General features: G+C 39.6%; 1 protein-coding gene and 3 non-coding genes across 4 annotated transcripts; 3 read left to right on the forward strand and 1 right to left on the reverse strand.

Moving 5' to 3' along the window:
• GRM8 (glutamate metabotropic receptor 8) lies at positions 63,148–943,281 on the forward strand. Its single transcript, XM_018046971.1, has 11 exons — positions 63,148–63,347; positions 74,082–74,906; positions 215,445–215,661; positions 444,062–444,197; positions 444,663–444,817; positions 446,359–446,496; positions 597,796–597,996; positions 754,400–754,536; positions 827,521–828,456; positions 935,747–935,993; positions 942,686–943,281. The coding sequence occupies exons 2-11, from the start codon at positions 74,397–74,399 to the stop codon at positions 942,733–942,735; spliced, it is 2,727 nt and encodes a 908-aa protein (XP_017902460.1). The 5' UTR covers positions 63,148–63,347; positions 74,082–74,396; the 3' UTR covers positions 942,736–943,281.
• MIR592 (microRNA 592) lies at positions 264,404–264,512 on the forward strand. The gene is given in 1 exon segment (NR_129784.1): positions 264,404–264,512. It is a non-coding gene; the product is annotated as a microRNA 592 (primary transcript).
• Positions 384,793–384,864, forward strand: TRNAC-GCA. The gene has a single exon. It is a non-coding gene; the product is annotated as a tRNA-Cys (tRNA).
• On the reverse strand, positions 768,601–768,672 carry TRNASTOP-UCA. The gene has a single exon. It is a non-coding gene; the product is annotated as a tRNA-Sec (tRNA).

A 1,153,433-nucleotide genomic window follows, 5' to 3' on the forward strand; every position in this document is an offset into this window, starting at 1 on the left:
ACAGGCTCAGTAGTTAGGGCGCAGGGGCTCAGTTGCACCTGGGCGTGCGGGATCTCAGTTCTCTGACCAGGGATCAAACTCACGTCCCCTGCATTGCAAGACAGATCCTTAATCACTGAACCACCAGGGAAGTCCCAATTTGTGCTGTTTTAAGCCACTAAGTTTGTGTTGTTTGTTACAGCAGTACTTAGAAACTAAAGCAAGCAAGTCAGGCCCCAACTCACTGTAGCCTGAAACTTGAAGAGACACATAATAACTGGATGCTCTCTTTCAAGTCCCTCTACTTTGACTTGTCATAAGTCAGATTTCAGTTTCATTTTTAAAACAGCATGGTGCTTAAGTGCTTGGCATAATTCCCTTTTAAGCGTCTTCATTGCTTGTTTGTGGAGGAAAGAAAAGGACTAAAGCCTCAACTTGAATGGTAGTGCTTAATGACCAGCTTATCTATTTTGAGCTGAATGAAAAACATTCCCCAAATTACAAACCTTAAATTTCATAATGTTACTTCTATGCCATTGTTTAACAGAGTGAATTATTTCTAACTAAAAGGGCTGTGCAATTAGCAATTTAATTTATTTGATTGCTTTGATAATTTTCTCTGACACTTTTCTTTCATCCAAATACTTTAAAGTGCTTTGTAGAAATTAGATTTCATGCAAATAGTATCATTAATCCTCCTTTGTAGGCTTTTGCTTGTAGTGTTAGCAGAAATCTGAAAATGATATATGCAAACCGAAGTTTCTTAGGATAAAACAAGCAGTCTGCCATTGTTTAACTTATCTGGCTTTTCCATATTCTGTGGTATGTGATTGTTTATCATTGTGCATAATAAATCAAACACCTTGGCCTAATGCTAATCTTCTGAAAGTACTTCAGTTATTATATGGTTCTGTTTTTTTCATCAGTAGGAGCTCTGTTATTTAATGAAGGTAGACTGAAGTTCAGAAATAAAGGACAGTGAAGGCAAGACTTAAAGTTCACAGCCCTCAAATGTTTCTATTTATCTTTTATAATGTAGATATTTGCAAACTAATTAAAATGTAAGATGGCACATTAAATTCTATGGAATGCCAGAAATTATTTCTCTTGGTTAATTTCCATCCTCTTGAATATAACTATTCCCAGTAGTTGCTCACATCAGCACCATATCATATACATAATATCAAAGAAGATGAGCGAAGAATGAAAGATATGTAACTTGAGAAAATCCATGATGAAAGGACTGATTTTATGGCTGAAATAAATGGTTTAGCATAGTCAAACTTAAAAAAAATGTCATGCTTTCTTAAAAATTTTTTGCTTTAGTCCTCTGGGTTTTCATGTAAGTTGTAAGATGATAAAGGAACTCAAAGAAGAGAAATGGTTTGCTTTTGAGCTGTCACTGTTCCAGGGCCCTCATCAAAAAAACTCAGTTCATTTTGATTGGATAAGTTAACATGAATGAATGAAAAGAACTGAAGTACAAATGGAAAGAGAGTGTGGTTTAATGGGATAAGCAAAAGACTGGGAAATGGATTGGATACCTAATAGTTTTTGGCTACTGACACTAATTTTATCTGTTAATGCTGACTTCTTGGTTGAGAATAAAGTGGAATCCATGGAACTCATTTAACTCATTGTTCTCGGAAAACATAATGAAACATAGAAAGTCCAACTACAAAATATATTATGGTTGAAGATGGAAAAAAGGCTGATGTTAATAATTGGGAAAAACAAAATGAAACCTTGAATTCATCAGTTAGGGTACTGTTTATATTCCTGTTTTCAAGACTGATCTTTCATTTGTTTTAGGTTATATTTTTTTCTAAAATTACTTGCTAACATATCTAAATATCTACTAGTAGATTTGTATTTCACATCTTTTTATTGCAGAAATGCACATCATTAATACTGCAGCCATGAAATTAAAAGACACTTACTCCTTGGAAGAAAAATTATGACCAACCTAGACAGCATATTCAAAAGCAGAGACATTACTTTGCCGACTAAGGTCCGTCTAGTCAAGGCTATGGTTTTTCTAGTGGTCATGTATGGATGTGAGAGTTGGACTGTGAAGAAAGCTGAGCACCAAAGAATTGATGCGTTTGAACTGTGGTGTTGGAGAAGACTTGAGAGTCCCTTGGACTGCAAGGAGATCCAACCAGTCCATCTCTGAAGGAGATCAGCCCTGGGATTTCTTTGGAAGGAATGATGCTAAAGCTGAAACTCCAGTACTTTGGCCACCTCATGCGAAGAGTTGACTCATTGGAAAAGACTCTGATGCTGGGAGGGATTGGGGGCAGGAGGAGAAGGGGACGACAGAGGATGAGATGGCTGGATGGCATCACTGACTCGATGGACGCGAGTCTGAGTGAACTCCGGGAGTTGGTGATGGACAGGGAGGCCTGGCATGCTGCAATTCATGGGGTCACAAAGAGTCAGACATGACTAAGCAACTGAACTGAACTGAATACTTTTCTAGGCTGCCACCAGAAACCACATTTTAAATTGTTCCTTAAATTTAAAATAATTTTCTTTCTCATTAGAAGAATAAATATAACTCTATTAAGGGCCCACTGTAATTTCTAGCAGTTTAATTAATATCAATGTAAATTAGTCTTTAAGCTTCAACTTACATTAAATTTATCCCCATTTTAGTTGTATAACAGGAAAGAGAAAATTTTAAGATAATTTTCACTTATGTGTAACAATGACCCTTGAAATGACAGCTGAGTCTGCTCTTCTGAGAGAGTATGTAGACTCAGAGGAGATGATCCCTGATACTTCCTGAAATCAGCACCGTTTCTTCCGTAGTTCATTCCTTTTTATGTGTGTGTCCTGTTTTTATGTTACATGTTACACCCTGGCACTGGTGGCTATAGTGATGTAGTGTCCTTGACTTTGCAGCACACACATGATCCCTGCTTTTCATACACTCCCCTCATCAATCATGTGATGTGCTTTGTTGGCCCTACATGTTGAGTTTACTTTAAACAAAAAAATGGTTAAAATTATCTTCAAAAACCTTGTCCTCTATAGTGTTGCAAAGCCGTCAGGTCTATAACAAGCCATGAAGGTGGAAGGATAGGCTTATGACGATTGTCAAGAGATACAACATGAAATTTAAAAGGAAGAGGAGGGGAAAAGTATGATTTCCATGCTTGGAGCCCTTGGGAGTCCAGGATAAACACAAGTATGCTTCACCCAAGTGCAGGATGACATAGGTGTTTTCATCAGAGGCTTACTCTGCCAGACTGCTTACGTCTGAATCAGAGACGGTATAGTAGTCTGTGCAGTATCTGCTGACAAACTTCCGTGCTCGTGAAGGCTGGCTTCCAAGTCACACTAGAGCAGAGTTCATTGGCATGGACCAGCTCTGTGAAGGCCCAGTGAAGCACAGGTGGGTGGAGAGAGATGGAAAGTGGAGAGGAGAGCACTCATGGTCAGCCTGCTGCCTTCACATGCCCTTCACATGTGGACCTTGCCAGACTCCTTTGGGAACAAAGTTTTTGGGGCTCCAAGGAAGCTGAGGATTGGGGGAGGTGATATTCTATCTCTCACAGGCACCAAATGATTCCTTGCTTACAATTCAGAAAGCAATAAATTCCATGTGGAGGTACATGATAAACATCGTATGGGTTGGATGCTTATAAGAAATAATTATTTAAATAGTTAAAGAAAAATGAAACTTCCAGGCTTGATGGAAGAGGTATATTGGAAAGCTCATGCTGCTACACAGAGAATCCAGCCTATAACAAAGAAACTTAGAGTTTGAAAGAAAAGGTAGGATTTTCCTAAAATCTGTCTCGTCTAGAAGAGAGATAAGGTGGCTCAGCTTCCTTGGGACTCAGGAACAAAACTAAATGGAACAGTATACACTCAATTCTCCATAAAATCTTTTTCTGCTAAGATGAAACATTTTCTGATCAAGAAAAAAAATGTTACTCTATGATTTAGCCTGGAAAAGTCATTATGTACGAAGAAAGGCACAGACTCAGAGCAATAGGACATATGCTTGATATCAGTCAATCAGGTATTCATTGTTGGAGGAATAACTGCAATTCTGTATTTTCTTGCAAAGCAAAATCTCGTGCTCTAGGTTACCTAAGAGAAGAAGTCCCTTAGGAGAGGACTGAGCAGATGAAGCTATGGTATATTTCTTCCTCAGATACGTGCAGAAGGACTAAGTACTGCAGGCCAAGCAAAACCCCTGAAGGCATAAGAATCACGTCGTTTCAGATGAGTGATAGAATTTGAAAGCAATGAGTGAAGCTGCTGGGGTCAGTCATGCCTGGTGCAATCCTATCATTAAGGCATCAAACATGAGTTTATCAGAAACTTCTTCCTATCTTTGAACTGAAACGCCTTAACTTCCAGCAACATGTGATTTTTGTCAAGTGAGAATAATTAAACTACTAGTTTCGTCAAAGTGGTAATGCTAATAAAATGCAGGTGTTCTTTCATACATCGCAAAATTATACTGTCAAAGCAAATGTGCTATAAAATATCAAGTTCCAGTGACCACAGCTTACTTGACACCTGCCTCTAAGTGTAAAAATAATTCTTTTAGTAAGTGTAAGATAAATCCAAATGATAAGAAAGCAGCATTATTTATTTCTTGTTGTTGCTGAGTTGCTAAGTCACGTCCAACTCTTTGTGACCCCATAGAGTAGCCCGCCAGGCTTCTCTGTCCATGAGGTTTCCCAGAAAAGAATACTGGAGTAGGTTACCATTTCCTTCTTAGTAATACATATAAGAGTGGCTGGCACCTTATGTTCTGAGAAATGCGCTCATTTTTCTGGAATCTGGAGTCTCACACAGTATCAGGCACCCAGTGAGAGGCTGTTGACCGACTGGAAGAAGGAATGGTGCAGTGGCCTCCAGAACTGGATACGCTTCTCACGGGCACTCAGGTGGGTTCCCTGGGACTCTCTGGATTCCTCTTAAGCTTTGAATTTGCTCCAGCTATTTCACGTGCTAACCTAAGAGGACTTGTGCATCTCATGGGAGGAGACATAGTTAAGCAGAAGAAGGAGAGGCAGTAACTCCTAATGTGAAATCTTTTCCCATCCCACAGCCAGCCTTGGGATGCAGTACAGCAGAGAGGCTAAAACCATGGGCACAAGTTAAAAAAAGAAAAGTGAAAAAAAAAAAAGGGCGTCAGAGTCAGACGAGTATGGGCGTGCCAATGACAGTGCGTGGCCTTGACGGAGTGACTCTCTTTGTCTCAGTTGTTTCATCTATAAAATGACAATAATAAAGGAATTTCTATACTATGGGGTCATGAGTTTAGCACAGCATCTGGCACCTAATAGATGTCCAGTGAATAGTGCTATTGTGATGTTAAAGACAGAAAGAAATGACTGTTTCCCTTCCTTATAGGAGAGGAAAGTGGATGGAAAACCATGTAAATTAAGTTTGATCACCAGAAAGGCTAAAACCATAAAACCTGTAATACCAAAGGTCAGTGAGCATATCAAGCAACAAAAAATCTCTTAAGTTCATTGTTGTTGGGAGTGTGAAGTGGTTCAGTTATTTTGTAAAAAAAAATCTAGCTGTTTCTTATAAAATTAAGCATACATCTACCCAATGACCCAGAAATTTCATTCCTAGGTATTTACCTAAGGGAAATGAACATATCTATCCAAAGACATGTATCTTGCTCAAGTATCTTCATAACAGCTTTATGCATAATAGCTGAATGCTGGAAACATCTAAGGTGTTCTCTGAGAGAAGAGTGGTCAAACTGTGATCTATAACAAACAATAGAATACTACTCAGCAATATAAAGGAATGTGGCGACTTAAATCAACCATGGCTCAGATGGTAAAGAATCTGCCTGCAAAGCAGGAGACCCGGGTTCAATCTCTGGGTCTGGAAGGTCCCCTGGAAAAGGAAATGGCAACCCATTCCATTATTCTTGCCTGGGAAGTCCTATGGACAGAGGAGCCTGGAGGACTACAGTTCATGGGGTCGCAAAGAGCTGGACACAACTGAAGCAACTGACATGCAAGATACATAAAGGGATGAACTTCTGGTACTCACAAAACATGCACAAATCTCAAAGACACTAATGAGTGGAAGTCTTACATGAAAGAACTCATAAAGTATGGTTCCATCTTTAAAAAGGTTTTAGAACAGGCAAAACTGATCGATGGTAGAAAAAAAATGACAGTGGTTGCCTCTAGTGCAGGGGATGGGTTTTGACTGGAGAAGAGCTTTCTGGGATGATGGTAGTGTCCTGCACCTTGATAAGCATTTGGGTTAGACAGGTGTGTGCATTTCTCGACATTCAATAAATGAATTAAAATGTGTGCATTTCACCGAGTGTTAACTTTATGTCCAAAAGAGAAAAGAATTATAAGGTTAGAACTCTAGGTGACAATATGCATGCTGATATGTTTAGGAGTGAAGTGTGCTGATGTCTGCAACTTACTTTGAAATGCATCAGAAATAAGATAGATTGATGGCTGGGATGGGAAGATGAAGAGATGGATATCTTTGTCATGATGAAAGTGTAGTAAAATATTAATTGTCAAATTTAGGTGAGAGTATACTGGTGTACATTTCACATTTTCTGTATGTTCGGAAAGTCTTGTAAAAAAAAATGACAGGAAAATACTGCGTGTTTACAGTACATCCTTTTCCTGGAGCTGGCAGAGCAGGGCATCCGGCCCCCAGTTAGGCCTCCTACTCTTCCGTTTTCCTTCTTCTCATAAAGTTCTATTTTGCTTCCAGTTTTCTGCTTTTGAGGTTTGAGTTTTAGTATTTCCTGTGCCCTGTGGGGCATGTGAATGCTCTGGATGGTTTGTTTAGCTTCTCAGGAACTGAGGGCAGCTCTTTGGATCACTCACATTCCTGTCCTCAGCCGATCTCATCTGTGTCTCCTTGAGTCTCCTGTCTTCTCCCAGAGCTGCCCTGCATGGATGCTTCTGCCTTCCCTGCCCACAGACATTGCCAAAGAGGGCAGGTGGAGGGGAGAAGGCGGTATGCTCTGCTTGCGTAGTCTATTTAGTGCTGCTTCTCAATGAATGTGTGGGAGTATTTGATGCTTTTATCCACGGTGGCATCTCTATCTTTACTCTAGGAATTGGAATATGAGATTAATCTCACAAGGGTTATGGGCTGGGCTGTTTACTGGCTTTGTATAGTATAAAAAACACTGATCTGAAAAGGAGGTGACCTGACTTCTTGCCCTCCTTTTTTCCCTCTAACACTGGCCATACAACTCATGAATTAATGACTCAGCCCTTTAATCTATAATATAGAATGAGGGATTGGATTAGACACTGTGTAGGGATTACTTCCACTCCAATGTTCTTGCCTGGCAAATCCCATGGACGGAGGAGCCTGGTAGGCTGCAGTCATGGGGTTGCTAGGAGTCGGACACAACTGAGTGACTTCACTTTCATGCATTGGGGAAGGAAATGGCAACCCACTCCAGTGTTCTTGCCTGGAGAATCCCAGGGATGGGGGAGCCTGGTGGGCTGCTGTCTCTGGGGTCACACAGAGTCAGACATGACTGAAGTGACTTAGCAGCAGCAGCAGCAGCAGGGATTGCTTCAGTTCTAAAATTCTCAGTCCAAGCATTTCAATCAATGACTGTCCCTGCCTTACCACTTACTAATTATGTGATCTTAGGCAAGTTACTTGGGGCTTCCCAGGTGGCTCAGTAAAAAAGAATCCACCTGCCGGAGATGTGGATTCAATTCCTGGGTGGGGAAGATACCCTGGGGTAGGAAATGGCAACCCACTCCAGTATTCTTGCCTGGAAAATTCCCTGGACAGAAGGGCCTGGCAGGCTATAGTCTATGGGATCACAAAGAGTTGGACACGACTGAGTGGCTTGGAGAAGGCAATGGCACCCCACTCCAGCACTCTTGCCTGGAAAATCCCCTGGACGGAGGAGCATGGTGGGCTGCAGTCCATGGGGTCGCTAAGAGTCGGACACGACTGAGCGACTTCCCTTTCACTTTTCACTTTCATGCATTGGAGAAGGAAATGGCAGCCCACTCCAGTGTTCTTGCCTGGAGAATCCCACAGATGGGGGAGCCTGGTGGGCTGCCGTCTATGGGGTCGCACAGAGTCTGACACGACTGAAGCGACTTAGCAGCAGCAGCAGAGTGACTAACACACACAACGCAGGCAAGTCACTTACATTTTGGGGCAACTTTAGTTTTTTTATCTGCAAAATGGGAGTGATAATAACAACAGTTATTAACCCTTAGGAACTTCCTTCAGGATTAAATTAAATTAAGCATGTACAGACCCTGCACAGGTGTCGGCTCATAGCAAGCAGTGCAATGTTAACTACTACTGTTAGTAATTACTGTAACTACAGTTACTAATTCCCCTCCTGCCCTCTTCTTTTTCCACCACCAGCGTGGGCTGGAAGCTACCACAAATATATTTAGCTATAAAAGTCCTCCAAAGCCTTCACATTTCTTTTTCTCTCTTAGAATTTTATTGTTATTTCTCTTCAACTTAAAGTTAGCTTAAATATTTTCTCTCTGATTTAGATTTTCTAGATATATTTGCAGTAACTTTAGGGGTATGCCCTTTTATTTCTTAATCATATTGATTTTCAGAAAGGATATCATAGGAAAAATAAGGATCCATTTAAATTCTACATTCTCTTTCTAATCTTTCATCTTCTAAAGGTAAAAATCTTCATATTGTTTCTTCTCTGAATCGTAAGGGCTAAATCAAAAAGTCGATTCTTCCTAAGAACGGAGAAAAAGAGCTATTATTAAGAAGTAAAGAATAGTCTTAGGATGGCGTGAGCAGAGCAATGGAACTATTGGAGATATTGTTAGTTAGATATTGAAAGCTAAACCGTCACCTCAGGTTGTTGCTGAAGAATGTTGCCACTGGAATCAATCCATGGAAATACAGGCAAGTACCTGTCACCCTCAGCTCTTCAGATCTCTCTGCCTTCTACTTAAAAAAAAAATAATTGACAGGATCAATCTAGTTAGGTAAATGCAATTAAAAATAATTCCAGCATAAGACATGAACTGCTTTTAGTTATCCAATATTGTATACTAATTAGAGACATGCAACTATAACTTTTAGAAGCTAGAGAGTACAACTTTTAATCCAAAAGATGAATTAGATTTATAATGTAAAAATTTTCCCAGCAAGTTAGGGACCAAGAATAATGAGTGAAAATAGTGCGTGCATGGGCGTGCTCAGTTGTGTCTGACTCTGCGACCCCATGGACTGTAGCCCGCCAGGCTCCTCTGTCCATAGGATTCTCCGGGAAAGAATACTAGAGTGGGTTGCCATGCTCTCCTCCAGGGGATTTTCCTGACCCAGGGGTCGAACCCACGTCTCCTCCACCTCGTGCATTGGCAGGCATATTCTTTACCACTGCACCACCGGGGAAGCCCCAGTGAAAATAAGATACCAGTATTTGACCAGAAGTCCGTGATATCTATAATCTTTGTCTTGAAGCAATCTGCCATCTCTTCAAGGAAGTTGTGGGAAATATGGGCACAGAAGGTAGAAGTCTGCAAATGTACGCTTGTTATAACTTGAGTGACAAAGCCTAACATAAAGCCTTACATTACATCCTAACAAAGGACAGGATTCCTTCGGCTGCCACAGAGGCAGCCATGCATCTGGTACAAAGCTGGCTGCAAGACAGCTCTTTCCCTTGGGCTCATTTCTAAGTGTCAGGTCATTTTGTGTATATCAGTTAAGTCAATAATCATTTATTTGTTGTTTGTCTCCTGCCCATTATGCTAGATAATAGGGAATGTAAGACAATCCCTAATTTCAAAGAGCTTTTTAAAAATTTAAGTGTTACTTTTCATTGGTGTATTGTTGATGCACATTGTTGTGTTAGTTTCAGGTGTACAGCAAAGTGTTTCAGTTTTCATACAATCAGTTCAGTTCAGTTCAGTCACTCAGTCATGTCTGACTCTTTGCGACCCCATGAATTGCAGCACGCCAGGCCTCCCTGTCTATCACCAACTCCCAGAGTTCACTCAGGCACATATATCCATTCATTTTCAGATTCTTTTTCCATATAGGTTATTATAGAATATTGAGTAGAGTTCCCTGAGCTACTGTGCAGTAGGTCCTTGTTGGTTATATATTTTTCATATAGTAGTAAATGTATGTTATTCCTAAACTCCTAATTTATCCCCACCTCCCTCTGTCCCTGACCTTTCTCCTTTGGTAACCGTAAGTCTGTTTGTCTGTGAGTCTATTTCTGTTTTTTAAATATGTTCATTTATATCTTTTGTAGATTCCAAACATAAGTGGGTGGTATCATGTGATATTTGTCTTTGTCTTACTTCACGTAGTATGATAATCTCTAGGTCCATCCATGGTGTGTACCACATCTTTATCCATTCTTATGTTGATGGACATTATGTTTTAAAGCTTATTAAAAACCAAGCTCTTAGTATGCAAGCTGTCTTGAAATATACCTCCATCAACTCTTTCCCTCTAAACATCTTCTCTCACAAATACCTGGTTCTTAAAATGAAAAGTCAGAGCTTTCAAGGTTCTAATTTGGAATTGAAAACTGGGGACTTGACTCTGTTCATGCTGGACTTAATGATGGATATAAAGAGTAAAGATTCTTGGTGATGAAAAGATGAGGCCCAGAGGAGATAGATTAAAGAACTCAATCTTGGATAAACAGCAAGGTCCTACAGTATAGCACAGGAAACTATTCAATATCCTGTGATAAACCATAATGGAAAAGAACATGATAAAGTATATATGTATATATATATATTATATATACACACACATATATATACACACACACATATGTATAACTAAATCACTTTGCTTTATAACAGGAATTAACACAACATTGTAAATCAAGCATATTTCGATAAAATAAAAAAAGAAAAAAGAAGACAGAATCCATTCTCCGCTTGAGCCAACAAGGCTGGGAGATGGACACTGACCAATAATAAAGGCAAGGTGCCATTGGCTGGAAGGGTGGCAGGAGGGGTCTTTCATGCTATGTATGTCTCACTAGAGTTCATTCAGAGCAGGGCAAGTTTGGACCAAGAATCGAGGACCACCACAATGACCCCATCTCAGTTCAAGTTCTGTTTACACCCATCAGGCCTTGACACATGACGACGGGCTTCTGGGAAACAGCCCCACATGGTAGACAAGGCCATAGATACTGGCTCTTTCTCAGCATAAGGGTGAGCAGTGTGGGACACAGGAAGGAGCAGCTGTGAGCAGAAAACAGAGGGAGCTTGTTACCGCTTCAGACGCTCACTAAGGGACGCATTAAATGTGCACAGAGGATAGAACAGGCAGCAAGCTGCTTGTGACCTTTGACCTCCTTGCCTTTCAGAAACTACATTGCCAGAAGTTTCTTCACATGGATTATGTTGACAAGCCATTAATCACCTCTCTACACGACCTCTGCAAAAGCATCCCAGCTCCCGTGCTGCTCAGCTTGCCCCCTAGGTTTGTGAAAAGCATGATCTGGCTCCCTTTACCTTTGCTCTCCCTTCTTTGTTCCTATGGAACCACCAATGTGCACAGCTGAGGTGTATTTTCTGGCCCTACCACCTCTATGCTGGCCTGGGAGGCAAGTGAAGTCTGAGAGCTTCATTATTACCAATAATCCCTGAGAACTACAAAAATCCTGCTATACTGACACTAAGGTTTGCTGCTTGGCCATTAATTAACAGCATTTTCAGGGAGGTAAGATTTTTAAAAAATCAAAACAACAGAAAATCTGTAACATTTTGAAAGTGAAGTGAAACGCGCTCAGTTGTGTCTGACTCTTTGCAATCCTATGGACTATAGAGTCTATGGAATTCTCTAGGCCAGAATACTGGAGTGGGTAGCCTTTCCCTTTTCCAGGGGATCTTCCCAACCCAGGGATCCAACCCAGGTCTCCCGCATTGCAGGAGGATTCTTTACCAGCTGAGCCACAAGGGAAGCCCGTAATATTTTAATGATTTTTATAGCAATTTTTACTTCTATAATCTATGGATACAAACAATAATAAGACTTAAAAGTTATAGGCAGAAGAAGGTCAAGGTTAACCTCTTCTGTCTTATTTAAGAATGCCAAGTGTGTAATGAATCTTTGCAAGTACAATGTCCATTTATTGCTGTCCTCTGAGTTCATGTCAGTGGAGTCCCTTTCTGGTGAGATGCCCTCAGGTGGGCCTAATTTTATTATTCTGGTAACTGGGGCTATTTCCATGGAAAGGAGACAAGGGAAGAGAAACATGCATCAAGGGCCTAGTATGTGTGAGCTTCTCTGCTCATGTTTGTTTTCTCATTTGTTATTGAGAAAGTCAGTTCTTAGGCAGGTTGATAAGAAGTCTGGGGCTTCCAAGCAGGAGATCTGGGTCTGGAGTCTCAAGAAGGAGAAAAGGACAAACTTTTTTTTTCCCTCTACATTCCTTAGTCTTAGTCACATAAAACAATTTTTTTCTTTAAGCCCAGAGCTGAAGTTTATGCAACAAAACAACTCATCTTGAACTCAGTACTAAGGATTGTATAACAGCAATGTATCCTGCTTGAAGACATGTTTCTACTTCTTAAGAATCTTTTGAATAATCCTGTCATCTTAAAGTTTAGGAGGTCTCGTAAGATCTTTCTATTGTTAGTTCTAATCCTGTCATCTTAAAATGTAAACTGTGGGAGTGGGTCTGATAAGACCTTTACAACCTTGAGACACTCTTTTGATTTACTGTAATAACCAACTGAAAAAGTATATAGCTCTCTTGCTAATGGGACACTCTCCATCCCTCTTCTGATGTCTATGTCAGACGCTTTCTCTGTCCCCTTTTCACTGTAATAAAACTGCTACCCCAAAGCTCTTGAATGATCAAGACTGGTCCCTGGTCCCGAAGCTGAATCTACTTCTTTAGAGATCACGTTCACTGTAAGCTATCATTATGCCCAACAGTTTTTAAGGCTATATTATTATTTCATCTTATAGGTTAGGAAAATGAGGCTCTGGGAACTTACATGACTGGCCCAAGGCAACACAGTCAGCAAGTAGGGTTTGAATCCAGAGCTGTCTGCTTCCGAAGCCTGTGATCATTTCACTGTTTATGTGGCCTGGAATGACCCAAATGGGCCAACCATATTCCAGATTCCAGTGCATAGCGATATTTTAGCGCAACTTTGGAAAAACACTAGTTTCCCTGTTTCTACTTGGTTCACAAAATTCATGTTAGTTGTGTTCTTTCTGTCAGTGGTATTGGACTTCCAGGAGGCTCAGTGATAAAGAATCTGTCTGCCAATGCAGGAGACCTGGGTTCAGTCCCTGGGCGGGGAAGATCCCCTGGAGAAGGAAATGCAACCCACTCCAGTATTCTTTCCTGGGAAATCCCACGGACAGGGGAGTCTGGCAGTCTACAGTCCATGGGCTTGCAAAGAGTTGGACATTACTGAGCGACTAAACAACAACGTTAGTGGTATTACCTGCTCATCCTCCTAGACCTCCTCATGAACTCTTATCTTTTAAATACTAATCTAGCCTCCATTTACAGCAAACTGTCACACCAAACAGGTCTAAGGGATCTTCTAGAAACTTCACCCAAGAAATCTAGAAACACTTCCTTTTGGGTTTGTTTTTTAATTAGGCCACTTATGTTTCTATATTAATGGCTAGACTTCCTTCAATAATACCTCTTACACAATAATACCTCTTACACAATAATACCTATTATATATATCTCCTATAATATAACAGTACCTATTACACAATACCTATTACCGAACAATACTTTTTAACATTTTTAGTTACTTCATTCTTCAGTCTCTCAGTCGTGTATGACTCTTCGTGACTGCAGCACGCCAGGCTTCCCTGTCCATCACCAACTCCCGGAGCTTACTCACCACATGTCCATTGATCAGTGATGTCATCCAGCCATCTCATCCTCTGTCATCCCCTTCTCCTCCTGCCCTCAATCTTTCCCAGCAGCAGGGTCTTTTCCAATGAGTCAGTTCTTTACATCAGGTGGCCAAAGTATTGGAGTTTCGGCATCAGCATCAGTCCTTTCAACAAATATTCAGGACTGATTTCCTTTAGGATTGCCTGGTTGGATCTGCTTGCAGTAAAAGGGACTCTCAAGAATCTTCTTTAACACCAGTTCAAAAGCATCAGTTCTTCGGCACTCAGCTTTCTTTATAGTCCAACTCTCTCATGCATACACGGCTACTGGAAAAACCATAGCTTTGATTAGGTGGACGTTGGTCAGCAAAGCAATGTCTCTGCTTTCTAATATGCATCTAGGTTGGTCATAGCTTTTCTTCAAAGGAGCAAGCATCTTTGGTGGCTGCTATCACCATCTGCAGTGATTTTGGAGCCCCCGAAAATAAAGTCTTCCACTTTATTTTCCAAAGTTTTCATTGTGTCCCCATCTATTTGCCTTGAAGTGATGGGACTGGATGCCATGATCTTAGTTTTCTGAATGTTGAGCTTTAAGCCAACTTTTTCACTTTCTTCTTTCACTTTTATCAAGAAGCTCTTAAGTTCCTCTTCGCTTTCTGCCATAAGGGTGATGTCATTTCTAATGGTGTACTTTACATATAAGTTAAATAAGCAAGGTGACAATATACAGCCTTGACATACTCCTTTCCTGATTTGGAACCAGTCTGTTGTTCCATGTCCAGTTCTAACTGTTGCTTCTTGACCTGCATACAGATTTTTCAGGAGGCAGGTCAGGGGGTCTGGTATTCCCATCTCTTGAAGAATTTTCCAGTTTGTTGTGATCAACACAGTCTAAGGGTTTGGTGTAATCAATAAAGCAGAAGTAGATGTTTCTCTGGAATACTCATGCTTTTTCTATGATCCAATGGATGTTGACAATTTGATCTCTGGTTCCTCTGCCTTTTCTAAATCCAGTTTGAACATCTGGAAGTTCTTGGTTCATATACTGTTGAAGCCTGGCTTGGAGAATTTTAAGCATTACTTTGCTAGGGTGTGAGATGAATGCAATTGTGCAGTAGTTTAAACATTCTTTGGCATTGCCTTTCTTTCGGATTGGAATGAAAACTGACCTTTTCTAGTCCTGCGGCCACTGCTGAGTTTTGCAAGTTTGCAGGCATATTGAGTGCAGTACTTTCACAGCATCATCTTTTAGGATTTGAAAAAACTCAACTGGAATTTCATCACCTCCACTAGCTTTGTTCGTAGTGATGCTTCCTAAGGCCCACTTGACTTTGCACTCCAGGATAAGTGAGTGATCACATCATCACGGCTATCTGGATCATGAAGATCTTTTTTGTACAGTTCTTCTGTGTATTCTTACCACCTCTTGTTAATACCTTCTGCTTCTATTAGGTCCATACCATTTCTGTCCTTTATTGAGCCCATCTTTGCATGAAATGTTCCACTGGTATCTCTAATTTTCTTGAAGAGATCTCTAGTCTTTCCCATTCTATTGTTTCCCTCTATTTCTTTGCATTGATTACTGAGGAAGGCTTTCTTATCTCTCCTTGCTATTCTTTGGAACTCTACAGTCAGATGGGTTTATCTTTCCTTTTCTCTTTTGCCTTTTGTTTCTCTTCTTTTCACAGCTATTTGTAAGGCCTCCTCAGACAACCATTTTGCCTTTTTGCATTTCTTTTTCTTGGGGATGGTCTTGATCACTGCCTCCTGTACAATGTCAGGAACCTCCATCCAAAGTTCTTCCAGCACTTTGTCTATCAGATTTAATCCCTTGAATCTATTTGTCATTTTCACTGTTTCTTCAAGGAAGCATTTATTAATCCCCCTCTACTAACCTTTCATTCTTGTCAATTTTTATCACCAGCAAATGGTTGGGTCTGAAATATTACATCATAAAGGACACACACTTAGAATGCTCAGAGAACAAATGCTATCCACAGAAAGAAACTCTGATGATATCTTGTTTATTATTTTCTTTGATAATATCTTTTAAAATAGATTGATAACTACTTGATTATCATTTGATAATAATATTATCAAAAAGTAAGTAAGCTTTGATCACATTTATGTGCTATCTATGCAAATGAACTTGTTAGTATCTTTTAACGTAGGCAGTTGTAGGGGGCAGTGCCTCCAGAGATATTTGTTAAAGCAAATGATAAATTGTTAGTTTTTTGATTCATGATCTGTAAACTTAATTTATTAGTTCATTCATCATTTCATTTATTCAGTTAGTTATTTTGTTTTCAAGAGGCAATCATGGTCTGGAATATTGTCCAGCAATATAATGCAAACTTTAGTTAGGAGAGCAAGCAAAATGTTCAGTTCAGTTCAGTCCCTCAGTTGTGTCCAACTCTTTGCGACCCCATGAATCGCAGCACGCCAGGCCTCCCTGTCCATCACCATCTCCCGGAGTTCACTCAGACTCGTGTCCATCGAGTCAGTGATGCCATCCAGCCATCTCATCCTCTGTCATCCCCTTCTTCTCCTGCCCCCAATCCCTCCCAGCATCAGAGTTTTTTCCAATGACTCAACTCTTCGCATGAGGTGGCCAAAGTACTGGAGTTTCAGCTTTAGCATCATTCCTTCCAAAGAACAGCCAGGACTGATCTCCTTCAGAATGGACTGGTTGGATCTCCTTGCAGTCCAGGGGACTCTCAAGAGTCTTCTCCACCACCACAGTTCAAAACATCAATTCTTCGGCGCTCAGCCTTCTTCACAGTCCAACTCTCACATCCATACATGACCACAGGAAAAACCATAGCCTTGACTAGATGGACCTTAGTCGGCAAAGTAATGTCTCTGCTTTTGAATATACTATCTAGGTTGGTCATAACTTTTCTTCCAAGGAGTAAGCGTCTTTTAATTTCATGGCTGCAATCACCATCTGCAGTGATTTTGTAGCCCCCAAAAATAAAGTCTGACACTGTTTCCACTGTTTCCCCATCTATTTCCCATGAAGTGATGGGACCAGATGCCATGATCTTCCTTTTCTGAATGTTGAGCTTTAAGCCAACTTTCTCACTCTCCTCTTTCACTTTCATCAAGAGGCTTTTTAGCTCCTCTTCACTTTCTGCCATAAGGGTGGTGTCATCTGCATATCTGAGGTTCTTGATATTTCTCCCAGCAATCTTGATTCCAGCTTGTGCTTCTTCCAGTCCAGCATTTCTCATGATGTACTTTGCATAGAAGTTAAATAAGCAGGGTGACAATATACAGCCTTGACGTACTCCTTTTCCTATTTGGAACCAGTCTGTTGTTCCATGTCCAGTTCTAACTGTTGCTTCCTGGCCTGCATACAGATTTCTCAGGAGGCAGGTCAGGTGGTCTGGTATTCCCATTTCTTTCAGAATTTTCCACAGTTTATTGTGATCCACACAGTCAAAGGCTTTGGCATAGTCAATAAAGCAGAAATAGATGTTTTTCTGGAAGCCTCTTGCTTTTTCGATGATCCAGAGAATGTTGGCAATTTGATCTCTGGTTCCTCTGCCTTTTCTGAAACCAGCTTGAACATCAGGAAGTTCATGGTTCACGTATTGCTAAAGCCTGGCTTAGAGAATTTTGAGCATTACTTTACTAGCATGTGAGATGAGTGCAATTGTGCGGTAGTTTGAGCATTCTTTGGCATTGTCTTTCTTTGGGATTGGAATGAAAACTGACCTTTTCCAGTCCTGTGGCCACTGCTGAGTTTTCCAAATTTTCTGGCATATTGAGTGCGGCACTTTCACAGCATCATCTTTCAGGAGTTGAAACAGCTCAACTGGAATTCCATCACCTCCACTAGCTTTGTTTGTAGTGATGCTTTCTAAGGCCCACTTGACTTCACATTCCAGGATGTCTGGCTCTAGGTGAGTGATCACACCATCATGGTTATCTGGGTCGTGAGGATCTTTTCTGTACAGTTCTTCTGTGTATTCTTGCCATCTCTTCTTAATATCTTCTGCTTCTGTTAGGTCCATACCATTCTTTTCTATTTTTTTCTTCTTGGCCACATCGTGCAGCTTTCAGGATCTTAGTTCCTTGATCAGGGATCAAACCCAGATCCCCAGGTGGAAGCATGGAGTCCTAACCACTGCGGTCAAGAGTGCAGGCTCAGTGGTTGTGGCCCATGGGCTTAGCTGTTCCACCGCATGTGGGATCTTCCCAGACCAGAGGTAGAACCTGGGTCTCCTGCATTGAAAGGCAAATACTTTACCACTGAGCCACCAGGGAAACTCCTAAAAGCTATTTTTAAAACTGAAAATTGAATGACTAACATGCTTCTTAAAGTATATATTAGGGAGTGAAAGTCTTGTTTTCTGACAAGAAAGCCAATCCCTACACAGTGTTCCTCAGAGCAATAGGGTATCTATAATAAACCATTTCATTAAAAAATGTGAAATACTTGCATTGCCTGTTGCTTAATTTAAATAACAACATATGGCTATAGTCCGTCTTGAACACATGGATGGGAAGTAATTTTAGCACATTACTATTCACGCTTTTTTCTTGCAACAGAAGGAAAGAACGTCTGCTCTTTGGTTCATAAACGTGAAGACCTAAAGCAGGGCCAAGTCCCCTCACATGTTTCTCTACATTTTCCCCCACTTCATCCTCTGATGCTTCACTAGCAAAGCCCCATAACACAGAGGCTTCCTTCTGTAGCTGCCTCCACAACAGGAAATAAAAATTCAGAAAGAACCCATGGTTTTTGCTCTTCCTGTCCATCTGCTTGGCAGTAGAATTATGGAATCAATTGGCTCTGAATTTGTAATGTTCTGGACAGAATCATCTTCAATCTTCTTATCACTCTCCATTCCCTACCCAAAGTCTCTTAGAATACAGTATTGAGCTGAGAACTTGAAAGGCACATTTTAAGTTCATGTTTAATTTGAAATGGAGTATTGACCTGTCTTCTGTTCTTTCCTTCATATTAGCAAGTAAACTATTTGTTATCTTATAGAGAGATACTCTGGGACTCTGTTCAGCCATTCCTTGGTGTCCATGGGTATTGACAGGACTCCAGCAGACACTGAATTTTGAGGATACTCAGGTCCTTAATGAAGAACAGTGTAGTATTTGCATATAATCAATGCACATCCTTCCATATACTTTGAATTGTCTCTAGATTACCTATGATACTTTAAACAATGTAAATACCATGTAAATAGTTGTAAGTATAATGTAAATAGTTGTCAGTATGCAGCAAACCCAAGTTTTGCTTTCTGGAATTTTTTTTTTTTTCAAGTATTTTCCATCTGTGGTTGGTTGAATGCACACAAGTAGAACCCAAGGATACGGAAGGCTGATTGTAATGATCCTGTCTTTCATCAGATCTTTAAAAATTAATTAATTTATTTTTGGCTATCCTGGGTCTTTGTTGCTGTGCATGGGCTTTCTCTAGTTGTGGCAAAGAGGGGTAGTTGCAACAACAACTACTGTTTGTTGCAGTACGCTGGCTGCTCGTTACGGTGGCTTCTCTTGTGGACCACAGACTCTAGAGTGCACAGGCTCAGCAGTTGTGGCGCTTGGGCTCTAGGGCACAGGCTCAGTAGTTGTGGCGGATGGCGTTTAGTTGCCCTGTGGCATGTGGAATCTTTCTGGACCAGGGATCGAATCCGTAGGTGTATTCTTAACCACTGGACCATCAGGGGAGTCAATCTCATCAGATTTTTCAGCCACAGATTTATCGATGATTCTTATCTGAAACAATTATTACTGTGGTATGTACCAATAGACTTCATCCAACATTTATTTGTTGGAAATCTACAGTAATGAAGAGATTTCTCTTTACTCATTTACTCAGTTTATTTATGCCACTATGAACTCCTGGATTCTTATTTGACTCCATGGTTATAATCTATTTCTAACATTTTGTTGTTGTTGTTCTTGCTCCAGTTGTCTCAAATCTGACCCCTGGGAGCCCTTTCCAGTTGGCTACTGTGTCCTTTTAACATATTTGAAGATGTTCCTATTTGAAAAAAGTGCATGCTAAAAATATTTGCTCAGATCCTGTAAAGATATAAATCTGGAGCTTTCTGGAGGCTCTTTCCTGTCCTTTTTTAATAGCTTAGAAAGGAGTGGGCTCTTTGGATCCAAGACAGCTCCACAGAGGAGGAGGCCACCCCAGAAGTTGACCTCTGGACCCTTTCTAACAAGACTGTCTCATGTACCAAACAGTTTCCGTGGTTTTATAGGTGTCTAGAACTTTTTTGATCCCTCTCAATGCTTCTCCATCTAGATAAAGGCACAGACACAGGGTCATTATTTGGTATGCTTTCCATGGTATGTCTGGCTCTGTATGACCCACGATTGTCTCCTTGCAGGATAATAAGAGAATGAGCTCGTGACCTCGGCTGCTTCTTTGCCTGTAAATTTTCCCCCAAAGGCCTTCCCAAGTGGCACAGTGGTAAAGAATCTACCTGCCAATGCAGGAGACACAAGAGACAGAGGTTCAACCCCTGGGTCAGGAAGATACCCTGGAGAAGGAAATAGCAACCCACTCCAGTATTTCTGCCTGGAAAATTCCCTGGACAGAGGAGCTTGGCAGGCTACAGTCCATGGGGTTGCAAAAGAGTCGGACAACCACTGTTTCCCAAAAAACCTTATTTTGCACTTACATCATGTACCGTTCATCCTCTGCTTTCACAATAGATCCCCAATGCAACCCTGTCATTTAGATGTATCTCTGTAATAATTTTAAAGACTATTAAAAGTTGCCTCCTGATGAAATTATTACAAGTGTCTCACTAGACTTAAGCTGTGAAAGTTTTAACAATATTATATGCAAACTTCTATACTGATTTAGAGTATTTCTACATTTTAATGGCATAAAATGAACAACTACTCAAGCATAATATTATGAACGAGTGAAAAATGAATGAAAGTGACAGTGAGTCAACAATTAATCTAAGTACAACGTACAATGAAAAATCACCCAGTCCAAATTAAGTTTTCGAGAACTTTAAATTAGATTATTTCAAGCATGGCCTATTAAGAAGCAAATATCAATACAAATTTACAAGTTTTTATGATAAAATGTTTTGGTCAATTTAATTGCTTTTAATTTTTCATTGTTCATTTATTAAAGCTTCACCTAAATTTTTTTTGAACAACTGAAAAAGATCACAGTAGCAAATTCTTTCTCTATAAGAATTTTCATATTTTGTAAATACTTGCTTTAGTTTTTCAAGTGCCTTATAGACTATAATGAATCTGTTATATTATTGCAGAGGTGTTGTGTGAAGGGAGAGCTTGAGACCCTTGGCATTTCAAGGAGTCAGAGGTTTTGTAAGGTGAACAAAGACAAAGAGATATTCTATGAGGGAAAGGAGTGAAAGAAGGAACGATATTTCAAGGAGGTAAGTTTAACATCTATTCAGGGTCAAATTCATTTTTGGTTCTATCAGGGCCACCTGATGTGAAGAGCTGACTCATTGGAAAAGACCCTGATGCTGGGAAGGATTGCGGGCAGGAAGAGAAGGGGGCTACAGAGGATGAGATGGTTGGGTGGCATCACCAACTAAATGGACATGAGTTTGAGCAAACTCCAGGAGATGGCGAAGGACAGGGAAGCCTGGCATGCTGCAGTCCATGGGGTCACAAACAGCTGGACATGACTGAGCAACTATACAACAGGGCTGAACATAGAGAATGCAGTCTCATTTTGATTAGATTATATAATCTCCAACCTTTTGGGCACCAAGGAGAAATTTCATGGAAGACAATTTTTCCATGGAGTGGGGTTGGGGAGATGGTTTTTGGATGATTCAGGAACATTACATGTATCATATGTTGTATTTCTAATCTAATGCTGCCACTGACCTGAGAGGAGGTAGTGGCCTGTGGCCTGAAGGCTGGCGACCCCTGAGTTGTAGTGCGTGTGGTGGTGTGGCCTGGCGGGGGTGAGCTGAGGCTATGAGATCAAGCAGACCTGAGTTGAGTCCTGGTTATGGGACCTCAGACAAACTTCAGACCTTCATCAGGTTTATGTGAAATGGCAATGTTTGTGACACCATACTGCATAATACTCATAAATAGCTAGTGGTAGAGAACCCACCTGCCAATGCAGGAGACAGAAGAGACTCTGGTTCAATCCCTGCATTGGGAAGATGCCCTGGAGGAAGAAATGGCTACCCACTCCAGTATTCTTGCCTAGAGAATCCCATGGACAGAGGAGCCTAGTGGGTTACAGTCCATGGGGTCTCAAAGAGTCAGACATGACTGAAGTGACTTAGCTTCATAAATAGCTTAGCATGATGAGTGGGCCATGATGAACCCTCAGTAAGTATGAGCTGTTACTGAGACCAAACAACAGGGCAGTTATTTAATTATACATTTAAGATCAGCCTGCGACAATTAGAATGGAAGTGATGCCAATAAAAGTGATCAATAGTTTTGTGGTTTTATAGAAATGTGCAACAGGCTCTATTTACATACGCAGATGAATCTGAGGTTTTGAAAGCTTCCTGCCTGGGGTATTTGCAAGGATCCTGTCCCTCATCAATCATAATGAACTCAGCTGTATCCACTGTGTTGAATCTGTGGGTTCGCTAGCACCTGAAAAGTTGACACATAAAATCCTTGCCTGAAGATATTTAGAGGATGGAAGGATATTGTAGTGAGGTAGAGTAGAACCATTGAGAAAACAGTGTTACCTTTTTTCACACGAAATTTGACCACTTGAAGTTCAAACGGATGTGGGTTGATTTAAAATGCCTAGTGGTGTCGTTTAGCTGTATCTTAAGAAGGCTTTTGAGGACTTTACTTTAAGCTCCAACTTTAGATCTTGTGGAGCCAAACTGATGCTTCTGGAGACTCGGTGTGAATAATGTCCTCCCGTAGCCAGGGTCATAACTCATCAGATATTGCTCTAGTGGCCTGAAAGAGGCAATATATCTCTGAGTATGCACAGGGGATGTATTTTAATGCCAGAGGATCTAGTTCTGTAACCAAAAACATATTTAGAGCTTAAAATAAAAATCCCAATGGGAAATTGATGATTTAAATACATTTCTGGAGTATCTTCCTCAAATCAGTTGTCAGCTCCCAAGGTGTTGACGCCGTTCGTGCTCAGAATGTGCTCATGTGGGAACGAAATTATTATTAATTTTAACTTTTCAGAAAAGGCATTAACATCTTTGTTCTAATAGTAGCGATAGCAGTCAAGTCCTGGTGGTATGAGCTGTTTTTGTGTCGTTGCTGATGACTATGGCACACCCGTTTTAAGGTGTTTCTGCATTTTTTCCATGACACAAGTAATTAGTTTAGCGAGCTACCTTTCTTGGCTAGTATTTAACTGCTCTCATGATTCCTGGAAATATTCAAGGCATGGGACAGGTATGGCCAGCCAAGCCACCTTGTTACTCTTCTCCTCACAAAATGTTCAGACTAGCAGGTCAATTGAGAGGAATGCTAACTTTTCAACTCACAATTTTTCCATTATATATCCCTGATCAGAGGAAGTAAACCCATACATGCAGTGTAGATCTAAGAACTTCCCCAGTGGTTCAGTGGTAAAGAATCTGTCTTCAATGCAGGAGCCACAGGAGACACGGGTTCAAGCCCTGGGTTGGGAAGATCCCCTGGAGGGGAGGGCTCAGGATTTTACCTTAGGGGAGAAACAGGTGCTGAAGACAAATTCTTGACTTTGTACTTCCGATAGTTCAATAATTTCTTAATGTTGATGGCAAAGTCAATGACTTCAGTAAATTGCAGAAGTCCAGATTTTGGAAAGACAAAAGGTACTTTGAGTTCCAGAAGGCTAAGAGGCGGAAGGATTCAGAGCACATAGTTCATACAATAAACAATAGTTTTAAAAAGATAGTGTGAGAGGAAGAGCTAGTTCTTCTCCTAAAAGGCTGAGTGGAGGATGCTAACATGATTCTGGCATAAGAGGTGCCCCATCCCAGCCTCCATCATGGACTAGTAGCAATAACACTACCCAACACATGTAGTATTTCCTATGTGCCCAGCATTATTCCGAGTGCACTACATATTTTGATTCATTGACCTCTCTCAACAACCTTATCAGATCTCATTTTGCAGATGAGGAAAGAGTCACAGAGGGGCAAGTGATGGGCCCAAAGTCACACAGCTATAATTAGAACAGCCAATGTTTGCACACATACAGTGTGGATCTAATGGCTTCCCTGGTGGCTCAGTGGTAAAAAATCCACCTGCAATGCGGGAGCCACAGGAGACAAGGGTTTGATCTCTGGGTTTTGAAGATCCCCTGAAGGAGGGCATGGCAATTCACTCCAGTATTCTTGCCTGGAGGATCCCATGGACAGAGAAGCCTGGTAGGCTACAGTCCATGGGGTTGCAAAGAGTCAGACATGTCTGAAGTGACTTAGCACAGAACAAGGATGGATCTGGAGTCCTTGTTTAGCAGGGGCCAAGCACTGGGTGAGGATGCTAGAAAGCTCAGCTTGGTTTGGAAGTTTCTAAGAGCAGGGAAGATCTGAGCCTTGCTTCCAGGGTGAAGCCTGAATGTGCAGAAAACCTCATGGACACACTGGAACAGCAGCAAAGCAGATATGGTGGCTGGGCCAGCCTAGGCAAGAATGGATCTGACAGCTTTGAGTCTCCTGAAGCCCAGAGGAAAGCCCATATGAACTTTTATTGTCCCTAATAAGACTGTGGACATAACTGAGAGAAGTTACAGTGACAGTTTACTGTCAACACCAGCAGTATTGAAAAGCCAAGGGATGCTGTGGAGATAGAGACCAACAGGGGGAAGTGCCCTCGTTGGGTTCCAGTGGAGAAGCTCTCTTACTCTCCAGTGCCATGACCCAAGCAAACCCACAGACTTTCACTGCCATCTCAAGAGAATGAAAGGGAAAGTGTGAAACCCTGAGATTGTCTGGTTTTATCCATGAAATGATTGAGGAATCACTAATTTGAATTAAATTAAGGAGATGAACTTTTCTGCTACAGAGAAGACTGAGAGCTTGAAACCGAAATGAAATTTAATTACTGGAAACATAAAGGCTGTATTTTTTGCACCCCTGCTTATTGGCTTGTAAAGCCATGCTCAGTACATCATTCTATTGAAATCATGTACATTCAACACAGGAAGCCACCTTATGGACTTTTGGCCATGTTTTCAAATGGGAAGTGCTCTGTCTTGGGCCTGGGTTGATGAGCTGGATTCTCCATCCCTCGCTTCACATTTCCAGTGCAGACACAGCTCTTTGAAAAGCCATTTCCACTCAATTGCATTTAGTTTTCCATGGGTTGGAAGCAGTTAAGGGAAATGAAGGACGTTTCGGTGCCAGTGTTATATTGGTTACCGATACCAAATTATTTCTGGATTAGAAACACTATGTCTATATTGTGGCAGTAAAAGTGCTTCGCACTCTATCTATGGACGAGGCTAACGTGTTCGTTGATAGACTAGGATCCCCCAGAGGCCCTTGTAAATCTGTGAGTTGTTTCCAAGTGCTCTATTTTACATTAGGATCCCTGAGAGAGCTGGAACATCAAATGAACAAATGCGTGCAGGAGCAAAGAGGTACTTGGTTAATTATGCATCACAGGAACCAGACATACTCCGTGGTTTTTTTTGTTTGTTTGTTTGTTTCTTTCTTTCATAAGTTTTTTTTGGTTGAATTTTTGTCAGAGAATCAAAAAGAGCTTGTATCTTCTGAATAGATGTGAACAAACTACCTCCATAAGAACTAATTGGCCTTGAAAAGAAATTTAAGTGACCAAATGGGTTTGAGAGTAGTTTCTAAGCAGAGAACAATCAGATTCTTATCACTTCTATGGTCATTTGATATTTACTGAGACTCATCAATGCAAATACTTTGGTTTTGGATTTAACACATGCTTATATCTTAGTTTTGTTGCTAGTAAGGAAGTGTGTTTGAAGTCTTTTCTGTCAAAATGCTCTTTGTGGAACTTACTAGTCCATGCCTGGTCTTTTGCTAAATCAACCTGCTGGGAGCAAGGGGAGGCTTCAAGTTGTTCTGTGATTCTATGCTTCCGTTTCCTCCTCATTGCTAAAATGGGGATAATCTCCACCACAGACACATATCAGAGAGATGTTAGGGTAATTTTGTGAGTTATTATCTGAAAAGTACTTCAAGTGTCTTAGGAGAAAAGAATCATAAAATGTAGGCCAGCATTACTTTCCCACTTTCAACTAGGAAAGATTTGTCCATCTAACAGGCCTCCCTGGGAACATACACATAGGACACGAAGTGGTGATTCACAGGTCTCCGAACACAGCTCCCATTTTTCACCGTCTCCTTGTCCTAAGGCCTGAAGCTGCAGGATCCAAGAGGTGCCGGCCCTCAGCCTGTGACAGAATTGCAGTGTTTTAGTTCTCTTTTCTGTCAATTTAGCAAAGGTAATTCATGGGATTGCCATATGGAGTGAGTAACCAGGTGCTCGCCAAGCCTCATGCCAATAAAAACTGAAGACCTTGGCAAATAAAAGGGCATATTTAAGTAAAGACTAATACTCAAGCACATGCATTTTGAATGTAGAGATATAGGTATTTGTTTGCTCAACCCTTTATTTGCAAGAAATGAGTATGTTGGCTGAAGGAAAGCCGTCTACAGCTCTTAAGACGACAGCTGTGAGATGCTTAAAAACATATGCTGCTCCACATTTTGTCTGCTTGACACTGCCAGATTGAAGATCTAAAATGAATTCCAAAGAATTTTCATGATATTGCATACTTTGAAGTCTTTTTCAGAAAGGACGCAATTATTACTAGTCTGTTTTGCCAAAGCCACCTCTATGACACACCTGCCATGGAAGACCCTACTAAAAGGAGTGTGTTCAGTGGGTGAGCAGAGGTCCCCTAGACGTGTAAGGATGCCTTCAGTCGACAGTAGCAACCGCTGTGGTCCCAGAGCAGCAACAGGCCCCCAAGGGCAGCACAAATCTGAACACTGTGAGTCTGCTAGACAGTGGCTCATTCTCAATCCCTTTTTGGGGTTATAAATGCAGTAATATTTTCTCCATTGTTTTTCTTAAGAGTCGAGGGTACACACTGTCTGCATCCTGGCGGGGTAATCAATACGTGAATGTTATGGTTACCTAGTACATCCCTAAGCTCACACCACCTTGGATAAAGAGTAGGCACAAACAGGTATCTCCTTCCTGTGGCACTTCCAAGCTCTCCTCCAGTAAACCCTGACATCATCGATGAAGGTATTTTTATTCCCTAAGTAGGAGTGTGTCTGTCTGACACATCACTGCAGTTCCAAAAAGAGGTACTTTTTGGGTTAGTGTTAGATGGAGATTCCCTGACAGCAGACTCCAGGAGGCCAAAGTCCTCCTTGGAAGGTTCAGGCCATTCCTGCCTGGGTTGTCCTTATAGGAGAACTCCAGCCCTGAGCCCTGGAGGTAAGTTACTTATCAGTCAGTCACGGCGACATCAACCAGTAAGGGGTGAAGGGAAGGCAATGGGTGAGTGGGGAGGCCGAGGGGCAGGTAAACTGAGGAGCAAATGCTGACCTCAAGATGTGACCAAATGTGAAGATAGGGAGAGGACCCTGCAGACGGAGTGCCAAGATTGGGGGGAGGCATGGGTACAGATTGGAAATGGTCCAATGAGAGATATAGACATCAAACACACTAGAGACACAGCCAGTGGTGGGAGAGGAAGATAGAAACAGGGATGGGGACAGGAGCTAAATTCAGAAGTAAAATAAAAGAGAGACCTTTACTGAAGCCAAGGAAAACAGTGTGCTGTCAACTATCGGGTACGATTAATTCAATCCTCTGCTCTACAGTTCAAAAAAGAAGGCAGATGAGAACAACCTCAAGGATGTGGAATTCCAGCCCGTGCGTCCTTTGCATATGTAGCTGGGAGTGTTTCTATGAATGGAGACTTAGCATTCTAGGTTCCCCCAGTACATGCAAGAGGGGAGCACGGTCTCTTGGACTGGTTCTTAGATGCCATTTCTAAGATAAAATAGCTTGAAATTGTCACCTTCTTTGTTCTGTGAAATAATCTACACTTAATACACACTGAACCGTCAGGTCGCTGCTATTGGTTACAACTCTATAACTGAACCAAATGAACCAAGTGTAGAATTTAGATTAAATGACTAATCAGAGTAACATTTCTATTATTTTTGAGGTTTTAGATACCACCCTTTTTGAAGCTGCCTCAGATTGAGGAGTAAAGGTGAAAGCATTATTTGAAATTTGTAAAACCAGAGAGAGCAACTCTACCTGGAGGATTTCAAGTGGCAGACAAAGGCCCATTAAATAATGTCTTATATTAATACGAGTGAGCATAATAGTCGGAGTTGAGTCAGAAACATGGGATTCTATCCTGCCCCTTCACCTGAGGGTCTGAATCCTTTTCTTTCGGAGATTCTTGGAGGACGGTTTTATGCATCTTCTCCATTCCCCCCCCCCCCCCCGTTTCACCTCTTTCTGTTATCACTTAGAACAGTTTCCCCTAGAATAGTTTGGGTCCTGGACAGAGGTAGATAGGAATCAGAGTATGATAGGAGTCTTTTCTTTGGCCTGAGATGAATTTTTGTTTTTCATTTTTTCTCATTAAAAAAAAAAAAGGAAATAGTGAAAATCATTGAGGCGACATGTGGGCAATACTGTCTTCTTTTACTTGAGTGATGGTCTCTCCATTTCTAGTTTTTGTCCTGTTAAAAGTTGACATTTTCTTACCAAGTGCTATTTCCTCCCACTCTCTACCATACACCTGGAAAAAGGAATCTTTTTGCAAGTAATTTGATAGCCAAGATTTTGAAAGGATATTGTATTACTATGTAACATAGTCACAAATTTTAGGTATTTATCCTTGCTTTTCTAAATCTGTGAGAAGCTAAAAGCAGCCATGTTTATGTTTTCATATCATAAGAAAACAAAACATTTAAATATATAAATAGTGATTCATAACAATTTCAGCCCTGGAAAGAAGGAATGAGATGTTTCAAACTTGAGAAGATCGCCAGGGTAGCTAATTAGGTTCATCGGGGAGTCTCTACCTACGCTTGTCTATACAAAGGTGTCCTAGATGGCAAGTTCAGAGTCCTTGTTACAAAGCGCACACTAGGAGCCAGAGGTGGATGAGGTGAGTTAGTTTTTGTGCTAATTTCTACCCTCTTTTTGTCTCATTGGAAAGATAAAGACCTTTACTAACATGTTCCCCTGCTTTGAATTTCTGATGAAGAGCCAGGAACCTAACTGCAGTGAGTTCTGTCTCACATACAGGAAGGGTTTTGCGGAGCCACAAGTGAATCTCCAGTGGGAGCAGAAGGCTTCCTTCCTCAGGTCCATGAGAGGCAGGGAGCTGTGATGTGGGGCAGGACTGTAAGACACAGATACTGATTCATGAGAGGCGGAATGTCATCAAGGTCACCATGATGTCTCAGGCTATGTTTGTCATTAAAGGATAGCTATGGTAGCTGGAGCCCCTACCTGCCTGACTCTGGTGGTCTCTTCAGGTCACGTGTTATTTCTGTGGTTTTAGACATGTCTTTGGACTAGCTGGGTGGTGGTCTCTGCACCTTCTATTTGGCTCATTTCTATTCTATTTCTCGTATCTTTCCATTGCTTCTGGGCTTGAGGTGTTCCTGCTGTCTTAAAGGGATCGGGAGAATGGCCCCCACGGCTCTGCGTCTTGAGCCAGGTAATTGCTCTGCTGGTCTGGAATGGCACCAGCTCTCTCTAGAACTCTTCTGCCAGGTTCTGGCCCTTTCTCCCTCCTAGCACTGGGAGGAAGAGCAGGAGGCAGAGACAGAACAGATATTTCACCCTTTGCTCCTTTTCTCTTCTTAATCGTCCTCCCCTCTCAGCATCTCCAGTCTCTCCCAGGTAGAAAACATAAATGTTAAGCCTAATGCACTCATCTCACATGCTAGTAAAGTAATGCTCAAAATTCTCCAAGCCAGGCTTCAGCAATACGTGAACAGTGAATTTCCTCCAGAAAAGGCAGAGGAACCAGAGATAAAATTGCCAACATCTGCTGGATCATGGAAAAAGCAAGAGAGTTCCAGAAAAACATCTATTTCTGCTTTATTGACTATGCCAAAGCTTTTGACTGTGTGGATTACAATAAACTGTGGAAAATTCTGAAAGGGATGGGAATACCAGACCACCTGACCTGGCTCTTGAGAAACCTATATGCAGGTCAGGAAGCAACAGTTAGAACTGGACATGGAACAACAGATTGGTTCCAAATAGGAAAAGGAGTACGTCAAGGCTGTATATTGTCACCCTGCTTATTTAACTTCTATGCAAAGTACATCATGAGAAACGCTGGGCTGGAAGAAGCACAAGCTGGAATCAAGATTGCTGGGAGAAATATCAAGAACCTCAGATATGCAGATGACACCACCCTTATGGCAGAAAGTGAAGAGGAGCTAAAAAGCCTCTTGATGAAAGTGAAATAAGAGAGTGAGAAAGTTGGCTTAAAGCTCAACATTCAGAAAATGATGATCATGACATCCGGTCCCATCACTTCATGGGAAATAGATGGGGAAACAGTGGAAACAGTGTCAGAATTTATTTTTTTGGGCTCCAAAATCACTGAAGATGGTGATTGCAGCCATGAAATTAAGACACTTACTCCTTGGAAGGAAAGTTATGACAAACCTAGATAGTATATTCAAAAGCAGAGACATTACTTTCTCGACTAAGGTCCATTCTAGTCAAGGCTATGGTTTTTCCAGTGGTCGTGTATGGATGTGAGAGTTGGACTGTGAAGAAAGCTGAGTGCAGAAGAATTGATGCTTTTGAGCTGTGGTGTTGGAGAAGACTCTTGAGAGTCCCTTGGACTGCAAGGAGGTCCAATCAGTCCATTCTGAAGGAGATCAGTCCTGGCTGTTCTTTGGAAGGAATGATGCTAAAGCTGAAACTCCAGTACTTTGGCCCCCTCATGTGAAGAGTTGGCTCATTGGAAAAAACTGATGCTGGGAGAGATTGGGGGCAGGAGAAGGGGACGACGGAGGATGAGATGGCTGGATGGCATCACCGACTCGATGGACATGAGTTTCAGTGAACTCTGGGAGTTGGTGATGGACAAGGAGGCCTGGCGTGCTGCGATTCATGGGGTTGCAAAAAGTCAGACATGACTGAATGACTGAACTGAACTGAACTGAATGCATACGAATGGTAGAAACAGGTATTGGGGTGGAGAGATTGTTTAACTCAAAGAAGGGAGAGTTGAAGTTTGGCTGCACTCAGTGTCAGAGGCTCCAGTTGGCCAGGTGAGAATATGGCCAAAATTAATAGGCATACAGATGGAGAACCTCTGGATTCCATCCTCCTTTCTAGTTAGTCACTCAGTTGTGTTCGACTCTTTGCAACCCCATGAACTGTAGCCCTCCAGGCTTCTCTGTCTATAGGATTCTCCAAGCAAGAATACTGCAGTGGATTGCCATTCCCTTTTCCATCTTTCTCTCTGCTTCTCCTTATTTCATCTCTTGTGACCTCTGGGTTAGAATGGACCTACAGGCACCCCTTGCTTTGATCCCCTTAAATCAAATTTAAAAAACGTATTTATTTGGCTGGATTGAATCTTAGTTGCAACACTTGGAATCTTCATTGTATCATGCAGGATCTTTCGTTGCAGTGCACAGACTCTCTAGTGGTAGTGAGCAGGCTCTGCAGTTGTGGCACTGAGGCCTAGTCGCCCTGTGGCACATGGGATCTTCGTGTGCTGATCAGGGATCAAACCCATGTTCTCTGCATTGCAGGGTGCATTTTTAATCGCTGGACCGTCAGGGAAGTCCCCTGGTCCCCTTAAGTTTTTGAGGCTGAGGGAAATCAGGGAAAGTCTCTGGCTGGGTCCATCTCCTCACTAGACCTGCAGAAAGAAGATCTGTGTCTCTTCTGCTCAGGCCCAGGCCTTGAGTGATGGGTCTTGTGTAGCATCTCTAAGATTCACACAGTCCAGGGCCACCCAACAGGCAGCTCCTGAACCTGGGCTTTTGAGAAAAACAGAGCAGACAATTGTCTTCAGGTCTTTGGCAGCACCTTCCTCATGTCTGGTGGATATCACACTGTCTAAAACACCTTGATGAGACCTGGTGGGTGCAAATAATATCTCAGTGAGTATATTGAAACTGCTTAAACAGATAAACTACTCTGGCATCAAGGAAATGCTCATTTATGGAAGGTCAATAGGCTCATTATTTTTGCCACTTATAGATAGACTCCCAAGGGCAGATATATACTTGACAGAATTTTGTTGGATTATTGCATTTATGAAATGGTAAGAAAACAAAATTTCTTCCAAAAGCATCTTGGAATTTTTACTGTCTTTCCCTCAGTAAAAGAAAAATGGTATTGCTGGACTTAATGGCTGTATTGGAACATCTTCAGAAAAGTATAGTTGGCAAAGCACTTTCCAATACCCCATCTTGTTTAAATTTTACAACAGCCCTGTCTGATGATGAGGACAGGGCTGCCAAGGGCTTTGCCTACAGTTACACAGCCAGCAGGGAGCATAGCAGGTTCATGAGTTTTCAAATCTTATTTCATGGTTCTTTGGTGGATCTTAAACTTAGAGAGAGCTTGAACAAGGTGAATGTGAAGTCCTTAACTCTTCCAGGTTCCTTAATTTATCACATCACCAATTATGGTAGTTTAGCCCCTTCATAGGCCTTTCCTTCTCTTTGGAAAATACCCCAATATCTTTCTCATTTTTCCTTTTTCTTTTTTTTCTGTGAAAATTTCATGAGATTTTTATAATTTTGTTTTTGAGTTATTTGGCTATGAGTAACTCATTTAATTTAAAAGTTGGCAGTGGTGTCTTAGCAAGCACAGTGAATATACTCAGGGATTCCTGCAAGTGAGAAAAAAATCTATCCTGCAAGTTGTTTTCAGCTATAATAAAGATTTTAAGTATTGGGTTGGCCAAAAATTCTTTTGGGTTCTGCATGTTATCCCCAGTGAGCTTTTTGGCTAACCCAATATATTAGATTCAATAATTAATAAGACTTATATAAGGCTATATATTATAGACATTTTATTTAGCATTTGTTTTTATTTTGTAAAATTTTATTCATATATTTTAAGGGATGATGCATTTTCATAGGTCTTCAAAGAGCACATTTTCAGTTTTCTTATTCATAAATTGAATATAACAATAGCAACTGCCTTATAGAGTTGTTATGAAGATTAAATCAATTTCAATTAATAAAGTTCTTAGAACAATATATAGCACATCATACTCCATACTCCATAATACATACTCCATTAGTTTGTATTATTTTCCTACTAGGTGAAAGAGCTTTCATTATACACCGCACAACAGAACAGATTTGTAGGGAGCCAGTAATTTGACAATGTGAATCCTAATATAATCCATGAGCATCCCTGGTGGCTCAGATGGTAAAGAATCTCAATGCAGGAGACCAGGGTTCGATCCCTGGGTCAGAAAGATCCCCTAGAAAAGGAAATGGCCACCTACTCTAGTATTCTTGCTGGGAAAATCCCACAGACAGAGGAGCCTGGTGGGCTACAATCCATGGGGTTGCAAAGAGTTGGACATGACTGAGCAACTAAGCATACCCAATGTAATCCATGACTACTAGTTTATGCTGAATATCCAAATAATTCTGGAACATAGCTCCTAAGAAATGATATGGTTCAAGAGAAGAGATTATATAAGGTAATTCTGGTTAAATATAGAAACAATATTAATGGGAATGTTTTAATGAGAGGCAAAAATCAACCCTTCCCAGTAGAATAGCAGAGTATGATGATTAAGAGCATGGATATCTTTTTTTTCAAATCTTGGCTTTGCGTTTCCTCTCTGCATGATCTTAGGTAAGTCATTTGAGCCCTTGAAGCATCCATTCCTTCATCTGCAAAATGAAGTATTAATAGTATGTACATTAAGGGTTAAATGAGGTGGTGTCAAAGCTTAATCCAGGGCCTGGCACAGAGTGATGGTCAAAATGTTGGCTGTTACAATCATGAGCACAGGATGAGAGCCCGGAGACAGGTCCCTTCTTTAGTCCAAACAGGCCTGATGCTTACTTACTCTCAGTATATCCCCCTTACACCAATGTTAAGCAACTCTGAAATTCTTGTCTACTGTTGATTAAATTTACATCTTCCCCCCCCACCTTTTTTTTCTGAAGTTTGAACACCCCCTAAGAGTGAATCTCTATTTGAAAATCACCATTTATTCTGCATATTTCTTCCAGCCAAGGAAATGTTGTCAAGCATTGATTGGCTTTCTGTTGTTTCTATGATAAAAATATACACATGCACATATTTACATTCGAATAATATATATAGTTTCTATAATTGTATATAATATTGAATACAATTTTTAAAATTATACAGTTATACTTTCTGATTCTTCTACCCAGACTATCAGAAACACAGGCTCCTTGTAGTAAGAGACAACGTACAAAGGATACCATTCAGTTCACTGGCCACAGGTTGGGGAAAACCCAGTTTTTCCAAGGCAATTTACTAACTGAGCAGAAAAACCTCATTGATATTTTAATGCATAACTAATATTGTCTTAACTCACTTGTTTGAACACTTCTCAAAAGTTAATTTATTTTCATTTCAAGAGAAATTTACCTGCCCTTGATAATCAAATTTCTATTAAGTACTTTTCTTTTTTCCTTGTGCAATGGTTTTCTATTTCAACCAAGCTTCTTTTACTTAAATGTGAAATTTGTGAGTCAAATACGGCAAATGGTGTAAAATGCAAAATTATCTTTCAATTCGTTATTCTAGTTTTATTCATTTCTGTAATAAGGTTCATGATGGGAAAGTATCGACTTTCAGTCAATTAATTTAGAAGTGATTTCTATTTCTAAGACACAGTGCTCTTCTTAACCTGTTCTGTGCTTCATGACTTTTAAGCATGGGTGAGCCTCAAAGAAATTTTGTAAGAACTGGAAATCTGAAAATGGGGATAAAGAAACAGGGTAGAGATTGGTATCCCACTGGGCAGAGAATTGGACAAGTAAAAGAAAGTGTTCTGGGAAAGAGGAGAGGGAGAAGTCAGGGCTTCCTGTTAATGAGTAGGTAGAAAATAAAAGATTGTTGGCATTAAAACAGCATAATTACATCTGAATTACTTACGACACTGAGATTTTTTAACCCATATCAATAGTTCCAGAAAACAATCAAAGTTTTAAAGTGGGTGATTGTTACAAGAAGCCCTCTGTGCTTAAAATTCACTTTCATGTTGATGTTAAATATGAAAACATCCCTCCGCTCAACACTGGTGTGTTTCTGAGCCTTTCCTTAAAATATCCTAGACTGTAGAAAGGTTATGTGCTCATAAACTTATCTTCACCTTTTACATTTATTTGCTTTATACAACAAAGACTTTCCTGAAAAATGAGTTGCTAAATAAATTCTTATAAGCAAAAACATTTTTTTTTTAAAGGAAACATCAGAGGCGCTTTCAATTTAAAAGAACTCAATTATTCTTTGATGTGGAAATTCTGTACGTCCAACTAGGTTCAACTAGAAACTAGGTTTTAAAAACAGGCAAAACACAAGGCAAAGTTATAAGAGTTCTGAGAAAACAGGGCAAGACAACAGAGGATTGTTTAAAACGGTCACAAATGAGGGACTTCCCTGGTGGTCCAGTGGTGAAGACTCTGTGCTTCTGGTGTAGGGGGCATGAGTTTGATACCTGTGGGGAACTAAGATCCCACAAGCTGTGTGGCTTGGTCAAATATGAACAAATAAATAAAGACAATATTAAAAATATTCACAAATGAGGCAGGGAGGACAGACTATATGCATACACATATTGGTCAGCAAATGCAAATATATATCTGTAGAATAGACAGGAAATTAAGAACAACGGGAGGAGAATAGGACAAATAGGGGGTTAAGGATGCAAAAAATTTTCCCTGTAAATCCTTTTCTATTACTTGAATTTTGAACCATGTCATCATGTTACCGCCTCTCAAGAAAAGATGATCAAGTCTGTGTTTTCGGCTTGTGAAAAAACAGATAATTCTTTCCTCTCTGTGTGTTTTAGGTGTCTGTCATGTGCCAGCCACTGTTCTGAGCATTACTTTGATCACAAAAAATATTTCTGAGGAGGGAACTTGTGAATTGGACCAGACTGCGCCAGGCAAAGGGAATATGTGCAGCACCTCCAGGGGGGAAAGGCTGGAGGGACAAACCACGTGGGGTGAGTGGCCACTGTGTGTGTGTTTACAGGCACATGTGTGCACAAGTGTACAGCACTCTAACTTTGGTTCACTTCATCACTGACCCCCATCCCTGGGGACGGCAGGATCAGGATTTCACCAGGGTGCCAGAAAGCTGTGGAGCTGGGAAACCACTTTTGGATTCTATTTTTTAAATTTATTTTTAATTGGAAGATAATTGCTTTGCAATGTTGTATTGGTTTCTGCTGTACAACAATGTGAATCAACCATAAGTATACGTATATATCCCCTCCCTCTTGAGCCTGGATTCCATTTTTTATGCTCCCAGGGTTTACCTGTAGCTCCCATTGGTGTTATTGTTCAGTCACTCAGTCATGTCCAATTCTTTCGTGATCCCATGGACTGTCGCCTGCCAGGCTCCTCTGTCCATGGGATTTCCCAGGTAAGAATACTGGAGCAGGTTGTCATTTTCTTCTCCAGGGGATCTTCCTGACCCAGAGATTGAACCCCTGTCTCCTGCACTGCAGGAAGATTCTTTACCACTGAGCCTTCTGGGAAGCCCTGTAACTCCCATACATACCACAGATAACACTCAGAAGGATTGTATTATTTTCCTCTCACAGAGGCAAGCCTGGGGTATTTTTCCCCCATAATCAAAAAGAATGTCAAAAAGCAAAAGAAGAGATGAGAATTTTGGCCTCATGCCCAGAATCCCCTGTACAGATGCTGCCTTTGCATGGGGAAGGTTCATTTCAGTTCAGTTCAGTCACTCAGTCATGTCCAACTCTTGTGACCCCATGGACTGCAGCACACCAGGGTTCCCTGTCCATCACCAACTCCTGGAGCTTACTCAAACTCATGTCCATCGAGTTGGTGATGCCATCCAACCATCTCATCCTCTGTTGTCCTCTTCTTTTCCTGCCTTCAATTTTTCCCATCATGAGAGTCCTTTCTAATGAGTCGGCTCTGCACATCAGGTGGCCAAAGTATTGGAGCTTCACCTTCAGCATTAGTCCCTCCAGTGAATATTCAGGACTGATTTCCTTTAGGATGGACTGGTTTGATCTCCTTGCAATCCCAGGGACTCTCAAGAGTCTTCTCCAACACCACAGTTCAAAAACATCAATTCTTCAATGCTCAGCTTTCTTTATGGTCCAACTCTTACATCTACACATGACTACTGGAAAAACCATAGTTTTGACTATATGGAGGGGGAGGGTCAGTCAGTCCAGTTCAGTCGCTCGGTCATGTCCAACTCTTTGCGACCCCATGAATCGCAGCATGCCAGGCCTCCCTGTCCATCACCAACTCCCAGAGTTCACTCAGACTCACGTCCATCGAGTCTGTGATGCCATCCACCCATCTCATCCTCTGTCATCCCCTTCTTCTCCTGCCCCCAATCCCTCCCAGCATCAGAGTCTTTTCCAATGACTCAACTCTTTGCATGAGGTGGCCAAAGTACTGGAGTTTCAGTTTTAGCATCATTCCTTCCAAAGAACAGCCAGGACAGATCTCCTTCAGAATGGACTGGTTGGATCTCCTTGCAGTCCAAGGGACTCTCAAGAGTCTTCCCCAACAACACAGTTCAAAACCATCAATTCTTTGGCACTCAGCCTTCTTCACAGTCCACCTCTCACATCCATACATGACTACTGGAAAAACCATAGCCTTGACTAGATGGACCTTAGTCGAGAAAGTAATGTCTCTGCTTTTGAATATGCTATCTAGGTATGGTCTCCCAAATAGGAGGATTTTGGAGAAATTCAGGGAGATCAGGTGAACTATAAAAGTAGCTGGTAAGATAAGGCTTGTTGCTGGTATTCGGTTGCTAAGTCATGCACGACTCCTTGCAGCCCCATGGACTGCAGCACATCAGGTTTCCCTGTCCTTCACTATCTCCTGGAGTTTGCTCAAACTCATGTCCATTGAGTCTGTGATGCCATCCACCCATTTTGTCCTCTGTCGCCCCCTTCTCCTGCCTTCAATCTTTCCTGGCATCAGGGTTTTTTCTAATGAGCTGGCTCTTATTTTCTATCTCAAAGGATTTCCTTTCAATTTGAATATGGATGCAAACACCCTTAGAAAATAATTTGACAATAGCGAGTGACACGGTTTAGATTACATTACGATTAGAAGGGAGATAGAGAAGGAAGTTTATTAGCTTATATGTTCAGTCAGAAGATTTGACCTGACTTAATTCAATTTTCCAGATGACTCAAAGAAAGGAAATTAACACAGGGTAATAATTGGTTGAACTCATCTCTTATTAGATAAACATGTTAATGGAGTACAGTGTTGTCCCTCTTGGATATGAAGTTTTAATAGGGAAAACATCCATGAAGTTCATCATACAGTTGTCATAGAATAGCAAACAAAAGGTGAAGAGCTCAAGGTCCCCATTCAACAACCTGGTGCTAATTCATTCCATGGGACATATTTTACCTTATGGGGCTGTTACACTTTATTCAGGTGCTATTAGCAAGTATGATGACCTGTAAAGAAAAATTAACTTTCAATAAACACATCAGGAATGAAGTAAAATATGGGAAGTTCATACTGCTGCTGCTGAGATCCCTAAAATGTACCCCAAAGTTCTTGCAGTAAAATTTCTCTGAACTTCATGACGCTCCATGAGTGCACTTTCAGGGGAAAATAAAATGGGGAAGTGTACCCTTTTGTCCTTGCCAGCTGTTTCCACACCTATGAAGACTGTATGGTACCTCCTAAATGCTTGTCCACTTCCTTCTAGCATAGATCTAACACTGCACCATCTCTCATTTAACTATGCAGAGTTGAGCAAGTGCATCACTCATAAAACCTTTCACTAGGGTGTCAAGGGGCGTGAGCTGCGTGTATTTAGGGTTTAACTTTGGTCTCTTTCACCAGTGTAATGGCCCACGGCCAGCTATCACTTCTTCCCCAGACCTTGCTCCACATTCAGGAACACAGGCTTGCACCTCAACACCTCAACAGAGTAGGATAGGATTTGGCCTGAGATCCAGGTAGAGTTGACAGAGACATTTACGGAATGCACACGTACGCATTCACACACTTGTACACATACACAACTCTCTCTCACATACACATTGCTCTCCAGAGACATCACGTCTACAACTGATCAAGCAAATGCAGGAGAGAAATTGGTAAATTAGTTCTATTTTATAGCTCTGTTGCAAAGAAGAATCACTGTAAACCCAAGTAGAATCTAGTCCTCTTTTTGTTTATTTATTTATTTGGTTGTGTTGGGTCTTAGCTGCCACACTTGGCATCCTTGGTGCTTCATGCAGGGTCTTTCGTTGCAGCCCACAGACTCTCTAGTTGTGATATGCAGGGTCAGTAGTTGTTGCATGGGCTCCAGAGCACACCGACTTCAGTAGTTGCGGCACGCAGGCTCAGTAGTTGTGACGCTCAGCTTAGTTGCTCCACGGTGTGTGGGATCTTAGTACCCAGACCAGGTATTGAACTCATGTCACCTGCACTGCAAGGCAGATTCTTGACCATTGGACCACCAGGGAAATCCCCACAATCTATTCCTCTAAAGGGGACCACATGTTAATATGTTTTGGATTTATATCTTAGGATGTATGACTGAAGGGCATCATCACTCAGGATAAGTAAGGGGTCATGATGCTTGTGTCATCCTCTGCCCAAAACTCGATGGCCACTCTCCATGTTACCCAGGGGAAAAGCTGAAGCCCTCACAGAGGCTCACAAGTTAACGTCGTCAGTCCTTTGCACCAGCTATTCCCTGCCTGGAACATTCTTCCCTCCTTTCCTCTCTGCCCCACCATCAAATCAGCTCAAATCTCACTTTGTCAAAGAAGGCTGCCATGGCCTGTGGGCCCACCTGTGCTATCCTGACCCCACTTACACTTCCCTTTAGTTCAGTTAGTTCAGTCACTCAGTCGTGTCTGACTCTTTGCGACCCCATGAGTCGCAGCACACCAGGCCTCCCTGTCCATCACCAACACCTGGAGTTCACTCAGACTCATGTCCATCGAGTCCGTGATGCCATCCAGCCATCTCATCCTCTGTCATCCCCTTCTCCTCCTGCCCCCAATCCCTCCCAGCATCAGAGTCTTTTCCAATGAGTCAACTCTTCGCATGAGGTGGCCAAAGTACTGGAGTTTCAGCTTTAGCATCATTCCTTCCAAAGAAATCCCAGGGTTGATCTCCTTCAGAATGGACTGGTTGGCTCTCCTTGCAGTCCAAGGGACTCTCAAGCCTCTTCTCCAACACCACAGTTCAAAACCATCAATTCTTCGGCACTCAGCCTTCTTCACAGTCCAACTCTCACATCCATACATGACCACAGGAAAAACCATAGCCTTGACTAGATGGACCTTAGTCGGCAAAGAAATGTCTCTGCTTTTCAATATGCTATCTAGGTTGCTCATAACTTTTCTTCCAAGGAGTAAGCGTCTTTTAATTTCATGGCTGCAATCACCATCTGCAGTGATTTTGGAGCCCCCCAAAATAAGGTCTGACAGTGTTTCCACTGTTTCCCCATTTATTTCCCACAAAGTGATGGGACTGGATGCCATGATCTTCATTTTCTGAATGTTGACCTTTAAGCCAACTTTTCTCTCTCCTCTTTCACTTTCATCAAGAGGCTTTTTAGTTCCTCTTCACTTTCTGCCATAAGGGTGGTGTCATCTGCATATCTGAGGTTCTTGATATTTCTCCCGGCAATCTTGATTCCAGCTTGTGCTTCTTCCAGCCCAGCGTTTCTCATGATGTACTTTGCATAGAAGTTAAATAAGCAGGGTGACAATATACAGCCTTGACGCACTCCTTTTCCTATTTGGAACCAGTCTGTTGTTCCATGTCCAGTTCTAACTGTTGCTTCCTGGCCTGCATACAGATTTCTCAAGAGGCAGGTCAGGTGGTCTGGTATTCCCATCTCTTTCAGAATTTTCCACAATTTATTGTGATCCACACAGTCAAAAGCTTTGGCATTGTCAATAAAGCAGAAATAGATGTTTTTCTGGAAGCCTCTTGCTTTTTCGATGATCCAGAGAATGTTGGCAATTTGATCTCTGGTTCCTCTGCCTTTTCTAAATCCAACTTGAATGTCAGGGAGTTCACGGTTCACGTATTGCTGAAGCCTGGCTTGGAGAATTTTGAGCATTACTTTACTGGCGTGTGAGATGAGTGCAATTGTGTGGTAGTTTGAGCATTCTTTGGCATTGCCTTTTTTTGGGATTGGAATGAAAACTGACCTTTTCTAGTCCTGTGGCCACTGGTGAGTTTTCCAAATTTGCTGGCATATTGAGTGTAGCACTTTTACAGCATCATCTTTCAGGATTTGAAACAGCTCAACTGAAATTCAATCACCTCCACTAGCTTTGTTCGTAGTGATACTTTCTAAGGCCCACTTGACTTCACATTCCAAGATGTCTGGCTCTAGATGAGTGATCACATCATCATGACTATCTGGGTCGTGAAGATCTTTTTTGTACAGTTCCTCTGTGTATTCTTGCCACCTCTTCTTAATATCTTCTGCTTCTGTTAGGTCCATACCATTTCTGTCCTTTATCGAGCCCATCTTTGCATGAAATGTTCCCTTGGTATCTCTAATTTTCTTGAAGAGATCTCTAGTCTTTCCCATTCTGTTCTTTTCCTCTATTTCTTTGCATTGATCGCTGAAGAAGGCTTTCTTATCTCTTCTTGCTATTCTTTGGAACTCTGCATTCAGATGCTTATATCTTTCCTTTTTTCCATTGCTTTTCACCTCTCTTCTTTTCACAGCCATTTGTAAGTCCTCCCCAGACAGCCATTTTGCTTTTTTGCATTTCTTTTCCATGGGGATGGTCTTGATCCCTGTCTGTGTACAGTGTCACGAACCTCATTCCATAGTTCATCAGGCACTCTATCTATCAGATCTAGGCCCTTAAATCTATTTCTCACTCCCACTGTATAATCATAAGGGATTTGATTTAGGTCATACCTGAATATGGTATGGTCTAGTGGTTTTCCCTATTTTCTTCAATTTAAGTCTGAATTTGGCAATAATGAGTTCATGATCTGAGCCACAGTCAGCTCCTGGTCTTGTTTTTGCTGTCTGTATAGAGCCTCTCCATCTTTGGCTGAAAAGAATATAATCAATCTGATTTTGGCGTTGACCGTCTGGTGATGTCCATGTGTAGAGTCTTCTCTTGTGTTGTTGGAAGAGGGTGTTCGCTATGACCAGTGCATTTTCTTGGCAAAACTCTATTAGTCTTTGCCCTGCTTCATTCCGCATTCCAAGGCCAAATTTGCCTGTTACTCCAGGTGTTTCTTAACTTCCTACTTTTGCATTCCAGTCCCCTATAATGAAAAGGGCATCTTTTTTGGGTGTTAGTTCTAAAAGGTCTTGTAGGTCTTCATAAAACTGTTCAATGTCAGCTTCTTCAGCGTTACTGGTTGGGGCATAGACTTGGATAACTGTGATATTGAATGGTTTGCCTTGGAGACGAACAGAGATCATTCTGTCATTTTTGAGATTGCATCCAAGTACTGCATTTTGGACTCTCTTGTTGACCATGATGGCTACTCCATTTCTTCTGAGGGATTCCTGCCCGCAGTAGTAGATATAATGGTCATCTGAGTTAAATTCACCCATTCCAGTCCATTTTAGTTCGCTGATTCCTAGAATGTTGATGTTCACCCTTGCCATCTCTTGTTTGACCACTTCCAATTTGCCTTGATTCATGGACCTGACATTCCAGGTTCCTATGCAATATTGCTCTTTACAGCATTGGATCTTGCTTCTATCACCAGTCACATCCACATCTGGGTATTGTTTTTGCTTTGGCTCCATCCCTTCATTCTTTCTGGAGTCATTTCTCCACTGATCTCCAGTAGCATATTGGGGACCTAATGACCTGCGGAGTTCCTCTCTTGGTATCCTATCATTTTGCCTTTTCATGCTGTTCATGGGGTTCTCAAGGCAAGAATCCTGAAGTGGCTTGCCATTCCCTTTACTTTTCCGATATTTTTTCTATTATATTTAGCACTTCTACCCTGTTTATTTATTGTTTACCATTTAGCTCCTCTTTCTAAAGGAAAAGTGATGTCTCTGCGTATTAAAAAGCTTTACTCAAAGACATTACTTTGAGACAGTTTCATCTAGTCAAAGCTATGGTTTTTCATGTAGTCATGTATGGATGTAAGAGTTGAATCAAAAAGAAGGGTGAGTGCCAAAGAATTGATGCTTTTGAACTGTGGTGTTGGAGAAGACTCTTGAGAGTCCTTTGGATTGTAAGGAGATAAAAATCAGTCAATTCTAAAGGAAATCAGCCCTGAATATTCATTGGAAGGACTGATGCTGAAGGTGAAGCTCCAACACTTTGGCCACCTGATGCAAAGAACTGACTTATTAGAAAGGAACCTGATGCTGGGAAAGACTGAAGGCAGGAAGAGAAGGGGGTGAAACAGGATGAGATGGTTGGATGCCATCACTGATTCAGTGCATATGAGTTTGAGCAAACTCCGGGAGATAGTGAAGGATAGGAAAGCCTGGCATGCTGCAGTCCATGGGGTTGCAGAAAGTCAGACACAACTGAGTGACTGAACAACAATGGAGGCAACCCTACAAAAACCAAGAGAAGCTTGTATGTTGTGTGTGTGTGTATGCGTGTGTGTGTGTGTGATTCTAGGTTAGGACCTAACCTTTTATGTAGTTTTAAGGTCTTGTGGGGGTGGGGGGAAGTTGAGGATCAGAGAGAGGAGATGATGCCAGAAAGCTGAATGACAACATCCTTGAATTTACATGTGATATAAACTAACCTAGAGAGAAAGGGAGAGAGGATAAGTAGATCTGTGTCAGAAAGCTCTGTAGTGAGCCATATGTTTTCCATTTGAGTTTTATTGTTATATTCCTATTAATCCAACATCTCTTAAGATACTGTCTTTCAAACTTGAGTGTGCTGAGAAATTTCCTGGGGGTTATATAAAAATGCCGTTTCTCCAATACTTTGGCCACCTGATACAAAGAGCCTACTCATTGGAAGAGACCCCGATGATAGGAAAGATCGAAGGCAAAAGAACAAGGGAGTGGCAGAGGATGAGATGGTTAGATAGATCACCAACTAAATGGACATGAATTTTAGCAGACTCTGGGAGACTGTGGAGGATAGAGGAGCCTGTTGGGCTATAGTCCATGGGGTCACAGAGTCAGATATGACTTAACAACTGAACAACAGCAACAACAAATATAAAAATGCATGTTCCTAGGCTACATCCCAGAAGCAGTGGTTTTGTAAATCTATGGACCCAAATCTGCATTCTTAATAAGCTCTTCTATGGTTTCAAAGCAGGGGACCTAGAGATCACAGTCAGAAATCTGTCCTGAAGGCATATAAGGGAAAAAAAGTGACTTCATAGAGAGTTGTCAAGTCCCTAAAATATCCACTGTCTCAGTTTAAGTCTCTTTCATCGAAGAAACGGAGGAGTCTGTCGTATTAAGTCATTCAAGTGGGCTTGGCAGTTACTCCCTTAAGGAGCCTTTGCCATTTGGCTGGTTAGTGATTGGAATCTACTGACAAGGGTGGTGACTGAAGTGCACAGCTCTTGGGTGCAACATGCCTTCTGAAAACACTCCCTGACGTGAAATGCAAGTGCTCTACAGGCTCTCTTGAACAGCTCTCTATAATGAAATGTAACAGTTATTCTCACTCCTGTAGTTAAGTTCCCTTGCTAATGTCTTAAACATCTATACCCCTAGGCTGCTCTCCCAAAGTCCCATGACTTATGAAGGCTGGGGCACTGGTTCAATGCCTTTTACTGTATGGAAGAACCCTCTCGTTTCTTGAAATCTCTCTGTTGTTGCCATGTGGTTGGGCTCTGTGCCACAATGAAATTATGATTAAAATGAAGCCTTATTAATGAGTTTGCTAATAATGTTTCCCTGTTTACAGCTAAATGCTGCTTCAAGTCCCACTCATGCACTCTTACTGCAGATGAAAATATGGCTACCGATCTTTTTCAGGTAGGACCTCACGGGTTGCAGTTTTAGAGTTATATTACTTTAGTTCAGGGTGAGATCCTCATTTTTAAAAAGTTATGACATTGAATCTGTCACTTCAGGAAGCTTCAAGTGTCTTGTGGTTGATGAAATCAAGCCAAATTCATAAGGTGCTTATTGTTTTTTAATGTCTATTTCTCTATCTCCCATCTATCTATCTATTTTTGGCTGTGTTGTATCTTCACCATTGCAGGGGCTTTTCTCTAGTTTTGGCTGGTGGGGCTGCTCTCTGCTTGTGGTGCATGGGCCTCTCGCTGTGGTGGCTCCTCTTGTTGAGGAGAACCGGCCCTAGGGCACAGGGGCTCAGTAGTGGGGGCACATGGGCTTAGCTGCCCCATGGCAGGTAGAATTTTTCCTGACTAGGGATCAAACTCCTGTCCCCTGCACTGGCAAGCAGATTCTTAACCACTGGACCGCCAAGGAAGTCCCACAGGATACTTTAGTAACAAATAGGAACCCCAGTTTACGCACGTGCCCTGGACGGTTGGATGAGTATGTTCTTGGATAGTATGACAGCTCTTGCTGAGAGTGTGTTGGTGAGCACAGAGTTAAAGCAGGAAATAGAGTGTTGCTAAAATGATATTTGATTTAGGTTAACATTAATTGGTGTGTGAGCTTTTTCCAGCTTAAGAATGAGTGAAATCGCTCAGTCAGGTCCAACTCTTTGCAACCCCTTGGACTGTAGCCTACCAGGCTCCTCTGTCCATGGGATTTTCCAGGCAATAGTCCTGGAGTGGATTGCCATTTCCTTCTCCAGGGGATCTTCCCAACCCAGGGATCGAACCCAGGTCTCCCACATTGTAGACAGACGCTTTATCATCTGAGCCACCAGGGAAGTCTATGTTTCTGTTTAAATAAGTCCTGGTTATCTTTATTTAGGGCACATTTTTCACTCTTCCGAGCTGAAGTTACATACTTTCATTTTGATGACCCTGTTGTTTTTGACATCTCCATCAGTCACCCCAAACTTTTATTATAACATCACTTCTAAAAACATTTAACAATTTATCTTATTGCTACTTTTTTAGCCAGTTACTTTCTGAACTCTCATTTTATCAGCAAACTAAGTAAATCATAATAATAGCATATGACTTTATAAGAGATCTCATCTTAATTTTTTTATATGCCAATTTCTTATATTTTTTATTTATTTTTAAAATTTTACTTTCAGTTCAGTTCAGTTCAGTCGCTCAGTCATGTCCGACTCTTTGCGACCCCATGGATCGCAGCACGCCAGGCCTCCCTGTCCATCACCAACTCCTGGAGTTCACTCAGACTCACGTCCATTGAGTCAGAGATGCCATCCACCCATCTCATCCTCTGTCATCCCCTTCTCCTCCTGCTCCCAATCCCTCCCAGCATCAGAGTCTTTTCCAATGAGTCAACTCTTCACATGAGGTGGCCAAAGTACTAGAGTTTCAGCTTTAGCATCATTCCTTCCAAAGAAATCCCAGGGTTGATCTCCTTCAGAATGGACTGGTTGGATCTCCTTGCAGTCCATTTTTTATTTTACTTTATTTTACTTTACAATACTGCATTAGTTTTGCCATACATTGACATGAATCCACCACGGGTGTACATGAGTTCCCAATCCTGAACCCCCCCCCCCCACCTCCCTCCCCATACCATCTCTCTGGGTCATCCCAGTGCACCAGTTTTTTGGCTATGCTGGGTCTTTGTTGTGTGCACGCTTTCTCTAGTTGTGGACAATGGGGACGCCTCTCTAGTTCTGGTGTAGAGGCTTCTCAATTCGGTGACTTCTCTTGTTGCAAAGCGAAGGTTCTAGTTGCATGGGCTTCAGGAGTTGTGGCTCATGGGCTTAGCAGCTCCATGGCATGTGGACTCTTCCTGGACCAGAGATTGAACCTGTATCCCCTGCACTGGCAGGAGGATTCTTATCCCCTGTAACACCAGGGTAGTCCAAGAGACCTCATCTTGAGGATGATCCTGAGGATCAGGGTTGACTGTGACTCACCAAAGGTCATCTTGCTCATTAGTGGTAGAATCTAGATTAAAACCCAGTCCTCTGACTCTTAGTTATGGACTCGTTATTTTAATTCACACAACCTCATGAGCTCCTCTTGTGGCTCAGATGGTAAAAAATCTGCCTGCAATGCAGGAGACCTGGGCTCGATCTCTGGGTTGTGGAGATCCCCTGGAGAAGGGAATGGCTACCCACTCCAGTATTCTTGCCTAGAGAATTCCATTGACAGAGGAGCCTGGTGGGCTACAAGTCCATGGGGTTGCAATGTGTCGGACACAACTGAGCAACTAATACTTTCTCTCACTTTCATGTTCCTATGGCTAACTGGAGATATGGGACAGTTTTCAGCTGTAGAATAGAATGCAACTAACTAGCTCACCTAGGAAGAGGACCTACCACTATGATCCCTTTCACACAGCATTCTAACCAAACTAACCATCTAGAGTGGTTATCCCAGCTCACTGTAACTATGAAATGGATGAGGGAGAATACGTGCTTTGTGTAGATCTCAATCTAATTACTACAGCTAGATAAGTTTGTCTAAGATTTGTCAGAATCTTCATTGCCCCATTTTCATGATGATTTCAAATATTAGTAATTAGCTTTGGTATTGAAGTTATTTCTCTCTTCCATCTTTGTAAAGCATTTGGCCTTTGAATCTGTATTTCTAGTGTGGGTATAGAATTCCCTTCAAACAGAAAGAGAACAATTAAATTTCTTTTTTTTAAAATTGGTAAAAACCTGTAAAATGGTTTTCCATGGCCCTATAATTTTAAAATAATCAGTTCAGCTGCTCAGTTGTGTCTGACTCTTTGCGACCCCACGAACTGCAGCATGCCAGGCTTCCCTCTCCATCACCAACTCCTAGAGCTTGCTCAAACTTATGTCCATCAGTTGGTGGTGCCATCCAACTGTCTCATCCTCTGTCATCCCCTTCTCCTCCTGCCTCCAATCTTTCCCAGCATCAGGGTCTTTTCTAATGAGTCAGTTGGAGCTTCAGCTTCAGCATCAGTCCAGGACATTCCCCCATATTTCCTAGTACACAGACTCTGTAATATAGGAACATTATTGTGGAATGAATTAATAAATATTTACTTTTGTCATCCAAGTATGTGAAGTTATATTTATACTATCATTCCTTTGGTAGCACTGGATGAAAATAAGACTCTCACAGATGCAAAACCAGACATCAAAGGACCAGCCAAGTGGCTGGTTGTGTGGTGGAGCCTGAGAGCCAGGCTAGATGTTCTAGCTCCTGAATCACCTAATATTTCCCTAATGATGTGTCATGAAGATCTTTGATAATTTCTGTAAAAGGAAAATCATGACCTTCACACAAATGTGAACATCTATCAAATATTTTCTTTAAATCATTAATTTAATGAGGAAACCAATAAGATGTTAAGAAAACTGGTTCAAAGAACATTTGAGGCATCCCTATGCCTTTATAGGCAATACTAAGATAAGAGCGAGGGGATAGATACAAAACTGGTTAATATTCCAACTGAGTCATAAACCGTAATCTCTCTGGTTATCTCTTCCACCAAACAAACATCTATAAGTTAACCTCTGTTCTGCAGAGTTGTAAATTGGCTAAGACAATAAAAAGCCAAGCCCAGCACTGCAGTGAAAGGGTTCCCAGTAATCTATTTTTGCCTCTTTCCAAGTTTTAGACAATTTTCTGATACTCTGGTATGTTAAGGTTTTCTTATCATCACCACTTTCTTACTGCCCAGGCTGTCTCTTACACTGACCCTTTATTCTTCCTTTCTTCCCCTTTGCTCTCTCTAATGTATATGGATTCCCTTCTAATTGAAACTCAAAGTTTTGTCTTGAGTGACAGTGAATTGTGGCATTTAACCCATGACTTCCCTTCTAGCTCATTGATACTCTTCTTTCATCCATCTAATCATCTATCCATTCAAACATCCCCCCTTCCATGCTTCCATTTTTCCATCCCATTTTTATTCATTTGTCCTCATATTTATTCAACCAACACTGCTGTGGTCTGATTACAGGTGAGGCATATGTTAAGAGCCGTGTAAAATAAGATACCATATCTATGTCTTCTTTGAAATCAAGTTTATTAACTAGTTGGTGAGACAAGCTATCCATGAAAACTATGTTACAAGAGTTATTTGGTTTGCCTGGACTAAAATAACAATATATCAGTCAAAGATTTTTCCAAATGGTACCTGAATGCTAGCACTGTTCTATATGAGCCAATATATTGTTATACTGATAACCATAACTTACCAGTAGAAACAGCTGTCACTCTGCAAAGAGTGCTCTAATGAAAACAGTTTGATTTTGCAGTCTTTAATTTTGCCCACTGAGCTGTCAATTCAGTTAAATACAAAGTTAGAGTCTGTTAAGTCCTGGGAACTGAATAGGCACTGGGTAAGGCAATGGCACCCCACTCCAGTACTCTTGCCTGGAAAATCCCATGGATGGAGGAGCCTGGTGGGCTGCAGTTCATGGGGTCGCAAAGAGTCGGACACAGCTGAGCGACTTCACTTTGACTTTTCACTTTCATGCATTGGAGAAGGAAATGGCAACCCACTCCAGTATTCTTGCCAAGAGAATCCCAGGGATGGGGGAGGCTGGTGGTCTGCTGTCTATGGGGTAGCACAGAGTCGGACATGACTGAAGCGACTTAGCAGCAGCAGCAGCATACATCTCCACAGAACTTTGCTAAAAGGCAAATCCTTTCCAGGGAGATGTATCTTTTTTAAGTTGCTGGTAGTCATTTCAATTTTAGTGTAGCGTACTTTTTTCTTGAGAGTAGATTTTGATTGAGCTAGAGAATGTAAGGGTATTTGAGTTACCAAAAAATAAAGAGACCTCCCCTGAAAAAGCAGAATGAAGAAAATGGATGATGGAATTTTAGTCATTTCTTAAGAATGGGGGGTGGGTTTTTTAAAAAAAATGATTTATTATTTGATTTTGGCTGCACTGAGTCTTTATTCTGCACGTGGGCTTTCTCTAGTTGCAGTGTGCAGGCTACTCATTGCGGTGGCTTCTCTTGTTGCAGAGAATAGTCTCTTGGGCGCGCAGGCTCATTTGTTGCAGCCCCTGCACCCCAGAGGGTGGGCTCAGTAGTTGTGGTGCATGGGGCTCATTTGCCCCAAGGAATGTGGGATCTTCCAGGACCAGGGATTGAATCTGTATCTCCTGCATTGGCAAGGGGATTCTCAACAACTGGACCACCAGGGAAGTCCCAGGGACTGGTTTCGAGGGAGTTAGTTAGTTAGTTATGGTTGTTTTTTGGAGATAAGAGGCTGGCTTAATTGTTTATTGGTTGGTTGGTAGTTGTTTGGTTGAGAAGAAAGAAAGAAATAGAAGGGAGGGAAGAACCTTACAGAAATTCCCAATTACTTTGCCATAGCTCTGTGGGCTATGAATGGGGAAAGGAAACCTATTCTAGAAATGCAGAGGGTCTTATTGCCTTAATATAAACAGACACTAGTTTAAATATGCTTCTGTGGTGGCTCAGTGGTAAAGAATCCGTCTGCAATGCAGGAGACCCAGGTTCAATCCCTGGCTGAGGAAGATCCTCCGGAGAAGGAAATGGCAACCCACTCCAGTATTCTTGCCTGGAGAATCCCATGGACAGAGGAGCCTGGTGGGCTGCAGTCCATGGGAGTGCAAAGAGTTGGACATGAGTGAAAGACGTACACTTTCACTTTAAACATGCCACAGAGGTTGCAAAATAAGTCATGTAGGAGCCATCCTTGAGAAACCAGGAAACTTAACCCTAGCTGATGACAAAACTGTAAGAAATTATATTTCCTTGTCTACTTGATTCACATACGGTTGCTTTCAGCACTGGTTTATTTGGTTTGACACAATTTAGTGATCTGAATAGTCCTCATTAATAAAGAAACATCCTGCATGTGCTAAACATGAAGTTTCTACTATTGTCCCTTTGTTTAAATGTTTATAATTTTGCTCCTGAAGGAGAGGGCCTGGTGAGCTGGGAGGAAGAAGGCTGGGGACTCAGATCAGGTTTGCTTGGAGAGATGAGTGTCAGCCATGTTCGCCAGTGTGTTGCCATTGCCCACTGCCACTCCTCTCAGGGAGGAGTGTTACCTGTCATAGATGCCACACCTTTTATCCATATGTCTTGGAAATGAGATTGAATCTCATTTCCATATTCAATCTCATGAGGTTGAATATAGAAAGCTTGTAAGTACGATAATGCTGTGCTCAAGAGTAGGTAATCCTTAAATCATGCTTTTGGGAAATGTAAATAAATTATAATATTCACTTTCTTTGTCTCCTTTATTTGAATACACTTCAGTTTGAATGAGGTTAAGACATTTGGTCATGAAAATTTAAATACCCAGTCAATGTTAGAGTCAGTGTGATTTAGTGGAAAACATATTAACTTAATTTGAAAATATATTGCAGAGAATAATCAAACACAGAGAAAATAAACCTGTAATGCTGTAAACATATATACCATATATTCATAACTAAAAATGTAAAACTAAACACTCCTCATTCAAGGTCAGGGTGGTGTGCCAAGGACTGGACTGGGGTCAGCAAGCCAGCTTCTACTCCCATCTCTTCCTCTAACTTGTCAGGGACTCTGGCCATCAGTTTCCTCACCAGAATTTGAAGGGTTTGGAAAGATCATCTCAATAGTTTTTTTCCAGATCAGTTATTCTAGATTTGGTCAAAATTTGAGTTCCTTAGAAACTACTGTTCCTGGTTTTGGGGTAACTTTAATTCTGTTCCAGGTGGTAAAGAATCTGCCTGCAGGAGACTCAAGAAGCAAGGGTTTGATCCCTGCGTCAGGAAGATCCCCTGGAGAAGGAAATGGCAATCCACTCCAGTATTCTTGCCTGGATAATCCCAGAGGAGTCTGGCGGGCTGCAGGAGTCCATGGGGTTGCAAAGAGTCAGACACGACTGAGTACGCACACACAAAATTCTGAAGCAAACTTCTGGCTTCCCTTCTTGCTTTATTCCCTCTTTTTCCTCTTTGCTTTCTGTTTTCTTATTTCTTTGTCTCCTCTCCAAGCCCAGATAAGAGTAGTGGTCCTCACTGATAGAGAACAGACTCAATTTCCTCCCACTACACCTATGAGAATTTACAAAAGAAAATCTTAGCCCTTACACACTTGTTTTGAGCTTCCAAGATGAACGTGTGAGAATGCATTTTTCTGAAAACAGTTCCTTGAAAGGAGACACCTGGGTAGATGGCTGGTCTTGTCAGACGGTAAGCTGGCCGCCTCTACAAACTTCTGTTTGGACATGAAGACAGGTTTATATTGTCTGTCTGTTTCTTGGGGAGTTTGCAAAATCCTCACCTGATTAATTTGAACTTGAGCATGGTGAACTATCTAATTGTCTTTATGGTGGAACTGGGTGTGCCTGGATGTCTGCTGACTCGAGGGGATGTTTTGGCCTTGCCTGGTGTGGGGACGGATGAGATGCCTCCTCGCTGTGGCAGTTGGAGCACAATCCAGCGACAGTCAAGTACCTCTGAGAGTTCTTTTAGTCAAGGCGCAGCTGTGACAAGTCCTCCTTGAACATGGCAGTGACAAGATCACACCTCAGCACGCAGCAGCTGGAGGCCCTACTCAGGCATCTAAAATTGTATCAGAATTAGGTGAAAGGTTTAATTTTAGGCTTTGAGAGTTAGGCCCCCTTTTTTTTTTTTTTTGCAAAGTCTGTTGTTGCTTATCATCCTTTCCTCACCCACCTGCCCACCCTTCCAGCAGCTGCCAATAAAACCTTTATTGTCCTTTGTCATGATGTAGCATAATATTTGCAATATAGATTACTGAAACCAGTTTAACATGTCCTCTTTGTACTGACTTCATATTGGAAGGAATCCTTAATCCCCAGGTCATATGCAGAAAATTTTAATTTAGTTCAGATTGGACAGGTCATTCTTATTTTCAATTGGAAACCTTGGACTTACAAAAAAATGGCCCTCTCGTCAAGGGAGAATTTATTTATTTTGTGGGCTTCCCTGATAGCTCAGTTGGTAAAGAAACTGCCTGCAACGCAGGAGACCCCGGTTCGATTCCTGGGTCGGGAAGATCCCTGAATAAGGGAAAGGCTACCCTCTCCAGTATTCTGGCCTGGAGAATTCCATGGACAGTCCATGGAGTCGCAAAGGGTCGGTCACAACTGAGTCACTTTCACTTTCACATACTATTTTATAGGGTTTCTCTGGTGGCGCGAATGGTAAGGAACCCAGCTGCTAATGCAGGAAATGCAAGAGACACAGGTTTGATCCTTGGGTCGGGAAGATCCCCTGGAGAAGGGCATGGCAACCCACTCCAGTATTCTTGGCTGGAGAATCCCATGGACAGAGTAGCCTGATGGGCTACAGTCCAGAGGGTCGCAAAGAGTCAGACACAAGTGAAGTGGCTTCACATGCACACACACGTGCTCTTTTATAGCCAAGGACTAAATCCAACCATTATAGTTCAAAATAGGGACAAGAAAACTTTTTTCTCATCAAGAGTCAGAGAAGGGGAAAGAAAAATCTATTGAAGGTCACAGAAATTAAACACAGTGAAGATAAAACACAGGTTTTATTTTAAACAAACAACCATCTCAATGTTTTAAACAGAGAACAAAGAACAGGAAATTCTATTCTAAAAGTATTATTCTTGCTGCTGTTTAGTCACTAAGTTGTGTCCAACTCTTTGGGACCCCATGGACTGCAGCACGCCAGGCTCCTCTGTCCATGGAATTCCCCAGGCAAGAATACTGGAGTGGGCTGCCATTTCCTTCTCCAGGGGATCTTCCCGACCAGGGATTGGACCCACGGCTCCAGCACTGGCAGGTAGATTCTTTACCGTTGAGCCCCCAGGGAAGCCCTCTGAAAGTATAACATATAATAACAAACCATCTGCTCTGTAATAAGTTCACTTAGGAAGTAAGGACTGAAAGAAAGGGGAAAGAAACATGGGAAGGAAGGAAGGTGGACAGAGAGAGGGTAGATTTAGGAGTCAAAGGTAGAGAAGGCAGGGGAGGAAAGGAGAGAGAAGTGAGCAGGTCCAGGAGTTAGCGATGGGGACTTTGCATGGGCCTTTTTAAACACCCTTCCAGTTCTGAGCAACCATTAACTGGTCCTTGGGGGAAAAAGATTACTCTTCCACCTCTTGTTTAAATTCTCGGTTTTCACATCCTCTTATCTGGCCCTGGCCCCTCCCACCAGCTACTGTTCTGGGCAGGTTCCCACCTCTGCCCTCTTCCTCACCACTCCCAATAGCTGTGGGGCGCCCTCCTGTCTGTAGTGTGCAGTCCGTGTGATCCCACCAGCCTGCACACCTCCCTCTACCACCACTTACTTTCCTGCTCAGAAAAGTGTCCCCACAGCTTGCCCCTGGACATCCTCTCGGATTCTGCTTCTCAGAAAAGTGAGCTGGGAGTTCCTCCCTGACTTCTAATTTAAGGCAGTAAGACCCCAGAGGGCGAGAGTCTTTCCTGGAACCTTCATTTCCCCTCCTCTCTCCTTCTCTCCTTCCTTCTTTGGTTCCTTTTCTGCTTCACTTTCTCCCTTCCTCAACTTGAAATGGGGAAAAAATTAAGAAGTGCAATAATGCTTCCAAACAATGATCATCTTTTCCACTTTTCTTCCTCCTAATAAAGTCACTACTAAGTATCTGAATATGGAAGAAGGAAAGAGGAAAAGGAGAAAAGGGGGGAAAATCAGACTGCTGTCAGGTACCAGCAGGAGAAATCCTCTAGAGTGCTGTGTGATCATCTGGAAGTAAAAGAATAAAATGAAAGCTGTAACCGCTAGTCTGCTTCTTTTTTATTATATTCACTAGCTTGCTGTATTTCTTGGACTCCACAGATACGTGACATCATTCAGTATTTGTCTTAGTCCTGCTGATTTCACTTAGCATAATACCCTCCAAGTCCATCCGTGTTGCTGCAATTGGCAAAATTACATTCTTTTTAGTGGATGAGTAGTACTCTATAGTCTGTGTACATATGTGTACATGGGCTTCCCAGGTGGCGCTGGTGGTAAAGGATCTGCCCGCCAGTGCAGGAGGCACAGGAAACCTGGGTTCCATCCCTGGGTTGGAAAGATCCCCTGGAGTAGGAAATGGCATCCCACTCCAGTATTTTTGCCTGGAAAAGCCCATGGACAGAGGAGCCTAGCGGGCTGCAGTCCACGGGGTGGCAGAGTCAGATACGACCAAGCACACATGCAAAGACCCAAAAGGCATATGTGTGTGTGTATGTGTGTATATATATATATATGTATAAAACATCTTCATCCATTCATCCATTTATGACCTTTAGCTTGTTTCCATATCTTGGCTACTATAAATACTGTTGCTATGAACACTGCGGTGCATGTATCATTTCAAATTAGTGTTTTTGTTTCTTTCAGACATATACCCAGGAGTGCGATTGCTGGGTCACATAGTAGTGAATATATAAAAAAAGAAGCTGATCCAAAGATACAGAGAACAAATTAGTGGTTATCAGTGGGAGAGAGGGAAGCAGGGAGGGGCAATATAAGGGTAGGGGAATAAGAGGTACCAAATATTAAGTCTAAAATAAGCTATAAGGATATATTGTACAACATGGGGCATATAGCCAATGTTTTATAGTAAGTGGAATATAATCTTTAAAGATCTTTACAATGTAATATTGTTCACAAACTACTGTTGTTGTTCATTCGCTCAGTCGTGTCCAACTCTTTAAGATTCCATGGACTGCAGCTTCCGTGGACTCCAAGCTTCCCTGTCCTTCACCATCTCCTGGAGCTTGCTCACATTCATGTCCTTTGAGTCAGTGGTGCCATCCAACCATCTCATTCTCTGTTGTCCCCTTCTCCTCCTGCCCTCAATCTTTCCCAGCATCAGGTGGTCAAAGTATTGAAGCTCTAGCTTCAGCTTCAGTCCTTCCAACAAATATTTAGGACTGATTTCCTTTAGGGTTGACTGGTTTGATCTCCTTGCAGTCTAAGGACTCTTAAGAGCCTTCTCCAACACCACAGTTCAAAAGCATCAGTTTTTCGGGGCTCAGCCTTCTTTATGGTCCAACTCTCACATCCATATATGACCACTGGAAAAACTATACCTTTGACTAGATGGACCTGTGTTGGCAATGTCTCTGCTTTTTAATATGCTGTCTAGGTTTGTCATAGCTTTTCTTCCAAGAAGCAAGCGTCTTTTAATTTCCTGGCTGCTGTCACCATCTGCAGTGATTTTGGAGGCCAAGAAAGTAAAGTCCTTCACTGTTTCCATTGTTTCCCCATCTATTTGCCATGAGGTGATGGGACCAGATGCCATGATCTTAGTTTTCTGAATGTTGAGTTTTAAGCCAGCTTTTTCACTCTCTTCTTTCACTTTCATCAAGAGGTTCTTTAGTTCCTCTTCGTTTTCTGCCATAAGAGTGGTGTCATCTGCATATCTGAGGTTACTGATATTTCTCCTGGCAATCTTGATTCCCACTTGTGCTTCATCCAGCCCGCATTTTGCATGATGTACTCTGCATAGAAGTTAAATAAGCAGGGTGACAATATACAGCCTTGATGTACTCCTTTTCCTATTTGGAACCAGTCTGTTGTTCCATGTCCAGTTCTAATTGTTGCTTCTTGACCTGCATACAGGTTTTGCAGGAGGCAGGTAAAATGGTCTGGTATTCCCATCTCTTTCAGAATTATCCACAGTTTGTTGTGATCTACACAGTCAAAGGCTTTGGCATAATCAATAAAGCAGAAGTAGATGTTTTTCTGGAACTCTCTTGCTTTTTCTATGATCTAATGGATGTTGGCAACTTGATCTCTGATTCCTTTGCCTTTTCTAAATCCAGCTTGAACATCTAGAAGTTCTTGGTTCATGTACTGTTGAAACCTAGGTTGGAGAATTTCAAGTATTACTTTGCTAGCATGTGAAATGAGTGTAATTCACAATACAAAAAAAAAAAAACGCTATTAAAAAGCATTGAAATCTCTGCCTATTGTTGATTCTCTACCTCAAACCCTTATGTTTTTCCTTTTTCAATGCAACGATATCTAATTCTCTGTCAGTTGAAGAGTGTTTTACAAATGGAGGATGCTTTTCCTTGTGTAACAAATGCTCTGAGTGCCCGGCAAGCTATAGACACGCATGATTAAAGCTCTGAAAGCCCACATGTACTAGGCTTCCCTGGTGGCTCAGATGGTAAAGAATCTGCCTGCAATGTGGGAGACCTGGGTTCGATCCCTGGGTTAGGAAGATCCTCTGGTGGAGGGCATGGCAACCCACTCTAGTATTCTTGCCTGGAGAATCCCTATGGACAGAAGAGCCTGGCCAGGCTATAGTCCATGGGCTTGCAAAGAACTGGACAGAACTGAGCAACTTCACTTTCTTCTTTCTTTCATATAAGAAGTGAAAAGCAATTTCTTCCTCACAAGTACAGTCCCCTGGGCTTGAAGATGTTCCGTGAAGTGGCTATTTTGGGAGGAGGAAAACACCAGTGATGTAGAGTGGCTGCATTAGTCATCGTTTCCTTCTCTCAGGCCCAACTATGTGAGGGGTAGGGAGGACTGGGCTTGTGAAGGATGTGGACATGGCCCCATGCCACTGGGTGCATCAATGGTGCTGCGGGAGGATATGTGACCTGCTCAGCTTGACTTAAAGTGGTCCTTGGAGAAGCAGGAGTGTTTCCCTTTTGTGTCTTCTAGGTAAGTGGGGACAGATGTTACCATGTCCATTTGCTGGCTTGCAACCTTGGGAGCTCCCTGGGTGAGATCTGAAACTGAACCTGAACATGGAGGGCAAGGAGAGACTGGAGAATGAGGCGGACCACTCCAGGTTGGTTTAATAATAAGCAAGGCAACATCTGAGGCTTATCTAAGGTGACTGTGAGATGAGTAGATGTTCGCATTGACTCACCAGAATCTTAAAAGTTTATATAGAAGCCTTAACTGGGTTCAGTTAGATACAGTCCAACAAGCTCAACAGCACCTCACTCTCTCACAGTTGTGGCCATGACCTTGAAGCAGCTGCTAGCATGGGAACGAGAGGCAGCTGTACACTCAAGGGGCAGGTGAGGGGAGTGAGGGACCCCTGATTGTCTGGGGTCAGCTTGCTGGTCAAGAGGTCACGGCTTCTTGATGACCTCCTCCAACACCACCTTATTGGAGTAACAATTAGGTTCTATAACAATTGAATCTTTAAATTTCAGTGACAACACGTGAGAGTTTCTTGCTCTCCCAACAATTCAGTGTGGATGTTCTGGTAAGCAGGGTGCATTCCTCAGCTTGGCAATTGGAGGACCCAGGGCCCTTCCATCTTGAGCTGCCAATCCTAGGACCATGGAAATCTCTGCTTCCCACTGGAAGAAGGGGAAAGAGAGGGTGAGGAAGCATTTTCTTCTTGATTTCTTTGGGCCAGAATTGATCTGCATCACTTCTGTTCATTCATTCTACAAAGAGTAGACACATGGCTCTGCCTGGATCCTAGATGCAAGGAAGGTAGGGAAATATAGCCCGTGTGTGTGTGTGTGTGTGTGTGTGTGTGTGTGTGTGTGTGTGCGCGTGCGCACGCATCACTTTCTTGTGGCAACTTCACACTACTGATGAATCTTGGTTGGACAGGTCTCTGCCACACCCATAAGAAATTGAGGTGTAGAAATGTTAAAAGGTGAAAATGAAAGGACTCGTTAACAACAAATTTAGGGCAGCAGAGACTCACCCTTTTTTCCCCTCAGAAAATACTGGGTGGAACTTTCTTGGTTTAAAAAGAGTGGAAAAGAGAATGAGGAGCTTCTGTGACCACAGACTTGGGTGGCACGGGCCTCTCTCCTCCAGGGATTCTTGAGTTTTAAGGTCTGTTTCCCTAGGCTTTCCAAGTAAGTTTTTATGTATTTAAATATGCTGCTTGTTGATTGTGAGGAGAATGATTTCCTGAAAGCAGTGGGTTTCCCATTTTAGGGAAAGTCATCAGAGTCAGCTGGAATGTTTGCAAAACATGAAAATTCCCCAGGCTCCACAGGGGCAGCTGGCTTGATAATGTACTCTATTGTGGCTCAATTGCTCACTCCACTACTGGGCCCTTCTTCACCTTTTTTTTTTTTTTAAGAAGGATCATTTTTTAAAAGAGTATTGAATATGTTACAATATTGCTTCTGTTTTTTGGCTAAGAGGCACATGGGATCTTAGCTCCCCAACCAGGAATCAAACCCACATCCCCTGCATTGGAGGCAAAGTCTTAACCATAGGACCACTGGGGAAGTTCCTTTCCTTTACCTCTTAAATAAACTATACTGGAGTGAGTTGCCATTCCCTTCTCCAGGGGATCTTCCTGACCCGGAGACTGAACCTAGGTCTTCTGCATTGCAGGCAGATTCTTTGCCATCTGAGCTACCAGGAAAGCCCCTTCTTAAATAAGCTGCCTGCCCTTAAATCTCAGGTTGTGCTTCTGGAGGAGCCCAGCTGAAGCCAGCAGGGATGCGCATACACACTGTCATCAGTCCTCTCTCAGGAAACCGCTTCCATGGTGCCTGCAGGTAGGGGTGGGCTGATAGTATGGGGAGGGGCACACTTGAACTTCATTGGCCCTGTCTGTCAATCTCACACGTCTAATCTTGCTTCCAGGAGCCAGGGCTTTCATAAACTGAGCAAAATCCACACTGGTACACTCACCACCACTTGCAGACGGTCTAGCTAAAATATATATATATAGAGAGAGTCTGAGTTTCCAGAAGAAATAAATTTTATTCCCACTTTACTCTGTCAGCTTTGTCCCATGTGGGAGCTTCCTGCCATCAGTATTCCTCCTGGGTGAGTAGCCGCAAGTTTCTGAGTCTCAGTGAGTACCCCAAAGCAGGAATTGTGGCATAAATCTCCATGTGTGAAATACATATCACAGCTTGAGTTAAATGGACCCCAAACATATGGCATTGTTTTTTGCATTTTCTAACACATGGGCAGTTTTTCACGTTTAAAATCAATGGAAAAGTGAGGAGATTACAGGCAAATCTTCTTGGAGGATTAACCATCAGGAAATAGATTTGGCTGGCATAAATATTTGGGGGTGGGATGGATGATGAGGTCAGACACTTTCCAAAGACACATTTCCTACTGTGGTGTGGTAGTCCAAGGCGGGACCAGGCTGGTGGTTCTGGAATGAGCTGCTGACGTGGGCTGCAGCAAAAGGTGAGAGGAGCCGTAGGATGAGAGCAGGCTGAGTCCAGCTGGGACTGCCGACTGCCTTTTTCATGTGACTGTCATTGACAGGGACCAGTGACTCCTGGAGACGGTCTCTCTTCCTGTGCCCTGACGTGGCTTTCAGTCTGTCTGGATTCTAACCTGTGTATAAGCTTGTCACTTGCTCAGGGGCCACCAGATAAAGTCACTAGAAACACTCTTAGATATGTAGAATGAATCTGTTCTCTATGGACCAGATTTCATGTAGGATTGGGATGATAGCCCTGTTCTGACTTTCGAGATTTAAAGAGGATGCAGAACTGAACATCAGAATTATACTTTCCCCTGTATGTGTTAGTTGCTTGGTTGTGTCTGACTCTGTGATGGCGTGAACTGTATGTAGCCCGCCAGGCTCTTCTGTCCATGGGATTCTGCAGGCAATAATATTGGAGTGGGTTGCCATATCCTTCTCCAAGGGGGTCTTCCTGACCCAGGGATCAAACCTAGGTCTCCCGCATTGCAGGCAGATTCTTTACCGTCTGAGTAACCAGGGAAGCCCAATACGTTCCCGGGAGAGGTCAGTTCTGCTCATCTTTCAGAGGGCTGCACCAGAAGAGGCTGCCATGTATGTGCTTGTGTGCAGGGCACCAGTTCTCCACAGGCAGTGATCAATAGAGGAAGAAGAAAAGCAGGCTCATTAGGCATTTCTCCCTGAACAGCTCACTCTGCCTGGCCAGCCCTCCAAAACCACAGCCAGCTGTGCTGTCCTTGTTTCTGACATGGGCCCACCAGATTGCCAGGGCGCTGCCCTCTGTGCTCACCTGGGTGACAGCCCTGCTGGCCCCATGGCTGGTCTCTAGCAGATCCTGAAGGCTACCGTGCAGTCAGTAGCTCTGTGGGCACACGTACCTTTGGGCTGACTCTGCCTGTCTTCCCCTCTATCTCTCTCTCTTTTTTTCCCCCCAAACGTGTTAATGCTCACATGGTAAAGCTGAGACAGATATCACCAGTCTACAGTGTGGGGTGGGGTGGGCTGTTGACTATGGAATCAGGCTTCTGAGTTTACCTTCCCACACCTGGGGGAGGAGGGATCCCTTTCAGTGGGTTAAGAAAGTCCCCCAAACTTCATGTGCAGACATGTGGCCCATGAGCCCTCCCAGCCCCATCTCTGTATCAATGAAGGCTTTTTCTCTCTGCACTGCCCCAGGCTGCACTGTCTGCTGGTCACTCCCTTCAAGGCTACACTGTGCATTCACAGTGAATTGAGGATTCCCGGGTATAAACTTGAGGACAGGGGATCCAGCCCATTTTCTCTCTCTAAACTCTCCATCCTCCCAACAGCCCCTCATGTGTTGGGAGAGAAAAGGAATGGGAAGAGATAGAAATGAACAGAGAAGAGGTCTGCTGAGCTGCAAACTTGTAGATTTTTCTACGTGACAAAGAGTGAGTGTGGCTTTATGAAACAGGAAACTTAGTACATTAATGCAACAGCCCCAGATAAGAAGTGTGTATGGGGCTTGGAAGCCGGGCAGCTCTGATTTCTGGCTCGAGGGCTTTCCAGTTGTGTCTCTAAGCCTCAGTTTCCTTCTTCACCTGTAGAGTGGACTTAGTAATTTTGATCACTTGACAGTTGATGTGAGAGCGAAAGAAGCCCACACAGGATAAGCAATATACAGAGATTAATGCAAGGTACCTGTCATCATGCTTACGAAGTTCATGATGCTTTGAAAGGTGTAATTCATTGCAGAGATGCCTACTGGGGAGAGAAGGCCTGCCTTGCACCGGGTCTGTCCTCCCCTCGTCAGTCCTCCCCATCTTCCACTGGCGGTTCCTTTCTCCTCCACGTTCCCACGCGGTCTGGACGGTGGAGAGAGGAGGCGCTCTGTCCTGGGCTCACTTGGCGGCCAGGGCAGGAGGTCGGGCCTGGGGCGCGTGCTGCAGTTGCGTGCGGCCGCCTCTAGATGGAACTTTCTCACCAACACAAGGTTGGGTGGGCCGCAGCTCCCCCAGGCGCTGGGCGGCGAGGGGGCTCCCTCTTCTTTTTTCAAACAGGTGCGGGGTGCCTGGGCGGTAACTCGTGCGGGAGGGCCGCTGGGCCGTGGTCGTAGAGTCCGATGGGCTTGCATCAGCTGGAGGCGAAGGGACTCCCGATTTCCCCTCGGGAACCCAGGAGCTGGGGGCGCGGGTCTCCAGGATTTTCCAGCCCCGCATCTGCGGCTGCTAAAATCACCTCAATAAGACGCCGGCTATCGTGCCGGCCCGCACCCCCTTATGCTCAGGGCCGGTAGCCGGCGGGTCTTGCGTCCGGGCTTGGGCTGCAGGGGCTCGATAGACGGCGCCGTGGGAGTCAAGGGCAGGGAGATGATCGCCAGAGCCGCCGGGCAAGACAAACGGTTGAGCAGCAGCGCGGCGCGAGCAAACTTTGCAGGGGAAGCGCGTGGCTGGAGGCTTTACTTTGAGCATCCCCGACAGGAAAGCGTGGGGCGGGACAGGTGCTGTCTACCGTGTATTCTTCGCCGGGACCCTTTTCGGAGCGGCGTTGATGAAGGCGAGCCCCGGGCTCGCGGTCCCGACTTCGGGCTCCGGGTGGCCTTGGTGAGGCGCTTACCGTGCGGTCCCGAACTCTTCTGGCATTCGGAGGCACTTAGCTGCTTCACAGCCATATTCCTCCTTCCAGCCGCCCGCACTTCTTCCTACCCTCCCTGCCACTATCCTCCCCCTCCCCCGCCCCGCCCCGCGTCTTTGGGCCCTCCCTTTTTTGTTGGGGGCAGGGCGGATAGGGTGATTTTTAAAAATCAGAACTATTGACATTTCTGTTCCCCGCATCGCTGAGGACTGAGATGATGTAGCGCGGAGAGGGAATCTGCCGGCTGAGTGACCCTTTCCCTGCCCGCGCACGGGCAGCTCCGAGACACCGAAATCCAGGGGCTCCCGCCCCTCGGAGTTCCTCCTCCCGCTTCCCGGGGTGACTGGTTGGCGCGAAGCGATTGGCGATCCCGGGCGCGATCCCGGCCGCGGCTCCGCGCGCCGCGCGGGGTGAATGGCCGCAGGCGGAGGATCGGGAGGCGCGGCGCGCAGACCAATCGCGGCCGCCGGTGGGAGTATTTGTTATTCACATGGAAGAGACTTGGCGCCGACAGGGCCAGCTCAGCCCCCTCAGCCCCGAGACCAGCCACAAGTGCGGCCGAGGTGCTCGCCTCGCGCGGCAGCGGCTCTGACATGGAGCGGCGGGCCCCCAGCGGGCTTTCTCACCGCGCCCTCTGCGGGGAGCAGGGTAAGACTTGCCGAGCAGTGGAAGGAGGAAAAGAGGAAAGCAAGTGCCCAACCACAGGAAGAAGAAAAAAAAGCTCCCCACCCCTGAACTCTCCCCAAAGGCTGTGCTTGCGGAAAAAAAAAGAAAATTGCCCCGTTTTTATTCCTCTTTACGTTTTCTTCCCCCAAACCACCCAGTGGCCAGGCAGGTGCACCGTCTCTTTCAGATCACTTTAGTGATCTGCTTTTCCGGAGTCCAAGTAGATGGCCTTGCGCACCCGGAGTCTGAGAGAGAACTAGTGGGCGGAGGTGACGGGAATGGGGGGGAGGCGAGGGAGAGTGGGCACCAGGGGGCGAGGGGCTGGCCGGGCATTGGAGCTTGATTGGGTGTCTGTTGATTTTACGTTGCAAAGAACAAGGCAGCCACCCCTCTTATCTTCCCGTGATTACATTCCAGTGAAGAGGTTCGGGAAAGAGGGAGGCTTTAGCATGAAACTCCCGAGGCTTGGAGATGTGGTCCTCCAAAAGTTTAGTCGGCGAATGAGAGACTGAAGGGTGATGGGAAGGGGCAGGCGCGCCTAGAGTGCTCAGATGGGGCGCGCGGCGGCAGGATTGTAAAGCGTTCTTCCTTGGACTGCCTGCCCGGGTGACCTCCCGGACCTACTCCTGGCGGAATCCGGACTTGCCCCGCCGAGATGACGAGGTACCTCCGTTCTGCGAATGTAACGGGAGGGATTTTCGAAGTTACAGGCTTCCAGGATGAGTTGGGGTAACCCCAGCCCCCCTCCTTCTTGAGCGTGGGGCTGGATGAAGCTAACCAGGATCTAGGGAAGATGAGGGGTCGCGGGAGAAGCCGGGTACTTGAGGCGTTCGCGGGACCCCACATCGTGACATAGGATACGTCTGCCTCGAGTTTGCATTCACCGAGTTAGCCCTGTGAGACTGGGATTCCCCCCCGCCCCCCCGCCCCTTTTCGGCTTTTGGGAAAACATTGGAGTTCCGTGTCCTACTGGGGATGGCGGGGGGCGGGGCGGGGGAAGGCGGAAGGAATGGTCTCAGGAATCTTGAGTTTAAAAAGCAAAGGCGAGGCACCCGACAGCTCCTCCGAAGCACCTGCAGCCAGCGTGGCCCCAATTTGACACCGACCCGCGCGGGGCGTGGGTACTCTGGGTGCCAGGTGCGTCGGGGGAGGAGGCGCTCCCTGCCCGGTCGCGCGCGGAACCTAGATTGCCCAGGCGCGCGGGGGGACTGGGGCGGCGCCGCAATACCCCGGCGGCGCGGGAAAGCCAGAGGACTGGGTAGTTCTCCTAAGGCCCTGGCTCTACCCGGAGCCTGGGTTCAACAGCCGAAGGAACTGAGAAGAAAAAGGAAGATGCGGCAGGGAAGAGGGGAGCGGGGGTGGGGTGAGTGGCTGCGGGCTGAAATCTCGGCAGAGGTAGAGAACCCTCTGAGCCGCACCGAGAGCAAGCCCAGCTGCTCAGCCAAACAGCTCGGAGATCCCTAGAGGTTCGTACAGTTGGTGAAAATATAACAGACCCCCTCTCTTCCACCCCCAACATCTGTCGAACTCGCTCCCTTGGTGCAAATGAAATGCAGAAGGGTGTGCGAGTCACCCAACTGCGCAAGACCCCACCCCCCACACCCCTCCGCCCTCCAGGCTGCCCTGAAGACTTGTTTTCCTGGTGGCCCAAATTGCGGAGCCTAGGATCAGAGAGTATGTGAGCGCCTAGGAGAGTGGGGATGAAAACAGACCCACCCGCCAGCTGCAGAAGCCCCAAACCCTCAGACCCCGAAGCGAGTCCCGCTTGAGGAGGAGTAAATGCCCTATTTGCCATTTGGGGGTGATCCCTTCCCGTAGACCTGACGGCATGGGAGTCTCGCAAACACCCAAGAATAAGCTACCGTCTCTGCCACCACCGCGATTGAATACAAATCCTGCCAGCAGACGAACTGGAAAACCGGGTTGGTGGTGGAGATTCTGATAAGACACATCTTAAACGGGAGAAATGCATGCGATGATAGCTGCTGTTTCGCTTGAAAGAAACAAATAAAAAAGAGAGAAAAAGAGCCACCAGCAGGTAGATCTTGGATAAACAGTTTATTGCACTCGACTGTAATTTCCATTTTCCGTTATGAAATTGTTTGTCAATAATTGCAAATGGCTACAGAAACCACGTTAGTTTACCTCGGTCACTTGCTTGTGACTGATGCCCTGAAAGATCTCTGTCGGAGACAGAATCAACTGTATGAAATTCATTGCCTGGTTCTTGAAAATATGTGGTTTGATGATTTTAAAGGGAAAAGCTTTACCCACCAGGGAAAATGAAGTAAGATTTTTTTTAATGCAGTTTTTTCATTTCAGAGTCAACTTACAGGTTGTATCATACTTGGGATAAAGACAAAGAAATCTTGCCTTTAAACCGGGGATTTGGGGAGGAACAGATAAGAGGAGGCTCCTGGCAGGCAGAGGATTTATCTAGAATAAAGAAAAAGATGCTGAGAACACAGCTCTTTACTGTTATTTAGGCTCCATTTGTTCTATTTGGTTGGTGCTAACTAGTTCTGCCCTCCTGCTCCTTTTACAAATTATTACTACTTGAATAATTCTAAAAACATCTAATGCCAAAAGGAATAATAAAAGGAAGAGTTGGGCTCCAGTGAGTGAGGGAGAAAGTTAGAGGTCTGGAGAGATGTGCTGTTTTCAGAGTTGGCTGGGCAGGTTGCAGCTGTTGTGGGGCTTGTTTAATTGGTATTTGTGCAGCAACAACCCGCTGACATTCACACTGGCAACATCTCATGCCAATCATTGTGGAAGAACCGTTCCACTATCTTCAGGGCATGAGACACAGGACACTGTACACATGTGTACAGGGTCACAAGGATTTTTTTTTTCCTCCCTCCAACTTCCTTTCTCATCCTCTTCCTCCTGTAGTTAGGATGCCCAACAGAAAGAGGACTTTGCTTTCATCCGGGGAGTGGGGTTGCGCTGTCCCAGTATCTTAAAAAGAAATGGTTGCATGGACTTATCTCTTAACTGGACCCACAACAAAGATCTGGCCACATCTCCATGCCTGTTGAATAGGCTGGTGTCTTAAGGTTCAGGTAATTGCTGATGTTTTCTTGACAGGACCTGGTTGGACATTGCCAGACTCACTCATGTGGTTTGCTCTGGTGGGGGCATGGTCACCCCATGATATTCTGGGAGAAATGGATGTCAATGGAGAATCAGCTGAATTATAATGTTTCCATCCCAAGGAGGGCAGGGTTCTGTCTGCTAAATTTAGGTTTGGATTTAGATTTAGAAATTTAGATTTGAACTATCTTTTCCCGTTCTCTCCTTCTTCCCTCTCTCCCTCCTTCCCTCCCTTTCTTTTCTTTCTTTCCTCCTCCCTCCCTTTCTCCCTTCCTTTCCTGCTTCCCCCTCTCCCTTCTTCCTCCTTTCTTTCTTAGCTCAGAGAGTTCTTTGCTTTGATTTTCATTTCTACTTAGTACTTGAATTTAAGTTGTGATAACTCACTCCCTGATGGAGGACCTTGAGCACGGCGCATTCTTCTCCCAGGACCTGCCTTCCCAGTGGTGGGCGTTGCTGTGGGAGGGATCTGAGAGGCTCCAGACTCAGGGTCACTCCCCACTTTGGCTTGTTACAGTGTCAGTCCTAATCACTATTAGAGACATTTCTTTGGTAAAGACATTGTGGATCTCCTGGAAACAGTCTTATAAAATGCAGATGTTCCAGTTGGGGGATGACAAGTAATGCATCTGCAGGTTTTGATCCCTGTTGATGAATTTGCTCCCTGCCTGGGGAGGGCCAAAGTAACAGGAGAACCAAGTCTTAAGATTTTGACCTGCAGAACATACACATCAGCCCTGACGGAGGGGAGATCCAGGTCTGGGGGAGGAGGGAACAGGTGTGCGCAAGTGTGAAGATGTAGGAGAGCCTAAAGAGGAGTACGTGCAAATTACTGCGCACATACTTTTCCAGGCAAAGGTATATCTGCAGACAGAAGTCTTCTGGCTGTTTATTGGCCAACTTTTCCGGTGGTAAAAGCCTTAGTGGTAGAAGCTCTGCATCATATCCTGCATACAACTTAGGAAGGCTTCCTCTTGTCCTCTTCTCCCTACAGAAGAATATCTTGTCACCACATTCTCCAGAATAGCCCTCTTGGATGCTTCAAGTGTCCATGAACTTCGGCTCTCCAGCCAGATGTTGATCTCCATTGACTTTCCTCTTATGTCCTTCCTTCCAGTTTTCTTTTGATTCATTGGACACATGACTTGTTAAGGTCTGACCAGCCCTGTGTATGATGGAGAAGTGTTTTTTCTTCAGGGCTTCCAAGTCTTCTAAGCACAATACATCAGTAAACTATTTCAATTGTAGGACTGATTGTTAAAGAATAGGGTCCCTGTGCATTCTTATAGCACTTGGCAGTTTATGAAGTACTTTGATATACATTGTATCATTTGATTTCAAAACCCTGGGAGGTGGCCAGAAGTCATCCCTCAGTTTAGAAACAAACTGGTCCCAGGTTAGTGACTTACCCTGTGCTGTGGAGTGAGTGCTGGGGGGCACTTCTCAGACCCTAGGATGGCACACTCACAGTTCAAACCTTCAAATCAAGGTCAGCTAGCCATCCATCACAGCCTGCTGCACCCAAGAGTGTGAGGTAAGGGAAAGAAGGTAGAATCAGTCCGTGTGAATTTGTGCCCAAGATTTTAGACATAGTCATATAATCCTTTTACTTTTAGATTCCTTATATCCCCAATGGAGGCTGTGATACAACCTCACTGGGTGTATTGTGCAGTGGAAATGAGATAACATATGTGAGGCTCCAGGCATGTTGTGTTTGTTGTTTAGTCGGTCAGTTGTGTCTGACTCTTTGCGACCCGATGGACTGTAGCCTACCAGGCTCCTCTGTCCATGGGATTTCCCAGGCAAGAGTACTGGAGTGGGTTGCAGGCACATTGTAGCACTCAATAAATGTTGGTTTCACCCCTTCCCCTCTTCTTATATGATACATATTATAAAAGTGGCTTCTCATTACTTTAAATGTGGTCTTTTTATGCAATGGCTGTGTTATTAAAAATAAAAAAAATGGCACAAATTGAATTCTACTAAATCAGATTGCATTTTAAATGCATGGGGGGATTTAGCTATTTAAAGGAAACCCGTGGTGAATTCTTTTGTAATGCAAATAACCACCTTTTAATTTATCTGTTTAGTAAGTTGAGCTTCTCCTGTATCAGATTTTCTTAATGTGGGACCTGCTCCTAGAGAAGAGCTTTCACAATCCTTTCTTACTGATGGGAAAAAGCCACTCAGCTTGCAAACAAAATCAGTTATTGTGTTCTGTTGGCAAAGTCTTGCTCTGGTGTTTTGAGCATAATCTCATATTCCTTTATTATTAAATAATAGAACCTCAGAACGGGAAGCTGGAAGACACCTTAGAGATTATATGGTCCGTCGCACTCATCTCACAGATGAGGAAATGGAAGCAAACAGAGGTGAAGTGACATGTTGAGTGTCACCAGCCAGGGACTGTCAGTTCAGTTCAGTTCAGTTCAGTCGCTCAGTCGTGTCCGACTCTTTGCGACCCCATGAATCGCAGCATGCCAGGCCTCCCTGTCCATCACCAACTCCTGGAGTTCACTCAGACTCGCGTCCATCGAGTCAGTGATGCTATCCAGCCATCTCATCCTCTATCGTCCCCTTCTCCTCCTGCCCCCAATCCCTCCCAGCATCAAAGTCTTCTCCAATGGGTCAACTCTTTGCATGAGGTGGCCAAAGTACTGGAGTTTCAGCTTTAGCATCATTTCTTCCAAAAAAATCCCAGGGCTGATCTCCTTCAGAATGGACTGGTTGGATCTCCTTGCAGTCCAAGGGACTCTCAAGAGTCTTCTCCAACACCACAGTTCAAAACCATCAATTCTTCGGTGCTCAGCCTTCTTTGCAGTCCACCTCTCACATCCATACATGACCACAGGAAAAACCATAGCCTTGACTAGACGGACCTTAGTCGGCAAAGTAATGTCTCTGCTTTTGAATATACTATTTAGGTTGCTCATAACTTTTCTTCCAAGGAGTAAGTGTCTTTTAATTTCATGGCTGCAATCACCATCTGCAGTGATTTTGGAGCCCCCCAAAATAAAGTCTGACACTGTTTCCCAAGGATCCAAATCTGGGACTCTCTTACCAGGGAGTCTGGTAAGAGAGTCTAGCCTGTCGAGCCCATCCTCACTCTGCCTCAACCAGAATTCCAGGGCTGTGCACACCTATGATGGCAGAGGAGGTGACAAACAAATCTGATGCATTTTCTATAGCAGCCGAAAAAGGGCTGCAAGTGTGGGGAGAAACTGCCAAATTTGCAATTTTGTGAATTGATGACAATATTTGGTTTAACCTTTTTGTTAAAGAGCTGAATAGATTCCAGCAGAGGGAGGCTGTTTGGCCTTTTTATGAGAAAATGATTACAATCCTTGGCTATTTCTGTTCCTGTAAGGATTTTACCCTGTCGTGTTTCAAAAGCACTAGCCAAGTGCTGGAGGAAGACCTGGTGACAGCTCCTGATAGATCCACCCCCCGCCCCCAACCCCCACTCCTCACCAACCCCCCACCACAGGGCTTGGTGGTTTTGTTCTCACCGTCATCAGGCTGCCTGGGAAAACTGATTTGAAGCTGAGGCGTTTGGACAAACTGCATTTGATATTCTCAGTCCTTTGAAAGATTCAGAAATCACCCTGCCCTGGAAATGCCCCCAGGTGACCCCTCCTAATGAGTGCATTGTTTTTCTTAAAGAGCTGGTCTACAAAGCTGCGCCTGTTTCTGAAAGACTTCAGTGGAGGGGCAGGGCCTACTCCTTGTGTTGTCCCAGGCAGTCTCTGCAGCTCTGGGGGGTTTCCTTAAAGGGCAGGACCCCCCCGGAGGACTTTGCCTGTGGTGCCATTCAGGGCTTTGGGCTGTCTTCAACCTCTTTGAACCTTTTTTTCCTCTCATTTACGTAAGAGCTTGGTGTATGAAAATTCAATGGATACTCTGTTAGGTGAGTCTTTGATACAGAGTAGGTAGGGCTTACTGGGTTGTGCTAGTGGTAAAGAACCCACCTGCCAGTGTAGGAGACATAAGAGACATGGGTTCAATCCCTGGGCTCGGAACATCCCATGGAGGAAAAAATGGCTGCCCACCCCAGTATTCTTTGCAGAATCCCATGGACAGAAGAGCCTGGCAGGCTATAGTCTACAGGGTTGCAAAGAGTTGGACATGACTGAAGTGATTTAGTAAGCATGCACAGAGAAGGTACCTAGAAAATAAAAAGAAGCAGAATTCAGGGTCTTGGCCCTGGAGGAGCTGTCCATACTTTCAGGAAATAGCTGGAACCAGATTCAGATCCCAGCCAGGGGGCTTGCTCCCCAGCAGACTTGGGCCAGTGCGTTGGCTAATGGAAGTGCTAATGCTTTGCAGGGTACCCATATACCATGTATGTAGGACTGGCTGGGAGGTAATGAACAGGGCTGCATGGGCATTTAATGGTTAAGCCTCCTGAAAGGCCCTTCTGAGGGCTCAGAAGTAGTGGAAGGTGTCTGCTCCTCTCAGAGGATGTTTTCAGGAGTGTGGACCTCACACCTATTTGAAGAAGTCCATCAGCTCAGGCGGGTTTGTATTGAGACCCAGAGGAAGGTCAGTTTCAGAGAAAAACTGATTTTAAATCAAGCCCAGAACCTGAAGTAGAGCTATTTGGCTCGGTAGCACAAAAAGGTCATTATTTTGTTAAAATTCATCGACTCTGACTAGGATGAGTTTAGATGAAAGCTCCCAAGAATTGCCCAGGAGCAAGATTAGGTAATGCAAGATTATACGATGCCACCAGATTTATGTCGTTTTCCACAAACTTTCAAATATATTTTCCCTTAGAATTTAAAAGGAAAACTAAGCCTTCTAGCCATCAGGAGTCTGATTCTTATGACAATGTATCAGATTTTGAAATAACTGCTGTATTTCAATATTTTATGAGTAGCTCTGATTTTACTTTTAAAGTGACGGAAATTTTCAGTTACAGCCTCACCAACTGGGCAAATATGGAAACAGTTGCTCTGTTTCAGTGGAAAATGAACCACAGACTAAATTAGCAATGATAGGTCCTGTTTACTGAGCACTTACCCTGTGCCAGGACATAACCTGTGCCGTGCGGTGGGTTCTGACACCCCTTTACAGACCAGAAACTGAGCTTCAGAGAGGTTATGTGCCATTAATTCTATGTTGCAAAGGAGGAAACTTAAGCAAAAATACCAGTAAACTGCCCAATAAATAAAAACCAAAATGGAACCTCTCGTTTTCCATTTAAGAGCATTCATCCAGTAAACAAGGGCTTCCCTGGTGGCTAAGCCTGCAATGTGGGAGACCTGGGTTCAATCCCTGGGTTGGGAAGATCCCCTGGAGGAAGGAATGGCTACCCAACCCAGTATTCTTGCCTGGAGAATTCCATGGACAGAGGAGCCTGGCTCGCAACAGTCCATGGGGTTGAAAAGAGTTGGACATGCCTGAAGGACTTATCACATCCACTAAACAAAACGAGCTCTTGTTTCTCTGTTACTCACTCCCCAACTTTTCCTTAACTTAAAGCTCTAAACAGACCTATGGGATGGGTACCTTTAAAAGAAACTCAATTTTACTATTTCCAGGGCTGTACAGCAAGGGGAACTAGGTTAGTGCTATGTGAGTGGCAGAGGTAAGGATGAGTTGGAATTAACAGATGAACTGTGTTTATGGTCATCTATAATTGAAAACCATTTATTCTCTGAAGTGTTTTAAGTACTTGGGAGGTGGCTTGGAGTAACGAAGAAAGGCTGGTCTTTGAAGAACAGCACATTCCCTTTTCCCCTTCATCATCTCTTCTTTGAGTATCCATTCATTCTGTGCTCTGCCAGAAAGGATACACTCAGGGTCAGCCCAGCCCTGTGGACTTGGTCTCAAGCCCTGAATTAGTGGTCAGAGTTAAGGTTTTATTGTCTTCTAACTGGTCTTCCTTGTAAAACTGTAAAACACAATACTCTTAATGGGTGGTTGGTGTAATTTATGGTCCATCTCTTCAGTGGCTTCATCCAGAAAGTCAACTTGACTTTCTAAGTGTTTTCCTCTTGTGGAATGCCTTGAGGTCAGCCTGTTGCCAAATCAGATTTTCTGTGGGAGAAGCAGCTGCTAGGAAAATTACATGTGATAGAGCATCTGACAAGTGGTGAGAAAAAACAGAAAAGGACTGAGTATTTTGGGGCAGAATTGGGAAAATCCAGGGCTTGGCAAGTGTCAAGAGTCCGGAAATGCTTATCGTGGGCAGACAAGAACTGTCTCAACAGACTGGGTCATTGGCTGTATTTCTGAATGTATTCCAGGTGTGCACTCTGAAATTCCAGGCAGTGGGCTCTGATGAGTCCTCTCTCTTCATCTGAGATTGAAAAAAATGCAGCTTTCTCTGAAGGGTTTTGGACATATGTTCAGTTGTTCTCTAGGGAGGCACCATCCTCTCCTTTGGGATAGTGAGGACAGGATGAAAACTTTATGAACTGGAAATTGAACAAGTGAATGGAAAATACAACCAGATGTTGGTTGACTAGGGTAGAGGAGAATTATCCACATTTCAGGTTCCAAACTTGTTTGTATAAATAGGTTAGAAATGAACATTAGATTACCCATTCTAGCAAAATACATTGGTGTGTTTACTCTGTTAATTGCATGTACATTTCAAACATCAAATTCCCTTCCATGAAGTCAGTTCCCATTTTCAGTTAAACCTCCACTAAAGTCCTTTGAAAAAGTCTCATGGAATATTCAAGAGTTAAGGTCTTAGAATAAACTTCTACAGATTTGCTTGTAGTTGTTTTCACTCTTGGTTATTTCTCGTCTTGATGAAATGACTCTTTTTCCCACTGAGTCAGACAAAATTGAGAAACTCTAGTTCATCTCCAGCTCTGATTTGGTCATAGTGATTCTAGGATCAAGGAGTGTTTACTTCAGAACTGCAAGCATACCCATTGCTTCCATTCTGACAAATTAATAGGAAACAGACAAAGGTGATAGGAATATTTTTTCACACATAACCCACCCTATATGTTTAATTTTCATGTCATTTTTTATTACCAGAGAACAATAAGATAATTTACATGAAATCACTGACAGTCTATGTTTAATCTTTTCATAAGCTCTAAAACTTACATATTTTGGGATCCTTGGGTGGATTCTCTCTCTCTCTCTCTTTTTTTTTTTGTGGTTGAATAATCACTTTTTCCCTCGGGAAATCTGAGGCACCAAAAAATGTCATTAACAGATGACTGGCTTGTTGAATACATCACAGAAAATAGCCTTTCATTCTGATTTTGTGGACAAAATTTAAATGCTAAATTCAGACAGCTGTAAAAAGTAAAAACAGATTTGAAAAGAAATAATACCATCAATCACAGGCTTTTTACCTTCATAGAAATTGGATTTGTTGAAATAAAATGGTAAATAAAAGCACTTTCTGATTTGGAAGAGTCAGCCTAGTTCCTGATAACTTTTCTGTTTCTCTTGCTCCAAAAGTGTCATCCATCTCTCTGTTTAGATGCAGTGCAGCCAGGTGTTCAGAATCATAAGGGGACAGAAAGAATTAGTTTCTTACTGAATAGTGAAAATGAAACAACAGAAAAAGAGGTCAGTGCAAACAGGGCTTAAGAAGTGAAAAATGTAGGCCCATTGAATGTAACCCTTTCTTTTCTTCCTTCTGCCCTCCAGGAATAATTCTGCTACAGGGCTGACTTCAAGGATATGAATTGGTGACCTCATCCCAACCTCAGAACCTCAGCTGTTCCTCTGATTTTTGCATCATTCCAGGCAAGTTGACTTTATGTGGAAATAAAATAGAACCTGATGGGATCTGATGGAAATTCACTGTGACATTCAAATCAAGAACACTTGCTAAAACCCACAGAGCCTTTTCCCCATGGGCCCTGATGGTAGCCTCCAGAAGGTGCAGCCTCAGGTGGTCCCCCTTCTTCTGTGGCAAGAATAAATTTTGGGTATTGGATTGCAACACCGCCCGTGGAGAAAATGGTATGCGAGGGAAAGCGATCAGCCTCTTGCCCTTGTTTCTTTCTCCTGACGGCCAAGTTCTACTGGATCCTCACGATGATGCAAAGAACTCACAGCCAAGAGTATGCCCATTCCATTCGAGTGGATGGGGACATCATTTTGGGAGGTCTCTTTCCTGTCCATGCAAAGGGAGAGAGAGGGGTGCCTTGTGGGGAGCTGAAGAAAGAGAAGGGGATCCACAGATTGGAGGCCATGCTTTATGCAATTGACCAGATTAATAAGGACCCAGATCTCCTCTCCAATATCACTCTGGGTGTACGGATCCTCGACACCTGCTCCAGGGACACCTATGCTTTGGAGCAGTCCCTAACGTTTGTGCAGGCTTTGATAGAAAAGGATGCTTCGGATGTGAAATGTGCTAATGGAGATCCGCCCATTTTCACCAAGCCTGACAAGATTTCTGGTGTTATCGGTGCTGCTGCGAGCTCCGTGTCCATCATGGTGGCTAACATTTTAAGACTTTTTAAGGTAGGTAAAGGCACTAGACAGTTCTGACCATTGTGAAAAGACAATAAGTTGTCCTGGTTCCAGCTGCAGGTTTAAGAAGAAAGTGAACCCAGTAAAGGTACTCACAGACTCTTTCAGGGCCACAGTTTCTCCAAAGAGAGGAGTTTGTGTCTAGGTTTCTACAAGTGTTGATTTAGTTCCACGTTTTTAAAGCAATTAATTGGATTACTTGTGATTTTTTTTCTGAACAAACAGATGATAATTCCCATGACATGTTGAGTCCTCAGCATCTTGTGATATTCTCTTTTAATTTTTATTTTTTTTAACACTAAAACCATTTTGTATTGGGGTATAGTCTGTTAACAATATTGTGGTGGTTTCAGGTGGACATTGAAGGGACTCAGCCATACATATACAAGTATCCGTTCTCCCCTAGGCCCCTCTCCCATCCAGGCTGGCACATAACACTGAGCAGTGTTCCATGTACTATAGAATAAGTTTTTGTTGGTTATCCATTTACATATAGCAATGTGTACATAACTGGGCTGATTTTAAAGCAAAGCAGGTAGTTTTTGAGAGTCTAATGAATTTTTAGCTCATGTATCAGATCAGACGTTTCTATGGTATTTGAGATATATAATTTACTTGGTGAAACTTCCTTAATGTGGGATGCTCTGTTATGACAAAAGTTCCTGTGTGAGGAAATTGTATTTATCACTAATATGTAGATGGGAGTGACACTCTGGACTAGAAGATGGCCCTGAAGTTGTCAGGTTTATTCTAGCTACAATGGAGCAGCGTCTCATTAATTCAGACTGCCTGATGCAGACTTAGAATAATTATATGTAATTCTTATTGTAGTAAAAGCTCAGATTTAGCAGGATAACGTGAAACTTTTTGGTTTAGGATGATCTATTACCTATAGATTGCATTTACATATCAGATAAAATTGGCAAAAGAATATAAATATGAAACAATAGTTTGAAGGCATAAAGTCCCATAAAGTTATTGTAACTTATTTTTCATTAACATTCTCATTTTATTTATTAATATTTGTTATGTAGTCTTTGGTAATAGGCAACATTTTAAAAACTGAAAATATTTTTCACTCTGGTTTTTTTGCTTAGTGGGATATGAATTTTCCAGCTTATTCTGAATTAATGAGTCTTCATTTAATATTATGAGAAACTGTTTCTGTGTCTATTAGATTTAAAAATATTAAAAGAATATGGAGAGGTTGGATAGATGACAGATATAATGACGAAAATGAACAAAGTGATGGAAAACTTAAAAAAAATAGAAGTGTTCAAATCAAAGTCTTTCTGGTTTGGAAGCTGTCTTGGGGGACCATCTAGTCTGGTTCATGTCTATAACATCCCCCTGGCTTCTGTATGAATTCCCTTAGTTTAGACGAGAGAATGGTAAGAGACAGCTTAATGACTATTTTCAGATTGATGAAATTTTCTCAAATGAGGATGCTGCTGAGCAGAATTGCTCTGTACTAAGGGGTACTGAAGAGTCACACAAAAGCATCAGGGAATACCTGAGATATTTGAGCCAGACGTTAGGAAAAGCCTCCTTGGCAAGAAGGATGCCAAATTGAAATAGGTGGCCAAAGGTGCTCTAGTTCTCTATCTCTGGAAACTTTCAAAGGAAACTGGATAAAGTTGTTAGCAGTTTCTTTTGGGCCAACTGACCCCCTACCTGGAGGCAAGGTAACCCCTTACCTGTGTTACTCTGTTGGATTATTTAATGAGAAAATGCTGATGAAGGATTCCATCAGGACCTGACTGTCCTTTGTCTGTTTGGGCTGCCAAAGGAAACTTCAGGCCACCTAGGGTAGGTTTTGTTTTAATGCATTCTATACCTGGCTTCTCTCTGCTTTGTTCTTCTCTCACTGACAGGCCAATTCTCCCCTCACCCTCTTGGGTGACTCTGAGGGACCTTATTTGACCAGGTGGGAGAACTACCATTGACTCTGGGCAAAGTCCATTGCTGTAGGCCAATTCTGGAAACCATCGGTCAGCAGATGAAGGGGCTGCCATTCCTGCCTTTTAGCCAGGAGGAGATCTTGGTTATGCTAGGGGTCATAACTAAGACCAGTATGCTGGTCCAGAGTGAGCATTTAATATCTGGAAGCAGATATATTTTTTAACCAAATAACTGGGGCTTGAAAGATTTGTCTTTTATAAGCAAGTGAGAAGATGTAAGTGATCAGCCTGTCTTCTAGCTGAACCTGGAACCATGTGACTGAATTGATAAGTGCAGTTTCATTGTTGTGCCATTTTCATTTATTTTGATGATTTGTATGAGACCTCCAGCCAGTGCGGCACACTGATACTAATTATGAAATGATGATGGTCACTTTTGGAATAGAAAATGTTTCACTTTATGTGTGAAAATATATTCTGTTTAAACATGTATGCTAGGACTAACATGAAATATTAGAATAGTTATCAAAGGAATAATTGGCAAATTAATGCATTGGGGATGGGCTTACACTTCCTTTTGAAAGATTAATACTTTGATTAACCAAATGCTGTGACTGTGAATAAAATTAAACATTTAGGACAATTTTATGGAGCTTAGTACCCTCCAGGACAGCATATGACCCATAGTATCTAAAAAAACTCCTGGATTTCAATATAGTGCCACTTATTCCTGGATTAATGGAGTTACAGAAGGTTGAGCATCTTGGTTTGGAAACCCACAAACGATTAACCCTGACCGTGAGGGATGGAAACAAGGTCTTGATTAATGAATTTATCACTGTCCTGCTCAACAATAAGCATTAGTTGTTTTTTTTTTAGAATCTGTTTAAAATTATATAGAAAATATTTGGGCTGAAATCAGAAGTAATCCCTGAATGTCTCAGTTCTTTTTTTTATGGACAGTCTGGGTAAAGCCATGTAGTATCTGCCTGGGCTACATTGTGAAGGAGACAAAGTCCTCCGGGCCCCAGCTTCCTCTTCCTGCAGTCTGACCCTCCCTGGCAGTCTTTCCTGGCCTCCTGTCTCTCTGTGTTCTCCTAACTGCAGCCTTGTCTCAGGAAAGGAGGTATAGGCATAGCGTTCATGCATGCCATCTGCATATAGCATGTCTGTTTAAGTCAGAGGAAGATTCTGTTTTTCGTGGGATCACGAATTGTGGTTTGATGAAATGGTGTATCTTTGTAAAGGGAATTCAGACATGGAGGGAGGTTCATTTAGCCCCCCAGAGATGGCACTTCTTGGGGTGGAGAACAGTGGGCGGGAGACTCAAGAGACATGAGTTCCATCCCTGGGTGGGGAAGATCTCCTGGAGAAGGAAATGCTACCCACTCCAGGATTCTTGCCTGGGAAATCCCATGGACAGAAGAGCCTGGCATGCTGCAGTCTGTGTGGTCACAGAAAGTGGGACATGGTTGAGCACGCCGGTAGCCCACCGCCATGCGCCTGTGCATCTCCTCTGCCCTGGAATACAGCTGGTCCTGCTCCTTTCGAGAGCGAAGGAATGTTGCCCTTTGTTTCTCTTCCTGTCAAAGCTCAGGGGCAAATGAAAAAATCAGTCCTTTAACTTAAGAGGTGAATTGGACAGGGAGTGGAGCCAGACTCTACTGGTGAGGGGGACGGGCAGAAGCTGCACTGTGGCCCCACCCCTGGGGCACAGAATGCCACACTAAACCAGCGATTGTCTACCTGGGTCAAGGGGCATGCACTCTGTCCTCCTGCCCGGGGGATGGGGTATCAGCAGTCAGAACTACCTCAGAGGCTTTTCCTGTGACAGGACCCAGTGAGTGCAAACCTGCCAACTCCCGCCTGAGAACCATTTTTACTGATTGTACTGTCTCCTGTTTCTCAGGAGCACTGGGAGTGAAAACAAGTTTGAGAGTCACAGACAAAACGTTAATGATCTGAACTTTTTAGAAGCACTACACACAGCCTTAGCACACAGACACGTCATATTTGGGTTAACAGAGGGGCAGAGCAGTCACCTCGGTGACTGTTTTATGTCTAACCAAGTGCTGGGAGAAGGCAATGGCACCCCACTCCAGTACTCTTGCCTGGAAAATCCCATGGACGGAGGAGCCTGGTGGACTGCAGTCCATGGGGTCGCTGAGAGTTGGACATGACTCAGTGACTTCACTTTTCACTTTCATGCATTGGAGAAGGAAATGGCAACCCGCTCCAGTGTTCTTGCCTGAAGAATCCCAGGGATGGGGAGCCTGGTGGACTGCCATCTATGGGGTCGCACAGAGTCGGACATGACTGAAGTGACTTAGCAGTAGCAAGTGCTGGGAAAGATTGAGGGCAGGCGAAGAAGAGGACTACAGAGAATGAGATGGTTGGATGGCGACACTGACTCAAAGTGTTGCAGAAACCAGTAACTGAGAAACCAAGCACCATACTCAGAGAGTTGGAGAACTCTGCTTTATTAGCTCAGCAGGCCCAGAGGAGTTAACACTCTAAGCTCTGAGCCCTGAACAAAGGGGTTACAGAGTTTTTATACCTGGACAGGCATGATTAAGCGGGTTTGCGGGTTTGCAGAGGCTGGGTGATTGCAAATAGCAGGACAAAGGTGAGTGAGATAAGCTCCAGTTCTTAGTATTGTGAGTCCCCATTTTCTGAGACCTACGTGATCCAGACTTTGCAAGGAGCAAGCTGAGTTACAGACGCAGAAGAAGCAGGAGGTTATGTAAAATTTTAACTTTTCCTCTTCAAATGGACACGAACTTGGGCAGACTCCAGGAGACAGTAGAGGACAGGGAAGCCTGGCATGCTGCAGTCCATGAGGCTGCAAAGAGTTGGACACGACTGAGCAACTGAACAAAAACAACAGCAATGTTAATATTTGTAGATAATAGTAGGATCGATTAGGATAACTGCAGAGTGGCAAACTCAGAAGACTCGGAACTGCTTCAACCTGCATGAAGGCAGATCTGCCATTTCTGTGGCTCCTGAGTTGCAGAGAGACCAAAGAAAAGAGGGGTCCAACTCTCAGAGAGAGATTGTGTAGTTTGAAAAGAGTTACAAAGAATGAGAGGGTCTTTTGGGTATTTTGGCCAGGAAGCCCATCATTTAAATTTGTTTTATAAAGCAGTTTCGAGGAATTTGCATATGTTTTATAAAGAGCTGGGATTTTTTTTTCCTTTTCTAGAAATTTCCACCCCTCTCCTTTAAATTAGAGCAAATCTGCTCCTCAAAACACTAATCATGTCTTAGTTTGGGCAAAGATTGAACATTCTAAGTTAAAAATAGCACATTGGCGCTTGGAGGTAATGCATGCTAATGTCCACATAGATGCACTGAGGTTAAGAAAGGACAGTGTCAGATGTGATTCTCCTTCTCCTGCTTTTCTGGTCAACTTTACCTAGAGTTAATTTTCGACTATTGAAGGATGGGGGGTTAGTCTATAGTGTACGGTTTCCAAAATAATCAAATGGGACTTTTGAATAGAAATCCACTTGTGGGCTAGATAATTTCTCCCCGTGTGGAAGTGTTCTGGCTCTAAATGGCTAAAACTCACCTTCGTGTTAAGTCAGTGAAGTACAGTGACCCATCCCATTACCCTAGATGTGCTCGCCAACCCTTCTATGTTTATAAAGATGTATTTTCTTCCAAGAGACTCCACTAATTGCAGCAACCACTCCCATCAAGCCAAGCATTCTGCAAGTTATTTATTGCTTACAATGAGCTTTCTTAACTCTAAACTCTGAACAGGTAAATCTGCCTATCCAGGCTTATCTAGTTAGATGGACAGAAAAATGAGCCCAATCAATAAACTCAGCAGGAGGTAACATTTTATGTTAAATCTTATTTAATGGCAAATAGATAATGGAAAATTGAAAGATAGACTCCTCAGTCAATCCTTTGCTTCTGTGGCAAGCTCTAATTTAGTTTTGTAAAGAGCCTGTTCACTTCAGATGAGAGATGACGGGTGTTCTCTCTCAGTGGCTCTAAGTGGGTGTGTTGGGGGGGAAATGGGCACTGCCTGTTGTCGCTGACACAACTCGCAGCAATAGGGATGCATAAATGTCCAGATGTGGTCATGCCAGGCTTCCTAAAGCTCTCATAGCTGTCATTACTTCCATGATGAAGTCTACTTCCACTTGGGCAAGTCTTTTCTCACTTCTCTCCACTACATTAAGTTTCTCTGTCACATGTAACAAAGCTCCATGAGGGCAGGATGATATCCATGATAAGCATAGGGCATATATATCTTATTTGTGGTTGTATTTCCCATACCTAGTATGGACCTATCTGGAAACCCAATAAATGTTTGCTGAATGAATGAATGAACCATATCTCTCCACCCACTTCCACCTCCCTCACCCCAATTTCAGATATTGGAAATAATAGGTGTTGGGTACACAGAACAGATAAGGGATTTTTACTTTTGTACTGTTTGAGAAAAAGGAACAAAAGGAGAGAAAGGAGGAGAAAGGAGGAGAAAGAAGGAGAGAAGGTATATTTGGGGAATTCCTATATTTTTCATGTGCTGCCTCATTTTCCTACCAATGCATGTTTTCTCCAACAGATTTTTAAAATTAAAAATTAAGTAAAAGACATGAGCACATTCTCATTTTGAAAAGTCCAAGCAATGAATAAGTAAATAGTGTAAAATGGAAAGAGGCTATATTCAAACACACATATCTCTCAGTAAAGTTACATACACAGAATTTTATTAACAGATATACCTTATGACTTTTTTTTTTAATGTAAGAATGTGACTGGGAGAGATTTCTATATTGGTTAGTATAGATTCACCTCAGTAATTCTCAGCCCTGGCTGCATGTTACCATCACCTGGGTAGTTTTTTAAAAAGCCCAAATCTTACACAAGACCAACAAAACTGGGGTGGAGCCCTGGCATTGGTATATTATATAATCACCAGGTGATTCTGTTATTTGTCCAGGACTGAGAGCTATAAAACTTTAGCTATAAAACTTTAACTTTAATTATATGAATAGAGCATCATTTATTCAATAAATCCTTTAAGGTATTTGACTTTGATTTCTTAAGGTCACTTAATCATTTGAAAAGAAAAAAAAAGTAAAAACAATGCCAGAGGCATCGTTAGATGCCTGAGCACTGTTAGCTCTCAAGTGAATTTTGATGTCATAGCGCCCCTTCTTGGACCAACAGAGGGGCTGAATTAACGAATTCCCCCAAAACAGTTTGCTGTAAGTTAGACTCACAGGACATAGGCCCGCATCACAGGCCATAGCTCTTTACGACATTGAGTAACTTAGAACCAGTGTTAGTATTGTGGTTGTGTGCTCAGACCGTTAAAGCAGCATCATGACTTGTTGGGTGGAGCAGATTTTAAACTGGTGAATTTAAATTAAATATTTCTTACTTTCCCTTTTCCTAGCCTCAAAAGGTTTAACACTCTACAGTGAATATTGAAGACATCTTAAGACCTGACAATGATTAATGCCTGTCTTTTCAGTGTTTAATAAGGCAGGGACTTCCTGGCAGTTCAGTGGTTAACACTCCAAGTTTCCACTTCAGGGGGCCTGGGTTTGATGCTTGGTCAGGAAACTAAGATCCCAAGTGCCAACCATGGTGCAGCCAAAAAAAAAAAGATTGTTTTAGCTAGTGATTGTGAGTGAGGACGGGCTCCCCAGGTAGCGCTAGTGGTAAAGAACATGCTTGCCAATGCAGGAGACATAAAGAGATGCAGGTTCGATCCCTGGGTTGGGAAGATCCCCTGGAAGAGGGCATGGCAATGCACTTGTATCCTTGCCTGGAGAAACCCTTGGACAGGGGAGCCTGGCTGGTTATGGTCCATAGGGTCGCAAAGAGTCGGAGACGACTGAAGCAACTTAGCATGCACACATGCGTGAGTGAGGAGAGGGAAGAGGAGAGGGGCAATAAAGGAGCAGGGGAAAGAAGGATTATTATGGGATTATATGAAATCATGTGTGCGAAACTTCTGAAAATTGTTTCAGGACAGGTTTCTTCCCAGACTCTTCAGAAGATAGCTAGAAAGCTATAAAACAAGCCTATAGAATTTAAAGAATCTTTCATTCAGTTAAAAGTAAATAAGGGCTTCCCTGGTGGCTCAGTGGCAAAGAATCCACCTGTCAATGCAGGAGACATGGGTTTGATCCCTGGTCGGGGAAGATCCCACTTGTCACAAAGCAGCTAAGGCCCGGTGCCACAGCTCCTGAGTCTGAGCTCTAGATCCCCGTGGAGGCAACGACTACAGCCCACACAGCATAGAGCCTGTGCTCTGTGACAAGAGAAGCCACCGCAGTGAGAAGCCTGCATACTGCAACTAGAGAAAAAGGCTGCACAGCCAAAATTAAAAATTTACATAAATAATAACGAGGTTGTTTGGAAAGTAGTGAGTTTTTCCAAGAGAATTGTGACAGTGCTATGCATTTTTGTTGTTGTTGTTGCATAAGAAGTTGTCTGAAAAGCTTTCTAGAACAAGTCAGGGTATATGTGGTGGTGGTTTTGTTGCTAAGTCGTGTCCGACTCTTGCGACCCCATGGACTATAGCCCACCAGGCTCCTCTGTCCTTGGGATTCTCCAGGGAAGAATACTGGAATGGGTTGCCATTTCCTTTTCCAGGGGATCTTCCCGACCTAGGAATCAAACGCGGGTTTCCTGCATTGCAGGGAGATTCTTTACCGACTATGTATAAATAAATAAATTTCTGCAAGGAAAGTCCTATGCTCTTCTGTTAACTCTTTCACCCCAAAGGTCACAGTGGTTAGTTTTTTAAAGAAATTTAGAGACTTGTTTTTTCTTTTTTTTTTTTTAAGAGAAGTTTTAGCATACAGCCAAATTGAAGGTGGCAGTTCTTTTATTTGGTTTCAGGATAGGTTTCTTCCCAGACTCTTCAGAAGCTAGCTAGAAAGCTATAAAACAACCAAAGGTTGTTCCTTCTGGGGAAACTTCACCTCTGGGGGCTGCCCCTGGCTCCTGCCCAGTAGCTCTGAAACTTTACTCTGCATCTGAATCACCCAGAGGGCTTGTGAAAGCAGCATTGCTGAGCCCCTGGCAGAGCTTCTGAGTCAGTAAGTCTGGGTTGGGGTCTGAGACCTGGTATTTCCAGTGGTTCCCAGGTGATGCTGATGCTGCCGTTTTGCCGATCACGCTTTGAGAACCTCTGCTCCCTGCAAATTGCTTGCTGGCTGACTTAGCAAGTCAAAGTACACAAGACAAAAATGAGGTTGAACAATGTTCTGTCTGGTAGTGGCCTTTTATTCTTTTGACTCATGCCTGGTTGAATTTCTGTTCCTATTGGTCATAATCACAGCAGCTGCTGTATGGATCTATTTTTAATTATGTGCCCTTTTGGAAGTTGTGTTCCTTATTAAATAATGCATGGCTCAGGAGTCCTGATCAGTGGAATGGCCTCTTGAACACGGTTCCTAAAGCAGGGTCACTTAGATGACGACATTTCCTCATTTTTACTACCTATGACAGTGAAGCAGACCGATTTAAGAAGCCTAGACTGTGAGGTACACATTAACAGGGAATTGAGAACAGTAAGAGATGAAAAGAGGCTATGGTTTGACTCAGATGCCAGCAATTTGTCTTCAGAAACCATGACAGCTACCTTCTGACTTCTATTATGCGATGAGATTGCAAATAACATTCCACAGCAGTCTTAATCAATAGAGGGTCACAAGAGGCCCTCCTTTCCCAACAGTGGGGAGAAAGGGCTTATTTACCCATTTAATTGATAGAAAGTGTTCTCTGGCAAAAGACAGAGACATCTCTTTCAGCTGTATTAAGGGACATGTCTAAGCACTCTTAATAACATAAAAATATACATGTAATCTTCCTGTTGGGCTTCCTAGGTGGCACTCGTGGTAAAGAACCTGCCTGCCAAAGCAGGAGATATAGGAGATGACGGTTTGATCTTTGCGTTGGGAAGATCCCCTGGAGGAGGGCATGGCAACCCACTCCAGTATTCTTGCCTGGAAAATCCCATGGACAGCGGACCCTGGAAGGCTATGGTCCATGGGGTCGCAGAGAGTCAGAAACAACTGAAGTGACTTAGTACAATATTTATGTATTTTAAACATATAACGAGTACCAGGCTGGTGGGTTGGGATCAACCTGGGCTTCCCCTGTGGCTCAGCTGGTAAAGAATCAGCCTGCAATGCGGGAGACCTGCATTTGATCCCTGGATTGGGAAGATCCCCTGGAGAAGGGAAAGGCTACCCACTCCAATATTCTGGCCTGGAGAATTCCATGGACAGTATAGTCCATGGGGTTGCAAAGAGTTGAACACGACTGAGCGACTTTCACTTTTCACTAAGCTACCTTTGTCTGTTTTCAGAATGAAGCCAATTTCTGCTGCTTTATTCCCTTTGGCCCAGTAAGCTGACAGGCATGTGTTTTCAATGTTGGCCATTTGTCTCCTTCCAAGACTCTCCCAGGCTCCCTCTGTGCTTGGGGAGACTGGTTCCTCAACATAAGATAGCCCCAGGTCTACTGCTGAGGCTCAACTTTGGAGTTAGGTATCTGTTCTGTGTCCCCCACCTGCCACCCTGAGCTCCTTTGGAAAGTAGGGATGATGACATATTCTTGCTTCAGCTCACCCTTGCTTCTTTTTACATGAATTGAGAGTGAATTCTAAGTTTCATTAGTGTTTGCACTATTTCTTACATTTTAAATTTAAGTATTAACATTGTGACAATTCTATGTATTAGAGTTCTCAAAGTGATTTATCATTTTAGCTCTGAGAATGTTTGCATTTATATTGTTTAGAGAACAAAGGACATCATTCTTATGCAGATTTGTTGCAGTGATATTTGTGTCCTATAGATATTTATCCTCAGGAGCTGTCTCTTCAAATTATAGATTATGGTAATGTACTTATCTAGTGGTGCTTGGTACTGTTTTGAGTAAAGCGGATTAATGTGAACTGTATGAAATAGGTCAGGTTTCATAGTCAGACTTCCTGGGTTCAAATTCGGATGTAACACTTTTTAGCTGTATTACCTTAAGCATGACTACTCATTGGAAATAACCCTGATGCTGGGAAAGATTGAAGGCAAAAGGAGAAGGGGATGGCAGAGGATGAGATGGTTATTTAGCATCACCTGCTCAATGGACATGAATTTGAGCAAACTCTGGGAGTTAGTGAAGGACAGAGGAGCCTGGTGTGCTGCAGTCCATGGGGTTGCCAAGAATTGGACAGGACTCAAACAACAACAACAAATCTTAAGTATGCTAGTTAATTTCTAAATCTTGGCTTTCTATTATGTGTGTTTTATTTTTTAAAATTAAAAAATGTTTATTGGAGTATAGTTGATTTACAATGTTGTGTTAGAGGGGTACAGCGTAATAAGTTGCTTAAGTCGCGTCTGACTCTTTGTGACCACATGGACCTTAACCTTAGGCTCTTCAGTCCTTGGGATTCTCTAGGCACGAATAATGAAGTGGCTTGCTGTGCCTTTCTCCAGGATATCTTTCCCACCCAGGGATCGAACTCATGCCTCCTGCATCTCCAGTATTGGCAGGCGGGTTCTTTACCACTAGCACCATCTGGGAAGCCAGGTGTATAGCAAAGTGATCTAAATGTTAGCTTTCTTAGATTAAAAAGTAGATAATAATAGTACTTCCTTCATAAGGTCTTAAGATAAATTAGATGAAGTGCTTGCAAGTCCTAAGAATCTCTGATGCATAGCTATGCTGACTTTAGTGGGGAGGGAAATAATTGATGTCCACTGTTACTTGAATATCCATCTTGAGTTAACCCTCTCCTCCAGCACTCAAGCATCCCACCTGACTTGCCTTATTTTGTGAACAATGGCAGGTTAGAATGAAAGATGGTGTCATCGACCAGGAAACAATGCAATCAGTTCTAAATAGGCTTTGGCGTGGAGCTAATTTGCCTGAAGGCCAAATATGAGACTGGGACCTCACCAACCCCGCTCCAGCCAGAGGAGCTAAGAAAGCAGCTCAGTTCAGTTGCTCAGCTGTCTCTGACTCTTTGCGACCCCATGGACTGCAGCACGCCAGGCCTCCCTGTCCATCACCAGCTCCCGGAGTTTCCCAAGCTCATGTCCCCTGAGTGGGTGATGCCATCCAACCATCTCATCCTCTGTCATCCCCTTCTCCTCCTGCCCTCAATCTTTCCCAGCATCAGGGTCTTTACAAATGAGTCAGCTCTTCGCATCAGGTGGCCAAAGTATTGGAGTTTCAGCTTCAACATCAGTCTTTCCAATGAACACCCAGAATTGATCTCCTTTAGGATGGACTGGTTTGATCTCCTTGCAGTCCAAGGGACTCTCAAGAGTCTTCTCCAACACCATAGTTCAAAAGCATCAATTCTTTTGGCGCCCAGCTTTCTTTATAGTCCAACTCTTACATCCATACATGACTACTGGAAAAACCATAGTTTGATTAGATGGACCTTTGTTGGCAAAGTAATACCTCTGCTCTTTAATATGCTGTCTAGGTTGGTCATAACTTTCCTTCTAAGGAGTGAGCATCTTTTAATTTCATGGTTGCAATCACCATCTGCAGTGATTTTGGAGCCCAAGTCTACCACGGTTTCCCCATCTATTGCCATGAAGTGATGGGACCAGATGCCATGATCTTAGTTTTCTGAATGTTGAGCTTTAAGTCAACTTTTTCACTCTCCTATTTCACTTTCATCAAGAAGCTCTTTAGTTCTTCTTCATTTTCTGCCATAAGGGTGGTGTTATCTGCATATCTGAGGTTCTTGATATTTCTCCTGGCAATCTTGATTACCGCTTGTGCTTCTTCCAGCCCAGCATTTATCATGATGTACGCTGCAGATTAGTTAAATAAGCAGGGTGACAATATACAGCCTTGACATAGTCCTTTCCCTATTTGGAACCAGTCTGTTGTTCCATGTCCAGTTCTAACTGTTGCTTCCTGACCTGCATATAGGTTTCTCAAGAGGCAGGTCAGGTGGTCTGGTATTCCCATCTCTTTCAGAATTTTCCATACTTTATTGTAATCCACACAGTCAAATGCTTTAGCATAGTCAATAAAGCAGAAATAGATGTTTTTCTGGAACTCTCTTGCTTTTTCGATGATCCAGCGGATGTTGGCAATTTGATCTCTGGTCCCTCTGCCTTTTCTAAAACCAGCTTGCACATCTGAAAGTTCATGGTTCACGTACTATTGAAGCCTGACTTGGAGAATTTTGAACATTAATTTGCTAGCGTATGAGATGAGTGCAATTGTGCGGTAATTTGAGCATTCTTTGGCATTGCCTTTCTTTGGGATTGGAATGAAAACTGACCTTTTCAGTCCTGTGGCCACTGCTGAGTTTTCCAAATTTGCTGGCATATTGAGTGCATCACTTTCACAGCATCATCTTTTAGGATTTGAAATAACTCAACTGAAGTTCCATTACCTCCACTAGCTTTGCTCGTAGTGATGCTTCCTAAGGCCCACTTGACTTCACATTCCAGGATGTCTGGCTCTAGGTGAGCGATCACACCATCATGATTATCTAGGTCATGAAGATCTTTTTTATTACAGTTCTTCTGTGTATTCTTGCTACCTCTTCTTAATATCTTCTGCTTCTGTTAGGCCCCTACCTTTTCTGTCCTTTATTGAGTCTGTCTTTGCGTGAAATGTCCCCTTGGTATCTCTAATTTTCTTGAAGATGTCTCTAGTCTTTCTCATTCTATAGTTTTCCTCTATTTCTTTGCACCAATCACTGAGGAAGTCTTTCTTATCTCTCCTTGCTATTCTTTGGAACTCTGCATTCAAATGGATATATCTTTTCTTTTCTCCTTTGCTTTTCATTTCTCTTCTTTTCTCAGCTATTTGTAAGGCCTCCCCAGACAGCCATTTCGCTTTTTTTGTGTTTCTTTTTCTTGGGGATGGTCTTGATCCTCGTCTCCCATACGATGAACCTCCGTCCATAGTTAATCAGGCACTCTGTCTCTCAGATCTAGTCCCTTAAATTTATTTCTCACTTCCACTGTGCAATCATAAGGGATTTGATTTAGGTCATACCTGAATGGTCTATTGGTTTTCCCTAGTTTCTTCAATTTAAGTCTGAATTTGGCAATAAGGAGTTCTATTTACAAATCCATGTCTTAGGTGGTTAGAGTCAGCTTTATTGAATTAACAAACAACTCAGGATTCAGGGAAAGAGTGGATGATTCAAAGATAAGCTGTGCTGAATTTTAAGGTTATTCCAGCACCCAAACAAGTGCCACTAGGGTTCAGTTTTGAAAAATAACATATTCTGGCTCCATTGGATTCTTTCCCAGTAGCCCTGTTTTGATGGTGTAAGAGGCAGAGCTGTGGCTGTGGACGAGCAGTTGACTAACCCCAAGGCTGGAGGCAGTCTTTAAGACTTTATTTTGGGTTGGAATTCCCTCTCTTTGCCATGTGTAGTATAATGATCTAATATAGTTGGAATCACAGGCCCACTCTGGTCCAAAAGCAATATCCCTTTATTGAGGGAATACTCTCATGGACTATATGACACATATACCTGTCACCTTCTGATACAAATGTCAGAAATGTAAGCATTAAAAGGTTCAGAAGTACTTCCTCTAGAAGTCACATTCATTTTTGGACAACCAGAAAAATAACGGAACTAAATATATAAGACTTTGACTCCCACGCTGACCTCTTTTGTTCCACCTGTTTAAAATGTGAATTATTCATATTAATTGTGGCCCGGTAAATTTTCCTGTTAATCAAACATGGATAGTTGACTTAAATGTGAAAAGACTTCACAGGGAAAGAGGAGTGATATTTTTGTAATGCAGAATTGCACTGTCTTTGTAGAAAGGACAGAGTCCTACCTGAGTGTTACTTGCTGAATAGTTCTTGGTGGTGCTCTTTAAACTCAGTAAGTGTGAAAACCCTTATTTTCCACCAAGAGAAGCAGAATAGGGTGAAGAAATGCCAGCATATTATCCACTGACTTGCATTCTTTAACAGGTGAAATAGGTAATAGCCAGTCAGTCCCCAGCAGGTGTTTGGACTTATTCAGCATCTTGGAAGTATATGCATAGTGTTTGACACTCCTGGGGATAATTATGAAAGAAGTAGAAGATTCTAAGTTTTACATTGCTTAGAACCTAGTTGGGGAGAAATTACTAACATGTGTACAGTAATAATTCTTCCCTGGTGGCTCAGATGGTAAAGAACCTGCCTGCAATGCAGGAGACCCGCGTTCGATCCCTGGATCAGGAAGATCCTCTGGAGAAGGAAATGGCAACCCCCTCCAGTATTCTTGCCTGGAGAATTCCGTGAAAAGAGGAGCCTGGAGAGCTGTAGTCCATGGGGTTACAAAAGACTCGGACATGACTTAACAACTAAAGAAGAATACAATAACAACAAATAGTATAAAACGATGTGATAAGGCTGTGATGTGGTGCTTGGTTTAGAAGAGAGGCTGACTCCACCTGAGAAAGCTGCAGCTATCGGCCAGCTGCTCGTGGGCATGTGGGACAGGGCTGGGCCAAGGTGGAAGGGTGGGAGTGTAGAAACCCGAGGCCAGGCGAGGAGAGGAGCTCTTCCAAGTGTAGGGAATCTCAGATCCAACCTTTGATCTGATGCCTTCAGCTCCGTGAAGATGGAAGCAAGTGGAGGGCTTGTTTCTCGTGCTTCGCTTCCGCTTGTTTTATCTCTGTGATGACAGAACTTCAAAGGATCCCTTTAAGTGTTTCCTAGAAGGACTGAGGAATGCGGGAGATGCGGGTTCGATCTCTGGGTCGGGAAGATCCTCTGGGGAAAGGAACAACTCACTCCAGTATTCTTGCCTGGAAAATCCCATGCACAAAGAAGCCTGGCAGGCTACAGTCCATGGGGTTGCAGAGTCTGACGTGACTGAGTGCCTAAGCACACACCACAGGAGGACAGAGGAGGGCTGGAGGCCTAGGCCCCCAGCTCCCACTGAACGCAGACGCTGGGACTTCAGTTAAAATTTAAGCAAGTGAGTACCAGGTGTCCGAGGGCAGAACTCTAAGCCCTCTAGATTGGGGTAGGAGTGGATACAGGAGGTGAATTGCTGTGCGATTCAAGCAAGGGCCCAGTGGACCCAAGAGAAGCCCAGTCCCCACCTCCCATTTTTGCGCTTTGGAAATCTGTGTAGCTTAAGATCAAAAACATTTTTTTTGTCATTTGACACATGCATATATTGATTATTTTTAAGTGTTCTCATTAATTGTAGATATGCAGTTAGTTGCTGAGAGAAAAATTAAATGCATTATCAGTGAATCAGTTTTATTTGCCTCAGTCCACCCAGGAAAGCCACCATCCTTGAGGCATACAGCTTCTCCTTGTCGTTCTGATTCTCAAGTTACCTGAGAATTATAGTATCTGCACTTTCTCTGATTCACCAAGTGGTCGTAGATCTCAGTAAGGTTAAAAAAAGAAATTGAAGAATTTACAGTATTCTAAGTATAAAGCATTACAGTGACTTGGAAATAGGTTCTGTATGAAAATGGCATAAATGCTTATTTTTCTTCTTAATGCTGTTGTAATTTCTACTCTCATTTACCCCGCTTATTTAAATAGGAGCTTGATGGGAGATGTTTTGGTGTCTTTGAAACCACTGGGATGGAATTTTAAATCCTTGGTTTTTTTTTTTTTCCCCACCCTTTGCCTGAGGAGAAAAGATACTGGAAACTTCATTTTTTAGACTGGATTATTTTGTTTCATTTACATTCAGACAGCTCAAAGTATCCAGTGAGTTTTGCGTGTGTGTAAATTAATATTTACAGGCAGCACCTTGCTGAAAGTACAATGGATTAAGTGGAGAATATTTTCCCACTGCTTCCTTCTCTAATAGAGATGAAGTAACCCAGCACCACTCCTTAACGGAATGCCCCGTATGTCACCTCCATGCTGATCTGAGCCAACGTGGACTGAGGGAGCAGTATGGGACCAAGAGTGTGCACGCGAAATAGGGTGGGTTCAAACACAGGCTGGAAGAATCGGAATATGTTTACCCTTTAGCGATTCTCTGAATTATGAGGAATTAAAATGAAAACTTGTCTTTTTTGGACTGCCATTACAGTTAAATTTCAGCCTCTACTGATCAGTGTTAGGCATGGCATGTGGTAAGAAATTTAGATGTTAAATTAATAACCTAAAATACCGTAGTGGTCCAAGATTGGCGAATAAATATTATTTTAGCATCTCATTTAAAAAATTTCATTGTTTAATAGCATTAATATTTCATTCTATTAAAGTGGTACAAGTTTACAAATTGAAGTGAAAGATATGCAAAATCTATGGATAATGCTGATCACATCTACATGATGAGAATTACCCTTAAAAATCGATTCCCAGGTAGAGAATGAAAGTTATGAAGGGAAAGTACACAGTTCTGCATTGTACTTTGCTTTATATGGGCTTCCCTGGTGGCTCCCTGATAAAGAGTCTGCCTCCCAAGCAGGAGATGCAGTTTGATCCCTGAGTCAGGAAGATCTCCTGGAGAAGGAAATAGCACCCCAGCCCAGTATTCTTGCTGAAAAATGCCATGGATGGAGGAGCCTGGTAGGCTGCAGTCCATGGGGTCGTGAAGAGTTGGACACGACTGAGCGACTTCACTTTCACTTTTCACTTTCATGCACTGGAGAAGGAAATGGCAACGCGCTCCAGTGTTCTTGCCTGGAGAACCCCAGGGACGGGGGAGCCTGGTGGGCTGCCGACTGTGGGGTCGCGCGGAGTCGGACACGGCTGAGCGACTCAGCAGCAGCAGCAGCAGTGTATCTGTGTCAGTGCTCCTCTCTCCACTCGTCCCGCCCTCTCCTTCCCTTGCCGTGTCCCCAAGTCTGTTGTCTACGCCTGTGTCTTTATCCTTGCCCATTAAAAAAAAGTATTTTGGGGACTTCCCTGTTGGTCCAGTGGCTGAAACTCTGAGCCTGCAGTGCAGGGGGCCTGGGTTAGGTCCTTGGTCAGGGAGCCGGATCTTACATGCTGCAGTAGGAGTTTACAAGCTGCCGCGAGGACCTGGTGCAGCCAAATAAATAAATATTAAAAAAATGTTTTAGGAAGCTTGGCACAAAAATAATTTACTTTTTAAAAATGTTGTCTTCCCACATTCCCCTAATATTTGGCCTTATGGAACTTTGCGGATGAAAGGCATTTTTGAGATCTGTTAAAGTCTTTCATCCAAAGCAGAATCTCATCTATTAAGGTCCTTAATACCTAGTGATTCAATGCTGCCTTTTATTCCTTTTAGTGTTAAACATACATCTCCAGTCCACCTTCCTCTAGAGTTCGATGCTCTCGAGGGCAGGAAACATGTCTTACTCATTTTTATGTCCCTAAGAATAGCTGGTGTGGTCCTTGCATAGAGAGGTCCCAGAATAATGCATCCTGAGACATTTAAACACTGTCAGTGGTCGGATGCTAATAATCTCATAAACTGGCTTACTCCAGTTTATGATGACATTCTTTTTTTCCCCTTTATTCTGACCTGAAATCTTCCCTCTTGAGTAGATTTAGGAGTGGCTTTAATTCCAGAAGGGATGGGGAGGCCGACCCAGCCATTTGGACAGTGAAGCAATCCTGGTGCTTAAGACAGGAGCAGAGGTCATAGTCAATCACTTCTACCTGTTAGCCCTGCTCCTGTCTTCTGATGCATCTCTTTCTTTTATGGGGCAGTTCTTCAGATATCTAAAGGTCCTGATTGTCCAGAGTCTTGCGTTCTCCAGGCTAAAAGTTTCTATTGTTTCACCTGCTCCCGATAGTAAGTAACACTGACTGAGAGCCTTCTATATGCCAGGCACTGTGCTAAACGCTTAGCATACCTGATCTTATTTTATCTCCATTACAATTCCCTCAGATAAGTGTGGTTTTCAGATGAAGAAATGAGGCTTACTTAACTTAGAAAGTAGATAACTTAGAAAGGAAGTGGCAAGCTATAGTCAAACCGTGGTCTAACAGATGCAAAAGCTCGTACTGTCAACCACTGCTTTGCAGTCTTTCATACAGTATGGTTTCAAATCCTTTCTGTTATGGTTCCTTTCCTCTGAACACACGCCTGCTGTTAGCTTAACCCTGATCTAAGTGAAACTCGTTTTTCCTTGCCATTCTAAAAGATGGCCTTTAAGCAAGGAAGTTAGCATAGAGAAGATCAACTTTCTAAGCCTCATTTTTTTAGAGCGGAAGTGGCCTGAATGGCAGGTGGTCTGGCCAGCACATCCTCAGTGGGCAGCGGCCTGGATACAAGGATGGAGTCTGACTGCTGTGACCCCGTGTGTCTTTCTTGCTGCTGGGAACCATTAGGAAACGTGTCCTCCTTCAGCACTGTGGATGGGAGCTTCCGATTGCGACAGATGGTTTTCGAGGAGGAGGCTGGATGGGAAGAATTTTTATTATTACAGATGGCCAGAGCAGTTTATGGATCAGGAAGTTTTCCATGGAAGGACTAACATGTCCACAATTATTCTCTTAAGTTAATGGCAGGATGTGGTGAAACAACTTGGAGTTCAGGAAAACACAGACACTTAAACAAACACATGTGGTTTGAACCTACTCCTTTCCCAAAACTAAAATATGATCCTTGACAGCATTTCCTCGACACATGGAATTGAGTCTAGTCAAATGGAATGGTGGGGTGGAGCTATTGGGACCAAAGTGTGTACAATATTATCAATATCAGAAGAACAGATGGTTCATTTTTACCTATGTGGGGAGAGACCAGCGTTCTGACCCTATTTCCTGTGCCGTGGCAGAGGAAGAGAGTTGGCTGTTTTTTAGCCCCTTCTGAAGTATCTTGGTGAGCAGCCCTGAGTGTGCACCGGTTGTCCCGCCACAGCAGCCCCCAGGGCTGCGGCCATGTGATCGTTGTCATTCCACGCCCCCACTCTTCCTCTGTTCACCGGCCTTGATATTTCACCCCAAGGCTTCTTTAACCCAAACTAGAATGGACTTGACCTCACACACCTTTGTTTTGAAAACACTTTTGATCTTTTTAGAGTTCCTGTAGGTTTTCCTATTCGGTAAAACAGCTTTCTGTACCTTTGGTTCCGTGGTAAGGGATTCCAGGACTACTTCAGAAAACCACTAGCTTCACGTGCCAGTGGAAAGCTGGAGTGTCTAACACAGTAAACACCAGCTCACCTGTATGACGAGCACAAGCAGGGTAGAAACACTGTAGAACCACGGTCATGAGATGATGTGAGCACATATATGTTTATTGCAGTCAGCGGAATTTGGAAAGTGACTCCTGCATTGCAGGCAAATGGTATGGGAGCACTAGCATGGAATTTAGTGTTCGCTAATCAGCTCAAGGCAGAAAGAGCCAAATTAACTTGAGGCAGTAATTTCAAATTTAACGGTAGTTAAAAGCCATGAAACCCTGTTTCTGAATTTTCACCAGCCTTTCCCAGTTTTCCAAGAGCCAGGCCTGCTCTGGGAAAGTCAAAGGAGGATGGAGGTGCAGGAGAGCCTTCTTTGAGCTGTTTGCCTTTTGAGGAAAGGAAGATTGTGTTGCAAAACTCAAAGGAATCTACTTGGTACTGTCTGCAAATACACCTTTTAGGAAACTGGGATACAGACCAGAATTTGATGGAAAAACCTATTAGAGTTGGTTAAAGACGGTGAACATGAAGAGTAGAGATTTTCTGGGAAAAATAGAACTACTACTTTGTAAAAAGCCTTAAGTTTCTGAGTTTGTGGAAGGAGACAGAATAATTAGCTTTTCTGGGTCAACCCTGACTCTGTTCCTACCACCCTGCTCTTTGTTACCTGCCTCCTAAGGAAGAAGAGCAAGAGGAAAGAGAAAAGGCAGAAGGAAGGAGAGAGGAGAGGAGAGAAGGGAAGACCAGAAGTGTGTGCCAAACTACTTATTTGGAAAGAGAGAATGAATCAGAGCAGCCCCCCACTTTTTTTCCTAATGTGGATTTTCATATTTAAAATTATCAGTACCATTATTGAGGATATTAAGATGCTTTTATGTTGAACTGATTAAAATTACATTTGGAATAATGAATGACATGAAATATACAAATATCATCCCCAGGATATTTGTACATTTTTCTTTTTTTAAAGCTTAAAAATGATAAACAACAGCATGGTAAGTTTTCAGAAGCATTATCCTAAGAGATACAGGGTTGTGAGGGGGTAGGGCAGAAACACCAGACTGGCAGGTCCCATGAAATGATTTACTGTAACACTGGGGGCTCCCCACCTGCCCGGAGGGATTTAGAATTCCTGCCTCTGGTATAACTGAAGAGAACTTGAACTACACTAGAACTCAGGATTCATTTTCTTCCTAGTATTTCTAAGACTGAAGATGCCTGTAAAATAGGTCTTTATAGCTGGTAGGGAGAGTTTCCCAAGGCTGGCTGATCCTGAATGGAGCTCATTTCTTGAAGCATTTGGGGCATGGCTCCAGAAAACCACACTTGTTTCTTTCCTTTGCCCAAGCTACATCCAACCTTCATCAAAGCCACCTTAATTAATTTTTTTCCCAGCAGTATAGGTTCCAGAGTGGGGCTTTTGGCTTTTGTAATAGGCATGTAACTATCATCCTCCCCTTGAAGGGAGCCTCCACTGTGCTGAAGGTTAGCAGAGACCCAAGCCTTGGCAAGGAGCCCCTTTGGGTGGGCTGGCAGGTCAGCCTGCTGGTTTTGACAAGGGTCTTCCACGATCGTCCGTAGGAGCATCATCAACCCTCTGTAATTTCCAAAGCAAAGCTCTGAATTTGCCTAAATTCCACAGAGGAAAAACAAGGGTTCCTCCCCTTGTCCCCACCCTAAAGGTATACCTGAGCAGCAAAGGGACTATTTTCTCCCTGTGAAAAGCGTCTAGTTAGCTGGGGAGTGACCCTGATATAGGAAGTGGAGACGCCTCCGCCCATCCCCACTCCCTCCTCTCCTCTGCGCTTTTCCTGCTTCCCTATGGGCTGCTTGAACATTTTATAGTATTCTGTTTTGATTTATCTGTTGTATTTTAGAGTGTATCTCTGTATGTAGCTTTTTTAGTGGTTGCTCTATGTATTACATTTATATACAGATGATTAATCACCGTCTCCTGGTGTTGACATCTTACCGGTTCCACTGAAGCGTAGAAACTTACCTTCCTTTCCCCTCCTCCTTTTATGATTGTTTTAAATATTTCCTCTGCATACCTTGCAAACCACAATAGGCAATGCTATGATTTTTGCTCTAATCATAAACCAAATTTAGAAAACTAAAGGGAAGTCAAGTCTGTAGTATTTTATGTTTTTGCTCTTTCTGTTTTTTTTTTCTTCTCAGACTCCTTTGATTTTTTATTTTCTCTTTAGAGAGCTTCCTTTAGCCTTGCTTTCAGGATAGGTCTGCTGGCAACAGAGTGTCTTAGTTTTCATTCTTCTGAGAGTGTCATTCCTGAAGACTATTTTCTCTGGATATAGAGTCCTAGGTTGACAGCTTTTTCTTTTAGCACTTGAAAAATATTGGGCTTCTTCCTCCTTGATTTCTTATGAGAAATCCTCTGTTACTCAAACTGGTTTTTCCTTATAGTGAATGCATCATTTCTCTCTGGCTGCTCTTTTTTTGTTTTGTTTTTAGTTTTCAGAAATGTGACTATGTGTTGTGACCTGAAGACATATATTTAGTTTACCCTGTTCGATGTTCACTGAAGTTCTTAAATTTGTTTTTTGCTGAGTTTGGGAATTTTTGGCCATTATTTCTTCATATCCTTTTTTGGCCCCACTCTCTTTTCCCCGTCCTGGGAGCCAGATGACCTGTATTTTAGATCTTTCACTATAATCCCACAGGTCTCTGAGACTCTGCTCATTTTTTTCAATCTACTTTCTATTTGTTAGATGGGATATTTTCTATTTTTCTGTCTCCAAATTTGTGGATTCTTTTCTCTATCTGCTCCATTTTGCTGTTAGCCCATCCAGTGAGGGTTTTTTGTTTGTTTAAAATTTCAGTTATGGTTTTATATTTTAGCTCCAAAATTTCCATGTCGTTCTTCTTTCTTTGTTGAAAATTTCTACTTATTTGTCAAATCTTTCCAAGTTTTCATTCATTTCAAGAAGGTACTTGCTTATTGAAGCTATACTGGTCTGGCAGTGAGAAGGAGGGGTGCTTGGACACTGCTCCCCACCTGAGCTCTGCCCATACTCCTGGGGATGGTGTGGCTGAGGGCACTTGGCAGAGTCCTGAATCTCCATGAGGTTCCTCTGACAGCAACTCAGCTGAGATTGGACCTGGAGGAAGTGAAAGTCCTGTCTCCCCACTCAGGGGTCTCAGAAATTATGCTGGTGGGGGTGTAGGGATAACTCAGTAGAGTCTTTGCTGGTGGGTTAGGCTTGGGACCAGTTTTTCCCTGTGGTGTTTAGTTGGAGTAGGGTGATTATTATTAATATCTAAAAGTTTTCTATCTGCAAGGGGCTAGGATGCCTCATTCTTCACTCTTGGGTTAGAGAGAGGAGTTCTGGATTTTTGTCTAAGCCTGTTGGCGTTTCCAAGCTGCTGACTCCTCCAGTATCTAGTCTGGAATATATGAGGGGGAAAAAAAGAAAAGCCGACTAGGAACTCACTGCCATGTTATTCCTTGGGTCCTGAGATCCTTAACTTTCTTGGCTTCTCTCTACCTTTCAGAGTGTTATGACGTTTGTTTCAGATATAATATCCCTGTTTTTGGCTGTAGCTGTGGGAGCAAGATGGAAGAGTGTGTTTACTCCGTCTTCCTGTCTGAACCCTCCTCGCTCCTCATTGTTATCCTCGTCATTATCCACACCAGACACCCTTTATATTGCTCCACTTTCTCAAGATCAGAAAACATGGTGTGGTTTCAAGGCCATCCACTAATTCTGTAAGAAACTTAGCTGAGAATGGGCATCACTGCAGGGCAGAGCCAGCCTCAAGCTCTGGGCCAGTGGCAAGGACAGCTTGGTGAGTGGCCTAGTCACAAGTTTCGTGGTTAGATGAACCTGGGTTCAAATCCCCTTTCTAACCATGTAGTTGTTATGTGACACTGATATATTATTTAACCACCCGGGGCCTCATTTCCCCTACCTGTTATGAGGATTAGAAATGGCATATTTCTACCGTATGATATTGCCTTGCTTATATGTGGGATCTAGGAAAAAGGGTACAAATGTACTTATTTACAAAACAGAAGTACAGTCATGCATGTAGAAAACAAACCTGTGGCTACTAAGGGGTAAAGGGAGGGGGATAAACTGGAGATTGGGATTGATATATATACACACTACCATGTATAAAACAGGTGACTAGTAAGGACCTCCTGTATAGCACAGGGAACTCTGCTCACTACTCTGTGATGGCCTATATGGGAAAAGAATAGAAAAAAATGAAAGAGTATGTGTATATGTATAACTAATTCACTTTGCTGTACATGTGAAACTAACATTTGAGTAAATCAACCATACCCCAATAAAAAAGTGGCATATTGCTGGTGCCTAGCACACACTAGGCGCTGTAAACAGAACAGCTCGTATTGTTACAAAGAAGGTTATACATTCTCCAGATATTTTGTCAATAATCTGACCTTTGCCAGGAAAGAAACAAGTCCAAACTCAGTAAGGATGCTGTTTTTCTGTAAACAAGTCATAGTTTTAAGTAAGAAGCCCCAACAATGACCTCTTCCCATCCCAAATACTGCATCTGAATGAGAGCATCAGCTAGAACACGGAGCAGGTATGGTAATTCCTCTAAGGAAGTGGAGTAGAGTCATTTCTGGAGCAATGGGTAGCCTGTTAATGCTGTTATTAGACTCCTATTCTCTGTTTGAAAGATTTCACACTTTAGGAAGCAAGTTAAGGGACCTTGGGGGAGGCTTCTCTGCTCCCTAAGGAGAACCAGAAGTATGAATCATTGATTGTATTTTAGGCAATGTTCTGCTGCTGATAAATTCAGCTTGATCATATACTGACTTCAGAACATATGTGTCAGCTCCTGCTTATAAGTCAGGTGAGATCTGAGATGGAAGGAAGGAGGGACATCAGTGCTTTTCCCAGGGGAAGGGTAGACTTCTAAGCTGAAAGGGACAAGGGGCTCTTCTGGCTTGTCTGAGCACTGGGTTTCACGTTGATGGGCTCTGGATAAAGACAGTCCATGCAGGCCTTCGGACCATTCTGGGGTCTGAGCCAGGAGGCCAGCTTGAACACTTGTGGAGGAGCACAGCATCAGGTCAAGTTCCCTAGATGGGGATTTTTAGGCAAGTGATTTGTTGAAGCGCATTCTCAGGAGAAAGAATGTAGTTACAGGTGAAGCCATGTCAGCCTGATCCTGTGATGGCTCTGTAGCATCCTTTGCACTGAGTCTTTTCTGTTTTGAGGCAAGGAAGTGGGGATTTTGTATCCTTGCATCCTAAGCTAGGGACAGCCTAGCCCTAAGTTAGGGGTAATTCCCAGGCCCCTTTGGGCAGGTGGCACTTCTCAGGAGGTCAAAGTTATGACCTGGGCTTCCTAGTCTATGACCCATGGAGAACTTCAGCAAGAGTGAAGAAGGTAACTCTGAGGTTATTGTCACGTGGCCTGAAACCCAGGGGCCTGGAAGGGAAGGGCTTTCCTTCCCTTGGGCCTGAGGACTAGAATTAGACCCACACAGGCCTATGGCTGGGGCCGAAGGGCTGTGTGGCTTGTGACAAAGCAGATGGCAAGAGGGTTCACATCAGGAACTTCGTCTAGAAAGCAGATTCTTGGAGGAACCCATGATTTTTGCTCCTTGTTTGAGTGGTTGCAGTGGGAATCTGCTCTAGTTAGAAGTTCAGCATCTGGACTTCAGTTTCTTCAGTTCTGTAAATATTTTTCTTGATTTTAACTCCATCCATCTCATAAGAACCCTTTTTGTAATATGATAGTTTTATTCATAATATTTTGCAATAATTCTTTGACTCATTATTGCAGTTTGTGTCCTGGTTAGGGAAGAGGCAGAAATTTTTGTGTTTTCATGTGTTTTATGTGCAGAAACCGGGTGGCTCTAGGGAGCAGTGGAGACACGTCAAGTTGGAGGACAGAGGTAAACTTCAGTCCTGTTGGTCTAGGAGCTCTTGGGATAGCACAGTTCTTCTAATTCTAAAAATTAAATGTTTTGAATGGTTCTTTATTCTTAAACTTGATGCAGGTTTATAGAATTTACTGTCCATTGTCGTTGCCAAGTAAACTTGCAGTGAAAAATAAAGTTCAAAAAAAAGAAACCCCAAACAAAAACACAAAGCATGACAAATGTGTAGCTATTAATTTTCTAGCCATCAAGATATTAGAGAATTCAATAATATATTCAAGATTTAGCCTTAGGTTTAAGGAAATTTAGTGGGTTAAAGAATTCTGCCTTGCCACTTATTATTTGAGCAACTGGCAATCTGAACTTTATACAAATGTAACCAAGAGAACAAGAATGCCAGAACTTTTTCTATTGTCTTCTTAACCAAAATAGAAAAAAAATTAAACAGTAATGCGGAAGTGCCATATCTCTTGGATGTGGTTTGCAAAGTTAAAAAACTTGAGTCTTAAAGCTTAAGAAACACTTTTGAACTTTGTAACTGGTTTGTGCAGAAAAAACTTCTAATTCAGACAATTTCCTTCTCTAGGATGGAGGTTTCTAGTGAAAGAATTTTGTTACATGATGTGGGTCATATTTTGCTCAGCTGCTTTTGTTGAAATGGTGGCATAGATTCAGTGTTGGTCCTTGAAACTGATTTGGTGTTTTAGAAAATTATAGGTCACTATCCATCAAAATAAACTTCTGAGGAGCTTCCTTCTTTTATGCAAGTCTTTTGATTACAGAGTTTTTATCACTCAAGCTTTGGCTTATACTGGACACCCTCCCGGGCTAGAAACACCATCACTATAGCATTGGATCTCAGGTCAAATTGACTGACCTCACAGCAGGTTATGGAAGACAGCTAGAGCAGGCATTTTCTTTGGGTGTAGTTACTGCTGACTTAAAAAAAAAAAAAAAAGCACAATGTGAGAGTTGTGAATTGAGTTATATTTGGGGCAAAATGAAGACTATAGTATGGGAGAGAGCACCTCAGACAGCTCTGAGAAAAAGTTCCAAAGAGATGGGGCCAGGTCAGTATATATGTGATTTCAGTGAAGTGGGAGTATATGCAATGAAGAACACACACGTGCGTGCACACACACACATGCACACACACACGCATATATATATTTTGCAGAAGGTTTCTGCCAGTCATAAGGAGCAGTCATTGTGAAGGATTTGAATGCTTCTCTAGCTATGAGGACAAGAATTAGGCTCATAAAATCGGTTCCTAGAATTATCTAACAATCTGAAGACCTGTCCTGCCAGTTTTCCCCAGAGCACAGAGTGCCTCATTTCCACTCTGCACTCTGACCTCCTTTCAGGGAGAGTTGAGAGTCAGCAGCTTGAAGCACATGATTTAGTCCTTGTACAGGTAGACGGCAAGTGCCAATTTGTAGTTGACCTTACCTGTCTTGGCTTTCACTGAAACTAAGCATTTTAAAAAAATTATATATTTTTTAACACTAAAAACATTTTGTATTGGGATATAGCCAATGAACAATGTGATAGTTTCAGGTGAACAATGAAGGGATTCAGCCATACATATACATGTATCCATTCTCCCTAAACACCCCTCACATCCAGGCTGGCACATAACATTGAGCAGAGTTCCATGTGCTGTCCTTGTTGGTTATCCATTTTAAATATAGCAGTGTGTACATGACCTTCTCAAAGTCCTTAGCTATCCCTTCCCCCTGGCAACCATGTGTTTGTTTTCTGAATCTCTTTCTGTTTTGTTAAATTCAGTTGTATCATTTTTAAATTTGAGATTCCACATGTAAGTGATGTCGTATGATATTTTTCTGTCTCTGTCTGACTTACTTCACTCAGTGTGATGCTCTCTCGGTCCACCCATGTTACTGCAAATGGCCTTATTTCATTCTTTTTAACGGCAGAGTAATATTCCATTGCCCAAAACCAAGCATTTACTGTCTGAAGTTAGATATTTCTAAGAAGTTTTCAAACTTGATTAATTTATTGATTAAAGATCAGATTATTAGGGGACCTGTATCTTTCTCCCATTTGTTTAAAGGGTTCTGCATCTGAGACAGCTTTAGCTAGCCCCTTTCAGAGAGAGAGGTCTCAGCTTGCTACAACAAAAGTCGTCCTTTGCAGGAGTGAGCTGCCTGTTTGTGTGGGTCTTGCCATGTTCGGGTGTTGCTTAGTGGATTGGCTTTTCCAAAGAGGGAGTCAATTTGCGGTGTGGTCTGTGGTCTGCAAGGGCGTGTGCCTTGTGCACCTCACATACCTCATCTCCTTCATCTCTGGGCAGAGCTTTTGGGATGGGTGTGGAAGCTCACATGCATATCCCTGGATTTGCATGAGGATAGTGTGGCAAGCCTGCTTTTTATGCTGACTCTCCTTTCTCTGAGCTCTTGAAATATCTACAGTCATAAATAGTGGCTTATTTAAAATTCTATGCATGACTATAAAAATAGTTTCATTTAGAAAGAAAAATGAATAATTTTAAGTACCTCCTTAGGAGATTTAGTAAAAACATGACTTATAGAATAATTTTTGCCACGGAAGAAAGGAAGTCTTGGATGTATTTCGCTGTTTCAGTTTTGGAGTAGCTGACGGTCTAAGGATGAGGCTTGCTTCCTTGACCGAGATGTCACCTGGACAGGTAGCACCATTTGCTCCTAATGATGACTGATGGTAGTCAAACAAGTTCTTCCGTGTCAAGAGGGCGCTTAGAAGGCAGGTGATAGAGTGTAGTTCTCACCACCTGAAAGCATTTGTTATCACTCAGCTTTGATGCAGCCACACATTCCTGTTCTTGGCATAATGAGAGCCGGGCTGCAGGAGTTACTGCTGCAACCAACTCTTACCTGCCAAACTATAAAGACAAACTATTTTGAGGATTAAAGGATGGAATCCCTTTGTGCTTTGTTGAAGCAGAACTGAGAGGTTCATAATGACAGACAGAACCATTAGGAAGCATGAAAGAAAAAGCAGCGGCAGGTCTGAAAGTGTTCTGTGTAGAAAGGAGTTGACGCCCTTTGAATGTTTAAGTTCAAATAATGTGCAGTCCTTTATCTCCAAAGACCACGTTACTGACCCACTGTTAGTGGAGCATGTGCTATGGGTTGTTTTCCAGCAGAGGGGATACTTTGTCTTCAGATCTGTCTCCTCATGCTTGCCAGAGAGCTTCTTAGAGACCAGTGACAGCCACTGAGGAGCCCGAAGGCAGGGGAAAGGGGAAGCGGGATGGTAATGGCTAGTGCTTGTGATGTGCTGGGTTCCTTTCTAAACACTGCTTGAATCACTTCAATTATTCTTCACCAACAAGCACCTTAGGAGGCAGGAGTGCTTATTAGTCCCACCATTACAAATAGGGATGGGCTTCCCAGGTGGTGCTGGAGGTAAAGAACCTGCCTGCCAATGCAGGAGACATAAGAAATGGGGGTTTGATCCCTGGGTCGGGAAGATCCCCCTGGAGGAGGGCATGGCAACTCACTCTAGTATTCTTGCCTGGAAAATCCTGTGGACAGAGGAAGCCTGGCTGGCTATAGTCCATAGCTTTGCAAAGTGTCGAACGTGACTGAAAGCGACTTAGCACGCAGCACAAGCGGAAAAACTAGCTAAAGAACTTGCCCATGGGCACACAGGTAGTAAATGGTGCAGCTAGCATTTGAACTCACGCAAGCTGATGCCAGGGCTGCAGATCTTAAGCTTTGCATCCTGCTGCAGTCTAGGGAGTGACTGAGAACACAGAATCTGGGCTCAGAGAAATATGGACTCAAATTCTGATTCTTCCAACTGACTGTGTTATGAACATGAGCAAGTTATTAAACATTGTTGAGGCAAGAAAAGAAATGAGCTGGAGAAGTCTGTTACAGATCATGGCCCAGAATACACATGCCATAAATGCTAGCTGCTGCTGTTGTTAGCGTTTTGATTTTGCCACAGAACAGAGTGAAGCTGAGAGGTAGAGGCTCTCTCCTTGAGGGTGTGTAAAGAAAGAATTACCTTGACATTCTTATTATTAATATGGCAGATTTCTGAGCTCCACTCATGAGAGATCCTAATTCAGTAGGGTCTGGGGGAGTGGTGGATAATTGGACCCAGAAATCTGAATTTTTCACAAGGACTTTAGGTGATATGGAATGGATGGTCTGCAGAGCTCACGTTGAGAAGCTCAATGGTGTTGGAATCACAGAAGTGTCCCATCCTTATCCTGGTTGGGCTGACTGGCTACAGATGGTGTGCACAAGGCTTTAGAATTTCCACTAGCTCAGAGCTGCCTTCCATAATTGATTTCTACATTGAGTCACAGTCAAGCAATAATGTGGCACACACGTATTCTGCACTCTCTCTTAATCATTAAAAAACAAAAGTAACAAAAATAAAGCAGCAAAAAACAGCCATCGGAATGTAAAAGTTTCAGTTTCAGTATTGGCAATTTTAGAATGTGTGCTGGAGAGAACAATAGGAGAAAAATCACAGACTTTTAGAGCCTGTGCTGAACTGAGGACAAGAGGGGGAAATGGCTGGTTTAAAACTCATACAGTCAACTGGCAGCAAGTCTGCAACAGGACTTTGGTGTTTTGATACCCTGGCCACCTTTGGACTTGCACTCCTTGGGAGGCTCTGCCTTCCCTGAGTTTAGGGTGACGGCCTAAAGGAAGCAGGCGCCCCTCACCTGCCTGCCCCTGGATTTACTTTTTTTTTCAGTCTGGATGCTTTTCTCCACCTTGTGCAGCCGGTAACTGCCCACTCATTCTTTAGGGTCTCTTGTAAGCTGTCTTTTCTGGGATGGTTTCTTTGCCTGTCTCCCACCCTTGCTCCCACCAGAGTTCATTACCGCCCCCCGCCCCGCCCCCCCCCGGCCATGACTGAACTTTATGGCATGTGTTGCACTTAATTGGAATTTTTTGCTACTTATCTTCTTTCCTGGGATGCAATTAGGTGGCACAAATGAAAGCCACTGTCTTATTTTCCACATTTGCAGACATCCTTAACCACTTATTTGTTTATTCTCATAAGTGAATGGAGCATCCGCTGCCTGTACTACATACACTTAGAGAATACAAGGAAAGCAAAATATGGCCTTGATGAGAAAATCCATTAAAAAACTAGATAATTTGCTACTGATATGTAGTGTGAAGAAAATAGGAAAGGGTGATGTGATAGATAAATGAAATAGTGGTGGATTTCTTTTGACTGGATGGTCAGGGAAGGGCCTTTTCAAAGGATCTCTTGTGTGAGTGGAGACCCAGACAGTGAGATGTGGGATCCATATAAAGATCTGAGAAAAGAGTTTTCTAGATGAAAGCAAGGGTATATGCAAATGAGCTTAAGATGAGAATGAACTGGCCTCTTTGGAGAACAGAAGGAAGTCGTGTGGGGAGACTAGGGTGAGTGAGAAGAAGCGGGTGTGAGATGAAGACAGGCAGGGCAGCATCTTGTATGGCCTTGGTGAGCATGGAGACGTCTGTCTGGATCCTAGTCTAGGGATGATGGGAGGCAGTTAGTGGTGCTGAAGCAGGAACATGGCATGGTGACATTCACATTGTTCCCAGAGCATTGTTACCTGCTGAACTTTGACATGTCCTCAGATTCTTAATACAGTATCAGCGGTCCCCAGCCTTTCTGACACTGGGGACCAGGTTTGTGGAAGACAGTTTACCATGGATGGGAAGTACGGGATGATTTGGGGATGATCTTCCTAAGGAGTGACCAAGCTCGATTCGTCATATGTGCAGTTCACAGTAGTGTTCACACTCCGATGAGCATCTAATGCCAAGGCTCATCTGACAGGAGGCAGAGCTCAGGTGGTAATGTGAGCGATGGAGAGTGGCTCTAAGTACAGATGAAGCTTCTTTCACTCACCCGCTGCTCACATCCTGCTATGCAACCTGGTTCATAACCGGTTATAATCTGGTACCGGTCCATGGTTGTGGACCCCTGCTCTAGATAATCTCTACTTATTGATCAGTTTGCATTTAAGGAAAAAAAAAAAAAAACTTAGGCATTCTTGCTAAACCATCTGAGGATCCCGTTCACGCTTCAGTCACTTGCATGTCTGGCCCTTTGTACTGTGCCTAGCAAAGAGTAGGTTCTTGGTGAATGTGTTTTGTATAAGTGAATGGTTTCTGAATTATTTTGTTCTTTTAAATAAAGAAGTAGCAAAGTTCTCTCTGTTGGGTGGCCTTTTAGCAAGTCCACAATGTGGTAGGTGGGAGCCTATTTTGGAAATGAGTTGGTTGACATGCCAGCTTATTTCAGTTAACTTTAAACGTTTCTTTTGTTCTATAAAATTCAAATATAGTTAAGCCTGGAGATAGTAGAGTGGGGGCTTCGGAGAGGCAAAGTGACAGCTGTATTTTCTCACCAGCCTTTAAGCATCAGATACAGAAGGCCTGGTGGACTTCTGCCTCTGGTATCATCACAGACGGTTTTGAGAAACTTCTAATTATACACACTGAAAAATGTTGGATAGCATACAAATGTTATAGCCAAGCTCATCAAAATTTAAGGTAAATTCATAGGCACTGAAAATTGAAGAGAGAGCTGACATCATGGTGTTAAGTGAGAACTCTAGGCTGCCTTGTGGGTACCTGGAGATTAGAGAAACCCAGAGCCTTGGGGGGATGTAATAGTGCTGCATAGCAGTGGGTGAGTGAGTGTCGTCTGTTGTGGGATGGGAGACAAGGTCATGGGCACTATAAAGTGGGGAGTTAGGATTTATTAAGAGCCTGAAAAAGCCAGGAGTCTTGAAGATATGCCCACCCAATGAAAAGATGGACCAGAACCACCCATCAGGAGGAGAAAGTTGCTACAAAAAGTTGTTTGTTCCAACCTGAGCTGGGAACAGAGGAACAGAGTCTCTTTCCTGAGAATTTAGACCTCATGAGGGTTTAGGGTTTAAATTTACATTATCTCTAACACATATGCTGTCCAGGAAACCTCAAGGGAATTAAGATGATTCCAGTGTGGTAGAGACTCAGAATGCCAGGCAGGATCAGATGAAGATCCTCTTTGGAGGAATGTACACAGAGCCGAAGTTTTTTAGAATCTCCACAGATTGTGAATAGGCCTGTCTGAGCTCACAATAAAAAGTTACCAAATACACAGAGTACACAAGTCATTAAGTAGAAACAAAGAATGATAGAATCAGATGTCCCAAGGACCTTGGTATAAGAATGATCAGAGTCAGAAAATAAGCTGAGCATCCTTGAAGAGTTTATAGGAATAAAAGGAACTTTCATTAAAAGTGTGGAGAAGGGACAGGAAGCTATTAAAAAGGACTAGGCAGAACTTGAACAAGAAACATTGAGATTCTGGAAATAGAGATTATTATTTTAAATTAGAAACTCAAAGAGAAAGGATTTTAACCACAAATGTCTTGTTTTGATAATTGGATGAAAGGTTTGAGTTTACAATATTCTTAAAGTAGCATGCATAGCAAAGTATACATAGCAATGTATACAAAGTATACAATGTGTATAACCTTATGAATTTTCACAAATTAAATGTACTACATAACCAGTATTCAGTTTAAGAAACAGAATATTATCAACATCTTAGAAGTCCTTTCATGTGCTCCTCCAGGTAATCTCCCCACTCCAAGGGCAAACACTATCCTGAATTCTAACACTTTATTTAGTGTTGCCTGTTTTTATTTTTTTTTAATTTTTATTTTTACTTTACTTTGCTTTACAATACTGTATTGGTTTTGCCATACATTGATAAATATTATAAATGGATTTATATAGTACATGCTAGTTTGCATATCATCTTTAACTCTCAAAATATGAAAATAATAAAAATATGAAATTCATCTATATTTTTCTTTTTTTTATAGTTTGCTTCTTGTTATTTAATATAGAATTCTATTGTATAAATAAACCATACTTTATTTATCCATTCTATTGCTGATGGGTGTTTGGGTAATTTCCAATTTTGGGCTATTATTTATCCATTTCTATCAGTTTGTATCTAGGAGTGGAATAGCTAAGTCCTGGAGTGTGCATGTGGAAAGAATTAGTAGCACTGCCTAACAGTTCCCAGCCTTTTCTATCCTAGGTGAAATCTTGTGTGAAAATACAACAAATAAAACTGTATTAAAAAATGTCAGAATGAAACAAACTAATGAAATGGATAAACAGATTAGACCCAGTGAAGAGTCAGTGATTTGAAAGCTAAATATGAGAAATTATCCAGGATTCAGTATAGGAAGATAAAAGGATTGAAAAGAAGAGAAATTGAGACATAAAATTAGAAGATGCAAGTTATGTCTAATTGAAGGCTCAGTGGAATTGAGTTAGAGCCTAGAATTACCTAACTCAACATTATCCAGTAGAAATACAATGTGAGCCACATGAGTAGAAAATTTTGTTTCTAGTATCTATGTTTTATTTAACTTAGTATATAAAATGGACTTCCCAGTAGCTCATACAGTGAAGAATCTTCCTGCATTGCAGGAGATCCCTGGGTCAGGAAGATCCTCTGGAGAAGGGGAATGGCAACCCACTCCAGTATTCTTGCCTGGAAAATTCCATGGACAGAGGAGCCTGGTGGGCTACAATCTGTGGGATCACAGAGAGTTGGACATGACTGAGTGACTAACACTAATATGTAAGAGATATTTTTATTTCAACAGGTAATCAATATGAAAATTAATAACGAGCTATCTCACATTTCTTTTAATACTAAGTCCTCAGAATCTGGTGTGTGATTTTACCTTTTGGATTTCCCTCATGACTCAGTGAAAAAGAATCCACCTGCCAATGCAAGAGACGCGGGTTTGATCCCTGGGTCAGGAAGATCCCTTGAAGAAGTAAATGGCAACCCACTCCAGTGTTCCTGCCTGGGGAATCCCATGGACAGAGGAGCCTGGTGGGCTACAGTCCATGGGGCCACAAGAGTCTGACATGACTGAGGGACTAAAATGACAACAACTTTACATTTATAGAGTATCTTAATTTAGACTAGTCACATTTCAAGTGTTCAACAGCCGCATGTGGCTAGTGACTACCGTATTAGCGTAGCTCTAACCAGTGAAGGTGTTTAGGGAGGAGAAATTGACAGAAGGTCACTAGGTATGTGCAGAAATGAGCCAGTTGCAGCAGAGGGCGGTGTTGGGAGGAATGTGGGTTAGTGTAACGTCTCAGTGGTGGCATCAAGCTTTGAGTTTTCATGCATTCATGTCCCTCTGTACACTTATTATACCCTTCAACATCCAGTGAGTTGAAAAATTACAGGCACTGAGTTGATCAGAGCAATAGTCAACCGTGGCTTAGTACCAGAAGAGAAATATATCATGTCTGTTGGATTTACAGAGGGGATGTGGAAACTCAGAATTTAATTATCCTCATGCAAATTTGACCAGCAGCCTAAAGTGAACATGTCTGACATTTACATCAAAGTTCACTGTGTTTATTAATAGCAGCAGGCAGGTTGGAAGTGGTTTTCATTGCTTTGGCTGCAATAATGTGAAAACTTGACAATGGATATAAGTAGGTTGTTGCCTTGGTTTTTATGTCTCAGTTAAAAGAGAATACCAGGTCCTAGTGTGCTCATATAACCCCAAAGCTGTATTATCTGGCTCGGAATCAAATATCTTATGAACTTGACCCAAATAACCTTAGACTTCCTGGGAAATTCTATGTTTAGGTAAGATATGTGACTGTAGTCTGTTGGGTCACTGTTGCAGTAGCTTCAAAAGCAGTGAAGCAAGGCCTTTAGAACCTCTGTCTAGTGTTGCTATTTGAAAACTAGTAATAGCACTGCTGTATTGAAAATAAATAACCAACAAGGACCTGCTGTATAGCATAGGGAACTCTGCTCAATACTCTGTGATAACTAAATGGGAAAAGAATTTGAAAAAGATTAGCTACAGGTGTGTGTGTAATTGAATCACTTTGCTGTACACCTGAAACTAACGCAACATTGTTAATCAACTCCCATATAAAATAAAAATTGAAAAGCAGAAAAGTAGTAATGAGGTTGAAAATGTTGCTTTGCCCTCTAAAGTGCTGTGTTTATTTGTGTAATCCTAACATTTTTTTTATGCTGGCTCTGCCATTCCAAAAATAGGGGTGTGACTATTACGCAAGAGAGACCATTATGTAAGGTGGGGATCTTTACCACAGGAAAAAATTCTTCTTGATCTGTTGGTTTAAGTATGAGACCTGCTCAGGCAAATAAGTGCAGCCATTATGTTTGGTTATGGGGCCAGCAATGAAATTATTGGTTTAATCCAATTATCCCCAATACTGGAACATACAGATCTAGGGTGCTGTGCTGTGTTAACTTTGAGATGCTCTTTATATTGGCTTTGAGAAGTTTATGCAACAGTCCCAGTCTAATGTAGAACTTATATTAAATGGATCATTTTCCCAAGTTTTAGGAAAGTACATCCATCAGATGCTGAACTTTTTATTGGTGCCTATTATCTGTGACACCAAAAGGAACGCCTCAAAGCCAGTGCCAATGTCCTCTTAGTATCATGAGATCGACTTTACTGGTGAGGCTGAAAATCAGCCAGTGGAAAGGACAGTCAGTCCTCTGTGTCTGTGGGTTCCTCGGGTTGAAATTATTTAGAAAAAAAATTTCCCAAAGTTCCCCAAACCAAAACTTGCAGGCAACTGAATATTTATGTTGTATTAGGTATTATAAGTAATTTAGAGATGATTTAAAGTGCACAGGAGGATGTGCTTGGGTTACCTGCAAATCCTACACCATTTTGTCTAAGGGACGTGAGTGTCTGAGAATGTTGGTATCTGCAAGGTCCTGGAACCAGTCCCTGGTGGATACCAGGGATGGTTGTATTCTAGGAGTTGGGGTGTTGACTGTGTGACTAGGGAAAAGTCCACCCATCACTTTACTTTTGGATGCTTTTGTGATAAAAATTATTCCTCATGTACATTAGAATTGGAAGGAATTGTTGTTTAGTTGCTTGTTGTTGTTTAGTTGCTAAGTTGTGTCCAGCTCTTGGAGACCCCCATGGACTGCAGCTTGCCATGCTTCCCTGTCCTTCACTGTCTCCTGGAGTTTGCTCAGAGTTGTCATGTCCATTGAACTGGTGGTGCTATCCAATCATCTCATCCTTGGTTGCCCCCTTGGGATCTTAGGAGTCAATTATTCTCACTTCACAGTCTTTCCTGGTGGTTCAGATGGTAAAGCATCTGCCTGCAATGTGGGAGACCTGGGTTTGATCCCTGGATTGGAAAGATCCCTTGGAGAAGGAAATGGCAACCCACTCCAGTACTCTTGCCTGGAAAATTCCATGGACAGAGGAGCTTGGAATACTACAGTCCATGGAGTCACAAAGAATTCGACACAACTGAATGACTTCACTTTCACTCTCACTTCACACCCAAATTACTAGAATTCTGAAAAACATCTAGGACAAATCACCATTCGACTTTGGCCTGAATGCTGAACCGGAGGTTACTCCTTTACAACAGCATTCTCTCCATGATATTTCACAGGGTTAGAACACTCTCCTGTAGTGAGCCAACATCCTTTTTAGCCAATTTCCTACTCATAGGAGCTTAGGAGATAAAACATTATAAATGTGGATTTAAAAAAAAAAGTAAAAGGACAGTATATCAGTCTATATCAGTATGTTTACAGATTTGGATCTTCATGAATGCATCTAGTCTAATTATAATGCCTAAATTCTTGCTTTTTTTTTTCCCTGCACCTCTTCAAATTTTACAAGGATCAGCATCCTTGTGGTGTGGCTTCAAAATTCAGGCATTGTGCTACTATGGGTTTGTCTCAAAAGCAGAGGAAGTAATTCAGCCTCTCTAGATCCACCAGGAACCCTCATATATTTTTTTTAAGAGCTGATTTTATTTTTATCTTGGGTCTAACATGAACAGGGTTAGAGATTCTCCCATTCTACTCAAGAGTTTTCTTGCCAGGACTCCAGAGCCTTGTAGCTTTTTCCAGGGTGGAGATGGTGAATTACATGTGTGGGGATGCCAATGGTCCATGACACTCCTATAGTCGTAATGTCTCTCTGATTCATGTCTGTTCATATAGGATAGTCACTCATGTCTCAGTTACTCAGCTAGTATTTGTTGAGAGTCCATGATTGGTGCTTACACTCTTCCTTGGGAAACTCTAAATATCCTCTTCAGTCTGATATGTTATAGCCAGAGGACCCTCAGTGAAGGTGGAGTTGTTCCAGGCTAGTTGTGGAGGCTCAGAGGACCTGGACTGGACCTCAGTGGGATTTCCCCCCGGGTTAGACTCCCCAATGACTTTACTCTCCATCTTTCTGACTGCCATGCTGGTCTTGGTCCCTACAAGAGCCTTGTGGAGGATGCTGGCATCCCCTTGGTTCATGGTACACATATCACCAAGGAAGTGATGAATGCAGCTTTGAAGGTTTGGAATTCAGACTTGGACAGGGAGGAGAGTGGCAGATAGAGCAGTAGGGCCAGGCGGCGGCTGCCAAATTCTTAGAGTTCCTGGGGTGGATGCCCTTCTGCCACCTCAGTGATCCTCTTTCACTGAACACTCTGAGCTCTTGGCTGTCCTGTCATACAGAACAGTGCATCCTGGGCTTTGGGAAAGGTGGTGGTACTTTAAGGAGCTTCCTTTTTGATTTACCACCTGGCCCAGTTCAGCTGGTGAAGAATCCACCTGCAGTGCAGTAGACCCGGGTTTGATTCCTGGGTCAGGAAGATCTCCTGGAGAAGAGATAGGCTACCCACTCCAGCATTCATGGGCTTCCCTGGTGGCTCGGATGATAAAGAATCTGCCTGCAATGCGGGAGACCTGGATTAGATCCCTGGGTTGGGAAGATCCCCTGGAAGAAGGCATGGAAAACCCACTCTAGTATTCTGGCCTGGAGAATCCCCATGGACAGAGGAGCCTGGCAGGATACAGTCCTTGGGGTCGCAAAGAGCTGGACATGACTGAGTGGCTAAGAAAAGCATAGCTCTTGGTTCTAAGGTCATTTCCCAACAGCTGCTCTGTATCTCTGCTCTTTCTCACATGGAATTTGCAGGTGAATTGAATTCCTCAGCAATCTCAGAGTGCAAACTGAAGGTGCAGTGTTTTGTGCTAAGTGCTAAATCATGTTGGGGTAGTGAGAGGGGAGAAGCCTGGACTATATTTAAGTGAAGATGGGAAGTCCCTCGAGTTGGCTGACTCTGGGTTTATCACTGTGGTGTAGCTGTACCAAGCAGAACCTCCACTTTCAATGTTCGTTTCCCTAATGTTGAAACACACACACACTCTGAGACATTACAGGGTTTAACTTGTGCCAGGAATGGAATTGGGAACTTTTCCCCAAGGAAAAGTCAAGCACTGAAGGCAAAAACTCAGGAAACAGGAAAAAGAAAAGGAAAGGAACCCAGCTTACAAGCTGGAAAACTCAATGTTGCTCTCTAATCAGATGACTGAAAATGAGTGATAGCTATGATCAAGGCCATGTGAGGGACAGGATAACACAGCGTATCAGGGGTCCTGAATCAGGAGGTGGGAAGCCCGAGACTGGCAGTTCTGTGAGATTTGAGGTGAACAAGCAAAGGGGTAATTATATAAGCCTGAAAATTGTTTGCGCGCCTGTCCTCCGAAGGCCACACAGGGTGGCTCTGTAGTCACCGTGTTGGACACTGACTCCCTACTTGTCTGAGTTGCTCAATATGCCACTGCCTCTGTCCTGCCCTCTGTCAGTACAGCTGTTCCCATAACACTGTTCTCACAGGGTTGTGAAGTGGGGACTGTTCATGGCAGGCCAAGCCCCTAGCATGGTGGGCAGTGTTTCTTGCACGTTAGCTATTATTACCTAGGTTTCTATAACCCAGAACAGTACTTGGCTCATAGCTGACATTCATTCAATAAATGCTTGTTGATTAAGTGAACATTTAGGATGTTTTAATAAAAGTTTCCTTTTCATTTAATGACTTCCCTCCCTTGCTGATAATGTTATTTGATGCCTTATAAAGACATATGAAAAACTTTGGAGTAAGAGTTCTGAAAATAATACAGGATCAAATGTCTAAGAGGGTAAATACAAATACTTTCTCTTAACTCTGACTATGATAAGCAGTTTTAAATAAAAAAAAATTCCCTTCCATATACTTCATCATTTTGCAACTATAGCTTAGTGTTTAATTAGCCATATTTCTCTCCAGCTCTGCTTCATTTCCTATGTTTGATTAAAAAATGGCAGCATTCTTTCTCACATTGAAGCCAGAAATCTGGGCATTGTCATTGTCTCTTCTCTTTCCCTTGTTCCCCACCCATTCATGTTCCTGGATATAGGCATGTTCATTTCATCTCCTGATGAGCTTCCGAATCTGTTCTCTGTACCTCTCTCTGCTATTATTTTATTAGTCCAGCTACTGTCATCTCTTGCGTAAATTAATGTCACAGTGCCCCGGCTGATAATTAAGGGAAAGTCTTCTAGGAATGTCCAAGGCAACCAATGTTTGAACTTGCTGCTGGCAAGCACTCCAGTGTTCATGCACATAGCATTTATGAAAGATTTAAGCAGCTTGGATTTCTATGGGCCTGCAGAATGTTGAGGCTTTCTTTCTCTCCTACTGAATTATGTACAGAAGACTGCTGCTGAAGCTAGTTGGATGTTCATTTTCAGGTGAAGTTTTTCTGAAGTTTGCTGTTATCATGGAGGGATATTAATTCCAAGGAAATAAAACTTCTCAAGAGTACAGAAGATCTAGCTGTGGAAGAATCCAACATAGAAAGATTTTTATGTATATTAGAAAATCATGGCTTATTCAATCCAAATTTAGTTGGCAAAGCCCACATGTATCCCGAGGCTACTCTGCTTAGGGCAGCTGATATCCTATGTGGTGGAAGTCATATAGGATTATAGAATCAATCTTTCAGAATTCACAGGCTAAAAGTTTCTACGTTGATTAGGAAAACAAGTTTAAATGGAGTAATAGTTTCAAATCAGCTGTCTAAGAGATGACTTTACCAGACTGGGGACAGGCATATTTACTATATTTGGGCAAGCTTACCAGAGTGATTACCCTGGCTCTGGAGGCTCAGATGATAAAGAATCTGTCTGCAATGCTGGAGATCCAGGTTCAATCCCTGGGTCAGGAAATGCCCTGGAGAAGGGAATGGCTGCCCACTTCAGTATTCTTGCCTGGAGAATCCCATGGACAGAGGAGCCCGGCAAGCTACAGTCCATAGGGTCACACAGAGTTGGACACAACTGAAGTGACTTAACACACACATACTCCCATATGCATGTTATTAAACTTTTGTTTGACTTTCCCCTGTTTAAAAAAAAATAGCAACAAAAAAGAACTGATTTTGGTACTGATGTCCTTAAAACCAAAGGCTCACATCCATTTGAACCTGGCAGGTCTTCCTTGTGAAGTCCAGCCTCAAGCATCCTCAGGCTGGTCACTCCTATGGGGATGTTGTTGCCTGAGATGAGGGTCATCAATGCTTCTGTTTCAGAAGGAAAAGGATCCATTTTGTTCACAAGTGCCTGGATAGAGCTGAAGAAAGAGATGAGAATAGAGGGAAACATGGAGTCTAGTTTGTCTGTGAAAGACTATAAGTTTGAGCAGGAAAGAACTATAGGGCCCAGGTATCATTAGAAGCCAGGTGAGCATCCATCTTCCTTTCCTCACTCTGTGGACCGCAGGGTAGACTGACACCCCGGATCCTGCTGGTGCCCCTAGCCAAGCGCAGTGGAGAGGGGCAGAGCATCAGGGGAGAGGATGGCTCCAGAAAGCTGGTGATGTCATGGTGGCCCTGAAGACATGGCAGTGGGTCATTTTCCCACCTGGTCCAATGAGAGGCCTTGCAGAAAGGCTGGAGTGAGGAACTGAAGTGGTTGGGTTTTGTCCTTATTGGATGTGAAGAGTGACATCTGATCATTCCCCTGAAATAATATGAGGGAGGCTTCAAAGGAGTCTTGAGCCCTAGTAATTCAGGCATGAATGGAAATATGACTGTATTTGCATCTATGGGCTAGTGAAACTTGCAATATTTGGAATACATACAGTCCTTTAATTCTAAAATTGCCATGATTATATTTAACAGCATTCACACAGGTGAGGCCAAAACACTACTTACCACTCATTTACAAATCAATCCCGGCACTTTCTGCTCAGGAAGGATCTCTATGGAAAAAATTTACAGCAAGCCCTGTGATTTAGAGTCAGATGGCAAAACTGGGAAGTGTTAGCTCTGGGATGTTGGTCATGTTGCTGGCAGTTAGGACTGTATCTAGATTCCCAGATCCTAGACTTAACCATTTGAGAACAGAAGGGGGGAAACAGAAAAAAAAAACAAAAACAAAAAACAAACCCAAACACTAAGACATGCCACAGACGACTTGGGTTTACAAGTTAGAATGCCCAGAAGTCACATTTTAACACTAGTGTTGCACCAAATCCATCAGTAGCTTTCTAGTCCTGTGAATAATACATGTGTACATTTAAGAAAAAGGTTCTGGAATTTCAGTTCTGTTAGGTATGGACAGGAATTGTGTCTCTGCTTGCTCTGTCTTTGGTGTCTCCTCCCGGTAGGTTTTATTATGGGAGAAATTTACTGGTGGCTTTGGTGTTGGAGGGAGCATTAGATCACTCCTATCTCGGAGCCTCTGGCTGCTTCCTCTACTGTAAATATTCTTCCTCTAAATCATTCCAGAACTGTCTCTTCCTCATCTTTTAAGTCTCAGCTCAAGAATCTCCCGTCGTGAGAAGCAGCTGCTCCTCTCCCTGCCCTCTCCAGGCCAGCTATCTTTAGCCTATGAAGTGAAAAGTCAGTGTGTTAGTTGCTCAGTAGTGCAGATCTTTGTGACCCCCAAGGACCATAGCCCGCCAGGCTCCTCTGTCCATGGGATTTCCCAGGCAAGAATGCTGGAGTGGGTTGCCATTCCCTTCTCCAGGGGATCTTTCTGACCCAGGTATCGAACCTAGGTCTCCCACACTGTAGGCAGATTCTTTACTGTCTGAGCCACCAAGGAAGCTCTATCCTTATCCTGCGGCTGCTGAGTCGCTTCAGTCATGTCCGACTCTGTGAGACCCCATAGACAGCAACCCACCAGGCTCCCCCGTCCCTGGGATTCTCCAGGCAAGAACACTGGAGTGGGGTGCCGTTTCCTTCTCCAATCATGAATGTGAAAAGTGAAAGTGAAGTCATTCAGTCGTGTCCGTCTCTTGGCGACCCCATGGACTGCAGCCTACCAGGCTCCTCCATCCATGGGATTTCCCAGGCAAGAATACTGGAGTGGGTTGCCATTCCCTTCTCCAGGGGATCTTTCTGACCCAGGTATCGAATCTAGGTCTCCCACACTGTAGGCAGATCAAGAAATATTTACCAATGTTTGCAGACGTTTTTGACTGTCATGTCTGGGGTGGGAGTGGATGACAGTCAATGTTGATGCTAAATAGCCTATTGTACACACGCCCCATAACAAGGACTGGCCTCATCCAAAATGTCACTAGTGGAACTTCTCTGGTGGTCCAGTGGCTAAGACTCCAAGCTCCCAATGCAGGGAGCCCAAGTTCAAACCCTCGCCTAGAAATTAGATCCCATATGCCTCAACTAAGAGTTTGCATGCTGCAATGAAGATGGAACTTCTTGCAAGCCACAATGAAGACCTGGTGCAGCCAAATAAATAAATAAAAATAAATATTAAAAATACAAACAAAAACTCCAAAATGTCACTGGTGCCACAATCGAGAAGCCCTGCTCTCACCCATTGCAAACATTGTACCACAGTCTTACTTGTTTACATGCATTTCTGTCTGTCTCCTCCCATCCCACCCCCTTGAATGAAAGCTCTACAAAGGCAGGAACTGGGTTTGGTTCATTATCACTGAGGCTTCCAAAACAGTTCTGGGCAAAGGGAACAGTCCTGCTCTGTAAATGTGGATTGAATTGATTGAACGACTCTGTTGCTACCACTGGAAAAATCACTTACAGGGCCAGCTGAGCTAGGGCACAGCATTCTCACTGATAAAAGAAACCAAGGTGAAAGCCCCAAGGAAAATAGAGTGACTCTCTTCCTTTGGGTCTCATATAGTCAGGATCAGTACCATGTTGTCTTTCAGAAAACCAACAAATGAAAAAAGGCAAAGGTTATTGAACATGAGTGGGTCTTGCCGGTGTGACAGCTGAGAGTGTAATCCTACAGCCTCTATGACAGTGGGCATCTGGGCTCAGACTGCAAAGGTGAATGGAAACGAAGCCATTTGTATGGGAGCTGCATCTGGCAAGGGGTAACTGCTTATTGATTCAGGCTGTCCAGGAAGGCCATGTTTCTTCTCCATGTCTTTTCATTCCCAGTCCGGGTTGAATTGAGAACCCAAATTCTACTCAAATGTATTAACAGCTTTCTTAATGTAAGCTATTGGTCAGGAAGAAATGAAAGGAAGTATTGAAGCACTCCAGAAGGCCAGAGTTTCAAGCTGGTTTATTTTACCTGATGTATTGTCAGAAAAAGAGCAACGCTGCCCTAATGCCAAGTCAGAGGTGCAGTCGTACAGGTTTCTCCATAGAACTGGATAATAGATTAGGGAGTGCATCTAACTAGCAAAATGAGATCGGGAGCATCATGGAAAAAAGGCTGAAAAGTGCCTTAACAGCTTTCAGATCCACAGATGGCAAATTGAGGGAAAGATCTGTTTATCACCCTCCGAACGCTCTGTCAAGTGTGCATCGGGGGCTTGGCAGTTTCAGACGGCAGTGGCTGCACTTGAGGACGCCTCACTGGAACACTTGGCTCTTGGATCCGAAGCTCTTCTGGTGTTTCTCTGCAGGACAGGGGAGCTGCCTTCCTGACCACATAGCTTCTGGACAATGAACTGGGAAGACATTGTGCTTGGCCCAGAGAGTCTGAAGGCAAACAGGACAGCGTCAGATCTCTATAAGAACGCATTGGAGATTGTTATGTCATGTTCTCGGTATCATAAAGTCTTGCATAAACAGCTTGCTATAGAATATTACAGCTGCTTTTTATTGTTCAGGCTCTTTCTGTTGACAGTTCAGTGTATATAATACATATTAACTGTGCAGGTTGGCTACCACTTTTTTTATGCCGTGAAAATGCAAGTCAATTTAATGAACTCCATAATGAATTAGCACTCCAACACATGCTCTTATGTTTTGCATATGTTATATTTTTAGATATTTATTGTTCCCTATTTATTTGCATTATCTACATTTCAAGAGTTTTATGAAAATAAAAAAAATTTCTACAATCCAGGCATTTCTTTTCTAGCTGTGAGGAGCATCTCCCTTCTTTTTCCTTCTCTTCCTCTTCTGTCTCCTTTACTCTGGTTTCCTTTCTATGTTAAACCAATTTGTGCTTATTTCAATCCTTTAAAATCCCACATTTAATTTGAAAAAAATTTTTAAAAATGTTTCTCAAAAAATGTTTTCTTGAAAAAATGCAGAAATATACTTGATAGTATTTACCTATCTATAAAATAATTTCATTTATAACATGAATCTATACTATGTGTCCAGTTATAATATGGATCAAACCATATCTCATAAAACATAATTTATGGTGAAAACCTGATATGAGCATTTGGCCTCTAAGACAGGTGACAGCTCTGCCTTCTAACTTCTGAATAGTAGAAGGCTAAAAGCTTTGGCTTCATTGAACTTCAAAGACAAATATATCTGAAGATGAAGATTTTTGATCGTACTTCTTTGAATCACCATTGGGTCAGAGGAATCTCAAAAGAGAGAATAGCTGGTTAAGTTTCTTTTAAAAAAATTTATTTATTTGGGTGTGCTGGGTCTTAGTTGTGCCATGCAGAATTGTTAGTTGTGGAATGTGGAATCTAGTTCCCTGACCAGGGATGAACTTAGGGCCCCTGCATTGGGAGCATGGAGTTTCAGCCACGAGATCACCAGGGAAGTCCCTGATTATTTTTTAAGGAGTCTAGCAGTGGCACCCCACTCCAGTACTTTCGCCTGGAAAATCCCATGGACGGAGGAGTCTGGTAGGCTGCAGTCCATGGGGTTGCTAAGAGTCAGACACGACTGAGTGTTGCATTGGAGAAGGGAATGGTAACCCACTCCAGTGTTCTTGCCTGGAGAATCCCAGGGATGGGGGAGCCTGGTGGGCTGCTGTCTAGCACAGAGTCGGACACGACTGAAGTGACTTAGCAGCAGTCTGTATATATGAATGAGTGAACACTTTATTTGAGTAGGGACAGGCTTTGGAGCTATGTGAACTGGAGTCCAAATTCTGGTTCTTCTATTTACTAGGTCTTGAATGACTTTATTTAAATTTCTCAGAGGCTATGTTGGTGGAGATTAGTAGTAAGCAACTTGTACAATTATTCTAAGAACTAGGAATGTATACAGAAACTGCTTTGTGGCCTGGCACCCAGTAGGTATTAATAGATGGTAGCTATTAGCAATACCTACTTGTAAACAAGTAAAATGGAGTACATTAAAAATCTGGAAACTTCTGCTTTTGTGTTGTTAGTCACTCAGTCATGTCCAACTCTTTGCAACCCCATGGACTGTAGCCCCCCAGGCTTCTCTGTCCATGGGATTCTCCAGGCAAGGATACTGGAGTGGCTTGCCATGCCCTCCTCCAGGGGATCCTCCAGAACCAGGGAATGGACCAGGGTCTCCTGCATTGCAGGCAGATTCTTTACCATCTGAGCCACCAAGGAAGCCCACATTTATAATATGTGTGAGATGGAGCTAAGAATGGAAATACAATGCACAGCACACATGCGCAGACACATACACACACACACATTCTCAGCTAGAGTTTGTTCCTGAGGCAGCAGATTCAAGAAAACCTCTTTGAGTCTTTCAGCCTTTGGCTTCCCAGTGAAAAAGGGTGTTAGTCACTTAGTCATGTCAGACTGTTTGCGACCCTATGGACTGTAGCCCACCAGGCTCCTCTGTCCAAGGAATTCTCCAGGCAAGAATACTGGAGTGGGTAGCCATTCCTTCCTCCAGGAGATTTTCCTGACCCAGGGATCAAACTGGGTCTCTTGCATTGAAAGCAGATTCTTTATCGTCTGAGCCACCAGGGAAGCCTACTTCCCAGTGACTGCTACTGCTGCTGCTGCTGCTAAGTCGCTTCGGTCGTGTCCGACTCTGTGTGACCCCATAGACGGCAGCCCACCAGGCTCCCCCGTCCCTGGAATTCTCCAGGCAAGAACACTGGAGTGGGTTGCCATTTCCTTCTCCAATGCATGAAAGTGAAAAGTGAAAGGGAAGTTGTGCAGTCGTGTCTGACTCTTCGCGATCCCATGGACTGGAGCAGACCAGGCTCCTCTGTCCATGGGATTTTCCAGGCAAGAGTATTGGAGTGGGGTGCCATTGCCTTCTCCGACTTCCCAGTGAAGGTACAGCTGTCTTATATTTTATATAATGCTTCATCAAGTACAAAGAATGTGCTTAACAAGTATTAAAAGATTAACGTATGCTCCCAAATAACCTCTATTTGGGACAATGTATATTCCTACTTTTAATTTCTTGGTGAAAGTCACTCAGTTGTGTCTGACTCTTTGTCACCCCATGGACTGTAGCCCATGAGTCTCCTCTGTCCATGGGATTCTCCAGGCAAGAATATTGGAGTGGGTTGCCATGCCCTCCTCCAGGGGACCTTCCTGACCCAGGGATCGAACCCAGGTCTCCTGCACTGCAGGCAGATTCTTTATCATCTGAGTCACCAGGGAAGCCCTCTTTCTTTCTTAAGGTTATGATAATTTCTTTTCCTTCCTTTTTTTTTATGACTTGGGGTACAAAAATAGATGTGCCTGAAGCAATTTTTCTTCACAGGCCTATTCACACACATACTGGGCAGGACAAGAGAGGGAAGATGGGTTCGTAAGTGGCCCCCTGAATTCTCGTGCTTTTATTCCAGGCATGAAGGAGTCATTTCCCCATTTCACTCTCTTGGAACTCACAGAAAAGAAAGAATGAAAGTCCAATGAGGGTTACTGTATTTGAAACAATTCAAAAAGTGTTGGGTACATTTTTGACTGTTTTTACTACCATAAAGCTTCCTCTTTTTTTTTCACAGTTGGGAAAGTATACGTATTTTATTGCAACTTAAAGAACAACAACAATAAGTAATAAAATCACAGTCCTCTACATATGTTGTGACAAGTGGCTGGGGGTTCTCTGTGTCACTCCTTTAATCAGATCATGGAATCTCTGCCTTGACTGTCAAGGGAGTCATGTGATAAGATCGTTATACATTGTAGCAAATTCTGACTCTGGATAAGGTTAAAGATTTATTAGGAAGGTTTAACTGAAAAGGAAGCATGGACTTAGAACACAGATACATTTGAAAAGATCTGCCTGTTATTACCTACGTGACCTTGGGTAACTTATTCAGTGCTCTTTTACTCATCTTTATAATGGAGATTAAAACTACTTACATTTAAAGTTTTTATATGGGTCAGGTGAGACAGCCCATGAAGCAGTAAGAACAATATTTATCTAGCTCAGAGTAGGTGTTTGACAAGAGGTAAACTTCCTTCCTCTCTCCTTCACTTTATTTTTAGAAAGAGACTAGTCATCCTGCCCACTTATGTCAGGGTGAGTATTTGCATTTGTGACTGTCAAGTGAAACAGTATGAAAGCACTTTGTAAACATAAAGCATAATATAGGACAATGAAGATGACTGATTTTATGATCCAGGGTATGACAAGCTTGTTTATACATTGAGAAGTTGATGAAGGTTTCAAATTGACTTTGACTCCCTTTGAAAGTCACTAGTCATGGAGAGGTGAGTAGTTTTTGTGCCCTATATATTCTGAGTCCAGTAGTGTTCTCCCACATTCTTGTCTTCCTGGAACCTAAGAACATGAGGAATAGGGTCTTCAGAGATGTGCCTGATAGCTCAGTTGGTAAAGAAACTGCCTGCATTGCAGGAGACCCCAGTTCGATTCCTGGGTCGGGAAGATCCCCTGGAGATGGGATAGGTTACCCGCTCCAGCATTCTTGGGCTTCCCTTGTGGCTCAGCTGGTGAAGGATCTGCCTGCAATGTGGCAGACCTTGGTTCGATCCCTGGGTTGGGAAGATCCCCTGGAGAAGAGAAAACTACCCACTCCAGTATTCTGGCCTGGAGAATTCCACGGACTGTACAGTCCATGGGGTTGCAAAGAGTCAGACATGACTGTGTGACTTTCACTTCGCTTTAGTTACAGCGAAGTCTTACTAGTTTAGGATGGCTTCTAATCCAGTGACTTGTACTCTTACAAGAAGAGAAAACAGATACAGATACACATAGAGGAGAAAGCCATATGAACAAGGAGGCAGAGATTAGGGGAGATACACCTGAAAATTAAGGAGTACCGAGAATTGCCAGAAACTGATAGAAGCTGGATGGCCTCCTGGGTGGCTCAGTGATAAAGTATCCACCTACTAATGCAGGAGGTGTGAGTTCAATCCCTGGGTCGGGAAGATCTCCTGGAGAAGGAAATGGCAATCCGCTCCAGACACTCCAGGATTCTTGCCTGGGAAATCCTATGTACAGAGGAGCCTAGTGGGCTACAGTCCATGGGGCCTCAAAGGGTCAGACACGACTTAGTGTCCACCACCACCACCACCACCAATAGAAGCTGAAAGAAGAAAGGAAGGATGCTCTCTTTAGAGCATGGCCCTGTTAACACCTTGATTTCAGACTTCCAGCCTCCAGAACTGTGAGAGAATAAATTTCTGTTGTTTCAAGCCATTCAGTTTGTGATATTTGTTACAGGTGCCCTAGGAAGTCAGTACACCATACCTCACTCTTTTTATTGGTTAAAATTTTGCAGAATGTAAATGATGTAAAGTTGTTGCTTTCACTTGAAAATAAAGGTTAGTAAGAGGTCTTAGGACTTGATGGAAATCCTGTTATGTGTGGAATTAAATCTGACATCGCTTATATCTAAGATCTCCCAAAGTACTGACTGTTTTTGGAAATCCCCCAAAGAAGTTGGGTTGAACTCTGAGTTGAGACAGAGCTTTGAGCTTCTTGTGAAAATCAGTCTTATCAATTTGCTAATTAAGTGAAATTACACAGATCAAAAAGGGGACGGTGGAGTGGGGAAGGGGGAAAACTAATGAAACTTGAGAGATTTTCATAATGGAATTCTCATTTTTAGAATTAAAATTATGTTGGAGTCTTGACCATGGCCACTTAGCTGATCTGAGGGTTGTATTTTACTTCCCAGAACATTTTGGGCCAGCGTGTAGGCTGTAGAAGGCAGGCAAGCTTATTCTGTGACTGTGTTAGTGTTTTTAGCAAAAGACTTTATTTTCTTTTTGGTGGACCCTCCACCCTCACACCAAGTGTAGGGTCTCCTACAGGCCTCTGGTGAACATTTGTTGAGTCAGTGCGAGGTTGGATATAGAGACTGGACAACCAAATTGCATTGATTCTTCCTGTGGAAATTGAACCAAGCATCCAGAACACCTGAGTTACTGCTCTACTTTTAACTCACTGTAGAAGACCAGTGAAACATGTAGGGTTTGGTGAGGTGTAAATCTGTGTAGTCTTTCTATGTTTCCCCAAGCTCAGCCTCACAAGTGTCTCTGGTTAGTATGAAAGCTGTTTCTCTTCTCAAAAAAAAAAAAAAAAAAAAAAAAAAGTTTGCATTATAATACTTCCCCATGTAACTTAAAGCACTCCTGGTTATGACCTATGACCTACATCTACAAAGAAGCAAAGCTGAAGTTAAATATTCCAAAAATCAATAGTATAATGAACCAAACAGTATTTTGTCTGCAGACTTTTGTTTTTCCATTTAGAGGCTCTTTCTGTTTACAACAGGCACTGCCATAGTTAGTGTGGTCCTCTGGCTAGTTAAGATCCCTGTGCAGTGCCCGGACCTGGGCAATCCGAGGAATGGCTTGTGCTTTTCTACATGAAGGGACAAATTTGCATCATTTTTAAGACTAGGCAGCATGGTTTGAGACAAGGGTGCTGAAAGGTGAAGGAATGATTTGATGATTTCAGGACAGAGTGGAGAGAAATCCGGTGTTTGTGGCCTCTGTTCTCTCCTAATGTGGCACAGTATTTTAAAAGCCAAGGCCGGAAGCTGCCTGTGATGGTCATCTTGGTACAGCTGCATCTGAACTGGTGGGGAATCTGAATTTTATCACATGCAATCTCTGTGCATTACAGAGACGAACACACCTGTCAAAGGACTAACTACTAGCAGTGGTTTCAAGGTCCTTTGTCATAAACTTGCAAAAGGCTTGACTTTCTTCATCATGACACGTTTGCCTTTTATTTGAAAGCAATTTTAATTTCTACTTAATAAGCATTGAAGAGGTTATCCATTAGTAATCATCTTTTTTGAAATTTAATTCTATTTTATATTGGAGTATTATTGATTTACAGTGTTGTGTTTCAGGTAGACTGCAAAGTGATTCAGTTATACATATCCATATATTCTTTTTTAGATTCTTTCTCCATGTTGGTTATTATAAATATTGAATAGAGTTCTCTGTGCTATACAGTAGGTCCTATATTAATCCCAAACTCTTAGTTTATCGCAATCATCAAAAAGTCTACAAATAATAACTGCTGGAGAGGGTGAGAAGAGAGTAGGCATGAGTGTAAATTGGTACAGCCAGTATGGAGAACAGTGTGGAGGTTCCTTAAAAAACTAAAAAGAGAGTTGCCATATGATCTAATGATGCTACTTCTGAGCATATATCTGGAGAAAACCATAATTCAAAAAGATACATGCACCTCAGTGTTCATTGCAGCATGATTTACAATAACCAAGGCATGGAAGCAACCTAAATGTCCATCAACAGATAAATGCATAAAGATGTGGTATAGATATACAATGGGATATTACTCAACCATAAAAGAGAATAAAATAATGCTATTTGCAGCAACATGGATGGACTTAGAGATTATCGTACTAAGTGAAGTAAGTTGGATAAATTAGCAATTATCTTTAAACAAGGTTAAGTTGAAAATCCATCAGAGAGTACAAAATAAAAAAGATTGCCGTATTTCTTGAGCACAGGACTACATAAGCCAGAGGTCAAATCATAGGATAGGATAATAACAACAACTCCATATAGTATCTCAAGGGAATAAACAATAACAACAATAGCTCACGTTTATTTGGGGCTTACTGTGCACTTGCGCTCTGGGTGCTTTACATGAATAAGCTCCTTTAGCCACTCAAGGATATTCAATGTACCCCAATGCTATTCTTTTCATTTCATAGAAAATTGCTGCTCAGATCAGTTCAGTAACTTGACAAAAGGGCACAGAGCAGATGTGGGTTTCCAATTCAGTGCTGTCTGGGTGCACACATTTATGCTCATTGTGGCTTAAAGATTTGCTGATCTTTGTCTAGTTTCCATGTATCATGTTTGGACCAGTCCTGAAATAGCATAAATATTGCTTAAACAGATTAGCTATTTGGTTGTCAAGAATGAAGGAAAACCTCAGAAGGCCCAGATAAACAAAAAAATCACTTTGGTTGATTTCATCTCTAGAAAGCAAAAATGTAGAGTATGCATATGATTTGGAAGTTGGATTTCAAAGTCTTTCTGCTAGAGAAATGGCACTGAATCTACATGTGTTATGTCCAGAGGAGAGAAGTTTACAGAGTGCAAACATTTCCTTTGGCTACTCTCTGTGCCCCAAATCTTTTAATACTAGAGGCACTGAAATAAGAACAGTGACAAGTGATATTGTCCCCTTCGTCTTATGCGATTTTTCTTCAGCTTTCTCTGTCTTCAGTGCTTGCTTCCCACTAATAGATGGGCAATATCAAAGACATTCCTGGCATGTTTTATTGTTTTCCTTTCTATTGTTTCTTCCTTTCTCTGAGGGATGTTTTCCTGTTCTCCTTTTTTCTTTTTCTGACAGATATGTTGCTTTCCTCATTGAGGGAAATGAAAGAAACTCTTTCTGCTTAGTGACGGCAAAAAAAGCAAAAAAAACCAAAGCAAAACAAAATGCATACATCAATGAATTTTGAGTTGTGAAGCAAAAAAGAAATAAGTATTCTTTCCCTGGTCACAGCTCTCTCTCCCCAGGATGTATGAGGAAATGGTTCATTAATGAATCCTCTGAGATGAAAAGCTTGAAATAAAAACCAAAGCTTTGGACCCTTTGATTTCTTTGCCAGTTGTCTCAGCACAGGTTGTTGATGTTTTGTGAAAATATCTTTAGTTTACAAATAAACATATAAAATTAAGTAATTTTGCATTTGAGCATCTAGAAATTGAACTAGACACCCTTTTGGAAATGGGCTGAAGTCCTGAGGATTTGTTCTAAGGAAGTAAACCTGTGGAAGTAAAAGTAACTAACAAAATAACCATTCTCAAATCCCATATCCTTAGAGGTGCTATTGTGATATAACTAAACAATCTAGAAAAATCCCTAAATGATCAATAGTAGCACATGAATTCCTAATTACAATAATAATTACTATAAAGCTAAACTTGTAGTATTTACCATACATCAAGCACTCTAAATTATTTTAGACATTAATTTAGTCTATGGTCATAACCCATGATCATATCCATTTTGCTCATAAAATGGGTATAGTTATTATCATCTCTGTGTTAGATGAGGAAACTGGGGCACAGAGAAGTTAAGTGATTTGTTCAAGGTCAAATGGCTACAAAATGATAGAATTAGTGTGCAAGCCAGGGCAGTCTTGGTTGAGGATGTGTTCTTAAGCACTCACTCTATTGCCTTTGAATTATGGTAAATTAACAGACAGATTATTATGTTACACTAAAGATGCTAAGTATGAAGAAAGTAAAAATGTGGACCATATACAAAGTACTATACCAGGAACCTCTAAACATGTCTCTGGAATTCTAAAGACGACAAAATCATTTGTTTCACATCATTAATCTTAATCTCCATTAAGAAAGTTAAACATAAAATAACGCTACATACACATGCTTTTTTCTGTCATCTATCCATCAACTATATATATCTATCCATCAAATCAAACTTAAGGATTATATAATAGGTTTTGACATCACTTTCTAGTTCTTTATTAATATATTGGTGATAAGACTTAATGTAGTTAAGAAAATGTTTGTGTTACAACCTATTTTTCTTCTGATATGCTGTCTACTTCTTGCTTCTGGGCCATTATTACAAAGTATATACTTTTTTTTTTACCTACTCAAAGTTAAGTCTTTTCTAAATTTTTATTTCTGATTTTCATTAGATTTGTTTTTTGAGTTTATTTTGAACTCATAAACAATAATGTTCTGCTGAGCATGCTGAAGAATCGATGCTTTTGAACTGTGGTGTTGGAGAAGACTCTTGAGAGTCCCTTGGGCTGCAAGGAGATCAAACCAGTCAATCCTAAAGAAAATCAGGAGATGAATGGATAAGAAAGCTGTGGTACATATACACAATGGAGTATTACTCAGCCACCAAAAAGAATACATTTGAATCAGTTCTAAGAGGTGGATGAAACTGGAGCCGATTATACAGAGTGAAGTAAGCCAGAAAGAAAAACACCAATACAGTATACTAACACATATATGGAATTTAGAAAGATGGTAACGATAACTATGCGAGACAACAAAAGAGACACAGATGTATAGAACAGTCTTTTGGACTCTGAGGGAGAGGGAGAGGGTGGGATGATTTGGGAGAATGGCATTGAAACATGTATAATATCATATAAGAAACAGATCGCCAGTCTAGGTTCGATGCAGGATACAGGATGCTTGGGGCTGGTGCACTGGGATGGCCCAGAGGGATGATATGGGGAGGGAGGTGGGAGAGGGGTTCAGGGTTGGGAACACATGTACACTGTGGTAGATTCATGTTGATGTATGGCAAAACCAATATAATATTGTAAAGTAATTAGCCTCCAATTAAAATAAATAAATTTATATTTTAAAAAATAAATAAAGAAGTGTAACACAGGGGGGAAAAAAAAAAGAAAGAAAATCAGTCCTGAATATTCATTGGAAGGACTGATGCTGAAGCTGAAACTCCAGTATTTTGGCCACTTGATGTGAAGAACTGACTCACTGGAAAAGACCCTGATGCTGGGCAAGATTGAAGGCAGGAGGAGAAGGGGATGGCAGAAGATGAGATGGTTGGATGGTGTCGCTGACTCAATGGGCAGGAGTTTGAGCAAGCTCCGGGAATTGGTGATGGACAGGGAAGCCTGGTATGCTGCAGTCCATGGAGTTGCAAAGAGTCGGACATGACTGAGCGGCTGAACTGACTGACTGAACACACTGTGTGCTTGAAAGTGAAAGTGCTAGTGGCTCAATATTGTACTAGGCAGAATAACGCCCCCTCCCCACCAATGAAGTCCATGCTGTAATCCCTGGGACCTGTGAATATGTCACCCTACATGGTAAAAGGGACTTTGTGAAAGTGAAATTCACTCAGTTGAGTACGACTCTTTGCAACCCCATGGACTGTAGAGTCCATGGAATTCTCCAGGCCAGAATACTGGAGAGGGTAGCTATTCTTTTCTCTGGGGGATTTTCCCAATCCAGGGATCGAATCCAGGTCTCCTGCATTGCAGGCAGATTCTTTACCACCTGAGCCACCAGGGAAGCAAGGTAAAGGACCTTGAAGTGGGGAGATTATCTGGTGGGCCCAATGCAGTCATATGAGTCCTTAAAAGCAGAGAACTATTCCTGACTGTGGTCAGAGAGAGACTGAAGATGGACTAAGATGCAGTGTTGCTAGCTGTGAAGATGGAGGAAGTAGGAACATGAGCCAAAGAATGTGAGCCTCTGGAAGCTGGAAAAGGCAAAATATTTGATCCTCCCCCAGCTCCAGGAAGGAACATAGCCTTGCTAGCCTCTTGGTTTATTCCCAGTAAGACCGCCAGAACTTACTATAACATAATATATTCATGTTGTTTTAAGCTACTAAATTTGTGACAACCCGTTATAGCAGAATAGGAAACTTAATACATATACTGACAAAGAATAATAATATGAAGATATTTTTGAAATCCTGTTTTCTCAAGAGTACTCCTCCACTTATTAGTGCTAGTAGATCAGATTGCATTATTTACAATTAATTTTAACAATGAAGCAAATAAATCAATGTCCTTGCTCTAGTACTTTACATATTAATTAAAAAGTTGCTACTTTGTCTCTTTAAGTCATCTAAAAAACAAAACCCAGACTGTACATTGTTAAGAGACTATTTATCTGTGTCACTACTTCCCAATTCTTAATAGAGAAATTACGCAATACCAGTTTAGATGAGATAAAACATTGTAAGCAATAGTTTGCCTTCTTTTTAACTGCTTTGTGAATCTAAACAAGACTATTTTTTATTTTTTACTATTTTGTTGACTTAACCTTTTTTTCCTTTAAAAGATTATATTGGTTTAGAAGCTGTTTTCTTCCATACTTATTTCAATGCATTGGCCATTTCAATTTTGGGAGTGTTTGCCCACCCCAGATTAGATTAAAATCATCATCTACCTCTAAGGGCTCATCTCTTTTTTGCCCAGAACATTGGATACCACATGGTCTTTAGTGATGGTTTTAGGACTCACCACATCTAAGAACCCCAGATACCCTCTCTGATGGCTTTGGTGCTAGGGAAGTCATGATTAATACAGATGCTGGGATGTGATATATGGCAGTCAATGACCATAGAGTTGACCTTACTTCTGGACTTATAGTTATTACATGGAATCTGACCTACTGCAGGTCAGAGTGTATCTTTCCCCAGAAACAACCACACATGATAGGATTGTGCTGAACATTGTTCTGCTACAAAGCAGGTAGTGATTCTGAATTCTGGTATTAACTTCATAGAAGGATTTTGTTGACTTTCTTTTCCAGAGACCATTATTTTGCCTGAAGCTTGTCTGAATTATTTCAGAATTTTTGATTTTTGTCACTACAATATACTGAGGATAATGGCATCTTTTTGGAGTTTGACATGCAAAATTAACATAATGTGAACTACAAAATTAATCTTCTTGGGGAGAATTGTGTCATTAATATCATCATCATAATTGCCCATTATTGAGAAGAAAAAATGTAGCCCTCTCATCTATTCTTTGATTAATTAATTAATTAAGAACTCTGTTTAGGAAGATCTCAAAGGAAAGTCAAAACCATTGTGAATGAATGTTTAAAATCAGTAGGAAACACAGTTTTTATTCTATAGAAAGTTTTGTTCTGGTGTGTGAGGGGGAATCCCACTGCGTTCTGGTGTGTGAGGGGGAATCCCACTGAAACAGAAGACGAATGAAGGAATGTATGAACAAAGTCACTGATATTTGAAATTTTATTGTTGTAAAATTTGAATACAAGGGGACAATATTCCAGGACAGTAAGGCTAAGTAGGCTGAATCAGGCTTTTTAGAGGGGGAAAGTCTAGAATTAGGTCTTACAGAAAGTCATATATTGTGAAATCAGAAAGTACATTACATTTCCTGATTTTGAAGTATATTACAAACTATAGTAATTAGAACAGTATGGTACTGGTATGAAGACAGATGTATGCTGCTGCTGCTAAGTCGCTTCAGTCGTGTCCGACACTGTGCGACCCCATAGACGGCAGCCCATCAGGCTCCCCCGTTCCTGGGATTCTCCAGGCAAGAATACTGGAGTGGGTTGCCATTTCCTTCTCCAATGCATGAAAGTGAAAAGTAAAAGTGAAGCCGTTCAGTTGTGTCCGACTCTTAGCGACCTCATGGACTGCAGCCCACCAGGCTCCCCCGTCCATGGGATTTTCCAGGCAAGAGTACTGGAGTGGGCTGCTGTTGCCCTCTCCAGACAGATGTATAGATAAATGGAATAGAAGAGAGAATCCAGAAGTAAATCCATGTATATATAAGCAGAATGGCAAAGATATACAATTAGAGAAAGATAGTCTCTGCAACAAATGGTATTGAGAAAACTGGGTATCCATATGCAAGAGGTTCAAACTGGACCCTGATCTTGCAACATACGCAGAAATCAATTGAAACAGGAGTAAAGACTTAAACATAAAACCTGAAGGTGTGAAACTCCTAGAAGAAAACATAGGGGAAAATCTTCATGGTATTGGTGTTGGTTATGATTTTGTGGTTATGACAATAAAAGCACAGGCTACACAAGGAAAAATAGATACATGGGATTATGTCAAACTAAACAAACTTATTCAAGCAAAGGAAACAATCAACAGAATGAAAAATCAGCCTATGGAATGGATGAAATATTTGCAAACATAGACCTGATAAAGAACTAATCTCCAAAATACATAATGACCTTCTACAACTCAATTGCAAAGCCCCGAAATAATCCAAATAAAGAAATAGCCAAAGGGCTTGAATAGACATTTTTTTCAAAGAAGACATACAAATGGCCAATAGGTGCATGAAAAATTGAAACTCCAAACCCCAATTAGATATCAACTCACACCATTTAGGATGACTATTATCAAAATAAAGAGAGATGGCATGTGTTGCAAGAATACAGAGAAACTGAAACTTTTTTACATTGTCCGTGAGACTGTAAAATGGTACAGTCACTATGGAAACAGTATGGCGATTCTTCAAAAAATTAAAAATAGAACTGCCATATGACCCAGCAGTACAACTTCTAGGTATAGACACAGAATTGCAATTAGTATCTGGAAGAGAGAGCTACACTCCCATGTGTATTGCAACATTACAATAGCGAGGATTGGGAAATAACCAAATGTCCATTAGCAGACAAATGGATAAAGAAAAAGTGCTGTATACATACAATGGAATATTATTCAGTCCTTAAAAAGAACGAAATCTTGCCGTTTGTGGCAACATGAATAGACCTGGAAAGCATTATGCTAAGTGAAATGTATTACAAAAGGGCAAATACTCCATGGTTCCGCTTATATGAGGGATCTAAAACAATCACATTTGTAGAAGCAGAAAACAGCTAGTGGGTTCCAGGGGGATGGGGGAAGGATGAGATGGGGAGTTGTTCAATCAGCATGAAATGATAGTTACACAGAGTGAATTATAGAGATCTGTTGTACCACGTAGTGCCTGTTAGTGATAAGGTATTGTACACTTAATACATCTCATGCTAAGTGTTCTTAACACACACGCACACATGCAAGAGGATATAAGACTTTTTGGAGGTGATAAATATGTTTATTACCTGGTTTGTGCTGATTGTATTACAGTGTATGCATGTGTCCAAACTCATCAAAAGTGTATATTAGTATACACTAAATATGTGGAGACTATATGGGACTCTTGAGAGTCCCTTGGACTGCAAGGAGATCCAACGAGTCCATTCTGAAGGAGATCAGCCCTGGGATTTCTTTGGAAGGAATGATGCTAAAGCTGAAACTCCAGTACTTTGGCCACCTCATGCAAAGAGTTGAGTCATTGGAAAAGACTCTGATGCTGGGAGGGATTGTGGGCAGGAGGAGAAGGGGACGACAGAGGATGAGATGGCTGGATGGCATCACTGACTCGATGGACGCGAGTCTGAGTGCACTCCGGGAGTTGGTGATGGACAGGGAGGCCTGGCGTGCTGCGATTCATGGGGTCGCAAAGAGTCGGACATGACTGAGCGACTGCACTGAACCGAACTTAGCTGAAATATGTGGAATGTTTTGTTTATTAGATATACCTCAGTAAAGCTGAAAAAAGGGAAATGATAAGGATGAATGAATGGGGTGGAGGTTGAAGCACTCATTGTGAGGAGAACAGCAAGGAGATTTCAACAAGAAGGACCAAGGCTGATGTGGGGGTTATGTGCCAAGGACAAAACTGGGGGCCCTCTACAATGAGATGACTCTTACATCTCAATGCTTAATGGTATTAGGGAAGTCAGAATCAAAGCTTTATTTTGACATTTTTATATTCCATTTATCCTTTCAGTTGGGATCTGGAAGGGACCCAGATTTATATACCTGTGTATAAATCATCAAGTTGTGTGAAAGTCTCTGGAAAAAGTGACTTGACTTGTGTTTATTAATCCTTTTGACATAGCTTCCTAAAATGGTTTTCCTTATATAAGTGTGATAAGGAGTAATTTATGGTGATTTTCCTGGATGTCTTGCCAAAATCAATCTCATTACTTGCTATTCACATTTTCTGTATTCCATATAATCAGTCTACCAGGAAAACTAGTTAAATGAGGGAGTTAGGATTGCTTGTTATAGATTAACCATCAAGGAGTTTGTTGAAATGGGGCCATTATTCCAAATGTTATTTGTATTTTTAATTTTAAAAATAGAATGTATCTGATTCTTGAGCAGGGATGCCCCAAAGCCAACGAGGGTGCCTGACCTTTTCATTATGGTGCAGAAGGAACACATTGATGTCTATGGCAGTGAAAGTTAGAGGTTAGATGGCAGGTGTCTTCAAAGTCTTCTACTATTCTTTCATAAAGTCTTAGAAGTAGGATGAACATTTAGAAGGTACCCTAATCCACTTCCCTTAAAAGAATAACACTCTTCAATAATGATGCTAGCAACTGCAGCTTACTGCCACTCATACAGTTTTGCCATAATCTCATGAGCACTACTCCTACTTTAGTGATGAAGGAACTAAAGCTTAGACTGATAAACTTGTTCAAGGTCATCCAATAGGTCAATGTCAGAGGTGACATTTGAACCTAGGTCTGTGGAACTCGCACCCCAAAGCCCACATTCTTCAATATTATCCTCTACTGCGGCATCATACATGGAGGAGGTGGGGGCAGAGAGGAGCTCATTGCATGACTGAAAGCGCAGGACTAGTCACCTGTAGAGCTGAGTACAGAAGCTGCATCTTTAAGAGCCACTGGAGGAAACCTGAACCTGTGGGCCAGGTGGTGGGAAGAGATAGTCTTGCTCCTCCCTGGTTGCCCTCTCGTACCTTCACGATGGGGGCTCATGTGTCTTGTTCATGATTCAAGTGTTACTCATGTTATGCCAGGGATGGGATGCTAATGCTCTTGGGGTTTTAATTAAGCTGTGTTCTTTTCTGATGCTTGGATCAATGATGGAAATGTCTTTTGAACACATATTTCAGGAAGAGCTTTTTGGATGACTGGGCTCTAAGTTTTGGAGATGTAGAAGCTTAGAGAAGCAACTTCCTAAACTTTAATAGTGTTTTTACCCCCATCTTCTCGGCAATTTGCCAGACACTGTAATATTTGAGAAGGTGATTATGAATATATAATTCACAACCACTATACTTGACCCATAGTATTAACAACTGCTCAGGAAAAGCCATTATCTCACCCTTGAAGCCTCAGTAAGACTTAGAACCCCTTGAAATGCCCTGAGATTATGGTTTCAAATTAGAGTTGACTTGGGGATTTGCTGTATTTCACATCACTTGGAAATTTCATCCTGAGGAGTCAGGATCCCACTCAGGGATCCACTAGTAAGGGAGAGTCGGTTTTGATTGTCCAACAAATGATATGAAAATTTCAAGTTTCACTAAAGCCTGAAATACCTGCTTGGGTCAATGGTGCAAACTCTTCCTCTTCAGTTGATTAACTGAACACTTCTGAATGGACATTACTGAGAGATATGGCTTTTATATTATCATTTATGTTTGAACGTTGTATATATAACAGCATGGTATTATTTTTGTAAGAATTAAAATCTTAAAAAGAAAAATTTAAAAGTCATAAAAGACCAACTTGTATATGAATTTACTTTGAGTAAGGCACAGTGTTAGCAACTTAGGGGTACTGCTGAATATTCTGACATGCCTTTATACAACGTATTAGGGAAACAGTGACTACTGACATAAGTCATATGGTGGATATATGAATGATAGAGAAAGTGAAAGCTATAATTTCCCTGAAAGAAAGTGAGTTGCTCAACTGTGTCTGACTGTTTGTGACCCCATGGACTACACAATCCATGGAATTCTCCAGGCCAGAATACTGGAGTGGGTAACCTTTCCCTTCTCCAGGGGATCTCCCCAACCCAGGGATCGAACCCAGGTCTCCTGCATTGCAGGCGGATTCTTTACCAGCTGGGATTCTTTACTGCAAGGGAAGCTCAGGAATACGGGCATGAGTAGCCTATCTCTTCTCCAGAGAATCTTCCCGACCACTAACTTTGGATTGAAGTATTCAGGGAAGGCTAGGAGGTAGGAAGTGAATTGGACCTTAAAATACAGGCAATATTTAGTTGTGAGAGGCTGGAAGATGGGAAGTACAAGATATATCAGGGAATATTTGGGGGAACAGTGATATTTTGGGGGACAATGTTGAGTTTTCAGAGGGAGATGGGAAGGAAAATGGGAATGTGTCCTGTCTGTGCTTTAGCCTGATACCTCTTCTCCAACACAAGGCTTTGGGAAACTTCAAGTATAATTAGAGATTTTATTTAAATAACATGAAGAATGTAAAGATGGCAACTGAACCGATGCCCTTCAGTACCAAGGGTTCACCCTATGCTGCATGTCATATAAAAGGCTCCCTTGCTTGGTGTCTTTTTTTTTTTTTTTTAATGTCTCTCAGACTTCCTTTCCTTCGTAAGTCCTGATGGGCTCCCTGAGGCTGGTGATAAAGCGCAAACCTAGCGGGTAATAGCAGATACATCATAAATTAGCAAACAGGAGCTCAGAGAGCTGTTTGGAGCAGTCTGGAATCTGTGACCACAATTTGCAGTATCTTCCAGAAACAAAATTTTAGAGTTCATCTCCTTAGAAGAGCCACACCCCATCCCCACCCCCTACCCTGCCTTGGGAATTTGAAAAAGCTGCAAGCAGACTAAAATTTAAATGAAGCTTTAGTACCTATAACACACTTTGATTAGCTATTCAAAATAATGATGCATAATTTGGTAGCATAAAACATATGTTCCTCTTTTATGCATTTGTTCTCATTCCTCCAAGTTTTTATTTGAAAAGTTACTTCACATATATTCGATGCCCCAGGTAGTATTTCTTAATCAGAATCTTGTGCAGATCTTTTCATGTTGAGCTTCCTTGTGATGTGGCAATACAATAACAGTAGCACCAGTTGTTAAACATTATTTTACAAAAAGAGGGGAGAAACCTGTTTCATCAGTTTGCGACTGCAAATTGAAACATACATGCACAGCCATGAGTTTTAATAAACGTGACATAAGTTAACAGAGTATGGAAGACAGAGAATAGAAAATGGTGCCCCTAAATCAATTTAATGTGGTAGCAACCCCAAACAAACAACAGATTGGGCCTCTTCAGCAAAACACACTAGAAAAACGAAGGTTGTCAGTAACTGTTCACAGTGTATTTTTCATCAAATTGCAGAGGAGATTATCTGACAGAATTAAGTACCAAGTCAGTTATGAGAAATTTGTCCTCTGGTAGCTAATGTGGAGAATATTATTTATATTAACAGGCAAAATAGGCTGGCAGTACACAAGCAATTATCTAAATTTTATGGCTGTGGTTCTGCCCATAAATCTTGGTAATGATGGCATATCGCTTATGGGACTGTATTAAGTTAAGGGTTACCATCATTGCATTTAATCAGGACAGTGTCCACTTAAAGATTAAGACATTAGAGTGAGAGCTGCTAACTGATAGGCAAACAGGTCCCAGTCTTCAACAACAAAAGAAACTTTTCAATTAACTATGAACGAAGGTAATTTGAATACTGACTCCTTTTATATTCATTAGCTGCCCCGGAACTTCTTCATGGCTAGAAGGTTAAGGCATGTGAAATGAAAGTAGTCTCTTTTTTTCCATATGATAAAAACAATATAGATAGTCAGACTGTCAGAGGCATTGAATCTAGATATAGAGATTCTGATTTCTATAGAGAAGTAATTTCATTTCAACCTTCTTTTAATCTGAAACTTCTTCTGATATTGCAGAGTGAATCTTGGTTCTCATGTGAATGAGCTGATATTTCTAAAATATAACCATACATAATTGAATCAAATGAGAACTACAAATCCAGGAATCAGATACCTTTCTGCCTTTGTTTTGTCAAAACTGTCACGTAAAAATATTTACTAAATTTAAAATACTGAAATGAATTTCTGTAATTTTTTCATAATCTTTGTTTGATAGGCTATTTCCATTCTCCTTTTCTCCAAAATTTGAAAAATGTATCATTGTCATAGACTTACAAAAGTGATTAAAGCTTTTATTAGCTCATAAAAATGTTTTACCAGGCCACTGGAATAAAGAATACCCAGAGAGGAAAGAGATCAATTCGTTCTCAGCATAAATGTTATTTACTTGAAGTTAATGTTTAAGCTAATTATAGTAACAGATTGAAGTTAAAAAATACCATTTGAACTAGGCATTAGAAAAAATAGGCACTTTCTTTCAGATTCATTTCCTAGTTTGACTAGCCAGTATATCTGGTTTCTATCTTTGTAATTAAAAATACTAGTGTTAATTTTTATCTAAAATACTTGCGGTATGCTGCTTCATTGGCCTGAATTCTCCATCTTTCCCTATAGCACTCCCTTTCTTATTTAATATTTTTTAAAATTTAAATTAATTTATTAATTATTTACTTTTGGGGGCATGCCGCATGGCTTGTGGGATCTTTGTTCCCCACTCAGGTATTGAACCTGTGTCTCCTGCTTTGGAAGCATGGAGTCCTAACCACTGAACCACCAGGGAGGTCCCTGTCATTTAATGATACAGTCCACTTCCACAGAGTGGGATGTAATTCCTTGTACCAGAATTCTACTACATGACTTGGTTTGGCTAATAGGGTGCAGGAAGGGTATGTCAATCTTGTGTATTTCTGATGGCAATCCACTTCTCTGTTACAATGAAACCATCCCTGGAATCACCTGCTGGAGAAGAAGAGACCCATGGAACAGAGCTGAGTAATTCCAGTTGTCCCAGCTATGGCCAGCTGTTATCAGCCAACAGCCAGTGACTGCAGACGTGTGAGCAAGCCTGGCTGAGACCAGCAGAGCCATCTAGCCAACCTCCAGCTGACGCAGGCTTAACCAATAAATGCTTACTGCTGATTGTTACTGAGGTTTTTATAGCTGTTTGTTATGCAGTGCTATGTGGCAGTAGATAGCTGATACAATATTTATGCTGATTTATTCTCAGAGGTAAAAACCTGCTGGCTTGTACATTTCTAGTAGTGGGGAAGTATTTCTCTAAGCTGGTTACTTTTTTCCTAAAGGTTCTCCTAGTAGTAAAATTCAGGAGCAGAGTGATTGGCACATGAGGTCACAGAAAGGTGGTAAGCCCTGTAAAGTTCAGTAGCTCATGAACCAAGCAAAGATGTACTTCATAACCTTAACTTCTTTTCACCTGGTGTTACCAACTTTACTTCCCTCCCTTTCTTGCTTCGGTTTTTCCCTTGATTGCTCAGCAAATATTAATTAAACATTTGTTTACTGTCTCCTACGTGTCATCGTGGGGCCGTGCAGACTAGACTGAGGGAGGGTGTGCAAAGAGCACTTTAGACCAATTAAGAAGAAATAATTTAGGTAAAGCATCAATTTGGGGCTATTTGCTTAATATGCCCAAATATTTACATGCAATTCTTGCAGCAGAAGAAAGAAAAAGGAATAAACTGGACCTGTTACATGGGGCAAAGGAGACAATTCTGCAGATCCCCTGTCAAATGCAATGTAACGTTGCCCTCCGCCACTGCTCCCCAGCACCCCCCCGCCCCCCCCCCCACCCCCGCCCAGGCCTTTCTAAATAAAGCCACTTTTCTGCGGCGGAGATGAATCACTGCATTCATGATAAGGCACTTGAGAATTACTGTTGTTTACAGAAGCCATCACCAACAGTAGGGTTTAAGAATACCCTGCAGTTAGAACACAAATACATTTACAATGAGGAGTGATGGAAAATAGCTCTAACCAGTTTATGTGTGAAAGTCTTCTTAATACACCCAGTGTACTCAAGCTAGGTCTAGGGGAGGACATTCTACCACTGGAGAGAAAATGTTGAGGGTAGATGTTTGACTAACGTCCAAATTCCTGCAAAGGCACTTTCAAACTTTCTAACTTTCACGGCAGTTTTGGATTTACAATATAATATAAAAACCTGGGCAGTGGAAACCATGAGAAAATAAAAGTTTCTTTCACTACTTCAAAGGCTTAGAGTTTATATTATCATTTAAGACAAGATACAAGTCAAGGAGATGAGGGTGTGGAGTGCTGATTGGAGAATTGTCAACTTAGCCCTGGTGGATTGATGGGGGAGGCTCTGCCAGGTCAAGGTGAATGTGTGTTCTCAGACTGGTCTGGATGGTTTCAATTTGACTTCCTGGATAAAGCGATTATTTGCTTTATTAACAGAGTTTGCTTGCTATTTGATAAGCACTGTACCAAACTTGTCTGGAGGTGCCCTTGATAGATTGGTTGGGAGATTAAACATGGCAATGAGAAGTCAGGAAAAAATGATGTCTTATGTAGTGTATGTATAGATGAACAATCTTATCAGGCACAAAATAACATAGCAGAGATAGGAGTCCATTCATTGACGGTAGCTCAGGTGAGTGGGCCTTCAAGCAATGCTCAAGATGGAAGTGACTTGGCTAAGGGTACATGATGCAGGCTCCTAACAGGGCCATGACGTGGATATGGGATGGAAAGCATCTTGGAGCTCAAGTAGCCCCTCATCCTGAAGTCTTAGCAGAGCTATGATCGCCTATCCAGTGTTTTATTCATGTCACTGAAGAAGGACTTTTTACTGTAATTATTTAAGAGGCAGTATCGTTGAGGACCAAATTACATAGGTTTGATTACTGACTCTGCCATTTACAAGCTGTGTGACTTGGGCCATATTATCAACTTCTGTGTCTTAGTTTTTCTTATCTGTAAAAGGGTGCTTTGTCATAGGGTCATCCTGAGGATACAAAGAGACAGGTTTAAATATCACATATGGGGACTTTCCTGGTGGTCCATTGGTTAAGAATCTGCCTTCTAGTGCAGGGGAAATGGGTTAAATACCTGGCTGGGGAACTAAGATCCCACATGCCACAGAACACCTAAGCCCTTGTACCATTAATGAGGACCCAGTGCAGCCAAATTTAAGATGAAATTAAATTAAAAATAAAAGTAAAAAATGAATATCACATGTAGACATGCTCAGACACGGTAACTGCTCTTACATGTCAAAACTCTGTTCCTAGAATCCAACACTGCTCTTCCCATTGCAGCCACTCAGGAAATGTTAGATGGATGTGAGAAGGCTGACTGACATCAAGCGGCCAAGATCAGATGAGTGCAGTGGAAGAAAAACAAGCTAAAAGAGCTAAGAGAGCCTGCTCACTTTGCTTAGTCTCATCCTATCGTCGTTTTTCACAGATGAGAAAACAGGTCTTAGTATATTCATGTTAATCTGAGCCATTGGGATGTGGTAGACAGGAGACTGATATGAAGATGAAAAATCGGGTTTGGGTGCACAGCTGAAAGGAGTCAAGGAAATGAAGGAAGCCGGAGCAGAAGCTGTGGGTTCCTCAGACTGTGGCAGGGAGACCTGACCCAGAAGGGACTGTGAAGTTGGAATACGCTCAAGAATCACACTGTGGAGGGTCCAGGAGTTCATGATTCAGGAGAGGGAAGATGAGAACATCAGATGCAGATTTATGACCAGGGAATTGGTGCCAGTTACGGCCCATTAGCTGGTGGCTTTGGAGGCCATCTGGGTGCACTGCCATTTGCCATTTGTATGGAAACACTAAATTTAGCGTTCTGACTTCAAGGGTTGGAGACTCACTTTGATTTTACAGGTAGACCTGCAGTGCCTCTCTGAGTTGAAAAGAGCCACTCCTGCTTGCTTTGACATGAGCAGTCTTCTTTTAAAAATAAATCCTCTCTCAGAATAGTTTAGTCTTGGTGATGGAAAAAAACAGAAGTTTGTTTGTATTACCTCTCAAGGTACAGGGTATTGGGGTTATTATAACCTAGACATATTAAATGATGTTCTTGTAAATAGCTTGCACTTGTCTTTGTCAGGAAACATGACTTGGAAGGTAGTTCTGAGCTTGTTATTAAATGTTGATTGTGTCCTGATTGTGTGTTCTTAACTAGACCAAGAGATCAGTGAATGCTTATTGAGCAATGGCCTAGAACAGGGGATAAAGAGAGGATGGAAACTCTCTTCTTGATCTCACTATCTGTCTGAAAAGACAGACAAATTAAGGGAGCCCTCACCGAATTGTGCAACTCTTGGTATCTCTTCATTGTGTGGGACTGTGAGAACCAACTGCAGTCTTGAGTTGACGTCACTTCAATCGTCAGATCTCTAGCATTCCTGTACGTCTGTACATCTCAGATTCCCTCACTTCATGAAGCTTTCCCCAAATGAAGCCGCCTTGTCTAAGCTTCTTTCATGTCCACCACAATCCCTTGATATTATATGCTGTGTATAAAAAGTAAGAACAAAGAGGGAGTCACAGCCAACTCTTGGGGTTGGTGGTTCCACAGAGGAGGTAAATCCTATTTTCCCTATTTTGGATAGTGTGAAAGTTGCTCAGTCATGTCTGACTCTATGCAACCCCAAGGACTATACAATCCATGGAATTCTCCAGGCCAGAATCCTAGAGTAGGTAGTCATTCCGTTCTCCAGGGGATCTTCTCAACCCAGGAATCGAACCCAGGTCTCCCACGTTGCAGGCAGATTCTTTACCAGCTGAGCTACCAGGGAAGCCCTATTTTGTATAAGTTAGATCTATTTGATTAAAACTGAAAAGTCCTAGTTGGCAAATTAATATATTTCATATTCTCTTTGTATGTATATATTTTATACTTGTATCAGTCAGGGTTAGGCAGGTAACAAATGGGAAGAAATAAAAGGGACTGCTTTAAAGACATGAGCAGCATGAAGGGAAATAACAGAGGAGGGTGCAAAGCTTGGAATGATGCCACTCACACAGCTGACGCTGCCATGCAGGGGCTGTGAAAGGCGGCTGTTTGCCAGGAGCTGTGATCTCTGCTAGAGAAATGTGGGCCTTGTCCACCCACAGCATAGCCCAGAGGAGGCTAGGAAAATGACTACTCTGGTTGTGTTTTCCTCCCGTCTTCTGCTGTCCTGTAACTCGGTTTTCATGGGAAGTTATAGTGATGGCAGCCCTTAATGAAGACCATGAAGGTCAGACCCCTGGGGAAGCATGGAAAAGATAGAGTCTCTCTCTCGACAGTGGAAAATATCTAGCACTACACCTGTTGCGTTTCTTGGTTTGGACTTTCATATGTGAACTTGTCTAATTAAGTGAAAGTGAGGGCTTCCCTGGTGGCTCAGCTGGTAAAGAATCCGCCTGCAATGTGGGGGACCTGGGTTTGATCCATGGGTTGGGAAGATCCCCTGGAGAAGGGAACAGTTAACCACTCCAGTATTCTGGCCTGGAGAATTCCAAAGAGCTGGACACGACTGAGCGAGTTACATTTCTTGGTTTAGACTTTCATATGTGAACATGTCTAATTAAGACATAGGGCCATTCTCCCCCTTCCCTCCAAGACAACAGTAATGAAATATAATTCTGATTTATAAATGATCTAATCGGCTTTCTTTGCCCATATTTCTTCCCTGGGTATCTCTTTAGCTATGGTTTATACAGTGCCTCTCTTCTCCACATCATCTCCTTCACTTGTCTGATCCAGAGCTCTTTTTTGTTTTATGCTGTCATAACATATTTATCATGAAGCTACTGTGTGTTCTCCATGGTCCAAATATATACATAAGGCCTCTTCTTTAGCTCTTTCTCTTATGGTTCAAATTAGTGCACATTATTAATTAAGCCTCAAAATACTCCAGTGAGATAGATAGCAATGCATACATAATGAGAAATATGACAAGAGACAGAAATTTATTAAGATGATTAAATGGGTGAAAATGTTCTTGCACACTGGAAAGAAAGATTAAAATAACTGTGTTGTATATATAGATTCCTGTTGGGATCACCTATTCCTTAGACACTGCATTGCCAGGGATCCTGGATCCGCTCCTTCTTGGTCCTCCATATAATAGCAAAGCCTCCTGAATAATGTTGGCACCTGAGCTGATGAATGTACCTGAGTCTGGTGCCTGGGTGACCATTAGGATAAAATGCTATGGGGAATGGCTCAGGTGGCAACATTGTTTGGAAAAGTTTTTTGTTGTTCAGGTCACTCAGTCGTGTCCAACTCTTGGCAACCCCATGGACTGCAGCACGCTAGGCTTTCCGGCCCTTCACTCTCTCCCGAAGTTTGCTCAGATTCATGTCCATTGAGTTGGTGATACCATCCAATCATCTCATCCTCTGTCGCCCTCTCCTTCTCCTGCCTTCAGTCATTCCCAGCATCAGGGTCTTTGCCAATGAGTCAGCTCTTTGCATCAGGTGGCCAAAGTTTTGGAGCTTCAGCATCATTCCTTCCGATAAATATTCAGGAAATATTGATTTCCTTTAGGATTGACTGGTTTGATCTCCTTGCATTCCAAGGGACTCTCAAGAGTCTTTTTCAGCACCACAATTCGAAAGCATCAATTCTTTAATTCTCAGCCCTTTTTATGGTCCAAATTTTGCATCTGTGCATGACTACTGGAAAAACCATGGCTTTGATATACGGACCTATGTCAGCAAAGTGATATCTGTGCTTTTTAATACACTGTCTATGTTTGTCATAGCTTTTCTTCCAAGCAGCAAGCCAAGTGTCTTTTAATTTCATGGCTGCAGTCACCATCTGCAGTGATTTTGAAGCCCACAAAATAAAACCTGTCACTGTTTCTACTTTCTCCCCTTCTAAAAGCTTGAAAAGTTTCTATTGATATATTAATATCTTCAAGCTCACTGGTTCTTTCCTTGGCCATGTCCAGTCTACTGATGAGTCCATTCTTCATTTCTGTTAGTGTTTCTGATTTCTAGAATCCTCTTTTGATTCTTTCTCAGAGTCTATGGCTTTGCTGTTCTTAAATGTTGTCTGATTTTTCCCCCTTACAACTTTTAATATATTAATTATAAATTACTTAACATTTCTATGTGATAATTCCAAAATTTGTGCCATATCTGAATTTAGTTTTGATGCTTACTTTGTGTCTTCAGGTTGTTTATTTCTTGTCTATTAGCGTTCCTTATACTGTTTCGTGGAATGCCAAACATGGTATATCAGGCAATGGGAACTGAGTCAAAAAGATCTTTAGTGTGACCCTTTATGTCAATATGTCTAGGAATCAGGCTTTTCTTAATGTTTTCTCTAGACATAGAGGAAGGGGAATTTCATCTAGATAGGTGGGTCTGGAAAGACATCAGGAAGCATTGGGGTAGTGTGTATGGTGGGTAGGGTTTTGCTATGTGAAGTTAGGAACAGAATAAAGTATTATAACAAAGGTCAGTGCTTTTACAAGGAAGAGATTTTAATATCCCCAAATGAGTCTGTTTGGCTCAAATGGGAGAGTATTAGGAATAATAAGGCGGAGTAGAGTAGTAGTGAGAATTATAAACAGAGTCGATCTCTATAAAGTATTCTTGCCTCCTTGAACATTGACAGATGGGAATTTATATTTAGGTAGTTGAAGGGACAAAAATCTGGGGTTGTAGGTTGGGCTAATGGAAGTGTTAGCAAGGGAAACTGGAAGAGTCTCCATTGCCCACCAGGCAGTGATTAATAAGTACAAGATATCCACTGCTTTATCTTCTTTCTGAAGGAACTTATTCACTTCTTTTATTTTATTTTTTTCCTACAGAGTTATATTTCTGATTTTAAGATGGAGCTTACAAAACTCATGTCTTGTCTTTTTGGTAATATTTAGAAATTCATAATAGAGTTAGTGCTATAAAAATAACCCATGCTTTGGAAAGTTTGAATAGGAATGTAGATGAGATGGAGGGGAGTATTCAAGGATTTAAGTGCTGACTGTGGTGACAAAAGGCACCCACAGGAGATATCTTCAGGGAGGTTCCCTCCATTTTACCTTTCCTAGTAGGTTTTCGGTTATGGAGGCATGTTGTCTTACTTCTCAGCGTTCTTCATTTTTGAATCTGCATTGCCTGCTGGGCTCTTTCTACTCTGTTTGACACGAACTTGCTTTAAGGAAAGGGTAGGGCACTAGTCATTTGTACTTTAGTATAAATTTATTAATTTTCCCCCCAGATGTACCAACTTTATTATATATATTTTTTAACTGGAGGCTAATTACTTTACAATATTGTGGTAGTTTTTGCCATACATTCACATGAATCAGCCATGGGTGTACATGTGTTCCCCATCCTGACCCTCCCTCCCACCTCCCTCCCCCAACTTTATATTTTAAGAGTCAATCCTTATTATACAATCTTTGCCCCATGTTAATGATGTCAAGGCATCAGTGTTTAGGTGGGGAAACTTTATCGGTGGTGGAGTCAGGACAGACTTTCTAATGTCTTTAAATTACATCAAACGGAGAGTTTATGTCTAATCCTCATGAGTCTTGCTTGGATGGAAGCTGTCAAGTGTGGGAAAGAGGCTAATCTATTACTCTTGATGCAGAGCTCACTGTGTGCCCATAGCTGACTGTTGTAAGGGATAGAAAACATTTGTAATTCAAGCATTCACATCTGGGCTTCTGAAGTGAGGGTTGACATTTGGAAATTACAAGCTCAGAGCTGTGACCACTGACAAGATACTTGGTGTTAGCAAACATCAGAGAAAACATTTAAACCATATTTTCTACATTTCTGGGAAAAAATATTTCTTATATTTGCTCAATCCTAGCCTCAAATTCAACTTTCGGTGGGAACTGTGGCTAAAAATTGGTACCCAGTTTAATGCTTTTCATCTTGCTTCTGACAGTGCTACCCTTGGAGGAGACTTCAAAAAACAGTGAAGTTAAAGGTCTTTCACTGTGACAGAAAAATATTTAGAGATTTTACTGCCAAAAGATTTAAGCAGAATGAATGTAATAATAGTCTTAACAAAACAGAATTCAGAGACCAAGATATCCAATTAAGATACCAAGAGGCATCCTTCGGTCACCTTTCCTGGCGGTGAGGGTCAGGGACAGGAAAGGGCACCCTGCTTCACGTGTTGAATCAGGAGTCATCTTCCCAGTGGCCAAGAGCCGCCCTATTTAAACCTACAGCCTTCGGACACTATCTCCCCCTTGTGCTTGTGTGCCCACTTGTGTCTGACTCTTTGCAATCCCACAGACTGTAGCTCCCCAGGCTCCTCCTGGGGATTTGCCAGGCAAGGATGCTGGAGTGGGCTGCCATTTCCTTGTCCATGTGATCTTCCCCACCCAGGGATCAAACCCACGTCTCTTGTGCCTCCTGCATTGGCAGGCGGGTTCTGCACCGCTGGGAAGCCAGTCTCCCGGTGCGGTGCATGTATCATTTTCTCCATAGCACTTAATTACCTCCTAACACACTATACAATTTACCTGCACATTATGTTTGTGCTTTTCATTACAATATAAGCTCCCAGGGGGCATGGATCTTATCCCAGCTGTATTCCTAGTGCCTAGACCAGCACTTGACACAATGCTGGGTAACTACTAGCTGTCTGTTGCATGTATGGAGGAGTGAATACATGAATGACTTAATGTACACCTTAGTAGTCATGTTTCTTTTTTCCATCCCATCCTCGGAGGTATTCTAGCTGTCCTAGAGTCCACCACCATAGACCAGCTCACAATTTTGATGCAAAGTTGTATTAGAACTGAGTGGTGATAATACAAAGTTAGAACAGTTTTTTAAGTTGGTTTAACTATGGCTCTTAAGTTTTCTATAGACAGCACCCCTTTTGCCTGCATCTCAATCAATTTGTCCCTTTTCCCCACTTTAGCTTGCCCCGGAACACCAGACTTTTTTTTTTTCCTAAAAAAAAAAAAAGATTTTAAAAGGATTTTTTAGATTTTAAAAGGATCTTTTAGAGTTAGTGATTTCCTCTTTTAAGAAAACAAACTTTCAATTTCATTCAGCTCAGGCGTGCAGGTCATAATTTTTAATCCAAACACAAAAGGAGAGAAAAAAAAAATCCTTTCCTTTGATCGGGAAAAAGTATGGTCTGGAAGATTAAAATGCGCCAATCTCATGAGAGGCCAGTTGAAGGTGAACCAATATTAATTTTAGCATGTCATTTAAGAATAAATATCAAGATCTTTATTTTTTTAAAAAGCCCTTAAACTCGGATAATGCAGCATATTTTTATGAGGGAAATTTGTGTCTAAGGATGTGAGAAAGCAAAGAGCTGGAACTCTTGGGTATTTTTCCTTCCTTTTGATATTTTAACTTGCAAGATAATGAAAAGACTTGTATTATTGCTGAAAAGAAAGCAGTCCTTTCTCTCAGATTACGTTTTTTTCCTGTTTGGAACATTCAGTGCTGCCCATGCCAGAGTGCCACCTGCACAGATGGTTATGTGGTACCTGGGAATGTTTTGTGCATCAGCCAGTCTTTGGACGGCAGGATGTGCAAGCAGATGAAAACCAAGCTGAGTCTGTGTGGCCCTCATTCATCACAACTTCAGAAAGCAGGAACATTAATCTGAGTTGCTGAGTTCCTGGTGAACAAAGGCTCTAAATATATGTGGTCTGAAGTGAATTCCTTAGAAGTTAATCTTAAGCATTTAATTTCTAAGCTTTTTATGTTTTCTACTCTTAACTGACTTTGGGCCCCATGAATGAAGGAAAAGGAAAAAAAATTCACAGAAGAGGAGTGAGAAGTATAATAAAAGAAGAATATGCAGATAGCCCCATATTTGCCTGTGTATATTGCTTCATGTGGGGGAAAAGTCCTCTGGGTTAAACTGTCCCCTGTTATTTTAATTAGGTGGAATTTAAAAAATTCAATCCATGAACCCACTTACAAAGGTTTCCTATGGTGACAGTTTTCTACTAGGATTTTTTTCCTCTTGGTGAGGAAAAGCATCATATTTATCTTCCTGACTCTCCAGACACTTCCTAAAACAAATCCGTATTTTATTAATTCTCAAATTCTGAAATTGTCAGAAAAATGGTGGCGGGGTTCTTAGATCATGTAACTTCTCATCTGTGTCTTATTTCTCTGAATCTTCCACTCCCATTAGTACAGCCTCCTGCCTCCTGCTTCCTCCAAATTCACACCAGTCCCTGCGGACTGGCAGCCTCTATTGGAATCTCCTGTTCTTCTGGCTGTAAATGGGAGCAAAGAGACAAAGAAGAAAGAGTGACTAAGTGGAAGAAAGTGAAAGGATTCAGTGACAGTGACTCTGATATAAAAGGAAAGCAGGAGAACGGAAGCCTGAAAGCAGTTTTAAGGTGTAATTCAGAAGGGAGGCGATTTCTTAGGGAACAATTAAAGGTGAAGAAATTAAAAGGCTGAGTCTGTGAAAACAGCAGCAAGAGAAAGATCTATTAATGGTGTGAAGAATTTTTGATGACAAAGCACTATTTTTGAAAAATAAGGTCAGTAAAGAGACATCACTTTGCCGACATAGGTCCATATAGTCAAAGCTGTGGATTTTCCAGTAGTCATGTGTGGATGTGAGAGTTGGACTGTAAAGAAGGAAAAGGCAACCCACTCCAGTACTCTTGCCTGGAAAACCCCATGGATAGAGAAGACTGGTGGGCTACGGTCCATGGGGTCACAAAGAGTCGGACATGACTGAGTGACTTCACTTTCACTTTTATGTGTGGATGTGAAAGTTGGACCATAAAGAAGGCTGAATGCTGAAGAACTGATGCTTTCAAACTGTGGTGCTGGAGAAGACACTTGAGAATCCCCTGGACTGCAAGGAGATCAAACCAGTCACTCCTAAAGGAAATCAATATTTCCTGAATATTCATTGGCAGGACTGATACTGAAGCTGAAGCTCTAATCCTTTGGCCACCTGATGCAAACAGCTGACTCATTGGAAAAGACCCTGATGCTGGAAAATATTGAAGGCAAGAGGAGAAGGGGGCAATAGAGAATGAGATGGTTGGATGGCATCACAGACTCAATGAACATGAGTTTGAGCAAACTGGGAGATAATGAAGGACAGGGAAGTCTGCTGGACTGTGGTCCGTGGGGTTGCAAAGAGTTGGACATGATTTAGTGACTGAATAACAACAATGAAAAAGGCAATATGGGCGAGATGATCATGTGTGAGAAGGAGGGTATATGTGTTTGTATGCACGTATGTGAAGTTGCTTCAGTTGTGTATGACTCGTTGCAATCCTATGGACTATAGCCTGCCAGGCTCCACTGTCCATGGGATTCTCTAGGCAAGAATACTGGAGTGAGTTGCTATGCCTTCCTCCAGGGGATCTTCCTGACCCAGGGATTGAACCCATGTCTCCTGGATCTCCTGCATTAGCAGGGGGATTCTTTACCACTAAAGCCATCTGGGAAGCCCAATGTATGTATACTTAGGGCTGACTTACAATTTCATATGGCAGAAACTAACACAACATTGTAAAGTGATTATACTCCAATTAAAAAAGAAAATAAAAATGAACACCACCAACAAAAGATAAAACCACAGTGAAAGGCAGCGTTGGAATGGATACTTATGTTTATAATGTGAATTCGCCCTTTAGTGGGTCTACTCATGCAGGTTGGGATCCTGGGTTATCATCACTACTATGTTGGAAAACACAGGGTTCCCAAACCTTTGCTGTTTTGATATTTATCTAAGAGATTTTTCTCTTGTAGTGAAGCTGGTTTAAAAGCTAATTTCAATGTGTCTTTTCATCAAAATGTCACCGTCTGAGAGAGGCAATTCCAGACCAACTTATCTAAAAATAATATCTCCCATCACTTTTACTATGTTTTAGTTTCTTCATAGCACTCAGCACTATTGAAAACCTTGATATTTATCTGTTTATGTGTTTATTATCTGTCTTTTCTGCTGAAAGGAAGCTCCAGGAGGACAAGGGTTTAGTTTTGTTTACTGTTGTATCCTCAGGACTTAAAAAAAACAGACACATAGCAGGAGCTTACTATATATATTTGTTGAATAAGTGGTGATTATAGTGGTTAACATTGATTGAAAGCTGAGGATCAGCCAATTCCAAGCAGACTCATTTAATATTCATGCAAATCTCTATGAGTGCATTTTGTTATGGGTTCCATTTTATAGGTGGTAAAACTGAGGCAGTAAGAGGATAACTACTCAAAGTCATCCAATGACTGAGCAAGTGATCCTAAAGGTGAAGCAGTGTGATCCTAGAAAGGAGAGTTCATTTCGGGTACAGACATACTTTGAAGAAGGTCCAGATATGCTTAAAATAAGAGGTCAAACAAACTGAGTTTTGAGGTGGGTGAGTTTTGAAATGCAGAGGAAAAGACCAGGAACTTTATTCTAGGAAAAACATGTCCAAGACAGCGATAAAAGAAGTTTTCCATAAAGATTTGCAAAAAACGTACATTGTGAGATAACATTGGAGAGTCCATGAAGGCCAGTGTGACTGAAAGTAAATATTAAAGTCTTAAAAATTAAAAAAAAAAAATCATTGATTTTTTTTCTGAGTCTGATTGAATTGTTCTGCCAATCAGAATGAATTAGTGAGGTTTTACTGTCTAGTTCCAGTTTAGAAATGACCACAGATTATTTGGGGCCCTTGCTTTTTAGCAATAGTTCCAGGGAACCTTATGTAATGGGCCATATTCATCTTGCTGATTCTTTATTGCCTCCTCATCTACTCCTGTATCTGGAGAAGGAAATGGCAATCCACTCCAGTATGATTGCCTGGAAAATTCCATGGACAGAGGAGCCTGGTGGGTTACAGTCCATAGGGTCGCAAAGAGTCGGACACAACTGAGTGACTTTCACCACACCTGTATCAGTCCAGGTCCCCATTGGAAGCAAAGAGCACACTCTAAAGGGTGCTATTCAATAGAGATTTTTCCCATTAAAATCTTTTTTTATGATGGAAAAATGTAAACATGGACAAAAACAGAAAATTGTAGAGAAGACCCATGTACTCATTTACCAGTCTCTTAGTTTTGGCAATTGTCAACTCACGGCCAAACAAACTTCATTTAAATGCCACTTTGCCAGGGTCCGGCCCTGGTGGATCCAGGGAATTCGAAGCGGGAATGGAGTAGGCGAGGAGAGACTCATTTATTAGAGATATAAAGAGAGATTAGGAAACAATAGTATAGTAGGAAAATTAGTGGAGAAAAGAGGCTGAATAACTTGGTTTACGCAGAGAACCAATAAAACTCCGAGACAAGGGGTTTGCACCTTCTACGAAGGCCACCGGAGCCTGCTAGAATATCGGAGGGTGCCCCGCCTTGGGCTCCCTCTCGTGTGGGTCTTAGAAGCCAGGGCAAATAAGTAGACACATTGAGCCTTCGTGCTCCAGATGGGAATTCAGCCAGAAAAGGGAGAAAAGAATGACATGGGGGAGCCAAGCATCGGTGCCAGACCCACAACTTTATTTTCAAAAGCAGCTTATATACCCCAAGTTGTACATAAAGAAATAATGGAATATGCAGAATTATGCAGGGGCAGCAGTGCTGACCCTTATTGAGACCAGGCTTTCTTTTTGCATACCTTCCCGTATACAAAAAGTCTTAGGTAGTTTTACATCATCTTCTGGCCAGGGGGCCTGTTAACATTTTTATGGCTCTTTTCCTAGATAAATATCTATCAATCAACCAGAAAACTCTTTTTCCCTTGAAGTGTTTTTTCTTTAATCTGCATCACCCTCAAAGTACTAAATAAAGTTACATTCCTGTAGAACAAAGGTGCAGTGGGTTATAACAAAGAAAGTACTTAACTCAAAGATCTAATGTTGCTAATGCCAGGGCTACTACCTGTTTTTTCTACTTACCAACTATATCTACAAATAAAATATATGAAAACTTGGCAGCAAGTATTGACTCAACAAATGAAACCCTTAATCAGTCCTATTCTATTGATTTTGACTCCTCGGAAGCCCCTACATTCCTAGGATGTTTTAAACTTCTGGTGCCTCTCGCGGCCCGGAGGCCACAAACAATCACATGCGCAGCTGTAAGAGTCCGGCAGGCAGGCTAGAAAGCCATCAGAGGGGTTTTTGGATTGAAACACTCTTATTATGCCCAGGAGATTTATTATCTAAAAGCTCTAAATTAACTTTTTCCAGAAAAAGGTGGTAGGGGGACAGCCCCCTGTTAATGTCAGAAGAGTAGGTGGAAAGCATAGCACAGTAAAGCAGGCAGACTCTGGTTTTGGGGCAGATGCACGAGTGGATCCAGTGAGGCTCCCTTAAGGCCCGACTCGCCTTTGCCTGTCGGGCCTCTTAACCTCATGACCTTTGCCACGGGCGGGACTCCTTGTGCTGGCTCCCGGCACCACTTTATCCCTAAATATTTCCATATGTATCTCTAAAAGATAAAGACCCCTTTCAAAAATAATCACACTATCATTGTCACAGCCAAAGAAATTGGGATTTCTGAAGAAAGTTGCTGCTTCCGGGCCAAGTTCCAAAGGGTTAAGGGTTGAGGAAATACAACAAGGGTTGGAGAAGCACTCAAGGCTTAGCTGTATGGAAAGCTACTTTGACCTCTGTCCAGGCTTGAAGAGATTCCTGAAACCCAGGGAGACATAGAGTTGGAGGAGAAGTTTGCCTGGCAGGAGCTATGGCCTTTGGCAGAGAAACCCAGTAGAGAGGGAATGGGGGCCATAAGTATCCCAGATTTACTTCCTTCCTGATTCCTTAGCCCTGGCAAGTCCTTTCCATTGACTAAATTTAACAGGCTGCTAGGGTTGGAGAAATCAGCCTCCCAGGCACATAGCAGGATGGAGAAGACTAGAGTAGATCTGGAACTGCCATACACTCTCACCCAGCATCACCCACATGCTTCTAAGAATGCCTTTGAGGCTTGCCTTCACCACACTGTACCCCAGACCCTGGCTCCATCACCCGCTAGCCATACAACTAAAGGAAATAATCTCCTCTGTCAACACTGATAAGCCAGTTGGGTTAGATATCTTGGTAAAGGAAGACTTTTTCCTTTTCCCTTTCAAAACCATTCCAATTTTCAGCAGATCTTGATGCTATAAAACAAGAGCTATATTTCAAGATACCAGCCTCAGACACTGATAAATCAAGGCATAAGGAAGCTCCCCTAACTGCGTTTTGAACTTGCTTTGCTTTGCTGTCTTCCAATTAGGTTTAAAATATTTAGATGAGAAAAAGTAGTTCTGGTTCATTTAAGACAAGCCTCCAGTAAGAAGCAGTTTGGAGTTTGCTGCTGGAAGCCAGCAGGGGTTATAAAATGCAGAGTCTGGTTAAATAAATCCTTTTACTATTAACTCCCAAGTAAGACAAGAGGGAGGAACCACAAGAATGGTTAGTCTGACAAAATGAGAGAATAGGAATTACTTTCAGTTAATACTTGGTTACCTAGGCAACAATTCCCCAACTGGAACAAAGCCAAAGTCTTGATTGGATGGAAGAGAGACCTTGGGTCTTCCTTTCTGCATCTTTCTCTTCTGGTCTGGAAGATAAAGGGCCAGGAATGAGGCACCAGGAAGGAGGATAAAGCAGGGGGAACTAGTTCGGAATGGAGGTATTAGTGAGAGAGGTTTGGTGACTCAAGGAGGAGGCTTCACCAATGAAGCTGAAGTTGGAGTACCAACAAGGTTTGGACCCTCCTGAGGCTCTCCAAGAAGTAAAATCCACCTTGACCTCCCATTCTTCACAGCTTGAAAGACTTCAGGGCCTTAGACTGTCTTAATTCTGGGAGAAAAACAGACATCTGAAGCTACATTTTTTTTATAACATAAAGGAATTTTACACATGATACATGCATAAAAGTCCAGCACTTTTATAGTTGAAGAAACAGACCAAGAAGGTTAAGGGAGCCATCAAGAATCACAAGCTAGTGAAGAGAGTGAGTGATGAGACTTACTGCCTTTCATCTTCTTTAAGATCTGCATTTGAAAATCCTGGGGACCAGAACTGTCCCTCAGTTGATGTGATAAGGAGGAACCAAGTTCCAGTTGACTTGGTAGTATTTTTTTTTCCCATAATGGCATAAAAGAATGGCTCATCGTTTAATCTAAGGTGCTACATTAGATTCACTGAAATATAGTCAATAGTGACAGAAGATTGAATCATTCTTTTGCATTTCCTTTAAATCTTGCTTTGTCATTGAAAGTGAAAGTTGCCCATTAAATCTTGCTTGTCATTGAAAGTGAAAGTGAAAGTCGCTCAGTCATGTCCAACTCTTTGGGACCCCATGGTCTGGGAATTCTCCAGGACAGAATACTGGAGTGGCTAGCCTTTCCCTTCTCCAGGGGATCTTCCCAACCCAGGTTTCTCACATTGCAGGCAGATTCTTTACTAGCTGAGCCACAAGGGTTGCTGGTCATTGGTGGGGGGTGGTTTAGTCACTAAGTTGTATCCGACTATTGTGACCCCATGGACTGTAGCCTGCCAGGTTCCTCTGTCCATGGGATTCTCCAGGCAAGAATACTGGAGTGGGTTGTCATTTCCTTCTCCTGCTGGTCATTATGAATGTCTTATTTATTCATATCTTACGGCCTGCCGTGCCAAGTCGCTTCAGTCATGTCCGACTGTGTGTGACCCTACGGACTGTAGCCCTCCAAGCTCCTCTGTTCATGGAGTTCTCCAGGCAAGAATACTGGAGTGAGTTGCCATTTCATCCTTCAGGGGATTTTCCCGACCCAGGGATCAAACCGAAGTCTCTTGTCTCCTGTATTGGCAGGTGGGTTCTTTACCAATTAGGGCCATATGGGAAGCCTATTCATATCTTATAGAGGTTAGTTCTTTAAATTATTACCGGATTTTTCATTGGCAGAAAGAGTACATTCAAGTGAAGACTGAAAGAAAAGGCTTTCAGAGATCAGCTGTTCCCATTTAGAGTAAGTCTATCGGTTCTGCTTAAGAAGAATTTCTATGAACACATACACACAGCATGTACATACAACATGGACACAGGGACACATATGCATTTCACTGTAACCTGAATCTCACGTCCACCTGCTTCAATTGCTGTCCTGAATATAGATGCCAGAGACTGGGTGTCAGGGCTTGGTGGTGACTTGGGTGATGGGAGAGTTGACTCAGAGGAGTGTGGGGTGGGCTTCAAAGCTAGGGTCAGAAGACAGATTCCATCTCCGCCGACTGCTCTACAATGCACCTGGCTGTCCATATCTCTCCTCCTTTACTCTTCCTGTTTTTCCTAACTCTTGCTATTTGTCTCTTCTTTTCTTTCTTTTCTTTTCTCCTCTTACAGGTCAAAGTACCAACTGGGTTGGGTTTATCTGATGAAGATGGGAACATGGTATGGTTTGTCATAACCCTACCATAGGTTCACAATTCTTAAAAATCTATGTGGTGAGCTAAATGTCACAGTCTCATTTCTTGCTTTCATTATCTTTTAAAGAAAAAAAAATTTGTTTTGTATAAAAATCTCAAGTTCATTATAAAGTCTATTGAAGCAAATCAGAAAAGTGTAGAGAAGAAAGTGAAAATGATGACCTCAATCCCATCATCCCAAAATAACCACCGTACTTGACTGTCTCTCCCCTATGACTGAGGTCCACTTGTTTCTATCAAGAAAAGACAACTCAGGCTTTGTTTTTTTTTTTAAATTTATTTTTAACTGGAGGGTATTTTACAACATTGCGTTGGCTCCTGCCATACAACAGTGTGAATCAGCCCCAAGTCCCCTCCCTTCCGAACCTTGCTCCCACCCCTAATCCCATCCCACCCCTCTGGCTGTCACAGAGCAGCGGGCTGGGCTCCCTGTTATGCAGCAGCTTCCCCTGGCTGGCTGTTTCCCGCGTGGTGGTGGACCTGGCCCAGTTCCACCCTCAAGTCTTTTCTTTATGTCTCCACCTCTATTTCTGCTCTGCAAATAGGTTCATCAGCACCATTTCCTGGATTCCATACATATGTGTTAATGTACGAAATTTGTTATTCTCTTTCTAACATACTTCACTCTGTATAACAGACTCTAGGTTCATCCACCTTACTAGAACTGACTCAGATGCATCCCTTTTTAATGGTTGAGTAACATTCCATTGCATATGTATATCACAACTTCTTTATCCATCCATCAGACTTTGTTTGTTTGTTTTTGGTAAGTGTTTACTGAATTTGTCACAATGTTGCTCGTGTTTTATTTTTTGTTTTTCTTTTGGCCACGATGCATGTGGGATCTTAGCTCCCCAACCAAGGATTGAACCCTCACCCCTGCATTGGGAAGTGAAGGTTTAACCACTGGACCACCAGGGAAGTCCCCTGGGCTTTGATTTATTGGGGGGTTGATCTGCTTTACTAATTGCTGAGAACATAGCAGTGAGCAGGCAGGCTGAGTGGAGGGAGATGCTAGGTTTTCTGGATGCCATTCTCACTTCTGAGCCAGGTGATGGTGCATGTTTGCCCCCAGGAGGGGGTCCCCACATGCTTTAGATCCTCCTCCAATTCATCTTGTTGCCCAGAGGCTATTTTTTCCCAGTAGCCTTTCCATAGCTCCCCAGAGGAGGGAGGAAAAAAAAGGCAGCCCACTCAACTTGCCTCTCTCCAGATTTATTACTAGTGTGAGGACTCGGGATGTTGCGGCTCCCCAGGGTGACTCGTGAGGACTGTGTGGGAATGTGTGTGTGCGTGTGGCAGGGGTGACTGAAGCTTCTTTCACAGTGCCCTCTGCTCCACTTTAGAATCTTCTCTTTCCTCTCTCACTGTTTCCACAGGTGACAGCCTTAGGTTCTAGGCTTTTCTTTATCAAGTGTTGGTCCACTTTTGTTTTACTTTTTTCCCCCTAGTTTTTGCTTCATTAAAGCTGGGAGAGGGAAATGACATAAGTCAGTTTAGTCTACCATTCAAGCCTGGAAGTCCCATGCCCAGCTTGGTGTAACTTTGAAAAGCTCACTCACTCCCCTTCTCTGAAGGACAAGCTATAATATTGGCTGGCTATTTGCTTAAGCAGAATGTGTATATGGGCTACCTCTTCTTTGCTATAGGATTAGATTAGTATTTTCTTGAAAGAGATATACGTTAAAGGGCTTTAAGATACCATTTTCTAGTTTTCTCATGCTTAGCCAAGACTTTTATAAAATCTCCCTATTAAATATGTTTTTTTTTTTTTTTTAACATTCCATTAGGGTATTTGTTCTTTAGCTTTGCTTTCTGACTGTGGAAGTAAAGCCAATTTTCAGAATCATCTTTTACTTGCAAAAGTAACAAAGTAGTATGCCTCAGCCTTTCAAGCATGTTTTATTGCCCTGAAGTGCAATATCAGTCCTTTAGGGGGAAATCCAACATTTGGATTATTTTGCTTAAATTTTAGAATGCTCTAATTTAGTAAAGAGGCAAGTCCCCTCTTTGATCTAGTTTCCATTTAAATAACATTAACTCTCATGAAAGAAACAGAGCAGTGTAAAGATCAATGACTCTATATACAAGCACAGTGGTGAGAATGAGTCTGTGGTAAGATGACTACAGTTCTGTTTACTAAATGAGGAGATGGTTAAAGGGGGCTTCCTTTCCTGCCTGCCAGTGAAGGAGACGTAAAAGATGTAGGGCTGGGAAGATCTCCTGGAGGAGACCATGGTACTCCACTTTAGTATTCGTGCCTAGAGAATCACATGGACAGAGGAGCCTGGTGGGCTACAGTCCATAAGGTCGCAAAGAGTTGGACACGACTGAAGCAACTTGATGCACACACACACACACCCACACACACATTAAAGAGATACACAGAGATTGCTAAGAGATTTTTTTTAAGGTGACTTTTCAATCCCATCCTTTTTTTTTTTCCCCTCAGAGACTCAATAGTTTTCTACCCTCATGTATTTTTCCTGGCATGTTTGACAACTGTATTAAAATCATTCTATAAGCTTTTGGAAAACTGCTTCAACAATGTCATACATTTAAAGTCAATAGTGATTTATCTAAAAGGTTTGCCTGTGTTTCTTTTCTCTCCATATTCTATGTGACAATTAATTAGGTCATCTTTAAAAATAGATGCTGGTGGCTAAATTCAGCATACACTCAGATAGTGTTTCTTTCCATTAATTTTGTGTTCACAAGTACTTTATCTTGCATCTTATTATCAAACAGTGACTAAAAGACTTAGCTTAGAATCTTAGTAATCTTAGAAAAAAGAGAACCTTGTGAATCAGATCTGTTCGTAAGAAAGATGGCTTGAACCTTTTCCAGGAGAGCTGAAATCAAAGGCTACATTTCCCTTCTCCATGTCCTGTTCCAGCCAGGCATCTATATGCCCTGCTCCTCTCTGCTGCCTACCTTTACCAAACCTGAACGCTGGAAAGCACATGTCTGCACTATTTCCACCTTGTAGCAAGTTAGGGGACCACCAACTAGCTACTTTGGAGAAGGCAATGGCAACCCACTCCAGTACTCTTGCCTGGAAAATCCCATGGATGGAGGAGCCTGGTAGGCTGCAGTCCCTGGGGTTGCGAAGAGTCGGACACGACTGAGCGACTTCACTTTCCTCACTTTCATGCATTGGAGAAGGAAATGGCAACCCACTCCAGTGTTCTTGCCTGGAGAATCCCAGAGACAGCGGAGCCTGGTGGGCTGCCCTCTGTGGAGTCGCAGAGAATCAGACAAGACTGAAGCGACTTAGCAGCAGCAGCCCCAACTAGCTACTTAATATATATTGCTGCCACCTGCAGCTAGAGGGCGCTAAAAAGACCAAAAGATTATATTTGGCCATCTTTTGGTATGGTTGGGATGGCCCATCTCGACCAAATGTCTAGACAACCACTGGATCCCTGAGTCTACCCTGGATCCCCCTGACAAGACAGTGGACAGGGAGGGTGTCTTATATCTGAGCCAGAAAAGACAATCTGTGTTGAGCCATCCAAAAGCCTGTTCTCAGTGCTATCCCCTGTCAGGCTCTTTTCCCTGCCCTGGCCTCAATAGTATACTCTCTTGAGTTCAGGTTAGAGGATCTCTGCAAACAGCAATTTTAGGGCTATTAGCTTTGACAAAGTCTCTGTTCATTTGTGTAAATTCTTTCATTGCTTATCTGCTTTTCTATCTATTCTAATAAATGCCAATTACTTCTTATTTTCAGCCTCCAATCATTTGTCAAGGTGGTATTTGTTTGTTTTAATCAGATCTCAGGTCCAGAGAGTTAAGTAAATCATCCTCCTTAGTTTATAATGCATCATCCTCATTGATGGGTGCAAAGTCCTCTTCTTGTTTTATTTTCTTTCTCTTTCATCTTCTCTGATCACTGCTCTAATTCCCTTCTCCTTTACAGTTCACTGTGGTGTCTTTGATCTGTGTCTTAAATATGTGGCATCTAAAGTCTGTGTGTGTCCTTGTTGAGTCTGCAGTGTTGTTTTGCAGTGAATGTGTTTTTAATGTTCATCAATGGTATTGCACTGAAAACCTTGCCCTGTTTTCTCTTTTATCACTCAGTTCTACTGACAACCAATTCCTTAAATTTCAGTGTCAGCAATAGCCCAGGTGTTCTTATTCAAGCTACATGCTTGTTGTGATTTGGCTGTGGGTCTGTTAGATTTTCCACTAAATTTAGTTCAAGTGAAAGTGTTAGTTGCTCAGTTGTGTCTGACTCTTTGTGACCCTATGGGCTGTAACTTGCCAGGCTCCTCTGTCCATGGGATCCTCCAAGCAAGAATACTGGAGTGGGTTGCCATGCCCTCCTCCAGGGGATCTTCCTGACTCAGGGAATGAACCCAGGTCTCCTGCATTGGCAGGTGGATTCTTTGCCATCTGAGCCAAAATCTTATTATGTGATGCATTAGTAAAGAAGAACATATAGTCCTGGCCAGAGTCAGATCCTAGCCGTGGTGGGTTTTAGGAGGGGAGGCTAATGGTGTGCCCTGGCTTAGAGAGTTCATAGCTCCGAGTCTGGACTTGAATGTCACATTTGCTCCCCCTTGCTAAGAAACTCTGAACCTCTCTGCTTCTGCTCTGAGCCTTCTCTCTTCCTACATCTGTTCTATGCTGGTTTTCTAGTCCTAACCTAGGGCTGTGGTGGGGACAGCTAGGTGGACGGACCCCTCAGGGGAAGGCTACTCAGACTGCTCCTGTTTTTAGCTTCTCCCAACAGCAGCCAGACTCCAGCTGTCCCGTGAGTTACCCTGCAGAATGGGCTGGTGCTGCTGGTCTTTTAGTAAGGGGCAAGTAAAGTTCCCACTCCAGTATTCTTACCAGGAAAATTCCATGGACAGAGGAGCCTGTTGGGCTGCAGTCCATGGGGGTCTCAAAGAGTTGGCAACTGAGCACACATTGAGCACAAGTAAAGTTCTATGGAATACAAAGGACATAACTTACATGCACACCCCACCCCACTCCAGTACTCTTGCCTGGAAAATCCCATGGACAGAGGAGCCTGGTAGGCTGCGGTCCATGGGGTCACAAAGAATTGGACACGACTGAGTGACTTCACTTTCACTTTTCACTTTCATGCATTGGAGAAGGAAATGGCAACCCACTCCAGTGTTCTTGCCTGGAGAATCCCAGGGACAGGGGAGCCTAGTGGGCTGCTGTCTATGGAGTCACACACAGTCAGACATGACTGAAGTGACTTAGCAGCAGCCTGTCTGTCCATGCATTGCTCTTCCCTTCTTCCTTGCCTTTTTTTTTTTTTTCTACTTATGGTTACTACCAATCTTTTTCTCCCCAGAGTTTCTCTAGAATCTTTCTATCAGGTCTTTAGATACATGCACTTTTCCTCTGTGGCTTCTCTAGGGTTGGACTGGGAGAGGAATTCACTGGCTCTTGCTTGATGGAGTGGATTGCCTTGTAATGTTTACACATAGGTATCATTATAGAGGATCAGTTATTTCCTAAAATTCTTTAAATCTGTGGACCAAAACATGATTTTGTCAAAGAGGGGTGAGTGATCTTAGTACACAGTAACTTTTTCTCAGAAATCTTTCTTATGACATGGACACCTTGTAGATACAGCTAATCCCTGCTAGGCTCCTGTAATAGTGAGAACTGGTGGTTATTAAATGCCTGTTAGTCATCAAGAGTGACCCACTCCTCAGTTTTCACCACCCTCCTCTCCCATGCTGAGCCCCATGTTACAAGCTCAGAGATTCTTTGGCTTTCTTCCAATTGCACAGATCCTACATTAAAATGAGCATGTGTGTGTGTGCTCAGCCATGTCCAACTCTTTGCAACCCCATGGACTCTAGTCCACCAGGCTCCTCTGTCCATGGGGTTTTTCAGGCAAAAATACTAGAGTGAGTTGCCATTTCCTCCTAGGAGATCTTCCTGACCCAAGAATTGAACCCATGTCTCTCGTGTCTCCGGTACTGGCAGGCGGATTCTTTACTGCTGAGCCATGTGGGAAAATTGACTAATTCATTGTTTTTCTCTACATCCTTAAATAATCATGACATGCGATTCCAGCCCATTTGTATACATATTTTCGTTTGGCTGCAACACGTATGTGGGATCTTATCTCAGTTCCCTGACCAGGGATCGAACCCATGCCCCCTGCAGTGAAAGCACAGAGCCTTAACTACTGGACGCCAGGGAAGTCCCTCTATGCACATTTTCTGAAAATTATGTTTATTGATTGGCTGCCTGGGGAGGCCTTACAAATAGCTGTGAAAAGAAGAGAAGTGAAAAACAAAGGAGAAAAGGAAAAGATATACCCATTTGAATGCAGAGTTCCAAAGAATAGCAAGGAGAGATAAGAAAGCTTTCCTCAGTGATCAGTGTAAAGAAACAGAGGAAAACAATAGAATGGGAAAGACTAGAGATCTCTTCAAGGAAATTAGAGATACCAAGGGAACATTTCATGCAAAGATGGGCTCAATAAAGGACAGAAATGGTATGGACCTAACAGAAGCAGAAGATATTAAGAAGAGGTGGCAAGAATGCACAGAAGAACTACAAAAAAGATCTTCATAACCCAGATAATCATGATGGTGTGATCACTCACCTAGAGCCAACATCCTGGAATGTGAAGTCAAGTGGACCTTAGGAAGCATCACTACGAACAAAGCTAGTGGAGGTGATGGAATTCCAATTGAGCTATTTCAAATCTTAAAAGATGATGCTGTGAAAGAGCTGGACTCAGTATACCAGCAAATTTGGAAAACTCAGCAGTGGCCACAGGACTGGAAAAGGTCAGTTTTCATTCCAATCCCAAAGAAAGGCAATGCCAAAGAAGGCTCAAACTATTGCACAATTGCACTCATCTCACACCCTAGTAAAGTAATGGTCAAAATTCTCCAAGCCAGGTTTCAGCAATACGTGAACTGTGAACTCTCAGATGTTCAAGCTGGTTTTAGAAAAGGCAGAGGAACCAGAGATCAAATTGCCAACATCCTCTGGATCATGGAAAAAGGAAGAGAGTTCCAGAAAAAACATCTATTTCTGCTTTATTGACTATGCCAAAGCCTTTGACTGTGTGGATCACAACAAACTGTGGAAAATTCTTCAAGAGATGGGAATATCAGACCACATGACCAGCCATTTGAGAAACCTGTATGCAGGTCAGGAAGCAACAGTTAGAAATGGACATGCACCAACAGATTGGTTCCAAATAGGAAAAGGAGTACATCAAGGCTGTATATTGTCACACTGCTTATTTAACTTATATGCAGAGTATGTCATGAGAAATGCTGGGCTGGAGGAAGCACAAGCTGGAATCAAGATTGCTGGGAGAAATATCAATAACCTCAGATATGCAGATGACACCACCCTTATGGCAGAAAGTGAAGAAGAACTAAAGAGCCTCTTGATGAAAATGAAAGAGGAGAGTGAAAAAGTTGGCTTAAAGCTCAACATTCAGAAAACTAAGATCATGGAATCCGGTCCCATCACTTCATGGGAAATAGATGGGGAAACAGTTGAAACAATGTCAGACTTTATTTTTTGGGGCTCCAAAATCACTGCAGCTGGTGATTACAGCCATGAAATTAAAAGACACTTACTCCTTGGAAGGAAATTTATAACCAACCTAGACAGCATATTCAAAAGCAGAGACATTACTTGGCCAACAAAGGTTTGTCTAGTCAAGGCTATGGTTTTTCCAGTAGTCATGTATGGATGTGAGAGTTGGACTGTGAAGAAAGCTGAGCGCCAAAGAATTGATGATTTTGAACAGTGGTTTTGGAGAAGACTCTTGAGAGTCCCTTGGACTGCAAGAAGATCCAACCAGTCCATCCTAAAGGAGATCAGTCCTGGGTGTTCATTGAAAGGACTGATGCTGAACCTGAAACTCCAGTACTTTGACCACCTGATGTGAAGGGCTGACTCATTGGAAAAGACCTTGATGCTGGGAAAGATTGGGGGCATGAGGAGAAGGGGATGACAAAGGATAAGATGGTTTGATGGTATCACCGAGTCAATGGACATGAGTTTGGGTGAACTCCAGGAGTTGGTGATGGACAGGGAGGCCTGGCGTGCTGCAGTTCATGGGATTTCAGAGTCAGACACGACTGAGTGACTGAACCAGACTGAATCGATTGTATTTTCAGGGTTCTGCATGATGACATTTGTAAATAAAACTTTTGTGAACCAAACTTGCCATTTGGCTCTGGATAACTTCTTTCTCGTTTTTCTCTTTTCCTTCCTACATGGGTCAGTATCTACCTACTGCACATTTAGTGTACCTGAGAATGCAGTTTTTCCCTCCCCCAGGACTCATGGTTTAGGAAGACATTCAGCTCCTGGCCAGGGTACAGTCTTGTTTGACCTCTGTCCCGTCCTTGTTCAATGAACTAAGTCTTTTAGAAGATATTTTATTTCCAGTGATTGATGACAACTGAGTTATGTAGGGTGAGTCACAGAAAGAACTGCATTCTGTTTCAAGAAAGTAAAGTTTCCCCAAACAACAGAGCTCTGGTTTTAGAGTATAAAAGCACTACAAATGCCATGCAAGGTTAAAGCTGACCAAACTGGATATATGCTGCTCATGCTGTGGCTGTGACAAGGATACACATGGCACTTTTGTAGGAAGTGAGGGGTGAATGCACTCTGCTGATAAGCTAAATAGCTTTAATGTCTATTTAACACTATGTTGGAACCATCATCCTAAGTCCTTCTTGGAATCTACTTATCTCTTCAAGTCTGTACCAATTCTCAAAATAGAGTTTCATGTTTGCCCCAGCTGTGTAAAGTAGCACTCCCTTTTATTTATTTTCAAGTCACCTTCTTCAGGCTTGGAGGGGTGCCTCTAATTCTAATATTCTTGAATTTAGAGAATAAGCAGAGTTTAATTTCTGTAACCCCTCATGTCTTTTATAATATGTTTAGGCATCTTTTTTTTAATCAATATCAATCTTCATATTTCTAGACTGAGTTATGAAAGATGATAGAACAAAGTAATCAGTATTCTTTTTCATCTTTATTATATATACATATAAATATTCTCTTTTAGATTTTGCCACATTATAGAGCATTACAAGATACTGAATATAGTTCTCTGTGTTATACAGAAGGTACTTACTGTTTATCTGTTTTATACATAGTAGTGTATATCTGTTGATCTTAAATGCCCAATTTATCCCTCTCCCCCTTTCCCCTTTGGTAATCATAAGTTTGTTTTTTATATCTGTGAGTCTGCTTCTGTTTTGTAAGTAAGTTCCTTTGTAAAATTTTTCAGATTCTGCATATAAGCAATCTCTTATGATATTTGTCTTTTCTGGCTTACTTCACTTAGTATCATCATCTCTAGACCCATCCATGTTGCTGCAAATGGCATTATTTCAGTTTTTATGGCTGAGTAATATTCCAGTGTGTGTGTGTGTGTGTGTGTGTGTGTGTGTGTGTGTGTGTGTGTGTGTGTGTGTGTGTGTGATATCTTTCCCTTTCTTCTGGGAAAGACAGCTTTTTGTAAGAAGCAGCACCTGGGAGAGGATATTCCATACAACACTTAGAACTTAAAATGACATGGAAATACTTTGGAGTAAATCAGGAAATGATTTGGAAAAGATGGAACATAATGTGCCAGGATGGAAGCACTGAGAAGAAACTAGAAGGTTGCAGGTGGGGATAGGAGCTGGATCCTGAGAAAGACAGCTGAGTTTGCTCTGTTATTTTTCTAAGTTCCAGGGAAGAGTGCTTTTTGCAAACCCAGAAAGCTGGACTATCAAGAATGATGGATCTCCTTCAAAGCTTTTCTCCTGATTCCAGCCTGCAAAGCATCATTTTCCTAGGAAAATCAGGGTCTGGTGGTGCCTCTGCTGATTCACTTCATCCTGTTTCTGGAACCCCACTGCACTGAAGTTTGTGTTCAGCAGAAGTGACTGGGCAGCCATCTAACTTTCACACCCATGCTCTCCAGATCCCCTGCACTTGGACCTCTCCTCCCTTGGACCATTGACCAATCTTGAATGCAAAGTCTAGGCCTCAGGTTTTCCTTCGTGTTGAATTTCTCTAAAAGTCATTTGTAATTTGCAAACTATTAAAAGTCTAACGTATAGCTTGTTTATAGTCAGACAATTCAGCTGTCTGTCATATGTAATTGAATTCAAATACCCCTTTATGCCAGGAGCTGTCCTAGGTGCTGATGACACAAACTCAATCAAGGCCTGAGGAGTCTGATCTAGGAGAATGGACAGACTGGCTGGAGAAGTTTGAGCTTCTCATAGTTCATACTTACCACCTTCAAATTGCTAGACATTCCTCAATGTCCGAATGAACTTTCCCTAACACCTCCATGGTAATTATTTTTAATCATACCCTCCCAACCGCCTTTCAAGAAATAACTTTCTACTGCTTTACAGAGCAAATTGACAGTATCTGCCCTGAACCATCTCAATGTCCACCAGACCTTCCAACAAGCCAATAGGCAAACCTGCCTTTTCTTTTGCCCTCCGGTTTGGTGGCAGAGGTGTCCCTCACATGAAAGTTCTAGCAATGGTCTGGATTTGACCTTATCCCACATTCTTATAGTCCCTCAGCAATCAATTTTTTAAAAACAAATTTCTCTCTTCTTTACTGTGTGTCTGACAGCCAGGGACACTGGAATTGGACTTGCAGTAGGTTTGGATGGTACTTGGTTTAACTGAGACTTCTTGCCTGCAGAAGTGCTTCTGATGGCTGTGAAATGTGCCTTTCCCATGGACTATAAATAAAATGAACCTCACACTTCATTAATGAATTCTTCCTTTCATTGTCCCAAGTGATCCAAATGCTAAAGATACAGTATTTCACAGCAGGTTGTGCGACCTTTTATGTAATATACCCGTTAAGTAAGTGGGTTATGGTCTTGTGATTAATGTGATCTGATGTTCACATTGAGAAAATGGGAGGTGTTAAACCTCTTAAGAAACCCAAGAGCTTCAGGAGATTTTTGTAATTCATGCTAATAAGATTGACTGACTTGTTATTCCACAAATAGATTGCCTATAATTTAATTTTGACTGACAAATGGTTCCAAATTGTTAAGAACATAAGTATCATATAGCATTTGAACTCTAGTTCCATTAAACATGTCTGGAAATAAGTTTATTTAGTTTTCCTCTTTGAAAAATTTCTTCAGGGATCTTATAATTGTTTTCTCCAAGTATCATCAGTTGAGCTTCCAACTTAAAGAAATAGTTTCTGTCTCGTAATACCTACGTTCATTTATAACAAGGACTCAAAAACAAACTTGCAAAGGAAAGAGCCACCTAAGAACTCTCTTGACCCATCTTCCTGGAATCAGTTATTGAGTACTGAGGAGTCTGAATGTGAAGATAAACTGAAGTCAGGTTAGACAGTATGTAGCTCAGAATGGAATTTACAATCTAGCTTAAGTGTTTTTGAAAACAGAATGAAGTTGTTAATCAGATTGGTAGAGTATTTCCTTTGTTATAAGTACTCAGTCTTGATCATGTCCTGATTTTAAGGTAAACTTTATCCAGTGTTGTTTTCTTAGACCAGCCTTGCAAGGTGGGTATTTTGCTTGTTTAACAAATTATGAAAACACGATTCATAGAGGTTGATGAACTTGTTCACACTTACTCAGTAAGTGGTAAAACCCACATGGGAACTGGAGCATGAATATCTACTTTGTTCCCCCCTCCCTGACCATTGTGTCCATGTGTCTTGCCAGTCTTTCTCATTCTTGTAGTTTCTACACTCTGTACACTTTTCCCCTACAGTGATAAGAGGTGGAGGAAAGTTAGCAGTTTCCCTGTCTTCAAGATTAAAAATAAACATGAAAATCCAATAATTAGCAAGTGAGAAATAGTAAGAGTAATTTAAAAATGGCTTAGTAACATCTGATATTAAAGCTTTTTCTGAAGTACAGAATTAAAAGACTTTGGAATGCAAATGAGAGAGCAATAAACATTCAGAATATAAACTGCAATTTACATGTAATCCTGCCTGTAGAAGAGGAGGGTCGTGTCTAGCTGTCTAAAGACCCTTCAAATTCCATACGATCCTGTCTCTAGGTTTGTCGTCATAAACTAAGTGGAAGCAGCTTTTCCTTCTATGTGCTGCCTATACCTCTTTTCACACTTTTGATAAGTCTTGATGTGTATTTTCTAAAGCCCAATAGAGAGCTATAAACTCAGAGAGTCAAAGAATATGTGAGGACAGTGGTGATGAAGGGCAGAAATGGCAATGTGACTGAGCACCTTTCAGAAAATCACCCGATATATTTAGTTGTTGATGACTCCTTAGTGTGATATGGCTTTTCACAATCACCCATAATTGTGTTTTGCAGTGTTTTTTTTTGTTTTTTTTTTTTGACACAAGCAGATCCTTAGAAGAGATGTTATTTCTTACCAGGGTGCTGTGAGTGGGGGTTTTTCTGGAGGTGGTTGGGCTATATATTCAGAGGTGACCATAGACTTTGGATGGCTGAGTTTATTGTAAGAGTGTATGAGGTGTGATTTTCTCTAGGGAGGTGAGGCTGAAGATGGGTCTGGGATAGCACAGGCTCTGAGAACTAAAATCAACCCCTTGGGCCAGGTTGGGAAGACCTTCAGAATTTAGGGTACCCAGTGTTGCCCTCATGAAATCTGACCTCCCCATAAGTCTTTCTGCACCCCAGGGCCAAGTGGCCACACGCTTAGTCATGCCAGCCACTACTCTTCTCCAAAGAAGGAAAAGTGCTTCATTTTTGCTAAAATTTTATGTCCATTGAACCATTTAGCATATGCCACCTGGAAAAGGAAAAAACCACCTTGTTAAGACAGCATTTCATAATGCCAGCCTCCTAGGCTCACTATGATGGCCATCTGGCTTTTTGAGGTAGGGTCTTCCTACTTCAGATGTGAGTGGGTAGCAATATGTCTGAAGGACTTCTTCAGTTTTGGACTTTATAAAACCAACCAAAGGGTTAATTAAGAGTGATTGAGTCCACACTCTGCAATGAAAACCGCTCACTTTTTGCTCACTCTGTTGTTGTTGTTGCTAAGTCACTTCAGTTGTGTCTTACTCTGTGTGACGGCAGCCCACCAGGCTCCGCCGTCCCTGGGATTCTCCAGGCAAGAACACGGGAGTGGGTTGCCATTTCCTTCTCCCATGCATGAAAGTGAAAAGTGAAAGTGAAGTCGCTTAGTCGTGTCTGATTCTTAGCGACCCCATGGACTGCAGCCTACCAGGCTCGTCTGTCTATGGGATTTTCCAGGCAAGAGTACTGGAGTGGGGTGCCATTGCCTTCTCCGTTTACTCACTTATAAGTAGACAAATGTGGGAGAGCAGAGTTTGAAGGACGAGGTTGGGAGCCAGATTTGTTCTGAGTCCTGTGAGGTCACTTTCAGTGGTATTTCTTTGAGTGAATTTCACAATCTTTCTGGTTTTTCAATTATACAATCTGTGGAATGGGATAATAACACTAACTGTCTATTACAGTTGTGGAGTGCTTTGTCTGGCTCCTGGCACACTAATTCTAGGCACAGATGAGCCAGTGGGGCTGTGACTTAAATTTCCGTTTTTTCACCATTAAGATTTGGGACAGTCTGCATGTTTGTCTTCTTTCCTGGTCTGGTTCTGCTGACCCCCAGCTTCTGCTGACCCCCAGCTCCTGCTGGATGCTACTGTGTAGCCATAAGCTCCTGTACTGTCTGAGGACACTCCTTGATTTCAGAGACCTACTTCCCTCTGTGGCCCCTGCTATTATTGCAATGCCTCCAGTGTTAAGTATCAATTTTTCATCAGTTGTTCTCCCAGGAGGTGATTTTATTCTTTCTAATCTGAGGCTGGAATTCTAGGTCTGTCTTCTTCCCTGTTTCACCGAGGCCATGAGGAGAGGAATTTAAACTTTTTGTAGGAAAACTTTTTCCTAATGGATAGGTTTGATTGTGCAAAATTTGAGACCTCTGAATGGAGGCCATTCAAGAGATATTCCTTGTAGATGATTTCATGCTGGGAATGGGGGAAGTCAGTGCTTCTAAAAATTTATTATGTGTACAAAGCACTCCAAGAATCTTGTTAAAATGCAGAATCTGATGTGTGGTGGGTTAGGGGTGGGGCCTGAGATGCTACATCTCCAATGAGTTTCCACGTGGTGCTGGCTCATGGACCATTCTTTGAGCATCAAGTAAATGGTCTACATGAATGTGTTGAACTCTCGAGTTCCAAGATGGGACAGAAGATATATTATGTCCTAGAACAACAGAGCCTTTTGTGTTCCTCTGCACTAATCTTCATTTACTTACTCACTTTTTAAAGCTACATTCGGAGTACCAATAATATACAAAGCTCTGACTATCTTTCTCTGAGTAAATAACATAAAAATATATGCTAAAGACCTGGACATGTAAGTCTGTATGGGTTCGGATAAAAGGAGGAAACAGTGAAGTTGGGTTCCATGAGTTAATTTAGAGGGGCTTCTACAGAGAGGTGTTTTGAGCCCAGCTTGAAAGAAAGACATGGTAATTGGCGACTGGAGGATGTTGGAATTATGCTCTCAGTGCACTTGTAGAGGGCAGAGGGTGGCTTTAATCCCTGGGTTAAGAAAAGGGGCAAAAGGAACCTGGCTACAGCTGAAAGCTCTAGAGAGAGAATTGTAGCTCATTAGTAGTTAACAGAGAATTCACCAGCCAAGCTTGCACAGGGTCTTAGAGAGTTTAACCATATGTACTAGGACACAAGAGTTCTTTAAAATACACCCTCTGTTGGTGGGGTCTGTGTGAGGATCCTCATTCATAGCAGTGAGAAGGCAGCATCCTTACTCTCTACACTTCTGCCAGGACACTTGAATTTCTGGCTTTGCCTGGTAGAGGTGGGGTGGGACTTCCGACCTCTTGGGAAACATCGATTACCTCTCTCTAAGGTTTTCTGTGGGCTGCCCAACTTTCATTCATTGGTCCACCCATTTGTACATTCAATATTCTTTTTAAAAAAGGTTTATATATTTTATTTATGGCTGCACTGGGTCTTCATTGGTTTGCGTGCACTTTTTCTAGCTGTAGTGAGCAGGGGCTGCTCCTCATTGTGGTGTGCGGGCTTCTCATTGCTGTGGCTTCTCTTGTAGCGCGCCGGCTCTAGATGCAAGGGCTATAGTAGTCATGGCACATGGGCTTAACTGCTCCAGGGCATGTGGAATCTTCTCGGCCCAGGAATCAAACACTTATCCCCTGTGTTGGCAGGCGGATTCCTATCCACTGCACCACCAGGGAAGTCCCTATTTGCACTTTTAATATTGTTGGGTTGAGTGCCCAGTATGTTTGAACCTTGTGTTAAGTTTGTGCTAATTGCATTGTGCTAATAGCAACAATGACAACCATGTACTGGGAAAAAAGACCAGGAAATGATAGCATCTAGTATAGAGGCAGATGCCTGCCAAAGACCTTACGTTCCAGGTAGACACTGATGCTAGGTGATTAGTTTCTGTTTGCTTTTCATTACCACAAGCAAACACCTTTTTCAGCTAGAGACCCTTTCTTTGAGTTGGGCCTTCTTTAAGACTATGGAAATTTCTCTCAAGAGATATGAGAACTGAAGAGGTAGAGTGGGGTAGAGTTATTGTACAATGAGTGACTTTAAATGGGATTTTTGAGTAATTGGAGGTGAAGAGAGGGATATTTTTGAAAGGGAGGGGAATCATTAGCCCTAGTTCTGTCCTGTTGGAACTGATACTTCTCTTTGGCAAACTGTCTGGGTAATTAGGTTTTCCAGCTGGCACTAGAGGTAAAGCACCTGCCTACAGGAGCCATAAGAGATTAAGTTCAATCCCTGGGTTGAGAAGACTCCCTAGAGGATGAAATGGCAACCCACTCTAGTATTCTTGCCTGGAGAATCCCATTGGCAGAGGAGCCTGGTGGGCTGTACAGTACATAGGGTCACAAAGAGTCGGACACTACTGAAGCGACTTAGCATGCAATTGAATTAAAAGATAACGGTTCTAATCCTGTTGATTTAAAAATAACAGGGATTTCAAGGAGACCATTTGTCCTGATCAGCATCCTTGGTAGGAAGAAACACTTGAACTTCCCAAAGCTGGAATCTGTTCTCCTTGCTCTCCCCTCTCTTGGCCTCGCAGTGCATGGGTGTCTCTGTCCCCTTGTCCTTCTCCACCCTAAGCTGTAAGGACCCTACTTCTTTGTCTGAGGCTCACTTTGCCCTGGAGACTGCATTTCTGGGAACTGGGTTGTCCTCCTGGAATTCCCCTGTTGGAAACCATCAAGTCTGTGTGTGATAGACCCCAAGGGTCTCCTTCTGTAACAGAGAGCCCCCAAGCTGCAGCTCACAGTCCTCTGAGACCTATTTATTATAGTTAAAAAAACAGTTAAAGCAGAGATGATTAAACAATAGATCAATAACTTTTAAACTCCAGAAATGGCTTCCTAAATAAACAATGTTGTCTCCTGGACATGCTTTCTTGACACTGGCTAAGGACCTGTCCTAGTACCTTCCCAAGGAGCCCAGAAAATCAGCTACCATCAGATTTCTCATTTTTGCCATCACTCACCCTATATCAGAGACCAAGAAAATGTTGCCCAAGGTGAATCTATCTTATAGGCACTGTTCTTTTAAAAGTAGTGTTACCAGGACTTTCCTAGCGGTCTGGTGGTTATGACTCCGTGCTCTCAATGCAGGGGACAGGGATTTGATGTCTTGTTCAGGAGCTAAACCCACATGCTGCATGGTTTGGCCAAAAAATAAAAAAGAAAAACTTTGAAATAAAAAGAAAATAATCTTGAAAGCCCATTAGAAAAAAAAAAAAAGGTTACTAGAAAGTTCCCTGGTGTCTAGTGGTTAGGATTCGGAGCTTTCACTGTCATGGCCTGGGTTCAGTCCTTGGTCAGGGGAACTGAGATCCCATAAGCCATGTGCAAGGTCAAAAAAAAAAAAAACAAAAAACTAAAACTAAAACCAAAAAAACACAAATAAAAAGAAAATCAACAAGGCATGTATGGAATCTAAAATATGGCACAGTTGAACTTATCTATGAAACAGAACCAGACTCACAGACAGGGAACAGATTGCCAAGAGGGAAGGTGAGTAGGGGAGGAATGGAATGGGAGTTTGGGATTAGCCAGTGCAAACTATTATATATATGTATAACTGAATTGCTTTGCTGTACACCAGAAATTAACACAAATTGTAAATCATCTCTACTTTTATACTTCAATAAAATAAATAAAAAAGGAGGGTTGCCAGATGAAATACAGAATTTCTGATAAATAATGAGCCATCTTTTTATTTGGGGCTATACTGGGTTTCTCTAGTTGCAGAGAGTGGGACTCCTCTCTAGTTGAGGTACACAGGCTTCTCGTTGCAGCAGCTTCTCTTACTGTGGAGCACAGGCTCTAGGGCGTGTGGGCTCAGTGGTTGCGGGTCTCTGGTTCTAGAACACAACTGTGGTGCATGGGCTTAGTAGCTCCAAGGCATGTGGGATCTTCCCGGATCGGGGATTGAAGCCCTGTCTCCTACATTGGCAGGTGGATTCTTTACCACTGAGCAACCTGGGGAGCCCTGAGTCTTTTGGAATAAGTATGTCCCAATATGGAACAAAAAGGCAAAACTGAAAATTAATTATTTCATGCTAATCTGGCAGCCCTGATCAGTTCAGTTTAGTTCAGTCGCTTAGTCGTGTCCGACGCTTTGTGACCCCATGGACTGTAGCATGCCAGGCTTCCTTGTCCATCACCAACTCTGGAGCTGCTCAAACTCACGTCCGTCGAGTTGGTGATGCCATCCTCTGTCGTCTCCTTCTCCTCCTACAGCCCTGATAGCAGGGCTTATTCTGTTTTCTTGACAAGTCACTATCTGTTAATATCTTAACAGGCATCATTTGCCATGCTGTCACTCTGCTCTGCTTCCAAGTGTTGAATGGCCCATGTTTATTTTTGAAACCAAAATGAATTCAATCTAATCTTTTGCTTTGAGAAATTAATAATGCCACTTGACGCAATTAGCAACCCCTATTGTGTTTCAAAACCAGGGACAGATCTCACTGACCTATGGCAGTGTGAAAATGGGAGATCATGGAATTGGTTTGCTAAGCTTTACAAAATGACTTATCTGGATTTAATGACCAAGCATAAATCTCTGACTGTAGTATTCAACCCTGAGTTACTTTCGTGCTAGGTTTTTTCACAAGATGAAAGCAAGTGTCTTGAAAGATGTAATTACTATTTAGCTACACCGCTGCTTGCATACCAAGTGAAGAGAACAAGGTCAATAACACTGAGAAACTTTACTTGGAAACCTATTTATGGCTATGATACGATGATCATGTAAGTACATAAAAGGGAAACATTTTTCATCATGGATAATTTGAGGTCACTGTTTTTGCAAGGAGAAATATTTAAATCAGATTTAACAATAATTTCCATCAGGCTATTTACAGTTGAGAAAATCAATTAAAATGTCATCTGTTTAATTATTGTTTGTTACCCTTAATTAAAATGTTAATTGAGTACATTTGTATGTGCAGCATATTTAATGTGTGGACTTTTTGACAAAGGCAATGGCAATGTTTTCTACCTTCTACAATCAGATGTTTAATTATTCACTTATCTTAAATATTTTGGGAAAGAAGAGATGGATATATTTAAGCAACATAGCAGTGTAGATTGAAAGATCACTTTTCTGCCAGGGCTTTAGACAGCAGATCTGTAGGAAATCAGCACTTGAATCAGCAGGAAGGAAATCTACCAGAAGCATGCATTTGGGTCTTATTTCTGCATATGAGAAAAAGGGACAGAAATTAATCAGCTGTAAAATGTCCATTCAGAGTGACATTTGTAAGTAAAGAAATTGATTATGAGGAGATGCACTTTAAATGTGTTCTTGCCTCAGTAACAGAAGAGGCTAAAGGATAATGAGGACCTTCATATTCTTTCATATTGATGTACACTTGACCTTTTCATTTGGCCAACATTTGAGACAGTTGTTAGAAAAACCATATAGACCTCTGCTGCAAAATTGGTTTGAATTTTGACAATGGTTATGATTTCTCTTTTCATGCAGACTTATGGCACTGACCTCCATTCAGTAAATAAACATGCTGGTTGTGTTTTGCCCAACGAAAAGATCTCGTATATCAGCATAAAAACAAAATGGTTCCTTTTCAAATAATTTATGAAGTGTAATGCTTTCCCCAAACAGCATCAGTTAGCAATCACATCCACTGTGCACCTTTCAGCAACCCAAGCAATTGAGAAATGTAGGGACAGACATAATTCTCCATCTTGATAAGAGTTTCAAGTTTAAAGATTTCTTTTCCTCACCACCTGGAACTTACTCTTTTTTTTTTTTTTTTAAATAAACTGTAAGACTTTAAGGCTTAGTATTGGAGGTAGTGCTTCTTAGCAAGTAATAATCAAGGATAACAAATTGTTGTTCTTGCTGTTCAGTCGCTCAGTCATGTCCCACTCTTTGCAAGGCCATGCACTGAGGCCCTGACAGGCTCCTCTGTCCATGGGATTTCCCAGGCAAGAATACTGGAGTGGGTTGCCCTTTCCTTCTCCAGGGGATCTTCCCGCCCCAGGGATTGAACTTGCATCTCCTGCATTGATAGGAGGATTCTTTACTGAGCCACCAGGCAAGCCCAAGATAACAAATACATAGTGATTATTCAGTATACGCACTAAGTGCATTGCTTATAGCATCTCATTTAATCCTCAAAATAACCCTCTAGGCAAGTACTGTTATTATTCTCATTTTACAAGTGAGGAAACTGAGACATGGCTTTCCCAAAGCTATACAGCTGTGTATAAGCTTCATATAATTTGAGGTTAGAAGTTGAGACCACACGTTCTGAACCCAGAGTCTGCCCTCTTATCCATCCACTATCCTTAGTGCAAGAAATGCCACAATATTGTGAGCAACCACATACTTAAACCCATTATAGCAAAGGAAGGCAGCAAAGTACTTGTGTTGACACTTCGGTTCCAAACCTTATGCTTAATTTATAGACTTTATTAATGTTTATGAAAATATTAAAGAATGAAAGAATGATTAAGAGCAAACAAGGGGAAGCAGAGGCTTGCGGAGTCAGTTTTCTGAGCAGTTTATATTTCTTTCATACATAATAAGCCTTCTGACCCTAATGGATATAGTCATTTTGTGGAGTTACGTGACACTTGTTAAAATTTCAGCTCTGCCACTTACTAGCTGAATGATCCTGGACAAATTACTTAACTTCTACATGCTTTAACATCTTCTCTTACAGAAGGCAGTTGATAATTCTGCCCACAGAGGAACATCATGAAGATGTTAGAACCAGTGCCTACCACAATGTTGGGCTCATCCTAGAGACCCACAGAATGTGGACTATAGCTGTTTCAAATTAAATAAGCAAATCATTATGTTGAGAAGTATCAGATTGTACCCTAGTTAATACCTATTAGGATGTTTCTACAAAACTTAGGGAGAATATATGTAGATATGCTAATATATGTAGATAGGCCCAAGAGGATTGACTACCACAATTTCAATGGTTTGCCCATTACTAGCAATGAATAGTTCATAAAAATTTAAACCAAATTTCTCCATCTGTTACACTTCTAGGGAATATTCACCAAGAACTTGTTCATTTCACTGTTTTCCTTCCCTTTCAACAGGCTTATCTACGAGAGCTGTGGGAAAGAGAGAAAATTAAAGGGAAAGATGCAAACCAGAGCAGAGAGGATGGCTTCAAGAAGACAGGCTTGATTTTGAAGGCAGACTTGTGGAGAGGAGGCGAGGAGAATGATATGGGCTGTTCTTCCCACTTCGTTGCTATCTGGGGCTTCCCAGTGTGGCGGGGCAATTGTTGGGTGGGTCTCTCTTGATGGCATAGTGGAGAGGCTGCTTGGGCATCTCTGTATTATAAATAGTGTCTTTCAAACTTAAAAAAAATCTATGACATTGCTAAGAAATGCATTTTACATTTCTATCTAATATACTGTACATAGCATCACAAGAATTTTTATCTGTTGTAGTCACTGATGTGTCTGTTTAGAAAAGTACTTGACACGTGGAAGGTGCTCAATAAATAGTTGTTGAGCTTTTGTTTCTATCTATCTATTATCTGTCTATCTACGAGCCTCTTCATCATCCATCTAGGGAAGAAGTTTCATGCAACATTCTTACCCTTACTATTTGCTTGCAATTACATTCTGAAATTTTCTATTCCATTCCTCAAAAGAAAAAAATTGCAGTCAAGACCTATTAATTAATTTCAGTGCATTCACTGGGAAGAGAACCTTAATAGGTCACTCTTTCCAGTCCTCTTGGTTATGATTGCAATTTGAAAAGCACTGCTTGTCACTGGGAGCAATTGGCTTTGTGTACAAATTGGCTTGTGTCATTGAGACTTATCTTTCTTGCTGTCACAATGCTTTCATTTAGCTTGTGTTTTCCCCCAGTCCAGGCACTAGATTGGTACAGGCTGGTAGAATAATCTGAGTAGTACTGGGGGTTCTGGCCTAGCTCCTGGGAAATTCTGAAAATATCTGGTATGCTCTAATGGGTCCTGTTTTTTTTTTTCTTTAAATTAAAAAAACACTTTCCTTTTTTTTAGTCTTTTGGTGAAAGCGTGGAGTCTTAACCCCTGGAGCACCAGGGAAGTCCCTAATGGGTCTTGTTTCCGTGAAGCCCCCACCTAATTTTTTACCTGTGGGGAGGGCTATTGCGTAGCCAAGTTCCATGTCTTATGAGAATGGTTTGGATGCCTCCTCTACCTTATAAAGGCAGAAGACTGGAAGGAGTGACCCTTAATGTTCTCTCTGCAATGAGCATACTTTTAGTCCATGTAGATACACAAGTGAAAATTAATTACTGGGTGGATTTTGGCATTTTTAAAGCCTTTTTATTTTTGTTTTTGATTTCTTTCTGAGCTGTGTGTACTTAAATTTTATACTTGCCGTAGTTATGAAGAAGGTGGGAGATAAGCTAAAGAAATTGAAGCAATTAAGTGTTTTGATTGGAGTGAGACTTGCAAAAGTCTTTCCTTTCCTGAGAAAATGTGTGGGAGTAAAACGAACAATGTACCCAAATGTTATGTTCACTGTGAAACGGCCCTTGAAGTCCTGTTTCTGTTAGTATTTCTAAGCTTCATATCTTTCAGGAAGATATAACTAGAAAGGCAATATTCTGGCTTAAGGTTTAAGTAAAATTGAGTGAACTGCCTAGACGAGCTAATTGAATATTAATTCTGGTGGCATAGCTTAGCTAGGGTAACAACGACCTGGATCTGGACACCTCACCCCACAATTATGTGGGGAGGATGGGCACTGTGGGAGGGGACAGCAGGGTTATAGAACAAGACTGACAGGCTGAGGATGGTATCCAGAGAGTTGGTGAAATGGCAGATGGTAGCAACCTACTGCAATCATTGGCATCTTGTAGGTGTAATAAAGTCTAATGAGAGCGTTGACGGTTGTAGAAGCTCAGTGATGGCCAACACCAAAGCAAGTGATATTTGGAATTCTAAGGAGCAGACAAAATAAGATTGGGGCAACAATTTTGTCAGCATATAGATAGTCACCAATTCTGAGTTGCTACAAGAATAATTTAGGGTTTTGATTCTAGAGGATCGTGGCCTCATGAGACCACTTATAAAAGTATATAAAAAGTGACAGTTGCTCAGTCGTGTCCAGACTTTGCAAGTCTAGGAACTGCAGCTGACCAGGCTCCTCTGTCCATGGAATTCTCCAGGCAAGGATATTGGAGTGGGTTGCCATATCCTTCTTCAGGAGATCTTCCCGACCCAGGGATCGAACCTGGGTCTCCTACCTTGCAGGCAGATTCTTTACTGTCTGAGGCACTAGGGAAGCCCAAAGACAGAACTTAAATTATCAGCACTGATTGATAAGTGGCGATTTTATTTCCAATTCAAGACACACACCTGGTTTTCAAAACTGGGTCACCTGCATGTAGTTTAAGGACAAACAGTGGGAGTAACAGGACACTGATTATGAGAACATTAGGCTTGTCACCCTCCTTGCCAAATCAAGGTCAGTCCTTGAGAGACAAGGTTGGAGATGTGTCTAAAGTTGGGTAAAGCTTCAGGATCCCAGGATTTTGGAGAAAGAAGGTGGAGAGATGGAAATCAGGCAGGGTCTGACACTGGAGCCAAAGGAATTTAAATGCAGTAACATCAGAATAGGAAAGGCAGGCCACTTGATGTGTGAATAATCATCAGAGAATCTCAGAGACTGTCACTGGGGTTGGGTGCTATGCTGTGCTAAGTTGCTTCAGTCATGTCAGGCTCTTTGTGGCTCCATGGACTGCTGCATGCCAGGCTTCCCTGTCCTTCACCAACTCCTGGAGTTTGCTCAGAGTCATGTCTATTGAGTTGGTGATGTTGTCCAACCATCTCATCCTCTGTTGTCCCTTCTCCTCTTGCCTTCAATCTTTCCCAGCATCAGGGTCTTTTCCAATTAGTTGGCCGTTCACATCAGGTGGCATCAGTCCTTCCAATGAATATTCAGAGTTTATTTCCTTTAGGATTGACTGGTTTGATCTCCTTGCTGTCAAAGGACTCTCAAGAGTCTTCTTCAGCACCTGGAGGGCTTGTGAAAATGCAGGTTTTAGGTCCCCTGCCAGGAATATCAAGGCTCTTCAGGTTACTTACTGATTTGATGTGCTACTAGGTGCAGTGAGTAGGAAAAATAGAGGGCCCTCCATCCCCACTGCTCCTGCATCAGTTAGTTCAACCAACAATTCAGTTCATTTGGTTGAATCCATGGATGCAGAACCTGGGAATATGGAAAGCCCACTGTACTATGCCATTTATATAAAGGACTTGGCGTCCATGGATTTTGGTATCCACAGAGGTCCTGGAACCAATCCCCAGTGGCTACCAAGGGATGACTCTGGGTATATGGGACTTGTTATATTAAACACAAACAAATAAATAAAAACAAGGAGAATAATATATCAAAAGAAGAATGAGTGTGAGGTGAGGGTGTGGGGTGGAATTAGATGACATAGTTTATTTGTTTGGAAAAGGTAAATTGAAGAAGAGCTTTGCAGTTGTGCCTTGAGGATATCACAAAGGTTCAAATTCACGGTGGTGCCACCTTTTCTGTTTTACCTGTTTCTTGCACACTTTGTAGAGAGGAGACTGGATTAGACTTCTGTTTAGAAGATGCTGCTTAGAATTCTGACTGGGATTGGCCACCAGTTGGAGCAAGAAAAACAGGAAATATGAAAATAATCTGATTTGTGCCATATAGGCTGTTGTAATCTTGGCAAGTTGTTAGAAATTAGGGTCTCCTTTTTAAAACAGAAATGAGCTTGAGCAATCAGTGCAAACTCTCATCTGTGACTTTCCTATGGGCTTACAATCTGGCAAAAATAATTTCATTTCTTTCATTTTTAGCAAAACTGTAAACATGGCATCTTGCCAGTAGGCAGAAATCAGTCATTTAAGTTTTTACTCAGAAAGTTTATTTTGTTTTGAAACACAAAAGAAACTCACCTGTGTTCAAGACCCACAATTCTGTTAGTATACATATATATTTAATAGCAAAGCAAATTAAATTTTTGTAATAGTACCAGACAAACCCAAAGATAGTAAAACAATGGGGGAATTTCAAGTTTCACATTTTAAATAGAAAACCAGCAGTTGATTGTTACAGCTAAATAAGTGTCTACCTACAGAAGTTTAACAAAAATAGAGGGAGAAAGTTGACTAGGTTAAGAAGGAACATTTTATGTTTGCCTTACTTGATAAAATATGGTAACATATAGGAGGAGCCAGCTGTTCTCACTAAGTATAAGTAGCAGTTGACTACTTTATACAGTATGCTAGGCATGTGTGAGATCCTGAGGTTATGGAATTGAATATGACACAGCCTCTGCCTGCAATGGCCCATAATGCAGAGAGGAGGAGAGAACATGAGCAGATAATGCCTGTCTAATGTGGGAAATGGGATGTACAGATAGCTCTAGTGTGTCCACATGACGTTATCTATGTACAACTACAAGTTTATGAAGTGCCTGATCTGTGGGATTGTGCTGGAGACTTGGATGTGTGATGTATATGTAAACTTCAACTCCCACAGCAGTCCTACTTTTATCCCCATTTTTCACATGAAGGAAGCAGGGTTTAGTAACAGTAAGTTGTCCAAGATCAGGTAGCTAGTTTTTTTCAGAACTGAGATTTGGACTTGGAGGTCTTAATGGCCTTGAAACCTCTTTGCCTTGGAATGCTATGATTTTTATCCTCTGATCTAATTCTTGTATCCTGTCTGTCAAGCTGATATGCAGTTATTCATTTTCCCAGGTAGATCTGGAAACCTCTTTAGATTGCAAATATTTTAGAAATTGCTTTTATGTAATGCAGAGTCTTTTGGGGAGTGAAATTTTAAAAAGGAGAGCTAGAACTCAAAGCACTCTCAACTGGAGCTTTGCTATGTAGTATGCATTGATCTGGAGGAAGAAATGTAGATATCTACATTCTCAAATGCAGATGCATTCTCCATGTTAAATGAATGACGAATTTGCTCTTTGTAGAAATGTCCTTGCCTGTGCATGTACAAGTTTATAGAAACAGTGAGTTGAATCTCGGGAGTACATAGCAAATGTGATACATTTTTCCATAATCCCAGGTAAGTTTTGCAGCTGATCTCAGGTACTAGGATTTGAAAGATTTGAATCAAAACTATATCTCTTTAGTGGAAAGAGAGGAGTCTCTGATCTGCCACAGCATTCAAAATTTATGTTTTAAATATCTTCACATTTTATGTTATAAAGTTTCTGCTGGATGGTGCTTTATAACACACAGTTGAATGCTACTATTATGGATGCTAGTTTCCTTCCTGTAGGTAAAATGAATACAACATAATCCATTCTGCCATAACACAAGCTATTTGAAGTGATGCTTCTGGCTATTAAGGATAAATCATATCTGTGGGATGAATTAAGAGTTGGGCTGTTTGCAGTATATTGGATTTGCCCATTTCACAACTGTGTTCATTAAATCCCAATTTGATGAAAGCTGTTCGTATTAAATTTGATACCCCAATTCTAGCATGTTATATACATTATAAAGCTCCTTTGAAAATTCTACGACGTGTTATTTTTGTCTTTTAATGACTAAGTCATTTTTAAATTAGGTCTCCATACTTAACCATATATTGTTGTAAGCACTTCAGAACTTATGACTTTTACTAAATTAGCTTAGAATTCAGTGCTCTTATCTTTGACATTGAAGAAGCTAAGCTTAGTTAATAATGCTAGTTTTTCAGTGGAATTCTCTGAACCTTTGAGGAATTTCTATGATGTACACAACATTGTGCAAGATGTAGTTAGTTTGAAGAGCAGAAAGAACTAATCCTCACACTCTCAAAATTACCGTCTACTGAGATAATAACAGGACAAGAGATTGTATTGGGTATTTCCCCTGTTATTTGTGAGATAGGGACACCTCTTTGGAACTAGCCAGGTGGGGAAAATGACCTAGCTTATGATATTTAAATTCCCCTTGGAAATAAGAGCAACAATTCTAGCTGAATGTAAAAAAAAAATTACTATTCCCAATACTTCTTAACAGTCTTGTATGTGTGTGTGCTTAGTTGCCTAGTTGTATCCAACTCTTTGCGATCCCATGGACTGTAGCCAGCCAGTCTTCTCTGCCATGGGAATTCTCCAGGCAAGAATGGAGTGGGTTGCCATGCCCTTCTCCAGGGGATCTTCCCAACCCAGGGATCGAACCCAGGTCTCCCACATTGCAGGTGGATTCTTTACTGTCTGAGCCACCAGGGAAGCCCAACAGTCTTATTCTTGATTTAATTAAAAAAATTTTCTTTATCTCCCAGCTCTAACTTTTGAAGTGAAATATTCTCATCTGTTCCCTCAGTCTAGTTCTGTTCTTTGCAGAACAAAGTCACTTCTGGGGGGAGGAGTAGGGCAAGCTCAGGTGGAATTAGTAAGAAACCTTTATAATGAATGTTTTAAATTTAGTTTTGTTATTTTCAAAACTAAATTTGTGATAGTTTAAACAATGCCTAAAAGAAGTTGCTTGGAATTATTTTCAGTTAGGGATTTCTGTGGACCTGCTTTGATGAACAGCTAAAAAAAATAGATTTATAGTTAGTTTTATGTAATGTTTAAATTTATTTATATGGAAATGGGCATGCTTAGAGTCCTCAAAATAGTTTTTCTTCTTTTAAATGGGTCAGCTACTATGTTCTAAAAATGTTTCTATCCTATTAATTTATTGAGTAAACTTCTCTTTTAAAGAAAGGATGACAAAACCATAAACCCCAACATGACCAAACATCTCAATCTGAATCAGTGATTTTCCCGAATACGACAGGTAGTACCACTGATGAATTAAAACATAAAAATTCCCTTGCCTATTAAATTTTCATCACATTGTATTTCTTCACTGGTTGTACAATTAGCATTAACATTTTTTTCCTGAAATTTGTAAGAAATGTTAGTCTGTTATAAGGTCCTTGCGAAAGTTCAGGCTTATGTGTAACAGACCCAGAAGAAAGCTAGCTGAAATCTGAATAGACTCTTCACTTAGCTGAAATACTTTATATATCTAGAGGATATATGTCTTGCTTACATTTTATAGTTAAGAGCTTAAAGTTTTCTTTTGTGGGTAATGAAATGCTTATCAGTTAGGAGACTAGAAAATGTCATGAGCCTTGCTCTGACAGTTACAGTGTTTCAAAATATTACGGTAACAAGCTGAACAATACTGTACTTTATTTTTATTTTTTCTTCTTAAAATTGTTTTGACTCTCTTTTAATTTAAATTCTATTTCAGCTGCATTTACCTTTGATATCAAAATGTTTTAGTTTATTCTTGAAATAATCCCACTTGATTCTCACACTTCCTTCATTGAATCATAGCAGCTTTTAAAGCTAAATCAGGCCCATTGGAATTTACGCAATGGTAGTTTATCAAGTTGAGGTGATATTTCAGGGAGGTGGATCTGTAGCAAGATGTGGTTGTTTTAAATTGGTCTTTGACGTGTTGAACAGTGTTATCTATTGCAAAATTGTAGATATTTTCTCACTTTTTTTTTCCCTCAAGAAAGGACACTTTCTGTATATAAATGTACTTGACAGTGAATTCTTGATTTTCCCAAAGACTTGTCAATAGTTATCTTTTCCCTGCCTTTATGTCTTTTCATATCATTTTCCTTCTAGGCGTGTCTATCTCTGTGTTCAAATTTCCCCTTTATAAAGACATGAGTCATGTTGGATTAGGGCCAACCCTAATGACCTCATTTTAACTTTACTACCTCTATAAAGACCCTAACTCCAAATATGGTCACATTCTGAGGTACTAGGAGGTAAGTTATGGGAGATAGGACTCCAGTGTACCTTCTTCGGGAGAGCACATTTCAACCCCAGATAATCCACTGCTCTTTTTGACTAGAGACATAAAGGCTGTGTCTGTAGAAATTAAAAATAGCTAAAAAGTAGTTAAATACAGTGGAATGGATGATGTAATGTTTCATGGCTATGATGGATGTTGTCACTTTAAGCCATTGAGCTTTGGGCTAGTTTGTCATATAGCAATAGAAAACTGATTCCATGATTATGAAAAAGCTAGCTTCAGAGATTTCTGAGACTTTAGAGGAGGAGGATCAATGTTTCTGTGCTATTACATACTACAAATAGGGGATTTTTACAGATAGCCTTATTGAGGTATACTTGATAAACAAAGAACCGCACATAATTAATGTGTGCAATTTGATGAGTCTGGATGTATGCTAACTGATACCGTCACCACAATTATAGTAGCAGACAGATCTAACACTTTCCCACAAAAGCAAACACAAAAACAGACAAGTAAACAAATGGGACCTAATCAAACTTAAAAGCTTCTGCACATCAGAGGAAGCCATAAATAAAATGGAAAGACAACATATAGAATGGGAGAAAATATTTGCAAACGATGTGACCAACAAGGGCTTAATTTCCAAAATAAAGGAACAGCTCATACAGCTCAACAAACAACCAAATCGAGAAATGCAGACCTAAATACATCTTTCTCCAAAGAAGAAATACACATGATCAATAGCTACATGAAAAGATGCTCAACATCACACATTATTAGAGAAATGCAAGTCAAAACTACAATGAGGTACCACCTCAAATCAGGCAGAATGGCCATTATTAAAAACTACAAATAACAAATGCTGGCAAGAGTATGGAGCAAAGGGAGCCCTCTTACACTGTTGGTGGGATTGTAAGTTGGTACAGTCACTGTGGAAAGCAGTATGGAAGATCTTCAGAAAACTAAAATCAGAATTGCCATAGGACGCGGCAGTGTCACCCCTGGGGATATATCCAGCCAGAACTCTAATTCAAAAAGATACATGCACCCCTATGCTGATAGCAGCACTATTCACAATAGCCAAGATAAGGAAGCAACCTAAGGTGTTGGTCAACAAAAGGATGGATAAAGAAGATGAGGTACATATATACAATGGAGTAGCACTCAGCCATAAACAAGGACAAAATAATACCATTTTGCAGCAACATGGATGCAATGAGAGATTATCATACTAAATGAAGTAAGTCAGAAAGAGAAAGACGAAACCACATAAGATCGCTTACATATGGAATTTAAAATATAACACAAATGAACCTACCTGTGAAACAGACTCACAGACACAGAGAACAGACTTGTGGTTGCCAATGGGGAGGGGATTGGGAGGGTGGGTTGGGAAATTGGGGTTAATAGATGTAGGCTATTATATATACAATGGATAAACAAGGTCCTACTGTAGAAAACAGAGAACTGTATTCAATATCCTATGATAAACCATAATGGAAAAGAACATTAAAGAATGTATATATATATATATATATATATATATATATACACATATGTATAATTGATCACTCTGCTGTACAGCAGAAATCAACACAGATATTAAATCTACTATACTTCAAATGAAAACAGAGACAAAGGGACACAAGCTAACATAGGGATTTTCACAGGCTGAGTTCAGGAGCTCAAATATTAAGTGTTGCAGTCTTCCTCCCAAGTCAATTTCTCTTCTTCGTGATTTCTAAGAAATCTTGTCTTGAGTAACCGGAGGGGGATCTGGTTGTGGGTAGAGCTTTTGAGAAGAGAAGAGACTAGAATTAATGAAGAAGTGGCATAATATCTGTTGTTTCTGGTCTCTTGTTTGGATTTGACCTGACAGAATGCAAGTTTCTGTGTAAAACTGTATGATTCTGGGCACCAGAATATCTGCTTAGGATCCCAGCTGACACAGTGGGTCTCTGAGTTGGTGCTGGAACCTGGAGAAAACAGTTTAGGAGTCTCAGGACAGGAGAGATGTTGGCTTTCTTGAGGTGGGTACTACCCCAGGAACATGAGTGGTGAGCATTCTTCTAATGAGTTTGTAGGTGGGGATGGATATTGTGGGAGCCAGTGCAGAAGGGAGGACAGGACAGTCGCCCTAGGCTACTGCAATGACAGACTGCTTTGTGGGCACCTATGAGACTTTTCTTTGGGGACTTAGAGTGTGGCACTAGGACCAGCATCATTAGCATCACCTGTGAACTTATTCAGACTTCAAATGCTTAGGATTTTCTCCAAAGCCACAGGAGCATGTTCTAGTGTAGACGGAGTGGGAGAGTCAATGCCTTGGGCAGAACCCTCAGCCAATGAAGTAGGAAGTCCGCAAATAAGTGTCCTGAATTCCTGTCATTGAGAAGGACAATTCCAACGTAGATTTTATATAGTTCTTGTTGGTCCCCTACAGAGTGGACTTCCAGACCCCCATAGTGGTGATCAGGTCATAATATATCCTTCAACTTCTCCGTCTCAACTTCCCAACTCCTTCCTGCTCTTTGGAAACAGCACCAGAAAAAAACTGCCTGCACCCAAAGTTCTTGTCTCTGGCTCTTTTTTGGGAGTAATACTAAAATTATGAACCTATAATAAGATACGAACACATGCATTCCTCTAGGAAAATATTTTGATTTGTGCTAAGTCTATGTATTCTAAAAGTTTTTAACTTCCACACTACACCAAGGAGCTCTGTGTGAGGGGAGGGAACATAGGATTTCTGTCATCTTGGTGAATGTCAAGTGTTGCTTAGGAAGAAATAAACTCTCCACCAAGATGCTGTCAGAAGGGGAAAAAAAGCTGCATTCTTGGCTGCCACAATAGTCCCTCAGATTGATTCTCTCATTGGTTTAGTTTCCTGTGGCCAGGAATTAAATACCCTACTGTGTGCAATTTTCACTTATTGAGAAGTTTAGTCTCTTGGCAAGCTGTTCCTTGGTGTGTCTGGATAAGGATGAGAAAGGAAGTCTTTAGCAGTTTAGCATAGGCATTTGGGAATTTGGTTTTTGGTTATTTTGAATACTTAATTTGTATGAGTGTTGGAGGAGGTTTTGGAGAGGATGTGAACGCCAGGTGACCTGTAGCTTGACTCAGACAGTTGAAGGCTCCTCACTCCCTCCCCTGTCTTTGGAATGGACATCTGCCCACTGTTCCCACACTAGCAACTGTTCTAAGGAGGCAGCCTTGAGAGAGTAATGTGTTATTGAGACCAGCTGGACTGAATACATATCTGAACCCCGTCAAAGCCACCATATAAACTTTTCAGTCTTGCATGATGCAGGTATCTGCTTGTCTTGTAGGGGCTCAAGCCAAGACTCATGTTAAGTTCCCTTGCTTGTTAAGCCTGTCACCTACCAATCTGGAATAGCCTGTGTCTTTCTTCAGCCTTTCCTTGCTCTCTGTGTATGGAGGCCAGTTTCAGATCTCAGCTGGGGAACGCTGAATATTGTGAGCCAACAATGAGAATATTTTTTTTCAGTGTGTAATAAATTGATGGTTAAAATTGTACTAAAGAACAAGGAGTTTGCTTCTATGCCCAGCAATTTAGTTTCACAAAGATATTGAATACCATTGCTTTGATGTGGGGGAAAGCAGTTCAAAGGAAATGAATGTCTTTTTCATAAAGTAAAGCTGTTAGCTAAATAGCTGCAGCATAGAAAGGTAAATAAAAGCATTAAGTCTCATTTATTCTTCAACTGAAAGTATAATAATTTTTTTGGTTTGTACCTATGATTTTATAGATTTATTAAAGATGTCAGGACTTGAAAATGTTGACTTTACCTGGGTTCCTGCTATGAAATGCATCATGCATGAAATTCTGACATGCTTATGGTCATTTATACATATCATTTATTTCTAAGAAGAAATAATTCCAATTTGTCAGGTTGGATGTGCTAAAGAAGGAGTTGTTTTGAAATCAAATGATTAATGTTAATAATTCAGTTATTATAGGATCTTAATTCATGTGGGTTTTTTTCTTCCTGCTGTTTTTTCCTTTGTTCCGCTCACATACTAGCTATTGCTGGACATATTAGTAATATTAGCAATTGCTCAGTCTTTTTCTGGGTCTTCTATGGCAGCTGCTATCCACAAGCTGATTAGGGAAGAGCAAATTCTAAATGTAAATATAAAAGAATGTAGATATTAAAGATATAAATGGTAGGAAATTTTTTCCTGCTATTCCTAGGAAAGTTATATATAATATGGAAAGAAGATAATCTTTGGAATCCAACTGATTCTAGTTCAAGCCTTAGCCTTCATCATTATAATCAAAGGACAGCTATTTAACTTTCTATGTCTCAATTTTCTTACCTATCACAGAGATGCTATCCACCTTAGAAGATCGTTACAAAAGTTAGAGATAGTATACTTAAAGTGCCTAGAAGACTTACAACAAATAGTAGATATTATTACTGTTATTTTACTACATTGAAAGGAACTTTCAGAGGAAGATCACTTTGGTCAGAGTGAGTGATAAACCTTGTGCTTAGAGGGCAGGTTTCCAGGTTGTATAGAAATAGTGGTGTAAACAAACATGACTCAGCTTGAAGGTCTTCACATGAAACTTTCCTCCAAAAAGCCCCACTGACTGTACAGTGTGATATTCAATCCTGGATGATTTTTTGGATATTCAGAAGGACTGTTTAGTGTCACCCCAGAGCAGGGAATATGAATTTTTAAAAGTTGCCTAAGGTGATCCTGATAATCAGTCAGCTTTGGAACCACTTCTTTGTTTTTTTAACTGGAGCATAATTGCTTTTAGGTTTCTTAGCCATACTGTGTTATCAATATCTTCATGCTCTTTACATTTCAGAAACTGCCTGCCAGTGCAGGAGATGAAAAAGAGGTGGGTTTGATCCCTGGGTTGGGAAGATTCCCTGGAAGGGGAAAATGGCAACCCACTCCAGTATTCTTGCCTGGAAAATCCCATGGACAGAGGAGCGTGGTTGGCTGAGGTCCATAGGGTTGCAAAGAGTCAGACACGACAAGAGTGACTTAGCACAGTACGGTACATAGTTGCTTTACAATGGGAACCACTTCTTAATATTCAGATCTAGCTCTTACAGGCCAACTTTGAGCATTATTGGGTGAAGAGCTACAAATTATTCTTAAGATCCTTTATCTTAAAAAAAAGTTATGCTTTTCTGTTCTGAGCAAAATTAATATAGTTTCTTAATAGCATCTAAGACCCAATCCATATTCAAGTAGCCCACATTTTCTCAAAAATATCTTTTATGTTTGGTTTGTTTGAATCAGTATCCAAACAAGGTCTACAAATTGCATTTGGTTGATATGTCCTTACGACTTATCCTTTTTTTTTTCTAATATCATTGATTTATTGGAGACACTTTCATTTATATTTTAGTGTATTTCCACTTTTTGCATTTGATGGATTTCTTTTTCATATTATTTAACTTGTTGGTCTATTATGTATTTAATATAAACTGGTAATTTGATACAGAGGCTTGATTAGATTCAGGTCAATTTATTTTTGGATTATTATATTTTTATGTCCAACTTACTGCATTCATTATTCTTTTTGATGAAATTTGCTCCATCTTAGGTCAGTGGTAATTTCTTTATATTGGCTCTGGTGTCCTTTGACACAGCACTTGGTTCTTGATAGTGATGCTTTCTAGCTCAATGAGATGCTCCAGGTTCATCTTGCTATATATCTAGAATCAGTGATTCCTAGAAGGAATCTTGCCTTTTTGGTGGGGAATGGTATTTAGAGACCACAGTCTGAGTGCCAGGAAAGTGCATTAATCTTGCATTGAAATTGCTTTTAGCAATCTTCATAGATAGAGTTGGGAAATAGATGTTTAAAAATAAAAGAAATCACGAGTGTACACTAACATTTCCAATTCAAATGTCAGGTTACAGAATATTTACTTAATTTTCTTGATTTTATGTTTGTATCTCTTTAGACTTGGGCTGGAAGTTGAAAGGCTTTCACCCTGACCTAGAGAACTATGCTGGCCCTGAGTGTGCCATGCCATGCCATGCCAAGTTGCAACAGTCATGTTCGACTCTGTGTGACCCTATGGAGTGTATGTAGCCTGCCAGGCTTCTCTGTCCATGGGGTTCTCCAGGCAAGAATACTGGAGTGGGTTGCCATGCCCTCCTCCGGGAGATCTTCCCAACTCAGGGATCGAACACGTGTCTCTTAAGCCTTCTGTACTGGCAGGTGCAGCTGCTCTTATATCCGTTCTGCATCCATCCTCTGCTTTGCCCTGTATTCCAGGAGGCTGGCACCCTACAGTCTGCATTTCCCTGGCTCCCCTGTCAGCTGGCTCCCAGATGATCTTTGTCAGTGGGGAACACTGCTAGGAGGTTGACAGATGGGAAGGGGAATGGTTTCAGATTATTTCTGCCTTTCTATCTCTGTCTTGAAAATCATCTGTGGCAGCAGCCAGGTCTCCTCCGAAACCTCGGCTTCAGTGGTCCTGGCTCGCCGAGGTTTCAGCTTTCATTGGGCGACCCTGGCCCTCAGTTCTGGCTCTTCCCCCTCCTTCCCCTCCCTGTCTCTGCCGTAGGCGTGCTAGTGGCTTCATCTTGGCACTAATTTCTGGGTTGTCTCGCTGTCCTCTGGGTTTTTGCCTCCCCTGTCACCTGTGTGACAGAATTCTCTATGTTATATCGATAGTAGTTCTGCTTTAATTACTCAAAAGGTTTCTGTTATTTGGTTAGACTCTGATGCAATCGTGTTGCTTAATCACTGAACGTTTTATTTTACCAACAAAGCCTTGTGAATTTTTGACTGCTTGGAGCTTGCAAACTGAATCCTGACAGTCATTATTATCATTATCACAAGTCATTTATTAATCATCGCACTGTGGGCATCACTTCATACATTTATACTTTTCCTTTTTAATCATAACTGTTAGACTTTGTCAAATTATGCTTCCCCTCTGGCCCCGAATCTGCCATCCCTACTGCTATCACCCCACATCAGGCCATTATGACAGCCTCCCTAAATTTTGAAATAACTTCACAACTTTCTCCCCACCTCCGGTCCCTTCATTCTCTAGTCTATTTTAATATATGCTGCCAGATTTATTTTTATAAAGCGCAGCTCTGATAATGTCACACCATCACTAAGAAAGAAAACCTCCTGTGGCTTCCCATCGCTTACCAAATTAAGCACAGACGCTTTGTACCGGCTTTCAACATTCCCCACACAATATCCCCAAACTTACCTCTGTGTTGAGTGTTTCATCATACAAACCATGCCTCAGCCTGTTGATCCATTGGCAAGGAAGATCCTTGGAAGTAAAAGAGTTACCCTTGACTTTGCCATGTGCTTTGTGCTATTTAAAATGTCCTGTGGAGAGGCCAAGTCAAAATAGAGATGGAAAACAAATCTGGAAGTTGCCATCAGAGAAACTGTTCCTTCTGCATTTATGAGATACAATTTTTCTATTAAAGATCTTTCCCTCATTCACTAATTTGTCTGCACTGCTGAAAGGCAAGTTAAATATAGATATTTTCCCCCTGTTTGTTGTCAGTTTTTAGTGTAATGATTTAGTGCCCAAGCAACTCTCAGTGGTGGCCAATGAATTTCTGAATAATATTATGAATCCGTGCACCATTGTATATTTGCATTCATTTTAATTATTTTTCTTCTTGATGCAGATTGTCCCATTCAGGTAATGAATCCATCTGTTTTAGATTTTAAAACATAGAGATCACAATGAATAAGCCCTTAAAGATAAAATGACATTCACCTTTTATAGGCTTGTTTATTTTACTCTGAGTTCTGGGTCCCTCTGGACTCATTTTAGAAACAAAATGTCAGTGATTAAAGAAGCTTCTTGCTCTCAGTGAAGGTCATTGTTGACACTTGATTTTATTGTCTCTGTGGGTTTCCTTGGTCTTACTTGTTCTTGGTCGTAGGCTATGTTCATTCATTTATTCATTTTTGTTGAATAAGGTGGACAGGGCTACTGCTGCTGTGGTTGTTTTTGGCTGTGCTATGAGGCTTGTGAGATTTTAGTTCCACGACCACCAGGGATTGAACATGGACCCTCGGCAGTGAGAACGTGGAGCCCTAACCTTTGCCAGGGAATTCCCCAGGACTGCTGTTCTTGTGAAGCTGAAACCCTACAGGAGATACAGACATTTAACAATAAATTACACAAATGATAATACAGTTACTGTTGAAGTGGGTACTGCGGAGGAGAAAGTCAGAGTGTTACAAGCAGCTGTGTCAGGGGGGGCTCTGACTTGTTGGAGGAAAGGGGCGAGGAAGGCTTCCCCAAGGATGTGATGTCTGAGCAGAGATCTGAAGGATGAACAAGGATTTAGGTGGACGGGCTTATTAGCACAGGACACAGAGAGTGAGAAAGCCTTGATGAGAGAAGAAACATGTCCCTTTGAGGATTGAAAGAAAGGCCACTGTGGCTGGAGTGTGGAGACCTGCAGGGTGATTGAAATAGGTCAGAGAGGCACGTAGGGACCAGGCCATGCGTGGCCTTCAAGATCACGGTAAGGATGGTACCGTTTTTCAAATAAAGGGCTATCATGATCAGGTCTGCATTAGGCTGAAGTGTGGGAAATATATAGGAAGGCCACAAGAGTATGTGCCAAGAGGCCACCAGAGATCCAGGTGAGAAATGTCTGTATTTCAGGAAGTATTCTTTGTTCTGAATTCTTCTTATCTAGTCATAGCTATTTTAGCTTTTATATGATTAGTATTTCTTTGGTATATGCTTTTTATCTTCCTACTGCTAACTTCCCTATGCTTTTAAATAAAAATGAATTTCTTTTTTTCAGTTTTATTGACAAATACAATTATATCTAATAATATACTTAAAGTGAACAAGGTGCTTAGTACTTAGCAACAGAGTCAAGGGGAAACCTGTGCTGATTTCTAGAGCTTTTTCTCAACTTAGCTTCCTTTTTCTTGGTTCTTTGATCTACAAATTACTGTCACTTCAGTTTCTTTGAAATTTGCCTTCTCAATTCAGTGGGATCACCTTGCTTTGTTCAAGACGTCCCTCCCAGCTCCACGGTCCAGAAGGTGCCTCCAGACAGAGAGCCAGGGCAGGCCGAGAATTCACCTTGCTTGTTTCCTTTTCTCAGTGATCTCAGTCCTGAACTGTCTCTTTTCTAAAGTAATCATTTCATATGTTTTGTTCAGTTTTTCTAGTTGTTTACAGTGTGTCTGTGAAGGATTACTTCCAGTCCCAGTTATTTTATCATCGCCAGAAATGAGTCTGCATTCAGTTTTGATCATACTGAACTTAAGTTAGAAATTTCTAAGTGGAAGTCCATTATCCAGTTGGTGTTAGATTTGCATTTTAGAGAGGGAATCTGAGTTGAAGAGATACATTTGGGAATTGGAGTAGTATGGAAGGTGATTAGAGTCATGAAGCCTGATTGGACATTATCAGTTGTGAGAATGAAAGTGTGTGAAGAAAACTGGGCTTTGGGTTAGGCCTTGGGGAATTATACTTTCAGATCCCAGGCAGAGGAAGATGAACCAGAGGAGATGGCAGAGAAACGTCATCTAGAAAGGTCAGAGAAAACTAGGAGAGCATGTTGCAGATGCCAGGGAAGGTATTGTTAAGGTTTTCACGGTAATTATTATCAAAATTTTAATGATGCCGGTTCAGATGAAAGGAGCACTGAGAGTTGCCAACTGCGTTTCGTGACATGAAAAGTTTGAGTGGTCTTGCCCAGAGCACTTTCGGGAGAGCACTGGGACAGAAGCTAGATTTTGATGCTGAGGAGAGAGTGGGAGGTCAGACAACAGAGAGGTATGTTTAGACAATTTTTATTTAAGTACAGAATTTTATTTTTTAAATTAAAAGTTTTTTTTTAACATATATATGTGTACGTGTGTGTGTATATATATACATATATATGATATACATATATATACACATATATATGTGTGCATATATATATATACATATATATATGTGTGTGTGTATATATATACACACACACACATTCTTTTCCTGTTTAGGTTATTATAGAATGTTGAGCAGAATTCCCTGTGCTATACAATAGGTCCTTGTTGGTTATCTACTTAAAATATAGCAGTATGTACATGGCAACCCTAAACTCTTAATCTATCCCTTTTCCCCCTCCCCTTCCCTGCTGGTAAGCATAAGTTTGTTCTCTATAGAAGTCTGTGAGTTTGTTTATGTTTTACACATAAGTTCATTTGCATAATTTTTTTCTTAGATTCTGCTTGGAAGTGATACATGATATTTGTCCTCTTCTCTCTGCTGTACTACACTTAGCATGATGATATTTAGGTCCATCCATGTTGTTACAAATGGCATTATTTCATTCTTTTCAATGGTTGAATAATATTCCATCATACACCTATACCACATCTTGTTTATCCATTCATTTGTTGATGGGCATTTTGATTGTGTCCATGTCTTGACTATTGTAAACTGTACTGCCATGAACACTGGGGTGCATGTATCCTTTCGGATCACATTTTTCTCCAGATATATGCCCAGGAGGAGAAGTGGGCAACAGAGGATGAAGTGGTTGGATGGCATCACTGACTTGGTGCATATGAGTTTGAGCAAGCTCTGGGGATTGGTGATAGACAAGGAAGCCTGGTGTTCTGCAGTCCATGGGGTCACAAAGAGCTGGACGTGACTGAGTGACTGAACTGACTGATATGCCCAAGAGCGGGATTGTAGGGTCGATAGATAGTAAATCTAGTTTTAGTTTTTTAAGGAACTGCCATACTGAAGATAAGAGTTACCTTGAGAGCTGTAACTGGATGAGAGTTTCCAGAAATGATTTCATTTATTTTCTATTTTAAAAATGTTTTCTTTACGATAGGAGAGCCTTGAGTATATAGAAATGCTGGTGGGAAGAACCTGGCTGAGGATATAAGGTTAATGATTTGAGAGAGAGCTGATACTCTGTAGTGTCAGGAACAAAAAGGCTGCTGCGTGTGCAATTCATGAGTTGAGATTTGACCTTAGATAGGAAAAGTGATATATTTTCTTGTAACAGAAGGAAAGAAAAGAAAACGGGTATCCAGAAAATCAGGTTTGTTGGGTTGGTGGAGGGAAGTTCAAGATAAACCATCAGTTAACGACAGTGATAGTTTCCATTTCTCATAGAGAATGTTCAAAAAATATATGTCCAATATTGACATGGTCGGCACAATGGTAAAGAATCCACTTATCAGTGAAGGAGACGCAAGAGATGTGGGTTTAACCCCTGGGTCAGAAATATCCCCTGGAGTAGGAAATGGAAACCCACTCCAGTATTCTTGCCTGGAAAATTCCATCAACAGAGGAGTCAGGTGGGCTATAGTCCACGAGGTCACAAAGAGTCAGACATGACTGAGTGACTCAGCATGCATGCATGTATATTGACATAGATCTGAAGAATTTTTGCAGAAAATTCTGTAATGTTTAATCAGAAACCATAAACATTATAATGCAGTTAAGTTTGTGTAGGTCCTGACATGTTTAATTACAACATCTGGGTGCTGATTAGTCACAAAGGGACTCAGTGACCCAGAAGACTAGAATGGATGGAATGAGACTATTACTGAACTCAGGTTCAGCTGCCCAATGCTCAAGAATCTAATACTGAGAAGACAAGAGTTGGGTAAATGGAAATACAGCTTTATAGAGGAAACTGGATATTCTGGGGAGAAGGTGGACTCATATCTCAAAGAACCAATCCCCACTGCTGATCAGGGTCAAGAGGTTTTAAAGGGGAGGTTCAGGGGTGTATACATTCAGAACAGCACAGTTATCTCTGACAGCTTGAAATTAGCTGTATGTTAGTCTGATCAGTGTCATCTTGACTGTTTTAAGTACAGATCACTGAATTCCAGGGCCAGTTTGTTCCCATTTCCTTGAGGCCAGTTCTTGGAACGGTGTTAAGGTGGAGCAGCGTGTGTCATGGTACAGTCTATAGTTAGCTTCTTCCACCTGGTGGAGGTTTCAGTGTCTACAAAACAGCTCAAAGAATATGGCCCAGAATATTATGTGTATCTCTTGAGGAGGAATTTAAGGTCCTTGATTTTGTTTAATACCTAAATTATTATTATTTTTTCTTGCTTGACTGCTTTCCTTTGTTTCTGAATTTTCTCACTATATTAAATTTATTCTTTGGAACTTGAGCATCCAGGAAGAGAAGTTTGTCCCAGGATGGCCCCATAGGGTTTTGCTCCCGTATAAGACAACCCTGAACCAAGTCTCTACCAGTCCAGAAAGATGCCTGGCAGCTGATGAGGTCAATAACTACCCTTAGCAAGGGTGGAAGACTGGAGAGAAAGCAGCGGCTTCTTCTCTTGTTTCATCCTCTGCTAAATGTTCCCATTTCTCTCCTCTTTTCAGGTTTCTTTCACTATTTCTGATATTCAGTTCTCAAGCCTCAGTGCTGTCTCTACCCATCCTCTTCTCAATCTTTAGCTTTATTTTTCTAATTCTGGTTTCTCATCCAATCCTTAACCTTATTCTCGCTCCCTCTCCTGCATATAATGTCTTTATTACTTATTGAAAACCTTTCCCTCCCATCCTTCATCTTTTCCAAATCCTCTTCTTCTTATATGTTTGTCTTTATGCCTTCTTTTTTTTTCCTTTAAGCCACCTTGAGTCCCACTTGTTGTCTCACTCTCTATTTGTTTACAAAAGAAAAGTCCATGTTTTCAGTATTCAATCTCAATTTGAGATTGATTATATTCTTAAATGTCATCTTGAGCTGCTTTAAATTTTCTCAAATTTTATTCCTTAGGATGGAAAAATAAAGGGCATTTCAATAGCAGTACATAAGTCTCATCATTTGAGATTGAAATAGTATTTTTTAAAAGGCAGAAGTGCCTATAAGTTGTTTTTTGGTTTGTTTCTTGCTTCTTTTTAAAAAAGACAGACCGGTGACATTTACATATAGTTGGGCAAAGCATTATGAAAACATTTACATATTTAAATTATCTAGAAAATTAGAGTGAATTGGAAAAACAATAAATGTCTTCATGTATCTAAATTATGGTTTATGTAAAAGTACATAGCTCTTCATAAAAAAAAGAAATGTATATTTTCACTTAAGCACCAAAAATGTGGGAAGCTTTGGAGAAGCACTCTTATCAGGTAGGGCTTCCCAGGTGGTGCTGTGGTAAAGAACCTGCCTGCCAATGCAAGAAATGCAAGAGACTCGAGTCGATCCCTGGGTTGGAAAGATTCCCTGGAGTAGGAAATGGTAACTCTCTCCAGTATTCTTATCTGGGAAATTCCATGGGCAGAGGAGCCTGGTGGGCTAACAGTCCATGGGGTTGCAAAGACTCAGACATGACTGAGCGCACACACAAATTTTCAGGTAGGCTGCGGATACTACAAGTCAGGGATTTGAGTTGTTTCACTGTCACTAGTAGGCAGTGACAACTACACAGCTCATCTAATATGTACACCTACTATGTGCAAAGTGCTTTCCTAGCATCTGTGAAAGAATTACCGTATAACCTTGAGTCTTAGCTTTCAAGTCAGCCCTCTGAGAGAGAGTGGCATTAGGCATGAATTTGATCTTCGAAACCCAAGTGCAAGAAACTTTCTTCTTCTGTATCACATAACTCTGGCACTGGGCCACACTGACTAATATGTCAAGAAATTCAGTCTGTTTCCAGTGCTATTGAGATGCTCACTGTAGAGATGCTCAGTATGACCCCCGTGGGTTATTTAAAGGCAGTGACTCCATTCCTTCCATGGCAAGAAGAGGAAAGGGACTTCTTTGATGAGGTTCCTGGGCACTGGGAAGGAGAAAAATGAAGATCTCCGTTATTCCAAGTCCTGAACAAACCCTCTCTTTCTCCATTTCCATTTCCTCCTCTTCAAACTTTGGGTGATCCTCTTCCTCTAGATAATTCAGTTGTACAGTCTCTGTAAACTAAGGCTTCTGAAAATAAGTCTCGTTTATTCTCCAGGGCATATAGGCTTGACTGCTCTTGGGGAGGGCCCAAAAAGGAAGAAAAAGAAAAAATCTTTCATGGGCCTTCTGTTGCTGTTGCTGCTGTTAAGTCGCCTCAGTCGTGTCCGACTCTGTGTGACCCCAGAGATGGCAGCCCACCAGCAGATTTAAAATATTTTAATAGATTATCAAACTGTATATGGATACTATGGGAAATTTATTGATGACAAGGTACATTGCATCTCACATTTGACATTCAATCATATAGCTTTTGTCAAATTCTAATTTTTCCAAAACTCATCTGTTATTTTCAAGTAAGTGAGAAACATATTTAAAAGCCTCTTACTGACTCAACACTCACCATGACGTACTGACTGATCTGTAGATTTACCAGGACACTAAAAATAAACTTTATGCCAAAATTTGATGCAGAGAAGTGGAACATAATACTCTTAGAGTATAATTACAATTTTTGAGTAATGGGGTATTTTTTAGAAGAAATGTCTAGTTATCACGAAATATTCACCCTAGGAGAAGGGAACATCAGGTTTAATGTATCAACTCTTCATAAAGTGAACCTAAAGAGAGCTTTTACATCTCCACATGATGGCAACATTCAGATCTATGAAAATCATCCTTGCAATGAATATGATATGGAAACATTTCAAAAGAAGATGTGGGGCTCAATGCTTTAGACTAGAGCAGTGATTTTCCAACTTTGTTGTGTATACAAACCACCTGGAGATCTTGTTAAAATGCTGATTCTCATTCAGTAGGTCTAGGGTGGGGCCTGAGGGTTCCTCATTTCTATGAAGCTCCTTGATGATGTTACTGCTGTAGGTTTGCTGACAACCCTGAGCAGCAAGATTTCATAGTTTCTGTAGTCAATGATGAAAAGTTGACTTTTTTTGCAATGTGAATATATCTTTTATACACAAATGACATAGATTTTTGTTTTTGTTATTTTTTTTCCTTTCAAGGAATTTTGGACCTAAATTTAATTTTATTTTTAAAAAACTTTATTGATGGTGGTTAACCAGACCAATGAAAAATATAGGAAAATGAGGGCCAAAGTAGATCAGAGTCATGCATTGTGGGCTAAATATGGAAAACACTCAACACTATTTAATAGAAGTGGTTATGATAAAGTGTGTAGTAGTCACATACATGTAGAGCCAGGCTGATTGACTTGCTGTGACTTGAGACCCTTGGTGTACCAGTTGGCTTCCAGTTTATGCTGGGAGACATGAGACAAGTTTTGAATGTATGATTTTGATATACCAGTTGGACACTCAAGAGGAGATTTCAAATAAGTAGGACTTGGGTGGAACTCAGCAAAGAGATTGAGTCTGGATGTATAGGTTTAGAGTGGGTATGAAGTGAAAAGAGAGCCTAGTTCACGTCCTAAAGAATACTAATATTTAAAGGAAGAAACAAAGGAATAATAGTCAACAAAAGATTTAGAGATTTATGAGAAAAATTGGGAAAGTGAGTTTTCACTGAAGCTAGGTAAGAGTGTTGGCATGTAGTAGGTGCTTAACAAATGGTTGTTAAAACCAATAACAAATACACAGTAAAGAAACAAACAGAAAACCAGACTGAACTGGGTTTATGAATGCTCTGTACCAAGATCACTGGAATGTTTGATTTTCCTAAGCATATGGTCTTTAAAAATTTTATTTTATTATTTTTTAAATTTACCTTTTTTTATATTGGAGTATAGTTGAAACTCCAATACTTTGTCCACCTCATGCGAAGAGTTGACTCATTGGAGAAGACTCTGATGCTGGGAGGGACTGGGGGCAGGAGGAGAAGGGGACGACAGTGGATGAGATGGCTGAATGGCATCACTGACTTGATGGACGTGAGTCTGAGTGAACTCTGGGAGTTGGTGATGGACAGGGAGGCCTGGCGTGCTGCGATTCATGGGGTCGCAAAGACTCGGACACGACTGAGCGACTGAACTGAACTGAACTGAACTGATAGTTGATTTGCAGTGTTGCATTAGTTTCAAGTGTATGGCAAAATGATTCAGTTACATATATACATATATCCTTTTTTCATATTTTTTCCCTTATAGATTATTGCAGAATATTGAGTAGAGTCCCCTGTGCCATACAGTAAGTCCTTGTTGGTTATCTAGTTTATAAATAGTAGTGTGTATATGTTAATCCCAAACTCCTAATTTATCCCTCCCCCCACCTTTCCCTTTTGGTAACCATAAGCTTGCTTTTGAAGTCTGTGAGTCTGTTTATGCTTTGTAAACAAGTTCATTTGTATGATTTTTTAAGATTCTACATATCAGTGATATCATGTATTTGTCTTTCTCTGCTTGACTTACTTCACTTAGTATGGCAAGCTCTAGGTTCATCCACATTGCTGCAAATGGCATTATTTCATTCTCTTTATGGCTAAAATTCCATTGTATATATGTACTACCTCTTCTTTATCCATTTCTCTGTTGATGGACATTTAAGTTGTTTCCATGTCTTAGCTATTATAAATAGCATCCTAAGCATGTTCTTTTATATGTTTTTTCTATCAAAGGCTATCTTCTCTGCCTGGAATAGCCTTCATTCTCCTTCCACTTTTTGTGATCTCTGCCTCTGCTGCCTACTCCCTCTTGTGTTTGCACATGCTCTCTCTGGTCCTGGGACATCAATGATACTCTTTTACTTCTGGCTCCCCTTGTGGACCTGGATGATTGCTTCTCAACCTTTCCAAGCCCTGTGTGCCAACACTGTCTATGACCAATAAGCTGGTATGCAGCTGGACTAGAAAGCCCTCATCCCATAAGGAACTGTAGCAACTGATTGAAACCAAAGGGGGAGAAAATATTTGCTGATAGCTGATGTTAGTATTTCCTTTTCACTATGATGCTATATATGATGGTGGCTGGTGGAGTTCAAGTTCCAGATGAACCATGACATGTGACCCTGACAGACCCTGTATGTGACCAGAAGAAGCTGCTGTTTTGTTGCTAAGTTGTGTCTGACTCTCTGCGACCCCATGGACTGCAGCATGCCAGGCTTCCCTGTCCTTCACCATCTGCTGGAGTTTGCTCAGACTCATGTCCATTGTTTCAGTGATGCTGTCTAACCACCTCATCCTCTGCCACTCCCTTCTCCTTTTGCCTTCAGTCTTTCCCAATGAGTCGGCTCTTTGCATCGGGTGGCCAAAGGATTGGAGCTTCAGCTTCAGTGTTAGTCCTTCCAGTGAATATTCAGAGTTGATTTCCTTTAGGACTGACTGGTTTGATTTCTTTGTAGTCCAAAGGACTCTCAAGAGGACTCCCTGGTTAAGTGGTTAAGATTCCACATTCCAACGCAAGGGGTGCAGGTTCGATCCTTTGTTGGGGAACTCAGATCCCACTTGCTTTTCAGCCCGAAAACCAAAGCATAAAACAGAAACAATATTGTAATAAATTCAAGAAAGACTTAAAAAATGGTCCACATTAAAAAAATATTATTAAAAAGTGGACTAGAGGCAGTGGAGAGCAGAGGTGTTTATAAGATGAGCTGAGAGTCAGGCTGCTTGGATTTGAATCCCATTCTGCCATTCACAAATTATTCAGTCTAAGAAAGGTTATGTAACTTCTTCACATCTCAGTTTTCTCCTCTGTAAATGGGGACGGAACACATAGCATAGTTCTTAGTCAGTATGACATGTTAAAGAAATGGTGGCAAAACCAATCAAACATATGAACACACATACAGGCACACAAAATGTTTCATAAGTTAGGTGTGCAGATGGGATCTGACGCTAAAGGAGGTTGATCAGGAGCAATGAGCTGGGCTTCTCAAAAAAAAAAAAAAGACTGTAGATGGGGCAGAGGTGGGCAGAAAAGCTAATCAGTCCACTTTAGGGAGAATTAACGTGATGCCCTTTTGGACACTAAGATGATGAAATGATGTTTGTCAGAGGAATGTGGGCTTGACATATTCTCTAGTGTGGAGTGGAATAATGATATCTATTATTTTATCCACTTTTCCTATTATCCAGTGATGGTCATTTATGAAGTTGGCTATCGTTTTTGGACACAGAGTGTTTTTTTTCCCCTCTTTGTAAATGGATCTCTAAGACCTCTAACCTCATCTGTACCTTCTTGTAATATGAGCTCACCCCTTTAAACAATATCAAGGAAATGAAAATTTCTAGTGGTATTTAGTGTTCAGAATCAGTCCCTGAAGGATGCCAGCTGGGGGATAAAGGATCAGTCAGATACCATAATATCAGTCAAGATGGATAATCACTGAAAATCTAAGAAATGATCATCTGAGAAACTTATTTGCAGACAAATGTCCTTATCAACATCAGGCCTTATTTTCAAGATTCAAATCATGTATTATTGAGTAGCACAATGCCAGTCTAAATGGAATATTTTCTAGCTTAAGTTTTATTGACTTCAATTTGTTGGTTATAATTACTAACTTTTTATTTTTTAATGTTCGAGTGCTGACATGCTTGGGGGGGAAGAGGGGCGGGGAATTGAACCACAGTGGCGATTGCACAGCAAGGAAATCAGCAGAAGAGGAAAATTAAATGCCAGGCGATGGTGTGAAGTCAGCAGTGAGGGGAATGAGTGGGGGGAAAGAGTTAAATTTTTAAGTGATTTAGCAAATGATGTTAAGAAAGTGCCACACCATTGTTTCAGTTTTTTCTAATATAACAAGCCATAGTTGATCATTTTTTTGTACTCATGTAAGAAAACCTCTTTAGAGAAAATTTTCATTGTCCTAAGGAACTCATTGCAAAATTGTTTTGTTTAAAAGAATACTTAGAGGCTTAGCACGCACACACACAGAGATAGATATCATTTTGAAATCCAACTGCTTGAAAACTGTTGAGAAGGTATCAGAGAAGCATCTTTTACTCTGGAATCCTGGACTGAGCAGAATTTTCAGAAGTGGACAGAGCCATTTACTTCTCTCTTTTCCTCCTGAGAGGTGTTGAAAATGTATATTGTAAGCAAAAAGATAAAAAAAAGAGTCTTCTCCTGGTCAGTTCTAGCCTGTCTTTTTCTCGTGTCTTTTGCAGTCCTATCCCAAAGCCTTCACTGCCTGAGTAAAAATAGAGTTTCCTTTTTAATTTTCCATCACCTTTTAAAAACTTTCCTAAGCAAACATATATTTGAGCTTGTAAATAATATTAAGTATACATTTATTTATTTTCTGGGTTCTTGTGTTAAAATTGTTTCTTTTCTATGGCTTTAGTTTCTGCTGGATTTAGTCATTCTTTCATCGTCCACCTATCCATTCCTTTGTTCATTCATTCTGGACCCCTACACCCCTGAGGATCTATGAGAACATAATGCAATTTCCCGCCGATAATTAGTGACTTTCTCAAGTTGTTCTGATATGAGAACCCCAACTAGACATATATTCGTTACAAATAGTCTGTGTAAAAAGCATGGGGGAGCGATGGTCTTTGATTTAATATTATTCTGCCTGTGGCAGGTTTCTAAAATGAAGTACCTGTCAGTCGACTGCCCATCCTCCTCGCTTGTACAAATTGGGTGGTTTACACGTCTGAAGGAAGGCGGAAGTGAGAGGCAATCTGTGGATGGTGTTCAGTGTTCATTTCCTTTTCTCCCTCATTTTTCATGTGTCAGCTTAATGTCATTTCTTTAGGGAAGCCTGCCCAACACCTCCCTACCCCCACTCCCTCCAGATGAGTTACTCCGTTACTCTTAGCAGCCCCTACTTCTTTTTCATAGCAGTTATTACAGTTGCAGTTAAATGTTTATTTGGGTGATTGTTTACTTAATGCCTGTCTTTTCCATCTGACCATATGCTCCATGGGGGCGGGGGGACCATGTGTTGTTTACAGCCCTCTCCCCAGAGCCTGTCATGGAGGCTGGCACATAGTGGTAGCTAATTTGTTGACTGAATTAATCAAAAAGTAACCATTAAAAAGACATTAAATTTAATTTAACCACTAACCAGAAAAAGTGTGTGTATTGAATTAACCTTTTTAATTTGTGTTTGATACTGCATATGCACTGATTATCATTTTCTAAAAATCACAGCATGCTGAAATGTGAGAAAATTAGAAAAAAAATATGGTGTTCACTTTTTTTTTTAAAATAAGGGAAAATTGAAGATCAGGAGAAACCATAAACTAGAGGAACTATAGAATTAGTTGAAATGTTAAAGTCCCTTCCCCCAAAAGTGAAGGTTTTAAATCTAATTTGCTCTTAGAACTTGAATGAATATATGCAGGGTAGTTAGGCTTAAAAATTTCCACACTACTAGTGACTTGATAGATTATAATCACTCTTTCCCCTAGGAGCTGCTGTGCTTTCTCATTGTAAAAAGTAATTAGCAGATGTAAAATAAAAGTTTATTAATCTTATAGGATATAATTATGGTTGTTTGTATGTAAATTCTTTCATGTTCATGGATTGCTTATCTTTCATTTTAAATAAACAGGTTAGAAGTCAAATGTCATTACCAATTTGATTAAAACCAATACAATTCTATTTTTAAAAAGAAACAACAACAAAAAAAACAGAGCCTTACTTATTTTTCAAAAGATAATGCTAACTTAATTGGCCTAATTTTAGGGTTGGGATTCCCAGTAGCCAAACCAAAATTCCTAATGCAGATAATCTGCCAAAAGTATTTGAAAATATCAAGTTAAAAAAAAAAACATGGAATATAACACAGGAAACTGCATATCTGCAGCACCATTTGTCAATTTATTTCAAATGTCTGATGTTCAATGATGAATGAGACCAGGGATGGATGGCTTCTGCTTGCCTAGCCCGTCCACCTTCTCTTGTTCGGTCTCTTCTCTCTCCTAGGAGGCAACCCTGTCCAGACAATGTCAACTGGTTCTTTGACTCCTTGGTTTCTAGTGGATTCGGTCAAGGGGAGAGCCAGCAGGAAGTCAGGGAGGGCAGAGAGTTCAGGATATAATTTCCTGGCTCCCTCCCTGAGGGGTTGCTAGGGGCTGGTTATGTCCCTCCCCTCCAGGGATTAGGGGAGAGGTCACTGCTCCTCTCAGATGGCATCTGTCTGTGACTCCTCCTGACTCCTCCTGGCTTGTATAACTGCTCCCGCCTCTGGTTTTTAGGGTGCAAGGGTAGTAGCTGCCTTCTTCTGACTTTGCTGGGTTATGGCTTTCCATTGCTTTCTCTCTAAACTGCCTCTGCCTTGGAAATAGCCCCCTTATTAACCTCCCTAAATTACCCAAATTCAAGGGTACTCTTTGTTTTTTTCACTTCCCAGACTCACACAGTACCCTTGAAAAAGCACTCATACAGTACCCTTGATAAACGCACCCTTTACAACGTGGTGCTAGTGGTAAAGAACCTGCCTGCCAGCGCAGGAGATGCAAGAGATGTGGGTTTGACCTCTGGATTGGGATGATCCCCTGGAGAAGGGAATGGCAACCCACTCCAGTGTTCTTGCCTGGAGAATCCCATGGACAGAGGAACCTGATGGGCTATGGCCCATGGGGTCACAAAGATTGGACACGACTGAGGCGACCTTAGCATGCACACAAAACTCAGTAGAATATATCCAAGTGAGTTACAAAAACCAAGATATGACATTGTGTAAAGCATATGTCTACTCTCAGGCGTACAAATATGTACAAAAATGCATTCTTCATGTTTTAAAGAAAGTGTGCCTCCTGTGACTTGGTCTTCATATTTGCCTCTGAAATTTCAGATTCAGCATCAGCAGAAAACCATATTTGGATTCTTTATCTAATAATGAGAATGAATTGACATTGTCTCTTTCTTCTCTGGTTGGCTTGGTTATGGGTGTTGTGAGAGGTAAGGTGTGTATCCTGGCTCATAACAGAATTACACTCGCAACTTTAAATGTATGAACCATCTCTCTATACTCAGCTGTGTTGACTGACCACAGGCCCTTTTAGTGTGCGTGTGTAGATAGATTTTGCTCACTCTGAATGAGCTGATCTTGGGCAGGTGGATAACATCACACCACAATGAAATCATTCTCTCTCTCCGTGGCCTCCACAATTTCCCATTTCAAAAGACCACCTCTCCTTTTCTATTTCTAAGCCCCACCATGCATCAAGGGCTTCCCAGGTGGCTCAGTGGTAAAGAATCCACCTGCTAGTACAGGAGATACAAGTTTAATCCCTGGATTGAAAAGATCCCCTGGAGAAGAAAAGGGCAACCTACTCCTGTATTTTTGCCTGGAGAATCCCATGGGCAGAGGAACCGGGGAGGCTACAGTCCACGGGGTTGCAAAGAGTCAGACCCGACTGAGCACACACGCACACACACACACGCACACTGTGCCTCAGAGCACAACAGCTAGTGTCCTTTTCTGAATCAGTGGCGAAGATTCAGTTGAGAAGATGGTCATGGACTCATTTCACCTTTGGCATTAACTTGTACAAATAGGAAGCTTGCTCTCTATCCATTGTGTGGGTAAGATTTCTTTGAGCAGGTCCTGGTTTGGGAGGGTATTAGAGTGTCAAAAACAAACTCAGGATAGTCATCCTTCTTCTTTATTTCTCTGCATGTAGGCGCCTCATTTCTTTCTCCTTTTCTCTTATTTCATTTTCATGAAGCTGAGAGGCGCATGAAAGCTCAGGGCAGTGTGAGGAGGGGAAGGTCAACACTGAACTGAACTTCTAGCTCTGGCTCGTCATTTTTATCCAATTTCTGATTATATACTCATGTTTTGCCACAAGCAACTAGTAGTTTTAGTACCAGAGAGTAGTTAGGTCTGAAAAGACAAAGTTGATGGCTATAATCATGCTTTTCTGGACCAGGTTCTGCAGCAGCAACAAATCCATCCCAAGATCAGGTGACATAGCGATGGCGGCTGTTCCTAAGAGCAGCATCACTGAGGAAGTGCTCAGGCAAGCACTACCCCCTGAGGAAGAGCACAGCTTCAAGCTGATCTTTCACTGGTGAAAACCAATGACACTATTGAATGGCACTAAGAGCACACCCTGCCAACTGCCTTCACCACTAAGGTTGACAATCAATGGATGAGGTTGTTTGTAGAGATGAAAAAGCACAAAAGCCTTGTTGGTAATTGATGATGAAGATGTGGGTGACTCAGGTCTTAAATTGTCTTCTGTTTGCAAATCTGTTCTCAGATGTATGTGAGTTTCTTGCAGGAAGACTTACATTTCCTATGATCCTGAGGGACTTCTCCTGAGCTGTGCTTTAGGGCTCATTGCTTGTTAGTGGTGTCTTGGCCTCCTCGTGGATCTTCGGCAAGCCAGAAACTGGGAGAAATGCATGTGGGAGAAATGCACTGGGAGAAATGACATAAAATGCATGTCATTTTGAGCAGTCACAGAAAGTTTAAAACTTACCATAGTATTTTAATGTGCAAACAGCAGGGAACATTTAAAAGGCACTTGAAGGGGAACTGCCATCTTCTTGTGCTGTAAAAGAGTATATATGGTGCCTAAAAGCCTCTTGGCCCCTTTATATCTTAATAACATCCCGTCTCACCCTGCCAGTCATGTGGAATTAGATTCACTGACTTCAATGGGGAGAGGCACCGTTCATCTGAGGAAGCTGTACGCATTCTCAACCCTGTCTAGAAAGTGTAGAAAGCAATGGGCATGAGGCTTGGGGAAGAAATAGGGCTTGGCTGGGCCAGGGAACAGAAAAGAATCTAGTGAGTCAAGTGAGAGAGGGGAAAAGGAGGTCAGAGGCCGAGTCATGGATCCTGTGAATAGAGGCTTAGGCTTTAGTTGAATATCCCTGGGGGAAATGAAGGGCTTTCAGCAAAATTTTGATATTATCTGATTTAAAAAAAAAATCAGTTTGGTTGTTTGTGTAGAATGGATTTGAGAAGGGCAGAAATGGAAGTAATAAGACCATAATCAGGTGGTTTTAGGAATCAGATATCACAGTGGATTGGACTAGGGTGTGCTGTTTTGCTTTACCATCCTTAGGTGATGGCCTGAGATGGCTAATTGAACATTTGATTATGTCCAAATTCTGCCCAGCAGGAAGAAGGGGCGGGGCATGAGAAAGAACTGCTCTTTCCCTTTAAGGATACGTTTTCAGAAGTTACACTCACCACTATGCTAAAGATCATAGCTGCAAAGAAGGCTGGGAAATGTAGGTTTCTTCTAAGTGGCCAAGTCCTACATAAAAATTTGGGGTTCTATCTGCAAGAAGTAGAAAACAGACACTAGAGGACAGTAATATCTGCTAACTTCTATTTAAAAAGAAAAAAAAATATATGTTTGCTATTTTAAGCAAAATATCTAAGAAACTATGCATGAATTTCTTTTGAAATAGAAGTTTTGCCTCCTTGAGATCTACGTTAAACTTTTGGATTATTATGTCGGTCCAAGATTCACAGCCTATCTAGCTAAATGTGGATCAAGTAATTGGTTTTAGTCACAGCTGGGCAAACACCAGATAACTTCCCAGATGCATGTCCGTCTGTTAAGAAGAGAATTGGAAAGAATTCAGCATGGGCTTGAGGTCAGAATGGTGCCTCCTTCTCCCGCACCACAGTTCATCCTTGGGACCTGCTTCTGCCTAAGCCTGGGCTGTGTGTGGGTATGTTGAGAATGAAGGCAGAGCGTGATCCACTCTTGCCCAGTAAACTTGGAACTCTGACCTCTCATTCACATTCTCCTCCCCTTTGGGGAGAATAAATAAGAGATAGAGGTCTAGGGAGGAGACATATACTCTGGAACTCCCCAAGAGGAGTAAGGTTGGGGTGGGGATCTCTTCTTTCTGAGCGGAAGTGTAAATATAGTGGAGATAAAAACAATTATCAAAAAAGCGGAAGCTAATTATTTTTAAATTTAGTGGATAATTGCTTTACAATGTTGTATTGGTTTCTGCCATACAACAATGTGAATCAGCCATAAATATACATATATCCCCTCCCTCTTGAGCCTCCCTCCAACCCCCACCCCATCTCACCCATCTAGGTCATCACAGAGCACCAAGCTGAGCTCCTTATGTTATATAGAAACTTTAACCAATTTTAAAAGAGGGGTATGGTCATGGGTATTTTGAGTTGTACAATTAATTGCCTTAAATATGCTTTGTCTGGGTAATGAATATATGGCCTTATTTTAAGCACCCATCATATTCTTATGAAACCTCAGCACAAGGAAAATAAGAGAGGAAAAAAGGCAAAAAGACAGGTGTTTAAAAATGATGCAGTTTGATGCCTTAAGGCACTGAAAGAGAAAGGGAAGGAAAACATCCTATAAGAAAGGCGGTGGAGGAGGTTGGGAGGGGAAGTAGATGGAGAAAGGTTAGGAGGTTGTGGCAGGGCTGAGGTTGGGGAGGCAGGGCAGTGGGTGTCCCCTCCCCAGAGACCTGGAAGAGTGGGTGCACTGGTGGGCTTCCAGCACACTCATGGGATAATAGAAGAGAGGTTAATAAAAGGACCATTTATAAGGTGTGGGCCCAGGTAAAGGCCCCAAGTCAGGATGGACCATGCTCAGGAACTAGCAACTGTGGGAAGACCTGGAGGTCCAAGGGCAGTGACTCATCACAGGACCCTGGTGAGGGCTTCAGAGGCTGGTGAGGACTCCGGTAGGGAAACACCAAGTCAGGGTGAGGGAAAGAGATGGAGGCATCAATGCTCTGACTGCTGTCTTCTCCTGCCTTCCCACCTCCTGGAGGTGCCTCCCACTGGGCAAATTCGACTGAAAGCCTGAGGCTAGGGAGCCTAGGTAAGACAGTCACAAAGCAACCTCCTAGGACATACAGCAGGATAGAGAAGGATCGAGAAGAACAAATGAAGAGCCCGCATGGTATTTTGGTGGAATGTCAGGTAGGGGGCTGTTGGGAAGAAGCTATATCAAAATCCCTGCCACAGTTTTTGAGTAATTAATTGCTTTCAAACATTCATTAAACACCTGCTCTGTTAGGGACTAGTGACACCAAATAAATCAGACAGAGACTTTGTCTCTATGGGACTCCTAAGCCAGCACACGATTGTGGTTCTTATCGCAGATGATGGAGACTGTGGGATGAGGGACAGCAAAAGGCAGCTCTGCCTGGGAGAAGGCTTCCTGGGAGGAGGGGATGGACGGATGGGCGGAATGATGCTTGAAGTACAGTTTATTTACAACATTGTGTTAGTTTCAGGTGTATGGCATAGTGAGTCAGTTATACATACCCATACGTTGCATTCTGTCTTTTTTTTAGATTATTTTCCCATTATAGGTCATTATAGAATATTGAGTAATTTCTCTGTGATATACAGTAGGTCCTTGTTGGTTGTCTGTTTTATACATGGTAGTGTGTGTATGTTAATTGTCAACTTTTGAGCTGGATATTCCATCTGTGCAGGTGAAGGTGTCTCTCTTCACAGAAGCAGCATGGGCAGGATTACAGGCATCATCAGGGCTGACAGTGAAGGCATGAAGCTGGGAAGGAGGGTGGAACAGTGTCTGATACCAGGGCTTCAGGTGCCAGTTTGATGAGTTGGGATATTACCCTTTGAATGGGCAAATGGAAGTTAACGGAGGCTTACAAGGGATGTACATCTTGAAAAGGATGAACTGATGCAGAATGCTTTCCACACCGGTTTTCTTAGTACTCTCCTTTTCCCTCTCATTTCCTTCTTTTTCCTCTATGCCTCTCTCACCATATTTTTTGTTGTTATTCTGTTTCTGGAAACTGAAATATCCAGAGTGAAAGGATTAGTTAGAATGGATTCAGTGTAGGAAAAAAAATATCCCAGGTTAAAAAAAAATTCCCACTTCAGTTGCCAGTAGGGGTTTAATTTGAGGCAATGGAAATACTGAGGATGCCAACATAGAAATTAAATTGCTTCATGAGCCAGTGCTTAGTGGTTGGCCACAATAAAGTAAAAATGAGATGTTACTCCATGACAACTTGAAAAGATGTCTTGAAATATGATCAGTATTCAAGATGCCTTATTGTGGGCTGAATATGAATACATAGCATGAATTGAACGAATGAAAATACAAACACATACTCTCACATTACTTTTCTGCACATTGGTCAGCAAAGAGAAAATTCTTTCAGACTTTGGGGAGAAAGTCCTTTGCCTAATTATTCAAACAACCATTTCTTATCTGCACTTTTATTTTATATACCCTTTACACCTGTTTAATTAATCCTAAACATGATGCTGACTGCTAATTAAACAGCCCTGAAAGTGACTGACTGAAGGTAGTAATTTGAGATAATTAGTTTTGGTTTCAAACACTCAATTTTCACACTTTGTGCTCATTTTTAGAAAGGGGTGGCTCATTATTATAGGCAGGGTGTGGATTGTGTAGGGCATTTTACTGCTGGACTCTGAGTAGCTGAGGAAGTAGAAGGATTATTATACATCCTGATAGGCCAGTGTAATGGTATAGCACTATGGAATTTGCTATAGAATGCTCCCTGTTCCCTCCTACACATGTGTGTGCATACACACACACACACACACACACACACACACACACACAGAATTCCTTCCAAAATGAAGCTCAGGCTGTTGGATCTTTTTCACTAGAACATAGAAACACACATGATCTTGATCTTTGGGAAAGATCTCTAGTAAAGGGTAGACCTCACTGAATCATCCATTATCTCTTTCCCAGGTCCTCTGGAAGTAACCAAGAAGGGCAACATTTGGTGTGTGGTCAGAGATTTGGATGGATGTCCTTGCTAAGTATTTATGTACTCAAAAGCGCACAGCCTAATCAAGGGGACAATCTATCAAGAGGTGACTGGTATATCTGGCAGAGAATGCAAAGGAACAAAAAGGACACAGGTCAAGACTGGTTTTCACGATCCCACAATATTGACAGGCAAGTTAGTAAGGTCCTACTAGGAGAAAAGGACCCAGAAGAATTGGGTGTGAAATAGACTAAATCATTGTAGGTAATATAGATAGATGCAGGTTGCTGCTGCTGCTGCTGCTAAGTTGCTTCAGTCGTGTCCGACTCTGTGCTACCCCAGAGATGGCAGCTCACCAGGCTCCCCCATCCCTGGGATTCTCCAGGCAAGAACACTGGAGTGGGTTGCCATTTCCTTCTCCAAGATGCAGGTTACTCAGAAGCCAAACAAGTTCTTCAGCACCCTGGAGAGCTCCAAGCACAGTCTTCTGGGTAAGGAGGCTTTTACCTTAGGATGTTCAGTGTCACTTCACTGGCCACCAATAATGGAGGAGGACTCTCCAGACCTACAAAAGGTCTGGATACAGATGTTGAGGGCTTTTTCAAGATGTCAAGAGGAAACTTGTAACCTCCTTGTGGATTGGGGATTGTCTGGTCAGGGGGTGGTAGGTGATGCATGGTTCCCAGAGTGTGTAGCTCTGTGCAGGAAGATGAAACAGCAGCCCACTAAACACCAGAGCCCTGACATTAGCTGCAAGATCTGACAGAGAGCAGAGTTAACAGTTTTTATGTATGAGTCAGACCTGCATCTTCAACCAAGCATCCTGAGTTAGGGCATCGTAGAGTCATTTTGACCTCTGGATTTTCACATCACAGATGAGGGTACACATCTCTTAAACTCCAGATCCCACAATAGTGTTGCCCACTTTTTAGTTGCTTTCATTCATTTCACAGGAACCTCAGAAGAAACACGTCAAAAACTGAGCTCATCATTTTTGTCTTCCAAATCTCCTCTTGTTCTTCTGCCTTGGAAAATATCAAACATCATCTACTCAGATACCAAAGCCATAGCACTGAGAGTCATTTCCCATTTTCTGTACACCTTTCTTGGTCTTTTAGATACTCACAGGTTCTACACCCTTCCTTTCTTCCCACCTGCTACTGCCTTAGTTCAGTTTATTTTATACTTTCTTACATAGATTTCTATAGTAGTTTTCTAACTGGAACTAGTAGGCAACTTCTTATGTCTTCCCTTTAATTCAGTGTATCTCTGAATTATGGGTCCACTGGCATCAGATTGTTCTGGAGGACATATTAAAATGAAGATTCCTAGATGTCTAGACATACTAAGTCAGAATTTTTGGGCATGGGGCTGCCCAGGTGGACACGGAAATGTGAGGGTTTCTACACTTCCCAATGCTGCCAATGTGATCTTTCTAAAACAAAATTTCTGTTGTGCCACTCCCTCGGTTACAATCATGCTGTGCTTCCTCATGACCTTGGTGATAAAGTCCACACTCCTTGTCATATCTGAGGAACCCTTCAACCTCTGGTTTCTGTCTAACTCTGAAGTTATACTTCCTGATGTTCCTCCCTTGATATTCTGCTTTCCCACCGTGAGAAAAGCTGCAACACCATACCCTCTCTTGACTCTGCCTTTGGACATGCTGTTTCCTGTGGCTGAAATGTCTTTCCCCGTGTTTTTGCTGGATTTCCTGCATCTTCTGTGCTTGGTCTAGCCTGCATGTCCCTCTGCCATGCTTCTTTAACACCCCTGAGTTCTTCTGCCCTGGCACTTTTCATAGAGTAAGACTCTTCACTTGTATATAGGAGTGAATATTGCATTTCAAACCCCTTTAGGAGCAGATTTGTGGCATGCAGTTAATTTGCTACTCAGCTTGAAATTATTTAGGAGAAACAGCATATCTCTAATTTCAAATATCTTCTAGCAATTCACCCTGTTTATGTCAGAAAATAGTCTCTTATCCTAAAGAAATTACGGTATGGATTCCTGTTTTGTGATTTTTTTTTTTTTTTTTGAGGATGGAAGCCTGGAAAGACGTTATAATTAAAAGATACATGGTTAGCTGTTCCCAAATCTTATTGTGGTACTCAGTGATTATATTAATAAGCACTGACTAGATTTGCAAAGGTATATATTTAAAATAATTTACCCAAAATATAATCTTAGTACTAAAATATTATCAAGTGTAAAAAAAAAAAAGTCTTGTATTAAATGCTCTACTCATCATTATGTAGCCTTTATATCCCAAAGCCAAAGACGATTTCAGAGGTGACCTTTTCTGAGGCATGTGTATACATTTCATGTTCATTTCTGCCTCATTTCTTCACCGGAAGTTGTCATGTACAGAATAAGAAAAGTAACAACAACAAAAAGCACAAATGTTTTGCTTTGGCTTCTGAAACAATGGGGACTGAATCAAAACTAAATTCTTTCTGTTTTGTTGTTGGTTTTTAGTTGCTCAGTCATGTCTGACTCTTTTGTGACTGTATAGACTGTAGCCTGCCAGTCTCCTCTGTCCATGAGATTTCCCAGGAAAGAATACTGGAGTGGGTTGCTGTTCCCTTCTCCAGGGGATCTTCCCCACCCAGGGATCAAACCCATTTCTCCTGCATTGCAGGCAGATTCTTGACCGCTGGGCCACCAGGGAAGCCCTCTTGTTTAGAAATGTGCTTTGAAAGAAAGTGAGCCCACAGACCTGTATAACCTACTTTCTAATGAAATTGATGGTGATGAAATCTTATCTTGGCTGCAGGCTGCTCTGTCTAGGTTTCTGGTATAGCTTTGACTGTTTAATCTCTTGTGCAACAGTCCATCATTTGACAAGATTCCTCATGGGTGGAAATGACCTGTCATTTGTTTTGCAGATACCTCAAATCAGCTATGCATCCACCGCCCCAGAGCTAAGTGATAACACCAGGTATGACTTCTTCTCCCGGGTGGTCCCTCCAGACTCCTACCAAGCGCAAGCCATGGTGGACATTGTAACTGCCCTGGGGTGGAATTACGTGTCGACGCTGGCTTCTGAGGGTAACTACGGAGAGAGTGGTGTGGAGGCCTTCACTCAGATCTCGAGGGAGATTGGTAAGTGTGTGTTTATCAGATGATTGTGTTTGAGGTGACAGGCTGTGGAAGTCTGAGTGTCCCCAAGAGCTCTCTGATCTGTGTGGGATAATTAGAGCTCCTACAGATGCATGACCCAGGCTGTCCACTCTAGGGGGAAGCTGGGCTTATTATAAATGGTTTTGTTGTTCATAGTCTATCAAGGTGACACTCTTGTGCTAATTTGGGAAGTAGAGCTCCTGACTCAGGCAAACATTTTTTCAAAGTTGTCTGTTTTGACGTGGGAGTTTGCTGGCACATTAGAGCCACTGTATATTTGAATAAATGACATACTATTTGATTGTTCTAGATGGAAGCTTATATTAGCAAGTCATTAAATATTTTTAAAAAGGCAGTAGAATTTAACATCCAACACTAAAGGGATTAAGACTGGTAATCATCTTAACACAATACTGAAGTAGCCCCCAAGGCTATACTTGAGTGATATTCTTATTGTCATTTTTGACTTTATGAATTTTGATTCTTACCTCAAACTCTGAAGCTTGCAGTGAGTGGGATTAAGGGCAAGATGTGGAAACCTGTTTAGAACAGGGTGCTTGTGAACTCTGTCCTGGGTGTTCTCAGCGTTCTCATTCAAATCTCCGTGGGCATTTTACTCTGTGTATTTATCCATGAGGCTGTAAATCTACTGCACAGTGTGGAAGAACCAGAAGACAAAACACCTCAGGGCATAAGCCTTATTGCTGATTGGGCAACAAACATAACTTTTCGGATGAAAGGAGATATGTTACCAGTTACTTAACAAATGCTATTGTTCTTACTAAGAATTACTGAATAAAATTTGCATATTTTTCTATTGCATTGCTTTCTGTAATAGCAATGTTTTGCCAAAAATTTAAAGTGTCCTTTAGCTGTTTTGGGGTAATTTTGAACTTTGATAACTTAATGTTTTTCTTTGAAGCTTTAATGCAGGAAAAGACCATGGGAATGATTTGGGCAGGCCAAGCATCTAAATTTGCTGGAATAAGGTTTTCTCTTAAAAGATATGAAGATGCCTAGGATCTGTTACGCTGCATGTAATAAGCGTGGAAACTTATGATGCACAATATTTAGTGTGCTTAATATTTGTTCCAGTACTGTGCTGCTGCAGAAAATGTAGAAAAGACCTGGTCTTGTTGGATAGATTGGCTTAATTTATTTAAGGGGCAGCTATTCATTCTTTGTTATAAATATCCAAGATGGCATAATCTTTGCTCTTTTGAATTTTAAATTATATCACTATTGCTATAAAAATGATTCAAAACATTCAATTGAACTTTAAATGATGGTAAATTATATTACCTTCTTGGAAAAGAGTCTCACATTCATCCTTAGGAGAAATGCCCACTCAAATGAAAACAGTAGCTTCTGAAAGCAGGTTGAATGCATTATTTAAGCAGCTGATGTTAGTTCTCAGCAAAGTGATAACTTAACAAAAGAAGGCAACTAATAGAATATGTATTGAAATGAGAGGTTTTCTGCAGTGATCTGTATATTCTCAACTAGAGGACACATTTTGTGTGCATGCGACAGATTACTATGAAAAATTTAAGACAGGACATTGTTACAGACTCTGATAAAATGCATTGTTTTAAAAGTTAAAAGTGAGAGTACAGTTTTATTCTTCTTACCAGAAGGAAAAAAAAAAAGAAATACTTAGTTCTCACTTTTAGGGAACATTGCTATACTTTGGTAACTGTCACCTTAAAGGATTCAGGTGGTACCAATCATTATTACTGTCTCTATCTTAGTCATTAGTATGGGAGAAAATAATTTTAGTGCCTCGTGTATGCTCCTGATTAGAGCAACATTTCTTTTCTGTTGATCCTTTCAGCATTCTGTGACTTGATTGGCTGTCCATTCTATTTCAGTTCTCTCTTATCTGGGGAATGGAGGAGGGCTGTATTGTCAATTAATATGCAGAATACTGAAAAGGCCAAATTAGTGCCACACTAGAGTATGCCATGGAATATATTAAATATCAAAATCATCCCTCATTTTAATGACAAAGATTTTATCTAGAACAAAAATAGCTGAAAATTAAACCTTTTACATGACAATGAGATTAATGGGAATGACAAATGGTAGCAACTTAACCCATTCTGAAGTGATCTGATGACTCTAATGAAAAGTCATTAGTTCTGTAACATTTGCTCCTCTTACTACAACATTGACGGCATCTCTGTCACTGTGTTACCAGCGTTTTTAAAGATCTTAGTCTCTTGACTGAGAAGGAGACATACGCATTCATTTTTTGGAGTGTCTGCCTATTAATGAAATTGTATATTTTCCCAACTCTTGTAAAGTTTCCTGTACTCTGTTAAGGGTTTCTCCCTTCAGCAACGTTAATTGCTATGAAATTTCAGTGTAGACTGGGACTTCCTATGCTTTGTCTCTGATTAATTCTGGCAGAGCAAAATGGATTGATAGTGAAATGAAAATCTGTTTAGTGATACATTGCTTGTATGGTTTGATTATAACGTTTTTCATTTTGACAAAATCCGAGACGTGAGGAAGCATCCTTAGTGAGTCTTGGAGGACAAAGTTTATGAATGAATGATGGTCTTGAACACGGATGTCAGTGATGTCTCTTCTGTAGTCAGGATCCTTCTCAGGGAGAGAGGGACAGGAGTTATTTGATACAATAAGACAAATAGTCCCTTGATATTCTAGTTGTTATAGTCTCAGCCCCAAGCATCCTGACTATAACGTTTTTACTGGAGAAGGCAAAAAATAAAAATAAAAAATTGGGATCAACAAACGTCACAATTTGACTGGGTCATAGTTTGTGTAGTAAGGTATGGAAGATAAAACTGGAAGCCTTGACATGGCACGTAGACGACTATTGTATTGCATAGTGTAGTGATTTTATCTTTCATTTTCTAGACAGTGGAGGAAACCACTGAATAGAGAGGAATCCATCAGAATACATATTTAAGATTTTGCTAATAAGAAGTAGAAGATGGGGAGACCAGTTGAAAGACTTGCAATATCAATCTTAGCCTCATAGAGGGCAGTGATAATAGAAATGGATGAGGGGACAGACTTGAGAGACACTTGTGAGCTAAAGTCTCTGGAACTTAGCAATTGATTGGAAGTAGAGCTCGAAGGTGAGGCTTCCCTGATATCTCAGCTGGTATCTGAGATATCTGCCTGCAATGCAGGAGACCCCAGTTCGATTCCTGAGTCAGGAAGATCCCCTGAAGGGATAGATTACCCACTCCAGTATTCTTGGGCTTCCCTGCTGGCTCCGATGGTAAAGAATCCACCTGCGATGTGGGTGGGGGAGCCTGGGTTGGGAAGATTCCCTGGAGAAGGGCATGGCAACCCACTCCAGTATTCTTGCTGGAGAATCCCCACGGACAGAGGAACCTGGTGGGCTACAGTCCATGGGGTTGCAAAGAGTCAGACACAGCTGAGTGACTACGCACAGCACACAGAGCTTGAAGGTAAAACAAAATTAAACTTGAAATTTTGGTTAATTGGAAAATGCAAGTACCATGAATAGAAAAGAGAGAGTAAAGTGGAAAGGCTGGTTTGGAATGGGAAGCATGGTTTGATTATGAACTCAATAAACTGTAAGTCCTGGTACATACCTTTGTGGAGAAGAACACAGTCAAGGACATTGGTTGAGAGCCAAAGCAGGAGCTGAGATGTAGTTCTGAAGTTCATTCTCACAAAATTTATAATCGAGGTGAGAAAGGTAATTGCTAAGGTGTAGAGTGTGAATTAGAGTAAGAAATGTAGAGTGAGAATTAAAGGGGGCAAAGGATACACTTGTGGGCTTTACATAAAGGAATGGGATGGTGAGCATTGTTGAGGATGTAGAGGAAAGGAAAGCATTGTGCATGGTTGATATGAGTGTAAATTGGTATAGTCATTATGGAAAATAATATGGCGTTTCCTTGGAAATTAAAAATAGAACTACCACATGATCCAGTGATTCCACCTCTAAGTTTATGTCCAAAGAAAATGAAATCAATATTTTGAAGAAGTATCTGCATCTTGTGTTCATTGTAGCATTATTTTCAATAGCCAAGATATGGAAACAAACTAAATGTCCGTTGATGGATGAATGGGCAAAGTATATCTATATTCATGTATCTATCTATCTATCTATATAATGGGATATTATTTAGCCTTAGTAAAGAAGGAAATCCTACCACTTGTGACAACATGGGTAATCTGGAGGGCATTGTACTAAGTGAAAAAAAGCCAGACACAGAAAGACAAATCCTGCATGCTCTCACTTATATGTAGGATTCTAAAAAGTCAAACTCATGAAAACAGTGTGTTACTAGAGGCTAGTGGGGGAAGGGGTAAGGGGAATGGAAGGTATTGGCCAAAGAGAATAAACTTGCAGTTAAACAGGATTAATACATTCTGAAGATCTAATGTACAGAATGGTAACTATAGCTGATGATACTGTGTTGTTTACTTGAAATTTACTGAGAATTGACCTCAAGTGTTCTCACGACACACACACGCACACACCTATGTGAGGTAATGGAAATGTCAATTAGCTTGATTATGGTAATCATTCCACAGTGTATACTTTTATCAAAACATTGAGTTGTACGCCTTAAATGTATACAATTTTTGTTTGTCAATTATATCTCAATCAAGTTGAGGAAAATAAAATTCGTATAAGCGAAAAAAAATGAAGATGTGGCAATAGTGGCCTAGACTTAGCAATGGAAAGCCAAGAATAGGGCAGAGTGTTCTCTTCATGGGATTTGTGGCTATGGGAGGGCTCTAAGTCTTCTTTGAAGTTTTCCATGATGAGAGATGGTAGGAGTTCTTGATGAAAAAATCAAGGCTATTGAGCAGATTTTCATAAGAGAACAGGAACCTTGCCAGAGGGCACCGCTGAAATTATGTGGCACTGTGACAGAGGATCAGGGATTGTCCTTGACAGGGAGTGTATTAAGGCTGCCATAACCAACTGAGTGGCTGAAAACAACAGAAACTTAACTGTCTCACAATTCTGGAGGCTCGAAGTCTGAAATCAAGGTGTCAAGAGCCACACCTTGGAATTTGCTGGTGATCAGTGGTGTTCATTGATCACCAGAGGAACCTGGTGGGCTACAGTCTATGGGTAGCAAAGGTTTGGACATGACCAAGCATGCATGCAGTGGTGTTTGTTGGATTTATCCATCAATTTAGTCTTTGCCTCCATCATCACATTGCTGTCTTTTCCCTTCTTGTTTCTGTCCCTGTCTTCTCCCCTTATAAAGATGCCAGTCATGTTGGATTTAAGGCCCCACCCTACTCCAGTATGATCTTAACTAATTATATCTGCAATAACCCTATTTCCTTCAGTTCAGTTCAGTTCAGTCACTCAGTTACGTCTGACTCTTTGCCACCCCATGAATAGCAGCACGCCAGGCCTCCCTGTCCATCACCAACTCCCGGAGTTCACTCAGACTCACGTCCATCGAGTTTGTGATGCCATTCAGCCATCTCATCCTCTGTCGTCCCCTTCTCCTCCTGCCCCCAATCCCTCCCAGCATCAGAGTCTTTTCCAATGAGTCAGCTCTTCACATGAGGTGGCCAAAGTACTGGAGTTTCAGCTTCAACATCATTCCCTCCAAAGAAATCCCAGGGCTGATCTCCTTCAGAATGGACTGGTTGGATCTCCTTGCAGTCCAAGGGACTCTCAAGAGTCTTCTCCAACACCACAGTTCAAAAGCATCAATTCTTTGGCACTCAGCTTTCTTCACAGTCCAACTCTCACATCCATACATGACCACTGGAAAAACCATAGCCTTGACTGCTACTGCTGCTAAGTCGCTTCAGTCTAGACAGACCTAATTATATCTGCAATAACCTATTTCCTTATAAGGTCACATTCTGAGATATTGGGTGTATCTTTCTGGGAGACACAATTTAATACCCATGACAGGGGAGATAGTATGAAGAAGGGTGTACTTAGGGAGAAAATTTCCATCATAGAGATGGGAGGTAAACCAGGAGGACAAACAGTAAGCAATAAAGACGAGGAGGTTTCTAAGTAGACAGAATTTGGTAATGGAGAAGACCATAATATAATATGCTCAAAAGTTCCTTTTGAAGTGCTGCAGAGTTTTATTCTCTCAGTCTTGACTAGCTGGGTAGATGAGGTGACCTGATGGATAACCCAGGGTTCTAGACTGGGTGGGATCTTTGTGTCTGGCTTTCCCAGGATTCTAAGCAGTCAGAAGTTCCCTGGTCAAATCATTGACCACTCCCTATACAGTGGGGGTACCAGTTGTTCAGCCCCCCTGCTTTGTGTAATTCCAAGCTATTGTTCTTTTCAGTAACACCTGGGTAAGTATGGACATCTGAGAGTCCTTCTGGCCTAACTGATTTTTATTTTTCCCTTTGGTCTTTTTTGGCTTGAGGGAAGGGAATAGCTTAGTTGCTACTGGTTGTTAGGACTTTTCCATCACCTATTTTACACACCTTCAGTTCTTAGGACCACAGGCCTCTATGTCTGTCTTGTTTTAATGATTTGATACGATGTTTTCACTGATATTGTAATAAGGAGGTTAATAATACATGCCCATGCTTTTCTGTCGTAAGCTCTGGAACTTGTTGCTTGTGACTCAATAAATGACTTCTTGAGGCTTTAGACAGGTTGTTTCCCCTCTTTGTCTTAGCTTATTATATTATTTAAAAAAGAAGACAGGATAATAAATGTTAATGCTGCCATGATCATTATAAAGGGGCAAGGAAGCTAAAGCTTTATCTTTGAAGATAAAAGGAATGTGTGAAAGCACTGTATCTGATCACTGTGAATCTGCACAGTATGGCGACACATGTCCTTTAATCAGCCATCGTGTTTATGAATGGCTTATTGAAGATGAAAGGCCTGCAAGTTGTCTTCGCACACATTACGGGGGCAGAATAGACCTGATTCTGTCAAATCTTCTACTGTACGTGACTTTTTTTCCTCCCAATTTGCAAATGTTGGAAGCTTCTGACTATTGTCTGACTTGTGTTCCGAATCTTAAAATCTCAGACTTGGAAGGGACCACAGAGGTCGTTGGATTGGCAAAATTTGTTCAAAGTGTTAATACAATAAATCAGTTTAATTAATTCATTTTTTATGTATATAAAATGACCGACACTTGCCAAAACACTTGATAGTAATTTATTTTCAGTGTGGATCAAGAAATAAAGTAAATTTCATTCCAACTCTCTGATGAAAAAGTGCCCACTGATCATATTTTTAAGCTATCTCAGTACAGTTTTAAAAGGAAGCATTTTTTTCCTCCTGGGCTATAAACAAGAATCAAGTTTCTATTAACTGCAATGGATTCGCATTGAGATTAAAACAAAGTATTTTCAATGACAAAGGAAAAAAAATACAGAGAGCAGCCTTTTCCCTCAGATGTTCATTGCTTTGGAAACATGACTTCCAGCAGGCAAAAATCAATTTGACAAAAGTATTAATGTTGTAAAATACTATGAATGAAAGGAAACATTTTAATTCAATTGAAACTTTTGCTTTATATTTCTACAGCTGAGTTCCATTGATAACACCACATTTCAAGTTGCAAATCATATTTAATTAATATTAACACCAGGTAATTGGCAAGAATAACTTCAAAGGAGGGCTGAGGAAATTGCAAATTGGAACTGCAGGTGCAGCGATCCTGCAGAAGCTTTACAGGGATCCAAAGAAAATGTATATGATTTTGACAATTACTGCAGAACTTGATCAAATAGAGCATCATTTCAAAGCTGTTCTTCACTCTGGCCTTGCTTAATATTTAGGGCTTAGCAATGGCTAAGTAGCAACAGCTGCTATTAATGTGAAATGGCAAATAGCATCCAATAGATGCTTTTAAACCTATGATTCTAACACTATAGTTAAGTATTTAGTAAACAATGGCAGTTTGATGCAGTGAAACCCACCTTGGAATCACAAATGTGTTTAAATTCCCCTTCTTCAATTAAGAGATTTTGTCTGAAGGTTCATTTCCTTCTCTGTAAAATAGATAAGGCATCTGCTCAGTGATCATTATGTGATAGAATATTCTTCATAAACTTGAAAGTGCTATTTGATATCAGGTATTGCTAGTGAAAGGAGTTGAGGTAATACAGGGTTTTTTTTCCAGAATGTGTGGCAAAGCTGTAGACGATTGTGAAGGTGGTGGATGTACTGCCTGCTTCTCAAGCAACCAGAAGGCTTTGCTTGATTCGTTAATTACTTTCAAACTTAATCATATTCTGCCTGAAAGATGAGAGAGGGGATTTTGAATGGCTTCTGACTACCTACTCTCGTTGCTAGTCCTCCTGTCTTATTCTTGTCGCCCCTGGCCATTGCATATTGCTTATCATATCGCCAACAGTGGTGTTTGCTTGAGTCTGCTCACTCTGGTAGGACATTGTTCAGATATCAAAAGAAAGAAAAGTGAAAGTGAAGTCACTCAATCGTGTCGGACTCTTTGTGACCCCATGGACTGTAGCCTACCAGGCTGCTGTGTCCATGAGATTTTCCAGGCAAGGTTACTGGAGTGGGTTGCCATTTCCTTCTCCAGGGGATCCCAATCCAGGGGTTGAACCCAGGCCTCCCACATTGTAGGCAGACACTTTACCCTCTGAGCCACCAGGGAAGTTAAGATATCAAGATATCAAGTTCAGATATTAAGACAAGCTTGCCGCATCCTTAGCGATATGTTCTCATGAACTTAACTGTGTGGAACCACTTGCCATTCTGATTGTAATGCCAATTTCCCTGTATACCTGTCTAACCAGAATGTGTTTTTCTCAATAGAAGAATCCTCTTCCATCCTAATCCCCAGCAGACTACCTAGCATATGCCACATGCTTCATGAATTTCTGTCGAATAACACTGTCGCCAGCCTCAAGGCAGTGTAGGTGCTGTGATCCTTGTGGTCAGGCTTGCTTGTGCTCTGGAAACCAAAGGGTGGAGATGGCCCCAACAATGGCTGTGCAGTTTCCTCACTAACATGTAACCTCTATGGGAACATTTGGGACTTCCCTACTGTTGAACCACTCAGAATTCATTTTTTTTTTTTTAATTACTGGAAAATACCAAAGCCTGTCATCTGTAGGTTGAACCCACCCTTAATCCCTCAGTCTAAACAGTGCTGGGAAGTGGGTTAGAGCTTCTTATCAGCTGGATTTGACTTTCAGATCTGTCAGAGTCTAGCTGCAAGATCTTGGGTAAGTTACTCTTGCTGAGCCCCAGTTTTCTCATCTGTACAATGGGGGTAACAAATTGTATAAGGATTGAAGTCATACAGAACAATGTGTAGCTCATGTTAAGTGGTCTACAGCTGCCAACTTGTGTTAGGAGCCCATTTTCACTGATGTGTGATCCAGGGGTCATCATATTGCCCTGAGTCTGTGCCAAATTTGCTCAGTGAGCAAATAAGAAGGCAAAGTGAGGCCTCCATCAGAGCTCAAATCAAAGCAGCCAATACCCCTCATTCCTAAAACTTGCTTTGCACCTTCTGGCAGACACCAATCCAATTATTATTAATGATGATAATCCAATTATTATTTTTTCTTAGCATGACTAATATCCTACATAGAATAGTGTTGGCACCTGGTTGAATGCATGAATTGATTAAATGCCAACCAGTGTTGGCTCACCAAATACGCTTTCTCTTCATCCTTTTGAACGTTCTGTGCATTAGCTGACTCAGCCAGCATTCATTGTGTGCTCATTGTGGATCACGGCATACTTGTTCTAGACTTTCAGGATCCAGAGATGAATCATGGCCTCTGTGTCCTAGCTGGTTACTGTGCATCAGAGGAAACAGAGATGTAAACAAACAATTATAAATGAATGTGAGCATTGCCTTCATAGAGGCATCAACTAGAGTCACTGTCTAAGAACACAGTGCCCAAGAGAGGGTATCCTGCAGTGCATATAACGAAAAGACCTGCCATAAGGCTGGTCAGTTTATGGACCCCCCCAGACTCAAAGGGAGTACACTGTGTGATGAGTGAAGTAAATTTAGGTAAGGTCAACACAAATTTCCTGAGAAAAAGAGACAGCACCAAAAATGTGTGTAGAATATGATGCCAACTTTGTAACATATATATTTGTGAGATGATTAATGTATGTAAAAATATGCATAGTTTTTGACAAGTCTTTCTCTTTATCAGAGGATATTTGCTTTACAGTGCTCTGCTTGTTTCGGACAAGTCTTATTCCTTGATTTGTCGGTGGTACTCAGGTGTGTCTCTTCACAGACGGCCAGTGTCTGACTTGCTCTTCAGCTTCAGCCCCTGTTCTCCCTGGTTACTGCCACCCAGCATCATCCATGGCCTTGGCAGCAGTTTCAGTTTTGTTCAGTCCCTGAGGCTTAAAACAGGGCCAACAGCTTGCCCCGACTTCAGCTTGCAAGTTTCTGGGCTTCGGAATAACTTTACCATGGTGGACCCTGTGCCTGGTGGTCCCTGAGTAAGCTTTGGGCCCCTTGCTAGGTCCCTGCACACTCACAGTGCTGTCCCACCTTGACTCACCCTCTGCATCCCTAGGAATGGGGCTCTGCCTCAGACGCTGGCCTCTGAGGTTGAACCATAACACACTGCCTATCCCTTGTCAACTCTTTCACCTGACTGGGTGGAGGTGACTGGTCCTCTGCGTGACTCATGCAGTTGTTGAGAGCTGACTGCGTGAAGCCATTGCACAGAATCCTATCTGTTGGGTTCCTAGGGTGTGTGGGGGTCCTGACCCTGTCTAGCTTGTTGTCTTTATATTTCTCATGTCCTTTCAGTGTCGTATCCCTAGACTAAAGGAGTTCTGCTTCAGAGCCTGATTTGAGTGTCTCTTGCAGAGATTCTCACTGAAATGCTTAGGAAGGATTAGAATCTCCCTATCAACAGAGTAGTCCCTGTTTAGAGTTATTCTTTTCCTGGTGCCTAAATCTTCTTGCCAGCTGTATGAGTTTCATAGGGCTGCCATAACAAAGTACAGTAAGTCCGTGGCTTAAATGGCATAAATCTATTTTTTTTTGTTGTTGGGGGGTGTTGCTGCTGCTTGCATGATTTGTGGGATCTTAGTTCCCTGATCAGGGATCAAACCCAGGGCCTCTGCAGTGAAAGCATGGAGTCCTAAACACTGGACCTCCAGGGAAGTCCCGCATAAACCTATTGTGTGATGGTTCTGGAGGCTAGAAGTCCAGGATCAAGGTGTGAGAACCCTAATTCAATAGACCTCATATTATTAGTACGACCTCATCTTCATTAGAGCTGCCCTGGTGGCTCATTGGTGAAGAATCCTCTTGCCAATGCAGGAGACGTGAGTTTGATCGCTGGGTTGGGAAGATTCCCTGGAGAAGGAAATGACAACCTACTCCAGTATTCTTACTTGGGAAATCCCATGGACAGAGGAGCTGGGCAGGCTACAGTCCATAGGGTTGTAAAGAGTTGTACATGACTTAGCAACTAAACAACAGCAACATCTTTATTAATCATATTTGTAAAGACCCTTGATTAAATATATCTCTAGTGAAAATAAGGTCACATTCCGGAATACAGGGGGTTAGGACTTCAGTGTATGAAGTTGGACATGGCAGGGGTCACAATTCAGCTGTAACACAGACAGTAACTGCTGGATTGAGTCCTAATTTATGGAGTTCTGTCTAAACTGAACCCACATTTGTCCCAGTCCTTTAGATGGATTTTGGGTTGTGGACTACCCAGTTTTTCCTGAGGGATCAGCTTCTGTAACCAGATTAGCCAGCCCCATTTCCCCTTGAACTTGCCAGCTGGGCTCTGCTTGTAGAGCTTATAGCTCAATGCCTGTGCCATGACAAGAGAATGCTTCCCCCCTCCCCCCCTCCCCGCCCCGTTCTTAGCCCCAAAGAAATTCCATTCTTTTCTTTCCCTTTCCAAAGTAGTTTTCCTGTTCAAGCTCTTCTGTTTGGAAACTCCAGCCCTAGATGAGAGCTTTAAGGTGCCATCCGCATTTTACTGTGCTGCTAGAAAAACGTAATATAAAACATCTTTCCACAGAAATGAAGCAACATCAGAATCCATTTATGTGACTTTTGTGTAGGTCCTGAAAGAGCTGGCCTGAGAATGAGGAGTGTTTTCACAGTTTCCTTCATGACTTATCTGTGAGGCAATAATTATGGTTTTCTTGAAAATAAATGGTTCAAGAATAGAGCAATCAGGAGGGTATAAGATGAATAGTTTATTGAAAAAAGGTGCCAATTATTTCAAGGGTCTCATCCCTTGGCAAAACTGGGCCGCTCGGTCTTTCTTCTCCAACAGATGCATGCTTGGCATATGCCAGGCTTCTTTCTTTGCCCCTTTCAGTGTTACCTGGTCAGAGTGATTTCATGATTCATCGGGGACCCCACAAGGGGAAGGCTGGAGAAAGAAAGCAAAGTGAAACTCAAGTCAGCACATTTTGTTTCTTGTTAACAGCTCTGGGAAGAGGTTTGGTCGGGAAAGGAATTTTAAGTGATGATTTAAACATATCTCCTGGCAGTTCCACTAGTGAGGAAAAAAAATGCCTCTTGTAGTGGCTCAGACATACTTCTGAAGCAGTGGTACTCAGGGTCACGTGACTCCAGGGCCACATTTATGTCGTGAATCAGTGCTGGCACCTGCATAATGGGCTATTAAGGGAAAGAAGGAAGTGCCAAGTATATTGTTGGCCTTTCATGTTGAGTATCATGGAAGGTTTTCCAGGTGGCTCAGTGGTAAAGAATCTGCCTGCCAATGCAGAATACACAAGAGATGCATGTTCGATACCTGGGTGGGGGAGATCCCCTGGAGGAGGAAATGGTGCCCTACTCCAGTATTCCTGTCTGGAAAATCTCATGGACAGAGGAGCCTAGTGAGCTACAGTCCATGGAGTCACAAGAGTCGGACACGACTGAGCAGCTGGGCACAGACATTGTGGAGTCTCCTGTCTCTGTGCTGTGCTTAGTCACTCCAGTTGTGTCCGACTCTTTGCAACCCCGTGGACTGTAGCCCAGCAGGCTCCTCTGTCCATGGGATTTCCCAGGCAAGGATACTGGAGTGGGGTGCCATTGCCTTCTCCAGGTGCATCCCCTCAGAGTGGGCTTGCCATGATGCCAGGGGGATCCTAGGATGGATGGAAATATTCATGGGCGCTGATGTGACATTTCATTCAAGAAGTATTTGAGCACCTTGGGCTTGCCTGGTGGTCCAGTGGTTAAGAATTTGCCTGCCAATGCAGGGGGCATGGGTTTGATCCATGCCCTGGGAAAATCCCACGTACCACAGGGCAACTAAGCCCCGATGCTGCTGCTGCTGCTGCTAAGTCACTTCAGTCGTATCCGACCCTGTGCGACCCCATAGAGGGCAGCCCGCCAGGCTCTCCGGTCCCTGGGGTTCTCCAGGCAAGAACACTGGAGTGGGTTGCCATTTCTTTCTCCAATGGATGAAAGTGAAAAGTGAAAGTGAAGTCGCTCAGTTGTGTCTGACTCTTAGCGACCCCATGGACTGCAGCCCACCAGGCTCCTCCGTCCATGGGATTTTCCAGGCAAGAGTACTGGAGTGGGGTGCCATTGCTTTCTCCGAACTAAGCCCTAAGTGGTTGCAACTAAGCTTTGCAGCCACTGAAACCTGAAAGCCCTAGAGCCCATGCTCTGCAACAAGAGAAGCCGCCACCACGAGAAGCCGCTACTAGACAGCAGCCCCTGCTCTTTGCAACTGGAGAAATCCCGTGTGCAGCTAAAAAGACCCAGCACAGCCAAAAATATATAAATGAATAAATAAAGAGAAATATTTGAGCACCTACCATACATTGGGACCCCAGTCTAGGAAGTTAGAGCATGGCGCTGGGTGAATCCCATCTGATTTCTGCCCTTGTAGGCTTTCTAGTCAAGCTTACCATCTTCACAGCTTACATCTTAGCATCTTAACATCTTCACATGTTCTTTTAGTCTCCTGTCTCTGTGCTGTGCTTAGTCACTCCAGTCGTGTCCGACTCTTTGCAACCCCGTGGACTGTAGCCCACCAGGCTCCTCTGTCCATGGGATTTCCCAGGCAAGAGTACTGGAGTGGGTTGCCATTTCCTTCTCCATGGGATTGAACCCAGGGCTCCCACAAGCCTACAGTGTGAGATGTCTCCAACTGAGAGTCCATGAAAATAATGAGAGAGAGTCTTTATGTGTCACATTGACAAGTTGATTCCTTAGGTGTCTTGGAGATGCCAGCATTCAACTGAGGTGTCCAAGGCATGCTGGGGGAAGGGATACATATATGAAGTAGAAGGGTGTCTTCTTGGGCACAGAGAGGGATAGGTCTGACTTGGGAAGCTCACCAGGTACAGATGTTTGCAAGCAACCACAGATGCAGGGGGCACAAATGTGGATTTTATTCTCAAGCAATGGAAAGTTTTTGAAGGGTTTAGAGAGTGGCATAGTACAATTTAGATTTTAAGGGGATCATCTGCAAAAATAAGATTATAGGGTCAGGCTTGAACCAGAACACTAATTAGAATCTATTGGGATTGACTTGGACTAGGATGGGGTAAAGGGAGGGAAGTGTGTGAATTGGTATCAGTACTAGTAGGATCGAAGTCCCAGGCTTGGGAAAATGAGGTGACAATGCTACAGGGATCTAAGCCATTGAAAACTTGTTGGTCAACAGCAGAATGTGTCCTAGATTGTCCTTAGTTTGTAATGGATGTGTCCCAAATGACTATATGATTCCCTTAAAAGAATGATTCAGGGGTGGGAGACCAAGTGAATTATTTCCTGGCAAAATTTTATTCCAACTAATGCTTCAGTGAAAAAGAGCTAAAAAGTTGTGTCCCCCATGTTGTTGTTACTTAAAAAAAACCACATAATCCATTAGAGATCTTTATTGCTGTTCTTATGGTATTCTAGAAGGACCTGAAGTTTTCTTGTTAATTGTTCTAAATATTTCCCTCTTAACTCACATTTCTTGTTGCCGCCATACTCTTGTGTTACTGATTCATTTTAAGTCTCATTAATCATGCAGCTTTCTGAACATTTTTGTGCTTTCATAATATAAGGGTTATTTTGGAAACACTTCTGGTCCACATAGCCAAGTCATAGAAATGGGTGATTTGACACTGGTCTCTAAAAATTAGTTTTCGTGTGGCTTTCATTAAAGCATGTAAAATTATAATTTGACCTAATTACTTTTGATTTGTAAATTTGTAAACACACCGTATTCTGTTAATGTGAATATTTGCTACCAAAGTCTCTCTCCTTCTCTCTGTCTTATTGTCCCCACGTCCAAGTTTGTCCTTAGATAATTTCTTGAAAGGGGAGGGAACTATTAGCGCTTCCTTTATAGGTACAGTATAACTGAATTTCCACTAGGCTATGAGGCATGTATTATAATACCTCTCTTACAGATGGGAAAACCAAGGCTCAAAAAAGGTACATAGCAGTCCAAGATGACCTAATTCATTAGTAAGTGGTAGCATGGGATACAAACCCAGAGTTCTCCGATTCCAAAATTTGTATTCTTTTTACTACCTCTTGCTATTTCTCTTTGAAGTTTGCAGAGTTTGGTTTCTTTAGTCGTTTCCCATCCTTGTCCCAGGAAGCTGCAGGGAGGACAGAGTCCATGCTGTCTCAACAGTCTGGTGTCTTGACTCTCCTTCACTCTCCCTACACTCAGTGTGTTTTGTGCTGTACTTATGATCTGAGCATTTTCTAATGCACCTGCGTGGATCCTCTTCCATTTTCTGGAAATGCTGCATCCCACATGTCTGCCTGGAGCTATTTTCATTCTTTAAAACCCAGCATTAATGATATTTCCTTAGTGAAACCTTCCTAGATTCCCAGAAGGCATTAGATGAGCTCTTTTCTGCACTTGCAACCCTCTGTATACATACACTGTTAGTGAAGAAAGTAGTTGACCTGAAGCAAGTATATATTCTTCCAGCCAAGACAGGCTTATTTGGAATCAACAGAGAATTGCAGTTTGGGGTCTGCAACCATGGCAAGCTATAGGCAGGTCCCTGCAGAGCAAGGGAAGAAGCACACTCTTACAGAGGAGAAAAGGAAGAGGCCTCTAGTAAAGAGAGTCCATGGCTTTTCATTGGCTGAGTCTTAGCCAGGAGAGGAATCTTTCTTCCTGTTGCACTCTGCTCTCCTCATGGGGCACAAGACTTGCTGCTTCTGGCCTCCCAACTCTCTTTTGTTGATATTTATGTTTATTAACATTTTTACTAAAACATTTATTTCATGGTTTCAGTCAAGACTCAAGCCAACAAGAAAATTGGCAGGGGTTCACAGTCTCAGAGTAACTCTGACCTCAGGTCGGTTTAGCTCCACATTTTGAAGTGAACTGACAGGAATGCATCCGGTTTCAGCTCTGGCTTCTGCTTTCTTGCAAGTTGGCTTTATCCTCAGGTTTCTTCCACATGGCGGGAGGAGGGTCACCAGCAGCTGTGCGCTTGTGGACTGCCAGCTTAGCAGCTGTATTCCTTTCCTAGAGCTGCCTTAGCAAATCACCACACTGTGTGACTTAGAACAGCAGAAATGAATTCTCTCTCCTACTGCTCTGGGGCCAGATCTGAAATCCAGGAATTAGCAGTGTTTGCTCCTTCTGGAGATTCTGAGGGATGGTCTGCCCCACGCCACTCTCATGGATTTTGGTGACTGCCAGCAATTCCTGGCATTCCTCGGTTGGTGGCTGCCTACCTCGGATCCCTGTGTCTGTGGTCACACCACCTTTCTCTCTCTCTGTGTTTGAGTCGTCTCTTTTTCCATCTCTTATAAGGACACTTGTCATTGGGCTTAGGGTCCACTCTCATCCAGGTCGATCTCATTTTGAGTTCCTTCCCTTTGTTAAATCTGCAAAGACCCTTATTCCAAACTAGATAACATTCTGAGTTCCAGACAGTTATTTCTTCTGGGGGAATACTGTCAACCTACTCTGGCAACCGTAGTGGGAAGGGTCTGCTTCTTTCCCATTGGTTCCAGCAGAGACCCCCGCCCTATTTGGTCTCAGTCCATTACTCAAGCAACCACTATGGCCTAAGGAAGACACTTTTCACAGTGGCCAGGCGTGGGTCCCATGTCCATCTGGAGCTGGAGAGAGGAAGGTGGGGAGAGCCCCGCTTGAAACACATGGTCAAAGCCACAGGGAAGCATTATTCCTCAAGGCTAAATTGAGGTGCCCTTCTAGAACAAGGAGGAAAGGCTGCCAGACAGGAGAAGCACTGTGCATATCGTGTGCTGTCCGTCTGTCGACCTCTCCGCCTCCCATCTAGACCATGACCTTCTCAGGGTAGCAGCAACCTGGTCTTATTCATCAGTGCCTGGGGCAGGATAGAGTTCTATCAACATATGTTAAACTGTAGCTAAAATTTCCCTGAAAAATAAGATTTAAATGTAGCCATGAATCATAATATTTGTCAAAAATAGTTTTGGCCTCCGTCTAAATGATAACAAGCAAAGCAGTTTCAAGGACAAGGAAAGACTTCTGTTAAGTGTTCTCTGCTTTGAAAAAGCTCTGCCTTCTGTCCTGTGTCTCTCAGCTGAGCGAGTTGGCGACCGGAGGAATGAAGCCGGGGGCTTCAGGCTCATTGACGGTAGCCATGTCCGCCTCCGCAGCAGTTCTCTGTGGCCAGATGTGCACTCTGCCCACCATCCCTCAGCACCAATGGAGTCCAGCCTGTGAAAATAGCTCAGTTCACACACGGCCAGAGAGCTGCCTTTTCAACCATGGGCCAGCTCTGACCACTAGCTGACTGGACAGCAGTCAGAGGAGTCCAGATTGTAAGGAAAGAACTAGAATATTTTGTTTGGCTGTTTTAAAACATGGCTGAACTCTTTATTTTCAAGAAAATGTTTCAGTTCTTTTTATGGTTTCATAAATCAATGGATTTTTAAATTTCTGCATTAAAAAAAAAAAAAAACCACACCAAAAACCCAAAACAGGATTCTCTGCAGGCCTGTGAGGAAGCCTGGAAGCCTCTGTGTTCTGTGTGTCTTCAAGGGAGAAAGGCACTTGAGAAAGCCCTGTTATTGAGAACTGACGTAAAAAGTACAAATGTAACTGGCACCTTGAAGAGCCTCCACAGTGTCACTTCTTTATTTTTAAAATGCAGCTCCTTTATTTTAAGCAAATTCTTTAAGCAACATCTTTATTTTTTCTTCCTATTGGTTCTTGACGTATGACGGTCTAGCTCCTTCTATATCCTCCTTTAGAGGATATCTTGGCTTCAAACTCTTAGTCCTTTAATGACTTCTAAATATATGAACAGTCTCAGTTTTAGTTATTAAAATGGCCAGCCCAGTGGCATACAGCTGAATTTCCACGAAACGGAAAATTTCTCCCCTCCCACAGCTTGGAGCTGCTTTGGGCTGGAGCCCTGCTGTGGCGAGGCGGTGGGGGGCTTTGCTGGCTGCTTCTCTGCTGCCCCCTGTCCCCACACCCCCACCCCAGCCTCCTGGCTCTGCTTTAACATCTCACAATAGTTACCAAAGTGTCGGCACAGGTGTTCCTGGAGTTGGCTGGCTACAGTACCTGTCCTTGATAGAGGATGTTTTCTCCTCTTTTCCCCACTTTTTTTTTTTTTTTTTTGGTTTTGTTTTTCCTTGGAGGAACTTTGGTTTTCCTCCTGGCTTCTGGCATTGGGCCCTCCATGTGGGCTGACATATGCTTTGGGTTTTGATCTCAGCAGTGTGAACTTGTAAGTTCAGCTTTTTCCCCCTTGTTTGTAGATGAAAAGCTGGAGGTGGGACTTGATTAATGAAGGTGGAACGGGAGCAGAACTCTGGCTTCTTTTATTTATGCCCTGACAGGAGCCATCCCTAGGTCAAACTGGGCTAGATATATGGCATGTTGGCTGTGGGCCAGGCACTGGGATAGGCGCTGGGCAGGGACAGAAAGATGGATGTGATGGGACGGCTACCCTTCAGGTGCTTAGAGGCAAGTTGAGAGAAAGTCACTTCTCCATAGAAGTACAGATCAGGAGCTGTGTGAGTGCAGAGGGTGAGGTGATGGGTCCCTACCAGCAGCACTGGGGGAGGGCTTACAGAGAGGAAGCGCTGGGTGGGGTTCTGAGGAAGAGGAGACGCGTGTAGATGGAGGTGGGCGAGACAGATGTAAGCATTTCAAACAATGTTTCCTAGAACTAAAACTTTTCATTAATGAACACAATCTTGTGTGTTTATTGATGAAAAGCTGTAATTATTAACCTTGTGTCTTTATTACTTCACCCAGTATGACAGTCTCCAAGTCCATCCATGTGTCTGCAGATGGCACTGTTTTGCTCTCTTCTGTGGCTGAGTAGTATTCCGTGGTATATATGTACTACACTTTCTTTTTCCATTTCTTTCTTTGTTGATGGGCATTTAGGTTGCTTCCTAATATCATATGGTATTGCTTATCCATGGAATCTAGGAAAAGCGTGCAGATGAACTTATTTATTAAATACCAAACAGAAATAGAGTCACAGATGTAGAAAACAAACATGGCTACCAGAGGGTGAGGAGGGGAGGGATAAATTGGGAGATTGGGATTGACGTAAACACACTGTTATATATAAAATAGATACAAAATAAGACCCTACTGTATAGCACAAGGAACTCTACTCTGTACTCTGTAGTGTCCTACATGGGAAAAGAATCTTGAAAAAAAGTGGGTCTATGTGTATGCAAACTGATTCACCTTGCTCTACAACTGAAACTAATGCAACATTGTAAATCAACTATACTTCAGTAATTTTTTAAAAAAAAAACAAATAATGTTAAAAAGATTGCTTTGAAATTCTCAATTATAAAAATAAAAATTCATTTGCTTCCAGTGGCGTATATGCCTATATTTTCCCCTCACTTCATCACTTCATCAATCCCTACTGTATTGATGGGATTTATGTTTCTGAGTTCCTGACATTCTTGGTGTGAATTATTTTGCCCCATACCTTTTCCATGTTCATGGTGATGGAGATTTGCCTTACTCTGTTCTTATTCTGAAACATTCAGTGGTCTGAATGTCACTGTCGTTGGAACTGTGGTGTCTCCTTCACTAGCCTTCACTAGCCACGATTCCTAGACAGGGGCCCGGATGGGTAGGTAAGTGAGTAAAGGAACAGAAACATTCTTAATATCCTCAGACTTAGTCAAGGTGATTGGGACTTGGAATCACTGTCTCCTTCAAATGTTACCTTTTTGCCCCCTTTGTGTAGATGCACATGATTATGGCATGGCGTTGTTTTAATGACTTACAAGATATAAGGTTTATTATAACCTCGTGTCCCCCAGGGGCTTCCCTGGTGGCTCAGTGGTAAAGAATCGCCTGCAGTGCAGGAGTCGCAGGAGACAGGGGTTTGATCCCTGGGTCAGGAAGATCCCCTGGAGGAGGGTATGGCAGCCTGCTCCAGAATTCTTGCGTGGGGAATCCCATGGACGAGGAGCCTGGTGGGCTACAGTCCATAGGGTCGCAAAGAGTCAGACATGACTGAAGCAGCCGAGCACACGTGCATGCCTGTCCCCCAGATTGTCAATGGTCTGTGCTCCCTGAGTTCTGTAAAGCTTGTCTCCTCTGTAATGAAGGTGGCTTGTGGTTCCATGTCTTATTTATAGACTAGTGTGCACCGAAAGTTCCCCAGACTGCTCTCACCGTTCAGGTACTCATGTGCACAGCCTCTGGAGACAGCAAGATGACAGTTCAGCCTATCTCATTAGAAGAATCCATCCCCTAATCTTTTTTTGTGTCAGAAGACCCTTTTGTTTGCAAGTATCTTGAGGTGCAGCTCAGTCTGCCTCTGTCCTTCTTCATTGTTCTAGCCATCATTTCTTCCTTGGTTACCAGTTCTCCTTAGAGGTCGGGAAACTTTTTTTTAAAACTCTTGAACAACAACAACAACAACAACAACAAAATGTTATACTCTTTCCCAGGGAAAATGGGACTGCTTGCTATTTCTTGGTACCTTTGGTGATGTCTAGGCCCTGCGTTATATTCTGAAATGATAGGCACTTTTTTTCACTAAGGGAACAACCACAAGTGTGACCTCTAGAAGGTCATATTTATGCTAAATACATGTAAGAAGTACCTGGTCTCATATATACAGGTACTGGGTTGTTAGGTGTTTTTATTACCAAAATTAACAGAACACAGCCCTGTCTCCCAGGAATTTACATTCTAGAGAGGAAGTTACTTACAGTGGCTGGCAAATTCTCTATTGACACTCTGGGAGAGGAGGGATGAAATTATTTTGCCCAGATCTCAGGAAACACTTTGACAAAATGATCATTTTGATCTGATTTGAGGAGAAAGGGAGCTGGCATTTGAGGCAGAAGGAAACAGCACTTGCAAAAGTTTAAAACCAAGAGAAGCTATGGCTTTGTTAATGAGAGAGTGCAGCTATTTTTAGTAAAGGGGGACTGCAGTGAGTGGGGGGTGGTTTACTGGAGGGGTGACAGGAGATGAGACTGGGAAATAAATGAGGACAGGATTGTAAAGGACCTTTTCACCAGACTAAGGAGATGGGGCTATTGAGGGATTTAAAATAGGGCAGCAGCATGACCAGATTTGTGTTTTAGGAAGATCCCTCTGACAGTAGGTTGAAAAATGGATGGAGAGACTCAATTCATCTGTAGGCAGCAAGATGAGTTAGTAGGTTATTGCAATAGTCCAGGCAACAAGCGACAAGGTCTTAAATAAAGCTGTGGTAGTGAGGATGGAGGGGAGGTGATAAATAGGAGCCCTGTTAGGAAGTAGAATCAATAGGTCTTTGCAAGCAATTGGATATACAGAATGAAGAAGAAGGAAGAGTCAGGGATAACTCCCAATCTCCTGGTTTGGACACCTAGGGAGAGAATTCTGTGGTTAACCAAAATGAGAAAAATGAAAGGGAATGTTTTGCAGTGAACTAATAATTAAAAAAAAAAAAAGAAGTATTATTGAGTACTCCATTGTGTTAAGTGCACAGATATGATGGTCAATTTTATGTCACCTTGGCTGGGCTGTGGTGCCAAAATAGATAGTCAGACATTATTGTGGATGTTTCTATCAGTTTTTTAAGTAATTGATGTTTTAATCAGTGGACTTTAAGTAAAGCAGATTGCTCACCCTAATGTGGGTGGGCCTCACCTAATCAGTTGAAGGCCTGGATTGAACAAAAGATTGACTTTCCAAAGCAAAGGGGAATTCTGCAGCAGTCAGTCTTCAGACTTGAACTGCACCATGGGGAGCTTTTTTATGGATCTCCCGCCTGCTGATCCACTCTGCAGATTTTGAGTTTGCCAGCTTCCATTATTGCATGAACCAATATTTCTTAAAATAAATCTTTATGTTTTTATACCTTCTACTGATTCTGTTTCTTTGAACCCTGACTATACAACAGGCTATGGGGCCATGATACATGGCTCTGAATCCTTTTCTGGCCATTGTCTGGTGATCTCACTGTATGACAACATTAGTGACTTAGAGGACAACTTGCTTCATTTGTAAACTGAGAATAACAATAGTCTTCACTTCTATTGTTCTTGTGATGATTAAAAGAGAAAATCCATGTAAAGTTTTAATCTTAGGGTCTAGCAGGCAGTAAGCTCTTAAGAAATGCTTTCCATTATTATAACCAAGGAAACATTTACACATTAGTGTTAATGACTAATAACAGCTCAGATTGTTACTTTTCCCAGGAGGGATTTATGTGATAATAGGGATCAGAGTTTTCCATTAGAAGAATTAGCCTCTTAGCTTAATGCTTTGCTCATTGAACTCAAAGGTAAATATTCATTGAATGGCTGAATTACTTCCCAATACCAATGAGTGGAATCAGAGAAACACAGCAGGTTAGAAAGGGAGAAACTGAGGCCCAGGGAGATGAATGACTTAGTAAAGGTCGTAGAATGAGTTAGTGGAAAATCTAGTACCAGGACTCAGGTGCCCTAGCTATTGTCTTATGCCCTTTCTCTTGGAGCAAAGCACACCCCTTCACTGAAACCACACCTTGTGACCCATCTCCAGGCTGCCAAGTTAGCCGCTTGCATAGAGAACTGTATTCTATACCCTTCTTTGTATAGCGAAGTGCTTGATGGTCATCTGGTACCTGGTTGGGTACAATCCTTAAAGGGCTTATTCCTAAATGGACCAAAATATGTAAAAGCATTAACATTTTGAAAACCAGAATGTCTTCAGGGGCTTCCCAGGGGGCTCAGTGGTAAAGAATCCGCCTGCCGGTTCAGAAGACGCAGGTTTGATCCCTGGTCTGCGAAGATCCCACATGCTGTGTGGAGCAACTAATCCCCTGCGCCACAAATATGGAGCCCACGGACTGCAGCCCCTGAATCCTGAAGCCTGTGGGCCCTACAGCCCGTGCTCCTCAACAAGGGAAGCTGCTGCCATGAAGAGCAGCCCCTGATCGCTCCAACTAGAGAAGAACTCACGCAGCAACGAAGACCCAGCACAGCCAAAAATAAACACATAAAATTTTTTTTTAAAAAAGAGATGTTTTCAGGCTTATCAGCCTATATGAATATGAAACAAAAGGAGACAGAGTTGTATATTTTGTTCTCTTTCTTTTCTGGTCCCATCATTTGCACATGTAGGTGTGGTCAGTATGGACACACCATTTGCACATGTGGGTGTGGTCAGTGTGGACACACCAATTCTTTGTTTATTCTCCCCGAGTCTCCTGTCATTTAACCCCTTTTCTACTCATTCTTATGAAATTGCTGTCTTGGAGGCTCTCTCTCAGAGGCCAGGTCCAAGGCCTTCACCAGCTCTTCCTCCTTGACGCTTCTTCATCTTTCACTGTGACTGATATCTTCTTCTGGAAACTGTCTTCTGTAACAGTAGGCAGAGCTCCTTGAGCTATGTTTCTCTTTTCCTCTTGGCGCCTTTACCTCCTCCTACCCCAGTGGTAATGTTTCTGAAGGCGCTGTTCTTGGCAGTCTCCCTGAAGCTTTCACTTTCAACCATCATCTGTGTGTTGATGACTCCCCAGATGAGATCTTCGCCCTGGTGTCTCATCCACGCTCAAGATTCAAGCTTTCTTATTTATATTCATCCTCCTTTTCTCCCTCTTTCTCCTCCCCCCTCCTCCCTCCTGTTTTGGGCCAGGTACAGAACTAGGTGCAGGGGTTACATGTGAAGATCACAGTTTTTGCCTTCAGAGTCCAGGTTAACGGAGGGGAGAGACAGGTGTTGACTCACACAATCACAACAATCCGAACAATTGGAGAAGTACAGGTGAAGATGTGCCTAGGATGCTGTGGGAAGGGAGGTAAAGGAAGATCACTAATGCCCAATACTCTCTGGGTAGGGATGATGTCAGGCTTAGTTTTATGAGTTGAACTGTGAAGAATGAGAAGGCGTTAGCCAGGAAAAAGGGCTCTAGTGACCATTTTGTGCAATCACACAGGGATGGAGAGGCACGTGTTTGCAATGACAAGTTCTTTAGGGTGACTGGGTTACAGGTGACATGGAGTGCTATGTAGGGGCTGGGGTGATGGAGTGAGTAAGAGGGAATAGACTGTGACTATGGGCAAAGGCTAGCTTAGAAAGGACCTTCTGTGTTATTTTAGTTTTTTTTTTTTTAAACTGTCTGCTCAATATCTCTAATTAGCATCTCATTCTTATAATCTCTGTGACTGAAATGATCTTTTACTTCAAATATTTCTATTCACCACATTAAATCTCAGCTAATGAGGGGATACCTAGTGGTGGGTGTTTTGCTTACAGAATGAGCTTATTTCTGGTAAAGGGAAGAAAGGCTGCTTTTGCTAGCAAGCCTTGGACCTGATCCAAAACTGGCTGAAATAATAAGTGCATTTTTCTTCCTCTGTAACAAGAAGGTTGGAGGCATGTCAGTTCCACGGTTGGCTATGTCAGTGCCTGACTAAGGCAACGAGGGTTCTGCTTCTTTCTGCGTTTCTGCTCTGCTGTTCTTAGCAGGTGGGTTTCTCATCATCCTCCTGCCCTCATTGTCTCATTGCAGGAGGTTCAAGTATCACATGGAGATGGCAACAGTGATAGGGAAACAAAGGCAATTTTCTCTTTAAGGATATCTTCATTAATTAAATTTTTTTTGGAGCAAAACCCTTTCTCAGAAACCTCCAGAGCCACCTTACACCCCGTTTCCCCCCCAGCTGCCCCACATGATTTTTTGGCCAGCATTCTGTCATAGGCTTCTTCCTAATCAGTGGGAAAGTAGGAATACAATGATAGAGTTAGACTGTGCATGCTCAGTGGTGGCAGAGTTGCCACCACAGGAACAAAGATTGGCTTGGGGTGAGGGAGGGGTTGGTTTCTTATGTTCCTGATAGAAACTGCCACAATATATACAATGGAATATTACTCATCTGAAAGGCAGGAATTAGATTGGGTCATTTGTAGAGATGTGGGTGGACCTAGAGTCCGTCATACAGAATGAAATAAGTCAGAAAGAGAAAAACAAGTATCCTATATTAATGCATATGTGTGGAATCTAGAAAAATGGTACAGATGGACCTGTTTGCAGGTCAGGAAGAGAGACAAAGAGAAGGGGCACATGGACACAGTGGGGAAAGGGGAGGGTGGGGCAAATAGAGTAGCATTGACATGAATGTGCTCCCATGTGTGAAACAGCTAGCTAGTGGGAAACTAGCTATATAACACGGCACTCAGCTTGGCACTCTGTGATGACCTGGGGTGGGCGGGGGGATTGGGAGGGAGGCCCAAGAGGGAGAGGATGTATGGATACATATAGCTGATTCACACTGCTATACAGCAGAAACTAATACAACATTGTAAAGCAAGTATATTCTAACAAGAAAATAAAATCAGTAACTAGAAATTATGTTTAAAAAAAAGTATGACAAACTTAAGAGTTTAAAAGCAGCACAAAATTATTATCTTATGAATTTGGATGTCAGAAACTCAAAATGTCTCTCTGGGTCATAATTGAGGTATTGCCAGGATTGTGTTCCTCCTGAGGCTCCAGGAGACAGTCCTTGCCTTTTTCCTCTTCTGGAGGCTGTCTGCACTCCTTGGCTCCATCTTTAAAGCCAGCAATGATCAATTGAGTCTTTCCATAATGCTCCCTCTCTTTCTTATCTTCTGCCTCCTTTGCCCCATTTAAGAAACTCTGTGATTACATTGGATGTACCAGGATAATTCAGGATGATCTCTTCATCTCAAATTCAGCAGAATAGCAATCCCAGTTGCACCTGAAACATTATTTTCCCTTTGTTGTGTAACCAAACATATTTAGAAAATCCAGAGATTAGGGTGTGAAAAGGCCTGTTGTGTTCAGTTGCCAAGTCATGTCCAGCTCCGCGACCTTAAGGTCTGCAGCATGCCAGGCTCCTCTGTTCTCCACTATCTCCTAGAGTTTGCTCAAATTCATGTACATTGAGTTGGTGATGGTGTCTAACCATCTCATCCTCTGCCTCCCCCTTAGCATTTGGTCTTCAATTTTCCCAACATCAGGGTGTTTTTTTTATTGAGTAGACTCTTCACATCAGGGGGCCAAAGTATTGGAGCTTCAGTGTCAGTCCTTCCAAAGAATATTTAGGGTTGATTTCCTTTAGGATTGACTGGTTTGATCTCCTTTCAGTCCCAGGGACTCTTAAGAGTCTCCTCCAGCACCACAGTTTGATAGCATCAATTCTTTGGTGCTCAGCCTTCTTTATGGTCCAACTCTCACATCCATACATGACTACTAGAAAAAAACCATAGCTTTGACTATATGGACCTTTGTGGAAAGGCCTCAGATCAGTTCAGTTCAGTCACTCAGTCGTGTCTGACTCTTTGTGACTCCATGATTCAGCACGTCAGGCCTCCCTGTCCATTACCATCTCCTCGAGTTCACTCAAACTCACGTCCATTGAGTCGGTGATGCCATCCAGCCATCTCATCCTCTGTCGTCCCCTTCTCCTCCTGCCCCCAATCCCTCCCAGCATCAGAGTCTTTTCCAATGAGTCAACTCTTTGTATGAGGTGGCCAAAGTATTGGCATTTCAGCTTCAGCATCAGTCCTTCCAATGAATACCCAGGACTGATCTCCTTTAGGATGGACTGGTTGGATCTCCTTGCAGTCCAAGGGACTCTCAAGAGTGTACTCCAACACCACAGTTCAAACGCATCAATTCTTTGGTGCTCAGCTTTCTTCACAGTCCAACTCTTAACATCCATACATGACTACTGGAAAAACCATATCCTTGACTAGATGGACCTTTGTTGGCAAAGTAATATCTCTGCCTTTGAATATGCTATCTAGGTTGGTCATAACTTTCCTTCCAAGGAGTAAGCGTCTTTTAATTTCATGGCTGCAATCACCATCTGCAGTGATTTTGGCGCCCCCCCCCCCAAAATAAGTTTGACACTGTTTCCACTGTTTCCCCATCTATTTCCCATGAAGTGATGGGACCAGATGCCATGATCTTCGTTTTCTGAATGTTGAGCTTTAGGCCAACTTTTTCACTCTCCTCTTTCACTTTCATCAAGAGGCTTTTTAGTTCCTCTTCACTTTCTGCCATAATGGTGGTGTCATCTGCATTTCTGAGGTTATTGATATTTCTCCTGGCAATCTGGATTCCAGCTTGTGCTTCTTCCAGTCCAGCGTTTCTCATGATGTACTCTGCATAGAAGTTAAATAAGCAGGGTGACAATATACATCCTTGGCATACTCCTTTTCCTATTTGGAACCAGTGTGTTGTTCCATGTCCAGTTCTAACTGTTGCTTCCTGACCTGCATACAGGTTTCTCAAGAGGCAGGTCAGGTGGTCTGGTATTCCCATCTCTTTCAGAATTTTCCACAGTTTATTGTGATCCACACAATCAAATCTTTGGCATAGTCAATAAAGCAGAAATAGATGTTTTTCTGGAAGTCTCTTGCTTTTTTGATGATCCAGCGGATGTTGGCAAGGCCTACATCCTACATGTGGAAAGGCCTAGGGGGCCATTATTCTGCCTTCCAAAGGGACAAAAAGACTTACATGTGATGATGGCTCATTGTCCTTCAATGGGCTATATAAATAGATGCACAGTATATCTGTGGTATTAAAATATCATGGGAGGAATTTGGGGAGTATTTGAGTAAAAAAAATGTCTACAGAGATCTCATGAGGGGTCAGTGAAGGAAAGAAGGTTAAGAAATACTGGATTAGATGAACTAAACCAAGATCTACCAGTGGGGCATGGGAGGGGCCAAGTGCTGTGAGGCAGGTGGCCTGTGCCACTTGAACTGGCAAGGAAGAGGGGGAAATGGCTGTTGGGTCTACATATAAGCAGGGTTCTGCTCCAAGGGAGTGGTCTGAAACTGAGGCAAGAAAAAGGGTGATCGGTATTTGGATAAGCAGCAAAGAGCCATTCAGCAGGGATGAAGCCACACAAAATCCAGGTGGTTTCTGCCACTGATTGTTCTGCCTCTCCACAGGCAGATAGTTTTCTGTTTGCTTTTATTTTATCTTTAAATAAACAAAGTGGTGCAGCACCTTATTAGAAAGAATCAAAGTTTGCCACTGACTTTTTTTTTTTTTTTAAATAACTGATGTTGCATAGTACTTCAGTTTTTCTTCTGTATGTCACAGTTAGATGGCTTAATATAACAGTATTTGGAAAATGAGATCAAAATGGTTGATTAGAAATGTGACAATGAAATTTCCTGTTTCTTTTATATGTGCTCTTTTTAATAGGGGCATAATTTTTTTGTTTCTTTTTCACTCACCAATCGTTTATCTAGGAGTTATCATTCGAAACTCCATTACTTCATGAACTGCTCACAAAGCCTTTGAAAATTACTGCTAATTCTAAAATAATTGTACCACTTATCATTACTCAGTCAGGGAAAATGGGCATTTATGAGTGCTCTTGCAATATTTAGATAGGCTGTTACACCTCTTTCTTTAAAATAGTGCTGATTGCAATGCAAATCGCAGGCTGTGATGCCATCACTGAAAATTGGAATGGCGACCGTTTCATCTTGTTGAGATCCTCTGTTGACAATGGGTGCCTCTGAGAGCTGTGCTCAGTCATCTCGGATCTTTTTGCTAAGAGGACCAGTGTGTGGTCTTTCCAACTAAAGCCATGCTTTGCATCACCACGTAGTCATTGCTGGGGCACACGTGCCATCTCCATCTAATAGGAGTTATGATTACCCTCTGCTGCCAATAGTCTCCACCATTCTGTCAGGCTTGGTCCTGAGATGGGAAGCTGCTCACTGAACACTGGATTCAATTCCACAAGCATTATTAAATGCCTTTTGTATGCCAGGGTCTGTGAGAGGGGTGCTAAAAGGGATTCATCTATGCCACTGGGAAGCTGGAATCTTACAGAATGGATGACTGATAGGATGGTGCTGTGCAGAAGTGTCATGAAGACACAGATGGCGGATTGGGAAGAGGATCAGGGAAGGCTATGAGAGCAGGTGATGTTTCATCTGCCTCTTGTTAGTGCAATAGAAGTAAGAAGATGCTATTTTAAATGACAGCCACTTTCTAAGGTGGGTGGAAGGAATTTGGATAAGCCTAGCATTGCATTTGAGAATAGCCCTTGCAACAACCACGTTTTGCTAGATGAGAGTTTCTCAAGCCCATGACATTTGGGGCTGTACCACTGTTTGTTAGGGAAGCCTGTCCTGTGCATTGTGGGACTTTTGGCAACATCCTTGGTCCCTACCTACTAGATGCCTGTGGCACCCCCAACTTGTGACAATCAGAAATGTCTCCAGACAGTGTTGAATGGTTTTGGGCTGGGGTGGCTGGGGGAATCACTGAAGGTGAGAATTGTTGCTCTAGATGATAGTAGATTGAGAAGAATATAGAATCCCAAGCAGTCCTAAAAAGAGGAGGAAGGGAGAACAAGAGAAGGGGAAAGAAGAGGAAAGAGGAGTCGGGGAGAGGGTTAAAAAGTTAGGTTACCAAGGGCTTACCGAGAAGCTCACTGGAGGAGGCCTGAACTTGTATATATTGCACATGCTTACTCAGCCATGTCCGACTCTTTGCCACCACAAGGACTGTAACCTTCCAGGTTTATCTCCATGGAATTTTCCAGGCGAGAATACTGGAGTTGGTTGCCCTTTCCTCCTGCAGGGGATCTTTCTGACCCAGGACTGAACCCGAGTTTCTTGAGTTTCCTACGTTGGCAGGTGGATTCTTTACCAGCTGAGCCACCAGGGAAGGAAGACACTTTTAAAAAACAGGCACGTCTGCTGGCCAATTTGAAGTGATTTGTCTTGTTTCAAAGTAAACAGCCTCACCCAAAGCTTCTTGTACATACGGTGGGTGTTTTTATCTTTGGTGGGAGTTTTTGAAATAGATTTAACTTCCACATACAGTATAGAACAGGAATATCGCATTTGTCCCAGTAGCTAGTCTGCAGCTAGAATTATTCATCAGAAAGGAAGTTAGGATCATAGGTAACCACAAGACTAGAACTTGCTCAGGAAGTCAGAGCAAGGTTCTCAAACAGCAGTTTGGGGTCTGTCCATGAAGGTATGCATAGAATAAAGCAGAGGTTTAGGCTAATATAGTTTAGACCTCAAAGGGGGAGGAGACCTCCAGTTGAGATCCGGGTTATATGAGAGGATCCACCAGTTAACAGACTGTTAATTATGAAAATTCCTGGAGTTTGGCCAGAAGAACACAAGAGGGCCAGAGTGAGCACATGTGCACTTCCAGACCTCTGCAGGTGCCCTGCTCAGCAGAGACACACACTTATACATGCATATACGGATGCTCCACCTAAGATCTGCTCTGGGAAACTAGTATGGACCGAGAGCAATGCAGAATAACAAGGCTGTCTGAAGGGAGAACAGTGGGTGCCTCCAGTGTGTGCATAGTGGTCGGAGCACTTGACAAGAAGTCAGGAGACAGGGCTTCTATGTCTAGGTTCACCCTCTAATTCTCCGTGTGACCCTCAGGAATCATTTCTCCACTTTGGACTTTAGTTTCTTCCCCTTTAAGGACCTTGTTGGACTAGTTGTCCAGCCATTGACCCTTCCTGTTCTAGTATCCTATGAATCCATGAACAACCTGAAGCCTAACTGGTGTGACTCCTGTTCTTCACTTGGACAGGACATATGTTTATAGTCTGAGCCAAACCAGCTCAACTAATGCCAAACCCCAGATTTGGGATGGACATGATGGCCAAACCTGGAGCAAAGGACCGCATGACAGCCTGAGGCTCCCATCAGCCACCAGCTCCCTGGGACAGCCCTGATGGATCTTGCTCTTCAGGGACTTCTTAAAGGGCTTTAAAGTCAGAGTGTTGTCACGGGAGGAAAAAGGAGGGACAGAAGAGAAGACTGTAGCAGGCTGGGTGTTCTGGAAGCTTCCTAAAGCTGCTCCTACTGCATCTCCTTGTGGGCAGTCTCCATTCTCTGTTTCCCTGGGCTTGAAACCACACCCCCTTTACTACCTATTCACTGCTGATGAATAGATCATGACTCAAACCTGGCTTTCTCCTCTTGGTTCCTTGACTGTTTGCTGTGCTTTCAGAAAGAATGTCAAACAGAAGTAGAGGATTTCTGTTCCTGTTGCATGTTAAAGCATTAAAGGTCTGTTTTTGCACAGAGCACAGAGGATTTTTAGGGCGGTGAAACTGCTTTGTATGATATCCTTCTCTCTCTCTCTCTCTTTTAACTTTTGAATTTCTTTGGCTGCGCCAGGTCTTAGTTGCAGCATGCAGAATCTGTGATCTTCCTTATGGCATGCACGATCTTTTTCAGCTGGGGCATGTGAACTCTTTCACTGTGGCACGTGGGATCTAGTTCCCTGACCAGGGATTAAACCCAGGCCCCCTGCAGTGGAAGCATGGAGTCTTGGCTACTGGACCACCAGGAAAGTCACATCTTTATGCTATCTTTTTTTTAAAAAGTTTATTTTAACTTTCGTTTTATATTGGAGTATAGTTGATTTACAATATTATGTTAGTTTCAGGTATACAGAAAACTGATTTAGTCATACATGTACATGCTGCTGCTGCTGCTGCTGCTAAGTCGCTTCAGTCGTGTCCGACTCTGTGCGACCCCATATACGGCAGCCCACCAGGCTTCCCCATCCCTGGGACTCTCCAGGCAAGGACACTGGAGTGGGCTGCCATTTCCTTCTCCAATGCATGAGAGTGAAAAGTGAAAGTGAAGTCATTCAGTCGTGTCCGACTCTTCACAACCCCATGGACTGCAGCCTACCAGGCTCCTCCGTCCATGGGATTTTCCAGGCAAGAGTACTGGAGTGGGGTGCCAGCACCTTCTCTGATACATGTACATATATCCATTCTTTTCCAGATAGGTTATAGAGTATAGAGTAGAGTTACCTGTATGATATCTTAATGGTAAGTGCATATCATATTTGTTAGAATGTACAACACCAACTGTGTGCTCTGATGTAAACTATGGACTTTAGGTGATGGTGTGTCAGTGTGGGTCATTAGGTGTCACCAATGCACCCTTAATGGAGATGTTAATAATTGGTGAGACTATGCATGGGGGTGGGGTGGGGCAGGGTCTATGCAAAATGTCTGTAGTTTTGGCTCAGTTTTGCTGTGAGCCTAAAACTACTCTAAAAAAATGAAGTTCATCTCTGAAAAGTCAAGTTGGCTTTATTTTTGGGCTTCCCTGCTGGCTCAGACAGTAAAGAGTCTGCCTCCAGTGTGAAAGACCTGGGTTCAATCCCTGGGTCAGGAAGATCCTCTGGAGAAGGAAATGGCAACCCACTCCAGTATTCTTGCCTGTAAAATCCTATGGATGGAGGAGCCTGGCAGGCTACAGTCCATGGGGTTGCAGAGAGTTGGACACGACTGAGTGACTTTACCTGCTGCCTTTATATTTGGTTTCTTTCAGCTTTTCCATCCCTCTTTGAGACTCAGAGCTGCCTTACTGAATCTTTTACCACACTCTGGGAAGTTGTTTACCAATTTCTGCTTTTAATGCAGCTGTTAGACTCTCAAAACTGTTAGCCAAACTGGCTTGCTACCAACCACCTTTTCCAAACTTCTGTCTCTTAAATACAATGTTTTTGACTAGACTAAGCATATCAAACAGTCTTTTAACACCTTTAAAGTGTGGTATTTGCCACCATCCAATTCTATTCAATAAATATCTTAAGCATTTTCCCTGTGGAAGGCTTTCTGCTAGGTGTTTTGGGATTGTATAAAGATGAATTAGGAGCTATGCTGGCCTCTTCAATTTGAACTCCAGTGGGAGCTTAAAGATGTAGGTGTGAGGGTTATTTATTTATTTGGCCTCCCTTCTTCAGGATCATAACAATGGCCCAACTCTTGGTTGTTGGCATGCCTGTCCCTACTTCCCCCAATAATGGGAAGAGTTCCCTTGGCAAGTGCCTCAGAAACAGGAGAGGCCTATGTTCATAACTGGGTTTAACAAGTTCTTGGTAGACTCTGTAGGTCACTGCTACTCCTTTCTACCTTATTCCATCCCCAAACCAAGAAGGCAGATTTATCTCATGGATGATGAGACAAGTAGCCCTATTTATTTCTGGTTTCTCTGTCATTATCATACCCCTGTCCTCATCCCTTTCCAATGAAGACAATATACAAATGCATTTATCCAGTAAATATATTACTATACTTCCATCAATGTTATTTTAATCCATTTACTTATCCATTCATTTCATTTGATTAAACTACTGGTACAGCCACATTTTGTGCAGTGTGGTCCATGAGCTACATCATCCTAGGGGATACCCAATTCTAATTTATTTAAGGCTTAACTCCAAGTCCTGCTGCATTTTACTGTGGAAGACAATATTGGTTGCCCACAGTTTCTCATATTAGGGGCCCACAGTCTGTAGCTGGGCAACCAGCTTAAGCTTAAACCTTACCTGGTGAGAATGTAAGAGACTGACGGCCAGCATTCCATTTCCCACCTCTTCCACCTAGGTCCTTAACAGCAACTTGATTCTGGGCAGTGTTTCCCGTCCCAGTGATATTGGAAAAATTTAAAAAGCCTCCATAAAAATTGAGTAGGGACCCTTCACCTTAGGTGTGCCTCTCTTGGGATAGGAAGTATGCAGGTTATGCTGAGAGTACAATGAATTTCAAGAATACACAAAGGGGAAGGCTGGCCTTCTGTTGGAACACCCCATTATGGAGAGTGTTTGTAAATGGGACACTAATGAGAACGCGAAGAGTATCCAGAATTCTGGAGTTTCCAATCCAGGGATCAGGGTAGAGCCTTAGACAGAGCTTACCTGTATCAGTGGATTCAAAACTAATGCTGAAGAGAAGAAGGTGCCAACAGGAGATGGAATTAACGTAATGTCTCAGAAGGAGGGGAGCACATAGGAGGCAGTTAGTGTCTATGCAGCACTCTTAGGAGAGAGAGAGCAGACTGGACGGAATCTTTCGGCCCTGTAGGCAAGGTGATTTGTATAATGGGGAAAGATGCTTTATGGTATCTCAAGAGGCATATCTCAAAACCATCTTTTCATGTCAAATGATAGTGAAATGCGTGAGTACTGGTTAGTGTGAGCCAGTTCCCAGGTGTTTAACAAAGTTGCTGGACGTACAAAGCTGAGGATCATCACCTAGAAGAGGGCAAGTGGGGACATCTCAGAAGCTGTGTCCCCAGAGAGGAGCAGCTTTCTGCCTCATTCCCTTTCCACACACACATCTGTGACCCTTTTCTGTCCTTGTCCTTTGCCTATATTGCACAATTTCATGCTCAGATGTGATGCGTGAATGAGAATTGGAAATGTAAAAAATGGACAACGTGGAATTAAATTTTCATAAATGGCAAAAAGGCTGAGTTTTATGCTGAAGTCCCCAAAGCCTTCCCCTATCCCACTAATGGTGCCTGTACTCTGGATCATCATTAATCAGCAAACTCTTTGAGTTCTACCTTCTGCTATCAAAAAAAAAAAAAAAAAAGCCCAATATTATTTGGAACATCAGATGAATTCAGCATACTATTGTATTGCCATCTGGGCTTATCAGTAGCAACTACTTCCATTTCCAAGTCTTATTAAACCAAACACATTGCAGCAATTTGTACGTGAAACATTCCAGCATTACTAAAACTTCTATAGTCCTGGAAGCACAAGTTAAATTAAAGCGTACTCCTTTGCTTACCCAAAGGTTTTATGGATGTTACAGTCCTATCTGCAGAAGACTTGTCAAGGATGAAAATTCATTACAGAAACTTCAAATTATTGAACAGCTTGTGACTCATACTCAACAGGATTTTCTGTCTATAGTTATAGGAACATAGTCTTGCCATGTGCATAAAATGTGTGAGGGAGACTTGGTGCTCAAGAGTCTGGGTTAGGTCTTTCACTGACTGGGTCCCTGATCTGGTGGGTTGTGTCTTCCCAGTGAGTGCTAAGAGCCTGCGTGGCTCATGAAGCTCCAACTCAGAACACTTTCATGCAGCTTCTGCTGAAACCAGTCTTTAGTGGACCAGACTTCTAGAAAACCAAGCCAACCAGCCTATGCAATCAGACAAAAAAAGTTCCCTTGGTCTATACTTTCGCCACTCCTGAAAGAGTAAGTGGAAACTTCTAAGCTAACAGTCACCTTGGAAGCGCTTTGAAAGTGTTGATCTGCTCAAACCTATTCCCGTCATAAAACATCCTCCGTAGCCACCCTCAGGGCTTCATGGATGGAACACAGACCATCTTTCTCTGAGCTAAGTCATCTGCCTCCTGTGGAGTCATGGTCCATTACTCTGTTTTTCCTGTTCGTGTGGCCAGATTGACCCAGAGGCAGACTTCTACCCTGAAGGCCTTTTGTGTGGCCGACCCTCTTTGATTGTTATGTGATCTCTCTCCTAACAGGTCCCTGCAGTCCCTAGAAGTGTTATCCTCCATAAAGTTCTTCTCAGTGGCCTGGAAGGCAGTGATATTTGTTCCTCCCTCCTGGGCAGAGGAGGGCTGCCTTCCTCTAGCTATGGCAGTGATGAATGATTGACTATTCTCTCCTTATTCCCCCTTCGCCTTCCCTCCCCTCCTTTCAGAGCTGTCTCTATAGTATACTACCTTTTGAACCAAGAAGGAGAAAGAAAAAAAGAAAGGATGGCTTATTTGCAAGCAATCGGTGGGCTAGCTTCACCTCCGTTGGTCCCCTGCCAAAATAAAAAAAAGAAGCTAGAACAGCATCTGACCTTACTCATCCTTCTTTAAGACCTGCTTAAAAATAATGTTTAAGGTTTAACATGTGGGCTGGAAAAGCACCTAGAGCTTTCTACTTTCAATTGTATTTTTTCCCTCTCTGTGAAACATTCTTTGTGTTTCTTTATGTTTCAGGGTAGTTGTATATTTTATTCATTCATCCATTCAATCTTACTGAATTAATAATCATTTATTGGGTGTCTATGATACATGTGGTACTGAGCCAGAAGCTACACAAGAGATATAAGAGGATTCAGCATTTAGTACATGGTGATGGTTTGGTGGTTTAGTCACTAATTCTTGTCTGACTCTTGTGACCCTATGGACTGTAGTCTGCCAGGCTCCTCTGTCCATGGGATTCTCCAGGCAAGGATGCTGGAGTGGGTTGCCATTTCCTTCTCTAGGGGATCTTCCCAATCCAGGGATCAAACCCAGGTCTCCTGCATTGAAGGTAGATTCTTTACCAACTGAGCTACAAGGGAAGCCCATTTAGTAGATAGGAGAGGCAAAAACCACACAAAATGCTTATAAAACTGTGTGCATGTGTGTTAAGTTGCTTCAATCATGTCTGACTCTTTGCAGCCCTGTGGACTGTAGCCTATGAGGCTCCTCTGTCCATGGGATTCTCCAGGCAAGAATACTGGAGTAGGTTGCTATGCCCTCCTCCAGGGGATCTTCCCGACCCAGGGACTGAACTCCCATCTCTTATGTCTCCTGGATTGGCAGGCGGGTTCTTTACCACCAGTGCTTCCTGGGAAGCCCATGAAACAGTGCAAAGAAACATAATAATTCAGTTCAAGAATGAATGCTACAGGGATTTCCTTGGCAATCCAATGGTTAAGATTTCACCTCCCGATGCAGGGGTTACAGGTTTGATTCCTGGTCAGGGAGCTAGGATCTCGCATGCCTGGGGGCCAAAGACCCAAAACATAAAGCAATATTGTAACAATATTAAAGCAATGTTGTAACAAATTCAATAAAGACTTTAAAAATGGTCCACTGTTTAAAAAAAATCTTAAAAAAGAATGCTATAAATATAAATGCTAAAAAGTTTCCAAGTAAAGGAAATCAATATAATCTGAAGTCAGTGGGGAAAAAAAATCCACAAATGCTGGGAGACCTTGGCGATCCAGGCTCAGGAGATGTACTTTATTCTTTAGCTAGTGGGAAACTTTTTACAAATACTTTAGCACCCTCAAAGCATCTTGTTGGAAGAGATGAGCAGACAAGAACTATGCAGGTGTGAAGGAAGTAGCTTGGTAAAATGTTAATAAAAACACTTCCCTGTTCATAGCAGGGAGAGGCTTTGGAGATGTTCAAATCAAGGGTGATGACAATGAAGAAAAGAGGATGCTTGTCAAAGCCCAGCGGGTTGGTTAGGTAGATGTAGATCGTGCCGGGTGATATTTGAGGGGACCAGGTATCCATCGAGCAGATGAGCATGGGTGGAGAGAAAGGGAGGCTGTAGACAGGATGCGGGAAGCCAGGCAAAAGCCCTGGAAACAGAGCATAAGCCTCTCTGCATCTCAGTGGGCAGAGTGGCAGCCCTTAGGACATCTTAAGAACTGAGCCATCAAAGGGAATGGAGAGAAATTCATCAACCCAGGAGATATTTATCAGCCGTCTCTGTGGCACTCCACTCATGGCACTGCTGGGCGTGTGGGGACACAGAGGGAAAATCCTGAACAGAAAGACAGATATTTCTGTTGTTACCACGCTTAGTTTCCATTGTGGTGTCTGATAGTCAATTTGAAATATCTTGAACAGAGAGAAGGTCAGCGTGATTTATTTCTGCCCAAAGGAAAAAAAAAGAATGGTGTAGAAAAAGTCAAACATGAATCTCAACCATCGCCATATTTTTAAACTACTAATTTGAATTACATTCAGAGACATCATTCTCTTTTGAGTTACAGTGTTGCCCATTATCTCTGAACTGACCTCTACAAATATGAAGAGGACTAGGAAAGAAAGCTGAGTTGCCAGACTGAGTTGTCTCCACCTAGCTTTTGATTTGTTTCAACTAATGAAGGCCCCATCAAGGGCTAATAAAGGAGGCTTGTTGTGGGTGATGCAGAGACTGTAGCTTTAAATGGTCTTAAATTAATATCTGTTCACCTCATGCTTGACTTTGACTGAGCCTAATGACATCAATGCACAAAGGAGACAGGATGAGGTGGTCTTAAATCATTATCTGAAAACCGAGTCTGTAAGAAAAAGTCCAGTTTTAAGCTCATTAAGGGATACTGCTGAATACTCTAGGATATCAAATCAACCATTAAAAACCTTTGAAAATCGAGTTGAAAACGAGACCATTTTTTTCAAATCCTTTGAGATTCAGTTTTTGAAGTGAGTAAAACTCAGAGCTTTAAAAATTTTTTTCCCCAGCCATGATGAAGAGAACATGAAAGCCTGTTGGCTTAAACTACTTGTCAAGTCTAAGAAGTTAGCTTGGAGAAAAGCCTTCTTTGGCAGTAATGGTATTTTCTATAGGATAGTAAGCATGATCTATAGAACCTAAAACTCATAGAAAACACAGCCTACAGATAGATCCTGGTATGCAGACAGTATGGGAGGTAAGACCAAGATACCTATTATGATACATCATTGAAGCTATTAGAACTATTAGATGAAATTACATTGTCCAACACCTTCCTTGGTTAGGATTATAATGTTACCAAGAAGGAGAAGAAAATTCCTTTCGTTATACAGTTTAATGGCTTAAGAGTATAGGCTTTGGAGATGGATAGACACAGGTTCAGGCTTTATCTCCGATGTTACCAACTCTGGGACCTTGGGCTATTTTACAAGTCTTAGTTTCTTCATCTGTGACATGGGGATAATCATAGTCCCACCAGCCCAGAATTATTTGTGTCCAACTTATACATCATCTATCTATCTATCTATCTATCTATCTATCTATCTATCTATCTACTGTGCTTGGGTCAGTCCCTGGTACATGGTAATGGTTCTTAATTTTCAGCAATCATAAGCATCAAAATTAAAGAAAAGAATCCCCGTGCAAGCTCCTGTTTTAACAAGCTCCAGTGATGCATCCTGGTTTCCAGGGACCAGGACAGTCTTTACATGGACTGGGTAAGAGAAGAATTATTGACTGTGGTGACTTTTACATATTACTACAGAAAGGACTCCTGATTTCTGTCATTTTGCTGATTGTTCAAAAATGGTGGTGAACTCTGTCATTGTTCACTTGATACTTGGATTGGGGATATAAGTAAGAATCAGCTTCAGAGGTTTTTAAGGGTAGTGTTCTTCCTTCTACCTGAAAATCATGATTTTTACTTAGAGGATAATCACATTCAGTGAGATGTTCAGAATGGAGATTGTTGTGTAGAATGATCCTTGCATAGAAACAAGCTGACTTAGAGAAAGACACACACGTAAGTGAGGAGATGAATTGGTTCTACAAGTGCATTTTAGAACTTTTCAAGTACAATTATCAGGTTGTCTCTTCCAGATATCCATTTATTCTGATAAATGGTATTTTCAAAAGACATTTAGATTTTGAAGGTTAAGATAAATGTAAAAGACAAAGAAAAATGAACTGAATTACTTCCCATCATGCTGCTACTGAGATGGATAATAAATGGTGATAATGAACATTTTTATTCCAAATTTGAGTGACCTATTTGTTCATTTGCATACTGGATATTGGCAGGGAAAAAAGAAAGGAAAATTACTAACATTTGATGAATATCTACCAGCGTCAGAGGTAGAAGTCTGCATTTGTTTCTTAGGTAATTCTCACAAAGCCCTGCTGATTGTGAGCTATGCTGGCCATTTCAGATGGGGAAAGTTTGTTTCATGATGATTACGAGAAACAAGTTGAGGTCCTATATTCATGAGTAGAGTAGTGAGTGCCCCAGTCAGAACAGTGTATTGTCGCTCATTTGTGAAGAAATATTTTCTCCCTTATTGTGCCCGTCTTTGCATGAAATGTTTCCTTGGTGTCTCTAATTTTTTTGAAGAGATCTCTAGTCTTTCCCATTCTATTGTCTCCCTCTATTTCTTTGCATTGTTCACTTAATATGGGGAGGGATGTGGGATGGGGGTTCAGGATGGGAACACGTGTACACCCATGGCGGATTAATGTTGATGTATGGCAAAACCAATACAATACTGTAAAGTAATTAGCCTCCAATTAAAATAAATAAATGTATATTTAAAAGAAAAGGAAATAAAAATAAACTATCAACAAAGGAAAAAAAAAGAAGGCTTTCTTATTTCTCCTCGCTATTCTCTGGAACTCTGCATTCAGATGGGTATATCTTTCCTTTTGTCCTTTGTCTTTAGGATCTCTTCTTTTCTCAGCTATTTGTAAGGCCTCCTCAAACAACCATTTTGCCTTTTTGCATTTCTTTTTTCTGGGGATGGTTTTGATCACCACCACCTGTACAATGTTACAAACCTCTGTCCATAGTTCTTCAGGCACTCTGTCTATCAGATCGAATTCCTTGAAGTTTTTTAATTAAAAAAATTTTTTTTACTGGAGTATAATTGCATTACAATATTGTGTTAGTTTCTACTGTACAGCAAAATGAGTCAGCTCCTTTAGTGAAAATAAATCAAGTGTTTTGAGTATCACTGGGCTTCCCTTGTTAACAAGAGAGGAAACTTTTGGTGGGAGGAGTTGAACATATTGACACTTCCCCTGGGGGTTCTCTCATCTGCTCCGCTGACTATACAACCACCACCCAGCCCCCGAGTCACATGGTTTGGTTCCTCTTTTTGCAGAAAACAGGATTATCTAAGCACAAGAGGGAGGTTTCTTAATCCTGGTTATAATAGATGCAGCAGGGTACTCTGGCTGCCTGTGGAGAGAGTGGAGAAAACTCCAGTTGCCTTCCAGTGAAAAGCACTTCAGTACAATAGAAACTCCAACTGAGCGCTACATTTTTGGGGTGTTAGTGACAGGTAGAGAGGTTTCCCTCACAAAAGCAGGGACGCCCTGTCGCTCTCGTGTGGTTCTGGTCTCCCTATGCCAGTGCTGACGGGGGAGACCGACTCTACCCACACATGGTCAAGTGCAAGGTAGTGCAATGGGTTTAAATGAAGGCTGATAAGAACAGCTGGCTGATCAGGCTCACAGAGGAGTCCCAAGGGGAGCTAGGTGTGGGGATCAGACTTACGGACGTCTTCATCCCCTGTTGCTCCAGGCTCTGTTGTGTGGTCGTTTGTGCCCCGACTACAAACTCAGCCTGTCTTTTTGAGGTAGATCCTATTCTCAGTGGAGGGTAGTTAAAAGTTGTCATGTGCCTATTTTCTTCAGTCATGTCTGAGTCTTTGGGACCCTATGAAGTATAGCCTGCCAGGCTCCTCTGTCCATGGGATTCTCCAGGCAAGAACACTGGAGTGGGTTGCCATGCCCTCCTCCAGGGGATCTTCCCCACCCAGGGACGGAACCCACGTCTCCTGTATCTCCTGCACTGCAGGCAAGATTTTTTACCACTGAGCCACCAGGGAAGCTCTAACGCTTTCGTACTCGTGGATTAAACTAAGTATGGCACCAAGGCCTCTAGCCCAGCTCCAAACTTGTCTTCTGGATCCAGAGATTCAGCTTTTGCCCTGTTTGCAGGAGCAAGTTCTCTTACATAGATGCTTTACTTCCACTTGGAGGTTTTCCCTCCACCTGAATCTAGGGAAATCAGCCTGCTTTGTCCAGGGCTGTCTCAGTTTTACGGCCCAAAGTCCCATATCCTGGGGAATCTTGCAGTCCTAAGCATTTCAGTATGATCAGTCACCCTAGAAGCCCACGTATGGACAATGTGTCCAGAATCCTTGTAGCATTAAGCCTGGCACGTTTCTTGTTTCTTGTGAAGTTTGAAGCCTCGAATTAAATTGCTTCAATACTCTTTAATTATTGCTGAGTGCACTGATAAACTGAACTTGGGATTCTGGCTGCAAATTCCCATAAAGAATGTGATTTGGATTATCAAGCCATCCACATCTTTTGAGCAGGAATTTTAAGTGATTAAAATGTCAATTCATTAAATAGTACTGTTAATACGAGGTATTTTGGGAAGTTGTCCTTGACTAATACGAGGGGATGGAAGAGGTGGGGAAACCTCATGTTTGAGCATATTAGGGTAAATGTTTTATTTAGTGAGAAAGCATACTGCTCTGTTGTTCGCTTTCATGGGTCTAAAGGGATTGGACGTGTACAGTTAGCTAACTATGTGCAATTATAAATCATGTTTCCCTTTGTTCTCCCTAAATCACAAGTCACTTTTTACCTGAGCTTTGTCTAAAAGCGTATTTTACAGGATCCTTAGAGTGTTGTTTTTTGTGGGTTAAAAAATTAAATAATATGGATTGAGATGAAAATAAAGATTATTATAACAAAATGATTTACTATGGAGCTGGTTAAGAAGGGACCTGACATATTGTTCTAAATTGGATGGAGTTTACGTTTGCTGTAAAAGAAATGTCAGTTTTCTCTAATGACACTTCTAATTGCTTGCATCTAATGCAGGATAATAAACTTTAAAACAAAGGGGAGACATTGAAGCATAATGAGGCACTCTCAGGAGCAGATTATAGAACTAAAGCATTGCTTTTATCCATCTTAGGCAGTCTTGGTGAGAAAGAGAAGGAGGAGGAGGGAGAGAAAACTAAAAAGAATATTTCAGATAGTTTCTCCAATCAAGCTAAGTACTGAATGGGCAAAATGAACTCTCACAAAATTAGCTTACAGTGAGGCGAGTCTCCTTTAAGAATTTGAAATAAAGAGTAATTCTTGATTGGGTAGAAATCTGTTTGCTGTTTACATGAACCATCACATGGCAGGAATCGTTTATTCAGAATAAATACAGCACCTGTTATTACCAGATGTGCAGCTTCCTTGGCTTATAGAGGATGGGTATGCATTGCAAAAATGCTCGCAAGTGATTTGATTCCTTAGGCAAGAAGTATGTTCTCTCTAGAAATGGGAGCTTATGAAGTTTCTCTAGCAGGGGCTCCCATGAAAACCCTCTGCCACCAGTGGGAGGTAGCCAAGAAAGACGGGGAGGAGAGCTGGACCAGGCATGGCTGGGTGCTTGTGGAACACAGAGCCTGTTTTAAAAAGCCATTGGTATCAGTATTGATCATGCTGCTAGAGAACTGTGGGTGCTGAGGACAGAACAGAGATTTTTGGGGGAGAATCTCAGTATGTGTGTGCTAAGTCGCTTCAGTTGTGTCTGACTTTTTGCAACCTTATGGACTGTAGCCCGCCAGCCTCCTCTGTCCATGGGACTCTCCAGGCAAGAAATACTGGAGTAGATGGCCATGACCTCCTCTAGGGAATCTTCCTGACCCAGGGATTGAATCCATCGTCTCTCATGTCTCCTGAATTGGCAGGCAGATTCTTTACCACTGGTGCCACCTAGGAAGCCCGAGAATCTCAGTACCACTACTTAACAGCTAGACAGCTTTAGGCGAATCACTTCCCCTCTCTGTTCCATGTCATCTTCACCTATAAAATAGGTTGGGTTAATAACACCTCTCTCCCAGGGTTGTTTTGAGCATCAGATGAGATAATGTCTGAGAAAGTACTTTGTAAACTCTTAAATGCTACACAAAGGTTAACTATTTTCCCATAATGTGGTTTATAATTGCATGTGTTTAGGCATTCCATGAGTCACGATGTTACCTCCGAAAGCTAAGGCCTGATATAAGTTATTCTGTGACACAGATATTAGTCTTCTCCCTGTGTAGAAGCATTATAAAAGGTTAGCACTATATTAAGTAATAGATCTATTGCTCTACTAAATTATTCATGATTATGTGTTCAGTGAATGATCAGTTTGATTGAAATAATCTTCAGGTGTTCTCAGGGCTCTGGAGAGGAAGCTGATAAATGACATAAGGTTTCTTCAATGTGATGACTTTGCTACTATTAAATATCAAGAAAAATCAATTAATAGAATCTCTGTGGAAAAAAAAAAGTCATCAAGTCACAGTCTGGAATGTTAAAGGAATTATTCCTTTTTGAAGGTTTCTTTTTTTTTTTCTTCCAACAAATCAAAGTTTTTTCAGTAAGTTTCAGAGTGGTGAATGATTTCAACCATTTTCTGAAGGTTAGCTTTTTGAGCCAAAAGAGAGAAACCTATTTCTTTTTCTTAAGGAAAGACATGTTAATTTTTTGTTGTTGTGACATGAATGAATGAATGGGTGTGGTTAAATTTGGTTAGAATTTTTAATAGCTGTTGAAAAGGTTTGTGTCAAGCTTCTTCTTGGGAATGTTGATGTCTTGTTGGATGTTTGGTCTCTAAGTCACGTCCAACTCTTTTGTGACCCCGTGGCCCACTGTCCATGGGATTCTCCAGGCAAGAATACTGGAGTGGGTTGCCATTTCCTCCTCCAGACATTGAACCCACGGCTCCTGCCACATCTCCTGCCGAGCCACCAGGGAAGCCCCTTCTCAGGAAATAGGTCTCTGTCTCTGACTTCTCTGTGGCTCTGGAACCATGATAGTGACAGTGAACACGGGAATTCTACTTGCCTACCCTGTTGTCATCTTAAGCTGTTCACATCTACAGTGAAGCCAGTTTCCTTATCCACCATCTCCATCACCACAGCCACCTGACATTTCCATTTCTGTCAGTAGTCTCTTGCTAAAATTTTTTAACGTTGTATTTGTCTTCCAGTACCCTCCAGTATTTCCTGTAACCAATATGTCTGTAAATGCTGACTTCTGTCCTGCTGAGAATGTCTCTGGTAGGACCCTTGTTACCAGCCTAATCCCGCAGTTCACGCTTGCAAATATCACGGCAGCTCTGACTCCAACAACTGGCTTCCTCCAGTTCCTCCTGAGTCTTTCCACAACGCCTCTTTTGTTATGCTGTGACTTCCTGTGCAAATAGCACTGCCGCTGTGTTGTGTGCTGCTTCAAGCCCAACTCCTTTGTTGGTGGAGCTTCTTTTCTGGTTGATGATGTTTTACTAGGTTGGCTGGGACTCTGCCCCTGCACACCTGGGCTTAGGCAGTTCAGGCACCTGCCTATTGCTTGTAGCTCTGATGATCTGACTTCCTAGGAATTGGCCTTTCCCCTGCAGGGACTGTGAGAAAGTCCAGAAACAGGGGGCCAAGAAGGTGTTTCAAAAATAGAGGCTAACCAACCCCAAACTTCAACTTGCATCTCTTTTTCTAGTTGGTTATAGTCTGAGACCCACAGTCACTCCCTGTTCTGTCTGGACAAGCAGGAGTCCATTTCCATGCTGGTCCGGCTGGCATCTGAAGTCCTGGATCTCGGGGAGTGACCAGGTGGGAGCCAGGATACCACTGATAAAGTGCATGTCATCAGTAAGAGTAGTAGAGAAATGGCATCAAACAACCCAGATGGTAGAGTAAGGTCTGGGGCTCACAGCAGAACTGTCCATAAGCATTAGCAGAGGGAAGAGGAGAGGAGGGATTTGTTACATAAAGAATACATCTATTGTTAAAAAATGTCACGCCAGTGGATTAATTCAAACAGCTGAATTTTGTAGTTTGTACTGGTTGAGACTCATGTTCTTCTTCAAGATCATTAAGACTATGATTGAATTAAATACCATATGTAACACTCCAAACGCAATTTCTAGTAGCTAGCAGGTCCTTAATAAGCGGGGGTGCTTTTCCCTTTCCCTTTCCCTGAGTTCAATAATTTAAAGAAAATTATTCATGTAGGTAAATAAAATTTAAAAATCTTCCTGTGAGTTGTTCTACTCCAGCTCATGGGAATCTGAAAAGAAGTTGAAGAATGATTCAGAGGTAGGAAGGATAAGTACAGGTCTCCGATATAGGGGTAGAATATACATCTCCATGTAGGCATAGAATATGGAGGAAACAGGCTCATGTGAACACTTAAGCCCTTACTCCCAGGCCCAGTGCATCACTATATGAAACAGAGACATATTTGCACAAATGAATCCCCATTTGAGAAAGGGAGTATTGAACCTGTCAAATAGGCAAGTTGTGGGTTATTATTTTACTGCAGAAATTCTTTGCTCTGAAAGGTACAAATCAAGTAAAAATTGTTTTCCATATGTATCTGTTACATAAAATAAATTCTATCTGGATGAAAGGTACATCAATATCCATCTGAATAAATCTGCAGAAACAAGGAATTTCTGATGCTTTTCTCCTGGAGTTGGAATTTTTAAAAAAGATATACTTAAAACTCTCAGGGAAACAAGTCTTAAGAAGTTCATTAACTTCATAGCCTACCTTTGTATACATTTGAGTTCCTGTCTTCTGCAGATCTTTCCCCTCATATCCCCTATATTTTATTTCTTAAAATGTATCACTTATTTCAGTTAAATTTCTTACTGGTTTTGTTTCTTTAGTATCCTATTCATGATAAAATTTTGTATGCTCTATATGTAAGAAAGAACTGGTATTTAGAAATTTTCTTTTGTCTCTCATCAGTTACTATTTGTTGAATGTTTTCTGGAGCCTATGTCCTAGGTCTCTGCTTTTTATTATACTATTTTATTAAAATAGATAGAATAATGATATACATGTATGTAAGTATATATGTATTTGGCATAGATTAAAAAAGATTTAAAAATTAAATTAAAAATTAAAGATTTCATTTAGTTAAATAATTGCTGACTTCCAAGAACATATGTGTACATCTAGCTTAGAAATAGCATTTTAGAAACTTGTTGAAAACTTGCCTCTCAACATCATGTAATTCTCAGAGAGATGAAGGCAAGTCTTTTGGGGCTGAAATCCCCTAGAGATTTTTTTCTCTTGTCATGTCTAGTTTTTAAAAACCTCTTGAGGCTTATGGTAGCAGTAGAAAATACCTAACAGTGACTTTCACATGGGACCGAATGTCAGAATATATAACCACTTACCATTGACTGGGCTGAGTTGTTTCTCCCATAGTATTGAAAAAATAAATATTCTTCAATGTCTATTGAATTAATAAAAAGGTGAATCATCAGTAGGGATTTTTCTAATCCATCTTTATGTACATACTAGAAAAAGAAGCTATCTTTGTGGCCAAATGCTTTCAAGAAAACATAAGTGACTTTGATTTCCAATTTTTATTTCTTTATAGAGAGAGCATAACATATTTAGCCTCTTGGAAAAACAAACTCTCCTAAACAATAAGCCTACTATGTTCATATATTATATTTCAGAGTCATCTAGAAGCTGCTTGTAATTATGATGAAGGATTATGGTGATGTTAGTGTGTGAGTCAGTGCCCCCTCAAAATAGCAATTACATGAATGGATCATGTCGGGAAAATATCTACAAAAGCATTAATTGGTCTAATACTTTGGGGTCTCACATATGCCCATTAAAAAAAAATTGGAGTCTGGAATTTTTCTCTCCTCTGCCTACTCATTTTTCTTTTTTTAATTTAAATTTATTTAAATTGGAGGCTAATTACTTTACAATATTATATTGGTTTTGCCATACATCAACATGAATCCGCCACGGGTGTACACGTGTTCCCAATCCTGAACCCCCTCCCTCCTCCCTCCCCGTACCATCCCTCTGGGTCATCCCAGTGCACCAGCCCCAAGCATCCTGTATCCTGCATCAAACCTAGACTGGGGATTCGTGTCTTATATGATATTATACATGTTTCAATGCCATTCTCCCAAATCATCAAGATTCAAAAGCATGTTCCCTTCCCCGTGGGATCCTCTTGGCAGCTCCAGATACTCTTTTCCCTTTCTGAGTGTCCAGAACGCTTTGTCTTATCATCATTAGAACCCTTAGGAGACTGTCTTGAAATCTGCTGCTCACCCGTCACCCTTACTGCTCTGTGAGCTCCTTGAGGTGACACTGCTTCTTCTGCTCAACTTGAACTCTTGTACCTAGAACAGTGCTAGGCAATAGCAACTGAGTTCCATGAAAGAGAGGTACGGCATGTCCTGTTTAATGAACTGGTAACTACATCTGTTTGGAAGGTTTGGGTTGGAAGAAGGAGAAGGAAATGGCAACCCACTGCAGTATTCTTGCTTGGGAAATCCCATGGACAGAGGAGCCTGGTGGCCTACAGTCCATAGAGTCATAAGAGTCTGACACGAATTAGCAACTAAACCACAGCCACAACTACTTAAGTCAATTTAGGTAACATTCAGATATTGTTTGGATAGCGTCTGGATAATATATGTCTCATCCAAATGCCCATGTTTATAATGAACACTAAGATGGAGACTCTGCTCATTAGTAAGGCTGTGATGGCCAAAGGTCTCCTATCACAGCTTTCAACACTCCCTCCAACCATAAATGTTTCTCATCAAAACTATTGACTGCATCTGCCTCTTGCTTTTTCCCATCACTTGCCATTTCAGAACGTTATAGAAGAAAGTGGGAGAAGAGGCAAAAGAATTGGAAGAATGTGGATGATGAGGGCAAGAAATGAGGAAACAAGGAATTAGGTGTTTTGTTTGTTTTTGTCTTTGCCACCAGCCCACAAACTATCCTATGACCTGAAGAAAGGGGATATTAATATAAGTAAAATTTTCTCTTTAAAATGGGGTTGGATGTTATTAGCTATGGGCCAAAGCAAGGAACACCCATGAAAATCAATCTTGTGAAAACCATCACCATAAACTCTCCCGTGTAACTTTTAAATACCTCTAATTTGAGATCTAGGAAGTTTTAGGAGACCAGGAAATAATTAGTGAAGGCTGCTGTTCTTTCCTACAGACCAGGAGTGTTGACAAGAGCAAAGGAAATCTTTTAATCCCTCTCGCCCTTCCTGGAGCCAGGCTAATGAATTTAATTTGATGATATTATGCCATGACATTGTGTCAATATGCGATGATGTGTGTGATGGCACAGCGTCATCACGTGGTGACGCAACATCATGACGTAAGACGTCACAACGGCCAATTAAAGACATGACTCCAGGAAGGTTTTCAAATTGAGCAACGAATCTACGATTATTTGCCTCAGGACTTGGGTTACAAGGTGGTGAGGCAACCAAACTGTAAATTGCAGATTAGAAAATGCTTCTTTGCATGAATTATGGCTCTTTTTTATTTGTTTATTGCTCCTTCGAGGAATTGTAGCCCCTGTTCTTTGCAAGGCAGGTTTAAAATAAAAATATAATTTTGTTTAATAAACTGCTCCTGTCAGAGGTTGTACTTATATTAGTTTTCTTTTGTTGTGGAATATGAGCTGGTGCTAAAATTAAATATAATTTCAGAATAAGATTAAGAAAATATAATCTACTCTTAATTTGCATAGTTGTTAAAATTATTTAGTACCTTATAGAGCTCTGAATAAAATGATTTATAATTGAGTTATAATTTATAATTGAAATTGTACCTAATACCTTTTGTAGGCATACATTTCATAATAGTAATCTTGCACTGAGATCTAACATTATGAAACTGTTAAAAAGGAGAAATGAATTGTAAAGTAGTATGTGTGTGTGTGTGTGATATCTTAGGCAAGCTTTTATCTATTTTGTGCCACAGTTCTACCATTTTAAAAATGAGGATAATGCATGTTGATTTTTATAGGGATATTATATGAGCAAATTATATGCCATATGTGAATGTTCCTTGTGCTCTTGGAACAAATGTTGTTATATAAATCGAGGGTACTGTTAAACACCTTCTCTAGGGCTATAGAGACTCTACTTATGAACTTGAAATCAAATAGGGAAAATTTTGGTGAGTTAAAACTAAGATGGGTTTCACATTTGATACTTCATTGTGACTTTTTCCCTGAACACTTTATTTATAGATTTATGTGTCTGGAAATGAATTAGATTTTGATGTAGAGAAGATAAGTGATATGCACAAGATTTTGCTTCTGATCTTTAACATTTTAGAAACTGTAAATGTGGATTCAAGGTGTATGTTTTTCACTGGTGAAAGGAGCTTTACAACCCACATCAAGGAGAATGTAATTTGAGCAAAAGTTCAGAATTCTGTCATTCTCATGTAGCTCTGGCAATTCACAATCCAGAAAGTACTACTGAAAAAGGCTGAAGTGCTACAGGATTCTTTGTGACTTCTAATTTCAGTAGTGAAATGAAGTTTTATTTGTTGTCTTAAAATTCATACTTGCTTCATCACTCCTTCTGGAACTCCAGTAAAAATGGACCCAAATTCCGCGCCTTCTGGAAGTGATACATGACTTCTTGATGGCGTTTGAAATGGTGGCTGATTACTTTTGAATATTCAAGTTCCACTGCTTGGCCGCTCACATCTGCAGCAGAGAAAAACAATTAGCAAATTTGTGAATTAGCTTGGGTTTACACATTCAACAAGCAAAGTAATTCTTTATAACTTTAACCAATAGGCTGTTTCTTGATTACAGGATTTTGGTGCTCATTAATAAAGGGAGGTATTTTTAGATCTTGCCAGGGCATATTTCGTTTGCTTGCAGCCTTTTGTATGTGCTGTGAGGTACCAATCTCCACGACCATCAACATAGTCTGTAGGGTCCAGTGTTAAAAAATTGTTAAGACTTCACTGTATAGCACAGGAACTATACTTGATATCTTATAATAGCCTTTATTGGAAAAGAATCTGAAAAAATATAGGTGTTAACTGAAGCACTTTGCTCTACACCTGGAAATTACACAATATTGTAAATCAACTTAAATTAAAAAATTATACAGCTTTCAAGACATTGACAGCAGAGCATTCAAGCAAGTGTGCAGCCATTTTGAGCTCAAGGCCACCCTAAGTGCAGGGCCTTCTGCAAGTACATGTAGCTTTGCCACGTGGCCCTGCCAGTCATGCTTTTGAACAGCTTTTGGTCCTGTGTGCAGACTCACAGTTTCTATAATTTATGGCCAGTTTGTCTGTGATCTCTCACGCTTTGGTTGGATCCTTTAATTGTAAGTTTTAGAGTGTTTATAATACTCACTTTTATCTCTGTCTAGATTATAATTACTTTGTTTTGGTTAATAAGGGTCTATCCTCATTTCTTGCTTATCTGTAAGATAAGAAGAACTCAAAGTCACATATCATCAAAAAAAGCCTCATAATAAACTGAATTAATGGGGCTTAATTTAAACTTGGGAAATGTCTAGTTCACATGAAAGCTGGATTTTTTAGCATTATAAAAATTGTTATTTTCAACTTTGTACAGTATTCAGCATAAGTGCTGCTAACAAGTATAAAGTACTTTCAACTGATAAGTTCAACTTGACTTGAGGTGAAGAATGGATCATTAGGAAATTGGAAAGATTTATTTGTACAGAAATCATAAACTATTTTTAATGGTGTGTTTTCTTGACTTTAGATGTAAGCCATACTTTCCTACCAAAATCTTGTTTATACTAACAGTTTTCTTTGCAAACATGTTTTCCCCTAGAGGGTGGCTCAGAGATGGCAAATTTTGATTCTGTTCCCCTCTGAATTATTAGAAATTCCAAATAGTAGAACCTGGTCTCGTGAGACTTTGTTGTTCATTCCCTTTTGACAAGAATCATATTTTCTTTATGTATGTGTATATACGTATTTGGGAAGTGGATGGGTAGCAGATTTAAACTTCAAACCATATCTTGCTGAGACTATTGATAACAAGAGTGAATCTTTAACAGTCATTTCTTTTTTCAGGCAACTTGTGGATTGTTAATTCATTTTCCTTCAGATTTTCATGGGGATTCCAAGATTCACGGAGATGACTCTCACTGAGGGGTTCCCCTGTACAGTAACCCACCAATAGCCTTCTCAGTCTATCTAGCATGAGGAAACTCACAATCTCATCATCTTGTATGTAAATTTCCTTGTTATGTCAAGCTACAATCCGTTTTCTTTGAACCTCCTAATTTTCATTTGACCTCTCTGGGTCCTTCAGAGTATTAAAGATAGCTATCATATCCTTCTTTCCTCCAGCCTAAACAGATCTTTGAAAATAATTATTATTACTTTTCAAAATGTCTCTTCATCTGACCTGGGACTCTTCCTGTTGAGAAACTGAATGTCCATGTAGTCCACATTTTCAAGTTCCAACACCACTTTGTATCTTTAAGATTCAACATCAAAATCCACATGCAAGATGGAAGTAAATTACCAGAGCCAAGAAGAGCAAGCCTATGGTTTTATTTCTATGAGATACTTTTCTTATATTCCGTTATTGCAGAAACGGCTTATTTCTTTTATTGCTAAGGGTGGCCCCAGCTTTTGGGTAGTCATCTTGTGGCTTCATACTGAATTTACTGTCAACCAAAGTTCCTATGTCTCTTTTATGGTAGCTGCCAAACGATTTTTAAAAATCATCCTGTACCTAAGAAGTTTATTTTTTTGGATCTTAAACTTATCTCTGTTAAATTTCAATTTGTTTTGACTTGACTCATCGCTTCACCCTGTCAAATCTATTTTGGCTTATATAATCCATTTGTTATCCCACTCAATTTTTTGTCATTTTCACATTTTAGGACCTTACTGTCTGTTCATCAAAGCCACTGGTAATATATTTGGGAATAGAAAAAGGTCAAGGACAGAACCCTGCAGCATGATTCTTTGTCCAGGTTGAGATTCTTTTCTTAATCTGAGTATAGCTGTTGATCCAATTACTAGTTGTCCTAACATTCAATCCACATTTCTCCATCTACTTCATTTGGGTATGAAAGCCTCTGCTAGATGTTTCGCTGTAATCCAGGGCGCATTATTGGCTACATTTTCTGACCAGACTACTAGTCCTGTCAAAGAAAGTTATGAAGTTAGCATACATAATATAATATATTAAGAAGCTTGGTGAAGATAAAATAGGTACCGCAGGTAATTCACAAAGTCAATCACCCATAAGGTAGTAAAAGCCAACTGTATTTATCTCCGTGAAAATAGGGTTTGGGTGGGTCCCAATGACTAATTCTTGTTCTAGGCTCCATTATTTTAGTTTTGTTTTTCATTACCAGAGAAGCATGTCCTCATAACAATGAATAATAGAAGATGTCAGGGAAGTACTTGAGTAAGAAATATTAAGTTGTAGGTCAGTGTTGAATGGAGGTTAGAAGTTGTTAGAATGAAATACAAGGTGAAGTTCTTAAAAAGCTTATTTACCAAGCACATGTCTATCTTTGGGGTATTAGTATTGTCACTGTAATGGACTAAAACAGACTTAGAATCCTGACTGGTATTTGATAGTACCATGGTCTATATCAGATAGGTAGTATATACATCTCAGAGCTGCTGTAAGGATTAATGAGAAGTTGTCGTAAGTACCTAACATAGTCCCTGTTATAATACAAACTTAATAATTTATCCTATTAATTCAGTAAGCCTTAATTATATGCTATCATATAATAGAGACTGGGCAATCTTTTGCATGATAACTGAGCAGTGTTTATTCTTCCCATCTGAAATATATACATTTTGTCTAAGTAAATATGTATACACACTGCATCGGCTCTAGCTGTAGTCTACATGATTTCGTTACTGAGTTTTTCATTGTTCAGCCAAAAAGTTTGAAAACTTAGACTGAGACTATATATACGAGGCCAGATTTGTTTGATATTCCATGGAACCAATGGGTATCAGAGATTAGAGGGACCTTGCAAATAACTAAATCCAACTTTTTCATATCATAGATTAGGAAATTGAGGCCAAGAGATAACGTCATGAGACTATTACATCCTTGAGCTAAAATCAGATTTGCTTATTTTTGCCTCATGTTACTAGTTAGTCAACATTAGTTATGTGTCCTTCCATATCACATGGAACAGATGCTTCAAAAGGGGCCTGAAACCCTCAAACATGTGATTTGGTGTCACAAACCTCAAAGATGAAAATGCGATTTCAACCTGGCCTGCTGATTTGGATATGCAAATTAGCAAAACTTAAAAAGATATGACAAATCGTGGTGGTGGGTATGCTTTTTGTGTATTTGAAATCTTTTATAATAAATAATAAATTAGTTAAAATTGATCATTCTTTGTAGGCATAGTTCATCAATATTATGGCGTCCGTGTTACTACAATGTTGATCACATTTAAAGTATCAATAAAAAAAACCTATCTGGAAAGGGAATTACTCTTCAAAGGCATAACTTGAAGGAAGTTCAAAAGAATCCATGGAAGATGAGAAGCTAAGTTTTCCTTTGTGGAAAAAGTTATCTAGTTAGTTGTGTTGAGTCATATTTGATATCAAAGTGGAGGATAAGAAGGCGGAAGTGATACCCAAAGAATAGAGATAAGACCTATAGAAAGGATGTATGGATACCAGGGGGGAAAGAGGGCATTGGATGAATTGGGAGATTGGAACTGACTTATATACACTGCTATGTGTAAAACAGATAACTGATGAGAACCTACTTTATAGAACAGGGACCTCTACTTAGTGTTTATGGTGACCTAAACGGGAAGGAAATCCAAAAAAGAGGGGATATATGTATAGATAATTCACTTTGCTCTACAGCAGAAACTAACACAACATTTTAAAACAACTGTGAGTCTGAGTGAACTCTGGGAGTTGGTGATAGACAGGGAGGCCTGGTGTGCCGCGATTCATGGGGTCACAAAAAGTCGGACATGACTGAGCAACTGAACTGAATTGAATTGATACTACAATAAAAATTAATTAAAAAATAAAACACATTACACCACCTTAAAAAAAAAAGACTAGGGATAAAGCAGCGAATTGTCACTGTAATGTTGATTCAAAATTATCTTCCACTTGGTGAAATCCATGCTTAGGGATAAAATTCTCCTTCAAGGAAAGGTTGCTTACAAATTCAAGGTCATTTTCTAAATCTCACACAGCTTGTCTGTGTGCCAGAACTTTTTGGTTTTACTTTTATTCTTTTTGCCTTAAAAATACATCTTAGAACACAGTTTCTCTGCTTCCTGCTCTGTGATATGTTATTACTGCCCATCCCAGTTGTGAGGCCATTGTAAACAGGGGACTATTAGGGCGGACAGCTGGACAGTGACCAAGATCTGAGGATGCTGCAGTCTATGTGTGGAGACTGAAATGGCAAGGGGCTGGGGATTTTCTCTTTGAGGACAAAAATAGATCACAGAGGATGAATTCAACCTTCTCTATTTTGCAAAATGAGGAAACTGAGGGCCCAAAAGAAAAAAATAATCTGCCCAGTACCAAAGATCTGTTATCAGAGTTGGCCTTAAAACTGAGGTAATTTCATAGCAGATTCCAACTGATTTTTTTTTCTTCTTCTTTTTTTTTTTTTGGCCACACCATGAGTCATGTAGAATCTTAGTTCCCAAACCAGAGACTGAACTCATCCCCCCCTGCAGTGGAAGCATGGTGTTCTAACCACTGAACAACCAGGGAAGTCCTGCTATCAAGTTTTGAATGAACAATTTCATGTATACAGAAAAGTATGAAAATTAATATTAAAAACACCAGGGTACCCATTCCCCCTCATGTCAAATTTAACTTACTGTTATATTCTCTTTAGATTTTTTTTAAGAATTAAAATTGTTGAGGCCTTATTAATATACATCCCTGATCTGCTTTCCTTTTATCATCCTTTTCCAGAGCTAAGCCCTGCCCTGACTATGCTGCTTCTCATCCCTCTAGGCTTCCCTGGAGGCTCAGACGGTAAAGAATCTGCCTGCAATGCTGGAGACCCAGGTTCGATCCCTGGCTTGGAAGATCCCCTGGAGAAGGGAATGACAACCCACTCCAGTATTCTGGCCTGTTTATAATGGACAGAGGAACCTGGTGGGCTATAGTCCCTGGGTTGCAAAGAGTCGGACACAACTGAGTGACTAACACAGATCATCCCTCTCCATGTCTTTATGATTTTACTTCACGCAGACACGCCACACACAATACCCAATTTATTCAGCATGTTGCAAACATTGAATATAAATAATAATCAGTTCAGTTCAGTTGCTCAGTCGTGTCCGACTCTTTGCGACCCCATGAATCGCAGCACACCAGGCCTCCCTGTCCATCACCAACTTCCGGAGTTCACTCAGACTCACTTCCTTTGAGTCAGTGATGCCATCCAGCCATCTCATCCTCTGTCGTCCCCTTCTCCTCCTGCCCCCAATCCCTCCAGCATCAGAGTCTTTTCCAGTGAGTCAACTCTTCACATGATGTGGCCAAAGTACTGGAGTTTCAGCTTTAGCATCATTCCTTCCAAAGAAATCCCAGGGTTGATCTCCTTCAGAATGGACTAGTTGGATCTCCTTGCAGTTCAAGAGACTCTCAAGAGTCTTCTCCAACACCACAGTTCAAAAGCATCAATTCTTCGGTGCTCAGCCTTCTTCACAGTCCAACTCTCACATCCATACATGACCACAGGAAAAACCATAGTCTTGACTAGATGGACCTTAGTCGGCAAAGTAATGTCTCTGCTTTTCAATATGCTGCCTAGGTTGGTCATAACTTTTCTTCCAAGGAGTAAGCGTCTTTTAATTTCAAGGCTGCAATCACCATCTGCAGTGATTTTGGAGCCCAAAAAAATAAAGTCTGCCACTGTTTCCACTGTTTCCCCATCTATTTCCCATGAAGTGATGGGACTGGATGCCATGATCTTCGTTTTCTGAATGTTGAGCTTGAAGCCAACTTTTTCACTCTCCACTTTCACTTTCATCAAGAGGCTCTTTAGTTCCTCTTCACTTTCTGCCATAAGGTGGTGTCATCTGCATATCTGAGGTTATTGATATTTCTCCTGGCAATCTTGATTCCAGCTTGTGTTTCTTCCAGTCCAGAGTTTCTCATGATGTACTCTGAACTCTTATTTATTTATTATTATAAATAATAATAAACATTATCAAATATATAATGTTCGATAATAAACATTTTCAAATTCTATGTATTTTTCTGCAACCTTCTTTTTTGGCTCAACATGATGTTTTTGAGATTTCTCTGTGTTAAAATCTGTAGCTCCAGTGATTTCATTGTAACTGTGAATGGCGTTCCGGTGCACAAATATGCCATGGTTTCTCCATTTTACTTTGCTGATAGGTATCCAAGTGAGCCCTGATTTTCAAAAATTATGACAGATGAAGCCACAGTGATCATTCATCTGTATCTCCTTTTGCACTGATGTGAGTTTCTCTAAGTCAGAGTTTTCCTGGTGGGCCTGTAAGAGGGTTATAGTGAGCTGCTCAAGCCATGCTACTGAACAGGGCTGGGACTAGTGACTTTAGGTCACTAGCAGCTTCATCTTCTTAACGTGGGGATACAGTATAGATACCATCACTTTCTATGTTTGCATGAGATGTGAAAAGGTTGGGAAGAAATGTATTAAAACAGTGGTTCTCAAACATTAGTGTATATCAGAATCATGTTGAGACCTTGCTAAACTGACTGCTGGCCCCTCCCACTCCTGAATTTCTGATTCAGTAGGTTTATAGTGAGACCCATGTATTTGCAGTCTAACAAAATACCAGGAGACATTAATGCTTCTGGTCTGGGGACCACATTTGAGAGCCACTAGGGTATATATTTAGAAACTGAGTGTGTGTGTGCTCAGTCACTTCAGTTGTGTCTGACCTTCAAACCCTATGGACTGTAGTCTGGCAGCTTTCTCTGTCCATGAGATCCTCCATGCAAGAATTCTGGAGTGGGTTGCTATTTCCTCCTCCAGGGAATCTTCCCATCCCTGGGATTGAACCTGCATCTCCTGCATTGACAGGCAGATTCTTTTACCACTGAGCCCCTTGGGAAACCCCTTAGGAACTGAATAAGAAGTTCCAATTGATTATTCAGATTCCTTTGCAGTATTGCAAAATATTTGATCATGTTAGTATATTATATAACCTAGGATATAATTTAAAAATAGAAACGATATAATTTTATAATCAAGTAACTCAGTATTTGCAAGCTTTTGTGTGAAAGGTTGATGAAGAGCATTTAATCATGCTCAGAAACAACTTCCCTTTAACTGCAAATTCTATATTCCCTTTTGGGTGTTTGGAACCAGGAAGAAGGCTTTAAAAAGACAATTGAATGAGAAAAGCAGTCCTCCCTTCCTTCCCCTGTTATCTTTATTGTGTAATCAATAGGTACATCACCCATACCAAGGAAGGAAAGCAGAAAGGGAAATGTTACAATTAGAACACTGTCAGATCTCAGCAAAGTTATAATCAGAATGTTCTTCCCTGTGTACCTCCTTTGGCTCAGTCGCCTTCCTCTTGAGGTCTACTCCAGTTTCTATCTCTTCTGGTATTCTGAGCACCCTATTTCAGCTCGAGTGTTGAGGGGTTTTCTCACATAGCACCAAGCAATTCTCAGGACACCAGCCTGTTGTCAGTTCAGTTCAAATCTGACACTATCAACCTGGAGATAGATTCACGTTTTATAGGCTAAGGGCTCAGTCTCACGACTAAATCACTCCACCAGCCCCCAATTTCAGACATCAGTTGCAAGCCCTGGTTGTTACCTGTCCTTCTGACCAGCTGGCTATAGCTTAGAGATACCCACAACCTCTTCCTCCTTGGGTTTCATTACTTTGCTAGAGTGGCTCATAAAACTCAGAGAAACATTTTACTTACTAGATTACTGGTTTATTATTAAAGAATGTAACTCAGGAACAGTCAGATGGAAAAAGATGCATAGGGCAAGACATGGAGAAAGGGCAAGGGACACCCACACTCTCTCCAGGTGCACCACGCCTCCCAAATCTCCATGTGTCCACCACTGTGGCAGCTCTCCAAACCCCATCCTTTTTGGGTTTTTATGGTGGCTTCATTATATAGTCATAATTGACTTAATTCACTGGTGATTGAATTCAATCTCCAGCCCCTCTCCCCTCCCCAGTGGTCAAGAGATGGGGCTAGAAGTTCCAACCCTTTCATCACTTGGTTGGCCAGCCATGCTGGCAACACATTTTTAGGTACTTTAGGAAAGTCACCTTATTTACATAACAAAAGACACCTTGATTGCTCTCATCACTCAGGAAATTACAAGGGTTTTTAGAACTCTATGCCAGAAAAGGGGATGAAGACCAAATACATATTTCTGATTATAAATTACAGTTGCACCCTGTTCTCCTCCTGCACTGCATCCAGTCCTTGGGCTGCTTTGCTAAGTTCTATCTTCAGAACTTTCCTCTTTTCAGAACTTTCCCCTGCTTTCTCAAAAGACATTTGTCTCTCTCCTTCTGCAAGGATGACTCTCTTCTTGTACCTTCAGTAAGAAGAGGTCAATGAAATAAAATCTTTCAAAAGCAACAATTCAGGCTGGTAGAGAGAAGTGGTGCTGAAATAGATGTTCACTGACTTTCCTTCACCCCTAAAGCATACTTGGCATAGACCCACAGCTGGGGTGAAGAAGCTATGTGTCTCCCATCTTGGTGAGTGGCCCTTACCTCCACCCAGCTGGAAAATGAGGGCTCGTCATTGCTTCTTCTTGCTTGTCCCCGCTACACAGTCCCTATTGATTTGAATCTGTCACCTCTGTCCACCATCCTGCCCTCAGCTCCATCCATGTCCCACAGCCTCTCCTCTGGGTGATTAGATAGGCTCCTAAGTGCTCTCCGTTCCTGTTCTCTCTTCTGATTTATTCTTCACAGAGTAGCGGGACTGACCTTTAAGTAACGAGAGCTAGATGTGTCACTCCAGGGCTAAAATCCCCCCTAGTGGCTTCTCTTTGCTCTTAGAGTTAATCTAAATTTTTAGCTGACCTGACCTGGCCCCTGCCAGTCTCCAGCTCCACCTCCTGCAGTTCCTGTCCTATCCTGGTTTCCAGAAAGCACACCAGACTTCTCGCTCTTTTTACCCCTAAGCCATTGGATTCACTCCTGTATCAAGTCCTTACACAGATTCTTTTCTTTATTTGAAAAGTCCTCTCCTCCTCCACCTCTTTGTGCTTCTTGCTCAGTTGTCTTCAGTGGAGCTGAAGCATCACTTCTGTAGGTGGGCTTCCCTGAACATCCTTTTCCCATATGCTGGGTTTGATCCATGTTAAGAGCAGCCCTGTATCCTCCCTATTACTTCATGGTGGTGCCCTTAATACTTCCAATTATATATTGGATTGGCCAAAAAATTGTTCAGGGTTTTCCATAAGATCTTACAGAAAACCCAAATGATCTTTTTAGTCAACCCAATATTTATTGTTAGGTTTCCCTTCAGGATTGTAGGCTTAATGAGGGCAGGGGTCCTGGCCTTTTTAATTCTCAACACTGAATCCCCAGGGTCTAAGATCATACTTAGGGAATACTCAGTAATTGCAAAAAATGTCTGTGGCTGATTGATTTAAATTCTTGGGACTTCCCTGGTGGACCAGTGGCTAGGACCCTGCACTCCCAAAGCAGCGGTCCTGGGTTCAATCCCTTGTTAGGGAACTAGATCCCACATGCTGCAACTAAGGCCCAGTGCAACCCATATATTGATTGTTCATACATACACAGACACATCCAGACCCAATTTGAATTTCTCAACATTATTTACTTGTAAACTTGAGCCAATGTGGCTGGTTTAAGAACTCAACAGCAAGTGACTAGAGATCAGATTTGATGAACTATTTTCAATTTGTTTACGTTTTATGTTGAGTAGCTGGAGCCACCCAATTTGTCCCTGAAGAAAGTGAGTGAAAGTTGCTCAGTTGTATTCGACTCTTTGCAACCCACAGACTGTCACTTGCCAGTCTCCTCTGTCCATGGATTTCTCCAGGCAAGCATACTGGAGCAGGTAGCTGTTCCCTTCTCCAGAGGATCTTCCCCACCCAGGGATCAAACATTGCAGGCCAATTCTTTACCATTTGAGCCACCAGGGAAGCTGAAGAGGAAGTGGAAACATTTCATTAGTAAACCTTTCTGTCTGACTATCTTTCTTACCAGTAATATTACAGAAGACAGCATTACTAGAGTGCCAGATGGGATTTGAACTTGGGAAGGTACCTGTCAGTCAGCAGATTTTACAAAGAAGAATCAGCACTTAAGTGGTGAGATGAATTTTAAAGAACACAATCTGAGACTCTGTAGGGGTATAGGAACATAACCTTGTGCTTCTCATTTCTAGGGCTAGAGTAAATAAATCTCCAGGTCCTGAAGTTTATTTGAATCAAATTAATATCAAACTAATATTTGAAAATCTGGGTTTATTTCTTCAATAAATGAATCAAGAATAAAACCTAGAAATTTAGGTCTATAGCATCCAAGCCATATTTTAAAAGAAATATGATTTATTTAAAAGATTATGAGTCAGAAATAATGTATGATTAATCTAAAATTGTGAACTTTGGAAATAATTATGTCCTATATTATATGCACTTATTCATGAAGTGCTTTCATATAGTGAAGTCCAGGTTGGTCTGACTCCAGATACCACTCTTTGATGTTGGACAGACTCCAGGTTTAAACCAACTCTGCTTTCTAGTAGTTGTGTGACCTGGCAGTTATCTTTTTTATGGCCTTAGTTTCCTCATCCATGAAAAGATATGAGTCATCATATAAAAACATAATAAGAATCATCATCTCATCCATTTAATCCTGAGGATTAAATGACACAAACTCTGGGGATTAAATAACATGACCTCTCCCTCAGTAGTATAATGGCCTCTAGGGTAGCCTTGCAGCTTCTACTGTGGTCCTCACCTTAATAGCCAGAGTGATTCTTTTAAAAATCAGCCAGAAGACTTCATTTTGCTCACAATCCTGCAGTGGCTCCTCATTTCCATCAGAGTAAGGCCTACTGTGGCCACAGAACTGGAAAAGATCAGTTTTCATTCCAATCCCAAAGAAGGAACAATCCAAAGAATATTCAAACTGCCATACAATTGCACTCATTTCGCATGCTAGCAAGGTAATGCTCAAAATCCTTTAAGCTAGGTTTCAGCAGTATGTGAAATGAGAACTTCCAGATGTACAAGCTGAATTTAGAAAAGGCAGAGGAACCAGAGATAAAACTTCCAAAACACACTGGATCATAGGGAAAGCAAGGGAATTCCTGAGAAACACCTTCTTCTGCTTCATTGACTACATGAAAGTCTTTGACTGTATGGATCACAACAATCTGTGGAAAATTTTTAAGGAGATGGAAATACCAGACCACCTTATCTGTCTCCTGAGAAACCTGAATGTAGGTCAGGAAGCAACAGTTAGAACTGGACATGGAATAACTAACTGATTCAAAATTGGGAAATGAGTACAATAAGGCTATATATTGTCACCATGTTATTTAACTTCTATGTAGAGTTCAGTTCAGTTCAGTCACTCAGTCGTGTCCGACTCTTTGCGACCCCGTGAATCGTGGCACGCCAGGCCTCCCTGTCCATCACCAACTCCTGTAGAGTACATCATGTGAAATTCTGGGCTGGATGAATCATAAGCTGGAATCAAGATTTCCAGGAGAAAATATCAACAACCTCAGATATGCAGATGATACTATTCTAATGGCAGAAAGCAAAGAGGAACTAGAGTCTCTTGATGAGGGTGAAAGAGGATAGTGAAAAAGCTGGCTTAAAACTCAACATTCAAAAGACAAAGATCATCATATAAGGCCTACTATCACATCACTTCATGGCAAATAGAAGGGGAAAAAGTGGAAGCAGTGACAGGTTTTATTTTCTTCTCCAAAATCACTGTGGACAGTGACTGCAGCCATGAAATTAGAAGACACTTGCTCCTTGGAAGGAAAACTATAACAAGCTGAGATAGTGTATTAAAAATAGGAACATCACTTTGTCAACAAAGGTCCATATAGTTGAAGCTCTTGTTTTTCCAGTAGTCATGTACAGATGTGAGAGTTGGACCATAAAGAAGGCTGAGTGCTGAAGAATTGATGCTTTCAAATTATAGTCCTAAAGAAGACTGTTGAGAGTCCCTTGGACTGCAAGGAGATCAAAGCAGTTAATCCTAAAGGAAATCAACTCTGAATATTCACTGGAAGGACTGGTGCTAAAGCTACAATATTTTAACCACCTGAAGTGAAGAACTGACTCATTGGAAAAGACCCTGATGCTGGGAATGATTGAGGGCAGGAGGAGAAGGGGTGACAGAGGATGAGATGGCTGGGTTTGTACTCAATGGACATGAGTTTGAGCAAACTCTGGGAGATAGTGAAGGACAGGGAAGACTGGCGTGCTGCAGTCCATGGGGTCACAAAAAGTTGGACACAACTTAGTGACTGAACAACAGCAAGGCCTACCAGGGCCTCCAACATTTGACCCTATAAGCGCTCTGGTCTCATCTCCTTTCTGCCTCATCTGTCCTGGCAGCACTGGCTTCCTTGGTGTGCCCTGAACACACCAGGAACGCTGACCATGGGCCTTTGGGGCCCCTCTGCCTCCTTCAGGGCATTGTTCAGATGGCATCTTCCCCAGGGCTTCTGATCACCCGGCGCAGTACTCTATTCCTGCCCCCTCTCCGATCCCATCCCCTCCTCTATCTACTCTTCTTCCATTATATATTATTTGCTCTGCTTCTTATTGTTTGCTTCCCTCTGTTAAAAAAGCTTCACGAGAGCAGTAATCTCTGTTTGGTTCACTGATATATTTCAAGCACCTAGAACAGTACCTGGTGTATGTACAGTGTTCGGTATGTACTGGGTGTGTGACTGAATTTTGAATGAAGAAATTTAGTACAGCATCTGGCTTATACTAGATATTGAAGAAATGGTCAGTTTTCTTTTTGATTTAATGAGTGGAAGAGATCTTGCATTGCTTTTACAAAATATGGAATAGCAATTTAAAAAAAAGAGAAAAAGAGAAGAAGGGAGAAAGGTAAGAGGGAAGGGGAGAGAAGAAGAAAGAGAACCATAGAGATGAGAGATAGTAGAGGGAACAGAGATTAGAGAGCTAGAAAAGGGATTTTTTTTTTTTCAATTGGAGGGTAATTGCTTACAGTGTTATATTGGTTTCTGCTGTACAACAATGTGAATCCACTATAACTATACATATATCCCTCCCCTCTTGAGCCTCCCTGTCCCAACCTCCATCCCGTCCCTCTATCACAGAGCACAGAGCTGAGCTCCCCGTGCTCTACAGCAGCTTCCCACTAGCTAGCTATTTTACACACGGTAGTGTATATGTCAGTGCTAGCCATGAAATTCAAAGACGCTTACTCCTTGGAAGGAAAGTTATGACTGACATAGGTAGCATATTCAAAAGCAGAGATATTACTTTGGCAACAAAGGTCCGTTTCGTCAAGGTTATGGTTTTTCCAGTAGTCATGTATGGATGTGAGAGTTGGACTGTGAAGAAAGCTGAGTGCCGAAGAATTGATGCTTTTGAACTGTGGTGTTGGAGAAGACTCTTGAGAGTCCCCTGGACTGCAAGGAGATCCAACCAGTCCATCCTAAAGGAGACCAGTCCTGGGTGTTCATCGGAAGGACTGATACTGAGGCTGAAACTCCAATACTTTGGCCACCGCATGCGAAGAGTTGATTCACTGGAAAAGACCCTGATGCTGGGAGGGATTGGGGGCAGGAGGAAAAGGGGATGACAGAGGATGAGATGGCTGGAAGACATCATCGACTCGTGAGTGAGTTTTAGTGAAGGACTGGCGTGCTGCGATTCATGGGGTCACAAAGAGTCGGACACAACTGAGTGACTGAACTAAACGGAACTGATTCAACTTGCCCTGGCTTCTCCTCTCCCTGCTGTGTCCCCAAGTCCATTCTCTGTGTTTGCGTCTCTATTCCTGCCCTACAAATAGATTCATCTGTTCCAGTTTTCTAGATTCCATATATATTCATTAATATAGGATATTTGTTTAAAAAAGCCACTTTGGCCTGCTTCCCTGCTTATTCCCCAGACACTCAACGTAGGGTGAAAATTGTTAGATTTAATCTGGTGTATGTCAGAGTGGGCAGACATCTTCTGTAAAGGGCCAGTTGGTAAATACTTCAAGCTTTGTGGGCCATTCGTTCTCTGTCAACTACTCAGCTCTGCCATTATAATTTGAAAGCAACCACAGATAACATGTAATCAAATGGGTGCAGCTGTGTTCTGATAAGCTTTTTATTTTTTAAAAAATTTCTGCAAAACAAGTCTAAGCTACCGTTTTCTGACTTCTGGCCCAACATATATTGTTGCTAAATGTTCCTTGTAAACTGCAGTGTAGGGGTTAATTGAAGGAAAATCTAAGTATCTGTATCAAGACTCATTCATGATAAGAACACACATCACACCAGGAATGCAATGGGTCTTCCTTACCCTGATAAAGAGTATCTAACAAAAAACTATGGCAACATAAATCTTAAAGGAGAAACTTTAGAATATCTTTCGAAGAGGGTAAGACAGGTATGTTCCTATTTCCTATTCTACTTATGAATCTGTTAGTCTTGGATTATACAGTAAGACAAGAAAGAGACATATTTATAGGTATAAAGAAGAAGGAGGAAGAAACTAAGTTTGTTTTTACTTGCAGGTTAAATCATTATTGAAATGAAATTGGAGATAGTCTGCAAACTCTGAACTTAACAAGAGAATTTGCAAAGCTGCCAGATATAAAATCAATTTATGCAAATTTATAATATTCTTATAATATTAATAATAAAAGCTAACATTTACACTGGATTTTTATGCACCAGGCATTTTGCGTATATTAACTAATTTACTTCTCACAACCATCTTGAGGTAGCACTGTTTTATTCCCATTTAAAATTTGAGAAAACTGTCTCAGAGAGTTAAAGAATTTGTTCATGCTAACAGTATGTGATGATATCAAGGTGAACTGACTCTAGAACTTGTGATAATGCTTCTCTTCCTCATACATACCAGAAATAGAGAAATAGCCCATTAAAAATGTAATAGAGTATTTTTCTGAAATAAACAAGTAAAAAGCAAAAAAAAAAAAAGGATTTGCCTATATATTGCTTTATAAAAAAGATTTTAGCAAATGGCACAGTTGGATTTTGGAATTAGCACAGGGATAGGCAAAATACATCAAATAGAACAGAATAGATAGCTTGACAAAGTGCTTACACACATGAGACCTTGGTATGTGCTGGAGGCGGGATTATCATTCTTTCTTTCATTAATAGATTTTTCATTGATATTTTTGTTAAAAAATTAAACTAGGTTACTACCTTATACCATTTTTTAAAAATTTAAAATGTATTCAGCATGCATACCTACCCTTATACTTTATTTATCTCTGGTCCATGGGATTCTCTAGGCAAGACATACTGGAGTGGGTTGCCATTTCCTTCTCCAGGGAATCTTCCCGACCCAGGGATTAAACCCACATCTCTTGAGTCTCCTGCCCTGTCAGGCGAGTTCTTTACTGCTAGAGCCACCTGGGATTGCCATAAATGTATACACAGTATAATTAGGGAGTCAAAGGGACTTAGACATCTATACCAAGTGTAGAGAAGGCAACCTATGTCTAGAAGGTGGTCTAAGTTTAAGTAGAGGCAATTTAAATACTTTAAAAATGTTGCATATATAGCAAAAAAAAAAAAAATCCAGGACAGCCAATAATATATTTATGCAAGGCAATATTTTGCTGGGCTGTATACGAGGGGGTGATTACTAAAGCCTACAGGGAGGGTATGTAGGATAAATCATGCAGCCAGAAGTGTTTAAGCAGTTCTGGATTTTTCCCAAAAATATTCATTCTTCTAGCAAATACTGAGCATCTACCGATCAAATTGCTACTAGAACTAGTTTCTTGTGCATGGAATTTGGATTCTTTGGTCTCATGTTTGTTACAGGTGAGTAATCTGTGGTGGTCTCAGTCAAGTTTGATACAGGTAATATAACAGTCTGGATAACAAGTTTTTCCATAGAAGTAAATGTACATTTGAATTATAAACTAAAAAATTGTACACTTCATTTTAAAAAGATAGTTTACTGATGTTGAACTATACATATATTATTTATGTTCCTTTGTTTTCCATGATCAGTTTCTACATATCTATCAACTGTACATTGTAATTGCTTGTATGCCTGACTTTGTTACTTGGCTAACAAGTGTGTTCTTGAGGACAGACACAAGATTTATTGATTTTGATATTTCGTGTGGCACACTTGTAGTCTTCAGTGTTATACAGGGGTCATCATCTATGTCAGAGATTGACCAGTGGGTAATAAACATCTGGGTTGGTGGGTAATAGACCCCTGGGTTAGATCTCAGTTCAGTCTCTCAGTCGTGTCTGACCCTTTCTGACCCTGTGGACTGCAGCATGCCAGGCTTCTTTGTCCATCACCAACTCCCGGAGCTTGCTCAAACTCATGTCCATCGAGTCAGTGGGAAACCTAAGAAGACTGAAGACTGAAGGGACGTTGAAACCACAGCCTACATAAGCCAAGTTGGAACTTAAGGCCTAAATTTAATCAGGTTAATTTTAAAAGCAAAATGCCAGTATTCTCTGTAGGATTTATATAAGACAAAGAGTCTTGACATAATATCCAAAATTCATAAAATAAAAAATGACTCATCATATAACAAAAACATGAAAATCTCAACTGATAAGCAAAGACAATTAGCACAGGTCAACAATAAGAAGACACAGAGGTTGAAATTATGTGATATTGATATTAGGACCACCACTGTAAAAATACATGCAAAAATATTTTGTGTGGCCTGCATAGTTGTAACATTTTTAATAAATACATTTAAAAAAAATAAAATGTATTCAGAGGGGTGGGATGAACTGAGAGATTGGGATTGACATATATATACTATTGATACTATGTATGAAATAGATAAGTAATGAGAGCATACTGTATAGCTCAGGGACCTACTCAGTGCTCTGAGCTGACCTAAGTGGGAAGGAAATCCAAAAAAGAGGGGATATGTGTATACATATAGCTGATTTACTTTGCTATATGGTGGAAATTAACACAACCTTGTAAAGCAACTGTACGCCAATAAAAAGTAATTTTTAAAAGCTGTATTAAGGAGCATATGTAGAAAAGAAAACTTTTAAACTATATGTAGGAAATACAGTTGCAACATGGATGATAGATAAGGATAGTGGAGGATGTCTTTATGACATCAGGGTAAGGAAGGACCAACAGATTGGACTTCTTGAAGTTAGAGATCCGAATGACTAAAGACCCCGTGAAAAGGGTAAATGTAGGCCACATCCTGGTAGAAGATACTAGCATATATATCAGACCAAAGACTCTTCCTAGAAGTTATGTTTTTAAAAGACAAATAATCGTCAAATAGAAAGATGGGCAAAGAGTATGAATAGATCTCGTATAGAAGAGGAAATTCAGAGAGCCAGGACCTATGTGAAGATGAGCTCAAACTAGTGAGTAATCAGGACTAACATTACATTATCAGAAAACTGGGATGCCATTTTCCTCTTTTTGTTGTTTTTATTTTGCTTCTATTATCATTCTTTTTTCTTCAATTAATTTATTTTTTAATTGAAAGATAATTGCTTTACAGAATTTTGTTTTCTGTCAAACCTCAACATGAATCAGTCATAGGTATACATATATCCCCTCCCTGCTGAACCTCCCCACCATCTTCCTCCCTATTCCACCCTTCAAGGTTGACACAGAGCCCCTGTTTGAGTTTCCTGAGCGATACAGCAAATTCCCATTGGCTATCTATCTTACATATGATAATGTAAGTTTCTATGTTACTCCTTCCATACATCTCACTCTCTCCTCCTCTCTCCCCATATCCATAAGCCTATTCTCTATGTCTGTTTCTCCATTGCTGCCCTGTAAATAAATTCTTCAGTACCATTTTTCTAGATTACATATATATGCATTAGTGTATGATATTTATCTTCCTCTTTCTGACTTACTTCACTCTATATAATAGGCTCTAGGTCCATCCACCTCATTAGAACTGACTCAGATGCATTCCTTTTTATGGCTGAATAATATTCCATTGTATATACGTACCACAGCTTCTTTATCCGTTCATCTGTTGATGGACATCTAGGCTGCTTCCATGTTCTAGCTATTGTAGATAGTGTCGCAGTGAGCAATGGGATACATGTATCTTTTTCAATTTTGGTTTCCTCAGGGTATATGCCTAGGATTGGGATTGCTGGATCCCATGGTGGTTTTATGCCTAGATGCCATCCTCCATAGCGGCTGTATCAGTGTATGTTTCTACCGACAGTGCAAGAGCGTTCCCTTTTCTCTACACCCTCTCCAGTGTGTATTGTTTGTGGACTTTTTGCTGATGGCCATTCTGGCTGGTGTGAGGTAGTATCTCATTGTCGTTTTGATTTGCATTTCTCTAATAATGAGCAATGTTGAGCATCTTTTCTTGTGTTTGTTAGCCATCTGTATGTCTTCTTTGGAGAAATGTCTGTTTAGGTCTTTTCCCCACTGTTTGATTGGGTTGTTTGTTTTTCGGATACTGAGTTGTATGAGCTGCTTGTATATTTTGGAAATTAATCCTTTGTCAGTTGTTTCATTTGCTATTATTTTCTCCCATTCTGAGGGTTATCTTTTCACCCTGCCTATAGTTTCTTTTGCTGTGCAAAAGCTTTTATGTTTAATCAGGTCCCACTTTTTTGCTTTTGTTTTTATTTCCATTACTCGAGGAGGTAGGTTATAGAGGATCTTGCTTTGATTTATGTCATTGAGTGTTCTACCTATATTTTCCTCTAAGAGTTTTATAGTTTCTGGTCTTGCATTTAGGTCTTTAATCCATTTTGAGTTTATCTTTGTGTATGGTGTTAAGAAGTGTTCTGTTTTCATTCTTTTACATGTAGCTGTCTGTTTTTCCCAGCACCATTTACTGAAGAGACTGTCTTTGCCCCATTTTTACCTCCTTTTTAAAAAATAAGGTACCCATAGATGCATGGGTTTATTTCTAGGCTTTCCCTCTTGTTTTATTGGCCTATATTTCTGTTTTTGTGCTAGTACCATACTGTTTTGATGACTCTCTGTATTACAATCTGAAGTCAGGGAGGTTGATTCCTCTAGCTTGATTCTTCTTTCTCAAGACTGCTTTGGCTGTTTGGGGTCTTTTGTGTTTCTATATGAATTGTGAAATTTTTTGTTCTAGTTCTGTGAAAAATGGCATTGGTAATTTGACAGGGATCACATTGAATCTGTAGGTTGTGTTTGGTAGTATAGTCATTTTCATAATATTGATTCTTCCTATCCAGGAACATGGACTATCTCTCCATCTATTTATGTCATCAATTTCTTTCATCAGTGTCTTATAATTTTCTGTGTACAGTTCTTTTGTCACCTTAGCTAAGTTTATTCCTGGATATTTAACTCTTTTTGTTACAATGGTGAATAGGATTGATACCTTAATTTCTGTTTCTGATTTTTCATTGTTAGTATTTAGAAATGCAAGTGACTTCTGTGTATTGATTTTGTATCTTGCAACTTTAGTAAATTCACTGATTAGTTTTAGTAATTTTCTGATCCTATCTTTAGGGCTTTCTATGTACAGTATCATGTCATCTGCAAACAGTGAGAGCTTTACTTCTTCTCTTCTGATCTGGATTCCTTTTATTTCTTTTTCTTCTCTGATTTCTGTAGCTAGGTCTTCCAGAACTATGTTGAATTATAGTGGTGAAAGTAGACACCTTTGTCTTGTTCCAGATCTTAGAGGGAATGCTTTCAGTTTTTCACCATTGAGAATAATGTTTGCTATAGGCTTATCATATATGGCCTTTACTATGTTGAGCTAGATTCCTTCTATGCCCATTTTTTGGAAGAGTTTTAATCGTAAATGGGTACTGAATTTTGTCAAAGCTTTTTCTGCATCTATTGAGATGATCGTATGGTTTTTATCTTTCAATTTGTTAATGTGATGTATCACATTGATTTTTTTGGTATATATTGAAGAATCCTTGTATCCCTGGAATAATCCCAACTTGATCACGGTGTATGAGCTTTTTGATGTGTTGCTGAGTTCTGTTTGCTAAAATTTTGTTGAGGATTTTTGCATCTATGTTCATCAGTGATATTGACCTATAGTTTTCTTTTTGTGGGTTGTCTTTGTCTAGTTTTGGTATCAGGGTGATGGTGGCCTCATAGAATGAGTTTGGAAGTGTTCCTTTTTCTCTAGTTTTTTGAGAGTTTTAGAAGGATAGGCATTAGCTCTTCTCTAAATATTTGATAGAATTCTCTTGTGAAGCTATATGGTCCTGGGCTTTTGTTTTTGGGGAAATTTTTGATCACAACTTCAATTTCAGTGCTTGTAATTAGGTTGTTCATAATCTCTATTTCTGCCTGGTTCAGTCTTGGAAGATTGAACTTTTCTAAGATTCTGTCCATTTTTTCCTGGTTGTCCATTTTATTGTCATATAGTTTGTTCATAATAGTCTCTTATAATCCTTTGTATTTCTGCGTTGTCTGTTGTAACCTCTGCTTTTTCATTTCTAAATTTGTTGATTTCTTTCCTACTGCTATTTTTTTTTTCTTCTTTTTCCAGTTGTTTTAGGTGTCAGGTTAGGTTGTCTATTCGATGATTTTCTTGTTTCTTGAGGTAGGATTGTGATGCTATAAACTTCCCTCTTAGAACTGCTTTTGCTGCATCCCATAGGTTTTGAGTTGTCATGTTTTCATTGTCATTTGTTTCTAGAAATTTTTTGATTTCTCTTTTAATTTCTTCAGTACCTGTTGGTTATTTGGAAATATATTGTTTAATCTCCATGTGTTTGTGTTTTTTACAGTTTTTTTTTTCATGTAATTGATATCTAGTCTCACAGTGGAGAAGATGCTTGATACAATTTCAATTTTCTTAAATTTACTGAGGTTTGATTTGTGACCCAAGATGTGCTCTATCCTAGAGAATGTTCCATGTGCACTTGAGAAGGTGTATTCTTCTACATTTGGATGGAATGTCCTGGAAGATATCAATGAGATCCATCTCATCTAATGTATCATTTAAGGGTTGTGTTTCCTTGTTAATTTTCTGTTTTGATGATCTGTCCACTGGTGTGAGTGAGGTGTTAAAATCTCCTACTATTATCGCGTGACTGTCAATTTCTTCTTTTATGTATGCCAGTGTTTGTCTTATGTATTGAGGTTCTCCTATGTCGGGTGCATAGATATTTACAATTGTTATGTTTTCCTCTTGGGTTGATCCCTTGATCATTATGTAATGTTCTTCCTTATCTCTTGTAATCTTCTTTATTTTAAAGTCTATTTTTGTCTGATATGAGGATTGGTATTCCAGCTTTCTTTTGCTTCCCATTTGCATGGAATATATTTTTCCATCCTCTCCCTTTCAGTTTATATGTGTCTTTAGGTCTGAAGTGGATTTCCTGTAGCGAGCATATATATGGGTCTTGTTTTTGTACCCATTCAGCCAGTCTGTGACTTCTGATTCGAGTGTTTAATACATTTACATTTAAAGTGAATATTGATATGTATGTTTATATTGCTATTATCTTAATTGTTTGGGGTTTGATTTTGTAGATCTTTTTCTTCTCTTGTATTTCTTGACTATATAATTCCCTTTAACATTTGATATAAAGCTGGTTTGGTAGTACTGAATTCTCTTAACTTTTGCTTGTCTGAAAAGCTTTTGATTTCTCCATCAATTTTGAATGAGATCCTTGCTGGGTACAGTAATCTTCATTGTAGATTTTTCCCTTTTAGTACTTTAAACATATCCTGCCATTCCCTTCTGGCCTGCAGAGTTTCTGCTGAAAGATCAGATGTTAAACTTATGGGGTTTCCATTGTATGTTACCTGTTGCTTTTCCCTTGCTGCTTTCAATATTCTTTATTTGTGTTTAATTTTTGTTAGTTTGATTAGTATGTATTTGGTGTGTTTCTACTTAGGTTTATCCTGTACGGGACTCTCTGCACCTTTTGGACTTGACTGATTATCTCCTTTTCCATGTTGGGGAAAATTTCAACTATAATCTCTTCAAAAATTTTCTCATACCCTTTCTTTTTCTCTTTTTCTTCTGGGACCCCTATAATTGGAGTGTTGGTGTATTTGATATTGTTCCAGAGGTCTCTGAGACTATCCTTAGTTCTTTTCATTATTTTTACTTTATTTTGCTCTTCAGAAGTTATTTCCACCATTTTATCTTTCAGCTCACTGATTCATTCTTTTGCTTCAGATATTCTGCTGTTGTCCTTTTATTTTTTATTTTTTTTTTGTTTACATATTTTTTATTTATTTTTTTTTTAAATTTTTTAATTTTTTTTTAAATTTTAAAATCTTTAATTCTTACATGCGTTCCCAAACATGAACCCCCCTCCCACCTCCCTCCCCACAACATCTCTCTGGGTCATCCCCATGCACCTGCCCCAAGCAAGCTGCACCCTACGTCAGACATGGACTGGCGATTCAATTCTTACATGACAGTATACAAGTTAGAATTCCCATTCTCCCAAATCATCCCACCCTCTCCCTCTCCCTCTGAGTCCAAAAGTCCGTTATACACATCTGTGTCTTTTTTCCTGTCTTGCATACAGGGTCGTCATTGCCATCTTCCTAAATTCCATATATATGTGTTAGTATACTGTATTGGTGTTTTTCTTTCTGGCTTACTTCACTCTGTATAATTGGCTCCAGTTTCATCCATCTCATCAGAACTGATTCAAATGAATTCTTTTTAACGGCTGAGTAATACTCCATTGTGTATATGTACCACAGCTTTCTTATCCATTCATCTGCTGATGGACATCTAGGTTGTTTCCATGTCCTGGCTATTACAAACAGTGCTGCGATGAACATTGGGGTACATGTGTCTCTTTCAATTCTGGTTTCCTCCGTGTGTATGCCCAGAAGTGGGATTGCTGGGTCATAAGGTAGTTCTATTTGCAATTTTTTAAGGAATCTCCACACTGTTCTCCATAGTGGCTGTACTAGTTTGCATTCCCACCAACAGTGTAGGAGGGTTCCCTTTTCTCCACACCCTCTCCAGCATTTATTGCTTGCAGATTTTTGGATCGCAGCCATTCTGACTGGTGTGAAGTGGTACCTCATTGTGGTTTTGATTTGCATTTCTCTAATAATGAGTGATGTTGAGCATCTTTTCATGTGTTTGTTAGCCATCCGTATGTCTTCTTTGGAGAAATGTCTATTTAGTTCTTTGGCCCATTTTTTGATTGGGTCGTTTATTTTTCTGGAATTGAGCTGCAGAAGTTGCTTGTATATTTTTGAGATTAGTTGTTTGTCAGTTGTTTCATTTGCTATTATTTTCTCCCATTCAGAAGGCTGTCTTTTCACCTTGCTTATATTTTCCTTTGTTGTACAGAAGCTTTTAATTTTAATTAGATCCCATTTGTTTATTTTTGCTTTTATTTCCAGAATTCTGGGAGGTGGATCATAGAGGATCCTGCTGTGATTTATGTCTGAGAGTGTTTTGCCTATGTTCTCCTCTAGGAGTTTTATAGTTTCTGATCTTACATTTAGATCTTTAATCCATTTTGAGTTTATTTTTGTGTGTGGTGTTAGAAAGTGATCTAGTTTCATTCTTTTACAAGTGGTTGACCAGTTTTCCCAGCACCACTTGTTAAAGAGATTGTCTTTACTCCATTGTATATTCTTGCCTCCTTTGTCAAAGATAAGGTGTCCATATGTGTGTGGATTTATCTCTGGGCTTTCTATTTTGTTCCATTGATCTATATGTCTGTCTTTGTGCCAGTACCATACTGTCTTGATGACTGTGGCTTTGTAGTAGAGCCTGAAGTCAGGCAAGTTGATTCCTCCAGTTCCATTCTTCTTTCTCAAGATTGCTTTGGCTACTCCAGGTTTTTTGTGTTTCCATACAAATCTTGAAATTATTTGTTCTAGTTCTGTGAAAAATGTGGCTGGTAGCTTGACAGGGATTGCATTAAATTTGTAAATTGCTTTGGGTAGTATACTCATTTTCACTATATTGATTCTTCCAATCCATGAACATGGTATATTTCTCCATCTATTAGTGTCCTCTTTGATTTCTTTCATCAGTGTTTTATAGTTTTCTATATATAGGTCTTTAGTTTCTTTAGGTAGATATATTCCTAAGTATTTTATTCTTTTCGTTGCAATGGTGAATGGAATTGTTTCCTTAATTTCTTTTTCTACTTTCTCATTATTCGTGTATAGGAATGCAAGGGATTTCTGTGTGTTGATTTTATATCCTGCAACTTTACTATATTCATTGATGAGCTCTAGTAATTTTCTGGTGGAGTCTTTAGGGTTTTCCATGTAGAGGATCATGTCATCTGCAAACAGTGAGAGTTTTACTTCTTCTTTTCCAATTTGGATTCCTTTTATTTCTTTTTCTGCTCTGATTGCTGTGGCCAAAACTTCCAGAACTATGTTGAATAGTAGCGGTGAAAGAGGACACCCTTGTCTTGTTCCTGACTTTAGGGGAAATGCTTTCAATTTTTCACCATTGAGGATAATGTTTGCTGTGGGTTTGTCATATATTGCTTTTATTATGTTGAGGTATGTTCCTTCTATTCCTGCTTTCTGGAGAGTTTTTATCATAAATGGATGTTGAATTTTGTCAAAGGCCTTCTCTGCATCTATTGAGATAATCATATGGTTTTTATTTTTCAATTTTTTAATGTGGTGAATTACATTGATTGATTTGCGGATATTGAAGAATCCTTGCATCCCTGGGATAAAGCCCACTTGGTCATGGTGTATGATCTTTTTAATGTGTTGTTGGATTCTGATTGCTAGAATTTTGTTGAGGATTTTTGCATCTATGTTCATCAGTGATATTGGCCTGTAGTTTTCCTTTTTTGTGACATCTTTGTCAGGTTTTGGTATTAGGGTGATGGTGGCCTCATAGAATGAGTTTGGAAGTTTACCTTCCTCTGCAATTTTCTGGAAGAGTTTGAGGAGGATAGGTGTTAGCTCTTCTCGAAATTTTTGGTAGAATTCAGCTGTGAAGCCGTCTGGACCTGGGCTTTTGTTTGCTGGAAGATTTCTGATTACCGTTTCAATTTCTGTGCTTGTGATGGGTCTGTTAAGATTTTCTATTTCTTCCTGGTTCAGTTTTGGAAAATTGTACTTTTCTAAGAATTTGTCCATTTCTTCCACGTTGTCCATTTTATTGGCATACAACTGCTGATAGTAGTCTCTTATAATCCTTTGTATTTCTGTGTTGTCTGTTGTGATCTCTCCATTTTCATTTCTAATTTTATTGATTTGATTTTTCTCTCTTTGCTTCTTGATGAGTCTGGCTAATGGTTTGTCAATTTTATTTATCCTTTCAAAGAACCAGCTTTTGGCTTTGTTAATTTTTGCTATGGTCTCTTTTGTTTCTTTTGCATTTATTTCTGCCCTAATTTTTAAGATTTCTTTCCTTCTACTAACTCTGGGGTTCTCCAACTCTTCCTTTTCTAGTTGCTTTAGTTGCAGAGTTAGGTTATTTATTTGACTTTTTTCTTGTTTCTTGAGGTATGCCTGTATTGCTATGAACTTTCCTCTTAGCACTGCTTTTATAGTGTCCCACAGGTTTTGGGTTGTTGTGTTTTCATTTTCATTAGTTTCTATGCATATTTTGATTTCTTTTTTGATTTCTTCTGTGATTTGTTGGTTATTCAGAAGTGTGTTGTTCAACCTCCATATGTTGGAATTTTTAATAGTTTTTCTCCTGTAATTGAGATCTAATCTTAATGCATTATGGTCAGAAAAGATGCTTGGAATGATTTCGATTTTTTTGAATTTATCAAGTTTAGATTTATGGCCCAGGATGTGATCTATCCTGGAGAAGGTTCCATGAGCACTTGAAAAAAAAGTGAAATTCATTGTTTTGGGGTGAAATGTCCTATAGATATCAATTAGGTCTAACTGATCTAATGTATCATTTAAAGTTTGCGTTTCTTTGTTAATTTTCTGTTTAGTTGATCTGTCCATAGGTGTGAGTGGTGTATTAAAGTCTCCCACTATTATTGTGTTATTGTTGATTTCCCCTTTCATACTTGTTAGCATTTGTCTTACATATTGCGGGGCTCCTATATTGGGGGCATATATATTTATAATTGTTATATCTTCTTCTTGGATTGTTCCTTTGATCATTATGTAGTGGCCTTCTTTGTCTCTTTTCACAGCCTTTGTTTTAAAGTCTAATTTATCGGATATGAGTATTGCCACTCCTGCTTTCTTTTGGTCTCTATTTGCGTGGTATATCTTTTTCCAGCCCTTCACTTTCAGTCTGTATGTGTCCCTTGTTTTGAGGTGGGTCTCTTGTAAGCAGCATATAGAGGGGTCTTGTTTTTGTATCCATTCGGCCAGTCTCTGTCTTTTGGTTGGGGCGTTCAACCCATTTACGTTTAAGGTAATTATTGATAAGTGTGATCCTGTTACCATTTACTTTATTGTTTTGGGTTCGAGTTTATACACCCTTTTCGTGTTTCCTGTCTAGAGAATATCCTTTAGAATTTGTTGGAGAGCTGGTTTGGTGGTGGTGAATTCTCTCAGCTTTTGCTTGTCTGTAAAGCTTTTGATTTCTCCTTCGTATTTGAATGAGATCCTTGCTGGGTACAGTATTCTGGGCTGTAGGTTATTGTCTTTCATCACTTTAAGTATGTCTTGCCATTCCCTCCTGGCCTGAAGAGTTTCTATTGAAAGATCAGCTGTTATCCTAATAGGAATCCCCTTGTGTGTTATTTGTTGTTTTTCCCTTGCTGCTTTTAATATTTGTTCTTTGTGTTTGATCTTTGTTAATTTGATTAATATGTGTCTTGGGGTGTTTCGCCTTGGGTTTATCCTATTTGGAACTCTCTGTGTTTCTTGGACTTGGGTGATTATTTCCTTCCCCATTTTAGGGAAGTTTTCAACTATTATCTCCTCAAGGATTTTCTCATGATCTTTCTTTCTGTCTTCTTCTTCTGGGACTCCTATAATTCGAATGTTGGAGCGTTTCATATTGTCCTGGAGGTCTCTGAGATTGTCCTCATTTCTTTTAATTCGTTGTTCTTGTTTCCTCTCTGATTCATTTATTTCTACCATTCTATCTTCTATTTCACTAATCCTATCTTCTGCCTCCGTTATTCTACTAATTGTTGCCTCCAGAGTGTTTCTGATCTCATTTATTGCATTATTCATTATATTTTGACTCTTTTTTATTTCTTCTAGGTCCTTGTTAAACCTTTCTTGCATCTTCTCAATCCTTGTCTCTAGCCTATTTATCTGTGATTCCATTTTGATTTCAAGATTTTGGATCATTTTCACTATCAATATTCGGAATTCCTTCTCTGGTAGATTCCCTACTTCTTCCACTTTTGTTTGGTTTGGTGGGCAACTCTCCTGTTCCTTTACCTGCTGAGTATTCCTCTGTCTCTTCATCTTGGTTATATTGCTGCGTTTGGGGTGGCCTTTTTATATTCTGGGAATTTGTGGAGTTCTCTTTATTATGGAGCTTCCTCACTTTGGGTGGGGTTCTATCAGTGGCTTGTCAAGGTTTCCTGGTTAGGGAGGCTTGTGTTGGAGTTTTGGTGGGTGGAGCTGGGTTTCTTCTCTCTGGAGTGCAATGGAGTGACCCGTAATGGGTTACGAGACATCAAAGGTTTTGGGATAATTTTGAGCTGCCTGTATATTGAAGCTCAGGGGAGTGTTCCTGTGTTGCTGGAGAATTTGCGTGGTATGTCTTGTTTTGGAATTTGTTGGCCCTTAGGTGGAACTTGGTTTCGGTGTAGGTATGAAGGCATTAGATGGCCTCCTGTTGCTTAATGTTCCCTGAATTCAAGAGTTCTCTAATGTTTTCAGGCTTTGGATTTAAGCCACCTGCTTCTGGTTTTCAGTTTTATTTTTACAGTAGCCTCTAGACTTCTCCATCTATACAGCACTGATGATAAAACATCTAGGTTAAAGATGAAAAGTTTCTCCACATTGAGGGACACTCAGAGGGGTTCACTGAGTTATAAGGAGAAGAGAAGATGGAGGGGGTAGTTAGAGGTAACTGGAATGAGATGCGGTGAGATCAAAAGAGAAGAGAGCAAGCTAGCCAGTAGTCACTTCCTTATGTGCGCTCTATAGTCTGGACCGCTCAGAGGTATTTACAGAGTTATATGGGGAAGAGGAGAGGGAGGAAGTAGACAGAGGTGACCAGGAGGATCAGAGAGAGGAATGAGTAGGAGAGAGACAAATCCTGCCAGTAACCTGTTCCTTAGGTGTTCTCCACTGTCTGGAACACACAGAGATTCACAGAGTTGGATAGAGGAGAGATGGGGGAGAAAAGAGACAGAGGCCGCCTGGTGGAGAAGAAAGAGAGTCCAGAGGAGGAGAGAGTGGTCAAGCCAGTAATCTCGCTCTCAGGTAAACTGGGATAGTGAAGTTTGGGTTTTTAAATGTACAAAATTGACCACAAAAACCTAAGAGCAAAGATTAAAAATCTAGAGTAGAGGTTGGATTTTCAAAGATACAATATTAGAGAGAAGCAGAAGGAAAAAGGAAGAAAGAAAGAAAAAAAAAAAGAAAGAAAAAGAATTATTAAAAAACAAATAAACAAACAAACAATCAAAAAGAAAAAAAAAGCCATCAACAACCATCCAAAGACTGTATATGGTGTTTGCCTTAAAAAAAAAAAAAAAAAGTCTTTTTAAAACAAACAAACAAAAAAAATATAGTAATAATAGGTTATAGAAATAAAAATTAGAGGGGAAATAGAAGACTTAACAATTAAAAAAAAGTTAGAAAAAAAAGCAAAAAAAAAAAAAAAAAGGAATGATTTTAAAAATATCTGGCCCTTTCTGGTGTAATGGGCCGTGTGGGATCACTTCCAAGGTGGTTCCCTCTGTTTAACTTCTTCTGTTTGCTGGCTTTTTAGGCTCACTAGTTTAGTTGCGCTGTGAGGAGGGGGGCTGCTGCTAACAAATAGCACTGTCGTGTGCACGCAGTATCTCTGCCCGGCTTGACCTGTCCTTTCTCGCGGCGCACAAACCGCTCCAGCTCTAGGATGCTCAGCCGGGAACCGTCTGGGGCCGGCCCTAGGCTGCGTGCACTTCCCCGGTCCAAGCCGCTCAGGTTCGGTGCTCAGGCAGCCCTCAGAGGCACAGATTCGGCTGGAACTGCACTTTGTGCCCTTCCCAGGTCCGAGTAGCTCAGGAGTTTGGCGAGCGCGATCGCCGCGGCTTGTCACCTTTTCTGCCGCTGCTGCTCAGCTTTCTGGGCAGACCGCTGGCGCACCCCGTGCGGTAGATTGTGACTGTCCAGCACCCCCAGAAGTCTTAGCAAAGGAGCTTGCTTGCATTTAGGTCCCGAGTCTGCAATTGCCCCTTTCCAGTCCTTACGACTCTGGCTGCCTGTCCCCGGCGGGGGATGGTCTGCAGCCGGCTTTTCCCGTTCCGTCCTTTGTTCTGTGCTCGGTCCTGGCGGTGTCTTATGTTTGAGCTTTTCGCGTGGTAGCTATCCCACAGTCTGGTTTGCTAGCCCACGTTAGATCGTTCTGGTTGCGCGTGGGGCGTTCCTGCCCGATTCTTACAAAGCTCTGCAGCCCGCGCCTCCCGCGCGTCCCTGCCCTGCCCCCACTTCCCAGTGGCGGATGCAGGCGTCTGTGCTGCTTTTCCGCTGGGGGAGTTACTGTTGGGCTTGTAATCTGTTGGTTTTAATTATTTATCTATTTTTCCTTCCTGTTATGTTGCCCTCTGTGTTTCCAAGGCTCGCCACAGACTCGGCAGGGAGAGTGTTTCCTGGTGTTTGGAAACCTCTCTTCTTAAAATTCCCTTCCCGGGACGGGCTTCCCTTCCCGGGACGGAGCTCCCTCCCCACCTCCTTTGTCTCCTTTTCGTCTTTTATATTTTTTCCTACCTGTTTTTGAAGACAATGATCTGCTTTTCTGGATGCCTAATGTCCTCTGCCAGCCTACAGAAGTTGTTTTGTGAAGTTTGCTCGGCGTTGAAATGTTCTTTTGAGGAATTTGTGAGGGAGAAAGTGGTCTTGCTGTCCTATTCCTCCGCCATCTTTCCCTCCTCTCTGCTGTTGTCCTTTTAGAGTATTTTTAATTTCAGTAATTGTATTGTTTGTCTCTGTATGTTTATTCTTTAATTCTTCTAGGGCTTTATTAATTGATTCTTGCATCTTCTCCATTCTGTTTCCAAGGTTTTTGCTCATCTTTACTGTCATTATTCTGATTTCTCTTTCAGATAGTTTGCCTATTTCCTCTTCATTTATTTGGACTTCTGTGTTTCTAGTTTTTTCTTTCATTTGTATAGTATTTCTCTGGCTTTTCATTATTATTTTTTAAAACTTCTTGTGTTTGAGGTCTCCTTTTCTGAGGCTGCAAGGTAGAATTCTTTCTTCCTTTTGGTTTCTGCCCTCCTAAGTTTGGTCCAGTAGTTTGTGTTAACTTTGTATAGCGTGAGATTTTTGCTGCGTTTTTTGTTTGTTTATTTGTTTCTCCTCTGATGGGCAAAACTGAATGAGGTGGTAATCCTGTCTGCTGATGATTGGGTTTGTATTTTTGTTTTGTTTGTTGTTTAGATGAGGCGTCCTGCACAGGGTGCTACTGGTGGTTGGGTGATGCTGGGTCTTGTATTCCAGTGGTTTCCTTTGTGTGAGTTCTCACTATTTGATACTCCCTGGGGTCAGTTCTCTGGTAGTCTAGGGTCTTGGAGTCAGTGCTCCCACTTCAAAGACTCAAGGCTTGATCTTAAGTTTTTCTGGATTTCTATGTATTCTTTTCCACTGGTCAGGTACTCCTGTCTGCTCTCAGCTGGTGTTCTGCATGCACTTCTGTGTCTGAAGGTGTATTCCTGATGTATCCATGGAGAGAGATGTACTCTGTGTCCACCTACTCCTCCACCATCTTGTTCTCTCCCTATTTTTTTTTTCTTTTTTTGCTGCACCACATGGTATGTGGGATCTTAGTTCCCTGACAAGGGATCAGACCTGTGCTCCCTGCAGTAGCAGTGCAGAGTCTCAACTATTCAGCCACTAGGGAAGTCCTGCTATTTTACTTCATTTTTTAGAAAAAATAAAGATCTGAGAATGCCAAGTGTTAATGAGCAAGTTGAAAGCAACGAGAGTGCATGGTGGTCAACTTCCTTGGAGAGTCACTTGATAACATTTAGTAAGGTTTAAAGTGTATATATCCCTGACCTACTAATTGTGCCCTACATAAATGCCTTAGGGAGACTTTTGTATATGGATGCAAGGATTTCATGCAATATTGCTTATGATATCAAAAACTTAGGAAGAATTTCAATAGATCTTAGTATATAAACAGATAGATAGCTTCTGAAGCCTGCATAAGATAGATTATTCTAGATGTTAAATGAATTAACTGAATTTCTGTTACTCATTCAACAAATATTTGCTGAGCATCTACTATATGGCAAGTGCTTTTTATGTGCTCAGGGTACATTATGGAATAAAACAGCCACAGCAAAAGAAAATCCCTTTATTTCTCTTACAGTTTAATGCAAAGTCAATGGAGTGTAAACAAAATCAATGAGTAAATTGAATAGGTTAATCAACAGTAATAGATTTTGAAATCATACATTTGAATTGATAAAAGAGAATTTCAGGTAATAAAACAAAAATCTGAAGCAATCCTCTTTAGTGTTTACAGGCACATATAAATGGAGGAAAACCATGAAAATAGAATTGACGTGCCCCAGATTTCCCACCTAGCATCTGACTCTGAAAAGAGAGGGAGGGAAAGGAGATTCAGAAAATATATATTACTGGAATCTGTAACTTTTTAAAAATTAAAAATGTCTGAAACAACTATGACAAAATGTGACTTTTACATTTCAGATGGTGGGTACATAAGTATGGGTGTATTTTCCTTTGTGAGTTTTCATGTATTAAAAGAAATGATTGAATAAGAAAATACCTGAGTCACAAAAGCAGACAGTGAGTGTGAGCTTTTGCTCCGATCATTCCAATATTGTTCCTTCCTATTTAGTTCTCTGCCCACTGTGGCCTTAAATAACCCTCAGTCTATTTGACTCTATTCCTGCTGGACTTAGCCACAGAATTAGCTCTACTGCCCTACTTGCCATGAAGGGATTTTGAGTTTGGAGCCAAACTCTGTTACTTAAATTAAATTCCATGCCAACTACTTTTATTTTTAAAGCTAAACTCTAGTTCTAAAGAGCACCTATAGAGAGACACTGTATGCATAATTCAGGTGAACAGTGAAGGATTCGTTTTAAATACCTTTAATATCTAAATTGTACTAGGATTTATAAATAGTCTCCATTTGAAGGTCCACAAGAAAAGGTCAATGTGTCTTTTTAAGTTTGATTATTCCAGGATGAGGGCTTCCAGATAGCTCAATGGTAAAGAACCCACCTGCCAAGCAGGAGATGTGGATTTGATCCCTGGGTTGGGAAGATTCCTCTGGAAAAGGGAATGGCTACCCACTTCAGTATTCTTGCCTGGGAAATCCCATGGACAGAGGAGCCTGGTCAGCTACAGTCCATATGATCCCTAAACATGACTTAGCAACTAAGCAATGACAACACTTCCAGGGTGAAGCATGTTAGCCATCCAGGTGGGTCTTCCTTCCCTACAGCAGGCAGGTAGAGTTAGGGGAAGGTTGGGTTACCTAGTTTGTACTGAAGGATTGGGAATCTACCCATGAGCTTGCTTCAGCTTCAGAGGCGTGTTTGTGTATGTGTGTGTGAGGGACAGAGTCACTGTTTGCCTCTCTACTCTGAGCAAGGGCTTGGGCATGGCTCCAGAATATTAGGTCCTAAGAGAATCATGAGAAATGCTGGGCTGGAAGAAGCACAAGCTGGAATCAAGATTGCCGGGAGAAATATCAATAACCTCAGATATGCAGATGACACCACCCTTATGGCAGAAAGTGAAGAGGATCTAAAAAGCCTCTTGATGAAAGTAAAAGAGGAGAGTGAAAAAGTTGGCTTAAAGCTCAATATTCAGAAAACGAAGATCATGGCATCCGGTCCCATCACTTCATGGGAAAGAGATGGGAAAACAGTGGAAACAGTGTCAGACTTTATTTTGGGGGGCTCCAAAATCACTTCAGATGGTGATTGCAGCCATGAAATTAAAAGACGCTTACTCCTTGGAAGAAAAGTTCTGAGCAACCTAGATAGCATATTCAAAAGTAGAGACATTACTTTGCCAACAAAGATCCATCTAGTCAAGGCTATGGTTTTTCCAGTAGTCATGTATGGATGTGAGAGTTGGACTGTGAAGAAAGCTGACTGCTGAAGAATTGATGCTTTTGAACTGTGGTGTTGGAGAAGACTCTTGAGAGTCTCTTGGACTGCAAGCAGATCCAACCAGTCCATTCTAAAGGAGATCAGTCCTGGGTGTTCATTAGAAGGACTGATGCTAAAGCTGAAACTCCAGTACTCTGGCCACCTCCTGTGAAGAGTTGACTCATTGGAAAAGCCTCTGATGCTGGGAAAGATTGAAGGCAGGAGGAGAAGGGGACAACAGAGGATGAGATGGCTGGATGGCATCACCGACTCGAAGGACATGAGTCTGAGTGAACTCTGGGAGTTGGTGATGGACAGGGAGGCCTGGTGTGCTGCAATTCATGAGGTCTCAAAGAGTCAGACACGACTGAGAGACTGAACTGAACTGAACTAAAGAGAAGTTTTTAAATATATCATGGCATGTGGAAAGGATAATGGACAGAAGGCAAACTTGTTCTTCGTTTTCTCCAGCTCCCTTTTCAGAACCCTGTGCCCTTCATCTCTTGTAGCTTCTTGGCCAGAATTCTTCTAGGAGTCCAGTGCCTCCTGGACTGGGCTACCCAGCATTTCCTACAGGTGACTCCAGAGCCATCTATTTGCCATGGTTTTTATCTTTGAGATTATAACCTTTTCTTTCCCTTCACACAACCTTATCACCCCTCATACCGTCTCACTTCATCTCAGTCAAAACTATTGGCCCTTCATGTCTTCACACCTGCCATTTCTCAGCTTTTCTGTCTAGATGGAATACTCAACCTTGCTTTCTGGTAGTCCACTTGACCAGGCTCAGGTGTCAGCCTGTTGTGATCCCATTACTCACACTACAGTCACTTATTTCTCTTTGTCTCTGCTCTGGGAGCTCTTTAGACATAAACTCTATTACCACATCTCACACTGTTGATACATGTAAGTTCCTCCTTAATGACAGAGAGTATGTTCTATTCATTTGTGTTTCTCCAGTACATAGCATAGTGCGTGATCATGGATACTGCATGAATGAATGAACAGAAATGTCCATTTTATCTGTATCAGGAAGACATCTGTATTGAGATGATACTGGTTTGCAGCCCTGCCCTAAAATCTGCTGATACCAGCCCACTGTCTGTGCCTCATTTTGTCTCCCCACTTTTGGGGTTGACTCTGGAGTCTGGGGATTTTAGAAGTGCCTCCTTGTAACTTTCTACTCTGGGTGACTTACCCCCCTCCTATACCTGACCACAGACATGCTAATTACGATCATTTACAGGAACTACTTTCATTTATTATTAATCAGCATAAAACTCTATAATTCAATATGAGTGTCATTATTTACTCCTGTAACATGAATTGAACTTCTACTCTCGGTCCCTGTGCTAGTCATTGGAGATAAGAGGATTGAATTTGCATGTCAGATGAACTTGGTTGCATTCTGGATTTGAGTGGAAGATGAGAAATTCTAATTCTCTATTCATGAATGCTTGTTTTTTATATTCTTATCCTCTCCTAAAGTGTTAGCTCGCAGCATTAAAAAAAAAATGGGCATTTTTAGTCTCCATCCCCAGGGAAGAAGACAGGCTCAGAAGGTGTGGGGCTGAGATTGTATGTGGCATCTTGGGACAAAACCTCAACTCCCTTTGATCTTTCCATTCCAGGGTCAGCCATGCTAGGCTGTACCACCTGTTGCTTCCTGCTTTGGAAGCTCCTCAGCAGGACCATCACAGTCTTCATTAACATTATTACTTTGAATAACTGGCTTCTCTTTTCACAAGTGAAAAAGAGGTAACTTGCAGGACGGATACCTTCCATGTGTCCAGAACTCTTCAGTCAATGCAGTCTGACTACATTGGTTTTTTACAGAGCCTAGAACAATATTTGTTTCTGAGGGGAAATAGAATGTTCTGGAGCTTCTTGTGGTGACCATATTGGAAGACTGCCTGTGGGCGTTTGTGTTGTCTGATTGGAAAGTCCTTTTTGAACTGTCCAGAACCATGATGGCCTTTAGTATGGATGGCCATGAAGATGTACTGCTCAGATTTCCAGATGTAGGGAGCATATAAACTGACCAATCAGTTGCTGTGCTCTAAAATCCATCATGGATGCTGCCTGGGAGCAGTTCTCTGCCAGTGACTGAGCATGGCAGGGGGTACCAAGGCAACCCATTCCTGGGAGGTAGAGGACTCTTCTGTGGCTTTGCCAAATTTGCCTTAGATCAGCACCACAGTCTCAGGCTTTCCACCTACCTTTCCTTCTCTTTCTCCTTCACTCACGGTCAGACCAGCTTTGCTCCCAGCACTCATCAGCTCCATCCTCATTTCCTCTTGAAGGACCGTCCTTGTAATGTATTAGTTTGCTAGGGCTGCCGTTGCAAATACTGCAGACTGGATGGCTTAAACTATTTATTTTCTCACAATTCTAGTGGCTAATAGTTGATTAAGAGTAGGAGGGTTACTTTCTTTCTGGGCCTCTCTCCTTGGCTGGGAGATGCCTTCTCCTTCCTTTATCTTCACGTGGTCCTCCTTCTGCTTCCTTCTGTGTCCGTGTCTTCTTCGTATGAGGACACTAGGTCTGCTGGATTAAGACCCATCCTAATGACCTCATTTTAACTAAGAGACCCTTTAATCTCTTTAAAATACTTTGATGTCTTTCAGTTCAGTTCAGTTGCTCAGTCATGTCCGACTCTTTGCGACCCCATGAATCGCAGCACGCCAGGCCTCCCTGTCCATCACCAACTCCCGGAGTTCACTCAGACTCCCGTCCATCAAGTCCGTGATGCCATCCAGCCATCTCATCCTCTGTTGTCCCCTTCTCCTCCTGCCCCCAATCCCTCCCAGCCTCAGAGTCTTTTCCAATGAGTCAACTCTTCGCATGAGGTGGCCAAAGTACTGGAGTTTCAGCTTTAGCATCATTCCTTCCAAAGAAATCCCAGGGTAGATCTCCTTCAGAATGGACTGGTTGGATCTCCTTGCAGTCCAAGGAACTCTCAAGAGTCTTCTCCAACACCACAGTTCAAAAGCATCAATACTTCAGTGCTCAGCCTTCTTCACAGTCCAACTCTCACATCCATACATGACCACAGGAAAAACCATAGCCTTGACTAGACAGACCTTAGTTGGCAAAGTAATGTCTCTGCTTTTGAATATGCTACCTAGGTTGGTCATAACTTTTCTTCCAAGAAGTAAGTGTCTTTTAATTTCATGGCTGCAGTCACCATCTGAAGTGATTTTGGAGCCCCCCAAAATAAAGTCTGCCACTGTTTCCCCATATATTTCCCATGGAGTGATGGAACCGGATGCCATGATCTTCGTTTTCTGAATATTGAGCTTTAAGCCAACTTTTTCACTCTCCTCTTTTACTTTCATCAAGAGGCTTTGTAGTTCCTCTTCACTTTCTACCATAAGGGTGGTATCATCTGTATGTCTGAGGTTATTGATATTTCTCCCGGCAATCTTGATTCCAGCTTGTGTTTCCTCCAGTCCAGCATTTCTCATGATGTATTCTTCATAGAAGTTAAATAAGCAGGGTGACAATATACAGCCTTGGTGTACTCCTTTTCCTATTTGGTACCAGTCTGTTGTTCCATGTCCAGTTCTAACTGTTGCTTCCTGGCCTGCATACAGATTTCTCAAGAGGCAGGTCAGTTGGTCTGGTATTCCCATCTCTTTCAGAATTTTCCACAGTTTATTGTGATCCACACAATCAAATCTTTGGCATAGTCAATAAAACAGAAATAGATGTTTTTATGGAACTCTTGCTTTTTCCATGATCCAGCGGATGTTGGCAATTTGATCTCTGGTTCCTCTGCCTCAGTCACAGTCTGCAGTAATGGGGGTTAGGACTTCAAAATATGAATGTGAGTGAGGGAGGGACACAATTCAGTCCATAACATCTAATAAGTATCTTTTACATTTAATCCTGTTAGTGTTTGCGTTTTGGAGGATATGGACCAATACTCCTGGTCTCCTCACCGGTTTTAGGGAATATTAGATTACAGTGCAGTGACTTTGCTAAGCCCCTGGGGCATTGGAGCAAGTGGAATGAGAGTTCTCTTTGCCCCCACCAGAGGTTCTGGTGAGTTCCCAAAATCTTCAGCTTTAACTTAGACTTTTAAACATTCCATTCATTTTCATTTTGCTATGATTTCATGATTAGATGAATTTACTAACAACTGTCATTCATTTTAGTTCTTATCTGACCAAGCATAGTTATTGTTTTAGCAGCCTCAAACCAAGATGAAGAAATACCACTCCTCAACCTACCACTTTATTTAAGCCAGAAATAGTAAGTTTGGTTGTGTCATTCATCATTGGTGATTTTCTTATGCCATTTTTACTGCAAATTACATTTTATTATTTAAGCTTTATAAGCAGCTTTATGGCTTTTGAATTTTTCATTGGCTTTTAAAAAATTAGCAGTCAAGATATGAAATAAATAAAAATAATGTTTTAAAGTTCTTTATAAAATTCCTTCAAAGCTTATCTTAATTCACTGTGATATAGGGGTACATGAATATGAAATAAAGAGTTATATAAAATCCTGTATATTTTCTGTGTCACAGAAAACAATTTTTCAGCCTGGACTGGATTACCCTCTATCATATTCCTGCCCTGGGTTTTCTTTAAGACTAAGTTCAAACCCTGCTTTCTTCATGTAGGCTTACTTTGGCCCATTGTTGCAAATCATCCCCATCATGGGTACTATAACCTTCTCACATACTGTCTTGAATTTTTCTCCAGTGGTTTCAGGTACATATGCAAGCTCTGGTCCCCATAATGAGATTATCACTTTTCAGACATCTCTGCTGGATTATTTAGATGATAAGGGAAAAACAAAGGAGTATAAGATATGGTTCCTGTCACCATCTCCCTTAATGTTGGAAATTGTGAGCAGCAAATCTTGAGCCCTGACTGACAGGAAAAAAACTTTTAGCATGCAAATCAAATTCCATTTATAATAAAATTAATGATATATATGTATACTGCCATCCTAGTTATTTTTCAGATGTAATTAGTCATAAATGGTAAATATATTTCATGTATAACTGTAATTGCCATTTCTTTTACAATGTCAAACCATGTTTTTAGTTTTCCTTCTCTTCATTAATTCTTAGGTATGTATTAAAAGCATCTGAGTTGACAGATTTTGCTCATGCTATATATAGCGTAATTTTAAGCCCCAGTTTTAAGCACACACACACACAGAGTGGAATTCAGCATCTGTTCAGTCATGATTCGATGGGAGCCCTGGGCTCTGTGGGGCTCAGGTATTTTCCTTCAGTCTTTGCTTCTGAAAGCTCTTCACTCTATCTCTCTTGTCCTCTCATTTACAAGGTCCCGAGAGCCCTTGGTCCTTGCTTACTTCTGTGCACTACTGAAGATGTGAGGCAGCAACACTTTGGTAGCTGAGACTATGCTAGTGGACTCAGCAGAAACTCATACTGGCTAGGATGCCAGTTAAGGTCGTGGCATGAACTGAGGCAAGGACCCAGCAGGAAGGTCTTAAGGAACCATTACTTTACAGTTTGGGGGAAACTCAGATGAGTGGGAGGCTTTGGTGTCATGGCTTGGGAAAATCCATTCTGCAGAGCATGCCGCCAGTCCTGGGAGGTGGCTTCTGAAACCTTATGCATTCACTCAAGCAAGGGTTTATCCCCTGCAGTCCATGGGTCAGGGTCCAACTTCATATAATCAAAAGCTCCTGGATATGTACTCAGTCATTTTGGATGGGAGTGTATTCTTTTCTGGAAAGATCTATGCTTTTAGCGAAGGGGTCTATGACTCAAAAAATGGTTAAAAACTTTTTCACCATCATGTAAAATAATTTTTAAAAATCTGTTTTTGAGCTGATGATGTTGTGGGAGAGAAGGGAAGAGTGCTGTGGGAGTGCTAATAGTTGGGGCTGTGGAAGGTCGAGAGAAGACAAGAGATAAGCAGTATTCCATCTTCTCTCTGAAGGCTTATCCTTCTCTCTATCCATTTTAAATTCAAAGCAAGGGAAAAAGGAAAGTAAATGAGAGTCATTAAATAGAATCAGGGACAAGATTAACATGACCATAAAACCTGTTTACTTGCTTAGGGTAGGTCACAAATTTAGCTCTAACCAAAAAGGGGAAGCTGGTTGGTTAAAAATGTCATGATACTGGATGCTTGGGGCTGGTGAACTGAGATGACTCAGGGATGATACGGGGAGAGGGGAGGGAGGGGGGTTCAGGATGGCGAACAGGTGTATACCTGTGGCGGATTCATGTTGATGTATGGCAAAACCAATACAATATTGTAAAGTAATTAACCTCCAATTAAAATAAATAAATTTATATTTAAAAAAAGGTCTTATATAGGGTCCACAAGAAAAGATAAGAAAAACTGTTTGGAAGAAGTTCTGTCCTTGGTGCTGAAACCAGACAGGACTCTCTCCCAAGCATCTTAATGAAGGGGATTCTGCAATGCAACAGAGTTCTCAGAATCCTAAGCAAGGACCCATGGTCAGATCCCACAGAGGTCGCTGCTTGTCAAGTTACCATTTGGCTTGGTCATTAGTGGAGACAACTGTGTGGCTCTAAGGGCCTGACACTGTGGGGGTCCAATTGCCTGATTGTCTATTACTCTTGCTTGTGTGTGAGTACAAGGTAATTGCTGATAGGTAAATGTGTAGAGATGGGAAACTGAGCAGCATCTTTGCAGGGAGCACTTAACCAACCTTTTTTATAAGGCCTTTTGCACAGGATGAAACAAATAGTATTTAAGGATTAAGAGATGGGACAAATTCTATCTCCTGCTCCCAGGGGCAACTTGCCAATATCCATGCCAGTGACTGATTCCCCATGCTGTACAGACCCTGACACTGAGCCAGGTGCTGGAGGTAGAAGATGGAGGGAAATAACCTGTGCCCTTTGAGCAAAGAGCTCAGTGCTTAGTGAGGGAGATAGTCTGTCACTAGGTAATGATCCTGCAGAGTGAAGAAATGAGAAGTGAGAGTTGCGAGGGACTGCTCCAGGTGCCCAAAGGAGACATGGAAAGTAGACAGGGTACAGCAAAGTGACCAGCCAGTCAAACATGCCAGTCAATCACTGTTAATAACGGCAAACAACAAGGGCTTGAGTAAATGTTTCACTAAATTGACTGGCTGCTTGAGTGCATCAACCTAATCAAATGTTTGCTGGCATCATATACACACAGTCTCAACAATGCAAATATTATCATAATCCCTTGGCTTTGAAATGACTTGATGGGACCATCCGAGGAATCTGGGCTTCTAGGTTTCCCTACCTTTGTTTTGACTTTCTGTCCCATGGTGAGAAGAGAATTGTTTTCTTTAATGGACTATATTACTCACTGTCTAAAATGTATGTCTGCAGATATTTCCAACATTGATGTTAATTCTGAGATTTAAAAAGATATATTCGAAATCTCTTTTTGAAGGCTAAAGTTATTTGCACGGCTGTTCGCTGGAAACTGATGTAAGCCATGCGGTGACCATAACCACCTGGGTTCTGTTTTTAAAGCTCTGCAGATTTTTTTTTTCTATGCCACCCTATCCAAGGACTTTTAAAATTACTTGAGTGAAAGTTCAAAGTTTTATGGGCTTTCTTACAGTAGTGCTATTTTTAGGATATTCAGTTCTTTTCCAAAAATCCAATTTTGTCTCCATGATCCACTCTATAGCAGTGTTCAAGGTTATTCGAAGGAAGGAGTGAGTGCAATTTTGCTTTTATCCCCTGGAGCTTGTACCATACACTGCACAGTGAAAACACTGGATTTTTGGAAAGTCAGGGATGTACCTCTGTGACGTCAATTGTGTAACCAATTTTGTAATCTGACTCTACAGCCTTCTGGACTGAGCTTGAGTCAACAACAAGTACAGCTATAAACCTTGCCATCTGGGGCTTGGTAGGTGAAGGAAAAGGAGTAGGATCAGGAAGAATTAGGGTTAGAAGAGCAGAGTGACTGCTGGTGGATTGTGCAGTTGCCATAATGGCTTTACCTCTCAGTTTATTTCAGGGGTGGTATGCCCGTGGTAGACTCAGACCAAAAGGTCTCTAATTTGGGCTTTTGTTTACTGCCTTCACAATCATGTGATTAATTCAGAGGCTATAGACTCAAATGCCTCTAGGGGAGGAACCAGGTTTATAAATGTATCACATCAGACCAGGTGTGATACAATAGGGGATTTTACTGGTTGCGGCAAACTGGAGAAGATACACATTGTTGTCGTTATTGTTGTTTAGTTGCTCAGTTGAGTCTGACTCTTTTCCACCCCTGGCTCCTCTGTCAATGGAATTCTCCAAGCAAGAATACTGGAGTGGGTTGCCATTCCCTTCTCCAGGGGATCTTCCCAACCCAGGGATTGAACCTGGGTCTCCTGCATTGCAGGCAGATTCTTTTCTATCTGAGCCACCAGGGAAACCCCTAAACTCATTGGGACAGAACAATTAAGGCTTTTCAGCTGGCTGATTTTGGCTATTGAGCATTGCCATTTTGCAGCTCCTGAATTAAACTGCACGAGGAGAAAATATATTTATATGTAATGATGAAAAGATGTGAAAATTAATTATGCAGCAGTGTCCCAGTGTAGTTTGCCATCTGTGTCCATCTCCAATTTGATTAATGGAATGAGGAAACAGTGGCTAGGGACCTTCCATCTTGGAGTTTCAAAATTTTCATTCTCTCAGAAAGCTATTCCATTACACCATGGCAATGAATCTTGCAAGCTTTAAGTTTTGTGGTATGTCTTCTAGACAGCATAATTTGTGATGCACAGTTAGTACTTATGGCGAAATAATTGAATAGATTAAAAGCAATGTGTTTACACATGTGATTTTAGCTTTCATTATTAATGGAGTCTATTCTTTTCAATGTATGTGTCCAGAATTTATATGAAGGAGTTTTGTTCTGTGGGTCATCAGTACTATACTTATTAAAATTTTGAAGTTGTGGTTTAATGTTTAGAAAAGTCCCTTCTAGATAGAGGTTTGTGGGAGAAATGTGCATATCATTTTCATAGTCAGTGAAATGCTATGATGATGCACCTGGGTTTTGGAGACAGAAAACCCAAGTTCCCATGTTTAAATTCTGGTTCTAATATTTATGGCTTGTACAACCTTGAGTAAATTACTTCACTTCTTTGATCTTAAGTTTCCTCAAGTATAAAATGAAGTTTCTATAGGGCTTTGATGAGATAGTGCAGGTAAAATAACCAAATCAGTCCATGGTCCTTATCCAATGTGTTCAGTCTTGCCCGACTCTTTGAGACTCGACCCCATGGTTGGTAGCCCACCACGCTCCTCTGTCCATGGGATTTTTCCAGGCAAGAATACTGATTTGGGTTGCCATTTCCTCCTCCAGGGGATCTTCCTGATCTAGGGATCGAACTTGCATCTCCTGCATTGGCAGGTGGATTCTTTACCACTGAACCACAATAGGTGTTCAATAAATGATGAGATATTACTATTATTAAAACTATATTGCTATAGTATGCAATTATATACATTATATACAAGTATTCTTGCCTGAAAAATTCTATGGACAGAGGAGCCTGGTGGGCTACAGTCTATGGGGTTGCAAAGAGTCAGACATGACTGAACATACAGAATTATATTGTTAGAGGTACAGGTGTTGAAATCTGATACAAGGGTCATGAAGATTACATGGAGTAAGCCTCAAGGCTTAAAGTGTAGAACCCTGGGTTGGGGGAGAAACTAGGGGAAAGAAAAGGTTTAAGATTTTGGGACAGAGAAGATGAAGGTGAAGAAAGAGTATATTGCTTTTTCAATGAAATCAAAACATATGTTACTCAGTTCTATAGGTTACAATAATTTGAAGCTGACACTAAAGAATATTTTTACAGTTTTGTAGTGGGAATGCATTGTAAAAAAGGTCAAAGACAAGCAGCAGACTAGGAGACGAAAATCATGGCACATGTACCAAACAGAGGATTACTGAATATAAATAAATAATCTTTATAATCAATTAAAAACAGCATCAAACAGATAAAAGCAAAAAATGTGTAAAGACAGTTCACAGGTTAAAAGATTCTTATTCTTACTGTGGTCAGGAAAATATAATTAAAACAAGTTATCAGGTTGGCAAGAAATCAAAAACAAAGGCCATAAGATAATTTCTAAAGACCCACTGATTAAGGATATTTAGAAAGGCCTTTGAGAGAAGTTTTGGATAAATGTTCTCTAGATTGTACAGCAAAGATCTTTCCCACTTCAGCCTTCACTAGAAATAAAACAACAAAAAGCAAAATCCAAATTTAAAAATAGAAAACTCTTATCCTCCTTATCGTATAGAAAAAAACCACAACTATTTCTCTCATCCCCTCTCATACCCAAATCTGGATGCTATCCAGATTAGGAAAATCAGAGTTCTCAAAAGGGAATAGATGATTTGAGGACAAATGGTCTTTTTATATTTTCTTAAATTTCCTATGCATAGTTAAAGATTTGGGCTATTTATCTCCAGTGGGAATTAAGATTGCTATTGATTTTTTTAAGTACCCCAAATTGAGGCTGTAAATGAACCTTTCTAAAGAACAGGGCTTCACTTTTCTTTAAGGAACATTGCTAGAAAGATGGCAGGAAGTTTGTTCTTTGGTGAAGGCCTCCAAACTCAGCTCTTGCAGACAGTGCATCCTGGGTGGGTGATGGGCAGGGGTAGAGCAATGTCTTTCTGAAATGCTGCTAGAGGCCAGGGAATCAACAATGAAAATTAGTTGAATGTGATAGATCTGCCTGGTGGAATCCTTGGAAAAGTAGAGAGGCAGATCAGGGGAAATGCCAAAGGGAAACTGTGAGGCCTGAGGTGAGGTGAGGAATGAGTTCCTGGGAGGAACACAGTGATGTCAAGAAGAGCTCACAATGCTGAATTTGGAACTTGTAGCTCTGAAAATTGCTGGACCATAAAACATCTTTTTCAAGATGTAAATTTGGAATAAGAACTAATGAAAGACTAGGCTCACCTCTTAGAGAGGATGGTATTGTAGGATAGATTACGGAGAAAAGGAAGAAAACTCAAAACTTAATTTTATGCTGTTTCATCCTTTCCAGTGGAGCGAATTATCTTCAGATTGGGAAAGGGCAGGATAAGTAATATAACAATAAGAACAACTAGTTAATTCCTGCTATGCACTGAATTATATCCCTCCAAGATCCATAGATTGAAACAATACTAACATATCTCTTAGTGTGGTGGTATTGGAGGAGGGCATTTGGGAGATAATTAGGTTTAGATGAGATCATGAGGGTGGGGTCCTCATGATGGGATTCAGTTCAGTTCAGTTCAATTCAGTTGCTCAGTCGTGTCCGACTCTTTGTGACCCCATGAATCGCAGCACGCCAGGCCTCCCTGCCCATCACCATCTCCCGTAGTTCACTCAGACTTACGTCCATCGAGTCAGTGATGCCATCCAGCCATCTCATCCTCGGTCGTCCCCTTCTCCTCCTGCCCCCAATCCCTCCCAGCATCAGAGTCTTTTCCAATGAGTCAACTCTTCGCGTGAGGTGGCCAAAGTACTGGAGTTTCAGCTTTAGCATCATTGCTTCCAAAGAAATCCCAGGGCTGATCTCCTTCAGAATGGACTGGTTGGATCTCCTTGCAGTCCAAGGGACCCTCAAGAGTCTTCTCCAACACCACAGTTCAAAAGCATCAATTCTTTGGTGCTCAGCCTTCTTCACAGTCCAGCTGTCATATCCATACATGGGATTAGTGCCCATAAAAGGAGACATCAGAGAGCTTGCTCTACTTCCCTCTCTGCCGTGTGAGGACTCAGGGTATCTGCAAGCAGTGAAGAGGGTCCTTACCAGAACTCAACCATGCTGGCACCCTGATCTGGGAATTCCAGCCTCCAGAACTGGGAAAAATTACTTTCTGTTTGTCATGGCGTCTGAGACAATTAATGCAATTCCTAAAAGTAAGGAAGAGATAATAGAAGAAAGTCTATCATGCAGAAATGCATAAAAGGAACACATATTCTTTTGATTTCAAGCCACTTCGTTGTTGTTGCTCTGCCCAACTCTTTGTGACCCCATGGACTGTAACCTGTGAGGAAAATCTGGGCAAGAACACTGGACTGGGTTTCCATTGCCTTCTCCAGGAAATATTCCTGACTCAGGGGTCAAACCTGCATCTCCTGCATTAGCAGGCACCTGAGAAGCCCTTCAAACACCTAGGGCTCTTCAATACATAATGGATTTTGTTATGATGTTAATTCTTGTTTTAGAAGAGCTCAAAAAAGAGTTTATTTAATAGATCTTTAATGAGCACTTATTAAGTGTCAAATGTTTCTCTAGGTGTTGAGGGTAGACTGAAATGGTGGAGAGTAACAAAGGAGCAAGATAAGATGGATAGAAAGCAAAGCATTACATGGCAGTGATATTTTCCTTCTTAGTCCTGGAGCTGGGGCTTCGGCTCAAAGTTGAGGACTAAAGAACTCAGTGAAACTCTATGTTCAAGGCTCTGCTGGCTGCTAAAACAGCCTTCCTGCAGTGCTTATGGGAGGTACCAAATAAGAATGAGCTTTACCACTACACCCACTGTCACCAGCCAGTGTTAGGAGTAGGCTGAACGGGGGTAGGAGCCAGCACTTGGAGGATGCATGTTCAGAGCTTGACTGTTCCCTTCCCTCCCTGTCACCGAGAGGTAGGAGAGCCTTTCCCCTCCCTGGAGCCAGGCGATCAGGGCTCTGAGTGAGCCAATTTTGGACATGCCTTCAGAATGGTAGACTCAGGTCTCATTCCCTGGCAGGACTGGAGGTCTTTTTTGATGCTGTCCCTGGAGTAGACTGAGAAGAGTAAGGTGCAGCCTGGCAGTAAGGCTCCATCCCTGTGGTGGTGGTTTAGTCTAAGTTGTGTCCAACTCTTGTGACCTGATTGACTGTAGCCCACCAGGTTCCTCTGTCATGGGATTTCCAAGGCCAGAATACTGGAGCAGGCTGCCATTTCCTTCCCCAGGGGATCTTCCCAAGCCAGGGATCAAACTCGTGTCTCTTACCTCTCCTGCATTGGCAGGTGGGTTCTTTATCACTAGTGCCACTGGGAAGATTAGGGGAGCTGTCTAGAGGCAGAGGCTGGAAGTCCACTGGCAGAGCACAGGACAGGGCAGTGTGGTATAACTGGGGAGACAGGGCCGTGTCTACACCACTCTGGTTATTGGCAGCAATCAAGATGGGGAGAGAGGACTCTAATTGTTAAGGTGGCCCCACTTGCAGCCTCTGGGGAGTAGCTGAGTGCAGGAATGGGATCAAGTATAGTTTAGGGCTCTTAACTTGGGAAAAGGTTAAAAGGTTTCATGGCTGCTTTCCTGGAAAGGTAGGCAGAAGAGTACGTCCCTCAGAAAAGCCCACTCCTCATCTCAGCAGATTCCTTTGAACCATCTTGAATCAGAATAAGACAGAGAAAACCTTTTACCACCAATACATGTCCAGACACGTAAAAAATTCTATTCAGTGATAGTGAGGGAGGTTGTGTCTCTGTGGAGTCAGGGACATCTGGGGACTCTCTCTACTTCCTGCTCAAATTTTCTGTAGACCTAAAACCTCTCTAAAAATTAAAGTCTTTAAAAAAAAAACAATAGTTTATCTGACAGAAGGCTCCCTCTCTCAGAGGTGTTGAGGACTGACAGGATTTTAATTGCTAAATGAGAGCAGCTATAGCCAGTTTTATTGAAAGCAAGGCTAGCTCCTCTATTTTTCAGAATTTTAAAGACTTAACTAAACAGATAATAGAGTTTGCTTCTGCTCTGCTATCTTGTGAACTGTCTTTGGACAGGATATTGACTACCAGTGAGCTGTACATGACTTGTAAGAGAAAGAAGAAGTAAATGTTAAGATATAGGAGACTGAATAATGTTTCCATGTATGCCAAACACCTGGGGAATATGCCAAACACCTCATGCATGGTTGCTTATGTGAATGAATGAACAGAGGAACTGGTGAGCCAAAAAGCAGGTGGCTTTTGATGTCTGAAGTAGCACATCGTGGAAGTAAAGTATCATGCATTGGTGGGGCGGAGGATGAAGGGAAATGTTGTCTATTCCAAAAGTCAAACAAAATGAGAGAGACTGACTTCCTTCTCTTGGGTATGGTGGGTGAGACTGAGGTTCTCTGAAAGTCCAGTGTCTGGAGGCAGAAGAGTGAAGAAACTGAAAGAAAGAAAAAAGGGTATAAACAGAGTGGATTTCACTCCACACTCTACCATACAGTCCTATGGTCTAGCCTGTGATGGAGACGGGGAAGAGATTAGCTTTGAATTTATTTTGATATAAGTATTTGAAAATAAAGAGGCCTAAGTCTTAGAAATCAAAGTGAGACAGTTCTCAGCCACAGTGGCTGAAATGCTATGGATTTTGGCCAAGATGCCATAAAGGCACCATTTCCTCTTGAGAAAGTGGGGCTGACATGGCAGTGTTTGGGGGTACTGTTTTATATTTATATCCCAATAAATGGAGATTTCTCCATAAATCGATTACTTTTAAAAAAGTTAAATGGAGAAGTGAAGGAAACACAATGGGTCCTAGATGCAGGGAGATGAGATGGCAGGCCTGAGACACCTTTCTGGGGGATGGGCATTGCCCTGAAGAAGTAGCCTTTGGGTTGAAGTCTTTGTGTGAAGAGCTTGTGGATAGTGAGCTTTGTTGGTAAAGGTAACAGCAGGTACTAAAGCCCTGAGGTAGGAACAGGCTTGCTCAAGGCAAGCAACAGAAAAATGGTCACTAAGACTAGATCAAACCAATCAATTCTAAAAGGAATCAATCACGACTATTCATTGGAAGGACTGATGCTGAAGCTCCAATAGTTCGGCCCCCTGATGTGAAGAAGGGACTCGTTGGAAAAGACCCTGATGCTGGCAAAGGTTGAAGGCAGGAGGAGAAGGGGACAACAGAGGATGAGATGATTGGATGATACCACCGATTCAATGGATATGAGTTTGAGCAAGTTCCAGGAGTTGGTGATGGACAGGGAAGCCTGGCGTGCTGCAGCCCGTGGGGCTGCAAAGAGTTGGACATGACTGAGGTGCTGAACAACAACAAGACTAGAAGTGAGGAACTAGAAGTGAGGAAGACATGGCCCGAGACGAGGTCAGGGATTGGTTCCTGGTAGATGTCCTGCCCACAAAGAGCAAAGCTGGATTTTATTCTCAGCGTAAAGCTTAGTCTTTGCAGTATTCATTCAGGAGAGGGATGTGGTCTGATGGACATGAGATGATTTGAGGGCTGCATGGAGAATTGTGAGGATGAGGGCTTGAGTGGAAGCAGGGTGACCAATTCAACAACAACTAGTTTTATTTTCTCAGTCAAAATAGGCAAAAAAGTATTAAACCTCAGCTGTTGGTGTCATCAGTAATGATGAACAGGGATAAGACGGGGAAAAAACTGGAAGCTCATCCTGACCAATGCTGGACAGCTCACTTTCTTTCAGTTTAATAGCAATTGCAAAATAATTTCTATTAAAATATTAACAGTTGTCATGTATTGAGTTCTTACTCTGTGCCATGCCCTGTGCTAGGCATGTTAATTAATCTTACCTTATTTAGTCCTCATAAGAATATGCACCAGAAATGCTGTAGAAGAAATGGCAGCTATTAATAACCAAATATAAGACTTGACAAGCTATCAGTTTAGTCAAGCAAATGATTAACCATGCAGTGATTTAAAACCAATTCCATATTTGACTAAATTCCATCTTTTTAAACAAGTCCTTTATTTACAGACTTTAATATTGAAAGGGACACATGAAATATTCTTCTCTAGATGCAATGATATTGTGAAGTTACAGACATCATCAGGAATATATATCAGAAAAATTACCGAATTATTTTCTAAAATGCCCTTCAGATGTTAAAGATTTTGATATACTGAAATGTTATCGTATAGAGAAAAACCACACTGGGACCCACTATTTATGGAGGGCCTCGCTTTAATAAGCAAACAAGATTCCGTGGAACTGTGCAAACGTTGAATGAGAGATGACCGTGGATTTAAATTGGAAATTTTTTTGTCAGCCAAGGAGAGCTTTTTGGTCTGTCTCCATGAATTCAATTTTACAGTTTTTGCTTGATGAAATGATCAAAGCCTTTTGCTTCTGAACGAACATTCCTTTGAAATGTAAAATTAATAGTTTAAAACTTAAAGGAGAAATAATCACGGTTTTAGATTTCAGAAGATGACCAGTTGTTGTGAATATTTCGAAAGAGAAATTTCTGATTTAAAAACATGTTTAAACAGCTTTAGAAATTAACGGACCTTTTTTCCTGTAAGTATTCTCAGTGTTTGTCCCCTTAATACAGATACTGTGTGGTTTTCCAAAGAGCATGAGGGCTTTTGGCAAACACTGATCATGAGAAGACTTAAAAATATGTTTTGCCATAATAAGAAACTATAAATAATGTATAATGAACAAAATTCATAAACATTTTTTGTTCTAAAATAAAGAAAAAATTCATGACGAAAGCAGAGAAAGCCTGTGATGAAGAAAATAGTTTGGAAAGCCAAAGTATGGCTGAAAATATAAAAGAAGTATTCCTTCTCAGTATTAGAGAGAAAAGATAGCTTTAAGTGAAAGTATTCAGCTACTCACAGACAGTAGCATGTGCAAGAATAAGGACACAGATGGGTTTCCAGAAATCATACACATGTACGTGGATAGCTGAGTCCTTTTGCTGTCCACCTGAAACTATCACAGCATTGTTAATTGGCTATGTTCCAATGTAAAAGAAAAAGTTTCCTTTAAAAAAAGATTACTTAGAAATCAGAAATTTACCATGCAGTAATCTATGCAGCTGTAATTTATGTTGGTTGTGGGAGAACGAAAAAACATCAATGCAGAGAAAGATAATAAGTGGTATTATTCTAAGAAGATCCACACACAGTTTTAACTGTCAGTTTGGGCTGTGAGCCAGTTAGTTCCTAGATAGAAAAGTTAGAACTCTTAAGTGCAATTTTAATATTGTTGCCAATTATTAATTGCCTAAAACGTAGGACTTAGGTTTGGATTACATACTCTTTTATCAGCTTCAACTCAATTATAAGCTGGAATAGAAGGAAACAAACAAAATCTTCCAGAAGCAAGAGAGAGAAAAATGGTCCATATCTTTTCATGATATTTTATAGTACTTTCTCTAATCTGAATCTAACCTTCTATTTCCTACCTTAAAGAAGTGGTGGGATTTAGCCTAGCAAACTTAACAACATTCATCTGTTTTCTAAAAATGTGTTTCTGTGAATAGATGACGTCCCTGTGTTAAAATACCATGACAGGTAGTAGATTTTATAGAAATACTGTAAGAGAGAGATTGCCTTTTTCAAATCAAGATCTACTTAGGGAAATTTAATTTAGATATAATTTCACAATTTGACTTGTTGATTGAACTGTCCAAGCGACTGGATTGCACTTTTTGTTTCTACCCCTACAGATGTACAACTATGGTGACTAAATTGACTCATATACAGTTGACCTGCTGGAAGTTCATGTCACTTAGCTGTCACTGTTATTAGCAGAAAAAGAAAAAGAATTACCAAGGAAAGAAAATAATTTCAGAGTTTAAAGAGGGAGGGATATGTGTATACTTAGGGCTGATTAACTTTGTCATACAGGAGAAAATAACACTGCAAAGCAATTATACTCCAATTAAAAAAAATGAAAAAGAGTTTCGGTTTGGTTTATATTTCTTAGACGTTCATTCTTTGAAGAAAAAAAAAAATCTTCCTCTGAAGTAGCTCTCTGACTTGAGGTCCTTAAGCAGTTGGCTTGGGACCCCGAGCCTGACGCTGAGGATAGGGCTTTGTGGAAAACATTCCTGTCCATGGCACTACACAATGTGGAAGCCAAGACATTGGGCTCTTTGTTTGTCTTGGCCTGTCTCTGTGTCTCTTCTTTAAGTAATAACTGCTGTATTTGCAATAATTGTGAATATAAGTGAGCATTAAGTGGCTTTCTCCTATAGTGGCCTTTGAAAAATGTGAAGATATTGTTCCTTGTAAGCATTTAGAACAGAAGTTGAAAGATGAGAGAGTGTTGGCAATTGTACATCACACAATTGCTTATCTCTTTTCAATAATGTACTGTTCAGCACAGTGTACATTCCCCGAGGAAGCTCTGTGGAATTGCCCTTTCTTCCACTTAGAAGGAAAGCTTTAATTTCCTTCCTGTATCTACTCTGAATGGTAATTGGACATTGAAATTCTTGTTTCCTGATTTATGATGATGATTAGGGCAACAGAGGAATAATACAAATTTGGCCACTCTAACATAAAATAAAATGAAACATCCTCTGAATAATTACAAGGCGATAACGATGATGCTCCTCTTCTCCTCTCCCCACCCCTCTCAACCTTCCTATGAGAGAATGAATGAGGCAATGCATTTGTATTAACAAACAAATGAATTGACATTTTCGAGATGGACCAAGGGAATGTTATCACTGCTATTTCCTGCAAGAGAAAGAAATGAATTCTCAGTGTCCATAAATGTGGCTACTGTTTTATCACTGGGGTCCTGCTTATAAATGTTTTGTTCTCACTGTTCTTTGCCTGCCAAACTTCCCTGAAAGGAGTGAAGAAGTCAGAGAAATGACTCATTGGGGAGGTGATGGAGAGAGGGAGAGCTGAGGGGCTCTCCCTGCTTTCCTTGGGGAGATATTTGCTCTCTCTCTGGACTGATTCAAGGTGAGGGAGACAGACGGCTGTTAATTTAAGGGTCCCCGGGTGATGGGAGCAGAAGGATTCATCAGGAAGAATCTTCCATTCTTAACCCTTTCTGCTTAGGGCTGTACCCAGGTGTATCCTACCCCCCACCCCACCCCCATCTATAGGAAAAAGGAGATTGAGTCCTCAGTATTCTTTTCTCTGATTTGTGCTTTGGGCTTTGTGATTACATAATACCAGCATGAGTTTGAGCAAGCTCTGGGAGTTGGTGATGGACAGCGAAATCTGATGTGCTGCAGTCCATGGGGTTGCAAAGAATCGGACACGACTGAGCGACTGAACTGAATACCAACTTAGTCTTTCAAAAATGGAAATGGTCCTTAAGATATTCTTTTTATGGTTTGTATGATATTCTGATCATGGGAGCAAGTAATTTTTACCACCCTCTGTATGTGGCTAATTTTTGCTTCAGAATTTAAGGTTCTGTGTGTTGTATCTTTGCTTCAGAATTTAAGTAGAAATCTTCTCTTCCTGTTACACTTAATTAGGTTGGGATCTGTACTGTAGGAACAGATTTTACCAGCTTAATGAAAACTTTTCAAATGCAGGTCAGTATAAGAACAGGCAAAAGAGAAAGGAGATAATATTTGTCGAGAGCTTACAGCCATGTAGGCCTTAGTGTAGACTGTTTGTTTATAAAGGATCTCATTTAATACTCACAAAATGTAGGTATTCAGGAAACCAAAGCTCAGTTAGATTTGGTCATGTTCTTCAGGTAACACAATTAGCTTGTTCTAGAGATAGAATTGAAATCCTAAGGTTTTTGGCTTCAAAGTTACATCAGATTGAACACACTTTTCAGTGTAATTTGTGCACCAATGGACAACATTATAGAATGTGTCAGTATAATGATTCTTGATCAAGCTGGCCAGAGCTGCCTTTACATACCCTTCAAAATGGGAGCATCATGACAAATCAGTGTGTATAATTAGGGAAAGGAAAATGTTGGAAACCTATGCATGCTTTGATAACTAAAAAAGCATTGGTCACCTGCCAAACTGACATACATTTTTAGAATCAGAGACTCTGAGATCCTCCTTAAATGCTGCTTATGATAAATAATGCCATATAAATGTCCACCACATGCTACAGTGCATGGCTGAGTTCTTAGAACAGTCATTATTTCCTCAGATGGTCTTGAATAATGTACAATGATGGATAAAGTTGTTTGTTTTTTCTTGAGAAAATATTATGATGTGACAACTTGATGTCTGTAGATAACACCCATTTTCTATATAAGTTAAAGCTTCTAGAGGATCATTTCAATAGTTCCCAAAGCCTTATGCTAAATAAGGTAGTATTACCCCACTTCAGTACTCTTGCCTGGAAAATCCCATGGACGGAGGAGCCTGGTCTGCTGCAGTCTGTGGAGTCGCGAAGAGTTGGACACGACTGCGCGACTTCCCTTTCATTTTCACTTTCATGCATTGGAGAAGAAAATGGCAACCCACTGCAGTGTTCTTATGTGGAGAATCCCAGGGACGGAGGAGCCTGGTGGGCTGCCGTCTATGGGGTCACACAGAGTCGGACATGACTGAAGCGACTTAGCAGCAGCAGTAGCAGTATGTTAATGAAAAACTTGATTATCCCATGGGTTTATGGCAATCACAGAGTCTATGTTGTAAAATAGGACAGGGAAGAGCTCTTGATTCCCATTTGCGTCCATGCCATTTCTACTTTGCTCACCTTTAACAGTGTAACTCTCCTTCCTTTTTATCCCCTGTTCTTCAGATTGCATAATCTCTACTGATTCATCTTCAAATTTATAGATTCTTTTTTCTGCCATCTCAAATCTACTTTAATACTTTAAAAATTTAATTTATTATACTTTCACCTCCAGAATTTGTATTTCTTTTAAAATAATTTATTAATATTCTCTATTTGATGAAATAGTGCCTTTATTTCTTTTTGTTGTTGTTGTTGTAGTACCATGTGGGCTGTGGGGTCTTGACTCCCCAGGGACTGAAACCAGACTCTCGGAAGCAAAGGGGCAGAATCCCAACCACTGGACCCCTAGGGAATTCCTCCTTTTTAGTTCTTTAAGCAGTTACCTTTAGCTTTTTGAAAAAAAACAATAGCTCCACTTCCTACCACACTACAACCTTGTGCCAGTTAGGAATTACATTTGACTGCAAACAGCAGAAACTCGTCTGCTTTGGTATAACCAAGTAAGAGTTAGCTTTTCTCACATAACAAAAAGCCCATGGGTAGAGAGTCTCAAATTGGTAGAGTGGTCCCAGGATATTCTCAAAATTCTAGGCACCTCTGCTTTCCAGTTCTGTCATCCTTAGTATGAAACGTTCATTCTTAACAACTGCCTCCCATTACAAAATGGCTGCTTTACTTCCAGACTCACAGTGTCATTTGAGGTTGAAAAAAGAAAACCAGGGTCATTCAGGAAGGAGCTGTGTTTCTTTTGTGAAGGCAAAAGTTTGCAGAAACCTGCAACAGCTTTTCCCTTATGTCTTACTGGTGAAACCTATCGAGAAGTCAACCCTCGCTGCAAGGCAGTCTGACAAAATTAGTATTTTGGCTGGGCTCATTGTCACTCTAAAGAACTTAGGACTCTATTAGTAAGGCAGAACCAGTGAATAGATTTTGCGTATATAACTGTACCTATGCCCACCCCCAAGGCAATGGCACCCCACTCCAGTACTCTTGCCTGGAAAGTCCCATGGGCGGAGGAGCCTGGTGGGCTGCAGTCCATGGGGTCGCTAAGAGTCGGACACGACTGAGCGACTTCACTTTCGCTTTTCACTTTCATGCATTGGAGAAGGCAATGGCACCCCACTCCAGTATTCTTGCCTGGAGAATCCCAGAGACAGAGGAGCCTAGTGGGCTTCCATCTATGGGGTCGCACAGAGTCGGACACGACTGAAGCGACTTAGCAGCAGTATGCCCACCCCAACCCCAGGCGTGAACTGTGTGCTTATACTTGGCTTTGGGATTAGAGGCGAAAGTAGAGAAAAGGAGGCTTTCTCAAGGTTGCGAGGGGCTTCTGATTAGCTGCGCACTGTGTGTTGTTTTTCTTCCTTGGTGTTAGAATATCTGTGTTCCCTTTGATTGGCTAGAGTATCACTTTCTCTTTTTCCAATTACTCATTTGCCAGGTGATGCCATTTCCTTAGAGTAACCTTCCTTGACACTTCATAAAAGAATGGACAACTCCTCCATGCCCCTTAGGTTTACCAGGTAGCGCTAGTGGTAAAAAATCCACCTGCCAATGCAAGAGATGCTGGTTCTATCCCTGGGTTGGGAAGATCCCCTGGAGGAGGAAATGGCAAACCATTCCAGTATCCTTGCCTGAAAAATTCCGTGGAAAGAGAAGCTTGGTGGGCTACAGTACATGAGGTCACAAGAGTCGGACATGACTGAGCAACTGAACACATACTCATGCCCCTTGGAGCAAGATCTTTTTTTCCTTCTTTTTGGAACATTTATCACAACTATACTTATTTGTGAGAGGTGGGAGGCAGTTTTGTTAATTGTTGAATTTCTTGCTCTCTTTTCCATTAGACACTGTGTTTAGCACAGTGCCTACAACAGAACAGACCCTCAGTAAATATTTTTTGAATGAATTGATAATGACTGAATAAATTTCTTCCGTCACCTGCTGTTCTTCCTTTTCTTTATGCATCTTTTTTATCCTGGTCCTCCACTCTAACTTTAAACATTCTCTAAGTACTCTCATATATATTTATCCATTCATTTGTATGTCTTTACTTTTTGTCTCTATGTCTCTCTAAATTATTCTTCCTCTCTTTCAGATAGGCATTGTCTTTATTCACAACTCTATAAGTCTACCCTAGTTTTCTTACTCAGGTGTCTGTATCCCACATTCAGTTGTCTACTATTTTCTATCTGGAATGCCTCGCCATCACCCTCTACCCAACAGGTTCTAAATGACAATCATCAGAAGAACATCTTAATTCTCAATTCTCTAGTGTCTGAAAGTGATGATACCTCCTTCTAGTTACTTAAGCTTGAAAATATGGTGTCACTTGTAGGATCATTTATTTATATCATGAAGTTGCATTTTCTTTATCTTGGCAAATAGCCCTAGCTGTTCTCTATTCTTGTTGTCACCACCCCAGTACACAATGTGCAAGGTTTGTGGGTCCTGCTATACGTGATATGACAAGATCAAAGGTGACAGGGGTCAATGACCAAATGCTCTCCGTCAAGAATGGGGCAGATTAGAGGCTTTTGCCAGTTTATGGCCCTATACTTTTTTTTTTTTTTTTGACTTTTAAAAATTGGAATAGAATTGCTTTACAATGTTGTGTTAGTTTTTTGCTGTTCAACAAAGTGAACCAGCCATATGCATACATATATCCCCACCCTCTTGGACCTCCCTCTCTCTCCCCCCTGGTTCCACCCATCACATTATACTCTTTTAAACACCATAGGCTGATGCTCATGACTTGTGGCACAATCAGTTTGATAACCTGGGATTACTCTGCAGTAAAATTTGAGAGAGTTTAACTGCTTAAAATAGGGGGACCGTGTTATGATAGTAGGTATGGACAATTTTTTGCAGTTCTGATGAAAAGATCACAAAATGGATCTTTTCATCAGAAAAACTGCAGAAGTAGAGTTGCAGTAGTAATGCATTTTGTAAAGACATATTAAATATTCCCACTCAATCAATTTCATAATGTAGAAATTAGTGGAAATTTATTAAAATTAATAGGTATGAAATTTAGAAAAGTTAGCACAATTGCTTCACAGATTACCCCATTCATCAAGATGGACATTTCTCTTTTACAGGAAAATAGTGAATCATACGGACATATTGAATGAATAAATGAATATGGCAGTGTACGTATGAGGCCAGAATGATTGAGAGAAGTGACAAATTTTGATCCTTTCTATTCAGCATTTGCAGTCTAAAACTCCATTAGTTGTTGAAAAAAAGCCCCAGTGTTTGGAAAAGCTGTGAGCAAACAGAGTTATCTTTTAACATAAAACTTTTAAAATTATTTTGTGAAAGGATAGTTTCTACATGGCTTGAGGTTGATTGGCCATGTAGTAGGCAGAAATTTAGTGAACACTTTCCGCATTACCCTGGTTATTTCCCACAGAGAATGTAAGCTTCTCTAGGACATTTTTTTTCCTGTTTGGACTGAGAAGGAGTAATGGTTTATGATATAGTTCATTTTTTAGTTCCCTGCATTTGTCAGACTGAAATTCATCTCTGTCACCATGTTGTTCTTTAGGATATGTTCTTTTGATTGATAGAGGTTTAGATATATAGGGCGCAGAGGCAAAGAAGCACGGCTGGTATCAACAACAGGTTCACTTCACTCTTAATTTCCCTAATTTTATGCCTTTTCCCTTTTTCATTAAGTATCCATTTGATTATGGGGATTACATACAGCCAGGGGAAGGACTCTGCCCCTCTGTATGGGATCAATAAAGCTTTTGTTTCCTTTTACATTTATTTCAGCTAATTCTGGCCCCTTTAACATATCTGGCATTGAGATATAGGATTTAAGGCATGTTTAGATATTTGCCGTAGTCTTATTCCCACAGGAGGAATAATACTGGAAAAGGACACCAGAGACCAAGATCCTTCTCCCCTTTATTGGTGGATGTATTTCATTTATTACTTTTAGAGATTCTTTTCCTCTGGACATTTTCATGTTTTTCCCCAATAGGGTAGAATAAATATTATTTTGGTTTTAATCCATCATAATATTAGAAAGCTACTGTCATAAGGAGAAACTTGAGACTTGAGAACTGGAGCAGTGTTAAGTCAAAAATCTAAGCTTGTTTTGATGATAAAAACATTGAGTAAAAGACATGGAAGAGATATAAAAATATGTGCCTAATATTTTTCTTTGGATCTCATCTTCATGGATCCCTTAAAATAAGTAGTTATAATTCAGTTCATCAACTTGACTAACATCATTCAAATTGATTGTCATTATTTAGCAATAAAACTGCTGGCAAGTTCTTCCCTTTATAGCTGGTTGGGTTGGTGTGCTTTTGCATATCTAACTAACCTTGGTACATTGATATATGTCGCTGTAATAAAATAGGAAAATCAGTTATATCAAAAGATGCTGTAACAACCAATATTGGAGCTAGTAAGATATTCTGTTTGTATGGAACTCTTTCTCTCCCATTTTTATGGCAGTGGAAAATTCAATGGTAAGAGTGGATAGCAGTCAATATCATGTTTTTAATGTAATATTATATGAACCAGAACTAGAAGCAAAGTTCAAATCATGTCTTTTGTTTAATGGCCTGTATCTTATGGTTTGAAGGCAACAGATGAGTAAAGAAAATAGTGTTTAAACCTAGGAAACTCTTTTTTAGGTTATCTGCCTAGTATCTACCTTCCTCTTTCCTTTTTCCTTCCCAGACTAATTTCTCAAACATTCCAGTTCTAGGCAACTGGTGTATCCCGACCCTCTGGCACAAGGATTGGTCTTGGGATGAATATGTGACCTGACAGGAGGAGACAGGTGTTGGAGGGTCAGAAGGACTCTTTCGCTTTCTTCTTGGGTTGCTCTCTTTCTCCTTCCTTCCCTCTCCTGTCAGATGTACAGGAAGTACTAAGGAGCTAAGGAGCTTTCTTGCTAATGATCAACAGACTTTCAGTCACAATAAGGTTGGTTGTAAGGTGAAGCTGACACCTTAAGTGGTAGAAAGAAAGCATTCTAGATAATTTAAAACTGTCTCACTTGAAAACAGTTGGTAACACTTTATGCCTATTATTTCTTTACTATTTATTTAAATTTTTTTATCCAAATTTTGAATGCGATGCTTTTAAACTCAATAGCAATAGCCTCTACCAACTACTGAGTTCTTAATATGTGCTGATTGTGCTAGATAATTTATGTGCCTTAGGTCATTTAACCTGCAAAGTCACATTATGATTTAAAAACCACCATTTCCATGTACAGATGAGGAAATTGAGGCATCAAAAGTTTAAGTTGCTTGCATGAGATATGCAGCTAGCAAGTGGTAGAGGCAGAATTTTGTCCCATAGGACATGGTTCTACCCCATGAAACCATCCACGGCCAGACCTTGAATTTGGAGAAGCCTGTTTTGAAGGTCATTCAGGTCTCTATCCTAAATATCCTGAAAAGAAACCCTTTGAGGACAGTTTTGAAGAGGCAACTTTTGAGCCGTTAGGGGAATTAAAGTCTTGGTCATGGTTGTATACTAACTGGGATGAAAAAGTCAGTGGTGTGTAGTAGGAAATGATTTGGCTTTGTGAACACAGTTCATCCACTGTCTGAGGTCAGTGGACTTTTTCTGTGGCTTTGTCTTCCCAGTATCCTGAGGCATCCTACCTTTCTATGTTTGACTTTGTCATCATCAGTTGGTATGTTCTGGGAGCCCAGTTGTTGGCTTCTTAGATAGCCTCGCTCCACCGTATGAGGGATGATCCTTTATATATCTGTAGTGTCAGTACGGAGAAGGCAATGGCACCCCACTCCAGTACTCTTGCCTGGAGAATCCTATGGATGGAGGAGCCTGGTAGGCTGTAGTCCATGGGGTCGTTAAGAGTTGGACATGACTGAGTGACTTCACTTTCGCTTTTCACTTTCATGCATTGGAGAAGGAAATGGCAACCCACTCCAGTATTCTTGCCTGGAGAATCCCAGGGACGGGGGAGCCTGGTGGGCTGCCGTCTCTGGGGTCGTGCAGAGCCGGACACGACTGAAGCGACTTAGTGTAGCATAGCATAGCACAGTGGTCAGTAACTCAACCAAGATCTCATCCGTGATCTCATTTGAGCCTTTCAACCACCCTATAAGGTGGATTCTTGTACTCATTTTCTTTATGCCTTAGGTGCTTAGATATCACTTTGCTTTCAGTTAATTTGCACTTCTAAATATGTTGTCTTAGAAATGATTTTTAGTTCTGTTTTACAAATGTTGCTGAACTTGCAGTTAAATGGTAAGCTCTACAAAGAGAAGAATTGATGATCAGTTTTGTGTGCTTGACTTTCCTTCAATAATGCCTCCTGTCGATACTCAGTGGTTTCTCAGAAAATAAAAAAAGATAACCCATTAATATCTGGGAGTGACTTTCCAGAGGTGATTGTCAAATATTCAGAATTGTTGTCAGCTGGCTATTAAACTGTTGGTAGTTTGACATCTATGGCGGGATTATTTATACTAGGAAAATTGGCAAGGGCTACAATATCCAGGCTCCCCTCCATCTACTCTCACTCTCAGAGATCCAGTTTACCAGTACATCCCTGTTGACAGCCTTTCCTTTGGTCCACAGACAACTGCTCTCCCCTATCCTTTGTGGATTAATTAATGGCATGACCCAAATATCTTCACCTGGGAAGAGGTTGAGGTGAGGACATTGCTTCAGTCTCCAGGTCTTTGCTGCCCTGAGACTCTGAGCAGAAGATGACAGCTTCTGTTCACTGTAGGAGGCTAAACAGAAAATCATCAGAGAACTTGATCAGGAAGGGTGGAATAGACATCAGCAGAAGACTCCCTTCTTCCCTGTCCCAGTCTGTGTCTCTTCCCATTCATCCTTTTTTGAACTGGTGAGCTGGTCAAGCTATGCCTGTAGGGATCTCAGAGGATGCTTGGGTTGCAGGTAAAAGAATTCGTGATCAAAAGTGCTGTAAAACCACAGGGATCTTTATCGTTTATTTAACAGAAAGTTTGGAAATAAGAAGCCCAGTGTTAGCTCCCTGTTTTATCAATGGGCTCAATGATTCCAGGCTGTTTCTTTCTCCCTCTCTGTTACCCTCAGAGTGTGAGTAAGTAGTATTTCCCCTTCTGGCTGCAAGAAAGCTTCAGTAGATCTAAACAGCAGGAAATTAGTTCACCACCCAAATCCTCAAGAATATCCTGGATTTGTGACAGGAAACCCTGGTTTCTCTCTCCCTCTCTTTTCTTTTTTGGCTGCACCGCATGGCATATGGGGTTTATTTATATGACCAGGGATGGAACACATGCCCCCTGCAGTGGAAGCTCAGAGCCTAACCATGGGACTGCCAGAGATTTCCTTTTTTTTTTTCCCCCCCCCCCCCGAAGGAAAGACTCTCTAAAGTTAAATAGAGAGTTTAAGGAATAAAAGGGAAATGGTGTATCTTATAGAGTAGTGCTAAGAAAAACCCTTTATGGTAAAAATAATTTTGAGATATTCATTTCCAATTAGCAGGATACTCCAGTGATTCTATGTGATGAGAAGTTAATTAAGGAAACCAGCAATCCAAGTCCATCGTAGAAGCTGTAGGAAGAACTAAAGCAAAAACATTGCAAGAAGAAAAAGTAAAAGCCTTCAGTTCATTGTAACATCGGAGTCAGTAAAATGCTATTTAAGTGGAATTGAAGACCCATGGCTGCAATTATGGAATATGGCAAAATTTTTCACATTAAGAAAAAAATAACAATATTTTTACTTTTATAGGAAGCAAAATTAGATGAAGTTGCCACAGGAGACAGGATATCTGAAATCTTAGGAATTAGTGAGCATTGCCACCCTAAGGGACTTGTTCTTTGTTCCCCATTGCTAATACAGTCCCTGAAACACCATCTGAGAGGACAAGAAATGACGCAGATAATGGAACTGAGGTCCGCCGTGGGGGTGTTGGGGCTGGGGACTGGCCAGGGTGGAAGGAGCCCATGCCGGTTATCAGAACTGAGGGAGATGGACTGCAGATGGAGTGGAGAGGTTACTAATGTTTGGACCTGTATTTTCCTCATTTGATGCAGTGGGAACAGAATTGGCCCCAGCTGTGAGCTTAGTCGCTCAGTCGTATCTGACTTTTTGTGACCCTATGCACTGTAGCCCGCCAGGTGCCTCTGTCTCTGGGATTTTCCAGGCAAGAATACTGGAGTGGGTTGCCATTTCCTCCTCCAGGGGATCTTCTTGACCCAGGGATTGAACCCAAGTTTCCTGCATCTCCTGAATTAGCAGGCAGATTCTTTACCACTGTGCCACCTGGGAAGACTTGAATTGGCCCCAGAAACTGGTGAAATGGCCCAGAAGATTGAGACCCCACAGGGCTGGATCCCTGGACCCTTGTCCCCTTGTAGGACCAGCTTTCTGGCTCAATTTCTTTGACATCAAATATTTACCTCCCTTTCCATACTATTGAGTGAAATTAAGTAATAAAATGGTAAATGTGGATTCACAGGTGACTGATACTTGTTTTGACGAGCTTGATTAGCTATTTTATAATCCTTTTGTGAAGCTGGATTATCTACAATATTTATTCCAGTTACATCGTCCACTTAAAATGCATAGGGAAGGGGTCCCGTGCCATGATACAAGCTACAGAAAATACTGTTACACAGAATGTAGGATATTAAGAAAGTCTTGTAATCTTTAAGATTTTTATTTTTTAAAATAATGCTGTGTGAGTACACATGGCACAAAACTTAAAAAAAATTTTCCCTTTAGTGCTTCAGAATGCACTTCAAGCATTGAGCATCAAAATCTATCTTCATATAAAACACGATTATCCTTTCTTAGAACACAATAGATTTGGGGTTTTTATCTGTGGGAGAAATCCTCACAGGCTTCAGAGACAGATTTAAGAGGAAGACAAGAATATAAATGCAAGTAGTTTAACGAATATGTTGTTGCTGTTGTTTAGTCACTAAATCGTGTCCAACTCTTTGTGACCCCATGGACTATAGCCCCAGGCTCCTCTGTCCATGGGATCTCCCAGCCAAGAATACTGGAGTGGGTTGGCAATTCTTTCTCCAGGGGATCTTCCTGAACCAGTGATCGAACCTGCATCTCCTACATTGGCAGGAGGATTCTTTACCACTGAGCCAAACAAATGTAATACAGAATCACAACTCCATTCATCCTAAGTGAGATGTACAAATCTAGTAAAATTGGAAGCCTCATGTTTTGTGAAGGATAGCAGCTTCCTTCCACAAATTTCAACTTATGCAATTAATTAAACCTCAAGTCACATTTGAGTTTTCACATTAAATGAATATGTTCAAGTTGGTACTGTGACTTAATTTTACTAAATGTTAAATCTTTTCCTTTCTGGGGTAGCATCACCTTTTCACAAAGAATGTGTGAAAGGCCAAGTCTGCAGTATTTTATAAACATTATTATGGGTTTAAGGTTGTGCTGTTTTGTATTCCATGAATTTGCTGCTGAGGTTCATAGAATCTGACACTCGAAGGAACTGTCTGTTAAATATTACCTCTGACTGAATAATACATTCACTTTTTTTTAAAAAGAAGAAATATGCGAGAAAATGAAATAGTGTCTAGGACAATAAGTAAAATTCAAGGACAATAATAAATAATAATCAATGAGATGGTAATCTCTTTGAGTTCAGGATCCTCCCCTGTGCATTTTTCTTGTTCTCTTCGTTTAATTATATCATATACAGCAAGTGACATTGAGCATCATAGCAACTCAGAAAAATAGCTTTTGAATAATGAGTGGACACATAAATATTATTATCCCTCCCCAAATCTGGCTTGCCCTGTCAGATGTACTTAGTGATTGATTAGCATTTGTTGAATAAAGTTTTTGAATTAGAAACTTTTTTTCTTGTAGGGTGTTCAGTCATAACTTTGCAGCTTGTACTGTTCTGAGCAAGAAGCTATTAAAATGCTGTTGAGTAAAGGTTTTGATGGGTCCACTTTAATAAATAGAAGAGTCATTTAGAATTAACACAATGTTATGCAAATAAATACTGGGAACGAGATTGAAATTAATTTGTTCACCCAAGTAGATGGTTTTCTTCCTACCATTTTGTATGCAGTTTTAAATATATTGGCTTTTATATATTGACTTCCCCACATATAGCCATTTTTTACTACTTTCCTGATTTTGAGGCATTCTTGCTTACCACCTGCACAGTTATTACTGCATATTTTCTTTAGATTGACTCACTTTGCAATCTAAATTTATTTAAAGAGAAAACTTTATATTAGTACTGTGAATAGAAACCAGTATCCTCTGCTGAAAACAGAAGGCAACTATAAAAATAAATATAATGTGATGAAAATGATGTTATTAAATTTTAGACAGCTTCTGTTGCCTGGAGAAAGACTGGGCCTGGTTTAAATTTTCTGAAAAAGATGAGAAGTTGTCAAGCTTTAGAGAAGAGTTAAAGACATGCCAACACTGAACTGAGTCTTTTGATCTCTGGCCATGTTAGAAGGGTTGAAAAAGAATCCAGAGAAGAGTAACTTCTCTCTACACTGAGTCAAACGTAAACTTCAACCAAGAAAAAAATAATCCAGGTTTTTTTCATAATCCCAAACTAGTAGGGCTATAACTTGTGAAATTTTAGGGCCATGTAATTTTTGTGGTAAAGTAAAAACATTCTCTTCATCTTAAACTTTGTTGGAAACATTTGATTGAACACATACAAAGTTAAGAATATAATTTAGAGTGAAGCATCCGTCTTCCTTCTGTGGACTTATTTAGTACGCTATGGGTCATATAAGCAATGTTTGGGCATTCTACAAAGGTACTATATGCTGAGTCAGGTTTATACTTTTTATATCATTAATATTTCATAGTGAATATCATTCTAGATAGTGTTCATGAAGTTAAGATACATACATTGTTGTTGTTCAGTCACTAAGTTGTGTCCAACTCTTTGCAACCACATGGACAGCAGCGTTCCGGGCCTCCCTGTCCTTCACCATCTCCTACAGTTTGCTCAAATTCATATCCAATGAGTCGGTGATGCCATCCAAGCATCATCCTCTGTGTCATTCTCCTTCTTCTCCTGCCCTCAGTCTTTCCCAGCATCAGGGTCTTTTACAATGAGTCAGTTCTTTGCATTAGGTAGCCAAAGTATTGGAGCTTCAGCTTCAGCATCAGTCCTTCCAATGAATATTCAGGGTTGATTTCCTTTAGAATTGACTGTTTTGATCACCTTGCAGTCCAAGGAACTCTCAAGAGTCTTCTCCAGCACCATAACTTGAAATAATCAATTAGTTGCTGCTCAGCCTTCTTCATGGTCCAACTCTCACATGAGTACACGACTACACGAAAACCATAGCTTTGACTCTGTGGACATTTGTCAGCAAGGGGATATACCTGCTTTTGAATAGACTGTCTAGTTGGTCATGGCTGTCCTTTCAAGGTACAAGCATCTTTTAATTTCAGGACTGTATTCACTGTCTGCAGTGATTTTCGAGCCCAAGAAAATAAAATCTGCCACTGTTTCCACTTTCCCCCTATCTATTTGCCATGAAGTAATGAGACTGGATGCCATGATCTTAGTTTTCTGAATGTTGAGTTTTAAGCCAGCTTTTTCACTCTTCTCTTTCACTTTCATCAAGAGGCTTTTTAGTTCCTCTTCATTTTCTGCCATAAGGGTGGTGTCATCTGCATATCTGAGGTCACTGGTATTTCTCCTGGCAATCTTGATTCTCACTCATGCTTCATCCAGCTTGGCATTTTGCATGATGTGCTCTGCATATAAGTTAAATAAGCAGGGTGACAGTATACAGCCTTGATGTACTCCTTCCCCAAATTTGAACCAGTCCGTTTTTCCATGTTCAATTCTGTTGCTTCTTGACCTGCACACAGACTTCGCAGAAGGCAGGTAGAGTGGTCTGGTACTCCCATCTCTTTAAGAATTTCCCACAGTTTGTTGTGATCCACACTGTCATAGGGTTTAGTGTAGTCAATGAAGCAGAGGTAGATATTTTCCTAGAATTCCCATGCCTTTTTTATGATCCAATGGATGCTGGCAATTTGATCTCTGGTTCCTCTGCCTTTTCTAAATCCAGCTTGTGCATCTGGAAGTTCTTGGTTCACGTACTGATGAAGACTAGCTTGAAGAATTTTGAGCATTACCTTGTTAGCATGTGAAATGAGCACAACTGTACAATAGTTTGAACATTCTTTGGCATTGTCCTTCTTTGGGGTTGGAATGAAAAGTGATGTTTTCCAATCCTGAGGGGACTGCTGAGTTTCCAAGTTTGCTGGCACATTGAGTGCAGCACTTTCACAGCATCATCTTTTAGGATTTGAAATAGCTCAACTGGAATTTCATCACCTCCATAGCTTTGTTCCCAGTAATGTTTCTAAGGCCCAGCAACTTCATACTCCAGGATGTTTGGCTCTAGTTGAGTGACCTCATCATCATCGTTATACGGGTCATTAAGCTTTTTTGTATAACTCTTCTATGTATTTTTGCCACCTCTTCTTAATCTCTTCTGCTTCTGTTAGGTCCATACCATTTCTGTCCTTAATTGTGCCCATCTTTGCATGAAATGTTCCCTTAGTATCTCCAGTTTTCTTGAAGAGATCTCTAATCTTTCCCATCCTATTGTTTTCCTCTATTTTTTTTTTTTGAGTTGTAAGGCCTTCTTATCTCTCCTTGCTACTCTTTGGAACTCTGCATTCAGATGAGTATATTTTTGCCTTTCTCCTTTGCCTTTTGCTTCTCTTCTTTTCTCAACTATTTGTAAGGCCCCCTGAGACAACCACTTTGCCTTCTCTTGATTCTTTTTCCTTGGGATGGTTTTGGTCACCACCTCTTAGATAATGTTGCAAAATTTTCAGGCACTCTGTCTACCAGATCTAATCCCTTGAATGTATTTGTCACCTTCACTGTATTATTATAAGTGGTTTGATTTAGGTCATACCTGAATGGTCTAGTGTTTTCCCCTGAAGAAGTGAAGTGAAGTGAAGTCGCTCAGTCGTGTCCGACTCTTTGCGACCCTGTGGACTGTAGCCTACCAGGCTCCTCCGTCCATGGGATCCTCCAGGCAAGAATACTGGAGTGGGTTGCCATTTCCTTCTCCAGGGAATCTTCCCAACCCAGGGATCCAACCCGGGTCTCCCGCATTGGAGGCAGACGCTTTAACCTCTGAGCCAAGTTTCTTCAATTTAAGCCTGAACTTTGCAATAAAGAGTTCATGATCTGAGCCACAGTCAGCTCCAGGTCTGGTTTTTGTTGACTCTAGAGGTTTCCATCTTGGGCTGCAAATAATATAATCAGTCTGATTTAGGTATTGACTTTCTGGTGGTGTCCATGTGTAGAGTCATCTCTTGTGTTGTCGGAAGAGAGTATTTGCTATGACCAGTGTGTTCTCTTAGCAAAATTCTGAAGCAAAGCAAAGGCTAGCAGAGTTTTCCCAAAATACATACATGTGTCAATTTTATTAATACTTTAGTGTCTCATGAAACTGACCCAACAGAAAATAAGTCTAGATGATCAAAATTCCTAATTAATGTAGTGATAGATAATGAGTTTAAGAATGTAAGTTTTGAAATACTTCATTCTTTAGCCATTGCTTTGGGCTGATTATCTCAACATTGATAAAGATCATTATTTCAAGTCATACCTGAAACACAATCAGATTAACCCTCTTGATTGAAAGAATTGATTTTGTAACAGGTAAAATAATAGTCTATCAATTCCGTCAGCCCCCCAGTGGTCAGTCACTTTAATCAAAGTCAAAATGATATTTTGCAGGGATGGGAAAGCAAACTTGTAAGTTCTGCATCATTGGTTTCCCCTGTCAATTCAGGAAAAGCTGCGTGGCTCAAAACTCAGCCTGGAAGATTTAAACAAGGAAGAAGGCAAATGAAAGATAGGCTTTAGAAATTTGAGCTGTGATGGTGACTTGTGTTATGTAATATTTTCTAATGATTTTCATAAGTAATTTATTCCACTGATATAGGTATGAATATACTGGAAATACTGAAAAAATCAAAACAGGTGATTTTTAACTGCTTTCCCTGGATAAGCAGTGGATATATCCTTTATTTATGCTATACAGAAGGCAGCTTAAAAATATATGGAAAACACTCTCATGACCAATGCTTGATGCTTTAGAATAACTGGGAATAGAGGCTGTTTTTAAAGTGGCCTCAGAATTTTTGAATTTTGTGTTTGTAACTACTAAATGATTTAAAATTAACAAATGTAAACTAAATCAAGCAGCAATGCTTTTACAAGCAAAAACACAGTTCAGTGAATGTTTTACTTTTAGTAGTTAATCTGAACAAACACTGAGAGATTAGATTTCAACATAAAATGTAAATATTCTTAAATAATTTAGAGAACAGTGCATACTTTTCACAAATACATCACGGATAATTTAGTACCTACATCTTGGGGTGTGAGAAAGAATTTTAATAGTGCAATATTTATAAAGATGAATGTGCTTTAAAATGCGGACAGTTGAAATTTCAGCCCATATTTCTTTTTCTTCTTCCACTTTTTTTTTGTTTTTTTTTTTTTAAATCCAAGTTTTTCTGAAATTTTCTAGAAGAATGCTTCTTTGAGTCAGTCAGAGGCAAGATGGTGCAGGATGGGAGTTACATTCTAATGGTGAAGACATCTCATAAACATTGGTAGGTGTTATGAAGAAAAGAAAGCAGAAAAAAGGAACATAGAATGACTGTAAAACATCACGGTTTTACATAGTCTGGTCAGACAAGACCTCATTGCAACAGTGATGCTGGAGAGGATATCTGAGTGATTTAAGAGGATATCTGAGTGATATAAAGGGTCTATTTATGAGAAGATGTTACGGGAGAGAATTTCAGGAGACAGCATTGCAAATGTCCTGAGAGATGGAGATTTAGTATGTTTTTGAGGCAGGAATATAATGGAGTGGTCAGGAAATGAGTTCTACATGGTAAGGAAAGGCCAAATTATGTGGAACCCTGTGAGTCATGACTCTTGACTCTTAAATTCCATCGAGTCAATCGATGGTTACTATATATGGAATCTAAAAAAACCAGAAATAGTACAGATTAACCTATTTTCAGGATAGGAATAGCGATGCAGGCATAGAGAATGGATATGCAGACACGGGGCAGGGGGAGGGGAAGGGTGGGATGAACTGGGAGATTGGCACTGACATGTATATACTGCCGTGTGCAAAATAGATCGCTAGTGGGAACCTGCTGCATGGCACAGGAAGCTCAGCCTGATGCTCTGTGATGGCCTAGGCAAGAGGATGAGGAGGGGAGAGATCGAAGGTGGAGGGCATATATGTGTATATATATAGCTGATTCACTTTGTTGTACAGCAGAAACTAACATACATCGTAAAGCAATTATATTCCAGTAGAAAAGGAATTATGTGAATTAGGTTCAAAAAGAGTGTCAGTGGATGGATACCAATTACAGTTTTCAAAGGGGCATAATACAATCTAATCTCTGTTTTTAAAAGCTCAGTTTGACTATTCAATGGAGAATGGAATATAGAGAGGTAAGCATGAAAACAGGGAGACCAGTTAGGAAGCACTGCAGTTGTGCACGTGAAAAATGATGTAGTCTGGGCAAATGTGATAGCATTGGAAGTGACAATAAATGTTGGATTTATGAAGACAAAGCCTACAGAGTTTGCTGATGAGATGAATCAGGATTGAGGGAAAGGGATAGTTAAAATTATATACTAATCAAAATTATGAATAACAAACGGTTTCACTTTGTGCTGATAACTAAGATGGACATAATTTGGGGAGGTTCAGAACTTGCAGAAGACAGAAAGAGTTTTTCTTTGGCCATTAATATAAGAGTCTATTAGACCACCTAGTGGAGATGTTGAATAGGAAGCAGCAGGACACCAAGAATTGTGAGCTTGGGGCACAGATGGAAGCCTGGAAATAGAATACAAAGATTCGAATATGGAATATGAGGACCATATAATATCTGTGTGATTTGGGAATATTTAGCCTGTTGGTAATTATATAGTATCATGGAACTAGATGAGATTATCTAGGAAGAAGTAAGTATAGAAGGAAAGAGAGCCAAGGCCTGAGCTCTTGCGAATGCTAACATCTAGAACAGGTGGAGCCAGCGATGGAAACAGAAAAAACACTGAAGAATTGAGAGGAAAAAGTAAAGCATCCTTTCCTGGAAGCCGAGTGAACCAAGTGTTTCAAGAACAAAGCTATTATCCAATAAGTTAACACTTTTGAGAGGTTGAGTAATTTGGAGACAGATGTAGCAAGATAGAAGTTGTTATTGACCTTGATTTGAACAGGTCTGTGGCAGAGGTTGGAGAAGGCAATGGCACCCCACTCCAGTACTCTTGCCTGGAAAATCCCATGGACGAAGGAGCCTGGTAGGCTGCAGTCCATGGGGTCTCTAAGAGTCGGGCACGACTGAGCAACTTCACTTTCACTTTTCACTTTCATGCACTGGAGAAGGAAATGGCAACCCACTCAAGTGTTCTTGCCTGGAGAATCCCAGGGACGGCGGAGCCTGGTGGGCTGCTGCCTATGGGGTCGCGCAGAGCTGGACACGACTGAAGCGATGTAGCAGTAGCAGCAGCAGTAGCAGAGGTGGAGGCTGAGCTTGATTGGAGTTGATTAAAGAGAGAATGGGAGTAAGTGGAGATACTCTTTCCCAAAGTAGAAGCAAAGAAATGGGCAGAAGCTGGAGGGCAAATAGGGTCAAGGGAGTTTGTTTGCTTTTCAAGATTAGAGACTTTTTATAACTGGTTTACAGGCTGATGGAAATGACCCAGTTGAGAGAGGGGAAAATGAAGAGGGAGCAGAAAAGGAGGGTAGAATTTTAGTAACAACATTTATCAATAGGGGAGAAGGAATGGAATCCAGAGCACTGGTTTAAATGGACCCAGGAGAGGTCCTCCATTGTATGGGGAAGAAAGACCAAGTGTATGGGTCATATGAAATAAGGCTGGAAGATTCAGTGATAAGAAAATGAGGATCTTTTTTTCTGATTCCTTTGCATTTTTCAGTGAACTAGAAATCAAGGTCATCAGCCCAGAGTGAGAGGCAGAGGGAGAGTATTGAGGGCTTGGGATGAGAAGAAAAGTACATAAAATAAATTTTTGGTAGAGTAGGAAATGAACTTACAATAAAAGCACAGAAGGAGGCTGAATGGTGATGAGGTGTTTCTTGAGATTTATGGTCATCATTTATTTTTATAAAAGGAATGGTTTTCTTTAAATTGTTCCTTAAAAGTTTAAATGAGATCAGATAACTCAAGTGTGTGTTTTTTTCCCAGCCACTTTCAGGTACTGGGGTGCAAGTGGGGAGTAGGTGGGGTTTGGTGTTGGCTAAATGAGCAGAGTGGAGAAAGAAAATGAGGCATATTCAAGTTACTAAAAATAATGCCTGGCAAAGTGGAAGAAAGGTTCCCAGTGAGCCAGTTGCTAAAATTCTAAGTGAAATGCCAAGAGAGGGAATGGGAAGGTAGTAGATAATTCTAAGAGACTCATTGCAAACAGAATTGTTCTTGGCAAAGTCACTTAGATCTGCTACTTACAAATATCAGATGTTTGGAGATATGTCTGGTCAAGACAGTTCACAGCCTGGCCTTAGGGGTTTGAAACAATATCATCACCATAACTGTCAATTAGCTTACAATTTTATTTTTTATTTTTAGTACTTCCACCATGCAAAGCCATGCATTATCTGAAACAAAGAGACAGCACAGCCTATGTCTTCGGGGAATTGACATTCTACCAGAGATCTAGCAGCAAAGATAATTGGATGTAGAAAATGACCCAGAATGGTTTTGCTGAGGGAGAGTATGTTCCAATGGGAAAGCAACAGGCACACTAAATTATTTCTGTGTTCTCCTAGAGTGGACTGTAAATATTTAGGGAACACAGACCTCTTTTAATCAGTAGCACAGTTGGGTCTCTATATATACGGAGTTCTCTTTCAGATATTTTAGAGACAAATATCAGGCAAAATCACTGAGTAAAATTCTAATATATCAGATATAAGCAGATGTTCCCAAGAATTCACATACATGATTTGTGATCAATACAAAATGGATGATTATTTTTTCTTTCTTTCTCTTCTTCCTCCTCTTTTCTCCTATTCTTTTTTTGGGGGGAAGGGGGGCAGTGGTGGTGGTAAAGATTAGGTAACAAGAAAAGTGATAAAATAGTACCTTGCAAATCCGTAGTCTTTTTTCTCCCTCCCTCCCTCTCTCCTTCCTTCCTCTCGTCCTTCCTTTCATAATGTTTTGCTTTTGTTAAAGTAGTATATGTTCATTATAAATATAAGAACAATAGAGGAAGGTGCAAAGACAAATGTGATTGCCCACCTCAAATTCTACTCCCAGAAATAGTCATTATAATTTTAATGGTTACCATCCTAAAAATTTCTCTATGTGTTAAGGTAGAATAATAGACAGCAAGAACTGATAACTAAGTTGTTTTTCTTTACCCTTGAAGTTGGGGGAAAATTTGTATCCAAAAGTCTTTCTTGCAGGTGATCATTGCTTATCAATTTTTTCCTGGAATTGACATTGTGTGCTTTCAATATACAGATTAACTCTTTCCCCCTTAATTATCAGAGAAGTTTAGTTGCACCATATCTTTGGATATTTTTCTGTTGCATGTATCTACCTATCTGCCTCCTATATATGTTATTTTTCTTATAATTGTGTTAGGTTTTATATTTTTTCTGTGCATTCATTTCTCAAATGTTTCCCTTAGTCAGTAATTTAATTTTTAACTTTATCTACTAGGTTCTTTGATCTTACTAATGTGTTTGTTATTTTGATCTTACTAATCTGTTTGTTATTTTATTAATTTAATTATTTAAAAATGACCATCAATTTGTTTCCAAACTTGTGCAGTCCTTTTCTGAGTTGTTTAATTGAATTCATATTCAAATAATTTATTTTTTAGATTAAAGCACGCACAACAAATTTTAAAATTTTAAAAGAGCCACTAATAAAAAGAGATGCTGTTACCACAATTGCAGTTGTTGATTGGATTCACCTAGTTTGACTACTTTTTCTTAACAGTGAAAGTGGCTATAAGTCTTTAACAGGAATTACTGAGAATGGGATGTCACACTGGACAGAGGAGCCTGGTGGGCTACAGTCCATGTGGTTGCAGAGAGTCGGACACGACTAAGTAACTAGCACACACACACACATATAAAGAAAAATCTATAAACAATTGCATTCAGATGCGACTACATATTGTTCTGGGGTTAACTGTCACTTTGACTCATTAAGGAGTTCATTAAGTTCAGTCACTCAGTCATGTCCAACTTTTTGACCCCATGGACTGCAGCATGCCAGGCTTCCCTATCCATCACCAACTCTCAGAGCCTGCCCAAACTCATGTCCATCAAGTCAGTGAATCCTTAACCATGAGAGGCTAGGAGAGTCTCAGGCAAGTTGTGACTGATCTTCTCCTATTATCATCCTAGATCTCTTCTGGAGATATGTGTATATATGTGAATGTGTGTATGTACTTATATGAATTTATATATAATATAAATATATATATATATGAATTGATGTGTGTGCATATGTATATGACAAAGGACTTGTATATATAACTCATCTTCTGTATTGCATGTTGACCCATGTGGGTTCACGATGCATTGGTCATTTCTAAGAGCAAAACTAGAGATAGTCATGAAATCTGTCTATCTTTGTTCAAAGTTTAGACTTTGAAATATTGCTTCTTCATCAATTTAGTTTCTGTAGCTTAGTTATCTGTTCTATTTAACACTACCTGGTTACACCTAATATGGGTTGCTCCCAAGCTTTGCAACACTCATTCAATGCATAGGGTGTAAAATTTCCTGTCACGGATTATCTTCCCTTTCCTCCACTGTGTAGAAGAGTTTTTACAGACTTTCTTTCTGTGAGTGAGAAGGGACTAATTCCCCATCTGGATGCCACCTGTAAGAGTTCACACTTTTTCTCAGAAGAAATTTATAATCTGTAACAGCAAGCTCTTTCATATTCTTTTAAGCAGTCTGTGTTGCCATTCTCAAAGTGTTAAGTATAAAGATTCTTTATAGGTTGTTTTCCTAGGACCATGTTATTTATAGAATCCATGCCATTTGTATTTAAGATTTGTTTAACAGAAGCAAGGTCAGCAATCAGATATATATTACTCCACACAAAAATAATCTTATGTCTTCATGAGAGACATATTTAAAGAAAATATATAGTGACTAAATTGACTTTGGTTATGTATTTTGATTATTATCTAGCCTGTCTGTCAACTCACTCCAACCTAGTTGGGAGAATAAAAATTTAAGTGTCTCTGGCAAAGCTATGAAATAGGGAACCCATGAGAGTGGTGTTTCTCAGACACTTTGAAGGCTATCTACAGTAGAATCATTAGGGAGATGTTAAAATGCATATCCTTGGACTCCGGTTTAAGGCCCATCATAGACTTCCAAAGATTTGGTTAAGATCCTGAAGTGTTTGAGAACCATAATATTAATATTAGAATTAGAAATTGACAGTATCATCATCATTGCAAATGAACTTTATTGAGAAATTTAGGGAACAAGATGAATTTTTATCTGTGCAAAAAAAATATAAACCACCAGTTTTGTTATGCTTTCAGTGGTCTAAAATAATTTCTGGTCTATCTTGAAGGTGAGGAATTGAGAATCAGTGGATGGTGCCGGGTAGGTAAGCAATGGAAGTGACAAAAAAGCACAAAAACCATTCACAGATAAAATAGTTTACTAAAGAATATACCTCCTGGAGAGCTGGCCTTAACAAAGGTTTCCTGAGTCCTATCTCAAGTACCCACTGCCAGAGCAGCTCTCTTCTTCCAGAGGAAAATGCTTTATATTCTTATGAGCTGTTGACCTGGAATATGTTCAGTGCTGATGGAAAAGAATGTGGACCTTTCTCAGCTGGGCATAAGAGAGAGCTTGCTCTTGATTTTGCTGGTGACTCAGGATTTTGTTTAATCTCAAACTGAACTTCCGTTCAGTTTCAGTCGCTCAGTTGTGTCCAGCTCTTTGTGACTCCATGGACTGTAGCATGCCAGGCTTCCCTGTCCACCACCGACTCCAAGAGCTTGCTCAAACTCACATCCATCAAGTTGGTGATACCGTCCAACCATCTCATTGTCTGTCCCCTTTTCCTCCTGCCTTCAGTCTTTCCCAGCTTCAGGGTCTTTTCCAGCGAGTCAGTTCTTCGCATCAGGTGACCAAAGAATTGGAGTTTCAGCTTCAGCATCAGTCCTTCCAATGAATATTCAGGGTTGATTTCTTTTATGATTGACTTGCCTGATCTCCTTGCAGTCCAGGGGAGGGACTCTTAAGACTGAACTTACACTCACACTTTTGCTTACCTGTGCATGAGCATGGCTGTATTGTTTGGACAATCAATTTTGTCACAGCCTCAAGAAGTGGATTTCGTCATGGGTGCAGGTATTTATTTCCATTTTTCACATCTTTCAGTCAGTCAGTTCAGTCGCTCAGTTGTGTCTGACTCTTTGCGACCCCATGGACTGCAGCATGCCAGGCCTCACTGTCCATCACCAGCTCCTGGAGTTTACTCAAAACTCAAGTCCATTGAGTTGGTGATGCCATCCAACCATCTCATCTTCTGTCATCCCCTTCTCCTCCCACCTTCAATCTTCCACACATTTATTGAAGTACAATTTACACATAATAAAATGCCCCCATTCCGAGTATGCTGCTACTGCTGCTAAGTCGCTTCAGTCGTGTCCGACTCTGTGCGACCCCATAGGCAGCAGCCTACCAGGCCTCGCTGTCCCTGGGATTCTCCAGGCAAAACACTGGAGTGGGTTGCCATTTCCTTCTCCAATGCATGAAAATGAAAAGTGAAAGTGAAGTTGCTCAGTCATGTCCGACTCTTCACAACCCCATGGACTGCAGCCTACCAGGCTCCTCCGTCCATGGGATTTTCCATTGCCTTCTCCGATTCTGAATATAAAGCTCAATAAATTTCAGCATACCAATTCAGTGGACATAAATTTGAGCAAATTCTGGAAGATAGTAAAGGACAGGGAAACCTGATATGTTGCAGAGTCCATGGGGTTGCAGAGTCTGACATGACTTAACGATGAACAACATAAATCTGTGTGATCACCATCACGATCAAGATATAGGATGATCCCATGGCCCAAAAAAGTTCTCTCATGCCACCTTGCAGTCACCCCTCTCTCTCACTAGCCACAGTCCTGGGCAAACACTCATCTATTTTCTGTCATTTTAAAATAGTTTTGCTCGTACTGAAATTCTGTATAAATGGAATGATATAGTATGTATGTCTTCTTTTGCTCAGCAAAATGTTTTTAAAATTAATCTGTGTCATTGCACGTAACAATAGTGAAATGGTCTATATATTTTAATGTTAAGTAGTAGTCCACTGAATGCGTGTTTCACAAGTTGTTTATCCATTCACTTATTGATGGAGAGTTGGTTTGGTTTCCAGTTTTTTTGCTACTAAGAGTAAATCTGCCATGCATATTCTTCTAGGGTAGGCATATAGTTTAATTGTTCTTTGATTGTTGGGTCATATGACAGATGTGTGTTGAACTTTATAGCAACCTGCCAAACTGCTTTACAAAGTAATTATACCACTTTATTGTCCCAACAGCATTGCTTGAGACTTGATCCAGTTTTTAAATTTTTAGCCATTCTGATGGATTTGCAATGGTATGTTAATATGGTTTAAATTTGCACTTTTCTTTTGACTGATGTAGTTATGTATTTTTTGATGTACTTAGTTGCCATTTGTATATCTTCTTTTATAAAGTGTTCAAACCTTTTGATAATTTTTTATGATAGGTTTTTGTCATCTTATTAAGTTCTAGATACAAGTCCTTTATCAGATAAAAATGCATGCACATCAATTCATATATATATGAATTTATAAATGCATAAATTCATACACACACATATACACACATGTGAAAGTACACGTACATTTACATACATATGCTCTATACACACATATGTGTGTACATGTATATATACACATATATACATGGCTTCCCAAGTGGCTCATTGGTAAAGAATCCACTTTTCAAGCAATAGACTTGAGTTTAATTCCTGAGTTGGGAAGATTTCCTGGAGAAGGAAATGGCAACCCACTCCAGTATCCTTGCCTGGGAAATCCCATGAACAGGGGAGTCTGGTGGGCTACTGTCCATGGAGTCACCAAGAGTTGGACACAACTTAGTGATTAAACAGTAGCAGCATATATAGATACATATATGAGTAACATTTCATCCTGGCCCCTCCCATTTTGGTGGTTAGCTTTTTATTTTTTTAATGGGGTTTCTCAAGATTCGATTTTAATTTCGGTGAAACTCAATTGATTAATTCTGGATTTTTGCACAGTTTTCTCCTTTAGGAAGATTTATAGTTTTGGTATTTATATTTAGGTCTATGATCCATTTTGAGTTAATTTGATGTATGATCTGAAGAAAGCTCAAAGTTCACTTATTCATGTGTACATCCACATGTTCTTCACCTTTCATGGGAAAGACTCCTCTCAGTATTGAATTGCCTTGGCATCTTGTCAAAAATTAATTGATTGTATGTGAATCTATTTCTAGATACTCAGTTCTCCTCCATTGACTTATATATCTACACAGATCATATTAGAACTACATATCCAGTACCACACTATCTTGATTAGTGTAGCCTTGGTGTGCGTCTTCAGATCAAGCAGTATAAGTTCTTCAGCTTAGTTACTCTTTTCAAAGCGATTTTGGCTGTTCTAGGTCCTTCAAATAGTCATGTATATTTTATAGTCAACTTGCTTTCTAAAAAAAAAAAAAAACTTCCTAGGATTTTCTTTTGTAAATATTTTTCTTTATTGTGGTAAAATATAGAAAACAATGTTTGCTATTTTAACCATTTTAAGGTATACAATTCAATGACATCAATTACGTTCACCATGTTATGCAACTATTACCACTATTTCTGAAATTTTTCATGACCCCAAACAGAACGTCTGTACCCATTAAGGGGCAATACTCAATACTCCCCAGCCCTTGGTGATCTCTAATCTGCTTTCTGCCTCTATGAATTTGCCTATTCTAGGCATCACACATAAATGGAATCATATATTATGTGTTCTTTTGTGACTAACTTATTTCACTTAATGTTTTCAAGATTCATTCATATTGTAGCATGTATCCAATTTCATTCCAATTTATGGCTGAATAATATTCCATTATGTAAATGTGCCACATTTTGTTTATCCATTCATCTGTGGATGGGACACTTGAGTTGTTTCTAACTTTTGGCTATTGTCAGTGATGCTGCAGTGAACACTGACATTAACGTATCTGTTTTAGTAGTTGTTTTCAATTATTTTAGGTATATATCTAGGGGTGGAATTGTTGAGCTATATTGGAGAAGGAAATGGCAACCCACTCCAGTATTCTTGCCTGGAAAATCCCATGAATGGAGGAACCTGGTAGGCTACAGTCCATGGGGTCGCAAGGGGTTGGATATGACTGAGCGACTTCACTTTCTTTCTTATGGGCCTGCTAGGATTTTAATTGAGATTGTGCTGAATTTGTAGAACAATTTTGAGTGAATTGATAAACAACGTTGAGCCAACTGACCCGTGAACATGGTATATCTCTGTCATAGCATGGGCTGCCATAATGAAATACCATTGACTGCGTGCCTTAAAAAACAGAATTTTGTTTTCTTACAGTTCTGTAGGCTGGGAAGACCAACATCAAGTTAGCAAAGTAGTTTTTATGCTGAGGTTTCTTTAGCTTGACTTAAAGGCAGCTGCCATTTTGCTGTGTGCTTGCCTGACGTCTTGTGTTGTGTGTAGAGAGAGAGAAATAAGCCCTCTCATGTTTTCCCTTCTATAATGGCTCTAATTTCATCATAAGAGCTTCACTCTCATTATCTCATCTAAACCCAGTTACCTCCCAAAGGTCCCATTACCAAATACTATTACATTGTAAATTGGGGCTCCAACATATTAATTTAAATGGAAGGTATACAATTTAGTCTTCAGCAACTTCCTTACTTAAGACTTGTTTAATTTTTCTCAGTAATATTTGGTAATTTTAAGTATCCTACTTGTACACACATTTTGTTAAATTTTAGTATTTCATAGTTTTGTGATGCTATCATAAATGTATTTTTGTTCCATTTCCAATTATCTGTTTGTATATAGAAATATAAGTAATGATTTTTTTGCTATTGATCTTGTATGCTACAACTTTGCTTAGTGCTAGTGGCTTTTTTTTTTTTTTAAGATTTTCTATACACCCAGTACTCAATCAGATTGACTGTGAGTAAAGATATTTTTACTTTTTCTTTTCCTATCTGTGCACATGGTATTTCCTCTCTCCTGCATTCCCTTTCTTGATTGTGCTGGCTAGAACCTCTTGTGTCAGGTACAGTGGCACTGATGTGGGTAGACATTCATTGCCTTGTGCCCAGTCATAGGGAGAGGATATGAAATCTTTTACCATTAAATGTGATATTAGCTGCAGGACATTTTATTTCCATTTTAATATTTGTAACTAATATGATCAGTTTGTTGGCTACATAGGCTTTTTCCTTACCCAGAGTCTGTAGTCAGTGATTATGCTAGCTTCAGGCCCTTTAATTCTGTTTCAATTAGAGCAGTTCTTATTTGTCCATGTTATATATGAGCTGCTGCATAATATTTTATTTCCCTGGTTCCATGGCTAAAAATAATTTAAAAATTACTGGCATAATGTCATGCTATTGACTTTTATTGGAGTTCAAAGCAGCTAGTGAACCTCATTGATGAAAATACTGAATATTATGAAACTCAATTTTCCTTGAAAAAAGACCCATAAGATAAATTCCTAATGGAATTTAGTACCAAGGCCACACTTGGAATCAGTATATAAAAGTATTACAGCTCTGCTCTATAAAGCTGTGAGAAATTGCTTAATCAACTATATTTCCATTTTCTTCTTAGTCTCATGGAAGCTCAGAGCTGAATGTTGTGCATAATCATATCAATGATGATTTTTATATTTGCATCTACTTTTCTAGTACTGTGGTATGTTTTGATTTATATTCATCTTAATCTATTTATGTCTTTTGTTGTAGGTCAATTCAAATCCTATTAGAAAGGATTTAGAAGTATAAATAATTATCTCTTTTTGAATTAATAAAAAAGCTATTTCATAAAAGGATCTACCTTTAAATATTTAATTGGAATAATATCTACCTTTAAGAATCTTAATGGAAAGCTATAAATGGAAAATCTCTAGGCTTAGGAACACTGTCTTTTATTAACCTTGCAAGATAAAGCTTCCAAAGAGAAGCATTTGGAATGATGAGCTTGTTGAGGTGAAGCTGAAATGCTTATGACTAAAACAAGGGGAAACAAAACCCAGAGACCTGCTGTTTTCTTTAGTGATCCAAAAGAAATGGTTGAATATGCTGAAAATATTCTACTAAATGAAATGGTAAAGATTCACAATGACTTGGGTTTCTGGGTGAGATGGTAAAAGAAAGTTGAGAGTTACTGTGAGCCATTCCGGTCTCTCCTCATGCTTGAAGAAGCGGTTTGTTTTCTATGACAATAACTAGAACAAAAAATTTTAATTATAGTAATTATAGTACCACCTAATGCAATCACACACAAGTGTATTTATACATTTTAATGTTAATTGTAGATGTCTTGACCTGGAAGAGATATAGAGTGAAAATTATTTTATAAAAAGTTGAATTCTCTGCCACCCTAAATGTTTAATTTTTATATGTAATTTTTTAGGAGAAAAGACAGAGCATTTACTTTAAAAATATTTGTATGTGTTTATATTTTTGTATTAGTGTATATATATATATATCTTTAATGTTTGAGAGTAATATTAAAGTTCTGCTAATTACATGGGTTATTTCATATTTCTCACAATAATTAACAACAGTCCTCTAATGGCAGTTATACTTGTGTCCATTATACAGATGAGAAACTTAGCTTAGAGATGTTCAGTAATTTGCCCAAAGTCAGATAGTTAATAAAAGGCAGAATTGGGATTTAAACCATAACTGTCTTAATCGGTTCCTCAGTTGAAAGGCATTTGACTGTTAACAGTGGCTTACACAAATAAAAATCTTTTCCTCACATCAGGTTTCCTGAAAGAAGCAGATTGCTTACACTGGTTTGCTTGCATAGTTCAATAATGCTATGTTATCTTTGCTTTTACTGTTCCCAACAAGGTGGCCTTTCATTTTCACTTTTTTTTTTTTTTGCTTCATGGTTGCAATGTGCACAATGCAGGTTTAGACATTGTATGTTCAGGACAGGAAGACCAGGCAAGTGATAGTGCCAGCTAGAACTGTGCCACGTGAGAATCCGTGGCTACAAGAGAAGCAGGAAAAGTAACCGTTAGGGTTCCTAACCACAGAAGAAGGTGGCTAGGGCCCAAGAATGGCTCTTGGGTTTGCCCGATAAATACATCAAAATGTTGATGCTGTGAGGTTAGCACTAGAGGAATTTGATTATGATGATGCATAAGTTTTAAAAGTGATGATTAAAAGAGGGAGAGTAAAAGTGAATATTTTACTTCTTGTAAGCTCTGTAATTCAGTTTTCCATCAGAGAGCTTTGGGACGCTTTGCTTTGCTAGCTCCTGGTCTTCAGTTTTGCAGTGCTTAATTATCTTTCTCCAACATGTTTCTGCAGTACTGTCATGTGTAACCTGTCAGAGATGGCAAGAAAAAGGGATGGGAACCTGGCCCTGCTGTAGCTTAGAGTTTAGTTAAGAGATTATGCATTGTAGTAGAAAGGGTACCAACAGTACGGTGGGGGGTGCACATTTTGTATTATAATATTACCAATATTTTGAAAAAGAGATAAGCTTGAATAATCATGTATTGTTAAAAGAATTTAAGCTGGTTACCAAGAAGCAGAGTTATAATTTATTATTTTGTTAGCTTCTAACAATAATTAGAGTACCCCACAAAGATAACCAAAAGGTAAAAAACCAAAACCGAAAATAAAACAGTATCAGGGGTGAAAAGTTAAGAGCATTTAAGGAAATCTCACTGAAGTGAATAGCTGTTAGTAAAGTTATACTTTGCCTTGGTTCATGAATCTAGTTAGTTTCAAATCATTTTGCTTTAAGAGCCTCAATATGATCTCTGCATTTAGGAAGGGTTAATATCATCAGGGTAACGGGCAAGTGGCCATCTTCATGTCTGGTATCACTGGAAATTTTTATAAATGGGAAATACTTTTATAGGTTTGAAAGAGGTTATGTGGGGTCATTTATTCAAGCACTAACATACTGATGCCTGGCCTGTACTGGGAAATGCATCCAGCCCCAGAACCATAGAAGTCATGGTTCTTATGCTCAGAAGCTTGTGGTCCAGGGAAGCTGGTCTTCTGATGTCCATTTAGCTCTCTCAAGTTATGGACCTGCAGCCATCCCTGTCTACATGCTAAAGCCAGTTTGACTCTTTCAATGAAACTGACTGATCAAAGTAGGCAAAAATGCCAAATGGATAGTTAATCAGAACACTCAAGCTACATGTATAAACTGACACGTACCTACATATGTTCCTAGCATTCAGCAAGAAATGTGGAATTGTGTCCATTGAAATTCTGCTTTATTCCCATGTTTATAAAAACATATTATCTGCTGTTGTTAAATTTGACAAAATATCTGGAAATTATTAACCCTATTTAAAAATATGGTTTTATCAGCAGAAAAATGATTCCTGTAAGTACACTGAGTAGAGTGCCTAGCACTAAGGGTACATAATTAACAATTAGATGAGCGAATATTGCTGGATAAAAGTAAATAAATCACCATGTCTCTGGAGAACTTTTTTTTCTCAGAGTGAGTAGAGCTCTTCTAACAAATCCTTACACTTATAAATAGACACTTTAGAAAAGTTATAGTTTGTGTTGGTTAAGTCTAGTTAAGTTCAAATTATTGTGTCTTAAGAGCTTCTAGGGCAATTTTCCTGGAAATGCTTAAAGTGATATGTGAAAGCCTTCTCCTGGTGTATCTAGATCCTCTGCTAAACTGAGAGGTTGTTTTGATGTCCTTTGCATAAAATGACATAATGTCATTTCTTGTGCAGAGCAATGCGCTAGCTGGCAATTGTTTGCTTGCTGTGAGGTTTGGATGGCAGTGTTTTGTCAGAGGAGCTTCGTATATATTCCTTGGCTTCTAACTTCAAATGCTCAGTGCAACTGAGCTGCTACTTCTTCAGATGAGAAACTCTAGTGTTGGTAAGTTCGAAGCCTCTCAAATTTTGAAAGCCCTTTGCCAAGGAGAAAGCGGACCATCCATTTACCTGTTTTTCTGCAGTATCATTTCCTTCAAATGCCCAGCGTATGTCCACATATTGGCTAATTTTAAAACTGGAGTGTGCCTACTCCCATGGGTAAAGAGAAGAAATCTATTTGTTGTTGATGTTGTTGTTTAGTCTCTAGGTCGTGTCCAACTCTTTTGTGACCCCATGGATGGTAGCCTGCGAGATTCCTCTGTCCACGGGATTTCCCAGGCAAGAATACTGGAGGGGGCTGCCGTTTCCTTCTCCAGGGCATCTTCCAGATCCAGGGATTGGAACTGCCTCTCCTGCATTGGTAGGCAGATTCTTTACTTTACTTCTGAGCCACCTGGAAAGTCCTAATCTGCTATTACAAGTGTCAGAACTTGATAAGAAAGTCATTTAACTCTGGCCGCTGGATGATTTGTAACATTGCTTTATCTGCACAGGTACGTGTTTATGATACAACAATGAAAAGACATATTCCTTGCTCTGAAAGAACGTAGTATTTAATATGCAGAAATCATGATAGGTGCTGCCATAGGAGAAGGCACAGAACTGGATGGTGTAAAGCAAGTGGGCACCTGAGCCAGTGTGGTGTGGGGTCAGGGAGACCTTGGATGTCTATGTAGGATCAGCCACGAAATGATTTCAGATATGAAAGGAAAAATGTTATTTTTTTCACAAAATTAAAAGCTTTAATATCCTTAGTATTGAAATTATATTCTCAATATGCAAATAACTTTAAAGATGGAGAGGTGGCCTAGCAGAGCATTTAAGAGCTCAGACTCTGGAGCCAGATTGCTAGGTTCGCATTGTGAATTTTCCTTGTATTAGCTCTGTGAACTTGGGCAAGACCCTTAACATATTAATGCTGCAGTTTCTCTGTTTATAAATGGGGATCACGATGCTAGCTAGCTCACAAGGTTTTTAGAAGGAATAAATGAATTTACATTCATAAAACATAGCAAGTATTCTATGTGTTTGTTAAGTAAATATTGTCATAGATAAAGAAGTATTTAAGCACACTTATTTGCCAGTGACCTGGAATATGACTTATGTCTTCTCCAAGTGTCTCCAGTGTCTCTCTGTACTCTCCAAGTCAATGAAGTTAATTCTGATAGCCTGAAGCTCCTATACAGTGGTATTGAGAAGTGGGTTAAGCATTGATTGACTATGATCTCATCTAGGGAGACTGTTTATGCATATTAATGTATATTATATTATATATACATGTATGGCATCTGGCCCCATCACTTCATGGGAAATAGGTGGGGAAACAGTGGAAACAGTGTCAGACGTTATTTTTTGGGGATCCAAAATCACTGCAGATGGTGATTGCAGCCATGAAATTAAAAGACGCTTACTCCTTGGGAGGAATGATATAACCAATCTAGATAGTATATTCAAAAGCAGAGACATTACTTTTCCAACAAAGGTCCATCTAGTTAAGGCTATGGTTTTTCCAGTGGTCATGTATGGATGTGAGAGTTGGACTATGAAGAAAGCTGAGCTCTGAAGAATTGATGCTTTTGAACTGTGGTGTTGGAGAAAACTCTTGAGAGTCCCTTGGACTGCAAAGAGATCCAACCAGTCCATTCTGAAGATCAGTCCTCAGTGTTCACTGGAAGGACTGATGTTGAAGCTGAAACTCCAGTACTTTGGCCACCTCATGCGAAGAGTTGACTCATTGGAAAAGACCCTGATGCTGGGAGGGATTGGGGGCAGGAGGAGAAGGGGATGACAGAGGATGAGATGGCTGGATGGCATCACCGACTCAATGGACATGAGTTTGGGTAAACTCCGGGAGTTGGTGATGGACAGGGAGGCCTGGAGTGCTGCGATTCATGGGGTCACAAAGAGTTGGACATGACTGAGCGACTGAACTGAACTGATGTGTATTAATAAGTTTGAATAGTTTTTAGGAAATCTTGAAAAATGCAAAAATAGCAAATATAAAAGTCTACAGAGTTTCTCAGAGTCTAGTACATTTATGATAATAGAAACTAATTATTATAAAAAAGGGAAAAATGTTGGACTTAAAGCATCAGTTAACTTGTATTAAAGACATAATACAACTACAAGTATTAATTTAACTACAATAAAACATGGCAGAAAGATAAGAGAAACTTCCTTTCCCTTGATTGCTAGAGCTAGTTATGATACTAATAAAAGAAACTTGAATTTCTTTCATACATTTAATCTTCCTGAAAGAAGAAATAGATGTTTTTGAAAAGGTGCCTAGAACATCCTAATAAGGAATCTTTCGTTAGTTCTGCTTCAGTTACTAATAAACTCAAATTGCAGTCTTGTTCTTTCAACAAGTAAAATACGTAGAAGATAAATATTTAGTTTGAAATCACAACAAAGTAATCAGTTTGTTCTTTTTATTTTTTATCCTCCTGGGCAGTGGTGAATTTATTAATCACTAGTAGATCCTCCCTTCAAAGGCTGAGCTGATTTTATTTTGAGGATGTTTAACCCAAAGTTGCCTGTAGAATGTCACTGTATAATTAATTCAAGCTACTGAGCTGGAGCCTGTGGAAAAAGACATAGTGTAGGTTTCATGTGGGTGTAAAGGAAATGGGAAAGGTATATACATTTGGCCAAAATAATGCTGAAATAGTTTGCTGTGCTTCTTATAACTCCTATTTATGTCAGTAAATTCAGTAAATTATTTCTAAAAGCTTTTTTTTTCTTCCTTCCTTTGTGTGTGTGTGTGTGTGTGTGTGTGTGTCTGTGCGCGCGCACATGTATATGCAGTGTGGAAGGAGTTTGGTAGAAACTTGGGAGGAAGATAATTAGGAAAGTTTTAGCTAGATTATGTGAGGAGACATATGTAGTTACCTAAGTCATAGGAGCCAATGGCAGATAAGCCTGGAAAATCCAAAATCGTTTTCAGGGACCAAACAGGTTATTTATAATCCTCCTAAATGTAAAGGTCACTTTAATAATAGAATTATTCAGTTTCAGCATTATCTTTTCCAAGCACTAAGTTCATGAAAAAGAAACTTGATTCCGTAGGTATTAGGGAGTCAAGGTGCATTCCTAGCTAGGGTAACGACAGGCTATAATTTTTCTTATTCATACAGTATTTACTATTTGTTTTCCCTCTGTCAAACCTTGAGTTGACCATTTTTTTTTCCAGCCTGCTTGGAAAGGTATAGGGGAATAAATGTACAGAGCAGACAAGATGCGGAAGAAAGAACCCTGCCAGATGGAGACAGCTCCTTCACATGGCAAAGAGGATGAGAAAGGCCGTCCTCCGGCAAAAGACCCCCATGGTTTTCAAGAGGGCAAAGCCCAGAGTGGCTTCAGAGAAGAGTTGTAGCTTCAGAGAAGGATTCTCTGCATAACCAGTGCTGAGGCTCCCAAACACAGTCTTTTTTATTTTTTAATTTTTATTTTTACTTTATTTTACTTTACAATACTGTATTGGTTTTGCCATACATTGACTTGAATCCACCTCGGGTGTACATGTGTTTCCAAACATGAACCCCCCTCCCACCTCCCTCCCCATATCATCTCTCTGGGTCATCCCCATGCACCAGTCCCAAGCATGCTGTATCCTGCATTGGACATAGACTGGCGATTCGATTCTTACATGATAGTATACATGTTTCAATGCCATTCTCCCAAATCATCCCACCCTCTCCCTCTCCCTCTGAATCCATACCCTAGAGCCAAGCCCCTCTGACTGTGGCAGTTCCAACCCAAATGAACTTGGCTGCTGTGTCAATGTCCCTTGAAATAGTGCTATTTTGGAAGCTGCTGTTAGAGATAAGTAAGGTCAGGGGACATGTGACTGCCAAGCCGCAGCTCTCATCTGTTAGTACCATCACAGAGAGTGGTTGGCTCAGAAGCTGAGAGATAATCCTGACCAGTGAGTGCAAAGAGATGAACTTGGGGCAGGCATATATTTTCTGAGGGTGGGGGCAGTGGCAAGAGCTGCTCCCAGGGCAGCGAAGACAGACAGGGGCAATGGCAGACTGTTTTAAGATTAACTATGATTTAGTGTACATGATCAATTGCAAGGGAGAGAAATTAAGATACGAAACCTTTGGGGGAAGTTGTTTTAGTCATTCAGATATAAGAAGTGACAGACTAGACTGTATGGCCCCCTGGGAACAGGATAAAGATATTCGTTCAAAAACTAATGATGTGAAACTAAGGCGATCTAATGACAAGGTGAAGAAGCTGGGAGTGAAGGTTCTCCAGGAGGGAATGTCGAGTAGTTTGTTGTGCTGCATGCAAATAGAAGCACTGAAGAGTAGCCACATCTAAAAATGTGATCACTGAAACTAGAAAGCCTGGAGAACACTTGATGATGGAATAAAGAATACAGGCGAGATGCTTTTTTTCCCAAGCTGTGGGTAGACATTTAAATGAGGAAAAGGCAGAAAAAATAGTAAAATAGTAAACAGTACTGTGGAGAATGGTTATTTTGATAATTTAAGATTAGTTTGGAATATGTTTGTAATAGTATCTTTATTTAGTGAAAAAAAAGTCTTGATTCATATTGAGAACATACAAGCTCTTTTTCCTCAAGAAAGACAAAGTTAAGCAAAACGTTGAAATCAGAAGTGTTAAGATAAAAAAATAAAATTGTGGGTAGAAATTCTAAAGAAAAGAAGACTGAAAAAAAAGCCCCAGTAGATTTAAGGAAATCCTAAAACCATCAGTGTTCTCCATCTGAAGACCATCAAGGGAAAACAGACTGATGGGTATAGTGTTGGGCTCACTTGAATGAAACAAAAATACCCTGTTGCCATGAGTCGGAAAGATACTCTAGCATTAAAACTCATAACTTAGGGACTTCCCTGACTGTTTAGCGGTTAAGACTCTACACTTCCTATGCAGGAGGTTCTCTGGTCAGGGAACTAAGATCCCACATGCTGCATAGCTAAAAAAAATTCATAACTTAAATAATCTTTTCCATTAACTATTTACATCTTATGGCTGATCTTTCCACTAGAAAGTAAGCTCCATGAGAACAGGTACCATATCTGTTCTCTTCATGGTGATATATCCAGCAGCTAGAAAAGACATAGATAAGTATATGTTGAATTAAAAAATGAGTATACAGTTGTACCCTCTGATCTTTAGCAGGCAATAAAGTCTGCCCATCTCCAAGAACAATTCATAGTATGGAAAAGCAATCTCTGTGAGTATTAAAGTACAACAGAGAGTAAAGTACTTATATATTTTAAAATATTCATTAGAGAAACATTTGTCATTATACTTATCTCATTTATATTTAGATTTTAGAATGCTCTACTGTGGTTTTCATTTTAGCAGATTTACCTGCTTAGTTATAGCTCATTTGGGAAAATATTAGAATTATTCTGATTTCCTTGAGCTTTCTGTGACTAGGCCAGGGGAGGAGGAGGGGGTTGTTCAGGAGTGTGTTAAGTTGTCCTTGTATTCAGAATTCACCCAGTGACAATACATATCAGTATCATGTACTGAACTGTGTGTAGGAGCAGATGTTTGGCATGTTTCAGGCTACTTTTGGGAATAGTCTCTATTGAAGAAAGGAAAGTATGCTTCATATCCATTCATGTAATTTATGAGAGTAAAGAGGGATTTCTCACAAAGGGAGAATGCTGGATGGACTATCATATTTACAAGATAAAGCATGCTATGTGCAAATTAGCAGAGTCAGTCAGTATAGAAGAGGACAAAGAGATATAAACACATTCCTGCGGAAGGAGATTAGCTTTCTAAAGAGCAAACATGCAAGAAAATACACGATTCTATAGGCTTGGTTTCACTACAAAGGGTAACCATTTGTTTCCGTTGCTTTTATTAGAAAAAAATCTTTTGCAAGAACTATTTTGCCCCACAATAAGGTGTTTGAATATTGGAATCTTGGGGTTAAGAAGGATTTGCAAAAATTATCTAATCTTACCACCTATCTGATGCTTGAATTAATTTTTCAAAAACCTTGTCACGGATCTTGCAGTCAGAGATCCAGCACCTTCTAGAGAGAGTGGCTAGGAGCTCCATCCTTGGAGAACTTTGACACTAAGATATGCTTCAGTTCAGTTCAGTTGCTCAGTTGTGTCCAACTCTTTGCGACCCCATTGAATCGCAGCATGCCAGGCCTCCCTGTCCATCACCAACTCATGAGTTTACTCAAGCTCATGTCCATCGAGTTGGTGATACCATACAGCCATCTCATCCTCTGTCGTCCTCTTCTCCTCCTGCCCCCGATCCTTCCCAGCATCAGGGGATTTTCCAGTGAGTCAACTCTTCGCATGAGGTGGCCAAAACATTGGAGTTTCAGCTTCAGCATCAGTCCTTCTAATGAACATCCAGGACTGATCGCCTTTAGAATGGACTGGTTGGATCTTTTTGCAGTCCAAGGGCCTCTCAAGAGTCTTCTCCAACACCACAGTTCAAAAGCATCAATTCTTCAGCGCTCAGCTTTCTTCACAGTCCAACTCTCACATCCATACATGACCACTGGAAAAACCATAGCCTTGACTAGACGGACTTTTGTTAGCAAAGTAATGTCTCTGCTTTGCAATATGCTATCTAGGTTGGTCGTAACATTCCTTCCAAGGAGTAAGCGTCTTTTAATTTCATGGCTTCAATCACCAGCTGCAGTGATTTTGGAGCCCCCCAAAATTAAGTCTGACACTGTTTCCACTGTTTCCCATCTATTTCCCATGGAGTGATGGGACCGGATGCCATTATCTTCATTTTCTGAATGTTGAGCTTTAAGCCAACTTTTTCACTCTCCACTTTCACTTTCATCAACAGGCTTTTTACTTCCTCTTCACATTCTGCCATAATGGTGGTGTCATCTGCATATCTGAGGTTATTGATATTTCTCCCAGAAATCTTGATTCCAGCTTGTGCTTCCTCCAGCCCAGCATTTCTCATGATGTACTCTGTATATAAGTTAAATAAGCAGGGTGACAATATACAGCCTTGACATACTTCTTTTCCTATTTGGAACTAGCCTTTTGTTCCATGGCCAATTCTAACTGTTGCTTCCTGATCTGCATATAGGTTTCTCAAGAGGCAGGTCAGGTGGTCTGGTATTCCCATCTCTTTCAGGATTTTCTAGTTTATTGTGATCTACACAGTCATAGGCTTTGGCATAATCAATAAAGCAGAAATGGATGTTTTTCTGGAACTCTCTGGCTTTTTCCATGATCCAGCAGATGTTGGCAATTTGATCTTTGGTTCCTCTGCCTTTTCTAAAACCAGCTTGAACATCTGGAAGTTCACGGTTCACGTTATTGCTGAAGCCTGACTTGGACCATTTTGAGCATTACTTTAATAGCATGTGAGATGAGTGCAATTGTGCGATAGTTTGAGCCTTCTTTGCCATTGCCTTTCTTTGGGATTGGAATGAAAACTGACCTTTTCCAGTCCTATGGCCACTGCTGAGTTTTCCAAATTTGCTGGCATATTGAGTGCAGCACTTTCACAGCATCATCTTTCAGGATTTGAAATAGCTTAACTGGAATTCCATCACCTCTACTAGCTTTGTTTGTAGTGATGCTTTCTAAGGCCTACTTGACTTCACTTTCCAGGATGTCTGGCTCTAGGTGAGTGATCATACCATCGTGATTATCTGGGTTGTGAAGCCCTTTTTTGTAAAGTTCTTCTGTGTATTCTTGCCGCCTCTTCTTAATATCTTCTGCTTCTGTTAGGTCCATACCATTTCTGTTCTTTATCAAGCCCATCTTTGCATGAAATGTTCCCTTGGTATCTCTAATTTTCTTGAAGAGATCTCTAGTCTTTCCCATTCTATGTTTTCCTCTATTTCTTTGCATTGATCTCTGAGGAAGGCTTTCCTATGTCTTCTTGCTATTCTTTGGAACTCTGCCTTCAGATGCTTATATCTTTCCTTTTCTCCTTTGCTTTTTGCTTCTCTTCTTTTCACAGCTATTTGTAAGGCCTCCCCAGACAGCCATTTTGCTTCTTTGCATTTCTTTTCTATGACGATGGCCTTGATCCCTTTCTCCAGTACAATGTCACGAACCTCTGTCCGTAGTTCATCAGGCACTCTATCTATCAGATCTTGTCCCTTAAATCTATTTCTCACTTCCACTGTATAATCATAAGGGATTTGATTTAGGTCATACTTGAATGGTCTAGTGGTTTTCCCTACTTTCTTCAACTTAATTCTGAATTTGGCTATAAGGAGTTCATGATCTGAGCCCGTCAGCTCCCAGTCTTGTTTTTGCTGACTGTATAGAGCTTGTCCAACTTTGGCTGCAAAGAATATAATGACTCTAATGTCTGTGTTGACCATCTGGTGATGTCCATGTGTAGTCTTCTCTTGTGTTGTTGGAAGAGGGTGTTTGCTAAGATGAGTGCGTTCTCTTGGCAAAACTCTGTTAGCCTTTGCCTTGCTTCATTCCACATTCCAAGGCCAAATTTGCCTGTTACCCCAGGTGTTTCTTGACTTCCTACTTTTGTATTCCATTTTGCTATAAGGAAAAGGACATCTTTTGGGGTTTTAGTTCTAAAAGGTCTTGTAGGTCTTCATAGAACCATTCAACTTCAGCTTCTTCCCCATTAGTGGTTGGGCCATAGACTTGGATTACTGTGATATTGAATGGTTTGCCTTGGAAATGAACAGAGATCATTCTGTCGTTTTTGAGATTGCATCCAAGTACTGCATTTTGGACTCTTTTGTTGGCCATTTCTTGTAAGGGATTCCTGCCCATAGTAGTAGATATAGTGGTCATCTGAGTTAAATTCACCCATTTCAGTCCATTTTAGTTCACTGATTCCTAGAATGTCGATGTTCACTCTTGCCATCTCCTGTTTGACCACTTCCAATTTGCCTTGATTCATGGACCTGACATTCCATGTTTCTATGCAGTATTGTTCTGTACAGCATCAGACCTTCTCTCACCAGTCACATCCACAACTGGGTATTGTTTTTGCTTTGGCTCCATCCCTTCATTCTTTCTGGAGTTATTTCTCCACTGATCTCTGGTAGCATATTGGGCACCTACCGACCTGAGGAGTTCCTCTTCCAGTATCCTATCATTTTGCTTTTTCATACTGTTCATGGGGTTCTCAAGGCAAGAATACTGAAGTGGTTTGCCATTCCATTCTCCAGTGGACCACGTTCTGTCAGACCTCTCCACCATGACCTGCCCTTCTTGGGTGGCCCCACACGGCATGGCTTAGTTTCATTGAGTTAGACAAGGCTGTGGTCCATGTGATTAGATTGGCTAGTTGTCTGTGATTGTGGTTTCAGTGTGTCTGCCCTCTGATGCCCTCTTGGAACACCTGCAGCCTTAGTTGGATTTCTCTTACCTTGGATGTAAGATATGCTTACAGAGTCTAATTCTGCTGCTTTGTGCCTGCCATTCATTTGTCTTACTTGTTGAAACAACACCACCTCGATTTTCTTTTCCCACTGAAGTTCTTAGGGTATTTGAACATGCTTATCAGATATCTAAGGCTAAAGATGCATGATTCCTCCAAGAGTTTTTTGAATGGCATTGATTTGACAGATCACTCCTGAGGGTATCCAGTTGGCCCATACATACTTATATTGCAGTATGTCTAGGGTGGTCTGTGGGGTTTTTCTCCCTTTCATATAGACTGTCTCCTCTCCCCTCATTTTGTCCTCATTTTTCTCCCTCCCTCTCCTTCCCTTTTCTCTTCATCCCTCCTATTATTCTACACTTCATCCATTCATTCATTTTACAAACTTTCGGTTTACTGTTGATTCATATTAACCTTTCTAAAGACCATGGCATTGCAAAGAGTCAGACACAACCGAGCAACTGAACAACAACATAGATAACATCATGAAGCCTTTGTTGCATGGATTGTTTCTAAGTTATTGCTACTGTCCAGTCTGTACAATGCAATTGTCCTTTGGATTTAATCACCTTTTTTTACATTTATTTTTTATTACTTTTCATCTTCAGCCCTTGTTTCTAACATCAGCTCTTTTTTGATCCCTTTCAGTCATCCAACACTGGCCCGTCTACAGATTCTATGGTGTCATTTTTACAGCTTCATCTCATTGATGAGAATGTGAAATGTTGAAATAAATGGAACCTAGGAAAGAATCCTTCTATGATGCTGGAAACTTAGAACTAAGTTAGCACCCTCTGGGTATTATTGTTGAAACTGTGACTAATCTGTTTTAATATTGATGCACTCAGCTTCTACTTACTCTGTTTTGTCCACAAAGATAAGTTAAAAGATCTTCTAAAGGTTTCACTGAAGGTGATGTATGTTAGGTCTTTACATTTTCTATAATTCTAATTCCAAGAATTATCACAAAGAAAGGAAGGACATTTGCCTGTTATCCTTTCCTTCTGAAATTGTTGTCTCATTATCTTTTTAGCATATTTCTTCTTAGGCAAGCAAACCTTTTGATTCCCTAACAGACACACAAGACTGAGAGAAGGATATTGGAAAAAGTCAAACATTCAGATAATTATTGGAAATAACAAGGCATTGTATGGGAGTACAGATCATAAGATCAAAATGCTTTGACTGTCGTGTGAGATCCTCTACTTTCTAATCAGCAAAGGACTTGAAATAATTGATGTTTTTGTTAAAACAAATCAGAATCTTCAAAACTCTGCTAATGCTTACTTCTTGAGGTTTTTCTTAAGTCTTCCAAAGAACTGAAAATAGTAAAAATCGTCATATACATTGATATCATGAAACTGTAGGAAGTTTATACACATTTTGATCAAAATAGATAAAATGCACAAGGAATTCTTTAATGAAGATAAGCCCTTGTGGAAAGGTATATACAAATCAGTGAGTTGGATATTACAGTGATGGATGGAACTGAAGAATTACAAGACCAGTCTTTGTTTTTTTCTGTGGAAAATAAGAGTGAAGTTGCATTCATTGTGCAACTAAACTATTAGCGACAGAATCAGCTGAACAAATACTGTCCTCTATTTGTTGTTATTCAGTTGCTAAGTTGTCTTTGCAACCCCATGGACTGCAGCATGCCAGGCTCCCCTGTCCTTCACTATCTTCTGGAGTTTGCTCAAATTCATGTCCATTGAGTTGGTGATTGTAGAAGGCAATGGCACCCCACTCCAGCACTCTTGCCTGGAGAATCCCAGGGACGGGGGAGCCTCATGGGCTGCCGTCTATGGGGTCGCACAGAGTCGGACACGACTGAAGTGACTTAGCAGCAGCAGCAGCAGCAGCAGAGTTGGTGATTCTGTCTAAACATCTCATCCTCTCCTGCCCTCTTCTCTTGCCTTCAGTCTTTCCCAGCATCAGGGTCTTTTTCAATGAGTTGTCTCTTCATATCAGGTGGCCAAAGTGTTGGAGCTTCAGCTTCAGCTTCAGTCCTTCCAATGAATATTCAGGGTTGATTTCCTTTAAGATTGACTGGTTTGAGCTCCTTGCAGTCCAGGGGACTCTCAAGAGTCTTCTCCAGCACCATAATTCAAAAGCATCAATTCTTTGATACTCAGCCTTCTTTATGGTCCAACTCTCACATTCGTATATGGCTATTGGAAAAACCATAGCTCTGACTAGATGGACCTTTGTCAGCAAAGTGGTGCCTTGGCTTTGTAATATGCTGTCTAGGTTTGTCATAGCTTTCCTTCCAAGAAGCAAGTGTCTTTTAAGTTCATGGCAGCAGTCACCATCTGCAGTGAATTTGGAGCCCAAGAAAATAAAATCTGTTACTGTTTCTACTTTTCCCCCTTCTCTTTGCCATGAAGTGAAGAGACTAGATGCCATGATCTTAGTTTTTTTTTTTGAATGTTGAGTTTCAAGCCAACATTTTTCACTTTACCCTTTCCCTCATCAAGAGTCTCTTTAGTTCGTCTTCACTTTCTGTCATTAGAGTGAAAAACAGGAATGAATTTTCTGTAAGATATTGCTACTTCCTCTTCACCCAAGCTGACAGATATTCTCTATGACCAGTGTGACTGTGTCTAAGTTATCGTTATTCAGGTGACTGAGTTTTATATTAAATTATATTCTACACATGTAGTCATTTAAATTATGTAGACATTTTTGTTAAGTTTCATGATATCTTGTATTGCTTATGCTATAATTAGAAACATGAAAAATTTTAAATACCACAATTTAAAAATCATTATTATGGTAAACCTTTAATACATAACTATAGAAAGGAATTTAATATGAGCCAGGACTAAAAGAGGTTTCCAAGGTACAAAGGATTTTTTGGGAAGTATAGATTTCATTGGTAGTTTGTGTTTGTGCGTGTGTGTTCCTGATACAGTGAGAAAATGAGATAGTGATTTATACTGGTGTATTTTGAAATTTTAATTATTATTGCTACAGTTTGTCACTATTTGCACCCTTAAAAAATGTTCCTGATACTGCTTTCCTTATATCTTATTTTTTTTTTCTACTTGGTTTGAGTATTTGTTATCAATTTAATCATTAAAACACAAACTGGGTAGTCAAAAGATAAGAAAGAGTTAAAATGAAATTTTCATAGTTGGAGAATTACAAATACAGCTATGATTTTATTCCAACATTTTATGGAAAGATTTATATTCTTAGAATTTTTAGAAACTAAAATGAATGTTATTTTATTTTCTTGTTGTCATTAACCCATGTCCATGGAGACTACCAGAGACCATTGACTGAAGTTATTAGATATCTTGAGCTCCCAAATAAAAATGTCAGAAGATATTGCCCTGTCTATGTTGTGTTACAGAATGGATGCATTTCCGGTGGGTGAGGGTATTAGAGTGAAAGTGAGGGAAGTTATATGTTACTCCTGCATTCATACAGAATTCCTTGAGTAAAGGGAAACCGCAATCCCCATAAATTTATACAAAATTAGGTTTGTTTTGATTTTTTTTTTTTTTTGGCCATACCTGGTGGCTTGCAGGATCATAACCTTTTGGATGAATATTATTGTCCCCACTAAATGAATTAAGAAACTGAGACTTAGAGAGATGAGGTCACTTACCCAAGGATGTATAAATACTGGAGAAGCAGAATATGAACCAGGTGGATTGACTCCAAAGTTATAACCAGTATATTATATAGCATTAAAGTGTGATCTGCTGACTAGAGGCATCAGTCTTCTAGGGATATATTAGAAATGCAAATTTTAGGGCCCTAACCCAGATGTAAGGAAACCCTGAAAGCAAGGCTCAGATATTTTAGTAAGTCCTGGAGGTTATGCTGAGACTTCCTAAAGTTTGAGAACCACTGTTACATAGCATAGGGGTCCCCTACAATAGGAATAGGAGGCATTGCTAATAAAGATAGGACCTAATAAAGTTTATTGGCTAGCTGGCTGGCTCATATCGTAATCCTAAAATAATGTCATATTTGCAAGGTTGACTAAGCTTTTAGTCGCTTAATAACAAATAGAATTGCATGTGCTCAAATGTGCTTTAATTATAGTTCCCAGTAGGCAGAACTATGGTAACAAAATATACTAGGCTTTAATGTTTTTTGCATAATGAGCATAGTTAAAGCATTTAGCACAAATGGATTACAATTCCCCATGTTACATGGGAAAGTTCTCACATATCTTTCTTGGGTCTGACCTCCCCTTGTTCTCCATCTTCATCTAATCCTATTATTTCCTTTCTAAAAAAGTACAGGATACAGTATCTGTGTTCCTGAGAGGAAAGGACAAACTGACAAGATCCCTCCTTATATTATCCTGGGTTGATAGATTGGTTAAATCTAGCATTTGCAATGCAGACAGAAATAAACAGTTTCTGAACAGAAGCTGATTAAGAATTTAGCTGCAAAACAAAGAACTTGCTTGCTTTAGTGAAAAAAAAATTGATTGACATTAAGGAATTAAGCATCCCCAAAGTATAAATAAATTTGATTCCAAGAGAAAAAAAAATGACAGTTTAAAAAATAATATACCAAAGCAACAAAGTGCAGAGATGCCTGGTGAATGTGATTATGTCTACCCAACATCGGTACAGCTATTTGAAAAGCACAACATTCAAGTTGTAATTTTTTTGCTCTGCATGATGCAAAAAAGGCAATTTGATTGTTCTTTTTTTCCACTAAATTGACTGGTTTTTGAATGCATTATTTGACCCACAGTACTGTATTATCCGTAGCATTTCCCAGATGACTGACCTAAGTAGATGTCTTATTGTTGCTTTTTTCTAATAGATGTGTATGGGGATGAAGATAGTGATAATTGGAAAAGAGGAAAGCATAGCATTTGGAACTTGAAAGTGAAGATTTTAGAAGCATGAGTGGTCTTCAGCCTAGAAGACCTGGGGTTTGGCAGCAGTCATGGGCAGGCTCTGTCTCTGCCTGCATAGGATTGTACCCACTTGTTAGCACAAATTGAAAAGCCGAAAGTGTTAGTTGCTCAGTTGTGTCCAACTCTTTGCGACCCCATGGAGTGTATTTCACCAGGCTCCTTTGTCCACGGAATTCTCCAGGCAAGAATACTGGAGTGGGTTGCCATTCCCTTCTCTGGGGGATCTTCCCAACCCATCTTCCCTGGTCTCCTGCATTGCAGGCAGATTCTTTGCTGTCTGAGCCACCAGGGAAGCCCAGATTGGTACCTTATAAATAGGGCAGAAGGGTCCAGGGTCTTGTTGCAAATCCTGAAATACTCCCTTCTTGGTATTTGTTTCTAACTCTTCTCTGATGTGGGGCTTGAATCTCAAAATGGGCCCTGATTTCTACCCAAGAGCAGTTTCCTCTTATGTCTTGCTGCCTTGAGTGTCTCTCTCCACTCCTGTCCTATGTACCCTGTCCTGTAGTTGCCTGTGCTCCTTTCCAGCTTGAACTTCAGTATTGGGGAGCGCAGACCACCTGTCCCAGCCTTGAACCTTGCCTACCACGAAGATTTGGCCAGCCTCTTGGAAATCAGTCCTATTCGTTGACTCATGGGGGAGGGTGAGTTGGTTAAGCGCATCTGCTAAGTGTTTCAGTTAAATGAGGCCCCCATCAGCGATTCAGTAATTTTAAGATCTGGAGTAACTCCTCTCTGGACCTCTGTTTCCTCATCTATTTTGTATCCAGTGATGGGTGTGTGTTTTGCTTCTTTTTTTGAATGAATGAATGCTGATGAAAATAGAATAGAATACTGTTTCAGATGCTTATCAAAGTCTACACACAGATTAAGCGTTCAACATGTGTTTCTCTTTACTATTATGGACTTTTTCCTAGTCTTTTGTTTTGGAGGGGGGTGCAGAGGGAATCAAGGCATTTTATTGAGGGGCTTTGGGGGAGAGTTAAAGGGGTGGGAGGACAGTGAGATCCAATGTCCTTCTCCTGGCTGGGATCTTTCCAACTTCACAGTGGCTGAAAATTCCTACTCTTTGTTTGGCTATTTGTCTTTTTTAGCACTGTTACCACCCAGTCCCTGTCTATATAAAATGGGCCCTGGCCACAATCTCTATCCTGTTGGCTTGTTTTGGCTACTTTCACGTGACCACCTTCCACAACCTGCCATGACAAGACCAACACACATTTAGCATGAATCACATAAATTATTTGGGAACATTTATTGGAGAAGGCAATGGCAACCCACTCCAGTACTCTTGCCTGGAAAATCCCATGGACGGAGGAGCCTGGTGGGCTACAGTCCATGGGGTCGCTAAGAGTCGGACACGACTGAGCGACTTCACTTTCACTTTTCACTTTCCACTTTCATGCCTTGGAGAAGGAAATGGCAACCCATTCCAGTGTTCTTGCCTGGAGAATCCCAGGGACGGGGGAGCCTCATGGGCTGCCGTCTATGGGGCCGCACAGAGTTGGACACAACTGAAGCGACTTAGCAGCAAGGCTCAAAAAGATCGAGCCATTGAATGAAATGGTTTCTTCAATCTGTGCAATTAGAAAAACATTTTAGGAAATTTTCTCCTACAATTCTGTGAGAATTTCTATGGGAGAAACTTCAACATAGTACAAATGTTTAGTTTCATGCTTCTGGCTTCCTGGACTGAGTAAATAGTAAAATGCCAGTAGTACGCAGTTTAACCATTTAATGTATAGTCTTGTCTGCTTGTCCATTGGTTTGGGTTTCAGTGTTTGGCTTTTGCTTGACCTTGCAATAGCAGTCAGCCAGTTTAAGCAATTTGTCATTCTTATAGCAAGTATGCAAAGAAGACCCCAAAGTGGTAAGTGGGTTTGGATGTCAATGTAGCTAAAACTTGATGGAAGTGGAGGATTGATTAGATTATGACTGATATAGACATACTTCACTGACCATGATTTAATAGCTTCACAATTTTATTTTCATTTCTAGAGTATTTACATACTTCTGAGTTGCCTAATAGATAAATCTTGAAAGTGAAAAGAAAGTGAAGTTGCTCAGTTGTGTCCGACTCTTTGCGACTGCATGGACTGTAGCCTACCAGGCTTCTCCGTCCATGGAATTTTCTAGGCAAGAATACTGGAGTGGGTCGCCATTTCCTTCTCCAGGAGATCTTCCCGACCCAGGGATTGAACCCGGGTCTCCCGCATTGTAGGCAGATGCTTAACTGTCTGAGCCACCAGGGAAGTCTGATAAATCTTAGACCATGGCCTTATATTACCATGATGGTACAGTGGTAAACTCATATATCACATCTAATGGATATCAAAGTGGTAGTTTCTCCAAGACCAGTATGTGTCTATAAAACATTTCATAAGCTGAAATCATAGAACACATAGAAATCTGTATATATATCCTGTGCATTTATAGGAGCACATTTAACTATGCATGAATATTTATATATTCACACACGTGAATTGGGATTTCTAATGAGTGCCAAATATGAAACTTTTAAGTCATGAAGGTTTAAGGCAAGACCTATTTTTCCTCAAGACCTATTTTTGCTTGATTATGGTTTATTAGTTTAAACTTGACCAGTTGTATATTAATAGTAGTCTTCTGTTTGAAGAGAGGGCTATTCTCTCAAAGCTTTTTAGGACATATGAATTTTGGACCTGTTTAAAACTTGACAAATAGGATTATAGAAATAGTATATGAAATATTGTAAGTTTTTAAAAGTGAAGGCTGCTGTTTTATGTAACTGACCATTTTACAATGCTTTCAGGCATTTTTAGGGACATGTTTGTATTTGGGGGCAAAAGGGAGAGAATAGTCTAGAGAGAGACAAAAGTGAAGAAGCGAGGCCCATATAACGTATCTAAAATTGCTGTATGTTTTTTCCCAAAGAGAGTGGATTTAAGATAACCTTAACTTGTGGAATTCCTATTCTGGCATAAATCAGAATAAGACCATTGAATTTGCAGAATTATCTGAGTTATTTTTTGAATATTTACGAAATAAATATATGTGAAAAACATGAAGCAGTGACAGTAACTATCAGAAACTCATCTTATGCGTGGCCCCAAGGTAGGATGATCCAGGCATTTTGTGTCTCAGGATGAGTGAGTGCAATAGCAGATGTTGTGTGAGGGAGACTTATGGAGCAGGGCTGTGTTAAGCCCTTACTTATTTCTGCTCTGGGGAGATTGAGACAGCAGGGTTGGGCCCTAGGTGTGACATTAACACGTGACAATGCGAACCCAACAGCCCCAGTCTAAACCATGGGTGCTTCCTGTTTCCACCCTTGTCCTCTTGTTCAGAACTAAACAGTTACACTGGTTTGTTTCTCTCAAAAGCAATTTTCTTTTTCACTGACATTTTTCTCTGACGATCTGGGGAGAGCCTTGAGCAGGATGTTATTGTTTCTATTGGTTCAATTAGCTTTGTTTTACTTAGGAAGACAAGTTTACTAAATCAAAAGTTTTCTGGCTGGGTCATACTGACCAGTACAATAGTCTCTCCAATTATTTTGCTATTAGGACAAAACACGTCCACTCCCTAAACCCTCAGTGTAGAAATCATGATATATATGTTTCTCTCTTTCAAGGGGAGATAATCATCATATTATTTGTAGGAAAATTTTCAGAGCACAAGCTGACACCTTTTGTTGTTTCCTTTTCCTTTTAAGGTGACATAATCACTAACAATTTTAAGAAATCTCTGTACTTCCTTACTTGGTGTATAAATCTTTTCCATTATTCTTGTGGAAGTATATTTTTGGCTCTGGCTTTGGTTTCACAAAGCACTGTTTTCTGTGTTTTAATCTAACTTGAGCAATATCTTTGATTACTTACTAAGTGTCACACATTATGTTGGTGGCTAGAGACAGGAAGATGAAAAGACATGAATTGCCCTCAAGCAGCTCATAATCTTTCAAACAGGAATCATTCAGTTTTGTGCTTATTTGTTGATATACTATTCTGTGCTATGTTGCTTCAGTTGTGTCTGACTCTTTGCAATCTCATGGACCGTAGCCCGCCAGGCTCCTCTGTCCATGGGATTCTCCAGGCAAGAATACTGGATTGGGATGCCATGCACCTCTCCAGGGGATCTTCCTTCCTGATTCAGGGATAGAACCTGCATTGCAGGCAGATTGTTTACTATCTGAGCCACCAGGGAAGCCCCAGGGATATATTAGTCAGAAAAATAAAACAAAAAGCTTAAAAAGTTGGGTGTGTGCAACAGGGATATTTTTATTTTGCAACCATGGTAGACTCTATGGTGGAAAACTTCCCCCCAAATATATCATACTAGGAAGTATATTCAACAGTAGAAGAACAGATTCAAGAGAATTTGTATTCATATCACAAAAAAACTGATATATTTGGAATAAGTCTAAATTACTATGCTTTTCTTTAAAAAATATAACTGAATAACTTTGATGACATTTTAATCCATATAGTGTGGTAAACTGATTTAGATTCAGAGAGCTTCACTTGTGAATATGTCAGTTGTTTTTTATTTGTTTCAGTAAAGTATTGATAATTTTAAATGATCTATTAAAATCTTCTTTTTCCTAGCAAACATTTTTGTTTTCTCCCCAGATGTAGGGCAAAAGTATATTATTCCTCAATGTCTATCAGCAATTATAAAATCTGAATTAGTTAGGTTCTGATGAAGGAGGCTTTTATGGCACCAACTAAAATACCTTTCAAAAATCTATTGTCGCTTTGAAAAAATACTCTCCACTCTGATCTGAGGACATTTACCAATCTACCAGCTAATGCAGGGGAATAGGTTTTCATCAGGCATCGTTGCTCTTTCTTTACTCTCCTATTGTATATTTTGTTTATATCTTTATTTGTGTGATTATCACAGCATTGTGGATATTTGTTTTAATGTGTCTCTCACACGCACACAAACTATGAGCTCCTTGATGTCACTCACCATTGCCCCCCATGACATTTAAGTGAATGAATGAGGACATTCATGTCCAACCTCCATATTGTCTTTGACAAGTGGTTGTCAATTTTGGCTGTTCATTGTAGTCACCTGGGAACTTTAAAAAATATTGATGTTTGGGTCTTACTTGCAGATATTCTGAGTTAATTGGCTTGGGAGGGGAGTGGCCTGAGAATAAAAATTTATAGAAACTCCACAAGTGAGCAATGAGGTTGCAAACCACAGATCTGGACCTGTGCAGTGCAATACAATAGCCACTGGCCATATGCGGCACCAAATACTTGAAAGGTGCTAGTCTGAACTCACTGTAAGTGTAAATATATACACACCAGATTTGGAAAGCTTAATAAAAAATAATGTTAAATATCTCAGTAGTTTTTATATGATTGCATATTGAAATGATAATATTTCACGTATGTGCGTCCTAAGTCTCTTCAGTTGTGTCTGACTCTTTGCAACGCTATGAACTGCAACCTGCCAGGCTCCTCTGTTCATGGGGTTCTCCAGGCAAGAATATTGGAGCAGGCTGCCATGCCCTCCTCCAGGGGATCTTCCCCTGAATATTTTATGCCTCCTGCATTGGCAGGTGGGTTCTTTACCAATAGCACCATCTGGGAAGCCCAATATTTCACATACATTGGGTTTAATAAAATTCATATGAATAGTGTTATAATACATTAATCTCATCTGTTTCTTTTTGCCTTTTTAATTGTGTCTACTAGAAAATTTTAAATTACATATTTTACTTGCATCACATCCTATTTCTATTGAGCGGCTCTGATCTAGATGATGTCTCTACATGGAAACTCTAAGGAAAGAGATGCCTAATTAACCAAATAAATGCTTTGTAAGTGCTTTCTGGTAAATTATCTGGTAGTGTTCAAGTTTTTGGACTGTATTTGGTACAAACAGCTCCTCTTTATAGTGATCTCTATTTTTAAAAATTCAGATTCAATCATATTTATTAATTGCATGAGTTGTAGAAATGACTATGCTAAGAAAGTAGTAATACTCATGTTATAAATGAAAATAGTCCAGTGACTCAATGGTATCAGGAATGTAAAAGTGAAATAGTCCTTTGAAGCTGGTCAAAATAGGGTGAATTGATAATACAGAGTGTTATTTTTGTCACTGCCACTGTGCTACAGGCCAAGCAAAAATCTTTCTAAACTGGAGTCTATCTGATCTTAACACAAAAACCAAAACCAAACTCTGAGTGAGTTGATTGGTTTGCATGAAGAAGAGTTGAATAAGTTATTCACATAGACATATGTAATTATATATTTATGTTTTCAAAGGTTAGAAAGTGATATATCAGAGGAGAAGTCAAGGTCAAAGATGTTTACAGTTTTCACGAATGGGGAAATGACTATAGGATTGAAGTCACTGGACAATATCACCATCTTGAATATGGCGCATAAACTCAGTGTAGGGGGAGCGTACACAGGAACAATCTGATCAAACAATCTGACCTACAGGGCAAACCACTAGGCAGACCAAATACGTGGGCAGGAGGAGTGAAACGCTTTCTGTAGGCTTAGCTGATCAGGTTATCGTGGTGGGCAACATTTGCTCTAACCACAGGTATTCAAAGAAAATGATGTTAAGTGTTTTGAGAAAGCTCTTATTGAAGGGGATTGGTTAAAATTGGAAATTGCTAACTGTGAGTTATTAAGAAACACAGTATCCAGAAATCAATTACGGTACGTTCTATTCTAGTCCATTCCCAGCATTCATTTAAACATAAACTACTGTAAGTGTTACTCACAGTAGTACAGATCAAAAGTTTAGGCTACTTTCACTATTCTACAGTGTGAGTCTTTCCTTGGAATAAGATATTTCTTTCAGTTTGTTTTCTGAAAAGCTTGAAAAGAAACGATTTATATTCAACAAATACCTAGTGCTGTAATCTTATTTTGCTTTGCGTCCCACATTTTGACCTTATGAAGAAGCGTGGGAACATGTTGAAAGCTGGGCTTTGGCATCTGAACAGACCTGGTTTGATTTTTGTTTCTTGTCCCTTGCTATTTGACCGTGGCCAAGTCACTTAACCTATGCAAACCTTAATTTTCCTGACCCTGGTACCTGCCTTGTAAGGTTGTTTAGGAGAGAAAATGTAATATCCATTACCAAATATATGGTAAGTCTTTGTAGATATTAGTGTTCTACTTCTTATTATTATAGGGTTGAAAAGCACTCAGATTAGGATGGATATTTTTATATAATCAAAAATTATAATCAGAATTAGTATTTTATAGTGAAAGTGAAGTCGCTCAGTCATGTCCGACTCTTTGTGACCCGTGGACTGTAGCCCACCAAGCTCCTCCATCCACGGGATTGTCCAGGCAAGAATACTGGAGTGGGTTGCCATTTCCTTCTCCAGGGGATCTTCCTGACCCAGGGATCGAACCCAGGTCTCCCACATTGCAGGCAGATGCTTTAACCTCTGCACCACCAGGTTATTCCTACTTTTAGCCTGCAGAATTTGGAAGGAGGATGGGGTGTTGAGTATAAAAACTGGGGAAGAGGGAAAGGGATACGTGGTATCAGCAAGGAAGGTTTCCTATTTGTAGTTGGGGCCTTTAGGGAGTTAAATTCCTCTATAGTAGATCTGGAAGAATCTTTAAACCCAGAATAGATGAATGAGGAGCTATAGCAGAGTGGGGCGATCCTCCTCTGATGGGGGAGCAGGGGTCTACTGTGTGCAACCATCGGATGTCCAAGCAAAAAGGACATGTAGCAAGGAAGTAACAGCCTGGGAACAGTGATTTCCTGTAGGCTCCTGGGACTCTATTAATGTACTTTCTGATAGACAGCTTGTGATCAGAACATTATAAAGTATCTATCTTGGGATTTGCAAAGCCTGAAACATGTCAGGAAGCACCTGCTATGTGGTGTTCAGAGGCAGGGGCAGTGCCAGCACCATCCTGCTTAACCTGAGCCCGGCACACAGGAGAGATGCCATGGTGTTAGCTGGATCTGAATGAATGCACACATCCTACCCTTTACAGCCCCCATGAGTATCCACCTTGTGAACAATTCAAGCTAAGTTTTAGACAAATGAGAATCTTGTTATATTCTCTTATATGTGGTGATGGCATAAGAGAGGAAAAGACAATGGAAATCAATGATAAATCAGCAAAGGGAATTAACTTCCCAAAGACAAGCCTTGAAATGCCTCTCAAAATTCTGCATTTACTTGTTTTACAAAATGCTTTGATCAATGAAATGTGGGAGGTGATGTGTTTTGCACTTAGTGATTCTTTCTCCAAAGCCTGTTTAGAATGAACCAGAAAATCTTTCTCTTTTTTCCCTCTAAGCTTAACCCTTTTACACAGAGAAAGAATTTCCATTACTTCATATAGAGTAAGACTTAGATAACTAAGATCAATTGAGTTTTGAGAGCGATATGCTTTGTCCTTTAGCTATGATAATATGGTCAGAACAATATTTGTGAAAATGAGGAAGGAGAATTGTTTGATGTGTGAATATTTGCAAGAGAAGAACTGACCCCAATTCTAGGCATCCAATTTTTTTATATGCCAGTCATCCATAATGATGAAGAAAGTATATCCTGGAGGTGGGGGTGTTCTTTGCTGAATTTTAAGTATTGCTAAACCAGTTTTTTAAAGGCAGAGACATTACTTTGCCAACAAAGGTCCTTCTAGTCAAGACTATGGTTTTTCCAGTAATCATGTATGGATGTGAGAGTTAGCCAGTGAAGAAAGCTGAGCACCGAAGAGTTGATGCTTTTGAACTGTGGTGTTGGAGAAGACTCTTGAGAGTCCCTTGGACTGCAAGGAGATCCAACCAGTCCATCCTAAAGGAGATCAGTCCTGTGTGTTCATTGGAAGGATTGATGTTGAAGCTGAAACTCCAGTACTTTGGCCACCTGATGTGAAGAGCTGACTTATTGGAGAAGACTCTAATGCTGGGAAGGATTGGGGGCAGGAGGAGAAGGGTACGATAGAGGATGCAATGGCTGGATGGCATCACTGACTTGATGGACATGGGTTTGGGTGGACTCCTGGAGTTAGTGATGGACAGGGAGGCCCTGGTGTGCTGTGATTCATGGGGTCGCAAAGAGTTGGACATGACTGAGCGACTGAACTGAACTGAACTGAAACCAGTTTTAGTGGGGTAGATCCAGAATATCCCTCAATACATATAGAAAGTGGGAGAGACAGATAAAGAAGAAAATTAAATGGTGTTATTTTCAAAATAGTAATAGTTTGGGTTTTAACATTTCCTTGGAAGTGACATAGCCTGATGCCATTTGCATATTTCAGTTCAATTCCTTTCTAAATATGTGTCTGAGAAATATCATGCACAAATAACTTTTTTGGTCTAGAACACAGCCAAATCTAGGTCTCAGTCTAAAGTTCCAATATTTTCTTGAGTCTGCCCAAAATATATTAAGATGATTGTTTCCACTTCTCCCCAGATAGTCATCTTCTCTGAATATATAATTTCTTAAACTATCAAATAATTTCACTTTCAATTATAAGCAGACATTCTAAGAACAGTGTTGTCTTTGGGCCAGAAGAATGTTATTAATTAGTTTATTAATTTTCTTTCTGCTTCTGATCAAACATTGTCTGCTTTTTGACAACTAAAGCTATGTTTTGTGTTTTCTACATTTCTTCAAAAGCCAAGTTGTCTCAATTGTTATTAGGGGGAGTATTTCCCCCTTTTTTTTTTTTTGCTGAGTCTTTGCAGAAGGTTTAATGAAATAGCACTGTATTTAGTATTTTTAGTAGAATCATCTTCATTTGTAAAGACTTCTGCTAACTGTGACATCATCTGACTCTGTTTTGATAACAGAGGTGATGCATCTTTGCAGCAGATTTTTTTCCCCCCCTCACTTCCAGTTGCCAGGATCTTGTCAGAATAGAAAAATTGGAAGATTGATTAGTGTTCTTTTCTTATTCATTGATTTACTTGGGTTTCTGGCTGACCGATGTATGTGGAGCTTGATTCCATGGATTGTGTGTGTGAGAAGCAAAAATAAAGAGCTCAATGATAAAAATAGTGGGAACTAGCATTTGTTAAATGCTTGTAATTTGCTAGGCACTGTGGTAAGTACTTTATACATATTATCTCTTTTAATCTTTTCAATAATTGGATCTTATAGATGAGGAGGCTGAGTTTAGAGGATAATTTATTCAGCGTCATTCACCTAATAAGTGATGAAGCTGATTTCAACCTGACTTAACTCAGACCAGATGGCTTCTGATAAAATTATGATTTATGATCAAATTAAATTCAAGATATTCTAGGCAGGCATTTCACTAGGCACCAAGAAAGATACAAAGGCCATAAGAAGTTTATAGTTCTGTAGAGGAAAAAGACACGGACTGATAATGATTGTAAGTGAACTTTAAGTTTTTCTCTTTTGCTGGAAATCTTTCAACTGCAGAAAGTGTACCATTTCCCTCCAAAATTTGGGTCCTATGTTCATTGGTTTGAGTGGAATATAATGAAGATAAAGTTTCAAGACCCTGATGCTGGGAAAGATAGAAGGCAAAGGGAGAAAGGGATGGCAGAAGATGAGAAGATAAGATAGCATCACCAACTCAATGTACATGAATTTGAGCAAACTCCAGGAGATAGTGGAGGACGGGGAAGCCTGGTGTGCTACAGTTCATGGGGTTGCAAAGAGTTGGACGCGACTTACTGACTGAACAACAAACTTTCTATGACTTTCACCCAATCCCAGGACAATGTTGTAATCTCTCAATTAAGGAATAAAAACTAGTCTTTAAATGATTTGAGGTTAACTTTTGTCATAATTTGCCTCTAAACATGCCATCTTCCCCTCACTCCCAGGCCCCTGGCAGAGCTTTAGCTCAGGGGCTTTCCATCTCTGGTCTGGTCAAGTGTAGTTTTCCTTCTTCCAGCATTTGGCAGCCCCTCCTGTAGTCTGTCCTTCCTGCCTCTTCTCATGGCATTTTCCTCTCAGTGAAACGCTACACCAAGCCAGTCTTTAGAACTCTGTGGATTCCCAGGTCCTTATGAATTAGAGCGAACAACCTTCACTCTCCTTCGAAGTCTTTTCTCAGGGTTTCTCTGACAAACTCACTGCCCTGTTCTTTCATCTACCAGCTTTTTCCTTCCATCTACCCACATTAAATTTCACTGTGTTTCAGAACCTTGTTAAGGAGCCAAGGTACATTTTGAGTCTAGGTGTATATTCCATACAGTTTTGATGACATTGGACAGTTTTACTGAATGTACTTCCTGATGAGATAAACTGGGTCGTGCATTAACTGCTTGCTATTTCAGCGCATGAGGTTGAGAGTGGGGCCAGGTAGAGAAAAACCTTAATACAATAGACAAGACTCTTTTCCATGTAGATTTTTTTTTTCTTTAAAGAAAGAGATCCCATGGTTATCTAATCCTCTAGGGGGACTTGTCACAGGCTCTTCTATTACAGGTTTTCTACTCTGTTTCAGTTACTGTTTTAGTGCGTACTAATTTTGTTCAGCTCTCCGATTAAGAGCTCTTACCTTCCAGGCACAAACTCGCACTTCATCAGTGTGGTGATCTAACCTCATCAGGCACCAGAGTCATCTGCGGAACCTTCAAGAAGTGTTCATATGAGATCCCACCTCTGTGCTTCTGATTCTGTTATTTTTCACCCAGGGTGTAGAAAGAGGCATACATTCTTTAGAGAGTTCTCCATTGCTTAGATTATTTTTCTTTTTCCAGATCTATCTGCATGATTCATTTTCGCAGTAATAGTAGAATCTGTCTTGGGTGCAGAATTCCATTCTGAGAGAAAAGAGAAGATAAACTTTGCAAGTTTAATTAGGCCTAAGAATAAACTCTGCTTCTAGTATGTTCTGTAGTGAATTCTGACAGGAAGATTCATCTCTCCTCATCACAAGTTATTGATCCCTTCCTACCATGTGCTTCTTATTTTTCCTTGTTCATGTTCCTTCCAGACTGATAAAGAAAATGTTAGAAAATAATAACGAGTCACACTGGCTTCTTCAATTACATTTTCATTTCAAAAGGGAAAGTTGAAATGGGTATGATGGAATTAGCATTTATTGAACATCTGTTAACTGTCAGACACTATTGCTTGGTGGTCTTATATACACTATTATGCTTAATAAGACAACAAACCGAGTTGTTTTGTAGTTGCTAAGTCATGTTCTACTCCTTTGCGACGCCATGGACTATAAGTCACCAGGCTCCTCTGTCAATTGGATTCTCCAGGCAAGAATACTGGAGTGGGTTACAATTTCCTTCTCCAGGGGATCTTCCCAATCCAGGGATAAAAACCACATCTCCTGCTTGGCAGATGGATTCTTTACCTCTGAACTACCAGGAAAACCTCAACAAACTGAGTTTGGCATGGTTATTTGCATTTTATGGATGAAACTGAGGCTGAGACTATACAACAAGAGTAATAGAGTTGTTGTTCAGCTTCTCAGTCATATCTGACTTTTTGTGACCCCATGGACTGCAGCATGCCAGGCATCACTGTCCTTCACTATCTCCTGGAATTTGCTCAAACTCATGTTCATTGAGCCAGTGATGGCATCCAACCATCTTGTCCTCTGTCATCCCGTTCACCTCCTGCCTTCAATCTTTCCCAGCATCAGGGTCTTTTCTAATGAGTTGGCTCTTTGCATTAGATGGCAAAAGCATTGGAGACTCAGTTTCATTGTCAGTCCTTCCAATGAATATGCAGGACTGATTTCTTCTAGGATTGACTGGTTTGATGTCCTTACAGTCCAAGGGACTCTCAAGAGTCTTCTCCAACAGTGTGGAGATTCCTTAAAAAATTGCAAATAGAACTGCCTTATGACCCAGCAATCCCACTGCTGGGCATACACACCGAGGAAACCAGAATTGAAAGAGACACGTGTACCCCAATGTTCATCGCAGCACTGTTTATAATAGCCAGGACATGGAAACAACCTAGATGTCCATCAGCAGATGAATGGATAAGAAAGCTGTGGTACATATACACAATGGAGTATTACTCAGCCGTTAAAAAGAATACATTTGAATCAGTTCTAATGAGATGGATGAAACTGGAGCCGATTATACAGAGTGAAGTAAGCCAGAAAGAAAAACACCAATACAGTATACTAACACATATATATGAAATTTAGAAAGATGGCAATGACGACCCTGTATGCAAGACAGCAAAAAAGACACAGATGTGTATAACGGACTTTTGGACTCAGAGGGAGAGGGAGAGGGTGGGATGATTTGGGAGAATGGCATTGAAACATGTATTCTATCATGTAAGAATTGAATCACTAGTCTATGTCCGATGCAGGATACAGCATGCTTGGGGCTGGTGCACGGTGATGACCCAGAGAGATGATATGGGGAGGGAGGTGGGAGGGGGGTTCATTTTTGGGAACAAATGTGCACCCGAGGTGGATTCATGTCAATGTATGGCGAAACCAATACAGTATTGTAAAGTAAAATAAAGTAAAAATAAAAATTAAAAAAAAACTTAAAAAAAGAAGAGTCTTCTCCAACACCACAGTTCAAAAGCATGAATTCTTCAGCACTCAGTCTTCTTTATGGTCCAGCTCTCACATCCATACATGACTACTGGATAAACCATAGCTTTGACTATATGGATCTTTATTGGCAAAGTAATGTCTCTGCTTTTCAATACACTGTCTAGGTTGGTCATAGCTTTTCTTCCAAGGAGCAAGCGTCTTTTAATTTCATGGCTGCAATCATTATCTGCAGTGATTTTGGAGCCCAAGAAAATGAAGTCAGTCACTGTTTCCATTGTTTCCCTATCCATTTCCCATGAAGTGATGGGACCAGATTTAAAGGATTAGATCTGATAGACCTGATAGTACCTATCTAGATAGTACCTGATGAACTGTGGACAGAAGTTCATGACACTGTATAGGAGACAGGAATCAAGACCATCCCCAGGAAAAAGAAATGCAAAAAAGCAAAATGGCTGTCTGAGGAGGACTTACAAATAGCTGTGAAAAGAAGAGAAGTGAAAAGCATAGGAGAAAAGGAAACATATACCCATTTGAATGCAGAGTTCCAGAGAATAGCAAGGAGATGTAAGAAAGCCTTCCTCAGCGATCAATGCAAAGAAATAGAGGAAAACATAGAATAGGAAAGACTAGAGATCTCTTCAAGAAAATTAGAGATACCAAGGGAACATTTCATGCAAAGATGGGCTCGATAAAGGACAGAAATGGTATGGACCTAACAGAAGCAGAGGAGATTAAGAAGAGGTGGCAAGAATACACAGAAGAACTGTACAAAAGTATCTTTACAACACAGATAATCACGATGGTGTGAAAACTCACCTAGAGCCAGACATCCTGGAATATGAAGTCAAGTGGGCCTTGACTTCATAGCATCACTATGAACAAAGCTAGTGGAGGTGATGGAATTCGAGTGGAGCTATTTCAAATCCTGAAAGATGATGCTGTGAAAGTGCTGCACTCAATATGCCAGCAAATTTGGAAAACTCAGCAGTAGCCACAGGACTGGAAAAGGTCATTTGTCATTCCAATCCCAAAGAAAGGCAATGCCAAAGAATGCTCAAACTACCACACAAGTGCACTCATCTCACATGCTAGTAAAGTAATGCTCAAATTCTCCAAGCCAGGCTTCAGCAATATGTGAACTGTGAACTTCCAGATGTTCAAGCTGGTTTTAGAAAAGGCAGAGGAACCAAAGATCAAATTGCCAACATTCACTGGATCATTGAAAAAGCAAGAGCGTTCCAGAAAAACATCTATATCTGCTTTTTGATGATACCAAAGCCTTTGACTACAATAAACTGTGGAAAATTCTGAAAGAGATGGGCATACCAGACCACCTGACCTGCCCCTTGAGAAACCTGTATGCAGGTCAGGAAGCAACATTTAGAACTGGACATGGAACAACAGACTGGTTCCAAATAGGAAAAGAGTACGTCAAGGCTATATATTGTCACCCTGCTTATTTAACTTATATTCAGTGTACATCATGAGAAATACTGTGCTGGAAGAAGCACAAGCTGGAATCAAGATTTCTGGGAGAAATATCAATAACCTCAGATATGCAGATGATACCACCCTTATGGCAGAAAGTGGAGAAGAACTAAAGAGCCTCCTGATGAAAGTTAAAGAGGAGAGTGAAAAAGTTGGCTTGAAGCTCAACATTCAGAAAACTACGATCATGGCATCTGTTGCCATCACTTTATAGCACATAGATGGGGAAACAGTGGAAACAGTGTTAGACTTTATTTTCCTGGGCTCCAAAATCATTGCAGATGGTGACTGCAGCCATGAAATTAAAAGATGCTTACTCTTTGGAAGGAAAGTTATGACCAACCTAGACAGCATATTCAAAAGCAGAGACATTACTTTGCCAACAAAGATCCGTCTAGTCAAGGCTATGGTTTTTCCAGTAGTCATGTATGGATGCAAGAGTTGGACTGTAAAGAAAGCTGAGTGCTGAAGAATTGATGCTTTTGAACTGTGGTGTTGGAGAAGACTGTTGAAAGTCCCTTGGACTGCAAGGAGATCCAACCAGTCTATCCTAAAGAAGATCAGTCCTGGATGTTCATTGGAAGGTTTGATGTTGAAGCTGAAACTCCAATACTTTGGCCACCTCATGCGAAGAGCTGACTCATTTGAAAAGACCCTGATGCTGGGAGAATTTGAGGGTAGGAGGAGAAGGGGATGACAGATGATGAGATGGTTGGATGGCATCACTGACTCAATGGACATGGGTTTGTGTGGACTCTGGGAGTTGGTGATGTACAGGGAGACCTGGTGTGCTGCAATTCATGGGGTCACAGAGTCAAATACGACTGAGCGACTGAACTGAACTACACTGATGGGACCAGATGCCATGATCTTCTTTTTTTGAATGTTGAGTTTTAAGTCAGCTCTTTCTTTCTCCTCTTTCACCTTCATCAAGAGGTTCTTTAGATCCTCTTTGCTTTCTGCCTTAAGAGTGGTGTCATCTGCATATCTGAGGTTATTGAGGTAATAAAGTAGAGTCTTTCTAATACTATGATATAATTTTTCTTTCATCATATTTTCTCTTTGGAAAGTTTCAAACCTCAGAGATATTTTTATAACTTCCTCCCATTTTGTCTCAAAATAATACTAATAAAGCCCTAATTTTATGGTGATGAACTTAGGGTATATAAAATATTTTCATGTGGACATCTTTGTTGTCATTGCTTTAAAGGGCCATTCATTTTTAGGTAACTGGTAGTATCCCCAAATTGAGTGAGTGTGGGCCTCTGTGCCAAGAGGTCACACATACATGTGCAGAGGCTGTCTTTTAATGTACTCAGCTCTCAGCTTGACCAAATCAAGTTCATTTTTAAAGCTGCTGTTAAAAATGGGAATGGGTTGGCTAGAACAGAGCTCTTATAATCACTGGGAAAATCTTCCCCAGCAAATATCAGTGTGTACTTAAGAAACTGACAAAGCTGTCAGATGAGTCTCTTATTGATGAAGTTACAGAGGAGTAGAGGAAAACGTTACAGGGATCTACATATTCTTTAGGGGTGTGGACATGGTAAAGTGGGAAATACATTTCCTTAAAGTGTTTCAATCTGGGGTTTATCTGATCGAATAGGAAAAAAACCCCACTGGAATTTGTTAACAGGAAGACAGACTTGAGTTGACAGGAATAATTAGTCTCTTGAGGCTAGATAAGAAAAAAGGACTTATGTGAGTCTGTGGAACACCCTCAAATATGGATACCTGTGCCTACTAGTTTGCAGAAGGGAATGGCAACCCACTCCAGTATTCTTGCCTGGAGAATCCCATGGACAGAGGAGCCTGGCGGGCCACAGTCCATGGGGTCGCCAAGAGTCGCAGCGACGGACACTGCTGCTACTGCGACTACTAGTTAGAAAGAAAATGAATCATTTGTGTTGACCCTGGCTCTTGGGAAAAAGGAATGTTCTTTGGAAACTGTTGGTGCAACTGGAGACTGAGAGCTACTTTTATTTGTGTTTTTTTTTTTTACCTCTCTAGTCAGCAGAAAGAATGAGTTGATAGTGATTCAAACAGTTTTCAGCGAGAACCTTTCTGCTCCTCTGGTTTTTGCATCCAGCCAAGAAGAAAATGTTATTTTCCAGCCTTTGTATTGGTGTTGATGGGTTCTTAGGAGACTTCTTGAGAAAATGAAGGTGGAAGAGGCAGATAGGACTCTTCAAGAGAAAGGCTTAAATATTGGCTGTTATCCAGGCATAGGTAATCTTGGAAAGGGATTGTCAACCAGTCTCTAAGAAATAGTTTACTAGAGGTCAATGTCAATTCATTTATTGAAGGGCTAGTAATAAGTGTGTTCTTAATTTACATATATACCTTTTCCTCATTTTTGTTTCAGCTTATCTCAGTTGTTTCACTCCAATTCTTTTGCTTTTTATTCCTAACTGAAATGAAAAATGAAATGTATAAAACATTGCAAGGAAGTTCGGTAAGCATTCCTTATTCTGAAGTCTGACAGTAATTATTATTAAGGGATTACAGGAAAATCCTACAATGTAATTTAAGGATTCTCAATTTATTCGCAGACTTCTCCTTCCACCTTGCTTAACAAAGACATTTTCAACCTTTCTGGTAAAATCTAGACTTTGTTTACTGACCTGTTTGCTCTTTCAACAACATTTTATTCCATGTCAACAATAATAATAAGGGAACTACAATAATAAGAGCAAGCATTTTGTGGCTGCATAGTACTATGCTAAGCACTCAAGAGATTGTTAGAGTTCCTCTTCACAACAACCCTAGAAGGAAGTTTTTATTTTTATTATTTCATTTTACAGATGGGGAAGTACACACATTAAATAAATTGCTTAAGACCCACGGTGAGAAACTGGTGGATTTGTAGGAGAATTCAGGCCTGGAAGTTAAATTGTAGAGTTATGTATCATTTCTCAGAAGGTGGAGGGGAGTTGCGAAACAAAATATAGGATATTCAGTTAAATTTGAATTCCAACTAAGTGATGAATGATTTTTAGTGAAGTGAAGTCGCTCAGTCGTGTCCAACTCTTTGCGATCCCATGGACTGTAGTCTACCAGGTTTCTCTGTCCATGGGATTTTCCAGGCAAGAGTACTGGAGTGGATTGCCATTTCCTTCTCCAGGGGATCTTCCTGACCCAGGGATCAAACCCAGGTCTCCTGCATTGCAGGCAGATGCTTTACTGTCTGAGCCACCAGGGATTTTTAGGGTTCATCCCAAATATTGCATGGGTTGTAGATATCTTGTATTTTTATTTGCTAGATCTGGCAAATAAAACACAAAGAACACTTGACTGTTGGCAGAATGATTCTGAGCCAGAAAATTTACTAAAGGCCATCTGCCTCAATTGAGGAAAGGCTCAGAAGTCTTAGGATTTTCACATTCCTATGACTGACAACAAAGTGAGGCTTAGGAGTTTGCCATGCTGGCTCTGGGTTACTTCCTCAGCAGTTTTCTGTTTGACTATCAAGTGAGATTTCTCCCATTATTGCTTTTTCTTTTTTATGAACTTTATTATTTTAAAGAGTTTTTTTTTTTTTTTTTAAATCTGGACCATTTTTAAAGTCTTCATTGGATTTGTTATAATATTGTTTTCATTTTGGTTATTTGGCCGCGGGGCTTGTGGGATCCTTACTCCCTGACCAGGGATTGCATCCACACCCCTGAAGTGGAAAGTGACATTTTAACCTCTAGACCGCCAGGGAAGTCCCTCTCTTGTTATTTCTGAGGGTATTTCTCGTTTGCTTATTTCCTAAATTGTTGTCTGGAAGGCAAATCTTTGCGAACATTCTACCAAAAGCAACATGAGGAGAAGTGGAGGCTGGGAAGTAGGAAGCGACATGTAAAAGTTCCTGACAGTGCCTACTACGCACAGCATCCTGTCAATATGGCATCTACTTTGGTAGAAACAAGAGGCCCGAGTATGTGGCACAGATTAAATAGCTACTTGTCCTAGCAGTGTTTCTCTTAAGATCTTGGCCAGAGGGTCCTATTTGAATGACTACTAGTGGTATCAGAGAATGAATAAATAGTAACGCATTTTATACAGTAGCCATCCTTTTAGGAGATAGTAAATTAAAATGTTGTCTAATTCACTAGAGTTCAATATTAGGTCATTTTCTTCAAAGAAGAGAGAGGTATTAATTAGTCTGTTGCTTGGAGGCCTCGTTATATATGCTTCAATCCCTTTGCTGTTGTAACAAACAGCTCCTGTGCGCTGGGGCCCTGACTGATTAACTTGCTGAGCTGCCTCTTGGTAGCTCTTCTGCTGACAGACACTGTTAAATAGGGGAGAATGGGATAGAGGAGTAGAAAAAAAGAAAAAAATAATAACCTGGCTTCATGATGTGAGGAAGCAAATAAATACAACACCTCAGCAGACCAAAGTGAAATAAACTACTTGAGTTGTCCATCTTAGCCACAGGGTTCTTTTAGGCTGAAAATCAAATGTACTAGAGGCTTTTTGCAGTTGGAGTTGTTAACAGCTAAGAGATGACAAAAAGCTTCTTGAGAAAAGGAAAAGGAAAAGGAACTGGAAAATTTAGATGGATTTTAGTTGAACAATAAAAACCCATCAGTGTGTTGATACAAGGAACAGGATTGGCTGATATGGATTCTTAAGTTATAACTGTCCAAAAGTGGGAATTTTAACCAAATATAGTTTTCCTGATATTATTTTCACATTAGAGTACCCCCACCCCACCAAATTTTGTCTTCACCCTCAAAAGAGAATTACTTCTCCAAAAGCATTCTCAATTCTGTTGGAGTAAACACAATACTTTTCACTTTTGATTTTGAACTGATTACAGATGTAGAAAAAAGTACCAAAACTAGTACAGAGAGTTTCCATATATCCCAGCCCTAGACTCCGTCAGTGTTGAAATCTTACTTAACCGTAGTGCAAGTAGTACAGCCAAGCAATTAACGCTGGTATAATAAGACTATATGCTAATATTACCAGTTTTTTGATTAATGTTTGGTTGTTTGTTCTGGGATCCCATGTCGATCCTTCAGGATCACATATTACATTTTGCTATTTCTCCATAGCCTCCTAAAATCTATAACAGTTCTTCTTTAATCATTATGACTGTGCCATTTTTGAAGAGTATAGAGCAGTTATTTTGCCAAGTGTCCCTCAAGTTTGGTGTGTCTGGTCTTTTCCCATGGTTGGATTGAGGTAACTGATTTTGGAAAGAATTCCACAAAAACAATGTTGTGTCCCACTTAATGCATCATAGCATGTGATTCATGATGTCAAATTGTTTCATTACTGGTATAATGTTGACCTTGATCACTTGGTTAATTTAGTTTCTGTTGGGTTTCTTTATTTGACAATTACAATGTTTTCCCTTGTTGTTAACAAATATCTTAGAGGAAATGCTTTGAGACTGAAAATCTTGTTTCTCATCAAACTTTACTGTTTGTTGTATGTTTTAGCATATATCAGAGGATCTCAGTTCTATACCAATCGTTACTATGGTATTTACTTAATGGTGGTTTTCCATTCTTGCCTATCCTTCGACATTTATTAATTGTAATTCTATAGCAAGGAAGCAGAGAAGGCAATGTCACCCCACTCCAGTACTCTTGCCTGGAAAATCCCATGGACAGAGGAGCCTGGAAGGCTGCAGTCCATGGGGTCGCTGAGGGTTGGACACGACTGAGCGACTTCACTTTCACTTTTCACTTTTGTGCATTGGAGAAGGAAATGGCAACCCACTCCAGTGTTCTTGCCTGGAGACTCCCAGGGACAGGGGATCCTGGTGGGCTGCCGTCTCTGGGGTCGCACAGAGTTGGACACGACTGAAGAGACTTAGCAGTAGCAGCAGGAAGGAAGAGCCCTCTTTCTCACCCGTCTATCTAGATAATTGGCCATTTATATCCACAAATATGGACTCATGGATATTTATTTGATTCTATGGGTCATAATCCAATATTAGTGTTATTTAATTTTTTCACCCAACTCGTTTCAGCTTTGGTTTTTTAGGAGCTTCTTCAGATTGGCGCTTGTGCTCTCTTGATAAGCCCTATCTTTTACAAAAGTTTTTTTAGCATATTTTTGCTTCACACTATTATCCCAGGCTCATGTGTGTTTTCCCTACCCTCATCCTAGAATCAACCACTACCCCAAGTTTTCTTTTGTTGGGGAATAGGGTTCAGAAACTGTGGCCTTAATGCTAGGTGTGCTCTTTTACTGCTGGGATGTCATTGTGCTAAGCCTTCTCAGTGGGCAGAGCTGGGAAATAGACACAAGGATACTAACCTGCATAATACAATATAATTTCTATTATATATTTATTTATTTGTTGAATTCTATATGCATGCATGGGCTTCCCTGATAGCTCATTTGGTAAAGAATCTTCCTGCAGGAGACCCCAGGTTGGATTCCTGGGTTGGGAAGATCCGCTGGAGAAGGGAATGGCTACCCACTCCAGTATTCTGGCCTGGAGAATTCCATGGACTGTATAGCCCCTGGGGACACAAAGAGTCAGACACGACTGAGCGACTTTCACTTTCACTGTCATGTGCATGCATATAAAGTACTTTCCGGATTGCTAACCCGTATTGGGGCTTCCCTAGTGGCTCAGAGGATAAAGCATCTGCCTGCAATGCAGGAGACCCAGGTTCGATTCCTGGGTTGGGAAGATCCCCTGGAGAAGAAAATGGCAACCCACTCCAGTGTTCTTGCCTGGAGAATCCCATGGACAGAGGAGCCTGGTGGGCTACAGTCCACGGGGTCACAAAGAGTCGGACACGACTGAGCGACTTCACTTTCTTTCTTTCTTTTCAACCTGTATTACTATAAGAAACGTGTACTGACTTAATTATAGCATTGATATACTTATTTTTATCTTTACTTTTACACTATCCAGTCAAGACACTGTTTTCCACAATTATTTAAGTTAGTTTTATTATTCCCCATCCCTTCATTGTGGTTCCTTTGTAATAGAGTGAGATTCATGTATTTAGTTTAGTATTGCATTTTGTTATTTCCATCCTCATTCCTCAAAGATAGTTTTAATTATTGATTGCTTGGGGGTTATGTGAACATATGAAACATAACTATGCTTCTAAGCGCTCGAACGTAACCAAATGAAGTACTCAGAGGGGTGTCACTCCATTGTTGTCCCTGCTACTTCACACCCATCCCCTCTTCTTTCCAGCTCTTTCCCATCCACCCCCTTTACATAACCAGTCTCTTTGGTTTCAGTTTCATCCTTCTCATATTTCCTTTGCACAAGAAAATATATTTTCTTGTAAATATTTTTTCCTTAAAGAGTGTCATAGTCTAGATACTCTTTTGCACTTTGCTTTTTTCACTTAACACTGTGTCTTGGAAATCACTCCATGTCAGTTCATAAAGTCCTTAATGATTGTCCTTAACATATTTTACAGCTGTGCTGTACTCCATTGAATAGCCATATGACACTATCTTCTTCATGTATCCCTTTCCCTAGGAGAAAGGCACACCAGTTAACAGACTAAGAGTGGAAAGCTTAAGAAAAAACTGAAAAATAGAGCAAACTGGGCAAAGTTGGGGAATGTAGCTGCTGCCTTTATATCAATTCAGATGGGACAAAGCAGAAGTAAATTATCAAAATTTACTAGCTTAACGCTACTGAATATGCTTTTGCACATATCTGTGACTTTTTGTTAGCACCTTAGTGTGGTGAATAAGAGCAGTCTCTTCCATTATTGGTGGCTCAGATGGAAAGAATCTGCCTGAAATGCAGGAGACTTGGGTTTGATCCCTGGGTTGGGAAGATCTCCTGGAGAAGGGAATGGCTAGTCCAGTATTCTTGCCTGGAGAATTCCATGGATAGAGGAGCCTGGTGGGCTACCATCCATGGGGTCACAAGGAGTCACGCATGACTGAGCGACTAACGTACACACACATTGCCATTATTGGTTTGGAGCATCAAGAGTTTTGGACTTTTACAACTGATTAGTTTTAAAATATATGTTACAGGCTTATATTTCATATAAAAAATAGCATACCTACCTATTTGACAAATTATGTAGCATCCTTGGTTTTTCTTATCTGTAGAAGTAGAATAATAAGAATGTCTACCTCGCAGGGTTAAACTTAAACTATGGGAAACAGTGCTTTGTAAGCAATGTGGTGAGCCAGAAACTGGGGATGACAGTCATTATTGTGTGGCCGATTGCTTTAGCTTGTTATACTAATAATTCTAAGCAGAAGTTTTTGATGGTTTGGTTTATATATGTAGTTGGGAATACATGGTATATTTTAGTAATTAATAGCCGTTTTATGTTGAAGATATGCTAACAAGGTGCATGAGAGAGAGTGCACAAGAATAGGGGAGAGAAAGAAAGAGATAATACATAAAAAGAAAATAAAAATTATTCCAAATTTTACTAACTAGAGAAACTCACTGGTCTTATCTTAGTATAAATCCTTCCAGATAACTTTTTGTGCTTATGCACACAGTGTTTATCTTTTGGCAAGATAAGTATATTTTAACAAAAATGCTATCATTTTCCACATACCTGTATCATTCATTTAAAATTAAAAATTTTAATATGCATTTTCAAGCTTACACTGTATTTACAGTTGTTACAAAATATTGGTTATATTCCCCATATTGTATAATACATCCTTGTAGCCTATCTCCACTTTATTATGACCATTTTTTTCCACAGTATTTTTATTCCTACCAGAAGGCTCAACCAGATCATTTGTTCATTTCAGTCTAAGGTCTGACTAATCAAAGTGAAACAAAATTGAAAAAGCAGATTGTCAAACTAACCAAAACAAGCTCAGTAAGTTTGGGTGTTTGCCTTACATGAGTGCTCAATTTAATCAACTATATTTTAGGGAGTGTAACATTTGCCAACCACTTACCCCGAAAATACAGAGTTCAATTCAATTAATCAGTCCCTTTCTTCTAAAACTTTTGTTTGTGATCTTCATTGTAGTGGCATTACAAAGCAAGGGAATTAAACCTCAACTTCAAACTCACAGCTTTGATCTAAAATGCTTGACAGAAGTTCTCCAGATGCTTTATCAGGTTGCAGTTCTAGGAAGCACTTCCATTATAATTATAGTTTGTAAAAGTCATCAGTAAAGTTTCAGAGTTTTGAGGAATTATTTAGGCAAAAGTCTCCCCAAAGGTCTCCTCTTCTCCCTTCCTTGTTCCTGTGGTTTCATTATGCAAGAAATATTTATTGCTGGTCTCTTAATATTGCCAACTTTTTATACAGTGCTGAGACTGATAAAAATTTCCAGCAACGTAAAAGATTTAACTTTATTTTCATTTTTTAATTCATGAAGGTAGGAAATGAGTGGATGAAAATTCATGAAAGTTCCCATCTAAAGGGACATTCTTAACCCCAACTCTTAGCTCACAGAACTACTGTGAGATAGGAAGACTAGAGGTAGAAATGCTATTTGTTTCATATGAAATATAAGCCTGTAACATATATTTTGGTTCTAGTATTCCTTGCTCTTTTTGAAAGAGGGTCTAATCAGTGGCAGAAGGAAGAAAATAATTTTTAAAAATGTTATTAGCTACTCCAAGTATAGATCTGATCCTTTTTAGAACTTAACATGAATATGCTTCCTACGACTGTAGGAATTGCTACTATGGAACCAAGGAGAGACCCTTTAAATGTAATATTTTCTCTCTGAGATCTCTAGAGAGGAAAAAAAGGGATGAGACCTTGAGGAGAGTGTTTTGTGAACCATTTGCCAGCTTCCAGACTTCTTTAGGAAGAGGCAAGGCGCTTGACTGCAGGATGCTAAGTGATAATGATCACAATTGTGGATTGTAGAATGCTTTCCATGTGACAGATAGGTGCTGAGTGCCTCATGTACATCATTCGTTTAATGGATACTTGATCCAAAGCAGGTGCTACTGTGACCCGGCATCTTGAAGAAATGAAATAACCTTGTGAAAGTCATAAAGCTACTAAGTCAGTAAACCACCTGATGAGATTTAACCCAGATGTGTGGATGCCTACTTCAGTGCCACCTGTGACTGAGTCTTGTGGGTCTTTGTATTCCTTGGGCCCTGGTTCTCTTGGGGCCAGTTCAGCCTTTACTCAGTGATCCAGCTATGAGCAGCAGTTGGCTCTGGTCCTAACCCTGGTCCCTTCAGGAATCTTGAGCCTCTCCACAGTCTTCCCTAGGGGAACGGGGTTTATGTGGCGAATGACACTTTTAGGCTGGGGGGAATGGAATCCAGCACAAACTAGTGGAAAGAGCAATAGACATGTGTTAGCCTCCCAGTGCTCTCATTTCTGTGGTAATCAACTTTTTCTCTAAATCATTAGCTGGCTTTTCCTGTCCCCTCTTTTATAGGAACATGCTCTGTGTTGAAAGCAAGGATAACTATGTCCCTTATCTGTTGATGCTCTTTTAATGGCTCATTCCTCATCTCCTAGGCAAAAGTCAAAGCTTTTTTTTTCTTTTCTTTGCATTACTTATTCTTGCCATTTTCTTCTTTCATGTCTCCTTACATTCCTCACCTGTATCCTAGGTTCAAGCTTATCCAACTGCTTAGTCTCTCAAACACAAACCTGTGTGTGCTTTCAATGTCTTTGCGTGTGCTGTGCTCTCTGCCTTTCCCCCCATAACCTGCATGCCTTACAGACTTCTAATTTTTCAAAATGCACTCAATTGTCTCCTCTTCTATGAAACTTTCCATGTTTCTTCAAGCTTCATTGTGCTTGAGTGTTTTGAGAACCATTTGCCAGTCTGGATTCCCAAAGGATCTGACAAATACCTCTGCTTTGGCAAGTGTTTTAGGGTTTTGTGACTCTTCCCTTTGTCTTCAGTCCCACTAGACTCTCATCTCCATGAGGGCAATGAGCTTGTCTTGGTACTCTCTGTATGTAGTACTGTATATTTCCTTAGTACCAGTGCCTAGCAGTGTCTAGTAAATGTTCATTAAGTCTTGCTTGAATGGATTTGTGGATGGGTCAGAAATTATAAAGCATAAACGAGAACTTACCTTGCCCACCCAAATGCTGTATGGTGTTTGGTAAATTACAGGACCTTTCAGAATCCTGGTTTCCTTATCTGTGAGCTGAAGTTGGCCAAAAATGTCAAGGCCTCTTCCTTGGAGGACATTTACAATTCAGTCAATTTCACAGTGAGGCATTAGGGAGCTTCTGATGGCAGCTAGTTTTGGCTGAAATCTTCACTTCAGTTCAGATTTTTCAAGTGAGTGATTTGGACTGAAGAGAAAGGATATCAAAATCTTCAGAGACTGAAGTGGAACGAAAAGGTTGCTTTTATGATAGGAAGGCCTCGGGGCTTGTTACACTGTCACAAGATTGTGGAATGTTCAGATTAGGAGAAAGTTAAGAGACAAATCATTTAACCTCTTCATTTCATTAAGAAAAAAAAAAAAATCCAGACCTGGAAAGTTTAAGTGACTTGGTCTGAGTCACAGCACTAATTGGTATCAGGATGTAGCTTGTGGATTCTTAGGTTTGTGCCCTTCTGCCAAGCACTTGATCTGTGTTTCTAAATCAAGATATGGAGTATCATTGTACTAACATGTGCTTTTGGGTCATGGTTGACTCAGTTTGTAGCAAACTTGAAGGGTTAGAACTTTTCATTTCTCTTTATATTTATATTGACTTGTAATCTACTACAAAATGGAGAACATGTTTATGAAAAATTTGTTATCTTTTCTCTCAGCATCTATTAAAGAAGGCTCATGAAGGCTAAGTAAAAGCATAGGACATACCATGCCAGAACATAAGCTGAAAGCTCTTGAGGTTTGCTTGGGGGGTCTCCTGCTTCATAGAACATAAAATATTTTTTAAATAAGAAACTGGATAATGTGTGGGAAGAACAGAGCAAGTTTTGTAAGACCCTAATGATGATATTAATATTAGAGGCTTGGAGTTGTTGTACGTGTGTCTAGATATGAATGAACAGGTTATATTTGCTAGAATGGATGGACCTTTTCTCTACTTTTAAAAGTCTCGTATGTGGCAAATGCATGTGTTAGCTTTGTTGAGTTATCCTTTGGGTAGCAAGGTCAAAAAAAGGTTTGGTTAACTTTTTTCTATTTCCTGGGACAGTTTGAATTTAAGATGGGTAACGGTAAATATCACTTCCAAATTTCTTTTTATTACTAAATCACTGCAGATGGTGACTGCAGCCATTAATTAAAAGACGCTTACTCCTTGGAAGAAAAGTTATGAACAACCTAGATAGCATATTCAAAAGCAGAGACATTACTTTGCCAACAAAGGTCCGTCTATTCAAGGCTGTGTTTTTTCCAGTGGTCATGGATAGATGTGAGAGTTGGACTGTGAAGAAAGCTGAGGGCTGAAGAATTGATGCTTTTGAACTGTGGTGTTGGAGAAGACTCTTGAGAGTCCCTTGGACTGCAAGGAGATCCAACCAGTCCGTTCTAAAGGAGATCAGCCCTGGGATTTCTTTGGAAGGAATGATGCTAAAGCTGAAACTCCAATACTTTGGCCACCTGATGCGGAGAGTTGACTCATTGGAAAAGACTCTGATGCTGGGAGGGATTGGGGGCAGGAGGAGAAGGGGACGACAGAGGATGAGATGGCTGGATGGCATCACCGATTTGATGGATGTGAGTTTGAATGAACTTCAGGAGTTGGTGATGTACAGGGAGGCCTGGCGTGCTGCGATTCATGGGGTCGCAGAGTTGGACATGACTGAGTGACTGAACTGAACTGAAATGTCTTAATCGTTGAATTGTTTAGGGTAGAGCTTAGGCCTTGCTTCATACTCTCTGGGAAAGGGTGGGGTTTTCCTGTCCTCTATTCGAGTCCTGGGGAGCCCCGGGGGCCAGGTGTTCAGTTCTGGTTTCTCACTGGTCCAAGTTTCAAGGCTGGACACCAGGCCTGGCCTTCAGAGCCCATATTCTCATAATACCCTTTTTGGGTTATTTTGAGCCCCAGCTCCTACTTACATCCTAACTTTGACTTACCTATTTGCTTATGACTCCTGAGTATCTTTGATCTTTCCTTCACATTAAAATTACATTATAATATTTATTTTGTTTATATTTGCTCCAACTTTCCATGTGTTCAGAGTCAGAAGAAGGTCTGTATCAGCTTTCTCTGTCATGCTGCTGAGGGATCACTGGAAAGTCTCCTCAGTTACATTCGTGATTCTGATGAGGACTGTTACAACTCTACAGTAACTAACCTAAGGATCTTGGTTTTATTTGCATGCTGATAGTATTTAGCCCAGGAAGGGGGCCAGTTGATCTATCTGGGGAGATATGGAAAGTATTAATGTATATATTAGCTTAGGCATTTAATATTTAAACTTTTGTCAAACTCACTGGTAAAATGAGTCCTTTACAAAGGAAAATATTAGGGCTATGCCTTCCTTAGAAAAGGGAAAAGATCTTTTGGCAAATATTTGGCCAATGTCTAAATCAATTTGTGTATGAATGTAAATTTGTCCATCTATTTACTCCCCATTGAACTCATGGGCGACTCACCTTCATTTGAGGCACTTCTGTGAACATGACTCTATAAACCTAATTTCAACTGCCTTATCATCTTCACATAGGAGACCTCAACTAGAGAGTGGAAAAATGGATAGGGTTCCACACTGGATTACCCAAAGAGCTGTTCCACTATCTTCCATGTAAATGGACCCTCAGTCCAACCACTGAGCTGGTCATCGCCAGTTGTCGTATAAAATCTACTTTTTGTTCCACATCACAATCTGAGAAGTGGCTTGTTTTTGTTATGTATAATGAGAGAGGATGAAATTTCAAGATGATTTTTTTATCTTTGGTCAGCCCATAAGGCACCCACTTATTAAGTGTGATTTCACTTTTTCAATTTGCTTCGAATGCCAAATGACCATAGAATGGTCAACGCTGACCTTTTCATCAACTTCTCATGTACTTTTAAGAGGATCAGCTTCAGTGATAGCTTTCAATCGGTCATTGTCAACATCTGATGACTGGCTACTATGCTCCCCACATTCAAGACTCAGTTTCTTTGTAAAAATTCTTGAACCACCGCTGCACTGTACATCCGTTAGCAGTTCCTGAGTCAAATGTGTTGATGTTATGAGTTGTTTCTGCTGTTTTAAGAGCCATTTTGAATTTAAATAAGGAAACCACTTGGATTTGCTTTTTGTCTAATATCATTTTCATAGTCTAAAATAAATATAAAATACATGGCCAGTAATAAGTCATTGACAAAAAAATGAGAAATGCATATTAAAATGATGTATAACTTAATCATATTTATTTAAGAATGTATTCCAGTATCAAATAGCAAAGTTCAGTAGTGCAAAACCACTATTGCTTTTGCACCAACTTAATACTTGAAATGAGGTTCAAGGGCCCAGCAGCCTTGGCACCACTTGCCAGTTTATTTAGAAACACACAATCTCAGGTTCCCCAACCTACTGAATCAGAAACTGCATTTTAAAAGGATCCTGAAGGCATTGATATGCACTGCCCCCACTTGACTGAATTTCAACTCAGTGCTGTGTTTCATTATCAACCAGGGTCCATTTTGCAGAATATGTGCCCCATGAAATGATAGAAGTCACCCCCTTCACCTGCCCAGTGTTTGCCCTCTCTGTTTGATGGTCCGTGCTCATGAGTCTGTGTTCCTGATGAAAGTGTGGCTCCTACTGAAATGTGTTAGAGAAAGAAACAGAAGTGAGAACCACCATGCCTGCTTCTGACCTTGACCACAGTCTGGTCCTTCTGGGTTTCACCATGTTTGATTGTACTTCCCCAGCGTTGCTCCTGTTGGGAAGTTGAACTAGAACATGCATTCAGAGCCTCCTGATGGTCCACACTCCACTCCTCGATAGCACACTGGGTGAGCAATGGCATTGACCAGACCGAGGCATTTGGCTTATTGTCACGAAGCAGAGCAAACGTTCACCCATGTCAGGTCCAGGACCTTGGCCTTATTAGCACTGACCTACAAACTGAGCTTGTTATTGTGATGCTCCCCATCAGGTAATGAGTACTTAAGCACCTACTGCTTCCAATTAGAGTGAACTATTGGCAATATGGTCTCAGCCCTCCAGCGACTTTTACAGTCTGAAATGGGGAAATGATATAAGGAAGGAAGGACAAAAGACATGTGGAATGAAAAAAAAAATAGCATAGAGGTCTGCAGGGTGGTTATCTTGACCACATGATGACTATTTCATTATCAGGAGATTTGGTATTTTTGAAAATAGACACATTTTTAATATAGTAACAAAGGACCTCCAAGCTGTTCTCTTTAGTTGGGAATGTGGATGTTTGGAGGTTTGTCTGCTTATGTAATCAATCCAGAAAGTAGTTTTTCAACTTAAAACGTTTTTTTGCAGGTTTAAAGAAATCATCCTCGTCAATTTTACTACCTAGAAAAAAAAATTGTGACTTCAGCAGGCTTTACTCATTTTGTCAAATTTTTCCTCCAATCCAGATGAGGAGAAGTAATGTGGAAAGATATGCCAAGGTGCATTTTAATTATAAATCATATGTAAACTTTTAGAGAAGAGGAAAAGTTTTCATTTATCCTGTGTATTTAGAAGAAACTATCTCTACCCCATCCGATGTAAGAGTGGAGGAACTTTTCAAAAGAAATATTTCTAGGTAGGTCCCACTTTCATATTTAATAGTGATTATTTGTAAACCTAACAAACTTTGGAGTTGATAGCTTTTGCCACCACTTTCGTATTTGAGCATTATCTTGTTTGTTATTTTTCTGGATGTAAAATTATTTAAACAGTTATGTGAGCTTGTCTTGCTATAGTACAGATGTGGTTCTTAGGAAGGGCTCTAACTTGCCTGCTTTAGTTACAGCAAGACCTCGTTCCAGATGATGAAGAATTAGACCTGCTCCTGCTCAGGGTGAAGGGAGGCACCGGCTGTGCTGTGTGCCCTTTGGCTCAGTGTTTGCTGCGCACACGGCACAGGCCGTGCAGGCCCCTGGGAAGGCTTCAGGGATGGAACAGGCCAGCAGACTCTGCTTGGAGAACTCGTGAGTGAGTAGCGGAGACACAAGATGATATGAACCATTTTAATACGTGGCTGGAAGTAAGTGTCATGGGAGAAGTGAGAAGTGCTGTGGTCCTTCAGAGAAGGACACAGGAGAGAGGGGGCGAGGGAAGTCTCAGGGCAGCAGGGACAAATGGACTGGGTTTGGATGGATGGGTAGAACTTGAACGTGGATCACATTCCTGCGCAAAAACCTGCTGTGGAGATAATAAACTAAAATGTGTAAAACTCTGTGCCTCATTATAATTGCCTTTGTTTCAAGGTAGAAGCAGACAAATAACCTGAAAACTGGCCAAGCAAGCAAATAATGATATACAAAGCCCCCTTTTCAATCTTGTAATCTGCAATGATTACACGGTGGGCACTAGCTCTAGGCTGGGCTTTTAGCCAGGACAACCAGCCAAGCAGCAAGCTATTCAACTGGACAAAGTCAAAAACATTCTCAAAGGAAGAGGAAGGACAAAAAAAATGGGGGGAGGGTACAAATGATAATTGTAAAAAACAGCCCAGCTTTAACCAGGGGATATTACGATATAGCCAGGAGTCCTAGAATAAGACTGTGCCTAAATGAGGCCACCCGGTAGAATACTTCAGTTGAAGTTCTTTTTAAATTTATTTGATTTGCAGAGGTTCCAGGGCTCTTGTCTACATGGTGAACCGAAGACCGTGGAGTCTGGTTTTAGGTCTGGCACCATGTATGTGGCGTGACCTGGGCCCATATACTCTCCAGGAGCTTGGGTCCAGAAAGGCAACAGCAGTGATCACTTTATAAAGTGCCCAGAAGTGCCCACCCGATGCAGCCAAGAAGGTTCCAGGGACTATGGCATACGGGAATGAAAGCAGATGAACTGTGAAGTCACTTGGCCAGCAGCTCCATGGCTGAGAAAAATCAGCTTAGAAAACTGGGTCAAACTAGAGTGGTGACTATAATCAGAAACTTGCAAGAGGAAACACTACAAACATGTTAGCCTGGGCAAAATTATTTTAAAAATAAAGATAAAGGAATAGATTAAAAGAAGACATGCTACATATTTTCTGCCCTGATATAACAGGGATGAAGAGATAGAATTGAAGGTGGAGGAGGAAAGGTTCTATTTTAATCCACAAAAGAAAAGGCTCATTTTCCCCTTCAGTTTTAAGCACTTTTTTTTTTTCTTAAAGTTTCAGGCTTATCTCCATGTTTCAGGTATAAGAGAAAGGCCCTGTTCCACTCTGAATGTCGGATTAACTGATGCCACACATTGTCCCAATCAGTTCCCTGGAGGCTAAGAGGGCATTTTTTTTTTTCAAACTTAATTTTGGTTTTGTGAAATCATTAAGTCTTGGAAGGAGCTGGATGACACACTGCTGTAATTATTGCTTAGCCAAGCCTTGCATGGTCAGCTTAGTTGGATAGAAAGTGGCACTAGTAAGAAACAACATTGAGAACACAATCTCATGTGAAGCATTTCACTTGACAAAGGGCAGAATCTACATTCCACTAGTACATCTCAACCCCAGACATTGGGTTTGCAAAAATAATGTTTGGCATTGATGAAATCTGGGATAGAATGTGCTTTAGTGGCCAGTGTGACCCATTAGTGTGATGAGGAACATCACAAAGTGTTTTCCTGACAACCAGTGGTTCTCAAACTCATTGGAGGGTGTTATTGTCTTATATGAATGGCATTTTACTATAGAGGATGAGATAGTTGGATGGCATCACTGACTCAATGGACATGCATTTGAGGAAACTCCGGGAGATAGTGAAGGACAGTGAAGCCTGGTGTGTTGCAGTCCGTGGAGTTGTAGAGTCACACAAAACCTAGTGGCTGAACAACAACTATACCAAAGAAAGTTTTCATTGTTATTATCTGAATGCCTTCTGTATGGTAGGTATTGTAGTTCAGTTCAGTTCAGTTCAATCGCTCAGTAGTGTCCGACTCTTTGCGACCCAATGATCGCAGCACGCCAAGCCTCCTTGTCCATTACCAACTCCTGGAGTTCACTCAAACTCACGTCCATCGAGTCGGTAATGCCATCCAGCCATCTCATCCTCTGTCATCCCCTTCTCCTCCTGCCCTCAATCCCTCCAAGCATCAGAGCCTTTTCCAATGAGTCAACTCTTTGCATGAGGTTGCCAAAGTATTGGAGTTTCAGCTTCAAAATCAATCCTTCCAATGAACATCCAGGACTGATCTCCTTTAGGATAGACTGGTTGGATCTCCTTGCAGTCCAAGGGACTCTCAAGAGTCTTCTCCAACACCACAGTTCAAAAGCATCAATTCTTCGATGCTCAGCTTTCTTCACAGTCCAGCTCTCACATCTGTGCATAACCACTGGAAAAACCATAGCCTTGAGTAGATGGACCTTTGTTGGCAAAGTAATGTCTCTGCTTTTGAATATACTATCTAGGTTGGTCATAACTTTCCTTCCAAGGAGTAAGTGTTTTTTAATTTCATGGCTGCAGTCACCATCTGCAGTGATTTTGGAGCTCCAAAAAATAAAGTCTGACACTGTTTCCACTGTTTCCCCATCTATCTGGCATGAAGTGATGGGACCAGATGCCATGATCTTCATTTTCTGAATGCTGAGCTTTAAGCCAACTTTTTCACACTCCTCTTTCACTTTCATCAAGAGGCATTTGAGTTCCTCTTCACTTTCTGCCATAAGGGTGGTGTCATCTGCATATCTGAGGTTATTGATATTTCTCCCAGAAATCTTGATTCCAGCTTGTGCTTCTTCCAGCCCAGCGTTTCTCATGATGTACTCTGCATAGAAGTTAAATAAGCAGGGTGACAATATACAGCCTTGACATACTCCTTTTCCAATTTGAAACCAGTCTGTTGTTCCATGTCCAGTTTTAACTGTTGCTTCCTGACCTGCATATAAGTTTCTCAAGAGGCAGATCAGGTGGTCTGGTATTCTCATCTCTTTCAGAATTTTCCACAGTTTATTGTGATCCACACAGTCAAAGGCTTTGGCATAGTCAATAAAGCAGAAATAGATGTTTTTCTGGAACTCTCCTGCTTTTTCCATGATCCAGCGGATGTTGGCAATTTGATCTCTGGTTCCTCTGCATTTTCTAAAACCATCTTGAACATCTGGAAGTTCACGGTTCATGTATTGCTGAAGCCTGGCTTGGAGGATTTTGTGCATTACTTTACTAGTGTGTGAAAGTGAAAGTGAAGTCCCTCAGTTGTGTCTGACTCCTAGGGACCCCATGGACTGCACCCTACCAGGCTCCTCCGTCCATGGGATTTGCCAGGTGAGACTACTGGAGTGGGACATGAATGTAATTGTGCGGTAGTTTGAGCATTCTTTGGCATTGTGTTTCTTTGGGATTGGAATGAAAACTGACCTTTTCCAGTCCTGTGGCCACTGCTGAGTTTTCCAAATTTGCTGGCTTATTGAGTGCAGCACTTTCACAGCATCATCTTTCAGGATTTGAAACAGCTCCACTCGAATTCCATCACCTCCACTAGCTTTGTTCATAGTGATGCTTTCTAAGGCCCACTTGACTTCACATTCCAGGATGTCTGGCTGTAGGTGAGTGATCACATCATGGAGATTATCTGGGTTGTGAAGATCTTTTTTGTACAGTTCTTCTGTGTATTCTTGCCACCTCTTCTTAATATCTTCTGCTTCTGTTAGGTCCATACCATTTCTGTCCTTTATCGAGCCCATCTTTGCATGAAATATTCCCTTGGTATCTCTAATTTTCTTGAAGAGATCTCTAGTCTTTCCCATTCTGTTGTTTTCCTCTACTTCTTTTCATTGATCTCTGAGGAAGGCTTTCTTATGTCTTCTTGCTATTGTTTGGAACTCTGCCTTCAGATGATTATAGCTTTCCTTTACTCCTTTGCTTTTTACTTCTCTTTTCACAGCTATTTGTAAGGCCCTTCCCAGACAGCCATTTTGCTTTTTTGCATTTCTTTTCCATGAGGATGGTCTTGATCCCCTGTACAATGTCACGGACCTCCATCCATAGTTCATCAGGCACTCGATCTATCAGATCTAGTCCCTTAAATCTATTTCTCACTTCCACTGTATAATCATAAGGGATTTGATTTAGGTCATAACTGAACGGTCTAGTGCTTTTCCCTACTTTCTTCAATTTAAGTCTGAATTTGGCAATAAGGAGTTTATGATGTGAGCCACAGTCAGCTCCCAGTCTTGTTTTTGCTGACTGTACAGAGCTTCTCCATCTTTGGCTGCAAAGAATATAATCAATCTGATTTCAGTGTTGACCATCTGGTGATGTCCATGTGTAGAGTCATCTTCTCTTGTGTTGTTGGAAGAGGGTGTTTGCTATGACCAGTGCGTTCTCTTGGCAAAACTCTATTAGCCTTTGCCCTGCTTCATTTCATATTCCAAGGCCAAATTTGCCTGTTACTCCAGGTGCTTCTTGACTTCCTACTTTTGCATTCCAGTCCCCTATAATGAAAAGGACATCTTTTTGGGTGTTAGTGCTAAAAGGTCTTGTAGGTCTTCATAGAACTCTTCAACTTCTGCTTCTTCAGCATTACTGGTTGGGGCATAGACTTGGATTCCTGTGATATTGAATGGCTTGCCTTTGAACAAACAGATCATTCTGTCGTTTTTGAGACTGCATCGAAGTACTGCATTTCAGACTCTTTTGTTGACCATGATGGCTACTCCATTTCTTCTAAGGGATTCCTGCTCACAGTAGTAGATATAATGGTCATCTGAGTTAAATTCACCCATTCCAGTCCATTTTAGTTCGCTGATTCCTAGAATGTCGATATTCACTCTTGCCATCTCCTATTTGACTACTTCCAATTTGCCTTGATTCATGGACCTAACATTCCAGGTTCCTATGCAGTATTCCTCTTTATAGCATGGGACCTTGCTTCTATCACCAGTCACATCCACAACTTGGTATTGTTTTTCTTTGGCTTTATCCCTTCATTCTTTTTGGAGTTATTTCTCCACTGATCTTCAGTAGCATATTGGGCATCTACCAACCGGGGAAGTTCCTCTTTCAGTATCCTGTTATTTTGCCTTTTCATGCTGTTTATGGGGTTCTCAAGGCAAGAATACTGCAGTGGTTTGCCATTCCCTTCTCCAGTGAACCACATTCTGTCAGACCTCTCCACCATGACCTGCCCCTCTTGGGTGGCCCCACATGGCATGGCTTAGTTTCATTGAGTTAGACCAGGCTGTGATCCGTGTGATTAGATGGACTAGTTTTCTGATTATGGTTTCAGTGTGTCTGCCCTCTGATGCCCTCTCGCAACAGCTACTATCTTACTTGGGTTTCTCTTACCTTGGACGTGAGGTATCTCTTCACGGCTGCTCCAGCAAAGCGCAGCCGCTGCTCCTTACCTTGGATAAGGGATATCTCCTCACCGCTGCCCCTCCTGATCTTGATTGTGGATTAGCTTCTCTCCTGCACAGCCACCACTCCTTGGACGTGGGGTTGCTCCTCTCATAGTACTTGGTAAAGTTAGTTTGCTGGGATATATGGTTTGGAGGTTATACACGTGTATTGTTTTCTGATAAGGTAGCTTCATCTGGACACCTTAAGCAGTTTCCTCTTTATATTTGTTGATCTGTGTTTTCATCCTCTACACACACAATTATCAGCATTCATTCTGGATTCATATGAGGGTACATGTATGTGTGTCTTTGCTTCCCTTTTCATTTGCTGAGTCAACAAGTAGCTGCAGTTCTGATGCTCTGGCTTTGTTGCACCTGAACCTTGAGGTTTTTCTCCTCTCCGTCCCCACACATTATTTCCTTGGGCTGATTATCTACTTTGCTTGGGTTTTGTCAGTTTTAGTTGCTGCCATCCTGTTTGGGTGTTGAGAATTCCTGTTCCCCTATATGTGGGTTTCCCAGCCCCCCTTCCTCAGTAGGTCTGGGTCTCAGCCAAATTGTGAACTTTGCCTTTCTGCCCTCTTCTTTCTGACTAATTCTCCCCCATGACATTTCCCTCTTCAGCACAAACTCCTGGGTAACTTAAAATGATCTATTCCAAGCATGATGATTCTTTGTAGTTTCCTATTTTTAAAATGTATGCAAATCTTAGATTCTGCAGCACAATCGATCCATTTGTTTAAAGAAACAAATGGTTTAAATGAACAGTTAAAACATTCACCTCCCTCTTCCTCAAATCTTCAAGTCACACTTAATTTGCAGGAAAATAAGCCATGTTTATCCTGTGGCTTTGCACATGGCTTCAAACCTCCATGGAGTCAAAGTTTTATTAGTAAAAGAAAATGAGCTGTAATAGCGGGATTTAAGTTAAGGGATTAAAAAAATTCCCTTTATTTTATTTTATTTATTTTCCCAGCTTTATTGAAGGATAAGTGACAACATAAATAAAATATTAAGAATAAAAACTGTATAGATTTAAGGTATATAACTTGATATTTTGAAATATAACATTGTAAAATAATTGCCACGGTCAAGTTAAATTAACATATCCATCACCTCACATTATTACCATTTTCTTTTTTTTCTTTTTCTAAACTGAAGTATAGTTGCTTTACAATATTGTGCTAGTTTTGAGTTTATATCAAAGTGATTCATTCATATGTGTATATATATATTCTTTTCAGATTCTTTTCCATTATATGTTATTATAATATACTGAATATAGTTCCCTGTGCTATACTGTAGATCCTTATTATTTATCTGCATTTTCTTTTTCTTTCTTCTTTTTTTAATAGTGAGAACACTTATGATCTACTCTGTTAGTAAATTTCATGCATACAGTGGATTATTAGCTCAGAGGTTAAAGCGTCTGCCTGCAATGCGGGAGACCTGGGTTCGATCCCTGGGTCGGGAAGATCCCCTGGAGAAGGAAATGGCAACCCATTCCAGTATTCTTGCCTGGAGAATCCCATGAACGGAGAAGCCTGGTGGGCTACAGTTCAGGGGGTCACAAAGAGTTGGACACAACTGAGCGACTTAACTTATAGTCATATTGCTGTACATTAGATCTACAGTATTTACCATGCATAACTGAAACTTTGTACTTTTTTACTAGCATCTCTCCATTTCCCTCTCCCCCAAGTCCCTGGCAACCACCATTCTACTCTGTTTCTATGAGTTTGGCTATTTTAGATTGTATGTTTAAGTGATACTATGCAGCATTTGTCTTTCCATGACTGGCTTATTTCACTTAATTTGATGTGAACCCAATCTATCCATGTTGTTGCAAATGGCAGGATTTCCTTTTCTTGCAAGCTGAATAATTTTCCCTGGTGTGTGTGTGTGTGTGTGTGTGTGTGTGTATCTTTATCCAATCATCCATGATGGAAGTTTAGATTGTCTCTATATCTTGGCTACTGTGAAGGGAAAGGCTCTCTTCTAAGCCTGGGAAACGTTGTTGTTGTTCAGTCTGTAAGTTATGACTGACTCTTTGCAACCTCATGGACTACAGCATGCCAAGCTCCTCTGTCCTCCACTACCTCTGGGAGTTTGAATGGATTCATGTCCATTGAGTTGGTGGTGCTTGTAACATCTCATCCTCTGCTGCCTGCTTCTCTTCTTGACTTCACTCTTTCACAGCATCAGACTTTTCCAATGAGTCAGCTCTTCACATCAGATCAGTTCAGTTCAGTTCAGTCACTCAGTCGTGTCCGACTCTTTGTGACCCCATGAATCGCAGGATGCCAGGCCTCCTTGTCCACCACCAACTCCTGGAGTTCACTCAAACTCACGTCCATTGAATCGGTGATGCGATCCAGCCATCTCATCCTCTGTCGTCCCCTTTTCCTCTTACCCTCAATCCTTCCCAGCATCAGAGTCTTTTCCAATGAGTCAACTCTTTGCATGAGGTGGCCAAAGTCCTAAGTTTCAGCTTTAGCATCATTCCTTCCAAAGAACACCCAGGCCTGATCTCCTTTAGAATGGGCTGGTTGGATCTCCTTGCAGTCCAAGGGACTCTCAAGAGTCTTCTCCAACACCACCGTTCAAAAGCATCAATTCTTCAGCACTCAGCTTTCTTTACAGTCCAACTCTTGCATCCATACATGACCACAGGAAAAACCATAGCTTTGACTAAGTGGACCTTTGTTGGCAAAGTAATATCTCTGCTTTTGAATATGCTATCTAGGTTGGTCATAACTTTTCTTGCAAGGAGTGAGTCTCTTTTAATTTCATGGCTGCAATCACCATCTCCAGTGATTTTGGAGCCCAAAAAGATAAAGTCTGACACTGTTTCCACTGTTTCCCATCTATTTCCCATGAAGTGATGGGACCAGATGCCATGATCTTCGTTTTCTGAATATTGAGCTTTAAGCCAACTTTTTCACTCTCCTCTTTCACTTTCATCAAGAGGCTTTTTAGCTCCTCTTCACTTTCTGCCATAAGGGTGGTGTCATCTGCATTTCTGACATTATTGATATTTCTCCCAGCAATCTTGATTCCAGCTTGTGCTTCTTCCAGCACAGTGTTTCTCATGATGTACTCTGCACAGAAGTTAAATAAGCAGTGTGACAATATACAGCCTTAATGTACTCCTTTTCCTGTTTGGAACCAGTCTGTTGTGCCATGTCCAGTTCTACCTGTTGCTTCCTTACCTGCATATAGGTTTCTCAAGAGGCAGGTCAAGTGGTCTGGTATTCCCATCTCTTTCAGGATTTTCCATAGTTTATTGTGGTCCACACAGTCAAAGGCTTTAGCATAGTCAATAAAGCAGAAATAGATGTTTTTCTGGAACTCTCTTGCTTTTTCCATGATCCAGAGGATGCTGGCAATTTGCTCTCTGGTTCCTCTGCCTTTTCTAAAACCAGGTTGAACATCTGGAAGTTCACAGTTCACGTATTGTGGCCTGGCTTGCAGAATTTTGAACATTACTTTACTAGCATGTGAGATGAGTGCAATTGTGTGGTAGTTTGAGCATTCTTTGGCATTGCCTTTCTTTGGGATTGGAATAAAAACTGACCTTTTCCAGTCCTGTGGCCACTGCTGAGTTTTCCAAATTTGCTGGCATATTGAGTGCAGCACTTTCACAGCATCATCTTTCAGGATTTGAAATAGCTCCACTCGAATTCTATCACCTCCACTAGCTTTGTTCACAGCGATGCTTTCTAAGGCCCACTAAACTTCACATTCCAGGATGTCTGGCTGTAGGTGAGTGATCACACCATCGTGATTATCTGGGTCGTGAAGATCTTTTTTGTACAGTTCTTCTGTGTATTCTTGTCACCTCTTCTTAATCTCTTCTGCTTCTGTTAGGTCCATACCATTTCTGTCCTTTATCGAGCCCATCTTTGCATGAAATATTCCCTTGGTATCTCTAATTTTCTTGAAGAGATCTCTAGTCTTTCCCATTCTGTTGTGTTCCTCTACTTCTTTGCATTGATTGCTGAGCTTTCTTATCTCTTCTTGTTATTCTCTGGAACTCTGCATTTAGATGTTTATATCTTTCCTTTTCTCTTTTGCTTTTCACTTCTCTTCTTTTCACAGCTATTTTTAAGTCCTCCTCAGACAGCCATTTTGCTTCTTTGCATTTCTTTTCCATGGGTATGGTCTTGATCCCTGTCTCCTGTACAATGTCAGGAACCTCAGTCCATAGTTCATCAGACACTCTCTCAGATCTAGTCCCTTAAATCTATTTCTCACTTCCACTGTATAATCATAAGGGATTTGATTTAGGTCATACCTGAATGGTCTAGTGGTTTTCCCTACTTTCTTCAATTTAAGTCTGAATTTGACAATAAGGAGCTCATGATCTGAGCCACAGTCAGCTCCCAGTCTTGTTTTTGCTGACTGTATAGAGCTTGTCCATCTTTGGCTGCAAAGAATATAATCAATCTGATTTCGGTGTTGACCATCTGGTGATGTCCATGTGCAGAATCTTCTCTTGTGTTGTTCACATCAGGTGGCCAAATTATTGGACTTTCAGCTTCAGCACCAGTCCTTCCAATGAATTTCAAGGTTGATTTTCTTTAGGATTGACTGTTTGATTTCAGTCCATAGAAAAAAAATGCCTCATAGGTCTGGTCCAACCAACAGTTCTGGTGTCTTCCTGTGTCATGTTTGACTGTGTAAGTGAAATTGCCTCTCCCATGACCTTAACTTCAGGCATAAAGGACCTGAGATTTCTATTCCTGACCCTCAAGAGGAACCTCATACTGTTTAGTGGTCTGTTGACTTTAATATTTCTAGTCATTTGAAGCTACATTTTATTTATTTACCTTTTAATTTATTTATACTGCTGCTTTCTCTGGCCTAGAAATGACTGGTATGTTAAATTTTAACTCTGTGCTTTAACCTCTTTGTATACCATTATTAAAATCAATTTTAGAAAGTCACAGGCATGCTGTGGAGACCCATCCCTAAATACTTTTATGAATGATTTAGTGCATGGCTAAATAATTACATTTTGTGGCAGAAAGATGCACAGTTGATACATAAGAGGGATTGGCTATTTCTTTGCCTTTCTTAAATATAGACTAAAATTATGAATTCTCATATATTTAAAATGTAAAATCACTTTGATAGCATAGTTGAGAGCTCTGAGGGATTTTTCCTCCACCCACAGTTTTCTAAATTTGGTTTCTTAAGTATTAGGAAAATACTGGGTTAAGTATAGGTCTGATCATTATGAGCAATTTACAGGGCACCCAAAAGAAATGATGTCTTGCCCTAGTCCTTGAAAGCAAGGAGACAGAATGAATGTGTATCTACACATGTATCAGGGCTTCCCTGGTGCCTCAGTGGTAAAGAATCTGCCTGCCCTGCAGAAGACATTGGGCTTGATCCCTGGGTTGGGAAGATGCCCTGGAGAAGGAAATAGCAACCCACTCTAGTATTCTTGCCTGGGGAGTCCCATGGACAGAGAAATCCTGGCAAGCTACAATCTATGGGATGACAGGGGTCAGACACCACTTAGCAATTAAACCGTCACCACCACCTACATAGGTATCAAAGCCTGATTGGTGACTCGTATGGAGTGATGACTTATTCATTCATTCCACATATACTCAGTAAGTTTCCCCTACATCCTCAACACTGTGCTTTGTCTTGCAGAGGAGGTGGTAGATGAAATTGACAAGGTCCCTGCTCTCATGAATCCATCGGGATTGATGCCATATTTATTGAAGTGTTATTACATGCCCGGCATTGTTCTGCCACCTTCACATGTACTAACTCTTAATCTTGCCATAACTATCATGAGGCATGAGATACATTTATAACTCATAAGTGTTGGAACCAAGATCTGAACTCTAGCAACTATCCCCATAACACAACTCCCACTTACATAATCCACCAACATGCACAGGTTTATCAACCTGTAAACTGTGATAAGCACTTAGAAAAGAAGAGTACAAGATGCTATTTGGGGGTAGCAGAGGAAGTGGGGTTAGAGAAGAACACATGAAGAATGATTTAGTCACCAGTTAAGTGAGAATAGAAGATAGACTGAGTCAAGTGAAAGAGCTTGGTGAGTCCAGCTATGCTTTTACCTGGGTGGAGTCAATTTCTAGATAACCTTAGTCCAATCATTAATGTCTATGCGCTCAATTGTTTTCATGATTCCTATTTGGTTGCGTTACCCTTAAGACCCATATGGTTGTGTGCAACTTAATTGAACCCAGTGCTTTCTTTCTTTTAAAGCTCTGAAGCTCATCCCCCTTTTTCCCCTGAGGTAGAGAAGTATGTTTCCATTAACTGCATTCTGCTTGGGGCTAATCCACCATACAGGTGTGGTTGATGTCCAGGTGTGATTCCGAGGGCCTTTTCCTTGCCCCCATGAGAGGATAGGTCTTTCTAAGAGGTCACGAGACCTAATTCCTCAGGGAAGGAATCTTGAGCTTTTCACCATCAGCATCGTGATCATCTAATTCTAACCCTTTCCTGGATATCTAGATAATGAGGTTCCTGGAACCCAGACAGGCCTCTTAACATTACTGCTTTTTGATGTTGTTGAACTCTAGAAATTGGCCTCTTTCCCTATTTCATTTCATCGCAACTCTAGTCTTAGTCAAACAGTTGAAGGATCCATCTCTACTTTTCCTTTTTGCCTCCCCAATCTTAATTGCACAAATTCATTTTTTATAATATTTACTTCTTCTAGAACACAGGCCTTCTCATTCTTTTTTTAAAAATATTTTTTAATTTGTAAAATCTATACCTCTTCATGGTTTTCTTTGATTAACTCAGTTCATTAAACTTTTTTTCCAAGTCTCCAGGCATTTTTGTATGCTATTTACATGATATCCTTTGAACTTAATAATGCAACTTGGTACCCATGCCTGCTTATATTACCCAACTATATCGTGTACTCTTCAAGGGTGAGAATTATGCCTTTTCTCTATAATTCTTCTACAGACTCCTGCATGTTGGCTAACTGTGCCAACTCAAAAATATTCCTAAATAACGAATACAGTGTCAATTCTTTATTAGTTGTCTATGACTTTCTCTGTGTGGTCTCAACCTTGACTTTAGTTTGCCAACTAAAAATACACCCTTTATATGGTATTAACTAAGGATAAACAATGTGTTCATTGATTGACTTTCTTACCTTCCAATCTGTAGTGTTGGCATGGAGAAGAGTTAACCGTCACGTATTTTGGGTTTCCACTGTCCTTAAAATAAAAGTCCAAATGCTGCAATGAACATAATAGAGTCTTAAAGAAAGACTCACAACAAAGCCAAAACAAAGTAGCCAACCTACCAATGGACAAACAAAACAATGTTTCAGAGATGCTCAGGAAAAGAGAAAAATCCTTTCCAGTAATCTGTTGGAGAGGCTAGTGAAATTCCTACATTGGGAGGGTTTGCTCTAGATAACCCTGAAGTTTCTTTCCAACTAAGATGCTATTTTAAAATTCAGAGTCAAAATTAAGAGGACTAAAAGGAATGTTAGCAAGTGACTGTAAAAATGAGGCCTTGGGAATTTTTGGTGAGAAGGTCAATAGTTATTTTCTGTTGAGTTAGATGCTAAGTGCTGTGTGATGCTTTCAAAGCAACTGTGATAAATTATTAAGTACTTGTAATTTATTACCCACATCAGGGAATAATATATTGCAGTGTGAGCTGATGACACCAGGCAGTGCTGGCTGAAGCATTTGTCTAGATATTGCACAAGATTGTCTGAAAAGCAACAGGCTCATTAGTAACTCAGGTTGTTGCAGGAGACTGTGTTTTCCTTGTTATGAGTTTTTCCATTTCCAACTAGAAAGTGAAGAATTGTAGAGACACATTTACATTAGTCAAGTGCCCTGGTGAGACTTCTGCCCTCTGAAATTATTGGGATAATCACCGGTGTTTTCCAAGTGTAAGCAATGAAGGAGAGAACATGACTTCTTCTACTGAAAATAAATGTTTTATGAATTCTTGATAAATACATATTTGGGCTTTTGACTTTTCAGTTATCTGCAGCTGATGTGAAATGCTGTTAATCTATTGTTTGTTAACCTAGTTGCAAGCTACATTTTCTATTCTGCTTCGTGTAATTTTATGAGGAATAATTCACACTAAGCATGCAGAGGCATGCCTCACATAAGGATTAATTCATAAAGTCCCTAGAGATGACCGTTTTTCATAGCATCTTCACAATCTGAGTGTTTTCTTCTACTGATTCAAAGCACATCATTGAATCTGTTATCTGGAGGAAAATAAAAAATACTCTTGCATTTTCCTTGCTAGCAATTATAGGAGCCCTTGTCATATGCTGTGGCTTGTTAGCTCTGAAACACCTTGAAAATCTTTAATTCATTTCACATAACTTCTGGATATTCTTACTTTTTTTAATCATTCTCTATTGTAACTAATGCTTTTCTTCTGAGGTATTCTAAATTTTACCTCCGTTCTAATGTGTTCAACATCAGCCCTACTTATAGGCAAATTATTTCACTGCTCTTGAGAGCTTTCCATAAAACTTTAAAAGCATCTATCCACCTGTACTAAGCAGTGTGCTGGTTGAAGAGAGGAGGAAGGAGAGGTGAGAGGTGGATGAGTGACAGCTGGAAGAGGATGGTGGAGTCTTGGAAAAGCAGAGAAAGTTCAGAACAGGCTAGTGTGTAACCAAGAGCAAGACTGTGTATACTAAGTACCTCCCAGTTGAAAAGTAGGAGACCTTCAACCATTCTGCCTGTGAATATCACTTACTGTATTATATTCACATGAAAACGTTTAATAATTGATAGGAATCATCAGCTCATACTTACTTATAGTTTGTAACTTATTAGAAAGTTGAAAGAAAAAATAACCATGCAAATAAACTAGAATAACCAATAGGCTGATAGCCTGTTGGAACTGGATTATCCAGAGCAAAGGAAACCATAGTTGTAGACCGTCTATCATTATTATTTTTTTTAACATTATACTTTCCTTTGTCTGGGGTTCTGTCTTAGACCTCATTTGAGAGTCATGAGGCAAGAACATACCAGAGTTAGAAGGACCAGCCAAGATTAGAACTGTGTGTCTTTTCAAAAGACCCTGTATGGGGTGGGGGGGACGACTGAGCTCTTGGTTAATTACTAACCCATTATGAGCAATTTACCATGTATGTCAGGCTCTGTTCTAAGTGTTTTACATGTGTTAACTCATATCTATCCTATGAGGTTAGTACTACTTACTGTTCCCATTAAGATGAGAAGGAAATTGAGGCACAGAGAAGTTAAGTAATTTGCCTAAGGTCACACAGGTAGAAAATCTGAAGTGAGTTTGGGCACAGGCAGTGTTCTCCAGTGTCTGAATTTCTAGTCCCTGTTGTCCTCTGCCTGTCCAGTGTGGCTCAGCAATGCCTTTACTCCACAGGAGTCACATTCAATTAAGGGCTGCTGCTGCTGCTACTAAGTCGCTTCAGTAGTGTCCAACTCTGTGCGACCCCATAGACGGCAGCCCACCAGGCTCCTCCGTCCCTGGGATTCTCCAGGCAAGAACACTGGAGTGGGTTGCCATTTCCTTCTCCAATGCATGAAAGTGAAAAGTGAAAGTGAAGTCGCTCAGTTGTGCCCGACTCTTCACGACCCCATGGACTGCAGCCTCCCAGGCTCCTCCATCCATGGGATTTTCCAGGCAAGAGCACTGGAGTGGGCTGCTGTTGCCTTCTATTTCCCTTCTTATGGCCTCTGTTGCTGCAGACACCACTTGCTTCTTCAGCATCTATACTCCTGTTAAATAAAACACATGAAAGTGCATATAAATTGCAAAGACCAATAAAAATGTTATTTCATTATTTCCCAAACAGGTATGCTTGCCCCTTAAGTCCTTTCCGCCTTAAATTTAAAAGTTTTCTTATTTTCTAAAGCCTGTAGGGTGATAGAATTCTGCTCTGCCCAAAAGGATGCTAGCTTTCTATTTATATTTAAATCCAGTACAATGAAAAGCACAGTTGCTGGGTCACACCCGCCATGTGGCAGGGGCTCAGTGACTACACATTGCTGGCGGCTACTGTCCTGGACAGGGCAGCAACAGGACATGTCTATCACTGTAGAAAGTTCTCTTGGGTGGCACTAGACAGATCACACAAGATAGCATTTCCTTTCAAATGAGGCAACATCATAATTACATCACTTTGGTACTGGACCATCTCATTTTTTAATCATTGTCTTACACTTATAGAATAAATAGGATACCATGTCTCTCCCCCTCATTCCTCTTGTTTATTTACTTTTCCCTTTAAAATAAATACACTTGGCCCTGTTTCTTTCTTTCTTTTTTTTCTTCCCTCCAGTTTTCTTGCTTCCACTCATTCTTTCATGCTGAAAATGTGTGAAAGGAGCTGCCCAAGCCTATTAAATGTGTCAACACCTTTGCCTCCGGACAGCCTCCTTCCAGACTTGCTTCCTTCAGACAGCTTTCCTGACCTGCAGGAGAACTCTCTGAGACAGACCCCTTGGACTTGAGGCTCCGCATCACCCTTGAATTCAATTTCTTCCTGAAAGGCATTCATATGCTGTGTATTTATTTGCATTTTTCCTGCTATGTGTTTGTTTATTAGTAAGACAGAATTCACACAGTGCACATGTCAAAGAGCATCCAGGATTCTATTCAGTAAATCACCCAAGATCACCAATTTCGTGTATCTTTCAGGCCATCCAGTACTTTAACAGTGACTTGCACATTTCAACAGACCATTGGCCTAATCCTGTGGAGCAGACATTTAGTAGCAGCTCTCCAGTTTTTAAAAGTCATAACAAACAGGATCAGTTGTTTGTCAGATACTCTCACTGGAAGACAGAGGCTGGACTGTTCACTCTTTTATTTATTCATCCACCAGACATTTATTTCCTATAGTGCACACTTTGCAGGGCACTGAGGAGTCAGAGTTAAAGGCACAACATTAACCTGAAAGAGCCAATAGCCTAGCCAGGAAAACCAGCATCTAAGTAAGTGACGATAATATGGTGGAATTAAATGCTCTGATTAGAGATTTCTAGACTGTTTTGATGGAATTATCAATGACCAGCCAACACTGGGAGGATGTGGAAACAGGAAAGTCTTCTGGAGAAGTGGACCCTCCAGATGAGTCTTGCAAGACAACAGTTATCTAAGCAAAGGCTTGTAAGGGTATGACCTTTGCAGGTGTTGAGTGGATATGGGGTTATTGGTGACAAATGAGACTAAAGCCCGCTCTAGATTATGAAGAGCCTGGATTTTGTCCTGGAAAAAAAATGGCATACTGTTGGAGTATTTAAGCAAGGAGTAACACTCACCATTGGATTAATATTTTAGACCACACACAGTGCCAACTATTGAACTGGAGGCAAAAATACCGGAGAAGAGGTAATTGCAATAATCCAGGTGAGGGCTAAGGAAGGCTTTAACTAAAGCCATGCAGGGGAGAGGGAGAGAGTGGGCAGATTAAAGAGGGATTTTGGGTTTGAAACAGCAAGACTTAGTAACACATTGAATGAGGGCAATTAAGCACAGTGAGGAGTCTAAGATAATGGCCAGGTTTCAATCAAAGATATTGCTGCAAAAATTTCTCCATGGGTGAAAGACCATGTTAAATGATACCTATAATTCTTTGCAGGACTGTGGGTCATAATTTAAAATTTTATTAACTTTTAGGACTCCTGACAACTTCCACTGAATATTGTAAAATATAATAAAACTAATACTTAACATCTACATAATATGGTGGGATATCTTTTTTTCAGATACTCTAGCAAAACATTAAGCATAAAGTACTTAACATTGGCAAGGCTGCTGTACAGTCATATTTTAGTGTGTTATTTTTGTTGAAGTATAATTGATGTACAATATTATGAAAGTTACAGGTGTACAATATAGTGATTCATAGTTTTTAAAGGTCTGACTCCCTTTATATTTATTATAAAATATTGGCTATATTCCCTGTGTTGTGCAATATAGTCTTGCTGCTAAGGTGCTAAGTCGCTTCAGTCGTGTCTGACTCTGGGAGATCCCATAGACGGCAGCCTACCAGGCTCCCTTGTTCCTGGGATTCTCCAGGAAAGAACACTGGAGTGGGTTGCCATTTCCTTCTCCAACTCATTAAAGTGAAAAGTGAAAGGGAAGTCGCTCAGTCGTGTCTGACTCAGCGACCCCATGGACTGCAGCCTTCCAGGCTCCTCCATCCATGGGATTTTCCAGGCAAGAGTACTGGAGTGGGGTGCCATTACCTTCTCCAATATAGCCTTATAGCTATTTTATACATAATAGTTTGTACCTCTTAAGTCCCTACCCCTATATTGCTCCTCCCTACTGGTAACTGCTAGCTTGTTTTCTATATTGTGAATTTTTTTTTTTGTTGTTGTTATATTCACTGGTTGTTGTATTTTTAGTGTCTATGTATAAGTGATATCATGCACTAGTTGTTTTTCTCTGTCTGGCTTCTTTCACTTAGCATAATACCCTCCACCTCCATCCATGTTGTTGCAAATGGCAAAATGTCATTCTTTTTTTATGGCTGGGTACTATTCCATTGTGTGTGTATAATATACTATATATGTAGTATAATACCACACACACACACATATCTTAGCAATTGTAAATAATCCTGCTCTGAAAATTTGGGTACATGGATGTTTTTGAATTAGTGCCTTTGTTTTTTCTTTCAGATATACACACACATATATATATATATACACACATACATATTATATATATACATACATATTATATATATATACATATTTTATATATATATATATATGCTGCTACTGCTAGGTCACTTCAGTTGTGTCCGACTCTATGCGACCCCAGAGACCCCACCAGGCTCCCCCGTCCCTGGGATTCTCCAGGCAAGAACACTGGAGTGGGTTGCCATTTCCTTCTCCAATGCAGGAGAGTGAAACGGGAAAGTGAAGTCGCTCAGTCGTGTCTGACTCTGTGCTACCCCATGGACTGCAGCCTACCAGGCTCCACTGTCCATGGGATTTTCCAGGCAAGAGTACTGGAGTGAGGTGCCATTGCCTTCTCCATATACATACATATATATATATCTTAACCAGGTGTGGAATTTCAGGGTCATGTTGTAGTTCTAATTTTAGATTTTTGAGAAACTTGCGTACTATTTTCCACAATGGCTGTACCCATCTACATTCCCACCAATAGTGTATGAGGGTTCCCTTTTCTCCATGTCCTTGTCAGCATTTGTGATTTGTGTTATTTTTGATCACAGCCATTCTGATAAATGTGAGATCGTATCTGATTGTGGGTTTGATTTGCATTTCCCTAGTGATTAGCAGTGTTGGGCATCTTTTCATGTGCCTGTTGGTCATCTGCATGTTCTGTTTGGGAAAATGTCTGTTCAGGTCTTCTGATCATTTTTAATTGGGTTAGGTTTTTTTGATATTGAATTGTATGAGCTGTTCACATATTTTAGATATTAACCATTTATTGATCATATTATTTGCAAATATTTTTTCTCATTCTGTAGGTTGGTTTATACTATTGCTGGTAACAGTATAAATTTGTATAATTCTTTTGGAAAATAATTTGGTAGTATGCACTAAAAGGGCTTCCCAAGTGGTGCTAGTGGTAAAGAACACACCTGTCAATGCAGGAGACATAAGAGATGTGGTTTTGATCCCTGGCTTGGGAAGATTCCCTGGAAGAGGGCATGACAACCTACTCCAGTATTCTTGCCTGGAGAATCCCATGGACAGAGGAACCTGGCAGGCTACAGTTCATAGGATCACAAAGAGTCAGACACAGCTGAAGCAACTTGGCAGGCACACACACTAAAAAGTATAGAGCATATAAAAATATGTTCATCTTGCCATGAAATTATATCAAAGATAGTCTTCAAAAGAAGAAAAGAGCTATGATATGGAAGTGTGTATTGCGTTGGTACTTAGACTTGTGAACTATTGTTCATGACCCAAATGCTGAAGAACAAGAAGAAGAGTAAGTAAAATTGGTTATATCAATTCCAAGGAAGGTTGACTAGCTGAGAAAATGACGACTATCAGTACTGTACAAGGAAATCGTGTGTGCTAAGGCTTAAAGCACATCTTGCTAGAAACTCAGCGTTCTTTCTACAGCTTCTCTTGAAATAGCATAGAAGAATACTAATGGAACAATGATCAGTGGAAAACGGAACACCAAAAGTATCTGTACATGAATAAAAACTGATATTTATGGGTTTATGTGGATAAGGTCCGAAATATGTTCAAAAAAATTTTAACCTTAAGATGGTAAGGTTGTGGAGAGTATTATTTTCCATGTTTTTCTATAGCTGTTGTTCCGTCTGTTTTTGTGCTATGATGCCATAATGGATACTTTAACAATTATAAAAGTAAAAAGCAAAACAGTTTTATTTTGGTTTAGAATTGTATTGTTTAGGTCTTCAGTTTTTCCACAAGATGGCTTGTTATTATCCTTCCCAATTTAGAAGAGTTAGCTATTTAATAATAGAACACATGTGCAGCAATTCTAGTACTGCATTCTGCTTTCTAAAATTCATTCAGCACAAGTTTCACGGAAGCCCACCTACACTTTGGAGCTATTTAATTTTTCACAGTTTTATGCCCATGTTGTATGGTAGCAACCATGGAAAAATCAATTGAATGTTAACCATGCTGCAGAAAATAGATGAAATGTATGCTGTGAGCTCTAAAAATGACAGACCCAGTGTTATTTTGGCTATTTTTCATGCTTAATAATAACAAATGGAAGCAGGAAGGGACAGGCCCTGTATTTGAATTCTTACTGTTCTCTTGTGTCACCTACCTGAAGCTGTTCAGCACCATCTCCTTTTCATCTGATGCTCTGGCCTCTTTCCTTACCTTCTTCCTCCTCCTCTTTGCCCACTTTTTGCCTTTTCTCACATAACTTATGATTTCGCCTACCTGAGTCCCACAGACACTCACTGGAGATGATTTTTCCTGGAGGACAACAAGCAAGCATTTATTTGACTCTGGATTTTTGTCCTCATGAAAGGCATTGACCTGTTTCTCCCTCTTTTTCTTCCTTAGACTTCTCATAAATTGGCTCGGAGAGACTCGCATGTCCATTCACTCCCTTTGCACAATGCTGTGTCCAATTAGAGCCCAATGAGAACCTGGTTCCTATTGACACCATCAACATCTAAGAAAATTAGTGATTTTTTTTTTCTAAAATAAAAAAGATAAACCACACAGATATCATGTCAATAGGACCAAAGAAAACGAAAGAAAGGTAATATCACCCTTTCGAGGGCTGCAGATAGGAGTTGGTGAAGGGTGAGAAAAACCTGTTACCAGAAAACAACGTGGTCACCTGATTTCATATAAATCACGGCACATCTGGGACACCCATGACACCAGAGGGATTAGACAGTATAGTCCTTGTTGCACAGTGACTAATGCAGGAAAAGAATTGAACAGTTTTGGGGTGACATTGTTAGGTTACGTGAATGTTCGCAATTTTATGCCCAGCTGCTCTTGTTACAAAATCTGTGAGACTTAAAATGAGTATTTATTATTTGACATTAAAATAAAGAAATGACTTATGAATCCAATACCATTTGCTTCTTTCACCTCTTGGAGCCCAGATTCTGTGAAAATCAGGGTCTGGCCTCTCATCTCCTGTGCCTGGCACAGCGCTGGCAGGAGACTTTCTTTGGATTGTTGCTGTTTGCAGTTGCGTTTATCCTGTGCGTGCAGAGGGTGGGGCCCCGTCTTTCATGTGGTAAAAAGGAAGCAACGTATTTGGTCACTGGAAAAGAAATCACAGAATCTTTTCTGGAAAAATGTGATGTAAAGATTAACTTCCAGTGCTTCAGTGTACAACATATATTTAAAACATAGAATGTATTCAAATCACAGATTATTGAAATATTCAGTGATTTATCTCCCACTTAGGGCTCATCAGGTTTCAGTTCTGGCTGGATTTGCTAAAATTTGGCCAAGGAGTTCCTTCATATCTTTTCATATTTTCCTGAAACCACCTTTACCAAGGCTTCAGATCCTCACTGGTGGGGTTTAAATGACAGCTTATTTCCACCTGCTTCTCTTGTGGCGTAGGATTGAGCACCTACCAAAGCTACTATAAACTCATGTGCCTGAAAGCTAGAATACTAGAGTCACCTCCATCAATGCCCCCAGCTGCACATACTCACCTCTGGGAGCCTCGGGCTCCCCTCCACCCTATAGGCACTTCGCCCATAGACCATCATTTCCTTGTGTTCCTTGAAATAAGATCACCTGGGAGGCAATTATATCCTTATGTGAGAGAACTCATTTTATTTTTAACATAACAAACATTATATTAAATTGGAAATAGTGTCCAGGTAAGGTATTGTGTTTTTGTTTAAATGGTAGGTTTTTATGTCATTGAAAACAGTTATTGGTATATCTGTAGAGTTTGGGTAGGAAACATTTATGGACAGGTTAGCTTTGAATGAGATAAAAGCTGTTGCTTTAAATTCTGGCAATGTAGGTTGTCATGTTGTTCCTATTAATTACTATTTTTGTCAATATGCATTGTTGTCTGGGTTTTGGTCACAAGAAGATTAAACAAACATCTGCTATGCCACCAAAACACAAATATCAAATCCCCCAATTAGGTAAAGATACAGAAATATTTTTAAGAGAAATCCAGTTACAGAAGAGCTTCCCTTAACAGATAGGAAACCATCTTTCAGCTCTTTTTTTTTCTTTTTTTCTTCTTACTTCATGACTTTAAAAAGCAGTACCCCACACATGCATTTTATCTGAATGATTTTGTATACTGTACAACCAGACTTAACTAAAACCACAATCACACACCTCAGTCCTCCTAATTTTGAATTTAGAAAATTTGTTTTCAATACTTTTAGGCTGTTTTTTTTTTTTTTCTGGGTTTGGCTCCATTTTCCCCTACAACATCTTGATTTTTAAAACTTTCATCCTAACATTTGTCTCACTGTGGAAGATTATGACAGTTCATACAGAAATAAACACCATATACAAATTGCACATGTGTGTTCACATGGACATGCCCTATAACAATCCTTCCAGCAGGACTGTATCACAATTTTGGTCCATTTGATATTCAGTGTTTATACTGTCATGAATCTGCATGTGATGTTATGATTGCTTTAGATAAGGTACTAAAATAACATTTCTCTTCTATATACATTTTGCTTTTCCTAGAATTAATTCCTTGCTTTGTCATAAGCTTTATTTTTCGGTGTGTCTATTATGAAATCCATCTTCAAACTTGGATAGAACTATGCATATCCTTTCAGTACGTCAAACACATCAAATATTCCGTCAATTCCAGCTTTATTTTTTTGAGATGCTTCTGGAATCTTCCATCTTCCTGCTCTAACCTGAACTGGGTGATCTGTAGACCAGTTCTATACCTGTTAACTCTGACCTCACTGTATCATCACCTTGAGAAATCCCTTTACGTTTCCTGTGTTGGATAATCTGTTATCTGGATTCAGAGTCTTCCCCTTTCTTGTTTCCTTCTTTCTTTGGATGGTGTAGATCCTACAGGAGCCTCCTAAAAAGTGTAGAAGGGAAATAGATTTTTGAGATTTCTGCATCTGTGAAATAGACTTTATTTTACTTATGCATTTGATTTATATTTTAATGGTTTTGTGTGTGTGTGTGTGTGTGTGTGTGTGTGTGTGGAATAAAACTCATCTTTTCTCATCATTTTGAATGTGTTGCTCCATTTTCTTCTGACCAGCGGTTCTGCCGTTGAGAATCCAGAAGCCGTTCTGAGCCCTAATCCTTTCTCTAGAAACGGTTTTCACTCTCAAGTGATTTCAAAATCTTGTGTGTTTCTTCATGTGGGTCTTCCCTTTCCTCTTCCTTCTTTTTTCTTTTTGTGAGACACTTGACAGGTGTTTTCAATTTAAAAACTCACTTTCTTGAGTCCTCCAATATTTTATTTCTTTGTAATGGTCTGTGTTTCTGTTTGAGACTTCAAAGTTTGATGTTGAATATCCTGTATGAATCTACTAATTTCATGACAAGTTTTCATTTGCTTTACCTTATGAAATATTTCCTTAACTTTCTTATCTATTGAGATGTTCCTATCTCACTTATCTTTTTAATTTCTATGATCTCTTTCTTATTCTCTGAATGTTCGTTTTTATAGCCTCCTGTTCTTGTTGCATGGACAGAATGTCTTCTCTCTGAGCTTATTATTATTCTTGCAGTCATCTTCTTCTTATGTCTTGTTTCTGTGTCCACTGAGTTCTTTTCTGTTTGGTGTGGCATTAGGAATGTGATCCTGGTGCTTTTCAGAAGCTTGAAAAGTGTGGGCAGGTTCACTGACTGTGGTTTTACTTTAAAATGAGCAGGTAGACATGGTTATCTAATTGGAAGATATCCATTTATGAATATCAGTATGGTGTTACCTTTTGGTCAGTTTCTGATGAAAGTTAGGCAGCTAAAGTCTGAATGCTAAGCAGGGAAGGGGGACTAAGGACTCCCCATTCAGCATACAGGCTTTCACTTTATAGAAACTTGCTCAGTCCTTGGTGTGCTTGAGTTCATTCTCTATGGAGAGTGATGCTCTCATCTGTGCAGACAGGCTGGGGCTGGAGGAAGACACTGACCCAGGTTTTCACTGAGTTCGATTTTCACTCCTGCCTTCTGGAGTCTCTGGTGTTTCCACTCCTAGAGCCTTCCTGGTGCTGGGTGGAGTGGTTGCTTTGCTATCAGTTACATTCCACCCCTTGTGGGTTTTCCTTTCAGTTTTTTATACTGTGATAAGTTAATTCTGACTTGATTATCATCTGCTTTTCAGCTTTTGAAACATCAATGACATTTTTTTTCCTGTTTTCTGCATGTTATACTCAACAATTTAATTGGATAGTTAAAGGAAGTGGAGATAAATGAAAGCGTTCTATTTTCCATGTTTAACCAGACTCCAGGCCACTCCGCAGTTCTTTTTTTTTTCTTTTTTGCTGCTCTGTCCTGTTAGTGAATCTTCGAGAACAGTGGGGCAGGTGAACTTGGGGGGTGTTGTGTCATGTGACCTGCCACCATTTTCTGGGTTTTGAAAGCGGAGAGGGTGGAGTATGAGAAGAGAAGAGGAAAGGAAGCAAAGGAAAGCAGAGTCGGGTAAAGATATGAGAGAGAAATTAAAGGATGAAAGGAGAAGAGAGGCTTTTTGAATAGTGAAATGAAAGCTATTAATGGAGAAATCTGGATTAATGTGTCCATCTTCTGCATGAATCTGCAGAACCGCCTTCTCGTTTCCTTTTCATTGAACTGAGAAGCAATGAGAGTTCTTCCACAAACTGGTCTCCAGAACCTAAGCACCTGATGGATACTCTAGTACTCTTGTAAAAATTAGCTTTTAAGTTACCCAGTCATCCTCTGACTTGTGAAGCTAGAGTTCATAATTTTGAATTGAATACATTTTCTTATATCTCTTCTAGTTCTTGTCTTGTAGGCTTTAAAGAAAGTGATTAATTGTTTTTTATGTGATATTCTTTCTATTTTCATATTAGAACTTAACATAATTCACAGTACTCATGGGAGGCAGTATATGTGGTATATTCATAGAAACACAAAATGTTGAAATTCAAAGGAATCTTGAGATTCCTGCCTGCTGTCAAGCACCCTTCTTTTTAGAAATGAAAAAACTGATATCCAGAGAGGTGAAGTGTCTGCCCAGGGTGGTACAGATGGCAAATGGGCATGATTCAGTGTAGGAATGAGAAAACTGTATCATGTCACGAGTAAACTTGTTGCTAGAATGTTAGGACAAGTATGTCTGTCATACTATTCATTATTCAATACTATTCATATTTCAGGATTTTTTCTCACAAGCTGCTTTTTATTATATAGATATTTACTTCCTATAGTATATGGTTAAAATATACAGTAATACATTTGTAGAGAGAATGAGTTTTATCTGAGAGTCACTGCATGAATAGAGATTGTAAAATTGTATCACAGAAATTTATGAGGTAACAAATGGTTATCCTTTTGCCATTTGCAGTTCTGATCAGTTTTCATTTTTGTGCTTAGCTGATATTGGGATTATTGAAAGCTTAATGTTCTTTTCTAAGAATCCCCTTAGATAAATGATATAATTTAATGCAAAACGTTATAACACACCTGCTGTATTTCCTATAGCACCTTGGGTATAGATGTTTCTTGGTTTCAGTGAATTTGATAATAAATCTCTAAAGGATGAAATTTTGCTTTGACTTATACACTCACAGTTTGCAATAATAGGAATCAAAAAACTATTCTTGCAAGTTCTGGTATGTTTTAACATTGAAATAAATAAAGCCTTGTGTAAACTGGTTGATTAGTTGTGATTAAAATGTATTAAACCCTACTACAATCCTTGGTTCTTAGAACTGATGTTTTATTTTCTTTTCAAATGGCCATAGTAATGGTTATTGAAATTTTTTCTCCATATTCCTTCCACTTCAAGATGAGTTGTCTGTTTCTTATTGTAGAAAAGTGAAATTAAGTCTCCCTTGTACATAAGCATGAGGTGTTTATTACATTGTGTTTAAATTATTAATGACAATCACATTTTCTCAAGAAGTATTGGACACGTTTCACTGGTAGTGTCCATTAAAAATGGATTTTGCTGGCTTCTGGCTGGCTAAATCAATCATAAACTTACTTCTGAAATATTTCTTGACGTGTTGATGCTGGTGTGTATGCATGTACCATACAGCTACTTTTTATAGTTCTTTAACCATGTATTCCTACAGTCACTGACAGGAGCTGGAGAATCTTATTTGTTGTTAACTAGATCCTGTTCTCTTGGTCCCATATCCCTAGGCTACCCTACAGTGTAGCATTTCTTACACCAAATTGACATGCTGTTTACATATTGGATTGTTTACTGTGAGTGCCTCAAGACCAGAAACCATGTCTTCTTATTCATTTTTGTATCTCCAGATTCCAACAGAGCACTCAACATGTAGTAAGCGCATGGTTAATACTCTGTGAGTGATGGTGGGTATGCATGGTTTCATAGGGAGAAGACTCCTACAGGATACTCTTTTGGGAAGCTGTTAATGAATGAAATTTTTGTCCAACTTGAACCAGACCAAAGTCAACTTTCCTAAGTTTTTCAGTCAGTCCTAATGGTATAAAACTTTGGAGTTCACATTTTGACTATACTACCTTACCTGTTGATGCTGTTTAATTACATCTATTGAGGAAATTTAATGACCAAGGGAACAATTATAAGAGATTATAGCAAAGTACAATGGGTGTACTTAGTCATTAGGATAATGAGGTCTACACTTGATTCCTTCTTAGTTGTGTGACTTTGGGGGCAGTTTCTACAATAGAAAAATAAGTTTGTGGTATTTACCCTACTTATTCAATAGCACTGGAATATTATGTGGGTGAAATGAGATATTAAATCATGGTGAACTAGTATTCAATACAGCATTATTATTATTACAATTATTTTCTATTTGTTCCAAATGGCCTTTTAGTTCAGGAAAAGGTAATAGAGTTAATTTCTTTTGTGTAGGGAGTTATGCACCTCAACTTACTAATTGTCTGCTATTTTGGGTAAAATCATCTAAAATTTATTTTAACAAGCATTCTTAAATTCCTACAATGCAATAGCAAAAACCCAAGTAACTCAATTTTAAAATGGTCAAAATACAACATTGTAAATCAACTATACTTTAATAAAATTTAAAAATAAATAGATAAAAAATGGTCAAAGAATTTAAATAGACATTTCTCCTAAGAAGAGACACTCCCCATACAAGTGTCCATGATGTATATGAAAGGGACTTCCCTGGTGGCTCAGATGGTAAAGAATCTGCCTGCAATGCAGAAGACACAGATTCAGTCCCTGGGTTGGGAGGATCCTTTGGAGAAGGGAGTGGCTATCCATTCCTGTATTCTTGCCTGGAGATAGCATGGACAGAGGTATATGAAAAGGTGCTCAGCATCACTAATCATCAGGGAAATGCGAATCAAAACTACAATGAGATATCACTTTGCACATGTTAGTATGACAATTATCAAACAGACAAACAACAAAATATAACACATGTTGGCAAGGCTATGGAGAAAGTGGAATCCTTATACACTGTTAGTGGAAATGCAAAATGGTACAACCATTATGGAAAATAATAGAGCCTCCTGAAAAACATTAAAAATAGAACTACCATATAATCCAGCAATCTCACAACTGGGTATTTATCCAAAAGAATTAAAATCAGGATCTGGAAGCATTGCCTGCACTCTTATGTTATTTGCAGCATTATTCACGATAGCCAAGAGATGGAAACAACACCAATGTCTATTGACAGATGAATAGATAAAGAAAATGTGGTGTATACATAAAATGGAGTATTATTCAGCCTCAGCAAAGAAGGAAATCCTATGATTTGAGACAACATGGACTAACCTGGAAGATATTATGCTAAGTAAACTAAGCCAGTCTCAAAGGACAGATGCTGTATGGTTCTACTTATGTGAGGTGTCTAAAGTGGTCAAAGTCATGTAGGTGGCACAGTGGTGAGAATCCACCTGACAGTGCAGGAAATGCTAGAGATGTGGGCTCAGCTCCTGGGTCAGGAAGATCACCTAGAAGAGGAGATGGTGACCCACTCCAGTATTGCTGCCTGGGAAACTCCACGGACAGAGGAGCCTGGCAGGCTGCAGTTCATGGGGTTGCAAAGGGTAGAACATGATTGAGCATGTGCGCGCGTGCACACACACACACATACACACACACACACACACAGTAGACAAACCATAGAAACAAAGAGAATGGTGTTTGCCAGGGGCTGGGAGGAAAGGGAAATGGGAAGTTGTTCAATAGGGATAGATTTCCAGTGATGCAAGAGGAATAAGGCCGAGAGATGCTGTATAAAGTACTGCCTATGGTTAACATTAAGTATTCACTTAAAATTTTGTTAAGAGAGTAAGTTTCATGTTCCTACCACACACACACACACACACACACACACACACACAGAAAGGGACCATGAAACACGAAGAGGCTTGGAAATGATGGATATGTTTATTACCTTGATTGTGATGACAGTATCATACGTATATGCACATGTCCAGACTCATTAAACTGTATACATTAAATATATGCAGTTTTTTTGGTGCATCAATTATACTTCATTAAAACTGTTAAAAAGGTTTTTTGTCTTAAGAGTTCTTTAAATAATGAAAATGTACGATGGCTTGCTTTCAAAAATATGTCAATTCACCCTCTCTTTTTAGTTCTATTTGAATCCAAGAAGTTAAATATATAACTATACGTTTAACCTTTAAATATCTTAAACACATAGATTAAATCTTTCTGTGGAAAGTTACCGTGTGCTACCTGGAGAAACACTCCAAGTACTTACATTAGCTTGAGAGATGGAGTTTTAAATGTTTTGGTGCTTTATTTTTGTTCTGTGCAGTCTACTTCTAGCTTAGCCCCTGTTGGGCATTGGTTGTGGTGCAGTCTTTGCTTTGAATAGTTATTTAGCTAAAATAATAATGATCTTTCAGTTATTAGCTCTTTCTTTTAATCAAGAATGTCAATCCCCTTTGAGTATCTGTTAAAATGCTGCTTTGTGTGAAGACCACTGATCAAAAGACAATATATAGGAGAATTCAGGTAATGTTGGTAAGTAGACTAAGATATAACTTGAGGTTTGCAGGCTTTAAGAGCTGTTGTTGAGGTACTATTGAGAGTAACCTATTTGCCAAAGTTATTGGGGGGACTTCCCTGGTAATTCAGTGGCTAAGACTCCACACTTCCAACACAAGGGGCCTCTCAGGGAACTAGATCCCACATGCTGTCACTAACAGTTTTCACGATGCAACTGAAGATCCTACATGCTGCAGTCAAGACCCATTGCAGCCAAATAAATAAATAAATACATAATTTTAAAGGTATTTGGACCTGGGCTTCCCTGGAGGCTCAGTGGTAAAGAATCAGTCTACTCATGAGGCTCAGTGGTAAAGAATCCACCTACTCATGATCTGATAGACGGAGTGCGTGAAGAACTATGGATGAAGTTTTGTGACCTTAGACAGCAGGCAGTGATCAAGACCATCCCCAAGAAAAAGAAACCTAAAAAGGTAAAATGGTTGTCTGATGAGGAGGCCTTAAAAATAGCTGAGAAAAGAAGAGAAGCAAAAGGCAAAGGAGAAAAGGAAAGACATATGAATGCTGAGTTCCGAAGAATAGCAAGAAGAGATAAGAAAGCCTTCCTCAGTGATCAGTGCAAAGAAATAGAGGAAAAGAGTAGAATGGGAAAGACTAGAGATCTCTTCAAGAAAATTAGAGATACCAAGGGAACATTTCATGCAAAGAAGGGCACAATGAAGGAACAAAAATGGTATGCACCTGATAGAAGCAGAAGATACTAAGAAGAGGAGGCAAGAATACACAGAAGAACTATACAAAAAAGATCTTTACGACCACGATGGTGAGGTCACTCACCTAGAGCCAGACATCCTGCAATGTGAAGTCAAGTGGGCCTTAGGAAGCATGACTATGAACAAAACTTGTGGAGGTGATGGAATTCTAGTTGAGCTATTTCAAATCCTGAAAGATGATGCTGTGAAAGTGCTACACTCAATATGCAACCAAATCTGGAAAACTCAGCAGTGGCCACAGGACTGGAAAAGGTCAGTTTGCATTCCAAACCCAAAGAAAGGCAATTCAAAGAATGTTCAAACTACTGCACAATTGCACTCATCTCACATGCTAGCAAAGTAATGCTCAATTCTCCAAGCCAGACTTCAACAGTACATGAACTGTTCAAGCTGTTCAAGCTGGATTTAGAAAAGGCAGAGGAATCAGAGATCAAATTGCCCAAATCTGTTGGATCATCAAAAAAGCAGGACTTCCCTGGTAGCTGAGAAGGTAAAGCATCTGCCTACAATATGGGAGACTTGCATTTGATCCCTGGTTTGGGAAGATCCCCTGGAGAAGGAAATGACAACCCACTCAAGTATTTTTGCCTGAAAATCCATGGATGGAGGAGCCTGGGGGCTACAGTGCATGGGGTCACATAGAGTTGGACATGACTGAGTGACTTCACTTTACTTCTTCACTCACTTCATCAAAAAAGCAAGAGAGTTCCAGTTCCAGTAGTTCCAGAGTATCTACTTCTGCTTTATTGACTACACCAAAGCCCAAACTGTGTGGATCACAACAAACTGTGGAAAATTCTTAAAGAGATGGGAATACCAGACCAACTTACTTGCCTCCTGGGAAATATGTATGCAGGTCAAGAAGCAACAGTTAGAACTGGACATGGAAAAACAGACTGGTTTCAAATTAGGAAAGGCGTACGTCAAGGCTTTATATTGTCACCCAGCTAATTTAACTTATATGCAGTTTTCAGTTCAGTTCAGTTCGGTTGCTCAGTCATCTCTGACTCTTTGCGACCCCATGAATCGCAGCACACCAGGTCTCCCTGACCATCACCAACTCCAGGAGTTCACTCAAACTCACATCCATCGAGTCAGTGATGCCATCCAGCCATCTCATCCTCTGTCGTGCCCTTCTCCTCCTGTCCCCAATCCCTCCCAGCAACAGAGTGTTTTCCAATGAGTCAACTCTTCACATGAGGTGGCCAAAGTACTGGAGTTTCATCTTTAGCATCATTCCTTCCAAAGAACACCCAGGGCTGATCTCCTTTAGAATGGACTGGTTGGGTCTCCTTGCAGTCCAAGGAACACTCAGGAGTCTTCTCCAACACCACAGTTCAGAAGCATCAATTCTTGGCACTCAGCTTTCTTCACAGTCCAACTCTCACATCCATACATGACCACTGGAAAAACCATAGCCTTGACTAGAAGGACTTTTGCTGACAAAGAAATGTCTCTGCATTTTAATATGCTATCTAGGTTGGTCATAACTTTCCTTCCAAGGAGTAAGCATCTTTTAATTTCATGGCTGCAAACACCATCTGCAGTGATTTTGGAGCTCCAAAAAATAAAGTTTGACACTGTTTCCACTGTTTCCCCATCTATCTGGCATGAAGTGATGGGACCAGATGCCATGATCTTCGTTTTCTGAATGTTGAGCTTTAAGCCAACTTTTTCACTCTCCTCTTTCACTCTCATCAAGAGGCATTTGAGTTCCTCTTCACTTTATGCCATAAGAGTGATGTCATCTGCATATCTGAGGTCACTGATATTTCTCCCAGCAGTTTTGATTCCAGCTTGTGCTTCTTCCAGCCCAGCGTTTCTCATGATGTACTCTGCATATAAGTTAAATAAGCAGGGTGACAATATACAGCCTTGAGGTACTCCTTTTCCTATTTAGAACCAGTCTGTTGTTCCATGTCCAGTTCTAACTGTTGCTTCCTGACCTGCATACAGGTTTCTCAAGAGGCAGGTCAGGTGGCCTGGTATTCCCATGTCTTTCAGAGTTTTCCACAGTTTATTGTGACCCACACAGTCAAAGGCTTTGGCATAGTCAATAAAGCAGAAATAGATGTTTTTTAGGAACTCTCTTGCTTTTCTGTGATCCAGCAGATGTTGCTAATTTGATCTCTGGTTCCTCTGCCTATTCTAAATCCAGTTTGAATATCTGGAAGTTCACAGTTCACATACTGCTGAAGCCTGGCTTGGAGAATTTTGAGCATTACTTTACTAGTGTGTGAGATGAGTGCAATTGTGCGGTAGTTTGAGCATTCTTTGGCATTACCTTTCTTTGGGATTGGAATGAAAACTGATCTTTTCCAGTCCTGTGGCCACTGCCGAGTTTTCCAAATTTGCTGGCATATTGAGTGCAGCACTTTCACAGCATCATCTTTCAGGATCTGAAATAGCTCCACTCGAATTCCATCACCTTCACTAGCTTTGATCGTAGTGATGCTTTCTAAGGCCCACTTGACTTCACATTCCAGGATGTCTGGCTCTAGGTCAATGATCACACCATGGAGATTATCTGGGTTGTGAAGATCTTTTTTGTACAGTTCTTCTGTGTATTCTTGCCACCTCTTCTTAATATCTTCTGCTTCTGTTAGGTCCATACCATTTCTGTCCTTTATCAAGCCCACCTTTGCAGGAAATGTTCCCTTGTTATCTCTAATTTTCTTGAAGAGATCTCTAGTCTTTCCCATTCTGTTGTTTTCTTCTATTTCTTTGCATTGATCGCTGAGGAAGGCTTTCTTATCTCTTCTTGCTATTCTTTGGAACTCTGCATTCAGATGCTTATATCTTTCCTTTTCTCCTTTGCTTTTCACTTCTCTTCTTTTCTCAGCTATTTGTAAGGCCTCCCCAGACAGCCATTTTGCTTTTTTTCATTTCTTTTCCATGGGGATGGTCTTGATCCCTGTCTCCTGTACAATGTCACGAACCTCCATCCATAGTTCATCAGGTACTCGGTGTATCAAATCTAGTCCCTTAAATCTATTTCTCACTTCCACTGTATAATCATAAGGGATTTGTTTTAGGTCATACCTGAATGATCTAGTGGTTTTCCCTACTTTCTTCAATTTCAGTCTTAATTTGGCAATAAGGAGTTCATGATCTGAACCATAGTCAGCTCCCAGTCTTGTTTTTGCTGACTGTACAGAGCTTCTCCATCTTTGGCTGCAAAGAATATAATCAGTCTGATTTTGGTGTTGATCATCTGGTGATGCCCATGTGTAGAGTCTTCTCTTGTGTTATTGGAAGAGGGAGCTATGAGCAGTGCATTTTCTTGGCAAAACTTTATTAGAGTTTGCCCTGCTTCATTCCGCATTCCAAGGCCAAATTTGCCTGTTACCCAGGAGTTTCTTGACTTCCTACTTTTGCATTCCAGTACCCTATAATGAAAAGGACATCTTTCTTGAGTGTTAGTTCTAAAAGGTCTTGTAGGTCTTCATAGAACTCTTCAGCTTCAGCTTCTTCAGCGTTACTGGTTGGGGCATAGACTTGGATTCCTGTGATATTGAATGGTTTGCTTTGGAAACAAACAGAGATCATTCTGTCGTTTTTGAGATTGCATCCAAGAACTGCATTTCAGACTCTTTTGTTGACCATGATGGCTACCCCATTTCTTCTAAGGGATTCCTTTGCACAGTAGTAGATATAATGGTCATCTGAGTTAAATCCACCCATTCCAGTCCATTTTAGTTCGCTGATTCCTAGAATGTTGATGTTCACTCTTGCCATCTCCTATTTGACCATTTTCAATTTGCCTTGATTCATGGACCTAACATTCCAGGTTCCTATGCAATATTCCTCTTTACAGCATCGGACCTTGCTTCTATCACCAGTCACATCCACAACTGGGTATTGTTTTTGCTTTGGCTCCATCCCTTCATTCTTTCTGGAGTTATTTCTCCACTGATCTCCAGTAGCATATTGGGCACCTACTGACCTGGGGAGGTCTCCTTTCAGTATCCTATCATTTTCCTTTACATACTGTTCATGGGTTTCTCAAGGCAAGAATACCAAAGTGGTTTGCCATTCCCTTCTCCAGTGAACCACATTCTGTCAGACCTCTCCACCATGACCCACCCTTCTTGGGTGGCCTCACATGGCACGGCTTAGTTTCATTGTGTTAGACCAGGCTGTGGTCCTAGTGTGATTAGATGGACTAGTTTTCTGTGATTATGGTTTCAGTGTGTCTGCCCTCTGATGCCCTCTTGCAACACCTACTGTCTTACTTGGGTTTCTCTTACCTTGGTCGTGGGGTATCTCTTCACGGCTGCTCCGGGAAAACGCAGCCATTGCTCCTTACCTTGGATGAGGGGTATCCCCTCACCGCTGGCCCTCCTGACCTTGAGCTTGGAGTTGCTCCTCTTGGCCCTCCTGCGCCCACGGGAGTACAACATGCAAAATGCCAGGCTGGATAAAGCACCAGCTGAAATCAATGTTGCCAGGAGAACAATCTGAATCAAGAACCTCAGATATGCAGATGACACACCCTTATGGCAGAAAGTGAAGGACTAAAGAGACTCTTGATAAAGTGAAAGAAGAGAGTGAAAAAGTTGGCTTAAAACTCAATATTCAGAAAACTAAGATCATGGCATCTGTCCCATCACTTCATGGCAAATAGATGGGGAAACAATGGAAACAGTGAGAGACTTTTGGGGCCTCCAAAATCACTGCAGATGGTGATTGCAGCCATGAAATTAAAAGACACTTGCTGCTTGGAAGAAAAGCTATGACCAAGCTAGATAGCATATTAAAAAGCAGAGACATTACTTTACCAACCAAGGTCCATCTAGTCAAAACTATAGTTTTTCCAGTAGTTATGTATGGATGTGAGAGTTGGACTATAAAGAAAGCTGAGTGCCAAAGAATTGATGCTTTTGAACTGTGGTGTTGGAGAAGACTCTTGAGAGTCCCTTGGACTGCAAGGAGATCCAACCAGTTGATCCTAGAAGAAATCAGTCCTGAATATTCATTGAAAGGATTGATGGTAAAGCTGAAACTCCAATTCTTTGGCCACCTTATGCAAATAACTGTCTCATTGGAAAGAGTCCTGATGCTGGGAAAGACTGAAAGCAGGAGGAGAAGTGAATGACCGAGGAAGAGATAGTTGGATGGCATCACCAACTTGTTGGACATGAATTTGAGCAAGCTCCGGAAGTTGGTGATGTACGATGCTTCAGTCCATGGAGTTACAGAGAATCAGACATGACTGAGTGACTGAACTGAACTCACGTAGGAGACTCAGGTTTCATCCCTTGGTTGGGAAGATCCCCTGAAGATGAGAATGGCCACCCATCCAGTATTCTTGCCTGGAGGATCTTATGAACAGAGGAGCCTGGTGGACTACCATCCAGAAGACCACGAAAGAGTCAGACATGACTTAGCAACTAAATGACGACAACAACAGTATTTGAACATGACTTTGTGTTATATACATGTATAACATAAATGCAGAGATGCTTTGACTTTTTCCGAATGATGGTGCTTTAATACGTGAATATGCTTATTATTTCTTTATTAGAGCATTCTACTATATCTTGAAATAGGCACTTCTTATTCATCACACATCCAGCAAATGCCTACACATATCAGACTTCACATGACCCTAGAGATAGACTGCAATGTGACTTCTGTGAAGTCAGGAACCTTCTTTGTATTATTCACTGATGTATATTCTGTGTCTTAAAAGTGTCTGACTTGTAACAGAGCTCAATAAATATTTGTTGAATGATGAAGAAGGGTGGATGCCACGATTGTCCATGCTCTCCCTTCAGTAATTTAGTTGACATGATTCTGTATTGAATCCTCATCTGTAACCGAATTACTAAATTCTCACTTCTGTAACTGTAATGAGCTTAATTCAAAGTCTAATACTATTTTTTACTCTAATCCAGAAGCGTAATAAATTTAAACAATACTCATTTTGATTCCAGTGGTCATTGGAATGATGGTTTTTCCAGACAGTAGACTGGAAAATATGAAATTTCCTTATTCTTAGATAGTTTGTTCATTTGGGGCATTTGAGCACTTATCAGTTCAGTTCAGTCACTCAGTCGTGTACGACTCTTTGCGATCCCATGGACTGCAGCACGCCAGTGTTCCCTGCCCATCACCAATTCCCAGAGCCTACTCAAACTCATGTCTATTGCATCAGTGATGCTATCCAACCATCTCATCCTCTGTCATCCCCTTCTCCTCCCACCTTCAATCTTCCCCAGCATCAGGGTCCTTTCCAGTGTGTCAGTTATTCATCTCAGGTGGCCAAAGTATTGGAGTTTCAGCTTCATCATCAGTCCTTCCAGTGAATATTCAGGACTGATTTCTTCTAGGATCAACTGGTTGGATCTCCTTGCAGTCCAGGGAACTCTCAAGAGTCTTCTCCAACACCACAGTTTAAAAGCATCAATTCTTTGGTGCTCAGCTTTCTTTATAGTCCAACTCTCACATCCATGCATGACCACTGGAAAAATCATAGCTTTGACTAGATGGACCTTGGTTGGTAAAGTAATGTCTCTGCTTTTTAATATGCTATCTAGGTTGGTTATAACTTTTCTTCCAAGGAGCAAACTTGTTTTAAATTTCATGGCTGCAGTCACCATCTGCAGTGATTTTGGAGCCTGAAAAAATAAAGTCTGACACTGCTTCCACTGTTTCCCCATCTATTTCCCATGGTGTGATGGGACCAGATGCCATTATCTTAGTTTTCTGAATGTTGAGTTTTAAGCCAATTTTTTCACTCTCCTCTTTCCCTTTCATCAATAGGTCTTTAGTTCTTCACTTTCTGCCATAAGGGTGGTGTCATCTGCATATTTGAGGTTATTGATATTTCTCCCAACAATCTTGATTCCAGCTTGTGCTTCATCCAGCCTGGCATTTTGCGTGTTATACTCTGTATATAAATTAAATAAGCAGGGTGACAATATACAGCCTTTACTGATTTGAAACCAGTTTGTTGTTCCATGTCTAGTTCTAACTGTTGCTTCTTGACCTTCATACAAATTTCTCAGGAGACAGGTAAGGTGGTCTGGTATTCCTATCTCCAGTTTGTTGTGATCCACAGTCAAAGGCTTTGGCACAGTCAATAAAGCAGAAATAGATGTTTTTCTGGAACTCTCTTGCTGTTTCCATGATCCAGCAGATGTTGGCAATTTGATCTCTGATTCCTCTGTCTTTTCTAAATCCAGTTTGAACATCTGGAATGTCATGTTTCATGTACTGTTGAAGCCAGGCTTAGGGAATTTTGAGCATTACTTTGCTAGCATGTGAGATGAGTGCAGTTGTGTGACAGTTTGAACATTCTTTGAATTGCCTTTCTTTGGGTTTGGAATGCAAACTGACCTTTTCCAGTCCTGTGGCCACTGCTGAGTTTTCCAGATTTGGTTGCATATTGAGTGTAGCACTTTCACAGCATCATCTTTTAGGATTTGAAATAGCTCAACTGGAATTCCATCACCTCCACACGTTTTTTTGTGGTGATGCTTCCTAAGTCCTACTTGACTTCACATTGCAGGATGTCTGGCTCTGGTGAGTGATCACACCATCGTGGCTATATGGGTCATAAAGATCTTTTTTGTATAATTCTTCTGTGTATTCTTGCCACTCTTCTTAGTATCTTCTGCTTCTGTAAGCACTTATATAGAGTTAGTTTTGTCTTTTGAAATCTTCCCATCATGCTGTTTGTCCTAGTATCTGGGAATCTACTTTGAAATGGCAAAAACAAACAAACAAAAATCTCAAAACACTCTAAAAACAGTACTTGTGAAATAATCAGTGTAAATACTAGTGCATACAACATATTTGTTTAGTTGCTAAGTTGTGTGTGACTTTTTGTGACCTCAGGGACTGTAGCCCACCAGACTCCTCTGTCCATGGAATTCTCCAGGCAAGAATACTGGAGTCGGTTGCCATTTACTTCTTAATGGGATCTTAGTGACCCATGGATCGAACCCTGCATCTCCTACGTCTACTGCATTATAGCCGGATTCTGCGCTGCTGAGACATCTAGGAAGCCTGTGACATAGTTAAATTTAATTCAACCTTGTCAAGTATTCCTTCTGCAAGTGTTTCTAACCCCACATCTGCTGTTTTGACCCTATGAAAAGTGGATTTTTTGCCCAACTGGAAAGATACTGCTGGTGTGGATGTTTGCCCTCTAGTCTTTTCTTTTTCTCTTTCCTCTTCTTTTTCTTCCCACAAGTGATGTTATTTCTCTTCTCACTCTTTGACCTTCTTTCTCCTATCTCCTCCTCCTTGTTCTTATTTTGTTCTTGTTCTCTTTTTCCTTCCCTTTCGCCTGCTTCCCTTCCCTTTCTTCTCCTTCTTTTCTTTTCCTGAATTTTTCTTATCTACTGTACCCACGTGTCCATTTGGGGAATGAAATTTGTGTTGTCTTGAATGAATGTTATAGGTAAATATTGCTTGGGGAAAGTGAGTTACTATTTCTGTTTGGGGTTTTCAATTTTTATTTTAAATGATTTACAACTAATGTGTTTTCTGAGGGAAAAAAATGAATCTGTTGGGTGATTATTTAATCCCTTCACAATAACCATTGGGAGCTGTTAATACTAGCATCCCCTGAATCTTCGGATTGAGGGACAGAGGCACAGAGATATCACATAACTTACCCAGTGTCACATAGCTAGTCAGAGAAGGGCTAGGATTTGGAGCCAGGAAGTCTAGCTCTGGGACGACATTCACAACTGTCACACCACTGTTCCTCTGAGCATGTTTGGCTCTCTGATGAGCTGTGGCTGAGTGGTTGTTTTGCTGCAGGAAGGGGGACACCAGCCAAAGCCCAAGAGTGGGCTCTTGTCTAAAACTTGGAAATGAATTGTCCAAAGAGACAGATGTGCTGAGAAAGCAAAAGACTATTGGGAAGGGGCACACAGGTGGAGATTAGTAGTATAAGGGAACCCAGGAGAACTGCTCTGCCACGTGGCTTGCAGTCTTGGGTTTTATGGTGATGGGATTAATTTCCGGATTATCTTTGGCCAATCATTCTGACTCAAGGTCCTTTCTGTTGGTGCACACATTGCCCAGCTAAGATGGATGGTAGCAAGAAGAATTCTGGGAGGTAGTAGACATGTGACATCTCCTTTTGACCTTTTCTGAAGTCGTCTTGTTGGTGGTGATTTGTTAGTTCCATGTTTCTTACCAAGACCTCCTGTCAGAAAGTAACTCATGCAGATGGTCACTATGGTGTCTAGTCAGGGTGGGTGGTTCCAGTCAATGTTTTCTGGAACACTTGAGTGGCTAAGTCTCGTCCAGTTCTGCTCCTCTGTTCATGGTGTTCTCCAGGAGAGAAAACTAGAGTGGGTTGCATTTCATGACTGCATTCTAGTTTGTATGGACCCAAGGAACCCAGCCCAGCCCAACCTGCCTCCTGAGCATCAGAAGCTTTGAGCATCGCATGGAGACAGGCAGGAGAGGGACACTCTAGCCAGTCCTCTCCATTGCCACTCTTAGGGGTCAAATGGGAGCAGCTTGGAGCTTATGCCCTTTCTGTACCAGGACTTTCATTCCCTCATTTCATTGCTCTTCAGAGTACATTTAAGGATGATGTGGCATTTGATAGACAAAAAATGTTTGGTGGGGTGAGGGGAGATAAGCACAGATTTAAGTGCGATTTTACTGTTTTAATCCATGTTGTTAAAGATAACACTTTTTCTTCACTGTGATGTGTGAGATAAATCTTCTCTTTCACAAAGTGCACTTGAAGCTGACAAACAGACGCACTTCTATCACACTGTGCACTTGGCTGCTAAGTCCCAGTTGTACACCACATAAGGAGGTGAAAATACTGTTGCAAGAGGTGTGATTACACTTGTTCAAACCTTAGAACAAATTTCACAGAACTAGCACTAAAGGGCCAATTACATTAGGCCAAATTGTTATTTTACTTATGTGTCCAGAAAGGTGGAAAGAAATGATGTCAAGGATAATTAGTTCAAAGAGTTGTAATATTGTGATTTGTAATAAGAAATACAGATTTGGTTTTTAATCCAGTTTTTGGCATAAAGCTCCTAAAATCCTTGGAATTTACTAAGCGATGAGAGAAATTAAGGTGTCTTTTGTTGTGTTAATGAGGTGACTTTGGGAAAGCCCTTTGAGGAGGAGAGACTTGCTAGAAATTGAGTTCAACCCCTGATGCTCATGTCAGTCAATGCCTATGTAAGGAAGACTCCATAAAAATTTGAAAGGATGGGATTTGAAGAGGTATGGTTTTCCCAGTAGTCATGTACAGATTCAAGAGTTGGACCATAAAGAAGACTGAGTGCTGAAGAGTTGATTCTTTCCAATTGTAGTGCTGGAGAAGACTCTTGAGAGTCCTTTGGACTGCAAGGGGATCAAACCAGTCAATCCTAAAGGAAATCAAGCCTGAGCATTTATTGGAAGGACTGATGTTGAAGCTGCAACTCCAATATTTTGGCCACCTGATGTGAAGAGCTGATTCATTGGAAAAGACCCTGATGCTGGAAAGATTGAGGGCAGCAGGAGAAGGGAGCAGCAGAGGATGAGATGGTTAGGCAGCATTACTGACTCAAGAGACATGAATCTGAGCAAATTCTGGGAGATGGTGAAGGAGGGGAAAATCCTGGTATGGTGTGGTCCATGGTGTCACAAAGGGCCGGGCATGACTTACTAACTTAACAACAACAACCTAATGGGTTGGTGAACTCTTGGAGATTCAGAGACAGCGTGGAAGCTCTGTGCCCTTTCCCCACACCTTGCCTGAGCATCTCTTGCATCTGGCTGTTCCTGAGTTATATCATTTTATAATAAACCAGTGATCTAGTAAGTACAGTGTCTCTCTGAATTCTGTGAGCCTCCTAACAAATTAATTGAACCTAAGGAGGGAGTTTTGGGAATCTCTGATCTATAACTGGTGGGTCAGAAGCCAGGTAACAACCTGGGCTTGTGACTGACATCTGAAGTGGGGGAGTTGGGGGGGCAGTCTTGTAGAACCTGGACTCTTAACCTGTGGAATCTGACAATCTCCAGGTAGACAGTTTCAGAGATGAGTTGAATTGTGGCATACCTAGTTGGGGTCAGAGAATTGCCTGGTGATGGTGGAGAAATTCCTTAATCTGTATGAATTAGAATTAGGATCTGGGCACTTTTAAGAGCTAACATGTTTCTATTGTCTTTAAGAACCAACCAACCAAACAAAAAAACCTACTTAATTTGGTTTTGTTCATTGCTATTATTTGAAGATGCATTCATAGAAAATAAGTTAATAATACTTGACTGACTGTATCACATTCTTATTAGGGTCAATTATAAGCCATCTTTTAAGATCAACTGACAATTTTTACCAATCACTTTTTTTGCTGTTGTCATTATTCAGTTACTAAATCATGTCTGACTCTTTTGAGACCCCATGGACTGTAACCTGTCAGAGTCCTCTGTCCGTGTAATTTCCTAGGCAAGAATCCTGGAGTGGGTTGCCATTTCTTCCTTCAGAGGTTCTTCCCAACCCAGGGATTGAACCCACATCTCCTTTGTTGCAGGAGGTTTCTTGACCACTGAGCCACCTGAGAATCTCATCACTTTTTTACCAGTAGCTTTAACAATTGATAAAATGGTACCTTTGTTGATGTGTTATGTATAAAAACCATTCTTTCATGCAGATCTAACAAGTTATATAATCAGAGACTCAGTATGATTTTCTTAGAACTTAACTTGACAGAAATTGTAAACCAACTTGAGACACTGGTAATAATCATGTTGTTTAAAGAAAATCACATTCAATATTCTATATGCAGCTTTGTAAGTAATTTCATTCCTAATAATTTAATCCTCTTGGATTTCCATCACAGCTGGAAGTTGATGCTGTGACATTGTTTCTTGTTTTATTTTTCTCTTTCTGCATTATTAATAGAGATTTTGTTCTTAAAAATAAGCAACAACGAAAAACACGATTCTTTGTCCTCTCAGATTGCTTTAACAAAACTTCTCTGCTGAAATACAGGGAGTTTTATGATGCCAGCTCTTTTGTCCTAGTTGGCTACAAGTCCAGTATTGGACTGTTTGGATAGGTTGCCTGTCTTTGTGCAAGAAGTCCTCTTTGAAGAGGAACTTTAAAATTAAACAATGGTATTTTATTAATTGTTTGACTTGTCCTATTACTTCAGAGATATAATATCTTTGGTTCTCTGTACGTTCGTTTCAGTTCTTATATATGGTGAGTCCCCTTTCAGAGCCCCATTCAGTGAAGGTTCCTGGTGCCCTTGCCTCATAATGTGGCTGCACTACGGGGTGGCCCTGACTGCAAGGAACTGCCTTGACTAATGTATCTACCCCTCTTCCCAGGATATCCCCCAGCAAGCCACTGATAAATGTGGAAGTAAAATGACTTGTTCTATCTGACCTAATTCGGAGCAACTCTGGAAGGCATTTCAGCCTCAGCATTGCCGGTGGTGCTGGGAATTTGTCATTGGTCCACAGTCAGCTGGACTTCTCTGCCCAGTCCGGTTACCATCCCTGGTGGTCTTCCATTGGGCGGAGATCAAGGCAAATATGCATTTCAAACTCCTAAGGTTGCAGCAGTATTGTCTTAACACTCTATAGTCCAGCTTCTTAATAATCTATAGGCAAGTATTTAAATAAAAAGAGCGTGTGGGTTGTTTCCCCAACATTTGCTACTTAGTGGTCGGCAGCATTAATAGATGAATAGTTTTCACCATGCTACTACTCTTTTAAAGAATAAATTCTAATGTTCAACCCAGATCTTCAAAATACTTATAAAATCCTTCCAAGAGGAGGCGTGAATCCTGCAGGTATGAATTCAGGGATGACAAAGGAGAAGTAAGTCACTTTCTCCATTCTCTCACATTGAAACTGCCCTGATGACACTGTGATGGTCTGTAACAGGTGAAAAGTGAAATTTAGTCATCTTGTTTACTGGCACAGAAAAGCAGGCAATTACCACTTCTCCGAATTTAAGGTATTTAATAACATTACACAAATAAAGCTGAAGGTTCAAGATCTGACCTGTTGACAAACTCATGTTTTAGGTCTAAATATCAGCTGTCTCTCCTCTCAAGTCTAGTGATGATGCTTATCCGGTTAAGGTGAGGATGATGATTAACAATATTAACAATGGATTCCATGCGACATTTGTATAGCACTTATCATATTACCCTTTTCATCCCTGGGAGATAGTTTCTATGAATCTTGCCACACAGATGAGGACACTGAGACTTGCTCAAGATCACATAGGACCGACCCTTAGGTCTTCTGACCCATATCTATTTTTCTTCACTTCAACATCTTATTGCACTAGCAAACCAACATATATGTAAAGAACATTTCGTCTCTCGGACCTGAGACTTCCAGGTACTCACATATGAGATAAAGAGATAAAAATTATGATTGAAATTGTTCACAAATTTGCTCTTACTTCAATAAGAGCAAATTATTGTGCAATCCTACAGATGAACAAACTAAGGACAAGGTAATATTCTAATTTATTGAGCCCTGATAAAAGCCATTTTGGGTGACAGATGCCACATCAGTGGAAGCTTTCTCTGAATTTCAGTTTCAATTTTTTTTAACTTTTTGTGTGCCACTTTTAATCACTTTTAAAAATAAGGATATATTTTTATGTATCCTATGTTTTCCTACTTGACTGAGAGGTGTCTGAGGTCAGAAATGTCTCACCTCTGTTTATATCAGCAGTGTCTCTTGTAAGTCTTACATGTATTTATTCAAAACATAGTCATTGAACTCCATGTGTGCCAAGCACTGTGATAGGTAGTGAGAAGTATGGTGGTCAGTGTGAAAGCCAGGATTCAGTAGTTATGGAACTTACAGTCTAAGGTGAAAAAAAAAAGATAACAATGAAAAAAATATACAGTTATTGTGGTTGCTACAGTCAAAGGTGATGGGGAAGACTGGAGGCCTCAGGAAGATTTTCCTGAGAACATACATTCACAGGGGCTATTGGAAAGATTTGGGGATGGATTAGTTAAATGCTAAAGTTTAAATTAGTTCTATAATCTGCATGAGTTCTAAGTATTTTAACTTTGTTCTTAATGCTCAATAGAAGGACTGCATTTGTGTAGCTATTGATTCGGTTTATAAGGGGTGACCTGCTGGGTCTTTTGAATGTCTTTAAATTTACTTTATCTTATTCATCAGTCATGGATATCCATGAAACCATTAAGTCACAAGTATAGTCAGTTGTGGATGAGCAATATGATGGAAAAAGTCTTGGAGTCACACATATGTGGCTTTGAAACTGGATTTCAAACTCTTGCCAGCTGTTGACACCCCTATTTCTCAGTTTCCGCATCAGAATTGTGGTGATAATACCAAGGTTAGAATCCTTTCCCTAGGACTATGGAGGTACAGAATGCATGAGACTGGGAAGGAGTGCTCAAGTGCGTTGGAGAGTGTATGTAAAATGCTCAGCTCAACAAATGATCTTTTAATTATCACTAAATAATCAAAGGGAAAACATTTACACAGGTGAGGAAATCAGACAGGGAATTTTAGAAAGCAGCCAATTATAAATTCTTCCGTACAACAGTCTTTCCCTAAGTGCTAAGCTTTAAAAATTATTTCTTGCTAAACTGGGGACACCTGCAGAACAGGGAATTTAGAGTCCCTGGAATTGTACACAATCACTCTTCCAGAGTGGGGTATGAAGAAATAGATGGAATAGACATGCTTTGATGCAAGAGAGCTCCTCTTCCACACTTTAGGAATCTAGGTCAAGTCAGAGAGTCTCTTTTAAAATTGATACAATTGATAATGAATAAAGGAAAACACATCTTTGACAAAGCCTGAATGTTTGACTAAATTTTACTGTAGCTTAACCAAACACTAACAGTGTATGACGACCTCTTGTTATATAGTTTTAAATAGTCATGATTACTTGAGGTGGGGATTTACTGTCATTTGTTACTGCAGTTGATTTGACCTTATGCAGTATTTTCTTAGCAGTAGATCATTTTACATTCTTATCTGGCTTTTCTGATGTGTACATCTTGTCATTCAGTTATAACACTGTTGCAGGCAGAATGGAGACAGAAAGTCCTTAGCTCTGGAAACATAATAGACCATGGGTACTTATGAATGGACTCTGTGGCTTTTTGACTGATGTGAAGATAGAAGTTGTGAATGAGTTTCAAGGCTAAGAAAAGGAATATTAATTTTCTAACACCAATTATTTGAGAGTAATACATTCTACAATAAAATGTCCATAAAGCACCAAACGGGTGCACGTTCTTTGTAAGGATTTGCTCAGCTGAAATAAATTACTTGTGCAGTTCCTCTTTCAAGAAAGATACAAATGGACCAGGCTCACAAATAAAAGGTGAGGTGAAGGAATAAAAAATATAGACTAATGTAAAATTCCAACTTGACTAATTCTGAACGAACAGAAATGTTCAATGGATCTGTAGTAAATGACTAAACCAATGAATTCAGACTAAACCATAAGTCCGGATTGCCTGTTTTCCTCATCTGAAAAAATCATAATTAAAATTTTCTGGCCTTCATTTCTTCTGATTATGGAGTCAGAGTTAATCTCAGAATGATACTTAAGATATGGTTTTTAATGGGATCCTTAAGTAATTAGAACAATTTTCTTAAAAGCACAGTCATGTTTTGAAACAGCTATTGCTCCCCAGAGAGTGTTACAGTTTGGATCTTACATTTCTATGGTTACCTCATGTTTCCACTCACCACACTTCTTTATTTGATTTTTACACACATTATGCAGTTTTCAAGTAATCCCTAGAGTTTGTCCCAAAAGTTTTCTCCTCAAAACATGTAATCACTCCTTTCCAGTCTCATTCACTAGCTCCCTTCCTGCTGGTGGGTTTTCAGAACTCTACCTGTCACCTTTTCCTGTTATTGATTTAAATATTCTCTTTGACTGATCACTTCACTCCCAGCACTTCAATTACTACTGTGTCTGCATCTAACAACATTGTGATTACAACTCCCTTCTTTCTCCGTAGCTCCAGACTCATTGTTTCCATTTCAGTGTTCCATGGGTACTTTGAAAACCGCGTGGTTCTGAATCAAACTCATCAAGTCTGTCCCTCCTGTATTTCCTACTTGTTGAATGATGTCATCACAGAAAAGTGAAAAAGTGAAAGTTGAAGTCGCTCAGTTGTGTCCGACTCTTTGCGACCCCATGGACTGTAACCCACCAGGTTCCTCCATCCATGGAATTTTCCAGGCAAGAGTACTGGAGTTGGTTGCCATTTCCTTTTCCAGGGCATCTTCCTGACCCAGCAATCAAACCTGGGTCCCCCACATTGCAAGCAGATGCTCTACCGTCTGAGCCACCAGGGAAGCCCCACGGAAACCAATCACAAAGGCCAAAACCTTAGAGTCGTGCTTAATGGTTTCCTACCACTGCGCCACCTCGATCAAATTAATACAACCTAAATATTCGGTTGGCCAAAAAAATTTGCTCGGGATTTTCTGTAAGATGTTATGGGGAAACCCTAATGAACTTTTTTGCCAACTCAGTATATACAATTTTTATTTGCCAGTCATGTTTCAGTAAAGGAGGGAAAAATGTTACAAAGTCCCACTGATTCTAATTCCAATTTTCACTGTCCACCTGTCTCTGGTGACTCAGACAGTAAAGAGTCTGCCTGCAATGCAGGAGACCCAGGTTTGATCCCTAGGTTGGGAAGATCCCCTGGAGAAGGTAATGGCAATCCACTCTACTATTCTCGCCCAGAGAATTCTGTGGAAGGAGGAGCTTGGTAAGCTACAGTTCTTGGGGTTGCAAAGTGTTGGATACTGCTGAGCACTCATACACCTGCCCCTCCTCAGTACTGATAGTATCACCCTAGTCATCATCATCCCCTGTTGCCTGTCCTAGTAACTTCCTAACTGGGATCCTGGCCTCCTATTCTTTCCATTCCAGGTTGCCCTCTTATATCACTTAGTGGTCCTCATTCATTTTTCTTCCATGAAATGCCGTGGTCATAGAAAAGACATACTCCTGTGGGCTACTGAAAATTAGGTACCTTCATTACTCATAATCTTGCACAGGTCTTGAATGACATGCATGGCCTGGATCCCATCTACCTCTCATCTTTGTCTTGTACTTCTCTCCCCTTCATTCATTAACTCCACTGGTTCTTTCCTGCCATTTTCCACTCGATTCTCTCCCCTTCTCTTTTCTTTCTGACCTTAATGGAGAGATACCAACTTTAGGGACACTTTTCATCAATATAAATTAAATGTCCTTGCTCTTCCTCGTAGGGCATGCCATAACTTATATACTTATTTGGTGGTTTTTTTGTGTTAAGCCTGTTTTACCCGTAACATTTCTAAACTCTGGTAAGAGTTTTATTCACCATTATAATATGGTTTTATTCACCATTAAAATATGTCCATTTTATTCACCATTATAAATCCATATCTCTTGCATGGTGGCTGACAGATAGTGAAACTGTTAGTCCCTCAGTCATGTCTGACTCTTTGCGACCCCATGGACTGTAGCCCATCAGGCTCCTCTGTCCATGGAATTCTCTAGGCAAGAATACTGAAGTGGGTAGCCATTCCCTTCTCCACATGATCTTCCCAACCCAGGGATAGAACCCAGGTCTCCCGCATTGCAGGCAGCTTCTTTACCATCTGAGCCACCAGGGAAGCCCCATAAATATTTACTAAAGGAATGAATCAATCATCACAACTATTTTGGACATATCAGTAGGCTGACTACTTACAGGCTCAGTCTGTGGCTTATAGGCAATTCTCAGCACTGAAGAGCAGAGTGTAGGGTTAGTGAGGGTACTGCTGTTGCAAGGATAATTTTAGCAGTGTTCTAACTTATACGAAGAATAACCTTCAGTACTGTGGCACTGTTAATCATATGGCATTGTCACATGTATTAAATCAGATCACAACACACTGGACACCCATTGTGTGGCTACCACATGGTTCCTCTTTGTTTGGCTGCCTAAAGTTTCTTCCTAAAACACATAGCTCGTCATGTAATTCTCCTGCTTATGAACTTTCTGTGGGTTCCTAGCCTTTTCAATGTAAAACCCAAATTATTTGGCCTGTCTAATAAAGTCATTGTCAAGCTGGACCTGTCTATTCTTTCCAACCTCAACCCCAGCCAGTCATGACCCAACAAGGCTCTTTCATACCTTGGCTTCTACCAGAAATGTCCCAGTTTTGCCCCTGAGCTTATGTATATTTGCCATTTAAAATCCAGTTCTCTCAAGCACTTGAGTAACTCCCTCTTCTGTGTTCCCAAAGTGTGGTATACTCTCTTCATCCTAAAATCATTACATGCTCCATGATAATTTATTGGAATGCCCCTTTCCCAGACTACCCAGCAACTGCTGGGTTAGACTGGGCATTTCCAGTGTCCAGCCAGATGCATGGCATATAATGGCACCCTGTAATGTTTGGGTAATTGAATGCATTGCCAATTGTGTGGAAGTAAAAATACCTTGCTCGTTGAAGCCATGCTGTAAATAAATGGTGATTTTCTTCTCAAGTGACTCAAAAAGTATGTTCAAACCATAACGCAATTGAAACATCTTGCTGATGTCATTTTTTTCTCTTTATATTAGAATATGTTACCTCAACACCACTACATCAGAGGAAAACTCCTTCTTTTCCTCCTATCCCAGCCTGTCAGCAAAGGGCAGAGGTATTTTCTACATTTTTCTTTTTGGCCTCTTATTGCCTTAAGATGAGAAACCAAAAGAAGTGTTCTTCCTTTTTTGTTCTGTGAGTTGGATGGTTCAGTTCAGTCGCTCAGTCATGTCCAACTCTTTGAGACCCCATGGACTGCAGCACACCAGGCTTCCCTGTCCTTCACCAACTCCTGGAGCTTACTCAAACTCATGTCCATTGAGTCAGTGATGCCATCCAACCATCTCATCTTTTGTTGTCCCCTTCTCCTCCTGCCTTCAATGTTTCCCAGCATCAGGGTCTTTTGAAATGTTTAGTTCTTCGCATCAGGTGGCCAAAGTATTGGAGCTTCAGCTTCAGCATCAGTCCTTCCAATGAATATTCAGGACTGATTTCCTTTAGGATGGACTGGTTGGATCTCCTTGCTGTCCAAGGGACTCACAAGAATCTTCTTCAACACCACAGTTCAAAAGCATCAATTCTTTGGGGCTCAGCTTTCATTATAGTCCAGCTCTCACATTCATACATGACAACCAGAAAAAAAAACCATAGCTTTGACTAGACAGACCTTTCTTGGCAAAGTAACATCTCTGCTTTTCAATACTCTGTCTGGGTGGGTCATAGCTTTTCTTCCAAGGAGCAAGCATCTTTTAATTTCAGGGCTGCAGTCACCATCTGCAGTGATTTTGGAGCCTCCCAAAATAAAGTCTCTCACTGTTTCCATTGTTTCCCCATCTATTTGCCATGAGCTGGATCAAATTTCTGCCATTTTGATTTTCATGGTGGAGAAATATGTCAACTGAGTGCTTGTGTCTTTGAAACTTCACTTGTGTCTCAAATAATCTTGAAGACCACTTGTCTCATAACATATTATGTTTTTGCATAAGTTTCTTGCTACAATACTATGAGCTAAAAAAAGGAAATTAACTTTAAAAGAGGTCTACTGATAAATGTGAGTTCGATCCTTGGGTTAGGAAGGTCCTCTGGAGTAGCAAATGGCAACCCATTCCAGTATTCTTGCTTGAAAAATTCCATGGACAGTGGAGCCTGTGGGTCCATGGGGTCGCAAAATAAGTTAGCAAAAGGACCTTCCTATATTTATCACAGGAAGTCTCACCTATAAGACATATTCATACCTTTTTTTTTTTTAATCAAAGCACTTGTACTTGGACTTATGTTAAATGAATTAAAACAGCCTTTCTTTCCACTCTTTCTCTCCTGTTCTACATCCTGCGCACTTTGATTTTTTCTTAAAGGACATTCACAAAAATAATGTTTAAACTTAAAAACAAAAACCTGATGTGTGATTAAGTCACTGATGTCATTCATTTGAGATATATATATATATATATATATATTAGGATGCAAAACATCCTGATTGCTTTTAAATAGGTGAGAATGACAGATATTTTGAGAAACAATATCCATTACTGAGTCATGTGTTTCTATAAAGTAGCTAACCTCATTAAACGTGTTAAGTAAATGTCTTTTCTGAATCACTCTCTCTCTCTCTCTTTAAATAGGTGGTGTTTGCATTGCTCAATCACAGAAAATTCCACGTGAACCAAGACCTGGAGAATTTGAAAAAATTATCAAGCGCCTGCTAGAAACACCTAATGCTCGGGCAGTGATTATGTTTGCTAATGAAGATGACATCAGGTACTGATTGATATTCTTCCTCATTTAGGATCATATTTGCACCTCACATCCTTTTTCTAATATATTTCATGTTCAATGTAGAATCTTGTAATATTTCACAAGAATTGTAGCATTCTTATGCAAGTATAGACTGCTTTCTGCTACATAGAAACAGCAGCCTCTGGTTTCTCAATCTGAAATGTTTATTGAGTAAAATCCAGGGACTGAAAAGAAATAAGACAAACAATGATGATAGACAGAATAATGTGGATGAGGTTAAGAATAAGGCTAATTATCAGGCACTGGACTTGAAGTCTCCAATTTATTTCTTTTAGGAGATGTTAAAACTCAGGCAGTTAGAATGATTGACTTGTTTAATGGTGACCTACTGAGTACTGATGACTTGATATAGCAGGTCTTGTAACATTCATATGTGTAAAGTTTCTTGGTAAATGTGATGTGTTTTATTTGTTCTTATTCTCATAGGAGGATATTGGAAGCAGCAAAAAAATTAAACCAAAGTGGGCATTTTCTCTGGATTGGCTCTGATAGTTGGGGATCCAAAATAGCACCCGTTTATCAGCAGGAGGAGATTGCAGAAGGGGCTGTGACAATTTTACCCAAAAGAGCATCAATTGATGGTAAGGATACACCATGGAGAATTTGTTTCATTCTAACCAAATCTAAACCCAAAAGCAAAATCAGAGTATCAGCATGTGATGAAATGCATCCATTATGTTATGACTCTGGATAAAATTTGTAGCACTGATGGCAGAATTACCAAGACAGTAACTGTTTAAGTTAGCACATTATATATTTTTTTAATTAGAAAAGATATCCACAAGACATTTTTTTAAGGAGCACTGTTGTTGGCCTTAGATATCTCCATGATTTTAGCAGTTGCCCTCTAAGTTTGCAAATATCCATGGACATACACAACAGTTATAGCATTGTTGGAAGGACAGTGTTTGCTTTATAGCAAACTGAGGCGTGAAGCTGGTTTGACTCTATGGATAAATGAATGGCAACAAAAGATGTGGAACATCCTTGAAAAGCAGTCTACCTCCCAAATATCTTTTCCAGTGATCTTGACAGTGACTAAAATTCCTACCTTTGCCATTATTTGTTGGAACAAGGCATTATTTCCAGTTTTAATCTCATGTTTATCAATCAAAGCTCAATTGGAAATTGAAAGAAATATTAAAATCAGAGAAGTAGTCAGTTGACAAATGTTTGGTATATTGGAGGTTTTGTTTTGGTTTTTAATGCATGCTGTTCAAAAGATCATTTCATCAATGGTGTAAGAGTATATATATTAAAGTGAGAATAATGACAAAGTAAGGGCTTCTCTGGTATCTTGGGGGTAAAAAGTCTGCCTGTCAGTGGAGGAGATGCAAGTTTGCTTCCTGGGTCTGGAAGATCCCCTGAAGAAGGAAATGACAACCCATTCCAGTATTCTTCCTTCAGTGAAGTGGTTACCTGACCAGACTGACAATTTAGCTTATTACCCAGGACTCCAGGAGACTGGGTGCTTCCCAAGTGGCTCACTGGCAAAGAATCCGCCTGCCAAGCAGGAGACACGGGTTCAGTCCTTGGGTTGGGAAGATCCCCTGGAGAAGGAAATGGTAACCCATTTAAGTATTCTTGCCTGGGAAGTCCCACTGACAGAGGAGCCTGGCAGGCTACAGTCCATGTGGTTGCAAAGAGTTGGACATGACTTAGCATCTAAAAAACCAGAAGGTTACATTAGTAGTGATTGGTTTACTGAGTTAGCTGAAAAGGGAACATCCAGATCAGATAAATCTTCAGGTGAGTAGAAGCACAGAAACCCAGAACATAGACCCCTACTAGGGGAAAGAGAAGAGAAAAAGTCTGAGTTCATTTTAAATATTCAGCATGAGGTCACTGGTTGCTGCCACTGGGAGACACAGAGGAGAGGAAGAAGTGGTGAGGATGAGTCCCAATCTGCTGTGCGTGCCTGAACGGTGCATGGTGGGAGTAGAGATGCTGCCCTCTGTTCTCCATTGATTCTTACCGCAGGGATAGCCTTATTTCTGGGTTATTGGTCCTCCCTCATTTGTTATGTATATTTTTTCATGCAATGATCACAACATGATATAATATATATTCAAATTTCTGATAGTACATAAAAGTATTTTCATACCATTCTTCTTTAAAATAGGGTTTGATCGATACTTTAGAAGCCGAACTCTTGCCAATAATAGAAGAAATGTATGGTTCGCAGAGTTCTGGGAGGAGAATTTTGGATGCAAGTTGGGATCACATGGAAAAAGGAACAGTCATATAAAGAAATGTACAGGTAACCATTTAAATGTTTTCCTTGGAGCATTTGTGTTTGTCATTACCTGAGAAATGAAGCTTTTCTATGTGGATAGTAACGACAACATCTTCTACCTCCTTGTATCTCTTGTTATAGTTTCTCAGCAGGGCCGAGCTTCCATTGATCATTCAACAAACTTAAACTTGCACATCGGTTCTTTGCAATCAATGAACAAGTATTTATTGAACATGTGCCATGTGTTCAGTGCTGGAGTATTTCAGTTCTTTTTTTTTTAAATTATGGGTATCTACTTTAGACAAAGTACTTTATTAGGTTTGGTAGGATATTGACAAATAAGACATGATTTTGTTCGCCAGGAGTTCAAAATACTGTGAGGATGACAGATCATAACAAAATGTGCTGACAGTGCTTTTCAACTATTGCAATCATGTCCCCCATATCCTGCATTGCTCTAGCAGCTATGGTGTTTTGATGCTCTACTTTCTGTACTTTGTACATAAAAATAACAGTGATATTAAATATACATGTTTTGAGTGTTAGAATTTAACTTTTTATTTGAAGATAACATGACTGTGTATGTGGAAACATCTATGGAATTTTAAAAGCTACTTAGAACTAAGTACATTTAGTAGGATCAATACAAGATAGAAGGTCTGTATAAACATTCCTTTTAAATCCATTTATATATATTAATGGATGTATTTATATACCCATTTATATATATTAGAAACTAACACATGGAAAATGAAATATGTACAGCATAATTAAAAAGAACATAAAAAGGGATAATTTCAATAAAGATACATCTCTTCTAAATTAAGATCTATACGGAATGAGCATCTTATAACCAGATACTCCTCTCTTGCATTCCCCTTGGCCCACACATTTTGATATGACCTCCTTTCCCTCTATTTAGTTCCTTTGGAAATAGGTTTTCAAATAAAGATATAATCTGAGAAGCGCTAGAGCAGCCCTGTAAATGGAGCAAGGATGGATGTGGAGAGGGGCGCCCCAGTGGAGGGAACTGACTTCCAGGAGCTGGAGTAAGTGAAGTGAGACAAAGTTCGTGCTCGTGAGTCTTACATTTGAGTTTGAAGAGTCACTAAATAAGTAAATGTATAAAGAAACAGAGACTTCCAGATGCTGAGATGTACATTGAAGAAATACAACAAAGTAAATGTAGAAAGAGTGACCAGGTGGCCTCAGGAAGCAGGAGGGAAGGCAGCAATTACTATCCTTTGGTTAAGAGGCTTTGCCAAGGAGCTAACATTTGAGACCAGACATAAATGGCAAGGGGCTTCTCTGGTGGCTCAGATGGTAAGAATCTGCCTGCAATTCAGGAGACCTGGGTTCAATCCCTGGGTCAGGAAGATCCCCTGGAAGAGGGCATGGCAGCCCACTCCAGTATTCTTGCCTGGAGGATCCCCATGGACAGAGGAATCTGGCAGACTACAGTCCATGGAGTCACAAAGAGTTGGACATGATTGAGCGACTAAGCACATGGATGGCAAGAGTCCTCAGCCGTGTGAAAATAGGAGAGCAGCCCATTCCAGGATATAGCACAAATGTCTTGAGTTTAAGGTAAAGAAAACAAAAAATAAAAGGTCAGGGAGACCAGAGTAACTGAGACTGAGTGTGGGAGTGAGAGCAGAAGATCCAGACCTAGATCGGGACAGGCCAGCTCATGCAGTGTTCTGGGGTTCTTCCTAGAAGCTCCAGAACTGGGGGTCTGGGGCTTTATCCTACCTGTAGGGTAGAAATAAGGCTTTTCATTTAGGACATTGGTCAGATACTTCTTTCAGAAAGATTCCTCTGACAGAAGTGTAGGGAGGGTTGGGGATCAGGGGAGAGAAAAGAGAAAGGTGAGTCAGTGTCCATCCCATAGCCCAAGTGGTAGACAGTCTCAGCCTCATGAAATGTGCTAGTTAGGGATGGAACACAGAGTATAGAGATCCTGCTGGTGCTACTGCTGCTGCTAAGTCGCTTCAATCGTGTCCGACTCTATGCGATCCCATAGATGGCAGCCCACCAGGCTCCACTGTCCCTGCGGTTCTCCAGGCAAGAACACTGGAGTGGGTTGTCATTTCCTTCTCCAATGCATGAAAGTGAAAAGTGAAAGTGAAGTCGCTCAGTTGTGCCCGACTCTTAACCGCCCCATGGACTGCAGCCTACCAGGCTCCTCCTTCCATGGGATTTTCCAGGCAAGAGTGCTGGAGTGGGGTGCCACTGCCTTCTCCAGTAGAGATCCTAGTAGGTAGTATTTACAGGACATGGTGAGTGCTGAATGCCCTGGGTGGGGGGTGGTGAGTGATGGGGGTTCTGAATGACAGAGCTCTTCCAGCTAGGTCTAGGAAAACTACTTAACCGAAAAGGCAGCAAGAATGGTAATTAGAAGGACTAACTGGAATTGGGTTCTGAAATCGCCCCATGGAACTGCCCAGCAGGTGGCATCCCAGGTTTGAGACCCTGCCTAGTGTAAGACACTAGAAACACAGATTAGGTAGTAGTAGATGCAAGAGACCTGGAAGTTAAAAGACAAGGGCAGAGATGCAGTTACCAAGGAAAACTGAGCAGAGATGAGGGATAACCACCTAACCCTCTAGGGGAGGAACCAGAAGAAGAAATTAAGCATTGCGGGTTGGGGCAGGAGATGTACTGGGAGTCAGGAGAGGAGTTAGGGTGCATGCATGTTCAGTGCTACCAAGAAGCATGGTTGAAGAACAGAAGTTTGATGGAGACTCAGATGGTGAGGATGGTGAGGGCTGGAGATAGACATGGAATACAGGTAGAGGGAGGAATGCTTTTTTTAAAGAAGTTTAGCAGAAAAACAAAGTAGCGATGATGGAAGAACTTGAGAAAGAAGCAGAGTTACAGAAATTTCTTTAGGGGAGGGCATCTAATTTAAGCATATTTTCAGATAAATATGGTGGTGAGAAGGAATATCAAGGGACTTCCCTGGCGGTTAGGTAGTTGAGTTCAGTTCAGTTCAGTCGCTCAGTCATGTCTGATTCTTTGCGACCCCATGAATCGCAGCACGCCAGGCCTCCCTGTCCATCACCATCTTCCAGAGTTCACTCAGACTCACGTCCATCGAGTCAGTGATGCCATCCAGCCATCTCATCCTCTGTCGTCCCCTTCTTCTCCTGCCCCCAATCCCTCCCAACATCAGAGTCTTTTCCAATGAGTCAACTCTTCTCATGAGGTGGCCAAAGTTGACTTCCCTTTCCAATGCAGGGGATGTAGGTTCAATCCCTGGTGAGGGAGTTAGGATCCCACATGCCCTGAGGCCAAGAAACCAAAACCATAAAACAGAAGTAATATTGTACCAAAGGCTTCCCAAGAGACTCTGGTATTGAGTCTCCCTGCCAGTGGGGGATATGCAAATTCGATCCCTGGGTCAGGAAGATCCCCTGAAGAAGGAAATGGCAACCCACTCCAGTATGTTTGCCTGGAGAATCCCATGGACATTGGAGCCTGGCGAGCTACAGTCCAAGGGGTCACAAAAGAGTCGGACATGATTTAATGACTGTACAACAATTGTAACAAATTCAATAAAGACATTGAAAATGGTCTGCATAAAAAAAAGTCTTTAAAAAATAAAGAAAGAATATGAAGAGAAAGATGTTAAACGTGGAGTAGGATCTTGACAGAAACTTGAAGGAGAGGCATAAGAGGGATGTGTTACCTTCAAATCGTGTGATTTAGTTGGGAAAGAGAGATATACCCAAACATGTACATAAGTAAAGGGCAACAAGGTATCTTATGATTAACTGTTAAATTTGGACATAGATATCAAAGAAGTTCAAAAAATGTATGATTATAAGTTTAAGTTGTAAAACTCAAAGCTTCAGGGAGGAGGTGATTGAGAACAAGAAAAGATTGAGAAAGCTTCCGAAATGAGGGAAAAGATGGGTCAGCAGAGAGTGGCATGGAGAATTGTGAAGAACAGAGGAGAGGTGCATCTCGTGAAGAGTTTGCATGTCAGTGAACAACGGGATATAAAGAGCAGTCCGTTTATAGAAGGATTTGAAAGAAGTTGTACACAGAGGGCCTTATGGGTTTTTCATTCATGTGTATTGTACACTGTGCTTAGTTTTGAATTCTGAATGTCATTTGATCATCCACATGTTTATATCCTATTGTTGTTTAGAGTATATTAATGAAAATTAACCAGTCAGTGAAATGAATGAACTCATGGTAGTGTATAGATGTCAATCCTAGTCTCTCAGTTTGTCCCACCCTCCCCTTCCCTGCCTTGCCCACATGCCCATTCTCCACATCTGCCTCTCTATTCCTGTCTGGTAATTAGGTTCATCTGCACCATTGTTCTAGATTTCATATATATGAGTTAATATACAATCATAGAGCTTTTTAATGGACTGTTTTCAGAATGATCAATATCTCTAAAGTCATTAAAAAAAAATGTTGACGTCTCTAGATGTCCTTTAAGCATCTGTCGATGGTGTAGAAGAAATACTTATTTCAGGCAGAAACACTGAACTGAGGTGTTGTAGAATCCAGACTTGGTGGCATGTCTGCTTCATATTCCTTTGGTTTATTTGGGTGTTGCTAAAACTGTAACAATCTGTCCAATTATAACTCTTTCTGGTGCAATGAAAATGGTGTTTACTCCAAGTGCTAGGGCAAATGCACCCTTAGGGAATGGGGTCAGTGAGCAGATTTTCATGCAAATTCCATTGTGGGTGATACTGAAATAACTTGTCTCCGGGTAGAAAATAAATAAAGAATGCAATGTTCTTTCTTACTTTTTTTGAAAACAGTAACACGTGAATGTTTCCAGACGGTGAGAGAAGATATTTGTACCCCCAGTTGCCACCAACACCCAGTTTTTGTGTGTTTTGGGGAAGCAGAGAAGATGCTCAGCACATTAGCAGACAAAGAAGAAATGTGCTTAATGTACTTAAGAGGAAAAACCTATAGGATATTCGTGGCTAGAAGTGTCTAGGGTTTGAACGTACTTAGTTGCTCAGTCATGTCTGACTCTTTGTGATGCCATGGTCTGTAGCCTGCCAGGCTCCTCTGTCCATGGGATTTCCCAGGCAAGGATACTTGAGGGGGTTGCCATTTCCTACTCAAGGGAATCTTTTGGACTCTGGGATCAAACAACATTTCCTTCTTAGCTGGTGGATTCTTTACCACTGAGCCAATGGGGAAGCCCCAGGATTTGGACATTATTTGTATTTCCAATTTGCCCAGTTCCACCTAATTCAGAAATGGGTATATACAGTTATACATGTTTCAAAATCTGGCCTTAACAAAGTTTAGTAGTAGTAGCAGTCTCTCAGTCGTGTCTGACTCTTTGTGACCCCATCGACTGCAGCCTGTCAGGCTCCTCTGGCCATGGGATTCTCCAGGCAAGAATACTGGAGTGGGTTGCCATGCACTTCTCTAGGGGATCTACCCAACCCAGGGATCGAACCCAGATCTCCCACATTGCAGGCTGATTCTTACTGTCTGAGCTACAGTGAAGTCCTTACAAAGTTTATGTCTTAATATTCACAGTGAGTCCAAAAGTTAGAGAATTTTGAAAGTGGGATATCCACAGGTCCTTTTTGTTGCACTAAGAGCATTTTTTGTGGGTTATGTTTTGAGTAAAATTTTACATTAGGCAAAGATAATCTGTGAACATAATTATTTGCTTCCAATTGGGGGCAATACTGGAATGTATTTACACGGATAAGAGAGTGCCTCCCAGCAGGCTAGAACTTCGGTCTTATCAATTTTCAGGCAATAGAATGTCTTCAAGCAGTGAGGAGCATCCTTTCCCTAAAATTAACATGGTACAGTTTTTCTAAGATGATTTGCCCCCTAGAATCTCAAAAAAGCTTTCAAAAGATGTGATATTACTGTTAACTTTGATAGGCTGGCCACATTCCAAAGTGAAGTAATTCCTACCATCCACTTAGCTATTTATGTACTTATTATTGCTCCTGAGAGCTGCTGAGTTCTGAAAGCTACTACTACTTAATCCTACTTAAAATTCCCTTTGTCTTTCTCAAGAAGAAAAAAGGATATTTTATCAGTGGTGATGGGTATTATTTTATAGACATTTGTCTGACCTCTCCCCCTCTCTTTCCCTCCTTCCCTGTCTTCTTGAAGACTTAATGCCTTTCTGCCCCTCCCCCTCCAGACATCCACAGCCTCCCTTGAGGACTGGGGGTCGGTCTTCCTCACCTCTCCTGTTTTGGTGCATTTTTTTTTTTGCACACCTGTTTCCCACTCAGGCCTCTGCCTGAGCTACCCCTCTGCTGCTCCCCCTCACCACCTCATTTTTTCTTTTTCCTGCTCTTTCTCTGATCAGTCCCTTGCCTGACCTTGTTTTGTCCAGCAAGACCTCATTGACCTTGGAGAGTTTTTCTTTAGAGGTCTCATTGACTTTTGGAATGGCCCTCATTCTGATTTCTTGTCTTTCTGGTGAGGCCAACTTCCCTGGTGGCTCAGACGGTAACGTGTCTGCCTACAGTGCGGGAGACCTGGGTTCAATCCCCGGGTCGGGAAGATCTCCTGGAGAAGGAAATGGCAACCCACTCCAGTATTCTTGCCTGGAAAATCCCATGGACAGAGGAGCCTGGTAGGCTACAGTCCATAGAGTTGCAAAGAGTCAGACACAACTGAGCAACTTCACTTTCACTGGTGAGGCCTGATAGTGAATATGGTAGGGAAATTAGAGCAATGCAGAGCAACTGCTCATCAAAGGCAGTCTCTCTCAGATCGCAGTGTCTTGGCTTTCATTTCTGCATCATGAATTGTAAATAGGTCTGCACTTACCAAAATAACATTCTCTGACCCACCCTCAAAATCCAGTCAGTTCCACGTGCTCAGACACTCAGTCATGTCTGACTCTTTGCTACTCCTGTGGACTGTATGTAGCCTGCCAGGCTCCTCTGTCCAGCATCTTAAAACCTTTTGGCTCATCCAGCCGTTTGTTCATTCATTCTTTAATCGCTTATTTATTTAGGATGGCCAGTCTTGTGTCAGAGATTGCTAGAGATACAAAGAACAGATTACCCTTGCCTTCTAGTTGCTCACTCGGACATAAACACTGTCTTCATGAATTGAAGTGCTTTCCTTGCCTGGTGGGTCTGAATTCTCAGCCAGGAGGTTGGAGCACTGCTGCTTAGCTCGTGTATGGCTGACACTCAGATGCTAAATGGTGGTGAGCATATGCTACTCGAAATGGCCTATTGATTCTTATTTATGATGATAGAAATGGTGGTAATGGAAAAAGCAATGCACAGATAGGTTTCCTCCCACAAACAAGAAACTCTGTCAGTGAACCAAATAGCAGGCTCAATAATTAGCTCCTGAAAGACTTGTCAGTTTCCTCTCTGGGGCCAGAGTAACGAGGTAGCTTTTCAGGTGTTACTCTCCCTTGAGCTTTCCCTGCTTTGGGTCAGAGATGAAAGCTCTCACCCTTTCACGAAGATTCAAGGAGACCATGTGAGTGAACTGGATAGTTAGCAAGGGGGATCACTTGATTTGGTGATTCAGAATGAAAGGAAACTAAGATTAACTTTCCTGGCATGCAAATGTGTTCTGGGACCCTTATCTGCTCCTTGCATAGAGAAAAAGTCTGCTGGGGATAATATCTTTACATTTGCACCATGAGGTGGCCACTAGCTCATATGCTCCTGTTCTTAGCAAAAAAAATAGCAGAAATTCCAGAATGATTTATTTAGGCCACTTCTGAGATTTCATATGGAATTTCAATAGGTGCATTTGAGATGACAAATGGGCATTGATTTCAGATGTACTGGATTTCAGAATTTTAAAGCTGGGACAATTTTAAAGTTTAGGACAGAAAATCAAGATCATTCTTTCATTCTGTAAATGAAGAAACTGGAACCCAGAGAAGATTGGTGAATGGTTGACGAACCACACAGTCCTAGAGCTGCAACTGGAATCCTTGTCTGTTTTGTTTGAACTTCTACTTGAATTTTATATCCTTGATTTGTTTTATTATTTACTTATTTTAGAGTCTTTAACCACATAGTTGAAAGGTGTTTCTTTTTCCTCTTTATGATGCTTTATGAATATAACAGTAATGTATTATGAAATTTTAAAATCAACAGCTAAAAGTGAAACAAAAATAACACATTGGTTGTTATCTTATGAAAAAGAGTCCAATATTTTAATACTCTTCATATTGACTTTCTGTGTATGTAATATTTGTAAGTGGATCTTGAAGAGAATAGAGCTCTTCATCCAGTTCCCTGGCCCCTGCCATTTATTTATTTTTATTATACACACACAAACACACACACACACATATATATGTGTGTGTATATATATACACACACATTCACGTATATATTTTCTTCTTTTTGGCTGCACTGTGTGGCGTGTGGGATCTTAGTTCCCCACCCAGGGATCTAACTTGTGTCCCCTGTCGGGGAAGCATAGAGTCTTAACCACTGGTCTGCCAGAGAGGTCCCAACCCCCACTTATAAGGGTAGTTGTTTAATCACTAAGTTGCGTCTGACTCTTTGGTGACCCCATGGACTTGTAGCCCGCCCACCAGACTCCTCTGTCCGTGGGATTTCCCAAGCATGAATACTGGAGTGGGTTGTCATTTCCTTCTCCGGGGGTTCTTCCTGACCCAGGGATCAAACCTGCATTTCCTGAGTTGGCAGGTAGATTCTTTACCGTTGAGCCTAGACCCAGAGCTATATTAAAAGAAATGGAGAAATTGCCAACCATAAGCTTCTGTTAGTCTAAGTCCAGTGGCACTGAGTTGTAGAGATTCACTTTGCTAACTACAGTTGGTTGGTTTAGTCACTAGGTCGTGTCCAACTCTTGTGACCCCATGGACTATAGCCTGCCAGGCTCCTCTGTCCATGGGATTCTCTAGGCAAGAATACTAGAGTGGGCTGCCATTTCCTTCTCCAGGGTATCTTTCTGACCCAGGAATCGAACCTGGGTCTCCTGCACTACAGGCAGATTCCTTACCAACTGAGCTATGAGGGAAGCCCAAGTACAGTCAGGCCACTCATTTATTCACTCCCTTACAGGAAACTCCCTGCATATTTTAAAGCAGTGCAGGAACCACTATAATATATAATAGCACTTCTCGAAGTTTAGTGAGCATATAAATCACCTGAGTACCTGGTTAAAATGTAGCTTTTGATTTCAAAGATCTGGGGTGAGGCAGTCTAAGTTTTTGACCAGCCTCAGGTCATGGGATGTTCATGGGCCTCGGGCCACAGTTTGAGTAACAGGAGGGCATTAAGAGTTTGTTTATAGAGATAACAAACGTACCTGATGTTTAATTAGCATAATACACTCACCTGTGCTACAGACTGCTGACAAACTCAAGATGTCTTAAATAAGATCATCTACATAAGACTTTAAATTTTCAAATATAAAAATTTATAATCACTAGTCTGTGTTAAGTGTACTATTTTCAGTAAGTATTTAGATTAGGGAAGTAAAAACTTACAGTAATGTGTATGTATGTATTTGTCTCCTCATTAGGAAATTTGAAACTGGAAAGCTTAATTACTAAATTTTAAAGAAATGTACACAGATGCACCTGTATCTCCACAGTCTGCAAAGTAGATAGCAAAGCTTGCCATATCGAGATACAAAAATATGCTGTACACTTAAAAAAACTGCACTTCAGTCATAAAAACATAAAGAATTTGGAAAGGTCCTTAGAGATTATTTTGCTCAGTTCTTTCATTTCTCAGTAAAGGAAATTGAGACCCATTTTGCCTAAGTGAGTTGTCTAAAGCCCCATAGCTACCTGAAGGTGATGGTAGGACTGAAGTCTGACTTGATGCTTGATTCTTTGCTCAGTCCTTTCCTGCTCTGAAAGTCTTTCCCAGCGAGGGTTGAGGCTCAATGATCCTTTCTCCTGTTTTTCCCTGGCATAGCGGCTGGAATGTTTTCATACATGTGTAACATATTTAGGGTTGAGTATTCCGTTTATATGAAGGCCTCTAACTTCTAAAGGGGTCAGATTGCTGTTCTTGGTCTGAGAAGCAGCAATACTGCTGGAAATATGGAAGCTTAGGGAAGTGCTCTTGATGAGTAAACTTCAAGGGTACATAAACGCTGACATTTTTCAGACAGTAACTTGAAACAGAAGAACAGCCATTGTATAGAGTCAAAATGAATTTAGGAGTCTAGAAATCTCTTCCTTCAAAACATACAATAGACTCTGGCATTAGCTTGATTGATAGAGAGTCTCAGGTACCTCTGGAGAACATAATGAACATGATCTCTGGAATATTGTGCTGAAGGAGGCAGAAATGGTCAAGGGAATATGAGCAAGTACATGACAGTTAAGCAATTTTGAGAACCAATTATTTGGAAACCCATAATATGGCTTGAGCCAGTGAGGATGAAGGAGGGATGTGTAAAGTACAGAAACATTAGAAGAAATGGTCTTTGCTTCAGTGCTTATTAAACTTCAGTTGATGGAACCAGTTCATTAAAACAAAGCAAAACAAAGAAAGAATATACAGATGACACAATATTAAGAAACTTTGATATTCTTCCTCCCTCAAAAAACATACAGAACAGATAACTATAGGGGCCAACTCTTTACATTACCAAGGAGTAATTATTTTCTGAGAAGTTTACCTTGGGATTCCTTTAAATCCATGGGATTTGATGGAATTCCATGGCTATCACCATAGATGAAATAAGATATTTATACAAATTCTTAGGCGTGTACAATGTATTCACCTGAATGAACAATTGGGGACATTAAGGCAAAGGAGACATCAAAGGAAGCTTGGGACTTTCCTGGTGGTACAGTGGATAAAGAATCCACCTGCCAATGCAGGGACATGGGTTTGGTCCCTCCAGGAAGATTCCACATGTGGTGGAACAACTAAGCCAGTGTGCCATCACTACTGAACCTGTGCTCTGGAGCCTTCAAGCTGCAACTACTGAAGCCCGTGAGCCCATATGATCTACAACAAAGAAGTGACTGCTTTCTGCAACTAGAGAAAGCCCATATGCAGCAGCAAAGACTCTGCACAACCAAAAATAAACAAATAATTAATTTATTTTTTTTTAAAGGAAGTGTAATCAGAGTTTACTAAGGCTAAATTGACAATATCTTCTGGAGTCTTATTTTTGGTTACTTATAACTTTTGTTAAAACTCTATACCATGCTGAACTTCTCCAGAACTTTTCCTCAAGGAACTTATATTTTATTAAAAAGACAGTAGTTAGAAAAATGAAGAGATGTGTCTGGAAGATTTTAGTAGGCAGGGTGTGTATCCTCAGGACTTAGCATTGCTTAGCATTCATTATATGTTTGTTAAATTAGTCAATCGGTTAAAAGTGATGGCGAGTAACCCTCTTGCTCTTCATTCTAATCATGTAGATATGATGTTGGCACCTCAGTTCAGTTCAGTTCAGTCACTCAGTCATGTCCAACTCTTTGTGACCCCAGGAGTTGCAGTACACCAGGCCTCCCTGTCCATCACTGACTCCTGGAGTTCACTCAGACTCACGTCCATCGAGTTGGTTATGCCATCCAGCCATCTCATCCTTTGTCGTTCCCTTCTTCTCCTGCCCCCAATTGCTCCCAGCATCAGAGTGTTTTCCAATGAGTTAGCTCCCTGCATGAGGTGGCCAAAGTACTGGAGTTTCAGCTTCAGCATGAGTCCTTCCAAGGAACACCCAGGACTGATCTCCTTTAGGATGGACTGGTTGGATCTCCTTGCAGTCCAAGGGACTCTCAAGAGTCTTCTCCAACACCACAGTTCAAAAGCATCAATTCTTCGGTGCTCCGCTTTCTTCACAGTCCAACTCTCACATCCATACATGACCACTGGAAAAACCATAGCCTTGACTAGACAGACCTTTGCTGGCAAAGTATGTCTCTGCTTTTTAATATGCTGTCTAGGATGGTCATAACTTTCCGTCCAAGAAGTAAGCGTCTTTTAATTTCATGGCTGCAGTCACCATCAGCAATGATTTGGGAGACCAAAAATAAATAAATAAATAAATAAATAAAGTCTGATACTGTTTCCACTGTTTTCCCCATCTCTTTCCCATGAAGTGATGGGACCAGATGCCATGATCTTAGTTTTCTGAATGTTGAACTTTAAGCCAACATTTTTACTCTCCTCTTGCACTTTCATCAAGAGGCTTTTTAGTTCCTCTTCACTTTCTGCCATAAGGGTGGTGTCATCTGCATATCTGAGGTTATTGAGATTTCTCCCGGCAATCTTGATTCCAGCTTGTGCTTCTTCCAGTCCAGCATTTCTCATGATGTACTCTGCATAGAAGTTAAATAAGCAGGGTGACAATATACAGCCTTGATGTACTCCTTTCCCTATTTGGAACTGGTCTATTGTTCCATGTCCAGTTCTAACTGTTGCTTCCTGACCTGCATATAGGTTTCTCAAGAGGCAGGTCAGGTGGTCTGGTATTCCCATTTCTTTCAGAATTTTCCACAGTTTATTGTGATCCAGACAGTCAAAAGCTTTGGCATAGTCAATAAAGCAGAAGTAGATGTTTTTTTGGAACTCTCTTGCTTTTTCCATGATCCAGCAGATGTTGGCAATTTGATCTCTGGTTCCTCTGCCTTTTCTAAAACCAGCTTGAACATCTGGAAGTTCATGATCCACGAATTGCTGAAGCCTGGCTTGGAGAATTTTGAGCATTACTTTACTAGCCTGTGAGATGAGTGCAGTTGTGTGGTAGTTTGAGCATTCTTTGGCATTGCCTTTCTTTGGGATTGGAATGAAAACTGACCTTTTCCAGTCTTATGGCCACTGCTGAGTTTTCCACATTTGCTGGCATATTGAGTGTAGCACTTTCACAGCATCATCTTTCAGGATTTGAAATAGCTCCACTCGAATTCTATCACCTCCTCTAGCTTTGTTCATAGTGATGCTTTCTAAGGCCCACTTGACTTCACATTCTAGGATGTCTGGCTCAAGGTGAGGGATCACACCATTGTGATTATCTGGGTTGTGAAGATTTTTTTGTACAGTTCTTCTGTGTCTTCTTGCCACTTCTTAATATCTTCTGCTTCTGTTAGGGCCATATCATTCCTGTCCTTTTTCGAGCCCATCTTTGCATGAAATGTTCCCTGGTATCTCTAATTTTCTTGAAGAGATCTCTCGTCTTTCCCATTCTCTTGTTTTGCTCTATTTCTTTGCATTGATCACTGAGGAAGGCTTTCTTATCTCTTCTTGCTATTCTTTGGAACTCTGCATTCAGATGCTTATAGCTTTCCTTTTCTCCTTTGCTTTTCACTTCTTTTCTTTGCACAGCTATTTGTAAGGCCTCCCCAGACAGCCATTTTGCTTTTTTGCATTTCTTTTCCGTGGGGATGGTCTTGATCCCTGTCTCCTGTACAATGTCACGAATCTCCATCCATAGTTCATCAGGCACTCTATCTATCAGATCTAGGGTCTTAAATCTATTTCTCACTTCCACTGTATAATCATAACGGATTTGATTTAGGTCATACCTGAATGATCTAGTGGTTTTCCCTACCTTCTTCAATTTCAGTCTGATTTTGGCAATAAGGAGTTCATGATCTGAGCCCCAGTCAGCTCCCAATCTTGTTTTTTCTGACTGTATAGAGCCTCTCCATCTTTGGCTGCAAAGAATATAATCAATGTGATTTCAGTGTTGACCATCTGGTGATGTCCATGTGGAGAGTCTTCTCTTGTGTTGTTGGAAGAGGGTGTTTCCTATGACCAGTGCATTCTCTTGGCAAAACTTTATTAGCCTTTGCCCTGCTTCATTCCTTATTCCAAAGCCAAATTTGCCTGTTACCCCAGGTGTTTCTTGAGTTCCTACTTTTGCATTCCAGTTCCCTAAAATGAAACGGACATCTTTTTGGGGTGTTAGTGCTAAAAGGTCTTGTAGGTCTTCATAGAACTCTTCAACTTCAGCTTCTTCCGCGTTACTGGTTGGGGACTAGGCTTGAATTCCCATGATAATGAGTGGTTTGCCTTGGAAACGAACAGCGATCATTCTGTCATTTTTGAGATTGCATACAAGTACTGCATTTTGGACTCTTTTGTTGACCATGATGGCTACTCCATTTCTTCTGAGGGATTCCTGCCTGCAGTAGTTGATATAATCGTCATTTGAGTTAAATTCACCCATTCCAGTCCATTTTAGTTTGCTGATTCCTAGAATGTTGATGTTCACTCTTGCCATCTCCTGTTTGACCACTTCCAATTTGCCTTGATTCATGGACCTGGCATTCCAGGTTCCTATGCAATATTGCTCTTTACAGCATCGGACCTTACTTCTATCACCAGTCACATCCACAACTGGGTATTGTTTTAGTTTAGCTCCATCCCTTCATTCTTTCTGGAGTTATTTCTCCACTGATCTCCTGTAGCATATTGCGTACCTACCAACCCGGGGAGATCCCCTTTCTGTATCCTATCATTTTGCCTTTTCATACTGTTCATGGGGTTCTCAAGGGAAGAATACTGAAGTGGTTTGCCATTCCCTTCTCCAGTGGACTACATTCTGTCAGTCCTCTCCAACATGACCTGGCCATCTTGTGTGGCCCCACACGACATGGGGAAGAGATACCCCACGTCCAATGTAAGCGATACCCAAGTAAGATGGCAGGTGTTGTGAGAGGCATCAGAGGGCAGACACACTGAAACCATAATCACAGAAAACTAGTCAGTCTAATCACACAGACCACAGTCTTGTTGAGGCCTAGCTTGGCATAAATTTGACAAATACTTTATTTATTGGAATGGCAATTTTTAATGAAAGGAAAAGCTTATTATAAACAGTTGCAATAAAAGAGACTTTAAGAATAAAATTTACTTTTCTGGTAGTTTATCTGTCTTTCAATTTCTGACTGCACTGCTAATACAGAGATGAGAATATAATTCTATAAACACATATAGGCCTGTGTCTTTCAGTCAAATCTAACTGGAATATTTGGTTTCATGATTATGAAAGCCATGAATATATACTGTTGCATTTTAAATACTTACATTTATAGTATTTTGGAGGGTTATTCTATCTAACAGAATAAAGAAAGGACAGTTGGAAAATACAATAGAAAATATCAGTTAAGAATGTATTTATTCATTCAATTTAAAAGTGTTTATTTGTCTATCATTTGTCTATCATAGTCTATTGTTGTTCCCCATGAGATCACAGACTTCATGAAGTCGGGACTTGGTCTTGTTCTCTGTTGCATCCCAATGCTTAGGGTAACATTAGGCACCATTGCTGCTGCTGCCAAGTCGCTTCAGTTGTGTCCGACTCTGAGCAATCCCATAGATGGCAGCCCACCAGGCTCCCCTATCCCTGGGATTCTCCAGGATTCTCCAGGCAAGAACACTGGAGTGGGTTGCCATTTCCTTCTCCAATGCAGGAAAGTGAAAAGTGAAAATGAAGTCACTCAGTCGTGTCCGACTCTTAGCAACCCCATGGACTGCAGCCCAGCAGGCTCTTCCGTCCATGAGATTTTCCAGGCAAGAGTACTGGAGTGGGGAGCCATTGCTTAAAATACCAATTGGATGAGTGAATGAATTGAATCCAGCTTATTTACTATCTACTTTTAATCAGGCACTATTAGATGTTGGGGGCACATTAGTGGAAAAAAAAAAAAAAAGAAATGGTTCTTGCCTTCATGGGCAAGTTTGATTAAGAAGATGAATAATTAGGCTACATCCATGCAATGAGGTGTGTTATGACTGGTGAATGAGAGTATGTGCCAGGGAGACCTCATGTTGTATAGGGAGAAGAATGATGTCATTTCAGTTGAGATTAAAACAAAAGCAAGATTTAGACAGAACAAAGGTGATCAGTAGGATCATTATTTCAAGTAGAGGGAAGCACAAAGGCCAGTAGCCTAGAGAGAGGATGACAGTGGAGGAGCTGAAGAAGTTCAGTATGGCTGTGGGTAGAGGGTGTGTGCTAAGTTACTTCAGTCTTGTCTGACTCTTTGTGACCCCATGGACTGTAGCCTGCCAGGCTCCTCTGTTCATGGGATTCTCCAGGCAAGAATACCGCAGTCAGTTGCCATGCCCTCCTCCAGGGGATCGTCTCAACCCAGGGATTGAAACCAAGTCTCTTATATCTCCTGCATTGGCAGGCAGGTTCTTTACCACTAGCGCCACCTGGGAAGTGGTACCCCATGGACTATAGCCTATCAGGCTCCTCTGTCCATGGGATTTTCCAGGCAAGAGACTGGAGTGGATTGCCATTTCCTTCTCTGGGGGATCTTCTGGACCCAGGAATTGAACCTGGGTCCCCTGTATTGCAGGCAGACGCTTTATCGTCTGAGCCACCAGGGAAGCCCAGAGGGTACAAGAAAAGAATAGGAAAAGGACAGGTCAAATAAGATTTTATATGCTTCATCAGGGAGTTCACATTTGTTTTGAAAGGCAACGAACAGGCACGAAAAGGTTTTAAGCAGATCAGTGACACAATCGGATTTCCATTTTAGAAAGATTGTTCTGGCTGTAGCATAACACTGGCAAGGTGTAACCCTGGAGGAAGGGGACCAGTTGGATATTGCAGTAATTCCTCCAAGGATGACAGTGGCCCAGGTTATGATGACTGTATCTGCACTGGGGTGGTGGGGTGGTGGAGAGGAGTGGATGGATATGAGATATTTTAAGAAAGAGATTTAAGACTTGGAAATTAATTGAGTATTTAAGGAGTGGAAAATTATGGATGACAAGTTGATCTGGAATTGGGAAATCTGAGTGATTTGAGTCTCAAATTTGGTTGAGAGGATCAAATTTGAATGAATGAAGGAGAGGATGATGAATTCTGTGTGCAATATGTTGAATTGAAGGAACCTGTGAGATATTCAGCTACAGCTATCTGGGAAGCAGTTTGTTGATTGTGTGTGTGTGAAGTTGAGGAAAGATGTTTGCTAGAAAGAGGAGTTTGGCAGTCACTGGCCAATAAATGAAACTGAGTGAAATGGATCTAGTCATTATGCTGGCAGCAAAATGCAGGGGGTCTGAGTTAGGTCTTGAGAGACTCAGCTTTAAGGGAATGTGTTGAAGGAGAGGACCCTAGGATTCTAAATCTCCATGAATTACCCTCAGTATCCATGAGTAGACCCCCTAATATCAAATTTCTGATCTGCAACCAGAGACCTTAATTCCCTCCCTAATGTCTCTGCAACTATAACTGACGACTCCAAGGCTGGGTGCTTGAGCCAAGCTGGACCGTCAACGTCCCTCCAAAGGGTATTTAGAACTGGAGCTGAAGGAGGGATATAATTTTCCCTTGAGAGTGAGTAGGTGGTGAGGCTGTGAGAAGTGAGGCTGGGGAGATTGTCAAGTTCTTCACTGAGAGGAGAAAGTTGGTCTGAGATGATGATATTGACAAGTAGCTGGAACAGAGATGACAAATAGGAAGAGTTCTGAGTGTGATCAGCACCTTAACCATGCCTTTCCTGCAGGTGTGTGAGATAGTTCAAGACTTTTCTAATTAAATTTCTCCATCCTTAGCTAACAACCTAGTGTCCAGACTAACATATGATTATATTATGTAGGACAATTAGAAGAGATAATACACATAAAGCATACTGATTGCTATACAGGGAGTACAGCAGGTACTATAACTTATCCCATTGCAATTTCCCTTTCTTCTAGACCAGAACCATGCAATAGAGTGTTCTGAGATAAGGACTGGTTAATTCATTCTTGTGATATGAGATAATTATAAACTCTCTCAATTTTAAAGCCATTTTGCATAGGGTTTTCTCTTATTTGCAGCTGAAAGTATACTATGTATTATCAAAAAGTGGGAATGATTTATTTAACATGACATGAACATGCCACATTTTAAGAAGATATGAAAAAATTAAAATTCTAAGATAAATCCCGAGGTTAATATTTGCAATACAGACAAATTGTTTATATTAAATTGATTCAGCAGAGACTTCTTAAATACTGACTTCCCGGTCAATAAATGTAAAATGTGATTTGATTTATTAAAATTAAAATGATATACAGCTTTTCAGCAATCTTTCACTGAGACATGTTTCTGTATAAGTTGCAGAATTATAAAACACAAGGACTCTGTGGGAGAGGGAGAGGCTGGGATGATTTGGGAGAATGGCATTGAAACATGTATACTATCATGTAAGAAATGAATTGCCAGTCTAGGTTCGATTCAGGATACAGGATGCTTGGGGCTGGTGCACGGAGATGAGCCAGAGAGATGATATGGGGAGACAGGTGGGAGGGGGGTTCAGGATTGGCAATACATGTACACCTGTGGCGGATTCATGTCAATGTATGGCAAAACCAATACAGTATTGTAAAGTAAAAAACAAACAAACAAAAAAACTATATGTAAAATGAGCTGTCACAGAGTGGCCAATCAATAAATGGTGACTTTGTTATTAAAAAACAAAACAAAACAAAACACAAGCATTAGAGAATTCTCCTTAATTTGTCAAATTAATTCACCTTTGGGTTCCTTTAAGCAACATGTGCTCTAGTCTATCAAAATGTTATTTTACAGAGGGTGGTGTTCTACTTCCCAAATAGACAAACAGTAATTTAGCTAAGCATTTTTCTTTGCAGTGTAAGTGAAAACCTGTTCAAAGTGCTTGTAAGTTTATCAAATAAATCAAAAGGCCTAAGAGGAACTAAATGTTTCCATCTAGTTTGTTTTCTGTGTCTAGTAAAATTCTTAGCCTCATTGGTAGACACTCAGACACTGCATCTTAGCTGTGTGATCCTGGGCAAGTAACTTAACCTCTAACAATTCTTGCTAAATATTAATTTTTCCTGCCTTTAAATTTTGGTGGTGGAGGTGGTTATTGGTATATGTACCTTTCATAAAGGCCATTTAAATGACTCTGTTTTTCTCTTCAGTTCAGTTCAGTTGCTCAGTCGCGTCCGACTCTTTGTGACCCCATGAATCGCAGCACACCAGGCCTCCCTGTCTGTCACCAACTCCCGGAGTTCACTCAGACTTGCGTCCATTGAGTCCGTGATGCCATCCAGCCATCTCATCCTCTGTCATCCCCTTCTCCTCCTGCCCCCAATCCCTCCCAGTATCAGAGTCTTTTCCAATGAGTCAGCTTCCTGCATGAGGTGGCCAAAGTACTGGAGTTTCAGCCTTTTAGCATCATTCCTTCCAAAGAACACACAAGACTGATCTCCTTTAGAATGGACTGGTTGGATCTCCTTGCAGTCCATGGGATTCTCAAGAGTCTTCTCCAACACCACAGTTCAAAAGCATGAATTCTCCGACGCTCAGCTTTCTTCACAGTCCAACTCTCACATCCATGCATGACCACTGGAAAAACCATAGCCTTGACTAGATGGACCTTTGTTGGCAAAGTAATGTCTCTGCTTTTCAACATGCTATCTAGGTTGGTCATAACTTTTCTTCCAAGGAGTAAGCGTCTTAATCTCATGGCTGCAATCACCAAGTGCAGTGATTTTGGAGCCCCCAGAAATAAAGTTTGACAATGTTTCCACTCTTTCCCCAAGTCTTTTCCATGAAGTGATGGGACCAGATGCCATAATCTTAGTTTTCTGAATGTTGAGCTTTAAGCCAACTTTCTCACTCTTCTCTTTCACTTTCATCAAGAGGCTTTTTAGTTCCTCTTCACTTTGTGCCATAAGGGTGGTGTCATCTGCATGTCTGAGGTTATTGATATCTCTCCCGGCAGTCTTGATTCCAGCTTGTGCTTCTTCCAGTCCAGCGTTTCTCACGATGTACTCTGCATAGAAGTTAAATAAGCAGGGTGACAATATACAGCCTTGACGTCCTCCTTTTCCTATTTGGAACCAGTCTGTTGTGCCATGTCCCATTCTAACTGTTGCTTCCTGACCTGCATATAGGTTTCTCAAGAGGCAGGTCAGGTGGTCTGGTATTCCCATCTCTTTCAGAATTTTCCGCAGTTTATTGTGATTCACACAGTCAAAAGCTTTGGCATAGTCAATAAAGCAGAAGTAGATGTTTTTTTGGAACTCTCTTGCTTTTTCGATGATCTAGCAGATGTTGGCAATTTGCTCTCTGATTCCTCTGCCTTTTCTAAAAACAACTTGAACATCTGGAATTTCATGGTTCACATATTGCTAAAGCTTGGCTTGCAGAATTTTGAGCATTACTTTACTAGCGTGTGAGATGAGTGCAGTTGTGTGGTAGTTTGAACATTCTTTGGCATTGCCTTTCTTTGGGATTGGAATGAAAACTGATCTTTTCCAGTCCTGTGGCCACTGCTGAGTTTTCCAAATTTGCTTGATATTGATTGCAGCACTTTCACAGTGGTTCTGTCTTATGTTACCCCAAATGCTCTGCGGCTAAAACATTGAGCTTAAATGTAGAACTTGCATTGTTTTTAGAAGTGGTACCTATTTTTCAATGCACCTCTCCACACATCCCAACACGGGGCTGAACTGGGATGTGACTATTTGTTGGGAAAAGAGTTAGTATTCTGACCAATTTCACCCCCGTGTTACTTTCCCCACTGGCCCATGCAGAACCTTCTAGCTGCAGATTTATTTGCTTACATCACTGTGGTCAAATGGTTAGAACTGTAGTTTTGTTTGGGAAAGTGATTAATATCCTTCTTTAAGGACCCTTTTGTTCCTGGTTCCTGAAACACTTCAAAGGGCTTTCCCTGGCTTTCTGTGGGAAATGCGAATATTCTTTATGTCTGTCTCCTATCCAGATCTCTTCCAGAAAGAATGTAGACAATGCCAGCTAAGCTATTTGGTGGGAGCAACATTCTGTTCTTTGTTAAGACAGAGCCAAGATTCCAAATATGCTGATTCAGCAGAACACAGAGATGAAAACTGAAGAAGGGCTCAGGATTCCATCAGAACCTGTGATCCTTTAAATAAGATTCAAATCCCACTAGCCCACAGAGAATCAGAGGATATCAGAGAAGAAAGGAAACTTAGAGGTCATCACTTCCCACATTTTGCCAAGAGTCACCTCTCAGACTGATGTAAAATGAGGACAGGAGCGCACAGCCACATTTCGGTTTTACTGATTCAGTAGAACTGGTGAAGGCTTTATTTGTTGCAAAATGAAGCTTTCTCTTTGACTCTAAATAGGCTTATTAGTGGCACACAGAAGGATTTCCACTGATCTTCTCTTTGTCCGTAGTCAGAGTGAAGGTGTAGGTCTGACGAAGGCTGATAGCTGTGACAGAGAAAAATACCAGCAGACTAGAGCCCGGAGAATGGGCTGGCTGCCAATTCTGGGCTCAGCACGCTGAGGAGTGTCATTTGTCTGAGCTACTTTTATGAAACAGAAGGCTTCTTTGGTGTATTTTTACCTGTGAAAGGGAGCCATGGTATAGCTTATCAGAGAAGCAGAAAAACAAATAATCCATATTGATTTTGGATCCCCACCTACACCTCTTTTTTTCAGAAGTCTTTGTTTACACCTCAACACACAGCCAGTATTCTGGGAATTGTGGCTTGATGCGTCCCAGAGGCATTGCCTTAATGGGTCTGAAGTTTTAATTCAGTGGAACCCAGAAAACTGTTTAGCCTTTCTCCCCAACCCCATGACAGCAAATGTTACTGCATGGTGGAATCGGCCTGCATCATCTCTAAGGCTGATGCAAAGCCTGACTTCAGCTCACTATGCTAGCTGCATGAGTCATATCTTCCCTGAGGGCTGCAAGTTTGATTAAATGTTTAAACGACCTTTTAGGACAGATGATTGTGCAGTTGGGCAAACTATTTGTTCTTCCAGTTCTTAATAACTTTGGTGTGTGTTTGGAGTAGGTGTAGACAGAGTTGGCAAGAGCGTGAACAAGAGACTTGGGTAGTCCTTGGAGATGAGGGTGGTGGTGATGATGGTGATTTTTATATAAATAGAGGGTGTGTGTGTGCTTAGTTGCTCCAGTCATGTGCAACTCTTTGCAACCCTATGGACTGTAGCCCATCAGGCTCCTCTGTCCATGGGATTCTCCAGGCAAGAACACTGGAGTCGATTGCCATGCCCACCTCCAGGGGATCTTCCTGACCCAGGGATTGAACCCTCATCTCCTGCATTACAGGCAGATTTTTTTACCACTGAGCTGCCAGAGAAGCGCTAAATACAGAGTAGGATTTGTTCAAAGAAGGGCAAACTCTACACAGTTCCTCAGTGCCAGCCCCCTCCTTTTCCTCTCAAAGACAGACATCCAAAGCATGTTCTGTCACGGGTGACTGTCTAACCACCTGGGAGTTCCCGCGCTTCCTAAGGACCACAGCCCTGTGATCAGGAAGCTTTCTCCTTGATGGGTCTCTAGAAAGTTTAGTACTGTCTCCAACATGGCGAGTATTATTTGTGAATGGATTTACTTCAGGGAACTCTCCAGATACGATATGTGTTTATAAACTACCTACAGTTTCTTTGTTCAGTCCATCCTAGGGGAATCTTATAATTAGCTATAATTTAGCTTTGCTTCCTGAGGCTTAGGTATCTGTTTCCGGTTGACTTTTTTTTCCCCCAGCTAACTCTAGTTCTTGAAAATCACTCTCTCCTGGTTTGATTTTCAGGTGCTTTCATGCTCATTTCAGGTTCCAGATGAAAAACTTCCTTTTTTGAGACATGCAGATGGACCACGTTTTAGTCCCCCTGGTGCTTATCATCTGGATCCCTTGAGTGAGTCCACTTTGCCCAGATACATTTCTAGAATATTGCTTCTCTCTCATTCCAAAATGCAGCCTGCCCTTCTTTTGGCCCTTACTCAGCTGCTCCAGTACATTCATTCATTGCAACTCAGAATAAGCACTATAGATAAATATCTAAGCTTTAGTTCCACAGTTTGTATGTTTTATTATCTGGGAATCTGGCTTCAGAGAAACTATAGTAACTTAGGGGTGGGGGGTATTATTCAGCAAATTCTCCACACATATATATTTTGTAAAAATGAAATTTTGATTTTGTAAGATAAATTAGCTGTGACTTTTCTTCAGGAAAAAAAAATCTATGTCAGCAACTTTTTATTTATATGACCAGACTATTAATCTGTTGGGATTAACGAATTCATGCAGCCTGCTCAGAAATTAATGAGACTTTTTATCCTATGAATTTTCTCATTCACTCCTTTAGGCTCTTCTTGTCTTCTTGGCAGCACTGTTGACATCATAAACGATGTTACACATTCCACTATTACAGCCTTTGCAAGTTTTTTGTTGATTATTACACATTTAGGGTCTTGTATAGTATGGATCTCTGGTCAAATTATTTTGAAATTGTGATATAAAAAGCACAGGAATAAAATGAAAATGTGCAGAAGTACGCATGCTTTTCTTTGAAAATATTACAATCAAAATAAAAAGTAAGAGGTATAAAATGTGTCTGGCATTTTGCTGTTCTGTTTCCTTCATTTGTTGGCTTATGTACTTTGCTGGTTGATCTCAAATGTGTTAGTAGATATGATGAAGGTTTGTGCAAGTCTTGGCCATAATGTGGGGAAGCTCAGATTTGATTTTGCAGGTTATGTGAGTACGCAGAATGACCTTATCATCAGTGTCTCTGTGTTACAACACCTGCTTTGGCTTCGTGATAGAATACTTGTTTTGGAACAAGCCAACTGAGTAGAGCAGAGCATCTCTGTATTTGCACAGAGTTACCTGGATAATTCTGTGGTTATAAAGAATAGGAAAAAAACTACATCATTATAATAACTCCATGCTATTTATATGAGAGAAATAATACTCTGCCAAGTGCCACAGAGACTAAGAAAATGCAGCTTCCTGCACTTCAGCTGCTTTCATTTCCAAGGAGAAAAACAAGTTTGCTTTTGGATTTAGAAAAGAATCTTTATTATGATTACAAGTTGGGTTTCCTTATTTTATTTCAGAAAAGTTACCTTTGAAAATAGAAGGTAGCTAGATGTGTTCCCTTGCCCCATTCCTGCTCCTGAAGGTTTAAAACTATTTTTGAATTACTACCTGAGCCACCAGGGAAGCCCATTCTTGAATTAGTAAATGTATTCAAAAATTAAAAATTAGATCAGGTTTGTTATATGAAATCATTTAGACTCAATTTCTCTATTAAAGCTATTTTAAGTTTATTTTCTGTTTTGTATGCTTAAGCATCCCATCATTTCTTGCTACAGAAAACAATTCCCCTGCTGGTGTGAAAGACCTGGGCTCTTTTTCAAGCCTTTTATCATAGACCTTCAAGTAATGAGTAATACCATTATGGCTAGGGTACTCTGCTGACTATTTTAAGGGTACAGAGGATGTGTACTAATCTTGGGTTGACTTTGTAAGCCTTTCAATGTTGAACTTCTACTTTTGGATGTTAGAACTTAGTTTGCGTTTGAATGTGTATGTCTCAGCTCTATAAAGTTTGAGTTTATCAGTTTTGCCCTTGAATTATTTACTGAGGCTCTTAAAGTACATTCGTGTCACCGTAGGAATACAGTAGAGGAGAGGGCAGCGGGTCCCCCTGGGTCCCTGCAGAGCCAGCTATGGCGCTGCAAGCATCCTTCATAAATAATAACCAAGATTGAACTGCTCTAGTTTGAAGGTGTTGAATGATGGGGGTTTGTGCCAGAGTATTGCTCTATCTCTTATGACATGTTGAGCTCATTTTCAGCAAGGCCAATTGAAAAGCAGTGTCAGCTTTGGATGGAGAGGTATATAGTCTGTGGCTACCCAAAGGATTGGACTTTAAGGGTGTCCAGAGGACATTCTCTTCTTGGAAATACTTTCCTCACCTGGTTGCTGATGAATGAGACTCCAGGAATAGGATAAAAAACCTCCTACTAGTCTTATCTCTCTGTCTAGAGTGGATCTCCTTGCTACACACCCATAGAACACTATACTCACTTTTACGTAATCACTCACTTGTACATTTATGTGTGAAATTGTTTGATTGATGTTGCTGTGCTGTGCTTGGTTACTCAGTCGTGTCCAGCTCTTTGTGACCCCATGGACTGTAGCCCTCCAGGCCCTTCTATCCATGGGGATTCTCCAGGCAAGAATACTAGAGTGGGTTACCATGCCCTCTCTCTTGCAGGGTTGACTGATGTTGATCCCCCATTAAATTCTAAGCTCCGTGAGCTTAAAGGGTGTATCTCCATTTCTCAGCTTTGTGTCCACTCTGTATGCCACTTAGAAGGCACTGGATGAGCATTTGTTGAATGAATAATGACCTAAAAATACTTCTGTGGCAGGTGAGGTATTCATTAAGTTTATACTACAATGAAAGGCATTCCTCCCCAGTAGGACATGATCTCCATTTTCTCTGTGTCATTTCTAGTTGCTAAACTGACTTTCAGGTTAAGAGATGGGCCTGTAACCCACTATATATAAGCTCGTCATCAAAGAATGTGCTTCATTTTCTTCTTCTAAAGTCACAGGATAAGAATGAAAAAGAAGGAAGAGAGAGAGAAAAGTGAAAAGCTTTATTAAGCTATTGATGTACAGTGGTTTGGAGAAGTTGTATTGGAGAAGGACATGGCAACCCACTCCAGTGTTCTTGCCAGGAGAATCCCAGGGATGGAGGAGCCTGGTGGGCTGCCGTCTACGGGGTCGCACAGAGTCGGACACGACTGAAGCAACTTAGCAGCAGTAGCAATAGCATACAGTTGTTTGGGCTTCCCAGATGGTTCTGTGGTGAAGAATCTGCCTGCCAGTGTAGTAGACATGGGAGATACAGGTTTGATCCCTGGGTAGGGAATAACCCTTGGAGAAGGAAATGGGAATCCACTCCAGTATCATTGCCTGGAAAATTTCATGGGCAGAGGAACCTGGAGGGTTACACTCCTTGGGGTCACAGACTTGACACGCCTGAATAGACTGAGCAGCCGTCCAGTTGTTGGTGGAGAAAGTATTTGAGTTGTTGCATTTTGTTTAGTGAAACTCCTATGTAGATATTTCTACTTTAGATGAAGTTTTATGCACTCACTCTGGCTACTCAATTTTTTCTTTGATTTTCTTTATTTTATTGACTGCTGAATGGCATTCGGTTTTGGGTTGTGGAAAATGTTTTCCATGTCTCCATCTTTAAAGGAAATCTTTCTAAATGGCTTAGTCATTTTGAATACAGGTTTTTGGTGTGTTTTGTTTTTAATTTATAGCATCAGCAAACGGCTTCTATCATATTGTTAACTTGTGCTCATTGATGATGATTTTTAAATTCTAGGGAGCGAAAAGGAAATATCACAGTTCATTTCATTACTATGCAGCCTCTTAGAACAGGTATTTGGATTTCGTTTTTCATCCTTAATTTTTTCTTGCTAAGCTATCTGTATTATCTCTAGTCTGATTTTTATTTTTTCATTGGATTTTTATGTTTTTTTGTATTTGTTGTTTTTCTTTTTAAATAACATGGTTGAAAAATTTGTGTCATTTTCCAGCATTCTATTATCTATATATAAGCCAAAATTTTTGATACGTATCTAACAAATGGGTGTGGAATAGATCAACAATATAACTTGAGATATGAGCTATTCTTGGTGAAAGGATTTATTTCTTCTCTGTGACTTGGATTCTTCAACTTGGCATGATTTTGGCTGAGTCCTTTTTTTAATCTGATTTTAAAGTTTTTGAATACACATTTGGCTGCTTCAGACTCACCTGAAATGCAGCTTCACTGAAATATGAGTCTACAATTCATAAAATTATATTTTTATCCCTCTTGATACATAATAGAACAGCTTTTTCATAGAGTTGGAAGAAATATCAGCAATTATTTATCCTGTATTATTTTTTACAGACTAGGAAACTGGAATCAATTAGAATAAATAACTTGTCTAAGGGCCAAAGAAAGGAACCAGGCCAGAAACCCCATATATCTCTTTATAATGAATTGTTGTTAAATGTGATCTAGTCTGAACGATTTACACACACCATTCTATTTGTCTTTCTAGCATCAAAATAAAAGAAGGCCCTCTTTGCTTTACTTTCTTCTTCTATCCATGGCATAGTTGAAGTGAGGCTCAATATTCTGTTGTAAATTCCAAATCAGTCAAGCCTAAGAAGATTAAGGGGACTTTGATTCATCTATCTAACACAAACACCTAAATTAGCTGTGTAAATTATTTGTCTGTGAAGCTTCTTGAGTTTCTTGTGGTGTTTTGGACTGCAGCCAATCAGAAGTGACCCTTGAGTTCTGATTCTATCTGGCCAGTCTCTCCTTGACCAAGGAGAATATTTGGGCATGAACAGTAGCTTTTATTGTCCTGAGAATGACTCCCACTAGGGATAGCTACCTGAGGCTAGCCCTCAATTCTATTTTGATCTGATTATATTATAGACATAGATTTTGGTGTTCTTTTTGACCTCTGGAAACTGTGCCTGGGCATAGGGAAATTACAAATACTACTGAGGTCTCAGTAATGAAGATATCATTTTGTATACTTAGGAATAGATACCTTTTCTCTGTGGGATACCTGAGTAGGAAATTTTTATGGTCTCAAATGTAACCACAACATTCAAATGTCAGGAGAGTCTGCTATTACAGAAATTCCCTTGAAACAATTGATCTCAGGAGGATCAAACCGTGCCCATTGCAGACACTTGACCTTTTAAGAATAAAGCCCTTTTCTTTCTTTCTCTCTTTCTTTCTATCCATCCATCCATCCATCTATCCACCCATCCATCCATCCATCCATCCATCTATTTCTTTTTCCTCTCAAAGCAAAGATCAGGGTAGAATCTCATTCCGTTCCAGTGAATTTTTATAAATTCTCCTCTCAGATTTTGAGTTCCTTTTTCCATTTGAGTCACATTATTTACAGATTTTTATTGGCTATTACTTAGCATTCTTGTTTCTTATTATTTAAAATATCAAAAAAGAACATTTGCAATGAGAGGAAACTAAAAAAGAGCCAAATACCCTCTTTCTAACATCTTCAGTGCTACAGAAATGACAACTAGAGTACTTTTTTCACATTTTAACTAGCTGTTTTTTAAATCCAAGAGGTTGAATTAAAGATTTAAAGCAAAATAAGCAAAAAAAAAACCCAGAGCTATAAATTTCAAAGTTAGCTCAACTACATAACACATTAAAAAGTGTCATATATAAAGCTAGATGCAAACTGACAGGGAGGAAAGAAAATGTTTGTGTATTGAAACCCCCAAACCAAAAGCAAAATTAAAATTTGTGCTGACCCTTCTCCCTTGAGGCTGTAGATGTCACTGCTGTCCAGGGCACCGTCTGTTACTTAGTGGAAGGAAGAGAAATGGCATCCAAGTCACGAGTGTAAGATGAAATCGTCCGCTTGCCAAGTCCTGAAGATGTCCTGTTATAGCCTATAAGGCAAGGAAAGTGGGATAGAGGTGAGCTGCAAAGATGACCACTAACACCCAGGGATTCCTGTCTTTGATGGCTCATTCTTTTCTTTTCTTTTTTTTTTTAATACTTTTTCTATTTTTGATATGGACCATTTCTGAAGTCTTTGTTGAACTTGTTACAATATTGCTTTTATGTTTTGGCTCTTAGACTGTGAAGCATGTGTGATCTTAGCTCCCCAGCCAGGGATTGAACCCACACCCTCTGCACTGGAAGGCAAAGTCTTAACCACTGGACTAACAAGGAAGTCCCCTCATTCTTTTATTATAAGACATTTTAGAAGAGTCAGTTTATCATAAGACTTATCATTATAAGACTGTCTATACTTAGTCACTCAGTTGTGTCTGATTCTTTGTGGCTTCATGCACTGTAACCCACCAGGCTCCTCTGTCCATGGACTTCTCCAGGTAAGAATACTGGAGTGGGTTGCCATGCCCTTCTCCAGGGGATCTTCCAAACCCAGGGATCAAACCTGGGTTTCCTGCATTGCAGGCAGATTCTTTACCATCTGAGCCACCAGGGAAGCCCATTATTAGATTTAAATTTTATTTATTTATTATATAAAAATATCTTTTAAAATTTATTTTATTATGTATACATTTATTTTATGACTAATTTTCATTATCAGTAATAGTTACTATTTATTTAGAGCTTATTGTGTAGACATTTTATCGATGTTTTTCATTTAATAATTCAGAATAATTCTATAAACTGAGTATTATTGTCATATAACTCAGTCAGTAAAGAATCAGCTGCAGTGCAGGAGACCCAGGTTTGATCCCTGGGTCAGGAAGATCCCCTGGAGAAGGAAATGGCAACCCACTCCAGTATTCTTGCCTGGAAAATCCCATGGATGGAGAAGCCTGGCGGGCTACAGTCTATGAGGTTGCAAGAGTCAGATATGACTTAGCTAATAAACCACCAAAGGTAAGAAAGCTGAGCCTCCAAGTAAAGTTGCTCCAAGTGACACATAGCTGTGATTTCAGGAAGGCCTGTAGCTGTTTCCTCACTGCAGATGTGAGTGATCACAGAAACTGCCACCCTACAGGAGGCTACAGCTGAGCTTGGGGCTGAGCAAACCGTTCTCCGCTTGCCCCACCCCCATCCATTCACCAGGGTTCTGTGTCCTTCCTGCATCCTGGGAAGCTGGCCTTTCCAGCTTCCATACAGAATGCACGTCCAGGTTTTTCTTTCCTGCTGTTTTCGTCTTGGGCTTGGCCAATGGGAAGCCTTTCGCAAGATACTGAGAGGAGAAAGATGCTTCTTCTCTATGTCCTGTGTGGTCCTGTGGGCTGGCTGTGGTGGCATCCTCTCAGGCTGTCACTCCCTCCGGGCTGTGCTCTTCCGTGTCTCCAGCTTTAACGGGGCTTCTGTGGAAATGCCACTCCTTTTCTTGACTCTTTGTTTCTGCTGGTATTACTGTCTTCTCACCGTTGCTAGTCTCACCCTTCATTACCTCGCCATCTTATTTGGTCCTTCACTCTATCTGCATGTTGGTAAATAGCTCCTTCATTAAAATCTCTTCAGCTGAACCACCTGGGATAAATTCTGTTTCCTTTTGGGATCCTGACTGATAACGGAGACTGATAGCACACCCATATGAAAATAGGTCACAGATAATTTGCAAAGCAATTTCAAAACCTCTAAATTAGGATCACTAGCGTGTACAAAAGCACAGATAAGAAAATGAGTATTTTATATAGGGCATGGCAGGTTTCTTTCTTTTTGTTTCTTTTTAAACTAATGTAGAATCTGCATTCAGGGAGATATGAAAGATTAGGATGCTGAGAGGGTTGAAGACTTTAAGAGTCTGTTATATACCAGGCTTTAGAGAACTGTGATGTTTTGAGCTAGTGATAAAAGCTGTCTTTGGGGAAATTTTTTCTAGTAGCCATTTATAGGAAGAGTGGATGTAGGAAGAAAGGTTGAGATCAGGGAGAAGAATTACAATGTTTTTAAATTAGCCTGTGATGGGAGACAGTTTTGCATAGTGGTTGCAGGAATGGATAAAAAAAAAGGTGGAATGAAACATATCAGAAGAAACATCACTACTATGAGACTGCCTGCTTGCCTGTATAAGGCATTTGCTTTAAATTAGTATAAGCTCTTCACACGGGGAGGCCCTGTATGCCTGAATGTAACATTAGATCAAACTATAAAAGTTAAATTTGGAATTAAGGTAATATTTATTTGTAGTGAACATCATTCCTGTGTTTATCTATCTCTTGGACTTTATGTGAAAGCACTTAAAAGGTCTTAAGAGGCTAAGAAGCTAGTTTAATCTATTTATTTAACAATATTTCAGATTTTTAATTTTCTGTTCCCAAATGATCAGACTCCTCAACTTGACATCCAAGGGCATTACAGACTCCAGGCAAATTGCTTGTTTATTAAGACTATTGAAGTTGGAAAGAGTAATTCTATAAAAGCCCCATCATTGTTGAAACATTTTCCTGATCGTGTATTCCTGAATGTTTATTTGAAAATATTCTCTTTTGGTGGGGTGGTAAATGAGCTGATATACATTGAGCTCTATATACCCATTTGTTTGTTTATTCATCTAGCAAATATTTTAGTGACTAGGTATCAGGCACATAGATGTTTTACCCAAGAGGTTTTTCATTTACTATTCAACCGTTCAATCACTTGGTCATTTATAGTGAAAGGTCATAAGGTTAGAAATGAGGCAGGCCTGGGTTTGAAACCGACTTTGGCACTTTCTGGCAAGGTTGTCTTGGGAAAATTATATTTAAGGCTCCTTTTCAGATGAGATAAAATAATTTTTGCAAAGAATTTTCATATAACTGAGAAAAGGCACTCAGAGTAGGTGGGTTTAATCCTCCTCTATCTCACCTGCAACTAACCTCGTATAATCACAAAGCACAGAAGTTTGAAAGATAGATATGAAGCAAATGGGAGTACAATGCTCTTAAGTGTAACTGCAGATAGAAGACAAAATACAAAACTGTTTAAGTATATGAAAACAATTAATAACTAAAGAAGAAAATACATCATAGCTTTTCTTCTGTTATTTAACTGGTATAAAATTAATTCCTTGAATCTCACATTTTGTTAACAAATATGACTATGTATGTTGTGATATATTGCTTTGCCTTGAGAAGGAAAAAAATAATTATAGCCATAAAACATTTAAGAAAATTCTAGAAGAAAAGAGTACTAAAATTAATTTTTTTTAACACTTCCCAAATGCATTCTAAGTGGCTTTCCTAGAGGAAAGAGAGAGGAAAAAAAAATGCAGATATAATTACAGATAAGACCCATGCATGTTAGTGGACTTAAAAATAATCATGCATATTTATAGCTAAATTGCTAATTACCATTCCCAGAATTTTGTTTAATATAAGCAAGTTATTTTAATGGGGTTAGGGCAAAAACAATATGATGATAATCTAAATTTGTGGCTGTTTAACCAGCACTGTCAAAACTGCCTCTCCCCCTCCCACAGACGCCAACAATTAAGCCTCATTATCATATTTTTTTAAAGAATAAAAGGGCAAATAGGAAACAGTATATTGAGATACAACACTTTGAGTCTTTGTTGATCATTGATGAGTTTCCCTTGGAGGGTTTGAAAGAAAGGCTGATGGAACTTTCAGGCAAAAGTCATGGGTCAGAAGTCCTATTCTTGTCACTAAATAGAAGTGTGAACTTCAGGAGACCTCTGAACTCACTCACCCTCTGTGAAATGGTGATAATATGTCCTATGAGCTGCATCAGAGCTGTTGGGAAATCATATGGACATAAATGATGGTTGTCAACAAGTTTTTGAACTGCAAATTACCTTATACATATAAGGCATCACTCACTATTAACTTATTCACCCGTGGAGCTATGTCTAGTGTCATGAGGCATGTGGAGTGGACACTAAAACAAAACGAGGTGGAGGAAACAGTCTGTCCCTGGAATTAAGAGTACGCACTCTGGGGGGACTTTCCTGGTGGTCCAGTGACTAAGATGCCACTCCCCCAATGAAAGGGACCCAGGTTTAATCCCTAGCGAGGGAACTAAATCCCATATGCTGCAACTAAGAGTTCGTATCCTGCAGCTAAGACCAGGTGCAGCCAAATAAATAAATAAATAAATAAATAAATAAATACTTTTTTTTTTTAAGGTTTGGGCTTTGAAGTTAGGCCAACCCAGGGTGACTCAAGGTTCACCACTTCATGAGCCCAGCAATCACCTTTTGTCTTCAGATCTTCATTTAACAATCATGTCATCTTAAAACCTGGTTTCCCTAATGTTAATATGGTAAAACACCAGACATTTCACAGTGGAGTTATAAGGATCTGAGAAGCTTAGCGCATTGAAAGCACTCAATGAGAGTTGGCAAATATCAGCTTTCCAGATACTTTAATCTCTAAGCAGGAAGAGCAGACATTCATATCAATAGTGACAAAACAGAGGGTAATAGTGGTGCAAAAGAACTTTGCTGCAGTAGAGCTGCAACACTTCCAGCTCGAGTGAACAGGAAAGATTTGAGGAGAGGTAAGTATTTAGAATGAATCTGGAAGAAAGGGTCCTATTTCAATAGCAAGAGGTATGGTTGGTGAAGAAAATTCCAGACATAGGGACTGAGGTTTAGAGGTAAGACAGTCAAGTAATCCAGCTGTCTAGATTGAAACTGCCCAATGGAAACTTCTGCCATGGTGTAACTCGATCCTTGGTTTGGGACAATCCAGTGGAGGAGGGCATGACAACCCATTCCAGCATTCCTGCCTGGAGAGCACCATGGACAGAGGAGCCTGGCAGGCTACAGAGCATAGTATCACAAAGACTAGGACATAACTGAAGCGACTTAGCACACACACACGCAATAGAACTTAACTGCTAGACCAACATGTTTAGATCCCAAATTGGAAGCAAGCATATTTTGAAAATGGAGAAGCAAAAGAATTAATTAGCAAAGGAGATGCAAAGGCAAGAGAGAGGGAGAGAAACTGGAAGACCAAGAAGCCAATGAGGAATGAGTGTTTTTTTTTTTTTCTTTTTTTAAAAATTTTATTTATTTATTTATTTTTTAAATTTTAAAATCTTTAATTCTTACATGCGTTCCCAAACATGAACCCCCCTCCCACCTCCCTCCCCATAACATCTCTCTGGGTCATCCCCATGCACCAGCCCCAAGCATGCTGTATCCTGCATCAGACATAGACTGGCGATTCAATTCTTACATGATAGTATACATGTTAGAATGTCATTCTCCCAAATCATCCCACCTTCTCCCTCCCTCTGAGTCCAAAAGTCCATTATACACATCTGTGGAATGAGTGTTAAAGAAAAAGTCTTGCCCGGCCCTGTTAGTTCAGAGGCTAATAGGTACCAAGAAGTTTGTTGGTTTTTAGCAATTTAGAGATTATTAGTGATTTTAGACAGAAAAGTTTCCATTGAGTTGTGAAGGTGAAAAGATTACTGTTAAGGAGTGACATATGTTGAGTAGGTAGCAATGTGAAGCACAGACGTCTTTTCAACTAGTTTGTGTTCCTAGAGTTAAAGACTAACACATTACAGATTAAGTTCCAGCAAGTATTGTATAATCGCTAAGTAAGTGGTCTTGCAGGCAAACCAGGTAGTTTCAAGGCTCTGTGTGAAATTACAGTGGTTTCGATAAAATTTTGAAGCAATTCTACAAATAACTACTCTGAGTCATGGCATTTTTAGGCCACATGGAAAACACTAGCTGAAAGAATACAAACAATGTTGAGATCACAACCTGGTCCCTTGCTGAGATTATAGTCTGAGCTAAGGCTAGATTACCCTCATGACCTTATCTTAAAATTTTATTTATTTTTTGGCCATGACATGCGTGCCTGTGGGATCTTAGTTTCCCGGCCAGGGATGGAACCCACATCCCCTGTGGTGGGAGCATGGAGTCTTAACTACTGGACCACCAGAGAAATCTCCCTCATGCCCTTATTTTCATATGATTTAAAAAACAACAACAACAACAACAACACTTTTTTCTTTTTAACTTGCACAGCACAGGTAGGTACCAGGTAAAGGGGAAGGGGGAAGAATCCCATGGATACCTCAAAGAAAGGAGCCTAAAGACAGACATACTTTGTACAGACATAGGTTTTCTTACCTCTCAAGATTAAATGACTATAGTAATTCTCCCCCTTCCTCATTCGCCCTTCTGGAAATCACTTGGAATGCCCAACGCACATGTATAATATTTTGTCCTAATTCAAAATGGCTAAGATGAATTTCCAAGGGGTTAGTTTAGGAACCTGTACTACTCTGAGGTGGTGTTGGGTGGAGGGAATGGCACTTTTTAATTAGCATATGAGTGATTCTTAAGATCAGATTATTTAGGGAAATTTTAATTTATTTCATTTATTCACCTTTTCAACAAACATCAGTTGAGCATCTTCCATGTTCTAGCCACTCAGCTAGATACTGGGTTAGAAACATAAATAGAATATATAAGTATCCCCCACTTTCCTGAAGTTTGCTTTATGCCACTTTGTTTTTACAAATGACTTTGTTAGTACCTCTTTTTGCTGACAGGATTTTCAATTTTATGTAAAATGTGAAAATGAAAATCGTGTTCAGTGTTTATTTTGTAGTAGCCTTATGGAAGCAGGGTGTAGCCCAGCATCAAGAGTGGCACTGCTGAGGTCCTTCCTTTTACTCAGCATCTCAGCATCAAGCCATTATTACTTTGAATTGTGTCTGTGAGCATCTGCGCTTATTAATCTTGATATTTTTTTTAGATTTTGAAATTTTTTTGTTTTTTATTTTTAATTGAAGTATAATTACTATACAATATTGTAGATTGATTTCTGCCATACAACAACATGAATCAGTCATAGGCATACATATGTTCCCTACCTCTTGAACCTTCTTCCCATTTCCCACCCCATCCCTCCCCTCTAAGTTGTCACAGAGCACCAGGTTTGAGCTCCCTGCATCATACAGCAAATTCCCACTGGCTATCTATTTTACATATGGTAATTGGGATTTCTTTGGAGGGAATGATGCTGAAGCTGAAACTCCAGTACTTTGGCCACCTCATGCGAAGAGTTGACTCATTGGAAAAGACAGGAGGAGAAGGGGACGACAGAGGATGAGATGGCTGGACGGCATCACTGACTCAATGGACGTGAGTCTGAGTGAACTCCGGGAGTTGGTGATGGACAGGGAGGCCTGGCATGCTGTGATTCATGGGGTAGCAAAGAGTCGGACACGACTGAGCAACTGAATTTAACTGAACTGAATGTATGTGTTTCAATGTTACTCTTTCAATTTGTCCTTCCCTCTCCTTCCCCTGAGAATTCTGTTCTCTATGTCTGTGTGTCCATTGCTGCTTTGCAAATAGGTTTATCAGTACTGTTTTTCTTGATTCCTTGTATATGCGTCAATATATGATATTTTTTTTCTCTTCCTTAGTTCACTCTGCATAATAGGCTGTAGGTTCATCCACCTCATTAGAACTGACTCAAATGTGTTCCTTTTTATGGTCGAGTAATATTCCATTGTATGTATGTACCACAGCTTTAAAAAAAAAATCTATTCTTCTGTCAATGGACATATAGGTTGTTTCCGTGTCCTTTGTCGTTCAGTCATTAAGCTGTGTCCAGCTCTTTGTGACCCCATGAACTGCAACACACCAGGCATCCCGGTCCTTCACTGTCTCCTTGAGTGTGCTCAAATTCATGTCCATTGAGTCAGTGATGCCATCCAACTATCTCATCCTCTGTCACCTCCTTCTCCTCTTGCCTTCAGTCTTTCCAGCATCAGAGTCTTTTCCAATGAGTCAGTCCTTTGCATCAGGTGACCAAAGTATTGGAGCTTCTGCTTCAGCATCAGTCCTTCCAATGAATATTCAGAGTTGATTTCCTTTAGTATCGACTGATTTGATCTCCTTGCTGTCCAAGGGACTCTCAAGAATCTTCTCCAGCACCACAGTTTGAAAGCATCAGTTCTTCAGCGCTCAGCCTTCTTTATGGTCCAACTCTCACATCCATACATTCTAGCTATTTGAATAGTACTTCAGTGAACATTGGGGTACATATGTCTTTTTCAATTATGGTTTCTTCAGGGTATATGCACAGTAGTGGGATTGTTGGATCATATAATAGTTTTGCATGCAAACATGCTAAGTCACTTCAGTCATGTCCAACTCTTTGCAGTCCTATGGACTGTTGCCCACCAGGCTCCTCAGTCCATGGGATTCTCCAGGCAAGAATACTGGAGTGGGTTGCCATGCCCTCCTCCAGGGGATCTTCCCAACTCAGGGGCTGAATCCTCATCTCCTATATCTCTTGCGTTGGCAGGCATGTTCTTTACCAGTAGTGCCACTGTGGTAGCTGTATTCCTTTTTTTTAAGGAATCTCCATATTATTCTCCATAGTGTCTGTATCAATTTACATTCCTAGCAATAAGGCAAGAATGTTCCCTTTTCTCCACACCTTCTCCAGCATGTATTGTTAGTAGATTTTTTTGACGATGGCCATTCTGACCACTGTGAGGTGGTATCTCATGTGTAGTTTTGATTCATATTTCTCTAATAATGAGTGATATTGACCATCTTTTCATGTGTTTATTAGCCATCTGTATGTCTTCTTTGGAGAAATATCTGCTTATGTCTTCTGCCCACGTTTTAACTGGGTTGTTTGTTTTTCTGATATTGAACTGTATGAGCTGCTAGTATATTTTGGAGATTAATTCTTTGTCAGTTGATTTATTTGTTATTATTTTCTCCCATTCTGAGAGTTGTCTTTTCACCTTATTTATAGTTTCCTTTGCTTTGAACAAGCTTTTAAGTTTAATTAGGTCCCACTTGTTTACTTTTGTTTTTATTTCCATTTTTCTAAGAGGTGAGTCACAGAGGATCTTGCTGTGATTTATGTCAAGGAATGTGCTGCCTATTTTGTCCTCTAGGAGCTTTATAGTTTCTGGCCTTAAATTTAAGTGTTAATCCATTTTGAGTTTACTTTTGTGTGTGGTATTAGGAGGTGTTCAGGTTTCATTTTTTTTTACGTGTAGTTGTCCAGTTTTCTCAGAACCACTTACTGAAGAGGCTATCTTTTCTCCATTGCATATTCTTACCTCCTTTGTCAAAGGTAAGTTGCCCCTCAGTGTGTGGGTTTATCTCTGGGCTTTCTATCTTGTTCCATTCATCTATATTTTTGTTTTTGTGCCAGCATACTGTCTTGATGACTGTTGCTTTGTAGTATAGTCTGAAGTTAGGAAGGTTGACTCCTCCAGCTCCGTTTTTCTTTCTCAAGGTTGCTTTGACTATTTGGGGTCTTTTGTGTTTCCATACAAATTGTGAATATTTTTGCTCTAGTTCTATGAAAAATACCATTGGTTTTTAGTTTGATAGGGATTGTACTGAATCTGTAGATTGATTTCAGTAGTATAGTCACTTTTACAATATTGATTCTTCCAATCCAAGAACATGATATATCTCACCATCTATTTGTGTCATCTTTGATTTCTTTCATCAGCGCCTTATAGTCTTCTGCATTCTTGACTGATTTTGTGCATCTGTTAGCAAGATGTATCCTAAGTTCGTTGCTTCTTCCCTTTATGCCATTTCAACTTATGAAGGATTTGTTGGAACTCTACTTTCAGATAGTGAGGGAAACCTGTAGTTTTGGCCTCAAAATTTTTGCTGATTGGGGAGATAGTAAATGCTATTGTGGAATAAATGGTTTGGTAGATGTTCAAAGGGAGGATAGAAGAAGACCATCTTAGCCAGGGGAAGGTCATGGAAAGACTTACTTAGGGGAAGATACATCTTGAATAGTGTGTCAAAGGAAATATCATCCAAGTCATGGGAAGAGAAGCATTCTGTTCAGGAAATGTCACATGAAAGGAAGGGAGAAAGAATATGTTGAGTCCATGAATAGCACTGAATTTAATGTGACTGGAAAATAGGCTTCCTGTGAGAGAGTGGCTGGTATGGACAGGAAAAAAATGCACTGGGCACAGCACAAAGAGGAGTTTTCAGTTAATCTCAATGTGATGAGGAGTCGTTAAAGGATAATATGGGGTTGATCAGATTGGAGATAAGGAGATCCATTAAAAGTTTAAAAATTCAGGTGAGAGGAGATGGTGTCTGAGCTAAGGCAATATCCATAAAGGAAGAATGGAAAGGACATTTTTGATAGAGCATTGGTGATTTATTATATATGATATAACCAGATGATAGTTTACTTGATTCTTTTATCAAGATTGTCTTATTGAGATGAATTGGATTGCTGAACAATTGAGAGTAGATGGCCCTCATGGTGTATTTTGACCATGATAACATATAATTGCATGTTTGTGACTATATTCACTGTCTAACTTGGACTTTTGATGGACCATGTTTCCCAAATTATCCCATTCACTCAGGACTATACCATCCCTAAGAAAGGTATAGAGGTTTTTACAGTTGCCTCTGTGAGTATCTGAAACTCTTTGACTTCATGTAGGTGAGAAAATGCACATTGTTTACTGCCTATTCAAATTCTTTCTGGTATTCTGGCCCTTTACTAATTTGTCTTATTTGCTTTTCCTTTTATGATTACCAGGGAAGCCGACTTACAACTGTAATAATATTTTAAAAAATTTTGTAATACTATTTTAAAACTTATATCTCTTCTTGATGCAGTCCAAGTTTAAATTGCTATAAAGAATATGCAGATTTCCAAAATAAAGCTATTTAAATATTAATGAACTAAACAAATAATTTTTGAGATTTTTTTTGACACCTACTAAAATAATATATCTTGAGTTGTCATGAAACTAAGCTTGAAAGGTGCTGATTTATAGTGATAATATCTGTAATGACTCAGGAAAAGAGGCACTGGACATCTTAATAAACAGTTCAATAGAATTTAAATAGATATGCCCAATTACTGACAAAACACAAAGCATAATAAAATACTTGGCCACCTTACCATTTGCAGACACATTTTATGAGTTTAAATGGTTTGAGGATTCATAGAATTTATGTAAAATATGTGGTAGTTAACATATTTTAATACATTGGTTCTATTCTGGAATGCCTTTTAACATGAAATGTTTAATGATTATGGTCAAATGTATGTCTATGTCTATACAATTTTCACTCACATAAAGGAAGTAGGTCACTCAGAAGAAGCACTAATCTAGAGAAACTGACTACAACCAAGGCATTTGGAGTGAAATAGACAAGGTCTGGGATTCTGGCTCTTCCAGGGTGTGAACCTGGATGAACAAGTTCACCTTCCAGAGCTTGTCTTTCCTCATCTGTAATGTGGGGTAATAGTGCTTACCTTCCAAGGTCGTTTTGAGGCTTAAATGAGATAATGCGAGTAAAACACTCAGTAGTGTGGCTGACTCACAGTATGTCTATGTCAACAGAAAGATTAGTAGTTTGTCTAAGAAAGAAATGGAAAATTTTATTTAAGCAAATCTGGAGGATTATACTCTAGGAGATGCCCATTAGAAGTCAAAGCACAGTAATATAAGTTTTTGAGGCTAAGGGTTAGATGTCAAGTGGCATATTGTTAACAGCTGATACAATTCAGATCTACACATACAAAGCAAGGAGGTCATGGGTCATGGAACCCATTACACCTTAAGGAAGAAGGTTATCTTCTAAAGAGTTGTGAAACTTTATGGGATTAAGATTTTTATCTCCTAAGGAGGTCTGATTAATGCATATGTACAACACACACTCAAAGGAAGAGAGGAGGCCCAAGTGCAAAGAAAAACTTTATGTTTAAATTTTCTCATCTTGCCATAAAATATGAATTTCATTTCATCATTTGGTATAAAAATAATAGCAATTACCAAAAAAATAGGAATCCAGATTCTAGCTGCAGCTCATCTACAAATTTATGATTATCTTGGAAAAGTCATGTTTTTTCCGAGTCTGAGCCTCCTTATCAGTAAAACGAGCAGGTGGGTTGGATGAGTTCTAAATTTGGTGATCAGTGGTAGGACTCGATGACTAATGTGAGTCATATCTGAATTTTTGTCATCAGAAAATATATCATTTTAAATGCCTTATTTTACCCTGAGTCATTCTCCCCTGCATGAGAGTTGAGAATATATCTGATCTAAGCAGGTTTGGAAACTTCGGAAATGAGGACATGTTGATTTTGAAAGTGTGCTAGATACCCAGGTGAAGAATTCCATGAGATAGTTAGAGTTAAAACTCAAGGAAGGAGACAAGAGCTTCAAAAAAATGGAATTTCACAATGTAAATGATACTGAAGAAATGAAAGTGATTGACAGTTCCTTAGACACACAAAAAAGAAAAATATGCAGGCAAATTTCACATATATATTTATTCATTTATTTTCTAATATTCATAATGAGGGTAACTCATTAAGAAATCAGTGCTCACCTGAGACAATTTATTATTATTTTCAAAAATTTTATAAAATATCAACTTAGAAGGAATATAAAAATTTGAAAACAATTTGAATTTCCATGTATTTTTGTTATGATAATTAGCAAATGTCTGACATATTTGGAATAGCTGAAGCCAAGTGTAAGCCAACATTTTGAGAATGTTGTTGAATTTTGCATGTCTCCGTCAGAGGGGCTGGACATAAATAGATAGATAGAAAACTGCTCACGACAGAGATGACTTTGGAAAAAGTTGAGATCAGGAACAGACAGATTCATATTTTTGGTTTATTTACCTTCAGTTACATCTAGTTAATTTGAATTAGTGCATTTATTTGCTTATACTCTATCTGTGTCCAGTTAGGGAGGTTGAATATATAGTATAGTAGTTCTGCATTTAATTCTTGAACTAGACTCCCTAGGTTCAGATTCTAGGTCTGTATCATGGGAAAGTTATTTGACTATCTCAGTGTTAGTTTCCCCAGATGGATAATGGAGATAATAATAGTACTGGCCTTGTAAGGATTTGTGAGAGATAGATTAAATAATACTAATATGTACAAAGCACTTCAACTAATACATAATATACACTTTATAACCGTTAGTTGGTTTTCCCTTCTCAGTGATTAAAGTAAGTTTTGGCTTTACTAAGCCCAAAAGTTAAAAGTTCTGTATCTTAAAAAACTGCTATGTTCAGTAGATTGACTCATGTACAGAATAAGAAAATGCAATGAGTGTGGTTGTTTTCTAATTGACTTGTCAGTTTCATCATAAAGCCAAATTGAGTGTACTATGGAGACACAATTTAGGTTAAAAACTTCTCCTCAGTAAAAGTTATCAAAGATGAATCAATAATGATACATGTCAGAAAGGAAAACCACACTATATATTAATAGTTACATATGTGTGCACGTATTTTAAACTGTAGTAGACAGCATAAATCTCTAGCATAATACTAGATGCTTGGTAACTATTTGGTAGATTCTTTTTATTAATATAAAATGAATTTCAAGTTTTTTGTAATCTAAGTGCTTGATAACTGTGTTTAAAGAAATAAGAAATTTCACAAAAGTTGTCTTAGTTTTCTTCCTCTGAAAACTCTGACATAGGCCTGATGGATATTGATTTTCATTTTAAAAATTAAAAAGGGGCTCAAATGAGTTTAGTTATTTTCTTCGATGATGAAATGCTCCCCAGAGGTGGCCCAAGAAGAGTGATAAATCTTTGATGCACTGGTGTAATATATGCAGTACACTGCAGAGAATATCTGGTTTTGAGGTTTCAGTGGCAGAAAACCAACTGCAGGGAATCTGGATATTCTAGTACAGCTCTGACCTTAAATGTTTTATCCACTCAAAAGAATAATGCACAGTTTCAAAAAAGTTAACATAGTCCCCAAAGAAAGTGAGGATTCCCCACCCCCCCTTTTCCATACGACTTTAGTTACAGTGTACTAACCAGGTTACGGCACTAGTATCACCTAATTTTATTTTATTTATTTTTAAATATTTAATTTATTTATTTAGCTGTCCTGGGGCTTAGTTTTGGCATGTAGGATCTTCACCCCAGTGTGCGGCATGTGGGGCATGTGGGATCTAGTTCCCTGAAAAGGGATGGAAGCTGGGCCCCTTGCACTGGGAGTGCAGAGTCTTAGCCACTTCACCACCAGGGAATTCCCTAATGTCACCTAATTTTAAAACAGAGGACCCTTTAGTTCAGTACTGCTACTTGAGATGATCTGAGCAGAATCTTAGCAGTCAAAAGAATTAATTTTCAAAATGTTTGTCTTGGCTCTGGGAAGCAACCTCCATGGAGAACAACCAGGTCTAGACTGAAGAAGCTATAGGATGGGAATGTCTTTCTTCCTCCAGGATCCTAAGAATGTGATTTCCTGCTTCCCCAACTTTGCTGGCATTTCAGAATGAAGAGGAAAAAAGGGGGAAATAACCAGGAAATTAAGAGGAAAAAAAAGAAAAAAGAAAAGAAATAGGGCAGAACAACCCTTAGAAGAGTTTGCTCATCTTCAGAACCAAAGACAGGGAGTTGAAGTTCCCCAGGAACAGCAGAGGTGCTTTCCTTCCCTCCATCCTATGCAAACAGAAGATCAGGAGCAAAAGGAGGTTTTCATGCCAAACATCCAGGTCATTTAACAATATAGAGGGGTTTACTCTCTGAGTGTCATTTCTTGTGGACTGACAATGCTGGCAAATACTTTATGCACAGGATAAAGTATGAAGGATAATTTTGATCCATGAACATAACACATCTTATGAATCATATGTATTAGGAATATTTTAGTTTATCACTGTTATCAAACCAAACTTGGGTCTACTCATACAGTAAAGCCAAGCTGCCAACACTGGGTTGTGGTAAAGGAAAATACAAAGTTTATTGGATGGCCAAGCAGGCAGAATAGGCATCTCATGCTCAAAAGACCTGAACTCCCTGATGGCTTTCAGGGTAGGGTTTTTAAAGATAGTGTGAGAAGAGAGGGTCACAGGTTATCAGCTCATGCACTTCTCGGGCTGGTGATGAGGTAACAAGGGAATGTTTGGGGAATCTCAGTCATCAACCTTCTAGTTTCAACTACTCTGGGATCTACTTGATGGTGTTTAGCATGCAGTTAACTTTTCCACCAGGTGGAGCTTTTAGCAGTTGCAAAAAAAACTCAAGAATATGGCTCAGGATATTACCTATAGTCCTTGAGGAGGAGCTAAAGGTTCTTGACTTTATTTTATGGCTAAAATATTATTTTGTCTTACTTGGTTGCTTTCCTTTGTTTCGTGTACTTTTTTCTCTTCTCTGATTAAATTTGCTATATGGAACTCAGGGAAAGCCTACAAGATAAAGCTTTTCTACAAACAAGAGGTGGGGAGTACAAGAGGTCTGTCCCCAGGAAGGGCCTACAAGGTTCTTCTCTGTCTCATCATGATCAACCACAAAATTGTCTATTTAACACTTCCTCTTTTATTTAATAAGTCTAGTGTTGTGGATAAGCATAATTATCTATAACGCTTAGCTGCTGCTGCTAAGTCGCTTCAGTTGTGTCCGACTCTGTGCGACCCCATAGATGGAAGCCCACCAGGCTCCCCTCATCCCTAGGATTCTCCAGGCAAGAACACTGGAGTGGGTTGCCATTTCCTTCTCCAATGCATGAAAGTGAAAAGTGAAAGGGAAGTTGCTCAGTCGTGTCCGACTCTTAGCGACCCCATGGACTGCAGCCTACCAGGCTCCTCCATCCATGGGATTTTCCAGGCAAGAGTACTGGAGTGGGGTGCCATTGCCTTCTCCGATAATGCTTAGAGATGAATTTAATTTTAATTCTATAAGTGATTTTCAGAATAAAATCTTTTCTATAAATTTTAAAACAATATACACAAAATAGTTTACAAATTCTACTTTTGTCATGCTCTGGCAACTTTTTTAACATCTAGAAAGGCTAGATGGTGTAATCTTAGGACTCATTTGCCCAAGAGATACACAGCAAAGTAAAATGAAATGCAGAGGGCATACAAGACAATGGTTAATCAAAAAGCTCCAAAAAAACAAAAGCTCTGGACCAGATGGCTTCACAGGTGATTTGTATCAAATGTTTAAAGAAGAGCTAATGCCTGTTCTTCTCAAACTCTTCCAAAAAATTGCAGAGGAAGGAACACTTCCAAACTTATTCCATGAGGTCACCATCACCCTGTTACCAAAGCCAAAGACGTCACAAAAAAGCAAAATTATAGGCCAATATCACTGATGAATGTAGATGCAAAAATCCTCAACAAAATTCTAGGAAACAGAATCCAGCAACACAGTAAAAGGATTATGCACCAGGTGGCGTTAGTGCTAAAGAACCCACTTGCCAATGCAGCAGCTGGGAAGATCCCCTGGAGGAGGAAATGGCAATCCACTCCAGTATTCTTGCCTGGAGAATCCCATGGACAAGGAGCCTGACAAGCTACAGTTTCATGGGGGTCATAAAGAGTCAGACACGAGTAAAGCAACTTAGCACATACCATGATCAAGTTGGGCTTATTCAAATGATGCAAGCATTCTTCAATATATGAAAATCAATCAATGTGATACATCTTATTAAAAAATTAAAAGATGAAAATCACATGATAATCTCAATAAATGCAGAAAAATCTTTTGACAAAATTCAGCATCCACTTATGATAAAACACCTTAGAAAATAAACATAAAAGGAAACTACCTCAAGATAATAAAAGCCATTTATTATAAACCCTCAGCAAACATTATTCTCAATGGTAAAAAACTGAAAGTATTTCCTCCAAGATCAGGAATAAGACAAGAATGCCCACTCTTGACACTATCATTCAATGTAGTTTTGGAAGTCCTAGCCATAGCAATCAGAGAAGAAAAAGAAATAAAAGGAGTCCAGATTGGAAAAAAAGAAGTAAAACTCTCACTGTTTGCAGATGACGTGATATTATACTTAGAAAATGATAAAGATACTATCAGAAAATTACTGATGTAATTAGTGAATTAGGTAAGTAGCAGGATACATAATCTTTACACAGAAACCCCTTACATTTCTATATACTAACAATGAATAATCAGAAAGAGAACTTAAGGAATCAATCCCTTCACCATTGTCTTGCTATGAAACTACTGACATGGACTCCTCTGCCCTGCCTCTTCTCCCTTGTCCCCTGAACCACTTCATACATGCAATATGCACTTCTCAAAGAGGTGGGTTAGCCTGTCCATTTCCAAAATAGAAATTTCATATGAATGTTAATTAATAAAAGGATAATTATAAAATGTGTTATTTTATTATCTCTACTTTAAACATAAGCCAGGCACTTCATAACACCTACAAAGGTGAGATATTTACAAAAAGTATTTAGCACGTTTTGCTATCTATACAGCTGTGAGTAATAACATGCACACACAGGGGGATGGGCATCATATGAAAATATCTCCCAAGTCTGACCAGTTTGGCATAGGCGACCATCCTATGCCTCTTTATTGCCTTCTTCATTGCCTTTGGCTCTACTTCCTCTAACCTATAAACAAATATGGATATGGGTGATTCCTGGTGTCTCTTCTAGAGATGGTCTGAAAATTCTATTTCCAAAAGTCAGTTTCAGAAAACATTTCTTTCCTATGATTTATCCTTTCAAAAGGGCATGTTTAAGACATGGGATTTTCTATCAGATGTCAGAATTTCTTTACATGTAGAAGGCCTAGGTGTAGCAAAATAAGATTTAAAAAAATTCAGCTTTATGGAGGTATTGTTGACAAAATTAAGATATTTAAAGTATACCTGGTAATGATTTGGTATACCTATACACTGTGAGAGATCCCACCACCTTGACCATCAAATGAGTTAATACATCCGTCACTCCACATGTTCATTTTTATTTATTTATTTATTTATTTTTGGCTGGGACTTTCAAATTTATTTTCTTAGCAAATATCTGTTGGAGAATACAATCTTTTCTTCTAAAACGATGGGGAAACTTGAGAGCACTTGCTTCATATTATATGCCCAGGCCTTCTATAAATGCAAATCTTCTCCAAGGGTAGTGGGTGCTCTATGTTGGCCCATTGTGGGATACTGTTCTGTCATTTCCCTCCTTCAGTGTCAAGGTCTGGTGGAATAAAGATTTCCACCAACATTTCCACTCTCTGCTCCTTTTGGGCCCCTTAAGCAGTGGGGTAAGGTGATGTCTTATTTACTAGAGGTCAGAGAGGTCACCCCAGGCCTGGGATCTCCAATGCTCTGTGACCTGAGGCTGAGGTAGCCAAGTTTATGTCCTTTCCAGGGTCTGGGCATTGCCTCTCTTCTCTACTTGCCATGTCCTGCCTACCCCAGGACAGCAACCACCACAGAACGGGAGTCAGAGCTCAGAGACCTGCAGGCTCTACAGGGGTAAGAAGGCTGGGCTGTTGCTGCCTCAGGGCCTGGACCTGAGCTTGGCCACCCCTCTCTGAGCCCTCAGCTTACCCAGGCCTAGAGGGCCCTAGGCCGCACTCCACTAAGGACAACCTCGCTGCCTGCTGCTGCTGCTAAGTCACTTCAGTCGTATCCGACTCTGTGCGACCTGGCTCCCCTGTCCTGTAAACTCCTTTATTTTCATATTCCATTTTTTTCTGATTAACACTTTAAGATGGATAAGTATCCTAGGGATCCTGGCTATATGATTTTTCATCTGAAAACTGTTACTAAGATTGAGACTTTATACATACTTTTAGATATATTATTGATTGATTGATTGTGTGTGTGTGTGTGAGAGAGAGAGAGAGAGAGAGAGAGAGAGAGAGAGAGAGAGAGAGCGCGAGAGAGAGAGCGAGCATGCTCAGTTGCTCAGTCGTGTCCGACTCTTTGTGACCCCATGGACTGTAGCCCACCAGGCTCCTCTGACCATGGCATTTTCCAGGCAGGAGCATCTCATAAACTCCATTTAAAACTGCATTCCTGGTTTGCAGACTGCATCCTTTCTAATACAGCTGGATGGTAATACTTTGCCCTCTAGGTTTCTTTGTCTCTCCTTTTCCCAGCTCAGTCTTCCTGTCCTCCCATCTCATTGTCTGGCTTTCCTCTGCTTCCTTTCATTCCTCTTGTTTCTTTGTGAGCATTCCTACCACATTCTTTATTCTCCAAGATGCCTTTTTAACAGGATCCTTTTTTCTCATTTCCCTTTTTAATTTCTCTTTTATCTGGTATTGCAATATAGAAAGAAATGAAGAGAATTACTTACTGGGATTTAACATATTATCAAGAATTTCTGTTCTTTCTCCTTTGCCAACAATTCATTACTTGAAAATATTGATATCAATTTCCAGATATTCATAAATGTCTCCAGTCAATACATCTGAATTTCAAATAAACCTCCAATGGTTTTGGTGAGAAAGTGCCAAATTTATTACTTTCTTTCATTTCTTGTAAATCACAGCAGTGAGAGATTAGAACATGGCTGCATCGGGACATTGTAAGAAATCAGCCTATGCAAATGAGTTTTTTATTTCCTTAGAACCCCTCGTACTAGTGACTGAAGTTGCTAAGAGCTCATTGAACTGTTTTGATCCTAGTATTTCAATACTGCTTCCTTATCGTTTATCAAAAGTACAGCAATGAGGATTTCTTTCAGTTCTGTTAACCGTAGAGAAACATACACACCTGGACATATATAAAAGAACCAGCACCTCTGAACTAAGATTTTATAATTCCATGCTTTTTAGAGAGATCAAAATATCAAAGAGCCTGGTGTCTCATATCATGTAATTTTGCCGTGATAATTCTTATGCATAGTGACCCAAAATCATGTCATTTTTTGGGTCAGATCTTTAATTCTTAGAGAAGATCTTTCCAGGTGGTTGTCATCTTAAGAAATACCACTGTGCTTACACCATATAAACAGTGATTGAAAGTGATCAAATATTTAAACGCAAGCTCTGAAACTGTAAAACTAAAGCAGGAGTTCCAGAAGTAAACCACAGAATGAAAGAGAGGCAGTAACCAAATAGATAACGGTAAAAGAATAACTCTGATATCTGAGATGAAATGGGTCCTCAGGCTAAGTGAACAAGCAGGCCCACTTGGACACATCGGAGTGAAAAAGTGAAAATGCGAAATGCAAAGACAACAGGAAAGCTTCAAAGATGCCAAAGAGAAAAGAAAGTGTCCATAACAGTGCAGCGATAAGACTGACAGCAGCAGGGAAATGGTCTAAACGTTGAAGGAAAATAACAATAGTTATAAAGCTATACTCAAACTATCATGCAAGAAGAAAGGGAAATGAAGATACTTTAGATCCTATAAAGACTTAGATAATTTGCCTCAGACTCTTTTTGAAGGGGCTACTACCTTTAAAACAGGAAAACTGATTCTACCAATAAGCAGTAGGATAGAAGAAGCAATATGTTCCAAAAGTGGCCAACATTGGAAATTAAGTTCTTGACAACAGTGATATGTTTGAGGGGCTAGAATTAAGCCTTCCTAAACTCCTTGCAGTGTTCAGAAGAAATATAAAAATATTAATTATCCTAATACTTCATTATAGAATTGGGCATGTTAAGAAGTTAAGGTTAACAATTAAAAGAATAAAAGTACAATGATAGTTTAGAAATCCCCAGAGGCATAAAAGGATGATGGGTTGTACTGAAAAGCTGATCAATTCAATGGGAGTCAGAAAAGAACAAAAAATAGAAGCAACCAAAAGGATGGTAAATTAGTAATACAAAAATACGTTGGTAGAAACAGATATCAAATATCAGTAGTTACAGTAAAACTCAACCATTAAAACAAAGAAAAATGTCAGATTAAAATCTAGCTAAAAAGTGACATATTACACACAGACTTATGCTTACATGTGATTGTATATGTATGTACACTTATGTGTACTGTGTCATGTAATTAAAAACAGAGTGCTATGCCACACAAATTTTAATGAAAAGAAAAAAGAAAGAAAGGTGGTATAGTCAATTAAAATCAGAAAAAGTTATGACATTCATCAAAGGATATGACCATTATGAACTGAAATGAGCTAAAAAACAAAAACCAGAGGAACATGACATTAATAGAACTATAATCCAAATGACCAAATGAGGGATATCGTTTACATATCTCTCAGAAATTAATAAATGAATTAGACCAAAATATTTAGAAAGAATATAGAAGATTTAAATAGCTCAGCTAACAAAGTTGATCTGGCAGATGTATTTACAAACGCACGCTCAACAAATGCGCACATCTCTCTTTTTTTATGTGTGCTGAATTTGAGGCTATTTCTTATAGAGTGAGAAATGCAGACTCTGGAGTTGAACTGACTAAGTTTGAGTCTCAGCACCACAATGTACTGGGCTTCTCTGGTGGTTCAATGTTAAAGAATCTTCCTGCTAATGCGGGAGATGCAGGCTTGATCCCTGGGTCAGGAAGATCCCCTGGAGAAGGAAATGGCAATATACTTCAGTGTGCTTGCCTGGGAAATCTCATGGGCAGAGGAGCTAGGTGTACTATGTTATTTTATCTTGTTATGGGTTCAGAATCCTCATCTGTAAATTATAGGTAATAGTAGTACCTATGACTTTAGTGACTTTTAACACAACATGTAAACTGTTTACAATAGTGCATAACACAAGGTAAACACTTAATCAATGTGAGTTGACAGTATTATATAAAAGCTGCAAAAACAGTAGCACAAAATTCAGTGAAATAAATTCAGTAAAATTTGGCACCAACTACAAAAAAGAGATCAAACTCTCCCTTAGAGCTGGAAATTGAAAAATAGGCTTTTAAATAATTGATGAGTTAATGAAGAAAGTAAAATAGATATCATACAATATTTATAATTGAATGACAGTGAATATAGTACATATAATAACTTGTGGGACGCAATGATCACTTAAAGGAGAGTTTCTAGTTATGAATGTTTATATTAGAAAAGACGTCATTTGGAAAGAAGTGAATGAGGGTTCAGCACAAGAAGTTAGAAAATGAACAACAGAGAACCTGCAAAGAAGTGAGAGGAGGAAAATTGTATGAAAAGGAACACAAAGTAGCAAAACGGTAAACAAGGACAATAGGTGATTTCTAATAAAATATGCAGGATGCTTTTTTGAAAAGGATATTAAAGAAGCCCATGGAGAAATTGATCATTGAAGAAGGGCACACATAAACGCCTATAGGCAATAAGAGGAATAAAAAAGAAGAAAATTTCAGTGCTAATGAAGACTTTTGAATTCTAAGAGACTATTCTGAACACGTTATGCCTAACAACTTAAGTAACTTGCTGTCTTAGATTAACTGAACATTTTTTTTAAGAAAATAAAGATTGGCAATATTAACACAGGAAGAAAGGGAAAATCTGAATTTACTAATAACAATTTAAAATATTAAGTTGATAGTGAGAATGTTGCCCTCTCCCTCAAGGATGCATGCCATCAGTTATAATTTATTGTAGATAGGTCTTAGCCTATGTAATAAGATAAGAGGAACATATAGGGATTGGAATAAAAAAGTAGATAGGATTAGAAAATAAATAACAAAATTATTGTTTGAGGAATATAAGTATTATAAGAAAATTTATAGACATATTTTAAAAGTAATTTTATTGGATATAAGAATTATTTAATAATCTTTTTATATTACAGAAACAAATGTCATTGCATTTTTAAAAATTCAAAATTATTTCTGGAAGATACCTACTTATTAATTTATTTTTGTACTTTTATTGCAAAACAGAATAGACATCTTAGAAACTGACCACTTGGGAAGTCAAATCAATGGGCTGGTATTAAAGATCAGTGTGGCGATAATAGATTATTGATTATATTGAAGTAACTTGCTATGTACGTGGAAAAAGAAAATAAATTAGATTTATACTTCACATTATAAAACAAAATAAAATCCAGACAAATTTAGAGACATATATGTAGAAAACAAAATTTAAATGAGTTTTGGCGAAAGTACGGGAGAATATATAAGCTTGACCCTTGAACAACAGCCAAATAAACATTAGAATGTTCAAGCTCACATCAAGATAGTACAAATTGTAAAAAATCAAGGATATATAATTTTATACTCATCAGGTAAGAAAAATAATTTTGAAAAATACCAGTGATAATAAACATAGGAAAGTTTGTAGAAAATTGGAAACTCTTACTATTGGGGGGAGGATGCACTGGTATAACCACATTATAGGGCAATTTAGCAATATCCAGTAATATAAAAAATTGGCATCCTAAGCTAGTAATTCCCCTTCTACATGTGTATGTGTGTGCTCAGTCATGTCCAACTCTCTGCAACCCCATGCACTGTAGCCCTCCAAGCTTCTCTTTCCATGGAATCTTTCAGGCAACAATACTGGAGTAGGTTGCCATTTCCTACTCCAGGAGATCTTCCTGACCCAGGGATCAAACTCTTGTTTATTAATTCTCACATATGTGCCCATGGATATTCACTGCTGTGTTGATAACAATAGTGAGAAATTTGAAACAATAATAACCATTTATAGGGAAAGGACAGGTAAATTGTGGTATATAAGTCTTAAGATAAACAAACTAGATCTTCATTATCCACACTGACGGTATCTTGAGAGCATAGTGGTAGAAAGAAAAAATAAAAGTATGGCGCAATACTTATATTCCTTATGAGCAGAAGCATATGAGGGAAAAGGAAACTATGGATGGGAAAGGAAGTACAGCAACTTCAGTACTGGGAGTATGTCTGGGGAGGAAAGGGATTATACATTCTTGATGTTGGGTGTGTGTTTCACATAACCTTCTCTCTGTAATTTTGCATATTCGAAATATTTCAAATTAACAAGGTCTCAGCCAGCATGGTGTCCTTATAAGCTGCTGAGATCGAACAGCAGGAGACTAGTTGGCTAGTATGGAATAAGAAAGACATGTCTGAGCATGGCTGAAGGCCACACAGGGGAAACTCACCAATAAAAGATTTATAATAATTGCTGCAGTCACAAACCATAGAACAATCTTAACATGTTCACCATATCAAATGGATGCTTCATTATTCATAGGTCTTTTCGGTTCTATACTGATGTTCACAGGTCACATGCATTAAAAGTGATATTATTTTCAGAAAAGCAAAAGGATATCAATATATAAAAATATAAATTTAAAAAAGCAAAAGAGCACAGATATTTTAAGTGCAGTCTTTCCCCCGGTATTCTTAATTTAAGATGCATGTTTCAACCAGTAAGTGTTATGTACAATGGAGCAGAATATTCAAACTCATATGCTTGTAATTTCCATAAATAAATCTTTTGTGCTTTATGAATTCTTTAAAGAATTGGAGTTAATATCTATAAACTGGGTAAGATATTAGCCCATTTTTATGAAGTTATGTTTATGCTTTTATTATAACACTGTAGTCAATTTATAATTGTTTCTCTATAATTGATTATATTTTTAAATTTAGCAAATATATCTATATTGCTAGTATCCTAGCTGAGGTCATCATCTTCTAAAAAAATTTTTTTACTAAAAAATGTTTCTTAAAAAAGACATAGATTCTTACTTATATATTGAAATCATTATAAATCATAGTAATACAACTGAGTCTATTAATTGCTCTCATAGCTGATTTTTGTTTAAGAAACTTAGTTTAAGGAATAAGCTATATGTGGAATCTAAAAAGTATAATGAACTAGTGATTATAAAATAAAAGAAGTGGACTGTCAGATAGAGAGAATAAACTAGTAATTACCAGTGAGGGTGAGGGAGGGGCTTTATAGGGTTTGTAAGAGGTAGCTACAAACTTGTGTGCAACATAGGCTCGGGATGTAGTGTACAACATGGGGGATACAGCCAGTGTTTTGTAGTAACTGTAAATGGAAAGCAATCTTTAAAATTTTTTTCTTTTTTTTAACTAATATTTATTTATATTCCCCATCCTGAACTCCCCTCCCTCCTCCCTCCCCATACCATCCTTCTGGGTCATCTCAGTGAAAAAAAAAAGGAATTAAGGAAGCCCATATGGGTTATATCAAGTCAGAAAAGGTGATAGTAACAGAAGATGAAGTTAGAGGGTTAAGAGGAGTGTCTAAATCATTAGTTAAAGAATGAGTGTCGTTTTAAAAACAAAAATAAGGGGCCAGTTAGCTTGGTTGTTCACAGCGAGGTGCTAATGAAAACATAAATGCATGCTACAACATAGAGAAAACGAATTTACCATCTGGACATGAATCCAGTCTCCATTACGAACTTCTTGCATAGAAATTGCTTAACTTCATTTCCCCTCAGTTTTCTAATATGCAAAAATGTGATTTATTGTCCTTATAGAGTTCTCTTGAGAATTAAACTTAGTAATCCATGGAAAGCATATTGCAGAGTGCTAGACACATGCTCCAAAATCACTGCAGATGGTGACTGCAGCCATGAAATTAAAAAATGTTTACTCCTTGGAAGGAAAGTTATGACCAACCTAGACAGCATGTTAAAAAGCAAAGACATTACTTTGCCAACAAAGGTCCATCTAGTCAAGGCTATGGTTTTTCCAGTGGTCATGTATGGATGTGAGAGTTGGAGTATAAAGAAAGCTGAGCACTAAAGAATTGATGCTTTTGTATTGTGGTGTTGGGGAGGACTCTTCAGAGTCCCTTGGACTATAAGGAGATCCACCCAGTCCATCCTAAAGGAGATCAGTCCTGGGTGTTCATTGGAAGGATGGATGTTGAAGCTGAAACTCCAATCCTTTTGCCACCTGATGTGAAGAGCGGACTCATTTGAAAAGACCCTGATGCTGGGAAAGATTGAGGGCAGGAGGAGAAGGGGACGACAGAGGATGAGATGGCTGGATGGCATCACTGACTCAATGGACATGAGTTTGAGTAAACTCCGGAGTTGGTGATGGACTCATGGGGTCACAAAGAGTCAGACACAACTGAGCAACTGAACTCAACTGAACTGAGACACATGTTAGTGTCCAGTAAATATTAGTCTTCCTTTCACTCCTTCCCTCAATTTGAAGATTCTTTCTCTTCAGTCTGAAAGGGCAAGGAGGCTGTTCAAAGTGTTTAAGGAAGAATTTTTAGCAAAACCAACAAATGGCCCAATATTTACATGGGATAAAGATAGACTCTTGTAATTCAAGTAAATGTAGAAATTATTTATTACAACCCACAGTCTTCAGAGTATAGAATAAATAGACTTCAAGGGACCCATGTATCATTCAAACTGTATGTAAATTTTTTGTGTATGTGAACTTTTTTCCAGATGTTTAGATCTGACTCCCAAAGCATAAGACTCTCAAAGTACCTGTGACCTTCTAAAATATTAATATGCTCTGGCTCTTAAACATGAGTGGAATACCCTTTATAAAATCGAGTGTGATAGTGAGGATAATCTGTGATACCTTTCACATTGGGATAAACTAAGACTTCAACTCCAAAATGCTAATTGCTCACATATTTAAAAAAAGCTGCTTCTTTCCCTTCCCTACCATCAAAGTGCAAAAAGCCTGGGGAAAATACAGCGTATCTTTGTCAACCAGTCTTCAATGTGAGCTAATTTGCTGGGAGTGTGAGGTGGTGTGTCAAAGGGCTTTTGAAGTGGAGCTGGTTTCCCTTTGTCAGATTTGGTCAGAACAAGCCTAGCTTCTTGTTCATTGATTTAGTAAGTTTTAATTGAAAACTCCCCTGTGTGCTGGAATCTACCCTAGGCACTGGAGCTGCTGTGGTCAATAAGAGAGAAGTAAGCTGACAAACTGACAAGAAGATTTTTTGGACACAGTGGGAAGAAGGGTGGGATGACTGGGAAATTAGGATTGACATATATATGGTACCATGGGTAAAATAGACAGCTGGTGGGAAGTTGCTGTGTAGCACAGAGAGCTCGGCTCAGTGTTCTCTGATGCCCTAAAGGGTGGGATAAGGAGTAGGGTAGGAGGGAGGTCAAAGAAGGAGAGTATATATATATATATACATCCTCTCTGTCTTCATTATATATATGAAGAACTGTACAGAAAAGATCTTCACGACCAAGATAATCACGATGGTATGATCACTCACCTAGTGCCAGACATCCTGGAATGTGAAGTCAAGTGGGCCTTAGAAAGCATCACTACGAACAAAGCTGGTGGAGGTGATGGAATTCCAGTTGAGCTATTGCAAATCCTGAAAGATGATGCTGTGAAAATGCTGTGCTCAACATGCCAGCAAATTTGGAAAACTCAGCAGTGGCCACAGGACTAGAAAAGGTCAGTTTTCATTCCAATCCCAAAGAAAGGCAATGCCAAAGAATTCTCAAACTACCACAAAATTGCACTCATCTCACATGCTAGTAAAGTAATGCTCAAAATTCTCCAAGCCAGGCTTTAGCAATACGTGAACCGTGAACTTCCAGATATTCAAGCTGGTTTTAGAAAAGGCAGAGGAACCAGAAATCAAATTGCCAACATCTCCTGGATCATCGAAAAAGCAAGAGAGTTCCAGAAAAACATCTACTTCTGCTTTATTGACTATGCCAAAGCCTTTGACTGTGTGGATCACAATAAACTGTGGAAAATTCTGAAAGAGATGGGAATACCAGACCACCTGACCTGCCTCTTGAGTAACCTATATGCAGGCCAGGAAGCAACAGTTAGAACTGGACATGGCACAACAGACTGGTTCCAGATAGGAAAAGGAGTATGTCAAGGCTGTATATTGTCACCCTGCTTATTTAACTTATATGCAGAGTACATCATGAGAAATGCTGGGCTGGAAGAAGCACAAGCTGGAATCAAGATTGCCGGGAGAAATATCAATAATGTCAGAAATGCAGATGACACCACCCTTATGGCAGAAAGTGAAGAGGAACTCAAAAGCCTCTTGATGAAAGTGAAAGAGGAGAGTGAAAAAGTTGGCTTAAAGCTCAACATTCAGAAAACGAAGATCATGGCATCTGGTCCCATCACTGCATGGGAAATAAATGGGGAAACAGTGGAAACAGTGGCAGACTTTATTTTTTGGAGCTCCAAAATCACTGCAGATGGTGACTGCAGCCATGAAATTAAAAGACTCTTACTCCTTGGATGGAAAGTTATGACCAACCTAGATAGCATGTTGAAAAGCAGAGACATTACTTTGCCAACAAAGGTCAGTCTAGTCAAGGCTATGGTTTTTCCAGTGGTCATGTATGGATGTGAGAGTTGGACTGTGAAGAAAGCTGAAGGCTGAAGAATTGATGCTTTTGAACTGTGGTGTTGGAGAAGACTCTTGAGAGTCCCATGGACTAACCAGTCCATTCTGAAGGAGATCAGCCCTGGGTTTTCTTTGTAAGGAATAATACTAAAGCTGAAACTCCAGTACTTTGGCTACCTCATGCAAAGAGTTGACTCATTGGAAAAGACTCTGATGCTGGGAGGGATTGTGGGCAGGAGGAGAAGGGGACGACAGAGGATGAGTGGCTGGATGGCATCACTGACTCGATGGACGTGAGTCTGAGTGAACTCCAGGAGTTGGTGATGGACAGGAAGGCCTGGCGTGCTGCGATTCATGGCGTCGCAAAGAGTCAGACACGACTGAGCCACTGAACTGACTGATACAGATACACACACACATATACATATATACATATAGCTGATTCACTTTGTTGTACAGCAGAAACTAATACAACATTGTAAAGTAGTTATAATCCAATTTAAAAGAAAATCACAGGAACGGGAGTTCAGTGGGAGGTGGAGATGTGTTGGGAGAAGTGTGTGTGCCATGATGAAAACCAGCGAAACTGCTGTGGGAGAGGTCCTTTATGATGTGGGGGGTGGGAAGCCTGTCTCTAAGGGAGCATTAAATTATCTGCCATGCAAAGAACAGGGAAGGACACCCAAGGGAGAGGACCCAGCAGAGGGCTTGTGGCAGTGGGAAACTGTCTGCCAAGTTCAAAAATCAGGGCAGGACCGGAGCTATTGAAGCATCCTGAATGGGAGGGAGACAGGTAAGAGGTAGGATTGAAGGGCAGGTGAGTCTTGTCATGCAAATACTTAAAACAGGATTAGGAATTTGGGTTTTGCTATGAGTGTAATAGGAATGAATTAAAGAACTCTGATTAGAAGAGTGATTTAAGTATGAAAATTATGACTCCCATGGCTCTGTGGAAAATGAACTGTATAACTAATACTGTCAGGCTCCCTGGTGGTAGGTACAGTGCTAAAGAATCTGCCTGCCAATGCAGGAGACTCGAGTTTGATCCCTGGGTCAGAAAGATCCCCAGGAGATGGAAATGGCAATCCACTCCAGTAGTCCTGCCTGGGAAATCCCATGGATAGAGGAGCCTGGTGGACTGCAGTCAATGGGGTTGCAAAACAGTTAGACGTGACTTAGAGACTCAGCAACAATAACAGCCAGTGCTGTCGTGGGGGCATTCCCCATATTCAAACCACCAAGTTATTATGTAAATTCTGTCACAACCAAATATATAACAGATCCAGCCTATTTGGTGTTGAGGCCTGAGGGAAGGGGTGAATTACCAAGGTTTTGGCCTTAATAACTAGGTAAGTGGGAGTAATTTTTTTAATGGGAAAGATTAGGAAGGCTCTGATTTGAATGTGTAGAGGATGGGAAATTCTGTTTTGTACATATTGAGTTATACCTACTGAACATCCATGTAGTGATGGCATTACATATAGGAGTCTATAATGCAGAGGAAATATAGTCTGGACACGAACATTGCAAATCAACGGTGTTCACTAACATGTTTTCCTGGTGGCTCAGATGGTGAAGAACCTGCTTTCAGTGGAAGCGACCAGGTTCAATCCCTGGGTTGGGAAGATCCCCTGGAGAACGGATGGCAACCTGCTCCAGTATTCTTGCCTAGAGAATTCCATGGACAGAGGAGCCTGGTGAGCTACAGTCCATGCGGTTGCAAAGAGTCAGACACAGCTGAGCAACTAACATATAATAACATTTAAACAATGGGACCAATAAAGCAGAGAAGCAAAGAGGGGCTGAGTGGTACCTCTCATCCAGTGAGTTTTTCTCTAAAGGAAAGCATGAAAATGATGGTGTAGGTAGAAGTGGGTGTAGGTAGAAGAGGGAGGTATCTTTTTAAATTTCTTTTTACTTGGAGTATAAGTGCTTTACAGTGTTATGTTAGTTTCTGCGGTTAAATGAAATGAGTCATCTATATGTATACATGTATCCCCGCCCTCTTGAGACCCCCGTTTCCCCTACCCCCACCCCTCTAGGTGATCACAGAGCACCGAGCTGAACCCCCTGTGCTATACAGTAGGTTGGCATTAGCTATCTATTTTACATATGGCAGTCCATATATATCAGAGCTACTCTCTAAGATGAACTGTATTAGCACTTTTTGTTTGTGAATGGAAATGATTGATTTTTAGGGAGTAAATGATGATTCTCTGAGAAGATGCCTCATTGCAGTTGTTAGAACTGTGGCATTTCCTTTATCAATGGGTTTGACGTTGCACTCTATCTATCTACCTATTTTTCTGCTGACTATTTTACAAACCCAACGTCTTGGCTCTCTTTAGCTGGGTAAACAAGTGGAAAATGGTTGCTTATAAATGCAACTGCCAACTCTGTCTGTAAATCACAGGCAATCGCAGACATAAAGCTTAGATAGACTTCTGTAGGCACCAATAAGCACAGTTACCATCCCATGTGGTTGTTCTGGTAGTCCACAGAATGTGTCCTAATATTTGTATTTCTCCCCTGCCCCTTTTTCTAGAAAAAACATGGTTTCTGTTTCATGAGTAATTGGGTAAAATTTCGTGATCTTCCAAGTAAAGGTCTCCCTCCTCACAGAAAGACAGTTTACCTTGCTTTCGCAATAAAATAAGTACTCTGCAAGTGCTTACTTTGTCTGCAGTGACAAAGAACTTGTTTATCATTAAGATGTGTGTAAGAATCTAGTCAGAGAGAGCTCTCCCAAAGGAGAGGAAGAAAGGCATGCTTATTTTCCAAATATCATGAGACAAGAGCTCATGGACCTAACTGAGAGGACTACTTTCCACAGGACAGAATGAAAGACTGCATGAATCTTCTAGTGGCTAATATGTCATGACTGATGGGCATACCCCATAACAAGAACTAGCCAGCAGTGTGGAACTAGGCAACTTCTTCCTGATTTAAGGGCTTTGAAATTTCATTATTGCCTGGTTTGAGTGGTGACTGAACATTATTGTGTATTTGCTCTCCTTTCCAAATCCTTGCATAAAGAAGTCACCCCCAAATGAGTTAGCTAGCACATTCCCAAGTTCAGCTATATCATAGTGGTAGGCATTATGAATATATCCACTGGTCTTGCTAACCTCTATACTTCCTGGTGGACTTCCCAGGTGGCTCGGTGGTTAAGAATCCGCCTGGCAATGCAGGAGATGCAGGAGATGCAGAAAATGCAGGTGCAGATTTCATCCCTGGGTCAGGAAGGTCCCCTGCAGGAGGAAATGGTAACCCACTCCAGTATTCTTGTCTGGAAAATCCCATTAACAGAGGAGCCTGGCGGGCTTCAGTCCATGGGGTTGCAAAGAGTCAGACATGACTTAGTGACTGAGCATACACAAACCTAGTGGTATAAAGGAAGATATTACCACATAATAGAACTCATCCCTGAAGCTACCCCAGAAAAATTAGGAGAATAACAAGTAAATGCAAATGAAAGGCAAGTAGAAATAACAACATTTCCCCTCTAAGTTTAATCACTTCAGCTCCAAATACATATTTCAACTGCATCTACTCAGACCCTTCAGAAAGTTTTGCTAGAAATTGTGATGATATTATTTTTGTTATCTGATTTTTTAATTTTCAGATATTCCCTGAAGATATCTCTGTGACAGAAAATTTATAGAGTGCTAATAAAAAGGATGTACTGGCTGGAAATATTTTAAGATATGATATTTCTTAAAGTAATTACTCAAACTGGTATGGTCCACAGCTATAACATTCTGCATATTAGCGTGATCTTTCATTAATTATTTGAGTTCAGGCAAAAAAAAAAAAGAAAAAGAAGAGTGAGAGGGAATTTACTTTTGGGAAAAAAGTAGATTTTAGCAATACTTGGGAACAGATTAAAAGAACTGGAGAAAATTCATGTTTCTTAGTCATTGAGGCCTTTTTTCTCCTTAAAAGAAAGACTCTGTGTTCTCTTATTCTGAAATATTTTAATTTCTTGAGGTCAGGGTTTGCATCTTTAGTGCAGTTCAGTTCAGTTCAGTCACTCAGTCGTGTCCAACTCTTTGCGACCCCATGAATCGCAGCACGCCAGGCCTCCCTGTTCATCACCAACTCCTGGAGTTCACCCAGACTCACATCCATCGAGTCCGTGATGCCATCCAGCCATGTCATCCTCGGTCATCCCCTTCTCCTCCTGCCCCCAATCCCTCCCAGCCTCAGAGTCTTTTCCAATGAGTCAACTCTTCGCATGAGGTGGCCAAAGTACTGGAGTTTCAGCTTTAACATCATTCCTTCCAAAGAAATCCCAGGGCTGATCTCCTTTAGAATGGACTGGTTGGATTTCCTTGCAGTCCAAGGGACTCTCAAGAGTCTTCTTCAACACCACAGTTCAAAAGCATCAATTCTTCGGTGCTCAGCTTTCTTCACAGTCCAACTCTCATATCCATACATGACCACAGGAAAAACCATAGCCTTGACTAGACGGACCTTAGTCGGCAAAGTAATGTCTCTGCTTTTGAATATACTATCTAGGTTGGTCATAACTTTTCTTCCAAGGAGTAAGCGTTTGTTAATTTCATGGCTGCAGTCACCATCTGCAGTGATTTTGGAGCCCCCCAAAATAAAGTCTGACACTGTTTCCACTCTTTCCCCATCTATTGCCCATGAAGTGATGGGACCAGATGCCATGATCTTTGTTTTCTGAATGTTGAGCTTTAAGCCAACTTTTTCACTCTTTTCTTTCACTTTCATCAAGAAGCTTTTTAGTTCCTTCCTCTTCACTTTCTGCCATAAGGGTGGTATCATCTGCATATCTGAGGTTATTGATATTTCTCCCGGCAATCTTGATTCCAGCTTGTGTTTCTTCCAGTCCAGCGTTTCTCATGATGTACTCTGCATAGAAGTTAAATAAGCAGGGTGACAATATACAGCCTTGTTGTACTCCTTTTGCTATTTGGAACCAGTCTGTTGTTCCATGTCCAGTTCTATCTGTTGCTTCCTGTGTGCATATAGGTTTCTCAAGAGGCAGGTCAGGTGGTCTGGTATTCCCATCTCTTTCAGAATTTTCCACAGTTTATTGTGATCCACACAGTCAATATTTATTAAATATCTTTGATACACAATGGAAGATACAAATCACTAATGTTACTCTTAAAGAATGTTCACTTACAAATGAACTCTAATGCATGGTAGTTGTTAGTCTAAGAGAAGTCCAGCTACCTACAGAAGTCCAAAGGAGAGAGAAATTATTTTTGAATTAACAACTAGTGAAGACTTCCTGTAAGGCACAGCATTTAAGAACAAAGTAAGTGCAGCATTAACATAAGTGTAAATGAGGAGTAGAAGTGCATTCCTGAGCGATTTAACCAGTGACTCTCCAAGTGTAACCCAGAGACCAACAGTCTCAACAGCATCTCGGAATTTGTCCCAAATGTAAAATCTTGGGCTCTCCCCCAGACCTACTGAATCAGAAACTCTGGGAGTGGTTCCGATGACCTGTGTTATAATAATAAGTCTTCCGCATGATTCTGATGCATGCTAAAATTGAGAAACACAGCACTGAATTAGTCAATTGAAATAGGAAGGTGGGAAATACAAAGTGTTCTGAGGATGAAAGATATCTTTATTTCCCTGGGCTTTATGATGGAAGAGAGGCCATAATGAAAGAAAAAGATCGGTTGGTATAATCTAGAGTAGGAATTCTCATGCTATGCTTTGGAATTTTGGCTTAGTTCCATTGGCAGAGGGGACCCTTGAAAGCTCTATGAGTGGGAGAATGTCATCAAACTTGAAGTCAGCAATTCTTCTGACATCAGAGTATAGGTTCAAGAAGAGATTACCAATGGGGAGATCACTGGGGAAGGACCATGTAGGAGGTTATTGGAATTGTCCAGGTAGAAATTACTTATGGTGAGAATTATGATGCCAGAGATGGAAAGAAAGAACTCCAAGGAGAAGCTGTTCTGACCCTTGGGAAAGAAAGGAGAGAAGGAAGTAAAATAGAAATTAAATAAAGACAGTAAAGGGAAAAGAGACGAGTGGATATCATTAATTTGGTTTTGGAAATTTTAAGCTATCTTTACAGATAATGAGGTAGAAGTGCCATGGGCTGTTGAAAATGAGTTTAGAGCTGCACCATCCAATAAGACCATGTACGGTCATTGAAAACTTGATATGTGGCTGGTTCAAATTGAGATGTGCTGTGAGTATAAAATACACACTGAATGTTGAAAGCACAAAAGCTATAAAGTATTTTAAGAAGTTTTACATTATTCTTTGAAATGATAATATTTTGACATCAAAATATCTTGAAAGAATTGACTCTACATGCTGATTCTAATTTCTCTTCCTTATTCTCCCCTGGATCTACACCCATTATGTCTACCTTTCAGCTGTCCTCATCAAGGTCACTAATAACTTCCAAGTTGCCAAATCCAGTGATCAGTTATCAGTTCTCCTCTTACTTGATGCTTAAAAGTACTTGACACAGTTAATCATTCTTATCTCCCCTTGGCTTCCAAGACAACTCACATTCCTGGTCTACATTCTGTGCCCTTAGCTGTTCTCCTCAGTGTCCTTGACTGGCCCATTTTTATTCCCAATATTAACCTGTTGGAATACTCCAGGGCCCATTCCTTAGAGTTCTTCAGTTGTGGGCATATATTTACTCATGTCTATGATCTCCAGCCAAAGACCACCTGAAACACACCTATAGTTCAGCAAGTTGGGTTTGTTTATTATTGGTAGAGCAAGAAGAACTTACAACACAGAGAAATGTGAGGAGTTTTATTAAGATGACGTTAGAAAGGATTTATTACAGGGTTTGGGATTTTGTTGGGTGACTTGTGGGAGGGTCTAAGAAATGATGTGTTTCCCTGGTGGCTCAGATTAGTAAAGAGTCTGCCTGCAATGTGGGAATCAATCCCTGGTTGGGAAGATCCCCTGGAGAAGGAAATGGCTACCCACTCCAGTATTCTAGCCTGGAAAATTTCACGGATGGAGGAGCTTGGCAGGATACAGTCCATGGGGTTGCAAAGAGTTGGAAATGACTGAGCAACTTCACACACAAGGAAGTGGTAGTTCACTCTGGATTGGGTGCTCTCAGACAATTCTGTGATTGAGTGTCTTAATAAACCTTACCCATAGTAGGTGAAGACTAAAGAAAGTCTATAGCTGTAATTAGTAAAGAAGCAATGTGCTTATATTAAACAGGATATTTGTGGGGTTTTTTTGTGGTTTGAACAATGTTGATTTTTTTCTGTGTTCATGCATGAATATGGAATGGTCTTCGTCCTTTTTGATCCATCATGGTCACAGAGTGGCCTTGTCTGATGTCAGTGTTCTATGAAATTACTTATGATCAACAAGTGAACATCAAGACCTAAGTGACAGTACTAGGCTGGCTTCTGGAAATCAGGCGCTGCTTTTTCTTTCTTACTCACTGAGTAATCTCGTCTCATGACTAAAGTCCATCAATATGTTCAATATTCTAAAATTTTTTGCACGGTCCTTATAGCCACAAATTGGGATGATAGCCAGAAAGCTTTGTCTAGAAGACATTTTAACTGAGTGTATCTGAATCTGGGGTCTTGAGAGTCCCCTCCAAGTCTCCTTCTCAGGGTAGACTCCTCTATCCTGGTTTAGACACCACCATCCTTGGTAGTTGCTCAGACTCCAAACATTTCCTTTCTTTGACTCTTTCATAGCTTGTCTTTCTCTTATATCCCACATCTGATATTTGGCAAATCCAACTGTCAGTGATTGTAAAATGTACCAAGACTCTGACTGATTCTCACATCCCCAGGACTCCCTTTCTGTCCAAGTCACCATCATACCCCTCCTGGATTTTTTTGGAATAGTTCCTGACTGTTCTCTATGCATCTGACTTTTCTCTACTTCAGTCTGTTCTGAACTTGTCAGACAGAGTGATCCTGTTAGAAAGGAAGTCAGACCATGTGACTTATCGGTGGAAAGCTCTCTGCTAGCTTCCCATCTCATCCAGTGTAAACATCAGTGCTCTTTCTATGACGTATGTGATCTGAAACTTCTCACTGACCTCATTTCCTGCTACAGTCATCTTTGCTCACTCTGCTTCACTGACTTCCTTGCTGTCCTTTGAATATGCTAGAAAATCACCCATTTGCTGTTCAGAGCCTTTGCCTGGACAGTGGTTTCCTCTGCCCTCCCGCTTCCTTTCTCTATATTATGCCTTCATTTCCCTCAGGGATTTACTCCCAAGTCATATTGGAGTGTTCCTTCCTGGCCTTTCTGTCTAAAATTAACCTCCCACACCTGCCATTTCTTCTCCGCATTTCTTGTTTTCCTTCCTTAGCGCTTTTTACTCTAACACATTTCCCTCACCTGTTTGTATTTGCTGTTTCTTTTCCCGCTGGAGTATAGCTTCCACAGGGGACAGGATTTCTGTTTGTTTTGTTGACTGCTGTATAAAGAGTGCTCAGTAAGAATTTGCTGTGTAAATGGTATATTGACAGGCTGGGGACAGTCGACGGTGGGGACATCTGGGGCCTCAGAGGAGGAGGCAGCCTGGAAGAGCAGGCTGGGTCACCCCTTGCCCCTGTATGGGCTGGAGGTATTGATGTGAAGTACTCCCAGGTGTGGTACTGTGAGTGGCACCACATCTTTTTTCCAGTTTTATCCTTGTTTGCGGTTGGAAATATTCTCTAGGATGTGCTCAGGCCAATGAAACCCTCTCCATCTGAGACCCTCGCCCTGCCCTGTGGAGTGGCCCACTCTGGCCATTCCATGTCCTTGTTTCTGAGCATCACAGACCCTGGGCAGCCAGGCCTGGGATGATCCACAACCACTTTTGAGATAGACATTGGTGCCTGGCATTTTGTTCTTTCTGTTTAAGATGTCATTAGTCAGAAATTTAGCTAGGGAAATGGCAGAGTATACAACTGGGAAGGAGGGGGGGGAAGCTAAGATGTTAGTGTTTCTATCTGTAGTGTAAAGTGCGACAGATGGTAGGGGCAGGGTGGCATGGAGTAAGAACTACTGATATTTGTTTTCCCTATTAAACTATCCTAGTTCCTCATTAATAAAAAGGAGAAAATGTAAAGAACTTACAGTAGTAGATTTATAGAACTGAAACAGAAAGATCAGGCCTTGATTTTGTACTAAATTGTGACATTTAGTAAACTGCTTCAGAGGTCTAAAAGTGTTTTGAGAGTGACTTCTTAGGAGAATTTTCAGTTGTTGGGTTTGCAAAATCTGGTGACATGTGGCTTATCCCTCATGCAGTCTGGGTTGCAAAACTAATTTTTGAACCAGGATATTTGTGCGTTACAAAATTCTGTTTATTTATTTGTATATATTTATGTGTTTGTATATTTAAATTTATTAAAATTATGTAAACTCCACCCTGTTGAGTATTTTTAATTTTTTGGTTGACCCTAATGATGATTGATCAACGTTTTCAATCAAAGTCAAGGTGTCAGAGATGACAATTTTCTGACAGGTAGAATGTTTTATAAATTTGACCTGAAGCCTGAATTTTTGGAAAAGGATGAATCAACTGGTCTTAGAGCATGAAACAATCAGATCATTAGAGGCAGTGCAGGCTGGATTTGACATCACCTTTTCTCAGTTACCAGTGTTTTGTTTGATCCACCTGTAATATGTAATAACAGATGATTTTTTTTAAAACTCTTTGTTCCCTTTAGTGTGACAAATTTCTAGCTGCCTGATTTGCACTTAACTTTAAGAGGCCTTAGGTCACAGGAAGAAAAGAAAAGCCTCTGGTGGGTCAGGCTTATTGAGGCCCATCTTCTAGAGACAGGCAGACAATTTCTGAGTTCACTTGTATATTTTTAGGACTCTTTCTGGACCTAGAAAAACTTATAAGGTGACCAGCCTCTTTCATTCATGATCCATCCTGCATAACCAACCTTTGACACAAGGTTTACATGTAAATCAATAGATAAAGGAAAGAAGGAAGAAAACAGACAAGTCCTTCATTTACCTTTTGTGTCATTAAGGTTTTACATGAAGGAGCTTCATATTGAGTTTGAGTTTTAATAGATTTCCAGAGCTTCCTTGAAAAATTCCTAAACCTAAAATGATAAACCCAGTTACCATCAGTTCAGTTCACTTCAGTTCAGTCTCTCAGTCAAGTCCGACTCTTTGCAACCCCATTAATCACAGCACGCCAGGCCACCCTGTCCATCACCAACTCCAGGAGTTTAACCAAACTCATGTCAATCGAGTCGGTGATGTCATCCAGCCATCTCATCCTCTGTCATCCCCTTCTCCTCCTGCCCTCAATCCCTCCCAGCACCAGGGTCTTTTCCAATGAGTCAACCCTTCGCATGAGGTGGCCAAAGTACTGGAGTTTCAGTTTCAGCATCAGTCCTTCCAGTGAACACCCAGGACTGGTTTCCTTTAGGATGGACTGGGTGGATCTTCTTGCAGTCGACGGGAATGACAAGAGTCTTCAACACCACAGTTCAAAAGCATCAATTCTTCGGCGCTCAGCTTTCTTCACAGTCTAACTCTCACATCCATACATGACCACTGGAAAAACCATAGCCATGACTAGACAGACCTTGTTGGCAAAGTAATATATGTGCTTTTTAATATGCTATCTAGTTTGGTCATAACTTTCCTTCCAAGGAGTAAGCGTTTGTTAATTTCATGACTGCAATCACCATCTGTGGTGATTTTGGAGCCCCCCAAAATAAAGTCTGACACAGTTTCCAGCGTTTCCCCATCTATTTCCTATGAAGTGATGGTTTCCAGATGCCATGATCTTCGTTTTCTGAAAGCTGAGCTTTAAGCCAACATTTTCACTCTCCTCTTTTACTTTCATCCAGAGGCTTCTTAGTTCCTTTTCACTTTCCGACATAAGGGTGGTGTCATCTGCATATCTGAGGTTCTTGATATTTCTCCCAGCAATCTTGATTCCAGCTTGTGCTTCTTCCAGCCCAGCGTTTCTCATGATGTACTCTGCATAGAAGTTAAATAAGCAGGGTGACAATATACAGCCTTGACGTCCTCCTTTTCCTATTTGGAACCAGTCTGTTGTGCCATGTCCAGTTCTAACTGTTGCTTCCTGGTGTGCATATAGGTTTCTCAAGAGGCAGGTCAGGCGGTCTGGTATTCCCACCTCTTTCAGATTTCTCTACAGTTTATTGGGATCCACACAGTCAAAGGCTTTGGCATAGTCAATAAAGCAGAAATAGATGTTTTTCTGGAACTCTCTTGCTTTTTTGATGATCCAGCGAATGTTAGCAATTTGACCTCTGGTTCCTCTGCCTTTTCTAAAACCAGCTTGAACATCAGGAAGTTAATGGTTCACGTATTGCTAAAGTCTGCTTGGAGAATTTTGAGCATTACTTTACTAGTGTGTGAGATGAGTGTGATTGTGTGGTAGTTTGAGCATTCTTTGGCATTGCCTTTCTTTGGGATTAGAATTAAAACTGACCTTTTCCAGTCCTGTGGCCACTGCTGAGTTTTTCAAATTTGCTGGCATATTGAGTGCAGCACTTTCACAGCATCATCTTTCAGGATTTGGAATATCTCAGCTGAAATTCCGTCACCTCCACTAGGTTTGTTCGTAGTGATGCTTTCTAAGGCCCACTTGACTTCACATTCCATGGTATCTGGCTCTAGGTGAGTGATCACACCATCATGATTATCTGGGTCATGAAGCTCTTTTTTGTACAGTTCTGTGTATTCTTCCCACCTCTTCTTAATATCTTCTGCTTCTGGTAGGTCCATACCATTTCTGTCCTTTATCAAGCCCATCTTTGCATGAAATGTTTCCTTGGTGTCTCTGATTTTTTTGAAGAGATCTCTAGTCTTTCCCATTCTGTTGTTTTCCTGTATTTCTTTGTTGTTTTCCTGTAATTTCTCCTGTATTTCCTGATCACTGAGGAAGACTTTCTTATCTCTCCTTGCTATTCTGTGGAACCCTGCATTCAAATGGGAATATCCATTACCATCGTTTGCCATAATTCCTGGTTCCACATTAATATTGGGTTGGCTAAAAAGTTCATTTGGGTTTTCCATAAGATGTTGCAGAAAAACCCTGAATGAACTTTTTGGCCAACCCAATATCTGTATGACTTGGATAAATTGCTGATCTTCCTGAGCCCAAATTATCCATACAATATTCAAGATTTTTATGAAGAAGATTATATATACATATATATACATATATATATTAATATATATATAATGCACAGATTTAAATGTTATATAGTTCTGGGCATAGAATAGGAGGTACAGTTAATAATTATTATATTCTTTTTTTTTTCTTAGGAGGATCAGTAGAAGCAGTCATGCGAATATACACTTCCCCACACCCCTGCATCCACTCCTCCATTGTCTTCCATCCCCCTCTCTATAGAACTCTGAGGACCTCACTCTCATCATAAACCTCTCTCCAGCAGATGCCTACTTTTACATGACATTTTGAAATGTTCTGCATGGGAACAGATGCTTTCCTAGTGATCAGTTAGCAGGAATAAAGCAGTGGTAGCTAGCAGGTAACGATGTGGTTCTCAAACCTTAATAGAGTGACCTGGATTATATTAAAGCCAGCTCTCAGGTAATTAAAGATGGATAGTTCTTAGAAAACCGCCATGCTCCTGTCACTGAGTGACCTATCACTATTCTCTGTCCACGGCCCAGCAGGGAGGCGAGGAGTGGTAATGGTGTGGGTTCTATTCTCAGACCAATTTGGGTGCAAAGTTTCTATCCCACTTACTAGTTATCATAGGTAAGTGTGAGAGACTGAACTGTGTCTCCCCCACCTTGTTCATCTGTTGAAGTCTTAACCCTCATCATGACTTTTAGGAGAAACTAAAGGTTAAATGAGATCATAAGAGTAGGATCTAATTTGATAGGGTTGGTGGTTTCGTAAGAAGAGGAAGAGAGAACTTTCTTTCTCTCCAAGCACGTGGAGGAAAGGCCACATGAGCACACAGCATGATGGAAGCTATCTGAATGCCAGCCTCACCAGACCCCTACCCTGCTGACACCCTGACCTCAGGCCTCCAGCCTCCAGAGCTGTGACAAAATTAACTTCTGTTGTTTAGGGCACCCAATTTATAGTATTACATTATGGCAGTCTGAGCAGACTAATTCAGGAAGTGACTTAACCCTTTGTCTCTTCATCAGAATGGGGATCATGGTAATAACTGAATCACAAGATTATTGTGAGTAGTAAAAGAAATGATATACATAAGGGCTTGGAAATTTTAAAGAAAGGAACAAAAGAGTTTGAGCAACAATGTAATTGTCCAGATTTTTATATGATTGCAAAACAGATCTTGTTACATATATCTCATTCCATGTATCCTATGCATTAGAGTCTCCCAGAATGCTTGTTAAAAATACAGGTTCCAGACTCCACATTAGACCTAAATAATCTGAACCTCTCTGATGCAGCCCAAGAATCCAGAAGTTCAGGTGATCTGTACACTTAAATTTAGGAGCGCTACCTCAAAGGAATGGTATGCCAATCTGTCTCAAAATGTTGTTCTACAAATGTTTACTGCCAGGAATTCTGATTAAAGGAATTTATGTCAGTAGATGCCAATCGACAAGGAGAAGATGAATAGAAGTCTTATTCTGAAGGCTGCTGTCAGAGTCTGCCTTGGCTATTGTTAACCAGCACATGAATCTTTCAGATTTACCACAAAGGACAGTGGATGAATGCTGGGTCATAAAATTAATTAAGATAATATAACAAGATTATTAGGTAATTTTATAAATTGCTACCTATTTAAATATCACTTTTTGATCAGTAATAGATGGGAACATAGTGTGTTCAAGGAAATTAACTGAAGGAAGTTGCTGCTCATATTTCTATATCTGTGCTATCTCTCAAATAAATAACTAGCAGGTAAAGTAGACTCTTTTGTAGACACATATAGCAGCTGAACTGAAGGAAAACATCAGTGCTACTCTCTACCCCAGCTCACAGAAATATTGACTTCTTTTTTAGAGATACCAAGTCTCATCTAAATGATTAAATCTTTAAAAAGCATGCCAAGTACCCAGCAAATGGTAATTACAATGCCTAATCCTCCTCCTCACTCCTTCTTGCAAGACAATATTTACTCTGGGTTATGTTTTTGCCAGAACAATCATAGACCAGCTTTGGCTGGTGGGTGTTCAGCTGTGTCTTTGCCATGCATGTTTGCAAGATGCTATGTAGACTCGACTGAAATTCAGCAGCTTTGTCAATGGTTAAAAATGTCTCACTAGGAATGTATTAGCATTTTTACTTGGATCTCAGTTTGATTTCTATTTTTATTCCAATTAATTTTAGCTCCCTTCTCTCTTCCTTCCTTTGCTAATGTACCCAATCTCACAAGCCATATGTGATAGAGTTTTGTTATTTTATAGCCCTATTTAGTTTAAATAATGGATTTATTCCTTATATAGTTTCTACTATGTACCAGGCAATGTGCTAGCTACTGAAGTCTAGATCTGCCAAAATTGACATTAAGCAAAACAGGAAGGGGACCAATATTGCAAATAATACATGGAGCTCATTTGTTATGAACCTGATGGGATTAGATAAAGCATTATGTGTTATAAACAATTACCTTCCTTTCTAATATACCTTCAAGTCTCCATATCATTATTGTCATCATTGAGCAACTGTATGTAAATTACATTCATTTATTCTTCTCTTCTAAGTGCCCCATACATTTTTCACAATTGTGCTTATTTTCTTTGGCTGCTATAAAACATTATTGCATACTTAGTGCCTTAAAACAACACAAATGCATCATCTTCCTGTTCTGGAGGTCGGTCAGAAGTCTGAAATGTGTCTCATTGGGCCAAAACCAAAGTGTCAGCAGAGCTGTCTTCCATTCTGGAGGCTTCAAGGGAGAAACTGTTTTCTTGCTTTTTCCAGCTTCTTAGAATCTGCTTACATTCCTTGGCTTATGGCACCCTAGCTTCTTCAAAGCTAGCAGTGACCAATCAAGGCTTTCTTATGATGCTCTGTGTTATGGACTGAATATTTGTGTTGCCCTCAAATTCATTTGTTGAAGTCCTAGCCACCAGTGTGACTGTATTTGTAGAACTGGGCCTAAAGGGAAATAATTAAAGGTTAAATGGGTTTACAAGGGTAGGGATTGATCTAGTGGGATTAGTATCCTCCCCAGAAAAGACATGGAGAGTCGCTCCCTCTTTTTCTCTCTCTATTTAAATGCATCAAGGAAAGGTGCTGTGATCTATCTACAACCCAGAGGAAGGCTCTCACCAGACACCAGCTCTGCTGGCACCTCGATCTTGAACTTCCAGCCTCCAGAACTGTGGGAAGTAAGTTTCTGTTGTTTAAGCTACCCAGTCTGTGATCTTCTGTTACGGCAGCTGGAGCAGACCGATACACCATGTCTCTAGTTCTGGTTTTCCTGCATCCGTCCTCCCTGCTTAAGGACACCTGTAATTTTATTGAGTCCACCCAGATAACACTTTCTGGTGGCTCAGTGGGTAAAGAATCCACTTGCCGTGCAGGAGTTACAGGATATGCAGGTTCAATCCCTGGGTCGGGAACATCCCCTGGAGAAGGACATGGCAACCAACTGCAGTATTCTTGCTTGGAGAATTCCAGTGAACAGAGGAGCCTGGCAGGCTCCAGTTCATGGGGTCACAGAGTTGGACACAACTGAAGCAACTGAGCATGCATAAATGCACCTAGATAAACCAGGATAATCTCCTTTTAAAAATTTAGCTGATTAGCCACTTAAATTCCATTTCCAACTTTAATTCCTCTGTGTAGCATAACATTTTCATAGGTTATCAGGAGTAGGATGTGGGGATTTATTTTTGTGGGGGCATTATTCTGCCTACCACAATACATATTTTCTCTCTCTGCTTTCAGAGGTTAAGTGTTTTGTTTTTTCCTTTTATTACATTGCCTTGGGTGGGAGTGCTTCTTCTTTTCAGCAATTTGTGATTCAAAAGTCATTTGCTTCCATGATCTGATAAACAGATTATAAAGGCTAATAGTGAGTCTCAGTAACCTATATCCTCATAAACATCTTTTTGATGACCCTTATCCTCATTTATCCTGGTGTTTTTCCATGTCAGGTTGCCCTGTTTTTTCTCCTGGATCTGTTGCCGGGCCTTAGTAGCCTCCCTTTGCCACTTAGAATCTTTTGTTCTCTTCTGAGAGTATTCTTTTCTCTAGTTCATTTCACTATAGGCAAATAAACTACATTTAAAATTTTCCTCCAAATTTTTGTGGTCACTCTTTTTAGCAATAAATCACAAAAATGTTTAGTGGTTAAATAATTTGTTGATCATATTTAACTTTTTTTCTGTCAATATAGGCACATGAGCTTCCTTTTTTTTTAGGTTTTTTTTTTGATAGTTTGATTTAATTTGATTGCCTGAAATAACAAAAGCATTTCAAGCATCTTTCATTATGTCATTGATGTCCTGAATTAAACAATCTACTAAATTTTGAACAAAGGTTATTAGCAAATTTTCAAAAATTTAAAAAACAGTTGTTTCAAAACTATTAAGTAGTAAATATATTTAAGAAACTAATTAAGACGGATGCCATAACTTCATTAGAACAAACGGCTCTTTTTTTTTTTTTTAAAGAAAGCATTAGTGTTATCTATTTGGCTATCAGTATTAGCAATTTATCCACAATATTTAACAAAGTAAATTGTAGGCAGAAATTTAATACAGTTTCAATAGAAACACCACCCCCCTCCTTTTTTCCCCTGAAAATGCAGCAGTATTTGAAGAACTAATTTTATCTCTGCATCAGTTATAAGAAAGCATCCCATCTATGAACAGGAACAAAAAAAGTATTTACAAACCTTGTAAACAAATCTGCACCATTTATAAACATAAATAATCGAAATTATTAATAGCCAACAGCAGAAATTAAAGCATCAGTTCAATGATCCAGGGCTCTTTGCTTGCTTGCCCAGCTTAACTCCTCGCTCTCTCACATCAAGGATTGAGATCAGATAAAGTTTTGCTAATATACTTATTCAGGACCAATCTTAGGTTCTACTGATGATCCACAGATTGACTTATGCTGAGTTACTGTTTATCTCTCAGTTCTCTTCTCCCAGCCCCTAAAATCACCTTAGTCTGGCAGAAAGCTTTGCTTTATAAAATTTTTTAATAAATCTACATTCATACAAGTGTGTCTTCTGTTGAGCTTCCTTTTTATATTAACTATCTTATTTATACCTTCCAGAAACCATTCTTTTAAAGATCACTATTCATTTAAATTTTTTTGGTTTTATCTAGTTTCCATTTTGTGTCCCTGGATCCACATTCCATTGAGTCATGATGTTTCTTTAGGCTCTTCTAGATGGTGACGTTTTCTCAGACTTTCCTTGTTTTGGATTGCTGTTCCGTCGCTCAGTCATGTCCCACTCTTTGCGACCCCATGGACTGCAACACACCAGGCTACCCTGTCCTTCACCATCCCCAGAGTTTGCTCAAACTCATGTCCATTGAGTCGGTGATGCCATCCAACCATCTCATCTTCTGTAGTCCCTTTCTCCTCCCTGTCTTCAGTCTTTCTCAGCATCAGGGTCTTTTCCAATGAGTCACCTCTTGGTATCAGGTGGCCAAAATATGGGATCTTCAACTTCAGCATCAGTCCTTCCAATGAATATTAAGGATTGATTTCCTTTAGGATTGACTGTTTGATTTCCTTGCTGTCCAAGACACTCTCAAGAGTCTTCCCCAGCACCACAAATTGAAGACATCGATTCTTTGGTGCTCAGCCTTTTTTATTGTCCAGCTCTCACATCTGTACATGACTACTGAAGAAACCATAGCTCTGAGTATACGAACCTTTGTAGGCAAAGTAATGTCTCTGCTTTTTAATACACTTTCTAGGTTTGTCATAGTTTTGGATGACATTGACAATTTGATTAGTAATGGTGAAGATACTTTGTAGAGGGTTCTTCAGTTTTAGATTGCCTGATGTTTTCTCATGATTAGACTAGGGTAATGGGCTTTTGAGAAGTCTATTAAGGGTGCATGCCAGCTTATCAAGATGACTTATCACTGGATGTTAACTGTGAGGAGCTGACTGAAGGTGTGTTTGTCAGGGTTCTCCATAGTAAATGAGTAAAGTTCTATTTCCTGCTTTTCATACTGCACTGTTTGGGAGGAGTCACTTAAGGAATGGGCACCCGGGTACCACCTCTCTGAGGGCAGAGTGTCACAGAAAGCATTTGGAATTCTGTGCAGGGGATTCCCCCTCCCCCAGACTTATTTATTCAGTCATTTATTTTTATAAGTGTTAACTCATGAACATTTATTTTATACTTTGGGTTATAGCCCAATACTACATTACAGATTTTGTTGCTCAGATTGTTCATCTTTGGCCACAGAAATTTTTAAAGTTGGCCCTTTTGTCCCTTTGACTTATCACCATCAGTTTGTTTTTTTGAGCACTTTCTTGTTTTGTGGCCCAATAAGATATCCCAGGATTATCATGTATGTTTCCTGTTTATCACTAAAATCAGTCATTTCTCCAAGGATTTCTGGTTCTTTTCATTGAAGGGTGAAATTAGAAACCAAGATCTGGGTGCTAGCGTGTTGCTACTGGGGTCTTGTTAGTTCTAAACCCTTTCAGTAAGTGCACAGAGTTTGGAAATACATGGGTATATGCAAACCTATATACACACATATATCTATAATTATTTCTATATTTATCCATCGGCATTTCTATTAAACTGAATGTGAGTTCATACTGATGTCTCCAACTCTAATGCATCACCCCACAGATCATTCTAGCCTCCTCCTCTTGCTTCTCTGTAACTGTCTACTCCCACAGTGGGCACCCGCTGTCTGTTAATCCATTCAGAGCTGTTAACCTGTATCCCAGTGCTTTAGCAACTAGAATACAGTGCTTAGGCACAGTTTCTTTCGTCTTTAGTCCTTTCCAAAGTCACTTTGGTCAGCACCACTGATCCCCACTCCTTCAGGGAAGTTGTATCATGTATTTGTAATACAATTAGATTCTCTTGTCACGGTCTGCATTCCATACTGGAATCCTCTGACCGCCTAACTTATTTTTAGAAACGTCATACCTTGAGGTTTACTCCTTGTGCTATGAAGTTCTACAGTTTTAGTGAGTAAATAGTGCCTTGTGTCTACAACCACAGCATCATACAGAGGAGCTTCACAGCCCTGAAAAATCGCTATGTTTGACCCATTTAACCTTTCCCTCTCATTCTCCTGGCAATCAGTGATTGACTTTACCAGGTGTCATGTAGATTGAATCATATAGTATGTAGATTTTTCAGACCAGCTTCCTTCACTTAGCAATGTGCATTTGGATTCACCTATGTAGCTGTATGGATTAATAATTCATTACTTTTTATCACTGAGTAGTATTTCATTATATGGATGTATCACAGTTTATTTATTCCCTTTTAAAGGATGTCTTGGTTATGTCTAGGTTTTGGAGATTATGAATAAAGCTGCTATAAACATTTATTTACGTGTTTGTGTACATAAGTTTTCAAATCATCTTGGTAATTCCAGCAGTTGATGAATCATTCAGTGAAACAATTAATAAAGCACAAAAATGTTTTCTGAAGTGACTATACCATTTTGAATTCCCAGCCAGTCATGAATGAGAGATTTTGTTGCTTTACTTTCTTTCCAGCTAGGTATTTTTGTTTTAGTCATTCTGATTGGTGTGTAATAGTATCTCATTGCTGTCTGCTTAGCTGTATCTGGAAAATGTGCTAAGCAGCTATAAACGGTCAAAAGAAGAGAAAATAAAGAATGACAGTGGTGGTATATATGATTTTAATATAGATAATTATTTTGGGGATAATAAAATTTTCTATAATGTATCACTTATTTGACTTATTTTCCAGTCTGGGACTCAATGAGAGAATTACATTCTGAAAATGGGGTCTTCTTTAAATCATACTAATTTGGAAATTTTTGTGTTGTACATATATACATATGTCTTCATTTTTCTCTGTCTATCTACAAGTCCAACTCCAGTTAGTGAAGTCACTCAGTCTGACTCTTTGCGACCCCATGGATTGTAGCCTACCAAGCTCCTCTGTCCATGGGATTTTCCAGGCAATAGTACTGGAGGGGATTGCCATTTCCTTCTCCTAGTTGGGAAAAAAAAAATAAAGCTTTGAGAGCTCAGTGGTTAGCTCTAGTGGATCAAAGATGGCTGTGTGTGCTTTGCTGCTTCTTGCATTAAGGAATGGAATCTGATTTAATTCCCCTTGAATTTAGTCTGGCTTTACTGACTTGATTGACCAACACATGCAGTGAATGTCACATGCAGAAGTGACATTCCAGGACCTCCAAGGCTAAGTCAGAAGAAACCTTATACGTTCTGTCCAGGACTCTTTTAGAACATTTTCTCTGCGAACCCTAGACTGCTAAGATCCATGACTACTCTGAGACTGCCATATTTCTGAGGCCACATGGAGGTGCTACAGTCAACTGTAGCTTCTAGCCATTCCCACCAAGATTCCAGAAATGTGAAGCTGGCTTGGGCTCTCTGGAGCAGCCCAGTCACCAGCTGAATGCCATCAACCGTGGCTTCTGTCCATGCCTGTGGCCAAGAAGAATTACTCAGAAAGATTCTTATTGAATCCTTGATCCCTCAAATTATGATGAGTGATAAAATGGTTGTTGTCATAAAAGATGACCGAAAGAGTACCCAGTGTTTTTCTAGATCTGAGAGCGAATCCCACAGTACGTGGTAAGGCTCATTCTATGAGATTTTACAGAGGACACAATGCTGAGGCGTGCATTATTATATTATCAAAAATAAAGGATTGCATTTTCAGGCCCTGCCAGTACCTTTAATCTTCACACACACACAGCTACTTACACAAAATGAAATGTATCTTCTTTATTAAATTTCCAGATCTTTCCTCTGATAAGAGCTAGAGTTATCTAACACATATTAATTGTACAAACAGAAGCTGTAATCTCATCTGTGACATAAAATTAGTATATACTTTTCACTACTGAAATGAAAGTTTGATGAAAATTGTAATCTTCCTTTCAAAAGTGAGTTCCTTTTCATTTATATTAAAAATACACACAAAGTTCATTTTTTTTTCCTCTGTGGAAATGTGCATTAGCAAGTCATGCTATGATGTGGAATTTGGAAAAGTTTCACAATGAAAAACCATATGGCCACAAATTTATTTTAAAATAAAGAAACTCAAAATCATAGATAGTGACACAACACGAGTGTCTCCTTGGGTTATCTGGTTACAATGACAGGTTGTAATGAATAAGAAAAAATACTCTTAAAAATAGCACTAAATTCTCCTCCAAGAAAAGATGAAAATACTGCATCATTAAAGTGTTAAAAAATTAGATACTGTAAAAGGCACTTATAAGATACTTTACTACAAGAGGAAAGAAAAATAATGGGATCCAGTTAGTTTTTAATGAAAGGCAATAGAATGAAGCCTAGTTAATTACACTAACTTGAATTGTGGATGACCTGCAGTTTACCTTTCTGTTCTGGGAAACGAAGATGTTTGCTTAGAAAATATTATAGTGTAAATAAGATTGCATTAAAATGCTTAACCAACTTAAGGTTAAGGGAAACTGTTTTCAAAAGCAGATGCCAATTCATAAAAATAACATATTTTGATTCCTTCTTGGGCTTGAATTCCATCACAGTAGATCCCAGATGGATGCCTGATGGTTTGATATAGTTTGATTTATTATATATGGTAGAGAAGACTAAAATTGCATTTTAAAAAAATGTACTATCACTCATACAGATATTTCCATGTGTCAGACTTAATGACGTAGTTGGTAGCTGTAGAAAGCTCAATATTGGCCTGATTGTCTGACATAAGAACTGGAAGAATAAGTAGGTACATTAAGCAAAGGGGTATTTCTGGATTCTTATGCATAGGATAGGAAATGGTTCATGAGAAAGTGATCCTGTGTATTATTCAGTTAAGAACAACTTGAGCTTTTTGATGAGGTTATTTGACTTCTGGGACCATTTCAGGTGAACTGGAACAGTGTTGGTAACAGAGTTACTCCTTAGTCCTTAGCTGAACTATGAAATGGGTTAAGTGTATTTTCAGCCCAATTAGTTTTCCCAGTGGTTCTCTCCTACTCACCTATCAGGGAATCTATTATCTCTCTGATTCCCAGCTCACCCTTTTATCCTCCAAAATTTGTAATTCTCCATATCGGATTTTGTCAGCTAATGGAAAAATCATGCCTAAGTGCAAATGTCCTCAAGGTTTTTGTTCTTTAGCTGTAATTGCCTCATCAAGGAGAGCTAACTATTTTAATATCTGGATTATTGAGTTAGATATACCCTGAATTTGAATCTCCATAATTCCTTTTACATTAACACTATGCTTTTTAATATTCACATGTGTGTAAATCACCTGAAACTCTTCTTAAAATGCGGGTTCTTATTCAGTCATCTGTGTTGGGCCTGAGTGAGTCTGCATCTCCAAGTTCCTAGGTGATGCTGTGTACTAGTCCATGGACTATATTCTGAATAGCAAAAATCTAGATCCTGTTTCCTGCCTCTGTTTCTTCCACCATCAGTTAAAAATAATGTCTGCTGCTGCTGCTAAGTCACTTCAGTTGTGTCTGACTCTGTGCAACCCCATAGATGGATGGCAGCCCACCAGGCTCCGCTGTCCCTGGGATTCCCCAGGCAAGAACACTGGAGTGGGTTGCCATTTTCTTCTCCAATGCATGAAAGTAAAAGTGAAAGTGAAGTCGCTCAGTCATGTCCGACCCTCAGCGACCCCATGGACTGCAGCCTTCCAGGCTCCTCTGTCCATGGGATTTTCCAGGCAAGAGTACTGGAGTGGGTTGCCATTGCCTTCTCTGACCTCAATAATAATGTTTACCTCATAGGAGGTGAATACTGAACCTTCCCTGGTGGCTCAGTTGGTAAAGAATCTGCCAGCAATGCAGAAGACTGCCTGCAATGCAGGAGACCAGGTTTGATCCCTGGGTAGGGAAGATCCCTTGGAGAAGGAAATGGCAACCCACCCCAGTATTCTTGCCTGGATAATCCCATGGACAGAAGAGCCTGGTGGGCTACAGTCCATGGGATTTCAAGAGTTGAACATGACTGAGCAACTAAACCACTACCACCATCTCCTATGGTGCTATAGACATTGTATGAGTTTCTTTATATAAGGGGCCTCATGCAGTTCCTGTTCAAGAATCCTCCCATATATTGTGGTGGTGGTGATGGTATGATGATAAGAAGAGTTTCAATAATATGTTGGAGAATTTGAGGCTGAAGACTTTGCAAATAAGTTTTAGGTATAGAGTCTTGGATACCAATCTCTGTACTCAGCAGTAGCCCATCAAACCACCTGCATCCAGAGCTTTACCTGATGGGCCAATAAGCACCTCCAATTGTTCCTCAGTTGTCCTCTGATAACTGTTCAGATCACAGAGGCTTCTGAGAGTTCATGTCTAGGCTCTGTGGTCCAGTCATCACAAGATGTGTACACGTGTGCTCAATCGTATCTGACTCTTTGGGACCCCATGGACTATAGCCTGCTAGGCTCCTCTGTCCATGGAATTTTCTAGGCAAGAATACTGGAAAATGTTGCCAGTTTCCTTCTCCAGGGGATTTTCCTGACCCAGGGATCGAACCCACATCTCTTGCATCTCCTGCATTGACCAGTGGATTCTTTCCCAACTGAACCACTGGATAAGCCCTCATCACAAGGTTCAGTTCAGTTCAGTCGCTCAGTCGTGTCCGACTTTTTGCAACTCCATGAATTGCAGCAAGCCAGGCCTCCCTGTCCATCAACAACTCCCAGAGTTCACTCAAACTCACATCCATCAAGTTGGTGATGCCATCCAGCCATCTCATCCTCTGTCGTCCCCTTCTCCTCCTGCCCTCAATCCCTCCCAGCATCAGAGTCTTTTCCAATGAATCAACTCTTTGAATGAGGTGGCCAAAGTATTGGAGTTTCAGCTTTAGCATCAGTCCTTCCAAAGAACACCCAGGACTGATCTCCTTTAGAATGGACTAGTTGGATCTCCTTGCAGTCCAAGGGACTCTCAAGAGTCTTCTCCAACACTACAGTTCAAAAGCATCAATTCTTCAGCACTCAGCTTTCTTCACAGTCCAACTCTCAAATCCATACATGACCACTGGAAAAACCATAGCCTTGACTAAACAGACCTTTGTTGGCAAAGGAATGTCTCTGCTTTTGAATATGCTATCTAGGTTGGTCATAACTTTTCTTCCAAGGAGTAAGTGTCTTTTAATTTCATGGCTGCAATCACCATCTGCAGTGATTTTGGAGCCCCCCAAAAATAAAGTCACAAGATACTACTTTGAGTTAACATTTTCTCTTATAACCTGCTTAAAAGCTTTAGATGTGGAATTTGGGGGTTGGGGGAGACATGGGAGAGGGATTTTGTTTATAATTATCTGTAGGTCTGGAGGACTCAATATTTCAGGAAAGAGAATTCAAGTGCAACTTTATAATGCCTCTAAGCATTAATAAAATTGTACCTGGGAAATAGAAGTAAAGCACGATGTTCTTTGCACCCTTATCTCGAGGGTTCTCCAAGAACTTAAGATAGAATCATTTCCTTCCCCTTGGTAAGAGCTAGTCATTGGGGAAAGTAATGAACTATTTCTTTAATGTCTTTGGTTGCTTACATTACTCTGTAATTTCAGGAAACTCCACATTTAAGTGCAGAAAAACTGGAGTTTCAGTACCTCGATGCTGAGCAAGCAGAGTAGAGAAACAAAAGAAGGAAGGTGATATTACCAGTACTTGACTGTGTCACTGGAGTCTTACTGTCCATGTGTTTTGGCTGATTTTTCAGGAAAACGTTTTTTTTTTTTTTCCCTCTTGGGTCTTTTTTCTTCAGATGCTATTTCTAAAAGGTCACTTATTTGTCATATACCTACTACTGCATATTAAAATACAGAATTCATCAAATTAGACTAATCTGAAAAATACTCCCGCAATTCACTCAGTATACATTTTTAATATTATTTTTAAGACTAATATGTTTAAGGGCACAGGTACTATTTACGATGGAGCATCTATCAAAATTTTCACCTCGGTAGCAACTGTTATCTTTCATAATACATTTGAAATAGCCTTCATGGTCCCTTTAACTTTAAAAGGATATGGCTTCCGTCCTGGATTTTTTTTTAAGGGAAGCACTACCAGTCTGATTTTCTGCAGTACTGCTTGAAAGATGAAGATGTCAAGATGGATGACAGCTAATGAACTGAATGCTCAATAGTTCATCACCTTGGTTTTTCCTGAAACCATTTCTTGTCCTTGCTTGGTAAATTGAAATCACTTGATTTTGTTGCAGTACGTGACAGGAGCCAAATCCCCCAAATATCCAGACAGGAGTAAATTCTTTCAGCATCACAAATCTTGTGCTGTCCAGGGCTGCTAGGCCAGTGGGTTAAGGTATAGAAAAGCAACCATGGCCTTGTTCCTCCTGGGACTGGTAGGCTCCCTTCCTCCTGGTAAAAAGTTCTCTTGGACCATAGATCCTCTCTCTTATCTTCCCATTTGAAGAAGGAACAAGGTGAGAACTGTGCATAGATCAGTATAAATGAATCTCTACTCTTGAAAAAATAGCTCAGACAATAAGTCCACTCATTATTCATAAGTCATATCACTTTGGTGTATAAAGTATACTTCTAGTTTTCATGTTCATTCAGAGGCATATTTGAATTATAATGTGGCATTACCCTATATTGTTTTCTAACTATCTCTGCTGAAATAGTTCACATAAATAGAACAATTAAGTAATACCAATCAATTTCTTTTTATGTGGCATCTTGGCATAAACTATATTAAAGGAAATAGTGTTAACTGAGATTTTGATATACCTAATGTGGCATCAACTGTAAGTATAAATTGTGAAGCATCATTGTTATTCATAATCTATGATATTCCTTGAATATCACTTTATTAGCATTAAATGTGAGATCTTTTTGAATATGTATACAGAGTGATACAGAAACTAAATGAAGAATATAATGGGCAGTTAAATGGTTCTTTGGTTTATAATGTTGATGTCACAAAGATAATACCTTCAGTTTATTTTTTTTTCTTGTTGTTGGTCGTAGAAATTTTTTTGTTTGTTTCTTTTTTGTGTGTGTGTGTCTGTTATTTATTTATTTATTTATTTTAGTTGGAGTCTAATTAATTCACAATATTGTAGTGGTTTTTGCCATACATTGATATGAATCAGCCATGGTTTACATAATGGCACTTTCCAATTTGCAAAATGTTTTTGTAAATATACAACAGATGAAGTATACAGAGGTTATGGAGTTGGGCACATATTTATATATCAGAAACCTGATGCTCAGAAAGTTAGATGACTTGTCTGAAAAGTGAAAAAGTTAGTCGCTCAGTGTGTCTGACTCTTTATGACTCTATGGACTGTAACCCATCAGGCTCCACTGTCCATGGAATTTTCTAGGCAAGAATACTGGAGTGGGTTGCCATTTCCTTCTCCAAGGGATCTTCCCAACCCAGGGATTGAACCTGGGTCTCCTAGCGTTGGAGGCAGAGTCTTTACCATCTGAGCTACCAGGGAAGCCCAGATGACCTGTCTAAAATAACATAATTAGTGTCAGAACCAGAGATTTCATCAATTTAACATCTGTGTAGTCAAAGCTATGGTTTTTTCAGTAGTCATGTACGGATGTGAAAGGTGAACTATAAGGGGGGCTGAGTGCCGAAGATTGATGCTTTCCAATTGTGGTGCTGGAGAAGACTTTTGAGAGTCCCTTGGATGCAAAGAGATCAAACTATTCAATCCCAAAGGAAATCAACCCTGAATATTAATTGAAAGACTGATGCTGAAGCTGAAGCTCCAAAGATGTGGCCATCTGATGCAAAGAACTGACTCACTGGAAAAGATCCTGATTCTGGGAAAGATTGAGGGGATGAGAAGATGGAGGAGACAGAGGATGAGATGGTTGGATAGCATCACCAGCTGAGTAGATATGAGTTTGAGAAAACTCCGGGAGATAGAAATGGACAGGGAAACCTGGGGTGCTGCAGTCCATGGGGTCACAAAGAGTCAGACACAGCTTAGTTATTGAACAAAAGTTGAGCATATACTATGTGCCTATCACCATATATAAATGCTCCAAAAACTTATGGTCTAATGAGGGAGAGAGAAATTATATAAATAATCACATAAACAAATATTCATACATGTTGACACATGTTTCAAATGTAAAATAAAGTGCACTTTGAAAGAGTATAGGTACCTGATTAAGAATGTGGGTTAGGCAAGGCCTAAGTTGAGCTATTTCAAATCCTGCAAGATGATGTTGTGAAAATACTGCACTCAATATGCCAGCAAATTTGGAAAACTTGGCAGTGGCCACAGGACTGGAAAAGGTCAGTTTTCATTCCAATCCCAAAGAAAGGCAATGCCAAATAATGCTCAAACTACCGCACAATTGCACTCAACTCACACGCTAGTAAAGTAATGCTCAAAATTCTCCAAGCCAGGCTTCAGCAGTACGTGAACTGTGAACTTCCAGGTGCTCAAGCTGGTTTTTGAAAAGGCAGAGGAACCAGAGATCAAATTGCCAACATTCGCTGGATCATGGAAAAAGCAAGAGAGTTCCAGAAAAACATCTACTTCTGCTTTATTGACTATGCCGAAGCCTTTGACTGTGTGGATAAACTGTGGAAAATTCTGAAAGAAATGGGAATACCAGACCACCTGACCTGCCTCTTGAGAAACCTATATACAGGTCAAGAAGCAACAGTTAGAACTTGACATGGAACCACAGACTGGTTCCAAATAGGAAAAGGAGGACATCAAGGCTGTATATTGTCACCCCGCTTATTTAACTTATATACAGAGTACATCATGAGAAACACTGGGCTAGATGAAGCACAAGCTGGAATCAAGATTGCCGGGAGAAATATCAATGACCTCAGATATGCAGATGACACCACCCTTATGGCAGAAAGTGAAGAGAAACTAAAAAGCCTCTTGATGAAAGTGAAAGATGAGAGTGAAAAAGTTGGCTTAAAGCTCAACATTCAGAAAATGGAGATCATGGCATCTGGTCCCATCACTTCATGGGAAATAGATGGGGAAACAGTGGAAACAGTGGCAGACTTTATTTTTTGGAGCTCCAAAATCACTGCAGATGGTGATTGCAGCCATGAAATTAAAAGACGCTTACTCCTTGGAAGAAAAGTTATGACCAACCTAGATAGCATGTTGAAAAGCAGAGACATTACTTTGCCAACAAAGGTCTGTTTAGTCAAGGCTATGGTTTTTCCAGTGGTCATGTATGGATGTGAGAGTTAGACTGTGAAGAAAGCTGAAGGCTGAAGAATTGATGCTTTTGAACTGTGGTGTTGGAGAAGACTCTTGAAAGTCCCCTGGACTGCAAGGAGATCCAACCAGTCCATTCTAAAGGAGATCAGTCCTGGCTGTTCTTTGGAAGGACTGATGCTAAAGCTGAAACTCCAGTACTTTGGCCATCTCATGCGAAGAGTTGTCTCATTGGAAGAGACTCTGATGCTGGGAGGGATTGAGGGCAGGAGGAGAAGGGGACGACAGAGGATGAGATGGCTGGATGGCATCACCAACCCGATGGATGTGAGTTTCAGTGAACTCTGGGAGTTGTTGATGGACAGGGAGGCCTGGCTTGCTGCAATTCATGGGATCGCAAAGAGTTGGACACAACTGAGTGACTGAACTGAATTGAACTGAAGTTTGAGCTGTGATCTGGGTCACATGACTCAGGAGGAGCTAATGGGTGCCAAGGCAGGAAGGGACCACACATGTTAGAAATTGGACAGAACGACAGCAGACAGCAAGTGCAGGGCATTGAGGGTCTTGTCACAGAGGTTTAACTTTATTGTAAATTACACAGGAAGTAGGGGGACCCCAGGTATTCTGCTTCCAAGTTTGGTGCCTATTTTTATCATTCACCATCTTCTGATAGTGCCTTCATAGAAGTCTCATTTTTTGTCTTTATTTGCCTAGTGTTTAAATATACTATTTTCCTTATAGACTATCTATATATGATTTTTATCTGTTGGTTGGTGTTACTGGTGCCTCCTGCATATTTTTTTTTTTAACTTTGCAAGGACATAATACAGACCGGAAAATTATAATAGGTTCTGATAAGGCTGTGTTCCATTCTCTGTGAACTTCAACTATATGGAATTCAACTTAAATTTTGATGTAAATTCTTCATTGTTTTAAAAAAGTGGTTGCATAGTACTTTGAATCAAAATGAAATGTGTTGACAGTAGAGGAAATTTTTTTAAGACATGGAATAATGCCCTGACTGATTGTCAACTTTTTCTCCTGCCTCCATGCTCATCCCTAGGTCTTAGCAGGCTGTATTCAATTGTTAAACAAGTCTTTGGCCTTAAAGATGGCCTAAACCTTTCATAGGTGAGTTTTATGTGTATGTTTTAAAGCACAGAAGAGTATTCACATTGAAGTTGTTTGCTTTAAAACAGCCTAGACTCTGTCTTTTCAGTAAATTTTCTAGAATGTTGGAGATGGTGTTTAGGACACATAGATGTGATCATTTTTGTTTTCCCTAGGGAATCTGTTTCTGTACCAAATGGCATTTTGAGATCAGTACTTGCAGTCACCTGAGACCAAATCTAGAATAAATCTAAATGTTTGGAAATTTCACATTTCCAAAAAAAAAATAAGGATATTTTTAAAAAGATATTACTACTCAACTTAATTTCAATGAGTTAATCATATATCATTATAAACATTTTTATGTTTATAAAATTCTCCACAATGTGTCAGAGATAACAAGTTCCTAGACATTTAGAATATGGCTAATAGATTTCAGATTTCATTATATTTCCTGAGCCCTACTTTTAACCTGGAATATTTCTTGTGAAATAGAGACAATCTGAGGACTTTCCAGGTGGCTCTAGTGGTAAAGAATCTGCCACCAATGCAGCAGTCATAAGAGACGTAGGTTTGATCCCTGGGTCGGGAGGACCCCCCAGGAGGAGGAAGTAGCAACCCACTCTGGTATTCTTGCCTGGAGAATCCCATGGACAGAGGAGCCTGTTGGGCCGTGGTCCACAGTGTTGCAGAGAGGCAGACATGACTGAGCCAACTGAGCATGTGGGGCGATTTAAGTTGGTATCAGGAGGTCTTTACCTTTAAAGAGGAATGTGTCCATGTGTGCTCAGTTGCTCAGTCATGTCCAGCTCTTTGCAACTCCATGGACTGTAGCCTGCCAGGCTCCTCTGTCCATGGAATTTCCCAGGCAAGAATACTGGGGTGGGTTGCCATTTTCTACTCCAGGGGATCTTGATGCAGGGCAGGGATCAAACCCATGTGTCTTGCGTGTCTTGCACTGGCTAGGTAGATTCTTTACTGTTGTGCCTCCTGAGAAGTCCTCAAGAAGAGTCATCTATAGAAATTAGACTTCATTTTTCACTTGCTTGTTCTTTTACTGAAACATAGTTTGAATAAATCCAGTATATAAATAATAATAGTCAGCATTGTGAAGCCATTTATTTTTTACAAAATTTCAAACATTAGTAGTTTCTTATTGAAGGACAATTTGAAATTTTATTGGTAAATATGCTCACACACTAAAAGCAACTATGATTTTCTTAGTATTATTCTTTTCCTCTTGGTTCTTCCCTCTTATGCCTATGAACAGTATTAGTTTTAAAAATCATCATACTATCTGTATTGTGAAATACTTGGAAGCTGTTAAGCTTATGATTTCAGTATTTTAAAATGTAAGCCTCAGCACTCAATCTATCAGAGCCTTGTCCATTAAGACTTTTTTAAGTTGACTCTTCTGCATTATCTTTCATGCTACTGAATTATCAGTTCTCCTTATGACTTTTTTTCTGAATGTTAGTTTTTTGTTTGTTGATTTGAATGATTTATGACCATAGATTTCCCTTCATGTTTTACAGAGAAGACAAATTGAATCAATAAATTAAAAATGTTGTATGTATTTAAGCCTAGTCTCAAAAAGCTCTTACTATTTCTCTTTCCAAAGTCCTTCCCTTGATGTTACACTGTCAGGAAGATGCCTCCTTGCTCAGGATGTGCACTTTGGCCAGATTGAGTCCATTGGCTTATATACCAATGTATTCCCCAACTGGCAGTCAAGTGCCTTCAGCTTCCCCTTTTGAAATCCATCTTAAAAACTCCTTTAGGTTGGATATGAGGATACATCCAGGATTTTCCTTTTTTATTTATATTTTGCTCAAAAATAGTTTTCCAAAGGTCATGGTAATGACAGTGCGAGCGGGGACTGGGCAGTGAGTGTATCTACATTACTCAGATATACGTTACTTAGCACCACATTGCTGACATGTGTATAGATGTCCCTCTGTTAGCACTGCCTTGTGCTGCCTGTTACCATTCATAGGACAGTTTGATCTCTGAGTACTTCTTTCAGTCCTCCAGGTATGGCACAGGGACTTGTGAGCCATCCCTTCTTCATAAAGCAGATCTAGGGCAGATCTCTCACGCATTGGCCAGTAGAATTTGGCAATAGAATTCCCTTGATTGATTTTGAAAGTATTTCCCAACCATCTCCCAGACAGAATGAATCAGAATCTCAAGTGTTGGAGGACTGGTCCTCTGCGTTTTTCCTATATTGTTCCAAGTGGTTTGTGGGCACATTGAAGTTTGATGACCAGTATTATGGATTGAGTGTTTGTCCTGCTCAATTTCATGTTGTAGCCATAGCTCTCAGTGTGATGGTGTTAGGAAGGGGGTGTTTGGGAGGTAATTAGGTTTAGATGGGGTATTAGGTTGGAGTTCTTATCCCCTCCACCAAGGGATCTTCCCAAACCAGGGATTCAACCTGCGTCTCTTGTATCTTCTGCTTTGGAAGGCGGGTTCTTTACCACTAGCACCACCTGGGAAGCCCCTCATAATGGGATTAATGCCCAGGTAAGAGGGACAGACACCAGAGCATCCTCTGTCCATCTCATGAGCATATAGCAAGAAGGCAGCCATCTGTAATCCCTCACCAGAACCCAGCCCATGCTGGAAACCTGATCGCTTACTTCCTAGTCTCCAGAACTGTGAGAAATAAAGGTCTGTTGTTTAAGTTACCCATCCATTAGTATTTTGTCACAGCAGCCCAAGCAGACTAAGACAGTCCATGTTCTAGAGAAAACTTCCCATATCTAGACATAAAAAGTAGTCTCTCGTCATCTTTTAGGATGAGAATGAAGAGGTAGGGTACCAAGAATGATTACTTGGAGATTAGTTCTTGCATAGAGATGTTGCCTCAGTTTTTCTATTGTGGTGACTATTGTCTGTTACCAGGTGTCTTCCTTACTCCTGTTATTGCCCCCTCAAAGTGCTCCACACAAGCTGCATTTAGTGCAGAAAAGTTTTCAAAGCACATCTCAGGTGTTGGATTTAAACTCTTAAATTTCCTGATTCCTAGTCTGCCCTTGGCTAGGCAAGAGACTGTAAGACTCCTTATGTTTCTGCAGAGTTAACTGAATTTGCTTTCCCATTAAATTTGAGACTGTCGTGTGACCTCCCAGTATGCATTAAAATTAACAACATCCCTTTAGTCTTCAGTACAAAATCATATCTTTTTTTGACGTTCTGCAAAATTCATGAACTTACATTGAATTTTCTGAAATTAAAACAGCATGTTAACAAATGGGAGTAAATATGATTTATGGGGTGATGAAGCCATTCGGCATATGCTGCAGCTTTGAATGCTTGGTTATTACCATTAGCTAGGGAACCAGCACACAGTGCTTGAGAAAGACGACTAATAGATGAGTAATTTCTCTAAAATGAAAATATCAAAAGGGCATGTTTCTTCCTAAGTTTTGTTGGAAGTGATGGTCACATGGTTTGGAAAATTAATGTCTGCAGCCACTTTGCTGTCCTTCCTTTATACTAAAGATTTCCTACTGAATAGCTTCTTAGTTAATATCAGGACTATGCTTGATTACATAACATATAAATCTAAGGTAAAAATGAAAATGTAGGTAAACTATTTAATTGGAAGTTAAGAAAAAAAAATGAATTGTTACTCCAGTTCAGCTTTATCATGGTTGATTGTATATGACATTTCTATTTGCTTTAAGTGCATGGAAATTGAGTTTAGATACTGTATATAAGTAAGTTTAACAACAGCCTAAATATATTCAAGGGCTTTCCAAGTGGCTCAGTGGTATAGAGCCTGCCTGCCAATACGGGAGACACAGTTTTGATCTCTGGTCTAGGAAGATCCCCTGGAGAAGGAAATGGCAACTCACTCTAGTATTCTTGCCTGGAAAATCCCATGGACAGAGGAGCCTGGTAGACTACAGTCCATGGGGTTGCAAAAGGTTGGATGCAACTTAGTGACTGAACAATAGTAACAAATATATTCAAGGAAAATGCATTATAAATTCTGATAAGTGAAAAATGTTTGAATGTCCATTCTTTGCTTTATGAGATTTGCTGCAACAATTATCCCTTCCAGTGTGAAGCACTATTCTGACAGAGCAGAAACCTGAGTAAACCAGGAATCTGATCCATTCACTATGGCCTTCTTCTGGAATTAGGGTGAGGGTTAGGGATTACCCAGTGACTCAATAGTAAAGAATCTGCCTGCAATGCAGGAGACACAGGTTCTATCTGTAAGTCGGGAAGATCCCCTGGAGGAGGGCATGGCAACCCACTACAGTATTCTTGCATGGAGAATCCCATGGACAAAGGAGCATGGCAGCCTACAGTCCCTGGGGTCCCAAAGATTCAGACACGACTGAAGTGACTTAGCATGCATGGTGTATATGTACAAGCTCCTGGACAAAAGAGAGGCAATGATCTAGGTTTTGACATGACTCTGCCCCGAACTTGAGGCTCCCTGGGCTTTTGGTACATTGTAGGTACACAGCACATGTTTGAACATTAATTTGTACAGTTTTGCAAGTCTATTATACTTATTGAAATGGCTTTGTTCCTTGCCAAGGGAAAGGACATCTAGTCTACTAAACTCCTGGAGACAGAAACTCTTAAAATGAAATAGAAAAGAAATTCAACCATTCAAATATGGTATAACATACAAGGGACTATTTTATCTATGGACATTTCATTTGTGGGTAACTGTTTCTAAGCTTTGATTTTTTTTTTAAATCAATGCTATTTCCATTTTCTAAGTTGTTATATAAAGGTGCAAATTCAGAGTCTGTTCTTGGTATGATTCTCTCATTTTACCAGGTCTTGTAACAGTATTTAAATACACTTCTGCAAGCATAGCCATTTTGCCATATTCTAAGGCCATTTGTGGTGAGAACTTTGGACTTCAATTCAGGAATCTGGTAATTTGTCACTTATTAGCTTTGCGACTCGGCCAGTTGTTTAATGTCTATAAACCTTAAGTTTCCTATTTATTATCGAGAATAATGGCAGTAATAAAGAAGATAATAATGCCTCATAGTAACTTGTACACTTTGAAGAAGGTCATGCTTGCTTAATTGCTTTCTAAACTCTGATGTATCAATGGACATGAAGGGCTGCCCAAGTGGTCTTCCCAAGTTCCACTGTTTTTAAACTAGTCTTGTGGGTAAGAGGGGGCTCCTAGACAGAGTGATGTGGTACTGAGGTTTTTGTGACTCCGTTCCTAATGCTCATTTGTTATCTTCTGTAACTTTACTACGTATGGATTAAGAAGGGAGGATATAATATAATGGGACTGCTAAGTCATGAAGAAAGAAATATTTCAAAATATTTCTTAGCCACTAACCAAGATGGTAAAGAAACTAAGAAAAACCTTATATTCCAGTTCTTGCTAAAAAAAATACTTGCAATTATATCTCAAGCTGTATTGCATAAAGAATACTATGGGTTTGGGGCAGGTACCACTGGCAATCATTATTGTGACATGCCAAATAGAACATCAGAGACTGAGCTACAGTCTGTCCAGATGAAGTCTGTTAGTGGGACACGGTGGCCTGCCAACAAGCAGAGTCCTTCCTGTGGCAAAGCACCCTTCTCTTAATCAAGCACACAGGAGGCGAGGGAGAGAGGTGCTGGCATAAGATAGTAATGGCTTCCTGGGAAGTGGATCAATGAACTTTTGGAGTCAGCATGTTTTAATTATTGACTTGTTCTTTGGCTTCTTCTTTCTTCATACTCACTTGTGATTTATATATAAAAATATTTTTTATTCATAACACAATGCTAAAGCCACAGTTGAAACAAACTCCACAACATCCCCTTGCTATTAATTCACCCAGACTGTCTGTCATTGGAGAATATACAGTGACTCACTGAGGGAGGAGCCCTGGCCACCCCAGTCTGGGAAAGAGTAACAATCACAGTGATGACATTTTCAATATAAAAACTTCCTTTCATCTTATGTAAAAACGAATCAATTTTTTTTAGAAATCCTGCTCTAATGATTTGTGACATGCAATCTAAAAATAAAAATGCTCTTCTTATGCAAATAGAGATTTAAGACAGATTTCCTTTTGTGTTCCCCACTCCCTGCTACACACACACACACACACACACACTCACACACACACAGGATATAAATATATCTGTCTAGAATTCCCAGAAACCTACCAACCACTATTGATGAAACCCCTAGTAGTCTTGGTTAATTTCCACCCTGCTGTAAGTAGTCATGGCAGTGAACCAATCCTTTCGTCATTATCACTCTTCTCTAGGTGAGGACAGAGGTATGATGTGATATAAAAAACATTGTCAAGAAGTTTCTGTGAACTGACTCCTTGATGGGTAGCAGATTAAGCCCAGGAATGTCAAGAGATGGGCTGGCATGGCTATGAGGCAAACAAACAAATCTTCAATTCTCTCAGCCATATTGGTAGGACAGTGCTTCTAACCTGCAGTTCTCCAAATGCAATAAAATTAATAACTAGTTGATGATTGTACCAGAGGTTTTCTGATTAACGGATTGCTGTAGCCTGTGTATATAAGTCCCCAGTTGTATGTGGCAGAGCTCTGTCCTTTTTATTTTTATTTCTTTCCTTTTGAACTGTGTTTGGATCCCATGTTTAACATGAGGATAAATAAAAGACACATCATCCCATTTGCAGATGGGTGATATGGCAAACTCAGGGCCTGGGAAGCTGTTGATTGTTCAGCTCTTGTATTCTTTAGAGTTAAGCTGCTATATCAGAGTCTCCAAAATATAAGTTGTTTTCTTTTAAGGAAATGAAGCTGTTAAGTTGCAAGTGTAGCTTCCAGTCATATTATGTTGACAGGAACAGGGCTACATTTTATAGGGAAATGTAGTTTCTTCACCTTTCAACTATTCAGTACAGTAGCTGTGGCCCCATGAGGCTGTTGAGCCCTTGCAATGTGCCTGGTCAGAATTGAGATGTAATATTACAAGTAATATACATGTCAATTTCAAAAACTCAATGGAAAAAGAAAGCATGCTGTCTCAAGATGTTTTATATTAATTGCATGTTGACATGATAGTATTTTGGATATATTGGGCTAATTAAGATATGTTATTAAAGTGAATTTCACCTCTTTATTTTTACTTCAATTAATGTGGCCAATAAAAAATCTAAAATCACATTTGTGGTTCCTGTAGCATTTCTGTTGGATAATGTTGCATCTAGCTGATAGCCAGGAACACAGATTAACCTGCAATACTATGGAAGAAGAGAGAAGGGATTGAGATGACAACTAGCAGTGTGTCCCACTGTAGTACCTCAACATCTCACAAAATTGTAGTGCTTGCTCAGAGTATGTTGATTCAACAAATTATTAAATTACTGTGCTTGGGTCCCAGAATATATCAGTCTTGAGTGATGGGCTAAACTCAGCTGTCTGACATAGTCTGTCTTAAATTTTATCTGTACAACTATGGGTCTGGGAGAAAACAGCTAAAGCAATATATTTATAAAGAAACCTGGGGTTTTTTCTTCTTTAGTCAGCTCAATATGTGTCAGTTATGTGATGTGGCCACCACAAAGTCTAATGCAATTTTGGACTGCATTAATAAAATAAAAATCTGTTCTTTCAAAAAAGAGATGACGTTCTTGACCTACTATTTACTTTGCTGAGATTGTAACTATAGTGGCTCAGTAGGGGATCCTGAAATGTACAATAAGTCTTATTTCACAAGGTGAAACTTGAGATCTCTGTTGGATTGTGTAGAGGATATGTTCAGTTTATGATTCTTATGAGATACTTGATGGGGATGTTTGGAATGCACATGTGTATATGAGTATAAAAATTAGAAGATAGAATTGTGCTGAAGGTTAGATGTGATAATTGTCTGTAACATGGGTGGCCGTAACACCAGAGATAGAGCTACAGTTGTGCCAGGAGAGTGCGGCTCAGTTCAGTTGCACAGTCTTGTCTGACTCTTTGCGACCCCGTGGGCTGCAGCACACCAGGCTTCCCTGTCCATCACCAACTCCCGGAGCTTGCTCAAACTCATGTCCATCGAGTTGGTGATGCCATCCAATTATCTCATCCTCTGTTGTCCCCTTCTCCTGCTTGCAATCTCTCCCAGCATCAGGGTCCTTTCCAGTGAGTCAGTTCTTCACATCAGGTGGTCAAAGTATTGGAGCTTCAGCTTCAGCATCAGTCCTTCCAGTGAATATTCAGGACTGATTTCCTTTAGGATCAACTGGTTCAATCTCCTTGCAGTTCAGGGACTCTCAAGAGTCTTCTCCAACACCACAGTTCAAAAGCATCAATTCTTCAGTGCTCAACTTTCTTTATGGTCCAACTCTCATATTCATATATGACTACTGGAAAAACCATAGCTTTGACTAGACAGAACTTGTTGGCAAAGTAATGTCTCTGATGTTTAATATGCTCTCTAGGTTTGTCATAACTTTTCTTCCAAGAAGCAAGCATCTTTTAATTTCATGGCTGCCTTCACCATCTGCAGTGATTTTAGAGATCAAGAAAATAAAGTATGTTACTGTTTCCATTGTTTCCCTATCTATTTGCCATAAAGTGATGGGCCCGGATGCCATGGTCTTAGTTTTTTGAATGTTGAGTTTTAAGCCAGCTTTTTCACTCTCCTCTTTCACTTTCATCAAGAGGCTCTTTAGTTCTTCTTCACTTTCTGTCATAAGGGTGGTGTCATCTGCCTATCTGAGGTTATTGATGTTTCACCCTGCAATCTTGATTCCTGCTTGTGTTTCATCCAGCCTGGCATTTCAAATGATGTACTCTGTATATAAGTTAAATAAGCAGGGTGACAATATACAACCTTGATGTGCTTCTTTCCCAATTTGGAACCAGTCCATTGTTCCATGTCTGCTTCTAACTGTTACTTCTTGACCTGCTTTCTAGACAAACAAGATGGCAGAGTAGAAGGATATGAGCTCATCTTTAGGAGAGTGCAGAGTTAGAAATAAGCACTAACATTTTGAGGTAGGTTATGAGAATAACCTCTTGATGAAAGTGAAAGAGGAGAGTGAAAAAGTTGGCTTAAAGCTCAACATTCAGAAAACGAAGATTATGGCATCTGGTCCCATCACTTCATGGCAAATAGATAGGGAAACAGTGGAAACAGTGTCAGACTTTATTTTTGGGGGCTCCAAAATCACTGCAGATGGTGACTGCAGCCATGAAATTAAAAGACGCTTACTCCTTGGAAGGAAAGTTATGACCAACCTAGACAGCATATTCAAAAGCAGAGACTACTTTGCCAACATAGGTCTGTCTAGTCAAGGCTATGGTTTTTCCAGTGGTCATGTATGGATTTGAGAGTTGGACTGTGAAGAAAGCTGAGCTCCAAAGGATTGATGCTTTTGAACTGTGGTGCTGGAAAAGACTCCTGAGAGTCCTTTGGACTGCAAGGAGATCCAACCAGTCTATACTAAAGGAGATCAGTCCTGGGTGTTCATTGGAAGGACTGATGCTGAAGCTGAAACTCCAATACTTTGGCCACCTCGTGCAAAGAGTTGACTCATTGCAAAAGACCCTGATGCTGGGAGGGATTGGGGGCGGGAGGAGAAGGGGACGACAGAGGATGAGATGGCTGGATGGCATCACTGACTTGATGGACGTGAGTTTGAGTGAACTCTGGGAGTTGGTGATGGACAGGGAGGCCTGGCGTGCTGCAATTCATGGTGTCGCAAAGAGTCGGGCACGACTGAGCGACTGAACTCAACTGAACTATGAGAATAAGTGGCACTGAAGGGGACTGAGAAAACACTGAGAAAGGTGAGTGATAAATCAGGCCAGTGTGGTATTGCAGCTGAGCATATGTGTCAGAAGGAGAGACTACTCAGTAGTGTTGAGGCTGCCATGTGATCCAGGAGTAAAGGACCAAGAAGTTTCTTTTACACTGAAGAGCTAGAGAGCTCTTGGTGTCCTTGATAAGAGCCATTTCAGTACCTTAATGGGGAAGGAAACCACTGAAGAGGGAATCAGAACCAAAAGAAAAAGGAGGAACTTAGGTCACAGAGAGGAGATAATTCTTATAAGACGTTTTGCTCTGACATATTGCTATCATGAATCTCTTGATGCGATGTCTTGAGGACACAAAATCAGATCTTTGGTAGTCTTGCTAAAAATGCAAGATTTTTTTCAAATTGCAATGCTGAGAAAATATCAGACAAAGCCCAGGTGAAGGGCATTCTACAAAATAACCGATTAACTCTCTTCAATTGTTTATTAATCAGTTAGGTCATGGCTAGAGTAGACAAAGGAAAATGACACCAATGAGCATTTCCTTATTTTGGTCTTTGTGCCATGATTATGCACTATGGTTAACATTAGGGAAACCTGGGAGGGCTATATGGAAACTTTCTGTACTAGTCCTACAATTTTTGTCTAAGTCTAAAATGAGTTCCGAAAAAGAAGACTTTTTAGTTTTGCTCTAAAGGGGAGGGGAGGGATGGGCGATGATACCTGGAAAGAATATGAGGCCAAGGAGGATTCAAAATTGGCAATAGGGTGAAAATTATCTATAATATTTTATAAGAGCTTTGTGGAAATTTTTCACTTGATGGTTCATTACTATGCCTCAGAGGAAATGCTGCTGTTTTGTTGTTGTGATTCTTTGTGTCTAGATGGGAAAAAGGAGACGTGAACGAGTTAAACATGATCATGCAGCAGGAAGGGGGCGGAACTAGGATTTGAAGCTGATTTCTTAAGTCATAGCATTCCATATTCTCTCTGAAACTGGAGAGAAATTAGGTATGCTTAAATGTTCCTTAGATGGGGAGACATAGGCAAGTCAAGAAAAATAAGGAGTAGAGGGGGGACTCCAGAATATGGATGGAATATAGACTTGGACCTGAGAAGGGATAAAGACTGTATAGAGAATATATGATAAAGAATAAGTAGAACAGTAGGAAATGAATAGGTTCCTGGCTGGATACCACTGAGAAGAACCTTTGCAGTGGTTTTTCATTTCTTTGTAAAATAGGAGGGGGAATTGGAAGTTTGAGACAGGAGAAGGATTTCAGGAGGGCCAGTGCAGAGAAATGCAGAGAGCTGGAAAAGGCCATGCAGTGTGGGTGAGGCGTGCTGAGAAGTCGCTGGTCAGACTGCACATCCGTGGTTCTACCATCTCAGCAGTGGTATAGCTTTCTCTGGTGGGTTCTATAGTCCAGGCTGTGGGTTGCTGAATTTATCCAAGACTGAGTGTTGTGCCAGGTGGGTGCCACAAAATAATTGATCAAGGAAGAGAATGATGTTAAAAGCGAGTAAAATGGATAGACTCAAATCTGACTAATGGGAATGGGGTAAAGATAAGGTGGGATTGATAGGGAGGAGTTAGAATCAATATATTGTTACAATTCATATTTCTCTGATAACTAATGCCTGGTGAATACTTTTCATATACTTATTGGGCATTTTCATTTCTCCTTTTGTATATTGTCTGTAACTGTCTTATTTTTCCAATAGGGATTTTTTTTTTTCCTTTCTAGCTACTTATTTATTTAGTCAATTCACAGTGTTGTGTTAATTTCTGGTGTACAGCTAAGTGATTCACTTATATGAATGGATGAAGACTATATGACACACACCCACTTATACATATAAACACAATGGACTATAAGTTGGTCATTAAAAAGAATGAAATCATGCCATTTGCAGCAATATGGATGGCCTTAGAGGTTATCATACTAAGTGAAATAAGTCAGAAAGAGAAAGACAAATACCATATGATATCACTTATCACTTATACGACCCAGAAATCCCACTGCTGGGCATACACACCGAGGAAACCAGAATTGAAAGAGACACATGTACCCCAATGTTCATCGCAGCACTGTTTATAATACCCAGGACATAGAAACAACCTAGATGTCCATCAGCAGATGAATGGATAAGAAAGCTTTGGTACATATACACAATGGAGTATTACTCAGCCGTCAAAAAGAATACATTTGAATCAGTTCTGTTGAGATGTATGAAACTGGAGCCAATTATACAGAGTGAAGTATGCCAGAAAGAAAAACACCAATACAGTATACTAACACATATATATGGAATTTAGAAAGATGGCAATGATGACCCTGTATGCGAGACAGCAAAAGACACAGATGTGTATAACGGACTTTTGGACTCAGAAGGAGAGGGAGAGGGTGGGATGATTTGGGAGAATAGCATTGAAACATGTATACTATCATGTAAGAATCGAATCACTAGTCTATGTCCGATGCAGGATACAGCATGCTTGGGGCTGGTGCAAGGGATGACCCAGAGGGATGTTGTGGGGAGGGAGGTGGGAGAGGGGTTCATGTTTAGGATCGCATGTATACCCGTGGTGGATTCTTGTCAATGTATGGCAAAACCAATACAGTATTGTCAAGTAAAATAAAGTAAAAATAAAAATTTATTAAAAAAAAAGAATCTAAACTATGACCCAAATGAACTTATTTATGAAACAGAAGTTGACTCACAGACAGAGAAAACAAATGGTTACCAAAGGAGAAAGGGGGTGGCGGAGGGATAAATTAGGAGTTTGAGATTAGTAGATACAAGCTACTATATGTAAAACAAGGGATTTTTTTTTTTACTAATATGTATGAATGATTTAAGGATATGATGTATTTATTCAGTCAACATATATGTTTCTCATTCTTTCAGTTTTGTGGTTTACATTTTTATTTTCTTTCTACAAGATTTTATTTGAACCTATAGATTCATGTTGTCCAAAATAGCAACCATTAGCTGTAAGTGACAATTAAATTTAAAAGTAATCTGAGCTGTAGTTAAATAGAATAAAATGGAATAAAATTAAGTCTTGCAGTCTCCTTAGTTAAATTTGTAGTTTCCTGTACCTATGTGGCTAATGGCCACTGCACTGGACAATGTGACCAGAGGACATTTCCATCAATGCTGAAAATTACATTGATCAGCACTGCTATAGAATTACTTTTTAATTAGAAAAGCAGTCACTGCTTTCTCAATTGATGTCTGCCTTTGGAGTCATATCTAGAAAGATCTTTTCCATCCTTCAACATATTTACATATTTATATGTGCTTTTGCATTGTGTGAACTAAAGTCTGACTTGTAGTCTCTTCAAACTTTTGATCACAAATCTCAATAACGTTAAATGAAATTGAAGTGACATCTTTATAATTTAATGGATACTTAAATATTCATAATTTATTTATTGGCTATCTATTACTTTGATTTGTCTGTTAGAATCAATTTCACCTTGATGCATATTTATAAAGGAGGTAAATACAATGAAGAATAAGACATGATTCATATTTTACCAAGGAGGCGCTAGACATAATAAATATTTATAAAATATGATAGTAATATGAAAAATACAGTGTCGTTTCAAAAGTTTTTAAAGCAGACTATGTGTATGGGGAATTGTGAGGAGGTTAGGGTTAAGGTGATGTGATATGTATGTGTGTGAACAGGAACAGGGCGAGTGGGAAAGAGGAGAGAAGGAGGAATAAGGAGACAAAATGTGATAAAGTGTACAAAACTAAATTGTGAAATAGTTTCTGTGTGACACAAACTAGTGTCACACAAACTAATTTGTAAGCCATGCTAAGATTTGTTCACTAGGAGGATAGATCTTCTGATTGTTCAGTCAAGGCTAAATGATTGGCTGGGTGGACACAGAAGCAGTGAATTTTTTTAGATAACTAGTCTATTTATGATCCAGGGGAGAGCTAAGGAGGGCCAGAACTAAGGCATTAGCAGTGGGCTGGATTAGAGAGATTTTAGCAGGTAGTAAAAAAGGAGCTAGTAATAATTGGATATCGAGGGAAATGCTGATTCAGTGATATTCCAAGGTCTACCTCCTGTAGACTAGAGTAAAGCATGCCTCAGTTCAGTTCAGTCACTCAGTCGTGTACGACTCCTTGCAACCCATGGACCGCAGCACGCCAGGCCTCCCTGTCCATCACAACTCCTGGAGTTTACCCAAACTCATGTCCATTGAGTTGGTGATAGCATCTAACCATCTCATCCTCTGTCATCCCCTTCTCCTCCTGCCTTCAATTTTTCCCAGCATCAGGGTCTTTTCAAATGAGTCAGCTCTTTGCATCAGGTGGCCAAAGTATTGGAGTTTCAGCTTCAACATCAGTCCTTCCAATGAACATTCAGGACTGATCTCCTTTAGGATGGACTGGTTGGATCTCTTTGCAGTCTAAGGGACTCTCAAGAGTCCTCTCCAACACCACAGTTCAAAAGCATCAATTCTTTGGTGCTCAGATTTTTTTATATTCCAACTCTCACATCCATACATGACTACTGGAAAACCATAGCCTTGACTAGATAGACCTTTGTTGGCAAAGTAATGTGTCTGCTTTTGAATATGCTGTCTAGATTGGTCGTAACTTTCCTTCCAAAGAGTGAGCGTTTTTTAATTTCATGGCTGCCGTCACCATCTGCAGTGATTTTGAAGCCCCAAAAAATAAAGTCAGCCACTGTTTCCACATCTATTTGCCATGAAGTAATGGGACTGGATGCCATGATCTTCATTTTCTGAATGTTGAGCTTTAAGCCAACTTTTTCACTCTCCTCTTTCACTTTCATCAAGAGGCTCTTTAGTTCTTCACTTTGTGCCATAAGGGTGGTGTCATCTGCGTATCTGATGTTATTGATGTTTCTCCCAGCAAACTTGATTCCAGCTTGTGCTTCATCCAGTCCAGCGTTTCTCACGATGTACTCTGCATATAAGTTAAATAAGCAGGGTGACAATATACAGCCTTGATGTACTCCTTTTCCTATTTGGAAACAGTCTGTTGTTCCATGTCCAGTTCTAACTTTGCTTCCCAACCTGCATACAGATTTCTCAGTAGGTAGGTCAGGTGGTCTAGTATTCCCATCTCTTTCAGAGTTTTCCACGGCTTATTGTGATCCACACAGTCAAAGGGTTTAGCGTAGTCAATAAAGTGTGTCTCAGGTTCTGTAAAAAATGAACCAGTCTCCAGACCTGGAGAAGCTGAATAGTAGGCAATATGCCATTCACCTTATTACTACCATTTCCTTGTCAGAGTTCTCAATAATTTGAGATGATTTCCTTCAGTTTGAGTTTGATTTCCTTAGTTGTGATTTTGCTTATAAGAAAGAATATCTTAATGCTGAAAAAATGTACTTGCCTCAGCTCATTATAATGCTGAGGTTAATTCTGATAAGGATTGTGAAAATCCACAACTTTAAAAATGTTAAATGAATAGCTTAGAGCATCTTCCCTTTTACAGAATTTATTTGAGGTGGACTGAATATGACAAGAAGAGTAGAATTGTTAGAGTTGAAAGATTTGACATTTGATATTTTCTGTTGGCACTAATGGCCTAAAAGTTAGTTTAATGACAACAAGCAGAAAGAAATTATCTTTGCATCTTTCAATTATATCTTCTGGATGTTCTTTCTGGAATATATTTAACAGGACAGTTAATGTTATTCACTTCAAGAAGATAATCAAGCCCTAAGTCAGTACCACAGAAAACTAAGTTTAGATTTAACTGGCTTTATAGAACATGCTTATACTAGGGAACTCGTGAGGTTGAGGTTGTGGGGGTGGATGTGTATCTAATTTAGAAGCCAATTTTATTGTTTGACAGCTGAAGATAAGACATTTCTGTTAATATTGCATTGACTAATACAATTTTTATTAAGTTGAAAATGTCAGTTTTCTTAGAAGTTTCTTTCTTTAGCATCCTTCTTTTATCTAGTTTGAAAAAATTTTTTAAGAATTAAAAAAAAAAATCATTGTTGCTACTTCCCAGACAGAGTTAAAGACTACAGTTTACTAGCTGAACTGCCTCTGACTCTGTTTTATCCATAGGCTTGCAAAGATTTGGGGATGCTCTGGCATTTACTGTAGCTTGGGGGAAAAGCTGTGTCAAGAGAAATGAGAGTGAAAAGAACATCTAATGAAATAATGTAGAATTAATCTAAGATATTTTCTCTTTATCCTCTTGAAGAGGATACCTTTTACTTACCTTGGTGAAATGAAATCTTTTTCACTGAGGTGAGTTATAGACTCAAAAATGGGAATGCCCAAACAAACCCCCCTGCATCCACTCCCCTCAAATGTTTGATTCTGAAAATCAATTGGTCAAAACTTATGATGGCCAAAGTGGTCAGGATGTATGGAGAGGATGATAAATGATTGGGAAGGACTTTTTGTAAATATGCAACCTACAGGATATTTTCTCAATTTATAGGTAACTGTACATCGATAATCTTCAGTAAATAAACTGAGCCTTACAAATGAATCAGACAAGCAAAAACTCATCATCCCTCAGGTAAATTATTTCTGAGGAAATTGGTAACTATTTTGCAAATATTTAAATGAATGTTTTTGGCATTGATTTAGTGACTCCTCATACATATTCCCCATGGTATCATTTTGCTGTAATTTCTTCTACTGTATCACAATGAATTAAATAGCAAACATTGCACAACCTGCTGTGGGTTGTTTGGCTATTAAAACACCACAAATTGTGATCTCACCTAAGTTAGTGAAGAGAAGTGTTGGTAGTGGTTTAGTTGCTAAGCCATGTGCAACTCTTTGTGATCCCATGGATTGTGGCCAGCTAGGCCCTTCTGTCCATTGGATTTCCTAGACAAGAACACTAGAGTGGGTTACCATTTTCTTCTCCAAGGGATCTTCCCGACCCAGGGATAAAACCCATGTCTCCTGTGTCTCCTGCACTGCACTGGCAAGTGGATTCTTTACTGCTGAGCGACCTGGGAAGCCCAAAGATAAGTGTTAATAGAGACAAAATTTAGTTCTATTCCAAACCCTCTATCTTGACAAAATTAGAGGAGTAATTCAATTGCTAACCATTTATTTTTATGAACACCAACTTAAAGAAAAGTAAAATGAAAAAAGGAGCCAGAGCCATAAATGTATGGAAACAATTGAAGTGTGTATAAATCAGTGTTGAACTTCTCACCATATTAGATTCCAAGACAAGAAACATGGTATTGGATTATATTAAGAATTTTTTAGGGGTCATAATGGTATTGCAGTTATATTTTATGAGAGTCCTTATTTTTTATAGGTACATAATAGAATATTAAAAATGAAATTATATGTTGTTTGGGATTTGCTTCAAATAAAATAAAATGGAAGGGAGATTGGGGGGTCTATGAGTGGAAAAGATTATCCATGAGTTGATAATTGATGAAACCAGGTGACAAATATATGGAGGTTTCTCGTATTCTGTGTACTTCTGCATATGCTATGTATATAACATATATATAGCCTACTGTATATGCAATTTCTTAACACCACTGTGAGGTAGCAAATGGCAATTCAGGATTACAATCCAGATTGCAGAACTCAGCAAGTACAAATAACCCATCATCTTCATCATCAATATAGTCCCTACTTATTGGCCACTTATGTGCCAGACAATAGGACAAATATGTTCCAAATTTGTCACATTTAATCACCACACCACATTCATTGAAGGAAGAGAAATAAGTGATGCTTATTTTTCAGATAAGAAAACTGAGGCTGAGAGATATTAAGTAGTATTCAGTAATACATATATCCTGAATGGCAGAACTCATAGTTAGTAGGTAAGTAAGTAAGAACTAATAGTAAGTAAGCTATGGTGTCTTTTCACATTATAGGTACACCTGCTAAGGTTAAGTGTGCTGTGGACTGTGTACAAATACATGCAAACAAATGAAGATCATTCAAATGAAAAATAGCAAAACTATTTTATATAGGTCTTGCTATATCTCCTACTGCCACCATTTGTGTTTGTCAGAGATTCAGAGATAGGCAGGAGAGGAGGCAATCTTTATACTAAACAAACAAACAGCCTCTAGGTAATCTCTGATTGGACATCGTTGACATGAACTAGGAGTGCCACATCTATTATGATTGGTTTCAGGAGCGTATTTGCCTTTTCTGGGTTGGTCCTGTGTTGGAAGTGAGAACAAAAATAGGAAAAGTGGCTGACACTTTCTCCAGAGGCTGTTGTTTGGTTCCTGGGCTGGTTGCTATAGAACCTGTGAGTCTGAGTTCTGCTGTCATATATGATTGGTTATTGTCCATTTGTATATTCAGTCACTCACTGGGCATTTCTCTCACTTGAAAAGAGGTTGGCCAGTGCATGGGAAGCTAGACATCCAGATCCTCAGCACTCAGGAAGGTTTGGTTGTTTCCATAATCATTTCATGCCAAGATCTTTTAGCTTTATGTTGTTATAGCACTATGACTGTCGTCTGATAGGAGACTTGATTCAATACAGATGTACTTAAGGCTCTAGGAAAAAGTGCAACAGACCACCATCATGATCACTCTGACTAAAACAAGAAAATTAACAGCCCTCATAAGATATTTTGGGACCAGAAACTCCAACTGACCAAATCAGGTTATGAGAACAAATTTCATACAGCATGGGGATCACATTTGAGATCCAAGTAGCTTTTTCTTAAGACAAAGTATATATAGGATGTTCTAAATTGTCTGCTTCATTGATCATGTATAGCAAGAAGTATTAGTAGTGGCACAGAGGCCACCAGGACTAGCAAACGCATCCAGAGCAAGGAGATTGTCCATTACTGCTTCTTCCAATGAGTTGAGAGTGATGCATATTTCATGTCAGTAACAGATAATATTGTTAATAACTTCTGCTAGAGTTAATGTTAAGTTTCTAACAGTCTTTTCTACTTAAATGATTCCTACTGTTGGGAGCTCTGCTCTGATTCTTCATATAAACAGTGAGTCAGTGATTCTAGGTAAAGTGCCTGAATAATCAAAGTGAAAGTGAAAGTCACTCAGTCATGTCTGACTCTTTGCAGACCCTATAGACTATACATAGAGTACACATGGAATTGAGTATACACAGAATCCATGGGATTCTCCAGGCCAGAATCCTGGAGTGGGTGGACGTTGCCTTCTCCAGGGAATCTTCCCAATCCAGGGATTGAACCCAAGTCTCCTGCACTGCAGGCATATTCTTTACTAGCTGAGCCAACAGGAAAGCCCAAGAATACTGAAGTGGGTAATCTATCCCTTTTCCAGCAGATCTTCCCAACCCAGGAATCAAACCAGGGTCTCCTGCATTGCATGCGGATTCTTTACTAGCTGAGCTACCAGGGAAGCCTGAATAATTAAAGGTGACCTCTTTTCCTGGAGCTTGTGTTCAGGTTGGAATTTCAAGACTTGATGATGAATAGAATTAGGATTCCTAGGTATAGAAAAGTCTCAGAATGTTATTTCCAAAGTGTATGAGGTGTTAGTTGTAGGCAAACACAACCAGGCTTCCTGGTCACAAAGGATTTAATAACCAGTAGGGACATTTGGAGAGCCACGAGAAATAGAATTATTTGTGACATGAAGTTGGAACCCAGGCCTTATATTAGCTGAGTTACATATTTAAATATCAATTACTCAATTACTATCTTCCAGATAATAAGTAATTGGCTTATTGTTCAGGGAAGGTTATGAAATTCAAATTTAAAATTATCTAGGGTCTGATGTGATTCATGGGGTCCAAAGAGTTGGACATGACTGAGCGACTGAACTGAACTGAACTGAGGGTCTGATCAATAGATGGTAATCATTGGTTCTTTTTTTTTTTTTTTCTGGAGTAGAGGATCAGTATCAAAGTCACAGTTTGATTTAAGGATCATTTGTCCATGTAGGTGGACAAGTAGTCATTGAAGTAATTCCTTATGATCTCATTTGAGGGAACAAGAATTGCTCAGAGGTTTTTCTCAGGAGGGTTGGTTATGGATGACCTGCAAGGAGATCAAACCAGTCAGTGCTAAAGGAAATCAACTCTGGATATTCATTGGAAGGACTGATGCTGAAACTCTAATACTTTGGCCCCCTGATGTGAAGAGCAGACTCATTGGGAAAGACCCTGATGCTGGGAAATATTGAAGGCAAAAGGTGAAAGGGGCAGCAGAGGATGAGATGATTAGATAGCATCACTGAGTCAATGGATGTGATTTTGAGTAAACTCTGGGAGATAGCGAAGAACAGGGAAGCCAGGCATGCTGCAGTCCATTGGCTTGCAAAGAGTCAGCCATGACTTAGTGACTGAACAACAATATACAGTAGTCAGTAAGATTGAGGGCAGTGACTATGGTACTGTTTGGGAGACTCTAACAATGGTATTAGAATGACTATGTCCTGATTTAACAATTATAATAAAGAGAGAGCAAAAAAGAGAAAATGGCCACTATGAGTAGATGACAAACAGCATCTTTAGAAAATGAGAAGCATGGTTATAGGCAAGATGGTAAAACAAAACAGGAACTGGGTAGAATTCTTGATCTGATATTTTAGGCAGAAGCCGTCTACCATCTGAGGTCATATCCCTTTACGGAAGGCTTTAGGTCCACTGTCTATATCTGAAGACCAGCTACTTCTGTAAGAACTCCAAGAATCTTCAGTTTAACATCCTTTACTGAAGTAGCCTCTTAATTGTGTGGAAGACTGAATTGTGACCCAAGGACTGACTCCCTGGAATTTCAGTGCTGTTTTTTTTTGTTAAGAGTATGTGATAAGGTCCTTTAGAAAGAGGATCAAGAGCTGTTTTCTTCTGATATCTGTTCCAGTGGTCTGACTCTCCTGGTTGAAGATCATGAAGATGCTGTAGGAAGGCTACCCTAACTTGTTGGTAATAAAACTGGGTATAACTACGTGAGCATGTTGCAATATTTTGTCATATCTCTGTGTCGCAGGTCTAATATCAGAGACACTTGAATGAAAGAACCTTCAAATGACCAGTTCCTATGCAGAAAACTGATCTGTTCCTGAGGGAAGGTTAGGGAAAGTAACCTTGACCTCTCAAAGGCGACTGGCTTATGGGTTTCTGAAAATTTTGTTAAAGATGCCATTGCTTCTTTCAGCCATTCTAGAAGATTGTGGCAGGTTTTGAGTGAGGGGATAATGACTTACATATTTCTTTTATAATGGTTCCCATAAAGCATGTGCATTGGTCACGTGATACAAAAGTTGATATGCCCCGTATTAGAAACATGTGATCAAGGAGCTTTTTAGTAACGATGAAGAATGTAGCTTTTCAACAGGGAGATGTTTCAACCCATGCTAAAAAATAAACACATATTAGCTAAAATATATTCATATCTGATGGAGGATGAAAGTGGGATAAAGCCATCTGAAGGTGTTAAGAGTCCTTGAGGCTTTAGTTCCATGTTCACCTTTATAGCTTTTCCAGGATTGTGTTGTCAACAGGTGACACATGACCAGAAAATAGTTCTGGCTCAGCCGTTAAAAAGAATTCATTTGAATCAGTTCTGATGAGATGGATGAAACTGGAGCCGATTATACAGAGTGAAGTAAGCCAGAAAGAAAAACACCAATACAGTATACTAACACATATATATGGAATTTAGAAAGATGGCAATGACGACCCTGTATGCAAGACAGGAAAAAAGACACAGATGTGTATAACAGACTTTTGGACTCAGAGGGAGAGGGAGAGGATGGGATGATTTGGGAGAATGGCATTCTAACATGTATACTATCATGTAAGAATTGAATCGCCAGTCTATGTCTGACGCAGGATACAGCATGCTTGGGGCTGGTGCATGGGGATGACCCAGAGAGATGTTATGGGGAGGGAGGTGGGAGGGGGGTTCATGTTTGGGAACACATGTAAGAATTAAAGATTTTAAAATTAAACAAAACAAAACAAAACAAAAAAAATTTCCCCAAATGTTGATGTAAGATAGTAACCAATTTGTCTACACTATGATGAGTAACTTAATAGAGAAATTGAACTAGTAGTCAACTGAAATTATTTTGTGCCACCAAACATACTTATTGAGAGTGCCAGAGATGATCTGAGTTAAAGGTACAACCAGACTTTTCTCATTCTTCCTTCTTATGGACTTAACTTTATCATTTCCTAATGGACTCTGAATCCCTTAAGGATTTATCCTTTCATGTTTAATTAGGATCATAATTTTGATGAGGGCTGCTTATTTGGTAGAATGATCTATTTTAGCATCTCCTTTCTTTCTTTTTGCATCAGCCTCAATGTGCAATTGTTACCTCTCTTTTGTTGTTTTTCGTTTGCTGTCATGTCCAGCTCTTTTTGTCCCCATGGCCACGTGTGTGTGTGTGTGTGTGTGACTTGCTCAGTTGTGTCTAACTCTTTGCAACCCCATGGACTGTATAGCCTGCCGGTCTCCTTTGTCCATGGAATTCACCAGGCAAGAACACTGGAGTGGGTTGCCATTTCCTTCTCTAGAGGATCTGCCCGACCCAGTGATGGAACCTGGGTCTCCTGCATTCCAGCAGATTCTTTACTATTGAACTACCAGGGAAGCCCCTGGCCACCTCTCTAGGAAGCATCTAAAAGTTCCTTAACTTGTGGTTCATTTCTGATAAAAGTTCCAACAGAGTTGAGAAACCCCTTTGGATCTAAAGAATTCCGAGTCATGTATTATTCCAAAAGTATACTTGCTGTCTGTATATGTTTCTTCTCCAGTCTTTGGCTGGATGACAAGCTCTAATAAGCATAATAACTTCTGCCACCTGAGCTTATTTGAGAATCTGAGGAAAATAGAGGGGGTTTTGGGGAGCCCCTAGGGCATGACTGTTCAGGTATTTTGTTGTCTTCTCCACTTAGAGAACTTTATTTAAATGAGAACTTTAATTATTGATCACATGTTCTTCTTGATAACCCCCAGTTTTAATTTTGGGATATAATCCATCAACACATAACATTGGGTCAGGGTTCTCAATGGGAGTCTTTACTGAATCTGAGTGAAAAAGTTCTTAACTTAGAAAATCATCATAAGTCATTATAAAGTAATCCCTTCTTCTGGCAGCAGCAGGATTAGGATTTTGCTGTGGTGAAGAGGAATATGAGAAAGAGAAAGTAGTAGAGTATTCTGAGCAGTTAAGTGAGTAGCTAAGAATGTCGTTCACAGTCAGCAGCAGTGTCTGTACTGTGTGAGGAACCATGAGATCAAGCAGGGGACCTGGAACTAATTCAGGAGGAGCATTGACAAGTTTTGTAGTGGTAGCTATTGCCTTGAGACGAGGAGGTTAAACACTGGCAGTCGGGTCAAGGGTGAAGCTGGGTAAGCAAAGAGTTTTTGATTCTCCCATGAAATTGAGTTAAAACTTTAATCTGTCCAGACATGTACAAATAGTTTATTAAAAAAAAGGGCTTTTTCTAGCAAATAATCCCTAGGGAAAGGAGGCTTTTAAAGAGCTTTCTTTTCTTTTTTTCTTTCTTTATTTTTTTAATGGTTTTTTTTTTTTTCCAATAGAAAATACATTTCATAAGAACAAAAATGTAAAAGATAAGATTTCAAAATGGATACAACAGAGCAGTTCATTAATGGCAAAACCAAATTTTCTTGTTTTAAGATTATATATATATATATATATATATATATATTTGCCTCTCAAAAATAACCTATTTTATTTTATTATTTTTTTATTTTTAATTTAAATTTATTTATTTTAATTAGAGGTTAATTAATTTACAATGTTGTATTGATTTTGCCATACATTGATATGAATCTGCCATGGATGTACACGTGTTTCCCATCCTGAAGCCCCCTCCCACCTCCCTCCCTGTACCATCCCTCTGGGTCATCCCAGTGCATCAGCCCCAAGCATCCTGTATCCTGCATAGGACTTGGACTAGCGATTCATTTCTTATATGATATTATACATGTTTCAATGTCACTCTCCCAAATCATCCCACCCTCTCTCTCTCCCACAGAGTCCAAAAGACTGTTCTATACATCTGTGTCTCTTTTGCTGCCTCGCATACAGGGTTATTGTTACCATCTTTCTAAATTCCATATATCTGCATTAGTATACTGTATTGGTGTTTTTCTTTCTGGCTTACTTCACTCTGTATAATAGCCTCCAGTTTCATCCACCTCATTAGCTTTCTTTAGGTTACAGAAGGTTTGTGCTTGGCTTCTCCAAGGAGAAGATCTCTTTATCTGGGGCTTTAGCCAATTCATGGAGAGGAATTTCAATCCCAGGAGAACTTGGTGCCTATTATCTGAAACATTAGTTAAATCTAGAAATCCTTTAAATTGTCATGGGGTGGGGGGCTAGGATAAATTTGGATAGTCTTTAGTCTACCAAGAGAGTGTATTCCCCACCCCCACCCAGAGATAACACATGTCCTAAATAATGGACTCTGTTTTGACAGAACTGTAATTTATCTTTTGATATGTTATGTCCTTTTCTGCCAAAGCTTGGAATAAGTAAGAGGAATTCTTTGTATAGGCTTTATTGTCCTCTGAAAATAGATCATATGTATACTGTATTATAACTAATTCACAAGACAAGTTTGGCTCTTTTAAGTCTTAATTGAGAATCTGAGGAAAATAGAGGGGATTTGGGGAGCCCCTGAGGCACGACTGTCCAGGTATTTTGTTGTCCTCTCCAGGTGAAGGTGTAAAGATATTTATTGACTGTACTGGTCTCCAGGCACCCTGTAAAATGTAGATCAGAGATCCATCACAGTGCAGCAAGTGGCTTCATTTGAAATCATTGATAGGATGCTACGTGGGTCACATACTACTGGAAAGGAAGATATCATAATTTTGTTGATAGCCCTGGGGTCTTGAACAAATCAGTATCTTCTCTTGGTTGGTTTATTTGCTGGCAGGACAAGTGTTACAAAGCCTAGTTAGTGTGGGAAATGAAAAGGCCTTTAGAGATAAGACTTTTATCTGTAGACTTGATACCTTCATTCACTTCTGGCTTCAAGGGATTTGGGGGAAGTTTGGGTAACTATTTGGTTGGATCTATCTGAATTTTAATACGTTCTCCTCAAGTGATTTTTTTTTTCCTTATGTCAATTTTAGCCAGAAGTGTTAGATGGTGGTAGTGGTGGTTTAGTTGCTAAGTCAGATCCAACTCTTTTGCAATCCCACAGACTGTAGCCCACCAGGCTCCTCTGTCCATGTGATTTCTCAGGCAAGAATACTGGAGTGGGTAGACATTCCCTTCTCCATGGGATCTTCCAGATACAGGGATTAAACCCAGGTCTCCTACATTGCACATGGATTCTTTACCATCTGAGTAATGGGTACCAGGTTGTAATAGACAGGATGTTGCTGCTGCTGCTGCCAAGTTGCTTCAGTCGTGTCCGACTCTGTGCAACCCCATAGACGGCAGCCCACCAGGCTCCCCTGTCCCTGGAATTCTCCAGGCAAGAACACTGGAGTGGGTTGCCATTTCATTCTCCAGTGCATGAAAGTGAAAAGTGAAAGTGAAGTTGCTCAGTCATGTCCGACCCTCGGTGACCCCATGGACTGCAGCCTTCCAGGCTCCTCTGTCCATGGGATTTTCCAGGCAAGAGTACTGGAGTGGGGTGCCATTGCCTTCTCCGAATAGACAGGATGATAGACCCTCAAAGATGGCCACATCCTAATCTCTGGCACTTGAGAATATGTTCAACTGTATGACAAGGGGAATTAAAATTTCAGGTGGAATTAAGGTTGCTAATCATTAGCCTTGTGATGGGAGGGTAGCCCAGACTATCCACACGGGCCTAATGTAATCACAAGTCCTTATAAGCCAAAGAAGAAGATATGAGTTAGAGACTTGAAGATGCCACACTGCTCATTTTGAAGGTGGAGGAAGGGACCATGAGAAAAGGAATTGAGATGGCCTCTAAAAGCTGGAAATTGCAAGGCAATGAATTCACCCCAAGAGCCTCTGGAAGAAATGCAGCTTCATTGATACTTTGGTTTTAGTCTTCTGAGACTCATTTTAGATTTATGGCCTCCAGAGCTATAGATATTTTTAAGCCCTAAGTTTGGGGTAATATTTTATAGAAGCAGTTGGAAATTGAAATAATCCATATATCACATGCCTTTATCAAGTATAATGGAGGAAGCAAAGATGTATCTATAGCATTTATAGAGGGGTCCCATGGTACCTCAAGAAGTAGTCCCTCTGGTTTGCATTTAATATTACAGTTTCACTTTCAAAGTAAGTCTCCTTATTAAATTTGGAGGGTAGTATCATCACAGGCTTCCCAGGTGGCTTAGTGGTAAAGAATCCACCTGCCAATGCAGGAGATGCGGGTTTGATTCCTGGGTGGGAAGGATCCCCTGGAAAAGGGAATGGCTACCCACTCCAGTATTCTTGCCTGGGAAATCCCATGGACAGAGGATCCAGGCAGGCTCACATGGGGTCACAAAAACAGTCAGATGCGATTGAATGAATAAACAGCAGCAGGAACATCACAGAGCAGAAAGAAATGTTTTCATCCAGGGCCCAAGTGTTTCAGGTAAAAACTGAGTTTTTAATGCAGGGAAACACTGTGTGCTGTTTGGAAAACCTGCCACCTGTGTGATGTGTTTACTCTGAGGAAGAGGTTGAGGGAAGGGGGTGGGGGGTTAATGAAGAAAGAGTAGCTCTTGGACCCAGCCAGAAGTTGACCATCTACATATACAGTTAATTCATCTTGAATGTTTACTGGTAAGGCAGGATATTGGGTACTTTTTCCTTCCTCAGAGCATCCTTACTTATCTAAATTGAAGGATTTTTTTTTTTCTTTGACTTAGTGTTTCTTTTGTAAGATGGGACAATCTTTTTTCCCAGCCTCTTTTCTTCTTTTGTGATTGACAATATCTATAAGTGTCATGAAAGTAGGCTACTTAGCTGTTGGATCTGCAGGACTTTAAGCTGTTTTTTTTTTTTTTTTCAAATTGGCATATAGTTTCAGGATTAAAAGTTTATTTTGGATCCTATCTCATTTTTGTTCCAACCCACTTTGTTTCAAAATGTTCTGTAGAATGTTGTAATTCATGTAAAGTGATATTTCCTACCCTAATTCCTGTTTATAAACCGTTTCCCAGCTTTAGGTGTAACACTACTGACAAATTAGAAGGAAGGGTTGGTGTTACATCAGCACCTTTTTCACTTACCAGTATTGCTGAAGGTATTTTCTAGTCTATCATGAAAATGTCCTAATGTTTCATCTTTTCTGTATGCATGAATTTGATGCATATTTGATGGTACAATCAACTTTTATCAGACATATTCAGCTAAGCCTTTTATGAGACTTTGCCCTACTTCTTCATCCTTTTTTGACTTGCAGGTTTATTGTGGAAAGAGAGATCCTGTCAGTCCCTTTTCGGGTCAGTCCAATCAGCTATTGCCATTCAGGGTTTAGCATCCAAGGTGTTCCAACCAGTATGTATTTAAGCTGATGCAGGTCAAGGATCCATGGTTCATATGTACTCAAAAGAATTCTAAAGTTTTCTGGGGATAATTGGTAGTCTTTTCTGGGTTTAGGGAAATCCTTAATTATTGCTTGTAAATCAGTTCACATCTGAGGTGTCAATTTTAGAGTTGTCTCACAACTGGCTCTGGAAAGGATAGATCTTTAGAGGCAACTGGTACTTTGAGGACCTTAGGGGAAGCACTGAGAAATCACAGGGGGTCTGGACAAGGGGAAAAGGAAGGCAGGATATGACAGATGGGGAAGAAAGGAAGAAAAAAGGGCACCGTGGCATCAGGGAGCCAGCAGAGGATAGGAGGAAATGGATTTACGAGGGAGATGAATCTAGTTTGTTTTTGTCTAAGTCTCTTAAATTGCTCATTAACCTTGATCCAAAACTCTTTTAAAGGATTTTTGGAGCAGAATTTCACTGGGAAGTCTTTGCACACCATCACGAAATACTGCCCAGTGGGTCTGAGAAATCTTACTCCCTTTTTCACTAAGTCACCTCTGAAATGAACAATTTTGTTCAAGTTTCATGTTTCCTAAATGGTTTCTGAAGGCTCAAATAATCCTTGGTGAAGTTATGCCAGTCGGAGAGAAATGCCCAAGAATTAGGGTTGGACTGAGAGTACATAAAAGAAGCAGAAGTTTTCCTGCGGGATAGAATTTAGACTTGATGATCCCAGGAGACCTCACAAGGGTCAGCCAGAGGTGACACTCGAGTACTTCATGTCTCAGGCCTTCCAACTAGTTGGTTGCCTATAAAACAGCAGACTGGACAATCTGTGCCTCCTGGCAGGAAGAAAAGTGGAGAACTCTCTCTCTGGATCAAAGCCAAACTCCCAGGAAAAAACACTGAAATTGAAGCAGGACCTCATTCACTTTTATTGGAGACTTACTGCAAAGTTCGTCCATGTGGGAGCTGGTCTGATGAAAATCTGCCGACTCACTGGTCTGTGATACTGGCTCCGACGACAGACTTCTGGAGGCTCTGCCTGGGTTCTGTCCTGTGATTCTCCTTCACAGTGCTGTTAGGCTATTAAGTGGTGTTACGATAATCACACTTTTAGACAGCAGAACACACTAAGCACAAAAGATTTTATGAAAAGGGGTAAAGATGAACTGCCTTCTGAAGATGTCAACAAATGGGAACTAATCATAAAACTTGGATACCAGACACAATAAACAGCTGAGGAACTCAGTGAAAAAGCAGAGCTCAGCTGGTACTGATTAACCACATCTGTGTGGACTCAATAAGCCACGACATGAGAGGATACCGTGGGTACCATATCTGACTGATTGAAACCTCGGGTCAGCAACAATGGGCAGTGTGACAGTACCTCAGTGGAAAGTTCAGGAATACTGTGGAAATGACAAAAACTACCCAAATGAGAATTGTTCAGTCACTAAGTCGTGTCCGACTCTTCTGCAGTCCCATAGACTGTAGCCTGCCAGGCTCCTCTGTCCATGGGATTTCCCAGGCAAGAATACTGGAGTTGGTTGCCATTTTCTTCACCCAACTGAGAATAAATTGAGGTATTTCTTCAGAGCTAGTTCTAGCAAAGGAGTCAGTCACAATCACTTGTGTCAAGGATAGGCAAGGGAATGAAAAACTTGATTAAAAAAAAAAAGACCATTTTGGGTTTGCTCTGAAGCTGAAAATAAATAGGCTATCTAGAAGTGGGGTTTGGGGAGTATATTTGGTTTTCTCTGATTGGTCCTGAGTTGGAAACAGAACAGGGGAAAAAAATAAGAAACTGGCAGTCACTGACTTGGTCAAGTTCTGATCTTTCTGGGTCAATTCCTGCAGAGGTTGTGGTTTGGCTTCCCAGGCTGATTGCTCTACAGCTTGTGGGCCTGAGTTCTGTTGTCATTGATGGTCTAAGCATAGTCTGTGTACTCAGGATCTCAGATGGAAGCAGAGTATCAGAATGTGTTCATATCTATTATCAAATGATGAGAAGCCCACAGGTGGGGCCAAAAAATTCACTCCTTCCTATTGACTGATTGCAGAGAAGGCAATGGCACCCCACTCCAGGACTCTTGCCTGGAAAATCCATGGACGGAGGAGCCTGGAAGGCTGCAGTCCATGGAGTTGCTGAGGGTCATACACGACTGAGCAACTTCATTTTCATTTTTCACTTTCATGCATTGGAGAAGGAAATGGCAACCCACTCCAGTGTTCCTGCCTGGAGAATCCCAGGGACGGGGGAGCCTGGTGGGCTGCCTTCTATGGGGTTGCACAGAGTCGGACACAACTGAAGTGACTTAAATATAAATATATATTGACTGATTGATTGATTGGGGGTTGGCATGGGAAAGGGTTCTGTAAAATTCTTTCTAGCAGAGCAGGACAGAGCTGGATAAAATTCTAGAAGATATACAAACTGTTAATAAGCCTTAGCATAGACAGGATAGATCTTGATGAAAACTTGATTCAGTCCATTCCGTGTCATCTCCCTGGTAATAATCACATAGGGGCAGTTCAGCAACACTACCAAGTTCTGTAATGCAGCTCTAAAGAGTCAGGACTTCCTGATAGTGCAGTGGATAAGAATCTGCCTGTACATGCAGGGGGCACGGATTTGATCTCTGGTCTGGGAACATTCCACATGCTGCAGAGCAACTAAGCCCAAGAGCCACAACTACTGAGCCCGGGAGCCTAGATCCTGTGCTCTGCTACAAGAGAAGACTGCAATGAGAAGTACACTCTCTGCAGTAAAGAGTATCCCCCAGTCACCAAGACTAGAGAAAGCCCTTGCAAAGCAACAAAGATCCAATGCAGCCAAAAATAAATAAATTAATACATTAAAGAAGAGAGGCTTACTATTTCTAGGCCCACTATTTAACACATTGTAGGCTGCGGTGTTTTGGGCTTTTAAAACAGAACAGTACAGTGACAATGAGGATAAAGTACAATTATCTGTTGAATAGATTTTGAAATGGAATTGCAGCTAGATTTCCTTTAAGCTGCTATAATAGATAAAGGGGTAGGGAAAGACTGTGAGATCAATAGGTTAGTGACATAAGGTTTATTCCAACTGATTAATTAATCTGACCAACTATGGCAAAAGAATAAACTGAGGAAAGAGACAGTGAAATGGAATAGAGTTGGAGGGGATTTGTAGAAAATAAAAAGCTTGTGTACAGTCACTTAAGCATGTCTTGGTCATGTTTGGAATATGTTTAGATAGATAATATAAAAGAAGAAATGACCCTGCTAAGTAAGAAATTTGTTAAAGTTTTAGAAATGGAAGGGGGAAAAAAAAAGCCCCACTCATCTGCCAGACAGCTGCAGGAAAAGCCTCGGAGCTGGTAAACCAGGCCAATGGAAAACATCATTGATAAGAGCTGTAATTACAGCATGCAGACAGAGAAGTTGGCAAAGAGATTGAAATCAGTTGTAAAGGGAGAATGTGTCTCCTTGCTAATGTGGCAGCCTGTCCTGCCTCCTTTGTGATTAGGGTAGGAAGCCAAGGTGGGTCAGCTGCTGCCATTTTTTATCTGAACTTTCAATCAGAGAAAAAAAGGTACCCAATGAAGGACTTCTCATGAGTAATGACAACAGAGCATTAGTGAGGGCTCCACTATGCTTTAGGCACAGTGCTTTCAACTTAGCACTTCAAACACATGTTCTCTCATTCAGTCCCAGGAGTCAGGTGTATTGTTAGCACCATTTTCCAGATGAACACTGAGGTCTAACAAGATTAAAATATCTGCCCAGATAAAGAGTGGACAATTTAAAGCCATGGCTCTTTGACTGCCTGGGTCAGCATCCTTGCTTAGGGATTACCAGGGACATCAGTTTACTTGGTTGTGGGAAGTCGTAGAATGATACTTAAATATCAATGACTAGAACGTGAAGGCCTGGAAGAAAAAGGCATCTGAAACTATGTTAAGAATGTGCATGCATGCTCAGTTGCTAAGTCGTGTCTGACTCTTCAGCTCCATGGACTGTAGCCCACCAGGCTCTTCTATCCGTGGAATTTTCCAGGCAAGAATATTGGAGTGGGGTTGCCATTTCCTCCTCTAGGGCATCTTCCCGACCCAGGAATAAAAACTGCATCTCTTGAATCTCCTGCATTGGCAGCTGGATTCTTCACCACTAACACACCTAGGAAGCCCGTGGTTTAGAATGTAAAGAATATAAATTCTAGGTATGGAATTTACAAAACAATTAATTGATAATGAGGTATTGGATGGCTGGGAGACTTTTAGACACACTGTGGCGGTCTTTTTTCTTTTGACTTTGATTAGCATTTGAAAATATAACCCCACGTCTTCTAATCTTTGTATAAGACTTATACACATTGATTTATAGAGGTTCCTACTTTAAGTGCTGGAATCTTCACAAATAGTTTTTGTGTTTAGAAAGAATTAAACTAGACATTTTAGGGAGAATGTCTGTAGGACATGGAGAAGGAAATGACAGCCCACTCCAGTATTCATGCCTGGAGAATCCTCATGGACAGAGGATCCTGGCAGGCTACACCCCATAGGTTCACAAGAGTCACACATGACTTAGTGACTAAACCACCATCTATAGGACTACCTACAGTCTGTGCCTAGAGGCTGTTACCTGCTCAGTTAACCAATGTTCCCATCTGCTGGTAGATTCTCTGAACTTCAGGCACAAGGTTCCAAGGTCTTCACCAGTTAGTAGGCACCCTTGGTGGGCTTAAGGTCCTCCTGTGGCTCAGGTGGTAAATCATTTGCCTGCAATGCAGGAGACACAGGTTCAATCCCTGGGTCAGGAAGATATGCTGGAGGAGGAAATAACAATTGCCACTCCAATATTCTTCTCTGGGAAATCCCATGGACAGGGGAGCCCATGGTAGGCTATAGTCCATGGCGTTGCAAAGAGTCCCACATGACTTCACTACTGAGCAGGCAACATAGTGCTACAGTGTAGCTTTGATTGGTATCTGTTTGACATAAATGAGACTGAAGACTTTTTGTATGCATATTGGCTGATTATATCTCTCTTTTTAAAACATCCTTTTTATAGCCTTTATTAATTTTATTTTACTGATTTCAGACATTTCTCACTTTTTTCTTTTCTGATTTATTTCAAGCCATTTTTTCCCCTTTATACAGTGTTATATCTTTTGTTCATCATGTATTACAAATACTTACCCACCAGAGACTTACTTGTCTTTTAATACTGTTGATAAAATATGGCTTTTATTTTTTGTACTTCAGGTGTTTTGTATTTTTATTCCATTAAATATAGCTATCATTCTTTTTAAGGTTTCTGACTTTTTAATGCTTTTAAAAGTTATTCTGTAAGTTAAGGTTTATTTGCACAATCCTTTTAAACAATTTGAGTTTTACATTAAAATTTTTTATTCATCTTGAAGTTATTTTGATGTACATTTAAGACAAGGATTTAACACGTTTTCTACCTAAATCGTTTGCTTAAATGACCCCAGAGAGCTGGATATTCTATAAAGCTTCACACCCTTCGAGTATTGACTATATTCTTGTGGTGGATTTGGGATGATGTGAAGAGCAAGCTCAGAGTCCAGTTAAAGAAACAAATCATCTTGCAGTAAGAGAGACAGAAGCATTAGCTCCATATTTAATGGTATGCATTTCTCTGTCATTAAATATAAGAAGAATTACTATTGATGAACTGGAGTATAGCTACATTACACTTATAAATACTTAAATAAGAAAAACAGGGGGAAATCTACTGAAGGCAGTGATTTCATATCAGTGGAGTGAGAAGGAAGCCTGCCTGGTATTCAGACGAGGGATTCTAAGGGGAACCTAGAATGCATTAGGAAGGACACTTTGATGAACGACAGGGGCTGGTCTCCTTCCTGGGTCTGTACAGAGCAATGCATTAGGATATGATGAGATTTGCAGGGCTCATGGTTTTTAAGGTACCGCAAAGTAATTTGGTAAGGTAGACTATTTTCAGCAGCATTAGTCATCATTATCATCATGGCCATCATCTAAAAAAAAAAAATCAGAAACAGTCTGAAAGTTGGAGCTTGTATTTGAAGATGATCATGTCACTGGACTTGAAAAAAAGAGTCTATCTGTTTTCTGATTTTTGTAACATGAGATGATTTCCAATTCTAGGTATGTCTTTTGGAGAGATGTCAGGATTTAATTCTTCCTTTCCCTGACTTCTCCTTTTCTTGGATTGGGAAAGGGGAGATGACTGGATTCTGCAAATCTGGGATGGTTTGCCTCAAAATTCAGGTTTGTCTCACTTAAGTTCTTTACTATCAAGCAATAAGTAAAGCCAACCTTTATGGAAAGTGAAGTCGCTCAGTCGTGTCTGACTCTTTGCGACACCATGGACTGTAGCCCACCAGGCTCCTCCATCCATGGGATTCTCCAGGCAAGAATACTGGAATGGGTTGCCATTCCCTTCTCCAGGAGATCCTCCCGACCCAGGGATCAAACTCAGGTCTCCCGCATTGCAGGCAGACGCTTTTAACCTCTGAGCCAACATAAATGAGGTGGTACAACCAAGGTACTAGTAATAGTTATTCTTATTATAACAATAACCACGTTTATGAAACATTGGTGTATGCCAAACGACGTTCCAGGTGCTCTACACAAGCACTATTCTAGTAACTAGGAGCTGAGTCTCCCAGTTGGGGGATGTTCTTCCCGTAGTTTAGGGAAAGAAGAAAATGGAATGGAGGTGCCACCTTTGGATGAATTACAAAGAGGGCTCCTTGATACGTTAGCCAACCTATGTTCTTATGTGCCAAGCTAGGGATCAAAGAGGTAGCTTTAAGTTGGGTTGGCTGACCTCACTGCATAGGTACAATTGCGTCTATGTCACTGATACCGTCTCCTGAATGGCTGCTGCTTGTCCCTTTACCGTAATATTCATTCTACTCATCCACACCAAATTTATGTTCTTCCACTAGTTGGAAGTCCCCCTCTTCTTATTTTTCTCACCGAGGATGTTTGCTGAACTTGGAGATTCTTGAGCTGACCTTTAGCTTTAGTTGTTATTGTTGTTCAGTCACTCAGTCATGCCTAACTCTTTGCAACCCCATGGATTTCAGCACATGAGGCTTCCCTGTCCTTCACCATCTCCTGGAGCTTGCTCAAACTCATTTCCATTGAGTCAGTGATGCGATCCAACCATCTCATCCTCTGTTGTCCCCTTCTTCTCCTGCCTTCAATCTTTCCCAGCATTGGGGTCTTTTCTAAACAGCCAGCTTTTCACATCAGGTGGTCAAAGTACTGGAGCTTCAGCTTCAGCATTCAGTTCAGTTCAGTCGCTCAGTCATGTCCGACTCTGTGCGACCCCATGAATCGCAGCACGCCAGGCCCCCCTGTTCATCACCAACTCCCGGAGTTCACTCAGATTCATGTTCATTGAGTCAGTGATGCCATCCAGCCATCTCATCCTCTGTCGTCCCCTTCTCCTCCTGCCCCCAATCCCTCCCAGCATCAGAGTCTTTTCCAATGAGTCAACTCTTCGCATGAGGTGGCCAAAGTTTCAGCTGGAGTTTCAGCTTTAGCATCATTCCTTCCAAAGAAATCCCAGGGCTGATCTCCTTCAGAATGGACTGGTTGGATCTCCTTGCAGTCCAAGGGACTCTCAAGAGTCTTCTCACTGCTTCCAATTAATATTCAGGGTTGATTTTCTTTAGGATTGACTGGTTTGATCCCTTTGCAGTCCAAGGGGTTCTCAAGGGTCTTCTCTAACACCACAGTTCAAAAGCATCAATTCTTCGGTGCTCTTCCTTCCTTACGGTCCAACTCTCACATTCATATGTGATTACTGGAAAAACCATAGCTTTGGTTATACGGACCTTTGTCGGCAAAGTAATGTCCCTGCACTGTCTAGGTTTGTCATAGCTTTTCTTCCAAGGAGCAAGTGTCTTTTAATTTAGCTTTAGTTTCTTGGATGATTCAATTAAATACTTGAGCAGTGTTTCTCTAATGCATTGTGTACAAGAATCATCTGAGGATCTTATCAAAATGCAGATTCTGACTCAAGAGGTATAAGGAAGTCCTGAAACTACATTTCCCTGAGTTTCCACAGGGTATTACTACTGCTGGTCCATAGGTCACACTTCGGGTAGCAAAAGGCTGGAATGTCTAACCTAGCTTTTCTGGCATTTTAGTTCTTATGTATATGTGACTTCTTTTCAGCTCGCCGAATGACTCCTCTGCCTCCTACCTAGCATCTCTGATGTAGTCAAAGCAGAATGTTCTCCATTACAGCCAGACTGAACTTTTGCTTCAAGTTTTCCTCACTGATGTTCTTTCTCATTTTCATTTGGCAAAAATGATCCTTCTTGGAGGACCTTCCTCAGTAAGGCTGGGCTTCCCTGGTGGCTCAGATGGTAAAGAATCTGACTGCAATGCAGGAAACCTGGGCTTGATCCCTGGGTCAGGAAGATTCCCTAGAGAAGGAATGGCTACCCACTCCAGTATTCTTGCCTGGAAAATTCATGGACAGAGGAGCCTGGCAGGCTACACTCTGTGGGGTCACGAGTAGGACATGGCTGAGGGGACTAACACTTTCACTTTCAAGGATCTTTCCAACAGTCCCAGCCCTCCAAAGTCCCCTGATCTTCTGTAGAAGCACAGATCATCTGGTCTGTGTATTGCATCAGGGGCAGTAAGCCCTGCAACCTCACCTGGGATGTAGGAGGAGTTCCGTTAAGTTCACCTAGCTTGGTGTAGTGAACTGCTTGAGTTTCCTTTGCTCCCTGGCAGGAACCAAGGTTGTCATGGAGCCAGCACAGCCCTGTTTCAGAAGCCAGAGCTCTCTTTACCATCCCCACTGAGACGCAGGATTCCCATCCCTGTTGTTACCTCTGACTTGAGCCAATCAATTAATCCTAGTAATGGGAAGGGGAGCCCACTGAAGTGACCCCATCTCTATGAGGTAGGTATAACCGTGTCAGTCCCTCTCCCTAAAGCAGAGGAAAAGTTTCATATTTTTACTGTTTCTTTAGTCTTATACTTCCGAACTAACTTCTGTGGGTCTGTATTTTCCCCATCAGAACTTTCTTGATGTCTTCATTCTATCTTGGTAAGATGCAAAAGCAGAAGCCTTTTCTCTTACTCCTTAGTTATACACTTGGAATCTGTCCTTGCATCTGGAAGGTGATGAACACTACACAGTGGGAGAAAATGCTCTAAAATATTAATCTCAATATAATGCATGGCAAATTGAATAGAATGAACTTGGCACTGTGCAAATCTGGAAAGAAACTCTGAGGCATTCCCTGATGCACAGAAGCAGAGACTTAGAGTATCGTGATGTTACTTGGTTCTTCTCATAAAACATTTTCTTTTCACACTTGGAGATGTAAATGCATCCCCAAAGAGTAAAATCCTGTGTCCCTTTCAGATGCTCCATCAGTGGTTAACTCTACTTCTATGCATTAAATAGAGTTGCCCAGTATTGATCTCTGTATTCCTACTTTTAATGTGGATATAAAATGTATCTTTGATAGTATCAGTCTTAAGCCAGATGCAAGTTTATACTGATGTTGAAGGGAGAAGAGAAGGGGCAACAAATTTGGAATGTCTTTGTTGTTTTATGCTATCTTAGTGCTAGATATGGATTTTGGAATAATATTTCATGCTCTAGGAATAGTTTTTATCCAATGATTAGACCTTCAATTTTTCAACACTTTCTCCCTAAAACTCTTAAGGTCAAAAATCATGAATAAATCCGTGCTTGAGAGACTGAAAGGCTTTAGCTTCAGAGAGTTGTCAGTAGGCTTCAAACTGAAGCCATCGTTCAGGTCTCTTCCTTGCAAGTTATTGATAAATTTGCACACTGCTGGCTGCAGGCTAATGAATATATTCATGGACCATGGAGCAGGGCTTGGCATTTGAAAGAATTTAAAATTGTGAATTAAAAAGAAAAAGCTAAATTCAGTCGGGAATGTTATTTATGATTGAATATTTTAGATAAGTAATCAAGGATATGTGCCATTGTACTTTAAATTCCAGATTAAGTGTAAAAATGCAAATAATACGTGGCAAATCACAAATGATATTCTTAGGCCACTCAGTTTAAGCCATCTTTGTTAATGCTAATCACAACACAGATGAAGTATTTATAGAAATTAAGAGGTTTAGTGTGGTAACGCTGATTAAATCCTAACCTTTATACTGACAGGAAACCTAGGGGAATTATAAACTGAGAATATCTCAGGGATTAATAAGCTGCAATTCTGATAATAACTCATACAGTGGAAACCTCCATATTTAATGCCCATTTCTATGGTCTAGAATGCAGTGTAAACTTTTTATTTTTCAGTAAACAAATTAGAACTTTTAAATGTCCTATTTAGTTCTCCTACTTGAGGAGAAGAAACAGAGAACTTCCTTTTCTGAAGGCATGTCTTGAAGAGAAGCAAGATGCTGAGCTCAGAGCGACACTGAGTCTAGCAAGACTGCAGCCCAGCTGACCGTCCAAAAATGTTTCTTGGACTGTTAAATTGCATACTTACTTGCTGATAATGAATATGCCTATGCTAAGAGAGTTATTCTTTTGGAAGTTTCCTTTAAAAGGAGAATCTTAGTAAACCGATTCTATGCTGTGCATTCAGAAATCAACATGCTAATGCCTTCCTAGACCCAACAAGGAAAAATGGGCGCACTGCGAACCTCAAATGAGCTGGCATCTTACACACAGTTTATTTTTAACTTAATGGAATTTGGTGTGTCTTCACTAAGTCAGCAGATTCCTATTCTCCAGTTGGTTATAATTATCAGCAACACTTACTTTGATAAATGATCATCTTAAATATTGCCATTGTGAAGACCAGCAAATCCTGTGAGATACGTAGGTCAGCCTAATGACCGGCTTGCCCAGTGCATCGTTATTTTCGTGGACCCAGCTCAGTGAAGGTCATTTCAGTCATCTGATGGTCATCTATGTTTCCTTCTTTGATAAACACCACAGTGTAGAAGATGTGGATTAATTTTTAACCAAATTTGGAGCTATGCTATTATAATAGATAGCAAGATAACTTTAAAATTCCATTTTAAGAAGATGGCTGATAGATGTTTCCTGGACACACACCTTCCTAGGATGTTTTTGTGGAACTTGATATGTGGACAGTCTTATAGAGGTAAATTTGAGGAAAACAGCTTAAAATGGGCATGTTGCTTACCCACATTGATTGATTTTTGTTTGTGTTCTTGCTTTAATTTATAAAGGTGCGTTCTCACTAGAATTTATTAACCCTGAAATCATTTAGCTGATTAGAATTCACTTTTGTGTAAGTTTCAGTCTTTAAAATTTTAGCTAATTCATGTTGAGAAAACTTATAAACTGAAGTTTTTTAAAGATAATGTTTTCAGTTCAATTGTAATATATTTTTATCATTCTATTTTAAAGTGTTGGTTATATATGGGCTCCCCTGGTGGCTCAGTTGTAAAGAATCCATCTGCCAATGCAGGAGATGTGGGTTTGACCCCTGAATCGGGAAGAGCCCTTGGAGAAGGAAATAGCAACCTGCTCCAGTATTTTTGCCAGAAATTCCCATGGACAGAGGACCTTACAGGCTATGTAGTCCATTGGGTACAAAAGAGTTGGACATGACTTAGTGGCTTGACTAAACAATAATTGTTATTTATTGATTAGGTGGATATTTTAAATTTGGGGTGACTATAATGAGAGAACTCTACAGAAATTTTAGGATTGTTATTTATCAACCTTACTTTATTGACTCAACTTTACCAGCTACTGTAACATATAATTGGTGATATGTTACTTAACCTCCCTCACTGTGTAAACCAGTGAGTGACTTTGCACCTGTGTTGATTTTTTTTTTTTTTCTATTTAGATCCCCATGTGGACAATTGGGTAATAACATCTAAAGTCTCCCAACCTTTTTCTGAGGCAGTATTAGCATTACTTTCAGCTTCCTTTTAAACAGCAGATAGTGAATATCATTGAGAGAGGTGGCTGTTATCCAGGACTCCTTTCTTCCTGGGAATACTGGGGATTGAGAGAGGGGTTTGTGACTGTAGAAGCCAGCTTACCTACTAGAACAGAGTTTAACCATGGGAACCAACCTTTTGGAGGTCCCTCTTTTACTTAGCATTTTCTAAGAGAATATTTCAATGTAGAAAGTTAGATTGCCCCTATATAAAACCTAAATCTTGCCTTTTATTTATACCTATGTACCTAATTTAAAATCAGTCAACTCCTATGAAATTTTTGGGAAAACGAAAGTATATGAAGTAGTCAAGGTGGGACAAATACTGCTTTTTTTAGAATTGTTTTTTTAGGTTTTGTTTTCTAATTTTTACAATGTTGTGTTGGTTTCTGCCGTACAACAATGCAGATCAGCCATAATTATACATACATCTCCTCCATCCGTAGCCTCCCTCTCCTCTCCCACCCTATCCCTCCAGGTCATCACAGAATACCAGACTGAGCCCCCTGTGCTACACAGAATCTTCTCATCAGCTGTTCGTCTTACACCTGCTAGTATATATTTTGATGCTATTTCTCCATTCGTCCCACTCTCCCTCCCCACACTGTGTCCACAGCCCATTCTCCATATCTGCATCTCCATTCCTTTCCTTCAAATAGGTTAATGCCATTTTTCTAGATACCATATATATGCATTAATATACTGTATTTGTTTTTCTCTTTCTGACTCACTTTACTCTGTATAGGCTCTAGGTTCATCCATCTCACTGGAACTGACTCTAGTTCATTCTTTTTTATGGTTGAGTAATATTTTATTGTATTGCCTGAGTGTTTCCATAGAGTTTACAGTCTCATGTCTTTAAAGCCTTTGTTTAGAATAAGTTGCTTTCAACCTCAGCTGTCCAGTTGACTCAAAGATAGGAAATCTTGTGCAGGGTCTCCATAATTCAGATTGCCAGATTTAATAAGGAAAAATATAGGGTGCTCATTTAAATTTAAATTCAGATAAACAACAAATAATTCTTTATTATGTGTTTGTTAAATAAACATGTCCTGAATTTTATCTGTCAACCTTGTCTTTAGTATATGTGTGTGTTTCTAATTTTGTGATTCATTTATTTTGTAACTGAAAATTTGTACCTCAATCTCCACCTATTTCTATCCTCTGCCCACTTCCTATCCCTCTGTTTACCACCTATTTGTACTCTGAATCTATGACTCTGTTTCTATTTAGTTATGTTTGTTGATTTGCTTTGTTTTTCAAATTCCACATATAAATGAAATCATATGATTTTTGTCTTTCTCTGACTTATTTCACTTAGCATAATATCCTCTAAGTCCATCCGTGTTGTCACAAATGGCAATATTTTATTCTTTTTTATGACTAATATTCTATTGTATATATATGTGTGTGTATATGTAGCTATGCATATAGATATATTTATATAACCACATCTTTAGCCATGCAATCACTGATGGACACTTAGGTTGCTTCCATATCTTGGCTATTGTAAATAATTGCATTGAACATAGAAGTGCATATATCTTTTAAAAATAGTGTTTTCATTTTCTTTGAATAAATTCCCAGGAGTGGAATTGCTGGATTGTGTGGCAGTTTTATTTTTAATATTTTGATTAAAGTAAATCACATTATTTTCCATTGTAGCTGCACTAATGTATATTCCTACTCACAGTGCACAAGAGTTTCCTTTTTTCCACATCTTTAGCAATACATTTGTTATTTCTTTTCATTTTGAAGATAACGATACTGACTGGTGTCAAGTGATATTTCTCTATGATTTTGATTTACATTTCCTTTATGATTAGTGATGTTGAGCATCATTTCATGTGCCTATTGGCCATTTCTATGTCTTCTTTGGAAAAATGTCTATTCAGTTCCTCTGCCATTTTTTAAAAATTGGGTTTTATTTTTTTGTTTGGTTTTTTGGTCTTGGTGAGTTCTGCCATTAGTGTTTTCATAAATTCCCCAGGTGTATATAATATGCAGTGATCTGGGAACTGTTGGCTACAATTAACTGTGTTTCACAAATGGTAGCGTGCGTAGGAGTCAAAAGCAGTGTTTGTGAAAATGCAGCTTCTCAAATGCGCCCTACTCCCCCACAAGTCTAACTCACCTGGATAGAGTTGAAGAACCTAAACAAGTATCCTAGTTAATTCCATTGCAGGTAGTTTGCGGACCACACATTGAAAACTCTGTTTTAGAGTATATTAGCAATCACTAATGTTTCTCTTTCTTTAAAGAAAATAATCCCATGCTTTTATGCTACTCAAAGGAAAATTTCAGAATAATAAAATCACAGGTATAGCTAACACACTGGATAAGAATGAACACTTTATTTTCATATATAAGAATAAGTAATATGAACTAGAAAGATGGTTTTCAAAAGAAAAAGAAAATCAGCGTGAATTGTGTTCTGTTGTTTGCTATCATTGAACCCAGGTCTCCTGCATTGTAGGTGGATACTTTACCAGCTGAGCCACAAGGGAAGCCCCATCATTTCTTATGTAACAAACGAAAGGCATTTATCTTCTGAACCGGAAAACAGGTCTTTGTGATGAAAGTCTGTTAACTTTAAGGACCCTGCTTAGCTAAGGGACACTGATCTTCAGTAACTGAAGAAAGGGACCTTAGGAGGCACTAAACCTGGGAAATTGACACTAACAATTTGGGATTGGTTGTAAGCCCATGCTGAGCAAAATGTCTGTAGGATGCACACTACCAGGTTAATAGGCTGACTTTTTTTTCAAGATTATATACAAGGAAATATAATGTAGATAATTAACACTGCTAGTGCCGAGGGCTAGGTTTTTTTTTTTTTTTCTCTTCCCTGTTTTCCACTTTTTATGTCGTTTCAGAAATAAAGAGAGCAAAGACATCTTATGTTAGCCTCTTTGTTTTGGTGATTTCTGAATTCTGAATCAGTATTTTTTCCTAAATTAAAAAAAAAAAGGAGATAAATATTATGATTTATTTTCAAGGCCCATTTAAGTGGGTGGATATCTGTATTGCTTGCTGTTAGTGATTCAAAATAATTTCTTATGGCTGTGATTTTCCCCATAATCTATTAAGGCATTATTGATTAATCATATAGCCTATTTTGCGTTAGTAAACATTTCTGTATAGGATAATTGATCCCAAATCCATCTCCATGGTTCTTTTAGGTAGTATGGTCTTTGATAGGTTGAATCCTTTTGTCCCAGTTGTTCTCTAAATGTGGAAATATCTTAGGCAATCCTTTTGGAGTTTTTTTACTTAGAACTGTTTCAGCAAAACTCAACAATTACTATTTGCTTTTTACTACAGACGTTTACTGGGCTTCTCAGGTGATCTAGTGGTAAAGAACCCATCTGCCAGTGCAAGAGACACAAGAGATGCAGCGGGTTCTATCCCTGGGGAAGATCCTGTGGAGGAGGGCATGGCAACCCACTCCAGTACTCTTGCCTGGAGATTCCCCTGGACAGAGGAGCCTGGTGGCCTATAGTCCATGGGGTCGCACAGAGTCAGACGTGACTGAAGCAAATTAGCAGGGCACAAACATTTATTAGCTAATCAATTGGATCAATTTGAATGGTTTGTGGTATTCTGACTCCGTAGATTCCATACTTAATCTGAGGAGACACGATGACTTTCAAGTCCTAATTCTACTGGGTTTTGCTTTGAGTCTGTCAGCTCTGTCGTTGATACTAGTAACTCAGGTTTACTGTGTCCGCAGTGACTTCACATACTTTTATTTTGTTGTTAATCACCCTAAGTATAGGAAGTTTTATTTGTTCAAATTTTTTAAAACAAATGTTTTTAAAAGTTGAAGTCTAGTTAATTTACAGTGTTGTGTTAGTTTCAAGTGTACAATAAAGTGATTGAGTTCTACATACGTACATACTTACATATATATATATATATCCTTTTGCAGATTCTTCTTCATTATAGGTTATTTAAAGACATTGAGTGCTCTTCAATAAGTCCTTGTTGTTTACCTATTTTCTATATCGTAGTGTGTATCTGTAAGTCCTATACCTTTTAAAATTTGATCTTAAGAGTTGTATGAAGCATGCAGGGTGGGGATAATTATTAATTCTGTTGTCTGAATCAGGAGATCGTGGCTCAGAGTTTTAACTATCATGTGCTTAGCAACCTGTAAATGCTGAATCATCCCTTGAATGCAAATCTTCTGACCCATAGTGACCTTTCTACTCTATCATAACCATCTTTTATTAGAACAGACCAAATCAGGCAAACAAACAAACAAACAAAAAGCTAAAAGTACAGTGGGATGGTAGCTAACCACTACTTTAAGTTTTAAAGTATGGCTCAGAAAGGAAGTTAAAAAAAAGAGGTCACTTTTTATTACAAGTATAAAAAGAAAACAAATAGCCAGGTGAATATTTGAAAACGAGCTGGTAGAACTGTCGTGAAAAGTTTCACGTGGCAGCTTGATTACTACAACACACTCCAACGTTTCTTCTGTTTCTGGGAGGGGAAAGGTTTAGGGGATTAGCATGAACATGAAGGAGTATTCTAAAATCACTACAGATGGTGATTGCGGCCATGAAATTAAAAGACGCTTACTCCTTGGAAGGAAAGTTATGACCAACCGAGACAGCATATTCGAAAGCAGAGACATTACTTTGCCAACAAAGGTCCATCTAGTCAAGGATATGGTTTTTCCAGTGGTCATGTATGGATGTGAGAGTTGGACTGTGAAGAAAGCTGAGCGAGCGCCGAAGAATTGATGCTTTTGAACTGTGGTGTTGGAGAAGACTCTTGAGAGTCCCTTGGACTGCAAGGAGATCCAACCAGTCCATCCTAAAGGAGACCAGTCCTAGGTGTTCATTGGAACGACTGATGTTGAAGCTGAAACGCCAATACTTTGGTCACCTCATGTGAAGAGTTGACTAATTGGAAAAGACCCTGATGCTGGGAGGGATTAGGGGCAGGAGGAGAAGGGGACGACAGAGGATGAGATAGCTGGATGGCATCACTGGCTCGATGGACATGAATTTGGGTAAACTCTGGGAGTTGGTGATGGACAGGGAGGCCTGGTGTGCTGCGATTCACGGGGTCACAAAGAGTCAGACACGACTGAGTGACTGGACTGAACTGAACTGAAGGAGTATTCTGCAGTACAAATTATATTGCAGGAAAGAATGTGATATAAATTCTATGGAGTGGACCTCAACAAAGAGGAAGAAGAGAGGGAGTGAGGAATGAGGAAGGAGCTTGTATCTTTTGCACCGAGGGGCAGTGCAGGAGGGCCCACAGATAACATGGGCACAGATAATGGCCAGACATCCTGTTGACAGTTGGCAAATATTGTTCTGTTTCCCTCAGTCACTGAAATGGAGTCAATATACTGTCTGGGAAGGAAAAATCACTCAGTAATGTACATAGAAAGTTCTTTCTTTTTAAAGGTCAGAAAAATAGCTTTATTTTCAAGAACCATGGATTTGTTTTGGCTTGAAACTCCTTGAGATATAACAGCTGTGATGGTAAAGTCAGGAAGACAATGAGGTTCAGGTTAATTAATGAGTAGAGTTGAGAGTAACACAGAATTATAGCTAACTGCTCACAGTTTAAACAAGTGGCTCTTACTTCACAGTGCCTCAGAATCACTTTGCTAAAATGCAGAATGCTGAGCCCGTTCTGAGTTTCTGATTCTGTGAAACTGGGGTGACACCTGAGGAGTTTCTTTTCTATCAAGTTCCCCAATGGGTGCTGCTGCAGTGGCCCATCCATCCAGGGACCACATACTCTGCGTGGACCACATACTCTGCGTGGGCCACTGGAGGCTTAGAGAACAAGCATGTGGATACCAACGGGAAGAGGGTAGATGGGATGAATTGGGAGATTGAGATTAAAATATATACACTATTGATGAGTGTGTGTGTGTGTTCAGGAGCTCAGCTGTGTCCGACTCTTTGTGACCCTGTCAACTGTGAGCCCACCAGGCTCCTCTGTCCATGGGGCACTATGTACGAAAGAGATACCTAATGAAAACCTACTATATACTCAGGGAATTCTACTCAATTCTCTGTGTGACCTAAATGAGAAGGAGATTTGAAAAAAGAGAGAATATATGTTTAGATATAACTGATTCAATTTGCTGTGCAGTAGAAACTAACACAACGTTGTAAAGCCACTATATTCTAATAAAAAACATTTAATGTAGCTTGATTACTTTGGGTTTCTAGCATCAGTGGATATTGGTAAAAAGACAACACACTGCTCACTGTGAAGTTTTTAGAATTCTCATTAAGGAAGCATACTGCTCATAAGTGGAAGGCCACCAGGACTGAAATAACCTGCAGTGCCCCCGTTGGCCTTCCCCAGTTCTCTGTTCCTGAGAGATACACTGTGGCTCTGAACCTGGCCCTCCAGAGGATCGTCTTGCCAGACACTGGAGATTATAGCAGCATTTTGCATGCACCACAGGTCTTTTAGTTGCCCCTCTGGAAACGTTTCATTTAGAGTCTGTGAGCTTCTTTTGAAAGGTTATTAACAAATACCAGGCACTCCTAATTTCTGAAGAAGACTCAGCGTCATCTGATACTGCCTTGAGGAAGAACACAAAATGTTCAGGTGCGCTATTCAGCATATCTGTCTCCATCTCTCCATCTTTCCAAAAAACCTGTTCCCCTGCAATTACATGTTCCATTGCAGCACAATGATTAATGACCTGATTAAAACTGATGTTTATCTGCTTTAGAGGTTTGGTTTTTTTTTTTTTTTTTGATGGAATTCAGTTAACTGCTCTTATGGGTCCTTTACTCAAGAGCTGTGGCCAAGAGGCTATTTCTCACCTGATGGCAACAAATTATAATTATCAGCAAAATACTTTAAAAGAGTATGTAAGGGCTATGCTTTTGAACACAGTCCTGTGAATTGGCAGTAGACGTTACAAGTCGGTTTCCCCTTCAGAGCTCCTACACAAGAAGAAAAAGGAATGCCCTCCTCCTTGCTTCTGTACTTGAGTATATGCAGAGTTCGACATGTGAGTCACTGCCTGGAGCTGGCAGCCACCCTGGTTACAGCAGGACTTAAAAAAACTGGTCTTGGAAAGCTGTCTCCTATGAAGCGACACAGACAATGCTTTACATTAAAACATGAATATAGTACAGATGGTAGAAAGAAACTAACAATGCTAATCAAAGGTCTGTGTTGTACGTGCAAGTCAAAATAAAGAAAACTGCTAGAAAGTGAAGATATTCGATTATCTCAACCTGACATCTCAAATTCAGTCCTTTTTGAGAATAGGAAGGCTGTGGTAGTATAATATTAAGAAATGCATGCGAGGCTTAATAGATCTCTCTCTCTCTCTTTCAGCTTCTCTGTCTCTTTAATAGAGTAACTGCATGTATGACACGCACCAGTCATTATCACTCAGATGCATTCTTTGGGTGTGGTCACACTCTATATTAATAAGCTGGCCACTTTGGGATGTACATTTATTCCAACAGATGCTTGGGCTCCATTTAAAACACCAGAACATTGGCACTGTCATTTATCAAATGGCACCCTAGTGATCCCAAAGAGTTAATGAGAATCTCAAACTTCCTATTTAGCTCCCCCTCCCCCAAATAGGAAAAACATCTGACTCACATTTCACAGTCTAGCAAAGCAGTCAGCACCCACTGAGTTCATCTCGAGTCTTTGCACTCAGAGCCTCTTTCTCCCTGTCTCCATTCATTCCTGTCTGCACCTACGGTTCATGGGGCATCACTGCTGCTCTTCCCCATTCACCTTCACCTGTTTGGACTCTGAACCATCCTTACCATATGTTCCTGTCTCTATTAGTGTATCCTGGCTCCGGAGGTGGTCTCTGACTTGGCAAATTTTTCTTCACTCTGATCTCCTTGGCACAACCACCTGAGCACACATGATTCACCTCCAGGACTTATAGCCATAGTTTTTTAATGAAAAAGAAGCAATCTTTTAAATAAAATGCTGATACAATGGTTTACTACAATGACAAATGCAACTGTGTGAATAAATACTAATGCGAAGCCCACTTTTGTTTCTGTTTAGTCACTAAATTGTGTCCGAATCTTTGCAACCCAATGGACTGTAGCCCACCAGGCTTCTCTGTCCTTGGGATTTCTCAGGCAAGAATATTGGAGTGGATAGTCATTTCCTTCTCCAGGAGATCTTCCTGATCCAGGGGTTGAGCTAGCATCTCCTGCATTAGCAGGTGGATTCTTTACCACTGAGCCACCAGTTCAGTTCAGTTGCTCAGTTGTATCTGATTCTTTGTGACCCCATGGTATGCAGCACCCCAGGCCTCCCTGTCCATCACCAACTCTCAGAGCTTGCTCAAACTCATGTCCATTGAGTTGGTGATGCCATCCAACCATCTCATCCTCTGTCATCCCCTTCTCCTCCTGCCTTCAAGCTTTCCCAGCATGATTCTTTTCCAGTGAGTCAGTTCTTCACATCAGGTGGCCAAAATATTGGAGTTTCAGCTTTAGCATCAGTTCTTCCAATGAATATTCAGGACTGATCTCCTTTAGGATTGACTGGTTGGATCTCTGCAGTCCAGGGACTCTCAAGAGTCTTCTCCAACACCACAGTTCAAAAGCATCAATTCTTTGGCACTCAGTTTTCTTTATGGTCCAACTCTCACATCCATACATGACTACTGGAAAAATCATAGCCTTGACCAGATGGACCTTTGTTGGCAAAGTAATGTCTCTGCTTTTTAATATGCTGTCTAGGTTTGTCATAGTTTTTCTTCCAAGGAGCAGGTGTCTTTTAATTTCATGGCTGCAGTCACCATCTGCAGTGATTTTGGAGCCCAAGAAGATAAAGTCTGTGACTGTTTCCATTGTTTCCCCATCTATTTGTCATGAAGTGACGGGACTAGATGCCATGATTTTAGTTCTTTGAATGTTGAGTTTTAAGCCTGCTTTTTCATTCTCCTCTTTCACTTTCAACAAGAGGCTCTTCAGTTCCTCTTCACTTTCTGCTATAAGGGTGGTGTTATCTGCATATCTGAGGTTATTGATACTTCTTCCAGCAATCTTGATTCCAGCTTGTGCTTCATCCAGTCCAGCAGTCAGCATGACGTACTCTGCATATAAGTTAAATCAGCAGGGTATCTTTGTGGGAGCTCGCAAAGTCCGATACCCAACGTTTAATTTAAAATGTAGATGTGAATGTGTATATTATCTCTTTCATCCTTATTAAGTTTTATAACAGATTTCTCTTTAGCAAGTACAGTAACTCCATATTTATCAAACAAAAAGAAATTTCAATGTATACTTTGATTGTGCTAATCATGTGCTTTTTTTTGGTTTGTTTTTAAAAAGCTAGAATTTCATTGACAATATCTTTAAGAATATGCTCTTACATAGACTGCTTTTGCAATTAAACAGATAGTGAATTCCATACTCCAAACTACCAGTTAGACAAAAGAGTATTTAACTCTTTAAATACATTAAGAGTCTTTATGGTCTTTCTTTTCGAGATAAATTGATCTCTGAGTCTGTATAGCATAATCTATATAGCAAACTTCTCTAGAAAGTCACTCTATAGAATATGTAAATGGTTACAGTAGCAGAAGGCAACTCACACTTTCTATTCCACTGAAATGAAATCATTTTAGCAAGTCATACAATTAGATGATATCCACATATTTTAGAAAGAGCACGTTTCATGTTAGTTTAGGCTTGTTATTCATTACAAAGTAGTAGCTACTTTCTCCTAATGTTTAGTTTTAATAATTTATATTTTAAACCTGCGTTATTTGTCATGCTCTATGGGGTCTTAGCATTAAAAAAATAAATTAGCTTCTGTGGAACATTAACCTGTACATCTGGTCTGGATACTGGTGCTGATGAAGGGAGCAGCCGCTGAAGAACTTTGGAGTCTCCGTCATTTGTCAGGGCGGTGCAGATAAAAAGCTTCAAGACCCCATAAATTTATAACATGGAAGCTGAGTAGGAGTTTCTTGCTGTTTCTTTATGTGTTGCCTTGTTTTCAGGGCCATAATTATAAACTGATTACAGCTAGAGAAAGGATGCTTCCATTCTGCTCCTTGCTGAATAGTAATTACACTGTGATTGTGTTTCATTGCCATTTTTTGTGGTAGTTGTTAGTCTTTTGAACATTATTAAGCTAGGTTAGATTTTTTCAAGGTGGCTTCTGGCAAGCAGGAAATGCAAAATAAGTGTAAAATATGTAAGATGTTTATAGTGATTATCTTACTGTATGCCATAAATCATATTGTAGAAACCTACGTGTATTCTGGAAACAAAACATCTTATTTTTCTCTCTGTATTCATTTGTATCATGTTTGATGCTGTTCCCCTCTGCTCCTTGTTCTAATTCTCTTTCTTCCTTGTCATATAGGTGGTTCAAAGGCTGTTTCAAAGTTAGAATGCCCTATGTTATAAGACCTTAAATATGATCTGGACAGCATGAGATCTATTTCCATGTGCAGAATAGCTTATCTTTCATAAAGGTTGCATTTATATCAGCTGAAAAGCAGAACTATTGACAGTTTTTTTTCTTCTACCTCTGAGCTGATTTACTTTTTTGTTTTAAATTGACTGAATTGACCTGAATGCTGTTTCACAGGTGTAATCTCTGAACTCATTTCCTAGAGCCTAGGCCTAATTAGTCTAAGTGTTTTCTTGGTTTGCTACTAAGTGTATATTTAACTGTATACTTATGATAAAGACCATGTAAAGAATAAACTAGAATTCACTCTTTATGTCCTTTAATATAATTGTATTTTATCACTGCAATAGATAGGGAAACCAAATTTCCCCACATTTTAAGGCCTAAGAGATATTTGAGTGACTCTGGAAAAAAAGGGGGCAATATTCAGGAAGACTGTAGTATCAGTAGGATGGAAAACATTAAAAAGCACATATAATTTGGAGGTTAAGGAATAAAATAAATATAAAGGAATTTGGAAATAAGTTTTTGAATGATAGAATAATCATACCTTGTTTAGATGACTTCTGTTGTTTTTGACCAAAGGTTAATTGAAGGAAGTAAATGTTAGAGTGAATTTTCTAATATGATACTTTGAATACAAAGAAATAGGTGGGAATTTCCTCATCTTTAGTTATTTGAATTTTATTCTCAGCTGACATCTTTTAGCTAAGATAATGAAATTGATCATAAAATTAAAGGATTAGGAATTTCTCTGAAAATTACGGAAGGTACTAAGAATTATATTCCAGTGGAATTTACCTTCTTTGAAGAAGTTGCATATTTGAGGTGTGAAGTGTTAGTTGCTCAGTCATGTCTGACTCTTGCAATCCCATGGACTATAGCCTGTCAGCCTCCTATATCCATGGAACTCTCCAGGCAAGAAAACTGGAGTGGGTAGCCATTCCCTTCTCCAGAGGATCTTTCTGACCCAGGGATTGAACTTGGGTCTCCTGCATTGCAGGCAGATTCTTTACCATCTGAGCCACCAAGGAAGCCCATAACTGAGATGTGATGACCTACAAATATGTGCAGGAGATGAGAGCAAATATCCAAAAATAGAATTAAAAGATCTAGCAAATTATTGAAGCACAGAAGTCTATGCCATAGCAAGTAAAAGCTGGGGATGATTATGAAGAAGTGAAAGAGCAAAACATAATAAATGGTAAATTATGTAATAAAGAAGATGAGATACCACCTGGGAAATTGATCAATGTAAATAGAAAATTATTCATCATTTTATAACTATAACAGGAACAAAAGATCTTGATAGGCAGGTTTTTTTTTAAATTAGATTGAGAGGAAAATAGCAATTGGTTTGATAATATTTGATAATGTTTTCTCTGTATTTTTAATAGTGAATTTTTATCTTTGAAGAAAAGTAGAAATGTTATTAATAAAAGTTATACATAGGAAATCTTTTTAAAGCTAAATATTCTTTCCATACGTAATTTCAATTGACTAGTATCTGGTAAAAAAGGAATACTGTAGAATTTGGTTGGAGTTGTCCCTCCCCTCTTTGTTGATTCCTAGAAATCTGGGAAGAGGATCATTATTGGAATAGTTGAAATAAATGGCCATTTATATTTGGTAATTCTTTCCTACATACAATATGCTGATTGCATACATTCCAGAAGTGAAGGCATTTCAAGAAAATAATCTCAGGCTGGTCCCACCTTGAACATTATCAGCCATGAATATCTCTTTGTGAAGTGGTTTATCTTGCTAGTGTCAGGCACTTGTTGGGCAGGGATGAAGGGACAGGAGCATGGCTATTTAGAGGATAAACATGATCAAGAACTACAGAAGCAAGAATTGGAAATGAACTTGGTCTCCCTCATAACTTGGTTAGACATAGCCCCTGACTATAGGGGCAGAAAAGAGCCAATATTGTGAGGAAAACAGCATTTGCAGACTGAGAATACAGCATTGAAAATGACTCCATCTGCGAACTTAACTGAGAAAAAGAGTGAAAAACAGTCATGCAGTTCAAAAGCACTTTGTCACATTAATCTGATCTTTTTTCCAAATGATATCAACACATCCAGTTAATCAACAAAAAGTCTATACATGCTAATTATAATAACTATAGAGAGGCTTTGAGTCTTCTTTATTTATCATATTTATTATTAAGCCTTTAGAGTGTGGGATAGAATAATTAGTTATTATCAAGGAACATAATTGGCTATAGGATTGTACTTAGAAAGTGAAGGATAAGAGGTTGCCACAAGAGGTAATCAGTAGGGGTAGGACCTAAGTCTATTTGTAACTTTTCATTACATGGCAGAAGAAAGGACCCTTTGATTCTGAGATGACAAGCATGGAAGGATGGAATAGAGGGTACATTTACTGAGATGTTACTATGTGCATGGGGGGCTTCCTCAGTGGCACTCATGGCAAAGAACCTGCCTGGTAATGCAGGATACATAAGAAATGTGGATTTGGTCCCTGGATAGGGAAGATCCCCTGGATTAGGGCATAGCAACCCACTCCAGTATTCTTGCCTAGAGAATCCCATGGACGGAGGAGCCTGGCAAGCTACAGTCCATAGGGTCGCAAAAAGTCAGACACGACTGAAGCAAGTTAGTATGTACATACATCCTCATCTTAAAAAAATGGAAAGAATAATACAATTTGCTTCCTGGAGCTATTACAGGGATTGTGTAAAAATATGTCCTACTTGTCTAGCATGGATGTTGGCTCACAGTAGATCCCATTGAATGTCTCTTCCTCTTAGCCTCTAAAAAGAAGACTGTTTATGAAAATTTGTACATTTGAGCCATTATGTCTACATGTTTCCTTTATCATATCTCCCTGTTTTCTACTCAAGTCCTTGATACTAGTAACATAATTTGGGGAGTAAAAATAAACCACTGGGAACAGACTCAAAAAAGCAGATTTTAAAGAAATAAATTTAAAAGTGCATCTCAGGATACAATTTTCACATTGGTTCTAAATATATCAAATTCTATTTATAATTTTTCTCACAAAATGTGTTTTTGTATTTAAAGCATGTGATGAAAGTTTAAAGATGAAAATATTTTCAATTCTTTTTTGCATTTGCATGCATTAAAAGTTTAAAGATGGAAATATTTTCAATTTTTTTTTCTTTGCATTCACATACAGGGAAAGTCCACCTGGTCGTGCTCTGACTTTCCAGTTCAAACCAGAGCTGGTTGCCAGAACAGAGTCTTCGGGGTTACAGAGCTAGAATCCCACGTTTGTCTTGGAAAGGTCCATATAGGTGTTCTAGGTCCATATACTGCTACTGCTGCTGCTAAGTCGCTTCAGTTGTGTCCGACTCTGTGCGACCCCATAGACGGCAGCCCACCAGGCTCCTGCATTCCTGGGATTCTCCAGGCAAGAACACTGGAGTGGGTTGCCATTTCCTTCTCCAATGCATGAAAGAGAAAAGTGAAAGTGAAGTCACTCAGTCGTGTCCTACCCTCAGCCACCCCATGGACTGCAGCCTTCCAGGCTCCTCTGTCCATGGGATTTTCCAGGCAAGAGTACTGGAGTGGGTGCCATTGCCTTCTCCGAGGTCCATATAGGACTCACACTAAATTGTGAGCCATTATTTAGTTTATATATAATGGTGAAGGAAACTACACTTTATACCAGATAGATTTTTTAAGAAAATGGTGTGAAGCAAATCTACTCTGTTGTAAATTTCTAGTAAAAAAAACCACAATGTTTGATCTTGGGCAATTGTGTGTATCAGTTTGGCTTAATGAATACTGATGTTTTATTGATTATTTAGGAAGTGAGCAAATACAGTAATAGGTTCCTGATTTATAAGGAGTTTGAAATGAACACTTACCTCATCTTGGATATGTTGTTTCAACACTGTCTAAGACAGTTAGTCTCGGATGTTCTGTTTCCTCTATTATGGAAATGGGTGGAGAGAAACAAAAAACAGAACACCCCTACTGATGCTATCTTTATGTACATTTATTTGAACATAAAAATGAAAGGCATAGCTTTAATTTATTTGACAGAAGTTTTCCAAGTTGAACTTTATTATATCCCATAATAGTTTCCTGGAATAACACTTCATATTAAAACAAAGGAGATGGAGGTGTTATGCACAGCTAATTGGGATTATTTTATTGATATAAGCCTTCTTTAGAAAGAAACTTGATGCAAGTTGGTTTAACAGATATTGATACTCACTTAAGATGTATTTGGGCACCATACTATGCCCAGTGGGTATTCTCAGGGGGCAGATCCAGTTGCCAACCTTCATCAAGTTTCAGATCATTAGGAGAGGAAAAAATACTATTTAGAAACAAGCTGTAAATCAAGAACGGTTGCTGAAAGATGAATCCCACTTATTCGTTAGGCACCGTCTGCAGCCTCTGTGTTTACTGATTCCTGGTGAGGACTTGGTGTTGAGTAGATGGTTTGCATTGCTTAAGGTGTCTGATAGAAGCAGAAGCTGATTGAATTAATTGGAAGGCAGCAAGAGAGGTCATCTTGTCTGGTCCCTGTCCCTGTGAAGGATGACATAGAAACTCTCCCAGACAGATTGCAACCTGCTTTAATCAGCCTCTGGCATTATACCTACACCTGTGCTGTGACCCCTAAAATTAGGAAGAGAAGTGAAGGACCCAGTCAGTCACCCAAGGATGGACCACATTGTACAGAGGCAATGATTGTTTTCCTTTTGCATTTGGGTAGTCCAGGACTACAGACAGACACCCTAAAATATCCATTTCAAAGATTTGCATCTTATACTCAAAGTACTTCAGGTTTGCTTTGTTTTCTGAGTTTCTGTCATCAAATCCTTGCTTTCATATTTTTGGCATTTTTTACCAAAAAAAAAACCAAAAAACAAAAACCATGCGTCTTTGAATGTTATTGGTTTCCACAGATACTCTTGTTAAGTTGGTGTGAGAGCCTTACCATAACTCACCCCTTCATTTCTTCCCTTAATTCACTGAGTAATTCTTGTAAGGCTTTTCATTTCATGATGAGCAAACTCATTTAGAGGTTCTCTCAAGTTTTACTTATTCTTGATGGAACTCAATTATGAAGGGAGCAAAAATGCAGCTGAAAAGAGGCTAAATGATATGACGGGAAGAGCCATGGCACAAAGTGGTTAGGTTCTATCATGGTTCTATCTCTTGATCAGCTATCAAAGCCAAAGACATCACTCAGTGTTCCGCTACTTTAGTTTCATTGTTTGTAAAAGAGGAAGACTGGACTAGGTCTGTGAGTTTCCATTTTTTTCTTTTTTACGTCACTGATGATTAGTAATGTGTTGTACATGGCAACCCAGTACAGACATGTCTTGCAACTGAAATAAAAGCTTCAAGAATATTACTTCCTGTTACTATATGTGATGTGCTTGATTACTCTTTTCTTTAAATGTATGCTGTTTGTGACTCACTATACTGATTTTAAGAACCACTAATAGGTCATGGCATAAAAGTTTAAAAACAGCAGAGCAGCTGATTTTTAGGGTTGTTTTACTGTGAGCATGGCTAGTTTATTCATTACAAGTCCAAGATTTCTTCATGATTACTGTCACCCTGCCATTTGTGCTCCCTTATTTCCCTTTCTCACCCAATCATTTAGATCTTAATCCTAGTATCATTCTATGACATCAGGGACTAGGTGAGTGATTTACCATTTGTATCCAGCTCAGTGCTTAGTATATCATACAAGGACAAATGCGGATAGACAATAAAGATGAAAACAACATCCCCTTATATAGTACTTCCTGTTTTCAACACACTGCCTTATATATGTTAACTCATTTAATTATGACAATCCCTTTGGGGTGAGATACTATCACTATCCCATTTTACAGATAAGAACACTGAGACATGAGATATTCGGGAACTTTAAGTCCCATAGATAATAATTGGTGATGCTGAGATTTGAACCCAGGCAGACTGGCTGCAGGGTGGTTGTTCCTAATCACTGAACTAAATTGCCTTCATTATACTTATTGAATGAGTATGGGAACCTATATCCTGGGTTTATATTGTGATTTCTTTTGTTTGTATAATTGGAAAAGTGTTGCACATTATGGAAGATGAACTATGTTATAGCCCCATGTAACAAATAATGGTATCCATTTACTCACTGTGTAATATGCCAGATCCTCTGTGTTATCTCAGTGCTTACACAGCCATGCATCGTAAGTGTACATTCCTACTTTCTGAATAAAGAATAACTCAGAGGCAAAGTCTCAAATTTTCATCTTCTGATCTCAGAGCCCATATTGCTTGTGATTTTTTCTTTTGTTTGTTTTGTAGAGGAGAGAGGACTTAATCTGGGACTTCTTGGATGTATACAGTTTAAATAAGGAGAGAAGAAAATGTTGAGCCTTAAAAGTAAATTGGAATTTAGGAATTATACCATGAAGAATCAGTTAAAAATAAAATGAAAAATTCTACTTGATAATGTTCAAAAACACAAAATATTGAGGAATTACTTGAAGGGAAATGAGCAAGTAACACATCTGTCTGAGGATTCCAAAAGACTTGAATACGTAGAAATCCTCTGTCCACAAATGGGAACACTTGAATATTGCAGCTCTACAGAAAGTCTTCTACAACTAACTTAAAAAATGGATGCCATTCTAAGAAAAGATTCAATTGCTGAAACTAGTTTAAATAATTCTAAAGTTTATTTGTAAAAATTATCAAGAATTAAAAAAATAAAACTACTGATAGAATTTGTATGAACAGATGGTACAATCTATAGAATTACAACATTTGTAAAAAGCAAAAAAGAGAAGAATAAAGGAGTATTGGCTTGTTAAGAGACAAGCATCCTAGACCAGAATTTCCATATGTACATATTCCAAGAATGTATAAGAGTCTGATATGTGTTAAAAGTGCCTTTATATAAATTAATGGGAAAAAAGAATATTCATTCAATAGGAGAATAGGTTTGCAATTTAGAAAACATAAAATCAGATCCTTACCTTATACCAAATATCACTTTGGATATCAGGAATTAAATGCAGACACTTGAATCCATTAAGTGAACTATATCTCAAGTGGTAGGAAAACCGTGCTTTCCTAAAATATGGAGAAATCCTCATTAAAGGTGAAATGAATAGTGAATATTTTAAAAGTATACCAGAGTTATCTTAATTTTTAGAAATAAAGAGGGAAAGAAAAATGATGTGAGGCAATGGACCAGTGTGCAAATATTGGTTAATATGGTGGATCAATAGATATTCTCTATTTTCTTCTTTATACTTTTCCCCTCACTTTTCTGCAAAGACTGTGATTTACTATTATAATTAGAAAAAAAAATGTTTAAGGCAAATCTTAAAGTGTGTCATAGGGTCTGCAATGACAAGTATAATATTCTTTTGAGTGGAAGGTGGGGCATTTGAAATTGAAAACCCTTGAAATCCTGTCCCCTGAAGGGGAAATTATGAAGAGGCAATTTGAATTCTTCAACAGGGGAGCTTTAATACACTTTAAAGAGAAAAACTCAATGATAAAGTCTACTATTTATCAGCATCTTTACATACTGTTTTGAATCAAAATTTGACTCTAATGCATATGATCTAACATAATTACGTAGAACAATGCAACTGTTTGAATTTTATAAAATGCCTATTCTTTGTTTAGGGACCTCTATATATCTATGAAATGACATTCTTTTCTGAACACCTTTCTTTTAAACTGGTGGTTTTGCCTGAAGATACACTCAATCTTATTTGCCACTTACCTTAGGTTTTTCAGTGTTTTAAAAAATCCCTAGGGCATTGCATGGAAAATTTAACACCTGAAGGGGACAGCTGGCACCTGCCTGAAGCATTTTCCATTTCCTGCCAGGCACAAAGGAGAGATGTTATTGTGGGCTCCTATAGCACTCTTCACTGGTTGATTTACAAGTGTCTTCTGATGTGTCCTCAGGCAGCCAAGAGCTTTCAATTCTTGGGACTGTATTTAAATTACAGAAGAAGATGGAGAGCCTGTGGTTCTCTATAGTGGACCCTTACCTTCTCATTTTTGCATACCCTGGGTAAATAGATAAAGCCAAGGCTCAACCTAGTTGGCTAGTCTAATGCATCTGTTTATAAAGGTCCTTGACAAAGCGTGCTATAGAATCTATGAAGCAGGACCTTAGGTGTGCAGTTCTCTCTTGACCTTGGTGTTCTTTTCCTAGAGAAATCCTCTAGACAAATAAATACATGCACAAAAGTACATTCTTACCCTCCAAAGCTAAAATGTTCATTTATATTTTATAAACATAAAGTTATAGGTCTTATTAACTTTGGTTTTCACTACAAATATCCAGTCACCTTGCTTATGAATTTCAGTCATTTATGCTAATTTCATCTCTTGTATATGGTTGAAATTCACAAACAAATTATTTTTTTGTAGTTTAGAAAAATGCTTAAGATGTTATTGAAATGTATTTCCCCTGCTTAGCATTTCAATATAGATACTGTGATTTATTATTTGTTAGTGTTTATTAGGATTTCTGTAAAAGTGTATATTATTTTATAATATTCTTTAAATCCATCTTTAAAGATTCACGCACACACACAACAGACACACATGAACACACAATCTCTACATTTTGCTAGGAGATAAGCCAGTCATAATGGCTGAACATTAAACAGGAATTCAGAGAAGTAAAAATTAAGCCTGAACTGAGAGAATCAAAGAAAACTTCACAAAGGAGGAAGTTAAGCAGGAAATGGCAGAGGTTTGGTGTCGGACCTGACCTGACCACTTACTGTCGTGACTTGTATGATCTTGGATAAATTATTCAACTTTTTGAGTCTTAGTTCTTTTATCCATTTAAAAAAAGGATGAAGAAGAAAAAAGGAGTAATGATAATTTATGATCAAAGAGAGGCTATCTGTGAAGAGTCCTGCCCATTGTAATTGTTGCTGTCCTCACTCTTCCCTTTCACATCTTCATAACTGATTTTCCATAATTGATTCTTTTAACCTTTGGATCAAACTAAAAAGATAAATGAAAATTTTCTCCTTTGTGAGGAACCAAATTCAATATATAGCTCAAGTCTAAGAATAATGAAAATGTAGTGATTCAGTTAATCAGTCTGAGAATTCAAGAAGAAAAATCCAAGCTGACATTTGGTACTTTTTTTTGTTAGTGAAGAATTTCCAGGTCTTGGTTACTGGATATTCCCAACTGTTTTGGAGAATTGAGTTAGTAGTATCTGTTCCATCACACCCTAATACAATCTTCAAGAGATCTTGGAAAGTGTAAGAAGGAAACAGAAATAAAAGAAGCTGACCTAGATTCTAGAATTTTAGAACTGCAGGGACCCATATTGATCATCTTGTTCAGTCCTCTAATTTCTACTGAGAAATAAATAAATGTCAGAGGGATCATGACTTGAGCATAAGTCTTTGAATTTGCAAACCATTGGTGTAAAGGCAGCATGGTATAAGGTATTTTACTCCAAAGTGAAAGTGTTAGTTGCTCAGTCAAGTCCGACTCTCTGTGACCCCATGAACTGTAGCCCACCAGGCTCCTTTGTCCATGGAATTCTCCAGGCAAGAATACTGGAGTGGGTAGTCATTCTCTTCTCCAGGGTATCTTCCTAATCCTGGGATAGATCCCAGGTGTCCTGCATTGCAGGCAGATTTTCTGTCATCTGAGCCACCAGGGAAGTCCATTTTCTTCCAAGATGGAGTAAAAATTATTTCAGTGTTATAATCAACTGTCTCACTGTTATAGAATTATTCTAGACATTTGGGCCTGTATTCTTTCAATAATTTGATAAATTTATATAAAGTTCATCTTATATAAATTATATTCTAGAGGATATAAAATACTATAGAATTTAAAAATCAGTCTTTTTAACTGCAATAAATGGAGCCTTCTTGTTCACCTCGTTGCAGGAAGGGGAACCCCTTTCAGGGCCAGAAACTTGGCTCTTGTCTAACTCTTGGAAATGAATTGTCTGAGGAGACACATGTGCTGACAAAGCAAGAGATTTTATTAGGAAAGGGAACCTGGGTGGAGAGCAGCAGGGTAAGGGAACCCAGGAGAACAGCTCTGCCACATGGCTTGCAGTCTCAGGTTTTATGGAGATGGGATTAGTTTCTGGGTTGTCTTTAGCCAATCATTCTGACTCAGAGTCCTTCCTGGTGGTGCACGCCTTGTTCAGCCAAATGGATGCCAGAGAGAAGGATTCTGGAAGGTGCTCGGACGTGTGGTGTCTCCTTTTGACCTTTCCCGAACTCTTCCGGTTGGTGGTGGCTTATTAGTTCCCTGTTCCTCACCAGGACCTCCTGTCATAAAACAACTCTTGCAAATGGTTACTATGCTGCCTGGCCAGGGGGGGCGGCTTCAGTCAGTGTGCTTCCCCTAACAATCTGATTTTCCAAATTCTGTTAATGGTGCCATTATCTACTATCTATCCTCAAAACTCCTGAGTTGTTGATTGCCTCTAACTCTTACTCCCATATTTTATCAGGTTTCTGAATACTGTTAATTTAATATCTAAAATATATTTTCTCTCATTGTTTTCCTTATCCACCGTTTCAACCTATTTCTGCCCTGCCTCCCGTCTTGTATCTCTACCTTTAACTTATATTTGTTTCAATTTATTGGGTTGACCAAAAAGTTCATTCAGGTTTTCCGTAACCCGAACAGACTTTTTGACCAACCCAGTACTTTACGTATCATTCCCAGAAGTAATTTTAAATACCAGCCTTGGTTCTTTGTTTTCAACCAAACAAATTTAGTATTTAAACTAAATATTTAAGATGCCCCTTGACCTGATCTGAGCTGTTAAACTGAAAAAAAAAAAATTAAATATCACTGCTGCTGCTGCTAAGTCGCTTCAGTTGTGTCTGACTCTGTGCAACCCCATGGACGGCAGCCCACCAGGCTCTCCCATCCCTGGGATTCTCCAGGCAAGAACACTGGAGTGGGTTGCCATTTCCTTCTCCAATGCATGAAAATGAAAAGTGAAAGTGAAGTCACTCAGTTGTGTCCGACTCTTAGCGACCACATGGACTGCAGCCTACCAGGCTCCTCCATCCATGGGAATTTCCAGGCAAGAGTACTGGAGTGGGGTGCCATTGCCTTCTCCTACTGCAGCCTAATTTGAGTTGAAATCTTACCTAAACCTTGGAGAATGAGATGTAGACACCTGGAATGCAGTGAAGAAAGTTACAGGGTGAACATCTAAGTGAGGTCCTGTGGTTTGAATATCTCAGGTTATATTCAAGGACCGGAAAGTGGAGCAGAGAAAGGTAGGGTGGTACCAACAGATGAGGCTGGAGAGATGGAGACCCCAACACAGAGGTCCCTGTGAGCAACTTTCCCAGTCCAGTAAGGTTCAGAAAATTGTCCCAGGTCTTTTGAATTGTGCAGCTTATACCCTAATCCAGGTCTTCCCATCTGGTCTGTCCTGTTCTTCTGGCTACCTCCATCAGTCAGTTTGTCTTTCCACCTTACCACTGGGCCCATGTTTTTGTCCCTCTGCAGTTTGGGAGGTGCACATAATTCTTTTGCATATTCTAGTGCCTAGGTGTTATTTCTGTTTAACTGAACATGCTAATGTTTCTTTCCCATCCTTCCCCTATTGTGTTCTTGAAACAAAATCGGTTTAAGTTCAGTATAAAATGACTTTGTTTGCCGATATGCTAACGATTACTTTTCAGTGTGTGGTGCAGTTCTTGGCATGATTCTGCCGGTTTTAAGAATGACTATGCAGTTACTACATACATGTGCCTCTCAGGAAAGTGGATCAGAGTATGACAGTCCTGTCTCTGGTGTGTCAAGGACTGGGGCAAATAGAGGTCTTATGGAATTCAGAATGACTTTTAAATTTGGTCCTGTATGCATAAATTTGTTTATTCAGAGCAGCTCACATCTTCTTTTCTCTCTTACCAGCTTCCTCACAGCAACTGCAATAAAATGATTTAATTATTTAAAATACTTGCTGCTTACCGAAGAAAAAGTCAGGGAAGAGCTAAATAAAGAAATAGTTTTTAACCTACACATATAGAGTATGGAATTATCTTTACTACATGTTAAGACTGTAGTAAAAAAAATTCAACCGGTTGGATGTTTGCTTTCCTGGGAATAAAAGGTCTAATATGATTTACATTTTTTCCATTGAATTGACCAACTGTTTATGAGATCATCACTGCAGTAACATCATGAGTTTTATAATAATTTTAGGAAAAGGAAAATAGCACCTACAGTCTCAGTTTATGAAACTAAACTATCTCCCGAGAAACTAGATATTCTTGGAAAACCAAGGTCAACAGCCATGTATCAAAGAATTTAAAATTCATATCAGGTTCATCTTAGGAAGTCACGTTGAAATGTATACAGCACTTTGCAAACTAGAGCAGTTTTGCTTTTTTACTAAGAAGGACTAAAACCAAAATATGCACCTTGGGGTGCAAAAGACCTTAAGTAGTATTACCCAGACAAATAAGCATTTACTCTGTGTTGTAGGGACAGGAGATGCTGTCAGAGTTTTGGATTTCATTAATGAAAACATAAAACAATCTTGCTATAAAATTTATGAGGCTGACTTCATCTCCCACCACACAAACACTTAGCTATATGTTGTTAATTTTAAGCAAAACACTAAAACACATCACAACTTTACAATCAGTGTTTTAAATGGATGACTGACACACAGCCTTTGACAATATTTAGCACTTTATAGCAATACATTAACACCAACTTTAGAAACTATAGCATACTGAAAGTTTACAGCCAATCAAGTTGATGAGTCACTGTCAGCTTGCAAAATTCTTCTTTTTGATGATAAGAGAAGCAGATATAGGAAGTGAGGGGCAAACTCTAGCTCCTATAAAATCTTTACCATCATTATGAACTTGAAATTTTAAGGAACAGAAAAACATTGGGTTGGCCAAAAAGTTTGTTTGGGTTTGGGTCTAAACAGCATGAAAACAAATCAGATGATTTCTTTTAAAATGTAGAAATGGTAATAGTGGTCAGTTTTTTAGTTTGTCATCATGCATATACATTGATTTGTGAAAAACGTCTTGTAGTATCCATTGATGTGTGTGGCAATAGTAACTAGACAGCCTTATGGACTTTAAACGAAAAAAAGTGAAGTTGGATATATTTAATCTTCCCTCAAACTAATTGGAGTTTATCATTAGTTAAGGAAATAAGTAGTTTGACTAGTGAAAACAGATATCTGTGTTTTGAAATTACAGATTATTCATGTCCTCATGTTGGGAGATTCTGATTCATTAAGTTTGAATGGCGCTGTTTAATCTGTACTTAAAAAAGATAACCAAGATGGAAACAACTGCTCCGGGATGCCTAGTCTTCATTTTCAGTTATCCAGTTCAGTGATGCAAAATAAATGACACAAGATCTCTCCATATATAGATAGGGACCTATCCTCAGTGTAGTTATTTCAGGTTTTTTATCACTATATTTCCCTTGTCATATGCCTCTTTTTTATAAGCAATCATGCTGATCTGCCCAGGACTGTCCAGGTTTTGGTCCTATGACCTGAGAAACTCCTCAGTCCTGGACAACCAGAGTGATTTGCCACCAGATAAGCTCTTTAAAGAAATAACTGAATCTTTTTGGTCACTGTGACCATTCTTCAATATTTATTTGTGAGTTGTCTATTTTGTGGTTAAAATCATAGGAGAGAAATTTTAGGTAGAAGCTGGAAGGACTGTTTTCACAGGTCACTTGATGAAATTCTGGACATAAGCATTGAATACTACCTGGGAGCCTCAATCACTTAGACCTGAGTATAACAAGTGATTGAGGTTTCCTAGGTGATTCAGTGTTAAAGAATCTGCCTGCCAATGCAGGAGACTTGGGTTCAATCCCAGGGTCAGAAAGATCTCATGGAGAAGGCAATGGCACCCCACTCCGGTACTCTTGCCTGGAAAATCCCATGGATGGAGGAGCCTGCTGGGCTGCAGTCCATGGGGTCGCTAAGAGTCAGGCACGACTGAGCAACTTCACTTTCACTTTTCACTTTCATGCATTGGAGAAGGAAATGGCAACCCACTCCAGTATTCTTGCCTGGGAAATCCCTTGGACAGAGAAGCCTGGCAGTCCTTGAAGCTGAAAAGAGCCAGATATGACTGAGCACACATGCATAGAGGAAAAAATGTTCAATGTTGGATAAATGAAAATGAATAAATTAACTACTACATTTGTCTAGAAAAAAGTCACTGATTTTATCAGAGTATAGGACCCAAATATAAAATAACCACTTAAATTAATCTCTCTAAATTTAGAGGAAATATGCATTAGTGTGAAGAAAGATAATATTTGTTGAACTTAAAGACTGTTTATTAAAGTTAACTAACTGACATTTATGGGAAATTTTAAAGTGCTTGCTTTTGCTCTCTCCTAGTGTTATCAGATGAATAAAGTTTAAAGGAATGTGAAAGTGAGAGGAGATCCTTTTTGCTTTCTTTAATAAGCCCTCAATGTCCTTAAGTCACTTGATGGCATTCTGGCCATAAGCAATAAAGATTATTCTAGGATCCAGGAGACAAGACACTGCACAGAGATAGAAAGACCTGTTTTTTTTTTTTCTTTTTTTCCTTGTGTATTCAATATTCTTGCCATCTACCCCATTCTTCTGGTGACTGAGAGAATATTGATGTCAATTTGGAGAAGTGGAAATGGTTCCTGTATCTGCTCTGGGTGTCTAAGTGAATTTCACTTCCATAATCTTGGTTTCCTCATCTTTAGAGTGAAAAGGTTGGATTATAACTAATTATATTTCATCTAACTTTAACATTAAATTTATCTTCCATTTTTAACTCTGTATTTATATCACATGTTAAATGATAAACATGAAGTTAAAGGTATAATTTCCAAGGCCTATTCTCAACCCTCAATAAACCTAAAACAATTATTCTGAATGACTTCATTTTAAGAGCTCTGCATCATTTATACAATGTATAGCAAGATGACTATAGTTAACAACGCAGTATTGTATACTTGAAAGTTCTTATAGATCTTAAAAGTTCTCACCACAAGGAGTAAAAAGGGAACTCTGTGAGTGATGCTTATGGTAACTAACCTTACGGTGGTGATCATGTCACAGTATGCATGTATATTAAATCATCACATTATGTTTCTTAAACTTACATGGTATTATATGTCAATTGTATATCAATAAGCTGGAAAAAAATAATAAAAACATAAAATTGAGTTTTTATTTGAGAAGAAATTAAGAAGAAAACAAATTGAATGATTCTTCTAAAGATAAAAGCATTGGTTGCTGAGTTGTGTCCAGCTCTGCGATCTCATGAACTGTAGCCAGCCAGGCTTCACTACCCATGAAATTCTCCAGGCAAGAATACAGGAGTGGGTTGCCATTTCCTTCTCAGGGGGATCTTCCTGACCCAGGGATCAAACCTGGGTCTCCTACACTGCAGGAGGATTCTTCACCATCTGAGCCACCAGGGAAGCCCTAGAGATAAGCAGTGCACTTAAGGAAATATTGTCATTTAATATTTACAAAAAGAGCTCCCAAACAGCACTTTTTAAACAGGGACAGACCTGGGGTTATGATGGAGATCTTACTTTGGGCCACTTATTAGATAATGCTCTGGGAGCTGACGTGAATGAAAAGAACAACAGTCTACACATTTTACTTAAAAGATCGAATCACTACCAGAATGCTAGGTAATTACTAACATGTAATGTATAATAGAACTCAATAAGGTGGAAATGAAGATAATGAAACTATATGTCTTTTATTTACTTTATATCTTTTTGTTGCTAATGGGATAGTTTCTATTCTTTCTCAATAAAAATTCAATACCCAGCTTAAAAACCTAACTCAGTAAGAATAGGACTAAAATAATCGAGTAAAATCAAATAGTTTTGTCTCATTAGGTGTGCCTCAGATGGTGAAAATCTTAGCCCTTATTCCATCTTTTAGTGAAATCTAACTCCAGTTGATGGAGAAGGCAGTGGCACCCCACTCCAGTACTCCTGCCTGGAAACTCCCATGGACGGAGGAGCCTGGTGGGCTGCAGTCCATAGGGTCGCTAAAAGTTGGACACAACTGAGTGACTTCACTTTCACTTTTCACTTTCATGCATTGGAGAAGGAAATGGCAACCCACTCCAGTGTTCTTGCCTGGAGAATCCCAGGGATGGGGGAGACTGGTGGGCTGCCGTCTCTGGGGTTGCACAGGGTTGGAGATGACTGAAGTGACTTAGCAGCAGCAGCAGCAACCCCAGCTGATGGCTTTCCATTCTTTTACAGGGCTGGAGCGAATTGCACGGGATTCATCTTATGAACAGGAGGGAAAGGTCCAATTTGTAATTGATGCTGTGTATTCCATGGCTTATGCCCTGCACAATATGCACAAAGATGTCTGCCCGGGATACATTGGCATTTGCCCACGAATGAGTACCATTGATGGGAAAGAACTACTTGGTTATATTCGGGCTGTAAATTTTAATGGTAAGTTGCAACTTTTTTGGTATCTAAACACTTGAGAAGTGACAGGGTGTGGCTATTCTCCCTATATATAGAATATTCTCCAGCAGAGTGGGAAACATAGGATGCGAAGCAGTTCCCCTTTTAATCAGAAGTGTGAGTTTTTCCACCTGCTTTTAAATCTCAAACACATTTTTTTGTGTGTGCTACCATTTATCTGTTCCTGAAAGAAGCAGAAGTTAAAAATAAGCTGCTATCAATCAAAAATCGCTCTTTCAGAAACAACTTAGGAGGCTCATTTGGAACCACTGACAACAGATTAGACTTCTTCGAAAATGTTTTGTTCATGCCATTATTAGAGAAGGCATTGTTCACATTTTGTTTTAAAACCAATTTTCAGCATTTTAAACAGTAAGATGACTTGAGGAAGAGGGAGTGATTCAGAGCTGCTGTATATTTACATTCTAAAAGCTCTGGGTTAAGTTTCCACAGCTTCTTTTTCTTTGTATTTCTTTCAACAACTGGGTCAATTTGAAGCAATGAGCTGTATCGTGTAAGGCAGAACTACATGCTATGAAGTAGAGATGAGATTTGCCTACTGCCGCAGCAGAAATGCTGCTTCTCCAAGTGACACAAGAAATTAGTACAGAATATGCTGGATTCATAGTACTTGGCTGAGAATAGCCAAACTGCCTGTCTTGAGTGATGAAACTATTGAATTCTGCTGTTCTTTCATGAAAGTTGTAATGGTTGCTGCTCATGACTTTGACCATTATTTTCAAATGAAATGATAGAATGCTCTGAGCTGTCTAATTCTTTCTGTTTGGCTGTAGTCCACACAATGGACATGCCTCCGAGCCACGCACAGTGCTTCACTGTCCATCATAATACACTCCAGTGACCTCAGCTGCCAGCCTTTCTCAAAAAAGCACAAGGTCATCTTCAATTTAGAATTCAAGTGGAAACTTCTTCTTTTGCTCTGTTCAGGCAATGGGAGGCACAATTTGGTTTACATTCAATCCAAAGGACCCTCTTTTTTCAACAGAATTTTGGTGAAACATTACATAATGCTGTTCCTTTTGTTGAGAATATAAATAGTAAGGGGGATTTGAAAATAATTTTCTTACAGTGATTAAATGGAGCGCAAGAGGAGTGTTACAATGCAACCTCCCCTAATGTGAGGTTGGGGAACACTTTGTTTATCTAAATTGTTAAACAGTGGAAAGAGGAATGCAAATGAATATATTTTTTTATAAACTGAAGCTCATTTCCAGAAGAGAGGCAGATCTTTTAAAGAAACATTGGATTAAAGCACTTTAAAGGTGAATTACCAATTTCTCTCTTAACCATAGATAAAAACCTAACCCTTCCTTGATGACTTTAATTATCATACCATACTGTAATATAATGATGCCATTAAGACTACTAAAAAAGTCATAATGTCTAATGATTATTAACACAATTTGCCTCTAGACACCAATGATTTCTGAGTTCTGTCTACTTTCTACAGTTTTTTTCCCCTTTACATTTTCAGGGTGCTGTTGCTGTGATTGTTTTAGGGGCTCATCCCTTCCATAATTTGCTTCTCTCAATGTACTGTGAACACAAAGGACTTCCCTGGTGGCTCAGACGGTAAAGCGTCTGTCTACAATGCGGGAGACCTGGGTTCGATCCCTGGGTTGGGAAGATCCCCTGGAGAAGGAAATGGCAACCCACTCCAGTACTATTGCCTGGGAAATCCCACAGATGGAGGAGCCTGGTAGGCTACAGGCCATGGGGTCGCAAAGAGTGGGACACGACTGAGCGACTTCACTCACTCACTCATGAACACAAAAACACACATAAAACTTCATCAATGTATTTATTGAGTCCATAGTGAAAGTGAAGTCGCTCAGTGTCCGACTCTTTGCGACCCCGTGGACTGTAGCCTACCAGGCTTCTCTGTCCATGGGATTCTCTAGGCAAGAATACTGGAGTGAGTTACCATTTCCTTCTCCAGGGGATCTTCCCGATCCAGGGATTGAACCCGGGTCTCCCGCATCAGAGGCAGATGCTTTAACCTCTGAGCCACCAAGGAAGACTGTGTTAAACATTATGATAGGTGGAGAAGGAAATGGCAATCCACTCCAGTGTTCTTGCCTGGAGAATCCCAGGGACAGGGGAGCCTGGTGGGCTGCTGTCTATGGGGTCGCACAGAGTCGGACATGACTGAAGTGACTTAGCAGCAGCAAAGATACATTACTGGTAAAAACAGTTCAAACAGACCTAAGTTTCTTGGGGAATTTAGATATCAATCAAAAAAGCACACAAAGGTGTAATTATGTAATCTGCAATGAGTATTGAAAGAGAAGGTATGTTGGACTTAAAGTGTATAATAGGGGAATATGTCCCTATTCTAGGGAGTTAGAAACAGCTGGAATTGAGATGAAAGTGAGAGAGAAGGATAAAACAGTAGACAGGACCAGAAAGGTCATGAGGTCTTACAGGTCATTCCTACACTATGTTCTTCATCTTGAAAGCAATAGGAACCCACTGAAGCATAATAGAACTTTGTCTGATACAAGAGAAAATGTGCTCCAGATGAGGATCATGTAAAATATAAGAATTTCAGTGTATGAACTTAAAACAGAATCTCTTTGAGCTCCTTGGAGATTTATTTTGCTAATGGCTTAAAATTTGGCTGTGTTCCAATAGCTGGTAATAATAGTACTGTAATAATAATAGGGTAAGAGACCTGAGTATACCCAGATTATCCTGGGATATCTAATTTGATTTTCAGTAATTTTCAGGATGTTTATCAATTATTTATTTCATTATTGGCTTATTGTTAGCATTCATTCATTATTAATACCTTGCCAGTTTCGGATAAAAAGACACGTAGGGCTGTTCAAGTAAAATACATCATCAGGACAATTGAAAGGAGGAGACACGAATATAGTAAAGAACTGTGTCTGGTACAATAGTAAGAAGGAAGGACTAGGTTAAGCACTGAGCTTCCTAAGCAGTCAGAATGTAAAGGGACATTTGATGGAATACATAAGCTTCATTACATGATAGAAGCAAGTTTATCTATTTTTTAGGAGAGAATTCATTTTCTTAGAAATTATTTCTAAAAGAAAAGTATCATATAAGACTTTGACAGCCTAATAAGCAGTGCTATTTAACAAAATTTTACTTGGGAAGCTGGAGGGAAACAAAGGCTTGCCTTTTAGGATTACTTTTATTGCTACCAGTTGAACAAAATGCTATTTCTATAAATTTTTTAAATGTAAGAATTTATCAAAAGAAAGACATAAAATAAAGAAGAGTTCAGATTTTTCAGGTACTTAAGCAACAATGTCAATTTCTTCCTCTGGTCTGGTCTATAGGCAGTATAATATTAATACTGTACATCTTGTATAGAATCAAAGATTTTTCTGTTGCCATGAGAACCTTATTCATCACAAAGAAAAAGTGTTGGATAGAATTCCAGAAATGACTCCTTACTTCTCTATAGCTGAGCAGGACAGAGTCGGCATACAAATCAGGGCTGTTTGACTGTAGGTAACAGAAACCAACTTAAGCTTGCTTAAGCTAAAAGGAGGATTTATGAAGCTGTGTCAAGAACCCCCCTGGCAGAGTGTAGAAGGGCCTAAGAAAATAACTGATTATAAGTACTAAAACCTTTTAGAAATCCAAACATCTTTCTGTCTGCTTTGTTTTGTTCTTCCTATATGGGTTTTCTCTACTTGTAGGTTCTTAGGGTAGGTAGCACAATTTTTAGAATTTGTTTGCTGTTTGGAACATGTGCTAAGATGAACATGTATGTGTTTTAAGTCTCAATTCTAACTTCTTGGAAACTTGAATCTCATTAGCTAAACTTAAGTTTGATGTCAGACCTGTTCCAAATTATTGATGGGAAGGAGCAGATAGTACAAACTTAGCTGTTGTGAGGCACTCCTAGTGGGTGAAAGGGACATTTAGGAAGTTTCTATCAGTGACTTAGGGGGAAAGTTTAAATAAAGTGAGCAGAGAGATGAAAACCTAAGGAAGGGGTGATGCTGTGGTCTTTGAATCTCTTTGCTTCTCTAGGTGGGTGAGTTTTTGTCAAGGTAGAGGAGACACAATTAAGAATCACATACAATTGGTGGGAATCTGAGAGAGGAATCAGTATTGGAATTATTTAATGAATGCAAGCCTTCATGTTTGATTGAATTCTCTGAATGAAGTACCTTCCTTAAACTCACAGTGAGATAGTGGTCTAACCATGTCAATGCTCATTATTCTAAGAAGCATATGTAAACATTCGCCTGATTACAGAGACTGGTATAGAGATGGAGTTTATCAGAAGTTTCTTTTCTTTAGAAACTTTATTATTTTATGGACTTACTGAAAGTTTTCCAAATATGCAATTCTGAGAGTCTCTGAACATTACAGACTGGATTGTGTATAGTACCTCTAATCTATCTAAAAGAATTAAATACTGCTTAATACTAGGAAATGCATTGCAAGCATGCTAATAGGTCAAATAAGACAATGAACAGTATCTCCTAAGATCTATAAAAAGCCATTTGCTTAAAATATAAACATTTCTGTTATAAGTACATAACCAAACTAGAAATGGAATAAATGTTTAACAGTATAAGCACATCTTTCTTGGCCTATAAATAGTTATATATTTATTTATAGTTATTCTTGTTGCAGAGACAAATTAGTCCTATTAGCACTGTTATTAGTAGTCTATCAATTTTAGCCATTGAGATAAAACAAGGAACAAAAATAACAGAGATTGCTACTAAAAAGGAAAAAGGAAATAGTATTATGATTATTTCAAATGATTTGATATCAAGACAATACATTGAAGAATATATCAGAATACTTTAAGATGATCAAATTTAAAAATATTATTAAAACATTACAAACTTTCCTACAAACTAGTAAGAAGCCATTAATTCATATGGGAAATGGGACTCTATTTTCTTTGCAAAATATACATAGACAATATCTTGGAATAAATGGAACCAAAAAATATGAAAGCTCTATATGAAGACAACTTTATTGAGGGACATCCACATCTGTTGTTTGTAGACACAAAAATAAATTCTAGGAAAAAATGTTATTCTTTTATGAGTAAATCTGTATTCAGGCTTAGTATAATTCCAACCAAAATGACAAAGGAGCATCTTCTGGAATTTGAAATAATATTTAAAATTTTAACTGTGAATATAAATGAGTAAAAGTAACTAAAATGATTTTGAAGGAAAAAATATTCCTACCAAACATATTAACATTTAAGCATAATGTTAAGTTATAGTAATCAATTCAATATGAAACTAGTACCAGAATAGACATATAGTAAATGCAACCAGATAGAAATAGCCAGAAATATATAATAAAATAATAATCAGTTTGTATATGTATATACATACATATGAATTTATGATGTGATAAAGATGAGTTAAAACTCAGTGGGAAAAGACATTTATTAATTATCAATTTACAGTAAAATCAAGTAATCATGATTTCTCCATATCAGAGAGTCTTATCCATTTGGAATTTATTTTAGAGTTAGGTGAAAAGGAGAAGCAAAAGAAGAAAATATAGAAGAAGATGGTTTATTTTTTAGATGGAGTGCTAAGTTGCTTTGTATCCCACTGTTTTTTGTGACCCTATGGACTATAGCCCCCCAGGTTCCTCTGTCCATGGGATTTCCCAGGCAAGAATACTGGAGTGTGTTGTCATGCCCTTTTCCAAGGGATCTTCCCAGCCCAGGGATCAAACCTGAGTCTCAAAAGTCTCCTGCGTTGGCAGGCCAGTTCTTTACCACTAGCACTGCCTGGAAAGCCTCTTTTGGATGAAAGGATTATACTAAAATAACCTCGGTTCTCTTCCAGCTCTATTTTCACTGCAGATTATTTTAAAGATAATGGCATATTTTATAAATATAGATACCTGTCAGTGTTCTTACTGTTTTCTTTTAAGTTTATTTTTATTTTTTATGAATAATTCCATTAACCCACATTTATTTTACTGGGAATTGTAAAAAGTATCTGATAAAAGGGCTTTCTGCTAGGCATTAAAAATGCAAAGATTAATAAAGTGTGGTTCTATGAATTTTCAAATGTTATAGCTTAACAAAGCAGAGGTACAAACATGTTACCAACAATAATTCAATTTGATAAGTGATGTGATAGAGGCATGGGCTTGTACAAATACAGCGTAAGACTGAGATTAGGGAGCTTAGCCTAGGGGGTTGGGGGGTGCTCAAAGAATACAGTACAGACAGCAGATGACATCTGATTTAAATTACAAATAGAAAGTGACATTTCTCTAGGTGGACAAGATGGGAAAGGATATTCATGGCAGACAAAGCTGTTTAATAGGAGACGGAAGACAGGTGAGAGTATGTGTTCTGAGAAAGTAAGCATCCTCAGTATAAGAATTCAAGGGACTGACATGGGAGCAGTCTGAAGATGAGATTAGCAACATGAACTTGGGCCTGTTAGAAATCCCTGCCAAACTCTGATGTTTGAATGTGACACAGGAGGCAACAGGAAAGTGAAGCTTTCTGACAGGACAGTGAAGTGCTAGGATTTGTGTTTTAGCAAAATAACTATGGCAGCAATTTGCAGACAGGAGGGAGAGATTGAAGATAGGCATGACAAGTTAAGAGACTGTTCCAGTCATTTCCAGGAGAGAAGAGTGCCTGAAAGGGGAAAAGGAAAGTACAGATGGACTATAAAGAAATGAAAGAGGGAGGAAGGGAAGAAAGAATCATTTGAGTGCTGGCTCTTTTCTAGGCACTGTGCTTTGATTAGAAACTGGAAGGTTTTGAGAAATATCTTTACCTCCCCAAATGATCTTTCTTTGTAACTGTTTGTGACAACTCCATTACTAGGATTAATTGGTATCATTTTTGGGTGCATATATCTTTATTATTTAGTGTTGTCATTTTTTAAAATTAATTTTTATTGGAGAATAGTTCCTTTCAATGTTGTGTTGATTTCTGCTGTGCAGCAAAGTGAATCAGTTGCACATATACATATGTCCACTCTTTCTAGAGTCCCTTCCCATTTAGATGACAACAGAGCACTGAGTAGAGTGTTTTAGTGTCTATACCATTGATAAAATTGGCTTAACACAGCTTTATTTTATGAACCTTTATAAGTAGAAATGAGACATAAAATATCACTATATGGAAAAACTGACAAAAAAATGTCAACTCGAAGTTATGATGCATCATTTCCTTGTGATTAGATATTACTTATTTGGTAAATAGAGTTGAAGAAAAATCAAATGCGATGAAGTGTTTCTGTGTTAACCTTAAACATAAGGTTATATGTTTTTGATAGTTACCGTACTTGAAATAAAATTGAGAAAATCATTATTAATCATTTTGATGTACATTATATGATTTATTCTTCAAGATGGAAATTTGCAGGCCGTGAAGTAATTCCTGGAAATATTTATGCATTAAAAAAAAGTGAATGGCATATGTAGCAATATTGAATATGTAGTGATAAATAAACAGGTTGACTTGAAATTAGGTAATATTTCAATTTCTGATTAAGGAAACTTCAGGCTGGTTAAAAAATATTAATCCTACAAGTGAAGCCATCATGGAATTTAGCAGCATAATTATACTTGCCTCCATTTTCTAAGATGATAAACTGTGTGTGGGGGGAGCTTAAGTCTAATTTCTCTGATAGTCACGAAGAACAAGCACTCTCATTTCTTCCCTTCATGTATAGACTTACATGTGGGCCAAGATGTAGGCGGCATCCATCAAAGCTTCAGGCAAACAATAGACTTGCCTTAGTTCCTCCTTGGATCCTCCTCGACTTCACCTACTGCAGTGGGTTTCTTTTACTTGTTCGTTGTCCTTATAATTCATGAACTTCCTCATGTGCCAAAAATTAGGGGAAAAGGATAAGCAAATTCCAGAATTAGATGAGGTACCACGGGCTCACTAGCTGAGGGTTAAGTATTGGTGTTGACTCAAAACAGGGATGCAGCCTAGAATGAAGGATAAGGACATAGATGAAGAACTGAGAGGAACTGAGGTAACGGGGACTTTCTGATGGCGTTCACATTTAATGATTTGTGTTTATCACAGTGATCAGAAGTACCGAGAATTTAAATCCAGTTTCAGCACTCACTACTTTGTGATCTCTCAGTCAAGTAACAACACCTCTCTAAATCTTTGTTTTCTTATTTATACAATGGGGATATTAATAGTATATATATATATATATTAGAGCTCATGTGAAATCTAACATGATAATATATAGAAAGTGCTTAATTAGAGATATACTGTCTTATGTGTGAGAATATTAATAGGTAAAAAAAGAAGTTAGTACTTAAAGGTGATGAGATGAGTGGAATGGGACCAAGGACTTGAGACTTTTCAGAAGGATGCAGAGTGTAAAAGCTCTATGTATAATGATCGCTGCTGCTGCTGAGTAGCTTCAGTCGTGTCCAACTCTGTGCGACCCCAGAGACGGCAGCCCACCAGGCTCCCCCGTCCCTGGGATTCTCCAGGCAAGAACACTGGAGTGGGTTGCCATTTCCTTCTCCAGTGTTTGAAAGTGAAAGTGAAGTTGCTCAGTCATGTCTGACTCTTCATGACCCCATGGACTGCAGCCTACCGGGCTCCTCCGCCCATGGGATTTTCCAGGCAAGAGTACTGAAGTGGGGTGCCATTGCCTTCTCCAATAAGGATCACTAGTGGGAGCAAAAACAAGGCATAGGTTGGAAAAATGCTTCTGCTAGGGCACCAATCAACAAGGTTTCCCCAGAAGGGTCAGTTTCTCAGAAAAAGGAACAGAAGTATGAATGTTTTTACAAGTTTCTCAAAGTACATGGCAGAGTACGCTACTGCTCATATGGGTGTCTGCTGAGTCTAGGGTAGATCAAACTGGGCTCATTTTCTCACTGTTTCTTCTATTTCCTTCAAAATTATCCACTTTTTAAATGAAAGTAAGTATTTATTAGAATAGTTCCCATTCTATTAGGGATAATTATTTTCTAGTGATATTTCACTTCAGAACGAATCTACCTGAAAATTATAATGGAGACTTGATTATTTTTCTCTTTAAGGTTATTAACTCTTATAATTACATTAAACTTTAATCAAGAAGTTAGTTTGAAAGTAAAGAATATGAATGAGAAATTATTTTTAATTTGGGTATCTAATTATTACACTTTGGGGATTTTGATCTTCCCAAGCTTTTGAATGTATTAAAACCCATGACTGTACAATAACTTTTCTTTTGAACCATGTAAAAAACACCTTTGTATGTGAACTGTGAACTTCCAGATATTCAAGCTGGGTTTAGAAAAGGCAGAGGAACCAGAGATCAAATAGCCAACATCTGTTGGATCATCGAAAAAGCAAGAGAGTTCCAGAAAAACATCTATTTCTGCTTTATTGACTATGCCAAAGTCTTTGTGTAGATCACAACAAACTGTGAACAATTCTTAAAGAGATGGGAATACCAGACCTCCTAACCTGCCTCCTGAGAAATCTGTATGCAGGTCAAGAAGCAAGAGTTAGAACTGGACATATGACAACAGACTGGTTCCAAATCAGGAAAGGTTATGTTCAGGTGCATTTTGTCATCCTGCTTATTTAGCTTCTGTGCAGAGTACATCATGCAAAATGCTGGGCTAGATGAAGCACAAGCTGGAATCAAGATTGCCGGGAGAAATATCAATAACCTCAGATATGTAGGTGACACTGCCCTTATGACAGAAAGTGAACAGAAACTAAAAAGCCTCTTGATGAAAGTGAAAGTGGAAAGTGAAAAAATTGGCTTAAAGCTCAACATTCAGAAAACTAAGGTCAGGGCATCTGGTCCCATGAGTTCATGACAAATAGTTGGGGAAACAACAGAAACAGTGAGAGAGTTTAATTTTTGGGCTCCAAAATCACTGCGGATTGTGACGGCAGCCATGAAATTAAAAGACACTTGCTCTTTGGAAGAAAGAGACCAATCTCGACAGCATTCTAAAAAGCAGAGACAGTACTTTGCCAACAAAGGCCCATCTAGTTAAGGCTATGGTTTTTCCAGTGGTCATGTATGGATGTGAGAGTTGGACTATGAAGAAAGCTGAGCGCCAAAGAATTGATGCTTTTGAACTGTGGTGTTGGAGAAGACTCTTGAGAGTCCCTTGAGAGATCCAACCAGTCCATCCCTAAGGAAATCAGTCCTGGGTGTTCTTTGGAAGGACTGATGTTGAAGCTGAAACTCCGGTACTTCAGCCAGGTGATGCGAAAAGCTGACTCATTTGAAAAGACCCTGATGCTGGGAAAGATTGAAGGTGGGAGGAGAAGGAGATGACAGGGATGAGCTGGTTGGATGGCATCACTTACTCAATGAACATGAGTTTGAACAAGCTCCAGGAGTTGGTGATGGACAGAGAAGTCTGGCATGCTGCAGTCCATGGGGTCACAAGGAGTCAGACACAACTGAGTAACTGAACTGAACTGAAACACCCAAGTTAAGGAAAGATGATCAATTTCTTTTTTCAGTGTATGGAATGTCACATTATTTATGACATTTATTTCATTTATTATGTCATATAACTTCATTCAACAAGCATTTATTGAATGTCTATTTTGTGCCTCACTGGGCTATTTATATTTTGTCTCTCTTTCAGTTCTCTTGTCTCCTTTTTCTTTCTTCATATGCCTTCAGATCTTAAACTTCTTTTCCTCTCCTTTTGTCTTCTTTTCTTGCCTTATGTTTCTCCATTTGCTCTTGTGATCATTCAGTAATCAAGACAGTAACAGTGACTAAGGGTATGAGCTTTCAACTGAAACAGAGATGGGAACTAAAATTGTAACTCTTGCACTTAAGTGGTGAAACCTTGGATAAGTCATTTAATTTTTAGAGCTTCCATGTTCTCATCTTTGCATGGAAATAATCATCATACCTACCTTGTAGTGTCATTGTGAGCATTTAATGAGATAATTCACAACCCCTGGCATGTTGTGAATAATCAACAAATAGTAACTATTTTTTCCTCTGCTCCATGACAAAACTAAATCTTCTGTATGTGTTTACTTAATTTCAAACATACACACATAAATATCCCTCAAATACATTTATATATTCCCTTACACACTTTAGTTTCAAAAACATCCATTAAATTTCCTTTAAAACATTTTTTTATTGAAGTATAGTTGATTTACAAGGTTGTGCCAATATAAATTTCTTAGAATCAGTAATGCTGTGTTGTCTGAAATTAATGTCTTATTTCTTCAAGGCTTAACTCATCTATCTTCAAGGTTGATTAAGCTTTCTCATTCACTTTTTCTTTTAGTCACCTTCAGACCCTTCTTTTTTTTTTTTTAGTGGTTTAGGGTGAGATATAGTAATAACAGGGTATAGAGGCCAGTCTAATCCATTCTGCCTTGAATAAAATGATCAGATAGGTAAAGAGGTGGGGGCTGTTTCTTGAAATAGTGTTCAGGGTATGTGTACTGGAATAGAATACACCTCGTATGCTAAGAAACTTGGAAACTCACTTAGGCATAGATTATGAAAGACATCTATGACCTGCGCAAATAATTTAGCTGTAGGTCTTTGTACTCAGCTTCACCAGAGAATACTGTTATACCAGTGCACATCCCATTCGAGTTATCCATTCCCACAGAAGAGAGGAGAGTGAATTCCATATGACAGCATTAGTTAAAAGTCATCAGTTCAATTCAGTTCAGTGACTCAGTCGTGTCTGACTCTTTGCAACCCCATGGACTGCAGCATGCCAGGCTTCTCTGACCGTCACCAACCCCTGGAGCTTGCTCAAACTCATGTTCATTGAGTCAGTGATGCCATCCAACCATCTCATCCTCTGTCATCCCCTTCTCCTGCCCTCAATCTTTCCCAGCATCAGGGTCTTTTCAAATGAGTCAGCTCTTCACATCAGCTGGCTGAAGTATTGGAGTTTCAGCTTCAACATCAGTCCTTCCAAAATATTCAGGATTGATTTCCTTTTGGATGGACTGTTTGGATCTCCTTACAGTCCAAGGGACCCTCAAGAGTCTTCTCCAACACTACAGTTCAAAAACATCAAGTCTTCGGTGCTCAGCTTTTAATACTCCAACTCTCACATCCATACATGACTACTTTAAAAACCATAGCTTTGGCTAGATGGACCTTTGTTGGCAAAGTAATGTCTACGCTTTTTAATATGCTGTCTATGTTGGTCATATAAACCCTATCATTTAAAAAAGTAATTCAAAATAAAAATGGCAGTGTACATTTTGGCAAGTGAGAGGGATGTGATATAAGTCCCTCAGAAAGATATTTATTAATTTCTACCTTACTCATAATCCTGAATCCTATTTAAGAAAGCTTTCCTCATTTTTTATGTTTTTCTTTCCTGACTGTCTAGGTTACACAGATGTCCCACTGAGAAATTCTAACCTGTTTAACAATACATCCAAAAGGCCATTCCTCCCAGCTCCTTTCTCTTTACTTTCTTTTCATTTTTCTCTGTCTTTATATAAACCAGAGGCTTATACAAAAAGGTGTATAGCCTCACCTCAATCTCCTTTGCTTCATTCAGAACTTCATGAAATGAAGAACTGCCTTTTTTTGGCTTCTCAAAAAAGGATAACATATGTACAGAAGACTGCGATAAGTTGACAGCTCCATCAATTTTTTACAGCCTGAAATCACCTAAATCAGTATCCATAACAGCCAGTCAACTCCTCTGAATCTCCAGCTGCCACCTTGAAGCCTTCCTGTGCTCTTCCCGTCAGTACATGTCTCTCTAGTAAGTTACTGTCCTGACTCAGAACAGCGCAGACTCGGGTTGCCAGCTTCTGTGCTCATATAAATGAAGCTACATAATCTGTACTCTTTTATGCCTGGCTTCATTTCACTGTAACTTTTGATAAAAAGGAAGTAAAGCACATTCCCACCATTATCTCTCTCTCTATTAACATCAGATTCAGTTATTTAATTTACTTTGTTGCATATTGAGAATTTAATTTTTTAAAGTCTAATGAATTATTTTATGAAATAATAACACTTAATATCTATTAATGAAGTTTATAATGGAGGAAAAATTAACATTTTAATATAATACCTACAATTTCTTAGGAAGTGGTAAAAAATATTACTTCTAATAATATTCTCATCTTGGTCATGTTCTTTCATAATTTTTTAAAAAGTTATAGACAATCTTTTAAAGCCATTTTAGGTTCACAGCAAAATTAAGTGGAAAGTACAGAAAGTTTCCATATATCCCCCTGTCTACCCGCCTCCCCCCCCATAGACACACCACATAGCTTCTCCCAACTATCCACTTCTTGAACCAGAGTGGTACATGTGTTATAGCCAATTAACCTACATAGACACATCATTATCATCCAAAGTCCATAGTTTACATTATGGTTCTTGATATGTATTCTATAATATTGACAAACTTGCATTCTATATGTATTTACCTACCAGCATTCTCATAACTATTTCAACTTTAATCAGCATCATGAAAAATTACTCTTAATTCCACCAGTCTCAGTCCTAGGCACCAAAGAGAAAGAAATTATACTCTTCCAGCTGGTGCTCTAGTGTAATTCCCAAATACCCAAAACATCACTGCAGAATTTGGCATGTCATCCTCTTATTTTACCAGAAAGGAAAACACATTTGCTCTCCTTACTTAGCTATTCATAACAACATATCAGAGTTGTTGCAAATTCTAGGGTCAATAAATTCTAGAGTATTCAGAGGTATTTGAGAAAACTGCAGTGTTCTTGATTGCACATTGCATTCACTTTCAGAAATAAGTGATCTCTGATTTTTCTATCTTCATGTTTATCTTTCAAAATAATATTACATGCTAAGTCACTTCAGTCATGTCTGACTCTTTGCGACCTTATGGACTATATCCTACCAGGCTTCTCTGTCCATGGGTATTCTCCAGGCAAGAATACTGGAGTGGGTTGCCATGCCCTCCTCTGGGGGAATTTTCCCTACCCAGGGATCAAACCCATGTCTCCTGTGTCTCCTGCATTATAGTTGGATTCTTTAAGGCTGAGCCACTAGGGAAGCCCACTCAAAATAATATTGGCCCTCTATAGACAAAAACAAAAACCTTCAGACTGACGTTTCGGGAATGTTTTTTCCCAGGTTGTATTTAAGTGAGAATTAGTGGGTTATATCTTTCTGGGGCTTCTCCAGTGGCTCAGTGGTAAAGAATCTGCCTGCAATACAGGAACCGTAGGAGACCCAGTTTGTTCCCTGTGTTGGAAAGATCCTTTGGAGAAAGAAATGGCAACCCACTGCAGTATTCTTCTCTGGAGAATCCCTATGGATGGAGGAGCCTGGTGGATTACAGTCCATAGGATCACAGATAGTTGGACACAACTGAAGCAACTTAGCATGCATGCACACATCTTTCTGATCCTACTAGATATGCTTTAACCCACACCAAAGAGAGAACTGATATGTTTTATACACAGAAACTAGTTTGGGGTGAGGGAAGGAGGTGACATTTTCTCCCAAAGACTGTAGTTAACTAGTAGTTTAAGTGAGAAAGTTTTATCTTCTTCAACATAGTTTTCCTATATATAGGCACACAAGCTATCAGATATTGTTAAAAAATACTGAGACTTTTTTGCAATGTGTGCATAATACATAATACCTTTACAGGTGTGCTTCATCAGTTTGATCCATTTTAGCCTTTAAAGTGGGCTGTAGATGCAAAATTTAAATGATATTACTTTTGGCAATTATATGCTAATATATGAATGAACAAATACCGTTTCATGTTGGATTTTTTTCTTTTCAGCATTACTTGAAGTCTTTTGGCTTTTGAGCATGATAGCAATCTACTTTACAGGTACTGCAGCAGAAAATAACCAGTTCATTGGTTTTCTAGCAACCTCCACACACAAAATGTTTATCAAAATAAAGTAATGTATTTAGCAAACTCAAGGATGGTTTCATCTGAGCACCTTTAAGTCCTACAACAGATCTAAGTAGATCTATTTAACAGATCTAAAATCAAGAGCTTTTAAGTGCATATGTACACACACACCTCCCTTTCTATAAAAATAGAGCAAGTAAATAAAAATAGTAAAATGGTATTATGGAATAAAAGGATATATTTCTTTTCAATGTCAAGGTAAAAATTTTCTAACTTAATGGAGATTGAGTAAAAGTAGAATCATTGAAATGCTTAATACTTTGAACTGGGATTAGATAAACCAAATGACCTTTGAGCTTATATCAACTTTGACTGGCTTTTACAGAAAGTGTTTCCAATGTCAGTTCACTACCTGTATTATTTTATTATTTTTAATCTAAGAATTGATAACAGTAACAATCAGAAATGTACTAAGTACTGTGATCAACATCCATCTTCTTTACTACATTTTTCAGTTCAGTCACTCAGTCATGTCCGACTCTGCGACCCCATGAATCGCAGCACGCCAGGCCTCCCTGTCCATCACCAAATCCCAGAGTCCACTCAAACTCATGTCTATCGAGTCAGTAATGCCATCCAGCCATCTCATCCTCCGTCATCCCCTTCTCCTCCTGCCCCCAATCCCTCCCAGAATTAGGGTCTTTTCTAGTGAGTCAACTCTTCACATGAGGTGGCCAAAGTATTGGAGTTTCAGCTTTAACATCAGTCCTTCCAATGAACACCCAAGACTGATCTCCTTCAGAATGGACTGGTTGGATCTCCTTGCAGTCCAAGGGACTCTCAAGAGTCTTCTCCAACACCACAGTTGTAAAGCACCAATTCTTCAGCACTACACTTTTAGAATATCATAATTTTGGCATGGTGTGTTGCAGATTAGTGTAATGTGCTATTAAAAATGTTAGCTATCTACTGCAGTTTGAGATCCTCCATTCAGAAAGGGCCAGATGTGAGTTTAGGTGATCTGTGGTCCTATTTGATAGCACCAGAAGCTATGCTTAGAAATTCAACCTTACATAAATAATTAACCCTGTGCATTGAAAGAGATCTTTGAAGTAATAATTCCTGACTAGCCTATTCATGCCTATCATTTGATTTTAATTAGTGACAAAATATTAAATGCCATGTCATTATTTAGTGATAGGTTTTAAATACTTCCCTCTGTGGATAAGGGAATTTGATTACTTAATCATTGTGATTAAAAAGGCTTTTCATAGTTTCCTGGCAAAGATAATGATGTCACAAATACAAATAATTCTAGAGTGGGTTCTGACCACTTGAAGTATATAGGAGAAAGGGTCAAACAAAATTAACTATATGCTGTTTATGAAAAAATGTTATTGCTGAAAACTTTTGTGTATTGTTTTCTTTTCTCATCCTAGACCCTGAATTGTCAAAATCTTATTAGTATTTTAGGTGAAAAGTAATCTTGTCATCTGGGATTTGCGTTCAAACAAATGTGTATATGTTAAGATGATAAGTCTCTAAAAAATCATTCCCTGGGTTTTCTTATTTTGTATCTTAGTGAAAGATTTCTTTTGATGACAAATTTTAAATTTATACATAATTAAGCCTTTTTAGTGCTAATTACCTTGAATTTCACCATATCACAATAACAGTCCCAGGCATCTTAATGCTTTTTTACTTTAAAGTGCTTTCATATATATTCTCTCATTAACCTTAGCAGTTGTATGTGGGAGGGCAAGTAAGTGGATGTTATTATGCCATTTGACAACAGAGATGTATAAAAGTTAAGTAATGTATTTAAGATTCCTAGATACTAAATCAAGGAATTGAGACTGCTGCTGCTGCTGCGGCTGCTGCTGCGGCTGCTGCTGCTGCTGCTAAGTCGCTTCAGTTGTGTCCGACTCTGTGCGACCCCATAGACGGAAGCCCACCAGGCTCCCCTGTCCCTGGGATTCTCCAGGCAAGAACACTGGAGTGGGTGGCCATTTCCTTCTCCAATGCACGAAAGTGAAAAGTGAAAGTGAAGTCACTCAGTCGTGCCTGACTCTTCAGGACCTGATGGACTGCAACCTACCAAGCTCCTCCATCCATGGGATTTTCCAGGCAAGAGTACTGGAGTGGGTTGCCATTGCCTTCTCCAGAATTGAGACTAGACCCAGAATTTTCAACTCTCTGTGTAGTGGTCCAAGTTTCAAAGGAGCTGAAATAGGATATTGCTTTGAAAGTAGCCTATTAAAATTGCTGAATAAAGACAGTGCCCTCAGGAAGCTCAGTTTAGCAGGGCTAGCAGTCAGTTAACAAACAACTACAAAATGTGAAGAATTAACAATGCCAACATAGAGAAAATGGGCTTCCCTGGTGGCTCCTCAGGTAAAGAATGTGCCTGTAGTTTGTTCTCTGGGTTGAGAAGATTTCCGGGAGAAGGAAATGGCAACCCACTTCAATATTTTTGCCTGAAAAGTCCCATGGACAAAGGAGCCTGGTGGAGTGCAGTCCAGTTCAGTTCAGTTGCTCAGTTGTGTCCAACTCTTTGCAACCGCATGGAATACAGCACACCAGGACTCCCTGTCCATCGCCAACTCCTGGTGTTTTCTCAGACTCATGTCCATTGAGTCAGTGATGCCATCCAACCATCTCATCCTCTATCATCCCCTTCTCCTCCCACCTTCAATTTTTCCCAGCATCAGGGTCTTTTCAAATGAGTCAGCTCCTTGCATCAGGTGGCCAAAGTATTGGAGTTTCAGCTTCAGCATCAGTCCTTCCAATGAATATGCAGGATTGATTTCCTTTCAGATGGACTGTTTGGATCTCCTTGCAGTCCAAGGGACTCTCCAGAGTCTTCTCCAACACCACAGTTCAAAAGCATCAATTCTTCGGTGCTCAGCTTTCTTTATAGTTCAACTCTCACATCCATACATGACTACTGGAAAAACCATAGCTTTGACTAGATGGACCTTTGTTGGCAAAGTACTGTCTCTGCTTTTTAATATGCTATCTAGGGTGCAGTCCATGGGGTCACAAATGAGCTGGACATGGCTGAGCCACTAAGCAAGCATGCACGTAGAATGTGGTGGAATAGGGAGGATGGGACCATAGGGGAGATGGTAAATCATCATGAATATAGTGATATTTAAACTGAGACCTGAATTATGAGAAGGATCAGAGCCTAAGAACAAACTGGTACAAAAGCCTTAAGGCAGAAAAGGGATTGGTGTCAATGTCATGCTAAATGTGTCTCTTCTGTCTCTGGGGTCACAGTCTTTTTTGCTAAAAAAAAAGTACGGTATTTTCTAAAATTCGCAAAATGGCACATTATCTTATAAACACTTTGGAGAGACCCATGGAAGCCCAGGTGGCTTAATGGTCCAAGCATGTCCTTCCCGTGAGGCTGTCCTTTGAAGTTCACACTGTGAACATGATGCTACTGAACACTGGAGAAATATTTTGTCTTGCAGTTATTTCCCAGATTACAGTAGCAGTTGTGCGGAAGTATAGCACAGCAAACTACATCAGATAATAACTAGTCACATTTAAAAAAAATCTTTTTTATAGGAGTATAATTGCTTTACAATGTTGTATTAGTTTCTACTGTACAACAAAGTGAATCGACTATGTGTATGTATATGTTCCCTCCCTCTTAGTCCTTCCTCTCACCCCCTCCTCACCCCATCCCATCCCCTTTAGGACACCACAGAGCACCTAGCTGAACACCCTGTGCTGTGTAGCAGATCCCCACTAGCTATCTGTTTTACACATGGCACACGTTTTACTTTTCAGAGATTTTAACAACTGCTGTGGGCTTATAGGGAAAGTAAAGGCTTTCTACTGTATTATCACTGAGTGTTCTTCAAGCCTCAAGGAGGAAGAGAGTGATTTGAGTGAGTCAGATCTGAGGCTTGATTACTATATTCCCTGGTGGCTCAGATGGTAAAGCGTCTGCCTGCAACGCGGGAGACCCGGGTTCTATTCCTGGGTCGGGAAGATCCCCTGGAGAAGGAAATGGCAATCCACTCCATCACTCTTGCCTGGAAAATCCCATGGACAGGGGAGCCTGATAGGCTACAGTCCATGGGGTTGCAAAGAGTCGGACACGACTGAGCGACTTCACTTCACTGTATTCCTAGGAGGAGTCATCTTCTGGCTAAGAATGAGTGAACATGGCTATTCATTGGTGGGTCCCTGAAGGAACAGCAGTAGTTAGGTGCTGGGGTGCTCTCTCCAAACAGGCCAGGCCATCTAGCTTTTACACTGTGGCTATGCTTTCTCACATGTGGCCACTGTCCAAAGATCACAGTTTTAGTCTGAGAAGGTCTGAGGCATGCTGGCTTAGTTCAGCCCCAAACTGGGTCTTGCTTGTGTAACTGGTTCATTTTCTTTTTTCAGTATTTACTTATTTGGGAGTGTCAGGTCTTAGTTGAGGTGCAGGGTCTTCATTGTGGTGTGCAGGCTCAGTAGCTGCCAGCACATGAGCTTAGTTGCCTGGTGGCATGTGGAATGTTAGCTCTCTGACTATGGTTCGAACCCCCCTCCCCTGTATTGGAAGGCTAATTCTTAATACTTCGACTACCAAGAATTCCCTGGTTCATTTCCTTAACTAACATAGAGGCAAGGAACTCTGCCTATTGTCTCCCCTGGTTTGTGAAGTTCCTATGGAGTTTGAGGCCAGGGACAGAGTTAATAATCAAATTAAATCATAAAGTACTTTCTTTTGCCTTCTTTATGTATATGTTTCCTGGGAGGCCTCCATAGGAGGGTTGATCAAACCAAGACAGGACTTGGGTATTCCTAGTCTTCCTATCCAAACCATATATTCAAAGCAAGTCCTTTAAGGAGTTGCAATTTGAATTTGGATACAATAAAGTACATAAGCACAATAAAGTAATGCAAACACATGAAATAAAAGTTTATAATACATAGAAGAAATGTCATCCTAAGACATAATCTTTAATCTATTGCTGTCCATTGTAATAAAAACCAGAAAATTAAGGATGTAGCAGTAGCAAAAAAAATAAATAAAAATAAAAAAGCTACACAACACTGAAAAGCAGAGGTTGGCTTTTCTGTTGGGTGTTGAAATTATAGTTGAGTACAATTCTTCTATTTAAAATTTCAGTTTGGCACTTTATTCACATTTGTTTCTTTTTTCTTGAATTTCCATGAAAATATGAAGCCAATACAAATGTTAACATTTCTGGGGTACTTATGATGTTCCAGGTGTATTTCAAAGCATTGTTTATATATTTCTAAACATTATCTCATTGAATTCTGAAAACAATCTGATGATGTAGGAACAAATTTTATCCTTATTTGTGCAAATCAGGAGATTGAAGAAAATATTTAGTTCACTTACCTAGTCAAGTGTTAGAAGCAGGGTTTGAGATCTTGAAGTCTTAGCTCAAAGTTGCATACCTAATTACTATGGTGATTATGGCAATTAGACCAACACTCAGTTGTGGATTGACTGGTGATAGAAGCAAGGTCCGATGCTGTAAAGGGCAATATTGTATAGGAACCTGGAATGTTAGGTCCATGAATCAAGGCAAATTGGAAGTGGTCAGACAGGAAATGGCAAGAGTGAAAGTCGACATTCTAGGAATCAGAAAACTAAAATGGACTGGACTGGGTGAATTTAACTCAGATGATCATTGTATCTACTACTGCGGGCAGGAATCCCTTGGAAGAAATGGAGTAGCCATCATAGTCAACAAAAGAGTCCAAAATGCAGTGCTTGGATGCACTCTCAAAAATGACAGAATGATCTCTGTTCGTTTCCAAGGCAAACCATTCAGTACAATGGTAATCCAAGTCTATGCCCCACCCAGTAATGCTGAAGAAACTGAAGTTGAACACTTCTATGAAAACCTACAAGACCTTTTAGAACTAATACCCAAAAATGATATCCTTTGCATTATAGGGGACTGGAACGCAAAAGTAGGAAGTCAAGAAACACCCAGATTAACAGGCAGATTTGGCCTTGGAATACGGAATGAAACAGGGCAAAGGTTAATAGAGTTTTGCCAAGAGCATGCACTGGTCATAGCAAACACCTTCTTCCAACAACACAAAAGAAGACTCTACACATGGACATCACCAGATGGTCAACACCGAAATCAGATTGATTATATTCTTTGCAGCCAAAGATAGAGAAGCTCTATACAGTCAGCGAAAACAAGACCCGGAGCTGACTATGGCTCAGATCATGAACTTCTTACTGTCAAATTCAGACTTAAATTGAAGAAAGTAGGGAAAATGACTAGACCATTCAGGTATGACCTAAATCAAATCCCTTACGATTATACAGTGGAAGTGAGAAATAGATTTAAGGGACTAGATCTGATAGAGTGCCTGATGAACTATGGATGGAGGTTCATGACTTTGTACAGGAGACAGGGATCAAGACCACCCCCAAGAAAAAGAAATGCAAAAAAGCAAAATGGCTGTCTGAGGATTCCTTACAAATAGCTGTGAGAAGAAGATAAGTGAAAAGCAAAGGTGAAAAGGAAAGATATAGCCATTTGAATGCAGAGTTCCAAAGAATAGCAAGGAGAGATAAGAAAGCCTTCATCAGTGGTCAGTGCAAAGAAATAGAGGCAAACAGTAGAATGGGAAAGACTAGAGATCTCGTCAAGAAAATTAGAGATACCAAGGGAACATTTCATGCAAAGATGGGCTCGATAAAGGACAGAAATTGTAGGGACCTAACAGAAGAAGAAGATATTAAGAAGAGGTGGCAAGAATACACAGAAGAACTGTACAAAAAAATATCTTCATGACTCAGATAATCACCATGGTGTGATCACTTACCTAGAGCCAGACATCCTGGAATGTGAAGTCAGGTGGGCCTTAGGAAGCATCACTATGAACAAAGCTAGTGGAGGTGATGAAATTTCAGTTGAGCTATTTCAAATCCTAAAAGATGATGCTGTGAAAGTGCTGCACTCAATATGCCAGCAAATTTGGAAAACTCAGCAGTGGCCACAGGACTGGAAAAGGTCAGTTTTCATTCCAATCCCAAAGAAAAGCAATGCTCAAACTACCACACAATTGCACTCATCTCACAAGTTAGGAAAATAATGCTCAAAATTCTCCAAGCCAGGCTTCAGCAATACATGAACCGTGAACTTCCAGATGTTCAAGCTGTTTTTAGAAAAGGCAGAGGAACTGGAGATCAAATTGCCAACATCTGCTGGATCATGGAAAAAGCAAGAGAGTTCCAGAAAAACATCTATTTCTGCTTTATTGACTATACCAAAGCCTTTAACTGTGTGGATCACAATAAACTGTGAAAGAGATGGGAATACCAGACCACCTGACCTGCCTCTTGAGAAACCTATATGCAGGCCAGGAAGCAACAGTTAAAACTGGACATGGAACAACAGACTGGTTCCAAATAGGAAAAGGAGTACATCAAGGCTGTATATTGTCACCCTGCTTATTTAACTTCTATGCAGAGTACATCATGAGAAATGCTGGACTGGAAGAAACACAAGCTGGAATCACATTGCTGGGGGAAATATCAATAACCTCAGATATGCAGATGACACCACCCTTATGGCAGAAAGTGAAGAAGAACTGAAGAGCCTCTTGATAAAAGTGAAAGAGGAGAGCGAAAATTTTGGCTTAAAGCTCAACATTCAGAAAACTAAGATCATGGCATCCGGTCCCATCACTTCGTGGGAAATAGATGGGGAAACAGTGGAAACAGTGTCAGACCTTATTTTGGGGGGCTCCAAAATCACTGCAGATGGTGATTGCAGCCATGAAATTAAAAGACGTTTACTTCTTGGATGGAAATTTATGACCAACCTAGAGAGCATATGAAAAAGCAGAGACATTAGTTTGCCAACAAAGGTCCATCCAGTCAAGGCTATGGTTTTCCAATAGTCATGTATGTGAGAGTTGGACTATAAAGAAAGCTGAGCACCAAAGAATTGATGCTTTTGAACTGTGGTGTTGAAGAAGACTCTTGAGAGTCCCTTGGACTGCAAAGAGATCCAACCAGTGCATTCTAAAGGCGATCAGTACTGAGTGTTCACTGGAAGGACGGATTTGAAGCTTAGATTCCAATACTTTGGCCACCTGATGCAAAGAGCTGATCTCTTTGAAAAGACCCTGATGTGCGGAAAGATTGAGGGCAGGAGGAGAAGGGGATGACAGAGTATGAGAGATTTGGATGGCATCACCTTCTCAGTGAAGATGAGTTTGAGTAAACTCTGGGAGTTGGTGATGGACTGGGAGGCCAGGCATGATGTGGTCCATCAGGTCCAAAGAATCGGACATGAATAATCAACTGAACTGAACTGAACTAATGTTAATTAAGGTATATCGCCTCTAATGATAAGTGGTATTGGAGAAACAGGGAATAACTTTTTAATGAATAAACCATGTGTCTAAAAGCTAAAACAAAGAAACTTTATATTTTTGATAGAACACTGGGACTCATGTATCAGGATAGTTCTCTGTGACTACATTCCTGTAGCTCAAATGGTAAAGAATCTGCCTGCAATGTGAGAGACTTGGGTTCAATCCCCAGGTTGGAAATATCCCTTAGAGAAGGTAATGGCAACCCACTGCAGTATTCTTGCCTGGATACAAAGAGTCGTGGGGTGGCCAAGAGTTGGATACAACTGAGCTACTGACACTACACAGATAATATTAAACCAAGTGAAAATAGCAACTCAGCACCAAAAACCAAAATAAAGTTGTTTCCAAGAATGGAAAGAGAATGAATATAATATACAGGCTGCTGCTACTGTTTAGTTGCTAAGTCGTGTCTGACTCTTTTGCAGACACTCCATGGACAATAGCTGGTCAGGCTCCTCAGTCCATGGGATTTTTTAGGCAAGAATACTGGAGTGGGTTGCCATTTCCTTCTCCAAGGGATCTTCCTGACCCATGGATCAAACCCATCTTCCTGCATTGGCAGGCAGATTCTTTATGAGTGAGCCACCAGAGAAGCCCCATAACAAACATGAAGTCAAGATAAATCTTTTTAAGTCTCATTACAATCATGTATGAGTCTTGGATATTAATACTCATAGATTTCTTGAGGCTAAGGAATGGGTATGAAGGTTCTTGCCAGCCCAATAATTTTTACTTTGTGAGCTTCACTGAGGAAAAATATAAAATAAAACCAAGTAGTAGCAAGTGTACACTTTGATGTGTTTTTTATGAATATATATATAATTGTATAACCACCACCACAATCATGGTCAGGAACATTTTCACGGCTCCTCAGTGTTTTTTCCTGCCTCTTTTCGGTCAACTCTTTTCTCACAGTACCTTTCCCTGGAAACCAATACACTCCTTTCTTGTCAGTATATTTTTGCTGTCTTAGAATTTACTTTGAATGAAATCAAACATCTTATAATTTTTGTATCTATATTTTTTCCACTTTAAATAAAGCTTTTGAAATTTACCCATGATGTTGTGTTTATAAGTAGTTCACTGTCTTTTATTAATAAATATATCATAATTTGTTTATTCATTTGTTTATGGAATTTGGATAATTTTCAGCCTTTTCCTTTATGAATTGAGCTTCTAGGAATATATAAATTCAACTGTTTGTGAGGACATATGTTTTTGCTTTTCTTGTATAAATACTTGAGAATGGGATTGGTGGATTGTGTAGGAAGGATATGTTTAACTTTACAGGAATCTGCCAAACTTTTTTTCTAAAGCAACTGTATCTTTGTGCATCCGTAACAGCAATGTATGATATTTCCAGTTACTCCTGTCCTCTTCAACACTTAATATTGTCAATCGTCTTAATTTTAGCCATTTATTGTTATTGTTCAGTCACTAAGCTGTGTCTAACTCTTTGTGACCCCATGGACAGGTAAGCTTGCCAGGCTTACCTGTCCTTCACCATCTCCCTGAGTTTGCTCAAATTCACATCCTTTGAGTTAGTGATGCCATCCAGCCATCTCATCCTCTGTTGCCCCCTTCTCCTCTTGCCCTCAATCTTTCCCAGCATCAGGGTCTTTTCCAGTTAGTTGGCTCTTTGCATCAGGTGGCCAAAGTATTAGAACTTCAGTTCTTCCAATGAACATTCAGGATTACTAGTGAGTATATAGTGATTTCTCATTGTGGCTGTAATCTGCATTTCTCTGATCAGTAGTCATTTTTGTACATTTTTACACATGCTTATTTGCCATTTTTATATCTTCTTTGGTTGTCTCTTCAAATCTTTCCCTTACTTTAAAACTGAATTGTTATTGAGTTGTAAATGTTATTTCTTCTTCTAGAAACAAGTTCTTTATTTTATATATGCATTTGTATATGTATCAATGCAAAGAAATAGAGGAAAACAACAGAATGGGAAAGACTAGAGATCTCTTCAAGAAAATTAGAGATACCAAGGGAACATTTCATGAAAAAATGGGCTCGATAAAGGACAGAAATGGTATGGACCTAACAGAAGAAGAAGATATTAAGAAGAGGTGGCAAGAATACATGGAAGAACTATACAAAAAAGATCTTCATGACCCAGATAATCATGATTATGTGATCACTCATCTAGAGCCAGACATCTTGGAATGTGAAGTCAAGTGGGCCTTAGAAAGCATCACTATGAACAAAGCTAGTGAGGGGATGGCATTCCAGTTGAGCTATTTCAAATCCTGAAAGATGATGCTGTGAAAGTGCTGCACTCAATATGCCAGCAAATTTGGAAAACTCAGCAGTGGCCACAGGACTGGAAAAGGTCAGTTTTCATTCCAATCCCAAAGAAAAGCAATGCCAAAGAATGCTCAAACTACCGTACAAGTGCACTCATCTCACACGTTAGCAAAATAATGCTCAAAATTCTCCAAGCCAGGTTTCAGTAATACGTGAACCGTGAACTTCCTGATGTTCAAGCTGGTTTTAGAAAAGGCAGAGGAACCAGAGATCAAAATGCCAACATCTGCTGGATCATGGAAAAAGCAAGAGAGTTCCAGAAAAACATCTGTTTCTGCTTTATTGACTATGCCAAAGCCTTTGACTATGTGGATCACAATAAACTGTAGAAAATTCTGAAAGAGATGGGAATACCAGACCACCTAACCTGCCTCTTGAGAAATCTGTATGCAGGTCAGGAAGCAACAGTTAGAACCGGACATGGAACAACAGACTGGTTCCAAATAGGACAAGGAGTACGTCAAGGCTGTATATTGTCACCCTGCTTATTTAACTTATATGCAGAGTACATCATGAGAAACGCTGGGCTGGAAGAAACGCAAGCTGGAATGAAGATTGCTGGGAGAAATATCAATAACCTCAGATATGTAGATGACACCACCATTATGGCAGAAAGTGAAGAGGAATGAAAAAGCCTCTTGATGAAAGTGAAAGAGGAGAGCGAAAAAGTTGGCTTAAAGCTCAATATTCAGAAAACGAAGATCATGGCATCCGGTCCCATCACTTCATGGGAAATAGATGGGGAAACAGTGGAAACAGTGTCAGACTTTATTTTTTTGGGCTCCAAAATCACTGCAGATGGTGACTGCAGCCATGAAATTAAAAGACACTTACTCCTTGGAAGAAAAGTTATGATCAACCTAGATAGTATTTTCAAAAGCAGAGACATTACTTTGCCGACTAAGGTCCGTCTTGTCAAGACTATGGTTTTTCCTGTGGTCATGTATGGATGTGAGAGTTGGACTGTGAAGAAGGCTGAGCGCCGAAGAATTAATGCTTTTGAACTGTGGTGTTGGAGAAGACTCTTGAGAGTCCCTTGGACTGCAAGGAGATCCAACCAGTCCATTCTGAAGGAGATCAACCCTGGGATTTCTTTGGAATGAATGATGCTAAAGCTGAAGCTCCAGTACTTTGGCCACCTCACGTGAAGAGTTGACTCATTGGAAAAGACTCTGATGCTGGGAGGGATTGGGGGCAGGAGGAGAAGGGGATTACCGAGGATGAGATGGCTAGATGGCTTCATGGACTTGATGGACGTGAGTCTGAGTGAACTCTGGTAGTTGGTGATGAACAGGGAAGCCTGGCGTTCTGTGATTCATGGGGTCGCAAAGAGTTGGACACGACTGAGTGACTGAACTGAACCTATCTGATATGTATACAGATATGTAATATTTTGTTATAAAAATATTTCTTCTTTATTTTCATAATGGTATCTTTTGATAAACATTATCCTCATAATGAAGTATAGTCATATTTTGAAGATTAGTGTTTTTTTTTTGTTTGATTTACAGGGAATGAGATATTTTAAAAAGTATGGCTCAATTATTCTAAGTTTTCCATTTGAGGTTTTCTATGGTGAGTTTAAAAATAAATGTACCTCATCTATTTTAATTAATTACATTAAAAATCATAGTATCTTATGAAAAATGCCCCTTTGCTACTTGAAGAAAATGTACTCTTTTAGCTTCCTTTAGAGAAATGAATGTGTGCAAAAAATAAGAGAATTTTCAAAAGTTATAAATTTACTATTTGTCCCTGAGTTGCTAATGAACTGCAATGAAGTAGTAAGTAGAATATATACTGAATATATAAAATGTATTCTAAATTGCTCTTTATTTTGAGGAGGACATTTACTTTACTGTTTGGAAGGAGAAAAGCACAGGCTAAGAGGAATAATCTTGTGAAAATTCAGTTCACAGGAAGAAATTCAATAATCATTAATTAGAGAGAATAGGTTTATAAGCAGAGTTTATCTTATGGAATAGAGTAAAAAAGTAATGAAATTTCACAGTTTGGCTTGCCACTATAAAAGTTAAAAAGTAGATCTTAATTAATTAATTTTTTTTGTCTAGTGTTAATATTAGAGAACAAACCCCTGAAGTATAAAGGTGTAATTAATTACAGTTAATGAACATATGCAATTTAGTGAATAATTTCAGTTTTAGACCTTTTAGAGGTCTCTGTGGAATATCCAAGTGAAGATATTTGTGAGATAGCTGTACACACCCACACAAAGGCACACAAAGGCACACAAATACACATAGATGTTTCAATGCAGAAGGAGATGGGAATAAATATATGGATATATCACTATGTGATGACAAAATCCATGCCTTATGTTTTGTTTTTCTTCATTGCACTAGGCCGATGATGGGGACTAAGAAATGGTTATTGAATAAATGACTTATAGATCATTGAATCTTTATAGCGAAAAATTTCAAACCAATAGAATGAAAAATAGCATTGCCAGAGAAGTTGTCTCTTTTACTATCAATTATGTAGATTCATAATGTAGAGTATTTTCTAAATGAGCAGTTCTCAAACACTTTGGTCCCAGGATATTATACACTAGAAATTATTAAGAACTTCCCAAAGCATTTATTTGTATGCATCATACCTGTTGATTAACTATATTTTAAATTAAAATAAAATAATTTAAAGCATTTATTAATTCATCTAAAAATAACAATTATAAACCAATTGCATGTTGATATAAAGAAAATTTTAATGAAAATGAGTAAATTCTAAAAGAAGAAAAGCTATGAGAAGAGTTGTTATTTTTTACCTTTTATAAATCTCTTTCATATGTAGATTAATAGAAAGTAGCTTGCATTATCATATCTTTTGCACTAAATCTATTGCAATATGAACTATTGGGTGTAGAATAATAAAAAGAAATCTGGTTTCACACGGATGTATAGTGACAGAGAAAAATACTTTGGTAGCATGTTCAGATTATCTTTGATACTACACCAAAATTTAGCAAATTTTTTTTCGTAAAAGCTAATTTCAATATAAGGGCTTCCCTGGTGGTTCAGAGGTTAAAGTGTCTGCCTGCAATGCAGGAGACCTGGGTTTGATCCCTGGGTCAGGAAGATCCCCTGGAGAAGGAAATGGCAACCTACTCCAATATTCTTGCCTGGAGAATCCCATGGATGGAGGAGCCTGGTGGGCTACAGTCCACGGGGTCACAAAGAATCGGACACGACTGAAGGACTTAACTAACTAATTTCAATATAAAAACTGACACTTTGGCAATAAACTTAAAATCTGTTGTCTGTGGTTTTTGAATGAAATGTTTAACTATGAATGATTGTAAAATTTTTGGATAATATTGGTTTATTGAGTTTTTATGTCTGTTTGAATGTCAAATATTGAAACATTTTATAATAATAAAGCATTACAGTTATTAATATCACCACCAATATAATCAGAACAGTGATCAGAAAAGCCTGATTAGATTTAGGGAGGAAGTAAGTTTTCTAAAATACTAATTTTCACTCAAAAGCTCAGGTTTGATAATTGGTCAAAATTTCTGTTTTATTTTAAATAACGAGTTTATATTTTTAATTTAATTCTTTATGTAATTTTGGCTGTTCTAGGTCTTCATTTTGGCAGAGCTTGCTTTCTAATTGTGGTGAGCAAGGGCTAGTCTTCCTCGCGGCTTGCGGGCTTCTCACTGTGGTGGCTTCCCTTATAGTGGAGCACAGGCTTTAGGCACTCAGGGCTCAGTTGCTATGGCTCCTGATCTCTGGAGCACAGGCTCAGTACTTGTGGCACACAGGCTTACTGGCTGTGTGGCATGTCGGATCTTCCCAGATCAGGGATCAAATCTGTGTCTCCTGCATCAGCAGGCAGATTCTTTATCACTGAGCCACCAGGGAAGCCCTACTTTATTCATTTTTGAGAAACATCTTCCACACACCCAAGTCTTAATAATTGTGGTTTATCTGTCAGTAGACTTTTTAAATAAAAAGCATATGCCATTATAAAGATGGCTAGTTCAGCTCACAAGTGAAATGCTCCTATAAAAGCTAACTGTGAACCTTCCCTGAGCGTAACATCATGTTTCAGGATGTAATAGAAGTGCTTTATATGCACTTTACATTTCATCATACAGGATATTAAGATCTTTACTCCAGTCAAAATTTTAAAAGCCAATAGATTTTACTGCTTCATCAGGACTGTACTAAAGTGAAACTAGCAATTTTTCTTTTACTCCAACTGTGTAGCAGTTGTGAATATACTAACACCTTTTGTTCCCCTGCCTTCTTCATGCTAAGAGGTTAGCAGTTTTACCCACTGTCACCTTTTGTTATCATCAGGGCAAATATCAACACAATAGAAGAGGCAATTACAATGTTAACATTGCTATGAAAACAGTTTTCACCTGGTGAATTGCCCGAAAGAGAACATCAGGGCCCTGTGGGCTACCCTGAGAGCCACTCTTCTGAATAATATTTCTTCATAATTACTGTTGTATGAAGAAGGAAGATAAAACTATTATGAAAATGGGTAGGCAAACTACACTGCTACAGAAGTAGCTCAAATATTATTTCGTTTGAAAATGTCAGTACACCACTTGGTATAATTTCTTTAAGGAAGAGCAAGATAGAGAAAATGTTTTGACAATGGCTGGATTCTGTCCCCATTTTCACTCCAGATACATTATTCTCCTTCCTTCCTTTCCATTCCTTCCATCTTTTTCACTCCCTCCTTCCTCCCCCCACTTCCCTGGTTGCCATCTATCTTTCTCTCTTGCTCTTTTTTTAAGATTATAATTGAAATCTAATTTAGGATAGTTTTAAAAACTTGTCAAAAGTGTCAGTGTAGGGTATGATATGAAAGTGCATAACTTTAATCTCACATGAACTGAAAATTAATTTCTGTTCCTAGGACATTACCCTGCATGTCTTCAAATATTTAAAGATGAAAATGGCAAAGGTTTTATTGGATCTGCATTGCAGTACATTAAACTATAATATCTTTATGTGGGAGAATGACTTTTTAAACTGCCAATTAGTTGCATCCTTTCACTGAAATTTTACTACATGTGCCACAGGCTTGGTTTTGCACTGGTCCATTTTTTTAGATATTAAAGACTTTATATTTTGTTTTTCAGATCACAGTTTTATTTAGTGTCTTCCATATACTGAATTAAAGGCATCATGGCAGAGAACCATGTGATTGAGACAAATTTTGCTGTGAGCTTTATCCATGTCCATGGCAGTCTGCAGTGCTCATCTATTATTCCAGCAAATTTGTTTTGAGTACCTACCCTGTGCAAGATGGTAGTTTAGTCTCTATGGGAAATAATGAAGATATGTAAGATAAATTCCCATTCAGTTCAGTTCAGTTCAGTCGCTCAGTCGTGTCCGACTCTTTGCGACCCCATGAATTGCAGCATGCCAGGCCTCCCTGTCCATCACCATCTCCCAGAGTTCACTCAGACTCACGTCCATCGAGTCCGTGGTGCCATCCAGCCATCTCATCCTGGGTCGTCCCCTTCTCCTCCTGCCCGCAGTCTCTCCCAGCATCAGAGTCTTTTTCAATGTGTCAACTCTTCGCATGAGGTGGCCAAAGTACTGGAGCTTCAGCTTTAGCATCATTCCTTCCAAAGAAATCCCAGGGTTGATCTCCTTCAGAATGGACTAGTTGGATCTCCTTGCAGTCCAAGGGACCCTCAAGAGTCTTCTCCAACACCACAGTTCAAAGGCATCAATTCTTTGGTGCTCAGCCTTCTTCACAGTCCAACTCTCACATCCATACATGACTACTGGAAAAACCATAGCCTTAACTAGATGGACCTTAGTCAGCAAAGTAATGTCTCTGCTTTTCAATATGCTATCTAGGTTGGTCATAGCTTTCCTTCCAAGGAGTAAGTGTCTTTTAATTTCATGGCTGCAGTCACCATCTGCAGTGATTTTGGAGCCCCCCCAAAATAAAATCTGACACTGTTTCCACTCTTTTTCCATCTATTTCCCATGAAGTGATGGGACCGGATGTCATGATCTTCGTTTTCTGAATGTTGAGCTTTAAACCAACTTTTTCACTCTCCTCTTTCACTTTCATCAAGAGGCTTTTTCGTTCCTTTTCACTTTGTGCCATAAGGGTGGTGTCATCTGCATATCTGAGGTTATTATTTCTCCTGGCAATCTTGATTCCAGCTTGTGTTTCTTCCAGTCCACTGTTTCACATGATGTACTCTGCATAGAAGTTAAATAAGCAGGGTGACAATATACAGCCTTGATGTACTCCTTTTCCTATCTGGAACCAGTCTGTTGTTCCATGTCCAGTTCTAACTGTTGCTTCCTGACCTGCATACAGATTTCTCAAGAGGCAGGTCAGGTGGTCTGGTATTCCCATCTCTCTCAGAATTTTCCACAGTTTATTTTGATCCACAGAGTCAAAGGCTTTGGTATAGTCAATAAAGCAGAAATAGATGTTTTTCTGGAACTCTCTTGCTTTTTCCACGATCCAGTGGATGTTGGCATTCTGACCTCTGGTTCCTCTGCCTTTTCTAAAACCAGCTTGAACATCAGGAAGTTCATGGTTCACGTATTGCTGAAGCCTGGCTTGGAGAATTTTGAGCATTACTTTACTAGCATGTGAGATGAGTGCACTTGTGCGGTAGTTTGAGCATTCTTTGGCATTGCTTTTCTTTGGGACTGGAATGAAAACTGATCTTTTCCAGTCCTGTGGCCACTGCTGAGTTTTCCAAATTTGCTGGCATATTGAGTGCAGCCCTTTCACAGCATCATCTTTCAGGATTTGAAACAGCTCAACTGGAATGCCATCATCTCCACTAGCTTTGTTCATAGTGATGCTTCCTAAGGCCCACTTGACTTCACATTCCAGGATGTCTGGCTCTAGATGAGTGATCACACCATCATGATTATCCAGGTCGTGAAGATCTTTTTTGTACAGTTCTTCTGTGTATTCTTGCCACCTCTCCTTAATATCTTCTTCTTCTGTTAGGTCCATACCATTTCTGTCCTTTATCGAGCCCATCTTTGCATGAAATGTTCCCTTGGTATCTCTAATTTTCTTGAGAAAATAGATCTCTAGTCTTTCCCATTCTGTTGTTTTCCTCTATTTCTTTGCATTGATCACTGAAGAAGGCTTTCTTCTTGCTATAATTTGGAATTCTATATTCAGATGCTTATATCTTCCTTTTCTCCTTTGCTTTTTGCTTCTTTTCACAGCTATTTGTAAGGCCTCCCCAGACAGCCATTTTGCTTTTTTGCATTTCTTTTCCATGGGGATGGTCTTGATCCCTGTCTCCTGTACAATGTCATGGACCTCATTCCATAGTTCAACGGGCACTCTGTCTATCAGATCTAGGCCCTTCTCACTTCCACTGTATAATCATAAGGGATATGATTTAGGTCATACCTGAATGATCTAGTGGTTTTCCCTACTTTCTTCAATTTAAGTCTGAATTTGGTAATAAGGAGTTCATGATCTGAGCCACAGTCAGCTCCGGGTCTTGTTTTTGTTGGCTGCATAGAGCTTCTCCATCTTTGGCTGCAAAGAATATAATCAATCTGATTTCGGTGTTGACCATCTGGTGATGTCCATGTGTAGAGCCTTCTCTTGTGTTGTTGGAAGGGGGTGTTTGCTATGACCAGTGCATTTTCTTGGCAAAACTCTTAGTCTTTGCCCTGCTTCATTCCACATTCCAAGGCCAAATCTGCCTGTTACTCCAGGTGTTTCTTGACTTCCTAGTTTTGCATTCCAGTCCCCTATAATGAAAAGGAAGTCTTTTTTAGGTGTTGGTTCTAAAAGGTCTTGTAGGTCTTCATAGAACCATTCAGCTTCAGTTTCTTCAGCATTACTGGCGGCCGCCCCTGACCTCCGACGCAGGGTAGCTCCTCCGGCCACCGTCCCTGGCCTCGGACGCGGGGTATCTCCTCTCGGCCACACACAGTGTGCCGGCTGCAGCCGCCTGCGCTTAGTGCACCATGTGTGGTACATATATACAGTGGAATATTACTCAGCCACAAAAGGGAGCAAAATTGGGTTATTTGTAGTGATTTAGTTGAACCAAGAGTTTGTCATACAAAGTGGTGTACATCAGAAAGAGAAAAACAAATATATAAACTCCAGGAAATAGTGAAAGACAGGGAGGCCTGGCCTGCTGCAGTCCATTGGGGTCGCTAAGAGTCAGACACGACTGAGTGACTTCACTTTCACTTTTCACTTTCATGCATTGGAGAAGGAAATGGCACATCACTCCAGTGTTCTTGCCTGGAGAACCCCAGGGGCAGAGGAGCCTAGTGGGCTGCCATCTATGGGGTCGCACAGAGTCGGAAGCAACTTAGCAGCAGTAGCAGCAGCTAAGGGAAAGGTACATTCTGACTGAGAAAATTAAGGAAAGAAGAAATAGTATTTGGTCAGATCTTATGGGAGTGAGTTAGATTTTGCTGGATGAAGTGGTTTGTGGATTACATTCCATGGAGAAAGAAGGGCAGGAGTATAAGTACTGAGGAACAAGATACTTGGTGTGTTTGACTGATGGCCAGTTGGCAATAGGCACAGTGGGAAAGGAAGCTGGGAAATGTGGTCTTTCAAGGTGTGGCGTGTGTGGTTTTGGTGGAGGCTGTGATAAGGAGCAGAGGTTCATCTTTGAAATGCTAGCCCTAGGTCTTTTTTTTTTAATATCAGATTATTGTGATAGAATCACATAAGTTTAAGGGTACATGACATGATTATATATATATATATATATATATATATATATATAGTGAAATAATGACCACAATTAGGTTAACCTATCTGTTGTCTCATGCAGTTTTGTCTGTGTTGTGATCTTTTAAATCTACTCTTTGAAGAACAGCTTTCAAAATATACAGTGCAGCATTGTTAACTATGGTTGCCCTGCTGTACATCACATCCCCAGAACTTATTCATTTTATGTTTGGAAGCTTGTACCCTTTGACCACCTTCACTTATGTTACCCCTCCGCACAGCAACCACCAATCTACTCTGTTTCTATGATTTTGTTTGTTTGCTTGTTTTAGATTCTACATGTAAGATGAGATCATACATTATTTGTCTTTTTCTTTCTGACTTATTCTACTTAGCACCAAGTTGCATCCATGTTGCCATATATGGCAGAATCTCAGATCTAAGGCTGAACGATATTCCATTGTATGTATATATACCACATTTCCTCTATCCTGTCTCCCATGAGTAGACACTTAGGTTTTTGTGTCTTGGCTATTGCAAATAATGTGGCGGTGAACCTCGGGGTACAGTATCTCTTGAGATAGTGCTTTTATTTCCGTCAGCTGTGTACCCAGCCGTGGAATTGCTGGATCACTTGCTAGAGCTATTTTTAATTTTTTGAGGATCCTTCATCCTATTTTCACCTGGATCATCTTAAAATCCTAAATCAAAGGAAACCAAAGGATTCTATTTTAGGATTATTTTGCAGTCCTGAAACATGCCTTCAAACTGTCCTTCCTTGTTTTTTCAGTCTCTCTGATGGTGTGTGGGTTTCTGAGCACATTTAGGCTTTACGTTTTCACCTGCCATTGTACCTGCAGATGAGGTTAAAAATGAGAAAGCAGTGTTTACAAATCCTTTATTGGGCCAGTTTCATTGCAAAGGTTTAACTTAAATCCTGTAGCAATCCCAATACTAATAGCAATAATGCACATGTTACCTCATTTACTCCTCCTCGCTGCTCTCTGAGGAGTGTGAGCGTCACCGATTTACAGATGAGGAGCTCAGCCTTGGAGAGAAGGAGGTGGCAGAGCTGGGATTTGAATCTACCATTTAATGTCCAGCTGTACCCCCTCTCACAATCATGTGGAAGTCACTCCTCTTATTCTATTCCTTATTTACAAATAAGGAAACTCAAGCACAGAGAGATTAAATAGCTTTCCAGTATTCATATACTTTCACAAATGGCAAGCTGGGACTTCAGCTTTTATCTGCTATGCCCTCCGAGCCTTTGTTCTTTTCATGACATTATGCTGTCAGCTTGTGTTGGACTGGTCTTATTTCCTGGGGACATTTGAATTCTCTCACATTTGGGATGAGACTTGCAAGAAAAAAAAAAAAATCCTGGCCTGTTGTTCTTCGGGTAAGTGGAAAGAGAGCAACTGATGCTTACAAAATTGTGTGCCCTTGCAGGCATATGAAGTGCATCTCTGAAGTAAGCAAAGCTACTGTAAGACAGTCCTCTCAACACAAGACCAGATGCGTGGATGCTGATTTCTTCTTCTTGAAAATGGAGGTTGTCTTTTTTCTTTTTTTTTTTTTTTCTGATTTTCAAGCAGCCCAGTTTAGTGATTTCCATACATTGGAAGCAACTCTGTTAGAATCACCTTGGAAACGTTGAACACACACACACACATACACGAAATAAACATGTTCCTGGACTTCTGACTCACTATCAGGTGGTACGCAGTCATCTATTTTGGAAAAGCTTCTTGGTTAAGGCAGGGTATTATAACTGCAAAAGGCTGGGTCTCTGGGGCCAGATCTCCAGCTTATTCCCCAGCTATGAAGCTCTGGCAAGTTAGGTAGCCTTTCTGTGCCTTAACTCATCATCTGTATTTGAGCTCCCCCATACTATCATTATTATGTAGCCTGGTTTGAGAGACACTAGTCTAGAAATATGATAATTTAGAGAAACATCAAAAGAGCAGTGAGAAAATTCTAAAGCTGAGGCACTATTTCCCTAGTTATGTAAAGAAAAGAATAATTATAACTGAATTCTAGGGTAATTCTATTGTGGATCCCACTTTCATTCAATGTGAACTATTCAAGTAGTATAGTAAAACAGCATACATTTTTCAACCTATTAAATTAAAGTCAGGGTGATTTAGATGTAGAATAAACTGAAGTTCATTCTTACAATGTTTACAGCACAAGTGCTTAGTAAGCACATTAATATTGTAATCCAGTTGCATGAGGGATGTTTGACTGAACTAAATGAACAACAACACATCTTAATTACCTCACAGCATAAACTTGTATGCAATCACATACACAACTTTTCCTGGCAGTGAATCTATTTAGTAACTTTTTTATAGACCAGTAGGACCTTGAAGCTCATTAAACCCTGGTAAATTGTTCCTTTTTATAGACAAAGAAATTGAATCCCAGAAAGGTTAAGATGATTATCTGAAAAACCTCACACTCAGTTAGTTGCTGAATCAAGGCTAGGAGTTGGATTCTAAAATATTTTGTTCTAATCAAAACTGTAGTAAAACTAGTTTTCATTTAAGCAGTTCCAAGAATCCAGACCATTCACCCTGCCAGACAGGCTGGGAGATGTTATATTGTAACAGAAAAAACAAAACAAAACAGGATTTGGTGTTTTACAGAACTTAGTTGAAAGACTCTCATTTACGGGATGTGTGGCTGGCGTATATTACTTAGTTTTACTGAGTTTCAGCTCCCTCTTTTCTGTAAAGACAGATTACAATAAAATTAACCCTTGGCACTTCACAGGTCTGGCACTTCTGTGTGTGCTTAGTTGCTCAGTGGTGTCCAGCTCTTTGCGATCTTTTGGAGTAGCCTGCCAGGCTACTCTGTCCATGGGATTTCCCAGGCAAAAATACTGGAGTGGGTTGTCATGCCCTCCTGCAGGGGATCTTCCCAAACCAGGGGTTGAACCTGCATCTCTGTGCCTCCAGCATTGTAGGTCAATTCTTTACCCACTGAGCCACCTGGGATATTTGAGAGCAACTTCTAAGTTCCATGATGTGGAGTAAACCATTTGTTTCCAAGCAGTGAATTCCTTAGTTAAGGAGAGATTATAATCAACTATGCAGATTTTTCTCTTGAAGGTATAAAAATCTCTATTTCTTTTTAAAAAATGAGCCTGAAAAGAAAGTCAACTGCTGGTGACTATGCAGAAAAGGAAAGTAATTGAGAGGAGATCTAATAAAGTGATGTTTCTTAGCAGATAAAGGGTAGGGATGTATTATAGAGTAGAATATCAAATTCTTTACTGGGTCAGATCCAAGATATGACTGCTGCTGCTGCTGCTAAGTCACTTCAGTCATGTCCAACTCTGTGTGACCCCAGAGCCCACCAGGCTCCCCCTTCCCTGGGATTCTCCAGGCAAGAACACTGGAGTGGGTTGCCATTTCCTTCTCCAATGCATGAAAGTGAAAAGTAAAAGTTAAGTTGCTCAGTCAGTTCTGCCCTAAGATCCATACACAGAAATTAGAGAAAGTGCTTCCTAAAATTGTTAGTGAATTCTGTCATCTTTGCAAAACAGCTTAAGGAAAATCAAGCTTTAATGCAAATTGAAATGTTGGTTGCACTGTGAAGATATGAGCAGGAAACAATTGAATTAAACATGATTGTGGTTTTAAAGACCAGAAGCTAGCATAAAAATTTCCATATTTGAATATTTAGCTCTTTGCTAGGGTATTGACTATTTTGCTAACAAATATAACACTCTACTGTAACTTCTTAAGAGTTATAAGAATCATATGAGATAAAAAGTCTATTTGAATATTGTTGACCTGCCCAGGTGGCACGAATGGCAAAGAACTTTCCTGCCAATGCAGGAGACATGAGACCTGGGTTTGATCCCTGGGTCAGGAAGATCCCCTGGAGGAGGGCATGGCATCCCACTCCAGTATTCTTGCCTGGGGAATCCCATGGACAGAGGAGCCTGGTAGGCTGCAGTCCATGGGGTCAAGAGTCGGACACGACTGAGTGACTTCACTTTGACTTTTCACTTTCATGCATTGGAGAAGGAAATGGCAACCCACTCCAGTGTTCTTGCCTGGAGAATCCCAGGGATGGGGGAGCCTGGTGGGCTGCTGTCTATGGGGTCACACAGAGTGAGACATGACTGAAGCGACTTAGCAGCAGCAGCATGCACTAGTATATACTAAGTCAATAATAATAATTTCTCAATTTAATCTGCACAAGTACAGTTTTACCATATGTTTTATACTTACTATTATATTCTAAATAAAGGATTAATTAATTACCCTTATTGACTTTATTTATCACAGACTCCTCCACTTTCAACTTCTCATTTTCATAGCAAAAATTATCAAAATCTTTTGTGTTTTACTGCAGGAAGTTGCTCATCAGAGTGTTAAAAGTTTAGTCTTACTATTTTCCTTAGTAATTTTGCAAAAATTTAAGTCACCCACTGTTATGGCTGACTAACATTCATGCCTGAAACAATGTGAACTTTCAGGATAAAGCTCCTCTATAAACATTATCTGTGACTGGAGGAATCTTTCAGCACACTTTCATGGTCTTTAAATCAAGAATTGTTGAGTTCAAGTCAAAAAGAGTAGAGTTTTTCTTCCAAACCTATGAAACAAAGTAGTGTAAATAATTTGTGCAAGGTCATGGAAGGAATGCTTATTTGAATTGAGATTTATAACTTGAGAGCCAAATTTTGTGTTAACCATTAGCAGAGTTCCCTGTTTAGCAGTAAAAGCTTAATTTAAGAAAGAAAGTTTTTTTTTTTAAGTATACATAAAATACCTGCATTTTATTCAAGCGTTTTGATTATTCAATCATTTTTAAATGACCGTTGATCTTTTTGGCAAAACTAATTCTGTTTGACTTGATAGGAGTTACATGCCAGTGCATAAAAAATGGCCCATGTTAGCAGAGATCATATCAGCTTGTGGCATAGTGTTCAGTGAAGCATCTCCTGTGATTGATATTAGCGCAAGTTGCTTGAAGCATCTTTATTGTTCAGGAGCTAGGTAAACAGCATGTTACTTGTGTGACTGGTTGTTTTCATCATCCTTAATGTTGCCTGGCATTTATTCCTGTGAGCAGTGTGTAGTTTGGAAAGGTGCTTTGGGATCTCTCAGGGTGAACCATGTTATGTAAACGTAAGTCACCATAATTATTAAATATTTATAGCTGATATAACATTGGAGTTCGAAACAAACATTAGTAAGAACTAAAAATATTTATACAAAGGGGTTATGGGAGAATTACTGGTCTGAAAGGGAATAGTGAGAGATTTTAGTAGAAAAAAGTTTGCAAGAATTAATCAAAAATACTAGTGTTAAATATTAGGTGACTGAACAGAACACCATGATCTTAAAAAAGTATAAGGTGCAATGAAGTGAATATTACATATTTATTTACACTCTGGTGGGATAAATTTTGTTTTGTGTTAATGGCATGTGTCTGTACAAACATGATTTTGAATGACTTTGGAAAGAAGCTTCAAGGTGATTCATTCTCATTCCCACCTGCTGCTCCTGCTGTTGATGCTATTTATTTAAAAATTTGGCATCAGAGTAGAAAGGGGAAAAAAAGTTTATCTTCTATTCTATTAAAACCTTTTGCAAAAGTCATCATTTCTGTTTGAAAGGGATGTTGCGAAAACATGCATTTTGGAAGAATTAGATGTGCTAATGATTGTATATTTTAAATTAGTGGTTGATATGGAGCATGATTGCATTTTTTTTCCCTTGGATAAACTATTAGGAAAATTGGTCCCCACTACCCATTTCCCTCCATAGCCTTCTGAGATTGATTACTTCTCTTTTCCTTTTTCCTCCTCCCATTATTTCCTTCAACTCTGATTTCCACATTGCTAAAGGCTCTGGCCATTTGTCTTGTTCATCCTGAACGACCTCTTTGAAGAATCGGAAATGCTTTACTTTCGTGGAGTCCTTCTTCATTCAACTCTTTAGATCTCTTCTCTTTTAGACCTCTCCTCCTCCTCTTCATCTGTCCCCTGGTAATTAAGTATTTGTAGTTTGCTTACTGCTCCCCTCTGTACTTAGTTCCCCATGGTTCCATGCTGGTACATCTGTTCTTCTTTCTAAATAGCATCCCATCTTCTGCTCCTGCCCCAAAACCTTTGATCACTCCCATGACTTCAGCTCTTTCTTCTAATACAGCTCAGTTGTGTATTTCAGACCTAGACCTTTCAGTTATCTAGTTGTATTCTGCATGAATCCACTTGGATTTGGAACTCATCAGGTTCAAAATTAAGTTTATCATCTCTCACTTCCAACATTAGTGGTGCTAATGGTGAAAAACCTGCCTGCCAATGCAGGAGATATAAGAGTTGGGTTCCATCCCTGGGTCAGGAAGATTACCTGAAGAAGGAAATGGCAACCCACTCCAGTATTCTTGCCTGGAGAATCCTGTGGACAGAAGAGCATGGCAGGCTACAGTCCCTAGGATTGCAAAGAGACACAACTGAAGCAACTTAGCGTGCACACAAACACTTCAAGCCTATTATTTCACTTTAATTTCTCATTTTATTGAGTTAAACAGCATTCACGTGGCACTCCAAATCAGAAATCTAGACCCAATGTAGACTCCTTTCACCACATATGCACTGTTTCACCAGTTCTGAAATACATTCTAAATTGATTCTCTCTACCCTATCTCTCCTACCTTAACTGAAGCTGTTAAGACTTCTTGCCTGGATTATTGCAACAACATCCAATTTCCCTCTCTCTAGTTGGCTCTCCTTTCAGTGTGTCCTCCATACAACAGCCACAGGGCTTGCTTTCAAAGCACTTATCTCATCATGTTTTTCTCTTGCTTAAAGTCATGCAACGGCTCCCTGTAGCTTTCAGTATTATGTCCCCAAACCTTGGCAGCACATTGCACTCTTCCTGAAAACGTTTTTATTTTCCTTCTACCACATGTGCCCTTTACTCTGGCTATGCTGGGCCTTTTATTTCTGTAATGAATCACACTATGTCACATCTTTGTGATGATTCATATGTCATTGCCATTTTCTCAAAAATTCTCTCTCCTGTCTTTGATATGTCACCCTTTCCTCATCCTATTTCCCAGCTCAGTTCAAGGGTCACCTCCAGAAAGATTTCTCTGACTTGAGCCCATCATCATTAACATTAGAATGGTTTCCGTGCTCCTCCTCCATGCTCCAAATCAGTAGATAAAACCATACTGTAGCTGAATTGCTAATTTACTTGTCTGACTCTACCTAGACTATAATTTTCTTGAGGGCAGGAGTCATGACTTATTCAACTTTATATTCTTATGGCTTGGTTCAGTGCTTAGCTAAGTACTGTTCAGTAAACATTTCCTGAATACATGGAGAAATTAATGGACATCGGGAATGACTCTTTCGTAAGTTTGGCCATTGGCCAAGAAAGGAATAAGAAAATTGAACAGTGTGTATTTAGCATTAAATTTAATATGTGAACAGTCCTCTTTACAGAGAAAATGAGAAAGATTATATTTTATTGAGGTGGTACACTAAGACATAATTCTGAATCTCTAAGAAACTTGACAGCATTACTGTAATGAAAACATTTTCCAATCAGACACACCTTTGTATATTTAGAAATATGAGCATGTTGATTTCAAATAGTGGCAGACTGCATTGTTTCATTTCTGTTAAGATATTTTGACATTATGGTGCCTCAGAGACTAAATAGTAGCAAAGTTTAGAATTATTTAAGATACTTTACTCCCTAAATATAACGGTAGTTTTGTTACCAAGCCTGCCAGGCTCATCTGTCCATGGGATTTCCCAGGCAAGAATACTGAAGTGGGTTGCCATTTCCTTCTCCAGGGAGTTCTGACCCAGAGATTGAAACCACATCTCCTGCATTGCAGGCAGTTCTTTACTGCTGAACCACCAGGAACATCTAGATTGCAATTATAGAATCATAATGTTGACACACATAATGAATGAATGACTGTGTCCAAATTACAGGGTGAATTGAATATATCAAACATAGAAACTCTTTTGCTTGGCTCAGCAGGTTATATTTACAAAATCTAGAACATTTTTGATCCCTATTTTGGAGGGTTATATTTACACAGTTTAAGCAGTTGAAATTTCAATAGGTGTATAGTTGTAAGGTTGCACATTTCCAGTTTGTGAGAAGAGCTCATAACACAGTCCCATACATTCACACAAGTAAATCCGGTTGTGTTTGTGCGCACTCTGTTGTGTTCAACTCTGCAAACCTCTGGACCATATAGCCCACCAGGATTCTCTGTAAATGGAATTTTCCAAGCAAGAATACTGGAATGGGTTGCCATTTCCTAACCCTGGGGATCTTCCCAACCCAGGGATTTAACGTATCATCACCTGTGTTTCCTGCATTACAGGTGGATTCTTTTCCCACAGAGCCTGTTTCCAATTTAACCCATAATATTTTGGTGAAGGCCTTCCTGGTCCCTTCAGTTCAGTTCAGTCCAGTCACTCAATCGTGTCCGACTCTTTGTGACCCCATGGACCACAGCACGCCAGGCCTCCCTATCTATCACCAACTTACGGAGTTTACTCAAACTCATGTCCGTTGAGTCTGTGATGCCATTCAAACATCTCATCCTCTGTCATCCCCTACTCCTCTGGTCCTCAATCTTTCCCAGCATCAGGGCCTTTTCAGATGAGTCAGCTCTTCACATCAGGTGGCCAAAGTATTGGAGTTTCAGCTTCAACATCAGTCCTTCCAATGAACACCCAGGACTGATCTACTTTAGGATGGACTGGTTGGATCTCCTTGCAGTTGAAAGGACTCTCAAGAGTTTTCTCCAACACCACAGTTCAAAAGCATCAATTCTTCAGTGCTCAGTTTTCTTTATAGTCTAACTCTCACATCCATACATGACTACTGGAAAAACCATAGCCTTGACTAGATGGACCTTTGCTGGCAAAGTAATGTCTCTGCTTTTTAATATGCTATCTAGCTTGGTCATAACTTTCCTTCCAAGGAGTAAGTGTCTTTTAATTTTATGCCTGCAGTCACCATTTGCAGTTATTTTGGAGCTCCCCAAAATAAAGTCTGACCCTGTTTCCACTGTTTCCCCATATATTTCCCATGAAGTGATGGGACCAGATGCCATGATCTTAGTTTTCTGAATATTGAGCTTTAAGCCAGTTTTTTCTCTCTCTTCTTTCACTTTCATCAAGAGGCTTTTTAGTTCTTCTTCACTTTCTGCTATAAGGGTGGTATCATCTGTATATCTGAGGGTACTGACATTTCTCCTGGCAATCTTGATTCCAGCTTGTGCTTTATTCAGCCCGGCGTTTCTCATGATGTACTCTGCATAGAAGTTAAATAAGCACGGTGACAATATGCAGCATTGACATACTCCTTTCCTGATTTCGAACCAGTCTATTGTTCCATGTCCTGTTCTAACTGTTGCTTCCTGACCTGCATACAGATTTCTCAAGAGGAAGGTCAGGTGGTCTGGTATTCCCATCTCTTTCAGAATTTTCCACGGTTTGTGATCCACACAGTCAAAGGCTTTGGCATAGTCAATAAAGGAGAAATAGATGTTCTTTTGGAACTCTCTTGCTTTTTTGATGATCTGGCAGATGTTGGCAATTTGATCTCTGGTTCCTCTGCCTTTTCTAAAAACAGCTTGAACATCTGGAATTTCACAGTTTACATATTGCTGAAGCCTGGCTTGGAGAATTTTGAGCATTACTTTGCTAGTGTGTGAGATGAGTGCAATTGTGTGGTAGTTTGAGCATTCTTTGGCACTGCTTTTCTTAGGGATTGGAATGAAAACTGACCTTTAACAGTCTTGTGGCCACTGCTGAGTTTCCCAAATTTGCTGGCACCAAAGTTTCCCAAATTTGAGTGCAGCACTTTCACAGCATCATCTCTTAGGATTTGAAATAGCTCAACTGGAATTCCTTCCCCTCCACTAGCTTTGTTCATAGTGATGCTTCCTAAGCCCCACTTGACTTCACATTCCAGGATGTCTGGATCTAGGTGAGTGATCACACCATTGTGATTGTCTTGGTCATGAAGATGTTTTTTTGTACAGTTCTTCTGTGTATTCTTGCCACCTCTTCTTAATATCTTCTGCTTCTGTTAGGTTGCTACCATTTCTGTCCTTTATTGAGCCCATCTTTGCAGGAAATGTTCCCTTGGTATCTCTAATTTTGTTGAAGAGATCTCTACTCTTTCCCATTCTATTATTTTCCTCTATTCCTGGCCCCTTGGTTGCCAAACGAATCACAGAACTGCTATTGATATTACCCATCCTAAGTAGCGATGTTCAATGTGTGAAAAGGTTCAGTTTGTGCCAAGTCACAAGTCTTTTGTACCCAGAGCTTACCTCAGCCTTCTGGAAGAACCTGACATTAACAACCTGGCACTTCTGTTAAAGGTACATTATATTAAAATATTTGGCTCTTCTCATTCTTGAATTGAATTTAGCATTAGGAAGGCTTCTTTCTCATCCAGGAAAACAAAGAGAGTTAGTGCCCAGGTGTCCCTGTTTCTGCCTCCAGCTTTTTAGTGTTTCAGAGAACCCGTTTCCCTGCAGGTGCACAAATGGGACTCACATTGCCTCCATCTGTCTCTTTTATTCTATCTCTTTGTTCTTGTGATTATATCTTTTGAATTGTGGGTGTCATCCAAAAAAAAAAAAAAGAATCTTTGCATTTTCTTGATTTGGGTATACTGTGAGGACAGGGTCTTTACAATACTAAACAGCTTTTTATTCTGAAAAAATAAATAATTCATCTCAATCTTGGTAATAACAGATATCCTTTGTATATGAAGATGATGACAACAATCTGTTTACTTGCTCAACTATTTTCTCAGGAAAGATTCTTTGCCATGTAATTGCTGTTTATAAGATTATGGTTAGTTACTATCAAATTATCCTTCCTAGTCACCCATACAGTAGTAGTGGATAAGTTTACCTCTCTTCCTATACATTTACCAAAATTGAGTATTATAATTTTTTCATCTTCATCAATAACCAAGGTAAAATTTACTTTATTATTTTAGTTTGCATGTCTTTGATTCCTGGGCTTAAATATTTTATATACTAATTAGGCAGTTGTATTCTTTTGCAGATTGCTTGCTCATTACTGTGCCTATTTTTCTTTTGGGGCATCCCCATATTTCCTGTTGATTTGTTAAGAATTTCTTTTAGACTAAGTACATCAATCCTTTGTCTGGAAAATATTTTATACATTTATTTCTGTAGTTCATTCTTTCATGTATGGTGCTTCTTGCCATGATATAAACAAATTATGAGGTTACATCCATCAAGATGTTTCTCTATACTTTCTGTCACTGTGTGACACTTGCTGCTGCTGGTGCTAAGTCTGTGTCAAACTCTGTGAGACCCCATAGATGGCAGCTCACCAGGCTCCTCTGTCCCTGGGATTCTCTAGGCAAGAATACTGGAGTAGGTTGCCATTTCCTTCTCCAGGGGGATGCTTAGGAATGTGTATTGATAGTCCTGTAGAAATTCTTTTGTGGAAGGTCTGGGTTCTCCAAAAACATTAACCTTTCAATGAAACTTTTCTTTTTGTATTCCAAACTATCCACTAACTAATTTGGAATCTGAATGCCTTAAGTTATAAGTCAAATGATGTTAATTTATTGTAGTACAATTGTTTGAATTAAGATGAATGTTATGTTTGAATGGGGTTTCCCTGGTGGCTCAGATGGTAAAGAGTCTGCCTGCAGTGCCGGAAACCTGGGTGCTATCCGTGGGTTGGGAAGATCCTCTGGAGAAGAAAATGCAACCCACTCCAGTGTTTTTGCCTGGAAAATCCCATGGATGGAGAAGCGTTTGCAGTCCATGGGATTGCAAAGAATCAGACAGGACTGAATGACTAACATATACACTGTCAATAAACCCTTTAGTTTTAGTCACATCTGATGAGTATATGTTGTCCGTTTTGTCCTGTTCACACTGAGAGAGTTCAACTAGAACGTAAGTTTTAAACTAGACTAAAACAGATATACTATATCTCACAATTTTTAAGAAATATGTTTTCCTGTAACTTTTTCATGATTTTATTCTTTTTCAAGAAAATGTTGAATTCATAATTTTATATTGTAAGATACGTGGTAGACACCTAACTTTTTCATTTATGTATAGCCAGCATCCTACATTGTTTATAGAAAAAGTCATCATCTGTTTCAGTGATTCTCCAATATTACATTTTCTGGATCTGTTTATGAATTTTCTATTCCACTGCTCTGACTTCACATTTTTTTTGTGCTAGTACAACACTGTTTAAAATATTGTAGTTGTGTAAAGTATGTTAAACTCTGGTAGAAAAAGTCACCATTGTTTGTATTGTTTTCAAAATATCCTTAACTTTATTCTTGTACATTTAGATTGTTGTTGTTCAGTTACTAAGTTGTATCTGACTCATTGCGACCCCATGACGGCAGCACATCAGGCTCCCTTGCCCTTCACTATCTCCTGGAATTTGCTCAAATTCATGTCCATTGGGTCAGTGATTCTATCTGACCACCTCATCCTCTGCCACCTTCTTCTCCTTTTACCTTCAATCTTTCCCAGCTTTGGGGTCCTTTCCAATGAGTCAGTTCTTCACATCAGGTAGCCAAAGTATTGGAGCTTCAGCTTTAGCATCAGTCCTTCCAATGAATATTCAGGGTTGATTTCCTTTAGGATTGACTGGTGTGAACTCTTTGCTGTCCAAGATACTCTCAAGAGTCTTCTCCAACACCACGATTAGAAACATCAATTCTTTTGACACTCAGCCTTATTGACGGTCCAACCCTCACATCTGTGCTTGACTACTGGAAAAACCATAACTTTGGTTATATGGACCTTTGTCAGCAAAGTGATCTCTCTGCTTTTTAATGTGCTGTCTAGGTTTGTCATAGATTCTCTTCCAAGGAGCAAGTGCCGTTTAATTTCCTGGCTGCAGTCACCATCCACAGTGATTTTGGAGCCCAAGAAAATAAAATCTATCACTGCTTTCACTTTTCCCCACCTCAAAAATAAATTGGGACTTTCTTTAGAAATAGGCTGAATTCACACATCAAAATGGAAAAAATACTGTGTCCTGGGCAGTGATTTAAAATTTTTTATTCAGCTCATGGGTGGCTCTCCACACATGAACTCCAGTTTTTAATGTAGTTCTAGACAATTCTCATTGAGTATATTTTGAGCAGTTTATGTTTGTTTATGTTATTAATGGGATTCTTTTCCTATAATATTTAAGATTATTATTGTAGGTGTATTCAAAATTTATTAATATTTTTCAAATAAGGATTTTGTAAGCATCACTTTTATTTATTATCTAACTGCATCTAATAGAATTTCAGCTTGAAAAAGAAATATTCATGTCTAATAATAAAGGTGATTTTGTCTCTTCCTTCCATATATTTATCCAACACCACAGTTCAAAAGCATCCATTCCTTGCTGCTCAGCCTTGTTTCTGGTCCAGCTCTCACATTCATACATGACTACTGAAAAAACCGTAACTTAGAGTATAAGGGATGTCTTTGCTTTTTAATATGCTGTCTATGTTTGTTATAGTTTTCCTTCCAAGGAGCAAGCCTCTTTTAATTTCAGGGCTGCAGTTACCATCTGCAGTGATTTTGGAGTCCAAGAAAATAAAATCTGTCACTGTTTCACTTTTTCCCCTTCTCTTGTTAGAAATTTCCTTTAATAATTTGAATGTTTTTATTTTGCTTTGTTCATCAGAAAGACATTGCCCTTTATAGGTGAGTTAGTGAAAGAGAGGGTGAAAAAGGACAATCACTAAGCTGATTTAAACATAACTGATTTAGATTGATTATGCCTTTTAAAGAAACAGGATTATTCTTTACTCTTTCAACTATTCTGAAAAAAAATCTTATTTTCCATTTCTTAAGGGTTTGGTTCAGACAGTGATTCAGTATAAAGTAGAAAGTTGCTATTTGAAAAGATAATAATTCATATTAAAAAAATTTTTTCCAACAATGATAAAGCAAAAAGAAAGTACTTTCCTCATACCACTATATTTCATATGTAGATATGCGATATGTTTGGCCAGGTTTTCAACTAGGCAGAAAATGCTTCCTCAAATGAATTACATAAAGCAAGATGGGTGAATTTTTAAAATATGTTTTATAAAGCTCTCTATTATGCTATATTAATATTTTTGATGAAACAGAAGAAAACTATGCTTTCTTCTTTCATGATGTAAGTTATTGAAACTAGCTAGAGAAGATGGCTTCACTAATATATCTTCCTTTAAATGAGGATATGGGTAGATTTTCCTACAAACTCTCTAAGGGATAAGATGTACAATTCAAGAGAATAAAATAATTTATTAATTGGAGTCTTTGAATTTTTCTTAAATAGTTTAGAGATAGTTGCCATTGTTCTGAATAGATTCAGAAGACTTAATTACATAATTTCTTATATTTCTTAATGGATCTTTAAATTTTACAACAGATGTTCTTTCATAACTGGTCTTTTATCATCCTTAATAACCTGCCTGCAGTCTTTCAGTTACATTTTGAATTAGTTTATTTAAAATTATATTAAACATCTAATGTGGTGAAGAAACATATGATGATATTTGTTCTGGCTACAGACTAAATTTGGTTAATGACTATATAAAAGGAATAACTGCTAACACATTAGACAAATTAGGGTTTTGGTATTACTTTTATTCTGAGAGAGAGTCATTACGGTAGCTTCCTAGACTTTATAACTCAGGGCAGTTCTTCTCATAGCAAATAAAGGTAGCTCCCAAACAGGAAATGTAAATTATCTCTTATTTAGAAGAAGCCTTTATAGCACTGCATTATACAAACCTCATTTAAGACAGAAAAGAAAACCAAATCAAAAAACAATTCTTGACAATACAAATGATGTATCTAGTTGATTACTTAGAGTTATCTTCTGTTTTCAGATATTTATTAGAGAAAATTAGAGAATAATATATTCTCAGCATCTCTGGGAAACTATCGTATTCATAATTTATATGAATATATATATGCATTTATCACAATGCCATGATTATAACTATGGAGCATATCTTAGTGAAATATACAAATCTAAATTTGAGTATTTGCTTTTATTGACTTTTTCCTCATATGAAATTGTGAAATATGAAAATACATTAACTAAAGATAACTTTAAGTTGAAGTTTTAGGATGGCTAGAAACAGTCCACATGGATAATAAAATGTCATAAAATGGCTAAGTTCAAACAAGAAATTTCTGGAATGGATTTTGGTTTTCTTCTGTTTACTGCCATTGGGAATATCCAGGCAATGTTCTTTCAATTTCTTTCTTACAACAGGTTTAGAAAATTAAAGATTAAAGAAATATTGGAAAGGTAGCAAGTGGAAATAAAAATCAGGAAACCCATAAAGTCATTCTTCAAACTTCTAAGATGATTTAAGCCCCAAGGTAAATATTTAGGTCAAATTTAGGTCTACACTTAACCTAGTTATATAAGAACTTCTCAGGATATCCAGTGGTTCTTTTGCTTCCTGCTGATAATGGCCAAAGTATCAGACTAATCAAATGCCATCTCAGTGTAGGTAATCAATCCATAGTAGGTCTTACCATTAGGATATTAGGAGAGCGCATGGAATAAGAATGATCACATCGTTTTTACCTTCACAAATTTCCAATTGGCAAAGATGGTTTAATAGGAAAAAAAAAATCTAAAAACTATATTCTTTGAAGTCTCTTTAAAGAAATAATTGTATTCTAAAACATATGCTTAAAAGTAGATATAATTTAATTAAATTATAACTTTTAGCCACATTCATTAGTAAAATGTTGCAGTGTTTATCAAGTGATTATGTTCAAGGGGAGATATTGTACATAATTATCAAGAGATGAATTTGATAACTAAATCAACTAAATAGCTATTACCCCCAGATGTGCATAGTTAGTAGATAATTCCTTTTGTGCTCTGTATATAAAATACCTTTGTTTCCCTAATCTTCAAATTTAATTAATAACTTGAACATTATCCTACTTTTTTTTTGTCCATGCCACGTAGCACATGGGATCTTAGTTCTCTGACTAGGGATCAAACCTGTGCCCCTGCCATTGGAAGCACAGAGCCTTAACTACTGGATGCCAGGGAAGTCCCTATCCTACTTTTGATACTTTAGAATACTATCTTTCTCCATATTGAGCTTCATATTTAAGTAGTAACCAACTATTGTTGTTTCCCATTACACCATTTCTTCCATTTCTCCTTCTCTCCTTTTAAAACTTTTGTGATAGTTTAATCTCCTGTCTCTCTCTTGCACAGATACCCCTTATTTACTCCATTTTTTTTGCTTAAATTTTTTCAACAGTTCCGCATTATTTACAAAAAATTCATAAATTTCCTGGACTGACATCCAGAATCCTTCATGATGTACCCCTAATTTCCTTGCACATTTACTTTCCAGTATCTCTAAAGTGATTCTTGTATTTCCAATCCAACTGTGTATTTACTATTGCACAGACTGACCTTGTAACTTCTCATATCTCAGATCTTTGCTCAGGCATTTTCCAACTTCAAAACTGCTCTTATTTTGTATTCTGTCTCCATCCAAGTCTTAAGCTTTTTTTCAAATCTCTGCTCAAGCTACATAGCCTTCATTATTTTTTCAGCTTCTAAATCAGTGCTTGCCAATCCCATTTCTTTGACACACATACGGTTTACGTGTGGATCTATTGCTAATCTTCTGCACTAGTTCCATAAGCCTTAGATCATGATCTGAACTGAACAGAAGAGACTCAAGCATTTCTCTTACATTATTGCTTCCTTATTCTTAAGTCTTTATTTTTGATTCAGCTCTCGTTTGGTCTATATGTTTTGTTTTTCCTACTCACCTTTCTCAGTAGAAAGATGGTCTTTCTAAATTCTTACATATGCTGCACTCTGCTTAGTTGTTCAGTCGTGTCCAGCTCTTTGTGACCCCATGGACTGCAGCCTGCTGGGCTCCTCTGTCCATAGGAATTCTCCAGGCAAGGATACTGAAGTGGGTTGCCATGCCCTCCTCCAGAAGATCTTCCCAGCCCAGGGATCCAACCCAGGTCTCCAGCATTATGGGGGTGGGGGGAATTCTTGACTGTCTGAGCTACTGCAGAAGTGCATGAATACTGGAGAAGGTAGTCTATCCCTTCTCCAGGGGATCAACCCAATCCAAGAATCAAACTGGAGTCTCCGGCCTTGCAGGTGGATTCTTTACCAGCTGAGCTACCAGGGAAGCCCCAAACTCTAATATATTTGAGACTGTATTTCTCTTCCCTTAGCTTAGCTGAGTAGAAACCCTTAAGTCTCAGACTTTTGCTTCAGAACTGTTTGCATCTGTTACATTTTCTCCTGACGTTTAATGTAGTAGAGATATCTTTTAAAAGTTAGATTTTTCTAACCTTAGTTTTCTTTAAGGTCTTGTGTTTTGCCTCAACACTTGAAAGAATTTTTACTTCCTTACCCACGTGTGTGCATGCATCCTCTGCCATTCAGGAGTGTCCAGCTCTTTGTGGCCCTGTGGATTATAGCCTGCCAGGCTCCTCGTGTCCATGGGATTCTCCAGGCAGGAATACTGGAGTGGGTTGCCATGCCCTCCTTCAGGGGATCTTCCTGACCCAGGGATCGAACCCTTGTCTCTTATGTCTTTTGCATTGGCATGCAGGTTCTTTACCACTAGTGCCACTTGGAAAGCCCCTCCTTATCCTCGTAATTCCTAAAATAATGGCCAAAGCATGTTTATGTGTGAGGTCCAGTGGGATTTTGGTGTCTGAATTCTTTTCTCTGAGAACTTGGATGAGGAAAAATCATGGAAGAAACAAGGTTATGATATGAAAACTGATGCATCACTTTCTCTGGGGCTAGTCCAGCACTCAGCACCCCTCACACATTTGAATTGCTAAGGTGGGAAGCACAGCTTATTGTATGGGGCTTATTGAGGTTGTCTGCTTCCTAAGAGTCTGTGTATCCAGCTAGCCTCTTTGAGGATGGCAGCTCCCCAACCGGCCAAGCTACAGGAGCCTCTTCCCACATGAAAGTGGGAAATGAGCACCTGGGCAGGCTTCTTCTTAAGGTATAGGAACCCCTTTGTCCCATTAGCAAAATGTGGCCAAAGAATGTTCTAGTTTCTTTCCAAACAGATGAGTGCTTCCTTTTTGGTGGAGAGCTATGATGTGGATGAAGAAACTGGAAATGGCCCCTTGCATACTTAGGTCCCTTCTGCCCCCCTGCCCTTGTTTTTAATATTAAGCTTATTCTTCCATTGGTTATTATTATGTTAATAATAATAAAAGGAACTTTATGATTTCTTCCTTAGGAACTCTTAAAGTTCTTAGCTTTGATTTTTGTTCTTTATTCTCCCTATTCATATTTATTCCAGCCACTTTCACTTCTTAGCCTCTTTTCTTTAAATTCTGGAATAGTTTCTCTAGTCTCCTTCAATACTCCTAACAGGATTTTTCATGCCATTTCAGGCCTTTACTATCCTCTAATTTGAATTATATATAATAGCAATGCCACATACATATTTTTTATGGTTCTTTATTTCTCTCATCTCCTCTTTCTCTCATATCATTGTCCTTTGATCCATTTTTAAAAATTCATTCCACAAAGTATTCATTAAACCTTTTACCAGACATTGTTCTAGATCCTGAGATACAACAATGAATAATACAATTAGTATTTGCCAAATGCTTACTCATTTCCAGGTATTGTTTTAAATATTTGCTTATATCAACTCATTTAATCTACTCAACTACCCTATCAATAGGTTTCAGAGGCAAACCCTAAGACTAGCATTTAAGTGGGATGAGTTTAGGTGGGAAGAGACCTTGAGAAGGACTGGTGAGGGAGTGGAGAACTGACACGGGGAAGGAAAGGAGGAGAAGAAAGTCATGACAGGGTGTATGGGTTGTGAGCAACTGGGGCTCAGTCCAGCTGTAGAACACTTTGGTAAGCGTGGCTTCTGAAGTTCCACCAGTGGGGGCAAGGAAATCGAGATATTTATCTTCAGACAGATTCATCATAGTATGGAGGCTGTTCACTGCAGTTTTAAATCCTTGGCACCTCTGGCCTGCCTGACATGTAGTTTGGATATCCCCTCTGGGCCAGCAGATGCTTTCTGGTTGAAGACTGTAGATGCCACAGTGGGAGGCCATCCGAGTGCACCAGAGTTCTGAGTTTTAAGGGAGTCAGATACTAACACCACTGGCTACAGTTAATAGCAAATGAGAAAGATGAAGCCAAGAGTGAGTAGGTAACACAGCCAGGAAGTGGTAGCTCTGGAATTTGAACCCAGGGCCTTAATCACTAGGATAGACGGCCCTTGTGCTCAGGTGCTATGAACTCCACCTACTTTAAAGCTGAGTAAGGCAGTGAAGAAAAAGGAAGCTGTTCCTCCACAGGAAAAGCCCTTCTGAAGAGAGCAATGTGAAGAAGGACCTGAATGAAGTGAGGAGGTGAGTTGAGGGATAAGCTCAGTGAGGAGCCTTCCAGCTTAGACAGTGTCTGGCATGTCTAAGGTACAGCAAGGAGACCCAGGTAGCTGGAGAAAGGTGAGTTCAGGGAAGAGTGAGAGAGAGCCCAGGGTCGTATCATCTCAGACCCACAAGCCCACCTGACACCGCCTGTGATTCTGGCTCTTCCGTCACTAACGCTGTTCCTTCTTGTCTTCTGCCGAGCCCATCAGTTTTCTAAGACGTTCATCTAGTTCCTCTACTGAAAGGTCTTCAAAGGTCTTCTGTGACTTTTTGGAATCAGATGGTTTTTTCCTTGTGGATGTGGAGTATTTGCCAGAGGCACCATATGTTTTCATTTTTTGTTTGTGAAAGAAAATAAGAAATTTGTGTAACGGGGAATCTCTCCAGAACTGGTGAGCTGTGTTGCTTCTGTGTGATTCTTTCTCCAGTCCTTGGCTTGGTCTTTCACAGACAGAGAAGACAATGGGAAAATGTACAAAGTCTAGGCCTCCTGCTAATAGCAAGGTGGCTTTCCTTTTCTGTAGCGTTACTGCTTTGTACAGGGACCTTGCCCTCTGCTTCTACTGTGAGTCAATCAGCTTGGCTCCAAGTTCCTTCTGGAAATAAAGGGGAATTAGTGGTTATGCACAGATAGCGTCCCGAGCAGTGCTTGCGGGCAAGGGCACAGACAGAGGGGTTCTGTGGCAGAGCCTGTCATCTGTGAAGAGGGGCCCTCATGGAGGGGTGGGGGTGGGGTGTAGGGAAGTAGTGGCAGGCTTGGATAGTTCTGACTGCTCCCAAAAGCAGTGACTGTACAGCAGACAGCTTCTCAACAATTATTTTCTTTCTGGCATTTCTTAAAATGATATTCACAGTCACAACCCACTTTCCTGTTTGTCTACAGAGGTTCCTATGATTCCTAATGTGCTAGAGATAACGTCACCCTTCCTTTCTGAATTTGTGAATTGTGTCAGAAAGTAAGCACCAAGGTAATCTTAGATGTAATTGTGTTCAAGTGTCTATGAAGTGAAGTGAAGTGGCTCAGTCGGGTTTGACTCTTTGTGACCCCATGGACTATAGCTTACAAGGCTCCTCTGTCCATGGAATTTTCCAGGCAAGAGTACTGGAGTGGGTTGCTATTTCCTTCTCCAGGAGATCTTCCTGACCTTGGGATCGAACCCAGGTATCCCACATGGCAGGCAGACATTTACCGTCTGAGCCATCAGGGAAGACCTTCAAGTGTCTATAGAACAATATTAGTAAGACACTACTTGCTAGATACCTCACAGTTGGTCTCAGTTCCCAGCCACTCAGTTTCAAGTGGTCAAAAATCTGTCATGTCATAAAGGTTATGGAGTCTAGGAAGACAAAGAGCAGAGGGAGGACTTTTTTTTTTTTTTTGGCAAATTCTCTCTCGTGGGCACCCTGCTGGGAGTACTTTTTTTTTTTTTAATTTTTATTTTTACTTTATTTTACTTTACAATACTGTATTGGTTTTGCCATACACTGACATGAATCCGCCATGGGTGTACATGAGTTCCCAATCCTGAACCCCCCTCCCATGTCCCACCCCATATCATCTCTCTGGATCATCCCCGTGCACCAGCCCCAAGCATCCTGTATCCTGTATCGAACATAGACTGGCAATTCGTTTCTTACATGATAGTATACATGTTTCAGTGCCATTCTCCCAAATCATCCCACCCTCTCCCTCTTCCTCAGAGTCCAAAAGTCTGTTCAATACATATGTGTCTCTTTTGGTGTCTCGCATACAGGGTTATCATTACCATCTGTCTAAATTCCATATATATGTGTTAGTATACTGTATTGGTGTTCTTCTTTCTGGCTTACTTCACTCTGTTTAATCGGCTCCAGTTTCATCCATCTCATTAGAACTGATTCAAATGTATTCTTTTTAATGGCTGAGTAATACTCCATTGGGAGTACTTTTAAATCCACTTTAAGCTATTCAGAAATTTGCTTCAGATCCCAGTATTGGCCTTATCGTTAGTACTTTCTTTAGATGATATATTTGTTTTTCAATTTTTCTTAGTGTTCATAGTTATTTTAGTGGAAAATTAGAAAAGTCTGTATGAGAGGCATCTGCCTAGGTGACAATCTATTTCACAGTTGTTTTTTTTTGACTCATGCCAACTTAATAAAGTTGTATTTTTCATTTAAACTGTTTTAGATTCAAAAACTGTATTTAAGCACCTATATTATTCTGAGGCAATACAATTCTGAATCAAGTATTATTTCTATGTTTATAAAGTTCTTATATGTTAATTTGGTGGTGAACTGGTAAAGATTCCACCTACCAATGCAGGAGACACAAGAGACATGGGTTCAATCTCTGGGATAGGAAATAGCAGCCACTCCAGTATTCTTGTCTAGAAAATTCCATGGACAGAGGAGCCTGGTGGGCTATAGTCCATGAGACTGCACAGAATTGGACATGACAGCATGCATGCACCTTGATTTATTTATATTAAGTTATATATAGCAATGGTTAGAGTTTTTTTTTAATATGTTCCTAATATACTCATATACCTCAAACTCTAACCCACAGAAGTTTATAGAATATTTTAAATGCTGTCTTATTGAATTTATGTATTATACTTATCAACACTTAAATGTATATTTTATATGTGTTGTTGCATATTTAACTATTTAAATATTTCACTTGGATGAGTTTAGGTACTAGCTAAAATCACTTGATTTTTTGATTTGATAATTATATATGCATGTATATATTTGTATAGTTATATTATTAAATAAAATATTTAATGTATTTAAATATATATGTGTTTACTAATAGTATATATGTTGTTGTTCAGTCACTAAGTCATGTCTGACTCTTTGAGACTGCAGCATACCAGGCTTCCCTATCCTCCACTGTCTCCCAGAGTTTGCTCAAGTTCAGGCCCATGGATAATATCAGTAATAATATCTAATCATCTCATCCTCTGCTGCCCTCTTCTCCTAGTATGCATGCTAAGTTGCTTCAGTTGTGTCCAACTCTTTGGACCCTATGGACTATAGCCCACCAGGCTTCCCTGTCCATGGGATTCTCAAGGCAGAATACTGGAGTGGGTTGCCATTTCCTTCTCTAGGGGATTTTCCCAACCCAAGTATTTTCTACACCCAGTGACTAAACCCATGTCTCTTATGTCTGCTGCACTGGCAGGTGGATTCTTTACTACTAGTGCCACCTGGAAAGCCCTCTCCTAGTATATACAATATTTAAAATAATATTTTATAGATTTTATATTATACAGTCATTGAAACATAGCTAACACAATACTGTGTGTACTTTCAGGAAATCTTACTTTGTTAAAGAAGGAAAATGATGTGTGGAGAATATATGAATTGATATTTTTAAGTGCTTGACAGTATTTTTAGTGAGCATTTTTAAAGTCCTTGGCTGTATTGCTTAAGTCTGGTTCTGGATCAGAAGTGGGAACGAGTTATAGAAAGAACTGGTCACACAGTGAACTGGGTTCACCCTGCCTAGACAGGCTTTTCAGCTCAAAGAGGGGTGGTGGTGGCCAAAGCAGGGAACTACTCACCTGTTGCTGCTGCTGCTGCTAAGTCGCTTCAGTCATGTCTGAGTCTGTGTGACCCCATAGACGGCAGCCCACCAGGCTCCCCCGTCCCCGGGATTCTCCAGGCAAGAACACTGGAGTGGGTTGCCATTTCCTTCTCCAATGCATGAAAGTGAAAAGTGAAAGTGAAGTCGCTGAATCGTGTCCGACTCCTAGTGACCCCATGGACTGCATCCCACCAGGCTCCTCTGTCCATGGGATTTTCCAGGCAAGAGTACTGGAGTGGGGTGCCATTGCCTTCTTCGAACTACTCACCTACATAGGTATAAAAATGTGACATGTCCTTTGAAGTCTAGATCCACATGCCTGTGAAAGGGTCTGAGTTGGGGTATCAAACAGTTGTTGACACGGAGTATCCTAGTCAATCTATCAGGCAAGCCATTAGAGTGAGGGCCTGCTACTCTTAAAAAAAGCACAGACGTGACCTGTGGTTGCCACTGACATCCCTGGGACTGGTCTATCCCCTCTTTCTTTTTTACTTTTTTTGACATATCCACCAATAATGATGATGATGATAATACTAGCAACTGGCGCAGAGTTTACCTATGTCAGACACTCTTTGATAGGTACTTGATATACATTAGTTATATTACTTCTCAAAATATATGGGAAACTGTTATTATTTTTATTCAAAAGATGAGGAAACTGAGGCACAGAGAAATACATTGAAATATCCAACATGGTAATTGGGCAAGTCTGCCTCCTCAGCTTAGATTCTAAACTTCTAGATCATTTACTGTCTCTATCTGGAAGTCAGAAGGACTTCTGCTGCAGCCAGCGCATTTACACAAGCAACAGGGGCCTCCTGCTGCTACTCCTGAGGTTCTGGGCATCATAGTCAGGGTCCTGACTATTGCACATACTTTACATGCCAAGTTATAGAGAGATGCCCTGAACTGAAATATGTACAGGTCATATGTATTTATGCATGCAATAATTGACGATCTCAGTTAAAGGTGGCACAGACAGCAGATTGCTGTCTTTCATTATTGAGTATAATGAGATTACTCTCTGAGAGGCCAACTTTGTTGAAGATGTGAATCTGGGGTTTGCGACTGGCTTCAATCTGCCTGACTGTTGATAAATTGTTGACTGTGCTTTGATGCTTTCAGAAAATCTCCAGTTGTCTTGAGCGAACATCTGCTCTTGTCATTTCCTTTGTAATTCTTTTTCACAGCGTGTACCTTGTCTGCAAGAACCCACAGACTATAAAAGCTGACACGAGGTACTATCCATTTCTAGCTACATATAAGAATGTACATCAATTTAAGTAACTTTCGATATCTTTTGATTTCATTTCCTTCTCTTTCCCAAGCCCCATTATATGCCATTGATTTTTCATTTTTTTTTAAAGTGCTGCTTATAATCAGTTTTGAAAATCATTACAGGAGGTTTGTATAGAAGCAACCAAACTCCCCAGTCATTTTTTTCTAAAATAGATGCTTGTTATGCATATGTGTGTATTTCTAGCTTCCGCTTTTCAGGCGCATATTTTAAAATATGCTTTAAACAAATGTGTCTTTAAGTTACACACATTCATACTCATAAAGGAGGCAATGTAAGTGGATCATCATGAACCATCCCTGAGATATATGTATATGTCAGTATAACCAATCCTGTATTAATAATTAGCAATGCCAGAATCTAAGGGTATTAACATGATAAAGGTTGATTTTGTTATTGATGCTACGGTCCATTGCAGGTAAATGAGGCTGAAAGAGGACCTTTTGTTCCATGCATTCATTCAGGAACTCAGATTCCTTTCACCTAGTGTCTTTGCCATCCCCTAGGTCTCTATGGTTCCCTTCTGGATCTTTGCACCTGTCTCATCAGTAAGGGAAGAGGGAAAGCTTGGGGGATCCAGCAAGAGGTCTTTCAGAGGCAAGCCTGGAAGGGTCATGCAACACTTCTGCTCACATTCATTGGCCAGAACTGTGGTCACCACACCTCACCACAAGGGATGCTGGGAAATGTCACTGTCCACCCAGGAAGAAAGAGATCAAATCTAGCGGATCTAGATAAGCTTGTTAGCTTGTCTGACTTGTCTCATTAAAGAGAACTTGCTCTAGTGGCGAGCTGGCTCCCTTCTTCTAACCTGAGAGTAGGTCTAGTGAATGAGGGATAATTCAGAGCAGAGAAAACATAAGAACATGTTCACAAACTCCTCTCCCATAGACACCTGTTTAAACCTGCATACCCTCCATGTAAATGTGAACTCCTGGAGGCCAGAGGTGACCTTTTATCTGTATGGACTTCCCTGGTGGCTCAGATGGTAAAGCATCTGCCTGCAATGTGTGAGACCTAGGTTTGGGTCAGGAAGATTCCCTGGAGAAGAAAATGGCAACTCACTCCAGTACTCCTACAGACCTTTTATGTAAAGGCCCTTCCTTTAGTAAAATTGGTTAGAGTTTTGGGGTTTTTTCCTCTTTGTTATCATTCCTGATCACTTGTGTTTTTCACCATGACCAAAATTTCTTCAGTGCTCTCACTTTTCGCCTACTGCCCAGAGTGTCTGAACTTCAGGAGATGTTAGGAGAAAAGCAGTTTGATTAAATGATTTGGACTAAGATACAGGTAATTGTGAAGTCCCCTTTAACCTCCAAATGTAAAATCCGCCTGACATTCTCATTCCTACTCCTGATTCAGATATGTTATAGCACCCCTAGACCTCTGTTTTCAGTGTTACTGTACTTTGAGTGGCTCACACCTGTAAGTCCAAAGTTGCCTTTATCAGTGTTTATATCAAGTGTTCCTGTTGATATAAACATGGTTCTTTTTATCTCTTTGACCTGTTGTTATCCTCTTGTTGAAATAAGGCTGTTTTAGTTTACATGTGAGCATAAATAACTTCAGATTCCTAAGGTATTGTTACGATTCGGTGGCATTCTGACTTCTGTTATCCATGGGACTCTTTAACGCTTGGCTTATTCTTTAACTCAGATCAGCTCTGCGGACTCCATTCCGTCAGTTCAGTTCAGTTCAGTCATTCAGTCGTGTCTGACTCTTTGCGACCCCATGAGTCACAGCACACCAGGCCTCCCTGTCCATCACCATCTCCCAGAATTCACTCAGACTCACGTCCATTGAGTCCGTGATGCCATCCAGCCATCTCATCCTCTGTTGTTCCCTTCTCCTCCTGCCCACAATCCCTCCCAGCATCAGAGTCTTTTCCAATGAGTCAACTCTTCGCATGAGGTGGCCAAAGTACTGGAGTTTCAGCCTTAGCATCATTCCTTCCAAAGAAATCCCAGGGCTGATCTCCTTCAGAATGGACTAGTTGGATCTCCTTGCAGTCCAAGGGACTCTCAAGAGTCTTCTTCAACACCACAGTTCAAAAAAATCAATTCTTCGGTGCTCAGCCTTCTTCACAGTCCAACTCTCACATCCATACATGACCACAGGAAAAACCATAGCCTTGACAAGACAGACCTTAGTCTGCAAAGTAATGTCTCTGCTTTTGAATATACTATCTAGATTTGTCATAACTTTTCTTCCAAGGAGTAAGCGTCTTTTAATTTCATGGCTGCAGTCACCATCTGCAGTGATTTTGGAGCCTCTGGTCTATTCTTTTGGATGCCAGGCCCAGATCTCCAGTAACTTTTCAATAGAAGCCTACAGTTAACAGCAAAAGGGAATTATCAATTGACAGAATTTTTTTTTTAAGTTCTATTGGAGTATAGTTGATTTACAATATTGTGTTAGTTTCAATACAACAAAGTGAATCGGTTATACATATACATATATCCACTCTATTTTAGACTATTTTCCCATAAAGATCATTACAAAGCATTGAGTAGAGTTCCCTATGCTGTATAGTAGGTCCTTATTAGTGACCTGTTATATACATAGTAGTATATATATGTCAATCCCAATCTTCCAATTTATCCCTCCCCTCACCATACCACCTGGTAACCATGTTTGTTTTCTATGTCAACAGAATTTTTTAAATGAAGAAATGTAGGTGTTTCATGAAGGAGGCATAATTGTGAAGAACCAGGCTCCTTCACACCATGACTTTGAACACCACCAACAGCGTTAGATCTGCTTTCATCTGTCACTAATCTAGCCCTAGATAAGAGTACAGGGAAAGGAAGGTCCTTAGCACTAACTTTTAGTTCCTACCTCTTTCTGAGGACACAGGCAATCAGTTCTTTTAAAAAGGGGGCAAATGCTCCCAAAGGAGGGCTTGTAAGATGGGCTGCCTGACCTAAACTTACTCATTCATACCTCATCCAATTTCAGTCTCCACATCCTTGTGAAAAGAAGACTTGACTCTTCATGCATTTAGATTACTAGAGATTTTGCTGGAAAAGAAGGAAGTTCAGGCCCTAAATGCTCCAGGGATCTTCAGATAGATGTCAGAGATGATTCTTCCTAAAAGTAATTTTTGAAATTCCTCCCTCCTTCTAATTTCCTTACACCCTCATCTCCCCCATCAATCCCAGTCCTTAACCTGTTCCTTCATGCTAAGAGGCTGTGTTAGGGACTACTAACTGTCCTTCAGTGTATTTCATGGGCACATGCTAGACTGTATTTCCCAGCTTCCCTTTGTATGTCAATATTCCCATGCCCCAATTTTCATCTGCTCCTCGAACTGACCTTTGCCATGTGACATAATAGATACACAGTTTCTGGGGATTAGCACATGGACATCTTTGGGAAGAGGACACTATTCTGCCCACCACAAGCACTGTACCAAAAGTTGGGTGATAGCGCTTTTCCTAAAGATTGTAAACTCCACTTGGGAGAACAAATATATAATGTTCAAAACAAAAAGTAACAATGCTGTGAGAGAGACAAATCACAAAGTATTATGATAATACTGCTCAAAATAGACTGAGGACAAAAAGAGAGAAGATAGTGTCATGGATGCATTATTAGTCGAGCTTGGTTGATTTAGTGAGAAAAAGTATCGTTAGTTAAATAAAAGCAGTGTCAAAGACTTTGAAAATTATCTCGAAGACTGTAAGAATCGACAAAGACTTTTTAGACTTCAGAGTGACAAGGATAGTTTGTCACCTAAACAGATCATCCTCGTAGCTCTACGGATGAGTAATCGGAGAGAGATAAGCCTAGACGCAGGAAAATCTAGAATGCTGTGACAAACAGCACAACAGTGAGTGATGGCGAGAGCAGTCCAGTAGAGACGGAGCCTGGGGCGTGCTCGAGAACAACGCAGGGGACGGATCGGTAAGGCTTGGCTAAAGGAAAGAGAAAGGAAATATGATCTAGAATGGCTCATTTTTTTTTTTAGGTGATGGAAGTATAATAATTAAAATATAAGAGGAAGAGCAGGTCTGTAGAGAGAAAATTTATTTTTGGATGTGTTGAATTGAATTCCTCGAGGGCATTCAGGCAGAGGCCCGGTTGCAAATAAAATAAATATGTTTGATGCTCAGGAGCAAAGTGAAGGAAATATTTCAAGTGCAGATTTGATGGTCCAGTGCTCTCTGATGGCCCAGTCAGAGGTATAATGTTGTCAGATTCACAAGGATCAATTAGCTATCTGCATCCGAAGGTGCTTCTCCTAAAGGGGCCATGGGTGCCATTCAGTCTGTCAAATCTGTGATTATAAAGTTTGGGCCTAGCCCATTCCTTGGGCTGCCCAGGTGGTGCTAGTGGTAAAGAACCCAGCTGCCAGTGCAGGAGACATAAGAGACACGAGTTCAGTCCCTGGGTTGGGAAGATCCCCTAGAAGAGGGCAAGACAACCCATTCCAGTATTGTTGCCTGCACAATCCCATGGACAGAGGAGCCCTGCAGGCTATAGTCCATGGGGTCACAAAGAGTCAGGCACGACTGAAGCAACTTGGTACACACACAGACAGTCCATTCCTCCAAAAAGCAAACAACAAAGAAATCATAACAGTAAGATCTACAAAATGAAGTAAGGATTAGGACTAGAAAAGAAAAGCTCCATTACTTTGCTTTTTAAACACTGTAAAGAATGGCGAGCTCAGTCCTTCAGTTGTGTCCCACTCTTTGTGATCCTTTGGACTGTAGCCCACGCAGGAGTGGGTTGCTGTTTGCTCTACCAGGGGATCTTCCTGACCCAAGGATTGAACCTGCATCTCATATATCTCCTGCATTGCAGGCAGATTCCTTATCTCTGAGCCAATAGGGAGGCTCTGGAAAGAATGGGGTAGAGGGCAAAAAAGAAGAAATATTTGACAGTACAAATTAATGAAGGGTTGCTCACAGCATTTGTCTCTAATGAAAGTGAATCAACATTCAGACAGGAGTACATGACAGGACAAGTCCAAGTAAAGTGAGAGAGAAAAAAAAAGAATGAGAGGAAGAAAATATATTAAGCAACTGAATGATTGTGAAAGTGAGTTGATGATGTTGAGTTTTTGATGAAGCTAAGAAACTATCTTTGAAGTCAATTCCAAAGAGGAATCCCAATGACCACGGCACAAAGGAACTGTCTAAACTTCCAAGGGGTCACAAAGGCACATGTTTCTTTAGGTACATTTATTATTGTAAAATTGGTACAAAAATCTGTTTTATTTCTTTATAACTTTATTATATTCATTTTAAAAGCTTAAAGGAGAAAGCAGTGCTTTACTGATGGCTGCACTCTACTATCCTAAGGCAAAGTGCAAGGTTTGGATGAGATTTGAAAAGATTTTTGATTGTATAGATTTGGGATCAGACTCAAAATTGTGTGCCTCTGAGTTTGATCACCCTTCAAGCCAAGTTGAGGCTTTTGACATTGTAGAGAAATAGTGACAGATCAAAGGATAAAATGAAAAGTCACTGCAGATAAAATTTGGTTCTCACATTTTAAAGGCAGGTATATCCCATATACCATTGGGGTATAAGGTCAAGCTGTTAGTCCTGATGAAATGGCAGCTCAAGAGAGCAGAAAACATCTTATGTTTTGATGTCAGTAGAATGACCATCACACTGGTCTTTAATCCCTGTGTTTGCTAGAGAGAAGGAGAAACGGGAGGCAGCAAAACACACACTCACATAGCAGTTTACCAAGAAGCTGTATGTAAGCTCTGCGCCTCCCAAACTTTTCTTAGGGATGAGAAAATCCTACCCCCATCCAGTGAAGATATTCTTTCTCTTCATTTGTAAAAGTAAAGAAATATGTTTGGTTAAGGCAGTATTACTACATTATGTTAAGTTCAGTTTTACATAAGGCAGGGATATGTTTTTTTTTCTCATTTATATTATAACCATCCAAAGTTTGATGTTTTATCAGTATATGATAAAAAATTGTAAAATCTTATGTTTAAAAGTGATTGGAGGTCTTAAAATCGTTTAGTTATTCTTTCTATGTCATCCCTTTTAAATAATCATACCATGACCATTTTGGTTTAAAAATCAGTTTTTGCTTTTGTTATAGTCACACGTAGTGCCCTTGGCAGGAAGTAATCTGTGATTAAGAAGGACAATAGCTCTACTATCCAGCTACTTATTTCAGGATAACTTTTGAGGATCAAGTGAGCTAAATGGATGAAAAGAAGGATGGAAAAGAAGAGAGAGAAGGAAAGAAGGGAGGAAAGAAAAGAGAGAGTAGGGAAGAGGGAAAGAGGACAAGAAAAGAAAAGGTAGGTTAATCCACTCCTTTTCTAGGGGTGTTATCTATTAGGAAGATGTAAAAATTGGAGTTGCAAAAGAGTCAGACATGACTGAGCACGCAAAATTATGAATGTTGCTTTAAAAATGATCACATTGGAATTTAGAAGAAGTCAAGGAAGAGAAAAAATAGAACTTGCTATAGAAGTCAGTAAACACCTTGTATTTCTTGATTTCCTTTTTAAAGACTCAAGATTGCCTTTTATCCTAACAGCTGCTGCTTTGAAGGAAAAAAAAATCCACCCACTCCTCAAGTCTCTATTTGTAATTTCTTAGCTCCCTGGAGGCCTGGTGAATTGTGTGGCATTTTTTTCCAGAGAAAGATTGCCCAGCTGAGTACGATCGTGGCTTGCAGCCTGGGTAAACTTGAACTATCACAAGGCCCTCCCAATAATACACCTCTGTAAGTTCTCTCAGTGGCTCCGAGGCCCTGTATTGTCATCTTTCACACACGGTGACTGTCACAGACTACAATAGTGTAATTTCATGGGAACGAACTGAAGGCTTGACAAAATCATTTACAACATTCTTTATGGTTCTTTTTAGTGCCTTACCTGAACTATGCCTCCCGAGTTACCGGTACTTGATTGCAGAAGAATTCCTATGTGCTTAAAACCATTCATACTGATGAATACTTTATTGAATAAACATTTCAACTTTGACCACTTAATAAAGTTTAGAAAATAAAATCCATATTTATTTTATGCTAAAAGAATTACTTTCAAATTCTGCCTCTATATGGCAAGGACTCAATAAGTTAAAAATGAGTAATGCCTACTGTGACTATTTATTGACTGTGTGCCAAGAATTAGGCAAAATGCTCAAATATATTATCTCATTTATTGATTTCTTCATCACAGTAACTTTGTAAAGTACATATCACTCATGTTATGGGTAAAAAAAAAAAGATCTGAGGTTCACAGAGGTTAAATAACTTTCCTATAACCTTCTACCTTTTAAGTGGCTCATCTAGGAATTGGACTCATATCTGTTTGACTCCAAAAGCCAGGTTTTATATTTTCTCACAGCATACAATATTGATTATACATTAATTTTCTTTTGAGATAGAAAAAAGTACGATGACCCTAGAGGGTTAAACATTTTCCTCAAAGAAGTAGGGAGTGAGATCATTTGGTTGCAAAGTGCAGCTGATGTGAAATTGACTTAAGGCCACCTCCATGAGAAATGTCTTGAGCATCTATAAAAAGTTAATTACTATGTAAGAGCCCAAAGCAAAGTTGGTGGCACAAATGTCTAATGGTATAGTCACCAGAATCCTGTAGCTCTCAGCCTATTCTGGACAAAGAAGAGGTAGAAATCATGTACTAAAGAGCTGGTCTTAGTCACAAACAATTGTAGAGACTGGAAATGAAAAGCAAATGGAGAATCCAAAGTTAACCAACAAAGACCTACTGTCTAGCACAGGCCACTCTGCTTAATGTTATATGGCAGCCTGGATGGGAGGGGAGTTTGGGCAAGAATGGATACATGTATATGTATGGCTGAGTCTCTTCTCTATTCACTTGAAACTGTCACAACGTTGTTAATCAACTATACTCTAATACAAAATAAAAAAGTTTAAAAACAAAACAAAAAATAAATTAGCATCTGGTTATATCTACCTCTGACTCTCACTGCCCATGATGCCCTTACAAAGTAGTCAATGTAAACTCTACCCTGACCAGCAAAGAAACTCTTTAGCACAGAGGCAGAGCTAATCAATGCAAATTCTTCTACCTGGCTCATGCCAGAGTGTGGAATTTCTGAATGAAAGTCCCAAACCTCTGTGAATCAAATCTTTTCTCCTGTTCCAGAGCCTGATTCTGAAATAGTCAGATACAAACACACATGATCCCTGAAAAATGCTCTTTTTTACCCTCCCGATATGGAGCAGGCTTTAGCCTTTCTGTCCAGAAAAATGGGAAAATAGAAATAACTTATTGAAACTCTGCAAGACATCACTGTTCAAATTAAGGGGTCCATTCAATTATGGACTTGTGAAAGAGTCATCTCTAGATGTGAGAAAATAGTTTTTAGATAATCATAAATTGTTGTTCTCAGCATGCTGCTGCTGTTTACTCACTCAGTTGTGTCTGACTGTTTGCAACCGCATGGACTGTAGCCTGCCAGGATCCTCTGTCCACGGGATTCTCCAGGCAAAAATACTGCAGTGGGTTGCCATTTCCTTCTCCAGTTCTCAGCATGATTTCTAAGTAAATACATATTTGCATAAAATTATTTAGATTTTAATAAAAGAACTGGTGACTTATGGTCTATTATTATTTTGATTAAATACTTTTTTGTGAATTTTATTTTTTACAAACATGTAAATGAGTAATCTGTTATATGGGGTAATGTATTTTCAGATATTCATCATTACAATCTTTGAAGTAGAAATAAAAGCTATCTTGAAACATACGTAGAGAAAATTTGCATGTAGAGAAAGCAGGGTTATTGACCTGCTTTTTCTTAATTGTCTCTTTTTGGGAAAACCTGTCCACAGCTGTGGGTCTCAGACAAGTGTGACCTGCTCTCCCAGCCTAAAGGAGGGCAATGGTATTGTGTCTACTGAACTCTGTTACCCCTGGCACTCATGTCCCAGGATGGCTCACACTCATGTCCCAGGATGGCTCACACACTCATGGTGCATGCAGGTTCTGCAGGCTCCTGCTAACCCATAACCTCAGCCTCCCAAGCCTGGACCTGCCAGTTAGTCACACTGATTCTTTGCCATTTCCAGTCCCTAGAATTATTTGCCTCCAGAATGAGCTCTGTTGTTCACGCCTTCAGCTTCTTCCCTGTCCAGAATAGGCTGAGAGCTAAAGGATTCTTGGGACTACATTATTATGCATTTGTGCCAACAACTTTCACTGGAGCTCTCACCATGATTATTAACTTTATAGACGCCGAAACATATTTCTCATGGAAGTGTCCTTAAGTCTTTTTCATAATCGGCTGCACTTCCCAAGTGAATGATCTCAGTCTCTACTTTCTTAAGGAAAATGTTTAGACTCTCTAGGGTCTTGTGCAGTTACTTTTCTCCACCTTATAAAAGTTTTAAAGAAACTCTTATCTTCTTCCTGCTCCCTTGACATGTTTATTGCTGCTCTTCACTGATGGAGGAGGAGCCCTCCGGCCAAGGTTTTGAGAATAACCCCTGCTCTCATGTTCATGATCCTTCCTCTCCTCTCTCGCGCTTTCCTTTCTCAATTGTTTCCCTTTCTTTATTCTCTCCCTATTCACTGATACTTTGTTTGCTGCACACAGTTCAGTTCAGTTCAGTTGCTCAGTCGGGTCTGACTCTTTGTGACCCCATGGACTGCAGTATGCCAGGCCTCCCTGTCCATCACCAAACCCCAGAGTTTATTCAAACTCATGTCCATTGAGTCAGTGATGCCATTCAACCTCTCATCCTCTGTTGTCCCCTTCTCCTCCTGCCTTCAATCTTTCCTAGCATTGGGGTCTTTTCCAATGAGTCAGTTCTTTGTATCAGGTGGCCAAAGTATTAAGAGTTTCAGGTTCATTATCAGTCCTTCCAATGAACACCCAGGACTGATCTCCTTTATGATGGACTAGTTGGATCTCCTTGCAGTCCAAAGGACTCTCAAGAGTCCTCTTCAACACCACAGTTCAAAAACATCAACTCTTCAGCACTCAGCTTTCTTTATAGTCCAACTCTCACATCCATACATGACCACTGGAAAACAATAGCCATGACTAGACGGACCTTTGATGGCAAATTAATGTCTCTGCTTCTTAATATGCTGTCTAGGTTGGTCATAACTTTCCTTCCAAGGAGTAAGCATCTTTTAATTTCATGGCTGCAGTCACCATCTGCAGTGATTTTGGAGCCCCAAAATATAAGTCTGTCACTGTTTCCACTGTTTCCCCATCTATTTCCCATGAAGTGATGGGACCAGATGCCATGATCTTCATTTTCTGAATGTTGAGCTTTAAGCCAACATTTTCACTCTCCTCTTTCACTTTCATCAAGAGGCTCTTTAGTTCTTCTTCACTTTCTGCCGTAAGGGTGGTGTCATCTGCATATCTAAGGTTAATGATATTTCTCCCGGCAATCTTGATTCCAGCTTGTGCTTCATCCAGCCGAGGGTTTCTCATGATGTACTCTGCATAAAAGTTACATAAACAGGGTTGCAACATTAGCCTTGATGTGCTCCTTTTCCTATTTGGAACCAGTCTGTTGTTCCACCTCCAGTATTAACAGTTGTTTTCTGACCTGTATACAGGTTTCTCAAGAGGCAGGTCAGGTGGTCTGGTATTCCCATCTCTTTCAGAATTTTCCACAGTTTATTGTGATCCACACAGTCAAAGGCTTTGCCTCACTGCTGCTGCTGCTGCTAAGTCGCTTCAGTCGTGTCCAACTCTGTGCAACCCCATAGATGGCAGCCCTCCAGGCTCCCCCGTCCGTGGGATTCTCCAGGCAAGAATACCGGAGTGGGTTGCCATTTCCTTCTCCATTGCCTCACAGATGTTCTCAAATATTCTGTCTATACATGAGAATGGTTGTTGTTTAGTCACTAAGTCATGTCCAATTCTTTTGTGACCCCCATGGACTGTAGCCCACCAGGCTCCCCTGTGCATGGGATTTCTCAGGCAAAAATACTTGGTGGGTTGTCATTTCCTTCTCCAGGGGATCTTCCCAACTCAGGAGTCAAATCGAGGTCTCCTGCATTGGCAGGTGGATTTTTTACTACTGAGTCACCTGAGAAGCCATGTGAAAGTAGTACATGCTAAGTCACTTCAATCGTGTCTGACTCTTTGCGACCTTACGGATTGTAGCCCGCCAAGCTCCTTTGTCCATGGGATTCTCTAGGGAAGAATACTGAAGTGGGTTGCCATTTCCTCCTCCAAGGGATGTTCACGGCCCCGGGGATGGAACTCGCATCTCTTACATATCCTGCATTAGTAGGTGGGGTCTTTACCACTAGCGCCACCTAGGAAGTCATGTGAGAATAGAGTGATCCTTTAAAACACCCTCAGGGAGGATGAAGTTTCTTGGCTCTTGGAACTTCAAAGGCATAGATGGTCTAGAAGGTGCCCTTAGAAGCTTTGGACAGAGGAGAATGGGTGACCAGAGGGAGCTGAGAACTCACATGCCAGAGGGGCATATCAGTTCAGTTCAGTTCATTTCAGTCACTCAGTCGTGTGCGACTCTTTGCGATCCCATGAATCACAGTATGCCAGGCCTCCCTGTCCATCACCATCTCCCGGAGTTCACTCAGACTCACGTCCATCGAGTCCGTGATGCCATCCAGCCATCTCATCCTCGTTCGTCCCCTTCTTCTCCTGCCCACAATCTCTCCCAGCATCAGAATCTTTTCCAAAGAGTCAACTCTTCGCATGAGGTGGCCAAAGTACTGGAGTTTCAGCTTTCGCATCATTCTTTCCAAAGAAATCCCAGGGCTGATCTCCTTCATAATGGACTGATTGGATCTCCTTGCAGTCCAAGGGACTCTCAAGAGTCTTCTCCAACACCACAGTTCAAAAGCATCAATTCTTCGGCATATAGGAAGGGGTTATTGCTCTAGTGGGTAGGACACATCATGAAGTCACACTTTGTAGCAGCGCTCACTTTGGGGCTCCTGGAAAATGACATAAACAGATGCTGCAGGGGAGTTAAAAGTATTATAGAAAAACAGTAACTATTATAAGCCTAACTGATCTCTTTCTAAATTTCAGTGCATTTCTGTAGAGAAATAACTTAGCTGTCAAATACACTTCTCTGGCTAACTGCTTTACAACTCCAGATAGTTATGGAAAATGCTGCTGCCAACATGATTTTTAAATTATGTCAATTAGACTGAAAAGTCAGGAGTCTAAGACTCCTGGAAGGAAAAAATATTGTTTTGAAAAAGAAATCAGGCTAGCCTTTTATAAAGGAAAAATAGATACATTTATTAAATTCCAATGACTCACTTAAAATGTTTCCTAATCTAATTCAATTCTGTCACATAGGTCATTATTAATAGACACCTACTATGTGTCTAGCTATGCAAGAGAATGCAAATGTCTGGTTTAAAGTTAGCCTTCCATAAGTGGATACTGTCATTTTTGAATTCCTTTTGCTAGTCTCTGAGTTCCATAAGGTCAGGGGCTACACCTTTAATGTTATGAAACACTAATCCTAGAGCACGCTGTGCTGTGCTGTGCTGTGCTTAGTCACTCAGTCGTGTGCAACTCTTTGTGACCCCATGGGCTGTAGCCCCCCAGGCTCCTCTGTCCATGGAGATTCTCCAGGCAAGAATACTGGAGTGGGTTGCCATGCCCTCTTCCAGGGAATCTTTCCAACCCAGGGATCGAACCCAGGTTTCCCACATTGTAGGTGGATTCTTTACCAGCCAAACTATCAGGGATGCCCCAGACTAGAGCACAGAAGATGCTAAATAAATGGTTGATGAAGGAAAGAAAGACCATTAAGATGTTATATTCACTGGAACTCCACTTCTCCTGATATACACAGCTGATGGTAGTCACAGTTGGGGTCTAATGCAAAGCCCACGTGCCACTAGAATACTCATCTTGTTTCCATTTTGCTTATAATTCTGACTTCTCTTCTAAATTCTAAAAGTGAACATAAGGACTTTAACTTTTATTTATTTATTTTTAGTGTCTAATATCTAATAATCACCATAGCCTACCAATAGGAGTGACAGTTGAAATTTAATCCACCTTTACTGCTCTGGTGAGACATTCTTAGTTCTTGTCTGTAATGTAATGGTAGTAATGTTTTGGGAAGATTTAGAGTAATTGCATAGAAATGGAGTCTTATGAAGAAAGACTGCTGGTGATAGGACTGCAAGGTGGTGATGAGATAACAAGGACTAAGGTGTTAATGAGTGATTTATCCAGTTTTTCAGTTAATATGGCAGATACTGGGTATGGATGAAGCATAGTGAATAACAAGTCTTTGGAAATAAGGATGTGAAGAAAATGCACTTAATAACATTTTACAATCAGACAGAGTGGTTTATACCCTCTCTGTCAGTATTCATGTTCACTGTTTTCTTTAGTGTGGAGTTTGAAAAAGACAAAAGATTTTGTATCCTGAGAGAATGTTGACCTACTGTGATGATCAGTTTTATGTGTTAACTTTACTGGGTCACACAAGGAGGCCTGATATTTAACCAAACATTATTCTTGGTGTTTCTATCAGAGTATTTTCAGACTTACCTTTAAACTGATAGATTGGGTAAAGCAGATTGCCTTCCCTAGAGTGGATGAGCCATATCTAATCAGTTGAAGACCTCACCTTCCCATGAGTAAGAGAAGATTTCTCCTGCCTGACGGCCTGTGAACTGGGACTTTTGCTTTTACTTGCCTTCAGGCATGAGCTGAAATATTGTCTCTTCCTGTGGCACAGAGGTTAAAGCATCTGCCTGCAATGTGGGAGACCTGGGTTCAATCCCTGGGTCGGGAAGATCCCCTGGAGAAGGAAATGGCAACCCACTCCAGTATTCTTGCCTGGAGAATCCCATGGCCAGAGGAGCTTGGTGGGCTACAGTCCACGGGTCGCAAAGAGTCAGACATGACTGAGTGACTTCACTTTCTGTGTCTTAAGCCTGACAGTCTTTGAACTGGAACTACACCAGTGGCTGTCCTGGGTCTCCAGCTTGCTGACTTGGGAATTGTTGACCTCCATAATTGTTGGCTCATAATTGCATGAGCCAATTCAATTCCTTATAAATCTCTTTCAATATATATTATATATTGAAATATATGTATATTGAAATTTATAAGTTGAAATACATATATATAGAAATATATATATGTGTGTATATATAGGCTCTATTTTCATCCACCTCCACAATGATGTTGATGATCAAATGTGTATATGGGATGGGCAAATCTACATACCAACAAGGAGACTGGCATCATAAGGAACATCACATCTAGGGATGTTGTGACCGTATTTACAAAGAGAAAGTTGGCTTCTCTAGGCAGTTATTAGAGCAAGCTGAGAAGACAGGAGGTTACTGTCTCATGTATGAAGTAAACACACAGTAAAAGGCTTGTAGATGACTACAGTGCCCAATTTAGTCTTTTGTTGAGGGTAAGTAGGCAGGAGAGGTCTAGATCTTAGTGGGTCTGAGGAGGTGTTCATGAATTTCAGGGAAAATATAGAGGCCATGGTAGTAAGGTTAATAGATGGGTCTTTGATAATAGCCAATATAAGACATAGGTGCTTGAATGTGCTGTGTTCAGAGAGTATTTCCTGACTCCTGTAGTGAAAAAAATAAAAAAAATTGACCTGGTTCAGATGAGAGTCTCCAGATGGAAAGCTGTTCTTGTATAGACTATTATTTACAACCTCTCCTTGATGTAGACCCTTGGATGTCCAGTTAGCATCTCAAATCAAGTTTTGCAAATAAATTCTTGATGCCTCAAACACACATTCTATCCCAAGTGTTCCCATTTCAGTGAATTGTACCACATCTATCTCTGGATGCAGCTAAAAACTGAGGTTTCACCTTTAATTCTACCTCTCCCTCCCGACTACTGCTGCTAGTACTATCATCACCACTGCTACTGAAACAGCCCCATGACTTGTCTTCCTGCTTTCTTCATCTATATGGCATCCAGAGTAAGTTCTTAAAACTAGATGTGCCTGATTGAAACTCTGATTTGGCTTTCCAATGTACTTGGACAAAAATCTGAACTTGACATCACTGGCATAGATCTGATCTATCTACTACTGTATCTCATCCTTCCCATTTCCACCTGTTTGTTCCAGACCCAAACACTTTTCTGTTCACTGAACCTGTCAAGCCCTTTTCAGCCTCACTACCGTTTATACTTGCTGTTCTCTCCGCCAAGAATTCTCTTTTCCTGATTTATCACCTGTCTTTTAGTCTTCAGGTCTTTATCACTTAGTGTTCTTCAACAGACAAGAGAAACCACACTATTTGGAGCCAGAGGGAACTTAACATGATAAATGAGTGCTTATACTTTTTTTGGAAAGACTTGGTAAGAGCTCCAGGTTGAACCTTCGAGTGACTTGGAGAACCAAAGAACACTATTCAGAGTCGGTCCATCAGCACTGCCTCATCAGGAAGTGGGGGAGTCAGGAAACCACGGTCCCAGCTGCTGGCTTCAGGGCGTACCAGTGTCGCTGTGAGCAGGGCATGAGAAATGGGCTTGCCAAAACAAACCAGGGGATACAGTCAACCTACTTACTTTTTAAAATCATGTTCATTCATTTACTTATGGCTGTGCTGGGTTTCTGTTGCTATGCACAGGTTTTCTCCAGTTGCAGAGAAAGTGAGCTACTGCCTACTTGCAGTGTGTGGGTTTCTCATTGTGGTGAGTTCTCTTGTTGCAGAGCACAGACTCTAGGCACTTGGGCATCAGAAGCTGTGGTACAGGGGCTTAGCTGCTCAGCCGCATGTGGGATCTTCCCAGCCCAGGGACTGAACCAGTGTCCCCTGCATTTCAAGGTGGATTCTTAACCACTGAACCACCAGGGAAGCCCCCACCTACGTCTAATGCTCACTGTCCTCTGACAGACTCATTTCTTCGGTTGCCTCAGAGGGGCCCAGGTGTCTCTACCCTGGCCGACTTTGTTACTCTGTCTGCTTCTGTCAATTAAGTGGACTATGAAGGCATTTTATACTTCTGGTGGCATTTCCAAGACTGAGCAGATGCATTTCTCATAAAACCTGGTAGTTAACTCAATCCAAGATCTTGTAATAATAAAACTCAAAAGCAAGATTATAGTCTAAGGTTTTCCAGTATCATTTGAAACAGGCTACTCAACAGTCCCTGGGAGAGTTTGCTAGAAATGCAGATTAAATAAAAATTTAAAAATTTAAAAAACTTCCTTCCTGGAAATATTGATTTCCTTGGTGGAGTGCAAGAATCCATTCCTTATCAAAACCACCAGTGCCTCTGGTACATGGTTAGATTGGAGAACCAGGAGACTAGAAGTATCTTGAGGTCCCTTCCAGATTTGGCATGAGAATTGCTAAGTACCTATTACATATATAATCAGCGGTATTAACAAAGATAAGAGCTATAAATGGGCCCTCAGTGTGAACTGACAGGCCGCTCTGCTCCTACAGGTCTGAGTTGCATGTGGTTGCAATTCAAGACAGCCCAACCCAACACTCTGGGCCTGCAGCTGGGAGCAACTGTGACTAAACTGATTCCTAAAATAGCTGACTCATTTCATTGCTTCCTGTTTCTCATATTGCACTTTAAAATGTTTGCAAGGAAGAGCCTAGGAAACTGCCCAGTGTTTTGCAAGTGCTTGATAATTACTGGTTATATATACAGGTTTATTAAAAGAAGGAAAGGAGGGAGGGAAGAGAGGGAAAGAGGGATGGAGAGAGAGAGGAATCAAGTAGTGGGATAATGTGGGAAATATCACACAGAAGCAAATTTACTGTCCTTAGGTCACGATGCAGTTTTGACTTGAGACCATAAATGCTTAAAATCTTTGGAGAAAAAGGAGCCATTGTTCTCTCCATTGTTTTATGACTGGTCAAAAAATTAAATTTTGTTGGGCTGTTTTTTCGGCATCTGAGAGCTTACATATCTGCATTTTTTTTTTTTTTTTGCCGAATGCAACTTAAATATAAATAGACATTTTTATTTTGTCAAATGATAGGAGAATGTCCTTGGGCAGTGTTCACTCAAATGAGCCTGGAGTTCTAGAGGCCCCATTACCAGCCTTATCAAATTATGTAATTTATTCCTCTCAACTTTTTAAACTATAAAATGCAGATTATGATAACTTTTTAATTATAGGGTTATGAAGAGAATTAAATGAGCTAACAAGTGAGAACTTGCTATGAAATTCTTGAGTGAGATTTATGTAAAAGAATACATGGCATTCTTGCAGAAATAGGTTTTCTTAAAAATCAATCATTAATTGCTAGAATGTAGAGGAATGAGGTATTCAATTCTGTTACACTCTTCAGCTTTATTTTCTGTGAATTCTTGCATTCCTGATTTCCTTAAAGTCCTATATGATTTCTTTCAGACACTGCACACGAAACAGGATTTTAGGTTCATTAGTAATCGTGAAATTGTGGAATTACAGTTTTTCTCTCTACTCTATACCAACCTCCTACATATTACACCAATGTGTAAAGTCAAGTGGGTGATTAAAAGGACCCTATGAACTAAAATCCCATGGAAGGAGGAGCCTGGAAGGCTGCGGTCCATGGGGTCGCTAAGAGTCAGGCATGACTGAGTGAATTCACTTTCACTTTTCACTTTCATGCATTGGAGAAGGAAATGGCAACCCACTCCAGTGTTCTTGCCTGGAGAATCCCAGGGACAGAGAAGCCTAGTGGGCCGCCGTCTATGGGGTCGCACAGAGTTGGACACGACTGAAGCGACTTAGCAGCAGCAGCATCATGAGCTACCTGAATAGTGTGTGCCTTGGTTCTGATGTTTTTCTGTTTCATTGTGGACCCAACACCAGTTCAGTTAATGTCCTCTATACCCTTGTGCAGCGATGCTTAATGACCCTGAACAGATGTCACAGTGCCTGGAAAAAAATAGCAGATTTTCAATAGACCCTGATCTTATGTGTCTGAGAAATACTTTTCATCACTTTCCTTTGAGCCAGTATTTATCATTGTCCCCCAAAATATGCATTGCAGCTAAAAAGACACAACCAGCTCAGGCAAGCAAGCCCCCACTGAGCTTAGGGCACTTCTGGGGCACTCTGACTCTTTATCTGGAGCCTAAAAGTGATTGTTTGATACACATGGAAGGGAGAACCTCGTTAGACACTGAAAATGCCACCCTGGAGTCTGAAAAAATCTTCCAGCTGCTTCAGGGGTGAAAAAACACAAAGATGCAGAAACATAAAAGTAAAATTCAAAATATTAAAGACAAATGAAAGGAAATAGAAGAGGAAGAAGGTGATAATGTATGAATTGGTTTTCTATTTAAAAATCTTAACAAAGTTACAGGGGGTGTGTTTTGTCCACTGAAATCCAGAGTCCTTGGGCATCTAATGAAAATATCATGAATTTTCCAAGTGCTTTCCATTTTAAATTTTTGAAAGCAAGGGGATTTACATTTGACATCAATCCAGCAGATACAAAACAACATAACAGAGCCCTTATAAGTTTATTTTTATTGAATTAAATCCTCATAAAAGCAAAAGTTAAAATTGAGGGACAGTATAGAAAATGGTTTTGCCCTGAGTTTTGATAGCATTGTTGAATTTTAAAATCTACCGTCACTTGGGTCACTCTACCATTAGTCTTTCCTTCTGAAGTCCTTTGATGACAATCGTGTTTTACAGATGAACCCATTAATTCACTGGAACTTAAGTGATTAGCTCTACTTGGCAGTCAGGTGCACGGTTAAGATTAGATAAAAGTCCCTCAGGTTTAGGGTGATTGCTAAACCTTGAGGAGAGTTACCAGACATTCAGAAATCATCTGCTGGCTTCTTTCACCACATTCAAGAGAAAGTTTATTTCCTTTAGAGAAAAAGTCCCTCTGAAAATTTTCAGGATCAAGTTGCTGGAAATATTTGCTTTTCTTTTTAGAAGCTATGATTACAATTTAGGAAGAATTCCTCAAAGTAAATATAAACATATTCCAGTATGTGCAATATATGTGTAATTAATAAGTTGGTAAATATTTATTTGACATGCTAAAATTCCTGGTACCATGGTAGGCTCCGCTGGGGGTCACAAAGATATATTGTTCAGTCACTCAGTCATGTCCAACTCTTTGCGACCCCATGGACTGCAGCAGGCCAGGCTTCCCTGTCCTTCACCATCTCCTGGAGTTTGCTCAAACTCATGTCTGTTGAGTCAGTAATGCCATCCAACCATCTCATCCTCTGTCGTCCCCTTCTGCTTTCAATCTTTCCCAGCAAGAGGGTCTTTTCTAATGAGTCAGCTCTTTGCATCAGGTGGGCAAAGTATTGGAGCTTCAGCTTCAGCATCAGTCCTTCCAATATGGATTTAAGAAATCAGGACATCTTGGTGTGGATTGACTGCTTTGATCTCCTTGCTGTCCAAAGGACCCTATATATACAAAGATGTGTAGCTCATGGAATCTGCCCACACTGATCAGTTAATTCATTCCTTCATTATTTAATCTATTAGTTTATGGTAGCCAATACCTAATACATTAATAAAAAAAAAAAAGAGCTGATCAGGTAAGGTTGAATGTTGTAGGAAGCATCAGTTGGATAAAGTGTTATTGGGCAGATAAGTCTGAGTCATTCCAGGTATAGAAAAACAATATATGACACTTTTCCTTCCCAAACAGATCCCAGAGATAGAAAAGCATTACTATGTATATATTTATGTTTATTGAGTAACATATACCCTGATATGCCTGGAGTACTTGGCGACATGGATGCGACTGAAAAATAATATTAAATGTAAATATTGATAAAATACTATAAAAGATAAACACCCCTTTTGTTAATTTTTATGCAGATTTGTGTTCTTTTGTTTAGTTTTCCTTCAATGGAAGAAAATAGAAAAAATTTTATCATATTTCCATCTTCATAACATACTCCTCTAAATAAAATTATGACAAAGAGCAAGCCATTACATATACTTTAAAAATTTTCTCTTCCATTTACTGTAGGAAAAAAAAGAAACTCTATAGATTAATTGTGAGGGTTTCACCAGAGTATTACTTAATTAAAGATGACCAGAGAAGCTCCAGCCTTGGAGATTCCCTTAATTGGACAGCCTGGATACTTAGCATGTTTCATAAGTAGTTTCGCAACCCATTCCATTAGTACCCTCCTCTGGAACTTAGCTCCCACAGTAGTAGTGCACCAAGAAACAACTTGCTTCTCCAAATAACAAACGTTTACTGCGTTTGCTTGCATTATTTTTCACCTTTTTGAGCAGATATTTTATTACTAAAATAAAAGAACTGTTTTATGTGGAAATTGCTCTAAGGTGCAGACTGTGGTGAACTTGAGGATCCAGCCATGGCCCCTTGGGTATAATTTCCACGTGAAGATTGAAGAGTGTTTTTGAAACGATGTGAGCAGCAGTTACACACCATTTCTGTTATTTGCATCATACAGTGTTTTTAATGCTTCTTTGTTCTTCTCTTGTTGAAGCTTCGCATTAGTAACTGCTGATGGATGCTCAAAGGAAATGGGGATTACGGGAGATAAAGACGGCATACTAATTCCTTTAAATTTAAGGATGGGGAAAATGCAGAAAGTTGTGAGGAAATGTTATAAACATTTCAAAAGATAAAAGAAATGATCTGCAGAGGGATGATGTGCTGATGTGTTATCCAGACAATAAAAGCTCTTTCCTACACCGTTTGTTCCTAAGTGGAAACTCGCTCAGTTCTGAAGACCTTTACTGACAGCTGTATCAGCCCGCAGCTTCCCCTCCTTCCTCCAGCCCCATCTCTCCCTGCGCTTCTCTGCCTTCCTGCTCCCAAAGCCGTCCCTCCATCATCAGCCCTCTTTAACCTCAGACAACCGACATGTTCAAGTTTCTTCTCTCCTAAAAGAACAGTAAAAAAATAAATAAGTTAGAACACCTCCATTTGTGTTAAACAACAAAAGTGGGAGGAATTTTTTCTTTGCTGAATTGCTATAATCACCCTCTATTCTTTTTGTTTCAGTATGTCCCCCTACCCGTCTCCAGTTGCATGGCTGCAGCCAGAGAAATTGTTCTTAAATGTACATCTGATCATTCCATTGATGATGTAAAATCCTTTAGTGCCTCCCTATAGCCTAGGATAGAATCCAGAATTCCTAGCGAGCCAGAAACCTTAATCATATGGCCCTATTAAACCCTCCATTTCCATCTCCTGCCACTTACCAGTTAAGACCTTTGCTGCAATACTTGTGGGACCATAAGTGAGCTATTTCCTCACAGCTTTAAGCATTCTTAAGGGCTTCCCGGGTAGTTCAGTTGGTAAAGAACCTGCCTGCAATGTTGGTTTGATTCCTGGGTCAGAAAGATCCCCTGAAGAAGGAAATGGCAACCCACTTCCGTATTCTGGCTTGGAAAATCCCATGCACAGAGGAGCCTGGCAGGCTACAGTCCACAGGTCACAAGAGTCGGACATGACTTGGCGCTAGCTGTTTCTTAAGTCTTCTAATGTGTGATTCATCTGCCTGAAATTCTCTTCCTTTAAAAATTAAGTTTGTAGGCCACCTTCTCCAGGAAGTCTCCCAGCCGTTTACAGTCTAAGCTGGGTGACCGCTCCCTATCATGTGGCACTTTGGTCTCATAGCTCTTATACTACGTCCTACTCATCTGCTCGCCATGCTATGATCTTGGGGACATGGACTATATCTTTTAACGCTTTACTTCTAGTGCATGATAAGAGTTCTCGGCACAAAGTAGGTACATACGTGCGTGCTCACACTCTTTGTGACCCTGTAGGATTTTCCAGACAAGAATACTGAAGTGAGTTGCCATTTCCTTCTCCAGGGGATCTTCTACCCAGGAACTGAGCCCACATCTCCTGTATGTTTCCTGCATTGCAGGTGGATTCTTTGCCATTGAGCCACCAGGGAAGCTCCATATCGTTAGTTACTCTGTCGTGCCTGACCCTTGGCAAACCCATGGACTGTAGCTCGCCAGGCTCCTCTGTCCATGGTATTCTCCAGGCAAGAATACTGGAGTGGATAGTCAATCCCTTCTTCAGGGGATCTTCCCAACCCGGGAATTGAACTTGGGTCTCCCACATTGCAGGCAGATTCTTTACCATCTGAGCCACCAAAAGAACCCCACAATGTAGATATTTTCCCAATAATAGAAGGTATCAGTCTGGCTATCATTTTTCTTATTTTATTTATAATAAAACAAGATTTTCTTTAGAACTATTTTCATATATTACTAAATGTACTGGGATGGATAAGGATGTGTCTTATCTGCCTAGGAATTTTTTTTTTTTTAGATTTATTTATTTAGTTTTAGCTGTGCTGGGACTTCGTTGCTACCTGCAGACTTTCCCTAGCTGCAGAGAGCATGGAACTGGCAGGGGGCGCGGGAGAGGCTACTCTTTGTTGCCCTTCATGGGCGTCTCTTTGCAGTGGTTTCTCTTGTGGAGATAGCAGCTCTAGGCAAGTGAGCTTTAGTAGTTGTGGCTGGCAGGCTTAGTTGCCATGCACCATGTGGGGTCTTCTCAGAGCAGGTATCAAACCTGTGTCCCCTTCGTTAGTAGGATGATTCTTAACCCCTGGACCACCGGGAAGCCTGAATTTGTTATTCTTGAATACAGACTCCTCAGTCCCTCTCCTCCCTACCCTGCAGTATAAATTCCTGGAAAATTTACCCAATCCAATCTGGACAGTCCTAGTAGGAATAGAGTTCCTTAAAAATCACGACTGTTTCTGGGTGGGAAGAGGGGTCACTGCCCTGCAGACACCAGACTAACCAGCACCATGGGCACAGCTGTCCGGCTGCACCTGTGATGTTGGAGGGTCTATTTCTACACTCACTGCTCAGAATGGTGAGCAGTACAATTGGTTTGTACCCAGGCATTGAAAAATAAACAAACGAACATCATGACTTTTTCATAGAAGATCCATGAAGCAAGACCAGGGGTACAGACAAAAGCTAGAGTTCAGTCTCAGAATCACACAAATTCTGTTTCTCATTTTTAAGCTTAGACCACTAGATACGTGACACTGTCAATGCAAGAGACAATTGCTGGCCAGATGAAATGCCTTTGGCTTTGGAGCTAGACAGAAATTGCTGGACTTCTAGTCCAGGCAAGGAATCTAGAGTGGCAAACATATCTCAAGGGTCCAGCTGACCCTGATTATTGTAATTTAATAGCGAATGTATGGCAGCATCATTGAATCTAATTAAGTTTGCCTAAGCAGAACCTGGATGAGACATAGAAATCTAAAAATAAGACAGTATATTTCAACACTCAAGAGCTTTCTTGATTACTTTAAGGCATGCTAAGAATTTTCCGTAGATATGACAGCTATGAGGCAATTAATGGAATACTTTGCAAATCAGTTGCAAAAAAAGGAGGAAAAAATGAGAAAGAAACAGCTAAAGTAAAAAATGAAAGTGCTATAAATACAGATAATAGCTTCCATTAAAAGTGTCTTCCAACATTGGAAAGTTTAATCACAGTTACACTCAAATCATTGGTTACACTCTATTTCACAGCTATCCAGCTTGGGGAAATCTATGCACCATTAAACACGATAAGCTCAATGTTTTTTATAATATCTGGTCAATGGTGGAAAATTTTGTTAGCTAATTTCATTAACAAATTTCAGTTTCATTTAATTTTAACAATAATTAAAAAGCAAGTTCTATTTTTTTAATCTGTAGGCAACTTTAAAAATAAGATTAGACTGGCTTATGCAGAAGTAGATCCTGGAATATACTAGAACTGAATTTCTGGAAAAAAAATTGGTATCACAAATGAGTAGGGATATAAACGCATTTTTCCTATTTGGAAAAGACTCGTTTAACATTTACCTCAAATAATAAACCTTTATTGATTATGCATAGCCTTTGTGTAGATCACAACAAACTGTGGAATATTCTGAGAGATGGGAATACCAGACCACTTGACCTGCCTCTTGAGAAATCTGTATGCAGTTCAGGAAGCAACAGTTAGAACTGGACATGGAACAACAGACTGGTTCCAAATAGGAAAAGGAGTATATCAAGGTTGTATATTGTCACCGTACTTATTTAACTTATATGCAGAGTACATCATGAGAAACACTGGGCTGGATGAAGCACATGCTGGAATCAAGATTGCTGGGAGAAATATCAATAATAACCTCAGATACGCAGATGACTCCACCCTGCAAAGAGTCGCAAAGAGGTCACAAAGAGTCGGACATGACTGAGCAACTGAACTGAACTGATAAACCAGTATAATATCTGTGAGATCAGATCATGATCTTATGTGTAGTTCAGTTCAGGTCAGTTCAGTCGCTCAGTCGTGTCCAACTCTTTGTGACCCCATGAATTGCAGCACTCCAGGCCTCCCTGTCCATCACCAACTCCCGGAGTTCACTCAAACTCACGTCCATAGATTCAATGATGCCATCCAGCCATCTCATCCTCTGTTGTCCCCTTCTCCTCCTGCCCCCAATCCCTCCCAGCATCAAAGTCTTTTCCAGTGAGTCAACTCTTCACATGAGGTGCCAAAGTACTGTAGCTTCAGCTTTAGCATCATTCCTTCCAAAGAACACCCAGGACTGATCTCCTTCAGAATGGACTGGTTGGATCTCCTTGCAGTCTAAGGAACTCTCAAGGGTCTTCTCCAACACCACAGTTCAAAAGCATCAATTCTTTGGTGCTCAGCCTTCTTCACAGTCTAATTCTCACATCCATACATGACCACTGGAAAAACCATAGCCTTGACTAGATGGATCTTTGTTGACAAAGTAATCTCTCTGCTTTTCAATATGCTATCTAGGTTGGTCATAACTTTTCTTCCAAGGAGTAAGTGTCTTAATTTCACAGCTGCAGTCACCATCAGTGATTTTGGAGCCCCCCAAAATAAAGTGTGACACTGTTTCTACTCTTTCCCCATCTATTTCCATGAAGTGATGAGACCAGATGCCATGATCTTAGTTTTCTGAATGTTGAGCTTTAAGCCAACTTTTTCCACTCTCCTCTTTCACTTTCAGCAAGAGGCTTTTTAGTTGCTCTTCACATTCTGCCATAAGGGTGGTGTCATCTGCATATCTGAGGTTATTGATATTTCTCCCGGCAATCTTGATTCCAGCTTGTGCTTCTTCCAGTCCAGCGTTTCTCATGATGTACTCTGCATATAAGTTAAAGCCAACCATACATCAATTATGTTAAAATGTAGACAGTACATATCTCAGATGATAAAGAATATTCCTGAAATCAAGGAGACCCAGGTTCCATCCCTGGATTGGGAAGATCCCCTTGGAGAAGGGGCTGTCTATGCACTCCAGTATTCTTGCCTGGAGAAGTCCACGGACAGAGGCGCCTGGCCAGCTACAGTCCATGGGGTCGCAAAGATTCAGACACAACTGAGCAACTAACAATCTACAGAAGGGGAGAAATTTTTCTAAACTGAAAAATACTGAGGGGAAAAAAAATCACGTAGGTAAATAAAAGTAGATTTAACTAAATACAAAGTTTAGACACTATGAACAAAGTTAAGAGATAATAGCTGAGAGAAATGTTTGCTTCAAATATAAAAGAAAACATTAATATATTGAATATTGTAATGGTTATACACATTCCAACAACCTCCCTCAAAATCCTAAAATGTCAATCAACAAAGAAGATATTCAAACAATTCATAAAAGTAACTACACTTGACTATAAAAATGATTAAGATTTAGAAGTGATTGATTAAATGTAATTTGAGACATTATTTTTCACCTATTGACTTAGAAAATAGACTTAGGAAAAATATTTTGGGTTGACGATAAGGCAAAAAAACGAAAGTACTCTTGTATATAGTTGGCAAAAGATTAAATAGGTTATAAGGTAAAGAAAATTTTCTGGAAAATAACTTCCCAGTTATGCTCTTTTTACCCTTTGATTCAGAAATACTTCTTCCAAGAATTTTACTCTAACAAGTAATCTGAAATGAAAAGTATTTGTGCATGAAGATTTTTATTAAAGCTTTTAATGTAATAAAAATTATGCAAATGACAATAATATGAAGTATAATGGAATGGCATATAATATAGGCATTAATATTACAATAGTTTAATTAGATATGGCACCTTTAGGGTAGGTGTCATATCTAATTACTTTAGTAAAGTTTGAGGCAATTATTAACTTATTTGCTTCTCCAGCCAACTCTTTTAGGTTGAGGGTTTGGGTAGTGGAGCAAGGAAAGAGGAATACCCTTCTTTGCGATAATTTAATGAGGGTGTTAAATAAACCAGTCATTAGACTGTGAGAAGAATCCACCCATGAAGTATGACCTACGAATTTTCTGATCTTGCATCTGTTTGACAAGATTGCTTTTTGGAAAGTGACTATTTTACTTCTGCAGGATTTGACATTTTTAGGAATATACTCCTGAAAGAATAATGCAGATAAAGTAGCCTTAACTAAATTAGAAGTTAGTAAGGAACTCTCCCATGGTAGGGAAGAGAAAAATTGCAGCTTTGTTGTTATTAGGACAATGTAAAATTCTATATTCTGCAGTTAGGAGAAGCAATGAGTGTAGTCTCTGAGATTCTGAAATATTCTCAGTTTATTGCTCAGGGCCACAGTATTTTTTCATTATGTGCTGCTCAAAGAGTTCACTCTTTCTCAGGATGGCATATTGAACACACCTTCCAAGTGGGGAGTGGTGCTTTGTTCTGAAGACAGACAGCTCCCTTCTCAACATCTTTAACACATGTCATCAAGTGTTGACAGCAAGGACATAGAGAGTGGCCTTAGCAGTCACTATCCTGGGTGGTCGACAACCAGAGGTCTTTGGGACTCGACAGTGAGGCATTTCATCACCATTCTCTTTACCTCTTCTTCTACAACAAGTCTGTAAATCTACCATTATTACAGAGTTTGACACAGACACAGCAGAGCTTCAAAGATTGTAGTGTGAAAATTAAAATGCTGGTTCTCAGGGATGTCTTCGGACTTTAGAAATACAGATGTTGTTTGCTAACCCTCTCATTCCTCTGTCAAGGCCTTTCTCCCAGGGAAAGTCTGGCTCTATCTTGTGAACAGGCAACATGGTCTTTTCCGTCCCCACCTCTCACTTCAGGTCTCCTCTCCTCCCAGCCTGTTTCTCCCGCCCTCACATTACCAGGGTCCTTGTCTTCTCCCTCTTGCTCCACAGTTGCCATGGAGAAGAAGTTTCTCACACTCCTTTGCACTCAGATCCAAATGTTAGTTCATTTACAGTGAGATTGTCATCACACTTGGTTCTATTTACATTTACCCCAATGGTCTGAGTAGTCCACAGGATTAAATTCTGACTGAGTTGAGTTCCTTGGGCTTTCTGGGAAGTCCTGTGGGGGTTGGGGCACTTCCTATTCAGCTAATGCTAGTCATGAACAAGGGCACATGATAAAGTTGATTGGTTCCATGCTTACTCTCCTGCTCCCAAGCTCCCTTTCTCCCTTTCTGTGCCCCATTCCCATCCCTCCAGGCAGAGGCTTAATCTCAGTGGGACCATGTGAGGTCTCATTTCTCCAATACTGTCCATAACTGAAGTTTTGGTTCTTCTGGCCAGACCTACTAACAATAGTAATAAATTCAGGAGCAACTCCAACATGGAAATTTGCCCTGGCTTTGACTGCTTTATTTATACAATTAGAATTTATCTTTGATATTTTCCCTTGTGGCTTAGACCATAAAGAAAGCTCCTGCAATAAGAGAGACCTGGGTTCAGATCCTGAGTCAGGAAGATCCCCTGGAGAAGGGAATGGCTACCCACTCCAGTATTCTTGCCTAAATAATTCCATGGACAGAGGAGCCTGGCTGGCTACAGTCCATGGGGTCGCAAAGAGTCAGACATAACTGAGTGATTAACACTTTTCTGCCCAGCTTCTTTATAATAACCTACTTTATAGAGGACCTTCCACTTCACAGTTCCCTATCTATGTCATTTTAAACAGAGGAAAACAGACTTCCCCTAATGTTTTTCAATCAATCTAGCAATGCCTGTAGATACATATATCCTCTCAGAGTTCTGTCACATAGCAAGAGATTTACCCCTGATAATTCAGAGACTTCTGCTCATCTATTTGGTACACATGTAAGTTGTATGTATATATACAAACACAAAGAAAGAAGTACTGTATTATGATCATAAGTGAAAATACAACCTACAGTAGTTAGTGGGATAACATTTGCAGAGGTCAATATACTTCTGGCCAGTCCCTCCCTTTTTGTAAATATCCTTTCCAGCCACACACCCCCATTACATCCTCCACACACTCAATTGTCACTCTCTATTTTTTTACCTTGTGAGTGATTTTTTTTTGAGGCCAGAACCATGACTTATCATTCTGTTGGGAAATTGCGGCTATTTAGTTTTAATTATTCTGCTCACAAGTAAACTTTCTGCTATTAGCCATATAAAATAGACCCCATGCTAAGTATATTAAATATGTTTTCTTGCTCCATTATCATGATAAATCATTACTGTAGCTGGCATAGTTCCTATTTTACAGATAAGAATAACAAAGCCAAGGGTGATTGTTACCTGTCTCGGTCACTATTTTGCAACAGGGCACAGGGAGAATTCTGTAGAACCACATGGTCAAGGACCAGGCTTTATTGGAGAATCTTACAAGCTGATGTCAGTGAGAGGAACACATTGCTGAAGACTCAGCATCCCAGAGAGGTGGCTAAGGACCAGCTTCCTGCTGGATATGCAGTGGGCTAATGTTCTAGTGGAAGAACATTGCTCTTTTCTAATGGGGTCATGAGATGAGTCTCTTGTCAAGACAGTGAAATAGACTTTTTGGATGACAAGCAGTCTGCATTTAGTTGTCAGCAAGGGAGGAAGCCAGCTTCTCAGAATCTGGGCATCTCAGAACCTGGGCATCTCAGAACTCAGGGAACTATGCACTCCCTTTCTAAGGAGGGGGAGAGCACTGTAACTCTACCCCTTGGGAAAAGTGAGGGCTCCAACTCTACCTTCTTTATTGTTTACTGATTGAAAGAGCATTTATGGTTACTTTTTGAAAATTCTGCTTCACACCCCAGTCACATAGTTTGTAAGTGTGTGAGTATTTGAGGAATGTAGAATATAAACCCAGATCTCTGACTCCAAGTTAATTACCATCCATTGCTTATAATATTCATCAACCATCTGCATTATTTTCTGTCCACAACTTTCAAAACTCCCTTTCAAGGCTACCCAGCGCAGTTCTTCTTCATCACAGGACAACCACACATCTGCCCTTAGTTCTTTTTTAAATCACAAGGAATATTTATTTCAAGTGAATATATGTTTCTAAATCTTAGAAACTCATTTTACCTTTCCTCAGTGATACCTAGGGTTTTATTGATCTCTGAATAGATGATCAATTCATCTTGGAAACTTTCTTCATCCAAGAGTACTGCTCTCTCTTGCATTTACAGGACAAGAGAGGAATCACAGTATTTGTTTGCCATGAGACCCCCATTCACTTGACAATTGCTTTTCTTTAAAAGTCCATTCCATTCTTATACATCACTTTCACCAGTTCTTGTTGGCATCATTTATTCCCATTTAAAATACTTATTTTTCTCAATAACTTCAGTTGCTAAATAATTTCTTCCATTATCCTTATTGGTTTTGAAATTAGTCCAAACATCACATTGCCATGATTTTAACTGCAATAATTATGCTCCCACTCCTGTTCAGCTATACATTGCCCAGGGTATATTTAGGACCCCTGTATCATCTGTGGTATTTTTCAGGGTTCTCCAGGGAAACAGTACCAATAGGATATATAAATTTGTAGAGAGAGATATTTTAAATAATTGACTCACATGTTTCAAGGGCTGCCAGGTCCCAAATCTGTAGGGCAGGCCGGCAAGTGGAGACCTGGCAGGATGAAAAAGGTGATGTTATGGTCTGAAGTCCAAAGCTAGACTGCAGACAGAATTCCATTCTTCTCCGGGAATATCAGTGTTTCTTCCTATGGCTTCAGCTGATTGGATGTGACCTACCTACATCGTGAAGCATGATCAGCTTTTCTCAAAGTCTACTGATTTATACATTGATCACAATTGAAAATTATCTGACAACAACATCTAGACCAGTATCTGACCACACAACTGGACCCCATAGGTTATTTAAGTTGACTATTTAAATTGATGCAGAAAAATAAATATCACATCTGGCATGCTGTGCTTTGGAAATGGTTCACGACACTCTCTTGATTTAATCTTCTTCCTGTTTCAGGGACTGTTCTTCAACTTTCTTGTCCTATTGTTCCTTTCTTTTTTCAGACCTCTCTTTATTTGCTTTCTGATTATTCATTCTTCACAGTCTCATATACTCCCAAAGTATCATCTGTGAAACTTAGATTGTATTCTTTTTAGCCTTGTTCTTATTTCCTTCTATTCATGCTACTGCTGCTAAGTCACTTCAGTCGTGTCTGACTCTGTGGGACCCCATAGATGGCAGCCCACCAGGCTCTGCCGTCCCTGGGATCCTCCAGGCAAGAACACTGGAGTGGGTTGCCATTTCCTTCTCCAATGCATAAAAGTGAAAAGTGAAAGTAAAGTTGCTCAATCGTGTCCGACTCTTCGGGACTCCATGGACTGTAGCCTACCAGGCTCTTCTGTCCGTGGGATTTTCCAGGCAAGAGTACTGGAGAGGGTTGCCATTGCCTTCTCAACCTTCTATTCATAGAAGCTCCTTTGATATCCTGGAAAATATGAATGTATATGTTCAAGATTTACCTTTGCCTGACTGTTTTGAGTCCCCATTTCTCATAGGTTTAGTTGGCAACTCTTTTTTTTTCATACTCAAAAGTAACCTGGATATATGTTTATAAGAAAACCTGCCACAGACTTTAATATATGTCTCCTGTTGGATTTAGTGCAGAGTTAAAAGGCAAGCCACAGAATGGAACAAGACATTTATAATATATATATGAGAAACTGCTCATATGTATTCTGGAATATCTGTAAAGAAAATGTCCTACTAATCAGTGAGAAAAAGGCAGACAACCCAATAGGAGAAAACAAACAAACAAACAAACAAACAAACATGTGATTTGAATATATACTTCACAAATAAAAAAAGAAAAGTTAAAATGACTTTAAATTTCACTAATAATCTAGGATATTCAAGTTAAAAACTGCAATAAGTTAGGAGGGTATTTGAGAGTGGCTAAATTTGAACAAACTGAGACCATCAGGTATTGATAAGGATGTGAGGCTACAAGGATTCTCATACACTGCTGGCAGGAGTATAATTGGATCAACCACTCTGTAACCAGATAGGCATTTTGTATTACATTTGAAGACATTCATGCTGGCCAATCTACCAATTTAATTCTTAGTTACATACTCATTGGAAATACACACCCTTTTGTAGCAGGACATAGACAAAAGAAGGCTTCCTTAGTGGCTCAGACAGTAAAAAATCTACCTGCAATGCAGGAGACCCAGGTTCTATTCCTTGGTTGGAAAGATCCCTTGGAGAAGGAAATGGCAATCCACTCCAGTATTCTTACCTGGGAAACTCCATGGACAGAGGAGCCTGGTGGGCTACAGTCCATGGAGTTGTAAAGAATTGGACACAACTGAGTGACTAACACTATAGATAAAAGAATATTTATGTGTATAATAGCCAAAACAGAAATAACCCATGCGTTATCAATGCTAGCACAGATACACAAATGGTAGTGTCTCTATATAATAAAATACTATTCAGCCATGAAAATAAATGAATGACACACAGCCGTAACAGTGAAGGTGAGTCTCATAAGCAAAATCAGAAGTAGCCAGGCCGATATACTATTTCCATTATATAAAGTTCAAATAGGGAAATAGGGATGTTTGATTTTACTTACATGAATTAAAAAAAAAAAAACACAGGCAAAATGAAGAGGTTTAGAAATGCACATTTAGGTGGAAATGATAAGTAATCAAGGAAAATATTGTCTTAAAAGTCAAATTGGTTACCTTTAGAAAAGAGGAGAGACCCGTGACTGGGTAAAAGTACAGAAGGGTCCCTGATGGTGCTCAGGATGGAGGGCTGTTGTTTGAAAGTGCCAGCAGTGCTCCACCTCCTGACTCATGTGGTTACACAGATGTTTGTTTTGTCAGAATTCGTTAATACGTGTGATCCGGTTTTGTTCGGTTTTCTGTTTGTATATTTCATAGTGAAAGTCTGTCTATGTATGTTTATGCACATGTTTGCTTCATCACTCAATAGCGTCTGACTCTTTTGCAACCCTATGCATTGCAGCCTGCCAGGCTCCTCTGTCCATGAGATTTCCCAGGCAGGGATACTTGGGTGGGTTTGCCATTTCCTCCTCCAGGGGATCTTCCTGACCCAGGGATCAAACCCACATCTCCTGCATCTTCTGCGTTGGCAGGCAGATACTTTACCACGGAGCCACCTGGGAAGCCACATATATTTATATCTATAGGTGTATAGAGATGAAAACAGCTAGAAATGAGCTACTGGGACTGCAGGGTGATAGGCATCCTGGTGAGGACAAGACAAGTCAGTGATTTCTGGCTGATTTGTCACATACCTTTGGGCTGAAGGAATTAGCAACACATTAGTCCAGAGGCCATGCGTTGTTTGCCACTGAGCTCACAGTGTAGAAGTGCAATCAGAAAGTGCTGAGCTTTTAGACTTCAATGATCTGTGACTAACAGTCAGGCTAACAGAATACACAGAACACAAAGTGCATGGGCTCCCAAGTCTCCAAATGAGTGAGAAAAACAAACATGCTTTCCCTATCCAGATAATCTTGAGAAGCTGCAGTATCGGTCACATTTTATCACAAATCCATCCCTCTTGTCATGAATCTGCTTGCATGTGCTGGAAAGCAGCAGAACGTCTGCAGGTCAGACTCTTCAGACACTGCTCTCTGGACCACTTAGCGGTTTTTGCTGCCCTGAAGGGAGTTGTGGTGCAGTTAAAGTCTGCAGGGTCTACAGACAGGGGTACCACCAAGTCACCTTCTCCGGAGAACTTCAGCGTATTGCTTAAGGACTCCTTTGCCCCTGCTGCAGAGGTCTGCCCTCTCCCTAAACCTCATCCATCAAAATGAGGAGTATGATATTCTTGCCTAGCATCATGTCAGAAAGAAACAATCCATAGCAAACATTACTGGGAACCAAGCATGATAATACACAAAACAGGCCATTTTTTGCAAGCTGAGCCCATCTACCAGGAGGAACTCCAGCATTGGCCACCTTCCACTGAGACTACATCTGCTCTCCCTCCCAGAATCAGGTGCTAAAGTTTAGAATCTCAGCCTAGATCATCCACGCTGTTTTCTCTCTGATCTCCTCTGTCTCTTCCTTCCCTTCATCATTGCCCCACTCCCATTCCCCCTCCTTCCCTCCCTCCTGCTTACCTTCCCTTCATCCACAGATGTTTACTGCCAGGCACTATGCTAGGACATGTAGAACACAGTAGTGAAAAAATTAAACGCATCCCTTCTTTCACGAAGGTTACGATTTCCTGCCTTCTGGCCTTCTTGTGGATTATCTAATAACCTCAACAGTGTTTTAATAACTATCTCACAGAAAAGGCAGTGCAGTCCAAATTTCTTTTCTCCCAAGGGGCCTTTCATCTACTATTAACATATCATTCATAGATCAAAAAAGCAATGGGAGAGAAGGACCTGGCCATCACCCAAAGACCATAAGTCTTTCCAACAAAAGCAACTAGTGTCTAGGCCCTCGCCTGGGTCAAAATATCTTGTTTGTGTAACATCGATCATATGTAACATATTTTGGGGAGGGGCACACAGCATATGGGCACAATAGCATAGTTCTCCAACCAGGGATCAAACCCACGCCCCCTGCTGTGGAACTGCGTCTTAACCACCAGACCTTCAGGGAAGTCCCATATGTAACATATTTAAATGCTTGGCTTAATTAAGGAAGGAGCATTGACTTTACTGAAATAAACACATCACATACTTGACATTCGAAAAGTCCCATAGATGATGAGCTGAGATATGTGTGGAGGGAGAGAAGAAGTAGAAAAGGGAGAGACACCTTAAATAAGAGAAGGGAAAGCCTTCCTAAATTCTGAAATATTTTTACACTTCACATTGAAAGCTGAAGAAATGTGATTACCTCATCTCTGCCCTTTGGAGTTCTAATTAATTAACAGGAGCTTCAGCTCTCCAGCTGTTCTCATGTTGAACAGAGACTTCACTGGGGCCAAGTTAGCTGTAGCATGAAGCAGGAACATGCGTGAGATAAGCTGGCTGCATAGACCAAACCAATACTGACCTCAGGCTGGTTGAATTTAAATTAGGACCTTGCCTGGGTGTTTTTCAGCCCCACAGTAACCTGATTGTGTTGGAGTGGAGAGTGGGATAAGACTGCGAATTCAGCGTACATGGAAATCAAATCTCTCACTTGGGAAAGAGTCCTTGCTTTTCCTTCCACTGTTCCTGTCACCACGGTGGCCTGCTCCTTCAGTATATCCTAGGGCAAGGATTACACTCCTTTTCTTAAAGGACTCTGGTAATAAATACCCCAGGCTTTCAGGCTAGGCAGTTCTTTGCAAGTACTCCAGTTTTTCATCGTATCCTGCCAAAGAGGAGTGCATGTAAATAAATGGGTGCAGTTCTGTTGCAATAAAAGTTCACTTAAATGGTAGCAGACACGAGGAGCGTGGACCATACTTTGCTGACCCCTGTCCCGAATGAGAGCTCAGGCTTTAAACTCTACAACCTTGAGTCTGAATTACAGCTGTCATTTACGGGATTTGTAACCTTTGCCAAGTGTCTTAACGTCTCTATGCAGCTGTTTTCTCATCTGTAAATTGGGGATAGTAATGCTTGCCTTATGGTATCATAAGAATTGAATAGAATCATCCAAAAACTGTCCAAACACAGTGCCTGATTCATATTATGTCTTCAGTAAAGGGGAGACGTTAATAGTTACTAATTCATTTAAATTTGTCCCCTCATTCCTTCAGTTTGTTTGACATTTAGCGTGTGCCTATGAGTCAGGCATTTGTAGGGTTATAATGCAACAATACATAATGTCTTCCCCTGATCCAAGGAACCACATAGTAAAGGAGGGAAAAATGAAAAAAATAACAAGCATTTATAGTTCTCAAAAGTGCTTTGAGAACGAGTCAGTGTGCATCCAGTTTAGTTGTGAAGCTTCCTGAATTGAACGATGTTCTTTACACTTACAGCAGTTGCTAATTTATTTCTCTATATTGGGTTTGAGATAGCTCATAAAATCCAAGTAGAATATATTCATAAAGTGGGGGAAGGGAGGATTACCCATGAGAACTGGCAAAAATAATAAACGCAGTGAATAAAGGAGAAAGAAAAAATGATCTCCAAGGTGAAAAAAATGATCTCCAAGGTTAAAAAAAAATATGTCTTTGTTGAATACCTGCCCAGATACTTAACCATTTTTGATTAGAAATATGGACTTGGGAAAGGGGTCATCATTCAAGCTAATGAGCCCCTGAACTCACCGTCTGAGAAGGATTTTCCTGCATCTGCCTCTAGGATTATGTATCTAGAATTTAAAAGTGAGCACAAGTCAGTGTGATGCCTGGGAACCTTTATACTTGGGAAAGAGACAAGGTCCCTGCTCTGCCATGTGATTGGTTCAGTTTGCAGGAAGCTTCTCAAATCCTCAAATCTTTGAGTTCCCTTTAAGCTTTTCTATTCCCTAATCAGGAATAGGTGCTGGGATAAAATGTATGCACCGTACTTTCTGTCCGGTTTGTAATCTCAGGTGAACACGTCACTGAGGGGCGCATCTATAGTTGTGAAGTCATCAGGAGAACAGGCCTGGTTGACTCAGCTCTCGTGATGGATGGATGACTGCAAGTGGGCAGCAGCTCTCAGGGGTTGTGGACATGAGTGTGGAAACTGTGAAAGGGGCGGAGCTGGTGGAGAAGACAAGGCTGCAGCCACAGAGCAGTAGAGAGCAACATTTGTCAATGAAATATCTCATGGGGAATCCTAAAAATAATGAAATATCTGATGGGAAGTGTCGGGGACAGTTTTGCATGAGAATCTGCTGAAGATGAGGTATCAACAATACAAGGATTAAGAAATCAAAGAACTGGCTGCCTTTATCTTTTATTTTCTCTACCTGCTCCCCATTCTTACAAATATTTCTCAAAGTACTTATGTGTTAGTTCTAGAATCACCTCTCATTAAATTATAAAAACACATTTTTTTCCTTGTCCCAAGCAACCATACAAATGACAGAGGGCACAGTATGTTTTATTTGTGTGTGTGTGTGTGTGTGTGTGTGTGTGTGTGTGTGAGGGTCTGTAGGAACTAATAAAGGTAATTGATAACATAAAGAGGAACAAGCATTCCAGTCGTCAGATAGCTGTGCTCTTTTGAAAAGCACAGAGGGTGTTGCCTATTACCATGAACATTACCTGAATATTACCAGCAAGCTAAGTAAGTAAGTAAGTAAAGTCACTCAGTCGTGTCTGACTCTTTGTGACCCCGTGGACTACAGCCCACCAGGCTCCTCAGTCCATGGAATTCTCCAGGCAAGAATACTGGAGTGGGTTGCCATTTCCTTGTCCAGGGGATCTTCGCGACCCAGGGATCAAACCCGGGTCTCTTGCATTGGAGGCAGATGCTTTAACCTCTGAGCCACCAGGGAAGCCCTACCAACAAGTCAGAGGTAGCAAAGAAGCAAGGGAATAACAAATTCTGTAAATATTTGCTACCAACAAGTTAGAGGTAGCAAATATTTACAGAATTCCCTTGCTTTGCTAGCAAAGCCTACTACTAATAGTGTTAGTTGACAATACACCAGGGGAGAGAGACAATGACAAAATGGGTATTTTGGTGACCAATAGGTTACTGACAAGAGTTCTAAATCTAAAACAATCTCTTAATTAGCTTATTAAATAGATTGCATTGTATGGTACAGAGGGGCAAGACCTCACTATCTGAAAGAAATTTTAATTGGAAAAATTACACATATAAATATTTAATGTATATATGTTTACTACCTTTCCTCAATTCTATTATGATCTATTACAAAATATATGTGATTAATAATCATTTTTTCTGGACCTAATAGTTACTAAACATATATAACAACTGAAAAAACAAGTTCTAGTTATTTGGAAACTTTGGTATGTGGCAATAAGTGCTTGATTAAGGAAATGTGGGAAATGTGGGAGAAAAAGGACATGTGTACACATATATGCATATATATGCATGAATATGCATATATATATGTATGTATATGGATATATGCACATATATGCATATATGGATTGTCAGCACTCTCACTGAAGAATGAGCAGACTGGCTAGGCAGGGCTAGAGGTGAGCTTATAAACTAAGTAGACAGCCTTTAACTAACAATCTCATTGCCAGTAGGCAATAAGTAACCACCAGTAGGGAACTTGCCAATGTATAGTAGAGGATGTGCCACTCACGGTTTAAGAAACTTTGGCTCCGGTTGTGCATCTCACTGGCCATGTGACCCAGGGCGAGCCTCCTCTACATGAAGTCCCGTCTTTAATGAGACCCTCTGAGACAAGCAGCTTTCCTAGGTGGTGCTAGTGGTAAAGAACCTGCCTGCCAAAGCATGAACCATTAGAAATATAGGTTCAATCCCTGGTTAGGGAAGATCCCCTGGAAGCAACCCACCCCAGTATTCTTGCTTTGGAGAATCCCATGGAAAGAGGATCCTGGGGGGCTACAGTCCATGAGTCACACAGAGTCAGACATGACTGAAGCGACTTAGGAGCCAGCTGAGAGAAATAGCCCCTGGATGCATAGACTGGGTTTGATCACCTTGTTTTGTACTCTTTCAGCATCTCCTACTTCTCACTTATAGCAATTGTTGCAATTATAATCCAATTATTTGTATAATTATGTATTAATTACACAGTCTAGTATGAATCTCATTCATCTCTCTATTTCCAGCTTCTACCTCAGTGCCTCACATATGGTTTACGTCCCAATTATATTTATTGAGCAAAGAAAATTATTTCACTCTCTAGGCACCAGTTTCCATCAGTAAGGTGAGAATATTATACTAAAAGAGCTAGGCAGAGCCCTTCTTGCCCCCAAATCCTTTGATTAATTTTATTTTAATATATTTTCATTTAAAATGTTGTATCAGGAAATTCTAGGTTTTAGTGATAAATTGTTTGACCGTGTATCAATAGCAGGTGGAATATCAGTTGGAAAAGATTTCCTGTTGTATGCACATTAAATATGATAATTTTGGAGGTACAAAAATTAGCTATTGAACTAATAAAACTGAGCTAGCAGAGTGTTCATCATTGGACTATAAGAACCTTGAGGGGAGGTACTGTGCTTTACTCATCTTTTTAATTCTAATATTTAGCATGGCACATAATCTTTATTGAATTAGTAAGGGAAGCTGGGGACATCTGCAATGATCCAGTGGTTAACACTCAGTTTTCCAATGTGGGGGATGTGGGTTTGATCCATGGTCAGGGAACTAAAGTCCCACATGCCCCCCTAAAAAAGTAGATTGAGTGAAAAAAATAGTAGGAAAATTGGAAGAAACAAACGATGTAATAGAGAGTTTTGTAGGCAGAAGTCTCAGGAATCTGAAGGGTAAACAGGACTAGATAAAGATACTCAGATGGGAAGCATTAATGAGAATGATTTATTGTTAATTTCCCCTTTCATACCTGTTAGCTTTTGTCTTACATATTGCGGTGCTCCTATGTTGGGTGCATATATACTTATAATTGTTATATCTTCTTCTTGGATTGATCCTTTGATCATTATGTAGTGTCCTTCTTTGTCTCTTTTCACAGCCTTTGTTTTAAAGTCTATTTTATCTGATATAAGTATTGCTACTCCTGCTTTCTTTTGGTCTCTATTTGCATGGAATATCTTTTTCCAACCCTTCACTTTCAGTCTGTAGGTGTCCCTTGTTTTGAGGTGGGTCTCTTGTAGACAACATATATAGGGGTCTTGTTTTTGTATCCATTCAGCCAGTCTTTGTCTTTTGGTTGAGGCATTCAACCCGTTTACGTTTAAGGTAATTATTGATAAGTATAATCCCGTTGCCATTTACTTTATTGTTTTGGGTTCGAGTTTATATACTCTTTCTGTGTTTCCTGTCTAGAGAAGATCCTTTAGCATTTGTTGGAGAGCTGGTTTGGTGGTGCTGAATTCTCTCAGCTTTTGCTTGTCTGGAAAGCTTTTGATTTCTCCTTCATATTTGAATGAGATCTTTGCTGGGTACAGTGATCTGGGCTGTAGGTTATTTTCTTTCATCAATTTAAGTATGTCTTGCCATTCCCTCCTGGCCTGAAGGGTTTCTATTGAAAGATGAGCTGTTATCCTTATGGGACTCCCCTTGTGTGGTATTTGTTGTTTTTCCCTTGCTGCTATAAATATTTGTTCTTTGTGTTTGATCTTTGTTAATTTGATTAATATATGTCTTGGGGTGTTTTGCCTTGAGTTTATCCTGTTTGGGACTCTCTGGGTTTCTTAGACTTGGGTGGCTATTTCCTTCCCCATTTTAGGGAAGTTTTCAACTATTATCTCCTCAAGTATTTTTCATGGTCTTTCTTTTTGTCCTCTTCTTCTGGACTCCTATGATTCGAATATTGGAGTGTTTCATATTGTCCTGGAGGTATCTGAAATTGTCCTCATTTCTTTAAATTCATTTTTCTTTTTTTCCTCTCTAATTCATTTATTTCTACCATTCTATCTTCTGCTTCACTAATCCTATCTTCTGCCTCCATTATTATACTATTTGTTGCCTCCAGAGTGTTTTTGATCTCATTTATTGCATTATTCCCTGGTGGCTTAGACTGTAAAGCGTCTGTCTACAGTGTGTGAAACCTGGGTTTGATCCCTGGGTTGGGAAGATCCCCTAGAGAAGGAAATGGCAATCCACTCCAGTACTCTTGCCTGAAAATTCCCATGGACAGAGGAACCTGGTAGGCTACAATCCATGGGGTGGCAAAGAGTCAGACACGACTGAGTAACTTTACATTATTGCATTATTCTTTATATATTGACTCTTTTTAATTTCTTCTAGGTCCTTGTTAAACCTTTCTTGCATCTTTTAAATCCTTGTCTCCAGGCTATTTATCTGTGATTTCATTTTATTTCAAGATTTTGGATCATTTTCACTATCATTATTTGGAATTCTTTATCAGGTATATTGCCTATCTCTTCCTCTTTTGTTTGGTTTGGTGGGCATTTATCTTGTTCCTTTATCTGTTGGGTATTCCTCTGTCTCTTCATCTTGTTCATATTGCTGCGTTTGGGGTGACCTTTCTGTATTCTGGCAGTTTGAGACTTTAATATTCCACTCACACCTATGGATAGATCAACTAAACAGAAAATTAACAAAGAAACACAAACTTTAAAGGATACACTAGACCAGTTAGACCTAATTTATATCTATAGGACATTTCACCCCAAAACAATGAATTTCATGTTTTTCTCAAGCTCACACGGAACCTTCTCCAGGATAGATCACATCCTGAGCCATAAATCTAGCCTTGGTAAACTCAAAAAAAATTGAAATCATTCCAAGCATCTTTTCTGACCATAATGCAGTAAGATTAGATCTCAATTACAGAAGAAAAACTATTAAAAATTCCAACATATGGAGGCTGAACAACAAGCTGCTGAATAACCAACAAATCACAGAAGAAATAAAAAAAGAAATCAAAATATGCATAGAAATGAATGAAAATGAAAACACAACAATCCAAAACCTGTGGCACACTGTAAAAGCAGTGCTAAGGGGAAAGTTCATAGCAATACAGGCATACCTCAAGAAACAAGAAAAAAGTCAAATAAATAACCTAACTCTACACCTAAAGCAACTAGAAAAGGAAGAAATGGAGAACCCCAGGGTTAGTAGAAGAAAGAAATCTTAAAAATTAGGGCAGAAATAAATGCAAAAGAAACAAAAGAGACCATAGCAAAAATCAACAAAGCCAAAAGCTGGTTCTTTGAAAGGATAAATAAAAGTGGCAAACCATTAGCCAGACTCATCAAGAAACAAAGGGAGAAAAATCAAATCAATAAAATTAGAAATGAAAATGGAGAGACCACAACAGACAACACAGAAATACAAAAGATCATAAGAGACTACTATCACCAATTATATGCCAATAAAATGGACAACTTGGAAGAAATGGACAAATTCTTAGAAAAGTACAACTTTCCAAAACTGAACCAGTAAGAAATAGAAAATCTTAACAGACCCATCACAGGCATGGAAATTGAAACTGTAATCAGAAGTCTTCCAGCAAACAAAAGCCCAGGTCCAGAAGGCTTCACAGCTGAATTCTACCAAAAATTTAGAGAAGAGCTAACACCTATCCTACTCAAACTCTTCCAGAAAATTTGCAAAGGAAGGTAAACTTCAAAACTCATTCTATGAGGCCACCATCACCCTGATACCAAAACCTGACAAAGATGCCAAAAAAAAAGAAAACTACAGGCCAATATCACTGCTGAACATAGATGCAAAAATCCTTAACAAAATTCTAGCAATCAGAATCCAACAACACATTAAAAAGATCGTACACCATGACCAAGTAGGCTTTATCCCAGGGATGCAAGGATTCTTCAATATCCACAAATCAATCAATGTAATACACCACATTAACAGATTGAAAAATAAAAGCCATATGATTATCTCAATAGATGCAGAGAAAGCCTTTGACAAAATTCAACATTCATTTATGATAAAAACTCTCCAGAAAGCAAGAATAGAAGGAACATACCTCAACATAATAAAAGCTATATATGACAAACCCACAGCAAACATTATCCTCAATGGTAAAAAATTGAAAGAATTTCCCCTGAAGTCAGGAACAAGACATTTCTCCAAAGAAGACATACAGATGGCTAACAAACACATGAAAAGATGCTCAACATCACTTATTATTAGAGAAATGCAAATCAAAACCACAATGAGGTACCACTTCACACCAGTCAGAATGGCTGTGATCCAAAAGTCTACAAGCAATAAATGCTGGAGAGGGTGTGGAGAAAAGGGAACCCTCTTACACTGTTGGTGGGAATGCAAACTAGTACAGCCACTATGAAGAACAGTGTGGAGATTCCTTAAAAAATGGGAAATAGAACTGCCTTATGACCTGGCAATCCCACTGCTGGGCATACACACCAAGGAAACCAGAATTGAAAGAGACGCACGTACCCCAATGTTCATCGCAGCACTTAGAATAGCCAGGACATGGAAGCAACCTAGATGTCCATCAGCAGATGAATGGATAAGAAAGCTGTGGTACATATACACAATGGAGTGTTACTCAGCCATTAAAAAGAATACTTTTGAATCAGTTCTAATGAGGTGGATGAAACTGGAGCCGATTATACAGGGTGAAGTGAGCCAGAAAGAAAAACACCAATACAGTATACTAACGCATATATATGGAATTTAGAAAGATGGTAACAATAACCCTGTATGCGAGGCAGCAAAAGAGACACAGATGCATAGAACAGTCTTTTGGACTCTGGGAGAGGGAGAGGGCGGGATGATTTGGGAGAATGGCATTAAAACATGTATGATATCATATAAGAAAAGAATCACCAGTCTAGGTTTGATACAGGGTGCAGGATGCTTGGGGCTGGTGCACTGGGATGACCCAGAGGGATGGTGTGGGGAGGAGGTGGGAGGGGCATTCGGGATTGGGAACACATGTACACCCGTGGCGGATTCATTTTGATGTGTGACAAAACCAATACAATATTGTAAAGTAAAATAATAATAATAATTTAAAAAAGAGAATGATTTACAGACCTCCAAGCACAGACATTTCTGAATTTAACATCAGTTTTCAAATTGTTAGTTACAATAGTATTTTTTTTTAATCATCTGTATTTAAGACAGTGGAGGAAACCTAATGTTTGATTGGCAGCCTCTCCACCCCCACCGAGAATTAACTTTGAAAAACTCTATTCCTGAAATTGAGGTCTTAGATACAGCCCTAGCTAAGACCTGAATATCAGTCAAAAAGAAGGCAGCAGAAGCACAATGAAGAGGCAGAAAGTCTTCCAGGTAGCTGAGCACCTCTTAAAGGAAAACTACTTACAAAATAAATGTTGCTGGGTTCTTTCTTTTTTTTTCCTGGTCTGTGTTTTTTGACAGAGTACTTCTAAGAAATTCTCTTATTAGAAAGAGGAGAACCACTGGTTTAAAAGTGCTTTAACAAGCTCAGATAAAAATATTTCCTTTTTACTATATTATTATTTTTCCTCCCTTTGCCCAGAGAATCTTTCAGAACCAACACATTTTTCCTACCAACTTCAAGCAAATACAGCACTCAGTGGCTCTTTGGTGATGAAAAGCTGCATTTACACAAGAATTCTTCAAAATCAGATTCCTCCATGATATTATTTGATTTTTTTTGCCTTGAAATTGGGACACCAGTCTGTAAATATTTATCAAGTATTAACATGTAACAGATATCACTTAAACATAAGAAAACAAAGAGCCGAAGTCAGTATCTTTTTTTAGATCTGTGTAATTTCTATGCCCAGAAGGAGTTTTCAAAGGGAAGTGATCAAATCACAATCTTTAATATGAAATCTTAGTGTTGTGCATGTTTGATTTCATCAGTGTCGCTGCTTCAAACCAATGACACCCACTAATATGTTGTTGTTATTCTGTCGCTAAGTCATGTGCGACTCTTTGTGACCCCATGCACTGCAGCACGCCGCGTTTCCCCGTCCTTCACTGTCTCCTGGAGTTTGCACAAATTCATGCCCATTGCATTGGTGATGCTGTCTAATCACCTCTAAATTTCCAAGGGGTATCTTTCCAGGGCTTCTCACTTTCTGTATCCATGTCATGACACCCATAGAAAGTGATGGCATCTCCCCATCTGCCTGGGACAGAAAGAAGAGGCTGTTTGAACCTGAGGTGACTGACCTGGAAGTTCCTTTCCTCTTCTCATAGCAGGGCATGAACCTAATGTCTTGACCACAACCATCCATGCATTTATGGCACGTCAATGTAGATCTCTGCCTAGAGATGTGACCAAATCCCTGATTCATATTTTTTATTTTTTTTCCTTTTTCAGTAATTTGTTCGCACTCAGGTTTTGAGGACAGATATGTACAAACATAGTAATTGCTAGTGACTTTCACCTATGTAATTTAGGTAAACTTACAAGTGAATGTTTTCATTGCCCTGATAACTTGCTAAGAACAAATGATGTTTCCTCCTCTCTGGGGGTCATGTGACCCTCTTGAGCTGGCCAGTTGTACGTCTCTCCTTTGTTATACTTATTAAATTTTAGTTATTTTTTATTTTTATATTATGAGTTCTTGGGAGCCAGCAACTGCATCTCATTATTTCCTCAATATCTAACAGTGCACCATACCTGGTAGATTTCCTTGAAATCTACATTTGATTCACTCTACAGTCTGACTGAACATAACTGATGGGAAGCTGGAACTAGCTTTGAATATAGATACAAACTTACAGAAGCAGACTTGGAGGCATAAGCACCCACTGCAGGAGACAAAGTAGCCTCTCATTTAAATGAGAAAGGATCCCAAAGAGATCACAGAAAATGCTATTACCTGCATTTAAGGATTATGACTAGAGAAAAACACACCACCTTTTATATCCCTCAATCATTGTGACACAGATAACTATAAATCTACTCTGTTACTGTTTGGAGTCTATCAAATCTCTGCTAAGCAGTACAGTTGAGCTGGAATATGGATGTTGTTGAGTTAATGCATAAGTAGAAGGAAATAAATGAGAAGAATCTGGCAAGTTGAAAGATGGAATAAGAATCAGAAGAGATTGAATTGTTGCGTGTGAGTTAGGTAGAGATGATGTTCAACCTGAGTGGAGTTTTTAATGCACTGAATCAGTTAAGAGACTTGAGGACAAAGGTCTATATTGATACATATAAGTTCTTTATTCACTGTGCAGTATCAAGAAAGACAGCTAATAGAATGCCAACTAAGATTAGGGGAAATATTAATAATGTGTAATACTTCTCCAGAGCATCTCATAAAACCAAAGACATTCTGAGTTGGAAAGTATCTTAAAGGTCATGTAGTCTACTTTTCTGGCTAATGTCTCTTTAAACTTTTATGTTTAAGACATACATCTGAACGTTAGAAATTGGAAGGATTAAAGCACTCAAGATAACATCTACTGTGACAAATTTGACAAGCATGAGTTTGCTCTTTGAAAAGAAAAAAAAAATTGCAACCCACACTGTGTGTTAACAGCTCACAGGCCCTACGCTCCTCTTTATAAATACAGTGGGAAGATGCAGAATCAGGGGTTCTTTTCTTGATGATCTGGTCTTTGTAAATTTCCCCAGTAATGCTTACTCTTCATGTGACATTGTAGAATTTGTCTGCAATCCTCTGCATATCATGACTGCCTGGAAAAGACCTGGAGAAGATGGCTCTGTATATCCTATGAGTTCATCATCTCCCCTATACCAGAGAGCCTGAGGTATCTGGCCTGGGAGTTCCCTTCCTCTTCTCATACCAGGGCATGAACTTGACGGCTTGGCCCATATCCATTCATGCATTTATGATGCATCAGTGATATTAGATCTCTGCCTAGAAATGTGACCAGAACTACAAGTCATATATTGAATAGAGGCTCAGACTCCCCTTTATAGAACAAGATGGTCTTGTACGTCTTAAAAGTCTATCTCTGCTTTGAGAGGTTTTCCTTAAATTGTCCACAAAGGTCATGAATTCTGCTTCCAACAGCAAATGCAGAGGAAGGTACAAGTCTGACAGGCTACTTGTTACTTCTCTTGGCCACATGTTGCTCTTAGGTCCTGACTTCTGCTGCCATGATGTTTGCTGGTCTAGATGCTGTCAAAGCACAGTGGCACATAGTACTATTTACCTGCTAGCTATTATTATAATTATCATTATATTTGAAATGATATATATAATAAAACTGTAACATTGTGATTATATAATTATTATATCAATAACAATGATTATTATTATTGTCATTTACCTCAAACCCTTGAGATTTGATTTTTTTTAAGTTCTTGTTTATTGGATTTTTATGTAAAAGGCAATGGGGAAATAAGTGGAGATATTATATAATATTTGCAGTAGGGCAGAGGACAGAATCCCGTATTTAGGCACGTGGATAATTTTTCAAATAAATATATGAATAAGCACACTAAGTTAGAATAGATAAAGACAGGCTCACTTTATTTCAAGTCAGGGTTTGGCATCAGTTGAGTTAAATGTATTTTGGTTTTCCACCTTTTTGGATTTTGGAACTGCAGATAAAGAGCTGAAAACTTTGTTATTATTGCCATTGTATTTATTATTCTTTTTTTTTAATGACTGTTACAATTTACTATCCTATCATTCTCTGCCTGGTGTCTAATTTGCCACTATCTTGCTTAAGCTTGAGATTCCAGTGTACAACATGTTATTTGGAGTGTGACATGCTGGGTTCACATGGAATTGATATATCACCTTCTTGATGTTGATGCCAGTGTTTTTGTGGCCAGCTAACCACTTTTTGATTTTCAGTCAACAAACTCTTTATTTCTTTTTCATATGAACTACTATATAATCTCACCTCCTCTCTCATTTTTGTGCAACTGGTTTTTGGAAAATAAATCTCTCCCTATGAAATTGTTTCTCCCCATGAAATTTAATTTTTAAGCCTTGGCTCATTTTCTTAGTCTGATGAGATAATTTTGGCTCCCGACTCTGATATCTCAGTATCTGTTATTGCCATGTGTCAGATGTAACTTTGATCAGCACGTCTTAATCCAATTTGGTGAGAAAAATATTGAAAAGGACAGTGCCAAGGGCAGAGTTAATGTTGCTCATTAGTGAACATTAGTCAACACTATTTGGAATCGTCATTCAACCAATTAAAATCCATCAAACTGTATGACAGTGTGTATTTCTATCTTGTTTCTAAGAATATCAAGAAGTTCTTTGTTTGAGGTCTTTTTAAAATCCGCATTCCATCTGTCTACAGAAATCCCATGGCAAGTACAAGAGTAACCTGTAAAAAGAAGGAATGAAGATGGATCTCACCTAATTTAGTCTTGATAAACCCATGTTCCTTCTTAACAGCTGCTTTTTCTACTCTCAAAGTCATCACAAAGTTTGTATGATAATCTGTCCCTCCAGTTATTAATGTCAAGTTTCATATTCTCTGGTCGAGATAATAACATATTCCTTCTTTCCACTTTTGAAAATCAGAACATATGCTCATCTTAACTTTCACAGCACCGCTTGTGTTCTCCATAGATTCTCAAAAATGATCAAAAGTGATTCAATGCTACATACTCTTGGCATTCTGATACTTGTTAAAGATGACCATATAATTTATCATCCAAGTAAAGATATTTTTAAAAGGGAAAGGAGGTCTATTAATAAGTATGCCAGAAAAGCAGGCATAAACTGGGACTATCTTAGACAAACCAGGAAGTTCGCCAATAAGTGAACATGACTGAGAGTCTTCAATTCATTTGGAATTAGAAAGTGCCTGTTCCAGTCTCCATACCTGGCTAGATTCATGCCGGTATTGACCCTAACCATCTTTAATCAACAGTTGTCGTCCAGGGCAGAAGAAAATTAGCAGAGCAGCACCACACTCTCTACCCCAAATATTCATTCATCCGTACCTCTATGAGGAACAAAGACATTTGCTTTTCTGGCCATTTTGGATCTGAATGGCAAGTAAAACAGAAGGAGGAGAAGATGAGGAGACTGTATTGCCTGCCATATATATATGCGTGTATTATCAAGCCTTAGCTTATTATGTGATCTAAATTTCCAACTCTATATTTTAAACATTCTCCTCTTAACTATTTGCCCTGTTGTGTGCACAGATTCTCATAAAATTTGATGTCATCAAAGATTCTTATTGATCTTTTAAAATATGCCTTCCTGCCCTTTTATCTTTTTAAAAATTACTTGTGGAAGAAATCCTGAACTTTCTTTTTGAATAGCCTAATACACCTCCTGAGCTTTTTTCCCTTCCAGCATCCCAGCCATTTCCCCTTTATCAGGAGATTTGGCATGGACCCTTTCTGCCATCTACACATCTGTTAAACTTAACCTTTCTCTCATTAGCTCTAAAGAGTCTTAAGGTATCATAGACACTTTTCTTTTTTTCTTTTCTTTTTTTTTTTCATTTTCACACTCTCCATCTACTTTATGGCAAGAATTAATTTGAAAAAAAAAAACAGAAGTTTTTTATTGTTTATTTATTTATTTTATTGTTTATTCTATATTCAGCACAATTTATAAATTTCTATTAAATGATTCCTTCTCAGTTTCTTTTTCCTTTCAGTTTCCCAATCCCTGGAGAAAGTAAAAGGAGCCAATAGAGCCCGTTACAAAATGAAAATTTAATTTGGAAAGTCTTAACAAGGTATTTATTGTGAAATAAAAAACAAGTGGAATAGGACTGTGCACACGGCATTTTACCAGTCAACAGTGGCCTGTCAAAACATGTGCTTTGCATGCAGAAACCGTTAAATAGGAGACAGGGCAGAAATCAGGCCACTGTGAATATCTGAAAGCTTTCTCTCATTTAAATGGCATATATTGATTTGAAGCAATGTGCTAAGGAGCTTCTTTTTTGTTCTTATGTTTCTATGGGGGGATTTTAAGTCTATTCTCTTGGAAGGAGTAGTGTAATGCTAATACTTCTGGCACCTGTCTTTCCCCTTCATTAGCTTGCACCACAGGGGTGATGACTGACCAGATAAGTGAGGCAAATCTGACTCCCACAGACACCAACCATACTCTGCAAAGCAGAGGTACTATAAGAAAGAGCTGGCTTTTGGACCAGCCTTACCCAGGCTCTGCAGGTGTTTGGTTTCTTCTTCCTTGAAGTTGTGGATGGAGCAGCATCATCTTAGATTGGCTGACCATAGTCCTGTGATGAATCAGGAGCCTGTGGGTCCCTGGGGCTAGGTTTAGGAAATGGTTTGAGGAGGCTCCCTGTATTCCTCAATGAGATCTTTACGAAGATGCCTTTAAAGCCTGATTTAAAAAACAAACAAACAAACAAACAAACAGTTGGTACTTCCCTGGTGTCTCAGATGGTGAGAGTCTGCTTGCAATACTGGAGACCCAGGTTCAAGCCCTGGGTTAGGAAGATCCTCTGGAGAAGGAAATGGCAAGCCACTCCAGTACCTGGAAAATCCCATGGATGGAGCAGCCTGGCAGGCTACAATTCATTGGGTTGCAAAAAGTTGGACACGACTGAAGCAACTTCATTTCATTTCATTTTACTGACCTATGTACACTTCTGCTCTGCTAGACAGAACGTAGGAAGTGATTAAGATTCAGATAAAATTTAGACAGAAAAGTTCACCTTGGACTTTCCCAATGAATATTAGAGGAAGCCCTCAGAGTGTGCTTTAGAAGAATGACATTTTCATATACTTTTGTTAATTCTCTCTTGGAGCCTTAACCAGAAGTTTTGGCTGCTTGATTAGTCAAGGGCATTTTCTGAAAAAAAGAATAATTATGAAGGGATAATTGCACTACAAGTAATTAAAACATTATTCAGCCATACTGATTTTAATATTGTAGGATGTTGCATTACTATTCAGGAAGATCAGTGGACTTCAATAAAAAGTCTAGAAACATATCCAAACACCTGTAGTCATTTAGTATATAATAGTGGTGGCATTTCAAATTAGTGGGACACAATATGCATTATTCAAAATATTGAATATTGGGACAGATTTGGAAATGTTTAGATTTAAGTTCTTTTTTATTGTATTCTACAGAATAATGTTCATTTGTAGTAGGGATGTTAAATAGTCTAGATTTTATTGGATATTTATTATATGCCAGGCACCGGGTCATATATGTTACCTGGATTATCCCATTTGTTACTTTTCAGTGTTCTACTAAGAAGATGCTAATATTAATCATGTTTTATAATGAGGAAATTAAAGAATAGATCAGATTACCACTCAGATCCAGAGAGGGATATTAGAATATAGGTTTAAAGTAAGGGTTAGGAACAACTTTCAAACTCCAAGCGCCAAGTTCATAACACCTTGAAAGAACGAGAAGACAATCCTGGTGAGTATGTATGTGTGGTTGTAGCACAGAGGAGATCTTTCAGAACGTGACACCAAACACAAGAACCAGGAAGAAAAATAATATAAGTACATAAAAATTTAAAGCCTCCTATATGTCAGAAAATACCATAAATGAAATCAGACAAATGAGTGAGATTTTCAATATGTATGACAGAGGAACCAGTCTGTTGTTCCATGTCCAGTTCTAACTTTTGCTTCCTGACCTGCATACAGACTTCTCAAGAGGCAGGTCAGGTGGTCTGGTATTCCCATCTCTTTCAGAATTTTCCACAGTTTATTGTGATCCACACAGTCAAAGGCTTTGGCATAGTCAATAAAGCAGAAGTAGATGTTTCTCTGGAACTCTCTTCCTCTTTCGATGATCCAGAAGATGTTGGCAATTTGAACTCTGGTTCCTCTGCCTTTTCTAAAACCAGCTTGAACATCTGGAAGTTCATGGTTCACATATTGCTGAAGCCTGGCTTGGAGAATTTTGAGCATTACTTTGCTAGCATGTGAGATGAGTGCAATTGTGCAGTAGTTTGAGCATTCTTTGGCATTGCCTTTGTTTTTGATTGGAATGAAAACTGACCTTTTCTAGTCCTGTGGCCACTGCTGAGATTTCCAAATTTGTTGACATATTGAGTGCAGCACTTTCACAGTATCATCTTTTAGGATTTGAAATAATCCAACTGGAATTCCCTCATCTCTACTAGCTTTGTTCATAGTGATGCTTCCTAAGGCCCACTTGACTTCAGATCCCAGGATGTCTGTCTCTTGGTGAGTGATCATACCACCGTTATTATCTGGGCCGTGAAGCTCTTTTTTGTACAGTTCTGCTGTGTATTCTTGCCACCTATTCTTAATATCTTCTGCTTCTGTTAGGTCCCTACCATCTCTGTCCTTTACTGAGCCCATCTTTGCAGGAAATGTTCCCTTGCTATCTCTAATTTTCTTTTCTTTCTTTTTTTTTTTTCTTGATTTTAGTTTTTTATTTTTTAAATTTTAAAATCTTTAATTCTTACATGCATTCCCAAACATGAACCTTGAAGAGAATCTCTAGTCTTTCCCATTCTATTATTTTCCTCTGTTTCTTTGCACTGATCACTGAGGAAGGCTTTCTTGTCTCTCCTTGCTATTCTTTGGAACTCTGCATTCAAATGGATATATCATTCCTTTTCTCCTTTGCTTTTCTCTTCTCTTCTTTTCACAGCTATTTGTAAGGCCTCCTTAGACAGGCATTTTGTCTTTTTTTCATTTCTTTTTCTTGGGGATGGTCTTGATCCCTGTCTCATGTACAATGTCATGAACCTCTGTCCATAGTTCATCAGGCACTCTGTCTATCATATCTAATCCTTTAAATCTATTTCTCATTTCCACTGTATAATCGTACAGGATCTGATTCCTGGCGCCTCAGGCAGTAAAATGTCTGTCTACAATGTGGGAGACCTGGGTTTGATCCCTGGGTCAGGAAGATTCCCTGAAGAAGGAAATGGCAACCCACTCTAGCACTCTTGCCTAGAAAATCCCTTGGACAAAGGAGCCTGGTGTCCATGGGGCTGCAAAGAGTCGGACATAACTGAATGACTTCACTCACTGAATGGTCTATTAGTTTTCCCTACTTTCTTCAATTTAAGTCTGAATTTGGCAATAAGGAGTACATGTTCTGAGCCACAGTCAGCTCCTGGTCTTGTTTTTGCTGAACTGTTTAGGAAAAGGAGTATGTCAAGGCTGTATATTGTCACCCTGCTTATTTAACTTATATGCAGAGTACATTATGAAAAATGCTGGGCTGGATAAAGCACAAGCTTGAATCAAGATTGCTGGGAGAAATATCAATAACCTCAGATATGGAGATGACACTACCCTTATGGCAGAAAGTGAAGAAGAACTAAAGAGCCTCTTGATGAAAGTGAAAGAGGAGAGTGAAAAAGTTGGCTTAAGCTCAACATTCAGAAAACTAAGATCATGGCATCTGGTCCCATCACTTTGTGGCAAATAGATGTGGAAACAGTGGAAACAGTGGCTGACTTTATTTTTTGGGGTCTCCAAAATCACTGCAGGTGGTGATTGCAACCATGAAATTAAAAGATGCTTACTCCTTGGAACGAAAGTTAAGATTAACCTAGCAGAAGGCAGTGGCAACCCACTCCAGTACTTTTGCCTGGAAAATCCCATGGGCGGAGGAGCCTGGTGGGCTGCAGTCCATGGGGTTGCGAAGAGTCAGACACGACTGAGCAACTTCAGTTTAACTTTTCACTTTCATGCATTGGAGAAGGAAATGGCAACCCACTCCAGTGTTCTTGCCTGGAGAATCCCAGGGATGGCGGAGCCTGGTGGGCTGCTGTCTCTGGTGTCGCACAGAGTCAGACACGACTGAAGTGACTGAGCAGCAGCAGCAGACAGCATATTAAAGAGCAGAGACATTACTTTGCCAACAAAGGTCCATCTAGTCAAGGTTATGGTTTTTCCAGTAGTCATGTATAGATGTGAGTTGGACTATAAAGAAAGCTGAGCACTGAAGAATTGATGCTTTTGAACTGCGGTATTGGAGAAGACTCTTCAGGGTCCCTTGGACTGCAAGGAGATGAAACCAGCCCATCATAAAGGAAATCAGTCCTGAATATTCATTGGAAGGACTGATAATGAAGCTGAAACTCTAATACTTTGGCCACTTGATGCAAAGAACTGACTCATTGGAAAAGACCCTGATGCTAGGAAAGATTGAAAGCAGGAGGAGAAGGGGACAATAGAGGATGCGATGGTTGGATGGCATCACTGACTCAATGGACATGAGTTTGGATAAACTCCGGGATTTGGTGATGGACAGGGAGGCCTGGCATGCTGCAGTGGTCACAAAGAGTCGGACACGACTGAGCGCCTGAAATGACTGAACTGACTGAACTGAAATTATCTTACTATAATTGATCTAGAAGTCAGCCTTCATATAAAGCAGTATAGTAACCCAGTGCCCAGGTCTGAAGCATGTGTGCTTCAAATGTGCTTCAAATGTACCACCCCCAAACTTCCTGGATTTGATGCTGGTCTCGCAGGTTTGACAAGTTTTTCAGTTCTGTTCCCTGCTTATCCTGTCCCATTCATTGATGTCAGTCTCTAGTTCCTGTCCTTCTTCATGATTCATTTTACATCCTTCTTCATGTCCAAGATGAGGACATTCTTTTCATATTCTCTTTGGTCCCTGAAGAGGTAGGCCTTACGCTTTCTGGAATCTGGGTTCACCACATTTATTTCCTGTCGGGAATGGCCTTCTGTGACTCTGTGAGCCTTCATTTAACCTGTGACTCATGAACTGCCCACAAACATCTTGTGTCTCAGCCACATTATACCATCAACTCCCATGAGCTGAATGTCACCCATGCTTTCTGCTTCTCTTCTCTTTGCCCCTCTCTTTTTTCTCCTTTTGAACTCATGCACCCCTTGAAAGCTCTAGTCCCATTAAATTATTTTTCAGTAGACAGACAATTCTAGCCTCCAGATCATCAAGCTATCATTTCTACTTAAAAAATTAACATAACTATTAACTTCTCTTTCAGTTCAGTTCAGTCAGTTCAGTTGCTCAGTTATGCCCAACTCTTTGCAACCCCATGAATCACAGCACGCCAGGCCTCCCTGTCCATCACCATCTCCCGGAGTTCACCCAAACTCATGTCCATCGAGTTGGCGATGCCATCTAGCCATCTCATCCTCTGTCATCCCTTTCTCCTCCTGCCCCCAATCCCTCCCAGCATCAGAGTCTTTTCCAAAGGGTCAACTCTTCTCATGAGGTGGCCAAAGTATTGGCATTTCATGTTAGCATCAGTCCTTCCAATGAATATCCAGAACTGATCTCCTTTAGAATGGACTGGTTGGATCTCCTTGCAGTCCAAGGGACTCTCAAGAGTCTTCTCCAACACCACAGTTCAAAAGCATAAACTCTTTGGCACTCAGCTTTCTTCACAGTCCAACTCTCACATCCATACACGATCACTGGAAAAACCATAGCCTTGACTAGACAAACCTTTGTTGGCAAAGTAATGTCTCTGCTTTTGAATATGCTGTCTAGGTTGGTCATAACTTTTCTTCCAAGGAGTAAGCGCCTTTTAATTTCAAGGCTGCAATCACCATCTGCAGTGATTTTGGAGACCCCCAAAATAAAAGTCTGCCACTGTTTCCACTGTTTGCCCATCTATTTCCCATGAAGTGATGGGACCAGATGCCATGATCTTCGTTTTCTAAAAGTTGAGCTTTCAGCCAACTTTTTCACTCTCCTCCTTCATTTTCATCAAGATTCTTTAGTTCCTCTTCACTTTCTGCCATAAGGGTGGTGTCATCTGCATATCTGAGGTTATTGAAATTTCTCCCGGCAATCTTGATTCCAGCGTGTGCTTCTTCCAGCCCAGCATCTCTTTACTTAGTTTTAAGTCATTGCTTTCTGCCTGAGAGAGGACAGCTCTATAACGAGGATCAGGGAGTTTTCCCCACTGCACTCTTTCTATCACCCTGTGTAGGTGCTTCTTCTGTTGAGTTTTCCCATTTCATCCTGCTCTGGATTGGATGGTTTGTTCACTAATTAAATGACTACATTCAAACGTTTCACTACATCCCCTTCTCAGACACTATTGCATTATGTATCCACAGACATATCAGTTTTATTGAATATATCATTTTTCACTGTTAGCTAGTGGTCCTGTGGTCTGTGGAGTTCAGGAATTCTGAAATTCACAGTTGCTGAGGGTGAAAGATGCCTGGAACTATTATCCATGCTCTCTGATTTAATATTTTTTAATCCATAAAAAATTAAATGCCCTAATAATTTGTAAATGTTAGCAAATATTAGTAAGATTCTACCAGTACAATGCAGTTTTTAATCTTCTTTATAAGGGATTGAATGTAACATTATTTTGGAAAAAAAAAAGAATTTTACTGGTAAGAAATTATTTCAGTGCCGCTGGTCTATTTAATGTCATGCAAACATTTTAGGCTCATTTTTTGTTTTCTAAAAAGTTGTTTTTGTCTATATAGATACAGTCTGACTCAGTCTGCATGATTCTGTATTAACTAATGAATGCCTTGTATTCCTTATCTAAAAAAAAAAGAAAGATATTAATCTTGAAGAATAAATAATAGAAATCATTGTAACAGTCAGTAAATATAAATTGCTGTGTGAACATTACTAAATCATAGCCCTTGTACTGTGTGCATAAGCACTTTCATTTGGGTTCCTGGCTAATGCTTTAATCTATTGGCAAAGGTTAGACCCTACAACCAGTGTCAGAGGTGGATGAATCTGTTTCCTTAAGTACATGTTGCCTTCAAAGGCAATGCTAACTGATGAGAAACAGCACTTTTTTCAGTTTTAAATTTTTAATAGTAAACATAGCTTGCTAATGAAAGCAGACATCTCTAAAAACCAAAGTTATCCCCTGTCAGTTGTAACCGCTGACCCCCTTCTCATGACTGCTCCAAGATGGGGACATGAGGAGGGGTCACAGTTCTTAGATCCCTCCTCAGATGACATGCCAGTGGATGCCCCTGGAGACCAAGGATGGCCTTCGTGCCCACCCTTCACATTCCTCGCTGTTTTGACTGCCAGAAGGGAACAAGGAATAAGGCATAGTTCCTCACAACCCATTGTGATTATCAGAGCCTTCATGAGCCCTTATATCACACTGCAAATCCCCACAATGTTAGCATTTAATGCTCCTTGGCATTATTTTTCAGTTATTATTTCTATTTTGTTAACCCTACCTCCTTCCCCAAGAGAAAGCTAAAGCTAAAAGTTCAGTGGGCAAATCCCTGTCTTTGATAACTATTTGGTAGACTATTTACGACAGTGTTTAGGATTTACATTACATTGCCAACAATAGAGAAATGGCCAAACACAATATTTTCTGCAATTGGAGAGAGTACCGAGGTTAGCCCACTTTCTGTGCAATTCTGTAAATATAGTTATCCTGGAAGGTGGCTTTAATTACTTTTCGTGCCAACCTTTGGAAATATATCCATCTCAGGATTCAGTTAAATCACACGTGGATAGTTTGATAAATTGGTGGTGCTAGTGGTAAAGAACCCGGTTGCCAATGCAGGAGGCATAGGACACCCGGTTTTGACCCCTGGGTTGGGAAGATTCCCTGTAAGAGGAAATGGCGACGCAGTCCAGCATCCTTGCCTAGAGAATCCCATGGAGAGTGTAGCCTGGCAGGCTACAGTCCAGGGGTCACATAAAGTCAGACACACACGGAATCAGACATGACTGAAGCAAATAAGCATGCAATAGTGACTGAGCCAAAGGAAGTGCTTCTTTAGGTTTGGACCAGCTATTTAGTTTCTGTTATCTGTACATTTTGATATCATTTGATAAATAAAAACAGTGCCACAGATGCAAATGCCTAGTATGTATTCACAGTAAGATATTCCAGAAAATATTATATTATGTGGTCATTTACGGATAGTATATATCTGTCAGGGATAACCCTAGATCAAGATGAATAACCAGTATCTGAAACCAAGAAGGATGAGATGTTTAAAATTTTACATTTCATTTCATAGGATGAGGGGATGCAGCTGGGATCTATTCTCATAGGATAGGCGGGTAGTGAATTTCATGATACAGAATTCAGCCAGATGTTCTAATAGACTGAGCTCCAAATATAATGTTAAATGAAGGAGTGAGTAAATGCATATTAAGAGCTCAGGATATTCTGATTGTCTTTATGATAATATGAAAGTTGGGGAAAGCTTATTTAAATAGAATCAATATTCTGCCTGAAAAATGTAATCCACGTTGCACCCTTCCTTTTACATATCAAACTTACTTTTCCTTTTCTGCCCTCATTTCCTCATTTCTGTTCTTCAGGTCACTTCCTCTGTTTGCTAAAACTTGTTCCTCCTGTCAGTGATAATTAGCATCAGTTCCCTGTGGCTCTTCCCAGGTTTTTTTTTTTTTTTTTTCCCTAACTTAATAGTCATTTTTTCTTGAACATTTCCTACTGCTTTAATTTTTGCTCCTGTTTTAAATTCTTCATTAACTTTGATTAAGCTTTCCCAAGGCTTAAATACCTGTAAAACTTTTTGAAGCTTAATCATTTGATTTGCCTGCTCAGCTTTCCTAGTCTCGCTTAGTTTTAAGACTGTTAAACCTAAAATTGTGCCTGGGAGATGGTGTAATCACAGAGAGGAAAAGAAATGATGGCATTGTTAGTGAAAGTTTAATGATGAGTTTCACTGGAAAAATCTCACACTTGAGTGTTCTTTGTGTGTCATGCTGATAAGCAGCTAATAATTTTAAATGCCTTCATTTTAGGTTTAATTTATTAAAAACACTTATGGTTTTTAAGTCCACATAACTACTAGGCACAAGTTCACTCAGTCTAGAGGAAAATTAACCTTACATTGTCCTTTGTAAAATGTGCTGCTTACCTCAGCAGGTCTCTTTGATTTTAATTCTGTAGTCCATTAATTATTTTATTAAACCTGCCATGATTTTTCTCATTAAGAATATAGAGCTAGAAGTTGATCTTAGGAATGAAATATTCCATTTTTCCAGTCTCTAGAACCTGAAGCCAATAGTAGTTAAACGTGCAGAACTGGAACTGATCAGAACCCAGGGTTTGGCTGTTTTGGGAGTCTATCTATACAGTGGTTAACAAGAGACATTCATTATAATCATAAACCATATCGTCATGCCAATTGGTCTGAAAATTACTATTGTCACCTCATGTCAACTCAAGACCAGATGCAGAGGAAATATTAGAATACATATGCTCCTGTCTAGAGCTTTGGTTGTTATTAGAAATGCTTAAAAAGAGAATTCACTTTAATTCAAATGGATGGTAGTTTTTCTTGATTTTAGGAGAGGTTGCAACATTCATAATCCTGCTGTATGCCATTGTGACTTTTAAATCCAGCAGTTGTTTATAGTCTGTATTATAAAATCTACCGACAGTCATCAAAGGAAATGTTTTGCATCATCTGAGATAGTTTTGGGTCCAATTTTTCCCCTTTTTCCCTATGATGGATATTACCAAAATAAGTTCTACTACTGCTTTTGAGAAAGATAAATAGAAATATAGATTTCTCTTTGATTAGAAAGCAAAAACCCTATTGAACTGAACTATATTAAAATAAACACCAAGAGTATTCATGGGTATTCTTGTTACGGATTATTTGCCCTAAAATATTTTTATTTGGTTTTGTTTTTATTGAGGTTTCCATATGTAACATAATCTTTTTTTTTAATTGAAAAGCTTAGAAGCAGCTGAAAAGTGAACTGCTTTGATATGGATAAATACATTCTATAATAAGATTTTGTGCTCTTAAGTCCCAGTTCCCAGTTCAGTCGCTTAGTCATGTCCGACTCTTTGCGACCCCATGAATCGCAGCATGCCAGGCCTCCCTGTCCATCACCATCTCCCGGAGTTCACTCAGACTCACATCCATCAAGTCCGTGATGCCATCCAGCCATCTCATCCTTGGTCGTCCCCTTCTCCTCCTTCCCCCAATCCCTCCAGCATCAGAGTCTTTTCTAATGAGTCAACTCTTCGCATGAGGTGGCCAAAGTACTGTAGCTTCAGCTTTAGCATCATTCCTCCCAAAGAAATCCCAGGGTTGATCTCCTTCAGAATGGACTGGTTGGATCTCCTTGCAGTCCAAGGGACTCTCAAGAGTCTTCTCCAACACCACAGTTCAAAAGCATCAATTCTTTGGCGCTCAGCTTTCTTCACAGTCCAACCCTCACATCCATACATGACCACAGGAAAAACCATAGCCTTGACTAGACAGACCTTATTCGGCAAAGTAATGTCTCTGCTTTTGAATATACTATCTAGGTTGGTCATAACTTTTCTTCCAAGGAGTAAGTGTCTTTTAATTTCATGGCTGCAGTCACCATCTGCAGTGATTTTGGAGCCCCCCAAAAATAAAGTCTGACACTCTTTCCACTGTTTGCCCATCTATTTCCCATGAAGTGATGGGACCAGATGCCATGATCTTCATTTTCTGAATGTTGAGCTTTAAGCCAACATTTTCACTCTCCTCTTTCACTTTCATCAAGAGGCTTTTTAGCTCCTCTTCACTTTCTGCCATAAGGGTGGTGTCATCTGCATATCTGAGGTTATTGATATTTCTCCCGGCAATCTTGATTTGCTTGTGCTTCTTCCAGCCCAACATTTCTCATGATGTACTCTGCATATGCTCTTAGGTACTGTTGTTATTTTCCAGTCGCTCAGTCCTGTCCGACTCTTTGAGACCCCATGAACTGCAGCATGCCGGGCTTCTCTGTCCATCACCATCTTTCGGAGCTTGCTCAAACTCATGTCCATTGAGTCATGCTGCAGTCCATGGGGTCGTAAACAGTCAGACACAACTGAGCAACTGAACAACAGCAATGTGTGATAAGTGATATGAAGGAAAAGTAGAGTGCATCTTGAGACAGATTAATCAGAACTAACTCTTCACTGACATTGGCAGGATAAGAAGGTGTCTTTGAAGTTTGGCATGAGGTCATGCTGGCTTGGCAGAAAGAAGAAGCCACATGTAAAGATCCTGATACAGAAAACCCCTTCTGCTTTAAATAGGTGAATTGAGATCTGAGATGGAGAATTTTTGTGTAATAAATGGCAGAGGGTTTAAATAATGCAGCGGAACCAGAATCCACATTGCTCAGGGCTTTGGAAGTGATAGTAAGGATCTAGAATTTTTTCCCATGGGCAGTCAATGAGACACTGTTGAGAAACTTTCAGTAACAGAATAACATGATTTTGGTTTTGAGAAATTTACTTTGCTATGAGGAGAATGCATTGGAAGAAAGTGAAGTGGGGAAAGGGTGAGGAATTTTAGAATCAGGTGTTTTGGTTCATTTGTGTAATAATGGTGATTTGATTTGGGATGGTAGCGAATGGAGACACAAACGAGTGGACATATTCAAGGTGTATTTTACAGGCAAAACTGACCCTTTGGAAAATATAGAGGGTAAAAAAGAGAATATTCAGTGATATCTTGCAAGTGCTTAATGTAAGCAACCGTGAGTGATGTTGCCATATGCTCAGGTACAAGCAGAAGAGTAAAGGAAGATGGGGTAAGGAGTGAAGAAATTTTTTTTCTTTTTTTTTAGGTAACTTTCAAGACCTTTGGCTGAAGAGAGAAGTGAAAGGTTATATAAGTTAGTAGCTGAAGAAGGGTCAGGATATCAAAGGAAGATATCATGTCCTCTTCCTTCCTTTCTTTTCTTTCCTCTCTTTCTTCCCTCCCTCTCACCATGTCTTCTTCTCTCAGTCATGGCATAAAATAACATACACTGAAAGCTTTGCTGAGGAAGAAGATATTAATAGAGCAGTAAGGGATGTGATGACCGTTGAAGGCAGGGTCCTGTTATGTGCAAAAGGTGATGACAGGACTGTGTGGAGTGGCGTTGCCCTTTAATGAAACAGATGCTTTCTCTACTTTAGCTGGAGAGACAGAGAGGGAGAGCTGGGTAGGAAACCTTGAAAATTCAGTTGTGGATTAAAATTAGGGACTATGCTTTAGGGACTCTTTTTTTTTTTTTTTCAAGTGAAATATAGGATAAAATCATGAGCTGAGACAAGAGGAAGTTGGAGTCAATCAGAGACATAATGGCGAGGAGAAAGCGTCAACTGACAGAAAAATATAATGAGATTTGAAGTCTTTTGAATGTTAACGGTCATGAATTTAAAATGATACCAATCAGACAATTTTCATTTTCCCTCTTACCTGCAGGCAGACATTTAAAAACTATTGGCTTGGCCAAAACATTTGGGTTTTCCATAAGATATTGTGGAAAAACTTGAACAAACTTTTGGCCAGCCCAGTATAACGCTGGATAATGTGTGGAGCATGGATTGAGGAGTGGATAAGGCTCAAAGCAGAGAGACATCAGTGTCCTCACAGATAATAACTCTTTCCTTTGGGAAGATGGTTATCTATGATGCCATTTCGGGTGTAATTCTATGGACCATGCTCATGACTGCCATTGCATAGGACAGACGGTTCACACACTGAAATAGGTGCTTCCAGTCAAATGGCAAAAAGAGAAACACACAGCACAAATATGAAATGTGTCTCACTAGAGAGGGCTATGTTCTTGCCTGGAAAGTCCCAGGGACGGGGGAGCCTGGTGGGCTGCCGTCTATGGGGTCACACAGAGTCGGACATGACTGACATGATTTAGCAGCAGCAGCAGAGAGGGCTAGGTGAGTGTTCTTTCCGAAGTTCTTCCCTCGTTTACTTTATCATCTGTGTGCTCACATGTACCCATTAGCCAAGCATCCAGGCTAGTTCCCTCCTCACTTTGGGGAGTTCATTTACCTTAAATGTATAGAGGTACATTCTGGAGGTGCATTAAGTATTTGATACTCAGTGTAATGTAAACAGATAGTTAAATAAATAGTGCTAGCTAATATCCTTAGAGGAAGCGGAAGAAAAATAAATAAACATTTTCATTGTGCTACTTTTTTCCTGTCCCCAGGATAATTAAAATAGGACATTTTGCCTTGATTTAAGTATTTGGCGTCAGAAAAAGATCCCTATAAAATACCTGTGAAGCTGAAAATACTTGTGAAATCTGTTCACATTTTCATTTACCAAGGATCATCATCAGTGCATAATGCTTTCTTTAACAACCAGCTGTTTGTCTAGAGAAATTCACGCTAACCTGAAATAATTCACTGCATTACCAGTTTTTCGTTCTCCACTGTGGGAGTTAGAAGGCATTTGGATCTTGGCTGTAACATATCATACTTGGATGGTATATGCAGTGCTGCAGAATAAGGAAGATTCAGGCAGCAGATAATTCCAAGTGGAGTGCCAGCTATACACAGAAAACCAATCATTATTTCCAAGAGATTTTGATTGAGTAGGCTAATTTTCAAAAGGAAAAAAGTCATCCTCCTTTGCAGCATGACCTATCAGCTTGGGGATATATCATCTCTGTCCATGAGAAACACTGCCATATGGCCATGGCATCAGACATTTTTAATCCTTGAAAATTAGATTTTAAGAAAAGCCAAGGGATGATGTGAGTTCTCACACTTTGCCCACATTTCTTCCAAAAACTTAACCAGATTATGATGAAAAAAGAACATTGTTTTGGTGATGAATGAGGCTACTATTAACGTGACTGGGATGGCTTATGATTAAAAACTTAAAATTCATGACAAAATATATATCAATATTGAACTTTATAATACAAATCTTATTTATTCTAAAAATAAAGTTTAGTCTGATTTAACCTCATTTAGCCTGGTGGGCTGCCATCTATGGCATCGCACAGAGTTGGACAAGACTGAAGTGACTTAGCAATAGCAGTAGCAGCAGCCCTTAAATACAAGATTTTGGAATTGTAACATTGCTCCAAGATACCACCTAATGTAAGGTTCACAACTGACTTAATAAATTTATTTCTGGAAAAAAAATAGAAAAGAAATACTATATTAAATGTAAGTCATGTTTTTCAATCAGTTTCACTTTTCTATAAAATCATTCCAGTGATTTCATTTGACTTGATTCTTCTGGATGACAATGAAATTTGGGTCCAAGCCTTTATCATATTCATGGTCTGCATATTTTACACATGTTGTGACCTCTGGCAGCACAATGACTAGCTCCTTTCCAAAACCCGTGCTTGTAATCATGACCTCTTTACCTGCCTTAGGACTGACGGAATAATTTTGAAGCATATCTAAAGACATCAGGCTTTGCTTGCATTTCCTATTCGGTTGAATTCACAGCTTTGATTTTTCCATAATGGAAGTATGTATTGCTGGATAGTAAACAGTTTCTCTGGAGTATCATCTAGAAACTTTTGACATTTGCCGAATTTTAGTCTCTAATGAAACTCTATGGGTGTATGGAATTTCTCTTAGTTTTTCAAATCCTATGATATATCCCAATATATTTGACAGTTTCTATTGTCTTTAGTTTGGAGAAGGCAATGGCACCCCACTTCAGTACTCTTGCCTGGAAAATCCCATGGATGGATGACCTGGTAAGCTGCAGTCCATGGGGTTGCTAGGAGTCAGACACGACTGAGTGACTTCACTTTCACTTTTCACTTTCATGCATTGGAGAAGGAAATGGCAACCCACTCCAGTGTTCTTGCCTGGAAAATCCCAGGGATGGGGGAGCCTGGTGGGCTGCCATCTCTGCGGTCGCACAATTGGACACTACTAAAGTGATTTAGCAGCAGCAGCAGCAGCATTGTCTTTAGTTATCCTTCCTCACATGTATTAGATGATTTTTTAATTTTAATAATTATACATATAAGTAGACACACATATCCATGCAGTTTTATTGGCATTGTGTTTCTTCCTTCTGAGAAGTTAGAAAGCACTTGAGTTTGGACTGGAAACATGATGTGACAGGTATTTATTCCTCTACAGTGATTCATTGCCTCAAACAATATTCATAATAAGGATAGCTAACATTTATGGACCACTTCCTGTGTCAAGCATAATCTCTGGCACTCTCATCAGCATTAGCTCATTTAATCCTCACACTGACCTTCCTGTCACCCTCATTTTTTTTTTTTACTTTATTTTAATTTACAATACTGTATTGATTTTGCCATACATTGACATGAATCCACCAGGGGTGTACATGCGTTCCCAAACATGAACCCCCCTCCCACCTCCCTCCCCTCTTCATTTTATAGATGAGCCACAGGGGGTGAAGTAAGTTCCCCAAGGTCACACACCTCCCAAGCAGTGGAACTAGAGTACTTCTCATTCTAGCACCTGTGTTCTTGACCATTAGCAATACTGCCTCTAAGAGAAATTTTACTTTCTTCTACACTACTTTTGTCTTGTTTGGTATAACAACACTTTTCTATACCAAACAATAGCAAACATGGATATTATACCATGACACCATCTTTTTGTTGATATTTTCAATCACAATTAGAAATTTTAAAAAACAAAGTTCAATCATATGTAGTGCTGCCATGAAAACACCTTCACTGTGGTGATGGATGAGCATCAAATACCTTCAACACAAAGCCAAGTTGCACGAGTTTCTCCTCACAGCAATTGTAGAACACAGTGATTTAAGAAATGTTAGTATGTGGAGAATGTGGGCCTTTGACTCAACAAAACACAGTAGTAATAATTAAGAACTATCATCTATTCAGTGATTTCTGGGTGTGGCAGACACCTGCCCAATATCATCCACTCATCATGTCCATTTTTATACAGTCCAGTTTGCCTTTGAGGTAGGAATGTGCTCACCTTCTCTGTCCCTGGGATTCTCTGGGCAAGAATACTGCAGTGAGTTGCCATGCTCTCCTCCAGGGGATATTCTCAGAGGATCTTCTCAACCCAGGGATCAATTCTGTGTCTCTTATGTCCCCAGCCTTGCAGGCAGTTTCTTTACCACTAGTGCCACCTGGGACATTATCTCTCTATGAATGGAAAAGTGTTATACCCTTAAAGGTCAGAGTCTTGAGAAAGGACTTTCCTGTATATTTCAGGCTACAGGCAAAATTTTAACTTGTAGAGAAAGTAGTAGAATACAAAGGTTAAGGTAAAAGAAACAGATCTTATATGGGGAGTCAGATTTGTTCTTTCCTGTTGCAGAAAGAAGCCCCGTGAACAAATGACCAGGGGTGTTTTTTGTTTGTTTGTTTTGTTTTTTACCAAATCAATCATCTTGCTAAGCTTTATTTTCTTGCTCATCAGCAAAACAGAGATTAAAACTATCTACTTATCAGGAATGTGAGGATTATCTGAAATAATGTATGGAAGCTACCTTTCATGGCACGTGACACAAAGAAGCAGCTTCTTGAAGACACATTCTCATGTATACACGCAGCCAAAACGATCTTACTCTTTCTACCCTGAGAGTTACTTTCTACCCTGCTTATTTCACATCTTCTACTATTATGTCTTTATTTTGATTAATACTATCTGTGTCTTCATTACCAAATAAAGGATGTTTCTTGAAGCCGCAGGCCCTTGCTCATAGTGTTTGTTTTTATTGAACTAAAAATATATGTTGTGAGACTCTCAGTTTCCAGTTCTGCATATAAAGAGCTTGGAAGTCAGAGCTCGGCCCTAACAACACATAAAGAGCTGAACAGACTGAAAAATCAACAATATTTCTACAATCCATAAAAGAGAGGGGGTTATAGGCTAGAAAGGAGACACACACAGGCAAATACAGGAATGCAGGCAGTCAGGGCTTATAGGAGTAGAGTCTCAGGAATGGAAACCACTGCAGGACCCAGTGCCTGAGTAGGAAAGCCTGACCTGTAATTATAAATTCCTAGGAGCTCAGTGAGGAAAACACTGAGAGTTAAAAATCCTGGCGGGGCTAGGCATAGGGGAGGCCCTGCAGCTTTATTAGTTTTCCCTCCAGGAGCTCAATCAGTATTTCCATAGTAAATATCAAAGAAAGTTTCCTTGTGCTTTCAGCAAAGGGAGAGATAAAGGAATCACTCTGAAATATGTCCAAACACTATTATAACAAGGTCTGCCCTCAGAGGAAACTAGTTACCCAGAGCCTAACCTCCTGGGGTTTGGTCAGAGTCTGACTGACCTGGGGAAGGGAAACACACAACCTCAGCCCACTGGAGCCATCCTGTCTAAGCTAAAAGAAAGATTAAAAAAAAAAATGGACAAACACTGAAGTTCACAGTCCAGAGGCAAAGGCTCACTAAAAAACTGAAGCCTAATCGTAGGACTATAAAAATCTTCCCTGCCCCCTACACCTCACCACCACAACACTAAACACCTGTTTACCATTGTGTCCAGTTATCAAGAAAAGTGTCACAAGGCACACTAAAAGGCAATAAGCACAATTCAAAGAGACAGAACAAGCGTCAGGACCGGACATGGTAGGAATATTGGAATTATCAGATGGGGAATTTAAAATGACCCTGGGTCGGGAAGATCCCCTGGAGTAGGAAATGGCAACCCACTCCAGTATTCTTGCCTGGAAAATCCCATGGACAGAGTCTGGTGGGCGACAGTCCATGGGGTCACAAAGAGTCAGAAACGACTGAGCAACTGAACAACAAAATAAACATACACGACTATGTGTTCAGTTGCTCAGTCGTGTCCGACCCTTTGCGGCCCCATGGACTGTTGCCCACCAGTTCCATGTTCTTCCATCTATGCATATCTTTATGCCTATGTCTATATCTGTATCTATATCTATATATGGCTTCCCAGGTGGCACTAGTGGTAAAAAATACTCCTGCCAATGCAGGTGACTCAGGTTCAATACCTGGCGCGGGAAGATCCTCTGGAGAAGGAAATGGCAAACCACTCCAGTATTCTTGCCTGGAAAGTCTCATGGACAGAGGAGCCTGGGGGGATACAGTCCATGGTGTTGCAAAGAGTCAGACATGAGTGAGCACATATATATTTTTGTGTACACATATAGAGATACATAAAATGTATATATAAGCGTGCATTTACATCCCTAAATATATATACATATATGTATGGCTATATATGATTTTCAACTTTAAACTAACTTGAACTTATTTCATATATTTGCAGATGTACATTTTTGTCTGGAGTTCAGAATAGTGGATGATCAATTTAAAAAGTTTAAGAGAGCAAGTAGATATATCTAGGCTAGGGAAACTCTGACAAAGTATTTCCACACAGCACTGTAATAGTATGATTCAAAATGAATTATAAATTGATGTTGACTATGCAGTTTTTTTACAGTGACAAAAGTAACAAGGAGTAATTCAGTTGATATGATATTTTATGATGCATTTTTTACCAGTTTTCTTTAAAATTTGCTAATAATGATAATAGGATATATTGATCCGCACTAAAGAATGAAAAATCTTCTTGGTTAGCTCTGATGACACATCCCTTAGCAGGATATCATTCTAATTATTATGATGATGACAGAATAAGAAAAGAACTAATATATAACTTGGGACCCCTCTTTTTCTCTTCCTCACCTGTATAAACCTGAGATAAGAAAGATGGGAGCAGGAGAGAAGGAGAAGGAAAAAAGAAATGAGGAAAGGTATATAGGAAGGTTGTTGTAGAACAGTTCCGTAATTTCAAAGATGACAGGGATTGTAAGGAGAGTGAAAAGAGGGAGTAGACATCTTGGTGAGGAGTCAAATCAAAGAGGTTAACTCAAAAACCATAGAAGGTACATGAGTGCACATCTTTATACATATTCTATCATATGTCCACATGAAAAAGAGATCCGCAGTGAGACAGACAGATCCAAAATACAAATAAATGACTTTATACAGAAATCAATAAATATGCATAGATATTAGAAGATGTCGTTCCCTTTCAGACATCAGTCCATCTCATTCATGTGGTTTGATTGATTAAAATCAGACCAGCTTGGTTTTATCCCAATCTGAAATAATGTTTTCTTCTTAGTTTTCCTGGTTCATTCTCAGGAAACACGTTCTCTCCCATGACAGATGGAATCCAATGTTAATCATAAATAACTTTATCTCTCAGACTCACCATCCTGTAAAATATTGATAGAATAATCTCAGACATCAGTGGCAGAAAAGGCTATCTGACATTTCAATTAGTTGTATTGATAAGTTACAAAATCCTTTAAAAGTTTGTTTACTCCTGTCTAAGAGGTACTCTTCTGATGGGTACCTAGCCCCTAAGTAGGGCAACTGGAATGATTTCATATCCCTCATCCCTTCAACTACTCTCTCATGGCTTGTATGCTCTGGTTATGTGTTAATAGTTTTCTGACATTTGAAATCACAGCCCCATTGAGCCACATGGAGTTATCTCTCTCAAAGGGATTCAGCCTTAAATACAGATGGGCTTGTCGGCATGGTCTGGATGACATTTTTATAACCTTTAATGTTCTTTAGCAAGATGTGGTTAATGACCCTTCGCATCATCCAACCAGAGAGCCCTGGGTTCCTGGCAGAAAGCTGTGTTCACATCACGGCTTCTGAGGCTGCTCAACACCAAGTTATTACTGTAGAAACTGGATAATGAAAATCTAGGTATTGCTACATTATTTATTTTATCATGATTGGTATTAATATTGTCATCTCCTGTTTGTGCCTATATCTTTTTAGTTTAGCCCAGTTTAACCTCTTGCTTTTCTTTTATTTTTCATTTATTTTATTCAAGTATAGTTGATTGACAATGTTGTGTTAATTTCTGCTGTACAGCAAAGTAATCCAGTTATACATGAAAGTGAAAGTTGCTCAGTTGTGTCCGATTCTTTGTGACACCATGGATTATACAGTCCATGGAATTTTCCAGGCCAGAATACTGGAGTGGATAGCCTTTCCCGTCTCCAGGGGATCTTCCTAACCCAGGGATCGAACCTAGGTCTCCCACATTGCTGGCAGATTCTTTACCAGCTGAGCCACAAGGGAAGTCCAAGCATATATCAGTTATACATATATACATATATGCATTTTTATATTATTTTCCATTATGGTTTTTCATAGGATATTGAATATAGTTCTCTGTGCTTTACAGTAGGGCCTGTTGTTTATCCGTTATGTATCCAATATGTATACATTAGCTTACCTCTGCTAACCCCAACCTCCCATTCCATCCCTTCCCCAAACCCCTCCCACTTGGCAACCACAAATCTGTTCTCCTGAGTCTGATTCTCTTTTCTAGATAGATTCATTAGTGTCATGTCTTAGATTATACATATAAGTGATATCATATGGTATTTGTCTTTATTTCTGACTTACTTCACTTATGATATATATGATACTCTCCAGTTGCATCTGTGTTGCTGCAAATGGAATGACTTCTTTCTTTTCTATGTCTGAGTAGCATTCCATTATATGTGTGTACATATCTTCTAGATCCATTCTTCTGTAGCTGCCTTTTGTCTTTGGAATGCCATTCTGCCTCGACTTGTAAGGAAAGGACTGTCCTCCTGCCAAAGCCTCATCTTGCTTATAATTCCAAAATGAGCTAGTTCTTTTGGAGACTGACTTCCAGTAGGTGTATCAACCCCTCATTACATTATTAATGTAATGAGACTATTCAGAAAACTATTGTGGAAAGTACAGTGAAGCCAGGACATAAGCTTATCGAGTTTCTGTGATACATCATCTCTGCTGCTGCTGCTAAGTTGCTTCAGTCGTGTCCGACTCTGTGCGACCCCATAGACAGCAGCCCACCAGGCTCCCCCGTCCCTGGGATTCTCCAGGCAAGAACACTGGAGTGGGTTGCCATTTCCTTCTCCAATGCATGAAAGTGAAAAGTGAAAGTGAAGTCGCTCAGTCGTACCCGACTCTTAGCGACCGCATGGATTGCAGCCCACCAGCCTCCTCCATCCATGGGATTTTCCAGGCGAGAGTACTGGAGTGGGATGCCATTGCCTTCTCCACATCATCTCTAAGTCCCTTCAGTTTGTCTCTAGCTTTTTTGGATTACTCTTCTTCTGGCCTTTGGACCCTGGCACTGTTTATGACTCCCCATCTTGTTCGGTCATGCCTTCTGGCTGTTTGTCCATATTTGCCCACCTAGGCTGCCTTTCAATACTCTAAACTACTGTTCTAAATAAACCTGCCTGTTCATATGCATCAAACCATCAGAATCTTGCAGCTATCTAATGAACAGATACAATTATCTGTGTTGATGTATTATCAAGTTAGGGATTAATCTCCCAGAGTGATCCTCTTGCATTTTACATGTAACCTTCTGCTGAATTTAAATAATTATGCCAATCATGGGAATTCTCTGCTTTGTGCTGGAGTAGTAGGAAGATTTCTGGAGGCGTCTGTGTTACATGGATGCATTTCTTCTATTTCTGGATGGAGTTGGCTCTATATAGAGCCATTACAGGGGAAAGGAAAATAATGTTAAAATTAAACAGTGATATTTAGACGATCTAGGACCACAAAATAAAACAAAAAACAACTTTTAGCACCTGGTAAAAGTTTATTTTCAAAATGTAGATGTATCCTTTCTTTAAAAATACAATGTTAAACACACTTATGTTACAGAAAATTCTGGCATAGTATGCTTTCATTTTAGTTTTTACAAAGTGTACTTCCATCCTAGGAATGTGTTGATTAAAGCAAACTTCAGGGGACAGGAAGAACAGGGGGCTAATTTGATCACTTCTAACAATGACCTCTCTGTGCGGAAACTTCCCATTTCGTTCTCAGGTGCTTCAAGGTAAATTTGCATCATCGACCTTCCAGGGAATAATTGTTCAAGTTGGGTTCCTCTGTAATACGAATCATGCCATTCCTACTGAAATGCAGCCACCTTAGGGGCAGATGGTAATGGCCACTTGAAAGGGTGTGGACCGCTGTAAACAGGTTAAACACTGAAGTGACACAGATTATGAGAGACTTTAGGGGACTTCCAGGCAGCTAGAACACAATTACCCAAATTAAATTTGGCCTAAACAGCAGGCTCATGTTTCTAGCCACATGTTTCAAAGAGATATTAATGTTCTATGTTGTAACTTTCTGTACAAGGAGAGACAGGCATTTTGGGCAAAGCAGCAGTTCCTAAGCTATTGCTGTACTTTCTTTTGGTTCTTTGGTATCTTATTTATGTGTTTGTTTATTTTTCATTTGTGTGTTTAAATTGCAGTAAAATATACATACCCAGGGCTTCCCTGGTGGCTCAGGCAGTAAAGAATCTGTCTGCAATAAAGGAGACCTGGGTTCGATCCCTTGTTCAGGAGGATCCTTGAAAAAAGGAACGGCAACCCACTCCAGTATTCTTGCCTGTAGAGTTCCATGGACAGAGGAGCCTGGCAGGCTATAGTCCATTGGATCGCAAATTGTCAGACATGACTGAGTGACGAACAAGTTCTACAAAACAAAGTTTACAGTTTTAATCATTTTTAAGTGAACAATGGCAGAGCTATACAACCATCACCACCCTCTGCCTCCAGAAGAGTCCTTGTTTATTTTTGTTCCACAGTGATTTTAGTTTATATGATTATTTATACTTTAAGAACCGTGGCTTTCTCTCTCTCTCTCTTTTTTTTTTTTCTTTTTTTGGTTACCACAGCCTCTTTGACCTCAAATTTTGTAACTGTTTCAAAAATAGGTTTTCAATTCACATTGTGTTTCTCTCAGGAAGATAAATCATACTTCACACTATTCTCAATAGAACTGACATCTCAATTTGAAAAATACCAGAATGCTTGGCTTCTCCAAGAATTGTGTTGCTAATGCTTTAACCAGAAGCCAGTTATAATTATGACAATACCAAGTTCAACTCTATTGAGCTGATGTCCTCAGGCTTCACAGCCGCTTCAGAGGGGACCACTTTAAGACCTGGGCTTCCCTAGTGACTCATTGATCAAGAATCCACCGGCAACACAAGAGATACGGGTTCAGTCCCTGGGTCAGGAAGATTCTCTGGAAGAGGGCATGGTAACACACTGTAGTATTCTTGCCTGGAGAATCCCATGGACAGAGGGGCCTGAGGGGCTGCAGTCCTTAGGGTTACACAGAGTCGGACACGACTGAAGGGACTGAGCAAGCACTTTAAGAGGTTTTAATTATTCCAAGTGTTTTTTTAAAGTTCATTTATTCCTTAAGCCAGTAAGTGGCACTCTTTAGATTATCTGTATTGTGCTCTACAAATGCACTTAAGAAAGAAGGCAGCAGTGATTGATCATGGACTAGTCAGCTGCTGTTGTATTTCTTTGGGAAAGACCTTTGCAGGAAGGATAAGGGACAGAGGTGGAATTCGGATCACACCTTGATCAGTCTTTCTGTTCACTCCATACAGCACAATAAAAAAATCGTTAACAAGCCATTTGATGTCATGACCCCTTTGAATTTTAGACTGAAGTACTTTTTCTCTCCAGAATAATGCATTTTTACATGGACATTGTTTACTAATACAGGCAGTAGAAACCATTTCATGAAGCTTATATATAGACCCCAGGAGTCTATGTAATTTAGGTTAAGCATCAGTGATGCGTAGACATGGAAGTGAAAGCTTTCCTCAGGATCTTGTAACAATATATTGTTAAATCTGTAGGTTCTTGCTGCTCAAAGCATTGTATGCAGATCAGCAAGGCTGTCATCACCTGGGAGCTTGTTAGCAATGTTAGAAATGAAGATACTAAAGACTCCACCCCAGACCCTCCGGGTTAGAATCAGCGTTTGAAAAATATCCCTGTTGATTTGTGTGAACATTAAGCACTACACACAAATGGGCCAGAGAAAAAAGTGTGTGTGTGTGTTTACATTCTAAAAAAATTTTAAGGCTTTTGCATATTATATAAATATTAGTAATTATTCATATGCACTGCTCTATGGTTGTAAAATTCCTATAAGGAAGTGACTCACATAAGAATTTGAAATATTTGTTCACTTTGACACAGCAATCCCAGGTAAAGAAATGTAAAGAAAAATAGACTATTACACAAATAAATAAGCATGAGATTTTTTGGCAATATATGACCAAATAATTGGCAATGATGTAAGTATCCACCACTATGGGGCTGGTTAAGTAAAATATGGTGGATATGTTCGTGTTGGTCAGTCGCCAGGTCATGTCCGACTCTTCGCAACCCCATGGTGCAGCACGCCAGGCTTCCCTGTCCCTCACCGTCTCTCAGAGTTTGCCCAAGTTCATGTCCATTGCATCAGTGATGCCATCCAACCATCTCATACTCTGTTGCCTCTTTTCCTTCTGCCTTCAGTCTTTCCCAGCATCAGGATCTTTTCCAGTGAGTTAGATGTTCCCATTAGGTGACCAAAGTATTGGAGCTTCAGCATTAGTCCTTCCAAAGATTATTCAAGATTGATTTCCTTTAAGATTGACAGGTTTGATTTCCTTGCTTTCCAAGGGACTCTCAGAAGTCTTCTCCAGAACCATAGTATGAAAGCATCAATTCTTTGGCACTCTGCCTTCTTTACTGTCCAGCTCTCACATCTATACATAACTACTGGAAAGACCATAGCTTTGACTATGTACACCTTTGTTGGTAAAGTGATGTCTGCTCTTTATCACACTGTCTAGCTTTTCCATAGTTTCTATATGGTGGATATAGAAACAGAATAAATGTATAGCCAATAAAGTTATATTATTATACTGATGATTATATATTGACATAGTTTTCCATAATTACCAAAAAAGGAAGGACTTAAATCTGCATGCTGCTGCTGCTGCTGCTAAGTCATTTCAGTCGTGTCCGACTCTGTGCGACCCCATAGACGGCAGCCCACCAGGCTCCCCCGTCCCTGGGATTCTCCAGGCAAGAACACTGGAGTGGGTTGCCATTTCCTTCTCCAATGCATGAAAGTGAAAAGTGAAAGTGAAGTTGCTCAGTCATCTCTGACTCTTCGTGACCCCATGGACTGCAGCCCACCAGGCTCCCCCATCCCTGGGATTCTCCAGGCAAGAGCACTGGAGTGGGTTGCCATTGCCTTCTCCATAAATCTGCATAGATAATATTATTATAGTATTATATCATTTTGGGAAAAACTTCAATTCAAATTTAATAACCATTTTCCCTAAATGATAGTAGGATGATGAACCAATATTCTTTTTTTAAATTCTCCTGTCATTCTTTTGCATATATTGACTTTAAAATATTTACAATAAATATGAATTTCTCTGTAATGAATATTTTAAGTTTAAAACAGAAACTTCACCATGGTTCTTCAACACTTATGTTCAGCTACTTTCATCTGATATTTGACAATTTCCTGACTCCTATTTTTGACGGTAAAAATGAAGAATTACATAGGTTTGGCTTTGAGAGCACAATGGCAAGATGGAGCATGAATACTGGATGTTGGCCCTTGGATATAGTTTCTTTCTGTAAACACAGCAGACTAGACTATGGACCAAGAAAATATGAATATTAATTTTTCCCTTTCCTCAATGAGACAATCCAGTCATTTGTTGTAGCAGATAACATTACAGTTTATCTTTTAGGTTCACTATAACTGTTTTTATAATGCCATTTTCAATAAGAAAGTGAGGAACTTTAGAAACTAGTGTGACAAAAGTTAAATTTAATGGAAAATGAATAGAAAGATTTATCATTGCAAAAGCACCCACATTTTTAGTTATCTTCCATTATTGTGCTTCTGCTATTTTTTTTTAGCTTTCCATTTTGTATTTTAATTTAATTAGGGTATAAGAACAAATTAATTTATTATGAGGTAGCTAACAGATATAGATAGAATTTCTACAAGCTTTCAGATTAAAAAAAAAGAGAAAAAAACCCCACATAAATGTGGCTTCTGATTTTGTTTTTATTCAGATAAAAGACACTTGCAGAATCTTACTGTCTAGAATCTATTATATGCACTATTCTCCTAGGCTATTCTCAGGACTCAAAAATACAAAATATATATTTTACATAAGTTTCTGTGGGTTTTTTAGTCATAAACTTAAGTGCTTCTATAAACTTCCTAGAGCTCAATTTCTGAAGACATTTAAATCATAAAGCATAAAACATTCAGCAATTTCAGAGGGAGAAAAACAGAGCTTCATAAAAATTCCAAAGAATATTTTTGTTATTTTTCTTTTCAGACATTTGCTGGGGAACATTTAGAACTTCATCTTATGAATTAAAATAATTTTTTTGGTATGCTATCACCATTAGCTTGGGATATCCAACTTTCTAAAAGAGGAATGTTTTTGCTTTTGGTAATGGCTTTTTAAAAAACCACTTTAGTGAGGTGTGATTGGGATACAAAAAGCTGTACATATTTAATGTACGCTGCTTGATGAGTTTAGAGATATGTATATACTCATGAAAGCATCACCACAGTCAATGCCATAAATTTATTCATCACCTCCAAAAGTTTCCTCCTTCTCCTTTAATTTGTTTTTATCTTTTTTCAAAGAAAAGTTTTAGTATGCCAAGGGCACTTATGGTAGCTACTCTCTGAGCAGATGTTCAAGTATATAGTACAGAATTGTTAATTACATGCATATGTTGTACACTAGATCTCTAGAACTTGTTCGTCTTCCATAACTTAAGCTTTGTACCCTTCCATTTCTCCCATCCGCCTAACCCCTAATAACCACTATTGAACTCTTTGGTTTTATGACTTTATGCTATGTAAATTTTTGTGTGTATATAAGAAGTCTAATATTATTTGAATAAAACAGTAAATTAATTACTCATTTTATTATAATAGTGAGTGAACAATCCATGGTGAAACAAATGACATTAGTTTAGAACTCTAATAGGTGCCTCTTATAATCCCAGTGTCATCCTTCACAATGCAAGGGATCACATTTTCTCTCTGTATGTGACATGATAAACATGTACATCACATGCCTATACTATGCATTTTGATGTTACTTTACTTACTTCACTAACATGCTATGTGATATGCCAGAGTTCTTAGGTAAAAATATTTTTTAAATGTGATATTCATAAGAGGAGATAAAAGATACATTACTCAGAGTTTGTCTGATGTAAAATTTTAATTTTGAAAGAATGTTTTGTAATGTACTGAAAATTTAGTTTTATTTACAGAAACAAATAATTACATAAACCCCCATTAAACTTGGCCTTCATAGCTCAAGGTAAAGGGATAGGTGGATTTGATGTTTTTCACTATTACATTTTCTTAATTTTGGTGGTGTTCAACAGATCAATTTCTTAATTAGCTAAATATAGGGTAAAATGCAGAACTTTGATATTAATCACCACTATGAATGTAAATAGCTAAAAGGCATTAATTTCTTTCAAATGGGAATTCATGTTCACAAAAATGAAATGTCAACCTATTTAATTTTTTACACTTAATTGATTAAATCAGTTGGGGAAAATAATAGATTTTTTAAGTTAATTTTTTGGTTGAACAGTTATTGATTTATTCTACATTCATAGACATGGCACTGAGGGATGGGGTCTCTAATAATTATTACCACATGAAGTTTTTTAAATGTCATATCTTTTGATCCTCCAGCCATCTTCTAATGTAAGTGATATTCACCTCATGGATAAGAGAGAACAAACACAGTGATAGTTTCTCAGAGATCCGCAAGCTATGGCAGGATTGATTCCACAGTCTGCTCTTTCTATTAGGTTGACACAAAAGTAATTGTGGTTTTGCATTGTTGAACTTTGTTATTTGATATTAGAATACATTTTAAAATAAATATAGTTTTATTGCACATCATTTTAGTGCACATGTCTTACTTTATGTTTTTTTTACTAATGACTTATTACCTGCTGTTTATTTTATATTTATTTTAGACTATAGAAATGATGTTAGACAATAAGCAAATCTGAGCTACTTTTTAATTCAAATTCAAAATGGGTTGTAAAGCAGCAGAGACAGCTTGCAACATCAGTAACACTTTTGGCCCAGGAACTGCTAAAGAACCTACAGTGCAATAGTGATTTAAGAAATTTTGCAAAGGAGATGAGAGCCTTGGAGCAGCATAGTGACCCGCCATTGAAAGTTGACAACAACCAACTGAAAGGATCACTGAAGCTGATCCTCTTACAGCTGCGCAAAAAGTTGCCCAAGAACTCAATGTCAGCCATTCTATGGTTATTCATCATTTGAAGCAAATTGGAAAGGTGACAAAGCTCGATGAATGGGTGCCCAATGAGCTGACTGAAAGTCAATAAAGCATTGTTTTGAAGTATCTTCTCTTACGCTATGCAACAAAAACAAACCATTTCTCGATCAGATTATGATATGTAATGAAAAGTGGATTTTGTACCACAACTGGCAATGGCAAGCTCTGTGGTTGGACCGAGAAGAAGTTCCGAAGCACTTCCCAAAGCCAAACTTGCACCAAAAAAATATCACGGTCACTGTTTGGTTGTCTGCGGCCTGTCTGTTCCACTACGGCTTTCTGAATCCTGGCAAAACCATTACATCTGAGAACAATGCTCAGCATATTGATGAGATGCACCAAAAACTGCAACACCTGAAGCTGGCATTGGTCAACGGAAAGGGCCCAATTCTGCACAATACCCAACTGCAGGTTACACAACTAATGCTTGCTTCAAAAGTCAAATGAATTAGACTATGAAGTATTTGCCTCATCTGCCATATTCACCTGACCTCTCACCAATCCCAACTGACTACTACTTCTCTAAGCATCTTGACAACTTTTTTCGCAGGGGAAATGCGTCAACAACTAGCAGGAGGCAGAAAATATTTTCCAAGAGTTCATCGAATCTACAAGCACAGATGTTTACGCTACAGGAATAAGCAAACTTATTTCTTATTGCAAAAATTATGTTGATTGTAATGGTTCCTATTTTGATTAATAAAGATGTGTTTGGGTCTAGTTATAATGAAAAAATTCACAGTCCAAAACCGCAGCTACTTTTGTACCAACTTACTACCACTAGACCCTTCTCCCTTTGCATAGATGCTCAGTCCTGACCTTCATGTTCATTATTTAACATTCCATCATTAAAAGTCAACATTAAACATTAACATCACTGCTTTAAAGAAAGATAAAATCACTGAGATCTCATGGGTTAACTTAAGTAAAGGATAACCTTATGTTTGTGCATATCCACAATGTCTACCAAGCACTAAGGACTTAAAACTGGTTGATGGTGTTGGTGATGATGTGAGTGGAAGTGATGATGAGGTACAATTGTCCTGAAAGTGCAGGAAGGCCAAGGAGGGAAGGTTGACCAAGGCCTAGTACTAGGTGTCTAGGAGCACCAGGTTAGGTTAAAAAGCACTCTGCTCTACTAATGTGAAACTTGCAGTCAGTAGCAAACATGAGAGGTAGATCTCTCTAGGGGTCTAAGTCAATACTGAGATTAAATTGTCTGGAGCTGAGTTTTGAAAGGCAAACGCAACAAGGAAAATGAGAAACAAAAGCTTCACAACCTATGAAATTAGGTTCAGTTAATGAATGAGAAGGGTGACATATGCAAATTTACAGAAATTCCCAAGGCAGGGTCCGATATTCCTCAGGACATATTTTTGGTGGTGCTATGACCTGGGACATAGGAATGCCAGAAGCAGTTGAAAAGAGAGAGTTGATGATGGCCTGGACAGAGAACTAACTTTGTATTTTCACAGACATATTTAGAATCACTTTAAAACACTTCTACTTGCTCTTCATTCTTTAATTAGCTTTTTAATCCAATGAGTTTCTGTAAAACATAACTTGAAAATGACAACAGGTTTTTTTCTCTAATGATCATGAATAGTACACCCAGTTCTCTTTTTAAATGAACCAAGAAATTTATTCCTGATTAAAACTAATTTCTATATAGCATTCCAGTACAAAACCATGCTAATTAATACACTGGGAAATTTTTATGAACATAGATTTAAAACATGTACCTCTGTTTTTAAGATGAAAGTGTTATTCTTTGCTGTACTTGTGATACATGTACCAGAACACATGAGAAATTGTTCTTTGGTAATTGATGCAAAGCCTAAACTAAACTAATTGTAAAATGGAGATTTAACCCCTTGTTAATATGCATACTCAAAATATACTATATAGTTACAAAAAGGGAGAAATTGTTTTAATATACATTATTTTAAGAATTCCTAATGATTTTTGGAAACAAAATGTGCTTTTAGCTATTTAAAGGTTTTCAAAATTTAAGGTTAAATTATATAAGAATATCAGTGTAATGAACATTATCTCAACCATTTGTTTTCGTACAAGTTATTCTCATTTTAACCAAAATGATTTTGTCTACATTATATTCCATTGTATGGAGGTGTCATGATTTATCCATACCTTGACTGATATACATTTATATTGTTTCTATTTTTCCTGTATTAAAGGAAAATGGCCTAAAGATTCATATATCTGCATCCATTTAGATTGTCAACTTTTTCCCATTACACTAGTACAGAAGCAATAGTACAGTTAATGTATTTATACATGTGTCTTTGTACACATGTATACCTGTACATGTATACACTTTGTATCTGCTCATTTTCATAGTATAAATGTCTATTATTGGGCCAAAGAATAAGTGTGTTAAATCTTCAAAATTTGCCTCCAGAATGGTTGTAAATTTAAATTTTTATCCACAGAGTACGAAAGTATCAGTTTTACCCCACCTTTACCCATAATATTTATTTTTAGATCAAATGAACATTCATGTCTCATTGATGTTTTTTTATTACTAATTAGATGGATCATTGCATATACATTTACTGTAATTGTATATATTTTACTTTCAGATTTTCTGTTCATTTCCCAGTTGTGCTAGAGTGCTAAAGGTTTCTTATTATTTTCAAGAACTCCTTGCATATTGAGAGTATTAATCCCTTCTTATATTTCTTTAGACTGATTCTCTTTAAAATTATTTTTGATACACAAAAATTATACATTTTATGTTGTTAAAATTGTCGATTATTTCCCTAGTAGTTTTTACTTGATGTCATGCTTAAAAAGCTATTTATTATTTCACAAATATAAAAATTATTTTTCTAGGCCATGCGCAATAATAAAAAATTCTCTAAATTTTTTCTGAGAGAAGGCTTGACATGTCTTCTAGTTTTGAAATTTATTGATATCCCCTAGATAGTACTCTATAATTTTAGTTTCAGCTATCTTTGACTCAAGAATTAATTAACATGAACACTTAATTATTTTTTTCTGACTCTTTAGAGGTTTTCGATGTTTGTCTTCCTTACCTTGCTTTAATTTTTCATCTTTTTAAAGTTTATGTTAAAAATTTCTGTCTAATAGTGATCAGAGAATGTGAACTGAGAGTTCTAGTTTATGACAATTATTCATATTTTATTTGGAGCAGAAAATAATTGTTATAAGTATTTTATATATATTTGAAATAAAACCTAATTTAATAGTTATTGTTTTCATCCATTTAATAGGTCAGCTTCTGAAAGTGATATACAGAAGTCAAACTACACTTTTATTTTTAAATTTATGACAGTTTTTTACTTACATATATCACTGTTTCTTTTAATTATGCTCCACATTGTTATGCATGCAGCATAGAGGAGAAACACCTCAAATCACCATGATAACATAGACAATTCATATTTATAAGAGTGGCATAATATACATTGACAGTTTGTGTAATTACAGAAAATCAGATCCATTATAAGTAAATGATTTGATATCCTGTTTTAAATTCAATATATAAATTATTATAAGAAATGAGTAGATCTCTCCTAATTAGATATTTTATCCATTTCTTTAGACACTTTGACATTTATTCCTGTAGTATTATCTGTCTTTAACTTTCTGTGATTATATAAATATTAACAAAATATTAATTCTGAAATACATTGAAAGACTGTATGTTAATGATATATTAAACAATCAATTTTACAAAGGCATATATAACCCAAGATAAAAGAACAGTTTGATATTCAGCAAGAAATAAAGTAATAACTCAACTGGTAAGAGGTGAATTTTAACTTTATTTTACTCTTCAGAAACATCTTCATAATAAAAAAGTAAATTAAGCTTTTTGGCTTAAAAATATAATGCCATCCTAATCCCAGATAGTTATATTTCATAAACTGGGAATTTTGACAGAAGCCTGACAAACATAAAATTTAGAAATGCATAGAAAAGCTGCTTTAAAGAAGTAGATGAAGAAAATTCTGTTTGTGACCTATTTTGTCTGGGTTCATAGACCCACAGGGAGGATTCATGTTCTCCAAGGGCATAATAGCAGAGCCAAGTATAGCATTCAGTTAATTCACAGAATTATACAACAGTTAAAGTACTGTCCTTCAATATAGCCTTCCTTTTTCACATAGTTAATGCATTTCTCTTTTCTTTCATTCTTTTATTTATTATTTCTGCCTTTCCTTCATTCATTAAGAGAGGCTTCCTTACTTCTTTTCTTCCTCACCCTCTCCCTTTTCTTTTTGTCTCTTTTTTCTCCTCTTGGCTCCTTTGCAAGTGACACATCCTTATCATTGTTCTATGCAAGGTCCACTTTCATTTATTTACTTAGTTAGTTTGATTGCTTCAAAGAATCCAGGAAGCATCTATGAAAATATTCCCCTGCCCCCAAAAGCTCAGACTGATACAAAGCAGTATCCAAACATATATCTTCGTCACTAATCCATCCTTACATCCCTACTGAACAGTCAACATTCCTACCTTTTAAATTGATTTGTGTTGCATTTGTTTTTGTTGTTGTTCAGTTGCTAAGTCATGTACCACTTTTTGTGACCCCATGGATTGCAGCGCACCAGGCTGCGTATGTCTTGCATAAGTATTCTCCAAAAAGCATGCAAATTTTAAAAATTCTGATCGTGTGTGTGTGTGTGTGTGTGTGTGTGTGTGTGTGTGTTAGTTGCTTAGTCGTGTCCTACTCTTTGCAACCCCATAGACTATAGCCCACCAGACCCCTCCATCCATGGGATTCTCCAGGCAAGAACACTGGAGTGGGTTGCCATTTCCTTCTCCAAAAGTAACTATAGAAAGAAAGAAAGTGAAGTCACTCAGTCATGTCTGACTCTTTGCTACCCCATGGACTGTAGCCTACCAGGTTCCTCCATCCATGGAATTTTCCAGGCAAGAGTATTGGAGTAGCTTGCTATTTCCTTCTCCTCTAATCATGTATATCTTTGTAAAATGTGTTTTTGGTAGTCCTTTTTTTTACTCAATATTATATTGCTAAAATTCATCCATGTTTATGGCTGTCTATAGTTCATTCACTTTGGCTGCAGTATAATATTCTATTATATAAATAGTTCACATACCTCAATTGACTTATTCATTCTCTTAATTGTGTCTGAAATAACTCCAGGTGAGTTCAACAAAACTTTCAAGGAAGATATTATTACAATTTTACAAAACCTCTTACAGAGAGAGGGAAAAAAGGAATATTTTCCAAGTTATTCTATTTGGCCAGTATAGCCCTGAAACCAAAACAAAAAGGAAATTATAAGAAAGGAGCATTATGGATCTATCTCATGTGTGAGTATGAATATAAAATTTCTAAACAAAATATTAGCTGATTGAATCCAACAGTGCAAATAAAATATTGAAATCAAGTTAGATCCATCCCATGGCAAAACTGAAAATGTATGAATGTAATTCATCACAATAACAGATTAAAAGAAAAATATTTTGTCTTAAAAGATGCCATAAAATACATAGCTCATATTAAAAATATACTCATGATAAAAATCCTAATAACATTTAGGATGAAAGGGACTTAAACCAATAAGAAAAGAAATGCCTATAAAATGCCTAGATCAAACATAATCCTAAATGAGGAATGTGAGAAATATTCACTCAAGACTGGCAGTATGGGATGTCCATTACTGCCACTTCATGACAAAATTGCACTGAAGATTCTAGATAGTGCGATAAAAAAAGAAGAAAGAAAAAGATTACAGTCATAAGAATTGTTAGCGAGAAAATGAAATTTCAATTATTTGCAGTGAACATGATTCTTCACATAGAAATCTAAGAAGTTTTAAGAATTTACAGATATAAGTCCTGAAGTATAATAGAGTTTGCAAAAGTTTTTAGCCTTAAAACTACTGACATTTTGAACTAGATAATTATTTATTAAAGGTGGCTCCCCTGTGCGTTGTGGAAAGTTTATTAGCACCTCTGGCCTCTTCCACCAATCACCAGTAGTTCCACTCCCCCAATTGCAACATCCAAAAATGTCTCTGATGCTGTTGCTAAGTTGCTTCAGTCATATCCCACTCTTTGTGACCCTATGAACAGTAGCAGGCCAGGCTCCTCTGTCAACGGGATTCTCCAGAAAAGAATACTGGAGTGGATTGCCATGCCCTCCTCTAAGCACTCTTCCTAACCCAGGGATTGAACTTGCCATCTCTTATGTCTCCTGCATCGGCAGGCATGTTCACCACTAGCACCACCTGGGACTGCAAACCTATCTCTATACTTTGCTAATACCCCAGGGGATGGAATCACCTCCAACGGAGAACCCCTAGACTAAATAAAAGACTAATGCAAAACAAAACAACCCCAGCTGAATTCTCTATACTAGCAGCAAATAGTAGATAATATAATTTAGGACACCATTTGCAATAGCATCAGAGAATATTAATTACCTAAGAGTAAGTCTATAAAAAAGTTTAAGTGCTATGGAAAGAAAATTACAAGACTGCATAAATATTGCAAAAGTAGATCTGAACAACTGAGAGACAACTTATGTTTATGTATAGGAAGATATTATTAGGATATCAAATCTTCCTCAATTTATAGATTTTATATATTTTTCCAATCATCATCTAAATATAATTGTCCATGGAACTTAAAAAATGGTTCTAAATTGTGTACAGAAGAGTTGAAAGCAAAGAGAAGTCAGAATACTTCTGAGAAAAAGAGCAGGAAGTGGGAACTTGTCATACCATTATCAGTCTTAAGGAACTTTAGTAATTCATACAGTCTGATGTAGAATCAGACACGCAAAGGAATTAATGGAATAAGAGGGAAAGGCCAAAGAAAAAAGACACATTCCTCTATTTAACTTAGGTATAAAGCATCTGTCCAGTCATTTAGAAAAAGGGAGTAGTGCTGATTATCAACATAAACATATGAAAAAGGTGAAATTATTTCCCACCCTCACACCATAAGCCAACTATGTGCAGATTAAAAAAATGCAAATATCAAAAGCAAAATTTTAAAGCTCTTAGTAAGCAGTTATTATAAAAATTGATAAATTTGGCTATTTTAAATCCAGATTTAAAACACATTGGACCAGATATTCAGAGACCTCCTGCTGGTACACAGCAAATTTGAAAGGGCAAGAACATGTGTACACACACACACACTCACCTACACAGGCACTTCACTTTCATAAACGTGCTCTTAAATGTAGCCCTGTTACAGATAAAATGCTTAATTAAATCTTATCACGGAAGTCATATGTGGTCTTCCCAGGTGGTGCTAGTGGTGAAGAACCTGACTGCCATATGCCGGAGACTTAAGACACATACACATACATATATACGTATGTATATACAATTCAGTTCAGTTCACTTCAGTCGCTCAGTCGTGTCCGACTCTTTGTGACCCCATGAATCGCAGCACGCCAGGCCTCCCTGTCCGTCACCAACTATATATATATATACATATATATATGTATGTATATGGTATTAAATGCCTCCCAAATAGAAACAATAAAGGGCTTAGCTTGTTCTGGAAAAAAGAGGAATTCTGTCAGAGAATGAACCTATACTGAGATCTGAGTATTGCAACACATTTTGATATGTTTCCAAATTCCTTTTAAAATGTATTACTTACAAATGCCCTACTTATTACATATTCTCAGAGAACTAACTCTCAAGATAGAGGAGTAGAAGAGCGTTCCATTTCTTTCTTTTGAACAAACATTTGATGTTTTAATCGTCTCGCAGGTCACTTTTCTTAGAAAAGATTTTATTTAAACCTCCTAATTCATCTGCTTCCCTGAAATGTATATCACTAAATAATGGAGCTTTTCTCATATTAAACATTCAATCACCTTATTTGAGCACCATCAGTGCAATTACAGGCTGTATTTCTACTTCTCAAATAGTGCTATTCATTCATGATAATGATACTTTTCATTTTTAAAACACTTTTAATGCAAGATCATAAGGACATTTCCACAATAGAAAGTACTATTGTCAGTTCAGTTTCTTGATAACAAGATCAAGAAGGAGGGTTGGCTGAGAGAATTAGAAATCCCATTTGACTGTATTCCTTGTCCTATTAGTTTCACATGCTCAAATAATCAGTTAAAGAAAACCTTTCAGATTATTTTTTCTTACAGATTATTACAAAATTTTGAGTATAGTTTTTTCTGCTATAAGGTAGGTCTATGTTGTTTATCTATTTTATATTAATACTGTGTGTCTGTGTGTGTGTATGAGAGAGTGTGTGTGTGTTTAGTCATGTCCAACTGCTTGCCAGCCCTATGGACTGTAGCCCATCAGGCTCCTGTGTCCATGGGATTCTCCCGGCAAGAATACTGGAGTGGGTTGCCATTTCCTATTCCACAGGATCATCCCAACCTGGGGACTGAACCCACGTCTCCTGAGTCTTATGCATTGGCAAGCAGTTTCTTTACCCCTGCTCCACCTGGGAAGCCCATTAGTCATATGTAATATGTTAAATGATGAGAAGGACCTGGGTCACGCAAAGATCCAATTCAGAAGAACATTTGAGAAAGAAAGAGAGTGGGTTGTGGGGAGAGAGAGTAGGGAGAGAGAGGCAGAGAATTGAGAGAAACAGAGCAAAAAACCCCTAAGTTCTGAAATAGGGCAAAGTTCATGCGTCTGAGGAACAGAAAGAAGCCCAGGGTAGATGAAATATGGAAATGAGTGACTGGAGCATTAACAAGGCCTTTTGGGCCATGATAAACATTCTGTGTTTTATTCTAGCGGAATGGGAAGCCACTGCATGGTTTTAGGGGGAAGAACCATCTGATTTGATGTGTGTTTCACAGTCTCACTCTGGCCACAGGATGGAGAGTGGATAGTTGTTGGTCACTTTGAGCACACGTACCAGCTAGCAGATCAGGGAGAGGTCAGCTGTAGCTTGGACCAATGCAGAGGAGAGGAAATGGAGAGAACTGGACAATTCTGGACGTGTTTTGGAGACAAGATGTGTTGATGTCTTAGATGTGGGCTTCTGTTTGTTTTATTTTTACTGCTGGAGCAGTTTGAATTTTATTTTAGGATCTCATCTCCAGTTGTGGCATCCACTGAACCACTGGTCAGGCTTGGATGGATCTGCAGCTCTTTAGGGGAGAAACTAGTGAAGGCAGGGGTGGGTCTTTCAGACCTGCACTGTTAAATATGGATGACAGTTGAGCATTTGAAATACCACTAATTCAAATGTAATGATCTGTAAGTCTAAATTATATATAGAATTTTGAAGATGTGATATATAAAAATGAGTAAAATATCTCATTAACATTTGTGTGTATGTGTGTGTGTGTGTGTGTGTGTGTTAGTTGCTCAGTCGTGTCTGACTGTGTATAATACATGGACTGTAGCCTGCCAGGCTTCTTTGTCCATGAAATCCTCCAGGCAAGAATACTGGAGTGAGGTGCTGTTCCCTTTTCTAGGGTATCTTCCTGACCCAGGAATCGAAGTTGGATCTCCTGCATTGCAGGAAATTTTTTTACCATCTGAGCCACCAGGGAATTGGTTATATTTTGATATCATAATACATTACATATGATAGGTTACACAAAAGCTTTAATGAAAATAAATTTTATTTATTTTAATTTTTTAAGCTTTATTTATTGGATGATTGATTTATCTGGCCTTGCCATGAGGCTTGCAGAATCTTAGTTCCCTGAACCCACACCCTTGGTACTGAAAGCATGGAGTCCTAACCACTGCACCACCAGAGAGTTCTTTAAACTTCTTTAAAGAATAACTTTATATTTATAGAAAAAAATGAGCAGACAGTATAGAAAGTTCACTTATTTCATACCTTCAAAGACACATTTTCTCCAGTAATTGACATTTTGTATTAGTGTTGTTGTTGTTCAATCACTGAGTCATTTCTGACTCTTTGCAACCCCATGGATTGCAGCATGCCAGGATTCCCTGCCCTTCACTATCTCCCGGAGTTTGCTCAAGTTCATATCCATTGAGTCATTAATGCCATCCAGCCATCTCAACCTCTGTCACCCCCTTCTCCTCCTGCCTTCAATCTTTCCCAGCCTCAAGGTCTTTTCCAATGAGTTGGCTCTTCGCATCAGGTGGCCAAAGTATTGGAGCTTCAGCTTCAGCATCACTCCTTCCAATGAATATTTAAGGTTGTTTTCTTTTAGGATTGACTGGTTTGATCTCCTTTCAGTCCAAGAGACTCTCAAGAGTCTTCTCCAGCACCACAGTTCAAAAGCATACATTTTTTGGCATTCAGCCTTCTTTATGGTCCAACTGTCCCATACTACAGGACTACTGGAAACACCATAACTTTTACTACATGGACCTTTATCAGCAAAAGGATGTCTCTGCTGTTTAGGTTTGTCATAGCTTTTCTTCCAAGGAGCAGGTGTCTTTTAATTTCATGGCTGCAGTCAGCATCCACTGTGATTCTGGAGCCCAAGAAAAGAACATCTGTCACTATTTCCATTTTTTTCCCATCTCTTTGACATGAAGTGATGGGACTGGATGCCATGATTTTGAATGTTGAGTTTTAAGCCAGCTTTTTCACTCTCTTCTTTCACCCACATCAAGAGTCTTTTTAGTTCCTCTTCACTTTCTTCTTGTTTTTAATATAGTACATTCATTACAACTAATGAACCAGTGTTGACACATTGCTGTTAGCTAAAGTCCACAATTTTTGTTCGCTCTTTGTGTTTTACCATTATATGTGTAGTTTTAACTTAGGTTTCCAGTTGACTGAATGGATAGACAATCCTCAGTTCCTCATTAAGAGGGGAAAGACTGTGAGGAACATGTTTGGAAATGAAAAAAAAATCAAGTGTTGTTTCTGGACAGATAAAGTGGAAGATGGTTATCAGAAAACCAAGTGGAGATACAGGTAATTGGATAAATCTACGCTCAGGGCTAGGATGTATACATTTGAGACTCATCAGTGGAGCTAAGGGGTTATATGTCAAGTTAGCAGTGTCTGATGAGTTAATAGGAAATAAGAAAATGGAATGTGAGGACAGCTCATTCAAAAAAAACTTTCTTTTTAACTGTTAAGGAGAATGGATAAATGAAACTGTAAGGTTATAATGAGATTTATTGGCTTGCATCTTCTTCTTTTTTTTTTTTTAACATGAGAGCTATGAGAACTCAATTGTAAACTGAAGGGACCACCATAGGCAGTCTAAATCTATTGACGTGACAGAACAAAAAGATGAGACTGAAAGTGCCTGGAGAGTGAGAGGGAAGGACGTCCTAGCACCAGTGGAGGAACACACCTTTGATTGGATCGGGGCTTGTGTGTTTCAGCAAGAGGGATCATTTGAGCATAGATACAGGTAGGCTGTAGGTTCTCTGGGGGAATGAGGAGGGAGTCTTTGTCTTATTGATGCTATTTTTTTTTTTCCAGTGAGAAAGTCTGAGATGAGCTGAAGTGGCAAGGGTGGAAGATGTTGGATGTGTGAGGCATGAAACAGTCAGTCATCCAGAAGTGGGGGAAGTGTGATAGGATCAACACAGAACAGTGTTGACTACATATTTGAATCTGAGGTCACATCAGGCATTAAGATTTTTTTTTGTTTTTGATGTGGACCATTTTTTTTTTTAAATTTTTATTTTTACTTTATTTTACTTTACAATACTGTATTGTTTTTGCCATACATTGACATGAATCCACCGTGGGTGTACATGAGTTCCCAATCCTGAACCCCCCTTTATTGAAATTGTTACAATATTGCTTCTGTTTCCTGTTTCTGATTTTTTGGCTGGGAGGCACATGGGATCTTATCTCCCTCACCAGGTATCAAACCGACACCCCTGAATTGGAAGGCAAAGTCTTAACCACTGGACTACCAGGGAAATCCCTGACGTCATGCATTTAAAGTGAAAGCAGAGCACAGGGTCGGGACTAGATGAGGCAAATGGGACACCTAATGTGCAGAATTGAAGGAGGCGCTGAAACTCAGAGTCACGCCCCAGGCATCTCACGTGCTTCAATCTGGTCCTGACTTTACCAGCCAGTTGCATGATTTTTTTTTTTTTTTTTTAGCAATATTGAGCTGCTTGTGTAAAAAAAAAAAAGAGGATATACAGTTGAGTTCAATATTGAGTGTTTGGGCAGAGGAATAAAATCGGACAGAGGGAGAAGTAAGTACAGAGGGCATTTGCAAGGAAAATCATAGAACCTATGAAGACTAGGAGGGAAGAGAAATTATCATGGGGCTGAAATATAATGAGAAATTGGGGTAATAAAAGAATCAATAAATTTAGGGGCTCATAGAATTCTTGCAGTGAGGGTGGAAGGCAGGATACAGAGAGCAAAGTTTGGGAGATGCAGTAGTTAGTGAGTGTAGTCTTATCAAGAGAGCAGCTGGTGAGATGCATGAAAAGAATGAAAACTGGAAGTATAAGCGTCAGCTAATGTAGAGGCCAGGATGTGGAGTTATTCAGGTGTATGATGAAGCCACCAGAAATGATAAACAGAAATATGGATGGAAGGGAATATAGTGAGTCAAATGCTAAAGTTTTTAATGAACCGAGACTAAGTAACAGATATGTAAGAGTAGTCTGACTGATCACTAAATAATTAAACTCTAGTATGATTCTAATTCGAATATACAGTTCTCTTTATTGATTGCCATGAACACTTGATAAAAATAAATTGGATAAGAAAAGGGAAAACATGAATAATTGAGATTCTGTTGCAAGTTGCTATTTCCTCTGGCAGTTTAGTCAATGACTTCCATCTCATATATTCTTTTTTAAAGGTGCTAAAAATTAATACGTTAACTGATTTTATTTTTAGCCTTCTTATTTTTTCTGCTTACCAAATAGCACAGGTGGTTATGAGGAAAAAAAAATGGATAGTTTTGTAGCAAGGAAGAGAAAGCAAAGCGATAAACATGACTCTACTATACACTGAGTGGCTTATACTTATAAATATATTTATAATGTATACACATAAAGGTGAATGAATTACTCTTGCATTGCTCTTTGCATTGTGGAAATAAGAAAATGTAGACCAAGGGAGCATAAGTGTAAGCAAGGGAATGGATAATGATATGATAGCGTTCATCTACTGCATACCTATGGTGTGCCAGTCACACATTGAGTGCTTGAAGTGCATCGTCTTATGCAACCCTTGTAATAGCCCAGGAGGGCTGGGGTTATAATGTTCTCTTGACAATCGACAGAACAGGTTTTGGGAGAATAACTTGCCTGGATCACACAGGTAACCGGCAAAGTGAGAAATCAAACCCCAGTTTCCAAATCCCAAGTGCATACTCTTCCCCAGAACAATATTCAACAGAGTCAACATTTTCAAATAAAATCTTCATTGGTTGGATCATTTTTCTTACAAAAGCACATTGGAGTGTGACTTGCCTAGTAATCAAAGTGAAGTTATTTCCATGCATTTCCATGCAGAAAATATCCAAGGTGATATAGAGACTCTGAGAGCACTATCTGACTAGTAAAAGTTCCCTCTGCCTCCATGTTCTTTGGTTTCATTTCTCCCCTAGCCCACATTGATTGAAGGGTATATAAAAAATTGGTGTACTTCAAAATTTCTGAAATAAAGTCTAGGAGGAAAGAAACACAGGAAAATTTCCTAGAGCATAGTTTATTATATATGTATGAATTTAGCCTAAAAATATTTGTATTCTTGTGTTTTTAGTAAAACATAATACATTGATGGATATATTGAAAAATTTATGCTATCAGGATCTGTTTTTCTGGACAAAATCCCATTTAATTCTGTTTTTCAAGGTGCCTAGTCTCAGTACTAAAGATGACCTTTTAAGTTTCTACTTGTAGAAATTAGTAAACAACATAGCCCCTCATGGCTTCCCTGGTGGCACAGTCAGTAAAGAATCCTCCAGAAATGCAGGAGACTTCCTATAATACAGGAGACCCGGGTTTAATCCCTGAGTTAGAAAGATCCCCTGGAGAAAGGAATGGCAGCACACTCCACTATTCTTGCCAGGGACATCCCATGGACGGAGGAGCCTGGTGTGCTACCATCCTTGGAGCTGCAAAGAGTCGGACACAGCTGAGCGACTAAACCACCACCACCATAGCCCCTCATGGCTACTCTAGGTGTTCTTTGTTACACGGACCACAGTACCAGGGCAATTATTTGAAATAAACCAATATGAATTGAATCAGTTCTTGGCTGAAAGAGTTGAAGTAATTCAACTGCAAACCTAGCCCAATATCAGAAATCAGATTAATAAAACAAGTTGCGAAAGAAGTTTCTAACACTACACCAGTGACAGTGAAAAAGGGACTGATTTGGTCCCTTCATTTGTTACTATAAAAGAATGAAAGATGATATAAGCGAAGTTATAATGTTACAAAGGGGGTGAACATGGATTTGTTTGGGATGATTAGTGGGTGCTTCTTTCGTGTAATTTACTGTTTGCATACTAAATATTGAACAGTCTTTGGTGCAGTGCCCACAATAAGAGATGCAATCTGCCTTTATTAAGGAGACTACAGTTTTGTGAGGAAGGCAGAGGATCCACCCAGTACTGAGCACATAATAAGCTCTCAATGCATATCGGTTGGATGGATATTTTGATTAGGGATGGGGATGATTGTACAGTGTGTGGATGGTAGTGATGGTAGTGGCATGAGAGACCAGGACAGAACATGAAGAGGCCTTGGAGCCCTGCTCCAGGGTTAGAAGATAAGGTTCCTTACAGGCGTGCCTTTAATACACATCTTGAAGGAAATATACAGAGAAGAAGAGAAGAAGAGTTAGAACAAAGGAGTAAGAAAACTCATAGAAAATAACATGTGTAAAACAGGATGGTGAGAAAGAGTATGATGAGCTTAAAGAGCTAGATTTTAAGTATATGTGACCTTGTGTTGGAAGAGGAGAACAAAAATTAGAAAGAGTGACTTCAGATAAGCCATACCAGCTCACTGAGTTTTCTGTTCACATATAGACCCTGGATCTCAAACAGAGCACTGCCATAAAACAATAAGGACAATAATAGCTAATATTTGTATCACGCTTACTATTTACTGAATATTTCTTGTGTATTGATTCGTTTAATCCTCACATATCCCTCTGAGGTGGGAAGTAAAATTAGTCCATTTTAAAAATGAGCTGAATGAGGTACAGGGAAATAAAGTAACTAGCCTGAGATCATCTGTCCAATAAGTGTCAGTGCTGGGGTTGGAATCCAATGATCTGGCTCCCAAACCCACATTTCTAGTATATTATAATTTAGTGTATATGAATATATTTACTTATTTATAGTGTTTATAATTTAGTATACTGCCTTTTCATGAAATGCCAAATTTAAGTATAACTTGTTATCAGTTCAATTCAGTTCAGTCGCTCAGTCGCGTCCGACTCTTTGCAACCCTATGAATAATCACAGCATGCCAGGCCTCTCTGTCCATCACCAACTCCCGGAGTTCACTCAGACTCACGTCCATATAGTCGGTGATGCCATCCAGCCATCTCATCCTCCGTTGTCCCCTTCCCCTCCCTGCCCCCAATCCCTCCCAGCATCAGAGTCTTTTCGAATGAGTCAGCTCTTCGCATGAGGTGGCCAAAGTACTGGCGTTTCAGCTTTAGCATCAGTCCTTCCAATGAACACCCAGAACTGATCTCCTTTAGGATGGACTGGTTGGATCTCCTTGCAGTCCAAGGGACTCAAGAGTCTTCTCCAACACCACAGTTCAAAAGCATCAGTTCTTCGGCGCTCAGCTTTCTTCACAGTCCAACTCTCACATCCACATGACTACAGGAAAAGCCATAGCCTTGACTAGACGGACCTTTGTTGGCAAAGTAATGTCTCTGCTTTTGAATATGCTATCTAGGTTGGTCATTTTCCTTCCAAGGAGTAAGTGTCTTTTAATTTCATGGCTGCAATTACCATCTGCAGTGATTTTGGAGCCCCCCAAAAAATGAAGTCTGGCACTGTTTTCACTGTTTCCCCATCTATTTCCCATGAAGTGATGGGACCAGATGCCATGATCTTCATTTTCTGAATGTTGAGCTTTAAGCCAACGTTTTCACTCTCCTCTTTCACTTTCATTAAGCGGCTTTTTAGTTCCTCTTCACTTTCTGCCGTAAGGGTGGTGTCATCTGCATATCTGAGGTTATTGATATTTCTCCCGGCAATCTTGATTCCAGCTTGTACTTCTTCCAGCCCAGCGTTTCTCATGATGTACTCTGCATATAAGTTCAATAAGCAGGGTGACAATATACAGCCTTGATGTACCCCTTTTTCTATTTGGAGCCAGTCTGTTGTTCCATGTTTAGTTCTAACTGTTGCTTCCTGGCCTGCATGGTTGAATTATCTAAGTTTGGTGGGGAGTGCTTCCGCGGTGGCTCAGTGGTAAAGAACCTGCCTGCCTATGCAGGAGACACAGGTTCAATCCTGGAATGGGAAGATCCCTGATGAAAGAAATGGCAACCCACTGCAATATTCTTGCCTGGGAAATCCCATGGATAGAGGGGCCTGCAGACTATACAGTCGGTGGGGTACAACTTAGTGACTAAGCAACAACAATCTAAGTTGGGCAATTATTTTTATGATAATATAGTTCTAATTCACTTGACTTCCAATATACTTTTCCAAGTTGGAAAAAGAGATATGGAAACAGCTGGCACACTAGGAATTATATATAACTCAGAGTATATTCATGAGAATATGTTACACAAGTGACATTCTCCTAAAACACTGGGAGGCTGTTGTAGGAGATAAGGAGCTATTAAGTGAGGAATATGACAACATTGGGAAAGTTAGAAAAAAATAAATATTCCTTTATTCACAGAGTATATGATATCAGAATTTTAAAGTCATATCAATCAGGACTTGATATTAATGTGAAATTCGTAACTTGTATATATATATATACACTTATATTTATATATATATTGTCATCTTGTAATCTCTTACCCATTGAATTTCCATAATCCATTGTCTAGACATTACTTAAAGGATTTTCATTATCCTATCTATTACTCTGTATTGGTGTCTGCCGAGAATACATATGGGGTGAATCATCATCATTATTATCATAATATTTAATTACCATCAGCATTGTTCTTTGTACTTGAAAAGTATTTAAGTTTCATAACAACTCTATGAGAAAAATATTATTATTACTCCCATTTTAATTAGCCTGCTCAGGATCGGGGCTTGCCTGGTGACTCTGTGGTAAAGAATTCACCTGCCAATGGAGGAGATGCAGGTTCAGTCCCTGGGTTGGGAAGATCCCCTGGAAAAGGAAATTGCTACCCACTCCAGTGTTCTTGACTAGCAAATCCCATGGACAGAGGAGCCTGGTGGGCTCCAGTCCATGGGGTCTCAGAAGATCTGGACTTGAATAAAAACAATAGCAATAACAGCTCAGGGTCACTAAGAGTAAGAAAATAGTTTGATCAGTTGTGACACAGGGGTTTCCACTTGTGTATCTAATGAATAGCTAAGAGATAGGAGAGCTCCTGTTTTATTCCCCAATTCCCTATTTCTTGATTTATATCTAAAGTTATTTCCCATGTGAACTAATAATAATTTAAATGCATTTAGATTTTTGAGACTTCTAAATATGTTCATCTTTGTTGTTAAGTCCCTATGTGACAACTGAAGAAAAGAGATATAAAGTTGTGAAAATACATGCAGAAGCCAAGTGAGCATGAATGAGGAGCCCTTGTCTCTCATAACAGTGCTCTTTCCTCCATGCTGTGCCAGTCTCTTGGGCCCTTAACAGTGTTTGTAGATGCCAGGTAGCTCATCCAAGATTTCACACTGTGTTCAAATTTTAACAAGATTCCAGAGAACAGAAAATGAATTGAAATTCTCCAGCCAAGAATACTGGAGTAGATAGCCATTTCCTTCTTCAGGGAATCTTCCTGACCTAGGGATCAAACCCATTGCAGGCAGATTCTTTACTGCAATCTGAGCCACCAAGGAAGCCCAACAAACTGTGGAAAAATTTTAAAGACACGCGAGTACCAGACCACTTTACCTGTCTCCTGAGAAACTTGTATGCAGGTCAAGAAGCAACAGTTAGAACCAGACATGGAACAATGGACTGGTTCAAAATTGGGAAAGGATTACATCAAGACTGTATACCATCACCCTGCTTATTTAACTTATATACAGAGTACATCATGAGAAAAGCCAGTTTGGATGAGTTACAAGCTGTAATCAGGATTACCAGGAGAAATATCAACAACCTCAGATATGCAAATAATACCACTCTAATGGCAGAAAGTCTTACTATCTTAGTGGTGACTCAGATAGTAAAGAATCTGCCGGCAGTGCGGGAGACCAGGGTTTCATTCCTCAGGAAGATCCCCTGGAGAAGGGAATGGCAGCCCTCTCCAGTATTCTTGACTGGAGAATCCCTTGAACAGAGGAGCCCGGCGGACTACAGTTCATGGGGTCACAAAGAGTCAACACCGCTGAGTAACTAACAATGGCAGAAAGCAAAGAGGAACTAAAGCGCTTCTTGATGAAAGTGAAAGAGGTTAGTGAAAAAGCTGGCTTAAATTCCATTCAAAAAGCTAAGATCATGGCATCTGGTCCCATTACTTCATGGCAAGTAGAAGGGAAAAAAGTGAAAACAGTGTCAGATTTTATTTCTTGGGCTCCAAAATCACTGCAGACAGTGACTGAAGCCATGAAATTAAAAGACTCTTGCTCCTTGGAAGGAAAGCTATGACAAACTTAGACAGTGTATTAAAAACCAGAGACATCACTTTGATGACAGAAGTCCGTAGAGTCAAAGCTATGGTTTTCCTAGTAGTCATGTACAGATTTGAGAGCTGGACAATAAAAAAGGCTGAGTGCCGAGCAATTGATGTCTTCAAACTTTGGTGCTGGCGAAGACTCGTGAGAACCCCTTGGACGGCAAGGAGATCAAATCAGTCAATACTAAAGGAAATAAACCCTGAATATTTATTGGAAGGACTGATGCTGAAGCTGAATCTCCAATACTTTGGCCACCTGATGTGAAGAACTGACTCATTGGAAAAGACCCTGATGCTGGGAAAGATTGAAGGCAGGAGGAGAAGAGGGCAACAGAAGATGAGATAGTTGGATAGCATTATCAACTCAAAGGACTTGAGTCTGCGAAAACTCCAGGAGATAGTAAAGTAAATGGAAGCCTGGTGTGCTGCAGTCTATGAGGTTGCAAAGAGTCAAACACGACTGAGTGACTGAACAGTTAGAGAACAGAGGGTATTAGATTTCTCTCCTTGAAATAGGAGGAAAGTGTCCTAAATGCTGCTGTGTGATTCTGATTTTATTTGTTTGCAAGTTACTGTTTTAGGTCATCATTTTGTTTGATAAGTTAAATGTTTCAGACTTTTGTGATTTTTAGTTTTCTTTAAAAACTCCACAAGTAGAGTAAGACAGTGGCCCGCAATCTTTTTGTCACCAGGGACCAGTTTCTTGGAAGACAGTTTTTCCATGGACTCTGAATTGGTAGGGCAAATGGATTTTTGGATGATTCAAGCACATTACATTTATTGTGCACTTTATTTCTATTACTATTATATCAGTTCCACCTCAGATCATTAGACATTAGGTCCCAGAGATGGGGGACCCCTGGAATAAGAAATTCATTACACGATGGAACTATATAGAGTTGAAATGTATAAGTATTAATAGTACATATATTTTTGGAGAGTACAATATGGAAAAGAAAAAGCAAATAGGGGACAATTTCTTGAATAGTATAGAAACTAAACCTGGTATAGGGTAAGAAGAAATTCAGGAAATGGAACATGCAGAGACAAGATAGGCACAAAGGAAATAGATTAATGTTTAGGTGAATTTGTTAAGATAGCAAAGTATAAGGCAAGAAGGGAGTGGGATGTGAGCAATATCTAAAGACTGTTAGAGAAAAGGAAGTTCTATATAGATACTGAGGCTATAGATGGAACAAGAAAACATTAGGTGTCGAGATCATTTCCTATCCTGAAAACCTGTGATTATTGTTGAAGTTAAGATTTTCTTAACAGAATGGAGGGGGAACTCAGTTTGAGGGAGAGCTGTGGTTTCAGATCTTTGGGGACTGATAAGACTAAATAGTTCCAGGGTTATTAATATATGTTAAATGTTAACTAAATTTGTTGCCTCCAATTAATTGTGTTACTATCTCTACAGTAAAAGGAGATTTGGTCTTGGGATGGGATGTTTTTATGATATTTATATACAATTAGTTTATAAATCCAAAACATCAACATACATACAGTACCATGCATAAAATAAATAGCTGGAGAGAAGTTGAATATAACACAGGAAGCCCAGCCTGGTGCTCTGTGATGACCTAGAGGGGTTGAATGAGGGGAGGAGGGAAGCTCAAAAGTGAGGAGGTATATGTATCATCATGGCTGATTCACATTGTTGTATGGCAGAAACCAACACAACATTGTAAAGCAATTTTCCTCCAAATAAAAAATGATATTTGCATGTTTCTTGAATGCTTAAATTAGAGGAAAATAGCAAAAACAAAAGGAGAGAGAGAGAAATCCTGTGATTATGTAAAAGTTGATGAGGGAAAGTAAAAGTGAGCAGAAGCTATTAAGAGAAAAAGATTAAAGCTTCTGAGAGAAATGGTAGTTTAGAAAAGCTGACTTTTCTTGCATCCTGCCACCCCATCACTATTACACTGTCACAGTGAATTAGGGGATCTTCTGTGATTTGAGCAGAGGTGGGACTTCTCAGTGATCACTGCCTTGCTCACTAAGAGGGTCCAAACAGTAGCCCATGTTGATAAATTGTTGGGCAGAGGTAGCAAAAGCAGCATCTTAGAAGTGATATTGTTATTATTATTATTTTATTTGGCCACATTGCATAGCATGTGGAATCTTAGTGACTAGACCAGGAATCGAACCCACACCCCCTGCATTGGAAGCATGGAACCACTGGACCACCAGGGAAGCCAGGAAGAAACACTGATTGGGGCTATCGATCCAGATGGCCTTCAAGTCCAAACAAAATAAAACTCTAGGGCATCTGTCTGGGACATCCCCTACCACATTTTGAGTTACCGATCATAGTTTATATTGTACAATAGCTGTTATGCTTCGAGGAATTTACACTCTTCTCTATTAACTGTCGTTCTCTGTAGCTGGTATTAGCTGTCTAGCCTATCAACTTTTATTTATTTAACTGTTATATACATTGCCTAACTTGGATGCTCATCATTTACTTTCTAATGTGTGTAATGAGGCAGGTCTTCTTGAATGTACATCTGGGCTTCTTTTCATGTCAGAGATACTATGCTATCAAGAATGACCTTGTATAGATTGTAATCATATCTCTTACTATGCACAATATATTTTTATCTACTATTTTTTTCTTAGGGAAGAATAAGCCCAGTAGGCTATCTCACTGGAAAGTTATTAACATTGTTTTCTAAACATTTACAGGTAGTGCTGGTACGCCAGTCACTTTTAATGAAAATGGAGATGCTCCTGGTCGTTATGACATCTTCCAGTACCAAATAACCAACAAAAGTACAGAATACAAAATCATTGGGCACTGGACCAATCAGCTTCATCTAAAAGCAAGTATCAGTATGATCTTACGTTTAAGTCTATGGTTCTCAAGGAGCGATGCTTTACTTTTAAGTGTATTATATCAATATACTATTCATTAGAATTGATTTTCTTATAAGCCGACTTTAAGAAAATGTATGATTTGATCTTTCCTCAACCTTAAAATGCGATGGAAAATCTTAAGTGTCTCTGGAGAAATCTGGTATCTGCAGGGGTTTAATGAAGATCTCATTTCCTTTTAAGTGACTATATAAACATTTTGGAAATTTTATACTTTTCTGAAAGACTCACTTGTTCAAATGTTTATACCATATGTGTGTATGTATGTATATGTGTGGATGTTGGGGAGGAGGGGTGACAGTGTGCTGTGAATGACCAAGTTGGTGCTTAAAAATAAGTGTTTTTCACATTTGCTGTAAGTTGAGATCTATGGCTACATCTGATGGATGCAAGTGAAACAGGGTCCTCATTTATATTACCTTTTTGAATCACAACACCAGAGAAAGTAAATGTACCCAAAAGAGATGTTTAGATCTTTTAACAATCCATAGGGCTACCTGCCATCCCCATCTCCTGGAAAGTCATCAAGGTCCAAAGATTTTGTTGTTCCTACAAGTAGCCATGTTAGGACAACTTGGAGACTGGATGGAAGCAAGGTCCCAGGGTGGGTCCCACCCTGAGAGGTCCCACTTGGGTCCCAAGTGGGATGGTGCCAAAGGCAATTGGCATCTGCCTGCCCAGTGCCATGCTGTACCAACGCCCTGGGCTCTGTCTTCTCCTGCTGGGACCTGGTGGGGGTGGCATGTGTATGAAAGCAGCAGGAGAAACTCTAGCAGATGCGTATGGTGGGCAGGCAGCCCTCCAGAGGGACTATCCTAGGGAACGGGGTCTTTGAGGACCCTGGGTAGTGGTGTCTGGTACCAGCACCCACTAATCAGAAGGGGCTCTGGAGCAGGAAGCTAATCCTGAACCTGATGGATGCGGAGGCCCAGAAAGTCCCAAGGTATAGGACTGGTGGTGGCTGCATGGCAGGGGTGTAGAAGTGTTGGAGAAGCGTCTGCTTACCACTGGGTAAGGAGTTATTTCAGATTTAAGGGCTTGGAATGCCATATCCATGCACACTGACTCCTTCCGGTACAGAGAAATAAGAAGTGTGCCTGGGAGTCTCAGCTGAGGGTCAGAGTTCCTTCATACATGAACATCGATGTCCGTAATACATTCGCGTATCCGTCTGTAACACTGGGCTGTTTACAGGGACTGAGTGTTTACAGCAGCAGTGTTTCCTCTGTAGGCAGTAAGGAGCCTTTACAATGTGTCAAATAAAACTAGAAGCATATTATTCTATGGTTCTTTTGTCATAGTATTTCACTCTTTCTTCTAATAAGAGCCTCTATTCTTCTTGATTCTCAAAGCTACCATAACGCTGTGAGAGTTGAGTTCACTTCTTAAATGAATAATTAAGGTCCTTTCCGAGCTACAGCTTATCCTAGCTGGAAGGTAGTGATGTATGTCATCCATGAGGGTGGGGAGAGAGATCATTCTGGTCTGTGGGTGTGTTACGCATGTGTGTGCTTATTTATGTCTGAACCCATTCAGAGAACATCAATTTAGTGTGGTGTTTTTAATACATTGTTCACTTCTCAACGTCCAAATATAGCCCCTGAAAGGCTATGTTTATACAGCAACAGTTACAACAATTCTCAGCAAAGCAGATCATAAGAAATAACAAAACTAGGATATTTATGATTTATTGTCTATCTTTGACTTCCTGATAATTATCACAGTTCTGCATTCAATAATGCGCAAAGACAACTTATTTTGCAACTATTGTTATAGTATGTAAGACCACATATCTACAGCTTACTGCCTCTAGGAACCTGATGAAACTTCCGCCCTCCAGCAACCCAAATTAACATTTACCAAAACAAAACTTTGATAACTCTGCAGGTTATTGATACTAACCTGGACATCTATAGTTTCTTGGCAAAAGTCCTTTTGACAGCAGACCTCTCTGAAATCAAATAATTGAACACAACAAAGAAAATTTGCTAAGGGTTAAAATGGGGAAGCTTCGTTTTTATCTGACTTTTATAAATGCCAACCTGCTTACTATAGTCTTTTGATTAAGGATGTGAATAACAAAGTTTAATGGTTGAAAAATCCACGCACATATATATAATACCAAGATACCTAAAATAACTGTACATAAGTATACGTGCTTACACACATCTCTCACCATATATATGCTTATTATAAAACTTTATGTTGAATCTCAAGCTGCTCTTTTATGTACATTTATGGTGCATGAAAAGTTTTATGTTTGTTATTGTGTTGTTGCTCATAAAATATATCAAAACAATTTGTGAGAATTTTTTCTCATGCATGATTATGATTGTTTATGACTAAATAGCCATGCCAGCTTTACTGAAACAGAGAGAATCAACTTTCAGAAGAAAATAGAGTCAATTAGATTGTAAAGAGAGGTTGTACGTCCAGGGTTGAATTCTGAATTTTATCAGAACAAACAAAAATGGCTATTTCCCTTTGGAAACTGGATTACTCTTCTGTTTGAAGGTGCAGTAGGAGTTGCTTGGAGAGTGACAGGTTTGCTCAAGTTCTGCTTAGACCTCAGGCAGTGTCTGTGTGCTTAGTTGCTCAGTTGTGTCCAACTCTTTGTGACCCTGTGAACTGTAGCCTGCCAGTCTCCACCATCCGTAGGGGGGAAAAAATAGAATACTGGAGTGGGTTGCCATTTCCTCCTCCTGGGGATCCTCCCGACCCAGCGAATTTCCTCCTCCTGGGGATCCTCCCGACACAGGGATTGAACCCATGTCTTCTATGTCTCCTGCACTGCAGGTAGATTCTTTACCCACTGAGCCATCAGGGAAGCCCCCGATCTCAGGGAGGACACCAAACAAATGCTTTGCCTCAGTTTTATCTTTTATAAAGTGGAAGCATTAATAGCACTTACCTTAGATGGTTGTTATAAGAATTAAATGAAATCATACAATAAAGCAGTTAGTCCAGAGCTTGGCACGTATGATGCCCATAAATGTTACCTATTACTAATCCCATGTCTCATGATACCGTGTGGTCAAGGGAAGATCTGAGGATGAGTGTGATGAGTAGAGAAGTGAAGGTCCTGTTGGAAGAGGCACTTGTTTGCTTTAACAAGTTCAGAATCTGTTCACTTAAAAGGGGGACCATTTTAGCTAGTGAGAAGCTGCTGTATGGCGCAGGGAGCTCAGCTTAGTACTCTGTGTTGACCTAGATGGGTGAGGTGGTGGAGATGGGAGGGAGGCTCAAGAAGGAGGATATATATATGTTTACTCACAGCTGATTCACACTGTTGTAGAGCAGAAATCAACACAACATTGTAAAGTAATTATCATTCAATTAAAAATAAATAAATAAATGGAGACCATTTGTCCCTATAGCCTATTGCCTACCTTTAATATTGACCTTAATACTTTAGCAAATCTCTCTGCATTACAAAGTAAACTTTATTTAATATAAATATGTAGTTACTTTTCCTAGGATAGGGTGTGGCTAGATATTGTCACCTAGGCAGTCATTTTGAATGGATTGAATACATTCATTCCGTGCACATACTCCATGCTAAAAGTTGGAATTAGAGTGACAATGTGGACCCTGCTCTCAGGGCTCCCACAAACTGGAAGGATAGAAAGACCCTCAAATCAACAATTCTAGTGCAGTGAGGCAGAAACACAGATGGACGTATGTCTGTGGTTTTGCACTTACAGCCAAACACGGGCTTCTAACCTGGCCTGACTGCTGATGGGGGTTCTGATGAGGGCAGGGGAGAGCACTCTTCAAGCACTCCCTCTCTCCTTGTTCTCTTAAATCAAATTTGCTGTAGATTTCATACTTTCAGTGATAAGCATTGGATTGAATTTGACTTATTTTAATAAATTTATATTAAAAAAAAAGCAGCCTGTTTTTCTCACTGAACTCAGCCATAGGATAAGTTTGTACGTAGAGAGTGTATGATTAAGCATATATGAGTCCAATAAATTTGTCCTGAATATATCTTAGTGAAGTAAAAGAAATTTTAAAACAAGTAGTTTATTCTTTTTTTCCCCTTGGAAAAGAAGCTTTTGTTTCCTCGAAAGCATTATCTGTATTGTTCCAAGTATTTTTTTTTTTTTTTATGGAACTAGCATATGTTCTTAACTTAGCAATTACAATCAATTAGTAGAATTGTTCATTATGATTTCGGTTGTTTATTCCGTAATCTCAGTCTACCCATGAAGGGCGTATTGTCTACCTGCCCGTGAATTTGAACAATTAGGCTTCTCCGTTTGGTGAGACCGAATCTCTCAAGAGACAGGTGGTCCTTATTAGTGATTACAAAACACTGTAACCTAGAGGTTCAGAGAAAACAGTGGGGCCTGAACTGTAAAAAGAACAGCCATATGCTGTTTCAAGTCCACAGGGAGAAAGTGTATGGAGTTTACTGGATGGGCCTAAAATAACTGAGGACTTTGTTTTTGTACTTCCAACCAGAGCTACTCTTTCTAGATTACTGTAAGAATTTGAGACATATTTTTTGCTTGCTTTGTTATTTTATTTTCTTAACTTTAGTTTAAATAAATAGTTTGAAAATTAATACAAATATTAAAAGACAATGACTTCATAAGGGTGTTTCCACCACAGTTGTTAGCAGCATGGTGTCAATTGGAAATGGTGATTTGAGGGAGAAGGGCTTCATTTAATTTTGTGTGAGTCACTCCATAGAAGAAAGTAACTCTTGAACAGGTATTGAATTCTGACTCTCATTTTTCTCATCTGTTAAGTGGGGATAATAGATAGGTCTGTTATGAAGATTAAATGCATTGGCATATAGGGGTCAAGAGCAAGACCTCAAAGTCAGAAAGAACATTTTCATGTTTTAACCTTCCATTACTGAGCCTTGCACAGGCTATTCTACCTCTTTTAGTCTCAGATTCTTTGTCTACATGAAACAATCATAACTACTGCATAGAGTTGTTGAGATAATTGAAGGACATTGCATAAACAAAGATCCTAGAATACTGCCTGCTGCATATTCAGTGTTAAAAGAATATGATATAATAACTTTGTTTTATTTTTCCAGGATAACTAGCCTATTGCAGGGGACTCTTAATGGGTATTGCAATCTGAAATTCCATACATGAAAAGTCTTTTCTGCCTTTATCTTGATGTTCTGAGTAGGGAGTAATTGTAAAAAGAGGTACATACATTATAACTTGTGTGTGCCTGTATGACAAACCCCAGACGTCTATTTTTGTATGAAAAAAAAAGTGGGTTCCATGAGTCAATGCACTGGGAACAGCCAGAAACTTGAGTAAACTTTCTGTTAGAATTTAGTCCAGTTAAATCTGTCTTTCCTGAGATGTTTAGATAGCATAAGTGACTCAATGGATATGAATCTGAGCAAACTCTGGGAGATAGTGGAGGACAGAGGAGCCTGGTATGCTGCAGTTCATGGGGTCAGAAAGAGGTGATCAGGACTTAGTGACTGAACAACAACAAAATTCCTATGTACTTGCAGTGTAGTATTTATAAGATGATCTTTTAATTGAGTATATATCTTTACCTGTCAATGGCCAAATACTTGTTATACTAGGGGGTTCCTCAGCTTGCTTGAAATACAGAAAGAGAGAATTTCTGAGTCCCTTTATTTGTTCCATGGTTATATTGCTTTGGATAGACATAAAAGTTTTTAACCAACATCATTAGATTCCCTAATGTCATAGATGAACAGCTTTTCTATAATGAAAAATATTGAAATTACCTTGACTTAGAGGATAGAGTGAATGGAGTGGAAACAATGTTCAAGGGGACGCTTGACCCTTTATTTGCTGTGACTCTTAGAAATCATGCATTTTCTCTTTGCCTCTGTTTCCCCATTGCTAAGTTGCCTGCATTTGAAAATGCTTTCATATGATTGTCAGTGCATATAAAAGATCATTCACCCTATGAGACTAGCGTTATAAATAGCTCGTCCCATCCTACAAAGTACGAATGTGAAGTCAATTTTCTGAGACCCTTGACTATGTTCCAATAGGACTTTAAATGCCACCATAGTTCTTGCCTTTATATTCTATTCATACAAGACTTGGCTTCCTTTCCTTGTAACAACATGATTGTCAAAACTTGTTGACATATATATGACATAATATATAAATATATTATATTGACATAAATATACAAAATGATATTTTCATTCACCAGACACAAATTTGTTCTTTTCAAAATTAGTCATTTTGGGGTCAATAATTATTTTTTTGTTTATGAGAAAATAAACATTTAGTAAATTCATGTTTTTGACACATGAAGCAAAGTCAAGGTAATTGAAGTTTAACTACGTTCTTAGTTGCACAGAGTAGGGGTTCAGTAAGTATTAATATTTGTTAATTTTTGTCATGAACACTATTCTTATATTTTCTAAATACTGATTTACTATGGAACATTGTTCCAAGATTATTGATTATTATGTAGTCTTGTGCACAGATTATTCAGTGACTGCTCCCTGCCAGGCCGAATGTTAAGCCACTGAGGAACACAAAGTTCAATAAGCTCCCAGGTAGCAAATGATTTGCAATCAATTAAAGGCAACTGTGCACTTCAATAATTATAATAAAAGCATAATTAGAAGGTACAGATTAAGAAACAAACTATAAATTAAAATATGTGATGATTATCTCCAACTACAGTGACTGGATAAAATGTGTTGAATTCAAAGTGGATCTTCGATTACTTTGGTGGCCAGAAATGGTAGGAACAATTCATAGGCTGTGGAAAAAGCATCCATATATACTTCCATCCATCCATCCCTCCTTCCATTTATTTATCTATCCATTCATTTCAGAATAAAGTGCCTCCAATGTTCCATCGCATTACAAGGTGCTGAAATTATTTAGTGGTGTTACAGATTCAGGCCCCAATATCATCCCTGAGTTAAAGGTATACATCTGTAGGCCTATCCCACCTACACAATGTCAGTTGTAGGTGGATTGATGGAGATGAGGAGTGTTGATTAGGTTTTCATAGGAAGTGGAAAGGGTCACAGTTTCTTTAGGGAACTGAGTGTGATCCTGAGCTGCTTGGACAGAGGACTATCTGAGGAGAGAATAGTGTGGGGAGTGGAGAAAGAGGACTTTTTTCGCAGCCAAATTTTACAAGGTTTCAAAAACTATTAGAACACAAGCTGATGTTTTTTAGGCTATAGTGAGCTTTTCCATGAAGATATTCTCAGCTTTAAACTTCAGGGAAACATTTTGGGCAGCAAAGGGCAGATGGGTTAGAGAAGAGATTCTTTCATTATTTAGTAGAAGCCATTTCATTCCAATCCCAAAGAAAGGCAATGTCAAAGAATACTCAATCTACCGCACAATTGCACTCATCTCACACGTTAGTAAAGTAATGCTTAAAATTCTCCAAGCCAGGCTTCAGCAATATGTGAACCACGAAATTCCAGATGTTCAAGCTGGTTTTAGAAAAGGCAGAGGAACCAGAGATCAAATTGCCAACATCTGCTGGATCATGGAAAAAGCAAGAGAGTTCCAGAAAAAACATCTATTTCTGCTTTATTGACTATGCCAAACCTTTGACTGTGTGGATCACAATAACCTGTGGAAAATTCTGAAAGAGATAGGAATATCAGGCTACCTGACTTGCCTCTTGAGAAACCTATATGCAGGTCAGTTAGAACTGGGTGTGGAACAACAAACTGGTTCCAAATAGGAAAAGGAGTATGTCGAGGCTGTATATTTTCACCCTGCTTATTTAACTTCTATGCAGAGTACATCATGAGAAACACTGGACTGGAAGAAACACAAGCTGGAATCAAGATTGCCAGGAGAAATATCAATAACCTCAGATATGCAGATGACACCACCCTTATGGCAGAATGTGAAGAGGAACTAAAAAGCCTCATGTTGAAAGTGAAAGAGGAGAGTGAAAAAGTTGGCTTAAAGCTCAACATTCAGAAAACGAAGATCATGGCATCTGGTTCCATCACTTCATGGGAAATAGATGGGGAAACAGTGGAAACAGTGTCAGAGTTTTATTTTTTTGGGCTCCAAAATCACTACAGATGGTGACTGCAGCCATGAAATTAAAAGATGCTTACTCCTTGGCAGGAAAGTTATGACTAACCTAGAGAGCATATTAAAAAGCAGAGACATTACTTTGCCAACAAAGGTCCATCTTGTCAAGGCTATGGTTTTTCCAGTGGTCATGCATGGATGTGAGAGTTGGACTGTGAAGAAGGCTGAGCACCGAAGAATTGATGCTTTTGAACTGTGGTGTTGGAGAAGACTCTTGAGAGTCCCTTGGACTGCAAGGAGATCCAACCAGACCATTCTAAAGGAGATCAGTCCTGGGTGTTCTTTGGAAGGAATGATGCTAAAGCTGAAACTCCAGTACTTTGGCCACCTCATGTGAAGAGTTGACTCACTGGAAAAGACTCTGATGCTGGGAGGGATTGGAGGCAGGAGGAGAAGGGGACAATAGAGGATGAGATGGCTAGATGGCATCCCCAACTCGATGGACATGAGTTTGAGTGAACTCCGGGAGTTGGTGGTGGACAGGGAGGCCTGGCGTGCTGCGATTCATGGGGTCACAAAGAGTCGGACACGACTGAGTGACTGAACTGAACTGAACTGATAATTGAGAGTTACTTTCTTTCTAATTTTACTTAATCGTTTGACAGGTTCTTTCTGCCATATCTGTCCATCTCCTTGGTTTGAGTTTTGTTCCACAAAGTATTTAAAAGGACTTACTAAGACGTATTTATCATTAGTAGAAAACAAGTACATTAGGAAGAAAGGATTAAAAGTGAAAGTGAAAGTTGCTCAGTTGTGTCTGACTCTTTGGGACCCGTGGAATATACAGTCCATGGAATTCTCTAGGCCAGAATACTGGAGTGGGTAGCCTTTCCCTTCTCCAGGTGATCTTCCCAACCCAGGGATCAAACCCAGGTCTCCTGCATTGCATTCTTTACCAGGCGGATTCAGGACAGGATTAAGGAGGATTCAGAAAAGATTAAAGGTGTTGATCAATTTTAGTTAGTAGTTGAGTTTGATTTCCTCATCAATAATTTTAGCCAATAGATGTATCAAGGCTGTTCAGTAGAGTAAGAAAAAATCATGCTGCTATTTTAAGAACACATGGAATTATGCCACATAAAATGATTTAATCTGATTAAGAACTGAGAAGCTGGATTCAGTTATCTGGATGTAGTTAGGAACAGATTCCTGTGGCAATCTGATAGTATCCAAGGAATTTAATAGTTCATCAGGGAAAATGCAAGCAGGGCACTAAAAAATCTAGCATTATTCATGAAAAATAGGAAAAGTCATAAGTGCATAGTTATTTTGATAAATAATGAAAATGACACAGAAAGGGAAAAGAAAGCTAAAAAACTTCATAGAAGTTAAATTGGAAAAGGCAATGCAACTAAAGAAAGACATAACGTAAAAAATTAATAGAAAGTGCCTCTTTATACCAATACCAAAGAAGGGCAAAGGAAGATGGTGACTCTAGACTCTTATGGGGATAATAAAGTAATAAAAATGATAATAAATGGTATTTTAATCTTTATTTTAACCTTGGGAAGAGTAAAATAAGTGTAATTTTAACGTGGTGAGTAGAATCAGTAAGGTTACAATAAGGTTATAAACATAAAATGATAATGTAGAATAGAGGAATAACTGATTTTAAAAAGTCATTTTCTTATGGTAGATTTACTAAAATGTAGGTGAACCTTGTATCCTGCGGTACTTCTAAAAAGCTCAGTGGACACATCAGTGTTATGTTAAATCTGCAATGTACAAGAGAATTACCATAACTGAAAAGTATTATTATATAAGAATAAAATATGTAGCCCCCAGCTGTAGTTAGAGGTCAGTAGTTGATAAGATGGAGAAGGCAATGGCACCCCACTCCAGTACTCTTGCCTGGAAAGTCCCATGGATGCAAGAGCCTGGTGGGCTGCCGTCTCTGGGGTCGCACAGAGTCGGACATGACTGAAGCGACTTAGCAGCAGCAGCAGCAACAGTTGATAAGAGTGTGAAACTAAAATGAAACAAGTTAATACGTCTGTTGACTGAATCAAATGTTTAACATGACTTCTTTCCTCAAAGCTTCTACTGTCTAAGAAAGGAAAACAGCCAGAAGCTAGACTCCTCCCAAAGTCCCTATTATATTTTATTGAGGTCATGACCTTATCTCCAAGTGAAGTTGCAGAAATGTGCAACTGTACATAAACTCAGGGGTTGAGATGTAAAATAATGTTCTTTCTTAAATCCATAAATAAATGACGGAGGGATGTAATGAGGACACAGAAACATACTAAATCTTAGTAGTGTTTGATTGATTTTATTTGTTATAAAATCATTTTTAATAAAACATTATTTTGAGATAACTGCCGATTCACGTGCAGTTGTAGGAAATAATAAAGAGCACATGTCCCCTTTGCTCAGTTTTACACTGAATGGTGACATTTTGAAATACTACGGTGTAATAGCATAAGCAGGTTCTTGATATTTATTCAGTCTGCCAATCCTGATCATATCTCCTGTTTTACTTATATGTGTGTGGGAGGGAGGCATGTCTATACATTTTTGTGACCTGTGTAGGCCCATGTATCTACCACTCTGGTCAAGATATAGAACATTTCTGTCAACACTAGGATCCCAAGTTACCATTTAATAGCCACACCCACATCCCTCCCATCCCTCCAGTCTGGAAACAACTAATAGATTCTCTATTTTTATAAATTTGTCATTTCAAGAATTTTGTGTGAATGAGATCATACTGTATATAACCTATTGGTTGTGATTTTTTTTTCACTCAGTATAGTTCCCTCAAAATTTATCCATGTTATTGTGTCCCTTTTAGGTATTAAGTCGGATTCTATGGTGTAGATATACTAAATTCTGTTTAGTTATTCACTCTTTGAAGAACTCATGCAAAATAATTATGCAGCAACCTGCTGTGAGTACTTGTTGAATTCTACGTTGAGGGAAACAGCAGGCAAGAGTGATGTCTCATCCTGGAACTTAACTGAATCATTGTTATATGACAGTTTTAGAAATTACATTTAACACTTTAATATAGAATATTTTGGAAAATAAGGAAATTTTCTTGCTGCAACATGCACCTCAGATCCTTTACAACTGACATGGTGATGCCTTGGCTGCAGTAAGCTTGCTACAGATGTAGCAAATGTACCTAACAGCAAAAGTTCCTGCTTAAAAGTGATGCCGCCTGGGCTTGCATCCTCTTAACCTTAGAATCTGTGCACACACCTCTATGTTCTTTCTCCTCATGCTTTACCTTCCCATGCCTTTTATCAATATTGCACTAATGTTACTGTCATGCGACCAAAACCCAACCCTCATTGAGTTTCTAAGACTTCCTCAAAGTCATTCCTATCCTGTATTTCTTAAGTTGTTCTGACACTCTGCAAAGCTTTGCTGTGCTAAATTATCATTTGACTGCTTTTGTAGCTGTTGCATTTGTTGGTACATGTTTTTTTCTACATTCAGACCATATTTTTAAGATTCCAAAAATCAGACGTGACTTCCAGATTAAGCCAGCATAAGACCTTTGAGACTACTGATCTTAACCTCTTTGATTATTTTTTTAAAGGGGACCTGCAAGGACAGTGCAGTTGGCATATGCTCTATAAAATCTCCTAGCAGGAACCCACTTTAAGCTTGGCAACTGTGAATTAGATTCCTCAATTATCCTATCCTTAAGCTAGTTTATCAAAGAGTCAGCAATTTTTATAAATGGTCTCTGTAAAATATTTGACAGGGGTGTGATTTCATGTTGTTCAAGGCACACATCGCAGGCTGCTGGAGGACAGACCCAGGGAGGCTCTGCGTGGTGTGGAAAGTGGCCTTGGAAACTGGGAAACTTGATTTTAGCCTGTGCCCTCACTCATCCTGTGATAGGGTTGTGCTTTGTTACTTAATATTTGGACTCTCAAGTTCCATGTTTATAAAATTAGGAATTTAATGAAATTACTCACTAAAATTTCTTCCAGATCCATTATTCTCAAATTTGATACTCCAGGTAATGAGATTTATATTATGATGTGTTTTCCTGTTTTGATTACTTATTTTTTAGATTTGAAAGTTTAAAGCCTTCATTATTTATCTATACAGAAATGATCATATAGTGTAAACATCACTAGACAGAGATCTTCCTTCTGTGATTTTTTTTTTCAGTCTAGCGTATTTATTCTAAAGAAGCATGGCTGCTCATCCCCTATGAAAAATAAACCAACATTAAAGAAGTTAATAATGACAGCTAAGGTATTTTGCTATGTTGGTTTTCATAGAAATATAAAAATTGTTAAAAATGGATATGACAGTAATTTTCTTCAGCTCTCCCAGCTGCATGTTTTTATCACATTAAAAAAAAAAATTGGACTCTGCTATAGGGAAGTTAAGTTGATTTTGTTGGTTAGAGTGAATTCAAGCAGGGCTAAGTCAAAAGACTAAAGTGATTGGAAAAATGTTAGTTTATCTCTAAAAGGAGGGCTAAGTACTGTGTTTGTGAAGAATTGGGGGATGCCATGGCAGAGGAAAAATAGGCTATATTTGAGCAATAAATGTGAGCTTGGCTTATTTTTGCTCCTATAAAAAGAGAAAAGTAAGATGATCTCAGAATTCCTACTGGGTCATCAAAAACTTGGTTGCATTCAGCCTGCAACACTGAGGCAGTCAGGCCGCAGCATTGACTCTCTTACCTCATGTACAGTCAACAGTTTTATGGTCAGAGAGGGGCTTCCCAGGTGACGCAGTGCTTTACATAAAGAACCTGCCTGCCATTGCAGGAGACACTGGGGAAACAAGTTCAATCCCTGGGTTGGGAAGTTCCCCTGGAGTAGGAAATGGCAACCCACTGCAGTATTCTTAGAAATTCCATGGACAGAGGAGCCGGGTGGGCTACAATCCATGCAGTCACAAAGAGTCACACATGAATGAGTGCACACACATACACACACACACACACACACGCACATGTTGGAACTTAGGCACCATGACCTCATCTTGAGTCTGCCTTTATCACAGGCATGAGCTTACCTACTTCCTGAGTCTCTTGGAGTTCTTACCACTCTTTCTCAGATATTTACATATTTTTATGTTGAACTTTTCTCCTGAGATAAAGTTTCACACCTGTTACAGGCGAGCTGAGCAATTTTGGGCATTGCACGAAAAATAAAATGTTTTCATATTTTTTAAGAATTGTTAAGAAATAATGGGCTTTAGAAAGTTCATTTCATTTGACTACCCTAGGACACAGCTTCCCACAGGACAATTTGGTTCATTTTTCTGAGAGTTTGTAATGACTCTGAACATTAGGAGATAGCAGTCTCTTTAAAAAAAAAAAGTTGGAAATCTGAGTCTGAAATAATTTCCAAAATGATAACTGCGGCTCTTGTTCAAGTCAGCGTTTTTTCAAAACACCTTCCTCAGAGCACTGGTTATGCATGATTTTAAATAGCTACTATATACGCACACAAAGGCTCTCTGTTCTAATAAGTTTAATGAATATCAGGACAACCGTTTTTGTTTTGCTTTGTTTTGTTTCCGTACAAGAATTTGGAGACCCTTTTATATACTAATGTACATCATGGCTAGCTGAGAAGTGGGCATTAAATGTAATGTTTAATAAATTGATTTAACCATGAATCCCTTTTTATTTGAAGAACATTTTATGAAACGAATATTCCTTGAAACTCACTCTGAGAAATAGTGGCTTAAGTTGAATTTTCCACCTAAGTTACATTTATTAACTCATTTAATCTTTGTCATATTAACCCTGTGTGGTAGTTGCACTTAAAATGGCCATTTTATAGAAGAGAAAACCAAGGATACCAATTAGTTGTTTATTTAAGATCACTGGCCTAGTGGAAGGTGAGGTGAAGTCGCTTAGTCGTGTCCAACTCTTTGCGACCCCGTGGACTGTAACCTACTAGGCTTCTCCATCCATGGGATTCTCCAGGCAAGAATACTGGAGTGGGTTGCCATTTCCTTCTCCAGGGGAACTTCCCAACCCTGGGATCGAACCCGGGTCTCCTGCATTGAAGGCAGACGCTTTAACCTCTGAGCCACCAGGGAAGATACGGCCTAGTGGAAACACATGGAATTCACAGGCATGTATTTATCCCACTCCAGCGTGCCTGCTTTTAAGAATATTAAAGAAGCAGAATCAAGAGGACGTTAATGAATAATTGGATATGAGAAATCAGGAAAGGTGGATCTTGTGATGACTCTTGAATAGATGAGAAGGCAGGAGAAAGAGACTTTAGAAAAACGATTGCTATAGGAGAAAGCTTCAAAGTAGAAATCACATTTTAGGTAGATGATTCTGGAATGTTCTGTACAAGGGATATGACGGGTGGACATACTGAGGGTAAGGAAGAGAGCACAGATGCAGAGAGACAAAGTCTCAGAATTTTCATGAAGAACAGAAGGAGTAGGAAGGGGAATCACAGAAGAGCTAATCAAAAACTGAATTTCAGAATTTTGATCTCAGCTTTGAGTGTGGAGATCATTCTATAGCTACCATCAGTACCTGTAAACAAATGACTGGACAACAATTCAGCATTAGGGAGATTAACTGCCATCAGTCTAAAAAAGATGGCTTTCAGAGACAATCAGAATTTAACAGTGCTATGTGGCCATTTAAACTATTAGTGAATAGGTATGCCTTTAACTTACAGCTTGTAATTAGTTGCTTAATCTTGTCTGACTCCTTGCGACCCCATGGACTGTAGCCCACCAAGCTCCTCTATCCATGGGGGTTCTCTAGCCAAGAAAACTGGAGTGGGTTGCCATGCCCCACTTCAAGGGATCTTTGCAACTCAGGGATTGAAACCAGGTCTCTTGCATTTCAGGTAGATTCTTTACTATCTGAGCCACCAACTTACAGATTAATTACCAAAAAAAAAAAAATTATCCTAAATAAAACTTAATTCTTCCAATGGAACAAGAAAGTTTACTGTTTATGAAACACCTCAGTCTATTCTGTAGTATCTTCTTAGATTTAACTGATCTCATTTTAAGGAATTTAGGGCATTTTGATATAGAGATAACAATTCAAAATTTACTTAGTACCCATTTGCCTCATACTGGCTAATAACAGATCACTAAGTAAAATTCTGCAGATAGTGATTGCAGCCATGAAATTAAAAGATGCTTACTCCTTGGCAGGAGAGTTAAGACCAACCTAGATAGCATATTCAAAAGCAGAGACATCACTTTGCCAACAACATCTGTCTAGTCACGGCTATGGTTTTTTCAGTGATCGTGTATGGATGTGAGATTTAGACTTTGAAGAAAGCTGAGCTGCAAAGAATTGATGCTTTTGAACTGTGGTGTTGGAGAAGACTCTTGAGAGCCCCTTGGACTGCAAGGAGATCCAACCAGTCCATTCTAAAGGAGATCAGTCCTGGGTGTTCTTTGGAAGGAATGATGCTAAAGCTGAAAACTCCCATACTTTGGCCACCTCATGTGAAGAGTTGACTCATTGGAAAAGACTCTGATGCTGGGAGGGATTGGGGGCAGGAGAAGGGGACGACAAAGGATGAGATGGCTGGATGGCATCACCGACTCGATGGACGTGAGTCTGAGTGAACTCTGGGAGTTGGTGATGGACAGGGAGGCCTGGCGTGGTACAATTCATGGGGTCGCAAAGAGTTGGACACAGCTGAGCGACTGAACTGATTGACTGACTGAACTGAAAATCACTGCAGATGGTGACTGTAGCCATGAATTAAAAGATGCTTATTCCTTGGAAGGAAAGTTATGACCAACCTAGACAGCATATTAAAAAGCAGATACATTAATTTGCTAACAAAGGTCCATCTAGTCAAGGCTATATTTTTGGATGTGAGATGGAATATAAAGAAAACTGAGCACTTGAAGAATTGATGCTTTTGAACAGTGGGGTTGGAGAAGACTCTTGAGACTGCAAGGAGATCTAACCAGTCCATCCTAAGGGAAATCAGTCCTGAATATTCATTAGCAGGACTAATGTTGAAGCTGAAACTCCAATACTTTGGCTACCTGATGCGAAGAGCTGACTCATTTGAAAAGACCCTGATGCTGGGAAAGATTGAGGGCAGGAGGAGAAGGGGACACAACAGAGGATGAGATGGTTGGATGGCATCACTGCCCCAATGGACATGAGTTTGGGTGAACTCTGGGAGCTGGTGATGGACAGGGAGGCCTGGCATGCTGTGGTTCATGGGGTTGCAAAGAGTCAGACACAACTGAATGACTGAACTGAACTGAACTGCAACATTGGTGCACCCCAGAAGACAGACAAGAAAATTTTTTTCCTAGAATGCAAACTTTTTTGCCCTTTCCATACAAACTCTATAAAATTAGTTGGCCAGTGGCGACACCTTCTACTAGTACCTGAGGTAAGCCTTGTTATAACCCTTTGCCTGCCATATACTTATTATGTCACTGCTCCAGAAGGGAGGCCCACACTTACAGCTCTGAAATCCTTTCTCAACTAGAAATTGAAGCTTCTTGTTACATACTGGCTCCTATTTTACAAAATCTTCTTAAAGATTAAAAAAGTTTTGTATGTGAAAACACTTTTTAAGTTGCAAAGTGCTGTGTAATTATTAGCTATTATTTTTGAGAACCATAATTGTTTTGTATAGAGAATAGCAGTCACACAAAATCACATTTAAAAACAAAACCAAAAAAGAAAATTTTAACTTTGTCATTTCCTTATTTGGGAGAAGTTTTGACGTATATTGAGGTAAGTATAAAATTAGTCAGAATTGGATTTGCATATAGGTCCATAGAACTGAACTTCTAGTATTTAGTTTCCTCTGATTCTTGAATATTTCCTTGGTGTATGTATGTGTGTGAAGTGAAATTACCTTCCTTAAATAATGTTTCATACTTACTTCACATAAGAATGCCTATGAAAAATTCTGATATTATAATTGCTGTACAGAGAAAAGTCTCAGTAAACGTGCATTGAATCTGCAACATTCTTTCACAGGTTTGTCTCTTGACCATTTCTCCTTTGGGAAAGTCAAGATTGAAAGAGACATTGTGTGTTTTCTTTTATTGTGGTTGCTTTTAATCTTAATAATTATCTGGTGTGTGTGTGTGTGTGTGTGTGTGTGTGTGTGTGTGTGTGTGTGTGTGTTAGTTGCTCAGTCCTGTCCAACTCTGTGATCCCATGGACTGTAGCCTGCCAGGCGCCTCTGTACATGGAATTCCCCAGGCAAGAATACTAGAGTGGGTAGCCATTCCCTTCTTCAGGGCATCTTCCCAACTTCAGGAAAGAACCTAGGTCCCTGCATTGCAGGCAGATTCTACTCTGTCTGAGCCACCAGGGAAGTCCTATAGCAGATATTAACAATAAAATACTAGTAAAATAAAGTCCTGAATTTAAAATGGTTATTTTCCACAAAAGAGTCTTTTTTGCAGCTTTTTAGTATATTTTATTTATTGGCATACAAAAGCTAGGTGCTTTTGGTAGCTAGAGCCGTCACCATTCAAGAGTGCACCTCTAGAGCATAACAGCCATCTGCTGCTGCTCCCTAGTGGCTACCCCCAAACTGGCCAGATTCTCTGAGCCTTGAGTGGAAGAAGGGAGAGCAGCAGCTGTTCTGGAGTTCTGTGTCTGCCTCTGTCCTCCTCACCACCTGGCACATATACTGCTTGACTTATGGAGCAGCATGTACACTTAAGCCAAGCGGCATTTCTCCCCACACCAGTGGCTCATTCCTCATACTAACCACCCATCTCTTCTCTACCATCACTTACCCTTCTCCCTTCTCCTATCTTTCTACAAGACGCTAAGTGGGAGCAGGATTGAGAGGCTGTATCTAGAGGGATATGGGATTCTGGCCAACCTGTGTCCTGCTTCTCTTGTCACTACTTTCATTTCATTAACCAAAAAATTCTTCCCATGTCAGGAATATATGTAAATACATCATTTCATTTAGCTTCAATGTAGCCCTTTATGATGATAGTGCTGTTTATATGTAACAGAAGCAATATGTCTGGTCTTCTCTTTAAGGAGAACCATCTTTGCTGTCTATAATCAGGTCTATGAGTGAAGGGAGAGTCTGGAGTCATTGAAATAAGCTTGATTGATTTACACTGAAAAGATCAGAGAAAGAAAGAAATACATCTAGCAGATCAGAATGAGTATAGAGAAAGGAGTCTGGGCTGGTTTGGTGGGAGATTTTTTAAAGGAAGAAAGAAGAAAGAGTCTTTCAAACTGCTGCAAGAAAGAGAAGTAAATGCTTGAGATCAAGAGATCACACATGGAAGAAAGCTTGCTCAAGAGAGATACCAAATATTTTAAGAAATTGTACTCGGTTAGATGGATTACATAAAGATTCATCATTTGGAATTACTGAGAAAATTCAATGAATATTTAATCTCTTCCAAATTATTATTTGGATATTTAATCACTGTGCTATAGTGCCATGAGGCAGCTGAGTTTTCCGTGATTGTAGTATTCCAGTGTAAAATGTCATACCTAATGTTTTTTTGGAGTTACCAGTGGAAAGGGGCCACCAGAAAGTTTAAGAGGATAGCCAGTGAGCTGGTCTGAGGCAGAGCCTGGAATTCAGTGGATTATGAGTCATGGTATGCTATCCTGGTCTAATATTAGGAGTCAGTATTCATCAGGGAGCCTCCGCACAGGAAGTACAGATTTCATGCCTCAAGAGCCAGGTCAATCCATAGTATCAGACAATAGAAGTCGTCTCTGGGCCAGTCACCAAAACAGTCCAAAAAATGAAAGACGATCCTTTTTTTTTTTTTTTTTTTAAAGTAGTGCATTGCAGTTTGAAAGTGCCTAATTAAAAAGGAAGGAAGGCTGATTCCTCCAGCTCCACTTTTCTTTCTCAAGATTACTTTGGCTATTCGGGATCTTTTGTGTTTCCATACATAGTGTGAGATTTTTTTTTGTTCTAGTTCTACGAAAAATATCATTAGTAGTTCGACAGGGATTATATTGAATCTGTAGATTGCTTTGGGTAGTATAGTCATTTTCATAGCATTGATTCTTCCCATCCAAGAACATGGTATATCTTTCCATCTGTTTGTGTCATCTTTGATTTCTATCTTCCGTGTCATAGTTTTCTGCATACTGGTCTTTTGTCTCTTTAGATAGGTTTATTCTTGGGTATGGAGAAGGAAATGGCAACCCACTCCAGTGTTCTTGCCTCGAGAATCCCAGGGACAGGAGATCCTGGCGGGCTGCCGTTTATGGGGTTGCACAGAGTCAGACACAACCGAAGTGACTTAGTAGCAGCAGCGGCATTCTTGGGTATTTTATTCTTTTTGTTGCAATAGTGAATGTGATTGTTTCTTTAATTTCTTTTTCTGCTTTTTCATTGTTAGTGTATAGAAATGCAAGGGATTTCTGTGTATTAATTTTATATGTTGCAACTTTACTATCTTCACTGATTAGCTGTGGTAATTTTTTAGCAGCATCTATAGGGTTTTCTATGACCCACCTCCTAGACTAATGGAAATGAAAACAAAAATAAACAAATGGGACCTAATTAAACTTAAAAGCTTTTGGACAGTAAAGGAAATCACAACAAAGATTAAAAGACAGCCCTCAGAATGGTAGAAAGTAATTGCAAATGAAACAAATGAAAAAGGATTAATCTCCAAAATATATAACCAGCTCATAAAACTCAAAATCAACAAAACAAACTGCCCAATCAAAAAATGTGCAGAAAATTTAAACAGACATTTCTCCAAAGAAAACATACAGATGGCCAATAAACATATGAAAAACACATGAAGAGATGCTTGACATTACTAATTACTGGAGAAATGCAAATCAAAACTAGAAAAACTTAAGTATCATCTCATATCAGTCAAAATGGCCATCATAAAAATATCTACAAATGGTAAATGCTGGAGAGTGTGGAGAAAGGGAACCCTTATACACTGTGGGTGGGAATGTAAACTGATACAGACATTATGGAGAATAATTTGAAGATTCTTTAAAAACTAGGAATAAATCTACCATATGACCCAGCAATCCCACCGCTGGGCATATACCCTTAGAAAGTCACAGTTCTAAAAGACACATGTACCCTAGTGTTCAGTCTTACAATTGCCAAGACAAGGAAGCAACCTAGATGTCCATATACAGATGAATGGATAAAGATGAGATATGTGCATACAAGGGGATACTATTAAGCCACAAAATATAATGAATTTGAGCCAGTTCTAGTGAGGTAGATAAACTGAGAATCTGTTATACAGAGAAGTAAGTCAGAAAGCGAAAAACAAATATTGTATATTAATGCATATATATAGAATCTATAAAAATGGTATTGATGACTGTTTTAGGGAAGGAATACATAGATGTAGAGAATGGATTTGTGGACACAGTTGGGGAAGAGAGAATGGGGTGAATGGAGAAAATAGCATTTATATATTATAGAGTATAGATAGATAGACAGATAGAGTATATATATATATATATATATATATACACACACACACACACACTCTATTAGGGTCTTTCCTGTAGCTCAAAGGGTTAAGAGTTCTGCAATGCAGGAGACCATGGTTCGATTCCTGGGTCAGGAAGATCCTCTGGAGAAGGCAATGGCAATCCACTCCGGTATTCTTGCCTGGAAAATCCCATGGACAGAGGAGACTGGCGGGGTCCATGGGGTCGCAAAGAGTCGGACACGACTGTGCAACTACTACTACTACTGCTACTATACACTCTATCATGTGTATAATAGATAGCCAGTGGGAAGTTGTTGTGTAACACAGGGAGCCAAGCCTGGAGCTCTGTGATGTCCTTGTGGGGTGGGTTTAGGCGCCGGGAAGAAGGCTATAGAGGGAGGGGATATATGTAAAGTTATGACTCATTTGTGCTGAAACCATCACAACATAGTAAAACAGTTTTCCTCCAATTAAAAAATAAATTTTAAAAAAAGGAAGGAAAGAGATAGAGAAATAAACGAAATGTTAAATTGCCTTGAAAGACTTAAGATCCTGAAGCCCTTAAAGACATAACTTGTAGGAAAAAATTGATGACACAGTTGGAAAACACATCAGAAGAGTTTAAACAAAGAGCAGTCCTGAATACATAGGTTTATCACTGACCAGAGGATGGATGGGAAAATCCTTAACTCCTAAGAAAAGGCATCCAGCATCAGAATGTATTCATGATAAGTGTGTGTTCATTTGCTCAATTATATCTGACTGCAACCCTATAGACTGTAGCTCCCAGGCTCCTCTGTCCATGGGATTCTCCAGGCAAGAATACTGGAGTGGGTTGCTATTTCCTTCTCCAGGGGATCTCCCCAACCCAGGGATTAAACTCAAGTTTCCTAAGTATCCTGCATTGCAGGCAGATTCTTTACTGCTGAGCCACTGAGTATGTCGCTTTCCAAATTCATTACATCTTTTTTTTTTAAATTTCCTCTCAGTTTGTGCTCAGACTTAACTTCACTGTTGCCTAAGCCTTCACTCAATCATGATAAGCTCTTTATTGTTATCTGTTAAATAGCTCTTATATCCTAGCTGAAATCTGTGAATTTGCTTATGTGCCGCAATGATAGTTTAATATTCTGACAGTTCAGCTCAGTTCAGTTCAGTCAGTCAGTCATGTCCAACTCTTTGTGACCCAACAGCCTGTAGCACGCCAGTCTTCCCTGCCCATCACCAACTCCCGGAGCTTGCTCAAACTCATGTCCATCAAGTAGGTGATGCTATCCAACCATCTCATCTATTGTCATCCCCTTCTCCATCTGCCTTCAATCTTTCCCAGCATTAAGGTTCTTTTCCAATGAGTCAGTTCTTCACATCAGGTGGCCAAGTATTAGAGCTTCAACTTCAGCATCAGTCCTTCCAATGATAATTCAGGACTGATTTCCTTTAGGATTGACTGATTTGATGTCTTGCAGTTCAAAAGAGTCTTCTGCAACACCACAGTTCAAAAGCATCTATTCTTCAGTGCTCAGCTTTCTTTATGGTCCAACTCTCACATCCATACCTGACTACTGGACAAACTATACTTTTGACTATACAGACCTTTGTCAGTAATGTATGTCTCTGCTTTTTAATGTGCTGTCCAGGTTGGCGATAGCTTCTCTTCCAAGGAGCAAGTGTCCTTTAAGATCATGGCTGCAGTCATGATCTGTGATTTTGGAATCACAGATTTGGAGCCCAAGATTTTTTAATTTTAGAATCACTGATTTGGAGCCCAAGATTTTGTGATTTTGGAGCCCAAGAAAATAAAGTCTCTCACTGTTTCCATTGTTTCTCCATCTATTTGCCATGAAGTGATGGGACCGGATGCCATGATCTTTGCTTTTTGAGTGTTGAGTATTTTTTTTCAAAATTGTATTTACTTATGGCTGTGCTGGGTCTTCATTGGTGCTTGAGGGCTTTCTGTAGTTTCAGAGCATAGGGCCTACTCTTTGTTGCGGGCCCTAGAGCACACAGATTTCAGTAGTTGTGGCATACGGGATCAGTCACTCTGCAGCATGTGGAATCTTTCCAGACCAGAGACCAAACCTATGTCCTCTGCATTGGCAGGCGGGTTCCTATCCACTGCACCACCTGGGAAGTCCGAATGTTGAGATTTAAGCCAGCTTTTTTACTGTCCTCTTTCACTTTCATCAAGAGTCTCTTTAGTTCCTCTTCACTTTCTGCCATAAGGGTGGTATCATTTATATATCTGAGGTTATTGTCATTTCTCCTGGAAATCTTGATTCCAGCTTGTGCTTCATCAAGCCTGGCATTTTGCTTGATGTACTCTTCATATAAGCTAAATAAGCAGGGTGACAATATATAGCCTTCATGTATTTCTTTCCCAATTTTGAATCAGTCTTGTTCCATGTCTGGTCCTAACTGTTGCTTCTTAACCTGCATAAAGGTTTCTCGGGAGGCAGGTAAGGTATTCTGGTATTCCCATCTCTTGAAGAATTTTCCACAGTTTGTTGTGATCCACAGAGTCAAAGGCTTTCATGTAGTCAATAAAGCAGTAGATGTTTTTCTGGAACTCTCTTGATTTTTTGATGATCCAACAGAAGTTGGCACTTTGATGTCTGGTTCCTCTGCCTTTTTAAAATCCAGATTGAGCATGTGGAAGTTCTTGGTTCATGCACTGCTGAAGCCCAGCTTGGAGAATTTTGAGCATTACTTTTCTAGCATGTGAGATGAGTACAATCATGCAGTAGTTTGAGCATTCTTTGGCATTGCCTTTCTTTTTGATTGGAATGAAAACTGACCTTTTCCAGTCCTGTGGCCAATGCTGAGTTTTCCAAATTTGCTGTCATATTGAGTGCAGCTCTTTAACAGCATCATCTTTTAGGATTTGAAATAGCTCAACTGGAATTCCATCACCTCCACTAGCTTTGTTCATAGTGATGCTTCCTAAGGCCCACTTGACTTCACATTCCAGGATGTCTGGCTCTAGGTGAGTGATCACACCATCATAGTTATCTGGACCATGAAGATCTTTTTTGTATGAGTGAAGTCACTCAGTCATGTCCAACTCTTTGTGACCCCATGGACTGTAGCCTACCATGCTCCTCCATCCATGGGATTTTCCAGGCAAGAGTACTGGAGTAGATTGCCATTTCCTTCTCCAGAGGACCTTCCTGACCCAGGGATCAAACCCAGGCCTTCTGCATTGTATGCAGATGCTTTACCGTCTGAGCCATGAGGGAAGTCATAGTTCTGTGTATTCTTGCCACTTCTTCTCAATATCTTCTCCTTGTGTTAGGTCCATATCGTTTCTGTCTTTTAATGAGCCCATCTTTCCCATCTGACTTTAAGCACATCATGAGAAGTGCTGGATTGGAAGAAACACAAGCTGGAATCAAGATTGCCAGGAGAAATATCAATAACCTCAGATATGCAGATGACACCACCCTTATGGCAGAATGTGAAGAGGAGCTAAAAAGCCTCTTGATGAAAGTGAAAGAGGAGAGTGAAAAAGTTGGCTTAAAGCTCAACATTCAGAAAACGAAGATCATGGCATCTGGTCCCATCACTTCATGGCAAATAGATGGGGAAACAATGGAAACAGTGTCAGGCTTTATTTTTCTGGGCTCCAAAATCACTGCAGATGGTGACTGCAACCATGAAATTAAAAGACGCTTACTCCTTGGAAGGAAAGCTATGATCAAGCTAGATAGCATATTCAAAAGCAGAGACATTACTTTGCCGACTAAGGTCCATCTAGTCAAGGCTATGGTTTTTCCTGTGGTCATGTATGGATGTGAGAGTTGGACTGTGAAGAAAGCTGAGCACCGAAGAATTGATGCTTTTGAACTGTGGTGTTGGAGAAGACTCTTGAGAGTCCCTTGGACTGCAAGGAGATCCAACCAGTCCCTTCTGAAGGAGATCAGCCCTGGGATTTCTTTGGAGGGAATGATGCTAAAGCTGAAACTCCAGTACTCTGGCGACCTCATGTGAAGAGTTGACTCATTGGAAAAGACTCTGATGCTGGGAGGGATTGAGAGCACGAGGAGAAGGGGATGACAGAGGATGAGATGGCTGGATGGCATCACTGACTTGATGGACATGAGTCTGAGTGAACTCTGGGAGTTTGTGATGGACAGGGAGGCCTGGCGTGCTGTGATTCATGGGGTCACAAATAGTAGGACACGACTGAGTGACTGAACTGAACTGAACTGGTGTTAGGTCCATATCGTTTCTGTCTTTTACTGGGCCCATCTTTCCCATCTGACTGTAAAAAAGGGTAATTTTTTGATGTATTCATTTATTAAAGCAGCCACCACAGTTCAGTGTTAACGTATTGAACAGCATCATTGACTGAACCTAGAAATATGAATTTAGTTCCCAGGTTAATTAATGATGATACTGGCTTTATTTAAATAGGTTACAAGGCTTATTTTTAAATTTGTTTTGAAGTCTTTATTTTAAAGCATGGCTTGAAATGGAAAGCAAGAATTTCTGATATTCTCCAGACCCTGGATCCAGTGTAGAAAGGCAATGTCTTTTAATTGTTTGTAAGTTTTTTGTGTAACTTTATTATTTTTTAGCTTGAATTCTTCATTTATCAAGTTATTTACTGACATTATCATAAGAAAGTCAAAGACTTAGTTCACTTTTGCTACCCTCTCCTCTCTCTTCTCCTCCCAGTGTTTGTATTTTTGTGGTATCATTTTGAAACTCTGGTTTTTCTTTTGATAAATCTGTGACCACAGGAAAATATACTTAAGCCTCTATTTCTGTCTCTAACCTTTTGACATATCTCGTATGACATGTATTTCTACTCTCTGTTTTATAAGAAAAATATGTTAAAATATATACACTTTGTTATGCTCTGTCTTTTCATGGATATAACCTATTTTTTTTGGAGCCACACTTTCACTATTTAATTATTAAGTTTTTAACATTGACCCTCTGTCCCAGAAGGGTAGCCACGACTGGCTTCCCTGTCTCTGTCCCTAGATTGACTCTAAAAGTAGAAAACAATTAAACATTTGCCTTATTTTGAGTATGTAAACATTATTTAAGTCTGGGCTGAGATTCCTGTTTCCTATTCTGAAAGATCTGTTTCCGTAAACCTGGCCCTTTCAGAGGAGAATGTTGCTGGCTTCAAGGTCAGATGGAGTCTCTTTTCTTATACTCAATCTGTTGCTTAACATTCAAATGCATTTTTATTTGCTTTATACTCAGATTTTTAAAAAGCTGTTTGTCCTGACTGTCCCAGTAGCCATTCTGTTTATTTTCCCTCGCAGGGTTTGTCCCTGTTCTCTCGCTCTGTCTCTCTCTCCATTAACATCATGGGTCTTCCTTTAACCCTCTTGGAAATGTTCCTTCTGTACCTTTCTGTCTCCCTAGTTCCACTCTACTAGTTGCTTTCTAAGTTCCTTGCACAAATATCTTCCCCTGATTTCTCTTCTTGGATGGAATCTCATCTTATGAATTCCATATTTTCCTCTTAATTTACTTCCTACATTTTGGAAATAAACCCTCAACTGAATCCCCACGGTAGTGACAAAGGAGCCTGGCAGTGTACGGTCCACAGGGTTGCAAAGGCTCAGACTTTACTGAAGCGGTTTAGCACACACAGGGTGCAAGGGAACCAAACTATCTCAGTAAATGTCTCAAAAATTTATTTTGACTGGTACTTAGTTCATAGATTTGTTGAATTTTGAAGCACTGATATAAAATTATTTTTGTTTAGAATTTTGAAGGAATTATGTGGTTGCTCCTAATATCCAGTAATGCTAATCAGGAATACCTCTGAAAAAAATCAAGAATGATTTGACATCTGTCATTTCTTGTACAGGGGACTCCAGGCTTTTTTCAGTTTGAAGACTCACATCCAAAGCCCTGGAACATTTCTTTGTGGTTTATTGTATATTATACTACCCTCAATCTTCTCTGATTTTTCTTTTTGTTATTTTCTTAGTCAAATATCATATCCTGTAGGATGATTCTTTATCTGTTACAGTGTGTCCTTTTGCTTTATACATTCTACACAGTCTCACATTTATCTTCCAATCTTTCCGTTTTATTTCAGCAATTACATTATTAACCTCTAAGAGCAGCATTTTTGTTCACTTTTTTAGTTGTTCAGTTTCTTAGTCATGTCCGACTCTTTGTGACCCCATGGACTGCAGCATACCAGGCTTCTCCATCCTTCACCACCTCCTGGACCTTGCTCAAACTGCTCCAGTCCTTGCCCAATGTACTCATGTCTGTTGAGTCAGTGATACCATCCAGTGTCCCCTTCTCCTGCCTTCAATCTTTCCCAGCATCAGGGTCTTTTCCAAAGAGTTGACTCTTTGCATTAGGTGACCAAATTATTGGAGCTTGAGCATCAGTCCCTTCCAATGAATATCAGGGTTTATTTCCTTTAGGATTGACTGGTTGGATCTCTTGCAGTTCAAGGGATTCTCAAGAGTCTTCTCCAATACCACAGTTTAAAGCATCAATTCTTTGGCATTCAGCCTTCCTTATGGTCCAGCTCTCACATCCATACATGACTACAGGAAAAATCATAGCTTTGACTATATGGACCTTTGTTGGCAAAGCAATATCTCTGCTTTTTAATATGCTGTTTAGATTGGTCATAGCTTTTCTTCTTTTAAGAGCGTATTATTTGTAATTATGGGTATACTTTCCTTTATTTTTTAATTTTAACATTGTTTTATTTATTTTTTGCTTTTTATTTTGTATTGTAGTATCATGATTCGCAATGCTGTGACTGTTATTTATAATTTTTTAAAGTTTCTTTTCATTCTATGCAACACCTCAGTTTCCTCCAGGATCAGAGAGTTTTAAGTTAATCTTCTGATCTCTCTTTCCCTTTTCTGTTTGGTGACTCTTGGTTTTACAAATTCCTGGATAGTTGGAATAGGTTTCCTCTGTTTCTGTGCAAGTTTATGGATATGTTTCCCCCTTGAATCTTTTATCTGAAGGAGAAGTCAGACCAGAAGCTCTGTGCAGGTGGGAGGAGGGTGAGATGTATTGGTTGGTTGGTGAAGAGGATTTTCCTCCTGAGAGGAAGGTCAGCATGCACACTAAAAGTCTTAGTCTAGTACTAGTATTCAAGTATTCTGGCTGATTTTTGTACAATTTCTTTAAGAAAAGACTTCTGGTTTCTTGTCTGGCAGCAAATGCCAATTGAGAAGGATGGATATCCCATTCATCAGTGATCCTGCACATCTACTATTTTAGCACAATATTTTAATTTCATTTAAAGCTCATAAAATTCAAATTACTTGCTGTCTCTGGGTGTTATGTCTCCATGGGGTTCCCTTTGGGCAAACTGGTTTTCTTTGAAGCCCCCTAGCAATTTATTTTCGGAGAAGGCAATGGCACCCCACTCCAGTACTCTTGCTTGGAAAATCCCATGGACGGAGGAGCCTGGTAGGCTGCAGTCCATGGGGTCGTTAGGAGTCGGACACGACTGAGCAACTTTACTTTCACTTTCAGGCATTGGAGAAGGAAATGGCAACCCACTCCAGTGTTTTTGCCTTGAGAATCTCAGGGACAGGGGAGCCTGGTGGGCTGCCGTCTATGGAGTTGCACAGAGTCGGACACAACTGAAGTGACTTAGCAGCAGCAGCAATGTATTTTATTTTTTAAATTTTTTATTATTTATTTATTTTACTTTACAATATTGTATTGGTTTTGCCATACTTCAGCATGAATCTGCCACGAGTGTACACGTGTTCCCAATCCTGAACCCCCTCCCACCTCCCTCCCCATACCATCCCTCTGGGTCTACACACCAAGGAAACCAGAATTGAAAGAGACACATGTACCCCAATGTTCATAGCAATATATTTTAGGTTATGAACTCTCCATTTGTTTTTTCAAACTTTTTATTTTGTATTTGGGTATAGCCAATTAGCAATGTTCATTTATTTTTATCAACCCATAAGTCTTCATTTTCAGATTCTCTGGGATTTATTAAATATCTCATTTGTTATTGACAATTCCATTTTGTATAATTATATAGTCTTTATTGACTATTCTTTCTTACACAACTATACTTTTCCTACAAAAGACTTTTGAAGGGATGGCCAGAAAATTCATGAGCCCACTTCACAACCTAGATCATCAATATCAGTGTGATTTTGAACGTAACCTCATGAAATATTGTCTCACTTGTGAAGAGAGAAATTGTCTGTTAATTATGTAGATTATTAGATTTAGAAAAGAAGTGGTAGACAAGAATCTGGCCATAACTTATGCTGCCAACATTCCAAATAAGTGTTCTTAAGGCAAGATTTTATTAAGATATTTATAAATGAATATAAGCATTAACTGGACAGAGTTCTGGATTGTGTTTTTGCTCTTTCACATCCTAATCTTCCTAGGACAGGGTAGCCAGAAGAAGTGTTGTCATGGTAACTCTTATGGGTGGGAGTTATTGCAGAGAATATCAGAGAACAAGCCTGAAGTTTTTTTAATGGCTTTATAATTTAGCATAAATAAAGGTATTTTTCAAGAGCTCTTCAACTTCCCAATATATGGGTAATAGGAATAGCTCTAAACTAAATTATTCATTGTTACCACTTACAAAAACTTCTTTAGAGATTTCTAGTCCTTGTCAGTGGGTGGATTGCTTCCTAGGCATGTAGGAGATACTTTGAATTTCTAATTTGTAGTTTATTTTATATTCATACAATGAAACTGGCTATTGCAGTTGTAGTAGCTTAACGCTTTGAGCTCTGAGGTTATACTAATGAGATATCCTACCTGACTGATGTCTAAGACCCATATCCCATTCCATGCTTAGTGACGCAAGGATATCTTTTGTCCAACACTACTCTATACCATGTGCTTCCCTGGTGGCTCAGTGGTAAAGAATCTGTCTGCCAATGCAGGAGACTTGGTTTGATCCTTGGGTTGGGAAGACCACCTAGAAAAGGAAAAGGCTACACATTCCTGTATTCTTACCTGGGAAATTCCATGGGCAGAGGAACCTGGTGGGCTACAGTCTATGGCGTTGCAAAAGAGTTGGACAAGACTTAGCGGGTAAACAGCAAAGAAAAATTCTATACTGTGTCCTAGTGAGAGAGCGCAAGTTAACTGAAATAAGACACAAAATGACTGAAGGCCAGAAAATATGAAGACATGGTGTAAAAAGTGAGCATATGGCAAAGTACTAATTGAAAAGTAATGAGATAAGAAAAAAACAACTAGGTGGGGAAAAGTCAATAACAATCAAAAGAAATATCAAGTTACTTTAGGAATCAAGGAGATTAGAAAAAAATGTGATGCAGTCTAGAGCCAGCAAAAGGTTAAGAGGAAAATCAGAAACTTCTGGTCATAAAATTCAAGGGAATAAACAATAAACTCACACTTCTGGTGACTGTAGAGAGAGAAAATCTTTTCTTTTGGGAGTAGGTTGTTCCTGGAGCTCTGATTGAAAACTGTAAGCAGTTTTAAGGACTGGAATTTTTTTAAAAAAGATAATTTCTAAGATTGGTATTGCTTAAATCTGAAAAACTGGCAGACCTGGGATTGGTTTGGTTTCCTGTAATTTGCCTTTCTGTATTCAACTAATCTAAACACTTTGTAGCCCATAATAGAGTAGATTTTCCTTTCTAAATGGATGAGACTGCATTTTGGAATAAGTTTATTGTTGGGGGTTGTAGAAGACACACTTTACACATGACTGGGAAGAACCACTTGTCCCCTTCCATCCTCATAATCACAGCAAAACTGACACACTGGCTAAGAAAACACCCTCCTTGTGAGTTCTCCACCTGATTTCATTCAAATTTTGGTGACACATGTTTATACCACCTGAGAAGTACTGCACATCCTGACAGAAGGTCTGTCGGGATTTGATTGGCAGCTCGTATCTGAATACAAAGTGTCCCTATCTTCTTGAAAGAAGAATAAAATTAAAAATAAAATTATTTCTGCATGTTTGTCTCTTTTTGAAGAAGTTCAGCATTTCTTGAGAGAACAAATTTTTTTTTACTTGGAGCTTGTCACGGTTGTTAAGTATCCCAGTTTGGAAGTACTTCTTTGCAAACAATATCTACTTGGCTTTTTTGCCAGCTTCATTTTAGAGAGCAAATTAAGGAAATGTTGGCTTTTGGCTACATTATGTAAGACACAAAACAAAATGAGAGTAAGAAACTCCTCTGGCTTTGAGGAGCCACTGTTTTGAGAGAAGAAATAATATGTTCCTTAGGAGATATCTGTGAAACTTTTGTACGTTTATTCAGAGAAGCTAAACTTTGGGGACATAAATTTTGAAAGGACAGTTCTATTTGCAATTTTTAAAGGAATCTCCACACTGTTCTCCATAGTGGCTGTACTAGTTTGCATTCCCACCAACAGTTTAGGAGGGTTCCCTTTTCTCCACACCCTCTCCAGCATTTATTGCTTGCAGACTTTTGGAACAGACATTCTGACTGGTGTGAAGTGGTACCTCATTGTGGTTTTGATTTGCATTTCTCTAATAATGAGTGATGTTGAGCATCTTTTCATGTGTTTGTTAGCCATCCGTATGTCTTCTTTGGAGAAATGTCTATTTAGTTCTTTGGCCCATTTTTTGATTGGATTGTTTATTTTTCTGGAATTGAACTGCATAAGTTGTATATTTTTGAGATTAGTTGTTTGTCAGTTGCTTCATTTGCTATTATTTTCTCCCATTCAGAAGGCTCTCCCACTGCTGGGCATACACACCAAGGAAACCAGAATTGAAAGAGACACATGTACCCCAATGTTCATCGCAGCACTGTTTATAATAGCCAGGACATGGAAACAACCTAGATGTCCATCAGCAGATGAATGGATAAGAAAGCTGTGGTACATATACACAATGGAGTATTACTGAGCCATTAAAAAGAATACATTTGAATCCATTCTAATGAGATGGATGAAACTGGAGCCTATTATACAGAGTGAAGTAAGCCAGAAAGAAAAACACCAGTACAGTATACTAACACATATATATGGAATTTAGAAAGATGGTAATGATGACCCTGTATGCAAGACAGCAAAAGAGACACAGATGTGTAGAGCGGACTTTTGGACTCAGAGGGAGAGGGAGAGGGTGGGATGATTTGGGAGAATGGCATTGAAACATGTATACTATCATGCAAGAAATGAATCACCAGTCTATGTTCGATGCAGGATGCAGCATGCTTGGGGCTGGTGCACGGGGATACCCAGAGAGATGTTATAGGGAGGGAGGTGGGAGGGGGGTTCATGTTTGGGAATGCATGTACACCCGTGGTGGATTCATGTCAATGTATGGCAAAACCAATACAGTATTGTAAAGTAAAATAAAGTAAAAATAAAAATTAAAAAAATTTTTTGAAAGGACAGATTATTTATTGGAATAGTATTGCTTTACAGTGTGTTAGTCTCTGCTGTACAGTGAAGGTAATCAGCTGTATGTATACATATGACACTGAAAGATGAACTCCCAAGGTCAGTAGGTGCCCAATATACTACTAGAGAAGAGTGGAGAAATAACTCCAGAAAGAATGAAGAGAGAGACCCAAAGCAAAAACAATGCCCAGCTGTGGATGTGACTGGTGATGGAAGTAAGTCTGATGCTGTAAAGAACAATATTGCATAGGAACCTGGAATGTTAGGTCTATGAATCAAGGTAAATTGGAAGGGGTCAAACAGGAGATGGAAAGAGTGAACATCGACATTTTAGGAACCAATGAACTAAAGTGGACTGGAATGGGCAAATTTAGTTTAGATGACCATTATGTCTACTACTGTTGTCAAGAATCCCTTAGAAGAAATGGAGTAGCCCTCATAGTCAACAAAAGAGTCTGAAATACAGTATTTGAGTGCAGTCTCAAAAATGACAGAATGATCTTTGTTTGTTTCCAAGGCAACCATTCAATATTACAGTAATCCAAGTCTATGCCCTGACCATTAATGCTGAAGAAACTGACGTTAAATGGTTCTATGATGCCCTACAAGACCTTTTAGAACTAACACCAAAAAAGGATGTCCTTTTCATCATAGGGGACTAGGATGCAAAAGTAGGAAGTCAAGAGATACCTGAAGTAACAGGCAAGTTTGGCCTTGGAATAGAAAATGAAGCAGGGCAAAGGCTAACAGAGTTTTGTCAAGAGAACACACTGGTCATAGCAAACACCCTCTTCCAACAACACAAGAGATGACTCTACACGTGGACATAACCAGATGGTCAATACAAAAATCAGATTGATGGTGTTCTTTGCAGCTCAAGATGGAGAAGCTCTATATAGTCAGCAAAAAAAAAAAAAAAAAGACTGGGAGCTGACTATGGCTCAGATCATGAACTCCTTACTGCAAAATTCAGACTTAAGTTGAAGAAAGTAGGGAAAACCACTTTACCACTTGGAAAGTGAAAGTGAAATTACTCAGTAGTCTCCAACTCTTCACGACCCCATGGACTGTAGCCTACCAGGCTCCTCTATCCATGCGATTTTCCAGGCAATAGTACTGGAGTGGATTGCCATTTCCTTCTCCAGGGGATCTTCCCGACCCAGGGATTGAACCCGGGTCTCCTGCATTGTAGACAGATGCTTTACCATCTGAGCTACCAGGGAAGTCCACTTAGGTATGACCTGAATCAAGCTCCTTATTATTACACAGTGGAAGTGACAAATAGATTAAAGAGATTAGATCTGATAGACAGGTGCTTAAAGAACTATGGATGAAGGTTTGTGACACTGTACAAGAGGTGATGATCAAGATGGTCCGCAAGGAAAAGAAATGCAAAAAGGCAAAATGGTTGTCTGAGGAAGCCCTACAAATAGCTAAGAAAAGAAGAGAAGCTAAAGGCAAAGGAGAAAAGAGAAGACATACCCATCTGAATACAGAGTTCCAAAGAATAGCAAGGAGAGATAAGAAGGCCTTCCTCAGTGATCAGTGCAAGGAAATAGAGGAAAACAATAGAGTGGGAAAGACTAGAGATCTCTTCACAAAAATTAGAGATACCAAGGAAATATTTCATGCAAAATTGGGTACAATAAAGGACAGAAATGGTATGGACCTAATAGAAGCAGAAGATATTAGAAGAGGTGGCAAGAATACACAGAAGAACTATACAAAAAGATCTTCATGACCCAGAAAACCACAATTGTATGATCACTCACCAAGAGCCAGTCATCCTGGAACATGAAGTCAACTGGGCCTTAGGAAGCATCACTATGAACAAAGCTAGTGGAAGTGTTGGAATTCCAGCTGAGGTATTTCAAATCCTAAAAGATGACACTGTGAAAGTGCTGCACTCAAAATGGCAGCAAATTTGGAAAACTCAGCAGTGGTCACAGAACTGGAAAAGGTCAGTTTTCATTCCAATCCCAAAGAAAGGCAATGCCAAAGAATGCTCAAACTACTGCACAATTGCACTCATCTCACATGCTAGCAAAGTAATGCTCAAAATTCTCCAAGCCAGCTTCAACAGTTTGTGAACTGAGAACTTCCGGATGTTTAAGTTGGATTTTAAAAAGGTGGAGGAACCAGAGATCAAATTGCCAACATCCACTGAGTCATTGAAAAAGCAAGAGAGTTCCAGAAAAACATCTACTTCTGCTTTATTGACTTCACTAAAGCCTTTGACTGTGTGGATTACAACAAACTGTGGAAAATTCTTCAAGAGATGGGAATACCAGAACACCTTACCTGCCTCCTGAGAAATCTGTATGCAGGTCAAGAACCAACGGTTAAAATCAGGCATGGGACAACAGACTGGTTCCAAATAGGGAAAGGATTACGTGAAGGCTGTATATGTCCTCTGCTTGTTTAACTTCTATGCAGAGAACATCATGCGAAATGCTGCACTGGATGAAGTACAAGCTGGAATCAAGATTGCATGGTGAAACATCAATAACCTCAGATATGCAGATGACAGCACCCTTATGACAGAAAGTGAAGAGGAACTAAAGAGCCTTTTGATGAAAGTGAAACAGAAGAGTGAAAAAGCTGGCTTAAAACTCAACATTCAAGAAACTAAGATCATGGCATCTGGTCCCATTACTTCATGGCAGATAGATGGGGAAAGAATGGAAACAGTGTGAGCCTTTATTTTCTTGGGATCCAAAATCACTGCAGATGGTAATTACAGCCATTAAATTAAAAGACACTTACTCCTTGGAAGAAAATACTATGACCAACGTAGAAAGCATATTAAAAAACAGAGACATTTTTGCTGACAAAAGTCCGTCTAGTCAAAGCTATGATTTTCCCAGTAGTCATGTATGGATATCAGGGTCGGAACATAAAGAAAGCTGAGCCCCAAAGAATTGATGCTTTTGAACTGTGTCATTGAAGAAGACTCTTGAGAGTCGCTTGGACTGCAAGAGATCAAGCCACTTAATCTTAAAAAATATTTGTCCTGAATATTCATTGGAAGGACTGATGCATAAGTTGAAGCTCCAATACTTTGGCTACCTGATGTGAAGAAATAATTCATTGGAAAAGACCCTGATGCTGGGAAAGATTGAAGGCAGGAGGAGAAAGGGATGACAGAGGATGAGATGGTTGGATGACATCACCGACTCAATGGACATGTGTTTGAGCAAGCTCCGGATTTGGTGATGGACTGGGAAGCTTGGCATGCTGCAGTCCATGTGGTTCCAAAGAGTCAGACAGGACTGAGTAACTGTACTGAACTGAATTGATCTGCTCCCTGTTGGGCCTCCCTCCCAGTCCTTGCCCCTCCATACCACTCCTCTAGGCCATCACAGAGCACCAAGCTGAGCTCCCTGTTGGCTATATAGCAGCTTCCCACTAGCTATTTATTTTACACAAGGCCATGTATATATGCCAATCCTAATTTCCCAGTTTGTCCCGCCCTTCCCTTCCCACCCTGTGTCCATAGGTCTATTCTTTATATCTGCATCTCTATTCCTGCCCAGGAAATAGGTTCATCTGTGCATTTTTCTGGATTCCAAAAAAGCATGTTAATATGCAGTATTTCTTTTTCTCTTCCTGACTTATTTCACTCTGATAACTCTAGGTCCATCCATGTCTCTACAGACAACCCTATTTTATTCCTTTAATGACCGAGTAACATTCTGTTGTATATATGTACCACATCTTTGTCCATTCATCTGTCATTGGACATTTGGTTGGTTTCCATGTCTTCGCTATTGTAAACAGTGCTGAAACTAACATTGAGGTGCATATTTCCTTTTGAATTATTATTTTCTCAGGAGAAAATGGAGTCCTCTTACACTGTTGTTGGTGGGAATGTAAATTGATACAGCCACTGTTGAGAACAGTATGGAGGTTCCTTAAAAAAATAAAAATAGAACTACCATATGACCCAGCAACCCCACTTCTGGGCATATACCCTAAAAAATGATATTAAGAAGTGTGATTGAGTGAATTTTGAAAATCATGAGTATGGGGCTGGATCATTAGCATTTAGCACTGGGTTTGTTCTCTGGTTTCTATTCAGAGATTACAAGCCTTGATTTGCTCTTGTTTCCTGAGTTCCCTTTCACGTCAATCAAGCTTGATAGTGATTTTACCTTGACTTCACCTGTTTGACCTTAGCTAGATATAAACCTTTTTGTCATGATTTCCTAGAAACAGTTGTCCTGATACTAAAGACACCAGAGGTTCTACTGCCACTCTTTTTAAAATTAATTTTAATGTAATAAAAAATCCTATGGAAGAATAGTTCCATGTATTTTTTAACCTGGTTGACATTTTTAAGTTTAGGGTAGACATTATTAATTGAAATAATGGAAAGCACAGCACATTTTAATAATAATTTTCAGCAGACAACAAATAGGTGATCAGCAATAAATTTAGGAGACTAATCATTTACCCAAGTTCTGCCATCTTTAAAATCTTCTAAAATTTGAAGTTATAAGAAGATAAAATAATAGTCTGCAGTGAGACAAGAGACAGAGAGAAAAGGCCATGCAGTTTTCATGAAGTGTAAACCAGAGAAACATATGTTCTGTCAGCTAATTAGATAACCCTAGATTGTTTGGTTTTTAGATTGACATAATCTCTGAATCACTCATGTTAATAAAAAAGAATTTTAAAATAAATGAATCATCTAGAAATATTTTATTTTTAATATCTTTTTTTTACTGTCATTGTAAATGAATATATTTGATGTCATGAAATTCATAAAACTTTAAACGGAATAATGAATTCATGTTGGAAATGTTTGAGCCAAGAGATCATATAAAGTTTTGAAGCTTCTCTCCTTTTTAGCTTTATACTCATCTCTGATCTATTCTTTCCAATTTTGAGGACCTCAAACTCTGAAACAACAGCCAAACTTCTTCCTTTATTGTTATTATAACTGGCTTATTAAATAAGTTTAATTTATTGAGGGTATAAAGAAAACATTGCTTACTTCTCTTCCAGTTCTTTAGAAAAGTTGAGTGCAGATTCCATAGCTTTCTGATCATTTTTTTGCTATCAAAATGAGTTCAGCATCATTTATGGCTACAAGCTTACATCCTATCTGAAGTTCTACCCCTTAGATCCCCAGTGTAGGCTGCTGCTGCTGCTAAGTCACTTCAGTTGTGTCCAACTCTGAGAGCTATTACTTTGGCCAACTGAAGTGTAAATTAGAGACTGTGGGCAGGAATGAGTGGGGGGATGTGTCCAAGACTAGTGTTCTCCTTTTAAGCATCTTATCTCTTTCTCTCTACAGCTAGTTTGGGGGCAGAGAGGAGTAATAGGTGAGAATAAGTTCATCTGGTGGCTTGTCAGTAACTGTGAAATATCTTTGACCTCAGTCTGGTCCAGTCTAGTTCCATCTGCTGGCGACTATGGCTGACAGGTATCTTCTGAATCAGTAGATGGTTTGATCTATTTGAGATGAGTTCAGCTTCATCCTCACATCTTCTCTGATGAGAAACACTTCAGAAAACAACAGCCACAATATCCCTTGGCATTTGCTATTGATCAAAGTGAAGTGAAGTCGCTCAGTCGTGTCCGACTCTTTGCGACCCCATGAACCGCAGCCTACCAGGGTCTTCTGTCCATGGGATTCTCCAGGCAAGAATACTGGAGTGGGTTGCCATTTCCTTCTCCAGGGTATCTTCCCAACCCAGGGATCGAACTCCTGGTCTCCCGCATTGCGGTCAGACACTGTACCATCTGAGCCACCAGGGAAGCCCTATTGATCAACATCTCCAAACAAATCTCTATGATTAGAAGAAATGTCTCATTCCTTGACTCAGAGGCTGCTTGAAAATCCTACCTACAGTAACTCCCTGTTATGTAACTTCTGTGTTTTCCATGTAAAGTTGGAGCCACAGTGTGTGTGTGAGTGTGTGTGCGGACCCAAATTAACTACTACTAAATCCTCTTCTCCATCTCCAAGGTCCTGGAAGTCACCCACTCTCCCTGAATGTAATCATAATCACCACACTTTTAACTTCAGACTGGATGAGACACTTTACTGTTGTCATTTTTTTTTATCTCTTTGATTCAGGCTCCTCTAGCAAGTCTCCAGGCTTGAGTACTCTCTAGCAGTAAACACTCTCTGTGTTGACATACAGTCTCACACACGTTAGGACGTACCTCAGGATATTCTAAAAACCTATCTCACCATCCTTCTTTTTGTTTGTAGCTCCAAATATACCTGTAGGTTCTGTTACACAGTAGAAATCCATCCAGAACATCTTTTCATCAGATATCCATAGTCTACTGTGAACAGTGACTTTCTCACAAGGCTGGAACATCAGACGGATGCCTTTAGATGGATGCCCTCCACAGTAATTTTATCCATGTATGGATGAAAGTTCAGGGTTATGGTGGGATGGAGGGGGGTGTCCATCCTTGAAGTGGGATGCTCCTGAATCTTGGTTGGCCTTTAAGGTAGCTTACTGACTCATTCAGTTCAGTTCAGTCACTCAGTCATGTCTGACTCTTAGCGACCCCAAGAATAGCAGCATGCCAGGCCTCCTTGTCCATCACCAGCTCCTGGAGTTTACTCAAACTCATGTCCATTAAGTCAGTGATGCCAACCAACCATCTCATCCTCTGTTGTCCCCTTCTCTTCCTGCCCCCAATCCTTCCCACCCCCAATCCTTCCCAGCATCTGGGTCTTTTCCAGTGAGTCAACTCTTCGCATGAGGTGGCCAAAGTATTGGAGTTTCAGCTTTAGTGTCAGTCCTTTCAATGAACATCCAGGACTGATCTCCTGTAGGATGGACTGGTTGGACCTCCTTGAAGTCCAAGGGAATCTTAAGAGTCTTCTCCAACACTACAGTTCAAAAGCATCAGTTCTTCGGTGCTCAGCTTTCTTTATAGTCCAACTCTCACATCCATACATGACTACTGGAAAAACCATAGCCTTGACTAGACAGACCTTTGTTGGCAAAGTAATGTATCTGCTTTTGAATATGCTATCTAGGTTGGTCATAACTTGCCTTCCAAGGAGTAAGCATCTTTTAATTTCATGGCTGCAATCACCATCTGCAGTGATTTTGGAGCACCCCCCTAAAAATAAGTCTGACCCTTTTTCCACTGTTTGCCCATCTATTTGCCATGAAGTGATGGGACCAGATGCCATGATCTTTGTTTTCTGAATGTTGAGCTTTAAGCCAACTTTTTCACTCTCCTCTTTCACTATCATCAAGAGGCTTTTTGGTTTCTCTTCATTTTCTGCCATAAGGGTGGTGTCATCTGCACATCTGAGGTTATTGAGAGTTCTCCCAGCAATCTTGATTCCAGCTTATGCTTCTTCCAGCCCAGCATTTCTCATGATATACTCTGCATATAAGTTAAATAAGCAGGGTAACAATATACAGACTTGATGTACTCCTTTTCCTATTTGGAACCAGCCTGTTGTTCCATATCCAGTTCTAACTGTTGCTTCCTGACCTGCATACAGATTTCTCAAGAGGCAGGTTAGGTGGTCTGGTATTCCGATGTCTTTCAGAATTTTCCACAGTTTATTGTGATCCACACAGTCAAAGGCTTTGGCATAGTCAATAAAGCAGAAATAGATGTTTTTCTGGAACTCTCTTGCTTTTAGAATGTAAATCAAAAATCAAAGCATTTTCGGGGCAGCTCTTCTTAGACCTTTCAGCTTTGGGTTTATAACTTAGATTTTTGGGTCAAGGAAAAAGGTTCACTCAGCATTATGATTTCTTAGTATTTTGTAGGGTGGCATGAGAAACAATGAGTGTTGCTGGTAAAATATGCTTGTCTTAACTTCATAGGGTAAGCAACATTTCTGCTATTACACAAAGAGGACTTCAGAATGGTTCAAAATACCAAGAATTTAAAAATATCCTTGATATCATAATTAACTGAGGGTGGAGTATAATGTCTGTGGATTCTACAGGGTCAAGTTTGCTAACTGCAGTATAACAGGGAGAAGTGCATACAAGTACCAGGAGGCTAAGGGATTGCCACATTCATTATAATGGGCTTTATAGCTACAAACATTATATCCATGCATTGTACAATGGGAATTTCTGAGATACTTTGAATAAGACTTAACCATACATTCCTTCAGTAATTGTTTGTTTTAACTGTCTTTTTAACATTTAGAGCCCACTTATTTAAAGCCTTTGTTTGTTTTAACATAGAGCTTCCCTGGTGGCTCATAGGAAGAGTCAGTTGGCCTGCAATGCAGGAGACCTGGGTTCGATCCATGGGTCAGGAAGCTCCCCTGGAGAAGAGACTAGTAACCCTCTCCAGTATTCTATACTGTTAAATTTTGACATAAGTCTTACCTAAATGTCATTTCCTAATTTAGATTCTTAAATGATGCGCCACATAGAAACTTCTTACTTAGTTTATATTAACTAAGTATTTCTTCAACATTAAATGCTTATTTAGTATTACATTTCTTTGGATGAAACTTAATACAGTAAATATCCCCCATGCCAGGATGCCCTAGTCAATTAAAACTCAAAAAACAGTTATCTAACCAGTTATCACTAGTCATCCAGGGTAAGTAGTTCAAGAAACCCTGGAAGTGAGCACATTCCTTTTGCCACAAGAAAATGACAAAGTCTTGGTGAAACCTCTGACACAAATATAACCTTTCTCCATGTCTCTTTATCAAGAATTTCACCCCCAGATACTCTGATATAAAACTTCAGCCATCAAGACAATATATCTCATTCAACAATAGTTAGTCCTCTTAATGATCCAACCAGCTTGGCAGTTAATGATTTCATCATCTGTAACTATTTAAAGGGCTTCCTTGGTGACTCAGACAGTAAAGAATCCACCTGCAACGCAGGAGACCTGAGTTTGATGCCTGGGTTGGGAAGATCCCATAGAGAAGGAAGTGGCAACCCACTCTAGTATTCTTGCCTGGAGAATCCCATGGACAGAGAGGCCTGGCAGACTACAGTCCATGAGGTCACAGAGAGTTGGACACAACTAACACACACACAACTATTTTATATATACTCTCTGAATTTTATTATTACATCTCAGGGCTTTGGGAAATACCTTTTTTAAAAAGGTAAGTCAATTGGATAAATTATTTAAAGAGAAAGTGTGATTTAAAAGTATAAAAGAAAATACCTTATACATCAGTTACCCATTTTAATGAAAAACAATAGAAAATACATGCATAGCTGAGGAAGGACCTATAAATCATTGCTGCTGAGCAAAATGTATTATCATTTTGGAGTACGCATGCTCAGTCATATCCAGCTCTTTGTGACCTGATTGTAAAACCAGAATATAGTGTGTATTGCTGTTGTTTAGTCACTTTCATGCATTGGAGAGGGAAATGGCAACCCACTCCAGTGTTCTTGCCCGGAGAATCCCACTTTTTACTTTCATGCATTGGAGAAGGAAATGGCAACCCACTCCAGTGTTCTTGCCCGGAGAATCCCACTTTTTACTTTCATGCATTGGAGAAGGAAATGGCAACCCACTCCAGTGTTCTTGCCTGGAGAATTCCAGGGATGGGGGAGCCTGGTGGGCTGCCGTCCATGGGGTCGCACAGAATCGGACACTACTGAAGTGACTTAGCAGCAGCAGCAGCAGCAGCAGCAGTCGTCACTAAGTTGTGTCTGACTCCTTTGCAACCCCACAGACTAGAATCCACTGGACTCCTCTGTCCTTGGAATTCGGCAGGCAGGAATACTGGAGTGAGTTGGCATTTCATCCTCTAGGGGATCTTCCCAACACAGGGATCAAACCCATGTCTCCTGTTATTCTTGTACTGGCAGGCAGATTCTTTACCACTGAGCCACCTGGGAAGCGCATCATTTTGGTAACAATATGGTGTATCGTCCTGAATTGGTTTCTGTTTTACTACTGCTGTTTATTTTTTCTTTTTTTTTTCCTTAAGGAGGTGTAGGATAGAAGCTGCCAATAATAGTAATCATGGTGAACCAAGTGGAATAATGGAATATATATTCTGCTGTGTTGACAACTGCTGGAATCAGTATATCATGCAGGGAGTCATTATAAGTAGGAAAGGTTGACTAAACAAAGTTTTATATAAAACTAATTTCCAGTATTGAAACTCCATTTTCTTACAACTCACATTAAGGAGTGACTTGGAAAAGCTCATGTAACTTCGCAGGCTGCCACAATAATTAAATTAAACACAAGATTGTCATTTACTAGTGTATTTTGTTAAAGTTCCTATTTAGCCAAGTCCGTAAATGTGCATTTTATCGATCTTCATTGGATAACTGTACCATCCTCATCCTATTCCTAAATGCCATCAGTCCCAGAATTGTTTAATCCTATCCCCAAGGCTGGAATGCTAATACTTCAAAATGGTACTTACAGAATTATAGTGCTTCATTAGAGTATTTTTGGTCTCCTTGAAGAAGCCTATCAGAGAAAGTAATTTATTTACCAAATCAGATCTAACTACTCATTACACTGTGTTCTTAGCCAAAAAAGACATGTTTTGACCAATAAATTTCATCTGTGGTGTTTGTTTGTTTACATTGTACTCTTTGGTGTGTTGCTAGTTCATTTCATCTCTATGAAGAGATTTCTACTTATTTATTGACTCTGATGCGGGCAGGGATTGAGGGCAGGAGGAGAAGGAGACGACAGAGGATGAGATGGCTGGATGGCATCGCTGACTTGATGGACGTGAGTCTGAGTGAACTCCGGGAGTTGGTGATGGACAGGGAGGCCTGGCCTGCTGCGATTCATGGGGTCGTAAAGAGTCGGACATGACTGAGCGACTGAACTGAACTGAACTGATTGACTTATTTATAAGTAACAGAAAGGCTGACTAAATGTATTTTCTCCTGCTTTTTGAAATCTCAAGTTGTAAATAAACATCTTTCTAAAATTTATAAGTCAAGAATATAAAAGTTTTTACATAATTTTTCTCTACTCTTTGCTACCTTTCCATCAAATATAATAGATCAAGGTTATTTCTGTGTTGTATAAAGCAGATAGAATATTCAGTTCAGTTCATTTCAGTCACTCAGTCATGTCCAATTCTTTGTGACCCCATGAATTGCAGCACGCCAGGCTTCCCTGTCCATCACCAACTCCCAGAGTTCACTCAAACTCACGTCCATCAAGTCAGTGATGCCATCCAGCCATCTCATCCTCTGTCATCCCCTTCTCCTTCTGCCCTCAATCCCTCCCAGCAAAAGAGTCTTTTCCAATGAGTCAACTCTTCACATGAGGTGGCCAAAGTACTAGAGTTTCAGCTTCAGCATCAGTCCTTCCAATGAATATTCAGGGCTGATCTCCTTTATGATGGACTGGTTGGATCTCCTTGCAGTCCAAGGGGCTCTCAAGAGTCTTCTCCAACACCACAGTTCAAAAGCATCAATTCTTCAGCACTCAGCTTTCTTCCCAATCCAACTCTCACATCCATCCATGACCACTGGAAAAACTATAGTCTTGACTAGACAGACTTTTGTTGGCAAAGTAATGTCTCTGCTTTTGAATATGCTATCTAGGATAGAATATTAGCAGTTCCTAATAATTAGAAGCCTTGCCAATAACCTGACTTCTAGTTAAAAAAGGTAAAATCCCCTGGAGAAGGAAATGGCAACCCACTCAAGCATTCTTGCCTGGAGAATTCCATGCACAGAGGAGCCTGGCATGCTAAAGTCTATGGGGTCACAGTCAGACATGATGGAGAGACTAACAATTTCACTTTACAGGTAAAAATCTATGATTTACATAATCACTAATATAGGCTAAAATTTATATGGCTCTGAAAAGTTCATTGTCCAACATTTTTAGGTTCTTTCATCTGAAATAGAAGTTCAGTGGTGCCTTTAAATAAAAGGAAGCAAAGTCAGCATAGGATATAAGCACTGCTACTGATACATAAGTAAAGATTAGCCTTCTCTGACAATGCAGCTTTGTATCATTGGGTTAGACTTCAAGTGGCATTGGATTTGTTGTTCCAGCTTCCACAGATCATAAAATGATCATGTCTGTTGACACAATTACAGATGCTGCTATTCAAGACTAGAGAGTGATTGAAGAGAATTTCAAAGGAAATCTAATATATCCAGTTGCAAATGGACACATATGTCACTTCCAGTGGCATTACACTCACTACTTATGCTGAGCCTACACAACAGAAAAAATAGGTTTGGAATTTTCAGTTCCAATTTAAAAAAATGGTTTGCATTCTTACCATGTGGGGCCCTGAAATCCCAACTTTACCCTCAGAGATTCCAGTACCATTGGGAGAATTCACCAAAGCAATTGAGTGGGTTTTGATGATAAACACATTTCACACCTCAACGCCACCACTGTGTATCATTATAAGTTGTTAGGTCATTTAAATGGCATTTTAGAAGGAACCGAGCTGCAAGACAATTTAATCTATTCAAGAATTATCCAGCATAACAGTAATCAAGATGGAGTTTGAATCTTGTTAAAGTTGAAACTGTTCAACTGGTGTTGGAATTACTTGCAGCCGACATTTCCTTTATGATCTGTGTGCGTGCTGGGTGCTAAGTAGTTTCAGTCATGTATGACTCTGTGTCCTCTTGGACTGTAGCCTGCCAGACTCCTCTGTCCATGAGACTCTCCAAGCAAGCACTGGGCTTATTTTGCTTTTCCAGCTACCTGTGGCCCATTTCCTTTTGTACAGTGCATGTCACACACGCCACTTACACACCATGATTTGCTCTAGTGAAATGCATAGAAGATTGCCTTGCATCAGTGTACTCGGCCCTCTTTACTAAGTGGCAACAGGGCATCAGAGCCTGCCTTTATCACAAGCGTTAGTTTTTCTGCTTAGTTGCCCTCCTTATAGCTCTGTGTTCTTAGGTCTAGTACAGTTGCCTTGGTTCTACCTTTATTGACTGGGAGATTTTTGCAGAAACTAACGACTGTAGCTTTTCATTTGTTATGTATAAGTCAATATTGAATCACTCACGTTTGAGTAAATATCAAGAGCTTTTTTTGCACTTACTCTATTTATTAGAAACTTTCTACATATCTTACTAAAGCATTCTAATATTACATTAGAGTGTGATTTAACAGAACATCTGTTATAATTACACTGTGTTTCACTGCACTTTTCCCTGGAGACCAGACTCTGTATTTTCTGGCAGCACATTTTTTTTTTTTTTTTTTTTTGGTAATGGGTATTACTTCCTCCAGAATTTTGTTATTGGTGGTCAGTTGCTGAGTCGTGTCCAAACTCTTTGTAACCCCATTGACTGCAGCACACCAGGCTGCCCTGTCCTTCACCATCTCTCAGAGCTTGCTTAAACTCATGTCCATTGAGTCAGTGATGCCATCCAATCATCTCATCCTCTGTTGCCCCTCTCCTCCTGCCTTCAATCTTTCCCAGCATCAGGGTCTTTTCCAGTGAGCTGGCTCTTTGCATCAGGTGGCCAAATTATTGGAGCTTCAGCTTCAGCATCAGTCCTTCCAATGAATATCCAGGGTTGATTTCCTTTAGGATTGACTGGTTTGGTCTCTTTGCAGTCCAAGGGATTCTCAAGAGTTGTCTCCAACACCACAGTTCAAAAGCATCAATTCTTCAGCAATCAGCCTCCTTTATGGTCCAAATCTTACATCCATACATGACTACTGGAAAAACCATAGCTTTCACTATACAGATCTTTGTTGACAAAGTGATATCTCTTCTTTTAAATATGTTGTCTAGGTTTGTGGTCTTTCATTTTTACCTGATAGTTGACAAGGTAGGGCTTTGTGGAGGGCTTTTTTAGAAATGAGAAATTTTGTGATGCATTATTTTAAAAAATCTATCCATTTATAATACACACGAAATTCATACAAAAGCATAATGGAGGAAAATGTGAATGATACCAACAACCACAAGTTGTATAATGAATACCTGATCAATTTTAAGCTCTAACAACTTTGCATGATGGTGTTAATTCTATCAGCCTCTAAAAATGTATTGACAAGTCTTCAGTCAATAATGTTCGGGTAGCATAAGATGTATTAATATGTCTTCAGTCAATAATGTGTTAAGATTGCAAAGTTTTCTTCCTAAAAATCCTACAGAGAAGGAAATCACCAACAAGGCACTGCTAAAGTCTGCTGTGCCTGCCAGTCTGTGTGGAGACAGTGGTCCCATGAATGTTACAGGAAAGGATCCTTGAGCCCTTCTTTGGGGAGCAGTCTCCTCAAGGCAGGGCTTACCTGGAATCTGCCTGCCAAGCAGGAGACTCAGGTTCGATCCCTGGGATGGGAAGATACCCTGGAGGAGGAAATGGGTACCTGCTCCAGTTTTCTTTCCTGGGAAATCCCGGACAGAGGAGCCTGGAGGGATACAGTCCATGGTGTCACAGAGTCAGATGCGACTAAATGACTAAACAACAGCTCCCTGCAGGTAGCTCATATTTAGGGTAAGAGCAAAGCTGTGTATTTTGTCTTTTTCTTTTGTGTTTCTACTTTGTGCTGTCCTCTAACCCCTCTCTTCAAAACAATATTTATTATATCCATAATTTTTCATGTATCTTTGTGGAATCTAAATAAAACTAAAGATACCAATGAAGAAGGCTTGGCATTTATACCTGATTAGAGAAAGAAACTAAAGAAAATGCAATGGAGCTGACACTTTCTTTAGAGGCAAAAAAAAAAGAAAAACATTTTTGGGGACAAAAAAAATTCATTTATAGTTGTTTTTTTTTGGTATCTTTTTTATCTTAATAGTTTCAGGCATGATTGATGTTTGTAGGACTGCAGTTTCCCTCTGAAAATGAGGCAAGGCTTCTAACTAAAATTTATAAAATCATGTCCTTTTTTTTCCAAAGAGGATTGCTTCTCTTTCGTACCTCTAGCTACATTGTCATCCCAGAGCCCTATTTTGAAGCTTTACAATGTAGGTGCCAATCTGAAAACCACAAAACAATAACTTTATTTTTAACTGCTTGCCTCACTTTGAGAACTGAAATTACTCAAACATGCATCTGCTCTCCTGAGTAATTTTAATTCGTGGATACAAAGTGTTTTGTCTCTCACTTAAGTAACTTTAGATAAAGTGGGATATTTCTCCAACTGTATGTATCTAACTTCAAAATAATTTGTTATTTGGGGAAGTAAGGACGGAGGAGAGAGGACAACAGAGGATGAGATGTTTGGATAGCATCACTAACTCAATGGACATGAGTTTGAGCAGACTCCGGGAGAAACTGAAGGACAGGGAAGCCTGGTGTGCTGCAGTCCATGAGGCTGCAAAGAGTTGGACATGACTTAGCAATGGAACGACAACAACATAAGACAAGAAAGCCACATTTTTTCTTTTTTGAATTTCAGATATGAGAGTATGCTTACTTTTTAACTGGATGTGTTTGGTGCTTTGTAGATACAGCCTTTGTACTTTATTTTAGTATTCTGAGATACGATGTTTCCTTGGCATGTCCTCTTACAACAAATAAAATTACTTTTCATGGGTATTACCAAACTTTAAGCTGAGAGGATTCAAATGTAATGTTCAAAGGGGAATTCATCCTGAGACCATTTGTATTCTACCCTGATTTTACAGTTTGAGGAAAAAACTATCTGGGCACTTACAACCATACAAATAAACAAACATCAAACATCAAAACAAAACAAGCTATAAAAGCTGAACAAGAATAACGAAATGCTAGTAGAGCCTTCATTTAATAATCTGAAGCATCAAATACCAGAAACTCTCAGAATAAAGGATTTGCCTTGAAGTTAATAATCAATATAACACCTAGAAAAACAGTTGTAATTATAAACAATAAGTCAGTCATTTGAATGTTTGACAAACATGTGATAACTATTCATTTCCAATAATTGATGGATATCTTCCTACAGAGTAGTTTGTGTGTGTCAAGGCAGGAATTCTGGTTCAGAGCTGTTCCCAGCATTGTGTAAGCTGATCATAGTGAAGGAAGGGAAATCCAGCCAGACCCTGTTGGATTCTGCCTAGCTCTTAATCCAAGCTGTGAAAATCATCTCTTGCCTAAGCAATTCATCTGAAGCTGCTTTTGTCATTTGTATGCCTTGCTTCTTCACAACTAGTTGTGGATATCCTGTGTGCAGCATGGCATGGTGTCATGGGGTTAGGCTGTAAATTGTACCTTAGTCTATCTCTTTCACATGGACCAGATTGCGTTTCCCATGAACTTGTTAGGAAGATAAATTGCATCTGTTTTCTTCTACTGGTGTTTCTGTTCTAAATAATTTTATTTATGCTTTTTATTTTGTATTTAAGTATTTCCTTGAGTTTGGAGATCATAATTTATTCTAACTGCTCTAACCCCTTCATTTTGAGTTATAGGCATTCTTCACTTTCATGATGCTCTTCTGAAAATAAGAGCAATATATGTCCACAGACTGAAATCTCAAATTCCAATTTAATATTTTCTTCTTGCATTTATTCTATTATTCTCCAAACAAGAAATAGAGAATTCTTTAAGAATGTCAAATATTAACCTGGGTTGCTCTTAAAATATTATAAAGAAAGTTTTATAGTTTAGTGTCTTGGAAAATAAAACAGGACTATAAAGAGGAAGACTGAAGACATCAGAAAACAAACAAACAAAAAAGCTAAGGCTAAAAACTTATAAAAAGAATTTTAATTAACTAAATTTCTATTCTGATTTCCTCTTAAAAGCAGAAAACTGCCCTTTAGGTAAAATAATAACTGTGTGCTTTGTCTTTTTCTTGTTCTTTTCTCCCATGTCCTTCTTTTGTTTGATTTATTCTTTAGTGGTCTCTTTGAAACTTAACTTTACATATTTTTATTTTTATCTACAAAATTTTTAAATATTCTTACATCTGCACTCTTACATTTACTGATTCAGTTCAGTTCAGTTCAGTCACTCAGTTGTGTCTGACTCTTTGCGACTCCATGAATCACAGCATGCCAGGCCTTCCTGTCCATCACCAACTCCCGGAGTTCACTCAGACTCACGTCCATCGAGTCCGTGATGCCATCCAGCCATCTCATCCTCTGTCGTCCCCTTCTCCTCCTGCCCCCAATCCCTCCCAGCATCAGAGTCTTTTCCAATGAGTCAACTCTTCTCATGAGGTGGCCAAACTACTGGAGTTTCAGCTTTAGCATCATTCCTTCCAAAGAACACCCAGGACCGATCTCCTTTAGAATGGACTGGTTGAATCTCCTTGCAGTCCAAGGGACTCTCAAGAGTCTTCTCCAACACCACGGTTCAAAAGCATCAATTCTTCGGTGCTCAGCTTTCTTCACAGTCCAACTCTCACATCCATACATGACTACTGGAAAAACCATAGCCTTGACTAGACGGACCTTTGTTGGCAAAGGAATGTCTCTGCTTTTGAATATGCTATCTAGGTTGGTCATAACTTTTCTTCCAAGGAGTAAGCGCCTTTTAATTTCATGGCTGCCGTCACCATCTGCAGTGATTTTGGAGCCCCCAAAAATCAAGTCTGACACTGTGCAATGCAAACTTCTATTCCATCAAACTCGAATCAAAAACTTAACCACTGTTAGAAAGCTCTATTTAATTCAACTCATTTAAAATCTTTCTGAGAAAAGATTTTATACATAGTATGCTTCTAGAAACAGAAAACACTGATAACTTATTACGTATGTGCATGCAGAAGATAGACTTTGAAATTGAAGAAAAAGTCAACCATGAAAGAGTACCAAATCTCAATTAGGAAGCAGGGAAGTAATCCTTATTTCGCATCATCTGTGGTTTGGTGAATAACAAAGCTAGCTGTCTTGCCACTGTCAATAGAAAATGCATTCAGCTTTTATCTTGAGTTTACTTTTCCTCTTATATTTTGATTGATAAACTGTCATTGATTTGCTTTTCAACTATATCCATAGTTAGATGTGTGGAATTTTCACAAACACTAACACCTAACAAACCTCTGGAGATATTAAAATAAGCTTGCGTGCTGAAATGCAATTGAGTCTTAATTCCTATTGTAATAACAATTGGGTTAACTTCTAAGAGTCTAATATCTAAATCTAAGAGTCTAATATCTAAATATCTGGGTTACTAGGCTGGAGTGGACCTATTGGAAAGTTCATGCATGTCAGGCTTTGGAAGAGAGACACAGTCTATCATGGAAAGCAAAGTATTGCAAAGTATTGCAAATTATTGAGATTCATTCACTCACTCATGCGATAAATTTACTATTTCAGAATTGGTTTTGATCAAATGAAATACTGTTTCAGGGAACACAGGTGACAAAGTTGACATTTTATTGGTTTTAAATTAATTTTTTTGGAGTATAGTTGCTCTACTGTGTGGCGTTAGTGTCTTCTGTGCAGCAACATGAACCAGCCACATGGATGGCTCCCTTCCCTTTGGACTTCCTTCCCGTTTAGGTCACCACAGTGCATTAGGTAGAGTTCCCTGTGCTATGCAGTGCGTTCTCATTAGTTATCTATTTTATACGCAGTATCAATAATGTGTATGTGTCAATTCCAATCTTTCAATTCTTCCCACCTCCCCTTCTCCCTTGGTATCCATATAGTTCTTTTCTACATCTGTGTCTCTGTTTCTACTTTGCAAATAAGATCATCTATCCAATTTTTTCAGAGGCTTCCCTGGTGGCACAGACAGTAAAGAGACCACCTGCAGTGCAGGAGCTGCTGCTGCTGCTAAGTCGCTTCAGTCGTGTCCAACTCTGTGCGACCCCATAGATGACAGCCCACCAGGCTCCCCCGTCCCTGGGATTCTCCAGGCAAGAACACTGGAGGGGGTTGCCATTTCCTTCTCCAGTGCATGAAAGTGAAAAGTGAAAGTGAGGTTGCTCAGTTGTGTCTGACTCTTTGCGACCTCATGGGCTGTAACCTAACAGGCTTTTCCATCCATGGGATTTTCCAGGCAAGAGTACTGGAGTGGGATGCCATCGCCTTCTCCGAGCAGTGCAGGAGAGCTGGGTTCAATCCCTGGGGCAGGAAGATGCCCTGGAGAAGGGAATGGCTACCCACTCCAGTACTCTTGCCTGAAGAATCTTACGGCCAGGGAGAGCCTGGGGGACTACAGTCTATGGGGTCATGAAGAGTTGGGCAAGATTGAGCGACTAACACTTCATACCTTTTTCTAGGTTCTAGATATACATGTTAATATATAATATTTGTTTTTCTCTTTCTGACTGACTTCACTCTGTATAACACTGTCTAGGTCCATCCACAAAAGCTGAAATTTTAATATTCCACATCACAAAAAGCATATATTTTTAGAGCTACATCACCAACTTAACAGCAGGCAGAGATCTCTGAACAAGAGAAGCCATTCAGTACTAAGTAGAAATATCATGGTGTTTATTTAATATCACTAAAATGAAGACAGCACATAGAATATGTCAGTCATGCAACAATGAGACTATAGCAATAATATGCCAGAGCTGTACATTCTGGAAAAAATAATGTATGCGGAGAATAGAACATTTGGTTTTTTCCTAAATGATTGATATGTTGTTTGTTATACTTATTCTAGAGTAGGAAATAGAAAACAGGGTATTTCATTCAAGCAGCAAGTAAGGGAGATATTAGGTGTATTTGGGGACATGAAACAGCAGCAACCACAATGACAGGTAGAGGAAGCGGGTAAGTGAAGGGGAACAGGGTTGTGGTGGTTGTTAAGGATGATGGTTACTATGCTTATCAGACTTACCCTGTTCTAGGACTTTGTATGGACTCATCCATTCAGTTCTCAAAATATCATTTGAAGTAAGCTATATTATTACTGACCTGTTTTCACAGATGGGGAAACTGAAGCTCAGAGAAGTACTTTTACTAAGTTATAAAACAGAGTTTAAATCCTGATCTGATTCCAAAAGTTAATGTTGAATCTGACAATTTCAAAATCACTGTCGTGTCTGGTTCTTACACTTGCTCTGCCTCTTAGAATTATGTGTTTTTTTTTGCCTTCAAGGGTGCCTGGAGATTATTTTCTTGATAAGACAGGTTGAGTAAAAGAAATTGCCATATATAGGCCTATAGTATTGTGATCATAGAGTGTTAGGGGTAGGAGAAGGGTTGCAACTCTGTGATGAGATCTCAGGCTGTGAACTTCGCTAGTGTTTCTCTGATATTTATTGTGAGAACCTAGTGGAGCTCCAGGGAATAAATCCCACAATACTATGATTGGTGTCCACTGCAGTTCTAACTCCTACTAGCATTGTCCACATCGAGTCTCCAACAATTACAGTTGGGAAAAATTGAAGATGGGAAGAGAAAGGGATGACAGAGGATGAAATGGTTGGATGGACATGAGTTTGAGTAAGCTCTGAGAGCTGGTGATGGACAAGGAGGCCTGGTGTGCTACAGTCCATGGGGTTGCAAAGTGTTGGACGCAACTGAACTGAACTGACCTGAACTGATGATGTTTGAAACCAGGGAATGAATGGCAAGTCTGATAGGGAAGTTAGAAAACATTAAGGCTAAAGAGTTAATCCTGACAAAGAAGAAAGAACCAACACTATGACAGTAGGAGAGAAACAATAGTGATAGGGTTCAAGATGTCAAGACAGGAGGGTTTCAAATAAGAGCCGGATTGCGAAGTCATTGGATTTGAATGTGTGCAATTTTCTTGCATAATGTGTAAGATGAGCACATTGCAAAAGCTAGTTTGCATGGGGATCATGGTGCAGAAGGCATAAAACATTGTTTCTAAAAGACTGGTCAAGAGAGAAAGAGGAAAGAAACACCAGTTAAAGAATACAGCTATCACAGTCTATTTTCAAGGTCTGAGAGTCAGGTTATATTTATAAAATAATATACTACTCTATTATATTACATGCTGCATTATGTTTTTATATTTCTGGTTATATCTATAACCTCAGAATTAAGGCTGTGTATCTGAGTTCTTCCCTTTTTTTTTTTTCCAATTAAGACTTGCCAACTATATGTAAATTTTATTGACTGATACATAAAAACTGTTCTTTGATGCTGTTTTTAATTAGTTAACCATTATCCTGTCTTCTAAGTCTTTAATACATACTTTTATCAGTTTCCCCTCTATTTTTCTTAGTTTTATGTTATTATTTTTGCTAGCTTTTAGAGTTTAATACTGAGTTCATTTATTTTTATTATTTCTTGCATTATAATAAAAGCACTGAATATGAATTTTTGCTCTAAGTACAGAATGCGGTCTGTAGCACTGTCATTATCTTCTATTTCTTTTTTTTTAATCTTCTATTTCTTAATGACTGCAATTTTGGTTTTGACTCAACATTTTGAAGAGAGTTACTGTTTAATTTCTGAGTGGTTGCATTTATGTTTATGACTTTATGTCCAGTTTTACTAGAAATTTTCATCAGAAGATATGGTCTAGACAAGGTTTTATTGTAATTTTTTAAAGAATTTCTTTATGGCCCATTTCAAAATACATTTTCTCTGAGGTCTAGAATTTGTCAATTTGTTATTTGTCTAACCATTTTTTCTTCTCACTGTTTGCTTTGTTACCTATAAAAGTACATGGCAGATTATTTTTTCATTGAAACCTGGGGGATTTGGACCCAGATTATTGTGATTGTATTTTTTGTTTTACAGTAAATGTCACTTTAAACTGTTTTTGTTAATTGTCCCCAGTTTTATAACCAATTTACTCCCATTTTGTTAGATTTCTCACATTTCAATGATCATGGTCACATCTTCAATATTATGATTCCTTCTGTGGACTTTTCAAGTTTCCTTTGCTTTTTAGCTTATTGGATTATAAACTCAAACAAATTTTTTCCCAATAAAGTCTTTTTAAAGTATTATATTTTCTCTGGGATGACATATCTATGAAAAACTTCCTCTAGTCCTCAAATGTGAAAGAAAACTTGTCAGGTTATTCATTATGTGATCATAAGAGTTTCTTCTAAAAATATTATGGTTCTTTTATTCTGCATTTGTGTTGGAATGTTTGAGACTATCATTTTTATTTTCTGTTCTACTTTTATGTTTTTAAATCTTGCTTGATTTGTATTGGACTTTTCTTTAATCTTCTACCTCCCATCAAAAATTATTATGTTTTATCAGTCCCTTCCATTAATTTTGCACATCAATCCATTCACTAGGTTTTTCTATAGTAGTGAAATGTTTTCTTTCCTCATTGTTGTTGTTTACTCACTAAGTTGTGTCTGACTCTTTGTGATGCTGTGGACTGTAGCCTGCCAGGATCCTCTGTCCATGGGATTTTCCAGGCAAGAATACTGGAGTGGGTTGTTATTTCCTTCTCCAGACCTAGTGATAGAACCCACATCTGCAAAGGCAGGTGGATTCTTTACCACTGAGCCACTTGGGAAGCCCTTCTTTCCTCATACATTTGACTGTATTTTCCATAACAATTGTTTTGGTTTCTCTAGAAATGTTATTTGTCTGTAATTTTTCTCGAAGTCTCCTTCTTCTTGTTTCTGCCTTATTTTCTATTATTGTTTCTACCTCTACATTTTTTCCCCAATGATTAAGAAGCATTGCAGTTTGATCTGTAGACAAGAACATGATTTTTTGCAGACTCTTGCCTTCCCTTGAATGTTTTCTGTGTGGAGTTTCAGTGGGCATTTCATTCTTAGCTCTCTCACACTTCTCTGATTCTTATTCATCTTCTTTTATAACTGTACTTCTTAAGTGTTTTCAACTTGTTCTTATTTAAAATGTTTACTAAATTTATTTGTCTATATGTTTATAAAAAGTTTGTTGGTGTCACAAGGCTCATTTGAAAATGGCAGCCCACGATATATGTTTTCAGATGACCAAATGCACCTACATTCAACTCCTTATTTCTTAATGTGTTTTAATCTGTATTTCTAAGTAAGTTGCTTATACTTACTTTCTACTTCTTTTTTTCTGCTAAGTCAGTTTATATTAATTTCTCACTATGGAATATGAGGAATTATCTCCTTTATATCTGTCCTCCTCTGCCATTTACACTTCCTGTCCTGTCATCCTCCACTATAATTATATCATAACTTTCATTTTCATGTACCTAATAATCATCATTTGCAAAACTGGTTGCTTACTGTTTTGTTTTGCTTTTTATATACTTAAAGCCAACTCACTTCCAAACTTTGCAACAGAAGACATCTGGTTAACTATATTTGTATTCTTAAAGATATCTCTCCAGCTTCTTCAATTTAGATTGTTATATCTCTAAATAAAGGCCAAGCTTACATCCCAGTGTCTCCTTTTACAATAATTCAGAGGTTTTCTTTCTATTTCTTTTGTACCTATAATCCAGTTTCCCCTCTTCCTTCGTTAATTCTTTTACTTAGGTACAACATATTAACTGATAGCCTCCTAAGATTAAAAATTGAAGATACATTTTTTGGAGAACTTGCATTTATGAAAGTGTCTTCACTTTAATATTATGCTTACACTGCAGCTTACCAAAGTCTAGGTTGGAAATCATTTTACTTTAGAATTTGAAGACACTGTTTCATTGTTCCCTGGCTCTTGGGGTATTCTGATTGTCATTCTTTGTAATTTATTTTGGGGGGGGGCACCAGAATCTTTTACGATCTCCGATTTGTCTTCTTTATTCTGAAATCTCATCAGGATATACCCTAATATGTGTATACTTTGTATTTATTGTGCTGGACACTCAGTAGGTCCTTTTATTCTGAAGTGTCTTTTTCTTTGCTTCTAGGAAATTTTTTGGCTTAATAATTCCAATGTTTCGTTTTCTTTTTCTGGAATTATTATTTAAATCCTTGACTGCTCCTTTCATTTTCTCCTGATTTTCTTTTCTATGTCTCTTTTAAAGTTAATTAATTTTTGGCTGCAGTGAGTCGTCGTTGCTTTGTGCGGGGGCTGAGATAGTGAAGGGTAGGGAAGCATGGCATGCTGTAGTTCACGGAGTTGCAAAGTGCTGGACATGACTTAGCAACTGAACAACAGCTCTTCATTGCAGTGAGTGGGCTTCTCAGTGTGGTGGCTTCTCTTGCTGGAGAGCACAGGCTCTAGGCATGCAGGCTTCAGTAGTTTTGGCTCAGGGGCTCAGTTGCTTTGTGGCCTGTGGAATCCTCCTGGACCAAGGATCGAATCCATGTTCCCCGCCTTGGCAGGCAGACTCCCATCTACTGCGCCACCGGGGAAGTCCTTCTATGTCTCTTTAATCTACTTCCTGGGATATTACTTCAACTTTACCTTCTAATTCTTCTATTGATTTCTGTGTCTGAAATTATAATTCAGAATTATAATTAATTCAGTTATCTAGAATTATAATTATGAATAGAATTCATATAATTATGTATATAATTATAAAGATTTGTAACTTATGAGTTATTTCATTCTCTATGTATGTTCCTTTTCCACAGAATATTCTTGTTTATGGATGCAATTTAAAAAACTCTCTTAAGGTATTAATAATTTTAATGTTTTTCTCTCCAGGTATAGTCTTTATATACTGAAATTTCCTTTTCCCCCTATTTGTTTGATGCAATGCCTAGTGTTCATTATAGAAACTGTCTTCATGCCCCATGACCTTTGGATTCCACTCATGTCTAAGAGTGTAGGGAAAGTCTGGTCAACAGCTCTCTGCACGTGAATGTGTTTGATGACAGTGTATGTCCCTGGGAAATCATCTCACATCACAGTGTTTAGATCTTTTCTTCTAGGCTGATGGATCTAACTAAAAGTCTCCCAAAGATGAGTCTTCAAATCCTCTACTTAGAGGGTAAAAGCGAGGCTGGTGGTACTCTGTAAGCCTGGCAGGGTAAGAGAATGGAAAAATTCACAATTCAGCATTTATATTTTTACTTATCACAACTGATGTCATTGTGGTACCCTGATCCCAAATGTGCCAGGTGTCCTGCCTCTAGTTTTACCTTTTCCAGAGAGTAAATCTTTAGTCTTTTTTTTTTTTTTTTTGAGTCAGGTGTGACCCAGCTTCATTAACACCAAATATTTGATCACACGATTTTAGCATTGAATTCAAGTCCCTTCTAAATTTCCAAGATATTTGTGTGCTCAAACTTTGCTTCATTCATTTTTATATTCCTAGTACCTGCCTTGTTGATTATACTGCTATTGAAATTCGTGTTTTCAAATAAATAAATAAATAACTTCTTCATAACTGAAGGACATTCTTAGCTATATAGGACTTCCCTGGTGGCTCAAACAGATAAGAATCTGCCTGTTTTTAAATTCTGGTTAGAAGATCCCCTGGAGAAAGGAATGTATACCCATTCCAGTATTCTTGCTTTGAGAATTCAATGGACAGCTACAGTCCATTTGCAAACAGTTGGACATAACACTTATACCTTCACTTAGCCAGATATGGCTGATTAAAAATGTTTCTCTTCTGACATCAGAGAGCTCATTTTCTTATATTATTGTCTTAGTTCTGATATAATATTTGTCACTTCTGTTGCAGAATAAACACGTCAGTGTCGTGTGGGTTTTCCCCTGTAAGTTTCAGACAATTCAGTTTTTATATCTGCATTTGTTCAAAGTTGCACATTCTAAGCAACAGTCTTAACACTGTGTTTCAATACTATTTATCCTATTAACTAAAGCATAAAACCAAATAGTTCTGGAAATATTTGAGTGTCTTCCTGAGTTTATTTGCTGCTGGCTTTGGTCTCCACTTGTAGCATTTAGTTTCTCACTTGTCTCTGTTCTTTCTTGTCTGGTCACTTTGCTCCTGCTGATCTAAGGGAACTTTTCTTAATCTCTCTCAATCTTTCTATTCTGCAGTTGGTGGGAAATCTTTAGCCTCTAGGTTTGGGGATAAAAAGCCACATCAGGTTCTCACCATTTTTCCCAAAGTCGTTTATTTTTATGACATGTCTCAGTTGTGATAACTCTATTCCTTCCTGGCTGCAGCAGCCTTTTTTGCTGATATTTAGCAGTTTCCCGCCTGTCTCTATGTGGGCAGTGTAAAGAGTCTGCAGTCCCTAGAAATTCAGTGTAGAAGTGAGATTTTTTAAACTGGGTGTCTTCTCTTTTTATTTCAAATAAAGTATCTTAGTTTGCATATATTCATTTGGAATTAAGTTATAAACGCCTTTCAGTCAGGAGGAGTGCCATTCAGGGTTACTGTGAATGAAGCATGCTAAATTGATACAGTTTCCTTTATGATGTTCTTAAATGGAATGTAATAGCTAGAAGAATGTTAGTTGGAGACAGGGTTTCACTGTAATAACTTTGAGGGTGAAGGAACCCCTAGGATGGAGTGTACTCAAACCATGAAGCAAACGTTTTTTAATCTTATCTAAGGTTTTTACACTGGATCTGGTGTGAAAAAATCCTTTAAGCAAATTATCACCAAATTCTTTTGATTCTTCTTTCTATTCTTCTTTCCATCCCCAATAAACTGATTTGCTCTTATCTCACTCTTCTGCTCTTATTTAGGGCCCCTCCTATCTGGGGCCACATCCCTTTTATCTGGACTTTTACGTCAAATGGGTTATGCCTGCTCCAATATCTCCTCATCTCTCTACTCCGGATCTTTGGTTTTAATTTTTTTCTACCATCTGTCATGTCAGGCACTGCACTGGGATCCATCAGGTACAGAAAATAAAGTGCTATGATTGGGTGTATGACATCATACCCCCTCCATCATTTAGTAACTATGAGATGCAGGGCAAGTCACCTACTGTTCTGTGATCCTTACACCAAATGGGTTGCTGTTGTAACCATTTAATGTTCTGTGCTTAGGACAGTTCTGACACATAGTATACCTTCAATAAATGTTAGCTATTATCATCATCATCACTTTTTATATTCTGTTTGCTTAGCAATATAAAGTAGCTTTCCACTGGAAATAATTCATTCTAAACCTCATTGTCTAGCTTCTCACATTCTGAAAGCATTCACTTTCTATAAATTTCCACAGATTGAGTTAAATATACTTTGAGTGATACGGGCTAAGATTGAAATAGACAAGTGTTTTGCACTGAACATCTATTACATTGTTCAAAATATCTCAAAATGCTTTATAAAGAATTGTTTTAGTTTTGCATGCATTTATAAATCAACTTAGTGTAGGAAAAATAAGAAATATGAATAATTTAAAGGAATATCCTGAGTCAAAAAGATTGCTCATAGGGAATGTTACCCAAGGCTGATTTTCTTATTATTTACTTATTAGCAATGAAGGATATGCTTAACTGAATTTAGTCATCATAAAATATAGGTACAATGTCTATAATGTAGCTATTCATATATGACCTTTATATCATATTTTAAGATTTCAAGTTAAAAATATGAAAGCTTTTAAATTATATTCATAAAAGATCTAGCATGTCAAATCATTCTTTGTGATTGAAAGAGTAATTTTATAGTAAACATTCAAATGAATTAACCTTAAATGGAAAAGTGAAAGTCACTCAGTTCAGTTCAGTTCAGTCTCTCAGTCATCTCCGACTCTTTGTGACTCCATGAACCACAGCACGCCAGGCCTCCCTGTGAATCACCAACTCCTGGAGCCCATCCAAACCCATGTCCATTGAGTCAGTGATGCCTTCCAACCATCTCATCCTCTGTCATCCCCTTCTCCTCCTGCCCTCAATCTTTCCCAGCATCAGGGTCTTTTCTAATGAGTCAGTTCTTTGCATCAGATGGCCAAAGTATTGGAGTTTCAGCTTCAACATCAGTCCTTTAATGAACACCCAGGACTGATCTACTTTAGGATGGACTGGTTGGATCTCCTTGCAGTCCAAGGGACTCTCAAGAGTCTTTTCCAACACGACAGTTCAAAAGCATCAATTCTTCCGCACTCAGCTTTCTTCACAGTCCAACTCTCACATCAATACATGACCACTCAGTTCAGTCGCTCAGTCATGTCCGACTTGTGGTGACCCCATGACTCGCAGCATGCCAGGCCTCCCTGTCCATCACCAACTCCCGGAGTACACTCAAACTCACGTCTGTCGAGTCAGTGATGCCATCCAGCCATCTCATCCTCTGTCATCCCCTTCTCCTCCTGCCATCAATCCCTCCCAACATCAGAGTCTTTTCCAGTGAGTCAACTCTTCGCATGAGGTGGCCAAAGTACTGGAGTTTCAGCTTCAGCATCATTCCTTCCAAAGAAATCCCAGGACTGATCTCCTTCAGAATGGACTGGTTGGATCTCCTTGCAGTCCAAGGGACTCTCAAGAGTCTTCTCCAACACCACAGTTCAAAAGCATCAATTCTTCAGTGCTCAGCTTTCTTCACAGTCCAACTCTCACATCCATACATGACCACGGAGAAAACCACAGCCTTGACTAGATGGACCTTTGTTGGCAAAGTAATGTCTCTGCTTTTCAATATGCTATCTAAGTTGGTCATAACTTTTCTTCCAAGGAGTAACAGTCTTTTAATTTCATGGCTGCAATCACCATCTGCGGTGATTTTGGAGCCCCCAAAAATAAAGTCTGACACTGTTTCCAGTGTTTCCCCATCTACTTCAAAATCAGACTGAAATTGAAGAAAGTAGGGAAAACCACTAGATCATTCAGGTATGACCTAAATCAAATCCCTTATGATTATACAGTGGAAGTGAGAAATAGATTTAAGGGAGTAGATCTGATAGATAGAGTGCCTGATGAACTATGGATGGAGGTTCTTGACATTGTACAGGAGACAGGGATCAAGACCATCCCCATGGAAAAGAAATGCAAAAAAGCAAAATGGCTATCTGAGGAGGCCTTACAAATAGCTGTGAAGAAAAGAGAAGTGAGAAGCAAAGGAGAAAAGGAAAGATTAAAGCATCTGAATGCAGAGTTCCAAAGAATAGCAAGAAGAGATAAGAAAGCCTTCCTCAGCAATCAGTGCAAAGAAATAGAGGAAAACAACAGCATGGGAAAGATTGGAGATCTCTTCAGGAAAATTAGAGATATCGAGGGAACACTTTATGCAAAGATGGGCTCAATAAAGGACAGAAATGGTATGGACCTAACAGAAGCAGAAGATATTTAGAAGAGGTGGCAAAAATACACAGAAGAACTGTACAAAAAAGATCTTCATGACCAAGATAATCACAATGGTGTAAACACTCACCTAGAGCCAGACATCCTGGAATGTGATGTCAAGTGAGCCTTAGAAAGCATCACTACAAACAAAGCTAGTGGAAGTGATGGAATTCCAGTTGAGCTATTTCAAATCCTGAAAGATGATGCTATGGAAGTGCTGCACTCAATATGCCAGCAAATTTGCAAAACCCAGCTGTGGCCACAGGACTGGAAAAGGTCAGTTTTCATTCCAATCCCAAAGAAAGTCAATGCCAAAGAATGCTCAAAGCACCGTACCATTGCACTCATTTCACACGCTGGTAAAGTAATGCTCAAAATTCTCCAAGCCAGGCTTCAGCTGAACATGAACTGTGAACTTTCAGATGTTCAAGCTGGTTTTAGAAAAGGCAGAGGGACCAGAGATCAAATTGCCAACATCCACTGGATCATGGAAAAAGCAAGAGAGTTCCAGAAAAACATCTATTTCTGTTTTATTGACTATTCCAAAGCCTTTAACTGTGTGGATCACAATAAACTGTGGAAAATTCTGAAAGAGATGAGAATACCAGACCACCTGACCTGCCTCTTGAGAAACCTATATGCAGGTCAGGAAGAAACAGTTAGAACTGGACATGGCACAACAGACTGGTTCCAAATAGGAAAAGGAGTACATCAAGGCTGTATATTGTCACCCTGCTTATTTAACTTCTATGCAGAGTACATCATGAAAAACGCTGGGCTGGAAGAAGCGCAAGCTGAAATCAAGATTGCTGGAAGAAATCTCAATAACCTCAGATATGCAGATGACACCACCCTTATGGCAGAAAGTGAAGAGGAATGGAAAAGCCTCTTGATGAAAGTGAAAGAGGAGAGTGAAAAAGTTGGCTTAAAGCTCAACATTCAGAAAATGAAGATCATGGCATCATCGTGGTGGTACCATCACTTCATGGGAAATAGATGGGGAAACAATGGAAACATGACCACTCAGTCATGTCCAATTCTTTGCGGCCCCATGGGTTACAGTCCATGGAATTTTCCAGGCCAGAATACTGGAGTGGGTACCCTTTCCCTTCTCCAGGGGATCTTCCCAACCCAGGGCTCAAACCCAGGTCTCCCACATTGCAGGCATATTATTTACCAGCTGAGCCACAAGGGAAGCCCAAGAATACTGGAGTGGGCAGCCTATCCCTTCTCCACGGGATCTTCCTGACCCAGGAATTGAACCAGAGTCTCCTCCACTGCAGGTGGATTTTGTTTTACCAACTGAGCTATCAGGGAAGCCCTTAAAGTGTTTATATATAAAAAAAATTTTTTTGGTTGTTTAGAATATAATCATAAACATAATAATACAAGTTATAACAATGTCTTTTGAGTTAAAGTCACTACTGTTCATAGCACTCAAATTATGATTTTTGTCACAAACTTAAAATTAAGGGAAAAGATTACCCAGTTTCAGTACTATGGCTACAAATACCCCATGCTCCCTAGATATTTGCATATGTGGTATGTTGGGGTGAAACGCTATCATAGGGTTAGTGCATCCCATTCAATGAAAGTATTGTAGATATGACTTCCTTACTGGTCCTCCAAAATGGTCGTTCCGCAACTCTCATCCCAACATCCTCCCTGTCAGGTGCCACCCTCTTCATCTTCAGAGTCAAGGGCAGGAGGCACTGGCCTAGATGCTTTTCTCTGCACAGAGCTGCGGTGAGTCAGGGGGCATCTCCTGTGGCAATTACCAGGAACTGACATTAAGAGCCGAGATTATGGGAAAATAAAAGCACGAAATAGCAAATCTGGATGAAATCCAAAGACCATGGTTTGGTTTGTTGCAGCTGACATAGTTTCTTTTAACAGAACAGCTATGTTTAATAATAGGTGGACAGTGGTTACCTTCTTTCCAATGCTGCCTCAGTCCTAAATCAAGGCATATGAAGATTTTCAGACTGCCCTTTACATTTTCTGTTCACCAACCATTTTCATAGATATCAATTTGTTAGATCTTTCCAACATCCCTCTAAGGTGCATCCCTGTACTCTGGACATCCCAGAGTACAGTATCCCCCAAATTGGCTTCTCTGAAGGTATGGATGAAACAATATAGAGGCCACACAGATTTAGGAAGAGTAAGTTTGTTACCATCCTACTTAAAACCCCAAATAGAGAGTCATTATGTATTTGGAGTAGTTATTGATGTGTTTACCACATATTCTAATTATTAATCAATTTATGTCTTTTTTTTTCAAATATTGAATTCCTACTGAATCCTAGGTCTTAATACAGATAATGGAGTTAAAAATATCTGTCCTTGAGATTCTCTGTTCTCTGTCTAGTGTGGAAATCAACAGATGAACAGATAGTCCCAGTATAATGTCAAAGAGTATAATAAAATACATAATGGTATATAATGAAATCCAGGGAAGGTGTATACCCACCTGAGTGGTATAAGGATGTTTGAGAAGATTTCACAGAGAAGTTAATTTTTTTTTCTTTTTTTTTTTTTTTGTCATGAAGGTAACCAAGGACTCAATTTTCAAATCATATCCTCATGAAATCTGTCTTTGGGCACCGCTGAGCACTTCCTCATTTCTGAAAATAATTTGTTGGGTTTCTTGGACCTTGGACCAGATTCGTCCCTAGTTTCCATCTGGCCATGTTTTCCATCCTCTTACTAATCTTACTGAGTCTGCTCTTTAAATTTTGCTCTTTCCATGCCTCCGTTTCTGTCATCTTCCGTTCACACATTCCATTGTTTCTGTGGGTGAGAACTTGCTAATACATATTCATGGTCTCAACTGCCTTGCATATGACTGTGCCTTGGAAATCTCTGCCTCAGGCAAACCTGACTCATGAGCACAGCTGATGTGTTCAGCTGATTCCTGCCCTTCCTGGCTTGGAAGCCCCCCTGGGACTTTGGGTAAAGGACACCATCACCTGTTCACTTGTTCTTCCAATCCTTCTTCATTCATTCAACAAATATTTATGAATGCTCACTGGAGGTCAGTTACCACATTAGGCTTTGCATCACAATGGTGGAAAAGCAGAATAGGCTCTTCCTCTCCTGAGAAAAATAAATTTAACTTGGTGCTTAGCAAAGTGTGGTTCACTAATTACAGGACAGAATCACTGAAAGAAGAAGGGCTTCTTTTAAAAATGCCAAGTTGAGGTTCCTTCCCAGGCCTGTTAAACTGTGATCTCTAAGAACTGCTTCCCAGTGAGATATAGTTTGAATAAAGCCTTTAAGTGATTCTAAGGAACATAATTTAAAATTTATAAAACCATTTATTGAAGTAAAAAGAAAAACAAATGCAGAATTGCTTACTGTAAAAGTACCATTGAAGAAGACTGCAAGGTGTTGTGTGATGTATAATAGGAGAGTAAGAAAGGTTGGTACGTAATTACCTGGGAGTTTGGCAGGGGTGAGATCATGCCGGGCCATGTAGTTGGCGGTTGATCAGAAATAAGGCTGAAGTAAGTGAAATGCTAAGGATGATTCTCAAACACAAGGCTGGATGCCATTGTTTGGTTCTTCTCTTTCCTTCTTGCCACTCTTATTTCTACTTTTTTTCCCACTATATCTTAAACCCATCCCATTTTCTTCATAATTACTGATTCTAACAGTTCGTAGGCTCTTGTCTTGCCTAGAATTATGACATTATTCCCTCAATTCTTATTCTTGCTTGTATATCATCCTTTCTCCTAATCTGTCACCACACTGGTCTCATTCATATATATATATAAAATGTATATTTTATTTTATATGAGATCACACATTTGGATAAAATTCTTTAATCATGCTCTTGGGCCATGAGGACAGTCTGAGAAACCTGGGGCTGCTTACAAAGTCTTTCCTGCTCATTGCTGCTCTTTGGATTCCTCTTGTCATCACTTTCAGCTGGAATTCGGCAAAAGCCTCAGCTTGACAGGTGATTGACCATATCTAGCCTTGGATTTCTTCCATCTTCTCTCTAACCTACTGCACAGTGATCCTCCTATGCATTAAAGCTCATCATCTTTGCCCTTTCAGTTCAGTTGCTCAGTCGTGTCCAACTCTTTGTGACTCCATGGACTGCAACAGGTCAAGCCTCCCTGTCTATCACCAACTCCTGGAGTTTACTCAAACTCATGTCCATTGAGTTGGTGATGCCATCCAACCATCTCATCCTCTGTCATCTTCTTCTCCTCCTGCCTTCAATCTTTCCCAGCATTAGGGTCTTTTCAGATGAGTCAGTTCTTCACATCAAGTGGCCAAAGTATTGGAGTTTCAACTTCAGCATCAGTCCTTCCAATGAATATTCAGGACTGATTTCCTTTAGGATGGACTGGCTGGATCTCCTAGCTGGCCAAAGGACTCTCAAGAGTCTTCTCGAACACCACAGTTCAAAAGCATTAATCCTTCTGCGCTCAGCTTTCTCTGTAGTCCAAATCTTACATCTTTACATGACTACTGGAAAAACCGTAGTTTTAAATGGGCTTTTGTTGGCAAAGTAATGTCTCTGCTTTTTAATAAGCTGCTTAGGTTGGTCATAACTTTTCTTCCAAGAAGCAAGCATCTTTTAATTTTGTGGCTGCAGTCACCATCTGCGTGATTTTGGAGCCTCCCCCCCAACAAAAATATCTCTCACTGTAAATTAAATAGGGTGACAATACACAGCCTCAACATACTCCTTTCCTGATTTGGAACCAGTCTGTTGTTCCATGTCCAGTTTTAACTGTTGCTTCTTGACCAGCATACATGTTTCTCAGGAAGCAGGTCAGGTGGGTCTGGTATTCCCATGTCTTGAAGAATTTTCCAGCATTTGTTGTGATTCACACAGTCAAAGGCTTTGGCATAGTCAATAAAGCCGAAATAGATGTTTTTCTGGAACTCTCTTGCCTTTACAATCATCCAATGGATGTTGGCAATTTGATCTCTGGTTCCTCTGCCTTTTCTAAATCCAGCTTGAACATAAGTTCATGGTTCATGTACTGTTAAAGCCTGGCTTGGAGAATTTTGAGCACTAGTTTGCTAACGTGTGAGATGAGTGTTATTGTGCAGTAGTTTGAACATTCTTTGCCATTGCCTTTCTTTGGGACTGGAATGAAAACTGACCTTTTTAAGTCCTGTGGCCACTGCTGAGTTTTCCAAATTTGCTGGCATATTGAGTGCAGCACTTTCACAGCATCATCTTTTAGGTTTTGAAATAGCTCAAGTGGAATTCCATCACCTCCACTAGCTTTGTTCATTGTGACGCTTCCTGAGGCCCACTTGACTTCGCATTCCAGGATGTCTACCTCTAGGTGAGTGATCACACCATTGTGATTATCTGGATCTTGAAGATCTTTTTTGTACAGTTCTGTGTATTCTTGCCACCTCTTCTTAATATCTTCTGCTTCTGTTATGTCCATCTCATTTCTGTCGTTTATTGTGTCCATCTTTGCATGAAATGTTCCATTGGTATCTCTAATTTTCGAAGAGATCTCTAGTCTTTCTCATTCTATCGTTTTCTTCTATTTCTTTACATTGATCACCAAGGAAGGCTTTCTAATCTCTCCTTTCTATTCTTTGGAACCCTGCATTCAAATGGGTTTATCTTTCCTTTTCTCCTTTGCCTTTCATTTCTCTTCTTTTCATAGCTATTATTAAGGTTTCCTCAGACAACCTTTTTGCCTTTTTCTTTGTCCCTTCAGAGGACCCCAACTACCACTTTCAACATAACATCCAAACTCATCTCAATGGCTTATAAGTTTCTTTTAAAATGATCTTGCATTTCCTCTCTTCCTTAGCCTACCTCTTGCCACTCCACCCAGTGTTTTAATCTGTATTTTTGCTATTTGTTTTATCTTTAGTTTCTCCAGTTTGTTATGGCTTCTCACCCCTGAATTTTAATTATTATTATTATTTTTTTGGCTTGATGCCTTCTTGGGATTCCTGTTCCTGATGGTTTATCTCCTATAAAGCCTTCAGGCTGCTGTCCACACATCCCCAAAACCCAGGCTGAGTGCCCCTGCTGAATCCTCTGCTAGCAGCACCACTTCCTCCCTGCTTTTCTTTCTTAGGGAGTCTAATACTGAGCTGCGACTGGCTCTCTGCTTATCTCTTTCCCCACCTTCACTGACTCTGGAGGCCAGGGACCATGTCTTGGTCACTGTTGAATTCTCGTGTTGAGTCTTGTGTCTCAAACAGAGTGGGTATGCAATATGTTTTTTTATACAGCAAATGAAGTACTGAATGTTAATTCTTCCTGACTGTATCAACATAGTTTGCATATTTAAAAAATAACAGCTTTATTGAGATAATTCAAATACCATAAAGTTTGCCCTTTTTAAAGTACATAATTCAGTGGTTTTTAGTACAGTCAGAGAGTCATGTTATCCATTGCCACTAATTTTAGACTATTTTTATCACCTCCCAAGAAATCCTCTCTATTCCGTTCTCTCCTTAACTGCTGGCCGTCAAAAATCTACTGGCTGTATATGCCTTTGCTTATTCTGGACAGTACATATAAATTAAAATTACACACTGGTCTTTTTGACTGATTTCTTTCACTTAGCATATTTTCAAGGTTCATTTATTTCATAGCATATATTATTACTTTGTTTCTTTTTATTTATTTTTAATATTTGATTGAATAGATAAAGCACATTTCTTTAATGGAACTGGATTTTTTCTGCTTTTTTGCTATAATGACTAATGCTGTTATGAAATTCATGTATACATTTTTGTGTGAGCATATGTCTCCAGTTTTCTTAGACTGAAATGATTTAGGAGTAGAATTGCTAGGTCATATGGCAATTCTATGTTTAACTTTTCAAGGAAGTGCCAAACTGCTATCCAAAATAGCTGTACCATTTTACATTGCCACCAATAATATAAAGAGTTTTAATTTCTCCATATCTTCAATAAAACTTGACACTATCTGTGTTTTTTATTATGACCATCCTAGTGGATACTATGGTTTTGTTTTGCATTTCTATGTTGACTAATGATGTTAAACATCTTTCTCTGTGCTTATTAACCACTCATATCTCTTTTTTTGAGAAATGTCTCTACATTTCTTTTACTTATTTTTTAATTGGATTGCATGCTTTTTTAACAGTTTAATTCTAAGAGTTTAAAAATATATATTATGATATGAGTTCCTTATCAGATATATGAGTTAGAAATATTTTTGCCCACTCTGTGGGTTGTTTTTTCACTCTCCTAATGGTATCTGTTGAATTATGAAAGTATTTAAGATTGATGAAGTCTGATTTATTTAACTTTGTTGCTTATTCTTTTGGTGACATGTCTTGTGCCAGAACCATTATTGAAAAGACTATTTTTTTCTCCATTGAATTTTCTTGCCAGCTTTGTAAAAAAATCAGTTGACCTTATATATAATAGATTATTTCTGAGCTCTCAATTTTCTTTCATTGATTAGTCTTTCTTTGTTCCAGTATCATGCTGCTTGATTACTGTAGCTTTGTAGGAAGTTTTAAAATCAAGAAGTGTAAATTCTCCAACTTCACTCTTTTAAGATCATTTTGTCTATTCTTGGTCCCTTATATTCCCCTATGAATTTTAGGATCAATTAATCAATTTCTTCAAAGAAGTCAGAAGACATTTTAATAGAGATTATGTCAAATCTGTTGATTAGTTTTGTGAGTATTTCCATCTTGGCAATGTTCAGTCTTCTGATCCATGAACTTCGGATTTCTGTTCATTTATTTCTTTAACTTTCTTAAAATGATATTTTGTAGCTTTAAGTTAAAAATATTACACTTTACTAGTTAAGTATATTCCTAAGTATTTTATTTTTAATGCTATTGTAAGTAAAATTTTAATTACTTTAAAATAGTCTTTTTAAATAGGAGGAGTATTTACATTTTTAGAGGTTATGTAGAGCTGTAACATCACACAAAACTGTGACTTCAATCTGGGGATCATACACACATACTAGATTTACAAAGGACACTAAACCTACTTACCACTATGAATAGAAGTAGAAAGCATTGCATGACCCAAAAGAAAGGATGGATATTAAGGAAGCAATATATATTTATATATAAACATTTATAAATATGAATATATAAAGTAATATATTGATAAACTTTGAGTTGCATTAGCAAAACCATATGCTTCACAAAATATATAACCAAATTTTAACATTTTAAATACTGATTTTACATACTCATCCTAATTAAATACACTTGTTAAACCTGTTGATTATTTGGAAATTAACAAGCAAACCTTTGAGAAAATGTCCAGTTTCACTGGAAATGATTGCATTATGTTGTTACATAAGTCAGATGAAGAAATGGGTTTTTGAATACTGGAGTGGCAAAGTAGTCATCAAAATGATTATTAATACTATGCTTATTTATAAAGCAAGATGAAAAGAGCTAATTAAGAATGGTATGACTAGATATCAATTATCTTTGTGTTATATTTAAAATTTTCCCACATGTATAGTAATCATAACATTGAAGATACAACTTAATGTGTGGGGAAAAAACACTGTAATAGAGGTATTAAATTGAGTGAGAATTTTGTAGTGCCTACTGAAAATGATTAATTACAGTGGGACCTTTAATTGGGAAATATTTTTGTAGCCCTTTTATCAGGAGCTATTAGAACTACACAGAAGAAAATTACTTTATAAAAAATAATATCTTTAATTTATGTCTGGGAAGATTAAAGATTAAAAAATGTAGGCACACTCAGAAAGTTTCGGTTTTGTGGTCGTTGATGCATTTGTCTGCATTAATAATAGAATTTGACAACAGAAGCTGGTTGATAGCTCATATTCTATAAAATGAACTGGATTGGGGCCTATAGAATGAATCACTGTTGGTGAACATTGTCAAGACAGGAATGGGCTAAGGTTTTATCTCTGGAAGATCTATCAATATAACTATTATCCATTTGTTAAAACACATGTTTTAGACACAAATATCCTAATATCAGAATAATGCCAAAGGAGAGGAAGATCTATTTTAAAATATTTTTACTCATTATGAAAGATGCTATATTTGATCTTTGTGTTTTATAGTATAGTTGTGGAAAATAAGAAGTTTAATTTCTATTAATATCACTAATCTCAATTAGTATTATTTTTAATTTGGCATCATATCTAAAATAAATTTTGTCTCAAATACTAATATATTTACAAGTACCTGACTTAAGTGTTTGCTATTTGTTCCTCTTTGGGGTGGATATTAGTTGGTTCCCAGACTTCAACTATGGTATCTAAACACAGTACAGTTATACATAATAGATTCCTTGATGAAATGCAGTCATGTATTTTTAACATGTTTACTGAATCATACATAGTTTTCTCCATTATATCATGAAATGTCACACACATTTCATGACTACATTGTTTTTTACTTAAAGAAAATTTATAGTTGTTAAAAGATGTGGTATTTTCATTATCTTATAACTTCAATTTTTATTTATGAAAACATTTTTTTACTAGTTGAGTATTCAAAAAACTGATCAAGAAAAATGTAATGCTTAGCTTATAATGATGAATATTTATCTTCTGTAACGAGGCCTATCTGATTGAGTATATTTCTTTGTTAATAAGTCATTTCCTTCTAGAAAATAAAATGCTTTGAGAATTAAAGAATCAGACATGTGGTTAGACAAGTTGACCTTTAAGGTCTCTACCAAATTTGAAGTTTAATGTGTCTGAGAATTTTTTTTTACTGTCATTTTCTTCAACAGTAATATTATAAATCTATAGAAGCCCCAAACAAAATGCAATTTTGATTTGACAATAATTAGCTTTGAAACAACCTTCACAAAACATATTTTATTATCTTATAAGAGTCCATTAGGGTATAAAATCAATATTTTAGCCACTCAGTGGAGCATTTCATTTTTTTCAATATTTTTGAGAGAAGCCACTTTCAATTTAACTTTTTCTTGCCTAATGGAATCTTATACATAAATAAAATAACTTCTCTAAATCATTAAAAGCTAATAGAAAATTAACAGGGTTATGATAGATTGCTTTTCCTTTGTGGTGAACAGACAAGGTAGAACTAATAATCTTGAGTGCCCTTAGGACACATGAAGTACCATCTACTTTCTCAAGGGAGGATATTTGAAATTAAACATGCATGAATTCTCCACTTCACCTGAGGTAGATTTGATGGCCCTCTGCAAATGTTGAGCTTAGGCTACAATTCTCTGCTCTCCACTATTCACACCACAGTCAAGAAAGGAAAGCATCCTTAAGCAGTAGTTATATTTATGAAAACAATCTCAGCCACATGGTTCCCACAGGGGCGGCAGTCTTAAGAGTGATGATAGAATACTACTGACAGTAGACAACTTGGGGGGCATATTTTGGTAAAAGATAGTTCGTTGTCACTACCTTCTCAATAGATTTTCAATAGACTGCTATACTGGTGGTATTCACAGAATGGGTAAGAAAGCTAAACTTGAGTTGCATTAGTTTTCCATCACTGTATAGTAACTCCATATTTAGCAACTTAAGACAAGAAAACACTAGCTCTCATAGTTCCTGTAGATTGGAAATTCAGAAGCAGCTTAGCTGGGTTTTTCTGGCTCAGGGTCTCTCATGAGTTTGTGGTCAAGGTGTCAGCTGGGGCTGCAGTCGTCCGAAGGCTTGCCTGGGACCAGACAATTCACTTTCTGGGTGACACCCTCACATGCCTGGGAGGCGGGTGCTGGTTGTTGGCGGGAGGCCTCAGTTCCTTTCCATGGAGCTGCTGGAGAACTCTCATGATAATTTAATTATTTCCCTGAAGTGAGCAATCCAAGAGAGAACAAGACACAAGCCAAAATGTCACTGATGACCTAACCTCAGAAACCACATGCCAGCATTTCTGGAATATATTATTGTTTACACAAATCAGCCCATTTAAAGTGGGAGAGAACTCCTTGAGTGCAGGATTCCAGGAGGTAAAGTTATTGGGGGGCATCTTGGAGCCAGGCTATCACAGGATATGGTGATTTTTCTTTTGGCTTTTTGTAAAGCTGGTCTTGGAAGAATAGTTTTTCATTTTGTTTTGTTTTAAACATTCCTTCAGCTCTTATCTCTGTGCCTCTTTGAGCAATCCTTTATTTCCAGATCTCAGCACTTTCAAGTTGGCTCCTTCTACCTCAGGGGTACCCCTTACATTCTTCCTTCCTCACAAATTCAATAAATATTTGAGGATGAACTGAGTGTCCATCATTGTTTGTCCACATCAATGAGCAAAATCACTCTGTTCATAGAGCTTACCTTTTATATAGAAGCTGCTTGTCATAATAAATTGTTGATCCATAATTTCTGGTTTTTTTCCTATAGCATTTGTGAGATTCGATGCCATTTCCAGGTAGATGGTGTCAGAATTGATTTGACTTACAGAACAAACAGCTAGTGCTCCAGAATTTCTTTGTGGTTTAGGAAACCCCTTTTGCCCTGCCCCCCACATTGGAATTGGGTCCAGAACCTTTAGTAAAGCAATTTAAGGTAAGGGGTCAATGACTGGCAAATTTCCTTTGAAATAACACTTTTGTTTTAATAGAGGTATTCTATGGTCTAATTCAAAAGAGTGAGATAGAACCCTAAGGCCTTGACACAGAAATCCTTCTAGGGGAATCTCACTCATTTGTATCAATTTCACTGCTTTAAGCCTACTTTTGTTCAATGGAAACATCATCATCAAGCTGTCTCACTCAGCATGGTCTTTTCCACAGTGTGAAAATGCAAGGCTGAGGGGAATAAGTGAATCTGAATGTTAAACAGAGGCAAAACCATTCATATAGTTGTCGCTATGGACACATGAGGAGTGTCAGAGATTAAAGCAGCTAGTTTTGCCATTTCCTTTCAAAATTGACACAGTGAGATTTGAATTTCCCCAAATATGGTAGAAAGATTTGATTCATTGTTTATATGTGTATTTATATCCTAGCCAGTATTTCAGGGCATTTATATCTGAGTTTAGCTCTAACAGGTTCCTTTCCATGGGACTTTTTTTTTCCCCCATTTTAAAGCTGTTTGGATCAATGCATCTTTCTCCAAATGTCAGATTGGTCAAAATCAAGGAGGTAAATGGAAACTAATGACACTCATCAAGTTGATGATGTGAATGATTTATTGGCCCCAATCATTTAATACTTTCATAAAGTCAGGGAAAGAAACTCTAGGCTTTTATTATGGTAAACTGTCCTGTCAGTATTCAGTGATTTATTACAAACCTGTGGCTAGGATTAGGATATTATAAATGGGGGGAAAACGGAAGGCTCATTAATATTTTATACCCACAGGTGGAAGACATGCAGTGGGCCAATAGAGAGCACACTCACCCAGCGTCGGTCTGCAGCCTGCCCTGTAAGCCCGGTGAGAGGAAGAAGACGGTGAAAGGAGTCCCTTGCTGCTGGCACTGCGAGCGCTGTGAAGGTTACAACTACCAGGTAGATGAGCTGTCCTGTGAGCTCTGCCCTTTGGATCAGAGACCCAACGTCAACCGCACAGGCTGCCAGCTTATCCCCATCATCAAACTCGAGTGGCATTCTCCCTGGGCGGTGGTGCCCGTGTTCGTCGCCATCTTGGGAATCATCGCCACCACCTTTGTGATCGTGACCTTTGTCCGCTATAACGACACGCCTATCGTGCGGGCTTCAGGCCGCGAACTTAGTTACGTGCTCCTCACGGGGATTTTTCTCTGTTATTCAATCACCTTTTTGATGATTGCAGCACCAGATACCATCATCTGCTCCTTCCGGCGGATCTTCCTAGGACTCGGCATGTGTTTCAGCTATGCAGCGCTCCTGACCAAAACAAACCGAATCCACCGAATATTTGAGCAGGGGAAGAAATCTGTCACAGCACCTAAGTTTATCAGTCCTGCATCCCAGCTGGTGATCACCTTCAGCCTGATCTCCATCCAGCTCCTGGGAGTGTGTGTCTGGTTTGTTGTGGACCCACCACACATTATCATAGACTACGGAGAACAGAGGACTCTAGATCCGGAGAACGCCAGAGGAGTGCTCAAGTGTGACATCTCTGATCTCTCGCTCATTTGTTCACTGGGGTACAGTATTCTCTTGATGGTTACTTGTACTGTCTATGCCATTAAAACAAGAGGAGTTCCAGAGACTTTCAATGAAGCCAAACCTATTGGATTCACCATGTATACCACCTGCATCATTTGGTTAGCTTTCATCCCCATCTTTTTTGGTACAGCCCAGTCAGCAGAAAAGGTAAGAAATGAATTTGCCAGTCGTTTTCCTGGATTTAATTTCTTCCTTTAGGATGTTTCCCCTTCTTTCTCTTTGGCTCACTTATCTTCTTCCAAGAATCCTGGTGTGTTATATATATTCAAGGCCACTTTGCTCTGAATATTTGTAGACTGAAGCTGATTTTCCATGAAAAACACTTTAATGTGTTTTCCTTGGCAAGGTTGAAGATTGACAGAGCTCACATCACTTTCTTGGTCCTTTCTTCCAGCTCTGTTATCAACTAACATAGATGTTGTTTTCCAAATGTGAAAAGAGAAAGGGAGAAAGGGCAGATATGACTCAGAGGAGTGAGCTATGCCAGAGGTATCTCAATACATGACAAATGCCTCCTTTTCTGGTTCTAATGTGACTCTGAAAGAAAGCTATTTCTTAATAATCATGATGGTTTTAATTATAGAAGCAAGCTTCAACAATACAAAGAAATTAAATGGCTTAGTTCAATCTGAAACATCTTACTATGTCTCTTTAGTCTCCATTCTTATCATTTTTCCATATGTGGAGGGTGGTGGGGAGGGTTTAAGAAGCAATGGATAATTATATAATACAGTTTATATATTTTTAGAAGTTGAAGATCATTTGAATTTTCAAAAATCATTTTATTTTGTTACTAATCTTCCATAAACTTCTCCATATAAAACACTGCATGTAAAGAACATCTGTATTTGAAAGGAAATGCATGCTGAACTGGATGTATATGTATCTATGTATAAAAAAGCAGAGGATTAATGTTAACCATGAATTCAAGGTTTGGGTGGTGTGCTGGAGACAGACAGCTTATAAAACAAAGACAAATGCTACCGTTCTAAAGGGATAGCTCTTCAGTCTTAATTGTATACAAGAAAGTTCTTCTCTTGGTGTAAAGATGTAAAGATTGTTCCATTCTCCATCATTTGAAGTCATGAGGAAGTCAAAACATCTGCGGTGGGAGCGGGAGTGGCGATTTTATTCCCTGGGTTCTAACATTCCAAGTAAGGTCCTGCGTAACTCTTAAAATTTCAACTAGTTCACGGGAAAAATACTCAACAAGAGCATGGAGAGCTCATTAGTATGAGCATTCATCCCTTACTCAATCAATATGGTCTTCAACTTTGAAAGATAAAAAACGTACTTCAGCAAATGCACCAGTAAATAGAGCAGCTTGGCCGTGGGTTCCAGACCTGTGACCTTTCTTGACTGATCTGATGGAAGTCCTTGAAAATGGCAGGAAAGTAAAGTAAGACAGTTTGGGGCTCTAAACCTAACAACTAGAAAACATTATATTTTGGCATATGCAGATGGGAATCTATTAGGATCAAACTTGTACATTTTACTTAGGAAGAAATTTGTGTCTCTCAAAGTTTATTAGATCTGTTTGGACATGGTTAGTTGGACTAGTCGGGAAAAACATTTTTCAGGGTCTGGAAATGTCCACATTATGTGAATTATTAATAACATCAATTTAAGTGGTACTTATATTTGTGTTTGAATATATACTTCTTTTTAAAATATATTGTTTTACCTAGAGAAAGCCAGAGATAGTTTATTTTGCTTTCTTGTGGACAACAAACTTTTTTCCGCTGTGCTGGGTCTTTGTTGTTGCTCGGACTCTTCTTTAGTTGCCGTGAGTAGGGGCTACTATCTAGCTGCGGTAGCAGACCTCTCATTGTGGTGGCTTCCCTTGTTTCAGAGCACAGGCTCTGGGCACGTGGACCTCAGTAGTTGTGGCTGCTGGACTCTAGAGCACAGGCTCAATAGTTGTGGCGTAGGGGGAACCCAGTCGGTCCACAACATGTGGAATCTTCCCCGATCAGGGATTGAACCTTTGTCTTCTGCACTGGAACGCAAATTCTTTACCACTGAGCCACCAGGGAAGCCCAACAATATATATATAACCAAACAAAATCTCCTGAGCTCTGACATCTAACTCCCACTTTCTTTTTTTTTTTTTTTTGCTTTCACTCCCTTTACATTTTATAAATGACAGCCTGCTTTTACTTTTCATGTTGTGACTTCAAGGGCTTGGGGAAGCAAATATAAGGGCATATAAGATGTTATTTCTATTCAGAGAACTCTTTCAGTGACTTGATTTTTAGAATAAATAAAATCATGGTCCTATATCAAGCTATTGAACACCTTCATAGTGATTCAAACATGGATCATACAAAGTTTTTTTTTTTTTAAGGTAATTGAAAAAAAAAAAAAAAAAGACCACTGAATCTCAGATCAGAAATTCTGCAGAGTTGCAGCTGTCCCCTGAGGAGCAGTGGTGGAGACAGTAAGAGACGTTTCAGGATGAAATGGACACAATGAACAAGTCAGGGGGTGGAGCCTGCCCAGTGCTGCGGGGACTATGGGGCTTGTACCACTCCATCCAAGAACCTGGAGTTGGTGTACATACTTATGGATGTATCAGTGCCTCCAGAGAGATGACTGAATACTAGCTAGCCAGAATTCCTTTTCCTCTTTTAGCTCTGTGGAATCATAGTAAGTCAAAGAAGCACAATGTAAGACCAATTTATAAAATATGCTAATTGGAATTTATTTGTATAGATAATATGATTGAATGTGGAGATGACTGAAGCAATCAGGAGGAAACACTAATTTTAAGAGTTTTCAGAACATTGGAAAGTGCTCAAATTGTTTAGTTAGGCTTGGAGATGCTTAATTTAGACCAGCTCTACATCAAGAACGATTATATGATAAGTAGCTGAGATTTACTACTGAAGTATTTTGTATAATACACTTATGTGTCATCCTAACACTTCACATTCGAATTTGCTTCCTGCTATTCTCTGTCAAAGTATCTCTAATTATTCAAAACAATACACAAAATGTTTGAAACTTTATTTTTTTTGCATTACTAAAATTACTGATATAGATATTAAAAGTGAATAAAACATTTATATCTCTAAAGGCAGGCTTTCTCTAAGTTTTATTGACTTTGGAAGACCAAAGAGTGGGTCAGTTCTCCACTCTCATTTATAATGCTCAGCCAGTTAACTCCACATTATCGGCTTGAAGTGTTCGCAACAGTCAGGCAGCATATACAGCCATTAATTCAGCAGATCCTTATTGAGCATTGTGTCCAGCATTGTGCTAATTATTGAGCCATGTCAGTCTGCTTCCCAGAGCCTTCCCAGCCTGGCTCCCAGCCGATGCTGTCTGACGCCTGCCAGCTCCAGCAAGTGCCAGGCTCAAGGGCAGGAGAAAATCAGGCTCAAGGGCAGGGGGAGATGGTGAGGAGTCAGATGTAAGATGAGAAAGCCAAAAGAGAGCTATGTATCCTGTGACACAGAATTTATAATGTGGAAGATAGCAGAAGAGCAAAATTTCTTCCAGTATGCTTTGAATACTGGAAATGACAACCCACTCCAGTATTCTTGCCTGGAAAATTCCATGGACAGAGGAGCCTGATGGGTTACAGTCAGGGTTGCAAAGAGTCAGACACAGCTGAGCTGCTAACACTAACATGCTATGCATTGAATTCTGTTTCATGGAGACATATCTATAGGAGAAAACCCATCTAGCCACATAGGTCTCTCTGAAATTATTACAGAAGTAGGAATAAAAAGCAAAAGTAGTTGAATAATTTAAACAGATGTTTTAGAAAACCTCTGAGTAAAATCAAGTTATAAAGGGATTTTTGTAGCATTCATGAGGACAAAAAGCTCTCTAAAGTATATCTCCATTCAATGACAAAACATCACTTAAATTTCCCCACATTTTTTTTTACTTTATTTTACTTTATAATACTGTATTGGTTTTGCCATACATTGACATGAATCCACATTCTTTTTCTTTCAGATTTTGAAATCGAGATGAATCATATTTTTTCCTAATATATTTTAGTGACATCATTTATTAGCTTTGTACCTAGTGCTGCATTCTCCTAAATCATAGTTTAAGTACACTTTTTTGTTTTCTATAAAAATCAGCCTGAAGGGAGGGGAGGAGACATTGAGGCATGGACAGGGACCAATGTGAACTTTCATAATTAGGTTGAAAAGACCAAAATTAAAAATATAATTAATGTAATAGTCAGGAAGAGAATACTCAAGGGTGGTCTAGAGTTGTTAGGATGGCAGAAATCTCTTAAATACATATTTTACCATCTCTAATTGGGTTCATAAAGCCTAGATAATCAGACAAAGGTTATGACACTGCCAAGCTCCAAGGAGCACAGTGCTTCAACCAGAGCAGAGGGTGGAAACAAAACAAAACACCCTAGAGACAGGAAAGAAAATAAAGCTCCAAAATGTCAAACAGCCCATATATCCTGAACCAGCCTTTCTTCCTTCACCAGGATGAGTCGTGCAGCCTCTATCTAGTAGCCTAAGTCAGAAACCTGGTGTCATGTTAGACCCCTCCATCTACTCACATTCACCTCTCTATTTCCTCTTCTCACCTTCAAATGTCACCCTTTATTAGTTCATGGAGGGCCACTCGTGTCTGTCTGGTGTGTATCTGAATGAATACATCTCTTAACATTATACATTACATTCGTGTAATATGCTCTCAACAAATGCCTATTGAATGAGGGAATGGAGTGCCTTCCTTGCACATTAATAACCTAATATAATAATAAAAATGCTTGATTATTATTTTATTATTTAAGTTAGAGTATGACATAATGGTAACCTTATATAGTGATCATATTGTGATTTCCATTATAACTTTTTTTTCCTGAAAAATATTTTTCCTTGAATGATGGGCCAAATGCATTTCTTTCAAAGTTTTTGTCAGTATCACTTATTGTGATATAGGACTGCTAAATATTTAGGGAGAAATATAAGAAGGAATTCTTAAAGTTGTCCTTAGTTCTGTCTAAAATGCACAAATCAAAGGAGAATTTATGTTGTTTTCCCAGATGCTTTTTGCATGACAAAAGCATCTCCCTTATGCTTTCACTCAATCTGTTGATAAGAGCAGAAGAGTGCAGGGGTGCAGAGGTGGATGAGTGGAGACAGGAAGAGTGTGAACTTTGGAGTGGGAGGATGTGGGTTCAGATTCTTAAGCTCTGCTGAATTAGCTGAGCAAATGCGGTGAAGCGGCTCCATTTGTGCCGATAGCAATGCATTCCCTGGAGAATGCAAACCCAGATATAAAGCAACATGAAGCATTCGCCTGCCATCTGTGCCCAGCCCTACTCACAAACTAAAGCAGACTTGACTTCATACCATCTAGGAAAGGGCAGGAAGGTGATTGACTTAAAAAATCCTCTCATCTCATTATGGTATGTTTTTGTATTAATAGATACCTCATGGTAGTTTTGAGGAGGGCACGGCAACCCACTCCAGGATTCTTGCCTGGAGAACCTCATGGACAGAGGAGTCTGGCAGGCTACAGTCCACAGGGTGGCAAAGAGTTGGACACTACTGAAGTGACTCAGCACACACACATAAGCATGGTAGTTTTGCTGAGAGTTACATACTATGAGTCACAAGATGTATTTAGCACATAATAGGCAATCAATAGAAGTTGGCTGTATTTCATGAGGGCAGAAATCATATTTTATCTTGTTCACTATCATATCCTTGACACCTAGCATAAAACTGGGCTTGGAATGGGTTCTCCAGAAATATTTGTTTAATGATTAAATGCATTTAAAATTATCCAGATAATTGCATTAATTTCTCCAGCCATTTAGACCATGTCTCTGGAGCATCCCAACCAGATGTGCTTTTTCAAACACAGGGGCTTGCCTGAGGGTAAATCATACAAGATTACAGAAGTTAAAAACAGACGCAAGAATCTTCAGGACTAGGGAGAGAAGAGAGTGTTGTTGCTCTGAGGCAATATGTAACTGCTTTCATATATTCAGCAGAAAATACTAGAAGAAAGGCAAGTGTCATCAGAAAGCGGTTGCTGAAATACTTGGGTTAAAACTGAAAAGTGAATAACTCTAACAAGAGCTGTGCGAGGTGGTTCTGAAAACAATAATATAAAGTCCCTGCTTTGAGAAGTAATACAGATGAGAAAAGAACAGCCTTAAAACCTGGGGTAAGAGTGTCAATATAACCTAGACAGCAATGGAAGTAATTTTCAGAGATCAGACCAACCATAACTGTCTCCTAACTTTTTCTCCATTTCTGTGGAAAGAAAGGAAGGAAAACAGTGATCAGTATCCATCTTGTGTGTCTGCAATTATCATTAACTTTACAGAGTTTTCTTTCCTTGTTCACTTACAGTCATTTGAAGCTGATTCCTTTAAAGGTTTCACAGTGTCCCACGTTACAGAACAATTTCAGGTATTATGGGAAATTCTGTCTAATCAAGATTAATCATACCAGCTTGTTACAACCAACTCTGAAAGAAAAAAAATTAAAAAAAAAAGAGAAACAAAAAAGGCTGGAAAGGAAAACATTTATGGTAGCTCATTTATGCATTTCCTAGTGGCTCAGTCTGTTAAGAATTTGCCCTGCAATGCGGGAGACCCGAGTTCGATCCCTGGGTTGGGCAGATCCCCTGGAGAAGAGAATGGCAACCCACTCCAGTGATCTTGCCTGGAAAATTCCATGGACAGAGAGTCCATGGGTCACAGAGAGTCAGACATGACTGAGTGACTAACACACACTTTATACACTCAGTAAAAATGATATACTTGTGAAGATATAGAAGAAAGAAATGAAATTAAGGAGATTCTAAGGCACACTGTGTGTGCTAAGTTGCTTTGATCCTGTCTGACTCTGTGCAACCCCATGGACTGTAGCCCGCCAGGCTCCTATGTTCATGGGATTCTCCAGGCAAGAATACTCGAGTGGGTTGCTACGCCCTCCTCCAGTATCCCATGGGTTGGGAAAATCCTAGTGGCTCAATCCAGGGGATTTTCTCAACCCAGGGATCGAACTCACCTCTCTTATGTCTCCTGCACTGGGAGGCAGGTATTTTACCAGTACCACCACCCGGGAAGCCCCAAGGCACAATGTAAGCAAGTCTGTTAAGTAGCCCTTCTAGAGAAGACTGCCTTAGCCAGGCTTACTACTTTTTATTCCCCCATTCGTTTTGCATATTACTGCTGCAAAATATTACCGCTGCAAAATATTACCAACTTAGACATGTAAGGAAACTCATTGTAGGGGTACCTATTTTATTAGATGACAAAAAGAAATATTTGCGCAATGAACCTAGCCTAGATTCCATGATCCCACTTTTTGGGGTGGCTTAGAGGAAGCTGTGTGGTTTGGGGCTACTTAATTTAAGCATTTGGCTATTGGTGAGATTTGCACCTCCATCTCTCTCTTTTTTAATTGAAATTGAGTTTATAAAAATTTGAATTTTCTATGTCCATTACAATAAATTATTAATTAACACTTAAATAGTCAACCTGGGAATTTAGCCTTCAAGCTTGCATATCTCACTAAAATGGTTTAGCTTTCTTAATATCTTTGAAATGCTGGAGAACTAGATTTGATTTAGACCCAAATGTGAATATTTTCTGAGATATAGTGACCAAGACTTTATTTCAAAATGTTTAGCAGGAATGCCATACAAATAGACTTATTTTTTTCTCTATAGGCAGAACTTTAATGACAGCCCAGACTGTTGATGGTACAGAATGCAGTGACTAATTTACTTATGTAACTTCAAATTGCATTTTCCATGATTCAGTAGCTGCTTATATCTCATGGAGCACACAGGGTGCCAGGAAGAGCAGATTGCAAGCAAATAGTTCCTTTTGGCTGTAACCATATATCCATTTTTATGTTGGGAAGTTTTTTACAATCTCTAAATGCAGTATCACATGGATTGGTACCATCCACCTCATAGTGCAGAGAAATAGTTAACCAAATATTAGTATAAATTCCAGGCTATTTAAGGCAAATGCAAAGCAGACTTATGTGCATCATTTAAAGAAATATTAAAAAATAGTCTGGTTTCTGGTTCAAGATATTACCTGCCACAAATATGTATATATATATATATATATATATATATATATATATATTTCCTCTAAGGTGATAATGAAATGAAAAAAAGAAGGAAAGAAAAGGAAACTAAAATAAAGGAAGAAAAGAGAGATGGGAGACAGAAAGGAGGGAGAGGTGGAGGGAGACAGAGAGATCATTACCTTTTCTGAGATATTGTGGATTTAGTTCCAGACCACCACAATAAAGCAAATAACACAATAAAGCATGTCACCTAGATTTTTGTTTGTTTGTTTGTTTTTTTCTGTTTCCCAGTGCCTATAAAGGTTCTGTTTATACTATAGACTATTATCTTTGCAATATTGTCATATCTAAAAAAATGTTTATTACTTAATTAAAAATATTTTATGGCTAAAAAATGCTGTCATCTGAGCCTTGGGCTAATCATGTCTTTTGGCTGGTAGAAGGTCTTGCCTTGATGCTAAGGGCTGCTGGATGATCAAGGTAGTGGCTGATGAAAGTTGGGGGGTAGGCTATGGCAATTTCTTAAAATAAGACAGCAGTGAAATTTGCCTCATTGACTGGCTCTTCCTTTCAATGCTGTTTGATAGCATTTAATCCAGGGTAGAACTTCTTTCAAAATGGGGGTCAATCCTCTCAAACCCTACTGGTGTTTTATCAATTGAATTTATGTAATATTCTAAATCTTTTGCTGTCAGTTCAACAAGCTTCACAGCATCTTTACTAAGACCAGATCCTATTTAAGAAACCACTCTCTTTGCTCATCCATAGGAAACAACTCCTTAGCCTTTAAAGTTTTATTGTAAGAGTGCAGCAATTCATTCACCCCTTCAGGCTCCATTTCTGTTTTTTTTTTTTTTCTTAATTTTTATTTTCAGTACATTAAATTTAGTCATGTACATGACTAAAAAAATTACATTTTTTTCCTTTTTAACAAAGTATAACATAAAAAACCCCAAAACAGAGTACTTGACATTTACAATTCAGAATCAAAATAGCAGAATATTAAATATTTATAAAACAACATCTTTTAAAAGCATTTATAAAATCACATGCAATTTTATAGAAATGGCATAAAAGAATGACTCAAAAGTGGGAGAATTTTCCTTCAGTCCTAAAAAGAAAATATGTCCAATACAAGCTGTGAAGATTCTTGAGTATACAAGGATTTAGTTTCAGTACCAAAGTCAAAGACAGGCCCCACTTCTAATTTAACTGCTCTTGCTATATCCACCTCATCTCTAGCTGTTTTCTCCACTGAAGTCTTGGACACCTCCAATTCTTCTATGAGAACTGGAACCAACTTCTTCCATACTCCTCTCAATGTTGGTGTTTTGACCTATTCCCATAAATCATGAATGTTCTTGATGGTATCTATGGTGGTCCTTTTCAGAAGCTCATCAATTTGTTTTTTCCAGATGCATCAGAAGAATTATTATCTATGGCAGCTATAGCGTCATTAAATAGATTTATTTTTTTAAATATAAATTTATTTATTTTAATTGGAGGCTAATTTCTTTACAGTATTGTAGTGGTTTTGCCATACATTGACATGAATCTGCCACAGGTGTACATGTGTTCCCCATCCTGAACACCCCTCCCACCTCCCTCCCTATCCCATCCCTCAAGGTCATCCCAGTGCACCAGCCCCGAGCATCCTGTATCATGCATTGAACCTGGACTGTCGATTTGTTTCATATATGATAATATACATGTTTCAATGCCATTCTCCCAAATCATCCCACTCTCGCCCTCTCCCACAGAGTCCAAAGACTGCTCTATACATCTGTGTCTCTTTTGCTGTCTCGCATACAGGATTATCCTTACCATCTTTCTAAATTCCATATATATGTGTTATTGTACTGTATTGGTGTTTTTCTTTCTGGCTTACTTCACTCTGTATAATAGGCTCCAGTTTCATCCACCTCATTAGAACTGATTCAAATGTATCCCTTTTAATGGCTGAGTAATACTGCATTGTGTATATGTACCACAGCTTTCTTATCCATTCATCTGCTGATGGACATCTAGGTTGTTTCCATGTCCTGGCTGTTATAAACAGTGCTGCGATGAGCATTGGGGTACACGTGTCTGTTACAATTCTGGTTTCCTCAGTGTGTATGCCCAACAGTGGGATTGCTGAGTCATGTGGCAGTTTTATTTCCAGTTTTTTAAGGAATCTCCACATTGTTCTCTATAGTGGCTGTACTAGTTTGCATTCTAACCAACAGTGTAAGAGGGTTCCCTTTTCTCCACCCCCTCTCCAGCATTTATTGCTTATAGACTTTTGGATAGCAGCCATTCTGACTGGCATGAAATGGCACCTCATTGTGGTTATATTTTTATATAAAATATATTTCTTAAATAATAAGACTTGAAAGTGAAAGTTAAGTCACTCAGTCGTGTCCGACTCTTTGCAACCCCATGGACTGTAGACTACCAGGCTCCTCCGTCCACGGGATTTTCCAGGCAAGAGTACTGGAAGCGGGTTGCTTTTTCCTTTTCCAGAGGATATTCCTGACCCAGGGATAGAACCCGGGTCTCCCACATTGTAGGCAGACACTTTACTGTCTGAGCCACCAGGGAAGTCAGGTAATAAGACTTTAAACTCAAAATATTTCCTTGATTCATGGGTTGCAGAGTGGATGTTGTGTTAGCAGGCAAGAAAATAACATTAATTAACATAATAATCATTGTACATCTCCATCAGAGCTCTTGGGTGACCGGGTTTATTGTCAATGAGCAGTAATATTTTCAAAGGAATCTTTGTTTCTGAGCAGTGGGTCTCTATAATCTGCTTAATATTCAATAAACCATGCTGTAAACAGATTTTCTGTCATCCAGACTTTGTTCTATTTATGGAGCACAGGCAGAGTAAATTTAGCATAATTCTTAAGGATTTTTATAATGGCAAATGAGCATTGGCTTCAAATTAAAGTCACCAACTGCATTAGTACTTAACAAGAGAGTCAGTATGTGCTTTGAAGCTTTGAAGACAGGCATTGACTTCATGTCTCTAGTTATGAAAGACCTAGATGACATTTTCCAATATAAGGTTGTTTTGTCTACACTGAAAATGTGTGTGTTTTTATTTTTTTTATGTAGCCACCTTTATTAATTGTCTTAGATGGATCTTCAGAATAAATTACTACCATTTCTACATCAGTACTTGGTGCTTCACCTTGCACTTGATTTTATGGAGATGACTTCTCTCCTTACACCTCATGCACCAGCCTGTGCTATCTTCAAACTTCCCTTCTGCAGCTTCCTTACTTGTCTGAGTATTAAATGAATATAAGAGAGTTAGAAACTTACTCTGACTTAGGCCTTGGTTTAAGGGAATGTTGTGGCTAATTTGATTTTCTATGGAGGCCACAAAAACTTTTTCCCTATCAGTAATTAGGCTGTTTCACTTTCTTTTCATTTATATATCCACTGGAGTAGCATTTTAATTTCCTTCAAGAATTTTTCTGTTTCATTCGAAACTTGGCTAATTGTTTAGCATAAGAGACCTACTTTTGACCTGTCTAGACTTTTGACACGCCTTCCTCGCTAGGTTTATATTTCTTGTTGTTGTTCAGTCATTCATTCATGTCTGACTCTTTGCAACCCCATGCACTGCACCACCACACCAGGTTTCCCTGTCCTTCACTATCTCCCAGACTTTGCTCAAACTCGTGTCCATTGAGTTGGTGATGCCATCCAACCATTTCATCCTCTACCATCTTGTCCTCCTCCTGCCTTCAATCTTTCCCAGCATTAGGGTCTTTTCCAATAAGTTGGCTTATCCCATCAGGTGGCCAAAGTATTGTATTTCTAGCTTGATTTAAAGTGAGAGATTTGCAACTCTTCCTTTCACTTGATCATGTAGAGGCCATTATAAGATTATTAATTGGCCTAATTTCAGTATTGTTGTGTCTTATGGAATAGGAAAGTCCAAGGAGAAGGGAAAAAAACAGGAGAATAGCCGACCTTGTAGGTGAAGCAGTCAGACATATTATTATTGTTGAGTCGCTAAATCCTCTCTGACTGCCACCCCGTGAATGGCAGCACACCAGGCTCCTCTGGCCTCCACTGTCTCCCAAAGTCTACTCAAATTCATATACATTGAGTTGATGATGCTATCTAACCATTTCATCCTCTTCCACCCCCTTTTCCTTTTGCCTTCAATCCTTCCTAGCATCAGAGTTTTCTCCAGTAAGTTGGCTTATCCCATCAGGTGGACAAAGTATTGGAGCTTTGGCTTCAGCAACAATCTTTCCAATGAATATTCAGAGTTGATTTCCTTTAAGATTGATTGGTTTGTTCTCATTGCAGTCCAAGGGACTCTCAAGAGACTTTTCTCACACCGCAATTCAAAAGCATTGATTCTTCAACAAACAGCCTTTTTTATGGTCCAATTCTCAAATCTATACATGACTTCTGGAAAAATCATAGCTTTGACTGTTCAGACCTTTATTGGAAAAATGATGTCTCTGCTTTTTAACATGCTGTCAAGGTTTGTCATAGCTTTCCTTCAAAGGAGCAAGCATCTTTTTATTTCATGGCTGGAGTCACCATCCACAGTGATTTTGGAGTCTAAGAAAATACAATCTGTTACTGCTTCCTCTTTTCCCCCTGTTTGACGTGAAATTTACTGGATGTCATGATCTTAATTTTTTAATGTTGAGTTTCAAGCCAGCTTTTTCATTCTCCTCTTTCATCCTCATCAAGAAGCTTGTTAGTTCCTTTTTACTTTCTGCCATTAGAGTGGTATCATTGCATATCTGAGATTGTTGATATTTCTCTCAGTCTTGATTCCAGCTTGTGATTCATCCAGCCCAGCATTTCCTATGATGTACTCTGCATATAAGTTAAATAAACATGGTAGCAATTTACAGCCTTGTCATACTCTTTGCCAATATTGAACCAATTAGTTGTTCCATATCTGGTCTTATCTGTTGTTTCTTGACCTGCATACAGGTTTATTAGGAGACAGGTGAAGTGGTCTGGTACTCCCATCTCTTTAAGAATTTTCCACCATTTGTTGTGATCCACACTGTCATAGGGTTTAGTGCAGTCAATGAAGCAGAGGTAGATATTTTTCTCTACTCCCTTGCTTTCTCCATGATCCAACGAATATTGACAATTTGATCTCCGATTACTCTACCTTTTCTAAATCCAGTTTGTACATCTGGAAATTCTCAGTTCACACACTGCTGAAGCCTAGTTTGAAGGATTTTAAGCATAAATGTGCTAACATGTGAAATGAGCACAATTATACAGTAGTTTGAACATTCTTTGCATTGACATTCTTTGGGATTGGAATGCAAACTGACATTTTGCAGTTCCATGTGGCAGTGCTGAGGTTTCCAAATTGGCTGAAACATTGAGTACAGCACTTTAACAGCATCATCTTTTAGGATTTGAAATAACTCAACTGGAATTCCATCACCTCCACTAGCTTTGTTTATAATAATGCTTTCTAATGCCCACTTGAGTTAACGCTACAGGATGTCTTGCTCTAGGTGAGTGACCACCAATTGTGGTTATCATTAAGACCTTTTTTATTTTTTTGGGTATAGTTCTGTGTATTCTTGCTACCTCTTAATCTCTTCTGCTTCTGTTATGTTCTTACCATTTCTGTCCTTTATCATGCCCATCCTTACATGAAATGTTCCTTTGATATCTCCAGTTTTATTGAAAAGCTCTCCAGTCCTTCCTATTCTATTGTTTTTCTCTATTTATGTGTTTTGTTCATTTAAGGAGGCATTCTTATCTCTCCTTGCTATTCTCTAGAAGTCTGCATTCAGTTGGGTATATCTTTCCCTTTCTCCCTTGCCTTTCACTTCTCTTTCTTTTCTCCAATATTTGTAAAGCCTCAGACAACCACTTTGTCTTCTTGCATTTCCTTTTCTTTGGTATGATTTTAGTCACTGCCTCCTGTACAATGTTATGAACCTACATCCATAGTTCTTTAGGTATTCTGTCTACTAGATCTAATCCTTTCAATCTATTCATTACACCCACTGTAAGGGATTTGGCTTAGATCATACATGAATGGCCTAAGGTTTTCCCAACTTTCTTCAATTTAAGCCTGAATCTTGATATAGGGAGCTCTTGATATGAGCCACATTCAGCCCCAGGTCTTGTTTTTCCTGACTACATAGAGCTTCTCCATCTTTGACTGCAAAGAACATAATCAATCTGATTTCAGTATTGACCTCCTGGCGATGCCCATGTGTAGAGTCATCTCTTGAGTTGTTGGAAAAAGGGTGTTTGCTGTGACTAGCATATTCTCTTGAGAAAACTCTGTTAGCCTTTCCTCTACTTCATTTTTTACTCTAAGGCCAAACTTTCCTTTTATTCTGGTATTTCTTCACCTTGTACTTTTGCATTCCAATCCCCCTATGATGAAAACAGCACTTTTTTTGGTCTTAGTTCTAGAAGGTGCTGTTGGTCTTCATAGAACTGGTCAACTTCAGATTCTTCATCATCAATGATTGGGGCATAGACTTGGGTTACTTTATTGTTAAATGGTTTGCCTTGGACACAACCAAATAATTTTGGGGATTTAACCCAAGTACTGCATTTTGGACTCTTTGCTGACTATGAGGACTACTCATTTCTTCTAAGTGATTCTTGCCCACAGTAGTAGATATAATGGTCATCTGAATTAAATTTGTCTGTTCCTGTCCATTTGTTTCATTGATTCCTAAGTCATCAATATTCAATTTTGCCTTCTCCTGCTTGACTGTGTCCAATTTATTTTGATTCATGAACCTAACATTCCAGATTCCTATGCAATATTGTTCTTTGCAACATTGGACCTGACTTTCACCACCAGACATGTCCACAACTGAGTGTCATTTCTGCTTTTGCTCACCTGCTTCATTTTTTCTGGCTCTATTAGTAATTGTCCTTCCTTCCGCAGTAACATATTGGAAATCTTCTGACCTCAGGGGCTCATCTTCTGATGTCATATCTTTTTGCCTTTTTTCATACTGCTTACAGGACTCTCAAAGCAGGATTATTGGAGTGGTTTGCTATTTCCTCCTCCAGTGTGCCATGTTTGGTAGAACTCTTTACTATGACCTGTCCTTTACTAATGACCTGTCCTTCTTGGGTGACCCTGCATGGCATGGTTTGCTTCACTGAGTTACACAAGCCCCTTCGTCACGACAAGAGTGTGATCCATGAAGGGGTCAGACACATACATGTATCTATATAAATTGACTGTCTTATGCAGATGTAGTTCATGATGTAAGACAATGAAAAAAGTAACATCATAGATCACCATAAAAAATAATAGTGAAAAAGTTTAAAATATTGCAAAAATTACGAAAATGAGACACAGAGACATGAAATGAGAAATTACTGTTGGAAAAATGGTGCCGATTTACTTGTTTGATACGGGTTGCCACAAACCTTCAGTTTCTAAAAAATGCAGTATCTGCAACTTGAATGAAATAAAGACCAGTAAAACAGGGTATGTCTATGTATTTTTGGAGCCAACATTAGGTAAAACAATTTGAGAAAATCCTGAAAAATAAACGTTGAATGAATCTGATTCATAGAGAAATTAAAAGAAGGAAAGCACAGCTCAAGAGATACAAATTATTATCACTACAAAAATCTCAATAAATTTATAAACCTAAAGTTAACATAAGGACTTGAAACAGGCCTTGGAGGGGCCATCAGGAAATTTATTTTAAAAGATTAATTTTAAAATAGATGGGCTAGTTGATCCTTCAATTCTCCTTAAATGAAGAGAGTGAAAGTGAAAGTCACTCAGTCATGTCCGACTCTGCAACCCCTTGACTATACAGCCCATGGAATTCTCCAGGCCAGAATACTGGAGTGTGTAGCCTTTCCCTTCTCCAGGGGATCTTCCCAACCCAGGGATCAAACCCAGGTCTCCCACATTGCAGGTGGATTCATTACCAGCTGAGCCACAAGGGAAGCCCAAGAATACTGGAGTGGGTAGCCTATCCCTTCTCCAGGGGATCTTCCTGACCCAGGAATTGAACTGGGGTTTCCTGCATTGCAGGCGGATTCTCTACCAACTGAGCTATGAGGGGAGCCCAAATGAAGAGAGAATGTAGGTTAAAAGTACAAAATTCTCCTCTGAAAAATAGGGCTTATCTGATGTGGAATTATCTTATGCTTCTAGTATGGGGACGAGGCATTCAAAAGAAAACAGTAGAATTTAAAGTAATTTTATTCCAGAGAGACATAGACAGGTGGAAAATAGGAAATGCAGCTTCTAGGATAGAAATATGATAAATTTCTACACTTTTAGCATAAGTTTCTCTAGGGATAGGTCCTCAGTCTGCTCACTTGTCTATATCCATGAGACAAGTCTTTAAGAGAAGTCAGTCTGGTGAAACTAATTTATACAGGTCCATAGTCTGCCCATCCATCCAAGAAAATGCAACCTACCAGTAATCCTTATGAATCAACCTGGCTCTTTAATTATAATCATACATCAACAGCCAAAGATGTCATGATAGCAGAAGAGAACCAATAGTGTAATTTAAAAGGAAAACACACACACACACACGCACACACACACACACACACACACTAAAAAACAAAGCCAAAAGAGATTCAGAAAATATAAGATAATTTTTAAAAAACAGAATTTTAATTAGCATTCTAAGAAATAATCAAGAGAATATTGAACATATACATATGCACACGTGTATGGTAGCTGTGGAAAAGATCAAAGGTTAATCAGAAGATAAGAAAATGACCCTAGAGATAAAAATTAGGAGCATGAAAAAAAAAAGCTGAACATCTTCAATATGAGGTGGCTAGGGCTAAAGACCAAAGTAATAATCTGGAGGGTAAAATAAAAGGCAAAAAGTAAAAAAAAAAGGAAAGCATGAGGAACAGTTAGAACACATTGAGCATACACCCAGAATTCCTATAATATATCAAATAAGTGTCTGAGAAAAAGAGAACAAGCAGGAGAAGAAATGATCTACAAAATTAACAGAAGAAAAATTTCACAAACTAAAGATAGGCAGTTCTTAAAACTGAAAGAACCACTTATCTTAATACAATTTTCTAACCAAGAGAAATTTCTAAGAGATTTTTTTTGGGGAAGAGGTTGGGAAACTAATCCTATAAGTAATGAAAATTGGACCTCATATGCCTTCCTAGATTCTAGAAGGCAGTGAGTCAAGACTTTCTGGGGGAAAAGTATTTTAAACTTACCATTATAGAACCAGCCAAACTATCAATCAATGTAAGGTTAAAAATAAATTTGGTTCAGAAAATCTGGTGTCTACACAGCTTATGTATGAATTATTCTAGATATAATCCAGCAAAATGTTTTTTTGAAAAGCATATCCAATATGAGAAGAGTAACTTTGGCAAATACATATGACCTAGAAGAAATGAAGAAATTTTGAAAGCAACTGTAGAAGAAAGCAGACCCTAGTTGTTTAATTATCCTTTAAAAAGCAGAGTTTTAATAATTATATTTATTCCTTCTCTGGGAATCCAGTTATGCTTCTTGGATGAATCTGAAGGGAATAATATTCAGTAGCCATAAACATGCAGTTGTTTTTTGTACTGGTGTGACACTATTAGAAGGAATCTAGGAACAAAAGCAGAAATGTTAATTTATCCACTGAAGTGAATGTAAATACCAAAAACTCTGCTAAATTATAAACAATTATATATATATATATATTTTTTTTTTTTAATTGAGAGGTACTTAAGGATGGGCAATAGAGAGGGGAGTTGTGTAAGGGTATCAGTCACTCAAATTTTACTACGAACAGTCAACAAATGTGATCTAAACTGGTAGCTCAAGAGATAGAAGTGCATTATTTAAACAGCAGCAAATAAAGAAACAGGTAGATAAGTAGTTAAATAAATAAAAAAAGCTGTTCAAACTTGTTAACTCCATAAAATAGCATCAGGATATGGGGAGATGGGTGATGGAGGGTTTTCATTTTATTTAATAAATAGCTTGGATTTTATTTTTTAAAATAACAAATCTATGACAAAAATAGAAATCATTACATAGAGAATAGTTTAAGTGAAAGTCTCAGGAAAAAAAAATTTCTGCTTTTAGATACAGTATTAGGTGAGGGATTTTGATTTGTTTAAATGTCTCAAGATCTTTGATCATCAGAAACAGTTTATGGCTTTCCTCTTTTTTAGTGCTAATGACATTAGTAAGTAGATAATTATTAAGTATCAGCTGGTGATTGCATTTTTAAATATTTGCTATAGACAAGGACTTTTGCTTGATGTTCCAGGTCCATTGCTCAGTCGTGTCCAACTCTTTACAACCCTATGGACTGCAGCGTGCCATGCTTCCCTGTCCATCATCAACTCCCAGAAGATTGCTCAAACTCAAGTCCATTAATTCTGTGATGCCATTCAATCATCTCATCTTCTGTCACACCCTTCTCTTCCTACCTGCAATCTTTCCCAGCATCAGGGGTTTTTCCAATGAGTCAGGTCTTCTTATCAGGTGGGCAAAATATTGTAGCTTCAGATTCAGCATCAGCCCTTCCAATTAATATTCAGGGCTGATTTCCTTTAAGATTGACTGGCTGGATCTCCTTGGAGTTCAAGGGACTCTCAAGAGTCGTCTCCAACACCACAGTTCAAAAGCATCAATTCTTCAGTGCTCAGCTTTCTTTATGGTCCAACTTTCACATCCATACATGACTATTGGAAAAAACATAGCTTTGACTAGACAGACCTTTGTTGGCAAACTAATGTCTCTGCTTTATAATATGCTGTCCAAGTTGGTTATAGTTTTATCCAAGGAGCAAGCATCTTTTAATTTCATGGTTGCACTCAACATCTGCAGTGATTTTGGAGCCCAAGGAAATAGTCTGTCACTGTTTTCATTGCTTCCCTGCCTATTTCCCTTGAAGTGATAGGACCAGATGCCATGATCTTAGTTTTCTGAAAGATGAGTTTTAAGCCAACTTTTCATCCTCCTCTTTCACTTTCATCAAGAGGCACTTTAGTTCCTCTTCTCTTTCTGCCATAAGGGTGGTTATCACCTGCATATGTGAGGTTATTACTTATTTCTCCTGATTCTAGCTTGCTTCATCCAGCCCAATATTTCTCATGATGTACTCTACATAAGTTAAATAAGCAGGGTGACAATATACAGCCTTGACGTACTCCTTCTCCTATTTGGAACCACTCTGTTGTTCCATGTCCAGTTCTAACTGTTGCTTCCAGACCTGCATATAGGTTTCTCAAGAGGCAGGTCAGGTGGTCTAGTATTCCCATCCCTTTCAGAATTTTCCACCATTTATTGTGGCTCACACAGTCAATGGCTTTGGCATAGTCAATAAAGCAGAAATGTTTTTCTGGAACTCTCTTGCTTTTTCCATGATCCAGCAGATGTTGGCAATTTGATCTCTGGTTCCTCTGCCTTTTCTAAAACCAGCTTGAACACCTGGAAGTTCATGGTTCATGTATTGCTGAAGCTTGGCTTAGAGAATTTTTAGCATTACTTTACTAGCATGTGAGATGAGTGCAATTGTGTGGTAGTTTGAGCATTTTTTTGGCATTGCCTTTCTTTGGGATGGGAATGAAAACTGACCTTTTCCAGTCCTGTGGCCACTACTGAGTTTTCCAAATTTGCTGGCTTATTGAGTACAGCACTTTCATAGCATCATCTTTCAGGATTTGAAATAGCTCAACTGGAATTCCATCACCTCCACTAGCTTTGTTTGTAGGGATGCTTCCTAAAGCCCACTTGACTTTGTACTCCAGGATATCTGGCTGTAGGTGAGTGATCACACCACTGAGGTTATCTGGATCATCATTTTTGTGTAGTTCTTCTGTGTATCTTTGCCACCACTTCTTAGTCTCTTCTGCTTCCTTTAGGTCCATACCATTTCTGTCCTTTATTGTATCCATCATTGCATGAAATATTTCCTTGGTATCTCTAGTTTTCTTGAAGAGATCTCTAGTCTTTCCCATTCTGTTGTTTTCTTCTATTTCTTTGCATTGATCATTTGGTGTTTGAGAAAATACAAAGATAAGTGACACTTTTTTTGTTTTTTTTGAAGTCAAGTAGGAGAGTCCCATGGACAGAGGAGCCTGGCAGGCTACTGTCCATAGGGTTGCAAAGAGTCAGACACGATTAAAGAGACTTAGCATGTGTGTACACACACACGTGGAACCAGACCAAACACACGGAGGCCTGGTACAAAGAAGGGGAACATAATGAAAGCTAAATGCCTTGTATGAAGTCATGAGGTCAGGGATAGTTAAAGAAAAGATCCTGTCCTCTTGAGAGATTGAGAGAGCCTCCATGAAGAACAGGGGAATTAAATCGGCCTCAAAAGTTGGAGAGTAAATGATGGAAACCATCTTCCAGGTAATAGGAGGTGTGGGTTTAAACTTTCAGAACAGGGAAAATAAGGGCATTGTATACAAAACTTTTGACTGAACAGCAGTTCTGAGTTTAGGATAGTCACAGGGAAAGTTCATGACCATATGTCCTGATTCGCCCCATTGTTAATAGCACTCCTTTTACTCCAAACATGTATTTCCCAGTGTAAGAGCAACAAATTATATGGTTACCCACAGAATAAGGCTTGTTAGATAATTGGCAGCCATTCACAGTGGAACGTATGCCAAAGCTGTACTTTGTTGGTGAGGGACTTGAGTATATTTGAATCTTTCTGAGCATGGTTGTGTTCTTAATACAGTCCCATTTTGTGAAATTTCTCTGCCAGTGATGAGTCTGATGAGTTGTAGTGTGCAAGGAGAAGGAAAAAAGACAATAATATGACTGAAGAAATCTGGGCAAGACATATAGGGGCTTGACTTCTGGCAGTGGAAAAAAGGGATTCATTTCCAGCTGAATTGGGAATAGACAGAGTGGGAGATGAGGTGCTTGCACTGTGTGGTCAGTATCTGGGTGTGATTCCGAACCTTCTCTGTCTAATTGGACTTCAAGAAAGAGCCCAGAGCTTCTCATCGGGTCTGAGCTGATGGAGAGAACTTTTAAATTGCTAATGACTGCCTCCAGCCAAGAATGGAGAATGATATATGGTCCTAAAATAGTGAAGCTGTGTAATAATCAGTGCATGGATAAAAGCAAAGGTAAGAATGCAAGGGCGAGAATATCTGGTAGACTATGATTTTCAGTGAACAAAACTGCTAATATTCAAATGAATTTTGAGAGGAAATAAAAGGGTAATTTCTTTAGAAATAAAAGTCAAATCATTACAAAATGATTATGACTTCAACTTAAATATGTAACCACCATTGTCATGATATCAATTTGGACATTAGATATATTCTGCTAATCTTGGGCAAATTTTAGAGTTATCTTGATTTTTCTCTGCTTGTCATGGTCATGACCAAATTTAATCATTATTGTTTTCCTTATTATATATCTTGTTTTGTGCAACTTTGGGCACCTAGCTATATAATATTTAAATAAATCTATTTTCAATTATATTGTTGTTTCCCTTTACAATCATTTCTAAAAGGTCATGTATTGAGTTCTTAGGGTAAACTGCAAACTTCTGCATTTTGGGCAGTGTTCAGGATCTTGTTCACAGGGAGCAGTTTTAAATCAATCAAAACTTACAACATTAATTGTAGGGGTTTTGTTTGTTTTAAGGATGACTTCAGGTTATTCTCATTTTGAAAAATAAATCTTTTTAGTTAAAAAATTGCAATCAGTTGAATGTTTTCATCAGAATTTTATACTCACTGAGTTATTTGTTCAGTCAAGTGGATCTACAGAAAAATACCAAGACATGTGATGTTTTCTGCTGTCTGTTGGCCCAAATTCTGAAAAATACAGTTCCCTATACAACCTTTGCAAGCATATACAAACACACACATTTCACACGCACGTACACATATAGCTTTGTAAAGGATTTCATGTTGTCAGGCAAGATTAAATGTCATAGGTTTTTTCTGCCAGCTGTTTTCTCTAAAAATTCTCATTCACACAAATTGAATTGAATTGAAAACAGTATTGGTAGATTGTGAGCCTGTCATAAAACCATAAAGTGTTTACATCAGCAGGCAGCTTATCACAGTAGCACTGCCCTTTCTTCAACAAAACACTTTCGCCATGCTAAACCATTCAATCACACTCAATTTATTGAACATTTTGTTATATTGCCTACTTATTGTTAAGTATTGACAATGACAGGTATGGAATAAATAATTACATTTGGAATGAAAAAGAAAGATGTGTGTTGAAAGTTGCAAGAAAAGCAGACATGAGTAGAGGCAGTCAGTACCCTAGGAGTATAAAATACATGTCTCCAAACAAGGCCCTCAAATTACTTATTTCTACTTCATTTATATTTTTATAGTGTATTTTATGTACAGAGCATACGTATATTTGTGATTGCTAATACATGTTGCTTTATACCCTTCCACTTCCATCTTCTATTTTTCCCTCCCCTACACTCTGGGAAGCCATATTGCTTTGCATCTCTTTTTGTTTGTCATCATGCTTTTCACATGATTCTTTGTCTCCTTGATCTTGTCTTCCTTCTGCTCGGCTCGCCCCTGACTTTGGTCTTTTTCCGAGTCACTATTCCCTTGAAGCACTCATCCACTGTCCACATGGCTTCTGCTGTAAATGCTGTAGCTCAGCTGGCAAAGAATCTGCCTGCAATGCAGGAGACCCTGGTTCGATCCCTGGGTCAGGAAGATCTGCTGGAGAAGGAACTGCTGCCCTCTCCAGTACTGGCCTGGGGAATTCCCTGGACAGAGGCGCCTGGCAGGCTACAGGCCATGGGGTCACAAAGAGTTGACATGACTGAGCGACTTTCAGTTTCATGCTTTTCACATGATTTTCTTCATTCCTGCTCTTTCACATGTATAAATATGTGAAATTAAGCAATCCAAAACCGAAATTGTGAATATAAGATATCTAAAACCAAAATTTATTGTACTTGAAATAGACAGTATTCATTGAATGCCTCAAATGTGCAAAAACTGGGCTAAGCTTTTTTGTTTTATATAAATTATCTTTCATCTTGAAGAGATGAATTTAAGATGCAGGGAAGTTAATTCAATCATTCTTACATTCTGACTGTTACTATGAGGGCCCGGTTTAGATCCCTGGTCAAGGAACTAGATCTCACATGCTACAGCCAATTCTACTTTTAACAGCTGCTTTATATTTCTCCATTATGGTTAAATCTTTATTTTAATCCCTAGTTTCTGTCAACAGTATCTCTGTTGTTCAGAGATCCAAACTTTTGAGTTAACATATTCCTCCTCTTCCTTTTCATTCCTGTTTATACTTGGTCAGAAAATTATATTCCTTTGAAACTTTTCCTGGGCCCATCCTTTCCTTCCCACTTTCAAGGTCAATTCTCTAGTCTAAGTCCAGGCTTCTTCTTCTTCTTCTTCTTTTTTTTTTTTTTAATAAGTCCGGGCTTCTGTGATGATGAAAGAACTGACCTCCTGCATTTACTCAAGAGTGTCTTCTGGATTTAGGCCATAAATTATTCTGCACACTTCCTCTGCTTTGCTGTTTTTTCAAATATTTATTCAATCAACCATTTTTTAAAAATAAAATTACTTTTATTTTTAAAGTATATTTATTTGGCTGCACCAGGTCTTAGTTGCACCATGCAGGATCTTCTATCTTTGTTGTGGCATTAGCTATGGCATGCAAACTCTTAGTTGCAGAATGTGGGATCTAGTTCTGGGACTGAACCCAGGCCCCGTACATTGAGAGCACAGAGTCTTGGCCACTGGACCACCAGGGAGATCTCCAATCAACCAATTTTTATTTAACACATTCACTCTGCTGAATGCTGAGAGCGTTGGTTGAGCCAAATATGGCTGGGCTTCCCTGGTGACTCAAATGGTAAAGAATCTGCCTGCAATATGGGGGACCCAGGTTCAATCCCTGGGTCAGGAAGATCCCTTAGTAAAGAAAATGCCTACCCATCCCAGTATTCTTGCCTGGATAATTCCATGGACAGAGGAGCCTGGTTACATGGAGCTTGATTTCTAGTAGATTCTAAACTGATATTAATAGAATAATTACTCAGTAAAAATTGTTACCAATGTTATCAAATGTGCTAGGAATATTTCTTAAACTAAAATGATCTTTTATTGACCATTAGCTCAAATGTAAACTCCATCTCTCACAGCCACAAGTTTCATTGAACCCAGGTTTTTCTTCCTAGCCTCACATACCTGATGAAGTACATTGGAAATAGTTTTTAGCTGAAAAGGTTTTTGTGGAATTAGATAAACAAAAAAGAGGTAAACATTTCCAAGCCAATTCTGAGTCAATGTATGCCAGAAAGTGAGTTTAAACAAAAGTTGGGAAAATATTTGGATTGAATATTTCTTGTGTCAACAACTTTGTGTACGTGTTAGTCACTGAGTTGTGTCCGACTCTCTGTGACCCTATGGACTGCAGCCCACCAGGCTCCTCTGTCCATGGGATTCTCCAGGCGAGAATACTGGAATGGGTTTCCATTTCCCTTCTCCAATGTGAATTTTAGTAGTAGTAGTTTAGTTGTTAAGTCATATCTGACTCTTGTGACTCCACAGACTATATCCTGCCAGGTTCCTCTGTCCCTGGGATTTTTCAGGAAAGAATACTGAAGTGGGTTGCCATTTCCTTTGCCTAACAACTCTGTGGTCTTGATAAATTGAGTTACCTTCTCTGAATCTCAGTCTCCTCACTTGTAAAATGGGGCTTGACCAGGTGGTCTGTCTTCCAGACTGACTTGGAATGTCAGAGCCCATGGAATGTCATTGCCTCCAGGATGTATGATTTCCTCACAATTTCTCTAACTAAGATTCACAATTTCTCTAATTCTTATTTCTCGTCTAACTCTAAGATGCTCTTATTGTAGAGAAGATTGCTGGCTACATAGGAAATGGTCAACCTTTCTGAGATATGACATAGTTTTTAAGGAAATGCACATGAAAATTATTATGCATATGTAGTGAAGGATGCAAATGAATGCAGGAAGCATTGTAGATGATAAATGTGCTTGAGGCAGTCATCAGTCTCATAAGTCTTAATCAAGTGCATTCACATTAACATAGCATGATACAAATGTATGATCTAGAGTCTAAATTACTTTTCCAAAAAGCCCTATGGGGAATGTACTCACACCGTATGTTTCTTTCAGTTTTACTGAGATATCTTAGGCAGGAAAATGACAGAGGCACTCAGTATTCCATCCTCCACATTAATTTCTAAATTCTCTCGCTCTCCAGTTGAAGGAAACAAAGGTGAACTAAACATTTCCTGGCACATCGGGTTTTGCTAGTTCAGCTTGCTTTTCTTTGGCACGTTCTACTCATCCTTACTCCTTGATTATCGGGCAAATTATTTTTCCCTTGCTAGATATACACAAGCCACTGACTGGAAGGCTTTAATGTGACCCCAGAGAAGTTAATGTGTAAAGTAATCTCTTGTTAGAGATTGATCTTGATTTCGCCTCACATTAGTGAGTTCCTTATCCCTTCTACCACATTTTCCTTGTGCTTCTGGTTAATGTAGTGTCATAAATCGCTCTGCCACAGTGCCCTAGGAACAGAACAGGGAATTGGGTCTACTAAAGAGCCCTATCATGACAAATTATACAATGTTGGTACCAAAAACCAGTTAAGTTCCTTTATATACTTTCAATTTTTCTCTCACTTGATTTTTTTTTCCTAATTCACTCATCCTCTGGACCCCAAGAAAAAGGTGTTACTTTAAAGCCCCTTTGTAACTGGAAACAAGAAAAGCCATTTTCTTGAAATTAATGCTGTTTAAGACTCAATTCAAGTATGATAACCACGTAGGTGACAAGAGTTCTCTTCCAGTTGATTAAGGGCCTTGTAAGACAAAGAGAGAAATACATAGGATTTATTTTGAAAAATAAAGGCCATATTTCTATCACAGGGAATGTTTTAGGGTCAGTTCTAACTGACCACAATCACAATAGTTATACATTGTACACTGTTCTTAACATGAGCAATTGAATTGTGTTCAGTTTAGCTGCATGAAGGCACCATGGGACAGTGATTACAAATATGGATATTAGAGCCGGACTTGTGGTTTTGTCATTCAGTTGCTAAGTTGTGTCCGACTCTTTGCAACTTCATGCACACATGAATGACTGCAGCATGCCATGCTTCCTTGTCCTTCACTATTTTCTGGAGTTTCCTCAAATTCTGTCCATTGAGTCCATGATCCTATCTAACCATCTCATTCTCTGCTGCCCACTTCTCCTTTTGCTTTCAATCTTTCTGAGCATCAAGGTCTTTCCCAATCTTTTCTTTGCATCAGGTGGCCAAAGTATTGGAACTTCAGCTTCAGCAAATCCTTCCAATGAATATTCAGGGTTGATTTCCTTTAGAATTGATTGGTTTGATCTATCTGCTTTCCAAGGTACTCTCAAGAGTCTTCTCCAACACCACAGTTTGAAAGCATCAGTTCTTCAGCACTCAGCCTTCTTTATGTTCCAATTCTCACATCAATACATAACTACTAGAAAAACCATAGCTTTGACTAGACAGACCTTTGTTGGCAAAGTAATGTCTCTGCTTTTTAGTATGCTGTCTAGGTTGGTCATAGCTTTTCCTCCAAGGAGCAAGCATCTTTTAATTTTGTGGCTGCAGTCACCATCTGCAGTGATTTTGGAATCCATGAAAAGAAAATCTGTCACTGTTTCTACCTTTTCCCCTTCTATTTGCCATGCAGTGATGGGACTGGATGCCATGATCTTAGTTTTCTGAATGCTGAGTTTCAAGCCAGCTTTTTTACTCTCTTCTTTCACCCTCATCAAGAGGCTCTTCAGTTCCTCTTTGCTTTCTGCCAGTAGACTGGGGTCATCTACATATCTGAGGTTCAGTTATTCGCCAGATCTTTCTGCTGGCAGTCTCGACTCCAGCTTGTGATATATCCAACCCAGCATTTTGCATTATACTCCACATTGAAGTTAAATAAGCAGGGTAAGAATATATAGCCTTGTCCAACTCCTTTCCCAATTTTGAACCAGTCAGCTACTCCCAATCTGGTTCTGTTGCTTCTGGACCCACATAGAGGTTTCTCAAGATACAGGTAAGGTGGTCTGATATTCCCATCTCTTTAAGAATTTTCCACAGTTTGTTATGATGCACAGTGAAAGAATTTAGCAGAGTCAATGAAGCAGAAGTAGACATTTTTCTGGAACTCCCTTGCTTTTTCCATGATCCAGTGAATTTTGGCAATTTGATCTCTGATTCCTCTGCCTTTTCTAAACACAACTTGTATATCTGGAAGTTCTCAGTTTACACACTGCTGAAGGCTACCTTAAAGGATTTTGAGCATCAATTTGCTAGCCTGTGAAATGAGGGCAATTGTATAGTATCTGGAACATTCTTTGGCATAGCCCTTCTTTGGGATTGGAATGTAAACTGACCTTTTCGAGCCCTGTGGCCACTGCTGAGTTTTCCAAATTGGCTGACATATCGAGTGTAACACTTTAATAACAGCGTCATCTTTTAGGATTTCAAATAGATTAGCTGGAATTCTGTCACTTCCACTAGCTTTGTTTGTAGTAATGCTTCCCACGGCCTACTTGACTTCATACTCTAGGATGTCTGGCTTTAGGAGAGTGACCTAACTATCATGATTATCTGGGTCATTAAGATCTTTGTTTGTATAGTGCTTCTGTGTATTGACACTTATAAATCTCTTCTGCTTCTATTAAGACCTTATTGTTTCTGTCCTTTATCATGCCCATCATTTCATGATATATTCCTTTGATATCTCCAGTTTTCTTGAAGAGATCTCTACTCTTTGCCATTATGTATTTTTTCTCTATTTCTTTGCATTGATCATTTAATAAGGCCTTCTTATCTCTCCTTGCTATTCTCTGGAACTCTGTATTTTGTGTTTGTTTGTTTGTTAAATGTTTCCCTTTCTCTTTTGCCTTTTGCTTCTCTTCATTTCTCAGCTATTTGTAAAGCCTCCTCAGATGAACACTTTGCCTTCTTGCATTTATTTTTCTTTGGGATGGTTTTAGTACAATGTCATGAACCTCCACCCATAGTTCTTCAGGCACTCTGTCTAAAAGATCTAGTCCCTTGAATCTATTTGATCTATTCGATTCTATTCTGCCTACAGTAGAGTATCTACCATATGATCATAAGGGATTTGATTTAGGTAATACCTGAAAGGCTTAGTGGTTTTCCCCACCTTCTTCAATTTAAGCCTGAATTTAGGAATAAGTAGCTCAAGATGTGCAGAGAAGGCAATGGCACTCCACTCCAGTACTCTTGCCTGGAAAATCCCATGGATGGAGGAGCCTGGTAGACTGCAGTCCATGGGGTCGCTGAGACATGACTGAGCGACTTCCCTTTCACTTTTCACTTTCATGCATTGGAGAAGGAAATGGCAACCCACTCCAGTGTTCTTGCCTGGAGAATCCCAGGGACAAGGGAGCCTGGTAGGCTGCCATCTATGGGGTTGCACAGAGTCGAACACGACTGAAGCGACTTAACAGCAGCAGCAGCAGCAGCAGCAGCTCAAGATGTGAGCCAGTTCATTTTGTTTGCTTCATTTTGTACTCCAAGGCCAAACTTGCCTATTACTCTGGGTATCTCTTGACTTCCTACGTTTGCATTCCAATCCCCTATGATGAAATGGGCACTTTTTGGGGTGTTAGTCCTAGAAGGTGTTGTAGGTCATCATAGAACTGATCAACTTCTGTGTCTTTGGCATCAGTGGTTGGAGCATAGACTTGGCTTACTGTGATGGTTTTCCTTGGAAACGAACAGAGATCATTCAGTCATTCAGCCAAGTACTGCATTTTGGACTCTAGTTGACTCTGAGGGCTACTCCACTTCTTCTAAGGGATTCTTGCCCACAGTAGTAGATATAATGGCCATCTGAATTAAATTTGTCCTTTCCTGTCCATTTTAGGTCACTGATTCCTAAGATGTCAATATTCAATTTTGCCATCTCCTGCTTGACCATGTCCATTTTTCCTTGATTCATGGACCTAACATTCCAGGCTTGTGCAATATTGTTCTTTACAGCATTGTACTTTACTTTCACCACGAGACACATCCACAATTGAGCGTCATTTCTGCTTTGGTCCAGCTGCTTCATTCTTTCTGGAACTACTCGTAAATAACCTCTGCTCTTCCCCAGTAGCATGTTGGACACCTTCTGACCTGGGGGGCTCATCTTCTGGTGTCAGCTCTTTTTGCCTTTTCATCTTGTCCATGGGATTCTCCAGGAAAGAATACTGAAATGGATTGCCATTTCCTCCTCCAGTGGACCGTTTTGTCAGAGGCCTTGTCAATCTTTGGCAACCCTGCACAGTATGACTCATAGCTTTATTGGGTTCTACAAGCCTGTTCACTGCAACAAGGATAAGATCCACGATGAGCCCGGCTTCCAGGACAAATCTTGGTTTAGCCATGTGCTCTGTGCTACATCCTCTATGCCTCAGGTCTCATTTGTAAAGTGTGGATACCAACAGGATTTAGCAGACAAGGTTAGACTATTAGACACATGACTACTGCTTCCTGTAACTCCAGTGCTGCTGATGGCGAGATTTCTGCAGCCAACCAATCTGAATGACTTTGACATTCACCATCTTCCACCTTCCCTTCTTTTGTGCTAATGCATTTGGGTACTTGAGGCATTACAAGTTTATATTCTTGTTACATAAATCTATCCTAACTATAACATCCTATTCTTGAAGTGTAGACCTAGCCCCAAACAGGCAGTAAATGTTTCACAGTTTCATCTGTTTTAATAGTGTAGAGACTAATCATTTAATATTAATTATGATGTGATTTGATATTACAAGTAAAAATTTTTATGACTGTAATATGACTCTAAATAGAAAAGGAGTAGTTATAACACAGTTCACTTCTAAGTTTTTTTCCCATATGCCATACACTCTAATAATCTGTTCTATCAGGAAATAAACTGTGATTTTTTAAAATTGATGTGTTTGGTAATATATAGTTAAAAAGTATGAACAGTATATTTTTTTGGAGAAAAACAGTCTCAATTTACTGTTCAGTTCAGTTCAGTTCAGTTCAGTCTCTCAGTCATCTCTGACTCTTTGCGACCCCATGAATCGCAGCACCCCAGGCCTCCCTGTCCATCACCAACTCCCGGAGTACACTGACTCACGTCCATCGAGTCAGTGATGCCATCCAGCCATCTCATCCTCGGTCGTCCCCTTCTCCTCCTGCCCCCAATCCCTCCCAGCATCAGAGTCTTTTCCAATGAGTCAACTCTTCGCATGAGGTGGCCAAAGTACTGGAGTTTCAGCTTTAGCATCATTCCTTCCAAAGAAATCCCAGGACTGATCTCCTTCAGAATGGACTGGTTGGATCTCCTCGCAGTCCAAGGGACTCTCAAGAGTCTTCTCCAACACCACAGTTCAAAAGCATTAATTCTTCAGTGCTCAGCCTTCTTCACAGTCCAACTCTCAACATCCATACATGACTACTGGAAAAACCATAGCCTTGACTAGATGGACCTTAGTCGGCAAAGTAATGTCTCTGCTTTTGAATATGCTGTCTAAGTTGGTCATAACTTTCCTTACAAGAAGTAAGCGTCTTTTAATTTCATGGCTGCAGTCACCATCTGCAGTGATTTTGGAGCCCCCCAAAATAAAGTCTGACACTGTTTACACTGTTTCCCCATCTATTTCCCGTGAAGTGATGGGACCGGATTCCATGATCTTCGTTTTCTGAATGTTGAGCTTTAAGCCAACTTTTTCACTCTCCTCTTTCACTTTCGGAAAAATGTATTTCTACATAGTGAAATTCATTTTAATATAATTTCTAGAATATATCTTAGATAAAGTCAAGTATATGTAAGGCACAACATTTTTCAGTTGAGCTCTTTATATTATAAATTCCTAAAGCATGGCTTCTTTTTCAAATTGGTTCACATATTCTTTGTCAGTTTATTATAATAATTTAAAGTTAGTCTCTATGATCTGATATTATACCAAATGGTTCTCATTCTCATTACTCCACTATTGGTTTCATACTCTATATCAGGAAGGCATAGGTGCTTGCTTTGTTTCATGTGCCATACAGCATGCTCCCTTCTGAATCCTGTTAACCAAATATTTATATTCAGTCATTGAAAAATTTGAGCAAATTTCAGCCTCTCTTTGAAACTATTTTGACCTCATCAGTTGCATTTAATCTGAGTCTTAGTTTCCTATAAAAGATCTTACCAGATGATCCTATAAATTCCCTTTCAGTTCTCTAAAAGAATAATTCTGTTTCCTCTATTAGTGTATATTTTAGTGAAGAGTGACTTACAAATGGAGTCAATTGCTCATTTTTTCTCAGTAATTTGCATTCACTTTTTCGCCTTATTCCACATACACTTTTTCATCTTATTCCACAATTCCAGTACTTTAACTTTATTTTTGAAAAGTTGGTCCCCTTCAAGTCATCTCTCTCATTACTGAGATGAAATACTGCATATATCACAATATCATAAGAAAAACTCTATAACTATATTTTAAAATACAGTTTTGTCATAACATGCCTGAAACCTCAGTGCCCTAGACTAGTAAAGCAACTTTGGAATTGTTAATACGTATAGAAGGAAAATTATTAATTTTATAGTATTAAAATATTCTGTTTCTCTATGGAGTGCTGATAAGCAGAAACTATGCCATTTTACATTTCAATTCAGTATATAATAAGTCATCATTTCCCAAACTTACTTTAAAAAAAATATTAGGTTAGGGTTACCAGATTTTTTATTACATAAAAATACATTCAATTAAATTTGAATTTCAGATAAACAATCAATAATTGTTTTGTATGAATATGTTGTGTGCAATATTTATAACATCTTAAAATATTACTTTTTGTTTATCTCAAATTAAAATTTGAATAGATATATTTTGTCAGGCCATTCTGTACTAGGTTGATAAGACCAGCTTTATGAGATAAATTTAAATATGAAACAAGAAGTTGAAATCTTCAACTTATTTGCTGTTATAATTTAATACAACTTTTTTTGTGTATACTTAATGCAAAAATCTTTAATTTACAGTGCAAATATACATTTAAATTTCAAGAAAAGGTATATCAAAATCAAATTAAGACAATGTTCTTTGGATGGGTGTATGCTAAGTTGCTTCAGTTGTATCCAACTGTTTGCAACCCTATGGACTGTAGCCTACTAGGCTCCTCTGTCCATGGGATTCTCCAGGCGTTAATACTGGAGTTGCCATTTCCTTCCTTCAGTTGCCATTTCCTTCTCCAGGGAATCCTCCTGATCCAGGGATCAAAACCAGGTCTCTTATATCTCCTACATTGGCAGGTTGGTTCTTTACCGCTAGCGCCACCTGGGAAGACCTTGGAGAGATGGCATTAAAAGTTCAATGGCTAATAATTGTGGTCAGCAGAATAAAGATCAAAGATGCAAACATTCTACTCACTGGAACATGTGACTACGTTATATTTCATGGCAAAGGATAGTTAAGATAGCAGATATAATTAAGGTTGCTAATCAACTGACCTTTAAATAGGTAGATTATCCTGGAATATCTGAGTGGGTTCAAGCATAAGTATTTAATGCCTTTAGGTGGATTGAGAATTAATGTGGACCATCAGGGTCTCTAAATCTCCCTCCTCTCACTGGCCACTTTCTCAGTGCTTCCACTCATCTTTATTTCATAACCTGGGACTAGCTTTCATCCAAGTTCAGATTCATTTATCAACTTTGAATTTGTGGTCTGCATGATCAGGATGTTTTCTCATTCTTTTATTTGATTCCTAAGCACTGCAGAGTCAGCATGGAAATGACTGAGACTGTTTTCAGTCTTTGTTTCAACTATAGATGATGGGCTCTGCAGAGCTGTATTACAAGCTGTGGCCATCAGGCAGCCACAACCTGATGAGCCAGAGTGTGTTTGCACAGTACTGGGTATGATGAATACAAGCAGTGAGAGGGAGGCTCAAGAGGCTGGAGTATCATCTGTTGAGGTCAAAAGTCAAGGGATGGGCATAGCCCAGATCTGTAGATAGCATTTTGTCAGTTATGTTCTCCTCAATTGCTGCCAGTGAATGCCAGGTTTCATTTTAACTGGTCTATTAGCTGAATGATTCGGAGATCTGTTCACCTGCACAAAGTAGCCAGCAGCTACAGATGAGAATGCAATTGGCCAGGAGCTATCTAAGTCCAGGCATGAACTACAGATACAGTTGGTCAGGCCCATCTTATTCTCGACCTTCCTCTGCAAAGGGGTACAATATAGCTTAGAGACCATTCTGATCCATTTTCTTCCTCTCTGCTTTTGCAGAAGAGAAGCGAACAAATCCCATTTCTTTGCTTCTCCCATCCTCCAGTACTACCTCTTAGTCCACATGGTGAAAAATCCTTTCTTAACTTTTTATTTCCATGGAATTTTCAAGATCCTTAATTGGAGGTTCATCTTTTTATACTAGCTTTTTTTTTTTTCCTTTGCAGGATCTCAAATTTTTGTTTTAACTCAGTCTTTTCTATGTGCTCAACTTTCTTCTAAATCCAACCTCATATATGACTTTGCCAGTGATGTCTTTCCCGTTTGTTTCTTCCTTGGCCTTTTAGGCATTCTTATGTTTTTGTTTGTTTGTTTGTTTGTTTAACTGACAACCAAAGCTGAGAAATTTCCAGTTGGGATCTCTCATTACAGTAACAATTAAAGTTTTAGTAAATTGACTAAAAGAATGATTTCTCATAAATTATCCATAATCTTTTGAAGGTTTTCTAAATTCACACTGGTATATTCCTTGGCCTTTTCCTACATTCAATTTCACATTTGTCCTCAAATCTGATGCTGTTAACACACAGTTAACAGTCATTCATGGAAGCATTTATTGTTCATTTTCTTGATACTCTTTGTAGTGGCTTCATGAAAACTTTACCTCCGTGGGATAGAAGGCATACCCCATAGAGCTTTTCTCATCACAATCTATGTTGGAGGGAAGAAAGATTCCAAAAATATCTGCCTGGTTGTCTATGGATTCTAAAATTCTAAAAGAAATATCCTGCCAAGATTACTTGAATCAGCTTTCTTGTTGTCACATCTCATCATATACACCACTGAGTACTGGAATTTGACATTGGATAACCAGGAAGTGGTGGGTGGTCATATTGTAGCAGACCTTAATGGATAGCAGGGCCCTGAAAGAAATACTAAGCTTTCCGCTGAGCTTGCCTTTAGTGACACCTGATTCTTCTATATCAATGGAGACCATGGGAGCTTCTATGGGCAGTGTTTCTTCCCACACCCCACACTCCAACCAAAGAGGACTGCTTGTGGGTGTCTCCAAAGGGAAAAGGGGCACTTTTATCAATATGTTGACATGTTTGAAATTTAAGAATATCTCCATACATTTGTTTTTTTTTTTAACCTGTTTCCTTCACCTACACTTTTTGGCCATGCTATGTAAGAGGTTCAGGTTTGCAGGATATAATATTCATGAGTCAGGTTAAATCTCACAGGTTAGACACTTATGAAGATCCTCAAGCTAATTTTGTCTAAAAACTGGCTGAAAACTTTGGTCAAAATGTTTCATAAATATTTATCAGTGTGACAAGAGGGGTGGTTAAGGAATATGTTCAAAGTATAGTGTCAGCATTGAGAGATATCTTAAAGGTCACTGAATCTAACTGCCCATCAAGAATTGATGCTAACCTGTATAGGTCCACCTGATGCCTGGACCGCACTGAGTAACTAAAAGCTCCTTGTCTTTCTAGCTAACTTATAACAGAGTTGTTAGCAATGGCTCTAAGTCTTCCCTTAGGTTGAGTTAAAATTTATCTTTATTTAACTTATGCTCATGGGATTATAAAACATCAAGACTAATCCTCCATCTTCCATGTGGCAATCAATTCATCCTTTACATATCTGAGGATATCCACCATGACTATTTTGAATTTTGGTTTTATTTTAAATGTGTTTATTTCTTTCAAAAGCCCTTTATATATATTTTGGTTTTCCCATTTCACATGTTCAATAAGTCCCTTTTGAAAAATTTTTGACAAGGATAATGCTGAGTGTGATGATGGAGACCGAATAGCACAGGTCAGTTATAGCAGGGAACTGGATTCCGTAGATTTCTTAAGGGATACTCAGATCATATCAGCTTTCATCTGGAAGCTCTATCAACTCTTGAGTCATACTGAGCTTGTTGCTGTTCCGTCATGAAGTCGAGTCCAACTCTTAGAACCCCTGTCTTTTATAAGTGTATTGCTGCTGACCCATGGATAGTGTCCACTGACTTTTGCATAGCCTTTTCCTTCTTTTAAAGTGCTGCTGTATATCTTAGGAGGACTCCTGCTCTTTGCCAAACAGGTCTTACATCAGTAGATAAATACATGCTGGCATGGTGGCTTTGTGATTGGGTCAGGAGCTTCTTATCTATGTCCTTCTTCTGGCCAGGGGAATTCAGTTTTGCTCCAGCTGAATATAATCTGGATTTTCAGATTATTTTCCCTTTCCTTTTTGTAATCAATAGGATATGTGTATTTGTGTGTTAAAGTTTTCTATTCTGGTCTTCTATTCTGGTCTTCTATTCTGATTTTCTATTCTGTTCAAATAACAAAAAAGGGAGTAATTATCCCATTTTTTTCCCGGTTTTATTTACACTCATGAATCTCTAATCTTCACTTGCATTATCATGACAATTATATTATATTTCCCACATATATCCAATGTGGAGTTGTGTCTTTGGTCATTAAAGATGCTTCCTGAAAATGAAAGTGAAATCTCTCAGTCATGCCAACTCTTTGCGACCCCATGGACAGTAGCCTGCACCAAGCTCCTCCGTCCATGGGATTTTCCAGGCAAGAGTACTGGAGTGGGTTGCCATTTCCTTCTCCAGAGAATCTTCTGTACCCAGGGATCGAACCCAGGTCTCCCACATTGCAGACAGACGCTTTACCATTCTAGCCACCCTCCTCCCAAATGTCTTCTTCTTGAATGCCTAGGACCATGGTGAGGCAGTATAGCACGATGGTTTACACTGTTAACTGTGGAGTTAGATGATCCTGATTTCAAACACATTCTCCAACATTTGCCAGCTGTGAGATTTTTATCAAGTGACTTAAATAAATTAAATTTGAACACAATTTAAAACAATCTGTGTATTGGAGGCATCAATTACCTACCTCAAAGGGACACTGGGGCATTGAAGTAGATATCTTTCAACTGCCTGGGAAATAGTAGGCACTCAATGAATGGCAATAATACTTTATTAATACTTGGCTACATTGTGGTTTCTACACTGCATTTACCTTGATAATGTACTCAATTTGTGACTGATTTCATAGCTTAATGTGGGCTTTTATTCATCTCTCCATTCCATGTTCAAATTAAATTACTTGTGATCATATCAGCCATTCTCTGGACAAATACATACTTTCTGAATCTCATGAAATGATATACTTTGTCTCCTCAAGCATCTATTTTTCTGGTATCATAAACAACATCCCAGAAACCAAAATCCCATAATGTCACATTTCCTATGTACCACCAGCTATTCTCTTCTAGGAGTCACATATCTATTCCAATATTTTAACCATAAATCAAAAAAGTTATTAAAAATACTTTTATCTTTGAATATTCACTTTCTTGCCCCTGTCTTCAGAGTTCCATTATAGTTTCCAAATTGATGCTGAATCATTGCTTGTCTCCTCCCAACCGCCCATACCCCATCCCCTTGGGATAACTAGGAATCAGTAGTGATTACTGGATTTGTCCCATCCCCACATCCAGGTTTGTGTTATTGAAAGACAAGCATATATAGATCAACTTGGGCAGGTCTGTGTAGAGCCTCTTCCATTGATGCCTTCATTGTGATATAGGTTCTTGCAAACACAATTACTGTCTGTTATATTTACTATGGTCCTAATTTATTCAGTAGCACGGAGTTTCATTCTAGGGTTGCAAATTTCTTTAAACTCTCCCTTATGCATGCCATTCATTCTTCAAAACACATGCTAGATCATTTATTTGAGAGCCACTCATCTGATTTAACTAACTTACCTCTCATCTCTTCACTGATGATAGTAAAACAAATCTCATTCACTTATAATGCCAAAGATACGTAATATACAAAGATAGGATAAAAAAAGAAATTTGGGCCAGAAGCTGCAGCTGGAAATGTGATTTTTCTCCTTCAACCACAGCTAATAAACACTCTGAGGGTTGTTAATCATGCTCACATGTTGCCATCCTGTTCCTGTCCTGCCAGTGCACACACCTCTCAGTATTTCTGTAAAATGATGACAGTGAAGTTATTTCATACTGAAGAGTGTAGACGGGAGAGGGAAAACCCAGAGCCCCGAAAAGGTGTCTTTATTGATAGAAGAGGGGTGATTGCTGAGCAAATTGAAACCATAGAAACCTTAGGGATGGGTCACAGGAAAGTAAAGTTGAAGAAGAGGGTGTTGTGTAGAGCACTATTTTTTCAAAGAGGAGACATGCCACCAACAGAAGCAATTGTTCATAGGAACAGATGTTCCATTTAGGCCTTAGATATCATTCTGGACTCTGATCAAAGGGAAGTTGGTATTTTAATACTGCCAGAAGTTGAGGGCAAATACAAACAAACTAGATTTCAGAAAAGAGAACAACCCAGGAGTCCAGGGAGAAAAAGTACCGATCAAGAAGGAGAATCATCTTGCTGAACACCTAAAACTATCACAACATTGTTAATCAACTATATTCCAATATAAAATAAAAAGTTTTAAAAAATAGAAAAGAGTCATTGAGATCCTGCTGTTTGAATTTTAGCAACATAGAAAAGTTCCCCAAAGGACATTAAAGTGTATTAAAGGTTATAGTATAGTTATACTGAAAACAATCTCTGACTGCAGAAGAGTAAAATGTATATTTATTGCCAGTATTTATTGAGTGTTTACTAAGTGTCAGGCACTGGTTTAACAGGATATTCTAAACAAATCAACCCAGGGACTTCCCTGCTGGTCCAGTGGTTAAGCCTTCACCTTCGAATGCAGGGGGTGAAGTTTGAGCCTTGCTCAGAGAGCTAGAATCCCACATGCCTTCCAGCTGAAAAACCAAAACGTAAAACAGAATCAGTATTGTAGCAAATTCAATAATTCAATATGGTTCATATCAAAGAAAGTCTTAAGCAATAAAATATCAACCCAGTTAATCCTAATACCAACGCCATAAGATATGTGCTATTATTGTTTCATTTTATAGAAGAGATAGACGAAGAAACTGATGTATAGAAAGGGGAGGTGACTTGAAGCCATTTCTTGGGGTTTCAGAATCCACTTCTTAATTACCCTGGTGGCTCAGCAGTGAAGAATCTATCTACCTGCCAATGTAGGAGCCACAGGAGACGCAGGTTCAACCCCTGGGTCGTGAAGATCCCCTGGAGGAAGAAATAGCAACTGACTTCAGTATTCTTGCTCGAAAAATCACATGAACAGAGAAGCCTGGTGGGCTACAGTCCATGGGGTGGCAAAAGAGTCAGACACAACTGAGTGCCTGAGCACACGCACGTACACGCACACTGCCCCAAGGATAATCGCATGGGGAAAGGAAAGGAGTGAGGAGCACTGATCTGACTGTGGGTGATTTGGAAGACTTCACTGAGAACCCCTACAGGTTGGGTTATCCTTGAACTTCTGCGGTCTTTGTACGTCACCCCATGTGATGTACTGCATTATATTTTACATACTAATTTGCATCTGTGTTCATCACTAGATCACCACCTCCTACAAGGGAGGAATTGCCTCTCATTTATGCATCCTTGTTACTGAGCAATGGTCACGCAGAAAGACATTCAAGAAATGTTTCCTGAATAAATGAATTAATGAGGCTTGAAATGATGAGTATGGTTTCTAGAGGTGGAAAGGGGCTTTTTGGGAAAGAAAGATCCCTCCTGAGAGTTTCCAGTTAGAATAGGCAGACAGCCTGAAGTCCACACTGCCAAGGCAAGAGTTTTTCAAGGAACACGTTTGAAAGAAGCATCTTAATGTGGGCTGGGGGAGACACAGAAAGAAAAGATTGAGACTAAAACTCTGTTCATTTAAGTTTTCCTAGTTTGATGCTACTTACCTCTAACCTCAGATAAACACAGATTTACAGAGCTGAGCAATTGCCTCCTTCTTGGTCCATTGATTTTGGGGAATACTGGTCTTGTTCCAGACTCTGAGCAGTTGTCAGTCCACCACTAGCCTGGCCTGCCTTCACTGAATAGGAACCATGATTAGAATGGGGATGTGTGGGGGAAACCTATCAAGATACAAATTCAATAAAGAATCTTATGGAAAGATCTCCAATACGAATGTCTATTCAAGAAGATACTGAAGGTATTGAATCAGGGCCATTCTAGTCAATATTCATGTTAATTAGTGGTGAGATTAATTAGTGAGTCTATACAATTAAGACATTAGAAGAAATTTAGGTGATGAGAGAAGGAAAACAGAATGGTTGTAGTTTTTATATGTCTGCTTATACAACAAATCAATTTCAGTCCTAGTAAGGATTTGCTTGCATCCATCAGTCTGCAACCTAATTGATGACAAGGGTTGCGTCTCTTGTTCATGATTCTACTTGAAAACTTGAAACTGAAAAATGACTCAAGCTGCACAATTGAAGACCTTCATCTTCCCTTCTTCCTATGAAAAATCTCTATAAATTGGCTCTACTACCAGTTGTCATTACTTGCTAGCTTGTGGATTTGATATTCTGCACTATATTGGGTTTTCCTGGTGGTTCAGATGGTAAAAAATCCACCTGCAGTGTGGGAGACCTGGGTTCGATCCCTGGATTGGGAAGATCCCCTGGAGAAGGGAACAGTTACCACTTCAGTATTCTGGCCTGGAGAATTCCATGAACAGAGGAGCCTGGAAAGCTACAGTCCATGGGGTTGCAGAGTTGGACACGACTGAGCAACTTTCACTTCACTATAGATACTAACAAAAATTTAGTTATTTGGAAATTAGTGGGTAATAACTCTTTTACAGCACAGCTTTATAAATTTTCAGGCACAGAATAATGTCTCCTTTGTAAACACTGGTAAACATTTTATTGAAAAAAAAAAAAAGAACCAGAGACAATCAATCAATCTTAAATTAGATTATTTTACCATATACATATATGATTTTAGCAGAATAACTGGAAAATAGTTGATATAATGATTGATGAAAAACATAATGTTTTGTATTGCCTATAAATTCCAGTACTTCGGCCACTTCATGCGAAGAGTTGACTCATTGGAAAAGACTCTGATGCTGGGAGGGATTGGGGACAGGAGGAGAAGGGGACGACAGAGGGTGAGATGGCTGGATGGCATCACTGACTCGATGGATGTGAGTCTGAGTGAACTCCAGGAGTTGGTGATGGACAGAGAGGCCTGGCGTGCTGCGATTTATGGGGTCGCAAAGAGTCGGACACGACTGAGTGACTGAACTGAACTGATTGAGACATAAAAAATTAAAAGTCATTAGCTGCAAAATCATCAGAACACTGATGATGTAATACATATCATCATTATAAATGTAGTGAATAGGAAAACAAATAAATCAGTGGGAAAATATCCATGTTCCCAAGGAAGGAAAATTTTTGATTTATACTACCAAAAGAAACCTGAATTATATGTGGAAATAGAAAACTTACAGTGAATCTTAAGATGTTTCACTTTAAATTTAATAAACCTATAACCTGTTAAAATGTAATATGCATAGTTGTATCAGTAATTAATTATGAAATATTTGACAACTACACACATCTTTATGATTCCTTGAAAATAGAATTTCCATAAATCACATCTACAGCTCCAAAACAGTGCTTAAAGGTTTTGGATTTTTTTTTTTTTTGAAATGCCTACTCATACATTGTCAAACTCAATCTTATGAGCAAAATGAAATGAGAAATAAAGAGGAAAATATTAGTGAAGAGAGACTAAGTTATGTTGTGATAATAAAATAACCCTGAAATCTCAGTGACTCATCAGAATAGAGGTTGTTTTTCTTTCATGCAAAGCCTGCTGTGACTCAGGTGACCCCCTCCAGAGCTACTGTCCTCCATGTGGTCATTCAGCGGTGAAAGAGGCTTCTAGCTGGTGGGTACACCATCTCAGTGCATAAATCCCATAATCACTGTGGCAGAGAAGAGGGAGCTACAGGGTTAAAGATTGATTTTTAAATGCTTCACCCCAGCAGTGTTACAGGACACTTCTGCTCCTGTCATCCATCTGACCTGGTAACATTCTCCACTATCTCCCTGGAGCCAGAAGAAGGTGGGTGAGCACGAAGCTATCTGGTCACTGTTAGCCAGGACTGGGATAGTTATTGCTAAAATATCACCATATTTTATTGCTAAAAACAAAGTCTTCTATGAAAAAAGAAAAAGAAAAAATGATTATGATTTGGTAATTGTAGCTAGCTAGATTCTTAGCTGTCTAGTCCTCTTTGCCCACATCAGTATGACATTGCCCAAACCTAAATAATTTGGCCCATATCTGTTGCTTTCTAAAATGTCTGTTATAGGCTTCCCTGGTGGCTCAGCAGTGAAGAATCTGTCTGCAACGCAGGAGCATCAGGAGACATGGGTTCAATCCTTGGGTTGGGAAGATCCCCTGGAGGAGGGCATGGCAACCCACTCCAGTATTCTTGCCTGGAAAATCCCCATGGACAAAGGAGCCTGGTGGGCTACGGTCCATAGGGTCATAAGGAGTCGGACATGACTGAAGCGACTTAGCACGCAGGTGTGTATGTAGGATAATTAGTTATATGAATAGTCTCATATCTGGTCAGCTGGTCAGAGCCGCAACTCATGTTCATTTTATATTCATGTGCTCTGACCCCTTCCTCCCTTGTATCCCTTTCTGTGCTCTCTGGTTTCTTTTTCCTCTGGGTCTTATTTTCTCAGCTGCAGATACGCTTCCTCTTCATGGCAGGAAAAGATGAAGGGTTATAATCCTAGATAACAACCCTTCAGTTTAACAATATCAGCAGAAAAAGACATTTTTTCTCTGAGAATAATGTATCAATTTCTGGGAGTCATGGTGATGGCTTATGCTTGAGTTTTAATCCCTAACCCTTAACCAGTCCCACCTGCCAGATGAATGAAATCCTAAAGAAGTTCTTGGGAATCACAAGCATCCCTGGAGTTGATGGCCAGGAAGGATCTTGGCTTGACAACACCACGGAAAGCACCTGGAATGTGGAGCAGGGAACTGTTCCCAGAGGACCAAGCAGGAAGTATGTCCTCTGCAGCACATTTGATAATTATATCTAGTCTTCCAACTCGATGTTCATATTAGACCCCAAACTACCTATTATAAAGTATATATTCCATCAGTAGCATTTTTATGTCTCTGTATTTTTGAAAAGTATTAAACAAACCTTAAACTGGATATAAGGGATTTTCAAGTTATTTATTAAGAATAACTTCATCACTTCATGGGAAATAGATGGGCAAACAGTGGAAACAGTGTCAGACTTTATTTCTGGGGCTCCAAAATCACTGCAGATGGTGATTGCAGCCATGAAATTAAAAGATTCTTACTCCTTGGAACGAAGTTATGGCCAAACTAGATAGCATATTAAAAAGCAGAGACATTACTTTGTCAACAAAGGGCCCTCTAGTCAAGGCTGTGGTTTTTCCAGTGATCATGTATGGATGTGAGAGTTGGACTGTGAAGAAAGCTGAGTGCTGAAGAATTGATGCTTTTGAACTGTGGTGTTGGAGAAGACTCTTGCGAGTCCCTTGGACTGCAAGGAGATCCAACCAGTGCATCCTAAAGATCAGTCCTGGGTGTTCATTGGAAGGACTCATGCTAAAGCTGAAACTCCAATACTCTGGCCACCTCATGCGAAGAGCTGACTCATTGGAAAGACCCTTATGCTGGGAGGGATTGGAGGCAGGAGGAGAAGGGGACGACAGAGGAAGAGATGGCTGGATGGCATCACCGACTCAGTGGAAGTCATTTTGAGTAAATTCCAAGAGTTGGTGATGGACAGGGAAGCCTGGTGTGCTGTGATTCATGGGGTCACAGAGTCAGACATGACTGAGTGACTGAACTGAACTGATAAGAAATAAGAAAATGAAACTCTACTTTAGACTATTATATATTATATATTATAATTATGTATATGTCATCTTGTGAGTGAGTGATAGTTGCTCAGCCATGCCTGACTCTTTGCAACCCCATGGCCTGTAGCCTGCCAGGCTCCTCTGTTCATGTCTCCAAGCATGGTTATGGGAGTGGGTTGCCATTTCATAAAATTGTTTTAAACCCTAAGAAATCTGTACTTTACAAAACTTTTTTTTTTAAGTACGAATCATTTTTTCTCTTTTAAAATAGAGGATTTTGGTTTATGCACTTTTGTGTATTAAAAATAGAATATCTGAAATGGAGTCTATCTCTAACAATTTAAGTGGATAATTTTGGAAACTTCTATCTCCCCTCTCCTGTAAATAGATCTTATATCAGTTCAGTTCAGTTCAGTTCAGTCGCTCAGTTGTGTCCAACTCTTTGTGACCCATGAATCGCAGCACGCCAGGCCTCCCTGTCCATCACCAACTCCCTGAGTTCACTCAGACTCACGTCCATTGAGGCAGTGATGCCATCCAGCCATCTCATCCTCTGTCGTCCCCTTCTCTTCCTGCCCCCAGTCCCTCCCAGCATCCTGTATAGGAGGCTTCTAAACTACCCGTGGCTTGATGGCATTGCATTTGCATACGTGAGGAAGAGCCTACCACACTTTTTATTAAGTCTGTGTCCATAGACGTAGACTGTGCCTTTCATGGCTACAACATTAAGGAGCAGTTCTGTTTTCCATTTTTTTCTTTTTACAAAAGTTTATTTATCTGTTGGCTGTACTGTGTCTTTATTGCCGCACTGGCTTTACTCTGATTTCAAGTACAGTTGTGGAGCATGGGCTTCTTACTGTGACGGCTTCTCTTGTTGCAGAGCTTGGGCTCAGTAGTTGTCACACATGGGTTTAGTTGCTCTGTGGCATATGGGATCTTGCCAGATCAGGGATCAAACCTGTATCTCCTGCATTGGCAAGCAGATTCTTTACCACTGAGCCACCAAGGAAGTCCTCTTTTCCCTTTTCTCTCTGTCTGCTGCTGCTGCTGCTAAGTCACTTGAGTTGCATCCAACTCTGTGCGACCCCATAGACAGCAGCCCACCAGGCTCCACCGTCCCTGGGATTCTCCAGGCAAGAACACTGGAGTGGGTTGCCATTTCCTTCTCCAATGCATGAAAGTGAAAAGTGAAAGTGAAGTCGTTCAGTCGTGTCCAACTCTGTGTCTAGTGGTTGCCAAATTATAAATCTGTTCTATGTTTTTCATTCTTGGAATGAACATTCGCAACCTGTGCTGCCCAAATATTTGAAGATAAAGTCACTAACTCATAATGGCAGATTCTTCACCATGAAAACAGAGTCTGTAACTCATCCCAACAGGTCATATGGTAACTATAACCAATTCAGCCTTGCTCTAAGAAGTAAAACAGGTCTAATCATCAGACCCTGAAAACACCTTATGAGCATCTGTTATCTGTTATCTTTCAGGCATTGATCACTCCTGTTGCATGTATCCTGCCTCTGCACCCAAGTCCTGCAGGCTGATTTAAGTCTAGGCTGCTCATCACCGTTCTGCCCAGAGTTGTTATCAGCTCTTTCCAGAACCACCTGGCACTATGTCCTCCCTTCTTGTGGCAGCCTTCATTGATTGACATACTCTCTGACACCAACTTCCAGCCTGCCTGTCCCTGTTTTCTGGCTTGGCATTTGTATCTCCTGATGAGTTTACTAGGTCCCTGGAGCTTTTCCAATCTGATCTGACTGGACCAGAGTCCCCCAAACCCCGTGATGACAAGTTCTTTCTCTTCTAATTAAGCTGTCCTTTACACTGTTGTTTCTAATAAATATTATCTCTGCCACTGCTGCTGACCTGTCTGCCGTCCCTTCTTTTTACTTCCTTTTTCTGGTTTTGTCCACTTTCCTCAGGCTTTTTGGGATTCAGATTTTACAATGTCAGTGCATCAAGTATTATTGGTGGGGTCTCAGTTTTTCTCAGCTGTGATCATATGGGTACTGCAATATGAGAACAATCCTTTGTTTCCCTTACTAACTATTTCTTTTTCTGGAAATTCTATATCTCTGGAAGCTGGATTTGTTTTTAAAATACTGCTATTTATTTCATTTTCCACTGTGCTGGATCTTCTTGCTGCACAGGCTTTTCTCTTGTTGTCATGAGCAGTGGGCTACTCTCTAGTGGCCGTGTGTGGGCTTCTCATTGCAGTGGCTTCTCTTGTTGCATAACATGGGCTCTAGAGCATGGGGGCTTCAGTAGCTGTGTCACGTGGGCGCAGTAGTTGCAGCTTGTGAGCTCAGTAGTTGTGGTGCATGGGCTTAGTCACTCTGATGCATGTGGGATCTTCCTGGACCAGGGATTGAACCCTGTCTCCTATGTTGGCAGGTGGATTCTTTACCACTGAGCCACCAGGGAAACCCTGAAAGCTTGATTTATGAATAAGCAACATTTCACTGCACCCCTGTAGTGAAGCCATGCTCTCTCAACTGTTCTGCACATTAGTTTTCAAACATCATTTTCCAGCTCAGTACTCATTTTATAAGAATCTGTAAAATGGAAATAATAGCATTTACTTTCCTATCTATCCTGCAGTTACAAATAAATAATTCATGCAGAATTATTGGAGATTCATTTGTAAATTATGTGATGTGAGTACAAATTTTCACCATTATTCAAATAAGTCTATTATTACTACTGGTTAGATGTAAAAAAAAAAAAAAGAAAAGATTCAGAAAGAAATTATAAGAATAAAATATAGTACTAAAGATGATATTAAATACAGTATTAACAGAAGCAGAAGATATTAAGAAGAGGTGACAAGAATACACAGAAGAACTATACAAAAAGATCTTCATGACCCAGATAACCACAATGGTGTGATCACTTACCTAAAGACAGATATCCAGGAATGCGAAGTCAAGTGGGCCTTAAGAAGCATCACTGCGAACAAAGCTAGTGGAGGAGATAAAATAAAACATGTATACTATCATGTAAGAAATGAATTGCTAGTCTAGGTTTGATACAGGATACAGAATGCTTGGGGCTGGTGCACTGGGATGACCCAGAGAGATGATATGGGGAGGGTGGTGGGAGGGGGGTTCAGGGTTGGGAACTCATGTACACCTGTGGTGGATTCATGTCAATGTATGGCAAAACCAATACAGTATTGTAAAGTAAAAAATTAAAAAAAATAAAAAATAAAAATAAAGAAAAAAAATTCCAGTTAAGCTATTTCAAATCCTAAAAGATGATGTTGTTAAAGTGTTGCACTCAATATGCCAGCAAGTTTGGAAAACTCAGCAGTGGCCACAGGACTGGAAAAGGTCAGTTTTCATTCTAATCCCCAAAAAAGGCAATGCCAAAGAATGTTCAAACTATTGCACAATTGCATTCATCTCATACGCTAGCAAAGTAATGCTCAAAATTCTCCAAGCCAGGCTTCAACAGTACATGAACTGTGAAGTTCCAGATGTTCAAGCTGGCTTTAGAAAAGGCAGAGGAACCAGAGATCAAATTGCCAACATCTGCTGGATCATCGAAAAAGCAAGAGAGTTCCAGAAAAACATCTGTTTCTGCTTTACTGACTATACCAAAGCTTTTGACTATGTGAATCACAATAAACTGTGGAAAATTCTGAAAGACATGGCAATACCAGACCACCTAACCTGCCTCTTGAGAAACCTATATGCAGGTCAGGAAGCAACAATTAGAACTGGACATGGAACAACAGACTGGTTCCAAATGGGAAAAGGAGTATGTCAAGGCTGTATATTTTCACCCTGCTTATTTAACATCTATGCAGAGTACATCCTGAGAAACAGTGGGCTGGAAGAAGCACAAGCTGGAATCAAGATTGCCGAGAGAAATATTAATAACCTTGGATATGCAGATGACACCACCCTTGTGACAGAAAGTGAAGAGGAACTAAAGAGCCTCTTGCTGAAAGTGAAAGAGGAGAGTGAAAAAGTTGGCTTAAAGCTCAACATTCAGAAAATGAAGATCATGGCATCCGGTCCCATCACTTCATGGCAAATAGATGGGGAAACAGTGGAAACAGTGTCAGACTTTATTTTGGGGGGCTCCAAAATCACTGCAGATGGTGATTGCAGCCATGAAATTAAAATACACTTATTCCCTGGGAGAAAAGTTATGACCAACCTAGATAGCATATTCAAAAGCAGAGACATTACTTTGCCAAGAAAGTTCCATCTAGTCAAGTCTATGGTTTTTCTAGTGGTCATGTATGGATGTGAGAGTTGGACTGTGAAGAAGGCTGAGCACCGAAGAATTGATGCTTTTGAACTGTGGTGTTGGAGAAGACTCTTGAGAGTCCCTTGGACTGCGAGGAGATCCAACCAGTCCATTCTGAAGAAGATCAGCCCTGGGATTTCTTTGGAAGCTATGATGCTAAAGCTGAAACTCCAGTACTTTGGTGACCTCATGTGAAGAGTTGACTCATTGGAAAAGACTCTGATGCTGGGAGGGATCAGAAGCAGGAGGAGAAGGGGACGACAGAGGATGAGACGGCTGGATGGCATCACTGACTCGATGGACATGAGTCTGAGTGAACTCTGGGAGTTGGTGATGGACAGGGAGGCCTGGTGTTCTGTGATTCATGGGGTCACAAAGAGTTGGACACAACTGAGCGACTGAACTGAACTGATCTTATTTGCACTTAATACTATGGGACAAACACAGTTCTAGACATTTTTCATGTATTCACTTACTAATTCTTCACCATCTCCCTGGAAAGTAGTTATCATTATGCCATTTTATAGTGAAGAATCTGAATGTAGCTGGTCCAGGATCACAGAGTCTTAGATAATAACGAATGGAGCCAAACTCAGGTTGTCAGTCTCCATAACACACATCCAGCCATATTACCTTTGTGTAACATAAAAGATCACACTTCGTGGTTCTTTTCCAATCTCTAATAGTATTCCTTCTCTGTGACTTTTGCTAGCTCATCTCTCTTTTGTTCCATCTTAAATTTCAGTGTTCTTACTCTTGTTTCTCTACTTTTCTAATTCAATATTCTTTCTTCAGGTGAACTTCTTTGTCCTCCTTCCTGATACTATTCCCCAAACAAATTGTTTTGATCTCTGACCTTTCTTTTAATCACCAGACCTCAATCTCAAGTTGCCAATGAACCGATTGATCATGTGTCTAGGAGGTATTTCAAGAGAACAGATCAAAAATGGAAATCTTTTGCTTTTCCTTCAGTTTCTCATCTCTGCTAATACCCCACTCTGTGACCCAGGCACCTTTGACTCCTGTGACTCTTTCATTTCCTACATGAATTCTGTCACCAAAATCTTTGTGTTCCAAAATTCTCCAGAAACCTCTTAAATCTGGCCTTGTTTCTTCAGTATTTCTACCTCCAGTTGGTAATGGCTTCCCAATCTCTCACCTAAAGTAACAAAAATCTACCAATCTCCCAACCACCAATTACCTTAGTCCCCTAAAGTCCATCCAGTATTATCACTTTCCTGGTGGCTCAGAGGTAAAAGTGTCTGCCCCCAATGCGGGAGACTCGGGTTCGATCCCTGGGTCAGGAAGATCCCCTGGAGAAGGAAATGGCAATCCATTCCAGTATTCTTGCCTGGAGAATCCCATGGATGGAGAAGCCTAGTAGGTTACAGTCCACGGGGTCGCAAAGAGTCGGACACAACTGAGCGACTTCACCTCACCTCACCTCAAAAATAAAAAGAAGAAAAGAAAAGCCTTCTGGATTTCCTTAGGTCCAAACTTCCTAGAACATTTCCCTTAAGCCCATGTAACTCCTTATACTCTAGTCCTTCAAAATTTTTTTAATGAAAGACATGTTCTCTCTTCCTTTTGCCTTGAAAGGAACAAACCTATCTATAAATGCCTTTTTTCTTTCTTCTTATCTCTATCAAACTTAATTAGTACCACCGCTTGCTGTGTATATTTGCCTCTTGATTGGCGCTATCTGTACTCAGTGTAAGAATCATGTTAAATTCATCTTGATAGCCTCAATATCTGACCCAATGCTTGGCACAAAGGAAGCATTTTTAAAGTTTTTCCTGAGTAGAAGAATGGATGCTATTTCATGATTTCCCTTGATAACATGATTTAATGTATCTAAATGCTATGGCTATAAGCTATCAACAAAGTTGTTTAACTTACAGTGAGGAGGAAAGGCTGTGATATGAGTTATAAATTTCATTTAAAATGGTCAAACTGCTAGCCTTGTACTGACATCACTAGATATTTTATGCTCTGTCATGGACATTTACATGAGTTTGTTCTTTTTTGTTCTCTCCTTGTAAAGAATCATCTGCTGCTGAGAGTTCTTATGATATATGAAGCTTCTGGTGCTGGAAATGAGCTAGATGTGGGTCTGGGTGTCACATATATAAAATTAATCGAGCTGTAAATCTAAGATTAATGCTCTCTATGCATGTTTCAGTATATATCTTATACACCAATAATAATAATAAAAAAAAAAGTAACAAGAGGAAAGAAATAAAGACCAAGTGAGTTCCCAGATGTAAAGAACCAATTACTGAAGATGGCAAAACTCATGTCCTGTGCTCTGTTCCACTTAAAACAACAAAATATGCCCATCAAAACTATAACATAAAACAATGCCTACCTACATGTGTTTGTGTGACAAATGTATTTTCTCCATTTCAAAAGTTAGTTTCCTGAAGTGAGAATTGCCTATGTCAACCTGTATAAAAAAAGCAAATATGAAAAAGTTAAAAAATAATAAAAATAAAGAAAACAACAAAAGCAACAATAATACAGCTTTTAAGTACTGAATAGATAAAAGGTGTTAATTTGGAGCATTGTTTAATTATCTTTCAGGGAGTTTTTTTTTTTTTTTTAGGGAGTTTTTTAATATATGCTCTTTGGTTGGTTTAAAAGGTGTTAGAGCCATAAAAAGTTAAAAGGAGTGCTGAACTAAAGCAGTTAGAAATTCAAGAAGCAGCTACTACTCCCCAGGGCTGGAGAAATAAAGAGGAAAAAAAGAGTTATCAGAACCTAGCAGCTGGGAGGAGGGGTCCTGTGGATTCTTAATTCACATTTTGGATGTGGGGTGTGGAGAGAGTTTGCTGTGTGGCAGAGCTGACACGTCAGGACTCAAGGAGGGGTCCTTCAGAGTTGGGACTCAGACTTCTGAGGAGGGAGCCCAACATGGCTGTTGCTCCTTCAGGAGCCTAGAGGAGAATTTCCTTGACCTAGAACTCACGCCTTTGAGGAAGAGTGGTGCCTAGCTGTGCTAGTTCTTATGGGGAGTCCAGCGGGCGTCTCTAGAACTGATGACAGGAAATGGAGATGAGAGCCACTGTAGCTATGGGGTGAGGGTCATTACTAGGGGCACACTCAGGAAGAAGAAAGCCCCTTCTCCTCTCACCTTGTCTTCTGGTCTCACTCCTCTACCATCTGATGGCCCTAGAAGCAGAAATCCAGCTAACAAGAAGCAACGTATCTTATAAGAACCCTGCCCCACCCTCACACACTGGCGTATATACAGGGAGGATTGGGAGCTGAAGGGCTTCCCTGGTTTTCAGATGGTAAAAAAAATCTGCCTGCAATGCAGGAGACCTGGGTTTGATCCCTGGGTTGGGAAGAGCCCCTGGAGAAGGGAGGCTACCATCTCCAGTATTCTTGCCTGGTGAATCCCATGGACAGAGAAACCTGGTGGGCTATAAATAGCACATGGGTTCAAAAAGAGTCAGACATGATTGAGCAACTAACATGCACACACACATTGAGGTATAGTTGATTTACAATATTGTGTTAATGTCAAGCATATAGTAAAGTGATTCAGTTATACATACATATAGATCTATTTTTCAGATTATTTTCCCTTGTAGATTATTGCAAAATATTGAGTATAGTTCCCCGTTCTATTTAGTAGGTCCTCAATGGTTATGGCAACCCACTCCAGTACTCTTCCCTGGAAAATCCCATGGACGGAGGAGCCTGGTAGGCTCCAGTTCATGGGGTTGCTAAGAGTCGGCCAGGACCTAGCGATTTCACTTTCACTTTTCACTGTCATCCATTGGAGAAGGGAATGGCAACCCACGCCAGTGTTCTTGCCTGGAGAATCCCAGGGACGGGGGAGCCTGGTGGGCTGCCGTCTATGGGGTTGCACAGAGTTGGACACAACTGAAGTGACTTAGCAGCAGCAGCATGGGTTATCATTGATTTTTCATTTAATGTTTTCATTATTCTAAGAAGCCTATTAGTAAACACTCACAGGAAATTTTATATGCTGTCAACAACATTGAGCACATTTTTCACCAGTTCAGTTCAGTTCAGTCGCTCAGTTGTGTCCGACTCTTTGCAACCCCATGAATCACAGCACGCCAGGCCTCCCTGTCCATCACCAACTCCCGGAGTTCACTCAGACTCACCTCCATTGAGTCCGTGATGCCATCCAGCCATCTCATCCTCTGTCATCCCCTTCTCCTCCTGCCCCGAATCCTTCCCAGCATCAGAGTCTTTTCCAATGAGTCAACTCTTTGCATGAGGTGGCCAAAGTACTGGAGTTTCAGCTTTAGCATCATTCCTTCCAAAGAACACCCAGGACTGATCTCCTTTAGAATGGACTGGTTGGATCTCCTTGCAGTCCAAGGGACTCTTAAGAGTCTTCTCCAACACCACAGTTCAAAAGCATCCATTCTTTGGCGCTCAGCTTTCTTCACAGTCCAACTCTCATATCCATTTTTCACCAGTAGTCATTAATTTTTATTAAACATGTAGTTTTCCCAGTATTCATTAAAGAGACTGTGTTTTGTATATTCTCAATCATGGCATTTAGTGATTTTAGACACCTAGGTCAGCAGAGAAGTAACATGTTTTCAAAAAAACTGCAGTTTGAAATTCTGTATTTTTAATCACTGGCTTGTTAATGTTGTTCACTCACTAAGCTGTATCCAACTCTTTGAGGCCCCATGGACTGTAGCTTCACAGGCTCCCCTGTCCATGGGATTTCCCAGGCAATAATACTGGAAATGCATTGTCATTTCCTTCTTCAGGGGATCTTTGCAGCACAGGGGTTGAACTTGCATCTCCTGCTTGGGCAGGCAGATTCTTTACCACTGAGCCACTAGAGAAGCCCACTCAGTGGCAGTGGCTTTCAAATTCTACTTTTGACGACTTGACTTGTTTCCTTTCTTTCTTCTTTTTTGGTGTGTGTGGTGGGATGGGTGCATTCTTTGAAATAAAGGAAAACAATGTAGAGTATGTGTTTGCTGGTCTTCCCCAGCCATTTCCTCCTTAGAGTTTGCAAACAATTGCTATGCTACTTCCTTGTGCTACTGACTGTATTTGTCTGTTTAAAGAGGTAAAAATGTGAATTATGAATACAATTACTTTAGTTTTTATAATGTGGTATATTAAACGTGCCCCCCAAAATTATTACAATCAAGTGTATGACATTGGTAATTAAGCTGCATGTGATTTGCAGATATTCTCTAAGTTGTTCGAAATGATGTTTTGTTTCCTATTACTAAGCAGAATGGCCATCTGTTTGAGCTAATGGTTAGACTGCTTCTTTAAAAGGTGATGACAACTTGCCATCGAAAGACTTGTGAGTGTACGAGAATCACAAACATGCTCCTCTCTCTAAGTTCTAAACCAATTGCAAGATGAATGCAGTTATAACTAAGTTAGAACATGATTATGTTCTTATTGGTAAATTGGGTTGGAAAATACAGCTGGGATCTGAGAGCTGAACTCTGGCTTCCTAACACCCTGGCCTTCCCCAGTGGCCATCAAGTCTGGTTCTTGAGACTCATTATAGGACAGCGTGAGCAGGTCTGCAGAGCTGAGATTTCCCCTGCCAGTCATGCCATGGGAAGCTGATCCTCATGACAGCAGTTGCAGAGAGAAGAATGTGGCTCCTACACCCAGCGGATTCCAAAAGGGAGCCCGGAAGTAGCTGAGTTGTGCATTCTTTCTTAGTGCCTTTGCCTAATCGTATCCATCAGATAAATCACTCCCTCTTGCAGAGTAAACCACAGGGGAGATGTCTGGACTAGAGATAGATGAGAGAGAGCGCCATGTAGAGTTGACGGTTGAAAACTTTAAGGTGGCCGTTATCATTCCAACTTGGAAAATGAGAAAGCAGTCTGAGAGAGATTAGAGACTCGGTCACTGTCAAGGAACTAGTGACTGATGGAGCAAGGCTTTAGATGTTCCGCTCAGTGAGGCTGCCTTCGTCAAAAGCAGCACAGCTATAAAACGGTGCTGCTGCACTCATCTGCTCATTTCCTTCTCACTTGGAGGCTGCCACAGGAATTTGTATTTCCACAGCTCAGACTCCTCTTCTGCTAAAATCTGTTCTTCAGAGAAAGAAGGTCATTACTCTCTTAGTATATTCTCGTGACTTTTTGGAGTGTGCTGTTCCCTTCCTTGTCTGGGAGAAGCTGCAGTCAGTGTCTCTGGCCCTCTGCTCTTATGACTGCTGGCCTCTGCTCCCTCCTCCCCCAGAGCCACTCCAGCACCACCACCATGCGACGGACAGTCCGTGCTCCAGGTCTGATCTGGGCTCCCTGTCTCTCCTGCTGTTAGTCAAAATGCAGTTGTATTTAGAAAAATAGCCTCAGATTTCTTACAGTTAGATGCCTTCTAATCTCCATTTTCTTTCTTAAATATATTAAAATCATTAACTTTTTTTAAAAAGGCAGAGGGGATTTCCTAGTTGAACAATTCCGTTAGATAAAAAATATTTATCCACTCTTCTCTTAAAAAAAAATTCAGAAACAACAACAAATCCTCAAAACCCTTCTCGAGCAAAATCAATAAACTACCATATTTTCTCAACACCCTCTTCCCTTCCCCATATGTACTGGTGCCTCTTCTGATGTTTCACATTTATTCTAGCACAGATTTTTTTTAAATCAATTTTGAGAAGCATTTCAGGCAGAAGTCAAATGGGTTTGTCATTAAAAATACTCATTTGTGATTTCTACATGTGTTACTGTTGTGACAGTTGCTCAGAATTCTAGCTTGTAGCTTAGCTTTGCCAAGGAAAAGAGTTCCACTTGCTAGAATTAATCCATTGTATATGAGGAATACCTATCTGTAAATTTATCTACATCTTTACCTCTAAGATCAATGATTGTCACATAATTAAACTATTATTAGGTAAATAATTCATTATTAGTAAATCTCAATATTTTGTTAAATATTGCTATATATGTTGGCTAAGACCCAACCATATTGATAAAGAAGGCTTCAGGAGACAGGAAACTTGGAATGGAGACTGGCTGCAAGAGTCTCTGAGTGGCACGTGTCATGCATGTATAGCTCAGATTTCTTCAGGATTAAAAAGTGAATAATAAGATCTGACTCATTGGCTGAGTTAGTATTAAATTAAAATAAGAATGAATGTAAGGTTCTTAGCACATTTCCTGGCCTGTAAAAAGTACTCCATAAATGAGGATTATGTAATTATTGTATGTGTGTGTGCTCAGTTGCTTCATTCATGTCCGACTCTTTGTGACCCCATGGACTCTAGCCCGCCAGGCTCTTCTGTCCATGGGGATTCTCCAGGAAAGAATACTGGAGCAGGTTGCCATTTCCTCCTCCAGGGGATCATAGTACTCGGTAAGGAATACCTTTGTTTCTGTACCTTTAGGACACAGAGCATGCATGAGTGCTAAGTAGCTTCAGTCATGTCCATCTCTTTGCAACCCCATGGAATGCAGCCCACCAGGCTATTCTGTCCATGGGATTCTCTTGGCAACAATACTGGAGTAGGTTGCCAGGCTTTCCTCCAAGGGATCTTCCTGACCCAGGGATTGAAGCCAGGTCTTTTGTGTCTCCTGCATTAGCAGGCAGGTTCTTTACAGTTAGCACCACCTGAGAAGCCCCAATTATTGTATAATTACATAATTAAAACTATGCAATAAAAGGGAAGATAGTTTTCCTTATTATTCCTTTTTGAAATCAACTTACCTATTTAGAAGCCAATTCAAAAAGACAAACAAGGAAACAGGTTTTACAGAAACATATATAATCTGTATGAATGATTTGAATAATCTGAAATTTATTGAAGGCTAAGCTGGAAACAGTGAGACTCTTTCTACATTGACTGATTTATTATTTTCTTATATTTCCAATGTTATTTTCAACCTTTATCTTATTATTTCAATAGCCCTTCCTATTATTAATCTTATTTCTACGAAAAAGGTACCTGTTGCTAAGAATAAATAAAATATACTGACTAAAGTTTCATGCACCCTATAGGACAAACATAAGAAGGAGAATCCACATGCCCCTCATTTCTAGTTCACTGTCATTTCTATGATGCCTCATAACTTCTAACAATATGAAATTCTGTGAAAGTTAAAATTCTTATATTTACATTTACATACTTATTAAATACAAGTGCTCCATATCTGTAATACTTTCCTTAAACTGAAACTCCTTGAAGAAGCACATAATGTATTTATGAAAACTTAAACAATATCCATTTCATTGTTCTTGCCTATAAAATGAGGATGATAGAAACACTATTTTAGGATTTGCTTAGTTTTTGAACATTTGTAATAGTGCTGAAATAGGTTTCATTAAAATAAAACAAGAAGATTGGCTCCATTGAGAAAATTGTCTAGAGTTTATAGAGAGGGAAATTATGATTTTGTCAAATAGTATATAATTTCATGAAATTCATAAGATGGTACTAGTGCTTGTAGAGCAATGCTTACTTTTGAAATGTTAAATTAAGCCAATTTGATTAGACACAACCTCAGACTTCACAATGGATAAAGCTGTCATGTTTAGTCGCTAAGCTGTGTCTGATTCTTTTGCAACTCCATGGACTGCAGCACGGCAGGCTCCTCTGTCCATGGGATTCCCCAGGCAAGAATACTGGATTGGGTTGCTATTTCCTTCTCCTGGGGATCTTCCTGACCCAGGGATCGAACCCATGTCTCCGGCATCAGCAGGTGGATTGTTTACCACTGAGTCACCTGGGAAGCCTTAAATGGATAAGGTAAATATAGGTTAACCAAACTAAATAGAGGAGTTATTCATGGTTGCAATTAATGACAAAATTGCCACAGCATAGAAAAAATAGTGTAATATTAGAGTTAAATGGTCCAAGACAGGCTCACTTCTTGGATCTGTTGTACATTAGCTATGCAACCCTGGGCATATTACTTGATCTCTCTGAATTACTATTTCTTTATGTTTATAATGGAGACTTCCCATCCTTCCCAGCCTTTTTCTGGGATTGGGAATCATCTGTGTGAAGAGTCTAGAAATATAGTGTATTTTCCATGAAACAGATGATTTGTATAGAAACAGATGATCTTGTGTGTATGGAATGCTCTGAAAGCAGAAGGCTGAGAGAGAGACTTGTGTGCAGGCAGTTCACTTGGGAGGAAATAACAGGAAGTAGGAGTGAGGGAGCATGGTGAGCAGGACTGGGAAGGAAGCAGAGGAAGAGAAGGGTATGTTTAGAGTCCATGAGGGCCCCATTCTCACTGGGACCTCTGCAAACACAAACTACCTTCCCTATTTATCCATCTGCTTAATAGAGGGGGCCAGAACATTTGTCCACTGCCATAGTTCCTATTCTGTAAGGATTTATTTTTCCAACTTCATTTTAAGAAATGTTACGTGCTTATATCGTTTTTGGTAAAGGTACTGTGAGCAGTAATTGCAAAAGTTCTCTGAGGCTTGGCTTTCCATTGTTAAGGCTTTAGGGTCTTATGTACAAGATGGAAGCCTCTATTCCACAGAATACTGCTATCATTTTCAAGAGTCTGGTACTCACCATGAGAGAAGAGGCCTGGCTGAAGGGAAGAGGATGGTCATGGTCACGTTAGAGAATCTGGGTAGGAGGAAAAAGAAGAATTGACTAGGGCACAGCATGCTGGCAAGGGTACCATTCAGAGAGATGAGGGTTGCAGGAGATAAAGGTAAAAAATGTAAAGGGAAAAAGAGAAGTCTGAAGTTTTAGGAAATTTTTCTTCATTGTGATGTAGATACAAATATACAGTTATATCATCTTTTCAGAGCCTTATTCTTTTTCAAGGCTTTCAAAGTTAGGCTGTTAATATTGAACCATAAGGCTTCTCTGCTTTATATGGGTTACATGTGAGATATGTACATACCTTGAACTTAACTAATATTTAAGTCATCCTCGAAGTGGAGTATTGTGGATTTAATTCCCAAAGGTGTGTCATTTATGGGTTTTAAATCCTCCTAATGGTTATGCTGTCCATCTAGTCATCTTGTAACTTATCCTGGTTTGCAGTCAGTGTGCAAGTCTGAGGGACTTGCCTGGTGGCTCAGTCGGTAAAGAATCCACCTGCAGTGCAGGACACCTAGGCTGGATCTCTGGGTTGGGAAGAGCCCCTTGAAGAAAAAAATGGCAACCCACTCCAGTATTCTTGCCTGGGAAATCCCTTGGACAGAAGGACCTGGCAGACTACGGTCTGTGGGGTCACAAGAGTCGGACACAACTTAGTGACTAAACCACTGCCTCAGGGTAACACTTACATCAATAAATTGCATTTAAATACTAACTTATTTACCAAAAGAACACCTTCTCATAAAATTTTTCACTTAAATATCACAAGAAGGGGGAGTATTTCCATAACATTACCCTGTTATAGATATGGTGTAGACACTGGGACTCAAGGTTTGTGGCTACTCTGAGTGCATATCGTTTTCTAAGTCCATACTGTGTTGGCACTTAAATGTAGATTTTCTTTCTTCTAGTCCAGTTTTCTTTCCACTAAACATGGTGACATTATCATAATATTTGTATAGCATGAGGTGTATATTACTTTATAAACTGACATTCTATATTAAATATATCCTTATTATTATGGATTACATAAAAATATGTCACTAGAATAATTTTTAAAGTTTTCTATATAAAGTATTTACATATATATAAGCTTTTGTGTATTTGTGACATACTCTAAAAGGACTGGTTTATGAATTTCAAGATATTATTAGCATTATTGTTATTATATGTCCAACTCTGTACAAAGTACTATAGTCAAGTTAGGATAGCTATTGGACAGCAGTCACTTTGGAGGGATAATTCTAATGCCCAAAGAAAAATTATAAATAACATTTATGTGTTCAGTTCAGTTCAGTCACTCAGTCGCGTCCAACTCTTTGCGACCCCATGGATTATAGCACACCAGGCCTCCCTGTCTGTCACCAACTCCTGGAGTTTACTCAAACTCATGTCCATTGAGTCGGTAATGCTATCTAACCATCTCATCCTCTGTTGTCCCCTTCTCCTTCCGCCTTCAATCTTTCCCAGCATCAGGCTCTTTTCAAATGAGTCAGTTCTTTGCATCAGGTGGCCAAAGTATTGGAGTTTCAGCTTCAGCATCAGTCCTTCCAATTAATATTCAGGGCTGATTTCCTTTATGATGGACTTGCTGGATCTCCTTGCAGTCCAAGGGACTCTCGAGTCTTCTCCAACACCGCAGTTTACAAGCATCCATTCTTCAACACTCAGCTTTCTTTATAGTCCAACACTCACATCCAAACATGACTACTGAAAAAACCATACCTTTGACTAGATGGACCTTTGTTGGCAAAGTAATGTCTCTGCTTTTTAATATGCTGTCTATGTTGCTCATAACTTTCCTTCCAAGGAGCAAGCATCTTTTAATTTCATGGCTGCAGTCACCATCTGCAGTGATTTTGGAGGCCAAAAGAATATAGTCTGTCACTGTTTCCACTGTTTTCCCATCTATTTGCCACACAGTGATGGGACCAGGTGCCATGAACTTAGTTTTCTGAAAGTTGAGTTTAAGCCAACTTTTTTACTCTCCTCTTTCACTTTCATCAAGAGGCTCTTTAGTTCTTCTTCACTTTCTGCCGCGAGGGTGGTGTCATTTGCATATCTGAGGTTATTGATATTTCTCCTGGTAATCCTGAAAGCTTGTGCTTCATCCAGCCCAGCATTTTGCATGATGCATTCTGTATATAAGTTAAATAAGCAGGGTGACAATATATAGCCTTGACATATTCCTTTCCGAATTTGGAACCAATCTGTTGTTCCATGTTTAGTTCTAACTATTGTTTCTTGACCTGCATGCAGATTTCTCAGGAGGCAGGTCAGGTGGTCTGGTATTCCCATCTCTTTAAGAATCTTCCACGTTTTGTTGTGATCCACACAGTCAAAGGCTTTGGCATACTCAATAAAGCAGAAATAGATGTTTTTCTCGGAGAAGGCAATGGCATCCCACTCCACTACTCTTGCCTGGAAAATCCCATGGATGGAGGGGCCTGGTAGGCTGCAGTCCATGGGGTCGCTAAGAGTTGGGAACGACTTAACGACCTCACTTTGACTTTTCACTTTCATGCATTGGAGAAGGAAATGGCAACCCACTCTCTCTTGCTTTTTCCATGATCCAGTGGATGTTGGCAATTTGATCTCTGGTTCCTCTGACTTTTCTAAAACCAGCTTGAACATCTGGAAGTTCACGGTTCACGTATTGCTGAAGACTGGCTTGATGAATTTTGAGCATTACCTGCTAGCATGTGAGATGAGTGCAATTGTGCAGTAGTTTGAGGATTCTTTGGCATTGCCTTTCTTTGGGATTGGAATGAAAACTGACCTTTTCTAGTCCTGTGGCCACTGCTGAGTTTTCCAAATTTGCTGGCATATTGAGTTCAGCACTTTCACAGCATCATCTTTTAGGATTTGAAATAGTTCAACTGGAATTCCAGCACCTCCACTAGCTTTGTTCATAGTGATGCTTCCTAAGTCCCAGCTGACTTCACATTCCAGGATGTCTGGCTCTAGGTGAATGATCCATTTATGTGATAGTCAGGGTTATCTAATGAAATAAAATCAATAGGGTTATCCAGGGAAATAAAACCAATAGGTGATAGATGATAGATGGATAGGAGGGATTTATTATAGTTATTGCCCAATCTGATCATGAAGGCAGAGAAATCCCATAATCTGCCATCTACCAGCTGAAGAGCCAGGAATACCAGTTGTATAATTTAGTCTGAAGGCCTAGCCCAAACAGCCAGAGAATGGGGATCGGGGTGGGGAAGAGGGGGGGATAGTAGAAGTCTTCATCTCAATCAGAAAGCCCAAGAACTAGAATCACTGATGTCCAAAAGCAGGAGAAGATGGAAGTCCCAGCTCAAACCATGAGCAAATTCCTCCTTCCTCTGCCTTTTTTGTTCTGATCAGCCCCTCAATAGATTGGATAATGGTAACCAGCATGGTGAGGGTGAGTTTCTTTATTCATGAGTCTATTAACTCAAATATTAATCTACTCTATATATACCTCCCCCTAGACACCCAGAAATAATGTTCTAACAATGATCTGGGCATCTTTTAGCACAATAAAGTTGACATAAAATTAATCATCACAGCATACAATCCTGTGCCTAATCCAATACAATAGAAATGGAAATAAATTGGGCTAGCTCTTGAAAGAAAACGTTTATATATGATGAAGACTAGAAAAATACATGAAATTAGGAGGTGAGGAAAAGAGTTGTCTTTCAAAAGTAATAAATTGTTTAATTCAATATTAAACTGGATCATAGCCATAAGAGTCTGGACATGAGGCTTTAGCATGGCATTTTTTCCAAACATTGCCTGAAGACATTTGGGGATCCCCTACTTAGAGGTTAAAACATCCTTCTGGAATGCGGGAGACCTGAGTTTGATCCCTGGGTTGGGAAGATCCCCTGGAGAAGGAAAATGGCAACCCACTCCAATACTCTTGCTTGGAGAATCCCATGGAGGGAGGAGCCTGGTAGGCTACAGTCCATGGGGTCGCAAAGAGTTGGACACGACTGAGCGACTTCACTTCACTTAAAACATTTTAGGTGTCTGTGATATAAAAACTTTCATAATAATACTAAGATATTACTTTTTAAAATTTTGGATTGATATTTATATGATATAGAAGTGCTTGTTATAACGGTTGGCATCTTAGCCTGAATCAAGACACCAACACCTGTGCTTGCTTTGGCAGCACATATACTAAAACACCCACACCAAAACTGTGTTATTGGCCATTGTATTCTTCACCACCATGCACTTATATTTAGGAAAAGCAAAGGAAAAAAACAGTTGTAGTTGAGTGCTATTGATGAAGCAGTCAGAATGATTAATTTTATTAAATCTTAATTTGCTAGGCTTCTACAAGATGAAAAGAGAGCACTTCTGATAGTTTCCAAAGTATGACTGTCTCAAGAAAAACTCTTATGAGATTGAGTTGCAAGCTGAACTAGCTGCTTTTCTTATGGAGTGCCATTTTTCCTTCAAGGACTGACTGACAGATAAATTATGGTTATTCAAACTTAAGGATATGGCAGGTATTTCCTTGAAATGAATGGAATAAGCTTGTCACTTCAAGGAAAACAACTGACAGTATTTGTTGCCTGTGATGTTTTAGCTTTCAAGCAAAAAAGTAGAATTTGGAAAACTTGTGCTATCAATGTGAACTTGAAAGATTTGCCTTTTTTTTTTTTTTTTTTTTTTTTTGGCTTCACCACGTGGCTGGTAGGATCTTAGTTTCCAGACCAGGGATTGCACCCAAGCCCTTAGTATTGAGAGTGCAGAGTCCTAACCACTGGAGTGTCAGAGAATTCCCAGAATTTAAATTCTTAAAGACTTATCTGATGAGACTAATGGTGATATTAAGAAATATAAATTTTAACATTAATATTTTATAATGAAAAGTGTCAGTGTCAAAGGCTTACATAGCTTAGTGAACTGCTATTTACCCTGCAATAAATACTTGATGTTACAAGACCATGCATGGAAGAAAAATTCATTCAAAATGCGAAATACACCAATGGATTTTAATGTAGTAGTATATGAAAGTTCAATGATATTTCTTTGGTTTCTGGATTACCACTAATCTTTAAGAAACTATTGTAGTAAACTAATAGGGCAGTCTCTAAGAAAAATATCTATAATTATCGGAAAAGGTTATTAAAATACTCCTCATTTTGCAACTATATTATGTGCATGAGGCTAGGTTTTCTTTAAACACTTTTACTAACATAACATATGACCATAAATTGAACATAGAAGAATCCAGTTGTCTTGTATTAAACCAAGCATTAAAGATACTTGCCAAAATAAAACAGTTACTGCTTCAATTTTCAATATTTATTATATTTTTTAAAAATCTAAAATGAATAAATATGTTTTTAAAATGTGTTACTTTTAAAGCAAGCATACTGAGCTAAATCTTGTTAAATCATTGTTTAAAGTGAATTAATAGGTATTTTTAAATATCTATTTTAATTTCAAATATTATAAATAGTAATAGATATAACCCATTTACACAAAAGCGCTTAGGTATCCTCAGTAATCTGTAAAATTTGTAGAAGGTCTTAAGACCAAAAAGGGTGAAACCTGCTACTTTAGCAGAAGGGTAGTCATGGAAGTTTTTTAAGTCTTCAGTTTTGTCTCCTTCACTCCCAGCCTTTACAGGCCAACAGAAAGCTCTGTTTCTAATTCCTTTTTAAATTCCCCTAAAGACTGAGTTTTTTAACATTTCATATGTGGACCTCTGTGCAAATTCTTTAGCTTTCTTTCCCCAGGCACCACTCACCATTTTACATATTATCATCTACTGGTGGGGATCAAACGCACCTTGTCATACTGTGTTACCTGCTCATGTCTTTGCTCCTGCTGTTCCCTGTCTGGAAACCCTTCATATATACATAGGAAAGTTCATGTATATATATATTATGAACTTATATATATCCCCCCCCCCATATCTATATCTGACTTTTCTATCAAGACCTAGATAGGACACATCTCTCTCAGGAAACTGTAACTGAACTCCCAGTCTGGGTCTTATACTAATTCTTAATGCCCCTATATCTCAACATTAGCATTTAGTATAGTATTTTGATATTTCTTATTTCTGTGTCTGTTTTATCTCATGACTAATTAGCTTCTTGAGGCTAGAGACCTTGGGCCTAATTAATGCATGGTTGTCACTTAGAAATGCTTGTTTATTTGCATTTGCCCACTTAATAAATCAGAGTACTGTAAATTCTTATTTAATAAGTGATATAGTAAAAATACTAATTAGGAGCATTAATCTGGTAACTGCTTTCGCAGTGATTTCAAGTCAAAGAGGTCAACAACAGGACTTAAGAATTCTGATAAAACAAGTACATAAATCAAATTCATTTTTTCTCCTTGTGGACATGCAGGTCAAATGACAATAATAAGTTTTGAAAAAAATTAGTAGTAGATCTATGCAACTTCAACTTTACTCAGCTTTCCAAAAAGGGAAGTTATTATTTAATATTTTTAATTTAATATTTTTAATCACATTTATTTTATGAAGGCCAACTCTATTGCAAATTTGGTTTCACAAAAATCCGTGTAAGAGTTTTCAAAGAAACGAAACAGACTGGTTTGGAATAAGGTTTATCAAAACATTTAAAAAATGTTAATATTAAAGTAACAGATTATATTTAATTTCTTGTTTAGTTTGAGTATGGTCTTTAAATAATAGTTGCAGTTAAAAATGAGGGTACTTTCTAATGAATGTGCTTATTGTCTTGCAATGACCAGCCTTAAATGTATGTGGATACAAGACACCCATCTTGTGTACTGAGTACTGACTGAAATGATAGATAAGTACTTATGACTAATATTGCTACAAATTAATGCTATTGAAATTCAGGTTCTGAGCTACAGGGACCTGTTTGATTGCTTTTCCAGTTACTTCCTTAATCCTAATATAGGTCTATTAGCATACTGCCTGGGTTGAGTTTGCACACTTTCTTGCCAAGGGCTGCCCTGCAGTTGCTCCATCATAGGGGTAATCAGCTGTTACTTATTTAAAGCTTCCATCATTTTGTATGACAGAGTAACTTAATTATGCCTTGCTTTGGAGATGCTAAATGAAATTATCTTCAAAACAAGTGCACTTCACTTAATATTTTTCTCCATCAAGTGCTTGAACTGTGACATTTACGTCATAAGCACTAAGTAACTAAATGTTTTATAAATTGTGGCCTTCTGATAAGGTAATTATCATTGAGGCAGAACACTCCTCTAAAGTACCTGAGACAGAAATTGTGGTGGCTGATGCTCATGTATGGATGAAAGGGTTTTGGAAAAACGAAAATTTGATAAACAGATAATGAGCTGTCGTTATCCATGCTCTGGACCAAATTTTGCTTTTCAGCTCTTGGATAGGGTTGCATTAGTGGTTGGTTATGGTCCTTCGGACATGACTGAAGTGACTTAGCAGCAGTGGTCCTTTTGGAGGATCACAAAATCTCTTTATTGAGTCATTATCAGCATTGAGAGAAAGAAAGGAGAGAGAGCCACAGAACACAGAGAAAGACAGAGAAATGGGGAAGGAGACAGAGAAAGAGAAACCCAAGGAGGTAGTTACGGAGGGAAGGAGAGAAGGAGAAGGGAAGGAAGGAGAGAGGGAAGGTGAAAGACACAGCAGGAATAGAATGTAAAAGGGTGTAGTGGGTGCTAATGGTAAGTTCTGTTTCATGAAATTTTAATTTCAGTTACATGTATACATTATACATTCTGGAGCAAATGTAAGTAGTTTTCTTACTGTGAACCCCTGTCAAAATTTTTTTTAAAAAACTGAAAAGCAAAGTTCTGAGATTAATTTCTATATGAAACTTTTATAGAATTTACCAAACTCCTCTATCCTGTACCTCCCTGGTGGTTCAGTGGTTAAGACTTAGCCTTCCTGTGCTGGTTCGATCCCTGGTCAGGGAGCTAAGATCGCACATGCCTTGTGGCAAAAAAAAAAAAAAAAAAAAACCAAACAAACACAAAAAACAACAAAACATAAAACAGCAGTCTTGTAAAGAATTCAATAAAGACTTTAGAAATGGTCCATGTTAAAAAAAAAATTAAAAAAAAATTCCTGGCAGCTTAGATGGTAAAAAATCTGTCTGCAATGCAGGAGACTCAGATTGATTCCTGGGTAGGGATGATCCCCTGGAGAGGGGAATGGCAGCCCATTCTAGTATTCTTGACTAGACAGTTCTATGGACAGAGGAGCCTGAAGGGCTACAGTCTATGGAATAGCAAAGAATGGGACAAACTGAGAGACTCACACACACACACACATTCTGAAATCAAACTCACACACTTGCCATCTCACAAATATCTGCCCTTAGCCATGTCCCCCCTACCCCCGCCAACTTTTTAAAAATGTTTTTTATTGTGATAAAATGCACATGGTAAAATTTATCATCTTTACCATTTTAAGAGTATAGTTCAGTGATAAGTACATTCATATGGTGCAACCATCACCTCTGTCCATCACCAGAACTCTTTTCACCTTGCTAAACTATAACTCTATTCCCATTAAACAATAACTCCCCTTTCCACCCTCTCCCCACCAGTCCCCCAAAATCAAAACAGTATTTTCTGTCACTATGATTTTGACTACTCCAAGTATTTCATATAAGAGGAAGCGTAATATTTATATATTTTAACTGGCTGATTTCATGTAGTATAATGTCCTAACTTTTGTTAATGTTTAGCTTATGTCAGAATCCCCTTTTTATGAATAATATTCCATTGTGTGGATATACCACATTTTGCCTATCCGTTCATCCATTAATGGGCACAGGGACTGCTTACATATTTCAGCTAATGTGAACAAGGCTGCTATTTACATGAATGTTTGGCAAAGTACATGGCACTTTGAGATTTGCTTTCAGTTCTTTGGGGTATATACCCAGAAGTGCAACTTGTCAATCATAAAGTGAAAGTGTTAGTCGCTCAGGCATGTCTGACTCTATGCGACCCCATGGACTGTAGCTCACCAGGCTCCTCTGTCCATGGAATGCTCCTGGCAAGACTACTGTAATGGGTTGCCATTCCCTTCTCCAGGGAATCTTCCTGACCCAGAGATTGAATCCAAGTCTCCTGCATTGCAGGTAGACTCTTTACCATCTGAGCCACCAGGATCATATGATAATTCTAATTTTTAACTTTTGAGGAACACCTATACTGCTTTCCACATCAACTGTACCATTTTACAGTTCCAACCAACAGTGTACAATTTCTCTACATCCTTACTAACATGTTGTTTTCTATTTTTCTGATGGTAGCCATTCTAATGGGTATGAAGTGGCGTCTCATTCTGGTTTTAACATTTCCCTGATGATTAGTGATGGTAAGCATCTTTTCAAGTGCTTATTGATCATTTGCATATCTTCTTCAGAAAACTTCATTCAAGTCTTTTCTCCCTTTTTTGAATCAGGTTGTTTGGTTTTTGTTTGTTTGTTTGGTTTCTGATACTTCATAGCTCCTAAATGTATTGGATGGAAGGGAGGACAGGTGAGTGGGCAGGAGGTCTTACCTGGCTGATACTGATATGAGCTGCTGTACTAAGCTGACCCATTTCTCATTGAGCATTTATGTTGGATTTTGAGAGTTTCCCATCACTGGAAACATCTCAGCCTGACTTTGTGTTGTGAAAGATAACTCTTTAGCCAACTACCATAACTTGGTAGGTGTCTTTGGAAGTGTCTTTGGTAGGTGTCCTGTGGAGACATTCTCTTAGAATCTCACTTCTTCCCTTTTCCTTTTAGGATAAAATATCTTGAAAGAGATTCTAGAACTTGCCTTCTCTCTGTTATCTTTCTCTCTTTGTCCACAACTTGTTCACAAAAAATATGTGTTCTTCACTTTTTCTGGTGGCAATTAATAACTTCTTTAATTGAAGTATTTTCTCTGGTCAGTCAGTTCAGTCGCTCAGTCGTGTCCGACTCTGCGACCCCATGAACTGCAGCACGCCAGGCCTCCCTGTCCATCATCAACTCCCAGAGCTTGCTCAAACTCGTGTCCATCAAGTCGGTGATGCCATCCAACCATCTCATCCTCTGCCGTCCCCTTCTCATGCCTTCAATCTTTCCCAGCATCAGGGTCTTTTCCCTGATTTTCTCTGGTGTCAAAGGCCAATTCAGTCAGCTGTTTGCCCTTTGGGTGTCAGTCAGGCACAACTCTTTTATGTCTCTCAAACTGGGAGGGAAACAAAAGAATTCTATGCTGTTTCTTACACTAGTCTTACAGAAGGTGAAAGAACCCTCTCCTAGCAGACTAAGAAGCAGAAAGGTACAGAAGAAGAAAATTCTCCAAGAAAGTTGTCTGTCCAGCCTCTGGTCCATCCCTGGGCTTCTTTAAACTTCTTTTAAGAGTGAGGATAGGTGGTCAGCTAAATGTATACAATTTCTGAACATCTCCTTTACAATTTCTCTTTAGTTAGAGGTCTGCATTTCACTCTGGAATGTGGAAAATAGAACATTCCAAATTGTCCTAGGATGGCAGCTGAAACTGGCTGGATTGATCAAATGTGTCAAATGTTACTGAGAGACAAATAAAGAGAAAAGTGAGAAACAGTCATTTGGATTTGACACATGGAGGTGAACTTGCAAAAACAATCTTCACAGAGCCTGACTTGAGTGGATTCAGGAGAGATTGAGAAGAAGGCAAAAGGATTCAGCAAATGGAGAGCACAATTTCACTGAACTGTACTGCAAAATGACAAAAATAACCATCTTTTAATGTGTGGAAATGAGGAAATCACAGAAGGAGTGTCATAAAATGGGGTATGATAGACTGTTTCTATTATGATAAGAATAATCCATTAGAAATGGGGAAATTGATAATGTAGACATGTAGGGGAAAATCATCAGAAAGGCTGAAAGAGGAGAAATAAGTGGAATCTTGTGCACAATGGTGAGCTGGCCTTAGATAGTAACTAGAGAAAAGGCAGAAATGATTTTTATAGAAGCCAGCAGGCTATTGCAAGTGATGCAGAAGTGGAAGTTCTCTAATTGTCTTTTCTGTTTCTCAGTAAAATAAAAACTAGTTATCAGATGAAAGTCAGGAGAAGGGTACATATTTCAGTTTTGAGGAAAGAGATGTGAATTAGTCATGTTCTTGAAGAATTAGATAGTGAATTGAGGGGGACAATCTAATAGAATTGAAGGCTAACTGAAGCCCAGTTCAGGCTTACTATTAACAACTTAAAATGAGGCTAAATTACAACAAGCTCAATGTGAACTTTTCCATCATTACAGACATAGAGGTAGCAATGACTTATGTTTAAACTGAGTTGGAATTAAATTTTCTAGATATAAGCAATGAAAGGAAAGCTGAACAGAGTAGAGGGTATTTTCACAGCAATTCTCTTAATGATGGACAGTGAAATCTAAGACAGAGAAGAAAGGAATAGAGGAAAATGAGAGGACTTAAGAATAGTGTTTTGAAGGAAATTGTAAGGTTGAAAAATTATTGACACTGGTGCTATAAAGGAATAGGCTTGAAAGAGTACACTTATCAGACAGAGCTTAGAATACTGGAAGCTGAGGCTTTGGCAGGTATGCAGTTATTGTTAAAACAAATGAGATGCAGGACATGATCCAGTTCAGTTCAGCTCAGTCACTCAGTCATGTCCAGCTTTTTGCAACCTCATGGACTGCAGCATGCCAGGCCTCCCTTTCCATCGCCAACTCCTGAAGTTTACTCAAACTTATGTCCATTGAGTCAGTGATGCCATCCAACCATCTCATCCTCTGTTGTCCCCTTCTCCTCCTGCCTTCAATCTTTCCCAGCTTCAGGGTCTTTTCCAATGAGTCAGTTCTTCACATCACGTGGCCAAAGTATTGGAATTTCATCTTTAGCATCAGTCCCTCCAATGAATATTCAGGACTGATTTCCTTTCGGGTGGACAGGTTGGATCTCCTTGCAGTCCAAGGGACCCTCAAGAGTCTTCTCCAACACCATAGTTCAAAAGCATCAATTCTTTGGCACTCAGCTTTCTTTATAGAGATGATTACTGCATGATGTTTGCATTCTATAATGCAAGAAATTGAGAGGAACTTCCTTCAGTTCCCTCAGAAACTTCCCTGGTCCAGTGGGTAAGACTCCAGGCTCCCAGTACAAGAGGTCTGGGTTCGATCCCTAGTTAGGGAAGTAAATCCCACATGTTGCAACTAAGAATTTGTATGCATGTGCTGCAACTGAAGATGCCACATGCTGCAACAGAAGATGAATCATGCTAGCAACTAAAAGATCCAGTGTGTCATAACAAAGACCAGGCCCAGCTAAATAAGTAAATAGAAATCAAAAGTCCATGGAATTGCATAGATCACTAATGGTGATATCAGCAAGAATTGTGGAATAGAGAGAAGAATAATTAGTCTGATAAATCTCCAGTATTATATAGATGATACATTGTCCTTTCTCTGGTTATTCGGCATTTTAGTTTGATTTGCATCAGTTGTCTCTCTTTGATTGTAGGCAAGTGACAGAGGCAGATACTGAAATTTTATGGTCAACCCCACATATCTAAAATGTCCTACAACACTTTATGATCTGTATGGTTTATGAAGCAATTTCACATGCATTATCTCATTTTGTTTTCATGGTTATCTAGTGTGACAATTAGAAATGGCATTGTGTAACAGTTTTATAGATGAGGAAATGGAAGTTTGATGATATTAAATCATTTGCCAAAGTTGGTATGGGTACGAAATGACAATGTTTCTTCACGGGAACATATTTCACATGAATATGTTTGAGAATGGTGAATGGAAGACATTTATTAAGTAGCAAAACTACTCGTCATTATTTCTGTAAAAAGTGTGTGACCATTTCTATGCAATGGGAATTTACAATAAGAAAAATATATTATTTTAAAATTCTAAAACACAATTGAGTTATATAATATACTTTCATATTGTTTCTCTCCTGTACTTAAACACTGTTTTCATTTTTATTTATCTTTAATATAATTTTTATTTTTGAAGAATACTTAGTAATTCTTAAGATGCCTTAGTTATCATAAGGCAATATATTAAGAATGTACATGCTTTTTAAAAGGTACTGTACTAACTATTCTTATGAATATAGATACATAAAGTAAATAAAATACAGAGAGCAATTATTCAAAAGAACATTAAAATACTTTCAAAATGAGAAGATAATAAATATACCAGAATATCCAATTAGTTGGTAAAATAATAAAAGCCTTACAATCTTATCAATGGATTAGAAAAAGTAGAATCCATAAACTTTGAATATCTGTTCTTTTTTCTTAAAAGATGTAAAAACTAATAATAGAAAAATGTTCCCATTTTATGATGAAGCATGTGCGTCTAAAACAAAGAATTAGAACTATTCATAATAATGAGATTCTAGAGGCATTCTTTACAAAATCCCCCCAAAATAAGGAATAATTTTATTTAGAATTTTTCCAATTTAGGGTAATACAATCACACACCCGGGCTTCCCAGGTGGCGCTAATGGTAAAGGACCCACCTGCCAGTGCAGATAGATGTAAGATTGAGTTCTATCCCTGGGTCTGGAAGATCCCCTGAAGGAGTAAATGGCAACCTACTCCAATATCCTTGCCTAGAAAATACCATGAACAAAGGAGCCCAGAAGGCTACTGTCCATAGGGTCGCAAAGAGTTGGACATGACTGAAGTGACTTAGCACCCACAATTAGATATTAGACAGGATTAAGAGTTTTTGTTCTTGACAAGCAAGGGAAAAAGTATATTTCTTTTCCCAACCATCCCATCACACCCCTAGAATATCAAAAGACATCAAATAAATGCATCTTATATTAATAAGAAATTTTAGGGCACAATACAGTAACCAGATACATTATGGATAGCAAAAAATCAGTATCTTTCTTATATCCTAGCAATAACCAATTAGAAAATGTAATGAGTAAAAAAATACCCTATTATAATGGGACCTTAAAATCCTAAGAATAATTCTAACAAGAAAGCGTAGTACTTATTTTAAGGAAACTACAGGACTCAATGGAAAGATTGAAAGCAAGATTTGAATAGATAAAATATGTACTGTTTGGCAGGAGGAAAAAGTAAAAAAAAAAAAAAGCCAATTCGTAAATTAACAGAAATTCATTATAGTCAATATCCACTCATATATTAAAAAACATTATCAAACTAAAAATAGAAAAGAACTAGCCTAATCTGATAATGAGTAGTTCAGAAAAGATAGAAAATAAACACTGAATGTTGAGTTACTGAAAATTATCTCTCTGAATTTGGGAAAATAACGTGTCCAGTATTGCTTTTATCCACTATTCTATCGTGGTTCCTATCCAGGGCAAAAGAAGAGGAAAGACAAATAAGAGGCAGGAACTTTTAGAATGAATAAAAATTCTCATTATTTGCAGATAACATCAGGTATTCCAAAAGAAACTACAAATATGCTATTAGAATTAATAAGTAAATTTAACAAAGTTACTGTACATAAGATCAAAATATAAAATTAACTATATTTCTATTAGAAGCAATGAATACACATGAAAATTTGAAAAGAAACTACTTGTAATAACATAAATATAAAATACCTAGAAATAAATATAACAAATCAAATACATGAACTCTACACTGAAGCTACAAAATAATATTGTTGTCAAGTCACTAAGTCATACCAACTCTTCTGTGACCCCAAGGGCTATAGATGGCCAGGCTCTTCTATCCATGGGATTTTTCAAGCAAGAATACTGGAGTGAGTTGTCATTAACCTCTCCAGGGGATCTTCCTAACCCAGGGATTAAACGCACATCTCCAGCTTGGCAGGTGGATTCTTTACCACTGACCACTAGTTTAGTTCAGTTCAGTTCAGTCACTCAGTTGTGTCCGACTCTTTGCAACCCCATAAATTGCAGCATGCCAGGCCTCCCTGTCCATCACCAACTCCTGGAGTTCACTCAGACTCACTTCCATCGAGTCAGTGATACCATCCAGCCATCTCATCCTCTGTCGTCCCCTTCTCCTCCTGCCCCCAATCCCTCCCAGCATCAGAGTCTTTTCCAATGAGTCAACTCTTCACATGAGGTGGCCAAAGTACTGGAGTTTCAGCTTTAGCATCATTCCTTCCAAGGAAATCTCAGGGTTGATCTCTTCAGAATGGACAGGTTGGATCTCCTTGCAGTCCCAGGGACTCTCAAGAGTCTTCTCCAACACCACAGTTCAAAAGCATCAATTCTTCGGCACTCAGCCTTCTTCACAGTCCAACTCTCACATCCATACATGATTATTGGAAAAAACATAGCCTGACTAGACGGACCTTAGTCTGCAAAATAATGTCTCTGCTTTTGAATATGCTATTTAGGTTGGTCATAACTTTCCTTCCAAAGAGTAAGCATCTTTTAATTTCATGGCTGCAGTCACCATCTGCAGTGATTTTGGAGCCCAAAAAAATAAAGTCTGACACTGTTTCCACTGTTTCCCCATCTATTTGCCATGAAGTGATGGGACTGGATGCCATGATCTTTGTTTTCTGAATATTGTGCTTTAAGCCAACTTTTTAACTCTCCTCTTTCACTTTCAACACGAGGCTTTTTAGTTCCTCTTCACATTCTGCCATAAGGGTGGTGTCATTTGCATATCTGAGGTTATTGATATTTCTCCCGGCAATCTTGATTCCAGCTTGTGTTTCTTCCAGTCCAGCGTTTCTCATGATGTACTCTGCATATAAGTTAAATAAGCAGGGTGACAATATACAGCCTTGATATACTCCTTTTCCTATTTGGAACCAGTCTGTTGTTCCATGTCCAGTTCTAACTGTTGCTTCCTGGCCTGCATACAGATATCTCAAAAGGCAGGTCAGGTGGTCTGGTATTGCCATCTCTTGAAGAATTTTCCACAGTTTATTGTGATCCACACATTCAAAGGCTTTGGCATAGTCAATAAAGCAGAAATAGATGTTTTTCTGGAACTCTCTTGCACTGACCACTAGGGAAGCCCACAAAATAATACAGGTACATATTAAAGAGGATATAATTAAATGGAAATATATATACATTTCTGGTTGGAAAGACTCAATTTTATAAAGATATCACATCCCCAAATTGATCTATACATTAATGTAATCCCAACCAAAACCCAGTAGGAGAGTGTATATATGTGTATTTGTGTATAAATGTAGGTATACGTGGTATTTTGTATGAAAATTGATATGGAATTGTAAAGGACCAAGAATATCAAAGGCTATCCATCTAGCTATCATCTATTTATCTGTCTCTTAGGAGTTGGTTCTGTTTCTCTGGCTGAATCCTGATACAATCCATAAATATTTTGGATTAAATAAATCCATTCCAGAGATGGGAATAACAGTTCACCTGACCTACCTCTAGAGAAACCTGTATGCAGGTCAGCAAGCAACAGTTAGAACTGCACATGGAACAACAGACTGGTTCCAAATAGGAAAAGGAGTATGTCAAGGCTGTATACTGTCACCCTGCTTATTTAACTTATATGCAGAGTACGTCATGAGAAACGCTGCGCTGGAAGAAGCACAAGCTGGAATCAAGATTGCCGGGAGAAATATCAATAACCTCAGATATGCAGATGACACCACCCTTATGGCAGAAAGTGAAGAAGAACTAAAGAGCCTCTTGATGAAAGTGAAAGTGGAGAGTGAAAAAGTTGGCTTAAAGCTCAACATTCAGAAAACTAAGATCATGGCATCTGGTCCCATCACTTCATGGCAAATAGATGGGGAAACAGTGGAAACAGTAGCTAACTTTATTTTCTTGGGCTCCAAAATCACTGCAGATGGTGATTACAGCAATGAAATTAAAATACACTTACTCCTTGGAAGGAAAGTTATGACCAACCTAGACAGCATATTAAAAAGCAGAGACATTACTTAGTCAACAAAGGTCTGTCTAGTCAAGGATATCGTTTTCCATTAGTCATGTATGGATATGAGAGTTGGACTCTAAAGAAAACTGAGCACCGAAGAATTGATGCTTTTGAGCTGTGTTGTTGGAGAAGACTCTTGAGAGTCCCTTGGACTGCAAGGAGATCCAATCTGTCCATCTTAAAGGAAATCAGTCCTGGGTGTTCATTGGAAGGGCTGATGTTGAAGCTGAACCTCCAATACTTTGGCCACCTGATGCAAAGAGCTGACTTATTTGAAAAGCCCCTGATGCTGATGCTGGGAAAGATTGAGGGCAGGAGGAGAAGGGGACAACAGAGGATGAGATGGTTGGCTGGCATCATTGACTCAATGGACATGAGTTTGGGTAAACTCCGGGAGTTGGTGATGTACAGGGAGGCCTGGTGTGCTGCAGTTCATGGGGTCACAAAGAGTTGGGCACGACTGAGCTACTGAACTGACCTGAACTGAAGAATAATTCTAAAGCATGCTATATTTGAAGTAAAAATACCCAAGAAAAGATGGCCATGAATACATGGAAGAAGTGTAAGGTATGAAGCATGCACAAAGTTATCAAGAGCTAAAATTTCAGGCTTTGAAGTAAGGATAGAAAGTGAAGAGGAGTTTAATTTTAGATGATATGTCCTCAAGTTCGAAACAAAAATCTAAATATGCAACATCAGAATATTATTTTAATACATGTTGTCAACAGGACTGAAATTTATGGGGCTATTAAAACTAGATTAATAAACCTGGAAATTATCTAAAAATTATTTTTAACCGTTGATGGCCAAACACTTAATATTTATACTATCTTAAAGAAAACATGTGTTCATTTAAAATAATATAAACTTATACAATTTGTTATATAAAATGTAACAACTGAATATTTTTGCTAAAAATGAGTTACTATTTTAAAATACAAATTAATCTCATGAAAAAAATTGTAGTTTCCTAAAATAAAATGAAAATATTGGTAACAAATTGTATGTCTTTTGGCATAGCAAAATTAATCCAATAGTGGGCATTGCTGAACTCCTGAGGTCATATTGCCTAGCTTGCAGTAAATTTAAATAAGCACGGAAAATAGATCACATGCTTATTAATGGGCTGAATGCTTATAATGCATAGTCCTTTTAAGTAAGACATGTGTTATAAAGACATTTTTGTGACCTTGTAGAAATATATTGATAAATGCAAACTAGCAGTCAAAAGGATTGCAAAATTAACAGCAAATGAATTTGCAGAGTTATTCAATTATTATATTCCTAAATAAAAAATTACAGCTTTAAAAATCTGTTTTATAATTTTTTACATTTTATTTTATACTATTATTTTATAGTTCATTAAGGTAATTCCTATATCAAAGATGAGAGGAATTCTCTTTGATGGCAATTGGTTTCATTCTTTGTCATGTTCAAAGGGTCATATAACCCTTAACATTTCTCTAAATTTGGTTAATAAGGGATAATGAGTGAACATGCTTTGCTTAGCTCACTTCATCTTACTGCCTCCATGGTAAGAGGGCGCTAATATCTCATTTCTGTCCTTTCATTAGTTGTTGATTTATTTTGAATAAAATACACACATACATGCATCTGTAAAAGGAAGATATAGGTTACCCTATTTTTTTTTTTTACTTTATAATAGCAATTTGGACACACTTTAGAAAAAATTTTAAATGTAGACCAGAAAATCAGAAAGAAATAAATATCACTCATGATTCCTCCTCAGATGAACAATCAGGGTTAATGGGTTTATTTTCTTCTAACTTTGGCCTTAGAGATAAACATTTGTCTTGAGTATTCTTTAACTTATATATAACATTTCTTCATAAATACCAATCATGATTGTGCCGTGCTGTGCTATGTTAAGTTGCTCAGTCATGTCCAGATCTTTGCAACCCCATGGACTGTAGCTTGCCACACTCCTCTGTCCATGGGGATTGTCCAGGCAAGAATACTGGAGAGGGTTGTGATGCCCTTCCCTAGGGGATCTTCCTGACCTAGGAATTGAACTTGGGTTTCCTGCACTGTAGGCAAATTCTTTACCAGCTGAGCTACCAGGGAAGCCCCTTTTAATCACTGCTGCTAGGTTATGCTAAATTTTAATTTTTTATAAGTAATTTCTAAGGAACACTTTGTAAATAAATTTTTGCCTAAAATATCTGATTTTTAATTTATTCTGAATAGAGTATTTTCCTTCTGAGAAATTGCTGCCTTGAATGACAATAAACAGTTTAACTAAAATTTTCTACTTTCCTTCATATTTTAAACACTGATGGCTACAAGTTTTCTTGGCAAGGAATGGATAGATTTATTTTATATGATTATCCATTTTCTTTTATAGTCTTCCCTTGAATCCACTTTTTTTTTTTTCAAAATTTGTGGAAATTTGCTCCCTTTCCTCTTTAGTGTCGTGGAATCACAAATCTGGGTAATGGGAAATACACAGACTTTGAAGCCAGATTAAGGTGGTTGGAATTCCAGCTGTGCCACTGACTAGCCCTTTGAAGCTGGGAAAGTGGTTAACATGTCTGTGCCTCATTTCTTTATCTGAATAATGGGAATAAACATAGTACCCCCCTAAAGAGTTGTATGAATTCATATAAAATGAGAAGGCATGAAAAGTGCTTATAGAGTCTGGTACACAATAAACACTAGTGTAAAAATATACTTTACTTTTATTTTAGGTTTTTTTGAAAGTTTTCTCCTTTCTAGTACTGTTTGGTTTTTTTTTTCTCCATTCTCTGTGGCAGAAAAGTTTAACTTCCCTCAACTTGTCTAGAGTTTTCTGAGTTTCTAGGCAGACCATAGTCTCAACTGGATGACAGAATTGTTTTCTCTAATTACCTCTTTGATTTGGTTGTGTTGTCTCATTCTTCTTGCCCATTATCAAAACTTCATGTAAGCAAGATATTCCCAAACCCCTTATATTTGACAGAAGAGCTGGAGGCAGAAATACTTGAGGGAAGATATCAATACTAAATAATATTAACGCTCAACTTTACTTTCAAAACACTTTTTTATACATTATTCACAATCAACCCTATCGTTTGATCAGGTCAGGAAACGTTTTTTTCCTATTTTCCATATAGAGGAAGAGACTCATAGAAGTTAATTTATTGGCCTGGAGTTACTATATCTAGGGGTGGCAAAGTCAAGCATTTAGCACTGGCTTTCTGACTCTGTAGAATGGTCTTTCCATTGCATAAAAGTCTCCATAATGTATTAGTCAGCTTTTACTAACATGCTGCTATAATAAGTAACATAAAAATCAGTGGCTTGCAAAATCAACAGTGCTTTATTTATTGCCTGTGTTATCTGAGATTACAGTTGCATTGCTGACGGACAGTTTCCATCTGAAAGATACCATTCTTTTGGCCGAGAGAAAGAGCAAGGACTCATCATTCAATGATGCTTAATGCTTCTGCTTAGGCATGGTGTACATTGTATCTGTTGACAACTCATTGTTTAAAACATACCATATGATGAATCTTGGCAAGGATGGGATGGAGAAGAAAGTTCTTGTCCAAAGAGTGGTTCTGGGAATCATATGACAATGGGCAAAACTGTGTAATCATATCATAGAGAAGGACAGAGTAAGTAAGTGAGGGCAGTAATATAAAAGATCATGGAAATTCATGAACTGAAAAAGATAGAGTATCTGAGAGTCTTTGGAGTAGAAACATAGAAACAAAGATAAATACTAAAAGAAAATAAATAAGAAATAATAGACTTTGGAAGGATTTCTCTGTGTGAGAGATTTCTCAGTGATAATTCTGTAACTTAATTTTTTTCTCCTTAGGTATTCAGAGGTTGGAGATAGCTGTTTTCAGTGGCAAAGAAGTTGGTTAGAAGCAGTGGCAGATATAAACTAGCTGAGGGAAAGAGGTCAAAAGAGAAAGCTGCATGTCAAGCACAAGTGCTAGGTTGCTGACTTCAGAATTTTAGACTATTAATTTGACAGCACAGCTTCCTTTTAGAAGTGCTGAGTTATAGAGGGCTTCCTTTCCTGTAAAGTCCCTCAGGTACTGAAACCTATAAAAACTGCCTGAAATGATTCTTCCTTGAAAATGTAATTCTTCCTTGAAAACCTGGCTTGGTTCTTTCTTTTCCCTAACCAAAGACTGGGGTCACTGAACCTATGAACAAATTCAATCGCTGGGGATTATATTTGATAGACTAGACACTTTGTCAGAACATGGTAATGATGTGAATGAGGTCAATGGTTGAAATCTATCTGAAGATATCTTAACTTCGTTTTTTTTTTTTTTTTCCCATCGCTATTATCCTTCACGTTGCTCAGCCGTCATGCATTTGTCAGAGGGCTGAGGAACCCTGTGTGCAACAGAAATCTACTACCTGTAAAAAAAAAAAAATAGGTCAAAACATATGATCTGAGTATACAGTTTCATTTCCCACTCACACAATAGTCTGAGACCTTCTGGTTGACTGGCTGCTCACCTCAATGTAGTGACTCAGAAACCCCCATTTCTTCTATCCTATAGGTTTGCCATCCTCATTATAACAAATGTCCAATCAGCAAAGAGAGAAATATTTCTTGATTTCTTGTAATACATATGCAAGACCTTTTTTTTTAACATTTTTCATTTTGGTTCACATTATATTGGTTGAAAATTAGTCAAATGGTCACACTAATTCTAATCAGAGTAGACTGGTCAGTCAGGAGTTCCCTAGAAACAATTTCATACAATAGAATAAAAGGCACCCAACTTGATATCCCTGCCACACACATTTTCACAATTAAAGATGTCTGGGTATTTTTCCTCATAACTTTCTCCTAAAAAAGTTATTTTATTTATAACTTTGCACCTAAGTTGCTTGGTAAAACTAATAAAAGGAAAAGAGAAGTACATGACTATTTTCTCCATAACATTAAAAGAAAGCATACCCCATACGATTTCCTTCATGGCAGTTAAAGGCTCCTTTTGGGTGTCATTATTGTGAAGACTGAAGCATCAATAATTTGAACATACTTGGAGCTCTGTCTATCAGATTTACCAGTGGAATAATTTATCCACATAATGCGCTACGCCTACTCCTAGGAAAACAGTTTTAATAATAGCATCCAGATGGTCCTCCAACTTAAGAATGGTTTATGTTCTCAAATTTTGTTTATAAATTGATTTGTAGTCTTTGAGATATTATTTTATACAATCAATATTACATACGGTGATTGTCTTTATGCCATCCATTAAAAGCCTATTTAACCTATCATATAATTTAGACACAGAACCTTTGCAATAAACCCTGTAGTAAATATTTTTGTTGTGATATTGGTAATTAACATAAAAACCTAGAAATGAAAAGTCATTTTCTGAATATTGAGGACTTAATTAAAAATGTTGGCACTATAATGTATAAGACAGCTATTACAATGGCACATACTTTGATATTTGATAATAGCTGAGTTTACTTTTTATTTAGAAAAATAGAGTCAGATTATTTAATACTTGTATTTTTACAGTTGGAAAAGTCTGCATTCCATCACAGTGAAATATGGTCAAAGTTAACAACCCCAATTTTAAAATACCCGGAATCGGTCGTAACCACATTCATTTCATGAGATCCCTTTTACATTAATTCTGGCACTGTAATGGTTTGCTTGCATTCTGCTGCTGGTGCTGCTGGTGCTAAGTCGCTTCAGTCGTGTCCGACTCTGTGCGACCCCATAGATGGCAGCCCACCAGGCTCCCCCATCCCTGGGATTCTCCAGGCAAGAACACTGGAGTGGATTGCCATTTCCTTCTCCAATGCATGAAACTGAAAAGTGAAAGTGAAGTCTCTCAGTCGTGTCTGACTCTTCGTGACCCCATGGACTGCAGCCTACCAGGCTCCTCTCTCCATGGGATTTTCCAGGCAAGAGTACTGGAGTGGGGTGCCATTGCCTTCTCCAAATATGCATTATGAGAAGTGAGAAATACCCACCCCTTCTGTATAATAGCTATTTGTCACCCATGGGGAACAACGTTGACATCCCTGAAGGCTGTGAACATTATTATAAGTGGAATGTGCAGTGACTTAGAGGAAAATACAAGATAATGTAAATAATCTCTTACTAAAAAATAGCATATTAAACCAAAAGTATTTTACAGAACTGATAACAAAAAAAAAATGAAAAAAGTATATAATCATGAAAGTGAGTGGTGGAGATGGAGTGAAGGACATCATTGGAAATGAGTATCCCTGCTAAGTCAGGGAACTAGAGCAATCATGTACACAGATGTTGAGTTTATCCAAAACAACCATATTACTTGGGATAGAGAGCAAGACTGTGGGTCAGGACCAGGACATCCAATGCACGAGGGAGAATGATGGCAGAGAGAACAACAACAGGGAAAATAATCCTTTTAGGAAGAGAGAAGTTTCAGTTAAGACCACAGGGTGGAGGTAGGGAAAAGAGATTGGAGATTTAGAGGAGTTTATATGGAGTAGGACTTACCAAGCACCCGAAAACTGCTTTATAAGTGTTGTTGTTGTTCAGTCACTCAGTCGTGTCGACTCTGTGACCCCATGGGCTGCAGCTCGCCAGGCCTCCATGTCCCTCCCCATCTCCTGGAGTTTGCCCAGGTTCATGTTCATTGCATCAGTGATGCCGTCCAGCCGTCTCATCCTCTGATGCCCTCTTCTCCTTCTGCCTTTGGTCTTTCCCAGCATCAGGGACTTTTCCAGTGAGTTGTCTGTTCACCTCAGATGACCAAAATACTGGAGCTTCAGCTTCAACATCAGCCCTTCCAGTGAATATTCAGGGTTGATATCCCTTAAGATAGATTGGTTTGATCTCCTTGCTTTCCATGGGACTTTCAGGAGTCTCCTCCAGCACCACAGTTCAAAGGCATCAGTTCTTTGGTGTTCTGCCTTTTTTATGGTCCAGCTCTCACTACCATATGTGACCACAGGGAAGATGATAGCCTTGACTATACAGACCTTTGTCGGCAGGGTAATGTCTCTGCTTTTCAACACATTCTGCCATCACTTTTATGTCAAGAAGCAATTGCCTTCTGATTTCATGGCTGCGGTCACCATTTGCAGTGATTTTAGAGCCGAAGAGGAGGAAATCTGTCACTACTTCCACCTTTTCCTTTTCTATCTGCCATGCAGTAACGGGGCCCGATGCCATGATCTTAATTTTTTTTTTTTTAATATTTAGTCTTAAGCTGGCTCTTTCACTCTCTTTCTTCAACCTCAACAAGAGGCTCTTTAGTTCCTCTTCGCCTAGAGTGGTATCATCTATATATCTGAGGTTGTTGATGTTTCTCCCGCCTATCTTGATTCCAGTTTGTAACTCATCTAGCCCAGCATTTCTCATGATGTGCTTAGCGTATAGGTTAAACAAACAGGGTGACAGCAGTCAGCCCTGTCGTTATCCTTTCTTGATCTTGAACCAATCCGCTATCTTTATTAACAGCAGTGCTTCTTAAGGCCCAGTTGACTTTGCACTCCAGAATGTCTGGCTCTGGGTGACTAACCACACCATCTTAGTAATCCAGTTAATTAAGTTCTTTTTTATACAGCTCTTCCATGTATTCTTTCCACCTCTTCTTGATCTCTTTAGTATCTACTGGGTCTCTACTATTTTTATCCTTTATTGTTCCTATCTTTAGGCAGAATGCTCCCTTGATGTTTCCAATTTTCCTAAAGAGACCTGTTTGTGTTAGTCGCTCAGTCATGCCCAACTCTTTGCGACCCCATGGTCTGCAGTCCATCATGTTCCTCTGTCCATGAGATTTTCCAGGCAAGGATACTGAAGTGGGTTGCCATTTCCTTCTCCAGGGGATCTTCCCAACCCAGAGATCGAACCCGGGTCTCCTGCACTGCAGGCAGATTCTTTACCAACTGAGCTACAAGACCTCTAGCTTTTCCCATTTGTTGTTTTCTTCTATTATTAAGCATTGTTCACTGAGGAAGAGCATCTTGTCTCCTTTTTGGAGTGTTAGTGTTAGTCGCTCAGTCATGCCCGACTCTTTGAGACCCCATGGACTGCAGCCCACCAGGCTCCTCTATCCATGGGATTTTCCAGGCAAGAGTACTGGAGTGAGTTGCCATTTCCTTCTTCAGGGGATCTTACTGACCCAGGGATCAAACTCAGGTCTCGTGCATAGCAGGCCGATTCTTTACCAGTTGAGCTACCAGGGAAGCCCTTTTCTGGAACTCCGTGTTTAATTGGATGTACCTTTCCCTCTTTCCCTTGCTTTTCACTTCTCTTCTTTTTTCCACTATTTATAAAGCCTCCTCAGATAACCACTTTGCCTTTTTGCTTTCCTTGGGATGGTTTTGTTCGCCTGTACAATATTACCGACCTCTGTCCATAATTCTTCAGACACACTGTGAACTAAATTTAGCCCCTTGAATCTATTCGTTATCTCTACTGTGAATTCATATGGGATTTGATTTAAGTCATACCTGGGTGGCCTATTGTTTTTCCTGGTTTTCTTTAGTTTAAGCCTGAATTTTGCTTTGAGAAGCTGATGATCTGAACTACAGTTAGCTCCAGGTCTTGTTTTTGCTGACTGTATACAGCTTCTCCATCTTTGGCTACAAAGAATGAAATCAATTTTGATGTCAGTATTGACCATTTGGTGATGTCTGTGTATAAAGTCATCTTTTGTATTGTTGACAAAGGGTCCTCACTATGACTAGTGCATTATCTTGGCAGAATTCAGTTAACCTTTGCCCTGATTCATTTTGGAGGAAGGGCAAAGAGCTGAGTAAGTTTCAAGAAAATTCAGAATATTCTGCTTGATGGTTTAAGAGGATACTTAGTGCTGGAGCAATATCGCTTTGGAAGTGGACTGATGATTGTAGGAAGAATCTGGTGTTTGGAGTCTCAATAAAACATCATAGGGCCCCAGCAAGAGAAGACTCAGTTATATATCAATGGCTCAGGCCATTCAAGTCCCATGCAATGGTCCAGTTGACCTGTTTGGAGATGAAATGGGTCATCTGCCTCCAGCTTGTTACTGAAGCCAATTATGGTGTTAGGCTCTTTGGAAAGAGAGAAATCTGAGATAACCTCTGTGTTCAGTATTCCAGGAGATTTAGGTTCTAAATATTTATGATTGATTCTTGGCTCTAGAATATACGTTAAAGTTTCTTCATTCTACCCTGTGCTTCATAAGTCTCTTGTTCTGAGAACTTATTGGCAGTATTACTAAGATGATAGTGTGAGTGTCAGGGAACAGCTCTGGGGCTTGGATCAAACTGTGTGGGAGGGACCTTGGGTTAGTTTCCTCATGGAAGATTGTACAGAGGTTCCTCTCCATCACTCTGTGTTTAGCCTCCTCAGGTGCCTGGCCATGATAATCTTTTTTGTTTTAATATATTTATTCATTTTTGGCTGCACTTTAAGGAATGTGGGGTCATAGTTCCCCAACTACTGATCAAACCCGAGTCCCCTGCATTGGGAGCATGGAGTCTTAACAACTAGACCACCAGGGAAGTCTCCTTGGCCATGATAATCTTAAAGCACTGCTAGATGCTTCATTCACAATAGCCCTTTGCTAAAGTTTGATGAGGTTTTTTCAGCTTTGGGTGGAATGGGAGAAACAACCAAGCTCTCTTTCACATTACATAGTTTATATCTGTTAGAAAAGGACTTGTAGCTGTGATCTGTTGAAAGCATGCTCCACCTTTCACACCCACATCTTCTTTAGACTGTGATTGCTGGCTGTTTCAGTGTTGTTTTGAACCTATTTCAAATAATTCTGCCTTTGCCTGAAAGCTGTCTTTACCACAGAGAACTGGGTTTCCAGGGTAAGGTACTTGGTGCTAATGTGTGTAATTGGTCCACGCAGTAGCAGATCACTGGACTGATACCAGCCGCATGGCATTACCATGGCTAGGCATGGTGACCTATATGCTCTTACGCTGCTGCTGCTGCTGCTAAGTTGCTTCAGTCATGTCTGACTCTGTGCGACCCCATGGACTGCAGCCTACCAGGCATGGGACAATCCATGGGATTTTCCAGGCAAGAGTATTGGAGTGGGTTGCCATTGCCTTCTCTGGACATGCCTATATGGAAAATTGTTATTTGTATGAGTAAAGTTTTAAAGCTTCAGCCATGGATGGAATCCAGGAAGACCCTAGTATCTGCATCAGACATGGTAAGGGATGGTTGTACAAAGTAAAGCAATTTAAGTCTCAGGCTTTTCATCTATAGAAACTTGGCTTTTATGACCTTCATCTGTATCTTCTAGAAGCTCTTAGTCCTGGGAATAAGATTTCCTTATACCCAAAGACATCCCTATATAGATTATCTCAGAAATGGTGATGTGATGAGTCCAGAACTGCCAGGATCTAGGCAGGTATATGACAAGGGTAGGTAAAAAGTATTGCTGGACCAGAGAAGTCATGGTCCCAGTTATGGAAGATGCCATTTTTAGGGTCTTGATCACAGAGGATTATGAGTCATTGAGGCTGAGCGGATGTGGATCTGTCACGCTTTCAGACAGAGTGACATTGGTATCCTCCCCAACTCATCATATCTTAGGGCTCACCTTAGGAAAGGGGCCACTGCTAATGAATATTCAAGCTCCCCAGAGACAGTGCACCGATAAAGGGGTGAGTAGAGTTCCTGCCTTGCCACTGGACCCTTTCCAGCACTCCAGAGAGGGAAGCTCTTTGTCATGCTCTTTGTTTCAAGCTTCATTGAGGCACAAAGGAAGATTGAGAGGGTAGTGAACCTGAGAAAAATCATTTCTGCCAGTATATTTTATGAGTACTTAGATGTCTAATTCTGAAAAGGATTATAAACTTTCCAAGGTCTTGGGCCTTATCTATTACAAGAGCAAAAGCACCAAAGAAATGCTGATGTAAATATGTCATCAAATGAGAGGTGAAACGGAATGGGGGAGGTGGGGTGGACATTTTCCTTATAGTCCCCTCACTCAATGGTATAGTACAAGCAACACTGACTCTCCTGTGTTGGGTCACCATCCTTTTGTCAATCATATACTAGCTCTCTAATTTTTTCCCTCATGGTTTTCTAGTCTTTCCCCCGTAACTTCTCATGTCTATTTCCTGGACAATAATGCATTTTTTTTTCTAGATGTGTATATTTAGTAACATTAAGTTATACATAATTTGCTCATATAATCTGAAAATGTAATGTGCATCTATTTGTATCTTCTTTATAATTTCTGTCAATTAGTCATGTCTTATCTCCTTTTTGTGATCACATACTACCAAATGTGACTTGATTCTATTAGTTATGTCTGCTGCCTTTACTAGTTGTTTTTGTCTTATTCATTTCTTCTTTTATCTCAGGTCTCAGGTATTTCCTTTCTTCTACATCTACTGAGTTTGACTTTTTTTTTCTTTTTACTTTGACTAGTTTTGTGGTTAATTCTGAGACTTACCTGATTCCTAACATTGCCATTTTAAATTTAAATTTTCCTTCAATTACTTAGGTTGTACCCATCAGGTTTCACTGGTACTGTTTCTCATGAATGTTCATTTCTAAATAGTTTGTCATCTCCTTTTTAATGCAAGTTACTTACAGAGGTGCTATTCAGTTTCCAAATAAAAACAAACACTTATTTAATTTTAAATTTTAATTCTGATTTGATTGGTTTTTGAGGGGAAAGAATGTAGCCTGTAAGTTTCCTATTTCATTTAATTTCATGACTAATTTATGCAAAGACTCTGTTAGATTTTAAAATAATGCAATTAAAATGGAAGGTTTGAGTTACTAAAATTATTTTATTTGAGTTACTTAAACTATTTTACCCTTAATTTTTACGTCATTTGTTTCGATTTAAATCTCTGAAGAGATTAATTGAAATCTCTCATAATGATTTTGAACTTGTCTGTTTCTTCTTATATATTTACAGTGTGTTGCTTCACACATTTTCACATTGTCAAAATGTATTGTTGGCAATCTCTATATAGGTAATAATATCACTGTTCTTTTTTGTGTTTACATTTTTTCCTATTAGTTTATTTTCAGCTTTTATATATTATTTTCTCTTTAATGGTGTACTCAGTCCCTCAGTCATGTCAGACTCTTTGGGGCCCAAAGACTGTAGCCCGCCTGGCTCCTCTGTCCATGGGGTTCTCTAGGCAAGAAAACTGCAGTGGTTTGCCATTTCCTCCTACAGAGGATCAACCATGTCTCTTGCATCTCCTGCACTGGCAGACGGATTCTTCACCACTAGTGCCACTTGGGAAGCCCCCTCCTTATTGGAATCACATTTAAAATCCAATCGGATAACCTGTGTTTTTTTTTTTTAAATTTAATTTATATCATGAAAAACAATCACTGATTTATATTTACCATAATTTTGTATTTACTGTACTCTCATGTTGCTTTCCTTTTCCTTTCCATTTTTAAAAATTGATCAAATTTTCATTCATCTTTTTTCCACTTTGAGAATTCAGAAAATTTAAGTCTCGTTTTAAATTTTTTAGGTTGCTCTTAAATTTTATATATATACTTTAATCTTTTTTTGTGTTTTGTTTTTTGGTAAGGACATCCAGAACTAGTTTACTGGTACATTTTCTTAACTTTATACCATGTCTTGTCCTTTTTATTTTTAGTTAGCCTTGTGAGTAGCTTGTTAATTTTACAGTCTTTTCAAGGAATTTTTAGCTGTGTTGCTTTTCCCTTATTTTGCATTTGTTTTCTATTTTACTGACTTTTATCTTTCATCCTAATTATTCTCTCCCTTCTGTATTTGATGAGTTTAATTGCTCTTTGTCTCACTGTCATGCTTTCTCTCTTAACTTTGTGAGATGCATAATTAAAGCATAATTTCTTCTTTCTTAATATATATGAAGCTTATTTTAGCTCTATCCCACACTTTCAATATGCTGTATTGTCATCATTATTGTTTGAAATAATTTCTAATTTTCACTGTCAATCTAATCTCATACATTGAATTCAATTACTATATTTTCAGCCCTGTAATTTTTGTTTGCATTTTTAAATATATATATACTGCAATTCCCTAAATTCTATTATCTCATTATGTATTTTCTTCAACATACTTATGCTCAAGCTTTTGTAATTTTCATCTAAGAAGTATTGTATCTAGATCATTTGTGAAACCATTTTATCTCTCGGATTTTTTTTCCCCCTTTGGTTTTGTTAATTTGTTCTTATGTCCTAACATGCTTTGCTGGTAGCTGGCAATCTGTTATTGGATACCTGAAATTGTACATTTTTACAATGTGAATGTTGTAGATGTGCCATTTTCCTTCAGAGAAGCTATAGTTTTCCACTAGTCCACCATTAAAGTAGAGAATTTCACCTTGATATATCTAGGATTGTGATAATTTGAGACTAGATTTCAGGCTTTCTGTGGGTTTGTCTGTGTTTGATATTTCTTTTATCTTCAAGGATATCTCTTTAGATATATTAGCTGAAAGTCCAGGATGTTTATAATTATCCATTCTCCTTAACAGACCCAAATTCCAAATTTTATTTCCCAGCCTTTATGACACTGCTTAACTTCTTAGCCTGTGAATCTGGATTATGTTTATTTTAGTCTGTTGCTCCCTCCCACTTAAGATACACCAAAGTTTAAAGAAAAAGTGTTGGTATAAATCTCAGGCTCACTTCTCTGTTGTGCTGGTGCTAAGTGGCTTCAGTCACATCCGACTCTGTGACCCTATGGACTGCAGACCACCAGGCTCCTCTGTCCATGGGATTCTCCAGGCAAGACTACTGGAGTGGGTTGCCATTTCCTACTCTAGGGGATCCTCTCCACCCAGTTTCTTACATCTATCTTCACTGGCAAGCAGGTTCTTGACCACTAGCACTACCACTTCTCTATAGTAAGTACCCTGAAGTCTTGAGTCCTCGAGTCCCGACTGCATTGGTAAACCCAAATTCCTTGTTTTTCTTCCCAGCCCCATGAGACTGATGATAAAGAGCCTGCCTAAACATTTCTGCCCTTTAACACTCATACCATGAAACAGCAAATTCCCAATGGATAAAAGCAGTGAAAAACACCTGGCTCACACCAGTGTGTGTGTGTGTGTGTGTGTGTGTGTGTGTGTGTGTGTGTGTGCATGCGCGCGCATGCGTGTGTGCGTGTGTCTGTGCGTGTGTGTATGCACCCTAAGATCTTTTCCTCCTAAGTCCTGGCTGCCTTGGTTTTTCTCTGATGCCTGCAAGCATTCTTTTTTTTAAATTTGTGATTCTTTTATAGCTATTCTCAGTGGGTGGACTGGTTTAATCACAGCTACTCTTTCATAGCCAAAATCAGAAGTCTCTCATCTATAGAGATTTTAATTTTAATGATAAAAATATTCATTTCCATGGTATTTCTTCGATGCTTTTTCTTTCAAAATTTTACAAAGATAGTTATTTTTCATCTATAAAGTCCATTTCCACCACTCTGGTAGATCTAGCTTCTTGGATTTTAAGTTTTACATTTTTGTGGAATTTGATGCTTCTCTTTTATAGTATCAGTTTTCTCTGAGCATTTACCAGTACTTGGTGGCTGTTCATCTGTATTTGTGAATCCAAGTTTGCTTACCTACTGTGTTGTTAATAGCCTGTCTCTGATGGCTGTGGAAATGTAGCAATGCTTTGCAGGAACAATGTTCCAGCTATTTGTCTTCTGAATGTAAGGAATCCTTGTCCCTTCTGATGGTCAGTGGTTCCATCAGGTTTTCTTCTGCTCTGGCCAGTGCAAACTCTGTGCTAAATATCTTCATTTAGAAGAGGAATTTATCTATCTTTCTAAGTCTGTGTTTCCAGCTAGATGATTCTATAAAGTTCAACAAAATATAGTTCTAAGAAACAGTCTCCAGGATCTACAATGAGATTTCTTTTGTTGAATCATCTGAATTCTAAACTAAATATCAATTCGGGTGCTTTAATTGAGACTCTGTTATTGTTAAGAAATTTGGCCCAACTCTGTTAGAACAGGATGATTTTCTGACTTGGTAAGGATTCAAGTCATTAACCCTGCTCTTTCACATCTCTGTGTATCTATGGGAGCCATATGGTGTGTGCTAAATATACGGGCTTTTAAGTCAGACAGACTTCAGTTTAAACCTTCACTTTATCTTCATGAGTTGGGTGACTCATAAAGTGTTATTTAAATTCTCCAGAATGAACCCATTCCTAACTTACAGGATTATTATGAAGGGTTAATATCCGTAAAATGTTTGGCAATGATATGTATAACCTCATCCTCAAGTGATAGATAAGTGATAGATATTATGGTGGTAACTATTGTGGGTGATGGTGGTGGTGGAGAGGGTAGTGGTGGTTTAATAAGTTAAGTCATGTCCAACTCTTGAACCCCCATGTACTTGAGCCCACCAGGCTCCTCTGTCCATGGGATTTCCCAGGCGAGAATACTGGAGTGGGTTGTATGGTACCTAAAAATTCACCTCGTTAACTAATATCAGAGATCTTAGAAAATTTTTAGTTTGTTTAAGCACAAACCAACCACAATCACAGAACTCTCTGCGTGATTTTAACTCTTCATTTGAATTAGCCTGCTAGGGCTGCCATAACAAAGTATCAGACTGGGTGGCTCGAAAAACATAAATTTGGTTTTCATCGTTCTGAACCCTAGAAATCTGAGATCAAGGCATTGACAGTCCGGGTTTCTTTTGAGGCCTTTCTCACTGGCTTTTCTTATGATTATTTTGGCTGCATGGGGTCTCTGTTGCTGTTCATGGGCATTCTCCAGCTGTGGTGTAAGGGCTTCTCATCGCAATGGCTTCTCTTGTCGCAGAGTGTGGGCTCCAGGTGCACAGGATCAGTAGCTGTGGCTCACAGGCTTAGGCGACCTACGGCATGTGGGATCTTCCCAGACCAGAGATCCAACCTGTATCCCCTATACTGGCAGGCAGATTTGTAAACAGGGGACCACCAAGGATGTCCTCTCATTGACTCTTAAGTGTCCACCTTCTTGCTGTCAGGGCCTCAGAGGGTCTCTGCACGCATATCCCGGTGTGACTTTGTGTGTCCTAACCTCCTCTTCGTATAAGAATAGCAGTTAGATTAGGTTGGAACCCACTTTAAAGACCTCATTTATCTTAATTATCTACTGAAAGACTGTATGTCCAAATACAGTCACATTCTGAGGTGCTGAGGGTCAGAAATTGGAGATGTGATTTGGGGTAAGTGGAGGGGCCACCGTTCAGCCCTTAGCACCATTGCTCCGAGTTCTTCCTGCATTTAGTAATATCACAAGGGAAAGAAAATCGTATTTCTATAACATCTTATGTCTCCATGCTGAGGTACTGCTTTAATTCTTTTGGCTCTAGAAAGTGTTACATAGAAAGTGTCTAGTTGAACAATGATTAGTTTTAGAAAACTATGTTTGAAACCATTTCTATAATGCTATCAAATTTCCTTTAACAATACAATCTGTATAATAAGTATCTCCTGAAATTTAAATTCTAGCAAAACTTCCATCTCCAGACAATGATAACTATAGGATAACGATAGATAGATGATAGATAAATAGATAGATATAGAAAGATACAGAAATACATATAGATTTTATATATATATATAAAATAGGTAGATTTTATATATATATATTTTTTCCTCAGCTACCTATGGAGTTACAGCCCAATAAACCCATCATAAATTGAAAATATTGTAAGCCAAAATACATTTAACACACCTAGCCTGTCAAATATCATTAACACCTCAGCCTACATTTGGGCAAAATCTAACACAAAGCCCATTTTAAAATACAGTATTAAAGGTTTCATGTAATTTGCTGAATGCAGTACTGAAAGCAAGAAACACAGTGGTTGTGCGGGTACAGAATGGTTGTAAGTGTACTTTACCCTCCTGATCAGATAGATGACTGGACACTGTGGCGATGCCATCGCCCAGAATCACAAGAAAGTGTCCAAACCACACAGCACAAGCCCTGGACAAGATCCAAAGTCAGCATTTGAAGTATGGCTTCTGCTTATTGGCTATCACTTTACACTATCATAAAGTCAAAAAATTCCAAATCTAACCATCCTAATTTGGGGATCATCTATGTGTGTGTGCTTGTGTGCGTGTGTGTTTGTGTGTGTCCGTGTGTGCCTGTGTGTGTCTGTGTGTGCGTGTGATCACACGGTACTGAGATAAATTTTGTTCTCTCAATAATTGTTTTTTCTCCTTTGCTTCCTTATAAAACAAATTTAAATTTTTATCTGTTCTCTTTGTATAAATATTCTATTTATTATATTTTGTATCTATTCAAATAGATGGGATTTCCCAGGTGGCTCTAGTGGTAAAGAACCTTCCTGCCAGTGCAGGAGACATAAGAGACACAAGTTCAGTCCCTGCGTCAGGAAGATCCCCTGGAGAAGGAAATAGCAACCCACTTCAGTATTCTTGCTTGGGAAACCCCATGGACAGAAGAGCCTGGTGGCTACAGTCTATGGGGTTGCAAAGAGTTGGATGTAACTGAGCATGCATGCGCACATTCAAATGGATAGTGTTAAAGTCATAATAACTAAATGTATCTCCATTACTCTTGTTCTTGTTTTTGCCCATGCTGTTGAAAAATGAGAAAGGGCTAAAAGGCAGCACGAAAGCAGGAGTCTATGGAAGGAAACAGAGAGAAAAAAAAAAAAAACAACCTGTAAAGGAGGAACCTATAAACAATCAGCAAGCAGATGCTTTATACTTATTTGCAAATGTCACAGTCAAAAATGTAGCACCATTGTTTAAGAGAATTTTTTATTATGTTTCTATAAGTAATACTTATGGAGAATAGTTGAAAACTAAAGTCTACATTTTATTTAATAATACTCTGCCTTAAAGCATCTACCTTAAGAAATGTCTATCAGGCTTTAATAGAAAGTTTGTTTACTGATCCAAATATTAAATATTATATATATTTAATTATAAATACTCATTTTAAGCTTATTACCAGCTCTGCCTTCTTTAGAAGATCTTGAGCTTCCTCACACTTGTTTTTCCCTACCCTTAGGAAATCTGATAGTTCACTTGTTGGTAGATGTTTTACTATTCCCTGAAGCTGATTTCCACCAATAAGTCCAAGGTTAAGGATTCAGACCTCACAAGTGAACCAGCCCAGTTCTGTGTCCATCGTCTTTGCCCTTTGGTTTGACTCTTCATTTCACTAACATGTGTCCTGGCCAAAAGAGGACGAAAGGGAGACAGCAAATGGATCAGAGCAAACCCATCTCCATCTCCACTAATGAAAACACAATGTAATGTCTCTGACCTGTTGGTAGGTTAGCAAGCCTACGATTTCTACCTGACAAGAGAGACACAGCACTCAGGATGGTGATTTTTCCCAAAATGAAACTAGACTATGACTCTTTGAATGTGTTTCCCACAAATATAAAAACTGCTTCCTTATGAACAAACATTTCACACCTATATTTGTATGTGTGTGTGTTCCTTGTTAAAAAAGGCTAATTCTCAGAGAGCAGGAAAATCCATGGAGAATAGAAGCAAGTCTAAGTAATAACAACATTAGGCTTCCCTGATAGTTGGTAAAGAATCTGCCTGCAATGCAGGAGACCCTGGTTCGACTCCTGGGTCAGAAGAAGGAATAGGCTACACAGCCCAGTATTCCTGAGCTTCCCTGTGGCTCAGTTGGTAAAGAATCAGCTGCAATGTGGGAGACCTGGGTTTGATCCCTGGATTGGGAAGATCCCTGGAGAAAGAAAAGGCTACACACTTCAGTCTTCTGGCCTGGAAAATTCCATGGACTGTATAGTCCATTGGAGAAGGCAATAGCACCCTACTCCAGTACTCTTGCCTGGACAATGCCATGGACGGAGGAGCCTGGTGGGCTCCAGTCCATCGGGTAGCGAACAGTTGCACATGACTGAGTAACTTCACTTTCACTTTTCACTCTCATCTCATGTGGAAATGGCAACCCACTCCAGTGTTCTTGCCTGGAGAATCCCAGGGACAGAGGAGCCTTGTAGGCTGCCATCTCTGGGGTCACACAGAGTCAGACAGGACTGAAGCAACTTCTTAGCAGCAGCATAGTCCATAGGGTCACAAAGAGTTGGACACGCCTGACTGAATTTCACTTTCATGTTCCAGGTGCCAATACTTTATATACAATGTCTCCTTAAAATTTTTAAGTCTAGTTATAAACACCTAGTGAGGGTGCCTTACTCTCAGTTGTACTTTTCTTAAGTTGGGGAGGGATGTAGAGCTGAGCCCAAAGTTTCCATGCCCTGATGCTACATGCAAGACAACAGAAGAGACACAGATGTAAAGAACAGACTTTTGGACTATGTGGGAGAAGGCAAGGGTGGGACGATATGAGAGAATAGCATTGAAACATGTATATTACCATATGTGAACTAGATCACCAATGCAAGTTCGTTGTATGAAGCAGGGCACTCAAAGCTGATGCTCTGGGACAACCTGGAGGGACGGGGTGAGGAGGGAGGTGAGAGAGGGGTTCAGGATGGTGGGACACGTGCACCCATGGCTGATTCATATCAATGATTAGCAAAAAACCACCACAATATTGTAAAGTAATTGGCCTCCAACAAATAAATGTTTTAAAACTGTGGAGAACGCTGACTTTGAGTTGTCTTACTTACAGTTTAAAAGAGCATCTTGGGACTTCCCTGGTGGTACAGTGGCTAAGACCACGCTCCCAATGCAGGACCTGGATTCCATCTCTGGTCAGGGAACTAGATCCCACATGGTGCAACTAAAGACCCCACATGCCCAACCAAGATCTGATACAGCCAAAAAACTGGATAAATTAAAAAAAAATAAATTAAGAAATCATCATGTTTATATATGCAATAGTATCTGTCCTAACCTAGGTACTGATCTGAAGGAAACGGGGCCCTCACATTTTCATGTATTTTCTAGCTTTAGAGTCTGATGTCATTTTTCCTGTTGAAATTGCATGAGTTATTTCCTTGAAAGGAATTCTTCATGTATTTATTTAATCTCTGGTTGCACTAGGTCTCTGTTGCTGTGCGTAGGCTCTCTCTAGTTGCAGTGAGTGGGGACTGCTGCTCGCTGCGCTGCGCAGGCTTCTCATTGTAGTGGCTTCTTATGTTGCGGAGCTCGGGCTCCAGGCACGCAGGCTTGAGTAGCTGCAGCAGATGGGTTCAGGAGTTGTGGCCCATGGGTTTAGTTGCTGCGTGTCACGTTCAGTTCTCTAGGACCAGGGATTGAACCTGTGTTCCCTGAATTGGCAGGTGGATTCTTATCCACTGTGCCACTAGGGAAGTCCCCACGGGTTATTTCCCTTAAAAGTCAAAGTCAAGAGTAAGAATGCCTTAAAAAATGCAGAAAATTCATGTATTCAGGCAGTGTTCTAGGTGCCATTTATAGCAGTGAATAAAATACATCAACATCCCTGGACTCATGGAATTTTTATTCCAGTTAAGGGGAAAAGGCAATATATAATTAGTGAAATATATAGACTTTTGTGCTAGAAAATGTTAGATACTGAGGAGTGAAATAAAGCTGGGAAAGTAAAAGCTGGTGAAGGGGTGAGGGTTACAGTCTTTAACTTCATGTTTAGGAAAGGATTCACTGGGAAAGAATAGTTCAGTTCCTAAAGGAAGTAAAGGGGCAGGCATCAAATTTAGAAGGCTCAAAGCAGAAGCGTGCTTGACGTGTTTTAAGATTAGCCAAGAGGCCAGAATGGTGGGGCAAGAATGAATGAGGGGAAGAGTAAGGGCAATCAGTTCAGAGGCCCTTGTAGGCCATTGTGGGGACACCATCAATGAGGAATCATTGTGGAGTTTTGAGAGTAAGGCTGATCTATTCTGATTAGTGAATGATGGGATTATTCTAGCTGCTGTGTTGAAAATCAGTCAGGTGATCAGAAAGAAGAGAACAAGAACAGAAGAGATGTGTAGATGTCAACAGGACATCTTTTTGTAAAAAAATAATAATTTATTATTTATTTACTTATTTGTGGTTGTGCTGGGTCTTTCTTGCTGTGCACATGCTTTCTCTAGTTGCAGTGAGTGGGGGCTACTCTTCATTGCAGTGCACAGGCTTCTCATTTCAGTGGCTTCTCTTGTTGTGGAGCACAGGCTCCTGGGCATGTGGGCTCAGTAGGTACAGCTTGCAGGCTCAGTTGCTCTGCAGCATGGGGAATCTTCCTGGATCAGGGATCAAACTTATGTCCCTTGCACTGGCAAGTGGATTCTTATCCACTGAATCACCAGGGAAGTCCATCAGCAGGACATCTATACTGAAAATCCAAATGAGAGAGGATCCTGGCTAGGACCAACGCAGTACAAGAGGGGTAAGTAGAAAATTATCCTGTACAGATCCTGAGAGTGGAATCAACAGGATTCAGTCATATTGAGAGGAGAAGCATAAGAGAGGAGTCAAGAACAATTGGTGAGTTGGAATTAAGATGAGGAAACCACTGGAAGAAGTAGTTTAGGAGTGATGATAGGATGAAGATGCTTGTTAGTCTTGTATCATATATCAGATATACAAGGGGGGTGGGGTATGCTACCTAGAAGGGCAGCTGAGCTTCCTAGGGAGGTCCTGGAATTCAGTTCAGTTCAGGCATTCAGTGGTGTCCGACTCTGTGACCCCATGGACTGCAGCATGCCAGGCTTCCCTGTCCATCACCAACTCCCAGAGCTTGCTCAGACTCACGTCCATTGAGTCAGTGATGCCATCCAACCATCTCATCCTCCGTCTCCCCTTCTCCTCCTGCCTTTAATTGGTCAGGACTTAAATAGTTTGTAAGGCAGGGCTACCTGCATAACATGTGAGGTCCACTGAAAAATGGAAATGGCAGGCTTCCTCATTCAAAAATTATTTAAGATCTCAAAACAGTGACAGAAGAACATGAAACCAATTATGATGCCATTCCCAGGTGGCATCCATGGTAAAGAACCAGGCTGCCAATGCAGGAGATATAAGAGACATGGGTTTGATCCCTGGGTTGGGGAGATCCCCGGAGAAGGGAATGGCAATCCACTACAGCCTTCTTGCCTGGAGAATCCCATGGACAGAGGAACCTGGTGGGCTACATTCTATGGGGTCACAAAGAGTCAGACACAACTGAAGTGACTTAACATGACGTCTTTCCTAGTGAAGGAGTCTGAGTACAGACAGTACACCTGGAAAGCTAGCCCAATAGATAGACAGACAGACAGACAGACAGACAGATAGAGATAAATATCCAAGGACTGAGGTCTGGGATACATGCATGCTCAATTGTGTCTGACTCTTTGCAACCCCATGGACTATACCCACCAGGCTTCTCTGTCCATGGATTTTTTCCATCAAGAATACTGGAGTGGGTTACCATTTCCTCCTCCAGGGGGTCTTCCCTTCCCAGGGATTGAACCTGTTGTCTTCCATATTAGCAGGCATATTCATTACCACTGAGCCACCTTGGAACCCCCGAGGCCTGTGATACCTCAAGGTAATTATGTTAGTTGTGTTAGAGAGAATAAGGAGGCTCTCTCAGAACTGACTTAGAAGGAGATGCCAGCAAGGTATTTGAACTAAATGAAACAGAAACAATGATCAAATGATTAATATGGACTTGGGATGGTTCATCGGAACACAGGGCCAGCCCAAAGAACTGGGTCATTGCCCCAGTGTCTGCTATGTCCAGTTGTTAGGAGAGTTTTGATTAGCTTGGACTGTTTCATGCTAGGTTGACTTCAGGCTTTTATCACTCACAAGACAACTCCAGAGTTTCTCTATACACTTCTCTATCTTTTAAAAAAATTGTTTTAATAACTTATAGTAATGAATGACTATTTTAGTCCACTGACCAAAGCCTTTCTGAAAAGCAGAAGAAAAATCCTTTATGAATACAGGTGTCACTTTGGTGGGCACACAGATGAGGGAGTAGATAACAGGGGTAGAGAAAGGCAGGCTTTAAATGTAAACGTAGCTTTCTCACTGGTCAGACTGTGTGTGAGGCAGCCAAATAGGACCTGGCTAGCTGGCAGAAAAGTGAGATGAAACCATCCAGGGCAAGGCAGAAATATTGAGGAATAAATAATCTGTTTCTTATCAAATGGCACAAACCCATCTGGGGTGTTAGACTTCATAATAGGTTGCCTTAGTTACTTAGGAGTTGAAAACTTACCAGCTTGGATATCTGTAGAGTTCTGTGTGCAGACAGCTGGTTGAAAGGGTTGAAAACTGACCTGTCTCCTGAAGTAATATAATCTCTTCCCTCCTTACTCTTCCTATAGTCTTTAGTGATTCCAGGTCACAACCTACACTGAGTAGACCCTGGATGTGCACATGTGACTCCTGCAGAGAATGAAGAAGAATCTGTAATAGGTCCCAGAAAAGACACCATGTTAATACGCTCTATTGTGCCATCTCCTCCCTAACTTAGCTAGACATCATTTAAATCTGTTTCAGTGCATCTGATTGTTTCAGATTCAAAATGTCCAGGGGTCATTAGAGAGAGAGGGGAGTGACAGGCTATCAGTGGACATAATAGAAAAGACACTCCCCTTCCTCCAAGTATTAGTATCTTGGAGTGATAGGGGGCAGAAGGTGGGGCATAGAAGAAGGATGGAAAGAAGAAGGTTACATTAACATATCCAGTACCACTGTCAGCATTTCTTAATGGATTTATGTTGGTTATAGGGAGTTAAATATAGTTCCCTCCTAATATAGTTAGGATATTCTGGTGAGCTGTAACTGATATAGAAATCCAGTACACTATTCTACTCCCTTTTGGCAAATAGGAGTTTACTTTGAGGCAAAATTTTGTTCTGACTACTTTGAAGTACGAATCCAGAAGCACTTTCCTTTATATCGTAAAGTCAGAGCATGGCTGTCAGCTCTTCATTAAACTGTCTACTCTGGATAACTGACTCATAGACCACTCTCTTCTATATTCCTGGAAGTATGCTTTGTTGGCAGCCTTTTAGAGTCAAAGTTGTAGGGCAAATAATCTTTGTTGAGCTACTACTCTTTTCTGCCTTTGAGTCATTTTATAAAAATTATGTCATTTCATCTGTAACCTTTCTATGAAAAAGTACTATTTTTCTCCATTTTGGTGGCTCAGTAATAAAGAACCTGCCTGCCAAGCAGGAGACATGAGTTTGATCTTTGGGTCGGGAAGATTCCCTGGAGAAGGAAATGGAAACCCATTCCAGTATTCTGACCTGGAAAATCCCATGGGCAGAGGAGCCTGGCAGGCGAGAGTCAGGCAGTACTTAGCGACTAAACTACTACCATGACATTATGCCTATAATCCTTCTATGAGAAAAGTGTTAATTTCTTCCATTTCATAGGTAAGAAACTAAAGGTCAGAGAGGAAAACAAGATCTCACAACTGTTCAGTTGCCAGGAATGTTTTATTTTCACCTGGTGGGTTGACTAGGGAATTTTACCACCCAGAAGGCAACTGTGGAGTTTCTCTGTAAATCTCTATATCTTAAAAAAAAATTATAAATCATAAGCACTGGTGCTGGAATTCAATTTTAGGTCTGCTTGATCATGTTCCTTCCTTACATGACTCAAATAATTAGACTATTCAACAGGTATAAAAGAAATCCAGGAGGTTTTTGGAAACATCAATCCTTTAATGTAATCTTTCCATTTCTTCCGAAATATGGAAGGTACTAAAAGTAGTATCATCCATGGTGCTAAGACATTAGCATCTCTAGAATGACAGGAGGTGGTGGCATTTTATTTCTTTGCTTATTTTGCTTTCACTGAGGTTATAATATATAGTCATTTTATTTCAATACATATTCAAATATGAAGTTCAAAAACTCAGTCTACTCACAGTCTAAAATCCTGTTAACAAAGACTTAGCCATCATAAGGTTTTAGATTTTTGGGTATGATTTTGGTATAAATGCTCTTTATGTAGTAGTTCAGTTCAGGTCAATCACTCAGTCGTGTCTGACTCTTTGCAACTCCATGAATCGCAGCACGCCAGGCTTCCCTGTCCGTCACCAACTCTAGGAGTTCACTCAGATTCACGTCTATCGAGCCAGTGATGCCATCCAGCCATCTCATCCTCTGTCGTCCCCTTCTCCTCCTGCCCCCAATCCCTCCCAGCCTCAGAGTCTTTTCCGGTGAGTCAATTCTTCTCATGAGGTGGCCAAAGTACTGGTGTTTCAGCTTTAACATCATTGCTTCCAAAGAAATCTTAGGGCTGATCTCCTTCAGAATGGACTGGTTGGATCTCCTTGCAATCCAAGGGACTCTCAAGAGTCTTCTCCAACACCACAGTTCAAAAGCATCAATTCTTTGGCACTCAGCTTTCTTCACAGTCCAACTCTCACATCCATACATGACCACTGGAAAAAACCACAGCCTTGACTAGATGAACCTTAGTTGGCAAAGTAATGTCTCTGCCTTTGAATATGCCACCTAGGTTGGTCATGACTTTTCTTCCAAGGAGTAAGCGTCTTTTAATTTCATGGCTGCAGTCACCATCTGCAGTGATTTTGGAGCCCCCCAAAATAAAGTCTGACACTGTTTCCACTGTTTCCCCATCTATTTCCCATGAAGTGATGGGACCAGATGCCATGATCTTTGTTTTCTGAATGTTGAGCTTTAAGCCAACTTATTCACTCTCCACTTTCACTTTCATCAAGGGTTTTTCAGTTCCTCTTCACTTTCTGCCACAAGGGTGGTGTCATCTGCATATCTGAGGGTACTGATATTTCTCCCGACAATCTTAATTCCAGCTTGTGTTTCTTCCAGCCCAGTGTTTCTCATGATGTACTCTGCATAGAAGTTAAATAAGCAAGGTGACAATATACAGCCTTGACATACTCCTTTTCCTATTTGGAACCAGTCTGTTGTTCCATGTCCAGTTCTTTGTTGCTTCCTGACCTGCATACAGATTTCTCAAGAGGCAGGTCAGGTAGTCTGGTATTCCCATGTCTTTCAGAATTTTCCACAGTTTATTGTGATCCACACAGTCAAAGGCTTTGGCATAGTCGATAAAGCAAAAGTAGATGTTTTTCTGGAACTCTCTTGTTTTTTCCATTATCCAGTGGATGTTGGCAATTTGATCTCTGGTCCCTCTGCCTTTTCTAAAACCAGGTTGAACATCTGGAAGTTCACGGTTCACATATTGCTGAAGCCTGGCTTGGAGAATTTTGAGCATTACTTTAGTAGCATGTGAGATGAGTGGAATTGTGCGGTAGTTTGAACATTCTTTGGCATTGCCTTTCTTTGAGATTGGAATGAAAACTGACCTTTTCCAGTCCTATGTCCACTGATGAGTTTTCCAAATTTGCTGGCACATTGAGTGAAACACTTTCACAGCATCATCTTTCAGGATTTGAAATAGCTCAACTGGAATGCCATCACCTCCACTAGCTGTGTTTGTAGTGATGCTTCCTAAGGCCCATTTGACTTCACATTCCAGGATGTCTGGCTCTAGGTGAGTGATCACACCATCGTGATTATCTGTGTCGTGAAGATCTTTTTTGTACTCTTCTGTGTATTCTTGCCACCTCTTCTTAATATCTTCTGCTTCTCTTAGGTCCATACCATTTCTTTCCTTTATCGAGCCCATCCTTGCATGAAATGTTCCCTTGGTATCTCTAATTTTCTTGAAGAGCTCTCTAGTCATTCCCATTCTGTTGTTTTCCTCTATTTCTTTTCATTGATCGCTAAGGAAGGCTTTCTTATCTCTTCTTGCTATTCTTTGGAACTCTACATTCAGAACTCACATTAAAATTTTCATAAGCTGTTATAAGAGAGCACATAAGTAAGGTCAGCATTATGGCATAGTTTGCAAGCATAATGACTGAAAGAGAGCTTGAAACACTAAGCATAGTACTATTTGGCCTAATTCTATGTTTATTACATCTTCTATTGAGTTGGTTTGCTGAAAGGACAGACTACAGTAATGCATTTATGTGGAAACCAGCTTTTCAGAATCTACTTCATGCTTAATATTTAGCAAAATAAAATACTATATATTACAGAAATTATTCTGAAAAGGGGAAGAAATTTATCATGTATATTTATGGTAGCAGATATAATTTATAAAACTTTCAAACTAGAAAGGTGTTTATGAATTGTTTGGTCTAGTATTATATGTTTTTAAAAGACCAGCAGAATAAGACTTATAAAAAGAATCCTAGTAATCAATGTAATGGGCTTCCCTGGTAGCTTAGTGGTAATAAACCCACCAGCCAATGTAGGAGACACAGGTTTGATCCCTGGGGAGAAAAGATCCTCTGGAGGAGGAAATAGCAACCCACTCCAATATTCTTGCCTGGAAAATACCATGCACAGAGGAGGCTCGCAGACTGCAGTCCATGGGGTCCCAGAAAAGTTGAACGCAACTTAGCAACTGAGCAGGAGCATAATAAATGCAGATGTTTCTATCGTTTCATGGCTGTTTCGTCTCTGGAGGTATTTATGTTTGGTTTTGTTTCTTTTTTAAGTTATATTGACTTGGCTGGGTCTGATTTGGATCAAATTGATAGTTTACCTATTTGAGAGACTTTGAAATATTTATATCTGTAATTTGCATTTGGCTCTATTTTTTCTTTATATCCTTTCTGTGCAGCCCATTTTCTGCTTATCCTTTCTGAAGCTATACTAGCAGGAGAATAAGTAGGAGTCCAAAGGGGATTAACCAATGCAAGAGAAGCTTATGAGTATTCATAAGTTGCCTAAAAGTGGGCGGCATATCTTAGGGAGGTTTATGTGGTTTAAAGGCACATTGTCACATTTTAACAGGACCTTCTTAATTATAGTGGGCTTCCCTGGTGGCTCAGATGGTAAAGCGTCTGCCTGCAATGTGGGAGACCTGGGTTTGATTCCTGGGTCAGGAAGATCCCCTGGAGAAGGAAATGGCAATCCACTCCAGCACTCTTGCCTGGAAAATCCCATGGATGGAGGAGCCTGATAGGCTAAAGTCCATGGGGTTGCAAAGAGTCGGACACAACTGAGCGACTTCACTTTCACTTTCTTAATTGTAATAGATCCTTTTTAGTTTAGTTCAGTCACTCAGTCCTGTCTGACTCTTTGCAACCCCATGAACCGCAGCACACCAGGCCTCCCTGTCCATCACCAACTCCCAGAGTCTACCCAAACCCATGTCCATCAAGTTGGTGATGCCATCCAACCATCTCATCCTCTGCCGTCCCCTTCTCCTCCTGCCTCCAATCTATCCCAGCATTAGGGTCTTTTCCAGTGAGTCAGTTCTTTGCATCAGGTGGCCAAAGTACTGGAGTTTCAGCTTCAGCATCAGTCCTTCCAATGAATATTCAAGACTGATTTCCTTTATGATGGACTGGTTGGATCTCCTTGCAGTCCAAGGGACTCTCAAGAGTCTTCTCCAACACCACAGTTCAAAAGCATCAATTCTTCAGTGCTCAGCTTTCTTTAGAGTCCAGCTCTCACATACATACATGACCACTGGAAAAACCACAGCCTTGACTAGATGGACCTTTGTTGACAAAGTAATGTCTCTGCTTTTTACTATGCTGTCTAGGTTAGTCATAGCTTTCCTTCCAAGGAGTAAGCGCCTTTTAATTTCATGGCTGCAATCACCATCTGCAGTGATTTTGGAGCCCCCCAAAATAAAGTCTGACACTGTTTCCACTGTTTCCCCATCTATTTCCCATGAAATGATGGGGCCAGATGCCATGATCTTAGTTTTCTAAATGTTGAGCTTTAAGCCAACTTTTTAACTCTCCTCTTTCACTTTCATCAAGAGGCTCTTTAGTTCTTTTTCACTTTCTGCCATAAGGGTGGTGTCATCTGCATATCTGAGGGTACTGATATTTCTCCTGGCAGTCTTGATTCCAGCTTGTGCTTCTTCCAGCCCAGCGTTTCTCATGGTATACACTGCATATAAGTTAAATAAGCAGGGTGACAATATACAGCCTTGACATACTCCTTTTCCTATTTGGAACCAGTCTGTTCCATGTTCTGTTCTAACTGTTGCATCCTGACTTGCATACGGATTTCTCAAGAAGCAGGTCAGGTGGTCTGGTATTGCCATCTGTTGAAGAATTTTCCACAGTTTATTGTGATCCACACAGTCAAAGGCTTTGGCATAGTCAATAAAGCAGAAATAGATGTGTTTCTGGAACTCTCTTGCTTTTTCCATTATCCAGTGGATGTTGGCAATTTGATCTCTGGTCCCTCTGCCTTTTCTAAAATCAGCTTGAACATCTGGAAGTTCATGGTTCACATATTGCTGAAGCCTGGCTTGGAGAATTTTAAGCATTACTTTACTAGCATGTGAGATGAGTGCAATTGTGTTGTAGTTTGAGTATTCTTTGGCATTGCCTTTCTTTGGGGTTGGAATGAAAACTGATCTTTTCCAGTCCTGTGGCCACTGCTGAGTTCTCCAAATTTGCTGGCATATTGAGTGCAGCACTTTCACAGCATCATCTTTCAGGATTTGAAAGAGCTCAACTGGAATTCCATCACCTCCACTAGCTTTGTTTGTAGTGATGCTTCCTAAGGCCCATTTGACTTCACATTCCAGGATGTCTGGCTCTAGGTGAGTGATCACACCATCGTGATTATCTGTGTCGTGAAGATCTTTTTTGTACAGTTCTTCTGTGTATTCTTGCCACCTCTTCTTAATATCTTCTGCTTCTGTTAGGTTGCTACCATTTCTGTCCTTTATTGAGACCATCTTTGTATGAAATGTTCCCTTGGTATCTCTAATTTTCTTGAAGAGCTCTCTAGTCTTTCCCATTCTATTATTTTCCTCTATTTCTTTGCATTGATCACTGAGGAAGCATTCTTATTTCTCCTTGCTATTCTTTGGAAACTCTGCATTCATATGGGTATATCTTTCCTTTTCTCCTTTGCTTTTCACTTCCCTTCTTTTCAGAGCTATTTGTAATGCCTCCTCAGAGAGCCATTATGCTTTTTTGCTTTTCTTTTTCTTGGGGATGGTCTTGATTCCTGTCTCCTGTACAATGTCATGAACCTCTGTCCATAGTTCATCAGGCACTCTGTCTATCAGTCTAGTCCCCTAAATCTATTTCTCACTTCCACTGTGTAGTTCTCTCAAATGTAATATGGGTTTTCACTTGTTGGCAGGTAGCCTAGTCAAAGCAATGGTTTTTCCAGTGGTCATGTATGGATGTGAAAGTTGGACTATAAAGGAAGTTTAGCACCAAAGAATTGATGCTTTTGAACTGTGGTATTGGAGAAGACTCTTGAGGGTCCCTTGGAGTGCAAGGAGATCAAACCAATCAATTCTAAAGGAAATCAGTCCTGAATATTCATTGGAAGGACTGATGCTGAAGCTGAAGCTCCAGTACTTTGGCCACCTGAGAACTGACTCACTGGAAAAAACCCTGATGATGGGCAAGATTTAAGGCAGGAGGTGAAGAGAATGACAGAGGATGAGATGGCTGGATGGCATCACTGACTCAATGGACATGAGTTTGAGTAAGCTCCGGGAGTTGGTGATGGAGAGGGAAGCCTGGCATTCTGCAGTCCATGGTATTGCAAAGAGTTGGACATGACCGAGTGACTGAACTGAACTGAGCCTAAGAGGTCATGACATGTATTAATTTATCACTTTGCTGAGGGATGTGTTTTCATGATGCCTGTATTGAGGCCTCCCACTCCAGTATTCTTGCCTGCGAATCCCACTTACAGAGGAGCCTGGTGGGCTAGAGTCCATGGGGTCACAAGCAGTAGGACATGACTGAAGTGGCCTAGCATGTACATGCACATGCATAGCGCAACCTGTATAATCTGGATTCACATCTCATTATTTTGTGTTTCTCATTTAAAACGTCATCAATCTCAATGTCCATTTCACAGAGTGGAATATATAGGAAACATTTTATATTATTTGTTTAAATCAAGGGATTCTTGAAGATCTTCATATACTTGAAAATAATGAGTGGTATCTAAGTAATTATTGTTGTTTAGTTGCTAAGTCATGTCTTGACTCTTTGTGACCCTATGGACTGTAGCCCGTCAGGCTCCTCTGCCCTTGGGATTCTCTAGGCAAGAATACTGGAGTAGCTTGCCATTTCCTTTTTCAAGTAATTATTATGTGATTATATTATGTATATAATTATTATGTAATTTCTTATTATTACATAATTAATGTGTAATTATTATGTAATTTCTGTATTATGAGTGATATCTAAGTAATTATTATGTAATTTTTAGAGATATATAACCTAAGGAAGTTTATAGTCTATTTGTATGTTTTATATGAATTATTGCAAAGTTTACATAAATGACTATAATTACATAGTAACACATTAGCAAGTGCTCCACTGTATTTATTTTTCAATGCATTCGTGCTTAGAAGTAAAATAAGGACAATATAATTAAGATAAGATTTATCATGGAAGACTTCCCTAGGAGGGGAACTTTGAAAGAAGCCAATCCTAAATATCTCTATTTGATGAGTGTTCCCACACTCATGATAGGGTTTTAAGTAAAGAGAAGCTTTAGTGGTAGATAAACTGAACTTAAACTCAGTAATCCACAGGATATGATTTATCTGACAAGGACAGCCTCTTTAGTGGTGTCTAAAGTTTTCTTCACAGGCTGGACAGTGCCTTATTCAAGGCTTTTTCATCTGTTAATAGAAACAGTCTCCCCTAGAAAAAGGCAGCCATAGGTTGATTCAAGTATTTATCCTTGAAGGTATATGTATTTTGAGCCTTTATTAAAAAGGACACAATTTGCATGGGTCCTGGGGATTACCAGATGCAATCTGACAACTTTATGTTTTCATAGGTATCATTACTTGTGAACAGATATTAATGAAGATCAAGTAAATGATCAAGGAATCTCTTCATAATCTTAAAACATGGCTACTTGTAGTCTCAATATTCTAACTTATTTGGGAAAAATTATCTTTTGAGCTCAAGGAATGAAAAATGTTAGTAAATCAAAGGTTTTTATTTTTAAAGATGTGATATATTCATATGGTAGAATATTACTGACTCTCAAAAAAAAAAAAAAGGAAATCTTGACATTTGTGGCAACATGGATGAACCTGGAGGACATTATTCTAAGGGAAAATTACCCAGAAATGCCACATGATTTCACTCACATGTGGAACCTAAAATCGTTGTTCAGTCACTCAGTTGTGTCCACTTCTTGGTGACCCCAGGGACTGCAGCACACCAGGCTTCTCTCTCTTTCACTATCTCCTGATGTTTGCTCAAACTCATGTCATTGAGTCGATGATGGCATTCAACCATCTCATCCTCTGTTGCCCCCTTTTCCTCCTGCCCTCAGTCTTGCCAGCATCAGGGTCTTTTCCAATTAGTTGGCTCTAAAGTAGCCTAAATATTTTAAATATTTAAAAAATATTTTAAATAGGCAGACTCATAGAAGCAGAGAGCAGAACTGTGGTTACCAAGGGCAGGGGGAAGGGGAACTGAGGAGATACCGTTCAAAACGTATGAACTTCCAGTAATGCAAGATGAATATGTGACTATAGTAAAATTACTGAATTGCATACACTTGAAATTTGCTAAGAAATTTGCTTAAACATTCTCACCAAAAAGTAAAATAAAATAAAAAGAATGAATAAGAATCTTCTCTCGTGATCCAGTGATTAAGAATCTGACTTTCAATGCATGGGATATGGGTTTGATCCCTGGTTATGGAACTAATATCCCACATGTTGTTGGCAACCACAGCCATGTACTGCAGTGAAGAGCCACAGAGCTGCAACTAAGATCTGATATAGCCAAATTAAAAAAAAAGAATGAATGGAAATAATGGTAACTGTAATGGATACATTAATTAACTTGATTGAGATAATTTCATAATATGTTCAGCAAAATATCAAGTTCTATACTTAAATATATAGAATTTCTATTTTTTGATTATACCTCAATAATACTGGGGAAGAGAAGAGATTAAAGTACTATCATGTTTGTTTTCATAACAAAATGAAAAAGCCAAAAGCAATGATTTTATGCTTGACTTTTTCAGCTCATTAACCTCTAGATTGCAGGAAGAAAAATCTTCCAGAGGGCCTTCTCTTTGTAAGCACCAGAGCAGTCAATTTCAGTGAAATAAGGATAAAAAATGAACACACAGGGAGAATTCTCAAAATGCAGATGTCAGGACCCATCCCCAAAGGGCAGATTTCAATCCTGGAAGGAGGAAGTCTTTCATTATTTTCTAAAAGCACCCACGCATATTTGGATCTGATGCTGTCATCTAGAACCCCCTCAGAATTATCTCTGGGTGGGAGAGGCTGTTCAAAAAATCAAGCCCTTATGGCATGCTTGTGATTTATCAGGTTTGGAAGCTCGACTTAAGTCATTATGTGTAGATGCAAACACTAGCATTATTCAAGCAATGGTGTGAAAGAGTGATGTTATGGACTATTTCACTCCCACTCTATTTCTACTGTATATAATTTACCTTCTAGGTTAAGTTTATTGTTTAAAGGATAACGTTTGACCCTGGGATACCCCCCTGAAGAAGGTTTGTGTGACATAAAGTGTTAATTTTTTGCTAGACTAGTTTTGTTCCCTTCCTTATATATGGTTAGTTACAATCTAAACAGGAAATTAAGCTCCATCAGCCTACTTGTTTTTTGGTCTGTTTTAAGGAATTGGGCTTTATCAATAATACAACTTTATCCACATGTGTGGGTGGGGATAAAGGAATGTTTGACTATAAGTAAAGGTAATTTTAATAAGGACCTTTTAGAAGAGAAACTGAAACAATTTCAGAAAATGGTTGTGTTATTTGCTGTATCTTAGATCAGGCTTACCAACATTGATTCCTTTTTTTTTTTTTCCTTCCTCAGATGTACATCCAGACAACAACACTCACTGTCTCCATGAGTTTAAGTGCTTCGGTGTCTCTAGGCATGCTGTATATGCCCAAGGTTTATATTATAATTTTTCATCCAGAGCAGAATGTTCAAAAACGCAAGAGGAGCTTCAAGGCTGTGGTGACCGCTGCCACCATGCAAAGCAAACTGATCCAAAAAGGCAATGACAGACCAAATGGCGAGGTGAAAAGCGAACTCTGTGAGAGTCTTGAAACCAACAGTAAGTCATCTGTAGACTTTCCGATGGTCAAGAGCGGGAGCACTTCCTGATAGATGTACGTTGAACATTCTTCTACTGGTCTTGGGGACTGTACAACATGGTTCCAAGGGCATGGTGCTATCCACACACCATGAGACCATCACAGTAGTTAGAACCATTTGGTTAGAACCAAAGGATTTCAGTGCAAGTGTCTCCTCTCCAGAGCATGAACATAGACACAAATTCTCTTTCACAAAGGGTGACGCTCAAGTCTCTCTTGTGAAGCATCACAGAGCTTGAAGCTTGGAACTAGGCTCCATTTAAAATTATCTTTTAGTGTTCATTCTCCAATTGTTGTTAGTTCAATATGGGTTGCTCTTCATAGAATTAGCAGTTAACTAGTATTTATGGACCATGTTACCAAAGATCTTACACAAATAGCATGTGTGTGTGCTGAGTTGCTTCAGTTACGTTCAACTCTTTGTGACCCCATGGACTGTAGCCCGCCAGGCTCCTCTGTCCATGGGATTCTCTAGGCAAGAATGCTGGAGCAGGTTGCCATGCCCTCCTCCAGGGGATCTTCCCAACCTAGGGATCAAACCTGTGTCTCCTGCTTTCCAGGCAGATTCTTGACCCACTGAGCCATCAGGGAAGCCCCTTACACAAGTAGACAATATGCTATTTAGGTATTTAGAGAAAGGAGAAAATTATTTAGCCAACATGTTAGCTTCAGTCATAGTTTATATTTGTTTCCCCAAAGTGATCCCCTTCTCTGGCTTTCATTGATCTCTCTAATTCTTCATATATATTCAGATAGAGTTCTTCTCTGAAAGCCTCATGACCCTGAAAATAGGACTCTTGCAACCACCCCTCCACTTTTCCTTTCCTCACCTATCTTCCTCTTCTCTGTATTCATCCCTGAAGAAGCACATAACAGTACGCTATTACCAAACTAATCCAGTAGAGTTTAACTGAACTATTCAAGTCCATCTTGCTATCTATTGAAGAAGAGCAAATTGAAAGTATGTATTGCAAAATACCAGAAAATTGAATACAGTGAGAGTGTATATATATATATATATATATATAAACACGCACACACACACACACACATTCTCTCTCAGATTCTTCCAGGAGGCTATATCTCCTATTCTCTGTACATTTGACATTAAATACAGGGATGATTAAGTTGATTTTAGCTGATTCAATTATTATAACAACTTAATCTACAACACTGTCTAATGCCCTATATGCAGAATTATCCTTACTAAATAAGCATGTATTAATTAAACTTACTGACTTCAATTACTATCAGACTTCTTGGAATGATTGGCCAGATCCTCTAGGAAGATGAATATCAAATTTATCCATATATCTATTCACCCTTCTGCAAATGTGAACCCTTAAAAAAGTACAAGAGAAGATACAATAAGGATTGGTTTGGTATCAGATTGTTAAAACCACCTCTGATTATAGGTAGGGAATTGACTGATAGTAGAGCTATTTGGGCACTTAGCAGAGGGTGTACTAAAACCACTCTTAAAGGCATTCTATCAGAGTAGAATGCTTGTGACTTGAGGGCAGAATTTGATGTGCTTCTGTGCTTTGAAAGCATCAGTGCAGGAAGTTAATACCTATTGTAGGATGGCCAGTGATACAGTTTGAACACTGGCATCTCTCAGTATGACTCACCAGAGTCTACAGATGCACTTGGTTTTTAACAGCAGTCCAAAGAACTTTATATAATATGGTTGCAAATGGAAACAAGCAAATATACAGTGAAGTAAATATCAGTTATCCTAGATTTACCTCTGGAAGGTAGTAAGGAAAAAAAATAATCAACATTTTCCACCCCTTTAAAACATAAATTGGTTCCCTGAAGGGAAAGTTTCTGGTGTTGATAAAGACTAATCCCATGTCATAAAAATAAGTCTAACACATTTTGTTTTCCTTCTATTATTTTCTATTGACGCTGAAATGGAAATTTCATAGCATGAGTACATTTCCCTATTTCTTCTGAAATAAGAATGAAAGATTACAAAAGTGGAGCCTCTCTGGTGGGTAATCCAATAATATTCTGGAGGAGTCGAATGCTCACTTTTGAAAGGTGACAGAAAGCTAAGATAAGGTGAACCAAGATAAAGTCAATTATGACCTCAAAGAAGGTTAAACTGTACTGTGTAGTTTTCATCTTTTACAGGAGTGGTTTGGGTTGAATAAATTAGGCTCAGATGAAGTGATTACAGTTCAGACATTCAAGAAAAGAGTGTAGGAAATCTCCACACATCCTTCTTCCATCCTACGCCCTGTAACCACTATTAACCTTTGCTTACTTAGACGACTAGCAACCATGGACCCTGTGGATGCCTATCTCGTCTGCCACATGTTTGAATGGAGTCAAAAGTCTTCCAAAATCACAAACTCTCAAAAACTTGAAGAGCTTAAATGCAATTTTTTTCTTCTTAAGAACATTTTATGTCTTTGAAAGTATAATTGAAAACTGAAAAAACTCTTGCCATTAAATTCCCTGTAACTAGTATTGTACCTCCTTGGATTTGAAATACCTCCTTGCAAAACTGAGGGAGCCCATTCTCAATCAGTCCCAGGCTGGTTAATTCACTGGGACTGTGTCCATGTTGTTGCATTCTCTTACTTTCTGCTATCAGACTTTTGATAAATCAACCTCACTACCATGACATGACAGTGACATACAGGATAGTGTTTTGTAAACTATAAATCACTATATAAAGGTAGATGTATCATTGCTGTCTTGAAAATATAAATTGGCCTCGGGGTCATAGAAAAGAGAAGACAAAATTCAAAAACTATAGTTTGAGCATCTCTATTTTTAATATGTGAAGGATTTGATAATTATGGATACTGTCCTATAGTTGGAATTTTTTTCAAATTAGCTGTGTATTTTTGATATACATGCAATATTTTTTCTTCAAATTGATAGGTCTCTACAAATTCCTCATACTTAAGCCATTTCATCTTAAAGATGACTTGTTAATGCCTGAAATTCTGATCATACATATAAGCTTTTAAAGCTTCTAAAGGTACACAGAATAAATAAAAGGAATGTGAAGCTGGAAGGTACACCAAACCAGTCCATGTTAATGACTGAATTTGCAGAATACTACATTTCACATGTAAAAAGGTCAAGTGTTGTTTCATAAAACTTCTCCTGAAAAGAGACTTAGGAACAAAGTTGATATATATGAATTTTATCAACGGTACCCAATTAACAAATGTTGTAACATGGTAGTCCTTAAGCTCTGTTCATGCATAATTCATGAGAACAGCTGCTGTTGGAGGTAGATCTGCTTTCTCTGGCTTATAAACCCAGTGTGTGTGCACAGGAAATTCATTGTTGCTGAATTCAAACCTGATTTTCACAAAGCATATTCATCATCAGAAGTATTACATTAGCTCATATGTATATCTCTGAATCCTTTGTGTTCTGTAAGGCTTCTGGAATGAAGGCAAAGGTACCACTGCTGCCATGAAAATCCGCAGACATACCTCCTTCTATTGAGCTTCACTTGATTGTGTTTCCCAGATACTGCATCTTTTTCTTTTTTTTTTCTCAAAAAACTGAGCATTTGTGTGAAACTTGCATTGTTGGATGATGGTTAGCATTTTTCAGCAATATTTTTGTCTAGTTAAGGCATGTGCATCATGTTTTTAGACACACTATTATTACACACTTAATAGGCTATAGAATGCTATAAACAGAATTTTTTTTTTTTTTTTTTTTTGGGCCATGCGCTGCCAAATCCCTGTGTGGCACTTCATTTCCTGACCAGGGATGGAACTCATGCACGGTGCACTGGGAGCTCAGAGTCTTAACCACTGGACTCCCAAGGAAGTCCTAACATAGCCCTTATATGCAGAGCGTGTGTGCGTACCTATGTGCTAAGTCACTTCAGACATGTCCAACATTTAACAGCCCCATGAACTGTAGCCCGCAAGGCTCCTCTGTTCATGAGATTTCCCAGGCAAGAATACTGGAATGGGTTGCCATTTCCTTCTCCAGGGTATCTTCCAGATCCAGAGATGGAACCTGCATCTCCTGCACTGGCAGGCATGTTCTTTACCACTACTGCCACTTGGGAAGCCTTATATGCACTGACTTGCAAAAAATATTCACATGACTTGCTTTATTGTGTGCAATATCATTTTCCCTAGTGATATGGCCCACAAAGTCTAGATTGTTCTCTGAATAATAGAAAAGATAAGACTTAAAATTCAGACGTGTTCAGAGCCTTGCATCCCTTTTCTAATTAAAAAAATTACAATTACTTTCCTTTTGTAAAGTATAGTCTTAGTTCTCAGTAGAATTCTACCATCTTTTTTTGGAGGTCACTTCTAAGAGTCTAAAAAATAAAACATGAATTTCTAAAGAGGTTTAGAGTCTTAAAGTTGGAATGATCCTTGAATAACATCTGAATATCATCTTCATCAAGGTCTTTTGGTTATTGTTCTTCTGTTACCCCCGTAATTTTTCTTTCTACCTATCTTCAAATCTGATAAATATTTCTTACATGTTTAGTTATTAAATATACTGAATATGGCAAAAAGTTGAGTATTTTTCTTTCAGGGCCATTTTTTTAACTCATAATTTTTCTTCATCTTATCAACAAAGACCATATGAAAGTCTTTCAAAAACATAGCTGAAGTATAGATTTTATTTTCTTAGAAAATATTTAGAGGGATATGATAACATTATGCAAACAAGAATGAAAAAAAAAATGAAATAAAGACCATAAGAATCACTGTCCCATTTTACACCAAACCAAATGGAACAGACACCCTAGCTTTTAGAAGAGTAAATAGAAAGAAAGCATTCCATATTGATTCTCTAAGAAAGCTGCTGTTCCCCCACAAATCTCCCCTGCCTCTGTCCTCACAAAAACCCAATGTTATGGATTGTGGACCAGTGATGAAACTGAGGCCCTGTAACCTGGTTTAGTGATGTTTTGGCACTCATTTTGTAGAGAAGAGGATGCAATTTAGAACCAAGTCTAAGATCTACTTCCTTTCAATTGCACGTCAATAATAATCTAATGTGAGCACTATAGAAAGATATGCAGATATGTCCCACCTGTTTTTAGCATGAAGCTCATATTAGTCAAGGAAATAAAAATAGCAAAAACATCTACAATTAACACATCCTGGGCTACTTGCTTTAAGTTCACTGATTGTGGTCTTTAGGTAATGCCGGTCTCTGATAAAAATTATCTGGTCAATTACCAGAGTTCATGTACACTAAAATGGAATGAGTGTAATCACCCATTATTTCAGAGAAGAAACTTTACAATTTTCTTATTCAGTGTTCAAAAGTAAATCATTCTCTAAAAAAAAAAAAAATCTGTTTCACTGTGAATTGGATTTATGTAGTGAAATACATAGGCTTCCCTGGTGACTCCATGGTAAGGAATTTGCCTGCCAGTTCAGGAGATGAGGGTTTGATCCCTGAGTTAGGAAGATCCCCTGGCAAAGGAAATGGAAACCTACGCCAGTATTTTTGCCTGAGAAATCCCATGGACAGAGAAGCATGGTGGGCTACAATCCATGGGGGTCACAAAAGAATCAGACACAACTTAGCAACTAAACAACAAAGTGAAACATATATGTTTAGCATTTTTTCTTATTTTTTTTCATTCATTCCAGAATTCCACTGAAAAATAGAACATCACATTTGGATTTCAGAACAGAGATTCAGCTTTCAAAAACACAAATGAATTATCTGGATTTAGACTTGTATTTCTGGAAATTTAAGTATAAATATCAATTTGACTTAGAATATTTTCTTGTTCATACCTATTTAATAATCTTATAATAATGGGTTTTATTTCACAGTAAGCTGGTACCAGAAAACTTAAATATTCATTTGCTTCTTCAAGTCTTTATTTTTTAAACATCTCCATTTGTATCCTTTTGATGAAACCAGACCATAAATATGTGTTGGCAATACATTTTAGTGCACTCACTTTTAGAGTTTAAAAGTATTATATTAAAATAAAAGATACATTCACTCTCAAAGCATGACTAATTATAATGAAGTGAAGTGAAGTCGCTCAGTCGTGTCCGACTCTTTGCAATACCATGGACTGTAGCCTACCAGGATCCTCAGTCCATGGGATTTTCCAGGCAAGAATACTGGAGTGGGTTGCCATTTCCTTCTCCAGGGGATCTTCCCAACCCAGGGACAGAACCCAGGTCTCCTGCATTGTAGGCAGACGCTTTACCGTCTGAGCTACCATGGAAGCCAGTTATAATGACTGACCCTTTTTTGGTCATCAAGCAGGCTCAAAAAATCGATGTCTTTAATGTGGATTATAAAAAAAAAATCTTTTTTTATATTTCAGGATACAGAATTGATCTGTTCTTTCATTTTTTTATACTGTAAATCTCTGTTAATCAAAACACACATTAAATAGAATTTCACCTAACTTTATTAAACACCAAGGTGTTCATACTTTTAGTTTTCTGCTAAATGTATATATTATAAATGAAACCAGTGGTTTCACAGATCAAAAATTCTGCTTTTTATTTCTACAGCTGTTGAATTCCTACCACGTGGTTTAAAATAACATGTTGTAAAGACCACTATCATGAAAAGTCACTTTAAGATTTGAATTTTAAGATCATTTTAACAAACTGATGTATTATCCTGTACTATAATTTGTCTTAATTTGTCTTAACAGCTTCCTCCACCAAGACGACATATATCAGCTACAGCAATCATTCAATCTGAAACAGGGAAACGATACAATATGAAGAAATGTGGTATGCGATCTTAAACAATGAACGTGACACCACCAACACTCACTCCTGGAGATCTCTGTAGACTACAATCAATCAAATCAATAGTCAATCTTGTAAGGAACAAAAAGTAGCCACAAGCCAAAAGTATTAATAATAGGGAGTGAAGAAACCCGTTTTATACAATACAACCAATGAGTGTCAAGCTAAAGTATTGCTTATTCATGAGCAGTTAAAAAAAAATCACAAAAGGAAACTAATGTTAGCTTGTGAAAAAAACAAAAACAAAAACAAATGCTGTTGAAATATGAAATAAACCTTGTCTGATGTTATTCTTGTAAGTATTTTTCTGTGATTGTGAGAACTCCCGTTCCTGTCCCACATTGTTCAACTTGTATAAGACAATGAGTCTGTTTCTTGTAATGGCTGACCGGATTGAAGCCCTGGGTTGTGCTAAAAATAAATGCAATGGTTGACGCATGCAATTTTTTATACAAATAATTTATTTCTAATAATAAAGGAATGTTTTGCAAATGTTGAGAGTTGTTTTGTTCCAGTTTTAAAGCCAGGGAAAACTCTTTCCAGTTGGCACTTCTGCCGTTATTTAACTCCTGCTGTAAAAGCCCTGATGTGCCAAGAAAATACTATTTCCTCGAGGAATGTGTTTTTGTACATGTCCTTGTATGTGAAGAAGATTGTTTTTTATTTCTATATCAAAAAGAATTATTTGTGTAAGACTTTGTGACTATTTCAAGATTTATGTGGTAGTTTTTCATAGTAATTGCCTCTTTCCTGAAGAATCAAGTAGTAGTTTGAGGTCAATTGCTTCAGATATCATAATTAACAAATGATGAGTTAAACATTAAATGTGACTTGTGAGAATATAATCTGAAAGTCTTCATCTAAAAGCATATCCAAGTATCACTGAAATTCTCCATTTTCTAAGTCAAACTTTTGCATAATGAAATAGTCCAAGGTGTATAATATTAACTTTTTCTCACCTGGATATGGTGTCCAATGAAATCAATGAAGTAATGACCCTTACCCAATACATTCCTCAAAGCACAGAATTAACATATTTATTCCCTTGGCATCACTAAAGAAACCACAGTTCAGATAACATGTCAATGCTTTCTTATTTTCCAAATGAAAACATTCATTGGTTCATAGAACAGTATCATTAAAGAGAGAGAAAACAGGGAGCCTGTGTCACTCTAATAAACCATGCTAGGATGGCTAAACAGACCCTGTTACAGACTTCAAATCTACTAACATTTTTATCATGGGTGCCTCTTATCTACACAGTCCCAGACATCCATCAAGTCAATGGGTCTCTAAGATCATTTTGTTACTAAATGTTCTCTCTGCTGAGTTAGCTTGGATGGCTCATTGCACTCCTTATAAATATAAAGAGCTATCTGTGCTCTGTAGCTTCAACTAGGATATTGACAGTCACTTTATTTAATATAGAGGGTTAAAGTAGAACAGTTCAGGCACCTTCAACACAGAGTAACATTTCCTAGATCCCAACCCAGAGAGCTGCATACAGAAGGAAATGGGTACTTATTGGCCTCTTGCTATAGTATCTGTTGCTTGTAGATAACATGTAAATCAAGAAAGAGTATTATTTTCAAGTTTTCAGATAATATGAATTACTGATAAATACAATCCTGTAATCAGGATTGTAAACCCATCTCTAGGTGTGCCTTTCTAGATAAGGCCTAGTTTAAAACAAACTAAACTCATAACTACATATTTAATATATTTTATTGTGCCATGTAGCTCAGTATCAATAGCTAACCAAGAAAATTAATTATGATCATATTTTAATTTTTAAATGGACAGTTTTCTCTGTATTGGAGATTACTATCCATTTTTACAATTTTTTAAATTAGTAAGTATATAGACGTTTGGCTGAGGAAAAAAATGCTTGAATTTTGCAAGCCTTGTATTTCATTCAGAGAGCAAAATTCAAGTATATATTCATATTTTTGTTTAATAGTTGACTCTAGTCAGGGTAAGTGGATGCGATAGAGTGATTATGAGAGCAAAGCTGGACCAACGGTGGGTTTTTATTATGATGATGATTTTTTCCTTTTAAGGCTTTAGAAAGAAAAATAAAACATTAAGCCAAATTCATTACATTTCCAAATTGTTTTTCCAGTTACAAACTTACTAATGGGTTGTCTTTCTTAAGTATTTTTGTAAACAATTGATAATTCTTTGGTGTTCTACAGATTTTTATTTAGCTCATAATGGAGTTGAATAATAGTTTTCATAGATTTACATATGCCAATTATCTTGTATAACATTATCTCAGTGGGAAATTTTCTTCCTGATGAAACTATCATCTCCCCAGGCAATGGGAGGATAAACTCCCTCACTCTCTTATAGTAGGAGCTGGAACATTCTGACCTCCACTGCAGTTATTTTCTCAGGGACTCTGCAGAGGGCTCAGGGGATAGTCATACATGCTGGGACAGTGTGGGGAGACATCCTGTAAGGAGAAGGATTTAGCGTGTGCTTAGTAGTGGTTCACAAGTCCCATGCTTTAAAACGAACTGCCTGTGTACTATAGATAAGCAAATGCAAAGTTGCATGGAAATAATATACTATTATATTCTTTAGAATCGACCTTGTGTTTTATTCTGGCCAGGAAATGTCACATCTAATCTCAGCATGCCAGAGGGAATGCTAAAAATGTAGCCTAAGGTAATATTCAGCAAATGTCACTTGTATACAATAAGCAACATATCAGTGTGACCTTGGGCCAACTAAATCTGACCTCAATTTAAAAAAAATTAGCTTAACTTCCTAATATTTAAAGGCATCTGAATCTGTGATGGTTGAGCTGGCACAGACTAATTTTATTTTTAAGGAAAATTTATCATAAATTTAAATTTGAGGGGTGACCACTGGGACATGAATAGGGAGCTAAATGATTAAGCTTAATTTTTGGTGTTTATCAGAAATTTTCACATAAAATTTATCATTTTAGAAGAACAGGATTTTACTTTTTTTAAGTAAATACCATATTACAGGAAATCTCACTAAGAACAGAAGTTTGTGTCATTTTATTTCCTTCCCCTTTGACTCTATATTCTCTATTATTTACCAATGACAGTGGAGAATAGCAATTTTCTAAATTATGTCAGCCAACAATGATGTTTTATTCAGTCTTTAAGTGGAAGAAATGCCATTCTTAAACTCTATTATGCAACATTACCAATTTTTCTCATTTCATTTATTTAAATTCCTTTAATGTGAGTATTTCATCTATCTTTTAGAATAAAATTACTAAAAATAACAATAAGGTTGCATGAAAGGATGAATAAGAAACAATGCCAAATTATAGAATATTCTAATCATACAAAATCTTTAGAAATGCTCCTTTTTGCTTTTATTATTGTTCCCTTTTAATAGACACATGAATAATGAAGAAACATTTGAGCATAGCTAGAAGAAAAGATTTCCTGAAGAAGAAATGAAGTCTATGACTGTTCAGAAGCTTGCTGTCATTCTTAGAATCATATTATAGTAACAAAAAGAATAATTTTTTTAAAAAAAATTCCACTGTCTATGTTCTATTTCAGTTTATTCCTTACAAAACTTTTTGTAGCATAACCTTTAATGATGCTCTGACTTATGAGTGCCATTATTTTTTATTTAATTTAACTCTTCATTGGGATATTAAGAATTTTTTTTTTTTTACTGTTGAACTCAGTGTGTTGTGAAGCCTCGTACTATATTTTAGCTATCTACAGAGTGATAAGGATAGAAAAAAGGAAATTTGACCCATTCAATATTTATTTTTCTAATGCCTAATTTAGTAGTTTTAGCAAAGTTAACTTTGACAAATTACTTTTTACAAAGGTATGAAGGCCAGGAATGGATTGGGACCTATTGAAAAGAATAGGCCGTGCAATATCTTGGATGGGAGGTAGGGGTGATGTGATTATAGAAAACAGGAAAGGCAAAAGATCAACGTGATGTATCAGGCTTTGAAGTAAGCAAGCAAGATTATTTACCAATGAACAGCATTCTTGCCTGGGGAATCCCATGAAGAGAGAAGGCGGGTAGGCTACAGTCCACAGCGTGGCTAAAGAGTCAGACACGATTCAGCGACTGAACCACCACCACCACCACCACCACCACCAATGAACTAAGTTCCATGAGGTAAGTTCACTAGAACATAGGATGATCTAATGAAAATCATCAGACAGCTAATGAAGAGAGCTCATGAAAACTGTCAGAATGGTAAAGCAGAATTCTGAAAGAGTTAAAAATATAACTTCCATAAGGAGGCAGAAGGAATAAGTTAAGGATATTATTCAGTCCACTTATTAATTAGGAAACCAGTAATATGTTAAAAACGAATACGAAGAGCAGATGAGAAGCTAACGATAAATACATATTTTTTTAATATTTGTAATTAGATAGTGAGATAAATCAGGGGATTCCCAGGTGGTGCTAGAGGTAAAGAACTCACCTGCAGATGCAAGAGATGCAAGAGACACAGTTTTGATCCCTGGGTTGGGAAGATCCCCTGGAGAAGGAAATGGCCACTCTAGTATTCTTGCCTGGAAAATTCCATGGACAAAGCAGCCTGGCAGACTACAGTCCATAGGGTCGCAAAGAGTCAGACACTACTGAAGTGACTTAACATGCATGCATTAGGATATATCAGGGGATAAGATATAAAACTAGATAAACTGTAAACTTAGAGGTCATCTGTTCCACTGGACAGATATTACTTGAATCTACTAAATAAAAATGACAAATTAACCCCTGTACTTACAGAGTCGTAAAATAATCATGTTGATAGAAATTCAAATGGAGCACTATACTGGAAAAATCCCCTTTAATATCTTTTACCTATTGTTAGGTTTTTGGATAATTTTTCTAAGTTATATTTTATTGTTTCCCCTAGCTTCCAACATTGCATTTGTAGTGTCTGAATAATAAGGGCTTCCTAGATGGAGCAGTTGGCAGAGTCCACCTGATAGTATAGGAGACCCAAGAGATGTAGGTTCCATCCCTGGGTCGGGAAGATCCCCTGGAGGAGGAAATGGCAACCCGTTTCAGTATTCTTGCCTGGAAAATTTCATGGACAGAGGAGCCTGGCAGGATACAGTCCACGGTGTTGAGAAGAGTTGGACACTACTAAGCACGTGCTCATACACACACGCACACACACACACACACACACACACACACACACACCCACAAGTGCACCTAAAATCATATTAAGATAATCCAAGTTAGTACAAGAAGGGTTCTGGGATGAGACTCTGTTTTCTTTCTTTAATATTTGTGTGCAACTCTGAGGCTGGATTGAATAAGATGATATGGAAGATAAATGCAAATAAATGTGTTGCAGCCTTCAGTTCACAGTCCTCTATCAAGCGGTTCCACAAACAATCTGTGAATCTGTGATTTCTTCCTTTTGTCCCGTAGGGATTTGTCATCTCTGGGGGGTGTTCATTCTCTCTTTTTTTGTAGCATATTATGCAAAAAGGGCAAATTGGCCTTTTAAGATTGTCGAGAAAGATGACAAGCCATGGGTAATTTATCTTGCCTCCATGCATATCTCCTAGCTGTCCTTGGCTATTACCCTGGTCTTTTTTCATATCCTGCCACTGGTGTCCCCCAGGCAAGAGAAGCAAGAACGAAGTCTTTCCAATCAGAAGGCTGGAGTTTGCAAGGGCAGAAGTATGATGAATAGAGCTCTGCTTTTCAACAAATATCCTAGAACTTATGAACATCCATCTACCCCTCACTTCTAGTTTTTAATGGAGTCCTAGTAGCATTGGAACTCAACAAGAATCTTGACTAACCTGGAAGAAGGAAGAAGAAGCAATGTGTAGAAAGCATAACACAGACTAGATTTACTAACTTTTCTGTTTTTTTTTTTTTTCTCGTAATGTTCTTGACCTTTTTTCTACCTCCTGCACATGTTATACACGTAATGAATAGCCTCTTCATACATTCTAGGTACCCAGAGATCCACTTTTGCATTTTCCATTTCTGGATCCACTAATACTTTTCTATGCTCAAATGCCTCAATTCCAAATTACATTTCTATGTCAAGGCAGTCCCCATCCCTGACACACACAGATATCAAAAAAGCATATCCAAGGGCCTTAGGGAATCTACTACAGCTGGATTTTTAAGTAATAAAACATATATTTAAGATAGTTTAATGATTCACTTTTAGAAACTATTTACTGAGGACCAGCTAAACAGAAGATGTTTTAGGTGCTGAGAATGTATTCAGTTCAGTTCACTTCATTCGTTGTTGTGTCCAGCTCTCCACAACCCCATGGACTGCAGCACGCCAGGCCTCCCTGTCCATCGCCGACTCCTGGAGTTTACTCAAACTCATGTCCATTGAGTCAGTGATGCCATCCAGCCATCTCAACCTCTGTCATCCCCTTCTCCTCCTGCCCTCAATCTTTCCCAGCATCAGGGTCTTTTCAAATGAGTCCTTCGCATCAGACAGCCAAAGTATTGGAGTTTCAGCTTCAGCATCAGTCCTCCCAATGAATATTCAGGACTGATTTCCTTTATGATGGACTGGCTGAGAATGTATTAGCAAAAAAGACCACAACAAAAAAGCAATCTTGGTCTTCAAGGCATTTACATTTCTATATGACAGAGAAATAATAAACAAGATAAATGTATAAGTACAGGCTGTGTAAGTGATAAATACTGATGGTAAAAGATAAATCAGAGACAATGTATATGAAATAGGTTAAATAGCAATTGTAGAGTAACGGGTTGAAATCTCAGTTAGATAGCTTGGGAAGATGAAGTATGATTAAAAGCCTGAAGCAAAGGAGGGACGGATCTACACAGGTCCTGAGGAAGAGAACTCTAAGGCAGAGGGAACGGCAAGAAGATAGGTCCAGAGGCAGGAGCAAATGTAGAGCAGGGTAAAGTGAAGGGCTGGCATGTGCTGAACAAGCTCTTGAAGGGCCCTGAGAGAACCGGAACTTTTACCCCGACTGATGGGAGACTCTCACGGGGTTTTAAGCAAAGGAGTGGCGTGTGGGTCTTAACTGTAACTGCACCTTTCTGACTGCTGTAAGAAAATAACATCAGCTTCAAGGAGGCAAAGGCAGAAGCACAGACATTGGTTACACACTCTTGGATGATCCTGGAGTGGGCTGGGTAAAGCAGTGGAGGTGATGAAAAGCGGTTAGTAAACTCCATGCATTTTAACAGAAAACCGTACTAATATGCTGATGCATTAGATGTGGTTGAGAGCAAAGGGTGATTCCAGGGCTTTTGCCTTAAGTAATTGAAAAGACGGAGATGAGGAGACTGTGAGAAGAACGCGTTGAAGGAAATATAATTCATACTAGAGTATGAATGTCCAATATTTCTTCCCGCTTGGGCTCCTTGATTCGCATTTTTAAAGATGCATGAATCACTAATTGGAATAACTCTAGAAATCTTATGATGAGTCTGGGTACAGGAAATACTTCATGAATGAGCCACTGTTTCCTCTGTGATATTTTCAGCAGGGTCTTAGATCATCTCCTGATGTCACCAAATCTTTCCCTTTTCTCTAAACTCTCTCTTCCAGGCTGAATCCTGAGCTGATTTTTCTTTTTCTTTCAAGCTTCTTTCAATAGCATTTATCTATCTCCTGGGACCTATCCCAGTTGTTTTGTGGTATTTTAATTTTGTTTGATTATTGTTGTAGTCATTGTTGATATTCTCTTGCTTTCCCAGGAATACCCTGTGGTCTTTGGATCAATTTTATTCTCTAACTTTCTGTTTCCTTAGCTTCTGAGTTATTTTAAAGTGAATGGTGCTCCTCAGAATCTACCCCAGGAATATTATATTTTATCCCCTTTTTATCTCAATCAAAACTCACTTTGTTTGAGAAGGTCCATTGTCTTCTCAAGAAACATGCGTACTGGGCTTCCTGGTGGCTCAGTGGTAAAGAGTCAGCCTGACAATTCAGGGGACACGGGTTCAATCCCTGGTCCAGGAAGATCTTACATGCCACAGAGCAGCTAACCCATATGCCACAAATATTGAGCCTGTGCTCTAGCAGCCCAGGATCTGCAGCTACTGAAGCCCATATATTCTAGAGGCCGTGCTCCGCAACAAGAGAAGCCACTGCAAAAGCCTACTCACTGCAACTAGAGAAGAGCCACACAGTAACAAAGACCCAGTACAGCCAAAAACAGACATATTAAAAAAAAGAAACATAGCTACCTGGCTGAAATATAGAATAAGTAAATAAAGGGGATATTGCCTGAGATCAAAATAAATATTAAGGGCTGCATGACTACAGTACTTTAGTCATGGTTTCTGATAGTATACAAGCTCCCTGTTTCTCAAGGGCTTGCCTTTTAAAAAATTCATCAAATTCATTCAATCATTCACTTAGTCCTTCAGTAAGAACAATGTGAAAACCATGTATTATTTCTTGCGTGGAGATGCAAAGAGCTTACAAGCTGGAAGAGATGACAAGACACCTAATGATAACAATAATTACAATAATTATAATAAAAACTAGGGACTTGGAGAAGGCGATGGCACCCTACTCCAGTACTCTTGCCTAGAAAATCTCATGGACGGAGAAGCCTGGTAGGCTGCAGTCCATGGGGTCGCTAAGAGTCGGACACGACTGAGCGACTTCCCTTTCACTTTTCACTTTCATGCATTGGAGAAGGAAATGGCAACCCACTCCAGTGTTCTTGCCTGGAGAATCCTAGGGACGGGGGAGCCCGGTGGGCTGCCATCTATGGGGTCACACAGAGTCGGACACAACTGAAGCGACTTAGCAGCAGGGACTTTCCTGGTGGTCCAGTGGTTATGACTCCTAGCTTCCCCTGCAGGGGACACAGATTCAACCCCTGGTCAGGAAACTGAGATCTTGTATGCCATGCAGCAATACCAAATATATATATATAAAATATGTAAGATTATGATGTCCTCAGATCATACAGCTTGTAATTGCTGCACTGAAGTAAATCTTGCAAAAGCCTTGTGGGATTGGTTCTATCATCGCTCCTGTTTGTAGACGATGAAACGGAGACAGCATTGATGAGTTAACTTGTTGGAGATCACCAAGCACCTGGCTGTGGAGCTTGTATAGAGCTATGTATTGGACAGAATGTGTCACTGGAAAGTCAGGACACTTTAGGGGTCAGCTGAAAATACTAGGCACAAGCCTATTCTTTTTCCTAGAATCCTTCAATCAGACTTCTGGTACTAGTGTGTCTGATCTGTTATAGAAAAGCTAACCATCCTTCCTAACTCTGGCGAATATATTTTGATGAGGGGTAGTCTTTGGATAAATTCAAGTTAGTGCTAACTTTTATATTTGCTTGAATTTTCATTTCTATTCTGTACAATTTTTATAGTTATCCATGTGCTTCATAAGGCCAGACACAGAATGCAGGCCTTTTTCTTCATGGTTTATGATCTGCTATATCTCATTTGGAAAATCTTCAAATACAATGAAAGACATTAAAAAAAAAACACCACCACCACTTGAAGGATATATTTACAACTTACTGGTAAGTTTGCACAAATCGTCCTTAGCTTTACAATTGCTATACACAGGGTAAGGGTAATTTTATTCAGACATTCACCCAAATCATTTGCAAATGTGTTCTTATTATATTTTTAGCCAAAATTGTTTCTTTCAGGCAAAAGTGCTTTTTTAGTATTTTAGTGCATGATGTCCTTCCTAAGATATAGACATTATAATCATAACATCTTACAGACAGGACAATCAAAGCTGAAGATTATTAAAGTTCGTTGTTGAATCATCCATCATTAATTGAGTCAAGAATAGAAATGTATAATCCACAATGCTGGGCTAATACTTCTTAGACCAAACTGGGCCTAGCCACCTTCTTTGGGTCTTGAACACTGTCATTACCTAATGGCTATTTACTGGGCCCATAACCCTAGCACGGCCATAAGCAGAAGTTATCTACAGTCTTGGAATCTATTACAGTGGAAACTCCTGGCAGAGCAAAAAGGCATAACTGAGAGAGATCTTGCTGCCTTTTCACTGGCATGTTCAATCTCCTAGGTTGGAGGGGAGAGGGAAAGTGTCTGGATAGACAAGTGCTTGGATGACAAGCACCTTTATTAGCACTATATGAGATCCAGGGTGCAATTTAAGGAAAAAAGTTTTCTAGGGCTCCCCTGGTGGCTCAATGGTAAAGAATCCACCTGTTCCATCCCTGATCCGGAGGATCCTGTGTGCCATGGAGCAGCTAAGCCCGGGGCCGCAACTATTGAGCCTGCACTCTTGAGCCCAGGAGCTGCAACTGCTGAAGCCATGCACCCGAGAGGCTGTGCTCCGTAACAAGAGAAACCACCGCCATGAGAAACACGTGCAACACAACTCGAGCATAGCCCCTGCGCTCTCAGCTAGAGAAAGCCTGCTCAGCAACGAACATCCAGCACAGCCAAAAATAAATTAAATTATTTTTAAGAGAGGTTTTTTAGGTGCTTTGAAGTTGTAAAACTCTGAGTCCTATCCAGTTTTCCCCTAACTCTCTTAACCAACACACACACACACACACACACACAACACAGACAGACAGACACACAGCAACATTAATCATGATTTTTAAGAAGCAAAAGCTAGACCAAGGTTGTGTTATATAAAATGGATATTTCAAAAACTGTTATACCTATTCATGCAGTGTAACTGGGGTTCAGTTTGAGAAACTGTGTCTTCTATCAGCAGGCATCTGAGACCTAAAATAGATCTTTAATGGAGCCCTGGGGCGGCTGGACACAATTGTCCATAATGACTTTATGGAGTGGGTCAGTGAATCAGAATACAGAGGGTTGATATGATTGGTCTTAACTATTATGAAGAAGCTATAATAGCCTGCAATAGCAAACCTCTCACTTTTCAGAAAGTACCTAATTACCAATTTACACAGTAGGGATTTTTAACTAACACTGACAGCTGTCCCTTACAGAGGAGGTGTCTCTTTACTAGTAACCAATGAGAGAAAATTCTGTTGCTTCAGCGTATTTAATTTCTAAGTGTATTGACTGCATAGTATTCAAATATAATCACCATATTTATGGGTCTCATTCTGCCTACAGAATATAAGAGTGGCATATTTAATATAAATAATAAAGAGAAAATGTCTTCTTAGTATATTCCTTATTGCTATCAGCTTTAGAAATTCACAAGTGTGTTAAAATATACTTTAACTTAATTTTCACCATAAATACATAATAATGATTCCTTCTTTCACTCACTATATGTTCTGAGGTTAGCATTAAAATCCAGGATGAAATGACTCATGCTGAATTAAGTTAAATAAATATTTAAAATCATTTTGAACATTCAGGAATGATAAAATTAAGCCATACGATGGTATTGAAATATTTAATGGCGGTATTTTGTTGAGAGGTTGTGCAAAGGTCACTAACATAGCTATATGCTGATAAAAATTTTTCTTGAACTTTTTAATGGCTGCATAAAATTTATTTATTATTGAATAGACAACGGAGTTTTTTTAATGGAAAATTTAGCAGTAAATACTCAGAGTTGTTCTAAAATTATATAGTTTTAGAGCTTAATTTAAATACTGTGACTATGGTATGGTTCCTTCACCAACTAAGCTGACTGGGATCATATTTTGAAGCACAAAAATACAAAAAAAAAAAAAAGAGTCCATACTATATATCAGTAAATGGTGACAGTTTTCTAAATTAAAATATGTAAAGCCTATGTAAATATGTGTGGGCAAGTCATTTTATAAGATAAGCAAGAGGCAAACAGTGAGCTCAGTCCTCGTGTTTCTACCACACATTTCTATTACCATTTCACCATGCTCAGGATCACAGAAGGACCATTTAAGAGCTAGGTCTTTAGAAACAATCTATAAATATCTAAGTCTAAAATTAGCTTAAAATTTAAAACTGTTTAAATATACATAATTCTGCCTCACCTCTCTTCTTTGATTGGTACCCACTGACCCCAGAAATTTCCTTTGATCTTCAAATAGAACATGGTTATTCCGGAAATCAAGTAAAACAAAAATCGTTTAAAGATCATTTTAATTGCAAGTTTCTCCAAAACTGATCTAAACACAATTTGCCTCAGGGTCTACAGGGATGTGGTTTAAAAGTAGTTTATGAAGTCCTGCTGGAGACCTACAGAATTAGAATTTCAGGGTATGGGTCTTGAGAATCTGCATTTTTATTTATTTTTGACTGTACCCCACAGCATGTGGGATCTTAGTACCCCCTCTAAGAATGAAACCCATGCCTTCTGCATTGGAAGCATGGCATCTTAACCACTGTACCACCAGGGAAGTCCAGAGAATCTCTATTTTCAAATCAGAACTTGTACTCAGTAAACCTGTGAACCACTGGACTAGAGAGATGACTTAGAGAAACTTCCTCCCACAAATGGCCCATGATACACACTGCATCTCAGAGAGTTTTTCTTACCAAATTTTACTATTTTTTTAGTCTTAATTCTATAGGTTCCTTGTACCACAATATAATTACTTATAAGTGTATGTAAGTTTTAACTGACTATGCAATGACCATAGAGAGTTTTAACTAGCCAAGACCTTTTGGCTTTTTCTTTGATCTAAACGAAAAGTCTTCACCACAGCTTTAGTAAATTCGCCGTTCTCTGTTCAATAAATTCTAGGGCTGATAACATGTACTTCTCAGTCTGGTAAACTAGAGAAGAGTTTCCTCTGATCTTACTCTATTCCCCACTCCCCATTCAATCAGCTGAGTTGTACTTAAACATGCACATGGATAATGGGCCATTTTCCCACCAATGTTCTTGTCTTATACCTACAACAGGAGTAAAGAGCTAAATAGACATAATTAATCATGATGTCTTTCAGTGGCACATGATGCTTTTAACTGTGGTGTTGGAGAAGGCCTTTAAGAGTACCTTGGACAGTGTGAAGATCAAACCAGTCAATCCTAAAGGAAATCAGTCCTGAATATTGGAAGGACTGAAGCTGAAGCTGAAGCTCCAATACTTTTGGACACCTGATGAGAAAAACTAACTCATTGGAAAAGACTCTGATGCTGGGAAAGATTGAAGGCAGGAGAAGAGGACAACAGAGGATGAGATTGGTTATATAGCATTGACTGACTTGATGCACATGAGTTTGAGCAAGCTCCGGGAGTTGGTGATGGACAGGGAAACTTGGCATGCTGCAGCCCATGGGGTGACAAAGAGTTGGACAAGACTGAGTGACTGAACTGAGCTAAATTGAATCATGTCATGGGTTCTGAGGGAGTAAATATGGCATGTAAAGTTTGTTCAACTTGATTATTGCCTTTATCAGTAACAGACAGTGAGTCTACTCTATGGAAACTACTAACTATTCTTTAAGAATTCCAAAGATGTCACCCGTCTTATTGGTTCACACTACTGCTTCATGTTATCAAACCTGTTTTCTCAAATGATCTATGGAACATATTTTTTCATAAATAAAGAATCACATATTCATAATGTGTTTTTTTTAGCACCTTGCCTCTCTGTGACACAGGATGAAGACTAGTAAACATCAGAAGCTCTACTGAGAAGACAGATCTCAAAACCCTCCTGAAATGGACCTCTTTTCTAGTTGACTAGAAAAGTTGAATAATAATAATTATTCACTAGTTGAATAATGGTGTGGTGTTTGGCATAACACTTTCTTTTCTCAAAAATGCTAACAGTTGTCTTTCCACTTAGGTAAGCAAAATGCAATAATTCACTCTCTAGAGGCAATGAAATCTCCAGCATTAAAATGAGCATACTGTTCAGAACGAGAGGAAGAGTTTGTCACATCCCATATTAATCAGACCAAATCTATGGATTTAGGTTTGGGGTCAGAGTTGAAGAGAAAGAGTTAACAAACAGGAGTATAATTAAATGAGCATGAATTGAAATCATTATAAGGTAGGGTTTTTTTTTTTAAAAGAAGAAAAAAATAATTATTACATATGAAGTTAAAAGAGAAGACTTAGTTAAAGAGGAAATGCATAATAACTGACTTCAGATTCACGAGCTGTCCTTAGATGAAGGATTGGATTTGGTTAAATTATGAAGGCAGATTGAAACTGCCTTGCAATATGACAAAGTTTCGGATGGAAGCTATATGACCATCTCTAAGAAATTATGTGCAGAAGTTTCTTGCTTTAAATTAAAAAGTGCGACGAGATGATCCCCTTAGATTATGCCGGCAATTATGGGCTGAGTACCTGCAACATGCCACTCATCCTGCCAAGGGCTGCAAGAACACAGAAAAATAAGGACACCATCTGTGGCCTCAACTGTGATAGATGTTAGAGGAAAAGCTAAAAAATCCCTACCGAGTACCGAAGTCAGGAAACATTTCATCTCTAAGAATCTCTGATTTGTGGGTGCCTTTTGAGATTTATCATCATACAGTTTTTAACACAGCACTGAGTAAGATAAAACAAGGATTCAAACTTTGTCAATTCTAGGTAACCTGGAAGCAAATCATCTAAGACAGCAGAGAAGTCCCTTATGACTTGAGCAAATATACCCTGAACACAGAGATTGGTACTGGAGACTATGAGTGGTGTCTCTAAAATGCTATTTTAAAATTATCTGCTCAGGACCATAATTATATATTTGCTGAAAGTGGATCTCTTTCAGGTGCACATGTGCAGAGTTCATTGATAAATGAAAACAAACCTTGCAAAATGCAAATATGAATACTTTGTTCAGTCACTCGGTCGAGTCTGACTCTTTGTGACCCCTGGACTGTGGCGCACCAGGTTTCCCTGTCCTTCACCATCTCCCGGAGTCTCATTCATCTGTTTTAACAGCAGACCATATCAATGACCTTGAACAGTTGTCTGATACTCAGTCCAGTATAAATTTCGGGTTTCTGGAAAGGATAGCATTTAAACTGCTTGCTGTTTTGTTTTCTTCTCTTTGCGTTCTTTAAGACAATGACTGTCATTTCTGTACAAAGGGTCATGAGATGTTTCTGAATATTGTCACATGGCTTATTTATTTTAATCACGATGGATAGCACTACCCATGGCAATCCAGGAAAGAGGAAGACAGAAGAAGACCTACCTCAGCCTCACTCTCCTATCCTCAGATCTCCTTGGGATGCCTCCTAGTGGCTAAACCCAAGGTGGTGCCAGGATGGCTCCATACGGGTTAGCCAGTGGGTCAGACAGTAAAGAATCTGCCTGTAATGCAGGAGACCGAGGTGCAATCCCTGGGTAAGGAAGATCCCCTGGAGAAGAGAATGAAAACCCACTCAATTATTCTTGCCTGGAGAATTTCATGGACAGAGGGGCCGGGGGCCTGGCAGGCTATAGTCCATGGGGTCACACAGGAATCGGACATGACTGAACGACTAACATTTAACACCAGGTGCAGGACAGAGTATTAGAGATAGGCTATCTAGTATGGGATCTAGAAAAATGGTAGAGATTAATCCATTTGCAGGGCAATATAGAGATGCAGACGTAGAAAGTGGACTTGTGGACATAGCAGGAAAAGGAGGGTGGGGAAAATTGGGAGATAGCACTGACTTATAATCACTCATCTCAGTTCAGTTCAGTAGTTCAGTTGTGGCTGACAATTTGTGGCCCCATTGACTGCAGCACGCCAGGCTTCCCCGTCAATCACCAACTCCTGGAGCTTGCTCAAACTCATGTCCATTGAGTCGGTGATGCCATCCAACCATCTCATCCCCTGTCATCCCCTTCTCCTCCTGCCCTCAATCTTTCCCAACATCAGTCTTTTCCAATGAGTCAGTTCTTCCCATCAGCTGGCCAAAGTATTGGAGTTTCAGCTTCAACATCAGTCCTTCAGATGTATATTCAGGACTGATTTCCTTTAGGATTGACTGGTTTGATATCCTTGCCACCCAAGGAACTCTCAAGAGTCTTATCCAATACCAAAATTCAAAAGCATCAATTTTTTGGCACTCAGCTTTTTTCATGGTCCAACTCTCACATCCATACATGACCACTGGAAAAACCATAGCCTTGACTAGACAGACCTTGGTTGACAAAGTAATATCTCTGCTTTTCAATATACTATCTACTTTGGTCATAACTTTCCTTCCAAGGAGTAAGCGTCTTTTAATTTCATGGCTGCAGTCACCATCTGATTTGATTTTGGATTTGGAACCCATGATTTTGGAACCCCATGATTTTGGAACCCCTCAAAATAAAGTCAGCCACTGTTTCCTCATCTACTTGCCGTGAAGTGATGGGACCAGATGCCATGATCTTCGTTTTCTGAATGTTGAGCTTTAAGCCAACTTTTTCACTCTCCTCTTTCACTTTCATCAAGAGGCTTTTTAGTTCCTCTTCACTTTCTGCCATAAGGGTAGTATCATCAGCATTATCTGAGGTTATTGATATTTCTCCCAGCAATCTTGATTCCAGCTTGTGTTTCTTCCAGCCCAGCATTTCTCATGATGTACTCTGCATATAAGTTAAATAAGCAGAGTGACAATGTACAGCCTTAATGTACTCCTTTTCTTATTTGGAACCACTCTGTTGTTCCATGTCCATTTCTAACTGCTGTTTCTTGACCTGCATACACGTTTCTCAAGAGGCAGGTAAGGTGGTCTGGTATTCCCATCACTTGGAGAATTTTCCACAGTTTTTTTGTGATCCACACAGTCAAAGGATTTAGTGTAGTCAGTGAAGCAGAAGTAGATGTTTTTCTGGAATTCTCTTGTTTTTCCTATGATCCAATGGATATTGGTGGTTTGATCTGGCTCCTCTGTCTTTTCTAAAACCACCTTGAACATTTATAAGTTCTCAGTTCATGTACTGTTGAAGCCTAGCTTGGAAAATTTTGAGCTTTACTTTGCCAGCATATGAGATGAGTGCAATTGTGTGGTAGTTTGAACATTCTTGGTAGCCTTTCTTTGTGATTTCTATGAAAACTGATCTTTTCCAGTCCTGTGGCCACTGCTAAGTTTTCCAAATTTGCTGACATATTGAGTGCAGCACTTTAATAGCATCATCTTTAAGGATCTGAAGTAGCTCAGCTGGAATTCCATTACTTCCACTGGCTTTGTTGACAGTGATGCTTCCTGAGGCCCACTTGTCTTCACATTCTAGGATGTCTGGCTCTAGTGATCACACCATCATGGTTAGCTAGGTCATTAAGATCTTTTTTGTACAGATCTTCTGTGTATTCTTCCACCTCTTCTGAATATCTTCTGCTTTTGTTAGGTCCATACCATTTCTATTCTTTATCGAGCCTATCTTTGCATGAAATGTTCCCTTGGTATCTCTAATTTTCTTAAACAGATATCTAGTCTTTCCCATTCTTTAGGTTTCTTCTATTTCTTTGCATTGATCACTGAGGAAGGCTTTCTTATCTCTTCTTGCTATTCTTTGGAACTCTGTATTCAGATGGATATATCTTTTCTTTCTCCCTTGCCTTTCACTTATCTTCTATCCTCTGTTATTTGCAAGGCCTCCTCAGACAGCATTTTGCCTTTTTGCATTTCTTCTTCTTGGGGATGGTTTTGATCATCTCCCCCTGTACAATGTTATGGAAATTCATCAGGCACTTCAGGCGCTCTGTCTATCACATCTAATCCTTTGAATTTATTTGTCACTTCCACTGTAGAAACATAAGGGATTTGATTTAGGTCATATTTGGATGATCTAGTGCTTTTTCCCTACTTTTCAATTTAAGTCTGGAATTTTACATGAAGGCATTCATGATCTGAGCCACAGTCAGCTCCTGGTCTTGTTTTTGCTGACTGTATAGGCCTTCTCCTTCTTTGGCTGCAAATAATATAATCAATCTTATTTTTGTATTGACCATCTGGTGATGTCCACTTGTAGATTCTTCTCTTGTGTTGTTGGAAGAGAGTGTTTGCTATCTGACCAGTGCGTTCTCTCTGTTAGTCTACATCATTTTTTACTCCAAGGCGAAACTGGCCTGTTACTCCAGGTATCTCTTGACTTCCTATTTTTGCATTCCAGTCCCCTATATAAAAAGGACATCTTTTTTGGTTGTTGGTTCTAGAAGGTCTTGTAGGTCATCTTAAAACCGTTCGACTTCCACTTCTTTGGCATTACTGGCTGGGGCATAGACTTGGATTACTGTAATATTAAATGATTTAAATATCATTGGAAATGAACAGAGGTCATTCTGTCGTTTTTGAAATTGCACCCAAGTACTGCATTTCAGACTCTTTGTTGACTATGAGGGCTACTCCATTTCTCCTAAGGGATTCTTGCATACAGTAGTAGATATAATGGTCACATGAATTAAATTTGCCCATTCCAGTCCATAGCTGAAGCTCCAATACTTTGGCCACCTGATACAAAGAACTGACTCATTGGAGAAGACCCTGATGCAGGGAAAGATTGAAAGTAGGAGGAGAAGAAGATGAGATGGTTGGATGGCATCATGATTCAATGGAAGAGAAGAGGATGACAGAGGATGAAATGGTTGGTTGGCATCACTGACTCAATGGACATGAATCTGAGCAAACTCAGGGAGATAGTGAAGGACAAGAAGCCTGATGTGCTGTAGTCCACAGGATCGCAAAGAGTCCGACACGACTGAGAGACTGAACTGAACTGGACTGATTCCAGTCCATTTTAGTTCACTGATTTCTAAAATGTCGATATTCACTCTTGCCATCTCCTGTTTGACCACTTCCAATTTACCTTGATTCATGGACCTAACATTCCAGGTTCCTATGCAATATTGCTCTTTATAGCATCAGACTTTACTTCCATTACCAGTAACATTCATAACTGGGCATTGTTTTCGCTTTGGCTCAGCCTCTTTATTCTTGCTGGAGCCATTTCTCCACTCTACTGACGTAGCATATTGGGCACCTACAGACCAGGGAGTTTATCTTTTGGTGTCTTATCCTTTTGCCTTTTCATACTGTTCATGGTATGAAACATACATATACACTGCAACATGCTAAAACAGACAGCTCATGGAAGTTGCTGCACAGCACAGGAAGCTCAGCCCAGTGCTCTGTGATGACCTAGGTGGGTGGTATGGATGGATGGGTGCAAGGGAGGCTCAAGGGGGAGGTGATATATGTATACTTACAGCTTATTCTCATTGTTGTACAGCAGAAAACAACACAACGTTGTAAAGCAATTATCCTCCAATAAAAATTAAATTAAAAAAATAAAAAAGATAAGGCTTCTAGAGAGGTAAAGAATAGACCAGGTGCACATACGTAATATATACAAGGCTCTCTTCTATGTATGTGGAGTACGAAGATAAAGAGAACAACTTCCACCTTGCGGAAACTCAGACGAGTAAAGAAGTCACTTCAAACTGGTGAACTAGGATGATGGGTATCGTGTTAGAAGCCAGCCTGGGGCTCTTTGCCACAAATAGGAGGAATTAACCTACAGTTGCATCTTCCTTCTCTGGATGGTCAATATTTACACACAGCCACCCTTATCACAAAGATGAGAGGCAATAAAGATGGAATCTGTGGAGAAGCGCTGAGTTTCTAAGTCCCATACACGCTTCTGCAAAGCTCCAAATCCAGGGAGATTTTTCTGAGTACAGTTGATTGTTTACACAAAAGAAAAACACGTTCGACTTTTTAAAAGTTGATATTTAACATCTCATGCCGGAATCTATCTTCTTTATAAAGCAAAAAAAATGAGGAGAAAGAAAGGTGTTTTGTGATTCTGTGACTCAAGTATAAATTATGACACATTTGTCAGAAAGAAAGTCTACTCTCTTTTAGGTTAGGAGATGACAAGACAAATATCTCATATGGCAGGACTTTTGTTTTTGCTTTTATTTCTGGATCTTACATCCCTGACCCCAGAAACACAAGGGCTCTGGATTCTGTGAGGCTACAAAACAATCATTTAGCCTTTGGGCCTTGACTGCTTTATCTGTAAAATGGAAGTAATAACACTTCCTATCTCCTTCAGAAGACCTCAATTTTGATACCTAATAAGAACTAATAACAAAATATTTAAGTTCCCTGGAGGTCAGCCACTACCTGGGATAAAGTGGGATTATCATAATAGCACTTTTTGAGATACTGGAACTTAAAGAAACCAAAAACAAAATCTATCATATCCTGCTGAAACTGCCCTTGGATAGGAAGAGTGCAATTATCCAGGGTTGAAATTGATTGCAGAGTGTCTGGGAACATCTGGATATTTATAAAGTGTGTCTTTGAAGCTCTAAGATATGTAGACCATATATAAAAGTGGACTCCTCTCATAGTAGAGTTAAGCATGAGAGACTCCTCCTGTTTCTACAGCATTTTAACATTGTGATATGGTCAGAAAGATATGATTCCTTTGCCCCTACCAGCAATACTACCATTTGTAAGTGAGGGGATGAAGATAGACTTTTCTCTTTGTGGGGCGAGTCATTAGTGTCATATAATTTAAAGAGGGGAAACATATGTGGAAGCAACACTGGTTGTTTCAGGCAACTATTTCAAATCCCACTATGCCAGTAGGTGGGACAATAAATAAATCTTGGGTGCCTTATTGATGAAATGAGACCCACTGAATCAGACCTTCTTAGGAGTGAGGTCCAGGCTGCTCTGTTTTGAGGAAGCCCTGCAGGGGATGCTGAGGAGCAGCCCATTCACAGATGTGCTCCACTGAAGCAGGTGATGACCAGGGTCCCAACATTAATTCTCTGTTTCAGAAATGGCCCGAGGCAGCCTCATTTCCTTTCTCCATTACCTCTTAAGACCTTCAATTCAACCTTAATTCCTTCCTGCCAAAGAAAAATGTTTGGTCCTATGGACCTAACAACAGCACAGCAATTATCACCCAGGCTCTGCCTCTCCCCTAGGCACAGGAAAAAAATGGCAAGGTCCTGGGAGCCTGGTTCTGATTTCTTATCTCTTACAGGAGGGGGCTGGTTGGATTCTTTCTGCTTTAGCCAATATCCTGGACTCTGAAATATAGCTCAGGAAATGAAAAGTCATAGGGTTGCCAATGCAGAGTAGAATTAATGAAAGTTGGTAGCATTGAAAGAAGAGAATAGAAAATAGAAACAATATTCAAGTCCCATTCTTGGGCAGCATTATTCAAACATTAATTTAAAAGTGCATTTGGACCACACCCTGGTGATCTAGTGGTTAAGAATCTGCCCATCAATGCAGGAAACATGAGTTTAACTCCTGGTCTGGGAAGATCCCACATGCAATTGAGCAACTAAATCCATGCACCAGGAATAATGAGCCCACGTGCTGCAATTACGGAAGCCCGAGCACCTAGAGGCTGTGCTCTGCAATGAGGAGCCGCCATATGAGAAGCGCGTGTACTGCAACAAAAAGTAGATCTCACTCGACACAACTAGAGAAAGCTCGTGGGCAGTAACAAAGACCCAGCACAGCCAAAGATAAAATAAAATAAAGGCTGCACTTGATCAGGGGATTCAGAAATGCTGCATCTTGCCCTCAGCCACAACTGCTCCTCTAAGAGTTCCCTGGCAATATAAAAACACACATACATACACACAGACATGACAGAGCAGGCAGAGAAGCTGAGATAAGTTATCATTACCAACTGTAGTTTGGACTCTAAATTCTAAAGCAAGAACTAAAACAGCTGGTTTCAAAGCTGATCCTTGAAAGAGCTTCATAAGCATCACCTGGAAACTTGTTAGAAATACATGTTCTTAGGCCCCGCCCTAGACCTAGAAGGCAATGGCACCCCACTCCAGTACTCTTGTCTGGAAAATCCCATGAACGGAGGAGCCTCGTGGGCTGCAGTCCATGGGGTCACTAAGAGTCAGGGTCGGACACGACTGAGCAACATCCCTTTCACGCATTGGAGAAGGAAATGACAACCCACTCTAGTGTTCTTACCTGGAGAATCCCAGGGGCGGGGAAGCCTGGTGGGCTGCCGTCTTTGGGGTTGCACAGCATCAGACACGACTGAAGTGACTTAGCAGCAGCAGACCTACGAAATCTGACATTCTACAGTGAGTCCCAGAGGCTGCATTTTAACAAGCCCTCCAGGTGATTCTTATGTGTGGCTCAAGTTTAAGAACTATTAACTTAAAGGAACAAGATAAACCAGTCACTGGGTCACTGGGTCTTCCTTATCTACTTATCCCCAAACTATCCCAGGTCTTTGGCTTTTAATTCTGAATGGGGAAAGATGCAGATCCAAACCTAGAGGAAAGGCGTGAGAGACAGGATAAGAGAAAGCAGTTATTTACTGACCCTTGCTATAGGATTAGTTTGGACTGCCTGCCCCAAAAGACCCAGAGGTCTTGCCAAAACAGGGAAATAGCTGTTGAACCGACAGAAAAGTGCTTGGAACATAGACGTGGAAGTCCCTAGTTATCTAAAAACCGACCCACCCTTGTGCTTAAAAAATCTCTGCTGACCCTCTTTTTGTGTGTGTGAGTGTATGCGTGGTAAGTCGTTTGTCGGTCTGACTCTTTGCGACCCAGTGAACCATAGCCTGCCAGGCCCCTCTGTCCAGGGGATTCTTCAGGCAAGAATAATGGAGTGAGTTGCCACGCCCTCCTCCAGGGGATCTTCCCTACCCAAGGATCGAACCCACGTCCCTTACATCTTCTGCGTTGGCAGATGGGCTTTTTACCACCAGTACCACCTGGGGAGCCCACTGACTCTCTTTAACATTTATTCTCTAATGTTATTTTTCTTTATAGTGTTACATGAACGAAGCACCATAATTCTCACACGTTCGTTTAGTGCTTCCGGATATCTAACTCTTAGAATAGAGTTGAGAGCTGAGAGGAAAGAAGGGCGGTGAGAGGACAGAGTTGCGTGCACTCGAGGCTTTGGGAGCTAGTTAGCGAGTCTCCCTTCTGGGCCTCAGGCACTGACTGCCTCCTGACCATGCAGATTCTGTGGATATTAAGACAGATTTACACTGTCGCCATGATCTTTTTCCTCGACATTCACTGTTCAGTGCTTCATCTGTATTCTGAATCCTGAGTAACACTTATCTCATCGGGTAGGGAAGCTCTGACCAGTAATTGGATGGCTCAGATGGTAAAGAATCTGCCTGTAATGCAAGAGACCCGGGTTTGATCCCTGATTCAGGAAGATCCCCTGAAGAAGGAAATGGCTACCCACTCCAGTATTCTTGCCTGGAGAGTTCCATGGACAGAGGATCCTGGCAGACTACAATCCACGGGGTTGCAAAAGAGTAAGACATGACTGAGCGGCTAACTTGGTGAGAAGTGAGAGGTATGAGCGAAGGTCTGGAGCTCCCCCTAGAGGTGGGCACCTCTAATAGTCTCAGGATGCCAGAAGCGACGTAGCTGGTGACATTTTCAAAGCAAGGCAATTTCCATGCCACAAGAGGCTATTCAATCTTAAATTCATTAAAATTAAAAATTCAGTTCCTCGGTCGTACCAGCCGCATTTAAAGTGCTCAGCAGCCACATGTGGCTAGTGGCTGCAATCCTGGACAGTGAAGATGCAAAACATCATTGCACAGCTAGAGGTGTTAGACAATTAGGAGTAAGGACGTGGAGATAATCTGATATTAACATGAATAACTCCCATCCTAGGGAGGTGACACAGTAACCTACAGATGCCAGGTAGTGTATTCACAGAACAAATGCTTCTGAGTTGAAGGTCAATTCGAGGGGAAAGGCATGCTGCACCTTAGGCTTTTACGTGTTTCAACGACACAGCTTTATTATCACAAAATCCTCCCTGGTCAACTCTATGATGTGGAATTCTGCCTTATCATCCCTGGAGAGAGAGCCACAGACTATCTCTCCCCTCTACTTTGTAACCCAAGGTCCTAATCATGGGTAATCACAATTAGACAATCATTACTTTCACTAAGTAACAGCAGGAAATTCCTATTTACCTTGAGCTTATTGTATTCATTCCACTATCTCTCTTTCCCCAGTCATTACATCAATTCGCGGTGTAAAGCAGGACCCATTTACTTAATAGGTAACAGAAGGTCAGCCTACCTTCCCTGTTTCCTTCCAAACCTTCTTTCAGGTGCTCCTGGGAGGAAGGCTAGGTGACTGAAGAAGGGGTTTAACTTTATAGGTAGGAAACTAAATAAAAAGCATTTAGCAAATAAGAGTAGCTGCCCTGGCAGCTTTTTTTTTCTTTGCCTATTTGGCTTAAAGGCCTTTTATGAGCTCTACCAGTCCAGTCCAATTTATATGATCCGCTCCTGGAATAGGATGATTGCAAAGCATTATGCGGAGCTATATTTCCAAATTTACTTATCAGCAAGTCTGTTTCCAAAAAGATTGAAGGGCAGTTTTGTCCTGTAAATATTAACTGTTTGGGGGGAAACAAATTTATAATCATACAAGGAATGGTTATGAAAGTACAAAACTGTGTTCCCAAGGCACACACCCAATCAATCTCATTAACTTAGAGCTATGTCTTGTAAATACACACACATTTTCCATCCCAGATTGATGCTACTTGTCATTCATATAGATTACAACATAATTCATCAGCATGGTCCAGGAAATTATCCGATAAAAACAAAAGTGCCTAGATCACTTATTAAAAAAACAACAACTATGTTTTTTAAATAGACAGAATAGACAAAAATAGAGCAACAATGGCATAGACACATTAGGACATAAATCTGTATATAAAATTGAGTAAAAGCAGATATGGATATAGTAAGACTCCTCCAAATGATACTAAAGGGGAGAAGGGATAATCACATCTTGGAGAAACTCTGAATTATAGAATACTTCAAGAACACAGTTTTGTTATATCCAGAGAAATAGCAACAATGATGACAATAAGCCTAAGTGCTCACAAGATATTTTGAGGTATCAACTACCTCCTTTCATGAGCAGATTTTACTGTAAAATGAACAGAAGAGAGTTTTATTGGTCAGGAGACAGAGGCTAAACCAGATGAGCTTTCAAGATCATTCCAGATCATGACCTATGAGTCCATGGTCTGCAACTAGCAGCATCGAGTTAGACAAACCTAATTAATGTGATAAAGTTGTTAAATATAGTCCTTTCAAATGGGTTAAATATTTTCTATAGTACCCTTTATGTGTCACTTTTTAGAGAGAGCATAAAACCGAACTACATAAAGACCAGGTCAAATGATAGCATATTTCAAGTTAATGGAATCTGAATTAATACCACTCCTCTTGGATACATATCTTCAGTATACACACTTAAGAAAGAAGACAGGTGGTAGCGTCCCAGCTCTGCTTCAAATGACAGTTTTACAATCTCTCTGACCTCCACTATGGAGTTTCACTCCTCTCATCTCTGAGGGTCCCTTCCTTCTCTAGCCTCTGATGTTACATACATAGCTTTATATTCCTTGCAATTTATATCTAACCTATGACATTAATATATCTAACCTAGAGGAATGAAGAGATTAGAGCCCCTTTCTTATTGGACTGAGTCGTTTTATCTTCAAACCTAAAAGAGAGCAAGATTCTTGTATTTTGCTCTCTATATTAAGAAGAGACTGAACATTTCTTTGATAATCATTAGTTTTATATCTGATCTGAAAATGTTCACATTGGTCTTTTAATTTTATAACTCAAGAAAATAGTACAGAAAAAAAAAATTCTGAGGGCTTCCTTGGTGGCTCAGTGGTAAAGAATCCACCTATCAATACAGGAGAGGGGTTTGATCCCTGATCCGGGAAGATCCCACGTGTCATGAAGCAATTAAGCCTGTGCATCACAACTATGGAGCCTGTGCTCTAAAGAGAGCCAGAGAGCCACAGATATACTGAGCCCACGTGCCTCAAATACTGAAGCTGGGGAGCCCTAGAGCCCATGCTCTGCATGAAGAGACGCCACCGTGATGAGAGTAGCCCCCACTCTCCTTAACTAGAGAAAGGCTCTCACAACAAGGAAGACCCAGCACAGCCAAAAATAAAACAAATATATCAAATTTTTTTTTTAAATCCTGCAATATTTGCAATTCCAATTGTCTTTCTGTTGACCTAGAGAAAGTCTGTGGCAAGAACAAGATAAGAAGCCAAGGAACTTTCAGCTGGATGCTGGTAAGGTTGAATGCTCCTAAACACACATCTCCTGTGAAAAATCATAATGACAGGTGACCAGGAGGGAGGCAGAGCTTGTTCTTGCGTTGCCCTATATGAAAGTGAAAAGTGAAAATGAAGTTGCTCAGTCGTGTCCGACTCTAGCCTACCAGGCTCCTCCGTCCATAGGATTTTCCAGGCAAGAATATTGGAGTGGGTTGCCATTTCCTTCTCCAGGAGATCTTCCCGACCCAGGGATTGAACCTGGGTCTCCCGCATTGTAGGCAGACGCTTTACCATCTAAGCCACCAGGAAAGTAAAAAATGAAGTCCCAGAGCAGAAAATGAGCATCCTGAATAATTTCCAGATGCAACTAATATCTCTGGAGCTTATATATCTTAAGACAATTTTTCTTTTGCTCCATGTTATAAAACAGGGAAGAAGTAGAAAGAAATTCTGAGAAGAATGCCATAAACATTAAGATTGGAAAAGCTATTCAATGTATATCCTGAAAGTCAAGTGACTGTTTTCATTTGGAGGAAAATGAAACAGTAGGTAGAGAAAATAAACTCATTTTTAGTAAAAATTGAAAGTGTACCCACTGTCTATTAAGTATTCTGCTTTCATGTGTCACTCAAATTGCCAGGTTTTGGAGAAAATCGGATCCAATTCACAAAGGCCAACTTCTCCATTTCGATTGTTGGTCTGACTAGAAGTTAGTTAGCCTGGTCAGATCAATCCAAAAATGCCATTTACATATTTAGAACCGGAATACAGTCCTCAAAATGCAAAACAGTATTTCCATTGATTTTATCACCTTTTATCAGACACTCATCATTCTAGCTCATTTCAGTGCATCTTGTTAAGATGGTTGCAAAACTGTGGGAGTCCTGATTTAATGACAATGTCAGCTAATTAACAGCAAAACTTCTCTAATTTGGAAGGTTTGATCAATGCTTTAGCCTCAAAATGTTTGTCTCTCCATGACAGATACCTATTTTCACCGATTTCTCTCATCTCCAATATGATTGTCAATTTTATAGTAGCTTTGACTCACTCCTTGTCTATGTTTATGTTTAACTGGATCAGTAAAGAAAGTACCACATGTTAAAACATGGAGAAGAAAAAAAAATAACAACAACATGACTTTGGGGATGAACAAATACCCTATTGATATTCAGCTACAGCTTCTGAAAATGCTCACAGGATGTTTGGAAATTGCATTTCTAAATGCTATGGGCTTTGGGTCTTTCAACCATGTAATGAATATATATTTTTTCTCCATTTATTTATTATTGGTAGAAATTGAGTGATGGACTTTTCCACTGATGCCCCTGTCCATGTTTATTTTCTCATTGCTCCAGTCAGCATTGTTATCTGACAATGCAAAACAGTTATGTTTGGGTTGATACACATAGGCAATCCTTCTTTCAAAGATTTTTCATCTGTCACCATCATCCCCACTAAGATGCAGAACAGGAAATGACAGAATGATTGGTTTTATCTATATTTTGGTATATTTTTCTTTGAATGGCAGCCTGGGAGAACACAATTTTCAAGATAAAAATAACAAAACTGTGATGATTGCAAATGGCAGGATCTAATGGAGGGTTATAAATTATTGCCTGTAATGCCAAATACTTTGAACTGGTAGCTGGAAATTGTGTTCTGGAGACTGTTTGGAATGACTGCTTCTCACAATCTCTCTTTCTTCATTAAAAAAAATAAACTATAAAACCAAAAAAAAAAAAAAGAAAGAAAAGACATCACAAAATAGCAAGGTCAAAATAAACTCAAATAAAATAGACTGTATACTTCCCTTCACATTAGTAGCTCTTGTCAATAGTACTTATTAAAGATATACTCCTTTGTTTTCCAAAAGTAAAATAATTTTTAAAACATATTTTAGTTTTAGTTTTTCAAATGATATGGATTCAAATGCAACTGGGTTAAGTCTGATAAACTCAGAACATCTTTATCATCAACTCCTAATTGAAGGCTCATTACAATATTAAATATTGATGTTCACAAAGAAGAGCTTTGTGATATATGCTAACCAAGTTGAGGTCCAGTCAATGGACCTATCAAATAAGACACCTGTTTCTTGGGCTTGGGTTAAGCTGAGCAGTGGCTAGGAGATTGATTGGCCAAAGATGGTACCAATGACACAGATATTTTGGTCAAAACTCTTCTCTGGATCTTACAGCAGAAATATAATGATATTTTCAACCTGCAGGTGAATATTACTACGCAAAATGTTAAAATGCAGTGGTGGGTTACCCGATCATTTTCCTTCTACAAGGGTTTCTAGATTAAGGAAGAAACGTAAAATGCTGAATGCAGCTCTGTTTCCATAACCTATGAAATATGACCTGATAAGGTCAACTACTATGCCTCAACATACTCCCTTGTTGATCTATGATAGAGGAGAATATGTAGGAAGGATGATGTGATTTGTTTAAGACTAAAGTATCTGATTTCAGTGAAAATAGTTTTGCAACCTGAATGAGCATCAGATTACAGACTCCACTGATGTCCCCAGTCTTCCAGCCCTGCCAAAAAAAAACATCTATCAGTGATCCTAACACTGTCAATATTTACCTGTCAAAACAGGGTTGCCCAATTTCATAACATCTCTGAGCTAAAAATACAGCTAATCTAGATGGTCTAGTGAGGAAAAATAAAAAAGTTTGGGATCAAAGGTACCTGCATTCATGAACTGGATTATTGTGAATTCAGTAGTTTCTGCTTTGCTTTGCTAAAGAAAGACAAAACATTACATTGCTTTTGAGAATAGTATGATTCTTGAAGCTATCAGTGAGAAATGTCTGTGCAAATTAATTATAAATAAATGACTACAGGAGAGAGCTTTTACATTGAGTAACATATCATTAAGATAAAAAGTTAAACAGCTGAGAAGTTTACAAAGCATTAAAACTGATTGACAGCCACATATACATCTGCTTTTGGGCTCTGAGATAAGAGCAAAATGAAGCTTTCTCTGCTGATTATTGTCTAAATTAGGTATCCCTGGCTCTCTGTTTTCTGTTTATTTGGAAAGTTAGCAATGGTGAGGCAGGGGAAAGAGAAAGAAGGAATAATTTAGTGAGAAGAGAAGAAGAGAGGTTCATCTTTGAATGATTTTATTCTATCTGGAGAAATGGAAACATTAAGACCGAAGAAATAACGTCTATATTTTCCACCCCATTTCAAAACAAAATGTGCAGTTCAAGAACAATAGATAGGGACTTTTCTGGTGGTCCAGTGGTTAAGGATCCACCTGCCAGTGTAGAAGACACAGGTTTGATATCTTGTTGGGAAAGATCCCACTTGCTGAGGGGCAACTAAGCCCATGAGCCACAACTACTGAGCCTGCAGCAACTACTGAAGCCTGAGCACCTAGATCTTGTGCTCCACAAGGGAAGCCACCGCAATGAGAAAACTGTATGCAACAACTAGAAAGTAGCCCTCACACCCTGCAACTAGAGAAGACCCCTTGCAGCAATGAAGACTCAGCACAGCCAAAAATAAACAAATATTTTTAAAAAGAACAACAGATAGAGAATGAACTTCTGGCAAACACTGTGATCACTTCAATGGGCCACTGAAATTTTTCATTGAGAAGAACAATGATTAATGGTGTGTTAAATCTTATATTAATACATTAAAGCTATGGTAGAAAAAAGAATTAAAAAAAATTTTTATCAAAGTGGTTATTTACATATGTCAAACAGGAAACTAAGATGTTACTATGGAAATCAAAGTCCTTTGGAGTTGCCAAACTTTGCCAGTACAATTAAACAGTTCTAGAAAAGACTCATTTCTAGCAAAAATAAAACAACATATGGTTTTCTCTAAAAATAGATCTCTTGAAGAAAAAAGGTTTTACGCAGTTAATGTGCTTTTGAGGGCTTTAAGTATTCTTCTTCCTTAAAACAAGCTTGTTCTTAAAATTTTTAAGAAAAGTTACAAATTCCCTTACTCTCATCTAGTAAGAGGTAAGTGACAACACAGATTCCAGCTAGTGATATCTTGTCCCATTCACTTTAGAAACATGTTGAATGGATAAAACAGTTATCATACAGCCAAGGGCTAAGGAATGAAGTTGGTGTTGCTATTCCTGTCTGTCAAAATCCATAGACAAGCACACTTCTAAAGGTCTTCTCTTATTAAATCAAGTCACCAGCATTAGAATTGAGGTAGCTTCTCTTTCTCTGAAGAGATAAGACTGTGATCAGAATTAGTGATAATGTATAAGTTCAACTGTTTCAGATGCGGTAAAAAAGCCATTTTAAAATAAATCAATTAAGCAAAATTTGGGCTTCTCTGATAGCTCAGTTGGTAAAGAATCCACCTGTAATGCAGGAGATCCAATTCGATTCCTGGGTAGGGAAGATTCACTGGAGAAGGGATAGGCTACTCATCCCAGTATTCTTGGACTGACTTTGTGGCTCAGTTGGTAAAGAATCCACCTGCAATGTGCGAGACCTGGGTTTGTTCCCTGAGTTGGGAAGATCCCCCGGAGAAGGGAAAGGCTACACACTCCAGTATTCTGGACTAGAAAATTCCATGGACTGGGGTTGCAAAGAGTTGGACATGACTGAGCAACTTTCACTTTCATTTTGGATGCTCAGAGTAAGAATTTAAAAAATAAAATAAAAAAATAAACCGCTACCCATGGGCTTGTTTTACTTACTGTTAAATTCTAACTTACTAAAACAATAAGTACATAGGCACTTAATATGTGCTGAATGAGTAAATGAATAAATATTTGCAAAATACTGAAGGATGTGATAAAAATAAAATCTTTTACAATTGTTCAAGCAATTTGTATGGATTATCTCCTTTATTATAACTACGATGTTTGTTTTTTTGATAACAGTACCCTGATTTACATGTGAAAAAAACTGAAGAATAGGCAATTAAACGTCTCACTTAGGGTTCAGTTCAGTTCAGTTGCTCAGTCATGTCCAACTCCTTATGACCCCATGACTGCAGCAGGTTTCCTTGTCCATCATCAACTCCTGGAGCTTACTCAAACTCATGTCTATTGAGTTGGTGATGCCATCCAACCATCTCATCCTCTATTACCCCCTTCTCCTCCCACCTTCAATCTTTCCCAGCATCAGGATCTTTTCAAATGAGTTAGTTCTTCACATCAGGAGGCCAAAATATTGGAGTTTCAACTTCAGCATCAGTCCTTCCAATGAATATTCAGGACTGATTTCCTTTAGGATGGACTGGTTGGATCGCCTTGAAGTCCAGTGACTATCAAGAGTCTTCTCCAAAACCACAGTTCAAAAGCATCAATTCTTCAGCACTCAGCTTTCTTTATAGCCCAACTCTCACATCAACACATGACTACTGGAAAAACCATAGCTTTGACTAGATGGATCTCTGTTGGCAAAGTAATGTCTCTGCTTTCAAACATGCTATCTAGGCTGGTCAAAACTTTCCTTCTAAGGAGCAAGCGTCTTTTAATTTCATGGCTGCAGTCACCATCTGCAGTGATTTTGGAGCCCACTTAAAGTTCAGTTCAGTTCAGTTCAGTTGCTCAGTCATGTCCAACTCTTTGCGACCCCATGCATCGCAGCAGGCCAGGCCTCCCTGTCCATCACCAACTCCTGGAGTTCACTCAGATTCACGTCCATTGAGTCAGTGATGCCATCCAGCCGTCTCATCCTCTGTCATCCCCTTCTCCTCCTGCCTCCAATCCCTCCCAACATCAGAGTCTTTTCCACTGAGTCAACTCTTCGCATGAGGTGGCCAAAGTACTGGAGTTTCAGCTTTAGCATCATTCCTTCCAAAGAAATCCCAGGGCTGAACTCCTTCAGAATGGACTGATTGGAGTTCCTTGCAGTCCAAGGAACTCTCAAGAGTCTTCTCCAACACCACAGTTCAAAAACATCTATGCTTCGGCACTCAGCCTTCTTCACAGTCCAACTCTCACATCCATACATGACCACTGGAAAACCATAGCCTTGAGTAGATGGACTTTAGTCAGCAAAGTAATGTCTCTGCTTTTCAATATGCTATCTAGGTTGGTCATAACTTTTCTTCCAAGGAGTAAGCATCTTTTAATTTCATGGCTGCAGTCACCATCTGCAGTGATTTTGGAGCCCCCCAAACAAGTCTGACACTGTTTCCACTGTTTCCCCATCTATTTCCCATGAAGTGATGGGACCGGATGCCATGATCTTCGTTTTCTGAATGTTGAGCTTTAAGCCAACTTATTCACTCTCCACTTTCACTTTCATCAAGAGGCTTTTTAGCTCCTCTTCACTTTCTGCCATAAGGGTGGTGTCATCTGCATATCTGAGGTTATTGATATTTCTCCCAGCAATCTTGATTCTTCCAGCTTGTGTTTCTTCCAGTCCAGCATTTCTCATGATATACTGTGCATATAAGTTAAATAAGCAGGGTGACAATATACAGCCTGGACATACTCCTTTTCCTATTTGGAACCAGGCTGTTGTTCCATGTCCAGCTCTCACTGTTGCTTCCTGACCTGCATACAGATCTCTCAAGAGGCAGGTTAGGTGGTCTGGTATTCCCATCTCTTTCAGAATTGTCCACAGTTTATTGTGATCCACACAAAGGCTTTGGCATAGTCAATAAAGCAGAAATAGATGTTTTTCTGGAAGTCTCTTGTTTTTCCGATGATCCAGCGGATGTTGGCAATTTGATCTCTGGTTCCTCTGCCTTTTCTAAAACCAGCTTGACCATCTGGAAGTTTACAGTTCATGTATTGCTGATGCCTGGCTTGGAGAATTTTGAGCATTACTTTACTAGCATGTGAGATGAGTGCAGTTGTGTGGTAGTTTGAGCATTCTTTGGCATTGCCTTTCTTTGGGACTGGAATGAAAACTGACCTTTTCCAGTCCTGTGGCCACTGCTCAGTTTTCCAAATTTGCTGGCATATTGACTGCAGCACTTTCACAGCATCATCTTTCAGTTACCTACCATCTATCAAACAGTTGTGTCAAAATTAACATTCAGTCCATCTGATTTCGAAGTCCACACTCTTAACCACTTATTAGTTACAAATACAGTGCTAATGTTGCTCCCCTTTATCTCATACATCTTTTCAGTACAGTGAAATGTAAGTCAAAGTTGATTTTTAAACACTTTCTCTGGATTTGTCAAAGCTCAGTGATAAATATTTCAGTAAGCACCTGCCATTAATGACATGAAAATATCTGATGCTGTTACGTATCTGACTTTTTATTTGGACATATTCAGAAAAACCAGCATTAAAGCTAACATATCTATGTTAGGTATTTAGAATAGGAAAAAGGAGTAAAGAATGGGGGTGGCTAAAAGACAAGGAAGGGAAAAGCCTGTGAAAATAGAACAAAGGAAGGTCCAAGGACTGGAGTTAAGACCTCAGGTAGAACAAACAGCACTCCTGCCTAGCCCAGTTTACATAAGGCAGGCCCAGGGAGAGGAGGAAAAAAAACATGTAAAAAGAGGAGCCAAAAAATTTGGCATGGGCCTCTTCTCTTCGCATCTTTTGAGTCAGCATGCCCTCACAACTTGAGGATGTATTTTCCTTTACTTTCTAAGTAAAATTGATCTGTAACAGTAATCTGTCCGAGGGCTGTAACACTGGTCTGTCACTTCAAACTTTTGTTGCGATGAGACAAAACCGAGGAAATTACAAACTCCCCTGACAGTTATTATAGGTTGATCTAATAACTCAGGTTTTTGCAATTTAAAAAGAATTTTGGACCACAAGTATTCACATTTGCAATGCTAAAAAAAAAAAAAAAAGACTACAATAATATTTCCAAGGCACACTTGAGAATTCTGTCAATCCACCTTTTTTTCATTTATGAAAGCTTAGTGCACATTTACAACTTTAACATTTCCTAACACCATCCTCATGAGAAGAGTTGACTCATTAGGAAAGACTTTGATGATGGGAGGGATTGAGGGCAGGAGGAGAAGGGGACGACAGAGGATGAGATGGCTGGATGGCATCACTGGCTCGATGCACATGAATCTGAGTGAACTCCAGGAGTTGGTGATGGACAGGGAGGCCTGGCATGCTGCGATTCATGGGGTTGCAAAGAGGTGGACACGACTGAGCAACTGAACTGAACTGAACTGAACACCATCCTAAAGACACAGAAATACAAGAAGGCAATATGGTTGTCTGAAGAGGCATTAAACTAGCTGAGAAAAGAGAAGTGAAAGGGAAAGGAGAAAGGAAAAGACATACCCAACTGAATGCAGAGTTCCAAAGAATAGAAAGGAGAGATAAGAAAGTCTTCTTAAGTGAACGATGCAAAGAAATAGAGAAAAACAATAGAATGGTAAATACTAGAGATCTCTTCAGTAAAATTAGAGACACCAATAAAGGACAGAAAGGTAAGGACATAACAGAAGCAGAAGAGATTAAGAGATGGCAAGAATACACAGAAAAACTATACAAAAAAGATCTTAATATCCTGGATAATCACAATGATGCGATCACTCACCTAGAGCCAGACATCCTGGAGTGTCAAGTCAAGTGGGCTGTAGGAAGCATTGCTATGAACAAAGCTAGTGGGGATGATAGAATTCCAGCTGAGCTATTTAAAATACTGAAAGATGCTGCTGCGGAAGTGTTACACTCAATATGTCAGCACATTTTTAAAACTTAGCAGTGGCCACAGAACTGAAAAAGTTCAGTTTTCACTCTATTCCCAAAGAAGGGCAATGCCAAAGAATGTTCAAACTACTGCGCAATTGTGTCCATTTCGCTTGCTAGCAAGGTAATGCTCAAAATTCTCCTAGAGAGGCTCCAACAGTATATGAAACAAGAACTTCCAGGTGTACAGGCTGAATTTAGAAAAGGCAGAGGAACCAGAGATAAAATTGCCAAAATCCATCGGATCATAAAAAGAGCAAAAGAGTTCCAGAAAAAAACATCTACTTCTGCTTTACTATGCTAAAACCTTTGACTGTGTGGATCACAACAAACTGTGGAAAATTCTTCAAAAGATGGGAATACCAGATCACCTTACCTGCCTTCTGAGAAACCTGTATTTAGGTCAAGAAGCAACAGTTAGAACCAGATATGGAACAGTGAACTGCTTTGAAATTGTGAAAGCAGTACATCAAGGCTGTATATTGTCACCCTGCTTATTTAACTTATATTCAGAGAACATCATAAGAAATGCTAGGCTGCATGAATCACAAACTAGAATTAAGATTGCCAGGAGAAATATCAATAATATAAGATATGCTGGTGATACTTCTCTAACGGCAGAAAGTAAAGAGGAACTAAAAAGCCTCTGGATAAAAGTGAAAGAGGAAAGTGAAAAAAGTTGGCTAAAAACGCAGCATTCAGAAAACTAAGATCATGACATCCAGTCTTATCACTTCATGGCAAATAGACGGGGAAAGAACGGAAACAGTGACAGACTTTATTTTCTTGGGCTCCAAAGTCACTGCAGAGAGTGACTGCAGCCATGAAATTAAAAGATGCTTGTTCCTTGGAATAAAAGCTATGACCAAACTAGATGGCATATTAAAAAGCAGAGACAACTGCTTTGAGGTGCATGTAGTTAAAGGGGCATATAGTCAAAGTTATGGTTTTTCCAGTAGGCACATATGGATGGATCTGCCAGTTGGACTATAAAGAAAGCTGAGCACTGAAGTATTGATGCTTTTGAATTATGGTGCTGAAGAAGACTTTTGACAGTCCCTTGGACAAGCAAGGAGATCAAAGCAGTCAATCCTAAAGGAAATCAACCCTGAGTATTCATTGGAAGGACTGACACTGAAGCTGAAGCTCCAATACTTTGCTCACCTGATGCAAAGAGCCAAGTCTCTGAAAAAGACCCTAATGCTGGGAAAGATTGAGGGCATGAGGAGAAGGAGACAACAGAGGATGAGATGGTTGGATGGAATCATTGGCGCAACAGACACGAGTCTGAGCAAACCCTGGGAGATATTAAAAGATAGGGAAGGCTGGTGGGCTGCAGTCCAAGAGGTTAGAAAGAGTCTGAAGTGACTGAGTGACTAGACAACAATAGCAACACTTCTCTGGTGACTAAGATGGAAAAGAATCTGCCTGTGATGCAGGATACCTGGGTTTGATCCAGGGGTCTGGAAGATCTGCTGCAGAAGGGAATGGGTATCTACTCCAGTATTCTTGCCTGGAGAATCCCATGGACAGAGGAGCCTGGTGGGCTACAGTCCATAGGGTCACAAAAATTTGGACACAACTAAACACAACAACACAGTTAGAACACTTTTCAAAGGAAACACATAATAAAGTAATAGGAATGTCAATTTTTCAAACAATAAGTCCAAGGCAGTCAGATTTGTCTTTTGATAACATTCATTCTTTCTTCTAGCCAAGCTGTCACTCTGGATGTAACTTGGTGTCAAATCAACTGTACGGGAACTACCCTAGACCCCTCCTGGAACCACAGAGGATTTAGCATATGATTAAATAACGAAGATTTTCTAATAATATTCAGTTGTTTCTCACCTGAATGAATAATGTCAGTGATCCCTTGGGGTCCATTTAAGCATCAGGTGATAACAGTCACTATCAATAGAGATGAGAAAGGGCAAATCTCTCTCGACTTCTCTGTAGCTTCAGGCTGAGGTGTTTTGGCACTTTCATAAACGTAAGTGTAAACACCCACTTGCCTTGAGAATCAGTCCCGCTCCACCTTCCTACTGTGTCACTCATTTCTCTCTTATAACTGTCAATGTTTGAAGACAGGCACATTGGCTTACCATGTGAGCAGTTTTGTTACGTTTTATCTAAACAGGTAATCTCAAGGTCCCAACATACAGGACTTTAGGGACAAGTTATTAGCCACGTTCGATGTATTAGTCGCTCAGTCGTGTCCAGCTCTTTGTGACTCCATGGGCTCCTGTCCATGGGATTCTCCGCGCAAGAATACTAGAGTGGGTAGCCATTCCCTTCTCCAGGGGATCTTTCTGACCTAGGGATTGAACGCACATCTCCTGCATTGCAGGTAAATTCTTTACCATCTGAGCCACCAGGGAACCCATTAGTATCATCTAAACTTGACCAGAATTAAGTCAGAAACAGAGCAATCATGAACCATGAGTGAAACAGTCATCTGGAAGAAGTCAAGGGTGATTTACTAGGCTCAAGTCTAGAATGCTGCAGTCAGCATAGCATTAAGGGGAGAGGGAAGCAAAGGGTTGCAATTAAATGCTAAAACTGGCATAGTGAAGCAGGCAGAAAAGACTTGAGGATCTTCAGCACCCAACAATATCAGCCATGTCACTTCCCTGTCATCTTTCTTTGATGAGAAAGAAAACCTGCTAAACTGCTGAATCGTGATTTTGTTTTTCAATGATGACTGCTTTGGTAGAGACTTCTACTTGTCCATGAATATTTATTAAATGCACCACAATTTTCAGCTGGACACAAACCCATCTGTAATAAAGACCATATTTCCTATCCCCTTGTAGCTGGTGTGAGCATGACCTTTCTTTTCTCTTCATGATTTTTCTGCTAGTTAAAATACAGATGTGAAAAAAATATGACCAGCTAACTTCTGATAAAGAAGACTAAAACAATTCAATGAAAAATTCTTCTTAGCAAACAGAATTGGATTAGTTGCATCAATTTCCCCCCCAAATGAACCTTGACCAATGCCCAAACTTTACACAAAATTTCACTTGAAATGGACTACCGATATAAATGTGAAGTGTAAAACTGTAAAACCATTTTTGAAAAGAATATAGGAGAAAAATCTTCATGACCAATCATTAGGAAACAAGTTCTTCAATATGATACCAAAGGCATGATCTATAAAAGAAAAATTCAATTATTGGATTCCTTTAAAATCAAATTATTTTGTTCTGTAAAGAACTATGTTAAGAAAATGAAAAGACAACCAACTGATTTACAGAAAATGTTTGCAAGTCACATATCAGACAAGATTCATATCCAGAATATATAACTAACTCTCTAAACTCAACAGTAAGAAAGCAAATTATCCAATTAGAAAATGAGTAAAAGATTCCAACAGATGTGTCATCAAAGAATATATACAGATGACAAATAAACATAGGGAGAGATGTTCAACAATACTCAGTTCAGTTCAGTTCAGTTCAGTTCAGTCGCTCAGTCGTGTCCGACTCTTTGCGAACCCGTCAATCAGCACGCCAGGCCTCCCTGTCCATCACCAACACCCGGAGTTCACTCAGACTCACGTCCATCGAGTCCGTGATACCATCCAGCCATCTCATCCTCTGTTGTCCCCTTCTCCTCCTGCCCCCAGTCTCTCCCAGCATCAGAGTCTTTTCCAGTGAGTCAACTCTTCACATGAGGTGGCCAAAGTACTGGAGTTTCAGCTTTAGCATCATTCCTTCCAAAGAAATCCCGGGGTTGATCTCCTTCAGAATGGACTGGTTGGCTCTCCTTGCAGTCCAAGGAACTGTCAAGAGTCTTCTCCAACACCACAGTTCAAAAGCACCAATTCTTCAGTGCTCAGCTTTCTTCACAGACCAACTCTCACATCCGTACATGACCACAGGAAAAACCATAGACTTGACAAGACAGGCCTTTGTTGGCAAAGTAATGTCTCTGCTTTTGAATATGCTATCTAGGTTGGTCATAACTTTTCTTCCAAAGAGTAAGCGTCTTTTAATTTATGGCTGCAATCACCATCTGCAGTGATTTTGGAGCCCCCCAAAATAAAGTCTGACGCTGTTTCCACTGTTTCCCCATCTATTTCCCATGAAGTGATGGGACCAGATGCTATGATCTTCGTTTTCTGAATGTTGAGCTTTAAGCCAACTTTTTCACTCTCCTCTTTCACTTTCATCAAGAGGCTTTTTAGCTCCTCTTCACTTTCTGCCATAAGGGTGGTGTCATCTGCATATCTGAGGTTATTGATATTTCTCCCAGCAATCTTGATTCCAGCTTGTGCTTCTTCCAGTCCAGCGTTTCTCATGATGTACTCTGCATATAAGTTAAATAAGCAGGGTGACAATATAGAGCCTTGACATACTCCTTTTCCTATTTGGAACCAGTCTGTTGTTCCATGTCCAGTTCTAACTGTTGCTTCCTGACCTGCATATAGGTTTCTCAAGAGGCAGGTCAGGTGGAGGTGGTCTGGTATTCCCATCTCTTTCAGAATTTTCCGCAGTTTATTGTGATTCACGCAGTCAAAGGCTTTGGCATAGTCAATAACGCAGAAATGGATGTTTTTCTGGAACTCTCTTGCTTTTTCCATGATCCAGTGGATGTTGGGAATTTGATCTCTGGTTCCTCTCCCTTTTCTAAAACCAGCTTGACCATCAGGAAGTTCACGGTTGAAGTATTGCTGAAGCCTGGTTTGGAGAATTTTGAGCATTACTTTACTAGCGTGTGAGATGAGTGCAGTTGTGTGGTAGTTTGAGCATTCTTTGGCATTGCCTTTCTTTGGGATTGGAATGAAAACTGATCTTTTCCAGTCCTGTGGCCACTGCTGAGTTTTCCAAAGTTGCTGGTCATTTGTAAATGCAAATTGAAACCACCTTGAGGACTACCCTAGTGGCACAGTGGGTAAGAATCCACCCACCAGTGCAGAGGACAGAGATTCAATCCCTGGTCTGGGAACGAAGATCCCACATGTTCCCCACAACTATTGAGCCTAACCATCAAGAGCCTGTGCTCTGCAACAAGAGAAGCTGTCACAATGAGAAGTCACGCGCCACAACTAGAGAGCAGCCCTCACTTGCTGCAACCAGAGAAAGCCCTCAAAAAGCAATGAAGACCCAGCACAGGCAAAAATAAATAAAACAAGTTAATTAATTAATTAAAATTTAAAAACCACTATGATACACCCCTAGATATCTATTAAAAGGGATAAAATTAAAATAGGTAGATAGACAGATAATGATGCCGGTGAGATTCCAAAGAAACTGAAACTCTCATGTATTGCTGGTGAAAATGTGCCTTTTAGATACAGCCACTCAGAAAAATAGTCTGGCAGTTTCTTTGCAAGTTAAATATATACTTACCATATGACCTAGCACTTGTACTTCTGGGCACTTATCTTAGAAAATGAAAAGTTACGTTTTTACAAAAATCTGTACATGAATATTCATGACAGCTTTATTTGTGATAGCCCCAAACTGGAAATGCCTCAAATGTCCTTCAGTGTGAACTGTTAAATAAACTGTGGTGTATCCAGACAATCCGATACTTCTTGGAAATAAAGAACAATGAATTACTGATATATGAGACAAATTGGTTCAATCTTAAGGTTATCCTACTACCAGAACAAAAGCCAATCTCAAAAGTGTATAGTGTATGATTCCATTTGTACATGCATGCTCAATTGTGTCTGACTGTTCGTGATGCCATGGACTATAGCCCACCAGCCTCCTCTGTCCATTGGATTGTCCAAGCAAGAATACTGGAGTGGGTTGCCATTTCCTCCTCCAGAGGATCTTCCCCACCCAGAGACTGAACCCATGCCTCTTGTCTCCTGCCTTGGCAGGGGGATTCTTTACCACTAGTGCTGCCTGGGAAGCCAGGTGGAATGGCAAATTATAAAGATGAAGAACACACTGCTGTTGTCAGGTAATAGGGAAGAGGAGATAGGGTATGAGTATAGAGAGGAAGCCAGAGGGAGGCACTTGTATCATGGAACAGTTCTGTATCTTAATTATAAGGATGGTTATATGAATCAATATCTGAGATAAATTGTCATAGAATTAGTTAAAAAGACATACAAAAATGAGTGCATGCAAACAATGATGAAACCTGAGTAAGGCCTGTAGTAGAGTTTATTGTACTGTTTTAATTAACCTCTTGCTTTTGATAATGCTCTATAGCTATGTAAAATGGCACCAGCACAAGGATGTGGGTGATGGATATACAAAACCTTTCTGCACTATTTTTGCAAATTCTTGTGGGCCTAGGTCTGTAACTATTTCAAAATGTTAAAAGTTAACTAAAATACTCCTGGTCATTAGGTTAAAAGAATGAATCAGAAAAATAAAAATGACATGCACAATTAAATGAATTTTATTATCATACTAATACTTATAATAATGATGCATACGCTATGTTTTCTTCTCTATTTCCTTAACAGGAGAGTGTTATATGGGATGAGAAGATTTAATTTCAGGAGGTTATGGACTCTTACCTATACCAGGGAAATTTGATTCCTGAGGCTAACTATCCGGCTCTGGATAAAGACAATGTTTTTGGTAGCTAAGGGACTCAGGTTTCATACTGTATCCAGAATTCAGAGCATCCTCATTCACATTCAACTTTCAATATTTCATCATTTTATGTGTTTATTGCACTCTTTTTTCTTTACTAGAGTGTCATTTAGAAAATTGAGCTCATTCAAAAGACTCTCTTATCAATATGGTAGCGTTTAAGGTAAAATCCTTGGTGTCTACCTTTCAATATGAAAAGGCTGATTTCAGTGGGGGCTGGAAGGCTGCCCTGCAGCATCCCCATCTCTCTGACACTCCCAGGATCATCTTCATAGTGAATATCACATAGTCCAGAGTACCAGGTATTACAAATCACCTCCACATATTTTCAGCTTAATTCTGAATGTTTTGTTCACCTAAAAGTCATAGAAGGTGTAAACCATTACAGTTAATCGGCTAATATGAGGTCTTCACAGCACAGGACAATTTTGAAGCAGGAGCTAGACGGGCTCCAAGTAAGACATTTACAGCTGGCCTCTTTTTTTGCATTTCATGGGACATGAAAAAGTAGGCTTCGGGCTGGATTCTTAATAACTATTAACATTTCCTGAGACAATAGATAAAAAAGCTCCAGTTGAGGAATTTACATTCAGCCTCCTGTCTGCTCTCCAAAACGGAAATAACAACAGAAACAAGGTAAAAAGCCAGTGTTTAAGGTAACAGTCATGGCAAGGACAAAGAAGGGCAAAACTCCGTTTAAGTAAAGGATTAAGGGATCTCTGCTGCAGGGCAAAGACTAATAGAGTTTTGCCAGGAAAATGCACTGGTCATAGCAAACACCCTCTTCCAACAACACAAGAGAAATCTCTATACATGGACATCATCAGATGGTCAACACCAAAATCAGATTGATTATATTCTCTGCAGCAAAAGATGGAGAAGCTCTATACAGTCAAAAAAAAACAAGACCAGGAGATGACTGTGGCTCAGATCATGAACTCCTTATTACCAAATTCAGACTTAAATTGAAGAAAGCAGGGAAAACCACTAGACCATCCAGGTACAACCTAAATGAAATCCCTTATGATTATCCAGTGGAAGTGAGAAATAAATTTAAGGACCTAGATCTGATAGATAGAGTGCCTGATGAACTATGGAATGAGGTTCGTGATATTGTACAGGAGACAGGGATCAAGACCATCCCCATGGAAAAGAAATGCAAAGAAGCAAAATGGCTGTCTGGGGAGGCCTTACAAATAACTGTGAAAAGAAGAGAAGAGAAAAGCCAAGGAGAAAAGGAAAGATATAAGCATCTGAATGCAGAGTTCCAAAGAATAGCAAGAAGAGATAAGAAAGCCTTCTTCAGTGATCAATGCAAAGAAATAGAGGAAAAGAACAGAATGGGAAAGACTAGAGATCTCTTCAAGAAAATTAGAGATATCAAGGGAATATTTCATGCAAAGATGGGCTCGATAAAGGACAGAAATGGTATGGACCTAACAGAAGCAGAAGATATTAAGAAGAGATGGCAAGAATACACAGAAGAAATGTACAAAAAGGATCTTCACGACCTGGATAATCACGATGGTGTGATCACTCATCTAGAGCCAGACATCCTGAAATGTGAAGTCAAGTGAGCCTTAGAAAGCATCACTATGAACAAAGCTAGTGGAGGTGATGGAATTCCAGTAGAGCTGTTTCAAATACTGAAAGATGATGCTGTGAAAGTGCTGCACTCAATATGTCAGCAAATTTGGAAAACTCAGCAGTGGCCACAGGCCTGGAAAAGTTCAGTTTTCATTCCAATGCCAAAGAAAGGCAATGCCAAAGAATGCTCAAACTACCGCACAATTGCACTCATCTCACATGCTAGTAAAGTAATGCTCAAAATTCTCCAAGCTAGGCTTCAGCAATACTTGAACTGCGAACTTCCTGATGGTCAAGCTGGTTTTAGAAAAAGCAGAGGAACCAGAGATCAAATTGCCAACATCCGCTGGATCATCGAAAAAGCAAGAGACTTCCAGAAAAACATCTATTTCTGCTTTCTTGACTATGCCAAAGCCTTTGACTGTGTGGATCACAATAAACTGTGGACAATTCTGAAAGAAATGGGAATACCAGACCACCTAACCTGCCTCTTGAGAAATCTGTATGCCAGTCAGGAAGCAACAGTTAGAACTGGACATGGAACAACAGACTGGTTCCAAATAGGAAAAGGAGTACATCAAGGCTGTATATTGTCACCCTGTTTATTTAACTTCTGTGCAGAGTATATCATGAGAAACGCTGGACTGGAAGAAGCACAAGCTGGAATCAAGATTGCCGGGGGAAATATCAATAACCTCAGACATGCAGATGACACCACCCTTATGGCAGAAAGTGAAGAGGAACTCAAAAGCTTCTTGATGAAAGTGCAAGAGGAGAGTGAAAAAGTTGGCTTAAAGCTCAACATTCAGAAAAGGAGGATTCTGGCATCTGGTCCCATCACTCCATGGGAAATAGATGGGGAAACAGTGGAAACAGTGTCAGACTTTATTTTTTGGGGCTCCAAAATCACTGCAGATGGTGACTGCAGCCATGAAATTAAAAGACACTTACTCCTTGGAAGAAAAGTTATGACCAACCTAGATAGCATATTCAAAAGCAGAGAGATTACTTTGCTAACTAAGGTCCGTCTAGCCAAGGGTATGGTTTTTCCTGTGGTCATGTATGGATGTGAGAGTTGGACTGAGAAGGCTGAGCACTGAAGAATAGATGCTTTTGAACTGTGGTGTTGGAGAAGACTCTTGAGAGTCCCTTCTACTGGAAGGAGATCCAACCAGTCCATTCTGAAGGAGATCAGCCCTGGGATTTCTTTGGAGGGATTGATGCTGAAGCTGAAACTCCAGTACTCTGGCCACCTCATGCGAAGAGTTGACTCATTGTAAAAGACTTTGATGCTGGGACTGGTTGGGGGTTGGAGAAGAAGGGGATGACAGAGGATGAGATGGCTGGATGGCATCACGGACTCGATGGACACGAGTCTGAGTGAACTCCTGGTGTTGGTGATGGACAGGGAGGCCTGGTGTGCTGCGATTCATGGGGTCGCAAAGAGTTGGACACAACTGAGAAACTGAACTGAACTGAACTAAACTGACACTTGTGCAGAAAGCCTCCTTCTGGGTCAAAAGTCAGGGAATAATGCCAGACCATAATGAATTTTCTTCCCCCAGAATCCTTCACTTTGAGATCTACCTTGGCTGACGGGTGAATGCGCACCAAAGGGAGGGTCCCAGGGTAGGTCAGGTGTGGAAAAAGAAACCAGATAATTGGTCTGAAGGAAGATAAAGACCTGGAAGAACTCATCCATAAAAATGACTTAACCACCTCCTTTTTATGCTCCTCCTGACTAGGGGGACGCCCACATACTTTCTCTCTGGGTTTGCATTTCTGCCTTGCTTCTATCTTAACTAAATAAAGTGTTTGTGTGCGCTCCCTCTGATCATATGCTTTGTCTCTAATAATTAATGCTGTACCTGAATTTATAATTTCTGCCTCAATGATAAATGAACTTTTCACTGGGGGCAAATATCCAGGTGGAAAGAGCTTCTAGCAGCTAGCCCTTGCTGGTCTGGTTCTCATCCAGGCTCTCATCCAGGTTCTCATTCAGGTTCAATTCCTGGGAAGGGAATGAAGATCTTGCTTCAAGCCACCACTCACTGCTGCCTCACTGACATCAGTTTGATTATCCTAATCAACTACTGAGTTCTTTACTTACCATAACAGAAAACAGCTACCAAATACTCATGTCTATCTACTCTTTTAACCTATTTCAGTTATAAAAATTTCTAGAAAGCTATAACTTCTAGAAACTTATAATAATTTCTAGAAAGAACAACAAAAACCATTTACTATGTCCCTTTAACTAGTTATGGGGGCTTCCCTGGTGGCTCAGATGGTAAAGCATCTGCCTGCAATGTGGAAGACCCAGGTGTGATCCCTGGGCAGGGAAGATCCCCTGGAGAAGGAAATGGCAACCGACTCCAGTACTCTTGCCAGAAAATCCCTTGGATGGAGGAGCCTGGTAGGCTACAGTCTATGTCGTTACAAAGTCGGACACGACTGAGCAACTTCACTTCAATAGTTATATTATTAGCAGTTTTAATAATGTTGTCAATATTCTCAGTATAATTAATACATTAAAATTTAAGTGTTTAAACCAGTAAGCATCCCTTTGTGAAAGATGAGCCTCATTGAAGCATATAGGTTTTGTTCTTTTCATGTTTATTTTCTGAGTGCAGAAAACAAACCCAATAGAAAAAAAAAGAAAAACATTTTCATTCTTTAAATCGTTGTTGAGTGAATAAATAAATATGTGCATGAAGACAATAAATGGTGGTGGCAGAAGCTTGTTTCTTGTCAACAAATATTTCCAGCACATCTTATATAGAATAATAAAGTACTAAATATGGCATTCCTAAGTGAGCAATGCAAATAAATTGAGGAAAACAATAGAATGGAAAGACTAGAGATCTCTTCAAGAAAATGAGTGAATCCAATGGAACATTTCATGCAAAGATGGGCACAATAAAGGACAGAAATGGTATCGACCTAAGAGAAGCAGAAGATATTAAGAAGAGGTGGCAAGAATACAAAGAAGAACTATACAAAAAAGATCTTCATGACACAGATAATCATGATGGTGTGATCACTCACCTAGAGCCAGACATCCTGGAATACGAAGGCAAGAGGGCCTTAGGAAGCATCACTACGAACAAAGCTAGTGGAGGTGATGGAATTCCAGTTGAGCTATTTTAAATCCAAAAAGATGATGCTGTGAAAGTGCTGCACTCAATATGCCAGCAAATTTGGAAAACTCAGCAATGGCCACAGGACTGGAAAAGGTCAGTTTTCATTCCAACCCCAAAGAAAGGCAATGCCAAAAAATGCTCAAACTACCGTCCAACTGTGCTCAATTCACATGCTAGTAAAGTAATGCTCAAAATTCTCCAAGCTAGGCTTCAATAGTATGTAAACAGAACTTCCAGATGTTCAAGCTGGTTTTAGAAAAGGCAGAGGAACCAGAGATCAAATTGCCAACATCCATTGGATCATAGAAAAAGCAAGAGAATTCCAGAAAAACTTCTGCTTCACTGACTAAGCTAAAGCCTTTGACTGTGTGGATCATAACAAACTGGAAAATCCTCCAAATGATGGGAATACCAGACCACATGACCTGCTTCCTGAGAAACCTGTATGCAGGTGAAGCTGCAACAGTTAGAACCAGACATAAAACAATGAACTGGTTCCAAATTGAGAAAGGAGAATGTCAAGGTTGTATATTGTCACCTTGCTTACTTAACTTATATGCAGAGTACATCATGTATAATGCCGGGCTGGATGAAGCACAAGTTGGAATCAAGATTGCCAGGAGAAATATCAATAACCTCAGATATGCAGATAACACCACCCTTATGGCAGAAAGTGAAGAAGAACTGAAGAGCCTCTTGATGAAAGTGAAAGAGGAGAGTGAACAAGCTGGCTTAAAACTCAACATTCCAAAAATAGCCCCAAAGATCATGGCATCCAGTCCCATTACTTAATGGCAAATAGATGGGAAACAATGGAAACATTGAAAGATTTCATTTTCTTGGGCTCCAATAGCACTGCAGATGGTGACTGCAGCCACGAGATTAAAAGACACTTGCTCGTTGGAAGAAAAACTATGAAAAAACGTAGATGGTATATTAAAAAGCAGACATCACTTTGCTAACAAATGTCCATCTTGTCAAAGCTGTGGCTTTTCCAATAGTCATGTATGGATGTGAGAGTTGGATCATAAAGTGGGCTGAGTGCCGAAGAATTGATTTTTGAACTGTGGTGTTGGAGAAAACTCTTGAGAGTCCCTTGGACAGCAAAGAGATCAAACCCATCCGTTCTAAAGGAAAGTAACCCTGAATATTCATTGGAAGTACTGATGCTGAAGCTGAAGCTCCAATTCTTTGGCCACGTGATGGGAAGAGCCAACTCATTGGTAAAGACCTGATGCTGGGAAAGACTGAAGGCAGGAGGAGAAGGGGATGACAAAGGATGAGATGGTTTGATGGTATCACTGACTTAATGGACATGAGTTTGAGTAACCTCCAGGAGATGGTGAAGGACAGGCAAGCCTGGCATGCTGCAGTCCATGGATTCACAAAGTCAGATACGTCTGAGCCACTAAACACAGCACTGCTGCTACTGCTAAGTCGCTTCAGTCGTGTCCGACTCTGTGCGTCCCCATAGACGGCAGCCCACCAGGCTCCCCCATCTCTGGGATTCTCCAGGCAAGAACACTGGAGTGGGCTGCCATTCCCTTCTCCAATGCATGAAAGTGAAAAGTGAAAGTGAAGTCGCTCAGTCGTGTCCGACTCTTTGCGACCCCATGGACTGCAGCCCACCAGGCTCCTCTGCCCATGGGATTTTCCAGGCAAGAGTACTGGAGTGGGCTGCCATTGCCTTCTCCGTAAACACAGCACAGCACAGCACAAATATAAACTAGTTTGAAAAAAAATCAGTTAAAATAAATAATATTTGGGAAGCATACTTGTATTTGGTAATAATTAAACATCTTCAACTTTTCAGTATTAAACTGTTCTTTGTGCAATTTGCTTCTTGTTATTAACATCATATGTGTGTGCGTGCGCACGCACGCTTGTGATGTTACTTCAGTCATGTCCGACTATTTGCAACTCTATGGGATGTAGCTAGCCAGGCTCCCTTAGCCATGGAATTCTCCAGGCATGAATATGGAGTGGATTGCCATGTATTCCTCCAGTGGGTTCTCTTAACCTAGGGACTGAATCCAAGTCCTTGTGTCTCCTGCATTGGCAAGCAGTTTCTTTACCAGCAGTGCCACCTGTGAAGTCCTGTTAATATCACAGTGCCTTCATTTTCCTGATCCGGTTTAGAATAAATTCCTAAATAATTATGACACAGAAAGTACTCTGCAAGAACTGTCCTATTATCTTTGCACCTTATCTATTTGAGGGTCTCACACATTATGGATACAACATTCAGGAGTTTTTGAGGAGTTGGCCATCTTACTATGTGCTGAATGTAAGAAAATTTCCCAGCAAAATTTATTTCCAAATTTTGGATTAGTATCCAATTAGACTCTCCCTTGTGGCCACTGAGTAAATCCATACATTTTCATGTAAGTTGAAAAATGTAATATTATGTGGGATGGGTGCCTTTTCTAGGAAACAAGACTACATATTTGACTCTTTTCCAAAAGTATCCAAGATTTAAAATAGTTGCCCTTCACTGTCTTATCTGAAAGTTGTGGATGGTTGCTCTCTTTCTTTTTTGGGGGAAAGGAGATTGAATGGACAATTTAATGTTTGATGCTTATAGGGCTTTTTTCTATGTTTTAAAATAATCAAGACACTCTGCACAATTCCCACAGGGTGTTTTAAAAGTGAGATTCAGTTAGATTATAAATGATCTGACTCATAGCTCCATATATTCCGGCAATATTCAACTAAAGTCAATTATGCATCCTTGTGTTTTTCAAGTTTCCAACACATGGGGCCGAGGAAGGACACTGCAAAAGCATCCAGAAACTCAGACATATTACTGAACCACACATGCAAACTGGTTGAGAAATTCTGCTGATTTCATTTGCAGAAGGATTAATTTTAGGAAGAATTGACTACTAACTAGCTGGTAAATAATTTCTAACTTAGTAAGAGTACTGTAGCTAGGATGAGACTCAAGTATTTGCTAAAGCCCAAATAGTTGTGGGGGAGAATACCCAGCAGCTTTCATGTTGTCATTTTCTTTTCATATTATTTAGAATTGTGACATTTTGAATTCAATTTTGAGAGCAGATGTCCCTTAACTTTCTGGAAGAAGGGAAGGGACCCCACAGGCCTTTTTTTTTTGTTTGTTTTTCTAACATAAAGGTCACTATCCTAGTCTGGAAGGGATTATTTGGAGGTAAGGATAAACCAAATATTGATGAAAATATGCATAATAATGAAAAGTTTGTTTTCTTCTAGACAAAGTTGCATCTGTGACATTATTCACATTCAGGAAAATAAAAACAATGAAATAACATAAAACAACAGAGGGCGGATTCTTGTTTTCTCACTAAGAACTTCACAAAGGGTGAGGGTCCAGACTGCAGGCAAGGTGACCTGAGATAGGGATTCCTCCTTATGCGGTTGGTGAACTGACCAACTGAAATCATAGTAGGCATGGGTTGAGAGCCACATCCATCCAGTAAGAGAAACTGTGTAGGTCTATGATTGGGAATATCCATTTTAAAATCTACTTTGTGTATTTATTTACCCTTTTATTATGCCAAGATTTTGGTGAAGTTTTGCTACAAGTGATAGCCAAAGGTTGGTGCTGTCCTTTAGGATAGGGGTCGCTAACCTGAGGGAACTAACGTCTGAAGATCTGAGGTGGGGTTGGTATAATAATAGTAGGAAGAAAGTGCACAATAAATGTAACACACTTGAATCATCCCCAAACCACTCCCCCCACACCCCGGGCCGTGGAAAACTGTCTTTCATGAAACCAGTCCCTGGTGCCAAAATGTTTGGTGACTGCTGCTTTAGGATGAGACAGTATGAGAGATACCCCATATCTGAACTTGGCAGACTAGAGGACTGTAGGAAGAGGGGAAATGAGAAGTCAACAGGTTGCATCAAACACAAATGCACTTACTGGGTTTTCTCAAATACAGATGGGGCAAACACTTGACTTCCTCTGACCAAATATGAGAGGCAGTTTGGATAATAAAGGATTATCTCTGGAGACTAGAGAAGTTGAAGATGGCTTATGCAGGAATATCTGGCTAAAGAGATCCTCTGTTTAAAATGAACTATGTCATTTGTCTCCCCCCAAAGGTCACTACTTAAGTGAAAAGGAGTTAAGATATACTTAGTTGATGTTTAATAACTGTTACCATTTATCAAGCTAAAACTTAAAAGAAATAACCATGTTGAATTTTGTTATACTGATTTATGTGAAAAAACACATGTTAATCACAAATGATAATCTTTGTAAGACATGAAGCACAGTAAGTAAGCATTTTGTGATTAATGGATTCAAAGATTCAGTTTGAAGAGAATGAAAATAAATATAGCCTACAGAGCTTACGGCTTTAGGACACTAAAGCTGCTGATAAAAACAAAGCTAAGTGATTAATCAATCTTATGAATTACATTAATGCAGCCAGTCAATTGGGATATTTTGTGGGAAATCTTTTTATTTTTCTCAATAGCAAATAGTTTTGTCTGTAATTTTTGTTAGTCATTCAAATAATTGCATTAGCTATTTTACTTTGCTTTTGTGAATGACTTTTCTTGAATTATTTCATCTTTTATCTGTAGGTTGGATATTTAATTTCTGAAGGTTTTCTACCACATGTCCTGTTTTTATTTGTGATCATCCAAAATTGTCCCTTTTCCATAAAATATGTATCATTTCAATTATCTGATGTTTTTTCCCTTCTTCGATGATAATAAACCAGAGATTGTGACCTTGATCTTCTTGTCTTAAATCCCACTTTATCTCCTCCATAAAGTTTTCTTTTACTTTGTCTATACATTTATCTTAATTAGCCTTCAGTTCCTTCAATTAAGTATATCTCTATCAATGTTCACTGTGACCAGGACAAATCGTGGATAAAAGTGCTATTTAAAGTAAGTATGAGTCAGATAACTGCAGCCCCAGGAAGGCTGTGTCTTTTTCTCCTCCTTGAAAGTCCAAGGACCTAGAGAAGGACAAATGGAGTCACGAGAATGAGAGTTGTACCTTCATAGTACAGGCAGGGTCTAGAGATGTTTACGTTCATTTATGTGGTTATTAGGAAAGCCTTCTGTTGCTGTGATGATAACAAGATAAGTCAAGTGCTTCAGTAACATTAAATGAACAGGAGATAACTATGCAGGAACTCTATAGATTCTGTTGAAATATATCACTTATTTTGAGTAGATGAAAAGGTAGGCTTATGACAATTCAATCATGCAGACATTTAAGGAAAAATAGTCATTGCTATAGTTAAAAAAATGTTTTAGCCTAGGGCAGAAATAATCCAACACCTAATAGTATTTGGTTTCCCTTTTTCTCTTGTTTGCATGGAAATGGTGAGAGTAATATTTTAAAAATGTGGGAATTCCACCCTCTCACACACAGACATAAAACTCTTGTAAGATAAATTTCTCCTCAAATGGAAAGAATATGTAGTTTATAGGGGAAAACAACTTCTGATGGTAAACCATAAATATGTTTTGACATTCACATTTATAACTTTTCTTAATCTAGATAATTTTTGCTCAGATCCTATTTTATTTTCTCTGCAATCTATGTGATTTGTTGACCTGTCTCTACCTCTGTACTTTATAAGATTCTCAAAGAAATGTGGTTTGGCTTATTACTATAAATTGTGATTCTATAACTTTCATAAATTTTTTTCTTTCTTACAAAATAAAACTGTAACTCAATATATCCAGCTAACTTCCATTGTTTGTTAAAAGATAAGTGTAAGTAATAAGGAGATACAAGAGAAAGAAATAATACAGTTTATCAGGAACATCTTTTTGAATAGCAAATTAAAACTGCATATTTTTTTAAGTAAACCCATCATCAGATTTTAAAGCTGCAAATCGAAAATGGTTTGTCCAGTGTCTTTATTTTTATCAACGAAGAAGTTGAAGCTCAGAGGTCTTAAGAGACTTGGCCCCAAGCTGTGGGATCCAGTATAATCAGCTGTAAGGTGTTTGCCTGACCTGAAGCATAGCTCTAGAAGGGTGAGAAAGACAAAGATAGAACTTAATGCAGGCTAAACTTCAGCCTGAACCTCTGGTGATGAGGACAGCTTCTTTTGAAAATTCCAAATAGGGAGTGGAGTCAAGACTCATTCTTTTCCCTGGGTTACTTAATTTTTATTTTTCCCTGTCTCAGTCAATGCCAAATATGTGTGATACCTAGAGCCTCACATCTGCCTCTTTCACCACCCTATGTACTATGCCTTAGGGCCAGGGATAAATAATCTGTTTTAATTTTTTTATTTTTTTCCCTCAGCCCTTCATCTACACCTTAGCCTCCTCTTCCCTTCTGTCAGGAGGCGTGGTGACCTCATGGTCCCAGACCACCACAGCATTCCTTACTGGAGAACTCTATGAATTGAGTTCTCCAGATTTAACCCTTAATGTGATGAATATTATAAAAGAAACTGGAAAATCTTCTCTCAAGAAAATGTCCTTGCTAGGAGGGCCAATGTTTCACTGCAAAATCCTATTTTTTTTTAATTTTAAAATCTTTAATTCTTACATGCGTTCCCAAACATGAACCCCCCTCCCACCTCCCTCCCCATAACATCTCTCTGGGTCATCCCCATGCACCAGCCCCAAGCATGCTGTATCCTGCCAAAAGCAAGATGTTACTTCATTTCTTACTCTAACTATTCTCAGGGAAACCTAATGAAACCCCCAGAAAGATGGATGCCCTGGGGACATATTGAAGGGAAAGAAATGCAATAAAGAAAGCACATAAATAATTTTCAACTTAGAATTCTGGTCGCATTTATTTTTTAACTAAGCAAATAATCTAGGAAGAAATCACTACAGAGAGGCTTATACCTAATCCAATACTGGTGGTCTAAGCTGTGTCAAAAACCTAGTAGGATTTCTAAATGCCATCAATCAGAAGTTACAGTTACATTGCTATTGGAGTCATACCTATAAGACATCAGAAAAATTGGGATGCTAATACATTTGAAATGCAGGTTGGGTATCTGGGGAAATAGAAGTGTCTCTTTACCTCTGAAATTACATAACTTTGTACATAGAGCAAAAACCTAGTATGTGGATCAGCCATTCAAAGGGAACTTGAATGATTTTTTCCTGTCCTGTCATTCTGTGAGTTTCTCATTTTACGATACTTATGGTAGAGGCAAATTGCAAAAGGAAGTTCACTTAGAATGAACAAAATCAAAGACTAGCAATGATTCAAAAATCTTATGGTCTTAGCTTCACCCCATCCTAGCCTTTCAGTAACTGCAAGTAATCACAACCACTTTAAGACTTTTATGTAAGCTTTCATTATTTTCTTATTCTGTGTAATTCTCACTGTAGAAGTAAGATATATTTACCAATCTGTGAACTGACACACAGTAACTCGTATCTAAATACAAATGAAACTTTGGGAGAACAAGGAAAGGTTTAATATGTGAAGATCACTTAACCTGTAGATGTTTATACTTTTGTGTTTAGGTTCTCTCATCCCCTCAGGATGTCATCTAGTGTAATTGTTTTTGGAATAGCTCTAGTGATTTTAACAACCTTGCTTGTAGGGTTTCTTTTTTTATTTCCTATTTTTTAAAGTGTTTCCAATATTTTATGAAAAGATGCTTCTCACATTTGCTTTGATATTTTTTCCATTCAATTTCCACTTATACCCTAATTCCATTATTTCTAGGAACTGGGAAACTGAAGCTTTGTATATGATCAAGGCTATGAAAAGCATGTATTTTCATTGAAGCCTCTTACCATTTTGTTCTGGTTATTATCAGCCTCAGTATGGGAACAGAAAGGGAAAAGTTAAAGTTTGGTGGTAGTTTAGTTGCTAAGTCGTGTCCGACCCTTGCGACCTTGTGGACTGAAGCCCTCCAGGCTCCTCTGTCCACAGGATTCTCCAGGCAAGAATACAGGAGTGGGTTGCCATTTCCTTCTCCAGGGGATCTTCCTGACCCAGGGGTCAAAATCAGGTCTCCTGCATTTCAGGTGGATTCTTTACCAACTGAGCCACCAGGGATGGTTGCCCTTTGTTTTTATTCACTTTTAAGAGTCTAGGAATAGTGTTTATAATTCTAACGCACTTGGATAACAAAACTCGTATCTGTGTATAAATTTTATTTATGAAATGATATTGGAAAGTGATAAAAAAAACAATGATTTGACTGACTGTGATTCTTCCCAGCATAAAGTTGACGATAAAGACATTTTACATTTTTAAAATTAAGTAATTACAGATTATTGATCATTAGCTTAATGATGTTTTCTGATCCTATGATGTGTATTCTCACCAGCATTTCAGCTGTAATTTGTTTAGTTTTGAATCAGGGATACTTTGTACCATAATTCATTTGATGCACCTAAATTTTACAAAAGCAACAATTTAGTCTTTTTTCACTTTTGTACGCAAAGGGTAATATAATAAAAATGATCTGGAAACTCAGTAAGAAAATAGGAACTGAACATTCATGAAAGCATCTTAATAGATAATTTATTATGATGAAGAGTTCAAATTATAAGGCCAGCTCCTCTTAAATCTTTCAAAGAATACCCTTGCCTGGGTTAGCATTAAAAAAGCATTTCTTCCTAGATTAAAAAAAAAAAAATTAAGAGGTGTTAAAAACTTTGAACCTAGATGCTAAATCATTCAACCAATATTTACAGAACACCTAATATGTGCCAGTCTCTGTTTTGATCTCTAGAGATAAAGAAGGAAAATGAAAGCAGGTAATCAACCTAAAAATAAGAGCTCAATTCTGGTTAACTGCATTGGGATTATTTCATTCAGGACAGAAAAGGTCAAGAAAATTAAAATGACATCCTGCTTAATTATTAGGTACTACTGCAGAGTACATTATGTGAAATACCAGGCTGGATGAATCACAAGCTGGAATCAAGATTGCCTGGAGAAATATCAACAACTTCAGATATGCAGATGATACAACTCTAATGGCAGAAAATAAAGCGGAACTAAAGAGCCTCTTGATAAGGATGAAAGAGGAGTGTAAAAAAGCTTACTCGAAACTCAACATTCAAAAACTAAGATCTTGGTATTGGGTCTGAAAAAGACTCTTGAGAGTCCCTTGGGCTGGGCTGCAGGGAGACATCAGTCAATCCTAAAGGAAATCAACCCTGAATACTCATCTGAAGGACTGATGCAGAAGCTGACTCTCCGCTACTTTGCCACCTGATGTGAAGAGCTGACTCACTGGAAAAGACTCTGATGCAGGAAAAGATTGAGTGCAGGAGGAGAAGCTGAGATGGTTAGATAGCATCACCAACTCAATGACCATGAAGCAGAACAAACTCTGAGAGACAGTGAAGGACACAGAAGCTTGCTGTGCTGCAGCCCATTGGATCACAATGAGTCAGGTATGACTTAGTGACCGAACAACAACAAAAACACCACCATGGAATTATTTTTCCTAACTTACAAAATTTCTTCTTTTTTTAAATTTGTAAAATGTAAATAAGATACAAATATGAAAATACACAATACAATGAATTAATGAATTATCATAAGACCAACACCTACTACACACCATTCATGTCAAGAAACTAAACAATGCCCAGAACCCCAGAAGGCCCTTTCTGTGCTCCATCTCATAATAATCTCTTCCCTCCCCCAAAATGTAACCAATTTCTTTACTTTTATAGTAATTATCTCTTTTCATTTCTTTATAGTTTTATCACCTAGATATTCTAGGGTCTAGATCATAACTTGCAAACTGCGTGTACTCAATAAATTCCTAACCAAATTAAGTCACTAAAGATTCATTCCTCAAATATACATTCATAGAAATTATATTTTATCTTTCCTGGTTTTAGTTTAGTTTTTTTTGGGGGGGAGAGGGCTGGGGGGAGGTGGTCAGGGTAGTTTTTGGATATGTCTCTTAAGTCATTATTCTACATTTTTCTTCCCATCCTTAACTTTTCTTACAATTTATTTTTTGAAAAACTAAGTCCATCTGGCCTATAGTCTTTTAAACATTTTTAATTGGAGGATAACTGCTTTACAATGTTGTATTGGTTTCTGCCTTACAATAATGCAAATGGGTCATAAGTATGTATATACCCTCTCCCTCTTGAGCCTCTCTCTCCCCCTCCATCCCATCCGTCTAGGTTGTCACAGAGAACAGGGCTGGGCTCCATGTGTTACATAGCAGCTTCCTATTTGCAGGGCAGGTATAGAGATGCAGATGGAGAGGATGGTCTTGTGGATACAGCAGGGGAAGGGGGTGGTGAGGTTCAGGGGGCAGCGAGGGGGACAAATAGAGAGAACAGCATTGATACAACGATGTGTAAGATAGATAGCTAATAACCTATAGGTTTAAACATGTCCCTGGTGCGTATTTTCCACTATTTGGCAGCTGATAGAGAAATTTGATTAGACTCAGACTCATTCCCTTTGGCAACATTGCAACTTATACTGTGTTCTTTTATTAGGAGGTACATGCTGTTTGGTTGTCCTTCTTTTTGTGATATTAGCAGCTGTGAAGGCTATAACTAGATCCATTAATTTGATGGGAGTTATAAAATGGTGATATTCCACTGCTGTCATTTACTCTTCATTTACTGGTTGGAATAATTTTATACATAGAGGACCTCTTTCAACTGTTATTTTGGTACCCAGTCATATCTGTAAGGGAGGATAAATGTTTTATTTATTTTCCTTTTATTTCCCATTTCTCGCAATAATGAAATTGTCCCCAAACACCTTCTGAAAGCAACCAATTCACTCTTTTATCCTTTTTCTGCATCATTATGAACTCATGGATTTAAACATATTTTATGAGTGTCAGTCTGATCAGGCTGCTGTAACAAAATACCATAGACTGAATGGCTTATACAATTTATTTCTCACAGTTCTGATGTGCGTCTTCAGTTTGTGAGATGTGTTTTCCCTCCCACTTGTATTTTGGAGTTCATGGAGGCGATCATATCACCTAGATGATGGTAAGTGTTGTACCTTGGTTTTATTTGTTACTCTGTTTTTACAAAGAGCTTTACAGAGACTCACAAACTATACAGCACCAATGGTGTGTTCTTCCCGGATTCCCTTACCTCCTTTGTCTTTTTATTTTCCCAATTTCTCCACTTCTTTATTATAAACCCCAAATCATCTAAAACTGATATTCCCCCCTCGTAAGTTAATTCTTCAGCTTAGCATCACAGACTATACATTTGAGGTCTTACCATGTTATCCCGATTTTTTAAAAATAAACACAAAATAATTGAGTACAGATGTTTTCTTCCCATGAGCCTAAAGCATTGTGTACTAGATGCCCAATAAAAGTTACTTTGGATGATTATTCACACTGTGTATGATCCTTTGACATTAGGAAGTGTTATAAAAGAGGATAAAAATTGGTCTGAATACCAGCATCTTGGGAAACTGTTGATACTATATTTCCCAGAGGGACAAAATAAGAACCAAGGCATAGCTTTCTCTAACCTAGCTCCAAAGTGTTGTTTTTTGTTTTTTGTTTTCTTTGATTAAAGAAGACACAACAAAGAAAAAACTCCCTTTCCAGTGAACCATGTCACAATGTCCTTTTAGTCACAGTCCCATTCCAATACAGTATGAATACCAAACATGCAAAACATGGCATGGCAATGGAAGAGTTTACCTGGGTTGGTAGTGGTGGTTTAATCACCAAGTTATGTTTAACTCTTGTGGGCCCATGGACTGTGGCCCCTGCCAGGCTCCTCTGTCCATGGGGGTTTCTGAGGCAAGAATTCGGGAGTGGGTTGCTATTTCCTTCTCCAGGGCGATCTTTCTGACCCAGGGGCTGAACCTTAGTCTCAGTCTGTCGCATTGCAGGCAGATTCTTTACCAACTGAGCCACCAGGGAAGCCTTAGGGACACACTGATTTCCCATAGTGACCTTTGCTCTTCTTTCACTTTCAGAGGGCTGAGTTTACCCTAAGGCAGTGCCCTAGTCTTTTTGATATCAGGGACTGGTTTCATGAGAGATAATTTTTTTCGTGGATCAGGTGGGGGCAGATGATGGTTTCAGGATGATTCAAATGCATTGCATTTATTGTGCAGTTTATTATTATTATATCAGCCCCACTTTAGATCATCAGGCATTAGATTCTAGAGGCTGGGGACTCCTTCTCTAAAGAATGTAAGGTTTTAGCCTGATCCTGATCCTCATTTAGCTTTATCCTTACTCCTTGGAAGGAAAGTTATGACCCACCTATATAGCAAAGTAAAAGCAGAGACATTACTTTGTCAACAAAGGTCTGTCTAGTCAAGGCTATGGCTTTTTCAGTAGTCATGTATGGATATGAGAGTTGGACTATAAAGAAAGCTGAGTGCTGAAAAATTGATGCTTTTGAACTGTGGTGTTGGAGAAGACTCTTGAGAGTCCCTTGGACTGCAAGGAGATCCAACCAGTCCATCCTAAAGGAGATCAGTCCTGGGTGTTCATTGGAAAGACTGATGTTGAAGCTGAAATCCAATACTTTGGCCACCTGATGTGAAGAACTGACTCATTTTAAAAGATCCTGATGCTGGGAAAGATTGAGGGCAGGAGGAGAAGTGACAACAGAGGATGAGATGATTGGATGGCATCACCAACTCAATGGACATGGGTTTAGGTAGACTCAGGGAGTTGGTGATGGACAGGAAGGCCTGGCGTGCTGCAATTCATGGGTCGCAAAGAGTTGGACATGACTGAGCATCTGAACTGCACTGAAATGTACTACATAAAAATCTGTATTAATAAGTCAGGCTTAGCATGTTATCTGAAAACATGGAACAATGGAAACTAACTTATCCTTACTAGGCACTTGACTCCCACAAACACCATGACCTAACAAACTGAACTTACTGAAACACAAGTAATGTTTAAAAGAATAATCAACATGTTATCTTTAATGCAAGAACTCTTTACTAAAGTCATGTTTATTCATTTAAAAGTAAGTGACACATTTCTATATACACCAGGAGAAAGTGGTCCATGCTGAATTCAAATTAAGCATCGCAAGCCTCATGTTTATAGATAGTCTCTTAATTACGAAAATTGCCAGGAACCAGTCTTTGATCTAAAACCTGTCAGCCTGCATTGAATTACAATCTAATTTGCTCCCTCTGTTCCAAAATGACCAGTTTGTGCTGTAACATAATCTTTTAATAATGTGATGTGAAGTAACTGATCAAAAGAAATTTAATTTGTTTGATGAGCAGATACAAAAATAGTGCAGTAATATTTTTGTCTTAGAAAGAGAATTAAAATCCCTTTCTTCTGATGAAGGTGCCTTAGATATACCTATATTTCCAGTGTCCTAGAATGCAAGCAGTTTATGGTAGTAAGAATCAAAGGCCCATAGAAAGAATATCTCAACACCGTGATTTTATTTTGAGGGGCAGAACTAGGACAAACAACTTGGCAAAACCAAGTCAAACATCACATGGTTTGTACTCCATTTGAAACATGCATTTTGAAGTCAATATTTGTTGTTGTTGTTGTGTAGTTGCTCAGTCATGTCCAACTCTTTTGTGACCCCAAGGACTGCATTCGCCAGGCTCCTCTGTCCATAGAGTTTCCTTTAACTGGAGAAGGGCATGACAACCCACTCCAGTATTTTTGCCTGGAGAATCCCATGGAAAGAGGAGCCTGGTGGGCTATTGTCCATGAGGTTGCAAAGAGTAGGACATGACTGAGGAGATTCTCCAGAGGATCTTCCTGACCCAGAGATCTAACCAGAGTCTCCTGAACTGGCAGGTGGATTCTTTACCACTGACCCACCTGGGAAGCCCTTGGTGTAATTACAATCCATTGGATTTTTCTTGTTAATATTTCTGAGAGAGTGTGTTTAAATGCATGCATTTGGGGGAGGGTGGATGTACAGATGAGGACTAAGATTGCTACAACAAATATCTGACCCTTTCACTTCATAACACTGCCATATTTGCTCTCAGTAGAGTTGTTTGTTGTTTGTTGTTCAGTCACTAAGTCCTGTCCGACTTTTTGTGACTCCATGGACTGCAGCATGCCCAGCTTCCCTGTCCTTCACTGTCTCCTGGAGTTTGCTCGGATTCATGTCTATTGCCCTGTAGCAGCAGCACATGTTCCAAAATGGCTGGAATTGTAGATCATGAAAAAGTCCATTGTGAATTCGAGCAGGGAGGGTTCATGACTTGTAATGTCAAAAAGCACTGACTGGAAACAGTGAGGAAAGATTTAGGATTGAGTCATAATACATTTACTTGGGCATCCCAGGTGGCTATACTGGCAAAGAATCCACCTGCCAATGCAAGAGATGCATCTCAAGAGATCTCCCTGGGTCAGGAAGATCCCCTGGAGGAGGAAATGGCAACTCACTCCAGTATTCTTGCCTGAAAAATGTCATGGACAGAAGAACCTGGTAGGCTATAGTCCATAGCGTTGCAAAGAGTTGGATATGGCTGTGAGGCTGAGCATACACCATTTACTATTTACTTATTTACGTTAATTTTTCTGTTCCCAGTAATCTATACTCTTCCCATGTACATGAAATTTCTTGTGTAACTAATTTACCAAATTCTATGATTAGTCTGCTCGTCTGAACTAAGACATGTTCATAAAGTCACTTAATCACATTGGTGACTATTCTCTCCTTTTGAAGAAAAACAATAAGTTACATCTCTCTTGTAGTCTAAGAACAAGAATGCCTATTTAAGAATTTGATAAAAACTTAGCACTAAATTCTATATTTTGGTTCAGTGTCCAAACTTACTTTGAAGAGAGATTTATAGTGATATTATCCCTTTGACTGAAGAAGGGCATGACAACCCACTCCAGTATTTTTGCCTGGAGAATCCCATGGAAAGAGGAGCCTGGTGGGCTATTGTCCATGAGGTTGCAAAGAGTAGGACGTGACTGAGTGACTAACACTTTCACTTATCCCTTTGACAACTATCCCATGGATTGCTCTGGATGTTAAATATTCAAAATAATGTTTCTGAAGTTTTAATGTACTATGTCACAGATGTGATAATCCAATATCACAGGAAACAAATTATAAATTTAAATAAACTATATCACTGAAAGCATTTTTTTCAATAAAATTATCTTGAATCCTATCTAAAACAGCTTTTTTAGCATGTTCAAAATTATACCCTCCTCCTTCAAATACTCTGCCAACATTCATGAAATTCAAACAGTTTCTTCTAATTTCTTCCACTATGATACTACTGCCCTCTGTGAAGTCATTAAAGGCCTCTTGTCATGCAAATTAAGTAATTATTTTCATTACATCTTTTATATTAATTTATTGATAAATCTCTTGTTCATTCATTTCTTCAACAAATATTTGAGCCCAAACATGATTTTGGGCATGAGGAATAAAGGATGGATCAAAACAAGAGATATTCTCTGTCTTCATGATGCCAAAGTCTCAAAGAGAGGAAAAATTAATCCATAATAAAATATCAAATACTGAAAAGTACTATAAAGAAAAATAAAGCAGAGTAAGGAGAGAAGATTAGATGGTGCCTAGGAGGGCTTTTCCTGGTGATGTAATCTGATCTGGGACCTGCATTAAGTGAGGAAGGGAATAGGGTGACTATCTGGGAAGAGGGATGTTCAAGCAGCAGCACAAACTGAGGCTTAAAGGAGAATGTATATCGACATCTTTGAAAAGCTAGTTGGATAGAGAGATGGTGATTAGAAATTAGAGCATACAGGCAGCTAGGAGTTGGATTATATACGGCCTCAAGGCCACAGTAGATTCTTTGTTTTTGTGAAATTTCTTTTGGAAAGGGTTTGTGCAAGGAGAGGCATGTTCATTAAAATAATCACAAGTGGTTTTGGCTGTTATATGGAGAGTCAAGTGTGTGTGTGTGTGTGTGTGTGTGTGTGTGTGTGTGTGTGTGTCTGTGTGTGTGTGTGTGTGTGTGTGTCTGTGTCTGTGTGTGTGTGTCTGTGTGTGTGTGTAGGATGGGTATGTTTGGAATGTTTTAATGATCATGGCAAGATGAGGAGCTGGGAGCAGGTAGAATATGATATCAGTAATCCAAGTTATTTATTATGATGACCTAGACTAATAAGTGGACCTAGTTCAGAGAAGGAGCAGAAGATAGGATAAGAAGATCCATGTTCAGAATATAGTTAAAATGTATAACTGAAGGACCTTAATGGAATAGATGAGGAATGTGAGAAAAAAAAAAAAAAAAAGCAACAAGGATGATTCCAATGGTTTTGACCTGAGCAGCTTGGTATATGTTTTTGACATCTATCCACCTAGAGAAACTGAATCAGAAACAGGGTAGAGAACTGAATTCAGTTTCAGACATATAAGTGGGGATATTAAATAGTAAGTTGGATAAAAGTCTTGAGTTATGAAAGAAGTTGGGTCTGTAATTGTAAAAATGGGAGTCATCAGTTTCCAAATTGTATTTTAAAGTACGAGTCTGAATGGAATAACCAGGGAGTGTAGATGAGAAGAGAGAAGTGAAGAGGACAGGACAGGGCCCCAAATAGAGTACAGGTTGAAAAGAGAAGGAAAATCCACTTGAAAAAGTGAGCCACCAGGGAAGCCCTGCTTCATAATTATATTTCCTTCAAATTTCAAGTTTCCTTGAATGCTGCTTCTACAATAAAGTGTTCTTCCTGCAGCACTTTGCTGTTATTCCTACATTTATTTTATGTTTTCCTTGTGCAGAGGTAAACTGATAATGTGTCTGGGAGCTGACCACATCATTATTTCTCTATCCTCACAGCTGCTGTTGTCCAGTTCCTTACTCTAGGAAGGTGATTAATTACATTTGCAACAGTGGGGTTCAGTGGATCAGCATACATAGGAGCATCTTTTCACTACAATAGAACTCTTCTGGACAGGTGTCCCAAAGGTGAGACTGCAAAAATGCGTTTCAGGGAATACAGGATAGTAATTATGATGATAGTTTTATTTTTAAAACCATTTCACAGTATACAACTCAGCGATTTTAAGTATATTTGCAATGCTGTGAAACCCTCACCACTATAAAATATTAGACATAAATAAAAACCCTAAACGTCCCAATTTCTCCTCATCTCTGGCAACCACTAACATTATCCTGTCTCCATTGATTTCTCTACTCTGGACATTTCATATAAACAGAATCACATAAGAGGTCACCTTTTGTGTCTGGCTTCATCCATGCTGCATTATTATCAGTACTTTCTTCACTCCTTTTTATCGTTGAACAATATTCCACTGTGCAGATGCATTTTGAATAATCTATCCATCATTGATGGAAATGTAAATTGTTTTCACTTTTTTGCTATTATGAATAATGCTGCTAAGAATATTCATGTATGAGTTTTTGTGAACATATATTTTCAATTTATGTGTTTGACTTTCTGATCCCATGAACTGTTGCCTGCCAGGCTCCTCTGTCCATGAAATTCTCCAGGAAAGAATACTAGAGTGGGTTGCCATTCCCTTCTCCAGGGGAAACCCAGGGATTGAACTAAGGTCTCCTGCATTGCACTGTAGGCAGATTCTTTTCTATCTGAGCCACCAGGGAAATCCTGTGCATATACATAGAAGCGATATTACTGGATCATACAGTAATTCTGTATTTAACTTACTGAGAAGCTGCCAAATCTATCCATAGTTACTGTCCATTTTACATTTCCACCAGTATATGAGGATTTCACTTTTTCACATACATACGGACACTATCAACACTTATTTTCTTTTTCTTCTTCAATTAAATAATATCTTTTGATATTAGTCATTGTATATCTTCTTTGGAGAAACATCCATTCAAACTCCTTTTTCCAGTTTTAAACTGGGTTTTTCGGCTGCAAAAGAGTCTAGCAGGGTCACAGAAGAGTCAGACATGACTTAGATACTAAACAACAAAAAGCTGTGTGTTTTTTTTGTGGAGCTCTAAGAACTCTGTCTATGTTCCAGTCCTTATCAAGTATATGACTTCAAATAGTTTCTCCCATTCTAAAAGTTTTCTTTTAATATTTTTCTGTTTTTTCTGTCATATTTAAGAAAGCATTTCTTAATCCAAAGTCAAAAAGTTTTTAACCTATTTTTTTTTTCTGTTTTATAGTTTTAGTTCTTATACTTTTAGCCATTGATAGATTTTGAGTCAGTTTTTGCATATAATTTGAAGTAAGAGATCAAACATATTATTTTGAATGTGGATATCCAATTGTCCCGTGCTATTTGCTGAACCAGATATCACATTGCCAACACCCATTGGAACATAGAAAAAGCAAGAGAGTTCCAGAAAAGCAACTTCTGCTTTTATTTCTGCTTCATTGAGTTAAGCCTATGACTGCGTGGATCATAACAAACTGGAAAATTCTTAAAGAGATAGAAATACCAGACCACCTGACCTGCCTCCTGAGAAACTTGTATGCAGGTGAAGAAGCAACAGTTAGAACTGGACAGGGAACAACAGACTGGTCCAAAATTGGGAAAAGAGTATGTCAAGGCAGTATATTATCATCCTGCTTGTTTAACTTCTATGCAGAGTACATCATGCGAAATGCCAGGCTGAATGAAGCACAAGCTGGAATCAAGATTGCCAGGAGAAATATCAATAACCTCAGATACACAGATAACATCACCCTTATGGCAGAAAATGAAGAGGAACTAAAGAAGCTCTTGATGAAAGTGAATGACAAGAGTGAAAAAGCTGGATTAAAACTCAGCATTCAAAAAACTAAGATCACGGCATCCGGTCCCATCAATTCAAGGCAAATAGGTGGGGAACCAATGGAAACAGTGACATACTTTATTTTCTTGGGCTCCAAAATAACCGCAGATGGTGACTGCAGCCATGCAATTAAAAAGCACTTGCTCTTTGGAAGAAAAGCTATGAAAAACATAGAGAGCATATTGAAAAGCAGAGACACCACTTTGCCAACAAAGTTCAGTCTAGTCAGAGCTATGGTTTTTCCAGTAATAATGTGTGGATGTGAGAGTTAGACCATTAAGAAGGCTGGGCACCAAAAAATTGATGCTTTTGAACTGTTGTGTTGGAGAAGACCCTTAAGAATCCCTTGGACAGCAAGGATTCAAACCAGTCAATCTTAACAGAAATTAATCCTGAGTATTCATTGGAAGGACTGATGCTGGAGCTGAAGCTCCAATACTTTGGCCACGTTATGCAAAGAGCTAACTCATTAGAAAAGACCCTGATCCTGGGATAGATTGAAGGTAGGAGGAGATGGGGATGACAGAGGTTGAAATAGTTGGATGGCATCACCGACCTGATGGACTTGAGTTTGAGCAAGTTCTGGGAGTTGGTGAAGGACAGGGACGACTCGCCTGCTTCAGTCCATGGGGTTGCAAAGATCTGGACGCTACTGTGTGACTGAACTGACTCAATATGCTGTAAAGACTATTCTTTTCCCATTGCATAGTCTTGTCATCCCTGTCTAAAATCAATTGAGCATAGACGTGTGGGTTTATTTCTGCAATCTTAATTTTATTACATTGATCTATTCATTTGTGCTCATGGCAGTACCAACTATTTTAATGTATATATCTTTGTAGTTAATTTTTGAATCATGTGTGAATCCACCAACTTACTTCTTTTTCAAGGTCATTTTGGCTATTCCGGAATCCTTGTATTTCCATATGAATTTTAGATCAATGGTGGATAGTAGTTGTAAGAACAGACCCTCTTGCTATTCTTAATCTCAGAGGGAAAAATAGTATTCTAAGAATTTTTACTTATTAATATGAGAGTTTAACTTATAGGTAATTACTGAAAAGAACTCACTTCTGCCAATTTGCTGTTTGTTTTCTCTATGCTACATATTTTTTCTGTTCCATAATCCCCCAAAAGGTGTCTTATAATTGTTAAACAGATATTTTCTTGGCTATCAGTTAGATTCTATTATTATTTTTATATTATTTGTTTTGAGATATTTTTGAGTGGTTGCCTTATGAATTATAATCAACAACAAATTAGCACTCCAGTTTGAATTAATATCAGTTTAAATTTAATAGTATACAAAATCTGTTTTCCTATGTAACATGTGAGGTCTACTTATTTTCTAATGTCTTTTCATTTCAGCCTGAAAATTGCCTTTTAGCATTTCTTGTAGGGAAAGTCTAATAGTCCAACAGTTTTTCTCTCTTTGTTTTTGTTCTTTTGAGAACAAAATGCTTGTTTTGTCCTTTAATTTTGAATGATAGTTGCTGGACAAACAATTCATGATTGTCAGATTTTTTTTTTTCTTTTGGAACATTGACTATGTCATCCTACCACTGTCAGGATCCTTGAAATTCATATATTGAGACCCTAAGCACCAAAATAATGGTGTTAAGATGTGGGGTCTTTGGGTGGAGTAGGTCACGAGTATGGGCCACTCATGATTGGAATTAGTGCCCTTACAATAGAGATGCAGAAAACTCTCTTTGAGAACAGAGTGAGACGATGCCATCTATGATTCAGTAAGCAAAACTTCACCAGACACTGAATATTCTGTCACCTTGATTGATCATGGACTCTAAACCCTCAGAACTATGAGAAATAAATTTCTGTTGTTTGAAAGCCACCCTGTCTCTGGTATTATGTTACAGCAGCCCAAACTATGAAAACTACTTTCAGGCCACCACGGTTTCTAGTGAGAAATCAGCTGTTAATCTTATTAAGGATCCCTGTTCAGTTCAGTTCAGTTCACACAGTCATGTCCAATTCTTTATGCCCCATAGACTGAAGCATCAGGTGGCCAAAGGATTGGCGTTTCAGCCTCAACATCAGTCCTCCAATGAATATTCAGCACTGCTTTCTTTTAGGATGGAATGGTTGGATTGCCTTGCAGTCCAAGGGACTCTCAAGAGTCTTCTCCAACACCACAGTTCAAAAGCATCAATTCTTAGGTGCTCAGCTTTCTTTAGAGTCCAACTCTCACATCCATACATGACTATTGGAAAAACCATAGCCTTGACTAGATGGACCTTTGTTGGAAAAGTAACATCTCTGCTTTTGAATGTGCTGTCTAGGTTGGTCATAACTTTTCTTCCAAGGAGCAAGCATCTTTTAATTTCATGGCTGCAGTCACCATCTGCAGTGATTTTGAAGCCCCCCAAAATAAAGTCTGTCACTGTTTCCACTGTTTCTCCATCTATTTGCCATGAAGTGATGGGACCAGATGCCATGATCTTAGTTTTCTGAATGCTGAGTTTGAAGCCAACATTTTCACTCTCTTCTTTCACTTTCATCAAGAGGCTTTTTAATTCTTCTTTCATTTCTGACATAAGTGTGGTGTCATTTGCATATTGAGATTATTGATATTTCCCCCCAGCAATCTTGATTCCAGCTTGTGGTTCATCCAATCCAGTGTTTCTCATGATGTACTCTGCATATAAGTTAAATAAGCAGGGAGACAATACACAGCCTTGACATACTCCTTTCCTATTTGGAACCAGTCTGTTGTTCCATGACCAGTTCCAACTGTTGCTTCTTGACCTGCATACAGGTTTCTCAGGTGGCAGGTCAGGTGGTCTGGTATTCCCATCTCTTTCAGAATTTTCCACAGTTGATTGTGATCCACACAGTCAAAGGTTTTGGCATAGTCAATAAAGCAGAAATAGATGTTTTTCTGGAACTCTCTTGCTTTTACGATCATCCAACGGATGTTGGCAATTTGATCTCTGGTTCCTCTGCCTTTTCTAAATCCAGCTTTAGCATCTGGAAGTTCACGGTTCACATGCTCTTGAAGCCTGGCTTGAAGAATTTTGAGCACTAGTTTGTTAGTCTGTGAAATTAGTGCAATTGTGTGGAATTTTGAACATTCTTTGGCATTGCCTTTCTTTGGGATTGGAATGAAAACTGACCTTTTCCAGTCCTGTGGCCACTGCTGAGTTTTCCAAATTTGCCAGCATATTGAGTGCATCACTTTCACAGCATCATCTTTTAGGATTTGACATAGCTCAACTGGAATTCCATCAGCTCCATTAGCTTTGTTCATAGTGATGCTTCCTAAGGGCCATATGACTTTGCATTCCAGAAAGTCTGGCTCTAGGTGAGTGATCACACCATTGTGATTACCTGGGTTGTGAAGATCTTTTTCATATAGTTCTTCTGTGTATTCTTGCCACCTCTTCCTAATATCTTCTGCTTCTCTTAGGTCCATACCATTTCTGTCCTTTATTTTTCCCATCTTGTATATGAGTTGCTTTAGTCTTACTACTTTCAAGGACTTCCCATTTGGTGCTAGTTCAACCCTGCTGCCAATGCAAAAGAGTTGGATCCTTGGGTAGGGAAGATCCCCTGGAGGAAGAAATGTTAACCCGCTCCAGTATTCTTGCCTGGGAAATCTCATGGACAGAGGAGCCTGGTGGGCTATAGTCCGTGAGGTCACAAAGAGTCAGACATGACTGAGCACACACGTACAAGCTACTTTCAAGACTTTTTGTCATTGACTTTTATCAATGTGATTTTGGGCATTTGAATCTCTGAGTTTATATAAAATTTGAGCTTCTCAGTTGGGTATGCTAATGTTTTTCATAAATTTTTAGAAGTTTCTGACCATAATTTCTTCAAATAACTCTATGTCTTTCTCTTTATTAATATTTGAATCAGGTCATCACTAGCATCCTACTCAGTCTTATATCAAAACTGCAGAACTGGAATTTCTACATCTAGCCTGCCATTTCATTACCCATAGCACAAGATTAAAACAACAATAAGCTAATCAGATCTGAACAAAAGTTTGATTTCAACATTCAATTTAAGGATAATATTTGTAACATGGATTTATAACATTATTCTTAAAATGTCCAACACCTTAAGTAAATATTTAACATTTAGATGTTCATTAACATATGAATTCACCATGACGAATAACAAAATACATTTTAAAAATAAGCATACAAAACAGGAATAAAAACATCTACAATAGTTTCAGTGATTTTTAAAAACATTAATGCTCAGTAAAATTCTTTATAAAATATCACTGATGTCAACATAACAGTAAATATTTAGATAGCTTTTTTGAGAAATTTTGGTCTTGAAAACGAATAATCAGATATAATTGGAGAAATACTTGTTATTCCTTTCAGAGTGAAACTTGCTAAAATAATACACTAGAAAAATAATCTGATCTTAAACTAGAAATGTGTTCTTTCATCAGAAGATACTGTTAAAAGATACACAGAAAATAGTGCCAAAGATTTAGAAAAGCAAGTAACAGATCAAGTTACTGAGTATGTGAGCTACTATAGTTGGATGGTAAAACATGTTTCTAACAAATCTTATCTCAGGAAATTTGAGGACAAATACTCAAATTATTATTTTTATCTGTGAACCTCTCAAAACAATATATGTTGGATAAAGTGGTGGCGGTGGTTGGTGGTGTAGTTGCTAAGTTGTGCCTGACTCTTTGCAACTCCATGGACTGTAGTCTGCCAGATTCCTCTGTCCATGGGATTCTCTGGACAAGAATACTGGAGTGGGTTTCCATTTCCTTCTCCAGGGGATCTTCCCAACCCAAGAATTGAACCTAGGTCTCTTGCATTGCAGGCAGATTCTTTACCAACTGAGCTATAAGGGAAACTCATCTGATAAAGTTTCAACAGTAAATAATTATTTTAATTAATAGTACATAATTATTTTTCTTAATTAGAAAAAATATAAAATGTAACCACCAAATACTGGTTTCTTTGACTTTATTAAGAAAATAATGAGTAGAAGATAACATTGAAGAAATTGCATCATACATGAAATGCATTTATTGCATTATTTATAGCCAAGACATTAAAGGAAGGAAAATAAAGGCAGCGGTAGATAAAATGCTATGTCGATATTATTGATATAAAAAATAAAAATCTTTATACATAGTAAAATCTTTTAAATAGATTACTACAGGAAGAGCTATGATCCTGAAGATCAAAAGTATTACTTAGAAATGTGCTGGCTGCTTTGTCTCAAAAACTTGAGTTGAACTTGGATATAAACAACACATTTTTCTTTTAGAGAAAAATCTTTCCAAATAAGTGGAAATTTTCTCATATGGTTTCAGGCAAATATGAAAAGAAAATGTGACTCTTCAAAGTATATTAGCATTTAAAAATGTATTTATTTATTTTAATTGGAGGCTAATTACTTTACAATACTCTGGTGGTTTTTGCCATACATTGACATGAATCAGCCACGGGTGTACATGTGTGCCCCATCCGAACCCCCCTCTCACCTCCCTCCTCATCCCATCCCTCTGAGTTGTCCCAGGGCACCAGCTTTGAGTGCCCTGTTTCACGCATCACACTTGGACTGGTGAAACAGTGAATGGCAGTTTTTCAGTTTTTGAAAGAAACTTGTGCTATAGAGTAAAAATTATCGATATGGCCTCTTGGTGACTATTTTCATTAGGCAGTTTAGTTGCTGAAAATGAATGTGTGTCACCTATAAAAATATTCAGAGTTTCAAACTCCAGAAATAAAATGTTCTAACATATTTAAAAAATTTTAAGTGAATGTTTCCATGGTTGTTCAATATACTAGTTAACAATTTTAAAAGGCATCATTTTCTGATCAGCTTAAAACAAGTACTGGGTACTAGGGAAAATGAAACTTTACCAGATCAATTTCAGTAAAAACACTGACAGAATTTGTAAGTGTGACAGAAATTTTAATATCATGGTGTGGTAGGCACAGATGACAGTACTCCTTTATTTTGAAACTAACCTTATTATGACATATATTTTTACCTGCAACAGTGAATAAAATCAATTATTTATATAAACTGAACTAAAATTCAAACTTTGAATTTGTTGATTCAAACTGCTTTACTAAATTTTCAAAATTAGTAAAGCATTTTCTATCATATTATCTATGAGCAAAATCTTTTTCAAATCATGAATAAATAACTAAATTTTGAAATAATTTTTATTTTTAATTTATACTTTTGCATATTTTGTAACATTAAATCATGAATACAATAGTGTATGATTTATAAAAAATACTAAAGATCAGTTTTGCAATTATGCAAATCTATATATTAATCATTGATTTGACTTTTAAGTATTAATATACATCAGCAACTAAAATATTATGTTCTCTGCTCTTAATTTAAACTACATTAAAGCTGTTATGAGAAATATCTTTATCTTTACTTTAAATTATGCATTTCTGGAAAAATGCTGGAAAATTGTTTTGTTTTTAGACCATGTTTGCTTTTGACACATTTCTAACCTTTATCTGGGCCTTCCCAGTTAGCTCAGTGAATCCTCCTGCCAATGTAAGGAAATGCAAGAGATGTGGGTTTGACCCTGGATTGGGAAGATCCCTTGGAGGACAGATTGGCAACCCACTCCAGTATTCTTGCTGGGAAATCCCATGGAAAGAGGAGCCTGGCAGGCTACAATTCACAGGGTTGCAAAGAGTCAGACATGACTGAAGCTGAGAGACTGAGCATGCATGCATGCAACCGTTATCTGATAGTGAAAGCTTTTCATATCCTCCCAAATCTTATCTCACCTTTTCATTTTAAGTTATCCAGAATTTATTTGTTCCCCCAGGAAATGGAGTTGAATTATAAGCCATTCTCAAATACAGATAAAATAGTCTAAAATGAGTTGCATGCATATTTGATAGGGAATTTTATGTACCACAGATAAGAGGACAAACACCAAGACACATATTTTGCTAGGGTAATCAAATCTGAGTGATAATTTCTTAAAAATGTAAACTTATTTGAGCTTAAAAAGTCTGGGACAAAATATTCTGCAAATATAATTTAGAATCAGACTAGAACAGAGAGCAGAGATCAAATTCAACACTAAGCTAGCGTGCACACATCCCGTCTATAATAAGATAATGATCATAGTAATTGTAGTAGTATCAGTAGTAGATGTGTTGGCGATGGTGGTTGTAAATAATACTAATAACTATGAGCACAATTTTAAACATCTTAGGAACTTCCTGATGCCCCAGTGGCTAAGACCTCAGGCTTCCAATCCAGGAGATCTGGTTTCGATCCCTGGCCAGTGATGAACTAGATCCCACATGCCCCAACCAAGAGTCCGCATGCTACAAGCAAAGATGCCATGTGCCACAACCAAGATTAGGCACAGCTAAATAAATACATAAATATTTAAAAATATACCTTATGCGTAATTATTCATTAATTCTCACAACAAACTCATAAGACTAGTATAATTGCACTTATTATACAGGTGAGGAAGCAAAGCTTAGAAATGTAAGTAACTAGTTCTCCAAAATCACATTTAGCAACTAGAATAATAGAGATTCAAATCAGAAATTGTATGCCAAGTCCATGCTCTTAGCCACAGTACTATGTTCAGTGGTGCAGCAGTGGGAGAGGAGGTAATTACACAGGATGGGATCCAGGGATGCCTCAGAGATATCATGGCTTTGATAAAGCAAATATCACATTAAAGTGAGTCTCACAATTTTTTTGGTTCCCTAGTGCATATAGTGATTATGTCTACACTATCCTGCAGTTTTTTAAATATGCAATAACATTATATCTAAAAAAGTACATAACCTAAAACATACTTTATTGCTTAGAAATGCTAGCCACCATCTGTCAATGCAGGGTTGTCACAAACCTTCACTTTATAAAAACTGCAGCATTTGTGAAACACAATAAAATGAGATCTGCCTGTAAGTGGAAGAAGACACAAGATTGTACAGGGTGGAGCTTGGGATTAAAACAAACAGACTAGTATATACAAAACAGATAACCAACAGGGACCTACTATATAGCACAGAGAACTATACTTAACATCCTATAATAACATATAATAGAAAAAAACTTAAAAACATATCTATATAATTGAATCACTTTGCTGTACATCTGAAACTAAGACAGCATTGTAAGTCTATATATATATATATAAACAAAAGACTATAGGGCAGAGGTTCTCAGTCTCTGGATCTAATGCTTGATAATCTGAGGTGGAGCTGATGTCAGCCAGTACAATTGCTCAGTCGTGTCCAACTTTTGCAACCCCACGGACTATAGCATGTCAGGCTTCCCAGTCCATCACCAACTCTCGGTGCTTGCTCAAACTTATGTCCATCGAGTTGGTGATGCCATCCAACCATCTCATCCTCTGTTGTCCCCTTCTCCTCCTGCCTTCAATCTTTCCCAGAGGTAAGGTCTTTTCCAATAAGTCAGTTCTTCATATCAGGTGGCCAGACTATTGGAGTTTCAGCTTCAGCATCAGTCCTTCCAGTAAATATTCAGGACTGATTTCCTTTACGATGGAGTGGTTGGATCTCCTTGCCATCCAAGGGACTCTCAAGAGTTTTCTTCAACACCACAATTCAAAAGCATCAATTCTTCGGTGCTCAGAGTTCTTTAGAGTCAAATTCTCACATCCATACGTAACTATAGGAAAAACCATAATTTTGACTAGATGGACCTTTGTTGGCAAAGTAACGTCTTTGCTTTTTAATATGCTGTCTAGGCTGGCCATATCTTTTCTTCCAAGGAGCATGCGTCTTAATTTCATGGCTGCAGTCACCATCTGCAGTGATTTTGAAGGCCAAAAAAATAATGTCTGTCACTGTTTCCATTGTCTCCCCATTTATTTGCCATGAAGTCATGGGACCAGATGCCATGATCTTAGTTCTCTAAAGGTTGAGTTTAGAAACTCAACTATACAGCCTCATCAAGAGGCTGTATAGTTCTTCTTTGTTTTCTGACATAAGAGTGGTGCCATCTGCATATCTAAGGTTATTAATATTTTTTCCCTGCAATCTTGATTCCAGCTTCTGCTCCATACAGGGTGGCATTGTGCATAATGTATTCTGTATATAAATTAAATAAGCAAGGTGACAATATACAACCTTGATGTACTCCTTTCCCTATTTGGAACCAGTCTGCTGTTCCATGTCTAGTCCTAACTATTTCTTCTTGACCTGCATACAGATTTCTCAGGAGGCAGGTCAGGTGGTCTGGTACTCTCATCTCTTGAAGAATTTTCCACAGTTTGTTGTGATCCACACAGTCAAAGGCTTTGGCATAGTCAATATAGCAGAAGTAGATGTATTTCTGGCTCTCTTGCTTTTTTGATGATCCAGGAGATGTTGGCAATTTGATCTCTGGTTCCTCTGCCTTTCTAAATCAGCTTGAACATCTGGAAGCTCACAGTTCATGTACTGTTGATACCTGGCTTGGTGAATTTTGAGCTTTGCTTGCATGTGAGATGAGTGCAATTCTGTGGTAGTTTGAACATTCTTTGACATTGCCTTTCTTTGGGATTGGAATGAAAACTTACTTTTCCAGTCCTGTGGCCAGTGCTGAATTTTCCAAATTTGCTGGCATATAGAGTCCAGCACTTCAACAGCATCATCTTCTAGGATTTGACGTAGCTCAACTGCAATTCCATCACCTCCACTAGCTTTGTTTGTAGACTTTCTTCCTAAGGCCCTCCTGACTTTGCATTCCAGGATGTCTGGCTCTAGGTGAGTGTTCACACCTTTGTGGTTATCTGGGGAGTTGATGTAATAACAGAAACAAAATGCACAATAAATGTTATATGGTCTAAAACCCCCACCCTCCTCACATCCATGAAAAATTCTCTTTCATGAAACCAGTCTCTTATGCCAAAAAGGTTGGGAACCACTGCTACAGGGTATACTTCATGCTTAATCATTCAGTTGGGTCCAGATCTTTGCAATCCCATGAACTATAGCCCTCCAGGCTCCTCTGTCCATGCAATTTCCCCAGCAAGAATACTAGAGAGGGTTGTCATTTCCTCCTCCAGGAGATTTTCCCGACTCAGGGATGAAACCCCTGTCTCTTGCATCTCCTACGTCTCCTGAGTCTCCCGCATTGCAGGCAGATTCTTATTACTGAGCCACCAGGAAAGTTCAAAAGTATAAATTGACTCTTTGTGACACTATGGACTGTAGCCCACCAGGCTCCTCTGTCCATAGAACTCTCCAGGCAAGAATACTGGAGTGGGTAACCAATCCCTACTCGAGGGCATCTTCCCAACCCAGGAAATGAACCCCAGATCTCCTGCATTGCAAGCAGATTCCTTACTCTCTGAGCCACCCAGGAAGCTAGTAAAAATTACTTTTGAAGATTATTTCATACCATCCAATAAAGCATAACAGAAGCAAGACAGCATAGACAACCATAGAGAGCTTCTGAAAATTTCCAGGAGCAACCCCCAGCTCTTTTTCTTCTTTGGATTATGGAAGACCAAACATGTGTGAGGTATCTCAGTTTCAGGGGAGCCCAGACCTGAGTTGGCCGCAGAATCTTTCATACTCCTCTTATCAGGTAGCTAAAGCAAGAGTATAACTGATTAAGTCACTTGAAAACTGCAAATCTACACATCATAGACACCCTAGTACTGTATGTGGGGGCTAAAATCTGGCACATTCTTTTGTTATTGAGTCATGTATCCTGGAATCTTTTAAGTAGGGCTGAATTCGTCCAGATAAAATGGAAGTTTCCTAATTGACAGACGTCACCTCGTGAGCCAACAGTGAACATGTAGCTGAAAGAAGTCTTTGCAAGGGAATAGAGAAGCTATGAAGAAACACTTGTCAGCAAAATGAGAGAGGAAGGAGTACACTGAGAAAAAATATGATGAAGACAAGTTTTCAGTTTTGTTCAATATACTTTCAGTGGTTATGACTTTTATCCATCTTTCTTCCTTTGCATAATTTAAACTATTTAGCATAGTATACCAGTTTAAAATGTAAAGGACCACAGTGTTTTTATCCTTTAAAATTTTGTTGAATATCTATGAATACTAGATAATAAGATAAAAAAATGTGTGTGTGGGTGCTTTCCAGGTGACTCAGTGGTAAAGAATCTGCCTGCTGATGGAGGAGACAAGTGTTTGATCCATGGGTTGGGAAGATTCCCTGGAGAAGGAAATAGCAACTCACTATAGTATTCTCATCTGGGAAATCCCAAGGAACAGGAGCCTGGCGAGTTACAGTCTTTTGGGTCTCAAAAGGGTCAGACATGACTTAGCAAAGAAACAAGAACAGAAAGATAAAATGGTGAATAATATGTAGTTACTGCAGTTGTATTGGAGAAGACAATGGCAGCCCACTTCAGTACTCTTGCCTGGAGAATCCCATGGACAGAGGAGCCTGGTGGGCTGCTGTCTCTGGGGTCGCACAGAGCTGGACACGACTGAAGTGACTTAGCAGCAGCAGCAGCAGCACTTGCAGCACTTTTGATGGAACGCCTGTTCCCTTCGCTCAGCCACCATGTTAGGCTGGATCTCATCTCAATCACTCTTGCTCTCTGTTGCTAACAGTGACTTTAACTGAATGAAGCCAAATTATCATACTCCAATCCCAGAGAATGGTCCTCATGTAAACATTTGACCCAATTTGGGTAAATTTACTAAATAATGTGTTTTCTGGATTTGACTTACATTAGTTCAATTTCTTTTCTGGAGAAGTTACCAGAAGGAATACTGCTGATCAGGGTGGAATTTTTTTTAAACTTTTTTGTTTTGTATTGGAGTATAGCTGATTAACAATGTTGTAAGAGTTCTAGTTGGACAGCAAAGGGACTCAGCCATACATATATTAATATATGTATCCATTCTCCTCCAAGCTCCCCTCCCATCCAGGCTGCCACATAACATTGAACAGAGATTCTGTGCTATACAGTAGGTTTTTGTTGGTTATCCATTTTAAATAAAGCAGTGGAGTTTTGGGTCAACATGTACACACAGATCGGGATGGAATGTTAGTGGGCTATCACATAAGGGAGTCTGGTTAGAGTGCCAGAAAGGATGACAGAGAATCAGAGTTGGATCTTTCTTAACACTTAAACTTATTTTTTTGCTTAATCCTAGATAAAACTGAAATTAAGAGCATGTGGATATTGGTATGTGCCAATCTATGTAGCAGTTTGGGAAAAGATAAGACTGGAAAATAAGGTTTGAACTAAAAAAAAAGAAGAAAAAATTTGAATTTACTAAAAGTTTTCTTCTAAGCACTGTGGAGATGTCTACAATTTTTTTTAATGTGAAGAACTAATATTTTTATGAGAAATGTCAGATTATATACCTCTGCAGTTGGAGATAAAGGAGTCCTAAATTTTGGATGGCTAACATCCTGGAAGTTTTAATATGCAACACAGTCTCTGTATAATCACAATAAAAGGTGTAATCAATTGAACACTGTCAAAGTTAATTGCAGTTTGAATGGTTCAGGATGCCATACTTCATGTCAAACTTAATTTAAATCGACTGAAAAGGTAGGGTTGGATTTTAGTTGGATTGAAATCTTCCCCAAAGCATGCCTTTCCAGCTGAACTCTCTTCACTGTGAATAGGGAAAAAGTGATGTGCTTGACATAGCCAGATGAAACACATCACCATTGTACCTGACAACCAAGAAATTTAAACTGACAAGAGCCTCTTAAAAGAGTCACAGAAAAAGTGGACTTTGAACTAGCAGTGCACACAATAGACACTGGTGTGGCCCTGGGCACAATGGGTGGAATTTTCCTTTTTTAAACATCTCTTTTCTCAAAAATCTACTTAAGGAAAAGAGTTTTTTCTCTTAAGTTTTGTTGAGAGCTCTGCATATCCCACCTATGAAAAGGAAATGCAGTGAACTAAAAGCATATATAGAGATGCAACCCATTATTTTGGCTTTACTTTCTGTAATTAAAGAATAAAGCTGATTCTCCCTTTTGACTTAATGACAATAAAACCTGTTTCTCTCCATTCTTCCACATACGTCTAATCGACACTACCACCCACCTCTTGGCAGCATGCTGAAAAAGTCACTTATTTCATTATCTAATCATTCAGCAAATTTTGTTGCTTGTACATACAAATACATTAAAAGGAATTCATTTATGTCTATCTCTGCCACTTTCTCAGTCCATATAATCATTATTTCTTAACTAAATGCTGATCAATAGTTATGTTCACTAAGTATTTTGAACTGTCTGCTTCCCAGGGCTTGTCAAAATTGTATTTGCTCACTCCACTTGAAGTTATGCATAGCCATGTTACTTTATTTGGCCCATAAAATGTGAGTGGAAATAATGTCTGTTACTTCCAGGTGAAGGCTTTAAAAGTCAATATAATGTTCCATCTGCCTAGACAGCATATTAAATAGCAGAGACACCACTTTGCTGACAAAGATTCATCCAGTCAAAGCTATGGTTTTTCCAGTAGTCACATTTGGATGTGAGAATTGGACTATAAAGAAGGCTGAGCACTGAAGAAATGATGCTTTTAAACTGTGATGTAGGAGAAGACTCTTGAGTCCCTTGGACAGTAAGGAGATCAAACCAGTCAATCCTAAAGGAAATCAGTCCTGAATATCCATTGGAAGGACTGATGCTGAAGCTGAAGCTCCAATGCTTTGGACACCTGATGCGAAGAACTGACTCATTGGAAAAGACCCTGATGCTGGGAAAGACTGAAGGCAAGAGAAGAGGATGACAGAGGATGAGATGGTTAGATGGCATCACTGACTCAATAGACATGAGCTTAAGCAAGCTCCAGAGATGGTTAAGGACAGGGAAGCCTGCCATGCTTCAGTCTATGGAGTTGCAAAGAGTCTGACATGACTGAAACACTGAACAACTACAATGTTCCATCTTTCTTTTGATACCTTCACAGTTAAGAAAGCTCAGAGGTGCAATTTCTCTCTCTCCCAGATTCAGGGAGAATGACATGGGACAGAGCCTAAATGGACCCTCAGTGGCCGTGTGGCTCATTCTTACCAATGAAATATGGACAGAAATGAAATTAATCCCTTCCAGGCAGAAACTAGACCGCCTCTTTTTTCCCTCTTTACTATTCCCTCAAGAAATGACAAAGAAGCTGTATACTGAGTTGTCATCACCATATTGTACCAATCTGTATCTTCAATATACCTCACATTCAAGTCTGAGGCTTAATTCACAATGAACTTTGTAAGAGTAAGAGATAAACCCCAGCGATAAAATGTTTCACTCACCAAAGTAATATAAACATTCCAAATCGAATACATCTAGTGAAATCAAAGTATGTAAAGATATAATCGATAGAATCACAAAGGAAAGCTGCCAAATTCATTATTGCAGTCGTGCCAAGAATCACTTTCAAAAAAGCAGTACAAGAATAATGATGCAGGTTCAATCCCTGGGTCAGAAGCTTCCCTGGAGAAGGGTGGGGACACCCACTCCAGTACTTTTGCCTGAAGCATCCCATGGACAGAGGAGCCTAGTGGAATACAGTCCATGGTGTTGCTGAGGGTTGGATACGACTGAAGCAATTAAGTACACATGCACGCATGCATGCACAACAGGAGTGAAGGAATGAAACGTTGAACAGAAAAATTAGTTAGATTTAATTTAATACACCTATACGATGCCCTGCATGCAGCAAGGAGAGAACCCGCATTCTCAAGCACACAAGAAGCACAAATGAAAATTGTGTATGTATGTGGTCATAAAGCACCCCTCAAGAAGTGTCAGAGATGAGTATCCTAAAGACTCTTACAGGACTTCCCTGGAGGCTGCATGGTAAATAATCTGCTTGCCAATACAGGAGACATAGGTTCAATCCCTGATCGGGGAAGATCCCACATGACATGGAGCAAATAAACCCATGCACCACAAATATTGAGCCTGCGCTCCAGAGTCTGGGAGTCGCAACTTCTGAGCTCACGCACTGCAACTACTGAAGCCCACATGCCCTAGAGCCAGTACTTCACAACAAGAGAAGCCACCGCAAGGAGGAGCCCACGGACTGCAACCAGAGAGAGCCCCCACTCACCACAACTGGAGAAAAGCTTGTGAAAAAATAGAGCTGCAGCACAGCCAAAAATAAATAAATAGATAAATTTATTTTTAGTCAGGACATGGAAGCAACCTGGATGTCCATCAGCAGATGAACGGATAATAAAGCTGTGGTACATATACACAATGGAGTATTACTCAGCCATTAAAAAGGATACATTTGAATCAGTTCTAATGAGGTGGATGAAACTGGAGCCGATTATACAGAGTGAAGCAAGCCAGAAAGAAAAACACCAATACAGTGTACTAACACATATATATGGAATTTAGAAAGATGGTAATGATAACCTTGTATGCGAGACAGCAAAAGAGACACAGATGTATAGAATAGTCTTTGGGACTGTGTGGGAGAGGGAGAGGGTGGGATGATTTGGGAGAATGGCATTGAAACATGTATAATATCATATAAGAAATGAATCGCCAGTCTAGGTCTGATGCAGGGTGCAGGATGCTTGGGGCTGGTGCACTGGGATGACCTGGAGTGATGGTGTAGTGGGGGAGGTTGGGGGGTGGGTTCCGGATTGGGAACATGTGTACACCTATGGTGGATTCATGTTGATGTGTGGCAAACTCAGTACAACATTGTAAAGTAAAAAAATAAGTAAATAATAATAATAAATTTAAAAAACCACTCTTACAGAGCATGAGAAATAAAGAAAACATTACTCAGTTGTAAGCTGGCTCAACCTATAACCTAAAAAATAAGTGAGGCTGATGATATATGAAAGGGAAACAATACATGCATCAAATTATTTGTATACTCTTTAGCAAAATATGAAAACCGCAAATCTAGGAACTTAAAATTAAGTCTCATGACTGAGTCTTGTCTATTACAGGAATACAAAAGTGCTTATTTAAAAATTATAAATGGCATTCATTAAAGTAACAGATGAAAGGAAAATAATCTTACCTCAAAAAATATAGAAGAAATATTTGATGTCAGTACCCATTCATGATTAAATTGCTTATTAATTTAGGGAGAAAAGAAACTTTCTTAATATGCTAAGTTATCTACCAATAGTCTACAGCAAAAATGTGTTTACTCTTGAAAGCTTTCTCATTTAATTAGTGACAAGCAAAGATTATCAACTCTCACCATATCTACTTGATTTTTTTTATTGGTAACATCTGCTGATAATAGTATGTAAGTTAAATAGACAAGAACAAAATATACATAATTAGTCAAGGGAAAAAACAAGTCCAAACTTGTCATTACCTTATTTGATGGAATTATTTTCACAAAAAACAAAATGTCAGTTAGAGAGCATCATTAGAATTAGTATTTTCCATAAGATGGCTAAACATAAAATCAAAATACAAAAATAAATTTTATAGATACCTATGAGCAGCAATGATCAACTTTGTTTCCTAAGCCTAATTCTAGACTTGCTATTCAGTGTTCTGATGATGAAGCTGATAATTGATTTTACAATCCTATGTTAGCTTTTCTATTGTTTCTCCATTTCTGATGTCAAGACATATGTAAAAAACAGTAATAGTTGTTTAGCAATAGAGAGTAAATGGGCCGGGCTGTTTCTGGCCAGAGGAGAACCAGTCCAGATTCCTTCATGGCACATGCTCTTTCATACTGATAAACCACCTAAAGCTTACCAAGTGTACTCATAGACACTTCATGATCTAGTGGGTAGAAATGTGTAACCACCCCCAATGAAGTTATTTTTTAATAGATCTGATTAAAATGGTTATTATGCACATGTGTTATCTGATATACTCTCCTGGCAGTATAGCCTACTTAGAACTGACTGAGAAAGACTATCATTAATTCTTATTATAATACTGAATTGATACATAAAACCATTCATTTCCTCCACCAAATAACTTTATTTGCAGTGTTTTGATCAGGTATAATAGTTATCTCAATATGAATCAGGCTTGGAAAGCTCTTTTAATCTTAAAACCTATAAGACCAGATTTCCAACTTCAGTATTTAAAACCTTAGGTAGTTTCAGGATGGAATGGGAAACAATAGTAAGGTGTGTTAATTATTTTGGAGTGTTTTCTATAAAATTTTCTTTTAAAAATTAGACTGGACAATTTTTCTTTTAAACGAGTTTTAGTCTAGGAGTTGCCTAGGAATTTCTAAGTTCAGATATTTATTTATCAAAAAGGTAAACAATCTGTATTTTAATATCACTTCACACACAACTTGGGGCAGATTAGAAGGATAAAATATTAATGTGGAACCAATATACACATTCAAGATTCAAACTCATGAGATCAGTAAATCAGTTTCCTCCATTCACTGTCCCATATTTCTTAACGTTCAAAGGCTTTCAACCTTTGTCAGAACTTTGTGTCATTTATTAGGAGCTCAGCAACTCTGGTTTACTTGCTTATTTTTGGTCTCAATTTACCACTATTTTTAACAGTTGTCAGCATTAAATGTGATTTGCTGCGTCAGCCAACTTACACAGCAAATGTAAAGCCTTTTGGATTTCACTTGCAGTTTCTGGACTTCCCCAGCCTCCTTTTTGCTTTATCAGCATCATTTGATGTTTTGCCATTAGAGACAGTTCTCAGTGATTTTTATTGTTTTCAAGGAAATAGAAACTAAACTTAGCATGTTCGATTAGACATGGTTGTCCAGTGTTACACAAACTAGAGCACTTGTATTTCAACAACAGCAATCTAGATCACTAAGACTTCACTATCTTGTGACTGATAATACAAAATCATTGGAATGTTTGATCAAATATTTTGATCCAAGCTTTGACTCAGCTTTGGGAGGACAATGTAAGAAGAGGATACATGAACACCAGCCCTTTAGGCTGTCTTCATACTGTTCCGTTATAGAATGCAACTTTGTGTTTACCTTTTGTTTACTACTGTTTGATTTTATTTCTGAAAATGACAACTCACACCATATTTCCTGGTGAATATCCAACACTGTATCATTATTCAGAAATTTAGCTTTCTGTTTGGACAGTAATCTAATTTTTAGCACCATTTCCATGCTAAATTGTTTCAGTCACGTCTGACTCTTTTGCAGACATATCTGACTCTTTGCAACCCTACGGACTGTAGCCCACCAGTCTCCTCTGTTCACATGATTCTCCAGGCAAGAATATTGGAGTGGGCTGCCATTTCCTTCTCCAGGGGATCTTCCCAACCCAAGAATCGAAACTACATCTCTTCCATCTCCTACACTGGCAGGTAGGTTCTTTACCACTAGTGCCGCCTGGGAAGCACCATCTCTAGATTTCTTTAATTATATTTAATATTCTAAAAGGGCTTCCCTGGTGGCTCAGACTGTGAAGAATCCACCTGCAATGTGGGAGATCGATCTGGGTTTGATCTCTGGGTTTGGAAGATTTCCCTGGAGAAGGGAATGGCTACCCACTCCAGTATGCTGGCCTGGAGAATTCCATGGACTGTATAGTCCATGGGGTTACAAAGAGTCAGCAAAGAAAAAGAGTTGCAAAGAAAGTAAGCAACTTTCACTTCACTTATCATTCTAAAAACTCTTTGAACATCAAAAGCAAATTGCTTCATATCCTTTATTATAGATCATGGGTACATGTGTTCAAACAGGCATTCTTCCAAAACTGGGTGAGGTGTAAAACCATGGAGATGCACTTTCTGGTTTTTTGCCTTCAACAGAAGTAGTAGCAAACTCATCCATTTAAAATCAAGTGGAATGTCCTAATTAAATGTGAAAGAGTAAACCTAAAATCACAAAATTATGCAAATACTTTAAAAAAACTAATATCAATTAGAAAGACAAGCAAAAGAAATTCATTGCCAGTAACTGAATCATAACACTCCTGAACCCTAAACTTCAAAACTGCTAACCAGTGAAAAGCAGCAGGTAGAGGAAAACGGTTTGACTTCAGGATCCTTCCCCTTTGCCTACCTCTTGTCCTCCTGGATACATATTTTCAGAGCCTGAATTTGCTATGGGAAGGCACAGACCTTTCCTGGATTAACAACTGCAGATTTCCTCCATCTCAGTGGTTGAATGTGGCTGCATGAAGTCTGGGAAAGAGTGAGGCCAGCAGCCCTTTGATTGGTATCAACAATCATGGTTCTCTGCCTGGGATCAGGTACATCATCTTTAGAACCAAAATGAGATTCTTTTAGCAAAGAAGAGGGGGTGCATGTCAGATATGCAACTCTGTGCACATCACTCTTCTCTAATTCAGAGAAAAAGACTAAGGTGGTACCTTTATCCCTTCTATCCTCCTATTAAAGCAAATAAGAATGAGCATTGAGAAGTGGGAAAATTGTAGAAATTGGAGGAAAACAACTAAGATTCTATTACAGAAACATGGGGCTATGGTTCCAGATGGAATTGGGAAAATAAACAATATATGTCTCCGTGGTGAGCTTTATTCATGTTGAGGTTTAACAGAAAACAACAAAATTCTATAAAGCAATTATCCTTCAATAAAAAAATACATTAAAAATATAATTCCTCCATGTGCCCTCTGTCCCCTGCAAAAGATACTCACATCCTAATCCCTGGAGCCTTGTATGTCAAAATAGAAAAGAGTCTTTTAAAAGAAGAATCTTAAGGTAGGGAGATTACATTGCATTATTCAGGTGGGCTCTAAGTGCCCTAAATCCTAAATCCTCATAAGAGTGGGGCAGATGGAGATTACACACACCACCAGAGGTGGAGGAGGCATTGTGAATACTGAAACGCAGATGTGGTCATAAACCAAAGACTGCTGGAGGCCACCAAAGCTGGGAGAGGCACCCCGGACTTCTGCTCCACACTCATGAAAGCACTCTGAAGTGAGCTAGCAGTATTTACCCAGATACATGTAAAATATAATGTGCTGTATCAGCAAAGAAGCATAAAGTATTTTAACTTTTATTTCATTGTTTTCCATTTTCCTTCATAAGCCATTTGCTTTCATTTTACTGAGAACATGCTTCTATTTTATGAGATTAGGCTTATAGCAAGAAAAGAAGTGGGGAAAAAAGGAAGACAAATCTTGAAAAGACAAATGCTTTCTTAATTAAGCAAACAAACTTTAGGTTAGTATTTTGTTTAACATAGGTTAACGTCTTCTTACCATTTAGGCAACATGGCACTTTAAGGCCACTCATTAAATGTTCATCATTCCATAATACATACTTGATGTCTAAATGTTGACCCTCATTTCACAAATGAAATTATTGTGACATAAAATTGAGAGATTTAAAATATTTTTACATGGTTTAATAGTCTATATCTTTTCATGAGACATGAAAAATGTGATTGGAATGTCATTAATTCCTGAGAAGTATTATCCTTAAACAGTCTTGTGTGCTCCAAGTTGTAAAATGAAAATGTCAGCCACTCAGTCGTGCTCCACTCTTTGTGACTCAAAGGACTGTAGCCACCAGGCTCCTCTGTCCATGGAATTCTCCAGGCAAGAATGCTGGAGTGGATTGCCATTTCCTTCTCCAGGAGATATTCCCTGACCCAAGGATTGAATCCAGGTCTCCTGCATTGCAGGCAGGGTTTCCTTCCATGAGCCACCAAGTTGCATTTTTGAGATTAGCTCAGCTCTATTATCTATACATGGTAGAGTTCCTTTACCTCATACCCCATCCTCAAATCCCTTTACTAAAACCTGAGATTTCTTTCTTAGAGCTACACTATTTTAGGTGAAGTCTTGGGTCATTTGTTAAATTCAACAGCCTACAGTAGAAGGTAATATTATGAGTGTTATCAGTAAGTTGAAATGATAATTTCTGAATAAAGAAATATGTATAAATCTTGGGGTCCTGAATAGATTTAGGGTATTTGTGGAAGGACACCGTAAAGAAAACAACAACAACACAGATAATGGTCACTCAGCATGAAAAGAGAAAAAATCAAGACTGTGAGCAATAGCAATGCCAAAAACAAGCTTCAGTTCTTCTAAGATTCTAATGGCTGAATTATAACCAAGTGCAGTTCTGTCCTCCGCTGATAAACATCTTTAAGTGTCATATGAAGAAACCAGCTATAGTTGAAGTTCATTCAATAGACAAAATGTGCAATACTACTCTCAAAACAATGTAACAAACAAACAAAAAAATAGTTTTATAGCTTCCACTCTTTCTGGTAAGAAAGAAATCTGTATTTTGGAGACTTCTCCCTGCTTCCTCCACATTTATCTTTGCAGTACACATATTGAGACTTAGACCAAACAAATTATATATACTTGGAAATCAGGAAATGAGTGAGAATATTAGAGAACACTTGAGAGAGACCATTTAAAACTGCTTAGATATTCACAGAGAGATGGCTGAATAATCGATCAAGTTTATTCAAGCATATGTATGTGATAGTTGTATTGATTTATTTTTAAGTAAGCAAAATATATTGTCTGCCTTGAATTTAATATTGTTAGTTCACAGACTGCCTGCCTTTAACTGTAACTGACATTTTTAGTTCTATGAACTCATGTGTGCATGTGCGTTCAGTTGCTTTGGTCCTGTCTGACTCTGAGACCCCATGGATTGTAGCCCATCAGGCTCTTCTGTCAATGGGGATTCCTCAGGCAAGAATCTGGAGTGGGTTGCCACCCTCCACCAGGAGATCTTCATTACAGGGATCAAATCAATGTCTCCTACAGCTCCTGCACTGCAGGTGCATTCTTTACCACTGAGCCACCAGGAAGCACCCTCTGTGTTCCTAGTTTACGTCAAAGAATACATAGCTATGAAAGGAATTTTATAATTATGAATGAATTTCTAGAATAATTCTTAGATTTAGAGACAGAAGAAAGTATTTGGAAGCTGATATTTCAAAGTTAGCAAATAGTTTCCCTGAAGTTTAGCGGTCAAGTTATATTTCCTATTATCTCTAAACCAATGAAACAGTTTAAATGCTTTTTAATTATTATTCCTTAGAAGCTGGTTCAGTCACTCAGTCGTGTCTGACTCTTTCCAAGCCCATGGACTGCAGCACATCTGGCTTCCCTGTTCATCACCAACTTCTGGAGCTTACTCAAACTCATGTCCATTGAGTCGGTGATGCCATCCAACCATCTCATCCTCTGTCATCCCCTTCTCCTCCTGCCTTCAATCTTTCCAAACATCAGGGTCTTTTCAAATGAGTCAGTTCTTCACATCAGTGGCCATAGTATTGGAGTTTCAGTTTCAGCATCAGTCCTTCCAGTAAATATTCAGGACTGATTTCCTTTAGGATTGACTGGTTGGATCACCTTGCAGCCCAAGGGACTCTCAAGAGTCTTCTCCAGAACCACAGTTCAATAGCATCAATTCAACAGCACTCAGCTGTCTTTATAGTCCAACTCTCACATCCATACATGGCTACTGGAAAAACAATCACTTTGACTAGATGGACCTTTGTTGGCAAAATATGGTCTCTGCTTTTTAATATGCTGTCTAGGTTGGTCATAGCTTTTCTTCCAAGGAGCAAGCATCTTTTAATTTCATGACTGCAGTCACCATTTGCAGTGATTTTGGAGCCCCACCAAAAAATAAAGTCTGTCACTGTTTTCATTGTTTCCTTATCTATTTGCCAGGAAGTCATGGGACCAGATGCCATGATCTTAGTTTTCTGAATGTTGAGTTTTAAGCCAACTTTTTCACTCTTCTCTTTCACTTTCATTAAGAGGTTCTTTAATTCTTGTTTTCTGACATAAGTGGGGTGTCATCTGCATATTGAGGTTATTGATATTTCTCTTGGCAATCTTGATTCCACCTTGTGCTTTATCCAGCCTGGTATTTCACATGATGTACTCTGCATATAAGTTAAATAAACAGGGTGACAATATACAACCTTTCCCAATTTGGAAACAGTCTGTTCTTTCATGTCCAGTTCTAACTGTTGCCTCTTGACCTGCATACAGATTTTTCAGGAGACAGGTAGGGTAGTCTGGTATTCCCATCACTTTAAGAATTTTCCACAGTTTGATGTGATCCACACAGTCAAAGGCTATACACTAGTCAATAGCACAGAAGTAGATGTCTTCCTGGAACTCTCTTGCTTTTTGGATGATCCAGCAGATGTTGACAATTTGATCTCTGGTTCCTCTGCATTTTCTAAATCTAGCTTAAACATCTACAGGTTCATGGTTCACATACTGTTGAAGCCTGGTTTGGATAATTTTTAGCATTACTTTGTTAGCGTGTGAGATGAGTACAATTGTGCGGTAGCTTGAACATTCTTTGCCATTACCTTTTTTTGGGGATTGGAATGAAAACTGACCTTTTCCAGTCCTGTGGCCACTGCTGAGTTTTCCAAATTTGCTGGCATATTGAGTGTAGCACTTTCAGAGCATCATCTTTCAGGATTTGAAATAGCTCAACTGGAATTCCATCTCCTCCATTAGCTTTGTTCGTAGTGATGCTTTCTAAGGCCCACTTGTCTTCACATTCTAGGACGTCTGGCTCTAGGTGAATGATCATACCATCATGGTTATCTGGGTCATGATCTTTTTTGTGTAGTTATTCTGTGTATTTTTGTTGCCTCTTCTTAATATCTTCTGCTTCTGTTAAGTCCATACCATTTATGTCCTTCATTGAGCCCATCTTTGCATGAAATATTCCCTATTTCTATTTTTTTTGAGGAGATCTCTCCCATTCTATTCTTTTCCTCTATTTCTTTGCATTGATCACTGAAGAAGGCTTTCTTATCTCTCCTTGCTATTCTTTGGAACTCTGCATTTAAATGGGTATATCTTTCCTTTTCTTCTTTGCCTTTTGCTTCCCTCTTTTTCTCAGCTATTTGTAAGGCTTCCTCAGGAAACCATTTTGCCTTATTGCATTTCTTTTTCTTGGGAGTAGTCTTGATCACTTCCTTCTGTACAATGTCAGGAAGCTCTGTCCATAGTTCTTCAGGCACTCTGTCTATCAGATCTAATCTTTTGAATCTATTTGTCACTTCTGCTGTATAATAGTAAGGGATTTGATTTCGGTCATACCTGAATGGTTTAGTGGTTTTCCCTACTTTATTCAATGAAGTCTGAATTTGGCAATAAGGAGTTCATGATCTGAGCTACAGTCAGCTTCCAGTTTTTTTTTTTTTTTTGCTGGCTGTATAGAGCTTCTCCATTTTTGGTTGTAAAGAATATAATCAATCTGATTTCGGTGTTGATCTGGTGATATCTATATGTAGAGTCTTTTCTTGTCTTGTTGGAAGAGGGTGTTTGCTATGACCAGTGTGTTCTCTTGGCAAAACTCTGTTAGCCTTTGACCTGCTTCATTGTGTATTCCAAGGCCAAATTTGCCTGTTACTCCAGGTGTTTCTTGAATTCCTACTTTTGCATTCCAGTCCCCTATAATGAAAAGGACATCTTTTTTGAATGTTAATTTTAGAAAGTCTTGTAGGTCTTCATAGAACTATTCAACTTCAGCTTCTTCAGTGTTACTGCTCGGGCACAGACTTGGATTACTGTGATAATGAATGGTTTGCTTCGGAAACGAATAGAGATCATTTTGTCATTTTTCAGACTGCATCCAAGTATTGCATTTCAGACTCCTTTGTTGACTATGATGGCTGCTTCATTTCTTCTACAGGATTATTGCCATAGTAGTAGTTATTCTTGCCGTGAATATAATGGTGATCTGAGTCCAAATCAGGGAAGGAGTACGTTAAGGCTGCATATTGTCACCCTGCTTATTTAACTTCTATGCAGAGTACATCATGAGAAACTCTGCACTGGAAGAAGCACAAGGAGGAATCGAAATTGCAGGGAAAAAATATCAATAACCTCAGATATGCATATGACATCATCCTTATAGCAGAAAGTGAAGAATTAAAGAACCTCTTGAGGAAAGTGAAAGAGGAGAGTGAAAAAGTAGGCTTAAAGCTCAGCATTCAGAAAACTAAGATCATGGCATCTGGTCCCATCACTTTGAAAGGTGGTTGCTGAACCAAAAGACACCAGGATTCTTGGTCTCTGGAGAATTCAATCCGAGGCCAGAGATGAAGCTTGATTGCTCAGAGCTTTTGTGTAATAAAGTTTTATTAAAGTGTAAAGGAGATAGAGAAAGCTTCTGACATAGGCATCAGAAGGGGGCAGAAAGAGTACCCCCTGTTAGTCTTCAGCTGGGTGTTATATAGTCACTGAAGCTGAAGCTGAAGTCGCTCAGTTGTGTCCGACTCTATGCAACCCCATGGACTGTAGCCTATCCGGCTCCTCTGTCCTTGGGATTTTCCAGGCCAGAGTGCTAGAGTGGATTGCCATTTCCATCTCCAGGGGAACTTCTTGACCCAGGAATAGAACCCGGGTCTCCTGCATTGCAGGCAGATGCTTTGCCTTCTGAGCCACCAGGGAAGCCCATTATATAGTCACTAGCAGTCTGTTAATGAAAGAAAGGAATGTCTGAAAACTCAGAATGGCATCAGGCCCCTCATCCATAAAATGTATTTTGGGATAATCTTGGCACCAGATGATTCATCCCAGGCCATAAAATGATTGACTTGAATCTTGAAGAAGGGAATATTACCATACAAATAGTTTCATTTACATAGATTAGGGGGTCAATGTCTGAGTATAGCATACTGGTTTGTCAAGTATGTTCTGAGCCATTAGGTGGAACCAATTTGAAGACAGAGTCTGGGGTAAATGAATAGTACATTAACATAGCTTAAGACAAACATTTCCATAAGAAAAATGCATTTGTTAACTCAAGGTTTGAAAATAGTTAACTTCAGGTGAAACCAGGTACCATTACGGCAACAGAGTATTTTAAGAGAAACCTTTTAAATTTGTATAGAGAAGGAAAAATATCGATAGTTTGTTTCCTCCTGCTGCTTAAGAGAGATAAAAATGTCTGATACTTGCAGCCTATTTCCTCCCCTTGGAGACCCCTGGCCTTTCTGCCTGTTACCCTCTCAACTTCATGGCAAATAGATGGGGAAACAGTGGAAACAGTGGCTGACTTTTTTTTTTTTTTTTTTTTTGGCCTACAAAGTCAGTGCAGATGGTGACTGCCGCCATGAAATTAAAAGAAACTTACTTTTTGGAAGGAAAGTTATGACCAACCCAGACAGCATATTAAAAAGCAGAGACATTACTTTGCCAACAAAGGTCCATCTAGTCAAGGCTATGGTTTTTCTAGCAGTCATGTATGGATGTGGCTGTTAGACTATAAAGAAAGCTGAGTGCCAAAGAACTGATGCTTTTAACCTGTGGTGTTGGAGAAGACTCTTGAGAGTCCCGTGGACTGCAAGGAGATACAATCAGTCCATCCTAGAGGAGATCAGTTCTGAGTGTTCATTGGAAGGACTGATGTTGAAGCTGAAACTCCAATACTTTGGCCACTGATGTGAAGAACTGACTCATTTGAAAAGACCCTGATGCTGGGAAAGATTGAGGGCAGGAGGAGAAGAGGATGACAGAGGAAGAGATGGTTGGATCACATCACCGACTCAGTGGACATGAGTTTGGGTAAAATCCGGGAGTTGGTGATGGACAGGGAGGCCTGGTGTGGTGTGGTCCATTGCAGAGTCAGACACGACTGAGCAACTGAACTGAAAGTTAAATTCATCCATTCCAGTCCATTTTAGTTCACTGATTCCTAAAATGTCAATGTTCACTCTTGCCATCTCCTGTTTGACCACTTCCAATTTGCCTTGATTAATGGACCTAACATTCCAGGTTCCTATGCAATATTGCTCTTTACAGTATCAGACTTTACTTCCATCACCAGTCACATCCACAGCTGGGTGTTGTTTTTGCTTTGTCTCCATCTCTTCATTCTCTTTGGAGTTATTTCTTCAGTGATCTCCAGTAGCTTATTGGGCACCTACTGACCTGGGGAGGTCATATTTCAGTTTCCTAACTTTTTTGCCTTTTCATACTGTTCATAGGGTTCTTAAGGCAAGAATACTGAAGTGACTTGCCATTCTCTTCTTCAGTGGACCATATTTTGTCAGAACTCTCCACCATGACCCTTCCATCTTGGGTGGCCCTATATGGCATGGCTCATTGTTTCATTGAGTTAGACAAGTCTGTGGTCCATATGATCAGATTGGTTAGTTTTCTGTGATTGTGGTTTTCAGTCTGTCTGCCCTCTGATGGAGAAGGATAAGAGGCTTATGGAAGCTTCCTGATGGCAGAGACTGACTGAGGGGGAAACTGGGTCTTGTTTTGATGGGCGGGGCCATGCTTAGTTCAGTTCAGTACAGTTCAGTCACTCAGTAGTGTCCGACTCTTTGCGACCCCATGAATCGCCACACACCAGGCCTCCCTGTCCATCACCAACTCCCGGAGTTCACTCAGACTCACTTCCATCGAGTCAGTGATACCATCCAGCCATCTCATCCTCTGTTGTCCCCTTCTTCTCCTGCCCACAATCCCTCCCAGCATCAGGGTCTTTTCCAATGAGTCAACTCTTCACATGAGGTGGCCAAAGTACTGGTGTTTCAGCTTTACCATCATTCCTTCCAAAGAAATCCCAGGGCTGAACTCCTTCAGAATGGACTGGTTGGATGTCCTTTCAGTCCAAGGGACTCTCAAGAGTCTTCTCCAACACCACAGTTCAAAAGCATTAATTCTTCGGCGCTCAGCCTTCTTCACAGTCCAACTCTCACATCCATACATGACTACTGGAAAAACCATAGCCTTGACTAGACGGACCTTAGTCTGCAAAGTAATGTCTCTGTTTTTGAATATGCTATCTAGGTTGGTCATAACTTTTCTTCCAAGGAGTAAGTGTCTTTTAATTTCATGGCTGCAGTCACCATCTGCAGTGATTTTGGAGCCAAAATAAAGTCAGCTACTGTTTCCACTGTTTCCACATCTATTTGCCATGAAGTGATGGGACCAGATGCCATGATCTTCGTTTTCTGAATGTTGAGCTTTAAGCCAACTTTTTCGCTCTCCTCTTTCACTTTCATCAAGAGGCTTTTGAGTTCCTCTTCACTTTCTGCCATAAGGGTGGTGTCATCTGCATATCTGAGGTTATTGATGTTTCTCCCAGCAATCTTGATTCCAGCTTGTTTCTCTTCCAGTCCAGCGTTTCTCATGATGTACTCTGCATATAAGTTAAAAAAGCAGGGTGACAATGTACAGCCTTGGCGCACTCCTTTTCCTATCTGGAACCAGTCTGTTGTTCCATGTCCAGTTCTAACTGTTGCTTCCTGACCTGCATACTCAGTAAATCATTAATCCAATTTCTGGTGATGGGCAGGGCTGTGTTCCCTCCCTGTAGTTTGACTTGAGGCCAAACTATGGTGAGAGGTAATGAAGATAATGGCAACCTCCATCAAAAGGTCCCATGCAGGCACTGCTGCACTCTAACCCCAACCCTGCAGCAGGCCACCACCAACCCTCGCCTCTGCCAGAGACTCCTGGACACTCAAGGGCAAGTCTGGGTCAGTCTCGTTAGGTCACTGCTCCTTTCTCCTGGGTCCTGGTGTGCACAAGGTTTTGTTTCCTTAGAAAGCTGTACCTAAAACTTTGTTCAGAGAAACTATTGCATGACCTAAAATCAGGAGATTTCAACTATGAAGCTGTGAAGTGACCAAGAATTCATGGAATATTTTAAATGGGTTGGTATGCTGGCCCAGTCATGAGAGAGCTGCAGAGGACCTTTAGGTCTCGACTGGAAGTAGGTGCAGAAAAAAAAAAAGTGCAGAAGTGTCCTGTACTCAACTCCACAAAAAGGAGTTGAGTACAGGACAAAAGTGATGCTCAGGACCAAATCACTTGCAAAGGGAGTGAAGGACTTCTACTAAATCTGCTGCTGCTGCCAAGTCGCTTCAGTCGTGTCCGACTCTGCGCGACCCCATAGACGGCCGCGCACCAGGCTCCCCTGTCCCTGGGATTCTCCAGGCAAGAACACTGGAGTGGGCTGCCATTTCCTTTTCCAACGCGTGAAAGTGAAAAGTGAAAGTGAAGTCGCTCAGTCGTGTCCAACTCTTAGCGACCCCATGGACTGCAGCCTACCAAGCTCCTTAGTCCATGAGATTTTCTAGGCAAGAGTACTGGAGTGGGATGCCATTGCCTTCTAGTGGGAGGTAAATCTAACAATGGATGGCTAGAAATGAGAGGGAAGAATTTAGTTTGAAGAGATAAGTAATGACTTTGGCAGACACAGTTGCAGTAAAGAATGGAAATAATCAGTACAGAAATGTTTCTTTCTCTTTCCCCTTCCAGCTTTATTCTGGTATAAGTGATGACAGCATTGTGTAATACGTACAAGATACTGATTTAATACACTGACATACTGCAATATGAGTGTTATTATCAAATCATATAAATACCTTTTCTTTTTTTTGTGGTGAGAACAGTTAAGATCTACTCCTGTAGCATTTTTCAAGTACACACCACAGTGCTGTTAACTATAGTCACAATGCCATGCATTGGATCCCCAGAACTCATTGAGCTTCTAACTGGAAGTTTATAACCTTTGGCCAACAACTCCCTAATTCCTTCATCCCCCAGCCCCTAGTAACCACTATTCTACTCTCTATTTCTATGAGTTCAGCTTTCTCAGATTCCACATATAATCGATTGTTATGTAAGAGGCATAGTCTTCTGAGAAACTGTATCATTATTTCTTAGAGAGGGAGGAAGATGAAAAAATAACCTACATGCATTGATAGATAAGATTTAATAAAATTGCATGTGAGAAAAGGTTGAGTAAAGTTGATATTGAGACTATATTTGACATGCTTAGAAATTAAAGCACTGTATGAGTAATAGCTAGAGAGAATGCATATACGAGATAATTATATTGAGCAATGCAATGCTCAGTATTAGCTCTACTACTTCTGAACAAACTTTTTGTCAATATATTTTTCAAAGAATGTGAAATGCATTGTGCTTCTCTATAAGAAGGATTTATATTAAGTCCCTGTAATTGCAGTGGATTTATTGCTATTAACGGTCCAAACAAAAATCGAGTTTGTTTGAACTCCCATTTGCTCCTGAGTGAGACATGCAATCTATTTAAAACTATATTATGATTGAGTGGTCATAGCTGAGAGAACTGATTAGAACTACTTCAACAAGGAAAATGAAGAACTCATTACCTTAATTTTCTGCTAACAGGCCTTTTGAGCCCTTTTAACCAGCACTGAGTTGTCATGGTGATGGCAAAAGTTAATGGGTGACTGGGTGAGAATTCTGACCCAACCCTCTCAAGCAGCTAACAAGGTAATCAGGGTATAGACTTGGAGCCACAGCCTCTTTAGAGCTTACAAGGACAGAAATCATTTTTAACATGAGAGACTGAAAATAGAAGCTTTTCCTTGGCCTTTCTGAAAACTCTGGATCTTCTTTTAGTGATCTCCAGTGCTCAAATCTTTTGATTATTTCAGCAATTTACTGTGTTTTTTTTGGTGGGGACCAAGCTATGGCCCATTCCAGTCTTTGAGCAAAATCATTTATGTTGATGCCTCGTGGCATAACAAAAGCTACACCAAATACTATTTCTTTTACTTTTTAAACCCCGAGTTTGTTCTGCATTTTACATGCAAATGACATAAACATATTCAGGATTGAAAGGCCCAATTTTCTCGTTTTCTTTCTTCTTCTCTCTCATCTCTATTTCATAGAAAAAGATAAAAATAGTTCATGAAACAAGACGATGTGATTCTTTAGAATGTATTGTTTTTTTGGCCTCACCACAAGACCTGTGGGATCTTTGTTCCTCTGACCAGGGATCTGTGGGATCGAACCCACACCCCCTGCAATGGAGGCCTGGAGTCTCAAGCACTGGAAACCCAGGGAAATCTCCCATGTGCTCTTTTTGATTAAACATTTTTGCTGGTTTAAGTGTAATCTATGCTATGACATTTAATAACCTTCAAAATAATTGAGTAAATTGAGAGATTAAGATGTGTTCTTGGTGCCTTTTATACATTCTGTATCTTGTCCTATAACATATAACTTACTGAGGATGGTTCAAAGAGAGCGATTTTTCTTAGAAGATCACTAGAAGATCAAGAAGGCTTAAGCAAAATCTTAAAGGATTTTCCCTAGAAGATGGCCACTAGTGTTTATCAAAAGAAAATCAGAAAGATACATCCTAGTATAAGCAATCTCACTTTCCTATTGTTTGGATCAAGTTGAAGGTCATCTGTATAAGTTCTGAATATACAAAATTTATATTTCTTTTATGAGAGGCCCATGATTGCACTTATGATCCTTGACGTATATCACCAGCACAACAGAAAGCCTTGACTGCAAATAAAAAATAAGCATTTTTATTTAAGCCCTGGCTTATCCTATTGTAAAACTCTCAGGTTTGTGAAGTTGAGAAGCAGATGGACACATGCACACATGTTGATACATAAAGAAATGCAGACTGCAAGGACTAGAATAGGTTTTTAGGTCTTACTAATTTCAAGGGCTCTAGCAGTAATCAGTTCAATTTCTCAAGAGACTATCAAGACACTTGCCCCAATCTGCAGCCATCACAGGTTTTTACAGCAGAACTCCTCAGCCCTCAGTGCTGATCCTCAAGGATCTTCATCAACCATTTCCACTTTTTACCTGCACACACTGTTTCTCTCTAAATTGTGAGCAAGGTTACATCAATGTTCTTTCCTTGTACCCTGGCTCATTTATGACTCTTATATTCTTTAATGATATTTTCTACATCTTGAATGAAATTCCCCCTTTTCTTTTACAGTAAAAAAAAAATAATGATATTTTAGTCATTTAAAAACTAGACCATGCACAGCCAGTGACAACAAACAAAATCAAAATAAAGCCATCTATTTAAGCCTAAGAAGAACTTAGATTCACTTAATGCGGAGCTCATGGCACCAGTGAATTCTTCTGAACTAGAAATGGATTTATTTTTTGCTATTTTGATTTCTTTTTTTTATATAACCTATATGAGTTATTGCATAATAGCTTGCACACTATTGTGTTAGAAATGTTTCCTTAGGACTTCAATGACATATATGCAAAAGTTACATAACAAGATGTGTTTTAAAACTTATTCAAGTATGGGGTGGGGGGGGGGCGGGGGGGGCGCGAAATGGGATCATCACCAGTGATGGCACCTATTAAAATTTTATCTCCTAACTGAAAAGAGACCACTAAACTTCAACAATGATCTATGATTTTTGAAATATATATGCATTTTTCCCAAGCTATACTCAAAGCTTCTCAGCAAAAAATAAGAATATAAAGTTAGTTTTTCACATTATTAATGATCATTGCAGTTTTAACATCTTTATGTTACAAAAATGTCTCCAAGTTTAGAATATAAGAAACTGTCAAAAATAAGAATTACTTCTATTATTATAATTCATAAAAAGAAACACTGTTAACATTTTGGCATGTACCCCTCAGAAACACAGATAGAAATTCAGCTAAAATATGCAAGTAATTAAAACAAGATAAATAAAACTAAATATAAAGTTATTTACAATTATTATTTGTATTTTATGAAGTTTATAATATGATGTTATAAAATGTATATGTATACACTGGTAATCAGCTTATTCAACTTAATAATTTATGACTGAGTGAGTGAGTGAGTGAGTGAAGTCGCTCAGTCCTGTCTGACTCTTTGCAACCCCATGGACTGTAACTTACTAGGCTTCTCCATCCATGGGATTCTCCAGGCAAGAATACTGGAGTGGACTGCCACTTCCTTCTCCAAGGGATCTTCCCAACCCAGGGATCGAAGCTGGGTCTCCCGCATTGGAGGCATACGCTTTGACCTCTGAGCCATTGATATGTGTTAATTTAAAATTTAAAAGACTTCCTAGTATTTAATTGTATGACTATATCATGATTAATTTGATGTGTCCCTTATTTGGGTCTGCTTATTTTGGTTTCCTTTTTAAAATAAATTGCAAGGAACATATTTATAGATTCATTTCTTTGATATTTGCATCTATATGATATATCTCTACAAGTGAAATTGCTTAATAAAATTTCTGATGTATTTTCTCAAAAATATTTCCCAGAAGGTGCTCTACTATATATTATCAAAAGACTTGTGTCAGTATTCACTTTTCACACAATTAATAGTCCTCTACCTATAAGGAGAAGCACGGCAGCTGCAACAGACTGTGCAGAAGCATGGCCAAGAAGAGCTACCCCACACCCAAGGTCAGGCTTGGCGACCGAGAGCGCCAGGCTGTGACAGCACAGGAGCAGCCAAGAGGAGCTATCCAACGTCCGAGGTCAGGAGCGGACCTCGTCCAAGGTAAGGAGCAGTGACTGCGCTTTGCTGGAGCAGCTGTGAAGAGATACCCAACGTCCAGGGTAAGAGAAACCCAAGAGGACGGTAGGTGTTGCGAGAGGGCATCAGAGGGCAGACACACTGAAAACATAATCACAGAAAACTAGCCCGTCTGATCACACGGACCACAGCCTTGTCTAACTCAATGAAACTAAGCCATGACATGTAGTGCCACGCAAGACAGGTGGGTCGTGGTGGAGAGGTCTGACAGAATGTGGTCCACTGGAGAAGGGTATCTCAAACCACTTCAGTATTCTTGCCTTGAGAACCTCATGAACAGTATGAAGAGGCAAAATGATAAGATACCGAAAGAGGAACTCCCCAGGTCGCTAGGTGCCCAATATGCTACTGGAGATCAGTGGAGAAATCACTTCAGAAAGAATGAAAGGATGGAGCCAAAGCAAAACAATACACAGTTGTGGATGTGACTGGTGATAGAAGCAAAGTCTGATGCTGTAAAGAGAACTATTGCATAGGAACCTGGAATGTTAGGTCCATGAATCAAGGCAAATTGGAAGTGGTCAAACAGGAGATGGCAAGAGTGAATGCCGACATTTTAGGAATCAGAGAACTAAAATGGACTGGAAAGGGTGAATTTAACTCAATGACCATTATATCTACTACTGTGGGCAGGAATCCCTAGAAGAAATGGAGTAGCCATTGTGGTCAAAAAAAGAGTCCAAAATGCAGTACTTGGATGCAATCTCCAAAACGCAGAATGATCTCTGTTTGTGTCCAAGACAAATCATTCAATATCACGGTAATCCAAGCCTATGCCCCAACCAGTAACATGAAGAAGCTGAAGGTGAACGGTTCAATGAAGACGTACAATATCTTCTAGAACCAACACTCAAAAGAGATGCCCTTTTCATTATATGGGACTGGAAAGCAAAAGTAGGAAGTCAAAAAACACCTGGAATAACAGGCAAATTTGGCCTTGGAGTATGGAATGAAGCAGGGTAAAGGCTAATAGAGTTTTGCCAAGAGAATTTACTGGTCATAGCGAACATCCTCTTCCAACAACACAAGAGAAGACTCTACACATGGACATCACCAGATGGCCAACACCAAAATCAGATTGATTATATTCTTTGCAGCAAAAGATGGAGAAGCTCTATACAGTCAGCAAAAACAAGATCAGGAGCTGACTGTGGGTTAGATCATGAACTCCTTATTGCCAAATTCAGAATTAAATTGGAGAAAGTAGGGAAAAACCACTAGACCATCCAGGTACAACCTAAATCAAATCCCTTATGATTATACAGTGGAAGTGAGAAATAGATTTAAGGGACTAGATCTAATAGACAAGAGTGCCTTATGAACTATGGATGGAGGTTTGTGACACTATACAGGAGACAGGGATCAATACCATCCCCATGGAAAAGAAATGCAAAAAAGCAAAATGGCTGTCTGGGGAGGCCTTAGAAATAGCTGTGAAAAGAAGAAAAGTGAAAAACAAAGGAGAAAAGGAAAGATATAAGCATCTGAATGCAGAGTTCCAAAGAATAGCAAGGAGAGATAAGAAAGCCTTCCTCAGCGATCAATGCAAAGAAATAGAGGAACACAACAGAATGGGAAAGACTAGAGATCTCTTCAGGAAAATTAGAAATAGCAAGGGAACATTTCATGCAAAGATGGGCTCGATAAAGGACAGAAATGGTATGGACCTAACAGAAGCAGAAGATATTAAGAAGAGGTGGCAAGAATACACAGAAGAACTGTACAAAAAAGATCTTCACGACTCAGATAATCATGATGGTATGATCACTCACCTAGAGCCAGACATCCTGGAATGTGAAGTCAAGTGGGCCTCAGGAAGTATCACTACGAACGAAGCTAGGGGTGGTGATGGAATTCCAGTTGAGCTATTTCAAATCCTGAAAGATGATGCTGTCAAAGTACTGCGCTCAATATGCCAGCAAATTTGGAAAACTCAGCAGTGGCCACAGGACTGGAAAAGGTCAGCGTTCATTCCAGTCCCAAAGAAAGGCAATGCCAAAGAATGCTCAAACTACTGCACAATTGCACTCATCTCACGCACTGGTAAATTAATGCTCAAAATTCTCCCAGCCAGGCTTCAGCAATACATGAACTGTGAACTTCCAGATATTCAGGCTGGCTTTAGAAAAGGCAGAGGAATCAGAGATCAAATTGCCAACAACTGCTGGATCATGGAAAAAGCAAGAGAGTTCCAGAAAAACATCTATTTCTGCTTTATTGACTATGCCAAAGCCTTTGACTGCGTAGATCACAATAAATTGTGGAAAATTCTGAAAGAGATGAGAATACCAGACCACCTAACCTGCCTCTTGAGAAACTATATGCAGGTCAGGAAGCAACAGTTAGAACTGGACATGGAATAACAGATTGGTTCCAAATAGGAAAAGGAGTACGTCAAGGCTATATATTGTCACCCTGCTTATTTAACTTCTATGCAGAGTACCTCATGAGAAATGCTGGACTGGAAGAAACACAAGCTGGAATCAAGGTTGCTGGGAGAAACATCAATAACCTCAGATATGTAGATGACACCACCCTTATGGCAGAAAGTGAAGAGGAGCTAAAAAACCTCTTGATGAAAGTGAAAGTGGAGAGTGAAAAAGTTGGCTTAAGCTCAACATTCAGAAAATGAAGATCATGGCATCTGGTCCCATCACTTCATGGGAAATAGATGGGGAAACAGAGGAAACAGTGGCTGACTTTATATTTCTGGGCTCCAAAATCACTGCAGATGGTGACTGCAGCCATGAAATTAAAAGACGCTTACTCCTTGGAAGAAAAGTTATGACCAACCTACACAGCATATTAAAAAGCAGATACATTCCTTTGTCAACAAAGGTCCATCTAGTCAAGACTATGGTTTTTCATGTGGTCATGTATGGATGTGAGAGTTGGACTGTGAAGAAAGCAGAGTGCCGAAGAATTGATGCTTTTGAACTGTGGTGTTGGAGAAGACTCTTGAGATCCCCTTGGAGTACAAGGACATCCAACCAGTCCGTCCTAAAGGAGATCAGCCCTGAGTTTCATTGGCAGGACTGATGCTGAAGCTGAAACTCTAATGCTTTGGCCACCTCATGCGAAGAGTTGACTCATTGGAAAAGACCCTGATGCTAGAAGGGGCAGGAGCAGAAGGGGACGACAGAGGATGAGATGGCTGGATGGCTCTCACTGACTCGATGGACATGAGTTTGGGTAAACTCTGGGAGTTGGTGATGGACAGGGAGGCCCAGCGTGCTGCGTCATAGGGTCGCAAAGAATCGGACACAACTGACCTACTGAACTGAACTGAACTGAACCTATTAGGATGGATTATAATCAGTTCAGTTCAGTCCATCTGCATATAAGTTAAATAAGCAGGGTGACAATATATAGCCTTGACAGACTCCTTTTCCTATTTGGAACCAGTCTTTGTTCCATGTCCAGTTCTAACTGTTGCTTCCCGACCTGCATACAGGTTTCTCAACAGGCAGGTCAGGTGGTCTGGTATTTCCATCTCCTTCAGAACTTTCCACAGCATGCAACAGGTGCAGGAGTGGCTGACAAGAGCTACCCCATGTCCAAGATCAGGGGAGTTGGCTGAGAGGAGCTACCCAATGTTCAAGGTAAGGAGTAGCTGCTGCACTTTGCTGGAGCAGCAGTGAAGAGCAACCCAACATCCAGGTAAGAGAAACCCAAGTAAGACAGTATGTGCTGAGATAGGGCGTCAGAGGGCAGACAGACTGAAACCACAATCACAGGAAACTAGCCAATCTGATCACACGGACCACAGCCTTGTCTAACTCAATGAAACTAAGCCATGCCTTGTGGGGCCACCCAAGACGGATGGGTCATGGTGGAAAGGTCGGACAGAATGTGGTCTACTGGAGAAAGGAATGGCAAACCGCTTCAGTATTCTTGCCCTGAGAATGTCATGATCCATATAAAAAGGCAAAATAATAGGATACTGAAAGAGGAACTCCCCAGGTCTGTAGGTGCCCAATATGCTACTGGAGATCAGTGGAGAAATAACTTCAGAAAGTATGAAGGGGTGGAATTAAGCAGAAACAACACCCAGTTGTGGATGTGACTGGTGATAGAAGCAAGGTCCAATGCTGTGGAGAGCAATATTGCATAGGAACTTGGAATGTCAGGTCCATGAATCAAGGCAAATTGGAAGTGGCCAAACAGGAGATGGCAATTGTGAACATCAACATTCTAGGAGTTAGTGAAATAAGATGGACTGGAATGGGTGAATTTTAACTCAGATGAACATTATATCTACTACTGTGGGCAGGAATCCCTTAGAAGAAATGGAGTAGCCATCATAGTCAACAAGAGTCTGAAATGCAGTACTTGGATTATAATAATATTGTAGATATTGTCACTTCAACATATAATCATTATGACTGTTAAATATGATTATTAAAATTGACATATTTTCAAGTTTTTTTGTGTATTAAATATTTGAATCAGTATGTATTTTATATATCTACCATGTCTCAATTAAGACACTGTATTTTAAACAAAAATACTTGATTCATGTCTACATTTGATTAAATTTACAATTAGAAAAGTATATTCACACATTCAAGCTTTTTGAAACATATTTAAAAGCTTCCCAATAACTGAATCAAGTATCAATTAAAAAATTTTCATTTAAATTAATATGAAATTTATATCCAGTCACACTAACCAGATTTCAATTGCTCAAATGCTACATTTGGTTCAGGGACAACAGTACTGCATGGCGCAGGTCCTAGGTTCTTAGTACAATCAACAAGACCTACAAGATCCAATGTTCCATAAACCCTGTGCCCTCATTTCTTACAGTCAGGCTCCTCACTTCTCCAGCCTTCACCTTGTAATCTTCTCCAGCCCTCTAGCTTTCCCACGCTATGGAGCACCCCAAGCATCTCAGGACCTCTGTAATAGCTATTCTTTCTGTCTGGAATGCTCTCTCATCAAATACCCTCATGGGTTGCTATTACTACTTCCCGTCTTTGCTGATACAACCCTTATCAGAGACAGTGTTCATGACCAGTGCTACTGCCTACTCACTGCTCTACGATCCTTATTGGCTTTATGTCTCTCTTAGCACTAAACTCCCCCTGTGACAGTGTCTCTCCACTCTAGAATATGACTGCAGATGCAGATGCGTGCTCGCTGTTGTTCCTCCAGTGCCTGGCACACAGTAGGTGCTCAAATACTTGTTAAATACGAAAGCTCATCTATAATTTCTAATTAATAGTAGGTTCTGTGTGTATGTCTGTGTGTGTTCTACCCCTCTTTCATTTCACTGAAGAGCCACTTCCCCCTACCTTATTTCAGAATCACATACTCTGTTAGCTCTTCTCAGTTCAGTTCAGTCAGTTCAGTAGCTCAGTCTTGTCCGACTCTTTGCGACCTTAGCTCTTCTACCAAATCCTAATTTTCATTGATGGGTCAGTAGGTAAAAAACATTTTCACTTCAAATATGGGCTTCATCATGCTCAGAAATTTACAAAAAATATGCTAGAAATTAAAAACTCTTGGAAAGAGCTGTTTAGGCCAAAGATTACAAAATGTTATGGCTGGTAGCTAGTTCCACCTTATATGTAAGAAAAAATGATTCAAGACATTTAAGTATCCCTCATTTCTTCTGTTAAACAAAAATCAGTTATTCCTAAAATACAGCTTATCTATGATTCTGGAATAGATTGCAATTGGAAGTTCATGAATATATTTTAGCTCTGTTTGCATAATGAATACTTAGCTCGGAAGAGATCATACAAACTTAGAAAATTATATCAACAGTAATAAAGATTGAATCAATAGGTGTATCAGACATTTCTCAACCAAAATTTCAGATCATATTTATAAATATTTACTATAAACATTCATAACTTAATATAATGCAAATTTTAAATTACAATAAACTACTCATAATTACAGAAAGAGCAATCATCATTTTCAGAGAGCTCTTTCTGTTTTACTGTATCTCCTACAACTTTCTTTCTTATAGATCTCCACAAATACAGAAATTAACAAAGTTTTAATAAAGAAATACATTTAGAACATTTATTATCCTAAAGTAAGTTTATATATACCAATATCCCTTTTGGTACTGCAAAATCATGTCCTAATAGATAATCTTCTCATTGTCCACTTTCTAAATATTCTCTGCCATGAACACACTGAGTTCTCACTAGGCTAATGTCTTCTTATGGCTACCACTGCCTTTGTTATTTCAGGATGAGTTTCTCTAATGCGTTCTAACTAAATCTCTGTTTGAAGACTCTCAAGGGAGTCAGGTCTTAAAACCGTTCATTTGTAGTGAAATGGAGCATATGGACTATGGTATCCCTAAAATATCTCACAATTTGTTTTGGGTTTGAATTCAAGATCCAGCTAAGTTCCATTTCAACACTGCTGGTGAATAACTAAACAGAAAATTAGAATTGCACAGGTAATTAGTAGCTTGTGTTATATTCCTTGGCATTGCACAGTTGGTTTCTAATGCACCCTTTTCAAACTTCTCTGCCTGGTGAGCTTCCAGTAACTCTTGAAGAGTGTGTGCATGCTAAGTCGCTTCAGCCATGTCTGACTCTTAGGGACCCTGTGGAATGTAGCCCACCAGGCTCCTCTGTCCATGGGATTCTCCAGGCAAGAATACTGGAGTGAGTTGCCATTTCCTCCTCCAGGGCATCTTCCCAACACAGGGATCGAAACCAGGTCTCCTACATCTCCTGCATTGGCAGGGGTGTTCTTTACCACTAGCACCACCTGGGAAGTTCCTTGAAGGTCCAGGATAATTTCCATTTCCTCTGGGAAAATGCATCCACCTGGCAAAGGTAGTTAGTTGTTTCTTATTATGAGATAACACAGCTCTTTGCTTCTAGCTCTGTGTTTAGCAATTTATATGCTTCCCTAATGGCTCAGTTGTGTCTGACTCTTTGTGACCCCTGACTATAGCCCACCAGGCTCCTCTTTCCCTGGAATTTTTCCAGCAAGAATACTGAAGTGAGTTGCCATTTTCTCCTCCAGGGAATCTTCCTGACCCAGGGACCAAACCTACGTCTCCTGTGCCTCCTGCAGTGGCAGGCAAATTCTTCACCACTGAGTCACCTGGGAATCTCAGATACATCTATATCGATATATAAGTATATATCTTTCTACATATCTTATATAGATATAGATAGATAGATTGATATAGATATAAGATATATGGGCTTCGCAGGTGGCTCTAATGATAAAAAAAATCCACCTGCCAATGCACGAGACTTGAGAGACTTGGGTTCAGTCCTTGGGTCAGGAAGATGCCCTGTAGGAGGGCAGGGTATTCTTGCCTCTCTAGTATTCTTGTCTGGAGAATCCAATGGACAGAGGAGCCTGGAGGGCTACAGTCTATAGGGTCGTCAAGAATCAGACACAACTGAAGTGACTTAGCATGCACACATGCATAAGATATATATGTGCATATATATATATATATATATATATATACACATAAGGTTGGTGCAAAAGCAACTGTGGCTTTGCATTGTTTAACTTCATCATTTGATATTGAAATATATTAATTTTAATGCACTTTTTTCACTTTATGTTTTCTGCTAATGACATTGTTGTATATTTTATATTTATTTTAGGCTAGTGAAATGATGTTAGACAAAAAGCAAATTTGAGTGATTTTCTTATTTGAGTTCAAAATGGGTCATAAGTCAGCAGAGACAACTTGCAACATAAACAATGCATTTGACCCAGGAACTACTAATTAATATACAGTGCAGTGGTGGTTCAAGAAATTTTGCAAATGAGATGAGAGCCTTGAAGATGAGGAGTGCAGTGGCCAACCATGGGAAGTTGACAATGATGAACTGAGACGATCACTGAAGCTGATCCTCTTAAAATTACTCAAGAAGTTGCTGAAAAACTCAACATTAACCATTCTACATTTTCTCCAAATTTGGCATTTGAAGAAAATTGGATAGGTGAAAAAGGTCAATAAGTTGGTGCCTTGTGAGCTTAAAAATCATTGTTTTGAAGTGTCATCTTCTCTTATTCTACGCAACAACATCAAATCATTTCTTGATCGGATTGTGACTTGTGATGAAAAGTGGATTCTATGAGACAACTGGCAGCAACCAGCTCAGAAGCTGAAGCAAGAAGATCCAAAGCATTTCCCGAAGCAAATTTGTACCAAAAAAGTTCATGGTCACTGTTTGATGGTCTGCTACTGGTCTGACCCTCTACAGCTTTCTGAATCCCAATTAAACTATTACATCTGAGAAATATGCTCAGCAAATAGATGAGACTCACTGAAAACTACAATGCCTGCAGCTGGCATTGGTCAGCAGAAAGGGTCCAGTTACTCTCCACAACAATGCCCAACCTCATTTCACACAACCTACACTTCAAAAGTTGAATCAATTGGACTATGGAGTTTTGCCTCATCTACCGTATTCACCTGACCTCTTGTCAGCTGACTATCACTTCTTCAAGCATTTCGACAACCTTTTGCAGGAGGCAGAAAATGTCTTCCAAGAGTTTGCTGAATCCTGAAGCATGTATTTTTATGCTACAGGAATAAACAACCTGTTTCTTGTCGGCAAAAAATGTGTTGATTGTAATGCTTCCTATTTTGATTAATAAAGATGTGTTTGAGTCTACTTATAATGATTTAAAAGTCACAGTCGGAAGCTGCAATTACATTTGCACCAACCTAATATACCTATATATGTATATCTGCTTTTAAATCTATATATGTGTGTTTCTATACATATATACAGATAGAAGAGTGCCTGGCAGGAAGTAAGCACTCAAAAATGCAATTACTATGAGCTATAGTTCTTTATTTGCATTTTCTCACTTGGGTTTTAAAACCCTATGAGGTAAGTATTGACATTCTTCTCAATTTCAGATAAGGAAATTGAGGTTTAGATAGGATAATTATATGAAGTAAGGGTTAGGGTTTGGAAATACAGTAATCTGTCTGCAGGACATGTTAGTTTATCCTATTTATTTGGATTATATGTTATTCTTATTTAATTAATTTGGGATTTTTTTCAAATTTGAAATTAATTTTCCATATCAAACTGCTAAACATTCATATATGTAACAAACAGATCTCTGAAACAACTGATAAGATTTGGAGAGGTAAAGTCATTTATTAATTTCCCAGCGTAATGAAGACTCTCAGCTGTTTATGCTTAAGGAGAGTTAAATTCAGATAAAAAATATTTCCTTAAATACAAAGTGAAATATTATGAGTAAGTCTGATATTCAACTTCAAGTCTTTCTTGGGTTTATAGCAGAGAATAATCATGTATATTAAGAAGTCAGTAGCTTTATATATCTGGAGAAGGCAATGGCAACCCACTCCAGTACTCTTGCTTGGAAAATCCCATGGATGGAGGAGCCTGGTAGGCTGCAGTCCATGGGGTCGCTAAAAGTCAGGCACGACTGAAAGACTTCACCTTCGCTTTTCACTTTCATGCATTGGAGAAGGAAATGGCAACCCACGCCAGTATTCTTGCCTGGAGAATCCCAGGGACAGAGGAGCCTGGTGGGCTGCAGTCTATGGGGTCACACAGAGTCAAACACGACTGAAGCAACCTAGCAGCAGCTTTATATATCAGAGAAGGCAATGGCACCCCACTCCAGTACTCTTGCCGGGAAAATCCGTGGATGGAGGAGCCTGGTAGGCTGCAGTCCATGGAGTCTCTAAGAGTTGGACAGGACTGAGCAACTTCACTTTCACTTTTTACTTTCATGCATTGGAGAAGGAAATGGCAACACACTCCAGTGTTCTTGCCTGGAGAATCCCAGGGATGGGGAAGCTTGGTGGGCTGCCATCTATGGGGTCACACAGAGTTGGACACGACTGAAGCGACTCAGCAGCAGCAGCAGCAACTTTATATATGATTAATAAATAAGATTCAGATATTATATTTCTTTTAAATAAAGATTAGTTGAGTGGACTTTTATGTAAGAAACTGAAGCAAAATTATTACAATAAAAAGAGGAGGGGCCTAAGTACTTTGGGCCTATTATTTCTCAGAATTTTAATTTGTTCTTAATGAGCACATTTTACTCTATGTTTATGAACTTTCATTTGGACACATTTGGGTAGAATGCTCTAAGCAGCTAATTTGAGACTCAGCAGGTTAAGGACTGTAAACTATTTATGTTTATATCACCAATACCTTGCTGGCTTCTTCATTAGTTTATTCAGCAACTACTCAGCACCCATTATGGGACAGGGAATGTCATCTTGTCTTCAGATATAGTGAGACCATGATAGTAAAATGCTATCTTAATACAGTTTAGATTCTTATCAGGAGTGATAGTTCAGTTCAGTTCAGTTGCTCAGTTGTGTCCGACTCTTTGCGACCCCATGAATCGCAGCACACCAGGCCTCCCTGTCAATCACCAACTCCCGGAGTTCACTCAGACTCATGTCCATCGAGTCCGTGATGCCATCCAGCCATCTCATCCTCGGTCGTCCCCTTCTCCTCCTGCCCCCAATCTCTCCCAGCATCAGAGTCTTTTCCAATGAGTCAACTCTTCGCATGAGGTGGCCAAAGTACTGGTGTTTCAGCTTTAGCATCATTCCTTCCAAAGAAATCCCAGGGCTGAACTCCTTCAGAATGGACTGGTTGGATGTCCTTTCAGTCCAAGGGACCCTTAAGAGTCTTCTCCAACACCACAGTTCAAAAGCATCAATTCTTCGGTGCTCAGCCTTCCTCGTAGTCCAGCTCTCACATCCATACATGGCTACTGGAAAAACCATAGCCTTGACTAGATGGACCTTAGTCAGCAAAGTAATGTCTCTGCTTTTGAATATGCTATCTAGGTTGGTCATAACTTTTCTTCCAAGGAGTAAGCGTCTTTTAATTTCATGGCTGCAGCCACCATCTGCAGTGATTTTGGAGCCCCCCAAAATATAGTCTGACACTGTTTCCACTGTTTCCCCATCTATTTGCCATGAAGTGATGGGACCAGATGCCATGATCTTTGTTTTCTGAATGTTGAGCTTTAAGCCAACTTTTTCACTCTCCTCTTTCACTTTCATCAAGAGGCTTTTTAGTTCCTCTTCACTTTCTGCCAAGCAGCAGACAAATAAACAAATTAGTATATAATGTCACTCAAAGATATCTTAAATGAATAATGATTGAATCAATTATAGAAGTTTGCAGTATTTAACCACTTTCCTTTCTTTGTTTTGTATGATCACAATGCTGGAAAATAATTCAAGGAGATACTTTTACTTCTCAGAGGCGAGACATTGATAAATCTATAGACTAAACCATCTGCTCAATCTAAGCTTACATAGTTAGTTGACAAAAAAAAAAAAAAAAACAAAAAAACAAAAAACAGCGTAAAAACATATGTCTTTAGATTAACCAGTACAATGTCATGCAATTTTTGTATTTAAATTACCTTTAAATATAAAGGTAATTATACTACTACAGCAAATTTAGTAGTCTATGTCTAGATGTACACCATGCTACCCTAAAATCCATGAGCTCTTCCGCCATAATAATGTGTCCCAGGACAAATTCAAAATATACCCTTATAAAAATAATGGAAATTTTATGAGCCAAATGCAATTTAAATGAAAGTAGTTGGTATAAAGAACAATATATATCTACGCCTATATCTACCTTTCTTTTTATATGTCTATCAAACTTGTCCATCATAAATTCATTGCTTTTTGTAAAAATGTCAGTTCAATTTCTTTAAAAGTTGTGTCTATTTAAGAGATTTCAACTTTCATTTGAAAACTCTCAAATTTTTGTTTGAAACTCAAGATGAGTAAAACAAAATCAAATATCAACTAACTCAGAAGACCAATCAAATGCCCCAATCTCAGAGGAATTTCACTAACTGTAAATGATGAAAGTTGTTGGAGAAAACCAATCTTCACTTCATGGAAACAAAAAACCACCATCTATAAGTACACATAGAGACAATTTAGCTTTCTCTGGCCTTCTGTCCACTAATTTATAGGAACTGACTTGTACCAATCAGAAGGCTAGGTAGTCCTCCCTGTATTGGGCTCTCCTGGTGGCTCAGGTACACAGTTCAGTGCTCAGTTGTGTCTGACTCTGTGTGGCTCACTGGTAAAGAATCTACCTGCTAATGCAGGAGACTCAGGTTTGATTCCTGGGTTGGGAAGATCCCCTGAGAAGGAAGGAAATGGCAACCCACTCCAATATGCTTGCCTGGAAAATCCAATGGACAGAGGGACACTGTAGTGCATGGGGTTGAAAAAAAGTTGGGTTGCAAAAAAAAATGTATTTTTTTGCAAAATAAAGTTGTTCACTAAATAAATAATTGTTATTTAGTCACTAGTTGTTACTTAGTGACACTTTTATGCACTTTTATGTCACTCCCACTCAACATCTCTCAGCATCCTGCTGCCTAAGATTGTCAAATCCATTTCCCCACTTGTCTGCATCATTGTGAAGATGGGAAGTCCAGAAATGGTTCCCTATGGTCCAACAGATATGTAGGAGATCAAGGAGTTCTTTCTAGTAGAACTGAGGTAAGGAAATGACATCTATGTTCCAGCTCTAAGTCTAAGAAAAGGGTTTGATCAGGACCTCAGCCAAAAAGGAGGAGGCACACAGGCAGCCCAAACTTTTTCCCAGCTGACATATTCTGAACATGGTCAGATAACTGGTCTTTTGAAGAAAAGCAGAGAAAACAAGAAGAAGAGTAAGATGTGTGCAGTTTGAGAAGAAAATTATACAGTAAGAGGGAATAGCATAATTCTAAAAAGAGTTGGACTGTGAAGAAAGCTGAGCACCAAAGAACTGATGCTTTTGAACTGTGGTGTTGGAGAAGACTCTTGAGAGTCCCTTGGACTGCAAGGAGGTCCAACCAGTCCATTCTGAAGGAGAGCAGCCCTGGGATTTCTTTGGAAGGAATGATGCTAAAGCTGAAACTCCAGTACTTTGGCCACCTCATGCGAAGAGTTGACTCATTGGAAAAGACTTTGATGATGGGAGGCATTGGGGGCAGGGGGAGAAGGGGACGACCGAGGATGAGATGGCTGGATGGCATCACTGACTTGATGGACATGAGTCTGAGTGAACTCAGGGAGTTGGTGATTGACAGGGAGGCCTGGTGTGCTGTGATTCATGGGGTCGCAAAGAGTTGGACACGACTGAGTGACTGAACTGAATTGAACTGAAAAATACTGTCAATGATTAGAAGAAACTTCAAAAACTGATAGCTGTAACAAGTTAATGAAAATGAATTGTCTATGAAGTTGGAGCAGAGAGTCATAGAAAAGTATCTCCTGAGATACAATAGGAGGAACTTTTAAAAAATCCAGAAAATAAGATGTAGATGCAACAAAACTGAGATAAAAAGGTAATAAAATGATTAAAAGAGTGAGAGAAGGCCTGAAAGGAATTGAAATCATGATGGTGAAATTAAAATACTCATTGGCAGCTGTTAAGTAGCAGAAAACATTCTCAAAGGAATTTATCAAAGATGGAAACAAGAAAATAATGAGAAGCACAATTTTTAGAAAGGGATCAGAAAATAGGTATCAACAACTAAGAATAATCCATTTTTTTCTGGAGGAATACTAAAGATTTGGGAAAAAAAAATCAAATTATGGTTGGAAAAACTCTATTGTGAATCACAGAAGGACAAGAACAAAAATCACTCACAGATTTCAAAACCTCTTCTCTGGTTGCCATGTAAGATCAACAGAGAAAAACTGCTATATTCCCCTGCCACTGCCTCAAATGCTATGTTCCCTGACACAGGACAAAGCAGGTTAAGTGAAAATTATAAATTCAGAGCAGAGAAACTTGAGTGGAAGCCTTTCTGTTTGGGCATAATGTGTGTGCACATGTGTACATATCTGCACATGCACACAGTAGAGAGTGTGATTTGACGAGTGGTCAAAATCTTAGAAAAATTTGAGAAATAGCATCTGTGTCCACCATTAGAATCCAATGCAGGAAGTTTCTAGATCAACACTGAACATGAGTAGAGTAACTTTCTAGGTTTCCCAGGTGGTGCTAGTGGTAAAGAACCCACCCACGAATGCAGGAGACTCAAGAGACACGGATTCCATTCCTGGGTCGGGAAGATCCCCTGGAGGAGGGCATGGCAACTCACTTCAGTGAAGAGAATCTTGTGGACAGAGGAGCCTGGTGGGATACAGTCCATAGGGTCACAAAGAGTTTGACATGACTGAAACGACTTAGCACACAGCATGCATGCAGAGTAGCTTAACCTGATATATTAGAAAAGTAAGAATGATGTTTACAAGCTCTATCCTTATCTGCAGTGTTTTTGCCATGCTTTTAGGCTACTTCTGGGAGATTCTTTATTACCTGTTTCACTCTATCATGTGATTTCATTTACCTGTTATCAAGTGATTTCATTTACCTGTTATCATGTGATTTCATTTACCTGTTTTCACGTTGTTGCTGTTTTTGTTTAGTCAGTAAGTTGTGTCCAATTCTTTCGAGAAAGACTAAGATCCCCTGGAGCAGGAAATGGCAACCTACTCCAGTATTCTTGCCTGAAAAATTCCGTGGACAGCAGAGCCTGGCAGGCTACAGTCCATGGGGTCGCACAGAGTCGGACAGGACTGAGGGACTACCTGTCCCTTACATATCAGCCATTGTAGGCTGGTGGGGGATAGGAGGTTTCTCCGTGGTGGATACTGACTGGTAGTTCTTGTCCTTCATGAAACACACAGAGAAGGAAGCAGTCAGAAGGAAGGGCAGGTGCTAAAAGACAATAGAGAAAATGCAGTAAATAGAAAGCATGCATTAGAGAGGTGGTGAAGTAACAGAAATCATGAGATAGAGGAAGAGAGAGAGAATTGGTTGGTAACATTGATGAAGTCACCTTAGGCATGAAGGGAAGTTGAAGAGTGGCCACGTGCAGAGCTGTGGGCTGTAGTGGAGGGGGGCACCTACAGCAAACAACAGAAAATGGAGGGAGGGGTCCTGGGCGATACATGGCTGCAGTCATTCTCTCCTGCTCGCCAGTCTCTTACTGGTGCTCCCTTAGGCAGAATGCAGCTTCAAGCCAGTGGGCAAGAGAGCCTTTGATATACTTCTGTAAAGTAGGTTAGACTCTTAGGGGGCACGGGGAATTAAAAACAATCCAAATTACGACTCTAATCCAATAATCAATGAAAAACTAATAGACTGTTATGATGAAGATAAAATCTTGCAAATGAATATCTAAGTAGGTAAAAATATGTTAGCTACAATGGAATGGAAGATTGGTTTCATTCTACACTCAGAAACATCTTTTAAGAAATTCTTAAGCTGAAGATTAATGTATGTGCTTCAGGCAGCTCTTGAATTATAAAAGCCTTTGTTGATTTTTGTTGGTATTTTCAATAGATAAATGCTTGATTTATATGTAGAGGCATGATCCTTTCATCAAATTTGTAAAGATGTCTGAAGCCAAAAAAGTTCAGAAGCACAGATCAGTACAAATTTAAGATGAAAAGATTACCAGCAAAGAACTGTGTATTCTTGAGGATTGTTCTCATGTAAGATAGAAACAGAAGACAATTCTAGACATAAACTATTTCAGAAATAAAGTTTGGTGACCTTCGGAAAACTTTCTTCAGCCAACCAAAACATGAATGAAGATCAAAAGCACAAGAATACAAATAGAGTGAGATAGAAGGCAGATAGACACTATTGAAACTATAAGGTTAAAATAACTGTTGTAATTATGGTTATAAAAATGGAATAATTAAAAGGTATATGTAGTAATATAATAAAATTTAGTGGAAATTATTTTTGTATAAATGATCAATCTATTACTGATCTTTCTTCTGTGAGAAGAAAAATGGTAAGTTGAAAAGTGGATAAAAAAGAAGGGTTTTAGATTTATAGTCTTTTGTAAAGAATAGGCAAAAGATGACCTATTATTAGTTGATTAATTTGAGAAGTATGCACTGAATAGTGTTTTTGAGAAACTTAAAATCACTTGAAGAATTACAAGTGTAAGAATTCCAAATCACTATGGAACCAAGACATAATTCATGCAGGAAAAGAGAAAACAAAGGCAATAGAAAGAAATAAAATTATGTGAGAGAAATATAACTGCACAGTTCAGTTCAGTTTAGTAGCTCATTCATGTCTGACTCTTTGTGACTCCATGAATAGCAGCACACCAGGCCTCCCTACCAACTCCCAGAATTCACCCAACTCATGTCCATCGAGTCGGTGATGCCATCCAACCTTCTTATCCTCTGTCATCCCCTTTCCTCTTGCCTCCAAAAGGTAATACAAATATTTATATAAATGTAATATTTTAAAAACTTATCTAACTATAGGCTTCTCATGATAAACCCACTGAGAACAATTAGAGGTTTTAAATTAAAGATGCACAGAAGTTTATTAAAAAGTTTGATTTAAGGCAAAAGACATTAAAAATGACAGAGATTTGTTCACACTGATTAAAGGAATAATTGATTTAATGAACTTTTCTATGCTAAAAATCAAATTATTGGGGGGCGGTCCTAAGATGGCAGAGGAATAGGAGAGGGAGACCACTTTCTCCCCTACAAATTCATCAAAAGAATATTTGAACACTGAGTAAATTCCACAAAACAACTTCTGAATGCCGGAAGAGGACATCAGGTACCCAGAAAAGCAGCCCATTGTCTTCAAAAGGAGGTAGGAAAAAATATAAAAGATAAAAAGAGAGACAAAAGAGGCAGGGATGGAGATCCATCCCAGGAAGGGAGTATTAAAAAAGAGAGAAGTTTCCAAACACCAGGAAACTCTCACTGCGGAGTCTGTGGCGAGCCACTAGCAAGCAGGGGCTGGGCTGGGAGGTGTGGCTGCATTGCTTAGAGTAAGGACTGGGCCTGCATGCCCCAAGGGCAATCTGAGGGAACTAACTTGAGATAGCAAACCAGACTGTGGGATAGCTACCCTGCGAAAAGCCCTAACCTAAGACACTGCCAGGCCCGCTCACAGAACAAAGGACTGGCTAGAGCTAGCCAGCTTCAGGCCGGCCCATCCCTCTTCGGTGACAGGCGAGGGCAGCCAGAGCCAGAAGAGGGCAATCGCGGCCCCAGAGAGACATAATCTACCAAACTGCAAGCAGGTTTCATTGCTAACCAAGACTTCTTGGGATTCTGGATGGTTAACATCCGCCTGAGAAGGTTGTGCACTCAGAAAACCGAGTGGCAGAAACGGGGGAGGCGATAAATGGCAGCGACTGTGTTTGCCAAACACCTGGTCACCTGAGCTGCTCAGACCTGGGAAAGGCACAAACGCAGGCCCAACCAAGTCTGCACCTTTGAGGAATACCTGAGTACCTGAACCTGAGCAGCTTAGACCTGGAAAGTGCATAGAACCTAGGGCCGGGCTCAGACAGTTCCTGGCAGAGCAGCCTAGAGCCTGAGCAGTGTAGACAAAGAAAGCACACACGCCATGAGTGGGGGCAAACCTAGTGTGACGGAGACACTGCGAGCACACGTCAGTGTTATTTGAGTGCAGCGTCCCTCCCTCCCCATAGCACGACTGAACAAGTGAGCCTAAAAACGTGTCCACCACCGCCCCCTTGTGTCAGGGCATAAATTAGACACTGAAGAGACCAGCAAACAGAAGATAAATCAGAGGGAACCTCCTTGGAAGTGACAGATGTAATACATTAAAACCTTGTAGTTAGAACTGACTACATAGGAAGAGGAATATAGATCTTGAGAAATATAAGCCGGATCAAGGAACTATCCAAAAATGAACTGACCCGACACTGTCCACAACAACAGCAGAGAAAGTCCTCAGTTCAGTTCAGTTCAGTCGCTCAATCATGTCCGACCCTTTGCGACCCCATGAATCGCAGCACGCCAGGCATCCCAGTCCATCACCAACACCCGGAGGTCACTCAGACTCATGTCCATCGAGTCAGCGAGGCCATCCACACATCTCATCCTCTGTCTTCCCCTTCTCCTCCTGCCCCCAATCACTCCCGCATGACAGTCTTTTCCTATGAGTCAACTCTTCATATGAGGTGGCCAAAGTACTGAAGTTTCAGCTTTAGCATCATTCTTTCCAAACAAATCCCAGGGTTGATCTTTCAGAATGGACTGGTTGGATCTCCTTACAGTCCAAGGGACTCTCAAGAGTCTTCTCCAACACCACAGTTCAAACACATCAATTCTTCAGTGCTCAGCCTTCTTCACAGTCCAACTCTCACATTCATACATAACTACTGGAAAAACCATAGCCTTGACTAGACGGATCGTAGTTGGCAATGTAATGTCTCTGCTTTTGAATATGCTATCAAGGTTGGTCATAACTTTTCTTCCAAGGAGTAAGTGTCTTTTAATTTCATGTCTGCAGTCACCATCTGCAGTGATTTTGGAGCCCAAAAAAATAAAGTCTGACACTGTTTCCACTGTTTCCCCATCTATTTCCCATGAAGTGATGGAACCAGATGCCATGATCTTAGTTTTCTGAATGTTGAGCTTTAAGCCAACTTTTTCACTCTCCTCTTTTACTTTCATCAAGAAGGTTTTGAGTTTCTCTTCACTTTCTGCCATAAGGGTGGTGTCATCTGCATATCTGAGGATATTGATATTTCTCCTGGCAATCTTGATTCCAGCTTGTGTTTCTTCCAGTCCAGCGTTTCTCATGATGTATTCTGCATAGAAGTTAAATAAGCAGGGTGACAATATACAGCCTTGACGTACTTCTTTTCCTATTTGGAAACAGTCTGTTGTTCCATGTCCAGTTCTAACTGTTGCTTCCTGACCTGCATACAGATTTCTCAAGAGGCAGGTCAGGTGGTCTGGTATTCCCATCTCTTTCAGAATTTTCCACAGTTTATTGTGATCCACACAGTCAAAGGCTTTGGCATAGTCAATAAAGCAGAAATAGATGCTTTTCTGGAACTCTCTTCCTTTTTCCATGATCCAGTGGATGTTGGCAATTTGATCTCTGGTTCCTCTGCCTTTTCTAAAACCAGCTTGAACATCAGGAAGTTCACAGTTCATGTATTGCTGAAGCCTGGCTTGGAGAATTTTAAGCATTACTTTACTAGCATGTGAGATGAGTGCAATTGTGCAATAGTTTGAGCATTCTTTGGCATTGCCTTTCTTTGGAATTGGAATGAAAACTGACCTTTTCCAGTCCTGTAGCCCCTACTGAGTTTTCCAAATTTGCTGGCATATTGAGTGCAGTACTTTGACAGCATCATCTTTCAAGATTTGAAACAGCTCAACTGGAATTCCATCACCTCCACTACCTTTGGAGGCCCACTTGACTTCACATTCCAGGATGTCTGGCTCTAGGTGAGTGATCACACCATCGTGATTATCCGGGTCATGAAGATCTTTTTGTACAGTTTTTCTGTGTATTCTTGCCATCTCTTCTTAATATCTTTTGCTTCTGTTAGGTCCATACCATTTCTGTCCTTTATCGAGCCCATCTTTGCATGAAATGTTCCCTTGGTATCTCTAATTTTCTTGAAAATATCTCTAGTCTTTCCCATTGTGTTCTTTTCCTCTATTTCTTTGCATTGATCACTGAAGAAGGCTTTCTTATCTCTTCTTGTTATTCTTTGGAACTCTGCATTCAGATGCTTTTATCTTTCCTTTTATCCTTTGCTTTTCACCTCTCTTCTTTTCACAGCTATTTGTAAGGCCTCCCCAGACAGCCATTTTGCTTCTTTGCATTTCTTTTCCATGAGGCTATTCTTGATCCCTGTCTCCTGTACAATGTCATGAACCTCATTCCATAGTTCATCAGGCACTCTATCAGATCTAGGCCCTTAAATCTATTTCTCACTTCCACTGTATAATCATAAGGGATTTGATTTAGTTCATTCCTGAATGGTCTAGTGGTTTTCCCTACTTTCTTAATTTAAGTCTGAATTTGGTAATAAGGAGTTCATGATCTGAGCCACAGTCAGCTCCTGGTCTTGTTTTTGCTGTCTGTATAGAGCTTCTCCATCTTTGGCTGCAAAAAATATAATCAATCTGATTTCGGTGTTGACCATCTGGTGATGTCCATGTGTAGTCTTCTCTTGTGTTGTTGGAAGAGGGTGTTTGCTATGACCAGTGCATTATCTTGGCAAAACTGTATTATTCTCTGCCCTGCTTCATTCTGCATTCCAAGGCCAAATTTTTCTGTTACTCCAGGTGTTTCTTGACTTCCTACTTTTGCATTCCAGTCCCCTATAATGAAAAGGACATCTTTTTTGGGTGTTGGTTCTAAAAGGTCTTGTAGGTCTTCATAGAACCGTTCAACTTCAGTTTCTTCAGCATTACAGGTTGGAGCATAGACTTGGATTACTGTGGTATTGAATGGTTTGCCTTGGAGACAAACAGAGATCATTCTATCGCTTTTGAGATTGCATCCAAATACTGCATTTCGGACTCTCTTGTTGACCATGATGGCTACTCCATTTCTTCTGAGGGATTCCTGCCCGCAGTAGTAGATATAAGGGTCATCTGAGTTAAATTCACACATTCCAGTCCATTTTAGTTCGCTGATTCCTAGAATGTCGACGTTCGCCCTTGCCATCTCCTGTTTGACCACTTCCAATTTGCCTTGACTCATGGACCTGACATTCCAGGTTCCTATGCAATATTGCTCCTTACAGCATCGGGACTTGCTTCTATCACCAGTCACATCCACAGCTGGGTATTGTTATTGCTTTGGCTTCATCCCTTCATTCTTTCTGGAGTTATTTCTCTACTGATCTCCAGTAGCATATTGGGCATGTACTGACCTGGGGAGTTCCTCTTTCAGTATCCTGTCATTTTGCCTTTTCATACTGTTCATGGGGTTCTCAAGGCAAGAATACTGAAGTGGTTTGCCATTCCCTTCTCCAGTGGACCACATTCTGTCAGACCTCTCCAATATTTTTACTATCATTCTTTAATTTAATTTTTTTTTAATTTTAAGCCTTGTATTACTCCTTTAAGTTTCATTTTTATAACCTACTATTACTTTGCCAAAAAAAAGAGACCCTATTTTTAAAAGTAAGCTTCATATATATTTTTTATAATTTTTTGACTTTTTTTTCTTTAATATTGAATTTTTGAAAATCCAACCTCTACTCTAGATTTTTAATCTTTGCTTTTTGGTATTTGGTATCAATTTTGTACCTTTAAGAACCCAATTTTCAGTACCCATTTTTCACTTGGGAGCGAGATTACTGGCCTGACTGCTCTCTTCCTGTTTGGACTCTCCTTTTTCTCCACCAGGTCGCCTCTATCTCCATCCTCCCCTTTCTCTTCTCTACCCAACTCTGTGAATCTTTTTGTGTGTTCTGGACTGTGGAGAACACTTAAGGAACTGATTACTGGCTCGATCTGTCTCTATCCGTTTGATTCCCCCCTTTATCCTCCTGGCCACCTCTGTCTCCTTCCTTCCTCTTCTCTTCTCTTCTCTGTATAACTCTGTGAACATCTCTGAGTGGTCCAGATTGTGGAGTGCACATAAGGAAGTGATTACTGGCTAGCTTCCTCTCTCTTCTTTTGATTCCACCTCATCTCATCCTGATCACCTGTATCTCCTTCCTCCCTCTTCTCATCTCCATGTAACTCTCCATGTAACTCCACCCTCTCTGGGTGTCCCTCACTGTGGAGAAATGTTTCATCTTTAACCTAGATGTTTTATCAATGGTGCTATATAGATAGTCTTGAGGCTACTGTAAAAATAAGACTGAAAACCAGAAGCAGGAGGCTTAAGTCCAAATCCTGAGAATACCAGAGAACTCCTGACTCCAGGGAACATTAATTGACATGAGCTCATCAAATGCCTCCATACCTACACTGAAACCAAGCACCATCCAAAGGCCAACAAGTTCCAGAGCAAGACATACTACACAAATTCTCCAGCAACACAGGAACATAACTCTGAGCTTCAGTATACAGGCTGCCCAAAGTCACTCCTAGTTGGACTGTGAAGAAGGCTGAGTGCCAAAGAATTGATGCTTTTGAACTGTGGTGTTGGAGAAGACTCTTGAGAGTCCCTTGGACTGCAAGGACATCCAACCAGTCCATTCTGAAGATCAACCCTGGGATTTCTTTGGAAGGAATGATGCTAAAGCTGAAGCTCCAGTACTTTGGCCACTTCATGTGAAGAGGTGACTCATTGGAAAAGACTCTGATGCTGGGAGGGATTGGGGGCAGGAGGCGAAGGGGACGATCGAGGATGAGATGGCTGGATGGCATCACGGACTCGATGGACATGAGTCAGAGTGAACTCAGGGAGTTGGTGATGGACAGGGAGGCCTGGCGTGCTGCGATTCATGGGGTCGCGAAGAGTTGGACACGACTGAGTGATTGAACTAACTAACTAACTAAAGTCACTCCAAACTCACTGACATCTCATAACTCATTACTGGACACTTCATTGCACTCCAGAGAGAAGAAATCCAGTTCCACCCACCAGAACACTGAAACAAGCTTCCCTAACCAGGAAACCTTGACAAGCCATCCGTACAACCCCACCCACAGCGAGGAAACTCCACAATAAAGAGAACTCCACAAATGCCAGAATACAGAAAGGCCACCCCAAACACAGCAATATAAACAAGATGAAGAGACAGAGGAATACCCAGCAGGTAAAGGAACAGGATAAATGCACACCACACCAAAGAGGAAGTGATAGGGAATCTATCTGATAAAGAATTCCAAATAATGATAGTGAAAATGATCCAAAATCTTGAAAACAAAATGGAATCACAGATAAATAGCCTGGAGACAAGGATTTAGAAGATGAAAGAAAGGTATAACAAGGACCTAGAAGAAATAAAAAAGAGTCAATATATAATGAATAATGAAATAAATTAGATCAAAAACACTCTGGAGGGAACAAATAGTAGAATAATGGAGGAAGAAGATAGGATTACTGAGGTAGAAGCTAAAATGGTAGAAATAAATGAATCAAAGAGGAAAAAATAAAAACGAATTAAAAGAAATGAAGACAATCTCAGAGACCTCTGGGACAATGTTAAATGGCCCAACATTCGAATCATAGGAGTCCCAGAAGAAGAAGACAAAAAGAAAGATCATGAGAAAATATTTGAGGAGATAATAGTTGAAAACTTCCCTAAAATGGGGAAGGAAATAGTCACCCAAGTCCAGGAAACACAGAGAGTCTCAAACAGGGTAAACCCAAAGCGAAACACCCCAAGACACATATTAATCAAATTAACAAAGATCAAACACAAAGAACAAATATTAAAAGCAGCAAGGGAAAAACAACAAATAACACACAAGGGGATTCCCATAAGGGTAACAGCTGATCGATCTTCCATTAGAAACTCTTCACGCCTGGAGGGAATGGCAAGGCATACATAAAGTGATGAAAGAAAATAACCTACAGCCCAGATTACTGTACCCAGCAAGGATCTCATTCAAATATGAAGGAGAAATCAAAAGCTTTCCAAACAAGCAAAAGCTGAGAGAATTCAGCACCACCAAACCACCTCTCCAACAAATGCTAAAGGATCTTCTCTAGACAGGAAACACAAAAAGGGTGTATAAACTCGAACCCAAAACAATAAAGAAAACGGTAACGGGATCATACTTATCAATAATTACCTTAAATGTAAATGGGTTGAATGTCCCAACCAAAAGACAAGACTGGCTGAATGGATACAAAAACAAGACCCCTATATATGTTGTCTACAAGGGACCCACCTCAAAACAAGGGAAACATGCAGACTGAAAGTGAAGGGTTGGAAAAAGATATTCTATGCAAATAGAGACCAAAAGAAAGCAGGAGTAGCAATAATCATATCAGATAAAATAGACTTTAAAAGAAAGGCTTTGAAAAGAGACAAAGAAGGACACTACATAATGATTAAAGGATCAATCCAAGAAGAAGATATAACAATTATAACTATATATGCACCCAACATAGGAGCACCACAATATGTAAGACAAAAGCTAACAGGTATGAAGGGGGGAATTTACAATAACACAACAATAGTGGGAGAATTTAATATCCCACTCACACCTATGGATAGATCAACTAAACAGAAAATTAACAAGGAAACACAAACTTTAAATGATACAATAGGCCAGTTTGACCTAATTGATATCTATAGGACATTTCACCCCAAAACAATGAATTTCACCTTTTTTCTCAAGCACACATGGAACCTTCTCCAGGATAGATCACATCGTGGGCCATAAATCTAACCTTGGTAAATTAAAAAAAAAGCTGAAATTATTCCAAGCATCTTTTCAGACCACAATGCAGTAAGATTAGATCTCAATTACAGGAAAAGAACTATTAAAAATTCCAACATATGGAGGCTGAACAACACACTGCTGAATAACAAACAAATCACAGAAGAAATAAAAAAAGAAATCAAAATATACATAGAAACAAATGAAAATGAAAACACAACAACCCAAAACCTGTGGGACACTGTAAAAGCAGCGCCAAGAGGAAGGTTCATAGCAATACAAGCATACCTCAAGAAATAAGAAAAAAGTCAAATAAATAACATAACTCTACACCTGAAGCAACTAGAAAAGGAAGAAATTAAGAACCCTGGGGGGAGGGGGGCGGTCCTAAGATGGTGGAGGAATAGGACGGGAAGACCACTTTCTCCCTCACAAATTGCTCAAAAGAACATTTCAACGCTGAACAAACCCCACAAAACAACTTCTGTAGGCTGGCAGAGGACATCAGGCAACCAGAAAAGCAGACCATTGTCTTCAAAAACAGATTACAAGCCCAACAGTAACTCCCCCAGCGGAAAAGCAGCACAGACGCCTGCATCTGCCATTAACACATGGGGGCAGGGCAGGGAAGCTCGAGAGGCGCGGGCTGCAGTGCTTTGTAAGAATTGGGCAGGAACGCCCCACGCACAACCAGAACGATCTAACTTGGGCTAGCAAACCAGACTGTGGGATAACTACCACGCGAAAAGCTCGAACATAAGGCACCGCCAGGACCGAGCACAGAACAAAGGATGGAACGGAAAAAGCCGGCTGCAGACCATCCCCCGCTGGGGACAGGCAGCCAGAGCCGTAAGGGCTGGAAAGGGGCAATTGCAGACCTGGAGAGACTTCACTTACCAAACTGCAAACAGGCTTCTTTGCTAAGACTTCTGGGGGTGCTGGACAGTCACCATCTGCCTCACAAGGGGCGCCAGCAGTCCACCCAGAAAGCTGAGCAGCAGAGGCAGAAAAGGCGACTAGTCGCAGCGATCGCGCTCGCCAAACTCCTGAGCTACTCGGACCTGGGAAGGGCACAAAACGCAGTCCCAACCGAATCTGTGCCTCTGAGGGCTACCTGAGCGCCAAACCTGAGCGGCTTAGACCGGGGAAGTGCACGCAGCCTAGGGCCAGCCTCAGATGGTTCCTGGCTGAGCATCGTAGAGCTGGAGCGGTTTGTACGCTGCAAGAAGGGACAGGTCCAGCGGGGCTGAGACACTGTGTGCACACGACAGTGTTATTTGTTTGCAGCATCCCCCCTCCCCACTGCGCGAATGAACTAGTGAACCTAAAAAGCCAGCATAAAGAAGAAGTTAAACAGAGGGAACCACCTTGGAAGTGACCCCACACTGCCCACAACATCAGAGAAGAGCCAGATATATTTTTACTATTTTTAAAATCATACCTTTTTTTTTTCTTTTTTCTTTTTTTTTCTAACTTTTTTTAATAGTTAAGTCTTCTATTTCTCCTCTAATTTTTATTTCTATAAGCTATTATTACTATTCAAAAAAAAAAGACTTTTTTTTTAAGGCAAACACCATATATAGTCTTTGGGTGGTTATTGGCGTTGTTTTTTTTTTTTTTAAATCTTGTGGCTTTTTTTTTCTTTTCTTTTTTTTTTCTTTCTTTTTTCCTTTTTCCTTCTGCTTCTTTTCTTTAATATTATATTTTTGAAAATCCAACCTCTACTCTAGATTTTTAATCCTTGCTCTTTGGTTTTTGTTGTCAATTTTGTACATTTAAAAACCCAAACTTCACTACCCAATTTTACCTGAGAGTGAGATTACTGGCTTGACCACTCTCTCCTCCTTTGGACTCTCCTGTTTCTCTACCAGGTGACCTCTGTCTCTTTTCTCCCCCATGTCTTCTCCGTCCAACTCTATGAATCTCTGTGTGTTCCAGACGGTGGAGAACACCTAAGTATCTGGTTACTGGCAGGATTTGTCTCTCTCCTTCTCATTCCTCTCTCTTATCCTCCTGGCCACCTCTGTCTACTTCCTCCCTCTCCTCTTCCCTGTATAACTCCATAAATACCTCTGAGCAGTCCAGACTATGGAACGCACATAAGGAAGTGACTACTGGCTAGCTTGCTCTCTCCTCTTTTGATCTCACCACATCTCATTCCAGTCACCTCTAACTACCCCCTCCCTCTTCTCTTCTCCTTGTAACTCAGTGAACCTCTCTGAGTGTCTCTCAAGGTGGAGAAACTTTTCATCTTTAACTTAGATGTTTTATCATCAGTGCTGTATAGATGGAGAAGTCTAGAGGCTACTGTAAAAATAAAACTGAAAACCAGAAGCAGGAAGCTTAAGTCCAAAGCCTGAAAACATCAGAGAACTCCTGAATTCAGGGAACATTAAGCAATAGGAGCTCATCAAATGCCTCCATACCTACACTGAAACCAAGCTCCACCCAAGGATCAACAAGTTCCAGAAAAAGACATACCACGCAAATTCTCCAGCAACACAGGAACACACCCCTGAGCTTCAATATACAGGCAGCTCAAAGTTACCCAAAACCTTTGATGTCTCATAACCCATTACTGGTCACTCCACTGCACTCCAGAGAGAAGAAACCCAGCTCCACCCACCAGAACTCCAACACAAGCCTCCCTAACCAGGAAACCTAGACAAGCCACTGATAGAACCCCACCCACAGTGAGGAAGCTTCATAATAAAGAGAACTCCACAAATTACCAGAATATAAAAAGACCACCCCAAACACAGCAATATAATCAAGATGAAGAGACAGAGGAATACTCAGCAGGTAAAGGAACAGGAGAGTTGCCCACCAAACCAAACAAAACAGGAAGAGGTAGGGAATCTACCTGAGAAAGAATTCCGAATATTGATAGTGAAAATGATCCAAAATCTTGAAATCAAAATGGAATCACAGATAAATAGCCTAGAGACAAGGATTGAGAAGATGCAAGAAAGGTTTAACAAGGACCTAGAAGAAATAGAAAAGAGTCAACATATAATGAATAACGCAATAAATGAGATCAGAAACACTCTGGAGGCAACAAATAGCAGAATAACGGAGGCAGAAGACAGGATTAGTGAAATAGAAGATAGAATGGTAGAAATAAATGAATCAGAGAGGAAACAAGAAAAACGAATAAAAAGAAATGAAGACAATCTCAGAGACCTCCAGGACAATATGAAACGCTCCAACATTCGAATTATAGGAGTCCCAGAAGAAGACAAAAAGAAAGACCATGAGAAAATCCTTGAGGAGATAATAGTTGAAAACTTCCCTAAAATGGGGAAGGAAATAATCACCCAAGTCCAAGAAACACAGAGAGTTCCAAATAGGATAAACCCAAGGTGAAACACCCCAAGACACATATCGATCAAATGAACAAAGATCAAACACAAAGAACAAATATTAAAAGCAGCCAGGGAAAAACAACAAATAGCACACAAGGGGATTCCCATAAGGATAACAGCTGATCTTTCAATAGAAACTCTTCAGGCCAGGAGGGAATGGCAAGACATACTTAAAGTGATGAAAGAAAATAACCTACAGCCCAGATTACTGTACCCAGCAAGGATCTCATTCAAATACGAAGGAGAAATCAAAAGCTTTACAGACAAGCAAAAGCTGAGAGAATTCAGCACCACCAAACCAGCTCTCCAACAAATTCTAAAGGATATTCTCTAGACAGGAAACACAAAAAGGGTGTATAAACCCGAACCCAAAACAATAAAGTAAATGGTAACAGGATCATACTTATCAATAATTACCTTAAACGTAAATGGGTTGAATGTCCCAACCAAAAGGCAAAGACTGGCTGAATGGATACAAAAACAAGACCCCTCTATATGCTGCTTGCAAGAGACGCACCTCAAAACAAGGGACACATACAGACTGAAAGTGAAGGGCTGGAAAAAGATATACCACGCAAATAAAGACCAAAAGAAAGCAGGAGTGGCAATACTCAAATCCGATAAAATAGACTTTAAAACAAAGGCTGTGAAAAGAGACAAAGAAGGCCACTACATAATGATCAAAGGATCAATCCAAGAAGAAGATATAACAATTATAAATATATATGCACCCAATATAGGAGCACCGCAATATGTAAGACAAATGCTAACAAGCATGAAAGGGGAAATCAACAATAACACAATAATAGTGGGAGACTTTAATACCCCACTCACACCTATGGACAGATCAACTAAACAGAAAATCAACAAAGAAATGCAAACTTTAAATGATACATTAGACCAGTTAGACCTAATTGATATCTATAGGACATTTCACCCCAAAACAATGAATTTCACCTTTTTCTCAAGTGCTCATGGAACATTCTCCAGGATAGATCACATCCTGGGCCATAAATCTAAACTTGATAAATTCAAGAAAATCGAAATCATTCCAAGCATCTTTTCTGACCATAATGCATTAAGATTAGATCTCAATTACAGGAGAAAAACTATTAAAAATTCCAACATATGGAGGTTGAACATCACACTTCTGAATAACCAACAAATCACAGAAGAAATCAAAAAAGAAATCAAAATATGCATAGAAACTTATGAAAATGAAAACACAACAACCCAAAACCTGCGGGACACTATAAAAGCAGTGCTAAGAGGAAAGTTCATAGCAATACAGGCATACCTCAAGAAACAAGAAAAAAGTCAAATAAATAACCTAACTCTACACCTAAAGCAACTAGAAAAGGAAGAATTGGAGAACCCTGGAGTTAGTAGAAGGAAAGAAGTCTTAAAAATTAGGGCAGGAGTAAACGCAAAAGAAACAAAAGAGACCATAGCAAAAATCAACAAAGCCAAAAGCTGGTTCTTTGAAAGGATAAACAAAATTGACAAACCATTAGCCAGACTCATCAAGAAGCAAAGAGAGAAAAATCAAATCAATAAAATTAGAAATGAAAATGGAGAGATCACAACAGACAACACAGAAATACAAAGGATCATAAGAGACTACTATCAGCAGTTATATGCCAATAAAATGGACAACTTGGAAGAAATGGACAAATTCTTAGAAAAGTACAATTTTCCAAACCTGAACCAGGAAGAAATAGAAAATCTTAACAGACCCATCACCTGCACTGAAATTGAAACGGTAATCAGAAATCTTCCAGCAAACAAAAGCCCAGGTCCAGACGGCTTCACAGCTGAATTCTACCAAAAATTTCGAGAAGAGCTAACACCTATCCTACTCAAACTCTTCCAGAAAATTGCAAAGGAAGGTAAACTTCCAAATGCATTCTATGAGGCCACCATCACCCTAATACCAAAACCTGACAACGATACTACAAAAAAAGAAAACTACAGGCCAATATCACTGATGAACATAGATGCAAAAATCCTCAACAAAATTCTAGCAATCAGAATCCAACAACACATTAAAACGATCATACACCATGACCAAGTGGGCTTTATCCCAGGGATGCAAGGATTCTTCAATATCTGCAAATCAATCAATGTAATTCACCACATTAACAAATTGAAAAATAAAAGCCATATGATTATCTCAATAGATGCAGAGAAAGCCTTTGACAAAATTCAACATCCATTTATGATAAAAACTCCAGAAAGCAGGAATAGAAGGAACATACCTCAACATAATAAAAGCTATATATAACAAACCCACAGCAAACATTATCCTCAATGGTGAAAAATTGAAAGCATTTTCCCTAAAGTCGGGAACAAGACAAGGGTGCCCACTTTCACTGCTACTATTCAACATAGTTCTGGAAGTTTTGGCCACAGCAATCAGAGCAGAAAAAGAAATAAAAGGAATACAGATTGGAAAAGAAGAAGTAAAACTCTCACTGTTTGCAGATGACATGACCCTCTACATAGAAAACCCTAAAGACTCCACCAGAAAATTACTAGAGCTAATCAATGAATATAGTAAAGTTGCAGGATATAAAACCAACACACAGAAATCCCTTGCATTCCTATATACTAATAATGAGAAAGTAGAAAAAGAAACTAAGGAAACAATTCCATTCACCATTGCAACGAAAAGAATAAAATACTTAGGCATATATCTACCTAAAGAAACTAAAGACCTATACATAGAAAACTATAAAACACTGATGAAAGAAATCAAAGAGGACACTAACAGATGGAGAAATATACCATGTTCATGGATTGGAAGAATCAATATAGTGAAAATGAGTATACTACCCAAAGCAATTTACAAATTCAATGCAATCCCTATCAAGCTACCAGCAACATTTTTCACAGAACTAGAACAAATAATTTCAAGATTTGTATGGAAATACAAAAAACCTCGAATAGCCAAAGCAATCTTGAGAAAGAAGAATGGAACTGGAGGAATCAACTAGCCTGACTTCAGGGTATACTACAAAGCCACAGTCATCAAGACAGTATGGTACTGGCACAAAGACAGAAATATAAATTAATGGATCAAAATTGAAAGCCCAGAGATAAATCCACACACCTATGAACACCTTTCCTTTGACAAAGGAGGCAAGAATACACAATGGAGAAAAGACAATCTCTTTAACAAGTGGTGCTGGGAAAACAGGTCAACCACTTGTAAAAGAATGAAACTAGAACACTTTCTAACACCATACACACAAATAAACTCAAAATGGATTAAAGATCTAAACATAAGACCAGAAACTATAAAACTCTTAGAGAAGAACATAGGGAAAACACTCTCCAACATAAATCACAGCAGGATCCTCTATGACCCACCTCCCAGAATACTGGAAATAAAAGCAAAAATAAACAAAGGGGACCTAATTAAAATTTAAAGCTTCTGCACAACAAAGAAAACTCTAAGCAAGGTGAAAAGACAGCCTTCAGAATGGGAAAAAATCAGCAAATGAAGCAACTGACAAATAATTAATCTCAAAAATACACAAGCAACTCCTGCAGCTCAATTCTAGAAAAATAAATGACCCAATAAAAAAATGGCCAAAGAACTAAACAGACATTTCTCCAAAGAAGACATATAGATGGCTAACAAACATATGAAAAGATGCTCAACATCACTCATTATTAGAGAAACGCAAATCAAAACCACAATGAGGTACCATTTCACACCAGTCAGAATGGCTGCGATCCAAAAGTCTACAAGCAATAAATGCTGGAGAGGGTGTGGAGAAAAGGGAACTCTCTTACGCTGTTGGTCGGAATGCAAACTAATACAGCCACTATGGAGAACAGTGTGGAGATTCCTTAAAGAACTGGAAATAGAACTGTCTTATGACCTAGCAATCCCACTGCTGGACATACACACCGAGGAAACCAGAATTGAAAGAGACACTTGTACTCCAATGTTCATTGCAGCACTGTTTATAATAGCCTTGACATGGAAGCAACCTAGATGTCCATTAGCATACGAATGGATAAGAAAGCTGTGGTACATATACACAATGGAGTATCACTCAGCCGTTAAAAAGAATACATTTGAATCAGTTCTAATGAGGCGGATGAAACTGGAGCCTGTTATACAGAGAGAAGTAAGCCTGAAAGAAACACCAATACAGTATACTAATACATATATATGGAATTTAGAAAGATGTTAACAATAACCCTGTATGGGAGATAGCAAAAGAGACCACAGATGTATAGAACAGTCTTTCGGACTCTGTGAGTGAGAGCGAGGATGGGATGATTTGGGAGAATGGAATTGAAACTTGTATAATATCATATGTGAAACGAATTGCCAGTCCAGATTCGATGCATGATACAAGATGCTTGGGGCTGGTGCATTGGGATGACCCAGAGGGATGGAATGGGGAGGGAGTTGGAAGGCGGTTTAAGGATGGGGAACATGTGTACACCTGTGGCAGATTCGTGTTGATGTAAGGAAAACCACTACAATATTGTAAAGTAATTAGCAGCCAATTAAAATAAATATGGTTATATTTTTAAAAAAGAAAGAAAAGAAAATCAAATTATATAGATCAAATAATAATAGAAATCTACAAAAATGTAACTGCGGGAAAGAGATACTAGCATGGATCTTAGTCTTTGATAGATCTTAAACAAAAATCAATAAAATTATAGAGAAATCTTAATGTTTTTCTAAAGTTGAAAATGTAGCTTTTTGCTAACATAGATTGATATATTTTAATAGGTACAGAGCTATATCAACAATAAATCATGCAAATATTTAACACCCCAAGTATATGCAGTCCTCCAAATGAATTTCTAGATGGGTTTGAGGACTTATAATTTAACTGTAAATTTAATCCTGAAGAACAATATATATTTCATGTGAAGATAAAAATGCATTACATATTTTAAATGTATTACACATTTTCAATTCTTCAAAGTGTTATGCTGCTTAAACATCATATAATTCTGGTTTTATAATCAATAAGCAAATTAATAATAACCTAAAACATTCCTTTCTATAATGTAATAATTAATTTTTAATAAAATTTATATCAACAATAGAAATTAACATATGACAACAATGCACATGATAACTTTGAATAAACTAGTTTCCAGCCTTCCTTGTCATTAGTCACAGTCATGTACACAATCCTGGCTAACATTTTGTGTGTCAGAATAACTTGTTCAGGTTTCTTGGTGATAAAGGGAAATGGTATGCCTTTCCCCTCTTTTCCTTTTAGCTACTGGATGAAATATAGTGGCTGAAATACAGATGCAGTGATTGGAGCTAGAACAGCAAACTCAAGTCAAGAAGTAAAAACCAAATATGTTGAAGATGGAGAGTTAACACACACACACACACACACACACAGAAGGACTATGTGGTGTGATAATTGTGGGTGCACCTTCTTTTTCTCCTGTGGCTGGGCTATTCACCACTTCAGTAACACATGAGAAACATAAATCAACATCTTTGTCTTGGTTAAGTCACAATTGTGTGAGTTTTGTCTCTCTGATGGATAAAATTAATCTTGGTATATTTGTTTTAGTTTCTTTTTTAGTGAAACAGTTGTGTTTGGTTCCACAGATTATTTTTACCAAAATTAGAATGTGAGACAAAGTTGTATATAATAATAGTAAGTTTTGTATTTTTAAACATTTATAATATTTTAGATGTAAAAATGAAGTTAAGAATGACAAATACTCAAAACGAACACTAAACTTAGAGAGTAAGACATTTTAAATATTTCTGAAATTTTCCATGCATATCTTACTGATGTCTTTCTCCTTTCCTATCTACCATGCCTGGATCTCCAAGGGGAATAACAATTCTGACTTTGGTATTCATTATTCCCAGGTAAGTGTTTGTCTTTCCACTATAAAGGTTGACAATATGGATTTTTTCTTTTTTTTAAGATTTTTAAAATTAAAATACAACCTTAATTGGATCCCTCCCCCTAAATTCAAATGTTGAAGCTCTAACCCCCAATATGATGGTGGGATGTTATCTGGAGATGAGAGATCTTTAGGAGATAATTAAGCTTAGATGAAGTCATGAGGGTAGAACTCTCACCATGGGATTGGTGCCCTTATAAGAAGAGACACCAGACAGCTTGCTTCCTCTCTCTCTTTCTCCATTGTGTGAGGACACAATGAGAAGGCATTGTCTGCATGTCAGGATGGGGGCTCTCATCAAGAACTGAACTGCCAGCATCTTGCTCCTATACTTCCCAGCCTACCAAATTGTGAAAAACCAATGTCTGTTGTTTAAGCTGCTCTATCTATGGTGTTTTGATGTAACAACCCAGGCAAACTAAGACAGGACCCAGACTGTGTGTAGTCTTCTACAGGTTGCTTTTCTCTAATTATTATTGTTTGAAAGATACACCCATGATAACATTTCTTCCATTTGCTCATTCATTTTCACTGTGATATAGTATTCCCTTATGGACTGTATTATGCTCCTTTATCTATTTTCACTTTGCTGGTTATTTATATTGTTTCTAGTATTTTTTCTTATAAAAATTGAAGGTGTTATGAACAAACTTGTATATTATTTTTTTGGACAAATGTCAATTGTTACATATCTGGTGGAACTTCCACATTATAGTGTATGTATACAGCAGATTTTGCTAAATTGTACTGAAAAGTTAAATGTTCTCCACATTCATGTCAATGTTTAGATACTCAAATTTTAAAAACTGTCAATCTATTAAGTGTGAAATGGTATTTCTTTTTACTTTAATTTTTGCTTAATTTTCACTAATATGGTGAAACTGTTGTGTTTTATCAACCATCTAAGATTTCACGTTTGAATTTATCTTTGGTATTTTTGCCTAAATTTCTAGTTAATTACTTGTGACTTTCTTAACGACTGGTTGGAAGTGATTTCATTCTTCACTTGAAAAAGATGTCTAGTTAATTTTAATTAAATTTCCACAAGATCTTTTGTTACTATGTCAATGTTATTGGGTGTTAGTTCCAAAATGTCTTGTAGGTCTTCATAGAACCGTTCAACTTCAGCTTCTTCAGCATTACTGGTTGAGGCATAGACTTGGATTACTGTGATATTGAATGGTTTGCCTTGGAGATGAACAGAGACCATTTTGTCATTTTTGAGATTGCATCCGAATACTGCATTTCAGACTCTCTTTTTGACCATGATGGCTACTCCATTTCTTCTGAGGGATTCCTGCCTGCAGTAGTAAATATAATGGTCATCTGAGTTAAATTCACCCATTCCAGTCCATTTTAGTTCACTGATTCCTAGAATGTCGACTTTCACTCTTGCCATCTCTTGTTTGGCCACTTCCGATTTGCCTTGATTCATGGACCTGACATTCCAGGTTCCTGTGTAATATTGCTCTTTATAGCATCGGACCTTGCTTCTATCACCAGTCACATCCACAACTGGGTATTGCTTTTGCTTTGGCTCCATCCCTTCATTCTTTCTGGAGTTACTTCTCCACTGATCTCCAGTAGCATACTGGGCACCTATTGACCTGGGTAGTTCCTCTTTCAGTATCCTATCATTTTGCCTTTTCATACTGTTCCTGGGGTTCTCAAGGCAAGAATACTGAAGTGGTTTGCCATTCCCTTCTCCAGTGGACCACATTCTGTCAGACCTCTCCACCATGACCCGCCCATCTTGGGTTGCCCTGTGGGCATGGCTTAGTTTCATTGAGTTAGACAAGGCTGTGGTCCTACTGTGATTAGATTGACTAGTTTTCTGTGAGTATGGTGTCAGTGTGTCTGCCCTCTGATGCCCTCTTGCAACACCTACCAACTTACTTGGGTTTCTCTTACCTTGGGCGTTGGGTATCTCTTCACAGCTGCTCCAGCAAAGCCCAGCCACTGCTCCTTATCTTGGACGAGGGGTATCTCCTCACCACTGCCCTTCCTGACCTTCATGGTGGGATAGCTCCTCTAGGCCCTCCTGTGCCCGTGCAGCCACTGCTCCTTGGACGTGGGGTTGCTCCTCCCAGCTGCCGCCCCTGGCCAGGGGCACAGGGTGGCTCTTCCCGGCGGTCCCTGACCTTGGATGCGGGTAGCTCCTCTCGGCTGTTCCTGCACCTTCGCAGCCTGGCACTCTCGGCCACTGCCCCAACCTCGGATGTGGGGTAACTCCTCTTGGCCACAGCCCTTTGGGCATGGATCCTTCCCGGCTTCTGCCTCTGACCTCAGACGTGGGGTAGCTCCTCTCGGCTGTGCTTAGTGCACCGGTCGCAGCTGCCTGCACTTAATGCATCTGTCGCAGCCACCCACATTTGAAATAGAGTTTTGCCAAGAAAATACACTGGTCATAGCAAACACCCTCTTCCAACAAGACAAGAGAAGACTCCACACATGGACATCACCAGATGGTCAACACCAAAATCAGATTGATTATATTCTTTGCAGCCAAAGATGGAGAAGCTCTATACAATCAACAAAAACAAGACCAGGAGCTGACTGTGGCTCAGATCATGAACTCCTTATTGCCAAATTCAGATTTAAATTGAAGAAAGCAGGGAAAACCGCTAGACCATTCAGGAATGACCTAAATCAAAGCCCTTATGATTATACAGTGGAAGTGAGAAATAGATTTAAGGGCCTAGATCTGATAGATAGAGTGCCTGATGAACTATGGACTGAGGTTTGTGACATTGTACAGGAGACAGGGATCAAGACCATCCCCATGGAAAAGAAATGCAAAAAAGCAAAATGGCTGTCAGGGAAGGCCTTACAAAGAGCTGTGAAAAGAAGAGAGGCAAAAAGCAAAGGAGAAAAGGAAAGATATAAGCATCGGAATGGAGAGTTCCAAAGAATAGCAAGAAGAGATAAGAAAGCCTTCTTCAGTGATCAATGCAAAGAAATAGAGGAAAAGAACACAATGGGAAAGACTAGAGATATTTTCAAGAAAATTTGAGATACCAAGGGAACATTTCATGTAAAGATGGGCTCGATTAAGGACAGAAATGGTATGGACCTAACAGAAGCAGAAGATATTAAGAAGAGATGGCTAGAATACATAGAAGAACTGTACAGAAAAGATTTTCATGGCCCAGATAATCACGATGGTATGATCACTCATCTAGAGCCAGACATCCTGGAATGTGAAGTCAAGTGAGCCTTAGAAAGCATCACTATGAACAAAGCTAAAGGAGGTGATGGAATTCCAGTTGAGCTATTTCAAATCCTGAAAGATGATGCTGTGAAAGTGCTGCATTCAGTATGCCAGCAAATTTGGAAAACTCAGCAGTGGCCACAGGATTGGAAAAGGTCAGTTTTCATTCCAATCCCAAAGAAAGGCAATGCCAAAGAATGCTCAAACTACCACACAATTCCGCTCATCTCACATGCTATTAAAGTAATGCTCAAAATTCTCCAAGCCAGGCTTCAGCAATACATGAACCATGAACTTCCTGATGTTCAAGCTGGTTTTAGAAAAGGCAGAGGAACCAGAGATCAATTTGCCAACATCCACTGGATCATCGAAAAAGCAAGAGAGTTCCAGAAAAACATCTACTTCTGCTTTATTGACTATGCCAAAGCCTTAGACTGTGTGGATCACAATAAACTGTGGAGAATTCTGAAAGAGATGGGAATACCAGACCACCTGATCTGCCTCTTGAGAAATCTGTATGCAGGTCAGGAAGCAACAGTTAGAACTGGACATGGAATAAAAGACTGGTTCCAAATAGGAAAAGGAGTACGTCAAGGCTATATATTATCACCCTGCTTATTTAACTTCTATGCAGAGTACCTCATGAGAAATGCTGGACTGGAAGAAACACAAGCTTGAATCAAGATTGCTGGGAGAAGTATCAATAACCTCAGATATGCAGATGACACCACCCTTATGGCAGAAAGTGAAGAGGAACTAAAAAGCCTCTTGATGAAACTGAAAGTGGATAGTGAAAAAGTTGGCTTAAAGCTCAACATTCAGAAAACGAAGATCATGGCATCTGGTCCCATCACTTCAAGGGAAATAGATGGGGAAACAGTGGAAACAGTGTCAGACTTTATTTTTTTGGTCTCCAAGATCACTGCAGATGGTGATTGCAGCCATGAAATTAAAAGACACCTACTCCTTGGAAGAAAAGTTATGACCAACCTAGATAGCATATTCAAAAGGAGAGACATTACTTTGCTGACTAAGGTCCGTCTAGTCAAGGCTATGGTATTTCCTGTGGTCATGTATGGATGTGAGAGTTGGACTTTGAGGAAGGTTGAGTGCCAAAGAATTGATGCTTTTGAACTGTGGTGTTGGAGAAGACTCTTGAGAGTCCCTTGGACTGCAAGGAGATCTAACCAGTCCATTCTGAAGGAGATCAGCCCTGGGATTTCTTTGGAAGGAATGATGCTAAAGCTGAAACTCCAGTACTTTGGTCACCTCATTCGGAGAGTTGACTCATTGGAAAAGACTCTGATGTTGGGAGGGATTGCGGGCAAGAGGAGAAGGGGATGACAGAGGATGAGATGGCTGGATGGCATCACTGACTCAATGGACGTGAGTCTGAGTGAACTCCGGAAGTTGTGATGGACAGGGAGGCCTGGTGTGCTGTGATTCATGGGGTCGCAAAGCGTCAGACATGACTGAGAGACTGAACTGAACTGAACAATGCTATTTAACCTCCTATATCAAAACCTGTGTCACCTGGCCACCATTTCAATATTAAAAATTTGAGAGAGGGACGATAAACCTTTCTCATTCTGCCTCCTGTAGTCTGTCTTTTGTTAATATAATCAGAGCATCCACCTCCTCTGAGTCTGAAAAGGATAATGCAGTTGAATCTCCCTCCCCCTTTTTACTTCTCCCTTGTGCCTGGTTTTAATACAAGCTTCTCCTCAGGCTCTTGTGGAATTGCTGACATAAAAATACAGGGAGACTTTAGCAGCAGGAACGGGTCAAAGAAGCAACCCCTGCTCCTCCTGCCCTGTTTTGGTGTCCACACTCTAGCTCTCCCCCGAGCTTCCTCACTGCTGGTTCTCGTTCACAAGGGCCCTGAGGTGTTTCTAAGTCACATTCATTATTCATCAAACACTAGGGCTTACAATCCCAGACTGGGATGAAATAAATCAGCATGTATCTTCATTTTATATTTCACAAAGAGGCTTGATTTTATCCTTTAAAAGGCACAAAGTCATCACAACAGTGTTAATCAGTTATATTCCAACATAAAAAAAAAAGCTAAAAAAGACAATCTGATAGAGAATTCTAAGGTTCAACTGAATAAAATGTAGATTTTATAGGACAGTAATTTAAATGATTCAAATTTCAAACAGTACAAAGAAAACACAAGAAGTCTGCCTGTCAGGTCTAATTCATTCCTCTTCCATCAGGCAAACAGTGTTAATTATTTTACATAGGATTCTAGGATTTTCTAAATTTTTTTTTATCATTAAAAAAAAGAAGCAGTAGCATCTTATGCGCAGGGATATGTACTGCAGAAGGAGTCTAAAGATGTCCACCTCTAATCCTTGGAAAAATGAAATTTATATGTGTGACTAAAGATATGCCCTTGAGATGAGATTATTTTGGGTTATCCAGATGGGTCTGGATCATTTTGGATTATCCTGATCACATAAATACTTATAGTCAGAGAACTTTTCCCAGCTGTTATCCGAAAGACGTGTGACTACAGAGGGGGATTCAGAGTGGTGTGATGTTGCTGGTTTTGAAGAAGAAAGAAGAGAACTATGAAATAAAGAATGTGGGGGACTTGGAGAAGTTTATGAAAAAACAAGCTTCCAAGAAGGTCTGTAACACTGACAAAACCTTGAGTTATCCTGGTAGAATCCTGCCAACCTTCTGAATTGCAGAATTGTAAGAAAATAAATTCATATTGTTTTAAGCCTCTAAACTTGTGTCCAAGTTTTACAACAGCAACTATAGAACGCTGGCATAATTTCAATATATTTACCTTATTTTTTTTTACTTTCATTCATTCAAAAATAATTTCATATCAGTCCTTAAAGAGCTTACACAGTTTCATTTTTTCACAGCTACATAATATTCCATTATATGATTAAAACATCATCAAATGTCTTGAATGAAGTCTTCTGCTATTTGAAATAAGACCATAGTGAATATCTTGAAAAAGTACCAGTTCTTACACATGTCAATTAATATATGGAGCAAAACTTAAGAAATGGAATTAACCATTCAATGGGAATGGGTATTTTATATGTGACTGATATTTCCAAATGAGCTTCTACAGAGGCTGATTCTCTTTATATTCTATGTCTGAAAGTCCTGCTTCTATATACCTTTGTAAATACAGTATGTTGAAGCTCCAGTTGGAATCAAGATTGCCAGGAGAAATATCAATAACCTCAGATATGCAGATGGCACCCTTAGGCAGAGAGTAAGGAGGAACTAAAGAGCTTCTTGATGAAGGTGAAAGAGGAGAGTGAAAAAGGTGGCTTAAAACTCAACCTTCAAAAAACCAAGGTCATGGTATCTGGTCCCATCACTTCATGGCAAATAGATGGGGAAACAGTGGAAACAGTGACAGACTTCACTTTGGGGCCCTACAAAAGCACTGCAGATGATGACTGCTGCCACAAAATTAAAAGATGCTTGCTCCTTGGAAGAAAAGCTGTGACCAACCTAGACAGAATAATAAAAAACAGAGACATCACCTTGCCAACAAATGTCCGTCTAGTCAAAGCTATGGTTTTTCCAGTAGTCATGTGTGGACGTGAGAGTTGAACCATAAAGAAGGCTGAGTGCTGAAGAATTGATGCTTTTGAGCTGTGGCACTGGAGAAGACTCTTGAGAGTCCTTTGGGCAGCAAGGAAATCAAACCAGTCAATCCTGAAGAAAGTCAACCCTGAATATTCATTGGAAAGACTGATGATGAAGCTGAAACTCCAATACTTTGGCCACCTGATGTGAAGAACTGACTCATTGGAAAAGACCCTGATGCTAGAAAAGACTGAGGGCAGGAGGAGAAGGGGGTTACAGAGGATGAAATGGCTGGGCAGCATCATCAACTCAATGGACATGCTGCTGCTGCTGCTACTGCTGCTAAGTCGCTTCAGTCTTGTCCGAGTCTGTGCGGTCCCATAGACGGCAGCTCACCAGGCTCCCGTCCCTGGGATTCTCCAGGCAAGAACACTGGAGTAGGTTGCCATTTCCTTCTCCAATGCATGAAAGTGAAGAGCGAAAGTGAAGTCGCTCAGTCGTGTCTGACTCTTAGCAACCCCATGGACTGCAGCCACCAGGCTCCTCCGTCCATAGGATTTTCCAGGCAAGAGTACTGGAGTGGGGTGCCATTTCCTTCTCTGCAATAGACATGAGCTTGAAACAACTCTGGGAGACAGCCAAGGACAGGGAAGTCTGGTGCGCTACAGTCATGGGGTCACAGAGTCAGACACAACTGAGCAACCAAACAACAAATTGAACACAGTCTTTATCTAATAGCAGATAAGTGGAATCCTAGTTTGAATTCATTTATCTTTGGGGATAAGTGAATTTGAGAATCTTTTCTTTTGTGATTTTTCTTCATTCTCTATTTCTTTCCTTGATCTCTCCCATGCTGCTTCTTCCCATCTGTTTGCTCATATTTCTACATACTATGTTGATGGAGAATCTTATTGATATGTCAATGCTTTATAACTGTAAGAGAAACAAATTCTTGTTCTTTTGGCTTATCTTATGGAAGCTTTGTCAATGTAGGTTTTTTTTTTTAATGTAAAATGCATCAATTTTTAAATTTGAATTTAGAGTTTTATTTCATATTTAGAGAAAATATTCACCAATATCCTGCTTTTATTCTTCCACAGATTATTTGGTATTTTTATGATTTCAGGATTCATATTTTTGATCCATTTTCTTTACATTGAAAGTTATGAAAAAAACTTTACTTTTACTTTTTCCAGAAGGCAATTTAGCTGTCCTAACACCATTTATTGAATATTCCATATCCACTTTTAACATACTTTTAAAAATGATATCCTTTAACACCAAAATTTTCAAGTTTAACAATGGACATATTGCATATACCTAAAAAATTTTAATTTCAATTTACATTAATTGTTTCCCTATTTATTAAACTCTTATAAAGGACTAACATATTTTCTGTACTTTAATGAATGGACAGATGATTTAATATGTCTTGGCAAGAGATGTAGTAGACCTCAGTTGGGTTTGACTGTCTAGCTAACATCAATGTATCCAGTGCGCACATCTGTCCTACAGATTTTCCTTTGGGAAACCATTCGTTTTCCCCTGATCTGGTCATGGTCTTATACTAACTATCACGGTATCTTACCACTCCAGACACAGAGCTGAAAATATGATTTACCTTGGCTCAGTAACAGAGTAATTCATCCTCCTGGCAAGCTCTTCTGGGCCCACTCCCAGACAGCTGTCACAGGAATGGAGCCCAAGGATTTAAGTTCTTTTCCCTGCTGCTAAGTTTCTTTTCCCTGTCGCTTCTTCCCAATATATTATTAGGGCAAAGAGGAGAAAAAGAATCACCTTTCTTTCATAATTTTGTTTCACTTCCCTTCCCTTAATTCAGCTTGGTGATCCTTCTAAAAATACTTGGTCAACCATCCTAAAGAAACCTCAACTCTTACAGCACAAAACCTTAAAGTATCCAGTTTTGGGAAGCAGAAAGGTCTTTCTCCCATCCTGGTCAGGGATAGGCAGGCATTATTTTTTCACTTCCTGATACATTTACCACGTCCAAGAATGGGCAGAAGAGCTTCTGTTTAGAATAACAGAAAACAGAATACAATATCAATTCAGTTCAGTTCAGTCGCTCAGTTGTGCCCTACTCTTTGCAACCCCATGAACTGCAGCACATCAAGCCTCCCTGTCTATCACCAACTCTGGGAGTTTACCCAAACTCATGTCCATTGAGTCAATGATGCCATCTAACCATCTCATCCTCTGTCATCCCATTCTCCTCCTGCCTTCAATCTTTCCCAACATCAGGGTCTTTTCCAATGAGTCAGTTCTTCACATCAGATGGCCAAAGTATTGGAGTTTCACCGTCAACATCAGTCCTTCCAATGAACACCCAGGACTGATCTCCTTTAGGATGGACTGGTTGGAACTCCTTGCAGTCCAAGGGACTCTCAAGAGTCTTCTCCAACACCATAGTTTAAAAGCATCAATTCTTTGGTGCTCAGCTTTCTTTATAGTCCAACTCTCACATGTATACATGATTCCTGGAAAAACCATAGCCTTGACTAGATGGACCTTTGTTGGCAAAGTAATGTCTCTGCTTTTTAACATGCTGTCTAGGTTGGCCATAAGTTTCCTTCCAAGGAGTAAGCATCTTTTAATTTCATGGCTGCAATCACCATCTGCAATGATTTTGGAGCCCCCCAAAATAAAGTCAGCCACTGTTTCCATTGTTTGCCCATCTATTTTCCATGAAGTGATGTGACCAGATGCCATGATCTTCATTTTCTGAATGTTGAGCTTTAAGCCAACATTTTCACTCTCCTCTTTCACTTTCATCAAGAGGCTCTTTAGTTCTTCACTTTCTGCCATAAGGGTGGTGTCATCTGCATATCTGAGGTTATTGATATTATCAGCAATCAAAAGCTGAACACATCTATTGTTTTGAAATATTATTTCCCCTCCTTGAAATCTAAGCCAATTAATTAATTCTGCATCTCAGGGACTTAATACAAGTACAGAAAAGACACTCAGTAAATGTTTATTTACTAAATGAGTAAGTGCATAAACAGCCTCCAGGTGGAAATATTTCCTTTGGGAGAAACTATCAGAAAAACCACCACTGCCTTTTGCTTCAGTAGGTTTTCATACCATTCTCTGCTCCTAGCAGTGGCCCCTTGGGGGATTTTCACTACAACCTCTGTCCTCTGATGATTCGGTATCTTCTCTTAGATGTGTCCTCTCTCCACAGCTCAGAGCACAAGTGACCATCCTGGACCATGCTATGCAAACCATTCTAGGTCTCTTTAAGATCCATGATTTCAAGAAGGAATGCTGGAATAACATGTTCCTATTTTCCAGAACTTTATTCAAATTCCACCTCTGCTTTATTGACTATGCAAAGACTGTGTGGATCACAACAAACTGTGGAAAATTCTTAAAGTATTGGGAATACCAGACCACCTGATCTGTCTCCTGAGAAATCTATATGCAGGTCAAGACACAACAGTTAGAACTGAACACGGAACAACAGACTGGTTCCAAATCGGGATAGGAGTATATCAAGGCTATATATTATCACCCTGCTTATTTAATTATGTGCAGAGTACATCATGAGAAATGCTGGACTGGATGAAGCACAAGCTGGAATCAAGATTGCCTAGAGAAATATCGATAACCTCAGATATGCAGATGACATCACACTTAGGTCAGAAAGAGAAGAGGAACTAAAGAGCTGCTTGATGAAAGTGAAAGAAGAGAGTAAAAAAACTGACGTAAAACTCAACATTCAGAAAATTAAGATCATGGCATCTGGTCCCATCACTTCATAACAAATAGATGGGGAAACAATGGAAAGAGTGAGAGACTTTATTTGGGGGGGGGCGGCTACAAAATCACTTCAGACGGTGATTGCAGCCATGAAATTAAAAGATACTTGCTCCTTTGAAGAAAGTTGTGACCAACCTAGACAGCATATTAAAAAGCAGAGGCATTACTTTATCAGGTCTGTCTAGTCAAGGCTATGGTTTTTCCAGTAGTCATGTATGCATGAGAGAGTTGAACTATAAAGAAAGCTGAGTATCAAAGAATTGATGCTTTTTGAACTATGGTGTTGAAGAAGACTCTTGAGAGTCCCTTGGACTGCAAGAAAATCCAACCAGTCCATCCTAAAGGAAATCAGTCCTGAATATTCACTGGAAAGACTGATGTTGAAGCTGAAACTCCAATACTTTGGCCACCTGATGAGAAAAACTGACTCATTGGAAAAGACCCTGATGCTGGGAAAGATTAAGGCAGGAGGAGAGGGAATGACAGAGGATGGGATGGTTGGATGGACATGAGTTTAAGCAAGCTCCAGGAATTGGTGATGGACAGAGAAGCCTGGCATGCTTCAGTCCTTGGGGTCGCAAAGAGTCAGACACGACTGAGTGACTGAACTGAACTTATTCAAGAAAATGACTTTCCAATCTCTTTGGGGCTTTTGCCAGATCTGTTGTTTACCTTTCTAGATAGAGGAAATAAAGTTTGTCCCCTACTCTCTGGAGCTGCCCACTCCATACTGATGCAGGGACAGCCCCTTGGTTTACACTCATCAGACACTGAACAGTGATGAACCAAGTTGAACTCTGGCTAGAAATCTGGTCATTAGTATATGAGTATGCATGGCCTGGAGTACTGCCTTAGTATTACTTGCACACAGGGACATTGGCAGGATGAGACTTGTGTCCCTCATCTAAAGCCATGGATTTTAGCCACAGAGGCAGCTTTTTCAAAGTTGTGGTCCCAAGTCTGTGTGGAAGTCTGAGGTATGGGTTTAGAAAGCCTCTCACTGGATTCTGATGTACATGCCTGGTAAAGTCTGTTTCCTGAGTCTTAATCACCACTTATCAACTAGATCTGACTTAAGTATTAGTTGTGACATCAACGAGGAGTTTTCCACCCACAAGTCCCTTAACTTTTCTGATGTTTATTTATAAGCTGCAGAATATATTGCCCCTTTCCCAAATGTTTGTGAAGATCAAATGATATAATGCATAGCACATGGACATAAATAAAATAAAATTATGATTATGTAACTAAGCATGTGACTCTGTTCCAAAGGAGCATATAAAAAGGATACCTATTCATTACAGTAGTGAACAGGAAGAAGCATCTTTTAGAGAAAAGTAGGGCCGATGCTGCTTGGAAATAGTTTATTCTGGAAAAGGTTATTTGGTCCAAAAATAGTCTTAGAGTTAAATTCAATAAAATATGGGCTAAGTCCATGAAAAGAGCTATCAAAGAACCCAATGAAATTTAATTTAATTCTTTACCTAAGCTTATAAATAAGTACTGAAGCTGCCTTTCTCCATTTAAAGTGCTTTCAGCTAAGACAAACAACTCAAATCCTTTTATTTTCCTTTGGTTGCTCTTAAATGAACACCTTAGTTATTTCTGACATCTCTAATCCAACCTGGAGTCCTCCATACCTTCTGTAGCTGCTGTTTGTTTTCTCCAGAGTCTAATAGTTCCCATCTTTCTAAAAGATGAATTCAGAAGCCCCTTCCAGATTTCTTACTCTTGCTTCAGTTTGGGAAATTTACTTCAAAAGCTATCACATTACCAAGCAGTATACTCCAGCCCCTTCATTCATTAAAGGGATATAAGGCTGGAGAGTCAACCTGCCTCAGTATTTTCCAACTAAGAGATGAAGCAACAATTATGGAATCCATAGCTGGTGATGGATCACAAAATGTTGGGCTATAAGAGGACTGCATTTCATGGTGTGACACAGGAAACATAATAAGAGCCATAACTTCAGGGGAACTCAGAAATCACATAGTGTCACAACCAGGAAAGCCTCTATTTCCCATCCCCCTGCTGCACTCAGAGGAAAAGCAAGCAGGTTAGGGATGACCATCAGAGACAAGAGCTGCCGCCCAGAGAGATTTTTCTCCCTTCACTAACAGGTGCCTGCACCAAACCTCTCTCCTTTATGAAGAATCACAACATTTTCGTAAGTATAGAATCCTATCAATTGATAATAAAGTAGAAACAGAGGTAAAGTGACAAATATACAGTTGGTCAAGATTATAATGTAAATATACTCTGAGCAAGGGTAGACATAAACTTGACACTTACATGAATAAATGGAAAGTTCTAATTCAGTGAAGCTACTTTGCTCTAGATTAAATGGTACATGTAACAAAACGATGCATAGCTGAAGGAGAAAACAAATGAGAATATATACATTTCCCTTAGTCATTTTGGTTACAAATTTTGATAATTCTGTAATAATGAGGAATTAAATAAATGCTATATAATAGCTCAAATTTTATTATGGGTATATGTGCATATATGGTAATTCTTTATCACATTCCATAGTATAAATATTCCCAATTAAATTTTTCCTTTTGCTTTAAAAAAAAACCCAAATCTTCATCTAGTATTTTAAAAATTGAATTAATACATATTTTAATTTTAAAATAATTCAACTTGTTCACCTTGAACACACAAATTATATGTTGTCTATAGCAATACCACTTTTAAACCTTTTAATTTTTGTGTTTCTTCTTTTTGAAAAAAAAATTAGTCAGAGTAATACATCACATGGATGTTGCTAAAAGGTTAGATTTATTCAATTTTTAAATAAGTACTTGAGTTTCTATGGTGAGTCAGGCAATTTTTTTAGGTACTGATAAATTCAATAATGAAAAAATAAAAAAATATAAAAACTCCTATCCTGAAGGAACTTATATTCTAATTGGGGCTCAGACGCTACAGTTATAAGATTTAAAGAGAAAAATAAAATGAAAGAGGAAGATAAGGACTGTAGAGCATGAGAGTAGGGAAGAAATATAGTAACAGTTAATCTCTAGTAATTTAAGTCTTTATTTAAAAGATTAAGCCCTCAAGTATATTTGTTCTTGAACTCAGTTTGTTTGCATATTTTGATGTAATTTGATTTCATATACCCTGTTTAGAAATATGTCTGTAATATATGATGATGACTTAGTAATTGGCTTCTAATGAAATTAACTTCTGCTTGCTTCTGGATCATACCTATATTCTCATCTTTTCATTTAGATACCTAAACCAAAGGAGAAAATACTTCTCAAGTTAATGGATTTAATTTCTTAATTCACTATATAACTGTCTAGTATATACCAGACATTAGGCAAAGTCATGATATGTAAGGCCATAAAAAAACCTTCTGGTATAGCTGGGAAGACATACGGGTGACAATGCAGTATGATAAGAACCATAATAAAATGAAGCCTGAGGTTCCATAGCAGTAGAAAAGCAGATGAATAGAGACAACCAGGGAAACATAATGCTTTCGAAAAAAAGGGGGATCTAAACTCTCTGGAACAATGAATAACACTCCAGGCTGAAATCAGAGGAAGACATTCTAATTCATGCCATGTACAGCATACAGAGGCATGGAGCAGTCCATTAGGTGAAGGCCTCAGTAAAATTCCAATAATTCTTTTAGAATTTAAAACAAAGAGTTAGTGAAAGTCATGAATTTGTTGGGAAGAGAGCTAACTGGCCAGGAGCAAAGATCTTGAAAACTCCCACATCTCCAGGCCCTGACTCTAACAGCAGCTGTTTTTGTTGCCTTGGCTATCCACTGTGTCCTACCTCCTGAGAGGGTGCCAGCTGTCAGCACCTGCATGTCTTTGTTGGAAGGCTCTTTTATCCTGGAAGCCTGCTTTGCCAGTGAGAACAACAGGCTGAAAAGGTTGGGGAATTACTGCTTCCTGAGTTTATCGCTTAACCAACGCTCTCAGGAATGGTGTTTAAATACTTTTTACTCCGTTATCTCCATAGTGGGACAACCCTGAGGAGCACATTCTATCTAGTTCCTAGAGTTCCTGAAGCTATGTTAAGCTCCAGATTCCCATACCTGAATCCCCAGGAAGGGATGCCAATCTTGATTTGGTAAGTGGGCATGTTGTAGTACCACAGTTATTAAGATGCTCACCCATGCTGAATTGTGTTGGGATATTGGTAGAAGAAGTTGTATTGTTTATATATCTCTAGTATTTGCAAAATGTTGCAAATGGGGCAATGGCAATTTCAAGGTTTGGGAAGTCAGAAGGTGGTTGCTAAGTGTCATTAAAACATTGATGTATGGCAAAACCAATACAATATTGAGAAGTAAAAAAAATAAATAAATTAAAAAATAAAATAATTTCCCTCAACCCACAAAAACAAAACAAAAACAAAAACAACACATTGAAGGAAAAGCCAATAACAAGCTCAGGTCACTCAACTATCCACTCAAGGCACTGTGAAATTCAGAGGGGCTCTGAGCATCATTAAAAGAGAATAACCAGAGGACAGAATGGGCTGAATCCTACATTTTAGACAAAATGGTGAAATTAGGAAATTTTCAAACAAATAAAAATTCAGAACCCTGGCTAGTCTTTGCTAAACTCGGGTCCTGACCCTGAGGTTGGGAATAGAGAATGGATGTGGATTTGGCAGGCTTAAGTCTTAAGTGCCAGTGAACATGTACCAAATTCCCTGGTAGAAGCATTTCCATCCTTGGACCTCTACTCTAGTAAAAACCTAAAACTGTAATAAAGAGTAGCACCAATTCCTCAAGAGAATCACTAGGAGATATAATGAGATTTCCTCCTACATCTCCTGTTTGGTTTCAAACTCATATCTTCTAGTCGTAAGGAATACCGCAACTCCTCATCCTGGTTGGTACAAAGTATATATTGCATCTTGACAGATCACATCCAATCCTCAAGCTAGCACTTCATATGTATTTTAAGAGGGCATGCCATAGGTCTACTAGACTGGAAGCTTCTGGAACATATGTGCTCATTGTTGTACTCTGCCTTAGACCTCAAGTGGGTTCCTTTGTCCAAGGCAACATTATATAGGATCAAATGTCACTCATTAATCAAACACTCTGTGAGACCTGCAGTGGTGGTGATGACTAAGGCATGAAGATCAGAGAAGATAAACCCCTTGTCCCACTTTAAATCCAATTTTGAACCACATTAGATTCAATCTGTACTGTCAATGGTACTTTAAGGAGATGGTCACTCACAATTTTGGAGGGAAAAAAAAAAAAGAAAAGGAAAGACCTACAAACTGTAGAAGGGTAAGATAATATACCTGCAGGTGCAGCCTTTCTTGAAGAATTGATATTTATCATCTTTCTTCTCTTACCAGTCATCATAAGTTGCCTTCATTTTCCACCAGTCCTCAACTCTTTATCCCTGAGGAGTCAGAGCCCCTGATGAGCATGGCCTTGGGGAGCCCTTGATTAGCATGCCCTTGGGGAGCTGTTGCAACTGTTGGCCAGTTATGGTCACCACCGGTTATAAAAGCACCTATCAATTCCCCAAGGAATCAATTCCTGAGTTCTATACTCCACACAGAAAGCAAGTCAGCCACCTCATGAAAACCAGGGCCAATTATTATTACCAGTAATTCTGTTCTTCCACTTCTGGTGTGCTGGCATAATAAACCCACTATAATAGAAATCATGCTCTCTCTTTAAAGTAAATTTATATTTCTCTGCTCTCTTCTACTGTGGTATGATTTTATAATGTAGCTATGGGAAGATAATTTTATTTCTTTTATTTCCAACTGTTTAAGAAGTGCCCTGTCATCACCCCTGTGTGCAGACTATAGTTCAGTATCACTGCAGATGTGTATGTGAGAGAAAGAGCTGACAAGAGATAATTTTGGAGAAAGAGTCAGACACTAATTTTTGAATGAGTTTAGAGTTTATTTATTCAGTAGGCAATGGGATGCCTTTGAAAGATTTAAAGTAAAGAATAAAGGGATAAATCCAGATACATGATTTTGAAAGCTAATTACCATGGTTTGGAGGGCTGAAGCTAGAGGAGGTGATCAAGAGGAGCTCAGTGGTCCAGCTGAGGGCCTGAAGGGCAAAGGTGATTGGATAAAAGGGGAGAGGGCAGATTTGAAACATATATTCCAGGAAATATGGTCAACTTCTATAACTAATAAGTTACAGGGTCTAAAAAGGAAGGAGAGTTCTAATTGAACTGGGTTAGATCCTGTCCAGTCTTATCTCAGCTTCTACTGCTTGTCACTCAGTAAAAACTAAAAAGACTCAGAAGTCCCAGGACTCCAAAGAAATGAGAAATTTGGCTTTATAAAATAAGACATAGAAGGGATGTTAGAGGTAAGTATTGGTCGAGATATCAAGATAGAATAAAGAAGAACCATCAAAAAAGGAGCCAAAGTAATGTATTTTCTAAGGTTTTAGCTGAAAATATTTTCATGGCTTTGAAATATAGCCCCCACATCTTAAGTATAAAAGTTTCAGAGATGGTTGGGAAAGAGCATTTTGAGGGGGACTTTTAAAATGTGTTATAATTCCTAACTCTACTCTTTTATCACTACCACGAAAGAAGGCAATATGTTAAATGTAACAAAATAAATAAAAATGTATAAACATACAAAAGAATGAAATATGCATAAAAGCTAAGAGATAAGCAAGCTAACTGTAACCGGCAAAGAAAAGGAGAAATTACCGAGTTGAGAATGAGTCATCATTTCACTTCCAGGATTTACCAGGACAAAGGATGTGAGTGCTTCCTGTAGGCAGGTTGTGGACCACACAAAAGAGAAAGCTGGTGTGAGGCTGCCCAGAGACAAATTATTACATTTGAGGGGCTTGAAAAGCTTTTGTATTTAGAAGAAAGGAGGCAGCAGGAACTAAGTGTGTGAATGAAGAGCATGAATTTGTCAAAGCAACCAAAATGAATAAAATAAAATAGTGGAAAGCAGTGACAATAAAGTGATGATAGATGGCAACTTCCACAGGCTTAGGAGGACAAAATGATCTCACTCTAAGGGGAGCATTAACAATGACACAGCTTCCTATGCCTATTGCCCTACTTTTTCTCTTCACAGACATCCCCATCTTAAAAGAGTTGCTGGTAGTTACTACTCCTACTAATTTATCTATAAATCTCTCCTCAACCCATTCTGATCAGACTTTATCCTCTGCACCATTCTACTGAAAGAGCACCAATGAAGGCCATTAATGTATGTGCTGATGGAGGTGACTAATAATATGGGTGTCACCAAAACCAGGGATTACTTTTCTGGGCTTTCTTATTTGAACTTTCACTGGCCTTCAACACAGATGACTATTGCTTTCCTCTCTTGGCTTCTGTGACCACATTCTCTTCTGTTTATTTCCCCTGTCTCACTGGTTGCTCCTTCTAAGTCTTCCTTACGGTACCTACTTCCTCTACTTGAAATATAAATGTAGGAGTACATCCAGGATTTGTTCTTAGCTCTTTATTCTTAGAGCTATTCAAGGTACTGCCTTGTACCTTGGTTTAGAAAGTCATAAATGTGCTAATGTTTTCTAAACTGTATCTAAAATATGAAGTTACCAAATAAATTACCTGATAGAGCTAGTTGGATGACAAATAGGCAAGTCAAGGTTATTATAATTAAATCATAACTTTGATTTGCTTGTGTTCCATCTGCTATCCACATAATTTTTTGCAATCTTCCCTTCCTTGGTTTAAAATCTAGCCAATATCCACCCAGTTCTTCAAGTTAAAAGTCAAGGACTAATTTTGATTATACTCTTCCCCACTCCATGTCATCCAACAGATTGATCATTAAGTCCTCAGGCTTTTATATTTGAAATATTTCATAAATTCCTCTACTATTAACCATCTCAAGTACTATCCTCCTTGTCCAAAAACTTGGCAGTATTTTGGATGGATGACTGTAATAGCCTTATACCTACGTGCAGGCCTTCCACAAGCAATTACCCACAAGGCACTTCCCCATCACTCACTGTACAATACACACAGTTGAGAAATAATCATCACATCACATTGATTTTTTTTCTGACTTCTCAGTCACAAATAGCCACCCAGTTTTGTTTCTCTATACAGCTATTATATAGTCATCCACTTCATGGATCAGGTCACTGCAAAGGGGCTTGTGTAACTCAAAGAAGATATGAGACGTGCTGTGCAGGACCACCCAAGATGGATGGGTCATCTATTCATCTAACTCTAGTGAAGAGTTCTAACAAAATGTGGTCCTATGGAGAAAGAAATGGCAATCCACTCCAATATTCTTGCCTGCAGAACTCATTGATGAATTATAAGCTAAAATCAAAATTGAAATCAAGATCACCATACTTGCCTCCTGAGAAACCTGTATGCAACGGTTAGAACCAGACAAAAAACAATGGATTAGTTCCAAACTAGGAAAGGAGTACATCAAGAATATACATCGTCACCCCGCTTATTTAACTTATATGCAGAGTACATCATGCAAAATGCCAGGAAGGATGAAGCAGAAGCTGGAATCAAGATTGCTGGGAAAAATATAAGTAATATCAGATACACAGATGACACTATCTTAATGGTAGAAAGCAGAGAGGAGCTAAAAGTACCTCTTGATGAAGGCTAAAGAGGAGAGTGGAAAAAGCTGGCTTAAAACTCAGAATTCAAAAAACAAAGATCAAGGCATTCAGTCCCATCACTTCACGGTAAATAGATGGGGAAAGAATGGAACCATTGAGAGACTTTATTTTCTTGGGCTGAAAAATCACTGCTGATGGTGACTACAGCTATGAAATTAAGACACTTGCCCCTTTGAAGAAAAGCTATGCCTAACTTAGACTGAATATTAAAAAGCAAACACATCACTTTGCTGACAAAGGGCCATATAGTCAAAGCTATAGTTTTTCCAGTAGCCATGTAGGATGTGAGAGTTGGACCAGAAGGAAGGCTGAGCAGCAAAGAATTGATGCTTTTGAACTGTGGTGCTGGAGAAGACTCTGGAGACTCCCTTGGACAGCAATGAGTCAAACCAGTCAATCCTAAAGGAAATGAACCCTGAATATTCATTGGAAGGACTGATGCTGAAGCCGAAGTTCCCATATTTTGGCCAACTGAGGTGACAAGCCAATTCACTAGAAAAGACTGATACTGGGAAAGACTGAAGGCAAAAGGAGAAAGGTTGACAGAGGATGAGATGGTTGGATGGCATCACTGACTCAGTGGACATGAGTTTGAGCAAACTCGAGGAGAGAGTGAAGGAAGGGAAACCTGGTGTGCTGCAGTCCATGGGGTCACAAAGAGTCGGACATGGCTTAGGGAATGAACAACAAATAGCCACTGTATTTCTTGTTTATTACTAGTAACTTTTCTTTTGGCTATTTATTCTCTCCACCCAGGAAAACTGATTAAAACAGCAGTTATATTAACAGTAATAACTTACAATGGAAAAGAACGTAAAAAAGAATATATATCTAAATATATATTCATTTCCATATATTTTCTTCTTACATATATTTATATAAAACTTAATCACTTTGCTGTGCACCTGAAAGTAACACAGCATTGTAAATCAGCTATACGTCCATAGAAATTTTTAGAAAAGTAATTATATTTTGTCCCCTCTGACTAGAACAATATGTGAAGCACAGTAAATACCCAGTAAATATATGCTGAATAAATGAAAGATGGATAAATAGTAGGGAAATGGGTAGTTTGAAGAGGATTAATGGCTATTTCAAAAATATCAATATTCCAATATTTGGTATTTGAAAAGGAGAAAAGAAAACAATAATGTGGAAGTTTAAGAAGGAGGTAAGGTTAAAAAAATAAAAAAGATTTTTGCTGGTTTTAAAGAATGAGAAGAACTGAATGCATGTGAAGTCTATAGGGAAGCTACCCAAGAATAAAAAGTTTACAAAAATAATAAATAAATAATAAAAAATAAAGAATGAAACATGATCCTAAAATACTCAGGGACTACTGGATCAGAGCTGCAGCTTCTTATTGAAGGATCAGTCTCAGAAAAGAGAAAGTGCAGAAGCTTCTGTCCTTCCTCTCTTCCTTCCCACTTTCTTTAATTTCCCTCTCTTATCCTTTCTTTCTTCTTCTTTTTTTTTTATTGCTTTCATCTCTCCTCTACAACTATTGTTTTAGCAAGTCTATATTATCCGGTGCTATTAAACAAGGGGTTTAATCTGAATAAAAACAAAAAGTGAGATCTGACTATAGATAACAAGAAAGAAATTGCCTTCCTGCCAAGGAAATTAGCAGCAACATCCCTAATGGGTTTATTACAGCTATTCTATTACAGCTACTCTATTAGTCACAGATAACCTAATGGACTCTGGATGATGTAAGTAGAAACTGACTGCGTTAAAATTGTGGATATGGGGGATATCTCAGAGAACCTGCACAAAGGTGCCAGATATATGGCACAAGCAGAGCAAGGCAGAGACAAGACAACATGAGAGACAACATCACTGATGACTGGTGGCCACTTCTGCAACTGGCATTGCCTCCAGTCATCCATTGGTCACTGGACTCCAGTACTCTGGACTGTTTGTCATCACACCATTAGACTCTACTCCACTTCAGGGACCATACAAAATTCTTCGTCAACTCTTCCTGTCACTTCACTCCCTTAAGAATCAACACAGAGTCATCTGACAAGTTATGCTCAGGTCACATAGAACCTGAGGGGAAGGAACTACCCAACTTCTTTTGAGCTAGAATAAGTGACAGTGTATCTGTCTCCTGCATTCCTTTGGATCCCCACACACATGAGTACGAATCCTGGTTACCCTCAAAGTCAAGTACTCACTGGAAGCAGTTTCTAAACAGGGGAGCTGTATGATGTGGAAGTGACACTGGCTCCCTGGGCTCTTGTTCACACCTCTGCCTTGAACCACTACGTGACCTTGTATAAATCAGCCATAGTCTCCAGCCCATTGTTCGCTTGTCTAAAAAACATGGCAGTTTTTTTCACATTTGCTAGCCATTTCCAGTGCCAAGATTCACCATGTAGCATCTCAGAGCTAAAGAAATACGTAGTAAACGCAGCCATATCAGTTTATAGAATTTTATCACTTATGATTCTTCTTAGAAAGCCCTTAGGGAGCCAACATAAACCAGAATATCTTCACTAGGTATTACAAAGATAGAAAAATACAAATGAGAAATGGTAAAGGTCAGACACATACACCCTGGTCAGATAAACTGAAGTGAGACTCAGAAAAGGTGTCAACACTGAGGTTATATTTATGCTCTTGAGAAAGAGGAAAAATATGCCAGGGAACTAGATTTTCCTCCTAACAGACAGTTCAACAGAAACAGGGGAAATGACAGAATATAAAAGGGAAGATATGTGACGTCAACACAAAAATCAGTTGGAGGTAACAGGCCTAATATAATTCAGGTTTCTGTTCACAGAGATGTCTCTACAGCTGGGAAATTCAGTAAAGACTGGTCCAGACTACATGTGATACAGACTCATCTTTGTGACACATTGTCACCAGTTGCCATTGAGGAAAGCATCAGGAACGCGGAAAGTTCAGATGTCTAGCATGTTTTTAAAAATAAGTGTTAGGAAAATAGAAGAAGACAATGCACTAGTATTATTTTTAGGTCTCTGATCATTTAAGTAAATATACTGGAGAAGAAAATTAAGTTAAACCTGAAAGGCTGAAGAAGGTGGCTTAAGGTTGCATTTGTTCATATACCTGAGAATGCAATCACTCACTGGTCAATAGACAAGTAAGTTCAAATTGCTACCTTAGATTTATATGAGATCTTACTCATATTTCTCGACATGAAAGATGCTGATAATCAGAAAAGAACCTTTCTCTCCTTATACCAATTCAGTTCAGTTCAGTCGCTCAGTCGAGCCCAGAGTTACATTGTGGGTTTCTCTACCAAATCCTGATTTGAGCTATCCAGAAATACCTTGAAAGAAATACCCTATTTTATCATTTTGTCTACAATTAATAACAGTATGAGCGTAGACACTTTAATTAGTATAAATGTTGTGAAAGGCAAATAGTCAATATTCATCAAAATGAAAAATGATCACAGTTTGATCCAGCAACTCTATGCATAGGAATTACCTCTATAGATACACTTGCAAAATTATGCTATGATGTGTCTTTGACAATTTTTGTTATAACTTTTATAATAGCAAAACTATCTGGAAATAATGATAATTGACAGGAAAATGGTTTAATCAGTTATACACACTGATGTATGCTCAATCGCGTCTGACTGTTTGCAACACCATGGACTATAGCCCACCACGCTCTCCTGTCCATGGGATTCTCCAGGTAAGAATACTAGAGTGGGTAGCCATTCCCTTCTCTAGGGATCTCCCTGACCCAGGAATCAAATCCAGGACTCCAGCATTGCACTCAGATTCCTTACCATTTGAGCCACCAGGAAAGCCCCTCTACATTGATACAATATTCTGCAGCCATTAAATAAAATGAAATTGATGTATATGCAGTGACATGAGAAGACAATGTGTTTATTTAAATCAAGAAAAATAACTGTATATTAAATTGTCACTAGATAATTTTTTACAAGGATATATGTGTGTCCATTCTGAAAGAATATGTAGGACACTATTAAAAGTAGTTACCTTGGTGAATCATATGTCCATGGATATAAAAATTTATTATAGTTGACTTATGGTATATGCATAGTGATTCAACATTTTATTAGACTGTACACTATACAAAATTATTGTAAAATACTGACTATACTCCTTGTGCTATACATTACATCCTTGTCACTTATTTATACTATACCTGGTAGTTTGTACTTTTTAATCCTATTCATCTATTTCACCCCTTCCCAATTCCTCTCTCCTCTGTCAATCACCAATCTGTTCTCAGTTTCTGTGAGTTTGCTTCTGTTTTGTTATATTTGTTTATTTGTTTTGTTTTTTAGATTCTACATATAAGTGAAAACATATAGTACTTTTCATGTTTTTATAGATTAGTAGCATTCCATTGAGCATATATTATATCCACATCTTCTTTACTAATTCATTCATTTATGAATATTTAGGTTGTTTCCATATCTTGGTTATTACAAATAATGCCACAATGAAAATTGAGGTGCATATATCTTTTCAAAATAGTGTTCATTTTCTTTTATTCTTAGGATTAATAAGAAAAACTGATATTTGAAATAATTAGAAAAAATTTAAAAGACAAAATATGAAGAAGTACAGTTGAAATGGTAATGTGTAAAGTGTGTTGAGGAGTGTGCTATGTAATTTGAGAGAAATTGATCTATCAAACAAAATATTCTCACCTAAGATAAATATCTGTGGTTTTGTATGCATATACTTTGGATTAAAGGAAACATGGGAATTATACAACTCACATAGGAAGAACTCAGGAAAGCGTGACTTTAATTCCAAAGTGCTAACCACATACACATACATATTCACCTCTTAAGGGATATCACAAACTTTTTCTCATAGTTTTCTTTATTGAGGGTAGAATAAGCACTGAAAATACAACTTAATTATTAAATATAAGATAATAAAAGAGGAAATCCAATTAATATACCATGAGGTATTTCTCTAATTGCTTCTACATGTGTACCAGAAGTCATTACAGAATTTCAGCTTCTCAGACACCAGCAAGCTCTATTTGGCCATGTTGGCAGCTTTATTAAGATAGCTGTTAGTAATGCTAAGAAAGTAAACTCAATTTCAACTGAGGCTGAAAATATCTGATACACAGGCCATGTTGATAACTACACTAGTTGGATCATTTTGAATTCTTACAGTAGATGAACCATCAAAAAGTCAACTAGATTGTGTGTACACCAACACAGTCACAGGTATGACTGACATTTTTTAAATGATGCCAGGATCTTATCTCTCTGGGAGAGAATACTGATATTTATAGGAGATTTAAAAAATACCCCAGACATTTTTTTAAAATGATCAAAACATCATAAAACTGAGTAATATATCTATAAAAATATGCAGTCAGTTAAATTACTGGAAAATCTACAATAAGTGGCTATTTCAGTTAAGATAATTTTGTTTCTAAAACACTTTCTTTTATATTTGAGTATCAAATCATAGTAAATGTGAAACTGACTGTTGCATGTTGTTCTGAAACGATGACAGGACTTCCTTGGCATTCCAGTGGTTATGACTCTGCACTTCCACTGCACGGGTTCAATCCCTGGTAGGGCAAGTTCCAAGTACTGTGAAGTACAGTCAATTTTTTTTTTTTCCTCAGTAAATGAAAATTTCTAAGTAGTACTCAGGAAGTCAGTTGGCTACAGACACAGTATTGAAAAATATAATAGTTAATTCTGGGCCAGCATTAGCTTCTGGTCTTCCCAGCTTTGGAGAAAAGATGGGATGCTGAACTCTTGGTAAGATCCAAAAACAAGATTTACATTTACATAGTAAGAGTGATTGAGACCTTTCTTTTCAGTATCAGACCACAGCCTCACCTCTATAAAATTCCTTTCCCTGTGTTCCTTTGCTGGACTGATTTCAGTACATATCTGTCTGGGAGGTAAGGATGGAATAAAAGGCACTTAATTAACATGTGAGTGATTTGTTGGACTTCTTACTCACATGGTTGAGTTGACAGCTGTTTGTGTTTCATCAGTTGCCCAAAAAGTCTGAGATATAACTTCAGACATGTAAGCCCCTTTTTTCAGGTTTGCTAATTTCCCAATGATACCAAGGGAACATTTCACACAAAGATGGGCTCAATAAAGGACAGAAATGGTATAGACTTAACAGAACAGAGATATTAAGAAGTAGTAAGAATACACAGAAGAACTGTACAAAAATGATCTTCATGACCCAGATAATCATGATGGTGTGATCACTCACCTAGAGCCAGACATCTGGGAATGAGAAGTCAAGTGGGCCTTAGGAAGCATCACTATGAACAAAGCTAGTAGAAGTGACAGAATTCCAGTTGAGCTATTTCAAATCCTAAAAGATGATGCTGTGAAAGTGTGGCACTCAACATGTCAGCAAATTCGGAAAACTCAGCAGTGGCCACAGGACTGGAAAAGGTCAGTTTTCATTCCAATCCCAAAGAAAGGCAATGCCAAAGAATGCTCAAACTACCACACAATTGTACTCATCTCACAAGCTAGGAAAGTAATGCTCAAAATTCTTCAAGCCAGGTTTCAACAATACATGAACCATGAACTTTCAGATGTTCAAACTGGTTTTAGAAAAGGCAGAGAAAGCAGCGATCAAATTGCTAAAATCTTCTGGATCATCAAAAAAGCAAGAGAGTTCCACAAAAACATCTACTTCTGCTTTATTGACTATGCCAAAGCCTTTGATTGTGTGGATCACAAAAAACTGTGGAAAATTCTGAAAGAGATGGGAATACCAGACCACCTGACCTGCCTCTTGAGAAACCTGTATGCAGGCCAGGAAACAACAGTTAGAACTGGACATGGAAGAACAGACTGGTTCCAGATAAGAAAGGGAATATGTCTAGGCTGTACATTGTCACCCTTCTTATTTAACTTATTTGCAGAGTACATCATGAGAAATGCTGGGCTGGATGAAGCACAAGCTGGAATCAAGATTGCCAGGAGAAATATCAATAACCTCAGATATGCAGATGACACCACCCTTATGGCAGAAAGTGAAGAAGAACTAAAAAGCCTCTTGATGAAAGTGAAAGAAGAGAGTGAAAAAGTTGGCTTAAAGCTCAACATTCAGAAAACTAAGATCATGGCATCCGGTCCCATCATTTCATGGGAGATAGATGGGGAAACAGTGGAAACAGTGTCAGACTTTCTTTTTCTGGGCTCCAACATCACTGCAGATGGTGATTGCAGCCATGAAATTAAAAGACGCTTACTCCTTGGAAGGAATGTTATGACCAACCTAGACAGCATATTGAAAAGCAGAGACATTACTTTGTCAACAGTGTCTGTCTAGTCAAGGCTATGGTTTTTCCAGTGGTCATGTATGGATGTGAGAGTTGGACTATAAAGAATGCTGAGCATTGAAGAATTGATGCTTTTAAACTGTGGTGTTGGAGAAGACTCTTGAGAGTCTCTTGGACTGCAAGGAGAACCAACCAGTCCATCCTAAAGGAGATCAGTTCTGGGTGTTCTTTGGAAGGACTGATGTTGAACAAAACTCCAATATTTTGGCCACCTGATGTGAATAGCTGACTCATTGGAAAAGACCCTGATATTGGGAAAGAATGAAGGCAGGAGGAGAAAGGGATGATAGAGGATGAGATGTTTAGATGACATCGTCAACTCAATGGACATGAGTTTGGGTAAACTCCAGGAGTTGGTGATGGACAAGGAGGCCTGGCATGCTGTAGTTCATGGGGTTGCAAATAGTCAGACATGACTGAGCAACTGAAATGAACTGAACTGAATTGAACTGAATTTCCCTATAAGTCAAGTCAATTTTACCTCTCCCACCATAAATTCCAAAGTCTCTTATTTCATGGTATTTATTTCTTCTATTTTTCTTAAAAAGTAAAGAATTTTGATGTAGCTAATTATGTTAAATGATGTGGGACGTCTCAGTTTTTGATAATTTATTGCTTATTAAGAAAATATCCACTGTATTTACCAGAAACAGCTGTGTCCAAAAACAATGAAATTAAAAAAAAAAATACTATGCTACCTCAAACACTGTGGATCCCAGATGATATTCCTGTCCTAGGATAATGGGAAAGCTCTTCAGGAAGTACAAAGATAAGGAAATCTATGAACTTCAAATTACTGATGATGAGAGCAAAAGTGTACATTGTGGCTAAACAGAAAGAATCTCTTTGTTCATGCACCTGGAGATATCTGTTAATACGAGTCACCTAAAAGTTGGTTATACACAATTTTAAATAGGCATACAAATTACCAGGTTGAGTAATTTGTACAGGTAATTCCTACAGGAATCAGCAGGTAATCTAAGAGAAGAGGAGTTTCATTAAATACAAAATTTTTAGTGCCTATTCAGTAGAGGGTAAAATTGACATGATTCAAGTATTAATTAAGCCTTCCCTAAAGTTCTTTTTTAGTTACTACATACAGAAAAAAGATCAACCTCATCATAGGCAAATAGTCAAAGAAAAACAGGATTATCTCATGCTAACTCAACTCTCTCACTTAACATCCAGCTAGCACCTAGCAGCTGCCAAACATGTGCTTTGAATGATGGATTCTGCTCTAAGCAAAGAATTATATTTCTTCCTAAGTAACTGAAAGTCTATTAACTATACCTTGGAAAATTATTGAATTTCTAAAATGCATTTGTATGGGCACACTAAGCTTTTGAGTGGGTCAGGAGTATCAAGAAGATTCTGGAGCTTGTTCCAAGTTTCATTAAGGTCTGAATTCAGATAATGCTAAGAGGTACTGACAGATACCACAGCCTAAGCCTCTTTATAGACTTTAGAGGGGATGAAACCTCACCTTAAGCTAACCTGGACAAGATAACAAGAATTTAGAAAGTTACAGAGGGGCAGGTAGGATACTAATTCCATGAGATAATACAAAAGCAGATAACAGGAATAATATCAATAGTAATGAAACATATGTATTGAGTGCTACATATCTGAAATATTATGTGGCATCTCATTGATCCTGATAACACTCCTAGGGGTTATATGATATGTTAATTAGTATCATCATTATTGTTATTTCATCCATTTTATTTTCAAGGAAATAGAGATTTCATACAAATTAAAGAAAACTGCCTAAAGTCACTCTGTATTGCAATGGCAGTGCCCAGGCTCTTAACAACTATCCTTCCTGAACTATCCATCTGCTCAAAGGAACATCACTAAAGAGCAAAAGATACCAAGAATCTGACTGAAAATGCCTGTAGTGGGGTCAGCTGCAGAGAAACTAAGTTGCTGAGAACTATCAACAGCAGAAGTTCTTTGGTGAGAGCAACTGTTTGTGAAGCCTACATGAAGTGTTACTCAGAGAAGACATTGGTTCCAAAGCCTTGGAACATTTGCTACTCCAAGTGTGTGCCCTTGTTAAGTGTACTCTCAGATCCCACCTCAGTCCTGCCGAATCTGCATGATAACAGATCTTATGACTCTGCATAAGATCTCTAGATAATTCACAAATAGATTAAAGTTTGAGAACCACTGCCAATATCACCTATAAAGTACTGCGTTGCGTCACAGAAGCTAGAATGTTACAGCTTTGTTTTCAATTTAACAGGATGAACTGGGGGTGGGAATTGCATACACATCAGTTTACCATTTCTAGAAAGGTAATTACACTGGTATTAAGAAGGAGATCAGCCCTGGGATTTCTTTGGAAGAAATGATGCTAAAGCTGAAACTCCAGTACTTTGGCTACCTCACGCGAAGAGTTGACTCATTGGAAAAGACTGATGCTGGGAGGGATTGGGGGCAGGAGGAGAAGGGGACGACAGAGGATGAGATGGCTGGATGGCATCACGGACTCGATGGATGTGAGTCTGAGTGAACTCCGGAAGTTGGTGATGGACAGGGAGGCCTGGCTGCTGCGATTCATGGGATCGCAAAGAGTCAGACACGACTGAGTGACTGAACTGAACTGAACTGAAGATAGGACATTCAATTTAGGGACAAGGCAGTTAGTTCCACTCTCTGTGACAGTTCACAGGACTGCTGGTGTACCACAGGTGTGGAATTAGCTGCCAATCCACAAGGTTCAATTCTGCCTGTTGAAAAGCTTCTCAGAGGCAGTTGATACCACAGTGCCATTTTAAGGCAATTTACAGTGAATATTAAGGTACACCTCCATATATCATCATGGAGTATCCATCCTAAAATGCCATCTGAGTGTAATGTGGAAATGGATAATCTTAACAATAACAAATGCAAACTAAAAGTTGATAGTCTCCATGGAGTCTAGAGAAATGAAAAGTTAAAAAAAAGTAGAATATCTCATTGTCTTTTTAGCACCATTTAGAGGAGAAGCTCTCATCACCAGTCACCAGAAATTCTCTCTTCATTCAACAACTGTATCTATCCAGAATAGATGTCTCACCAAACCATGACTGCTAGGATACTACCCATAAAACTTACAGTCAGCTGTACCAATGCTTATCAAACTCTGTGGGAAAGGACCAGCTTTTTCTCACTACATTCTATTTTGGAAGAATAAATGCAATAAAAAATAAATTACAGACAATGAAACAAGTGAAAGTGGAAGTATTAGTCGCTCAGTCCTGTCCTACTCTTTGTGACCCTGTGGACTGTAGCCCCTAGGGTCCTCTGTCCATGAAATTCTCCAGGCGAGCATACTGGAATGGGTTGCCATTCCCTTCTCCAGGGGATTTTCCCAACCCAGGGATCAAACTTGGATCTCCTGCATTGCAGTCAGATTCTTTACCATCTGAGCCACCAGGAAAATTGGCATAAAATATTATAAACTCATTTTAAAATCATTATTAGATTTAATGATCCTCACTGTGGATGAGTAACAAAAATTGTGCACCGCATTTTGAGGAACATTTTTTCACATAACCCCAGATTGTCTTCCTCATCCTCTAAGGGTTTTACTCCCTGATTTTCTATTATTTTCTCCCAAATTGTTCCTGCCATGGAAACTTTAATATCCATAGAGGAGACTCTTCCAATAACTCTGACTCTCAGGTATTTGATCTATTATAATAATTTTGTTCTTGACTCTTCCTAAGACTTCCAAGTCTGTGAACATCATCTAATGTTTGTCATTACCAGTATCTGTAATTACCTCATTCTCTAGACCACTTACAGATCCCCGTGTTCAGCTACTTGGTCTTTTTATTATCTGCTCTGGAGAAGGAAATGACAACCCACTCCAGGATTCTTTTCTGGAAAACCCCATGGATGGAGGAAACTGGTAGGCTACAGTCCATGGGGTCGCAAAGAGTCAGACATGACTGAGCAACTTCACTTTCTAGACCACTAAGAAAATCCCAGGCAAATCAGGAAAAGCTGATGATCCTCCCATCAGAGCAGAAATTGTGAGTAGCCACTTACACGCTTTTGTAGCAATTTGACAGGTTTGTTTTAAATATCCATTAAGTCGAATAGTAATAATAATAAATGATTTATGCTTATACCCTTTTCCATATTATTCCCTCTTATACCTTTACTAAAATAATTTTTCAACCTGACAGGGATCTATAATTCATTAGCTTTACCATCTTCTGAAATTTTATTTTCATTATGAAATATATGGAATCAATTTCTCAATTCAGAAAATAAAAGTTTTATTTTTTTATTGAAATGAATCTCTTGATCAGTTTTGAGATAATTCTATCATTTCAAAACTGAAACTTCCCATGCCATGCTATATTATCCATTCATTTAAACTTTACTAATCCCCGATAGGCCTGGTGTGCTGCGATTCATTGGGTCGCAAAGAGTCGGACACGACTGAGCAACTGAACTGAACTGAATCCCCAGTATACTATATATTTACTTAATTATTTTTTGATTGACTCTCTTTATCCACTTCAATGTAACATCAATGAAGGCAGGTATTTTTCTGTTTTGTTCACAAAACATCATTTTGTGTCTTATTTGTGTTTTGTTCCCTATTGTTTATGCTCCACCTAAAACTGAATACTTGACACATAATAGACCTTCAACAATGTCTGATCTTTCATTCATCTATTCAGTTAAACAAGTTCATTGGGGAGGATCCTGGGATAAATATGAAATGAAATCTGCCTTCAAAAATTCCATTGATTTGGCCTACAAATGTTTAAACAAATAATTATAATGCAAAGTTTAATATGAAGTAGGTTTGTACATAGTGTATTACAGAAATACTAAGGAAATTCATAAAGTTCAATATAAGACTTGGAGCAGCTTTCAGGATCACCATGTTTATTACAGAAGGAGAGTAGCACTATTTCAGGGAAGGAAGAAATAACTAAGGATATGTTCTAGGAAGCTCGAAGTCCAGGGAAACAGACTTTACTGAGCCTGATTGGGAGTTGACTGGGGTATAAAATGAGAATTATGGAGCAGTGATAGGGGCTGAGAGACAGTGATGCAAGTTTAAGAAACCTAGAATGTTTTATTTTTATGGAAATCACTAAAGAATAATAAGTATGGAAGTAAAATATATAGATTTGTTCCTTGTTAAGGATGAAATTGAGCATGACATAGTCTAGGGAATAACAAGTTTGATTTTGTACAGGGTTTATAGGAATAGAGAAGACTGAACAGATTTGAACATTATTAGTAGTTAGGAGGTAGGAAGTATTAATGAGAGTACTAGCAAATGCATGGATTTGGGAGACAAGGGAAAAGAGCAAAGTGAATGATGACTATTAGTTAAAAGCAAGTAGTTTGGTGACCAGGTCAAACATTAACCAGCAAGTAGCTTTACTATATAGAAAATATGCCTTTTAAAATGAGAATAAAGCACAAAACACAAACAAGATATAGATAGGACATATACCTACAAGATTTAAATGTTTATTTAGACATGAAAGAAAATTTTAATAGAGTATGATACTTTGTGCTTGCCCAGAAATAGTCACATCAATTAATTGCAAATGCAAATAGAATATATTGAAATAAATTAATATCATGACTCTCTATCTTCTCTCATTCTGCTCATTCTACTTTTTGGGAAAAACAACTTCCCAAAATTTACGTGTATAAATAAGTGTGTAAGAAGAAAAATAAAATGCCACAGAAGGTTTTTTAATGGTAGAGAACTACTCCTGTCAAGTATACACTAAGCTGTACTAATTAAAACCATGCGATAATGGCTTATGGGCTGAAAAATCAATGGAACAGAATAAAGAACAAAAATAGAACCATTGCTTCGGGATATTTAGTACATGATAAATACTGGTTTTCAAAACTCAGCGATAGAAAACTAGATTACTCAACAGATTAGATTAGGATAACTCACTATGTTTTGAGAAAAAAGAGCTCAACTCTTATCTTTCTCAGTAAAATAAACTCCAATGATTCACAGTCAACAAAATTTAAAAAACAAACTGAAAAAAATGCTTACAATACATATGGCATAATTTCCTTAATCTACAAATAAGTATTAGGATTTTTTTCAAATGAAGAAGTGTATAAAGTGGGCAAAGGGTGTGGAAATACATTCTTCTCTCCCTCAACATGCACACACACACACACACACACACACGCACACTCACATCATATATATATGACTAATAGTATACATAAAAGCTCATCTTCACGTAGTTAAAATATGCCTTTAAGACAAAATTTAGAAGTTTCTTTACCAACGAGACTGGCAAATATTGTAAACATTTATGAAGTTACATGTTATTTAAAGCAAGGGAAGGTCAAAACACCCTTTGCCAGAAGTATATAAATGTTTCATACCAATTTTTGTAATGAAACTTTGCAAATTTTCAAAATATAAACTATATATATCATTTGGAATTTAGTCTACAAGATTTACTCAAATAAGTGCTCATGACATGTACGAGGATTTTGTTTCATAGGGATGATACTGGGTTGGGTGCATAAGTTGGTCTATGCAATTAAAATGCAACATTACAGACCCATTAATGAAGAGTGAGTTATAGCTATGAGTGCTGTCATAGGAAGATTATGCATAATTTTATTTTTAAGTGAAAGAAGCAAGTGGAGATCAATATATGTGGTTTGATTACATTCAAAATAGCATAGGCACATGCTTTTTTATTTGCATATGCATGCAAAGAAGTGCTAGAAAAATACACTCAAAACTAGCAATAGTCACAGCTGAGGAGAGGAATTAAGACAGCAGTGGGTAGAGGAAGGAGATTTTTGATTTTTATTTGGAATATTTTAGCATTTTCTGAATTGCTTTATAATTTCCACATATTATATTTTAATAAGGACTAATTACTATATAGTAGTAGTTAATTAAATGCTCTAATATTCTATAGTTCTGAGTTTCCTAACAATATCAAATTTGGAATAAAATTAAACACATTTCCTCCCCAGTAAGGACTGTGTTTCTGTAGGCTCTTGGGCAGACCTGTTATGGAAGCAGAGATAAATGGGACGGAGCAAGATAAATCACCCATCCGTATGATTGACCTGAAAACTCAAGGATTCAGTTAATTTTGTCAGGGATTTATTTATTCTGAAGATAGAATTAAGTGATTAACATAACCCAGTGTCAAATATTTACAACAAAATCCTCTTACATTCTTGCTGTTTCTTTTCTTTTTTCTTTTTGTTTTTTGCTCACCAGGAAAACTTTTTATTAGAAGTTGGCTCCCAAAATACTTCTGTTTGTGTTGTAAATTAATAAATTGATATTCTCATTTATACTTCAGGCTCTGTAAACCTGATTAACGTGAGTCTCATACTTAGTTATTGACCCACTCTTGGAATACTGACAGAATCAAATTTCTGAGCACATGAAAACGATCCTAGGGCCTAGACTCTGGTGTCATCACCAAGGCAAGTGCTGACTTCAGAAACCTTTCATTCAAATTGGACTTTGGCTGAAAACAGCCCTTTTAATGAAAATACCTCATTTCTATCAAATTATAACCATTATACAAGGCTTAACCCAAACCTTATCTCCTACCTAAAATCTTCCATCATCATAACAGGTGACTTGCTTCTTCTAAATTTTTGTAGAAACTATTTTCTTTGTACTCAGGCACTTGTCACGCATTGATTGCATTTTTGTTCGTTGACGTTGACTACATCCTATACAAAATTACAATAGTGGTATATTCTTCTGCAATCAGCGTTACCTGATATAATCCCTTACACACACTATGGTTAGAGTTTAGTATATACTTGTTAATTTAAATCTTTTTGATTGCCTTCTTCTGTAACCTTTTTTTCCTCTGAACTTATTCCCTATATCACCTTTTAAACATGTGCCTTATTATATTTTTTTCATTGTTATTTTACACTATTAACTTCATAAGTGACTATCTTTTTCTTTTAGTTTATATCCTATTTGGTGGTGAAAAACATTTCTTAGTACATGTGAAAAAAATGCTTACTAAATAAAGATATTATTTACCTTTACATAACTATAACGCATACTGTTTTAACAATGTAAACCTCCTCTATGTGAATCTTAAATGAGCAGATATCACATTAAATTATAGGAGCTTCTAAGAGAAGTTCTATGAATTAGTGATTCAGGAATATTTTTAGGTAACTATTCTTAGATTTGTTTTGAAGAAAAACAGAAAACTCCAAGCCTTATCTGAGGTCAATTCAGTTCAGTTCAGTTCAGTCACTCAGTCTTGTCCAATTCACTCAGTCTTGTCCAACTCTTTGAGACCCCATGGACTGCAACACACTAGGCCTCCCTTTCCATCACCAACACTCGGAGTTTACACAAACTCATGTCCAATGAGTAGGCAATGCCGTCCGACGATTTCACCTTCTGTCATCCCCTTCTCCTCTTGCCTTCAATCTTTCACAGCATCAGGGCCTTTTCAAATGAGTCAGCTCTTCATATCAGGTGGCCAAAATATTGGAGTTTCAGCTTCAACATCAGTCCTTCCAATGAATATTCAGGACTGATTTCCTTTAGGGTGGACTGGTTGGAACTCCTCGCAGTCCAAGGGACTCTCAAGAGTCTTCTCCAACATCATAGATTAAAACCACGAATTCTTTGATGCTCAGCTCTCTTTATAGTCCAACTTCCACAACCATACATGACTATTGGAAAAACCATAGCTTTGACTAGATGGACCTTTGGTGGCAAAAAGTATGTCTCTGCTTTTTAATATGCTGTCTAGGTTGGTCACAACTTTCCTTCCAAGGAGTAAGTGTCTTTTAATTTCATGGCTGCAATCACCATCTGCAGTGATTTTGGAGCCCCCCAAAATAAAGTCTGACATTGTTTCCCTATCTATTTGCCATGAAGTGATGGGACCAGATGCCATGATCTTAGTTTTCTGAATGTTGAGCTTTAAGCGAACTTTTTCACTCTCCTCTTTCACTTTCATCAAGAGGCTCTTTAATTCTTCTTCACTTTCTATCATAAAGATGGTGTCATCTGCATATCTGAGGTTATTGATATTTCTCCTGGCAATCTTGAATCCAGCTTGTGGTTCTTCCAGCCCAGCGTTTCTGTTGATGTACTCTGCAAATAAGTTAAATAAGCAGGGTGACAATATATAGCCTTGATGTACTCCTTTTCCTATTTGGAACCATTCTGTTGTTCCATGTCCAGTTCTAACTGTTGCTTCCTGACCTGCATATAGGTTTCTCAAGAGGCAGGTCAGGTGGTCTGGTATTCCCATCTCTTTCAGAATATTCCACAGTTTATTGTGATCCACACAGTCAAAGGCTTTTGTATAGTCAATAGAGCAGAAATAAATGTTTTTCTGGAACTCTCTTGCTTTTTTGATGATCCAGCAGTTGTTGGCAATTTGATCTCTGGTTCCTCTGCCTTTTCTAAAGCCAGTTTGAACATCTTGAAGTTGATGGTTTATGTATTGTTGAAGCCTGGCTTGGAGAATTTTGAGCATTACTTTACTAGCATGTGAGATGAGTGCAACTGTGTGGTAGTTTGGGCATTCTGAGGTCAGGTTCACCCTAAAGAACAGTACTAAGCAGATGAATACTGAAGTGTCACTTACCCAACAATGATTGTTGCATTTATGTTTCACTGTCTGCTTTCAGGGAAGAAAAATGTTTTGTGAATTGATAGCTTTTTCTTTTTTATACGTATTTGAAAGACTGCATTAGCTTTTGTTAATTAACTTCATTACTGTGACTCAAAGCAACTCAGGCTTGTTTGAAATGTTAGTCAAGGCAAGAAAAGATCAGATAATGCCTCATGGAAGTAGTGCCCCCTGCAGACTCTGTCTCGTGGTGTGCTCATTTCATTAGTATTTGGGTGCCTTGCTTGATGGAGTTTGGCTATCTTGACCATATATTAACAGGCTCTGGAAATATAAAAGTGATATGTTGAACCTAAATTAGGAAAGCATTTTTATGGTAAGTGTAAGTCACTTACTCCTAAATTTCTATTTAGGAAATTAGTTCTTATAATCATTGCCACTTACCTTGAAGGTATTAATTATCAGAGCTAAAATGCATCTATAAAAGTTATATTTCTTATTTATATTTGCATATATACCCTCTGTTTCTCTTCTATCTCTCATTTAATCTATTAAAGCCAGTTCATTTCTCCTGAAAGATTCAATTTTCAAATTCAAAAATGGGGCATCATCTTATCTTATTCTTAGATATTTCTGTCACTATCTTTTAAAAATTCTTTCTAAGGACCTTTACTGACCATTCAGAACTGGTGGCCAAATCTCAGCATGCCACTTTTATGTGTCCTCTTGAATGTCAACATGGTAAAGAACCAAGAGGCGGATAGCTATTCCATCTTCCTGAGAGAGGAGAGCAGAATAAATAAAACTCACAATATGTTAGGCACCAATGTAATGGTGTCACCTTTAGCTCCCTGATGGCCGTCTACTACATAGGGCTTTTGGGACGACCACTGGAGTGGTGGAGAGGAGACCACCAGAGACCACAAGAGAGCGAAGCAAAAGGATAAACTGTGATAAACAGACCGTAGGTTATAGAGCAGTGAGCACCATTCAAAGTGGGATGAATGACCCCAATGCTGTTGTTGTGTGTGTGCTCTGTCATGTCCCGACTCTTTGCGACCCCATGGACTGTAGCCCACCAGGCTCCTCTGTCCATGGGATCTCCCCAGCAAGAATACTGGAGTGGGTTTCCTCCTCCCAGGGATCTTTCCAACCCAGGGATTGAACCTACATCTCTTGTGTCTCCTGCAGCGGCAGGCTGATTCTTTTCCACTGTGCCACCAATAAGAACTCAAACATCTTTTCACTTCTCTCTCTTCTGTCCCTAAAGATACCAGAGTGGTGAACTATGTGAATTTTACCTAAGGGAGTGCGGGGGAGGCAGGGGGAAGTGAATACAAAGTGAAAAGAAAGCTACAGAATAATACAGCCCTGATTCTCTGGTTTCGGAATGAGAGGCCACTATGGAAGTTATAGAGTTATTTAAGGATGAAAGATGCGTGCAAAATTTGAGTTTGGCAAATATTTGTTTTTGGCTGAGTTAAAATGATTTTTCTTAGGGAAAAATCAGTCTAAGTCATAAAGGAAATTAGGAAGTTGGAAGTTGTATCTGCTTCTAGGATGTGTGCATTGCACAGAGGCACCGTGTTTAATAAGAGTCTGCCATTTGTATCTCAAATATTTACTAACATAGATGAGCATGCGGACTGATTTGAAGATTCTTAGTTTTCAGGCTGTGTCCATTTAAAAAGAAATCTGTTCCATGTTGACTCACACGTGTATGCATGGCTTTGTGTACAAACCATGATCTGGGCTTCCAGCGAGGTTGATTCCCTCACCTGCTTGATGGTTTTGATGGTTTCAAATGGTCTGCAATTTCCACTCTACTTACCTTCTCCCCCCACCCCCATACCCTCCCTGCTTTCCCGAAAAGACCTAATCCTGACATATAGTCTGGATACCTCACCTTGGAAAAGGGTGGATGTGGTTTCAGATTTGTACACTGTGTGCTAGGTCCACTGTTTCTTAAATGACTATACCAAACAGAGTTGATATAGAAAACGCAAGTGTATCCATTTCTGCTCTGAATATACCTGTGTAAGCATTGGAATATGGAATGAGTTAATGATCCCAATCCTGCCAAAGGAGTCAAAGGCTACCTCTAACTAGATGCTTGAAACTCAAGAGTGGTCACCTTCAGTTGTAGCAAACATTCTGTCTTAACCTATTTGGTAAAGGAATAAAATGGACCAGTGGCTTGGTTTTATCAGAATGTCAGAATTGAGACCTTTGAGTCCTTTTTAAACATTTCTCTCTTTGCCTCTTTGGCTTCCCTTGTGGCTCAGCTGGTAAAGAATCCGCCTGCAATGTGGGAGACCTGAGTTTGATCCCTGGGTTGGGAAGATCCCTGGGTTGGGAAGATCCCGTGGAGAAGGGAAAGGCTACCCACTCCAGTATTCTGGCCTGGAGAATTCCATGGATTGTATAGTCCATGGTGCCACAAAGAGTTGGACATGACCGAACGACTTTCACTTTCACTCTCACGCTTTGCCTCTCCCTTTCAATCAGTCGCTGTGCCCCATGAATTCTACTTCCTAAATGCTTCTCGTCTCCTTATGCCTCTCCAATTCTACTACTAGAGATTTATTTCACACCCCCATCATTTCTCATGTGATTTACTATATTTATCTACCAGATAATTCTGTTTATTATTCATCTTTGTTCATCATCAGTCTCTAGCACTTCTCAACAGGCCTTGTGACAGGGAGGGACAGAGGGAGACTGAGGCGAGGGAGAGAATGAATAATTGTTCTGTTCTTCACTGTACCTCCATCATGGGTTACATCACTTGGCATGTAAGCAAAACATATGTTTGAACACTATGCCTAGGAATCAATGAATGAAAGGTTGCGTGCATAACTGGAAAGATGTATTCAGCCTACCATCCTGTAGATTGTAGTCATAGTGATTTTTTTAAATGAAAATCTATACATGTCACTCTCATCCTGGCTATCTGATTTTCTCTGTGGCCATTAATATGAAGTGTAACTGATGTGGAATTTAAGAACATCTTTCACATCAGTTTTCACCATTCTTTCACATAATCAGTGTATATTTCACTTTGAACCATTTGACTTTTTGACCTTCTCTGAAAACACTAGTTTGCTTCTCACCTCCATGTCTACATGCATAATATTACTTTCAAAAACATTCACAGCCCACTTCGTTAGACACTAATGTCATGAAGGAAGTTGAGCACATGACCAACTTCTATCCTTATTGCCTTTCCACATAGAAAAGTGAGCCCTGGGGAGGGAGGTGGGAGGGGGGTTCATGTTTGGGAATGCATGTAAGAATTAAAGATTTTAAAATTTAAAAAATAAAAAATAAAAAAATAAAAAATAAAAAAATAAAAAAAAAAAGAAAAGTGAGTCCTTCCTAGGTAATGGTAGATTTTTTGCATACCTGGGGTGTTGCAGCTTTCCCTACTCTTCAGTTCAGTTCAGTTCAGTCGCTCAGTCGTGTCCGACTCTTTGCGACACCATGAATTGCAGCAAGCCAGGCCTCCCTGTCCATCACCAACTCCCGGAGTTCACTCAGACTCACGTACATCGACTTGGTGATGCCATCCAGCCATCTCATCCTCGGCCGTCCCATTCTCCTCCTGCCCCCAATCTCTCCCAACATCAAAGTCTTTTCCAATGAGTCAACTCTTCACATCAGGTGGCCAAAGGACTGGAGTTTCAGCTTTAGCATCATTCCCTCCAAAGAAATCCCAGGGCTGATCTCCTTCAGAATGGACTAGTTGGATCTCCTTGCAGTCCCAGGGACTCTCAAGAGTCTTCTCCAACACCACAGTTCAAAAGTATCAATTCTTCAGTGCTCAGCCTTCTTCACAGTCCAACTATCACATCCATACATGACCACTGGAAAAACCATAGCCTTGACTAGATGGACCTTTGTTGGCAAAGTAATGTTCTGCTTTTGAATATGCTCTCTAGGTTGGTCATAACTTTTCTTCCAAGGAGTATGCATCTTTTAATTTCATGGCTACAGTCACCATCTGCAGTGATTTTGGAGCCCCCCCCAAAATAAAGTCTGACACTGTTTCCACTGTTTCCCTAATATTTTCCATGAAGTGATGGGACCAGGTGCCATATCTTAGTTTTCTGAATGTTGAGCTTTAAGCCAACTTTTTCACTCTCCTCTTTCAATTTCAACAAGAGGCTTTCACTTTCATCAAGAAGCTTTTAGTTCCTCTTCACTTTCTGCCATAAGGGTGGTGTCATCTGCATATCTGAGGTTATTGATACTTCTCCCAGCAATCTTGATTCTAGCTTGTGCTTCTTCCAGTCCAGTGTTTCTCATGATGTACTCTGCATGTAAGTTAAATAAGCAGGGTGACCATATACAGCCCTGATGTACTCCTTTTCCTATTTGGAACCAGTCTGTTCTTCCATGTTCAGTTTTAACTGTTGCTTCCTGACCTGCATAGAGGTTTCTCAAGAGGCAGGTCAGGAGGTCTGGTATTCCCATCTCTTTCAGAATTTTCCACAGTTTATTGTGATCCACACAGTCTAAGGCTTTGGCATAGTCAATAAAGCAGAAATAGGTGTTTTTCTGGAACTCTCTTGCTTTTTCCATGATCCAGAGGATGTTGGCAATTTGATCTCTAGTTCCTCTGCCTTTTCTAAAACCAGCTTGAACATCAGGAAGTTCATGATTCATGTATTGCTGAAGCCTGGCTTGGAGAATTTTGAGCATTATTTTACTAGCTTGTGAGATGAGTGGAATTGTGCAATAGTTTGAGCATTCTTTGGCATTGCCTTTCTTTGGGATTGGAATGAAAACTGACCTTTTCCAGTCTTGTGGCCACTGCTCAGTTTTCCAAATTTGCTGGCATATTGAGTGCAGCACTTTCACAATATCATCTTTCAGGATTTGAAAAAGCTCCACTCGAATTCCATCACCTCCACTAGCTTTGTTCGTACTGATGCTCTCTAAGGCCCACTTGACTTCACATTCCAGGATGTCTGGCTCTAGGTGAGTGATCATACCTTTGTGATTATCTTAGTTGTGAAGATCTTTTTTGTACAGTTTTTCTGTGTATTCTTGCCACCTCTTCTTAATATCTTCTGCTTCTGTTAGGTCCATACCATTTCTGTCCTTTATTGAGCCCATCTTTCAATGAAATTTTCGCTTGGTATCTCTAATTTTCTTGAAAATATCTCTAGTCTTTCACATTCTGTTGTTTTCCTCTGTTTGTTTGCACTGATCACTGAGGAAGTCTTTCTTATCTCTTCTTGCATTCTTTGGAACTCTGCATTCAGATGCTGATATCTTTCCTTTTCTCTTTTGCTTTTTGCTTTTCTTCTTTTCACAGCTATTTGTAAGGCCTCCCCAGACAGCCATTTTGCTTTTTTGCATTTCTTTCCATGGACATGGTCTTAATCCCTGTCTCCTGTACAGTGTCACGAACCTCATTCCATAGTTCATCAGGCACTCTATCTATCAGATCTAGGCCCTTAAATCTATTTCTCACTTCCACTGTATAATCATAAGGGATTTGATTTAGGTCATACCTGAATGGTCTAGCGGTTTTCCCTACTTTCTTCAATTTAAGTCTGAATTTGGTAATAAGGAGTTCATGATCTGAGCCACAGCCAGCTCCTGGTCTTTTTTTTTTGTTGACTATATAGAGCTTCCTCATCTTTGGCTGCAAGGAATATAATCAATCTGATTTTAGTGTTGACCATCTGGTGGTGTCCAAGTGTAGAGTCTTCTGTTGTGTTGTTGGAAGAAGGTGTTTGCTATGACCAGTACATTATCTTGGCAAAACTCCATTAGCCTTTGCCCTGCTTCATTCTGTCCTCCAAGGCCAAATTTGCCTGTCACTCCAGGTGTTTCTTGACTTCCTACTTGTGCATTCCAGTCCCCTATAATGAAAAGGACATCTTTTTTGGTGTTAGTTCTAAAAGGTCTTATAGGTCTTCATAGAGCTGTTCAACCTCAGCTTCTTCAGCATTACTGGTTGGGGCATAGACTTGGATTACTGTGATATTGAATGGTTTGCTTTGGAAACAGAGATCATTCCATCGTTTTAGAGATTGCATCCAAGTACTGCATTTCGGACTCTTTTGTTGACCATGATGGCTATTCCATTTCTCCTAAGGGAGTTCTGCCCACAATAGTAGATATCTATCTATCTATCTATCTATCTATCTATATATTATAGTCATCTGTGTTAAATTCACCCATTGCAGTCCATTTTAGTTCTCTGATTCCTAGAATGTCGACGTTCACTCTTGCCATCTCCTGTTTGACCACTTCCAATTTGCCTTGACTCATGGACCTGACATTCCAGGTTCCTATGCAATATTGCTCTTTACAGTATTGGACCTTGCTTCTATCACCAGTCACATCCACAACTGTGTATTGTTTTTGCTTTGGCTCCATCCTTTCATTCTTTCTGGAGTTATTTCTCTAGTGATCTCCAGTAGCATATTGGGCACCTACTGACAGGCATTTAAGATACGGCTGCTGAACAACAACAAAAAATGAACCATGACACACACCATGAAAAATACATTGGTAACTCTAGGCACTTGTGCCAAGTTTAATTTGGGGTTGACAGCCTTCATTGAACTGAAAGTATTTCTTTCTTTTTTTCTATCATTCAGTTAGTTAAGTGGTGGTTTTAAAGTAAGAAAGCTGGTACCTGAGACTTGAGGAAGTTGAGATTTAATACTTGAAACTTGATTTAGATCAATACATAAAAATGACAGATATGTCCAACCAAGGTTTTCAATAATATGGCCACAGAATTTTCCCCAGAAAATGGTACTTACTGTGCTCACTTGCATATATATATTTGAATGTCTTACTCAAAAGTACTATTGACAGTTTTAGATCCATATTCAAACTACAAAAGTGAATATTCAGGCTCTGTAAGGATTTCAAAGAATTTGGCAATGTTAATGTCTTTTCCTTACATCTGTATGAAACTAGACCAGTTAATTAACTTCTCAGATCCTCAACGTCCTTAAGTGTCAACTAGTGATAAGAACTTTTAATTCACAAAGTCAGTGATGATGATTACGTTTATGTCTATTATTTAGCACTTATTACATGCCAGTTTCTATGATAAGCACTTGGTGTAACCTATTTAACCTTTCACACACCTGAATGGATTATCATCTTTTTATGTATCATAAAAAGAAAACCACTCAAGATTTTATAGTAAGTGATAGGATTAGAGTACAGGTTAGACAGATCCAAAGTTATGCACTTAACCACTACCTTATGGCAAAACTTCCTATGACAAAACCTTCCATGTGTAATATGCCTAATTTCTAGGTAATTGTGCATATTTGGAAGAAAGTATTGATTTTTTAAATATAATCCCTGTAAAAAGCTAATAAATATGATTCATTAAGAGGTCATATAACTGCTCCCATCACTTCTCCTTGAAGAGGGCTATTACACTGATTTCTTTCTTAATTTACCATGGGGAATTAACATTCTATTATTTATTCAGTTCATATACCACAATAATGTAACACTATAAAAATAATTGAAGTATTCTGAGTAGAAGGCAAGTAATTAACATTATTTCAGCTGTGTTCTGCAGAGTAAGGGAATGTATTTCATGACTCAAAATTCTTTTGGCTTCTAAAATGAGTACATCTTCTGAAATGAAGTTGTGCTATTGACACATTTTTTATGCTTCTGTTATTTCTTGAAACACTTTTAACTGGTTATTTTTCTATCCATAATGAGAGAAAGAGTTATGGAATGTTAGTCAAGGAAAAACTAATACCTCCTTAGGGTCTCTCAAAGGTACACTAAATGTTTATGATTTTAAAGTGAGGTACTATTTGTGAATCATCACCATCATTATTACCTACCTTGCAATTTTTTGGAAACTGTATGGATTCCAGTTCAGTAGTCTACTCACACAAGCTCCTGTACAATGAGCTGTGGAAAGAATGTGCCGTTCATAATGTAGAACAATGCTTATTATTATTATTATTATTTTCGTTTAAAAGATGGATTGAGGAGGAAAGTAATAAAACCGCATGAGAGAGAAAGGAAAATTGAAAGAAAGAAAAGCATTTTCTTGTGCTCCAAAATCACTGTGGACAGTGACTGCAGCCGTGAAATTAAAAGATGCTTACACCTTGGATGAAAAGTTATGACAAACCTAGACAGTGTGTTGAAAAACAGAGACATTACTTTGACGACAAAAGTCCATCTAGTTAAAGCTATGGTTTTTCCAGTAGTCATGCATGGATGTGAGACCTGGACAATAAAAAAGGCTAAGTGTCAAAGAACTGATGCCTTCAAACTATGGTGCTGGAAAAGACTTACTTAAGAGTTCCTTGGACAGCAATGAGATCAAACTAGTCAATCCTAAAGGAAAGCAACCCTGAACTTCCTTGCAAGGACTGATGCTGAAGCTGAAGCGCCAATACTTTGGCCACCTGATGCGAAGAGCCTACTCACTGGAAAAGACTCTGATGCTGAGAAAGATTGAGGGCAGAACGGGAAGGGGGCAACAGAGAATGAGATGGTTGGTTGGCATCATAAGTTTGACAGGAAAGCTTGGTGTCCATGCAAAGAGTTGGATGGGACTGAGTGACTGAACAGCAAATTCCCAAACCATTCTGTGAATTCTTCACTACACAACCTACGTTTTGTCAACATTTTTTTTAAGGCTAAATCTACCAAATATTTCATTTTGCCATTTTTACAAAAATGTTTCAAACCAAATATAATTGAGAAACAATAATGGTAACTGTATTCATAGTTTCATTTGAGGAATAAAACACTAAGGATATAGTTGAATACCACTATCTCTCTACAGTCACATCAGAGCTAACTATACCTGTACATCAGTGAGGACAGGTTATAGATAATAAACTGTGCCACAAATCATTGTCATGGAAAACAAAAACCACTTGTTTATCACATGTGGTAAAAGTCCATGTGGACAGGCACTCAGGGGCCCAGAAAAAAAACCTTGCTGAAAACCTTCCAGGAGTTTGGAATTTCCGAGCATGAGCAATCCATCTCTTTCTCTTTGCATACCCTGTGATAAACCTTTCATTGCTCTAAACTCTTACGTTTCAGTTTGTTTGGCCTCACTGTGTGTTTGGCATAGAGACTTGTGTTCAGTAATGTGTACAATTATCTACTTCAGTATATAAGTTACAGTAGTATTTGTGGTATTTTAATATTCACTGTATGGTATTATAAATAAGAACAAATTGTGCTTTAATCTACTAAGAAATGACTTTTACATATTTTATAAGAGAGATGCTTAATTTTAAAAGTTTACACATAAACTGCACATCAATTGTCTGGAAGCAATTATTTAATAATTTGCTTTCCTATTACATCACCTCAATCACATATCAAGTTTACCTCTGGCTCTCTTCTTGAGAGGAGAAGGCAATGGCACTCCACTCCAGTACTCTTGCTTGAAAAAATCCCATAGACGGAGGAGCCTGGTAGGCTGTAGTCTATGGGGTCACGAAGAGTCTGACACGACTGAGTGACTTCACTTTCACTTTTCACTTTCATGTATTGGAGAAGGAAGTGGCAACCCACTCCAATGTTCTTGCCTGGAGAATCCCAGGAAAGAGGGAGCCTGGTGGGCTGCCGTCTCTGGGGTCTCAAAGAGTTGGACAAGACTGAAGCGACTTAGCAGCAGCAGCTCTTCTTGAGATCTATTTTTATCCATTGACTATGTACTCTGTTTCCATTAATGATGTTTCCATCTCACTGCCTTCACAACAGCTACATACCAAGTTTTGATACCTAGTTGTGCACAATAGCACTCATCTCACATGCTAGTAAAGTAATGCTCAAGATTCTCCAAGCCAGGCTTCAGCAATATGTGAACCGTGAACCCCCTGATGTTCAAGCTGGTTTTAGAAAAGGAAGAGGAACCAGAGATCAAATTGCCAACATCCGCTGGATCATGGAAAAAGCAAGAGAGTTCCAGAAAAACATCTATTTCTGCTCTATTGACTATGCCAAAGCCTTTGACTGTGTGGATCACAATAAACTGTGGACAATTCTGAAAGAGCTGGGAATAACAGACCACCTAACCTGCCTCTTGAGAAATCTGTATGCAGGTCAGGAAGCAACAGTTAGAACTGGACATGGAACAACGGATTGGTTCCAAATAGGAAAAGGAGTACATCAAGGCTGTATATTGTCACCCTGCTTATTTAACTTCTATGCAGAGTACATCATGAGAAATGCTGGACTGGAAGAAACACAAGCTGGAATCAAGATTGCCGGGAGAAGTATTAATAACCTCAGATATGCAGATGACACCACCCTTATGGCAGAAAGTGAAGAGCTAAAAAGCCTCTTGATGAAAGTGAAAGAGGAGAGCGAAAAATTTGGCTTAAAGCTCAACATTCAGAAAAGGAAGATCATGGCATCTGGTCCCATCACTTCATGGGAAATAGATGGGGAAACAGTAGAAACAGTGTCAGACTTTATTTTGGGGGGCTCCAAAGTCACTGCAGATGGTAACTGCAGCCATGAAATTAAAAGACACTTACTCCCTGAAAGAAAAGTTATGACCAACCTAGATAGTATATTCAAGAGCAGAGACATTAGTTTGCCGACTAAGGTCCATCTAGTCAAGGCTATGGTTTTTCCTATGGTCATGTATGGTTGTGAGAGTTGGACTGTGAAGAAGGCTGAGCGCCAAAGAATTGATGCTTTTGAACTGTGGTGTTGGAGAAGACTCTTGAGGGTCCCTTGGACTGCAAGGAGATCCAACCAGTCCATTCTGAAGGAGATCAGTCCTGGGATTTCTTTGGAAGGAATGATGCTAAAGCTGAAGCTCCAGTACTTTGGCCACCTCATGCGAAGAGTTGCCTCATTGGAAAAGACTCTGATGCTGGGAGAGATTGGGGGCAGGAGGAGAAGGGGACGACCCAAGATGAGATGGCTGGATGGTATCACGGACTCGATGGACCTGTGTATGAGTGATCTCTGGGAGTTGGTGATGGACAGGGAGGCCTGGCGTGCTGCGATTCATGGGGTTGCAAAGAGTCGGACACGACTGAGTGACTGAACTGAACTGAACTGTGCAAGCATTCCTACTTTGTTGTGCTTCATCAAAATCACTTTGGTGCTTCTTAGTCCTAGGCTGCACACATACTTGTTAAACAACACAAAACAGGCTAGCAGTATTTTTGTTGCAATTCAATTGAATTTATAGATTAACTTGAATGAAATTAGCTTCTTTAGAATGTTGAGTTTGCTTATCCATAACAGCAAATACCCATTTATTTAAAAACTTTTGGGAACATGTCTTTCAATTTTATTTAAATTATTCTATCAAGAACTTAAATATCTTTTGCTATATTGGCCTGGACCAAAAGTTTGTTTGCGTATTTCCATACTATCTTACAAATGAATGCAAATAAACTTTTGCCCAACATTTTTCTTAAGTATCTTATTTCTTATATTGTTATTGCTAGTATTACTTATATCTTATATTCTGGTTTTAGTTACTTCTTAAGAAAATTTTTATTTATTAACATCAGCCTTATACCCAGAGAGAGATGATTGATTCTCTTATGAATTTCATTAATTCAGTTTTAGAGTCTCTTGGATTTCCTGTATAGATGATCACATGATTCTTCAATACTGGTATTTATTTCTTACTTTTCTTGTCCTTAAAACAATTCTTTGATTTTTCTTATCACAACATTGCCTAGAGCCACCAGTACAATGTCAGAAAGAAATAATGAAATGATAGTGAATATTCTTATATTCTTTAAGAAAGTTCAGTTCAAATGTTTAATTATTAAGTTTGATGTATTCAGACTATTATCATTTGAGAATCCAGACTTTATTTGAGCAACTAACCACACTTCCCAACAAGAATCTGCCCCAAACTTCTTATTCCTTAATTCATGTTAGATCGAAAGCTCCTTTTTTTGAAATTGGTAAGTACTCAAATGACGTATCATTCCCAGTTTCTCATGCTCACTTTCTGCTTCCTATTCATTTTTCATTTATGTTGATATATGTATTACTTTCTTTTAAGCTCTGATAATACCTTTAAAAGGTGAAGGGTACATTACATTCCTAACTTTTCCATGCTTTATAATTGGATTTTAAAATGATATTAGAGTAGTCCATTATTTTTGTAAAATTGTCTTCACCACAACTCAGACAAGATCAATCATAGGACCAGACAATCTGATGTGAGGATTGATAAGGGGAATGTGAAAGGAAAGGAAGGGAAAGAAAGACAGATATGAGTCAGTTCCTGGGCTTTCTTTTTCTTGCCATTCACTCATTCATTCAGTTATTCATTAAACAAATATTAATTGATGCTTGGCCATTAAACAACAGTTTTTAATAAGGATTCTCAGTTGGAGTTAAAGCTAAACTGGTATCTGATAAAGGAGCAGGAGTTAACTGGAAAACTAAGGGAAGGAAAACTGGGGCCAAAAATGGAAATTGTGGTAAAGGGAAAGCATCTTAGTAGTTCAGTTCAGTCACTCAGTCGTGTCCGACTCTTTGTGACCCCATGAGTCACAGCACGCCAGGCCTCCCTGTCCATCACCATCTCCCTGAGTTCACTCTGACTCACATCCGTCGAGTCCGTGATGCCATCCAGCCATCTCATCCTTGGTCATCCCCTTCTCCTCCTGCCCCCAATCCCTCCTAGCATCAGAGTCTTTTCCAATGAGTCAAATCTTTGCATGAGGTGGCCGAAGTACTGGAGTTTCAGCTTTAGCATCATTCCTTCCAAAGAAATCCCAGGGTTGATCCCCTTCAGAATGGACTGGTTGGATCTCCTTGCAGTCCAAGGGACCCTCAAGAGTCTTCTCCAACACCACAGTTCAAAAGCATCAATTCTTCAGTGCTCAGCTTTCTTCACAGTCCAACTCTCACATCCATACATGACCACAGGAAATACCATAGCCTTGACTAGATGGACCTTAGTCGGCAAAGTAATGTCTCTGTTTTTGAATATGCTATCTAGGTTAGTCATAACTTTTCTTCCAAGGAGTAAGCATCTTTTAATTTCATGGCCACAGTCACCATCTGCAGTGATTTTGGAGCCCCAAAAAATGAAGTCTGACAGTTTCTACTGTTTCCCCATCTATTTCCCATGAAGTGATGGGACCAGATGCCATGATCTTCCTTTTCTGAATGTTGAGCTTTAAGCCAACTTTTTCACTCTCCTCTTTCACTTTCATCAAGAGGCTTTTTAGCTCCTCTTCACTTTCTGCCATAAGGATGGTGTCATCTGTATATCTGAGGTTATTGATATTTCTCCTGGCAATCTTGATTCCAGCTTGTGTTTCTTCCAGTCCAGTGTTTCTCATGAGCTACTCTGCATAGAAGTTAAATAAGCAGGGTGACAATATACAGCCTTGATGTACTCCTTTTCCTATTTGGAACCAATCTGTTGTTCCATGTCCAGTTCTAACTGTTGCTTCCTGACCTGCATACAGATTTCTCAAGAGGCAGGTTAGGTGGTCTGGTATTCCCAGCTCTTTCAGAATTGTCCACAGTTTATTGTGATCCACACAGTCTAACGCTTTGGCATAATCAATAAAGCAGAAATAGATGTTTTTCTAGAAATCTCTTGCTTTTTCCATGATCCAGCGGATGTTGGCAATTTGATCTCTGGTTCCTCTGCCTTTTCTAAAACCAGCTTGAACATTAGGGAGTTCACGGTTCACGTAGCATCTTAGTAAGGATTCTGATATTGAGGTTAACATGTCTATAGCTATTTTATTTGCCTTGCATAGCATATCTTTAGAATTTTTAATTTATTATTTTGCTTTATTTCAAAAAATTCAGGAATCAGTTATTTTGCTTATTTTATAATATCAGGCACTTAATGCAATACATGACCCGCTTATTTGAAAATGACTGCCTCAGAGATTCAGTAGCATTAATTTTCGTAAAGTATCCTTCTTTTTTGCTACCAATTACAATTAAGAGGTGATTTTTGTCAGTTTACTTTTTAAAATACTGAAGTATGAAATATAGGTCATATATCAAGTGCATGCCTTTCAATTTTCTGATTGGATTCATACTCTGGTTATCTTTATTTGTATATTTTCTAATACATTTAGATGCATATGTCTTCCCCAATTTGAACCTAAACATCACATCAGCTATAGAGATGTATGCAGGCTTCTATTATGCTAATTCTACCACGAACTGTATTGCTCTTTCTTTGGTGATAAAACCTCCACCCAAAGCAGAGCTGTGCTGCCACTCTGAAATGCAATGCACACTCGCAGCCTCAGCAAAGGCGTCAGGATTCGCTACTGGGCTATGTCTCAGCTGTTGCACTCAGGTGGTGTACAGCCAAGTTTAGGGCTCCATCTATGTAGTAAGGCCCTAAAATAATTATTCAAAGACTGTTCCGAGTTTGTTTGGCTTAATAATTATACCAATAGGGTGCAGGAGTTTGGAAAGCAATTTAGAGTGACAGAAAAATGTATTTTCTTATTAAAATATTAAAGCTTCAATGTTTGTATAAAGGAAACCACAAGAGTTACCCTAACAAACAATGAGGAAAACTTTTAAAATTACAGTAAAGTGCATGGGAAATGGTCTGAATAAATGCAGAGATATGTTACATTCTTGAATGCTATGATTTGATATTATAACAATGTCTATTTTCATAAAATTAATTGTAAAATTTTCAGTGAAGCTGTTTTGCAAAATTTGATAAACTTATCATAAAATATACCTGGAGGAATAAAGACGTATGAACAGTTAACTAAAAATTTGGCAAATGGTTTACTACATGCTGATGGGGATGATTGATGTTTGATGTTAAGTCGCTTCAGTTGTGTCTGACTGTTGGCGACCGTATGGACTGTAACCCGCCAGGCTCCTCTGTCCATGAGATTATCCAGGCAAGAATACTGGAATGGGTTTCCATGCCCTCCTCCAGGGGATCTTCCTGACCCAGGGATCGAACCTGCCTTTCTTAAGTATCCTACATTGGCAAGTGGTTCTTTACCACTAGCGCCTTAAATATCACTGGCTTCCTTCCTAACACTTTAACACAGGAGACACTACACTAACTACACTTTAAGATAAACTGCAGGTGATCTTAAGGTGAAACCACAAAGTTACTAGAAAAAAATGGTGAAAGATAAAGTCTTTGGGACTCATCACTTCCATCTCCTTCTCCCTCCTCCTTCTTAGGATGATTCTCTTTTTCTCTCCCTCCTTTGACAGTTGATTTAGGCTATTAAGAAAGAAAATTAAAACTGCACTTAGTTCAACTGCACTGTCAATCTGACTATTTTCAACAAGTCCTATACATGTGCTAACGTGATCCTCAAGTTAGATGCAATAAGTTTGTCAATACCTATATATTTGTTTAGTCTGAAAAACTAGAATCTGATTTTTCTTTCTACTTAGTGCATATAGGTCTCCTTATACAACTAGGTTGGTTGTCTAAAAGTGAAACAAAACCATCCTATTCACTTGAGTTTGGGTATAAATTAAATGATTTATTCAGGAAAAAAAATGAGCCCAAGACCAATGTTTAAGTAATCTTGGGCTTTTTCTGACACAGGAACACAGTCTTCAGGTATTTCTCCAGTAGCAGAAAGGTCCTCTAGTTCCCAAAGAGTCATAACAGTTTACAGTCAGAGGGTAAAAACAGAATGAAATTTAACTTGTCCTCAAAGGAGTAAACTTGTGACCTTGGCCTCATTGATTGTGCAGTGTGCTCTGAGTTGACTCATACCTGAAAGAGTTTAGAATTATATTCATATGCTAGAAATACCCTGAGTAATTTTTCCACATCAGGAAAAACAAGAGTCTTGATCTAGGTGTTCACTGCCATTCTTTTTGTGGAGGGAAGCCCTGGGCTCTTAGTCCCAATACCAACCTGCCTTTGGTGTCTTTCTCACTCTTTAGGATATTACCCTTGACTCTTGACTGTTGAAAATTTAAATTTTTATTGAAGTGTCTTCCTTATTGCATAGTGTAAAGCAATGCTGAGTGATGGCAGCTCCCCACCACAATGACCATCCAACCAAAGACATTCCTGAAGCTGAGGTCCAGAAATAACTGCTCATCCCCCACATAATAAGGGCTAGGAGGATTCAACACTCCATTGGCAACTATGGAGGCACTGCTTAATACTCTGTATTCAAACCACACACGTCTTTTCTACCTCTGAGAAAGGCAAGATGGAGAGACTAGGAGTTGAAGAAGTAATTCTGTTAGGAAATTTGGGGGCCATATGTAAGTCATCTAACATATCTGGGTCTCAAATTCTACAGCTGTAAAATTAAAGGATTGGGCTAGGTGACCATGAGGTTGCCTTTAAGCACTGAGATTGCTGACTTCAAATTCAAGGTAAAAACCCGCCAATGTTCTTACAAAAGCAAAGTTTTCTTTTTTAAGATCTCTCTCAGAAATTAGTCTGGGGTGGGGGGAACTTCAAGGGAGAACCTACTGCAATGGTTGCTAAGGAAACCAGCTGTATAGTGATTCAGGTTATTAATCAGTAATATCTTCCCAAGTAGTCAGCATTGGTGATACAAATACTACCATTAAAACAAAATTTCTTTTGATTGAACTGTATAGAAAGTGGCTTCTGATTAAAATGCAAACATCTGCAGGGGTATCGATCTGTTGTTTGCTATTAACAATTTATTATATCAATTTTAAGCATTGGGACAAGACAGGTATATTTTGAAGCAAATGAAGGAGAGGAGATATAGAATATGGGAAGTCTGCCTGGGAGAGAAAGATAAGGTTCAGGTTCACAGGAAAGAATCTCACATAGTTAGAATTCAGGTTATAAAGACCTTAGTAAATCAAAGGGAAAGAGGCACCATAATGAGGATAGAGAGATGAGAAAATCAGAAATGGGAGAACACTGATGATCATTTGTTGGACATGGGTGGCCAGAATCAACATGTTCCATAAGTGGGTCAGACAGGTGGGAAGAAAAACAAAATTCATTGTCTGAAATCACAGACTATTTCCCCCTCATTCAGTGTCTTACAGTGCATGTTCTAGATATTCTGATCTTGATATTGAGTTATTGAGATCAAGACACAGCAAATTTCTTGGTGTAAAAATAATGGAGAAGACTCTTGAGAACCCTTTGGACAGCAAGGAGATCAAATCAGTCAATCCTAAAGGAAATCAACCCTGAATATTCATTGGAAGGACTGATGCTGAAGATGAAGCTCCATTACTTTGGCCACCTGATGTGAACAGCCACCTCAATGGAAAAGACCCTGATGCTGGGAAAGATTGAAGGCAGGAGGAGAAGGGGAGGACAGAGGATGAAATGGTTGGATGGCATCACTGACTCAATGGACATGAGTTTGAGCAAACTCAGGGAGACAGTGAAGGACAGGAAAGCCTGGAGTGCTGCAGTCCTTGGGTTGGACATGACTGAGCAACTGAACAACAAGGAATAAGGCTAGTTTTCAGTATTTATTAATATCATCATGCCAAAAGGAGTTTTATTTATAGATTTTGAATGAGGATTCAAACGGGGATTTTTCAGTAGTCATTCTAAACTAGTCATTCAGGAAAAATAGTTCATTTGGTTTTACTTTTTCCTAAAGCTACATTAAATATTTCTTTCAGAAATCACTATACACACTGAGATAGCCCAGGCACAATTCTTAGATTTGTTTTACCTGGAGCTAACATGCTATGGAGATTTGAAGGTTCTTGCTCTTTGTGACGCATTTGGACAAATGTTTCTGGAGCATTTCAGTAAGTTCTTGAATTTGCTTTGATTGAATCAACAATGAAATTTCTTAAAATGAAGTTTTATACCAAAGAATAAAGTGAGCCAATACAAGTTAATAACTTACTTCATACTTGTGTCACTCTAGATAATCATAGAATGTTCTATATTGCTAAGTCGCTTCAGTCGTGTCTGACCCTGTGCGACCCCATAGACGGCAGCCCACCAGGCTCCCCCATCCCTGGGATTCTCCAGGCAAGAATACTGGAGTGGGTTGTCATGTCCTTCTCCATAGAGTGTTCTATGAAATGGTATAAATCCAGGGGCTGGAAAGATCATCACAACAACTTGGCTGGAAATCGTGAAGTGCTCTATAGACTACATAAACTTAAACATAACAATTTTCAAGTTAGGTGAAGATCCCTGACATATAAATATATGGAAATAAGACACAAAATCTATGTATTTGAAAAATTATAAACATGATAGTAAAATCTTAAAGTTGCTCCAGAACTTTTGTCTGCCTCCTTTCAATTACCCCATTTTTTTTCTTTTTAAAAAAATTTATTTATTTTTTAATTGAAGGATGATTGCTTTACAGAATTTTGTTGTTCTCTGTCAAATCTCAACATGAATCAGCCACAGATATACATATGTCCCCTCCCTCTTGAACCTCCCTTCCATCTCCCTCCCCTCCCACCCCTTTAGGTTGATACAAAGCTCCTGTTTGAGTTCCCTGAGACATACAGCAAATTCCCTTTGGCTATCTATTTTACATATGGTATTGTAAGTTTCCATGTTACTCTCTCCATACATCTCACCCTCCCCTCCCCTCCCCTCTCCCTGTGTCCATAAGTCTTTTCTCTATGTCTGTTTCTCCATTGCTGCCCTGCAAACAAATTCTTCAGTACCATATTTCTTTCTAGATTCCATATATATGCGTTAGCATATGATATTTATCTTTCTCTTTCTGACTTACTTCACTCTGTATAATAGGCTCTAGGTTCATCTGCCTCATTAGAACTGATTGAAATGTATTCCTTTTTATGGATGAGTAATATTCCATTGTGTATATGTACAACTTATTTAACCATTCATCTGTCAATAGACATCTAAGCTGCTTCCATGTTCTAGCTATTGTAGATAGTGCTGCAACGAACAATGGGAAAAATGTGTCTTGTTCAATTTTGGTTTCCTCAGAGTATATGCCTAGGGGTGGGATTACTGGGTCATATGGTGGTTTTATTCCTAGTTTTTTAAGGAATCTCCATACCATCTTCTATAGTGGTTGTATCAATTTACATTTCTACCAACTGAGCAATAGGTTTCCCTTTCCTCCACACTCTCTCCAGCATTTACTGTTTGTAGATTTTTTGATGATGGCCATTCTGACTGGTGTGAGGTGATATCTCATTGTAGTTTTGATTTGCATTTCTCCAATAATGAGTGATATTGAGCATCTTTTCATGTGTTTGTTAGCCATCTGTTAGTCTCCTTTAGAGAACTATCTGTTTAGATCATTTCCCCATGTTTTGTTTGGGTTGTTTGTTTTTCTAGTATTGATTTGTATGAACTGCTTGCATATTTTAGAAAGTAATCCTTTGTTAGTTGTTTCATTTGCTACTATTTTCTCCCATTCTGAGGGTTGTCTTTTCACCTTGCTTATAGTTTCCTTTGCTGTGCAAGAAGCTGTTAAATTTAATTAGGTCCCACTTATTTACTTTTGTTTTTATTTCCATTATGCAAGGAGTTGGGTCATAGAGGATCTTGCTCTGATTTACGTCATCGAGTGTTCTGCCTATGTTTTAAGAGTTTTATAGTTTCTGGTCTTACATTTAGGTTTAATCCATTTTGAATTTATCTTTGTGCATGGTGTTAGGAAGTGTTCTAATTTCATTCTTTTACATATAGTTATCAATGACTCCAATGTTTGATTTGGTTTTCTTCACTTCCAAGATTTCTTCTGTGAATTTCAGAATTATTTATTTTTACATCTACATGGGCCTATCTAAAAGACATCTAAAATAAGGCAGTCCTTGCTTTGCTTGGTCCCTGTATACACACATTTCAGTAATCAAACTTTAAATCAATCTTCCAATAACACAGTTCCAATTCCTGTCACCATAATATATTAACTCTAGATGATTGTCTAAATTACAAGCTTTACTTCTACTTCTTCAGTCCACAAGTTGCTACATAAATAACAGACACATTTTGTCATCAGTGATTAATCATATCACTTATTTCAAAGTCTGTTGGTAACCTGCTGCTGTGCATTTGGTATTCAGTTCCTGCAAAGAGAGCAAAGCATGTGGTTATGTTACCTCCTTGTCTCCAAAATAATAAATCCACATTATATTTTACAAAAGTGATAATTGAGAAAGAAAACTGGCCAAGAAAAAAGTGCAGCAAAAAAAAAAAGAAAGAAAAGAAAAAGTGATAGCTGATAACACGAGAAGTATAAATAGCATAGAACATAAATGGAGCTGAAAAACTAGCTGATCTTTTCTAAATGTTAAAATCACCACCTTTAGAAAGAGTTTTGATGTGCAGCCAGAGGGAATATAAATAAAGGCAAAATTTACCAACATAAAAGAAGAAAGTGGTTACAATAAAAAAGATGACAATATGCCAGAGGAAATGATGCCAGCAAAGAAATACACATTAAAGAAATTCTCACAAAAATTTTGCAACAGTAGATTCACAAAGGATCTAAATTGGGAGAGGAACATAGTGAATTTCCAATTTTCTTGTCAAATATATCCTGCCATGTTGAGAAAATACATTATTCTTCACAAATTCTCTAAGATTTCTGGAGGAGTTGATAAATATAGTTTTATTGAGGCAACACTGTAAAACCCTTGGCCAGAAAGGGAGTTGGATAGTGTCTTTATTTTGTTTACAGTTCCATAATCATGACCTATCACTATATTCAGAGCATCCTTGTCTCTTTCCTGATCAACATTTCTCCAACAGTGTCTTCTATAAAATGGGCAAGTCAGACACGAATATTCAGATAAGTGAGAAGGGAGTTATTCAATGACTTGAGAAAGTATCAGACAAAAATGGTAATTTTATATCAGGCCCTGGAGAAAGAAATGCCACTCACTGCAGTATTCTTGCCTGACAAAAGCCATGGACAGAAAAGTCTGGCAGGCTACAGCCCACAGGGTTGCAAAAGAATCAGACATGACTTAGTGACTAAATAATAGAAAATATAAAATGTTGTATATACAAATAACATGATCTATTTTATTTAAATGCTAATTTTATTATCCACTATTTTTTTCTTGAGAGTATTATTAACTATCATTAGATGAATAATTCTTTGTTCCCACAACCTTCAGAGCACACTGTATAGAGCTGTTTCTGTAAGGAACAGCTCAGTTACAAATCAGCAACCAAGTCTGGCAGATCAGCCATCAAGGCTTCCAGTTTTTGGACCATGTAGCTGAAACCAATGTTGGTTTTCTGTTCATGATATGATGATTTATATGAATGTCACTGTTGATCAGAAGGCATATCTTGGTAGCATATTTTTTATCTTCGAAAAATGACTGCTTATTTCTCTTAGGTGCTCACCAGGAAAACTTGAAACAGAATCATGAGTATCTTACATGTCTTATTCTATAAACACACAATGCAAATTTGATGATTATCATTCCAAATGTTTCAAAACTGATTCAACAACTTATAACAACAGACAGAAATTTAATTTAATTTAATTTTTTTTACATTTGGGATGTATTTCATTACACCTGCAACTCAAAAAAAACATACAAAGAGTTTTTCAGACTATCATACCAGTTGGTAATGTTCAGAAAGAGTCCAGAATGACATACTAATGTGATCTTTACAAATATACACACAAATATACCTTATTTATGCTCTCAATGCAGGGGAGTGGTGTGTGTGTGTGTGTGTGTGTGTGTGTGTGTATGTATGTACATTCATAAAATACACTGATTATTTTACTCACTGTTTATTTATTCAATTAACTTGTATAAATTGTTCATTCCTGACAGATAGATGTGAGGACAACAAGAACCATCTACCCATGTGGGGCATTGAGGTTACTGAGAAGATCTTTATGTATCCCAAGGGCAGGGAGGATCAGACAAGCTAGTGATTTCCACCAGGTGAGTATGACTAAGCCCATTGGACTCTAGTGATTTATCAAGCCTCCAGAGGATGGAGAAGTCTCATAAACCATGTTCATCATGAAATTCCCTGAATTCTAGCACCCAATCTCTTTCCACTTGTCTGGTATAATCTTGTGTCCAGTCACTCTTAGTGAAGATTGTCTTTCCAACACCAGTGGAGAATGAGCTGCAGATTCTTTATCCTACCTTCTATTTCCTCCCAGTTCCATTTTTTGCTTTTAATGTTTTCTTCTGTAGCAAAAAAGGATGAGAAGGGAAAATATAATAATGATATATTAATGAAACCACAGAACTTCTGCTTTGGGTTTTTTTTATACCTTAATTGACCTTTGGGGTAAAACTGTATACCATGGAGAGGACATAACCATATTTATGAAAATTTGGTGCTTAAATATTCTCAGTCCATGGTTAATTTTCATGTTCATCTCAAACATAATTTGAAAGGCAAAGTGAGATCATGATAAGGTAAGAACTGTGTAGCATGAAAATCTGGGCTTGAATCTTTATTGTTCTGTCTACACTCTGTGACATCCTGGTAGATTCTTGTCTCTATGTTTGTCAGTTTCTTTATATGTATTAAAGAGTCAATGAATCTCGAATATAGAAGAGGGAAAGAAAGAGTTTAAATACAGAAAGACTTGTCAAAAATTATCTTCCCTTCCTACTGAACATGATCTTTAATTTTCACATTAAGACATATAGCTGTTATAAGGAATAAAATACAACATTTACTGAAAGCTTGCTATGTTCCAGGCACTGGGCTTAGTGCTTTTATGTATTGATCTGTTCTATTCTTATAAAAAATTTATAATTTGGGAACTATTATTATCTCTCTCTTATAGTCAAAGAAAATGAGGCATTCCGAGTCACAGTAATTCCCTGAAGTTGAAGTTAGGCAACTAGAATCTGGCTTATCCATCTCTTCTGTGCTGTTATACACTAGACCACCAATCTCTTTACTAAAGCATTATTTCCAAACATTTCTTTCAAATTATCATTATATAAAATTTTAGGGAAACATTTCAATCTAAAATATTGAAGCAGTTAACTAAAATATTCTGATCCCAGATGTTGTTTAAATGCACTACCATTGAAGGGCTTTGCTGCTGCTGCTGCTGCTGCTGCTAAGTCGCTTCAGTTGTGGGTTGCCATTGAAGGTCTTTAGGAGAAGGTTAATTCAAAAGATAAGTGAAAAATTCTGAGTTCAGATGACAAAACTAAAACAGCTGATCACCAGACCAACAAATGTCAGTGAACTCTCACTGTGATCCAGTCCTCTTCAATTCCCTTCAGCTCTAGATTTGGAAATGCTTAATTATTAATCTCAATATTTACAAATTATTTTAATATCAATAAGCAAGGGATTTTATTTAGAAAATTAAGCATGTATCTATCTTATTAAGACTAAATGATAATTATTTCTTATTTCAGGTAGATGGAGAAGGCGATGGCACCCCACTCCAGTACTCTTGTCTGGAAAATTCCATGGACAGAAGAGCCTAGTAGGCTGCGGTCCATGGGGTCGCAAAGAGTCGGACACTACTGAGCGACTTCCCTTTCCCTTTCAGTAGAAGTGCAAACTTTCTGAAAGAGGAAATTTAAATATATTGAAGAAAATAAAGATGAAGACTCTGATATATCAGGTCTTTGACAAAGGAAGGGAGATAATTCTTTACTCTGAGTAGTAACCATTCATCTTCTTATAGTTATAAAAATGTGATGGGAGTGTGTGCACTCCTGCGCGTGCATGCAATTATCGGTGGTGAAGTAGGCTAGTTTAAGCCCAGTCAGGTCTGGTGGCTCACAAGATTTCCCCAGCCTTTGGCCTGAACAAAGTTCTCTCTGACCCAAGGCCAGTGATTCTGATGATTGATTATATTTCTGTGCAGTAAGCTGTTAGAGGGGAGAGATGAGTCTCCCTGAATCCCTTATCATCTTACACTCCAGTTTTCTTTTATGCCTGGAACTATCATTGTACTCTGGCCCTTCAATCATCACCTCCACTTTCACATTCAAAGCTCTTACTGAAGGGTCCCAAAATGTCACAAAGATAAGATATATGAATGTATGGAGGAAATAGAGAATCCTCAGCTCTATTAGTATTCACTGTAATCTTGCCAGCAAGAAGAGAGTGACACATGTTACTTTCTGGCTGGAAAACTATAAGGAAAAAAAAAAGCAATTTGCCACAAGAACATTATATTATTTTTTCCAGAAGAATAACTGCTTTAACCTCCAAAGAAGTATCCTCTTAATGTGTGCATGTGAGTGTGTGTCTGTCTGTCTGTGTGTGTGTAATAATGGTAAATTTTGATTTAAGTAGAAGACCGATTAGTTTTCTGATTTACCAAAAGGTTCTTAATATATACTCTAAGTACAAAAGAAGCATCATTTTTAGGGCTGAGGCTGTTTTATTTCACTGTAACTTAGGTATTTCAGTATTAATAGTATTTTCTCATTTTACTGTCAAGTGGATTCACAGTAATGACGGTCTGTGATGTATATACAACACTTACATTTGGGAGGAGGTTACACAGAAGAACTGTACAAAAAGGATCATCATGACCCAGATAATCATGATGGTGTGATCACTCATCTAGAGCCAGACATCCTGGAATGTGAAGTCAAGTGGGCCTTAGAAAGCATCACTATGAACAAAGCTAGTGGAGGTGATGGAATTCCAGTAGAGCTATTTCAGATCCTGAAAGATGATGCTGTGAAAGTGCTGCACTCAGTATGCCAGCAAATTTGGAAACTCAGCAGTGGCCACAAGACGGTCAGTTTTCATTCTAATCCCAAAGAAAGGCAATGCCAAAGAATGCTCAAACTATCGCACAATTCCACTCATCTCACATGCTAGTAAAGTAATGCTCAAAATTCTCCAAGCCAGGCTTCAGCAATACGTGAACCGTGAACTTCTTGATGTTCAAGCTGGTTTTAGAAAAGTCCGAGGAACCAGAGATCAAATTGCCAACATCCGTTGGATCATGGAAAATGCAAGAGAGTTCTGGAAACACATCTATTTCTGCTTTATAGACTATGCCAAAGCTTTTCACTGTGTGGATCACAATCAGTTCAGTTCAGTCACTCAGTCGTGTCCGACTCTGCGACCCCATGAATCGCAGCATGCCAGGCCTCCCTTTCCATCACCATCTGCCTGAGTTCACTCTGACTCACATCCATCGAGTCCGTGATGCCATCAAGCCATCTCATCCTCGGTCGTCTCCTTCTCCTCCTGCCCCCAATCCCTCCCAGCATCAGAGTCTTTTCCAATGAGTCCTCCCTTCCCATGATGTGGCCAAAGTACTGGAGCTTCAGCTTTAGCATCATTCCTTCCAAAGAAATCCCAGGGTTGATCTCCTTCAGAATGGACTGGTTGGATCTCCTTGCAGTCCAAGGAACTCTCAAGAGTCTTCTCCAACATCACAGTTCAAAAGCATCAATTCTTTGGTGCTCAGCAGTCTTCACAGTGCAACTCTCACATCCATACATGACTATTGGAAAAACCATAGCCTTGACTAGATGGACCTTAGTTGGCAAAGTAATGTCTCTGCTTTGGAATATGCTATCTAGGTTGGTCATAACTTTCCTTCCAAGGAGCTAGCGTCTTTTATTTTCATGGCTGCAGTCACCATCTGCAGTGATTTGGGAGGCCCAAGAAATAAAGTCTGACACTGTTTCTATTGTTTCCCCACCTATTTCCCATGAAGTGATGGGACTGGATGCCATGATCTTCCTTTTCTGAATGTTGAGCTTTAAGCCAACTTTTCACTCTCCTCTTTCACTTTCATCAAGAGGCTTTTTAGCTCCTCTTCACTTTCTGCCATAAGGATGGTGTCATCTGCATATCTGAGGATATTGATATTTCTCCTGGCAACCTTCATTCCAGCTTGTGTTTCTTCCATTCCAGCGTTTCTCATGAGGTACTCTGCATAGAAGTTAAATAAGCAGGGTGACAATATACAGCCTTGACATACTCCTTTTCCTATTTGGAACCAGTCTGTTGTTCCATGTCCAGTTCTAACTGTTGCTTCCTGACCTGCATACAGATTTCTCAAGAGGCAGGTTAGGTGGTCTGGTATTCCCATTTCTTTCAGAATTGTCCACAGTTTATTGTGATCCACACAGTCAAAGGCATTGGCATAGTCAATAAAGCAGAAATAGATGTTTTTCTGGAAGTCTCTTACTTTTTCCATCATTCAGCGGATGTTGGAAATTTGATCTCTGGTTCCTCTGGCTTTTCTAAAACTAGCTTGAACATCAGGGGGTTCACGGTTCATGTATTGCTGAAGCCTGGCTTGGAGAATTTTGAGCATTACTTTACTAGCATGTGAGATGAGTGCAGCTGTGCGGTAGTTTGAGCATTCTTTGACATTGCCTTTCTTTGAGAATGAAATGAAAACTGACCTTTTCCAGTCTTGTGGCCACAGCTGAGTTTTCCAAACTTGCTGGCATACTGAGTGCAGCACTTTCACAGCATCATCTTTCAGGATTTGAAACAGCTCTGCTAGAATTCCATTACCTCCACTAACTTTGTTCATAGTGATGCTTTCTAAGGCTCACTTGACTTCACTTTCCAAGATGTCTGGCTCTAGATTAGTGATCACATCATCATGATTATCTGGGTCATGAAGATCTTTTTTGTACAGTTCTGTGTATTCTTGCCACCTCTTCTTAATATCTTCTGCTTCTGTTAGGTCCATACCATTTCTGTCCTTTATCGAGCCCATCTTTGCATGAAATGTTCCGTTGGTATCTCTACTTTCTGAAGAGATCTCTAGTCTTTCACATTCTGTTGTTTTACTCTATTTCTTTGCATTGATCGCTGAAGAAGGCTTTCTTATCTCTTCTTGCTCTTCTCTGGATCTCTGCATTCAGATGCTTATATCTTTCCTTTTGTCCTTTGCTTTTCACCTCTCTTCTTTTCACAGCTATTTGTAAGGCCTCCCCAGACAGCCATTTTGCTTTTTTGCATTTCTTTTCCATGGGGATGGTCTTGACCCTGTCTCCTGTACAATGCCACGAACCTCACTGCATCATTCATCAGGCACTCTATCTATCAGATCTAGGCCCTTAAATCTATTTCTCACTTCCACTGTTTAATCATAAGGGATTTGATTTAGGTCATACCTGAATGGTCTAGCGGTTTTCCCTACTTGCTTCAATTAAGTCTGAATTTGGTTATAAGGAGTTCATGATCTGAGCCACAGTCAGCTCCTGGTCTTTTTTTGTGTTGACTATATAGAGCTTCCTCATCTTTGGCAACAAAGAATATAATCAATCTGATTTCGGTGTTGGCCATCTGGTGATGTCCATGTGTAGTGTCTTCTCTTGTGTTGGTGGAAGAGGGTGTTTGCTATGACCAGTGCATTTTCTTGGCAAAACTCTATTAGTCTTTGCCCTGCTTCATTCTGTCCTCCAAGGCCAAATTTGCCTGTTACTACAGGTGTTTTTTGACTTCCTACTTTTGCATTCCAGTCCCCTATAATGAAAAGGACATCTTTTTTGGGTGTTAGTTCTAAACGGTCTTGTAAATCTTTGTAAAACCATTCAACTTCAGTTTCTTCAGCATTACTGGTTGGCGCATAGACTTAGATAACTGTGATATTGAATGGTTTGCCTTGGAGATGAACAGAGATCATTCTGTCTTTTTTGAGATTGTATCCAAGTACTGCATTTCGGACTCTTTTGTTGACCATCATGGCTACTCCATTTCTTCTGAGGGATTCCTGCCTGCAGTAGTAGATATAATGGTCATCAGAGTTAAATTCACACATTTCAGTCCATTTTAGTTCACTGATTCCTAGCGACAGCGGCGGGCCAGCACACTAAGTGCAGGCGGTTGCAGCGGGCCTGCACACTAAGCTTGGCCGAGAGCTACCCCACATCCGAAATCAGGGACAGCAGCCCAGAATGCCAGGCTGCGACGGTGCAGGAACGGCCAAGAGGAGCTCCCCGCATCCGAGGTCAGGGGCGATGGCCGAGAGGAGATACCCCGCGTCCAAGGTCAGTGGCGGCCGGGTGGAGATACCCCACGTCCAAGGTCAGGGTAGCGGCTAGGAGGAGCTACCCAGCGTCTGAGGCCAGTGGTGGCTGGAGGAGACACCTCATGTCCGAGGTCAGGGGCGGCCGGGAGAAGCCACCTCGCTCCCGAGGCCAGGGCGGTGACCCTGAGGAGCCACCCCGAGCCCAAGGCCAGGGGCAGCAGCTGGGAGGAGCCACCCACATCTGAGGCCAAGGCCAGCAGCTGGGAGGAGCAACCTGAGGAGCGGTGGCCGCGCAGGCACAGGAGGGCCTAGAGGAGCTATCCCACGTTGAAGGTCAGGAACGGTGGAGGTAAGGAGATACCCCTCGTCCAAGGTAAGAGCAGCAGCTGTGCTTTGCTGGATCAGGTGTGAAGAGATACCCCACGCCCAAAATAAGAGAAACCCAAGTAAGTTGGTAGGTGTTGCAAGAGGGCATCAGAGGGCAGACACACTGAAACCATTCTCACAGAAAACTAGTCAATCTAATCACACTAGGAACACAGCCTTGTCTAACTCAATGAAACCAAGCCATGCCTGCAGGGAAACCCAAGACAGGCGGGTCATGATGGAGAGGTCTGACAGAATGTGGTCCACTGGAGAAGGGAATGGCAAACCACTTCAGTATTCTTGCCTTGAGAACCCCATGAACAGTATGAAAAGGCAAAATGATAGGATACTGAAAGAGGGACTCCCCAGGTCATTAGGTGCCCAGTGTGCTACTGGAGATCAGTGGAGAAATAACTCCAGAAAGAATGAAGGGATGGAGCCAAAGCAAAAACAATACCCAGTTGTGGATGTGACTGGTGATAGAAGCAAGGTCCGATGCTGTAAAGAGCAATATTGCATAGGAACCTGAAATGTCAGGTCCATGAATCAAGGCAAATTGGAAGCGGTCAAACAAGAGATGGCAAGGGTGAAGATAAACATTCTAGGAATCAGTGAACTAAAATGGACAGGAATGGGTGAATTTATATTCAGAGTACATCATGAGAAATGCTGGACTGGAAGAAACACAAGCTGGAATTAAGATTGCCGGGAGAAATATCAATAACCTCAGACATGCGGATGACTCCACCCTTATGGCAGAAAGTGAAGAACTAAAGAGCCTCTTGATGAAAGTGAAAGAGGAGAGTGAAAATGTTGACTTAAAACTCAACATTCAGAAAACGAAGATCATGGCATCTGGTCCCATCACTCCACGGAAAATGGAGAAACAGTGGAAACAGTGTCAGACTTTATTTTTTCGGGGCTCCAAAATCACTGCAAATGGTGACTGCAGCCATGAAATTAAAAGATGCTTACTCCTTGGAAAAAGAGTTATGACCAACCTAGATAGCATATTCAAAAGCAGAGACATTACTTTGCCAACTAAGGTCCGTCTAGTCAAGCTATGGTTTTTCCTGTGGTCATGCACGGATGTGAGAGTTGGATTGTGAAGAAGGCTGAGCACCGAAGAATTAATGCTTTTGAACTGTGGTGTTGGAGAAGACTCTTGAGAGTCCCTTGGACTGCAAGGAGATCCAACCAGTCCATTCTGAAGGAGATCAGCCCTAGGATTTCTTTGGAAGGAATGATGCTAAAGCTGAAACTCCAATACTTTAGCCACCTCATGCGAAGAGTTGACTCATTGGAAAAGACCCTGATGCTGGTAAGGATTGAGGGCAGGAGCAGAGGGGACGACAGAGGATGAGATGGCTGGATGGCATCGCTAACTCGATGGACGCGAGTCTGAGTGAACTCCGGGAGTTGGTGATGGACAGGGAGGCCTGGCTTGCTGCGATTCATGGTGTCGCAAAGAGTCAGACACGAATGAGTGACTGAACTGAACTGAACTGAATTAAGGTATCTCCCAACTGTCTTTCTAGAATTCATGGTGTCTTGTGTACTGATGCAAACAAAAGCAGAAAAGTCAGAGGTTGGTCTTTTCCCCATTGCCTGTTATGGAAGTTCTGGGTTTTCTTCTTCATTTGGTGTTGTCGTCAGTTTCTCAAGCTTTCAGGAGTTATTCTGACAGCAAGTTTGTAATGTCTTCTAGAATCTAGGTCAGGATGTTAAATTCAGAGCTCAGGAGAGTGCGTCTGTCTTGATAAACTCTTCCTCATCTAACTTGATCTTCTTCCTGCCCTGTAGGTTCTTCAGCGTCTAGTCCCATTCCCCTCTTAGCAGGTTCAGCCCCTCTTTGACTATCTTACACTGTTTTTCAACCACCTGATACACGTTATTAATCAGTGTATTTCCGTCTATTCAGAGATCATCTGAGTTTACAACTAATGAGAAGTTTAAGACTACACCACTACCCGGTATAGCAATATATCACAATATATCAATTCTCCATTTATTGCCAGGAACGGGGCCTCATTGCTAGACAAGCAGTGTATGACCCAGAACCAAAATTTCATCTCAGATTCTGTTTCCTTAACCACTTTCAATACAACTGCTGCAGTTTGCATTTCCAGGAAAACAGATACCAAACACATATTAGTATGCACGAAGTTAATTGATGAGTGCCTCTAAAAATATTAAAATATATCTGCATAGAAATGGAAGAGAGTGAAAATGAACAGAGTAGAAACTGGGCCATAGTGCAGTCACAACAAGCCCTCAGTTGAATCCATGGATCCTTTGAAGCTGGACTGGCCCATTAGAGTTGCCCCACGGCAAGGCAAGGAGGCCTGACATTTACATTCAACATTCAATTAGTGATGACTCCAGGAAGAGTACTTTTCTTTGAGAGAGGTAACTTTTTAGCAGAGGACAATTAGCTGAGAGGACTGATCTCTGAGATCTATCATCCAACATCTGGGGAATAAGTCCTTCAGTCTTGGAAGGAAGATACAGATGGCAGTGTGCAGCACCCATTAGGACATCTGATTCATGCTGCTTCTTCTATAATTTAGATTTTTGTGTCTATAAAGACTACGTTTCTTTCTATCCCATACCATAAGCTATGTAATTTTTTTCATATACTGCCATATATTTTCTGCATTGAAGACAAGCAAAGCTCTTCTCTTGCTTCAGTCATCCCAATTCAATGCATAAATCAGAGAAGAGTCACATTTCTATGAGCACAGGAATTGAGAAGAGATTGTATATTTGGAGCATGGAGCAGTATGTAAATTGTATTTTCTCCATGAATATTAGAAGTGTAGATACATTTTGGCTATTTGAGAATGATTTCAATTAGAATCGAAGAAGTCTCCCCCCTCCCTCCCACACCATCCACCCCAACAGTTAATTGGCAGAAATCTGGAGTTATATTTTCTTTAGTATGCATTTCTTCTATGGTGTTCTATATCTGGTCATGTTATTTAGCAAATACTGTGCTGATCGAATTTTGTGATCTCCTTTTCTCACACACAGTTTAGGCTTCTCTCTTTTTTTTTACGTTCTGATTTTAATTTATGCAGTTTTGATAGTCATCTGTTTTGAGGTTGCCAGATATTGGATATCCGGCAGTGATATCACCTCAGTGATATCACCATGGTGCTAAGAGATATTGTTGAAGGCTTAAAGAACAAAAGCTCAGAAAGAGAAGACAAACACTATAGTTAGAAAGCCTCTGCCGCTATTACCCTCAACACACAGACACACACAATATGTTTAGTGAACAAAGATTAGCCTGTTAGTACCTGGATTTCTCTTAACATAATTAACAGCAGATGTTTATTTGTGGATTTATTTATTTAGCTTTAATTTAAAAATTTTAATTGCTATTTTTTAGTTTATACTTTTTAGAGCTTATAAAATTTTATAGAATTACTAGTTATTAACTCTGATTTAGGTTTAGAAAACAATAGCAAGAATGTTATAAAGTTTGTTTTTGGCTAGAATAATTAATGAAGGTGACTGGTCCCATATGCTTCAAATAAAATACTAAAAAATACGCTTTAGGCTATTACTTAAGGTTAGTTTTATCAAAACTTTTTATTTTGAGGATCAGACTTATAGCATGTTGCAAGATTACTAAGAATTCCCTTCACTTAGATTTCTCAAATGTTAACATTTTAAAATGTTTGTCATATCCTTCTCTCTATTATTGTCTATTATGTAAATCTCATTTTTTCTGAACCTTTTGAGAGTAAGCTGCAGGCATGATGACCCCAACATCTAAATACTTCAGTATGTCTTCCTATAAACTAATATATTCTTTCACATAACTGCAGTGTAATTATCAAAAACAGGAAAGGAGTTTTCTTAAAAAAAAAAACAAAACAAAAACTAAACTAAACTAAGAACTACCATACCACTCAGCAATTCCATTACTGAGCATATATCCTGAGAAAACCATAACTCAAACAGACGCAAATACCCCAATGTTTACTGCAGCACTATTTACAATAGCCAACATGTGGAAGTAACTTAGATGTCCATCTACAGATAAATGGATAAAGAAGATGTAGCACACACATACAGTGGAATATTAGTCAAGCATAAATGGAACAAAATTAAATAGTTTCTAATGAGCTAAAGAACCTAGAGCCTGTTATGAAAGTGAAGTTAGAAAGAGAAAACAAATATAGTATATTAACACATAGATGTGAAATCTAGAAAAATGGTACTGATGAACCTATTTGCAGGACAAGAATAGAGGCAGAGACAATAAAAAACCGACTTGTGGACACAGAAGAGAAGGAGCGGGGATGAACTGAAACAGTAGCTTTGACATATACACACTGTGTGTGCTCGTGCTCAGTCATGTCCAACTCTTTGCATCCTCATGGCCAGGCTCCTCTGTCCATGAAATTTTCCAACTAAAAATACTGGAATGGACTGCCATTTCCTATATCAGGGGATCTTCCTGATCCAGGGATCAAACTCGTGTCTTGTGTCTTCTGCACTGGCAGGTGGATTCTTCACTGGCACCACCAGGGAAACCCATATATACACCAGGTGCCATGTGCTAAGTCACCTCAGTCATGTCCAACTCTGCTCGAGCCTATGGACTGTAGCCCACCAGGCCCCTCTGTCTATGGGATTCTCCAGGCAAGAGCACTGTGGTGGGTCGCCATGCCCTCCTCCAGAGGGTCTTTCCAATCCAGGGATGGAACCTACATCTCTTATGTCTCCTGCAATAGCAGACAGGTTCTTTGCCACTAGTGCCACCTAGGACGTCTTTAATTATATACACAACCATGTATAAAATTGGAGAAGGGAATGGCAACCTACTCCAGTATTCTTGCCTAGAGAATTCCATGAGCAGAGAAGCCTGGTGGGTTATAGTCCATAGTCACACAAAGAGTCGGACACAACTGAGCGATTAACACATGCACAATGTATAAAATAGCTAGCTAGCAGGAAGCTGCTAGCAGGAAGCTGCTCGGAGCAGGCAATGGCACCCCACTCCAGCTCTCTTGCCTGGAAAAATCCCATGGACAGAGGAGCCTGGTGGGCCGCAGTCCATGGGGTTGCTAAGAGTCGGACACGACTGAGCGACTTCACTTTCACTTTTCACTTTCATGCATTGGAGAAGGAAATGGCAACCTACTCCATTGTTCTTGCCTGGAGAATCCCAGGGATGGTGGGCTGCTGTCTATGGGGTCGCACAGAGTTGGACATGACTGAAGCGACTTAGCAGCAGCAGCAGCAGCAGCAGCAGGAAGCTGCTGTATAACACAGGGAGCTCAGCTCAGTGTCTGTGATGACCTAGAGGGGTGGGAGGGGGAGGTGGGAGGGAAGCTCAAAAGAGAAGGGGTATATGTGTACACATAGCTGGTTCACACTGTTGTACAGCAGAAACTAACACAGCATTGTAAAACAATTATATTCCAATAAAGAAAATGATGACTGTCAAAAAAATAAGAAAACTGTTCAAAAGTATTGATGAATTTTTCTGTTTGTTTTTGTCACTTTCCTTATATCAACCAAAAGTTTCATTTTTGCTTTTGTCACAGCTTAGAGTGAAAATACACATTTCAGCCTATGATCTAAATGCAAATGCAAACTTCTTTCATATTTGTGAATATTTCCCAGCTGCTTTGAAATAGGAAGCCAATTATGTACAATATATCACAGAGAGGAAGTAATTACATTCATTTTCTTGGGCACTGAGAAATTTGATAAGGGTGACACTTGGCACATTGAGCTGTGATAGCAGTTAATTTTTTAAAAGGCATAAAATATAGGGCAGTTGAATTGAAGCCATTTGTTTTTAAATTGTAGGAAACTGTGTTACCTTAGATGCTTTCATATGACAAGAGGGAGTGAAAAAATTAATTTAGAAATCTGTTCTAAATGCAAAATGAGTACTAGGCCCATTCAATTAAAGCAAAACACTTCATTCTAAGAATAAGCCAACTCCTGAAACCTAACAATTAGCTTCAGATTGGACTGGACCTTTGTAAAACTGAAGAAGGCAAAGCCTTCTCACTATGCATAATGTTGTTTTCCTGAACTCTCTTCCATTTATAAATAATGCTTCCTTTTCTTTTTTATCTGTAAGGCAAGCAACATCCATATTTCTTCTTCTCTTCAGTAAAATGCTTTCCAAGGGATATCAGGTAAATTTATCAATACTCTGTGATAGGTGACTTAAAATTCTAACTGCACAGAGTGCTTCCATCCATTTATTCAGTAGGTATCTCAAATTGGACAAATACTACACAATTTACTCACTATACCATGTGTGCATTAAGGACAGATGCTTTCAAACTGTGGTGCTGGAGAAGACTCTTGAGAGTCCCTGGGATGCCAAGGATCAAACAATTCAATCCTAAAAGAAATCAACCCTGAATATTCATTGGAATGACTGATGCTGAAGCTCCAATACTTTGGCCAGCTGATATCAGGGAAAAGCTGACCCTTTGGAAAAGACCCTGATGCTGGGAAAGATTGAGAGCAAGAGAAGGGGATGGCAGAGGATGAGATGATTGGATGGCATCACTGACCCAACAGACATGAGTGTGAGCAAACTCAGGGAGATAGTGAAGGACAGGGGAAGCCTGACGTGCTGCAGTTCATGGGCTCCCAAAGAATTGGACACAACTTTGAGACTGAACAACAACAATATTAGACATTACTGGGCTTCCCTGATGGCTCAGTGTTAAAGAATCCACCTGCCAAAGTAGGAGATGTGGGTTAGATCCCTAGGTCGGGAAGATCCCCTGAAGAAGGAAATAGCAACCCACTCTAGTATTCTTGCCTGGAAACTTCCTAACAAAAGAGTCCAAGGGGTCACAAAAGATGTGGACATGACTTAATGACTAAACAGTCATGACTTAATGACTGTTCTTTCTTACTGTTAGAATAGCAATGAAAAGTAAGAAAGCAAAAGCGAGCTCACTTATATCTGAGGTCACATTTGTAGGATTGGCACTTGCTCAGTATTTTATCACAACAAAATTAAAGACAATCTGCTTTTACTTTGTGGCAACTAAGAAAGTATTCTTTATTTCAAGCTTTAATTAAAGGTGTTTATCTCAATAAATGTTCCCAAATGCATTTTTTTCTTTGCAAAATTAACTTATTTCTTCTCCTAAATAGGAGGTGTAAGTCAAAATGTTTCTGTTTCAGAATTTTGGTGCTCTAATTATTCGCACGTTCCTGCTCTAAAAACACTGAAGAAAGTTGAACTTCCTTTGCAATGAGAGCAAAGCAGCATCCCAGACAGAGTTCATCAGTCATAATCCCAAGAGACCCCTTCCATTCCACACAGATGCCCAGTCAGACAGTGCTCTTTTTCTCTTATATTTCCTGATAAATGCATTGAAACATCATTCACTTTTATCATAGGGCTGTGAAGAAAAAAGTTAATTGCATGATGATATAATATGCTAGAATTGGGGTCTATAATATTAACCTTAAAAGAAAATAAGTTCTAAGTTGGTTCATGCACAATGAAATAGGAAGCAAAATTCAAGAGGTAAGGGTTACAAAACCTAAAGAATGGTCAACTTCATTTTTTAAATGGAGAATCGAGTTCTTTGTAGCCAACTCGTCCATCCACTCATTCAACAAATCATTGCTTTATTTTATCTCCAGCCAGAGAGATCCACAGTTGAAAGAACTAAAGGTGAACGTGCGAAAGTGAGAGAAGCCAGAAAGGTACACAGAGGGGCTCAACCATGGGATGACCTCGGGGTCAGGTCAAGGGATAAACACAACACGAGACTATTCGACAGACTAAAGGATGAGAATATCTCCACCAAACACTTTGGTTTCAAAGGTCATAGAGGAATATCGAAAAAAATGTATGCGTTTAATGTAAATTCCACTTAAACTATTAATTAGGGGTAGTTCCAAACTTCAGTTAATGATAAAGTCAGCCTCTTAATTAAAAGCATCAATGGCACATTACCCATTTTGAAAACTGAGAACTGAAATGCATGCATCAATGTCAGTGCTTATTCCTTTTATTTATTTGTTTATATTTGAACAAGCTCTTTTTAGGTGCTGGGCATTATACTACAGGCTCCCCAGGTGGTACAGTGGGTAAAGAATTCACATGCCAATGCACGAGATGCAAGAGATGCGGGTTTGAACCTGATTTGGGAAGATTCCCTGAGAATAGGAAATGAAATTGCTCCAGTATTCTTGCCTAGAAAATGCCATGGACAGTTCCTGAGGTCACAAAGAGTCGGACATAACTGAGCTTGACTGACCATCCATACACACATATCACACTAGGTGAAACTGATAACAGCAAGGAAAAGATGTGTGGGCATCTGATCTTCTAAGTCTTCCTGGCTCACTATGTATTAAGTTCAGTTCAGTTCGGTTGCTCAGTCGTGTCCGACTCTTAGCAACCCCATGAATTGCAGCACGCCAGGCCTCCCTGTCCATCACCAACTCCCGGAGTTCACTTAGATTCACATCCATTGAGTCAGCGATGCCATCCAGCCACCTCATCCTCTGTTGTCCCCTTCTCCTCCTGCAGCATTTCCCGCCAAGCAGCAAAGTCTTTTCCAATGAGTCAACTCTTCACATGAGGCGGCCAAAGTACTGGAGTTTCAGCTTTAGCATCATTCCTTCCAAAGAAATCCTAGGGCTGATCTCCTTCAGAATGGACTGGTTGGATCTCCTTGCAGTCCAAGGGACTCTCAAGAGTCTTCTCCAACACCACAGTTCAAACGCATCTATTCTTCGGCGCTCTGCCTTCTTCACAGTCCAACTCTCACATCCGTACTTGACCACAGGAAAAACCATAGCCTTGACTATACAGACAGTTGGCAAAGCAATGTCTCTGCTTTTCAATATGCTATCTAGGTTGCTCATAACTTTTCTTCCAAGGAGTAAGCGTCTTTTAATTTCATGGCTACAGTCACCATTTGCAGTGATTTTGGAGCCCAAAAAACTAAAGTCTGACACTGTTTCCACTGTTTCCCCAACTATTTCCCATGAAGTGATGAGATCAGATGCCATGATCTTCGTTTTCTGAATGTTGATCTTTAAGCCAACTTTTTCACTCTCCTCTTTTACTTTCATCAAGAGACTTTTTAGTTCATCTTCACTTTATGCCATAAGGATGGTGTCATCTGCATATCTGAGGTTATTGATAGTTCTCCCGGCAATCTTGATTCCAGCTTGTGTTTCTTCCATACCAGGGTTTCTCATGATGTACTCTGCATAGAAGTTAAATAAGCAGGGTGACAATATACAGCCTTGACGTACTCCTTTTCCTATTTGGAACCACTCTGTTTTTCCATGTCCAATTCTAACTGTTGCTTCCTGACCTGCATACAGATTTCTCAAGAGACAGGTTAGGTGGTCTGGTATTGCTATCTCTTGAAGAATTTTCCAGAGTTTATTGTGATCCACACAGTCAATGGCTTTGGCATAGTTAATAAAGCAGAAATAGGGTTTTTTTCTGGAACTCTTGTTTTTTCCATGATCCAGCAGATGTTGGCAATTTGATCTCTAGTTCCTCTGCCTTTTCTAAAACCAGCTTGAACATCAGGGAGTTCATGGGTCATGTATTGCTGAAGCCTGGCTTGGAGAATTTTGAGCATTACTTTACTAGCATGTGAGATGAGTGCAATTGTGCAGTGGTTTGAGCATTCTTTGGCATTGCCTTTCTTTGGGATTGGAATGAAAACTGACCTTTTCCAGTCCTGTGGCCACAGCTGAGTTTTCCAAACTTGCTGGCATATTGAGTGCAGGACTTTCACAGCATCATCTTTCAGGATTTGAAATAGCTCAACTGGAGTTCCATCACCTCCACTAGCTTTGTTCATAGTGATGCTTTCTAAGGCTCACTTGACTTCACATTCCAGGATGCCTGGCTCTAGATGAGTGATCACACCATCGTGATTATCTGGGTCGTGAAGATCTTTTTTGTACAGTTCTTCTGTGTATTCTTGCCACCTCCTCTAAATATTTCTGCTTCTGTTAGGGCCATACCATTTCTGTCCTTTATCGAGCCTATCTTTGCATGAAATGTTCGCTTGGTATCTCTAATTTTCTTGAAGAGCTCTCTAGTCATTCCCATTCTGTTGTCTTCCTCTATTTCTTTGCATTGATCTCTGAAGAAGGCTTTCTTATCTCTTCCTGCTATTCTCTGGAACTCTGCATTCAGATGCTTATATCTTTCCTTTTGTCCTTTGCTTTTCACCTCTCTTCTTTTCACAGCTATTTGTAAGGCCTCCCCAGACAGCCATTTTGCTTTTTTGCATTTCTTTTCCATGGGGATGGTCTTGATCCCTATTTCCTGTACAATGTCACAAACCTCAGTCCATAGCTCATCAGACACTCTATCTATCAGATCTAGGCCCTTAAATCTATATTTTACTTCCACTGTATAATCATAAGGGATTTGATTTTGGTCATACCTGAATGGTCTAGTGGTTTTCCCTACTTTCTTCAATTTAAGTCTGAATTTGGTAATAAGGAGTTCATGATCTGAGCCACAGTTAGCTCCTGGTCTTGTTTTTGTTGACTGTATTGAGCTTCAGCATCTTTGGCTGCAAAGAATATAATCAATCTGATTTTGGTGTTGACCATCTGGTGATGTCCATGTGTAGAGTCTTCTCTTGTGTTGTTGGAAGAGGGTGTTTGCTATGACCAGTGCATTTTCTTGGCAAAACTCTATTAGTCTTTGCCCTGCTTCATTCTGCATTCCAAGGCCAAATTTGCCTGTTACTCCGGGTGTTTCTTGACTTCCTACTTTTGCATTCCAGTCCCCTATAATGAAAAGGACATCTTTTTTGGGTGTCAGTTTAAAAGGTCTTGTAGATCTTCATAGAACTGTTCAACTTCAGCTTCTTCAGCATTACTGGTTGGGGCATAGACTTGGATAACTGTGGTATTGAATGGTTTGCCTAGGAGACGAACAGAGGTCTTTCTGTCACTTATGAGATTGCATCCAAGTACTGCATTTTGGACTCTTTTGTTGACCATGATGGCTATTCCATTTCTTCTGAGGGATTCCTGCCCGCCGTAGTAGATATAATGGTCATCTGAGTTAAATTCACCCATTCCAGTCCATTTTAGTTTGCTGATTCCTAGAATGTCGACGTTTACCCTTGGCATCTCTTGTTTGACCACTTCCAATTTGCCTTGATTCATGGACCTGACATTCCAGGTTCCTATGCAATATTGCTCTTTACAGCATGGGACCTTGCTTCTATTACCAGTCACATCCACAGCTGGGTATTGTTTTTGCTTTGGCTCCATCCCTTCATTCTTTCCTGAGTTATTTCTCCATTGATCTCCAATAGTGTGTTGGGCACCTACTGACCTGGGGATGTAATAAAATTTGTTATTTGTCAGTTATTGTACTTTTAACATTTCTTTCCTACCCATTGGATACTGGGTTAACCATTGGAGAGGGAAAGATTAAACTGGCTTTGCTGTCATGGAGCTCACTATGCAAAATCATATCTAAAATTATTTGTATGCATGAAAAATATTTTGATAAGGTAATTAAGACACAATGAAGTAGGATATTTAATTTAGTGGCAATTATTTTGTTTTACACTGCACACTGCTCAACAACAGACCACTCTGGGCTATACTCTGGTCCTGGGCACATTCAAGATTCTGGAAAAATTTTCAAAATCCTCCTGATCCCTAAGAATGATAAAGAATGCAATAAGAGCTGTCAATTCAAAATCTATGAATTATGGTTCACTCCAGTAGTGATAATCATCAACATCCATCATTAAATTGTAGTAAAAATTTACTATCACAAATTTTATAACTTGTTTGTTAATGCATTTTGTCCAGAGTTTAGACTTCATGTTGTACCAACGTTTGTAGTATTTGGTAAGTGTGAAGGGATTTAATATCCCTTAGGTGGTTTAATATCTTTGTCTAACTGTCCAAAGTTTGTTTTCTTTTTTAATCTCTCAAACTCTCTATCTTTATTAATTTATAACTTGGTTTAATTTGACAGTATCACTTGTTTTCTTTGAACATGCTGCATTCTTTCAATCATCTGTGTCCGGGATTAGAAACATTTTATCTCATTGTATCTTTGAATAATTTTTCTTTTACTTCTTTGTTTTCTTCCATTGGGACACCTATTATGTATAACAGACTGTCATTTAGTGTCTCAATTATTATAATGTAATCTTTTTACCTCTCTGTTCTTTACTTTCTTTTTTTGGTTGTTCTTTTCTATTCATCTTCAGTTTCATTTCCTTTGAAGCTTGTTTTCCATAGCCTTAACTGTTATTTGCTAAATCAATCAAATTTTTAAAAATAAAGATTTTATCTTTTTAACTCAACTTATTTCATCTTTGATATTCTTCTTTTTTTATGAAGATCTACATTTCTGACCCATATACTTTTCCTTCTGTTAGAGTTCTTTAATGTTTTTGGCAAGGCAGGTCTATTGGCAACAAACTCCCTCAATTTTTGCTTGTCTGGGAAAATCTTCGCTTTGGGAAGACAATTTCACAGGGTAGATAATTTCAGATTGGTAGACTTTTTTTTTTTTTTCTTCTCACAACACTTTAAATATTTCACTTCACTCTCTTGCTATATTATGGTTTCTGAGAAATTGAATGTAATCTTTATTCTATTTTCCCCTGATGTCCTTCAGGGTTTTTTCCTTTAACCTTCACTTTCTGTCATCTGGAAAAAATATATGTCAAGGTATAGTGGGGTTTTGTTTCTTGTTTTATTAGTATTCATCCATGGTCTTCTGTGGGATTCCTGAATCTATATTTTGGTGCTTGACATTAATTTGGGAAATATAGGTTTTCCCTGCTCTCTGAAAGTAGAGCATTCTTATGAAATCTCTCGTTAGTTGAAATCGTATAAAATGAAGATGCAATTACCTTAGGCCAGATCTGCTAACGGATGCACAATACAAATTGGCATAAAGCACAGACATAGACACACTTCAGAGCTATGGCGGCTTGACTCTGAGATGCTGGATACAGTTCCTGGGGGAGGAGATTTTCACTGTCGCTCTCCGCTCTGGTGTGTGCTGCCTCTATGCATAATGGCTTGCTGCAGAACAAATCCTGAATGCTACTCTTGCTTTTCCCTTTCTTAGATAAAAGTGAAAGTCCTTTTCGTATTTCCTTCAGCTAGTTAAAACAGAAAATAGCGTAGGTCTTCTATAAAAGTGAAGTGACATAAAGCAGACTTTCACAAAACAGGAATACCTGTACTCAGTTATTGATCTTTCAAATATTTCTTCTGTTCTTTTCTTTTTCTCTGGTATTCTCCTTACATGTAGGTTACGTCTTTTGTAGCAGTACCACAGTTCTTGGATATTCTGTTCTCTTTTCAGTTTTTTTCCCCTGTTTTCTTTCCAGTTTTACCTATCGAGATGTCATCAAGCTCAGCCATCCTTTCTTCAGCTGCTTCCAGTCTAAGAGGCCCATTAAAATCTTTTTTTTTTTTTTTTAATTTCTCTGAAAGTGTTTCTGTCTCCAGCATTTCTTTTTGGTTCTTTCTTAAAATTTCCATCTTTTTCTTACATTGCCCATCTGTTATTGCATGCTGTTGACTTTATCCATTAGAGCCCTTAGCATATGAATCATAGTTATCTTAAATTTTAGTCTGATAATTCCAACATTCTTGCTATATCTGAGTCTGGTTCAGATACTTCCTTTGTCTCTTCAAACTGTATTTTTTGCCATTAAGTGTGTCTTGGAATTTTTTCTTGACAGCCAGGGATAATGTCCTGGGTAAAAGGAACCACAGTAAACAGGCTCTAGTATTGTGAGTCTTTTTCTTCTGAACTGTGAACTTGAAAGGGACCTATTGGTCTTCTCCCCTTGCTGCTGTTGCTGCTAAGTCGCTTCAGTCGTGTCCAACTCTGTGCGACCCCAGAGATGGCAGCCCACAAGGCTCCCCCATCCCTGGGATTCTCCAGACAAGAACACTGGAGTGGGTTGCCATTTACTTCTCCACTTAGGTGAATAGGAAAGCCAGAACCAGTTGGAGTTGAGTATTTACCTTCCTGCATGATAGGGAGGCTCTGCTAATATGCTAGCAGGTCAGGCTCTGGTTAAATAACTGCTCCTGAGAGAGCAGACCTTGTTAAGAAGAACACACTGTTCAGGAATAGTTAAAGATGTGTCTTTTCTTTTCCCTTCCTGCCAAGGTTATAAGGGGATTCTTCCATATTCTCTGTGAAGTTCTAGGAAAGATCTTTTATGTAAAACTAAGAAAATTGTTGGGATTCCCTGGACAGGCTCTACCTGGAGTTTTCACATCTCAGAGATAGCCATACTAAGCCTCCAGGAATTGATTAACCGCAGTTCAGGTTCCCTAACCCTAACACTGATTCTTGCTCAGAGGTTTCTGCAAGTAAGATGTGATTCTCCATGTTCATCTGTGGGTTGCTCCAATTCAGGGGGCAGCAGTTTGCTCTGTGAATTCTGTGAAATAGTTAAGAATTGCTGAAGTCTGTTCAGTTTTTACTTACTGTTAGGGTGGAATGGTGACTTTCAAGCTTCTTACATACCTGATTAGAAACTTATTCATTTATATTTTTTCATTTTGAAGCGTTTTTGTGAATCTATTAATTAATGTCCTTATTGGAAAACCCATTGCAACTTCATCCCCAAGAAGCACAATGCTTACTTCTTTTCAGATTGAATCTGTTAGACATATCTTTTGCATCTGTTAGGTGAATAAGTAACATTCATAGTCAATAAGGATCTTAGAATATACTACAGTGACATTCAACTATTTGCTCGTCTTTGAGCCATCATGGGCCAGAACTAATGAGGCAGCAAACATAGTTGTTTACATCAGATGATCCTTAGTTATATATCCAAAGTCATACTTAATAATCTGTGAATTTGGGGAAATCATTCAGTCTGTTGTTCATCCTCCTCCCATATAAAATTAGTTTAACAACTATATCTAATATGATTATTAAGACATTAGTTGAGCACCAAGTGCAAACTCCGTAAAGCAAAACATAATTAAGAAAATAAAAATATAACAATAACATTTGGTACAACTTTGTTAAGCAACCTTAAGAGGAGTGCCTTATAAAGAAAGGCAAATGAGCAGATAGCGGACCTTTACTTATGGGCAGACTAATGCAACTGGGCTGATGACTTCTTGTCAAAATGGAGTAGTAGAATTTATGAAATTGGGTTTTGAGTACAAGTGACAGTGTCTATGAGGCTACAGCCTCCTGAGAATTACAAGCACTTAATATTAAGATTCCCAGAGGATATTTTCTAAATAAATATTCATTGGCAGATAGCTGGCAGCTT

This window comes from Capra hircus, chromosome 4 (assembly GCF_001704415.2).
Source record: "Capra hircus breed San Clemente chromosome 4, ASM170441v1, whole genome shotgun sequence".
NCBI lineage: Eukaryota > Metazoa > Chordata > Mammalia > Artiodactyla > Bovidae > Capra > Capra hircus.

Coding starts and splice junctions, on each gene's coding strand:
- GRM8 (XM_018046971.1), top strand. CDS start 74,397: ATGGTATGCGAGGGAAAGCGATCAGCCTCTTGCCCTTGTTTCTTTCTC. Junction 215,662..444,061: donor TCAGATCTCGAGGGAGATTG/GTAAGTGTGTGT, acceptor CTCTTTAAATAG/GTGGTGTTTGCATTGCTCAA. Junction 444,818..446,358: donor CAAAAGAGCATCAATTGATG/GTAAGGATACAC, acceptor TCTTTAAAATAG/GGTTTGATCGATACTTTAGA.